Genomic DNA, 1,144,836 nt, shown 5'->3' with positions numbered 1-1,144,836 from the left:
AAATCTTCTGTGTTCCTCCTAGTGCTCCCTTCCTTCCCACCCCGCCCCCCCCCCCCCCCCCCCCCAGCCCAGCCCCTGCAACCACTGATCTTTATACCGTCTCTGTAGCTTTGCCTTGTCCAGGATGTCATATTGCTGGAATCACACAGTATGTAGCCTCTTTGGATTGGCTTCTTCTGCTTAGTAATACGTATTTGAGTTTGCTCCATGTCTTCTCATGCCTTGGTAGCTCATTTCTTTTTATTGCTGAATAATTTAAAATCATGTGAATGTGCTACACGATTTTTAGTAACGAATCCTTTTTCATTTGACAATTAAAAGAGAAATACAGGCAGGGCACTGCGCAGGCAAACTGCAGATAGCGCTCCAAGTCCCTATCTCCTGCCGGTTCACGGCCGGGCCAAGAGAGAGCGCCGGTCAGGGAGAGGTGTGCGTGTGCATGCGCCTCGCGCTAGCCGTCTCTGGGGTGTGTGTGGCCCCTGCGGGGACGGCGTTCGGTGGCAGCACCGGGCTCGGCGGTCTTACCCGCTATTTCTCACTCCCTGTAACCCCCACACAGGTGTTCCCTCAGAGCTCCTCGTGGAGTGGCCAGAACATCTTCGAGAACATCAAGGACTCTGATAAGATGCTGAGCATCCGAGCCCACGGCACCGAGGTACAGGCCCAGAATAAACGGAGTCTGTTGCAGCACAATAACTCCACGCAGACGGACATCTTCTATGCGGACAGGCTGGAGGAGAGAAGGGAGCCGGGCCCCCCAGGAGGCAGCAGCTCTTTCCTGCACAAGCCGTTCCCTGCGGGACCCTTTCCCGTCTCCCCCCAGGCCTGTCCCAGCGCGTCCGAGCGCAGCCTTAGCTCCTTCCGCTCAGACACCTCCGGGGAGCGTGGCTACGGGCTGGTGGATGTGCGCAGCCGGCGACCGCTGCTGCCCTTCGACACAGAGGGGGGCCCCTGCGGGGCGGCAGAGGCCCCCCTGGATAAGACAGAACCTGAGAGCTCCAGCAGCGGCGGGACCTGGCCCAAGGCTGTGCTCGGCTCCGCGGCAGGGCCCGAGAAGCTCTCTGTTTATAAGAAACCAAAGCAAAGAAAGTCTATCTTTGACCCTAACACTTTCAAACGCCCCCAGACTCCCCCCAAAATTGACTACCTGCTCCCAGGCCCTGGGTCTGCTCACTCTCCCCAGACCTCTAAGAGGGTGGGGCCTCTGACGCCCCCAAAACCTCCCAGGAGGAGCGACTCCATTAAGTTCCAGCACAGACTGGAAACCAGTTCCGAGTCTGAGGCTACTCTGGTCGGCAGCTCCCCGTCTGCCAGCCCCCCGAGCGCACTGCCCCCTGGCGTGGACCCCGGGGAACTCACGCACACCTCACCCCCTCGCAAGGCCAGAGTCCGCATTGCTTCCAGCTACTACCCTGAAGGGGACGGGGACTCCTCCTATCTGCCTGCCAAGAAGTCCTGTGACGGGGACCTCACCTCCCAGAAGATGGACGAGCTGGGGCAGAAGCGCCGTCGTCCAAAGTCAGCTCCCAGCTTCCGGCCCAAGCTGGCTCCGGTAGTGATTCCTGCTCAGTTCCTGGAGGTAGAGCTCAATCCTGGGGTGGGGGTGAAGGCGTGGGGAAGGGCCCTGAACCGGTGTCCCCAGCTTCATGTTCAGCCCTGGCTCCTTTCCCTTCATTCTAAGCACCTACTCGAGGATGGGGTGCCTGGTGGGTGCCATGAGAAGGAGCCCTCCTTAGGAGATTGGAAAGTAACGTAGGGGGCGTGCATGTTAGTGGCCATATGATGCCAAGACAGGAACACTTTCTTGGGTGTGGTGTTTGATTTGCTTTTCCAACAAGAAGCTTTTGAACTGCACAACAAAAGCGAGTGACATGGCCCTGCCTGGAAGGGTCTTGGGAGCCAAGACAGCACTTGAGAGTCTGTCGCCGGCAGCAGGAGGCGGCGGCCAGCTTGTTTGTGTGGGTATTGTAGTCATTTTCAGATGGGAGCGATTGCTGTGAGCTGGAGAACAGATCCATGCCACTCTCTGCAGACAAAGACCCTGGCACAGGCATGCATGTTTTGAGGAGCTGTCACATCTGTGCCAGAGGCACCTGTGCATTCCACCTCCTGCACATAATTTGTTTACTTGAGAGAATGGATTCTTTCTCTGGGGTTTTCTTCCAGAGTAGTTTTGAAGGAGGTTCTTTCCTTCCAGGTGTGGAAGGCAACATGAATGAGCAGTGACCTCTCCCAACTGTCCCGTCGTGTGTCCGAGTGGGAGAGCTAGTACGTAGGGGACAGACTTGCAGATGCCTGTGCATTTCCATTTCCAGCCACTGTCTCTCATCTTTGGCCCTGCAGGAGCAGAAGTGTGTCCCGGCCGGTGGAGAACTCTGCCCAGAGCTTCAGGAATGGTCCCCTTACTCACCAGGGCATCCCAGCAGGCACAGCAACCCCCCATTCTACCCTGGCAGGGCGTCTGTGGGTGAGTTGTTGGGGCTGGAGAGGAGGGTCCGTGGTGGGCTCGCAGGGCCCTGTATGAGATCTGTATGAGCACTCTCCCAGGGAGAGTGGAATCAGTCATGTCAAGGTGCTACTGTGTGTCCTCAGCCCTGAGGTCCAAAGATCTAGCAATGACTTCCCCTCTCTGAGATGTTTAATCTTCTATCAGGGACATTTCTTAGCTTTTCAGACCACCTCCCCATAGCAGCCTGGGAAATAGGAAGCCATAAAGTGAGTTCTCCCATTTTACAGATGCAGAAAGCCAATAGTTTGCACAGGTCTGGGGCAGGCTGGGTGCTTTGGGGTAATTGTTCTTACCCAGTCCATTTCTAGGTACTGTTCCCCGGAGTATGACCCCGAGCACCACTGTGAGCTCCATCCTGAGGAACCCCATCTACACTGTGCGTAGCCACAGGGTCGGCCCATGCAGCTCTCCGCCTGTGCCCAGAGAGGTCGGCCCCCAGGGTTTGCACCCCAGGTATGTAAAGTCACCCCCCACTTACCTGCACGCCAGCCGGCCAAATCTGTGTGCACAAAAAGCTACTGGTGCACAGAGTGGCCCATGGGCAGAGAAGCGCCCCTGCCAAGCTGAGAAGGGGCTGGTTAGAGCAGCGCTGGGACCCCAGGAGGAGTGAACTTTAAGGGTGCTCTCTTCATTCACCAACAAGAAGCTTGGAAAGACATTTAAAGGGCGCCTGTGTGACTTAGTCAGTTAAGCATTCACCTTCGGCTCAGGTCGTAATCTCATGGTTCATGGGTTCAAGCCCCACATCGGGCTCTCTGCTGTCAGCACAGAGCCTGCTTTGGATCATCTGTCCCCCCCTCTCTCTGCCCCTCCCCTTCTGGTTCTCTCTCTGTCTCTGTCTCTCTCTCTCTCTCTCTCTCTCTCTCTCTCTCTCTGTAAAAAAAAGAAAAGGCATTTAAAGAGAGAGTGATGGCAGCTGGTGCTTAAGTGCTCACATGCCAGGCACTGTGCCAGACCATTTAAACTTTGTCTCTTTTGGGGTGCCTGGGTGGCTCAGTAGGTTAGGCGTCCGACTTCGGCTCAGGTCATGATCTCACGGTTCATGAGTTCGAACCCCGCGTCGGGCTCTGTGCTGACAGCCCAGAGCCTGGAGTCTGCTTCGGATTCTGTGTCTCCCTCTCTCTCTGCCGTTCCCCCGCTCGCACTCTGTCTCTGTATCTCTCAAAAATAAATAAACGTTAAAAAAAAAAAATGAAAAAGAAAACAAACAAACCTCATCTCTTGTAATTGCCACAGTGACCTTGTGAGCTAAGGGCTGTTGTTGTCTCTGGTGTATAGATGAGAAGACTGAGCCTTAAAAAGTGAATGGACTGGCTCAGGGTCACCCATTCCTTCATTCGGTTGTTTGACAGGTTTTAATTTTGCACCTACTATGTGGCATGGACTGTACTAGTTCCAGGAGACTATACAGTGGAGGACTAAACCAGTGAGCTTCTTTTCATGTGGCCTTTATGTTGGCGTGTGGGAGGCAGAGAGAAAAATGAACAGAGTGATACCAGGTGATGTTGAGTAGCTCTGAAGACCGCAAAACGGAGCGACCAGCTAGGCTGTGAACTTGGAAGAGGGTGGACAATTAGATTGGGTGGGCGGGAGGGCCCTGCGGTGGGGGCAGAGTGGGGATGCTACCGGGATCCAGAGGCTGAGATGAGTCAGCTACATAAGACCTGGGTGGAGTCTCCAGGAAGGAGGGCCGTAGGAGCCACAGCCCAGGCACCTGGAAACAGTGCAGTAGGCTGGCAGAGAGTGGGGAGCTTGGCATGGGTACAGTGAATCAGGAGAAGAGCACAGGTTATAGGGCACAGATCCTGTAGAGCCTGTAGCCATGATGCAACATTTGGAGTTTTTCCTAGTTTAGGCTTTAGGCTGGGAAGAGAGATGGTCTCATTACATAGCTAGAAAAGGACATTGTTGGGCCTGATTGGAGGCCCCTGATATGGGTGATGCCTGGGCTCTCTGCCCTCCAGCATCCTAGGCAGCTGTCCTGAGTGAGGTATATAGGTTCCTCTCCAAGGTCCTTGGTGCCCATCCAGCCTCCCCACCCATCCTGGAGGAGAGACACCACTTCTCTGGGCACAGACAGCATTCTGAGCCTGTTTTTTCCCGGTAGAGCCCAGTCCTGGTCCAGGGCCAAAGTGAGTATGCCACTCCTCTACCTTCACAGCCCTTTCTCTGTAGGCAGGACCCTCGCTGGGTGCTGCCTCTGGGTATGGCAGTCTGTTGTCCCCAGCTAATGGCAGGTGGCTTCTGGGCCTCCCTTCTGTGGGCTCAGGGATGTGTTGGGCCAGGCCCGCTGCTTGTTTCTCCCCAGCGGCTGGGTCTGGTCCTGGTCTTCTCCTGATGCCTCACCTGTCTGCTTCTCTTGCAGTGTCCAGCACCAGGGACGCCTGAGCCTGGATCTGAGCCACAGGACTGGCAGTGACTACTCAGAGATGAGAACCTCTCATGGGTCCAACTCTCTGCCCTCCAGCGCCCGCCTTGGTAACTGTGCCACTGGAACCTTCTCACATTAGTGGGGCCTGTTTTCCTCTCTGCCTGCATCCTTGTGGCCAGGCCTCCCGGTGGAGGCCTTCTCCCCATGGGCCCTTCTCTGCTCCTGGGGCTGAGGTTGGCTCCACGTTGCACTCAGAGTCATCTCCCTTAGCCTTCTGTGTCTCTTAGGCCTTCCCTAGCAGCCACGTGGTTGTTCCAGGTGACCCATGGCCCACGAGCCTTGCTCTCTGTCCCTGAGCCTGTCAGCGATTCTGGGGGTTTGTATTACTGCTCACTTGTGGGAAATGGAACCCAGAGAGAGAGACTGGCAGTTCCCTCACATAGGCATTCCGGTGGTGTTGCTTCCAGCCATGTGGGGTGGAGACAAGCAGTCCCCTCTGTCACTTGGGTTACTGTCCTTGTCCAGGGCTAGGAGTGAGATTTGTGGGATTCTGCTCTGGAGCGGTCCAGGCCCGCAGTTTACTCAAATACTGGGTGTTAATATCTGCTTTCCTAGACTGTTTCACATTTAGGCACCCTCAGGGGGTAAGTAGCAGGGCCTGCTTTGCATTTGTCCTGACTGTGCCTCTTTCCTAACTACTGAAGGGGTGGTGAAGGAGCAAGGGGTGGTGTTAAATCACAGCCCTGAAGTTTTGTCCCCTTGTGGAACCACAGGGTCTTCGAGCAACTTGCAGTTCAAGGCGGAACGCATTAAAATCCCTTCGACACCAAGATACCCACGGTCTGTTGTGGGCTCCGACAGAGGTGAGGACTCCGCACTCCCCTCCTCTCCTGCTAGCTGACTCCAGCCTCATTGTGTGCGATGTCTGGGTGCAGCGGGCAACCTCCTCCTCATCCCAGCCAGTCCGTGCATGCCTCAGGCCTGGTGACACGGGGGATAGAGAGGCCACGCAGAGCCCAGCACCTAAATTCGAGACCATGTGGTGTGGCCATGTTGTGGAGCCAACCGTGTGCCTGGATCACGTCTCCCTCTTGGTCTCGGCTACAGGAGAATGGAGATGTGAGACTGCGGCCCGAATTACTTTGCACCTCTCCCGGCAGGTTCATTGTCACATTCTGAGTGCAGCACGCCTCCCCAGTCACCCCTGAACATCGACACCCTGTCCTCATGTAGCCAGTCCCAGACCTCAGCCTCCACGTTGCCCAGGATTGCCGTCAACCCCGCAGCCCTCGGGGAACGGAGAAAGGACCGGTGAGCGGGACCGGGCATCCGTGCCGTGGGCATGGCAGTGGGTGGTGTGTCCCCGCAGGGGGCGGGGCTTGTTGGGAGAGGCAGCAGGTGTGGGAGGGTTCTGACAGGGTCGATCCCAGGGCCAGGCTGCTTTGGGTCGCCTAGCGTTCTCTGGTGTGTTGCCCCAAAGCTTCACCAGGAAGCCCTGCCACGGGGTGCCACGAGCGGGCTGGTATGCATAGGGGGCAAAGTGAGGGGCAGATAGGCTGCTTCCACTGAGTGTCCACGAGAGGTGGTGAGCTGCAGCAAGTGATACTGGACCACCCAGTGGTGACAATGCAGTGGCACCATTCACTGCTTCCCTGGCCCTTGATGAAGCACTTCCGTGTCACAAGTCAGGATATGCTCACAGTGACCCCATGAGCATCGTTATCACTGTTATCATCATTATTGGCTCTGTTTTACAGATAAGGAACCTGAGGCCAGAGGTTGGAGTGACGGGTCTGTGGTCATGTGATTGGTGGCCAGCCCACCTTTATTAGAATCAGGTCCCATCCTTACTCTTTGCTTTTTGGCCTCAGGACACACCTGCATCGCTTGCCCCCTCATTCCCAGGCTTTTTTTTTTTTTTAATTAAGTAATTAATTTATTTTGAGAGAGAGAGAGAGAGAAAGAGTGCTCATGCACATTTGAGCAGGGGAGGGGCAGAGACAGAGGGAGAGAGAATCCCAAGCGGGCTCCGCACTGTCAGCGCAGAACCCGACTTGGGGCTCGATCTCACGAACTGTGTGAGATCATGACTTGAGCCGAAATCTAGAGTCAGACGCTTAACCGATTGAGCCACCGGGTGGCCCCCACTGAACTTTTTATTGTGGAATAAAATATACACAGAAGAAAACATACATAAAGCACAGAAGTATAGCTTAGCCATTTATTGGTTTATTGTAAAATGCTGGCCAATCGGCTGATGTTTCAGGTTAACTTAAGGCTGGTATCAGTCCAGGCATGCTTCCTCTGAGGGGTCCCTCACTCCCCCCACAAGCTCGGCACACCTCACCCAACTCTCTTGTTCTTCACAGTAGAATTTACCAGGTCATACTTATAGTGAAGAGGTCCTATCCAGATCCTAAACCTTCAGAAGATCTGATGAAACTCAAACTTGGCTTTATTGAATGACTTAAAAGCAACAGAGCCACTCTCGTTCCCCTCAAATCCAAAATGCTGAGGGCGCTCGTCACTGTGAGCCTCGGAAGAGACCCTGCAGGGTGGGCCCAGCATTAGGAAAGTCCTTTGACTTGAAAATCTGAATTTGTAAGACAACCTAACAAGTAACCTAAGAACCTGGCACATACTAACTGGAGCACAGAAGTATACCTAAACGCCAACGCACCTCGGCCCACAGAAGAGGCATGTACGGTTCATGTGGGAGTGTCCCGCCCATGTGACACATACACAGGAGCACTAACCTGCACTAAGTCCTGGGTCTGGTGGGTGGTTTTACCTAAGCCCAGCTTAGGTCATTGAGAAACTAGGTGACAACTGAAGTGAGTTCCCTGGAAGCAGAAAGGGCCTTGTCACCTGGAGTCGGGTATCCTCTCAGTTCCTGTAGCGTACAGAGAACTGGGCACTGCTCTGGGGAGAGAAAAGTGTCCACATTCCTGCCTGCACGGTGCTCTAGTTGGAGGCCTGAAATTTAGCACGTGTAGCCTGACTGAAGAAAAAGCAGCCTCTTTCCCCTGATTCTAAAGTGCATTATCCTATAACTTCTCCTTATAGAAAATGGGGAAAATAGAAAAGTGGAAGAGAAGTCACATATAATCTCCTCAACCGAAGATTCGGTTGCTGTTTCCCTTCTGTTAAGTGTGTGATGTACATTGTTTAAAGGCATGTTTTATTTGTATTTTCCATACAGAAATACTTGCTTCAAGGTATTTGTTATATCGTGAAGTATGCTTTGTTAATCTCTTTCACAAAGCAGCCTTATTCTGAGAAAACTATTGTGCCTACTGTAAGAAACTTAGATCATTAAGGGGATGAGAAAGTAAGGATCACCTCAAGTCCCTCACCTAGAGGTGCCATTGTTAGCATCTTGGTAGGGTCCTTCATAGAGACGTCTCCATGCGTGAGGAGACACGTGTACATGTACAGGTTTATGTAAATAGGATTACACCCACCTGTGTGCTCATGCAGTGTGTGCCTTCTGTGTCTTTCCGTGTCGGCAAATCCTGACTCATATCGTTCATAACGGCTTTGTGCCTTCTGTTATATGGCTCTTACCTCCTGCTTTTTTGAGATAGAAGTATGTTTTGGAGGTGGAACACAGGAAGGGTGATCAGCAGGGGATGAGGAGCCCAGACCAGAAATGAGATCTGCCCGCACCTGCTGTGCTGTCCTCCGAGGCTGGCTGGGGGTGTGAGGATGGTGTGGTGGCTGCTGGATGAGGGTTCTTTTTTTTTTTTTTCAACGTTTATTTATTTTTGGGACAGAGAGAGACAGAGCATGAACGGGGGAGGGGCAGAGAGAGAGGGAGACACAGAATCGGAAACAGGCTCCAGGCTCTGAGCCATCAGCCCAGAGCCCGACGCGGGGCTCGAACTCACGGACCGCGAGATCGTGACCTGGCTGAAGTCGGACGCTTAACCGACTGCACCACCCAGGCGCCCCTGGATGAGGGTTCTTATAACTCCAGACTGCTAGTGCTATGATACGTGTTGCGTCTGGAAGTGACCACGGGTGCAAGCCAGGGACTGAGGTGTCTGAGCTGCAGGCTCAGGGAGGGCATTGCGGCTGGGTCAGTTTGGGAGGAGGAGAGGGCAGGGAAGGTGAAGGGATGAGTCAAGAAGGATTGTGATCTCAGATCGCCAGAGGACTGAGCCCTGGGCTGTGGGGTCCCAGCCCGAGGCCCGCTGTGCTGGAGAGACTACTGTGCCTCTAGGTGGCAGGGGTAGGGTGGCTCAGCGGCCTGCTGGTCTGTCTGGCAGTCCGTCACGGTCTGTGAGTCTGCCCCCACCCACGTGCTCTGGAGGGGAGCCCAAGGACGTGGTGCTCCAGCTGGCTCCTCCCTGGACCTTTGGCTGCGGTTTTGTCCCGAGAGGAAGAGCTTAGGACAGCACAGTTCTCATGGGATGATTTGGCATCACCTGGCCATCTTTCTCTCCGTTAGGTTCCAGGCGTCTGTCATCCTTCTCTGAGCATCCCTCTTTTCTTTCTAACTTTTTGCACCTTCCAGATGTCTTCACCACCACAGATCCCTCCTGAGACTGCCCGTGGCCACCAGGCCCAGGTTTTCCTCCCTGAGGAGTCTGAGGTTGGCCTGACATGAGGCCCCCGCCTGAGCCCCCTCGTGCCCTTGGCACGGTGGACGGCTGCCCCCGGGCCAGCAAGTGCATGGTCACCGCCTTGCTCCGAGCCTCCCTGCTCCCTTTTTAATGGCTTGGGTTTGCCGCGGCTTAATTTCCATGGTCATTGTACATCACCCTATATACTGGTAAATATAAAAAGTGATACTTTATATTGTTTCTTCTGGGTGACTGTCATCACAGGAGCCATTTCTTTTCCTCCTGGGGCATCTTGGGACCCCACTGGGGTTTGTAAATTGCACATTCTGTTGAGGCAACTCTCACGTTATGAAACTTTGCGCTTTTTCCCTGCTATATCAGTGTTTATAATTCACATGGCCCATTCTTTGTGTCTTTGGGACTGGGTGCTTCTGTGTCCATTTGGGGGTGTCGTGCTTATATTGCATGAGGTTGTGGGAATGTGTATCACTGCCATACAAAGTGGGGTCATTGTGTTTTCATCCAGCTGCGTCATTATAGGAGCACCCGGCGATCCCTGGCCCTTTCTGCGTAGCCGATTGCATGCCCGACTTCAGATTTTCCTCATCCCTTTCCTTTGTGTTTGAGTCCCCACAACTGTTGGCTCTCTTCCAAGGCCCTATGTGGAGGAGCCACGCCACGTCAAGCTGCAGAAGGGCTCGGAGCCTCTGGGCATCTCCATTGTGAGTGGAGAGAAGGGCGGGGTCTACGTCTCCAAGGTGACTGGGGGAAGCATCGCCCACCAGGCTGGCCTCGAGTATGGGGATCAGTTACTTGAGGTAAGTGGGAGCTGGCCTTCTGCACTTTGTTCTTCCCTCCGCCTTTCCTCCCCCGGTCCCCACCCCCCACCACATCACCAAGCGTGCTCTGCATGTTTCCTAGTTCAATGGCATAAACCTGCGGAGTGCCACGGAGCAACAGGCCCGGCTCATCATTGGACAGCAGTGTGACACTATCACCATTCTGGCCCAGTACAACCCACATATGCACCAGCTCAGCTGCCACTCTCGGTCCAGGTGAGGGCCTGGCCTCCATGAGGGCCATCTGGGCTGGGGGAGGAGAGAGGGTACAGCCAAGGTGCTAGCTGTATGTTCTGGGCCGTTCAGTTGCCGTAAGAGGGGAGTTGGCCAGCCTTGGACTTGGGGAGAAGGACATATAGAGGGAGGATGTGAAGTAGGATACCTGAGGTGTGGGTTTGGAAGCATGTGGCTGGGTTCCCCGGTGCAGCAGGAAGCCCCACACAGGTGTGTGGTAGCCAGGAGCTGAGGCCCTGGGGGCGGGATTCTCACGCAGAGTGTTCTGGCCCTCAGTTCCCGAGCAGACGCTGCCTGTCTCTGCCCCCGAGCTGTGGGTTGCAGGGCACGTGAGAGAAGGGGAGCACCTGCCCCTGCCATGCAGCACTGCGCAGCTCAGCGAAGGGGGCAGGATGTGCAAACACAGTGAATGTGTGTGCCCCCAGGCTGACACCTTCAGAGAGGACCCCCTGGTTGAGGACGGGTGGGGAGGAGAAGAAAGGCAGATCCTGTCGGGTGGATGACCCGAGTCCAAGCTCCCAGGAGAGCTACTCTTCTCAGGGCTCAGAGCCATGTGACCCGGTCTCTGTTCACAGCCCAGCCCTGGTCCCCGCCAGAGAGTGGGTGGCTGGGGACGGCTGAGGACTGTGTGCCTTTCCTTACTCTTCCTGACCTCGGTCCCCAGCTCCCACCTGGACCCTGTCGGCGCTCACTCCACTCTCCAGGGCAGCAGTGCCACCAGCCCGGAGCATCCCTCTGTCATCGACCCGCTGATGGAGCAGGACGAGGGCCCTGGTGCCCCCCCGGCCAAGCAGAGCACCCCCAGTTCCAGGTCAGCAAATGCATGCTGTTCCCGCATCTGCTCCCCGGCCCGGTGGGGTGGACAGGCAGCCATCGCTGTGGCCTGAGCGCATCCTGCCGGCGTCCCCCTGTGCCGCAGACCGCAGAGCAGCTTGTCAGGATCTGGGATGGGAAGCGTGCCATTCCTTCTTCCTCCCTCCGTCCCGACCTTTCCTCACTTCCTTCTTTTTCTCCTTTTTTCTCATTGACTTGTTCTTAGCTCTGCCTCCTTTCCTTCCTCCTTTTTTCATCTACTCGTTTTCTGACTGTCTTTAGACAGAATTCCACAGTCAACACCCAACCAGGACCTGGGCTGTGGCCATCACCAGCAGTCGCCCCCAGGGAGCCACGGGTTTAGAGGGTGACAGGCAGGTGTCCAGGCATGTGCAGCATGTGCTGGGAGAGCCACTATGGGCCGTGACGGAGCAGTCAGTGAGAGTGTGACAGGGAGCTGTGACAGTTAAGTCGAAATGTTCAGGGTGAGCAGGGTTTAGCCATGCAAGTGGTGGGCGTGGAGAGGGGTCAGGAGGAAGGGGTCAACTTTTGTGTAGTAGCAGGATCCAGAGGGAAGATGGGGAGAGGGCCTCCGGGCCAGGGCACATGGCAGTCATTCTGTAGTTCCGGACAGAGCCATCCCCTTGACCAAGCCCCGGCCTCACCCAGGATGCAGCCACCTCTGTCCTTTGCCCTGGGTCCATCTCGCTGGAGTCTGTCTGCAGTAATCACAGCCAGCCTGTCCCCTGGGGCCCCCTCATCGGTGACAGGCACTGTCGTGTTGCCTCCACTCAGTTTGCTGGCACTCAGTCTCCCTCCTACATTGTGAGTTCCTTGATGGCAAGGGGCCCTCTCTTCGTGGTTTAGCATGGTCTCTGGGCCATAGAAGCTGCTCAGTAAACATTGGTGAATGGTTTGTTTTGTGCCCTGAACCATGAGACCGGCTCTCACTTCTGGCAGAACAAGGTCAGGAGAACACGTGCCACCCAGGTGGGGAGAGACGCTGCCTATGGCGCTCGGCTGGCAGCTGGGCCAGGAAGTAGGGGTGTTGATTTCTACTCGATCCCCAGCTCGTTTTCTCAAGTGGGGCCACGTTTTCACCTCTACAAACCCCAGCAGCCGGCCTGTAAACCAAGTCACTAGAACCAGAACCCAGATGGGACCACCTGTCAGCTCCCAGTGGTTCTGAGACCTCATGGAGTGAGTGGAAAACTGTCCAGTCATTAGCCTGTTTAGTCGTTCATGCCCTGCTCCCCGCCATGTGCGATTGAGGAACTTTATTTTCCTAACCAAAAGGATGGTGGGAGAAGCCAACAAGAAGACCCCAGAGCCAAGACTTGTCTTCATCAAAAAGTCCCAGCTGGAGCTTGGCGTGCATTTATGTGGAGGGAACCTGCACGGGGTGTTTGTGGCTGAGGTGGAGGATGATAGTCCTGCCAAGGGCCCCGATGGCCTTGTGCCAGGAGACCTCATCCTTGAGGTGAGTTCTGGGCTGCCGAGCAGCAGGCCTGCCCTTCTCTGCCCACTCCTCTGGACTCTTGTGATCTCAAGTGGCCCAGGAGGCAGAGAGCACAGCTTCTTGTCTGGTGCCCCCTGTTGAATGCTTTGAGGATCCTTGGGGTGGGTCACAGGGATGTGGGCAGGGCCCTGGCTTGGGCGCTGGTGTCGGGAGGGAAGCAGGAGGCAGGATGCTCTGCTGTGTGAGCAGCAGGACTGTGGTCTGATGGAGTGTCTTCTCCCTCTGGCTGGGTCTCCCCTTTGATGGGGGAGAGGGCTCATAGGTGTTCAAAGACACAAGTAGCACGAGTGAGATAAAGTGCCATGTTTTATAACCCTTACTTGCTGGGGAACTGGCACAGGGTCTCTCCTGGGAGAAGCTGTTGAGGGCAGGGCGGACACTGGCAGAGGACTGGCAGGTCCAGACTGCCTCTGGGCAGAGGACTAGGCCTTACCTGCAGAGGTGAGGCAGGCAGATTCCCAGTTGAGGGGATCTTAAATCTCTGCCTTGTCCCACAACTGCCCACTCATGGGTACCCAGGCCGCCCCGGCCCCTGTCCTCTGACCTCAATTCCCTGTCCTTGGGCAGTACGGCAGTCTGGACATGCGCGGCAAGACGGTGGAGGAGGTCTACGTGGAGATGCTGAAGCCCAAGGACGGTGTCCGTCTCAAGGTGCAGTACCGCCCTGAGGAGTTCACCAAGGTGAAGAGCCTGCCTGGTGACAGCTTCTACATCAGGTACCAGGGGCCAGGGCTTCTGGGGATTCAGGGCCAGGGGTGGGGCTTCCTGAGGAGACTGGTCCTGATGAGTGTCTCTGAAACACAAGGGTGGGACCAGGGTCCTTGTTGCTTGGGTCCCAAACCACAAGTTCACGGTGAGATGCTTATGACTTAGGAAAATGCCTGAGGGTTTGCAGGACCACACAGGCTCCCTAGGGCTTGGGGCCTGGGAAATTTTGAGGCCACGGAACCCCATTTTCCAGTGGGCTGCACTCTTCTCCTGCCCTCCCCCCCGACCCAAGTCTGCAGATTCATCTGCAGTGTGTGCCCAAAGTGCTTTATGACTTGTGTGTGGCTCAGACAGCAGGTGTTGTCTAGAAGGGGCTCACAGTTCCTTCATGTTCTTTAAGTTCTGAAGCCACAATGAATAAAAATGCCGATCAACTAACTGTGTACCATAAGGTACAGGTCTCTGTCTCTAGGACATCTTCCTTGGTGGGAGATGACATTTCCATCCTGAGGAGTTTCCATTCTATAGGAACCATTGACCTTGACTCAGGGAAGAAAGTCCTTCCATTTGGAAGGGGCGATATGGTTTTGGTCCTTGGCAACAAGATCTTTCTCTGATGGATGTGAGGCAGCCCTTGTCCCCAGGGAGCCCCCGGTCTCAGGGAGGCAAGGTGACTTTGTCCTGTTGTGTAAAGCCGGGGCTCCCTCCTTTGGGAACTGCCACCAGGAAGGGGAGAGGTGGGTCCTGATCGTGGCCTGGGGAAAGCTTAGAGCAGGGGGATTGTTCCAGGAGACTGGCTGCCAAGTTGTGTGGCTGGTCAGTCCTCCAGTAGCCAGCAGCTTCTGATCCCAGTCCTTCTGTCACCTGGTCCAGGGCCCTCTACGACCGGCTGGCCGAGGTGGAGCATGAGCTGAGCTTTAAGAAAGATGACATCCTCTACGTTGACGACACTTTGCCTCAGGGCACATTTGGGTCCTGGATGGCCTGGCAGCTGGACGAGAATGCCCAGAAGATCCAGCGCGGGCAGATCCCCAGCAAATACGTGTAAGTGTTCGTGTCTGAGCTTGGGGGTAGGGTGGGGCCCAACCTGGGGCTGTCCCACAGGATTGGGACGCATTCCGCGTTGCACCCTGGCTCTGGTCTGTATGTTTTGCCCACACCGCTTGTCCAAAAAGCTGCTCCTAGCACAATTCAATGTTTGTAAGTCACTGCTATATGGAAGCACGGTGGCAACTTAGGAGACATAACTTTTTTATGTTTAACCGATTTATTGAAATATATTCATCCACCGTGCAGTTCACCCAAAGTGTACGGGTTCAGTGGCTTTCAGTGTATTCACAGCCATGTGCCACTGTCCCCACCACCCATTTTAGAGCCTTCCCATCCCCTCAGAAGCAGCCCTGTCCCCATTAGCTATTAGCTGCCTCCTGCCCCCGCTACCCGAGGCGGCCATGACTGTGCTTCCTGCCCCTGTTGAGTTCCCTGTTGTGGACTTTCATGCGAGTGTGGTCTTCCGAGACTGGGTGCTTGCTTGCACTTAGCATACCATTTTCAAGGTGCTTTCATGTTGTGGTGTGCATGCATGTCTCGTTCCTTTTTTTGGCAGGAAGTGTAACTTGTCCTGTCACCAAGGGAGGGCTGTCCTAGCAGCTCCTTTTGACACTCACCTGAGTGTAGCAATTGTCCCACTCTGAGAGCTCCCCCAGCACTGGGGTGTGTGTTGCCCCCACAGCAGTGGTCCCAAGGGGTCCTTGGTGGCATGGGTGGGTGATGTGGCCAAGGAACCTGGAGAGGAGTGTTGGAGGAGCCTGGAGTCCTGGCTCGCACCCTCTGCACGGGCAGGGCAGGACGGGCGGGCGGTGGTCCCTAGGCCCTTCCCAGCACCACTGTTCCCTGTGACCACAGGATGGACCAAGAATTCTCCAGGAGACTCAGCATGTCTGAAGTCAAAGACGACAACAACGCCACAAAGACGCTGTCGGCAGCTGCACGCAGATCCTTCTTCCGGAGGAAACATAAGCACAAACGCAGCGGGTCCAAAGATGGGAAGGACCTCCTGGCCTTGGACACCTTTTCCAACGACACCATTCCACTCTTTGAAGGCAAGGCTGAGCACACTTGCTCAGAATTAGGTTTGCCATTGACCGCAGAAACCGCACAGCAGTGACAGTGACTTAGACAAGATAGAGGCTTGCTCTGCTCTCGTGCAGAAGCAGTTGTCTGGGTTAGGGTGGCGGCGCTGCTGTCCCCAGGGCCTGCCCTCTGTGTGACATTGCAGCTCCAGCCGTCACATCCGTGTCCAGGCAGCAGGAAGGAGGATGGGGTGAGAGTGGGCTGCAGCCGCGTGCGCCTCTTTAAACGGCTTACCTGGAAGTCCCACCGTGTGACTTCTGCTCACATCTCATTGGCTACTTGCATCGGCAAGAGACCCTGAAAAAGCAGGGTCTTAGCTGGCACTGTGCCGGCCTCAGTACCTAGTAAGGAAGAGAGGAAGGATAGGCATTGGATGGGCGGAAGCAGCCTCTAATCGATGCATTGCTCCTGGTTTGTTTTGGGGTTATCATAGGCTGTTTGGTGGTAACCGAGAGCCACCAGTCTCTGCAGATCTTTGGCCTTTTCTGGCTTCACTCCTGTGTCCATTGATGATTCTTACAAGATCTTTCCAGGACCAGGCACCCAGCCAGGGCTGGAGTTGCATATTTGGGAGCGTCAGACATCCCCTGGCAGAATGCCCTTGTGGAAAGGGTGCACTTGTCCTGTAAAGCAGGAGGCCCTTGTGAATGCCGCTCCTGGGACCCGGGTGTGTGTCCAGTGTCCTCGAATGTCGCCCTCACGGGCAGGCAGGCAGTGAAGGTGGCACTGAGCAGCAGCCAGTAGGATAGCCGGTTTCTTCCTTCCCTGCCTTCCTCCTCTCCTCCCTTTTTTATTTTTAAAATTAAGGCCTTAGGCACAGAGGGTTGAGTGAATCCCACCCTTGTTCATGGTCTCTGTCTCTCCCTGTCAGGACAGGGTTGGCAAACCCCAGCCAGTGGGCCACATCTGTTTTTCTGTGTCCTGGAGCTAAGAATGGATCTTTCTGTGTAGTCTTTTCTTCTCTACTCTATTCTGCTCTATTATTTTATTATTTTATTTATTATTTTGTTTTTATTTTTTTAATATTTATTTACTTTTGAGAGAGAGAGAGAGAGAGACAGTGTGAGCAGGGGAGGGCCAGAGAGAGAGACACACACACACAATCTGAAGCAGGCTTCAGGCACTGCACTGTCAGCACAGAGCCCGATGCGGGGCCTGAACACAAACTGCGAGATCATGACCTGAGCCAAAGTCAAGCGATTAACCAACTGAGCCACCCAGGCGCCCTGATGTTTATACATGTTTAAATGTAAAATGTAAGAAAGACTATCTTTATGTGCATGAACCTTTTGGCAAAAACCTTTGCTTGGTTTTGTTGATCTTTACAGAAAAATCTGTTGATGTCTTAAAGCAAGGTTTTGTTCTTTAGTTTTTTTTGTTTTTTTCCCCTTTCATTTTTTTGATCTTTAGTTTCACATTCCCCTTCCCCTTTTCCCGTAGACACCATCTCTGGTGTCTTCCATGCGTGTCCTGGGGACGTCTTTGAAGAATAGAAATTTGTCCATTCTTCATTTGGTTCTTCGGGGTTTTTACATTACATATTTGGAAATTGTGTTTAGGCACACACACCTTTTGATTTATGATCCTTCCTTGGTAAATTGACCCTTTTGTTCATTATGAAATAATCTTCATCTCTATTAATGTTTCTTGCCTTAGAGTCTGTTTTGTCTGAATTGTGACACCCATTTTCTTTTTGTTAGTTTTTGCATAGTTCACCTTTCCTGTCCCTCTCCTTTAAACTGTTCCGTAGCTTTATATGTAAATGTCTCCTGTAAGCAGGTTGTAGGGTGTTTTTGTTTTTTTTGTTTTTTGTTTTGTTTTGTTTTTTAACGTTTACATATTTTTGAGAGAGACAGACAGACCATGAGCGGGGAGGGGCAGAGAGAGAGGGCGACACAGAATCCGAAGCAGGCTCCAGGCTCTGAGCTGTCAGCACAGAGCCTGACGCGGGGCTCAAACTCAGAGACCGCGAGATCATGACCTGAGCCAAAGTCAAATGCTTAGCCAAGTGAACCACTTAGGCACCCCTAGGGTTTTTTTGTTTTTTTTGTTTTTTTTTTAAACCCACTGTGACAATTTGTCTTTTTTCATTTTTTGAAATATCATATATGTAAAGAAAGTACACATACATTTACAGAACAGTGTACGACATGAGCTTTCACAGTCTGAGTGAACATACTTGTGGCAATCTTTATCATCTGATCAGAGTATTTAATTACCCCATTAAATATACTGGTAGGTTTGGATTTACTTTTACTTTCTTACCATTTGTTTTCTGTGGTTCTGCCTGTTTTATGTTTCTTTTGTTTCCTTGTTTACCTTTTTTTTTTTTTGGCTGCATCAAGTATTTTCATTATTCTGTGTCCTCCAGTCCGTCTGTTCGTTTTCCTAATTGATTTTGTTTGTTCCTTGGGGGGTTGCAGGAGGCCTCACGGTGTACGTGTCTGCCTCAGCACCAACATAAGTCATCACTCTGGCCATTTCCCTAAAAATTCTAAAACACGGGAACCCTCTGACTTCCAGGTACCTCCTCCCCGCCATTCCCGTTACCACTTTCATGCGACGTGTATTTTGAGCCGGAGACCGTATCGTTGGTGCGCACGCCAGTCATTCACTTGTACGCGCCCTGCCTCCTGCTCTTCACGCCTGCCTGCTGCTCTGCCCCCCGCGCATGCTCCCTCCTTCCCGCCGAGCAGCTCCCTTTAGCGTCTCTTGTTTCCCTGCTTTCTTGAGATAGAGTCGACATGTAACCCTGTGTGGGTTTAAGGTCCACAACGTGATGATTTGTTACGTGTGTCGCGCAGTAGGTGCCATAGTACCACAGCAAGGTGAGTTAACGTGTTACTTCACCTCACATAGTGGCTGTTTTGTTGTTGCTGTGGGGTGACCTTTAGCACTTCCTTTCAGGCAGGATCCTTGGCGACACATTCTCTCCCTGTTTGCTTATGTGTTTTCCCATCATCTTTGGAGACTTTCACTCCAAATGGAGTGAAAAATGGATATGTATATTTTGGATATGGATATGCAAACGGATATGGAAGTTTAAACGGGCAGTCTTTTATTTCTGCGTTTTCAAGATACGGTCTTCTGGCTTTCGTGGGGCATTCATTTCCTAAGGCTGCGGTAGCAAATATCACAGGTGTTGTGGCTAACACAATGTACGTTTATTCTCTCACAGTCCCGGGAGCTAGAAGTCCAAAATCTACCTTTGGGTCCAAAAAAAAAAAGGCACAGCAGGCCCACACTCCCTCCAGGGCTCTAGGGGAGAATCTGTTTCTTACAGCTTCTGGTGGCTGCCAGCGTGCCTACACGTGTGGCCACATCACCAGCATCTTCACATCTCTCTGCTCCGTGTTCCTTCACCTTCTCCATGTTTGTCTGTCTCAGAACTCCCTCTGTCGCTCACAAGGGCCCACGTGATTGCGCTCAGGGCCCGGGTGATCCAGGATGAGCGCCTCCTCCGAAGATGCTTCACTCGGTTACTCTTCGCTCCGTAAGGGAACAGTCCCAGGTTCCGGCACTGGGGGAGACTTGCTCTAGGGGGTGCGTTGCAGCCTCCCCCCACGTCGTTTCCGGTGAGAAGTCCTCTTTCACGTTGTTCGCAGTGCGGAAGGTAACGTGTGTCTGACCCTTCTCCATCCCCCCGGCTGTCTTGAAGATCTTCCTTGTCTGCGTTTCTCAGCAGTGCTACCACGAGGTACGAGGTGTGGTTTTATGTCTACTCGGCTGGGGCTTCGGTGGTGGCCGTGGGTGGTTCTTAGCGCTTCTGGAATCTGAGGCCGGACGTTTTCGTCAGTTTTGGAAGAGGACGGTCCGGTGTTTCTCGTAAGCTCCTTCTGTGCTGTTCTTCTCTCTCCTGTACGTCAGTTGTTTGGCGATGTCCCTTATGTTTTATATGCCTTTCCATCTCTTTTTTTGTCTCCGTGCTTCAGCCCGGAGAGCCTGGATGTTTTCAGCAGACCTTTTTCTTGCTCAGTAATCCACATAACTTTAAATTTACCATCTTAACAGTTGTAAGTATGGTACAGTTGAGTAGTGTTAAGTGTATTTGCACCGTTGTGCCCAAGACCTCTAGAACTTTTTATCGGGCCGTACTGAAACCGTACCCACCGAACACTAATTTTCCCTCCCCACCCCCCATTCCCCACCTTGACACCCACATCACCTTCTACTTCTGTTTCTATGATTTTGACTACTTGAGACATTTCATATGAGTGGAGTCACACAGCATTTGGCTCTTTATGATGGGCTTAATTGCTTAGCAAATATCCTGCAGTCTCATCCATGTTGTAGTATGACAGGATTTCTGTGGATTTCTTTTTGTTTGTTTGTTTGTTTAAGGCTACATAGTATTCCATTGTGTATACCTACCCCATTTTCTTTATTCATCTTGCAGTGAATTTGGGTTCCTTCTGCCTCTTGGCTATTATGAAGAAGGCTGGATGAACATGGGTGTGCTAATATCTCTGCTTTGAATTCTTTTGGCTATATTACTGGAAGTGGGATTGCTTTATCGTATGGTTTCTATTTTTTTTTTTTTAATGTTTATTTATTTTTGAGACAGAGAGAGACAGAGCATGAACGGGGGAGGGTCAGAGAGAGAGGGAGACACAGAATCCGAAGCAGGCTCCAAGCTCCGAGCTGTCAGCACAGAGCCCGACGCGGGGCTCGAACCCACGGACCATGAGATCATGACCTGAGCCAAAGTCAAATGCTTAGTCAAGTGAACCACTTAGGCACCCCTAGGGTTTTTTTGTTTTTTTTTTTTAAACCCACTGTGACAATTTGTCAACCGACTGAGCCACCCAGGCGCCCCTCTATTTTTAATTTTCTTGAAGGACCTCCATACTGTTTTCCATAATGGCTGCACTATTTTACATTTCCACCAACAGTGCACAAAGGTTCTGATTTATCTGCATTCTCGCCAACTTGTTATTTTCTGTTCTTTTCATGTGGCCATCCTAATGGGTGTAAAGGTCGTATCTGAGGGTAGTTTTTCATTTGCATTTCTCTTATAATTAGTGATGTAGAGCATTTTTTTAAAAAAATAAACTTGCTGGCCATTTGTATATCTTCTTTGGAGAATTGTCCGTTCTAATCCTTAGCCTGTTTTTAAAAATTATATGCCTTTTTGTTGTTGAGTTGTAGAAATTCTTTATAAAAATAGAACTACCCTGTGATCCATCAGTTGCACCACTGGGTATTTACCGAAAGGATACAAAAATACTAATTAAAAGGGATACGTGCACCTTGATGTTTATAGCAGCATTATCAACAATAGCCAAATTATAGAAACAGCCCAAGTGTTCATCAACTGATGAAGGGATAAAGAAGATGTGGTATATATGTACAATGGAATATTACTCAGCCATCAAAAAGAATGAACTCTTGCTGTTTGCAACAACATGGATGGAGCTAGAGAGTATAATGCTAAGCCAAATAAATCAATCAGAGAAAGCTAAGTGTGCCATATGATTTCACAATGTGGAATTTAAGAAACAAAATAAATGATCATAGGGAAAAAAGAGAGGCAAACCAAAAAACAGTCTCTTAACTATACAGAACAGACTGAGGGTTACCAGAGTGGAGATGGGTGTGGCATGGGTGAAATAGGTGATGGGTATTAAGGAGGGCACCTATTGTGGTGAACATCAGGTGTTCTATGTAAGTGTTGAATCACTAAATTCGATTCCTGAAACTAATATCACATTGTATGTTAACTAACTGGAATTTTTTTTTTTTTTAATTTTTTTTTTTTCAACGTTTATTTATTTTTGGGACAGAGAGAGACAGAGCATGAACGGGGGAGGGGCAGAGAGAGAGGGAGACACAGAATCGGAAACAGGCTCCAGGCTCTGAGCCATCAGCCCAGAGCCCGACGCGGGGCTCGAACTCACGGACCGCGAGATCGTGACCTGGCTGAAGTCGGACGCTTAACCGACTGCGCCACCCAGGCGCCCCTAACTGGAATTTTTTTTTAATATTTATTTATTTTTGAGAGAGAGAGAAGGAGCAGGCGGCTGAGAGAGAGGGTGACACAGAATCCAAAGCAGGCTCCAGGCTCTGAGCTGTCAGCACAGAGACTGATGCAGGACTCAGACTCAAAAACCGTGAGATCGTGACCTGAGCCAAAGTCAGATGCTCAACCAACTGAGCCAACCAGGTGCCCCAACTAACTGAAATTTAAATAAACCCTCGAAAAATCAATTCCGGATGTTAGCATCAGATGTATGTTTTGCAGATATTATCTCCCATTTCAGAGGTTGCCTTTTCACTCTATTATTTGCTTTGATGCTCAGAAGTTTTAAAATCTGATGTAGTCCCATTTGTCTGTTTTGCTTTCATTGCCTGTGCTTTTTGTTCTGTTCAAGAAATCATTGCCCAGGGCGCCTGGGTGGCTCAGTTGGTTAAACATCTGGCTCTTTTTTTTTTTTTTTTAAATATAATTTATTGTCAGATTGGTTTCCATACAACACCCAGTGCTCATCCCAACAGGTGCCCTCCTCAATGCCCATCACCCACTTTCCCCTCTCCCCCACCCCTCATCAACCTTCAGTTTGTTCTCAGTATTTAAGTCTCTTATGGTTTGCCTCCCTCCCTCTCTGCAACTCTTTTTTCCTCCCTTCCCCACCCCCCCATGGTTCTCTGTTAAGTTTCTCAGGATCTGCATATGAGTGAAAACATATGGTAACTATTTTTCTCTGCCTGACTTATTTCACTTAGCATAATACCTTCCAATTCCATCCACGTAGCTACAAATGGCCAGATTTCATTCTTTCTCATTACCAAGTAGTATTCCATACACATCTGACTCTTGATTTCAGCTCAGGTCGTGATCTCACAGTTGTGAGATTGAGCCGTGCTTTGGGCTTTGTGTTGAGTGTGGAGCCTGCTTAAGGTTCTCTCTCTCTAGCTCGCTCGCTCTCTCTCTGCCACTCTTGCCTGTGCTCTCTCTCTCTCAAATAATAATTAAAAGAAATCATTGCCCACACCAATGTCATGAAGGTTGTTCTTTGTTTTCTTCCCAGAGTTTTATGATCTTAGGTCTTCTGTTTGGATCTTAATTTCATTTTAAGTTAATTTTTGTATATGGTGTAAGATAAAGGTCCAACCTCATTCTTTTGCATGTGGGTATCCGTTTTCCCAGCACCATTTGTTGAAGTCCTTTCCTGAGTGTGTAATCTTGGCACTCTTTTCAAAAATCATGTAGCCATTATACAGGGTTTATTTTTGGGCTCTCTCTGTCTTCCACTGGTCAGTATATATGTTTTTATGCCAGGACCATACTGTCTGATAACTGTTGTTTCCTAGTACGTTTTGAAATCAGGAAGTGTGAGGCCTCCAACTTTGTTCTTTTTGGATTCTTTTGGCTATTCAGGGTCCCTTGAGATTCCATATGAATTTCAGGGTTTTTTTTTTTTTCTTTCTGCAAAAAATGCCATTGGGATTTTCAGAGGGATTGCATTGAATCTGTAGATTGATTTAGGTAGTATGGACATTTTTTTTTTTTTTTTAAACTGAAGCATTTAAAGATATGGCTCAAGCAACAAATAGTTCAGTGAAATATATATACTCCTACTTTAGCAAATTCACCAGCATACCTTCTGGAAGGAGGAAGGGTGTTAAATTCCCACTTGGAGTTGTAGGCTGGAATGTGAAGACTTGAGAGGAGAGCTAGCCCCTAGCCCATCCCTTTGTTTTCTCACTGGAGGCTCTGTTCAGCACCACAAGGGGCCTTGCATGCAACGTCAACAGTCAAGAAGTTCTGTCCACTCTCTAGGCCAGCAGCAGCACCCCCAATAGATGCCCCTAGTCACATCTCTGTCTCTCTGTCTCTGGCTGGCTGGCTCTCTCTCTCGCTCTCTCTCTCTCTATCACACACACACACACACACACACACACACACACACACAGACCAAGGTCCACATTCAGGATAGCAGACTCAGAGAAGAGGTTCCCACAGGTCCTGGAAGAAGACTTGGAGCAATCCAGGGAATTCCAGGATCCAAGGTCCCCAGGGTGTGGTCTGCAAGGAAGAACGTGTTTCTGGCTGGCCTGACGCCTTTATCTTAGAGACTCTTCACTCCGTGGGAGCCAAATTCCTGGAGAAGGATCTTCAAAGCATAGGACTTGGGTCATGGGTTCCCCTTGGTCTTGGACTCAGGATGGTACTGGTAACGATGCAGTAGTCCTGGAAAGCAACCAACTCAGACTAGAGCAGCAGATTGGAGAATTCCAAGAGGGAGGTCCCAAGAAAAACAAAATGGTTTTGTAAGTCATTTCATGTTTCACCATCCTCTTCCGTGGGCCTCTCGTCTGCGCTTGGCTCCGGCGACTCCGTTCTGCTAATCCTCTGGCGGTTTTCTGGGTTATTTAGGCAGGTGTAGGTGGAATCTAAGTGATCAGCAGGACGCGCGGTGAGCCCAGCGTCCTCCTACGCCGCCATCTTCCCTCCTCCTCGGTAGTATGGACATTTTAACAATACTGAATCTTCCAGTCCAGAGCATAGGATGTCTTTCCATGTATTTGTATCTTCTCTGATTTCTTTTTGCAATATTGTGTAGTTTGTAGTTTACAAGTCTTTCACCTCCTTGGTTAGGTTGGTTCCTAAGTGTTTTTTCCTTTGTGATGCTCTAGTAAACGGGTTTGTTTTCTTAATTTCTTTTTCAGAATGGTCATTGTTAGCATATAGAAATGCAACTGATTTTTGTATGTTGATTTTGTATTCTGAAACTGCTGAAATCATTAGTTGTAACAGGTTGTGTGTGTGTGTGTGTGTGTGTGTGTGTGTATTCTCTAGAACTTGTTGCATGATTTTGTGTCATCTGTGAACAGATAATTTTAGTACTTGTTTTCTAACGTGGATGCTGTCTTTCTTTCCTGGTTTAATTGCCCTGGCTGGGATTCCCAGTAAACCTGTTGGATAGTAGTTGCAAATGGGGGCATCTTTGCCTTTGTTTCTGCTCTTGGAGGGAGAGTTTTCCATCTTTTGCCATTGAATATGATGTTAGCTATGGACTTTTCATATGGCTTTTGTTATGTTGAAGTAGTTTCTGTCTGTTCTAGTTTGTTAAGTGTTTTTATCATGAGAGGGTATTAAGTTTTGTCGAATGCTTTTTCTGTGTCAATTGAGGTGATGTGGTTTTTGTCCTTCATTTTGTTAATATGGTGTATGACATTGATGGATTTTTGTATGTTGAGCCATCCTTGCATTCCAGGGATAAATCCCAGTTGGTCGTGGCATATGATGTGTTTTTTGATGTGTTGTTGAGTTCAGTCTGGTAGTATTTTGTTGAGGATTTTTGTGTCTATATTCATCAGGGATACTGGTCTGTAGTTTTCTTGTTGTGCTGAGGAATGAGTTTGGGAGCGCCCCCTCCTCTTCAATTTTTGGAAGAGTGTGAAGAGACTGATACTAATTTTTTAAATTTTATTTTGGTAGAATTCTCTGCTGAAGAAGCCATCTTGTCCTGGGAAGTTTTTTCTATTACTTGCAGTCTCCTTGTTATAGCTCTGTTCAGATTTTTAAAAATTACTTCATGACACAGTCATAATACATTCTATGTTTCTGGGAATTTATCATTTCTTCCAGGCTGTCCAGTTTGTTTACATATAATTATTCATAGTAGTTTTCTATAATCCTTTTTATTTCTGTGAAATCAGTTATGTCCCTTTCTTCACTTCCTACAGTTACATTAAGCTTCCACCTTTTGTTCTTCATTATTCTAGCTAAGAGTTTGTCAATTTTGTTGACCTTACTAAAAAGCCAAGTCTTGGTTTCATTGATTTTTTTTTCTGGTTTTCTGTTCTCTGATTTATCTCTGCTCTCTATTTTTCCCTTCCTTCTGCTAAATTTGGGTTAGTTTTTTCTTTTTTCCCCCTGATTCCTCAAAGCGTGAAGTTGGATTGTTGATTTCTTCTTTTTCAATGTCAGCATTTACTACCACAGATTTCCCTCTTAGGACTGCTTTTCTGCATCCTGCAAGCGTCGGTATGCTGTGTTGTTTTCATTTGTCTCCAAAGTTTTCTAAATTCCTCTCTGATTTGTTTCTTTGACCCTTGGGTTAAGAGTGACTTGTTGCATTTCCAAGTATGGGTCTATTTTCCTTTTTTTTTCTTTCTGCTGTTGATTTCTAGTTTCATTCCATTGTCAGAAAAGATTTTTATATAATTTCAGTCTTCTTAAATTAATTTTGTGGTCTATCCTGGAGAATGCTCCCTGTGTACTTGAGAAGAGTGTGTATTCTGCTGTTGCTGGTTGGAGTGTTCTGTGCCTGTCTGTTAGGTCCACGTGGTATGGATTGCTTTGTGGTTCAGCTGCTCTTTCCTTATTTTCTGTCTGGCTGTTTTGTCCATAACAAAAGTGGGGCTTTGAAGTCCCTATGAATATTGTGTTGCTGGTTCTTCCTTCCGTTCTGTCAATGTTTGTGTCATGTATTTGAGGGTTCTGATGTTAGGTGCATGTGTGTTTATAATTGTTGTATCTTTCTGGAGAATTCACCCTTTTGTCATTATATGATGTCCTACTTTGTCTCTTGTGACATCGTCTGCCTGAGAGTCTGTGGAGGCTGCTAGAACATGACTACCTTGCTCTCTTTACATTCTCAATTGCACGAAATAGCTTTTCTCTGTTCTTTCACTATTAGCCGGTGGGTATTCTTAGAACTAAAGTGAGTCTCCCAAACTGCATGTAGCTGGATCTTATTTATTTATCCATTCAGCCCATCCATTCACATGTCATTACTGATATGGGAGGACTTCTTTCCACTTGAATTGTTTTCTGTGTGTCTTATACCATTTTTGTCCATCTCTTCCTCCCTTGCTGCCCGCTGTTGTATGTTTTGTGGGTTTCGTTTTTTTTTGTTTGCTTTTGGTAGTGACAGGTTTTGATTCCCTTCCCATTTCCCTTCATGTATATTTTAAAGAGATTTTCTTTTTGGTTACCATTGAAATTACATAAAACCCCTTAAAGTTTTAACGTTATAACAGTCCATTTTAAACTGATAGTAACTTAATTTCAGTCTCCTGCAAAAATTCCATGTTACACCTCTGTGACCCCAACCCCATTTATATTGTTGATGACACCTATCACCTCTTTTTCTATCACTGTATAGATTAGCATAGATTTATAATTACTTTTATGCTTTCATTTTTAAATATCTACACCAGATTTAGAGTGATTTACATGCCTACATTATGTTACTTCCAGATTCTCTATATGTATCTTTTCTCTTCCCAGGGAGTTTTATGTTTTCTGTGGTTGGATTTAATGACTTGTGAGATGTTCTATAGCTCTCTGAATCTGTAATTGTGAGGACTTCCAACAAAGCAGATTATTCAGGGAGGAACAGGAATCTTCTAAATTGGTATCCCACTGTGTGGAATGTTCATAGTCATTAGGGTAGAATATGATTCTTGCTCAAATAAGTTGAAGGCATAGTGAGTTGATGTCCATACACAGGGAAATGGAGGTGTAGACGCAGTGTATCCATGCATGGGAAGTTCAGAAGGAATGTGGGAGGGCAGTATGAATTAACAGGGATGCCTTCCAGAAACATAACACTGACTGGAAGAGGGAGGTGCAGAATGTTTATAGTGTTGTGTCATTTTTGTTGGGCACGTGCACACACACAGCATATTTACTAGTGTTTTTTGAGTATGTAAAAATCAACATGTGACAACAACAAACATCTGGAAGGATGTACTTCCAGCTCATAATAGTGGTTATGAGGAGGCTGGCGGGGACCAGGACTGGAGAATGGGTGTCAGAGCTGTTTCGCCCTATCTGTAATGTTCTGATTTTTAAAAGGGAAGATGTGTTCATCTTTTCGTGGAGGAGTTCCTTTGCTCCAGGACTCCTCAGAGGCTTTAGTCAGAAATGCATAGTAGTTCCCAGATGGTCATTGTGGCCACCAAACCCTCCCCTGCTGACCGGAACAGGTCAGCTGGTCACCAGGTTGAGAAATGCTCTATAGGAAGCCATGTAGATCTACATGGATAATCTTCATGTATGGAGGTGTGGAGGTGTGGGTGAGGGAGGGGACAGACTTCCCCTCAATTCTGCCTGTGAGCTTGGTGTGCCCAGGACAAGGGGACTCTCCAGTACTGAACAGGCGAACCGTGCTGAGCTGCTCACTCCACCTGGCTCTGGATGTGTGGACTGAAGCGGGCAAAGCTGCCTGGGCTGAGAAAGGTCAGGGCAGCAGTGGGTCCCCGGCCTCTCTCCCTCCCTCTGCTCCAGGCACGTGCCTGTGACACTGCCCCTGTCTCCCACAGATTCGGTGAGCCTTGCCTATCAGCGGGTCCAGAAAGTAGACTGCACCTCCCTGAGGCCCGTCCTCATTCTGGGGCCCTTACTGGACGTGGTGAAGGAGATGCTGGTGAACGAGGCGCCCGGCAAGTTCTGCAGATGCCCCCTTGGTAAGGGGCACCCTCTGTGCCTACTGGGCTATGTCCACCTGTCCCCTGGGGCTGCGTTCCACGGTGTTTCTGAGTCCTCCTGACTTGGGTCACATTGCTCTGTGCCTTCCGGATCTTTCTCTGGAAGTAAGGATGGCAGAACTGCTCTTCTGCACAGTGTCCTTGCCCAGAATGTGCTGGGACAGCTCACCATGCCAGGGGGCATCCTCATTCCCGTGTCTGTGCTTTGCAGAGGTGATGAAGGCCTCCCAGCAGGCCATCGAGCGGGGCGTCAAAGACTGCCTGTTCGTCGACTATAAGCGGAGGAGTGGCCATTTTGATGTGACCACGGTGGCTTCCATAAAGGAGATCACAGAAAAGGTACCTGTTGCCTCAGACCAAGGGTTAGGGTTTGAGCTTTTGGGCTTGGATGCCTGGCCCTTTTGGATCTCTGCCTTGCTTGTTTCTTGGGCCTTTGGTGAACTTGCCTGTGTCCCTTTAGTCCCAAGTCGCTCTCCTCGAGGGTTGCCCCCACTGTTTTTGTGTGCTTCCACGGTCACCAACAGGATGCTAGTCCCTGCGCACATGTCACCTCTGTCCCTCTGAGGGGATCTGATGGGAGCTTTGAACTCTAGGAAAGCCCCACACGAGGGATTCTACAGCAGGGTCCTGTATCTGCTCTGCTTATGTGCAGACGTGTTTACGTGTGCCTTGTTCTGGGGACAGGGTGCCCAGCCTCCATCAGGGTCTCTGCCCCTGAAAGGATTAAGAGCCATTTCTGTGTGTCTTTAAGGCTCTTGAAGGTACTGGGGTCCGTTTGCCAGGCAGCAGGAGGAAAAGTGGGGAAATCTGGAAGGGATATTGGAAAAGCAGCTGTTGAAGGTGTGGCTACTCCTTGGTGTCCCCCTCACTGAGCGAAAGAGGTGCATGTGCTCCAGTTAGGGGTGCTCCAGGAAGGTGGAAAGCTGGCCGACGTTGGGCTCCCTCTCTGCAGCTTGTGGGCATCGGGGAGAGCCACGTGCAGAGGGCCCGTGGTCTTTCCTTGGCTCACACTCTGCCCGCAGGCTCAGGGAACCCCGGGACACGTTTCAGTCACAGCCACTCAAAGACACGCACTTCCCTTCCCCGGGGCAGGCCCTGCTGAATCTCCATGTCTTCTTTTGCTCAGTCTGGCAGAAGTGAGGCTTCTGAGGCCCGGCTAGGGGTGGGCTTTAAGAAAGTTCCCTGTATCTGGGCAGAGGAAGGACAGGAAGTTTGTGGAGGTGGGCAGTCCAGACCCCACTCCACCCTGGCTCCGAGCCTTGACCACCATCAGAGTTGACAGCTTGTGGGGGAGAGATTTTCTGGGGTAAAGCTCCCCACGGTTTTTCCTACGTGGTCTTCGTGGAAGACTGGTCATGCTGCCTGGTTCACGGGTAAGACCTTCGTGTTTGTGTATGGAGTGAGGGAGAGCAGTGTGGGAGAGGTGGGACCCAGCAGTGGCAGAGAAAGGCAGGAGGTGTCCTCAGAAGGGTGTCAGTGTTTCTGAGGCCCAGCCCACCGCCCCCTGCCTGTCCCGGGGCACTTACTCTTCCCCCTCCCCCCCTCAGAACCGGCACTGTCTCCTGGACATCTCCCCCCATGCCATCGAGCGGCTGCACCACATGCACATCTACCCCATTGTCATCTTCATCCACTACAAGAGCGCCAAACACATCAAGTAGGTGCCCGGCTCGGCGGGGGCTCGGCAGGGGCCTTGCTGGGGATGGGGCTGCTGGCTCAAACGCTAGGCAGTGGGGGCGGACGTGGGAGAATGAGACGGGCAGCGTGTGTGGGACCCTCCCCGTCTCAACGCTCGGTCAGACAGGGCTAACCAAGCACAGCCCTCCTCCCACTGCACCTTTGCCCTCTCTGGTTGCTGCCACGGTTCCCGGAGTATGCGCGGCTTTGTCTGCTCTGCTTCCTGGGCATCCCACCCCTCTTTGCCCTTCCGCCTCTCAGCTTGGTGCTCACGGGGACACGGTGACTAGCTGACCTGGGCTGGATCCAGGTCTGCTAGGAGCTGGCTTGGGTCATGGATGAGCCTTTGTTTTCACTGAGCTTTAGTTTTCACACTGGTTGGGCTGACAGCTCGTCAAGCCCTCCCCTCCATTTTGCCTTTCTGTGCTTCTAAGCTTCCGGTTCCTGCACCTGGGGACCAGCTGGGGGGCAGGGGGGGTCTGTTCTCTGTGTGCCTGCAGTGGGGCGCCCACCTCCCCCCTACTGCCCAGAGCACTCCATGGGGCCTGCAGGCTGTCGCTGTGCTTTACCAGAGGAGCGGATGGGGCCCTGTTGACAGAGGCCCTGTTACTCGGGAAGGCGGAGGGCCCGGGGAGGCAGGAGACTCAGCCTGCTTCTCTGGATGTCTGATAGGGAGCAGAGAGACCCCATCTACCTGAAGGACAAGGTGACTCAGAGGCATTCCAAAGAGCAGTTCGAGACGGCTCAGAAGATCGAACAGGAGTACAGTAGATACTTCACAGGTAGGTGTGGTCTGGCCTTGTCCACCCGGACTTTTACCCAGGCAGCAACAAATTCATCTCACAGCACAGGTGCCGAGCGTAGAGCTCCAGCATTCTAGTTGGTGGCTGCGGCCATCTGCCCTTCACACCCTCCAGGGCGCTCCACTCTTGCCGTACGGTTTGGCGAAGGAAAAGCTGCACTCTTACCAGCTTTGATCTTCAAAGCACCACAAACCGAAAGAAGCACTTCACTTTGTGGCTTTCAACCTCTGATGAAACCAGTCGTTTGTGGTGGGGTTAATGAACACTGGGCTCGCAGAGGCAAGGACCGTGATTCTAATTCACTTGTAGGGACTGTTGTGATCTGATTTCGTGTTTCTTGTGCAAAACGGTCTCAAAAACCAGACTCGGAGCTTCTATGTATGTGTATGGGAGTTTCAATCTCCAATCTGTCACAGACCAGTATTTAGTCAAATATGTTAGTAATTACTAGAGAAATGAAAATTTAAAACTCCAAAACTTACAAAATATAACCTTTGACTTTCTTCTCTTAGTTTCAACAGACATAAAATTACTCTTGTCACAGTTCGACAGCAGTTTCTAAATGCTCCCTGTCTATTTCTGTCCATACCTGTGGGAAGTGGCCGGGGACTGTTTTGTCTACCAGTGCTGTTCCATGGAGCACCCTGAGAGCTCTGGGCTAGTGTCTACGGGACCTCTGGTGTTGAAAGCCTGCAGGGCAGGGCTGGCCATAGCTGGGGACGTATCATCATCTTGCCTGGGAGTCTTCACTGGCCTATGGGGATGCCCCGGCTCCTTAAACTTATTCTTGTTTCTGGAGAATCCTGCTGCTGATTGAACCATCGCAACAGAGCCCCAAACTGCTTTCCCATGTGCCAGGCTCCACATTGCAAGACTAGGCAAGCCCCATCCAGGGCATGCGGTGAGAGTGTGCAGTTGGCGTGAGTGGGCAGATCCTGGTCATCCCTGTTACAGGGGCCCACGAAGCCTGGCAAAAGAAAAAAATTTTTTTAAAGTTTATTTATTTTGAGAGAGAGCGTGAGTGGGGGAGGGGCAGAGAGAGAGGGAGAGAGAGAGTATCCTAAGCAGTCTCTGCACTGTCAGCGCAGAGCCCAACGCAGGGCTCGAACCCACGAAACCGTGAGATCCTGACCTGAGCCAAAACCGAGAGTTGGACGCTTAACCAACTGAGCCACCCAGGCGCCCCTGAGCCTGGCAAAATTTGACACCAACCTTCATCTGAGCCCGCATTTTCAGCATCCTACTACTCAACAGCTGAGCAGAGGGACAGATAAAAAAACCAAAGTTATTTGCACTCAACTCTTTTCTTTCTCTTCCCCAATTTCTTGCTGATGGAAGAGAGCGAGGAAAGAAAACCAAGCAGCTCCAAACAGGCAGAAAACCAGAAAGAGTAAAAGATGTATTTATTTGCCACAAGCCTGGGGTCTCACTCACTTTGAACTCAATGGTGTGTTTGGGGGCTGTCTTGCAGGGGTCATCCAGGGAGGAGCCCTGTCGAGCATTTGCACTCAGATCTTGGCAATGGTCAATCAAGAACAAAACAAAGTCCTGTGGATTCCAGCCTGCCCGCTGTAGAAGAATGCCACGCTGGAAGTCGCTGTGGCTTGTCTGCCGGCATAAACGTCTGGCCCAGCTCCTTCTCAGTGACTGAAAGTACAAGTCTATCTGTATATAAACATGGAGGGGAAGGACCTGTGCACATGGACTCCGGAAGCATCTCCTCTGTAGACCCAGGGCCACAAGTGAACAGGATCCGGGCCCAGGCCATTGGACTGCCTTCCTCTCACACATGTGCTTTAAGACGAAATAAAAAAACACAAAAGACTTTTCGATAGAGGGGTTCAACACCACCCTTTCTTTAGCCAGCCGATCAGAGATGCTGCAAAGACAACCTTTCAGATCACACGTTTACAAGCCTTTTCTAAGTATTGGTTGCTTATGTTTACTTGAACGGCTCCATGTTGTCGGTGCCCAGCCCTATCCCTCTGTCAGCCACCCCCGTGTTGCTTTGGTGTTGGGTTTTGTTCCTGCTTTTAGCAAAATGACTCTGGAACCTCGCTGGGGCCCACTTTGCTCTGGGAGGTTCCTGTCGGTGGGACCAGAGCTTCAAGAAACTTCCCACTCCACGGTGGCACCTCTCCTGGAAGGGACACGGTGACTGCGCAGGCTTAGCCGCTATTGTGGCAGGACCAGTGCCTTTGTAGGGCCGAGTCACCAGCAGCCGTGTTCTCCCTTCTTGCGCCAGGAAGACCACGTAGGCTTCCTGCACCCTCATTGCTCGGGCTTTCTGTCCTACCTTCCGTGTTCTCTCATTTCTTCTCCATCTGTGATTGTTGCGTCCGCATTCTACCTGGGGTCACCACCACACCGTAGTTCTGGGCAGGGTGTTAGTTAACCGAGGGCTGGCGCTTGCTACTGGGACCTCTTCAGCTTCTGTAAATAATGACCGCTTTATCAGTGCAATTTTTGCAGGGTAACTCTTAAACGCTGGGGGTTGGGGCAGGTACATCAGCTGTCTCTGATGTGAAGACACTCGTGTTTCAGACTTTGAACCCAGAGCGCTTAGGGGAAGCTTAATGCCGAGTGTCCTCACTGTCAGACATCTAGAGAGTGGCTGAGGACCTTCTTAGTCCCGGTGACCGTGCTCCCAGCATAAACACGACCCCACAAGAACGTCTTTGTTGGGGGTTTTGTTTTGGTTGGGTTTTCTTCTTTTCTTTTCTTTTTTCTTTTTCTTTCTTTTTTTTTTTTTTTTTTTGCACTTCTGATGCTGGATATCTCCGGCTGAAGATTTGATGTGGTTCCTCCTTAAACTGTGCGTCCTGTTAATAATAGGTACTGTACTGGGCTCCGTGGAAGTGTCACTGGGGTAGGACCTATATTTTAATACTATTCCTAACATTTCATTTTACTAGCAAGAAATCTTTGATTTCATTTTATTCTTTGTAATTCTAGACACTAGATTGTAGATTAGCCAAACTGACATTTTTTTAAAAAAAGGGATATATTTTCTTGCACAGTTGTTCAAAAAGAGACATGTGTCAGTCCTCAGTGCTGCCCTTTGTTTCACAGGTACGCATCGTCTTCTAGCTCAGACAACCAAGACAGACGGTGGGCTGTCTGCGGTCCCACCTGGTGCCCTCTGGCTGTCTCTCTGGGTTGCGGCCCGAGTGGGACTGTGATGGTAGTGTGCACAGGTACTGTTCTGACAGACTGGGATTTTCTGTACTAAAACCTTACTTTGTATCAAAAGTTACACAGACTTTAGTACAATAAATAAAGGTCAATTTCCGTAACTTGCTGAAATGAAGATACCTGTTTTTTAAATTGGTTTTCCGTCTGTTCCCCGTCCTTCGGCTCTCTGCATGTAGCCGGAATTGTCTGGTGTGCGAGGTTCTCTCCAGCGCCTGTGATACTCAGGAGCCCCTTTGACCTGCTGCCTGCACCCTCAGCTGCTTACATTCAGAGCTGTGAAGAGCAAAGGAGATTTGAAGGACACGGAGATCCCCTAATGTCCTCAGTAAGGGGAGGAGGCCCAGGTCAGGCCCGGGGCTAAAGAAGGCCGCGCCTGGCGTGGGGGCTGCACTGTGATAGGACCCAGCATTGCAGTACCACGTAGGGCTCTCTGGAGTTCTGGGGTGGCAGGAAGCCCGGACTGGCCTCATTAGATGCGCCGAAGTCTGGGTCAGAGCAGAGTCCTTCTCCTCTGCTCTTTTTGCCTCGAGGCCTGCAGGGGCGCCGCACCATGCCGCTGCGTGACCTGGCCAGCGGGGGCTGACTTGGTGTTAGTATCTCCTTGGTCCTTTCTTGCTGGGTGAAGTTCCATTGTGGACCTGCAGTCTTGGCCTCACCGGTGGCCACTAGAGTCACAGGGCTGTGTGGACTGTGGCAGCTGAGGTGTGGGGGTGGGGGGCTGGTGCGGCTGGCCAGGGCCCAGAGGGCCTCCTCTTTTTGTCCACCTGCACCCAGCCACCGGGCTGCCCAGAGCCAGGGTGAGAGCGGCAGTGGCTGCACAGATTTTGTCACCCACCTGGCAAATGGGGTCAACGGCCACTTGTTTTAGCAGTGGGTCTTTTAGACGTATCTGTATTTTCCAAATCTCCTATAGGAAACTTGGTTTTCTGTTATGATTACAAGGAAAAAAACTATGGCTTTTAACAGTGGAGGCCCGCTGAGTTGCTGAGATCCCAGAGTGCTTGCTTCTGGATGCTACAAAGTACCACTGAGGGAATTCGTGCTCGTCTCTAAGCCATGCCGAGACTGGGGCAGCGAGGAGGGCTGCAGAGGCAGATGGGGCTCTGCCCCAAGCAGGTGTCTGTCTCGTGCAGGCTCAGATCCTTCTGGAAAGGCAGAGCTGACTTTCGTCCAGCCGTGAGACCTTGGATGCATCACACTCGTGGCCTCAGCACCTGGGCCTTTGAAGACAATGCAGGCTACATCATCTCTAAGACCCTTCCCGTGCTGACATCTGGGGTAGGTGTGGGAAATGGGGCTTCAGCAGAACCCCAGCTCCGGGTAGCCTTTTCGGGGGTCAGAGGAGCTGCTCGACATCTCGTGCTTACGAGTGGAAACTGACAGGGTCTGGGCTAGGAGCCAGGCTCCGCCCCAGAGTCTCGGACCTCTCCTTGGCTGGAACAAAGGGTTTGGTGCAAGGAAACCGACCTGCTGCCCGCCTTAGATGGACAGGGCAGAGGGCCACCTGGACCAGATACCAAGGATGGAGAGAAATACAAGGATGTGCAGGGCGGGCCTCAGAGCAAGCCTATGCCACCGGGGAGCGCTGGCGTCAGAGGGCTGATCCTCTCACAGGGCCTGCGGTGGCACTGCCCCCTGCCATTGGTGTTCGAACTTGGCAGGTTTCATTGACCTTGTTTCGTCTGTCTATATCCTCACCGACTCGTACCTGCCCGAATTAGTCTCTGGCCCTTTGATGGCTCCCCTTGATGTTCTCTTTGCAATTATGCATCTATCTATCTATCTATCTATAAATATTTCAACTGTGAAGTGTATCCTACATATAGAATAGTGTGTGCAATGTAATCGTACAGCCTAAACAACAATAAAATGGGCAGGGTGTTTCTCTTCAGGGAACACAACACTACTAATCCTTCAGAAGGCCTCTTAGGCCCAACATGGTCAAATTCTCTGCCTTTTCCACCAAAGGAAGCCGTGCCCTGACTTGTAGTTTAATAATTTCCTTGCTTTTCTGTTTTTATCCCCGACAGATCTTGAAAGAATAGTGTTCAGTGTTGAAAACACCTGGCATCCAGTACCAACTTAGCTGTGTGGGGAGAGAACAATATTGCCGCCATTAGATGAAATTGGCTAGGAAGACTAATGCGATCTCTGGGTCAGAGTGACTCTCAGCCCCCCTGGGAATTTACCGGAGCCCCTTCTGGGGGAGTCCGCACACAAAGCCTAGAATGGGCCCAGGGGCGGGGGGTCGGGGCCGCCAGTCGGGGCACGTGGCAGCGGTGCATTCCGTACACGAGGTCCTCGCCGTCTGACGGAAATGTGATTGGAGGACTTGGGATGCTGCTGCTTGCGTGCTCACCACCGCCGTCTGGATTTTGCCAGCAACTCAAAGAGAGACACTTCTGTGGGATGGAATGCTGATATCTCAAGGTGATCTGCAGGGCAGGAAGTTTGTCAGCTCATGTCAAGACAAGCCTAGTAGAAATGAGAATGTGCACCAGGGTCACCGGATGCACTGCTCTTAGCAAAGCCACGTGGAGAGAGAGCCACTGGTGCTAACAGCCCTTCCTGTTTCTGTCTTGAGTCCCTGCCCCAAACCCGACTCGTTGCCCTTGAAGAAGTCTGGTGCCAGCTCTCGTGCCAAAATCTCTCCTCTGCTTTCCTGGGGATTTTCATCATTTCTTTCTTGGGCTCTCCTCTCTCTTGACGGATCTCTTGTTTCTGGTGCCACTTGTGAGAAGAAAGGGTCAATATTGGAATTCTTTCCAATATTGGAATATCGGAATATGCAGGGTGACTTGGTTTACCTTCTCCTGACACTGTCTTTTAGAAGAGTTCTGAATTAAAAAGAAGTAAAAAATAGAAGAGTTCTGAATTAAGAAAAGAGTAGCCAAGTCTGTATTCACCATTGTCTCCAGATAGGTGCATCTGGGTAAGGAGGCCTGAGAGGCAGCACCTCGATGCTAAGAGCCCAAATAAGAAGGAACTGCATCGACAACTGGCATGGGGCCTCAGTTATTCGTGTGTCAGCTGCACTTGACTGAATCTCTCCGTTTCTGATCCCCTGTCAGTATATTTTGTCATTTTCCCGTTCTTTCACACAGATTTACTCAACTTTGTCAGTCCCTTCTAGTGAGTTCTCATCCTCGCTATCTTGCTTTTAATTTCCAAGAACTCTTTATTTTCTGAACGGTCTTTTATTTTTTTAATATTTATTTTTGGGAGAGTGCAAACTGGGGAGGGGCAGAGAGAAGGGGACAGAGGATCCGAAGTGGGCTCTTGGGCTGACGGGTTGACAGCAGCGAGCCCAATGTGGGGCTTGAACTCACGAACCACGAGATCATGACTTGAGCTGAAGTCGGATGCTCAACTGACTGAACCACCCAGGTGCCCCTGAACGTTCTACTTTATGTCATTCTGGATTTGTCTCCTGGATACAATATTCTGTCTGAAGATAGACTTTTTTCTTTTGTCTTTTCTCCTGAATCTAATTTCTCCATTTTTTTTCCTATTTGTCTTGGCCTCAGCCTTGCACCCCAGAGGATTTGACCTCAGGTGTCTGGGAATCCTTGGGTGTCTGCTGAGGATTATCATGGACTGGCTGTGCCACTCATTGGGCAGTGTCAGTGATGAGCCCCTTACGTCTGCAGGAGTTGGTCGGATTCCCCAGAGGAGTCGTTTGGGCTCTGACCGGAAGGGCAGGCCTGGCAGCATGTGTGGCGCCACATTGGCGGGGGAAGGCCGATACTTGACATTCAGCATTCAATATGGCAGCACACAGCCACGTACTCCTTTCGTTTTCAGTGTGCCGCCAATCCTCTGGTCTGTGCCTGCCATTCCCTTGTCCAGAAAACCTCTCTTACGTTCTTCAGGGAGAAAACTTCCTGACTTCTGCTGAGTTGAGGGAAGTGCAGGAGCCCTGGAGTTTGGAATCTAGGAATAAGTCTCTTTTTGGCCTTCCAAAATTCTTGAGTCTTCTCTCCACCCCAGGTTCTAGAAGTAACAATACCTCGGTTCCTTGCATTCGAGAATTCCCTGTTTTCCCTTGTTGTTTTAGGATCGGGCATGCTTAGGTCTGCTACATAACTTGCCACTGGCCCATCTCCTTTTCATCTTCTCTTAAAAAAAAATTTTTTTTAATGTTTATTTATTTTTGACAGAGACAGCATGAGTGGGGGAGGAACGGGTGGGTGGGGGAGACACAGAATCCCAGGCAGGCTCCAGGCTCTGAGCTGTCAGCAAGCACAGAGCCTGACATGGGGCTGAAACGCACGAACTATGAGATCATGACCTGAGCCCAAGTCAGATGCTTAACCGACTGAGCCACCCAGGTGCCCCTCCATTTCATTTTCTAAAGTGACTTTGTGGTGGCTATTTCTCTGCTCTCCCTGTGTTTCTGGATTTATAGTTTTTTAAAAAGAAATCCTTTTCCTATATTTACTTTGTTTTAATAGAGGAACAAAATGCAGTGTATGTATCATTCTGTTTTCTTATCCCAGAAGGCAGGCTTACACTTTTTCATGTTCCTTTACACTTCTTTTGATCTCACTGGGGGCCTGGAAGGACCTCAAATGCATGCCTTTCAACAGCAGTGTCTCTTCCAGTTGGGGGTATGTCGTTCAAGCCTCGACAGGAGAGGCAGGGCCAGCAGGAACCAGACCGTGGGTGTGTGAACATGAACCTGTGACAAGATATGGGCTTATGGGAGAGTGAGTGCTGGCGAGCAAGCGTGAGGTCCACAGGGCTGGGGGTCCCGCCTGCAGGTCCCGGGCAGGTGGGGCTCCTGGGCAGGGGACTGACGGAGGGAAGAGTGGGCAGGTTAAACTCCTCAGGGGAGCGGACACTGTTGTCCACACATGCAGCTTCTTCCCTTATTCCAGGGAGGTCTCCCCTTTACAGGCCTTTCTGCTTCCAAGGTCTTTTGACTGAATCAGGCTCACCCAGACTATCCAGGAATACTCCCTTGCTGTTAATGTCAGCTGATTAGGGGCTTTAATTGCAAGTGAAAAATCCCTTCATGGCCATGCCTAGCTGGGTGTTTGAGTCATGGAGGACTGTGGCCTAGCCAAGTCGACACCTCCAAAAAACCATTACAGGGGCGTTTACCAATCATTTACCTAACCAGTTCCCCACAAATGGGCGTTCAGATTAAGTTTGTTGTTTGTTTATAGATTCACTTAACCTAATCTTCATAGAAGCTTCAATGTGGAGTCTGTACCTCACAGATACGGACATCAGACATCGAGAGGCTTTATGCAGTTATAGGAGATTGCCTGAGCCCTTTTCTAACACCAGGTTACCTTTGGGATAAAACCAGTCTCGTGCTTATTTTGGAGTTCTCTTTAGCTTCATACAGATGCTACCCGCTCTGAGGATGTTAATCATCTAAGCCACTTCACGCCTGCTTGAGTCTGAAAGAGGGACAGAGGTTCTGAGAACCGAGTGCCTGTGAGGGTAAAGGAGGGACTGGCAGGGCCCCTGGGGTCCAGCTACAGACTGGGGCGTTCTGCCGCTCGTGGTGTGGCATGGCCAGCGTCTGAGAATACATTATGGTAAAACAGCAGAATCAGAAGGTCCTCTGAGTTCTTAACAATGCATGCTGGTCTTCGTTCTCTATGGAAATAATGAAAGTAATGTATCTAAAATTGCAAGATATTTTACTGAAAACGGTGGTCTCTTGACGAACAGCTTATTTTTAAAGATTATCTGCTAATACTTAGCATGAAGGTAATTTATGTTTAACTTTTGCATTTTGCAAGTTTACGTGTCTCTTGAAGTACACTAACTTTTACATTTTTGTGTTTGGAATGTATTTTGATAGCATTTTATAATTTCTAAACAGTTCCCTTTGTTCTTAGAAATCAGTGTCTTTTTAAAGATTCCATTTTAATGGCATTCTCAATCTCTTTGCAGTGTTACAGGATCTAGACTAAGCAAGCGCCTCTCTTAGGAGGCTGCTGCTTGAGGTCATCTTTTGTGGGGAATACAGTTGTTTCTTTAGAACCAAAAATCTCAGAGTTGAATCTGAAAGGTGTGTGTCCATGTACATATCGTTGAAGATCAGAAGGCAGGGCCCTTATTTCAGGTCAAAGCCCAGATAATTGGCCCTTAAGAATGCAGGGAAGGAGCCTCTCAAAATGTCTACAAATGCAAAAGAACATGGATGGAAGCCTAGCAGGAGAACTCCTCTGGGTCTTTAGGAGACTGCTAACTTGTTTTCCCCAACAGTGCAAGGAGGACGACCCAGGTATGGGGGGACAGGAGCGTATTGGCCTTCGTGCCAAAGCAATGCCTCATCCTGACTGGAGTCCATCCTTCAATCCCGTAACAGCAGGCTTGATTTCCTACGCTGTGTGACAAGTGGATTATGTGACGCTCTTGACGATGGTGCTATTCATGAGAGGTCAAGGGCTACTGCTTACCATCCAGCTGCTTGGCCAGCAGAAGTCACTGTAGCAGGCGCTCTGCACAGGCTACTGCGATCAAAATTGTGTCAATATGCACAAGTGTCCCTGGTACACTCTTTGGCATTGTTGCTGTGTGGAGAAGGTAACACCGGTCCTGATCACCATCAAAGAGGTTGAGGCCTTTGTGGTGTCTGTCCATTAGCAGGAACTGAGTCTTTGATCTGATCACTTACAGTTCTCTGCGCCAAACACTGATTGGGTCAGTGTGCGGCCTTGGGTTGGATCCTCATGATGGCTGTCATCCTGAGGTCAATCAGGGAAGGAGTTAGCGGAGGAGCAAGTCAAGATATGTCTGAATGTGCCCAGATGACAGCAGCCAGCACCATCAGGGGGAGCCAAAACCAACATTGGGATTGCGGTCCGCCAAGTGGAAGCAGACATTCAGCCATTCCTGCTGCAGTAGAAGAGGTTAAGAAGGCTGACAAACAGGCTCCATCAGATACCCTGGAGGGGTTAAACTCTCACGCAGAAGGCTTTCTGATGTCCCCACAGCAACCAGTTGGTGATAGAGCACACACCATCATGTGCTGGGTTCAAAGCCTTAGAATGGACACCAGGAGCTACAGTCACAATACTCGGGCTTGTTACTACGTCAGCTGGCAGGATCAAACATGGGCTCTGACCGCGAATACATCCTCTAGGATGCACTTGGTGTCCTCAGGCTAGTCGAAATAGTCTGGTATGACAGCCAATCTATGGGGGGAAAATGCAGGGATGAAAGGCCAGAGGCCCACAGTGGGGGAGGTGTGTGTCCCCTTGTTGTGAGGCGGCCCATCTGTAGGAAGTGCTGGGGGGCGGGAAAGGCTTCTTGGACTCTTTGTTGTGGTTTTGCCCCTGCAGGCCTCACATGACCCCGGGGGACCAGGTGGAGATGTGAAAGAAAGGAAGTGGCCGGAAACATATCGGGTGATGAGGTGGGATGGGTGAGTAAAGGATTTCAGGATTTCAGTGGGTGGGACTGGAGGTGCCTCCTTGGCTTAGAAGATCTCTCTCTGGAAGGATCTGTTGATCAGGGCTTCCTGGAGTATTTTTTATTTTTTGCTTCAAAAGTAGAAAAGATATAAAAATGTATATTTTTATACAAGAGATGTCTCCTCTCAGGTTCATTCCACCCTTCATCCCAGAAAGAGGACAGACTTTCATCCTTGTCCCTATGGCTTCTTAAAGCAGACACCAGCTGAATCAGATGAGCTTCCCCACCCGCCCCTCTCATCCAGAAGGAACACACCCTGTATTCTGTATCCTACTTTTTTCTGCATAACCCAAAACGCTGGTGTGGCCTTTTGCTCTATATTGCACACACTACAATGGCAGCAGATGGGGCTCTTGTAGTTGAGAATGCAAATGCAGGTGCCATCAGTAGAGGTGGGAAAGTACAAGCCCATGTAAAGTGGGCACAAGGTTCACATCCCACCACAGAGAGCCCATTTCCCTGACAATGCCCCTCCGAAGATGGGCCAGAGATTGGGGTGGTGTTCGGGGTGAGGGGCAGGTGTGTGGAGGGGGCATCCCTGGGGCTACCACTGTCTCCTGTCTTTCTTAGGCAGTGGAGAACAGGGAATGTGGTTGAAAAAGAAAAAAAAAAAAAAAAAGAGGTTTAAAGATATTTCATGTCAAGCCAGACAAGAAGCTCTGCTCTGTGCCCACATGTTGGGGGTGGGGGTGCTAGGAGAAGTCTTGGCTCCTGCTTTAGGGTTTGTGGGTAGTAATTTCTGTGCATGTAATAGCCCTGGGTTCCCTGGGGTCATGGGGGGTGGAGGTTTTCTGCTAGCACTCAACAAGTTAGAGTGCCCGCCTTGCCTCACGCCCTTGATCCTTATAGAATATCCTGAGCCGGATGTGTCGTCTAGGGACCCTGAGGCACGAATGAGGGACTCGGACCAAGGGACACTGAGTGTTCTTCAAGGGTCTCGGAAAGTGAGGAAATATGTGATGCTGTCCAGGGAGGAAAATGGTGCTGCACTTCCCTCCCACTGGGCACTAGGAGAGGTTGGTGGCCCTGTGACAATGCCACCATGCCGTGGGGTGGCAACGCGGTTATTAGGATGCACTGCGGATTGTGACCGAACATAACCTGACAGAGAAAAGGGCTGGTCATGAGCCATGTGCACCACCATGGCAATGGGCCCTAATATTGCAGGATACCAACTATGTGCCATGTATTACACCAGGTGACTTTCAAAGGCTCTGTGCTCTACGTTTTTTCCAGGGTTAAAATTCTTTATTCTTTTTTAACAATCAGTATTTGTGGCATTCTTTTATTCAAATTAAATTAAACTCATTTTTAGGAGGTCAATTTAATTAACCACATGTCTAATGAAAAGAGCATGAAACTGTCATTTTAAAGCAACAGGACATTATTTTGCATTATTGAGCCAGATATGTAAGACTTAAAATTGCCTAGTTGGAGGCACTTAGTTAAAAAACAAAAAAACCCACAAACTTTCTTTTTTTAGTTTAAAAAATTAAATTGTAGAGAAAAAAATAAACCATCTTTTTCTTGTAAATATTAACAGGCATGTGGCAAAAAATGCAAATGGTATAGTATTTGCAAGAATTGACGTTAGATTCCATTGTCATTGACATTGTAAGGGGTCTGGCTGTTACCACATTAAATGTGATCCCACTTAGCATCAGTAACAATTGTGGAAATAAATAGGAGCTGCTCTGATGAGAACAAGCCAGGGCTACTCCCAGCTTGCCGTAGGAAGGGAGTCAGCCCCCAGCACTTGCCTTTGGTAGAGACTCAAAGGCAGGCAGGGGAGTGAGAAAGCTGTGTGGAAAAGGAAAGGGTCAGGTGTGCTCTGATCAGTCTGTTGGCCTGGGAAGCTGGAGGCAGGCTAACTAGCAGGGGAGCATCCTGCGTGATCAGTTAGGGTGCTTATTTGGCTTTCTGTGGTTGGTTTTACTAAGCTAGATGCCGGGGCAAAAATTACGGAAGCTGGCAGGTATTGACCAACTCTTGACCATTTGGAGCCAACTGTTATCGAGGTTGTCTGGCCTGGTGGCTTCAGATTGTGGGTCCAAGTCCTCTATTTTTATATATGACCTGCTGTCGTCCATTAATCAATCTCATAATGGAATCACCAGCTATTATGATGAGATGCAGTGTGAAGTAAGGACATAGCATCGCCTGTGAGGCGTTTGTGCCAAAAATGTTTCACCTGGATCACATCAAGCCATTAAATCCAGGCACTGGTTTACAGGAAGTTTAGGGAATGAAGAAATCATCAGATCTACGATGAGGAGTATTCCTCATCAGGTAATCACCTGGTCTCTTCAGTTCGAGGTATAGAAAAAGGTGTGTGTGTGGCGGGTGGGGGGGTGGGGTGCGGGCAGGGTGGATGGATGGAAGAAACTTTTAAATTCAAAGTGTCTTAAGGACATATAACCAACTATAAGAAAAAAAGTTATGAGACATTTGGGAAACTTGAGGTTTGGATATGGACCTTGAGTGAAATTATATTAGGGAATGGGTCAAGATGTTGGGGTGCTGGGGCAATGTGTTGTGGCAATGCTGTCTCAATTCTTCAGAGGCACGGTGCCTAGTGTCATTTCCTTTGAAGTGGTTCAGCAAGGTAAAGATGAGGCCACGTGGCAAAATGTAGTTTTAGATCTGGATGGTGAGTCCTGGGTTTTCATCACAGAAAAAGTACACTTGTCTGAACTTCTTCCTGTAACGCTTAGAAAAGAGTATTTTGACCTGCTCTCCGTTCTACTTCCTTTAAATAACCACAATTACAATTTATGTCTACACAAGGAAGAAACAGACTTGTATTCTCCCTTATATGTTTACTTAAATAAAACCATAACCTGGTCGCTTGATTTTTCCCCACCAATACCACGGAGACTTCTCCATATCAAAACATGTGAATCTGCCTCTTCTTTTTATGACAGTATTTATTTGCATGAACGAACCATCATTTATTTAATATTGGTACTTTTTATAAATAGTTTTTCTGCTGTTAGAAGCATTATCTAATTCTCTCAAAGAGTGAAAGAGGCATGAAAGGAAACAGGCTTGTTGCTTGCCCGAAGACACATAGCCAAGTAAGAGAGAGAACCAGGCTTTGAAGCCAAGTTCATGTTTCTAGAGCCCTTGACACTGTGTTCATAAAACAAGTGCTTCTTCTAGCATCCCCCCCTTTTGGGACTGATTTGTCTTCGGCCTCTCAGAGACTGACCTGTCACCTGGTGTGTAATATGGGGGCATTTGATCAAGAGTCAAAAATACCTCAACTGATTTGTACCTAACAATGGATGTGTCACTTTAAGCACTTATCTCTGATATTTAGTGTCCTTTTTTATAAATGGGCCTGCTACTTCCTTACAACCAATAAAATAATGCCTTTGAAGGATGAGGCACAAGCAGGGACCACCCGGACCACTGCCTGGAAAGCTGAACATCCCTGTCGCTGCCATCAATAGAAGATGTTCCCCACACAGTACACTTCTAATTCAGGTTTCCTGTGACCGCTTCTGTAGAGTCATCTGTCCGCACCCTAGCTGTAAGGGAGCCCAAGAAAGCAAATGTGGGTTTTTAGCTTGGGGAGGCAGGACCCCCTAACGTGAGGGATTTCCCATATGGAGGAAGGCTATTCAAAACGTGCTGGGCAGGGACACCTGGGTAGCTCAATCAGTTGAGCGACCGACTGGGTCAGGTCATAATCTCACAGCTCGTGGGTTCGAGCCCTGCATTGGTCTCTGTGCTGACAGCTCAGAGCCTGGAGCCTGCTTCAGATTCTGTGACTCCCCCTCTCTCTGCCCCCCCCCCCCCCCCATGTACACTGTGTCTCTCTCAACATTAAAAAAAAAAAAAGGTGCTGGGCAGCTTCAAGCAATAAATGTACAGCATGAGTCTAAATGCCTTAAGATAAGTGTGGTGCATTCGTAACATGTAATATGCAGCCATTTCATAAGCCCCTTTTGAAGAACATTTAATGGCATGGAAAAATGCTCAAAATATGGTCAATGAAAAGATATAGAAAACCATTCATCGAGGGTGGTCTCGTTATTTTTAAAAAGATGTGTAGGGGAAAAGCCTTGTAATATAGGTGCCCGTGTGGGTCCTCTGAGAAGCAGGTGCCAACATGGGATTAGACATACAAGAGGTTTATTGGGGAAACGCCTGTGAAGGATAAAAGGGGAGGGAGTTGATGCGCAAAGAAGCCTTCAGCTGGCAGTGGGCCCGACTCCTGTGACAGAAAGAGGGAAGGAAGGACCGAGAAGGAAGAGCCTCAAACTGCAGTGCAATTCTGAGAAAATCTCAACCGGGCCAAAGGCCCCAAGCAAAGCTGCATTTGGAAGGTGCTAGAAGAGCCCTGCATTTGGCAGGAGGGGGCCGGCATGACTACCTCTGCCTGGATAGCAGCCCAGGGGAAGCAGGGCCTCGGGGCTCGTGGGTGCAACAGCTGAAAGCGGCCAGTCTGGGGAGGAGATCTGCCCACAGCAGGTTGTCTTGAAGGAGAGTGGGTGATGCGTCTTCACGGCCACCACAACGTATTGACGAAATGAGGGGTGGCTTTTGAGCTGGATTCTTCGCACATAAGAAGTATGGAAAGCTACGGTTGTTAAAACTGCCCAAGTAACTCCTTTGCTGCTCTTTGAAATCCCTTACTACTGGGAAATGCCACCAGGCATGCAATGTACATCCAGCACAAATACATGTAACCAAGGTTCGGGTGGAGAGCCCAGCACTGCAGGCTCCGGGGGGGCCACAGCCCCAAGCGGCCCCCTGGCTGGGCACGTGGAAGCCCCCGAGGAGGGGCCTGTAGCCTCTCTTTACAGCAGCTGCTTCTGTGCTACCCGTCACGCTTTCCCACCCAAGTTTGCGCTTTTCCTCCACTTGCCACTTTTTCAAATGCAGTTTGCAACTTGGTTTTCCTGACAATCAGCCTTAAAAGAGGATGCAGAAAACACCAATTGTTTTCTTTCCTATCATTCTACAGTTTTGAGCTCTTAAGTTTTGGTGCTTTTAGAAAAGTGAGGGTCCGTCATCAGGAAAACCAGCCCATATATGTGGAGAACTTCATTTCTATGATTTGGAGGTCAGTCAACTCAGATTTTAAACCCTCCTATCTGCCAAGGGCGTCTTCTACTGGGCGTATTCCACAGTCCCTAAATTTAGGTTCGGTGGATTATAAAGACCCATGGGTATCTCAGGGACCCTTTAGAATAAACCAGATCCTAAAATGTCAGTACTTAAAGAAGATAGGAGATTATCTGTTCCCAGCCTTATCGGTTTGGAGTGGGGAAACTTATCAGTTTGGAGACTTGCCTGAAGGCTCAGCACCCTTCAGGGGCTTCTGCTGCCACGAAGATGCGCTCTCCCTGCTTCCCCGACATCAGCATGACTGCAGGGTTAGTAATGTCAGCCTGCGGCCTCGAGGCCAGGGGCTGCCTCCCATCCCTGGTCAGCACTTCTCCCCCAAGACAAAAAGAAGTGGAAGAGAGCAGGGAACCTTGGTAAGGGTGGGTGAGTCTCTCCGGGCTGTAGGCGTCGAATGAGAGATTCTCAACTAGTTGTAAGCTCAACCGTGGGCAGCCGGAGGCGTGACGAGCTATGATGTCCTGAGGCAGGTGGAGGAAAAACAGTAACGGTAATAGCTTGTGGTCCTTACTACGTGCCACCCTTCCCTAGGTGCTTCATATATATTAACTTACAACACTGTTTGCTAGGTACCATTATCCCCATTTACAGATGGGGAAACTGAGGCACAGAGAAGTTGAAAAACTTATGCTTAACATCATAAACGTGGCAATGCCAGACTCCATGCTCTTAACTCTTCCCCTAGAATGCCTGCCAGGCAATTGAGAAGGCGTTCATTCTCCTCCCAGATCTGGGCCACCCGGCCTAACCTGGGAGGACCACCACTGTCTGCAGGAAATGGCAGGTATGCTGACCCAACAAGGCACATAGCTTTGCTAAGGGAAGTGGGAGCCAGAAGGAAGGGGAACCCCCAGAGAACATGGAGCCTCTCCCCCACACTCAGCCAGTCCCAGTGAGGACCGTGGGCTCTGAAGTTATGCTTAGCTGCGGGACATCCTCAGGATAAAAACAGCTGCCTTTCTAGCCTCCTCATGCCCTACCTAGAGGGCATGTGAGCCCTTGGGGCTAATGCCATGGCTGGAGGCTCAAAACAGCCAGCCTTGCCACTGTCCACTTCAACATAGAGGCAAGATTGGCATCGGCCATTAGGGCAGGACCAGAGAGGGGCTGTGGGACCCTTTACTACACTGTGACCCTAGGGACAGGTGTGGTTCAGTGTGTATTCCTTCGGAGAGGTAGGTTCCCTTGGAATTGTACTTAGCCTTAGCCTTTGCAGCTGAGGGCCACCCCAAAGAAAAGATACCCAGAGAGGTGTTGTCATGGTGAGGAACCTGGTTGGCCCCATGGGAGAATCCTGAGGATGGGACAGAGCATCTGAGTGTATGTGGGATTGCAGCACCAGCTCGTGACATCAGTGGGGATCCGAACCATCGAGAACACCATCCTATTCGCAGGCAAGAGCGTGTCTCACTGTTTGGGGTCAGTGGTCAGCAGCAACACTGTATAGAAGCAGCAGAAGCAATGCCAACAAAATACGGCTGCTGGTCCCTGGTGGTTGCCCCAGGCCAGAGGAACAGGCTGGGCAACTCCAGGGAGTCTCTGGCAGCTTAAGAAGTACCCAGGACAGATCCTGGGCTGGCCTATTAATCTAGAAGGCAGAAGGTCAGGAGTAGGTCTACACGAAAATGATAGAAAACGTGCTGTCAATTTGACCACTGGAGCAGGCAGAATGCTCACACAGACGTAAGATACGCAGTCAGATTCCCTGAGCCCCTGCGGCTGTCCCTGAAGGCGCTACACAGTCCAGCCCTGCAGCAAACCCTGAGGATGAATCCAAAAACATTTTAGGGGGAACGTGATGCCTGGCTTCAAATATCTGCAGGACTATCAGAACCAGGCCTAAGGACAGAAGTTCCCGGAGGGGGGTTACGGCTCAGTTTGGGGAAGAGCTTTCTGGCTATTGCTCCCATTGTGTGGTGTGTTGGGGCACTGAGACACCAAGCAGGGCAAGTGACTTGTGGATTGTCTGGGCTCGTGTCCTCGATATTCCTCCCTTACTAACCCGGTCCCGTCCCAGGTTGCAGCTCCCTGCCTGCACGCAGAGCTAGTCTGGGGGTTCCCAAAGGATCCCTCCCCAGATGCTCCTGCATGGCTCTTTGCAGGTGGGCAGTCCCTCACCCTGCACGTGGAGCTCTTCCATCAGCTCTCTGGGCTGCCCAGTCCCTGGCGCAGGACTGCTTCCATTAGCAAACCCAGGAGGAGGCCAAGTTCAAGTTCTCTCTGCACTGACTCTTTGGAATGTATGTTTGGGTCCCTGTAGATGAACCCCGTTGGGAGGAGGTTGAGAATACAGCCTCTGATGGCCGATTTAACACCTACTTATTAAAAATGACAACTGAAACGACTTAACGAAGTCTCACTGACACTCCTCTCGGAACTAGAAGAAACAGCAGCACACGTCCGCCGAGACGTAGAATGGCAGCTGCTGTCCCAGCTTCCGTAGAAAGCCTGACCAAACTACTTGGATGTAGTTAGTGGGAATTCTGATCTGGCTTAGGGCATGTGCATTGAGTAAGCAAGCCATTTGAAGTTTCTTGTATGACGTGTTAAGTTCTTCTCCGAGTACAGAAGTCTCTTCTAAGTGCCAGACTTTTTTTTTTTTTTTTTCTTTTTCAAGCCAAGGGAGTCAGCATTAAAAGGGTCTACCTCACTGTGACCTTGCCAGAGTTACCCAAGTTCTTTGGGTCTCAGTTTTCCCATCTGTAAAGATAGGTTTGGGAAAAGGCATTGTGGAGGATCCCCCTAGGAGAGCAGTCAGCCTCATAAGGAGTCCTTGACCTTGTGGTATTTGGGGAGGAGTCCGTGGCCACGCTGATGCAGGTTGCCCACCCTTTGGATAGGGCAGCTGGCTCTAGATGGTGGTGGTAACGATGCCTCTTGGCCTGGACTAGGATGGGTTGAATTGGGGTCATAGGGAAAGTTGCTCAGAAGTCGACTGTGTCTCAGTGTGTGGTCTGACCAAGCAGAGTTGAGTCTGCCTGTGGCTGCGGTACTCTGGGGCCGGACCTTCCTCCAGTGTCCCCTGTACTTGCCTCCCGAGCATTAGGGCTGGGCCAGCACCCCACTGCCTTCCTCCCCAGACCCTTTTTGCATTAGGGGAAAGGTTTCCACCCTATTGGCTAATTTTCTTCTAAGAGCGGGCTGAGTGAAAGTCTGATTATGACTCCTATACTTTGCGACTTAGACAAAATTTTGTCAAAATAAAACACTTCCCTGCCTAGGTCATACTGACCCATGCTGCATTTTGAGTCAAACATATTCCCCTGAAATCATAACAGTATGGCCTAAGCTTCAATTTGTCATTCTTTTAGACATTGGATTTTTAAATCACAGAGATAATATTTGCTTACTGTGGAGCATTCAACTAACACAGAAGCATATAGCATGAAGGAGGAAAGTCAGTCCCCTTTGTTCCCAGAACCTTTCAGCACATTCCTCTCCCACTGTGATTGTTGTAAGGGTTTGGTGGGTACCTACCTGCCCAGGTCTTTCTCAGTACATTTACTGAGGAATATATTGTATTACTTGCTGTTTAAAGCACACACCCACACACACACACAAACACACACAAACTAAGTTTATGTGAATTCACTGCAGTAAGAAAGAGCACTTCGGCAATCTTAGCAGTGTCCCAGAAAGGGAAGTTTGGAAGCTGGATAATTTTGAAGCTTTGGATCTAGACTCGGGTGGTTTAAGGCAGACAGGAAACTGATTGAGATTAGCAAGTTTTAGGATACTATAATTTGGGATCGGTAACACTGAGGAGAGGGTCTTCTAGTGAGTCTTGATAAGCAAATTGTAAGTTGTTTACAACTGACTTGAATAAACTAACTTGCCAGAGTTTCCTTTATTTTCACGTTTCTGGTGAAACTTTGTGTCTCTTTGTGTAAATCCAAGTTTCCATCTGGTATCATACTCCTTCTGCCAGAAGAATTTTCTTTACTATTTCTCAAAGTATAGGTCTGATGACAATGACTTTTTTTTTCAGCTTGGGTGGTAAGAAAAATTCTTTCATATTTTTTAAAAAAAAAATCAAGTGAATTTTATTGTTATGTTTCCTTTGTAGTGACTTTAAAGCCAGCTGCTGTTTATTAATTAAGCTACCTTTGAGGGTGACTTTTCTATTGATTGCATGGCTATAGCTGTTTATAGAGTTCCACACCATACAGTGGAAGTGCCTGGACATAGTTAATTTAAAGCAGATAGTTATTTTTTGTCTGATTTTTTGGTGTCTTTTGTAAGAAATTGAGGTGAAATTCACATAACATAAAACCATTTTAGAATATCAGTTCAGTGGCATTCAGCATATTTAGCCTGTGTGCAACCATCACCTCTGTCTAGTTCTAAAAGTGGCCGCCTCTCCCCTGTTCCTGCCACCCCATGTAAACCACTAATCTGCTTTCCATTTCTATGGATTTACCTATTTTGGATATTTCATATTAAGTGAGATGTTACAACATGTAGCATTTTGTTTCTGACTTCACTGGGCATGTTTTCAAGGTTCATCCAGATTGTAACATCTATCGTACTGCCTTCCTTTCATGGCTGAATGATACTCTCTTGTATGGGTATACCACGTTTTGTTTATCCACTTATTCGTTGATGGAAATTTGGCTACTTCTTTTGTTTTGTTTTGTTTTGTTTTGTTTTGTTTTGTTTTCTCTTCTTTTCTCTTCTTTGTCTTGTCTTTTGTCTTTCTTTCTTTCTTTTTTAGAGAGAGAGAGAACAAGCGAGAGAGAGAGGCAGAGGGAGAAAGAGAAAATCTTGAGCAGACTCCATGGCTCAGTGCAAAGCCCGACATGGGGCTTGATCCCATGACCCTGGGATTATGACCTGAGCCTGAAATCAAGAGTTGGATGGATGCTCAACTGACTGAGCCACCCAGGCACCCCCAAATTTGATTGTTTCTGCATTTTGGCTATTGTGAATCTTGTTCCTATGAACATTCTTTTAACATGTTTGAATACCTGGTTTCAATTCTTTTGGGTAGATATCTAAGAGAATGGAATTGCTGGTCATATACGGTAATTCTGCTTAACTTTTTGATGAACTTCACCTTCAATTTTGAAAGATGCTTTCATTGTTATAAAATTCTGGGTTGACGATTTTGGTCTCCCCCCTTCCCCCTTTTAGTACTTTAAAGAAGTCATTCCATTGTCTTCTGAGGTACCTGGGTTTTTTTTGGGTGTATTGTTTATTGCCTTTAATTTTAGAAAATTCTTGACCATTAGTTCAAATATTTATTCTGCTTTCTATTTTGCAAGTCCATTTATTCTAGACTGATATTATCCCACAAATTTTGAATATTCTTTCTGGGTATTTTTTTTCTTTCACTCATTTCTCTTTGTGTTTCAATTTAGATAATTTCTATTGACCTGTTCTTTGAGCTCGGTGATTCTTTCATCAGGTGTGTGTAGTTTGCTGATCAGCCTGTTAAAGTAATTCTTCATCTCTGACATCATGTTTTTTATATCGAGCATTTCCATTTGACTCTATTTTATAGTTTCCTTATGTCTGCTGAAATTCCCCATCTACCTTTTCCTTTGGACCATTTAATAGTTAAACTCTTTGATAGTTCCAAGATCTGGGTCATCTTTGAATAGAGTTGTGTTTATTCTTTATTTTTTGATAATAGATTATTTAACCTTGCTTTGTCTTGACATTTTTTAAATGTTTATTTATTTATTTTTGAGACAGAGAGTGCAAGCAGGGGAGGGGCAGAGAGAAAGGGAGAGAGACAATCTAAAGCAGGCTCCACACTGCCCACACAGAGCCTGATGTGGGGCTTGAATTCACAAACTGAGATAATGACCTGAGCCGAAGTTGGGCACTTACCCAACCAAGCCACACAAACACTACCCCGCCTTTTTAAATCTTATTTATTTTGAGAGAGAGGGGAGGGAGGGGCAGAGAGAGAGAGGGAGAGACAGAGAATCCCAAGCAGGCTCCACACTGTCAGCACAGAGCCCAATGCGGGGCTTGAACTTATGAACTGTAAGATCATGACCTGAGCCAAAATCAAGAGTCAGACACGCAGCCCACTAAGCCACCCAGTCAGTTGCCTTGACATTTTAAATTTAATGCTGGACATCATTTTGGAAAACTAGAAGAGACTAAGACATTCAGTATTTATGCCCAGAAATGAGCATGGCTCTTTTGTCAGGTTGTTAGTATAGAGGTGGAATCAATCTAGTCATGAGATGGTTAGTTTTTGATGTTTTTGATGTCATCACTCCAGAGCATCACAGACTTCAAATTCCTTTAGCAGTGGGTGGCTGTTAACTTGTGCTCAAAGTTGGGCCTGGGGGTGTCGAGAGGGTTTTTCTGTGTTCCTGATACACCACCAGCTTTCACAAGTGCACACTTATACCACAGAGAGGGTGTCTCCACATGCTCTTGCCTCCCCTCCGGCAGTAGACTGTGGTGGCTTATTACTTGCTACTGCTCAGGTTGGGACTGGTAGGGGTTTTCCATCATTCTGGTCATCCTTAGACTTAGGCAGACTCTGTGTGTGCGGATCTTGGGGCTGGGATTGTTTCAGCACTTCCTCTTCTCATGACAGCTAAATTCTGCCTTGTATTTCTGCAGTTGGGCCTTGGTGGAAAAGTGGTAACAGACCTGTGATTTGTATAGGCATAGCATCTGGAGTTCAAAAAATTTTGCTTTTTTGTTGCTGAATTCCAATAGTTTAGATGTGTCCTAATGTACTGATTACTACTAATCTGTTCCGCTGCTGACAGTGGACATTTTTGCTGTAAAACCTCCTAAAAATGGTGCAAGTTACTTTATCTACATGTGAATGCTTTCCTAGGATAGATGCTCAGAATGGAATTTTTGGGTTGAATGGTGTACAGTTTAAAGTTGTGATAAAAACCAACTTCCTTGATTTTTTTTTTTTTTTACTTACTACATTGACCTTTCAAATTAGTAAAAAAAAAAAAAAATTGTTATAGTAAAAGGTTCAAATAATAAAAAAAGACCTCTGATAAAAAAATTATTACATTATCAGTGTTTTGCAGTTGCCAAAAAATTGGGATTGCAGTTTGGAGAGGATTTTTGGGGGCGGATATACTAAGTCTAATATGAAAGCAGTAGACAGAAAAATCGCTGAAGAAGAAAGAGCAGTCTGCGTGATCTGGCCTAGCATAACCTATGGGGCGGGGGGCTCCTGCCACTTCTCCAAGCAATGCTCCCTTACCCTCTGGTGTGAGGATGTGCTGGTCGGGAAATCAGGACGGGGCAGCAGCATTCTGGAGCTTGCTTGGTCAGTGAGCACATGTGGCTGATTCTATTTGCTCTAACAGGGAATTGATGATGACCATATTGGATCTCTTCAGGGCCTACCATGTGCCAGTCAATTTACATGTATTATTTGTATCCTCACAATGACCTCGAAAAATAACTACTGAAATAATTAAATAATTTTAAGTAGGCTCCGTGCCCAACATGGGGCTTGAACTCATGACCTTGTGATTAAGAGTTGCCTGCTCTACTGACTGAGCCAACCAGATGCCCCTAGGAAAATAACTACTTTTGACTCTCACTTAATAAATGAGGAAGCCCAGGATAGAAAGAGAAATAATTTGGCTCTAGATCTCATGACTACAAAGTAGTAAAGCTGGGATTTGAAGTGATGAGGCTCACCTTCTCTACCCTGCCCTTCACAGACAGATGCGGTGACCAGTACTGTTGTTTGCAAAAACAAGAAACCTGTAAGGTGCCTTTTCCTTAAACAGGGAGTGGGGATCTATGGTAGGCCCATTTGCATTTGGGAGGCTCCCATTTGGGACCTTGCACCTGAGACAGAGGCCTGTGAGGCCCTTTGCTCGGGCAGTGCAGTGACGCTTGCAGAGTGCATAGCCCAGTCCAGTGCTGGCTGCTGTGGGGAGATCAGGGAAGAGGAGATTGTGTTCTTCACCTCAGGAGTTTCTAGTTCAACTGTGGAAACAAGACACTCAAACAGAAAATAAAAGGAAGCACTGAATCCTTGGTTATTTTTTTTGATGTTTTTTGTTTGTTTCCTGACATTTGTCCCATCTCCACATCTGAGTGGGCCATCTGGGCACCAGGCTCCAGGAGGTCAAAGGCAAGCTCCTTTTGTGAGGCAGAGGGAGTGGTGGTGTGAGCGAGCATAGGTAGGCTTCCCAGCAAAGGTGTGTTTGAAATAGACCTTGACCTATGGGAAGGGCTCAGGTAAGAGCAGTGGGAGTGAGAGGCGGTCCCTGGAGACTATCAGAAGCCGGGTTCCTTCTGTTCAGTCTCTGAGATAGCCTGTCTTCATGTTGGGCTGGGTGGACCCAATTCTTCATTACCCCCTGAATCCCCCATTGCCCCTTTCAGTGGAGGGAGAGCTCTAACTCAACTCCAGTTGAAGATGAAGTTTCATTCAGAGAAGTCCTTCCTCCTTAGGTGGCACCGTGACTGGTTCCTGAGTGGAACCATTTGTTTGCAGTTTCCATTCATTGTTTTTATTCATTTATTCATCGAGCAGCTGTGCATGGTATGCACAGGGAAGCAAAGGTGAATAAGACATGGTCCCTGTCCCCAGGAGCTCACGGTCTTGTGGGGGACAGGCGTGCCAGGCGGCTGTGCGTCGGTGCCTGGGCGCCGTGGTGGAGCTCCGTCCAGGCAGCTCCCTGCCCTCTTGCCTTCCCATGTGACAAGAGTTTTGTGTGTGGTGCCACTCCGGGGGGCTTAGGGTGCTTTGTCCCTTTCCTCAGCTGAATGTGGAGGATCGTTCCACTTCTGGCATTTTCCTGCTGTCCTCTTTATGCTGGACATGGGACAAGGCCCCGAAGGCCAAGGTGGCTTGTACCTGTGCATCTGGCGCCAGAGGGTCTGCCACAAGCAGAGGATGGCGGTGGGGAACTCCTGGAACAAGGAGCCAGTGTGGCAGGAGGCAAGTGTTGGGGCTCTTCACTGCAGAGAGAGTCCTTCATGGCCAGCGCCATTTGAGGCGGTGGGTGCTGTGGAGTTGGGAGAGCGCAGAGTGGGGATAACATGGTGGATTGCTTGGCTGGGGAAAGGGATTCCTTGTGAGTTGGGTAAGTCATGGTCAGATGCACCACTTTGAGACAGGCCTGTCTGCCCTGATGCCCTAGGGGAGGAGTCTCCCAAGGGCTCACAAGTCTTAGTGGTTTGTGTCTTTTCTTCAGTTTCTAAAAGTCACTTCAGGAACCTCCAAAGGACAAGAACTACAAATGGGGATGCTGACTGTGGTGACAGGAAATTACGTCCGTCTGACTGAGCCACCAGTAAAAGTCTTCCCAGGGGAGCTGCTACTTCCTGGGTGCGGGCAGCTCTGGTGGAAAGGGTGTGCTGTGCTGACAGGGCCCCCAGGCGAGGGTCAGTGAGGGCAGGACAGTGCCAGTGGAAGGTTAAGAAGGAGCAGAGTGGGTAAGGATGGCGGGACTGTGGGGTGTAGGAGGGAGAACGCAGGATAATTAATGGTTGACAGACAGAAATGTGGCTTTTTTCCTAGAAGTGAGTCTAAGGATTTCACGGTGGTGAGGGGGCTTCCACAGACTGGTGTTGTAGAAAAGCTCAGGCCAGGTTAGAGTTGATATTTAAGTTTGTTTCAGAACTCGGAAATACTGTCTCCTTCCCTCCCCAATTTCCTTCCTTTTGGCCTCACTCTCAGTAAACACTGTTTGGAAAGAGGCCGGGGTGTGCTGTGTGGCTGGGAGGGGCTGCTCCAAGGGCAATCACTCAGAGACTCAGTAGTCGGTGAGGGCCGTGGGACCCTGGCCAACAGTGTCTGGAATAGGGAGAGGCCCTGAACCCAAGCCAACAGGCCGGACTGCACTTGAGCCCACAGGCCCCTCTTGTCTCTCCAGGCACAGAGCATCATCATCTCAGTGATGGCCCAGTATCATGGCAGCCAAAGTGGATCAGGGGAGGAGAAAGCTACAGGAGAGAAAGTTACAGCAGGTGCTGTCAAACAGCTGGGGTAATTTGTAGAGAGTGGTGGGGACATGTGGGTCAGGAGAAGGGGCAGTGCTTTCAGTGTGATGGCTGTTCTAGGGTCTCCAGCTGGACTGCTGGCCCTGTAGCTGTGGGCCACAGCTGTAGAGTGTGGCCCTGTAGCTGTAGAGTTCAGAGCCTCCCACCTCCGGTCTCCCTTGCCTTCTCCTACCTGCCTGCCTTGAAAGTGTTCTCAGAAGAGTTGGGGATTTGCTGGTTATTATACTGGGCCAGGGGAGTGGCCTAATTCATCATCCAGTGAACTTTTTCATGGGCCCTGACAGGTGCCGTATTCTTTTCTGAGTGCTCAAGATACAAAGATATTGAATCAGACACGGGCCCTGCCCTTGAAATGCTGACAACCTTCTGGTGATGCTGATGCCAGAAGGGTCCCTCACCTTCCACATAAGTCATGGGGAACACTCAGCCTCTGTCGGGACTCTGGGATGTGCACCTCATTTAGCAATGGGCTTCCAGCAAAACAGAGTCCTTGACTGATCCAGCCTCCCCTCCAGTCTTTCAACCGCCCCACCACCCCTGGGCTTTTCAGTGTCTGGTGATTTAGTAGATCTTCATTGGTCATTTTTGATCACATGTGGCTTTATCCCCTCTTAATGGACTTCAACATGTGATCCTGACACACCCCTCCCCAATTCTCTACGTCAGCCATGCTCTGGTGGACAGTCAAGTGACAATCATCCAATCAGAGACCATCTGTCTTGGAAGTTAGTCACAGTTTTTAAAACAAACCAACTTCTCGGGTGCTTTGTCTCAAATATTGTTGGTGCATTATCAGAGAAATGAAGCGAGTTTTTATTGGCCGTAAGAAAGAGAGAAGCAAAATAGTGAATTGGAAAGAGTAGGAGCCCGGGAATCAATGGACCTGTATTCTACTCAATTCTGGCATGTGCTGATTCACACGCCTTTGTAATCGAGCATCATTTTCTTCATCCATAAGCTTGAGGTTGCAAACAGATGTATGCATTACTTATGGACTCACTCAGTGTAGTTTAAGATGATGCAAGGGAATTATCAGGGATTTAGTGGTTGCTGTAAGGGAGGAAGGAACAAGATAGGGGAGGGGCACACAGTTCTTGGGCGTCAGGAACTTGCTGCTAACAGGAACAGTATCATACAACAGGGGTGGCTTGTAGCTGAAAGGAGTGGAGAAAAAAAATACAAGACAAGGAGCAAATTGTTCCCTTAAGCATTATTACCTCTGAACTCATCTTTAGAAGGGTTTTATCTGTGGGACCCCTGTGAGCCCTGGCTTGTGCGTGGGTCCTGTACAGAGATATTTCATTTGCTTATGCCAGGTAGCCAAAGGATATCACTAGCTCAGCGTCAATTTTTTTAGTTCCCCAAATATGAGTGGAGTGTATATTTAAACCCAGAAGCCTATGAGGCCTAGACATTGGTTAAGAATTCTCTGGGGAGACTTTTCTACCCAGAACTCAGACTCCGATAGACAGATTCCCTTGTCTTCCTGTGTGAACTTTTCTAATGTTCACTTTATCTGAGAGTTAAGTATTGCTTCTAGAAAGTTCCAACTCCGTCTGTGTGAGGAGTGTCTTACTTCCAATACCCCCTAACAAGGTCACAATCTCTGCTCTGTGTGTGGGCATTGAAGACCAAGTCTGTGAAACATGGTCCCACACTCCCACACCCTCCTGCCTTAGGCAGCAACAGCAGCTGCTTATGGAGTTCCGTTCTCTTGCTGTTCTGGCCCAGGGGAGTTTCCCTTACCTTCTGGCAAGCTCCACTATGCATTAAAATTCTCTTTGACAAGTTGTACCTAGTATTTTCTAGGTGTTTTGCTGCAGGAAGCCTTTCAGGTTATCCTGGTCTGCCCCGATGCCAGAACAGAAGCCCCATAGACATCAATCATATTTAACCTTCTTGAAAAAAGATCTGAACCAGCAAAGTAACATAGTAGGACTTGCTAAAGTTAGGTAGGGGGTATATGGGCATTCATCCTCAGTATTGTTCAGTTTGCTGAAATATTTCATGATCAGGGAACAAAGAGGTCTTTCTTGCTATCTAAGGTCCTTTCCATTTCCAGTTGGAAGGAGCTTTAAGTGTGAGCAAGTGTCTTCCTGCAGCGAGGAGGGTCGGATTCTTCCACGTGAGAACTTTGCAGGGGTCATGACAAGAAGCTTAGCTTCAGGGATACTGGCAGTTGAAGTTACAGGCAAAGCCCCTGGGGTTCGAGCCCCACCCCTTATCTCAGGCTGTGGGAGCGTGAGCTTATTCGGTACTTGGCACAAATGGGAGTGGGAGCCCCATTCCATCAGCAGAGAAGTGCCCAGCCTTCCTGCTACACGGGCCACTGGTCTGTCAGTATGGGGCTCCACCAGGGAGGGACTGCACGCCCTCATCACATTCGAAGCCTCAGCATCACATCATGGCGGGGCAGCTGAGCGGGAACAAGTGGCAAAATTAACTTGATTGCCACTTCTTCCTTTTTCTGATATTTCCTGTCTTCACTTTATTCATGGCAGGCAAAGAAAACTGGAGAGCAAAAGGCAGCCAAGGAGACACAGAGTAATGATAGCTCACACATAGCATCTTTGGGGATACGACCATCTCTGAGGTATGTTCTGAAGGTGTGCAGTGAATGTTTTTTTCTTAATAGTGTGAGACGCGCTGCTTGATTGCTAAGAGGGAAATCGAGCCCATGGACTTCAGATGGCCCTCAACAGTGGCCGTTTTGATCCGAGTTCCCTAAAGTCAATGTGTTACATTTGAAATATGTATTGTACACATTCACATAGAATGCTCAAGAAAAGGCATAGTGAAGCCAGGAAAGTGAAACACACACACACTTTGGTGATAGGAGTTAGGGGAAAAAAGCATCACCTATTCATTTTAAGGCACTGCAAAAATAGCTCTAGACAAGCTTGCTACCAAGAAGACATCTTCAGGTTCGAATGTGGGAGTTTACATGTACTTGACTGTCTTCGGGTTGTTGCCTAATTCCTCCCTGGACCTGGTGGCTCCTTCTGTCTGCCCACCTCTACTCGTTTCCCCTTCTTTAGTTTCTTTCTTTCTTCTTCTTCTTTTTAATGTTTCTTTATTTTTGAGAGAGTGAGAAGGGGGGGACGGGGAGGGGTGGAGAGAGGGGGAGACACAGAACTCGAAGCAGGCTCCAGGCTCTGTCTGCACTGTCAGCACAGAGCCCGATGTGGGGCTCCAACTCATGAACTGAACCGCGAGATCATGACCTGAGCCGAAGTTGGACGCTCAGCGGACTGAGCCACCCAGGCGCCCCTCCCCTTCTTTAGTTTCTGCCACTTGCTTCTTGGTGAAGCCATTCCAAATGGAGAGAAGAGCACAAGAGGAGTCAGGCAAGTGAGACCATGGAGATTATACTACCTTCGTAGGGGACATGGTCCCTACTTTAACACGGCTGCCACGGGGAAGGCTGCTTCCTCCTCCTCCTAGCTGAGGTTTTACGGGTTAAAGAGGATTTGCCCAATACCAGGTGCTTCTTATTAGATGAATGAAGCCTTTTCTCTCTCAGGGCCAGGTCTTTTCCCCACTTCTCTTAGGCAAACCCCTCAACCTTTTGGGATTCAGATCCAGTATCCCTTCCTCCAGAATCCAGGAGCGTGGCCTAACTGTCCCTCCTCTCCTAGGGATTTCTCCATCCTGTGAACTCCTCTCATTGTCTTTACCACCCATGTTACTCAAGGACCCTTGACCAGAGTATAGTTGTGGCCTCTGGGAACGTTGTTCTCGTCAGACAAGTCTGCCTTCAGAACACATGTGGAGTTGGGGAGAAGTAGAGGGGTATCCACATGATAAAGGTATCCACAAGTCAGTGGGGTCAACAGGGTGACTCGAGGTCACCTGTGGTAAAGGTATCCATAAGCCAGTGGAGTCAACAGGGAGACTTTCTGGGAATCAACAGGGTGACCGATGTCACAGCCAACTCCCCCACTTCTGGCTTGCTCATTCTATGCCCCACAGACCCTGCCTTACTCAACTGGTTTCCCCTCTGTCTCTTCTCTCTTGAGAGCCTACACTCATTATGCCAAGGAAGGGAACACTTCATCTTCAACACAGGGCTGGTGTGCCAGAGGCTACCGACAAGTGCGTGTTAAATGAATGAATAAATGGATGCCCTGATTACCTAATGAGACTTCTCCATTCCTTACTTCCTAGGGGGTCAGATATCCATCTCAAAGTCCACAGGTCCTCCATCATCTCAAGTCTAAACGTCTAAAATGTTCCTTCTATTTCCCCCCCTCAGATCTCCCCCCGTTCTTGATCTTTGCATTCCCCTTCCTGGTACAGCCCTTCTCTAGCTAACACTCAGCAGAAGCTTTAGTCATCTTGGAATGCTTTCCCTCTTGGTCCCTAAACCACCACAGCCCATCAAGGTGGCTGTTTCCCTTTACTCCCTTCCACACAGCCACCAGCCCTTGTTCCCCAAACCTGGACTCTTATAATAAAACTCCCCCTGCTTCATTGCCTTAAAACAGCTGGGCCGGTCTTCCTAAAACATTTTATTCAGATCACTCAGGGACATGTAAGAACAATGTCCGTGGCTCCTGTAGCCAGTGAAATACCAGTCAGGTCCCACAGTCTGCACTCAAGTTCCCCGCAGGCTGCCTTCCTTGTCTCTCCGCCTGTGCTTTGCAAAGTTCCTGTCCAGCTGGATGGGTCTGCCCCTGGCTCCTGAGCAGCTACTCCCTTGCATTCTTAAATCTCTGTTCATCCTGCCACACAGGCCTTTCCAAATCCTGCCTGTCCTTCGAGGTCCACCAAACTCAAATCCCATCTCATAAGCACCTTCACCAGCCACTTGCAAGACCACGGGCTATTTACCTTGAAGTTCTCAGATCTCCTGTTTTTTGGAAACTTCCAGCCCACATAAAACCTGCACCCCTCTCTGTTCCTGACTGTTGGTAACTCTCATGTGCTGCTTCACTGACGTGTGGGACTTGAGTGTGCTTACTAGTGTCTTATTACAATAGGACTGGAAATGCACTTGGGAGTTTATTATTGGCTCCTGTGTTCTTTACTTCCATTCGGATCAAATCCCCAAGAGCATGTTGCCAGGTACTCTGCGCAAACCTTAGGAGCTCCTGGATGGAGCAGAGAGATGTGGAGGATTTTAGCCTTGGCATCAAGGCACATGTTACTGGGAGGATTAAGTCCAGAGGGCTGTGGAAGGAAGCACTTAGGTAAATACCCCAAGAGAAGTAAAAGAGTGCTCCTGTGCCTGGCACTTAGCCCACTATCCCCGCATCCTAGCGGGGCATCCTGGTTATGCTGGGAGGGGAGAGAGCAGCAACCAGGCCTCAAGACTAACAGGAAGTGGGGGAGGCTAAGCTTAGTCCTGGTGGGTGACCCACCCTCCACCCTTGGACCCCTCCAATGAGGTATTTCTTGTGCTCCTGGTCCTGCCAGCCAGCTCTTCCTGTCTTCTCCAGTAATCTATGGTCTGAAAAGAGGTCCAGATGCTTCCCAGGCTAACTTTCCAACGTGCAGTGCTTTTAGGACAGCACTTAACTGCTTTTGCTTTTGTTTCTAATATAAATTTCCATCTGTGCCCACGAACTGATTTGAGTTTGTAAAATCAGTAAAAGCAGAAAATCAAATTTATACAATTTTCCCTAGATGGGCAGAAAAAAGGGAGAGAACTGGAGGAGAGGTCCTGTAAGTGTGGGGTCCTGAAATCAGGCTTCATTAGCTTCAAGGTAATAGCCTCCGGTCAACCTCCTCCTACCTTTTGAACTAAACTGTTCCTCCTTTTTCTTGATTTGGAACCCCTCACTGTCCTCTCTTTGAATGAAGAGTTTCCTTTGCTATGCATACTGAATCCCTATCTCAAGCGTGAGGAAATATGAGAAGCTCTGGCTTGCTGCCTTGCTCAAGAGTCAGGAAAGCAGTTTTCCTTCCTAAAAAAATCAGTACCGATGTGCCTTCCACTAGTCCAAGTGTCTGATATTACCCATCTGCCCCCTTCTCCGTGTTTGCTGCTGAGAAGCTCAGAGCCACTTTCATGCACAGTTACTCCGGCCTCTTGAGGCTGATTCTTTGGGATCATTATTTCTCGAACTCCCTCTCCACCACCTGACTCCCACCCTCCACCCCCCTTTTGTGCTAACAAGCTTTGGTTCTCTTGTATTTGAATATATCTGTATAGGTCCGTTTGAAGCTTCTGCTCAACCTCCATTCTCCATTCCCCAGGACATTCCATCTGCTCTTCTGTGAGACACTGGGGCCCACCCCCCACCCCTCCCTGGGGACCCATGGTGGCAAAGCCTTCTTCCGTTCAGGACTGAGCGACAGAAGGACTTTCTCCTTAGCGGTTGCCTCTGATGGCAGCTCCTTCCCAGGCCTGGCAACAGCTCTGAGGCCTCCTTGTGACCCAACTTCTGAAAGACAGCTTCAGGAGGCTCCTGCATTTATGGGACTGTGTGTTAGAGCTCGGCTCCCTAAACCCTTGAAGGGACTGCTCCCCTTCACTTTCTCCTCAAGCCTTGTCCTGCCTCAGCGGAGGGCGGGGGGGGGGGGGAGCAGCACACCTGAGGGCTTCTGGGACATGGCCTGGTTGTCCTGGCAACATGGGCTGGGCTAAGCCTACCAACTGTCAACGCTGATGACAGTTACTCATAAAGGAACTTTCCGTTGGTCCTCACCAGCTGGAAAAGTTGACAGGGCAGCAAATATTTAACTGCATTTCTGAGACCAGGGGCATGGCTTGATCCGTTGCTTAAATTGGGGCTTAAGTTGGGATTAAAGCCCAGACATCCTATCTCGGAAGAGAGGATATCACACTCTCTGCCATGATAAGCTCCAGTGGCAACTCCAGCCCTCAACTGGAAATGCTGGGAGGGGGGCAGCTCAGGGCTTTTAGCAGATTATCAAACATGGCATGATTCTGATCCAGAAGAAAAATCTACTGACATTTTGAGGACCACAGATATGGGGATTGTAATATATACAGTTAATTTTTAACGATCAACTTTATTGGGGCATCTGGGTGGCTCAGTCGGTTGAGCACCTGACTCTTGATTTCGGCCCGGGTCATGATCTTACAGTTTGTGAGTTAGAGCCCCCTGTGGGTCTCCATGCTAACGGCGTGAAGCCTGCTTCAGATTCTCTCTCTCTCCCCTTTTCTTTCTGCCTCTACCCACTTGTGCACTCTCTCTCTCAAAATAAATGAAGAAATAAAAACCTTCAAAATATAATTTAAAAAAATCAACTTTATTGAGGTATAATTCACATACAATAAAATCTGCTCATTTAAAACCTGTAGTTCATGGGATGCCTGAGTGGCTCAGTAGGTTAAGCGTCTAACTTGGGATCAGGTCATAATCTCACAGTTCATGAGTTCAAGCCCTGTGTCGGGCTCTGTGCTGACAGCTTAGAGCCCGGAGCCTGCTTCAGATTGTGTGTCTCCCCCACCCCCCCGCCCCATTCCAACCCTGCTTGTGCTCTGTCTCCCTGTCTCTCTTTAAAAAAAAAATAAAAAATAAAATCTGTAGTTCAAAGAGCTTTGACAGAGGTTTATGTTTTTGTAATCATCACAGTCCAGATAAAGGACATTTTCCTCATGTCCCTTTGCAGTTAATGCCCACCAAGCAGCCCCAGCTGTACTGACCTGCTCTCTGATACAGTCAGTGAGCTTTAACCTTTTCTAGAGCTTCGTATAAATAGAATTATATGGTATGTTCTCTTTTGTGTCTGACTTCTTTTGCTCAGCATGATGGTCTTGAGTTTCACTTGTGTTGTTGCATTTACCACTAGTTCCTTTCTCTTGCTGAGTAATAGTCCATTGTTTGGATACACAAGAATTTATCTGTTTACTTGTTTTGTTACCAAATTTTGGCTATTATGAGGAAAGTTGTTATAAACATTCTGTAATCTAGCCAAAGTTAATTTTTGGATGTGGTGTGAGGTAACAGTTGAGATTCTTTTTTTTTTTTTTTTTTTAACCCGACTAGATAAGGGTATCTAGTTGTTACAGCATCATTTATTGAAAAGACTCCTCTTTCTTCCATTGAATTATCTTGGCATCTTTGTTGAAAGTCAGCTGACCATATATAAAGGAGTCCGTTTCTGGACTTAATATTCCATCAATCTGCGTGGCTAACTTTAAGCCAATACCCCATTCTGCTGATTACTTTAGCTTTATGTTAAAACAAATTCAGGACCTATTATAGGTCCTTTGCATTTCCATATAAATTTGAGTCAGCTTCTCAGTTTCTACAAACGGGCTGCTGGGATAATGATAGGTATCACATTGGATCTGTAGATCAGTTTGGGGAAAATTGACATCTTAATAGTACTTAGTATTTTAAAAAAAATGTTTATTGGGCTGCCTGGGTGGGTCAGTAGGTTAAGTGTCTGACTTCAGCTTAGGACATGATCTTACAGTTTGTGAGTTCCAGCCCTGCATTGGGCTCTGTGCTGGCAGCTTGGAGCCTGGAACCTGCTCCAGATTCTGGGTCTCCCTCTCTCTCTCCCCCTTCCCCGCTTGCACTCTCTCTCTTCAATCTCTCTCTCAAAAATAAACATTAAAAAAAAGATGTTTACTTGTTTTGAGAGAGAGAGCATGCGTGTGTACAAGGGAGATGCAGAGAGTGAGGGAGAGAGCGAATCCCAAGCAAGTTCTGCACTGTCAGTGCAGAGCTCAACATGGGGCTCGATCCCACAAACCATGAAATCATGACCTGAGCCAAAATCAAGAGTCAGATGTTTAACCGCCTGAACCAACCAGGCACCACTAGTGTTTAGACTTTTAGTCCATAAATATGGTATATCTCTTCAAGTCTTTTTTAGGAATGTTTTGTAGGTTTTTAGTGTTTAGATATTGCCTATATTTTAATGTATTCCTAAATATTTCATTTTTCTGCCACACGCTTGTGTCATTTTCCAGTTGTTTGTTGCTGATATGTAATATATGGAAATACAATATATTTTGTATGTTGATCTTGTATCTTGCAACCCTGCGAAACTCATTAATTCCAGTAGATTTGTGATACATTCTTAGGGATTTTCTGTGTGTACGAGCATGCTAATGATGAATAAAGACAATTCTTCCTCTCTAATCTGTATATCTTTTTATTTTTCTTATCTTATTGTAATGAATAGGGTATTCAATAAAATGTTGAATAAAACTGGTAAGGACATTCTGCTGATCTTAAAGGAGAAATCATCTGATCTTTCACCATTCTGTGTGATGATGGCTCTGAGACTTTTGTAACATCTCACATAACCACAGCACAATGATCTAAACCAGGAAATTAACATTGATTCAGTATTATTTATGAATCTACAGACCTTATTCAAATTTTGCCAATTACCCCTCTAAAGTTATGTTTTTGGTCCACGATCCAATCCGGGATCCCACTTTGCATTCCCCTATCATGTTTCCTTAGTCTCTTCCAATTTGAGAGAGCTCATGACTTTGACACTTATCAGGCTTTGTCTGATATTTTCTCATGATTAGGGTTGAAGTTATGTAGCTTGGCAACAACACCACAGAAGTCATGTTGTGCCCTCTGCCTGTATTTTGTCACAGAGGTACAAGATATCAATATGTCTTACTACTCATAGTGTTAACTTTTAGCATTCACCCACTGATTTTAACATTCACTAAAAATTCTTGCCAGCAATAATTATTACTGTGATATTTCCCAAGTGGTGATTTTTTTAATTTCCGTAATTTCTTCTACATTTACATATTGGAATTTTGAAGACAGGAAGAGCCAATCTTTCTCTTCTATTTATTCATTTATGCTAGTGTGGAATCATGGATATTTATTTTATTCTATATGTTGTAATCCATCGCTATCATTATATTGTTTAAATTGATCCTGAACTAGTCACTGGGTTCTTCTTCAAGTTGGCTCTTATCACTTTGATATGCTCCCATCATATATGTGATTTGGATTTTTTTTTTCCTCACTAGCTTCCTCCCCCCCACCCCCCACCCCAGTATGGGTAGCACTTCCTTTCCTTTTTATACCCAGTAATTTTTTATTGGGCAGGATATTTTTCATCTTACATTTGTTGTGCTATATTTTGTTGTATTGGATTTAAGAGTGTTGGCTTTGTTCTGGAAGGCAGTTAAGATACTGATGGTTGAGGGGTACCTGGGTGGCTCAGTCAGTTAAGCATCTGACTTCAGCTCAGGTCATGATCTCCTGGTTCACAAAATCAGGCCCCACATTGGGCTCTGTGATGATAGCTCAGAGCCTGGAGCTTGCTTCGGATTCTGTGTCTCCCTCTCTCTCTGCCCCTCCCCAACTCATTCTCTGTCTCTCTCTCCCTCAAAAATAAATAAAAACTTCTTATAGAAGTCTTTAGAAGTTTTACAGTTTTACATTTAAATCTATGACCCAATTGGAGTTAATTTTTATATAAGGTTTGATGTTCAGGTCAAAGGTTGTTTTTTTGTTTTTGTTTTTTTCTTTCTTTCTTTTTTTTTTCTTTGTTTTTGCCTCTGGGTGTCAAGTTGTTCTACAGTTTGTTGAAAAGACCATCATTCCTGCATTGGATTCCTTTTTTACTTAAAAAAAATTCAATTGGCTGTACTTATATGGGGCTATTTCTGGGTCCTCTGTTCTGTTGCACTGATCTATTGTGTCTTTCATTCCCAATATCACATAGTCTTTATTACCATAGCTATGTAGTAAGTCTTGGAATTGAGTAGTGATTTCTTCTACTTTTTTCTCATTTTCTAAACTGTTTTAGCAATTCCAATTTTCTTTTGTCTTTCCATATAAATTTTAGAATAATCTTGCCTATATCTGAAAAAAAATCTTTCTGGGATTTTGATAGGAATTGCAGTAAACATATATATGTACTGACATTATGTTGAGTGTACTAATCCAGGAATATCTCTGCATTTAGTCCGAACTTCCTTAATTTTTTTCATCAGCATTTTGTCATGTTTTGCATTCAGTCCTGTACACATTTTGTTATATTTACACCTAAGTGAAACTTTCCCCAACTACAAATGGTACTATATTTTTATTTCACTTCCCACGGTTATATAGTAATGCAATTAATTTTCATATATATGGAACTTTTATCTTATAACCTTAATATCAGTTCTCAGAGTTGGGTATTATTTTTTGTTTTGTTTTGTTTTGGTGTATTCCTTGGGGTTTTCTTTAAGGTTTATTATGTCATCTGCAAATATGACAAATTTCTCTTAAAAAAATCTTTTGGGGTGCCTGGGTGGCTCAGTTGGTTAAGCACCCAACTCGTGGTTTTGGCTCAGGTCATGATCTTGCAGTTAGTGAGTTTGAGTCCCACATCAGGTTCTGTGTTGGTGGCACAGAGCCTGCTTGGGATTCTCTCTGCTCCTCTCTGACCCCTCCCCCCACTCACACACACACTCTCTCAAAATAAATAAATAAACTTAAAGAAAATTTAAACAATCTTTGTCTTTTATTTCCTTTTCTTTATGCTATTACACTGGCTAGAACTTTAGCATTATGTTGACTGTCAGTGGTGAAAGCAGACATTTTTGTCCTGTGCCTGAACTTAGGGAAAAACAATCAATCTTTCATAGTTTTTCTTTTTTAGGTATTCTTTTATTTTTTAGCTTTTTGAGTATAATTGACAACTAAAATTGTATATATTTAAAGTATGCAATGTGATGATATGACAAATGTAAGCTTTGTGAAGTGATTGAGACATCAAGTTAACACATCCATCACCTCACAGTTACCTTTTGTGTGTGTGTGTGTGTGTGTGTGTGTGTGTGTGTGTGTGTGGTAAGAACACCTAAGATCTTCTCTCCTAGCAAATTTCAAGTACATAACACAGTATATTAACTATAGTCACAATGCTGTGTATTAGATCCTCCGAGCTTATGCATCTTATAACTGAAGTCTTGTAACTTTGACCCAATATTTCCCCATCTCCCCCACTTTTCAGCCCCTAGTAACCACCATTTTACAACCTGTTTCTAAGGGTTTGACTTCTATTTTTGTATTTTTAAGATTCCACATGTTTGAGTTCGTACAGTATTTTTCTTTCTCTGTCTGGCCCATGAAGTCCTCTAGATTCATTCATCTTGTTGCAAATGGTAAAATTTCCTTCTTTCTCATGGGTAAATAATAGTCCATCATATAAAATCTCACATCTCTTTTTTTTGGTTCAGCCCTTGATGGACAGTGAGAGAATTTCCACATCTTGGCTATTGTGAGTAATATTGCAATGGACATGGGAGTGCATATATCTCCTTAAGATACTGAGTTTGTTTCCTTCAGGTACATACCTAGAAGTGGAATTGCTGAACCATATGGTAGTTTCGGTTTTTTGGAATCTTCATACTATTTTTGTCATGGCGGTACAAATTTAAATTCCTACCAGCAGTACCCAAGGTAAATGCCATCCTAATGGACCTGAGGTGATATCTCATTGGTGGTTTTGATTTGCATTTCTGTGATTAGTGATGTTGAGCACCTTTTTTTGTGTCTGCTGGCCATTTGTGTATCTTCTTTGGAAAAATGTCTATTCAGGGCCTTTGCCCATTTTAAAATTAGATTATTTGAGCTTTTTTGCTATTGAATTCTTTATATATTTTGGATACTAACTCTTCTCAGATATGTAGTCTGCAAATTCTCTCATCCATAGTTGCCTTTTGATTTTGTTGATTATTTTCTTTGCTGTGTGGAAGCTTTTTAATGTTTGTTTATTTTTGAGAGAGAGAGAGAGACAGAGCAAGCAGCAAGCAGGGGAGGGGCAGAGAGAGAGGGAGATACAGAATCTGAAGCAGGCTCCAGGCTCTGAGCTGTCAGCACAGAGCCTGACCCAGGGCTTGAACTCATGAGCCATGAGATCATGACCTGAGCTGAAATTGGACACTTAACTGACTGAGCCACCCAGGAGCCCTGTGGAAACTTTTTAGTTAGATGTAGTCCCACTTGCTTATCTTTGCTTTTGTTATCTTTGCTTTTGACTTCATATCCAAAAAATCATTGCCAAGGCAATGCCAGGGAGTTTTTCCTTATGTTCTAGGAGTTTTACAGCTTCAGGCTGTATGTTTAAGTCTTTAATCCATTTCAAGTTAATTTTTGTGTAAGGTGTAAGACAGGGATTTGGTTTAATTCTTTTGCATGTGGATAGCCAGTTTTTCCAATGCCATTTGTTGAAGAGATTATTCTCTCATTGTGCATTTTTGGTGTACTTTTCAAAGATTAGTTAACCACATATACAGTTGGGTTTGTATCTGGGTTCTCTATTCTGTTTCACTGGTCTATGTGTGCTATACTGTTTTGATTACTATAGCTTTGTAATATAGTTTGAAGTCAGGAAGTGTGATGCCTCTGGCTTTGCTTTCTTTCTCAAAATTGCTTTGGCTATTTGGGGTCTCTTGTGGTTCCACACACATTTGAGAATTATTTTTTCTATTTTTGTGAAAAATGCCTGTGGAATTTTGATAGGGGTTGCATTGAATCTGTAGATTACTTTGGTTAGTATGTATATTTTAACAATATTAACTCTGCCAATCCATGAATGTAGGATATCTTTCCATTTATCTGTGTCTTACTTGATTTCTTTCATCAATGTCTTCTAGTTTTCTTAGGTCTTACAGTATATGTCTTTTACCTTCTTGTTTAAATTTGTTCCTAATTATTTTTTATGCTGTTATAAATGAGCATATTCACTTGGTTTCTTTTTTCCAGTAGTGCATTCTTAGTGTATAGAAATGCAGCTGATTTTCTATATTAATTTTGTATCCTACAATTTTACTGGATTTATTCTAAAAATTTTTCATAGATCCTTTTCATAGATACTTTTTTGGAAATTATAATGTTGCTGGATTTATCTAACATTTTTTTCATAGATATGTATCTTAAATATGTATAATAGAAATTTCATTTATTTCTGCTATTACTATGATAGGGCAAAATAGGACTCAGTAAGCAGAAAGGGAGAGGCTAAGGCTTGAAGGTCCCTGGGTGGGGAAAAACACATATTTTAAAACATTTCTTCTGGGAATGTCAGACTTGGAGCAAACTCCTTCAGACGTAAAGTTCTTCTTAAGAATGTGACAGCACCTAACTCCCCCTCAGGTTTCCCTCGGGAATTTGACCAAAGACCTGATTAAAAAATATGTAGCAGACCATAAAAGGTAGGACCCACAAGGAATGGCCATAGACCACCCCTCATACAATGGAAATGAGCCAATCAAAAAGGAACGACTAGGCATTTAGAATTACCTAGCCAGTAAGGGTAGAACCTGAGAAGAACCAAGGGAGAAGGGAAGGGACCTACCCAAACCCTATAAAACAAAAGCCCCTTGCCTATTTTTGCGGGCATTCACTTTTGAATGCGCCCTCTCTGTAAAGAGAGCTTTCATACTATTCTTACGTTCTGATCTTATACTCTAATAAACTTTTGCCTGCTGCTCGTTTTATTTTGTGTCCTTCTCTTCACTCTTCAAAGCTTCAAGACAACAAATCGTGGGCATTGAGGTGAAAAACATTCTTTTCCTAGTTTCCTATTGTGGGACATCAGACTATTGTATTGATTTGAAGCTTTCCCTCTTTTTCCCTATTAGTATGATAGGAAAAAAATAGGATAAAATAGGCAGAGAAGGAAAGGATTAGGACCTGATGTCCCTGGGTGGGGAAAGATATATTATGGAACGATGTTGGGAGTGTCTGACCACAGCAAACCCCCTCAGGTGACTCCCCCTCAGGTTTCCTTCAGGAATTTGACAAAAGACCTGACTAAAAATAAGTAGGCTGTAAAACCTATGACCCATGAGGAGCTGGTATGGTCATAGACCACCCCTCATACAATAGAAACGAGCCAATCAGGAATGGACAACCCAGCACCTAGAGTTATCCAGCCAATACAGATAAAACCTGAGAAGGAACAAGGGGGAAGGGAAGGGTTAGGGTGACCAGAACCTTATCAAACAAAGGCCTTGCCTATTGTCGGCAGGCGTTCACTTTTGAATGTCCCCTCTCTGTAAAGAGAGCTCTCCTACTATCCTTCCTTCCTAATCTTATACTCTAATAAGCTTTTGCCTGCTGCTCATTTTGTGTCCACTTCTTCATTCTTCGAAGTGGCAAGACAACGAATCCTGGGTATTGTGGTAAAAAAAATCCTGCGACATTAGCACTGCTTTAGCTGCAGAACACAATCTCAGTTATGTTTTTCATTGTATATTCGTTGTAATTCAGCCTAGATGTTTATCCTTTGGACCAGAGACCAGCAAACTTTGCATAGGGCCAGATACTAAATACTTTAGGCTTTGTGGAATGTATAAGGTCTCTATCATTTGTTCTCTTTTTTCTTCTTCTTTGTAACATTTTAAAAGGAGACTATGTTTTAGAGTGTTTTAGGTTCACAGCAAAATGGAGCAGAAAGTACAGAGATTTTCCGTAGATCATCTGTGTATCCACATGTGCATAGCCTCCCCCATTATCAGCATACCCCACCAGAACGGTACATTTGAGACGATTGATGAACCTACAATGGTAAATCATAATCACCCAAAGTCCACAGTTTACATTAGGGCTCACTCTCGGTGTCTTACATTCTATGGGTTTGGACAAACGTATAATGACCTGTATGCACCATTATGTTACCACACAGACGAGTTGCTCCACCCTCAAAAGCTTCTGTGCTTCACCTATTCATTATTCCCTCCCCACTAACCCCCGGAAACCACTGATCTTTTTACTGTCTCCATAGTTTTGCCTCTCCCGTAAGGTCATACAGTTGGAATCATAGAACATGTAACCTTTCAGACTGGCTTCTTTAAGTTAGTAATATTCATTTAAGTTTTCCTCCATGTCTGTTCATAGTTGAATAGCTCATTTCTCTTTAGCACTAAATAATATCCCTTTGCTAGATGTACCACAGTTTATTTATCCATTCATCTACTGAAAGACATCTTGGTTGCTTCCAAGCTTTGGCAATTATGAATAAAGCTGCTGTAAACATCTGTGTGCAGGGTTTTGTGTGAACATAAGTTTTCAACTCCTTTGGTAGGAGTGTCATTGCTGGATCATATAGTATGAGTATGTTTCATTTTGTTGGAAACCACCAAACTGTCTTCCAAAGTGGCTATACCATTTGGCATTCCTTCCAGCAAGAATGAGCATTCCTGTTGCTTCACATCCTCACCAGCATTCGGTATTGTCAGTTTTTGTGCATGCACGCGCGCGCGCGCACACACACACACACACACACACACACACACACAAAATGGCTTGTAGGACTATAGCTTGCCAAGCCCTGCTTTAGACCTATTTCCCACCTTCCATAGTCTTGACTGTGTGTCTCTAGGCTTGCATGGTGCATGTCCTAGCTGAGCGTTTGTACTTCAACACACACCCACACAATTAAAGCTTTCCCTCTTCTGCAAGTTTGTCCACAACCTTCTCCTTTTCCAGGACTCACTTCAGTTCTTATTACCACCTCCATGAAATTTGTTCTGTCCCATTCATTCTACCCCTGTCTCTTTTTCTGAAAACTTACTGCTTGTAATTTTGATAACACCATTTTGTGCTAAATGCAGACCATCATGGTTTGCTACTTTCACTGCTTCATGTATTTTGATTTGTTTCTGCAACTGGATTGTAGGGTTCTGGAGAGCTAACATTTAGCGTAACAACTACAATGATAACTGTGCTTTGTTTTAAAGCAACTCTTTTGGGGTTATCAAGAGTTTGCATGGGCTTCTGGGCAAGGAATTTTATCTCTAGTTGACAAACTGAGGCTCAGACAATTATCATGGACCAAGGCAACATGGACGAAGGCTCTGGGACTTGTAAATGATGAAATCAGATTCAGACCCCCAGGGCTGGCCTGTTGCAGCTTCAGTATCCTGATATTTGTAGTGCATGGTCACTACACCCTTGGCCCAGCTGGTTGAAAGGATGCCTGATGCTGAGAGGGTCCATGTGCGTTTCCCCGGCTGTGTTGTCTAGTCCCGTGTCCACACCCCCACTTCTTCCCCTGACTGTGTGCACTGTTCTTCTGCATGCTGCCGTTATTTTAGGGAGAACTTGGGCTATTACCCTTTCAGAAGATGTGCACCTCCATCCTTTCACATCTGGAAAATCTTTCTGCAGAGAAAGAGGACTCTGCCTGAAAACGTACTCATTTCCTGGAGCTGTTTTTGGCTGGAAAGGCCACGTTGCAGGGGGAGGACTTATCCCTCTGGAAGTCTAACACCTGTCCTGAGGAGAGACTATTCCCCACCATTGCTGTGTCCTCCTCTGTGGAAGCACAGTGAGCTCGGGGGCCCAGGCCTGTTGGACTCTGGCACAGGAAAGTGCCTCTTTTGTAGTGCTGTCTCTGTGTTAGTAGAGGAAGTGTTGGTGGAGAAACCAGGGCTCGGATTTTCATAGCCTCAGCAAGCATCATCGGGAAACACAGGAGTAAGTGCGGGCCCGTCCGTGGCTACTGTGGAACCAATACCCCCTGCCTGTCCTCTCAGTGAGTCCAGGAATGTTACACTTTAGAGGAAGATCTTGGGCCTGACCTGGGATGTCAGAGTGGCCATCCTCCCTCTGGCCTCCCTACGCCCAAGCCTAGACCCTGCCTGGTATGTGCTGGCCAGTGGCAGTTGCTCTCTCCGCACAGGCATGGCTCGCACAGGATTGCCCACTCCACCCACACTCTAGAGCTGGATGCCTGGCACAGACACATGCCCAAAGTTGTCACTTTAAAGGAGAAATTTGGCTGGGTTCAGGCTACGAGACTCCCTGGAGCACGTGACAGGGACACCCAGGTTCTTGGAGAGCCCTTTCTGTGGGGCTCAGCTCTCATTAATTCAAGGATAACACAGCCCTCCTGTCTAGAGAAACTCATTTTCCTTTAAGGCCCCTTCCTTGGCCCAGTGCTCTACAATCAGTAGTTTTGTCATTCATTCAAGTCTTCATGAGTACCTGGTCCTGGTAAGTGATTGAAGGTTGGATACTTTGGGGAAGATGAATACTTGGTAACATTATGTACGCACCACCGCCCCTCATTAACTTACAGCAGCTTCATAAGGCAGATACTCTAGGGTCTGGAATTCAAAGAGGAGGAGACCTAGTTGCTTGCCAAACCTTTTGCACACGGTTTGGTGGGGCAGGAGCCCAGAGTTTGAGCTCAGGTGTGCGCTCTTTGACCTCTGCGTTCTCTTGTGTCTCCAGTTGGGACATTGGTCAGGAGTTTCAGTGCAGACACAGGAACTGTCCCTGGCTGGGGTAATCTGAAGATGGATTTCTGAAGCGGTCAAAGATGGCTCACGAAATCTCGGAGAAGGTGGATCTCATTTCTTGTTCTCCGCCTACAGGAAGGCGAAGTTTCTCAGCTCACCTTTTAGTCAGGCCAGTGGAACATGGCAGGAAATGGTATCTGGCATTTCCAGGCCTGGCTCTAAAATTTTGTGCCCGATCCTTGGCTTTTACTCTCCTGTGAAAGAGGAGGAATCGGAGATGGTTAGAGCCACACCAGTGAAGCAGCCCGGTCTTGCGTCCCCACCTGGAGCTGTCCTGCTCAGGCCAGCTGTCCAGCCTGCATGGGCCTGCATGTGACTGGGAAGTAAAGCTTGCTGCAGTTAGCTGATGAGATATTGGGTTTGTTTGCTGGAATGGCCTAGGCTATTCTGACCCATAAAGCCAGAAAACTAGGCTTGGTGGCTCCAAACTCAGGCCCAATGCCCTGAATCATGTGCTCAGACTGCTTCGTCGGGACACCAGTGCTAGTACTGCTGACACAGGTGGCAAGGTCTGCCTCACCATCACTGCGACGCCAGGCGGTAGACACTGGGGATCGAGCCTCTGCTGAACTGTCTCTGGAAGGTGGGAGCTGGAGCCATGCCAGCTCCAGTAGGCTCTGGAGACTAAAAGATTAAAATATGGATCCTAGCGGCGCTGGGTGGCTCAGTCGGTTAAGCGTCTGACTTCGGCTCAGGTCATGATCTCGCAGTTCGTGGATTTGAGCCCCGCATCGGGCTCTGTGCTGACAGCTCAGAGCCTGGAGCCTGCTTCGGATTCTGTGTCTCCCCCCTCTCTCTGTCCCTCCCCCACTCGTGCTCTGTCTCTCTCTCTCAAAAATAAATAAACAGTAAAAAAAAATATATGGATCCTACCCTTAAAGTGTTACCCATCCATTTGGAGGAGTGAAAAGCCATGAAAGGTCATCATAATGGAACAGAAAGTGGTAAGTGTGTTGGAAAAGGATGGGTACTGGACTTGGATTCCTGGAAGAAGAGAGGCATTTAGGTCAGGATTAGTTGCCTATGTGTGCTCGGGCTCTGGGTATAAGGCCTAAGGCTAGATTCAATTGTGTTACTATCTTTTGCAATTCAAGAACTCAAGGAAAAGTGTTGAAGATAAAGGTGGACATAGAATTTATTAACAACAACGAAACAATCCTACAACCCCAAAACATACACTCAGTGTATATGTACTTATGGATACATACGCTCATACCCTGCACCTGACTCTCGGCTCGTAGTTAACTCTCTCTCCTTCCAGTATAGCCTTATTTGGCAGTGAAGTGAAAGGCAACTTTATTTGCTGTTTTAACTCTTAAGACATTGCATTTTTTGGGTCTTTTATTTATGAACCCAAAGTTCTACTCTTTCTATCAATACTTTCATTAATGTCTCAATAATAACACCACTAGTGACTCTACCTTCTACTCTTGATTGTTATTTATTGGGTTCAACGTCTCACACAGTTCTGAAAAAATAATCCCATTGTGTTAAAATGCTTTTTCACAGCCATTTAATGGGTAAGACACAGGGCTGCTAACATTGACCTTCCCATACACATCCTTGTTTTTTTTGTAACCATCAATCATTCATTTGCAAGTCTATAACCTACAATTTTGCATTCATTAGTCGTCATTTAACATATAACTCCTGACAAAATTATTGATGTATTAACATCATATTTTTATTATATGCTTTTGTTCCCAAATCATCCTGAGTCCCTTGAAGGCTGCTATTCTGCTCGTCTTTAAAAGTACAGCAAAAGATTGGAAATAAGCCAAATACGTGTAAAACAGAAACTACTTAAATAAGTCATGACACATCTCTCCATGGGATATTACACAGTTGTAAAGAATAATGAGGAGGCACTTCATGTCCTGTTATGCAGTGATCACCACGACATGTTGTTAAGACAGCCAAATGCAGAGCCCAATGTAGAGAATGCTCCCACTTTCGGTATAAAGGAGACGTGAAAATGTGTGGGCTTACAAAAGCATGAAATACCTCTGGGAGGACACACCCAGAAGCGAGATAACATTTGTTACCATTTGGGAGGGAAATCATGTGGCTGAAAGGCTGGGTTAAGGCGGGAAAGTTTTCAATGTATATGCTTTGCTTTTGTACCCTCAGATACTTCAAATAGGAAATACTGTATTTCCTAAGTGTGAGGATATTCTCGTACGTAACCACGGTGCAATGATCACAATCTGCCAATTTAACGTGAATGTACCATCATCTGATCCACAGTCCGTCTTGTAATTTCAGTTCTCAGTAATGACTCAATAGCCTTCCCCCCCAACCCCCCCATCTAAGACTCAACTCAGGATCACATGTCATATTAGCTGTCACGTATTTTAGTCTCCTTTACCTCGGAATGAGTCCTACATGTTTCTTTGTCTTTCTTTCTGTCAATGGCAGCAATGATGAAGCCTCTTTAAGTGGCTTCTCAGGCAGTAGATGTAGACAGGTGGGAACTGGAAGAGGAGAGCCAAAGCATGGAGGCCTTAGGGATGGCTGTCAGCTTCAGCGTTACTTGTGGTCTAATACGTGGAACCCTTTTGAGGACTTGGTGGAATAATGGCATTTTGGTGAGGGTGAGAACGTGCTCCTAGGCTGCAGGGATGGGTGGGTGGGTCTTACAGTCGTAAGTTGGATCTACATAGAAATTTTGTAGGCTTATTTTGAAGGCTGGTGAGGCCAGGTGACATTTTATTACATTCTTAGGTACATTTATAAGGGGAGGTTGTCTATAGCTTTCATCAGAATTTTTTAACGCTTTTTATTCAAAGTTTTAAACACATGCGAAAGCAGAGTGTTTAATGAACCCCCATGTACTCTCCACAATGGTTTCGCTGGCTGGTCAGGGACTTGGGAAGGCACAATTAAAAACTGGTCACAAGGCATTCTGGGGGAAGAGGTGTGTGGCTGGACCTCTCTAAATGGCCACAGAATGTGAAGATCTGCATCCCAATGGTCACTCAAGAGTAGTTGCAGCAGAGAAGGGTTTTCATAATCAGATGAAATGATCCATTCTCTGGGTCAGTTAGCTTCTTTTCCAGGCATCTCTGTTCTTGTGCAAAGGCCTCAGAGATCAAAGTGGCCAAGACAGCAGTGACAGAGATGGTGCATCAGCTCAACATCATGGACTGTCCACTTCCTAAAGCCTAATCTCCAGCAGCAGAGACCGACACCGAGCCCCCCATGTAGCACTACCCTTTGGGAAAACCAGTGAGCTACCACAACATACAAAGGATAGGATTTTGATCTCACTGACATAGATACTCTGGATATGGATTTGCTTTTCTTGTCTGCAGTACTTCTTCCAAAACTATTATGCATGTGCTGACAGTATATCTTAGTCACCATGATGGTATTACGCCTTGCATCACTTCTGACCAAGGAACTCATTTTACAGCAAATGAGGTACAGCAATGAGCCTACGCTCATGGGAATCAGTGATCTATCATATTATCCTGATGACTGTAGCTTTATAGGAAGTCTTGAAATCAGGTAGTGTATGTTCTACTTTGTTATTCTTTTTACAATTGTTCTGGCTATTCTAGATTCTTGGCATTCTCTTGTAAACTTTTAGAATAATCTTGTCATTTTCTACCAAAAAAATCTTCTAGGATTTGAATGGGATTGTGTGGAATCTGGAGATAAATTTGGAGAGAACTGACGTCTTCACTACACTGAGGCTTTCACCTCCAAACATGGCACATCCCTTTGTTTATTTAAGTCTTCTTTACTTTCATTAGCAATGTCTTTTTGTGCACAGGTCTTGTGGTCCTATTTTTTTAAATTCTTTCCAAATTATTATATGGTCTGTGATGCTACTGTGTAAATTGCATGTTTTAAATTTTAGTTTTCTGGTAACTTATTGTCAATATTTAGGAATACAATTCGTATATTGACTTTGTACTTTTTTAAGGTTTATTTATCTATTTTGAGGGAGGGGAGGGGCAGAGAGAAAGGGAGAGAATCCCAAGCAGGCTCTGCATTGTCAGCACAGAGCTCGACATGGGGCTTCAACCCATGCACTGTGAGATCGTGACCTGAGCCGAAACCAAGTTATACACCCAACCAACCGAGCCACCCAGACACCCTGACTTTGTATTTTAGAATTTTTTTGTGAATTTTCTTATTTTAGTAATTTCATAGTATGTTTCTTAGGATTTTTTTACATACAATCATACATTATTATGTCTTCTGTAAATAGTTTTACTTCTTCTAATCCATAACTTTCTAATTTATTTCTTTCTATTTTGTTTTGTCATGTGGCTCTCTAGTACAATACTGAATAGAATGATGAGATAGACAATTTTGCCTTTTTCTTGATCTTATCATTAACTGTAATGGTAGCTCTGTGTTTTGTATTTTTTTCCTTAAGTTCACTGAAAACTATTATTGTGATTTTAAAAACGGCCTAATGGGTTTGTAATGAATTCAGCGTATCATTCTTGTTGATATTTTAGAACTGATACTGACTTTTGCTAGAGAATTAAAAAAAATTCAAAAGTGAAAATTGTGTAATAAACTCCATCCCTGGCAAAACCTGCCATGTCACATGGCCACAACTCACTGTTCTGTATAAAAGTTTGTATTAATAAAGCTCTGATATAAAAATCAAATAACAAGCAGTGGTGTTTTAAGTGTAGACAGGTTTTCCATTTGTTCCATTACTTATAAGGCTTGAATCTGTCTTTAACAATGTAACATTAAATTCAGTATGATGACTTAAGTCGATTAAAAAAAAACCCATCCTTTTATACTCTGAAGGATTTCTTTCTTTCTCTTTCTTTCTTTCTTTCTTTCTTTCTTTCTTTCTTTCTTTTTTTTCTTTTCTTTTCTTTTCTTTCTTTTTTTTTTTTTTGGTCATCTTTCCTCTTTTCCTTTTCTTTATCTTTGCTCTTTGACTTCTTTTTCTGTTTTGTGTGTGTGTTTGACTTTTTTTTTCAATTTTACCTTAGTGTCCGTGTGCTTATTCATTTTTAAAAAATGTTCTTGTGTTTGTTGTTCTTGTTGTCCTGACGTCCTGCTGGGCTGGCACTGCCACTGTGCCTTCAGCCGTGGCTTCTAGGACTATGGCTTCCACGTGGGCTGCCCAGGACAGCTTGACTCTGGCTCCTGCTAAGCCCGTCTGGCCGACGGCTGCTGTGTCCAGGCCCTTTTGCTTCCTTCATTACTGTGTTGTTCAGTTCCTTAGACATTTTGCTGAATTTTTTCTCTTCTTTTACAGATAGGTTTCTTTTGCTATCACCTTCTTTAGAGTCTGGTGCAAAGCAGGTTCATCACTTCCTTAGGTAAGTCAGAGGAAGGTCAAAAGGCGTAGTTAGCAGGGGTTTAGGCTGGCCAGCATTCTTATCATTTGCTCTTTTTTCTATCTGCATGTCTAGTGGAGTAAGAATATAAATTGTTGCCACTCGATTCTTTGTTGCTCCTTGCTTCTAAGATGAGTGGCTCATGATCCTTACAAGGATTTTTGTCTGCCACTTAGTCTCCTCGCTGGAGCATGTGGTATCCTAAGTGGCTTTGTGATCATGGGAGTTTTTGATCTCTTGTGGTACTTGACCTACCTTTTTGGGGGAATGTCCTGTTTATTTTTTTGGCAACTCTCTCTTCCCTCAGTTTATTTTTCTGTTCAGATGCAGAAGCTGTAAGTTTTTTTGTAGACTCTTTTTATTAGGTTGAGGAAGTCCTCGTCTATTTTCAGTGTTTTGCTGAGAGGGTTGGTTGTTGTTGTCTTTTCTCATAACCAGTTCTTTAATTTTTTTTTTTCTGTGTCTCTCATGATGATTATAATTTGCCTCTTTTATTCTGTTAATGTTGAGGAATACAGTAAGTTTCGAATGTTAAGTCAACTGTGCATTCCTGGGATAAACCCCACTAAGTCACATGTATCATCTTTTTTAATATTGCTGGATTCAACTTACTAATGTTCTGTTAAGGATTTGTGTTCAGGAGAGATAGCCGTCTGTAATTGTCTTGTAATAACTTTGTTTTTCTCATCAGGATAATGTTGCATTATAAAATAATGTGAGAAGTGTTCCTTTCACCTCTTTTCTGGAAGTTTTCTTGTTAAGACTGGTATTATTTCCTCTTTAAATGTTTGATAGACTTCAGCAGTGAAGCCATCTGGTATGGCATCTTCTTTGTGAAAAGGGTTTTTTTTTTTAAATGTTTATTTATTTGTGTGAGAGAGAGAGAGAGAGGAGTAGAGAGAGAGGGATAGAGGAGTAGAGAGAGAGAGAGAGAGAGCAAGCAAGCACCATGCTCAGTGAAGAGGCCAATGTGGGGCCCGATCTCATAACCATAAGATCAGTACCTGAGCCGATATCAAGAGTTAGACGCTTAAACCAACTGATCCACCCAGGCACCCCTGTGAAAAGGGTTTTTAAAAAGTTGTTATGAATTCAATTTCTTTCATAGATATAGTATCATTTAAATGATTTCTCTCTCTTTTTGACTTTACAAATTTGTAATTTGTATGATTTATTTTCTCATTTTAAACAAACTTACTTTTGTACTTAATTCTGTATTAAACATGTATTTTTTCTATTTTTAATTAATTAATTAATTAATTAATTTTTCGTTTACATCCAAGATAGTTAGCATATAGTACAATAATGATTTCAGGAGTAGATTCCAGTGATTCATCTCCTATGCATAACACCCAGTGCTCATGCCAACAAGTATCCTCCTCAGTGCCCCTTACCCATTTAGCCCATCCCCCCACCCGCAGTCCCTCCAGCAACCCTCAGTTTGTTCTCTGTATTTAAGAGTCTCTTATATTTTGTCCCCCTCCCTGTTTTTATATTATTTTTGCTTCCCTTCCCATATGTTCATCTGTTTTGTATCTTAAATTCCACATATGAGTGAAGTCATATGATATTTGTCTTTCTCTGACTTATTTCACTTAGCATAATACCCTCTAGTTCCATCCATGTTGTTGCAAATGGCAAGATTTCTTTTTTTTTTTTTTGATCACTGAGCAATATTCCATTGTATATATACATATATATACCACATCTTCTTTACCCATTCATTGTCAATGTATATTTGGGCTCTTTCCATACTTTGACTATTGTCAATAGTGCTACTATAAACATTGGGGTGCATGTACCCCTTTGAAACAGCATACCTGTATCCCTTGGATAAATACTTAGTAGTGCAATTGCTGGGTCATAGGGTAGTTCTATTTTTAACTTTTTGAGGAACCTCCATACTGTTTTCCAGAGTGACTGCACCAGTTTGCATTCCCACCAACAGTGCAAAAGAGATCCTCTTTCTCTGCATGCTTCCCAACATCTGTTGTTGCCTGAGTTGTTTCAGCCATTCCAAAATGAGGTGGTATTAGATGGTATTAAATGATTTCTCTTTTTATGTCAGTTTTTGTAATTTTCCTTTTTTTAAGGAATAGGTAGTTTCATTATGTTGATGAATGTACTAGAATAAATTTGCATATATTGTTAGTCTATCATTTTAGTGTTTGTAGGACCTGTAGTTATGTTTCCTCTTTAACTCCTGATATTGGTAATTTGTGTTTTTTCTTGATAACTGTAGAGGTTTATCAAATGCATTACATTTTTAAAAGATACAGCTTTGGTTTAATTGGTTTCTCTGTACTGTTTGTCCATTTTCTATTTCATTATTTTTTAAAGTTTATTTATTTATTTTGAGAGAGAGAGAGAGAGAGAGAGAGAGAGCGAGCATGAGCAGGGGAGGGGCAAAGAGAGAGAGAGGGAGAGAGAGAATCTCAAGCAGGCTCTGCACTGCCAGTGCAGAGCCTGACCCAGGGCTCTATCACAGGAACTGTGAGATTATGACCTGAGCTGAAACCAAGAGTCAGAAGCTTAACCGACTGAGCCACCAGGCAAACCCTCATTATTCTTATTGTTGCCTTCATGTTACTCTTCTACTGTTTTCAGATTAAGCTACTCTTTTCTTTCTGCTTTCTTAATGTACAAGTTTAGATGATTGCCGCAACAAAGATCCTCTCCTGTCAGCCCCCCCTTGTTTATTTTTCTTTGTGTGAAAATGCATACATTCTAGTTATACTGCAGTTTCTTTGGCAAGCATAAACTATCTTTTCAGACTCAGCAGGTATGTTAGAGAAACTGGCTTCTGAATTTGGTACCAGTCCAGCATGGATTAAGAGGAAGAAATCTACTGAAATGAGGATAAAGAGGATTTTAAATGATAACAGAAATTCTATTTGGTAAAATTGGAGTAAATTCTCTTTTATGTCATTTCCCCCAAATTCCATTTTAAAACAGGTGGCCTTTTAAAGACAGATGTTTCTGTTGTACTGGGCCTTGGATACATTAGCTGTCCTGGGCTTTCTCAGCAGAGATACGGACCTGACATGTGACCTGGGAGTGTTTTCCCTGAATCCAGTCAGTGTTAATTGGTTCCAGGTATGGAGAGGAGATGGGTAATCTCATAGTCTACAGATGTCAGAAGCTTCTTCTTACCCTGTCTTTTCATATTTTCTTTTTTTTTTTTTTCAACGTTTTTTATTCATTTTTTTGGGACAGAGAGAGACAGAGCATGAACGGGGGAGGGGCAGAGAGAGAGGGAGACACAGAATCGGAAACAGGCTCCAGGCTCTGAGCCATCAGCCCAGAGCCCGACGCGGGGCTCGAACTCACGGACCGCGAGATCGTGACCTGGCTGAAGTCGGACGCTTAACCGACTGCGCCACCCAGGCGCCCCTCATATTTTCAATTAATAAGCCTTTTTGAAAAACATTTGGACTTCCGCTCACCTGGACTTCCAGGTGAGTTCTAGAAAGTTGTAAGAGACCATTTCTCTCACTGTTACAATGTGAGTAAGCTGTATGAGCTACAAAATCATAGTGGTTAAAAACCTACCAGAGAGCTGAAGATGCAATGAATTTAAAATGACCTAATTTACAAACTGAGGGTTGATGGAGGGGAGGGTAGGTGATGGGTATTGAAGAGGGCATCTTTTGGGATGAGCACTGGGTGTTGTATGGAAACCAATTTGACAATAAATTTCAAATATTAAAAAAAAAAGTACAGATAATACAAAAAATAAAAATAAAATGACCTAATTTCAGCGTAAAGAGCCTTTTTTAGGAGAGTGATACATGAGGCTGCTTTCACATAGGAATATTGTGGATGGAGGAGGAATCCCTACCATAGATAGGGGATTTGGGAGATACAATGAGAAACTAGCTGAACTGGCTGAAATTTGGATGAGCTGGTATGATGTAGTAAGATTCCAAAAGACCTAAATGCAAACGGCACCCACCTGCAAATTCTCATCCATAAGGCCCCACCAATGCATGGCTCTTGTCTGTCCCTGAAGGACAGGGAATTAGTGTGGAGAGAGATTTTCCTAGGAGCACTCACAGGTTGCTTTTTCTACCTGAGTCTCCACTGAGTACATAGCAACAGCACAGACAAGAAAGGATGGAGACCCCTTCAAGTCACACGTGCCCACCGATCCTTTCCAAATGAATACATAGTCAAAGATAGAAGACATGTAAAAAAGCAGGAAAATGTGACCCATAACCAAGACAAAAAAATGGCCAATAGAAACAGAACCAGAAATGACCCAGATGTTGGACCCAGCAGACAAAAGTTTTAAGGTAACTCTATTAATGTGTTTAGTGGAAAATATTGGAAAAATAAGTAAAAATAGGGGAAACTGCAGCAGAGAATCTGAAATTCCATAAACGAATAAGATGGAAATTCTAGAACTGATATGAAAATTTCATTTGAAGGATTTAACAGCAGAACTTGAAGACAGGTTAATAAAATTAATCCACATTTATGCATAAGGAGAGAAAAATTAAAATTAAAAAGTTACAACAGACTCTCAGAGAATTGTAGGATAATATCAAACACTATAATGTATGTATATTGGAGTCCTATGAAAGAGACGAAAGGAAATGCAGCACAGGGAATATTTGAAGGGATTAGACTTGAGAATTTTCAAAAATTAATAAAAAAATATCAATTCACAGATGTTAGAAGCTCAGGAAAAGCCAATTAGAATAGATACCAAAAAAAAAAAAAAAAAACCCTTATCAAGGCACATCATAGTCAAAATACTGAAAATTAAAATTAAAGAGAATATATTAAGCACAGCCAGAGAAAAGTGGCACATAGTTTAATGATACAATAATAAGAATGACAACTAGGGGCGCCTGGGTGGCGCAGTCGGTTAAGCGTCCGACTTCAGCCAGGTCACGATCTCGCGGTCCGTGAGTTCGAGCCCCGCGTCGGGCTCTGGGCTGATGGCTCAGAGCCTGGAGCCTGTTTCCGATTCTGTGTCTCCCTCTCTCTCTGCCCCTCCCCCGTTCATGCTCTGTCTCTCTCTCTGTCCCAAAAATAAATAAACGTTGAAAAAAAAAAAAAATAAGAATGACAACTAACTTCTCATCAAAAACTCTAGACTCCAGAACACAGTGGAATAGCTTCTTTAAAATGTTGAAATTAAAAAAAAAATCAAAATACATACTTAAAGAATGAAAGAAAAAAAAAGACATTTGCCCTCAGAAAACAGCTAAAAGCACTTGACTCTGGTAGACTTTCATTACAAGAAATAAGTTCTTCAGGCTAAAGGGAAAAGGTATCAGATGACGCCCAGATCAATAGGAAAGAACACTAGAAAAGGGCAAATCCGTGGGAAGGGGTGGTGTGTGAAGATGTAATCATCACTTTTTATTTACCCAATAGGTATTTAGATTTACCCTAATTTCAGTAAACTCGTTGCTCCATATTAAAGAGTGAACACTGGTGTATATGGTGGTGAACGCTCTCAGGTTTCATTTGTTGAATGTATCTTTAATTCATGTTTATGGTCAATGGTTTTTTCTCTCTTGAGTAAAGTATTTTATGTTGAGGGTTATTTTTCCGTATATGAAGATGGTCATTCCACTGTCTCTTAGGTTCCATTGTTTCTTGATTTTTGTTTTATTTTTTTTTGAGGATTCAGCCGTCAGAATAAATGATACACTCAAAAGATGTGGATTTCTTTTTAACACTCTCCCTGGGATTTATTTGGCTATATATATATATATTTGTGTTTATATATATATTTATAGACACACACACACATATATATGTATGTATATACATTATATATATATGTATATATATGTATATATATACATATATATACACACACACACACATATATATATGTGTGTGTATATATATATATATATATATATATATATATATATACACATAATTTATTGTCAAATTGGTTTCCATACAACACCCAGTGCTCATCCCAACAGGTGCCCTCCTCAATGCCCATCACCCACTTTCCCTCCCTCCCACCCCCCCATCAACCCTCAGTTTGTTCTCAGTATTTAAGAGTCTCTGATGGTTTGCCTCCTTCCCTCTCTGTAACTTTTTTTTTCCCCTTCCCCTCCACCCTGGTCTTCTGTTAAGTTTCTCAGAATCCACACATGAGTGAAAACATATGGTATCTGTCTTTCTCTGCCTGACTTATTTCACTTAGCATAACACTCTCCAGTTCCATCCACGTTGCTACAAATGGCCAGATTTCATTCTTTCTCATTGTTTATTTGGCTTTTTAAAGATGTGGTTTAGTATGTGTCTTAGTCTATTTAGGTTGCTATAACCAAATACCACATACTAAGTAGCTTATAAGCAACAGACATTACCCTCATAGACATGGAGGCTGGAAGTCCAAGGATCATGGCCCAGCGTGATGGGGTAAGGGCCCTCTTTGTGGTTGAGAGATGGCATCTTCTTGCTGTGTCCTTACATCGTGGAAGGGGCTAGGGAGCTTTCTGGAGCCTCTTCAAAAAGCACTACTCCCATTCCTGAGGCTTCTAATCTTCCTGGACTCAGCACTTCCCAAAGGCCTCATATCCTGATATCATTTTTGAGGGTTAGGATTATAACATATGAATTTGGTGGGGGGCATATTCAGACCCTAGCAACATCTGTTATTGGTTCTGGATACTTCTCAGTCACCATTTCTTCACATGTTCCTCTGTTCCTATTCTCTTTTCTTCTGGGACACCAATAAAACATATGTGTTAGACCTCCTCACAATATGCTCTATGTCTATATCTGTTAGGAAGTGAATATTTCCATATCTCTGCATAGCGAGGACTTTCTGGACAAATGTTATTGATACCTGAGGGGAAGGCAGTTAGAACTGAAGCCACCTGTTCCCATTCAAAGGGTAAAAAAAACTTATCTTCTCTGAACCCCCAACCTCCCCAAGCCAAATACTTATATTCTGGAGTGGGGACTTCCCTGTTTTGCTTATTAGTTTTTTTAAAATATAATTTATTGTCAAATTGGCTAACATACAGTGTGTAAAGTGTGCTCTTGGTTTTTGGGGTAGATTCCCGTGGTTCATTGCTTACATACAACATCCGGTGCTTATCCCAATGAGTGCCCTCCTCAATGCCCATCACCCGTTTTCCCCTCTCTCCTGCCCGCCCATCCACCCTCAGTTTGTTCTCTGTATTCAATAATCTCTTATGGTTTGCCTCATTCCCTCTCTGTAACTATTTTTCCCTCTTCCCTCCCCCAATGGTTTCCTGATAAATTTCTCAAGATCCAAATATGAGTGAAAACATATCTGTCCTTCTCTGACTGACTTATTTCACTCAGCATAATACCTTCCAGTTCCATCCATGCTGCTGCAAATGGCATGATTTCATTATTTCTCATTGCCAAGTTGTATTCCATTGTATATATAACCCACATCTTCTTTATCCATTTGTCAGTTGATGGATATTTGGGCTCTTTTCATAATTTGGCTATTGTTGAAAGTGCTGTTATAAACATTGGGGTGCATGTGCCCCTATGAATCAGCACTCTTGTATCCCTTCGATAAATTCCTAGCAATGCTATTGTTGGGTCATAGGGTAGTTCTATTTTTAATTTTTTGAGGAACCTCCACAGTTTTCCAGAGTGGCTGCACCATTTTGCATTCCCACCAACAGTGCAATAGGGATCCCATTTCTCCACATCCTTGCCAACTCTGTAGTTTCCTGATTTGTTCATTTTAGCCACTCTGACTGGTATGAGGTCTTATCTCAGTATGTTTAAAAAAATTTTTTTTAATGTTCATTTTATTTTTGAGAGAGAGGGACAGCACGAGTGGGGGAGGGGCAGAGAGAGGGAGACACAGGATCCTAAGCAGGCTCCAGGCTCTGAACTGTTGGCACAGAGCCTAACTCAGGACTCAAACTCACGGACTGCGAGATCATGACCTGAGTCTAAGTCAGCACTCAACCGACTGAGCCACCCAGGCACCCCAAGTGTGGTTTTGATTTGTATTTCCCTGATGATGAGTGATGTTGAGCATCATTTCATGTGTCTGTTGGCCATCTGGATGTCTTCTTTGGAAAAGTACTATTCATGTCTTCTGCCCATTTCTTTACTGTATTATTTGTTTTTCGGGTGTGGAGTTTGGTAAGTTCTTTATAGATTTTGGATACTAGCCCTTTATCTGATATGTCATTTGCAACTATTTTCCCATTACGTTGGTTGCCTTTTAGTTTTGTTGATTGTTTCCTTTGCAGTGCAGAAGCTTTTAATCTTGATGAGGTCCCAATAGTTCATTTTTGCTTCTAATTCCCTTAATTCTTAATTCTTTGGAGATGTGTTGAAGCAAGAAATTGCTGCGGCTGAGGTCAAAGAGGTAATGTTGCCTGCTTTCTCCTCTAGGGTTTTGATGGTTTCCTGTCTCATATTTAGGTCTTTCATCCATGTTGAGTTTATTTTTGTGGATGGTGTAAGAAAGTGGTATAGTTTCATTCTTCTGCGTGTTGCTTTCCAGTTCTCCCAGCACCATTTGCTAAAGAGACTGTCTTTTTTCCATTGGATACTCTTTCCTGTTTTGTCAAAGATTAGTTGGCCATGTTTGTGAGTCCAATTTTGGGTTCTGTATTCTATTCCATTGGTCTATGTGTCTGTTTTTGTGCCAATACCATACTGTCTTAATGATTACAGCTTTGTAGTAGAGGTAACGTCTGGGATTGTGATGCCTCCCACTTTGGTTTTTTTCAATATTACTTTGCCTATTTGGGGTCTTTTGTGGTTCCATACAAATTTTAGGATTGTTTGTTCTAGCTTTGAGAAGAATGCCAGTGCAATTTTGATTGGGATTGCATTGAATGTGTAGATTGCTTTGGGTAGTATTGACATTTTAACAATATTTATTCTTCCAATCCATGAGCGTGGAATGTTTTTCATTTATTTGTGTTTTCTTCAATTTCCTTCATAAGTTTTCTATAGTTTTCAGCATACAGATCTTTTACTGTTTTACTTCTTAGTTAATTCATTTACATTTCAGAGGGGGATAAAACCTGGAATCGTGGAGGCATTTGTTTACATTCCAAATGATAGTAAACTAGATAGTTAATTAGATACTAGATAACTATCTAGTAAACTAGATAGTAAACTTGTGACTAAAGTAAATGGTTCTCTCCCTCCCTACTCTCTCTTAGGAAGAGAGTGTGCTAGCTAGACATTGTGCAACCTATATAAACTGCTAGATTCATAATTTCAGGGTTTCTCTCCTGCGGTGTGAAAAACTCTTGGCTCATGCAGGTGTAACCTCTGGTTCTCATTGTGTGACCCTGAGGCAGAAGAAGTTGGATGTAGGGAATGATGCAGTTACTGCTGTAAATTATAATCTGCCTTCTCCCCAACTTAATGATTTTAGTCAGGATAACAGACATAAATAAAACCATTTAAAACTTATCACTTAGATTTTCTGCCTCATTTCCCATCTTCTTGTCTTGACTGTTCTTTGCATAGTTTCTTCCTACATTTTCATTCACAAATTCTCTCTCAGCTTTTGTAATCTACCATTGAGCCATTCATCAAAATGTTTTGGGGGTAATGGAAATGCTTTGTTTTTCTATTGTGGTGGTGGTTGCACAAGTACAGTTCACTAAAGTATGTACTTTGAATAAATGGATTTTATTTTATGTAAATTATACCTCAGTAATGTTGTTAAAAAGATAAAAAGGAAGATAGACCAGAAAAAATCTTATTCTTAATTTTCATATTATCATATTTTACAGTTTAAAAAATTCTATTTTGTTCCCTTACATATCTATTATGTGAAATTTTTTAATTTTTATTTTTTATTTTTTAAAATTTACACCCAAATTAGCATATAGTGCAACACTGATTTCAGGAGTAGATTCCCATCCCCCCTCCCACAACCCCTCCAGCCACCCTCAGTTTGTTCTCCATATTTATGAGTCTCTTCTGTTTTGTCCCCCTCCCTCTATTTATATGATTTTTGTTTCCCTTCCCTTATGTTTGTCTGTTTTGTCTCTTAAAGTCCTCCTATGAGTGAAGTCATATGATTTTTGTCTTTCTCTGACTGACTAATTTCACTTAGTGTAATACCCTCCAGTTCCATCCACGTAGTTGCAAATGGCAAGATCTCATTCTTTTTGATTGCCGAGTAATACTCCATTGTATATATATACACCACATCTTCTTTATCCCTTCATCTATCGATGGACATTTGGGCTCCTTCCATACTTTGGCTATTGTTGATAGTGCTGCTATAAACATGGGGGTGCATGTATCCCTTCGAAACAGCACACGTGTATCCCGTGGATAAATGCCTAGTAGTGCAATTGCTGGGTCGTAGGGTAGTTCTATTTTTAGTTTTTTGAGGAAGCTGCATACTGTTTTCCAGAGTGGCTGCACCAGCTTGCATTGCCACCAACAATGCAAAAGAGATCCTCTTTCTCCGCATCCTCGCCAGCATCTGTTGTTGCCTGAGTTGTTAACGTTAGCCATTCTGACAGGTGTGTGGTGGTATCTCATGTTGGTTTTGATTTGTATTTCCCTGATGATGAGTGATGTTGAGCATTTTTTCATGTGTCAGTTGGCCATCTGGATATCTTCTTTGGAGAAGTGTCTATTCATGTCTTTTGCCCATTTCTTTACTGCATTATTTGTTTTTTGGGTGTTGATTTTGATCAGTTCTTTATAGATTTTGGATACTAACCCTTTATCTGATATGTCATTTGCAAATATCTTCTCCCATTCTGTCCGTTGTCTTTTAGTTTTGCTGATTATTTCCTTCGCTGTGCAGAAAGAAGGTTTTTATTTTGATGAGGTCCCAGTAGTTCATTTTTGCTTTTGTTTCCCTTGCCTCTGGAGATGTGTTGAGTAAGAAGTTGCTGCGGCCAAGATCAAAGAGGTTTTTGCCTGCTTTCTTCTTGAGGATTTGGATGGTTTCCTGTCTTACATTGAGGTCTTTCATCCATTTTGAGTTTATTTTTGTGTATGGTGTAAGAAAGTGGTCCAGGTTCATTCTTCTGCATGTCGCTGTCCAGTTTTCCCAGCACCACTTGCTGAAGAAACTGTCTTCATTCCATTGGATATTCTTTCCTGCTTTGTCAAAGATTAGTTGGCCATACGTTTGTGGGTCCATACATTTCTGGGTTCTCTATTCTGTTCCATTGATCTGAGTGTCTGTTCTTGTGCCAGTACCATACTGTCTTGATGATTACAGCTTTGTAGTATAGCTTGTAGTATAGCTTGAAGTCTGGGATTGTGATGCCTCCTGCTTTGGTTTTCTTTTTCAAGATTGCTTTGACTATTCGGGGTCTTTTCTGGTTCCATACAAATATTGGGATTATTTGTTCTAGCTCTGTGAAGAATGCTGGTGTTATTTTGATAGGGATTGCATTGAATATGTAGATTGCTTTGGGTAGTATCGACATTTTAACAATGTCTTCCTATCCAGGAGCATGGAATCTTTTCCCATTTTTTTGTGTGTGTCTTCTTCAATTTCTTTCATAAGCTTTCTATAGTTTTCAGTGTATAGATTTTTCACCTCTTTGGTTAGATTTATTCCTAGGTATTTTATGGGTTTTTTTGTGCAATGTATGGGATTGATTCCTTGATTTCTCTTTCTGTTGCTTCATTGTTGGTGTATAGGGATGCAACCGATTTCTGTGCATTGATTTTATATCCTGCAACTTTGCTGAATTCATGAATCAATTCTAGCAGTTTTTTGGTGGAATCTTTTGGGCTTTCCATGTAGAGTATCATGTCATCTGTGAAGAGTGAAAGTTTGACCTCCTCCTGGCTGCTTTGGATGCCTTCTATTTCTTTGTGTTGTCTGATTGCAGAGGCTAAGACTTCCAATACTATGTTGAATAACAGTGGCAAGAGTGGACATCCCTGTCTTGTTCCTGACCTTAGGGGGAAAGCTCTCAGTTTTTCCTCATTGATTGAGGATAATATTACTGTTGGGTCATTCATATATGGCTTTTATGCTCTCGAGGCATGCTCCTTCTATCCCTATTTTCTTGAGGGTTTTTTTAATCAGGAAAGGATGTTGTATTTTGTCAAATGCTTTCTCTGCATCTATTGGATCACATGGTTCTTGTCCTTTCTTTTACTGATGTGATGAATCACATTAATTGTTTTGCAGATATTGAACCAGCCCTGCATCCCAGGTATAAATCCCACTTAGTTGTGGTGAATAATTTTTTTAATGTATTGTTGGAGCCGGTTGGCTAATATCTTGTTGAGGATTTTTGCATCCATGTCCATCAGGGAAATTTGTCTATAGTTCTCCTTTTTAGTGGGGTCTCTGTCTGGGTTTGGAATCAAGGTAATGCTGGCTTCTTAGAGTTTGGAAGTTTTCCTTCCATTTCTATTTTTTGGAACAGCTTCAAGAGAATAGGTGTTAACTCTTCCTTAAATGTTTGGTAGAATTCCCTTGGAAAGCCATCTGGCCCTGGACTCTTGTTTTTTGGCAGATTTTTGATTACTAATTTGATACTGGTTATGGGTCTGTTCAAATTTTCTATTTCTTCCTGTTTCAGTTTTGGTAGTGTATATGTTCCTAGGAATTTGTCCATTTCTTTCAGATCGCCCATTTTTTTTGGCATATAATTGCTCATAATATTCTCTTATTATTGTTTTTATTTCTGCTGTGTTGGTTCTGATCTCTCCTCTTTTATTCTTGATTTTATTTATTTGGGTCGTTTCCTTTTTCTTTTTGATCAAACTGGCTAGTGGTTTATCAATTTTGTTAACTTTTTCAAAGAACCAGCTTCTGGTTTCATTGATCTGTTCTACTGGTTTTTTGTTTGTTTGTTTTGTTTTGTTTTTGGTTTCGATAGCATTAATTTCTGATCTAATCTTTGTTATTTCCTGTCTTCTGCTGGTTTTGGGTTTTATTTGCTGTTCTTTTCCAGCTCCTTACGGTGTAAGGTTAGGTTGTGTATCTGAGATCTTTCTTCCTTCTTTAGGAAGGCCTGGATTGCTATATACTTTCCTCTTATGACCGCCTTTCCTGCGTCCCAGAGGTTTTGGGTTGTGGTGTTATCATTGACTTCCATATACGTTTTAGTTTCCTCTTTAACTGCTTGGTTAGCCCATTCATTCTTTAGTAGGATGGTCTTCAGTCTCCAAGTATTTGTTACCTTTCCAAATTTTTTCTCGTGGTTGATTTCGAGTTTCATAGTGTTGTGGTCTGAAAATATGCATGGTATGATCTCGATCTTTTTGTACTTACTTAGGACTGATTTGTGTCCCAGTATATGGTCTATTCTGGGGAACGTTCCATATGCACTGGAGAAGAATGCATATTCTGCTGCTTTAGGATGAAATGCTCTGAATATATCTGTTAAGTCCATATGGTCCAGTGTGTCATTCAAAGCCATTGTTTCCTTGTTGAATTTTTGATTGGATGATCTGTCCATTGCTGTGAGTGGGGTGTTGAAGTCTCCTACTATTATGGTATTACTACCGATGAATTTCTTTATATTTGTGATTAATTGATTTATATATTTGGGTACTTCCACATTTGGCGCATAAATGTTTACAATTGTTAGGTCTTCTTGGTGGATAGACCCCTTGATTATGATATAATGCCCTTCTGCATCTCTTGATACAGTCTTTATTTTATTTTAAAGTCTAGATTGTCTGATATAACTATGGCTACTCCGGCTTTCTTTTGTTGACCATTAGCATGATAAATGGTTCTCCATCCCCTTATTTTCAATCTGAAGGTGACTTTAGGTCTCAAGTGGGTCTCTTGTAAACAGCATATAGATGGATCTTGTTTTCTTATCAATTCTGTTACCCTGTGTCTTTTGATTGGAGCATTGAGTCCATTGACATTTAGAGTGAGTACTGAAAGATATGAATTTATTGCCATTATGATGCTTGTAGAGTTGGAGTTTCTGGTGGTGTTCTCTGGTCCTTTCTAATCTTTGTTGCTTTATATATATATATAAAAATATATATGTCTTTTATAAGATATATATTTATAAAAGATATATATATCTTTTATAAGATATATAAATATATATATATCTTTTATAAGATATATAAATATATATATCTTTTATAAGATATATATATAAGATATATATATCTTTTATAAGATATATATATCTTTTATAAGATATATATATGATTATATATATAAAATATATAAGATATATATAAGATATATAAGATATATGATATATATATATATTTATAAATCATATTTATATATGATTTATATATATCTTTTCTCCCCTCAGAGAGTCCCCCTTCAAATTTCTTGCAGGGCTGGTTTAGTGGTCACAAACTCCTTTAATTTTTGTTTGTTTGGGAAACTTTTTATCTCTCCTTCTATTTTGAATGACAACCTTGCTGGATAAAGAATTCTTGGCTGCATATTTTTCTGATTCAGTATACTGAATACATCCTGCCACTCCTTTTTGGCCTGCCAAGTTTCTGTGGTTAGGTCTGCTGCAAACCTGATCTGTCTTCCCTTGTATGTTAGGGACTTTTTTTCCCTTGCTGCTTTGATGATTCTCTCCTTGCCTGAGTGTTTTGTGAATTTGACTATGATATGCCTTGTTGATGGTCGGTTTTTGTTGAATCTAATGGGGGTCCTCGGTCCTTCCTGGATTTTGATGTCTGTGTCTTTCCCCAGGTTAGGAAAGATTTCTGCTATGATTTGCTCACATAACCCTTCTACCCCTCTCTCTCTCTCTTCTTCTTCTGGGACCCCTATGATTCTGATATTCCTTTTTAATGAGTCACTGATTTCTCTAATTCTTAAATCAGGCTCTTTTGCCTTAATCTCCCTCTTTTTTTCTGCTTCATTATTCTCCATAAGTTTGTCCTCTATGTCACTGATTCTCTGTTCTGCCTCATCCATCCTTGCCACCGCTGCATCCATCTGTGATTGCAGCTGAGTTATAGCATTTTTAATTTCATTCTGGCTATTTTTTACTTCTTTTATCTCTGCAGAAAGGATTCTAATCTATTTTTGACTCCAGCTAGTATTCTTATTATTGTGATTCTAAATTCTGGTTCAGACATCTTGCTTGTATCTGTGTTGGTTAAATCCCTGGCTGTCGTTTCTTTGTGCTCTTTCTTTTGAGGTGAATTCCTTCATTTTGTCAATTTGAAGGGAGAAAATGAATGAGGTAGAAAAATTAAAATTAGAAAAACATTAAAATTAACATTAACACACACACACACACACACACACACACACACAAATCGAATAAATGATGCTAGATCCTAGGTGTGTTTTGGTCTGGGTGTTGAAAGTAGTTTGACAGATTAGAGAAAAAAAAAGGGGGAGAAAAAAAAGGAAATCTTTTGAGAATTTGAAAAAATGAATACACTGAAGTAGACTAAAATGAGATGATGGAAGTATAATAGAATTTGAAAAAATACACATGAAAGTAAAGAATATAGTAGAAAAAAATTAAAAATATTTTTAATAAAAACTAAAACTAAAAATGCATTTTCCTTTTTATATATTCAAGAAAAAGAAAAGAAATGAAAAAGAGAAAAATGAGAAAAATAAAATCGTTTGAAAATTTGAAAAAGTGAATACACTGTAGTAGACTAAAATGAAATGATAAAAGTAAAATAGAATTTGAAAAAAATTACATAAAAGCAAAAAATATAGTAAAAAAATTAAAGAAAAATATTGTTAATAGAAATTGAAAGTAAAAATGAAGTTTTTCTCTTTCTGTATCCAAGAAAAAGAAACGAAAAAGAGAAAAAAGAAAAAGAAGGAAATATAAAAGGAAATTGTTTGAAAATTTGAAAAGGTGAATACACTGAAGTAGACTAAAATAAAATTATGGAAGCAAAGTAGAATTTGAAAAAATTTACAAAAGAGTAAAAAATATAGTAATAAAAATTAAAGATATTTTTAATAAAAATTGAAAATAATAATGAATTTTTTCTCTTTCTGTATTCAAGAAAAAGAAAAGAATTGTAAAAGAGAAAAAGAAAAAAAAAGAAAATTGAATAGATGAACCTGCTAACACATGAAAGTAGGACTGAAATTGCTTCGTTTTCCCCTAGAAGTCAGTCTATGTAGCTCTTTATACTCCTTAAATGAAGCCTGTGGTGAGACTTGTGTTCTTGAAGAGCGAAGTTGGCCCAGTTGGGTGGGGCTCAGTGTAATGGCTCCATTCTCCACTAGATGGCGCTGCGAGCCTACTGGGGTGGATTGTTGCAGGGCTCGTAGGTGCGTATGCGCATGCACGGGAGGGTGAAAATGGCACTACCCAGTTACCCAGTCTGTTCTCCCGGATCAGCAATCGTGCACCCGTCTTCTGTCTTCAGCTCTCGTCCACTCGCTGCTTTTTCACTCTCTGTGACCAGGCTCCAGACAGTACCTCTCTCCCAAGTTTTGTCTCAGACGCGGCTGTTTTCCCCAGCCCCTTACTTCCGAAGGACTGTGGCTTTGACCTGTTCCGCCCCTCTGCGGGAGGGTCTCACCGAACAACGGCCGAATGAGCAATGGCCGAATATTGGCTGCACCCAGGAACCCCCGCTGGACCCTGTTGTTGCCGGTGCCCCGAGACTGCGGCCAGGTGCCAGCCCATCCCAGAAAATGTTCGCGAGACAGTGTAGCAGCAGCGTTTCGGGGATTATGGAAAATCACAACACTCATCTGGCACCAGGCTTCACCCTTAACGACCTTGTTCCAGCACCAGCGAATGTGGCCGTTCTCTGGGGTCTGCTGGGCCCAGGTTGCCTCAAGCCTCTACCAAATGTCCTTCTAGCAGTGGAACCGCTTTTCCCCGTGTGGCCTGAGAACCTCCCGGACCCCACTCTGCTCCTGGGGATTCGCCCTTCCCACCAGAGCACCGCCAGGTATGGAGCTGTGGAATTGCAGACTCTGTGCTCGCCCTGTCTACAGTTTTAATGGAGTTTAAACCCTCTCCTTTCTCCTTTCTGCCTTTTCAGTTTAGTCCCTGCAGCTGTTTCCAATTTTCTGCTTTCTCTCCAGCTGCTTTTGGGGAGAGGTGCTTTTCCCATATTCTCCCCCCAGCCAGTCTCCGTCCTCTCTCTGCTCACAAAAGCACCTCCCTGTGCCTTCTTGCTCCCCAAGTTCACCTCTCTGCGCCACGTACCTGCTGAATTCTGTGGTTCAGTTGTACAGATTGTTGTGTCAATCCTCCAGTCAGTTTTCTAGGTGTGTAGGATGGTTTAGTGTTGGTCTGGCTGTATTTCATGGACGCGAGACACACAAAAAGCTTCCATGCTGTTCCACCATCTTGGCTCCTCCCTTATTATGTCACTTTTTATAGTTTCTAGTTTTCTGTACAAATTGTTTAGATTGGATTTATCTCCTTGAGATAAAATAAATAGTAAACCTTTATTTGTTTATTTATTTAAAATAGCAAACCTATTTATTTTATAGTCTCAGCTGACAATTCCATTATTTGAAATCCCTGTGGGTTGTTTCTTTGTGTTTTTTCTGCTTATTTTTATTTATAATATCTTATCTTCACATGTGCCTCGTTATCTTTGACTGTGTGTTAGACATTGTCATGGGAAAACTAATGTCTGGGATGTGTTCCATATTTTTCTGAGAGTGGGTTTTCTATTGCTTTAGCCAGGTGACTGGGAAAACTACCAATCCAGGGTCTCCTTCATACCAAGTTCAGGCCTTGTTATTTTCTCAGGCACCCAAATTACCTGTAGCCAGATTTTCATCTGTGTAAGGCCCAGTCTACTTTTGGTTACTCTTACTTCTAGCGTGCAGCTTTTGGGGGCCATAGCCCAAAGCCAGAAGTCATATATTGGGTCTCATACTTTGAGAGCTCTGGACTCCAACATTTTCACCCACAGTTCCTTGAGGCCATCAAAAGCCCCAAATTGCAGCTTAGCTTCAGGTAGTAGAGCCCAGACTATCTCACTAGTCTCTCTGGTTTCCAGGGCTTTCTAGGATTTTGGACAGATAATTTTTTATTATCTTTTGAGCTCTGTGATACTTTCAAGAAGATTTAAAAAATGTTTTGTTCATCCTTTTAGCTATATTTGGTAAGAGTTTGGTCTGAATCACCTAGTCTGCAATTAGGGGAAGTAAGTCTTAACACTGACATTTAAAATAAATATTTTATTTAATTAGGGAAACACCGACTTCCCTAGTTAATAAAAGTTAAACCTGCTTATTGTATTGAATTTTGAAAACTCAGAGAAATAAAAATGGGGAAATGTATGCCCTAGGAATACTATGAGATATATGTTAATGTTGTGGTGTATTTATTTCATTTCACTCTTCTCCCCACCTCCCCCCATATTAAAGTATAAGAATTCTAACGCATATACATTTTTAGGGGTGCCTGGGTGGCATCTTTGGCTCAGTTCATGATCTCATAGTTCATGAATTTGAGCCCCCCATCAGGTTCTTTGCTGACAGCTCAGAGCCTGGAGCCTTCTTTGGATTCTGTGTCTCCCACTCTGTCCACTTCTCCCCTGCTCACACTCTGTCTTTCTCTCTCTCTCAAAAATAAACACTAATGTGTATACATTTTTATATACTTTTTTCTTTCTCAAATTTGTATTTATTTAGTTTTTTAATGTTTATTTATTTTTGAGAGAAAGAGAGAGAGGGAGACACAGAATCTGAAGCAGGCTCCAGGCTCTGAGGTGTCAGCACAGAGCCTGACATGGGGCTTGAACTCACTAACTGCAAGATCATGACCTGAGCCAAAGTTGGACACTTAACCGACTGAACCACCCAGGCTCCCCATCTCAAATTTTTATTCAAATTCTATTTAGTTAACATACAGTACATACAATATTGGTTTCAGGAATAGAATTCAGTGATTCATCACTTACATACAACACCCAGAGCTTATCATAACAAGTGCCCTTCTGAATACCCATCAGCCATCCCCCACCCATCTGCCTCCACCAACCCTCAGTCTGTTCTCTATCTTTAAGAGTCTCTCATGGTTGGGCACCTGGGTGGCTCAGTCAGTTAAGCATCTGACTCTTGGTTTTGGCTCAGGTCGTGATCTCATAGATCATGGGATAAAGCCCTTAGCACAGAACCCGCTTGGGATTCTGTCTCTCCCTCTGTCTCTACCCCTTCCCCATTTGCACGCTCTCTCTCTCTCTCTCTCAAAATAAATAAATAAACATTAAAAAGAGTTTTTTTAGTTTGTTTCCCTCTCTTTTTTCTCCCCCTCCCATATATTCATCTGTTTTGTTTCTTAAATTCCACATATGAGTGAAATCATATGGTATTTGTCTTTCTCTGACTATTTCCCTTAGCATAATAGATTCTACCTCCATTCACATCATTGCAAATGGCAGTATTTCATTCTTTTTGATGGCTGAGTAATATCACATTGTATATATAAATATATACCACATCTTCTTTATCCATTCATCAGTTGATGGACATTTGGGCTCTTTCCATAGTTTGGCTATTGTTGATAGTGTTGCTATAAACATTGGGGTGCATCTCCTTGATCTCCAGATGCACCCTCCTTGAATCTGTATTTTTTATCCTTTGGGTAAATACCTAGTAGTGCAATTGCTGGATTGTAGGGTAGTTCTATCTTCTTTTTTTTTTTTTTAAGTAGACTCCACACCCAGCATGGAGCCCAATGCAGGGCTTGAACTCACGACCATGATGAGATCAAGATCCAAGACCTGGTCTTTGATCAACAGTCATATGTTTAACTGACTGAGCCACCCAGGCACCTCTAATTTTAACTTTTTGAGGAACCTCCATACTATTTTCCAGAGTGGCTGCACCCGTTTGCATTCCCACTAACAGTGTAAGAGGGTTCCCATTTCTCCACACCCTTGCCAACACCTATTTTTTCTTGTGTGGTTAATTCCAGCCATTCTGACAGGTGTGAGGTGGTATTTCATTATGGTTTTGATTTGTATTTCCCTGATGATGAGTGATGTTGAGTATCTTTTCATATGTCTGTTAGCCATCTAGATGTCTTTTTTGGAAAAATGTCTATTCATGTCTTCTCCCCATTTCTTAACTGGATTATTTGCTTTTTAGGTGTTGAGGTTGATAATTTCTTTATAGATTTTGGATACTAACCCTTTATCAGATGCATTGGCAAATACCTTCTCCCATTCCATTGGTTGCCTTATAGTTTTGCTGATTGTTTCCTTCACTGTGCAAAAGCTTTTTATCTTGATGAGGTCCCAGTAGTTCATTTTTGGTTTTGTTTCCCTTGCCTCCGGAGATGTGCTGAGCAAGAAGTTGCTGCAGCTGAGGTCAAAGAGGTTTTTGCCTGCTTTCTCCTCTAGGATGTCTTACATTTAGGTCTTTCATCCATGTTGAATTTATTTTCATGTATGGTGTAAGAAAGTGGTCCGGTTCCATTTTCTGCATGTCGCTGTCCAGTTTTCCCAATGCCATTTGTTGAAGAGACTGTCTTTATTCCATTGGATATTCTGTCCTGTTTTGTCGAAGATTAGTTGACCATATAATTGTGGGTCCGTTTCTGGGTTTTCTATTCTTTTCCACTGATCTATGTATCTGTTTTTGTGCCAGTACCATACTGTCTTCAATGACTATAGCTTTGTAATATAGCTTGAGTTCAGAATTGTGATACCTCCTCTTTTCTTTTTCAGGATCGCTTTGGCCATTTGTGGTCTTTTGTAGTTCCATACAAATTTTAGGATTGTTTGTTCCAGCTTTGTGAAAAATGCTGGTAGTATTTTTATAGGATTGCATTAAATGTGTAGGTTGCTTTGGGTACTAGTATAGACATTTTAACAACGTTTGTTCTTCTAATCCATGAGCATGGAATGCTTTTCCATTTCTTTCTGACCTCTTCAGTTTCCTTCATAAGTGTTCCATAGTTTTTAGAGTACAGATCTTTTACCTCTTTGGTTAGGTTTATTTCTAGGTATCTTATAGGTTTTTGGTGCAATTGTAAATGGGGTCAATTCCTTGATTTATTTTTCTGCTGCTTCATTATTGGTGCATAGAAATGCAACAGATTTCTATACATTGATTTTGTATCCCGCAATTTTGCTGAATTCATGTATTCTAGCAATTTTTTGGTAGGATCTTTCAGGTTTTTTACATAGAGTATCATGTCACCTGCAAATAATGAAAGTTTGACTTCTTTCTTGACGATTTGCATTCCTCATATTTCTTTTCGTTGTCTGATTGCTGAGGCTAAGACCTACAGTAGTATGTTAAATAGTTATGGTGAGAATGAATATCCCTATCTTGTTCCTGACCGTAGAGGAAAAGCTCTGTTTTTCCCCATCAAGGATGTATATCCTGCTTCTGTTTCTTAAAATAATATTTCCAGTATGTTCACTAATAAATATTTTGTGAGAAAAATGGTTTTACTGCTTTGTCATACCCCAACATAAGCATATCAAAATTTATTTAGCCATTTTCCTATTGTTGGAGTTTTACAGAAATTATAATTTTCCTCATTTTTATAGTTTGATTAGCATCTTTGCATATAAATATTTTCCTGGACTTCTGAATATTTCCCTAAGATTTGTTCTCTAATTTGGAATTACCCGGACAAAGAGTATGACTAGAAATGTTATTTTGATAACAACAAGAAGGAACATCTGGGTGGCTCAGTCGGTTGAGTGTCCAACTCTTGGTTAAGCAACTGACTCTTGATTTTGGCTCTATGCTACAGCACAGAGCTTGCCTGGGATTTTCTCTCTCTCTCTCTCTGCCCCTCCCCTGCTCACGCATGCACACTCACTCAAAATAAATAAATAAACTTTAAAAAAAAGGTTTATCTGTAGCCAATCTATCTCTTTGCCAATTTATCCTCAGCACATTTAGAGCTATTGTCAGTGTAAACTCACTGTGAGTTATGAGTTTAAGGAAACATAATTGCAGGGGCACCTGGGTGGCTCGGTCGGTTGAGCGTCTTCAGCTCAGGTCATGATCTCGCAGTTCGTGAGTCCAAGCCCTGCGTTGGGCTCTGTGCTGCCAGCTCAGAGCCTGGAGCTACTTCAGATTCTCTCTCTCTCTCTCTCTCTCTCTCTCTCTCTCTCTCACAAAAATAAATAAATATTAAAGAAATTTAAGGAAACAGAGTTGCAGAGAAAGTGCATCAGTCTTATTTCCTCAACCACTTCAGAAAAATGTTCTGCTGAATAGGCAGAAACAGACAATTCTTCACTTGAAGAAGGTACTCCTTAACCCCAGGTGCATTTTAGAATACCCTCTGGACAGTTTGATATGAATCCCCGGGAAAACATGGGCATTTATATATCTATGTTTGTAATCCCTCAGCTAGTTTCCATGTGTAGTCAGGCTTAGGAACCGCTTCTTAAAAGTGAAAGTTTAGTCAGTGTGTAGTAGACAAATGAATTTTAACTATTAACTTCTTAGAATACCTTTGACCTTTGCTTGTTTAAGATGTGGGTTTGCTTCTGATCATGGCTGTACTTCAGAACTAGGGTTGATGGATAAAATACAGGATGCTTAGTTAAATTTGCATTTCAGACAAATAACCAAGAATTTTTTAGAGAGTGTATGTCCCAAATATTGCAAGCAATATGCTCATTCTAAAAATTACCCCCTTTACAATCTGAAATTCAAATTTAACTTAACTGGATATCCTGTGCTTTTATGTGCTAAACCTGGCTGCACCAATTATGGTTATACTTGAGGATGCATGTGATTTCCCACAGCATTCTCCTTCTCTTGCTGAGGATTGGTATTGGGACCATCTGTTTTATGAAGAGGTTTGAGTTTATAGTCAATTACAGCCTCCGATTCTCTCTGCCTGGGACCAAAAACTGCCTTCATCAGCCTTCTGAAATAACTCCACGAAGACACTGTCATTACACCCCATAAGGTTTTGGTGATTCCTTAGCCTGTCCTAATGTCTGTTGTGGGAAGCTTTTACTTGGTATACAAGAGGGTTTCTAATAGCCATAAAGTATATAATAGCTTCTTTAGACATAGTTGGAGAAAGAAGCTTCTAGCATTTCTGTATGTTAGTGAACAGAACTGTATATACTGTGAAGTAAGCTTTTGTTCAGATAGCAGTCATTTGAGCCCCTGTTAGCTATGCATGGGTAAGGGGAGTTGACACCCATGATCATGGAAAAAAGGTACAACACACATGGTGTGTGTGTGTGTGTGTGTGTGTGTGTGTGTGTGTGTGTGTGTAGAAAATGCTTCGTCTCTTTAGTAGTCAGTCTCAGAGGGGGTAAGCCAATTAGTACAAGTTGCCCAGGGGGTCTCGTGTGTGTAAAGGCACTGAGACCACAAGTTCAGTCTCTCCTGAAACTTGAAGTTAAGGGGAACTGATGAGCTCAATTGGCATGGCCCTGCCCATGGTATTCTGGTAGGAAAGAGCCCCAAAGGATCCAAAGGGAACCCGCTGGAAAGGAAAGGGGGGTTCTGAGTTAGTGGTGCTGAACCAGTAAGGACCCAGAAGCCCTGTTGGATTCAGAGTCCCCACCCCCAGCATGATTTGAGGAACAATATCTCAGCACGTGGTGAGAACTACAGAAAAAGTGAAGCCTCAGGTCCAGTGTAAGACACCCCTGTAGCTTAGCTGGGAACCTGAGCCAGTAAGGGCATCCCACCAGCAGACCTCCGGAATGAACCTTGCTGGATTGCCTTTCAATAGCGACACCTTGTGGCAGCATCTTACAATGGCAGCAGAAAGTTCAGCTTGTTCTTTATCTGCCTGGTTTGAGGAAGCAGGACCAAAGGAGAGGGATTCTTGAACCATACAGGGGAGGTGGGGGGCTCAGAGGGGAGAGCCTGGGCTTCCTGTGCATAAGGGTAGGTACATGCTTAGGCAGTTATGAGAGGGGGCTCTACTGACTTCACATCTTTGCTCTGTCCTAGCCTGTGAGAAGTTGACAAGTTACTGAATCTCTTTCTGCCTCAGCTTCTCTATCTGCACAATGAAGCTGACAATAGTACCTATCTCCCTAAGGTGGTCGTGGAGACTCAGCGAGTTAATGCACGTTAGAATAGTACCTGGCACATAGCAGGTGCTCAGTGAATGGTGGAGGCTGATGTCATTGTAAGGAGAGGTAAAAAGGGATGAGACAATATTGCCTGAACGTGAGCCACGGTCATAATGAGCTCAGAGGTAGATGTGGGTACCTGTGGTGATTCCCACTTTGCAAATGATGTGACCTGCATTAGGAGAATGCAAGTGACTTGCATAAGAGCACAAGGGCATGATCTGAATGCTAGTCTTCTTTAAAATAAGGTTTTTTTAATGTTTATTTTGGAGAGAGAGACAGAGCATGAGTGGGGGAGGGGCAGAGAGAGAGGGAGACACAGAATCTGAAGCAGGCTCCAGGCCCTGAGCTGTCAGCACAGAGCCCTACGCAGGGCTCGAACTCACGAACCGTGAGATCATGACCTGAGCCCAAGTTGGACGCTTAACCGACTGAGCCACCCCAGCGCCCCTGAACGTTAGTCTTCTGATCAGACTTGTGTTTCCTGTCCTTGTGTTGAAATGACCTAATCTACCACCTGGGTCTCTGTGATTCTTCAGCCATGATCAGACTTGTATCCAAAGCATTTTCATGGCAAATGAACCTGCGGCCTAAATGAACCCCACAGGGGAAAAAAAAGCCCTATTCACATCACCTCCGATTTCCCCCCTCAAATCCATCGTCTCTTTTCCAATATCGGTGCCTCTGCCTTGATCTAACCCTCTTCTCCTGCCCGAACCCCACACTCATCTCCTAGCTGGTTGTCCTCCTCCTGGTCCTTCTCCCATTCAGTCTCGCGTCCATGCAGCTAGAAGGGTGATCTTTCTAAAACACATCCCCGCTTTGAGGCTTCCAGTATCTCCCTCCCTCCTGTGAGACTGTCCAGCCTGCCTAGCTGTGTACAACCGGACCTCTGTCCCCGAGTGAGCCTCTCTTCCTGCTGTTCTCCCAAGAGCTGGGTTCTCTTTCTCTTCCCGAAGTATTTGGATACTTGCTGTACCACTCACCATGTTTAATTGTCCTTTGCACTCAATCTCTCCGGGACATTGAATTCATTGAAGGCATTGAGGAGATCATATGTGACCCACTGGTGTCTCCTTGGTGACTAGCAAGGCACCAGGCTAGGAAGCGTTGATACATGGGACCGATCATCCTGGGGCTCATTTAAGATAAGGAGGTGGCCAGTCCTTGGACTGAGGGTCGATGCAGCTCTTCATTGCATCATGGGTAGTAAGAAACAAATGGGAAGGGAACAATTGGCCATTACACACTGTACCGATGTGCCAGTTCTCTGTCTCGTAAGAAAGCTAAAATATTGCAGTCTGGCTATCCATAAGAGCTCTCTAATGAACAAGCAAAAGAAAAAAATATTATTGCCAGAACTTATTAAGTACTTTGTGTCGGTATCAGCAGGAAATGGTTCAAGTTGGAAAGTTTAGTCAGGTCCCGAATGACAGTCAGAAGCCAGAGTCCTGAGGTACTCTGAAGATTGATACGGGCACGTTGGGGGGGGGTATCTGCAGCCACGTGTCAATTCACCTGATCGAAGGTGGCACAGAGGAGAGCTTAGGCACTGCCAACCAGACTTCCTGGATTCAATCGTGACCTAGGACAACTTCCTTAAGCCTTGCTGTGACAAAATCGACTCTTATGTAAACTGAGGACAGGAGAGCACCCCTCCCTTATAGTGTTACTGTGAGAAGCTAATACCTACTCAGTGCTTAGAACCGTGTCTGGCAAACAGTAAGCACTACACGTGTGTTAGCTCTTATCGTTACCGACTCAGGAAGTCCGTCCTCATTTTCTGAAAACAGCACCGTGAAATCAGGTGTTCCAGGAAAGCAGTGTCTTCCTTTCACCCACCCAGCTGCTGCACACCCACACCCCCTCTGTAGTTCTTTTGCACACATCTGTGTAGCTCTGGCTTGGAAAAGAGACAGTCCTCATTGCCCTTCCTCTGTAGAGCTGGTTAACAAGCCACCTTTCCTGTCAGAGTAATTGAATCTGAACCATCTGACCAATAGATCACCTTAATGCACTTGGCCCCAGTGCCCTGTCTCCTGAGGACTAGGTCCCTGGAGTCTGTCCCTGTTTGTCTCCTCTCCTTAGCATTGCACACTTAAAAACAAAAGCTTTCTGAGCTCCTGAGTTATATCTGCCCATTGTTTCTGAAGAATGTGCTGTCTTAGGCTCTTCCATTTCAAGCACTGAAGGTTTCCCCTGATGTATTGCTTACATCACATCATTTGCTTAATGACATATGAATAGAGTGCATTGTCTGGCACTTTTTCTATTAGAGTCTCCTGAGGGCACTAGTTCATGAGCAAAATGTATCCTCTTTTCTCTCTCTCTCTATCCCTTGCCTCACCCACCTCTGCTTCTGGTGGTATAATGGACGCAGCACTGGGTTTTATGGCAGAGGGAAGCTGGGTTCTGGATCCCAAATGCCATCTACTAATTGTGCGAACTTACTTCTTGGGGTCCAGGGTCTTCTGTTAAATGAGATGCGGACTAAGGTCATCGGTAAGGATGCTGCCAGCTCAGGGCTCTTTGATGCTTCAACTCTTCCTGCACTCCTGATTTACAGCTGACCATTCATAAACCCCTTTAGGGGAGTGGCAGGGGGAGCCCCCATCTGCTTCAGTTGGGGGAGGATCAAGCAGGGTGCCAGGATGTATATTGCACCATAGAGATATGATGCCAGATTGTGCAGCCTGTGTATCCTACCTCCCAATACGGGCTATACTGAGACAGGGGATCCAAGTGTGCCTAATTGGATAGGTAATGATGACTCTTTGGGTGTCCAATTTGAGATCTGGAGATCTTGTCCAGTTGCCAGTTAACCAGCCTTTCATTAAGATGCTGGCAGCTCCTAAGGGGCTGAGACTGGCCTGTTGCTTCTCTTGCACCCGTGACACCCAGCACAGGGCTGGGTGCCCTAGAAATACTCACTAAATAGTTTTGAATAATGACAATAAGTCAATGGTAGGATGTGGCTGCTGAGAAACCTAATGTCATCTCAGGCTGCATTAATAGAAGCACGTTAACTAGAATAAGGGAGGTGATATTGACAGCCTCACTGTTGCACGCTGTAGGAGACCTTATCTGTAGAACTGTTTCATTTTCATTTCATTACCCAGGAAAGCTCCATGAGAATTAGGACAGTGTTTGCCTCGTTTGCTACTGTATTGCCAATAAACGCATTGAACTGGTCAGATACCAAGCTTGCAAAAACATGTTGTCTGCCTGACCGAGAGCTTGTTCTCCTTCAAGGTTACAAGGAGGGTTATCAGCATACCTTGTGAAGAGCAGCAGAAGTACCTGGGGGTTATTTGAACCAACTCAGGGAAGACTGAGAGTCTTCCCCAAATATTTAATGGTACACATCTGTGTTTTTTCCTGCCTCACTAACATCCATTCCCCTTTCAGTCATAGCATTCTGGTTTTGTTTTGGAAATCCCACTGGGCACAGCCCTGTGGGACTTGCTGAATACAGCCTTGGAGGGACTGCTTCTCAAGGTGCCCCAGGATCCCCAGCTTAGAGAGGCACATAACCCAAGTGTGTGGCCAAGCCAAGGGCTGGCTCTCAAAGGATGGTCCCCACACCAGCAACACCAGCATTGCCTCAAAACCTGTCAGAGATGCAAAACTCCAGACACCTAACTCAGAGTCAGAATCTCTGGGTGTGGGGCCCAACAATCTACATTTTATTTTATTTTTTTTTATTTAAAAAAAAAATTTTTTTTTTCAACGTTTATTTATTTTTGGGACAGAGAGAGACAGAGCGTGAATGGGGGAGGGGCAGAGAGAGAGGCAGACACAGAATCGGAAACAGGCTCCAGGCTCTGAGCCATCAGCCCAGAGCCCGACGCGGGGCTCGAACTCACGGACCGCGAGATCGTGACCTGGCTGAAGTCGGACGCTTAACCGACTGCGCCACCCAGGCGCCCACAATCTACATTTTAGTAACCCCTGCAGGTGATTCTTAGGCCAGAGTGGGTCCCATCATTATCTGAGGGTTTGCTGATTCCTCCAAAACATTGAAGACAACCGACACCTGATTGCCTGCTGGGGGTTGAGGGGGGGCAGTTAAGAAGGCCCAAGGGGGTGACCCGCAGGAGACCGCCCAGAGATTCTTGCTCCAAAGGTCCCTGGGGTCTGTCCTATCAGGGACCCAGGTCTTCAGCTTTTCTTCAGTTATATAGGCTTCCCATCTTCCTCAAATTCTTTTTTTCAATTCAATTACATTAAAGTTTATTTAATTAAATAATTAAATCTAACTTAAAAACATTAAATAAAATTTAATTAAAGTTTATTTTGAGAGAGAGAGAGAGCACATGCATGAGTGGGGGAGGGGCAGAGAGGGAGGGACAGGGAGAGAATCCCAAGCAGGCTCCACACTGTCAGCACGGAGCCCCATGTGGGGCTTGAACCCTTTGAACCATGAGATCATGACCTGAGCCTAAGTTGGATGTCTAACCATCTGAGTTACCCAGGCACCCCTCTTCCTCAAATTCTTTAAAATTTTTAAAGAATTTTTTCTGGGGTGTCTGGGTGGCTCAGTCAGTTGTGCATCCGACTTTGGCTCAGGTCATGATCTCAAGGTTTGTGGGTTCGAGCCCCACATCGGGTTCTCTGCTGTCAGCACAGAGCCCACTTTGGATCCCCCGTCCGCACCCCCCCCCCCCCACTCTCTTTCAAACTAAATACAAATTAAAGAAAAAAAAGAAAAAAAATGTCTTCAGTTAGCTAGAGTCAATTTCTGTTTCTTAGAATCAAAGAGCCCACCAACACTGGATGGGAAGGATTTGGTCAGATGACCTGTAAGGTCTCTTCCAGCCTGCACACTGTGAACGAGGCTCAGTACGTGACGGTTGGATGGATGGATGGATGGATGGAATGAAACCAGATCTCCTTGAGTTTGAGCTCTGAGAGAAAGTAAAATTGAGCAGGGGAGAAAAAGAAGGTGAGGAATATGGCCAGATTCTGACTCCAGGATGACTGGAGTTCTGGCTGGATTAGAATGAGCACCAGGAAACTTGTCTCCAGGGAGAGTTTCCTGGTTGACTTGTAACCTCCCTAGGCCCCATTTTTTCCTCTCTAAAGGAAGGATTATTCTGTGCTCTTAGCTCATCCCCCCTCTGTAGCTAAATTAAAATGCACGCGTGACTAACAGCAGCCTTGGGGTGCCCCGCATGGGGTGCTGCCTGTTGGGTTGTGTGCATTTAGATGAACAAGGCTTAATCTTGGTTCCTTGGGCCAGATGCTTCTGCATAGACCCTGCTGACGCACCACCAGCTCTGCCTTCCTGAGGGCTGGGCTGGGGGTCAGCTCCCAGCTAATACCATCTGCCTTCCCAGAAGCGCCCTGCTAAGATGGTGCAGTGGAGTAGGGGGCAGGGGGGCAGGCATTTCGGGAGAGCATGCAGGGGTTCTGAAGGATGGGGAGTGTTTTGTAGCCAGTATGAAGATGTATGGGAAGGGAGCCCTTTCTAAGGAGAAATTGGTATAGATGAATGTCTACACGTGGAATTCAGAGGGCTGTGAAACTCACATGCATTTGGAACAGGAAATGTTCAGAAGTGCCAGCTCATGTTGTTTTTAGGCTGTTTTGGGACAGCCTGGGGACAGGAGAACCAAGCTCAGGAGCTGTGTAGTGCGAAGGCTGTGGCAGGCTAGGCCAGTAGCCCTCTCTAGCTCTGTGCCCCTCGTAGCTCTTCTGCCTCTCTTGGCTCCTCTTTGCCTCTCGGCCAGTCTTCCTGGTCCCCCCGTCTTCTGCTTTCAGCTTCTTGTTTCTCCATGTTGCCTTCTACGCAAGAACCCGTGTAGGTTACAAGTGACTGACACCAACTCATCAACAACTTGGGGACCCAGGGGGGCTTTATTGGCTTGTGGAATCAAATCCTGAATTTGAACGACCAGATCTTTGAAGGGAAGGGGTGCTGCTGGACTCCAGAAACGACCAGAACCAGGGCTCGAATCGGCTGGCAGAGTCACCACTTTGCTTCTCCCCATGTGATGGTTTCGCGGTCTCTCACCACACAGGAGCTTCTGGCACACGTGGGAACACGGCTACCGACAGAGCCCTCACTTTGCTGTTCACAGTTCCTACCACCAGAGAGGGGCTGGCTTTTACTTTCTGGGTTCCAGGTTGAATTAGAACACTCACGTGACTAAAACTCGCAGCTCAGAATCATGACTGCCCTGGCTCGGCCGATGACTGCCTGTGCGACCTTGCAAAAGTGACTTTACCTCTTTGAACCTAGTTTTCTCATCTGAACAATGGGGATGAAGGCAGTGCCCAGACCAGAGAGGCAGCTTTTGTCTAGCAGTTGAGAGGAGGGGTTGTGGGGCCCGGCTGCCCCGCTGCAACCTCAGGTTTGCTACTTAGAAGCAGTGTGACCTTGGGTGTCCCGGCCTCCTCACCTCTAGAATAGGGGTAATAATAGCACCTGGCTGCAGGGGAGTGTTGCAAAGAGTAAATGAGATTGTGAATGCATCTCCCAAGCAATTGGCACCAGCATTTATTCCCTGCTCTCTCCACAGCTTGTGATGTCATTTCTACAGGGTCTCTGCCTGGCTGCAGCATCGATAAAATAGACTGTGAGCTGCGGGCCATTCCCTCCCCAGCTGGTGGCCACTCTGCTCCTTCTGCTTAAGAATGCAAGTAGGAACCAAGAGGGATGTTCTTGTAGGAATGAACTTGAATCTGTTTTAATTTATGTTGTCTTTTTTTTTTTTTTTTTTAAATAAGCATTCTCAAGCCTTGGTTCCCTGTTATTAATGGATTGCTTTTAAGAATAGATTCTATTCTGAGCACTGTATCAAGTGCTCCGCATCCCGTATTTAATGTAATTGTTCCATCAACACAGCACGGCAAGTGTTTGTAACCCTCTTTCGCAGATTAAGGAAATGCGCCCCCGAGAAGAACAATGATTCACTAGGGATCGCGCACCTGGTGAACGGAGGCGGAAACGTGGGTATTTAAACCCCAGCTCGCCTGGCCCCAAAGCCCACACACTTGGCGCCTGTCTTCGAGGTATCTTCTGCTGGAGGCTGAGCCTGGGTTGGGCTTGCGGATCCTGGAGATCTCAGCCAAGCCTTCCATGTGTGTGTCTCTCTCTTCCCCCTGAGTCAGGCGGGCCTGTTTGCCTGTAAGCTTCTCCTCTGCCGGCTGGTGTTTTGGCTTGTTCACCGTTGTGCTCCTTTGGCGGGACGTGTTTCACCCAATTGTGTGGTGGACGTTGTGCCTGAACATCACAGCCAGCACTCTGGAAAAATCCCCGCGACTCTGGAGATGTGGGGGGAGAGGGATGGAAAGGAGCGCATCAGTCCCGCTCCCCACCAGGCGGTGGCGCCAGTTTGCAGGCCGGGCCAGGCTCCCTGAGTGGCTGTGGCTGAGCAACTGACCATGCAGCCTCAGGCCTCCTCAGGACCTCCACCTGGAGAAGCACCAGTTACTGGCCATTACCTGTAGAGCCTGTGGGAAGGAGAGGCCGCAGCCAGGAGTGTGGCCATTCATGAGTCCCGCCCTGAGGTGACCTGAGGGCTCAGGGGTCCTGCTTTCCCAGGGACAGCAGGATGGCCATGTGGCCCCCGCCCTGCAGGACTCACAGAGCTGGGCCAGCCTGGGCTGGGCATCCGGGCTTCTCTGAGCCCGAGATGCCCTGAGCACCGCCTGCACCCTGAATGTGGTAGAAATAATAGCTGAGGCCTATCACAGCCTGGGGCTGGGGATGTGTGGGGGTGGGGAGAGGGCCTTGGACCCGGCCACCCAATCACATAGGGCCTCAAACTTCCACTTGGGACATCACCTCCAAATTAGGGTAGGTGTGTGGTGAGGGAGGTCCCCTGACAGGGTACCCAACCCAAGGCCAGAACAGCTCCAGTTGTTAAATGTGAACATTTAAGAAGGACCATCATTTTTGCAAGCCAGAAATGCAAGCCATTTTGCATTTCTTCATTTTTGTACATGCCGGGGCTCTCAGATGAAAGAAGAGGTCTGCCCACCCCCCACCCCCACCCCCGCCCCCCATCCCCCAGCCCCGTGTCTCAGAGCCCAGTTCCACAAAAGGAAACCAGAGGCCTTGGGCCCTGGCCAGATTGGTCTGGGACGGCAGCTTCTCCCCTTGCCTGCAAGGAGCAAGCAGAGTAACCCCTTGCTCCTCTGTTGCTCTACTGCTTAAAAAATAAAATGTACAACCGTCCTCAGAGATGCGGGGCGTCTGGGAGCCACCTAACTTAGGCTACTATTCATTCATTCACTCATTCATTCATTCACTGAGGATTGACCAATTTCCACCATGGGCCAGGGCCCCTAGAAGGCTGCCAAAGGCAGGGTCAAGAGGCCCCGCAGACACAGCCCACTGCCTCAGTGAGATCTGAGGTTTAGTTCAGGGAAACAATTAAAGAGGCAGTTGCTAAACTGTGAGAAGTGGACATGGAAGATCAAGGAGAACTTCCTGGAGGAAGAGGCCCCTAAGCAAAGGCCTAAAGGTGAGGGGAGTTAGGGGCTCGAGAAGTGAGGAGTGGAGTTGGACACTGGGCCTCAAAAACTCATTGTTTTTCAGGAGGAGGGCCTGGCTCTATCACCTCCCGTCCTGGCCACTCCCACTGCAGGCACCCATGACCCGGTGAGGCAGGAAGTCTTTCTATCTGTCCACATGAACTACAGTGTCCTCCGCAGAGGATTAAAAATCTGTTGAGAGCTATCAGCCTTCTCCACGGGAAAAACATATCTGTGTGGGTCTGCTCCCATTATGCCCACAACTGCAGGGCTTTGTGGGTGTGCAGAGGGGCCCGGGGTGAGAGTCCACGGATTAGAGGCAGAAGAGGGGCGCCATGCACCCTTTTGGGAAGTGTCTCCCTTCCCGAGCCACAGCCCCCCAGCTGCTCCTGACGTTCTGACTCTGAGAGGCCCTCCTGCTGACTTTGAACAAGGTGGGGAGGGGGCTGGAAGAGCCTGGCAGGGTGGGCCCTGCCCTGACTTCTCTCCTTGCTCCCCCCTTGTGTGGCTCTGCTGGGGTGGGTCTACTCCTCTCCACGATGCACTTGTGTTGTTGCTGGGGACCGACAAGCCCCATCTTTGGCCCACAATAAGCACCCACAGTGAAACACCACTTGCAAAATGCAGTGACCCCCATGGGGCATGGCCCTGCCGGCTTTCTCGAGTGGCGTGGCGTGAGCTGTGCCTGGGTGGGTCAGCATCCCTGCCTTCTTCATTCAGAGACTCCGATGGCCTCTCTGTCAAGAGCAAGTGGCAGGACGGGTTCCCAGCACTCACATTTCCTGGCCTTTCTCTCTCTGTTGGGCTGTTTGGAGGCCTGGCAGTTCATCTTGGCAGATTGCTGAGGATGACAGTGGGTCTTCTTAGTTGTTGTTGTTTATTTTTATTTGTTGTGAGAGACAGAGCAGGAGTGAGGGAGGGGCAGAGAGAGAGGGAGGGAGAGAATCCCACGCGGACTTCACAACGTGGGGCTTGAGAAATGAACCGTGAGATCATGACCTGAGCTGCGATCGAGAATTGGATGGGTGCTTAACCGACTGAGCCACCCAGGTGCCTCAACGTGGGTCTTAATAGTAGAGAGTCACAGTCGTCACTGCCAGGCCAGCACCACATCCTCTCAGGGTCCGTGTCCCACCCCAGAGGACGGTGGGAGGCAGCACCTTGGAGTCTGGGGTGCCGGCCTCGCTGTGCTGTTACTAACTGCAGGGTTTGGGGAAAGTCCTTCAGAGGACCGTGTGAACCTACTTAGCTCTTGTAAAACAAGGTGCTAACACCCACCGTGACTTGGAGCTGGTATGAAGATAGGAGATGGGAAGCAATAGCAGCAGTAAGGATAGCGAGTCCTTGTCCGTGTGTTCCATGCCAGCTTCTGTGGTCAGGGCTTCCCATATGTGAACCGGGCGCAGGATATGTGTGTGCTTTGTGAGCTGCCTACGTATGGCAGAGTACGCGGGCATGGGGGATGATAACTGTCCTGGGCTCCTCCGACCCGGGTGAGCCACACAGCCATCCCAAGCCTCATGTGCGAATCTGGATGAGCCCGTGTCCGTACTGGTCCTCTGTGCTTTGTCAGTGATTAGGTTGGGCCAGATGAGCCTAAGCATCCATCCAGTGAAGCAGCCTGTGGAGATGCCAAGGGCAGAGGATACAGGAGAGCAAGGAGCTGGTTGGAGATGATGGGGGAGGACAGGAGCCTGATGGACCAAGATCTGACTTCCTGAGGGGCCCAAATCCCACAGTTCCTCCTTGTCAATGCTTCCTAGCCCCACAGAGAGTGTGGTCCTTAGTGGTGAAGGGGCTTTTGCAAATGAGCACACTCTCCTCCAGTTGGTGGTGGGGACACTGCCTTCGGGAGTCAGCCACAGGGAGCAGAGGCAGTGAAGGCAGACGGCAGCCCCAGACTCTGTGAAAGCTCCGGAAAATCTCTTGATCCAATTGGGAAAGCCTTTGTAAGCAGTTCGTCTGCCCAGACCTAGGTCTGGTGACCATTTCCTCAGCGTTGGCAATGGTGTTATTAATGTTCACAAAATGCCCATGTGATCTTCCCTATCCACAATTTGCATTTTACTTCTGTACAATATTTCCCATCTCCTGTCCATGCCCCTGACCCAAGATCAGTAGAAATAAGGGCCACCATTTAATAAGCATTCTCTATGTGCCAGGCACTGTTTTAAGTACTGTATGTGTATTGTTGTATGTGATTTTCCCTGAAGAGCTCTGTAAGGCTGTGTGGTTAGTGTCATTTCTCTTTATAAATGAGGAATCTGCAACACAGAGAGTTTAAGTAGCTTCTGTGAGGTCACACTTAGGGAGTGGCAGAGCCCAGAGGCAGAAACCAGGGCTGCTGGATTCCACGGATCTTTGTTCTACAATGTAAGGAGAGATTTTTGGTTTTCGTTTCTTTATTGTTCCTCGTATTGATCTGATGCGGCCAGTGTTGTTCGCCAACTTCAGGTTGACGGTGATGTCCTCCCCAGGAGACTGGCAGCTCATATTCTGTTCCTTCTGCTCCTGCCCTTCCACCTAATGAAACTTGGGAATGTCCCCTGGAGAGCCAACGGCATGCGAACTGCTTGTGGTGTCCACCTTTTGCCCAGGGCCAGTGCCTTCCGATAACAGCAGGACTTAGCCCACCCTGCACCTGACATCAAATCAGACAGTGGGATGAAAGAAAGAGACTGAGGACAACAGGCCGAGATGGAAATGTTTCTTCCTGTTGGCATTTTTTTTTTCCTCGGTGGTGGGGGAGGACCAGTGGGAGGAGAAGGAGTAATTCCTTGTAGCATCAGACCAGTTTAGTGGGCTCGTTCTCCTCTTCCCTGGGCCCATAGTGATTGTTCTGTTCCTGGTCAGACAAGAGGGAGGTCCGAGGACACCCGGAGAGCAGGTGTTCCCAATGCCGTGGAGACATAACGTTTGGGGATTCCCTCCTGTCTTGCCTAGGACTCACCCTCCGTGTCTTTCAGGAAAGGAGTGGTAGCCTGGTCACAATGAAGAGTAAGTGACTGTCGATGCTTAATAGCTCACCACTCCCCAGAGGTGCTGAGGGGTGAGATGGGAATTGAGGGAATGTCATATGTCAGTGAGTGGCCTGGGGGAGGGGTACCCAGAGGCTGGCCGCTGCTGCTGCTGTTCTCAGAATGGATTTTTTAGCTTTTTAGTTTAACTTACAAATGTCTACCTTCAGGCTCATATCAGTGGACTCTCAGCAGACTCCCACCCAATTTCCTTGATCACTGGGATCCCTGTGCCCTGGAAATACCTCTTGCTTCCTTCAGGAGTCTCTCCATTCACAAGCAGGATCCCCATCCAGATCCCCATTGTTGAGGGCTCAGTTTTGAGGGCCAACCACTTTGAGATCCCATGTCTGATGGGGATGGACGAGGGTGACTTGGGGAGACCGTGGCCACTGCCCTCGTTGATGTCAGCCCCAGAGTCTGGTTGCGGCCCTACTATGACACCTATAGTGGAGACAAGCCCGCTGGGTGCTCAGAACACCTGCCAGGCTGCCTGCACGGGTGGTGTGGTCCAGCAGAAAGCTCGCTGAGCTTAGAGTAGGGACCCCCGGGTGTGCGTCCCATCCCTGCCTGTCACTTTTCCACCCTGTGACCTTGAGCACGTCATTTTACATTTGTGGCCATTTCCTCATCTCCTGTAACTCTGGACCACTGGGAGAGGATCAAATGATATAGATACAACTAAAAGCACTTTTTATTGCTTTGAGAGGGAGGGGGAGGGACAGCGTAAGCGAGCAAGGGGAAAAGAGAGAGGGAGAGAGAAGTGGGGCTCACCTGGAGTGGGGCTCGAGCTCACCTGCTGCAGAACATGAACTCAAACTCACCATCATGACCTGAGCCAAAGTCAGATGCTTAACCGACTGAGCCACCCAGGCGCCCCAAGTAAAAGTACTTTTAAACGGAATAGAGATTGTGTCTGCTGGGATGATGTCAGCGAACAGGTAAAAGAGGGCAAACCCCCACCTGGCTGAAGCAATAAAGGATGTGTTCTGGTTCCTGTAACCAGGCAGAGGCACTGGCACCCGGGTTTTCCTGTGCTTCTCTTAGCTCCACCCTCCTCCCGCGCGGTTTCTTCTGAGGCTTGGCTCAGGTGGCTGCAGGATGCACATGTTCTCACCACAGCCACAGTAGAAGATTCTTGAGGAGGGAAATTTCCCCCGAGGCATTCGCCAAACCTGCTGCTGTATCTCACAGGTCTGAATGGGGCCAGGTAACCATGATGGTCTCTGAGGGGGCTCCCGTAAAGGACACTCGTGTCTCTGAGTTATAAAAAGTGTGATACATGAAACAAAAGAGGAAAATAGTACCTTTACCTTATTACTGTTGGAGACTGTTACTTAGGGCGAGAACACAGTGAGCCTTCTTCCAGACCCCCCCCAGTTAGGACAGCCTGCTCACCCAGTTGGGGTCTCCCCGTGCGGGAAACCTGCCAGGTGAGTAAGCCTCCTGCTACGGAGAAGTGGAGGTGACTGTGTGCTCTCCGCACACACACTTCCTGAGGCTCTCTTCGATGGGAAGAAAAGCTGAGCTGGGCTGAACATGGCCAGTTTATTCTTCTCTGGTTTTCACTTAGAGGGATTACTGCACCTCTGTGAGTAAAGGGGTAGAGAGAGGTCAGAAACCACATTAATGGATTTTCTAAGGGAAGGAAACATTAGGAGAGGGGAAGACACATTCCCCTCCCCCTTGCCCCTCAAGTCGCCATTCCAGAACCATCCGTGTGGCCAAGAGAATATCATGCACTAAGTAGTTTAGCCCTGGTTTAACTGAACTAATCAGTATGGTCCAGGGTGTGGGGCTTGGAGTCACACGAGATGGTTTGAAAGAATATGAAACACAGGGGCGCCCGGGTGGCTCAGTCGATTAAGCGTCCTACTTCAGCTCAGGTCATGATCTCGCAGCCCGTGAGTTCGAGCCCCGCATCGGGCTCTGTGCTGATGGCTCAGAGCCTGGAGCCCGTTTCGGATTCTGTGTCTCCCTCTCTCTCTGCCCTTCCCCCACTCATGCTCTGTCTCCCCCTCTCTCTCAAAAATAAATAAACATTCAAAAAAATTATGAAACACAGCCAGTGTGAAGCTATAGCCAAGGTGACGTCTCCCCTCCCCTCTATCCTGTGGGTACCGGACGATGGGAATCTGATGCAAGAGGTATTGAGAAGATCATGTTCGGCTCAGTAATACATCTCAGTAATACATAAAATAGTAACTTAATAACTATGATTTGTTTAGTGTTTATTACAGCCAAGCACAATGACAAGCTGGTTTAATCTCGAAAATCAAATAAACGAGATTTCCACTTCTGGCCGTGATAGAATAATTATACCAGAGTAACCCTCCTTCTATAAATAACTACAAAACTAGAAAAAATATATGAAAATAAGAGTTTTCAGACATTGGACAATAGACAGTGGAGCCCTGTGATCACCCTGGCTTTCTGCCTGGAGGCACTTAGCAGAACCCAGCACAAGGAAGGTTTCCAAGGGAGCTCAGCAGTCTCACTGAGCTGGGCACACAGAGTCTTGAGTACAGGGAGGCTGAGGCATCTGGAACTTATGGGGCAGAATATTGGAGAGGAGAAGGCTCCAGAAATCTCCTGAAGGATCCCCATGCAATGGTGAAAATGTCTTGGAGTTAGATGGTGGTGATAGTTACACGATCTTGTGAATATATTAGAAACCAGTGCTTTAAAAGGGTGTATTTTATGGTACGTGAATTACATTTCAATAAAGAAAAAGTGGGGGTAGGGGTGCCTGGGTGGCTCAGTCGGTTGGGCATCCGACTCTTGGTTTTGGCTCAGGTGCCGAGCTCGTGGTTTCATGGGTTTGAGGCCCGCATTGGGCTCTGCACTGGCAGCTCGGAGCCTGCTTGGGATTCTCTCTTTCCCTCTATCTCTGCCCCTCCCCCACTTGCATGGTCTCTGTCTCTCTAAAAATAAATAAATAAAAAGAAATTTTTAAAAAGTTGGGGGGCAAAGAGGATCCCCTTAAGTTTTTGGCTGAATATTAAGCTGCACATATGTAGGGTGATATCCCAGAGGGCCAGACAAAAAACAAATACTGGGGAATGAACAAAAAACAAGGACCTACCCAAGCACATACAATATTGGAAGACTTTTGAGTTCTGACTGACCAGAACAGAGAAGCCTTCATGAACACAGGGAGCTCAAGGGTTAAACCATCCCTAAAACAAAGGCCATCCTAGATGTACTTTGACAAAGCTTTAAAAAAAAAAATTGCTTTGACAGTGGCGAGCAGATCCACAAGTAACTGTCAGAACACAACAACATTTTTAAAGGAAGACAGCAAATTCTAAACATACCAATCATATTGTCCAGCATCTAATAAATTTTTTTAATCAAAAAGAAAAAAATACGGTTGATAGAAACAGACCTAGGAATGGCCAAGATGGTAGGTAGAAATAGCAGGTCAGAACTGCAAATAGCTTTTATTTGAAGAGTTACTGACTGAAAGTTCTGCAAATAGGATGAAAAATATATACAGATAGGAAAATTTCAACAAATGACAAGCAGAATAGACACAAAACCATACCAGGCACATCAGAGAATGGCTGAAAACTAATGAGAGAGAAAAAAAAAATCTTAAAAGCAGCCAGAGGAAAAGAAATTGCATATAGTGGAATGAAAATCAGGATGGCTATGACTTCTCATCAGAAACAACTAAAGCCAGAGATAATGGAAAAACCTAACCAATCTTCGTTCTGTAGACAAGGGAATTGTGGCTCACAGAGATGAAGATATGTATCTAAGTCATACTGGAGAGTGGAATTTAAACTCTGGTCTTTTGACTCTGAAGTCTTTTTCCCAGTTTGCCCCCTTTTTTTTTTCTTTTCTTTTTCCCAGTTTGCCCCTTTTTAACTTATGAGAATTTCAGCAAAGTTTTTGTAAGAATTACCAGGTTGATTGTCAAAAATCAACATACTAAAGTGCTGAGAAGTAAGTAAAAATAACCTGAAGCTCCCCTACCCAGGATAAATCATTCATACACTGGTAAATATCTCCTAGTCACAACAATGCACAGGTACACATGCATGTGTATAATGTAGCAGTCATGGATCACACTCTGTGTAACTAAGACTGCTAATCGCCTGCCATATATATATTCTTCTCCCTTGGTAATAGGGCTCTGGGCAACATGCCCGGTTTTCCAGGCTCCCTGGCTGGGAGGAGTGGCCAGGTGATGTGGTGTGGTAGGGCTTCTGGGAAAGTTATTGTGGCCCCTTTCCAGGATTCCCAGATAATGGGAATGATGGCCGAAGCTCCAGTAGTCATATTGTGGCCTTGAGGGTAGATGCCACCTTCCAAGCATGGCAGAACAGAAGGACTGAAGGATCCATAGCCTCTGATGATTTCAAGGAACTGTCACACCAGCTTGGACTGTGTGTCCCTAGCTTCTTTTATGTAAGAGAATAAGCCATTAGTCTCTTTAAGCCATTGGGCTTAGAGAACCATGTACCCCTGTGTAGATTTTTTAAGTTGACATCTAAAATTTCTTTAAAGGTTTAAATAGTTGCAAAGAATGAACTCTGACTTATTGAAACTGTTAACATTCTAAAACTGTCATATCACTTTAAAATGTATTTAAAGAAATGAAAACTTCATGGTAATCTAATACCATCATTTAAAAAAATACATGAATAAATGTGATAGAGGTACACAATGGAATATTACACAGCCATAAAACAAGATGAGATTGTGCCATTTGTGACACAGCATGGATGGATCTAGAGGGTATTATGCTATGTGAAATAAATCAGACCGAGAAAGACAGATACCAAATGATTCCACTTATGAGTGGACAAAAACAAACAAACACATAAATAAACAAAGATCAGAATCAGACCTATAAATACAGAGAGCAAATTGATGGTTGCCAGAGGGAAGGGCGATGAAGGTGGGGCCAAAAGGGTGAAGGGGAGTCGGAGATACAGGCTTCCAGTTATGGAATGAATAAGTGACAGGAATAAAAGGCACAGCATAAGGAATATGGTCAATGACATTGTAATAGTGATGTAACAGGACAGGTGGTAGCTATACTTGTGGTGAGCATAATGTTTAACCTTCTTAAATTACTAATATAACTTTGCATGTCAAGTATAATCAAATAAAAAATTCCATAAACAAATATTTAACAGTCAAATTTAGCTCATTCATTTTTTTTCTTGATCTCTTATTTCCATTCTGTGTCTCTTACAGAATTTCATCCTAACATGTTTTTTTTTTTTTTTTAACGTTTATTTATTTTTGAGACAGAGAGAGACAGAGCATGAACGGGGGAGGGTCAGAGAGAGGGAGACACAGAATCTGAAACAGGCTCCAGGCTCTGAGCTGTCAGCACAGAGCCCGACGCGGGGCTCGAACTCATGGACCGCGAGATCATGACCTGAGCTGAAGTCGGCCGCTCAACCAACTGAGCCACCCAGGCACCCCCATCCTAACATGTTTTTTATGCACGTGTTTTTTTATGCTTGAAAGTCTTTTATAGATTACTTTGTCTTTTTTTTTTTTTTTAATTTATTTATTTTGAGACAGAGAGCACTAGCAGGGGAGAAGCAGAGAGAGAGAGAGAGAGAGGGTGAGAGAGAGGATCCCAAGCAGGCTCTGTGCTGGCAACTTGAACTTGGAGCTTGAACTCACAAACTGTAAGATCATGACCTGAACTGAAATTAAGAATAGGGCACTTAACGGACTGAGCCACCCAGGCTTTTTTTTCCTTTTTTCTTTTAAAAAAAATGTTTTTAATGTTTGTTTATTTTTGAGATAGAGATAGAGCATGAGCAGTGGAGGGGCAGAGAGAGAGGGAGACACAGAATCCAAAACAGGCTCTAGGCTCTGAGCTGTCAGCACAGAGCCTGATGCGGGGCTCGAACCCATAACTGTGAGATCATGACCCGAGCAAAAGTTGGAAGCTTAACCGACTGAGCCACCCAGGCGCCCCCCTCCCTTTTTTTTCAATGTTTATTTTTGAGAGAGAGCACACATGTGAGTTGGGGGAGGAGCAGAAAGAGAGGAGACAGAATCCCAAGCAGGCTCTGCACTGTTATCATGGAGCCAAATGCGGGGCTCAGTCCCATGTACCATGAGATCATGACCTGAGCTGAAGTCAAGAGTCAGGTGCTTAACCGACTGGGCCACCCAGGTGCCCCAGATTACTTTATCTTGTGTCTCTGCAATAAGATCAGACACACACACACACACACACACACACACACTAAAATTGTATAACCATGTATTTCTAGAGATTGAAAATCTGACCTGGATTGAGCTATGTTGCAATCTTAATGAATATACAACTAGACAAAACAATATAAATTAAATTTTTTATAAATAATAAACATATAACTAAAGAATTGTAAATCCATTTCTTAATAACACGAATTGAGCATTTAAAAATTAATTGGTTCATTTATCTATGGTTGAGTATCATTTATCTACGGGTGGGTATTATTATTATTAGCTAGTTTCTCTTCCTATTGATGGTTTTTGTAGCGTTAGACACTAGGAAACCTTGTTCACATAAGTAAATAAAAATGGAACAGGTTTTATTATAGCACTGTCATATAATTCTTTGAACTTTTTATGAGTTATATGCTAAAAATCACAATGATATACTATCAAAAACCATTTTTAACATTCTATCAGCTAATAGTTTGGCTAAGCCCTTCTTTAGTTTTGTTGAGAGCAAAGAATTAGAAACCATTGATTTGCAAAGGATAGAGTAATTCACATTCTCAATTTCTGGGAAGTATATTATGAAGGCTTTGTACCAAGTCCTATGGAATGACTATTAACTGAGAGGTAATCCATTAACTCTCATCCTTTCCAGAGCAACATTTGTGTAAATTGACAGTCACAAAAAGAGTTGGGAAAAATCCAAACCTAAATTTCAATTTGCCCTTATCAACACAATATTTTTGATGAAATGCTTTTGTTTTAGTGCAAGCTTTAAACATATTTTCATCCAAACTTTGGAAAATGTCCACTAAATATCTGAGATGGCAAAGCTAGTTCTTTTTTTTTCCAACGTTTATTTATTTTTGGGACAGAGAGAGACAGAGCATGAACAGGGGAGGGGCAGAGAGAGAGGGAGACACAGAATTGGAAACAGGCTCCAGGCTCTGAGCCATCAGCCCAGAGCCTGACGCGGGGCTCGAACTCACGGACCGTGAGATCGTGACCTGGCTGAAGTCGGACGCTTAACCGACTGCGCCACCCAGGTGCCCCGGCAAAGCTAGTTCTTATTGCCAAATCAGTTAGCCAAGTTTAAGTTTATTTACTTTGAAATATGACATGCATGCAGAAAAGTCTACTAAGCAAAACTTTATGGGTCAATAAATCATAAAAAAGAAAATGCACGCAATTATCACTCTTTGACAGCATCTTCCAAGGCTTGCCACATTCCTTTTCCCACTGACATCTCTCTCTTTTTCTCATAGAGGATAATGGGGCATCTAGCTGGCTCAGTCCGTAGAGCATGTGACTCTTGATCTCAGGGTTGTGAGCTCAAGCCCCATAATTGGGCATAGAGGTTACTTTAAAAATACTATCGGGGCACCTGGGTGGCTCAGTCGGTTGAGCGTCTGGCTTCGGCCCAGGTCACGATCTCGCAGTCTGTGAGTTTGAGCACCACATCAGGCTCTGTGCTGACAGCTCAGAGCCTGGAGCCTGTTTCAGATTCTGTGTCTCCCTATCTCTCTCTCTGCTCCTCCCCCGCTCGTGCTTTGTCTCTCTCTCCCTCTCTCTCAAAAATAAATAAACAAACAAATAAATAAATAAATAAATAAATAAATAAATACTATCTCTGCCTTTCTCCTAGAGGATACCACTGTCCCGACTTTTATGGTAGCTATACTTTTCTTTATAATTTTGCCATATGTGTACTCATTCCTAAACAGTGCAGTTTTGTCTAAGTTTGAATTTTTATAAATAGAATCTTACTGTGTGTGTTTTTTTGAAATGTGTATCTTAACACTGAGAAATTCACTCATATACTTGTATGTAGCAGTAATGTGCTTCGATTTCATTTTGTTATAGTTGACCACTGTGCGAAATTACCACAATACGTTTACCCATCTTGTTATTAATAGACATTTGAGTAATTTCCAGTTTGGGACTATAAGAATCACGTTGCTATGGATATGTGTTTTGTTCCATGTAGAAGTGGAATCGCTGAATTCTAGTGTAAGCCGATCTTCAGTCACAGTACGTGGTGCCAAGCTGTTTTCCAAAGTGATCATACCAAAATTACACTGCTCTTGATAGGAGAGCTCCCATTGCTTCCCAGCCTCACCCACCCTTGGATTCATCAGTTCAAACAGTGTGCACTGGTACATTTTTGTAACTCCCATATATTTGTCAGCCTTTGTACGTTTGTACTTCCTGGTACACTCTGGTGGACATATAGCACTATCTCACTGTGATTTTAATTTGAATTTCTCTGATAATAAATGGGGCTGGGTTCCTCCTGTGAATTGTTTGTTCAAGACTCTTGGCATTTTTCTCTTGAAACGTTTATTTCTTGCTGTTTTGGAGGAGTTCTTTTTATATTTTGCGTATGATCCCATCATCAGTTATATGTGTTGAAAAGATCTGCTCCCACTCTGTGGTTTGTCTTTTCAACCTTTCAGTGCTTGTTTTTGGATGAACATGAAGTTCTTAATTTAATGGGGTCCAAGTAATATTCTTTTCCTTAATGGTTAGCCTTTTGTGCTTTGATTAGGAAGATTTTTTTTTTCTACACTAGGGCCATGAAGATAGTTTCGCATATTAACCTCTAGAAGCTTTATTCTTTTCTCGTAGATTCAGGTTTACAATACACCTGGAATTAGTTGTTATGTGAAGTGTGAAATGGTTTCATTTTCTCTCGCCATACAGATATCCAGTATTCCACTTTATTTATTAAAATACAGTCTCTTTTCCACTCTGTTGGAGAGCCACATTTGTTAAATTGTGAGTGTGTATGTGTGTTTGTGTGTATGTGTACGTGTATTGCAAGGTTTCTGGGCCTTCCATTCTTTGGGTCTATTTGTCCAACCCGGTGTCAGAACAACACTCTTTTAATTACGATGCTTTATTAACAAGTCTTGATATTAAGTCAAGCATGTAACCCCAACTTCTTATTGAACATCTTGGCTATTGTGCTGGTCTGGGTCCTCCAACGATCGGACACCAAGGCAGCACTAAAAATTAATAAATAAGGGTACCTGGGTGGCTCAGTCAGTTATGCACCTGGCTCAGGTCATGATCTCATGGTTTGTGAAATAGAGCCCTGCGTGGGGCTCTGCACTGACAGGGTAGGGCTTGCTTGGGATTCTCTCTCCCTCTCTCTTTGCCTCTCCCCTGCTCATGCTCTCTCTCAAAATAAATAAATAAACATTAAAAAGTCAAATAAATTTCATTAAGGGGCGCCTGGGTGGCTCAGGTGGTTAAGCATCTGACTCTTGATTTCAGCTCAGGTCATGATCTCAAGGTTCATTGTGTAGGGCTCTGCACTGACGGCATGGAGCCCGAATGGGATTCTCTCTCTCCCTATCTGCCCCTCCCCCACTCATGTTCTTCCCTCTCTCTCTCTCCCTCCCTCTCTCCTTCTCTCTCACTCAAAATAAATAAATAAACACTAAAAACCAAATTTCATTAAGGGAATGGTTATGTGAGAGGAAATAGGGAGGGAGCTTGCTAAGGCTGGGAGAGCTGTCAGACTGAACAGCACAAGTCTGCTTACAAGTAAAGGGGAGAAGAGAAAATTGGGTGGAATTGTTCTAGGCACCTGTGTAGTCAAAGAAAGGTTTGAAAAGATTATTGGAAATTCTGGAGCCAAAGCTGGTTGTCAGAAGAGTCTCTTGTCTGCCAAGAACAGGTTTGCTTTAGTATCTCTAAATGCATTCAGTCACTGGGGTCCTTGGTCAGTTTTCTCCTTATAGTTGGAGGTCGGCAAGACACTCTCATGGTTACCATAGTCTACCCTGTGGTGGGAAGTTTTACTTCTCCACACAGATTTGGAAAGCAGCTCTTATAAGATTCCTTATTAGGATTTGATCGAGATTACATTAAATATACAGATCAATTTGGGAGGAATTGTTATCTTTATTTTTTTAACTTATTTTTATTTTATTTTATTTTTTACCGTTGATTTATTTTCAGAGGCAAAGAGAGACAGAGCATGAGCAGGGGAGGGGCAGAGAGAGAGGGAGACAACAGAATCCCAAGCAGGCTCCAGGCTCCGAGCTGTCAGCACAGAGCCCGATGCAGGGCTCGAACTTAAAAACTGCGAGATCATGACCTGAAGTCAGACGCTTAATCGATTGAGCCACCCAGATGCCCCTAGAATTGTTATCTTTAAAATATAGGTCTCCTGGGGCACCTGAGTGCCTCAGTTAGTTAAATGTCTGACTCTTGATTTTGGCTCAAGTCATGATCTCATGGTTCATGGGACCGAGCCTCACTTGGGGCTTTGAGCTGACAGTGCAGAGCATGCTTGGGATTCTCTGTCTCCTTCTGTCTCTACTCCTCTCCCACTCTCACACTGTCTTTCAAAATAAATAAACATTTTTAAAAAAATTAATAAAATATCGGTCTCACAATCCACGAAACTGGTATATATCTTTGTTTATTTTATATCTTCTCTTATTTATCTTCTTAGTCTTTCATTGTTTTCTGAGAGGTCTTATAGTTAGATTAATTCCTAGGTATCAGCTTTTTTTTTTTTTTTTTTTTTTTTTTTTTTTTTGCTATTGCTAGTATACATGAATGCAATTGATTCTTGTCTATTGACATTTTATTGAACAACCTAAACTTATTATTATTCTGACATTTAAAAAAATGTTTATCCAGAGAGAGAGAGAGAGAGAGAGAGTGTGTGTGAGCATGAGCAGGGGAGGGGCAGAGAGGGAGAGAATCCCCACATTGTCAGTGCAGAAGCTGATGTAGGGCTTGAACCCATGAACCATGAGATCATGACCTGAATCAAAACCAAGAGCCAGATATTTGACTGAGCCACCCAGGTGCCCCATTAATTCTGACATTTTATTTGCACATTATTTTGGATATTTTCTTTCTTTTTATTTTATTTTATTTTATTTTTTTAGTTTACATCCAAATTAGTTAGCATATAGTGCAACAATAATTTCAGGAGTAGATTCCTTAGTGCCCCTTAACCATTTAGCCCATCCCCTCTCCCACAACCCCTTCAGTAACCCTCAGTTTGTTCTCCATATTTATGAGTCTCTTCTGTTTTGTCCCCCTCCCTCTTTTTATATGATTTTTGTTTCCCTTCCCTTATGTTCATCTGTTTTGTCTCTTAAAGTCCTCATATGAGTGAAGTCATATGATTTTTGTCTTTCTCTAATTTCACTTAGCATAATACTCTCCAGTTCTATCCACGTAGTTGCAAATGGCAAGATTTCATTCTTTTTGATTGCCAAGTAATACTCCATTGTGTATGTATATGTGTGTGTGTGTATGTGTGTGTATATATATATGTATATATGTATATGTGTATGTGTGTGTGTGTGTGTATATACACACACACACACACACACACACACACACCACATCTTCTTTATCCATTCATCCATTGATGGACATTTGGACTCTTTCCATACTTTGGCTATTGTTGATAGCGCTTCCATAAACATTGGGGTGCATGTGCTCCTTCGAAACAGTACACCTGTATCACTTGGATAAATACTTAGTAGTGCAATTGCTGGGTCGTAGGGTAGTTCTATGTTTAATTTTTTGAGGAACCTCCATACTGTTTTCCAGAGTGGCTGTACCAGTTTGCATTCCCACCAACAATGCAAAAGAGATCCTCTTTCTCCACATCCTCGCCAACATCTGTTGTTGCCTGGGTTGTTAATGTTAGCCATTCTGACAGGTGGTAAGGTGGTATCTCATGGTGGTTTTGATTTGTGTTTCCCTGATGATGAGTGATGTTGAGCATTTTTTCATGTGTCAGTTGGCCATCTGGATGTTTTCTTTGGAGAAGTGTCTATTCATGTCTTTTGCCCATTTCTTCACTGGATTATTTGTTTTTTGGGTGTTGAGTTTGATAAGTTCTTTATAGATTTTGGATACTATTTATCTGATATGTCATTTGCAAATATCTTCTCCCATTCCATCGATTGCCTTTTAGTTTGCTGATTGTTTCCTTCGCTGTGTAGAAGCCTTTTATTTTGATGAGGTCCCAGTAGTTCATTTTTGCTTTTGTTTCCCTTGCCTCTGGAGATGTGTTGAATAAGAAGTTGCTATGGCCAAGGTCAAAGAAGTTTTGCCTGCTTTCTTCTCGAGGATTTTGATGGCTTCCTATCTTACATTTAGGTCTTTCATCCATTTTGAGTTTATTTTTGTGTATGGTTTAAGAAAGTAGTCCAGGTTCATTTTTCTGCATGTCGCTGTCCAGTTTTCCCAGCACCACTTGCTGAAGAGACTGTCTTCATTCCATTGGATATTCTTTCCTGCTTTGTCAAAGATTAGTTGGCCATACGTTTGTGGGTCCATACATTTCTGGGTTCTCTATTCTGTTCCATTGATCTGAGTGTCTGTTTTTCTGCCGGTACCATACTGTCTTGATGATTACAGCTTTGTAGTATAGCTTGAAGTCTGGGATTGTGATGCCTCCTGCTTTGGTTTTCTTTTTCAAGATTGCTTTGGCTATTCCAGGTTTTTTCTGGTTCCATACAAATTTTAGGATTGTTTGTTAGCTCTGTGAGGAATGCTGGTGTTATTTTGATAGGGATTACAGATTTTCACACTTCTAACCTCTGTTCATCTGTATTTTAACAAAGAGAAAACTGGGCTTCAGGCAGATAGTCTCTGGTTAATGTTTCATAAATTATTTGTTTTTCTTTTTGTGTGTTTTAAGTTATTTATTTATTTATTTGTTTATTTTGAGAGAAAGAAGAGAGAGGGGGAAGGGGCAGAGAGAGAGAGAGAGTCCAAGCAGGCTCCATGCTATTAGCACAAAGCCTGACATGGGGCTCGAATTCACAAACTATGAGATCATGACCTGAGCCACCCAGGCGCCCCTCTTTGTGTGTATTTTTGTAGTTATCGTCTACTTATGGCAAGGGATATGCCGTAAGTAGTAGCTAACATGTTCCAAGCAGTGTTATGAATGCTTTTTGATTAGTAGCTCATTTTATCTTCATGAGAACTGTGTGAGAAGGGTTCTAGTACCCCATTTTTCAGATCTAGAAACTGAGATGAGAAGGGTTCTAGTACCCCACTTTTCAGATCTAGAAACTGAGGTTCAGAGAATTTTAGTAAACCCAAAGAGTCACAAGTTGGAAAGGGCCAAGCTTGGCTCCAATCCAGAGCCCATATTCTTAGGAGTTGTCTCTTTTAGGATGGTGATACTTTACATTTAAATTTTTTTAAAATTATTTAAGGGGCTCCGAGGTGGCTCAGTTGGTTTAGAGGCTGGCTCTTGGTTTTGGCTAAGGTCACAGTCTCAGTTTGTGGGTTGGAGCCCCACATTGTTAATGCAGAACCTGCTTGTGATTCTCTCTCTTCCTCTCTCTCTGCACCACCCCCTCCTCATGCACACACACACACGCGCTCTCTCTCTCTCTCAAAATAAATGAATAAACTTAAAAAAATAAAAATAAAAAATATTTAAAGTGAGATAATTTATTTTTAATTTTTAAAAGTTTTTAAAAATGTTTTTTATTTATTCTTGAGAGGCAGGGGAGGGGGAGAGAGAGAGGGGGACAGAGGATCCAAAGCAGGATCTAAAGTGGGCTCTGTGCTGACAGTAGCGAGCTGGATGCAGGGCTTGAACTCATGAATTGAAATCATGACCTGAACTCAGGGCACCCAGGTGCCCTAAAGTGAGCTAATTTAAAGATAAATCTTAGGTAAAGAATTAAAAAGTATAAGTACTATGTGAGTGGGACAAAAATTGGGTCCTTGAAAGATCCATGTTTGAGAAGCATCAGCTTAGCCTAGGCTCCATGGTTCTGCCTGCAAGTGTTCAGCTCTGTTCTGGGCCATGGGGGGGGGGTAGGGGGGTGGGTTGGGGGGGCGGGGGGAGGCAGTGGAGAGCCAGCCACTGGAGGAGAGAGCAGGGCACCATCTGGTTTCTATTTAGAAGCTGTTGCAGGACAGCTTGCCCTGGGTACAGGCTGACTTATATCCTTGTATCCCTTTTGTATTTTTTACCGTGAAATTGTATTACTGATTCATACAATATGATGTGATATGATGTGATATAACAATATAAACTAGGGCTTTTCCCAGCAAACCTAGCATGTGGTTAAGAGCCGTCATGAGTATGAATGTGTTAACACATGACAGTATTTAGACCAGGCCTCACACTGCATCAGTGTGCTTACAGGGGGGTTGGGGGTGGGGATGGGTAAAGAGAGATGAGATGAGATTGTGCTGAGGGCTAGGGAGAGGGGGCTTCGAAGCAGACCTGGAAGAAGCAAACCCTTAATGAGCTTCTATCTGAGGCAGCTCAACATCGATCTGCCTGATGTGTCTCAGGACTTGCTTCGTTTCAGGCAGTTGCACAGACCTGCCAGAGCCAGCCGGGGAATACCAAACGTTCCGCCTGGGTGCCTGGAGAAGCAGTGTCTGATCTGGGCCCGCCAGGCATCACTAGTGGCAGGATTCTATTGCTACGGGGGTAGAACATTAATGGGTTCCCGTGTCAACATTCATCAAAACCCTGCCCTATGTTGAGGGCTGCAAAAAGCTGGCTGATGAATCAGGAAGTGTATGTTGCAGAGATGGGCACCATCAGGGAGAAGTGGGCTTTTAAAGCTGGACATGGGTTGGGGCGCCTGGGTGGCGCAGTCGGTTAAGCGTCCGACTTCAGCCAGGTCACGATCTTGCGGTCCGTGAGTTCGAGCCCCGCGTCAGGCTCTGGGCTGATGGCTCAGAGCCTGGAGCCTGTTTCCGATTCTGTGTCTCCCTCTCTCTCTGCCCCTCCCCCGTTCATGCTCTGTCTCTCTCTGTCCCAAAAAAATAAATAAAAAACGTTGAAAAAAAAAAATTAAAGCTGGACATGGGTTCTTCTATACCTCTGAGTCAGTGAGCTCAAGACCAAGAGAACAGGATTAGCCAGGAAACCAGGCTAACCCATGAGACCAGGTGCTAGGAGTTGGGACACGTTTCCAGTCCTCTGCTGGGCCCTTGCCTTCTGCAGAGCTCTACAGTCTATAGGGCACCCACAGGGCCTTGTATAGAATGGTTGTGGGCATGCCACTTATTCCTTGTCTAACCCTGCACAAATCATTTGTCTCTCTGAGCCTCAGCTTCCTCATCTGTAAAATTCAGGCTGCAATAGTACCTACCTTCCAAGGTTGTTGTGTGTATCAAATTAGATAAGGGAGGGATGTGGGAATGGTGGTTGCACATAGCAAGTGGTCAATCAGTGATACAGCTATCTGTTATGGTGTCCTCTCTGCTGAGCTGGGGAGGGCGGGGTTCTAGAGTCTAAGTGACAGATATGGCTAGGCTGCAGGGGAGTGAAGGGACTACCCCAGAATGCACAGCTGCTCGATCACAGAGCCCCATTTCAAGCCTCAAGGCCCTCTACCCTAGGTGATATGTCCTGGGCACAGCAGGACATCCAGTGTAGGGGCCCTCTGAACTGGCCACAAAGTGGAGCAATGAAGTTCAAGACCTAGATTTCAGTCTTGGATCCCTGTATGCTCAGATGGACCAAGATTTGGCTTATTTGATTTATGCCACCACTATGGACAAAAATGTGGGCAAAGTCTTCAGCTGGGGGTCGACAGAGGATTAGTAAACTGAGTAAAGAGGAACTTTATTTACACCTTTTTGGCTAAAGCTGATCAGAAGTGGGATATTTCACTTGGTGTGTGCTGTGTCTTTTGTAGCAAGAGACCTACACGGACAGTTCAGCGTGAGGCTCTAGAATTATACTGCTTGGGTTCAAGTCCTGGCACCACCACTCAGGAGCTGAGTTGGTGGCTTCCTGGCAAGTCTCAGCTTCCTCACATTTAAGACTCTGATAATAAGGGTGTCTATTTCACAAGGTATCTATCAGTTAAGGTGAGGTTTAATTGAGACTGTTCTATATATGGCACTTAGCACAGGGCCTGGCAAAGAGGAGGTTCTCCCTAATGATAGCTATTACCATAATTAAGACACAGAATGTCACTTAAACTTACAAAGCATTATCTTTGCAGCCAAATATCAACAGATTTTTCTCTCCAGTTGCAGACGTGAATGATAGCTCAGGCTGGAGCCCTGGTGTCTAAGCAACTAGATGCCTATTACCTTTGCGAGCCCGGCCTCTGCATCATCTGTTACCACCTACCCCACCCCCAGCCTGCCGCAAGCACAGTGCTTAGCAGAGAGGTTCTCCATAATGGTCTGCCCACCAGAAGTGAATATGCCACCCATCAGCTGGGGGAACTTGTTCCTGAGGGGCGGCACAATGGCAATGCCTGGGTGTGGGGCCAGGGAAAATGAAGCCAGGAAGACCCCCTGTTGGACAGACTCAGCAATGCCCGTTCTGATTACAGGTGGTTCTTTCAGGGAACTTCCCAGACATGTGATAATTGATAGGATGCTGGTAATGATGCAGCTGATCGTTTGGCCCCTCACCCACTCCATTTGCGTTTGCATCTCAAAACCAGGAATAAAAAATATCTGCCCTTCTAGGATTTTATAACTATGTGATGCTCTGCAAATGGACTCTCTCACACAGGTACATTCTCCTGCACATGGTTTACCAGTGATGGTTTTGCCCATCTTCCCACCCTGACGGGCTGATGGAAAGATGGAAGGGCCCAGAAGTCCCTTTTTTCTGCATTAATTTGATCCTGTAAACCTCCCCTCTTGACTGCAGCCTCCAGAGAGAAGGGCCAGTGTGCTGCCTGCTGGGCAGCAGGAGATGGACCATTAACTATGGTGGTGATGGTCCTAGTGATTCATTACCCCGGTTGGCTCAGGAAGAGCCATTTTTCAGGTGGGAGATTCACAAGCAAAAGGTAATTCCTCTCTAAGGGCAGACACTTCAGAGCCAAATGCAGCTCAGGTGTTTGCTCTGGGAGGGGAGAGAGGGTGCTGGCGACGCCATCCCCCCTCCTGTGGAGTCTGGACGGCTCTGCACCAACTCTGATGCGCAGGGCTCTGCCCTCCTCCTCCGGGCTTCTGAGCTGGCCCCTGGGGCCACCTGCGTTGCCAACACCGTCGTTTAAAATGCGTGATGAACAGCAGCCGCGGCAGTGATGACAATGACAATGATGAGGGGATCGGGTGGATTGTGGCATTTTGTTCTCGTGGCATCCGGCCAGGCATGTATTATTATTATTTTGATTTTACAGGTTGGGAAACTGAGGCACAGAGCGGCTAAGATGTGCCATGCCACAGATTCTTGTGCCTGGTAAACTGGAATGCCAATCCTGGCAGTCTCACTCAGAGTTTAAACACCTTATTTGCTGCCCATCACTTGGCTGGAAGGGAGGGAGGAAGGAGGGAAAGGGGAAGGGAGAATGGGTGTCTTCCAGGTTGTGAGGATGAAATGAGGGACTGTGTGTGAAGGCGTACCATACAATTTAAAGTGTCAACATGGACTTGAGTTTGTCACTGTTGGACCAGAAGTTGTCCCCAGAAGAAAGAAGCTTATGCTCTGAGGGTTAGGACTTCAGGTGCCTCTGGCTTCTGGCTGAGACTCCTAGGGCTTTCCCTCCACCCTTGGTGCTCCCCCCACCCCCACTCTGAGCCCTCAATGCTCTCCCTACCCGAGCCCCTGAACCCTCAATGCTCCCCCCCCCCACCCTTGACTCTGAGCCTTCAGTGCTCCCCCACCCTCAACTCTGAGGTTGTTCTCTTCCTTTGAGATGCCAGGATACAAAATGCACACCTCAGAGACTTACAGCTCTCTGCCCTTGACAAGCTCATTGCTGCCTATGAATGACCTTGGGTGAGGCTGACCTTGTCTGTAATAAGGTGGTTCTGCTCTGGCTGGCCCGGGGGCTGTGAGGGCCCGTGACAGCCCATGTGCCCCAGCACCCAATTCAGTTGCCTGATTTCAAGCGCTGCACAGCCACGGTGACGGGTGGGGACCGTGCTGGATGACACAGATACAGAACATTTCCATCCCCTTGGAATGTTCTATTAGACAGCATTGCTTGAGAGTTTGGTATTTGTTTACAGTTCTTTTCTTTTGAGGGAAAACTTGCATACAATGAATCTTAACACCCTAGAAAGTTCCTTCATGCCTCATCTCTGTCAATCTCCACCCCCCAACCTCAGAGGTAACTGCTATTTTGATTGTTTTTAAAAACTTGAATTAGTCTTGCCTGTTCATAAAAGACTTTGGTTGGCATGGCAAGGGTCCCCTGAAAGCTTGCCCCATTTTTCTGTCCTCTCAGGAGAAGGAGAGAGTCTTGAGACTGATGATTGCTATCTTCCCTCCTCCTGGCTTCCTTGGCTTCTCCTACATCTGATAGACAATGCGGACTAGAGCCGGTCTTTGGGAACTTGCAGATGGCCTGCCTTCAGCTTCAGGGACCCTGCACCATTCCACCTGCCTCTGTTTATAGTTGACCCATGGGGACTGGGCTGTGTCCCTTTCTAGGCACACCTGACTGTCCTTCCCATTGGGGGCTTCTGCCACCATCGGCAGGACTGCTGGGCGGATGGGAGTGGGCAAGGAAGCAGAGGCTGTCACCTTCTAAGGACTGGCAGACAGGAGGCTGGCCTAGAGGACATTGGTCCAAGTGACACCACCTAGCCTGGCTGGCCACTAGTGGCCCTGATCCTGTAGTGGGGGATTACAAGAGATTTGAGTCAACTTAGAGCTGGAAAGTGGGAAATTACTTTTGGCTTAGAATTCTGGGTAAGGAAACACATTTTACCTTTTCGCTTCAGCTCGGTTGAAGAAAGTCTCAAGTAGGAAAAGCCAAATCCATCTCTTTGCATTGATGTTGTCACCAAGGCTTGGAAAATTCCCAGGTGTTCACAGCCAGCCCCTGGGCCAGCCTCTCCCGGTGACTACCATCTGGCCAGGGAAGGCATCTGTGTGCTGAGAGCCAGCTAGAAGGACAGGAACTGTGATTCCAGGGACTCCTGCGCTGGTGCAGAATGACCTTAATTAACTTTTCCTGGGTGAGGGAAGGACCCCCACTGGAGCAGAGGCGGGGGGAGGGATAAATGTCACAGCACAGCGCTGGAGACTTCCTGCGCCATCAGAGGGGATGCGGGCTGGCTCTAGCACCCAGCAGGAGGGGCCTCTCTGCAAAGCCCAGAAACATCACCTCCTGCTGTCTGTTGGTCTGCTCACTTCTCACTTCTGTGTGCTGATTGGCAGCTGTGCCAGGATGAAAGAAAGGGGACTTGCGACCTGGATCACCGGAGGGGAAGGGAGGGCAGCTGAGGACACTGGGGCAGGGAAGGAAATCTGGAAGGTTGTGTCTGGGAGCTGCCTGAGGAGGCGCTGGAGGCAGCACATCGCTGAAGCCCACGGGAAGGAAGCAGGCGTAGGGTGGTGAGGCGCCGGGGGATTCGCCTGGCCACAGGACCACGGTATCCCTGAAGACACACGGTGGCCAGGCCACAGAATGATGGGCCAGGAGTCATGTGAAAGGGAGACCTTTTTTGCTTCCTGGGCAGGGCCCCCGAAGCGACTGTGTGTCTGTGTGCAAGTGCGTGTGTGGCATGAGAACCTCGGAGGCTGATCATGGGCTTTAAGGTACCTCTGCATCAGGGGTGTCCACAGAAAAATCAGGAAGTCCTAGAAGTCTGTGTTTAGTGGGTCCCATCCTCTCCTTCCTTCCCTCTCTGTGGCTCCAGAATTCACAGCACTGCCTGTAAGGTCTGTCCATCCAGGGGGTCACCTGGCCTGCTCGGTGCTTTCCCTTCCCTCCACCCAAGCACAGACTCATAGGGAGAGAAGGCTCTTTCCCTCCAGCTGGGACCTCAGGGTTATCAAGCAACTGTCACCAAACTTGAGACTGAAACCTGTATTGGGCACCAGTCACCCACAGACCTCAGCCCTAGGTCTGCCAGGCAGGATGGTCAAATCCTATCCATTCAATGAGGAGCAGCAATGGGGCTAGAGGAGGGCATTGTTATGTTGGGAATTATTAAATAAATGCTTTCTCTTTAAAAAAATTTTTAATGTTTATTTGTTTTTGAGAGAGAGAGAGAGAGACAGAGTGTGAGCAGGGGAGGAGCAGAGGGAGAGGGACACAGAATCCAAAGCAGGCTCCAGGCTCTGAGTTGTCAGCACAGAGCCTGGTGTGGGGCTTGAACCCACAAACCGTGAGATCATGACCTGAGCTGAAGTTGGACACTTAGCCACCCAGGTGCCCCAACACTTTCTTATTTTGAATATGGAGTTGTCTGATAGAGACTCAATAGAAATGTAGTGAGCTCTCCATCACTGGCGATATTCAAACTGAGACTGGATAAGCACTTCCCAGGGATCGTGTATGTGTGTGTGTGTGTTTTTCAATGAGGAATGGCAATTTACATGATTGTAACTTTGCACTAGATGAATACTTCCCATTCATGTGCCATCTTACAGATTTTGGATATATCTGTGTCCTGTTTATTTATATACCATTTCTTTCTTTAAACAATTTACTCTTTGGGACATAAATGTATGTTTAAAGAAAACTTGAAATCCATATCATAAAGGAAAGCCAGAACTGAATGTTATAAATAGAAAAGAATGCTTAAAAATTCACCACCGCCACCACCACAAACTAAAGCAGTGTTACCAAATCCTAGCTGGATGCTGTTGCCTGCCATGTTGTCTAGATCCAGATGGAGACAGCAAGGTAGACCTGCTTCCGTTAAGGCTCTCTCCTTGAGATCATCAGAATGGTTGGGAATGAATTGGAAAGTGAATAGCCACCTCCCTGGGTGATTCCATTGCATGCCCGCTCCCTCGACCTCACTCCCAATCACCCAATCACCCAGACCAAGTGCCCCTTGGCCATTTCCTAACCCCAGGCAGGCTCACATGGCCTAGGGAAGATACCCCTACCCTTGATCCACCATGTGTGAAACAAGGTGTTTGATTGGAGAACAATTGCTAGGGTCCTTTGCAGCTCTAGTATTCCTTGAAGCTTCACTTTTAAGGATTTTCCACTCCTGTATGGTTTTTTAGAGGGCTTTCATGAGCCATTGCCCTGGGAAGGATATGGGGTCAGGGCCACCTTGGCTCCTCTGTGGTTCCACCAGAACCACCTGCCAGCCCAGCAGGAAAAACTTGCTTTGCTGTTGGGCTCCCGCTCCAAACACTCCTCAGAGCTTCTCTGAGCCCTCACCTCCCATCCTCCCTGCTTCCACGTCTGCTTCGCTTGGGCTAAATGTCGGTTTGAAAAATAGGATTCCATTAAAAGATTATTGTCTGCCTCCTAACTCAGGCCTCTGAGATGCAGCCTGTCCTCACTTGATTTGGTTCAGGGGCACTTTCAAAAGAGGGGTGGCAGGGGGTGGGAGGGAGCCAATTTATCATGGAGAGTTAGACATCGAGAGAAGAGGGTTTCATTTGGAACTTTGCTTATACTTGGAAAAGTGCTTCGAAATATTTTCACCAGCAGGCGGTCAGCAGGCGATGCCCTGTTAAAGCACAACAACACCTGGCTTGAAGCAAGTTCACCACTTGAAAATTAGGCCAAAGGAAGGAAAGGTAAATTAGTAGGTAATTAGGCACTTTACACAGGACAGGTTTCCTTAAGGAATCTTTTAAACAGGCATTCCCTGGTGACTTAAAAACATTTTTTTTTATTTAAATTTTAGTTAACATACAGTGCAATATTGGTTTTAGGAGTAGAATTCAGTGATTCTCACTTAGGTACAACACCTAGTGCTCATCACAAGTGCCCTCCTTAAAACCCATCACCTATTTAGCCCATCCCCCCACCCACCTCCCTCCAACAACCCTCAGTTTGGGTGTGGTAAAGACTTCATAAGATGACCATGTTTCAACCAGATGCATTTTGGGGATGGAGTTCCTCCTGGAAACCACTAATCTGCTTTCTGTCTCCATGGCTTTGCCTCTTCTGGGCATATCACAGAAATGGAATCCTATAATATGTGGCCTCTTGTATCTGGCTTCTTTCACTTAGCATGTTCTAAGGTCCATCCTTGTTGTAGTGTGTATGAGAATTTCATTACTTTTTTTGGCCGAAGAGGAATATTCCATTGTGTGGCTATACCAGGTTTTATTCATCCACCCATCTTTTGATTGGCATTTCGATTGTTTCCACTTTTGGGCTATTGTGGATAATGCTGTTATGAACATTTGTGTATGGATGTTTTCACTTGTCTCGGGTATACTCCTAGGGTGAAATTGTCAAGTCATATGGTAAGTCCAAGTTTAATTTTTTGTTTGTTTAAAGTTTTATTTATTTATTTTGAGAGAGAGAGAGGGAGAGAGAATGAGAATGAATGAATCTCAAGCAGGCTCTATGATCCTTGCAGAGCCTGACACGGGGCTCAATGTCATGACCATGAGATCATGACCTGAGCCAAAATCAAAGAGTAGGACACTTAACTGGCTGAGCCACCCAGGCGCCCCATTAAGTTTAACTTTTTTTTTTTAATTTTTTTTTAACGTTTATTTATTTTTGAGACAGAGAGAGACAGAGCATGAACAGGGGAGGGGCAGAGAGAGAGGGAGACACAGAATCTGAAACAGGCCCCAGGCTCTGAGCTGTCAGCACAGAGCCCGACGTGGGGCTTGAACTCACGGAGTGTGAGATCATGACCTGAGCTGAAGTCAGACGCTTAACCGACCAAGCCACCCAGGCGCCCCAAGTTTAACTTTTTTGAGGATCTGTCACACTGTTTTCCACAGCAGTTGTGCCATTTTCCATTCCCACTAGCAGTATATGAGGGTTCCAGCTTCTCCATGTCTCTACCCACACTCATCACTGTCTTTGTTTTAGCTACCCTAGTGGGTGTGAAGTGGAATCTCCTTGTGATTTTGTTTTTTCCTTTATTTAAATTTTTTTTTTTTATGTTTAATGAGAGAGAGAGAGAGAGAGAGCATGCAAGATGGGAAGGGGCAGAGAGAGAGGGAGACACAGAATCGGAAGCAGGCTCCAGGCTCTAAACTGTCAGCACAGAGCCCAGCGCAAGGCTTGAACTCATGAACCGTGAGATCATGACCTGAGCTGAAGTCAGACACCTAACCGACTGAGCCACCCAGGTTCCCCTTTCCTTCTGATTTTGATTTGCATTTCCCAACTGCACACCTGGGACTTGAACCCAAGTCTCTTAATTCCCAAGTCACTGCTTGACCCACAATACCAAAGGACAAAGAGAAAGAGCAATGACTGGGGGAAGAAAGCACCTTTTTCCACCATTCCTTCCTACTGTGTCTAAGGGAGATGGTTTTGTTCAAGCCCTCGGTATGAAGACTATATTGAGCATAATATGAGGATGGGACAGTCTTAGATGATACATAAAGCTCAGAGCCAAATAGCCTTAAGAAGGTGAGGTCAGAGAGGACTCCATGGAAACATGGAACCAGTTTATTTAAGATGTAAGAGTAAAAGACAAAACAAAACCCGTAATGGTACCCAATGGACAAAAGACACTGGTACCACCAACGGAGTAAACAAGCACAGTGATTCTCAAGGGTGTGAGTCCTCCACTCCTTCCCTTCCTCCCGTCCTCCCCCAGAGGCTTCCTGAGCTGTAACGCTCCCATCTCCGCTTGGGCTGGGTCCCCTGGAGATGCTAGGGCCAAATCACTGCCTACAACCACTGCTCTTGTGGCTGGTATGTCACAGGGTAATGCATTTTATCACTTTACAAGTGAATTACCAGTCGACTTAAGTCTTTTCCAAAGGCTGATTACCATAGTTTTTAACCTTTGAATCCTCAGCGCCTGACATATACTAGGCTTTCCATAAATGTTTGTTGAAGTCATTCATCCATCCATTTAACAAATATTTATTCAGCATACTTTGTCCCAGGTACCGTTCTAGGCTTCGAGGATACGGCAGTGAATGAAACAATTAGGAATTCCTTGCCCTCATGAGGGTTACATTCTAGGGGATGAATAAATAAAGTGTACAGATTTGTGTTTGAGACAATGAATGTGAAGGGAATTTGTAGTTTATACATGCTACATACAGTAAAGGATTATATTCATGAAGCAATGGTAATATACTAGCAACACAACAGTTATGTGATGCATTGGCCATGTGCCAGTCACTGCTCTAAATTACATTTGAAGATTATGTAAAATATACATGAGGGCTATATACATAATAATATGAAGATTATATACATGAGTATTAAATGGAATTTTAGATGCACACAGACACACACAGTGTAAAAATCCATTAATCCTTACAACAACCCTACAAGGTAGAAGTGATTACTGTCATTTCCACTGTACAGATGAGAAAACCAAGGGACAGAGAGGTTAAGTAACTTGCCCAGGGTCACAGTGAGTAGGTGAGAAGGCCAGACCTTGAACCCAGGCACGTGGCCACAGCACCTGTGTGCGTGACCGCCATACTACGGCCCCTTGCACTGGGCAGGAAGCGGATGTGAATTTGGCATGAGCTGGCTTCCTGTGCTTTGAGGACTGGATGCCACAGTTTCTTTTCATTGATGTGGGCCTGGGATGTTTGGGTTGGTAGCAAGCTAGCCAGGCCACCAGAATGGAGGCAAGTCCTTAGGACACACTCTACCACCTCAGCCTGTGTGGCCCATGACCTCATGCCCCGGAAGGTGACCCTCCCAGAGTTTGCTCCTTCTAGCCCTCTTGCCGCCCTTCTCCTAGGTGTCCGTGTAGGAATCTGTACTCATTCCTGGCAACTGCTGAGTGACCTCACGGCTGTGGCAAAGGGCTAAGAGTCGGGAAGTTTACTTCCTGTGCTTTGCCTGGTTAGTGTCCCCAGGCAGGGCAGAGAGCCTCCCGGAAACTGCAGGAGGGAGGAGGGCGGCGAGCTGGGGGACTAACAGGTTTGCTCACATTTTCTTTCTGATGGGGTGAGCTGTGAGCATCCGGTGGGTTTCTCCCTGTAAAGGGTGGGTGGTCTGTCAAAGACTCCTCTCAACACCTTTGGTTTTGTCATTTAAAGACGGATGCTGGAAGTACCTCTGAGCACAGAGTCCGGGATGGAGGGACACACCAAGGTCCCTCCCCCTCCAAGAGCCTAGGCTGCAAGAGCTTTCTGCTAAGCTGCAAGCAGGTAGGGCCTGCCGAGTCCTGTTCACTGCTACACTCCACGGCCTGGGCCACTCGGCACACAGTAGGTGCTCAAGGAGTGTTGAATGAAAGGGCTGGAAAGGAAAATGAATCTACCAGGTTCAACCCTCTCATTTTATAGGCAGGAAACTGAGGCCCAGAAAGGGAAAGTGACTCAGCGAAGCCAATATTTATAGCCACCAGGCCACCAGCTGTGCGCTTCAGAAGAGGTGTTCTTTCCATGACACCAGGGGGCCGAGGTCTGCAGATGCCTCTCCTAGAGGGAGAGAGCCTGTGCAGGAGTCCCCGCCTCTCCTCTCCCCCACACTCCCTCTGATCTCCAGGAACATCTGCTCATTAGCAGCCTGAACTGGAAAGCCAGGAGGCAGGGAGGAGCCAGCTAACCTTTGCAGTTGAAGTATCCTCCTGGGAGGAGGGGAAGGAAGGTGAGTGGGAAAAAGGGAATAACGACTATAACCGTGTTGACCATAACTTACTGAAGACCTACTATGGGCCAGGTAGTATGAGCAGGACCTTTTTGTGTGTATTATTTTTAATTCTTTGACATTCCTAAAATATATTATTGCCCACAGTCAGATGGTCCTGGTGGTTACTTGTTTTTTTTTTTTTGTTTTGTTTTGTTTTTTTTTTTTACTGTTTATTTAGTTTTGAGAGGCAGAGAGACAGAGCACGAGCAGGGGAGGGGCAGAGAAAGGAGACACAGAATCTGAAGCAGGCTCCAGTCTCTGAGCTGTCAGCACAGAGCCTGATACGGGACTCGGACTCACAAACTGCAAGATCATGACCTGAGCTGAAGTTAGATGCTTAACTGACTGAGCCACCCAGGCACCCTGGTCCTGGTGGCTACTTAAAGCACAGCAAATGATGGAAACTTTCTAAACGGAATGGGAAAACAGTATGCGTGGGCCCAGGTTCTACAGACAAGTGCTCAGGGGTCTTGTGTTCAACCTAGCAGAGGGCAAAAGCTCCTGCTTCATGAGTTGTGGGCTGTCTGTGGTCTTGGGGCCTGCAGCCACAGGGTCTTGGGTTCCAATCCCAGCCCCACCACATGCAACTGAGTGGGGCCTTTCACATTGTGAAAGTAAGTGGAAAAGAATACCTACCTCCCAGCAGTGTAGAGAGGATAAAATATACGTGATGAAAAGGATCTTGAGTCCGTGGTATGGCATACAGTAGGAGTTTTGTAATTGTTAGTTCTCTTTTCTCTCCCACCTGCAAACCAATGTCTACTTCCAAGAAAGATGATGGCCTTGTATCCTTTTCTAGGGAATCAGCATTTTAACTGATGACTTTTAGAAACCACAGGGTCTGGAAGCTCAAAGAAGTACATTTCAAATTAAAAAAAAATTTGTTTTTAATGTTTATTTGCTTTTGAGAGAGAGATAGGGAGAGAGAGAACGAGTAGGGAAGGGACAGAGAGAGAGAGAAAGCGAGAATCCCAAGCAGGCTTTGTGCCATCAGCACAGAGCTCGATGAGGGGCTCCAATTCATGAACTGTGAGATCATGACATGTGCCGAAAATCAAGAGTCGGACGCTTAACCAACTGAGCCACCCAGGTGCCCCAATTTCAGTTTTTTAAAATGTTTTATTTATTCTTGAGAGAGAGAGAGAGAGAGAGAGAGAGAGAGGCAGAGAGAGAGAGGGAAACAGAATCTGAAGCAGACTCCAGACTCTGAGCTGTCAGCACAGAGCCCGATGTGGGGCTTGAACTCATGAACCCTGAGATCATGACCTGAGCTGAAATCAGACACTTAACTGACTAAGCCACCCAGGCACCCCTCAAAGAAGTGCATCTCAAAAAATAATTGGGAACATCATAAAAACTACTGACTTGTGTACAGTTAAGAAGAATTGAAATGTTGTGACATTTTTCGGCTAATATATATGAAAGAAACTTAATAGAAGTTTCTCCACATTTGGTAACAATTCTGAAGAATTGCCAATAATAAGTTGTGAAGCTGAAAAGGTCTTTAAAACTGTCAATGATAAAAAAAAACACCCCAAATTTGGTTACAAAGGAAAAGTAACTGAGAGAGGCAGCAGGGGTGGAGAGGCTTCCCCCGGGTAGTCCCTGAAGGGCCTTAGAGCCCCGGTCCTGGGCTGCCTTTCTCTGCACAGGGAGAACGAGGTCTGGGGATCCCTGAGCAGCAGTTGGACAGGAGTCCCTCAGTGCTTGGAACACCCCCTGCATGTGCCCAGCGTGAAGGCTGGGGACAGAAGACATGGGTGTTGGGGGCTGCTATTTGGGAGCTGGAATCGAGGAAGGACACTGGTGACCTCAGGCACCAGGAAAAGGGAGTAGGGTCTGCTGCTTTAAGAGTCTTGCCGTGTCTCATCACCATCTCGAAGATGTGGGGAGGGTTACATCAATCACTGGCTTCCCTTGATGGGATGAGGAGAAGTCCCAGAATGCCTGAGATTTACATTTTTATTACCTCTGTGGAGTAGGGACTCAGAACAGATTAAGTTTGGTTTCAGAAAAGCACTAAAAAAAAAAAAAAAAAAAAAAGAAATGTTTCTTGCTCCTGAGTTTTGGGGCAAAATTTAAATATGCTACAGATGTATATTACCAGCATATTTAAATGTAATGTGATAATACTGGATCTATACCTTTTTACTTTTCCCCTATTGATAGAGCCAAAGCCCCCTTATCGGGTGCCATCACTTCTGGTTAAAGAGCAGATTAAGAGAATGATTATAAAAATTTTATATACGTACTTTAAACATTTTATTCTAATTTATAAACATGAATATATATTAATCTGGTATTTTAAAACTTAGGGAAAATTCTAAATGTAGAATTTAGAATTCTAAAATAATATGCAAAATTAATATTCAAAATAGGCAGACTAGTATAATGAACCCTCATGTGCCCATAATCCAACTTCAAAAATTATTGAATCACGGCCAAGTTTGTTTGGTCTATATCTGTCCTCCCAATGTACTGTTACTTTGAAGCAGATCCTAGATGTAATTTTGCTTAATCCATGATATTTTAATCCGCATCTGCTATGGACTGAACTGTGTCTCTACAAAATTCTTATGTGGAAGACCTAGCCCCCAAAGTGATGGTTTTTAGAGATGGGGCCTTTGGAGAATATTCGGGTCAGATGAGGTGAGGAGGGTGGGGCCTCATGATGGGATCAGCGCCCCTATGGGAAGAGACACTGGAGAACTTGTTCACTGTCTCTCTCTACCCACATCCACTGAGGAAAGGCCATGTAAGGACACGGTGAAAAGGTGGCCGTCTGCAACCCAAGAAGGGAGCTTTCACCAGGCACCCACCTTGCTGGCACCTTGAGCTTAGACTTTCAGTCTCCTGAACTGTGAGGAATAAATTCCTGTTGTGTAAGCCACCAGGTCTGTGGTATTTTGTTTTGGCAGCTTATACTGACACAGCATCTTCAAAAGACAAAGATTCTTTAAAACAAGCAAATTGAAAAATAACATTGCCGCACCTACAAACTGGACCATTGACTCCTTCAGAGTAAGGGGCTAGGGCTAGGGCTCTTCTCTTGAGAGCACGTTAGCTCCCTGGAGGCCCATGTTGCCTTTCAGTGAAAACCGTATCCCTCATGCATGATCTACAGCTTGGAGCTTCAGTTTTTTATTGCGGGATGAGAACTTAGAGATACGTTGGGACATATGGTAACAGAATCCTTCCAGGTAGTTCTTACTGTCTCCTGCCATCTTTGATAGTTGCCTCACTCACACCTTTTTTTTAATAAACTCCCTTTCATTGAGCATGTCCAAAGCATTCACCTTAATTTTCATAGAAATGACTCTCATTTTCATCCTCATACTTACCTGGTATTCTGTAGTATTCAGTTATGAATTAACAATAACAACTGGCATAGATCAGTTTGGGAACACACACAACCGGTTCCTGCTGAGGATCCTACTCAGCTTGTGGGAGAAGGGCCTTGGAACGCTGGAGAGGGCCATGGTCATCCAATGGTGTGCTTACAGAGGACAAAGAGCGTCACATGAGTTGGTAAGTCAGTCAGGCAGAGACTGATTAACCGACCTTCTTCTGGCTTTTTCGGAAATCGTTTTATTTTAGTGCACGTGGCTCCATATTGTTCTTTTTATATACTGCATCGTAACCACCGTAGGGTTGTGTCATATGCCTTAACTTACAGGCTTCTTGTGGTAGATGTGGAAGTTGTTTCTAGTTCTTGTCTGCTCATTTTACTTTTTTGCTACTAATGAAATGCTTCAGTGAGCCTCCTTGCACGTATACTGGGATGTGCTTTAACCATTATATCTACAGGATGCGTTTCTTAGTGTGGAACTCTTGTCAAACAAAAGATATATATGTCTATTTAAAATTTTTATCGATACTGCAAATTGTTCTCCAAAATTGTTTCACTGATTTATACTCCTACCAACAGTATGTAAAAGTGTGTATTACACACCCACTCACCAACCATTACCAACCTTTTTCATCTTTACGGGTCTGATAAATAAAAGGCGCTATCTTGCTGTCGATTTATTTTATTTTATTTTATTTTACTTTATTTTATTTTATTTTTTGCTTTGTTTTATTTATTTATAGTAGGCTTTAGTATTTTTTTTTCTTGTGTTTGATGGGTATTTGCACTTATTTTTCTATGAACTGTGAGCTCATATCTTTTGCTCTGCTTGTCTTTTTGAATACCTTTGAGCCTCTAATCTAACAGTACTTACCTTTTGCTTGTCTTTGTGGGACGTAAATTCACGGTGAAGGTTGGATGACTGTTCATCAAAGATGTGTGCTCTCTTCTGCCATGTGGCGTTGTCTCTGGGAAGAGGTTGCCAGCGAGGGACTTCCCTTGGCAGCCGTTTCCAGCGGGGCAGGTGGAACCACGTGACTGAGTTCTAACCAATGGCTGAGAGCGTGGATGCCATCTGCCGGCTGCTGGTTAGAAGAATTTCTCACTGATCCTTCACCATAATCCAAAGGTCAAAGTTGGCAAGGCTTCTGCCAGCCTAGTCTCTGGATGATGTAGAGGAGGAGTGTTAATTGAAACCACCGGTTAATTGAACCATTATGCATTTTATGGCTTATCTTTTTTAAAATAGTAGCCAGTCCCCTCTAACAAGTACACAAAACTCAGAGTAAGTAGCCTATTCTAACTTATGTATCAAATATGTGTAGTGTTTGTTTTTTGACCCTTCCTATGCTATTTATTTTAATAATACAGATCTATAATTTTTTTACATGGTTTTTAAAAATGATGCTTGCATTTTGTGTTATGCTTGGAGAGAGGCTTTCTACCTCAAGATTATTTTTTAAGTCATTTATGTATCTTTCTAGAACATTTAGAGTTTACATTTTTCATTAAAATTTTTTGCTTCATCTGTAAGTTATCTTAGTGTAAGATATCATGTGGGTTTCCATCTTAGGAACCTTCCCCCCCCCCCCCACCCCCACCCCTTAAATGGTTAGGAATTTGTTCGAATTTGTTCCCATTCCATTTATTGAATAATCTTTAAAAAAATTTTTTTTAACGTTTATTTATTATTGAGCGACAGAGACACACAGAGCATGAGCAGGGGAGGGGTAGAGAGAGGGGGAGACACAGAATCTGAAACAGGCTCCAGGCTCTGAGCGGTCAGCACAGAGCCCAACTCGGGGCTCAAACTCACAAACTGTGAGATCATCACCTGAGCCGAAGTCGGTTGCCTAACCAACTGAGCCACCTAGCCGCCCCTATTGAATAATCTTTTAATCACTGATTTGAATCACACTTTTGTCATTTACCAAACTCCAATATGTGATTGGGCTTACATAAGGATTCTCTCCTGTTTTATGAATTTGTTTATTAATGCATTGTGCCAAAGGATTTTCATTGCTGCAGATTTATAATAAATAGTTTAACATACCTGGTAAGGAAGTCTATCTTCATTTTCCCCTATCATTTTCCTCTTGGCTAACCTTATATTTGCTTTTCCAGATAAACCTCAGAATAAGTTTGTCTAGTGGAAAGAAATTATATTTGATACTTTAACTGGAATTTCTCTGAATGAGGAAAACTGAGATTTTTACAAAACTAAAATTTTGTCTTAAAAAATATATGTCTTTTGGGACACCTGAATGTCTCAGTAAGCTAAGCGTCCAACTCTTGATCTCAGCTCAAGTCTTGATCTTAGGGTGGTGAGTTCAAGTTTTGCATTAGGCTCTGCTCTGGGCATGAGGCCAACATTAAGAGAAAAAAAAAGAATATATGTCTTTTGATTTATTCAAATAATATTAAAATTCCTCATTGGAGGGTTAAAGCTTTTTTTATACAGATCCTGCACGGTTGTTGTAAAATTTACTCTCAGGTGCTTTAGGGACCTTTTCTTTGAGCGTATTCTCTAACTGGCTTGTTGTTTGAATAAGAAGAAACCATCCAAATCAGTTCTGTATGTTTTTAAAGTTTTTCAATGGATTTGGATATATGATCATATTATCTTCAAATCATATTAAATCTGCCCCCTCCTTTTGAATATACTGTATTTCCGTCTTATTTTGTTTTTTCCTTGTCTAATGGCACTGGCTTGTACTTCCAGAACAATGTTTAGCAATGCTATTGGTGGCAAATTCCTGCTCCTGAACACCCTTAGAGGATGGTCTGTTGCTGTTGATTGGCTAAAATCCAGCTCTCTCAGAGGAAGCAGGGGGAGTTTGCTAGGAGGTTTGGCAATGGCCCTTGCTAGAAAGGTCCTCCCTGACCTGCTCTATTCAGGACTAACCCTGGCTACCTCTGCCCACCTTAAGCCCCTAAGCTCCCTAAGCCCACCTGCTCCGTGCCCCTAGCACGGATTGCATGGCATAGGATACATACACTGTCTTCTCAACTAGAATGGAAGCTTTCCCAGGGCAGAAACAGGTTCTTTGGATCACTGCGGTTTCCCTGCAGCCTAGTGCCCTGCCTGTCACATAGGAAATACACAATCAATATGTGGCCAATGAAATGACACAATCAGATAGACTTTTGCTGTGTCCTATAAAAAATGCCCTTCCTAATAACTGCCCATCACATTTTTATAGCCTTTTCTGTTAACAAAGCCCTTTCGAATACATTATCTTGCTTTACTCTCTCATTAAAAACCCTGGGCATTTTCCCTTTATTTATTTATTAATTTATAATTTTTAAATTTTTATTTATTTATTTTTTAACGTTTATTCATTTCTGAGAGATGGAGAGAGACAGAGCATGAATGAGGGAAGGGCAGAGAGAGAGAGGGAGACATAGAATCTGAAGCGGGCTCCAGGCTCTGAGCTGTCAGCACAGAGCCTAAGGCGGGGCTTGAAACCCACGAACGGAGAGATCATGACCTGAGCTGAAGTCGGCCGCTTAACCAACTGAGCCACCCATGTGCCCCACGTTTTTCCTTTAAAAAAATTTTTTTAAATGCTTATTTATTTCTGAGAGAGAGAGACAGAGAGAGAGAGAGAGAGAGAGAGTGGGAGAGGGGCAGAGAGAGAGGGAGACACAGAATCCAAAGCAGGCTCCAGGCTCTGAGCTGTCAGCACAGAGCCATTTTTCCTCCTTTCACAGATATGGAAAAGAGGTTCAGAGAAGTTAAGTGACTGGCTCAAGAATTGCTCAGCTAATGAGTGGCAGAGCAGGATTTCGTCCTAGCCTCCTGGTTCTTTCCACTGGGCTGTGCTGCCGCTCAGTTGACCATCCTTTGGAAAGCAGCTCTGAAGATTTTCCATCTTGATAATGAAAAGTGACTTTTTTAAAGCTGTTGGCTTAGGAGGAAGAAGGGAGTGAGTGAGGGAAGTAGTGGCCCCCCAGAAGTTGCTACTAATTTTACCCTTGTCAGCAAAGGGTAGGTTTATGTGGGTGTCTGGCAAGGTGCGTGGGGCTGAGGGTGGTGAGGGTGGTGGGGGACGGTGGCCTGCATATTCCTCAGCTCATTGTCCCTTGGCCTCAGCTGCAGTCTCAGAGCCGCAGCGCTGGCCCTTTGGGGCTGAGTCTCGTCCTCTCACTTGATGGTCCCATCGAGGGTAATGCAGACCTCTGGGCCTTGGCTACTGGGTACTCAGCAGCCCTTTCTGCACACACAATCCTGTCTGAGCCACTTTGGGATGGTCCACAGGGGAGAACGAGAGCACCCAGTCCTTACCCTTACAGGCCCATGCTTTGAAGGGAGAGAAATAATTGAGACCTCCCACGTGCCAGGCCGGATGCTGGCCAGGCTCCCATATACCACACTTCACTTAGTCCTCCCTACAACTCAAGAGTGAGCTGTAATGATGTCCTTAAACAGAGTCTCAGAGAGTGCCCCAGCTCACCAGTGCCACGGCTGCAATTCCAGCCCCGAGGGACTCCAACACCCATGCACATTCTGTGGCACCTCCCACAGGGTTGCGTGGTCTAATGCCAAGGGACAAGTCCCTGGTGACACAGCTGGGTCCCACCAGGGGGCGGAATCAAGGACCCTGCCCGGAGGGTGAGTCTCCTTTGGCTTGTGAACGGCCTCAGGGGAAGGCAGAAAAGAGGTGGTAGCCGGCTCTGAGAGGGAAGAGCCAGCAGTTTGGTCTGGCAGTAAGGAGAGACAAGAGGGATTAAACTCCGGCTCTGCATTAAAGGGTAACGTCTGAGTCAGCCATACTGAAGGCCATGTTCTCCTGAAGGGATGACCTTGGCGAAATGGTGAGGTCAGTAAGTTTCACTGACTTTTTCACCCCTTCCCCTGGCCTGGACTGCTTGCGACTCCATGAGGGGCCTTTCAACTGGCTACAGATCAACCCTCCACCACCTACCGCACCCCATCCTTCCCCCATCCCCCACGTCAAGATCCCCTCCTGTGCCTCTGTGGATATTTATACCACATAGAGGTTCCCAGAAACCTGAAAGCCTCCCAGGCTGTCTGTGGAGAAGCAGCTGCTACTGTTGGCTATTTGGGTGGCCTACAGGCTGGCAGGAGGGTGTCCTGGCACCCCTCACTGTCGGGGGACCACCCTTTGCCTGTTCCACACATGTGTCCGTGGGTTCAGGAAGTTGGAGGGCTCAGGGAACACCTTCCTGTCCCACGTCGATGCTGACTCGGTGAGAAGTACCACTGGTGGCTTGGCCTTGCCTGGCCCTCAGGTGGCATTGACTCCCCTCTACCCAAGCAAAGTGGAGCAGCAATCCCAGTGGCCACCCATCCTTGGCGACTCGATTTCACTATCAGGATGGAAAATCTCCAGGGGCTATTATTTTCCAGAGGGCTGGCCACCTCCATTAGTGGCTCCTTAAAAGGCAATCCAATATCGTGGCGAATATCACTTTGAAACCAAATCTGGTGTCCTTGCCTTAATCCCCATAAGCTTCCTGCCCATCACTCAGAGCTGACCCAGCACTGGCCCCCCACGGCTAGATCCTAAAATGACTTGGCTTGAGAGGCAGGGGTGGAATAGAAGTGTCAGCTCACACTTACGGGGTGGATAATGAGGGGCAAAGTCTGAGGCCACTGCCCTTGGAAATTTGGACTCCCTTAAACAGTCAGTGACAAGTGATCCTCAAATATATACACCTTCAGCAAGCATGAAAATTCCTCAGTCCAAAATAATATTGACATGTAAGGGTCTTGCCATGTTGGAAGGTGGGGTTGTAAGTTATAACACACGATTGTGGGAGGTGGGGTTGTAAGTTATAACACACGATTGTGGGAGCCAGTTTCCTTTAAACTTCCCTGAGGCTAAGGGCATCCTTCCCTGTCTGTTTACCCCCAACACTTTGGCCGAAAGAACAAGAACATCAGATTAGCGCTATGAAGACCTATCAGGTTTCTAGTCGAGATTTTCACACACACACTCACATATGCACACACATGCACACGCACTCTTATCTCTCACTTTCCCAGTTACTTCTTAAAGGAAATTAAGATCCTGTGAGGTTAAACTAACTTGGTGAAGTTTCTTGGAAAGAACAGGGTTTTTTTTTTTTTTTTTTTTTAATTTTTTTTTCAACGTTTATTTATTTTTTGGGGGACAGAGAGAGACAGAGCATGAACGGGGGAGGGGCAGAGAGAGAGGGAGACACAGAATCGGAAACAGGCTCTAGGCTCTGAGCCATCAGCCCAGAGCCTGACGCGGGGCTCGAACTCACGGACCGCGAGATCGTGACCTGGCTGAAGTCGGACGCTTAACCGACTGCGCCACCCAGGCGCCCCGGAAAGAACAGGGTTTTAAAGAATCTGTAAACAGCTCCTGGATTGACCTTCAAAAATACTTTAACTCCTGTCATCACTTTTATTACTCTTTGCTTAAGAGCCTAAAACAGCATCCCCATCTCTCAGTCCACATCTTATCTAATATTCAAGATCATTCTCTGGGCCTTCACTGCTTTGTAATCCTCCCCACCCCTGCCTCCTGTCTAGTACTTGCCCACACACCCAAACACACACACACACACACACACACACACACACACACACACACACAACCTTCCTCCTTGCTTCTCCCCCAAGCCTGTGTGCCTAGTCTGGCCCATCCCTCCAGGCTCAGTCTGGCTTCTACTTCTGCTTCTCAGAATGCTGGGAGCATTTAGGATATGATTCTAACCTCATTTTCCGCCTGCTGTCACTTTTTTAGCTTCTTGTGTTGCAGGCGCTGAGCCTTTCTCCTTAACAAGATTAAAAAACTCCAGGAGGACATGAATTCTTGTCTACTCCCTCTTCCCTGTGCCTATAGCAGGCACAGCACACAGTAGGCCCTTTGGGAAATATTGAATAATTGAATATTAAATAATTGAGAATTTTGGTTTCCTATCTCAAGGAATAATTCCTAGTTCCTTTAAAAAAAAAACAAAAAAAAAATGAAGCAGAAGAAATGTAATAAGGAAGCATTTGGACATTTTTCACAAGATGTTTTGAGAGTGCCTGCTTCTGTGTACGTGTGCACATGCGTGTGTGTGCATGCATGGGTGTGTGCATACATGGGTGTGTTTGCCCTCATAGGTATACAGGTGGTAGTTTGGCTCCGAGGCAAAATTAGGCTCATTAAGAAGATGCTTGCTGACCACCTGCATGTGGGTGGGTCCCCATAGTCCTTAAATTGTCCTCATTTGCCTTTTTCTTTGCACATTGTAACAAGCCCTTGGTAATGACAGGGGCTAAGGCTGGAATGCCTAATGAGCTTTGGATTAAGAAATGACGAGATAGCATCTTGCTGATTGTAATTAACACAAGGCCTCTATTGTGTCATATCGGCACTGCATCTTCTTGCTGACAAGTAATTCCCCCAAATAATCACTTGTCTTTCAACATTTCGATGTGTGGACTAATTGTAAAGAGTTCCTGCCTGGAAAGGCCACCCAGAGCAATTTGGGGACAATTACACGGGCGCTAGTGGCTGCTGGGCACAATTACCTGGACTGGAAGACATGGTGAGTGAGACCCAGTGAGGGGAATGAAGCTTTGGCCGGGCGCTCAGACAGCATCTGCCCATGGTCGCTGGCTGCACAATGAGCTTTCAACAGAGCTAACATGTTGCCCTAGAATATGAGAATAAAGTGCTCATTGGGAATACCTGAAGGGACTTGGGTCATGTTTTGTCCCTTAAATGATACTAGTCATGATTATCTGTAGAAAAAAAACCCCAGAAAATATAGACAACAAAACCACTACCAACATCTTGGTGAGTTTAGTCATTATAATCACCGACACCACCATCATCACCATCATCCTCAGTATCTTCATCATCAAAGTGGCTACCATGTAGGAACAGATACTTCATTCCACATACTTTGGTAGGCACTTTAAATAGATCATCTCTAGATCTTATAAAAATCTTGCAAGGTGGGTCACTGTAATTCCGTTTTATAGATGGGAAAACCGAGACACATACCCGTCTCCGCTCACACAAAGCAATAGTTGTTGGAGGTGGAATTTCAATCTGGGTCTGTGTGTCTAAACTCTGTGTATACGCTGTTTCTCTACTTGTCTTTCAGACAGGATGGTGACCCTTTCTCTCCTGACTGCCATAAATAGTTGCTATGAATGTTGAGTAAGATACTGGATATGAAAGCTTTGCAAACTGTAAAGTCCTGAATAGACTCAGGACTTATTAGGCAGTGCCTGGCGTCTATTCAGACATCATACCCAGCTGCCAAGTAAGTAAGCAATATTCATTGAATGGCGTTTAATTAGGTTTCATTGAAAAGCTGAGACTGGGCAGGTATGTGCAGTTTGGGTAAAGGGAAGGAGGGATTGGAGAAACTCTAGGTACATGGGCATGAACATCGTGAATTGAAGGGGAAGAGAATGATTCCATCAACTGGAGTGGGCATGGTGCTGGGCGGGGGATGCGCTCTCACTCCCATCGGCCACCTCAAACCGTACTTCTTCAAAATCAAAATGGCATGATTATTACCTAATGGTAGCCTTCGAACAAGCTCCTAGCCCCCTTCCAATAAGATTGTCAAGTTCTTATATGAAAATTCTAGAGCCACCGGTTGATGTTGGGGAACAGGAAAGGCAAGAGTTCAAAGATGTGGGGTTAGCTTGGACAGGGGTCTGAGTACGAGGTGGGCCACAGCCAGACTAGTTACCAAGTTCTCTCTGCTTCTGTCTCTGCCTACCTCACCACCTCTCTCATCTCTTGTTCATTCTGACTCTTGACTTTGGGAAATAATGTGGAATTCTAAAGCTTTGTCCCTACTGCGTGTGTGTGTGTGTGTGTGTGTGTGTCCATGCACGTGTATTGGAATTAGGGACTATTCTCCTATTAAAAGGCAGAAGTTAAGAGTCTCCAGCATCCTAAATGTCCACCCAGGACGCCAGCCAAGTGCCCTGCCAGGCTTGGACGCTGAACTCCCCTCCCATGTTGGAGGTCCTGATGGCAACCTGAGAAATTAATTGAAGTTCTGTTGGGCAACTCTCCGCGAGGGCAACTCTCCAGCACCCTGTGGCTTCTGCATTTGTCTTGGAAGATGACCAAGCCAGGAGTGGAGTTTGACCAAAAGTAGGTGGAATTGACTTAGAAGAGCTAACTCGGGCCATCGCTACCATCCAAAAAAGAAAAGAGAAGGTGGCTGGGAGGGAAATCGGGCGGCGTCAATGAGGGGATGCTATTTTGCCAGCAACAACTTGCAGCCGCAGCCTGGGAGGGGGCAAGGCTGCCTACGTGCAGCCACACACAATCCTCCGCCTGGGGCCAAGGCAAGAACCGAGCCTGCACTTGACCTCCATATCCATGCACGGTGAAGGTGAATCCTCTCAGTCCCCTTGTGCCCTGTCATGCAGAAGTAACCAGGCTGGGGGACTCTTCGTAATGGTCACACTGACCAGGCATCTTGCGACTGACCACATGACCCTGTAGTCAGTGAACCGGGGAAAGTAGAGAGCCAGTGATCGCTATTCTGTTCGTATTTGTGTGGTGGCACCCTTACAGGGGACACCAGTGACCATGAACTTTCTTTCCTGGAGTTGTGTTCTGTGGATCAAAGGCCACTTCTGCCTTCATTCTTGAAATTGCTGTTGGGCTTCATAGACAAGCAGATAAAGGAGATTTTCTCATCGGGAAGGAAGGAACAACTGTGTAAGAAGTTAAGCTATAAAGTTGCTGCAGTGAACAGGTTACTTGAATAATTTGAGCTGAAAAATCACATCGGACTGAAAAAGATGTGCATATACATACAACCTAATTGGAGTTCAACGCCTGGGTCTGCCTGCCTAGGAACTGCTTTCTGTTGGTAGGTCTTGTTGCTGATGCCATCGCTGCCCCACGGGCTCTGGAGTCTACAGGCATCTCTAGGGGAAGAGAGCAAAGCTGTCCCATGTGTCCTTCCCACCCTACAGCATGCAGCTCTTCTACTGTGTCTTGTGCTGCCACTAGGTTGATCACTGGGAACTGAGAGAGATCCTCCGGTCAAAGTGGTGCTTGACTCCTGAAACATGGAGTTCGGAGTTGTCGTATCACAGCTAATTCTACACCTAAAGATGGAGAAGGCGGCTTTTAGAGGGCATTGGGAACCTCCCTAATAACCTCTTTAGATGGGCCAAACCTCAGAAATACTAATCAGATGGAGCCCTGTCATGTCCTCGCATCCCCTGGCCCAGGGCTAACTCAGCTGGTGGTCCAGTATTGGTGCCTCATGGATCTTCAGTCTGCAGTGAGACCTGAGGAACCACTCATTTGAGCCTCTGATCCAGGGACATCCTCATTTTTTGTCTTGTTTTCTCAGTCTCTGGGTCCATCCAATTTTACCTGCTCCTTAGCTGCACTCCATCTTCCTTGCATGGGATAGGACCGCTCCCTCCTAGCCTTCCTTGCTTCAGTTTGTCAGAAGGCTTGATGAGACTCCAGCTACCAAGTTCTATAAAAGATATCTGAAGAATGATGGGATACTCAGGTTGGAGAAGAGGAGATCAGAAAGAACCACGGTCCCTCTGTTTAATTCACTGGCCCGAGTGTATATATCTGGAAGAATAGTCAGATTTTGGATAGCCCAAGAGGTGGAATTCAGATCCATGAATGAAAGCTGGAGGGGGACAGAGTCCAGGTCAGAATAAGGAAGTTAGTAGCTGCAGTAGTTAGGAGCTGAACCACCATTCAAGCAGCTGATACTGGAGGAAGCTTGTCCATTATCAACACAATCCCCATCATCATCTGCATCCTCATCACCATTTACTGAGCGCTCTGCCAAGCTCTTCACGGACATGGTCTCACTTGGTATCTCTGCCATTTACTGCCACTTCCTTTTCTCTTGGAGGCTCATTCTCCCCACCTCTGAGCCCTCTGGCTTGTGGTCCTCGGTGGTTTACAGCTTAGAATGAAGAATCTCGACGAGGCTGTAGAGTCTGGAAAAGCGTGGTCCCGGTAGGGAGGTGCCCACCAGACCACAGGGCTTAGAAAACAAAGCACTTGCCTGATGCGAGCATGAATTCGCCCCTCTGTATCTGACAAGTAGGCGTTATTCTTGGTGGGTAAGCAGAAACACAACCTTCCTTTGTGAGCCTGTTCCCCAAACCATGAGCACCCCCCCCCACCCCACCTTGCATGGAAAGCTTCATATAGAAATGAATCATTCCCAAGTTAATGTGAAATTTAAAGATTTTGCTTTCCTCTTCCAGGGCAATTTTTGATGTCAGGCTGATCTCTCTCCCAGTACAATGAAAATCTTTGTTCTCTTATCACTAAAGGAATGTTATGATTCTGAAAGCATGTAGGAGTATCTCAGGAGGCTTGGTTCGCCTCAAACCAGGCTACATGGACAGATAAAGATGGATAGAAGGTGGATTGGGAGTTATTGTTTAATGGGGACAGAGCTTTGGTTTGTGCTGTTGATAAAATCCTGGTGCTGGATAGTAATGGTGGTTGCCTGATATTGTGAGTGTACGTAATGCCATTGAATTGTGCATTTAAAAATGGTTACAGTGGGAAACGAAACAAGAAACAGTGGTTAGGCGTGTTTGGAGACATGCGTGGGGAGAAGTGAGGAGGGGGAGTAGCTAGCAAAGAAACAGTGAAAAGAATTGAAAGGGAATGCTTCCTCTTGTACATTGCTGGAGGGGGTGCCCAGTGGCACAGTCCCAATGGGGAGCAATTGGCCGTGTTGACCAGAATCACAGATGCCCATGCTCTTTGAGTCTGTGATCTCACTACTATTCAAAGGGTGTGCCTGCTTTTGTGCAAAATGATGGTGGGTGAGTGTCTTTACTATAGTGGTGTCAGGACCAATATAAGACCATCATTGGAAACACCTAGAGGGGCTGGCTAGACAAAGTATGGCAGAGCCACACCATGGAATACAATGCAGCTGTGAGAGAGGGAGAAAAGAGGGAAGAGAGAGAGAGAGAGAGAGAATGAGCTTCCTAGATACTAATGTAGAAAGGTCTCCAGGGGGACCCATCCACAGTAAAGATTTATTGTAAGGTAAACACATCAAAGACCAGAGTAGTGCAAATAGAATGCTACCTTCATGTAAGAAAAGGGAAAATTCTGAATATATACAGACTGTGTATGTAGAAGAATACTGGAGGATACACAAACTAAACAAAGTGGTTGCTGAAGGGGCCTCAGGTGTGAGGAAGGGAGGGAGTGGACATACACAGGCTGTATTTTGTATATTGTTTTGATTTTTTTTTAAGTTTATTTATTTTAGAGAGAGAACGGGAGCAAGCGGGGGAAGGGCAGAGAGAGGGCAGGGAGAGAGAATCCCAAGCAGGCTCCACATGGTCAGCACAGAGCCTGATATGGGGCTCGAACTCATGAACCATGAGATCATGACTTGAGCTGAAATCAAGAGTTGGATGCCTAACCAGCAGAGCCACCCATGTGCCCCTGTTTTGATTTTTTAATTATATGAATAAATTACTTAGTCTAATTTTCTAGGAAGGAAGGAAGGAAGGGAGGGAGGGAGGGAGGAAGAAAGGCTAGGAAGGCCCTTTACAAACTCCGAAACATTCTACAGATATAAGCGCTTAATAATGAGAAAGCAATTATGATCATAATACTCTAACAGCTACCATTTCTCAAGTGTTTACCAGACACTGCATGAAATACTTTGTATCTATGATCTTCTTTGATCCTGACCACACAATGGTTTTTATTTTTATAAATGGGAAAACTGGCAATTGGAGGAGTTAGATTGTCCAAGGCCACACTTCCGGAAAGGCACAGGGCTGGGATTTGAACCCAGATCCGTCTGCTGTTACACGTGGCTCTTGACTGTGCCATACTCCCATAGGTGCCATTGCCCTGCGGTAGACTTTCTTATGGGGAGGGGGCTTCTTTATTTCCCAACCTGCCAGAGCAGCCCCTGGTACCGACATAGGCATTTTCCAGGGAAAGCTGGAAACCTTAGTAGGCTAGGTGCCGTTCTTGGAAAAACGGGACACCTTGACAGCGCCCGTCTGCCCCCGGCCATGTGGTCATCCTGTCTTCAGGAGGTATTTTTGGTCGCAGTTTTCCTACAGTATCCGGTTGAGTGCCACGATGAGGCACAACACGTCTCTGCGGTTGCTCCTGGCCTTCCTGAAATATCCATCCAAGACCATGTTGGCTCCACCGCCTTGGATGGAGCCCAGAAGAAGGTTTTTATGGAACATGTCTTTAAAACCGGTTAATGATTTACGAATAGCTTGGCAACGAAGGCAACGTATGCCCAACAAAACCTTTTCCTGTGTTCAGGCAACCTCAGGGCCGCGTGGTTAAACCTGCAAGGAGTCCCAGAGGAGACCCAACAGTCAAACGAAAGTTTGATTGTAAAAATAATTAGATCACAGGATATTTAAAAATAAGGTCCAGAGGTGGAGCTCGAGCTCCATCCTGTTTGACTTCAGAGAAGGGCCCCCAAGTGGAAAGTAATCTGAGAAGCAAAAGTACCAGTGTTTGGCCGATTGAAATTCTGGGTTTCATTTCTCAGGGCCCAGCTCTGCTGCTGGTGGGATTGCCTGGTGGAGGGAGGAGCTTTTCAGTCACAATAATCCTGCCTCGGATAAACCTCATTGGCTATGATATGGCCACCATGCAAAGCTAGGAGGCGTTTTCTCAGAAGATTCCACTGGGGAAGTGTGCGGCCTGCGGGTTTCCTGTGTGTTTCCATAGGTGAATCGCACACCACCCTTTTCCTGGCACCGTGCAGGATGACCTGTCCCTCCCACAACGCTTGATCCATTTTCTAAGTTAAAGGTGCTTGGTGCCCAGAGAGTGAGGCAACTGACGTGCAAGTGTTTCCCTAAAGGGGTGAGTGATGGGGTGTCCTGTGGAAAGGGAATCGCCAGTTTGTTTCAGGATAAATGGCCTCATTGTATTCTGTTCGTTCGTTCATTCTTTCTCTCTCTCTCTCTCTCTCTCTCTCTTTCTTCCTTCCTCCCTCCCTCCCTCTCTATCTTTCACCTTCCTTCCTTCCTTCCTTCCTTCCTTCCTTCCTTCCTTCCTTCCTTCCTTTCTTCCTTCCTGTTTTTCTTACCTCAGTTGATTTCCCACAGCCAGCCTAGCACATTTAGGTGTAACGCTGGGGTAGGAAGAAAGTAGTGTTTGTTTTGTGTTTAAAGTTTATTTATTTTGACAGAGAGAGAGAGAGAGAGAGAGAGAATGAGTGGGGGAAGGGCAGAGAGAGAGAGAGGGACAGAGAATCCCAGGCAGGCTTCACACTGTCAGTGTGTGGAGCCTGATTCGGGGCTCGAACCTACGAACCATGAGATCATGACCCGAGCCAAAATTGGATGCTTAACTAACTGAGCCACCCAGGCACCCATCGTTTTTGTTTTTTGCCATGACCAGCAGCCAAGGTATCTTAGAAAATCACCTCCCCTCAGGCTGTGTCATGGGGATCTGAGCAGGGGGTTATAGTTCAAGTCTCCCTGGCTAAATCCAATTTCCTCTCAGGGTTTCTAGGCCTCTTCCTGGTAAAATTTGTTGATGGGAAGTTGGCTTTCGCCTTGGTGATGGATACATTGAACACAGTGATGCTTTCTACAGAAGTGTCAAGGGTGGCTATGGTGGGGAGAAAGAACTCTGATAAATCAATAGGTCCCCGAAACTAGACTGTCTGGTCATCCCATAGGGGTTTGCATCAGAAACATAAGAAGTGCTGTCTCGTATGCTGCCCCAGCTATGGGCTGTCAGCAAGGCCTGGAGGTGTCCCCTGGTTAGTGACACATTTGGTAGTGGTTGTTCCCATTGGTCATGACATGGAAAGCTTCTGTTTCCTGTGGAAGCCTTCAGAGGCATCTCAGCAAGATGCTGCATGTGGAAATTCACGGGAGGAGTAGGAATAATGTATACAGAGTAGTTAGCATGATGCCTGGCACCAAGATGCTCAGAATATACATTTTAAAAAATAACAGAACGTAACAGTACAATTAAGAATTTCTCTTTACTCCTTATTTGAATTTGGGCCACTGAAATTTGCTAGGCACACTCTCCCTTTGTGTCTTTGCTCATGCAGTTCTGTCTGCCGTCAATGGCTTCCCTTCTTCCCCCACCATTACATGTATGTCACTTCTGCTTATTGTCACCTTAAATTCTATATTGTCTGACCATAGAACAGCAACATGGTTTTCTTTTCATGAGAATTTATCGGTGTATATTTCCCCAGTCCTTTACTTTAAACTTTCCTGGGTTCTTAAATTACAGATGTGTTTCTGGGACATACGCATTTTAAACAATTTAAATACAGTAATTCTTTTAATCGGTTAGTTGAATCTGTTTACATTTACTGTAATTTTAAATATGTTTGAATGCATTCCACCATTTTCTTTTTTTTTTTTAAATTGAGATACAGTTGACATATAACATTATATTACTTTCCCATGTAGAACATAAGGGTTTGATATATTTATATATTATGAAATGACCACCACAATAATGGTTAACATCCATCACCACACATAGTTACAGAATTTCTTTTTCTTGTGATGAGGACTTTTTTTTTTTAATTTTAATGTTTATTTATTTTTGAGACAGAGAGAGAGACAGAGCATGAACAGGGGAGGGTCAGAGAGAGGGAGACACAGAATCTGAAACAGGCTCCAGGCTCTGAGCTGTCAGCACAGAGCCTGACGTGGGGCTCGAACCCACGGACCGCGAGATCATGACCTGAGCCAAAGTCGGACTCTCAACGGACTGAGCCACCCAGGCGCCCCGTGATGAGGACTTTTAAGATCTACTCTCTTAGCAACTTTCAAATGCACAATACAATATTACTGACTACAGTTGTCATGCTGTATATTATATTCCCATGACTTGTTTTATAATTGGAAGTTTGTATCTTTGTCTCACTCCACCCATTTCACCCCCCCTCCTCCAGCCTCTCATCATCACTAATCTGTTCTCTGATATTCTGTTTTTACAATTTCTTGTCATTTTAGATTCCACATATGAGTGAAATCATATGGTATTTGTCTTTCTCCGCCTGACTTGTCTCACTTAGCAGAATACACTCTAGCTCCCTCCATGTTGCGGCACATGGCAAGATTTCATTCTTTTTTATGGTTGACCAGTATTCCCTGGCATATGTATACCACATCTTTGCCCATTAATCCTCCGACGGACACTTAGGTTGTTTCCATGTCTTGGCTATTGTAAATAATGCTGCAGTGAACATGGGGGTGCAGATATCTTTTTGAGTTAATGTTTTTGTTTTCTTTGGATACATACCCAGTAGTGAGATTGCTGGATCATATGGTGATTTTATTTTTCATTTTTTGAGGAACTTCCACACTGTTTTCCAGAGCGGCTGCGCCAGTTTGCAGTCCCACCAACGGTGCACGGGGGTTCCCTTTTCTCCCATCCTTGCCAACGCCTGCTATTTCTTGTCTTTTTGATCATAGCTACCATTTTCTTCTATTATTTCTGTTTACCCTACTTTATGCTACTCCTCCTTCTTATTTCTGCTTTCTTGCTTCCCTTTTCATCTTTTTTTGTTTTGGGAACTAGCTGTCCGTTCCATTTTCATTCTTTCGGTGGTTATCCCTAAATTATCTCTAAACTTAACAGGTTTACTTGATGTCACAATCTCAAGTTAATTTATACCTCCACCCTCTTACAAACAACTTGGAGAATATCGATATGCTTAAGACTAATGCCCTAACATGTTATTGTGTTTAGTATTTGGGTTCCATTTTGTTTGGTACCGCCCAGATGTCCTTAATATTATTGTTGTTGTTTTATAAATCAAGCTTGTTTAGTATTCCCCATCTGGCAATTGGTATATTTGCTCATCAATGCTTTTTTATTACTTTCTTCTGGGTTTGCTTCCTCACCCCCTGAAATTTATCCTTTAGAAATTCTTTCTGGGAGAGTCTATTGGTGACAGATTCTCTTAGTTTTCATTTATCTAAAAACATTTTATTTGAACCTCACAGTTAAAATGTCATTTGGCAAAAAATTCTAGACTGAAAGCTATTTTCATTCAGTCTTTTGAGGACTGCTGTCTGTGGTCTCAGTTTTGCTGTCGAGAAGTCTGCTAATTGTCTCTCCTCTGTAGGTAATTTCTCTTTTCCCTCTGGTTGCTTTGACTATTTTCCTCTTTGACTTTGGCGAACTACCGTTTCTCTACAAGGCGTCTACAGGTGGGATTTTATTTATTATCCTGCTTAGAACTTGTGCTTCCTGAATTTGTGAATTCTTGTTTTTCATCAATTTTCAGCCATCATCTCTTTGAATATTATCGCTTCCCTTCCCTGTGATCCTTTTCTGGAACTCTCATTAGATACACTACAGGACAGGCATTCCTCTTCCATCTGCTGTGCCTGCTGGGTCCACGCTCTTCCTTCTATTTTCTTTTCATACACTGCATTCTGGGTTTATCTCTCAGATCTGTTTTTCTGTGACTAAATCTTCTTTTTTAATGTTTTTATTTATTTTTGAGAAAGAGAGAGCAAGTGGGAGAGGAGCAGAGAGAGAGGGGGACAGAGGATCTGAAGTGGGCTCTGTGCTGACAGCAGCGAGGCTGATGTGGGGCTCGAACTCACGAACCGGGGGATCATGACCTGAGCTGAAGTTGGACGCTTAACTCACTGAGCCACCCAGGTGCCCCATTACTTGCCTAATTCTTAGAGTCCAACCAAGTCTGATCTATTTAATTTATGCTACTCACTGAATTTTTTTTTTTTTTCCAGAGAGAGAAAGAGAGTGAGAAAGCACATGGAAGGGGCAGAAAGAGAATCTCAAAAAAGGATCCACACTGTAGCCTGGAAATTGATGTGGAGCTGGAACTCACAAACTGTGAGATCATCATCTGAGCCAAAGTCAGACACTTAACCAACTGAGCCACCCAGGCGCCCTGCTACTCACTGAATTTAAAATTTTTTTTTTTTCAACGTTTATTTATTTTTGGGACAGAGAGAGACAGAGCATGAACGGGGGAGGGGCAGAGAGAGAGGGAGACACAGAATCGGAAACAGGCTCCAGGCTCTGAGCCATCAGCCCAGAGCCCGACGTGGGGCTCGAACTCACGGACCGTGAGATCGTGACCTGGCTGAAGTCGGACGCTTAACCGACTGCGCCACCCAGGCGCCCCTCACTGAATTTTAAAAGTTCAGCGACCATTAAAAAAAAAAAAATTCCCATAAGCTCTTTTTGGTTCTTTTCCAAATCCACCTTTTTTGTTCTATTGTGGTTGTTCCATTTTTAGTTTTTTTTTTTTTTCATTTTGTTTCTTTATACTTTTAATAATTTAAAGTCTTTAATTTTATGGTCTCCCTCATGTTATTCATTTACCTAAAGTTCTGCAGTCTTATCTGATCTTGGCTTCCTTCTATCTATTGACATTGTTAGCTCATGATGTGATTGCTTTTTCATGGGTTTTGAAATTTTTGGATGGTGAGTTCATACTCAATGTGGCTTTATCTTTGGGAATCCTTCCCAGTCAGTTGAGGATGTGCATTTTTTTCCCCAGCAATTAATACACTTTCATGTGCATATTAGGTGCCCAACAAACATTCATCTTTGCTGATGATATGGACAAGCTACAAAAAGATAACTAAATCTCTTTACCCCTTTATTGGAAGGGGACATATTTCTTTTCCATGTGTTCCCTCCAAGCTTGTCTGCTTGTGAGTGTGTGAGATTTTCACTGTTGTTGAGACATATATTCTTGGGCCCAGAGAATGTTAGCTAGCCTTGGGATAAGAGAAATGAGCAAAAATTCTGGAAAGGGACATGGAACAGTTCTTTAGTCACAGGAGGAGAGGCACCATTGAGCAGCAAACAAAGATGGGTAAACAGGACACCATCATTCCTGGCTTGAGACAGGGGTGCAAAGACATGGTAACATGGTGATAGATCAGAATCTCATTTGTATGCTTCAGAGTGTGGAGCCTCTGAGAAAGTGGGAGTAGGCTTACGTAACCACTTTCTTGCTTTTATTAATAATAGCAAATGACAGGGGCTCCTGGGGCGCTCAGTCTGTTGAGAGTCCGGCTCTTGATTTTGGCTCAGGTCACGATCCCAGGGTCCCAGGGTCCCTAGTTCCATGCTAAGTGTGGAGCCTGCTTAAGATTCTCTTTTTCTCCCTCTGCCTCTCCCCTTCTTGCTCATGCTTGCTCTTTCTCTCTCTCTCAAAAAAAAAAAAAAAAAAGCAAATGACAGTAAAGGGTCAAGATATACCCTGTGCCAGGTACTGTGCTAAGAAGAGCTCTATCAGCTCTTTCATTTGATCCTTATAAGAACTCATGGAGGAGGCACTACCGCCCACCCCCAACTATACAGATGACGTCACTGAAATTTGAGAAGCTGAGAAACTTTACCCAGACCCCATAGCCAGGGAGAGGAACAGAGCTGAAATTTGAACCCAGCTCTGTCAACTCCAGAGCAGGGACATGTAGCCACTGCAGGGCTGGACTAGCATTCCCACTGGGTTATGATATAAAATACTTTAATACATGTGGTAGGCCCTCCAGGGACTCTTCATGTGGTGGTGGGAGAGCTGCTATGCACAGGAAGTCCCAAGCTATTGAAACTGTCAACAGCATACAGTGCATGGTATATGGTGGGTGCTTAATAAATATTTACCCAATAAATAAATAATGTTTTTTCCTTTGAAGAGTTGGGGAGCTGAGCCCTGGAGAAGTGGACTAGGGCAATTAGATTGAGACTGTTCCCTCTCTGGCTTCACCTTTGGCTTTAAAGTACTGCATAGTCAGCCAGAGAAACCAGTGTCCTGATCGCTTTTCCTGACAAGGAGGCTGGGCCGGGTGGGATTCTTTAGAAACATGTCACACTGCAAGTCGATAATGGTGATGGGGAGTCACAGCCTGGCTATTTGGAGCTTCTCTTGGCTGGGTGGCAGTTTCTAGATATTCATCCTGCTGAGTCTTACTGTCAGTCCTCATCTTGGTGAGGGCAACAGCATACATAATGAAGGGATTCCTTCCTTGGCTCACCTCCTACACACGCAGCCCAGACCCACCCCAGCAAACCAGGAGACTTTATAGAGCTGCAGGGTCTCCCTGGACCTATGCCCTGCAGGCAGACCCAGCATCTCAAGTATCTCTTCTCCTGGACAATGAGACAGCCCAGCCCAGAGTGAGGGAGGTTGGGGGGTTGGAGAGGACAGGAAGGTTCACCTGCTGAGATTTGCTACCAGGATCCTGCATATCATTCCTTTCTAGGGGAAATGACTTGTTTCTTACTGCTGAAGCTCTGGAGCTTTGGAAACCCCCTGTATTACAGCCACAACTGGCTGTGCTTTGCCAGGGAAGTGGAGCCCCCGGAAGAGGCAACCGGCCCCAGGCAACTGGGTGTCTTAATGTCTTCTTTGTGTCTTGGGTCGCCTTTCTTTGTCTTTCTAGTTCTCTCTGACTTTGTCTCTGTCTCTCTCCCTGTTTTCATGTCCTTTCTTCCCTCTCCTTCTCATCTCCAAGTTCCTCTCCCAGGCCTCACACTTTTGTCCCTGTGAACTTCTGCACAGTTCTGCCCCCCTAACGCCTTCTTTCTCTCCCCAGGGACCCCCGTTCCTGCTCTCTGTCTTCACCCCTACTGGCCCCCCTGTGGCCTTGAAAGGTCCTGGCTTGCCTGCAACCCCAGGGCTCATCCCACAGAGGTTCTTCAATGCTCTCATCTTGGCCTCAGGCTGCGTTTGGCCTCCAGCAAGAGGCCGAGCTAGGCTGCCAGACACACCTGCCGAGTTTAAAGTCTCCCACTGGGCAGCATTTGCTGAGCTAACTAGGATGCCCGGCCCCTGCACGGTGTGCGGAGGCCCAGATGCCATGGGGGTGAACTTCTTGGTGCCAGTCACCAGCCTAGGGGACTTCTGAAGTCCTTTGTGTTGACCCACAGCAGGGGCTCACTCGGCCAGTGGGCTCTCCATGGGATAAAGGGCCTCGTGGAGCTCAGAGACCCAGATTAGCATTTTAAAGAAAGGTTGGCAAGAAGGAATTTCTGAGACTTGCTGGGAGCAGAAGGGGTGACGGTGAGGAAAGTTTACCACCCCCCAGTCCCCAACAGGCTGACCAGATGGCATTGGAGAGGGGCAGAGAAGGCATCAGGTAAGGAAGGGGGAGACTTGGATTCGAACTTAGCCACTGGTGAGCAAAGAGTTTGGGCAGGTTACTTAATACCTCCAAGGCTCCTGTCCTCCCTTCTCAAAAGAAAAAGACAAAAAGAGCTCTGAAGTCCTCCCAGCTCTACCATGATGAAGGCCCAGGGGAGAGGTGAGGTGCTGGATGACCACCAAGGCTGCTGTTGTCCCCTGACCTGTAGAAAAGCCTCAACAAATACTAGCTCTCTTTTTTTTTTTTTTTCAACGTTTTTATTTTATTTTTGGGACAGAGAGAGACAGAGCATGAACGGGGGAGGGGCAGAGAGAGAGGGAGACACAGAATCGGAAACAGGCTCCAGGCTCTGAGCCATCAGCCCAGAACCTGACGCGGGGCTCAAACTCACGGACCGCGAGATTGTGACCTGGCTGAAGTCGGACGCTCAACCGACTGCACCACCCAGGCGCCCCAACAAATACTAGCTCTTTGTGTGACTTCAGACGAGGTACTTAAACTCTCTGAGCCTCAGTTTCCACATCTACATGGTGAGGGTAATTCTTGCTTTGTACGATCCTGTAAGAAATACATCCAGCAGGAATGTACAGCGTGTCTCAAAGGCTGAGTGGTGTGGCCCCAGGCGGTGCAAAGGAGGATTTTAGCTCATACTCGATCCTGGCACTCAACAAGAAAGTCATACCCTGATCAATTCTTTCTTAAGCCTAGTTGCCACGGAGACAGTTGGCATGTCTCTACCACCTCAGTAACACTCATCCGTTTCTCTATTTAGCAAAGGGAGTCCAGACCTCGGGGTGAGGGCCTTGAGTTGACAGCCCTAACCTCTGATTTGATAACATCATTTTTATTCATTATGTCTATTTTTGTACTTTCCTCTTATTCATTATTTGTATCCATATATTGTTATCTCATTTGTGGTTTTCATGATCATTTATTTACCTTCTATTTATGGCAATGCTAGTGTTCCACAAGGCTAGTGTTACAAAATTTCCTTTTGCAATAAATTTGAATAAATAATAGGAGTCAACTGGAGACAAATGTTAAATACTAGTAAAGGTAGCATGGTGATATAGTGAAATTGTGAAGATGACCTAAGAATAGGAGAAATGCCTGTATTAAATGTGGGGATGTGCCACATGGCAATCATGGGGGTAATCGTGACTGTTACTGCCTTAGAAGGAGGGGGCATGGGCTGCCTACATGCCATTTCTCTGCTTGTCATCTCAGCTCCCAGGTAGTGCAGGTGACGCCAGTCTCCCTGGAAGACCCATGGATGAAAGAGCAGAGCGAACCCTCTGGGCGGTGCAGTGTGAGAATAAATTCCTTCAGTCTCCAGATTGGTTCTGACTTAAATGGTCTCCCCCATTGAATTGAACAGGAAGCCATTTAAATGGCCACCAGATTGTGAACCATTGAACTTCTACAATAATGACAGAGGGGCTGGACTTCCCATCTGAGCCATTGTACTTTAAACAGAATATGTGCTACCTTCTGAAATAAAAGCCACTTATGCATCCCAGCCAATCCGTCTCAGTAGAGTGCCACCAAGACAGATCTTGATAGAAGAGCCAAGAGCAAGTCAAATAAAAAGCTTTAAGTCCATGACTATCCATCACCCAGGGAGTTCCCAGGACTGTTAGGGCAGTTTGTGGGTTACTTTGTTCAACGCATAGCTTTCAATTTTGTTATAAGGAGGGAAGAGCGAAATGAGATTGATAGATAACCAAAAGGATGTTTTTGTAAGCCTCCAATTCAGTGTAGCACCTTGCAGGAAATTCATTTAGCACAGTGTCCGGATGCTCCTGGAGGCTTTCTGAAAGCAAAGACACAGCCACGTACCTGGCAGCATCTGCCTCTAACAGTCTGGTCCGTTCCAGCTACACAGTGCAAGGTGTTTTTCCAGGAGTATCTCAAGGATCTAAAGTTTGTGCTCATATAAGCCCATGTCAGAGGTCCCCAGAAAGAAGGAGCTGGTAAAGCACCCACGGGATGTTTGCAAACAGCAGTGGCTTCAGCACCTGGAAAAACCAGAGGTCACTCCTCTCTGGGTTTGGATTTGCTGGAATGGCCATGCAGAATCCACTGGAAAAACTTCCCTAGGTGGTGGACTCAAGGACTCAGGTTCTGGCCAATGGTGAGGATCTACCTCTCCTTCTTATACTCAGGCTATATTCCTAGAATAGTGTTTCATAGATTCCGGAAATCTGTGTTCTTCTGCTGAAACATGGCAAGCCCCTTCCATAAATACCTAAAATAATTTGTCTCATATTTATTTATTTTGGAGAGAGAGACAGATAGACAGACAGTATGGAGGGGGGACAGAGAGAGGGGGAGACACAGACTCTGAAGTAGCTCCAGGCCCAGCTGTCAGCACAGAGCTCGACGCGGGGCTCAACCCACAAACCGCAAGATTATGACCTGAGCCGAAGTCAGATGCTTAACCACTTAACCCACTGAGCAACCCAGGCGCCCCCCATAAAGACTTCTAATAAACTTTCCTCTTTCACTCAGTGGCTAGTTTATTGGTCTGTTGCCTTTATGTCTCATTCTTCTTCAACTCCCAGGGTATTGCTAGGTTGGGTTTTTGTCTAGTCTTGTTTGTTTTTTGCAAAAATATTGCAGAAGCAGGATTTCTTGATTTCATACAGGTAGCTTTACCTCTTATAAAAATACCACCGTTTATAATTTTTGAAGCCATGAAATCATTCTCTCATCTTTGGGGAAGTAGAAAGCTTGACAACTATGGTATAGATACTAAAGCTGAAGAAGGGACGTCACCTCCAGGGAGGCCAGGTGTCAGTGTGAAAGGAAGGGATGGACCCTGCTCTGGATAATGTTGTGCCCAAAGTGGACACCAAAGGAGCAGTCGGAATTAGAAGTCAACGAAACCCACAGATGTCTGACTTTCGACTCGTCTTTCCTTATTCTCAAGAAGGCTTCTGAGTGGGATGGATGGTCTCAGCATTGTCCTTGCGTGCCAATGTGACACAAGCTTCCAGGCAGAGGCAGGAGGGAAGCCCTCAGCTCATCTGCACAGTCCCTTTTATGGTGCAGTCATTAGAGCGCCTTTTAGCATGAGAGATGAATTCCGTGCTAGACTGCCCAGATCTTGAACCACTGTTTCTACAAAGACAAAATTGGGGACCTTCTCAGAAAAGGATTAGAAAGTCTCTTGGTTTGGTTTGGGGCACCTGCCTGGCTGGCTCAGTCTATAGAGTATGTGACTCCTAATCTCAGGGTCGTGAGGTTAAGCCCCATGGTGGGTGTGCAGTCTACTTAACACAAAAACCAAAAACGTCTCTTGGTCTGGAAATAGGAATGAGTTGGGTAGTATCGAGGAGTATCTCTTCACTTTTGGCTCCTTCTTTCCCCACCAGAAAAATGGGTGGACTAGTTTTTGCCCTGCCTACTTCCCAGAAGCAAGGCCTATAGTCCTGGCCTTCTGGTCTGGTGACCACTGATCACAGAATGAAAGGGAAATGGGAATTTGCAGAATTGTTATTCGGAAACTCGGGAAGAATGCAGGTGGGAGTTGAATTCAAACTACGCCTTGGCCCCTGAGTTAGGTCTACTGGGACCCAGCCAAGGATGCAGTTTAGGGGAATGAAGACTATATTCTTGCAAGTTTGTATCTTGGCTGGCCCTGGGGACAATGACCGAGGAAGATGTGACACTATTCTTCACATTCTTCACTCAGCATTGGCTGATATGAGGCCAGCAGTGCAGTGCAAGGCTGGGAGGAGTCCCACAGTCGGGTTGGCCCACACATGCACTCTCCCTGGAAGACAGGTACTGGATCTAGGATGTACAGATGTTAATGGTAATCTTCTTCAGGACATCTTTTTGGCTACTATGGATCATTTACACATAAGTTCTAGGACTTATTTAAAAAGATGGTACATTTCAGAATATGCCATCTACTGAAATATTAATCAATTATTTTAAAAAGCATGTTTTTTTGGTGATATTTCATGACATGGAGAAAAATACTCACAATTTAATTTTAAGGGAAAATAGGATAAAAACTAGATGTTCAATCTAACCCTTAGTTTTTCAAAAATACACCCCTGTTAAGGATATAATGTGAAAGAAATATATAAAAATATCAATCATGGTGGGGTGCCTGGGTGGCTCAGTAGGTTAAGGGTCAACTTCAGCTCAGGTCATGATCTCACAGTTTGTGATTTTGAGCCCTGTGTTGTCAGGCTCTGTGCTGACAGCTCAGAGCCTGGAGCCTGCTTCAAGTTCTGTGTCTTCCGTTCTCTCTGCCCCTCCCCCGCTCACACTCGGTCTGTCTCTGTCAAAAATAAATAAACATTAAAATGTAAAAAAAATCAATCATGGTTATTGGTAGGTTGTGGGATTCTATTCTTTTATGAAACATTTATTTTCCAAATTCTTTTAGTCTGAATTATTCTCATAAGCAGAAATAAACATAAAATAAATATTTATTATAAATAAATTCCTCCAAGTTTGCTCTCTGAGTCCCTCTCTCCATCCTGGGGACCAATGCTTCCTTCTGGACCTCAGAGGCTTTTGGGCATGGTTTCAGGGGTGGACTCTTCCTTGTTCATTATAAGTCACAAAGAGAGACGTTGCTCCAAAGGTAAGGTGCTCTTGTCATGCCCAGTAACTTGACAGATCTAAGACTCAGTTTCTTACCTGTAAAATGGGAGAATGGCTACTGTCCTTTCTTATGGCACAAAGAGATTATAAAGAATGAAGGAAACAAGGAGGGGGAGAGTACTTTAACCATTTAGAACAAAACACAATGGTAATTTAAGAAGTGGTAAGTTGCCAAGGGTAGTTACAGCTTAGAAGATCTGACATCAAAGCATGGTAACAATATCAACCCTGTTAACCGCCTTTATCACAGTACTTTTATATGTTGGTAGGGCTGGCAATTGGGTAATTAATATTGCGGCTGCAGGATTTTGCAGTAGGACTTTCTTTGGAATTTTCACACCAAATTTCTGACTATTTTAATAGGTCCCCTTTGCATTCACCAAATGATGTCAAGTACCAGAAATGGTCACCAGAGGGCGCTAGATCACTTACGGTGTCCCCCTGGCTTCCGCATAACAAAATCACCATGATTTATTACGTCGAGTATTGGAACTGGGTCTAGGCAGGAAAAAGATGAAATCTATACATTAACTATGATGTTGAGCCAACATTTAAGTAAATAAGCTTCTTTTTTCCTCCTTGGCTATTACTTTAGTTGCTCTGCTTTTTTCATTTGTATGTTAATGTACTTTTATTTATTTCTTTTAAATCAGTTGAGATAGTTCAGATTAGAATACTTTACAAACTTGAAACCCTGGTTTGCTTTGAAAGCCGAGATAGGCACATGTTCACATGGTAAAGAGGCTGCCCTCCCCCCTGAGAAGCTTATAAATGTATTTAGAAATAAATAAATGGCCTATATTGTTTTTAGGAGGGGGGGGGGTTGAAGTTTCTATTTGTGGTTAGCCTTTGAGTTCTTGTGCAGTGGCCCTCAGTTCCCAGCCTGCAGACACACCTACAAGAGGGGACATGCACTGGGGCTGTTTGGAAGTGCTTCTCTATACTTTGCCCTGGAGTCCATCTGGGGACTGGCTGTGGGGCCCTCCAGGTCGTAGTGTAATTGCTGCAGCAGACAGCGGGAACGCTTTGCCTCAGTTCTCATCCCAACTGAGGGGACTTGTGGGGTGCGGAACAGCAAAGCAGGGGGCAAGGAGATAGTCCTATCTGGACCCCTCTCCCCCATGGCCTGGTGCATGCACACACACATTAAGTACTGGGTTGGGGTCAGAACATCTGGTCAGAGTTTGGCTCTGTTTTTTGGGTCACAGCCAAGATCCGTATAATGTTTTCTTTTTCACCTTACCAATAACCAATGTTATTTGTGGGTAAGTGGGTAGAGCAGTTCCTGTTTATATTCCAATTTTATGAACGAGGAAGCAGGCACCTAAGTTTCCTTTGAAGTTTGAGGTTCCATTCCATCTGTGTATAACTTTTTCCTCAATTAGTGGGGCCAGGGGCAGGTTTTCCGAACTTGGTGCTGAAGTTGGTGGATGATAAGGAGGTAGCAGGAGAGGTGGGCAGGTGAGCCTGGTGGATGGTGGCACTCTTGCATTCGCTGCCTACCGGTCGGGCCATCCTGGGAGGTGGTGTGAGACTGGGGTTGTAGGATTGGTAGGGTATACCGCAGCGAGGGACCCTGATGAATCCCAACTCAGCCTGGGTTTTGTATGACACAGAAGTTGCTAAAAGCTTCAACCAGCACAGGCAGGGGTGTGCAGAGAGCAGGAGATAGGGCCTCCCAGCACCCTGTGGAAGGACGATGGGGTGGTGGAGGTGACAGTGGAGGAGATACACTGGTGGGGATCCTGCAGTTGGGGTGACCGAAGTCACAGCAACCGGTGGCTTCTTGCTAGTATCCCCAGACTGGTGTTGTAGGGGAACTCAGGCTGTGGGGGCTGTTCAGGAAGGCCTGGAGGGGATTCACTGGTTTGCGGAAGCTCAGTTGTAGGAGGGAGGAAATCCATTCTGGGGGGTTCACACCCCCTTGGGCAAACAGTCCTATCCTTCTCTGCTCTTTTTATGCTATGGGTGTTTTATTTTCAAAATTTAAATCTTGTACCTGCTTTAAGGAAAGTCCTTAGCATTCCTGGCATATGCTGAGGCCCAAAGGTAGCAAAGTACAGCTGTTTAGAAGGCTAACAAATCAAAGGAATCCCAAGGTCACGGTTTACCTTCTTGCACATCTTCACGGCACTTCTGGGCCTGACCCCTAACCCAGTGCTGGGAAGAACCCAGGGCCTTTGCATGGACTAAGGCAGCATAGATGTATTGTGTGGCTGCTGAGCATGAAGGAGGAGGTTTAACACTGTTTTTTGAGTACCAAATATTCAAGGGCTCTTACTCATTCTGTTTCCCCCTTTGATGCTGGCCTTGACCCTTTTCTAATGAGTGTGTGTCTTGAGCCCAGTGAACGTATTCTGAATGTGTCTGGAGAAGCTGCAAACGTTCCCTTCAGCCTCTCTGTCCAGCTGGGCCTCCCTTCCCAGGTCCTCCCCAGCATCCTCCAAGGGCGGGTGGGGTGGGAGGGGGTGGTGCTCTGGCTCAGGCAGAAGCAGCACTTGCCTGCCTACACAGTTAAGGTTGCTAACTTGGCCCTCACCACAGGAAGGGCTGAAAGGAACCTGATAATTCCAATTAGGCTTAAACTAATGAGCCGGAAACTTTGGGGAAACCACTGAAGGGAGACTGTGACCATCTTCCTTCTAATTAGCACTGGAAGACCTTGTGGTCCAACTGGTAGCCAAGAGCTTTGAAGGGCAGTGTACAGAGGGAGCAAAATTTCCCAGAGCTTTGCAAGAGGTATTCCCCTGTGGTGTAGGGATAGAGGCTGCTGAGGGGGGAAGACCCTAACTGGGGAAAAGCAGGCTTGGATGGCGCCTAGAGCGCTCCTTCTCCCAGTGGCTCTCCTCCCACGATGAAGCTTGGGGCTAGATAAGAGGGGGAAGGAACACTTCGGGGAACTCTACTGTCTATTGAAGCCTGCACCATCCCTGAGGCCAGGTCCCCACCCTGCTCATCTCTCCTCTCAGGCAGCCTCTGTCGCTTAAAAACAGGCAGAAAAACCACCTGCTGCTGTCAGGGGCCACAGACCACCCTCCAGCCTCCAGCCGTGCGTGGGGCACTGGGGCACCTAGGAAGAGGGGAGGGAAGAAGGAATTAGAGGCCCGAGGTGGGGGGGTCGAACTAGGGTGTCCTGGAGAAGGGTCCTCCTCACTCCCGAGGCCCGAGGATTTGGAGGTGTCCGGCTGTGTGTCGACAGCTGGTCACTCCTTCGCTCCCCACCGGGGGCTCCTTTGGTAAAAACAGCCTGCCATGGGTGCCCCGCCATCCTCCTCGGGGCCCCGCGGGTCGCTCGGGTGGGGGCGCAGCACCTTGGAGAGAGGCTCCCGATCCCGCGCCCTGACTTGGGGCGCTCTCCCTTGCTCTCGGGGGGTCAGGGGCGCGCGCCCGGCGGCCGCCGAGGGATCAGTCTGCCCCCTGCCCGGCCTCGAGCCGAGGCGAGCCGGCGCTGCGAGCCTCCTCCCCTCCCGCCTCGGGCGGCCTGAGCCCGCGCCCGCTCCAGTTGCTGCAGCTGCTGCTGCTGGCGGCTGCGGGGAGCGCGGGGAGCGCGCCGAAGAGGCTCGGGCGGCGAGGACGGGGACGAGGAGGAGCCGGAGGAGGCGAGGAGGAAGAGCGAGGGGAGGCCGAGGAGGCTCAGCGGCGTGGCAACGCGGCTCGGGGATCCCTGGGGGCATGGGCTAGCGGCCGCGGCGGCCTGGCAGCGGGACGCAGTGGACCTTCCGTGGCCCGGCGCGTGCAGGGGCGGCGAGCCGGAGCCGAGCGCAGCCGGGGACCGCGGGCTGGCGCGGGGGTGTCCCGGCGGAGGGGGCTGATTACCCGTTATTAACTAGTTGCCACCTAATAAGCCAGGAGCGGCGGGTGAGCGGCGCGGGCTGCGCGCGGGGAGGGTCCCGGGCCGGAGCGCAGCGCACTCGCGTGGCGCACGGCGGGCCGGCGCGCAGAGCCAGGGCGGGCCCGGGGGCGGCGCAGACCCCGGGCGCGGGCGGCCCGCGGCGCCCCCTCGCTCTCCGCGCTCGGGGCCGGCGCAGCCCCGGGCGAGCGGGGCGCGGGCCGGGGCGGGGAGCTGCCCGCGCGCTCCATCCCCTCCCCCCCGGGCGGGAGGCCGGGGGGAGGGCGGGCGGCGGCGGCCCGCCGTATATATCTCGGCGCACCCCGCCAGGTCGCGCACAGCGCCCCGAGCCCAGGCGCCTCCCCGCCCCCTCCCCGCGCTCCGCGGCGGCGGCGGCAGCAGTAGCAGCAATATGGCTGTTGATGGGTGTTCGGGGTGGCGCTGGCGGCGGGAGGAGCTCCCCCGAGCCCCTGCGCCGGCTGCCCGTTGCTAGCTATGGCAAATGGTGGCGGCGGCGGCGGCGGCAGCAGCGGCGGCGGCGGCGGCGGCGGAGGCAGCAGTCTTAGAATGAGTAGCAATATCCACGCGAACCATCTCAGCCTAGACGCGTCCTCCTCCTCCTCCTCTTCCTCCTCCTCCTCTTCTTCCTCCTCCTCCTCTTCCTCCTCGTCCTCGGTCCACGAGCCCAAGATGGATGCGCTCATCATCCCGGTGACCATGGAGGTGCCGTGCGACAGCCGGGGCCAGCGCATGTGGTGGGCTTTCCTGGCCTCCTCCATGGTGACTTTCTTCGGGGGCCTCTTCATCATCTTGCTCTGGCGGACGCTCAAGTACCTGTGGACCGTTTGCTGCCACTGCGGGGGCAAGACGAAGGTAACGCGTGCCCCGGGCGCCCGCCCCCTGCGCCAGCCCACCTCCTCGCTCCTCACCGCGCCTTGCCGCCCTCCATCCCTGCCTGCCTTCCCCGCGCGGCTTGCCCTTCCCTCCGCTCTCCCCGCGCCCCGCTCGGCGCGGCGGGCGGTGCGCCCGGGCAGAGGAGTTGCCCCCAGCCGGTGCGCCCCGGGACGCGGACGCCCGGTCCCGCGTCCCCTTGTTTACGGTGGGGTCGCCGGCGGCCGCGGTTGGGGCCGGGCGGGGGACGCGCGTCTCTCGGTTGCCGGGTGCGGGTTGGGGAGATCCGAGCCCGCGGGCCCCGAGGCCCCGGGGGGGCCGCCGGGTGCGTGTGCCGGGTGCGGCGGCCGCGTTCCTGGTGGTGGGCGAGTGGGAGCACGGCAGCCCGCACTCTAGAAACCTGTTGGGGACAGGAGTTCGCGGAGTCAGAAGGAAGGGGGAAAGCCTTTGGACAGGGGAGAAAATCTTTTGGACTAGGGAATCCCAGGGGAGGAACCTGGCCAGAGGAAGTGGGGGATCTCGGGGACAGAGAGGGAAAGTTGGGGAGATGCATCCCAGTTTCGGAGGCAGCCCGCGGAGGCTGCCACTTTAGGAATGTGGCAAGGGCGCACATCTGATGTCACCTTCCTCTCCATCCCTTGGATATTCTTCTGGAATATACCCCCACCCCAAGTTCTTCAGCCTGTGTATTCTCGACCCCCAAGCCACCCCCTTTAGGTGCCCGGAAATGCCGCCAGCAGCGGGGAGCAGGAGCAGGAGGTCCGCCCGAGAGCCTCCGAGGCCGCGGTTTCGCGCGGAGCCTCCTCCCCAGCGCTTTTGAGGTGGCTGGATGTCGGCTTAAGCTATTCCTGGCGCATAGACGCCCACCAGCACCGAAGCTCACTACACCTTAAGTATGGTTGCTAGGCTGACTGCCTGGTCTGTCGCCGTGTCCCTAGAGATGTCCTCTGCCCTCCCCCTCCCCCTCTCCCCCCCCATCCTCCCAATGGCTGAAGGTGAGGGGCTGGGGCAGTTTTTCACAGAAAACTGAATAAGAGAGAGAGAGAGAGAGAGAAAGAGAGAGAGAAAGAGAAAGAGAACTGGAAAAAAGAGGGACCGAGCTGCTTTGTGTTTGAGTAAGTCCCACCCTAGGGGACTTCACAGCGCTAACATTTTCGGAGGGAGGGGAGATCAAGGGGAATTGGCCAACAGTGCAAAGTGGAGGCAGATCTTGGTCGGGATATTTCACACCTCTTTTCTAGCAAAGTGAATCCCAGGACCCCTCAAACTTCCATAGGACTCGGCAACTTGTCGCAGTCTCCTTAGCTGCTCTGGGAAGTAGGGAAGCCGGGGGCTCTGGGTGAAATACCGAGGACGAACCCAGGCTCCCTCTCCTGATCATTAATGATACACTGCGCTGGGTGCTGGAGATCAGCTGAGTTTTGTGGCAGGCACATTTGTGTTTTGGAAAATACTGGTGTGTTGGACATAAGGGAGAAAAATAAAAGCCATCTCTGTCTTTTCTCCTCCCACTTCTCGGGAGGCTTCCAGATGTTGGCCAGCCAGCTTTCTTTGGAGTTACCTCCTCTGCCATGGGGGTTCTCCTTCCTTGTCCAGGTGAGAAATCTCCCACATTCCTGAGAAGCAAACAGGTTAAGCAAAATCTGAACCACAAGACCCTGAGATGGTGCTTCCTGCCTTAGCCTTTCTCTTACCTGTGTCTTTTTTTTTTTTTTTTTTTTTTTAGTATTTATTTTTGGGAGAGTGCAAGTGGGGGAGGGGCAGAAAGAGGGGGACAGAGGATCCAAAGTGGCCTCTGAGCTCACAGCAACAAGCCCGATTATGGGGCTTGAACTCACAAACCACAAGATCGTGACCTGAGCCGAAGTCAGAGGCTCAACCGACTGAACCACCCAGGTGCCCCTTACCTGTTTCTTCAACATCTTGACCACACATTCCCTGTCTCCTCCTTCTCTCGCAGTCTTTTGTCTCGGAGGGTTTTTTGTTTGTTTGTTTGTTTGTTTTTTCCTTTACTGAGGGTCAGTGTCTGCCCTTAGGGGAGAGAGAACTCCTGGATGTGTGCATCTAAAATGTTCTCTAGACTAAGTGGTTTTGGTGAAGTTTTTTTTTTTTTTTTTTTTTTAATTTTTTTTTAACGTTTATTTATTTTTGAGACAGAGAGAGACAGAGCATGAACAGGGGAGGGTCAGAGAGAGAGAGACACAGAATCTGAAACAGGCTCCAGGCTCTGAGCTATCAGCACAGAGCCCGATGCGGGGCTCGAACTCACGGACCGCGAGATCATGACCTGAGCCGAAGTCGGACGCTTAACCGACCGAGCCACCCAGGCGCCCCATGTTTTGGTGAAGTTTTGAACAGCCTCCTCATCCTTAAGAAATGGGGCCTTCTTGATCGTAGTGAAAACTTTTTCAGCGAGTCAAAATAAGTTTTGGTATTTTTGTGATCCTGGGGTTTTAAACACGGCTTCCGAGTCCTTTTACTCTAGGGGTTCATGGATGCCACTGCAGTACCTGTGATGAAATGCTAATTGGATGGCTCACGTAGAGAATCTCTTTCATAAATGATGACCAAGCATAACTTCTGTCGGTCTTCTTAAGTAAATAGGTTTTTGGCAACGATCATGAGAAAAAATAATCCCTATATATTTTAGGCTTTATTTTGTAGCTCCAAGACCTGCTGAGTTGACGTCACTGCAAGTTTCTACAAAAAAATCAACCTGGGATGAGAGACACTTGCAGTTGGAGGGAGGATGTGAGGCCAACGTAGCACGAGGTCGGGTCACTTTTGATCCCATTAGAGTCCACTTTAAAACATTCCCAGAGTTACTTAATAACTGCCCCTTGATTTGCTCACTTAAACCATGTGTAGCTGGCTCATTACACCCATTAATAGTAACTTAGGCCCCTTCTAAGCTTTACTTTGTACCCCTGAGGTCTGTATTTTTACTGCCATCCTGGTTTTTTGTCTTACAGTCTTTTTGTTTTCCAAGTATTTGCTAGTTGTTGAGATGCGGTACAGAAGAATGCATTTGGCCTAAGTTTGGAATAATTATTCCAGTGCTGGGCTTCCCAGGCAAACGTAGACTGCTGGGGCATAGAATTCTGTCGGCCCTCAGATGTGCCCACCCTCACCCTCATTCAGTCTCAAGACGGTTTGACCAGCAGCTGGGGTCCCATGGAGGCCTGGTTTTTTAGCATCTGAAATTCCACGGGAAGTAAATTTCATCAGGGCACTGTGACATCACAAGTATTTGGCCCCTAGGACAGCATCTTCCTTTTTGATCAAAGGAACCCAATCTTCCTTTTTGATCAAAGGAACCCGAGACTATGGACGTGCCTCCCGGGGCATCTCAGCATTAGTACCTTTGGCCTCTGAATTGTAAATGGTGAGTGACTTTACTACTTTGAAAAGAATGGCGTGTGGACTTTTTTTTTTTTTTTTTTTTTTTTCAGGAAATGAGAGAACTAATCACATTGCCCCCTGTTGGGAACTTGGGCACAATCATCCGGTACTGTGTTCTTTGCTATACTTTTTCACGTCATTGTTTTTTTCTCTGTTGGGTTTCATCAGAGCTCTGTGTTCACCAGGCTGTGATGTTTTGAGGTCCAATCCAGTTGCGAACTGTAGTGAACAGTGAGCAGCTCAGGCAGCCTGGATAAGGCCATGACCTTGAAGAAGTCATTTACCATCTCTGGTCTCTTTTTCCTTGTGTTTAAAATGTGGAGATTGAATTCTCTGACTTCTGATGCCCCTTCCTGCCCCGTGACTCGGTGTCAGAGGTTGGGAGGAGTTGAGAAACTATGGGTAAAGTTTCTAGCTCAGAGTGTGTTTTGTTTTGTAATTTTCTGGCAAATTCTTTAGGAATTCAGCCTTGGAGTGCCTCTGTGTGTTTCCTCTTCCAACACACAAGCTGCTTCTCTTTAGATTAGCCTGGGGAAACTGAGTCCAGCTTTCAATGGAGCTGCGGCTCACTGGGGGACCTGGATGTGGCCAGGCATAGGCTCTCGCCTGCTCTCAGTTTGAGCTGTCCTCCCTGTAGAAGTTGGGCTTGATCGAGCCTGGTCTGCATGTAATGAATTATTGAGGTATTGTCTCCATGGTTGTGTCTGAGAAAACAACACGTTTTCTCTGTCAGGTTCGTGACTAATATAAACATCAGATCCCGTTATGGCTTGGTAATTACCCAGGGTCTGGCCCGATGCATCCAATCAGGACTGGAGCTCCAGTGCCTCAGAATTCTTGATTCCAGATCAGACCTGCAGCCTCATCTCGTCTTGGGGATTGCCTGCATTGGATGACCTTCAGATAATTCTCTTTGATCAGGTCACTTAGGGTGGCCTTGGAGAAGCTCTCAGGTCCCAGTCACAGGGGAGTTAGAGCTGACCTTCCCTTGTGCAGAGAGATTTTTGCTGCTCATTCCTGGCTCTCTTTGTGCAAATGCACACTTCAGTAGAGATTCAGCAGTCAGACCCAAGTGCAAATCCTGGATCTTATTAGCAGGGCATCTTTGGCTGTTAGCCATATTGCACCTTGGTTTCTTCATCTGTAAAAAGAGCATAATGATGCTTACTTTGTAGGATGCTTATGAGGAGTAGCAATAATGGGTATACAGGACCCAGCAAATGCCTGCCACTAAGCAGGCTTCCTGTAAGTAGCTCACAAAGTGGTGAGTTTGTTTTCTCTTTGATTCCTTGCGTGTTTGGCCCCAGATAGGCACAGACGACAACAAATAGAACTTTTGAACCCAAAGGAACCTCTATACTCTGAAGTCTACTGTCCTTGGGTCAAACAACCAGCTAGGGTGACACTGAGACTTGGGCTCATGGCTCTTGGCTGTGGCAAGGCTGGAAGATTGGGGAGGGGCAGCCAGGGAAGTGTCCGTGGATGGGGGCCTGCCAGGACAGCTGCCGTTTTGATGGTGGGGACATCAGTAGACCAGCGTTGACCAGTGTTAACGCTGTGGGGCTCCGGGAATGATAGACTGAGAGGGTGTGAAATGTTTGGTAGGAGAGCAGGGCTGGCCAACGTCATACCATTGAGAAGGGAGGACTTTCATCCCATTACCCCAGTCCAGAGCTCGTAGACCTGTTCCCCTGACAATGCCACAGTTTCCTGGGCAGCGTTCTCTGTAACAGGACCAGCTTTCCTCCCAGTGCTGTTTCCCAAAGTGCATTCCGTGGAGCACTTGTCCTTGCACTTACCTTGCGGAAAATGTTGTGAGTCTTGGCATACCTGAGCACCCCCTTGAAGAATCGGATCACAGGTGGGGAGAAGCCCTGTAGTAGAGAAATTGGTCAAACTGCTCTTAACCGGGCTCACTTTGAGCAGCCTTGCCTTGCTGTCAAGACTGCTGTGTAGTACCTGAGTCCGCCTGTGACCTTGGGCAAGGACTTCACTGCTCTGTGCCTCAGTTTCCCCATCTGCAAATTGGGGATTGTAACAGAGCACAGCCCTGTGGGGTAGGTGCTCTCTCTAGCCCTATTTTGTAGACTTTCCTAGGAGGACACTGGTGACCTAAAGCCTTGGGCTGACTCTGTATCCAGGTGCCCTGGGGACTTATCCAAACATGTGTCAGGAGGAAAGGAAGAGCTGCCCTATCACGTGGTCTGGGGCAGAGAGAATTCCAAGGCCAAGGCCGAGTGGGCCCCTTCTTTGCCTTGCTCCTGTCCTTTTTCCTGGAGGGGGACATTCATTGGGTGTCTCGTAGCATGGAGTAAGTTCTTGCTTTGGGTCCCTCTCTCTGTCTCACCGGGGCAGGAGAAGTGTGCTGCTGAAACCGCCTGGCACTGGATTGCAATGCCAGGACCTCTTTCCCAAAGTGGGCAGCAGGGGGGCCCCAGCTCACAGTGGCAGTGGCCATATGCTAACTTTTGAAACACAGCAGGCAACACCACCATCTTGGGACTTCAGAGCTGTGGAGTCCCTGGAGGGGTGCCCCTGTGCCTCCAGTGGAAAGGGCTGTGTCTGTGCAGTGATTCTGAGCTGCTGGGTTGTGCGGGAAATACTGGCCTTCGTGGACCCGTGTCTGGGGGTCAGGCAAGGCCAGGCCTCCTGCAGCACCTCTGAGATTCCACAGCCTTTCGGTGCATGGCAGGGAGCAGATCAAAAGTGCTTCCTTTTTTGAAATGCTACTTAAGTAGGTGGAATCCTGACCCTGGGCACACAGAGAAGGACTCTCCCCCTCCCAGGCAGAGTGTCTTAGCATTCTGCGTAGAAGTCTCAAGGAATGTTCAGTTGGGATATCAGATCTCTGCTTTGGAGGGCTGGAGAGAGTGTTTGTCTGGTCCCGGGGCTTGTCACATGTTAATATGCATAAGAATCACCTGGGGTAGCCATTAAAAATGCAGCTTGTGATTCCGACAGCAGGTCCAGGGTCGGGCCTGAGATTCTGCACATCTGACAAGACACGGGGGAGGGCGGGTGCCTATGTTGTGCAGGCCACACTTTGAGTAGCAAAGATCTGGATCATTCCCACCCTCCAGTCAGTCCCTCCCTGAAAAAAAAAAAAAAAGCCTATTTTTTTTTTTGGTTTAATTTAATTTTTTTAAATTTACATCCAAATTAGTTAGCATATAGTGCAACACTGATTTCAGGACTAGATTCCTTAGTGCCCCTTACCCGTTTAGCCCATCCCCCCTCCCAAAACCCCTCCAGTAACCCTCTGTTTGTTCTCCATATTTAAGTCTCTTATGTTTTCTCTTCTTCCCTGTTTTTATATTATTTTTGTCTCCCTTTCCTTATGTTCATCTGGTTTGTCTCTTAAAGTCCTCCTATGAGTGAAGTCATATGATATTTGTCTTTCTCTGACTAATTTCACTTAGCATAATACCCTCCAGTTCCATCCATGTTGTTGCAAATGGCAAGGTTTCCTTCTTTTTGATTGCCGAGTAATACTCCATTGTATATATATGCCACATCTTCTTTATCTAGTCATCCATCAATGGACATTTGGGCTCTTTCCATACTTTGGCTATTGTTGATAGTGCTGCTATAAACATGGGGGTGCATGTGTCCCTTCGAAACAGCACACCTGTATCCCTTGGATAAATGCCTAGTAGTGCAATTGCTGGGTCATAAGGTAGTTCTATTTTTAGTTTTTTGAGGAACCTCCATACTGTTTTCCAGAGTGGCTGTACCAGCTTGCATTCCCAAAAAGCCTATTTTTAAATATGGAAATTCCCAGCTCTTCAGAGGTGGGGAGGGATCCTGTGCCAGGACAGCCAGGTCGGGACGACTCCGCACAAGCCCCTTGGAGCCTCTGCGGTTCAGACTGGGCCCTGACTGCTAACACCCACTGTTTGGGTGCCTTCTCCCAAGGAACCCACGAGAGCTGCTGGTGGAGGGTTGGGTTGTGGCGGCCAGAGCAGTGGTCCGCAGAGATACAGGGTGGGGTGTGTGCGTTCCCCGCCCATCAACATGCGGGTTCCCCCTCTCGCCAGTTGGTCACACTGCAAGGGGCTAGGCTTCTCGAGGTCCAGGATGGCAAGTCTGCCAAACCAACTTCTTGCAAAATTAAAGGCTTGTGGCGTAGCCAGGCCTGCGCTGTGGTGATGCTCCAGGAAGCCAGCTGCTGGCCATTCCCTCTGGAGTGTTTGAAGTCCGCGGACAGCAAGACCGCCAGCCCGATTTTCCACAGGGACCTGGGTGGGTCTTCCCAGATGGAGGGTTCAGCTTAAAAGGGTTGGACTCAAGACCGATGCTGAGTGTGGGGAGATGGGTGGTGCGGCATGGTGCTGGGCCCCCTCAGCTGCTCTTCTCAGGGTTTCTGTCAGGGGAAGTTGAAAGTCGTTCTTTTGTCACCCTAGCGTATTAGGGTTGTTTGCAGCTCACACCGCCAGGGACCCTGTCTGGAGCTGTGCTGTTGATGTGGTTGCACTGTCAACGAGGAGCAGTCGGACCAAGCTTTGAGCCCTGAGCGTCTTCAGCGGCCGGAAGGAGGAAGGGCTTAGTGCAGTGGCAAGCACACAGTAGGTCCTCCGTTGAATGTTATGGTTACGATTGTTGTTGTTGATTTTGCTTTTACCACCTGGTGAGTACATACTCTGTGCGCAAACCAGGCTGGGTGCTAGGGGAAGAGTAAGACCCAGTTGTGACTTTTTTTTTAATGTATATTTTTGAGAGAGAGAGAGAGACAGAGCATGAATGGGGAGGGGCAGAGGGAGACACACACACACACACACACACACACACACACATACACACACACACACACAGAATCTGAAGCAGGCTCCAGGCTCTGGAGCCCGACACGGGGCTTGAACCCATGAACTGCGAGATCATGACCTGAGCCGAAGTTGGATGCTTAACCGACTGAGCCACCCAGGGACCCCTTTTAATGTTTATTTTTGAGAGAGAGACAGACACAGAGTGTGAATGGGGGAGGGGCAGAGAAAGACACACACACACACACACACACACACACACACACACACACAGAATCTGAAGCAGTCTCCAGACTCTGAGTTGTCAGCCCAGAGACGGATGTGGGGTTCGAACTCATGAACCATGAGATCATGACCTGAGCTGAAGTCAGATACTTAACCTACTGAGCCACTCAGGTGCCCCCCGGTAACCCCCCCCCCGCCCCACTTGTGACTTTCATCTGATAGGACGAGAGGGGAAAAAACAGTTATCTTCTCATGGGGTGTGCAGTGTCTGGTCTTGGAGTTGCCTGTGAGCCCCTCCCTCGAGGGCAGGAATTGAGTCATTTAAATATATGTTGGAAGGGCCCTTTCCATCACAGTTAGCTGGGGGCTGGGTGGGAGTGTAGTAGGTACAAATATGTTTTGCTCTTTTTTTCTGGGTAATTTGTTAGGAGCTGTGGAGAAAGTCTGGATGAAAGGGATGGGCTTGATTTGGTGACACGATGTTTGAGTCATTCCTGGCTTTCAATTATTCACGCCACCCAGGTCTCTCTTGGCCAGCGGATAACAAGGATTTAGTTCATGACGAGCAGCTGTCTGCGAGGTGGGTGAGTCAGGCAGGGGACAGGAGGGGAGCTTCAAAAGAATGGAAATGGAATTTGCTTTGTTTTCAGCATTATTTGGTGATTGTCTTTGTCTCATTGCCAATTTGGAAATGTAATTGACACTCCAGGTCCTGAATGGATGTACTTAACATCCTCATCTCCCTGTAAGATCTCATTACCTGTATGACTAATACTTCTTTACCTGGCCAAACGTGAAATTATTTAAGACATCTCATTTACTTTCTGTTCTCTGTGCTGTTTCACTTGGGCTCCCTACCATGTTTTCTGAGGGACCCAGATCTGGCTTACTCTGGACATGTGAAAGCTAATCAGCAGACATGCCTGTATTCCTTTCTTCGCGCCTTCCTTCTGCTTTTCACCCTTTACTTCTTTTCTTCCTTCTGTAGTGACTTTTGCTAAGTCTGGGAGCAGAGAGACTGAAGTTGGCAGGTTAGTGGACAACAAACAGGAACTTGGTCTCGCTAGTTGAGAAGCAGGTGGTATTATGAAGTCACAGAGGTGGAAGGGAGATTTGGGCCTGGATTCTACTTCCTCCCCGGTGCCGGTGCTGGGAGCCCTGTACCCCATCATCATTGGGGATGGGGGTGTTCATGATCTCCGGAGGCCACTGTTTCATGGAGGACAAGCCCACCTTAGAATGAGTGGAGAGAAAGAGTTTTCTCCTTGCACTAGCCCCTCTTTGCTTCTGGTCTGTTTCCATGACACCCAGAGCCAATCTCAGTGGAGAGTAGATTTCAGATTCTAAATCCAGCCCAGGGAGGCCAAGAGCTGGGTGGTGGTTAATGGCAGCAATGTTGTGGAGGGGTAGAATGCCCATAAGGGTGTTGCTCCTGTGCAGGCCACTTTCTTTGTCTCTTAATGACTTCCTGGTATCCTTCACCTGGGGTAGTGAGAGTTTTCCTTGTCCTATTCCCCAAAGTTTGGAAGGTGGCCCGTTTTGGCCGTTGGTTCTGATAGTTTGCCCTCCAGGATGTGTCTGGTCTTGTTAGATGCTGCGGGTGGAGGTTTTGGCTGTCCCCGGGCCATCACGTCACCTCTTTGTCAATGGTGCATGCACTGTGTTCCAAACTTCAGCTTCCTTCATAGTTTAGTGCTGGTCTTGGCTGGCAGCAGATGTGAATCAGGGGCCATGCCAAGAATCCAGATGTAGAGTGTGGATCCTTTGTTAAGAAGCCGGAGGCGGACTCTGCTTTCTAGGTGTCGGCTCTTCCTAAAGGGCAGAGAGCAGATAGTGATCTGGGGCCTCTTTTTGTACCATTTAAGGACGGCTGCTCCCTAGAATCAAGGCTTGTCCCTCTCAACTGCTCATCTTACGCCTCTTCTCTGGGCTTCCATATACTACTTCTGCCATTTCCCCTGGTCCGCGGAACAGAAGGAAACCAGAAAAGGAAGGAGAACATGCAAGAGGAGAAGGTGAGGGAGAGTAGGGGGGAGAAGGAGATGTTCACACCAAGAAAAATATAATTTCTTTTCTGGGAGCTAGAGGTTGGGTAAATATATAATTGGGTGGATTTTGTTTTTAGTTCCTGCACCTTTGTCTTAACGAATAAGTCATGACAAGTGACCTCACCCCCAAAGAGGGAAGTGTTATATAAAGACCGGTAGAAAGAGTGTTTTCACTGTGGGAAGATTTTGGCTTTTCCAGTGAAAAGCATTGTCTGGTTAACTGATAGCATGGGGCCCCGGGTGGCCTGTGGCCCAGATCCTGGGAGTCACGGGGCTCCGTGGGGGTCTTCTCTATGTACATGTTACACAGGAGCAGAGTTCTGCCCCTCTTCAGGAGCAGTTGCTGCAATGATTTATTTTCCCTTCATGTGACTTTGGAGTATAGACCCTTTATGGCTCTGGAAGGGGAAAAAGTGGGCGTCTAATGATGATCAAGTGGAAAACTCAGAGAAAGGACTCTCAGGCTTGGAGGAAGGTTTGGAAGATGACAGGTTTATCCAAGTGCTGGGGAGTTTCGTGACCAGTATTAGCTGGCTACAGCTTTATACACATTTTTTTTTTCTTTTCTTTTTGCATCTGGGAGCATTTTCCTCATAGTGTTTAAAGGAATTGTTTTAGCTACCCATGCATTATGGCCTTTCATCCTGTGGATTGTGTCAGCCACAACTGATCAGGTGTAAGATTCTCAACGGGTATAGGAGTGGTGTCTTTAGCTGAACCTACAAGAGAAGTCAGTGGTTTGCCTCAGTATTAAAAATGGCATCCTTTCCTTAAGCTCGGGTGCAACCCTATTTTCCTTGTAAGATTTCTTTTTTTTTTAAACTAATATAGTATTATATTAGTTTCAGATATACAACATAATAATTTGATTTTTGTATATATTGTGAAACAATCACAATAAGCCTAGTTAATATCTGTCACCTTACAGAGTTAGAGATTATTTTCTCTTGTTCTGAGACCTTTTAAGATCTACTCTTTTAACAACTTTTGAATATGCAATACAGTATTATTGATTATAGTTGCTTTGCTACACATTATCCCCCCATGACTTATTGATGTTATAAGTGGAAGTTTGTATCTTTTGATTCCCTTTACATCATTTCATACACCCTGCATTCCCAGCCTTTGGCAACCACCAGTCTGTTCTCTATATCTTTGAGTTTGGTTTTCTTTCTTTTTTTTTTTTTTTTCCTTTCTTTTTGGTTTCCACATATAAGTGAGATCATGTGGTATTTCTTTTTCTCTGTCTGACTTATTTTACTTAGCATAGTACCCTCAATAACATCCATGTTGTGGCAGATGGCAAGATTTCATTCTTTTTTTTATGACTAAATGATACTCCATTGTCTGTCTGTGTGTTTTCTTTCTTTCTTTCTTTCTTTCTTTCTTTCTTTCTTTCTTTCTTTCTCTCTCTCTCTCTCTCTCTCTCTCTCTCTATCTCTCTCTCTGTGTCTAAAATCACATTTTCTTTATCCGTTCCTCCATTGATGGACACTTAGGTTGTTTCTATATATTGTGTCTTGTAATTAATATTGCAATGAATATGGGGGTGCAGATATCTTTTTGAGTTAGTGTTTTTGGTTTCTTTGGAGAAATTCCCCAAAGTTGAAATGCTGCATCATGTAAAATGTAAAAATAGTAGCTCTATTTTTAATTTTTTGAGGACTCTCCATACTGTCCCCACAGCGGCTGCACCAGTTTACATTCTTACCAACAGTGCACGAGGACTCCCTTTTCTCCACATTCTCGCCAGCATTTTTTATTTCTTGTCCTTTTGATAATAGCCATTCTGACAGGTATGAGGTGGTATCCCATTGTGGCTTTGATTTGTATTTCCCTGATGATGAGTGATGTTGAGCATCTTTTCATGTACCTGTTGGCCATCTGGATGCCTTCTTTGGAGAAATGTCTATTCAGATCTCCTGCCCATTTTTTAAATTGCATTGTTTTTGTTTTCTTTTGTTATTGGGTTATATAAGTTCTTTATGTACTTTGGATATTAACTTCTTATAAAATACATGATTTGCAAATATTTTCTCCCATTCAGCAGATTGCCTTTTCATTTTGTTGATAGTTTCCTTTGTTGTGCAAAGGTTTTTTTTTTGTTTGTTTTTTTTTTTTTAGCTTGGTGTAGTTCCACTTGTTTATTTTTGTTTTTGTCGCCTTTGTTTTTAGTGTCAAATCTGATACATCACGACCAGGACCGATTTCAAGGAGCTGGCTGCCTGGGTTTTATGGTTTCAAGTCTTATATTCAAGTCTTTTATCCATCCATAAGATTCCTTTTTTAACTTCAGTGTTTTATACTTTTGTCCTTAATCCTAAAGGCAATGTATGTTCATTGTAGAAATGCACAGAGAGGCATTAGGAAAAAGAAAAAAAAAAAAAAAAAAGGAGACCTCACACCTACTAGGATGCCTACTATAAAAAAAAAACAGAAAATAACAAGTGTTGGCTAAGCTTTGAAGATTTGGAATCCTTGTACACTGTTGATGGAAATATAAAATGATGCAGTCACTGTGGAAAAAAGTATTTGTGGTTCCTCAAAAAAAAAAATATCAAAAATTGGATTGCCATATGATTCAGCAATTCCACTTCTGGAGACCCATGTTCATAGCAGCATAAAAGCCAAAAGGTGGAAGCCGCCCAGATGTTGATTGACAGATGAGTGAGTGAACACAATGTCGTCTGTACATGCAGTGGAGAACCACGCAGCCTTATAAAGGAAGGAAATTCTAAAGCATGCTACAACGTGGATGAGCCTTGAGGATGTTACGCTAAGTGAAAGGGGCCAGACACAAAAGGACAAATACCGTATGATTCTACTTTATGAAGTACCCAGAATAGTCAAAGTCATAAAGACAGAAGTAGAATGGTGGTTACCAGAGGCTTTAGGAAAGAGGGCAGTGTGGGCAATGGGGCGTTGTTTAATGGGTACCAAGTTTCAGTTTTGCAAGATGAAAGCATTCTGCACAACAATGTGAATGTACTTAATACTACTGACCTGTACACTTAAAAATGGTTAAGATGGTTAAGTTCTATGTTAGGACTATTTTATCATACAGGAAAAAAAAAAGAAAACAAAAGGAAAAAGAAATTGCTCCAAATCCTCCCTCCTGGAGATGACCCCCCATTATCTTCAGGTACATTTTCCTCCCAGACACATTCTCCACCATGGTGCTTGTGTTTGTCATTGGGGCAGCTAGTAATTTTCCTCTAAGGGTTGGTAAGTGGGAGTCCCCTGAGAAGTGCCCAGCCTGGCCTTTTTTGCTTGAGGTGCTGTCCACACTGACAGCAGAGCAGACAGGACAACTGTCCCTCTGCTGGCGGAGTCTGATTTGATGGTATCTGTTCTGAGTGTGAAATTTTTTTTATTAAAAATTTTTTTTAATGTTTATTTATTTTTGAGAGACAGAGAGAGACAGAGCAGGAGCGGAGCAGGGTCAGAGAGAGAAGGAGACACAGAATCCAAAACAGGCTCCGGGCTCTGAGCTGTCAGCACAGAGCCTGATGTGGGGCTCGAACCCACGAACCATGAGATCACGACTTGAGCCGAAGTCAGATGCTCAACCGACTGAGCCACCCAGGCGCCTCTGGATTTTTGATTTTAACACACGAGTGGCTCTGGTGTCTTAGGCAAGTCATTGTCCCTGGGCCTCAGTTTTCACTGTGTAACATGTTCTCAGATTCAGTGATTTCAAGAGCTAGCCATTTCTTCAGTCAGATTCTTTATCATTTGTGCCTGATAAAGAGCCCAGTGGTAAATCATTCAAGGTAAATGGGCAGTTCTGGTTCTATTATAAATCACAAGATTGAAATCTGACTGATGTGTCCCCGAAACATCAATATTGACTTCGATGAGATGGCATATTTGAGAATTACAATCTGAGGACAGAGGCCCTTTTGGAAATATCATCAAACTTGTCATTAAAAAAAAAGTGTCAGAAATAGTATTTTGTGACTCTGCTATTACTTCGAAGGAAATAGCCACATCACTACTAAGGTTTTAGTTTTAATTTTGGGGGTGGAGGCCAGGTTGAAAACATCTTAGATTATAGACTGTAAGTGGTGTGCCATGATAGGCTGGCTTGGTTGAGGTTAGGCATAAAAAGAAACATCTCATTAAAGAGGAGGTCACACAAATCAACCTACTTTGATGCTTTTCTTTGACTTGCCCCAGAAGGCAACCCCAGGGTGAGAATGTTCATCTGGGCTCTGTTCCATGGAGCATTTCAGCCACGAGAAGTGGGAGGAGATGCCCAGAGCTTCTGTGGCAAAGGAGCGAGTGTCTGAAAGGATGATCCCCACATCCCAATGATTTCTGAAATAAAATCCTCCCCACCCCCAAATCGTAAACAACCAGCACATCAGAATGTACTGAATAGTCTTAGGTTACATAACATCAATTAGATCATGCTACAGGGGCCATGTATTACATTTTAACTCATCACAGATACATTACGTTAGCACTTCACAGATCCACAGGGTCCCAGGCAGCTTTGGGGTATTATTGAGTGAATTGGTGATTGTGTAGGACTTGATGAAGCCCAGACAAAAATACTTCTTTAGATTTTTCCATATTGTCGTTACACTCTTATTAGGGGGTGCAGACATCCTGCAAATATTTATTACAGAATAAGCTAAAAATTTAGACAGTGGTTATTGTATCGGCTGTACTGAATGGTTGATTTATGGCCGTGAACCAGATACGACAGATTTTTAAAACTCCGGGAACCTTTACATTTTCCAGTGACAGGCAGTGCAAGCACTATATTTTTAATTGGTCCCTTCTTTTAAGTCAGGAGCTGAAATGTTATCATGCAAATCTCTCCTGAGTTGCATGGAAACTAATAAAATCACAAAGGTTTCTATTTGTACGCTATGAACACAGACTGTAATGAAACCGAAACAGCGATCTCTAGGGGATGATGCTATTTAAATGCTAGGCAGGGCTTTGAAACGATTCTAATGGTGAAGAAAGAAACCAGCAAGGGAGTGGGTCCCGTTCTTTCCTCCCCACCTCTCAGTGCCTGTTCACCCACGCTCCTCTTTACTTCCTGACCTCAGAAAGAATTAACTTAGAACAAAGACCTCTAATCTCTAGTACATCCTGTCTGTTACCTGTTGTAGCAAACAGCAGTGAATTCTCTGACATTCTCTCTTAGCCACTTTCTCTTCCTCCTTAGTCATTGCATTGATCCTACACTTAGTGGTGCTTTTGTTTTGGTAAGTCTATGTGAACTGGAGTAATTGACTTCTTAGGGGAAAAAAAAATGGTAACAAACCTTTTTTTTTTTTTTTTTTTTGAGTAGTTACTATGCATCAGGCACTGTCTTAAGCTCCTTATGTTTATTATGTTATTTAACTTTGAAAACACTCCTTTGGGGGCACTCAGTTGGTTGAATGCCCGACTCTTGAATTCTGGTCAGGTCATGGTCTCGTGGTTTGTGAGATCGAGTCCTGTTGTGGGGCTCTGCACTGAGCATGGAGCCTACTTGGGATTCTCTCTCCCTCTCCCTCTCCCTCTCCCTCTCCCTCTCCCTCTCCCTCTCCCTCTCCCTCTCTCTCTGCTCCTCCCTGCCTCATGCTCTTGTGCTGATTCTCTCTCTCTCAAAATAAATAAACTTAAAAAAACAGTCGTATGGAGTAAGCACGTTTATAATCCCCGTTTTGTACATCAGAACAGTGAAGCATAGAGAATATGTGTGAATTTGGATAATAGATTTTGAGTCCTTACTATGTGTCTGATGATTTCTAAACCCTGCGTGCGTTATCTTATTTTAATCCTCACAACACCCCAGTGAAGTAGGTGGTGTTATCAGATTAGGAAACTGAAGCATGGAAAGTAGAGTAATTTTCCCGGGGTCACACGGTAGTGAGGGGCCAAGCCAGGTGTAAGTCCTGGTGGGCAAGCAGTGGACCTTGTACATCTGACCCTTGCACTGTCCACATGCAGGTGTACCACCTGTAGTGGTAGATTGGCTCTGCTTAGCTCATCTGTGCCACAGAGTGAGGGAAAACATTAGGGCATAGATAGATAGGACTGAAGAGAAGGGTTGGTGTGTGGAGACTCATGTACCATCCCTAGATGAGGTGTGAGACCCCTTGCACAAATTCCGAGAATTCTGTACTATGACTAGAAATGAACCTTAAAGATTATCTAGTCCTTTTAATCTTTCTAACTCTTGCTTTTCTTTGCTGGAACAAAGTCAGGTATGCTGTGTGCAGTTGTACAGGTTGCTCACTGCACAACTCTAGGGCTGCTATGAGATTCATATCAGATAATACATAATTAGACTTTTAACTATGGCCCATGTGTCATACATCTCTCTATGTTGGGGGGTATTTGGAGGCACAGAATAAATATGGGGCATTTTTCTGAGTATCAGTCTTCCTTTAAGTTTTGAATAAAACCACTTTTTTTTTTTTTTTTTTTTTTTTTTTTTTTTTTCCTGAGGTAGGCTCCACAACCAACGCTGAGCTGGTGCAGGGCTTAATCTTACAACTGTGAGATCATGACCTGAGCTGAAATCAAGAAGCAGACACTTAACTGACTGGTCCACCCAGGTGCCCCCAAAACCACTATTTTTAATATTTACACATACATGGGAGATATTAGGACTAGGATGCAGAATTCAGGCACATTTTTAAAAGCTCGAGGTGTGTGTGGCGTGTGTGTATTTGTGCATGCATGTGCAGGAGGGCATGGAGGGTGGAAGAGTCTGACACCCCCAGTAAAGCCTGATCATTAGACTATGAACCTGAGCGTCGTGATGTGGAATGAGTCCCTATTCTTCCCACATACAGTTTGCTCATATCTCAAACTCTGAAACTGTGTTATTAAAAGAATGGGACTTCTATGAAAAGCACGTAACTATATCTGAATTCCCTGATCTGTTATAAATAAAGTGCATTTCAGATGTCGGTGGGGCAGAGAATTTAATCTGTGCACTCAGAAGAAGGTAGTGCTAACTCATTCAGTGGTTATGAATCTTCCCTTGCCTTAGAAAGATCGATTCCTTGCCGCTCTCCACCTCCAAAGCCTGGAAATACATTGTTGTATCACAACATGGATTTCTTTCTAGACCATTGGGTGTTGTGGCCTTGCGTCTGCCAGACCCTGTGCACAATATCAGGAAGCAGGAGACAAGCTGGTCAGTCTGTGAACCTTTATTATCCTGGCTCTCCTCTTCCCAGGGATACAGATTTGCATAAGGCATTGTTTCCTCTCGGGCAACGCCAGTAGCCACGTTGTGTGATTCCAGGGCCGCCATCCACATCATAAGTGTGAACAGTGACCCTGGAATTGTGCAGTGTGCGCCTCACATGTCCATACATGTGACTTTTCTAAGTGTCTAGCTGGGCTGGTATACACTTACATAAGAAAGGAAGAACAGGGTAAGGCCCATAATTCTTAATGGCCAAATAAGTAAGAGAAACATTAAGAGCTTGAGATCCAGAAAAGGTGGAGAACACTGATGATTGGTCAGAGAGGAGGTGGCCAGACAGGGACCACTGGGGGGGTGTGGGGGTGTGAAGGTGAACCCAGCCTTCCGATCTCTAGGCCCAGCTCCCGGGACAGGCTGTTGCCATGACTTCTGACGACGGTGCAGCTCCTGACGTGATGTAGGAAGGCTCCCAGGCCCCCACATTCGTTCTCAGCACGAGCCTTTGAGAAGAGTGAATGCTTGGGTGCCAGCCCGTGTGTGCCCCTAGGGCCTGTGCACGAGGAATAACAGGACCTAGAGGATGTGGAAAAGGCCTCTCCGGTGCCAGCTGTGCTATTTTTAGCTCCCTCCCACGGCCCCTGCTGTCCCCAGGTGTTTGTCAGCAGAGCATCCGCACCTATATGGAAAATGGCAGTCGGAGCCCAGGCTGGCCCGGTAGGCCGCGGCAGTCTCGCTCCTGGGCCCAGGCGGCCAGGCCGGATCTCTGGGGCTGGCAGGCTGCTGTGAGGGTGGTTGCATAACTGGCCTTTCTGCCGGTCGTGGTGCCTGCTGGTTCTGGGTGAGGAGGTCGGGCCAGAGTAAACAGGTCTACACTCCACTGCCCCTCCCTGAGCGCTGGTGCACTGGACAGGCTCACGGGCCTGGTGATGAGCTGGCATAGTCAGTGGCTGCTTTGGCTCTGGAGAGCTGCCTGACCCTTGCCGCCGAGTGCCCAGGGCTGAGCGGCATGCCTGGACTGGGAAGTGTGCAGACGGCCTGGTCTGGTCCAAGGGCGGTCTAGGTGTGGTGGAAGGCAGGGTGTGACCTCAGGGATGGCCCACTCCTTCCCTTTTAACTCTCCACGAGGTGCGAGTGCACTTGCCGGCTGTGTCAGCTTCCTGCCAAGCCTTCCGCGCTCAGCGAGCCAGGCCTCGCTCTGCCTCTGACACCCTCCGCCGTTTGTCCTCCCTGTCCTGTGTGACCACCACCCATCTGATGTTTCTTGTGGATGGGGCTGGGGGTTCTCCTTTTTCGACCTCCTGTGCCTCTTCTGGGTGGTCCTGGATTGTGGGCGGTGAGCGTTGGCCCATCAGTAATGGTGTGGTGGCTTGTCCTCTAGCAAGGTCCTTGACAAACCAAGGCTCCTGGTATTCATGTTCTTGGGTGTTCCCTTGCTTTGAATCTGGACCATGACTTGCTCATCACCAGTAGAATGAGGTGGGGATGACTATGACTTCTGAGATTAGGTCAGAAGAACCCTTCCAGCTTCCCTCTTGGTCCCTCGGAACACTGGCTTTTGAGAAGGCAGCCATCGGGTATAAGACATCTGATTGTCCTGAGACCACCGTGCTGTGAGGAGTCCGGGCCACAAGGAGAGGCCTGAAGGCTGAGATGCTACATGGAGGTGGGGACAGGATGGAGAGACAGACTCTCCAAGGAGCACCAAGGCACGAGACGTGGTGGGAAGAATCCGTCCTGGAAATGGGTAGTTGAACCCCAACTGACATAATCAGAGATGAACCAGCTAGCTCATTCCTCCCTGAATTCCTGACTTAAAAAATTATAAACAATGGGGCGCCTGGGTGGTGCAGTTGGTTAAGCGTCCGACTTCAGCCAGGTCACGATCTCGCGGTCCGTGAGTTCGAGCCCCGCGTCAGGCTCTGGGCTGATGGCTCAGAGCCTGGAGCCCGTTTCCGATTCTGTGTCTCCCTCTCTCTCTGCCCCTCCCCCGTTCATGCTCTGTCTCTCTCTGTCCCAAAAAAATAAATAAACGTTGAAAAAAAAATTTAAATAAAAAAAAAATTATAAACAAAATAAAACAATTGTCTTAAACCAGTGATTTGTTATGCAGCAATAACTAGAACAAATAACGACCATTTAGGGTGGTCCTTCTGCGAGATCGGGTTCATAGTGCTTTCTCTGGGTTCCTCTTAGCCTCTCTTCCCCAGCCTCTGCCGGCCAGCCACACAGGACTTCCTGCATGTCAAGGATGACCTCCGCTCCTCCTGGAATTCTCTTTCCTTGTCCCTCCTCTCCTGTTCCATTTATCTAGCACCTGTTATCCAGAGGTGTGCTGGTAAGTGTTTAATCTCTAGGAAGAAACCCCTGTTTGTAGCATTTGTCCATTCCTGTGGTGTAAATACACCCACCGTGGCCGTTTTCAAGATACCAACGTGATGTCGCAGGACACGGAGGCAGGCGTCGTCGCCCCCACTTTGCAGGTGTGAAACTGAAACTCAGAGGGTTTTCCTTTCCTAGAGAAGTCGTGGCAGGCATGGATCCTGGGGTCCTGGCCTCAAAGACCATGCTGTTTCCAGTGCCCTATGCTGTTCTCGTGAAGAGCCTGTGCTTGATCCTGAGCCCAGGTAGCATTGCTGCTGGGCTGTCTGGTGTCTTTTAGACTAGTGGTCCTTCCACTGCTTCTCGTGAGCTGCTGCTCGCTTTTCCTCATGCTTACCACGCCAAACCAGTCACAGCCGCCGATTTCTCTCTTCAGCCATGTTATGACATCTAGACTCTGTGATGCAGGCAGTGGTCATGGAAGCAGTGAGCTAACAGGGACCTGGGAGTCCACCTGGGGGCTTGGTTACTTGTGTGCATTTGTCAGGCCAGGCCAGCTGTGGGGTGTGTGGGGTGGGAAGGGGTGGGGGCTTGTTTCACACAGTCGTTCAGAGACCTTGGCTCCTTGCACCTGTGGATGGCCCTGCCGTCTTCTAGGGCACTCTTGACAGTCTCTGCTGAATCCCCTGTATCCAACTGACAGCTGGGGAGTGAGAAGTAAGGATCCTGAGGTGTGGCTTTGTGGGAGCGGTCCTGGAAGCCGTTCACATCACTTCTGCCCACATAGTCCGTTGACCAGAACTCAGTCACATGGTACCCTAACACCTAAACAGCGAGAGATCCTGAGAATTGCAGCAGGGCACCCAGGAGGAGTGGGAAGTAGATCTGGAGAATATCCAGACCGCAGAAGGGGCTCCAGAGTGCCGTGCTGGGGGGAAACTGGGGCGAGGGCTTCTAGAACTTACTAATCACACTGGATGTTTCCTGGTGCTGCTAAGGGTCACAAATGGTGTTAAGCACGCCACATGCTGTATGTCACTTATTCCTCTCAACGAGCCCATGTTGTGGGTATTATCCCATCCCCCTCATCCCCATTTTATAGGTGAGCAAACACCGAGCCATGCAGTGGTTACAGCACTTGGCCGAGGGGTGTCACTGAAGAAGTGGCAGGGCTCCACTCCAACCCAGGGATTTCTGGCTCCAGAAAACCTTCTCGTCCTAACCTGCCATCAGCTTACGAGCCACTCTCCTTCTTACACACTAGAGCAGAGGGGCCAAGGGGCTAGAGTGCCCCATCTCTCCCCCTTCCAAAGAGGACGGAGAGCTCAAAGGCATCTTGGCTGTTGCCAGATGAAGTTATACCTTATTCTCCACCGTGGTGACGTGGAGCATTGACAGCGGTGGCCTGTGCTCTGCCCTGTGACCCAGAAGCACTGTCTGCCCCTCAGTTCTCTTCCACTTGGAGTATTACTCTGAGTGGCTCTGTGCCTGGGACATCCAGAGTGTAATGGAGGCAGAGGCTGGTTCCCAGGTCCCTCATCGTCCCCCCCCTGCAGTGAAGTGCTTCACCCTTGGAAATGTCTCTTCCCTTTAGCCCATTCCACACAGTTCAGATTTCGTGTTTTAGCAGAGTGAGTTCAAGTTCAAGAGTTCACTGCCGAGACAACAGGGGATCGGACGTGAGTAATAAGGAGAGTAATGTGGCTGCTTTTCTCAAACCCAGTGGACCAGAGGGTACATGTCCACAGGAGCATCTCTCATTCCACTGAGCGCAATGTTGTCGTCAACATCATGCCCTCTGGAGCCAGACTGCTTGGCCTCAAATGATAGTTCTGCCACTTGGTGACTTTTAGACCTTTGGCAAGTTGCTGAATCTCTCTGCACCTCAGTTTACTCGCCTGGAAAGTGGGACTAATCATAGTAACCACTTTGTGGATTTGTTAGGAGGATATGATATGTGTTAATTGCTTATAGCAGCACCTGCTATGTGACAGGTGCCATATAAGCGTTCATTATGATTGTTACCTCGCTTTGGTTACCTTTGGAGACTGTTTTCCTAGCATGGACCAGGACAGTAGCTTATGCAGTCACTCTGTCTTCCGTAGTTCTCCACTCTAGGGGACCCAGCTTCCGGAGGGATAGCTGGCGTGTCTGGCCACCTGCTAGAATATAGCCTTCCTGAAGTCTGGGACTGTATGTCCACCTTTGCATCCATAGTATTTGGGGCACTGGAAGGCTTCTGCAAAAGTTGCCTGAGATATTGTCCCCATGCTGAGAACTCCAAGACAGGCAACTTTTTATGTTTATCCCTGTTTCCTTAGCAGCCTGCAACACTGTCCAGCATCACAAAATGCTTTTTGAATAAATGCAGGACTGGAAGAACAAACGGTTTCATTCTTACTTGGAAAATGAGGGTCTGTCTTTGGCAACAGGCTTGTTGATAGCATCCGTGCATTCTTTTGAATGTTACTGGGGTGACATCTCTTGGCATTTGAAAGTCAATATGATTTTAGGAAACTGAGGTAGTTTGCAGGCGAGTATAATGAATAAGAGAGGAAGCCAATGTGGATAATGTATTTCTGGTCCCCCAAATGTGTAATTATGATGTACTGAATCTCAACGTTCTGGGTGGCATGTAATTGACCTCTGTAGGTGACTTCCAAAGAAAAGTTCCAAAAATGCCTCGAGTTTTGGCAGCATTGGAGTAAATGTGTAATCCCTCCTCCCCTCTCCTCACCACAGAGGGGCAATACTCATGCTGCACGTTAACTTTCCTCTCTTAAATTTAGGCTTGTGAGCGTTATAGCCTAGCCTTGGAGTAGGACAAAGCCAGGCTTGAATCCCAGCGTTACTTTGCACTAGTTTGGTGGGTTTGGACAGTTCACTTAACCTTGCCAGGCTCACGTTCTTCATCAGTAAAATGTGAATACTAAAAATATCTGCTTCATAGAATTTTTGTGTGAGTAAAATAAGGTGGTCATTATGAGCACTTAGCACCTCCTAGATGCCCAATAGATGGCTTCTGTTCAGTTGAGGTTGAGTTATTTTTGACCTCTCTCCTCCATCAATAGCTACAGTGAGGATGCTACTGAGGTAGGAGGCAGGGATTCCTTGAGGGAACATGGTAGCCAGGGGCCAGCAGATTACCAAGATGGTATCTCAATGGTGAGGTGGTGACATTTCCTTTGGATACTACATATGATGGTAGAGCTTAGGGTGGAAGAAAGGTTATTTTCCCACAATCACTGAGTTAAGCAAATATTTTTATCATTAGCAAGTTGTTCCACATTGGGCCAGGCTGTGGAGAGGATCCCAGGGACATTAGTCATGGTGGGACTTCCTTGGGGGAGCCCCCAGTTGAGTTGGGACTGGGCGAGGGACAGACATGGGTGTTCTTTCCTCTGCTTGCCCGGTGACATGGAGGGGTATGGGATATGGGGCACAAAGATCTGGGCTTAGCTCTCGCTAAGTAAGTGGTCCTGGGCAAGTGGTCTACCCTCCCCAAGCCTCAGCTTTCCTTGCCTGTAGGATGCAGACCACAGAGAAAGTTCTACCTAGCACATGAGATATACTCAGTATATAGAGGCCACCATTTTTTTTTCTTTTTTTTTTTTTACAGAGCGAGGTGGAATTATACTATTTAGCAGAAGTAGATCTATTCAAGTCTTCCGTTGAGCCCTCCTTATACAAAGTACTGTGTTAGGTAGAGGGTAGAGATGAGCTCTGGAGGATTCCACATTGCTTCACTTGCCCAGCTCTCTGGCTAGAGTGTAAGCTCCTAATAACAGATCCTTTAGGCCTGGGCAAACTGTGGGCCTCATGGTAATCCTCTGTATCCCCAGAACCAAGCATGCGGCATGACGCAAGATAGCCACCTGGTAGACATTGGTGAATGAGTGAACAGATGGGCGTTAAACTCTTGCTGATGAGCTGACTAATATTCCACACTGGCTAAAATTGTATTTTGGGCACTGAATCTCTTTCTTGTCTGTGGCTTCTTGAGCACTGAGGGTATTTAATTATCTCTGGAAGCTGGGATGGAGCCTTCCAGGCCACCTTCCCCAGGCCCTGAGCAGACAGGACGCCCATCCAATCTGGGCAGTGGCAGGGTGTGGGTGCCTGCAAAGGTAGCCTCTCCCTGCTCTGTTTGCCAGCGGCTTGGCCAGCTTCCCCAAAAGAAAGGGCATTTTGTATGCTTTGTTTGTGTAAGTGTTGGACAGCAGCTTCCCACCTGCAGACAGTCTTTGCCTGTGTTTGATACAAGGACAGATTTGTGCTTTTCTTCTCCCTGCTTTCCCCCGTCCATCTCTTTCTTTCATTCCCTGTGGGAAGGGGACTCTGTCGGGCCAGCCACCAGCCATCAAGAGAGGAGCCAAGTCCCTCATCCCACAGTGCTGAACCGAATTGCAGCAAATTGGGTGGAGGAGGCAATTTTAGCTCAAATGCAAACATCCTGTCAAAGAACAGAACGATTATAGTTTTTGCTGCACACGGGGAATAACAGTACAGAGGTGAATCGCGGCATCTGTTTATTGCTAATTAACCCCTTGGTGCACACTTGCATTCCGTGTGAACCGGCCTGCAGCCTGGACGACCTCCCCTGAGGAAGGCCCCTTGGCAGCCAAACTCACTTGGCCAAGATATCTTCATGGGCTTCTTGTTTTACTTGTTACCCCCATTGGCTCTGACTTCAGACGAAAGCATTGTTTTGGGACCAGATAGCTTTGAGTTCTTTAACAAGGCACAGGGTGTATTGGAAAGAGGCACAGAGTACCCCCAAGGGAGGGCGGGGGGCTGGTCAGTTCCGGTCAACCAGAATTTATTGGGATCCTGGAAGTTTTAAACCTTGTACTGTGATGGGGCTGGGGGGAGGTTGGGGCAGAAGGGCTGCCATTTACTGAGAGCTTAGAATGTGTCTGCAGTGTGTCATATTTCTGAGCTGGCCACTTTGTGTTGCAGCTGGTAAAATTCTCACAGCAGCCCTGAAGGGCAGGTGTTTGGGAGGAGAGACCCAGAGAGGTTAAGTAATTGCCCCAGGGTCACATAGGCAGCCCAGGCGGTAGAAGACACAGAGTTTGAGAACTTACAGTCCTATCGTATGGGCAGAAGTCCCAGGTTGTAACTTAATTCCTGCAATAAACAATAATTAGGCACCTATTGTATACCTGGGCATGGGGCAGGGGATCCAGAAATAAGTCAGCCTCTGCTTTGTCTTCTGGGATGGTCTCTAGAGAACTCCTTGAAGGATAAGAAGAAATCTGCCAGTCTTTGGACTTTCAATTTCTAAACTGAGGTCCAAATACATATAGGGCATACACAGAACTTAGTGTAGAGGTTGGTGTTTTTTTTTTTTTTTTTACATATGTATGCACCTTTCTAACCACCAGTCCTTGGAGGCAGGAACCCCATATTACGTTCTGTGTTCAGGCAGAGCGATGAGATACAGACCTTGAGCGCTCTGAGGGATCCAGAGGAAACGGAGCTCAATGCACCCGCACAAATTTGGTTTCTGTCATAAGGGGAAGGAAGATGAATATTCATGTATCTTGATCTCTTTTTGCATCATTGCATCTTGCTTTCTCTGGATTTGAGGCTCCCCACCTGCCCCTGGGTTCTGTGGAATAAGTGTTTCATGCATCACATCTCTACTGCATTGGGAAGAAAAGAAATTGGGGGAAGAGGAACTGACTGAATCCTTGAGTAGTTTAGCCAGCCTGCTGTGCATGACCGGGAATGGGTCTGGGTCTCTGGCCATGTACGTGGAATATGGACATGAACTTTGGCGTTTGTGGGAGCGAGGCAAGGCCTGGGGCTGGGCTCTGGTGTGCTGTTTAGTCTGTACGTTCTTGGATGGCGGAGGGAGTGTGTTTGGATCTGCGTAGGCCCCTGTGTGGGAGCAGAGGGGGCCAGGAGACACTAGAAAGCCACCAAGACTGTCATCTCTTTTTCCCTCAAACTCTTTTAGCTTTCACTTTGAATTGCTTAAATCATATAAGGAGGCAAATACAGGCTTTACTGTCTTGTGGCCCTGGCTCTTGCCTTCCAGATTAGGTTATAAACTCCTCTGTCAGCTTATAACCATGGTGCCTTGTTCTTACACCTTCCTCTTGCCTACCTTGTCTTGTCTGAGCACACAGTAAGCCACCTCATGAATAATTGTTGTGTGCATTGATTTTAGGGTCTTTGAGGGAGTTGTCTATGGCTTGCCATCAACAGGGATGTGGAATTGAATTATAAGGTTATAAGCCGGTATCTGCTTATAAGCCAGTAGTGTTCACCTTTAGACATCAGGATGAATAGCATTGACCTTGGTGAATAGCATAGGAGAAGTTTGGAAAAAAAGTCACAATAGCTCACACGTTTAGGGAACTATGTGCCAGGCCCAGAGGGAAGGACTTTATGTAACTGAATGAGTTGTGATGCTTTTGATAGTAAGTGGAAGGAACTTTAACTATCTTAAACATTAAAGGGACTTCATTAGTTCATGTAACTGAAAGGGTGGGTGACTTCAGGTGATGCTTGATCCAGTGGCTCAGTGTCTCCGAGGACTCAGTTTCTTTCTGTCTCTCCGGTCTACTTTCCTTACAGGTGGCCTCATCCTGAGGCTGCATTGCCTCTGGGTTCCCAGATGGCTTCCACAGTGCTCTTATGTTCACACCTGCAGGAAATAGAACACCTTTGTCCCAGAATTCCTTGCACTGGTCCTGAGGGTCACTCTCACTGGTCAGGCTAAGGCAAGGCTGTGTGGTCAGTGTCCCTAGAACCTTGATGACCTCTAAATGGAAAACAGGGTCTGTGAGGAAGGGAGAAGATGGACATTGGGAAAGCAGTCAACCAAAGTTTTCTACAAGTGATGGTCGAATTTCATCCTCACAACACCTTTTTGAGGCTGGCACAATACCCCCATCTACACATAGGGAAACCAATGTACAGAGAGACCAAGGAATTTGCTTGAGTCCATACAGCCCGTGGCTCAAGCCAGGAATGAGGCTGGGCAGTCTGACTCCAGAACCTGCAGTTCCGACCACTGCATTGCATTATTCCATGGGTCTTCTCTTTTTTTAGTTGAGATAAAATGTATCCTTTTAGGGCGTACAATTCAGTAGTTTTTAGTATATTCACAAAGTTGTGCAACCGTCACCACTATTTGATCTCAGAACATTTTCATCACCCTAAAAGGAAGCCCTGTACCCATTCAACAGGCACTCCCCCATCCCCTCCTCCCTCTACGTCATCTACTTTGTAGCTCTGTGGGTGTGTCTAATCTGGGCATTTCATATACATGGAATCACAGAATGTGTGGCCGTTTGTGTCTGGCTTTTTTCACTTAGCCCGTGAGTTGTTTTTGACTGGGATCTGCTGTGCTTGACCTTAAGGATTCTCCATTCCCATCTTTTCTGTCTTGAAGTGGATGGGGCTGTTGGCCGGGGAAGAAAGAGATTCTGTGCTAGTGAGAGGCTCTCACTCTGCAGGTGGGCTCTTTTGGGGGAGCCACCAGACTAGGGTTTTGTGAGGACAGGAGTGGGCCTTTGTATCCCGGCGTCTCCTGGATATGCATGGTGAGGGTTCATTCTGCATTCTTGAGCACCCCCATGTGCCAGGCACTGTGTGAGGCCCACCCAAGGAGAACAGCAAGGAAAAGGGCTGGGGAGGTGGGGAGTGGGGTGGGGGGTGGGTCAGATAACAATCGGTCAACAAATGAATGAGATCATTTCTAGAGCACAGTGGAGAAAACAGAAGAGGGCGATGGGGTTGAGGGTGTTTGAGGGGCCCCCTTAGTCGGTGACAGGGAAGGCCTTTCTGAGGAGGCACTCACTGAGCTGAGACCTGCCTTAGGGGAGAGGTGGCCATGCAGGATTGGGGCAGCGTGCCCTAGGTCCAGGGAGTTGGGGCGTAGCCCAAGGGTGGGGACGTGGGTGGCAGTCAGGCTAATTGGAATGATGGTGACTGCCACCTCATTTCTGCTTTTCCTGAATGGTTCCTCCCTCTTTGGGACCTTTTCCCCGCAGCCTCTGCCCTGGAAGGGTTTGATCACTGTCTAAAGGTCATGGCGACATTCATCCTTGGAAGGCTTTGGAATTATAGGGCTTTAAGCCCCTTCTGTGTTACTGAAACTTGAGCCCAGACTTCCTCCTGTTTCCGACTCAGGCCTGAGAGTGCTGATCACCTGTCCTTTTTTTCCCTTTTTTTAAACAATTTTGATTATTCAAAGACCTTCATGCTCTTTTTAAACGTCGTATCCACCAAATTTCAGGGACCATAGACCTAGTCCAGATGGACACTGTCACTTGCGGATGGGAGCCTGGTAGGCTAGTGTTTGTTGAGTCTGCTCTGGTGAGAGTGCAGGTAGGTAGGAAGACAGATCATTGCCCCCTCGGACACACATGTGCACACGCGTGTGCATACATGGGAGTCCAGAGTGTGATGACAGTCCGCGGAAGAGGGCAGGGCTCGCGGAAGGCTTCTCTGCAGAAGGAAGGCCTGAAGGAGAGAGCAGTATTAGTCAGGCCTGGGTGGGTGAGGGGTGTGCCCGAGGGCCCAGTGCCGTGAAGCCTCTGTGGCCCCAGCAAAGCTGCTTGGAGGCAGTGGACTGGAAGGGAAAGGGACGGGGAGACTCTGAGAGGCAGATGGCAATGTACTCCAGGCCCTGGGGCCCCAGGAGGAAAGATGGAAGAGGAGGAGAGAGTAACTAGAAGCTCTAGGAGGCCAGGCATACGTCTGTTTTGTTCATTTCTTAGCCTGTGGCCAGCATGGTGCTGAGCAAGGAGAGTACGTCCTGACTTCTCAGATGGGGGGAGTGTGTTTCCGTTTCCGATCGCCACTGTGATAGATTACTGCAAACTTAGTGGCTCAGGACACCGGCGATTATTCTCCCACAGCTCTGGGGGCCGGAAATTTATAATTGGTTTCACTGGGGCTAATGTCAAGGCATCCCCTGGGCTGGTTCCTTCTGGAGGCTCTGAGCTGGGGGGGACTCCTTCCCTTGCCTTTTGTAGCATCCAGTGGCCAGTCGTGGTCCTTGTCTTGTGGCCTGTGCCCCATCTTCAGAGCCCATCACTGTGGTCTCTGTTTCCACCACCATATCTCCTACGTTCTCATCTGCAGTCAGATCTCCCTCTGCCTCCCTCTTCTCCGGACCCTTGTGTTCACATCTAGGGATAATCCAGGACACTTACCCCATCTCAAAATCTATCGCTTAATGATACCTGTGGGACCCCGTTGGTCACATAAGACATTCTCGCGGGTCCTGGGGATTAGGACGTGGACATGGTGGGGCCATGTCCAGTGTGTCCGCCAACCAGCGTGTCCACAAATGATGTTCTTAAGGGGTATTGAGGGTAGGGGAGTCCATAAGTACATTCATCAGGGGAGCCGCGGGGAAGGCTGTCCTTCCCTTGGCTGGAGCGACTCTGCAGTACAACCCTTCGTCCTGTGTGGCCGCTCCTGATATCCCCCAAGAGTGACACGAGGTTCCTCAGCCTCGCACATCCCACTCACTCCCTTCCCTGACTTCCGTTCCTTCCCTAGCTGGCAGCTCTTCTTCTCATCCCAGGTCTGGCATGGCACACGTCCCTCCTGCCCCATCCGCCTAGCTGAGTCAGAACCCCAGGCCCGGCCAGGGTGAGTCACTGTAGGCACACAGTCATGGGGAGGGAGAACAGAGCAAGGCCACTGCCAGGGTGGGGAGAGGATCTCTGGAAGATCCGCTTCCCCTAGAGGTCTTGTAGGGTCTTCCCCGTGGTCAAGGTGCCCAAGGTGCCCTGAACAACCAAGATGGCGCCCTGTAAGGGTTTGTTGGCCGAACGTGGTGAATCCCTGATGGCTCTGCCTGCTTCAGGAAGGGGGTTCCATGTCATCAAGAGAGAGCTAGTGATGGGGCAATACTGCCTGCTTAGCACCCTTGGGACTTAGGAAGAAGGGACTGCCAGGTGCAAACGTCTTTCTTGACTCTAGGTTGGAGTGCGGTTTTATTTTTTTTTTATTTTTATTTATTTATTCATTTATTTAAAAATTTTTTTAATGTTTACTCATTTTTGAGACAGAGAGAGACAGAGCATGAATGGGGGAAGGTCAGAGAGAGAGGGAGACACAGAATCTGAAACAGGCTCCAGGCTCTGAGCTGTCAGCACAGAGCCCGACGCGGGGCTCAAACTCACAGACCGCGAGATCATGACCTGAGCCGAAGTCGGATGCCCAACCGACTGAGCCACCCAGGCGCCCCCTTGGAGTGCTGTTTTAAAATTTTTTTTTTTTTTTCAACGTTTATTTATTTTTGGGACAGAGAGAGACAGAGCATGAACGGGGGAGGGGCAGAGAGAGAGGGAGACACAGAATCGGAAACAGGCTCCAGGCTCTGAGCCATCAGCCCAGAGCCCGACGCGGGGCTCGAACTCACGGACCGCGAGATCGTGACCTGGCTGAAGTCGGACGCTTTAACCAACTGCGCCACCCAGGCGCCCCTGGAGTGCTGTTTTAAAGACCTTTGGGGTTTGGGTGTTTCTCTGGAGGAGGTACTTGTACCTGGCTGACCCATCCCTCCTTCCAATTGGAAGTGGGATGAGGGGCAGGGCTGGGTGACCCTAAGCTTAGAACCAACCTGGCCTTTCAGCAGCCTTACCTGCAAAGGGCCTAGGGCACAGGGAGTCAAGAAAGGCCAGGGGATTTGAGGGAGGGTGGAAGGTGGAGTTTGAGGAGAGGATCCAGGTTGTAGCCATTTGTGTATCTGGGAATATGGTGGCCAAGTGGACACCTGTGTGGATCCCCGAGAGGTGAGGCGGTATGGTGAGGACTGAAGATTCACTCCCAGCTCTGCCATCTGTAGCTGCATGACCTTGGACAAGTTGTGTAGCTACCATAAACCTCCATTTTCTATAAAAGGGCACTTCCCTCATGGAGTGTCTGCATCCATGCAGGGACCTAATCTGGGTAAGGTACTTACACGGCACTTAGGAAGCACCTACTAAAGGTGAACTACTCCTGTCATTGTTACCATGTGTTGGCAGCCCGAGGGCCTGCGACATGGAAAACCTTCCCAGAAGCGGGAGTAGGAGATGGTACCCACCCCTGCCCCCAGCCGTGGCTGATATGGGAGGCTGCTTGGGCCTGCTCCCTGAGACACCACTGGGGACTGTCCCAGCAGATATGGGAGGGTGCCCCGGAAGCCCACGTGCCCAGAGTCTGGAGGCCGCTTAGCCGGGAACCCCCAGACCTCCTCTAGCATCTCTGGCAGCCTGTCCCCCGGTCCCTCCAGGAGCAGCTGAGAAAGGGAGGTGGGCAGAACCCATGTCTGGAGATAGACCTGGCCCGGACCCAGTGCGGTCACTTCCTGGTTGTACAACTTCTCAGAGCCTCGGTTTCCGCGTCTGGAGGACAGGAATCATGCCCAACTTCCTGGGCACTTCTGGTCTTAGGAGAGATGAAGGGTACTATTTACGCAGTCCTTGGCTGCAGGCGGGGTGCCGGCTCTTTCCTGCATTATCTACTTGACCTCCTTTGGGGAGGGCATCCAATGCAGTCCCCGGCAGCTAGTGAGCACTCTGTGAAATGCCTCTTCTGCCAGGTGGCTTCCGAGGATCTTACAATCCTGTGTCCCGGGGCTGCAGCTGGGTGGAGTGCTGGGGAGGGAACATCCCTCTGCGGTTCACAGGGAGCCCAGCAGCTGGCTTCTTTGCTCCGGCCGCGGGGTGTCTGCTGTTACAACTGTGGGTTTTATGGCTGTTCCTGGTGCTCAGCCTTGAGGCTGTTTTATGGGCCACTGTGTTCTTGGAGCCACACCTCAGACACGGTCAGGCCTTGAGATCTCCCAGAGCCTCTGTGGGCCACAGTGGCCTGTGATAGGTACCACAAGCTGCCTGTGAAAGGGAGGGGCTAGGGGAGTGCTGGGCCGTGAGGCCAGGACCTGGGGTTTCCGGTGACCCCAAGACCTTCAGAGGAAAGTGTTGGCTTTCTGGTTGTCCACTTCTTTTTTTTTTTTTTTTTTTAATTTTTTAATGTTTATTTATTTTTGAGACAGAGAGAGAGAGAGAGACAGATTGTGAGTGGAGAGGAGCAGAGAGATAGGGAGACACAGAATCTGAAACAGGCTCCAGACCCTGAGCTGTCAGCACACAGCCCCATTCGGGGCTCGAACCCATGAACCACGAGATCATGACCTGAGCCCAAGTCGGACGCTTAACCAACTGAGCCACCCGGGCGCCCCAGTCTGGTTGTCCACTTCTGACGAGAGCTGTCTGCTCATCTTTAGGAAGGGAATGACAGCCTGGTTTCTGTGCTGTGGCATAAGAGACTCTCAAAAGACCTGAAGAGGAGAATTTGGTAAGTTAAAAATGAATAAATGCCATGCCTTCTGATTGCTTTATTTTGTTTTATTTTTTTCAGTCCTATTTCTTTGTTGTCTGCTGTCCTTGAGGAGAAAGGGTTTTTTTTTTTTTTCTTTTTTGTGCCCAGCATGGGCTTCAGAGGAGGCTGCTTCGTGTCGGTGGTTAAAGGTACAGGCTTAGGGTACACAAATGTTGGTTCAAACCGTGTCCTCACTGCTCATCCATTTTGACGGTCACCTGGCTGGAGAAGCACTGCCAGCCTTTGCTTCCAGGGCCCGGAACAGTCCATGTCCTGCCACGTTGAGGCAGCCCTAGATGGGTAGGATCTGCCCTTCCCCCAATGCCAGTGGGTTCCCTGGAGAGATTGTTAGTGGCTCCCCAGTGATGTCCTGCATTTATTGTATGCCTTTTTGCGTCAGGCAGTATTGTAAGAGCTTCACATGAACCCTGTTCATGTGTTTCAGCTAGGAAACATTATTATCCTCGTTCTAGAGGTGGAGAGCTGAGGATCAGTAACTTGTCCAGGGTCCCGATGCTGCAGGGTAGGGCAGGGATGGGAACAAAAGCAGCTGATGCACAGTCCGCACTCATGACCACCCAGCCTTCTTGCTCCTGAGGCTGCTGTGTCTCTGAGAAGCTACGGTTCTGCGTGAGTTTGGGGCAGCCCTGGGGGTGGGAGTGGGGGTCTGTGGAAGGAGCCAGAGGGGACATTTCCTGCCATGTAACAGGAGGGAGTTGGTGTGGGCGCAGGCTGACATATTGCCCCAGCTGTCCCCCTGTTTGCACACTTAAAAAAAATTTTTTTTAATGTTTATTTATTTTTGAGACAGAGAAAGACAGAGCATGAGCAGGGGAGGGGCAGAGAGACAGGGAGACACAGAATCTGAAGCAGGCTCCAGGCTCTGAGCTGTCAGCACAGAGCCCGACGCGGGGCTTGAACTCATGGACCGCAAGATCGTGACCTGAGCTGAAGTCAGACGCTTAACGGACTGAGCCCCCCAGGCGCCCCTGCCTGCACATTTTTTATTCCTTCCCCTAAACACCCGCCAGAATACTGGGGGGGTGGACGTGGGGTGTCCCATTATTGAATGGATCTGTGCCCTTGCCCCCACTAACACACATGCCCACACCGTGTTCTCTTGGAGGGGCGTAGCACCTGTCCACATGTTCGGTTCTCAAGCCCTGGTGCACATCCTTGAATTGGGACATCAGAAGGAAGTCTGTCCCAGCCTTATTTCTGTCAGTCCTGGACTCCCCCCACCCCCGTGCTATAGAAATCCATGGTGAGGTGGAGAAGGGGAGGCAAGGAAAACTGAAGGAAGCCCAGAGGGAGGCTGGCCCTGTCGGGCCTCCTGAGAACTCTGACATCACAAATACCAGGGCCCGTACCTTTATTTTTAGCAGTATGAGGGGCCCTGAGGGCAACAGGGGGGATGTGGGAATCCTATTTTTTGCTCTGTCTTGCTAATGGAACCTCTAGCAGTTTTTATGCCTGATTTGCTTTCCTCTGAAGTCTGTCACGCTTGCAGCCCCAAAGTGTACTTCTCCTTCGATGCAGCTTGGAGTAACACAGCGATGGTGTGGACTGTCGGGTGCGTCGCTTCCTCCCTGCCAGCCCCAGCTTCCCGAGAAGGGAGGTGGCGGTCTGTCTGGTTTCACATCCCTTCCTCATCCTGGGCTCGGTTTTCTGAAAGCAGCCGGCTTCCCTACCAGATGAATGAATATTCCCAGAGGTGTTTCCTGTTTCCTGGGAATGTTCTGAGAATGTTCCCATGCCAGCCTTGGTTGCTTAGAACCCTTGAGTGTCTGGGGGGTTGGGGGGGTGGGGACTGTCACTTGGTGGAAGGGGCCTGTCTGCTGAGGGCTGGTCGATGGAAGGGCAATGTGTGGGGTGCTGGTCCCAGTGCTGTAGGGCTGCTAGGAGTGCTTAGGATACGAGGACCCCTATCAGTGCAGGAGGAACAAATGGGAAGATGTTGGAGGGGAAGAACCTCCTATTTGGTACGTTCAGATTCTCTCTCCCCACCAACAAAATAAAAAAAAAAAAGCTTTATTGAGGTATCACTCTGATACCATAAAGTTTATCCTTTCAATAAAGTCTTTAACGGGGCACCTGGGTGGCTCAGTCGATTGAGTGTCTGACTTCGGCTCAGGTCATGATCTCACGGTTTGTGGGTTCGAGCCCCACGTCGGGCTCTGTGCTGACAGCTCAGAGCTTGGACGTTGCTTCGGGTTCTGTGTCTCCCTCTCTCTCTGCCTGCCCCCCCCTTGCACTCTGTCTCTCTCTCAAACATAAACGTTAAAAAAAAATTAAAATAGTCTTTAGTGTATTCACCGAGTTGATGGTGAATCCATCGCTATTATCTAATTCTAGAATGTTTTCATTACCCCAAAATAGGCTCCTTACAGTCGAGCAGTCACTCCCCACCCCCTCCCCCAGGCCTGGCAGTCACTGACCTGTTTTTGGTCTCTGTGATTTGTCTGTGCTGGCCATTTCATATAAACGAGATCATAAAATACATTATGACCTCCATGTCATGCTATGAGAGTGAATCTCTGTCCTTTTCTCTGAGCACTTTTGTCTACAATGGATGCAGGAGTCACCTGAGTCTGAAAAGTTACCACCGTGAGGGTGTCTCTCTCAGCCGCGGTGCCTGGGTGGAGATGGGAAGCCTGGGTTGTGTGCCATCCAGTTTTGATGTCAATCATTGGTAGATTTCTTGTGCCCTGGAAGTAGGAGCAAAATCAGAAGGCCGCTCCCATTACCTGGGGTGGTGATAGGTGTAAGGGATGGCCTCATTTTCAGTGCCCTTTAGTATAGTACAGTTTTGGTGAGAAGCAAGGTTAGTTTCTTAGGTTAAAAAGGGTCTCCTTGTAAGCAGAGGAGCAAGGGGGGGGGGGCGCGTCTATTAAACCGCTTGCTCAGAACTCAGCATTTCCTGGAGCTGAACATTAGCATGGTCTGTGCCACCTGCTTTGGCTTTTGGTCCAAGTAGTTTGCTACATCCCTTGACCAGCTTGACTTTGGCCAGGTCCTTGAAGGCCAGGAGGATGCCTTGGGGTCCACATGGTTTCTGGTTGAATCATTAGCAAAAAAATTGGCCTTGATGCTTACCAGGACCCAGGGGACAGGAAGGCACCATGGTGATGACCTCTGATGGTAAACAGACCATTGGAACTGGACTGTATCCTCCAAGGGCTTGCTGCCTTCGGTGTTGGGATCAAATGCAGGAGCTTTTTCATCCTGGGGCTGGTGGGAGGGAGCTGCTGATAGATATTTTGGCTCCCAGATTTTGAAAGGAGAACAAATGTATATACCAAGGCTGTAAAGGTCATATGGTCTGAGCCTAAGGCAATGGCGTTATCTGTGCTCGATTGGCCAGATCATGGGCTTACTGCTTCCTCATTCATGTCACCGAAGAGCTATGGAGTGCATATCACACTCTAATCGACATCACAAATTGGGATTTGAACATAGGTTTAATTGTAGCTCTGCCTTTAATGCAGTTTATGAGATTGCCCTGTGTTTTTATCTCAGAGGCTTTGGTTGGGATGGAGATAAGGATGGTCTCTGGTGTCTCTGGACCTGAGCATGGTGGTCCAGCCATGGGACCTATGGGACCTGCAGCAGAACTTCTCATGTGAGCCTCGGCGACCTCTGTCAAGTCCCTGCCTCTCAGAGCTGTGAAGCTCAGATGAAAGCATGTGCCTGAAAGTGGGCTGGCCATAAAAGCCACACAGTCAGACCTTCCTGTGCATGAAGGGCCAGGATGCGGTCTCCCCTTTGCTTCGTAAATGAGAAAATGGCCCTTGCTGGGTGGCAGGCACCTTCCGTCATCTCCACCTGGGGGGAATCGTTAAGTGCCCATCATGTGGCTGTCACTGTGTTAGGCAGTTTAACAAGAAGATTCATGCCCTATAGGGAGGCAGAGTAGTGTAGTGGAGGGAGCATGAGGGGCCCCTGGTGTATCTCTGGGCCCTGTCACATGCTGGCCCTGTTACCTTGAACAAGGTGTGTGTGTATGTGTGTATCCTGGTACAGAAAAGCTCTAGTGAGGACTAAGTGAGGAAATGTGTGTAAAGTGCTAGGAGATGCTCAATACATCCTGCTTGCTGCTCAACCCTCTGGGCCACCACCGCCTGCCTTCTCCCCCTCCTCCTTTTCCTTTGAACTGGTCTGTCACCCTCATTTTACAGAGGAGGAGATGTGGGCCACTTTTTATCTTGTGTGGAAAAGCCTTCTGTAACAATATCATGGGAGGCATTCCCACCTCTGTTTACATACCCCCAGGAGCGGGGAGCTCACTACTCCTGAGGCATACATTTTGTTCCATTTTGGAATAGTTTCATGTGAATCTTAGAATATGCCAGGGGGGATCATGAACTATTTACATCAAAATGATGTGCTGTTCATCTTGAGAAAATGGTAGAATCAGCCTATATCCCACAGTATAGCCTAGGGATGATTTTTCTTGACATGAAGATAGGTTGGCAGTGACTTTCTCTTGACCCCCCCCCCCCCCCCGCCACACACACACACAGGTGAAGGCCAGTGATGTTTGAGGGATTAGTGAGGTGGAGATTAGCCCAGAAAGTTATAGGGTTGAAGAGTGGAGTGGACCATCAGGACAGCTCTGGTTGCTGGTTGTTGAGGTAGGATGATATCATTATGTCCAGGGTCACAGGACTTGTTGCCCCTGACCTTGAAAGTCAGCGTTGGGGTGGGTATCTAGTGCTGAGTAGTACTCTATTAAAACAGATGGGGGGGGGGGACAAATATGATGATCTCTGTAGTTGCAGAAAAAATATTCAAGTGGATATTTCATGAGAAAACATCCCAAACTTGGCACAGAAGGGGACTTCCTTATTTGATAACAGATAGGAGCTAGAATCTGTAGCAAATCTCATTTTTAATAGATAGACATGAGATGCATTCTCTTAAAGTTAAGAACATGACAGGAATGTCCATGATCACTTCTCTTGTTCAACATTGAACCCTAGGTCCAAGCCAGTGCAGTAAGACCAGAGAAAGGCAAGAGAGACATAGCATTGGACAGAAAGAGAGAACAGTGCCATTATTTGCTGGTGATCCAGTCATCTGGCTAGAGGAGATCCTAGACTCTGAATCTATAAATTATTAGAAGTAACGGAATTCAGACAGGGAGCCAAAGGTCAAGTACAGAATGCATAGCTTCTCGTAGACCACGAGCAGCTAACTGACTGGAAGCGAAGGCGAGAAAACCTAGGGTCTCTGTATGGAGGCTCCGGGCATTATCCCATGTGGCATCCACAGCGGTGATGTCTCCTAACGAGTATTTGTGCAGTGTGGCAAAGCACTGTCACACGCATCCAGCCCACCAGGGCAAAACGGGTAACTTTAGTTTGGATTTTACATGGGAGGAACCAGTGGCTCAGAGAGGTTCCAGGGGCCTTGCTCAGCATCCCCAAGTGAGCAGGAGGAGAGCAAAGGCTCCTTGCTTCCTGCTCCTCTCCACCTGCCTTCTTCAGACCTTACTGTCTCCAGCAGTTGCTCTTGTCCTTTGTTACTCATTTCCAGGAGCAGCAGAGCTTGGTGGGAAGGGGGTTCTGGACGCATTTATATTTGGGTGAGGATGTACACTAGGATTGCTTTTATGAGCAGCAGCTTGTCCTCGCACACTCGTGCCTGTGATGTTGGGACGAGCTGGCTTTCTTCTGAGGACAGCTGGCCTGAGATGTGATGAGGCGAGAGAGGGTTTAGTGGTCGTTGGGCATGGTCTAGGCTCCCTGTCTCCTCATTTTGGCCCGCTTCCTTTTAGTCTGATTTCCATCTTTGCCTTTTTGTTTTATCAAATGCGTCTTTAACAATTCTAACGGTAACACGCATTCGCTGCAACTGGTGGAATAATGACATCGCAGACAGTGTAGTTGCAGAAAGTTGATAACTTTCTGCTACAACGTACTTCTCTCCTTTAGTCTCACCCACCAGTGAGTGGTAAGAGCCCAGTGTAGACTCTTCCACTCATTTCCCCAGGCACACAGCAAGATGTGCAAATGGGTTTTCTGCTGATTTGGCAAGAATTTATAGGCATTGTGCTAGGTGCTGGGGGTACCACAGTGAACAGGAGATAAAAATCCCTGCTCTCATGGGGCTTACAGTCTAGAAAGTTGAAGTATCTAATAACAAAACGTCTAAAGTGCCAGCCAGTGATAAGTTCTATAGAGGAAAATAAAGCAGGGGAAAGCTCCCACCCATCCCCCATTTCATAATTTTGAATCAAGAGGTCAGAGCAGAATTTACTGAGAAGGTGAATTTTGTACAGAGACCTAAAGGACATGTGAGGGAACGCCATGAGATCTCTGGGAGTAACTTTGCGGCTGAGGGCAAGTGCAAAGGCCCTGTGGCAGAGTTGTGCCTGGTAATATGCTCTGTCAACTGGAGTAGGGCGTGAGATGGGAAAAGAGGTAGGAAGTGAAGTCGTGGAGGGAAGAGGAAGGAACTGGATGAGGGAAGATTGCTTAGGGCCCTTTGGGCGTTGGATAGGGCTTTACAGTTGTGTCATGAAAAGGGGATCTCGTCATATTTTTTTCCCTTGCAACTTCTCTTGTTTAGTAATACGTCATAGACACTCCTCCGTGTCCATAGATAGAGATCTCATTTTCAAAAATATTTGCAACATACTCATGTACCATAATTGATTCAGTCATTCTTTTTTGATGGACTTCTAGGTTGCTTTTTTTTTTTTTTTTTGCCCGACTACATCAGTGCTCTAATAAATATCCTTGTATTATGTTGCCTTCCATACTGGTGCTTTTATTTTATATGTTGGAGTGTGGGATCTCAAGGGATGTGCGTATATTTAATTTTAATAGGTATTGTTAGATTTCTCTCCAGAAAGATTTTTTTTCTCTTCATGATTGAACCCTTCCTCGGTCTCAGATGGCTGGCTTTGTCCCTGAGTTGCTAAAGAGCTACCCTGCAGAGAGGGGAAGTCACACCTACAAACAAGGACAGCTGTGGAATCCTCCAGCTGGTGGGAAGGTGTGTGGCCTTTTGGGGTGTGCTGCCGGGAACAATGTCATTAGCTCTTTTTTGGAGCTTGTATTTGATGCTGGTGACGTCAAGATAGCCCAGAAGATGAAAACACAGCTGCTGCTGTGTTGTTTGCATTACGGCTGATTTTCCGTCTACTTAAAATAAGCACAACAGCGAGGAGCCGCCCGGATGGAGATTCACACCTTGTCAGATATTGAAGCGTGTTCCTGTAGCATCCGAAGGATGAGGCTTCGTCCCAGCACCGGGTCTTGTGAGCTTTGGGAACGCCGGTAGAATGGCGGTGGGCATGTGCTTGCCTGGCCCCCCTTCCACCACGACGTTCCAAAGTGGACGATGTCGTCAACTTTGAGGCCGATTCTCATCTGTTTAATAGCCTGTATGTACTTGTGTGATTTGTACTGTTGGACATTTAGGCTGTTTCCCATCTGTTGCAATTCAAACAATGAATTATCTTGTGCGTGAGTCTTTTTGCACACGTATGGGGGTATCTGTTGGGTAGATTCCTGAGCTGAAAGGGATTTGCTGCTTAGGTGGTGATAGATATTGTCAAAATGACCTCCCTTGGGAGAGGGACCAGTGTCCCCATCCCCAGGTAGTGCAAGAAAGCGCCCTCTCCCCAAACCCCCTGCGACACGGGGTCTTGTCACACATTTTGATTTTTGCCAGTCGGCTGGGTGAGTTGAATCCCATTTCTATTACGTATTTATTTCGTGTTGTATTTATTTCTCATGTGTGGAGACGAACTCCCCTTCAGATGTTCAAGAGCTATTTCTGTTTTATGTTTATGGACTTTCTTGCAGATCCTTTGCACTTTTTTATTTTCCTGTTGGATTATTTAGTCCCTTATCTGGCCTCCCCCAGTGTGGTCTGCCCACGTTGTGAAGACATTTGACACTGATCAGATAACCTAACCTGTCTGACTAGTTACAGGTTGAGGCGCACTGTCTTTATTTTCAGGGGTGAAGGTCTAGGTGTTGGAGAAAAAGAAGTAAGCCTCAAAAACAAACTGTAGATCACAGCTGTGTTTTGACAAATGTGTTACACTGACTGTTCCTCAAACAGCTTAAACTCAGATATAACAGAACTGTGGGGCCGGGGAGTCCATCAGCCCGGGCACATCTTTTATATGGTCTCATTTTTATCCCATCATTGGTTTGAGGAAATATGAAGAAACTTAGCCATCTGCTACTATAATTTCTCCGTTTGCTTGAATTTACAACCCCACTGTGGGAATTTTCAAAGCAAGGACTGCCCTGGGTCATTATGCTTGTCCAGGTAGCCTAACAGCTCCTGGCCTTATAGCACAACATCCAACTTCAGTAACCTCACACAATACAAGGGTTACAGCCAACACGGGTGTTCCTCACGGGGCAGGCTCCTAGGTGTCCAGTGAAGGATCCAGGCTTCTTTTGTCTGTGGCTCTGCCCTTTCCAGGTCCCAGAGGCCTCCTCTGGGTCCTCAGCTGGCAGAAGGGATGGGGAAAAAAGAGGATTATGTGTGAGAGGGCTTCATGGGCTGGACGCTGTGCCCATGCTCCTCTGGCCAGAACTTGGTCTTGTGTCCCATCTAACTCAAGGGAGGCTGGGCGGTGGAGGCCAGTCTTGACTCCAGGAACTTGCTGCACCATGGTCTCTTCGCGCCGTGTGGAACTTGTAAGTTTTAAGTGTCTTCTTAAGTGTGATCTCACTCCGTCGTTTGACAGCTCTGTGAGAGAGAGGTATGATGAATGCATTTACCCCTCATTTGGATCTGAGGAGGCTGAGGCCCAGGGAGGTCAGTATCCTATGCAAGGTGAGGCACTCAGGTATGGACATAGGTGCCTGTGGAGAAAGCTTGAGAACAAAGCTCTCACCTGGCCCGCCCTTTCTAACGCAATACAAGAGCACTCACCCACTCTGGGCATGCCTGGGTGAACCTCTGCATGTGGGAGAACAGGCTGTTTGGTTAGGGGACGGTAGAGGCTGGTCAGAGCGCATCCTCTACTCTTGAGAGTGTCTCTTGCCCTTTATAAATAGTACCCAAATGGCGAAGGGTGGCTGTTCTCTTGCTGGTAGGAAGGTTGGCCAAGGTGTCCTACGTAGGACAGACTCGCCATAAACCTGCACCTTCCAGGGGAGCTGTTCCTCGCCTTGACTTTGGCCATCATACCTTTCTTGTCATTTGCATGGGACACTAGCATTGAAATCGGGGCTTTGTTCTTCATGCTCCCATTTCCCTTTATTTAATGAGTTGAAAGCATCTGATGTTGCAGTGAGATCAACATGTGAACTGTGATATCTCATCTGTTCTATTTCGAGCGGCAGGGAGACAAGTGTGGGATGCTCTCACCCACCCTCTGCATAAGGACTGTTTCTCCGAGAGCCCATTATTAGATGGGTGGAGCCAAGGCAGCTCTTGGCACACTTTGGATGCTTTCCCCTCCAGGGTGGACACCTGGGTTTCCTTTTAGTGAGAATGCCTTCAACTAACCTAGTCAAAGCCTACAGAGACAGAATCATAGGTGATTGCATGGGTTGTTGTGGTAGCAAAGTCAGCACCGAGCAGCAGAAGGAAGAGGCATCCACAGGCCATTGGTCAGGGCTCCGGACTGTCACTTCTAATTGCATGGCTGCAGCACTCGGTTTTCTCACTTGTGCGACAGAGAAAACATCTTTCTTACCACTCCCACTGGGCTCTTCTGAGGATCACACAAGATAACGTGTATGAAAGTGCTTTGTAAATAGGAAAGCACTCTGCAGTATAAGGCATTATTATATTAATAGTAACAACTGTCGTTTGCAACCCTGGTGATTCATTTGGGGCAGGAAACCATAGATGTCATCACTGCTACCATTGCTACCCCATGTGGTACTCCAAAGCTGCAATTACCATGTGCAGTTTCACTTGATACTTAATGATCATGGAATGTTAGTTCTGGAAATAATTTGGGGGATTAGCTAATCCAGCCCTATCGGTTTATAGATGGTGAAGCAGACACCTCGAGTGGAGAGACTTACCTGAAGTCCTTAGAACCCAGGACTGCAGACTCTGAAGTTCCCGAGAGTGGGTTGTTTTGCTTTTTGGGTTATGATGGCCTGTGCTTCTGAAAACGCTAGAAACCAGGAGGTTGGGTGGGACGCTTAGCCTTAGTCATTAGGTGGAGTAGCAGCTCTGACTCATGTCTGCTCACTCACACTGACCCCACTCTGAGCTCTACTGCACGAGGTTCTGGGCAAATTTGGACAGTGCTCAGAGAAGCTCAGATACTTGGGCACAAGGTCCAGGAGAGCAGAGAGTAGGGACTGAAGTAGTTTGCTAGCAAGCAAAGGAGACGAAGGTAGTTCCAGAACTCCAGAAGGCAGAGGTGCCCCTGCTCCTGAGCCTGGCCCTCGTCAGGCCCCACCCCTCGTGCACCCTCTGACTGCCCTCCCCAGGGGGCGCTGGCTACCAGGGCCCCTGCAGCTGTAGGACTCCCAGGGCCCTCTGGAGAGAAGGCCGGGGGCATCCAGTGATGCTTTAGGTATTCAGAGGGCTATCAGGCTTGCTCCAGGTAGAAGAGGGACTAGTGAGTAGAAGTCCGGGAAAGGCTGACTTTGGCCTTCTATTCATTCACACCTCTGGTCAACCCTTTACCTGCCTCTGGGTCTTGCTCACATGTCACCTTCTAGGTAGGTCTACAGGAACCTCTCTATTTGAACATGTGATTTGCGTGCCCTCCTCCCCCCGGAATATGTTGACCCCCTATTTCTGGACTGGATTCACCATCCAACATATACAAAAAGTTGCACCTTAGTTCAGGGAGTTCCTGTCTGCCCTCTGCCCAGCTTCGCCTCGTGTGCACACCTCAGGTAACCACGGGCTGTGAGGGCTAGAACCTGAGCAATGAACCTGGTATACTGCCACTCCCTAACCACAGACCTTCGGATGTCACCAGCTCTTCCACTAATGTCCTTTTTCTTTTGCAGGATACAGTCCAGGATCACACATCGTATTAATGATCTTGTCTCCTCGGTCCCCCCTCCAGTCTCCAACACGGCTTTATCTTTCATGACTTTAACATTTGTGAAGAGCACACTGTTTAGTTGTTTTTGTAGAATATTCACCGGTTTAGATTTGCTTGATATCTTCTAATGGTCAATGTGTATTGATTTTATTTGCTGTTGATTGGGTCTATCCCAGCACTGGATTGTGGGCTCCTTCAGAGCAAGTGTCCTCATCCACCTGGTTCACTGACGTTCCCCAGGCCCGCACATGTGCTCAGTCAGTGTTTGCTGAGCGAGCGGATAAGGCTCAACACTGCCCAGCATTAGCAGAGCACCTGACCTGAAGTAAGAGAGAACCAGAGCAGCTGGGTAGTGCTGAGCCTTGGTAGGTGGCTGGGCTGGATGGACCCTTAAGCCTCTTCCAATATTCAGATTCCAGGATAACATACCAGATGGTGGTATATGAGCTCAAACTCACATTCCAGTGTTAGCTGAACGTGTGCTTGCTGTGGAGCTCTGTGCTGGGTACCTGGGATCCAGGCTCTGAAATGGGTTTATTTTCCTTGTAGACCAAGAGTCCAGGGAAATGCGTGGGAAGAGCCGGTGGCCATGCTACAGACGGTCAGTCAAGCATCTGGACTCTAGATCAGTGGTTTCCAAACTCCAGTCTATATCATAATCACCCAGTGGACTTGGTTAAAGCACAGATTATTGGGTGTCACCGACAAGGTTTCTGGTCCACTTGGTCTGGGGTGGGGCCCAAGAATTCCCAGATGCTGCTGCCGCTGCTGCTACAGTGACCCTCCTTTGAGAACTACTTCTCTAGATGTTCAGAGGAGAAAGAGGCCACTGCCAATTAGCACAGGCCAGGAAGCCTTCATGGAGGAAAAGGACAGGCTTGAATGGGGCAGGGTTTACACAGGTTGGGGTGGGGCTTGAATACACAGCTCCCTTGCTGCTGCCATATGTAATCTGTGGTTGCCTTTTGCCTGCCTTTGCCACGTTGGCCTCTGGCCTCACTGTGGACTTGTTCAATCCTCTTGGTAGCATGAGCCGTTTCGACCAGGGGAGTCTGAGCCCCCAGAAGAGGAGGCTGACTAAGCCTTTGACAGGAGTTGACCTTGGCTGGCTTGGATGAAGTCACTCTGAGGCCTGGATGTGTCCGTATTGCACAGGCTGCCTGAATGTGTTTATTTGCCTGGGCCTAGCTCTCTGCCCGCTGGCACCGTGCGAGGTGTTGCTGTTGGGCTCCGTGGCTCTATTTCTGTTTTCCTGTCTGGCACCAGCTCAGCGGGGGCAGATGAGGTATGTGGCCACCCTTGCTTTCTTCCTGGCTCCATGTTCTTCTTGAGGGCAGCATTTGGTCAAGTCGAACATCTGAGTCTCACTGGAGTATCTGCTGGGGACGGATTCTTTTCAGGAGAGAGACATTCTCTGATGGAGAGACGAAACCTTTCGGGAGATAGATAATTGAATTATGTTTGGACTTAACACACGGCGGTGGTAGGAATATTTACACGTGTGCATAGGTGCTTAAACTTCCAGGTTCATTTAGAAGTTTTTATTCCTTTAAGTGGCCTTCCATAATCGGTGTTAGAGGGGAGCCAGGAGGGATTAGCAAGCTTGGGAGAAGCCGGGCATTGTTTACGCGGTTGGAAGACCCCGGGCAGGGGGGCAGTGTGTCATTCAAGTCACACAACGTTGGAACGAGAGGGACATCGGTGAGCTTCTGGTTCAACCCCTTCATTTTAACTGAGACCTTCAGAGGCTAAGTGACTCGCCCTACTCAGATGTCACCTCCTCAACCGTCTCAGGCCACACCAAATTGCTCTCTCGTTCCTTTCCGTTCCCAAGTTGTTCTATCTGTAACACATCTCTCTTGTTTTATAAGTAGTCATGTGTGGGTTTGTTTGACCCTCTAGATAAAGAATCAGCAAATTACAGGCTGCAGGGTCCGATCTGGCCCACTGCCTGTTTTTGTAAATAAAATTTTATTGGAACACAGCTGTGCCCATTTGTTTATCTATCGGCCATGGCCGCTTTTGCATTACCGTGGCAGAGATGAGCAGTTGTTACAGAGACCAAATGGCCTAAATGACCTAAAATATTGACCATCTGGCCCTTTACAGAAGAAGTTTGCCAGCTGCGGCAATAGAAGGTGAATTCTTTAAGGGCAGGAGAGGAGTTTCATTTATCTGTGCATCTTCCGTTTCTTGCTTATAGTAAGCGCTTCATAAATATATGTTGGCCAGACTCAAAGTGCAATGGGCCCAGTTGTCAGAGGTGAAGTGTGTGGGGCCGGAGCCACCACCTGGCTGTCCTGGCTTCCCTAGCTTTCATCCCCTCTGTTGGACCTCTCTGTGACACAGTTTTTTCTATAGAAAGATGATAGTATTGTCTGCCTCCATCAACATGTGGTGAGGTTAGAACAGGGTATTGAAATATCTTAATAGAACCTCAGGCCTAGATTCTTGGGTTCCTGATCATCCTAAACCAGCTTGGCACTGGATTTCTCTTTCTGAATCTCGGCGGCTCCCCTGCCACTCACCATTCTCTGTGGCTCCCTCTTGCCTACAGGCTATGGTATGCACTTGGCCTGTCATTCACCACCCTCCTTATTTTGGCCACTACTTACCTGTCTGTCTTTCACTTCTCCAGTGCAACCTATTGTTGCATCCAGAATCTTCTGCATGGTGTCTCCTACATATTGCCTGGGACCCTGCGTCCCACCCTGATCTTTACTTTTCCTGCTTCTCTGCTGCCTGCCCTTGAGGGTCCCCCTTGTGTCTGACCTTGCTGGAGTCTTTGGACCTTGGCCAACATGAGTGACTGTCTCATTTGCCACTCAGGGTAGTGTTTTGGTTGCTATTTTTTAATCCTCGTGGAGACTTGTTAAAAAAACAAAACAAAACCAGAAGCCTAGACCCCAGACCCGTGGAAGTAGAATCTCCAAGGATGGGGCCGGGTCTCTTTGGTTTTTAACAAGCTCCTCATGTGGTTCTGATTTTGACCAAAGTTTGAGGAACATTAAGTAAAAACAAGGTGCTTTGCAGTAGTATTTATCTTTTTATTAGACTCTTCTTATCTCTTCCAATAAACTGGAAACATCTTGAGGGCAGATCATTTTTTTCAGAGTAGCACACATATACATGAAGATTAAGTCTGTGAGATGCTTGATGGGTGAGATTAGCTCCTGCATCTGGTAAGCGCTCAGAAAATGTTTGCTCATTGATTGGTACAAGATATGACAGTGCCCGGGAAAGCAAAACAGGATCTGTGAGGCAAGGGATTATTATCGGGAGCAAGTCCAACTCATGCCTTTCTGCTAAAGACGTCCTCCAGCTCTAGACATAGAAAGTCACACCCCCCTGAGAAACGCTCACCACGCAGATATCCTGTGCTTCTCCAGAACTCTTTTCTTTACTCTGATGTCTCTGGGCTTATGCAAAAAGGCTCCTTTTTCCTTTGCCTTTGGTTTATCCCAATAATGCAAAGCTGTAAGAAGTGCATGCTGCCGGGGAGAAGTTTGTTTGGATACCTGGGAATGTAGAAGATGTTTAGCTTGTATAATGAGTTTGGCATTCCCATTGAACATGCTCAGAGAGAAGTGCAGTGTTTCATCTCTGCCTAGTGAGTTATATCACCTGTTCACACAACAAGCCTGTACTCTGCGGCCTCGGAAGGGGCTCCTTGCCTTCTTCAGGGTGTGATGGTACCAGCTTGGTGTTGTCTCTGGGCAGACACTGTGCTTGGGCCTCGTGTCTTTTATCCTGTTACACGGTGGGAAGATTGTCTTTCAGAAGAAATAATTTCAAGCAGCGCTTTGTTTAGAACCATTGTGCGAGGTTATTCAGAACCCGAGTATACCATCATTGAATTGATGCATTTACTGAGTGGGGAAAAGAGAATGGTGAGTAGACCACCCATCAAGGTTGTCAGCCTGGGTTCTGGTCAGGGCACTCCCTAATTGGGGTAGAAAATTCTTAGTCTGTAATGGAAAGAGATAAAATAACAAAAGGAAGAGATAACGTAAAAACGGAGGTAGGTTAGTAGTGAGGGCTGATTTAGGAAAATTCTCTGTGTTTTCTTAGAAATTTTCAGCCATCTAAGCCTAAATGGGAACCTTGGCTTTGGCAAATAAGTGCTCCAGTTATTTGAAGAATAAAAACTTCTTTCTCTTGTTTCATTAGCAGCACGTTGTATACGGGGGAAAAAATGTAGGTTCTAGAACTTACTCCTCTCCTCCCTCATGATTTCACTAATTCATTAATATTAGGCCTAATTATTCCAATTTATTATATTAGAGGCTTCTTGCATCATGTAAAAATTGAATGGATTATTAGCTTTTTAATAAACAATAACATTTACTATCTACTGTGAGAATTCTAATCATTTAATTGATGACTGCACCTCTGTTTATTCCCGAAATGGAGCAAAAACTGTTACCTATCCTAAACTGGACTTGTTGACCATGAATGTGGACAGTGGGAGGTGGCCCGCACAGGATCCAGAGCGTTCTCCCATGGAGCACGAGGAGAGGCTGTCAGACATGAGACAGTGCAGCCTCTGTCTACCTGCTAGAATCCGTTTTCCTCCATTGTCCCCAGAGTCAAGAGCATGGGTGGGACTAGCTCAGTAGAGGGATTGTGTGGTCCTGTGTAACAAATGAAGATAGATCTGGCGTTGTCTCTCAGCAGCGATGACTGTGAAACCGGCTGGTTTCAGATTTGGAAGTGGACAGTGTTACCTACAACGTCAGATTAAATTGGGGCCCTTTGCTATATAGAGGATAGAAGGCGTGTGTTGTAAATACATTGTTTGGTTTGGACGTCCAATTTCATTGTGATATTAAGCGTGGTGGGTCAAATTGGCTTCTATTTCTGATAAAAATGAGGTTCCGGAAGGCCATTCTGGCCTGTGTGCTTATGAGAAAGAGGCCTCAGAAGGGAGTTTAGGTGTGCTCCCCCCCACAGAAATAGCGCTGCTGTAATTATTCTGTCACTAGAGGCTTGGCACTGGAGAATGAAAGCATGAGTGAACTCAGTCTTCTCCTGACGGAGCTTGCGGACTGGTGGGAGGACACGGCACCCCTGCAGAGAAGGCCGTAACTAAATGCAGGTGAGGACCTGCATTCCTGATTGCCAAGGAGATCCCAAAACAGGGCAGGGAAGCTGTTCACTTGGGGACTCACGAAGCACGTAAGCCTACTTACGGAGGAGACATGGAGCTCACCCTTGAAGACTATATATTTTACAAACAAAGAGAGATGGAAGAGGTAAAGGGAACGGAGGAAGGCGATAAGGTGCGGAGCTCGTTCACGGCAGGTTAATGCACCTTTTTCAGAGCCTTCTCTCATCAATGGAGCTCCCATCCGGTGAAGGGAATCAGGTAAGAGCTTGGTACAAAACCAAGCAATATTCCTTGCGCTTATCTTCACTCCTTACAGTAAGGGATTGTTGAGTGTAATAATCATCTTCAGTTGTAGTAACTCGTTTAATCATGAGCGCAGCTCGATGAAGTAGGAGGCATCATCGTTTTCAAATTCTGGAAGAGGAAACCGAGATGCATGTAGTTAAGTGATTCGCCTGAAGCGTGCGCAGTTAGTATGTCAGGGAGCAGAAACTCCCACCTGCTGGTTGGACCCTGGAGCTCGTGCTCTTGGCTGTGGCACCACACATGGTCACTTCTCATCCTGCGCGGCAGGGAGCCACCTCTCTGCCCCCTCCCCCAGCCACGCGCATGCAGGTTGTGAGCAGGGGTACATCTCACCCCTCAACCCGCTCATCCAGCCAACTGTTGGCCTGTGGTCTGAGCACTCGAGATTTGTTGTGGGGGCTTCAGGACGGGAGTGATCACATCTTCTGGGTTTTGAGGGACAGTCTAGAGAAGGCGAGGGAGGGCACTTCAGGGTGAGAGAAGACCGTGAGCCAAGTGCCGCAGTGGGTGAGTGGCCGGTGGGGGGAGAAAGTGGTGTCCCCCGGGCGGGAGTGTGGGGTGCATCTAGGAAGCTGGAGGTGACCTGGGAGGTGGGGTGCGGGCGGTGGGTACCGGTGAATGCTGGCTCCGCTGCGGGACTTCTCAGGGTCTGAAAGATTGGGTTGGACCTTGGGCCTCCCAGGGGATATCAGATGACCAGGCTGTCCCCCAGCTCACCGTTTGGTGTCTGTATCAGAGACAGAGCGTGGGACTGAACGACCCATGGCCTGGATTCCAAGGAGCATTTCCTTGGCTAAAAACACGTATTGAACAACTTCAGCGTACCACATTCTGTGGCTAGCGAGACAGATAAGGGTTGCTCACAGGCTAATGCTCTTATCTGTATGTTGGGCTCTTGGTGATTGTTGTCAGGGAAGAACTGGGTGGGTGGTAAGACCAAGGCCTGACCCAAGGGAGTGGGGGCTTAGCAAGGAGCCAGGACTGTGGCCTGACAGAGTTTCTCTGACCCTTAGTTGCTGACTAGCAGGGTACCCAAGTCCTGCTCTCTAAGTTTTGGTAACTGGACTAAGCAACTGAAGGAGTCAGCAAATCGTCACCAGGTCAGGTCCTGGATAAGGTATGATAAAGCATGACATATGAAGGAGGCAGAGGGTAATCATCCCCCCCCCCCCCACCTCAGACCCCTGAAATTGCATCATTTATGAATGAGATTTTACTTGTCAGAAATGGAAAATTCCTTTTAAGTGAATGTATGGCTATTCCTCCTTAGTGTCTCCTGCCTGGGCATGATCAGGGCTTGGGGCTGGAGACCAGGCCTTTAGGAAGTGAGTCTGGACATGGCAGTCTTTCCTCCTGAGCCAGCACTGAGGCTGAGTGTGAAAGGTGGATGAAAGGATGGGCGGTCTCGGGGAAAGCCCCAAAACCATAAGGAGTCAACACCCCATCTTCTCCTTTCTTCTGCCACAGAACCAAAGGCGTTACCCCAAACCCATGACAAACTTTGACCCTGCTCTGCCTGTATGGAAAGTTAGGTCACTGATCGGAGAAGGGTGGACAAGTTTCCCTCAAGGATGGACTTTTTGTCATGAAGCTGATTGTCATGTTACTCAGATTTCAGGTCTCAGAAAACTGTAGCAGCATAGGCTCCAAGGGCTAAATGTTTTCCAATCATTTCTTCTTGCGATTAGACTCTCCCAGGTGTTAGACCAGTCCCTGGACGTATCGTCTCCTGAACTGGTGTCCCTGTGTGAGAAATGATTCCCGCCCAGGCTCTGTCAAGCCTGTGTTTGCCAGGACCTGGATTCCAGTAGCCATTTCTCTCCCCATCCATCTTTCTGTGAAACTGGGCCAGTGATACATTGACCTGATTTCTGATGATCTTCAGTTGCTCAGAGTGGAATTAGCTGTGGTCAGGGCCGGGATGGGTCTCACCTGGAAGATGTCCAACCTGGGAGTCCAGGGAGCAGAGGCAAAGGGTCAGGACCAAGGAGGAGTGGGCAGAACCCCAAGGGCCAGGCTCTGAGTGGTCAGAGGTCAGCGAGAGCAGCCCTGCTTATGAGTTTGGCACAGAGGTGTGCAATAGCCATGACAGTCCTGGACGTGTGAGCAATATTTGTAGCCAAAAGAAGGTTGGAGGCCCACAGTGCTGCTGACTGAAGCAGGAGGGGTGGAGATGCTGGAATTATCTCACCTCGCCCGACTCAGCTTTGCCCTGCAAATTGGCACATGGGGCCGGTCGGTGGCTGGTTATGGGTGCAGACAAATCACACAGGAAGTGGGGCCTCCCTTGCTGGCTGCTTGCCCTATGCTTTGGGTCCATGCCCATAGCTAAGCAGTCACATATCTCTTAAATAAAGTCGGCTGAAAGTTTCATCTGGAAGCTAATATGGAACCAAACACCTGGGTGTCTGCCAAGGCCTCAACTGCTCAGGTCAGGAAGGCCCCCAGGGGGGCATGGCTCTGGGAGCTGCTGGGGACAGGCGCTTCCTTGCAGTTGGTCAAGAGAGGGCAATACCGCTTGTTTGTCTTAGAGATTCCGGAGGTGAGAGACTTAGCAGAGGCTGCTTCCTGATGTGTGAGCATTTCTTCAGGGTCTTAAATTCCAGCTGGAAGATGATGTTATGAATACGAATTGCTAGCAATTGTTACACTCTTATTTCACATGCATTAACGTGTGCATGCCCCATGTCAGCCCTGTGTGGCAATAACCCATTGTTACTTGTTTTATAGAGGAGGAAGTCAAGGTGCAAGGAGGTTAAGTGACTCACCAAGGCCAACCAGCCAGTGAGTGTCAGGGCCAGGGATTCGACCCCTGGCCCACTAGTTCCGAGCTGGGCTCAGTGTCAGTCACGGCATCTGGACTCTGATCTTTCCCCACTGGGGCTGGGGTGACATGCATTTGATCTTGCCGGAGAAATCGCCAATCTTATCAACCCTTAGAAAGTTTGAGAAGTGGAACCTCAAAGCTGTATCCCAAGGGCATGTCTTCTGGTTTGCTGAATTTTTAAGAGAGATTTTACTTTCTTTTTTACAGCAGGCTTTCTTGCTTAGTTATGGGAAACTGATAACTGCTTGTAGAACCGCCTCTGTCCTGACTCTCCCACCCCTCGAAGTCTTTTTTGACTGTCAAGGGGCACGTGCATCTGTAGTCAGAGCCAGACAGCAGGGCTGGGCCAGGCAAAGCAGGGTGGCTCTTCTGGGGCCAGTCCCCATGCAGCGCCCGTCACCAGCCCAAGGCTGCTGTGTGGTAAATGGAGACGGCTGGCCCTGTGTTCCCCAAGGAGGGAGAGAGTGGTAGGAGATGGTAAACTGTGCTCAGGCTGATTGGCCCAGGCCACCGAATCTTTGTCCTGCCTGGATTAAAAGTCCAAACTTGGGTGTCAAACAAATCCTGGTGTCTCGCCTGGCTTTGCCTCTTAAGAGCCTGGAATCAAGGAGGCACTTCATGAATGTAATTTCTGACCGTGTTGTGGTTAGGAGGGCCGGCGCTGGAGGCTGATGGCCTGGGCTCACTGGCGAGCCATGTGATCTAGGCCACTTTCAACAGGACTGGCTACCTAACTTGTGGGCGCCCGTGCCAAGCGAAAATTCGAGGTCTCTTGTTCAAACATTATTAAGGATTTTAAGGTGGTGGCATCAGGGCATTAAACCAAGCCTGGGGACCTGTGGGCCTGCACGGTTTGTACGTCAAGCCTCAGTTTGCTCATCTGCAACATGGAGATAATAGTAGTATGTCCCTCTGGGGCTTGTCATGAAGTTTAAGCCTTAGGCCACAGGGTAAGGGTTCGATAAATGTCAGCTTTGATAAGTGCCATGCCAGAAATTTACAGCCTCGTTTTGGGCCATTGGCAAAGGGCCGTAAGGCAGCATGGGCGTGGACTCTCAGTAATGGCATAGCTTCAGGAACATTTTGGGCTTTGTCCTCTGCTCTCACCTGCTTGTGGGTCAGGACTTTCACCTTTGCCAAGCACAAATGTCTCCTCTGGGGGAGCAGGCCGTGTCCTGGATTCCCCAAGCCGTGGGCTGGAGGACGACGGGAGAAATGGATGCTGTTTTCCTGTATTCACTTTTATTTCCTAAAAAAAGTCAATCACTGACATCACAGAATTTCATCCCAAAGATTGTACTGTGCCTCTCTGAAAAATAAAGGCATTTTTCTGTTTTTTAGATTAAAAAAAATTTTTTTAAGTAACCTCTATGCCCATCGTGGGGCTTCAACTCATGACCCCGAGATCACGAGTCGCATGCTCTACCGGGTGAGCCAGCCAGGTGTCCCTAAGGGCCATTTTCCTATACGTGCACCGTAACATGATTATAGACATCAAGGTTTGTTTGTTTGTTTGTTTTTAGCAGCATTTTCTGCAAAGTTTAGCTGGGTATATGTGGGGAGCTAAAGTGATTAGTGTAGATTTGCTTTGCTAGGATGAAGGGCTGTTATCCAGATTCAAACTCAGCATGCTTGTTTACGTTTAACTGCCATTCATAGAAGGCAGTGGCTCACTGTTTTGGTAAGAAAGATCCTGGGACATCTGCCTCACAGCCTCAGTGGGTGAGTATAAAGACTACTGTCCAGGAGGAGCCTTTATGTCTCATTTCCTCTGCTGGGTTCTTTTATCTTTCACCTTTCACCTTTCATCATACCAGGGGCCTCCTGAAAACACCCCCATTGGCCCATCCTCCACAAACCAGGAGAGAGATTGAAGAGAGATCTTCAAGCAAGGTCCAGCTGACATTCTCATTCACTTAACTAAAACTTTTCAACACCGCCCCCGCCCCGCCCCCATGGCTGGCCACGTGTCTGTATGGCCCATGAGCTGAGAGGATGGTTTATATGTCTTTCAGTGGTTGGAAAAAAACAAAAGAAGGATATTATTTTTTGACACATGAAAATTCTGAGAAATTCAAATCTCAATGTGTATACATAAAGTTTTATTAGAACGTAGCCATGTGCATTCATTTACATATCTTCTGTGGCTGCTTTTATGCAACAATGGCGGTTGAGCAGTTGCACAGATCATTAAAGAAAAGGGTGACAGCGCGGCGTGCTGAGAAGTCACAGCAGGCTCTCAGGTCACAGCCCTCCCTTGTGGGTGGCCTGCACCTTCCCTAGGCCCTTCTCTACCGCCTCCTGGGATCTATCTCAGCCCCAGGACAGCACCAGCGGTGGCCACTTGACATATGCAAAATGCCCCGGAGGGACTTCAGAAATGGACCTGTCCTGGCCTCTGCGTTTCAAGAGGCAAAACTGAAAGCCAGACAGGTGGAGTCTCTTGGCCATTGGGCTGATCAGAGGCAGAGCCAGGACCAGAATCCTGGCTTCCCGACCCTCAAAGAGAGGGATTACTCATCTACTTTTGACTTCTGGGGGTCCCAGGAGAAATCAGCCCCCAGAATTGAGATCAGGCCACTAGAGGCCATTGGGAAACCCTTGGATCAAGGCACCATCCAAGAGAAAGGCCACTGGCTGGGACTCCTGTGCAGCACCAGTGCTCTTTGCTGGAGGTGTCCAGAGGTGCTGTGCGAGGCTGTTGCTTCTAATCCCACCGGTTTAATTTAGCCGAGGTCCTGAGGGAGGCTGTGCTAATTATAGCCAGTTGGCCATGCTGGGAGCTATAAATAGTGCAGGAGGCACCTGTTTGTTCATTAGTAGGCATTTATCAAGGCACCTACAAAGGATTCGGCATCGGGGCTGGGCATGGTGTGGGCATAGAGAGCACCTAGAAGCCTCGAACTGTGCTCTGAATTTGTAGTTGAGTCAGAGGAAGCCAGTGTGAGCAGTGGAGTGGGGCATCAAGAGGACGACTTGGGAACAAAGCTGTCAGGGTTCAAATCCTGGCTTTTCACAGCTGTGAGCCCCTGGGGAAGTTGCACGAACTCTTTTCATTCGCTTTCTCATTTGGAAAAGAGAGAACTTAGTATCTGCCTAATGAGGATGTTGTAAGACTAGAGATATATGTGCACATATGTATACTCATTTGATAGATATATTTATGTATTACAATGACATATTCTGTTATACAGTATAACCATATATTAACATGTATAAGTAATTAATCTGTATATATGTATGCATTATTTAGAGTAGTCTAGTATCTTGAGTAAAATGAAATTGTTAGTTATTACTGCATGGAATGGCATGAGGACAGCTCCAGAAGCAACCTGCCCTTGCGTGACCATCTTTCAAGGAACACTTGATCTTGGAAGAGTGCTGAGTCTAAGGCGTCTCCCAGCCTTCGATGTGGCAGTTAAGAGTGTAGCTTTTTCAACCTGGAATTAAATTTTAGCTCTCTAACTTCCTGGTAGCCAGGTTACCTCCTCATCCTGTCTCCGTTCCTCCTCTGTAAAATGGGACACCATGGTACTGAGCATTTCTTGGGGTTCTGGCAGGAGTAAAGAGATAGAACCTGTAGAGCACTTGAGAACACGATGCCAAGCCCGTGGTAACTGTGAAACAACCTAAGTCATTACTGTTAACCCTCTTCTTCTTGTCTGCCTCTGGCAGCACCTTCCAGGCTGATGTTGTCCTATCTGGAGAATGGGGCCGGTGCCTCAGAGGGCAGGGGGCTGGCCCTGAGACGTCCTGGCCTCAAGACGGGCGGCTGAGGCTTCTTCCCTTGCAGTCCTCTGGTTCCAGCTCTTAGTGTCCCTTCTCTTGAGGCCTGTGGCACCCCCTCTTACGATGTTGTTTCTTCCTGTGTCTCTGTCCTTATGCCCCAGACACGGCACGGCGCACAGTGGGCTCCTAGGAAGCAGTCTGCTAGTGGAGAGCGGTGTTTGCCATGACAGTGGAAGAAGAGAAGAGGGGGTGGGGTTTGTTAGATTTGTATGGAGAGAGGTTGAGAGTCAGAGGGAGGGACAGGATACCTAGGGGGTCTCCTGGAGGAGAGGCATATTCCCTCTATCCCGTGTCACAGGGCAAGGACGTCAGAATGGAAGTTTCAGGAAGACACATCTCTGTTAGGGAAAGGCCGAGTTGCCTGGCCCTAAACCTGCCTGAAGTGAGAAGCATGGGAAGAACATGGAAGTCAGGCACGCTAGTCTGGGCTCGCTGCTCCCAGTTTAGTTGTAGGACCTGGAGCATGGGTCCTACCCCAGATCTGCTGAGCCCAGGCCTGGAGTTCAGCAAGATTTCCCAGGTGTACGTATGGAAATCTGGGGAGCTCAGCTCCAGACCAGAGCTTCTTAAGCCAGGAGTCATTCTTCCCAACCCACAGCTGAGAAAACTGAGGCTATCCCTGGGCCTCACGCACTGATTCTCAAAGTTCCGCTTCTCTCCCTGGACCACCAGGGAAGCACTAGGTCTTTCCTTGGACCAGCGGCATCAGAAACGGAAATTGTCAGGCTGCGCTCCGGAGCCAGTGAGTCAGGACCTGTGGGGTGGGGGCCTCCAGGTGGCTCTGAAGCACGGGTGAGATCGATAACTAGGAGCCAGAGCACTGGCCCGCAGCGCTGGCTGCACAGTGGAATCACTCGGAAAGATAAACAAAGGATCACCGCAGAGCACGTGCATGTGGCAGGGCCACTGGGAAAGTCACAAGCTCCCCAGGTGATTCTAATGTGCAGACAGCGTTGAGGACCAGCGCTTTAGCCCCATGGAAAAATAGACCTCAGTTTTCTCAGCTGTACATCAGGGGGAATTGGGTAGAATAACCCGTTTGCCTGCCAGATAAAGGACAGTGCCTTCGGCCTTTCATTTAGTTCCCTGGGGCCTGGAAAAGTGCATCGGGAGGCGGCTTCCACCTGTCAGAAAGGTGCAGCGAGATTCCTGTGCCTGTAGAGGTGGGGTTGGATACCTGCTATGGGCTGAGGGGTGGAATTATAATGCAGTGGCTCGCAGATCCAAGTACTAAGTGTTAAAAGGAAGATATGCTGCTGTGTTCCGGGGAAGGCAGTCACTAGCTCCTTGCGAGCTTGGTTCAGGAATTCTCCTTGCCCTCCCTCTGCCACCAGTGCTTCATGCTGGAGGTCACCCTTAGTGGGGCCCTTTGCTCTGTGTTGTGAGATAATGAAGTCTGCACCATCCCAGGCTCCCTTGGGTTAGAATCGGGGGTTGTTGGGAGCCTGGCCCCCTCGCCCTGAACACCGGTGGTGGCAAGAATGACGTTTAGAGAAATATTTACCCAAAGTAATCCCTCTGCTACGCCACTGCCCGTCTCCCAGGAGGCTGGGTAACAAATACAGAGTTCTGGTCATCATTTATCGAGGGGTTGAGCTGAGCCTTCCATGGGCTAAGATGAGGCAGGAAAGAGGGTGGTGGTTATGGTCTCCAGACCCAGGCTCTGCAGCGGCCAGCGTTTAGGGCCTCTGAAAGTAGCCATTTGTTCCAATCACGGGGTGACGCTGAATGTGCATCATAAATGCTGGGTTCAGAAGTGTCAGGAAACACTGTATGTAGAAAGTAATCATAATTTAATCTTACAAACGAAATTATATGGCACTTACCAAGTGCCCGAGGCACTATTCCTCATGGGATCCTCATGACCCATGATGTGTATAGCATCTGGCTCTCTCACATTGTCCGGGAGGAGGCTGAAGCTTTGCCTCACGTTGCGTGTCTCTTAGTCGCAAATCTGAGACTCGAATCCAACTGTATTGATTGCCACCATCCACCCTGCCCCAGCTTGACTTATTGAACCTGAGACTTTGCTAGGGACCTTTTGGGGCCATTTCATGACATGTTCTGTGGTTTTATGCCTACAAAGCCATGGCTTCCGGGCCTGGCCAGGCTCTCTCTGGCCATCGCCCATCCCAATGCTTTCTCTTCTGGTCACTGCTCTTTTTTTCTTCCTCTTCTGAGAACCAGAACATGGATTTTGCAACTGAGTCCTAAGGACTTTTGGGCTGGGGATCTAAGTGTGAGGGATTTTGAGAGAGAACTCATTGATCTGAGTCCACAACCCCTTGCTTATAATTCCAAAATCCCTGAAGCTCCAGAAAGTGAGGGTTTTCCTAACTCATTGGGGAGGGAGGCAGTCCTTCCCCAAACTTATGTGAGGCTGCTGATGGTCTTGATTCATCTAGCTTAGTCTGGAGAATCATATGTGAGTGTCCCTGAAGAAACTGTAGTGTGTGTGACAGTGATTTGTGGCCCAAACCCCATAGATTCACCTAATTAATTTTCTAAATCTGAAACAGTTGGAATTCTAAAACACATCTGGCTCTACAGTTTTGAGTAAGGGGTTTTGGACCTGCAGATAAAAATTGAAGTGTGTGTGTGTGAGTGTGTTATTGATTTAGTCAGTGGATGTCTTTTGAGAGGAAAGAGTGGTAGATGGAGGAAAGTGGGGAAGACTAGTTATTAGAAAGTTGTCAGCAACCTGTGAACGACAGAGTTTTTTTTTTGTGGGGATGATGTAGGTGAAGGGTTTGACAGTGATAGAAGTGTTGTGGTCTGTACCTATATCAGGGGTTTCGTGTGGTCTGGTTTCTTTAGAAAATTGAATTGTAGAGGCGGCTGGGTGGCTCAGTCGGTTAAGCGTCTGACTTCAACTCAGGTCATGATCTCATAGTCTGTGAGTTTGAGCCCTGCATCGGGCTCTGTGCTGACAGCTCAGTGCCTGGAGCCTGTTTGAGATTCTGTATCCCTCCCTCTCTCTCTGCCCCTCCCCAACTTGTGCTCTGTCTCTGTCTCTCTCTCAAAAGTAAATAAATTAAAAAAAAAAAAAGCATCTGACTTCAGTTCAGGTCATGATCTCACAGTCCATGAGTTCGAGCCCTGCATCGGGCTTTGTGCTGACAGCTCAGAGCCTGGAGCCTGCTTTGGATTCCGTGTCTCCCTGTCTTTTTGCCCCTTCTCCACTTGTGCTCTCTCTCTCTTTCTCAAAAATAAATAAACATTAAAAAAATTAGAAAACTGAATTGTAGTCTCTAATGATGCACTTATTACCGGCTTTAACAAAGGCCCACGTTGTGTGTGTGTGTGTGTGTGTGTGTGTGTGTGTGTCCATGCACAGAAAAGGTGTCACTGTTATTTTGCTGTGCCACAGATGAGGAATAACCAAGCAAAATAAAAAGACAGGAATGTTTCTGCATTCTTTGTATATTCCTTTCACATCTACTTGGCTCTGTTCTAATATTTCATTCTTCTTCTTTGTTCTCTCTTCTTTAGAAGAGTTCAGATGCCCCTTAATAGAAACTGCTGACTTCACAGTGGAATGCACTTTTCTTCATTACTATTAGCTGTTGTAGGTCATTAAAACCTTGCTGTGGCTGCTTTTTTTTTTTTTTTTTTTCCCAGTAAAGGCTTTAAAATTTTAAAGTTTTTAAAGCTTCTGCCTTAGAGGGCTCTGGGAACTGTGGGCTCCTGAGACGAGAGAAAGTCATACCCAGCCTTCAGTTAAGTACAGGAGAGGACACAGATGCAGGCCCTGAGAGATACTTTGATATGTCTAAAAAGAATCATTCTAAAGGAGTGTCAGACTTTAAGCCAGGATTGAAAGCATGGGCTTTATGAAGGCCCAGGAGACCAGACCTTGGGCCCTTGCCAGGTGGGAAGTTAGAAATGAGATTCCTGCATAAAGCCTGACCTTGGGCAGGGGGGTGGTGGCTACATCCTCAGGGAGCAGGTGATCCAGCAAACATTTAGGAGGGGGTGGGGGGATGGCAGGGGCAGTGCAAAGGGAGCAGACAGGGGACTTTACCTGTTTCACCTTTGGCTTGGTTGAGGGAGGGTGAAACAATGTTTTCTGTGAGAATTTATGGTCATAGATCTACCTTCATGAGGGTTCAGGTTTGAATTTATACTACCTGCATGACCCAGGACACCCCAAGCTTTGAAATTAACCTGATGTCGTTTTGGGTTGATAACACTCCATAGCATCTGTCAGAATCAAATGACAAATTCCCTCTAGAGGGACATTCTCATAGCTCGAGCATTGAAAGGTTCCTGTAGGTAAAACCCTTCAGACATGAGCTTTACCCTTAAACAATGAAACAGGGAAACTAGTCACCATGAGTGAGAGCACAAACAGATATAAGAATCGGATCCAAGGGCTTCACGTATAAGACCAATTGGATACATAATGTATTTCAAATGTTATAAAAATAAGTTGTTGGAAAAAATGAGCAAGAAGCACTATACTAATTTAAAAAAGTACAGACATTTGAAGAAAAAGAAATAGAACTTCCAGAAATGAAAAATGTAACCGCTGAAATTGAAAATATGATCTTTAGTGTTAGGCTTGCGCTTTTACAGGCTATTTTTATTAGAAACATTAAGATAGCAATTCCGAATAAGGGTACATCAAAGATAACATTAAAAAATGTGCAGTTTTGCAGGACTGAATGCATTATAATGTATTAGAAGAACCACATGGGACCCAGGCATGCTTTCATTTTTTGGCTATGTAACCTTGGGTTACTTCTTAACCTCTCAGACGCAGTTTGATCTTATGTAATCAGACTCCACAGATTTGCTCTGAAGGTTCTATTAGGTAGTTTTTGAAAGGGTCTTGATTTCCCTTTTCCCTTTATTTCTCTTGCTTCTGAAGAATACATAGTCTCTCCCATTTCCTTCTCCTTTCGGAAGGGTCCTATAATTTAATAATTATAATTGCAGCCAGGATGACTGCAAGGCAGGCTACCAGTCAGAAGAGCTGGTCTCAGGTAGCGAGGCTCTGGTCAGGCCTCCCATCCTGAGGTGGGAGTGGGTGGTGGGGTCCTGACTTTGAGAGGGGCCTGAATGTGGTTAATATGGCAACAGATATGGATCTTGGTCAGGCAAAGCCTGCAAATCCTATCGCCAGATAATCCAATCCCAACCCTTGGGAAATCTGAATTTTGCATTGAGCTTGGACTCTATTTTGGGGTTGGGCCCAATCTGTTACATTACTCTGCAGACATTGTGCACCTTGTCCTCTTGGTCAGCTCTACAGGACAGGACCTGAGTTCCTGAATAGTGGGGAGGAGGAGGGGGATGGGAGGTACCTGTAGAGGAGCTCAGAGGCAAAAATAGCCTCACATACAGATCCTCTCCCCCTCTTTCTTCCGCTTCCCACCTTCATTTTCTCCATGTCCATTCTTCTCCTTTGACTTTCACTCCTTTTTTTAAAAAGTGTATTTATTTTGAGACAGAGAGAGAGAGAGAGAGAGCAGAAGAGGGGCATAGAGAGAGACACACACAGAATCCCAAGCAGGCTCTGCACTGCCAGTGTAGAGCCTGACTGCAGGGCTTGAACTCACGTACTGTGAGATCATAACCTGAGCTGAGATCAAGAGTCAGATGCTTAACTGACTGAGCCACCCAGGCACCCAACTTCTTTTTTTCCCTTTCCCTTTTTATCTCTGTATTTTCTCCTTCTCTCTAGCAGAGGAACACAGCTCATTCTTTTTTTCTTTCTGTGAAATGAGTACAGTGAGAATTTGGGGAGCAGGTCTCCTCTGGACTTGCCTGGACCCACAACAATGCTTGGCATATACTAAGATTTTAGAAACTGTCTAGCGGGGTTGTCCCGGACCTTGGAATAGCTTCTGGACCTTTCCTGGTGTGGATCCAAGTCATGACAATGGAATTCTCCCCAGGAAGGGAAGCAGTGAGCCCGAGTGGAGCTGGCTTTCAGGAGGAAATGGCAGGTTCCCCCTCCCCAGTGACATGGGCCCAGCCCAGCCTTGGAACTCAGCACTGTCAGGCCTGCAGATGACGTCACTGGCCTTCCATGGGACAGCTGCAGCCAGCAGCAGGACACTCCAGAAATGCCAGCAGTAATTGGAAACTTTATTTTCAAATGCTTCCCACAGCATTCATGCATGGTGAGAGGTGCTCGTGCTGCTAGGCTATTCAGGTGGCCACCCTGAGCTGGGCCCTGGGGGATCAGGAGGACCTGAAGCTAACCTCCATCTTCTCTGGGGCAGGTCTCTGGGGGCGTGGGGTGTGGGGATATTCCCCAGAGGGTTGCAGCTTCTTGTGGAAGGGATTCCGTTCATATAAGCCTCCAGAACCAATGGGATGCAAATCATTTTCAAAGCCCCCCCCCTTTTTTGCTATTCCATTTAAAAACATTTTCTTATTTAGCTATCTCTGATGCCTAATCTTCTCTGTGCAGCAGGTGAATGTTAAGAGAAATGAAAGGGGAGAGAAACACAAAGATCTTTGGGAAGAGACTATTTTGTGGAGACACAGCAGCCACCTTCCCATGTCTGAAGGTCTGTGATGGGGAAGAGGTGTCAGCCTGTTCTGTGTGCCCCCTGATAAGAGAACCAGGTTGTGGGGAGGCACATGTCGTCCTGGAATTCCGGTGAGAGCAGGGAGCTCACAATGATGCACCTGCTACGGGACATCACAGTGCAGGGGGCTTGCTCCTAAGCCACGGGAATCAGAGCCAGTTTGTGCTGGGGAGCCGGCCTCTGGCACAGTACCCGCCCCCGCCCCCGCCTCCCCATCAGCCGCGTTACTGGCCCACTTATCAATCACAGACCAGCGCCAAGTACTGATCAACCATTCAGTTCTCACTCCTGCCCCAGTGGGTGGGAGCTATCATTAACGTCATTTTACAGATGGGAAACTGACTCACAGAGTCCAGGTTCCCAAGGTCACAGGCTAGGAAGCGGCAGGGGCTGGATTGGAATCAAGGCAGTCTGTCATCAGAGCCCACTCCCACCCCATACCTCCCGCCCCAGCTCTTAACCAGCAGGATTTACCTGTCATCGTGGTTTTAATGTGGCTTGAACCCTCCAGTCCTTTCTTTCATACTTTTTTCTCCACCTCCTTTTTATCGTAGTCTTCAGTGTCATGTCAACATAGTGCCTTATGAAATCGTTGGGAAGATACCTCTTTGGGACAGTGCGCTCAGCCGTGGAAGCTCTCTCCCTGCGCCCCCACCCCCACCCCGCCTCATCCCTGTTTATCTCCTTTAAGGGAGAGTGTACTATGGGAGCTGTCATCTAAAAATGGACTGGCTCAGCCCTGGCGGGATCCAGGAGGGGGAAGGTGGCCACTTGCAGGAAACCGGTGCCGGGCATAGCCAGCACCGGCTGTCAGGCGGGAGGACTGGCGGACATTGGAGGTGCAGTCTAATGGGGACAGTCGCCGAGTGTTGCCCTTGATGGCGCTCCCGCTGTCGTAGAGACAGTTGCTGCCAGAAGCGTGATTCTGCCGGGGAGGCAGTGGCTCGCCGGCCCCTCTCACCACCTGCTTGAATTATTGCAGTTGCCTCCTGGCTGCTCTGCCAGGTCTCCTGTGCTCCCTTCCCCAGCCAGTCCTGCGTGCAGCTGCCAGAGTCATCTCCCCAAATACTGATTTTATGACATCACTCCGAACTCCCTTTGCTCCTGCATGTGCTCAGAAGCCTGACCTCCTCCTGCACCCCGTGGTCGAGGCCTCTGCCCTCAGACCCCGGCCCGCCTTTCCAACCTCCCCTTCCTCATCTGCCCTCTGTGAGCCTCACTGCACCCAAACTGGTCTGCGGTGTGCCCCGAACAAGCCTTCACAACCTGCCTGTTCTTATCTGGGACTCCCTCCTCCTCCTCCTCCCAGGTGTCCGAGTTCCTGGTTCGTTCAGGCTTCCCTTCACTCAACACCCGTCTACTATGAAGTGACTTAGTGCCAGGGAGAGGCTGGGAAAACTGAGACATATGAGAGAGGTGCCCTGCCCTTGAAGAGCTGTTGGTCTTTGATCAGCGTGGTGAGAGCCACTCCAGGTTTGGTAGAAAGGCTCCTCTTCCAGGAACCCTTCACTGATGGCTTGTCACTGTGAACTTGCCCTTAGCAGGAGCCCTATAGATCCCAGTCTGTGTTCTTCTCTTTTAGTGCCTTGTTTTCTGCCTGGTGTTTTTCACTTAATGTCAGTATCTGTTGGACTTTATTCTAAAGGAACATACCACACTCTACTGCACTATGTTTCTATTGATAGGAATACACGTTTATGTCAAGGGCTGAGTCCAAAGTGCGCCCACTTCCGTGATTCCCCGAGATTCTCATAATGACACTATGGGGCAGGCAGGACAGATGTGATCAGGGCCAGTTTGCAGAGTGGATGCGACTTGCTCACAGGCACACAGTTAATAAGTGGCAGAGGCAGGACTCGGCCCTAGGGTCTTGCCAAGTGTATGGCACACAGCAACCCTCCCCCCCCTCCAACGGAAGGGTAGATGGAGGCAACCCCATCACTGTGGGCTCTCCCCTGGGCCTGTAGTTGTGTATGTTAGGGTAGGATGAGAGAGTAGAGAGAAGAATCTTGTGGCTGAAATCCAGGGGATTCATCAAGGAGAGGGAAGGTACATGGGGTTATGGGGCTGGTTGGATAAAGGGTGGTTTGTTCCCCTAACGCTTCTCATGCAGGTGTTCTACCTTCCTCTTCCTCCATGGAGATGGGAGTAGCTGGATGGAACGCGAGGAGAAGGAACAGTGTGGGAGGGGGCTATAGTGGATAGGATGGATGGGAAGAGGGCAGGGGAGCAAGGTCTGGGGACAGAGGCAGTCAGGTGACCTATCCCTTATCATCCAGGAACAGCTTCAGGCTCAGACACCCAGCTAAAATATTTCAGAATTCTACATCGTTCTTAAAGTATTTAGTAGAACTGGGGACAAGGTATACAGAAAGTGGAATCCCAGCTCCCTGTTACGCTGGCTATTGATTTTTGGCTTTGCAATTATAGCAAACGTGCTATCACTGTGAACACTAGCTAGTTGGGATGCTTGGGCATTTGAAGCTCAGTTGTTTGAGCTACTTAGGTGTTAAAAAAAATCTTACCTTGCTTTAACAAGAACAAAGTGTGTTTCTTTAGCCCAGGCATGAATCAAAAATAGTTGAACTTTTTTTTTTTTTTTTTTTTTTTTTTGCTTAAGTTTAAAAATAAAAGAGTCACCTTTGGGCTGAGATCAAGAATGGAAAATTTCAGGGCATAAGAGTAATTTTTTTTTCCCCATCTGTTCTGGTAAGGGACGATAAGGTGTTTTGATGGAAGGTTGCATGTCAACGTGGACTCTGGGTCCCTCTGCAATGTTGCTTTGCAGGGTCTACATGGTTAAGATGTTTTCAATGAAAGGCCCCTCCCTGTCCCGGCCCCTCCCTCTCCTGGATATGCAGAGGCCAGTGGAGCCACGTAATTGAATATAAGCAACAAATCAGAATAGACAAAGGGGGTGGTGATTAAAATGAACAGACTCTTCAGCTCCTGCGAAGGTGGTATTGTCACAGAATGTGCAGGTTGGCATGCCAGATGATCAATTACTAAAGCTCTAGATTGGATAGTGGCAGGTATGTGGTGATGGCTGCCAGGCCTAGGGAACTGTACTGGCAAGTGAGAGTAAGGATGGGGACTCTTGTGGCTTTTCGTTAAAAACAAATCTGGATAGTCCTTGACTACTGTGGTTAATTTTGAAGGGCATTGTGGTTAAAGCGTTGTTTGTTGGAGATACTTTATTTTTACAGTTCAGTATTATTAAGGTATGAAGAAACTGTTTTATGTATGTCAACTTTACTGTTTCTGACGTCTTCTGAGGAAGTATACATTCGTGCAATAGACTGCCTGCGATGTTCATTCTAAATTTAGAAGCCGCCTCCAATGGGTACTGAAATCAGTCACACAGAATTCAGGTGCTTACTCAAAAAATCTACATATGCATGAGACTGGCATCATCACTGGTGGAAATTTGGGCAGCCGAGCCTGTGTCTTAGGATCCTGGGATGGTCAGGGTGTGCCCTGTCAGCTGTGGGCTGGGCTCATGACATGCGTGTTAGCGAGTATGTATTGAGCAGAGTCAGCATGGATGGAGAAAGGACAAGCCACCATAGACAAACCCTGAAAGCTCCAGTTCAGGAGCCCTAGGTTTTCATCTGGACCCTGACACTTACTAGCTGTGTGACCTTGGGCATGACACTTCACATAGCAGCCCTGGTTTCCTCATCAGTCAAAGTCGGGGATTGAATCATCCCCAAGCCTGTAATTGACGAAGCAGAATTCAAAGATTCCAGTAAGAACTTTAGTTCTCTTTTATCTGGGCTGTTTGTAGTAGTGAAAAGTGATAACATAATTAAAAACTTCCCTTCTGGTTAAATAGCCATAGTCAAATACGGTCAGTGTTGTAGTAGTTTTACGTGGGGACAGGTGGTAGCTACCCTTGTGGTGAGCACAGCCTCACACACAGAGAAGCTGGACCACTGAGTTTCACACCTGGAACTACTGTAACATTGTGTGTCAACTATTCTCAAATAAAATCACATTTTAAACATGAAATAAATTGGCCTTTGTGCTAAGTTGTGTGAGTATCTTTGTCATTCTGGCTTTTTTCCTGAAAGCCCCTGGACCTTCTCAGGAGGCAGCTATTAACGACTCAAGGTTTGGCACCGAGAGGGGCTTCAGCCTAGGCCCTTGTCCATCCTGATGTTCATGGTCCTGCCTTACCCGCTGTTAAATATGTTGGACATTTCCCTGGCTTATGGGCAGTCTCTGGGTGGAGTCAACATAATGATCGAACTTCTCTGGGTCTCTGTTTCTGCACCTGGAAATGGAGCTAATCATGAACAGTAGAAGTAGTTATGAGGATGGGCTCTGAAGCCTGACCACCTGGGTCCAAGTCTCAGCTCTGTCATCCGTTAGCTGTGTGATCTTGGGCAAGTCATGTAGCCTCTCTTACCTCAAATCACTGCCTGCAAAATGGGGACTAGAATAGCACCTACTGTATAGAGTTGAGGCTGACATTAAACATCATGCATGAAATGCTTAGAATAGAACAGTCATAGTAAAAATGATGGCACTATGTATGTGTGAGATATTAACATACAGGGCTTTATCATATGCCAAGTGAGATAAAGTAATTATACATGGAGGGAGAGGATGTGTGTAAGCCCCTTACAAAATAGTTGCCAAATAGTTAACTTTTAGTCATTGTTAGCTGTTATCTAACCAGGTCCTATTGGAAAAAGAAGTTTTTTTTATTAAATATAATTTATTGTCAAATTGGTTTCCATACAACACCGAGTGCTCATCCCAACAGGTGCCCTCCTCTGTGCCCATCACCCACTTTCCCCTCTACCTCTCACCCCCCATCAACCCCCAGTTTGTTCTCAGTATTTAAGAGTCTCTTATGGTTTGCCTTCCTCCCTCTCTGTAACTTTTTTCCCCTTCCCCTCCCCCCACGGTCTTCTGTTAAATTTCTCAGGATCCACATATGAGTGAAAACATGGTATCTGTCTTTCTCTGCCTGACTTATTTCACTAGCCATAATACCCTCCAGTTCCATCCACATTGCTGCAAATGGCATGATTTCATTCTTTCTCATTGCCAAGTAGTATTCCATTGTATATATAAACCACATCTTCTTTATCCCTTTGTCATTTGATGGACATTTAGGCTCTTTCCATCATTTGGTTATTGTTGAAAGTGCTGCTATAGATGACATGATATTATACATGGAAAACCCGATAGACTCCACCAAAAGTCTGCTAGAACTGATACATGAATTCAGCAAAGCCGCAGGATACAAAATTAATGTACAGAAATCAGTTGCATTCTTATACACTAATAACGGAGCAACAGAAAGACAAAGAAACTGATCCCATTCACAGTTGCACCAAGATCATAAAACACCTAGGAATAAACCTAACCAAAGATGTAAAAGATCTGTATGCTGAAAACTATAGAAAGCTTATGAAGGAAATTGAAGAAGATACAAAGAAATGGAAAAACATTCCGTGCTCATGGGTTGGAATAATAAATATTGTTAAAATGTCAATACTACCCAAAGCAATCTACACGTTCAATGCAATCCCAATCAAAATTGCACCAGCATTCTTCTCAAAGCTAGAACAAGCAATTCTAAAATTTGTATGGAACCACAAAAGACCCGGAATAGCCAAAGTAATATTGAAGAAGAAGACCAAAGGAGGAGGCATCACAACACCAGACTTTAGCCTCTACTACAAAGCTGTAATCACAAGACAGCATGGTATTGGCACAAAAACAGACATGTAGACCAATGGAATAGAAGAGAGACTCCAGAATTGGACCCACAAAAGTATGGCCAAATAATCTTTGACAAGGCAGGAAAGAACATCCAATGGAAAAAAGACAGTCTCTTTAACAAATGGTGCTGGGAGAACTGGACGGCAACATGCAGAAGAATGAAACTAGACCACTTTCTCACACCATACACAAAAATAAACTCAAAATGGATGAAGGACCTGAATGTGAGACAGGAAACCATCAAAACCCTAGAGGAGAAAGCAGGCAACAACCTCTTTGACATCAGCCACAGCAATTTCTTACTCGACACATCTCCAAAGGCAAGGAAATCAAAGCAAAAATGAACTATTTGGACCTCATCAAGATAAAAAGCTTCTGCACTGCAAAGGAAACAATCAACAAAACTAAAAGGCAACCGAAGGAATGGGAAAAGATATTTGCAAATGACATGTCGGACAAAGGGCTAGTATCCAAAATCTATAAAGAACTCACCCAACTCCACACCCGAAAAACAAATAATCCAATGAAGAAATGGGCAGAAGACATGAACAGACACTTTTCTAAAGAAGACATCCAGATGGCCAACAGTCACATGAAAAGATGCTCAACGTCACTCCTCATCAGGGAAATATAAATCAAAACCACACTGAGATGTCACCTCATGCAGGCCAGAGTGGCTAAAATGAACAAATCATGAGACTGTAGATGCTGGCGAGGATGTGGAGAAACGGGAACCCTCTTGCACTGTTGGTGGGAATGCAACCTGATGCAGCTGCTCTGGAAAACAGTGTGGAGGTTCCTCAAAAAATTAAAAATAGAACCACCCTATGACCCAACAGTAGCACTGCTAGGAATTTACCCAAGAGATACAGGAGTGCTGACACATAGGGGCACTAGAGACCACTTAAGTGCAGCTCTTGGGGGCTGAAGAACCCGGCTCCTTAGCATCCAGGAAACCTGATATCAGGTTCCAGAGCCAGAGTCACCTCCAAGAGAAGTGAAGGCTGCAGGCCACGTGGACTGTCAGCCACCTTCATGTGCCACGCTCTCCAGTGGCTTTCCTTGCATGGGTCAGTTTCCTCATCAGCAGTAGGGTGGAATTAGCTAGATTGGGGCTTTCAAACTCTATTTTTTTCCCTTGAGACCCCAGGAAGATGTGTTTCCTTTCTCAATTCAATATCTACGTCTGTGAAGATAATTAAGCAAAAGTTCCACATAGCGGCACCTTTCTGTAGGCATACTTTCTGTTTCCTGTGCTGTTACATGCTTTTCTATTTATTGAAAAATGCCAGTTGTGAACCATAAAGTTGGTTCTGTGAGCTGCTAATGGGTCATGACATGCACTTAAAACACATGAGGCTGAATGATAGCTGAGGGCCCGTGTGGGCTGTTGTGTCGTGATTCTGCTGGGACAGTACTGGGGGGACATGTGGCTTCTCCCTCGTGGGCCAGAGATGGTGTGAAATACCAGCCAGATTTTCAATTCCAGAGGTGGAGCCAGCTGCTGGTCCTTTTTTTTTTTTCCCCTTTCCTCGAAATCAAGTGGATATTTCCATAAACTCACAGGTATGAATTAGAACACATGTGGGACTATAGTTCCTTCCCTAGCCTCCAGTCCCAGTGGGAAGGGAGGGAGGCCTATCGCCATATGGAGGACAACAGACAGTGGTTTCAAATGGTTCTTGGCATGGCGGGGTCCTGTCGCCCTTCTGCCAGGGGAGTGCAGTGGGTCAGGCTGAGCCCCGCCGACAGTGTACATGGGGAGGGTGTTCACCTCATGTGGAAATTGCACAGCCCGAGCCCACGTGCAGTCCCGGAGTAGCGCCCACCTGCTGCTCCAGGTGTCAACTCTTGAGCTGCAGGATCCTGAGGAGGTCTGGGGTGGGGGTGGGTGGGTAGTGTGATGGTGGCGGCGGGCACGCCAGAGTTTGGAGGAGTGGCTACATACTAACATGTACAAAGGCGTTCCATAATTTCATGCCTGTGGAACTGCACCAATCTTAGCCTGATTGCGGCTGTCCCTGAGAGGCCACCAGTAGGCCGGCATGCATGTTGCGGTGCAACAGGGGCTGGGCTGACCAAAAGCAAGGGGAGGAGCTAGCCTCTGAGGCTGACATAACCATCAGGCCTTTTCCAGCATATGGCCGGAAGTCAGGCCCTCGCCTTCCCCGGGTAGCATTGGAGCCTAAATGTCCCCCGCTGCATTATGATGAAGTTATCTTGTGGGCTCGCCACCTAAGGCTTTTGGGCCACAGTGGTTTTAAGAGCACTCATTAGAAAGGGGTGTTGCTTGGAGAGGCCTTGAGGTCCAGCAGCTAGTGACTCTGCCAGGGGTTCTAAGGTCCAGTGCCTGGCATGATGCTTACTTCCAAGCCTCTGCTTCATGGTTTTATTTTGTGCCTGTGCCCTTTTCCATCTGGACAAGCAGAGACCTTACTGGAATTTCAGGACTGCTGTTGAGGCCTTTCTTGAGGTGCAGCAGCATTTCTGACTAGTGGAGGCAAGACTGTGGACAAAAGGTGCATAATTGATAGCAAATTTATTGTAGGAACCTATCTCCTTGGGACTCTTCTTCCTTAGGACACCTGTCATCCAAGGTCCTTCCTGGAACTGCATTTATGCTGGTGAACCACGGGCCAGAGTGCTCAGTTCCTTCTGTGAGGGCCTTGGCTTTCCCTCCCTGCCCTTCCCTCCCCTACCGTCACCCTGGTCAAATAGTTCTTATGAAATAGTTTTCTACTGAGCCTCTGCTCCTGCAAGTCTGCACTCTGAATGTGGTGCCTCTTCAGTGTCACCTGACTCACGATGCGTGTCCTGACATCTGTGTTCTTATTTTCTAAGACCAGAATTAAGAACATTCCAAGAGTCATCTGGGGGGAATCTGGAGAAGCAAGAACCCACTTTGTGAGCCTTTTTCTTATTGGTACCAGGGGGATAAGAATGCGTGCTTCACTGGTTTGCTGTGAAGATCATATGAGATAGAACTTTGCAAGTTATTCAGCTCAAGGTGAAAGAAAGAATTATTATTAATTAATATATCGCTACTATTAAGAATTTCCTAGAATTTGCACACTCAAATGCTTTATTCGGTGCAATCTTTCTACAGCTGTAGATTGGGATATTAGTTTCCTTGCATGCAGAATGGTGTAAATAGAAACAAAATCACTCTTCCCTGGCAGTCTGAATTTCTTAACTTGGCAAGACAGCTTAAAGTTTTTTGTAAACACTGGGGAGGGGGACCCAGAATCACCCAGCCCCCCTGCTAATAGCACATTATTCCTGTGTTTTCTGTATCTCCTGTTTATCTCTGGAAACCCTGAAGAGCATGAGAATTATGTTCTCTGTCACTGCTCAAGAGTCTCCTATGAACCATATAAACGGTATTGAACTGCACACTTGTTTCTCATAAACCCAGTTGGGCTAATATTGTAGACCGTTTCTGTCACCTCTGGCTGTCTGGCTGTATTTGTACTTATCCACACATCCTTCATGCCCAGGGCACATGCTGGGTAGGAGAAGCCTGTGTCCTCCCAGCTGGAGGGTACTCATAACTCATGAACTCAACATTGAATGGCTAACCATAGGCCGTGACTCATAGTGTTCCTGAATGCTTTGGGGCAAGATTAAACTGCCTTTTGGCAGTGATTGACAGCTGCCAAGATTGAACTAATGAGCCCGGAGCCCCTGACTCCCTGCAAACTACTCTGGAGTCGATTTCTTTGCATATAGCTCTCCCTACCTTTCAGAAACCTGCCTCTGTAGCTCCTCTGTGCTCAGTATATGTCGCATCCATCTCCTGCTGTTTTGCCAGACTTAATTGCCAGAATTATCTGAGTGAGTTATTTGTCTTAGTCTCCAACAAACCAGTAATTACAGCTAGAGGACCAACAAATAGAACACATGCTTGTCTTCCCTGGTGACTTTCGGTCTCGGTCCTCGCAGGGCCCGTAGAGATGAGTTTGAGGCATTGGGGTGTGATTGTGTCTGTGGTTGATGGGGGGCTGGAGCTGGGGAAATGCCCCAGTGATTTGCATTTTCCTTGTGTGCTTTTGGCTCACAGGTGTGCATCACCATGGCATGACCATTGGGTGTCGATGAAAGATGGTTCTCTGGTGTTGAGCAGGAGGCACTTGGTTGGGTGTGTTCGTGACCCTGGGATCCATGCTCATTGTGATCCTCGGTTTCGGATGGATCTGGTTTATATCTCCAGGGTCCTGGATTCTTACTGGTGCAGCGTGATCATGGCTTTGAGATGTATGAGCAGTGGCCTTGTTCTATCACTGTCTTCACCATCATCTACAGCACTGACACTTCTGTAGGAGCACGTCAGAGGTGACAGAGGTCTGTCACCTGAATTATGACCTTCAGTTTCTCCCAATCACTTTGAAAAACTATACTTCCACTTTTGAAAGATGAAGAAACAGACTCAGCAAGGTTGGGTGACTTGCCCCAAATCCCCCAGATGGTAGGTAGTAGAAAGGGGCTTAGTACCTCTGTCTGAAGCCCAAGCTCTTTCTCTCTGGTCACACTATGTGTCTTTTGGAGAGGAGCAAAGAATGCTTTTTGAAAACCTGCATTTTGCTTTTGCTGCTTTATAGAATGTCAGTGTTTGCCTAAGTTAGTTCTTAGGTAGTGGTGACCAAGAATCTTATTGTTCATTGGGATTTGCCTAGTTGACTCCAGCACAGAACCAGAGGCCCCAAAACACAACCAAGCTTCCTGGCTTCTCCAGCACTAACTTCATCTCGAGATGCCACCGGTGTGAGGTCTCTGCTGTGTGCAAGGGGATGGCGGGGGTGGGGGAGCTAAGTTTGGATCCCTGTACTGTTCCCTTTTCATCTGCTCAGTTTAACCTCCAAAGTCTTGTACCATGCTGTCTGTGCCAAATGGAAAATGATGTGTTTATATTGCCTCATACATCATTCTTACTCTGGCGTGGGGGCTGGGATCTTGGAACACTTCAATATACTCAGCATAGGACTCTGCTTAAAGCTACGAGAAGCTGTTAGATTTTTTTGTCGTGAGGTTGGCTGAACCTGAGTTTTACAACTAGTTTTTATGTTCTGTTCAGAAAGACAAGGTTGAAAAAAACAGGTGACACTGAGGTATCATTTGAGTAAATGATTTTTGTCTTCTCCTAGAAGGGAGGTTGGCTATTCCTTGATTCTAATTTTCAGGTTATTTCTCCCAAGATACATAGTTCTTTTTTTCCCCCTGACCTATGGGATCTTCATCCCTTGTAATAGTCAGAAATGGCCTTGATCCACGGGTTTATTTGGGCTCAAATCAAGTCTCCAGAAGCACAAAGGGCCTGTGACTTTGTCATATAATCACCCTGGCCTGTGAGGAAGGGCCCTGCTGATCTCTTTCCTGAAGTACCTCAGACACATGTGTCCATCTCTCTGTTCCCCAGCTACCCTTCCTGAGAATGAATGTCCCCCTCTTCCTGATAAGGGGAGTTCTTTGTCTCCTCCATGTTTCTGTGGTGCACACCTGTGTGCATGTGTGTGTGTGTGTGTGTGTGTGTGTGTGCAGACGTGTGTGTCGGAGCGAAGAAAGGGTGAGGGAAGAGGTGTTGAAGATGAAGTCCCTGTTAGCGGATGTTTTTTCTCAGAAGAGAAATCACCTTCACAGGATGTGGGGAGCTAGTAAAATGTCATCACCGACCCCACTCAACCCCCCTTGTGATCAACACTTCCTGCATCTTCCTTGTTTCTCACTGTCCCCAAGTCCCCCAGGAACTGCTGGTCCAAGAGGATGCACCGTGGTGGTTGACTCTGTGGGCTTTGTGCCATTACCGTGAAGTTAGGGCCTGTCAAGGCCTGCCATCTTTGCAGATGGCAACGTTTCCGGGAACAGGAGGGCCTTGGAAAGTATGTGTGCTCGTTAGATGGAGGCAAAGACTCGCTTGGAATCTTCCGTGGAGTTTTCCTCACCTCATCAGAAAGGACTTGGTTCTCAGGAAACGTCCTCAGGGTGCCTGTGACAGTTTTTCTGTTGGGCTTTCAGAGGGTTAAAGAAATAGCACACTCACCTCCAGTTGTGCAAAATCCGGCTCTGAGGATTGCTGGGGAGATTGCTCAGCTTGCTTTGAGAAGCTTGTGTTCATGCAGAGGGCCCTGGTGGGCTTCTCTTCCTGGTGTCTGTAGTGAGTGGCCCAGGCCAGTGCTTCCTGGTCGTGGCCATAAGAATCACCTGTTAGAACCTAAAAAAATAAATAAAACCCCACTCGAGAACTACTGAATTGAAACATCCACGAGTGGAATATGAAATGTGTGTTGCTTAGACCAGCCCTACAGGGAATTCTGATGACCTTCCATGCTTCAGAAACCACCAGATTCTTTACCTGTCCACTAGACAGTGGGGGAGGGCAGGAGGAGGGGTGAGGTGACACTCGGATGAGACCTTGTGTCTCTGTGGTTGCCTTGAGCTCCCATCCTGGACACCCACCTTCGTGGTAACAGCCTGCTGCTGACATTAGGCCCTGGGAGTGAGGTCAGCAGGACACCCTGGTCCCCGGTGTGGGCATTTCCCTGGGAACAGCCCCGAGACAGAAGCTGCTTTCTGGGAGTGGGGTGTACCTGAGACATCACAGGTGGGCTCACTGCTGAACAATTCAGTGGTTCCTCCCAGCCACAGGGACACTCAGGCTCCGGGTAGGTGTGTGTCATGGACTAAGGGCTTGACTCGCAGTGCAGGGGACCTGGAAAGGGCCCAGCCAGAGGCAGGCACACCACTGGACAGGTGCTCACCCTGCACCCAGTGGGGGGAGCTTTCATTCGACTGGGGAGTGCCATCCTGCCCTTGTCCTCTGTCACCTCATCCCCCAAGGGCCCCTTTCTTCAGTGTAGGGGGAGGGGTAAGCTTGGGCATGGGAAGAACCATTTATTTGTGAGGGCAGATTCAGGAACATTTAAAAGATTGATGGGCCGCATTTTCAAGAAATTCAAAGCAGAAGTAGTTTTATGGAGACCCAAGGGGCAAAAAAATGAAAAAAAAAAAACATTTAGATTTCATCTTTCACTCAGTAATGGAACACTATTGAGAAAATTGACCTCGCCTTTTTGTCACTAAAATGTTAATGTGTGTGCTGTTTGGGGAGGAGTGATGATGCAGAGGCTGCTTTCTAACTTTTTGCCTTCTTAAGTGAACTCAAGGGCTGCATGGTGGCCTTCCGGTGGTGTTCATGACAAGAGAAAATCGTGCACAGCATGGCTCATTCAGGAAGAGTAAAACTACGCCCTCGGGAGTGTCTGATCTCAGCACTTCTTGGTGGAAGTCCTGTCACAGTGGATGCATACATCAAATCACTATAACGCACACTTAAATATCTTAGAATTTTATTTGTCAATTACATCTCAAGGAAGCCGCAAAAAACAAAAGCAATTGTGAATACCCACATATGTTCCTAAAGAAAACTCCTGGGGCACCTGGGTGGTGCAGTCGGTTAAGCATCTGACTCTTGGTTTCAGCTTTCAGGTCAGGATCTCATGGTTCGTGAGTTCGAGCCCCACACTGGGCTCTGTACTGACAGTGCAGAGCCTGCGTGGGATTCTCTCTCTCCCCCTCTCTCTCTGCCCCTCCCCAGAGTATGCACAGCTTTATCTTTATTTATTTATTTATTTATTTTAAATAAATTAAAATTTTTTTTATTTTTTATTTATTTATTTTTTCAATATATGAAGTTTATTGTCAAATTGGTTTCCATACAACACCCAGCGCTCATCCCGAAAGGTGCCCTCCTCAATACCCATCACCCACCCTCCCCTCCCTCCCACCCCCCATCAACCCTCAGTTTGTTCTCAGTTTTTAACAGTCTCTTATGCTTTGGCTCTCTCCCACTCTAACCTCTTTTTTTTTTTTTTTCCCTTCCCCTCCCCCATGGGTTTCTGTTAAGTTCCTCAAGATCCACATAAGAGTGAAACCATATGGTATCTGTCTTTCTCTGTATGGCTTATTTCACTTAGCATCACACTCTCCCATTCCATCCACGTTGCTACAAAGGGCCATATTTCATTCTTTCTCATTGCCACGTAGTACTCCATTGTGTATATAAACCACAATTTCTTTATCCATTCATCAGTTGATGGACATTTAGGCTCTTTCCATAATTTGGCTATTGTTGAGAGTGCTGCTATAAACATTGGGGTACAAGTGCCCCTATGCATCAGTACTCCTGTATCCCTTGGGTAAATTCCTAGCAGTGCTATTGCTGGGTCATAGGGTAGGTCTATTTTTAAATTAAAAATTTTTTAACTGAATTTTTTAAAATCTAAATTTAAAAAATTTTAATGAACTTTTAAAATTATTTGTTTTAAATAAACTCAAGAAAACCCCCCAGTACTTGATATTTCAAACATAGAAGGGGAGCGGAGAGCTGTAGCATGGGTATACATGGGCTGTCTGCCTGCCTGGTAGACAGAGGCCTCCATGGGGACTTGTCAGAAGTGCCACCTAGATAGTGCCCAGCGCTCAGCCTGTATCCCCCTCCCCTTCCTCCCTGTACCCATGCTATTTGTACACAGTTATTGTCTGTTCTCTGGTGAAGAAACTGACCCATATTGCAGTCACATAGCTGGTAAGTGGAGGAGGTCGGATTCAAGCCTGGAGGTCCCTGGGCTAACCACCACGTGCTAACTAGGGTCCCATCCTACACGGTGCTGTCTGCTTTCCTGCCCCACTTTGTCCTGGCAGGGCTCTCTGCTCCTAGGACATTGCTGTCTCTTTGAATGCAGTCTCTCTAGCCTTCTGCGTCCAAACCCTCTTCTTACTCTTCCGGGTTTCAGAAATGCCCGGAAATTGCAGATTTGTCCAGGGCGTGTTTTCCCACTGAGGCTCCAGGAGGCTTGCGCTTCTGTCACTGACAATTGACTTCCTCCTTGCCGCTTGTGGCCACTTTGGTGGACTGTGCAGGTATCTATCATGTTAGAATTGTGGAGGGTCCCTTTGCAGAATTAACTTCCTGGAATCTCTAGAAGGAGAGGGTGACTTCTGGGTCCCCTTCTGCCATCTTAGTGATGGCTGGAATAGACGTGCTGGCCAGGCTGGACGGTAGGGACTCTGCTCTACATACGCTGTGCTCAGGGGAGAAAGGGTTTTACCTGAAAGATCAAGTCTATAGCATCAGCTGAACCCTGGCTGGAATCTCAGAGCACCCCACGGCTCAGCAGAACTATTTAGTTAAGGATGCAACTTTGTAGCATGCTGTGCCAGTCACAGGGCAGGATGAATTACATTGGAAACAGTTCCTGGCCTCCCGGTGGGGCCCCCTAACTGTTGCACGATACTTTCCCGGAAAGAGCGTTTGATTGATTATGGGGTTCAGGGGCTTCAGATTCCCGTTGGTTTCTGTTCTTTTTTTTGTTCTGGGTCTCAGTTTTCTCATCTGTAAAATGGGGCATTAGAAACTGAGTATGTAAGGTGATACTTTATTTACTTTTTTAAAGTGTATTTATTTATTTTGAGAGAGAGAGAGAGAGAGAGTGAGAGAAAGCGCTAGCAGGGGAGGAACAGAGAGGGAGACAGAGGATCTAAAGCAGGGTCTAAGCTCTGAGCTGTCAACCCAGAGCCCGATGCAGGGCTCGAACTCACAAACCATGAGATCATGATGTGGGCCGAAGTCAGACACCTAACCGACTGAGCCACCCAGTGGCCCCTCTACTGAAATTCTTTAAGGGGAGAAATGAATAAAGGTGAATGGGCTCCTCCTCTGTTACTATATAGGAGCATAATCTGAAGTCACCCTCCATGCACATGTTTGCTTGATAAAGTTGTGCAGATTTTCCCTGTCATTATGTGATGTTTGTTTTTTATTTAATATGTAAATAGCATTCTCCCTACAACTTTGAATCAATTATGCTCCTTTCGTAAATTCCCTGAGTGGTTTTATGTGCCCTAACACCTTAAGTCTGGGAGGCAAACTCAGGGAGCAGGCTTGTGTCGTGCTCAGGTTGGGGGGCAGCATATGAAAGTGGTGCCCCACATGCACCACGTTTTCTGCTCGTCTCAGGGTCGTATTCTCACACTGCTTCTAGCATCTTTTCTTCATGGAATTAGTGACGATGTCAACATCTTACCTTACAAATGCTCCCCTGTTGCAACTGTGCTCAGAAGACGCACACCCGGCCCTCACCAGTCCCCAGCCTTGCCTCTGCCTAGACGCAGCCCGGTTTCCGGGGGAGAGAGGCATGCCCGGGTCTGAGATGCTTGCTTGGGAATGTTTTCCATGGCCCCTTCCAGCTCTGCATGAGGTCACAAAGCTCAGACGGGCAGGCTGACCACATCGACATCACAGCGATATGTTAATCCAGGAGATAAAAGAGAAAGCGAGGCAGGAGAGAGCAGTGTGAAATCCCAGAGGGAGCCCCAGGCCCCAGGGAATTCCCATGGCTTCCAGCGGCAGAATGAAGATAGCTCTGGGTGCTGGCACCTCTCGGGACCAGACAGGCCCAGGTCTACACTACAGGTGTTGAGAGAGAGGCAGCTCCAGCCAGAACCAGTATCAGATGGAGCCTCTGAGGAACCATGCTCCCATCTGGCCTGGGAAGTCTTCTGCCTTGATGCTCTATCCTCCCACCTGGATGTACCAGGACTCCCCCAAGAGGGGGCCCTGTCTCTGCCTTCATTTCCTTTCTAGTCTGCTCCACCGTGGCCCTGGTGGTGAGCACACCAGACATGAGCATTATTTCAAGGCTCAGGAGAGTCTCTTAGATGGGTGGGGGGGGGGGTGGTGATCCTTGCACAGTCCCTGAACCTCACACCTTTTCCTCCTCTTCCATTCTCTGCCCCTCTTAGCATCCCCCTCTTCCAAAAAGGGAGCTATTATTTGCCCAAGTTACCTAGGACTTTCATCCTCCACATCGGCAGTGGAGCAAAACTCCACGTGGCCAAAGGGTAGCTCATCCTGACTTTCTCCAATATTTACCTTTCTCGAGGAATTTCTCATCTGTTAGTACTTTCATAAGATACTAGTTTTAAAGGGGCACCAGTGGCCCCAGCTTGGGTACATGGCTTCTCAGCCTTTCCTTAAATTCCTCGTGTTGCTGGACATCTGGCCTGGGACACTGAAACGGGACTTGATGGAAAACTTGGGGCTGACACTAGGGAAATAAACAGAGGGTCACAGAGCCAGGGGATTGCCTTACAGGGCATAACGTATCCCCGCCAGCGTCCTAGTCTGGGCCTGCCTCCTCCATGCACAGGGATCACTGCTCTCACTGCAGCCCACAACTAGATATCTGCCCTTCTGGAGATCCCTGGCCAGGAGGTGGCCCAGAATGGGAGATGCAGGGACCAACTCCTTGTCAGTTGAAGGCCTGTGTCCTGGGTGCAGCTGTCCTCTCCCAGAGGATGTCCATCGTCTAGGAGACGAAAGCTTCCTTTTCTCCTTCTGGGGCACTCCTGCTGGCATAGAGCAGCATGGCCTCACTCCTCTAGGTCATGATGGGAGAATTCAACATAGAAAGTTCAACACCTCCAGCCCGCATAGGAGCTATCAAAAGGGGTGGCCACTTGATTTCCTTCTCAGTACAAACAAGACGACGTAGTGGTTATTAGATATGTACGTCCTCAGCATCAGAATGCTTGCATTTTAATCCTGTCTCTGCCTTCTACTGGTTGTGTTATCCTGAAAAAAACAAAACACAAAAACCAAAAAAAAAAAAGAACCCCAACCAACCAACCAAACAAAAAAAACGGCTTCGCTTCTCTGGGCCCCAACTTGCTTGTTTGTGGAGTGTGTGTATTTATAGTGTCTTCTTCCTTGGTGTTGGGGCTGCTTGTGATTGTAGGGTTACTACATGCAAATGCCTGTGGTCAGTGATTGATTCCCAGCAGGTCTGCTGTGTGTGTGAGTCCGGTCCATAATTGGCCCGGAGCGGAGGATATCTCCATCCATGCTGCAAGTGTGGCAAACATGGTTTTTCAACCCATTCCTGCATGCATTCGTATTAGGTTCTGTCCCAACCCTACAGGGTACACTCCATGAGGAAGGGCTTTTGCCCGTCTTGTTTGCCACTGTATCTCAGGTGCGTCCTGAGTCAATGTCTTGCCAGTAGTAGATGCTCATTAATTGCTTGCTGAATGACTGAGCTCTGTGAGTTAGGCATAGCAGGTAGTATTAGTCCATTTGACAGGAGGACAGGCTGATGCCCTGAGATAGGACATGACTGACTCTTCTGAGACTGTATGAGGCATTAGCAGCAGAGTCGGGGCGGGACCCCAGTCTCCTGAGTCCTGGTTCCGTGCACTTGCCCCCTTGTGCTGTTGCCTTAACTAGGAGTAGGTTGCCTGGAACAGGAGCGAAATAGAAGGTGGGTAGCTTTCAGGTCAACTTCCTGGATCCCCGTCCATGCCGCTGCCTGGGGCCCCTCTGTGTGCACTTACATGTGCGTATCCTGCACGTCGAAAGCTCTGGAGCTTGTAGGCCAGTGGTATCTGCTGCATGGAATCCTGCTGACGGACAGCTTCTGCCCCTAGCTGATTGGGGTGGTGCAGATGACCGCTTGCTTTCCGGAAGCAGGCCTTACCTACGTGAGGCTTCAGGCTCTGCGTGTGGCCACAGGGGGAGGCTTTGTGGTTGCACCGGCCATGTCAACCTGGCTTCCCAAAGGTGGTGCAAAGATTGCCCTTCTGTAAGTAGGATGTCTTGTCATGTGAGGCACTGGGTACCAGGCATCTTGTGTCTTTTTTGGCTTCCTATGGGGCTGTTCGGGCCCTCCAGGGCTATTTTCTCCATCCTTTCACCTCCATGCAAGACTGTACCAAATATATTCTAGAGATGTTTTGCTTTTAAAGGGACTCAGGAAGCAGGCCCAACTACTTCTGAAAGTTTTTCTAAATTGAGGGTTGCAATTTTTTTTTTCTTGTAAAGGGCCAGGTAGTAAATGTTTTAGGTTTTATGGGCCATGCTGTTGCAACTACTCAAGTATGCCTTTGTAGCATGGAATCAGCAATAGGCAATACTTAGCAGATTAGCATGGGTTAGTTCCAATAAAACTTTATTTACAAAAACAAATGTCAGGCCAGATTTGGCCCGTCGGCTGTTAGTTTGGCAACCCTTGTTCTCAATGATCATCTTCAGGGTCGGCCCATTTCCTTCGGTCTTGCTGGTCCTGGGTACTGCCTGAGTCAGATAATCCAAAGGGAAGGCAATTCCATGTTGATTTCACTTCTCAGTCTCTGCTTCTAAACCCTCTCAGAATACCTGCCCAGGAGAGGTCCTGGAAACATGTGCCTTCCATGCAGAAGGCTTACTGTGTCTGGAAAGCCTGGCTCTCACCCCAAATTCCAGTTGATCTGGAAAAGCCACACAGGGGTGGGCCTGGATGGGGGGCCAGTCTGGGGTGAGGCTGGATTGCTGTAAATGCTCAGACACTTGGGTTCTTCGTTCCATACCTCCTCACTGCCTTCCTAAAGCCAAGAAAAATGAAAGGCAAGGGCTCTGTGATCTTGGGCATAATATTTAGGGTTTAATGGGTAGGGTGAAATGTACCTGACCAGTTCTTTTCCTTTAGCCAAGCCCTGCATGGTTCCTTAATAGTTCATGGTGGGGATTGCAGGTTGGTGGGGAAGCAGTGGGGCTCTCCGGTGGTCTTGGGATAGAAGTCTGGATTCCAGGAGGTACTGGCTTATAAGAGGCAAATTCAGCATGATTTTTTCAACACATCTTTGCACAGGGAGATTTTTATGGAAATTCGAACACTCCCAGCTAAATATTCCTGCTATTAGCATCTTTCATTTTGACAGAGGAGTTTTCTTCTTCTGCCCTGATGGATTATTCAGGCTGGGCTGGGTTCCTGTGTGGAGTTATGGGCACTCTTTAGGGGAAACATTTGGTGTGGTAGGAAGATCATGGTTTCTGGGATTAGATTTATGTCTTGGCCGTGTGCCATTACTTGTAATGGCCTCAGGCAAGTTCCTTAACCTCTCTGAGCTGCAGACCTCACCTGCACCAGGGCGTGATGATCCCATACCCAGTGCTGCTGGAAGACTGAGGACCAATGTGCAACGTACCGAGTACAGTGCCTGACACATAGTAGGTGCCCTATAAAGGAAAACAAAAATCCACTTGTAATGAGGTTGGCTTCAACTATCCAGGTCTGGTTCAACATCTTTGAGGTTGTCCATATGCTGCCCTGAGTAACCACCCAGTAGTAATGTTTTAAAGTATAAAGGAGGCCCTGAAAGGACAGTCTACTCCCTGGGGAACATCCATTTCTGAGAGTATGACCGTCCTTTCCTCCACCCATTGGAAATACTCAGCCAGTATGGGGCCAGGCAGCACCAAGGCGAAGGGGGCACATGTCTTTGCATCTTGGGAAATAATCTTCTTGTGTGAACTTTTCCAGAAGAAGGAGACAGGGGTGGCCTGGGACCCCTGGATGTTTCATGCTATCTTGTCTTGCCTCTTTCCTTGTCCTGGTGTTATTGTAGATTTGTTGAGGCTGGAATGTTCCTGCATAGTTCCTTTATACGAGGCACTCTCTGCCCAAGCATAGTCTAGCCCTGCTGCTTCCTGTGTGCCATCTATCCATGCTGGGCAGTGGTGGTACTCTTTCCTGCTGGGTGGGCCAGAGCTGTCTGCAGGTTCTTGTCAGAGCTGGGTGCCCTTAGCACACTGTGAGTTAGGGGGAGGCAGTAAGCTGGGAACTCAGTGGAGGAGGGAGGCCTTGAAGGTACAGAGAGGGGACAAGACAGGGAGAAGAAAAAAGAGGAGGAGGAGGAGGCTGTGGAGATGGCTCTCTCATTTACGGCAGGGAGTGTGTGATCACAGCCAGTGCTATGCAGACTTCCCTTCAAACGAGAAGGGAGTGAGAAAATGTAATTTTAGTGTCTGGCTTTTGACTGATTCCCTGCGGAGGTTCCTTCTGGGCTGCGGTATTGGGTGTCTCCCCTCCCCTGCGAGGGACAGACGGGCTATGATAAGTGAGTTCAGATTTTGCCTGGGGAAAAGCCATGGGGAGGAAGAAGAGAGCAATGCACATGCCCAAGGGGCCTGGGGGGGGGCTTGGCTTTGGGGACAGGGAGGTGAAATTAAGGACACTGCAGGAGAGGATCAAGGACACTGCAGGAGAGGATTTAGGGACAGGCTAGTGGGGTCAGCAGCTCCACTCAGTCTGGGCTGAGCTATATTGGGTCTCTGTTCCTACGCCGAGGCATGAAGCCATGTTTTCCAGGCCCTGTTCCATGGCCCCACTGCCAACACAGGTGTGCATTTTGGTGGAGGCCCGCCGACCTCTGTGCAAAACCAAGGCAGCAGAGTCTTTCCCTGGAACAAGGTCCTGCTGAGAAGTGTGCATTCTGGGCAGGGCCCAGGGGGAGCCCCTGTGCCCAGCTGCCCCGTGGCCCCTGGCGTGGAGATGCGGCTGGTGGATCTGCGTGTGAAAATCAGACCTGGGGAGATTATCAGCCAGTGACAGCTCTCCACCCAACCCTACGGCCCCCACCCAGCCCAGAGAGTTCTCAGCCAGGGCATAGGGAAGGTTCACACGTGGTGGAAAATCTTAACATTTTCATCCCGCTGTCCCTCCCCTCACCCAGTCTGTGTGTGTTAGGGGAGCAGAAACTCATTTAAATATGAGTCTATGAAAAAATATAATTAGGAAGATAGATTGAAAAATGCATATAATATGCTTCCGTGCAAGATATAAATTACTTTACCCACACCACTACACCCATCCATTAAACTGCAGAGTGGGGAGTTGTCTGTGGCATGAAAGTCTCCTGGGAGATTCTCCCAGGGAACCCAACTATTAGGAACTCCTTAAAAGTGGAACTTGAATGATAGCATATAGATAAGAGCATCTTGGAAGCTTCATGGTTCCATTTTAATTCATCATGCAGTGGAAAAAAATAAATAAATTCATCATTCAGTGACTGCATCATAGGTAAGAAAGAATGTAGTTTCTTTTTTTTTGCCCGTATCATTTGCACCTGGTGAGGGATCACCTGGGGAGGAAGAAGGCTGGGCAGATGAGGGTCATGGGATTTTTGTCTTCCTCTGTTGGAAGGCCGTGCCTTATGGGAAGCAGCTAGCCTTTTTTGGTGAGTCCCCAGAGGGCAGATTTTTTTTTTTTAATTTTTTTTAACGTTTATTTATTTTTGAGACAGAGAGAGACAGAGCATGAACGGTGGAGGGGCAGAGAGAGAGGGAGACACAGAATCGGAAGCAGGCTCCAGGCTCTGAGCCATCAGCCCAGAGCCCGATGCGGGGCTTGAACTTGTGGACCGCGAGATCGTGACCTGAGCTGAAGTTGGACGCTTAACCGACTGAGCCACCCAGGCGCCCCTCCAGAGAACAGATTTAAGTGCCATTTGTCAGAAGTTATAGAAAGATGGGTCTTGGATCAATGTGAGGGAGCACTTTCTAGAAAAGCATTTTGGTTCAAAACACGGACTTTGGAGTTGTGGAGCCCAGACCTACCAGCTCCTGGTCTTGGGGCCTCGGGAAAATTCACTTCTCTGGGGCTCCATCTGTCCTGCACGAAATGAAACTCATGAAACCTTGTAACCTCATAAGGTTGCTTTGAGGATTAAAGGAGAAAGTAGAAGGGTATGAGTAGCTCATAGTGAGGGCAATTTCATAAAAAGTAGGTATTCTTGCCGGAAGACACGACCACCAGGGTGTAGCAGCAGTGAGAAAATTAGCTGTGCTGGGCAGTGATGGTGGCTGCATTCAGTGGTCCTCAGATTTGGCAGTGATCATTTCAACCACCTGGGAGTTTCTTCCTCTGCAAATAACAGCAATTGTTTTTGGAAATAATCACTGCAAAAAATTCAGAGAGAGATTTTGAAAATAAGTCCAAATCTCACCACCTCGGAATAATCGTCTTCAACAGTAGGAGGAAATCATTAAAGAATCTCTCTATGGATATATACAGCTGGGAGGATACGTAGACCATAGATTGACAGGAATACTTTTAGAATAATAGGATCACACTCTCTGTTCTAATTTTAACAAAGAGTATTCACTTACTTTGCTTGATTTTCTAAGAGGAAGCATCTGAAGGAAGCGCTGAGCTCTGGATTAATATTTCTTCATTGAAACATAGTTTCTAAAAGATCTCACTGAGGTTAAGAAAAATATTAAGAGGTTGTAGTCATTGCTTTCTGTTAACAACTGATTTTAATTTTAGACTTGTAAGTGCATGCTATAAAAGATGCAGAAAGATGCACTCATACTTTCTCCTACCACCTGTCTCTGCCTTATTTTAGTACTTACCATTGTTTGTACATTGTTAAGGTTGATGATTTCTAGTAAGTCCCAGGGCCGTCTGGCCTCAAGCCTTTCCCCCACGTAGGAATTCAGTTTTCACTAGTGTTCTTTCTGTCTCCAAATTGTGCAGCCCTCTGAAATGCTGTCATTTTGGTCTTTAGTTTGTTTTCTTTGCTCTCACTTCATGGTAATCTAACTTTTCTTGTTGTATTGAATATATATTCTGATTCGTTTCTCCTATACATTGAGCACTTGTAAAAAACTTCCTCTGTTTCTTTGGTTCCGTTTTCTTCAAGACGGAGCTCTTCATGGTCTGTACGCGGTGTTCCTTATATTTCCCTCTGTTCGTGTATGTATGCAAGTGCCATGGCATGCTGACCTTGGGTAGCTTTGTCTGGTCCTTCCACTCCGATATTGGGCAAAGGCTCTTTTAAAATGACTTTTCGGGGCGCCTGGGTGGCGCAGTCGGTTAAGCGTCCGACTTCAGCCAGGTCATGATCTCGCGGTCCGTGAGTTCGAGCCCCGCGTCAGGCTCTGGGCTGATGGCTCAGAGCCTGGAGCCTGTTTCCGATTCTGTGTCTCCCTCTCTCTCTGCCCCTCCCCCGTTCATGCTCTGTCTCTCTCTGTCCCAAAAATAAATAAACGTTGAAAAAAAAAAATAAAATGACTTTTCATGCTTTTTTGAAATGACTCTTTTTGTAGCTTATTCAAAACCACTGCTTTGGAATCTGAACTGCGGTTTGAGGTGATTTCTGATGCCTGAGAGCATTGTAGGGAACCTGGGGATGACGGAGGGTCGGAGCTCAGAGCTGTGTGTTCCTTTGGTAGGACTGTGTGCTGCTCTCCCTAGATTTTGTTCAACGTCCCGTTCCAAGTTCATGCCACCCATGGTGAATGTGTTGTCTTCTGTGAGGGGATACCCTTAGACGATCCCTTGAGTTAAGCACTGGGTCTCAGAGCCTATGCTCATCTGAGAGGAAGGAGGGGACCCCGAGTTATCGAAACCATGGCTTTATAGCTGCCTTCTAGCAGTTTCCAGTTTATCCTTTCGACAATTTCCCATCAAGTCAGAAAAGGGAAAAAAATAACAATGCAACTATGGCCCGCTTTTTTCTAAAGAGTAGGAATAGTAGTATAATGATGGAAGTATGATTAGTAGAAAGTGTGAGGATTGTGGCCTCACCAATAGTGCTCCCAGGGGCTGGGGTGGGGATAGGAGACTTACAAGGCACACTGAATCCTACTCCCCTACCCTCACCCCAGGACTTCTCCTTTAGATGTTGATAGCGTTCCTTGTTTTTTTTTTTTTTTTGTTTGTTTGTTTTTTTTTAAATTTTTTAATGTTTATTTATTTTTGAGAGAGAGAGACAGAGCACGAATGGGGGAGGGGCAGAGAGAGAGGGAGACACAGAATCTGGAGCAGGCTCCAGACTCTGAGCTGTCAGCACAGAGCCCAATGCGGGGCTCAAACCCACGAACCGTGAGATCACGACCTCAGCCAAAATTGGACGCTTAACCAACTGAGCCACCCAGGCGCTCTGATAGCGTTCCTTGTTTAATCACTGCTGCCCCCCCCCGTCTTTTTTGAGGGAGGTGCGTGTTTTGTTTTGTTTAATTAATATGTTGGGACATGGAGGTGTGTGACATGTGGCTTCACTCCACTGTCTTTCTCCAAAAGCCTCTCTGAGTATCTTTTAAAAAATAATTGTTTCTCAATCTTGAGCCATGTACATGGAATCTCACTCCTTTATGAGTGGGGCACAGAGATCTTTAGCGGACCCTCGAACAGTGCAGGGTTAAGGGATGCCAACCTCCAGTGCAGTCAAAAGTCCAGAATAACCTTTAACCCCTCCAAAACTTAGCCACTAATAGCCTACCATTGACCAGAAGCCTTACCAATAACACAAATAGTTGATTGACACATATTTTGTATGTTATACGTATTATATACTATATTCTTACCATTAAGGAAGCTGGAGAAAACGTTATTAAGAAACTCATGAGGAAGAGGAAATACATTTACAGTATGTGATGTAAAATATCTGCATGTAAGTGGACCAAAGCATTCAGACCCATGTTGTTCAAATGTCAACTGTATATTTTTATGAAGTTCCCAAGGCAGTTCTAACAGTTGGCCAAGTCTAGGATCCATTTTAAGTTTCCTGTAAGATTCTTTCCACCCCTAAGATTCTGTGATTCATTCTGTTCTCTTTAAGAAGGAGGGAGGGTGTATTAGTACAGGGATTCTATCAGCTCTTTCCCCAGATATCCCCAGATGTGGTTTCCCTCATCATGTGGAAGAAGGAGTCATGCATCTCCCCTTGTTCTGATCGTTTCTTTTTTGAACTATGTATGTTGGAGGGATGAGGTTGAAGGCTTATCTAATCTTTGCTTTCCACAGTGACTTAAAAGTACCCTCTATCTTTTAGTAGGCTTGTCCTTGAGTTTGTGTAGATAGATTGTTCTCAACCCTTCCTGTGTGTTACAGCGCCTCTGGAAGATTTTTGAATACTCATGCCTGGGCCTCACCCCTGGAGATGCTGTGTTAATTGGGGCCCAAATCACTAGCCTTTCTTAGAGCTCCCTAGATGTTCTAGCTAATCTACTTCCAGGGTTGAAAACCAGTAGATCGTTCTTTCTTCTTCTTAATGTTTATTTATTTTTGAGAGACGAGTGTGAACCGGGGAGGGTCAGAGAGAAAGAGGGAGACACAGAATCTGAAGCAGGCTCCCGGCTCTGAGCTGTCAGCACAGAGCCTGATGTGGGGCTCTAATTCGCCAACTGAGATCATGACCTGAGCCAAAGTTGCACACTTAACTGACTGAGCCACCCAGGCGCCCCTTTTTCTTATTTCTTTAGTGACTCATGATCCTTTCCCCATTTCCTTTACTCGCACTCCAACCCTTGGTTATGGAACACGTATTTTCCACTCACTCAATAAGATACCGTGACTTAGAACAATATAGTGTGTTGTGGTAGGGAGCATGGACTTTGGAATGATAGAAACTTGAATGTGGATCCTCTTTGTGTCCCTGCTGCTTGGGTGACCTTGGGCAAGTAACCTAACTTCTCTGTTCCTCAGTTTTTCTCGTGCAAAATAGGGATTTCATATCTAGTTCGCACAGTTGTGAAGGCTGTTTTGAGGACCTGTAGTAGTTTTGAATGACATTAATTACATGTTACACCAGTTTTCTTTTTGTTGCTGTTTGCCTGATATATTCTTTTCTGACCCTTTATTCTCAATCTTTTAATAAGATTTTGTTTTAGATATATCTCTTGTCATCACAACACAATTGAATTTTGTTCAATGTTTTAAACAAATTTGGTAATTTCTGTCTTTTAGTAGGTAAGTTTAATCCATTTATGGTTATTATAATCACTGATATAATTTCTGAGTTTTTTCTCTACTTTTTTATTTTCGGTTTCTTTTTTACCATTCCTTTTTCTTGCTCCTTTTTTCCCTTTTCTATGTTGATGGATATTTCCTCATCCCCTCCTTTTTTTCCTTTGCTGGTTCACTATTTATAGATCATATTCTATTCTCTTAGTGGTTATTCTTAATATTTTAAACATACAGACATACCTTGTTTTCTTGCACTTTGATTTATTGTGCTTTGTAGATACTGTACTTTTTTTTAATGTTTATTTATTTTTGGACTAGAGAGAGCACAAGTGGGGAAGGGACAGAGAGAGAGAGAGAGAGAGAGAGAGAGAGAGAGAGAGACAGAAGATCTGAAGCGGGCTCTGCACTGACAGCAGAGAGCTTGATGTGGGGCTCAAACTCACAAACCATGATATGACCTGAGCCAAAGTCAGATGCTTAACTGACTGAGCCACCCAGGTACCCCTGTTTTTGTTTTTGTTTTTGTTTTGTCTTGTTTTGTTTTTCCAAATTGAAGGTTTGTGGCAACCCTGGGTAGAGTAAGTCTATTGGCTTCAGTTTCTCAACATCATTTGTTTGCTTTGTGTTTTCATGTCATAAATTGGTAATCCTCACAATATTTCAAACTTTTTCATTATTATTATATTTGCTATGTTTATCTGTGATCAGTGATTACAACTCACTGAAAGCTCAGATGCTGGACAGCATTTTTTAGCAATAAAGTATTTGTAAATTAAGGTGTGTACATTGTTTTTTTAGATAATGTTATCGCACACTTGATAGACTGCAGTATTGTGTGCATATAACTTTTATATGTACTGGAAACCAGAAAAGTTCATGACTTGCTTTATTGTGATATTGACCTTATTGTGCTGGTCTGAAACCAAACTTGCATTATCTCCAAGGTATGCCTGTACACGTAGCCAAAAAATGTTTCTGGCAACATTGAAAGTGATACAGGATTATTAATAAATACTATATGTAAAGTATCCAACGTAGTGTCTAATAGTCATTAAAATGCATAATAATTTCCAGTTACTAGTGCTTCTCTTACTACTGCCAGCACTACAATTAATATTAATTCCATCATTTTACCCAGAGAGCTGCTAAGCAGTATTTTTACCCGTGAGTATGTTATCAAGAAGCTGACTATTATGAAAATTATGCAGAAAAGCTGTTAGTCTGTGTAGTGACAGTTTTTCCCAAAGGAGGGCCTGCCTCTTAGGAAAGATAGCATTGTGTCCTGGTGTATTTTGTCCCTGGGTTCATGACTGCATCTTTTTACATGACTTTTCTTATTTGTAAAATGTTGCACTAAGTATTCAATGAGATACATTTTGCAAAGCACTTAGCACAGAGTAGGTGTTCAATAATTGGTAGCGTTTATATGGGCGCACAGCTGAACTTCCCCTTTCCAACACACTAGCCTTGATGCATTACCCTGCCTCATTTCCCTGAAAGCCAGTTCTTGGTGTGCATCCCTCTGGCTCTGACCTCCTGACCCCACAGCTCCAGTGGGTTGAGCACGGATGTAACCGCTCAGCTCCACCTGCTTCGGGCACAGCCAGGCAGGAGGCAGCCCAGCACTGTGAAATCAATCATGATGATTCTAGGAGGAATTATTGGTGAATTAGTGGAATGCTACAAGGGACGGGCCAGATGGAGGTAGGTGTAAAGCAGCACTTTGCTGGATGGAGATGTTTTTGCACAGCATATTGATCTCCTTGGGGTGGGAGAAAAAAGAAACAGCAGCTCCTCGACACCCTCCCAGAGTGGCGGGTGGGAGAGGACAGGTGGGAGTCTGTGGGCCCCCTCAGCTGGCTTTTTTTGGATGTACCATCAGGTACTGGAGCTGTATTCCCACTGCTCCCCCGGCAATGCAAAGGGCAGATTACTAAGCAGGGCTGGGCTGGCAGCGAGCTATGCTTTGTTTTCCCTTCGTGGCTGCAGTGTTCCTGGAGGTAGGTGGTGCAGATACTCTGGGAGGGGGTGATGCTCATGCCTGGTGCCACAGGCTGAGCTCAGAACAGAGAAGTATGCCTGAGAGTGCAACCCCTGGTGCTCCTCTGATGGTCCCGGGAATAGCAGGGGCCAGAAGTAGGGTAAGCCGGGACGGCTGAGCATGAAGGACCCTGTCAAAGCTGGGTCCCATCCTTGAAGGTGTCTTCCAGATCCACCCTTGACAGGACACGGTTCTGCCTCAAGTATCGGTTTTGCTTCCCTGCTACAATCCATTATCTTGCAAATCCTAGGCCACTCGTTCCCCACCTGGATGTCTATTTCCCAAGCAGTAAAATTAGAATTGCAGGTGTTTTAGCGGAAGGGGTCAGAAGATGAACCTAGGTTTTAATTCCATCACCATCACCACGTGATCTTGGACATCTGGCCTGGGTGATTGACGGCGTGATCTTGGACTTCTGACTTGGGCGATTGACCATCTGTAAAATGCCCTTGCTTCCTCTTGGGAGCTGGGAGGTATGAATGAAAGAGTGGCCTAGTGGGCTCTGGAGAGGGGAGAGAGTTAAGAGAAGGGTTCCTTGGGGACATCTGCTTCTTTCATAGGGCAGGGGAGCTGGTGTATGAATGGTATAAGTCTCGGGGTCCCCAGCCCCTTCCAGGGGGCCTCCTGGACCAACCAGCCTATACTGGAATCTTTTTAGTCCCACGGGTAGATGCAGGACCGAGACTGGCGGCATGAGGGGTCACTGCTCAGCAGGAGGAGGGACCTGATCTCGGAGCAGCCCAGGCTTGGAGGTAAACTTGTACTAAGCAGGGACTCTGTGCCAGGTCCCGTGCGAACCGCTCCCCCTATATTAGCCCACTTACTCGATGCCTTCACGACAGGCCCCTCACAGGTGTGGACCAATCAGATTGGGTGTTTTTTTTGGAGCTGTAACAGGATCCTCCTGGGTTCAGCCTTTAACCTCTTAGTCATTAGGTTGTGGAAGATCCAGGGGGCTGTATGGTGGGGGGGCCAGTTTGGGGGGTACCGGGGGGTTGATAAACTTGGGACTCATGATCTGGCTGAGCTGTTGAGGATGGCTTCATAACTAGCTCTGGAGTTTGTGGTACTGCCACTCTCCAGGACACAGGAGGAAGTGGAGGTCCAGAGCACTTAAGTGACTTTGCCAAGGCCACGCAGCTTGTAAGCTGGGATCTGAACTCAGGTCTTCTGGCTAACTGAGGAGTCCAGGTAGGGATAATGATACCAATGAAGGCTCTAGAGTTGGAAAGGGTGAGAGGAAAGGGCTCATGGGGCTGCTTCAGTGGCCAAAGAACTTGGCAGGTTGTCCTGACCCATAAGACCACCATTGGGGTTCCTGGGTGTTGGGGGCAAGAGTGAGAGCATGAGTGTGTGTGTGCATGTGTAGGATGTAGGGTGTGGGATGCAGTATACATATAGAGTAGGTAGGGGCAAGGAGGCTGCAGAATGTCGCTTGTGTATAGTGTGGGTGAGTACATATGCAGGGTGGGGACTGTGCGTGTGGGGAGCTGTGTGAGTATGTGTGTGTAGAGTATATGGGTGTGTGCGTGTGTGTGTAGAGTATATGAGTATATCTGTGCGAGTGTGTGTGTGTAAAGTGCCTCCTCAAAGGCCCCACTCTGCTAGCAGCCAGCTCGTCCATCATCATAACAGAAGTCTGTTGCGTTCCTGCTGAGCCCTGCCAAAAAAAATTAGGGGGAAGGAGAGTCATAAAGAATGTCCGGGCCAACGGGGGGACATGAGCACTTTATGGTCTGAATGGCCCATTGTGATGAATTGGGTGACAGTGGGGCCAGCGTTGCCACTGGGACTCATCATGGCTCCTTAGGAGCGGCTATATTCTTAATAACAGATTGTCCCCAGTTTCTCATGTTAGGTCATTTATTTTTCTTTCTTCTTAAAATTATTTCTTCTTTTACAGGCAGAATAGAAAGAGGAAGAGGGGGATACGAACAGCAAGAGAGACGGAAAGATTTCAGGGATCATCGAGTAAATTCTGACACTCTAAGCCAGAAGAAAGAATTCTGAGTGATTTTTATTTTTTTGCCCTCATGGGAGGGATCTTAACATGGAAGGGATTCTCCAAGCCAGCTCACATGTCTCAGACTATGGAAAAGCCCTTCTGGGGCTCTCTTCTGGAGATTATCTGCAGTTTGGGGAAGGTGGGCTGGGGGAAGGTGGTGAGGATGAGAGTTCTCCTGTAGCATGGTTTGGGCACTGCAGACTCACCTTGATTCTGCTGAGTGAGTGGCTCTTGTGGCAGAAAAGTATGTCCCTTGAGCTGGCATCTGATGAGGAGTGGTTTAGGATGGGCCAAAAGGAAGGCATTTCCTGCCAGTGAAGTTAGAGGGAAGTCCTTGGTTCTAGAGAGAATTCAAAGATCTTGTGGGGGTTGGCGTTAGGGGACCCGGTCCCTCCCAGCCCTGGGGTTCTGTGTGTTCCTTTGGAGATTTTAGAATCAGTGATACCTAGTGTTGAGTGCTGTCTCTTGGAAACAAACATGAACATAAAATAAGAGGGGTTGCCTTTGGAGGAAATGAATGGAGGGTCAGGAAGCATTTTGGATTTCCTGCTCTGTGCCAGGATTTCTACTGGGTTGTGCAGATGGCTCTGAGATGAATAAGACAGCCTTTGCCCCTAGGACCTCACTCTTTATGTAGTGAACTGTGACTTTTGTTTTGTATTTCCCTGTCATTGACTGTTGAATTATGCATCCTTTCTGTATCTAACAGGAAGCACCATCATGATGGCTGTTGAGTGAAAGGTACAGAATTTGGCATGCTGGGAGGAAATAGCAATGCTACTATTTATTGAGGTGAAGATCTACTGTGGTATTTTAGATAGTTGGCTTTTGAAGTCCAGAGGATGAACGTGTCAAGTGGGCATTTTTTTCCCCCTCCAATTGACAGATGTTTTAGAGTAAATGATAAGAGCATAGGGGACAGATCACCTGGTTTTAATCTACTACTGCCAATTAGCCATAGGACCCTGAGAAAGTTACCTACCTCTCTGTGCCTCTACTTCCTTATCCCTAAGATGGGGGTGATATAATAGTATCTATTGCTCTTCTCATAGTAGTGCTGTTGCAAGGAATAGGTGAGTTCTTAGATGCAAGCTTTAGTATCTAGTACATACTCAGAGCTGAAAAATGTTGGTGTTGCTATCACCAGTGAGGAGATTAAGCTTGGGGAGGTGAGGTGACTTGTCCGTGGTCACTTACCTGTACCTGGTGGGGCTGGAAGTCAAATCCAGTCTCAGAGGGAGGCAGAGGGTGGGGGTCACACACTAGCCTTGGCTTCCACCTTTTGTGATCTTATCAACTAGATAAGGGAGAGGAGTAGAGTTCTTGACTTTTGAAGTGATATCTGCTAGAGAGAGAAGAGGCCCTTTGTCTTAGGGGACTCTTGAGTCTTGGTCGCAGTGTCTTCACTGAGAAGAAAGACCCCAGCAGGATGTAGCCCTCTGGGAAATCCTGTGCTCTCTGAGCCCAAGAAAGGGTTCTGGCTTCCTTCTGCCCCTAGAAGCCAGCTACTATGCCCTCACCTGGGGGAAAATTCTAAACCATTGTTTCTAGGCCAAGAGTAGTTGGGAACCAAATAATTACACAAAATGTACCTGCCAGTATGTTTCCTTTTTTTTTCTTTGCCCCGCTTTTTTTTTTTTTTGAAAGCCTGAATTAAACCTTCTTCTATCTGTACTTTTCAACAGGATGATAAACTCTTTGAATCAAATTTGTTAGGCCTTGAGAAGTATTGGGTAGGTGAACAGGAGTCACATGGTATCCATTTTGACTTTGAGCCCTGATAAGAATTTTCTGGTGTGTTAGTGTTTCCTCCTGGAATTAAGACCCACCTAGTGAACTGATATGTTGTTGATATTGTAGTGTGTATATGAGTGTTGATGTCAAGAAATCATAATTATATTATGCCTTACCTTCCTATGACATCTTCATGTGAAGACTGGCACTTGGGTGAACCCCACAACTCTGACAGCAACCCTGTAGGTTGCAGATTGAGGCTGTAGGTGGAGGTGTTGTGCGGGTATAGTTTGTAGACGTAGTTTATAAGTGTAGGTTGTAGATATGAGTTGTAGGTTATAGGCATAGTGTGTAGGTTGTAGGTATAAGTTGTAAGTCACTCAGTGAGAGCACGTAAACAAGAAATAGAAACAAAGGGCTTTTCACTTCTCAAGGTCACATGCCGTTGGAAACAGCCCTGGACCTAGAACCCAGATCTTTTGGTGCCAGGATCCCTGGTCTTTCTGAGTATATGTTCCTCCATGGAAATGATGACTCTTTGCCCCTCCCCTGCTCATGCTCTGTCTCTCTCTCTCTCAAAAATAAATAAACATTAAAAAAATTAAAAAGTGGGCACCTGGGTGCCTCAGTTGGCTAAGCGTCTGACTTTAGCTCAGGTCACGATCTTACAGTTTGTGAGTTTGAGCCCTGCGTCAGGCTCTGTGCCGACAGCTCAGAGCCTGGAGCCTGCTTCGGATTCTGTGTCTCCCTCTCTCTCTGCCCCTCCCTGCTCATGCTCTCTCTCTCTTTCAAAAATCAATAAACATTAAAAAAAATTAAGAAATGATGAGGTGTATTTCAAAAGTATTGTTTATATTTTGCTATTATAAATATACATAAACATAGACAGAGGCGTCACCTTGTCTCTGGTCTCTTTACCTAGAGATACTCATTGGTTACCATTTGATACATTTCCTGTAACCCTCTTTACTTTGTACAGATTTATAAATTATTTCAATTTCCTTAGCCATGATTGTACTCTATCTAATTTTGTATGCCTACCCCCAATTACTGTAATAAACATTTTCTGTGCTGTTATCAGTCTGTAAACATTTTTATGACTGCATGTTATTCAGTATGGCTATACCACCATTTCTTTGTTAGCCTTTCTCCAGTGTGGGATATTTAGGCTGTTTGTCGTGTTTGGCTTATCACTAAGATAACAACAATCATCTTTAAAAAAATTTTTTTTAATGTTTAGTTTTAAGAGAGAGACAGACAGAGCACAAGTTGGGGGCGGGGGGACAGAGAGAGAGAGGGAGACACAGAATCCGCAGCAGGCTCCAGGCTCTGAGCTGTCAGCACAGAGCCCAACCCAGGGCTCCAACCCACAAGAGCTGCAAGATCATGACCTGAGCTGATGTCGGGTGCTTAACTGACTGAGCCATCCACATGCCCATCAACAGTCATCTTTGAGCTAAGTTTTCTTGAAGATGATATCGTTAGGTTTCCAGGGGGAATGTGGGGCTGGGTGTTTTCCACACTCAGGAGAGGCTGGGGGAGGCCTAGTTAGTCCCTGGTGGGAAGTCTGGCCTGGGGTTACACGGCTGCCTGGCTCAAGTGTTCCCTTGGCAAGGGGCTGCCTGGCCCAGAGGCCAGCACTGGGCAGTGTAGTGTATATAGAGGGAAGTGTTCTGCTTTCTTTAGACACGAGTAGGATATGCAGGTACAGAGCTAAGGAAAATGGATGCCTTTCAGAGACTTGGGTTTATAGAGCCAGTGGAGATGGGCATGGGGTGGGAAGGGGGAGCCATACTCCTCTGGCATTTCTGCCCTGAGTTGTCAATAAACAATAGGCAGTTTTCTCCCACAACCAAAGCCTAAGCAGGGAACAGTTGACCCTCCTTTGTTAGGGCTTGGGAAATGCTACTAGGTAATCCTCAGAGGGATCTTGGAAGGTCAGTGGCTGGAGGAGTGGCCCCATCATAGGGTTGGGTGAATCTTGCAAGGGAAGGGGTGGTAGAGGGGAGAGAGAGGGGCAGAGTCTGGCATGAAGACCCAAGGGTAGGGTGGATATGGAAGAAAGACTGGCCCCTTCATTCAAGGAGGTTATGTTCCTTGGGAGCCCTTCTTCTAGCCCTGGATGTCCCCAGCTTTGGGATGCTTTCCTCCTTTTGTTTGTGTTGTTTTTGCAAATGAAACAGTCAAGTCTTGGAGAAGTTAAAATATTTGCCCAGGGCTGGGTAGCCATTGAATGGGGATGGGAAGCTAGACCAGAGAGCTCCAGCTTTCCTAGTGACCCATCCACTGTGTGATGTAGCCCCTTGCATGTATGGGCTTGTATTCGCTTGGGCTCTCTGCTCCTTGGGGGTCAGGGTATTGAATCATGTGTGATATGCCCTTGTTAAGACTCAGTGGACATGTTAGCAACCCTGAGCGGTTAGCAACGGCAAGGGCCTCTCACGATGTGGATGGTCAGCCTGTGTTTGGTGACTGTTCATCCATCCATCAGAAATGCACATGCATTCGTTCTACAAATATTTTTAAGTACTTACTATGTCTGCTCTGAGCATAGCAGTAGACCTTCTATTCCTGCAGAGGACAAAGTTGTCACCAAGAGTTAGAGAATTAATTAATTACAAATGGTAGGAGAGCCAAGGAAGAGAGTGGTTTCAGGTTGCCAAGAGAATGTATGTAGAGGGGGCACACCAGAGTTTGGGAAGACACCTTTCAGCATCACCCAGATGCCCTGCCCAGAAGGCAGGGTCCCGTAGGGCCAGGAGGGGGTTCTGTTAAAATAACTAGATTTTTTCCACTTGGACTTTGGTTTTGTTCTACTATGAACCAGCTGGGTTACTTTAAAAAAACCATTTGCCTTTTTACATCTTGTTTGCTTTATCTATAAGCAAGAGCATATGAGTGAAGAGATTGTAAAATTCTGCTATAAATAATCAAGCCACCTTCTCGCCTCAACCACCACCAGCATGGTAGAAACACACCGAGGAAATCCTAACCCTATCTTAAAAATAGTCAGTACATGTAATATTTAAGTGTTTGTGTTTTCTCTTTTGAGTGGAGTTTGGTCACTGGCTGGTTCCTGGTGGGTAAGATTTGGAGGGAAGCATTTTCCAGGCTTAAATGCATTAAAAAAAAAAAAAAAAAAAAAAAGATCTGGGAAGAAATATACTAACCCTTGCTCCTTCTTACTCAGTGAGAGCACGTTTTCCACCTCCTTCATTTTGGTCCCTCATCCGCTGGCAGCCTCTTGCCTTCTTTGCTTGGTCAGATGATGGTCCAGAGAGCCCAGTGCCCAGCAGGGGGGAATCTGCCCCTTATGCACATATCATGGGGAGGCTCGAAGGCATCTTGTTGGACTCAAATGACGTGTTATCACATGCCTGCTTGGGGGATCCTTCTGCATTTGACATATTGCACGACACTCAGGGGGTTTTGCATCACGCTGAAATGCGTGGTAGGCCTCCTCTCCCTCTGAGCACCAATTTAGTGCATTTCCTCCCCTGTTGCTGCTTTTTGTAGGAGATTATTTCTGACGCATATTGACTTGTTAGTGGAAAATGCTTCAGAGGGATAATGAGCTGGGTAGTTTGCCTCTTCATTTTTCTTTGTTATTGTTGTTGAATTCATACGGGCTCTCCACTTACACTTTATTGATTCCTGAGTTTAGGGGATGGCCCTGTAATTGACAATTTCCTCCATCCAGTGTGAGCAGAGAGAAGGGCTGTATCTGTGGATGCTGATTCCACCGGAAGCAGTATGATTCCAGGTCCGAGGTTCTTGCCTGAGATAGGGGCACTTCTGTCCAGCCCTGGCCTGACACAGCTCAGTGCCCTTGGGCAAGTCCCTTGCTGTCTCTTTCTTGGCTCTGGTGTTTCCTTGCCATCCTACCAGGGATCAGACCAGATGACAATGGGTGCTGGCCATCCCAGTTCTCACATTTGCCAGACTAGAATGGAAGCCCTTTTCTCTGGTGGTTTAGTGTTTGAAGACCTGGGCTTTCCTGCATTCATGGATGACACCGCTGACCCCATGTGCTCTTGCCATTGGTTCCCCAGGAGGCCTGATGAATGTGTGCTGAGTCACACACACGCACAGCCAGAGTCCCTTGTGACTAAGCTGTGCATTTTCAGGAGGGCTGGCAGGGCCAGTCGTGCAGCCTTTGGACTGGGACAGCCTGAACTCAGTGTTGCCCAGATGGGGAATAACCATGACCTTGGTGGTGTGGGGGAGGGGCACCTGCCCATGGAGCTGACCAGTCTGGGCTTGTGCGTTGCTCTCTCTATCCCAGTACTCTGGCTGTCAGCTTTGCTTCTGCATAGATGAATTACTCTTGTTTCAGACTCTCATGGAAAATCTTACTGTCAAGTTCTTAGGACAGGATTAAGGAGAATAGGTGATAAAGGTCATCAGCATTATTTACAATCTCTTGACTTTTATTCACCTCCGTGGCCTGTAGACAAGCTGAGTGCTTACAAGAGTGGCAGAGACTTGGGATTTGGAACCAGGCACACCCGAGTTTGAAGCTGGCAGTGGGGCTTTTGGCCGTGTCACCTTGGAAACCAGCCTCCTGAGCCACGGTTTACCTTCTCTAACATGGCAGAAGGCGGTATTGACCTAAGCGGTTGGCTGGTAAAGACTAAATCAGTGGAGGCTGTGTTTTGCAGCACCCCCACACTGGTGGGATGCTTTTAGGTGGGACACAGACGGATTTCTTATTATAAAAATAGAACGAGCACATCAGAGCTTGTGCTGTCGCAGATACAATTGCTCAGGACAATGCTAATTTTAAAGAAGTGAGACAAGTTAAAGTTGACTCAAAGAACAATGTGCAGTGAATTTTAGTGCAGGACATGCAGACGTGGCAGAAATCAGGAAGGTGGGTGAGTAGGACAGAAATTTCTGGGCACGACTGAGCTATGTTGTCCTAAAAATCTCAGACAGAATAAATACATGGTGGGAGCAGGGTCAGTCAGTGTGTCTTTGCTTTCTCGTCTGGTACTGGTGTGGGGAGGGCGTAGGGCGCTGGCTCTGGTGTGAGGAAGGTGTAGGGTGCTGGCGGAAGAAGCTCAAAAGAGAAAAGTTGTTGGTAATGCAACTTTGTGCATTGACTCCACCTGATTGGATGCTGTCCTCTCCCAGCTCCCAGCTGTGAATTCCACTAAGTGATTCTGGATGAGATGACCACTCTTCCAGATTTTTCCAGGGCAAGTGTTAGTCATTTCAGAATGAGAGCCCTCCAGCTAAAGGAGATCTTGGCGACAATCTACTCCATTTTATATGAGACTCACGTGATTTCTTTAAAAAAATGATTTTATATAAACAAAAGAGAACGCAGAAAAGTATAGAGTTACTCAGGGACACACAAATAGCACAGTGGCTGGGACAAATTTTTACGTGTCTTTCCCTGAAGATCTTTCTTTCTGCTCTCCTGCTGCCCATCATGGGCATGAGCCTCATTATTTGGAGTGTGTGTTCTGAGAACAGAACCCACCAGGCCTCAGAGCAGAGGGTCTGCTCTTCAGCATCGCCTGTGTTTCTGTGTTTCTCCTGTTCGAGAGACTCTGTGCGAAGAAGAGACTTTAAAAATTTTGGCTTTTGTGTTTGCACTGTTGCAAGCTGTGTGGCCTGGGCTTGCAGCCAACCCCCCAGGGCCTGAGTTTCTTCCTCTATAAGGTGCTTTGATGTCTGTAGGTTTAAACGAGATAAGAGATGTGAGAGGCCTAGTGCTTGGTGCCCCAGGTAAATGTGGTTGGAGCTGGGGCCAGGCTGTTCACTAAACTAAGCCCCCAGCTCATGGCCTTCCTCAAAGGGGCTCCTTCTGGTGCCTTGAACTGGCCTGGTCACTCTGCCAGCTTGGGTGCTCATGCTCCTTCATCCTGTAGAGCTTTTGGCGTGGGGGGTGGGGTTAGAATATCTAGGAATCAAATCTCCCTTTTTTTAAAAAAATTTTTAATGTTTATTTTTGAGAGAGAGAGAGAGAGAGAAAGCAAGCAGGGGAGAGGCAGAGAGAGAGGGAGACACAGAATCCGAAGCAGGTTCCCAGCTCCGAGCTGTCAGCATAGAGCCGGATGTGGGGCTCCAGCTCACGAACTGCGAGATCATGACCTGAGCCAAAGTCTGACGCATAAACAACTGAGCCACCCAGGCATCCCTTCCTTCTTTACACTTCTTATTTCCTTTCTCATGATTTCTAGATCGTCGTCTGTAATTTTATGTCATGTAGTTATTCTGTGCTAGGTTCTACGGATCCATGAGTGAATTAAGATATAACCCTTGCTTGGAACAAAGTGACAGTCATATGAGGGAGCTGTGTTGGGAATGCATAGAACACTGCTTGAGAAGGGTGAGTGTAGCATGCCAGGTGAGATCCCAGAGGAGGAGGCCACCTGACCCAGTCTAGGAAGGGGCAGCTGGAGGGAGAGGCTTACACAGTAGATAGTACCTGAGCTGGGTCCCAGGACATGCGGGGAGTTAGTTAGGCAGCATCCTTGGCGGGGGGGGGGGGGGGGGGGGGGGGGGGGGGAGGAGGCAGGGGTGCAATCCTGGTGGAGAAAATAGTATGAGAAATGTCCGGGGTGGATAGGCAGCACGGCGCATGTGAGAAACTAGGCAGTGTGGTGTGGGGAATGAGGGGGCAAGAGCACAGGGCTGGAACTCTGCATGTAACAGCGGCCCCCAGCCTTCTGACCCTGGTCCCTCTGTCCTCCCAAACCCCTTCCAGGTGAGAGGTCTCGGCGGAGAAGGGTCTGTGTGCTCTGCCTTTTCTGGGTCCTTTTTTTGGTGTGTGGTAAATTATATATACCATAAAACTGACCATTTGAACCATTTTGAAATATATGCGTTGTGCAGCCATCACCACCACCTGGTCCCAGAACTTCCCCATCACCCCAAACAGAAACCCCATACCCATTAGTGGTCACTCCCCGTCTCTTTCCTCCAGCCCCCGGAACCACGGATCTACTTTCTGCTTTCTGTGGATTGGCCTATTTTGATATTTCATAGAAGTGCAATCATACAGTACGTGACCTTTCGTATTTGGCTTCTTTCATTGAGCATAATGTTTTAAGGTTCATCCAAGTAGTGCTGTCTCATTCCTTGCTCTGGCTAAAGAATCCTCCATTGTATGGGTATTCCACCTTGTGTTGATCTGTTCATCTGCTGATGGACGTTTGGGCTGTGAATGATGCTCCTGTGAACATTTGTGTGCAAATGGTTGTTTGAGCGCCTGTTTTTAATTCTTTTGGGTACATGCCTCGGAGTGAAATTGCTGGGTTATAATGGTAATTCTGCATTTAACACGTGGAGGAAATTGCTGGATTCTTGAGAGTACATTTAAAAATTTTTTTAATGTTTATTTTTATTTTTGAGAGAGAGACAGAGAGAGAGAGAGAGAGAGAGAGAGAGACAGAGTGTGAGCAGGGGAGGAGCAGAGAGAGGGAGACACAGAATCCGAAGCAGGCTTCAGGCTCCGAGCTGTGAGTACAGAGCCCAACGCAGGGCTCGAATCCACGAACTGCGAGATCATGACCTGAGCCGAAGTCGGACGCTTACCCGACTGAGCCCACCCAGGCGCCCCCAGGGAGTTCATTTTAGCTCCACCCTGTGCTTAGAGCCAGGCCCTTCTCATGTGCGCTGTTGGGTACCAGCTCTGGAAAATGCACTGAACAGTTACCAGGTGCCAGGCACGGTTTTGCATCCTTACCAGCAATCCCAGGAGATGGGCACTATCCTTGTTCCCAGATTTCTGATGAGACTGAGGCGCGGAGTGGTTAAGCATGATACCCAAGGTCACACAGCTTGTGAGTAGTGGACTGGGGATTTGAAGCTAGACAGACAGTCTCCAGAGCCTGGTGTTTCTCTGACATACCACAGGATGCCTCAGAGAGGCCTAGGAGTGGTCTGGGAGTGTTCACAGACGAGGCTGCAGGCTGAGCCTGGGAAGCCTCCTGATGTGCGGTGGGAGGCTGTGTGTGCAGCATGGAGCCCACATTTGCCCTTGGGGCCCCTCAGCTGCACCCCCACCCTTTGGTTCTTTTTTCTACCTTGCCTCTCCCCACCACCCCACCGCAGCCACCAGCCTCTACTCTTTCTCTTTCCATAAAGGAGAAAAGTTGATGGGCTCTTCTAGAAATAATACCATAGAGAGACCCTGCCCTGTGGTTAGCAGTGGGGAAGGTCCAGGAGAGAGTGCTCCTTCAGCTGATCTGAGGGGAACCCACGGGACCATCCAGCCCAGGGGTTTTCATGGGGCTTGCGGGTTGCAGAGATGACCCTGAGTTGGGCTCAGGCTCAGGTGGCTAAGGGCGCCCCCCGCTTGTGACTGCCACAGGCTGGTCTATGTCATCTGCTGTGGTGTAAGCAGCACCCACAGAGGACGCTTCATACTGGGCTGCTAGCTGCCTGTGGAAGAGCCTGTGTATGTTCCCTTGGCTGAGGCTGAAGGTGGGGAACCCTTGGGAAGGGGTGGCTGGGCCTTGGGGAGTGGGAAGGCCCTCCTGGAAGTTGAAGATGGAGCCCCAAACCAGTTCGTCCTGTGGGAGCTGGCCCAGATGATGGTTTACAATGCAAATTTGGGAGCGTGCCAGGGCCATATTAATACCGCATGAGGCAGTAAGGGGACCGCAGACTTGAAACCGGAGCTCTGCCCTAGAATGGAACTGAACAGTGGGCCTTGTCTTAAAGGGACATGACGTGCTCCCAGAAGTATGTGCAGCATTATTTCCCTCTAATGCTGTTTACTATATTTGCACACAATGCCCCCGAAGGGTTTAAAAAGGAAATGGCATTGTAAGATGGGAGATGTTTTTTATTGCACATGGTGGCACCATTTAATGCTCACTGACTTTAATTATTGTTTCTTTTGTTACCTTGGTGAGAGGTGGGGGGGAGTGGAGAGGGAGATGGAGAGAGAGAGACAGAGAGAGAGAGAGAGAGAGAGAGAGAGAGAGAGGTCAGACCGTAAGTCTTTCCCTGATATCGTGCTAAAATCTATCTCAGCTAGTAAGCAGGTGGAGAAATCTGGGACTCATTCACAGGTAAAGCAAAATGAATACTAACACTCTGAAAGCTTAGGATCACTAACGACACATAATTCTGCCTTCAAGGTGCCAATTTTGATTCTTCTGCTCTTGGGGTTGAGTTCATGGCTGTGCTCATTGTTTCCATGGAGAAGGGCAAGTCTGTGCTGTTTCCTGTTGGAATGTGTGGGCCACTTGCATTTGTCTGGAAACCAAGCAACTCCAAAGTGTCAGTATCTGGATGCCATTGGCTTAAGAGGAAGAAATGGAAGAGATGTCAGGAATTTGTCTGAAAGGGTAACCTCCATTCAGATGGTGGCCTAGAGCATTTTTCCTTGACGTGAAAGGAAGACCTAGCTCTGTGTGGTCTAGTATCAGTGTTAAGCGTGTTTCAGAATATTTTCAGAAATATTGCATTTCACCAATCTTTTCAAAGTCATGGTCTGCTATAGTAGCTAGCATGCTTTTGGGTGCAGGTGATGGCAAACACGGACTCAAGTTGGCTTACTGTAAGGAAACATACCTGTGGCAAGTAGGACAGAGATGGCTGGGGTGGGGGTGGGAGCTCTCAGGTGTGGATGGTTCTGGCTGAGTGATATCTGAGGCTTTGGCTCCTCCTGTTTCTTTACTCTACGGCCCTTGGTGACAGCTTCATCCTAAATCTGGTTCCTCTCATGGCTATGAAATGGCTGTGGCAGTTTTGGGCATCACATCCGGTCATGGCAATGGCCAGAGGCATGGTGGGATCATCTCTTCCAGTGAAGACTTTATGGAGAGAGGAACCTTTCCCAAGGCCCCCAGCAAATTCTCTATCTGTCCTGTTGACCAGAACTAGGCCAATTGCCCTGTACAAGTATCCAGTAGAAGAGAAATGACCTTAGACTGGGCAGGACTCAGGAGCTGGCAAGGGAATGGGCCCAGCTTACTTGAGGCCCAAGGCAGTATAGAAGAGAGGTAGGAACCTGAACAAAATGAGGCCGTGCTATCAACGAGGAAGGGGGTGATGTCTAGCTGTTGCTTGCATTCACAAATAGCAAAGGGCAGTCCCCATGTACTTGGGTGCACAAGGCATTAAGGAATGCTTGAATCTGGGAGAGAAATCAGAGGTGAGCTGCTCCAGTCTCTTCATTTCACAGATGAACAAACTGAGCCCTGGGAGTGGGGGCGACTTGCCCAAAGCCAGCTGATCCGCCCTGGAACCCGGCTCCAACTGTGTGGGCATGGCTGGCACTTGGGGGGTTCTGGCTGATGTTACATAGCTTGTGGAAGAGTACCGGAACCCAGGGTGGGAGGATGTTGTCAGGGCTTCTAGAAACCATTTGTAGGGCCTGTTATTTTCCTTCACGAAATGTATCAATCAACCACTGTGTCTCTAAGCCTGCCCTTGCTGGGTGTTATGAGTGTAAATGCAGTAAAGAAGTCTCAAGGCATCCACAAGAGGACAAAGTTCCAACCTATGAAGGCATAGTCAAAGCTGGGTATGTGTTCTCTTCTGGGGAGAGTCCTCATTTTTCGTATTTCACTGCCTATTCCAAGGACTTACAACAGTGTCTGGAACACAGCTGTTAACCCCACAGATAAATGTCAAATTGCATTGATGAAAAATGCATGAGGCCATGAAAATGTTAATTTTACCTTATTTTAACCTGATGAGGTGGGTATAAAATTAAGTCATGCTAGTGATTCTCTAGACCGGATTGTCCAAAGAAAAATATCATGCTCGCCTGACAGCAAACATGTCTGGCCTTATTTAAGGAGTGTGGTCTTGATGGTTGGGTATTGATTTGGTGAGGGAATCAGGTGGTGATGGTGGCACAACCCACTGGTGCTGAGGGAAGCTGGAGGTCGTGTCCATGCGGGTCATTCGTGACTGCCCTGGGCTGCAGGGCCAGAGCGAGTATATCCTCTCCTGCCTCCTGCACAGCCCTCAGGACACTTCCTGGAGCCTTGTCTTACCATCAGGGTGGCTCTGGTTGTCCATTATGGTCTGATGTCAATTGCCGAAAATGTGGGTGGGGAGTAGTTTGTGGACAACTAGACCCAGATCCCTTGGTCCCTAGATCCCACCCTAAATAAAGCCAAATGAGTGGCCTACAGTGTATCAGTGTGCCTGGCATTTTTGTTTTCTCCCCCAGAACCGAGTCACCAGGGCTGTAAATCATTCAGAACTCAGAACACCACACACACCATGTCGAAGTTTCTAAAATCAGGCTCTGTTTCCTGTGCCATCTTGAGAGTGTCAGAAACTCCAACACATTTGAAGGTTCCCAGAAGAGAAAGGAATAGCCTTCTTATTATTCTCAGAGAGTACAATGTGCACATTCTTGGCTTCCTCAACATTTGAATTCTTGAGCCCATTTGGCGTGGGGATGGAGAGCAAACTCCACCAAATCTTCTCCTCTTGTCATGCCGATGGAAAGTTCTCCATATCTGTTTTATTACTCAAGCATTCCATGTCCCCTTTCGACATCTCCTATACCCTTCCTGCTTGCCTTTGTGCACTGGAGACTTATCTTACTTTGTAGGTGGTTACAGAGGAGTTCTCTGCAGAGTGAATTTTTGTAAAGCAAATCCTATTCTTGCATTGACTTCACTTGGGCCGTGAAGATAAGTTTCCAGGAGGAAATATTTTAATAATTTCTTTTCTACTTTCTAATGGAACTATACTACGGTACGGAAAAGTGAACATACCATAAAGGCTATGCATCTATGCAAACTGAACGCACCCATGTAACCAATAGCCAAATCAAGAAACAGAGCATCTCCATAATTTCTTGAAATAAACCCTTCACTAGAGGTATGTTCTTTCGGTAGCATTTCTGCACTCAGTATCTCCCCTCTGACACCCCTCTGAAACATCACCAAACTGAGGGAGTTTCTCTCCCTTGCAGGGGTTACCTGGGTTTTGTATTTCTTATGTGTTAGCTTTGGTCTTTGTTTTTATTTTTTAATGAGTATCTACCTCCATGTTAAATACACCCAACCTGTGAACAGCCATATTTACCAATGAGACCAACTGGGGACAATCTTATTTAACACTTTCATTGTTTAACTCTTTTGTTGTTTTCTTTTCTTACATATTTGCTGCTTTCTTTTTTACTGTTCCTACTTGATTGTTCCTTCAATTGGGTCAGCTCTTCTTTTGCATTTATAAAGTGACCCACCTTAACAACCCATAACTATTCATCAAGCTCCTACTATGCGCCAGACTTTCTGGAAGATAGTGTGTGTGTGTGTGTGCAGTGGAAATAAGATCCAAGGCTAAGTCATGACTTCTCTTCTCAAAGATGTGCTGGTCTTGGCGTGGGAGTGGGGGCACAGATGTGTGCTAGCCTAACCATGAACTTGCCACATCAGTGAGATATCAAAGAGGCTGAGAGATTTGGTGGTGGGGGGGGGTGGTCACCCCCATCTGAGGGTGGGGAGGAGGATTCAGGAGGACTGTGTGAAGGAAGGGGCATTTTACATTGCCTCTTGGAGACATGATGCCTCTTGATGGGACCCATGCTCACAGTTATGATGTGAGCGACAGGGAAAGGGATCTTATTGCACTTTGATAGTAGGTCCCACTATGTAATGCATGAAGCTGACTCAAAGGGAAGATTTTGGGTTTATTAAAGGAAATTAGAGTTCTCTGTGCTACCAGTTCTGTAAGTTCAAAATGCAATCCAACGGGTTTGCTTAAACAATTGGTTGCCCTGAGACTTGTTTCTGGTTCACTTGGCAGCTGGGCAGAGCTGGAACCTTTGAAGGTTGCCCTCCGAAGGTAGAGGCCAGAAGCAGACCCCGAGCCAGGCACCCCAAACTGCCCTTACCTGTCCCACTGTCTTGCCAGCTTTGCTGGAACCCTGCTCTTGGGCAGCGACAGCTGGGAGGTGTGGGTGAGGGGCTGTTGCTAAGAAAATGATTCCAGCTTGCCTTGTGTGGCGTGTGTGTTTAAATTAGCATCTTTAGCTGCAGTTCCCAGCAGTTACTCAATTTTGAAACTACTGGGGGTTTGGGGGTGGGGGGGTGGTGTTGAGGGGGAGGAGAGGTGATTTGAAAAGGCAAAACATTTGGAGGTGTTTTTTTTTTATGAAGTTAAATAGAAGAATATCAGCTGGGTGAGTGCAAGTCACAGGCATGGTTACAGAAGTCCTCTGTGGGTCACAGAGTCCCCCTACTCTTCCCCAAGAAATTTAAGGTGGCCCCATGGAGCCATTTGGAATGGCTCTTGGTCCTAAGTCCTCTTAGGGTCCCCAGAAATCATGCTATTGGGTGAGGATGTGGGGTGGGCACATCTGATTGATACCCAACCCCAAGGCAGGGGGGCTCGGGCATTTGGGAACGACGTTCTGGTGTGGGTGTCATCCACCCACCCAGTCATCTCTCACAAGGGGCCGGGTGGAGAAGGGGAATCTAATAATAAAAATGAAGATGTTAAAAATAGGCAGTGATAGTGCTCACGTTTATTGGGTGCCTCCCATGTGTGAGGGACTGAGCTGAGAGCTTCACATCCTCTGACTTGTCTGATCCTTACAGTGGCTCAGAATTGGCTCCCTGTTATCCATGGTTTGCACATAATGGAACTGAGGCATGGAGAGGTCAAGTAGCCTGCCCCAAATCACTGAAGCAGTAAGTGGCAGAGCTGGGGTAGAAATCCTAGCCTCCTGGCACTAGTGTGTAGGCCTCTAACCTTGCGTTTTGCTGCCCTAGGAATTAGGAACCAGGAAACTGAGGAAATGAGGTGAGAGCAAGAATGTGTAAGTAGAAGACAAGAGAGGGGACTCAGAGATTTGCTGGGTTGAAAGTAGTGCCTCCCGTGGCTTTTTAAAGGTTGCTTTTGGATGAGGGTGACACAAAGATGTCAGTCTCTCTTGACCTCAGGGCCTTTGCATGTGCTATCCTCTGTGGCTAGGATCATTGTCTTGCCTGCTTGTTGTACCCAGCTCCTTCTCATTTGTCAGCTCTTAGCTTAAAGTCATTGGAGTGGAGAAGACTTCCTGACCATCCAGTAACACTCATTCAGCAAGTATTTATTTTGTGTCCGTACACACCATTCTAGGCATACTGCAAAGCTAGTGAACAGACATAAAACGCTGCCGGTGAGGAGCTTAATTCTATTTGGGAGAGGGAGAAAATACACAATAAACACAGCATATAAGGACAGTTTTGTACTGTGTGATTTTTCAATTCTCTGTTTCAGCATTCTGCTTCTTTCAAAGCCCTTACCACAATTTATAATTATTTTCTTTGTTTACTTGATCATCGTCTGCCTTGAGTGTCTTGGTCAGCACTGTGTCCCAAGCACCCAGCCCAGAGCCTGACACAAAGTCGATGCTCAGCAAGTGTTTGCTGAAAAAATGAATGAGAAGTAAAGCTCTTGGACTTTGGGGGAATATCTAGACTGAGAAGTTTGGAAGAATTTTCTGCAGTTGAGCCTTTTGAGATGTCTTCCAAAGGCCAGTGTTGCTGGGAAAGATGGTGCCCACGTCAACACAGGGACCCTGGCTGAGCTGCTTTCCATGCCTTTCCCCCAAGGCAGTCTTTGAGAAAGTCTCTTGGATGCCTCGCCGCTGTCTCTTTAAAATAGGGAGGGCGGTGCCCTTTCCTCTCTGTGGCAGACGGGAGGGAGGGCGAGGGATGAGCTGGCTGCCAGAAGCAGTGGACTGTGCCGTACGGGGTGACCCGAGGCCTGTCCCGGGTGCTGCACATATGCAGGCTGAGGGACAGTAGAGGACACGCCATTCCCGTCTCCATACCTGGGTCCCCCCTGATGTGGGGACCAAAGAGAACGCATCATTATCATGAACAATAAGGATTAGAATAGAAGCTAACATTTAGGGAACACTGCCACGGGCAGACTCCTTGCCAAGCCTTTTAAGGGCGCCCTGTTGTTCAGTCTTTACGGGTCCCTGTGTGATGTTGGGAACGTGCTGGGGGAGTGACTTGCCCAAGGCCACAGGGCTGGTGGAGCTGGGAACCCCACCCAAGTGAGCCCCAGACCTCACACTGTACAACCTCAGACAAGTCCATTTGCTCATCGTTAGTGTCACCACGCAGAAAGCTCTTACATGGTCAGAAGATTCCTAGCTTGAGCCCTAGAAAACATTTTCCACTCTGCTTTTCACCAAGCGAGGCCTTCACTGTGGAGGTACTTGCAAACTTCATGTACTTTGTAAGCGCTGGTTATTTATTGTTCTTGCTATTATTAATGAAAGCCAAACTAACTCAGTCTTTGGGCTCGAGAGGCAGCAAGAGGGAGCTGAGTGACCTTGGTTGGGATGTTAATACTCTTTTGCAGTCTCCTCTCGATTATCCAGGCTAATGGAATGGGAAGCCGTGCCCACAAATAGTCATAAAACAAGAAAATCAATTATCTGCTCACTGGGGTGTTGACTGACAAGTAGGTACTAAGCCTTTTATGAGGCTGGCCTTCAAACATGACTCCCCTCTCCAGTGAGCTTTTAGAAAGTGCGAGCTGGGAAGCAGTCCGTGCTTTGCAAAACAGGGATCGAGACACAGCTTTTGCTCCGGCCTTTGATCTCTGGGTAGAGATAGTGTGTGGCTAGCGTCAGCAGCCAAGGTGGGGCTAGTGATGTTTTCCCCTTTCCTAAAGCAACTTGGGTGATGGAGCAAGTTTTGTTAATCCCCCCTGAGCATTTCTCTGGCTGGTGCAGCCGCATGGAAAATGTCAGCGTGCTGTCCGAGCCAGGCACAGGCCAAGGCCGGCGTGTCTTAGAGCTCTGCGGGGCTGACGTGGCGTGCAGCTTGAAGGGAATGGAAAGGTCACAGAGGCCTGGGACAAGGGAGTGGACGGAGCCAATGGCACTGTCCGGTAACATTATATGGAAGATGAAATTGTAGCGTGGAGCGGAGCGATGCCGGGCTGGGGAACGAAACCTCAGCATTTTCCATGATTAACTTTCTAATAGTAACCGTGTGTGTACAGCCGGTGCTTAGCAACGGGGAGATGATCTTCACTGAGTGTGCATTAATACAAGGGCACGTGGCTTCTCACCATTGTTGGGTTTTCCCCACTTTGTTTCTGCCACCGTCCTGTGGAGAGCCATCTGGGAGGCCAGCCCGCAGACCTGTTGTCCTTGATGGCAGAGCGCGGAGGCCGTTGAATTTGTGTCCTTTCCCCATTGATCTGTCCCTCCCGCTGGAATCCCAGGCCTCAGGTGACCACATACTGCCTCTCAGCTGCAAGTCAGGAAGGGACGGATGCTTAGCAAGATTCACCCAGAAGCTGGGGCAGGGCTGGGTACCGGCACTTCTGTCCTGTGCTCTGGAAAGCAGTTCTGTGCTCTCAACTTTCTTTCCTCAGTCCCCTCCCTGAAAATCAACACTACATCTTAGATTTGTAAGCAGTCCCGAGAGGGAAATGGCGGGTTCACACCAGCGTTGATGACTTCCTGTGTTACCACCCAGAACCCCCCCCCCCCCCCCGGAGAACTTAAGAAAAGGTGCCTGGGGAGGGCATTGCTTATCCCAAAGGAAAGCTGGAACGCAGAATTTCAGGCCCCGTGTGGCCTGCTGGGTGTTGGCCTGTTGTAGGTGTAGGTGCTGGGGATAGAGTGGTGACACAGACCCAAATCTTCTCTCCTTTTGGGCCTTAAATTCCAATTGGGGAGGCAGGAACATCATAGGTGGATAATTCTTTAACCTTAGATAAGTGGTTTAAAAATATGAAGCAGGCTAAGGGGTAGTGAGTGGTATGAGTGTGAAGGGGCATCTGTTTTACATAGGTGGCCATGTAGAGGCATGATGTGTCCAAGGAAGTGGCTTTCACAGGGAACCAGAGGGACCTGCCTGGAAAAGGAAGCATAGGGGACCTGTGGGGGAACAGTGCTTCAGGCATGTGGAACAGCAGCTGTGAAGCCTCTGGGGAGGGAGTGAGCCCAGCTGCTGGAGAGTTCCCCTCGCTACTCTAAGTGCCTCCTTTCCTGCCTCCCTCCCCAGCTATATCTCTTCCAGAGAGCTTGTCACCATCCAACGTATCTTGTATTTATTCCTTGCTTTGTTGCTGTGGCTTCTTGTCTGCTTCTCCAACTGCAGTGTCCCTGGTACCCATAAGAGTGACTGGGAGGTACTGAAACTCAGTACCTTCTTGTCAGATGAGGAACAGATGGAAGCCCGTGTCTGGAGCCAGTGAGCAAGGTGGACGGTGGGAGGAGATGTGACTGGCGAGGTAGGCACGTAGGGATGAGGAGGAGAGGCTGGAAACACTCCTTAGGTATTTGTATTCTTGTCTTACAGCCTGCTGGATGGGGTGGGCAGGGAACAGACCTTCTTGCCCCGTGAGCCCTAGCTCAGCAGAAAGACCGGCGGGTCACTGTACCTCCGAGCCCCCTGTTCCCAGAAGCTGAGATGTTCATTAAGTGTGTAGCTAATGAAAAAAGTGCCAATACTGCAGTGATGCCTCTGTTGCGTTCCAGAGTCTCCAGGGAATCCAGATCTACACGTTCAGCCATGGTGCAAAATCACCAGGAGCCTGGGCTCCTTCTGAGGGATGCCGGTGACCCCATCCCCAGGGACCCTGAGGCGTCCGTGCTCGGTGCTGGCTTGTGTTTTCCAGGGGCTGCTTTGATTGTCTGGTTGCTGCTGTGTAATTGCCTTCTGGTCCGTTAATGGAGGAGGCCTGGGTTCCCATTACGTTGTGTCCTTCCCATGCAGTCTGACATAGGCCAGGCAGCAGGCAGCAGAGGGAGCGATTCTTGCTGAAGACCCAAGGGCAGTGCCCACCTGGTCCCCATCTCTGCCTCTGCAGCTGGAGTTTGCCCTTGGGAGAGGAGGCACCAGCGCCTTCTCCCAGCAGCACGCTTTCCCTGAGTTCACACGCATGCAAATGAACCCAGGTGAGCATGTGCATACGCCCACCCTGGCATGCCCGCCTCCCCTCACCCTCGCCTGTTTTTACACATCCCCATGAACTCCCTCACCCCTCACCCACCCACTCAGGCCCACACGCTTCCACTCCCCCATCCGACACATTTGCTCACACACCTGTAGCTCCCCACACACGCCTCCATGGGTGGACCCTCTCCACCCCTCAGTCTACCTCTGTGCACTCAGGATGCTCACCCCACATCACCTCCCCTGGCACCCCCTCATCAGATCCTCTTACATTTAAACAGGGGGGTTCTTGACTTGCTTTGTGGCATCGGAGCCACAGAAACGTGATGAGGTGTGAGGAGTGGAAAGTTCTGCAGGTGTCCTGCTTACTGATAGCAAAGGAGGAGGAGGAGGAGGAGGAGGAGGAGGAGGAGGAGAAGGAGGAGGAGGAGGAAGGGGTCCCAGCTGCCTCTTGGGCACAGAAGGGGCTCAGTGCAGGGCTTTGGGGAAGGATCTTACTTTCTCCTTCTCAAATTCATTCACTTATCCAGCATTTATTGTGCCTGTTGGTACATCAAGCACTGTCCTAGGCAGCGGGAATACGCTAGAGAACAGAGCAGACACAGGCTCTGCTCTCTCGGGCTGCATTCTAGAGGTAGAGCAGATCACAGACAGGATAATGAAGTAGACAGGGTCAGTCAGATAGTGTGGGGGCAATAGGACAAATAAAGGAGGGAAACGGGAAAGGAATGAGGAGGAGGGCACACTTTCATACGGGGCAGTGAGACAAGCTCTTCCAGAAGCTGAGTTTTGGGCAGGTGTCTGTTCAGAGCACAGCCGGAGGGAGGAACAGCACTTGCAGAAGTGTGGAGGGGAAGCGGGGGTGGGGGTGGGGTGGGGGGGCTGCAGTGAAGAAAGGCCAGCAGCGTAGCCATGAGTGGGGATAATGGGGAGTGGTGGGGAGTCCCTCCGATGGAGGCTTCTTAACATCGGTCACCCCCAAAAAGATTGTGATGCCAGAATCCCCTGGATACATGGGACTCATCTCAGTGGTCTTGTGTGTTCCTCTCATGGTGCCTGGCACCGATCCATCCCCAGAAAATACTTGCCCCTCAACACATTGCTTTGTTCAGTTCTACACAGAACTTCTTCTGTGTTATGAGATATCTGTGCTGGCTGCTAGGGATGACAGGATGGAATGAGCCAGCCTTCCCCTCGAGGGGCTCCCAGCCGGCGAGGCGGGCAGCTGGACAGATGCGTGAATATTAAGTGCCCTGAGAGGGATGTGCCAGGGCTCTTTGTGCCAGGCCCCTGTGCCAGGGATGTGCCAGGGCTGGTGAGGGGACCCCGTGTAGGGGACAGCTCTTTGGAAAAGCTGATTCCTGAGCAGAATCCTCAGGAAGGAGAGGAATTAGCCTAGAGTGAGAGGGAGGAGTTGGAAAGAGACATTGCAGGCAGAGAGGTGAGCTACAAGGATTAGGGAAGTGATGCCTGGAGAATGTATGCAAGTGGACTCCCGGCAGTTCGGGGCTCGAGGAGTGCCGTCTGCTCTTGCCTTCATGCTCTGTTTGTGCTGGGCCAGGAAGGAAGCAAGACGGGTCCCAAATACTTCACCCTCGCGTTGATGCTGTCATGGGGGCGAGCCCTGTGGCCGCGTGCCCCCCTCCCCAACCCCTATGGCTGAGAATACCTGAGTCACCTGTTCCCTGTGCCTCGTGGTCATCCTCCTAGTTCCCCCCTTAAAGTGGCGGGAGCCAAATTTCCTGGCTTATCGGTCAAGCCTCACCTTCTGGCTGGTGCTGCTGTTTGAGGGGCGGGCCAGGAGGGCCTCCCTGGGGAGAAGCAGAGAAGGAAGAGGTCCTTTGAACATGTTGCCCAGAATCCAGTCACTGCACCCTCCCTTTCAGAGGGAACAGACAGACTGGTGGTCTGCAAGTGTGTTTGGATTGGCCTGCATGCTTTAAAGTTTTGTCTTGTGTGTATGTGTTTTTGTTTTTGATTTTGTTTTTGATTTTTGTCTTTGTTTTGCATTTACTGCCTACATTTACAAAGTGGGAGGTTTGGGATTAAAAAAATGGGTTTTGGGGTACCTGGGTGTCTCAGTCGGTTGGGCGTCCAACTCTTGGTTTCGGCTCAGGTCATGGTCTCCTGGTTTGTGGGATTGAGCCCCGTATCGGGTTCTGCGCTGACAGTGAGGAGTCTGCTTGGGATTCTCTCTCTCCCTCTCTCTCTGCCCTTCCCCCCACTCATGCCATCTCTGTCTCTCTCAGAATAAATCAATAAACTGAAAAAAAAAAAATGGGTTTCTAGTTTTTCTTGAAAAAAAGCTTGTGGGCCTGAGTACCATCATGGTCATGACCGGCTGGGCAGAGTTGTGGCCCTTGCTGTGCACAGGCCCTTACTTACCATAGCAGCCTGGTTTCCCACGGGCATGTAAGCTTGGACCCCTTCTTTTGCATGTAGGAAACAAATACAGTTTTGTGTTTCTGGAAGTTCTTGGGGATGGCTTTTGAGCCCTTAAGCTCTTCTGGGTCATTCTCATTTCTCAACTAGAAGCCAGTAGGTGGGAGCCCCCTCTCTGTTTTCATTTGCTCCAGGACAGCTCGGCGTCACTGTATGTCAGAAATAATGGGGGATATTGTTGGAAGACACAGGTCACATCACCCGGCGTCTGTAAAAATGGTGTGTCCAGATGTGGGAGAAGAGGTAGAAGGTCTGAAGTTCTTTGGAAATCTCAAAGGCTGAACATGGAGAGCTCGTGGGTGCAGAGGACAGGAACATGGCCAGGGACTCCTTTTCTGTGCCCTCACTCCCCAATTTCCCTGTCACCCAGGCTACTCACTGAGCCAGCTCCTTAGTGAGTCTTTATAGAAAGAAAGAAGACATGACTGATGTGGTCAGGGTCTAATTAGATGGTGACCCCTTCCCCACACCCCATAACATTGTGCCCCCTTCAGCCCCTGGGATTCACACATGGTCATTTCCGGAAGGCGGGAAGCCTTGGGGCAGGCTGGGAGGAGGCACTGGGAATTTGCCTCTCGAGGCTTTGCCAAAGTAGGGAGTCACGTTCTGTTCTCTCACTTCTGGTCTGTGCTCCGAGGAGACTGAGCTTACACCACCTGGGCAAGCTGCTTTGATGGGGCCACACGTCGATTAGGATCGGATGACCACCTGGGGAATGTGCCAGCGGGGGCAGCCAGGACACAGAGTGGTTTGCTTCCCTTTGCCAGTACTTTCCAAGGCCTGGTGCTTGCCTGCAGCTACTGGAGAGGCCTGGCCTACCTCTGAGGGCAGGTCAGCGCACCCTTGGGCTCACAAGTCTGCGAGGCGGCACCGCCCGGGGCGGCATCAAGGCCCGATGAGCCAGGCGGGGGGAAGCCACATGCCGCCAGCCACTGATGGTAGTGGGGAGGCTCCAGGCCCAGGTGCCAGGCGGGTAGATTGAGTTTTGAGCCTGCGGAACTTCTAAAGATAGGCCTGGGTGGCGCTCTGGTGGCAGCGGGAGTGATGGGCCATCTGTGTGAATCACAGGCCCGCCCGCTGCAGTGAGAAGGGCCCAGATGCAGGAGGGGGAGGGCCAGTGCAATGAGGGCGACTCAGTCCCGGCCACCCTCAAGGAGGGGCTTTTGCTGCCTGGCTCCTGGAGGGCTGCAGCTGCCTGTCCTGTTTGTGGTTTCCCGTGGGGTGTGGGAGCAGGTAAAGCACGAGTGGAGTGTAGACGAATCGTCAGTGTGATCTGTGCTTCTCTAGCCTTGCAAGCCTCACATCGTGAAGCACATGGGTTGCTTGGTTTCTTTCTTTCTTTTTTTTTTTTTTTTTTTTAATGTTTATTTACTTTTGAGAGGGAGACAGAGACGTGAGCAGGGGAGGGCCACAGAGAGAGGGAGACACAGAATCCAAAGCAGGCTCCAGGCTCTGAGCTGTCAGCACAGAGCCCGATGCGGGGCTCGAACTCACAAACTGTGAGATCTTGACCTGAGCTGAAGTCGGCTGCCTAACCATCTGAGCCACCCAGGCGCCCCTTGGTTTACTTCTTACATCACCACTGGGAGTCCCTCCATGTTCACCACTGCCCCGCACCCCCCCCCCCCCTGCCCCGGCCCCTGTTTTCTTTGAACTATTTGGCTGGCTCTTTGGGTACTTGTGACACTTTCTCACATCCCTGCAGCACTCTACAGTTTGCAAAGCAGGTGACCCATATTTCTTGAGCTCCTTCCAGGTGCTAGACCAGCGCTGGGGAAGCAGCAGTGAAGGGGCAGGAGTGGTGCCCGCTCTCAGGGACGCAGGAGATGCTGATGCTCTCCTCTAGGAAGATAATAGTCCTCCCATAGGCTTCTTTGTGAGAAGGAGAAAGGCCTCTCTGAGGAGGAGACATTTAACCCAAGAGGAAGGGAGCTGGGCAGAGATTTGGGGGAAGATCATTCCAGGAAGTGGAACAGCTACTGCGTAGCCCCTGAGGCAGGAATAAGCTGGCCTGAAATAGCAACAGAGCCACTCTGAACAGAGTGTAGGGTGCGGCGGGGGGTGGGGGGGTCGGGTAAAGTGCTATGACAGGAGGTTGGCAGGGCCGTATCTTGGGGGGCGTGGTAGGCAACGGCGTAGAGTCTGGATTTCCTTCTCAGTGTGACGGAGCGTTATTGGAGGGCTTTAGGCAGCCGTGCGTGTGATGCGATGAACATTTTTAAAAGCCTACTCTTGCAGCAGCGAGGCCAGGAAGCGGAAGGCAGGAACAGAAGCAGTAGGGCCTGTTAGGAGGCCACTGCATTTTTCCTGGTGAGAGCTAAGGGTGCAAGTGTGGCTCGGGCTCCAAAGCGTAGATCAGTTACGCTGCTTCTAAGCTTAGAGCATCCGCATTAGAGACAGAGGGAGACATGGAGGTTCAGAAGGTGCTGATGGCTCGTCCCATGGCCGGCAAGCAGCAGGGCTGACAGCTGCAGCCAGAGCCCCGGTTTCAGGACTTAGGCACTCCCCCCACCTCAGCTGTGGTGTCTGAGGAGGCCGCCTGCCTCTCTTGCATGGTGTGGTGCTGGCATGTGAGGTGAGGGTGGTCCCTGTGGGTCCTTGTATCCGCCAGCTCCGGCTGCTGTAACAAATACCCTGGACTGGGGCGGGGGGCGGGGCTGAACATTTTCTCACGAGTCTGGAGGCTAGAGGTGTGAGATCAAGGTGTTTGGCAGGGTTGGTTCCTTCTTCTTCTTCTTCTTTTTTTTTTTCTTAAGTTTATTTGTTTATTTTGAGAGAGACTGAGAGTGGGGAAGGGGAAGAGACAGAGAGGGGGACAGAGAGAGAATCCCAAGCGGGCTCCGTGTTGCCAGCACAGAGCCTGACGCCAGGCTTGAACTCCCCAAACCGTGAGATCATGGCGTGAGCCGAAATCAAGAGTCAGACGCTTAACTGACCGAGCCACCCAGGTGCCCCTAGGGTTGGTTCCTGCTGAGGCCCCACTCCCTGGCTTGTAGCTGGCCGCCTTCTCCCTGTGTCCTCACAGGGTGTTCCCTCTGTACCTGGCTATATCATAATCTCTATATCTCTGAGGGTGCTGGTCATACAGGTGTCTAATGACCTCATTTTAACTTAATCACCTCTCGAAGGCCCTATCACCACTCACGGTCACCTTCTGAGGTGCTGGGGGTTAGGACTTCATATACGAATTTTACGGAGGACACAGCCCTACCAGCCTGTTTCCTCACAGGCCAGCATGGTGGGTGGCAGGCAGTTACTGCATGGTGCTGACCTCCTTTGAACACTTGGGACCCACACTTGGCTTGTCTCCAGGACGATGGGCAGTGGTAACAGATATTTGCAGGTGGCCGTGTGCAAGAGTTCAGCCCCAGTGCCACGAGCGCGCGGGGGCCTCGGAGGTCCACCGAGAGAGCAACTGCACTTTGTGCGAGGCGGTGGGTGGAAGAAGGAGTGACAATAGCATCTGTCCTAGCCACTGACTTTATGGTGCCACCTGAAAGCACACAGACAATGAGCTGTTGGCCAGATCAGGTGGTTAAATAACAGAGTAATTGAAAAGAGTGACCAGTATTTATTGAGCACTTACTAAGTGCCAGGCATTCTCCATAGCATCCTGCTTGCTGGGATGCAGGCTTTTGGCATCACAGAAATTCTGTGAACTAGAAGATGAGGAAGCTACATCTTTGAAAGTTTCAGTAACTTGTCTGTGCTTGTTCCACAGCACTGGTGGAGCTGGGATTTGCAGACGTGCTCCTTCTGATTCCAAAGTCTGGTTATCCACCATAAAATGCTTCCTTTAAGAATGTGTCCCAGAAGAGAATGGCTGTTTCAAGTTCTGAATGAGACTTGATTTCTTTGGTGTTGCAGGAAGGGCAGTTGACCCTAGATCCATGTGAAGGTTTGGATGCCAGCCGTCCCTGCCTCAGTCAAAAATCCATGCATAGCTTCTGACTTACCCCAAACTTAATACTAATAGCTTACTATTGACCAGAAGGCTTACTGGTAACATGAACAGTTGATTAACACAGTTGATTGTGTATGTTATATGTATTATTTGCTGTATTCTTACCATAAAGTAAGCTAGAGAAAAGGAAATGTTATTAAGAAAATCATAAGGAAGAGAAAATACATTTACAGTATTGTACTGTAAAAAATCTATGTATAAGTTCAAAGCCATGCTGTTCAAGACTCAACTATATACAGCTTTCATCTGTGTCCCGTGTTAAACTTGTATGTAAGGAGTCTTTTACTGTCTACGTCAGTGGTTATATAAAGGTGGGGTCCCTAGATCAGCAGCATCTCCTGGGAATCTGTCAGACACACAGGTCCTACCTTGGATCTCCTCAATTGGAAACTGGGGCTGCTATCAGTTCGGCCCTCTCTCGGTTTAACACACCCTCCAGGTTCTCATGCTTTGCTAAATTTTGAGATCACCGGTTCACAGCAATCCTGATATGCTCACGGGGAGTTTGCACTGGGAAATCCAGGGCTGGATGTCTTCAGGAGCCAGATTTCAAGGCTGTACGTGAGATGAGGAACAACACAGCATCTCTCAGAGCCAGTCCCTTGTGACGCTAACAGGTGTTATGCCAAAAAGGTGTCGGTGGTCGATAGGCTTCTTTATTGCGGATCTTTAATATGGTGATTATTCTTTCACTCTTTTTGGAGATGGCGATATTTGTATTTCCCAATATTACTTGACTGTTAAATGCCTTTTGTGGGGAGCAAATAGCAGGACTAATGTTTGTGAAACATGGCACTCCATAGGGGTTTCGGGGGGAGATACAAATGATCGGGTTGGGATCTTCACAACGAGTTTTTATCAATTAAGTTGTATTTACTAAGAGGTATGCAGTGTTCCTTCCTGTGGCAGAAGCTATGAACAATGCCAGAAATGAACAGGGATCGTTATTTATCAGATGCCTTTTTTGTGGCGGGCACAGTGCAAGGCCCTACAACCTTAACGGGTTGATAGCCTGAGTCCCAGTTAGCAGATGAAAAATGGAGGTGCAGAAAGGTAAAATTGCAGGGCGTACAGTGGGTAGGTGGTGGAGCTGGGATCATACTCCAGGATTGTGTGAGCCCCAGATCTCTTCTCTTTCTATTTCTGCATCACCTCCTGGAGCTTGGGGAGGGAGACAGGGAGCACTCGTGGAACAGAGGACCAGACCTGCAAGTTGCACTGTGAGATGATGCTCTGCAGTGCTTAGGGCTGGAAGAAGGCATGAGCCATTCCCCAGCTCAGTTTTAAAACGACAACAATGGCCACGACCACAGCAACATTGTTTCTCAATGACAACGACCACAGCAACATTGTTTCTCTGAGTGTACACATAACAGGAAACTCTGAAAAATACGTAAAAGTATAAAAATGCATACCCGTTAAGATGGCCATTAGCCAAAAACCAGAAAGTAACAAGTGTCAGCGAGGATGTAGAGAAGTTGGAACCTGTGTGCATTGCTGGTGGGAAAGTGAAACGGTACAACCTCTGAGGAACACGGTATGGCAGTTATTCGAAAAATTAAACATAGAGTTACCGTATGATCCTGCCCTTTCCCTACTGGCTGTATACCCTGAAGAAATGCAGCCAGGGACTTGAACAGATATTGGTACGCCCATATTCATAGCAGCTTGATTCACAACAGCCAAAAGGTGGAATCCTCCCAGGTGTTCACTGACAGAAGAATAGAGAAACATACACCCTGGGATATTATTCAGCTCTGAAAAGGAAGGAAATTCTTACACGTGCTACCACACAGGCGAACCTTGGCTGACGATAGTGTGCTCAGTGAAAGAAACCAGTTACAAAATACTGTTACGGTCCTACTTTGAAGAGAGGCCTAGAGTACTCACATTCAGAGAGACAGAAAGGAGAAGTGTGGCTGCCTGGCGTGGTGTGCAGAGATGCTGGGAGGTGTGGGGAGACTTCAATGGGTGCACTGTGTCAGTCTGGAAAGATGAGAAAGTGCTTGAGATGGATGGTGATGAACCGTGCACAACCACGTGAAGACACTTAGTTATGCCACAGAAACATACACTTAAAAAGAGTTACAATGGTAACTTTCATGTTATGTGTATCTCAGAACACTTAAAAATAGCTACAGTGGTAAAGTTCATGTTGTGTGTATCTCACCGCAGTTTTTAAGAAAGTATAAAAATGAAAGCAACTGTTAACATCTCAGAGATGATTGCTGTGGATGTTTGGGTATATTGCATATCAATAGTTTCTCGATGCGTTTAGGTGCACGTATGGATCTTTTCCCATGCCATCAACAATTCGTTGAAAATATATTTTTTAGTTTATCATATAGAGTATATCACATAGAGTTACCGTACGACCCTGCCCTTTCCCTACTGGCTGTATACCCAGTGCACCCGTGTATACAAATGTGCATCACATTTGTTTGTCAAGTAGATGTGCTGCAGTCTGTTTAACCATCTCCCTGGTGTTGCTTCTGGAAGTTATTTCCAATTTTTCACTGTTTCAGGCTGTGCTATCGTTAAGGTCTGTGTATGTCCATTTTTATTCACACCACAGATTGTTTCCTTAGGACAGGCTCCTAGAAGTGGAATTTGCTGGGCCAGAATGCGCATGTTTTTAAGACTCTCTGTACACATTGCCAAGTTGCTTTCCAGAAAGGTCATGCAGCTTTGTGTAAAGAAAGAGTGTCTTTTTTCATTACCTTCCCTAAAGGGAGCCTAGAGGATGCAGAGAGAGAAAGAGAGAGGTAGCCTGGTCCCTTCGGATGCCAGAGCTGGGTCTCAGCCTGTGCATTTTTCTTTCGGGCAGTAAGTGGGTGCCTGCTTAGCCAGCCAGGACAGTGCTGATTTGTGCTCTGGCCAGCCAAGGGTTCGGAGCCTGCCTACGGGAGAGAACAGCCAGTTCAGGGATAATCCCTTGATATTGGCGCTCTGGTTCCAGTCTGGAGATTTTTATCAGGGCTGATTGCCAGTCCAGCACTGGGCTGGGGCAGCCAGCAGTCTGCTGAGCTGCCCAGGCAGGGTTCACTGAGCTTCCTGATTGGGCCCTCAGACCTCATTTCAGGGGGGAAAACGTTCGAGAGTCTCTGTGTTGCTTTCTTCCAGTATACCCTGATAGAACAGGTGGCCGCTTTCTAACAGGCATTTTCCTGTTCAACGGGGAATGGAACTAAGTTGGGAGAATATATACTTCCCTGTGGGCTCCATATAGCCATTTACCTTTTGAATGAAAAAAAAAAAATTTAGAGGCCGCAAAGCATTTTCTGTTTTTAAAAGTTGTTTATTTTTTTGTGGATCGTAGAAACAAATGTTTGCTTGTTCTTGCCCATTTGGGAAATAGTGTGCTGCTCTTTATTCTGAGCTGACGGCATAAACACAGGTCTGGAATGAATGGCCTATTCCTCCGGAATTAAGCTCCACCGGTGGTGGGAGGGGCTTACAGCTCTGAGCCTGGGACTCCCCTGAAGGCTTCAGAGGAAAGATGGTCTCCATCTCTCTTTCTGTTTCCCTCTCCTTTTTTTTTTTTTTTTTCTCTCTCTCTCACTCCACATTTAAAAGCTTTCCCTCCGTGTCCATCTGTCTGTCTTTCTCTCTCTCTCTCACACACATGTGCACACACGCTGCTTGGGAACCTCCATGTCCGTCTGTCTGTCTTTCTCTCACACGCTGCTTGGGAACCTCCATGTCTCTCTGTCTCTCTCTCTCTCTCTCACACACGTGCACACATGCTGCTTGGGAACATCTACTGATGTGTTCTTGGTTTCTCTCTGGTGTTGTAGGAAGCCCTGATAAGGCTCCCTGAAGATTCCTACTGATTTTGGACTGTTCTTGAAAGGACACGTTTCCTGGCTCTCACCATTCCCAGGGGAGTGGGGCTCTCTTGAGCTGTACCCCTTGGGTGTGGAGGTGATAGGAAGAATCAATTATGGGCCTGATGGTGAGGGTCTGACTGAGGAGGCTCACTGTTGATGGTTCCAGAACTTTCAGAAGAAAGTCTGATTAGCTCTACACATGAACCCGTGGGGTTCAATTCACCAAAGAGGGATGGGGGAGCCGCGCTACAATTCCCTGAGAGGAGAAAGAGTGTGTCTTTCAACAGGGACTATGGTTTCAGGGACCGGCTTTCCCTGCACCTGTTCTAGTCTGTTGCCAAATGCTAGTGATTCTCTCTCAGTCATTGCCTGCATGCACCCCCCTTCTCCACTGCGGCTGCCTCATGGCTTGTCTAGTGCGGGCTTCCATTGCCGTTTGCTTTGGACCATTGCAGTGGTCTTCCAGTGGGCCGCACAACTCTCTCATTTCTGATTAGTCATACATCTGGCTGCCCAGTTAAACATTCTAAATGTTAGCTGATTATTTCACTTTCCTCATCAAATACCCTTTCATGGCTTCTCATGAGTTGAAAGGAAAACAAAAAGTCCAAACATTTTTTTCTTGGTGATCAGAGAACTCCATATTTCTTCCCTGTCTTCTCTCCCCTTTATGTCTCTGGGTACCAGCCCACAAAATTACTCCCTGCCCCTGCCTCACGTGGTAGTTCATTTTATCCTTTCTGCTTCCTTGTCTGTGCACTCGTAGGTCCCAGTAATTCTTCATAGCCCGGGGCTAAATCCTTCTCTTCCAGGATGCCCCAAACTAGAAGTAATCCCTCTCTCTCCTCTACCCAGTACCCTCCTCCCCCATTCCCTCTCCTAAAGCACTGAATTTTTGTACATTCTGTTAGAGTTTCTTGACTGCTAGTCGTATGTCCACAGTCTTTGTAAGACTCTGATTCGCTGTTGAGTGCCCACCTTTCCAGGGTTTGGCGTCTTGCACATTCACATGGCAAATAGGCGGCCATATCTGGTGAATAAAATGAACAAACGACCCGGGGTGTTCAGTGGTGTTGGGTCTGTCTTTTCACCCTGCTCTGTTTGCCCTCCCCTCCCCTGCACTGGTTCCTGCTGGTGAGCAACTCGCAGCCCGGGGACCACTTCACTTAAGCACTAGCATTTATTTCCAGGCACGTAGCAAGGGGGCAGCAGGTTAGTGATTCATGAGTAGGTGGAGAAGGTGAGCGCCTTGAGAGCTGCCGACTCAGCCACCAGCCGCCAACCTGGGGCTCCTCTGGGCGATGAATCAATGAGTGGATGGTATGAATGAACAGATGGTCACGGAATCTCAGGGGACCTGGGTCTCCTGGATCTGTGCTTCCCAGCTTTACAAGTGCATGGCCTGGAGCCTCATGGGGAGTGCTGGAAGCCTCTGTATAAACATGGCATGTTTTCCTGGAGAACCAGTTCTTTCTGAAGGTTTGGGAATAAATGTTCTTTAATATTCAATCACAGTTATCATGGGAGAAATGCAAATGTATTAAGAGATAAAATGTAACACTTTAAAGCAGCTTCCTGCCTGTTGAAGGCTTGCTTGAAGTCCCAACCCAGGATCCCCTTGGAAGGTGGGAGGTTGGTGCCCGCTCTTCTCGCCTTCAGGGGCTGTGCTGGAAAGTTTGCAAGGATCCGGGCTAGTTCAGTACCCCCCAGCCCACCTGTTGCTAGTTTCCCATCACTGCCTCCTCACCCTATGGCTGATCTGAAGCAGGGTGTATAGACTGTTTCTTGGAATTGCACAGAGCTGGGTTCAAATCCCTTCTGCTGTGTTGACATTGTATCCAGAGGGCGATGGGGGAAGGGATGCTCCCATTCTGTCTTTGCAGAGGAGAGATGTGAGTGCTAGAAACCATAAGACTGAATAGTACGTGTGGAATAAGGTGAAGTGTAAGCCTTTGGGGATCAGTGTGAGAAACACACTCTTTCAGGCAGGAGTATAACCAAAACAAGGGACATTTGGGAGCACTCCCACTGATGATGCTACCTGGCTGTACCCCCTTGTGGAGTGACCCTGCAGTGCACACCCCAGCAGCCTGTGTTCCTGTCCCTGCCTGCAACATGCCCCCTTTCATGAGGATGAACACGGTTTAGCTGTGTGACCTTGGGCAAGTCATGTGTTGTCTCCCTCGGTGCCTGACTTTTTTCTTTTTTTTAAATGTTTATTTTTGAGAGAGAGAGAGGGGGGAGAGAGAGAGAGAGAGAGAGAGAGAGAGAGAGAGCATGATCAGGGAAGGGGCAGAGAGAGGCAGACACAGAATCTGAAGCTCACTCTAGGCTCTGAGCTGTCAACACAGAGTCCGATATGGGGCTCGAACTCACGGACCACGAGATCATGACCTGAGCTGAAGTCGGACACTTAACTGACGGAGCCACCCAGGCACCCCTGTGCCTGACTTGTTACATGAGGAAATGACATGCTCCAGAAGGTTGTTGTAATGACAACTCCTGTAAGATGGGTTGCAAAGATTTTGGGTCTGATGCTTTGTGACCAATATGGCAAGGACTCCATTCTGCACTAGAGAATACAACAGCATTTTTTGCAGTTCAAACATGGGAGTGGCCAGTTACTTGCTCCCTAGGGTTTCCAGAGAAGTAGTTTAAAGAATGCCAGCCCCATGCAGGCAGGGACGTGCTGACTTGCCCTCATCTCCTTACCTGCTGGAATGGTGCTGGTACTTAGTAGGTCTTGGACCAGTGCTGGATGGCTGGATGCAGGAGGTAGGTCCATTAAACACCTGACGGCAGACAAGCACCTGAGGATGTGCTCAGAATCTCTGAGAATGTTAGTTGCTAAAATATTGTGAATTTAAGGACCTCTTCAACTTGAAATAAAGCTACCAGGCTTTTCTGGATCTTTCTTTAGGAGCCTAGAACTAAACTCTGGGTCACATGGAATGCCCCGGCTGGGTGGCATATGGATATGTCTAAGATACAAGTGAAGTGACCTTTCTTTCCAAGTCACTGGTGCTAGAGGCGAGGTTGGTGTACTCTCTCTTTAAGGGATTGAACTGACTCTTTGAGCCTTGGAAGAAAGAAAGGAAAAACCTTGATGTGTGTTAAAACAGTGTTTGAGGGGATTGAGAAGTCAGTCTGTGGGAAGCCTGCCATGATTCTTCTCCAGGTAGATTGCTTTACCTGGGCCAGTAATTAGTCTTAGTTATGAGGTCTTCCCCTGTTTTCTAGTGAATTACTGTCACATGAGTTGTACATTGCCTTTGCTATGTTTCGCTCATATGACTTGAGCATACTTCTCCAACAGACTTAACACCCCTAGATATGACGTGTCTTTTGTGCCTTTGTGTAAACTGTATATTCATTGCTTCAAAAAAAAAAAAATAGACATTGATTCCTAAGATGAAGAGGTGATAGTTTGACCTTTAAAGTACCCTTGTATACTTCTCAGGGATTCTTGAGGTGGCGAGGTTAGTTTTTGTTTGGAAGGTGGATTTTATTATTACACCTTTAAACCAAGAAGTTTGTTACCACCCCACTCTCCATCTCTGACCTAGAGGGTTTAGAGTTACTGTATCTGCAACATTTTTGCCCCAAAGTGTATGATTTATCTGCATTTCTTTGACAGTGTTACCAAGTGGTCTCGGACAAATCAAACTAAATTGAAAAGTGTGTATTATGCACTAATGCTATTTACCATCAACATCATCATTTTTTTTTTATTATAGGGACTTCAATTTGGTATCTATCTGTTGGGGGTACTTGGAACTTTACACAAGTAACCTCATTCAATCCTTGGCAAGAACCTAGGAGGAAGGTGTCATTGCTATTTTAGCTTAGAGGGTTCAAGTGGCTGTCCACAGGTGGGTGAGTGGGAGTGGTGACATTTGACCTCGGCGAGGTGAGAGTTCAGGCTTTGCCATCAGGCAGCCCAAGTCCTTCTCTTGATGTCCGTGGGGTGTGAGAAGCATAGGGGGTGGTCCTCTCTCCTAGACCAGATAGAGCTGGGAGTCTGAAGACCAGCCAGGTGGTCTATACTAAGCCGGAAACTGATTCCTCTAGGGCTAAGATGAAGTTCCGAGGGATGGCGTCCTGGAGGAGAGCGCCCTGGAGGGGCCCGAAATGTGGAAGCTTTGGGGTAGGAGGAGGGGCAGGTGTGTAGGGTGAAAGAAGTAACCTGAGAAAGGATTCAGAGGTAATTGGCTCAGTGTTCTGGCCTCCGTCTCCCCACCGTCCTGGGCACGTTTAACCGTGAATGAAGCGATGCAAGATTCATCGTCTCCATGTAAGGCAAGTGCTGGAGAGAAGAGGCATTCCTGGTATCAGGAGCGCAATTCTCAGTGGAGTATCAAGTAGAAACTGCTTTTTCTGTGATTTTTTTCTCTCTTCCCAGTTACTGCGGCTGCTGTGTTTCATGGCAACTTGATGTCGTAGAAAGATTCTTTTGGTGCCCTCAGATGTCCTCAGTGTGTTTTCGTCCTTTCTGTTAGGTTTTCTGCTCTCTGACCTTGGGGTTGCCCCAAGCCTCCCTGTGCCTCATGAATCTCACCTGGCAGAGGAGGGGTTACCCCGGTTGATTTCCTTGGGCACTGGTAGCTCTAAAGCGCTTGAGCATATGATCTAATCGTGATGACACATACAACAGTGGAATTACTGCCACATCTCAAATTTGAATGACATCTTTATGAGTGAAGAAATTGTCTCCTGCCTCCTGGGACATTTTCATTTCACTGGGACACACCTGACTCCAGTCTGCCTAGGGATACAGAGAATTTGCTACGTGGCCCAAGGCCTCTGCCTGCTCCTGCTCCCTCCCGCCCGGGGTAGCGGTGCCTGTTTGGTACCTGAAGGCCACGTCCTGGGACATGCCTGGGGCTCCCCTGTGTGCTGGCTTTCTCTCCTCTGCAGAGACTAGGGCCTGGGGTCTGGGTCTGCCTCTGCCCAGCTCTGCAGACTCTCCAGGAGGGGGAGGTGGAATAGGGCCCGGAGGCAGGGAGGGAGGGTGGTGTGGGCGGGGGGAAGAGGCCCCGAATGACAGGCTCAGTGACTCACAGAGCCTCTGCTCCAGCCCGAGAGAGAGTCGGGGAGGGGTTTGTGGCAGTGCCTCATGCAGCTGGGTAGGAACCAACCCCGAGACGCATAGATTCATTGTCAGGGGTGGCAGTCCTCCCTGGGCACAGGAGTGGACACCGAGCTGGGGTGGGGGGCAAAGAGCAGCGCGGTCCGAGGTGGGACCTGCTGTGCATCCCTGGATCGAAGTGAGAGCCGTCCACGAGTGCTTAGGCCGCAGGCACTGTGGGTGCCTTACAGGAGTGATCTCATTCTCTCCTCACAGCCCTACCAAGAGGGAGGCGTTCTTCTTCTTCTCAGTTGGTGGATGATGAATCTGAGGCCCAGAGGGGTTAAGCATCTTGTCTGAAGTCACCCAGCAGTGACTAACCAGGGCCTTGGGAGCCTATGGGCTGAATCACTGCATCCTTGGCATGGAACCTGCCTCAGAATCACCTGCAGGGCTGGGCCCCACCCCCTAGTTTCTGATTCTGGTTGGGTCTGGGATGGGCCTGAGAATGTGCATTTCTATTCAGTTCCCTGGTGATGCTGATGCGGGGCGGAGGGGGGGGGCAGGGCCACACTTTGAGAACCACTGTTCTATCCTCACATCTCCCCCATCCCAGGCTCCTCCCCCATGAAACAAGAGGGATGGAGTCTCCTGCCACGAATGCCGTTCTTATAATTACTCCTAATTATGGTTAGTTTTGGCCAATTTAATTTATGAAAGAGCAGTGCAGTTTGACAAACTCTACTTTTGCTCCTGTGTTTCTGTCCTTGTCTCTTTTTATTTTTGAAAATTTGCCGCTGGGGCGCCTGGCTGGCTCAGTGGAACATGTGACTCTTGATCTCAGGGTTGTGAGTTCAAGCCCTACACTGGGCACAGAGATTACTTAGAAAACCAAAAGAAAATTTGCTGCCCTCTGTTTTGAGCTGCTATCTTAGTGCATAAAGTCCTTGACTTTTAGATATCTACTTTGGATTGTACTCCTTAGCAACACAAAATCTCCTGAATCGTCTGATGTCTTTCATCTTGACTTTCTCTTGATCTGGATACCAATGCCTCCAACCCGGCATCATCTCTACTGTGTGTATGTGTGTTACATGTATATGCATTTGTTATTCTGAAAGCAAATGTATTTTGACCCTCTGGCTTTCTTCTGCTTTTTATGTTTCTTGGCAGTCTCTTTTGTCTTGCGATGATGAACCATTTTCAAATTTAATTTTATATTTTCCTCTGATACATCAGAAGCTTAGCTCTATCGTTGTTGCTTCTCAGGTATTTAAAATATTCTTCATCCTTGGGGCGCCTGGGTGGCTCAGTCGGTTGAGCGTCCGACTTCGGCTCAGGTCATGATCTCGTGGTTCGTGGGTTCGAGCCTCGTGTCGGGCTCTGTGCTGATGGCTTAGAGCCTGGAGCCTGCTTGGGATTCTGTGTCTCCTTCTCTCTCTGCCCCTCCCCTGCTCATGCTCTGTCTCACTCTGTCTCTCAAAAATAAATAAATGTTAAAAATTTTTTTGAAATATTCTTCATCCATCTTTTGCTGATGGTTAATGTACAGAGTGAAACAGCAGCTCTTGACTCTCTACCACGTAAGGTAAGTAACAGTAAGTCTTCCCTCTTCTTATTCCTCTACTCCTATAATAGTACAATCATATTTTTATTATATCTTCTGGTATTTTAAGCCTCTACTTAACGTATTACTGCATTACTACTCTACTAAATGTATTACTGCATTTTATCGTTTTTACATTGTATCTTCTCTTTAGAAAAGTTTAATTTTTAATTTTTATTTTAATTTTGATATGTCCCAATTATAACAATTATTGAGACCTAATGGATCTTCATGTTCATTGCCAGATCTTTATTACCAGGGGCCTTCCCTATTACTGAATTCTTTACTTTGATTAATGTCTTTCCTGTAAATATGAAAAGCCTAACACCTATGGAAGCTTTCTGAAACATCTGTTCTGACTTATTGCACTTTGTTTCTCCTAATGTCAAGGACAGCTTGGCCCTGTTGGCTGAGTTTTGCCGGGGAGCAGTCGGCGACCAGCCTGAGTTTTCTCCCTTCCGTGGGTCATCTGCCACCTTCTTCACCGTGAAATAAATAAATACATATGTATCCATTTGGTCATCAGTGAGCCTTTTGATCTTCAGACGTGGGTGTGTCTTCGGTGTTGGAAACTTTTCTTGGCTTTTCATAATTTTTCAGTTATTTTTTTTCTGAACTGGCGGCCTGCCCTCGCTAACTGTTATCTTTTTGTATAGCCCAAGGTCTTAGATGTCACAGCATTTGTGCTTGTGTCTTTCTTCCTCTTCATTTTGGGAGTGCTTTTTAAATTTGTCCTTCACAACACACCTTGTTTCAGAGATAAGGTCTCTTGGCTTTGATTGCAGACAAGGAGTAGATGAGTAGATGGTGTCTCGGTGCTTCAGCTATCCTCAGAGTTCTCTTTTAGTGAGCATGTGCTGTGCTGTAGGCACTGTGCTAAGCATTTTGTGTGCATTACCTCTGAGGAGCCTTAGAACAAGTCTGAGAGGCCTGTGGTTTGAGTGTCTTCACTCTACAGATTGGGAAGCAGGTGCTCAGGGCGACTGAGCTCTACTCAGCCTCGCCCAGATAGTGAGTGCTGGGGCCAGGGTTCAGGGCCAGCGCTTTCACAACAGAGCCCATGCCCTTGGCCATGATGATACGCTGTCTTTCCAAGCAGTGATTCTTTTCCAATCTCTTCTTCACTTTAAGGGCTGTATTCTCTGCTTTCTGTGTTTAAGAACACTTCCACAGGTCTGGTGGGAGGTTTATTATGCTTTTCATCTGTGAATGTGGACAGTGTTTGCCTATAAACAGGAAGGATCAGTTCTTCCGGGTCCCCATGCTGTCCACCGCACTGCTCATAGAATGCTCCTCCTCCTGGCTCTTACAGCAGATCATTGGTTGATGAAACGAAGTCTTACATGACCCAGCAAACTGTAAGGCAGGGCAAGTGAGCTCCTACCATGAGGACTTCCAGAAGGGAAACTTAATCCCCATGATATTTCTTCCCTGAGTTTGGTGAACCCATTGCACCGTGAGCCAACTGTTTGCATCTGGCTGGCTGTTTGACCTGGCCACCATGCCAGGTACAAACTGTGCTTGGACCTGTCCTTCCTGGAGCTGCCACCTGCCACATCAGGGACAAGTTCCTGCCCCCAGCCAGTTTTCTTCTTGGTGTACCTGCCATGTGATTCCTGGGGCTTCCCGGGGCGGCTGCTGACACACGCTGTTGTCGCTCCCCGGTGACAAGAGGGAGCCAGGTGTGCTCAGCATCTCTGCCCCATGCTGGGCTCACTGTCCCATTCTGTCCTCCTGATCTTGGCGGCTCTGATGTGCAGCTCCTCTGCGACCTCCACTTCTCATTGTGTGTTCTTTCTGCCACTTCTCACAAAGCAAGGCTCTCCCAGGGGCCTCATGGCCTTCTCTCTGTCTTCATCATATTTTCTTCAGACATTCTTTTAGGTCGCTGGCACAGGAATGGCACCTGTTCCTAGCTTCCCACTGCAGGTTTGCCAGGCCTGCTGTACTCGTTTGCTTGTGACAATAGGAATCCGGGCAGGAAGTCGTTACAAGCCTGTGCGCATGTCGCCATGGTGACTCATAAATGGACAGATCCCTCCAAAGCCAGTGGCAGGACTTTTGTCTCTCCACTGACCAGGCTCCTGAGGGAGGGGATGGGGGTAACTCACCACCTCGTCCTGCTGGTGGCACCTCCCACTTTCTACATTTCTCCCCACCTCAGATCTCAAGTCTTAGCAGGGGAGGACTGGGGCCCCTGGATTTGACATTGAGTTGGATGAGCCATTGCAGCTTCAGACTCTATGACTCTGGTGGCCCAGGTCAGGTTTCTAAACTAAGCTCTCAGGAGATGAGAGACTTTGTAATACAGAGTGGGTCCTCTACTACTGTAATCCTTATTCATCACATGGTTTCAGGCTGGGAACTCAGGTTTTAGAAGACTGTCTGGAGGTCTGGAACTCAGAGGTGGACACAATAATGTGGCACTGATTCACTGTCAGAAGGTGAGAGACGCAGTGTCAGGGATAGGTTGGGTATGTGAGCTCACTCACCCTCAACCAGCGTGGACTCAGGGTATCACTTCCAAGTCCATCTGTGACTGGTGCTAGGCACAGTCACATCCTTGAAGTTTACTTGATGGACAGTCACTAAGGTAGTTGACACCCTAGAGGCATCAAATGTGGTTTGCAAACAATGTTACTCCCAGGCTAAGAATGATGATCCCATTGGACTTTGATTACTCATAAATGACAGTTGATAATAAGGCACGCTCTGTTTCAGAAAACTCATTAAGGGGGGGGGGGTGGGTCACAGAGTTTTTGCAATGAGAGCTAGGACGGAAAACCAAGAGAGGACACATTCAGATGAGTGGTTAATCCCCCAGGCGAGTGTGAGGTTTGCTTCCTGAGATGTTGCTTGCTCCCATGCATTGGCTTCTACAAAGACCTTGGAGGACACTGATGTTTTCCTCCGCATTGCCAGTGGAGTAGATGGTGATTTCCTAGTGAGAACGCAGGAAGAGCAAGGTTGGGTGGGAGGCTGGTGAGGGAGGGGGGCAGGAAGCGTGAGGAGGGGAGGACAAGGAGTTGAACTTTGGAGAGGTTGGGTTTGAGGTACTCATGGGATACTGGGTAAAGACAGCCAGTAGACTGTAGGGGTAGAGAGAATATTTCCATGGTGTTGCAGGGGGTGGCAGCAGGCCTCTGCTTAGCTCTGTGTCTTGGGAAACTTACTTAACCTTTCGGAGCTTCAGTTACTTTACCTATAAAATTGGGATGTTCGTAACTTGCTCATGGTGCTGTTGTGAAATCAAGTCAATAAGGGTGGTGTTGCTGGTCTGACAGGGTACTCAAAATCTCTTCCTAGAAGGGTGCTTTTTCTGGAACATTCTGTGTAGCATTCATGAGGTGCTCTCCTATCTGGAAGGCCTGTCCCCTGGTGAGGAAGACTTTGATTAGAAAGATGACAGTTGGATAGGATTTTCTTGTCAGTGAGGTGGTAAGGAAGGGTCTGGAGTCCAGGATGGTACTGAAGGTCTGGCCAGGGTGTGCAGTGAGATGATTCGAGGGCCCTGGGGTCGAGGAAGAAGAGGTGGGCAAGAGAGTCCTCAGGCAATCTTCGTTGGAGATGAAGAGTGTCCACACCCGTGGAAGCCTTCTGCCTCCTTCTGAGGCTGGGGCTTTTCTGCCTCCAGAAAGTGCTCTGCTTCTTTATCAGACCGATTCTCACTGAGAACCTCTGGCCACCTTGGTGCAAGTGCGTGTCGCAGGCAGGATGACTTCCAGAGACTGGCAGCCTTCTGTGAGAAACCACAGGGAGTGAGGCAGAGGCCGCTCGGGAAGATGTCTGTCTCCAGTCTGAGGGTCTCCTTTTTGCCTCTGCGGAGTGTAGGGCTCCTTTGCTCCTGTGCCCACCCCTTGGGCCTGGGGCCAGAGCACTGCCACCTGTGTCCACGTGTGCCAGCCTCTGAAACAGCAGCCTTGACTTGGGCTCCAAGCATGCTTCCTTGCCGGTGTCTCAGGGGGACATTCCAGGAGCGATGCTTGGGGAGTTTGCATTTTCTCCTTTCATGAATGTGACAATGGCCTGAGAAGTCAAGGAAGCTCAGCTAACTTTCTCACTGGTGCACATCACCAGGGGTGCAAAGGGCAGCGGGGTGGGCCACATTCTGTTTTCTGGGGCTATAGAGCAGGATGGGTCTTGTTAGGGATGACACTTGATGGTAGGGTTCAAGGTCGGGCTGCAGCATGCTGGAGGGGCAGTGAAGGGAGCCTGACCTTAGTTAGACCAACTGGCAAGGAGTCCATCTCAGTGAATGGAGACACGAGGCACAAAGGCTGGGGCTGGGCTGGAGCCAGGAAGTCCTTTCAGATGTCTAGCCTACTTCTCGGGACTCTGCCCCAGTATAGGAGCAATGCTAGGAATTCCAACTTGACTGTTTTTTTTTAAAATTTTAATCAAAAAACTTTTAATGTTTATTTATTTTTGAGAGAGGTAGAGGGAGAATGCGAGCAGGGGAGAGGGCAGAGAGAGAGGGAGACACAGAATCTGAAGCAGGGTCCAGGCTCTGAGCCATCAGCACAGAACCTGATGCGGGGCTCGAACTCATGAACCGTGAAATCATGACCTGAGACGAAGTCGGACGCTTAACTGACTGAGCCACCGAGGTGCCCCCCAACTTGGCTTTCTTAAAAAAAAACTTGTTTTTTCTTTGCGGAACCCAAGTATTATAGGTTGAATTATGTCCCCTGAAACGATACTGAAATACTAGCCCCATGTCTCTATAAATGTGACATATTTAGAAAATAGCATCTGCAGATGATCAAGGTGAGGTGAGGTCATTGGGGCCGGCCCTACTTCAATATGACTGGCGTCCTAAAAAGGGGAAATTTGAACGCAGACGGGCACACAGGGAGGACGCCGTGTGAAGGCGATGGCGGAGGTTGGGGTGAGGCATCCATAAAGCTAAGGAATGTCGAGGACTGCCAGCAAACCACCGGCAGCTAAGGGGGAGGCACAGAGCACATCCTCTCTCACAGCCCTTAGAAGCATCTGACACTGTTGACACCTTGATCTCAGACTCTGGCCCCCAGAACTGTGAGACACTATGTTTCTGTGGTTTAAGGCCCCTAGTTTGTGATACTTTGTCATGATAGCTCTTGGCAAATGAGTATACCACACTTTCCAGATCCCATTTTCCCACTTCCTGGAAAACTGCTCCCGCTGATGTCAAAGGACTGTGTGTATGACCATCTGAGCCTGAGGAGGTCACCAGTGGTAAGTGCAAGCTGCTCTCTGATCTGCAGAGAATCCAGTGAGCTCCTGTGTTCACAGGCTGCCTCTGGGACTTTGTTCCCCATTTCCTCCCCATGCACCTGCCTGGCCAGCCCCTGCTGCGCCCCCTGTGGGGCCGGGTGGCAGTCGGAGCTGCCCCTGCCAGGGAATGTGTGTGTCGAGCCCAACCAGGCAGCCGGGATGGACTCCTTCTGCACAGCCCCACTGAGGAATTTCCCCAGCACCCATCCTGCCCGTGGCCCTAAGCCCTAAGGGTAAGGAAGACGAGGTCCTTGTCATTGGGTCGCTCACGGTCTGTTTGGTGAGACGTGCAGACGGAACAGAAACCACCTTTTATTTTATTTATTTATTTATTTTTTATTTTAATTTTTTAAAAAATAATTTACATCCAAATTAGTTGGCATATAGTGCAACAATGATTTCAGGAGTAGATTCCTTAGTGCCCCTTACCCATTTAGCCCATGCCCCCTCCCAAAACCCCTCCAGTAACCCTCAGTTTGTTCTCCATATTTATGACTCTCTTCTCTTTTGTCCCCCTCCCTGTTTTTATATGATTTTTGTTTCCCTTCTCTTATGTTCATCTGTTCTGTCTCTTAAAGTCCTCCTATGAGTGAAGTCATATGATATTTGTCTTTCTCTGACTGACTAATTTCACTTAGCATAATACTCTCCAGTTCCATCCATGTTGTTGCAAATGGCAAGATTTCATTCTTTTTGATTGGCGAGTAATACTCCATTTGTGTGTGTGTGTGTGTGTGTGTGTGTGTGTGTGTATACACACACACCACATCTTCTTTTTTTTTTTTTTAATTTTTTTTTCAACGTTTATTTATTTTTGGGACAGAGAGAGACAGAGCATGAACGGGGGAGGGGCAGAGAGAGAGGGAGACACAGAATCGGAAACAGGCTCCAGGCTCTGAGCCATCAGCCCAGAGCCCGACGCGGGGCTCGAACTCACGGACCGCGAGATCGTGACCTGGCTGAAGTCAGACACTTAACCGACTGCGCCACCCAGGCGCCCCCACATCTTCTTTATCCATTCATCCATCAATGGACATTTGGGCTCTTTCCATACTTTGGCTGTTGTTGATAGTGCTGCTATAAACATGGGGGTGCACGTGTCCCTTCGAAACAGCACACCTGTATCCCTTGGATAGATACCTAGTAGTGCAATTGCTGGGTCGTAGGGTAGTTCTATTTTTAGTTTTTTGAGGGACCTCCATACTGTTTTCCAGAGTGGCTGCACCAGCTTGCATTCCTACCAACAATGCAAAAGAGATCCTCTTTCTCTGCATCCTCGCCAACATCTGTTGTTGCCTGAGTTATTAATGCTAACTATTCTGACAGGTGTAAGGTGGTATCTCATTGTGGTTTTGATTTGTATTTCCCTGATGATGAGCAAAGTTGAGCATTTTTTCATGTGTTGGTTGGCCCTCTGGATGTCTTCTTTGGAGAAGTGACTATTCATGTCTTTTGCCCATTTCTTCACTGGATTATTTGTTTTTTGGGTGTTGAGTTTGATACGTTCTTTATAGATTTTGGATACTAACCCTTTATCTGATATGTCGTTTGCAAATATCTTCTCCCATTCTGTCGGTTGCCTTTTAGTGTTGCTGATTGTTTCCTTCGCTGTGCAGAAGCTTTTTATTTTGATGAGGTCCCAGTAGTTCATTTTTGCTTTTGTTTCCTTTGCCTCCGGAGACGTGTTGAGTAAAAAGTTGCTGCGGCTAAGATCAAAGAAGAAATCACCTTTTAAAGTCAAGTGCTGTGTGGTGAGTTTCTGCGGTGTTCAGAGTCCTCTGCAATGGTTATCCCGTTCCACTGAGTGGCACGGTCAGTTGTAGATTTACCCCCGGCCAGTGGTCATTACCTTTGGAATGTTTGAGTCCACCCCCTTCATATTACTTCCAACTCCCAGAAGGTGAAGACCTCTCCCTGTCCTGTTCACCTGGCGTGGGGGAAGCCAGCCTTTGCCTAGGGCTTGTCATTTTTGGCCGCATTCAGCAAGCCTGCGTGGGATGTTCCATCAGTTCATCCTTATTGTGCGGGGGAGGAAACCAAGACTCTGGAGTGGAGTGATTTGCTCAATGTTACACAAGCAGAGCTAGACCAGGGGTCCCCTGGCACATGGTAGGGCCATAGGAAGTGTGGTAACTTCACAGACACCATATCAGCGTTCTGTGTTTAATGGCACCTTCAGTGTTCCGTAGGGGCCAATCTTGTGTCCTCAGCTAAGACAGTGAGCCATCAGGGACAGGGATCACCTCTTTCCTGCAGCCCCCGGGCTCTCAGCCCCAGCTTGGGCACACATTCCCCTCCTGTGCTGATTGACGAGCATGGTGTTAAACGTGTGGCCTTTTGCGGGCAACTCGAGGAGGGCGATGAGCTTTATAAATCTGCCTGGTGCCTAAAATTGAACCACACACATAATTCACTGACACGTACTTTGCTCATTCGGGCTTGCATTCTCTCTGCCATCCTGCCTCCAGCTCACGCTTGACGCCTTATGGTTTTGGACTTCGCCAGCACACAGTGGCACGTCCGGCTTGTCCCAGATTCCTGACCTTTAGGCCTTGGGTCCCCATGGGCAGCTTACTGCTATCCGAACACCAGGGCCTGGCCCTCAGTGAGGCTTCATCTAGTGTTCTGCTGCTTTTCCTCTGCTTTCGAAGCACCGTGCCTGCCTGGGGGTGGGTGGAAATGAGGGTGATAAACTAGGGCACCCTGGGATGGGGAAGGGCTCCTGATCTGCAGCCAGGGTTCCCCATTTGGAGAGACTTGCCAGAAACCTGGAGTTGTTATTGAGTCCATTTAAAGGGCCTGATCCAGGGCCAGGAACTTCGGGGAATGTGAAGACACAATCACTGTTTCCAGAGGCTAGACAAGCAGCAGAGGATTCTAGTTAAAACTTGGATTTGTATTTAACTACCAGTTCAGATCCCCAGTTACTAGCTTTGACCTTAGGCAAATGATTTCATTTTTCTTAATTTAATTTCTTTGTAAACTTCTACGAGGTTTTCATGAGCATTAATGTAGTGCATGGCACGTTTCAGGTACCCAGTAAATATTAGCTTAAAACACTGGCCCCTCCACCTCCACTGTATTGAGAAGAACTGACACGCAGACCGTGCCTCCTGTGAACCGCCTGGGAGGCACTTTACTGGCATTAGCAGATTTCATCTTCCCAGGATCTGGGAAAGACTGAGGCACAGACTGGTTGCAAGGAGCTGTTTGAAGTTCAAGGTATAGAGCTGGGGTTTGGTGTAGGCAGTCCAGCCCCTGATCTGTACCTTTAATTGCCATGCTACATGGCCTTGCTTAGACCCACTTATGAAATCTTGGACAACTTCCAGGTACCTCAGTTTCCTTGTCTTTAGAATTGGAATGATGAGGGTGCCAGCTAGGACCCTTAGGAGAATCCCTTGAGCTTTGTGAAGGGCTTAGCAGGCAGGATGCCTGGCACATCATAAATAGTCAGTCAATGACAGCAATTTCTTGATAGGGAACACATGTGCACAGGTGACCAACAGTGCAAGCTACACGAGGCAGAATGCCAACAAGGCTATACAGCTCTTTTATTATAGGTGTTTAGAGTGTAGAGCTCAGCATGGGCTGATTAGGAGAGATGGGGAGGGGGTGGCCCAAGGGAGGAGGGCAGTTTGGACAATGGGGAGGAGGTGGGAAAGTGGAGGGTGAGGAGGCTGGGTGCCAGCATGGTTGGGACAGTTGGGGATGTTAGGTGTGGGGTTTGACGTATGGGCGGTAGGGAGACACTGAGGGACGGCAGGCTCACGGCGATTGCTTCAGAGTCTTCTGGACTGTTAGAGGCGTGGCTGTCACAGACAGGAGGGACTTCTCATTCATTCGAATCCAGCTGCCCATCCCTGGTAAACAGAGCAGTAGTCACAAAGGAAGGGACCAGCTGGACACACAGGATGCTTGCCCAGTCCTTCCATCTGCTATCCCAGGGGGCTAGCCCTGGACCCTGCACAAATCCAAGGCCCCGAGTTTATTGACTTTCAGCTGCTGTTTGTGTCACAAATGCCTGTCCCACAAGGGGCATTAAAAATAACCCAGTGGCTAATAGCGTTTCTCAAAATAACTGCTTGCAAAGTGCGTTGCTGGAGCGAATGGCTACTAAAATTAGACTCCCGGAGCGTGTGTGTGTGTGTGTGTGTGTGTGAATGCATGTGCATGTGCGTTAGTGTGACTTTTAGACCCATCTCCCCCAAGGTGAGGCCCACAGTTTGTGCCCTTTTGTTCTCTGGCTCCTTCTGTCGTCACTGGGTGTCCCAGAGCTGTGGTTACCTCTCATCCCTGCAATGCCCTGTTCTATCCCCCAGTCCTTGGCAAATTGGGGCAGCTGCTGCCCTACATTGCCCAGTTGTGCTGCCCCAAAGAGCAGGATTTTGAAGAATCTTGGGGGGTGGGGTGGCCTCATTGTCGCAGTGGCCTCATTCCTTGGTGTGCCAGGTAATAATAGCACGCCGTGGGGGGAATCTCACTCAGCCTGCTGTCCAAGGGGGAAACTGGGCCATGGAGCAGTGAGGCAGCCCCACTCAAGGTGCCCTAGTAACTGAGGGCACGGACACATGATTTGCCAGCCCTCGTTCCAGGTCGAGTCTCTAGAATTCTTCAGTGGTCTTCTGTGACAGTCCGTTGGGCCACCAGACAACTGGGTCAGTCAAGCCCAATCAATTCTCCATTCACTCATAACAGAAAAGGGAACGTGGGGATCCTTAGAACAAGTCGCAAAAACAAAGTGAGTCAGCACTGGAGGGGGTAGGGAATTTGGATGCAGGACAAACAGAATCTGAGAGCCAGAATTTGGGTTTCCCTTGGGTAATGACTCGCACGGAAAGAGGTAGGCCCCAGCGTCCCCATCTTTGACATGGAGGAACATTCAGTGATTCATTAGCGTGTGTTTATTGAGCAGCTACTGTGGGGCTGACTCTGTTGTAGGCTCTGGAGTTACAGTAAGAGGTTCAAGGTAAGAGCAAGCTCAGGGCGCACAAGCCAGTGGTGACCCCCTAGGGCCTGGTGTTCTGTGTGGCCCAAGGGAAGAAATGCGTCCTCTGTACGTTAGCTACATCCCTTTGCCTATTGGCCTTGAATTGCCCCTAGAGATTTAGGTTCTGGAGAGGAAAGCCTGTGAATTTTTTTTACCTGCAATGGAGGCCCAGGAAGAAGTGAATTTCCCATTCCCTGGGGGAGTTGCATGTGGCGGAAGGTGTGTATAGTGGAAAGATCATAGGCCCTGGAGTTAGGTGGACTCTGTGACCTTTGACAAATTGCTTACCCTCTCTGAACCTGTTTCGTCAGCTGCTAAATGTGAATCAGCGTAGCACGGACATCCAAGGGCTGTTGTGAAAATTAAAAGACATAATCGATCCAATCCAAAGTGCCTAGTGTTACATCAGTATCAAATTAATAAAAACTGTGTTTACCTGGGAAGTTTCAGTAGTCATTGCTTTCAGTCAGGGTGATGGTGATTTCATTTTTGAGTATTATTAAGTCATTGCTGTCTGTATGGCCATCAAAACCCTAGAGTCACTTGCTGGAAACCAGTTAGGCCAATTTCTTTTCTTTCTTTTTTTAATCTTTATTTATTTTTGAGAGAGAGACAGAGCGTGAGCAGGGGAGGAGCAGAGAGAGAGGGAGACACAGAATCCGAGGCAGGCTCCAGGCCCCGAGCTGTCAGCACAGAGCCCGACGTGGGGCTCGAACCCGTGAGCCGCGAGATCATGACCTGAGCCGAAGTCGGACGCTCAACCGACTGAGCCACCCAGGCGCCCCAAGTGAGGCCAGTTTCTAATGCTAGAGTCGGGGTGAGGGGGGGATACAGTTTGAAAAGTTTACATGTATTCAGACCTTGATAAGTCACATCCTATGGCACATTCTTTTTGGGCACTGAGTGTTCAAGAAGAATCTTTTCCTTAACCCGCCATGTAAAGTTGGCAGGACCCTAGACATCAGGCCAGACTGTCTTCTAACCCAGTGATTCTCGGCCAGGCATGGCTTGCCCCTCCCCTGGGATGTTACTAGTATCTAGTAGGCGGAGGGCAGGGGTGCTGCTAAATATCCTATAATGCACCGGATGCCCCCACAACAAAGAACTGTCTAGATCTAGTCAGGGCTGTGAAGCCCTCATCTGAAGATGAGGAAACTGAGCTCTGGTTGGGGAATTGACTTGCTAAGGTCACCTGCACATCCAAGCTAGAGCCGGGACCCAAAACTGAGTTGACTGATCAGAGATCAGGCCCTTTTCTAATGTACCTTGGTGCCTTCATCTCATTGTGTGAAGCAAATCATTAACTTTAGTCGCGTTACTGAGCTCTTATTCTACGCTTGATCACTTTCAAGGCACTTTGTCTTGTCATCTCCTGAGTTCTGCTCTGGGAAAGCCAGGTTTTCCTATTCCAGGCTTGCGGATACAGAGGGTTGTTAGATTTGGCAAATAGAAATAGAGGATACCCAGTTACGTTTGAATTTCAGATAAATAAGACATAGTTTTGTTTTGTTTTTTTTTTTTTTAATTTTTTTTTTCAACGTTTATTTATTTTTGGGACAGAGAGAGACAGAGCATGAACGGGGGAGGGGCAGAGAGAGAGGGAGACACAGAATCGGAAACAGGCTCCAGGCTCTGAGCCATCAGCCCAGAGCCTGATGCGGGGCTCGAACTCACGGACTGTGAGATCGTGACCCTGGTGAAGTCGGACGCTCAACCGACTGCGCCACCCAGGCGCCCCATTAAGACATAGTTTTTAAGTATGGCCTCTGCAATATTTGGGGCATGCTATTTCAATACATTATTTCTTGCTCATCTGAAATTCAGATGGAACGGGGCATCCTGTTTTTGACCCTGCAACCTTTTAGTCTCTACCTGCTGCCCTGAGATCACACACAGGCCATGGGACCTTTCCGCTCCTACTCGAGGCTTCTGGCATTACTCATAGGCCCTCTGCCTGGAGGGCAAAGGTGGAAAGGGGCAGGTGGCTTTGAGAGTTGAGCAGGCATCCCTAACTCCTGGTCCACAGGTGTCTGGGAGAGACTGGCCATCCATTCTGGGTTAAAGAGCCCGTAAGCTGAGAGGGTGGTCGAGCTGTCCCTTTTTTATAACTTCAGCTGAAGTGTCAACAAGTGAGCTATGTCCCTGGAACACCAGGTCCGGGGAGAGGTCTGGCAACTTTGCCGCTAAATTAGGAGCAGTGTCCTTTCCATCTCGCTGGCTTCCAGAGAATACTGCTACCTGGGCCTGAGGAGCACCTGGGCTGCAGCTATGCTCCAGCACCTTCCAGGACTAAGTACTGTCCTTGCATGGTCCCTGGCTCTGGGCCTGCCCTTGGGGCTGGGCCTGGGCAGCTGCAGTTAACTCATGGGGAGAGGACGAGGGCAGGGGATGATGCACCCACAGCACTGCCTCTGAGCCAGTGGGCCTGGCCACTGGAAACCCCTTTGTTAACAAGCGAGGCGAGAAGGGGATGCTGGCCTGGCTGCTCTGCCCTCTGAGCCTCACCCTGCCCTGCCCCCTTTGGCAGCCTGCTACTTTGCTAGTCTGGACACGGGCTTCAGAGCAGTTCGAAGTCAGGTGCTGACAGCCCATGTGGAGGGTGGTGCTGTCGCCCTGCCCCACTCCTTCCACGAAGCTCACCCCCCGCCAAGGTCCAGGCTTGTTCCTGGGTGTGAGGATGCCATCTGTCCCCTCTCCCCAGAGCGGCTTCTTGCTGGGGGAGCTCCTCCCCACAGTACTTCCTGAAGGGCACTCAGCTGGCCAGTGCCTCAGCACGGTGGCCTTTCTTCACGTGGACTGGGAATAGCTTTTGAGGGTCTTCGGGGGTAACTGCTTAGGGAATTTTCCACATTGCCTGCCATCTTGTGGACATCCGTGGGCCACCAGAGAACCAGTGAATATACCTGGCCTTTGCTGTATGTATCTGTGCATAATAATGCGTGCTGAGTGAATACATGAAAGAGAAGAGAGGGGTAGTTCTGTTTTGTAGAAGGTGTCTGATGATAAAGGCTGAGGCCACTGCTTCTCAAACTTGAGCAGGCATCAGCATCACCTAGTGGCCTTGTTAAGCCAGAGACCAGCCCCAGCCTCGGGATTCGTGGCTCTGTAGGTCTGGGTAGGGACCAAGCCGTTGCATTTCTTTTTTTTTTTTTTTTTTTTTTTTAATTTTTTTTTTCAACGTTTATTTATTTTTGGGACAGAGAGAGACAGAGCATGAACGGGGGAGGGTCAGAGAGAGAGGGAGACAAAGAATTGGAAACAGGCTCCAGGCTCTGAGCCATCAGCCCAGAGCCTGACGCGGGGCTTGAACTCACGGACCGCGAGATCGTGACCTGGCTGAAGTCGGACGCTTAACCGACTGCGCCACCCAGGCGCCCCAAGCCGTTGCATTTCTAACAAGTTCCCAGATAATGCCTCTAGTCTGGGGTCACGCTTTGAGAACTACTGGCTTAAATTATTGCCTTTCGCAAATGCCTTGTTGCATTTCAATGTTACTTTTATTAAAATAATCATTCATTCATGAATTATACATGTCTTTATCGAATACTTCCTATGGCCCAGCACACCAAGTTGGGGGCATAAAAGGATAAAAAAGGCCTCAGGAAACTCACCATGCAGTGAGAGAACTGGACGCTGAAAACAATGGTGAACTGATGTTAAGTGCTTTTACTGGGGTACTGTGTCCAGAGTGCAAGAAGTGAATGCCTGTTGGTGGAATTCAGGCCCAAGGATTTGTGAGAGTCTTACTGATTTGGATTCTATTACATATGCCTGCTTCTTGGGCTGCCTGGATGGATTCTTCACATATGCCTACTTCTAGGGCCGTCCTGGATGGAGACCCTCCTTGGATAGAGACTATCTTAAGCAGGAGAGCACTCTTCCGGGTCCCTAGTGTCAACTTGCTGCCTGAGTTTGTGGGAAATGCTGCTGACATTTACCTCCAGGGATTCTTGGAATCTGCCATGGTCTTAGAATGCTAATTTCCAAGAGTCTGAAGCGGTCCTGAGCTGATGCTTAGCCAGGGACTTGTCATGGCCCAAGGAGACGTGTCCTTGCAGCAGGGGGAAGAGGCCTGGGTACCTTTCTTCAGAAGTTGGGGGGTTGAGGAGGGAGGGAAGCCCCCCACCATGGTGACTGACTGCTCAGGGCTATGAGCTCCAACAAGAAACTGAGGAAGGAAAATGTGCTGCCGTTACTATCATTAGTAACAAAAGTATTCGGGACAGCCCATGCTACTGGATTGTCTGCTGTGTGCAGAGCACTGTTCCGTACAAATACCTTGGATTCGTAACAGACTGAAAGGGTCAAACGGTTAAGAATAGTCAGTGCTGGTGGAGCACACACCCTCAGTGTTCTGAAGCACTCTGCGCGCATTACTTCATTCAGTCCTTGAAACAGCCCTCAGAAAGGGGGCTTTCACTGACTCCATTTTAAGTGAAAGAATACTGAGGCGTGGAGACAGTGAGCCCCCGGAGCCTAGGTTGATTGCACTGCTCTCCTGCTCGAGCTGATGGTGGTGAGGGGTGGGAGGAAGGTGAAGGTGAGGGTGAGGGAAGGGCATATTTCCGCTGTTACTATTAACTCTGTCTAGGTGAGATTGCAAAGCCCTTGAGAGCAGGGACGGGCCTCAGACACCTTCCTGCTTTCCCAAGACACCTTACAGGGTGTCTGATGAAAGACGCAGCCTCACCCAGAACTGCTATCTGGTCTACACCTGGGGTGACCAACCGTCCCGGTTTGCTTGGGCAGCACTGCAGGTCTGGCATCCTGGGAAACTGCGTCGTTAAAGTGGGCCGACTGGGATGGTTGGTCACCGCATACTTCATATGATAGGCAAGGCCACTGGTGCCAGCGGGGAACACCATGTGCTCCGAGCCTCAGCCTTGGTCGTTGGTGGAGACAGATCCTGGGCCTGCTCTCTGCTCACAGTGCAGTGCTCTCTTCTCCCACAGCCTGTAGAAACGAGGCTTGGTCCGTTCTGTGCCCGGGAGGTGCAGCGTGGATAGGTAGCCTCTGTCTTCTCTCTGGGTTCCTAGGTGCTTCTCAGCCTCTGTTGGAGAAAGGACTCTCATTATCAAGAGGCTTTGGCTCAAGGCTCCTTATGGGGCACTCGTGCTGGGTTGGGAGTTATCAGGGTAACTCTTTGAGGGGCCGTGTCTGCTCTAGGGGCTTACAGTCAGTGAAACGGAACATGCTTTTCCTGAACAAGAGCACAGCCATTCTTTAGTGGGAACGGGGGTGGGGGAGGTGGTGGTGGAGGGGCGGAGCAAGTGACAAGTTCCCAGCGTCAGATCTTGAAACTGGGATCCCTTCCCGTGTTTGGTGGGGACGCTGAATTCTAGACCAGCGGTCTTCAAAGCGGTATGCACAAAACCATTTTTTTTTTTTTTTGGAATACAGGAAGAAAATATTAAAACATCAATTTTACTTACTTTTTATCATCCTTTTAAGCGGCTATTTCTGTGTGTATTTTATAGCATATCGTGATAAACGCGGTATCGCTCCTGATATAAACATACATGTACGCGTGTGGGGGTGCACGTGGATGGGGGCTGCTCATGTGGAAGGCTCTCTCTGCCTCTGAGGAAGAGGTATTTTAATGATAATAGGATCTCTTGGCTGGAGGAGAGATGTTAGAATCACTTTCCGCAGGGGGAGGTCCAGATGAAGAGCAGAATGAGTTTTAGTGGAAATTGGCTTAGAATATCCCTTGGTTGATGTTCAACTGGTGCAGATGGCACTTCAGAGTCTCTGTGGATGATGTGTGCTCTACTTGTGGTATCAAGTGTCAGGAGAGCGGTCCCTGCACTGGGGAGCTGGCTTCCTGCAGTCACGTTCTGCCCACCTTATTTTATCACGTCTCTAGCAGGATGGACGTGTCAGCTGATGAGTGACAGGAGGCAGTGTTAGATCAGCGGTTCTTGGAGTGGGGTTCCTGGACCAGCAGCAGGAGCACCACCTGGCAACTTGTTGGAGAGGCACACTGTTACGCTTCATCCCAGACCCTGGGAATCAGAGCGTCTGGGCTGGGGGCCCAGCGTGCCTTGGCTGAGCCAGCCCTCGAGTGATTCTGATGTCCAGGGGAAACTGAGAACCACTGAGATACAATGGAGTTTGAGTCTTGGTTCTGTCCTTGCTGCTTCTGTGGTCTTGGGCAAGTTACTAACATCAGATGGTTTCTCCATCTGATTAAATGAGGACTCTAACCTCTCTCGCAACTTCAATATGAGGATTAAGAGAGGAGATGCAAAGTGTTTACCACAAAGCAAAGCATATAGTGCCAGTTAATTGTTTTGCTCATTAATTGCATTGTGATGGGGCAGCAGTGACTTCTGTAATGGGGGAGGGATGGAAACGTCTGACTCCCCATTCCTTCACGCACTAGCGCTGTGACCTTGAACAGACCCGTCTCCTTGTCTGTAAAGTGTGACCCAACTAACAGGATCAAATGAGACGAGTTGCCTCAAGTGCTTTGTAATTTGTAAGCTACCAGGCAAATATGAGAAATTTCCGCATAGTTGTTGACTGAGGTGGCTTGTACTTTGTCCCCTTGGAAAATATTTTTCCTCCTCCCAAATAGTAAAAGAAAGTCAGGAATCCCACCATGCCAGGAAGTGAATGCCTGTTGGTGGAATTCAGGCCCAAGGATTTGTGAGAGTCTTACTGATTTGGATTCTATTACATATGCCTGCTTCTTGGGCTGCCTGGATGGATTCTTCACATATGCCTACTTCTAGGGCCGTCCTGGATGAACATGAAGATCCACTCTAGGCTGGGTCACACAGGGATTTTATTGCCCCAGGAATCATTATTTCTCTATGCCATCTCATTCCCTCCTACTCTGACCTTCTTAGGCCAGATCTTGTCCTCAGCTTGCTTCCCCCTGTAGTCTTATGTTGATCCTTTATTAAAATGTCAACTGCAAGTCATGAAAACTGCCTGGTTTCCTGGAGGAGGTGAAGGTGGTGGTGACTGTCCAGCGTGCCCTTTTGTCATTATGATAATTGCTTGGGTGGCCATGCCAAGACATCAAATAAATTGCCTCCTCCCCTTAAATGCCTCAGTGCTGTTTTTGCAACATGAATTTTCCAAGTGTAAAGATAAGCTTTGCTAGTAATTTCACCAGATTCTTAAACGAGGGAAATGGGCAAACAGCTTTCCTTTCTCCACACTCTCCCACTTTTTCCATGGCGGTGTCCAATGACAACACATCCATCACTAGAGAGGCCCCGGGGCCAGCCAGCACTGGCTGCTGGAAGGCTCCCGTCTTCCCAGAGAGTACTGAGGGCCCCGGGGAGGGGGGGTCTGCAGAGCAGAGATAGAGCCGGAGGCCCCGGGGGGGAAGAGAGCCCTCACCCTGTTATTTACCATCAGCAGCTCTTGTCTCTGGGAGGAGAGGCACACCTCTTCCCTCCTCCTGGCCTGCCTCAGTGAGCCACACACTGATGAAGTGAAAGCATATGTCACAACCACGTGTCCTCATTAGAGGCTGCTGATGAATAGGGACGGCAGGAAAAATGAGTTGAGCTCTGCTGGGGCATTTCTTTACTTTTCTAGCAAACTGCCAGGATGTCCTTCCCCTGTAAGAGTGAAGGGAGCGGAGGAGAGAAGAAGGGTCAGAGCAGAGAGACTTCTGATATGCTTTTAGTGGTGCAGCCAATTAAAAAGAAATTAAAACAGAAATCTCTGATGGCTGCTGGAATGCAAAAGTCTTCTCTCTTGGCCTCTTTAAACCCTTGAACAAATTAATTGGATGGATGTTGACTGGGTACCAGCTGAAGGCTTAGGTACCAGTTCTTTCTGTGGTGGGTAGAGAGGAATGTGTGTGTGTGTGTGTGTGTGTGTGTGTGTGTGTGTGTGTGAGAGAGAGAGAGAGAGAGAGAGAGAGAGAGAGAGAGAGAAAGAGAGAAAGAGAGAGAGAGAAATGGAGGGAGGGACTCAGGGGTTGGGGGCAATTTGGGGATTGAAAGCATGCTGCATGTGATTTGAGCATTTTGGTATATAGGAGACAAAATCTGCTGAAGTTTCATTTTAAAGATAATCAGAGGACTGAGAGAAAGACCTTCTTTAGCCTTGGAGAAAACAGTTGGAAACTGTGAAGACTCTTGCTTCCAAATGCTGCTTTTTCCCCTGTAGACACTAAACCTTGCGAGGGCTCCGGTGAGCCGTAAGGAAGACCCATGTGGCCGGGTGTTGCTGGGACGGGCAGTGGAAGGTGTGGGGTGGCCCCATGGTGGTAGCAGTTGGCCAGGGATCGGATGGGATGACTTTACCCCTATGCTGACACACACTTGTCTAGAAACTTTTTCCGCTGTGCGGTTGGGTGGTCTTGGAAAGAGGAGGATGCTGCCTCCCCTTCCCGGGACCTGGACATTTGGGGTCACCCAGGTTCCTCCCTGACCTTGTAAGGTCCTCAGCCCTGCCTTCTCCACAACTTCTCTTTCCTTTTTGCACAGTCTGCTTAAGAACTTAGAAAATGGTGACTGTGGCCCTTTGACCCAGAGATCCAGAACGGTTGTCTTACCGTGGTCAGGGCAGACGTGCAGGGATGGAGCAGAGCCCCGTTGTGCCTCTGTTTCTGGCCCCTGGGCCATCTCTGCTCCATTGCAGGGACAGGGTTGGCATCCCTGGGAATGGTTCCCACCACACACTGAGCCATAAAAAATTAATCTACAGGGCTATCAAATATTTAGTCGGTCTGATGAATGAACACTTGCAGATTCTTATGAATTCTTTGCTTTGATTAAATAAAATTGAAGGATGGGAGTTGTCTTTTTCAGCACGTTAGCAAAAGGCAAGTCATGGCCGTTACTCTCTGCCCGGGATCCGGTGCCTGGGAGCAGCTGGAATCTGGCAGAACCCACCTGCTTCATGTTTTAGCCCTGACTCTCTGTGCTCCAGAGTTTTGGACTCACCCTGGTTGTGGCCAAGAAGGGTGGTGCTAAGACCACCGGCCCTTTACACTTTATGAGGCATTATCCCAGCAGATCCCAAGTTCAATATTCTCAACCTTGGGTAGCCCTCTGATCTTCACAAAATGGGAATCATAATAATAATTGATAATGCTGCCTCACTTATGAGATTATTGTGTGAGATGTATATCAAGGTCCTTGTACCTAGCACCTCGTAGGTTCACAGAAAGTATCACTATCATTATTGCTTTATTTCTACAATACTGTGATTGAGTCGCATCACTCCTTGGATTTGGGAAGGCACGATTTGAGGGGAGGATGTACCTCTGGAGGCTGCAGCCAGCAATTTCTTGGAGTTATAAACTGACCATTTTGTTAACGAGCCTACTTGTTCATCTGTTCATTTATTCAAGGCTGTTGGCTCATGCTAGATACAGGAGGTGTAAGCCATCAGACCCTGCTCTTAAGGAAAATATGCTTCCACTGGGGGGAAATCACATGTACATGCTAGGTATGTATGTACGTGTTTGTGTCTTAATATGTTCATCATACAGGGAGAAAAAGGTTCCTAAAAATTAGGATCATTATGGGTAGGGTTCTTAGGGAGAGCTTTCTCAAGAGGTAAAATCTATGCCCGGGAAGGGGTGAAGAAGCCTATGGCAGTCCCTGGGGTTTCAGAAGAGCTCAGAGGGGGCTCTGAATGCTCAGCATGTCCGGGGCAAGTTTGGGCTTAAAGGATGCAATTGCTCCAGGAGAGGGGACTGTCTCCTTATTTGTCTGGCTGCTTTAATAGTACAGGAAAAGTAAGCGTGGCCCTGTTTGAGTGCCTTTGGCTCAGCCCGAGGAAGAACCACCCTGCTGCAGTTTAGTGGGGGGCACTGTGGATTGGGTCTCATCAGACCAGAGTTGTACAACTGTGATCTGCCTGCTGGAGCCCTGGGTCACTGCTGGAACCTGGAACTGGACCCCTGCGGCTGGATGGGAGGCAGGCTGAGCCAGCCCTTTCCTGTCAGCCCTGTAGCTAGCCCAGGTCTGGTGGGAAGCGAGGGACACGTCCTGATGTCTGGATGACCTGTGGCGTATTGCTCAGTGGCTCGCACTCGCGGGGGCAGATACCAACGTCACAGTCGACATGTGTTGAGACATCCTGGTGGGTGAAGTCAGCGGGTCCTGAAGGAAATGCATCAGCTTCTGTCTTGGTTGAAGGCCGAGGTGCCCCATGGGACCATTCTTCTCTTTAACCTATCCACTTGGTCAGTCGATGAGCAAGGATTTCCTGAGATTTGAGGTGTCAAATATTCAAAAAAATCCCTAGACTTGGCTCTGTAGGGGTGCAAGGAATTGTAGCAGAGCAGGGACTCCCTCCTCTGCCCAAGGAGCTCCCAGTGCAATGGAGGTGAGCAAGAGAGAGACACACACGAAAGGTTAACAACTTGTACTAGCCTCAGAGACAAGACCGTGGGCAGGAGTTCAGGAGATGTCCTAAGACAGCATCTGCTCAGTGACACGAATGTCTGGGGTGGGGAGTGACTGCTGGGCACGGTGGGGAGAGCTGCCTCCTTGGTCGGCCTCTGTGTCTTTCTGCTTCATGAACTTGTCTATGTGAAAAGAGAGAAATTCCGTTTCTCTCCAAACTCCAACGAGGATGAAGAATACCTATGGACATTCTTTTCTATTTCTCAGTCCCCCTCTACTGCTTATGAAAGTCCTTTGGACACATGGTAAAATATTTGCAAAGAACGGAAGCCTGCAAAGAAGCAGAAATAAATTCACCTGTAATCACATCAGAAACATTGCTACTAGTCATGTTTTGCTTTATTTTCTTCCAACAGCATTATTGTACATTTTTTCTTTACAGTGCTGAGGTCACAGAGCGCTTGTAATTTAGTGTTCTGCTTTCTTCTTTAATGTTGTCATATTATCGGTATTTCCATGTGTTATTGGGATCCGTAAACATATTTTTAAATGACTCATGTCCCATAATATGGATACTCACCTCTTTTCTTTCATTTCCCCTCCTTTTTAAATTACAAATAGAATTGCACTGAATATCTTTCTTCATAATTATATATATTACCTCATTTGTTCATTTATTTTAGAAGCCTTGAATCCCTGCAATGTGCAAGACAATGTGCATTTAGCCCTGAGAAGGAAAAGGCTTTTAGGCATAGGTAATTGAGAATGTCATGGGACAACTTAGGAGGACACCATCTGGAATCACAAAACATACCACACAATCACACAAATCACAAAACATATCACACAGTTTTGTGATGTTGTCTGTAGCCAGTTCCTGGTTTGCCCTAGCACCATGGGCAGGTTGATTGTTCTGGGCCTCAGTTTCCATATCTGTAGTCACTAGATGGGTCTGAAGCTGCTTCCCGCCTCCAATAATCTGTGATTCTAACTGCAAATGTAAGATCACGCAGGGGTACCTCTTCCCTGAGGACTCACTGAGGCCTGGTGCACAGGTGCTGCTGTGGGGCCTGTTTTCTTCCCCTCTCGGTCATGATCATGGTGTCCATTTGCCCAGCTCTTCTTCTGCACCGTAGTTGAGGGCTTGACTGCAGCCCGGATCTGTTTGGAATTAGCACGGACATAATAGAATTTTATAAAACTGTGAGCAGAGCGACCAAGGAAGGAAGACTCTTGACCAAATGCTGACATGCCCAGAGAGGTCCCCTTTGAAACTTGAGCAGGATAAATGGGAGGGATTCTTACCCCATCAAGCCCATGATAATATCAGAGAAAGTATTGTCCTGAGAAGTGTTGAAGGTGGAACACTGCAAAGACTTTGGAAAGATGCCATAGAATGAAAGGCCAGAGGATAGCTGGTACCTGCAGTGTATCCTAGCCGGGTGATTGGGTGTGACAGTGCCCCAGTTCCACAGACCCCAGATAATGGCATTCAAATTTATGACCTCTTATTCTCAGTTTATACATAACATAGATTGAGACAAGCCAGCACATTTGAATGGGGACTGAGATACCAGCTCATTTATTAAGGATAGCAGTTTCTTGCTGGGGTCAAGCCTTTAGCTTTGCTGCCTCAATGAACTTAATTTTAACAATTCATGCAGAAGGAAACAGGTTCAGAGAATTGACCACTACTCAGCTAATTCTTTAATGCCTGGGGGTACAACTATAAAGGTGGGCAACAAGGAGTGTGTGTGTGTGTGGGGGGAGGGAGTATCATCCATCTAAGTGATAAATGACAAAGTGCCACCTCCTGTCCCTTACTCATGACAGACATCCTCAATCTCTCAGGATATTCTTTCTAGCTCAGCCAAGGTGCAGGTTCAGAATCCTTCTTAACACCATGCTCCAAGCAGCCACACTCGCAAACAATGGCATTCATTGCTCCCGGAATACAACATTCTTGTCATTCCTAGGCATGGGTACATTCTTTCTCCTATGGGCAACACCATATGGGAAAATAAATCAACATCTATAAGGAAGTTCCTTGATAAGCACAGATATATGGTGGCTTGATAAATTGCTGTTCTGAACTCTAGGGATGTTTGTTCAAAGAACTGGGTACCATCTTGAGTAAAAGCAGTGAATGTGGAAAAACACAGATCTCCCTCGTATTGTCAGCCTCCAGAATGAAGATTGGTTCATGTTATGATAGCGAGTTCTGTTGTAGGCATTTCCCAAAGGACTTGTCTCTGTGCTTTGTCGTGTGTTCTCCATAGCAACACCTGTGGGACGGGCACGCTTGGTATTATTTCCATGGAACAGATGATAGAGGCTCAAGGAACATAAATGGTCTGCATGAGGCAAGTCCTGCAGCTGGGACTTCCCCTGGAAACCTGGTGTCCCTGCCTCCAGGCAGCAGTTTCTTGGGTGTTCCTTTTTTTTTTTTTTTTTTTAAATTTTTTTTTTTCAACGTTTATTTATTTTTGGGACAGAGAGAGACAGAGCATGAACGGGGGAGGGGCAGAGAGAGAGGGAGACACAGAATCGGAAACAGGCTCCAGGCTCTGAGCCATCAGCCCAGAGCCTGACGCGGGGCTCGAACTCACGGACCGCGAGATCGTGACCTGGCTGAAGTCGGACGCTTAACCGACTGCGCCACCCAGGCGCCCCTTGGGTGTTCCTTTTTAAAAAAAAATTTAAGTTTTTTTTTTAACCTTTTGAGTTTGCACTAACATGAATTCCTCTAGGGTAGGGTCATGTCTTACTTATTGCTGTATCTTTGACTACTTTTCCTCCTCAATCTCAAGTACTGTGACTAACACAGGAAGTGATTAAGAAAGTATTTATGACATACAAGTCAGCAGAAAGCCCCTTCCTTCCTTCCTTCCTTCCTTCCTTCCTTCCTTCCTCCCTCCCTCCCTCCCTCCCTCCCTCCCTCCCTTCCTTCCTTCCTTCCTTCCTTCCTTCCTTCCTTCCTTCCTTCCTTCCTTCCTTCCTTCCTTCTTCCCTCCCTCCCTCTAGTAAGAAACCTGTTCCCTCCCTCCCATTCTGGCCTTTCCCACTCTGGGGGTAGGGGAGTGCCCTGAGCTTTAATCACAAGAGCGGCTCTGGCTGTGAGGCTACCCGGGGAACAACCACACCTGTGCAGCAGATAATGACATTATCACTCCGCTGGGGCTTTCTTTCCCACAAACAGGCTAGTCATTAAACCCTTATTTGCAGCCCTGACAGCAGGAGCCACAAGCCTCTAACCAGCTTAAGACTGGGGGCGGGGGGTAGGGGGTCCTCAGTAGAGGGATCCCTGTGCAGAAAGCCTTCCAGGACAGTGGCAGTACCTATGTTGCAAAAGGTGGAGGGCTCCGGGAGCAGGTGGCCCCATGGGTGAGCTCTGGCCAAGGCAGCAGGAGAGAGGCCAGAGCTAGGAAGAAGTGGGGCTTGGAAGGTAGGAAGTAGATTGGATTTAGGGCTGTAGGGAGAGGCGGGAGGCCGAATAGCCTAGCTCCCCAGTCCCCCTCTGGACCATCTTTGTTTTCTGATTTATCATGTGTCCCCTTTGGGGATGGCCTTTTGACATGTGCTAATTATAAGCTGTCCTTCGGTGCATTCTGAGAGTTCTAATAATTAGAAATTCTAATTCCAGTCCTTTGAGCTACTCCCAGCAGCCTTATCCGGTGAGAGGAGCACTTGACACATTTGCTCTCCTGCTCAAAGTCACTGCGGGAGGCCAGCAGCGGGCTGCCTGGAGGAAGGATCCAGATTTGGGGAGTAAGGATGGAAACTTCTCTCCATAACCCAATGTCTCAGAAGAACATCTCTCTGTGGTTTGTTCGTTTTTAAAGAGGAATATTTTCAAGGCAAACGGGACGGGGCCCCCCTGGGCTCCGATCTTAGCCTGGTGGAGCCTCACTGTGGGACCCTGGACAGGACACTCTTGGATCTCAGTATCCTCGCCTGTATACCGAGGGGATCAGATCTGTGATTGCCCAGGGCCCTTCCAGTTCTGAGATTATTTGAATCCATGAAATGTGGTAATAGTGTGTTCAGGGGTGAAGCCACTGGCTCCCCCAGGGCCAGCTACAGGACTTCATTGGCATGTCGTTTGATAATAAGATATTAAATAACTTCATTCAAGGTCAAAGTAAGGGCCCAAGCCCTGTGTTTTTTTCTGCCTTACCACACTGTCTGCTTAATCTCCCCTAGCCTTGGTTTCTTCATCTGTAAAATGGGGACGATACTACCTGGGAGATGGTATTGGTGAAGCTCTGCATAAAGTGCAAAGCACTGACCGTGGGGAGGGATCTCCATACGGTCACCCTAGCCTTGCATAGATCCTTTGGAAGAGGCTCACCGTGGTTTCTTCACGGCCTCATCCCACACAGGGCCACAATCTGAGAGCATCTCTGGGGCCTTGTAGCAGTATGGCGCCCAGGACTGTGGTAGGGAGAAGATGGGCACTCCAGCTCCAACTCGGACCGAAGACTCCCCCTCCCTTGCTGGGGAGTCGCCCCGTGGGACCGATAGAGGTGGACGTCAGTCCTCGGGGTCCACCCTTCTGTCTTGTCCACTAGTGACGGTGAGTGTGCTTGGTGTGGTAGGATGTGTTACTGGTGCACAGCGTGTACACTCACGTTGTTTCTTCACAGGTGCAGGGTGGGCAGAGGGGGCTGCTCAAGGTCATGCAGCCAGGGGACTGAGGAACGAGACAGGGGCAGGGATGGAACTGAAGCTTTGAGCTCCGAGAATCAGCCCCACTGCCACGCCACAGCCCCCCTACCCCTGTGAGCTTCTCCCACGGTTTTGTCTCACTCTGCCATCCAGAACCTCCCTGTCTGGGCTTGGGCCCCAAAGCTGTCCCTCGCTAGTGGGCGTCCTCAAGCCTTAGAACTTAGTGCTGGAGAGACCCTTGGATGTCATCAGGTCTGACTGTTTTAGTTAGTTGGTGCTGGAGTGGGGGTAAGATGATTGAGTAGTTCCCAAGGCCACATAGCTTGTTAAAGCGGTCTGAGATGACCATCTCTCCCCACCAGGAACACAGTGCCCTTTACCCCCCACCCTACTGCCTTTCTTGCCCTGAAATTCCACCAGCGGGTTGTATACTGGTGTAGTGAGGCCCAGGGTTTCATTTTATTTAGCCGATCTTTGAGAGAGAGGGAAAAACAGAATGTAAAGCCTCTGCATGTGCCCCGTTCTCCCTGTATTTGTCAGCTCGGGCTGCAGCAGCAAATACCCCGGACCTGGGGGCTAGATGACAGACATTTACTGTCTCACAGTTCTGGAGACTGGAAGTCTGAGATCAAGGTTTCTGTAGGGTTGGTTTCTTCTGAGGCCTCTCTGCTTGGTCGTCTTCTCCCTGGGTCTTCATGTGGTCTTCCTGTGTGTGTGTCTGTGTCCTCCCATCCTCTTTTTATAAGGACACCTGTCAGATTGGCATAGGGCCTGCCCTAGGACCTTATTTTAGCCAATCACCTCTTTGAAGACCCTGTCTCCCAACACGGTCACCATCTCAGGTACTGGCAGTTAACACTTCAACATATGGCTTTGGGAGGGTGGGGGGACTCGCCAGCCCCTGACATTCCCCCTCATGTCCCCTTGTGTTTGTTTGGCCCCTGTGGGCATTTGCATTCCCAACTCTATCTTCTACTGGGAGCCTTGGCGAATGATCAGGAGACACTCCAGAATGGAAGGAATGTCCCAGAAATGCTAAAGAGGGGGAAGCAGAGGGGCTGCCTGTGGCCACCCCCCACACTCACCCCATGATGGCTGCTCCCCAGACTTGCCTGGAGTAAAGGCAGGAGGACCAAGCCTACTCAGAAAACATTCAGGGCCAAAGAGGGGGGAGGTAGTTCTAGGGAGTGTAACCGATTAAAATAATCATATCAACCGGCCCTCAAAGAGACATATTTATAGCCATGGTGACACATTTTTGAGGATCCAATTTAGATCAGACTCCAGGAGTCTTATTTTTAGGCCCAGAGGAGATCCCTGTAGGCAGGTGACCTGGTCTCCTGTAGCTTTGTGTCCATTCTGTCCAATTGGAGACTCTCAAAGCTGGAAGACATTTGGAAGGTCCTATCAGCCCAGCCTTCTACCTGACGCCTGTATCACTGTTCCCATGGTCCCCCTGAGGGACCATTCCACCTCTCTCAGAGGCTTCTAGTGCCAGGGAACACCTTTGTATCCAAGGGGCCCATCCTATCCTAGGAAAGTCAGAAGGAACTTTCTTCTTTCTAAATCTTCTATCTGCTGGTCGGGTCCACCTTTGGGGATGGACAGAATGTGTCTAACCATTGGGCAGCTCTTCACAGGTCTTGAAGACAGGGCTGATGGCCTGTTGGCCTTCCCTGCTCCAGGCTACGGGCCCCAGTTTCTCCGTCAGCAGCTCCTCTCAGGATTTCATTCTACTCTGTTTTTTGATGAATGTGGATGTTCAGTTCTGGGGTGTAGTACCTTCCTCAGTGCCCTTCTCATGGGGCCGGCTGTCATTCTGGGTCCAGATAAAACTTGGCCAATTGTCGTCAACTGGTCTTTGATGAGAAATTGTAGGGAAAACAGAGTACTTCTCAAAAGGAATCACTCAACAGATAGCTGTGCTATCAGTTTGGCCAGGAGAAAGGTGGAGGCTGAGTATTGATAGAGGGAATCTGCCCTATGTGAGGGGTGGCACTATGCCCCTCTGGGGACCCAGGTCAGGCCACAGGATGGGGGGATAAGCTAGAGGACCCTGGTCAGTGGTCCTGCTGAGAAATGAACTTTTGGGCATCTTTGGTTTGCATACCCTACCCTGCCAGGCCTGAGAATGGGGTGGGGTCCTTCCAGCCCCATCTGTGGGTGCCCTGGACAGGGAGAGCTTGGGGGGGTCCCTTGTGCAGGGCCATGTCCCCTGGCTCACAGAATGCACACCTTCAGTGTCACACTGAATGGAACATGTACATCCAAGACTCAGCTCTGTGGCCGACCTACCCTTTGTGAGACCTCGAGCAAAGGTCCCCACTTCCCTTATCTTCAGATTCTATCTGCCTCCTTTGCTGTTCCGAGGATGAAATGTGGTGACGCCTGGGAAAGAACACAAGCCCCAAAGCTCTCCACAAGTGTCACAGGTGAATGGTTAGGCAGCTGCCTCAACCTACACAGATATTTATATCATAGTGCCCAACACCAACAACAGAACAGAAAGAAGTAAGTTAGTTTTGAGAGGTGGAAAAACTCATACTTTAGAAGGTACTTCATTGGAGCTGTTAGAGTAAGATTGGCCTAATTGTCCAAATATCAGTTTTTATGTTTCCTTCTAAAACTCTATTTTCTGTTAAAGGCAAGAATACAGCGTGCGTGTGTGTACATGTGAGTGTGTGTTTTTATTCTTTGGACAAATGAGGGGTGTTCCTCTGTGAACGAGGATGCCCATAACCTCTCCCACTCCCTGCCCGAGTCTGCCCCTGCTCACCTCCTCAGCTGGCATGGTTGTGTTCATATTACCTAAAGGAACACAACAGAGGAATCCAGTTAAGCGTCTGACTTCAGCTCAGGTCATGATCTTGCAGTTTGTGAGTTTGAGCCCCACGTCAGGCTCTGTGCTGACAGACATCTCAGAGCCTGGAGCCTGCTTTGGATTGTGTCTCCCTCTCTCTGTGCCCCTACCCTGCTCGTGCTGTCTCCCTCTCTCTCAAAAATAAACATTAAAAACATATATATATATATAAACATTATATATATATATACACATATACATACATATATACATATATATATATATAAACATTAAAAAAAGAAAAGAATCCAAGTTTGGGGACAAACAAATGCCTAGAAATTACACCTCTCAGGGGAATCACTTGCTGACTCTTCTAGAGAAACCCTCGTTGCTTGAAACAAGATGAGAATTTCCCAGATTAGACCCTGCAAGATGGCAGATTCTGTGGGCAGGCTTTTAAAAATGATGAAATTACTTGTTCACTGTGATCAGGATTATAGTCGAGTGGCTTATTTCTACTCTTCTGCCTGGCTTGCAGCTAAAAATAAGATTCGGGAATTGGATTTTTCTCTTTTGTCCTCACCACAGAGCAACCTCTGTGAGCACTGGCATTATGCAGAGGCCTCATGTAGTGACCAAGCTCTCAGGCTCTGGGCGCTCAGGAGAACGTGTGTGACCTTTGGTTTATGTTTCTGGAGGATCCCTTCTCCTGACTCACCCTTTCTCCGTGTGGACACTCCATCTGGTGTCTTCATCCCACGTCTTCCCTTTGTAGTGTCCAGGGAGGGACCTTAAAGGCATAATTCTGTGGCATCACCTCCTTGGTATGCTCAGTCAGAATCACTGCTGGACTGTAAACCCCATGAGGGCAGGGACTGGGTCCATCTTGGTCTTCAGAGTAGCCATGGCATTGTGTAGGCAGTCCATAATCATTTGTGGGATAAGTGAATAGATTTCCATTTCTAAGATCCTTTCCAGAACTGGCACGGGGACAGAGAACTTCACTTGCTTCTCTTTCCCAGTTCCCTCCAAACAGTGGGCGACTAGTGGAGAAGCTGGCTCTGGGCGTTTCTGCCCCAGGCCCCAAATCCTGTGCCTCTCCAAATGAGGCTCAGAGAGCAGAGAGCCAGAGGCACAAGTAGGCATCCAACCTTTGCCTCCTTGCTCTCACTGTGACTGATGGGATTAAAGAAGTCTGGCAGCATTTTTAGGTCTTCATCTGCTATTAGCTGATTAAAATGAAAAAAAGAAAAAGAAAAAGAAAAATCTGCATCCTGGGACCTCCTGTTCTCGAAGCAGCTGAAGAAAGACTAAGGAGCTATCAATGACTTCCTGGCTTATGTGGCCCTATTTTTGGCCTCAAACCCATTGTGAATTGCTATCTTTCCCCCCAATCGTCAGGAGGAAAATCCATCAACAAATTAAAATTCCCTTCAGAGTCAGAACGGCTTTGGTTTCTGGGTTTCTAAATGACCTTAATTTTAATCACCAATGCCATGCAGGTTTGGAAGCAACCACAGCCACTGAACCTCTTGCTACTTGCTGAGGCAGCAACGTGCTGGGGTTTTCACAGTCTGCAAGCTTCTGGGTTCATGGGTGATCCCTCTGGAAGCCTTATCGATTTCTAAAGAGCTTCGTGCCCCTGCTTTCATTGGCCTGACCCAAGCGGTTCTCATGCAGCTTTTATAGCTAAATTCACACACCCATGGCAAGTTTTCCACCACCTTCCAGTGAACTTGTCCTAGGCCCTCAGAGGACCCCTTCTGGTGGCTGTTGCATGCAGGGGCCCTTTGCAAGACAAACCAAGAACCAGACACAGGTCTCAGGCTGCCACGACAGGCTGGGTTATCCTGGGGTGGCCGGGAGCCCTGTCCAGCACCATGTCAGCTCTCCAGCTCATTTTGAAGTAGGCCGTCTTGACCAGGAATCCTCGGTCTCCAATAAACCAAAATGGAGGCCTCTGCTTCCCGTAATGTGGGGATTCCGATAGCCTGTAGATGTTTTTCAGTCATTGCCATTTTCTGGAGCCACATCCTATGTTGTCTAGACATTGATAAACTGGAGGAGAACCAGGCTTCCTACTTAGGCCTTCGGAGGTGTTGGTGGGGAGAACGTGGCGATTGACAGGCAGGGCCATGAAACAGAGATGAGCAGGAGAGGCAGCCGGGTGAATGGGAGGAACGCAAGTGGACCGAGTGCAGGTCTGGGAGTTTGGACTGGTCTGCTGTGAGGTCCTTGGGGTGAGGGGGGGGGGGCCGTGAAGAGATTGGGCTTGCCTGCAGAGTTTAGAGCTATGTGTGTTCATTGTATGCCCCTTTGCTCACACAGTAAGGTAATCAGTTTGCCAAGACTGGGTTGGGTTAATGCTACTTGTTAGTAATAAGAAGTGTAAGAAACATTTACTGGGCACTTACTGAGTGCGAGGAACAGGGCACTCGTCACAGCTGTGTGAGAAAGGGACTATTACTCTCTACATTTTCCTGATGAGGGAAGCCAAGCTGGCCGAAGTGTCATAACAAGTACCACACGCTGGGGTTGGGTGGGGGAGCTTAAAACTACAGACATTTGTTTTCCTACTGTTTTGGAGGCTGTCCGAAGTCAGGCAGGGTTGGTTCCTTCTGGGGGCTGTGAGGGCCTTAGCCTCTAGAAGGTCGTCTTCTCCCCATATCTTCACGTCATCTGCCCTCTGTACCTGTGTCTGGATTTCTTCTTCTTGTAAGGACATCAGTCATATTGGATTGGAGCCCACCCTAACGGCCTCATTTTAAAGACCTTATCTCCAAATACATTCCGAGTTACTAGAGATTAGGAATGCAACATGAGTTTTTTTGAGGGGTGACACAGTTCAGCCTGTAACAGGCACAGAGAGGCTAGGTAACTTGCCTGAGGTTGCACAGCTACAGGATCAGAAGTCAGGGGTCTGACTCCAGAATCCCCTGGTGTTGCACATACTGAAAAAAATAATGAAGAAACGCCAAAGCAAGGTAACGCAATTGTGCACAAATGCACGTTGCATTTAAAACAAATATTTTAAGTTTAGATGAATTAAATAAAGGAGCTCTTTTATTTATTTATTTAAAAAAAATTTTTTTTTTTCAACGCTTATTTATTTTTGGGACAGAGAGAGACAGAGCATGAACGGGGGAGGGGCAGAGAGAGAGGGAGACACAGAATCGGAAACAGGCTCCAGGCTCTGAGCCATCAGCCCAGAGCCTGACGCGGGGCTCGAACTCCCGGACCGCGAGATCGTGACCTGGCTGAAGTCGGACCCTTAACCGACTGCGCCACCCAGGCGCCCCAAAGGAGCTCTTTTAAACAGAAAAAGAATCAAATACATTATGATTCTGCCATTCAGAGGACAATTACTTAATATGTGAACTTAGTGTTAATTCTTTGTGTACCACCAGGGATGAGGTCTGGTAACAGGATCAAAGTGGAGACTTGGTGGAAAGTGGGATCTCTTCCCATTCTGTGTGGCATCTCTGTGGAGGTGTATATAACCCCGTCAAGGATCGCTTTGAGGTCTAATTCTGGGTCCTCTGTGAATGGAGACTTGGCTGGTGGGCCCTTGCTCCTCCCTGCCTCCTTGGGGTAGCCTTTCTGAAACTTTGGGGCTACCCAGTCTCTAGTCTTGGACTACTGTGCTCCACTTCCTCCCAAGTCTGGATACCTGGGTTCTGAACTCTCCAGGAAAAAGTGGTAACCTTGGGAAGGTCATATACCTTGAGCTTACCTTCCCTGTCTCAAATGGAGGTGTTGTAGTAAAAGGTGACCTTTATGGGTCCCAGCAGATCCAAATGTCCCCACAATTTTGATGCTGTGACTGAGAGCTCTTTCTCCCGATTCTGTGGCTGAATGTTATGCTAAATGAAATTGTAGTGCCTGGAACCCTGTTGGATTGTACCCGATGGCACCCAGATGCCATCAGGGACAATCAGGGTCTTCTGATCGCCTGGCATTACATCCGCTGAATGCTGCTCCCCCAACATCGTTGCAGATGACTGTGTGGCAGGGTGCCGTTCCATCGTGAGGGACCGCAATCAGGAAGGAGGAGATGATTGGAGTGTGGTTGTTTGAGCTAATGTGGAGCCTGCTCGGTCCTACCCACAGTGTAGCCATGGCCTCTGCAATGTAAAATTGGTTTTAACAGATGGATCTGTAAGGCCAGGAGCTATGGGAGGTGATGCGTGTCAAAGTGAGGTGGCAATAGCTTTGTAACACGGTGTCCTTCACAGTCTGGCCTAGAGGTCACCCTGAGATCTTGGGACAGGCTCTGTGTTCTTTCAGCTGTGTGTTCCCAGCACAGCTTTCTAGCTTTCTTTTTCTTTCCCTCCCCTTCCCTTTTATTCCTCTTTTCTCTATCTCCCTCTCCTTCTTTCCTTCCTTTTTTCTTTTTAAAACTTAAAAAAATTTTTTTTAAGTTTATTTATTTATTGTGAGAGAGAGAGAGAGAGAGAGAGAGAGAGAGAGAGAGCGCACAAGCAGAGGAAGGGCAGAGGGAGAAGGGAGAGAGAATCACAAGCAGGCTCCGCACTGCCAGTGCAGAGCCTGACGTGGGACTTGATCTCACAAACGTGAGATCAAGAGTTGGACGCTTAACCAACTGAGCCACCCAGGCGCCCTTTTCCTTTTTTCTTTTAAGTACGGTTGATCAGAGCTTTCAGATCAAAGGTGATAGTTTGCCTCCTGTGGGCATTGCCATTCTGTGTGGCATAACATGCACGCCCTTGGTTCTGTGAATGGGCACCAAAGTGCACGTAGAAAGGTTATTTGCTCATAGTCTTTCCTTTCTCTTACCTTTCTGACCCCTTACTATCTTGCCACGGCTAGATTCAGCCCGCCTCGTGCATTACTCTTACTCTGACTATTGAAGCCTCCAATGATTGGTTGTAAAATGTAATGACTGTTTTCTTGGAAGTTGTCACAACTTAACATACCGGTGCTATAAATAATAGGTGTGCGTAATTGATTTGCTTTGTGTCTCACTAGAGGATAAGCTCTTTGAGGACGGGGACCCTGTCTGCTTTCACTGTAGTACTCCCAGAGCTTAGCACACTGTGTGGATTGCAGTAGGTCTCAATGCTTGTTTGTTGAGTGAATGAGGGAGGTGGGGGGTTGAATAAGTCTTCCTTTGGGGCTGAAGAAACGGGTTCAAGCAGGTAGGTGGTTTGCCCAAACATCTCTGGTTGCCATCAGATGACATAGACCTGGGCTCTGTCATTGCAATCTGTTCAAGGGGACCGCAGCCACACCCATTACTCTCCTGCCTATGGGGAGCCTATTGTCTAGTTGGAGAAGCCAGGGGAAGGTGGGGGAGGGTCATGCAAGGAAGTGTGTTAGGCTGTATGACAGGTGAGACACAGGCAGCCGGGATCCAAGAGGCAGGGAGCTCTGAGCTAGGGATGGGTGGGTCACCCTGAGCCACACAGCTGGTCTTGGCCTCCACCTTCAGCAGCTGTGGTTGGCTCCTGATGTTCCTGCCAAGGGTGTGCCTTTGCTGGACTTCTCACCTCCTTCCAGCTGTGCTCCTGCCAGGAGCACTTTCTGGGGGTGGTCCCGTTCCCTGCCAGGGTGGATTTGGGTCTGTCCTTTCCCTCCCAGCATCCCATGGGCATCTCCATAGACTGAGGAAGGGTGTGGACTATCCAGCCCCAGGGCCACAATATGGGCAGGGCTCTGCTGTAGTTGTTTGGTGGCTAAGGTATGGAACTGGGAATATGGGAGGGCCTGGCTCACTCTCAATATAATATATGAGGGAAGAGCTCGTTCTCCGGAAGGGCCCATCCCTGAACAGTTTTTGTTTGTTTTACCTTGGAGGAAGGTGTCAACAGTCATTAGATGCCTGTGTTTGCCAGGTGCTAACAGGATGCCCTATATATGGTGTCTTATATAATCTTCCCTACAGCTCTCTGAAGGTGGTATTGTTATTATCCCCATTTTACAGATGAGAAAGCTGAGGTTCAATGTGTTTAAGTGGCTTACCTAAGGTGGGCACAGCTAGTGAATAGAGAGCCCAGATTCAATCTCTGGCTCCCCAACTCCACCTCCCAAGTATTTCTGTGCTGCCGTGATGAATTCTAAGACCCAGGTAGAGCCAGGGAGCTCCAGAGACAGGTGCCATAGAATGGAAGACCTAGCCAGGACACCTTTCTTTCCTGCAGACTGCCTGGTGCCCCTGGGTCAGGGGCCCTTCCCAGTGCCTGGAAGGTCAGGGAGTTTGCTCTTGGCGCTCTCAGGAGTCAGCAGTGGGCAGGGAGTCCGGCTTCTGCTGAGGTCTCCCTCCTACTCCCAGCCTCACCAGAGACTGTGACTGGACCCCAGGTGAGGGCTCAGGAGGACCCAGACCTGGCCTTCTCAGAGCAGACCATCTGGATTATTGGTGTGTGCATGTGTTCCATTTTGGGTGTACTGAAGTGTCTCATCTGGTTTTGGTTTAGAATTTGAGCCCTGTCTCTTTGTTACCCACCCCTGTAGATTTATACACAACCATAGTCCCGTGTAGAAGACAGGTGCTTGGCCGTCTGAGGCCCTGGAGCTGATGGAAGGAAGCAATGACTTTGATGAAACAGGATAAGCAACAATTTAGAAACTTTCTATCTAAGCTCTGTGATGTAATTTCCTCTCATGGCAGATTTATCTCCTCAATTCTGTGCAACTCAGACCAGTACTGGAATGGCTTCCCCCTTCCTGTCTGCACACCCGTCTGAGTTGACTGTCAAGGACACGGGTGCCCTGAAGCCGTGAAGAGAGTTTGCCTTGGAAGGCAGGGAGCCAGGCTCTGGATTCTGGCCCTGCCTGTCATTGGTTGCATGACTCTGACCCACTCACTTAGCCTCTCTGAGCCTAGGAAGCCTCGTGTCTCAAAGGAGAATTCAGTGGTGATACCTGAATTACCTTAAGGCAAGGGATGGTGCCAGACTGGGGATTTCTGGGTGCAATTCTCTGTCTTACTTAGCATGCCTCAGATTTGCTGCTTTCCCATTAGCAAGAGGCAGTACCTTTTTCTTTTCTTTTCTTTTCTTTTTTAATTTTTGTTTTTGTTTTGGAATTGAGAGCCATTAAGGTTAAAGTGGAATTAAGAGACCATCTTCCTGGCCTCATTGTGTCCTTCAGGGATCACCTCCCCACCTTCCTATCTGTGTACTAATGGCCTAAAAAAAAAGGGAGGGGAGCATAGCCAGTTAAGAATGGAATCAATTTATTTGTAGAGACCCTCCCCCTTCTCCAAGGGCTTGAAGACGCAGTCTGACTTGAGCCTCCTGGAACTTATGAGAAGGAAACGAGGCTCACTGGCCCAATAGCCCAGATGAGGAAACTCCAGCACCCAGAAAGGTCAGGTAGTTCTCAGAAAGTCACACAGCAATTTGAAGGCAATAGAACTCAGGGATTTTGACTCCCATCCAGTGTTTCTCAAACTTTATTATGCACAAGAATCTCCTGGGAATCTTGTGAAAATGCAGATCAGGAGATCTGGGGTGGGGCCTGGACATTCAGTATTTCTGACAAGGGCCCAGGTGTTGCTGATGCTGCTGGTCTGGGGACCTTGCCAGGAATAGCAGGGGGCTCAGTGAAGCTAGGAGGCTGAGGTCTTTGCAGTCTGGGTGAGTGGGAGTGAGCCCTCTGTCCTGTGTGAAATCTCTCCTCCCTCCTTACTGATGTGTGTGCCCCCAGCTTTTCCTAAGTTTTCTTTTTCTTGTGCCGTCAAGGGCTGGGCTGCTGCTGGGGTGCTTCCCCGGCCCATTTTCTCCTGTCTCATCCTGCTCTGTGTTTGAAGTAGACGTCACATCTTCGCTGGTTTCTGCGAGGCCCCCGGCTTACAAGTCTGCTCTAGGCTCATAGTCCCCGTTCCAGGGAGACTCGAATGCCTGAATTAACTCCCTCTGGAGCACTAAACTGCCCTGAGTGCTAACCCAGTTTGTATTTTTAGAGTGTGCTCCATCAATTACCTCACTCGCAGAGCCGCTCTCTCTGCTCGACAGGGAGGGGCGGCAGAGTTCGTCCTCAGGCTTTCCTGAGTTGCCCCTCCTGGTCCTCATCCCTCATGAAGTCATCCTTTTCCTCTCGGCACTGTATCCTTAGTGCTCAGGATGGAGAGATTATCCACCCCATTTGGTAGATGTGGCGGAAACGCAGGCCCAGAGCAAGTGACAGTCCCCAGGATTAGGGCCCCTACGCCCTTCACCTTCCTGCTCGGGCGAGGTCATGGAAAAGGGCCATTCTCCCATGTCAAGCAGGGCTGGGGACTCTCTCTGAGCCACTGTTTTGCAAGAGGCTGATCTGAAGGGAAGCCAGGTGGGGGGCCATGACCCATGCCACCCTCTGGTGGACTGGTCTTTATTTATAAAGTTCAGCTGGAAAATCCTCACGCCAGGAAAGACGGCCAGGGCCACTACACTCCTGACCCCCCTGGGGAGACCTTTGACCCGGGCCCCAGACAAATCTTGCCAAATGACTGGGTTTGTGTTTCAACCCAGTTTCTCCCACCTGTGGCCAAGGCGTTAATGAGCAGCGCTGCCCCCAAGCTGGGCCGGGTAGGACAGGGCCTCTCCAGGCCGGGGGAGGGGGAGGGCTGCTTCGAAATTCAGGGTGACACAGTGGCTGGCACTTCTTAACCAAGCTCTGTCTCTGGACCCAAGGCCTGTGGATTGGCAAGTTCATGACTTCTTCCACCGATTAAATGTGAGCGCCAGCTGTGGTCAAGGCCCCAGGTGGGCTGCTCAAGGGCTCAGAGCCAGAGGGGAGTGAACAGAACACAGTCCCTTTCTCAAGGACCTTGGACCTCTTCCTGGGAAAGCATGCTGTATGCATCTGTAAAAGTGAAAGCTGAAAGCACCAGGAAGTGTGAGTGTGTGTGTGTGTGTGTGTGTGTGTGTGTGTGTGTGCCTGTGTCTATGCCAATGTGTGGCACACGTATCTATGTGTGCTTGTCCGTGTGTTTATATATGTATATCTGTATGAGTATGTATGTGAGTATGTGTTTGACTTTGTGTGTCTGTGAGTGTGCTTTAGGCTGTGACTCTCTGAAGTCCACCCTCAGTGGGGAGCCGGCAGACAGCCTCAGGACCCGGCTGCTCTGGAGTGTGGCCCTGAACCCCAGCATCATGGATGGGACAGGGACATGTTCCCTGTGGAATATCTCTGTTTGGCTCTATCCTGGATGTTCCTTCTGCCCAGAAGACAGTGGGCAGCACTCATAGTGAAGGGAGGGGAACAAAAAGGAAGGACTAATTCCACTTCATTCAGCACGTGCCTGGCCCCCCGCTGGGTGACAGACTCAGAAGTGCACCAGATTTGCTCTACTGTGGGGGACAGTCCTCGCCTGTGCTCTGCCTGGAGGGAAACTGAGCAGGAAGTGAAGAGCCTTTGGAGGACCGGTAGCCGAGCCGAGTCCTAGGTGGGGGTTAGAGTGGCTCCTGGAAGTGAGGAATCTATGCCCTCTTGCCTTCACTGCTGCAGCCTTGGTAAGCCGAAGACTACACTGAACTGAGATTCAGGACACCCAGTGTCTTGTCCTGATCCTTGCCGTGTGATCTTGAGAAAGTCGCTTGGCCTCTCTGGGCCTCGCTTCCCCACCTGTGGAACGAAGATCCTGGATCATCTCATCTTACAGGAGTTATTAGATTCTGCAGCTGAATGAGTCACTCCACAAAATGCAGTCTGAGCTATTTGGCCCGCAGAGCCTAAGATACTTACTATTTGTCCCTTTACAGAAAAAGCTTGCCACCTGTGTTATAAGTGCTTTATAAATATGGACTTATTTAATCCTCATAACAGCCCTATTGAGATGGTATTGTTATTTATTATTATTATTTAAAAAGTTTTACATCCAAGTTCGTTAACATATAGTGAGAAGGTATTATTATTGTGCCCACTTTATGGATGAGGAAACTCAAGCGCAGAGATATCAGATACCGTGCTTAAGGCCACACAGTTAGGAAGTAGGAGATGACACATGAACCCAAGCAGTGGGGCCCAGAGGGCTGGAGCTCTGGCCACCCCGTAGTACCGAGAAAGGACCCTCGGAGGGAGGATGGGCTGAGAAGATTGAGGTGCTGACCTTGCCAGGCTTTTGTCCGGAGTAGTGATGTGTCAATGCTCTGCTTCGGAAATTGTCATAACGCGGATGTCTGGGGACCACCCTGCCTCTGGGGATCCTCAGTCTCCAAACTGTTTCTCTTAAGCTCTAGATAGTTCTTAGAGGCAACACCTGCATGTCATTAGCGGGGCCCTGCTCACAAGAGCTTCTCCATAAAGACTTCCTAATTTAGATTATTGGTCAGTGTTTGTACAGTTGCCACGTGCTGTGGTCTGTGTCCTAGCTGCCTGCTCTAGCTCATAAATGCTTGGAAGGCCTGGGTTGTGTTTTGCACGGTGTATTGTTCAGGACAGAATGGCGTCTGGTCAGGCCAGAGGATTCTGGGGCCACAGTGCTATCAGAAGGGAGCTGTCAAATTGCCTGCACCTCGAGGAGGGTTCGACCAAAGCCAAGAGTTATGTGCAGGGAGGATCAGTGATGTAGCAGGTGCTGTCCGCGCCCCGTCCCCCCTCCTGCCCCCGCCTCCCCAGTGCTCTCCATTCCTATCCTGTGCTCCCGGTCGGTGCCCGCCCCTCCTCCTCACTTCTCAGAGCCAGAGTGAGCCCAGAAAGAGTCAGTGCCTGCAGGAACAACCCCAGCCACAGACCCCCCAGCATCTGGCCCCTCAAGTGGCACAGCCACAAGGCATGTTCTACACCAAAGCTTCTCACAGAACTTTCTATGATGATGGAAATGCTCTACACCTGTGCTGTCCAATATGGTAGCCACTGGCTCATGAAATGTGGTGAGACTGAGGAACTGAATCTTCAGTTTTAAGTAATTTAAATGCCAGTAGCCAGTTGTGGTTGGTGCCTGCCATGTTGAGCGGGGCCATTCTGCCGTTTCCTGGAGGTCCCCAGCAGGACTGAGCCTGGCTCCGTTGCCGTTAGCTGTGTCCTCACTGTTAACAAACCCTGCGTTGAATTCCTCACCTTCTCCACTCCCCAGCTGATTCTTCCCTGGAATTGCCATCCAAATAAACTATTCATTCCAGCCATATGAAATTGCCATTTTTTTTTACATCAAAAAATTGTTGAATGTTAGTACTTTCATATGATTTAGTTTGCACCGAAATCCCCAGCTTGGGTCTGCTCTCTGGGCGAACCCAACCTCATGAGGTGTTGAGGTTTGTATTGATTTGTGTGCATAAGCTAGGGGAGGGAGGTTTGAAATCATTCCCTGCCCAGGCTAGATTCTAATCCCAACTGTGCCTCAAAGTGGCTGTGTGGCCTCGAGCCAGCCACGAACCCTGTCTGTGCCTCAGTCTTCAGTGAAGATAATCCTGCCTGCACCTTGGCCCGGTGCCTGCCCTTACCTGCCTTGCAGGCTGGTTGGAAGGAACAAGGGAGCTTGGAGACGGGACTAGTCATAACAACGGAGCACAGTGAGGATGAAAGGTGCCTTTCCAAGATGCACTGCCCCGGCTGCACCCTCTTTCTGGCTGCAGGGATGCTTGCTCATGGCTGATGGAAACCGGACTGCGTGTGTCTTTGATGCTAGGATGGGCGTTCCTGGCTGCCCTGGATGCCAGTGTCCTGAAGCTGTCTTTGCATACTCTGGTCTTCTTGGCAGGGTGAAGTTAGCCTCTAGCATGAGCTCCTGAGCAGGAACACTGGAAAAACTCACCCTGGCTGCCATTTGATCAGAGCAAGAGCATGATTTAATGAATGGCTGCCGAGGGCCTCACATTTGTTTCCCTTGTCCACAAAGTGGCAGTAAACAGTTTAGGTGGTGACTTGAAGGCTTATCCTTTTTGGATTTTTCCTGGAGTGGGACTATTGGAATGGACGGGCTGGGAGCCTTGCACTTGTAGTCAATGTGGATTTTCCTAGTTCCCTCGATCTTCTTGAACTTCCTAGAGGTTTGTTCTTTCAGCTTGGGTTGGCCTTTTCCAGAAGCTCAGAGCCCCCCAGAATATGCTGGAGGGAGGCTGGTCCATCAGGGACCGTTCAGGAAACCAGGGCTCATGCTAACAAGTGCAGTAGGAGTTTATATGGGGAACTAAGTACAGAGGTAGTGGAAGAGATAACAAGCTGAGCATATGATGGGGAGATGACCCCAGAACAGCAGTAGCAGGAAGCTGCTAGCATCCCTAGGGCTGGGGGAACAGGGAGAGCTGATTTCCTGGAGCTCAGAATCCAGTAGCGTCTGGGAATGTTGGAATTTTGGAAGGTCTGCTGGGTGGAGCAAGATCACAGAGGAAGTGACTCCTTGGGGATCCAGGGGACTCAGAGGGGGTAGAACCACTGTGGAGACACCACCCAACACACAGAGAGAGGGAGAAGTGTCCTGGTGTCTCTTCTCCTTTTTGCAGGAAGAAAAACAGTCTTCTGCCTGTATTCCTATTGGCCAGATCTACCAGAAGGCAGAGGGCAAGAGAGTGGGGTGGGGGTGGGGGAAGTGCGGTTTGTAGAGGGGGAGTCAGGAGTGGGTCAGCATGGGGGCCTAAGAGAGCCTTCAGAAGAGAGGTTCTGATCCTGGAGCCTGTGAGTGAGCTTCAGGGAGGCCAAGCACCTCTGGGGAGTGTAGGCTCTGTTTTGTGTCCATGTACATACACCCGTTTTCTAGAAAGAGAGCCAGCATCCTTCTTCGGATTCTCAAGTTGTCCTGCGCCCACCGATTATCTAGCACCATCGATAATCCACCACCTTGTCTTACTCATGGGAAATTTATGCATGCAGAGAAATACACTTGACCTCGTGGACTAGGGTCCCTTCTGCTAACTGGCTATTGTCCTTCAGTTCTCCTGGTCGCGTGAGGATGTTAGGAACGTCCCCGGTCTGCTCTCTGCCTCTCCAGAACTAGCTGTGTGTCTCTGCTTGCCGGTCAGCCTTCCTGATCTCAGGCCCACAAAACCGCTCCATCTAGCATGTTCCTGCAACTGTGGCATCCATGCCATTGATCTAGATCCTGGTCTAGGTGCACCACACAGTGAATGAGGCAGGCAGAGCTGGCACCGGGATCAGACTCCATTCTCCTTCATTCAGTCTCCCTCATTCAATAAGCATGGACCTTGCACCTACCATGTGCCAGGCATTTTGCTGACTGTGGGGGAGACAGCGCCAATCAAGATAAATGATGACCCTGCTGTCATGGAAGTGGAGGTGGGGTTAGAAAACAAACAAGGGAACAAAGACACAAACAAGATAATTTCTGACCGTGATCAGTGCCAAGAAGATAACAGAATGGGGAAATGGGATAGAGTAATGATGGTTGAGTATGAGAGTTATTTTTGATGGAGAAGGCCTCTCCTAGGAGGACATGTTTAAGTAGAGATGTGAGGGATAAGGAGTCAGCTCTCTGAGAGAAAAAGCATGGTGGATGAGGGCAAGAGCCCATGCAAAGGCCCTGGGGTGGGAATGAGGACCCCAAAAACAAAAACAAAAATACACTGTGCCCATGTGGCTGAAGCCAAATTAGAGCTCCTGCCATGACAGTCTGATTCTTCTGACTAGCTCCGCCAGGCCTCCTGCACGCTAGTCCTGCACGCTAGTGGGTGAATGGGCGGCAAAGTGCCCCTTCCTTCGCCATGCTCTATTCTCAGCAGGGTGTGTGGCAGGTGGCTGGAAGCTGGCTTTCTGCTCCCCAGAACAGTGGCTGAATGTTTTGGTGTCTCTGAGATGTCAGGAGGATGGCAGATTGTTTCTCTTCAGTCCATCAGTCACACAAAAGCCCAGGGAGCAAAGAGCACAGGCTTAATTTATTTTGTTTATTTTGCAGAGGAAATAGCACTTCCTTGGAGTGAAAGCTCTGAAGACTAAAAGCTGAATGGAGAGGGGGAGTGTGGATTAAATGAATGGGCTGACCAGCTCTGACCCACTTTCTACCCAACACAGCAGTGATGGAGCGGAAATTGCATTCTGGCTCTCTCTGCACTGGCCCAGGGGCCGGTCACTTCTCTAGCCTGCCCTTCCACAGGGGACGGGGCCTCTGTGCAAGTCGGGCTTCCTGGAAGCATTCTTGAAGGTAGCTCATGAGGGGAGGGGAGGGTTACAATGTGCAGCGGCCTCATGCCCTGCCTGAGTTCATCTTGCACCCTTCGAGCCTGCCTGACTCCATCACCTCAGCCGTGAAGGCAGGTGTACACTTAGGTGAAGGTCATTTTAATGGTTCTGTGATGTAACTAAACTGGGAGGGAGAAATCGCTGCTCTTCTGGACTCCAAAGGAGTGATCAAAATGAGGAGTTCTGAGGAGGTCTGGAGCAGGCTGGGCAGGGAGGGCAGGGGACATTCCAGCTCATCTCTGCGACCTAGTGCTGTGATTGCAGTGAGCAAAAGGTGTCCATGAAGGGCTTGCTGCAAGGACTCCTGGGTTCACATTCCTGGCTCCACATTTCATTATTTGTGTGGTCACAGCAGGTTCCTAAGTCTGTTTTAGAGGCCGCAGCTTCCTTACCTCTAAAATGGAAGTGTTGATACTTGTCTGTCCCACCTCTCAAGGTTGGTGTGGGGTTCCAAAGGGAGGTAGGGTTTGAAAGTGCTGCCAGGCACATAGTAGGTACTTAGTAAATATAGTTTGTTTAATTGCAGGAATACATGAATAACTGAAAGAGACCAAAGCTGGTATATTACCTGGAACTTTACGACTATAAAGAGCGAGCATTGAAAAACCAGTGATGGGGGCGCCTGGGTGGCTCAGTCAGTTAAGCATCCGACTTTGCCTCAGGTCATGATCTCATGGTTTGTGAGTTTGAGCCCCGCATCGGGCTCTGTGCTGACAGCTCAGAGCCTGGAGCCTGCTTCAGATTCTGTGTCTCCCTCTCTCTCTGCCCCACCCCTGTTCATGCTCTGTCTCTCTCTCTCTCTCAAAAATAATAAATAAGTGTTAAGAAATAAATATAATGAAACAACAGTGACAAAGAGGAAGTTAAGGTGGACTTTTGCAAATCATCCATGAAGCTCCATCATCCCAGGGGCCTGGCCAGCTCTATCAAGTACCCTCATTGCAGGAAGAACAGTGCTCTGGACATAATGCAGATTGTCCTGCTCTCGTCGGATGGATGACCACAAATCACAACCCTGGGGTTCTTGGGCCTATTTATGGACTTCGTTCTCCTCAAGGTTGCTTAAGATAGCTGGTCGTATGAAGATCTTAAAAGGGAATAGAACCCAAGAGTGAGGGAAGGCTCTCACCATGGCATTTTGAGGGTGCTTCACTAGTGAAATAATTACATCATTAATCCCCAAATGAAGAAGGAAAGGTGAAGGCATCAAAGAAAGAGCACGTGTTCATATGCAGTGATCACTGACAAACTCTGATTTTAACAGACCCTTATGAAGAGGAATGAAGAGTCATCTTACTTAGGACTGATCAAAAGAGGTTTGGGAGGGCTGAAACACAGAATGAACTAAAGCTAGTAAAAAGAGCTAAAGATAGCCACAGGCCTTTGTAAAATAATAGCCCCAGAGTTAGAACGTGAAGGAGACGGGATAGTATCACTACTCTGGGAAAGTGATACTGTTAGCAGACAGAGGAACAAAATAGAAAAGTGAGCATTCTGTTTTTTCTCTCTGTCTTCTCCACCTGGAATGAACTCTCTTTGGAAGAAAGTGTCTTGCAAGGAACTGGAGAGTCATTTTAAAATGCATTTCTAGGATCAAGTGGGTTCTATAGCAGGGCCTTCACATGCACTTTGGATGTGACTACAGAGTTGTGAGGCAGACTCTTTTGATTGATTATTATTTTTTATTATGGATTGTATTTTCCTGCTTCTTTGCATGCCTGGTAATTTTTGATTGGATGCTAGACAGTAAATTTTACCTTGTTGGGTGCTGCGTATTTTACTACTACTATAAATATTCTTGAGCTTCGTTCTGGGACATGATTAAGTTCCACAGAAACAGTTAGATCCTTTTGGGTCTTGCTTTTCAGCTTTATTAAGTGGGACCAGAGCTGTCTTAATGTAGGGCTAATTTTTCCCCACCGTAGAGGCAATACCATTCTGAGTACCTGTATTAGTTTGCTGGGCTGCTATAAGAAAACACCACAGACTGGGTGGTTTACAACAAATTTATTTGCTCACAGTTCTGGAGGCTGGAAATCTGAAATCAAGGTGTTGGTAGGATTTTATTTTTCTTCTGAGGCCTCTCTGTTTGGCTTGCAGATGGCCATGTTCTCTCTGTGTCCTCACATAGTCCCTCTGTCTGTGTGGTCTGTATCCTAATCTTTTCTTAAAAGGACACCAGTCATACTGGATGAGGCTCCTGCCTAAGGACCACATTTTGGTTTAATTACCTTATTAAAGACTCTGTCTCCAAACAGTCACATTCAGAGGTTCTGGGGATTAGCATTTCACCAGAGGAATGTTGAGGGGACACAATTCAGTCCATAACCTGGTGCCTCATGAATTTTGAGGTTTTCTGTTCTGGCTGATTGGACATGACCTATTTTCAGCCCTATGTGAGCTCCAGGCTGTTCTCCATGTCCCTTCAAGATGTTTCTCTCCTCCACCTTGGGCAGTTTCCTCACAGGCCTGTGCTGATCAATACTTAGCTGAAGACTCAGGAGGCCCCTCTGCGGATCTCTGGAGTGTTGTCTTGGCAGCTTTCTCCTCTCCGATGCCTTGCTCTGTGAATTCTAGCCGCTTTGGCCTCCCTGGTATCCCAGCTCATCTCCTCAACTCATTGAGAGTCCTGGGCTCTGCCTCAGTCCCCTTCTCTGTGCTGTGGCCTGGACACTCTCCAGGTGGCTGGCCGGGGCCATCGTGGGCTCCTCTCATTTGTCTCTGCCTGAACTCCAGTGTCTGCGAACCCTTGTTTCCAATGTTGCTTCCGGTTTTTTGTAGTTGTTTTGAGGAGGGGGTTGTTAAATCTGGCTCCTCTTACTTCCTTTGGAGAGTGTTTGAAGAGTGGGGAATACCCCTAGTGTTCTGGAACTTCTTGTCCTTGCTAGTATTTCTCAGTGTGTGTTAGAAGATGGGTTCTGGAATCTCCATTCTAACGATGCTGTGGCTTATCCTTGGGAATATTTTTTTATTGGATTATTAAGCTGAGTGCTTGTGAGCCCTTAGAGATGCAGGTGGTGGTCACATTGGGCTCCATTCATGCTGGAACCACCAGTTGTTAAAGAACTGATGTCAACCCATAGGGCTTTCTTCACCGTGACTTAACCTTACTTGGTCATGTCAGTGAGTTCTTGCTGCACACCAAGATTTCCTTTTGTCCTCATAGCAACGCTCTCAGGTGGGTTCTATCATCCCTGTTTTCCAGATGGGAAAACCACAGAGAGGTTAAGGAAATTTCCCAAATCTAGAGTTTGAACTTAGTTCTGCTGGCCCTTAAATGAGATGCTATGTTGTCCAATATCTTCATCAGCATTTTGATTCAGGAGGCTCCAAGAGCTGGAATTTCAACTCAATCAGCAAAACAAAAACAACAGATTAGATGCAAGAGGAAGGATGCTTCCTGATCCCTGCTTTGAGATAAGAAAAGATCCCCAGAAGCGGATGGAGTCTAAAACTTATTCCTGCAAAAGGCCTCAGTTTTAGAAGGGAACTTTGACATTATTCAGTCCCCAGGTTACAGCTGGTGTTAGTGGTGGCCAGTGGCCAATCGCTTTTGTGATAATATCACACTCACAGGTAGACAGGAAGCTTCCGGGCAGGACTTTCCCTTAATTGCCCCAGTCTCCGCTGTGTGAAGGACTTTTCCTCATGCATTTCTCAAGTGTACCATTATTCCTGGATAATTGGATGGATGAATACAACCTTGGATGGGTACAACCTTGTTAATTGTAAATAAATCATCACCTCACCTCTCCATCACCATCAAAATGTCTTTCATGCTCCAATTAAATTAACCTACTTACTTCATTCTCTAATGAACTTTTCCAAAAGATAACCCTCTGACTCCATGTAGAGAAGAACTCTGGTTAGATGTCAACTTTGCTCCCTTGGGTGCCCACATCGTTCTCCCATTCGAGTGTGGCTTCCTCCATGTGATCATCAGTAGGTAGCAGGGAGGGGACAGTCTTGATGAATTTGGTTAAAAGAGTGTTTTGCTGGGGCACCTGGGACCTCAGTCAGTTAAGCATCCAACTCTTGATTTTGGCTTAGGTCATGACCTCACAGTTTGTGAGTTCGAGCCCTATGTTGGGCTCCGTGCTGACAGCATGGAGCCTGCTTGGGATTCGCTTTCTCCCTCTCTCTCTGCCCCTCCCCTGTGCATGCTCTCTCTCTTAAAATAAATAAACATTAAAAAAAATGAGTACTTTATTGTCTTGGAATGCCAGCCTGTGTCCAGAGCAGTGATCAAATATAGGATCTGTACTTTTATTTCCACTGCTGTTAGCAAAGCTTTGGTGGGAAGGAGGCTCTGGGGGAAGGGGTTCAGTCAGACCCAGAAATACTTGTCAGGCCTAGTTTCCTGTGGCAAAAAGAGTTGTGATTTCAAAAGTGTTTTGTGAACATCCGCAAACTTTCATTTACTGTGGGTTTGGAATTGAGTGAGAAAAAAAAAAAAAAAAAAAACCCGAGCACATGGGTCCTGGAACATACAGGTGCCCCACATGGGGATGGCTGGTGGCCTTGCCCATAAACAGGAGGGGCAATCACTAGAGCATGTGGTCCACACACTGTGGAGACTGACCACACTCGGGTCAGGTGGACACCTGGCCTGTATTTGAATACACCCAGATTTCTTTTCTTTCTTTTCTTTCTCTTTCGGCCAAAACAACAGAAATTTTATTTTCCACAGTTTGGGAGGTGGGGAAGTCCAGGATCAAGGTGCTGGCCAGTTTGGTTCCTGGTGAGAGCTCTCTTCCTGGCTTGTTAGACGGCCACCATCTCACCACATCTTCACGTGGCCTTTTCTCTGAGTGCACACAGAGAGAAGGAGATCTCTGGTGTTTCTTCTTATAAGGGTGCCAACCCTATCAGATTAGGGATCTGCCCTATGACATCACTTAACCTTTGTCACCTCATCATGGGCCCTATCTCCAAATATAGTCACACTGGTGACTGGAGCTTCTACAGTGAATTTTGGGAGGATGCAAACATTCAGTCCATGACAAAGGGCATTAACAGTAACAATAGTAAATTGACAACTTACATGTTGTAGCACTTTACAGTTTGCAAATACTTGCAAACTGTTTTCGTTTTAACGTCTCAGCAGAAGGTAAACCGTGAAAGGATTATTACATCACATTTGCAGATAAAAAAAAGTCTTGAATATGCCCAGATTTCTAACCCACGTCCCATGTCACCTCTACAAGAAGCCACCCCTGTACCCTAGCTGGAAGTGAGCTTCCCCCTCTGAGCCCCAGTTGCCCTTGACCCATATTTCTGCTGTTAGGGCTCTGGTCACTTTCTGTCTGGGATTTGAGTTAGTTACTTACCTTCTTACTTCCTCAGCTGGACTGCACCCTCCTTGGAGGCCAGGGTCCGGGTCCGAGTTAGCTTTGTGACCCCTTCAGTGCTTTGCACAGAGCAGATGTGACGTCTCATTAGTGGTTCCTTTTGATCTGCCTAATCTTCTGCAGCCCAGTGTATTGCGCAGGGTGAAAATTAAGGAAGGTTCTTCCCCTATTTAATTCAGGGCTACCTCTGGGTCCACCTGCCCTTGTATTTCAGGGACTCAGGGGTTCAGGGCTGGTAGGAAGTGGCTTCAGCTGGGAATCAGGCTAAACTGTTCAGAGTTTGGGTCTGCTACATTAGCTGACCTGTTGTCATGGGTCTCCTGCTGCTCCTTCCCTCTCCTGGACTCAGGACAGGGTGACCCTTTGGGTGGGTCCGAGGCGGGCCATGACTGGTGAAACTCTGAATTCTCTAAGATTTTTGTCCTCTTACTAACTGGATACCTTAAAGTTTAAACAAGAGGTTTTTTATGAAAGTGACTTTATGTTTTTATGGTAGAAAACTTCGGAAATAACAAAGTTATAAAGAGCAAGCAATTTCTTCTGTAATTTTACAGCGTAGCAATCATATTTTTGTGTATTTTATTATTACAGTGAAATGTTATTCTGAAACAAGGATTGGGTCATAATATATGTAAAGCTTTAAAAATATTGCTTTTTGGGGCACCTAGGTGGCTCAGTCAGTTGAGCATCTGACTTTGGCTCAGGTCATGATCTTATGGTTTGTGAGTTCAAGCCCCGCAGCGGGCTCCGTGCTGACAGCTCAGAGCCTGGAGCCTGCTTCGGACTCTGTGTCTCCCTTTCTCTCTGCCCCTCCCCTGCTCATGTTCTCTATTTCTCTCTCTCAAAAATAAATAAACAAAAAAATTTTCTTAAAATATTGCTTTTTAAAACTAAAAGTAACACATGTGGTATTCAAATAATTCATAAAGAGAAAATGAAAAATATAAGCTTTCTGCTAATCCACCCTCCCTGATCCCTGAAACCTCTCTCCAAAGGTACCTACTCTTCAAAGATTCTTTTGTTTCTCCCAGGGGTAGTGGTGGTGGGGAGGAGAACACATATACTACCTTTCATATGCATGACTAGTTAGGCTTAGAGGCTAGAAACAGGTAATGAGCATTTCCTCTTTGCTAGTGATATTTCAAAGATATTTAAATATTTTTTTTAATGTTTATTTATTTTTGAGAGAGACAGAGACAGAATGCGAGTGGGTTAGGGGCAGAGAGAGAGGGAGACACAGAATCCGAAGCAGGCTCCAGACTCTGAGCTGTCAGCACAGAGCCTGACGCGGGGCTCGAACTCACAAACTACGAGTTCATGACCTGAGCCGAAGTCAGACGCTCAACTGACTGAGCCACCCAGGCGCCCCTCAAAAAATATTTTAAAGGGCACCATTCCAGTCTGTCATGAAGCTGTCTCATCTTCCCATCTCTATTCTCTGTTGGGCATTTAGCTTCTTTCCAGTTTGTTATTAAAAGTAATACTTTAAAATAAAAACATTTTTTACGTATAAGTTTGCCCCCCCCCCCCCGCTTATTTTTTCTCAGGACAGAATTCCAGAAATGGAATTCTTGTAGCAAAGGACAGAAACTTATGGCTGTTGGTAGATACTGTCAAATTGTGATACATTTCTTCTATGGAAATAGGACCATTTTTCTTGCCCATAAATTATTTTTGCTGCTTTGAAGATTAAAAAAAGTAGTACAAGAAGACCTGCTCTTTATAAAAAATTCAAACAATATGGAAGTACACGGAGTGAAAAGTAAAAGGGGCGCCCCTCTTCCACCTCCCTCTTTAACTCAGAAATAAGCCCTGTTAGAGCCGGACCAAGCTTGGACAGACCTGAATTCGAATTTGGATGTTGACGTGTGATGGTGGGCTAGTTATGCAGTTGCTGGGCCTTGGTTTCCTCATCTGTAAAATGGGTGTGCCAAGAATCACCTCGCTGGACTGTGAGGATGAAGTGGGCATGTGCAGGGGGCCTGGCCAATGGTAGGCACTGTTACAAGCGTCGGCTTTGTTGAATGGCTGACGGATGCTGGCCCTTCTCTGTGAGACTGCTTTCAGCCTGGCCTGGTAGAATCACAGTGCTGGGAGCTATGCTAGCAGGAGGCAGAGAGTTTCCAGCAGCGGCTACACTGAGCTTATGTCCTAGTTTGTTCGTCTAGGCTCTTTGGGGAGCGGGATATCATCATCCCTTTATTAGGATGGACACACCCTGGATTACTTTTCCTGAGAACTCTGACATTGAGGAGAGAAGAATCAGGCAAGAGAAGCCCCAGCTTGGATGGGCATTGACTGAGTGTCCCCTTGGAATGTCAGCCTGCTCGAAATTGTAGGCATGACACCATAAACCGTCCTATTTATATTGCACTAAACTCTGCAAATATCTTTAGTAACACTAAGCCCTGGGTTGTTTTAACAGCATCTCTAATTATAACCTTTTTCACATTTACCACACTGTCACACCACCCTGATTAAAGCAAGGCTGTTCGCACCCAATGGCAGCATTGCTGATGAGAAGGTGCCACTAAAGCTGACCTTCCAGGAAAAAAGGCTGAGCCATCACTTAGAACGCTAAGGACCGAGTGAGCTGTTGTTCTGGATCCTGGGCTCTGAAATGTTCCAGATGGAGCATCTCCTGGTGGTCTTTAGGCTGCATGTGAAAGATGGAAGGGAGCAGGTGTGCTATGCGAGTTTCAGGGAGCCAAAGGGACTTTCCTAAGGTGGTGGTCTGTGTTTCTGGCCTCAGCAGCCTTTAGTTTACCTGCCAAACAGCCTGGAGGAGGGGCTGTCTGTGTGGGAGGTTGGTCAACAAGTTGGGCATTAAGTGGTTCTGTGTTTGTCAAACATTCATGGGATATCTTCGACGGGAGGAACCCAGGTTGTACTGATAATGGCCAACCAGTGAGTGCTAAGAGGGGATGGGCACTGGTGCAGACCGGCTTTTCTGGAAACAGACCTAAGTTTGGCCATAGGATGTTTGCTGGGGATCGATACCTGTGAAAGGAGGGGCGGAGGCAGGCAGCAGTGGCCACAGGGACAAGTGGAGGGCTGGTGCAGGCCCCACCAAGCCCCCACCGGCCCAGCCGGGAGTTCAGGGTAAATATTGCCCAACAGAATTGATTTCTTGTGGCTGCAAGGGCTGGGCCTCTATACCCCACCTCAGGCACTCACCAGATGCTGACTAGCCCGGGAATGGTGTGACCTTGGCTGAGGCCACCCCCTGCAGCTGAGGCTGAGCCTGATGGAGCCAGCTGGAGGCTGCCTGCTTCACTCCATGAAGCTCCCCTGAAGGAGGATTGGGCCAGGGCATGCCCATAGGCGGGCACAGCTTGATGATGGAGCCGGAGCTCCTCCTGAATCCTGAAGGATACCTCAGGCTTTGTTAGTCACAGAGGAACAGGGAGGGCTTCCAGGTGAGCACAACAGTGTGAGCAAAGGTGTGGAGGTACAATGATAGGGTGTCGTAACCAAGAGCCAGAATGCACAGCATCAAAGTTTCCGGCCATTGAGAAGCAGCCCAGGGGGCCACCCGTGTGAGTGACCCGCCTTGTTGTTTGCCTTCTACCCCTGCCCTGAAGCCGTTTTTCCCGTCACTGTTAGGGAAGCCAAGCCAAAGGGGTGATGTGTCTTCCCGTGTGACCCGGAGTGGCCTTTCCTCTGTGTCCTCCAGCCTCTTCACCTTGGGTGACTGGGGAGATTATCTGCTTCTTCCTGCACAAAGCCTGGATTTCCAGGGCTCATCTCGATGAAGGTGGAGGGGACTTCTAGGGCAGCTGACCAGAGCCTTGAGAATCTCCTTGAGCCAGGTCACCCCATTCTCATTACGGGCTCTTCTGAGGGGGGGTGCAGGGATAGAGCATCCCAGCTCCCAAGTGTAGGGGCCATCGTTGGCCTCTTACCAGCATCTGGGAAGCTGGCAGCCAGGCAACATGTATTTACTGGGCATCTTGGAGCCCCTCTGATGAAGAAAGGCTGGTCTTTGGCCTGACAGCTTATCTGTTTAGATTCCTGAGCTAGCCCCTGAGGCCAGGGGATTTTCACAGGCAGTGACTCTGTTCAGCTTCACTGGTGGTGTGTGTGTGTGTGTGTGTGTGTGTGTGTGTGTGTGTGTGTGGCAGGGGGGTCTCCTTAGCCAGGTGTATATGGCAGCAGGAGTTCTATGAGAAGAACACAGAAACAGAAGCATCATCCCCAGGAAGGCAGGTTACCCGGGTCCAGCCAGCTCTCCCCCGACACCTGCCCTACCCATCAGCGTTTCCCTCTTTTCACATGTGCTGTTCCAGTCCCCTGCCTTCCTCTGCTGCCACTTGCCCAACATGGGCCACACCTCGAACATCAGTCCCTTGAAGTTGGATTTCGTCTCGAGTACTCTCAGAGGCCCCCACTTGGGTGTTGTCCTGGTATTTTGGAATTTGACAACAGAGCAGAGCTAGAATGGCCTCGTGGCCTGTTTGGGTAACCTCCCTCGGCCTTGACTAATGACTGCAGTGACATCTGTGGACAGTAGGCAGGTCCCTGGTGCAACCCTGTGTGATTGAGTTTCCTGAGTTATTCCATATCAGCAGTCCAGCAGCCAGATCGCTGGCTGCTGATTGTGCTAGCTCGTACCTGGTGCGGAGTTTGGGTTTCAGGTCCCTCCCACTCAGTACCGAGTCGATTAGGAAATACTGCATGGCTGAAGTAACAAGTACTCTACAAGTATAGTGATAGAGTGTCCGAAGGTTAATTAGAAATTTTCATTAAAGGAGCTTGTTGAAATTGGTCACTCGTCAGTATCGTTCTCATCTGCAAATTAACCATAGGGACCTGTGTGTATTTTTATTTTCCCACATGTGCTTGCATTGTGCGTGTGTATGTGTGTGTGAGAGAGAGAGAGAGGAAGAGAGAGAGAGAGAGAGAGAGAGAGAGAGAGAGAGAGAAAGAATGTTTCTGCAGAAGATCTAGAGGTTTGTTGTTCACTCTAACCTCCCTAGCAGAGCAGAGGGCCTGCACCAGCTCAGCACACAAGATATTCTTGGAGTTTGCCTTGATAGAAGGCTAAGATAGCAGCCACATTTTCCCGTTGTGGTTTTCTTGGGCTTTTCTGAATGCAGACAGATACTGCTGGGCTGTATCGGATGTTGGGATTCCAGCATTCCCACCCTGTTTGGGGCAAGCCTTGGGTCTCTCCTAGTTGTGTAGCTATAGTTGGTTGCTATGGAAACCAAGTCTCACAGTATGGCATAGAGCCTGTTTATTTCTCCACATCCTGCCCCTGACCTGGGAGATAATGGTGATGGTGACACTTCTGTTCGTGGCCCATTGGGAATTCCCTATGCCATCCAGCGAGGCTTTTCCAGGCCCCGCCCATGGCAACCACAGGGAAAAGCTGGTGATTCTTGGAGGGGTGGCTTTTCCCTTGTGCAGGGCAGGTCTTTACCTTTGGACGGGCTGCCCAGCTGCTCCTGCAGGCTCCACAGTGCTCGCTGGGGCAGGGGGGCCTTGGGCCTTTGGGAATTACTGGGAAGTGCCCAGGATAACCTCTGGAGTGTCTGGGAACAGCCTCTGCCTCTTAGCATGGAGACACCCAAAGCAGATTGCGTGGCATTTTACATCTCACGGATCAGCCGATAGGATAGTGGATATAATTGCCTTGTGGCAAGTTAAAGTGGCTCCAAGTCAGCTAACAGGTGCCTTTTCATTATTAATTCTCATCAAGGACGTTAGTTGCTATTTAAGGATCTAGCTGCTTGGCCACCTACACCATACTGCCTCTGGATGCCTGCAGTTTTTGAAGAAGAGAGAGAAAAAGTCTTTTTCTCTTCCTTGCTACTTATCCTTGGAGAATTCACTTTGGTGAAATGTCAGGTGATTCTCAGGACTGTCTTTTCTCCAGGCAGAAGGAGTCTGGAAGTCACCACAAGAATTCTTTGTGCTGGGAAGTCTCAGTTCCATTAAGCAAGCTCCTACTGTGTGCCTGTTACCCTTTGAAATTACATCCTGGTGCTTCTCAAGAGTGCCTTGCAGAAGGCATTTTTAAAATTCTCCTTTCTTTGATGAGGAAATTGAGACTCAGAGAGGTTAAATGTATCGCCAGAGTTCGCCTAGCTAGGAAGTGGGACAGCTAAGTTTTGGCCCTGGCCTCTGATTCTGTGTTCCACCTGAGTCAGTGCAGGGCCAGGTGAGCCTGGTTCATCATGTGCTGTGATCTCTGCACTTCACGAGGGCTGTTATTTTCTCTGACGAGTAGATGTTTCACCCTGTCCTCTATTGTCCCCAGAAGCCCAGCCCAGATCAGCCTCCCTAAGGAATTTTCCAAGCCATGACCACAACCCATAAGTGGCTCTGAATGCAGATGAAGCACGAATGTCATGGGGCTTAGTGATGGATCTGATGAAGGTTGGTGTCTGTGGCAGACTCCGTGAATGCAGTGGCTTCGAGACCAAGAACATCTGGGCCCCTGTGTGCAGGAGTGTCCTGGAAGCCTGCTGGGACCACCAAGAAGACCATTCTTTGGGGAAAACATTCATGTAGAAGCAGTCTGGCCCCTCAGTGGGAGACCGGTGGCCTCTAGGGGCTTTTTCTGTCACCCAGGTTCTCATCTGTTGTGTGTACCCACCCACTCCTGGATCTTGGACAGCCTTGGGCTGTCACCATGGTATTCGTGCTGCTGAGCAAACACGTTCTTTGAAAAGCAAACATGTGTTAGGCAGGAGGTCTCTCCTTGCACCTTGGTCACCTGTGTGGAGTGAGGGCCCCCTAGCTAGGACAGGAGGAAGGATGGTGACAGAGGGTAAGCAGTAGGTGTCAGACACGTATGAAAGCATGTTCAGATTCACACTGGCCGGGATCAGGAGTCCCAACTACAGGAGCTGAATGTGTAGACTCCTGTTGTCACCTGGCCTTTTGCTGGGGTGTGAACGGGGAAAAGGGGAAGGGCAGAACCCAGCCATTTATGGAATGCTTGCTGAGTCTGATGCATGCTGGGGCTGGCGACTGGGTTTTGGTAAAAGGAGCCCAGTGACACTCCTGTAGGGAGCATTGCCATGTGCTAGGCTCCAGGTGAAACCCTCTACATGCTCTCTCTTGCTAGTCCTTGTAAGCATCCTGGGAGATCAGTGCCATTGTTGTGCCCACTGTACAGTTGAGGAAACCAAGGCATTGAGTGTTTCAGCCCCTTGACCAAGTTCTTACAACTAGTAAGGTAGCAGATCCAGAAGGCAAAGCCAGGATGCCCACCGTGGTTTCAGGGTTGGGAGGACAACTGAGGAGTTAGTTGGGGCAAGAGAAGGCTCATGTGCAGGGCACAGAAAGTCCACTTGGAAGGGGAGGAGACCAGTGGGCAGGACTGATGGCTGATGATGGGTTTCAGTGTGGCAGAGGTCTAAGTGTCAAGGGAAGGGGGGCTGCTGGGGTGTCAGGCTTCCTCTCGTGGGCACCAAGAATCCAGAACAGGTGTTCCTGCCCTTGAGTTATTCACTGAGCTGACCTCCTGGTTCTGGGTCCTGAGAGTCCAGTCCTTGGGGCATTTCCTATAGCTGGGAGTGCAGTGGGGCTTGAGTGATGGCTGCACATAGGCACAGTGGGTGGTAAGGTAGGAAAGGCTCTGGCTGACCGGAGCTAGGTCAAGGAGACACCTCAAAACAGACCTTTTGAGTCTTCTGGATGGTCTCTCTCCTGACCCCATGGCCCCCTCTAAGAACTGTGAGTGGTCAAGCAATCTCCATGTCTGGCTCTGCTGGGAGAGGCGGGTCCCCAGCAGACCTAGGGCCTTTTTGAAGCTGCCTTCGGCTTTCTGGCTCACACAGAGGGCAAATGGCAGGGATCGAGTGTGTGGAACCCTCACCCTCCTCAGTCTGCCGCTTGGTGGCCCTTTCTTTGCTTGTAAGACAGAAAAGGTCTCTGCTTATTGTCCAACCCTTCTATTTATAGTCACCAGATGATTAAGCAGATCAACGTGTCTGGGATCAGAAGGGGCTGCCTGGCTGGTGGGCCATATGGTGAGTCTGCAGGGTCGCCGTGTGGCTAATAGGAGGAGAGAGGGGAGTTTGGAGAGCCTCTTGTCGATGTTCATGCTTCATTTCTTCCCAGTGTGTTTCTGGTCAACAGAAGGATTAAAAATAGCATTAAAAAAATTCTGTTCACTGGATGTGATCCTCGGGGGGCTCTTTGGATCACATTTAATCACTTCCCTGATGACACAGTGTGCTAAATTCTGAACAGCCCGGGGAAGACTTCAGATGTCCCCCTACCTGGTCAGTGTCAGACGTGTGTCATGACCTTTCCTTTGTCAACACCTGTGACAATTCACCAGGTTCACCCCTTGGCACCCCCTAGTGTATCCAGTGAGTCACCTGTAGACACTTTGGTCATGATACGTCTCTACCCTCATTCCAGTTCTTCCATGGCTCCCTATTACCTACGGGGTAAAGTTTAGGCTTCTTTGCCTAGTGTTTGAGGCCTCTGAGGCCTGGCCTTAGCCCATCTTTCTAGCTCTGTACCCTGTTCTCCTGAGCCACCGTCAGTCTTTTAGGGCTCCTTTCCTCTCCAAATATGGGGGCTGCCTCTTTGAATTTTGACTCTTGCTAGAATGTTTCCTCTTTGCCTGTTTAAATTTTCCTCACCCTGCAAAAGCCAGTTCACATTCAGTCTCCAGGGCTCCCGACAATCTCAGAATGATCTCACACTTTTTTTTTTTTTTTTTTTTCTGGACCTTTAGAGCAATTCTGTCTGAACGCTTTCATTTGGCAATTAATCATGTTCTGCCTAGCAGTGTCTTTCCCACTATTATCTCAAAGAGTTATTTAAATATTTCATCAGCATTTAAGTCTTGATATTTGTCCTGCCACCTCAACCAGACTGAGTGTCATTGGAGGGCAGAGGGAGGGTCTTAACGTCGGCTTCCGCAGCAGGCGGTGATGTGTGGTGGTCACCCGCACAGGCTCCAGAGCCTGCCTCTGCCTTTCATTCTCGCTCTGCCTCTTACTAACCACGTGACCTTGGGAAAGTCTCAGCATCTCTGTGCCTCAGTTTCCCTACCTGTAAAATGTATATTAAAATCACACCTGCCTCAGAAATGTCCTAAGGATTTAGTGAGTCAATACTTTCAGAGAAAAGGCCTAGAGCAGGGCTCCGTGGTGCCTGCCGAGATGCCTATACACAGTACATGGGCCAGATTTGCTTATTCTGTTCATTTGGTATAACATCATTTGTACAGATGGGAAAGCTCTGGCCTGGAGGGGGTGAGAATGTTTCCTGTGGTCACACAGCAGGAAGTGGTGGAGAGCCAAAGGGGGCAGGACTGGGATCTCAGGGCTCCAGGAGCCCCAGGGCCTTTCTTTTCATATGCTTTCCCATTGAGGGTCTTTACTATGCCAGGGGCACAGAGACAATTTTTTTTTTTAAATGATTGAGCATCTTTTCCAAGGAGCAGATGCCATGGGGGGGTGGCATGGAAGCCGTGGCCCTGCAGCAATTCCAGGGAACCATTCACATTTAGTTCTATGGGATTGGCCTTCCCTGGAGGTGCACAAAAGGGCCTTGGGATGGGAGGTTTCCCTGACAACCTTCCCATCTCACTCCTGGGCCTGGTGATGGAGCCTTGAGGCCACCTGCAGCCGGAAAAGACAAAAGCGTCAGAGCCAAGGGTGCTTTCGAACCCTGCTTGAACAGGTTGAAGGCCTCTGAAGGTAGGTACATCTGCCCCTGCTGTATGCTGCCCCTCCTGCCGTCTCCTGGCCACGTTCCGAAAGACCCCTCAGGGTTCGGGAGGGGTGCCGAGGACCTATTTACTCTCCCTCCCCGTTTCGTGCCAGGGGAGAAGTCAGTTTGGCTGGGACACGTGTTGTGATGATGTGCACGGGTGTTCCAAGATCAGTGCTTCCCTTCTTGCCTGCCCCAACCCACCCCTAGTCCGGGAAGAGGGGAGGGGTGAATGGCCAGAAAATGCCAAATGATTTCTAATTCAGAAATGGTAACATCTGACCTGAGCCTCCAAAGTGCTTTCCAGGCTGCTTTTCAGATAGAATCAAAGGTGACAACCTTTGGACAGGTTTGTGATAAAACAAAATAGTAAAATGTAATAATGTTCATGTAGAATCTAGGTGATGAATATTCATGTGTTCTCTGTGAAATTCTTTCAGCCTTGCTGTATGTTTGAATTTTTTTATAATACAATATGGTGGGGGGAAGGAGTGAGGACTTTGCAGCTGACTGCCGGGGTAGTCAGTCCCAGCTTTGCCCCTGTCTAGCTCTGTGACTTTGGAGAAGTTACTTAACTTCTCTGAGCCTCAGTTTCCTCATCTGCAAAAATGGGGGATAATCATAGAACATATCATAGGTGGTAAGATAATGCATTTGAAGTACTTCTTAGGCAAGGGCTTGAGACAGTGTGTGATACACTTATCTAATTGATAAGCACCAGCTATCATTATTATCACTTGTTTGGATAGGGTCTTAGAAGAGGACATTGAATTAGGCAATGAGAAGGCCATTAGTAACGTGAAAGAATTATTCTAGGACTGTGGTCTGGTACGGAGGAGAAGCTGATAAAGGGGTTTAAACAGACAGGGGGTAGGTGGAGAAGTCAGAAGTCTTGTTAGAAATACGAGGACAGGGGAGGGAACCGGGGGGATGGAGGAGACTTGTCTGTGGGGCACAGGTGGAGAGAAGGGGCAGGAGGGAGTAAAGTGCCGCCTAGCTCCTCAGAGTGTGCCCCGATGAGGGCAACGCTGTGTCACCTGGCAGTTCGTCTGAGAAGCAGAATGCTCACACTCAGTGACGTCGGAGAAGTGTGGGGCTGGAATCCCCAGTCCAACTTCAGGACCGGAAGGGCCCCGCCAGCCTCCGGCAACATGCCCAGAGGCACAGTCACACAGCCTGTGTCCGGAGGCAGAGGCAAATGGTCCAGCCAGGCACGTTGTCGCCTTCCCCTGAGGTCAGGGAGCCTTAGATGGGACCCCAGCTGGACTTTGGCAGAAGCTCTTCCTTGCTCTAGTGACTGAATTGGTTAGTTCCACCCGGCAGCTGTCTGTCACCCTTCCTCTTGTCCGTCTCCTCTGACAGGTGGTGCCTTGTAGGAGCCACGGGGCCAGTGAGGCCAGTGCTGGATGGTAATGAAGCAGGGGCCACACAGCAGGCCTACTGCACACCCTACGATCAAGGGAATTTCTGGACTCTGTTAACCCAGAGAACACGTCCAGGTTCTGTGTCACCCTCGGGGTGTTTACATTTTTGAAAAATTAGATGCCAGCAAAAAATTAAGAGTCCACATGAAGGTGTAGATTCCTAGCTTCTCTTGAACAGCAAAAATCGACTGATCAGTCAGCCTGGGACCTAGCAGTTACCTGGGTTTGAGTGGCAGGTGCCTGTGATCTCTAGGTCACCACAGTCCCTGGTGGCCCTTTCAGTCTTACATTCCAGCCTGACTCTTCAGACCATTTGAGTTTGTCACCCTGGTCTAATGCAGGAAGTGGACACTGGCCAGCCAGATTAAGGGATTTGCCTGAAGCCATCTATCTTGTCCACAGAGCAGGCCCCTGGCTCCCAGGGCAGGTCCCACACCTCTGTATGGGTGGCCCCTCTCTCGGTAGCCCTCCCATTAGAAGCCTCATTGAGACTCTGAGAAATCCCGTAAGCCTGGTCCAGTGTTGTTTCTGGCTCTCAGGTGGCCCCGGGGCAGGGCGGGGGGGCGGGGGGGGGATGAGATAACTGTAGTAATAATAAAATAATTTATAAAATTATCACAAACCAAGCTCCCCTTGGTGAGTCGTTTTGAATTTTCTACCCATGAACGTTCTTAATACCTTTTCACCCCAAAATTTTACCTGGTATAAAAACTATATAATAAGAACTTGAAAAGACATTTAGGAAACCAGTCATGATCTCACCAGCATAGCCCAGCAGCAATCTCTGTCTTTGATTTTTAAAAATGCTTTAAATCACGGAAAAAAAAAAAAAATTCTTATTCTTATCTTATGCCACTGACAATAATTTTAACCACCCTCCCTTCCTCTGTTCCACCTCCTCTGTTCTACCTCCCCTCCCAGTCTTTTCTTTTCCCTTTCCTTCTATTCTTTCCCACCTGATAACTGCAAGGTAACACAATGCTTCTATGTCCAGAGTTTATCACCTGACAGAGGATACAGTCGCCCAGTCCCGCTCAGTCAGCTGCCTACGCCTACCCTTGGTAAAGGAGTTCTCTGCTGTCTGCTGTCTGGCTGGCCAGATAAGTTCCAGATCCCGGGATGCAGGAGGGGGAAAGCTAGGCAGGCATCATGGAGAAGCCGGAAAAGCCTCACTAGCCCTTGCTTTTCCATCTACTAAAGTAGAACATTTTGGCCGGAGGTTAGTGTGTGTGCGTGCACTTGTGTGCGTGTGTAAAGAGGTAGGGCTGGAATGGTAGACTTTTAGGCACCAGGAATCCTCTCCCTTTCTAGCCCGGTACATTCAGATCTTTTGATGCCTCTGACCAGTAGTAAGTTTGAAGCTTGATACAGTCATCTTTGTTGTGCCTGACTTTCTTGGCATTTATGTGTATTCAAAGAGTGGGGCATATTTCAGTGCCTGGTGATAACAAAATATCAATGGTACTTCCCTGGGAAGACTATGCCGAGTGCTGCTGGTAACAGCCCGGGCTTTTGGTGCCATAGTAGCTGTGTGACCTTGGGTCAGTTACTTTACTTCTCTGTGCCCAGGTTTCTTTTCTATAAAATGGAGGTGATCATTCCTAACCCTGCTGGGAGAATTAATTTAATGAGATACTGTATGTAAAGCACTTAGCAGAAAGCCTGGCAAACAAACAGAGCAGGGATTCCTGTTCCCTCCCCCTTCCTTTCCCTGCTAATTTTCTTTAGAGCTTGAGAACCTGCCAAGGAGTTAATAATCTGTTAACAAACACTAATGTGTTCCAGGGAAACTCAGACTACAGCGGATTGCTTTTGGAGAGTCAAGAATATTCGTGTCGTGTAAATAGTCAACTCCAGTTTAGGTCTAACTTTGGTGAACCTCTAGTGTTGCCTGTTTAGGGTTTTGTTGCTCAGCTGTACCTGGGATTCTGGGAACTCTGTTCTCACCTCGCTTACCCTGCCAGCTGGGTGACCTGGGCACATTCTCTCCCCTCTCTGGTCTTTGATGTCCTTGTTTGTAACCTGAAGACCGTAGGATATCTTTAACCTTGGGGGAGGAAGGGGCAGAAACTTGGGAACCTAATTCAGCCAGCGGCCCAATGTTGTTTGAGCATTGTCTGTTTCCCTTGTGCCTGATTTCTTTGGCATAAGCCACGTGCTTATGCTGTTACAGAATCTGGACATGGACAAAAATGCTACAGTTAGGTTGGGCTTTAGGGTTTCCCCAAGGGTGGGAAGCACACCGTGGGGAATGTGCCAGAGAACTTCTAGTTATATGCTCACAAGACCTTGACTCTCCAGGAGGAAGGTAGTTCCTTTTCAGCTTTCTTCCAGTTCTTCTGGTTACCTGAGGGAAAAAGTCTCCTTGAGGTATTTTGAGCACCTCTCCACCCTCACCCTTGTCCCTTTGGAACAAAGGCACAGCCACCCTCAGGCCAGAGCCTTTGCCAGCTGTAGCGTCTAGTTGGCATCATGTGACCTGGTTGTGTTTTGCATTGTGTTTATTTTGAAGGCTATCTTCTAGGTCTCTTTTATAAGTAATACCAGCTTTTTACATATGCCAGTGTTACACAGTTTCATTAAAAATACTTACCTAATATGAGTCCACTTAAAGAAACAGCTTGGGGTGCCTGGGTGGCTCAGTTGGTTTAGTGTCCAACTTCGGCTCAGATCATGATCTTGTAGTCTGTGAGTTCGAGCCCCGCGTCGGGCTCTGTGCTGGCAGCTCAGAACTTGGAGCCTGCTTAGGCTTCTGTGTTTCCCTCTCTCTCTGCCCCTCCCCTGCTTGCTCCCTCTCTCTCTCAAAAATAAATAAACGTTAAAAAGAAAGAAAGAAAAAGCCTAGGTCATTAATAGTGTGGGTGGCATGTGAATAGGGCAGAGGTTGTGAGTAGTGCTGACTGAGTCAGTCTTCTGGATTAGCCCCCTTGACTCCATTGCTGACCTTGAGTCCATTTCTGACCTCAACATTGACAAATAACATGGGCGTCTTCTACCAGCCTACCAGTTCCTTGAAGTCAAGGGCAGCATCTTTTTCATCCTTGTTGTCCGTGCATGACATAGAGATGTGCCACGTTACTATTTTTCGTCTGCTTAACACACATATTGGTGGACTGCCTGATTTCCAGCAGTCTTGCGGTGGGCCCTGGGGTCTGGGAATGGGGGCCAACATGCCCCAGTCTCTCGGGTTTCTGAAGACACAGGTAGATGCTGTTGTCGAATATAGAATGTCTTCATATGAAAGAATTCACCTTCGTTATGACTCAAAACCCCACCTCACGCAGACACATTGGCCTGTCACCGAGAAGAGGGTTGAGCTGGCATCCCAAGGTTGGCATCAAGATGTGTGTGTAGAGAGCAGTTCCAGTAATGGCCGCTTCTCCAGAGAATGCTGTTTCTCAGTTCTTCTCATAGGCAACTCTATTCCACACTGTCCAGAACCAGGATCCTTGCCCGGGGGCCCACTGTGCTCCCCGAACCTGGGTGCAGCGCAGTTTCCTAGCGGTCAGCACTTCTGTAGGGGAAATGGCCCAGATGGTAAGAGATGTGCCCTGCGGCAGATGTTAGAGAGCACGCTTAAGAATACCCCGCCCCAACCGTGGCCACCACGGCTCGAAGACTAGCCTTTGTGTGTTCCTTCCAAGAGGCAAGTGTATGGTTGGGGGAGCAGAAGGAAGCTCGAAGCCAGCTGGTGATGGTGGGGAGAAGAGTCCCGTGCTGGGTGAGGGAGGGATAGCTCTGAGGCAATGGCTTGTTGGTGCCAGAGGAAGTGTAGCTGACCTTAGCCAGTGGGAGGCATTCTGTGGCTGGATGTGGCTCTGACTGCATTGCACTTAACGTTGTAGTCTGGGCTTCGGGCTTGGGGTGATTAAGACATTGTGCTACGCTCTGCTTGCTGCCACTGTGTAGACTGGGATGTCAAAACGCTCTGTCAAAAAGTGAAATCACTTTTTTATGAACAGTAAAACAGATCTAATGATTGTGGCCTGATTTCCCAGCACTTGGCCTTCCTTAGTTTTGAAATATGAAATATCGTCACTTCTTTCTTATCACGAACAGACTTTGCTGACCTTTTCTCACCCCAGCACTACCCCATCCTTGACCTTGACCCCTCCGTGACCCTAGCTAATCCCCTGCCTCACACCTTTCTTGGTCCTCTTCTCTTTCTCACCTCACTCTTCGTTCCTCTGTGTCTCTCCCACCAGGTATAGAATAGCAAAGTCAGTTTTGCATCTTGCTTGATAATTTAAAAAATGTTGAAACTTTAAGAATTTGTTCTTTAAATTGTATCAGAATGTTCCAGCTTTAAAATGACAGGGCAGAGAAAATTCTGGTTTGAAGATGGGGGCCTTTGAGGCGCCTGGGTGGCTCAGTCGGTTAAGCATCCAACTTCAGCTCAGGTCATGATCTGGTGGTCCAGTCCGTGGATTCGAGCCCCACGTCAGGCTCTGTGCGTACAGCTGAGAGTCTGGAGCCTGCTTCAAATTTTGTCTCCTCTCTCTGTCCCTCTCCTATTCTCGCTCTCTCTCTCTTAAAAATAAATAAACATTAAAAAAATTAGAAAGTGGGGGCCTTTTGGGTTTTCTGCCTCCTGGGCTTGGCTCGGCCACCACCTCCCCACGTGATGATACCTTTTACTTTCCTGGGACTCCTTTTTCTCATTGGCTGCCAAAAGGATTTGGGCCAGATGAGCGGGTCTCTTTATTTCTGGATGTCAGTCTGCTCCTTGGTGTGACAGTGACACCCAAGCTAATCTCCAAGGCCTCTTCTCATTTTGATGTTCTGAGTCTGACCCATGATGACCGTACTTGAAACCACTTGTGGGGCTAGGAAGTGAAATTAGGACACCTGCTTGTTTTAGATGGACTTTTTAGGGATGGCATCATAATAGAAGAAGATCAACAACTGAGCAGAGCCCTTCTCTGTCTTGTTCACCACCCTCCACCCGGTGCCTAGAATAGTGTGAGTAGAAATGGGTTGAGTGAAAGAACACGAGGCAGTTGTGCGTTTTGTTCAAGGCGATAAATAAGGCTCCAGAAGGCAAAGTCCCTTTGGCTTCACCTTAAGCGTTACCATACTGCAGTAACTTGACGGTGCTGGGAAGGGGAGAGAAGGAGTGAAGGTGTGGCTTTCAGAGTCTGGAATCCTGCACGTGGGAGAGACCTGGCATGTGCTTTCCCCATCCCGAGGGCCCCAGCCTCTGAGTCCTTTGCTGTCAGTTTTCTAACAGCACAGACTCCAGGCAGAGCTGCAGACATCGAGCAGTTGCTGCTGCATTCATGTTGCAGCTGTTGGCTGCAGCCGCCCTGTGGCTGAGCTCAGTGGCCTGCGGTCACCTTTGTATTCTTCAGACTGCCTGGAGCCGAGGTAAACCCGGAGAGGGGCCTCAGGCCTGCCCTCCGGCTTAGACCCTTCCCCATTCCCATATACTTACGCTCTTCTGCTTGGAAAGTCACAAAGAAAGTCTTCTGCTCCCCAGGGCTGAAAGAGTATCCCTGGGACACCAGAGGCTTAGGGGTGGGATTCTATTTCAGTCCTCATGCAGAATTATAGAATGTCACACCATCAACACTTTCCTTCTGGATATTATTTTGATTGTTTTGCAATCTGAGAACGGGAGCCGGTCTTTGGCTCCTCCAGTGCTTGGTCTTGGCAGCTGAGCCCATCAGGGGAGTGAATGATCACTCATTGCGTGTGGTTGGGCCCACAGTGACAGGAAACTGGTACCTTGACATGCTGCTTCTAGGAGAGTCACTGGACCAGCTGATCTGAGCTGGGAATTGATCTCTTATCTCTTGGAACTGATGTTAAGTGGAGAGATGGACAGTGGACACTTCACTGGAGATCGAAGCTGCTGTTCCTAAAGAGTAGTTCTCTGCTGTCTGGAAAGGCCAGGGTGGAATATGACCCAAGAAAATCATGAGACAGGATAGAGGGGAGAGTGGAGAGTCTTTACTATGCTATTGACGATCTGTGAATTTTCATCAAGGCATGGCAATGGTGGAGGCCTTGGCTTTTCTTCGCTAACATATTCCTCCCATCAGCCTTCACCGAGGCCCACTCTGTGCCAGCCACGATACAAAGGTGCACTGTGATACAGAGATGGGTTGATACAGAGATGAGTTACATCGAGCGACGCTAATGGGGATTGCACTTTGATGGGCTGGCAGGGTTCACAGATGTGATGTTGCATGGATGGCACCTCCCTGCACCCTCCTGTGGTTATCACCAACGTGAGGTCCTTCTCTATCTGTCTGCAGAAAGTACTTGCTTTGTTTGCTCTCCTGGGGAATATTCATGCTAGTATTTGACTAGCTCTGGCTTCCCAGGTGGATGTTCTGAATGTTGGTGTAGAACCACATTGTGCCATGATCACGAAGATGGACTCCAGTCTTGTAAATAACATCCAAGGCATTTATGCAGGTGGCAGTAGACTGGGACTTGGGACTCCAGACTTCTAGACGTGGCCCTGCCACTCATCTGTTAATGATACTTAGAAACATGACTGGCTTATTGCCTCCATTCATCTGGTCAATGGGGTGGATAGTTGCCCCTGCACACGTACACATTAGCACATTTATAAAAATCTCACAATATAGTCTTTGAAACATTACTCTGGAAGATGCAAATAGATAATAAAGGACTTTGTTTGAGAAAGTTTGCAAAATACTAGATTAAACGAAATTATCCCATGGGTTTTTTGCTACTGCAGAAAATTTCAGGGTGTTTAACATACTAATATGGGGAATCACCACCCCTGGGGGGGTATAGTATGCAGTGATTCCCAATCTTAGTTGACCATGCAATACTTGTGTTATAGGGGAGCTTACTGAACTAATGTTCCTTGGAATCTACTTTGGAAATTGCTAGCCTAGATCGGTGGTTCTCAACTGGTGGTAATTTTGCCCCCTTGAGGACATTTGGCAATGTGAGGAGATATTTTAATGGTCACAACTAGGGAGGGAGGCAGAGTGTCACCAGCATCCAGTGGAGAGAGGCTGGGGATGTTGCTAAGCATTCTACAGCACACAGGGTAGATGCCCACCATAAAGGCTTATCCGGCCCAAATGTCATAGTATGGCGTTGGGAAACCCTGGCCTAGGGGGTCCCTAAAGCGCCCCCCCTCCTCCCAGCTCTAACACTTTAGGGGATTGGCTGGTTTGGTGACAGTCTGCAATGTGGTACACCAGTTTATCTGGAGGGATCTTTGGCCCTTGAATGCCATTGCTCTCTGGAAGGCAGAAGAGGTGAGGCCATTCTGCCTTATCCTTGTAGATACTTGCACACTGCTGGCTCAGGAGCTGCATATCCGTGTATCCATATGTTCAGTAACCATGGTCTGGCATTTCTGGCAGCTCAGAGGCTGGTGGCGAGGTGAGAAGAACACGAAGTCTCCCTTTCCTGGGTCTTGTTTTCACCCTCAGTGGCCAAGCTGGGGGAGCTCACTTTGCTCTGTTGCCCAAGAAACTTGGATTTCAAAACCTGCTGCCTGCCAGGAGCTGTTCCCGCAGATGGAGCTGAGATTCCAAGAAGAGTCTCTAGCTCACACAGATTCATCATCTTTATGAAGTTTTAAAATCACAGATGGTTTTTATGGATACTCAAGGTATTCCAGCTTTTTATGCTTTCTCTTGACCCCCTTCCCCCGCTTCTCCAAACACACATTTTTCTCCAGTAACCAAAACACAGTAAGTAACGGAAATTCCATCACAGGCTGGCCCACAGAGACCCGAATGGGACCAGTGCAATTATATCTGAAGCGAGGCACTGTCATGACTAATTAGCCTCTTACAGAAGTGAATTTTCCTATGGACAACGTCAGGGAATCAGCCTGCCATGTCCCGAGGTATACTCTTTGTAAGCTTCCCTTCCTCTCCAGGCTTCGGAGGTACGTGGTCTCTGAGGACTCTCTGCCATCCCTGCACCATGTGAATGGTCCAACCCAAGGTGGAAACTCATTACCCCCCTGCCCTTCGCCCCATCAACCATGCGCTTGTTCTCATAACAGTGGATCTCGTCATCATTAGGGCTATGAGCCATGTTTGGAGAACTTGCTGCTTCATCAGAAGGCAACGTAGGCCCTGACGAGTGGGCTCACAACCCCAGCTCTGTCACCAACGGTAATCTAGGAGGCCTTGGGGAAACCGTGTTGGGATTTGCCATCTATGTCTTTCCCGTCTGTAGTAAGTAGAGCATTATCCTGTGTCCAGAGATATCAGATGAGATTGAATGAGTGAAATTTATGCAACAAACTTTATTAACCACTGGCCCCAGAGGGGATTGTATGAAACACGTTTTTCAAAAGGACACTCCGTGATGGATGACTTATTGGGGGAAACTCCAGACCTTTGCTTACTTGGTTCAGATATTTATTGAATGGTAACCATGTGCTAGAGAGTGCTGCTCTTTGTTCTGAAGGTTGCAGAATCTGTAAAATATGGAGACACAGAGAAGGGCAGAGAAAGCCCTTGTGGGGTTTTGGGTCAGGCTTAAGATGGAGCAACAAAGACCTCCTACTGCTGGTCAGCACTGATTTAGTATTATGAGTCCTGGAACTTTTCCGAGTGCTTTTGGCGTCTCTGCTGACCCTCATGACCTCCCTCTGTGGTGGATATTAATAGTCCCCTTTCCAGGTGAGGGAACTGAGGCTCCTGGGAGGTTAAGAACCCATCCAAGTTATTAACTAGAAGAGTTGGGATTTGAACTAATTTCCAGTAGATTCTAAAGCTGTGCTGTTACTTTCTTGCCTCCCATGAGTTTTGAATCTTGAATCTTGAGTCCTTAGCTTCTAGCTGGTATCCAGACTCCATGCCCTAGTGCCCCAGTCAGGCTCCAAGTTCTAGGGGAGGGTCTGAGGGACCATCCAGGCTGTGATAGCACCATGGTGCTCACATGCAGTAGATGGGCTGTCTAGCTCTTCCTTTGGAAAGAATTGCTGTGCACTGTGCTCAGAAATCTCATGTACTACGTGTTAGAGCTGAACTCCCCCAAGAAGAATTTACCAAATCCTGGCTGCAACTCATAAGTAGACTATAAAGTCAATTTAGCAGGTTACAACCAATGCTTACAAAAAAAAAAAAAAGATATAAAAGTACATCCCTGGTAAAAAGGATGTCTTCTTTGCTGCAATCACTTATGTACTAGATATGTATGGGTCATGATGTAAAACGTCTTTCTCACTTTGGGTGAAGGTCACGGGTTTGAAAGTACTGCCCTGGAGGGTTATTGGGCATGCAGCAGACACTCCAGAGGGAGGTTTGCTGTGTTTGCTGTGGCTCTTTGCTCGGGGGATGGGTTGAAGGAGCAGGTCATGACAGGTTGGTCAGTGGGGGTTGGCTGAGAGCCCACTCTGAGCCGGGCTCTGTTAGGTGCTTTGGGAGCTTCAGGCATGCTGGAGAGGAGGTCCCTGCTGATCCTCAATCTTCTTCCTTTCTGTCCAGAGAACACAGGTCTGCCCAACCAGACAGAAGAGGTAACAGTCAACACCTAAAGAATAATAACTGAGCCGTGCTGCGTAGCCATAGTTAAGAGCCTGAACTCCAGAACAGCTGGCCCAGGCTTAAATCTTAGGCCATCTCACTGCTTATAGCTCCCTGACCTAGGGTGGATCACCTTACTTCTCTATGCTTCAGTTTTCTCATCTGTAAGATGAGCACAACAATGGTCCACACTGGGCAACATTGTTGTGTGGATTGAGTTAGTATTTGCAGAATGCTCAGATCAATGCCTGGCACAAGGCCACCAACATACCTACACTTATGTACTATATACCTAGTCTGCCATATGAGCTTTATTGGAGTGCCTAACAGAAGGCTTTACCAGGACAAGACCTGAAGCAGGCTTGAAGCTCACCGCATTTAATATCCTTTTTCTCATCATGATCATCATAACTGCTCTTTTTTCATCATAAATATATTCCAGACATTGAATAGAGTCCTGCAACCCAATGGAGTAGGAATCATTATGCCCATCTTACAGATGGGGGAAATGAGTGTTTAAAGAGGAGCCACGCCAGGCCCCAGACCCAGGTTGGTCTGGCTCTGAAGCCTGTGCTCTTGAACCACTGGACACATTCTGTCCTTGACATGCTGCCACTGCTTCCTTTGAATATGTGGCAGATTAGGTCCTTTCCTGGTCCTGAGAAAGGGTAGCATCCTCTCCACTGGGCAGAGGGAGGGTTGGAAGCCTGGTGGTCCTGGGGAGTGCTCAGGCCTGCCCTGAGAGGCAACTCAGACATACTACCAAGACTTGGTTTCCTGATGGCTCCTGCAGCTACTTAGCCTCCAGATGGCTTTGTCTGGTTGTGCTGGTGTCAGAGATGTGTCTCATGCCCCATGCCTGGCTCATCTTCTCTGTCTCAGGAGCCAAGGCCCTGACGGGACAAAGAACCCGTGACAAACGTTGGCCCCTATTTGAAGTGCTGTGTTAAAGAGGGTTCCAAACAGGATGCACGGCCCTGCAGGGACTCATGCATTTTTAAACGCCCCCCCCCCCCCCCCACCCTGCCTTCGGAAACTACCGGAATCATTAGGGCTCTTAGTCATCCGGTTCAGCACTGGGGAACTAAGGATCTTGGCTCTGTTCTCAGCAGGAGAAGTCCTTCCACCTGGGAAAGGCAGAAGGGCAGCCTACCCTGCCTCGCCAAGTGAACCCACCTGAGGACCCATGCTTCTTGGTGGGTGTGGGCTGATTGGCAGTTGACCGATGGCAATAAGTGAGGACAGTGACAATGGCTCTCAGCTACAGGCCATTGATGGACTTGGACTTAGCACCCCTTGGATGTCCAGGTCTTTCCCAAACACTGTGGACAAATATGAAGGAGGAGGCAGGGCTGGGGAGACACCCAGCCCACAAGCCAAAACCTGAGTACTGTGGGAACTGGAGGAGAGGGGGCTAGGAGAACTGTCATGGTCTTGAAAACTTCCCACAGGAGAGGAAACTCGGGTGAGGGGAACCAAGGGTTTGGAATTACTACATAGGTAGGTAGGTCTGGGCATTGTCTTTACACATAACATTTACTCCTTCAGGAAGCAACCCCCAGCCCTCCAACACTTACCCATTCATTCGTTCGTTCATTCATTCATTCATTTGTTCTTCAACAAATATCTCTTAATGTGCCTGCTGCGGTCCATGCCTTGGCTATACCATGGTGCACACTCTCCTCCTGGGCTTGTGGTCTAATGAGGGACTTCTGCGTTAAACAAATAAATCTGCAAACATCTGTGAAATTAAACCTATAGAGAGTCTGACAGAGGAAACCAATGGGATGTTGAGAGAAAGGCGAATAAGGGGGACCCCACTGAGACTCAGACGTGCTGCGTGTGCCTGTCATAGCTGTGCCCACCCATCAAGGCCAGGCAGAAGCCCTCTGCCTTCATGACATCAGCCTCTCCTATGAAAATTATCTCCCACCGTTTCACAGGCTTCTGCCATGCTCTGTCTTCCACTCCGGTGTCATATTCTACCTTTATTTAATTTCGGGCACTTGTCTTTTTTGCCATGCTGTGTCTTCAGCTCCTGGAAGGAGAGGCTATGTTTTATTGGATGAGAACCTACTGTGAGAAGTCCCTCTATGAGTGTTGTACAGGTAGATTGTTGAATGAATGAATATGGGCCTCCATTCCTATCCCAGAGACGCCCTAAGGGATGTGTCAGGGCCCTGTGATGAGAGCACAGGTTCCATAGCCATCCTGCCTGGGTTTGGCTCAGCTGCTTACTGGTTGTGTGCCCTTGTCAGGTGCCTTGACCTCTCTATCCTGCTGGAGCCTCATCTGTAGAATGGGCGATGTTAGCGAGGTTGTAATGATGAAAAATGTTATGACATGTGTGCTACTTAGATTCGTCCTTGGCCACAGTCAGTGCTTTAGAAGTTAGTAGTAGTGTTCCAGAAACGTCCAGCATCTCACAAAGTTCTCATAACCTCCTTGCAAAGCATTTATTATTTTTATTTTATAGCCCAGAAACCTGAGGTTTTGAAAGTTTGACTAACCTGCAGCAGTTTGTGTGGCAAATGAGATTTTAATACAAAACAAAACAAATGTAAAAATGAGGCAAACTTGCAAGAAGACTTTTGTCTTCTACAACAGTGTACTATTCATCTAACTGGCTTAATTCTTAACACTAGTTGGAGGCTGAGATGTAGATGTTCCAGAAGTCTGCTCTCCTGGCCAAAGACAAATGTGCTGTTCATGGACCAGCTGGATACTTGAAATTAGATGCTATCCTTGGAAAGGATGAAGGAAGGAATACTTAACTTCTGGTTAAGTGTGTGTGTGTGTGTGTGTGTGTGTGTGTGTGTGTGTGTGTCTGCTCCACCCTGTCTCAGAATCAGACCCTTCTCTTATTTTTCAAGGACCTTGAGGTGGGAGATAGCATCCCGAAAATCTCATGATCTGTTGTGGCAGAAAACATGGCCTTGGCCCATCTCTAAAACATTCAAAGGCCTTCAAGTTCACACAGACTCCATGTGAGCAGTCAACCCTGGGTTGGCATGAGTTGGAGAGGCAAGGAAAGTGATTGGTTCTGATTTTTCATTCTGTGGCTTCTGAGCTTGTGGAGTCTCCATCCCTTGGTCCTCTTTCTCTCCATCAGCAATGACAAGCTGTATCTACAGTCCCTTTCTTGGCTCCCTTAAATGCTCCTTGGGCACATAACTATGTCTGCCTCTTTTGAGAATAAACATTATGGCCCTTATTTTTTCAAAAGGAGAGGGGTATAATTTGTGGCTAAAACCAGGGCACTCAGGCTGTGAAACTATCTACTGCTTAGTTGTTTTCATGTTGATGAGAGAAGGCATTTCTAGCTCAGACCTGGAGGAAAAGAAGCTCTTTGTCATTGAGAAGCTCTTTGCAAGTGTCTCTCAATGAGAAACAGGACCAGTGGAACCAGGATGGGGGAAAGCCAAGTCTCCTTAATTTATTCATTGACTTTTTTTTTTAAAAACTAAAAAATAATCACACGCTTTTTGCCAAAACCAGCCCTGGGGCAGGAATCCAATAGAATATCATACCAATACTAATTAGATAATCTAATTTCCAAAGAGAGACCCCAGCTCAAGCTCCTAACAGCTCGCAGTGATGCAGAGGTGGCCACCAGGATCAGAGAGCTGAGGCCCGTTGTTCCCCTGAAGTTCTGTGCACATCCACCAAGGTTAGGGCTTGGCCAGAGTTTCATATGTATGTGTGTGTGTGACTCTCATAATCTGTGATGGCAAGAAACACCCTATTTGTGGGAAAGATTGCTACATAGTGGGTGGCTTGAAACAAACAAATTTATTCTTTCATAGTTCTGGAGGCCAGAAGTCCCAAATCAGGGATTTGCAGGGCTGAGCTGCCTCTGGAACCTGTAGGGTAGAATCTTCCCTGCTTCTTCTGAGCTTCTGGTGGTGGCTGTCCATCCTTGGCATTCTTTGCCTTGCAGCTGTAGCACATCAGTCTCTGCCTCCGCTGTCATTTGCCCTTTTCCCTGTATCTCTGTGCTCACATGGCATTCTCCTCCCATGGTCTCTTTCTCCTCCTCTTGTAAGGACACCAGTGATCCTGATCACTTGATTACATCTGCAAGGACCCTGTTTCTAAAGAAAGTCACATTCACAGGCACTGACGGTTAGGAGGACTTAAACATATTTTTGGGGGGGGGGGGGGAAACACAGTGCAACCCATTATGTGCTCCTTGCACTGATGCTGGGAAGATGGTTCAGGGTTTCCTGTACCAGTGTGAGCAAGTGGGAAGTTCTTGGGAATCAGGTCCTTGGAATGAGGAGGAAACCTTAGGTGGAGGATTTATGCCTTGAAGGTCTTTTTTTCCCAGATCAGTGTTTCTCAAAGTGGGGACCCCAGACTAGCAGCATCAGCATCAGCATCAGCTGAGCACTAGTGAGAAATGTAGATTCTTAGGCCCCACTCCAGACCTCCTGAAGCAGTGACTCGAGTAGGGGCCTGCAATCTCTGCTTTAACAGGTCTTCTGGGAGATTCTGATGCACCGTGAAGTCTGAGGACTATTCTAAGTTCTTACCTTTTGTCCTCATTGTCGTACTTTCTAATGGGGTTGTCCATGGACAGTGTTAAGTATTTTGGGTTAAAGTGGAAAGTTCTTTGGTCAAGTGAGTTGAAGAAGTACTATATTGGTCTAAGCCAAGCAAGTTCCTTGACTGGTTCTGAGCTTTTAATATGCTTTACGCACTAGACCTTGCAAATTTCCAGGAAGAGGAACAGTAGCATTTCCAAATTTCATCGGTGAAAGAATTATCCTCCCTTGAATGGAGTATCCCATTGGACTGGCATTCTGCAGAGTACACACTGGGAAAAACTGCTCTCATCCACATATCAAGGCATTCAACACATTTTTATGAATCACCTTCTAGGAATCAGGCCCTGTGCTAGGGGAATACGTCCATGAACAAGACATAGTTTCTCTCTCCATGGAACTTATAGTTGCATGCAGGAGCTGGCAAACTACAGGCTGTGGGCCAAGTCTGGCCTGCCATCTGTTTCTGTATGGCCTGCGAGCTAAGAATGGTTTTTGCATTTTTTAAATAGTTGAAAAATTTTTAAATGAAGGATATTTTATTTATATTAAATATGAAATTATATGAAATTCAAATTTCAATGTCCATAAATAGAATTTTATGGGAACACAACCACTCTTTGTCTGTTTACATATTGTCCATGGCCACTTTTGCTCTATAATGACAGTTGAGTAGTTGCCATAGAGACCGCACCACGTATGGCCCACAAAGCCTAAAATATTTACTGTCTAATCCTTTGCAGAAACAGTTGGCCAACCCCTAGCTGAGTGAAGCAAAGAGGCTCTGAACAAACATTTGCAGGTGCCTTGAGTGTTACAGAGGACTACATAGAGATGGAGGTAGATGGTGCAGTAGGGAAGGCTCTCTGGAGAAAGATCTTGAGGATGAGTAGAAAGCCTAGAATATGACAAGGCAGAGAGGGTTGTTATAAGAAATTGTACCTGCAAATCCAAGAATCGGAAAAGAGGACCACCCACTGAAGGAGTGGAAGGAAGTCCAGTATGGCTGGAACATAAGGAAGGTGAGCCAGGAGTGGTTCATATGTGACCGGATGGATGCCAGGCAAAGGCCAGACATACGAGAGCATCTGGGAAGGTCATGCTGAGGATTTTGAGTGTTACCCTAAGAACAATGGGAATGAATTGAAGAGTTTAAGCACTGGAATGATATGAACGATCTAAACTTTGCGAGGTCTCTCTGGCTTCGATGTGGGGAACGGATGGGGGACTGTAACAAGAGTGGCAGTGCGCAGATAATTATGAAGTTTGACTGTCCATCACGGGAGAGAGAATGGGGCTGGAGAGAAGTGGATTTGGGATGTGACAGCTCTTTATGACATCTATGACATTTACCCTCCCTCCTGCAGGTTCTGTGTTCTCCTTGACAACCTAAAGAAACTGTCTCCTTGGTGCTGGGCCTGCCTCCTCTTAAAGCCTTTTTATTAATCACCATGGATTATTTGTTGCACACCTACTACATATGTATCTGGCATGGTGCCAGAGATAGAATAAGAATATATATATGTATATATATGTGTGTGTGTGTGTGTGTGTGTGTGTATGTACACACTATATACACATATATGTATATATATACACTTACTATAGAATATGTTCTACAGATAATATAACTATATTTTATATCTATAAGAATTAATAAGGTCAGGTTTCTGACCTCAAGATTCTTAGCTGGGGGAATGATGGATGTATCCACAGTGCTTGAATGTAGCGAGGGCTCATAACCAGGGGAGCAAGTAGTTCTCTTAGGGAGCAAAGAGTAAGTGTTGAGTGAACACTCATGGCAGATATTAATTTTAATTAAGAGATCTGGAGAGGCTTCATGGTGGAGGTGGCATTTAAACTGAGTCTCGAAGAACTTGTAGGAATTGGGAAGGAGGCGAGGGATAATGAATCCAACATGAGCGAAGTGATGGGTTTGTGATGGTATGAGGTGTGTACAGGGAAGAGCTGGGGGAGCAGTGCAGGGTGGTGGAAGGCTCACTCTTTGTCTGATGGCTAGGGCCCTGCCTTCGTCATTTCATGACCTTCTGAAGCAAGTACAACTCATAAAACACACCCTTCCTCCCCATGACCTTGTTTATAGGCGCAGCCTTTAACCTGAGCCAATAGCAACTGTTGTATCAGCAAGTCCTCTTGGAGGGTTCTAGCCCTTCCCTCCTATGGCTATTTCTGATTGCCTTTGACCTCTGCTTCTACTTCTTTCTTCTGGCTGGTGCCTGGCCCCTGGCTGTACCCCAAGACCAGTGACTTTCAATGCAATTTGCTTGGTTCTCTGTTCTGTTGTCCCAGGCTGTGACACAGAGTCATTTGTAATCTGGTCTTCTGTCCTTTGCCAAAAGATACTTAATAAATGAGGGTGGTGATGATGGGTCCCTTAAGAACAGTTTGGCTGATTTATTTTTAAAGTCTTAAAAATAGTGAAATATAACAAATATCCAGAAAAGTGTAGAAACATAAAAGTACAAAATAGTGAATAATCATGACAAAATAGTTATAATCAACTTGGTCAAGAAGTAGAATACTGCCAAGTATCTCCAGAAGCTTCTCTATGTCCCTTCTCCTTGGCCAGCTTCTCACCTCTGATGTGTCAATGCTAAGAAATACTAACAGCTACCTCTGTCAGGCTCCTGGTCAGAAAAGCAGCTGTAGAAGGAGAAGAAAAACAGAGACTTGGGATTCAGACAACAATACGACCTTCCTTCCAGAGCTGCCCACACAAAGGAGGTCCCCTCTCAGGGAGTTGTAGGGGCTGGACTGACAGTTGCTATGGAAACGTAGGGCTCCCAGGATGCCTGGTCAGGTGAGGACCACAGCGCTCAGGCAGGGGCCCCTGTCCTCATTGCTGTAGTTAGATCTGTACAGTAACAAACTTGGGAGATTTAAAAGAAGCTTCCCTTTCGTGTTATCTTCGTCCCCATGCCCGCCTGATATGACATACCGTCTCCTGAGCACGGTAGATGGAGCAGAGCACTAATGGAAGGAAGGCATGTTTCTTTTTGTCCAAGGGAGATTGTGGGTCCTCAGGGGAAAATGTGCAGAACTAACAACACTTCAGTAGTAGTTCATTAGCAAACCTGACATTCAGGTTACAGACATTTTTGCAGACTGCATTTTCTAACAATTGTCTTGGGCCCCCCTCTGGTTACAGTCTGTATTTATAGAAGGAGGCTAGTCTGAACAGGCAAGAGAGGAAAAAACCATTTCCATTGGAAGAGAAGGCTAAATGAGTTTGCCCTCTCTACGGAGAGAAAGGTGTGTGCCTTTCGAGATTTCAGTTGTTGAATCACCTTCCCCATTAGCTCCTCAATGTTTATACTGGGTGCATTGCAACCAGATTTGCAAATTAAGAATAGCGGGGTGGGGGGGGGGAAGGGAGGGATGCTGTAGGGAGGGAGCCCCTGTGTATGCAAGTGTGTGAGCAAGACCTTTCAGTTTCCTGTTCACTTGTTTCCTATATCTAATTTCATCTTTGGGCTGGACCTGCCACTTTCTCAACTGTGCCCTGCTGACTGAGGTCTGGAGACAGGGAAAGGGTGTGGGTGCCCCCGGGGGTAGTGAGCTGCCGTGTCCAGACACTCGGTGTTCTCTGTCTGGGTGGAAAACCTCATCTGAAGCCAGACTGAATCACACCAGTTTCTAAGACATTCCTCAACCATGTTAGGCAAAAGAGTCCCCCGCTGACAAGCTGGGGTAGAAGGAAACCTGATATAATTTTGGAAAAACCTTCTTTGAGAAAGAAGGTTCTCACAGCTGCTGAGCCTCTCTCCTCCGTCCAGGGTTGGAGGGGTCCCAGGCCACAGCGAGGAAGGAGATTGATGGATCTAGGGGTGCCAAGTAGAGAGCTGAGGCTTTGCAGCGCTGGGGTGCTCACCAGTCCTCACTCCCATCAGGGATCTAGGAGAAATAGTCATCTGAACTGGTTAGAAATAGAAGTCCGCTCGCTTCTCCCCTGGCTGTTGAGTTATTGCTGTTATTTCACATTAGCAGCTGGTCCAGACTCTCTTGTATTTGGCTGCCGTGTTGGAAACCTAGATCCAGACTCGGGTTGTGGGAACCCAGGAGCATAGGAGGTTGAGGTTTCGGAGTCCAGCCCAGCTTCCTGAGGTGGGTGCGGAATCAAAGCATGAGGTGACCGGCAGCTGTGCAGAGCCCTGGACGTCTGAGCCCGGGCGGCCACACTGGGCAGCCGATTACATCGCTAGGTCCAGAGTGCATGGTGTGCCTGGTAACCTGGCCATCTTTCTGCCTCCCGAGGCCTCTCTGACCTGCTCGGCCTTGGTTTCCTGAATGAGGGTCATGCGATGCATTGGGAAAGGCAGTGGGGCGACCTAACTGGGACTGCTCTTTTGACCTGAAGCCAAACCCCATCCCAAGTTCTGCAGATGGAAGAGGCAGAAAGATGTTTAGTCGGTGAGAGGTCCATAGGCACAGGCTGGATTAACTCCTAAATCATGGTGGAAATTTTCCTGGACTGGGACAAATCCTTTTGTAAACAAGAACATTCATCTTTTTTTTTGACTGACGTGTCTGGTGAGGCAAGTGCCTCTCAGAAGCCCCATGACATCTGATCTTGTTTGGGATTTGGTGTTTGTATTTGAAAGTGTAGCTGCACTGGGGAGCAGCAATTCTGGAGGCAGGACTCAGTGCTGGCCTCAAGTTGGGGAGACCGGCCTGGTTTAGCCAGGATATCAGTGGTGCCCAGAAAAGGGCTTGCTTTTCCAGTACCTACTAAGCAGCGTTTTAATTTACTCAATCATTACATGCCTATTAATCACTTGCTGTATGCCTAACACTCGGCCTTGACTTCAAGTTGCTTTCAGGCTAATGGGGGCGATGGGACATACATGGATAAAAAGACAACTATGGCTCCCAGCCTGTGTCTGTCCAGTGACAAGTGAGAGGAATGGATAGTGAGCCTTGCATTTGGGACAGGGGGAGCTGTGGGGGTTGTAGGCAGGTAGAGGACTTCACTGGGCCCCTGGATTTGATTGACGGGGATGAAACCGACTGGAGAGCAATGGACTAGGTGTCCCAGGAGTGGGAACAGCTAGCACAGAGATTGGCACTAAGGAGGACCAAGTCCTCTCAGAGAAATCCAGTGAGAAAGCAAGCTCAGTGAACAGCAGGAAGGGCAGCAGACAAGCCTGAAGAGCAGGCCTTGAGGGATAACTCAAACCCCTCAAGTTCTGTGCAGCGGGCAGTGGAGACGGGGGAGGATTTTGAGATTCCAGAAAATGTGAACAGAGGGAAAACAAAACACAACAAAACGAAAACCAGAATTTGTCCAATAATTCTTTCAGCACATCATTAAGTCCCCTCTGTGTGCTAGGCAGGTCCCAGGCTCTGAGGATGTGTGAACAAGTTGAGCCAAGACCCGGGCCTCTAGGAGCTCATGCTGTCGTGGAGGCTGATGGTGAGCCCACCGTGCACAATGTTAGGTAGCAGCAGGCGTGAGGAGGAAAAGTGGGTCAAGCCAAGGGGATGGAGGTGGTCTGTCCCATTCGGGACATTGGACCGTCCCTTGCAGTGTTCACAAGTTAATTCACTTTGTCACCTCATGTTGCTTCTGTCTGTTGACTTGGAGAACAATGTTCAGCCACAAGCAGTTCCTCCCACCTGCAGTCTGCTGGTAAACTTCTTCTCCCCACTTGGCCCCTGAATGGTGGCGTGGGGCCCTGGCTACGGCTGCGCTGGTAGTTTTGTGCACTTCTTCCTATAGTCGTAGTGAAGCCTTCAGAAGTAGTTCAGGACCCTTCAGTATGGCCCTGAGCCCTGAAAACGAACGCATTCACTTCTCTTCCTGCTCTCGTGACCATCCGGCACTGGCTGAGCTGAGGGACATTGTCTCTGTCCCTTGGGCCCTACCTTTCCTGGCTCTGAGGCTGTCCCTGATGGGCGTGACGGACACACCCTAAGCTCCATGTAGGGGACCGTGGCCATTATGAGCAGGGCCTCTCTAGGCCTTAACTTCCCATCTGTAGAATCAGGAGTAGGTGAGTGGTTCCTAGACTTTCCATGGGATACTCAATTAAACTTAAAAACATAGAGAATATATCACAGGGTTGCCAGGTTTTTATTTTGAGAAGCAGGGACATAAAAAAGAAACTGTCAAATGCCAGCTCTACCATCATTGCCATTTCATTAAAAGGGCATATTAATACCCAACAAAGGAGTGATGACATAATGTCAAAGAAAAGGACACTTCTTCCCTGGAGAAGAATGTTGGCTGTCTTTCACTGACATACATCATTACATTGTGCTGTTGCTTTTTATTTTCAAACTCCCTCCTGGAGCAGCACAGGCATGGGCCCAACATGTGGGACCTTGGAACCAACCAAGGAGGATGAGCCAACCTCCCAGCATCCTTTGCTGTGGAGAGTGAGACCCCATACAGCCAGATCCACAGGTGGCAATGGGCTCCCTTCCTTCTCCCCTCTCAACCCTCTACTGTTTCCCTCTCAGTACCTCCTTTGTGGAAGTGGGGACATTCCAAATGGTCTCCGGCTGCTTTTCGGAAGCCGGGTGAAGGTGAGAGACAGGAAGAGTCCATGACCTCACTGACCAGGTGAACCGGTCCCTCCAACATCTAAACTCCTTGTCTTTGGGAAGCATTCATTTTTTCCCCAACCATGTCCATATCCCTGTTTTGATTCACTTGTCTTCCCCTCCCCCTCCCCAATTAACCTTAGTCATAAAAGTTAACTTGACTGTGATGTGGAGATTTCTGCCTTCTTTTATGAAAATGAGGGTTTGGGATTTCCTGTGGGTCTTAGTTATGCATCGCCAGTCTGTCTTGACTAGAAACTGGATTTGGCCTCCACTTTGGTGAAGTGAACAGAAATGAGGTTTGCGGTTTAGAAAATATGGATTCACATTCTGATCAGCTCTATTAGCTGTGGGACCTTGAACAGGTCGTTGGGCACTTAGCTAATAATAATAGCTGCTGTTTACTGAGCCCTCACCAACTGTGTAGCATTTATCTTGATGGCTGATCCTTACAGGTGTTCTCTTGTGGCAGGTATTTGTAAGCCTGTTTTTCCAATGAGGAAACTGAGGCTAGGATGAGGTTCCAGGTTGCACAGTGGTAAGAGGGGAAGGCTGGAGTCAGACTCTGGCTCTCAGACAACAACACTCGTGCTTCCCACACTTCTCATGCCCTCTCTCAGCCACGTGGGGTTCTACATAGTCTCTTACATGAGCAGGCTTTGGGGGTGCCTGGGTGGCTCAGTCAGTTAAGCATCCGACTTCGGCTCAAGTCATGATCTCATGGTTCGTGGGTTTGAGCCCCGCGTCGGGCCCTGTGCTGACAGCTCAGAGCCTAGAGCCTGCTTAGGATTCTGTGTCTCCCTCTCCCTCTGCCCCTCCCTCACTGGCACTCTGTCTCTCTCAAAAATAAATACACATTAAAAAACAATTTTGAATAGGCTGTGTTTCCTTGAAAAGGCCCTCCTCCTTCCATGACCCTAGACACTTCCTTTCTGAAGAGAAGGAATCAGACTGCACAAGTTATGAAGTTGCTTGCAACCTTGACCTCTGTAACCCTGAGATTCATTTCATTAAAAAAAAGTTTTTTTGAAGGGTTTGAGTACTCTTCTTGAAGCAAGAAGTCATGCTAGATTGCCTTCCTATAAAATGCAAGATTCTTCCTACAAAAAAAAAAAAGGATTTATATTGAGCTCATGGTCCTCACTGGGATTTGTAAGGTTGTCGTGCTAACCTCAGACCTTCAGAGAGCTTCAGTGCCTCAGTTTCTCATTTTCTTTCTTCTTCTTCTTCTTCTTCTTCTTTTTTTTTTTTAACATTTATTTATTTTTGAGAGACAGAGAGACAGAACATGAGCGGGGGAAGAGGCAGAGAGGGAGGCACAGAATCCCAAGCAGACTCCAGGCTCTGAACTGTCAGCACAGGGCCTGACGTGGGGCTGGAACCCACAAACCGTGAGATCATGCCCTGAGCCGAAGTCAGACGCTTAACTGACTGAAGCCACCCAGGTGCCGCTCAGTTTCTCATTTTCAAAATGGGGATAATAGTGTCTAACCTGCAATCATGTTAATAGGATTAACCAAGACACTACCTTCAGAAAATTACCTTTATTATTAATCCTTCTGAACTTCTAGCCCTGCCTCAGACTTTCCGGGTGTGATTACAAATTATTCCTCAACTAAAACACGTGTCATTTTTGTCTTCCGACTGGGCCCCTGTGACAATTTTCTTGTCTGGATGGTGCATGAGCCATTCTCCCATTCTGCCTTGCAGACCAGAAGTTCGGTGGCCGTGTCTTTTCAGGTGAATGCACTGACTTGGGCCCAGCCTGGGTCAGTCTGGCTGAGGGATCAGAGCTGGGGTCTCTGCTAACACAATTCCAAGTCTCTGAGGTCCCAGTAGTGAACTCTGGGCTATCACATATGTTGTCATTTTGTTAAGCTAATTGAAGGAGAAGGAGATCGTTAGTCTGCACGTATGGTGTAGTGGCTGAGATATAAAGTTAGGGGTTGACTTACTGATTTTTAAGCAGCTAGTGTGGCCATTTGAGAACATATCACACCATGGGACATTATGTCTAATGGGTCCTTCTGTTCCCAGGTTGGAACCCCCTTCTCTGGGCCATTTCTCCAACTCCCTATCCGTATATGGCATGACCAGATTTAGATGTCTGAGCTACAAAATTTTGTTAGTTAGAAGCCACCGGGTGTAAGATGATAGTTTCATTAGTAGTAATAAACAGCATTTTAGGAGGAGATCCCATCTCTTTGTACATTTTGCCTATCCTGAGGCAACAAGGAGTAGAGGAAAAACATGGCTTTTAGTCTTAGAGTGAACTGGATTTAAATTTCCGTGCTGCCACTTAGGAGATGAGTGATCTTGGAAATTACTCAACCTCTCTAAGTCTTATGACATTCCTACCTTGCAGGCTTATTGTGAGGATTAAATAAGATGGTGTAAAACCGTCAGTAGAGAACACGGCCTGTAGATGCAGGAGAGAACCAAGGACTTCCTGAGGGCCAGCTGAGCCCCCTCAGTGCCTGGGAGACTGGCGAGCATTACAGTGTTCTCCTGACAGGAGCCAGCAAGGGCCCCAGGCTCCCCCAGCACTTCATGTTCAGGGACTCATGCAAGGGAGGGGCTGACAATCCAGACCTCAAGGTCAGGCGGTTTGCAAGAAGACAGAGCCTCAGGGAGTGTTTACACAGCCCCTTTGAATTCGAGACAAAGAAACCTGAGGCACAAAGATGGTAAGTGCCTTGTTAAAGGTCACCTAGCCTTTTTCTTCTGTCACCTTTTTCTCCCACAAAGACCTATGAAGAGCAGTTATTCACACACAGCCCAGGGGACTCCTAGGAGTGAGAAACTGGACAGTGCACCCGGGAAGCAGTAGCTAAAAATGCCTGTGATGAACAAGTGTCTTATGACCAGCAGAGAGACCCAGTAAACTCGGATGGTTTTCTGACATCTCAGAGCACTTGGCTTTGTCCAGCCTTCTTTTTAAGCTCCTGTGGCCTGCGTCCGTGGGCACTGTATGCCTTCCCTAGAGGTGTAGCCTGTCGTTAGCAAGTGTAATAGCTGCTGGGTAGGCTCACCTGGCATGCGTGTGGGTCCTCCTGCCCCTGTGGGCTCCCGGGGGATGGATGGGGAGGCTGTGAGGTGCGGGGACGCTCTGAACTGCAAGGGAGGGGTGTGATAATTGGAACTTCTCCAGGGTAGACACCAGTCTCACTGCCTCCTCACACCAGCTCCAGGTGGGGCCCAGGTCCTCTGCTGCCCTGTTGCCCCCACCCCTGCGTGTCGGGGCTACCCCCTCTCTGTGCTGCAGAGCAGTGCACTCCTCCTTTTCCTTTCTCTGCAGAGCTCTCGCCATGAAAATCCCAGCTGGTGGTGCCCACATTATGCTTTATTTGCCTGAGCTGCTTTAGGTAATCGGCCTAATCCCTAATACATAGGATTATCAGTACCTGAGAGAATCCCTTGCTGGGCCACACACCCAGGATGTAAAGGAGGCTGCTGGAGGGATTTCCTGTGGGCCTGTTTGGAACAAGCAGGGGTGTCTGGAGGACCGTTCCCCAATGTTTAGGCCTGAGGCAGAGGAGCCAGTAGCCTGCATGGAGGTACCGCTAGCCCCGTGGGTTTACAGATACTAAAGTTCAAGCATTTCTGGGTCTTAGGCCAAACTGTGCCCCGGAATGTCATAATCATCGCCACAAAATAAAGCATTTTTTAAAAGCTAAAATGGGCCTATGGATTTTGACTCAGTGGATTTCAAACTTTTTTTTTTCCCCACAGAAAACCACTTCATTCAGACCCAGTCTAGCACGGGACCTTACTTGGTGAAAACGGCTCAATGCAGAGATGCTTGGATTTTCACGGGGGGCCATAGCCTTGCCTCCTCTACCCTCCTTTGCTAACCTTCTAAGGTGTCTCACATATTATGCGATGCTGGGCCCCAGTGAACAGAAAACTATGGGCTTAACCCATTGCTCCCTCTCATTTCTCATTTGAGGGTTCTGCTCAGAGAGGTTGGATGACTGGCCAAGGCCACACAGCCTATTCCTGGAAAAGCTGGGGCTAGAATGCCAGCTTCCTAACTTGCAGCCTAGAGCTCTTCGCCTGCCACCATTCCTCTAGTGAGAGAGAAAGACTCTTGTGCTCAGCTGAGGGCAGCTGCATGCAGGGCTGCTGGGTCAGTTTTGAGGACAAGAGGGTGCAGGAGAGGTGGGGAGCTGCCACTGGAGAGGGGGTGAGGGTTGGGGTTCCAGGTGGATGAAAGGGATAGTTCAGGAGCAGAATCCTTCAGTATAGGCTCCGGGAAATGGGTTTCTGATGATGACCAGGGAAACGTGAAGAAGAGTGGGACTCAGAGTGAGACCCAGAGAGAGGACAGATGGAGGTTTCTGGATCCTTTCTTCCCCCACAGCCCTGTGGAAGTTGAACATCCAGGAAATAGCCTGTGGCTCAAGACTCTGGGCAGGGGGCGCAGCTATGGGACTTCGAGGGATGGGGCTGGCTCCCATCCCTGCAGTGTCCCCCAATTCCCTGTCACACCACAGAGGTGCCTCAGGCCTTGCGGGACTCCTTGAGGATTTGCCCGCTGAGGCCCTCCAAGGATGCAGAAGCACCTGAGAAGCTTTATCTCCACCTTCAGCCACATCTGCATAGGACACCTTAGTGCTTAGGAGGAAGGCTTCACGGCCTGTCAGCTGGCCATGTTCATTTCCAGTTGGATGCATTGCTCTGTGAAGGGTGATTTATGTCTCCAAGCTGGTTCCTGGCCAAGAAAGGAACCATGTTTCTCTGTCCTTGATTTCATCACCCTCTCAAGGCATGGGGACCTTGAAGAAGGGTCTCTGCGGTACCCGTGGTACCCGGAAGTGGGGTGAATCGAGTGCTCAGAGTGGTAATAAACCCTTCATGGGCACTTTGCAGTAGTCCATAACCCTTCTGCACACATCATCCCCTTCACTCCTCACGCTGTCCCTGGAAGGACGTCAGGACAGGTACTCGCCTCTTTGTGGTGTCAGACAGCCGAGTTACAATTCTGACTGTGTCTTCCTGGGCCAGCCACTCATCCCCTCCTCTGCTGCCAGTGCATTCCTGCCTGCGCCATAGAGTTACTGCAGTGGCGCTCAGCGGCAGTGGCCCGTGTTAGTGTCGTTACCCCTCGTTAGTAATACCACCCGTTCCAGATGCTCTGCGGGCCTGGAGCCGACTTCCCATTTGCTGCAGCTGTCCTTCTTCCCTCCCTCTTCCCTTCCTTCCTGAACCCTTGGCTCCTGTCTCTCACCCACATGGAGCAGGTGCTTACTCAGAGCTCACAATGCTCCACCGTTGAGGACAGGGCAGTGGACAAAAGAAATGTGAAGTGTTTCCCTTGTGGAGCTTATAGACCATAAGGGACGATCGAAGTCGGCAGGCTAGCAGTGTATAAACGCTCTGAGGAGGAATAGAGCAAGGGTGGGGGTGGTCAGGGTGGGGAGGGTGTCGTTTTCAGTAATTGCCTCTCAGTAATAAGGTGACAATGACCTGAGAATGGCGAGGGAAGCAGCCAAGGGGCTATCTAGGCCGGGGGGAGCAGCATGGAACATTCTGGAAGCACAAGGAGGCTGACTGGGCTGGAGTGAGTGAGCGAGTGGGAGACTAGGAGGGTGGTGGGAGGCGCGGACAGATTGGGTGCGTTGGACTGTGTTAGGCTGTGACTTATCCTCCCAAGTGGGACGAGGAGCCACAGGAGGGTGTCGGCACAGCCGCAACATAATCTGACTTACATTTTAAAGAGTAGTTTTCCTACCAGATGATCACCGTTTAAGCAACTTCCCAGATCTGGGATGAGGAGCCTGTGTCCAAAGAACCCAGATGAAATCAAACTCGAGACAGACATGGGCCTACTGGGGGCAGTCCCAGCAGGAGCAGGAAGGGAACTCTGGATTCCTCCCAGCAGCCGACCCCCATCCCTTCTGTAGTCACGCAGCAGGTGCGGTGCCCAGGGTGGCCTGACCTGGCTCCGCCTGACAGGTGTGGGTACAAGTGTACCTGGGGTGAGTGAGCCCGGCCAGGTGGGAGCAGGTGTGATGTGTCTCACAGGAGGGTGTGGCCAGCACAGTGGGCCACCTGGCAGGACCTGGCAATTGCAACATCCTGTTGGGGCTCAGGGAGATAATGGGGGCCCTGCCCTGCAAGATGCAGCTGGGTGGGGATCTGACAGCTGAGCCATGGGCTCTGTGAGGCCTGGCTTTGGGGTCTGGAACCCCTTTCTCCAGAGCAGCATTGCTTCCTGCCCAGGAGCAGAGAACAGTGATGCCACCATCGCCCATCCCATTCGGTGCTTTCAGAAAGTGCTATGCTCCACCTTATCAGATTGCAAGGCAGCACTCATTGCTGTTTACAGAAGAGGCTCTTAGAAATGGACTGACTTGTCCAAGGCCATCCAGAAAAACCGGACTTGGATTTGAGTATTTTGATCCTCGGAGCTCTTCCTACCACACCACAAACCCAAAGTTTGCAGTATACTGGGTCCAATTCAGGAAGGAGGAGAGACATAGAGGGGACCTAGATTTGAGGACTGGGGGGCTGTGGGGTCCTGGGATTAGATCAGGCTTGTTCTCCAGTGAGGGGCCAGGGCTGCCCCCATTGCTGGGGAAAGCCAGGCCCTTTGAAGACAAGAAAAGTTGCTTCCTACCATGGCCCCTGACTCAAAGCCTGGACCAGTCGTTTCTGCCAGTGCCAGGAACACCCGAACGCCAAGCTGCACGCTGGTGCATCAGAGGGGTGTGCTAGGGAGTGGCTGGTTCCTTTAGGCTACACTTGGGAAGAAGAATCATCTTGTCCAGGAGGCAACAAGCATGAGAGCCACAGAGCCGCTGGGGCTTCACTTTTGGCTGGGCTGGGTGGGACTGGGCATGTGGCTTCCTCTCCAGCCACCCCCCACCCCCATGTTCCCATCCGTATAGTGAGCGGGGTTGGCATCCGAAGGGATTGCCGAGGTCCCTTCTCAGGTTTCCGTCTTTGATCGTATGGTTCAGAAGCAATGCCTAAATATCCAGCAGATGTGTGCTCTGTATAGTGAGCACCAGGGGCCTGCGGTCCAGTCAGGCCCTTGGCCACAGGTTACACAGGAGAGGCTGCCTGTGTGAGCAGGCGGGAGGAAGGGACTGCCGGCCACTGTGCTCTCCAGTGTACCCCCAGACCCCTGTACCTGCACTCTTGCCCGGCAGCCCTCTTCGTCCTCCGGGCTGGGCACTGAGATTAGATGTTGTCCTGTGCTGTCTGCAGGAGGTAGTGTGGCTTGTTTTACGTAAGACTCTGGTGAAGACAGAAGGCAGGGCTGGAGGGAAGAGTGGCCTCCAAAGCAAGACTGAACTCCTTTCTCAAGGGGTTGGCTGTTGCTGGATCTGTAGCTTTCAGGACATGCTCGCAGGCCCTACCCACTCGCAGTCTCTTCAGAAAAATCTATGGTGTCCTGTCTGAGGCAAGGGTAGCTGGAGCCTGTAACTTGTGGGCTCTCTCTCTCTCTCTCTCTCTTACACACACACACACACCCAGGGGTGCACACACACAGAATGAGTGGGGATCAGGGTCAGATTGCTCCTGATGCTCAGGGAAGCCTGCCTGACCCTGCTCAGGTGTCTTCCCTGAAGGGTAGCTGGGTCCTTCTCTGCAGTGGGAAGTGGAAGGTTTGATGGATGCCCACTTTGTTCAGAACAAAGGGCTGCCTGCCCCCCCCCCCACGCCAGCAATGTCCTGGGGGCATTGGAGAGAGAATGATGTCCTGGGACCCAAGCGGCAGCCTCCTTCTGGCCCTCAGTCTCCTCATCTCCAATGGGAGGCTGATCTGAAGGAGTTCAGAATCAGAAGGGATCTAAGAATCTAAGAGGTCCCTTGGTCCAGGGCTCACTCTATGTAGGAATCCCTGCCCCTGCTGCCCTAGGGGGATGCCACACAACTCCTGATGGAACCCCTCCAGAAGTCATGCTGCCTTCCTTCCCAGGGGCCCATCGCCTCATTGAATAGTCATAGCTGTTAGAACCCACACGCGTTTATCCTCCGTTCTGTAATTATTTGTTAAGGTTCCTCTCTGGGTCAGTGTCCCCGCCTAGTGGGTTATTAGCATCCCTCTCAGGGCCACCAATCAATGAAGTGGTGCCGTTTTAGCTGAATATCCTTGAAGGCCAGTCCCATCCGTGGGTGCTGTCTGGGCAACTGTTACTGCCTGGCACCATACCACGTGCTGTGTATTGTCTGTCTCACGTAAGCTTTGCCACCACCTGGATGGGGCCAGTGTGCCTGTCCCCATTGTGTATGGAGGCGGCAAGGTTCATGAGTTACCATGCCCATGGTAGCCAGCTTGTAAGTGGCAGAACTGATCAAGTCCTCTCAAGCTCTGTGTCTTCCGCTAAGAAATACCTGATCTCAGTTACCCTGTCTGTAAAATGGGGATATTTCACCTGCCTGTTGGATTTATTATAAACCCTAAGCAAATCATAAATGGAAAGCACTAAAGTTTTAGTTGCTGGCACCCAGTTCTGGCTTGATAAATGGTGGCCAGTGACTATGATACTGGGCACTGTCCCTTCCCGTTCCTTCCCTACTGTGTGTCTCCACAAGGATACAGCCTCCTCCCTGGGCCTCTACCCTCTTTTCTCCAGAGCATGGGGCCGTACCTGCTCCCAGCAAGGAATGCTTTGGCCAAAGTAAGGTCAGAGGTGGTGGGGGCCTTTCCCCCAGGCCAAGCATGGCTAACCTGGACGGCTGGTAGTGTCTTTGCAGAGCTGCAGCATCCTCGCTGTCCTGCCACTGCCCTAGTCCTGCCTCCCACACGTGGTAATTAAGCCCACAGCATCTAGTGTAAGCAAATAATAACAAGGGCATTATCTTTCTTTAGTCTCTGTTTGTCCTTGCCTATCATAAAGTAATTAAAATGATGAATGCCTTGTAAAACAATAGTTAAGAGGGCTGGCAAAGGGCATCATGTGCAATATATGTCTTGCGCTCTGAATTATTGATGCGTTGAAACCACTGTGACTGGGGAAGACTCCCTGCCTGCCAGCCCTTCTCCCGCAGGTTCTCTCCGCCAAGGTCCCAAGGCCTGCGGGGTGGCTGTGGGCCCTGAGCCTCCAGGGCTGAGGAGCAACCTGTGGCCATGGACCAGCTTTGACACATTGCCGGGGGGCGCTGCTCAGAGGGAGATGCAGGAACCTCTGATTGGAGGGCTTTGCCCTGTCCCGACCTCTCCCTTGTCCACCCACCTTCTCCAGTTCTGAAAGAAGCAGGTGGTTCTGTCCTGGGTGAAGGGGGAGGCTGGGGAAGATCCATGTCCCATTTTAGATCAGGGCAGGGATGATTAAGCCATGCCGGCACGATTAGGAACAGTGGTTCTCCAAGTGGGGTTCCCAGAGTGAGGTGCCAGACTGGCAGCATGAGTGTTCTCTGGGAACTTTTTAGAAATGCAGGTTCTGGCGTGGGGCCCAGCACTCTGTTTTAACAAGGCCTCCAGGTGGTTCTGATGCCCACTTGAACTTGAGAAGCACTGCTTTAGAGTGTCGTGGCTCAAGGAGAGGCGGGAGGTGGTAGGACTAATGAACTGAAAGTGTGTTGTGTGCATCTATGGGGCAGGCCCTCTTGTCCCCATCTTACGGGGGGTGGCGGGGGGGGGGGTCCCATGTGCAGGAGAGCTGAAACTACACTGTCAGTTACTAAGGCTTTTAGTGAGGGCCCCTGGGTCAGGACCATTGTCATTTCCAGAACACCCACTTGTGCAGAATTTCCACATAGTCAAGACACAGGGTCCTAACAGGCCACTGAGATTGGCTCAGGCAGCAGACTCCACAGATGTCAGTAGGTGGCCCCAAATGTACCCACCCTGTGACTCCCTTACCACAGCCTCCTCTTAGACGATTCTAGCTTCCTGGGGCCAAATATACTTGGAAATGCAACATGAGCACCCAGTGGTACTGATGCTTCTTCCGGCTTCCCGCTTCCCTGAGCCACGGGAGGCCGGAAGGGGAGAACCCTGTGTCAGGAGCAGCTTCCTGCCTGCCTGCAAGTCCCCAAGAGGATGAGTCATCCCATGCCTCTCAGCTCTCCTCTCCTCACTCGCCCGATCCCCACTCACTGCAGACAAAGGTTTTCACCTCTGCCTTGGTTTCTCTCCTGTGCTCCAACTCACAATGTCCCCAGGGTCTGTTTGCCTTCAAGATTAATTCCGTTTTTAAATTTTATAAAAGTTTATTTATTTATTTATTTATTTATTTATTTATTTATTTAGAGAGCGGGCAGTGGGGATGGGCAGAGAGAGGAAGAGAGAGGGAGAGAGAAAGAATCCCAAATGCATGGAGCCCGATTCAGGCTCAAACTCACGTTCTGTGAGATCGATCATAACGTGAGCCAAAATCAAGAGTCAGAGGCTTAACCAACTGAGCCACCCAGGCGCCTCTTGAAAATTAATTCAAAGGTTTTAAATGGTGAATATAATTTGCTGGTATCTTTTTATACATCTGTACCTGCAGAAATGATATCAGTGGGTATTTGAGCAGGGGGGCCCATTTAAATTTAAATTTAAAGTTTATATAACGAATGTGTTTAGTATAACCATGTGCCATATAAAAAATATGTTGTCTATCTGAAATTCAAATTTCTCTAGGTGTCCTGTATTTTGTTTGGTAGTCCTAAGCACATTGAAGGGCTGGCTCTTATAACCCTTTTTATTTATTCATTCATGTTTATAGAGCCACCTATATGCAAGGCACACTTTTAGGCACTCAGGGTACAGCATTTGGTAGGGGAGGCAGACTGTAAGTAAAAAATAAAACTGAAAGGTGGTGCTGTTGGAAGGAAGGTTGGAATTAAAATTTTTTTAAATGTTTATTTATTTTTGAAGGAGAGAGGGAGAGGGAGAGGGAGGGAGAGAGAGAGAGAGAGAGAGACAGAGTGCTAGTGGGGGAGGGGCAGAGAGAGAGAGAGAGAGAGAATCTGAAGCAGGCTCTAGGCTCTGAGCTATCAGCACAGAGCCTGATGCAGGGCTCAAACCCACCAGCTGTGAGATCATGACCTGAGCCGAAGTTAGATGCTTAACAGACTGAGCCACCAGGTGCCCCCATAGGGTTGGAATTTTCAAAGGTTGCCAGAGAAGATTTCACTGAAAGGTGGTATTTGAGCAAAGACCTGAGGGAAGTGAGGGAGTAAGCCGTGACCTTCTGTGGGAGAAGAGTGTTTTAGGCAAAGGCACATTGTGTACAAAAGTGTGCAGTTTAGGGCCCCATGTGGGGCTCGGTTATCTGAAGAGGTCAGCCTTGTTTCCTCAAGCATGTTTTTAGCCATGAAGGGAGATTCATTCTCTTTTGTAATTAAAAAGGTCTGCGGGCACCTGGGTGGCTCAGTCAGTTGAGCGTCCGACTTTGGCTTAGGTCATGATCTCGAGTTTTGTGAGTTCGAGCTCCACATCAGGCTCACTGCTGTCAGTGAGGAGCCTGCTTTGGGTCCTCTGTCCCCCCCTCTCTCTGCCTTTCCCCCACTTGTGCTCTCTCAGAAATAAATAAAACATTTTAAAAAGTTATTGAAAAAGGTCTTATGTGGATTTCAGACACAGCTGGATTCAGGTGTTCAAATGATGACACCAGTATTCTGTCACTTCTAGGTTCCTCTGTGGTGGCTTCATTCTCAGGGAAGGGTCGCCTTTCCTGTTCTTTCCAGCAAAAGTCCCAGGCTTGAATCGTATTGGGTTGGCATGGGTCATGTGACCATCACTGGCTCAATCTCTGTTTCCTGAGGGATGGAATGGAGTCTCCATTCCTGGGACAAGCGTGGGCCGTCAGTTCCTTTTGAACTATATGGATCGAGATGAGCAAATGGAGATTTCCTTCAGAAAGACAGGGTGCTCCTGTGACGATGGTATGAATGGTGGGCGGCATACCAACCTCGCCTCCTTGTAGTCACTCCATGACCCTAGACAGGATGCTCTCCCTACTGAACTTAGTGGTTGTTTTCTTTAAAGGGGAAAGAGAGTAATTTCATTCTTCTTTCTTTCACAAAGATATTTTAAAAGGAAATAAAGAAAAGATTCTTTTAAAAAAGATTAAAAAGAAAACCAAAGCCATAGTCTATCCCACCTCCTCGCCTCTTGTACCTTCAAGCCGGCATCCACGTCAGCCAGGACCTTTCCAACTTTGATTCTTTTGGGTAGGTTGTGTTTACTAAATCCAGTTGGTTCCTGTTCTCAACTCTGTTCTCTCTGTTGCCAGGAGGCCCAGAAGATTAACAATGGCTCGAGCCAGGCGGATGGCACTCTCAAGCCAGTGGACGAAAAAGAGGAGGCAGTGGCAGCCGAGGTCGGCTGGATGACCTCTGTGAAGGACTGGGCGGGGGTGATGATATCTGCCCAGACACTGACTGGCAGAGTCCTGGTGAGTCCCCAACACCTTCCTCCTCAGGGAGGCCTGCTGTCTGGTCCATGATCCTACCATGTTTCCCAAGTCTTCTCTAAGCTACCCATTATTGGGGAATGGGGGTGAACAGCGAGTCATGGAGTAGAGGCTGGTTCTCTGTGCATGTAAGCCAGAGGTATGAGGGAGGATCTGTAGAGTGGGCCAGCACCTGGGGTGAAGGGGGTATGTTGGGGAGGATGTAGGGCATTTCCTCTGCCAGCAGAGTGTGTGCATGCACACTCACACAAGTGTGCACACATACACCATGTGCACACACACATACATACACACACACACACATACACACCTTGATAATCCTGGAGAGGAGAAGGGAGTCAAAGAAATTTGTGCTCAAAATTCCACAGAGAACCCATAAATGATAAATGCCAGGATCCATAGAGTTCTCGGCATGTGCCCATTGGCTCTGTCGGGTCTGCTCTGGGTCAGAAGTTTCCCTGAGAAGGATGCTGCATTCCAAATGATTTCTTATTACGATTCTGGAAGCTGTTTTGGAAGGCTGCCCTTCCTGGGCCTGAAGCTGGGGCTTGGTCAAGACTAATTTGACTCAAAGAATGAATGGGAGTGTCCTGACAGCTAGGTGAACCAAAGATAAGGCAGGGCCATTGGAAAATAGGTGCCACACCCAAGGTGTTTCAGGGTGAGAGCTTGGTGAGGAGGTGACGATAGATGTGGGGAGATGGTAGAAGTTTCACCCGTCAGAATCCTTCTTGGGGACAACTCTACGTCATGTTTGGGATGACTATGCCACAAACCGCTTGAGGGAGGGACTATGACACTGAATGTCATGCTCGCATCACAAAGGTGGTGGCCAAACAGCCGTCAAGGAGGACAGGGTTCTGTTAACTGAGGGAGCTTTTGGGAGCAGAGCTTTCTGGAAAGTCCAGAAGCTGTGGTTGATGTTGATTGCTGGCACCATAGAAATGGGAGAGGTTTCAAGCTGTGGTTCTGGAGAGGAGGAGAGGGAAACTGAGGAGGCCAGATGCTGCATGGAGGAGGACCTCCCGGGTCGGTGGGACCCAGGAGAGACCGGGTGGCACGGAGCGTCTAATGTGAGATTGTAGGTCGCTTGCCGCAGGCTCTGCTCCGTTACCAGCCTCCTCACCTCCCTGCACAGTCTTCTTCAGCAAAGGCTCCATTGCTGTTTCGTGCTTGTGTATGAGTGGATTCTGTGTGGGAAGCTGACGGAGGGTGAGTTCTGGGTCTGGGCATTCATGGGGAAAGAAATGCAGGCAGTGCATGCTATACCTGTGGTGGTGATGGTGGGTGAGGAACAGCAGACAATTTGGTTGCACAAATGTGACGCCTGTCGCTTCTGCATGGCCACTGTCGACAGCTCTAATTTTCTCCATCGGCATCAGCTGAGAGTTACCAGAATGACTTGGCTAGGCGTTTTTTGCGGCCCTGTGGAAAACAAGGAATGATCTACTTCCATTGCACCGTGGATGGAAGTTATTGACGGAATGTATGGAGGAGAAATGCTGAGTACGAGCATCGTGTGGGTGTGCGTAGGGGGCGCTGAGTGTGGGGACACAGGGGCCATCAAGAAAGCCTCGTGGTGCTTCACCGGGTGGAGCCTTTGAGCTAAAATTTCCATTTCAAGATGAACTGAGCACATGTTTGATGACAGAGAAGATATCCGAGATGGAAGCATCCCTGAGCTTGAAAATAAGAAAGGGACCACTTAGTGGGCCAGAAGCGGAGAAGAATACGTAAATAATACATAATAAAACAGAGAACGTTTGAGATGAGCATTGAACTGTGAGCTCGCATCATGAATGTCTACACAGTAGAGGGGGTCATCCCAGAGTGAGGGAACAGTGGCAGCAGAGAAAGGGCGCAGAGCGTGGAGGGAGAGAGGCCCAGGCGGCGAACAAGGAGGCACCTGAGGGGATAGAAGACCCGGAAGATGGGCTGGTGGCAGCTTGTCAGATCTTCAAATGCCCAGCCAAAGAATGCGGACTGAATTTTGTAGGAAAAGGAGATTTTGAGGGAGGGGCATCACGATTGGTGGTTGTGCCGAGAGAAACACAAGGAGACAAAGTAGGGAGCAGATTGGTGAGGCGGGAGCGCGACGTGCTAGGATCCGTCAGGACAGTGAGCTACCCCGCTGGGACAGGCCGTGAGCAGATGACCACAGGGGACCCGCCGCAGCCAGGCCTGAATGAGCACCACACGGTGCAGGCAGGTGGGTGGATGTGGGTGGTGCTAGGGAAGCAGAACTAAGAGGCCAAGGGCACCAGTAGCCATGTTGATGCTACCGCTCATGGTAACGTTATCAAGAGCCTCCCGTGAGCCAGGCACTGTGTGCGGCGCTATGCATTACGATCAGGTTGAAGGGCCAGGGCCATGTTGTATTTGTTCCGTCTCTCCCATTGTGCTGTTGTGTTGTCGGGGTTCGTTACAAGGAAGCAAGCAAGCGGGTCTTATCGATGAATTTGTCTCCAGTTTGCAGTTGAGGAACCTAAAGCATAGGAAGGGCAGTAACTCGCCGAAGAGCATGCAGCCTTGAGTGACACAGCCAGGCTCGTACCTGCAGGCCTCTGGACTCCCCGTCTAGTGCTCTTTCTGTGTCATTACTTCCCAGGCGAAGATAATGCCTCTTCTTTTTCTAAGCCACTGTCAGCTGTCGCTTTGGCTGTGACATTTTGACATTACTGTCTGAGCCAGTTAGATCCTGAGGCTGTTTGGCCTGATTCTCTTAACATTTGCATGGACAAGCACAGTCTGCCTATGCCTCTTTGCCCCTGATGCCAGCTGCCCTCTGAAGGTCTCCTTGGAGAAAATCCTGCCTGGGCTGTTCTGGCTCCATCATAGCAGGCCTGGTCCTGCTGCACAAAGAGAGCAGGCATCTTGGTGCCTTCGGAACAGGCCTCTCCTTGAGGAGAAGGCGGGTGTCTGCTCTGAGTAGGGAGCGGATTTCACATAGAAGTTTCAGTGCGCACGAGAAAGCATCTCTGTCTGTTCCGAACCCAAAGCTGTGTTTGTCTTGAGCTGTCCAAATGTTTATCCCTGCAACAATGGGATTAAAGCAAGACTAGACACCCAGCTGTTCAGAGTTTCCCTATTTAATGTTTAATTTTTTTTGCCACCTGGCACAGGAGCTTGGCTGCCACACCTGGGCCCCTTTCTTACCTGTCTCATTGTCACAGGTGAGAGTCTCAAAGCTAGGCATTTGTGGGTAAGGCCCAGGTTGGGGAAGATTCTCCAGACGACCCCAGCACATCTATTAACTCACCTGCTGTCTGAGATCTCTCAGACAAGCACACCATTCATTCAGTGAGTGCTTATTTCTGACCTGCCCCAGACACTATTCCAGGCCCTGGGCATAGGGGATGAGTAACAGAGATCTAGGGGGTGAACTATTTGTATCGATAGACTAGATATAAAGTTGTTGAGCTCAGTGTGAATAAGAATAAATGATAGTCACCACTCCCCAATGCTTTTTATGGTTCACACCTGGAGCTTCAGCATTGGGGCTCGGAATAGCCTGCCTGGTTCTCCTGCCATGGTAGTCAGGCTTAGCTTCATAAAAATAGCAAGACTGGACAGAGTCTTGGAGCACATGGCTGAGGGGTTCTGCATCAAAGTGGACACCAGGCTGGCAAGGGTTACTGCTTCCTTTATCTTTCAAATTTTTTTTAAATGTTTATTTTTGAGAGAGAGACAGAGACAGAGACAGAGAGCAAGCAAGGGAGGGGCAGAGGGAGAGGGAGACACAGAATCCAAAGCAGGCTCCAGGCTCTGAGCTGTCAGCACAGAGCCCAACGCGGGGCTCAAACTCACCAACTGTGAGATCATGACCTGAGCCAAAGTTGGACGCTTAACCGACTGAGCCACCCAAGTGCCTCTCCTTTATCTTTTTTAAAAATTAAAAATATTTATTATTTTCTGGCTATAAAAAGGATGCATGCTTATTTCAGAACTGGGGAGTATATTGGAAGAATTGGTGACAAAGTCCACTTTGGGACTTGGGGTTGGCCCACACTGAGGGACATTTCAGGGGCAGTAAATGCCATGGAGATAACTCCTAGCTGTTTGGGCATTGCTGGGACTTTGTTCACTCCATGTCATGTTTTCCCTTGTATGCTCAGACTCCGGGGATAAGTGGTTCTCTGTGCCAGGGATTGCTGTGGTCTTCCTGCGGACCTTCAGTGAACACGAAGTTGGGAAAGGGATGATGGCCCTCTCCTTGTAGTGGCTGCTGCGAGCCACGTTCGTGGCCCACTGAAAACACACAGCATCTCAGGATTTACATTCCACGTGTTCACATCCCCTGGACTTCACGTCTGTGTCTCTTTGCTCATTTCCCCTTTGTCCTGATTTCCTTATTCTCTCCTATTCAGACTTTACATGTATGTGGCTATGTACTCCATTACAGTTTTGTGAGCTAAATGAAATCTAAGAATAAGGCAGTATATTGAAGTAAAGAGGGCAAGAAACAGAGTAGGCTTTTGTATTGTTTGGTTGTACTTTATAAAATCATTAGCAAAAATCAATATTAGAGACAGTCTACTTCAGGGTTGGTAAGGTGTTCAGTCAAGGGCCAGATAGTAAAGATTTTAGGCTTTGCAGACCATAGGGACTCTGTCCCAGCTACTCAACTCTGCCATTGTAATTTGAAAGCAGCTATGGACAATACATGAGTGTGACTGTGTTCCAATGAAACTTTACAAAAACAGGCGGTGGGCCAGATCCTTTTTCATAGTCACAGGTTTCCGATCATGGTCTATTCAATTCCTTATTTAATAAATAAAGAAATTGAAAGGCAGAAATTGGAAGAACTTCCTTAGGAAGGAATTTTCTAAGGTAATACTGCACAGGAGTGACAGTCCCAGAGAACCCATTTGTAATGAGAAAAGTTACAGACACACAGATACACCCATGGCTAAATGTGGACACACACATACACTCACCCCACCTCTGTTAAACATCTTGTTTCCGAATATTCATATTAATTTCTACGTTGATCTCAGAGAGGCTATCTCCCTAAGAAAAAACTATGCGTCATGGCCAAGCATGGCCTCACCTCTAGGTGTGAGTCGTAGTATCTACGTTGCCTGCACCGGACCTCAGTCCCTTTACACGGTCACTGCTTTGTGCTTCTCTTTAAAGACTACTTTTGCCCATACAATCATCAGCTCCTTGAGCAAAGATAGAACTCTTAGAATTCACTCTGTTTGGCTATTTTCCCCCTATTTCCCATGCCACTACATTTAAATATTCCTCCGGGAAACGTGTAAATCGAACCCATGAACTGAGAAGATAGGCTATACTTGTTTTACCGTCTTTGGGATGATTTATTGAAGAAAGAGAAAGAAAAACACCAGTCTTTTCCTTTATCTTCCCCCAAACATCGCATGTGTGGCATTTTACATTAACATTATATACGTAGGCTGGGCCGTCCATCTTTATCTCCTAGAGCCCAAAAGAAAATATGTCTCAACTACATCTTTCAAATAGAAATAATCCTATTGGCTTAATAGAGTTAAATAGACACGTTCTCTGCGGTGCCATTTGCACATGAAATTGGACTAGTTGAACAAAATGGGGGTGCGCATGGGCATACGCTTAATCGAATATGTGACATTTATTGCCTTCATTTCTCCCTTTAGGTGACTCACAGTGCTGCTGACACATCTCATCAGCATCCTCTCCTTTTCCGTTGCAGGGCTGCCTGGTGGCAAATTCACGCACAGCTCACATTTCCATCTCTGTCTTCCTCTCATTCATGCCCCCTCCCCCTTTTTATTGCATTTTAAGCAAATCTGCATAAAATTTTTCTATCATCTACAAATGTCCTATGTGGTGGAAAGACCTGAGGTGTCATGGGCCTGCATTCTTAGTAAGAATGTTCTCATAGTAAATAGATAGACCCCACTGTCTGTACACTTGGAGGTAATTTGGGATTTTGTTTGAGGTTTTTTTTTTTTTTTTTTTTTTTAAACTCCCCTAAGTGAGGCTTCTTTTAAAGGAAATGCATGGCAGTCCCTCTTTGGGACTTAATAATGGCTCTTCATTTTATCCTGTGCAAAGAGTTTATATTTTGGATATGAATCAATAAGTCAAGGAAGGTGTGCTTTCTTTATATCATTAAACATGAAATGTTGTCTTCACCTGTTGAAAGATGCACTGGCTTGCACTAGATTTGTTGCTGGTGACGCCGCACAATTGGGTGAGAAAACGTGAGTCACAGAAGTCACTGAATCCAACAGGCACTCATGATAGGTGGTGAGCTGCCTGTCACCGGAGATGTTCAAAGAGAGGCAGGATCACATTTGGTGCCGTTTGTGACAGTTGGTCGGACTTCATCCTCAGTGCTTTAATTAGGTTCTACAGAAAACTGGATCTAGGAGATGCTCTAGGATAAAAATGGTTCCCTGGAACTTGGACAGACTTCATTGCTCTCCCCTTCGTGAGATTGTCAATGCATAGCAACGTGTAAAGCTCAAAGAAGTCCTGCAGTAGGAAGGCAGACTTTGCTTTGCCCAGCGTTTCCCTTTCCTGTTTCACCAGGGAACCCTTTCCTCGTGAAACACCTGTAAGGCATCATAAAGAACGCACTTTGGGAACCACTTAAATAGCCCAGGGATTGGCAAACTACAACCCATGGGCCAAATCTAGCTCACTGCCTGTTTTGTACGGCTCACAAGCTAAGGGTGGTTTTTACATTTTTAATGGTGTTTTAAAAAATCAAGAGAAGAATATTTTGTGACATGTGGAATTATATGAAATTCAAATTTCAGTGTTCATAAACAAAGCTTTATTGGGACACAGCCATGCTCACTCATTTACATATTGTCTGTGGCTGCTTTTGCAATGTGCTGCAACGGCGGAATTGAGTAGTATCCACAGAGTCCAAAATACCCGCCAGCCTAAAATAGTTACTGTCTGGCCCTGTACAGAAAAAGCTTGCCAGTCCCTGAACTAGATCATTAAGTTCTCCTCTGCTCCAGGACTGTCTCCAAGTAGTCAGCGAGACTTGCCCTATGGTTCCTCAGAGCACAACGGTTAAGGGGTACCATCTAGCCCCTCAGGGAGACATTTATTTCACAGTCTAAACCAAATGATGTGGTAGAGATGGGGAGACGGAGGCCAGAGCCAGGTGGGCCTCAAAGCTCTACAGCAGGTTCCCAGCTGGCTCAGTTTATGGATTTCCCCTTCCCAAGGCCAGTGGGGCGTGTCTGGGAATTCTGTGGCAGGGTCACTCCCTGTAACTCCACCTGCCTGCATCCCCTGCAGTCGAGCCCACCCCAGGCCCTGCCCAGCAGCCCAGAGTCCGGTTCCTACCATGCAGGACACCCCCAGTTCTGGCCTGCGGGCCAGGTGCCTCGGCCACACTACACTGGCTGCTCGTATGCACTGCTGGTCTGCGGGCCACGTGATCTGTGAGCCGGCCTCTCCAGCGCATTCTGTAAGGAGCAGCTGTTAATTTTACTAGCTGGTGTGTTGGCTCCTCTGGCCTCCCCTGTGAAAATGAAGGAGAGTTTCAGAAGTGAATCCTCAGACGGCTCTGGGAAGAGGAAGAGCCTTCTGGCCCAGGAGCAGCCTGCTTCGTCCTGGCTGTTTATCTCTGACTCCCAGGGGCCTCTGGGCTCGGTGGGAAGCACTTCTGCCCCACTGCCTCTCTCCTCTGGAGTTTCCTGGGGGGAGTGGGTACCCATGTAGTCCTCCCGCATTATCTGTCCATTCCCTCATCTGTATCCCTTCATCCGTCTGTCCTGTCCACGACCTCTATTGGTGTTCCCAAGCACATGGGATTGAATGCAGCACAAAGTGGGTGTCTGGTGAACAAGGCAGGGCACTGCAGGACTTTCCCTTGCTGGTCACCCTTGCTTCTGCTCTTTCTGTTTCAGCCTCTGTGTGTGGGCTGGGAGACAGGAGCCCCGCCCCTTTGCTAAGCCAGCATTATCTGACCTGGGGCTCCTACTCTCTTTTGATCTCCATCTGGCTTTTTATGTCTTTTTCTCATTTGATTGGAACCAACAAGGAGGACATGTAGAGCACTCAGCATCCCCAGCATTTCCACCTCCTGCTTTCCTCCCTTCCTGGGACATGCATCCTCAGGAAAGGATGCTGAGGGCTGTTGTGCGTGGTAGGAACCCAGCCTCTGCGGCCATTCTACTGAGTCCCAGATCTGCCACTCCCTAGGGCTTTTACCCTGGGCTGGTTGCTTCCATTTTGGTGCCTCAGTTTCCTTATCTGTCCAGTGGTGTCATAATAGTCCCTGCTTCTTAATGTTGTAAGAATTTGATGCATCAGTGCATATTTGATGTTTAGAAGAGTGGCTATTATGTGGTGGGTGCTTACTAAGCATTAGCTATTATTGTTTTGGTCATTGTTGTGTGAGCCCAGTGACACACCATGGAGGAAATGGGCTGGTGTGGAGACACATGGGGTTGGAGAGTGGAGGATAAATCCTTTCCTGCAACAGACGTGGAGCAGCCTTCGGCTCTCACCAGAGTCAGAGGTCCTCTCGGGATGCCGAACCAGCTCTGGGCATGGTCGTTTGAAAGGGGTCTGAGAATCCCAGGCAGGCCCTGGTTTGGGTCCAGCCAGCTGATGATGTTTGCTCCACGCACACAAATTCAGGCCCTGTCATTTCTGAAGCCGGCTCATGGCAGCCTGACTCACTAATGTCAAGTCGGCCAGGAAATTCTCACTTCATGTGGCCTCCCGGAGCTGGCTGGGGTCTGGAGGGCAGGCTGGGCCCACCCTGGGAGCCATACATTATAGGTGTATGTGCCATAGGAAATGTCTTGGCAGGATGACACATGGGTCTTGTAAAAAGAGGGTCAAGTACACTCACTGCGGTCCCCATGTCTGGTCCTTCCTGGATGTGAGGTGAGGCTGCCAGACACAGAGCTGGTGTCAGAGAACCCATCAGCCCCAGTATGTGGGGAGGTGTCTTCCACATTCATTTTGTCGGGCAGCGACCACAAATCTATTGAAAGGGTGCAGGGAAGTGTGCTGTCACCAGGAGAGGACACAGATTCTGCTGTACGTGCAAGGCATCTCCTTTGAGCTATTCATTCATTCCTTCAGACATTCCTGGAGGATCTGCTAGGTGTCAGACGTTATTTAAGGCGCTGGACACATGTTGGTTCTTCTAGCAAAGCTTGCAAAGTGAAATCATCCAAAGTGTTGAAAGTGCAAATGTTATGTCTGCATTTTGCTACAATGCTCTGGGTGGCAAGATTTTTGAAGTAGTTTGGTCATAAATCAGAGCCCACGACCTCTCCATCAGTCCTTGGACAAGCCTGGGAGCCCCACACTTCTGGTCCCGATCACACATCCTGTGCTGGACCCAAGGGGCCTGAGCAAATGTGTTTCTATGACTAATGTTAAACTAGCTTCTCCTTTCCCAACCAGTAAAAGCTGGCACCCCCTGGAGGCTTTGTCAGAAATGGAATGTCTGTATTTGGAGCCCACCATCTTGTGCTGGGAGAGTTTTCTCACTTGGCTCTTCTCCCAGGGCCTTTGGAGGATGCCAATGGTTTAGCAGACCCTATTTGCCAGAAAAATACCCCAGTGGACTGAGACTCTCCTTGGAGCCTCCCTGTCAGCTGTGCGGAAGTTCGTTCAGCAGGGAGGCCCCAAAATAGAGATGATGCTGATGACAAAGTCGCCAGCCGTTGTCGTTGCTGGGGGCACGTGCTTGGAAAGTCACACTCGGGACCACACGCAAGCTGATGCTTCCAAGTTTAGTTTACTAGGCTATGTTTAGGAGGACGCAGACTGACTCGTGCCTACAGGCCCCACACATCCCAATTTGGTGCGCTAGAAGCCCCATTTTTAGGGTGTGGGTCCAGAATGAGGCTTTCCTCAGAAAAACAACTACATCAGGGGAATGACAACAACAGAAACCCACCATTCGCCCTAAAATTTTATTGCAAAATATGTCCTCTAGAACTTGAGTAGTGAGGGAACTAGGGCAGGACATTTGCTTGTCCTTCTTTCTTAAGGAATCAGGCCAGTCGAAAACTCCATTAAGTGCACCCAGGCCCATCTCTTGGCTCATCCAGTTAATTTTAGTTCATAAAATTGGCCTGGTGCTGATGTGGAAGATCACGACTAAGCTGGGAGGCTGGGGGCCTGTCTGAAGGGAAGCTTGGTTCCCAATTCCCAAGCCTGACGGGACACAGGTCTTCCCCTCGGGCACCAGAGTTTACCTGGCAACTCTATGTGCCTCCTCCCTGGGCAAGCAGACCTCTGAGCCTTCGTTGTTCGTCCAGAAGTGAATGGACTGGTCATACTGGTTTCTTGCACTTGTGGAGAATCCGGGGTCTAGTGGATTCCTCTGAAGGGTTGAGAAAGCCTCAGCTTCCTAGAACTATTCCCAGCCTGCCTTAGCAAAGAGGCTGAATTTTGACCTTTCCCCATTTCTCTTTTTAGCTTTTTTCTTTCCTTCTTCTTCCCTCCCTCCCTCCCTCCTTTCTTTCTTTTCTTTCTTTCTTTCTTTCTTTCTTTCTTTCTTTCTTTCTTTCTCTCTCTCTCTCTCTCTCTTTCTTTCTTTTCCTTCCTTCCTTCCTTCCTTCCTTCCTTCCTTTTGGCTCTTGGTGAAGTGGCTGTCCTATGGGAAACAGAGAGCAACTCATTGAAAGAGGGAGAAGAAGAAAAGGCCCTGTTCCCACACAACCTTCCCTCAAATTCAGGCTTCACTTACATTAAAAATAGCTTGAGACAGAGGCTGAATCACAATAGGGTGGCGTTTCAGAGGCCAGTCTGCTGGCTTCCCGGCTGCCACATGAACCTGCTAGGCTTGTCGGTCTCTGGGCCCTGACTTGCACAGGAAGGCGTGGGGTTTGGAATCCCACTGGGAGGGATCCAGACCATTTTCCTTGTGTGTCATGCTAGATCTATCTGGAGCTAATTATATCCGCTGGGCACTCACAGAGCCTTCTCTCTGGGATTGTGCCCTGGGGTGGAAAAGAACTTCCTGCAAAGGAAAGGGGCTGTTTTCAGGGGCTGTCACATCCCACAGGCACCATGTGGGCTCCTGGGGAAGCTGCCATGAGGTTATTGTCTCCCTCTGAGCCGTGAGGTGGGCAACTTGGTGACCTTAGACCTGTCCAGGAGGAAAGCTTGGATCATTAGAAAAAAAGGCAAACAGTTTGCTCCCCTAGGTTCATGTGGCGTGTGTCTCTGGGCTTTGGGGACCATTGATAGTGTTGGAGATCAATTTGAGAAATAAGAGGAGAGGTTGCAATCACTTGCTTTCATCTGAGGAACTGTGGTCAGTGGAAAACTAACTGAGTTCTTATCCTGGCTCTGCCGTAACCTTCCTGGTGACCTTGGGCAAGTCAATTCCCTTTTAAGGTCTTGGCGTCTCCATGAACAAAACAAGAGGGTAGCAATAGTTTCTTCCCTTGCAGCCCCAAATGTTTCTATGTTTTCTCATTCCCTCTACTGTCCTTCCATCCATAAAGGCAGCGAGGGTTGACCTCAGACCTTTAGTGCACCTGGCAACGTGCTAGGCACTGAGAGCTTCAAAAGGAGAAAGAAGCTTAGTCTTTTTCTCATCGGCTGGAGTAAGTGAAGAGAAGCAAGAGATAGTCCAGCAGCATGGTGTCCCCATGTGGCCCTTCCCTGGCTTTGTGTTTTGTTTATTTATTTATTAGTTTATTTACTTACTTAGAGAGAGAGAGAGAGAGAGAGAGAGAGAGAGAGAGAGAGAACGCACAAGCTGGGGAGGGGCAGAGAAAGGGAGAGAGAGAATCCCAAGCAGGCTCCGTGACATTGGCTCAGAGCCCGATGCGGGGCCCGAACTCATAAACTATGAGATGGTGACCCGAGCCATGCTCAAGAGGCAGACACTTAACCAATGGAGCCTCTCAGGCGCCTATCGTTTAAGATAAAAATCTAAAACTCTTCCTTTGTGATCAGGCCTCTGCCTCACACTCACCTAAGGTTCTTTTCTTTCTGGACTTCTTTCCAGGTGGATGTCTGTGTGCAGAAAGGGAGGCTTCTGGCCTGTGAGTGTGGAGTCAGGTGGGAGGAACAATGCGGTGGGAGCAGGGGTCACATCCTGAAGGCTGGGCCCTCCCAGGGGAAGTGCAGGCTTCTTTTAAACCATTTCAGTCTTGGATCCTCCTTGAGATACCTTTAAAGAGTCGGAAACCCCTGAGGGGATCATGTTCCGACTTGGTAACCACACTAGCACCAAAACTGACTTTAAGAAAAGCCTTCTTTCCGACTGAGCAGCCTCTGGTTGGGAGACCTTGAGTGAGATACAGCCTCCGTCCTTTGCTTTGGCAGAACTGCTGGGGAAGAAGTCACCGTGTTCCTGGAAGTCTGTCCCTTTTCTGGAGGTAGAAGTGGTACCTATAAGCAGAAAAGGCACATTTATTTAAAGTGGTTAGTGGCAGAGACACCCAGGAGGGGCTGAGCAGTAGGGAAGATTACTGTGGTGAAAATCATTGTTTCATTTCTGGAGCAAGGTGGTGCACCCCGGGGGCCGGAGGGAGCCGCCAGGCTAACCCCCAGATTCATAGCAAGGGTGTCAACGCTATGGGTGGTTGATGGACTTGACATGGTGGGAGTTCCCCAAATGAAGCTTCATTTTAGGTGAACTTCAGTGAACTTACAAAACAACCATAGCAACCCCTCAGCTGACTATTCCAAGTATTCCTGATATAATTAACATGATTGAAGCAAAGACTCTCTGAATCCTTGGGAGTAAGGACTAAGCAGTTTCCTGGAGGCTAAGTTATAAAACACCACTGTTCCTCTGACCTGTGCCCACTTTGCAAACCAGTGGGTTTATCTGGTGGTTTTTCCAGAAATTTCAGTGCTAAAGCAGGTTTCCATAGCATCCTGGCCCAGAGGGAGTTACTGTACTGGGGGATCAGGGACATCTCCAGCAAGCAAACCTTGTGGAGGCAGCTAGGTAAGCCATCCTTCCAGCCCCCAAAGATACAATTCCTCTTCCCTGGGGCTTGATAAAGAGATCCAGATAGAGAGACCAGAAATAAATAAGAAACTAGATTCTCTTTCATTTAACATTTTTTTTCAGACACAGCCTCTGGTGCTAATTATTTCTGCAGTAGATTTTGTCAGGCCTTGAATCCCTTTCCTTTTGCCATAGGTGGTATAGAGATGCAAAATGACACGAGAAACAATCCGCTTTCCTGAAAGATAATTTTGTGTACATTAAACAGACACATTAAGCCATTTATAAGTGAGCTGTTTGTTCTTAGGGAGCTGGAGGAAATCTGAATTTCTAATTCCATGCTCTTTTAATAATTTTCAAAAGAACCAACGGTAATAATTAAATGTCTTTGAACTTCCCTAGGCTGTCTTCTGTTCCATGATCTCAAAGCATATGAAAAGAAATAGAATTCTCTACCTTGATGAACTCCTTAAGAGGGTGGAGGGGATGTTGGCCCTGGAAGGAGCTTTTTAGCAGAATTGGGTGGGGGGGGGATTTAAGGTAAAGAGGCTCAAGGGAAAGGCCCAAGGTCACTCTGAGAGCTTCAGGCATGGAGTGAGGACCTAGAAGCCAGTGTTTTCTTAGGAGCCTTGTTTGCCCAGACTTGGAGCAGGGCAAGGAGAGAGAGCTAGAACTTAGTTAAGGGTATTTGTAATGAGAATATGTGTGACATGGAACATTTTTTGGCTTTGGTGTTCAAGAATTAGAAGAGATCTGATCCAGGGGTTGGTGAACATGTCAGCTCCTGGGCCTGCTCTGATTAATTGGTAGTGGTTCCGAGAATGCTTTGCTGAAGATTCAAGGCTCAGCAGCAAAGCCTAATTGGGGCTCTGCTCTCCAGAATGCTGTGATTGATTAGTGATTTCTGCCATGAGCAGTGACTGGGAGGGGGTGGGAGTGGGGTGGGGGGTGCAGTACCAGTGTTATTTACACCTTACTATGCCTTAGCTGTCTCTGTTCTAGATCATTTTCCCTAAAGTTCACTTCATGTGTGATTAAAGTGAGGCTTGTCCAAGATCACACAGTCAGTCCCAAGCAGCATATGGACAAGAGCCCATGTTTCCTGACTATGTCTAGCGTTCGATACCCCAGCTCCATTGGTTAGATCTCAGAGAAGCAGAAACTTGTCAGCTTCCTGTAAGAGCCTTCTTTTTCTTTTCCTTTTTTTCATGTTGTAGCCTGATTTTAGTTTCTTCCATCTGGAGACTTGCTTTAGTGTTTGGAGAAGAAGAAGGGGTGGATTTAAGGTCCACAGTGATTCTACGGATAAATAGAAATGCAAGCACAATTTTCCCATTTGTTGGGACCATTCTCAAAACTCTCTTAAGCACAGAGTATGTGCCGGTCGCAGCCTTTCTCACTGCAAAGCTTTGCCCTTGACGCACTCCTGGGTTCCGCTCTCCCAATCTCTGAGGATGCCCGACCCCTGCTCCACTCTCTGGCACTCTGTGAAACGCTTTCAGTGAGGGCTGGTGCGTCATCATTCCTTCTCTTGCTTCAGAAGCCTTACCTTCTGTTTCTTCCTGTCTTCCTGTTTTCTCCCTCACTGTTTTATCTCTTCAGGTATTCATGCTCACATCTTAATGGTTGTGATTACAAAGATAAATACATTTTGCCTCTGACCAAGAGCAGTTTCTGCCCAGACTTGAACTTCAAAGTCTGCAAGAGTGGCTGGATGGGAGCAAGGGTAGAGTCCTCAGCTGTATCCTGGGAGCCATAAAAGTTTGATAAGATTTTATTGCCTCCATAAAGAAGAAAATAGGATTCTAAGGTTTCAAATATGATAGATAAATAATAAGGAAAACTCCAGCTTTTGTCCAAGCAAAGTTCTCTTTACTAGGTTTATGAGTCTTCCTATTGTGGGTGCACCTTGGAGTCTATTTCATTCTGATGCCAGACAGAACCTTCTCCAGGAATTGATGCAAAACGGGGGCCGGATAGAGGATTTCAGACAATTGGTAAAACTCGGAAGAAGGCGATAAATTGTGCTCACGGGCCATAATTCACTCCTAAACTCATCCATTCCTCAATTCTTCTTCCTCCCCTTCCAGCCTAATGGAGATTGGAATAGAGTGCTGCATTAGCTGTGAGACCCAGGCGGGGATTGGATTCTGGGGTTGTGATCGACAGGGCAGTATAACAAACAGGCCTGCGGTTGCCTGTGCCAGGCAATCTTTCATGCTTGGGGTGGCTGGGATCCTTTGTCAGTGTTGAATTTTGTCTTCAGTGCCTACCTGGGCACAACTGCGGAAGGCTTAACTTCACATTTCCGTGCACTGCTCAAGAGATCCCCATGTCTCGCCTTCTTTAGAAACCAGATGCCGTGTTGGGTGGCTAACAAAGCGCCCTGTGAGTGCTACCTAGAACATGTTTCTGATTTGGGTGCTTGGTGGGAAACTGATACACACACCTTACATCCTGGCAGTAGCAGAGTTCTTTGGACTTGCCCCCGACACTCCTGCCTCCATGTCCTGGTTGAAGCCCCGTGACCTCTTCCTTCCTCCAGTATAGCAGCTTCTGTGTCACTCTCCTCTTTTGGCCCACCCCCTCCCTTTGGCCTACCTTGCATGCTGTTCCCAGATGCCATTTGCATCCTTAAAGCCAGCTTTGCTTTGGTTCCCCCATGGCTCAGGGACCATTAGTAGCTTCTCATGTCCTAAAGCCCAGACTCCTTATGCAGATGGTCAGGGCTCACCATCCGCGGGCTCCCGCTGACTTGCCTGCCAGGCTTCCCACTTTTCTCCTCCATGCGTTCCATGTGTTCAAATCCTGTTCACCTTCATGGTGCATTGCGGGGTCCTTCCTCCTGTGTAACCCACTGCCCTTGTACACCGTTCACTTACACTTGTGCATGTGACCCGTGTGCCCTATTAAAGACAGCAGCCAAATGGCTAAGGGCACTGGCTGTAGAGCCAACCTGGCTGAGTCTGACTTTTGCTTTGCCATGTACTTGTGTGACCTAGAGCCAGTGACGGGGCCAATAATAGTACCTACCTCATAGGGTTATTTTGAGGATTAAATAAGCTAATATTTATAAAGGGCTTAGAACAGTGGTTGGCACAGACTAAATATTATATAAATTGTTTGTTAAGTAAATACAGTAAACCTCAAATTCCTTGAGAACAGGAAACACGGATTTTAATAATCACCTTTGTCTTATACTGAGCTAAAATAATCCTGAACCAGATTGACGTGAGGATGAAATTTAAGGGGGATAAAGACAGAGAGAGAGAGAGAGAGAGAGAGGGAGAGAGAGAGAGGTGGAGAGAGAATGAATACACGTGAAAGCACTGTCATTTCTTCGTTCAACCGATATTATTGAGTATCTGTGCTCATATTATTGATCGGTGCTGATATTATTGATATTATTGAGGCTCTGTGCTCAGTAGTTGTTAATGATCAAAATGGAATGAGATATGTCTTCAGTATTCAAGGAGCTCACAGTCTAGGGAAAAGGACAGAGATGTAAGTCTGTATCTAAACTTGTTGGCTCTAACTATATGGAAAACAAGTAGCAGATATTATTCTGATCTCAGCCCCATGTTATAGATGCGAAAACCAAGGCACAGAGATTTTTTCAGTAAGTTAGATAAAACCACACATCCAGTAAGCATCAGAATTGGGATTTAAACCTAGGTTCCTGTGACTCAATGGCTCGGGCTCTTTCAACTCTACTATGGTGCTTCTCATTCAAGAACAAGTGAAGGAGGAATGCCCAAAATACAAAACACAGCAAACAACAGGTGTTGGCAAGGATGTAGAGAAAAAGGAACCCTCGTGCACTGTTGGTGGGAATGTAAACTGTTGTAGCACTCTGGAAATAGTATGGAGGTTCCTCAAAAAATTAAAAACAGAACTGCCACGTGATCCATAATTCTTCTACTGAGTATTTAGAAAACACTATTTCAAAATGATATATGTACCCATATGTTTATTACAGCATTATTTACAATAGCCACGATAAGGAAGCAACACAAGTATCCATCAGTAGGTGAACGGATAACGAAGATGTCACACACACACACACACACTGGAATATTTCTCAGCCATAAAAAAGAATGAACTCTTGCCATTTGCAACAACATGCATGTACCCAGAGGGTATAATAATAAGTGAAATAAGTCAATCAGAGAAAGACAAATAGCATATAATGTCACTCATATGTGGAATTTAAGTAACAAAACAGATGAATAAACAAAGTAAAAAAAAGAGAGACAAAAAAGCAGACTCTTAAATACAGAGAGCAAACTGGAGGTTGTTAGTGAGCGCTGAGGGGTGAAATAGGTAAGGAGGATTATGGGTACACTTATCTTGATGAGCACTGAGACATGTGTAGAATTCTTGAGTCATGATATTATATACCTGAAACTATAATACTGTATGTTTGTTATACTTCAATTAAAAAAAAAAAAAGGATGAGTGAAGGAATGAACAAAGATGTGAAAGAATGAATTGGAAGATCCCAAAGACATGGCTCCAGGAAGAGAAGATCAAACCAGGGATTTGCCGTGTGTCCCATGTCAGGTTGGGCAGGTAGTAAGCCCCTGAAGCCATAACCATTTGCCCAGTCAAGCATTTACTACGGTGGACAGGCGGGACAGTTTCATTGCTTCCTTTTTGGGGGCCACCTCACCCCTTTTGTCATACCTTGATGCCCTTTAGCCATTTCTCTCTGAGGAACAGGTGGTTTTATTTCCTTCTCCTTTGGGTAATACTGAGGACAAGAAGTGGATGTGATGATGGATGGAAAAAGTACTTAACTCTTCACTCTTCGGTCTACTTTCATCATAATGGGCCCATTTGGAAGGCTTCCATAGGTACGGGGACAATGTTCACTGGGCTTCATCAGCCACTGAATGATCAAGGCATCAGAGAAGTCTGGAGTGAGGCTGGCTGGTTTCCATGGAAACTGCTGCTTGCCTCAGCCCCACACACACGCTTTTCTTTCCACGTAGGCATGTGTTTATTTATTATTGGCTCAACACAGGAGTGCCGAGTGGCCGTGTAGGTGCTGTCTGCACCTCCATTGCTGAGGTCACTCTCTCAGTTTGGAGATGGACCCACAGGTTGGGGGGTAGAGGCACAAGATTTGTCCCAGCAGGAAGAGCTCTCCTTTAGGACCCTGAGCTCCCGCTGTCTGTAAGCATGATGACGGAGATCCCTGGGGTGGGGACGTTAGAGATATGTATCTAGAACTGTTACAGTCAGACACTGTGTAGGGTCCTGCAGTAAATCCCAGACTACCCTGGAGAGCTCATGGTGACGCACATACCTTTCATAAACAGATTGCTTGCTGCTCTGTCCTGGGGATGCCCGTGATCTGGCTGAGTGTGCCTAGGCTTGACAAGCTCTAGACCTAGGCCCTGTCCAACACGGGGGTCAGTAACCTCAGGCGGTCACTGAGCACCTGAAATATGGCCAGTCCAAACTGAGATGTGCTATAAGTATAAAACTTAGCATGAAAAGAAAGATGGCAAAATATTATGAATACTTAATAATTTTTGCCTTGTTTGCATCTTGAAATGATAACATTTCGCACAATCTATCTAGAACCTAATTTAGGTTAAATAAACTTCCTTATTAAAGTTAATGTCACCTGTTTCTTGTCATTTTTAAAAATATACCCCTTAGGTGGACAGTGGTGAGGATTGTACAATGCAAATGTACTGAATGCCACTGAACTGTTACTTAAAATGATAAGTCTTACATTATTTATATTTTACCACAATTGAAAGAAAGCAAAAAGCAAAAAAAAAAAAAAAAAAAAAAAAAAAAAGTCTGATGGGAAAAGAACCATCTCTTCCAGGCTTCTTTCTTAGGAGTCTGGATCACTTTCCCAGAAGCCCCCGGGACACTTCCCTATTTATCTTATGGGTCAGGACTGAGTTCCCTACAGGCTTGGTCCTAAGCCAATTACTCACAAAAGAATGACACCACTCAGTTGTCTCAGATTAACTAAGTCTACACAGGAGTGAGGCCAGGGTCTCTTGTGATGAGCTACCCGTATCCTAGAACAAAACCAAGGCTCTCTGAAGAGGAGAGGGGGAAATGGCAGCCAACACTGCAACCTTAAAGGAAAATGTACGAGCAAATCGATGTATCTGAACATTAGGTGAAAGCAGTTTGAAGATTTCCTCCCCCACTTGGAATATTACCGTCTTTAAATCTGCTTATGGTTGTAAATAACTCAGTTAAGCATCAAACAGATGTGCCTCCTAGGAAATTTTAAATTACATATGTGGCTTGTATTAGATTTCTTTTGACAGTGCTGCTCTGTAGTATTAGTGGTGAAACGCAGGGTCTGGGATATTCTCTCCCACTTAAAACTTTGTGCTGCGTTACTATGTCTTAATTGCTGTATCTGTATAATGTGAATAACACCTACTTCATAGGGTTATGGGTTGAGGTGACACATGTAGGGCACTTAGAATTGTGGGCACATAGGAAGAATGTAATGACGATCAGCTCACATCGGGGCCTGCATGGAGGTGAGTGGCCATTCCCAGAGCTTCCAGACCCTCCCCAGCCTGCACACCACTGCTTCTCTGGCAGGCCGAATGCCGACTCAGAGACACAGAGGAATCACCCCAAAGGGAGCTTTTAATCAGATGTGGTGGTGAGTGCTTGTTGGATGGGTTTCTTTCTCTGGATGGTCCCAAGATGACTTTTCCTAGATAAATGGCCATCTCCTGAGGCTTGTATCAGCTCCACTGGAAATAAAGAGGGAATAAAAGGTCCACAAATAGGAAACCCTTTGTTGGGTGCCACCTCATTAGGGCGGATCTGACTTAATTGAACTCACGCCTGCTGTGCTCACGTGTGTGGCTCTAGGAGAAGCGGGTGTTTGAAGGCAGGTTGCCCAGCACCCTTGCTCTCAGAGCCCCACTATATGACCCTCTGTAGGGGTTTGTGCCTATCAGCAGGGTGTCTTGAGCTTATCTGAGGGGAAGAAAGGCCTGGATTTAAAGTTGTTTCTAAGTCAACAGTTGAGGAAAATAAAATCACAAGTGAATTCCTGATTGTCTTCACAATTATTTGGGACCAAAGGCACCCGTGCAGGATTTGTGGGGATCTCCGAGGGATGTGGGATGTTCTTTGTGTCATTGAACCTTAGACTGCAATCATTAGATCTTGGCAGACTCTCATCTCCATTGCCATCGCTGCCTGTTGCTTAGAGAAGTGCAGTGTCAGTGCTAGGAGGTGGCTTAGGGGGGTGATGAGCCTGAGCACTGAGCAGGGGAGGTGCCCAGGTTTACATAGCAAATTAGCGCCAAGTGTCACGCTTTTTCTGAAGGAGCCTTCCTTGTATTTTATGTAACTTTCAATACTTTCTTAGCAAATTTTCTGCCTAATTTAAATTACTCCTATTTTCCTGTTTTCTCTTTTTTCCTTATAACGTTCATCATTCTCTAATATAGTATATACTCTGCGTATTCATCTTATTTATTAGGTATCTTCTCCCATCCCCACTAGAATCCATACTAGCTCTGTAAAAGCAGGGATTTTTTTTTTTTTTTTTTTTTGTCTCTTTGGACCACTGGTGTATCATTAGCATCTAGTTGCTGGAATAGAGTAGGTGCTGACCAAATGAATGTTGAGTAAGTGGATGAGAGCCTAATCGGGTCTCAAGATCCATCCTGGCGTAAGTCAGCTTTCCTTCGGTTGTCTAATTCAGAGTCCCTTAGAGAGAAATATGAAAACCGTTTCCACCCCAGTGGAACTCTAAGGTCAGAAAAGCATAGAGTTGCTCAGGACTAAGCTATGAATGTTGACTTTCTAAGAGGTCATAAGGTTTGGGACTTAGTGCCTTCAAGCCATCATGTCATCGTGCCCACTATGCTGCTTGAAATAAACAGACAGGGTGGATACTTGGTGCAGCCTTCCTTCCAGATGAAGTCATCTTTAAAGTTGTTTTTTTTTTTTGTTTGTTTTTTGTTTTTTTTGAGAGAGAGACAGAGAGAAAGTGAGCTGGGGAGGGGCAGAGAGAATCCCAAGCAGGGTCTACAGTGTCAGCACAGAGCCCGATGTGAGACTCGAACCCATGAACTGTAAGATTATGACCTGAGCCGAAACCAGGAGTCAGACGCTCAACTGACGGAACCACCTGGGCTCCCCAAATGAAGGCATCTTTAATATGAAGTACCAGCAGGGTCTCGCTAGGCTAAGGCGGGAGAGGAGCAGGCGTTCCAAACGAACGGACTGCCGGAAGCAAAGTTGTGAAGGCAGACATGATCCTTCATTCTGCTGACATTCGTCTTGAGTACACCTTAGTACACGCTAGGCTCTGGCTGGATGTGGCTCTGTGGCTTGGTTGTGAGCACGTTTGAGGGAAGCAGCAATCGGGAGTAGGCCACTAAGGGAGAGAAGGATGCACATTTTCCGCCAGTTCCTGAAATGTGCCTTCATTCTTCGGTGAGGTAGGCTGAATAAGAAAGTAATGCAGGAAGACAGTCTCTTCAAAGGAGCTGTGCCTAGGGGCTCCAGATGAAAGGACTCCTTTGTGAGGGAAATGAAGGAAGGAAACAGAAGTGATTCTGTGGTTGAACCGTGGGCTGAATGAAGACCTGAAATACGGGAAATGCTTTAAAATTAGATTCCAGGCTGGGCTTTCAGAAGAAGACGCGTAGGGAGCGGGGGGGGGGGGGGGGGGGGTCCACCGAGACGGAGGGCTCAGTGCGGAAACGCAGAGGTGGGAAGGAGATGCCGTGTGTAGATCTTTGGTAGAGATCAGAGAATGTTTTTTTGTATCGGGTATGAGAAGAGCATGGTGCTGGGTATGATGCCTTTCACCTGGTAAAGAAAGAACTTTCAGGTGATAGTATCAGATTTCCAAATAGTTTTGTTTATACACACATTCTTTTTCTCCGTCCGTCTGTAACCCCAGCCAATAACAGATGGCAGTATTTAGTAAGGATTTACTAAGTGCCACCTGTGGTGGCAGGTGCTCTCCCTACATTACCTGTAATCCTCACATTCCTGCGGTGGCGTGGGCACCGTGTTCATCCCGCGTCTAAGGACTCTTCCAGGTGAGGAAATTGCCCTGGTACGTGGCAGGCCTGATGGAAATGTTGGCTCTTGTAGACGTCAAACGTTTTCTGTTGAAAAATAATGTAGCATGGTGTTCTGGGGCAGGGATGAGGGGCCGCTGGCCCGAGCACTGGATGTGATGGTGATGTGATTTTACCACATTAAGGAAGCAGACAGCAAGAGGTTCCATACCCTTTAACTCCTGTAATCGTAAATCTGTAACATAGCTTTAAAAGCTTTTAGTGATAATCTGCCAAATCAGAGGTCACTTTAGGGCGGTTTCTCTTTGTTTCTCATTTTATGGTTGTTGTTTGGTTGGTTGACTGTTTTCTTTTCTGCCCATGTCTGGGTTTCTTTTCGTCTCTACCTCCTAGATGTCTTTCCTACCCCTTCTCTCTCTTTTCCATCACTCTTGTTTTCTCTGCCTCTATATTTATTCATCTGCTTTTTTTTTTACTTTTCTTTTTTTCTCTGTACCTATTAGTATTCCTTAAATGCCCACGAGAAAGAATTCTTGTGTTCTTATTGCTTATTAGAGGAGAATTTTATGCTTTACTTTAAAAATTGTGGAGGATTTTAATACTTCTTTCTTTAAAATGTCATAACTTTAAGTTGCTTTTTTACTTCATTACTATCAAAAGGATATTCTGATTCTCTATTGGACAGTGGTCCCTGGTGGGGGTGGGTGGATCGCAATTCTCTGTTAATCACTTGTGTCGAGGAATTCTTATTTGGTCTGTTGTCTCTCTTGGTTATTTATTACTCCGTTTAACATAGAAATCATTAAACAGACAGTGTTTTCTATCTACAGTGTCAGGGGAAGGCCTTGTCATTCCCCAAACATCAAATGAAACAATGCTTATGAACCAAGAACTTCTCAATAGAAATCAATTACCAAGGGTGTCATCTGCACCTCATCTTGGTGTTTGTAATTGAACAATGAAAATGAAGGTACATGTAGGGGCTTTTAATTTGAATCAGAGGATGGGGCCAAGAACTGTCATTTACAACATTACACAAGTAGTCCGACAATAAATAATAATTCTGTCTTGAAATTACTTTCTTACATCCTTCCTGCCAAGTGATCACCATAGATTAGTTGGTTTATAATGAGGATAATAGTGCCTTGAATCTGCATAGAGTGCTTTTCAGTTGTCAACATGCTCTCTCATAATGCTATCTTTTTTAGCATTTGAAGATCTCAAATATCCTAAAAGTAATGAGACCTGGAACTAAGATCTTTCCTTACAATGTGGAAGCTGGGGATCAGAGAGGTAATGTTAGTTGCCTTTTGACACACAGCATACCAGTAGTGACAGTTGACCTGATCTACATCTCTAGATTCCAGAGCCAGGATTTTTCTCCTGAGTGCCTATGGCCAGAGGGAGACATCATGCTATCCATTGTACTGAAGGCAGAAAAGGGAGAACTTGGCAGAGTGAGCTCTCCAGCTTGGTGGCCCTCACCTTACTTGCTGAAGAGTCAAGACAAAGGCAAACTTTTCGTAGCTAAGCCTTTGCCCCAAACATTGTGAGATGAGGGTGGTGCCATAAGGAAAGGCAAACATGTGGTCCACAGAAAAGCAGCAGCCTCACCACCTCGCCAGGGTCCTTGTGGACACCCTTCCAACTGGAGGGGCGAGTCAGTGCCTTTTATTTTCCCGGCTCATTGGCTTCTGGGCACCCTGGGACTGTGCTGACCAGCGTTGCTTCAGGTGGATAAAGACGGAGCGCTTTCAGAACAGTTTCTTTTCTCAGACTTTAAGCAGTTTAAACACTGGGGACTTCTTTAAACTTAGGAAAAGAAATAAAGCTCCACTGCCTTTGTACCCTAGGGTTGACTGGAAGCTCACCTTCGGCTTCAGGCACTAAAAAGGGCAAATGCTCATTTAAAGCAAATTTTATATGCCACCAGTGACTTCTTCACATTTGTTGAGAACTGACTGTGAGCCAGGTATGGGGTGAAGTGCTTAGTGGGCCTCTTTTAACCCTTACACCCAGACTATGAGGTAGACACTGTTGTAATCGCTGTTTTATGCCAGCTTCAGAGTGGTTGAGTAACTTGCTGATGGTTGCACAGTCACTGACTGGTCTGACTTATAGCCTCTGCTGCCCAGGATCTCCAGTAAGGGAGATAGTTTAAGGCCATTGCTTTCATACTTGTAAAGGCTCAGAGCTCTGTGTAAATTGACAAAAACCTAGCCGCTTTGATGACAGGGTGGGGGAGACTGGTGCTCATCTGTGCCTCCTTCTCTGGAAACCCAGGCTGGCCCGTCTCAGTCAATGCTGCGTGTCAGGCCTCTGTGTGCCTTCCCATCTTCTAGGTGGGGAAGACCAGCAGCCATTGGCCTACCTCTCTCTCTCTCTCTCTCTCTCTCTCTCTTTTTGCAACAGGAATTGCAGAGGGATTGTCTTTGTCCTTGGAAGTGGGAAAGGGGGTAGGCCTTCTTGATGAGGCTGCAGATGAGGGTGTTGGAGATACGGGTCCTTCTCAGCAAGCCCCTTGCTTGGAAGAAAGCCCAGGTGGGAGTGGGGCAAAGCAGAAAATGCTGTTCTCCCCTGGTGGCTGCAGGCTGGGAACAGGTGAGCTGGGACTTCTAAGGCAAGCTGGCTCTGACCCGACGTAAGCCAAGGAGGCTGCCCTGAGGGCATTGTGGACAGACATGCCTAGATCCCACTCATGCCCCCTTTTCCAGGCACCTCTCTGTGCCTGCCGGCTCTGAGCAGGCCTGAGGGCCTGTGGGCTCAGCCAGCTCCCGCTCTTCTTCACCTCACTGCCAAAAAGAACTTACCGGTATTTTAAATGTACATGTTCCAGCTCATTTAAAAAGTGAAGCATTTCATGTTTGGGTTTTTTTTAATTTATTTTATTTTATTTTATTTTTTTATTTCTTTATTTTTCCATATGATCATATGTTTATTTATTTATTTTTTTAATATGAAATTTATTGTCAGGTTGGTTTCCATACAACACCCAGTGCTCCTCCCAACAGGTGCCACCCTCAATGCCCATCACCCACTTTCCCCTCCCTCCCACCCCCTATCAACCCTCAGTTTATTCTCAGTTTTTAAGAGTCTCTTATGGTTTGCCTCCCTCCCTCCCTCTCTAACTTTTTTTTTCCCTTCCCCTCTCCCATGGTCTTCTGTGAAGTTTCTCAGGATCCACATAAGAGTGAAACCATATGGTATCTGTCTTTCTCTGTATGACTTATTTCACTTAGCGTAACACTCTCCAGTTCCATCCACGTTGCTACAAAAGGCCATATTTCATTCTTTCTCACTGCCAAGTAGTATTCCATTGTGTATGTAAACCACAATGTCTTTATTTTTTAAATTGAAACTTACACAGCATTGATAAAATAATTATTTTCAAATTGACCATTTATCTTCTAGCAAAAAAAAAGGTTTCTGGTTCTTTTGCTATTGGAAAGAGCTTCCTTTTCCCTCAGGGTGACCTTCCAGATAATGCCTTGAAGCGATCAGCCTTCATGATTTATGTTTATGTTTATCCTTCATCATTTATGTGTATTTATGTTTATGTTTACTCATATTTATGTTTATGCCCTCAGGGACTCTGTGGATAAAAAAGTGGGCGCCGTCCCATTGCAGGGTCCCCTTGGCATGTTTTATTGCTTTATTTGCCTCCTTGTGTGGGACCGACTGTTCCAGCTATGTGGGGAGAGTGAATCTGGTGGCTTTTGGAGTGGAGAAGGTCTACAGAAACCCTCCCTCTACCTGAAGCTTCCTAGACCCTGTTGGAAGACAGGTGTCTGATTTTCTGATTTTCCTGGAAGGGGGAATTGCCCTTTGCAAGTGTGGCCATCGGGGTGGCCACAGTCTACCACATGCCATTTTGCTCACCCTGGTCTCTTGACCATGCCAGCAGCAAAAGTGCCTTGGACATACAGGGGCCAGGACCACAGCCTGGCTGGGTACATGGGGCCTGGGGAACACTCTGGATTTAGTAGGCAGGGAGTCTTGTTTTCAGACATTTATTCAGTCAACAAATACAGGGTTTTCTGCAGGTAGGGTTCTTGGGAAGCAGACTCTGAGGCAGAGTCGAGTGTGTGCAGGATGTTGATTCCAGAGTATCCATGGGACCAATGCCCACATGAGGGGTGGAAGGAACCACATTGCACGGAGGGTGAGCAGTGATGCAGCTCCATGAAGATTTCCCCCTATTGCAGCCTCAGCCAAACCTATGGAGAGAGCTGGATCTAAGATGGTCTGCCAGTGTCGTCCTGGGATGAGCTGGAATGGGCCCCTGTTCCCTAGCCCCACTCAACCGCAGGGAGTGGGCTGCCCCCCAGAGGGCGTGACCTTGGGCCGAGCAGTTCTCTGCGGCTGCGCACGCCTTAAAGAACTGCAGACAGTTCTCCCAGCAGCTGGGCGGTAAGTCACTCCTGCGATCATCATGGTTTTCTCACAGCTGAGGCACTATGTTAAGGCACTTTAGAGTCAAAAGGATTGGTCCCTATCTTTAAAGTGCCTACAGCCTTGTGGCCCAGACTCTAGTGTGACGGGTGCAGGGGTGGAGGGCTGCACCTGGGACTGTTCAGCAACCCCAGCTGGTCTTCCACAGCCTCAGAACTCCCCTTGGTACCGCTAGGAGGTATATGCCAGCACCCTGTTTGCGGATGAGGAAAGCAGCTGTTGAGTACCTTGCTGGGTAGCTTGCTGCTTGAGACAGCCAGTAGGGAGACACCAGGATCCAAACTCAGGTCCAACTCTGAAAGCTGTGTGCTTTTCTTTATTCAAATTTGCCTCTGATGTGTGGAGCAGGGCCAACAGGAGAGATGTGACTGTGGGAGATCGGTCCCCTCTTGCTAGCCTTGCCCTTGCCCCGTCTCACCTCTGTGCCTTTGCTCCTGCGGTTCCCCCACCTGTGATGCCATTTTTCCATACTTCCTCCATGAAGATTTCCCCCTTCTCCAGCCCACATGGTTTCCTCCTCACCTTGACTTTTTGCAGTTGGCCATAGTTATGTTCTCTAGTCGCTGCACTGGAAGAGAGACTGCACACTTCCAAAGGGCAGGGCTGTTGTATGTGTGCTGATGTAGGACTTCTGTGAGATTTCTGTGCTCGTGGTCTAGGAAGTTTGGTGTGGGTGGCTTTCTTCCCCCAACAGAGACACTCTAACCCTCCTCTCTGGGAATCAGAGTGTTGTAAAATGCTGGCAGCCACTCAGCCCTAAGGGTCGTGGGGGAAGCCAACCAGCTTTCCCACCAGAAGCCCAGCTGGCAAAAATTCTCACATCTGTGCCATCTTGAGGGGGTCTGTACCTGTCCTACCTCATGTATTATGAGAGGAGGTGCAGAGGAGGCCAGGGTATCAGCAAGTCTGAAGGACGGACTCTGACAATCCCCATGTTTGCTGAAGGGGGAGGCTGGCACAGAAGCCATCCAAAAGCAGGTTTGGACAAAACCCAAAGGTTCCAAGGCCTTGACATCCAGCCCCTGTGACCTAACACTCAATCAGATGGCCAGGGATGTGTTAAGTGGGAGAAATGTGTAAATGTTTACAGAGCAATGGGTTGCGAGCTGTAAATGGCCTTGGCATATTTATAAGAAGTGAGCAGGCCAGAAAAGAAACCCCAATAGCTTTCCCGCCCCCCTTGGATACAATTACCAAACTGATGGATGGAGGGAGTATTCTGGTTGTTAAATATTTGGGCCTCAGGAGTCTTTTGATGTAGCTTCGTATGACAACTGCTTGCAAAGTGAGCTCAGACTAGCTGAAATTAGCTCAGGGCCATGTGTTGGGAAAGAGAGGCTAGTGGTTGGAGTAGATTCCCTCCATGAGTGTTTGCAAGTCTGCTGTCTAAGAGTTTGGGACTCTGGTTTGTCTCTGCTCATTTACTACCACACTTGGGTCTGGGTGAGTGCGTAGAAGCATCAGGTCAAGGAAGATTATCATGATTCTCAGTCAGGTATTGATACACATTAAGATCAATCAGTCTGTCTCTCCATTTCCATCTGCTGCCCTCTGCCCTTCCCACAGCCTTCTCAGCAGCCCACCACAACTGCTCCCACGTTGCTGTGCATGACCCCCTCCTTCCTGCTTCTGGTCCTTTCTGCTACCCACGCACAGTTCCTTCAGCTCACATGACCTCTCTCTAAATAGCTCTGCTTGAACCTTCAGGGACAAGCTCAAAATGGCATCTCTTCCACCAAGTCTTCCTGGACGCCATAGCTAGAAGCAACCGCTGCCTCGTCTAAATGTCATTTTAGCCAGTTCCGCAGATCTAAAGTGAAAGTGGGAGCCATCTTTGTTTTGTGTTAGCTAGCTGGCTGAGGAGATGGGAAGAGATGAATGGAAGGGAACGTGGATGGAGCGATGAATGTAGTGTCTTTCAGTTAAAAAACGCTATGCTTCAGCTTGCTTAACCTCCTCTGTGAGACTAGTGGTGCCAGCACCTACCTCAATGATGTGTGAATTAGATGGAATAGTGCGGGATACCTGGGGCTGGAGACATGTTGGCTGCTGTTATCGTTGCCATTGTTTTTGGAAATAACTCCGGAAGATGGTCACCCCTTTGAGGAGAATATTTGAGGATTCTGTATTAAACTCAAAGATTCCCAGGGCTTGTAGTTAACCATCTGGGTCCACTTCTTTGTATTACTGACAAGGAAACTGAGCCTGAAAGAGGAATGGGAGAGACTTGCCCACATTGTCAGAGTTGGTGGCAGGTTGGTGTCAAAGTAGAATCTTCTGGAAGCTAAAAATGTGACTCAGACAAATATAGAATGTGCACATGTCAAAAATTGCATTTAGCTCCTTAATGACGGAATCCACAGGATAATCAAGTGCAGTTACATAGGCACTGGAGAATTTTGGGATGAGATTGCTAGATTAGATACAGATCTAATTAATGTTTTATAGGGCAGTAAAATCTTAACTGGTATTTTTTTTTCTACTGAACAGAAATCATTTGTCTTCTTACTGGGAAAACCCCACACATGGACATGCACCTTCACTGATTCTGAGCTTTTTAACAAGCCAAGCACAGGTGCTCTCCTCTAGATAATGAAACATCCCCTGGGAGGGCTGTCAACCCACACTCCACCTGTGACGTTGAAAGCATGTGCTGCCCTTCTGGTGCCTCAGTCCTGACAATAGTACCAAGTCTTCCCACCAAACTCATCACCTCCCTACCTCTTTCCTACACATGCATGGAGCCTGGGTCCTTGCTTCCATTCCCTTATTGGTGATGTGAGGATCACACCACCTCCCTCGTGGGCTGGGAGTGCCAACTTATGGTTTGGTGCTGGGCAGGCAGGAGGTCTCATGGTCCTGGCAGTCGAGGAACTTGACGTCTACTGGAGAGGCAGACTTGTACAAGTAACTATGCCACCATTTGGTAATGGCTGTGAGGCAAGAGCAAAAGGCTGCAGGAGCCTATGCAGAGGGGTGCCTTGGCAGAGTAAGGGAAGAGACAGGAATGTTAGATAGGGAATCTCCAAGCCCCACAGAATGGAGTCATTGGTGGAAAGGAGAAGGGCACAGGGCAAGCTTGGCTAAGTAAGCAGCATATGCAAAGATGTAAGGAATAAAATGTAAGGCGGTTGTCATTTAATGTGTATTTGTTGAGCTTCTGTCATGTGCCAAGTTCTGTGTTTGGTCTTGGGATATGTGTAGGGATTGGAGGACATGGAGACATCCATTCATGGAGCAGAAGACAAGCCCTAGTCCTTTTAAGGGTGTTTTGAGGAGATTGGGGTCTTAGGTACATTTGGGAGGAGGAGAAGGGGAACCCAGAAGAGTGAAGACAAATGAGGCCAAAAGAAGTGGGAGGGCCCAGCCGTTAGCTGACTGATGATATGGATGACAACACTTGACCATGCAATTCATCTTTGTCCAGAGCCTTCTCTATGCAAAGCCTGTGGCTGCCCCCTGGGCAAGGCAAACAAGTGCAGTCACCTGGTGAACTCTTCAAGAAGCTTATGATTTGGCTGGGAAGACAGGCCACACTCACCAGAAGAGCTAACCATATGCAGTGGTGGATAAGATAACTGTTTGCTCAAGGCTTTGGGAGAAGGAGAGCTCTTTGTGGCTTGGGTGGTCAGGAGGAATTTGTGGAGAGGAGTCACTCAATCAAGAGTTGAGTAAACAAAAGAGCAGAGAGGGCATTCTAAGCAGTAGAGTAGCTCCCAGCAGAGGCCTGGAATCAGGGAGATTTTCTGCGGTTCCTGGGAGAAGAGTTTGAATAGGTGCAGTGGGCCAGGTGGTCAAGCACCTTAAGTGTCCAGCTGAGGAACTGGAAGTCCATATTGTACCAGGGATTGAATGCTCAGATGCTCACAGGGGCTAGGAAGCTCATGCAGTGAGGGGAGAGGGCCTGGTTGTGGGAGCTTGGTCAGCACAGTGAGAGTCTTCCTAGCTAAGGGAAACTGCCTTGGAGCTGTGGCTGACTGTGGCTATTTGGAAAGTTGCTGTTGTGATATTTCAAGGGAAATCAGAAATCTGCATTTGTGTGAAGTCTGCTGGTTTTTAACATGTTGTCAGTAAAAAAAATTACTCCATGGGTCAAGAAACAGACATGTGACTTCTCTGTAGGCAGTGTGGTCACTGAAGGTCCTTCCAGGCTTGGGCATCACAGGACAGATGGCAGAGGGAAGGTGAGGGTGTTCACCTGGAGAACTGAGCAAGGAGTGGGCAGCATCATAGTCAGGCTCTTGTGCAATTATGGCCAGGGATAACAATTAATGCTGAGCAGGGCTCACCGTCACCAAGAACCAAAGACCTAGAACAGAAGAGTACCTAAAGAAAAGGGAGCAGGGTTGGGTTCAGGGTTTGGTGAACAGTACAAATCCAGTTTCTTACTTGCTGTCTTTAAAGAAGCCTGGGTGTTGTAAACAATGCTGCAATAAACAGGGGTGAATATATCTTTTTGAATTAGAGTCTATATATTCTTTGGGTAAATGCCTAGTAGTGGAAGTACCAGATCATATGGTAATTCTATTTTTAACTTTTTGAGGAACCTCCGTACTGTTTTCCAGTGTGGCTGTACCAATTCACATTCCCAGCAACAGTGCATGAGGGATCCTTTTTCTCCACATCCTTGCCAACACTTGTTGTTTCTTGTGTTTTGATTTTAGCCATTCTCACAGGCTTAAGACGATATCTCATTGTAGTTTTGATTTGCATTTCCCTAATGATAAGTGATTTTGGATACCTTTTCATTATTGACAATAGCCAAGATATGGAAGCAACCCAAGTGTCCATCAATAGATGAACAGATAAAGAAAATGTATGCATATGCAACGGAATATTACTCAACAATAAAAAATGAGATCTTGCCATTTGCAGCAACATGGATAGACTCAGAGGGTGTGACGCTAAGTGAAGTAAGTCAGTCAGAGAAAGGCAAATACCATATGATGTCACTCATATGTGGAATTTAAGAAACAAAACAAATGATCAAAGGAAAAGGAGACAAAAAATTGGGCTCTTAAATATAGAAAACAAACTCATGGTTGCCAGTGGTGGGTGGTGGTTGAGGGGAGGGGTAACATAGATAAAGGCGATTAAAATCATTGTTGAATCATTATATTGTATACCCAAAACCAATATAACACTGCATATTAATTATACTTCAACTAAGAAAAAAGAAGTATGGGTGATGCTGGCCTGTACTTGTGAGGAAGGCAGGGAAGTTAACCCTTAGCCTAAGTGGGCTTCCTGGAATGGCTCAGGGTCTTCATATGGTGGGACTGAAAAGCACATTGGCCTGGGATTCAGGAGATCAGGCTCATAGAAGTCACTGCTATTTACTGAGTACCGTCTGTGTGTCAGGCACATCATGCACATTCTCATTAATTCTGCTAATTCTCCCAGCTGCCCTGTGAAGTAGAGAACACTGGGACTCCACTTGTTGGTGGCTCCTTGTTTGATAAAGCTGGTCAGTGCAAGGCTGGTGTTGGAACACAGGTCAGTTGAATTCCAAAGGCCAAGTTCTTTCTCATGGACCCTACTACTGCTGCGGCCTATACTGAATTCTTCCTTGAGCTCCAAGTCTAACCCATTGTGTGACCTTGGATAGGTCCTGTCCATCTACTCACAGAAGAGCAAGAGAGGAAACCTAGGGCTTGTCTGCAGCGTGTTGTGGTTCTGCAACTTGAGGCATTTGCCTTTCGGAATGTTATGATTCCAAAGGTCTTTGAATGTTTAACTTCAAAGAGTTAGGAATCAGAGATGTGTCATCCCCAGATAGTTAGGGGCAGCAGGGTTGAGAATGAATTTGGCAGAGTTGTGGGAAAGGATGCATTCTCATCGTTCTTGGAAGGGCTTTGTGTATGAAATAGGCACATGGATGTGTAAAAAATAGTCATTCTAGCATGTTTGTCACTGAGGCCCCCAACCTAGAGGCCTAGAGTGCAGCTTTTTCTGTTTTCACGTATTTCTGCCCTTCTATCCTCTATGAATGTTCACAATCCCCCCACCCCCAGGACCTGCAGCTTCAAAGAGAAATATTATTGATGCACTGAGTCTATTTTTGGCTGGCTGGGGTTGGTGCACATCCAAAACGGAAGCATTAAGTTTTACATCCATTTTTATCTACATCTGCTCCTCTCTCCCCCAAATCCATCAAAAGATAACAGAAACAGAACTTTCCTCACACCACATTCAATTGGTTCATATTTTGGGGGCCAATATGTCATGCCCCACCTTGCTGTAACTGAGAAATGCATTTAACATTTCCAAGGAGCCACAGAGAAAGAGAGAGGAAAACTTCCATTTGCCCTTAGAGATTAGAGGAGGGCTTTTCTCTTGGAGCTGTTATATATGGAGCTGTTTTTTTCTGACTCAGCAGGGAAAGGAGGTGGTTATGAAAGCAGATGTTCCCTTGCCATGAAGCAAGTATTTTGGGTCATGAATCTTATTGATCAGACCTATGCGATTGAATATTTCTCTTATGCACACACATATTTTCTGTTTCCTCTGTCTTGTGCTGTTTCCGTAACTTCCTGAGAGACTTCTGAAGACTGGAGACAGCCAGAAGGTGGGCTTCTGGAATATTGCTCCTATTCTTGGGTTAGGTGGGTAAAGGCAATCCTCAAGTTTAAGAGATGTGTTGGACAGACAGAGAGAGTTTGGTAAATCTGTTAATCAAAATTCCTCCTTGAAAATTCTCAGTGAAATCACCCCTGTCCTTGGGTGATTATAATGTGCAGTGGGATTGGGAAGCAATGAATCTATGCCCTTAAGCAGACTGATGCAGGGGGCCAGAGTCATGGGAGCCCAGATTCTTATAAGCCTTTGTATGAGTCTAGAGTAGGGGTTCACACCTGACTGCCACTTAGAATCACATGAAGAATTAATGGTGCCTTAGCCCAGCTTCGGAGATTCTTTTTCAGTTGGTCTAGGTGGAACCCAGGCATCCATATTTTATAAATCTTCCCAGATGACTTCCTATGATTTCCACTTTAGAGAAGAATGCTTCTCAAACTCTGATGTTCAGGGAAGTTATCTAGACATGTTAAAATAATAATTCTGAAGACCTGAATGAATAGAGGGACATACTATGTTCATGGACTGGAAGACTCATCTATAAAGATGTCAGTTCTCCTCAGATTTCTGTATAGATTTAGTACAATTCCAACTAAGATCAAAGCAGGACTTTTTAAGTCAATTTCTAAAATGCATGTGGAAAGCCAAAGTAACTAAAATAGTTAAAATAATTTGGAAAGAATATATTTGGAAGAATCACACTCACTACCTGATTTTGAGACTTATTATAAAACTATAGTCATCAAGACAATGTGGTGTTGGCAGAGGAATAGACACAGGTCAATGGGACAGAATAGAGATTCCAGAAATAGACTCACAGCAAATATGGCCAAATTGTTTTTTGACAGAGGTGCAAGGGCAGTTCAATGGAGAAAGGACAGTGTTTTCTATAAATGGAGTTGAAGCAATTGGATATTCAAAAGCAAAACAAAACAAAAAGCTTGACTTAAACATCACACTCATGCAGAAATATATTCAAAATGGACCACAGAAACAAAGTAAGAATGTAAAACTTTTAGAAGAAAACAGAAGACAAAATCTCTGTGACCCGTGGCTAGGCAAAGCATTTTTAGGCATGACACAAAAAAGATGATCCATGAAAGAAAAATGGATCAACTGGACTTCATCAGAATTAAAAACTTTTGCTCTGTGAGAGACACTATTTGGGAATGAAAAGACAAACTACATAGTATGAGAAAGTGCCTGAAATTCACATGTCACACAAAGGACTTTGTATAGCCAGGATATATAAAGAACTCTCTAAATTCAACAGCAAGAAAACAACTCAAGTGAAAAATGAGCAAAAGACTTGAACAAACACTTCAACGGTTGTTGGTGCCTGACAGTCTGAAAAGTGCTTCCTTGGAACTACAGAAATTAGGAGGGTCTTAAGGAAGATGCACTGAATTATTCACCTCAGCCCAGTCTGCTAGAGTTTTATTCTTTTCTCCAAGAGCTTATGGATGAATGTTATTTTTTTAGATACTGTACATTTATGTGGGATCCTAGGCAGGGATTATTCTCCCTTCTTGCAGGTAATATCACTGACACCCCGGGAGGTTATGGTTATAGAGTGTGTTAGTGAAAGAACAAGGAGGAGGCTGATTTCTTACCCACCAGAGTGACCAAGATTCCCCACAAGAGGCAGGTCAAATGGCCAGAGCCATCACGGAGCACCAAGCGTGGGAATTAGGTTCTCAGGACTCTTTTGGGGAGTGGGCTGCAAGCTCACACACCAAGGTGAAGACGGCAGAATAAAATACTGTATGGAGGTACAGTAAAAAGCAAGGGGAGGGAAAAGAAGAGAGAAAATAAAACCATGACTGTCAAGTATAGGTTTAAATACACAGTGAAGGACTGAAGGGTGCATCTTTGTCAAATGGTGGGTCTGTGGGAAACCATACTATCACTTACTCCTAATTACTTTTTCTCCTCCCCCAACCAGAGGAGGTAGTGCATGAACATTCCAGTGTTGAGAGTCTTTTTAGGGTCAGAACACTTGGGCTTCAGTTGGCTTCTGCTGACACCTCGGTTATTGAGAGATCTTAAACAACTCAATGAAAGCCGTGTCTCCGGAAGGTCCCAGGAAAGGGTATCTCGGTTGCTCAAGGTTTGGGAGTGGAAGAAGATGTCTGTGAATGATGCTTCAGTGAGTTGTGGTGCCTTTGAGTGAAGCAGTGAGAGGAACCAAAAGACAATGCCTAGGTTGGGCTGTTGAGATGTGAGGTTGTGACATCTCTGTCATTTGTTTCAGGCACCCCTACCTCAGTTGTGCTTTAGTTGATAACCTTAGTTATTCTTCTATGCAGATGGCTCTTAAACCTCAATTTTCCTGGCAATTACCCCCTCGACAGTACCTTCCCTACTGCATACAACTTCAATTAATCCTCAGTTACAATGCCACAGAGACTGAAAGGCTTTTTTTCCCTTGTTCCCCTTTTTTCCTTCTGAGCAGATTGGATTTTGTGCAGCTCCATTGGAAGAGGAGTCAGTTTTGAAAACAGGTTCAGATTCTAGCCCAGTTCCTATTTATTTATAGCCCAAGTTATTTCGGCAACTGCTGTCAAGTAAAAACTCTGTTTAATCGGAGGCAGGTAAACATGCCAGTTCCATTTCATTGCCTAAGCTGCCCTCTCTGCTGGGGTGGGGGAATGAGGCCATGATGAGTCTGACCTTGGCTGCCAGAGGGTTGAGGACCAGAGGGTTGAGGAGCTGCTCCCCATTCAGACCTGGGCACCCGGTTTATTGCCACTTCTGTCATTTGGTAGAAAAAAACAAGAGCTTAGGAGCCATTCTGGTCTGGCCACTTGCTGACTCCATGACTTATAAAAGTTACTTAGCTTCTTGGGGTCAGGATTTACTCATTTTAAAATGGCAATGTTACTAACTACAAATAAAAATGAGCTAATATAAGCCTCCAGTATGGTGCTTGGTAGACAGTGGTTTCTTACTTCCTGGCTCATGGAAGCTCTTTGAATGAATGAAATCAGACATTGGGAAATTGAATGAATAAATGAGCACATTTGTTCAGCAAAGATTTGTTGAGAATCTGCTAGGCATCAGACATTATGCAAGCTGGTGGGGACAGTAAGATATTGTCCCTGGCTTCACAGAGCTTATGTGGTAGGGAAAGAGAGGGCAATGTGCACAGAAATGTATACTCGTGCACATTAATAAGTTTGTTTTTAAAAGATCTAGAAGAGAGAGGAGTTTGGGAATAACTTGCACTGGAGAGCTGAGACCAGAATGGGAGGCGGGAATTCACTGGGCAAAGAGAAGGAAAAGCATGTGTCCAGTCCTGAGGCAAGAGAGAGAGCTTCACATATTCAAGGAAGGAAAAATAAGGCCAGGGAGGCGGAAGTGTGGTGAGCAAGGAGGGGTCTGGCTGAAGGAGGCTGGAGAGGAGGGCAAGAGGCCTTACAGGAAGTGTTTTGCATCTTTTCTGGGCACCAGGGAAAGCCATAGAAGGGCTTTGAGCAAGGAATTAATGCAATTCTATTTATTAGGACCAGATGAGGTTGAAATGAATACAAGGTTACTAAGAACACAGATGCCATTTTTATGGGAAGAGCTTATGCACTCAGCGCTGAAGGCTGGCATAAGGCAAGGGTGGCTGTTGATGGTCATTTTTGGTTCTTCCTGATTCTGGTCCCTGCTGTAGAGTGGGAGGCAGGCTGATAGATGCTACAGTCTCTAGAGTCAGTGGGGTTCTACCTGCCTGAAGCCATAGACTTTCCCATGACCCACTCCCATTATGCCTTTGGGTATGAGAATCCCCAGGAGTGGGAATTCAGAAAATGTCAGCTGTGTGGCCTGATCTGGAATTCCAACTTGATTTAAATCCACTATTGTTTGGAAGAGAAACAAGGAAGCTGTGGTATCGGTTGGAATAAACTGGATTGAGGAAGCCCCCCATGTATTTTCCAGGAAAAAAGTTCTTAAGAATCTCAAACTACTCTCAATATTGTAAGTCACCTTGGCAGCACAAGGATTCAATTTGTCTACTGCTTGTCCTAGCCACCTTGGTGCTCTTGGGCACGGAGATAGTTCAAGCGAAACCAACCATGTCTCTCTCTTTCCACTGACAGGAGGACCATAAAAACTTGAAAAGGGGACATCTGTCCCTTGTCCCCACTTCTGCCTGACCTGGAGAATGGCAGGAACCCTTCATAGCATTCCTCCTCTATATAAACAAGTAGCCTGGGGAGAGATTTGTCAGAGGCCCACTTGACTGATGCATGTATTTTAAAAGCTAACCATCCAGGGGAGAGTCTTTCTAACTAAGAGGGCCATGGCAGAGAAAGCTAATGGAAACTCAGGCAAACAGACTGAGGCTCCCATGTCCTGCTGCCCTGTGAGCTGGGTGGCCAGATCTGAGGCAGGGTGTAAGGCAAGGTCCATCCAAAGAGCATCTCGAATTTATCGAGAGTCTGCTATCTTTGGAGCTCTGCCTTTTCCACATGCCATGCCATTTACCCTTTCCAGTGATGCTCTATGTATTCAGATGAAGCAACTGAGGCCCAGAGTGGTTACGTAAAGTACCCAAAAGCAGACGGGCAATAAGTGGTTGATATAGACTGAATGTTTGTGTCCCCTCTCAAATTCATATGTTGAAATCTAACCCCTAATGTGCAGATGTTTGGAGCTGGGACTTTTTAGAAGTGATTGGGTAATGAAAGGGGAGCCCTCATGGGGTTCGTACCCATGTGAAAGGCCCCAGAGAGCTCCCTCACCCCTTCTGCCATGTGAGGGCACAAAGAGAAGATTACTGTATGTGAACCAGGAAGTGGGTCCTCACCAGACACTGAAGCTGCCAGTGCCTTAAGCTTAGACTTCCCAGCCTCCAGAACTGTGAGAAATAAATGTGTGTTGTTTAAGCCATTCCGTTTGTGGTACTCTGTTGGAGTGGCTCAAATGGGACTAAGACACAGGTAGAGCTGGCTCTGAATGCAAATCTTTCTGGCTCTTTCCACGTTGTCTCACAGCCTGCCCCATCTTTCTGCATGCCCGTGCATGTCAGGAAGAGGGTCAGTGATGCCCTTCTCCGAAGCATGTCTCCTGGTGCTAAGTCATTGTCCTTGGTGGGGGTGCAATGAAGGGTCACTGGCTAGGGCATGTCCCAGCATGGACTTGTCAGCAGGCCATTATTTTCATCTCTGTGAAGCAGGGTCAGCCTGCCCGCCTTGCAGGGCTGCCCTCTGCCAGCCTACCGGGAGCCTGAGTGAGATAATGGGTGTGAAAGGTCTTTAGGGAAGAGAGAGCACAGGAGAGGAGGCTGAAGTGCTAATGGGCAGCCAAGACCACTGGTAGCCTGCTGAGAGAGACCTTGGGCTTGTTTTGGCTACATATGTGCTGAGCTCCCAGGGAACAGAGAACTGGGCCATGGTTTGCCCAGGCTGGGTCAGAAACAGTGTTTCCTGAGCCCACGTCACCAGCCTCCGTTTGCATGGTTGAGGAGGTGCCTGGGCGTCCTGTTCCCTGCCTGGCTGCATGTGTGGGCCCTCTCATCCTGCTGCTTGGAGCCCAGTGTTAGCCAGGAGCAGCTCTTGGCCCACAAGGTAGACCATGCAGGCTAGCTGTGGGCAGTGGTCACCTGTCCCACCTGGCCACAGAAAGCCAGTGCTCCTCTTTGTAGCTGGTGGCCTGGACCACCAGCTCCCCCAGCCCTGCCCCTACTTCTGTCTCACCTCGTCTCTGCAGTTACCCTGCAGTTGCAGTGGGAGGTGTTGGAGCAATCAGGTGGAAACATCCTTCCTGCTGCCTAGAATCTTTGAGCTCTCGGAATCTTGTTAGTTCCTGTGATCTTCTCTCTGCCTTCCTGTCCTTTGCTAAGAGCAAATCCAAGGGCCAGGCACCTTGTTTCTGGGGGGCAGATGGAACCTCTGGCAAGTGGCCTCCCTGGGAGGAAGGTCTCCTGGCTACGGGTGCACACTGTGACTTCTCTAAGCCTGTTCTACTTCCGGGCCCACTTTCTCATTCTTGTCTGCTAGAACAGAGAGGACTCTGGATGCAGACTTAGGAAGACTGGGGCCTGGTCTGAGATATGTCTAATCTTGCTGATGGTGGTACTAATAGTAATAATAGTTAAAATTGGAATTTACCAAATGCCAATTTGCACCAGAAGTCATTTAGACCTGCAAGACATATATTATAGTCATCTTACAGATGAGAAAATTAATGTTCAGAGAGGTTGAGTGACTTTCCCAGAGTCAAACAGCTAGAAGGTTACTGAGCTGAGGTTTGTGTCCACGTCTTGGTGACTCCAAAGCCCAGCTCTGTTCACCAGGTGCCCTGACACATGACTTTGTGAGCCCTGGGGTCACTCACTCAGAAATCCCCCAGAGCTGTCAGGATTCCAGATCATTTTGTCACCCTGGTGATGAGGGGGTTCAGGCCCCTGACTGCACTAGTACCTTGGTTCCTTAATCCATCCCACCCACCCAATTCTAAAATTGCCATGGCTGGCCTGGGTGCTTTGGAAAGTGCCGGGTAGGAAGAAAATTCAAAGCGGCTTGACTCAGTCTCTCCCCTGAGTTTCCCTTTGGAGCCCTGAGAAACACATTTGAAAAATGAATGGGAATATGAAAAGAAGCAAGCAGAATAGGAAAAAGAAGGCTGAAGACCTCATATATGGGGAGGGTGCCCATCTCCCTAAGCGCTTAGTCACGCATTTGTCTGGAGAGTGGCCTGGCATCACAGAGGTCAAGGTGGCATGAGACCCTGCTAGTCTTGACGCTCTACTTCCCTGAGACAATCAGAGAACAAAGCAAGGAGGGCTTCCCCAGCCTGAAACCTCATGCTCCAACAGGGGCTGGCCTCCCCAACCCTGGCAGGGCTGGGAAGCCCAGTGGCTATCTGTGCCTAGGTTCGCAGAGGAGACAGTTATTGGAAGCTCTCCTGTCTTTCCTCATTGGTTATCCTGCTTCTTCCTAGGCTCCCATCCTTTCTCCAAGGCTGACATTGACACCTCCTGTAGGAGGTCTTCTTTGGCTGCCCCAGAATCAGGGCTCCACACCTCATTCTAGAACAGCTATTGCATTGTGGTCTAAATGCTTTATATGTTTCTCTTCCTTTTCTGCAAGATAAGTCCACAAGCTCTTTGCAGCCTGGGGTGGTCTCCTTTCTGGATAGCCAGTTCCATGAAATATTTAAAATACTGCTGGCATAATTTAGCATGCACAGTGAGTTTATACTCTTGGGTATTTAGATCATTTCCCTTTTCTTTGTAGTTGATATTGTTAATTATTCTTATTATCACTTTGCTCTACTTAGGTTTTTTTTTTTTTTTAACAGCTTTGCTTTCCACTACTTTTTCCTATCTTGGCATTTATTTACTCATTCACCAAATAGTCATTGAGTACCTACTATGTGTCAGACAGTCTTCTAGGTACTGGGGGTACAGAGGTGAATGACATATTTATTGGCTTATGCAATTGAAAGACACAGGATTAGGATTCACTTAGGCTCAACAGTATCACCCCTGGAGCTGACATCCTGTGGGAGCTGACTTTGTGGGTTGAGTATCTGGGGACCCTTTCCTGGACATGCCTCAGGTCATTTTTGAATGAGTATTTCATCTGGCAATGAATGAGGCCACCCAGGCTCACACACACTTGTTCCTGGAGTTGGAGCTACCCTCCAAGGTTTCATAATGAGAACACGCTTTTTTTAGGGGAACAGGTGTGTGGTAGATTCTGGACTCCTACGCGGCTGTCTTCTGATTATTCCCGGAGAACTGCACCTCTCTGATCTGGTTTGGCTGAGGCTGTTTTTGTCACCCCCACAGGGCTGTGTTGCTTGTTCCTAGAGCAGAGAGACATCTGTCATCCTCACTGAGCCTTGACAGATGCCACAGTCAAATAAGCAGCACCCGTTTAAACACACACACAGCAACAGTAGTTCTGTCGTTGCCACGCTGGCTCAGACTCTGCACCTCATTTCCATATTCTGTGGCCTGCCCGTCCTCCTGCTGGGCACTCCTTCCTGCACCTCCCTGGCAGCCCGTGTGCCCACATGGCAGGTACAGAACCACCAGTACCTGTGCACATTATGACACCCAGCAGACCTGAGCAAGAGGGTTTGAGCCAATGAGATGTGAAGGAGGGTCTCACTGCAGACTTCCAGGTTGTAAGCACCTGCTAGACAGTGAGCATCTCTCGGCCTCTGGGTTGGAACAGGGGTTGGATGCTTGATCGTGAGCATGATGGGGAAAGCAGATAGGACCTCACCTCCTCTGGGATATGGACGAATCTTCCTTGGGAAGTGCCACACTTGGCCCTTGTTTGCTTCAGGAGTGAGAGGTTGGGGAAGTGGTGTGGGCACAAACCAACAATGGGGCTTGCTCCTAGTATCAAGGGGAAACTGAGGATGCTCCACCTGTATTATAAGAAAGAGAAGGCTTGACCAAGGATGGCTTCTAAAAAGAGACCCAGAGAGATGAGGGAAGACTGGGGGTGGTGGGTTGAGAAGCCAAGGAAGAGCCAGGCACGAAGTCTGTGTAGTTGTACGAAGGCCTGGCATGTATTTTACCACGATGTAGAACATTTCCTCTTACTTTATAAAATTGCCCTAGCTTTTGTTACTTTATCTCTCCCTCCCTGTGGGTCCTAGCAGTGTAATTCTGAAAGGTTTGTGAACTTGTTTTGGAGAAGGCCGTGTTAAGAAATGTAGAGGTGGCAGGGAATATCCTTCTCTTTGGCAGGTTCCTGCAGGGAGCGGGTGGCCTGGGGAAGGATGCTGGAGGGCCAGGACCCTGGGGCCTATAGAGAAGATGAGCTCAGCGGTGTCCTGGGGACGGACAGGGGGACAATCAGTGGTTAGGTTCTAAGCAGTGTCCTGGTGCCGTGTCCCAGATGGGAGCATAGATAGATACCATCCTGCTCTGTGGTTAGACTTGGGAAAGTGGGGCAGGAGACTGTTCTGTATATTTAACAAGATCTACTAGAGACAAGCCAATACGATAAGTCCTACTTTTTACTATGTATGCTTATAATAGACCACTAGCTGAAAAAGACTGGTCCAGTCCTGGAAGCTTCCCGGAAGGACTTCTGCTAGTGCAGCCCCAGCTAAGCTAGAGGTGTGAGGCTCTGGGTGCTGGAGAATGCGGCGGCAGAAGACCAGGTCTGGGGCCACCAGCTGGGCTGCAGGCAGTCCTGGGGGTGGTTCTCAGTTGACCCTCACTGCTCCTTCTCAAACCTCCCTCTTTGAAAAAGCAATTCTTGTTTTTCCAACTGGCTCAGTTGCTTAAGTGCCTGATTCTTGATGTCAGCTCAGGTCTTGATCTTGGGGTTGTGAGTTCAGGCCTCATGTTGGGCATGGAGCCTACAAAAAAAAAAAAAAAAAAGAAAGAAAGAAAGAAAAAGTACTTCTACTTTTATATTGTGCTTGTGCTTAAATATTGTATTTGGAGAAAGGCATCAAGAGCTGAAATGTTTCTCTGCACCCTGAATCTGATCATCTGCAGCTCCCTTGGACTCTAAGCTGATTTTGTGATGTGGTGTTCCAGAGACCCCAGCCCACTTCACTTCATCTTGCTTTTTGTTTTTAAGCTACTCGTTCTTTCTTAAGCTGACATTTGAAATCTTAGGTTGTTCTTTTGGGATTTTCCCAGATTATATTTGTGACTGATCCTTCTCATGATGTTTTAAGTGATGAAGAGAACCTGACTCCAGCAGTAAAACCAAAGGCCTTCGTCATAACTGTAGAAGTTTCTGGAGCGTATAAAATATCGGTCTAAGAAAGACAAGCTTTTCCCTTAACTGAAATGACTACATCTCATGGGAAATTTAATTTTTAAAATAAATCCCACATTCCAATAAAGAGGAAAGCCCTGCTAGATAAACAATGAACATGTTTGCTCAGAAAACGGTTCTTTATTCAGCTAGGGAGGAACCATGGGAATAGAGGAAGATACAAAGTGCTGAATCGAATCTAGAGGGTTGGATTTTGAAATCAAGGCTGCATTTGTCATCTCTCTTTTTCAGTGGGATCTACCTAGGCAGAACCAAGCAGATTTTCTCCAGATGCGTCCTGTCCCGGTTCTAGGACCACCAGAAGATGCTGCCAGAAAGGCTGTCCCAAAGTCCATGAGTGTCAGGGAGCAAAGCCAGGGTCTGTTACCTGATAGAAAGCCTCACCAGTGTGACTGCATGTATCATCCAGGATTTTATGTATACACATGGGAGAGATCTGGTTCCAGCTGCCTAAGCAAAAAAAAAAAAAAAAAAAAAAAAAAAAAAGTGGGGGTGGGGTTTGATGGCTCCAGTAACCAGAAAGCCCAATGGTTAGGTTTGGCTTTCGAGGTAGCTGACTCCAGGCACTTGAATGATGTCCTAAGGTCTCTTGCTGTCACTGTTTCGCTCATTTCTCCTTCTATCTCATACTTCTGCTTTCTTCTGTGTGGGTTTTCCACCCAGGAAAGCTTCCTCCTCAAATGCATATCCTATTTGCTCCTTACCTTGAGCTCCAGTGGAAAAATGACTTTCCGTGATGTGGTTTGGTCAGGTGGATTTGAGGGACCAGCCTCGGGGTGGACCCATGTTTGCCAGATGATCTTCTTAGGTGATTTCTTCTTTGGTTTCCTATAAAGTACCTCAGTTGTTTGAATGGTCCTTTTGCCATCTTGTTCCTTGACACTGAAAGGGTGTGCAGAGGCTAATTTACCACCTTGGACCTGCTCTAGAAGACAAGGCAAAAGCTCTGTGCCCACACTCCTTCCCCAACTACAGATTTGAGAAATCCTTCCACCCTCTAGGCTTGCTATTAATTTCTGGCCATCAATTGAGAGCTGATAGCTATTGGAGATTGAAAAAAAATCTTTGTCTCTCTCTTTCTCCCTCACTCCCTCTTTCTTTCTAATTTTACTATTGGAACTATTTAATTTTATTAATTGAACAAGTTTTTGTTAAGTATCTGTATCTATCTGTTATTAAGTACTTACTACGTACCAGGTAGTTGCATGCTTTATAAATATTAAGTCACATGTTGGCAGGAACCCTGTGAGATATATTTTGAGTCCTCTTTTGCAGGAAAGGAAGCAGGGTCAGGGTGTTATGTGACTTATCAGAGGCCATGTAACCTGGAGCATCCTACACACTTATGTGGTTGTGCTGGGTTTAGTGCATATAGGGATGTGTAAGGCATGTTCTGTGCCCTTGAACAGTATGTAATTGCTGTGTGTTTACAGTTACATAAAAGAATGAGCAATACGTTTCAGTGGGAATAAATGATACACCAGAAGGAAGTGATTAATTTTCCTTGAGTATAGTCTCGGGGGCAGGAAGGGACATTTGAGCTAGGCCTTCATGAGTGAGTAGGAGTTTCCAACGTGGGTATGGTGCAGAGGGAATTTGTTCTTTAACTGAGTAATACATGAGTTTTTTTTTTTTTTTTATTGTGATGGAGTTGCCACCCCCAGAAGATGTAATATCACTTTGTACTCTGCCTTCTCATTTTACTGGATGGCCAAAGTGATTCTATTTAGTTCAGATGCTTTCATTTGCAAAGAATGGAAACCCTAGCACAAGCTGGTTCAAATAATAAAGGGGGTTTATTGTTTCATCTAATTGAAAAGCACTGAATTAGGGCTGGTTTAGAGTAAGGCTTAAACCATTGGGTCACCGATATTGCCAGGGGTCTGGTTTCTTTCCATCCCTCTGTTGTGTCTTAGGCAATGGTCTTATCATCCAAGGCTGGCTCCTTTTAGGGTGTTAAGATGGCTGACACCCTCCTTTGCCATGCTCATCAGGAAAGAAAGGTGGCTTCATCCCAGGATTCTCAGCCCAAAACCCAAGGCACTCTGACTCTAGATGGAAGGGGGAAGTGGACAGTGGATGCTGGGAAGGCATTAAAGAAATGTTACCACAGCATTTAGGTTTGTATATTCCTTTTGTCTTGAGCAGTAAAGGTGGCTTATACCTACTGCACATAACCTTTGAGGCTCAGTCTGGGGTACCTCAAACTCCAAGCTTGACCTTGGGTAATCCAGCCATTGAACCTTTTTTCTCCATGTTGTCCCTTCCTAGTTTGTCTCCTGGACCAGCTTGCTTTGACTTTGTTTGAGAACACCCAGAACACCTACTCTCTAGTAGTATATGGTAAATTTTGTGGATAGACCAGGATACTCTGGGCATAATGACAAAGTACCACACAGGATGGTCTAGAACTTGATAGCAGCTAATCTCTTAGGCCTTTTACAGAGCTGCTTCAAAGAGGGTAAAAAATCTGACACACGGTGCCTGGGTGGCTCAGTCGGTTGAGCATCTGACTCTTGATTTCAGCTCAAATCATGATCCCATAGTTGGTGAGATTGAGCCCCACATTGGGCTCTGTGTAGACTATGCAAATCTTGTGGATCCTGCTTGGGATTCTCCCCCTTTTTCTATCTGTCCCTCCCCTGCTCACACACACATTCTCTCTCAAAATAAATAAATAAGCTTTAAAAAATCTGTCAAAGTATTTTCTAAAACTCTTACCACACTCTAAGACCACTACTTTCTCCATTCTACTGAGATACCTAAATTTATCCTCAGTCATGGAATAGCAAAAAAAAAAAAGCTTCCCAAGATGTCCTGCACTGATGAGAGGAAGAAATACCCAAGGCTGTTATTAGCCAGAGCTGGTCAATCGTATGTGGATTGTAACAACAGCAGGATGGCTCTAGGAAAGGCTGACTATTTGGAAGTGGGTAGTCCTGGGTTTCAAATTCTGATGCTGTCACTTTTGAAGAGGCAATGTGTCATGAGGATGAAGAATACAGGCTGTCGTCAGACTGCCTTGAGTCTAAATCCTGGCTTTTAGGATTTTGTTTACAAGCTGTGCCTGGGTTCCTGTCCCAGCTTTCTCATATATTAGACCTGGATCAGGAAATAGGCACCAGGTCCTAATCTTCCATTCAGGGGATTGTTTTCTGATGTGTTGTCTTGTCATCCGACCTTCCAATTTAGTTGGGAGGGTGATGACTGTCGCTTTATGTCTGTGGTCTCAGTGCTTCATTGGTAAAATATGGATACAAGTAATAGCCGCATTATAGGGTTGTTGTGAGAATTAAGTGAGTTAATATATGGTAAACAGTTGACCCGGCATCTTGTAAGCACCAACAGTATGGATAATTAGATATATCTTGTAGGGTTGCTCTAAGCCCTAGAGACATTGCATATATGCTCTCTGGTGTATTGCAGACACCTGATAAATGTTAGCTATTATTAATGATAATTATTTTGATCGAGCTGCTTAATAATAACGTGAGTCATCTGAGTACAGCTTTATCATTGCCAGGGTGCCTGCTGCCAGCATTGTCCCCCCTGGACCTCACAGCTGCTCAGTGATGGGGCCCCTTCTTCTGGCCAGTGGGTCCCAGAGGAGGGTTGAATGCCTTCCCAGGGTGTCCTGGCCAGGTGGTCACTCTCAGGATGAGGACAGGACCCATTGTGAGGAGCTTCCTTGTCCAGGGCTCCTACCACATCCCCTCTCTCTCCATCCTGGAGGCTTCCCAGCCATTTGTCACAGCCTCTTTTGAAATGCATGCAGTTCTCATCAGTAATATCCTGATTGCCCCATTAATCTCCTTTAAGCTTCATGAAAAATACAAAGGGCTGGATCAGGAAATAGTCACCCAGTTCTAATTCTGCATTCAGGGGATTGTTTTCCGTGGACGTGAAGAGACTGATGTTTCCCATTTGGCAGTTGGATTTCCAACTAAGTCGGAGAGAACTGTCACCTTCTAAATTATCAACCAGTTTACAAGGTTGCATCTATATTTTGCCCCTAACGTGTCTGTACTTTTTGTTGTGTCTCTATCTGCATGTGCTTTTCTTCCTAATGGATGTTTTTCTATACGCCCAGAGGGAGTGCTAAGGAAATTTCTTTTGATAAGACCTTAGAGAAGCGAGAAGCCTGAAACTTCCACTCACCCCCCTGTGCATATTCCTTAGACTCTGACCATAGAGCATTGTTCACTATGGAAGGAGCAGTGTTTGCTTGGTTAAAATGTGCTCATACACACACACACACACACACACACACACACACACACATACATTACACACACATATACATACACACATACTCAGATACATAAACACATGGGCACACATACACACACAGACATAAACACACACATACACATATTACACACACATAGACACATTATATACACACACACACAAATGCAGACACACATATATGTACAGAGGCACACATATACACACAGACATAGACACACACATATTACACATGCACATACACATTATACACACACACATACTCAGACACACATACACACAGACATAGACACACACAGACACACACACATTCCACACCTGATATTAGCCAAAAGGCCGAGAAGTGATCACACACACATTCCAGGGCCCTGAATTCTACACTCCTTTGCTGTTTAATGTGGTAGCGACTCACCACATGTGGCTTTTAAAATTTCAATGAAGTGACCAGTTTAGCTCTTCACTCTCATTAGCCACATTTCAAGTGTTCAGTAGCTACAAGTGGCAAGTGGCTACTGTATTGGACAGCATTTCCATTCATGCAGAAAGTTGTGCTAGACAGCCTTTGGTGTAAAGGAGAAAAGGAGAGGGGACTAGCCCATGAGTGTCAGCATTAGTGACATAGTGCCCCAGACCAACAAATATTAAAATATTCCTCTTTCTTCACTCTGTGTGTATTTCTCTTGTGATTCCAAGGACACTTACAACCAGGAGAAATAAGAGCCTATATTGTTCTTCGATCGAACACATTCGATGAAAGCATTCACTGAAAATTGAGTTATTTTAATCTTATGGAGAAATATAAATGCCTATTTTGTTACTTCATATGAACAATGAACTTGGACAGCACATTATGTATGTTTCATCCCTTTGGTGACTGGCAAGGGGGTGGCCAATGTAGTTAATACCTTGTTTGTCTTGGAGACAGTGGGGTTCAGGAAGACTGTTTTTGAACATTGCTTGGCAGGTCTTGAACTGGCCCAAGACTTTTAAATACTCCTGTCCAATTTGAACTTTAACATTTGTGGCTGGGGATTACTCTGGGGTGCAAATCCACTTAGGAATAATCGAGCCTACTCGTTTGTCTCCAGACACCAGACATCGGAAATGACTGCAAGAACACACTTGCTTTTGATAATATCAGAATGGCGTCTGCTGTTGTTTTGTTGTTAAATATCAGTAGGTTGCCCAGTAGTACCATCCAAAGAGATGAGCATCACTTCATGAATATTGCAAAAAACGTGTGGACCTCGTGGGGGCCGCCCAGACCTGGTTTTGAGAATGACTAATTTAATCAGTTTGCAGAGTTTAATTCACATACGGGACAAAGGTTCTGAATCCTTCAGTCCTTTGTGTGGTGTGGGTGGGGGTGCAGGGAGGGGAAGAAAAGCAGAGAGTGGTCACTGGCTGTCTGAGCTAACAGGAAAGGTTGGAGAGGCTGCCCCCAAGATCTGAGGTCTGATTGACAGAGCATGTGCAGGAAGGGGTTGATGTGCCTGCCTGAGATGGGCTTATCCAGCAGCATCCTAAGCCTCTGGTGAGTATGGGGGGCAGGGGGGGTGCAGGTCATTGTGTTCCAAATTGTGGGCAGCTGGCTTACCAAACAGGCTGGAGAATATCTGTAGGATTTTCTAGAGACCAGAAGTCCCAGGACAAGAGGATGCTCTTCCCCAAATATCTTTGTAGTCTTTTAAGATTTTTTTTTTTTTTTTTGTGAGAGAGACAGAGACACGGAGAAAGAGAAAGAGAGAGAGAGAGAGTGCATGTGTGGGGGGTAAGGTGGGGGTGGGGGAGGGGAGGAGGGAGGGAGGGGGGGAGAGAGAGAGAGAGAGAGAGAATGAGAGAATCTCAAGCAGGCTCCACAATCAGCACAGAGCATGCTGCAGGGCTCGATCATGACCTGAGCTGAAATCAAGAGTCGGACACTTAACCTGCTGAGCCATCCAAGTACCCCTGTCCTTATAGTCTTAATAATGGCATCCTGGGAATTTCAAGCCATGTTAGGGGTCATCTTTTTGGTGCCCTTTGACCTTTAGTTCCTTCAGAGTTGACTGGTGACATTGAGAATTTTTTAACTCCTGTCACTGATAAAAATATTAGAAGATTTATAATACTCTAAACATATCACAGTAATAAGTGTAATAATACCTCTTTACAATTCTGTAGCCTTTTGAATAAAGCCCCCTGGAGGCATCATCCTAGCCATTCTAGCCATCATTCCTTGGCTAGAATCATCAGGCACTCCAGATATAAGTGGAGCGGTGACTGAGGGGAGAGAAAAGGTGGAGCACAGCTCACTGAACCTGTGCCCCCCATACCCTCCATCAGTCTTTGAGCCAGCCCTTGGTCACCAGTATGCCACCTCAGAGCATCACCCACCAAGCCTTGCCAGTGTGTCTTCTGATCACAACAGCAACCCCGTGCTACCCCTGGAATTAGGGTGGCGGCCAAAGAGAGGAGAGTGGCCCCTACACCACTTGGCCCAGTTCAAGGAGGGTCTATAGTGACGGATGCAGGGGGAAGGGACTCATCCAAAGTCACTGGCAGGGTAGGGACTGGATTCTTCACCGGCTGGATTGCTTATTTGTTTGTTTGTTTGTTTGTTTGTTTACATTTACATCCAAGTTAGTTAGCATATAGTGCAACAATGATTTCGGGAGTAGATTCCTTAATGCCTCTTGCCCATTTATTTATTTATTTTTTATTTTTTAAATTTTTATTTATTTATTTATTTTTCCAGATCAACAAATACCATTTTATTTTTTTAAATATTTTTTAAAATTTAACTTTATTTTTTATTTTTAAAAATTTACATCCCAATTAGTTAGTATATAGTGAAACAATGATTTCAGGAGTAGATTCCTTAATGCCCCTTACCCATTTAGCCCATCCCCCCTCCCACAACCCCTCCAGCAACCCTCAGTTTGTTCTCCATATTTCTGAGTCTCTTTTGTCCCCCTCCCTGTTTTTATATGATTTTTGTTTCCCTTCCCTTATGTTCATCTGTTTTGTCTCTTAAAGTCCTCATATGAGTGAAGTCATATGATTTTTGTCTTTCTCTGACTAATTTCACTTAGCATAATACCCTCCAGTTCCATTCACTTAGTTGCAAATGGCAAGATTTCATTCTTTTTGATTGCCGAATAATAGTCCATTGTATATATGTACCACATCTTCTTTATCCATTCATCCATCGATGGACATTTGGGCTCTTTCCATACTTTGGCTATTGTTGATAGTGCTGCTATAAACACGGGGGTGCACGTGTCCCTTTGAAACAGCACACCTGTATCCCTTGGATAAATGCCTAGTAGTGTAATTGCTGGGTCGTAGGGTAGTTCTATTTTTAGTTTTTTGAGGAACCTCAATATTGTTTTCCAGAGTGGCTGCACCAGCTTGCATTCCCACCAACAATGCAAAAGAGATCCTCTTTCTCCGCATCCTCGCCAACATCTGTTGTTGCCTGAGTTCCTTAATGCCCTTTGCCCATTTAGCCCATCCCCCCTCCCACAACCCCTCCAGCCACCCTCTGTTTGTTCTCCATATTTAAGAGTCTCTTATGTTTTGTCTCCCTCCTTGTTTTTATATTATTTTTGCTCCCCTTCCCTTATGTTCATCTGTTTTGTACCCTAAAGTCCAGGCTCTTTTCTAGAGTAGCACATATCCTCATAGAACTTGGCTCATGGTTTCCCAGGCAAAGCTGGGGATTTTGAGCACTGGCCTCCATGTAGCCTGTCTTCACGGTGACTGTGTGCTCTACTCAGGGATTCTGCTGGGAAGACCCTGAGGAGGGTTTTCAACTTAGCTCAAACACTGGGTTGATCCAGTTTCTCTTGCTTTGCAAACTCAGGTGAGGGCACCCGGAAGTCCTGCTGTGGTCTCCACCCCAGGCTCATGAGACCCATTGTGCTCATTCTGCCTTGCAGACTGTCACCTGTAATAAAACAGCTACAGAGTGTCCACAGATGCAATTGATTCTTATACATGGATGAACGAGCACTTGTCCTCCATGGACTCTTGTCTCTACCTATTGGCATGTGCCCAATGCCTCAGTATTCTTGCCTGTGAAGTGGGCACATAAATAGATCTACATAAGACTCACTAGAAGATTAAAGCTCTTAAACACTTGGCTAATGGCAAATTTTCCCAAATAAATGTTGGTTGTAGGACCAGAGAGTAGGAATAGTTGGCCTTCATCTCAGAGACGGTTACTTCCATGCTCCATAAAATTTCGTTACTCTTCTTGTTCTGAAAGCAAAGAAACTAAAGCTGTGGCTTCTTGTCTACCCTTTGCTAATGGTTTTCAAATTGACTCTATATGCAGAACTGCTGATCATTTTCTTATAGGGGAAAGCAGATGATAGGGAGAAAAGGAACTGAATGTATTTTCTAAACTTGGTTTCTATGCTGACTCACCCAGTGGGTTGGGAGCAACTTTCTATGTGTTCGCATCCACCATAGAGATGGGGGAGATGTTACCCTTTTGCCCAAGGGAGGGGGGTGGATGGAGAGAATTCCAAGGACTGCATTAAGAAAGGGAGCTTGCAGAGCAAAGAACTCCTCTTCAAAGGTCAGTACAATCTTAGTAATCTTATGAAAAGCCTTCCTGGCTTTAGAATTAGCTCCAAGGAATCTGGCACCAGATTTTAGATTTGCTCAGAGAGCGAGAGGGAAGGAGATGCTGCCTTTGTCTGGAACTGCCGTACCTTCCTCTGCAAGGCCAGCATTGCAGAGATATACCCCCAAAGAACAGTGGCAGCTTATAGTTGGGACGGAAGCATTTAATTTGTTTTAATCGTAGCAATTTCTAGGAGTCACTGGGAAATTCAGCAGCTAATGAACGTGCCCCTGTTCTGTCAGATCCCTATTATAATATTCAATATTCTCTTTTTCATACTTATCAGCTAGGGGAAGTACAGAAATATATCTCTGGAGCCTGCTGGGGATAAAAGCAGGGATGTAAAAACCTTCTTCCTTCCCACCAGATGGGTCCCAGTAGCCCAGGTGAATGTCACACCTGTGTTAAAAAGGCCATTGATTGATTCCTAGCAGGCTCCGACCAGAGCCTCCACTTTCCAGGACGGTGCCAAGTTGACATCTTTTCCCTTGTCCTACCCCTTGCTGGAGTCCTTGAGGACCTTCCATTCAGTGTGTGGATGTCCAGGTCTGGAGGCAGACACACTTCAGATCTGGACAAGAGGACAAAAGACATGGGATGAGGGACTATTCATTTTTGGGCTGATCGCTTTTTTCTTCTCTCCCTCTGCCCATACGGTAGTCCCGCTTCTCTGCAGGGACTAGTTCTAAGACCACAGTAACTGCCTGAAACCGTGCATAGTGCCCAACCCTATAGATACTATGTTTTTTCCTACACACACATACCTGTGATAAAGTTTAGTTTACAAATTGGGCACAAGAAAAGATTAACAATGATAAAACTAGCGCAGATTTCTTTTTCCTGTTTTACAGTTTCACGGAAAGAAGACTTGTTCATATTGTAGATCTTAGCAGCCTCAGCACATGATTTTTACCCTCATTAAGTTGAGAAGTTCTACCTTTTCACTTAAAGGAAGTACTTTAGGGCTTCACTTTGGCATCTGCAAATCTCCAGCAACACTAGCCGTGTGTTTGGGGGGGGCATTATTAAGTAAAATAAGGGTTACTTGAACTTAAGCACTGTGATACCACAAGAGTAGATCTGATGCCTGAGGTTGCTGTTACATTACTAGTGGGCAGGCAGTGTATAAAGCATGGATATGCTGGGCAAAGGGATGATCCACATCCCTGGTGGGATGGAGCAGGATGGCACGAGATTTCATCACACTACTCAGAATGGCGCCTGAATTAAAATGTATGAATTGTTTATTTCTGAAATTTTCCATTTAATATTTTTGGACTGTGGTTGACCGTGGGTAGCTGAAACCATGGATAAGTACTACTGTACTTAGTGTTTCCAACAGCTGATGGGAGGCTGTTCTGTCTAGAGTAAATGACTCAGGAGTGGTATTTATGAAATCATATTTCAGGACATACTGGCACCCCTCAAATTTGGAAGAAGCTTGCATACTCTGTCTCCCACTTGATGATTTCCATGCATATTTACATATTAAAGACCATGGAAGTCTTATAGTAAAGTGACCTGGACAAGCTTGCCTCTGTTTATCCTGTGAGACCAGGATGCTGATATTCTGCAAGGCACAGTGTACATGTGCTGCCTACCTGGACTGATTCATCCTTTGAATGAAGTTTGGATGCAGCCAGATGAATAGCAAGGCGGTAAGTTTTCAGCATCTAGTTCCGTGCCCTTGTGCAAGTTACCTGTTTCATGCCTCCGTTTCCTCATCTGTAAAAGGAGATAATAAAAAGTACCCACTTCATAGCATTGTCATGAGGGCTAAATGCTTTAGTGAAGCTTTTAGCACAAATTCTGAAATATAATGTGTTCTATATGTTAGCTATTGTTATTACTGATATCTTTAATTATGGTTTACTGAAAACTTTTGTGCTAAGTGGTGTTAATGTCTCCTCCTCATGTTGTAGAGCACAGGATAGTACACTACCTTGGATGAAAGATTACAAGGCACCCTTGTTTTATTAAGCCTCATGACAATCTTAGAAGAAAAATGTAGCTGTCCCTCTTTTATGCTGGAGGACGGTGAGGCATACGTGAGCGGTGAAGAGACTAGTCCCAAGTCCCCCAACACATAGAGGGCACAGTGCAAAGCAGGCTTGCTGGCTCCATACCCATAATCCCCAAGCACCTCTAACTACCTGTCAATCAGACCCTGATAGAAACCCACAGACATGGACCTGGTGTCAGCTCTGGTAGGAGGCACCCTCCCCTAGATCCTGGTTTCGAATCTTAATTCCACCCCTCTCTAGTTCCTTGCCTTTGTGCAGGTCACTTGACTTCTCTGATCTTCAGTCTTCTCTGCTGTAAAATAGAAATGGGAATACCCATATCTGATGGACACAACAGGGCTAATGATACAGTGAATGTGAAGGTCAAGCACAAAGCCTGTCATATGGCTAGTGCCCAATAAATCTTAGATCATAGTGATGCTGTGCATCAGCCTTTGTGCCAGGTTGCTTCACATGCATGATCTCCTGTAATCCTCACAACTCCAGCAGGAGACCTGGACTCTTCATTTTTCAGATGGGGAAACTGAGGCTCTGTGTAGGTAAGTGACCTGCCCAAGGTCATAAAGCCACAGACTGTGAAGTTGAGGTTCAAGCCCCTGGCAGCTTTCCTCCATGGAAACACCTTTCCCGTTCCTCTTCTGCAGAGCCATGTGCTGGGATATATGCAGGATTTGTGCATGACCATGTTACTTGGTCTGCCCAGTAGTCTGGCAGTGGACATTTTAGCCATGTCTCTGTAGGATAGTACTGTCATTTGGGCTTGAGGACAGTGTTCCTGAGCCAGGAGAATCAGGCAGAAGTTTAGTGCAGTTTCACCAGGAGGGATGTACCAACTCCAGTCTTGGGTCTAGCAGTCACCTCAGAGATGGTGGCCCATTCATATGTGCATGCTTGGCTGGGGTTAGAGTCTATGCCATGGCATAGGACACACTGACCCCAATGAGTCCAGTTACCTACTTAACCATTCAGGTGACCAGAAGAGATGATTTCCTGCAAGATGAACCAAGAGAATACCCAGCCAGTTTTCCAGCTGATTGGGGGATGAAATCCAATGCATTGCAGGACAACAGAGTGTTTGCATCTTCCAGATAAATTCTAGTTAACAATTTCAAAATACCCATCAGCCTGAGGGACAAGAGCAAAACAAAAGACCCAAGGTACCAGATGCAAGACACTAGAATAGGGGGAGGAAAGGAAGGCAAGGGATAGTCCAAGATTTTCCTATCATGCTTTTCCTATTCAGTTGGCATTGAGAGTCCAGGAGAAGAGCCAGGATGGGTCTTCAATACTAAGGGAGTGTTAATTTTGATGTGCTGAGCAGGTGGAATGTTTTTGTTCCCAGGACATGAAAATGCACTTGGTTTTGCATGATTGCATTTAAGTTTTCAGTGGAACATTACTTGGCCCTGGCCCAGGTCTACGAAATCCCACAGTTTGGAAGGACAGTCACTGCAGCACTATTACACTTCAGGGTTGTTCATGGGGAATAATAGCAGGTTCCACTGTTCAATTGCAGCACATTTCCCAGGATATCCCTATTTTACCTTCCTTGGCTCAGGGTCCTGTAAGCATCCCTGTGGGGGAAAGGGAGGGTGTGTCCATCCAAGGTTGGTGACCAGTACATGAATATGCCCAACACTTGGGTTCAAGAGAATGGGTTCAGGTGTAGCTGGGCAGTCTGGGAGTGGAGATAAAGGCAGGTCCAAGGCAGGGAGGACATTAGGATCCTTCATTCAGTCACCCAGTCAACATTGACTGAGCACCTGCTGTGTGCCAGGCATTGTGCCAGGCAAGGGCATAAAGCTGTGATTGGTGCAGCCAAGCACAACCACACACAGTCATGTCACAGACAGTGTGGGCAATGGGGCCAACATGGTGGAGATGGGAGCACTGGATTGGGAGTTGGTCTGTGCTGTATGGTGATGCTTCCTTACTAACCTACCTTATTAGTTCTTCTCCACTCTCAGTCAAGACCAACTTAGTAGGAACAACACTTTACTTTCTTCCTCCCCCCCACCCCCATTCCTAGCATCTCACAATTGATACTCAGCTATTTATTTTGCCTTTGTCCCGCAGGCTGAAAGGTGAACATAGATATGAGATCCATAACTTCATCTCTCTGGGATTAGTTTCTGGACAGAGGGAGAGGGTCTTCTGAACCGGCTAAACTCTGCCACATGCTTCTCAGGGGAAATACCTCCTCCTGAATCTTTAGTTTGGTTTTTCTTTTTGAAGGAACTGAGTCCATGATTTCATATCAGGAAGGTACCACCTGGCAAAGGAGGAGATGATAGACCTGATGGGGACAATGAGATGTGGTTCAAAGTATCAGACTTGGGGGAAGGTGTCAGGGAGAGCTGGCTAGTGTGAGGATTCAACCAGACAATATGAATAGAGAATTTAGGACCATGCCTGCTACGTAGGGGGGTCCAGTAAAGTCCCAAATAAGCCTGGAAAGGAAAGCAGGGAGGCAGCCATTCACCCAATCTACAAATATTTTTAAAATATCTGCGTCCAAAGTGCATGGATTCTGGAGCCAAACTACCTGGGTTCAAATCTTGGCTGTTTTATTTACTACCTTTGTAACCTTGAACAAGTTAGATAATTATTCTCTGTGCCTCAGTTTCCTCATTTATCATATGGGAATAATCAATAATAGCAAATGGAGGTGTTTTGAGGACTATAAGAGATTAAGAGCTCCATGTATTCATTATAAGTATCTTTTTGTGTATTTATTCAATGGCTATTCATTGGTCGTGTTAAGATCAAGGCAGTGGAGACTAGCAAGTTCTCTGCTTTGCCCATCTTATATTCCAGTGGAAGAGCCAGATTATTCAAAAAGCCAATAAACAAACTGACAAATGATGCATCTTAAGGTAGTGATAAGTGCTCTGAAGGAGACAAGAGAGAACACCAGGAAGTGAGGGAGTAGAGTGAGGACCAGTAATACAGAGAGGACGGGGAGAGGGAAACAGGCATTACACACAGAGATCATTCTGAAATAAATTCTTTGGAATTTACCAAAAAAAGAAGGTGGGGGGAGCACTCTTCGAGTTTCCAAGAGAGGCAAACAGGATAAGCAACCAAAAATAAATATAGTTAAATAAAGATTGATTCTGGGGCCAAACAAGCTTCAAGATAATCATTTTATCCAGGAGTGAATCATTATGGCTCATAAATGAATTCATCTTTTCGTGTTTTCAGTACCAAAGGTCCTTGATAGATGGATTAATCCTCCTTTTCACCTGGCTTCCTTCACCTGGTCCCCTTACTTCATTGAATTGAAATTAAGGGCCATTCATTTGGAAAAACCTATTAACTCCCTGCTCCTCGATGGCTCACTATCCAGTCAGCCTGGCTGAGTTCCATCTCTTAGGGCATGAGTCCTCGTGCATCTCTGCTATCTCCATTAATGTCCCCTTTGGGCCTGTGGCTGAGGCAGTTAGGCTTATTGAATATTCTAGTCGCTTCTGTACACTTCCCAGCTCCTACGGTTAGGCAGGACACAGGAACCCAGGAGATGGGCATCACTTATGGTCTGAGGCAGGGAGTCCCCATGTGGGGTACTCCAGCACTCCCTTCCCTGTGATGGCACCCCACCACAGGTTGGGTGCTTTTGATGGTGTGATGCAAGATGGCAGAACTTCCATTAGCTCCAGCCCTGGAATGGGTGGGCGAACCCTCACTGTCTGTCTTCATGGGTCTCTGACTTCTGGCTTCATAAGGGCCTCAATGACTGCTTGTTTCCTGTATTTTGTAGACATGTGCAAACCTCTACCCAATGAATTTATTCAGCTTCAGCTAGGCCTGCTTCTGCTTCTATTAAAGTTAAATTTACCTCCTCTAAGATCACTTCCACACCTCTTCCTGCCCTAGTCACTCTATCTGACTGTCCTGTGTTATTTCTTTATTGTATTTGCCATTCTGTGACATTATCTTATTTATGTTTATATATTATCTGTGTCTTTTCACTAGACTATAACCTCTCGTCTGCTTATACTCCGCTATACCGTCAGTGCCTATAGCAGTGCCTGGTGCAAAGAAGGTACCTGATAAAAATGTGAATGAAGGAATGCCAGTCAACAGGGAGGCACCTCCTCTCCTTCTCCATAACTTCTCCCATCTGCTCTCCCCTCCCTCAGGGCCTGCTGAAAGGTTGACTCATTGAGGCTGTAGAATGTCTGATTAAAATGATGAACATCAGACCCAGCCTGTCTGGGCTTAAACACAACATATGTGTGACCTTGGGCAAGTTCATCTATGCCTCACCTTCCTCATCTATAGTCTGTCCAGTAGCACTACCTTCTGTATAGGATTATTTTTCAGATTAAATGAGTTAATATTTGTAAAACTCAGGAAAATGCCTGACTCCTATGAAGAAGCATGTAAGAATTACCTTGTTGTCAGTTGTTGGGAGAGGGGAGGGGTCTATTCCCTACGTGGCCCCCTAGGCATCCCCTCAGTAACCCGCAGACTTGACCTTGCAGGTCACCTGAGGTCCCCTGGGGTCCATTCAACAAGGAGGTTCAGCCCAGTTTTTATGCCCAAGATACATAAACCCACCCAGCCCAGAGGAGGGGTCCCTGAGGAAAATGGCTGACGAGGTGAGGACGGAAGGTCCTTTTCTCAAGGTTGAAGCTCCCAAGGCTTCATGAGGTCCCGTCCTCAAGGCTCTGTCCTTCCCAAAGTCCTTCAGCAAGATTTCCATAATGTTATTAAAAAGCCACATATGCTGGCCAGATGAGTGACACTTCCCAGTGATGGGGCTTTGCTCTGCTCCTCTGGGCACGAAGAACTTGTTCAATTATGTGCCACCCCCATGATGGGCCCAATCACGAGTGCACACATTAGCTTCTGATTATACCCTTGTTGAGTTTCTCCTGACAGGAGGGAAATGAATTTACCTCGTGTCACCTCTGTAGTTTGCAAACAGCCTTGGCTTCTGTGATAATAGCACTTTTTGAATTTTGTGAGATGAAGGAGGAAACATTCATTTGGTGACCAGTCCTTAATGACCCACATGTTCAAGCCTGGAGGTGGCTTGAGCTCATCCATCTCCAGGATGATTGCCCCTGGGCTTGCATGGAGAGCAGAGCCCCAAATTCACACTCTTAGGGTCTTGAATCGCTGAGGCCGGAGGCAAATGATGACCCTCCACTTCCTTTTGTAAAATAAGCATAATACTAGTAGTTATTTCGCAGGGTTGGTGTGAGATTAAATAAGCCAATACACGTAAGCATGTAGAACAGTGCTTGGCATATGGTAAATGCTACATAGGTTTGTCTTTTGTTAAAAATTATTTTAGGGGCACCTGGGTGGCTCAGTTTGTTGAGTGTCCAACTTTGGCTCAGGTCATGATCTCACGGTTTGTGCGTTCAAGCCCCACATTGGGCTTGCTGCTGTCAGTACTGGAGCCTGCTTTGGATCCTCTGTCCCCCTCCCTCTCCCCGTCCCCCCCCCCCTCTCTCTCTCAAACATAAATAAACATTAAAAACAATTATTTTAAAAAAATAGTTTTGCCCTTGTTACTATTATTATCATCATTGTGAAAAAGCCATCCCCAGAGTTCGAATACATCTCTGCCATTTAGTAGCTGTGTGGCCTTGGACACATCTCTTATCCCTGTGGGTCTTCATCTCCCCATTTGTAAATGAGAAAAGAGTAATGTGTTCCTCAGTAACTGTGAGCCCTTCAGTGAGGGAGTGCATGGAGAGCATTGAGGACAAACACTGCCGGCACAGAGAAGCGCTTAGTGAATATTAGCCATTGCCAGTTGTCACTGGTGATTTGCCTCCCTCACCAAGGGGGAGGTTGCATGCTGTGCAAGCCAGAAGGGGCAAGGGAGAGGAGACTCCGCACAGCAGCTTGGTATTATGTACTGAGGTCTTGCTTCCACTTGGGGCAGTGAGCTTCTTGAGAGAAGGAGTTGCCCCAACCCTAAGCTTGAGTTCTGCTGAGGGATCCTGGGACAGGCGCCAAAGGGTGATGGGAGTTGTCTGTGGATCCGTGATTCCAGCCCTCAGACTAGGCTGGTCAGTGCCACCTTGAAACAGTGCAGTTCCGGTGAGGGGCAGCAGACCCCTCTCTTACCGCCCCATCCCCTCTCCCTTAAGAGCCCTGACTCTTCAGGAGCCCATCCCTGCAGAAAGCCACCCCCTGCCCAATCACTGGGGAGCATGAAGTCCCTAGGGACTTGCCTCTGAGTGCCTGGGAAGGGCTTCTCCTGCATCTGGGACAGGACATCTAAAAAATTAACTAACAACCTTCCCTCAACCATTCCCTGGGAGTTGTTTGTGGTTTGATCTCTTAAGTTGACACTTTTCCTGTCCCTAAGGAATTCCCAGTGGCACAGTTGTTTGCTGGGGAGGGCCCCTGTGTGGATGAGGCCCTGAGGTCCCTGAAAGCACTGACGTTGTGGTTTGATCTGAGGTTCCAGGGCTGAGTAGGGCACCACCTCTGGGTTCTTTTCTGCCCTTCATGGCTGCCCTTGCTCACCTCCCAGAACATGAGGCTCAGCAGCAAAGCTTCATTCTCAAAGGGAGGCCATTGTGGCCTCGTTGAGGTTCAGGGTCCAAAATCTGGGGCTTTCACCCTGCTCCCCGAGCCCACAGCCTCAGCCAAACCAAGTAGCTGCAACAAGAGTCCCTTTTTCCAGAGGAGCCTGGGCCTGTGATGTGCGGGGACCTGGTGCTACGTCTGCGTGGGATGAGCTCTTCAGAATCATGGGCCAATGAGGCAAATTGCACATGCCTCCACTGTGAAAATGAATGGGATGGGGGAGAAGGGAGAAGAAGCCAGAGACAGTCAGAGTCACTGCAGGGCACTGGAGAAGAACAGGACCAGAGTGAGACTGGGAAGTGAGAAAACTCTTGGAAACAGAAGGGAAAGTAGAAAATTGTCATGAGAACAATCCAGCACTGAGAACCTAGTGTGTACCAGGCACTGAGCTATGCACTTTGCATCTCATTTAATCTTCCCAACCCGAGTATGACGTAAGTATTATTCTCAACTTTGTTTTATAGTGGAAACAACTGACATTTGAAAGGGCCAGGCATCTTATCTAAGATACACAACTTTTGGTGGAGAGTCAGGACTGGAACCCAGGCCCAGGCGACTGCAGAGTGCATGTGCTTATCCCCTGCAGAGAGCCAGCACCCCACAAGTGTGGCAGTGTGGCAGAACACCCCTGGGCCCCCCTGCATGCCCAGACACTGAGAGGCACAGGCCTTCTCTTTGTAGTTGAGATGAATTTGCCAAGAGACCTCAGGAAAAGCAGATGAGTGTTATGCATCTCACCCTCGGGTCCTGTGTTACTTAGGATGCTTTTGGCTAATAACAGAGAAAAGCATTTTTTTCTGCACAAAAAGAAATCCAGGCACGGGTGGTTGCTGGTGCTAGTTCAGGTGCTCTATCATGTCAAGGTTGACCTCTCTCGGATGCCAAGATTCCCTTGTCTTTTTGCTCGTGGTTACAAAACAAATGGGCAGCTTCAGATTTTGTGTGTCTTTTGAGGTAGGAAGAAAAGGGGAAGAGGCAACATCAGGTGATGCTTGTTTGCTCCTCCTTCTTGGACTTCCTGCCATGCAGACTTCGTGACATGGCCATCCATAATGGCAAGAGCAGCTAGAAGGGATTTTTCAGCTGTACAGCCTCTAGCACGGGCAGCCTGGGAATCCACCTTGGGTAAGCCAAACTGTGGGGGCCGGCCACATGTTAACAAAGCAGCCAAAGCTCAAACCCACCAGGGACCCTCATCCCCGGGGCAAGCCCATTTAGTTCTCTGGACGACACAGGCAGGCCTTGACCATTCTGAGTGGAGCAGAGTGGTGGACGGCACGAGGAGGAAGGGGCGCCCAGCTCCCTTCTGCCTTGTGGCTGCTGCAGGTGGCGACGAACACAGTCACGTCTGTGGTGTCTGCAAAACCCAGCCCGGAGTCTCTCAGCTCTTTAGTGCCTGCTTTCTCTGCAGCCAGCTGCACCGCTCACGTCCCCGGAGAGGCGACAGATTAGATCAGTGGAGCAGCGGAGAGGCTGGGGAGGGGGGGGAGGAGGAATGAATGTGGATTCGACAGAATTTTCTAAAATATCATATTATTGATTTGGGAGAGACACAAGAGAGGAAATGTAAGAGACGGGTGCTAAGAGGCTCAGCCGAGATGGGCATGGGAGAGGATGCCTATTTTCTGATTGGAGGTGACATTAGACCAGTGATTCTCAACCAACTTCTTATTAGGGCCTGTTTGTGGAGCGTTTTTACACATTTTTTTCCTAATCATCCCCCCACCCACCCATGAAATTTTAATATCACAAATGTAGTATATGTCTGTTTATGTGCTGTATGGATACCTGTGCTTATCTATAAAAGGAGTAACATTGTTTAGATCCCCCAAATATCAGTTGTGCCCCCTCAGAGGAGTTATTGATAATACATGCGTTAGACAAATCTCTGGGGGGGCACATCTGGGCTTCTCTGGGGAGGGGAGTAGCTGGCCCTGCTCAGACCTTTTTACAAAGACGGGAGCTAGGAGGAATCTCACATTTCTTGAGCACCTGCCATGTGCCGGGCACAAAAACAGGCACTTTAAACACATCATCTCACCCGATGGGAGGTCAGAACTGTGACCCCATCTCATAAATAGGGGCATCAAGTTTCAGAGGCTCATCCCTCCTTTGAAGAGACCGACTTTGTCCAGATGAATGAGGTGACACTGTTCCTATGGCAGGGTATGATTGTGCTTCGAATGGGTTCAGGGCTGGTGGGATTAGGAGAACAGAATGGGCTTAGTTCATGGTGGTACTTTCTGGAGGGGAGTGGATGGGAACAGGCTTTGAAGACCCAGAAATGAGAAGGGGGAGGCAGCCCAGGAAGTGGGGACAGGAGCTTTGAAGGCTTAGGACTTGTATGGGGCCCTGCCTGAAAGCCGAGGATTGGGAGCTGAGGGAGGTGTGGGTGGAGCCATCAGGTCACCAGAAGAAGCCACGGGGAAGCCTGTCACTCTCTGGGCTCTAGTTAGAGTGTGGTATTGAGTCAGTGACCCAGCCCGGATACTTTGCCCAATTGCCATGGGGCACAAAGACATTTTCTTCATAGGTTAGGGAAGGAGATGGGGTTCCTAACTCATGGGCTTTTGGAAATTGAGCAGTCTTTCCAGAGTGCCTGGAGGGAATCTCTGAAAGAAAGTAGCAGAGTGTATGACCAAGAGAGACTAGAATCTTGTTTTCTTTTCACTCCCAAGACCTTTGTGTCTCCCTCACTCCTTCCCTGACAGGTACTTTGCTGGAGCTGGACCTCCTATGGACATGACTGTATCAATGAAGACAGACTCTAGTAGCAAATGGCCCCCAAATCTCAGTAGGGCAGTGCAACAGTGGTGTGTTTCCTACTCAGGCTTCCTGCTTTTCATGCTTCATATTGGAACCCAGGCTTCTGGAGCCTGCATTTCCCCCACCCCTTCATTTTTGCATGTGCTCCCACTATGGCTATAGTAGGGCATGATGACGTGAGGAACTCTGTACAGCTCCTAAAGTTTCTGCCAAGATGTGACTCATGCCACTTCTTTTGACATTTCATTGGCCATTGTAGGTTACATGGCTTAGCCTAACTTCAAAGGGAGCAGAGAAATGTAATCCCGTCATGTGCCCCGGATGTGAAGAGCAGGAGATACTTGTGAACAGCTTTAAAGATGACCACAAAGATAATAATAAATGATGAAGATATGAAATTGATTTTTCAAGATCAAGTAGAAATCTCTTTCCTCTGTTCTGTGTAGCTCTCTGAGTATCTCTCCATTAGTGCTCATAGTATGCTGTTTGGTAAATATTTATTTGTTGCCCCAACTAACGTCAAAACTCCTAAGGGCAAGAAATATGTTGAATGAGAGACCTACAAATACTTATTGAGGACCCACATACTATATACCAGGCACAATGCTGGTACACCGAACAAAATCCCAGTCTTCCAGAGTGGTGGATCGGGGCTGGGGGGGGGGGGGGGGCGGTGCTTTGCATTGCTTGTGACTTCCAGAACACCCTGGACATGCCTCCATCCTGGCACTGACTAGTCCAATGGCTTGTTGATTGACTAAATTAGAAATGGGAGAGGTGGTGGAAGAAGCTTCCAGAAGGAGGTGGTTTGTGAGTGATGACCTCGCCCAGGCTCCACATGGGGCAGGTATATCATACATTCTTGGCCTTCATCGTATACTTTGCTTTTAACAATGGTTCATTTATCCTCTCATCCCACTTGTTCCTTTAGGTGGACAGATATCATTGCTCCCATTTGACAGAGGCGCAAGCGTTCTCAGAGTTGGCCCTTCAACCTGATCCGCTTAGTTCCTTATGGATGAGAGCTCATCTCCTCTCTGACTGTGTTAACTGAGCTGGACCTGCCGAGTTTAGGCTTCCCATCATTCAGCTCCCAACACCATCAATCAAACATTCTCAGATTGGTGGAGCTTAAACATGACAGCCATTTGAAATTGAGTAGAATTCAGTATTATTAAAATAGCATTCTAAATTTTAATCTTGTGCATCGACTTTTTAATAGCTTCTACTTTCACTAAAAATTATGAGCCATGCTCACAGACATTCAATTTAAATACTGTCAGGCACGACTGATTTCTCTTCCAGTATTACCAAATTCCTTCCTTCCTTCCTTCCTTCCTTCCTTCCTTCCTTCCTTATTTCTCTCTTTCTCTCTTTCTTTCTTTCTTTCTTTCTTTCTTTCTTTCTTTCTTTCTTTCTTTCTTATCCCCACCTCCCCCTCTCTTCCTTCCTTCCTTCCTTCCTTCCTTCCTTCCTTCCTTCCTTCCACACACTCTCTCTCCTTCTCCTTTTCTCTCTCTTTGCTCTTTTCTTCCTTTTATAAATTAAAGTACTGAGTTAATTTGTTACTACTTGATGATTTTACAAGGTAAGAACTCTAAGAAAGAGGGCGTGTCTTTGCTTATGGCTTGATTATTCTTACTCTTCTATTGTTTGGCCTTCTTTCTGGTCTAGCCATTGATAAGGGAAGACAGGCTCCTCCATTGTGGAAACTGGATAATGTTTACTTTTTTCTGGGGCATCTCTTCTTATTATTATCTCATTGTCATGATACCAAACAAGTGTACTCAATATTGGTACCCTCCCCCATGTGCTCTTTCAGTTCTCAATCTCTTCAGGACTTGCAAGTCTCCCAGGGCCATAGTACCCTCTGTTATGCATCTGCTACTAGTTTTCTCTCCTGCCACCAACCATCTCCTGCCTGGTTATCTTCATCCTCTCATCGCCATCCCAGTTTCTCACCTTGAACCGAGACCGGTGTAGGGGAGATGGGGAGCAGGATTGATAACGAGGACAGGCATGGATGGATAAGAAGAGATGAGAGTGGCTTTTGGAGTCAGACCTGGTCTGGATTTCTTTTCTTGCCAATTGCTAACTGCCTGACCTTGGAAAAGCACTTAGCCTCTCAGAGCTTCAGTTTCCTTACCTGTAGAATGGGGTTAGTGATACCTCTCTCATGGGGTGATAGTATGGATTCAATGAGAAAATGTACACAAAGCCCAATGCTCAGCATTGTGGGCTATGACATCGATAGCTAACAGGCCATTCTTCCCTGTCCTCCACCCCAACCCACTACTTCTCAGTTAAAGATACACATTAGAATCACCTAGGAATCTTTAAAAGGTGCCCAAATCCCCAGGCTTCACTCCAGACCAATTAAATCAGAATCTGGGGGTATATGCTTATAGCATCTTCACTTTAAAAATTCTTTCCAGGTAAGTCTGATGCATGCGAGGGCTGAGAACAACCCTAAGTCCCCAGGGTTGCCTAAAGCCTGAATATACTTTTCTTTTGAGATCAGAGGAAACTTATTTTAGTGCTTGTGGGCAAAGACCCAGATCTCTCATTAACACTGGAATGGGGTTGTACTTTTTCTGACTGTGCCTGAGAGAATAAAGAGAAGAGGTGGCGTGGAGTAGGGTGGGGATTCTCAGTGGGTGAGACTAGGCGCACCCTTTACTTGTTTTCTTTTAGGGGTGCCTATGTTGTGCCCGTAGCCATCACTCTTGATTCTGAGAGGTGGGCAGAGGGGGAGGGGAGGAAAAGGAGGGAGGAGGGTGACCCTCATGGAGTCTTCTCCAGACTCCTCTTCCCACTAAGGTACTCCTCTCGTATATACTCTAAAAACTTTTGGTCTAACTGCCAGCTGTCCAGTATGGTGGCCACTAGCTACGTAAGGCTGTTAGACACTTGAAATATAGCTAGTCTGAGTTGAGATGTGCTGTGTCATATACATATTCAAAGAATAACTATAAAAAGATAATGTAAAATAGCTTATTGACAAAATTGTTTTAAATATTGGGTATATGTTGAAATGATAATACACAAATTTTAAAAAAATATTGGGTATGTGTTGAAATGATAATATTTTAGATATGTTGGGTTGCATAAAATATTACTGAAAAATTTAGCCTATTCCTTTTTACCTTTCCATATGGCTACTAGAAAAATTTAAGTTCCCTAGGTAGTTTGCATTATTATATTTCTATCAGATGGCACTGACTTAACCTCTCATTTTCCACTCAGTATATGTTTCATATATAAATATGTCTTGATGTTTCCATCAGACAGACAGTCTGAGGACAGAGACCTCAACATCCTATTTGTTTTATGTCCCCCAAACACCTATTATCAAAACACCCTGTACTCAGCAGGCAGTGACAAATGTTTTCTGTAATTGTTGACGATGCGGATGGTGTTGATGGTTGTGGTGGTGAGGGTGTTAATAAAGCTCAAATGGTCTTTTGGGGCCAAATTGCAAAGATTTTTGAAAAAGCATGCAAGGTGAAATGGTTATATTGTTTAGAATAAGGGTCCTCAAATGTATCTAAATTGTTTGATTAATTTACACATATAAAGATCCTTAGTACATGGAGCAGAAAAATCTTCAGTCATTTCTGTTTAGACCTGGAGTACTTCTTAAAAGTCTGATGATAAAAACTCTCCTAAAATGTTTAGTGAACTGTACTAGGTGATGGGGATATAGCAGTAAATGAATGGGCTAAAAATCCCTGCTCTTTGGAAATTCCTTGCATGTATGCAAGTAAAATAAACACATTTCCAGTAAAATGTTTATAGGTTGGATGATATAATTAGCAGCCTGGAGAAAAGTAACACAAGGCAAAGGCAAGGGGGTATGGTGGGTCAGGTGGGTGACCTGTGAATCTTCTTTGGGAGCCTCATCAAGAAAATAACGATCAAAAGTCTGGAGAAGGTGAGCAAATCTCTTGAGGTTCACTTTATCGTATTGTTTCAGCAATTCACCTCACATCGTGTTTCTTTCACTCTTATTCATTCAGTACATATGTGGATTGAAATTCTTTTATGTGCTTCGGGCATTGGTGAGATGAGGAAGTAGGTTCTGCCTCCTAAGCTCACAGCTTAGTCTCAGAAGTATGGAAAATGTGCCAATTATACATCACACTTGCATCCTCTTCAAAATCGATCCTCAATTAGACAGCCCTCCAGCAGCTGCAGTCACTGTATGGTATTCTCAGGTAACAGAAGTACACCTCATCTGAACTATCATCTGATGCAGGATATGCCAGGGCTGTAGCCTGGGAAGATCCCTCTCAAGGAACCTGGGTCCTGCAAGCAAATGCTATGAGGCTCTGGCTGGCATTCTGAACCCAAAATGAGTTGAAATGCTGCAATTTCGTTGCAGTGTGGTAGTGTGAATTTAGGCACAAAATTTGTTTTGAATTTGATTCTAATCATGGGGCTGGTTTGTGGTGATGTGGTTTGAGAGGACTGTGGGCTATTTGCCAGGCCATTCTTGATACATGCTGTGTCTCACCTGTTTAGTCTATTAAGACCAGAGCCAACAGGGAAGTCCAAGATAGTGTGACTCACATCCTGCTTTATACCATCTATGCCATTGCTGGTTTAGCTTCTAGAATTGGCTGGCAGGATTGAGACCTATCTTGACCTTGTGAGGTCATCGTGGAGCTCCAGGCAAAAAGCAGAACGAAAACTTGTATTTATCTTATTCATGGCTGATGAGTCTCTCTGTTGTAAGGGCCCCCAACTTGGTGAAAGAGAAGAATCTCCTTTTTGTAAATTTCATCTTTGAAAAAGGTTAACACATAGACTACATTTGCTAAGTGAGTCCAGTATCTCTCTGAGTTTGAAGTTTAGAAGCTGAGCTGAGGCTGATTGAATGATTTCCTTGAAAGTCACATGCTTCTGTTATTTGCATTTCTGTCCTTTTGATTGCTAACCTGTCTTTGCTGGCTTCCTTGCTGCCATCCCACGGATGTGTTCATAGTTCCCTGTCACTCCAAAAGTCTGCTACCTCCTCCTGGTGACCCCACAAATCCCCAGTGTTCCATGTTCAGTGCTCTGGGGAGGGAAGCAGATGGCAAGACTGTCCATTCCGCCACCCAGGGAGGCAGGTGGAAGGATGGCTAGGGTTACAGCAACAGGTGGGGAATTGAGGTTTCAGGGCTGAGCCTGAAGAAGACACTGAATCATCCATGACCCCTGGGCAGATCAGCTCACCTGGAGGCAGCCCTGCTGGCAGAAGGTGGCAGCAACTGGGAGTTGTTTCAGCTCTTGAGCAAGTGAAGAACAACGTTGGGTGGATGACTGGGAACTGCTGCCTTTATGGATGATCACTTGCCACTCACCACCTGGGTGCAGTGGCTGCACTGAGGTCCCCAGGTTCTGTGACAAATGGGTTTTTGCTCCAGTGTTTTCTTGATCCCAGGCACCATCCTCCTGTTTCCCCCCTCTCTCCCCTCTCCTACCCTGTCCCCCTTTAGTTGCCAGCTCTGAGCTAAATGCCTCCAGTTCAGGGAAAGTGCCCTTCCTCTATGCTCCCCCAGCACCAAGGACTTGGTCCACTGCACTGCTTTGTAATTGCTTCTACAAGCTGTTTCCCACACTGGGTGGTGGCTGGGATTGTGTCTTGACCCACAATGTATTTCCAGGGCCCAGAAAATTATACCCGTGCTACAGTCTGGATTCAATGCCATCTATGTGCATAGCATCATTTAATCAATTAGAGACATCTCTTGATTATCCACTGAATGAAAAAAACTAGCAGCCTAGAAAAGCCAGAAGAGGACTTAATCCAAAATTTACTATTTTTAAGGCTTTGCAGTGCTCCATAGGGCAATTTGGGGGAAGGAAACAGATATGGTAGCTTCTTGATCATTTTTACATTTATTAAATAAAAATGAGGATTTTGGTAGTGTTTGAATATTGATAGTATAAAATGCCTTTCACTGACTCCCTCTTCAGCATTGTTTCATCCTTATTGGTTCTACCTAGTGAAGACAGGAATAATTGTTTATGGAAATGGATATGTTTCATCGACCCACTGTTGTCCTGATGGTGTATATCATAAAGTAGTATTGTACAAATTGAACATAAGCTTGAACAGGGTTTTCTAAGTTATTAGTTATTATATTCCTCATGCTCAGACCTGCTGTCAGTCATTGTTAGGAGCCTGGGGGTATGCCAAGTGGGGTGAGCCAAGCCAGTGTAGGATTTAAAAGTTTTCCAGATAAGCCACATGTGATAACTGAGCTCTCTGTAGTTCAGGCATGTGACTGGCAAGTACATCAGAGAGGGTGGGTGGGGAGGGGACAGTAGGACACTGGCATTTGTTTGAAGCTAGTGTATGTTACGGCCTCCTTTAATTCAGATTCTGTGTGTCTTTGCACATTGGAAAGAGACTTGGCTGGACACTGACAATAATGACAAGTGTCTTCTTATTTAACCCCATCTCTATGCCAGACAGTAGGCTCAGTGTTTTGCTCACCCTCCCTCCCACATCCTGAATGGAAGATACTATTTCCATTTTACAGATGAAGAAAGTGAGTCTTCAGAAGTTAAGGTCACCTTCACCAAGTCAATCAGCTAGTAAGTGGTGAAACTTGTTTTCAGATTTCTCTCTGGCTGCCTTTCCATGCTTTTCTCACAAAACCTTCCTGCCTGAAGAGCCAGGCTGGCTGTCTTGAATTTTCCATTCACTGGTAGCTATATGACTTTTACCAAAACACATCAGTTCCCAGACTTAAGCTACCTTTTCCGTATAGTGGGGATGACACTAAGTGCCTGCTCTGGAAGGATATGAAGAAGATTGAAGGAAGTAAGATACATGGAAGTATTTAGGAAAGTATTATGAGTTCAATATCAGATGGGTTCATTATCATTGTTTGTCTTCCATCATGACTGCTAGAGTTTTGGGGTCATGGGCTGGGAATGTTGAGTTAGCATTGGCCATTCCTCAAAGAAGCCATGCAACTGGGGCCTTGGTTTTGGTGATCTACACAGCTTGTGTCAGCCCTGTGAGCCTGCTGGGCTCCTCTGGAAGCTGACAGACTGATGGAGAAGCAAGTGGATGGTGGCTTCAAACATGGGTGAGCAAGGGGTGGAGAGTGATTCTCTTGTAATATGGACTGAGCTCTCCATTGCTTTTAGGGGAATTGTGGCATTTGTGTTTTTATGTCTCCCATTTTAAGGAATGTCTGAGTTCTTTTTATGTTGAGTTCAGGGGATGGGTGAGCAACCTTTCCTTATTTCTTTCTTACTTGATCTGCCTCCAGAGTTTGCTCAGCAACAGGACAGAAGAACAGGATAGCAGTTAATAGGAAAGAGAGAAAGAAGGGCATCCATGCAAACCAAGATGTAGGAGGAAAAAAGAAGGCTTCATCTTTGTTAAGTCTGGTTTGAAACAGTAATGACAATAAACACTATGATAATAATAACAATGATAATTATACTTAACTCAGTTCTTACATGCCCTTTCTAAGTAATTTAGAGCATTGTCTTAATTTTAAAAATAACTTTATGAGCTGAGGACTATTTTTGTGATTGTTTTTATAGATGAATGAGCTGAGACATGAGGAGGTGAAGGAACTTGCCCAATGTCGCCTCCTGATAAATGAGGAGTTAGGATTGGAATCTAGGCAGTTTGCTTCCAGAGCCTCACTCTCGATAATGTTCTCTGCCACCTCTTTGCAGTAGGTAAATTAGAGAATAGAAGAATTAACTCATTTCAGGATAGAAGATCCATGTTGTTCAATTTCTTATTATTCAGGCCAACAGAGGGGAGTCAATGACTCCCCAAGTAATTTATGTTAGCTCTGGTCTGCATTATGAGGGTTTTTTTGAATGATATGTTTAGAATCAGGAGCACAATAGGTGAGGAAGCTCAATTGCTAAGCTGAAACACATTTATTCTGAATAATTGTTTTTATTTGAATGATTCCAAAGAGTCTCTCTCTATCCTCCTTGGCAATTTCTTAGAAGTCATGACTCCCATCAGCCTTTGTCCACTTGTCTATTTCAGTACCATGGACAGGGTCCTGGGTGCTGGAGTGGGCAAACATTTTAGATTATGCCTGTGTTTTTGGCTCAGTTTATTTTCCATCTTCCATAAGACACATTTCTAAGCATTGTAGTGGGTCACACTAGCATTGTCTGAATACACGCATGTTGACATCAGAGTGTATAATGCTTCAAACATTCTGCAGAGTTGGTACTGGCCCTTTTTTGCTTTCTCTGACCTTATTGGGACTTCATAGGCTTGACAGTTTGTTTTCAGTACAGCCTGCCTATCTGAAATTTTGGTCCCTTAGTGTGGTTGGTGCCAAAATAAAGAAATTCATTTACCTGTTCTTCAGTATCATTACATGATAATGACATCATGGGTGATGACAATACATATTTATTGAGTGCTTATTGTGAGCCAGCCTCTGCCCTGAGTGCTTTGCATGTATTGTTTTATCTAATCTCTCACAACCAAAACAGTCCTAGGCAATGTACTGTAGTTTTACAGAGGAAGAAAATAGGACACAGAGAGACTAAATTGCTCAAGATAACCCAGTTAGGTCATAATTAGTGGAGCAGAGCCCACACTCTGAACTTCACGGTAATCCTGTATCCACTCACAAGGGGTCCTCAGGGTGGAAAGAGAGGGATAACCTTTTCCAAACAGAGATGTAGGAGATTTGGTTGGCATTTGATAGGATTTGATGCTCAGTCCCTTGTTCTGCTTATGATCCAAGCTTGTTTAGACGAGAGGGTAGTGATACTCTAGAAGCCAGAGATGGCAAGTGAAGCTTCCTTAGGAGTCATAAAGTGTGGGCTCAGAAGTAAAAATGGGTGTGCCTTGCAGAAGGGATAATAAGCATCTACAGTCTGGATCATTTTGTCGCAACATCTGCTGCTAACCCACTGCCGGGAGGAGGAATGTCAACCGTGATGCTGTCTGGAGTAACCTTTAAAACAGAAAGCATTTGCATGTCCTGTGAGCACTGGCGTTCTGTTGCTTGGCTGACATAAATCCCAGTTTCTTCCATCTCCCCACTGATAGGCTTGCATTTGTGTATCAAGTCATATTGGGTAAGGATGACCATAGAGATGGAGGGCGGGCTTGCTTTGTTGTCAACTAATCTCATTAATGACCACATCATTGCAATATCATCACTAGACGGAACCTCAGATCCTTGTAGAAAACTCATTCTTATATATCAGGGGACACTGAGACCCAGAGTAGGAAAGCAGAACTAAAATTCAATATTTGACCCCTAATCCAATGCTTTCTTTGTGACTCTATGCTGCCAAACTGCAAACATGATGAATATTAACAACAAAATATTTTCAGTAGTATTAATATTATTGATAAAGCTTCTACCAAGGGTAAAGCATTGGGATTAAGATTTGAAGTTTGTCAAGACAAAGTAAGCAATTGTCTTTCCCCTGAAAGAGGGGATTGACAGCCTGGGATTTGAAATCTAAAAACAGAGATATCACCATCATCATCACCATCACTGTCACCATTTTCACAGAAACCTATTGTGAGCACTTACTATGTGCCGGGCACTGTACTACATGCTTTATGTTATGTCTTAATTTAAAATGTATGGCAAAGCTGTTATTAAGCATGCTTACAGATTAGGTTCTGAGGTGTTAAAATAACTATTACAAAGTCTTCTATTATGAAGCTCCATATGGGGGACACAGCTAATCAGGTACAATAGAAGCTTAGAAAAAACCAGGACAGTATAGAGGCTTCAGGGAGAATGTGAGACTTTCAGGGGGCCTTGAGCTAAGCTGCAAAGAGAGATAAGGACAGTGAAGGTGAACGGATGGGGAGAACACCTGAATGGTTTTGGAACGAAGAAGGTGGGAGGTTAGAAGAGAACAATGTGTAGAGTGGTCTGAAGAATAAATGAATGACCTTCTAATTTTCTGAGCACATTCTCTGTTCCAGGCCCCATGCAAAGTGGCACTGGGCATGCAGAGGTGAGGGACACAGACCCCGCACTAATGAATAGGGGAGAAGACCCCAAAATAGGCAACCGTTATTGTGGATAATAGGGTTGGGCAAGGGACCATGTGAGTTCAGTGTAACGGGGCCAACCTCTCCTCTATTTGGGGGTATACTACTGATACTGTCAAGAGTAGCCTGGAGACAAAGAGACCTGGGGCAGTGCAGATGAGCACATGGTTCCAGCTGGTAACTGGCCTTGAAGGTCATCTTCTCTTCTTGCCTGCCTATTCCCTGCCTGTGAGCAGGACGGGGGGAACTTCTGTTAGTGCCACTCCCTGGCATGGTCAGCTGCCAGAGCTGCACCCTGAAGCCCAGAGCTGCCCACAGCCAGAGCTTGGGGCTGTCAGAGGATATCACTCCACACAAAGGCTGTTTCCCCTCTGCTGCTGGACTGGGCATGTTTGTGTTTACTGTGCCAGCCACTCCTGCCCTCCTCAATTCCCAGTGCTGAGGCTGGGCGGCTGCCGAAGGGCGGGCTTCCGGGAGGCCAAGCTTGCTGTGGGGGGAAGGAGGGGGAGGAACGCAGCTGGTGCCAAGAGAAATATTAACTTGACATTTAGCGAAAGGGTGAATCCATTTATTGCACTGCAACAATGAGGTGTTTGCATCCTGAGTTGCCTTCTGTTTTCCTATTGTCTTTCCTCCTCAGTGGTCTGGCCAGGCCCTAGTCTTGGCAGTTTAAATCAACACAGTAATGAAGGGAAGCCTCCTGGTCAGTTTAAAGTCAGTCTCTTTGTCTGTGTCTGTCTCTGTCTCTGCTTCTCTCTCTCTCTCTCTCTCTCTCTCTCTCTCTCTCTCTCACACACACACACACACACACACACACACACACACACACGTGTGCAGAGTCCCTAGAGCTGTACTGATTGTTCAGAAGTCTGTTTCTCCTTGGTTCCTTCCTTGCTAACCCTACAGTTGCAGCTTCAGTCCAGACAACTTGGGCACTTTGAAATGCCTCCATTCTGGCCTGCCTTTCCAGCTACTGACAAAAACCATTTCCAGACAGGATGAAACATGGATCAAACTCTTGCTATGTACATTCAGGAATGCTAAGAACATGACAAAAATTCCTTACATAGCCACAAGGATGTTAGTATTTATAGGGCTCTTGCCTTTTTATCATCACCCAGTGTCATGGTGAGATGGGCAGGGTTGGTGCCATTCTAGGTGAGGAAGCTAAAACTTAGGCTCTTGTAGGGGCGCCTGGGTGGCTCAGTCGGTTAAGCATCAGACTTGGGCTCAGGTCATGATCTCACAGTCCGTGAGTTCAAGCCCTGCCTCGGGCTCTGTGCTGACAGCTCAGAGCCTGGAGCCTGCTTTGGATTCTGTGTCTCCCTCTCTGTCTGACCCTCTCCAGTTCATGCTCTGATTCTCTCTGTCTCAAAAATAAATAAACGTTAAAAAAATTAAAAAAAAAAAAAACAAACTTAGGCTCTTGTATACTTACAATGTGCCAGGCTTGGTACTGGACTCTTTAACTGCATTACATTATTTAACTCTCACCAGTGGGATGGGTCTTGTTGTCCCATTTTATAGATGAGGGGACTAGAAGGTTTGAGAATTTTTCAGCTGGGAAGCAGTCATATAAACCTGGCCTTAAAGCCACCACACTGCTACTTTAGGGGGCATGGGTCAGTTTGGAAGGTGGGCAGGGTCCAGTGGGCACTACACCATTTGGTTTTCTTTCACTCCCGTAGCCTGTAGTGGTCTGAGATGGGATCACAGGTGTTCTAGAGAACCATTTCTTTTGCTTCATTGTTCACCTTGCCCCCAGAATCTCCAGAAGAGACACTGTTCTTACCCTCTTGTCTCGTCCAAACAAGATCCAGTAACTCAACATCTGAATATCTAACCCAGGACAACTCAGAAGTTCATAGAATGTTCTCTCCAGAAATTTCCTTCAGGTCTCACCCATAACAGCCCTAAACTACAGGATGGTACTATTGCTTTGAGCCCATTCTCAGCTCTGAAACACTCTTATCCTTCAATCCCCTTTCCATGAATTTACTTGCCCCAGGCCCTTCATTCTATATCAGGAGGGAGATCCCACTGGCCTGACATGATAACTTGACCTCTAAAATTTATAGTGATACATAAAGCATGAGAGAGAAGTGGAAAACACATATAAATACATCTACTATTTATTATGCAACTTTTCTTCAATTGCTAAGTTAAAATGCTCAGCTCACTCAAGCTATCTATGTGTTCATATTACCCCTCTCACAGCTCAGTAGGTATGACAAATCTCTTGCCACAAAATTATGCTCTTTTATAGTGATGGGCCTGACCACATTTGGGGAGGGAAACCCATTGATCCAGAATGAAATTCTTTTCTTTTAGACCCATCTATGTGCCTGTGTCCCAGTAGGTCCCAAACTGACATGGAATGGAAAAGCCAGTGCTTACCATTGACAAAGGCTTTATTCCCATCTCAAACCATTCTTCCAAGCCTATAAACATCCTTCTAGGGAGTTCCATTTGTCTCTAAGAGCCTTGTTTCCAAATGAGAGGACCAATCACTTTTTTGATGTTCTAGTCTGTTCTCCAGTGAAGACCCGCCTCAGCCCTTTTGCCATCTATCAGATATTGAATGGAGCCCAGTGGTCTGCTGATCTCGGTTGGTTTCAAATCAATTACTTGGTCTTGGCTCTCATTTTAAGACTGAGTAAGTCAATCCTGGTGCTAGGGAAACCTTATATTTTTCTCCAGGGCAATAGCTGTCAAATATGGCTATGTATCACATGACCTGGGGTTGTTTGTTAATATGCAGATTCCTAGGTTCCACACTAGATTGACCAAATTAGAATTTCTTGACTGTAATATTTAACAGCCAGTCCTCCTTCCAGTGTTTGGGAACAACAATCTCATTTATCTACCAGTTCCCAGGCAGAGGAATATTTCCCAGTGTGGATGCTCTTATCTAGTCTTCATTCCCTTCTCCACCCTGATAGCTTTTATTCTGCTTTTGAGGAACAGAGCTATCATCAAAAGCTCAAGGTGACCCTGCTCTGGTCCATTCTTCTCTTGCCAAAGCACAGGAAGTAGTTCCATCTGGCATACTCAGAGGACAAAAAGAAGAAAACGTTGGGTTCTAATAAACATACCTGTGCCACATACCCAGTGAACTGCACAGTATTCTGTATCCTTTTGTCACCTCTGCTGATGATTTCATGATGAACTTGGAGCACAAATTTTAAGGGCTGGAATTCCAAAATTGCTAAGTAGATTAAGTGTCCCAACACTGCACACTGATAGCCAGTGAAAAGACATTCAGTTACCACCAAATAACCATGGACTCTCTCACTCCTCCAAGTGGACTATGAGCAGAAATGACAATGTGTCCCTTCCAGCTTGAGTCAGTTAAAAGCCCCTGTCTACTTCCACGTACTCTTCCTTGCCCTGTCATGGTGATCACAGAGACCATGTGTTGAGATGGTAGAACCATGAGGTAAAACCAGCCTGGATGTCATCTTTTTAAAACAAGTTACCTTGGAGAGCCACCAGACCCAATATGACTTTTAATGAGTGGGAAATAAATGATGAAATATTAAGTCTTTGGAATTTTAGGGTTTCTTTGTTACTGCAGCATAACCTTGTATATCCTGAAAAATGAGGTTGATACAGTCCTGAAGCAGACTTTCTTGTGCATGAAACTTCTAGTTCTTGGCATTTGTAGCTTGCTTCACCTCTTAAAGACTGAATGAAACTAGAACTTTCTAGGAACCCTTTCAAACTGCAGTAGTGATTTACTAAAGCAGAAAGAACATGGTTATTTTGAGTCCCAGAAGAAGAAGAAAACAAAACAAAACAAACTTAGAGCTGTTGTCTTCCTCCCAGAAAGGAATTAAAAATAGAGGCATATTGACATGGGCAAAATACAACACTGCCTGATCTCGTGTGGACGTGTTCTTTGAAAGTATTAATTACACACTCATACCATTTAAAAATATTAATTTAAATGCACACAGTTTGCAAATCTCTTCTCTGCTGGATGACTTGGGACAAAGCTAGCTGAGAATTAATTGATTAATAACAGGCTGAAGCCTGTGTGTGTTTTCACTGACAATATCCTCAGGACTTGGGTTTCTTAGAGTTGCTTTTCTGTCTGTGGGAGAAGTGATTTCTTCTTTAGCGGACTTTTACCACTCAGCAGAATTAGCTAATCTGATCCTTTCTCTTCTGTCAATGGCAAAAGTCACTTATTTGAGAATGGACACTTATGTCGTATTTTCCTAGTTGTGTGTAAGAGGCTTATGTGGCATTTATGATATATAGAATGACAAAGAGGGTGCATACTCAGGAAAAGGTCTTTTGTCCATCATGACATCAAAAGGGTCTTCTGTCCATGGTGACTCACTGTGTACTGAAAAATTCCATTATGAGTAATACATGCCTTTCCATTAAAGATATGTCATCCCAGAAATGGTTTGATTGAATATATATTCCTTCGTAGGGAGGGAAAAGTAGTAAGTCATTAACAGCATAAATATGACTTCCTTAGAAAATCCTTGAGAGAACGTGACATTAGTCAGATACATTTTGATGGGACGTGTGAAGTAGAGAGATGAGCCACTTAGGACAGAGGATGGCAGGGTGAGTGTGAGCAGTATGATGTGGCAGAGGACCTGGGTGGCCCAAGAGCTCTGACCCTACATGTGGACAATGAACTGGGTTTGGGTGGTAAAAGGTCAGCATTTGTTCAGGGTTAGTCATGAGTGCCTGCATTGGTGTGTCCTGTGGGGCTGATTTCTTTCACATTAAACACAGGCTTCCTAAACGTTTTAATTGTGTTTGGGTTTTTTTCCTGTAACTCTTAGGTTGGAGTCATGTCCTATCATATATAGGTAAGTGATCTGTCTGCCAACCTCTGATGTGGTGGGGTTGGCAAGTGCGAAGGAGAGAGAAGTGAGGGAGGGTCCAAATCAGGAAATACCTACCTACCTTTGTGCATCTTGGCCTGGGGAGTGGGCTGGGAGGCAGGCAGGAGTGGATGGGCCTGCAAAGGCTCTGACACTTGTATGGTGAGGAGGGTTCAGCCCAAGGATGCAGGGCCCTGAAAGCCACTGGAATTCCTTCTTCTTTCTTCAAATTTGCCTGGAGTCTCAGCCTCAGCTTTAGTGTTTGGAGCCATGTACACATTTGATTCTTAAGGAATTATTCCCTTTTTTTTATTTCAGAACAGCCTTCATGAGGATTTGGAGGATATCACCTCCCTCATGACACCCACCTTTCTAATGGCACTTAACAGAACATATTTCTTTTGCACCAGTTAGAAGGTCCTTCTCCAGAATTCCTCTTGGAGTCTCCACCATTTCGTTTAGGAAATATATATATATATATATATATATATATATATATATATACACACACACATATATATGTATATTTATATATATGTATATATATATATGTCTTTTATATGTATAAATTTTATATATTTTATATATTTATAAATGTCTTTTACATATATATATATGTCTTTTAAGGGCAAAGGGTGAGATCTCAAGGAGAATGTTCAATCTATCAAAAGATGTCATAAACTATCTTTTGCCAAATGTGGATTCTCTTACCTGGAGGATCTATTTTGTTTGGTGAGTGACATCATTAGTTGCATAGAACAGTTTACCTGGAGATCAGGGCAAAGCTGAATTGTTCTGCATCAAGCAGGCTCTATCAGGTTAGGCCATATTATGCTACAGTAACAAGCAACCCTGACAGTGACATAACACAAGAAAAGTTTATTCATGCTCCATACATATATAATATCAGTCAGAAAAGGCAGGGAGTTGGAAAGAGGGAGGCTCTTCATTAAAGTCAGGCAGTGAGCCAAACTGATAGAAGAAGTTCCATCTTGGCATTTCCTTCCAACGTCATCCTGGCCCAACACAATGGTGCACCTCTCTGGCTGAAAGCTTCCATCTGGAAATGGCACACATCACTTTGCTTCTGATTCATTGGTCAGAGCAAACCACTTGGTCACACCTCATTTCAAAAGAGATAGGAAATTATTCTACCAATTTCCCAGAAAGAGGAAAGAATTGGGATAGTTGTGAATATCCCCTGTGATGTCCATAGGGGTGAATATGCTTACTCTAGTGGGAGGGTCAGGGTCAAGGGGCTTTTGCAGGGAGAGTGAGGGATTTTGGCTTATCAGGACTATGTTTCTACATGGAGGGGCTGTGAGGGGAAAGGTCAGGAGCCTTGGTTGTATCATGGCCTAGAAGGAACTGAGGTGAACTCAGAATGTCCTATTAGATCCATTTGTGCAACTTATATCCCTTTTCCGCCTTACCTGTGAAATCTTCAACAGTTTGTGTTGTTCCTTATTTGCCTGCATCTGGGAACATGGGTGGAGGTGGGGCAGGCGGGAGGGTCTCAGACAAGCACCACATTCAGGGTATAAATCATTCAGAGCAAAATCAGAGGCAGAACATCTCGGCCTAGGTGCTGAATGAGCCAGAGATGGCCAACCTCTGAGGTACTATACCTGTTATTTTTCCTCCTAGATCATAAATTCCTCATGGTCAAGTACTGTCTCTTATTTATATGTATGTCCTCTGCAGAGCACAGAACTATTCTGGTCTCAGTAGGTGCCCAATTGCCTGAGGCATGTTTGTGGGTGAAGGAATAAATGAGTGAGTGCATTTCTGCCTCTTCTGCCTTGTGCTGGGAAGCCTCGTGGTGGGCAAGTAGCCAGGGGAGGGGAGGGGTGGGCCAGCACTGTCTTTGCTCAGAAAAGAAACTCTCCTCACTCTGCATCCAGCATTGACTTCCAAGCCTGTTAGAGGAACAGAGGCTCCAAGGGCTCTCAAAGTAGGATGTGGAAAGTTTCCTTGACCATTTTCACTTGTGCTGATGAACCATTGGCCCTGGAGAGTAGCCCCACCAATATGCCCAAAGGCAGATGGCAGCACAGGAGCCCTGGACCAGGAGATGGTGGGGGGATGGCAGGCAGGGGAGTGAAACACCTGTGAGGACTGAGGAGTGGGTGTTGTGTGCAATGGACGGCACACCAGCCTTGGAATACCTTCACTTGCCCACTCATTCATTGGTTGACTCACTCCTTCACTTATTTACTTGGGACTTCATTCATTTCCTCTGTCATCCACAGTGACAAAGCAGAGTGTGTATGGAGCTCCTGATACAATGCCTGGCACATAATTAGTGCTGAGTTAATGTGTTTGCTCACTCATTCCACAGCAATAGTTTTTGAGTGCCTGCTTTGTACCAGGCACTCTACCAGATGCTGGGATAAAGCAGAGAACAGACTAAGGTCGCTGCTCTCATGGAGCTTGCATTCACGTGGATGAATGGGAGTTGTTATTATTACTTTGGCATATTTATGACGTTCTGGGAATCCACAGAAATTGACAATATGGTCTTACTCCTTGGGGAGATGAAAAACTAGTGGGAGACACAATACACATACGTGTAAAATAAACACAATGAGGCAGTCTGTGTGGGGTGGGTTTGGGGAAAACAAGGGCTATATATTGGGCCATCAGGCCCCAAGTGAGGGGGTGCTCTGGCAGGGCAGGAAGAGAGGGAAGACTCTGATGGGGTGGGTTGGAGGTGAGGGATTGAAGGGGATGGATGTGACTGCAGACTACCCTACTTCTTGCTAGCTTTGTGACTGTGGACGAGTTACCTAACCTCTCTGTGCTCCTTTTCCTCCTCTGTAAAACCTCATAAGGCTGGTGAGAATTAACATCTTGTGAAGCTCTTGGAACATTACCGGCAACAGATAACTATTATGTACTGGTTTGTTGTGTCAATACATGAATAAAAGAGGGTTGGAGGATCCATACTAGAAGGTGTGGCTGGCCATGTGAATGAGAGCCCTGAATAGCACAGAAAGGTTATGGGTAGACTGGAGCCTGTTCGGTTGCCCTTCCCCGAGGAGACACTTAATTTCCTCCATTTATGGCTGTCTTTCTTTCTCCTCCATCTTTTTCACTTTCTCCCCAGCTATGTGCAGTGTCTGATTTGCCTCTGCACCCCCAGTGCCTAGCACAGTGCCAGGAAGACAGATGCCATGTATATATTGTTCAGTGAACCAATGGGTATTCATTTCTCAGTGCCATTGGAGTTCATGTGGTTTTATTCAGGAACTGACCTCTGACTTTCAGGTCCCTAAACTCTCACATGGGACCTTGAAGAGGCTGGCAGCCTAGAAATCCTTATATTCCCAGACTCCTCCATCTCCCGAATGTCCTCTCATCATTGACCTTCAGCTGTTGGTCTTCCCTCTGAGCCTCCCCCAGGGACCAGAAGGGAGGCAGGTCTGTCCTCAGCAGGACTCCTATGGCATCAGTCACTGCAGGTAGGGGGTGGGAGGTGGGCTGAGCTGCTGAGCAAGAAGGGGTGTCCATCAGCTCTTGCCTTCATTATCCTTGGATTGTTTCAGTCTTCCTTCTTGTCCTCCTGAGGCCAGCAGTAGAATAGTAATCGTCATCATCATGACAGCAAATGACACTATTCCAAGTCCTTAACCTGCAGTGAAGCAGAAGTTCCCAGTGCCCCACCCATATCTCCATGGCCAATTCCTGAGGTTACTTGAAGGTGGATCCTGACCGTGGACCTCATCGTATAGATGGATTCTTGCATCTCCCTCCTGAGGGTGTTCTCTGTCTTCATAGGGCCAGGCCTGAAATGCCAGGGAGACCCCTAGTAGTGACCCTCTAGCAATGATGGGAGGGTTGGCAGAACAGATAGCCCACCTTCCTCACCCTCACCCTCTTGGAGAGCCCCATTTGCTCACAGTGGAAGTAACCTACTCATCAGTGCACCTGTAACTGGTTTCCTCCTTCCCCTGTCTCACTTCTCCATGGGTTATGGTGTTTCCCTGAATATCTTCCAAATAAATTTCTTGCACCAGGTTTTGGCCTTCAGGCCTGCCTGTAGGAAGAACTCAGCTGAAGACTCATATTATCATCCCCATTTTATACATGAAGTTAAAGAAGTAACTTGCCAAGGTGGCACAGCTGGTAAGTGGTTCAGCCAGGACTGAACCCGCCTGTTTCCAGAGCCCCTGACTCTAATGACTTTCAGTCCCCCCTCTCCCCTTGACTGTGACTTTTAAGTTAGGTGCTGCAGTCTGTTTGCTCCAAGTCTTGGGGGCTGAGAACAGACCCCATTGCCCCCACATCCCTAGAATGGTATCCTTGGGAACAGCCAGGGCAGTAACACTCTGCCTGGTTCAGGCCAAAGCTCTGCCCCCTCCCTTTTTTTTTTTTTTTTTTTTTTTTTTGTCAAGGAGCTGCCAACCCCTTTCCCCTTAGTATTTGTTGGCAAGACACAGTAAAAGCATTCCTGAATTAAAGGTACAGTGAAATGACACTTGAATTCTCTGGGGAACAATTCTGCTATGATGGATAAACATGTTAATTACTCAGAGTTTAACCTCCAGCTGCTGCATATGTCATGCTTTTTCCTCTCAGCCTGAGCTTGGGGCCTGGGGTGGTGGACTCTCAGAGATCTCTGTCTGGCCCAGGAGAGCTTCCCCATCCCTGCACACAACCAATATCTGGGGGGGGGGGCAGTAAGTGGAGAGGTCGAAATCACAGGCTCTTGTGCTAAATGGCTCAGGTTCGAATCCCAGCTCTACCACTCATGACCTGTAGGCCCTTGAGCAAGTACTTCAACCCTGCTATGGCTTACTTTTTCTATCTGTAAAAGGGTTGGCATGAAGATTAAATATGTTAACAACTGTAAAGGACATAAAGGACTTAGACATGTCTGTGCTATTACTATTATTACAAGCCCTGTGCAGATGGCCACCTGGGTGCTCAGCTCTCCTCTCCACAGGATTTTTTTGGGTTCCTTTCTCTTTATTGTCCCTGCTGCCTTGTTCTAAGGTCTCTTAGTGAACTTTGCAACTCACTATTTTTCTGAGCCTAATTTTAGCTCTCCCAAAGGAGAGTGGAGTGAGGCACATTTGTAAAGCCTTCTAGGACATGAGTGGGGACTGCCTATCCATTGATTTATATACAGAAAACTTAAAGAATGCCTACCATGTGCCAGGCCCTGTACCAAAAGCTGGTGCTACTGTCTCCAGTGAGATGTGGCCAATAACTCGGGCGGCTTTCCTGTGGGAAGGCAGGCAGAACCACAGGGAAGCCATGTGCATCAGCATGGAGCAGTGGTAGGATGAGAGGCTAGAGGGTCCCCTCTGGTGCCGTCCCCTACACACCCCCTGTAATGAGGGTAGCACGTGGCAGCATGGCTTTCAGAATCCAAAGACATGGAATCCAACACAGGCTAAGCATCTTTGCTGTGTGACCTTGAGCAATACATTTAACTTCTCTAAGCCTTCAGTGCCAACTCGGAAATGGGGATAGCAGCAGTGTGTAACTGGCAGTATTGTTGTGAGGATGCAGGCAAAATCCTAAGTTCGGTCACCTAGAAAGCATGCAGTAGGTGTGAGCCATTACAATGATTGGCCTATATTGCTAATGATAACCTCTTCAAGTTGGAGTGTCCTCACCTAAAAATAGTACCTCCCTCACTGAGCTTAAGAAAATTGAATGAGATGATTGATACAAAACCCTTAGCACTCTCTGGATACAAAATAATGAGGGCGACATTTACTCATGGCTTTTGTCAGTGCTTCTCCTCCCTCAGCTCCTGGTTCACCTGGGTGCATGGGGGAGCCCCCTCTATGTTTGGAGCCCCAGTAGGGCTCAAGATTCCCCAAGGAGCCAGGCAAGGAGATTCCAGCCTTCAGGCTGCCTGCTACAGAATTGTAAACTTCTCGACTCCTCATGCTGGAAATGTCTGGCTGCTGATGGGATCATTAAGAGTGCCAGCCAGATCTGATCTCCACATCAGAAGTTTATTAATAACACCTCGAATTTATCTTCCTTGGTGGGGAAATTTTGCCAGTATCTGATAAAAGCAAAATGCACGGTGGCCTTGTGTGTGCCAACAAGAGTCCTCTCCCTGTCATCAGCTGTTAGCAGAAAGCTAGCACAGCAGGCTGAGATGGGACTAATGAAAGTACAGAGGGGGGAAGTGAGTTTTGTATCTTCAATTCAGAGTTTGGGCTTCAGATGTCCTTCTGAGACCCCTCTCCCCCAGACGGGGTTGTGAAAATAAATTTCAGACCTGCCTCTTCCTCTGAGAGTGTGTGCCCCATCTTCCAATACCCATCTGAACACAGTGCTATCAGCGAAACCAGTCTCGTCACCTCTGAACTTCCATGAGTCCCACTTATCTTTCAGTCGAGGATGCAAGCACAAAAGAATATCAAGGAGTGGTGTAAGTGGAGCTGGCTGCAAATGAGAGAAAACATTGTGGTGGCATGCGATAGGGCTTTAGAAACCAGAATCCTGGGTTAGACTGTTGAGGAACTAGACCCCTTAGTTTATGTTAGCTGAGTTAAGGAGGGTACAGCTAAGTGGAAGGACCCTCCAGGGCAGAGGATTCAGGCCGTGATTCTGAGCAGTCTGAAAACATCTTGCTGGAGACCTGGCAGTGGGAAGCCTGAGGAGCAGGGAGTGTTTGGGGAGGCTGGCCTGATGTATGGTACTGAGTGGTAGGCGAGGAGCAAAGGGCTTTGGAAGCTTCTAGCTCAAAAGGCACCCTCAGTCCATTATAAAATGTCCAATGCGCTGATTTTACTAATGAGGACATGAAGCCTAGGGAGGGGAAGCCGTTTGCCCAGGATCCCACAGCAGTGATGGCAGGGCCAGAGCTGGAATGGATGTCTGGCTTCCCCATCCAGCAGTCTTTCCACCAGACCTTTCTTCCTTGTGTGGTTAACTTTAATTGAGCCCTTTCTATCTGCCAAGCACCCTGCTAAGCAACGGATATTCTGTGTTGACTTTCACAACAACCTTGTGAGAAAGATGCTCTTGGTGCTTTCATTGGACACCTTGAGCCATTGGCTGGGAGAGTTTAAAGGACTTACTTAACGTTACAGACTATTAAGTGGTGGGTTCAGTGTTCCAACGTAGACAGCTTGCTCCAGAACCTTGCTTGTAATGAGAAGTCTAAACCAGTGCTTCTCAAAGTGGGGTGCCTGGAGAAGCAGCATCACCCAGGGAACTTGTTCAGAGATGCAGATTCCCGAATCAGAAACTCTGGGAGTGGGGCTAGCTTTCTGTGTTTGTAGAAGTTCAAGTTGGTCTAAGCCACAAATCTATCAGCTTTATTTTTTTTTTTTTTAATTTTTTTTTTCAACGTTTATTTATTTTTGGGACAGAGAGAGACAGAGCATGAACGGGGGAGGGGCAGAGAGAGAGGGAGACACAGAATCGGAAACAGGCTCCAGGCTCTGAGCCATCAGCCCAGAGCCCGACGCGGGGCTCGAAATCACGGACCGCGAGATCGTGACCTGGCTGAAGTCGGACGCTTAACCGACTGCGCCACCCAGGCGCCCGGCTATCAGCTTTAAAGTGAGTCTTTATTTCCATGCTTTGTAAACCAAATTGTTGGCTTCTCATGCCTCAGGAAATTTACAAGGTCATTGCTACTTCTCAGCATCCCAGCTTCTGGTGGCCTCTTTTAACAGTGGGATTCTTCAGGAAGCCTGAGATTGGCACAGGTTTTCCTATAGCCAGAGGGGTTAAGTGTGTCTCTGAGCTTGAAGACAGCAAAATTGGCATGGCCGAACCTTCTGTTGGCCAGAGGGGATTTTGAGAGTCCTGTCTGCTTTCATGTGAACTTGGACAATTTGGTTCAGTCAAGTGGAAAATTAACAAACCAGAAAGGAAGGGGACATGATTTGAGACCAAATGTTCTTTGCAACAAGGGTGCTGCCAGACTTCTAAGCATTGCTCTCGTGAAGCCTTGATGAATCCCACACTGGAGATATTTTCTCCTTGATTCAACAGATATTTATCCTGCACCCACCAAATGCCAGGAGTGGGAATAGAAAGATGAAGGGATGTGATCAGCCCATAGGAAACCCACAGTCTATTGTGATTATCTAGTGATGGGATTCTCCATTGGGGAAAATACAGTGGCTTTTAGTTGATGCAGTTGATGATGTCTGGTTAATAGAATGTCATAAAAATAAATCCCCCGATTATCCCATTGGCGATCAGTGACACTGCATACTAATGAAGGCAGCACTTCTTTGGTGGTATGGGGTAAAAGAATTGCAGCCCAGTGAAGGAGAGTCTGATGAAGACTTCATTATTTAATGAACCATGTCCTTATGAACAGCTGTGGTGTTAACCAGCCAGGACAATTATGCAAGTTGGATTGTGTCTCCAGTAAATTGATTCTACTTTATTTGATTAGGTTGGTTCTCCAAAGACAGATTCTTCCAAGTTGGGTGGGGGGGGGGGGAACACATCATTTAAACTTTGCTTCTAACTTTTAATCTTTGAAATGCTTTTGCTGACCAATCTTAAGAGGAAACCCATGATAGCTGCTGTGTTGTCATAAGCAAGAGAACCAAGAATAATCATGCATTTACAGTAGCTCTTAGCGTGCTCTGTACAAGACTCATGCAGGCTTCTCTCAATGATCTTGTCCACAGGGGCAATAAGAGACAGGCAGAAGCTGTGACTTCTCCTTTGTGAGCCCCCAAAGTAGCCGGGCTCCAGTTCACCAAGCACTTATCTTCCTTAGCACATAGCCAATTGTAGGCACACAGCTGAACATAATGAGAAGAAATGGGATTGATGTGAAAATTTTCCTAAAGCCTCACCTTGCCATTTTCAGATTATTAGGCACCATCCAGTCCAGTGTTACTGTGGGCCATGATGTATTAGCAGCTTGTAAAATCTATTTAGTGGGTTATCACCAACATAACTAAAAAATGAAATAGAATAAAATATAGTGCATCTCATTATGCGTAGTAAGTATTGCCTCATGAAACAGTGTTTTGGTTTGGTGTATATACATGTATGAGTGTGTCTGTGGTGCGTCCTGAACCGTGTTGCAATTCCACAGCCAGAGAGTCTCTGAGTAGAACAGAATGCTCCTGGATGAAAGTCATTTCCTATAACAAGAAGAGGCTGGAAATTGGAAAATCACCTTCTCCCAGATGTGGTCTCTAAGGTTGTGAAATAACTGGATGAAAGTTGGATTCATCAGTGTCTTTTGGACTTGTTAGGACAGGGTACATCCAGCACACACACCCCTACTCCACAAACACATGTCTGGCTGGTCTATACTGACCCTTACTACATGTGATACATTCTGATCTATTCTATCCCGTTCTTCTGTACTCTGTTCTATTGTACTCTGCTGAACTCTACTGAACTCTTCCATTCCATTCCATTCCATTCCATTCCATTCCATTCCATTCCATTCCATCCCATTATTCCTTCCCATCCCATCCCATCCCATCCCATCCCATCTATCCCATTCATTCCATTCCCATTTCATTTTTAAAATGATGGCCAGGACTTATTAGGTGGATCCATTTCATGATCCATTAATGGGCTGCATTAAAAAGTAGCACTAGATTAGGTTATATTCAAATTCCCTTTTAACACCCAAATTCTGTGTATGCAATGTAAATCACCACCATAACATTAGGATGCAAATTCTGTGTATAGCAGACTCCCATATAAAGTTGTTGAGTGACTGAAAACCATCTGATTAATCACTCATTGATTCACTTGCTCATTCATTCTATTCATCACTTAACATGTACCTGGTACTGTCTAGGCTACAATGATGTACAGTAGATAATACACAAACCCTGCCCTGAAAGAGTGCCTACTTATAGGGATCCCGATTAGGCTTCCTGGGTTTATGAGAGTCTCAGCAGTTCCCTCTCTTGGGAGGGAGGGACCTTGGAACTTCATTTCCACACATTCTCCTTGATCTTTCTGGGTGAAGTATATAGCCCTAAAGTCTTAGTCCAATAGCAGAGAATTTAACATGCTGCAGTTAATAAACACCAAACTCAAAATGAATTTATGCTACAAAAAAAAGGCCAGTGGAGCTGTGGTGGCCCTGTCTTCTCTTGGACATTGTCACAGGTATTAGGAGCCCTAATTACTTGTTGTGTATTGATTAGTGTCCCATATAGACTACTAATCCAGTGGACCAATTTGCAGAGGCTAGTAAATGAGATTGCTCAGTGTTGGGAGCTAATCATATTTTTTATGCTTAGACCAGCTTTTTGCGGGGGTTTAAGGAAGTTTCTGACTCAAGTCCCAGAAATGCTCTGTTTGACCACAGAGGTTAGAGGTAAACTGGGCCCAAGGGAGTATAAGGGGCTAGATGTTCCCTAAGTCTCCCCTATAATGAGAAGCTTTCATTCAGTGTTGATTCTTCCTGAGCTACTGGACTTCTGAGGACATAGGGAGGGTGGCCACATGACAGTTTAGTATGATGTGCTGATTTTTCATTATGATTTAATTTGCTCCCCAGCTAGATTGTGTACTCTTGGGAATGGAGCAGCTGGCTGATAGGACCAGTCACTCCATAGCTCTGAGTTGCTCTTTCTTCATGCATAAAACAGAATAAGTATGCCCCCCAGCAGGTCCGTGGGAAGGGCTAAGTGAAAATCTGGCCCTCATAAGGGCACTTGCCTTCTTTTCCAGTCCCCCCGCTACTCCCCAAAGCCAGTACTGAGCAATGGCTTGTACCTCCAACCCAAGACCCCCTGCCCTACCCTCAATCCAGCCCTAGAAATACCACCATGTCATTAAACCTCCTGATACTCTTCATCCGTGTTTCTATCCTTCCCCCCTACACTCACATCATGCCACACCCTCCATTCCACTTTAGCCAATCAGCCAGAATTATAACTACTTCCCCAAACCTGAGGGACTATTGGACTGACAGCTCCCTGCTTCTGCTCATAGTTTACCCTTTGCCTGGGGACCTTCCCTTACACCCTTGACAGTCACCCCGTCCAGCACTGTCTACACCAGATAGAATGACCTCTTAGGGTATTCTTCTGTCTTGAGTTTCTTTACTTGAGCATCATAACAGGGACCAGAACCTAGTAAGCTGTGCACACTGGAATTTGAAGCTTGAACCCGTGATGTCAGTGAGGTGGGATGCAAGTTGCTGGCTGGGAGACCGTGAAATTCTGACTCACCTGCTGTACCATGGCTTAAGTGAACCCCCAGAGGCCTGTGCACCCTCAGGAATGTGTGATAATGTGTGTGTGCACTCTCAGGAATGTTTCACGGAGATGGTTTCTTCTAGAGCAGATCCTTAAAGGAAAGGCAGCATGGCTTGGAGAATGAATAAGGCTGTGGTTTCTAAGTGAGGAGAATGGATTCCAGTTCTATGAAATGCCACACTTCTTTGTATCTTTTATACTGAGGCCTGCAAAGATGAGGCAAGGCCATTCCCAGTGACTGGTCTGGTGAGACGATCCACTGGATCCTGGGTCTTTGGAGTTGAAAAGGTTATGCTGATCCTCTCTTGTCTAGTTCTCTCCTTTTACACCTGAACAAACTGAGGTCCAGAGCTGGGTCATGGCTTGCCTGAAGTCAATGGGAGCTATAACTGCCAACACGTGGGGTGACAGTTGCCTGGGCTACAAGGAAAGGGGGCCCGTTGCTACTTCTCCTCATCCTGGTTGCCACTGTCTTCTCTTGGGTGTCCTTGTCTTTCCCTGAAGCCAAGAGACAGGGAGGAAGGAGCATCCATTGCCATGGAAACCAGAGAGCAGGCTGCTCTCCCCACTGACTATAGCTCCTCTCACAAGACTGCTGCTGGTTCTGCTGCTGGGCCTTGATGGTGGCGCTGGGACCAGTCACCTTATTTGCCAGGAGAGAAAGCTGGAGGAACAGCAGACATCTTCTAACACCAGTTGCACAGGCTTAGCAAAGTGGGCCTACGAGTACATTGCGGCCATCCTCTTTGCTTTCTCACATGACTTTCTCCCCTGCCAGAGACTCCAACAGAATTTAAGAATCTTTTTTAGAAAGAGATCCGTCTTGAGCAGACTCTGGTCTTCAGATGCCAGAACTAAGCTTTTGAACTGACAGCAGCTCTGGCTGAAAAGGTTCTGTTTGTCAGACCTGCCAGAAGAAAATCTAAAATGAAGAGCTGGAGTCGGGAAAAAGAGGCAAAAGAGGACATTTGTTTTGCTTTCAGACATATTTCAGTCTCCTCAATCCTCCAGGAGGTAAATTGGGACTTTAAAAATCAATAGGCTTTCCTGTTCATATAGGACCAAGGAGTTCGGGGGTTGGGAAGGGCCTTATTAGGCCATCTCCTCCATCCCTCGGCCCCCAGCCTATTCTAATTCCTCTTGTTTATAAAACTCTCTGGAGGAGGTGATTGCATAAGCTCCCACAATAATTTGTTCCACTGTCTAACAAATCTTGATCTTAAAACCATCTTCCTTATAGCAGGGCCAAATTCCTCCTGCTGCCTCCAAAGCTTGTCTGTCTATGGGTCCAGGCTGCTCAGGGGCAGCGAGGGTTTTATGAAATGAGCAAGGACTTGGTCCTATCATCAGTGTTCAAGTCTTGCCATTTCCACTCATCGGCAAAATGACCTTGGACAAGTCACTTAACTGTTCCAAGACTGTTTCTTAATCTGAAGGGGCTGATGTGAAGGTTATAGGAAGTAGTAACTGTCAACGTGGCCAACATGGTACCTGACACTTAGTGATGTTTAACAATGCGTCATGTTGCTCTAGGTTGGCCTAGGGGTACCATGGTATGGACACCTATTTGATCAAGACCTCAGGCATTGACCTTTTAGTTCTTGGATCTTGGGGTTGTTGGAGGGATGGGAGACTGGAGCAGCAGGAGCAGCCAAGGGGGCACTCATGTGGGCTTGGCCATTGCCTGTTTGCCAACCAGTACAAAAGGTTTCACTATTTTAGAAACCTATTTGGCTGTATCAGCGCATATTGTCTAAAGTATCAGCCCTAGTGGTTCCTTCAAAAATGCCAAGCAAATCCCTACCTCCATGTCTTTGTTTGTGCCACTTGACCCTCCATGTTTTACTGACTTTTCCAATCTTGCCCACCAATAAGATCCAGCTCAAACCCAACCTCATACAACACCGTGATCCAGCCCTGAACCTCATGCCCTGTATTTTTTATCCAGAAGGGAAGAAAGAGGATGAAATTTTTTCCTGCATGGTCAGTTGAGCCATTGACTGAGTTGAGCCATCACAGGGAATTCAGCCTGAGAAACATAGATGAGGAAACAGGTCAGAGAGGGGCAGTGACTTGCCCTAGGCCATCGCAGTCATCAAGAACAGGTCTAGAACTTCAGTCTCCTGACTCACTGCCCAGGCTTCTTGTCCAGTACCCCATGACTGAGGCTGTTCCTTGAGCTTGGCATTAGATCAGAGTCAGCCTCCACCCTGCACAGCACCCCTCCTACCCTTGCACATGCTTGCTGAGTCATTCTGAAGGAAGGTGGGTAGGGGGAAAACACACTTTTTTTTTGGAGATGGCATCCACCAGTTGGGAAAACTGAAGCCGGGCAGTCAGTGTGGGTGAGGTCTCCTATCTAGGTCCCCATCCCAGAACACACACCAGGGTAGGAGTTCTGGGGAAATGGAAAACATTTGTGTCTTTCTTTCTTCCTTTCTTTCTTTCTTCCTCCCCTCCCTCTTTCTTTCTTTCTTTCTTTCTTTCTTTCTTTCTTTCTTTCTTTCTTTCTTTCTTTCATGTTTGTTTATCTTTGAGAGAGAGAGACAGAGAGACAGAGTGCGAGCAGGGGAGGAGCAGAGAGAGAGGGAGACACAGAATCTGAAATAGGCTCCAGGCTCTGAGCTGTCAGCACAGAGCCCGACATGGGGCTCAAACTCACAAACGGTGAGATTGTGACCTGTGCTGAAGTTGAACACTCAACCAACTGAGCCACCCAGGTGCCCCACATTTGTGTCTTTCTTACCCACCTGGTGTTGGGCAGGGGGACAGCTAACTTTAAGCCATGTGCTGGGAGGGTGACGTTTTACTATTGATACCTTGCTTGGCTTAGCTTTTACAGGACTTGCTTTCAAATGGAAATTCCTTAGTCAGACTTGTTCCACTGTTAGGGAGATGCTGGCCAGCCTCTAAAGCACCTGGGTTATAGAAACATCTGGAGGGGTCATTTAGGCCAAGAAGCTATGAGGTAAATGTTTGTGTGTTTGTGCATGCATGTGTGTCTATGACCCCCTTTGCTGGCACATTCTGTCATTGCATCATGGAAAATTCCTTCCTAAGTAAAGAAAGTAGCAGGTGCAAAGATGCTGATGTTGGATCCATTGAGAAAACACAGTTTTCGTCACAAAAATGGTATTTATGCATTGGGTTGGCACGTGGTTGGCCCAGATGGGGAAAATACTGTTAAGATGGCCAGGCTCCTTTGGGTAAGGGACTTAGAGTGGCACCCAGAGGAGTAGGGAACAATGTAGGATAGGGAAGCATGGCGCTTTGGAGTTTATAGGACCAGAGTTCAAATCCCGACTTTGCTGCCTTCCAGCTAAGGGGCCTTATACAGCTCTCCACCACTTGGGGCGGTTTTGTGGGGAGGGGCTCCATGTTAATTCCAGGGTCCTTTTCACAGGGCTTTCACGATAACTGCAATGGATGTCTTAGAGTCTGCTGACTTTAGGCATCAGTGTGTTTTGAGTCTGCTGGCTTTAGGCATCAGCGTGGACTCGGGTCAGGAAAGTCACGTATGGTGACGAAGAGACCCACACATGAGATGACCCCGTGGGCTGCCATTTTAGCCATATTTCAGTGTTAGAAAGCTGCCAGCTGGCCTGCTTCATTTCCTGAGCACTGACAGGAGAGCAGCTGGAGTCATCTTCTTTGCTGGTATCTGGAACAGCTGCTGGGATTTAATAGTGCACTTAGAGGAATTACCTGGAATCATGGCAGGCATTAAGAAATGGGAATGCATTTCTGTAAGCCAAGCTAATGTTTGAGAGTAAGGGAGCAAGGTCTTTCCTTCTGTAGTGGTGAGACACGGAAAGGTCTGGCCTGTGATTACGCTCTAACTACAGGCAGTAATTTCATCTGGGTTGTACTCAGCATGGGACGCAGGTTGGATAGTGTGTGAAAATGAAGGACTGGCTCATTCTGGGGGACCTCTTTTCAGATCAAATGCTCAAGGAAGCCGTCATCTCTGGGCACCTAGGGGGTGACAGCTGTCTTGGCCAGTACATGAGGACAACTGGGGATAGCGCAGCACTCTGAGCCCGTTCCCCTCCTTGCTCCTCCCTGTTTATCTGGCTGCATGATTGTCCCATGAAATATCTTCTTCCAGACCCAGCTGTTCTTCTCTCAAGTCAGCTGGTTCCATATCCTGATATTTAGTTGGCGCTCCCATGAGGCAGCACGCTGCTGGGTATACTGTGCTTGTTTTCTAGTGGTTTATAGTCTTCTTGGGAATTGTGATGAATGAACATGCAATTATTAGACAACAGTAAAGACAGTACAAATTATGGTTATAAATGGAGTCTAAGCAAGATAGATATGTTTAGGGCCAATCTAAATGTCCTTGGAGCTTACAAAGTAGAGAAGCTCCAGAAAGCTGAAAGAGTTTGGCTTTGGATGAGCCTTATGGGGCCAGAGCCCTGCACAGCCTATTGGGAAATGTACCCACTGCAGGGAGCCATGCCCTCTCCGTTGACTCCCCATTTGGGCCTGAGGCAATAGCAGAGCCTGGGTAAAGTAGAAGGAAGAGAGTTCTGCCTCATGTGTCCTTTTGCAAGCTAAGAGTTCTGTCTAGTTTGGGGACCACTTGGGGTTGCCATACATCTGCCATGGTGGCCAGGATAAATGGTCACTTGACTTAGTACCAACACTGGTTGATGAGTGGCTTCCAGCTGTGACCCTGGCTAATGAGATTGGACTCAAAGAATGTTGCAAATACCGAGTCAGTAAATGACCTCCATTTAGCTCTTGTGCACCTCCTTAGTGCCCTGCCCTGTGTCATGCTGAGCACCAGCAAAGCCCCAGCCAGTCTGACCTGCTAGGTGTTGCTGTGGTCCCTTTGCTTCTTACCCAGTTCAGGCAGCCATCACTCCTTGCACAGACGACTGCAACTGTGGTCTAAAAATCTACGGATATTCCCTCCAAGCCACACCCTCCCCATCAAATCCATTCTTCCAACAGTGGCCAGGGGGGCCTTTCTAAAATGGTTTTCTGATCATGGTAATTCCATTTCAAAAGCTCATTGCTTGCCTCCATGGTACATAGAAGAAAATCTGATCTCATCATGGATTGTCTGGTCCTGAACTTATCTCGTTCTCTAAGTGCTATTTATAATGCAACTTAAAAACAACAACAACAACAAACAACTAGCCTCTACCCATGTGGATTCCTCTCCTGGGGATGTCTTCCCTCTCCATTCATGTGTCCCACGTGGGCCTCGCTCCCTCCTATTTGCTCTTTGTGGACATCATCTCTTACCAGACCAGGATGGCTGCTCCAATTCCATACTTCACAGCTTGCTGTGATTTTTCTTTGAAGCACCTTTTGAATTACCATATTATCTGTGCAGGGTTTTTTGCTGGTGTTTGATGTTTGACGTCTGTCTTTCCTCCAGGCACTGACAAGGTTCCCAAGGGCAGGGAGCCACCACCCCCATCTTGTTGGCTACTGCACAAGACCTAGCACAGGGCCTACAATTCAGCAGGATTCAGGACATGTTTGCAGAGGTCGTAGGCCTTCTAGGTTTCCAAAGCTTCCTCAGGGTTTCCTGTCGGGTGTCCTACTGACCAGGGAACCACTGGGGGTGAAAGGAGCTTCAGGCAACTCAGCCAGATGTTTCCGTCTTTAGATGTGCTTTAGATGCCCAGGCGTGTAGCAGAAGAAACTATTATGACTCATAAACAGAGCAAATTTATAGTGGAAATCAGTGGGAGAGAATAAATATGAATCCCCATGATGTCATTTTATGGGCTGCTTTATAGATTGTAATCACCCATTTAGAGTTTGCAGGCTATTAATTTTGTTTGTGGAGAGCCAGGACTCTTGGGGACAGAATTTACAGGGCTGTGGTGTCAGACACGTGGATCTAGGCCTTCAACCCCTGAAAGGTTTTGGAAAGAGAAGGATAAACAGTCTTTTGAGTGGTTAGAGACTCGGGAGACTTGCCTCTAGCTCTCCTCTTGAACCACAATTTTTAAAATATTTTTACAAATATTTGTTTACTGTTTTATTATCTTAATTTTACCCTGGTCTCCAGGCCCTTCCTTCCTGTAAGCGAAGTGACCATGTAGAATTTTGCATTCCGCATTTGGCAGAGAGAACCCCGCCCTCTTCTTAGAGTTTGAGGAGGCCTAACAAGGAGCAGTTTGGGGGCAGGGGAGGGGTGCCTGGGTGGCTCAGTTGGTTAAGTGTCCAACTTCAGCTCAGGTCATGATCTCACAGCTTATGAGTTCGAGCCCTGCATTGGAATCTGTGCTGACAGACAGACCTGGAGCCTACTTTGGATTCTGTGTCTCCCTCTCTCTCTGCCCCTCTCCTGCTCCTGCTCTCTGTCTCTCAAAAATAAATAAACATTAAAAAAAAAAAAAAAAAAAAGGAGCAGCTTGAGTTGGACAGAGCATTGTGGACTCCAGCTCTACCCCTTAGCTTGCAATCTTGAGCGGAGTTTTGTTGTTGTTAATTTCTTGATCCTTCCTTTTTTCCTCTATAAATCGTGACTACTGTCCCTAACCTGAAAGGGTGGGTCTAAAGACAAAGGAAATGAAATAGAAAAAGCACTTGGTACTCAAAAGAATTGTAGGTAATAAAATGATAATTTAATTGCTGTTTTACTATAAGTCTGGTATGGGGGGGGGTGCAAAGTAAAAACTAAGAATCAGGACACTTCTGCCACTGACATGCTGGGTGACTTTGAAAAAATTAGTCAGCTTCTCTGGTCCCAGATTCTATGTTAGTGAAATGAGAGGTTTAGCGCAAATGATCTCAATGGTGGTGCTACTCAAAGTATGGTCTGTGGACCATCATCATGGGGGAACTTGTTAGAAATACAGATTTTCAGTCTCCACTCCAGGCCCCCAACTCAGAAACCCTGGGGGTGGGGTCCAACCATCTGCATTTTAACACATCATGTCCATAGCCCTAACATCATGTCTGATGTTGGTGCCCTAAGCAGTAGGCATCCCTGGAGCCTTCCTCCTCAGGGTCTTGGACCCTTTGGCAAGAGGAGAATGGAGTGAAGTAGAAGAATGAGCACAGGATCCTAAATCAAGACTCAGTTGGGATTTGAACCCATTCAGGGTGATACAGTATTTGTGTGTAGAGCCACTACTTGGTCACCTCTCAGTAGTATGGATCTGCCTCATCCTTGCCTAGTGACCTTGACCAAGTTATTCAAACTCAGGCTCTTTTTCCTCATCTGTAAATGGGGAGGATGCTAGGACCTATGCTAATAGGGTCATTGTGGGGATTTCATGAGTTACATGAGAAAAGTGCCTGTAGGACCTGCATGTGACCAGTATGGCAGGTGTTAGCTGCTAATGTCACATTAATGTCCTTGTCATTCTCATGGTCCAAAATGTGACTACATGGGACTTAGAATAAAATGGAAAATGAGGGACCAGAACTCAAGTTTCCTAATTTGCTCTGTGACCTTGAGCAACCCGTTTAAGTTTAGAGAGGTAAAAGTTCCTCATTTCTAAAATGGGAGTGTTTATTTATTTATTTTTTTTCTGCTGGTATTTATTCAAATGTCTATAACGCGCTGACATTGGGCAAGCCCTGACGGTGCATCATGAGGAAGGCAGACGCAGTCCCTACCCTTCCTCTACCCACTTACTCTGAACCCTGGGCTCATTTTGGGATTTGATGAGATAATACATGAGTAGGCCTATCATGGTTGTTAATTATCATCATTTTACCGACACAGATGTCTGCAAAGTATGTTGTGGGGTTAAACAGCGTTGACCGTTCTTGTGCTGAATGTTTTGGAGATTTCTTCCTATAAGTCAGGCCCTAATAAACCCATCAGAGAGAGGAGGAGGCCTTGCCTGGACAGCGCTAGATGCCTGCTTCCTGATAGCCTGACCGACTGCTGTGCCCTCCAAGGGGAGGGCTCCCCCTCGGTGTTAGGGGCAGTCATTCGACATATCCCTCAAACAGCTGATGTGGAGGTAAGCCCACCTCTGCCTTTACCAGGTCTTTTTTGAAGTTCTTATTGTCTGTCTGCACGTGCTGTATCCTGGAGTGTTTTTTTTTTTTTTTTTTTTTTTTTTTTTGAGACCCAATTAGGTACATCTGGAGACTTTGTATCAGGCAGGAGGTTGGAACTGCAGAGGGAGAGGGGATGGGTGGGCAGGTCTTTTAGGGTGGTGTTGGTTGGATTGGTCTCTGAGAAGTTGCTTTGAATATTTACTACGAAAATTGCTCTTGGCCCTCAGCCTGACTATATGCAGATGAGGTCTGCCTGTGGTTTAAGTCAGGGCATCTAGGAAGCAAAGGTAATGATAGTCCTCCAGAGCTGCATATGAGCTGCAGCAATACTCCCAGTCTCCGGGGTCCTTGAGAGCCCAGCTCTGTCTGGGGAGAGGGGCGTGACTGTCATAGCTCCTCTGCCCCAGCTCCCCTTCCAAAGAGCACCTTCTGCCTTCAACTTTGGACTTCGTGTTCTGAGTAGTGGTCTGTTCCTTCCATCAACCTAGGGCTTAGTGGACGTCTCTTGCAGGCCCAGCCTCCTGCCAGGCGGAGGGGAAGATAGAATGATGTCCTGGGTTCTGCCTCCTGGGAGTTTGCTCTCTGGCTGCTGAGGTGAATCTAAGTCACAGGAAAATGCCACTGTTTACCGGAGGTAGAATGTAATTTATGATTTGAGAGGCACAGGCAGAGGTGAGAGGAGAGAACCTTGAGAGCTGGGTATAAGGGAGGACTCTGTGGAAGTCGTGGCACTGTGGCGGGGGCCTTGAGGACGGACAGACGAATGAGTGGGCTATTTGAGGAGGAAGGATACTTGGACAGACACTCAGGCAGATGTGGTGGTTGGTTAATCCACAGCTACATAGCACTTGTAGTGGGTGACTCGGTTCACAAACCTGCGTGTGCTAACAGTGTCATCTTTACTTTTTAATCTTCTAATGAACCAAAATCTGACTCCTGAGTTTTCATGTTTTAGGGGGATATTTTTCCCTACTCAGGGCTGTGCATAGCTGTTGTGTCTAAGAAAGAGCCCAGCCACAGGTTTCTGGCCACTAATGATGTGTGCACCTGGTCCCTGCTGAGATGCTTGTTGTGTGACATCGGGTCCATTTGGGTTTGGGGTTCTGCTGCATCAGTGCTGAACACAGAGCATGAGAGTCCCACAGTAGGCAGGAAGTCTACACTGGTGGTGGTCCTCCCCAGGTCATGCAGGCACCCCCTCTGAGGTCTTGCCCTCTTACTGGTACTGGGAGCGTGTGACTTGCTCATAAGCCCAGCCTCCTACTTCTCTTCAGTCTGGAGAAAATCTCTCCCTTTCTCCTTTGGTGCCCCTCAAAGGCCATCCCTAGCACCCATCTCTCCCATGAACCCCACAGTGTGAACCAGAAGAGGAGCCTTTGTTTTCCTGTCTGCAGAAATCCCCTCATTTAGGGGCACCTGCGTGGCTCGCTCAGTTAAGTGTCCGACTTCGGCTCAGGTCATGATCTCACAGCTCGGTCGTGAGTTCAAGCCCCATGTCGGGCTCTGTGCTAACAGCTCAGAAACCTGGAGCCTGCTTCGGATTCGGTGTCTTCCTCTGTCTCTGCCCTCCCCTGCTTGTGCTCTGTCTGTCTCTCCTGTCAAAAATAAAATAAAAACATAAAAAAATTTTTTTAAATCCCCTCATTTAGACAACCTGGTGGGTATGAGCCACCCACAGTGGGGACAGACATAAATCGGTGTTTCTGGAAACTAGCTCACCATATATTTTAGAAGCAGAAGAACAGGAGTAACATTTTTAAGTAGCTGAAGTCCATCCTGCCCTTTGGGCACCTATTAACTGGTTGCTCAGGGCTGTATTGGATTTAAATACTGTGTTACTCAGGGGCCAGGAAGGACCAAAATCAGTCAGCTGGCAACCAGTGACTCGCCTCTGGGTGACTTAACACAAAAGCAAACATTTCTTTGACCATTCACCCCAAAATGCTCTCCCCATGCCATTTCACCATAACAAAACACGTTGGCCCTGGAAGTCCCATTCTCCAGAACCAGGCAAATAAGAGAACCCTCTTCCATTTGCTATCAGAGCTCCTTGCTCCTGGCCTCCGGGACTGACTGCTGACATCTGAAGGACCAGGCCAGAGAGTAGGTAGGGACCCTGGTGCCCAGGGTAAGTGCTGTGACTCCTAGTGGATGGGGACTTCAAAGGGATCATCTCTGGAAAACCCAGAACCTCTAAGGTATGCTTATTGGCTATTACTAAGCAATAACAGATGGCAAGATAATATTCTTTTCCCAAGTCCCTTGCTAATCAATCATTCTCAAAGACCTTCCCTATTGAAGAAGATACCTGCAGGGTGAAGATCATGGCCTCATTTTTTCTTTTTTCCATTTCCCTCTACCGTTTTTCCCTTCATGTATTTCTGGAAGGTAAGTTGGTCCAGCTCCATGAACAGAAAACTGGGCAGCTGGGGTGTGATTTGAGGGATCCATTATGGCCCTGTGGACCATCATCATTTTCCATTGATTCCTTAGCATTGGCCTGAAATGTCCATGTTTGTCACTTCTTTGGGTCAAGGCTTGAAGACGCCTGTCAAACCACCAGTCTTATCTCAGATATGGAAGATAAGAAGCGATGGTTAACTAATTGAATAGGAAAGGCTGATCATGTTTTCGTCAATAACCAGGGCCAGAAATGAGTTGTAATCCTCCATTTTATTGCTGATAAAGAGAAACAGCATAGTTTACTGCACAGTCTTTGGAGCAAAGCTCGTGGGCTCCATGTCTGAAATTTGCTGAATTGGACACGTTACTTAGCCTCTTTGTGTCTTAGTTTTTTCACATATAAAATGTGGACAATATTAGTACTTATATCTTAGGGTTGTTAATAGTTAAAATTCTTGGGTTAACATGTACTTAGAACAGTTCCTGGAACATAGTAGATCCTGCAGAGGTGTTTGCTAGAATTCTTATTCCCCAAGGTTACAAGATCTGGCTTTGAAAGTTCTAAAGCCAGAACTGTGCATGTTGCTAGGACCACACAGATTTTCAGGTAACTGAGATATGAAGGAATGTGACCAAGACCTTTTGATGGGTCAGTGAGGACCAAAGATGGCTAGGTGAGAAAGATCTCTATCCATGTGCACTAGAACACTTAGGGAAACTTTTAAAACCCCAATGCCTGCATCCCTCCTTCCCCCATCAATTAAATCAGAATTTCTAGGAGTGGGACCTGATCCTTAGTATTTTTTTTTAAGTAGGCTCCAAGCCCAACACAGGGCTCGAACTCACAACCTTGACACTTACAGTCACATGCTTTACCAACTGAGCCAGCCAGCTGTCCCTGCTCCTTAGTATTTTAAAAATCTGTCCTGGGTGATTGCAGTGTGCAGGGTGTCGAACTAGTGGTTGACAGCTTCATGACTCTTCTAAAAATTATCCCATAATCTTGTTCAAATAGCTTCCTGCCTCAGTCCCAGCTGTTTAGATTCCATAGTTGGGGCCCAAGAATTGACATTTCTAGCCAGCTCCCGGGTGCTGATGCCCCTCATCTGCAGGCTGCACCCACTTAGTGGCGAGAGTAGAGCATAGCAAGGGAAGGAATGTGCTACTTTGGGTCCACACTGCATAGTTGTGGAGGCCAAGAGGTAACATGGGATTTAGCCTACTTACATCACTTATGGATTCTTCTGTAATGGGCGTTACAGGTGGGGGAGTGGGTGGCCAGGGTAAGTAGTAGATGTTTGTCAGAAGTTCCTTCAGTTTAGGACAATCCCATTAGTAGTCTTCAGAATCCATGATGAGACAATGATCATTAAGCTTTTACAGTGAGCTAGGCCTGGGGGGATGAAAGAAAAACAAGACTTGCCCTGAAAGGGTTTCTAAGATGCACACCCTCCAAAAGGAAGATAGTGGAACTGTGAGAGACATGTAGGTATTATGAGTTCCATCTCAAAGATGAAGAAACTGGGGCCAGAGAGGTTGCCCAAGGTTGCACACCTTATAAGTGGTGGGATGGGGACTCGAACCCAGGATTGGTCATAGGGCAGCATTAGCTAAGTGCTTAAGGAGCAGTATAGAGGTGGCGGGGGGGGGGGTCGCTGATACAAAGATGCAAAAAGTAGAATTCTCAGTCATGAACTTCTGGAATTGAGAGAAACACCCTGTTACCCAGGTCTGGATCCATGGGTTGGGAGTAAGTTGTTCTGCCTTTTGGTGGAAGGGGGCTTGGAAGTCAGAGGGATCAAGGCTGAATCCCGGGTCTGCTGTTTATTATCACTATGACCTTGCAGGAGCCTGAATATAATCTCCGCCTCCCTATGACTGTGAGAAGGACTTTAAATGAGATAGTACACGTGAAGGACCCAACCCGATTTCTGGCATTCGGTGCGCCCTCAAAACTCGGTAGCTCTTCTCCATGTGGACAGTTGTGACTCTGCTCCCAGACCCTGGAGCCCAGGACGAGAGCTCATCCTATCTGCCTTCAATTGGCTTTGATTTGCCACCATGCTCCTAGGTTCACTGAGAATCTGCCTTTCGATGGGTTGAAAACATCAAGCCGTGGTGAGATGTCCCCATTATTGTGATTCAAAAGCATCTTGGATACTTAGTGTAGCTTTTGCCAATTTCTCAGAGAATTTAACATTTAGTGCCCAACTGGATAGTTTCCAGTGCTGATTACAGGTGGAAGTGTATGTGCACCCCTCTAGGGGGTCCATTAAAGTGCAGTTGAAACTAACACTAATTCTCCACATATTTGTGGTAGGCAAAATGAGGAATGTGTGTAATCTGGTGGAGTTCGGCTCCAAAAGTAGAAGGTGGAGGGCAATAGAGGTCTGCAAGAAAGAGAAAAACTTGGCATGGCTGCATGAGAAAAAGCAAGGGGGAAAAATACCTCAAAGGTGATTCTAGTTTACTTAGAAACAGATCTGGTTAACATGTTAGAAGAAATTTTCTTCTGATGCTTATTCTCACCATTTGCCATTTCTTGTGGAATCAAGCCAGCACAGAAGTTATTTCTCATTCTCAGCATGATTGGCTTTGAGAATTAGATCATTTGTAAGTCAAAAGATTTCTACAAAATTCAAAATAGGTGACTATCCAGGTATCTGAGTTTAGCCTGCTAGGAAGAAGGGATCAAATTAAGGTAGGTTTCCTTATTTCCCAGCTTAAAATTGCCTTTCAGGTCTCACCCCTGTCTCAAAATAACAAAGGCCCTGGCTGGGGAAGAACGTCTCCTTTTTCATGGTGTTCTATGACCTAAGTTAGTGAGGGCTGAGATTCTGCTGGAACTCAAGTGGAGGCTGCCAGCTACTTGTAAGCTGCTGGACTGGAGGGGAATTCAGACAGGGGAATGAGACAAGACTGGCTGGGGCCGTAGTTCTCAATCCTGGCATCACATTATAATTCCCTGGGGAGCTTCCAAAAATCCGATGTCCATGCAGCATCTCTGGGGGTGGCCCGGGTCCCTAGGGTCGCAGGAAGCAGTCAGGGCTGAGAAACACTGGCCCTCCAGGAGGGCTCCTTAGAGTTTGGGTTTGAGAGACAGGAAAGAGTTAGAGTTGCCCGGGGAGGAAGGAGATGTTGGCTTGAATGGACCTACACCCCCAGGGGTGGTCGTAGTGAGGAAGCTGCAAAGTTCTCTGAGAAGAAGGGTATCGTGAACATTGCATTTGTTGCTGTACATGAAAGGGTTAATTCAAAATTATATTTTCTTGATTCTAAAATACATTGATTACGGGGAGCCTGGGTAGCTCAGTCGGTTAAGCGTTTGACTTTGGCTCAGGTCATGACCTCGCAGTTTGTAAGTTCAAGTCCCACGTCGGGCTCTGTGCTGACAGCTCAGAGCCTGGAGTCTACTTCGGATTCTGTGTCTCCGTCTCTCTCTGCCCCTCCCCTGCTCATGCTCTGTCTCTTTCTGCCTCTCAAAAATAAATAAACAGTAAAAAAAAAAAATAAAAAATTTAAAAAATACATTGATTAGTAAGATGCACTGTTTCTTTGGAACATAGGGACAAGAAAAAAACTCTATATTAAATGTTTTAAAATATGCATTGATTGTAAGATATCTTTTAACTTCAAACTTATATGTTGGAAAATGTGACTCTTCGAATTGATCTAATAACATAATGATACAGTGCTTTACATAAATGTGCTCATTTAATCCTCACAAGATTAAATGGTTGCCACTGTTGTCCCCATTTTATGGGGGCCTCAGGGATTGAAAGCACAGAGAAGTTGAATAATCTGTCCAGTGCCACGGAGCTGGTCAGCAATAGAACTGGAACTTGAAGTTGTTTTCAGCAGTAACCCAGGAAATGTAGTGAGAACTGGGGCTGTGTTTTCTCAGAGCCCAGGAAGGTGGCTTTACCATAACCAGGGCCCTGAATCCCCCAAGAACAGGGACATCTTGTACAGTTGCTTCTGTTGAATACTGCACAAGGGTGCCTGGCCGAGGAAATGAGTGGGGATGAAATCCCACTTGAGACCCTCACCAGGCCCCGAACTCGAGGGGTTGCTCCTTCTAATTCCACAAAGGCTCCGTGTAAGCTGGTGGAGCCCTGTCGAAGGGACTAGAGGCAAGGTGACATGGCTGAGGAGAGATCACAGAGCAGTCAGCAGGCCTCCCCACCACTTCCAAGTGTTTCTCTGACCTCTTGTGCATGGCTTCATGAGGAACGATTGTAGGGGACCTGTTGGTGACAGAGGATGGGGAGAAGGAATCTGAGCGCCCTGTAGCTCTGGGGCCTCTGATGCTTTTCAGGACCCACGTCTATGCTTTACATTATAGTTTGCTCCAACCAGCCAGCTGAAAATGGGAGAGGGGAGGGTGGACCGAGCAGGAACCACAGAAGGCAACCTCTCTGAATTCCTGAACCCAGCCTCGCTTGTGCTTGTGCAGGTTCCCCCTCCTGTTTTTCCTTTCTCAGGCTCCTTGACGGGAAGGCCGGCTACACCTCTCAGGCGCTGCATTCCAGAACAACCCGGGTAATGGAAAGTACAGAAACAACTTTAACTGCTTTCCAAAGCCTGATGGGCTACACCGACTTCTCAGAAAGCATCCACTTGGACCCGGAATGAGAACTAACGTTTCGTGGCTCACTGGAGGAAAGCCAGGGTTCCGCGGCTCCGGGCGGGGGCCAGATGGGAAATCCAGACGCTGGCCTGGGGAAGGAGGTCCTTTCTGCTGCTCCTCTGGGCTGTCAAGGCAGCAGCCTCCTTAGGACCCTCACCGCAAGCCTTAAAATATTGCTCCGTGGGGAGGCTTTCAGATGGGAGGAAAGGTGTAATAAGTAGACAGCATGTAGCTGGCGTTAGAATGACGGCTGTTTAGAAGAGGGGCATACGTGGGTGGCAGCTTTAAGTCAGGTGTGGTGGGGGCGTGAGGGGCTTTGGGTGTGGTCTGTAACTCTTCCTCTCTATCACATTCCAAAGGCCAATTCCATTTCAGCACGCAGTCTAAATTAATAGTCTGCTGGCTCCGCAAATGGATGTTCAGAAAGCCCCCGAGCGCCCCGTGCAGTAAGATCGCGTGACTGTAGAGCCAGCGCTGGTAAACGTATATGTGTGCAGAAAGAGCAGCAACAAAATCACTTGTTCCAAAGATGGACTCATTATTCCATGAGCAGAGAGGCCCGTCTGACACTTGGGGTGCAGATTCCTTGAGTGCCTGCAGGGTGGGTGTCCAGGATTGTCTGTGCGCAGGCCAGCCCCTGCCTCAGCCTCTGCAGGAAAGACCTCCTACACTCTCCTCCCTGCCTCACATGCAGTGGGAGCCCAGTCAGGCTGTGGGGCTAGTGACCACCACTCCAGTGGCCCTGGAGAGGACACTGCTAGAGGCTGAGGGCCATTCCTCTCTGCACTTGCTGGCTTTCAGGCAGGGGGTGGCAGGGAGCCTCAAATTGGGAGACCTTTGGGAAGTCACCCTGTCATGGTAGAGAATAAACTCGGCGGGTAGTAGAATCATCTTGGGATTTTTTTCACTAGAGCACACCCTCTTTTCCATTATGGCAGGTTTGCCAGGAGCCCAAACATCCATTTTTAATAAGCTCCTTGGATGTTTCTGGTGGTTCTAGTTGACGCTCAGGTAAACCCCTTCCCCCTGACTCTTTGAGGGGCATTTGTGGCTATCCTGTTCTTGTTGACAAGCTTTGTCTCGTTCAGCAGAGCCTGCTAGGGTACAGTTATTGTTGAATCCTTGCGACTCAATTCATGATGCCGTTTGGATATACAAGTAGAGGCTGCTAGTTTCTTGACAACTTCAAGGGCCTGCCTTAGGAGGAAATAGTAAGCTGAAAGCCTTTGGGATGGATACCAATTGCTGCCCTGAGGGTTATCAGCATTGTTTGGTGTTGCTACTGAAAACGCTGTGTGCACTCATTTGGGGGCCAGTTAATGCACAGATCTCTTCATTGGAGTTTTCCTCTCGGAACCCAGGAAGGAGGAACTAACCAGGGAATGTAGCGCATCTTCCTTTCTCCCCGCCTGTGATGTTCAGATCTTGGGAATAAAGAGGCTCAGGCATGAGAGAGCAGATATTACCTGGCTGCAGAAGGAAGTGTGTTTTATTTTTTTCTCTCCCCTTCCTCTCATAGGTAAAGGCTGTCTCTTTTGTACCATCTGTCTTAGAATGCAGCCGAATTAATTATGTGTGTATTTAGAGCTTTACTAGCCTTGCCACCAGACGTGTGTAGCACCTTACAGTTTACAAAATGGGTTCACATACTGATCTCCTTTGACTTAATGAGATGATGATTCAACGGGTTACAAATCACCAGAGCAGCGCCACGCACCATGCATGACAACCACAGAGCTAGGACGAAGCTGTCACTTCAGTGAAAGAGAATGATAAAGGCTTGTGTTCCCCAAGCAGAGGGAAATAGCTGTAAAGTTCCATTGAGGTCCTTGCGATTCTGTCTTTAGCTCTTTAATAACTTCTTGTTTTCTCATTTGAGATACCAGGAATTTTGGCAACAACATCCTATAGATGAAATGTGCGTTGAGACAATTGATTTGGGCTCCACGTTGCATAACGTTGGGTGCGGTAGGGCCACCTGGTTTGGCTCTGTTCTTGCCACGAGAGACGATGGCATTCTCTTGGTTTTGCGGCTCTCCAGAAGCCAGAGGAAGGTTCTGATTATAGACCTCACCTCTCACAGTTTGTTCTGTATCTCACCAGAGCCTTCTTCATGGGGACTAGGTCTTCTGTCTTTGTAGTGGGGGATGGTCTTAACTTCTGGGGCAATGAGACAAGTCTACATCCTCCTTAGATGTCTTGGGCACAATCAGGTGAATGGTTCAAAGGCAGAGGGAAGTTCAGGCTCACAGTGGGGCTTTTCCAAAGCCCCAGAAAGAGCTTTGTCCCTCTCTACATCAGCTTCCTAGACATCCTCTTACACTTTATAGTCCCCATTAAGCAGGTTGGCAGGTAGGACCTCTCATCTGTTCCCTTCCTATTGCCATGTCACCTGCCTGAACAAATGGGACTGACACATGCTAGAATAGAGATGCCATTCTGTTCAGAGAGTAGCAGTTAGGCCAGATGGATGCTGAGTCCATCCCAGCATGGGGCTGGGCGGGTGGCTCTGTTGCTATCAGACCAACCAAGGGAGAAGTTTGTCATTTGTCAGATATTATTGTAAGGGGCAGTGTTATGGAAAACCTGTGTGTCTCCAGCAGAATTTTCAGTCAGGGCTGATGAGCCATAATTTGAGGCAAACCTATCTAATTGTTCCCCTTCTGAAACATGAATGAGACTGTTTCAAAGATGTGCTCCTGTGTGAATCTCCAATTGCAGCTATAACAAATTACCACAGACTTAGTGGCTTAAAACAGCACAATCACATTGTCTTACCGTTCCGGAGGTTATAAGTCTGATCAGTCTCACTGGGGTAAAGATTCGGTGTTGGCAGGACTGAGCCTCTGGGGTAGAATCCATGTCCTTGCCTTTTTGTCCTTCTAGAAGCCAGTGCATTCCTTGACTCCTGGCCTCTTCCTCACATCACTCTGACCTCTGCTTCTGTTGTGACATCGCCTCTGATTCTGACCCTCCTGCTTCTATTAAAGATCCTGTGATTATATTTAGGACTCACTTAGATAATCCAGGACAGTCTCCCCATCTCAAGGCCCTGAATCACATCAACAACATTTCTCTTGCCATGTAAGGTAACATTCACAGGTTCTGGGGATAAAGGTGTGGTCCTCTTTGGGGAACGGTTGTTCTTCCAATGAGTGATTTCTCCCTCCCTCTCTTTCCTCCTCCTCCTCCTTCTTTCTTCTTCTTCTTTTCCTTCTTCTTCTTCTTCTTCTTCTTCTTCTTCTTCTTCTTCTTCTTCTTCTTCTTCCTCTTCTTTTGAGAGAGAGAGAATCTGAAACAGGCTCTGTGCCCAGTGTGGAGCCTGACACAGGGCTCAATTCCACCCATGACCATGAGATCATGACCTAAGCTGAAATCAAGAGTCAGACGCACAACTGACTGAGCCACCCAGGTGCCCCTCATTTTCTCTGTTTTATTCTCCAAAGCCTCAGGGAGCATCACATTTGCTCATTAAAAAAAAAATTAATAGGGAAAATATACATTTGCAAAAAAAAAAAAAAAAAAAAGAAAGAAAAAGAAAAATAAAAAAAGAAAAGAAATAACCTGTACAAAAACAGAATTTTAAATGTTTCTTCACCCTTGATTTCTAGTGCTTTGTTTCCCCTCCCTAGAGAGGAAAACTATGTTCATTAACACTTTCTGGTGTATCCTTCCAATCAGAATCCATGCATAGACAAGCATATATACACACATGTGTATATGTATACAACTGTCCCGTTTTTTAAGATAAATGATAGCTAATTTTTACAGAACTATGTTTGTTAGTAATCTGTTTATATCAAGATTTATATACACACGCCGTTTTTAACAGCTACATAGTACTAGTTCCATTGCATTGCTCTATCAGAATATATGTAACCAGCCCTTTATTCAGAGAGCCTATCATTATTGCTAATCTTTTGCTGGAACGAACAGATGCAATGGCAAGCTTCTTCTCGCATTTGTCTTTGCACACATGTGCCAGTGTATCTATGGGGTAAACTCCTCTGGGTGGCATTGTCCAGTCTCAGGTTTTGTGCTTTTTAAACCTGGAGAGTTATTGCCATATTGCCTCCCAAGAAGAATATATCAGCAAGCACTTGGAGACTTCGCTCACCAGAGCTCTGCCATGTTACTCACTTATCACCCCTGGGGCACCTCATCATCGCCCCGTCTCTCACCACATCTACCTTCACTGTGAGGGGGGTTAAGTCAAGGATTATAAGTCCCCCCCTGCTGGGTGAGCCATTGCAGTCCTGGACCCAGAGTTGCAACCAGGACAGACATGTTCACTCAAAAGGATGTTCATGAAGCATCACATTCCAAGATCCTGTGTCAAATGCTGGAGATTCAATAGTGTGTCTCTCCTTGAAAACCACAGATTCCTTTTGTCTCCCCAAGTTATTGGAGGCAGAGAGTGTCGAGACTTTGACCCGAGTACCACGGTGGCAGGCTGTTTTGGGAGGGATGGGTCTGAAAGATGCATTGCATTTGCCAGAGATGGCAGCCGTGCTGGCCGGGACCAGAGTGCCTGGATGTGACAGCTATTGTTTGTGAAAGAGATTTGATGCTTCATCAGAGAAAAACTGTGTACAGAATCCTGGCAGAGATTTCTTAATGGCATTCTGATTAAAGGAGTAAACAACCTAAATGCCAGATTAGTAGCATTTGGGGGAAGAATGCACGATGGGGAGTGCGTGTCTATTTTCTCCTTTCCCTCAGCCTTGCTTGGCAGTATACATTTGTCACTTTGAGGAAATGAGAAAAGGGCCGGCTGACATAGCAGAGAAAAAACTGGAAGCAAAGCATGATACTCACAGCTCTCTGGTCGTCCGAGGGCATAGGTGGGAGAATCTGACTCCTAGAGTCCTGAAATAAAAGTCTGGGTAGCCCAGTGGACCACCTCAGAATGCAAAGCTATGCTGGTATGCACTGGACGTTCCACCAGGAACCTTCCGGAGTGGTGGAGGATGGGACCACCAGGGCCTTTGAGTGATGGAGCTGTCATGCACAAGAGTGGTTACCTCTCTTCTCCTTTGGCCTTAGAACATGGTGGAACTGTTATCAAGGGAACCAAGCCATCTCCCCAAAGCCATGCTTCAGGAGCTGTGGTTGTCGCCTCTGTCCATCTTTGAGCAAGTTGATTAGGGAGATGGTTAGTTCCCTCTTAACCCTTTAAAGTGAGGTGACATATGGACAGGGATGCGATTTCAGGGAGGGGCATTAAGAATTTTTTTCTCTGTGGACAAAAGGAAAATTCCCTATACATTGGCTTGAGTGATTTTTTTGAAGTGTAAATCAGGTCAGTTACAGAGTCTAAACTCCTTCCCATGACTCCCAAGGACGGCCATGGTCTGGCCCTTGACTGCACGTCCAGTTTCATTGTTTACCACTTGCTCATATGGCCCAACCACACTGGCCTTCTTGTGGCACCTTAAACACACCTAAGGTAGTTCTTGTCTGTTCCCACTGCCTGGAATTCTCTTCCCCTGGCCCTCATAGTTGGATACACTTGTATGCTTCGGCTCTTGGGGGAGACATCCCCTTGCCCTCTGACGCAGTCAGCGACCCCCCATTCCTGCCACTTTGCTGCTGATTTCCTTCATAATCCTTAATATGGCCAGGAACTAGTATTTGTTTGTTTATTTGATTGCTTTCTTGTCCTTTAGATTTCTCCCCACTAGAATGTAAATTCTAAAAGGGCAGAGATCTGGTTAGTCATCTTCAGTGGCTATAGGGGCCAGAGTCCAATCAGGAAAGCAGGGGTTTCAAGAGAGGGAATTCAGCATAGCGAGCTAGTCCCTGGGCTTAGGAAGAGTGGAGGGGCCAAACAGGCCACTGCAGGGCAACCCAGAGGTTAGGAAAAGAAAGGAACCAAAGGCAAAGGGACGAGGTGGTGTTATGGAGTTCTCATCACTGCTGGAGGCACCACCTGAGGAAGAGAGAGGGCAGAGAGCGACAGAAGAGCAGTCCCCCTAGCTCTCCCCCTCCTTCACCCTCCAGCCTCCCCCAGTGCTCCCATTGGTGGAATCCAGCAGTGACCCACTTGCAAGTGTGCTGCCTGTGAGGGTTAGCCTCCGTAACCAAGAACAGAGCAGAGGTGGGGAACAGGTGTTAGAACAAGCAGGTGACTGGCGCCTTGCTCTGTGCCCAGCATCTCCATGGTCCTTGGCATGTAATAGGTCCACAGTAAGTAATTATTGAATGGATGTGTGAATACACCATTCCACACAAGTCCGTTCCAAAGTCACTTCTAAAGAGACTGACTCCTGTTAAAATAGTGGGACCTGATGGAGAGGAGCTCTGGGCCTGGGCTTGGCCATCACGCCCTGTGACCCCTGGCAGGTTCTGACCCTGGTGTGTCCTCTCTCTGCCACCTAACCCCCGGGGAAGGGAGAAGGATTCTTATTTCTGAAAAGAACATTCTTGCACGATCCCTTTAATCTGAGCTTGCTGTCGATTTTATATGTGTGGGGTTACATTGCTTGAGGAATTCCTTTGAAGACAATATTAAACCTCCATTTCTTCATTCAGTTTTAAAATTTGTAGTGTTTGGGACCCTTCCCAGGACGCTGGATTTTATTCGTGGCCTTGGGATGCTAAGGAACTGGAGCTGAATTCCACATTCTTTATGGCCTCTATCTGGTGACCTAGGAGAATTGATTCAGTATATCAGAGCCTCTATTTGTCTGTAAGGTGGAGTTATGAACACCTTGGAGGGAATGTGAAATGGTGAAAAAAAAAACAACCCAAAATAAAGCACCAGCACATTTGAGGCCTGATGATGTAGAATGCTTTCCTATAACTTTCCCCAAACGCTGGCAGGTGGCTCAGATGTCCCTTATCCCTGCTCCCACCCAGGGCTCAATGCAGCCCCACCCCTGTGGATTTTCAGGTTCCCTCCTGTTGATTACCTTCCATGGAAGAGTGTGGTTGGGGCAGAGGTGGGTAATAAGTTGGCCACTTATGACTACATCTCCTCATTTTGACATTTGTCCTGTTAAAGGAGTAAATGCAGGTTTACTATAAATTTTCCCTTACAGGTTGGCTGTGTTAAAACACAAAATTGTAGTCTGCCTGGACTGATTTATTTGAGTAATTATGGAGTACCTGTTTCTCTTTGTTCTTTTTTTTTTCTTCTTTTCCTTTCTTTTTTGCTGCCTTGTCCCCAGAGTTTTGCTCCAGGGTTGAATTTTGAGCTGCAATGGTTTTTTCCCATTTCAGTGTTAGGGTTGACTGCTGCTTTGTCAGAGCTGTACCTTGTATTATTGGAAATCTCAGCAGGTTCAAAGCCAGGGACTTCTATTTAAACCTCTAATGTAACAGTGACACCGACCTGTTATTAAACATTTCTGGAAGTTACTTCAACTGAATTGCAGAAAGGAAGGTAATAGCCCATGGGGGGCTGGTGCTAAATCCTGGGGAAGAAATGCTTGGGCAGCTGTGGGTGTGGTGGTGCGTTGGGGGGGGGGGTGGGGGCGGGGTGCACGCATGCTCACTTCCCAAGATTTCTGTCTGAGTTGTCAATATGACGGTAGGTGAAGGGCGCCTTTCAGAAAACACCGCGTGTCTGGTGAACATCCTGTATATCGAATGTCCTGGTCTTCTTCCCACTGCCCCTCCCTGTCAGCCGCATGAGACACGGAAGAAAAATATTCTGCCGGTTTCCAAACAGTTACCCTCTTCCCTATCATTTCACAGAACTGGGCTTAGTCAAGCTTGTGATGACATAGAATTTTCCTTGCTTTGAAAAGTACTGGTTAAGTCTTTTTTGCTCCTGCTCTTCAGAAGTGGAGTCATTGTGTTTTTCTTCTTCAGGGGCACCGTCAGGCTGTCAGAAAGTGGAATTTCCCCCAAGACCAGAATTCCATCAGCCTTCATTCATGACCTTAGTACTTTCAGTTTTGAAGGACAAACGTGCCCTGTTTTGAGTGTTGAAGGAAAGCAGCCAGCTCCCAAGGATGGGTCTGTGCACTTCAGTAATTGTGTGGTGGATTTGACGTGCACGAAGAGACGGTCCCCCTTGAGGTGCCCCCTTCAGGTGTCCCCTTCTCACACATGAGGAAAGTGAAGTTCTGAGGACAGAGGCCAGAGCCTGAGTGGGGGCAGGGCTCAGACCCTTGTCTGGGACAGGGCTCAGAAAGCCTGATTTGACTTCTTTCTCTAATCACTACCTCTCCCCTTCTATATTCCATGCTCTTTTTATTTTAAGAGCACTCTCGTGTGTTACTTACTTAATATCCACTGCAACTATATCCACTTTAAGTTTTTATTAGATACTCCATAATATTCTCAGTATGATCCAGTTTTTAAAAACTAAGAAAGGGGAGCCGGAGTGGCTCAGTCAGTTGAGCTTCTGACTCTTGATTTCAGCTCAGGTCATGATCTCACAGTTTGTGGGTTCGAGCCCTGCATGGGGCTCTGCCTTGACAGCATGGGATTCTCTCTCTCCCTTTCTCTTTCTCTACCCCTCCCCCTGCTTGTTCTCTCTCTCTCTCTCTCTCTCTCTCAAAATAAAAAAAAAAAAAATGAAAAGTCACCTTCTGTAGAAAAATCTATTCATGGGCCTTTAAACATGTTTACTTTTTAAGTTATTGTACAGTAAAATAGACTTTCTTTCCCTTTTGTATATAGTTCTATAAATTTTAGCCCATGCATATAGATGCATGTAACCACCATCATAATCAGGATACAGAACTGTCCCTCACCCCATAAAACTCCTGCCCTCCACCTATAACCCCTGGCAACCACTGGCCTGTTTTCCATCACTATAATTTTGTCATTTTGAGAATGTCAGATGTATAGAACCTGCAGTATGTGACCTTTTGAGAAAGACTTTTCTTGTGGATCTTTTTTGATAGAAGCAGATATTCCTCCTTTGGAGTCATCTGTATTATTTCATTATTTACTCCTTTTGTACAAGCTTGGAAGAGTTTGAATGGTTCCTTAAAAGAGAACTTACCTCAGGAAATTGGTGGCAGGGACTCAGGGGCAGCTTTGAGACCTTCATTTCTGTCCCAGACACGGACACCTAGTAGTGTCTGGTAACTTCCGGCGGCTGTCCGTTTCCTGTACATAAATGCAGGTGTAGGTTGTGTGCCTGCTGAGGGGCTGGCTAGAATTCCAGATGCCTGCTGCTAATCAGAATATTACCCTCCCCACCAAGTGTGCTGGCACCGCGGGGCCCTCTCAAACACTGACTGAACACGGTTGTGGTGGCAGGAATCACGTCACGTCCTCGGGAGCCCCAAGTTTCTGGGGCTGGGCCCTACGAGAAGAATGGGGCTGCTTGCATGGGGGCAAGAGCTTGCTTGGTTCAAGGTGGGAAAGGAAGTGCTCCAGTGTAATTCACCCGCCAAGGAGGTAATTGGGAAAATCGGTTTGGTGATCTCCATCTGACAACCCACAGGAGACATCCCAAGGAGCTGGAGAGATAAGCCTGTCAGGATCCTCTCTGCTGTTTAGGTCCAGGATTGTCACTGCTGCGAGACAGGGCTTTGGCCTACCAGAAGGGGAGCCAATAAGATGCAACATTTTTCTCAAAGCACCAAGGGATCACAAACCCCATAAATAAACTGCATGGAACCAACCACGGCAGTTGTCTGGTCAACCTTCCTTCTCGTCTAGCCAGTGGGTGGCATTCACTTTTGAGAGGCCTCAGGTTGTGTTATGTTGTTCTATCCCTTTGTCTTTCAAAAAAAGCATGTTGAAATGGGGGGGTGAGGATATGCTTTTAAAAAAACTTTTTTTTAACGTTTATTTATTTTGAGAGAGAGAGACAGAGAGACAGAGTGCGTGCAGGGAAGGGGCAGAGAGAGAGGGAGAATCTGAAGCAGGTTCCAGGCTTTGAGCTGTCAGCACTGAGCCTGATGCAGGGGCCAAACCCATGAACCCTGTGATCATGACCTGAGCCGAAAGCAGAGGCTTAACCGACTGAGCCACCCAAGTACCCTGAGAATATGCTTTTTAACTTAAGCCTCCCCTCTTCTCTGATCAGCCACTTGTCAGTTGATTGGCTAGAACTGATAGCTGTTATTTACCATTACTGAGAAGCATTATTGTGGAGTAGGTAACAGCAGGGCCCTGGAGCCAGACCACAGGGATTTCAGGTCCCACCCCTGCCTCTGGCTGGGTGGGGGACCCTTGGACAAGTTGTTGACCTTTCTGAGCCTCAGTTTCCCCATTTGTAAAGTGCGGATGACAAGACTGTCGCCTTCACAGGATCGGTGTGAAGCTCAAATTAGTTGATACATATAAAGCAACTACCAAATAAATACCAGCTTTTCATTGTAAGTTAATTTTGAGGGCTCCACAGGTAGACTCTTCCACTAGTGTGTTACCCGTCCAGTTTGAGCACTGTTGATTAGTCTATTAGTCTCACTTTACGGAGAAGAAAGCCGAAGTCTACAAACACTTAGTGCCTGCTGTGCCTCGTGGCAGAACCAGGACTAGAGATCTCCCTTGGCTCTTAATCCCCTTGTTGTCGTGCTGCAAAGCAGACAGCAGATGATCTGTATAAACTGTTTGCTATTGGGCACTTTATTAACTGGAGGTCTCTAGTAACTCGGACCCCCATGCCTTGTCAAGACCATTGTAACTAATTTGCAGATCAACAAACCCAAGTCACTGGAGAAAGATGTCGCTTCCTTCAGTAGAGTTTTAGTGTTATGCATATTTTTGCAGTGCTTATTTATTGGCATCATGACCACCTTCTGTGGTACGTGGAGTAGTCTGTGGTGACCCAGAATGGTTGCTGAGCAAGAATCTCTCGTTCGTGGACCAGGAGAGATAACGAAGCTTATTGCTGCCTGATCTTGGCTAGCCCATCTGGGTCAACTTGTTTCTCTTTGGTGTTCGCTCTTTCCATCAAAGTGTTCCAGTGAGTAACAACCCAGTTTAGTGATGACAAGTTTGTTAATAGCAGAGCTCAAGATAAGGCACTGTTAACTCCCAGTGCCCTGAGAGTTTGCTGCCGGCCTGTTGAGTGATCCAGGGACTTGTCAGCCCTTTGAGCTGATGTGTTAGGTGCTGGGAGTGGGGAGAAGCCCTTGGTGTGCTTTCAGCTTGCACATGTGTCCCTGTGCTCAGCCCTTAGCCTGCCATCACCCCACCCCTTCCAAGAGCACTCCCTTTCTCCTTACAGGTGACCCTCATGCCAACTCCCATCTAGAAAACATGCCTTTGATTTAGAAATACATTTTCTTAGATGTGCAGAAGGTGTTTCAAGCTTTTGGTTTTGCTCAGGCCACAAATCAGACGACTCCCATGGTCTGTCGGAATGACCTGTGGTCAAATTTAAGATCCTAAGTTGGGATTTCCTGTCGCTGATTGAGCTTCTGGATTAGGCAACATCCTCTGTCATGGTTCATTCACCTCAATGTGACAGGTAAGAGAGGACGAGCCAGCACTGGTTCGGAGCCTCTCTGTGTGGGTGTGTCGTGTGCACTTTCCTGGTACAGGCTCCCTGAAGGCGAGGATTGTTTGTGGGGTGCTTCTGAATTATCTGTGCAATGCATCCACTCTTTCAAGTGCGAGGAAGCCCAGGTTGATTGTACCCAATCTAAAGGGACTCCCTCCATGTGTACGTCTTTGCTTTTCCATTCATCTTATTAGAGTGGCACACACCCTGAAGTGTGAGTTAGCTGGGTCTGTGGCTGAACGAGTTCAGATCTGCTGAGCAGGGGGATTCAGGAAACCACCCACAATGGTGCTGCTGTTTATAGAGTGCAGACACCCGTCCTAAGTGAATGTGGCATTTGTATTGGATGAAGGCCGTAGCTCAGTATGAAACGTGATTACATGTCTACTCTAATCCTCAACAGGCAATGCTTTCCACTTAAGGTGTTTTAAGAGCCCTATGCACCGGTGGACTCACATAATATTTGGGTCAAAGGCATTAACAGACAGAGATGGAAGATATGAACCATCAGCTTGGAAGCCTAACCCCAGGACAATGGGGGTCTGACTGCAGCTGCATAAAGTTTAAGTAGCACCCCTATGCATATAGATATGTGGACACGTATGCATATATGTATACACACACACACACACACCATCTCCAGTCAAATTTGCAAAGGCTTACTGATGAGCTAATTACATTCTTGCATGCCAGGGGAATTCACAGGTCTACAAATTCCATGAATTCTAATGTATCACTCTGCACTTTTAGAAATGAATAGGCTAGAATTCATTGGGAACCTTCCTTTCAAGGGGATATTGGAAGTATTCTTCACTGCTGTGGAGCACTGTTTATCCATAAACCCCCATAAATTGCAACAGGAGTCACTGTAGATGACATTGTGAGAGATGGGTATTAACAGGACTTTAGATGATGGGCTGACCCAGCATCAGATGATACAGGATACAGACTCATGTGGTGAGAGGGTTATGTTGCCTTTTATATTCCATGTACCACAGGGAGAAAGTCTCTGCTTGGTTCTACCATGTCTTTAACACCTCTGTGAACTGTGGTAATCAGCCTTAAAGCCTCAGACTCTGAGTCTTTGCTGGAGTAACAGTATCCAGGTAGAATCTACGTTATCTGGGTTTTCTTTTTTGCCGTATAGGATTACTTTCTAGTTATGGCAAGTGAGTCGGGCTTTCCATTTCTGGTGATAATATAAAGTTCCATTTAAGAAAACCATTTGGAAGGATGCAGTTTAGAGGGGAAAAAAAAACCACTACGTAATTAATTGTGCAGGTGGAACCCAGTTAAAACATGTAGTCTGTGGGGACAGGACAAGTTAGGAGACCCTGGGGTAGGGGATGGTAAGTGCTCTGACTGTGGGGAGGCAGTAAGGCTGGGTTCCTCCTTCACTTTGTAAATCCTGCCATCATTTCCAACAGAGCAACGCAGATTGCTAACCTTTAGAGACTAAGCAAGTACCTTTCGTACGCCTCATATAATCATCCAAACGATCCACAAAACGTGTATTCTTATAATCCCTTTGTTAAAAGATGTGGGAACTTAGGGGTGGTGGCTGGCATTTCCAAGGGCACTGGGCTGGCAAGAGGCAGCACCAGCATTTGACGACAGGCAATCTGACTCCAGAGACTGGCACTTCCCACTTATGCCACATTCCATTTCACACCTAATAACGTCCCCCGGCAAATGACCAGGGAAATGGAATAAGAGAAAACTGTGCACATTCCAGTTTACTAACTGTTGGCAAGTTGAAATTCTAATGAGGAAAAAGAAACACACATTTTTTAAAAAGAGAGAGAGAGAAGACACCAACCTAAATGTAGGCAGTTGAGACCTGTGTGTAATCCCCATGTGACACTGTAATTGTCACCTCTGTTTTGCTGTCCCACCCTCTGCTTCCCTCAAGCTGATGGCCATTGAACATCCACGGACGTTCTTAACATCCCTATTGGGCTCATTAATGATTAGATTTTGTGATTCTTTCTCTCACAATCTGGATCACCAAAGCCTCTGGATTTGCAATGCGGATTTGGCTGTATGCCAATATTTATACACTGATATGAAGGTTTTTTACATTAAAGGAGGGATCCGTTTGCAACTAGACTTGATTTAGAGTCCATCTAGGACGCTAACAGTAGTATTCTTAGCACGACCACTGTAGCATAATAGATGCTGTCTGTAAGTACGTATGACGTTCAGCTCAGCTGAATGCATTCACTCCTTGTTTGTAAGTTTTCTGGGTAAATTTCAAGACCATCAGGATATTCCTTAAGTTGGTAGATTTTATTAAACCTCCGAGAACACAATTAACTCATTTTACAAATTGTTAGTGCTTACAGAAACTCATGATAAATGAGACACGTAGTGCCATTTCAGGAGAAAACAGGAAAAGGCAGTTTGTTAATGCTGGTCCCATTCTCTGATCTTGTGAGAAATGAATGAATGTTTATCACTAGCTGTTATACCCTTCATTTGAGAATTATTTAAAAGGCAATCACATATATTTGCAGAGAAATAACAGGGCCGTTTAGTGCACTGTGTTCAGCTTCACAGAGTCTCCCTTGAAAGAGAATTACAAAACGCTGCCAGGTGAGAGGTGGTTCTGCTCTAATTTTAACATTTTACTATGCCTGTATCACTTTTAAGAAATGAGACAAATAGAGCCGTGCTCAGTCTCCACCTCTGTTCAGTGGCCGTTGGTTCCGTTCGGCAGGAGGCCTGCAGAATCTTGTTCCAGGGACTTTGGTTGTAGTGGCTTACTGGGGGGCCATCTCCAGCACAGCATACCTGCTCCTTCCGATCCCACCCCGTAAGCAGCCACCCCTCCACAGCCGTCAGGAACTGTGCCCCGCGTTTCACTCTCCGCCTCCAAGTCTGGGCTCCAGTCCTGTAGGTTCTGTCTCATCCCCCGACGTCCGGAGTCTTTCTCGTCACCGGCTTTGCATGTGCTGTGGCCTCTGCTGGGATACTCCTTCCTCCTCCGGTCTCCCTTCCCCGGCATTGCACGTCTTTCACCCGGATGGTATCTCCTTGCCCTTCAGATGTCCACTCACGTGCTACTTCCTCCGGAAGCTTCCCCTCACCCTGTACCTCTGCCCGCAGCTCTCCCGGAGTCCCGTTCCGTCCTTCCACGCTCTTCTTTCAGTTTCGGTTTCCTCGTTCGCTGGGGGTGACTGACTGTGGGACGAGTGTCTGCCTCCTTGATAAATTGTGACGTTCCCTGAAAGCAGCTGCCACCTGCAACATTTGCTACAGTTATATCCTCAGCGTCCGCCTCTGTGCCCGGCACCGGAGCACTCGGTGAAGTATTTGTGGCAGACCCACGCGGACGGAAGCGTTCGCACACCTCCATGTTCTGCAACTCTGCCCTCGATGCCGAGAAACCCGGCACTCCACCACCCTTCTTGAATTCTCACTGACGTGGCCTCCGATTCTGACCCCACACGACAAGTGCATGAAGGGATCAGAGACTTCCTGGCATTGGTGGAATCTATCAGGAACCTGATAGAGAGGTCTGCCGGCTCCCCTGGCGGTCAGTGTGCACATGTGCACATCACTTTCCTGATAAGCGCCGTCCGAGCAAGCTGGGGGGGGGGGGGGGTGTAGGGGGGAGGGGGCCGCCGGGGTTTCTTTACGGGCAGCAGGACTTCCAGGCTGCAGTGCACTGGCCGATCTGGAAATGAAACAGGTGGCATTAAGTTCTATTTAGACAGCCTGGACACTCGAAAAAGAGGGAATAGAGTCTTGTAGAAATGATTGACAGACAAAGTTGCAGGTGAAGAAAGAAAACGGACATTTATTGACTACTCGCTGTGCTGCAGGCACTGTGCCGTGTTACACGTATACACACCCATTGTCTCCTCCTTGCGTTCCTCCATCACCACAGACCAGGAAACTGAGGCACCAACATATAGGGAAAGGGCTGGTGGGGGAAGCTAAGCCTGTTTGGCTCCAAGGCCTATATTTCCACCACGATGTGCTTCCACAAAGGATCTTTGGCCCTTCCTGGTCTGACTCCAAAAGTAGGGAAGCTCATCCTGCCAGAGGTGGGAATATATTTGGCCTTGGGGGCCTGAGCCACGCAGCCGCTTGTGTTTCTCATCAGGCCATCTAGCTGTCTGCTGAGGCTGGGCCACACAGGCGATTGTCATGCTGCCAGAGGGCAGAATGGATGCAAACCTATTCCATAAAAGACGTCTGTCTTCCACGGATTCCCTGGGCATCGTTTAGTCAGTTGAATCCTGCAATCTGTAAACTGAACTTACAGGACTCAGATACATGTGCCCATGTACACACACACGTGAGAAGTGTTGCTGTGCGCACCAGTAGATTGAAGGTGAGGAACGGCTTTCCGGAGCAGCACTTGGCTTGACTCCGAAGGATGCGTGAGAATCGTCCGTTGGAAGAGGGTTAGATGGAGGAGGGTCAGAGAGAATGTTCCAGACAGAGGAAGTAGCATTTGCAAAGGTCTAGTGGGGGGATGGAGGAAGGCACACCTGTGTCACTCTGAGGAAAGGCCAGTGGGGCTGGAGCTGGTAGAGGGGGAGGAGCCTGATGCCAGATGTCAGAACAACAACAGGGATCGAGTCTGTTGCCTTTTTCTCACCCAAAACTTCGTCAGGGGTTCTGGCAGCTTTTTGGTTGGCGTTCTGCCCTGTCTTCGGCACTTGTCAGAGAGCTGTATTGACAAGATAGAGGATCAAATTACAGATGTTTTCTAACGTGTGGATTTGTGCCCATAAGAAAATTGTTCCCTACCTTGTGTTCAGAGATCTATAGCTCTACCATGAGCAAGGGCAATTTTCACATTTTCTGTTTTCTCCATCAGGTCTCTTCTGAGTTCTAGCATCTCTTGCTGTTCCCATCTGTGTTTCTGTCTTTGGGGTAGAGCGTTTCTGAGGTTGAACTGGTGTTAAAAATCAATTTTCACGAAAAGGGTAGAATCATGAATATCAGATATCAGAATGACCATGTGGTAAATATTTTATTCTCCTTAATCAATGAGGGGATCATTTGGAAAGAGCACACATCTATAGACCAGGAATCGTAGAAGAAATGTGCCAATGGAAGCAGAGCTGTTTGCTCCACAAGGGCGGGGGAACTCAGTCGAACCTGCCTTGGACAGGGCAGAGTTTATGTGTCCATAGACAAGAAGTATTTGCATTGCTATCACATATCTACAGTTTACAGAATGGTGAAATCGTTTCCATACAGTCAGAATCAGGTAGCCCAAAGAAGTATTCTTGAGTCTGACAGTGCAGCTTTTTCTATGAAACCACACATTTACCCCTACGCTGGTGATCAGTGGTGTCTCTAGCACATTAGTGAATAAGGTATTGTTGTTCCAGTTGAAATTGCAATATGAGAGAAGGATTTTCAAGGGTCTTTGATATGCGATGTCCTCGACTGGAGGAACAAGAATCTGGACGTTTTCAGACACCGTAGTTGGTTGAAATAGCAAAGGTGAGATGCACTCGGTGGGGGCGGGGGGGGGGGGCTTGAAGGGAGGAGCCTGTTAGACCAGAAACTGGGGGAATAAGGTCTGAATGTTATTCTTCAAATCATTACACACTTTCTGTGTGACCTTTGGGCTTGCCATTGAGATGGGAAATAAGTTATTTGTAAACTGCGTTGAGGTTCCCTGATGAAAGGTACCAGTTAACTCTGAGTGGTGTTATTAATTCGTTCAGCTTTGCCCTTTGTATTCCTGCTGGGATCTTGATGTCCTGGGTAGATTTGTCTTCCATTTCTTCGCTCTTCCCACCATTAGTTTCCACTGGAGCAGCTGGGTCCCCCACCATGAGACTAAGCATTTTCAATGGCTGCTTTGGGATATTTCAATTTACTCTGAAAATATCTGTTATAAAAAAAGAAGCCTAAAATATCCACCCCAGTTTCTATCCTTTCCTTTAAAATGTATAAGTAAATAGTTAATGGGATAATTATTCTAAATGTAGTAGAGCATCACGTTGTCTTATAAAACTTGCTATAAATTTAAAATTAGTCTTGTCAGAGCCTCACGGAAATCGTTGGCTGTGCCAGGCACGGCTCCAGTGACCCAGTGTTGCAGGTGGTGGAAAAGAAAATGCTGGAGCTTCCAGAAATTAAAAAAAAAAAGTATGGGAACATTTCTGAGATCTGTATATGTAGAATTGACTCTATTCCCATTAATCATGCGGGGGGTCTTCAGGAATATTTTCACTCTATGAAAAAAAGCCATTTATATAGGAATTTCGGTAACATTTACAATGTAATACATTGTGTGTCTGCTCAGCTTTTCTTCTCAAAACTGACTAGCCGTGGGAACGCACATAGTGGCTGGAAGACTTATTTTTCCTTTTAGCTGTGACATTTTAATGACTGCACTATCCCTCTGTTTCTCCCCTGAGCTGAGATAATATTCTTCTACAAAATAAGACATGCAATTCTTAACTTCTACTACACCAAATCCTCCATCCCTCGCTTCAACTGTTGAGTTGCTTTGGGTGACCCAGTATAGCAGGGAAGATTATTTTTGTCTTCACCGTCATGACAAGTTTCTATAATACTCACACGAGGCTGGGTTTTGGAGACTGCTTTGTTATTTCGAGACAAGTGCAGGAGCGGGGAACAGCAGCAGCTTTTCAGTCCTGGGCACTAAATATTTGTTGCTTTTCGGGATGCAGTGCTAGGACTCAATTGCACTTCACACATTTATCATTCCACTTACTTTTGATACATTATTTCCCCAGCCATTCTAGCCACACGGATCTTCTGCTTCTCCATTCCTAAGCTTTTTATTATCTGTCCTACTGATAGCTCCATTTAGCCATAACAACCTGATATGATTGTCAGTCTATTTGTTGGGTATTCCTTTTGTCTCCCACAAGACATACGTTTTTGTTAAAAGAGAAAATCCTTTTTCGCGTTTCTCTTTTGTCCTCTGTAACACCTAGCAGGTGGCCAGAGTCACTGTAGGTGCTGAGCAAATTCTTTCCAATTTCCTAAATGCAAATGGCATTGACTAGACTTGAACTAAGTTGTGTGATAGTCACAAAGATCTAAAACAGAGCACGCCGATTATATACATATAACCAGCAGGACTGACTTCAGGATGGGGGTGAGCACAGTGTGATCTAGCTGGATGGGCAGCCCCTGGCATTGATTAATGGAAGGGTATATCCCTTCAATTGGTTGGAAGGGACACATCTCTAGCATTCTTTTCCCCCTTGGATGAACTATTTGAAACTGAAAGATCTAAATAGTCCGTTTCCCTGGGGATAACTGTAGACTTTTCAGGTAGCTTTGAACATCAGCACCCCGCCCCCTGCCCCTTGACCCGTGGTGCTTCAGGTCAAGTGTTGAAGCAAGGAGACGAGTTAGAATGACGGTGTAATAATCTGGTGAAAGATGATGGTGCCTTGGACATGGTTTGGTGCTATGTGAGTTTTGAGAAGAGTGGCCTGCTGAGTCCATTTAGAAGGCAGAGTCAGTTCTATGGATAAAGTATCGGGACCCTTCTAGTGATTCCAGAAAGTCCAGAGAATGAGTCCCAGGAGGAATGCCACTCAATTTTGGAGACACTTCCTGTCCCTGGAGGCGAGCTCTCAGAGGTGGATCTTGGGCACTGGTATCTCTGTTATGGTCTGTCCCAGCTTCTCTGATGGGTTGGCATTAGGACCATGTGATCCTTTTAGCTAATTCCTCTCCCTGGTGAGGCAGCATCAGTCATTCAGAAGTTGTAAAAATGCGTCCGGTGTCTGGACAGGCCCCCCCATCCTGGCCCTGGCACATCATGGAGAAGCTATCTGGGGGTAGCCTCTGCCTCTTGCATTAGTGGGCCTCTTTATTGTGAGGGGCCCCAGAATCTGAACTGCAAGGGGCACAGGTCCAGGGGGGTGCTCCTTCTTGCCAGGATTTGGCCTGGAGCTCAGCCCCGAAAACACTGCCAATGGAATGGGCTGTGCCAGTAGCTCCTCACCCCTCCTGTCCTTCCCTGCATGAGGGAGGGATTTTTCCAGGGCGAGGCAAGGATCTCTATAAGGCAAGGATGGCTTGCTGAGAAGATCTCAGTAGGTCCCAGGGCAGACACAACAAAGAGAAGGGATAAACCGGGCAGCCACCAGATATCTCAGGAAGGAGTGGCAGTTGGAAGATTCCCAGCTCTGTGCCATTAACTGCTGTGGGAAGTTGGGCAAATGACCCAGTAGCCCTGGGCCTCAGTTTCCTCAGCTATAAAATGGGGATAATAGTAACAATAGCTATTTTTTGTGGGGATTAAATATGTTATTGTAAGTGAAGTATTTAGGATAGTTCCTGGCACAAAATGTGTACCACATACATGTTCGCTGCTATTAACATTATATTATTAATTTGATATATAATATGTTATATATTATATTAAGTTATTATATAGTTATTATGTTATAAGTATCCTCCCAAGCCAGGGCCAGTCACTAGCTTTTTGATTCCCGCCTGCGTTGGATTTGGTTCAGGTGAGTTGCTGGATCAGCCTGTCTGAATCCTGCATAGACCTCACTCCTAATTCAAACATCTTGAACTGAGTAGCCACTAAGCCTGGATCTGTGCAGGGAACTTCACACACACGAGCCACAAGCCTGCGACGTATGTTTCAGAGGTGAAGAAACTGAGGCCCAGAGGGTTAAACTCTCATGGGACCAGATGGGTCGGGTTAAAATCAGGTTCCCTGAGTGTAAGCCCAGAGTCCTCTCCATGACCAGTGTAGACAGTGCCAGGTTGGCAAGTTCTCCCTCATGTCTGCTGTATATACCCGTTGCTGTGGGAGGCACTCCCAGACAGTTATTCTTGACTTGGATCAAGAGTCTGAGTTTGCAGGTCTGGGGCCAGCCTGGGTTTGTGCATGTCACCAGGCGCCTCTGAGAGCTTCCGGTATGGCAGGTGTACAAAGGATGGCCGCTGAGGGGTCTTATTATGGAGGTGATTATCAAATTAAATCAGAGTGCATAGCAGGCACCAATTCTGTGCATGTCTGCTATGCCCACTCTGAGCAGCAGCCCGGTTAACCATGAGGCCCGTGATACACATGTTGCCCGTGGGGACAGGAGTGGCTGGGACAAGCTGGCAGGATTTGTGACTGTGGAGAAGAGTGAGGATGGAGCATGGAGGGGCACCATTTGAGGAGGCACAGAGGTGGAAGGGGTAGCACGTGGCAGGGATGGTAAGGACTCCCACGGGCACTTTCCCCACTTTCTGTGCAGAACTGAGGGCCTTTTCCTGCAAAACCAGTGGCTTTTCCACGGTGCATTCTCAGCTTTCACCAAGGGGACCCTTGGAGGGGACATGGGAGGTGGCATAACTTTTGGTAAGACACGTGGGAGAAAGGGGATTGTGTGAATGGGTGGGACGTTTGTGGGCACCATTCTCTTTCTCCTGGTGGCAATGTTGCCCATTCCTCTCACCTCCTTCTTGCCCTTCTGCCGAGTGATGATGGCTGTCAGCAGTATAGCCTGCTGAGAACTTCCTGCAGGAGTGGCTGATGTCCATCTGCTTCAGGGATCTTGTTGTGGTTTTATAAGTCTTGGGCTTGTGAGTAGCTTGGCCAGCTGTGCCCTCTTTGAGGGAACAGCCACTGGGACTATGACAAGTTGAAGGCAAGCCCTTGGGCTTTTCCTTCCCTCCTTGTCATCCAGTCTCCATATTTTGCCTTTGCCTCTGCTTATAGTCGGGCCTTGGACAAGTGATTTCCTCTCTGGGTCCCTAAATGCAAGCCCAGTGCTAGATGTCCTTGATGATTCCTTCCCAGAGTAACATTCAATGGCTTTTTGGAATTCTTGGAACCATCCTTGGTGTTCAGTTCTCTTGGCTTTAATACCTTCACTGTTAGGTACTATCAGAGCTCACTGTCTGAGCAAGGGCCCAGATTCCTGGGTTCATTCCCCTTTGAACCTTTGAACCTCCTGCTAACCTGGAGCTAGTCCAAAAGTCAAGAAGGGAATCCTGATGCCTGGAGCCATTCTCAAACATCTGTTTATGAACTTTCCATTGGTAAAGGCTCTCTGAGGTCAAACCCTTCCAAATAGGAAGAACCCACTGTCTACGTAGTTGACCATCCATGACCATCCATGACCATCTGTTAACCACCCATGAAGGAGATTCTCAGATGATAAACCCTTCCGTACACCTGATAATCATTGCCAAGGTTTTTCACTGAAGCACATATCTGAACAGGGACCTTAGGGTTAATCACTGGGTGTTGGGGCACCTGGGTGGCTCAGTAGGTTAAGCAGCCAACTCTTGATTTCGGCTCAGGGCATGATCTCGCAGTTCGTGGGTTCGAGCCCCACAATGGGCTTTGTGCTCACAATGCTGAGTCTGCTTTGGATCCGCTGTCTTCCTGTCTCTGCCCCTTCCCTATTTCTGTGCTCTCTCTCTCAAAAATAAATAAATGTTAAAACAACAACAACAACAACAACAACAACACTGGGCGTGAATTGCAGAGAATCAACAAACATCACCCTTTCATGTAGAGGGAGACAGTTTCCTGGGACGGTGGACACTGTGGCAAAAGCCAAGTCCACTGCCATCTCTATCTCTATCACTTCTTGTCTCAGCTTCTCTCCCTACAAAGCTCCCCATGAGCTTGCTTGTAGGAGTGAGGTTTACCATCCAGTAGAAAAGAAACCCTAGGTCAGTTGGTTAATAGACCAAACTTAGCTTCATTTCCTCTGATAATCAGTAATTATTAATCACCTGCATTCTCCCCAAAGCTGTATACAGTCCTTTCTTTTGTATCTCTGGGACAGCAAATGAAACCAGGATTAGCCAGCCAAGGTTTGTGATGCCTGGTATGCTTGCATTTGTGTTTTTGGCTCACAGGCTGCCTTTGCTAGGATGAAATTGTGGGCCTTCCGCTGGGCATGGCTCAGCAAGTCTGCTAGTGTCTGTGCTTTATTGGGCAATAAATTAATACAGAGCACTGCCAAGGAAAGAGATAAATGGATAGGACAGCAAACACATTTTTAACAAGGAAAATGGCTTTGTTTCTCAGTAGCATCATTTAAATGATTAGCTCAGTAATTGTGCAGGTTCCTTGATTGGGAGTGGGGGAGGGGATCCTGATTGAACGCATCTCTGGGAGGAACTGTGCGGGCATCCTCACTGCCTGTGGGGTTTTGCGGAGAGGAGGAGGTTCCTGGGTCCTGGGAGAAGCTTGCATTTTCGTCACGAGTGACACAAATTCTGCCTGGGTTTTCAGCCTATAAATAGCATGTGGTTCACAGAGGGCTGTACCTGCAGGCTATAATCAGGATAGTCACACTTGAAGGAGTTAGGAGAAATCTTTTATGATTTGTCATGGTCATTAACTGCATCCTATGGTTAATAATGGCGAGAGGGAAGGAGCAAGGAAAAGATAGACCCTGAGAGAGGAGGCTTCTTGTTTGCAACAAAGATCTCACAAAGCCCGGAGAAATTCTAGATTTCAGCATAAGGCAAGACCCTCAAGACTCAAGTGAAAGGCAACAGAAAAGAGAAAGTAAACCCCTCCCTTTCCCGTACGTACATGTAAGCACCAGATTGTACATGTCTTGTCATAACTAATGTCTAGGAAGGCTGTTCTCCCCACCAGGACATCAACTGCACAAAGGGTCTTTGTGCCTTGTTCTCTGCAATTTCCCTTGTGCTGGGAATGTCGCCCAGCTTATAGTAGGAGATCAATAAACATGTGTGAACAAAATAAATTATAAGTGGACTGTTTTCCATCCTCCATATTCTACCCATTATTCCTTCACAGCTTAATTATACTTCAATCATCTCCTTCCCGACAGCCCCGGCCTGAATGGCCATTCTCTCCTCTGCTTACTTGATTAACAGTACTTTTCTTTTTGGAAAAAAAAAAGAATTGGAAATTGAGTCCTTGGTTTGGGCCATCTTTTCTATTGTCTCAATTTGATATTAAACTCTTATGGTATTGATCTTTTTTATATCCATTTCACAAACCTTTTCGGGTTGCTATAAAATTTTTATCTGCATTTCTCTAGGAATAGATGAGTTGCATAAATGTGAATTCAATTTATCTTGCAAGGATAATAGCTTATCATAATAGACCCTTCATGTAATAAGTACATCAGAAAATAATTTTTGCCTTTATAGGATTTTCTTTCCCACTTCAAATGATTGGTCTATATGCTTAATCGCTCAAGAACTCAGCTTTCTGTAGAAATTGAATTTATGTTTGCATGTGACCAACCTGCTAATTTTTGTTTTAGAAAGACAGGGAGAGAAAAAGAATGGGAAGGAGGCAGAGGAAGAGGACAAAAGAGAGAAAGAAAATATGGATGTATACTGATGCCCATAGCTTTCTTTATTATGAGTTTTGAGGGCTTACTTACAGCTATCTTATAGAAAATATTTACAAAAAGTAAGTGCCATAGGATGTAAATTGGAGAAGAGGGAAGACTAATTTAATGCTTCTTCTGCCTTAGGGGGTATATCTTGGTGACTTCTGATAAAGGGAACTTTTCAAGCTTTTCTCGTCTCTGGCGCTTATAATGTTTCCATGTATCTCTTCTTGGTAGGGGGTTTAGAAGAAATGGCAGCTCTTTGCCAAGGAATTGCTTTATTGGAACAAATCATTTGCAATAGTAATGTGTTTACTAAGATAAGTGCCATTTTAAATGTAGCATGCTGTACCCCTGGCAAAGAATCTTAAAGATGACTCAAAGCTTTTTTGAAACACTGCCATATAATTAAAGACAACCAACTTAATGATCTAACATTTAGCGTTGTTTTTTACGATTTTACTCCTAGACTGGAAAATAGTTACAAAAATAGCTTCATTTAATTAGAAGGAGGAATATGACACACATATAGATGCATGTATATGTATGTATTTACTTCATTTTAGAAATTATTATTTGTAGAAATAGTCCACTATGTGTGACCAAGTAAACTAATTTAGGGACTCTGCTTTATACTTCCTGTTAATTCATCAACAAGTATTCATTGAGGATGTGCCTCATGCTGGGCATTAAGAAGGAGAACGTAACATTCAAGACATAACCTCCAGGGGTTAGTAGTCTAGTTGAGGAGACAAGACATATACACAAAAATAGTTAACCATATGTATCAAGTACTATGGAATGGAGTGTCCTCAAAATATGAAAAATGAAATGTGCTTTGGAATACCAAGCAGAGAGAAGTGGGGAATATATACATTAAGGAGGGCATTTACTCGTTTGTTCATTCATTCAGCAATTCCATGTAAAGCATTTGCTATGTTCCAGCCACTGACCTAAGTGTTGGGGTTATAGCAAACACAAAACAGACCAGGCCTCTGTCCATACAGTGTATCTTATCTTGAGGTTGGACAAGCAATAAACAAGTAACAGGAAATAAGCAAAGTGATTCCAAGGAATGATAAGCCAATGAAGGAAATGAGGTTGTACTAGGGGACAGGCCAGCGCTGTGTGCACACATGCACGCTCACTTGCACACCCATGATGCAGCTTCAATAAGGATAGTCAGGGAAGGCGTCTATGAGGAGCTGGCCTGAGATCAGGCCTGAAGAAGGAAAGGGAGCTTGTGAATGGGGTGCGAATTCTATCCTTGCCTTGAAGAACCAGGAAATATGATTTGGAGGATGGGAAAGGGATAGACATTGCAGAACATTTCAGAGTATCTGAGCTCCTTTTTCCCTAAGGTCTGGGGTTGCAGTCCTCTGCAAGGTAAGGACTCAGTGAATATATTTCTCAAGTGTATCTGTGAATGACTCTGGCAGCCAGAAAGTTGGAAGCCATTGGCAGGCAAGTGATATATATATATACATATATATATATATATATATATATATATACACGTATATATACATATACATATACATATACATATACATATACATATACATGTATATGTATAGGTATATATATATATCACTTGCCTGCCAATGGCTTCCAACTTTCTGACTGCCAGAGTCATTCACAGATACACTTGAGAAATATATACGTATATATATATACATATATATATATGTAATATATATATGAAATATATACGTATATATATGTATATGTATATGTATATATATATGTATGTATGTATGTATGTATGTATATTCATCTTTCAGTAAGATCATTCTGGAATAAGAGATATTAGTGTGCCAAGTGCCAATCGGCAGGCATCCTGCTGGAAATTTACTTATTTAATATTTATTTATAGAGCACTTACCACATACAAGACACTGTCTTGAGTGCTTTACAAATATTAATTTATTTAATCTTTAGAACTCTTTGAAGTAGCCACTCTTGTTACCTCCTCTGACAGATGTGGGGACCAAGCTATAGAGAGTGGTCTGCTCAAGGTCACATGGTTGATAAGTGTCTGGGTACACAGTCTAGCCCTTAACCACTGTGCTTCCTTTCTATAAGAGGAGGGGCTACCCACATCACTGAGAACATTTCAAAGTGTCCTCATCCTGGATTGGTATAAAGAGAGGTGGGACCTTTTCAGTTGGTTAAGGGCTCTAGAGCAATACTGCCCAGAAGAAGTCTCTGTACAAAGATGAGAATGTTCTCTCTGTGCTATCCGGTACAGTAGCCAGTAGCCTGTGTCTGTCGAGCACTTGAAGTGTGGCTAGTGTGACTGAAGAACTAAGTTTTCCAATTTTATTCACTTTTGGTTCATTTCAATGTGAACCTCAAAACTGAAGCAATCTGAACTATTTTTCTGTTAAACACAGCTATGTTGTTTCACTAGGACTAATTTTCACCGAATGCCACAACCATTGCATCACATAAGACACTGTTGTGTTGTAGTAGGTGTGGTGGGTGCACAGGGTGTTTCTAGAAGCCCCTTAATAACATTCAACCTTGACTGCATTGTTGACGTAAAAGTATTTTGCCCCTGTGGGGTTAAATGTGAAATATATTAAGCATAAATATCACCTACTTTTTAATTTTTTTAATATGTGGCTACTAGGCAATTTAAAACAACAAATATATGTTATATGGAAACCAATTTGACAATAAATTTCATATAAAAAAAAACAGCAAATGTAGTCATTTCTATTGGATGCCACTGGCCTGAAGTTCACCCTCAGGCCACTGGATCGGGTGCTCAGTCAAAGGGAAGTACCTATTGTGTTTTTGGTGGATACTGAGCCATCGTCCCCATGGCCAGTTCTCCATGGACCCCTGGGCCCTCACATCTTCATTCCATTTCCCAGGGACCAATGGGTGCTGTTGTAGCATAGGTTTTGCAGATGGAGTGCCAGGAGACAGAGGTTTGTGGGAGCTCATACGTTGCGCGTGGCCCCCATTTTGCTAAAAAAGATGTGGATTTGGTTGGAGTTGCAGGATCTTTGAACCAGATCCTACTCCTGCTGTTTTGCTCTTGCCTGTTTCTTTAGCTGGGACGGAGGCCTGCATTGCCACTGGCAGGAAGCAGCTGTCCACCCCTTCCCTCGCATGAGGGCCCAACGCTGCACCTGGACCCAGAGGTGCCAAGGAGCAGGGGTGAGGTGGCTGTGCTTGCAGAAAGCCACTGCCAAAGCACTTGGGCTACTGAAATGCAGGCAGCAGCGAATGTTCCCATCAGTGAGGGCCTCTGGCTCAGGCCCAGCCCCTGCATGCCATCTGTGTCCCTAGAGGTCTGGCATGCAGCAGCCTCCCCGTCAGCCTTGGTGTCCAGGAAAGTTGTGGGTGTGTGTGAGAGAAGTGGGGGTCCTCAGAAACTGGGTTAACTGAGGACCACTCTTCCAAGGTCATTCAAGTGGAGATTTTGGATAACTGGGTAGTTTCTCCCTTTGCCAACGCAGAGCCCTCTCTGTGTTGGGCTTCCATTTACCCAGCCTCCTGACTGGTGCATATTCTCCCCCACTATCTTAAGATCCTTCCAAACCACTGTTGAGGTTACTGCAGTTCTCATATACATGTAATGAGTGCTTTTACCCAGGCTGCACATTGGAATTACCTGAGGAACTTTATTTTATAATATATCGGAAAAATACTAATGCCTTGTCCTACCTCCCAGAGATGCTGGTGTCATTGCTCTGGGGTATAACTTGGTGATCTGGGTTTTAAAAATTCTTAAGTTCTTCTTTTCATAAAGGAACTGATGTATTAAATGGACCTTTCTCAGAATGTGTCAGAATTTACAGGGAAGGGGGTACAGTGTGCTTGTTGAAAATGCAGATTTCTGAGTCATCTCTTAAGCCTTTGGAATAAGAATATTTAGAGAATTTTAAACAAATGTTTAACAAAAACAGAATTTTTGACAAATAGCCCCAATGCATCACAGGTACACTGTGTTGTCAACATCACTATATTAAATCATTAACAACTTCATATGGATTTTTTTGTTATCCCTTGTGCATTTTAAAAGGGCCAAGAAAGAAGGTTAATGCAAAATTCAAAGGAAGTAATCTCTAATGATTCTCACTGTTAAATTTAGACTTCATAAAAGAATTTTCCATTATGGGGGATAAGACTGGAAAATATGCCAATAATGTATACATAAAGCAGTAAACATACAGTTTCCTTGGGGATGGGAGAGAGGGTTGCTTATGGTTTGGGGGACAAGTGGGATTAGTGCTTACCTTTTGTGTCCCGGTTGGCGGCGGGGGGGGGGGGTGGCGGGGGTTCTGCCATCAAAGCTATCCAAGAAAACCTTCCAGCCTTGATACTTCTTCACCAAGGAACTCCAAGAAAGCTGATGGAACCCCACAAAGTTCCACCAGGGGAAGGTTTGGCAGTTGCTGACAGCCTCATAACCTGAAATTCAGAAACTTGCTTTGGTATCATGGATTAAAAGAATAAAGGTAGAGAGTCAAGCCTGGATTTGAGACCCAGCTCTGCCTCTTGGAGAAGACATTTAAATTCCCTGTGACTCAGTTTCTCTATCTTCAGAAAAGAGATACCTCTTCCTGCTTGAGAATAGCGGGTCCTCATTCAGTTCAACTCAGTCAGTGTTTAACCCTGCCCTCACTCTGCCCTGTCACAGTGAGTGCATAACAGCACCTTGGTCCCTCCATCCACTCAGGAAATGTTAGTGGGACAATGGTTAAGAAGCTTTGGATGTGCTGTTTTCTGTGTGTAAAATGCTTGTCTTCTTCTAGTTAACTCCTTCTTATCCTTCTTCCCTGGGGAAGCCTCCTTGGACCCCACAGTTGACAAAGCTCTCCATTCCTTCTTTTCAGAGTCCTCTTTGCCATGTACAGTTTTTACTCTGTAGTGTGACCATTGGTGGAGTGTCTTTCTTTCCTCTAGGTTGTAAGGTTCATGGGGGCAAGGGTCCTCTTTGGTTCTCTGCTGTATATTCAGGCCTAGCACAAAGCTTGGTATGCAGTAGTTACCCAAATAAGTGTTTGTAGAATGAATGAATGAATGTATGTATGAAAGGTGGAGACAAAGACATACTTTCTGCCCTCAAGGAGATCATGGACAAGAGGCTGAGAGAAAACTGACGACTACAGTCAGGAATGTGAGACATGATTTGATAAAGTCTGCTCAGAGTCTTTTAGGAGTTGCCTTCAGTGAAGCATCAGATGGAGTTAGGGAATGCTGAGAGTTGTTACCTTGCCTGCTTCTCAATGGTTTGATTTTTCAATAGAATAAATGGAAGGAAGGAAGCGAAGGAGGGAGGGAGGGAGGGAGGGAGGGAGGGAGGAAGGAAAAAGAAAGAAGGCTTTAAAAAAATCCAGTCACCCTGTGTAGTTGAAATAGCATTTGAAACAAAATGTGTAATGGCAATGTAAAATGACAATTGTGGCTGCTTCCGGAGAGAACATGTCAAGAGAACGTGTCAAGCGGACCTGCATTCTTAGGAAGGTCAGTCAGCCCAGAGCACACAGGGAAGCCAAATTAGTGCCAGACGTTTCTTGCAGGGAGCTGGAGCTTGAACCAAGGGAGTTGGTTTGCCTTTCCTCTGTCTTAGACACATCTGGGGGAAATGGTCAGAAGCCTTATCTTTGGTTCCATTGATTTCAGAAGCTTTGTGGGCAACTAGTCTTTAACGCTGCTTCGTTACAACAGTAAAGGAAATAGTTTATTGATAAGCTCCTGTGTTCCACTTGTGGGACTTTTGGATTACTTTGTCTAGAAACAAGTCTTCTCAGCCACATGGTTACAAGTCCTAGTTGAAGCACGTCTTCAGAAATCTAAGCTTGCATATTGGAAGTGGAGGCTTTATTAGTTTTATTAGCAGTAGTGGTATATCTAAATTCTTGGGATTCCTTTCTATGGAGAGGATTCATCAACTTAGTTAAAAACAGCAAACGTGTTGCTGGCATTATCGGGTGCATTTAACTAGAGTATGAAAATTATTTTGAATAATATTTCAAGATAGAGTTCTGGCCAGTTTTCTCCCTTTTGGAAGGCTTCAAAATTTATAGATATTTTAAAGGAATTTTGTCCATATAGCACATCCCCAAAACAATTTAAAATGTTTTTACACCCATCTTCAAAGAAGATAGAATGTCTTCAGAAGAGTGACTTTCAAATTTTTTTCTGATGGTTTAAAGCAATGATTCTTAAAATAGGGTCCCTGAACCAGCCACATCAGCCTCGGCTGGAAGATGTTACAGATGCAAATTCTCAGGCTCCCCCAGACTTATTGAACTGGAATCTCTGGGATGGGACTCAGCAACGTGTGTTTTAACATGCCCGGCAGATAATCTGATCCATACTCCTATTTGACAACCACTGTTCAGCTGCTGCAAAAATGTCTCGAAAGACTTTTGATGCTGGGAGCCTCATCTCGGCACTGTCATCCTACTTTGCACAAAAGTCAAAGCTAGAGTTTACATTTGATAAAGCAAATTTGACCATTGTCTCCTACTCTGTACCCCATGCCAGCTCAACCCTGAGTCTGTAGTGGGCACTTGGCAACCACGTGCAATGATGAATGAATGGATAGCCGTAGAATGGTGCGGGACATTCAGAGGAATGAGTTCTTGTGCAGGAAGATCTTATAATGGAGCGGACAGGGAGGGGAATTTGGTGATCAGGCTGAGGCAGTGCTGAAATGCGTGGCCGGATTGTGGCAAGAGCTCCCAAAACCCTGAGAAGGTGTTGGTACTCCCCCAGGTATAAATTGAAAAGTTGGAAAACCCGTATGAAGACTCAAGGACATCCACCTCGATTCTGATTTCTCCTTCATAACTGTGTCAACCTTCATAACTGTGTCAAAGCTCTTAAAAATAGGAAATAAAAAGTTCTTCCCATGTTTTCTGGCTCCTGCCTTGCTGAGGACAGACTGTGTGCCTGGTCTGTCCATAGAGAGACTGAAGTATGAAGGAGACCTGAACACCATACACATGCTCATCCTCTTTTTTTTTTTTTTTTAAGTTTGTATTTATTTATTTTGAGAGAGAAAGTGTATGCGCAAGAGAGGGCGGAGGGGGGGGGGGGTGGTGGTCGGAGAGAGAGAATCCCTAGCAGAATCTGCACCATTAGTGCAGAGCCCAATGTAGAGCTTGAACCCACAAACGAGACCATGACCCAAGCTGAAACCAAGAGTTGGATGCTTAACAGATTTGAGCCATCTAGTCACCCGCTCTTCCCCTTTTTAACTGGCCTTGAAAAGACAGTAAATGGCATTACATAGACAGTCCTCTTTCTCCTCTTTTGTATCTAAACTAAGTGTGAGGCTGAGAGAGGCAGGAAAGCTATATTACCTGATCATGCTCCCATCCCTCCATCCCTAACATGTGCCCCATGGGAGGGGAACTTGCGGTTTTCTGATTGTTGGTGTCCTGTAAGCCAGAGCCGCAGTTATGCTGTGTGCAGGATTAGCATCTGATCATCACTGGGTAACAGGGAGATGCATGAGATGTTGCAGGAAGTAGGGCGATAGCTGGGGCTGTGGTCCAACCTTTCTAAACTAACAGCGATGCAGTGTTTGGTGGGGTATCCACCCCCATGCAGGACAACCATAATTACATATGGTGACATTTGTACCAGTGACCTTTGCCTTCTGATCTTCCATGCTGTTGGGGTGGGAATTTGTGAGTGTGAGGAATGCTATCTTGTGAAGATTCCTACTTCTTTCAGGATAGGTAACTTCTTTGTAAGAATACAATAGTACATTAAATTTATATATTATATATTATATATATATTTATAGTATAATACAGTATATATACTATATATAGTATAACAGTATGTTATATATATAAATATATATTTCTTTTTTTTTTTCAATCTGAGGTGAGGGAAGGAGGGAGATATATCAGAGGTGGACAGGCTAGAACCTTCTCTTTGGAGACTTGGGTCTCAACCCACTATAAACTTTAGTAAAAGGGGCCTTGCTGGTTTCATTCTCATCTAGATGGCATTTGCCAAAGCCAACCCCTTTGTTATGGTCCCAAAAGAGGAAATGGAGTGCTTTTGGAACCAAGTACATGAACATGAAACTTCATGGTCAAGCCCAGTGTGGGGTGGGTGACTGATTCTGAAGCCTGATCAATGTTGGTGTCAATGTTTTATTGTCAATTGAATGGTTATTTATCATCTTTGGCCAACTTTCTTGATGTGGAGGGCTTTTGGTGGCCTTGCTTTCTAGGGTGCATTGACAATCCTTTTTAAAACAGCACTTTGGTGGCAATATCATAATTGTAAAAGATGGAAATTTTAGGTTGTTCTGGGATGACTTTAAGGTCCTACTAAGGACCTTCCCTTTTGTGATAAAGAGCAAATTCTTTTAAAACTCCCAGTCATATCTGGGACTTTAGCTACAGTTACCAAAAGACAAAGTTGATTCTGGCTCTAGTAAGAAACTCTGATCCCTGAGAAATTCTTAGCCCCCTTTTTGTATCAGTACTAGATGAGTCTGGAAGTGGGAAGAGAAGGTAGGTAGGAACCCATGTAAGTTCTCTGTGGCTAAATGGCAATAGATTCTGGAACTAAGGGAGAAATTCCAGCTTACTAAGGGATAAGAGCAAACATCCCAGAGAGGTAAGAGTCACCTGCACATAATACAAGTTCCTCAGAGGTACCCTCTGCCATTGAAAGGAGAGAGATTAGTATCCCTCTGGAAAGGTGATTATGTTTGAATTTTGACATTTAAATATACTGCTGGATTCTGCTCACAGATTCTCAGAATTTTCCTTCTATTTTTATTGTGATTAAATTTATTGTGTGTAAAGTTTGCAATTTTAGCCATCTGTAAGTGTATAATTCAGTAGCGTAAGTACATTCACAATGGTGCACAACCATCACCACTCTCCATTTCCAGAAATTTTTGATCAGTCTAAACAGAAACTCTATACATATTAAACAATAACTCCCTGTTCCCTCCCCCGGGCCTGGCAACCACCATTGTACTTTGTGTCTCCTTGAACTTGATGACTCAAGGGGCGGCATGCAAGTGAAATCATGCAATAATAGTCCTTTTGTGTCTGGAATATTTCACTTAGCATAATATCTTTAAGGTTCACCCATGCTGTAGCATGTGTCAGGATTTTTTTTCCTTTTCAAGGCTGGTTTTCCATTGTACATATAGATCACATTTTGTTTGTCTGTCATCTATCAATGGGCACTTGGGTTGCCTCCAAAGCTGTTATGAACTTGGGTGTACAAGTATGTTTCAGTCCCTGCTTTTGCTTCCATTTTTTGCCTTTAATATAAGAATGGAAGGATTTGAGAAGTAGGGCAAAGGTGGCCATAAATGTAGTCCTTGGTGATGGTAAGTGGCAACTGGTGACCTGACAATGCTTCAGAAGTTTTCTCATCGTATGAAACTAATTAAATTAAAAATCCAGTTGGCCAGCCCCACATGCACTTAAGCCAGGACAATTTCCCCCAAAGCTCATTAGCTGCAAAGTTGGGAGCTTCACCAGCAATTGGAACTTTTTCCCCTGGATTTTTCAGTAATTAGACAGGAAAGGTCTCTCAAACTTTCGACCTCGAATGGAACATTTTATCTTGCTTGCCAGTGCGCCAGTTTAATGCTGTTGGTAAAAAATGTGAAAATCAACCTTTTAAGTTTTGTGATGCAAAGATACAAGATTTCAGTGTCATTGAAATTCGATTCTCAGGAAGGTCACAGGCTTTAGGGAAAGTTTTCTGACTCAGTGTTACAATGGCTTTCCATCATTTCGGTTTTTTGTTTCAGTTATAATAAGTTGAGACCTTCAGAGGAGCACATTTGAGCTCTTCTGTATTTTGTGTTGTGCAAAGTGAAATGAACATGGTCAACAGAACCCAAGATGTAAGATAGTTGACAGCTTCATGGCATTTGGGAAACACTGAGCTGCAAAAATTCACACAACCTGTGCCCTGGAGTTATATCAACATGAGCCCTCACGAGGCAAGAGATTGGGCAACTGACTTATAATTAATGCCCCCGATTCTTCTTTGGCGGGGGGAAGAAAGAAGGACCCAGACCCTTTTTATCTATTCCATACTAGTCAAATTCTTCTCTGCCTTCTGCAAAAAGCTCATTATTGTACTTAGTTTGTCTATATACAAAGCAGGCATATGATTTACACTAAGATTGTCCTTAGTAGCTTACATTAAGGAGCCCTATTATTTTCCAAGGTTTCTTTTTATCTACGGTCATTTTGAAATTAGCTAGCTTGGAAATGGACAGAGACACATTACTAGGAATGTAGTTGGTTAATAAATATTAATAGAGACCCAGTATTTGTGATTAATTAGTGGAGTATAGGTTTATCTCCGTGTTCCTTACAGCATGTATTATGTATACATACACATCATACAGATAATCATGTCCTACTTATACACTTATCTTTACATTAGTGTGTGTCTCACCTCCTAATGACATGTACTTCATTGTGTCCCCACACATTCCTGGTCCTGACCCTAATTTAAATTCTCAACTTCTTCATGTAGCTCTCCTGACATCCACCACCTTAACTGAACCTGTTATTCACAAAGACATGGTTTCCCTCTCTTCTCTCATGTGGATGGCTTATTTCTTCATAGTCCAGGGACCCCCTGGACACACGGATCCTCCATAGCCTCTTCCATCTTTGTGCAAAACCTTTTCTCTTGAGGCTCCTGCTGTACAACTGAACCCTCACCCTGTCTGCTCTCCCTCATGCAGGCTCCTACCCACAGGCTCCTCTGCCATTCAGCGTGGTTCCATCCCCGTCCCTTCTCCCTGCCGCAGCCCCAGCCATCCTTGCTGGGCCTGTGCACATGATTCTCCTCGCTAGCCCCCGTGCATCCTAGATCCTTAATTTCTTCAACCACGATGCTGTCTAGCCCCGCTCCACTCCAGCCACGTGTCCCTTGAATCCTGCCTTCACAGGAAACTATACCTCACCTTCTTCTGGGGTTTGAAACTCCACAGTCTCACTCAGTGAAGGTCCATGTCTTCCCAGCTTTCTTTTGCTTTCAGTAGACCTGTTCCCCAAACTTATTCTCCAGTCTTTTCTCCAAATACACATTTATTTGACAAATATTGATTGAGACACTTTGCCAGCTTCTGGGAGTTTAATGATGAATAAAAATGGACACGTACCCTGTCTTCATAGAACTTGCAGTCCAGCAGAGGAGAGAGAAATTGATCAAATGATTGTACACAAAAAATGTAAAATGGTTGCTGTGCTAAGTGCTACAAAGTACCCACTGTGCTTATGGGGGACCTTCTTGCATTAAGTGACAAGAAAGTGGCAGCAGAACTGAGATCTGGAGGATGAAAAGTATATGACCTGAGGTAAGACTTCCAGGAAGAAGAAAATGCTTGTGCAAAGGCCCTGTGGTAGTTGGGAGTAGGGAGGCACACATGGTGAATAAGAAGAACTAAAATTTCTGTTAATTGGAATTTATAGCAGAGGAAAGAGGCCAGAGTTTTCAGAGTCTTTTAAGCTGTGTTAGAGATTTTCTTTTTCTTCATACTAAAAGCCATGGAAGTCATTTGAAGCAATATAAGGGGGGAGGGCCCTCTCTAATTTTTATCTTGTGTCCTAAAAATCCAGTCCATTCTATGGTGAGTGGTTTTAAATATTGTATTTTTGGAAGGACCAGATTTAAAAATGCCCCCAAAGGCATCGACATTTTCACTAGGCTTCCTAACATTAGAATAAAACACAGTTTTCTTTTATCTGGAAGTCCTATATGTATTTTATAATTCTAAATACTGACTACTGAAAGCACTTCTTTCTTCTTCCTTTCTTTCATCTTGAATACATCTGTACTTAAACTGTTGCTTGGAGTCTTGGCTTTCAGTGAATCAATTTACCGCATTTTTTGGTAAGCACTTCATAAGTCAAAAGTATTGTGCCAGAATGTTATTTTGGAAACTTAGGGGACCTTTGGATGTTTAAACGACACTGTCAAAATATTGGTTTTATATTTTACAAATCTTTTGTTATTTAGGATAACAAAAATATCTTGAGAGATTACATCTCTCAAGATTACATCTTCTCTTGAGAGCGGTTTACGGGTGAGGCAAACATTACTGACCAGATTGCGAAGAAAAAAAAAAAAATCCTTCTTTTTTTTCCCTTAAGAAAACACTGATACTCAGAGTGTGAGTTTCTCTGGGCAAAACCTACAGAAACATAGGCTTTTCGAAGAATCATAGGGGCAGGAGGAGAGGAGACTGGGTGAGACCACCCCTCGATTCCGTGTAGCAATAGCAGAAAGAAACACAGAGCCAGGAGAGAGCTCGTCCGCGGCCCCTCCAGGTTTTGTTGTAGTTTTGTGGGATGGCAGGCTGCACGAGCGATTGATTGTGCTACTGGAAACACAAAACTATGAATCCAAGTGTCCATGGTATTCCCACTTGTGATTATCTGAAAGAAACATGCCCTCTGACACGGATTAGTGACACGCATAATGGCCATCAGGCTGAATTACAGTTATGCACGAATGGCATCCCACTGACTTCAAAGAGCGCTGCCTTTTCAAGCCAAACGTTTTTAGTTCTTTTGCTGTGTGCCATGACCTGGCAAGGTCCTGATCTGATAATCACCTGTTCCAATTCCCCATTTCACAGATTGGGAAGCTGAGTCCTGAAGATGTTCTGTGATACGCTCAAGAGCATACTGCTCTCTAAAAAAAAAAAAATTTAAAAAAACCGAAAAAAAAACGGCGCCTGGGTGGCTCAGTCGGTTGAGCCTCCAACTTCGGCTCAGGTCACGATCTCGCGGTCTGTGAGTTCGAGCCCTGTGTCGGGCTCTGGGCTGATGGCTCAGAGCCTGGAGCCTGCTTCCGATTCTGTGTCTCCCTCTTCCTCTGACCCTCCCCTGTTCATGCTCTCTCCCTCTCTGTCTCAAAAATGAATAAATGTTAAAAAAAAAAAAAAAAGAGTATACCGCTCTCTGCAGCAGAGTCAGGATTCAAATCCAGGCAGGCCTCCTGATGGGAGGTCTGCGCCCTCTGTGCCACGAGTCTGTCTGCCAGTGCACCTGGCACCTGTCCTTCACGGCAACAGACAGGTGGAGCCGGGGTGTTGGGCATTTCTTTTCTTCTCCTTTGGTTTTCCATTCTCCTCTTCCCCTCCCACTTTGGGCATTTGTGATGGTGGTTCTGTTCCTACTGCGTCCTCTCCTTCCTTGGACATCCCAGAAGTGTTGGTTTATATGTGTGGCATTTACCAAAGCCACGGGGGACTCCTGAGTAATTTAAACTTCTGGATTCCTTGCTTGTTGAGAGCAAAGACCAGGCCTGACTTTGCTCTTTAAGTTTCCTATTTCCCTCTCTTTCCCTCTGGGCTTTGCACATAGGAGTCCAGTAAATGTTTGTCAGAGTTGTTAAATTCACCAGACCAAACATTTTAATTTGGGTGCTGGAATGATGTGATCACTCATCAACAAAACGTCCCCATGTTGTTTTGCCTTGGGAATTCTTGGGTCTATTGTTTTTATATAGTGAATTTTATTGTATATAAATGATACCTCAATAAAAAAAAAAAAGTGATGTGCCCTAGGGGTTCTGTGTAGAAAATGGTCCATTTTCAGAGGGGCGGCTGCTGCCAGTAGCTGGCGACAGCCCCAGTCAAACATGCAGAATCATTAATTAGGGTCATTTGTTCGGCTGTGAGCTGAGCAGAATGTATAAAACCTGCCCAGGAGAGAATTGATTCATCCCCCTCTCTGTACTTTTCGGAGTACTTCTAACACGATCCTCAAAGCCTGCAGGCCTCATACATATGTTCTAATGGGCTAATTGTTAAGGCGACATTTGTAAATTAATCCCTGACTTGAGCTAAGTGGTTTCCCCTAATGGCTTTAATTCAGTGACTCCCATTCTTGGCCATACATCAGATTCACTGGAGGAGCTTGTGAAAAATAGAGGTGCCCGGCTTCCCCCTCCCCCGAGCTCACCGTTCTCTGGTTCCAGGGCAGGACGGGGGCATCTGGTTTTTTTGTTTTGTTTTGTTTTGTTTAGAAAAGCTGCTCAAGTGTTAGGATTGTGGTGGTAGCCACCTTTATGAGCCTCTGCTCCAGTGTCTGGAGGCCCTCGCAAGACTTGTGTCGACTGGAAGCACTTGGGTCCAACTCAATGACTTGGGACCAGTTTCCAGAACAGGCAACGTGCCTAAGAGCCCCCCTTCCTGATTCGTTCACTCTGTGTCCACCTCACTGGGACTGTCCTTTCCTTGACGAGCTCCAGTGACCTGAGGGGAGCTATTCTGTGCGTTGCTATCCTGTTTCCCGTTTTTTGAACTTTCGAGACATTTGGAAGATCTTCGGGGCCTGCTGCAATGTCCATCGTGAAAATACCTGTGAATACCCCCTCTTTGTTCTCCATTTATCATCACGTTCCTGGTGCCAGCCAGGTGTTAAGGACAGACTTATTTCTTTTAAATTTTCTGCCTCTGTGTCTCTGTGTGTCCGTGTTCCTGGCATTCTTCTGTGCAAACACATGTCATGTTTGACCTTGAAGTTTTGAAAAGCAATGATGCAAGGGCACCATTGTTTCAATTACATTTGTCAAATCGCTTTTGTTTTTAGGTATCTGGCACTCTGTAAATATCACAACGTACTTTGTATCAGCACACAACATGTGGGTATTTTCAGTAAACCTAAAAATACGGCAGTTAGCACCATCCCCGGTAGCCAAGGTGATTTGGTGAACCCGGCCTAGGAAAGCTGGAAAGTCTCTGGGAAAGGTCAGCACACAATGTGCCCTGAGAGGGAATGCTCATACGTCCCACGTGTCACACTGTGCTTACAAGATCTTGTTTGCGACAGTGCTTTGTAAAGTGCTTGCTTGTTATAATGTGTCTTCTGTGACCCAGCTGCTGGAGGGCTAGTGTTTTTCTGTCTTAGGAATTATGCTTTTCTTGGCCTCTTCTTACCATGTCCCTTAGGCTTCAATGTCCCTTATTCCTGGGACCATCGAAGCACATGGAAGGACTCCCAGTGGCCTTCCCCCTTACTGAAGGGGTATTAGAGTAGCCGTTACGTGTAGGAAGAAGGAGCACTTTGAGGACAAAAAGTGTATTGAGACAAGAGCCCCTGTTGTTCTGCCTGTCCCTAGCTTCTTCTCCCATTTATATCTCCACCCAGTCAATACCTTATTGCATATCGACTATACCTATGCCATACAGTTGAGCACTGATTGCATAATAGCATAGCATTCATCTATGTAAGGATTACTCTACAGAAGAGTGTATTTCATGACTGTAAGTGGACTTCTTTCATTTTTCCTAGGGCCTTAGGAGATGTGACATAAATACTTAAGATAATTATTTGGGGGTACTCTATAACATAACCATCATAGCATTTAGGCAAAAAAAAATCTAATCATTTTGTGTAGTTGGATTGAATTTTTTCATATTTAAGCAGAGTTCTCAGACAATGGGGGATTTGTCAGAGAGGGAGAGGTAAGAGATGGAGAGAACAAGAGAGAACTAGTCCTTGGCCAAGGCCCTCTAGAAGACAAGTCCTTGTTGGATCCCTATTTTCATGGCCTAATTCAAAGGGTTGATTCCTTTTCTGCAGCAGCTGGATCCAGGGTGACAATGTAATCAAGCCTGACATGATAAAGAGCCATGTGGCAAGTTTCAAAATCACATGCACAGCTGCCTTAATACTGAGAAGCAGGTACCCCCCGCCCCCCGCCATTGATCATTTTATTCCTGGAGGCAGGTGGGTGGAAGAGTTTGGACACCCTGAACCTCCTCATGAGAAAGCCTTCCGGCGGAACATGTGGACCCGAGAATAGGTGCACCCAACAGCTTCAGTTCTTGGGAGCTTTGGAGGTCATTTTCCTCCTGGATTTCTTCCCTCCCTTACCCTCTCAGAGAGATGCCGCTATTTGAGTTTGCATCGTGAGAAGATAGCAGGAGTCCTCTCCTCCTGTCACTGGCCGATTTGCTTAAATAAGCTGCACATTATTCCCTGTCACAGAGGCCGAGCGAAGGCAGCTGGGACAAATTAGTGTCAGCTACTTCGTCTGGCCCCCCAATGCTGGGAAACCCTCGCCATTGCTGGAGAGCTTAGATTTTGAGCTCATTTCATAATGATGTAGATGCCATTTTCAAGGACTTCCATCCTTTTTCCTCTCCTCTCCCCTCTGTCCCTGCCCTCCCCTCACTGGCCTGGATAGCCAGCTCTGACCAAAGCTCAGCATTCACACACACACACACACACACACACACACACACACACACCAGCTGACAGAGATTACTCTTGGGTCAGCTGTTTATGAATGAAGAAGAGGTCCTTTTCCTGTGTCCTGGCCACACCCCTTCTCTTTGCAGCATTTTGAGAATGAGGTCGGGGCGGGGATCTAACTGCTTATGTCTCAGAAATAGCAACACAGATCAAAATTAATCTTAAGCTATTTGTTTTGCTGCCTCATTCAGATAATGGAGGGAAAAGCTGAGGCCTGTTTATGCTTTTGTTTGTTTGTTTTTGTGCATAACTTTGCAACGAATGAATGAGTGAGTGTGTGTGAGGGGAGAGCCTGGGGTGAGCCTGTCAGGGGGATTAGCACCCGGTGCAAGGTACTTGCTAGCAGACTGCATGCAGGGTTTCCTTGCATTCAGCTGCAGCGTGGTTTAGTTTTTGAGACAAAATGGAAGAATAAAATAAGCCCCAGTGGTGTACTGTTTTACCACTTCCTTTTGTAAAGATAATCTGTCAGGTGCTATGAGGCTGTGTCTTCCTTCCACAGTGTCCGGCAGTTTGTAACTGTCAGTGTTTACTGTGTGGTCCGCTCTCTGTCCCAGGAGCTCTGTGGGGTTCTGCAATGTTTTGAATGAATACCGTATGCAGATTTCACTTCCTATTGGCCACTTTGGTGCACACACACAGTACAGCATGATTCTCTCTCTCTCTCTCTCTCTCTCTCTCTCTCTCTCTCTCACACACACACACACACACACACACACACACACACACACACAGCTCGACCATGCCTAGCCATTAGATAAACTGAGATTCATCTCTATTCACCAGCCAATGCCACAGTGATGTCAATATGTAGATACTATGAGGAGGCTGATGCTTCTCTCTGTCTATAGACCCTTTAGAATATTAGCATGTCTAGGGGCACCTGGGTGGCTCAGTCGGTTAAGCGTCCGACTTCGGCTCAGGTCATGATCTCACGGTCTGTGAGTTCGAGCCCCGCATCGGGCTCTGTGCTGACAGCTCAGAGCCTGGAGCCTGTTTCAGATTCTGTGTCTCCCTCTCTCTCTGACCCTCCCCCGTTCATGCTCTGTCTCTCTCTGTCTCAAAAATAAATAAATGTTAAAAAAAAAAAAAAGAATATTAGCACGTCTAAAGGTATTTGTTGAGCCCTGGCACTGTGTGTGGTCATGGTGTTTACTTTTGTTTTCATTCTTAATTATTGGCTCTCCACGTCTTTATTTTTGAGACCATTAAGTTGCCCTCCCAGTCTCCTCTGTCAAAGACTAAATAAACTAGGATGTGGAGTGGGGACACAAGTGTTGGTATCGGCCTCCGCTGCTACATGTGCATTGGATGGACTTCAGTGTGACAGGTATCCTTTGAAGGAGATGCCAAACTGTCTTTCAAATTAGTGGTGATTAATTTTGAGTGAAGAGTGTAAAGATGAACAAGGATTCTTGTGTAGCTGGCCTAATGTATTACCTAATTTGGCTTCCTGCACTTGAACTATTTCCAGAATACTGAGAAGTGTTGTAACCACACACAAACCCACACACACACGCATACACACACACACGCACAGATGTATGTACACACATTTGTACAAGCAGAAAATTTATGTTTTTCAAATTGATGTTTCTGGTGTGGGGACAGGAAGTAAATCAGGGGTTGTGTAGGGCTGGGGGTAGGAACGGGGATTAACTGTTCATGGGCGTGAGGGCTCTTACCGGGATGATGAAAATGTTCTGGTACTAGAAGATCATAGTGATGGCTGTACCACTTGGTCAATTTACTTGAAGTCATCGATTGAATTGTACACTTACGATGGGCGGATTTTATGGTATGTAAGTTATATCTTGGCAGAGCTGTGAAAAATGGATATTCCCATATCTGAGTTCCTCCGGGCCCAGATTACACATAAGATGACCAATTGTATCACCCGGATTTTTTATTCACTCTTCCCACTGGAGTGTGCTGACTTCATTGCAGAGAAGCGGGACCCTGTGCTAATAGGGCTAGATGAGACCCAAAGCCATAGATGTAAGAGTCTACCCTGACCCCTGTTGGCCAGCAGTGAGGTTGCTGCCCGCTGCAAGGTGCGGAGTCAGCATCAGGGTATCCTGGGGAGTGGAGGGGGGGGGTGGGCAGCAGCTCGAGGGGCTGAGATTCCCAAGCGGGCCTCAGAAAGCAGTTGGAACCCTGCTTCCCAGCTGCTGCCGCACCTGTGTCAAAAAAAAACCCGAAGCTTCCCAGTGTCGGCTCTTAAGTGATGGCATTTTCCTCTTCTTTTGCAGGTTGTCTTAGTCTTTGCTCTCAGCATTGGTGCACTTGTAATATACTTCATAGATTCGTCAAAGTGAGTATTCAAATACATTGTCTTGCCCTCTTTCCTAAAAACAATCATGAACCTCTACATTGATCAGTTTATTGACTTTAACACCAAAATTTGCAAGAGTGTTTTGAGTGTGGAAGGCTTTCAGAGGACGGCAGGGCTACTCTGTGCTGGTTTTCTGAATGGGAAAACAAGTTCTCACAAGGAAGGTTACTTTGATTCTGCTGGCCTGAGAGGGGGGGAGAGGTATGTGAGGGTGTTATTTTTGTTTGCTGGGTATTATTTATTTTGAAATAGCTGTTTCCCGTCGAAGTATTTGCACTGAAGATGTCAAGAGGTTAAGAGGGCTTTGGTGTGAATGTCCAACCACTGGGAGGGCCACAGGTATCCAGCCAGTGAGGGTCTGAACCATTCTTGCCATGGTGGTAAGGTCCTCTTCTCATTAGGGTTTCTGATGCTTTAACCTTATTGGAGATTAGATTAGGCAGCACGGCTCTATCCTTTGCAGCTACCAAGCAGGATATTCAGCAGAAGCATTGCTCGCTGGTGCTTCTTCACTTGTGAAGGTCACAGATGGGACGGAGGAGTTCGTGATGACTCCCAGAGGTGGAGACCCATGTCCATCTAGGATTTCCTAGAGTGGACATTTGTGCAGACCCCTAAGGTGCCAGTTGAGCGAACTGGTGCTCTAGGGTGACCCTGAGGTGGGATGTTGCGACGTTGTAAAGGCTTCATAGGAGGCAGGAGAGGTCACTGAGCAGAGCTGCTAGGTGGCGGCCAGCTCTGCTCTGGTTCCTGCAGGTGTCACCCTGGCGGGGGGCAGGGGAGGAAGGGGCTCATTTATTCCAACTATTCTATTGCAAGTTTGAGGCTGACAGCATCTGGGAAACTGGAGCTGAGCTGGTCTGACACACCTTTTTGTGGTGACATGTACTTGAAAACTGCACAGTGGACTTGAGCTCTTTTCCTACATAGTCTACTGTGAGAGTGTTTTCAACTCTTTGAACTCCATCCCTGGTATGGCCGTCTGCTAGAGTTTGATTCCAGGAAACCTGCTTTGTGTCCTTGTTGGAGCCGACCCTGGGGTGCCTGAATTCTGAGCCTAGTGCTCTTTTCCTGTGGCTCAGGATGGTAGCAATGTCATGCATGCCTGAATTCTGAATTTCTCAGAGGCATCTGGTCACCAACCAAAGGATTTTGTGCAATTGGGTGCTGATGTGCAATTGGGTACTGAGGCCAAGATGCCATGTCAGGGAAAATAAAGAAAACGTCCCCTTTAATCACTTGTCTCTGGGCGTCAGCCAAGTCTGAGAGTATCAGAGGTCCTCTGCCCATTGTCACATATGAGGCTGGACTGCCTTCACCTGTCTCAGGTGGAGGAGGGTCCTTTAAAAGTCCTCCAGGAGACAAGATTCCACACACTCCCTCCATCAGCTCTTCCTGGCCAAGAAAGAGAAGAGCTTTTTAAGTCTGGAAAATTCCAGCTGGTATGTCATTGAAGGTAAGCCTCTTTTAAGTATCTATTCTTCATAATTCTGGACCATATTTGAATTGAACCAAAGATCTCCTAAAGCCCTGGTATTATTTCTCCATTCCCTTTCAGGAGTGAGGAGTGTTCTCACATGTCAGGGGATGCATAGCCTGTCAGCTTCCATGGCAGGCTCAGGAAATGGGTTTGGGCATGCATTTGTGTGCCCCAGACAGAGCAAACCCTTACATGAAGGTGAGTGTGCTGATCAGTTAGGAGAGATGCCTCGGCACCTTCTTTCCCTTCCCCACCCTTTCTGCTCCTCTGTATTTCTCAGAAATAAAATACTCTTGTTAGATGGATTTGAATTGTGTCCTTTTTTACAGTGTTTATTAAGAGGCAATCTTTCATCCTGGTGTTCTTGGCTCCATGTGAGAGGATGGAGAGGAATGAAATTCTCTAAGACAAAAGAGCCTCTTCCCTGGATACCCTGCACCATCTCAGCACCCTAGATTCAGCTATGATTTTGCTAAGCCTTGGGAAATCCAGCGTTGGGAGCCCTCTCTGGTTCTGGTTTCTTTTATGGACTTGCAAAGAGTCTATTCCAAAGATGGACAGTCGACCTTGTTCTCCACTTTTTTTCAGTAAAAATGCCAAAAATCTTAGAACCAAGCTTGCCTCCACTCTCCCTGGAGACTGTCCTAGCTCAGTCCTTCTTTGTCCCTCAAACCCACACATGGTTGGGCAAAGCGAGACTTGGTTTGTTTATGCAGGCCCTTCCATTTCTCATTTGCATTACTACCTTTGGTTCTAAAGCCATCTCCCAAGGTTCTGTACCGTGGGTGACCTGATCGGCACAGCCAATACCAAGGAGGCTTCCATCTTCCTGGGGAAAGACCAGCAGAGCACGTGCATATCAAGCAAGGGGAAGAAGTAAGGTTGAGTCTGTAGAGTAACCTTTATGGCAAGTCCACAGATTCCCAGGAATAAACAAAGAACCTGTTAGACATTGTAATCAAGCACAGTCAACAAGAGAAAATGAAGTTCTGTCCACACGTAAGATGCAAATGGAAAATGTGTAAGAAAGCAGGATGCAAATTCCCCAAATCCATCTATTCATTCAAGATTCTCATCGATTGTACACACTGGTGGTTTGGCTGGCCATTTGGGCATCTTGGAATGAGAGCTTTAGACTTCTCTTGGAAGTTATACTACATCATCACCCAGTACTGGGAAAAAAACACCTAGTATTCTTCCAATGAATTTTAGTTAATATTTATGCCCTTTGAATAAATCAATCTGTAGGCTTTCCCTTGCATGAGCCTAATTGGGCAGACACTGTCGTGAAGTGGCTTGTCTCAGTGAATTTTGATCAGAGCTGGCCTCCCTCACAATGGTGGGGGATACTCCAGCAGCACAAGCTCAAGATGTGAGGCTCTCTGCACCCAGCCCCTTGCAGAGTGGGAGGAATGCAGATCAATATATGAGGTAAGCTCCGGGGTCTGCCCTGCTGGCTCAGTGTCAGGCAGGCCCGTCCAGGCTGTGCGAATGGGCAACAGGTGGGGAAGGCAGTTCAGATAAATGTCGTGAAGGATGGTTGTCTGATCTTTTTAACCTTTCAAAGCTGAGTTTAGTATCAAGGCAGTGGGTAAGTCATTTCCAAACACAGCCTCTCCTATGCATCTTTCCTTTCCCATTGTTAGGCCAAGATCGGTCCCCAAGCAGCTCTTTTTCATTCAAGGGTTTGAGGAGCCCTTCTTTGGGTCTTAGTTTTCCTAGAGTGATCGCCGCAGAAGAATCACTTGTGCAGCCTCAAGTGATTGATGTCTAGCTAAGACAGATTGTGCTCAGAGCTCCTGGAGTTGAAAGCCAAAGAGGGACATTAAACTGTGTTAAAATTATGCTTCATCATCCCAGCAGTAGACTCTCTAGAAACACCCAAGCAGAAGGAGTTGTTCTACCAAGTCTTTGGATAGGCACAAGTGCCGATTCCTTGCAGACACAGAGGAGCACCAAGTCCTCCAAAGACAGTCATCCCGTCCCTCAAAAGATATTAAATTAGCCACATGAGGCAGACATTGTCCAAAAGAACTCCATTTTTTTTCATCCCTTTGAAAGATGTTCTGCCCAATTTAAGGCATCTGCCACTCCAGCTCCTAATTCTGATGTCTCTTGATGTCTATTCCAAGCCATTCCTCCCACACACTCTGATACTCTGTGAAGCAAAGATTTTTAAAAAATTGTACAACCAAGTCAAAAGTGCCCCAGACACCCTGTGGGTGATAATGTCACCATTGCTGGTTCCATCCCTGTCTATTTTCTGTCTTTGACATAGGAACAGTAATTCTTCTCTAACAGATAAGAAAAAAAAAAAAAAAAAAAGACCCAACGATGTCAGTGTGAGGGCAGGATTCATGGATTGCATAATGCAGCAGTTCCTGCTGCTTCTAGAATTTCAAGAGAAAGTTGGAAGAGACAGAGGCTCCAGGCCCTGGGTATTTGCATTTTTTTTCCAGGGGCATTCTTGGAAAGGATGACTCACCTGTGGGGAGATATTTATTCCTTTGATTCATGTTTAAACTCAGCTGCTTCTTATGCTACAGTTCTGTGGGTGATGAATATTTAATACTGCGTATACTGAAAATGAAGGTCAAGTTCTGCTTACTGGTGACTTCAGTGCAGGCTCATGTCTCTGCAAGGCAAGCTACCTGCTGTTACCAGAGTAAAGCTGAAAGGTTATACATTGTTAAAATTTTCCTTAATGACTTTATCTGCTCCAAAATTGCTGGCACACAGTGGGGGCACCCGCTGATTTCACCAGCCTTTGCTCTTGGCTTCTCATACCAGCAGTGAAGCTTTGGGGATATGGACATTAGCAAGGAGGAGGGAAGAGTGGTGCAAAATTTGGAGAGCATTTAATCCAAGGGCTGGATTCCAGGATAATGGTGGTATTATGATGTGGAAATGGCCTTCCCCTGGTCTTTAACATTCATTTAACAATTTGCATTTGTATTCATGGATTCATTCATCTTGTATTCATTCACTCATCTGGGACCTCTTCGGTGTGATAACGTGGTTTTTACACTGTCAAATTGCTTAGGGTTAGGTATGGTTCAGGAAGGTTATCTTGAAGATTGCAGTAGAAATTGACCAGACTGTTTCCATAGTTTCTGAAAATAAAACTGGTACCCTTTATATGATGGGGATGCCCACAGCCTTCGCAGAACTGGCCAATCACCAGCTATTTTACCTGCTGAGTGTTCACACAAGCCAGACCTCTCGTCCCTCAGCCTAGAAGTTCTCTTGAACAAGGGAGAGACAGGCAGGTGGCCAGGAGAACTAACATTTCCTGATCATAGACTTGTGTGACGTATAGTGTCAAGCACATTACAATACACACCACATGGGACCTCACTAGATTCCCCCAGCAACCTGATTGGGTGGTCTTATCACCTTTCCCACTGTACAGGTGAGGAGGCTGAAGATGCAACATTGGTCCCAAACCATGTTGCTCATGAGTCGGAGCCAGGATTTGAACCCAGTGTTATCTAAAGGCATCTCTCTCCCAAGTATCTAGAAGTGAAATTCCAGGTTGTAGAAGTGACCAAATGGGTTAAGTGACATGTCACCAGAATGAGATATAGCTTAGCCTCCTTAGCCAGCTCCTCTGTCCTGTTTTCTCTTTTGTTCTCCATCTTCCCATTTCCTACCTTTGGGGACAGGCCTGCAAGTCAGCAGGGGCCCTATCACAGCTTCCTTCCTAGGACATGAGAGACATGGTAAATGTCTGTGGGACATGTGCTGTTTGATATCTGGTTATGTCTTGATTCATTTTCTCCTACATTATAGCTTAATGAGACTCCCTTCTCTTTTATCTCAACGGACTGGCAGCATTTGGTGATGGAAGAGGGTCATGTTTGCAAAGAACAAGGGAAGTTGATTGTTTCTCAATGGCTTCTCCCAGTTAAGGGATTCATTCCCAGTAGAAAGACCCTTTCCCCACCCCACCCCCCATCCCCTTGCTTACCTCCCCCTCTGCACCTATCATTTGGCACACTAGAATAGATACTGAGAGAAGCCCTGCTTCTCCATTAGACAGATTCTTTTATCTCTTATCTCTTTAGAAATTTGTACAATTTAGTTAATTTGTTATAATTTTGCATGATGTGCTAGAAAGTTAGGATTACCGGTGGACTTTAGGAGAATTTGGTCCACGAGAGGTTTCTGTGGAGGTCTTTGTAACAATGTAAGATATCCCGATCGTCTCCTCCAGTCTTGTTCTTGCTGGCCATGAGCACAGGTGTCGACCCAGTGCTTCACACGTGGCAGCTTAGTAGCAGGCACCTGGCAGAGCTGTGAGGACAGCATCACCACCTCCACGGAAGCACATCGTAGACTGTGAAGTACCATGAAGTACTATGGAGTACCTGAATGCGCCCCCTGCCTCACAGCAAGAAGAGCTGGGTGGCCCATGGTATAGGGAAGGAAGCTCATCACCTTCCCTTGTGCTCAGCTCCTTTATGCAATGTGGCCTTTCTAGCTGGCGTTCTGAGAAATTCACTGCCGTTCCCCGCCTTGATGCCCTTTTTGAGGAGTCACGGTATACATTTAGCCTTTGTTGAAGAAGTCAACACAAATCACTGTCTGTGCAAAGCATCCTCCTATTCTTTTTTTTTTCCTTTTTACATACTCCCCCCAATTTTCTCTGTCCCTCACTGACATTTTTATTGCCAGGCTTTGGTCTGGAAAATTATGGGTAGGGAAAGTTCAAGGGCAGGATGTTCAGAACAGCACTGCACATCTGTGAAGGGGAGCACAACAGGAGCGCCTGCAGCTGTTGAAAGAATGGAATGTCAGATGGTGGAGGAGCTGGGCCCACTGAGGGGATGGGGGAGGGGGGGTGCCTTCAGGGCAGAGAGTCTGTAAATAACTCCCAATGAGAAGTCCTTGTCCCCTTTCAGGATTTAACCTTTAATGGCAACACTCAATTCTCCTATGTGGGAACAACCCTAACTCAACTGTGCCACTTGGTCTAGCTTTCTGAAATGCCATTTTTTTCATCAGGTGGCGCATAAACCTGGCAGAGAAGACAGGTGGAGGAGGTGCCCACAGGGTAACCTTCCCCCTTCCATCTGGGTGAGGCGGTCTTGGCTTCCTCACTTATTTCTTATTGTGCAGGTGATGCCTAGGTACCACACGTGACAGCAGCTGGAAGCATCAGGATGAGCTGCTCATCTTTGGCATTTCCTTGGGAAAAATCAGGGACTGTGTTAGGAGTGGGAGGGAAGACACAGCTAGACCTACTTCCGGGTTTGCGGCAAGGGACAACTGGAGAGAATAAAATGTTAGAACTTGGAGAGATTTCAGAGTCCACTTGGTGCCACTGTTCCCTGTGCCTCAGCATTCTCCCCTGCCTGATGAGGGTTAAGTGACCTTCTCAAGAACACCCAACTTGCCAGGGGCTGAATTGAAGACAGAGCAATCAATGCTCCCCAGTCCAGGGCCCTTTCTGCTTGATCTCTTGGGTTCTTTCTACCACATACAAAATCAACAAAGATGTGATGGCAAATATTATCCATTGAAGAGCAAAGCAAATCGTGGTTTTTATGCCCATTTTGGAGTTTTAGTCTATCATCATGGGGGCAACTTTAGGGTCATGGATAAGAACAAAGATAATGCCAGATAGATGCTTGGGATTCCTTTATTTCATCCCCCTTGGCAGGGAGGCCCTGAATTCCTTGATTTTATGATCCTTTTTTTTTTCCTTTTCCTTTTTTTTCTGTACTATTTCAGAAGGGGAGTAAGAGTTCAACTGTGTTGTGGAAGGTGAACAAGGCCGAATGCTTTGGTTTGGCCTGTTTGGAATTTGTTATGCATGACCTTTGAGGACACGTTGCCCAATGGCTCATTTGTTTCTCTGTGAAAACCCTATCCGACAACTATGTCTATAAATCCACATTTACTTTCCTCTCCAAAAATTATAATGAATTATTTCTTCTTTCCTCACCACTCTCCAGAATTTCAAAAGAAAACTTTAGATTCTCTGACGCATTGAAAAGAATGCTTATTTCAGGGAAAATAAAGAAAATGCATTACCGTGGAGGTTCAGTTAGTGTGTATGTCTTCTGCAATTAGCGTGTGTTTATGTTGCACGAGGGCCGGATCTTCTCCCTGTTGCACAGCAATGGTCTTCTACCTGATGTCCCAGGCAGACATGCATGCAAAACTCTCAAGGGATTGGGGTAGGAGCCAGCTGGAGAGAAGGTTAGCACTCAGGGCGGTATAATCCAAACAGAAGGGCAGGGCTCGTGCTTAACACAACCTGCATTGTGCTGAGCTTGGTGGAGATGGTTACAGCTTTATGATGGGTTTTATGGGCTTCAGATGAGGATGGAGATGTGACCTCTGTCTTTGCTTTTTGTCCCCCCTGTCCTTCTTCCTGACAGCCTGACAAATTGTAGCTTTGGGGAGACCCTGGTCAGTGATGAGTCATTTGTGTTTTAAAAATAGAACCCCTTACAGCAAAGATGCCCTTGGGACTTTTTAATGCACTTGTGACTACTCATAGAACTTGGGAGAAGGGATGGGGCGCCTGGGTGGCGCAGTCGGTTAAGCGTCCGACTTCAGCCAGGTCACGATCTCGTGGTCCGTGAGTTCAAGCCCCGCGTCAGGCTCTGGGCTGATGGCTCAGAGCCTGGAGCCTGTTTCCGATTCTGTGTCTCCCTCTCTCTCTGCCCCTCCCCCGTTCATGCTCTGTCTCTCTCTGTCCCCCAAAAAATAAATAAACGTTGGAAAAAAAAAAAGAATTTGGGAGAAGGGAGTGTGTGTGTGTGTGTGTGTGTAGGGGACAATCCCTGTCCCACCTCTAGATTGATGGGAAAGTATAGCATGGGAGGACTGGCCACCAGTCTTACCATAACAACAGAGATGAAGCTGAGAGCCATGCACCCATGACCTTAAAGGTATCAGTCAGGTAAGAGATCCCTGTTAAGTACTGACTGTGTGTAAGACATTTGCAAGGTATGGAAGGTTTACAATACTATGTGTAAGACTCAATCTTTTTCATTAAGACTTTAAAGTTACAGATATTTTTACAAGGGTCAGGAAGTCTAGCCATCATATGGGAAATAGAGGGAAAATGAACATAAACATAGGAAAAAGAAAAAAGATACAGGAAAATGGAGGCAATAAAACAAGGTACCAAGGAAGATTTCAGTATAGCATCAGTCTCTAATATAAGCATTGCTAAGGATAAGGGCTGAAGTTAGAAAAGCCAAGCAGACAACTGGATCTTGGGAGTGTTGGCAGTCTGGGGAGGTTTTGAGTTGAGGAGAGAGAAAACTCAGTCTCCCATTGATTCTAAGAATCCACAAGAGGGGACTCCCATTCTGGCCTGTGCTGTGTCCTCTGGCTTTTATTTTCAGTACGTGCTGAGTCCAGCAAAGCCCCGCCTTGAAATGAGCCGCCGAGATAAAGGACTGAGATTGCTCCAGAGGTGGCCTAACAGAACCAGAAAAGCAAACTCTCCCTGTTGGCGGTAATGCCTGTTCTCCACTCGCACACGACAAAAATCTTTGGAGACTTCTCTTTGGAAAATTCCAGAAGTGGCTGACAGAAAGGCATCCACTCCATCTTTCTGAGGCCAAAGTCAGGGTGTAACGTGCCTTTCAGAGGCCTAGTTTATGAACTTGCCACATGAGGAACGTCCCGCGATGTGGTGGGGAGGAAAGTTATGGCTAAGGGAGGCAGTGCTCTACTGACAAAGCGGTCCCCACACGTTCCAGGATGTTTGTCTGGAGACCATGGTTTGCCTGTAGGGACACACGATGATTTTTGTGGGTATAGGTCCTTATGCCTTCTTGGGTCCCTTTCCCTGTACAGAATATTAAAAGTCACATTTTGCGACTACATTCACATAAAGATAAATATAATCCAGGCTGGATTCATTTTTACGTGTCCGTTATTATTATATTTACATTTTTTCTTCTGATTTTAAAGAAATGAAAAGTAAGACATTTTTGCAGGTCGCTAGAAGTCTGGTGGGCCATAGACACAGTGTCTGCTGTGCCTGATGGAAAGCTGGCTCTGTTTCCTCCCTTCCTGTCAGCCCCATTCATCTGGAAATTTTCACAGATAAGAAAACATGCCCAGAGACAGAAGCCTAATATCCCATTCCTCCCAGCATCATCTAATTGTTTCTGATGAGGATATTTAAAAAACAAAACAAAACAAAAAAAACCACATTCCATTTCAAACCATGTGTTTTGACTTGGCTTTGGGAAATGAGAACTTCAGCAGCCCAGCCTTAAAAAGAGTGGCACCTGTAGATAAGTCCGATTTTGTCAGAAAACCTAATAATCTTCTGATGAGTTTTAGAGAGAAACGTGTGCTTTGTCTGTCCTTATATCTGAAAAGAAGCCTTGCCAGTTTAGGAGATCTGCTCACTAGGAGCACCATAGTGAAAGATAACATTCCGTACAGCAAGGTCTGCAGTAGATGGGGTACAAGGCTCTAGTAGACGGGGGCGGTCAGCCAGATGTTAGGAAGGAGGGCTGGAGGTCTGGTGAGGACTGAGCTGAGCTGAGAGCTCAAGGCCTCCTGAAGTGACTTCCCAGCTCCAGCTGCTCATCCCCAGGCAGAGTGCAGGCGCATGTGGCCAGATCTTCCTGTGTTTCAGAGAGAGGAGAGGCAAACCAGGCTTGATGTTGAATCTCCAGGTTTAAAATACTGCCCACGGCTCCAGATCTTTTAAAGCAGTCTGCAGGCCAAACAAAACACTTCTGCAGGCCAGATTTGGGCCTCCCGTTTTCAGTCTTTATTCTAAACCGTCTCTCTTTCTGGTCTTGAATTAGCTCTGCTCTCTGAGTGCCAGAAAAATCTTCTTAACTCTTGATTTTCCGTCTCCCAGAAGGGGCCCCTTCACTCTCCAAAGTGACGAGACCCTGGTCTTCAGGTTCTCTGTCTTGTTTCCCATCTAACACACTTGCAAATGCTGCTTAGGTAAGTTTCCACTTTTCTCTAGGCATATACTGTATGTCACAGTAATAAATTACCCGTAACTTACTGTAAATCCCTAAAGCTACATATCAAAAACTCTACGTCATCCCTGAAAATAACGTCGTTAGGACCTCATAAACATACGCTCTGTTTGTTTAAGAACTGCTAGAGCTTTTTAAACATGGTTGCTAAGTCACAAGAGTGTATTTTCCAGGACATAAATGGAAGTGAACACAACCCCCTTAAATTGTCAGATTCTTTATAAGAAAAGAGGCCCAAGTCTGTCTGTTCTGCTGGTGTATTAACTTGACCAAAACCGAGTTGATTATACTGAGCATGTGTGTTGATCATTGTTGGGATCTATCCTCTCACTTGTCTAAATGGACACATTATGGGGCGCCTGAGTGGCTCAGTCGGTTAAGCGTCCGACTTCAGCTCAGGTCACGATCTCGCGGTCTGTGAGTTCGAGCCCCACGTCGGGCTCTGGGCTGATGGCTCAGAGCCTGGAGCCTGCTTCCGATTCTGTGTCTCCCTCTCTCTCTGCCCCTCCCCCGTTCATGCTCTGTCTCTCTCTGTCTCAAAAATAAATAAAACGTTAAAAAAAATGTTTAAAAAAATAAAAAAAAAATAAATGGACACATTATATGAAACTTGGTTTAATTTGTAGCATATGTGGGTATAAAAGCATGGGTTAACATAGATAAATCTTGGCTGTATTTTTTATCAACTTTAAAGGTTGCAATTTGCTGAGCATTCAGTTCCACACTTAGTGATGAAATTCTTATGTGATGGCCCCTTTAAAAACAAAATCCGAAGCATCTCTGGACCTTTCTTCCTAGATATGGTCCCAAGTCTCAGCTATATCTTCATCCCCTCATCTTTCACTTTTTACATGGAAACTTGGCAGTTAATGTTAAGGTAGTGCTATGAGGCTGTCCTTGAATATAGAGGGCTCAAATATTTTCAGAGCTATGAAAAAGATGGCCGTTCTATTATGATAACCCTGATTCCAGTAGAGCTGCTTCATCAGTCTAGTTTCCAAATGGAAAATACTCATACCACCTTTCACTTATCATGATACTCTCAGGAAGAAAATGGAGGTAGGACTGTAGGGCCTACCAGTTAGATGTTGGAATCTACTATAAGGCACTTGTCCTTCTTAAAGATATTCGATCCATGTTCCTATTTATGCCCAGGCAGAGAGCCCCCGTCTCTTCCTTTGAGAACTGGTATTTTCACCTTTCTCTCTCTACCTCCCCCTACCTCCCACCCGGAAATGAACCTATGGCCCAGTTTGAGATACAATTGATCTTGATGTCTTAGAGGGAACTGCAGGGACTGTATGTAGAGAAAGATGAAGGACAAGGGTGCCATTAGATGACTCTGCCTGGCATATGCTTTTCCTCTAGCATCAGGAAGAAGGGTGGGGAGTGCATGAAGGATTTTTCCCTCTTCATAATAACATGAACAGGAATGATAAGACAAGGTCTATAAAGAGCAGCAGTAATAATTGAGATGTGCTCCAGGCAGCCATGCAGTCTGTCAGTGCCTTGGAGCACAATCTGTTATCAAGTACTTAGTGAGGCTGGGGAGTAGACAAGTATGGAGCATTTGGTGGCTGTGTGTCTGTGTGCACTCATATGCATATGCTCAGAGGAGGCATGCATGAGTAAGAGCTGGTACCTAGAGCAAGTAAAATTATGGAAGGCAATGTGCATGATTACGATGTGCAGTGGTGGTGGTTCTCCTGTGGGTCAGGCACCCCTTCGGGAATTTGATGAACGCTATGGGAATTTTGCTTGCCAGGGACCCTAAAGTTGGTCCATGTACCCCAAGTTAAGGGTTCCTGCTCTGTAGGGTGGGTTCATCTGCCCACACACGGTTGTTTCTTCTGCCATGAAGATCACGTGACAGACAGAGGGCAATCCTCATACCCAAGGGCTAAGCAGAGATTGACTGACAACCCTCCCCTCCTGGCATATAAAACACATCCAAGGGCAAGTCTCTCTGTAGTGTGTTTTCTCATCTCAAGCAGTCATACATACCCCTTTCCCCCCACTGCATTTGAAATCTTGAAAATGGAGGGGCAGTGCTAACAAAACCAGGGAAAGGAGGCCCCTACCCAGGAAGTACGTAAGGTGAGATGGATCTACAGGGCAGAACTAAACACTCTTTCTTTTCTGCTTCTCTTATACACTGTCGGTTAGCACCTATATTTAGAGGGAAATCTTCTCCCTGGGTTGCAATCCAGGGATACAAACCATCTCCAGCCAAGAGCATTTCATCTGAGACACAGCTCTGGCGCACCAGAACCTGGGCATCTGTGGGGTGCCCAAACAGACGCAAGCAGCTGCCACTTCTCCAGAAGGCTGAGTCTTTCACCTATGGCTGCAGAGTCTCTGGGGAACCTCTGTGGGCTCATCTGACCAGTTTTCAGACCAGTTTGACAGGAAACTGAAGAGCAGCTTCCCAGAGAAGCCCCATCTCTCCTGAATTCCCTGCTTCCTTCGGATTTCTTCCTGCTTGCACCTGTCTCCAACCCAGCCAACTGAGACAGTTTAATTGGTGCAAGGTGGGGGAAGCAGTCAGGGGTGACTGACGTTCCGGAAGAAGGAGACTCCCCTGAGATGAGTGAGGGGAACCGTGACAGACAGGCCTGGCAGTGCTGTGTAGGGGCAGGAGGTCAGTGACCCTTGCTTGGAAAGAGTGCTGGCTGGCGGAAACGTTTGCCAGCTTCTTCCACCCCGAGTTGCTTGGCCAGTTTTATGCATTCGTGTGTGTTGTTGCTGCCTTGTCCATGGAGGGCAAAGAGGTCTCTGGGGGGCTCTGGCCCAGCATGAGAATGGGTAGAAAGGAATGGGCAGCACCACCCAATAGTTAGCAGCAGGGTTTGGACTCAGGCCCTCCTGGGCTTATCCTGCTCTACACTCCATAGTCCTTGTATTTGGGTGAGCTAGTTAACCTTTCCAGGCTGTAAGGTCTTTTGTGTGGAGTGGGGTGAAAATGATGACGAGGGACAGCGATAATACCTACCTTGCGGCCGTGTGTACAAGGCATCGGATCATGCCTGTAAAAGCTCTTAGTGAAGTGCCCAGCATGAACGTGGCCCCCCAAATTTATTTATTTATTTATTTATTTATTTATTTATTTATTTATTTATTTTTTAATGTATGAAGTTTATTGTCAAATTGGTTTCCATACAATACTCAGTGCTCATCCCAAAAGGTGCCCTCCTCAATACCCATCACCCACCCTCCCCTCCCTCCCACCCCCCATCAACCCTCAGTTTGTTCTCACTTTTTAAGAGTCTCTTATGCTTTGTCTCTCTTCCACTCAAACCTCTTTTTTTTTTTCCTTCCCCTCCCCCATGGGCTTCTGTTAAGTTTCTCAGGATCCACATAAGAGTGAAACCATATGGTATCTGTCTTTCTCTGTATGGCTTATTTCACTTAGCATCACACTCTCCAGTTCCATCCATGTTGCTACAAAGGGCCATATTTCATTCTTTCTCATTGCCACGTAGTACTCCATTGTGTATATAAACCACAATTTCTTTATCCATTCATCAGTTGATGGACATTTAGGCTCTTTCCATAATTTGGCTATTGTTGAAAGTGCTGCTATAAACATTGGGGTACAAGTGCCCCTATGCATCAGTACTCCTGTATCCCTTGGGTAAATTCCTAGCAGTGCTATTGCTGGGTCATAGGGTAGATCTATTTTTAATTTTTGAGGAACCTCCACACTGTTTTCCAGAGTGGCTGCACCAATTTGCATTCCCGTGGCCCCCCAAATTTAGATATCTCTGTTGTCCTTTTGAAGTTTGTTTTGAATCAGGTCTTTAGAGGGACAACATGTGAACACGTTCAAATTAGGAAACAAAACAAGAAGTTGCAAAGCAGGGATGTGGTTAATTATCGAGGTGGTGCAAACTACAACCCTCAACTCATTAATGGTTTGGGAAGGCAATAGAGTGGGTCACAATAAGCACTTTTAAAAGATGAGATTGAACAGCCTTCGGTGAAAATACTGCTCCGGAAGGTCACTGTCATTTGATGAAAATTTGTCTTGGTTATGTACGTAGAGCTGTGTGTACTATGTAAATGTATGTCTGTACTGGCTTGTGATGTAAAATCTGTATCTTACTATGTATGGGTTTTGTGAAAAAGTAGTCTGAGCAATGCTAGCTCTGAGTCCAGAAGAGAGCATGTTCTCTGAGCTGCAGTAATTTAGGGCACCAGGGAGGTGGGGTCCAGGCATGGGTGGAATTTAGATAGTATGGAAGGAGGGGATAGGGTGAACAGTCCACAAGATCACCCTTACTTCCAACACCAGCCCCAAGCTCAAAGAGCTTCCCAAATTACCCCCAGCTTTGATAATTCACTAGAAGGACAAAACTCATTAAAAGCTGTTAGGTTCAAAGACAGTTTCCTTCAGGGAAAAAATACAGATTAAACTCAGACAAGGAAAGAGGCACAGAGTACCATGAAAGTACCAAACATGGAACTTCCATTGTTCTCTCCCTGGGGAGTCACGGGCAGTGTTACTTTTCCAGCATTCATATCTGACAACACACAAAGAATATTGCCAGTGGGGGAAGCTCACCAAGGTAGATGTTCAGAGTGTTTTGGGGGCTCCAACACACAAACTTGAGTGACTGTCTATATGGCTGACCTCCCAGTCCCAGCCTTTATGGAAGCTGCAAATACCACATGACCCCGAGCCCCCGCTATACATCACAATGTGAGACTTTCTGGTGTGGTTAGCCACTCCTCTCCATCTTGCCAATCTCGTTGTTACTCTCAGGGCTGACACAAGACACTCCGGCAAAGACTTTTAATTGGGCATGACCCCCCAAAGGCTTAGAGATTGCCTCCCAAAAGCTGAGGGCCAAGGTCAGCCTTCTTTCTGGGCAAAGTTAGCATCTTTATACCAGAGTCAGTGAGGGAACTAGGCTGGCTGGAGGAGGGGTCTCTCCTGGAAAGAACTGGGGGTGGGTCCTTTGATCACATGCATGAATAGCAGGGGAGAGGGAAATGCTAATTCACAAAGTCTAGTGTTTACAGGGTCTGTTAGTGTCAGTAAATTACTGTTGAGTACAACAGGATTTGTCTATCCCCATGTACATCTAAGTTGAATTGCTTAACAGGTGAGCCTGCTGTTGTTAAGGTAAAGCTGGGTACAGGGGACAGGGAAGGGGCCGCCTGGATGCATGCTCCCCATGTGAGTGAGTTGCCCTGTGCACAGTGGGCTTTTGGTTCAACCCCATTGCTGCCATTTCTAGGTGACCAGGACTCTTCTTGTGCCCTGTTCCTTTGCAAACCCAACGGATGGGCCTCCAGGTGCCCTTGACAGCTTTGGTAAGGAGAACATCTGCCCCCTGCTCCAGTTTAACTTCCCCAAGGTAAGGCTTGATGAGGTCAAAACCAGAAAATGCCGAGGCCTCAAGCTAGGGATAAAATGCAGATCCAGCATGCCATCAGGCCATGCTGCCCCCTTGCCACCTGACAAATGAAACCATCTCCAGCCAGGGACAGTTTGTAATTGTGCAATCAAATTAACTTGGATTTCAGTTTAATGAAGTGCTTAATGTCCTGAATGAGGCCGAATCCTAATATTTAGAGAAGCAAGCTAGACCCTAGGAAAGGAAAGAACAGACTTTGGTGGATAGCTGCTAGTATTAATTGTACTTGCAAAGTTATCCTTTTCAGAAATTCATCCTTTTATGTGAGGCAATCTGTTAGCACCCAGTTCTGCTATAGTTTTGCTAAGGGGTTTTCCTGCTATGGCTTATAAACAGGACAGTGGAAAGAACGCTTTACTGGAAATCTCTGCTGAACTCTATGTCCCAGGGCATATTTCTTCACTGGATCTCAGCTTTTTCAATTTAACAATAAGAAAAATCTTTCTCTTTTTTCTCTGAAATTCCGCCCCCCCACCTCTTTTTTTTTTTTTTTTTTTTTTTCCTAGAATTGTTTTGTTGCAGTTAAAAACTGAGGCAAGTAGACCTGGTTATAAGTGCCGATGCTGTCGCTTACTAGCTGTGTGCCCTTGGCAAGAAATTACCCTCTCTGAGACTTAATATCCACAACTGTAAATATGGATCATAATGATTTCTGCTCCTTGGTAGTGAGAACTGTAGATGAATACTCCACATAAAGCATCTAGTATAGGGCATAGACTGTATTGCCATTTATTAAATCTGATGGTATGAATATGAAATTATTTTCGGTGTGAATTGTACATCACTAACTTGGTACCAGTAGTTTTCATTTTTATTAAGCTGATGGTTTAGCTCCTGTTTAGAAAAATGACTGATGATTTAGTAATTAGCTTAATAAATATTTATTGAATGGCAGTTATGTGCCAGGCACTATTTTAAGCACCAGGCACTTACCAATTGTAGTGTCAGAGGAAGACTGATAATAAACACATCAACAAATGAATAAATAAGATAATTTCAGTTGATGATCAGTGCTGGGAAGAAAATAAAACTGGTAATGGGAAAAGCAGAGTTTCTTAACATTTTTGTGCTGAGGATTTCTTTGGCAGTCTAGTGGAGACTATTACTCCCTTTTGAGAATATTTATAAATGCATAATGTAAAAACACTGGATTATAAGAAAACCAGTTATATTGAGATATAGTTATCAGAATACAAAAAAAAAGTTCATGATAATGTATGCTTCTTTATTCATACGTTATTATCAAGATCAAGTGCAACAGTTCTAATACACGCTTTAATTTTAAAGCAGGATTAAAGTAAATGATATCTTGAGGTATCTGTGTCAATTATAATCTTATATATAAATATCTTATACTTTTATTGCTGATAGAGTCAGAAGGTTCATTAATTCTATCATAGTTTGTTGCCCACATTTATAATTAAAGAACATGCTGTATTGAGTTAGAAGCTGATAAAAGTAAAGATGTAATTTTTCTCATCTAAGGTCATGGAATCCCTGAATATTGTCCCTGAATCTGTGCCACCAAGTAAAAACCCTTGGAATAGAGAGTGACTTGTGCTGGGGGTTGAGCTGTTTTACTGAGGGATGAATAATGTGATTTCTACTTTAAAAAATCCATTGTGGACATAACAGATTAGTGGAGTAGAATTGGGAGTCCAGGTATAAACCCATATGTCTGTGGTTGACTGGTTTTTGATAAGGGTGCCAGGATCATTCAATGGGGAAAGAATAACATTTTCAAAAGATGGTGCTGGGAAAACTGGATGAGTCACATGCAAAATAATGAAGTTGGACCCCTACCTCACACTATATGCAAAATTGACTCAAAATAGATCATAGACTTAAATGTAAGAGCCAAATCTATTAAACTTTTAGGAGAAAACATAGGAATAAACTTTTTTGACATTGGATTTGGCAGTTAATTCTTGGATATGAAAAAGCATAAGCAACAAAAGAAACAATACATAAATTAGACCTCATCAAAATTGAAAATTTTTGTGTTTCAAAGGACACCACCAAGAAGTGAAAAGAGTCTACACAATGGGAGAAAATATTTGCATATCATATACCTGATAATAGACTTGTATCTGGAATATATAAAGAACTCTGAGTACTCAGTGATAAAAAAGAACAACTCAATTAAAAATGAGCAAAGGATGGATATTCATCAACACATTTGTCATAAGGGAAGTACAAATTAAGACCACAATGAAATACCACTTCACACTCATTACTATGGTTATACTAAAAGACACTTCATAACAAGTGTCAGCAAGAATGGAAATATCAACAGATTGAAACCCTGTACATTACTGGTGGGAATGTAAAATGGTGCAGCAGCCTTGGAAGGCAGTCTGGCAATTCCTCAAAAAGTTAATCATGGAGTTACCATAAGACACAACTATTCCACTTCTAGGAATATAACCAAGAGTAATGAAAGCTTATACCCATATGTTCATAGCATCATTATTCATAACCACCAAAAAACAGCAACAACCTAAATGCCTATCAATGGACAGTTGGATCAAGAAAATGTGGTATATCCCCTGAGGGAATATTATTTGGCCTTAAAAAGGAACAAAGTACTGATATATGTCACAACATGGATGAACCATGAAAAAGTTATGTGAAGTGAAAGAAGCCAGTCACAAAAGATTACATATTATATAGCTCCATTTATACGAAATATCTAGAATAGGCAATACGGAAAGACAGAATAGATGAGTGGTTGCCTAGGGCTTGTCAGAGAGAGAAAAGATTGAGGAAGATGGCTAAAAGGTACAGGGTTTCTTTCTAAGGTGATCAAAATATTCTAAAATTTACTGTGGTGATGGTTGTGCAACTTTGTGAACGTACTAAATACCAAATGAATCATATACTTTAAGGGGGTGAATTGTAGGATATATGAATCATAACTCAATGAAGCTGTTACCAGAAAGTCACTTTGATGTGATGTGAAGAAGAGAGTGTGGGCTGCATGATTAAAGGAAGAAAACACTTGGGAGGCTGTGTCATTAGTCCAGTTGAGAGAATGATGCCTTGGGCTGGGATGGAGGCAGTGGAGGGGGCGAACACACACTGGAGGTACCGTAGACAGACCATGCTGTTTAGTTGAAAATAGAGAAAAATGAAGAGTGACTTCTGGTTTGTTGACCTTAATAACTGGTATTTTCTTCCTAGAAGACTTGAGTTTTAGTTACAATCTACAGAAATGTTGAGAGGATTTTTGATAGACCTAAACACGACACAATCTTTGCAGAGGTGGATCTCAACATGTCATGATTATCAATTTCATTGGAGCTTTTAACAGAGAAAAATGATCATTATACACATGTATATGTGCACACACTCACCACATTTTCATGCACACTTTCATGCATGTAAAGAAAGAGCATAAAAACCACATGCTTTGGAAAGCCAAGCCAAGGGAGAAAGAATGAATCCCCAGCCTCATGACTTCTCATGCCAATGCTGAATTTGTTCTGTAGAAAGAGAGATCTGTGATCAGAGCAAGTAGGAAAGAATCTATTCAAGAATTTATGTTTCTTAAACATGTCCATCAAGCATAATTTTCTCCTAGTCACATGTACAAATAGTAAGGGAGAGGAAAATGTCACCTAAGGGCCTTGAGTATTACAGGATTTTGATACTGTTAGCAAAATAATGGATAAAATAACTGATTGCTTCAGTCACCAGGTCCCAACTGAAGCCCAGGCAAAGTAAATTGTCAGTCCGGGTGTGTTAAAATCCTTGTTACTTAAGGCCTTTCTCTGGAGACAGTGTGGCTTCAGTAATGAATGAGCTCTGGAAATTAAAGAAATAATCAGATTGTTAATTGAGGTTATTTGCTTCACCCCAAGCAGAAGCAAATGGAACAGACTCCTGAACGTGTTGTGGGGAGTCAAGGATTTTCCATGATGCTGAGTTCTTTATGGCTCATGTTCACGTGAAACAGAAGGCATTTTCCCTAGGGTGGGGATAGAGGAAGACTTCCCAGGAACCTTAGCCTTGAGCCAGAGAGGCAGGAGTTGATATACACTCAGTTATGCTTAAGGAAGATCTGTTTCCCTCCATATTTTTTCCTCTTCCTCCAGTGCCCCTTGGGAGCTTGGACGTCCAACTCCATGAAATTAATTGACAGAGGGCTCATTTCTAATCTTGACTGCACCAAAAGAACTTGACTTTTTGATGTGTAACTCTAGGCTAGATGGACTCATGGGCTTAGTGTTCTCATCTATAGAGGATAGAGTTGAATAGAGAACTTGTAAAATCATTTTCTATACTTTACACCCTTGGTTGTTTTTTCAACTTGGGGTAAAATTCACATAGCACAGGATTAACCATAAGCCATATTAAAGCGTACAATTCAATGGCATTTAATGTATTCATCGTGTTAGGCAACAATTACCTCTTTCCAGTTCCAAGACACTTTTATGACCCCTAAAAGAAACCTCATACCCATAAGCAGTCACTTCCCTGCCCCTGGCAACCAACAGTCTGCTCTCTGTCTCTAAAGATTTGCCTTTTGTGGATGTTTCATATAAATGGAATCATATACCTGTGTCTGGCTTCTTTCACAGAGCATTCTATTTTCAAGGTTCATCCCTGTTGGAGCATGTATCATTACTTCATTCCTTTTTATCACTGAATAATATGCCATCGTATGGATTTGTCACATTTTGTTTATCCATCCGTCAGTTGATGCACATTTGGGTTGTTTCTACTTTTTGGCTATTTTTAATAATGCTGCTGTGAACATTTCTGCACAAGAATTTGTTTGAATCCTGCTTTCAGTTCTTTTATACCTAGGAGTAGAATTGCTGGGTCATCTTATTATTCTGTTTAACTTTTTGAGGAATCACCAAATTGTTTCCCATGGACTTCGGACTCCGAGTTGGGATTCAAATCTAGGTCTGCATCTTTCTAGGAACGTAACCTGTTATAATAAGTGTGAATCTTTCATCTGTACAATAGCCATGATACCACCTACCTTAACACTGAGGTGAAGGGATGAGCAACTTGCCAGTACATGCCTGGCAGGTACTAGGCTGAAAATTGTGTTGTTCTTCCTTCTCAATGGTGTAGACAAGCAGAGTGAAAGAGCTGGATTTTAAACAATCTGCTTTGAAATTCTTCTTATTGTTTTATTTTTGCTATTGGGCCTTATCATAGAGTGTTTTCTTTGCAGTGGACTTCCTGCCAAAGTACACTTGATTAAATTATTATTTTGTTTTATAAATGAAGTATTTATTAAATTTATCAATTTATTTTACACATAAAATATTAGTATTATTTATAAATTTATTTTCTACGTGTATGCCAGTTGATGGGGGCACGGAAAATGGCAAATCCAGAAGATAAACTGGGCTAACTCTTGATCTTGAGATTTCGCAGGTGGATGATGCATTGTGCCCATGTTTGAGGATGGACTTGGTTATTGGAGTGGTTATTGATCTCTGTGTTCCTTCCATAACATGGCCTTCTTATCATTTAAAAAAATGAGCATCTATTGGCCACAAATCGCTTCATTAACTTTGGAGGAGACAACAGCTCTTTATATTACTTATGATGTAATATGATCCCTACATTCAAAGCTCAACCACATCTCCCGAATAACACCCACTGGTAAGTCACAGTGGTGCAGTTTTCATGATGAATTGTTTCTTTCTTGGTCTCAAGCACTGTAGGTCCTTAGACAGTGAACACTGAGGACCACTCCTCCCTTGGGGTTTGGCCCCAATGATAGTAAGGGTTTGGGGCTGGTCCCATGGGAAGTGACTCATGAGGGGTCACTGTGTGACTACAGGTGGTCTGAGTTGGAATTTCTGCTCGCTAGAGGTGGTTAAATAGTGGTTGAGAATGAGAAAAACCATGAGAGAATCGTAGACCAAGGAGATGCATAGGCTGGATAATAATTTTGCCTCCCTTCAAATTGGTTTTCTTTACATACTTATTAACTATTTAGTGGAGAGACTGAGCCTTGTGTGAGCAAAGAGAAAGAGGAGGAGGAAGAAAATGATGATAGAGGTGTGTCAGAGCCCCTGGCCAGCTGCCTTGGCAATTCAGAGAGCCTCTGGTCTTCAAATTTGCCCTTATAGAGTCTTACCTCCTCACAAGTGGCTTTTCCAAATATTCACTTCCTGATCATGTGTAATAATGATTCTCCCTGAAAATCCCATTTTTCCAAATCTTGTTACTTTTCCAGTGATCTCTTGAGCACCTTATAGATGGACACCCAGGAAATTGCCCAGCTGGGTCATTCCCTCATTCACCTGTGGTTGAGAGTTTAACAAACAATTTGAATTAAATACTCACTCTGTGACAGGCATTGTGCTGAGCCCCTTGTAAGTATTACCTCATTTGTTCCTCGCAACAGTTCATAAGGTATGCACCTGTCCCATCCTCATGGAACAGGCAAGGAAACCAACACACTGGGTGGTGATAGTGGCTTACATAAGGTGACAGCTAGGAGGTGGCAGAGGAGGATTTGAGCCCATACCTTTAACTTTAACCCCTACATTTTTCTTGGGCAAAATCGCCTATTATTTCTTCTAAAGTCAGACCCCCTGATAATGACAGTGAAATGAAAGCCGTGTGGGGATCATTTGATACTAAAATATCACATGTACCAATGCTTGTGAATTATTTAAAACTCAAAATTGTTATAAGCATGATGTATAAGGATCTGCAATGTGGATCTTTCTGAGAACTGGAAGGAGCTGCCCATCTGGGAAGGTGGTTCTGTATAGCGTTTATGCCGTAACTTGCATTTGGCAGTAACTTCCAAGACACTGACGGGCCAGAGCTTTAGAATGATGGAACTTTGGAGTTCACAGGCATTTTCTGGGGCCTGGTGAACCTCAGAACCAGAACCTGGGTTTAGTCAGACACTCAGTAAGGAAAGTGATTGATCACTTTTCCTATCTGTAACTAATTGCAAAAAAATGCCCAGAACTTAACAGGGAAATTTTTCCGTCTTCTGCTTTTCTCCATGGACCTCAAATTGCTTGATATTCTGGCTGTTTCCAGGGTATTGACGTCAGTGGAAACGGCATGCACAGAATAATTATCTAACATGCCATAAACTCCATGCTATGGTCTGGCAAAGGAAACACTGCTCCAGGCAAAGGGGAACTTGGATTGTATAAAATAGCAGTAAGTCTTTCCTCCATTACTCCTGAGAAAGGAGAATTCTGGCTTCTAGGATGAACTGAAAAATACAAAAAGAACATATTTTGTAATGGGGGCGGTGCACCTCTCTCTTCGAATACCGAGGTTATTTTTTCTGGACGTTGGCTGTTAGTAAAATGGAGACCATAAAAAATCTCCAGCGACACACCCTGGAGTGTGTGTGGTGGTCCTGATGGCTCCTCCTTTTACCTGAAGCCCCTCCTTGCAGGGTGAACAGGTTTCCTTAGAGCTGATGTGATTTATTCCTCTTCTCTCCTCAAAGCATCCAGTCCTGGGCTGGGCGAGGGAAAGATAAATGAGTCCCAGTGGCCGTGTTGTAGATTACTTAGTGCCAGTTGTCAGTTCTTTTTTCCCTGGGAAGGGTTTGAAATGAGATTGTTTTCGACAGACTGTCCATGATAAATGATTTTCCAAGTAAGAAATTGCTTTCAGTGCTGAACCTCACCAAATCACGCTGACAAATGTTTATGGTGGCAGGGGGCCTTCTCCTTGCCACTTCATGCTCAGGGAAGGGTTGGGGGCGTATGGGAGGCTGAGATGGGTCAGATCGGGTGTCTCCTGGATGCAGACAAAGAGGGGTGGGGGTGGGGGCCTCTGTTTCTGGGCTCTGCATTTGTTCAACTCCTTTCAGCCATTGCTGAAAGTCCAGAATATTCCAGATCTGAGGGAGGAAGTAGGTAGGGGAAAGGGCTGTGTACATCTGTTAAGTCCTGGATTACTGTGTTGTTTCCATGTGTAACTGTTAGGGTGAGGCGACTGATGCCAGTTATAAATAGAGCAGTGATATGTACACACAGCAGGGGCAGAAACCCTTCAGGCCATGTTCCCAAACTCTTACTGGTTCATGACCCCCTCTGAAAAAATCATAAAAATAGCATTCCCTCTTTCAATATTATTTGGCATTTCAAAAGAGATTAAATACCATGTCTGAAGTCACAAAGGACTGTTAGAACACACCTTTTCCAGCTGTACAGGGCCCCCTTCCTCCTCTAGATTCCAGGAGAGCGGGGGCTTCCTGCCTGGCAGACATATAGGGCTTGGTGACGGAGGCCTCCAGGGCATTGGCAAGAAGATACTTCTTGAGCCGGAATCTGGAGGCTGGGCCTGCGTCACAGGATTGTTTAGTCAGAGCCCAGGTAAGGTAATGGGCCTGCAAGAGGGGCCCACAGTGCTGTCTGAGCTGCAGATGGGACCTCAGCAGTCCCAGTTTCAAAGGCCATTGTTACTCTCATGCATTTGGGCATGTGGCCACCACAGCTCCTTGGCTGCCTGCCAGGTCCCAGCCCCTGCCTCCTCTCAGGGTCACAGGAGGAAAGCCACAAATGCCTCTTCAGTGATGGTTACCCAGGGGCCAACAGCCCAGGCCAGCTCTGTGGGTTGCCTGTGAGCAGCCGCAGGAGTGTCACAGACTTCCTGCCACGTGGGTTCAGAGAGAGGCAGGGCATGACACCGCACGCCCAGGGCCTGTGATGGGGAGAAACTGGCCCTTATGTTGGTGACAGGAGCACTGGCCAACCCTGGACAATTACTGGGGACACCAGTTGGCTTCTGCTATGACTTCAGAAGCAGGGTCTGTTGAGAGCTTGCTGGTTTTCCTAGTCATGGTGGAGTCTCCTGGGACAGGTGGAGATAGATGGGTCATGCTCTCCCTCCCCACCTTGTTCTTCCTGAAATAATGACCCAACCTTCCTAACAGTTTCAGCCTGTTTAGGCACACCATTGAATGGACTGAGGCCTGAGAGCAGACACACGTGCCCACGAACACCCAGTTGGCCAACGTTAAGGCTTGTCTGTTTTGCTGCCACGTTCATCCCCTCTATCTGTCTTCACCTCGCTCAGATCCTGTCTGTCTGGTGTACCCCATAACATCCTCCCTTCACTCAGGATACTGCAGAGAAGGACTCAGTAGGGCAACCGTGGTCTCGTAAAACTGAGTGTCAGTGGTCCAGCACAGCCTACTGGATTGACATCATTTATCCATCCATCGAACATTTAGTGAACCTGTGTACCATGCTTTGTGCTGGGTATTGGGGGCCGCAGATGGAAACAGGAAAAGCTTTCTGCCCTCAGGAGCTCACAGTCTCATGTGGAATCTGACAAATAGTAGTGGTGGTAGCAATAGCAGCTTACTATGTTCTAGTATGTTCTAGTCCACGTTCTAAGCTTTTTCTTCTTTCTAACTCATCTGAGCCTTACTACTATCATCATCCTCATTTCATAGATGAGACAGGCCTTCACACAAGCAAGGGAGCTCCCCCAGAGTCACGTAGGTAATGATCTGAATCCCTTGAGCTAGAGCTCTAGATAGATGCTCTAAATTAATGCTACAGTGAGGTGAGTCTAGGGCAGTGTGGATGTGAGGGAAGGGAGTGGTCAGCACTTCAGTGGGCTAAGGGAAAACCTCTCTAGGGAGCTGATGCTTGAGCTGGGTCCTGACTCTTCTCAAGGCATCCTGGTCTTCAGCATTGGTGAGAGCAGCCATGCTTTCCTGATCTCTGGGCTCAGTCTCCAGGTGTTAGGACTATCCTACAACCCTTTCTTGTAGTGTGAGGACCTTTGCAAAGGAGGCAAGCTCACCAGTGCTCTTCATTTGGATCCAGGGACTTGGGAGCTATATGCAAAAGGGCGAAGGTATGTACATAGATCGATGTGCTCAGCTCCATCTTGAGATGGAGCTTCAGCTTTCAAAATTACAGTCATGTGGGATAGAAAGCCTATTAGGAACTGTGCAGAAGGAATGTGGTTCCTCTCTCAATTTGGGTCTATGAGCCATGGGCCCAGGCCGTGCCTTGTTGGTTAGAGCAGAAATTAGAATAATTAACTCTCTATTTTGGGAGCAGACACATCTAAGGCTAATTAGATCAGCCAAACTCCAGGTGCGTCTGGGTCCATGGAACTGTAACATCCCAGATATTCAGCAAATTTGGCAAAAGGAAAGAGATAGAGGCAGGGATTAAGATCAATGGACTCATGGAAAACACCCCTTCTTTGTGCCCTGACTTCAGCAGCAAGCCAATAGCAGCACCATGGCAGGGAAATTCCCAGCCCTTCTGTAGCCATCACATTCATGCTGAGAGAGGCACAGTCGGCTTGCTCAAGAACTGCTCTGTTCTGGAACTTCTCTGATGTCAGGCAATATTCCAAGTAGTGGAGACTCCCACACACTTCCTTACTGCCCCAGATCTCTGGTTCATTGGGCTCTTTGGTTCTGCAAGTGAGCCAGCATCAATGCGGCTTTTCACCTCCCTCTACATATCACTCACGACCTCTGCTAGGTGATCATGTTTGTGGCCTGAGCTCACCCTCCTTGAACCTGTGGTATCTGAAACTTTGTTGTCCAGAGAAGCTATCCTTGGTTAGGGGACTAGAAAGAGAAGAAGACATGATAACCAGTCAGAACAAGGACAAAGGGCAGAACACCCACATTTGAGAAAATGGACTTGTAGCCTAGGGATCTTCATTAGCCCTGACAGTGGCTCTTGAAACCATCAGCCCTTCCCTTTCCCGCCACTGCGTCTGCAAGTCCAATCAAGAAGGTATCCCAACAAAGCCTCCACTGTTATGAGGTTCTCCTTTTTGGTTCATCCTAGTCATGTTCTAATTTTTTTTGCGCTTTCTTTTAAATTTGCTTTGGGTACAAATAGCTTCTCTAACTGGGGAGTGAGGCTGATAGTAAGAATTGTAAGGATGACAGTACAGATGGGCAAAGATCACCTGAGAAGGCCAAGATGAGCAAGTGGCTGGGTCAATGTCATCTGAAAAACCAACACATTCTGTGTTACAACATAGTCTGATGAGAAAAACTATGATCGCTCTAAATGGCCTCCAAATTATAGTTCTTTAAAGCTGAAGAGAAATGGCATAATTATTTAAGTGCAGTTCAGTCCTGCAGTAGGATACCACACAGTCCAATTCATAATGTAAAATCAGTTATCTAGAGAATGGCTATCAGCTCCGATCCCTGACCTAGTCTCAGCTAATTAGGCAAAAGTTCTTTTTTTTTTTTTTTTTTTACTGGGGTTTGGGGCAGCTTTGCCTTGGGAAGCAGAAATTCAGAAGGTGGGATCCTATTTTCTTCAGTGTTTTCCTGGCTCTATCTCCCTGAAATCTGGAATCTGGCCAATAAAACAGGAGCCAACTAATCAAGATGTTCCTGGGATCATTACTGCTGTCCTGGAAGTCCCAGCAGCCAAAGCTTCTAGAGTCATCCCGTTGGTATTTACCCCAGAGCAGCCCACTGGCCCAGGTAGAACCAGGCTGCTACTGGGATAGAGAAAATGTGGATCTTGCAGCAGGACCCCTGGTGGCTGACTGTGTAGGCTCCCTCAGGTCATTTTAGTGCCCTTATAGTGATGCAACTCCACATTTTACGTGATTGACATATTTAGACCTCGCTTTTCATGTTACGTTGGGGGTAGTGGACAGTGGGTAAAGTGGGTGGGGAAGCAGAGTGTTTGAGGTTTATTTTAATTTAATTAATTTGTTTTTTTTAATGTTTATTTTTTAGAGAAACAGAGAGAGAGAGAGAGAGAGAGAGAGAGAGAGAAACCTGAGCGGAGGAGGGGCAGAAAGAGAGGGGGACAGAGGATCCAAAGTGGGCCGCCTCCTGACAGCAGAAAGCCTGATGCAGGGCTCAAACTCATGAACTGTGAGATCATGACCTGAGCCAAGATCAAGAGTTGGACACTTAACTGACTGAGCCACCCAGGTGCCCCCAATTTAATTTTATTTAATTCAGATTGGACATTTCAATATGATGCTCAAAAAAAGTGCTCCTACATCTAATTCTTGTGGATTTCCCAGAGACCATACCAACCTGATTGTCTTTGCAGAACCCTGAGCTTCACTAACAAAGCCTAAGATGCACCTCCGAAAGATCAGGGAGCAAGTCCATTACTAATGAGTCTATATCTACCTTTCTGTCTTTCCTGTAGAGACGACTTTCATGTTGCCCCTTTTGTATATGAATGCTATGTGCTTTCATGTATATTTTGTTTAATCGCCAATAATCCTGTAATGAAGTTGTTTTTAGGATCATCATGGTACACATGAGGCAACAGGGGCTCAGGGAAGTTAAGACACTTGTCTAAATTCATATAGCATGTCAGTGACAGAACTGGGATTTGAACCTGAGTCTGTTTGGCTCTGAGGTCCAGGCTCTCCCACTCTGCATCATAAATGTCCTTACGATGCAGTGGTTAGGCAGGTATGGATTAGTTTTTTAATTTATAATGCTCTTTTTTTGGAGGGTGGTGGAGGACGCAGACCTCTTTGAGAATTTTATGAAAACTGTGCCCCTCTTTGTAGAGGTAGGGACACCCCAACTTCACAATTCTGCATACAACTTCTAGGGGTCCATGGGGTCTCTGAAGCCCATCTGGGGATTATTTAGGCCTAGGAGAGTCTTGGATCCTAGGTTAAGCTAGTTAGGATCTTGGGAATATTTATTACAAGTAAAAGAGTCATTAAAAATTTTTAAAGAGGTGTGTCTGGGTGACTCAGTCGGTTAAGCGTCTGACTCTTGATCTTGGCTCAGGTCATTATCATGTTTCATGAGTTCTAGCCTCATGTTGGGCTTTGTGCTGACAGCATGGAGACTGCTTGGGATTCTTTCTCTGCCTGTCTCTGCCCCTTCTCTCTCTCTCTCTCTCTCTCTCTCTCTCTCTCTCTCTCTCAAAATAAGTAAATAAGCTTACAAAATTTTTTTTAAGAAAAAGATAGGGTGATTGGAAGGCCATTTCCAGAAATTTCCTTCTGGCTCTTCAGGAATAAAGAACAGGGATGAGGATGGGAAGATGGAGAGGAGAGGAGTGAGGAGAAGAGGAAGCAGGATGGAAGGCATTAAGGAATTATACAGCAAGCAGTAAACGCAATTTGCATTGTGAATAATTAAGGCTGTTCAGACCCTACGGACTTGGTTGAAGCACTATTCACAAGCATTTTCTTTTCACGTTAAAATTAATTGGAGTGTTGGTTTATTTATCTTTTCCCTTGGTGAACCAAATGACTCATCCTGATTTATAAACGTTCCACCTATCCACTCTCTATTAAGATCAGTGGGGGTGAGTGATTGACAATCTTACTGAGCTCCCTGGGGCCATTATTAGTAAAACCCAGATGCTGGTGGCCAGGTCAGTGGCTGCTAGAGACTTCTCAAGAGCCCCCCTCCCCCCGCCCCTAGAATCTTCAGCTTCTACGAAAAGAAAAAAACAGGTAGCCTCATGAAGGTGGGCGTGGTTTCTGTCCTCAGGTAGACTTTTAAAAAAGAAACTGGAATACATGGCTAAGTGGGCAAGGAGGATTAGATCCAAGAGCTTGGGGATCTTTCTATTTCAAAACTAGATGGAGTTTCAAACCCACCAGCAAGAAGAATACCTGATACAAGTTCCAGCTCCTTCTGTTTAAAAAATACCCCCTGAGACCACTGTATATGCACAAGAATGACCCAGAATTCTTTCATGTGGCTTATCTCCTCTGCTAGACGTTTTTTTTTTTTTTTTTTTTTTTTTAAATTTTTTTTTTTTTTCAACGTTTATTTATTTTTGGGACAGAGAGAGACAGAGCATGAATGGGGGAGGGGCAGAAAGAGAGGGAGACACAGAATCGGAAACAGGCTCCAGGCTCCGAGCCATCAGCCCAGAGCCTGACGCGGGGCTCGAACTCACGGGCCGCGAGATCGTGACCTGGCTGAAGTTGGACGCTTAACCGACTGCGCCACCCAGGCGCCCCGAGACGTTTTTAATCTCCTGAGATTTCAGAAAAAAATAATATAAGGAAACATTTTTTCCCAGCCTAGCTCTGAGGTAGCTAGAACATCCATCCTAGACCCCGTCGGCCAGTCTTTGGAGACACTGCAGAGGCCAGAGCCCATGGCTACTCCTCTGACTCTAGATTGTGACCACACCAGGCATGCTTCCAGCCCCGATCTTGAGCAGTGGTGTGACCTTGAGCAAGTCAGCCTAGAGGTTAAAGCACAGTTTTGGTGTCAGAGTGCCTGCCATGTTAGAGGGTTAGAACAGCGCCTTCAGGAATAGTTACGATTATTCTTTAGGCTCTCAGCTTCAGGAGCTCCATTTGTAGAAAAGAGCTGCAAATGCAGGGTTGTCATGAGGATAATGAGGTGCTGCAGCGAATGTGCTTAAAACAGTGCGGGGCAGATCGCGCATGCTCAGCCAGTGTTCGGCGACAGTAGGTCATAGCTGGAAGGACAGGAAACAGACCTGGGGGATCTTGGCAGTTTCCACATGGATTGAGGTTGCTGAGAAACCTCAGAGTGGGTAGGAGCTTCAAAAATGCTGCTCTTCGCCTGCAATGCCCTATGTAGCTTCCGTCAGTGTCAAAGCATAAGAGGCCCAGAGCAGCACATCACTTGGTACCCAAGCGGTACCCACTTGGCAGGCCTGCCTGGGTTTGGGATTTGTCCCCCTCTCATGGCTCCCCATGTGAGCACAGTGAACCTGAGCAACTGTGCCTTTATGTATTGAGTTTCTGGTTCCAGTTTACTGCTAATAGTGCTTCGAAGAAATGAATGTATTAGGCTCTTCTTAGAAGGATGGCATCAACATTGTATTATGCTAATGGAAAGCAGAAAAAACAATCAGTGCTTCTCTCTAGGCCCTATGGACTAAAAGGGTAAAATTAATGCATTAAGAACGTCTGTGAAGCAAAAGCTCTGGAAGCGTGACTCCAGCGCTGATTCTGGGGACGGCAGTGATAATAGAGTCCTGATTCTCACTGGACAGAGTGAACCAGGCAGGCAGGCACTTTAAGACCAGAGGATCTGAAAGAATTTGGGGTGGATCTAAAAAAAAAATTAATACATTTTTTTGTAAAAAAGGAAAAAGAAATGGTCTCATAAACGTTGAAAACGGACATGATGGTAGATACAGGTCCTGCATAGTGCGTGGGATTGCGTGAGAGTGGAACTGCTTCTGGTCTGATGTGGTTGGACCACGTGGTGGGGTTTTAACTCTGAAGGGACTCCCTCGGGGGTTCAAGCGAAAATGCCCACAGGAGCCAGGCTGGACGCAATGCAACAAGGAGTAGTAGAGCCTGGGGAGACTGGTCCGTAGGTCAACTCTAAAGAGTTATTCCCCAGTGGGAACATGGAACAGGTCCTCCAGAAATTCTGGAAATTGAATTTCTGTTTTAATGTGACACTTCTGATTTTAAAGAACCGTGTGGGTGGCTATTTTGCAACCTTTGACCTTAGAAGAAGACCAGGGAGATACTTGCTCCGTATGTGCAAGGAGACCAGAGGGGTCCTCTGGCATCGGGGTGCTGGACTCCTTCAACTCTGGTCACCTTCCTCCAGCTGTCAAGAGAGAAGTTCTCACAGCTTTTGGGGACTTGAGGGGGTATACTCTTCTCCTCTAAGCCTTCTGCCTCCCCTTCCAAGTCTAGGTGGTCCTAGAATTCCATTCCTGAGCTTACACTTCTTCATCTCTTCCAGAAAGCATCTTCCAGCTCTCCCATTGTGTTGAAATATACATTTAAGATGACCGTTGTACATATGGTAGAATCCAGGCATATTTTTAAAGTCTTCAAACAATCTTTTTGTGTCATGACATTCCTGTCCACCAGAGGTCCAAGGTTATGGCATGTATATTAGGTGGGTCCCACGTGAAAAGAAAAAAAAAGAAAACTGAATTTCAAACAGAGATTGGGAATTGACTGCTCTCAGCACAAAATGAGTTTTCTCATTATAAAAGTTTCCATTGCAAGGTTTCATCACAGTGCTCTTGTTGAATTTACAATAGGATTTAGTTTATAAATCAATTTGATCTACACATAATTTTCAGGAAAACATCGGCAGCATAAATTGAGGAGCACCTGCTTTTCATATCATTTTTTTTCTCACTGTGTTTTTCATTTTCCACCTTGTTCTGTCTGTGTCATCTTTAAGTATCTCTGTGTTTTCATTTCTGCAGCTCTTGGAGACTCCACAGCAAGCCCACTTATTGAAGGTAGGGAGCTCAAGGGTGGCCCCAAACACTCTCCATAAATGGATAATAATTCCTATTCCTTTCATATATACCAGTTGATGTTGAGAGGAGGTGACCAAGAAAAAGTGGGGGATGATGGGATGGATCTGGGTGTCTACGTCTATGTAGCTGATACAGATGAATCAGCTGGAAAAAATAGAGTTCGTTTTTAAAAAAACCATAATGAAATCCTCCAGTCACCAGGTTTTCTCATCTGAGCTTTTCATCCATAACGTGGCAGAGTGAGAGACATGCCTTAGAGTCCTGGCTCTGCTGCTCACTAACTATGGGACCTTTCTGAAGCCCATTCCCTTGTCTATAAAATGGGAGCATCATGCTGGTCTAGATAGTCATTGAAGACTAAATGAATGATGTATGCAAAGCCAAAGTCACACACACATACAGCCAATACCTACTTCATAGTACTCGTTTGATAAATGTTAGTTCTTTTTTTATTTTTTAATAAGTCAGTTCACAGTTGAAGGAATTCTTTTAAAGAAGTAATTCCTGGGGCACCTGGATGGCTCAGTTGGTTAAGCGCCCGACTCTGACTCAAGTCATGATCTCATGGTTGGTGAGTTCGAGCCCCGCGCCGGCCTCTGTGCTGACAGCTCGGAGTCTGGAGGCTGTTTTGGATTCTGTGTCTCCCTCTCTCTCTGCCTCTCCCCTGCTCACACTCTGTCTCTCTCTCTCTTCCTCAAAAATAAATACACCTGAAAAAAAAGTAATTCCTATTTAGAAGGCACTGGGAGCTGATGCTTAGAACATAAGAAAGCTACTATATTTCATTTTAAGATACAAAGCTTAAATCAATATTTTAACATTTCCAAAATTAAGAAGAGTCTTTACAGTTGATGGCTTCATAAGGCTATAATTGGCATTATTTGTTTGCCTTCTTGGCGGTACATAAAACAGTGGTCCTTCGTATTGATGGCAACTTAGATTCAATAAACTGGAGTATTTATATTTTTAAAGGTGAGCCTACTAGACATTACATATGTAATGCATAACTTCTCCTCCTTCTCTTTTCTCTTCTTCCTTATCTTCCTTCTTTCTTTTCTTCTTCCTCTTTTTGTTCTGATTAATAGCTTTTTTGAGGCATATTTCATATACCATACAGTTTACCTGTTTAAATGGTTCATTGGTTTTTGGTATATTCACAGAGTTGTACAACCATCACCACAATCTAATTCTAGAACATTTTCAACTCCCCCCCCAAAGAAACCCTGTATCCATCATCAGTCACTCCCCACCTCCTGCCCTCAATCCGCCCAACCCAAGGCAACTGTCAATCTACTTTCTGTCTCCATGGATTCGCCTATTCTGGACATTTCACATAAATAGAATCTTAGAATACGTGGCCTTCTGTGACTGGCTTCTTTCATTTAGCATAATGTTTTCAAGGTTCATCCATGTTATAGCATGTATTAGTGCCTCATCCAAATAATAGTCCAGTCTACGGATATGCCAAATTTTGTTTTCCCATTCATCAGTTGATGGGCATTTAAGTTAATTACACTTTTTGTCTATTATGGATTATGTTTCTATGAACATTTGTGTTTAGGATTTTGTGTGGATGTATGAGTTTCATTTCTTTTGAGTATGTATCCTATAGCGGAATTGGTGGATCATATGATGTTTTAGTCAGCATGGGCTGCCATAACAAAATACGCTGGATGGCTTAAATAGCACATCTATTGCTTCTATTTCTGGATGCTGGGAAGTCCAAGATCAAAGTGCTAACATGGTGGGCTTTTAGTGAGAGTCCCCTTCTTGGTTTGCAGACCTTCTCCCTGTGTTCTCATGTGGCAAACTCTCTTGTATCTGTTTTTATAAAGGCACTAATCCCATAGTGACAGCTCCACCCTCATAGCATCAGCTAAAGCTAATTATCTCCCAAAGGGCCCATCCAAACACCATCACATTGGAGCTTAGGACTTCAACATAACAGTTTTGGAGATTCACAATTCAGTCTATGGTATGGTATCTCTGTGTTTAACATCTGGAATAACTTTTGGCTTCTTTTGTTATGAGCTCTGTTTTGGGCCCAGCTTTTGTAGTGATCCTTATGAGTTTATTATGAGGCAGTGACTCTGCAGCTATGCAAACACTGTGGCCATTCATTTATTAATTCAATGGAAACTTAATTACCTGATCAGTGCTGGCTGCTGTAAATCAGCAACCAGTAAATGTAATCAGGGGGCATTTATAATCTAGTAGGGGAGAGAGGCAAAAAATAAAAAACAAAATAAAACAGATGAATATTAAAAGCCAATTTTAATCTGTAATCATGCTCTGAAGTGAAGAGAGGACGCCAGTCACAGATAGTGGTGGCTTGACTGAATGGGTGGTAAAGCAGAGAAATTAATGAGAAAGATATTTTGTGCAGGACTCATTGGTGAGCTAGATGTGGAGTGAAGGGAAAGAAGGAATCATGGACCTTGTGGGTGTTTGGTTTGAATAACAGGTTGAGGGTGCTGCTACTTCCTGAGAAAGGAAGGGCTGCACTGGAAGGTAAGTTGGGTGAGAAATTAGGATTTCATGGATGTGTTAAATTTGAGAAGTCTGTGAGACATGGAAGAAGAGATGTCAAGAGGAAGTTAGAAAGTACAGAACTTGGAAGAGAGTCTGGGCTGGTGTTAAGTTTCGTCAAATGTAAAGATGATTTTGAACTCATGGGAAAGGATTGCATTATCTAGGGGAAAGAGTTTGAGAAAGTGACCAGGGCAGAAGGAGGAACATCCCCAACATGTAGAGGCTGGGTAAAGTAGGAGCGGCCATGGGAGACAGAAGGTGCAATCAAGATAGCTGGCAAGTGGTCCAGAAGTGGGGGGAGAGCCGGCAAGAGCCACAGAGATAGGACAGAGCTGACAGAGCATCTATGAAGGCCATGGCGTTTTGTGGGAGGAGGAAAACCGGCTCTGAGGAATGAGAGGCACTGAGGAGGGGCCCATGCAGGCTTGGAGGGCTGGTGGGAGGAAAAAGGGTGGAACTCGATCTGACTTCACATGGGATTCTTTCTAATAACATTATGAAGCAAGTCCACGGGCCGAGCGTGATGGTGCACAAAGGGCGTGGAAGGTTAGAGGAGAAGAGAAGCTATGAAATACTGGCCTTGGGGAATTGGAAAGCAAACAAATTCAAGAAAGATAGCAGCTGGCCAGTCAGCCTTGAGTGTCAGTTTGCAGTGTGAGATCATGAATTTAGAGTAAGAGTGGTCATTTCAGTTGTGTGATTTTATCCAGGGGTTGTTGCTACTCAGGGACCAGGAGGGAGCAGGGGAAGAGGAGGAAGAGTCCAGTCCATCATGGGGAGGCCTTTGTTAGGGATGGAGGATGGTGACAGAGGGTGGTGATAATGCTGGGCTGGGGGAGTCAGGCTGGACAGGGAGGGTTGGGAGGTGAGGCAGGGAGCAGATGATGGCTTAGTGGGGTGGTTGACGATTTGGAGGTTTCCTGGAGGCCGAAGAATGATGCCAGAGGGGAACTCTTGAGCGGGTGAGCCCATAGGGTAACAGGCTGTGGTTGAAGAGCCGGCTCTTTGAGGTGGAGATAGCAGATACTTTGCAGTTGCTGGGGCTGACCAGGTCCAGGGCATGACCGTGGGAGCGGTGGGTGGCATGCAGTGGGGGGATGGGTCACGGACAACGAACAGAGGAAGAAACCAAGAGTCCAGCATTCCTTTGGTTCATCAATGTGACAATTACCGAAAGATGATAGGAGGTGGAGAGCCTAGGGAAGACTGTGAACTGGGAGCTGGGGCCCCAGCCATAATCTAATGATTATGGCCCACTTGGTATTGTGTGCATGGTTCTTGTGTCGTGGTTACAATTTTGAATTTGAAATTGACGTGTGGGAATGAAAGTTTCAGAGATTCAAGACTGTCCCTTGCAGCTCCTGCTTTATGTTTTAAGGATGATTGTTTCGGTGACCTGGTTCTTGAAGATGTGGGTGCTTCTGTTCTCACAAGTACCTTCTTCATGTATCCTCTGCTGCTGCCTTCAATTAGCACAGAGCATAGGCATGGGGGGTAGATTAATGCAATAAAGATGAATAAGAAGTCCAAGCCTTGATGCTGACAGCCACTTTCCAGGTCTTGAACCTTAGCTGCCTTTCCCACATGCAGAACGAAAGCTGTTCTCCCTCTTCACAGGGTACCCTGTGAATTATACCGCATGGTGACACATCATAATTGTATCATTGCACGTCATAACAATGGGATTTCAACAGTTATTACTGCACATTCTAATTATGTGATTACTCAGTCTTTCACCAATTATGTAATTAGATTTAATTATACCAATTGCACAAATAAACCATCGTCAACTACGAATTACTTAAAATAAAATCCAGAACTATGCATACGTTGGCAATTGCCCCGAAAACAAGAATACAAAACAAGAAAGGAGGAAGGCTTAGGAAACCAATTAGCAAGTGAAAGGAACAATATGATCCGGACAGATCTTTAAGGATCATGGCAGGGGATCTGGAAGTTTCCTGTCAGTTTTCTGTCCAACAGAGCATGGTGGTAAGAATTGAGGTTGTCAAAGTCAAGGATACTGATGCACCGTTGTCATGCTTGGAAGAGCAGATGGCTTTTATTTCCTTAACAAAGAAGGGGAGAGAGAAGGAGTGAGAAAAGAACAAGGGACATAGATGAGAGAGGAAGGGAGGGAAAAAGGGATGGGGAGAGAGGGAGTGGAGAGAGCAGGAGAGAGGGGAGGGGAGGGAGATAGCCAGAAGAGGGCAGGAAGAGAACAAGTTTGATATTTAGTAATTATAAGTAGTACAGTTATCACTTAATGTGGAACGTAGAATCCATGTTAAGAGATTTCAGATTTTTTGTTTGAACTTTAGTCCTTATCTGATCCACTCTGACTTTTTCTTTCTTTACATTTTTAAAAGTTTGTTTGTTTGAGAGAGAGACGGGCGGGGGGGGGGGGGAGGATGAGTGGGGGCGGGGTAGAGAGAGGAGACACAGAATTCAAAGCAGGCTCCAGACTTTGAGCTGTCAGCACAGAGCCCAAAGTGGGGTCCAACTCATGAACCGTGAGATCATGACATGGGCCGAAGTCAGACGCTTAACCGACTGAGCCACCCAGGTGCCCCTCTGACTTTTTCTTTCCTTCACCCCTGGTTTAGTTCCCCACACTCCTTCTGAGTTGTTATTTGAAACTAGAACTTTAGGACCAGGCACCTGTCACGCTCAAGACTAAATTTACAAGACCAAACTTAATAGGAGAGAAACCCAGCCTTCGGAACAGGGAACAGATGCCATCGTCATCATGGTTCTTCATGTGCATTGTCCTTGGTTGTTGGGTGATTGTGAATTGGGGTGCCTGTGAGAACTTGGGGCTGTATCACAGGAACCAGTTGTTTCTATGGAGACATCCCAGAGGGGCGGTCTTGTCTGGGAGCAGGTTTTCTCCAACTCATGTCTCAGAGCCAGAATTGAAAACAGTGGTAACTGCACCCGTCACAGTTTTCTCGACTCTTCTGTGCCTGGGAGAAGGGCTACCCTAATGTTTCTGGAGAGGGGAGGCAGAGAGCCCTCTGGGGAGGTGGGACCATGCATGCATCTGGGGGAGTGGGTCCACCACATTTGTGCTCTTACAAAGAGATATAATTGGTAGGTGCCATTTAAGCACATATATACTTAGGGAAAATTACCTGCTGGGCTTGGCTGAGGAACCACTGAGCACCAGAATTGCTCAGCATCTGCCCCAGGATCCTACACCAGTTGACAGGATGAGGATTACTTTAAAAGTACACATAATGGTTGGTGTGAGTACTTAACACTGCTATAAAAATAAGTCTCTGTGCTGTTGAGGGTCAGGTTGGGGGTTCAGTGTACTTGGTTAGCTTTTTCCTGTACATTAAAAATGAACAAAGTGCATTGCGGCAATAAACAAATGAGAGCAAATGTGCTTTTAAATGTAAAACGAAGGCATATTCCCTTCTCCTGTGGGTTTGCCTATAGAAGCCCCTGAGATGGACAGTGGAAGCTAACGGACCTTAGCCTATATGCACCTGTCTTTTGGTTTCTCCATGGCTCCAGGGCTGTGTTTCACTTTTTACTCTGCTATCATGGCTATTCATTCCTGCACGGAGGTTTAATGCGTATTGTGGCTAAACCACAGCTATCGAAGGAGGTGCCTAAAGTAGGGTGGTCCAGTCATGATGGGAATTTGAGCGAGGGAATCCTGTGAAATTGGAACTAAGAGAGGGGAGTCGGGCTGGAACTCTGTAGCCCAAATCTCTCTTTCCTCGTCTCCCCAAGTCCACCAGATTGAGTAAGGTTAAACCGATGCTTATGAGCAGGTTTGCCACAGCACCGAATTTCACTCTCCACTTCTCTTGTCAGAAACTTGGAGCATGTAAAACGGAAGATGTGCTGGTTATTAAGCAGCCAGAGCTGGTTTCTACATGAGCGCAAAAGAAGCCTAAGCAGTTTACACAAACAAGTCAACTCGCTGAGCTGCTATGATCTGCATTCCAGATTCTTAGCCCAGAGCTGGCCACTCCTGGCTTGCTCTTCTAAACAAAATGCCAATGCGAAGATTAAAGTGGAATGTACTTATGTATAAAGGCATAAGCTGGAACTGGCATCACAGTCTTACAGGGGCGCTACCCCACTTAAGCATCTCCGGTATGCATGCAGTCCTGGTTATAATGGGCTCAAGGAAAGAAATTCTACAAAATGCATCTCATAAGTGTACGGAGCACCACACAACTTGAATAGTTGTCAGCAAAGGTGGTAGGGGAGGGCTGCCATGTGGCCCGTCACCAGGAAGCAGCCATTCATTCAGCCAATATTTATCAGATGTTCACGAGGTCAGGGCCTGGCTCAGCTAGCTATTAGTAAGGGATTCTGGCTTTAGTCCTGGTTTGCTCTCTCTAGGCTTATAAGCAGTTTCTATATTTAATGAGAACTTACTATGTGCAAAGATAAGCCCTTTACAAACCTATCTTATTATTCTAATCAGTTGCACTACTGTGTTTTTCTCCATTTGACTGATGAAGAAAGGGAGCCTCAGAAAGTTTAAAGAACTTGCCTGAGGTCACACGGTTACTAATTGGGATCAGAATTTAAGCCCCTGGTCTGAATCCAGAGTCCTTTTTTTTAACTCCAGAATTATACATCCTGTCATATGCCAATATGTGTGAAGTCCTGAACCATTTCCTCCTTGTCAGCACACTTGAAGTGTGGGAGATTTGCATAATGGGGCTCAAATTTATTTAGGGGCATTCCTTTATTAATATACATAATAAGGAGAGCTTTGGATTAACATGAAACAGGCTGTCAGTTTCTTATTCACATGACCCAGAAAAGCAATTGACAAGAAAATGTTCTGTTTTGCCTTCAAGTGAGATTGGAAGTATATGGCTAAGTGTAAGTCAAAAATTAGATGTTAAACATCCTTCCAGGTTGTTTGCAGAATATATTATAGAATATTAACTTATTATAGAATATTAAATTATCAAGGGACTCCTGTTGGAGTAAGAGATGAAAATCCTTTGATGTGGGTATGTAAGTTATATATATGTAGGAACTGAGGTGGGAGCAACCTCATGCTAATGATCATGGTTTGATGAGAGAAACATGGCAAACTAGGTCCTTGTTTGCTTTTATTCTCTCACTTGATCCTTCATTTATTTTTAAATTTCATTTAGCAAAGATTATTGAGTACCTACCATGTCCCAGGCCCCAGGTTAGGCTCTGGTGAAGCAATAAACAAGACACGTGGGTTTTCTGCTTTCATGGAACTTGCATGCCAGGGGAGATGGACAAACACTTGGGGATTTGGAGGAAGAGAAAGGTGAGTGTGGTTGGAGTTTTTGGGCAAGAGGGAGAGTGATGTGCAGAACAGAAAACTTCCCTAGAAGCAGAAGAGATCCAGTTTTCAGTGAGACTTACCCAAGAGCAGACAGGAGCTTGGTTTGTGGTGTTACATTTAACAACAATATCAGCAGGTAGCAGTTAATGAGCCCTTACTAGGTGCCAGCGACCTAAGCATTTGTCGTACTTTAACTCATTTAAACATCACAACTCCACTCCAGGAATTTTAAAACACCTCTACTAAGTCGAAAAACAATGAATTCACTGTCAGGTTGATCATTCTAAAAACTCTTTATTCCACGAGTTAGGACACAATGACATTAAATTATTTTTTTCCAGTTTCAGTGATGCTGTTGTTCTAATGTAACTGCATTAACACTAATAGGTAACTTTTTAACTGAGGAAAAGTATTTTTATATTTGATGGGATTGTTTTTAAGCTTTAAATTTAACTGGTGTTGTCCCTCCTTTTGTTGAAACTGGCTCATTAGCAAATGGGTCCACTGAACGGCTTTATTTTGCTCTGTTCACACGATGATATCACGTTGTTCATAGTTTCATCTGAGTAAAAGCGGCGTTTTGATGCATACAATTTTGTTGCTACTCATAATAAACAAATATTATTACATCTTTGCTTCTCTACTATTAGTTAGCTCACACAGAACTACAGATAGTCTTTTTAGAATTGCTTACACAGAGCGTGGTGTTTTAGAAACTAGTGGCAACTTAGAAAATTATAATATCATGCCATTTTAGAAAATAATACCGATTTTTTTTATCCACTTAATATTTAGGGAGAATGATGACTAGAAGGAGCTGTCCATCAAAATATGTGCTGATTTGAGAGGACAAATTAAAGGGAAGTCAATGTTACGTGATTGATTTATTTATTTATTTTAATTTTTTTTTTTAACGTTTATTTATTTTTGAGACAGAGAGAGACAGAGTATGAACGGGGGAGGGGCAGAGAGAGAGGGAGACACAGAATCGGAAGCAGGCTCCAGGCTCTGAGCCATCAGCCCAGAGCCCGACGCGGGGCTCGAACTCACGGACCATGAGATCATGACCTGAGCTGAAGTAGGAGGCTTAACCGACTGAGCCACCCAGGCGCCCCAATGTTACGTGATTTAAATGTTTGGTTTAGAGATGGTCTCGAACGGAACCTTCATCACATGTGCAACATAGGGTAAAAACTGTGGTAGAACCCGTCTTTACCTATGTAAGATTGCATTAAACATTACTGTATTTTTTGGAAGGTTAGAATGTATTATATTCAGCATTACTTGAACAGTGGAGCATGTTGGTTCATATCTAGTAAGACTGGTCTGTTTATAAGCAGAACTTTTAGGTTCAAATGCTCATCTAAACTCCTGCCCGCTGTGTTTTTATGGGGACCCTCTAATTTGTTGCTTTCCATTATTACTTCAACACTTGATTCTCTGGGTTGGTTCCTAGAGAAGTGGATCAGCAAGAGAGAGCCAAATTTACGTCCTAATATCTGATCCGGAGAGATCTCTAGAGTTTCAGTTTATGCTGCTTATATGCTTCATGTCAAGTTCAGATTAAGCTTTCTGATCTACAGTACAAAAATGTATTATTCGAAGAGAAGAGAGAAGAATGAATTGTGACTCCAGTCATCTGTATGTATTATTTCCATCCTGGCCTCCCAGTAGTAGAAGATAACCCTCACACAAAGAAAAAAATGACACATCCATTACTTTAAGAGAAATGAGTTTTAATTTGGCTTTACACATTTAGTTTCGTGATGTGTAATGACACAGAGGAATCAAATGCCCTGGTGGAGATCCCCCTATTATAGGATTCAACTTCTCCCATAACCCTCTGAGGGCTTTGGCTTTTCATGGGTAGAGGTCAGGTGGCTTCACCAAATGTGACGCTTGCTATCTCTGAGACCCCCATTTAAGGCTTAGAATTTTCTCGCAGGTGAGAATTCCATCTAGATGAGATCACCTGTAACTCTCCTGGGACACAAGAGGAGTCCATAAATCCATCCACTGAAGACACTGCATCCTTTAGAGATTGTAGTATTATCATAGCAGATGTAATTGTCATAATGATTTAAGTTCTCAATCTGTAAAGGATCCTGGGATCATTTAAAGTTATGTCAGAAGATGGTATTTCTCTAGTAGGGTTGGCCCCTCATCTTGATGCTGTTGGATTATAATCAGTTTTCCCTAGATTCTTCCATTTCCTCCCTCCATGCATTTATTTCTCTCCTCTTCCCTAAACATTTGTTGAAGACCCCTTGCACAGGCACAGTACTAGTGGAGACAGATGTAAAGAACAAAGCACATCCCCTTAGGGAGCTCGAAGTCTAGCAGGGAAGGGAGGGCGACTAGCAAACAGATAAATGACCACTGCATGAATGCTAAGTGCCACAACAGAAGCACTCATAAAGAAAGGGAAAACCCAGAAAAGGGCTCAGGTACCCCCAGGTGAGGGGAGGATCAGGGAAGTCTTCCTGGAGGAGGTAGCCACTGAGCTGGGTGTTCAAAGGTAGATGAGTAAGTTTTTGAAGGAATAGCATGGGTGTGAAACATAAGAGTGAGTTCAGCAGCCTGTTCTTCCTTTGCTGGTGTTCATTCTTACGGATGCCATATATTTCTGTGAGTCTTTGTCTTCCTCTGGTTAAGAAATACCTAAAAAAATATTGCAGTCAGGATAGGATCCTTCTTCAGAGTAGGATTTTCCCAGCTCTTTGGGAAAGAGGTTTGAATAACTTATTTTTTTCCAGTGTGAGCTGATCTGCTTGTTTATCCTTTAAACAGCTAGAGAAAGGTGGAGGTTCCAGAATCCTTATAACCCCAAACCACCTGCAGGTAATGACAGTGTTGAGTTAACAGCAGTGCCACATCTTCTATTTCAGGAAGGATTGAAGTGGCTCTTCCTGGATATTCATTCGTGAGGCTTCAGTTCCAGGAGATTTTATTCTTTGCACATGTCTCCAATTTTCTTTTGTTCCTAGTAGAGGAAGCCTCTCAGAAAGATAAAGCAGTGGACATGTTCCTTGTAAAGTCTTTGGCATTCTAAGGATCCTTCTTTACTGCCTCATCTTGGTATTGACTTTATTTTCCATAGAATTGCCCTGAACGAGCATTATTTTAGTAGGTGGAGTGGATGGGTTGCTACTCTTGGGTGATTTTGAGGTGCTACAAAGACCCCTGTACTCCAAATATCTCTCTTTCTCACTTAAAATTTATATGAAAATTTACAATTATAAATCCATTCTTGAAGCCTATTTGGTTGTTTTTAAAAATCTAATTAATTTTTATCATTCCCTTGTACCTTAACTAAGCAGGTATCAGATACTGGCTCCTTACTAAGGCAAGCATTGAGCTCTGGGAAGATAAGGAGAGGGAAAGACACAAGATAAAGAACAGCTTAGTCTAGGACCAGCTTTATGCTACATGGGGAGGTCATTATAACATCAGTAGCATTATTCAACACAGCTTGTTACCTGATATCTGTTTACCTGAGGAGATTGCTGTGGGTTAATTCTAGGAGTTTCCTTATCACATTAATGACCTATATTTATTGACAGTCCGTTCTGTCTTGAGAGATTGTCTATGATAATTTGCAAAGTAAATAAACAGCATCTCTGTCTCAATTAGCATTCCTCTGAGAAGGGAGCAAGATAGTTAATATCGATTGGTATTTCTAGTCTATCTTAAACCTCTTTTGTATCTTTTTGGATTGAACACAGTACTACTCACATAACAGGTGCCAAATAAACACTTTTTAAAGAAATCAGTATATATATACATATATATGTATATATATACTGATATATATATATATATATATACTGACATATATATATATACTCACACACACACACACACACACATATATATATATATATATATATATATATATATATATATATATATTTGATATATTTGAGGCTCTTAATTGCCACTGAATAGAATACTAACCTGATACCTGGTTAAAGTAAAACCATGCAGGCAAAGTAATTTATTATGTTGTTATTATAGCTTTATTTTTAAATAATTTAAGATTCTCAAGAAGTTGCAGAAATGTTACAGTTTCTATGCACCCTTCCTCCAACTATAGTGTTGTATGTTACATAGCCGCAAGTCGTGGTCGGTCGAAAACCAGGAAACTGATGTCGCCACAACACTGTACTCGAGTGTGGAACTTTTTTGATTTTTTTCCCCCAGGTTTTAGAAGCACTTTTTTTTTCTGTATCATTTGAGGACATTTTATCACATGTGGATTTATGTTTTTTTCCTTCCCAATCAGAAGATAGAGATCTTCCATCAGCACATAGAAACTCCCTTGTAAGGATACAGGAATGCCGGTGCATAGGGGCACTTGTACCCCAATGTTTATAGCAGCACTTTCAACAATAGCCAAATTATGGAAAAAGCCTAAATGTCCATCAACTGATGAATGGATAAAGACATTGTGGTTTATATACACAATGGAATACTACTTGGCAATGAGAAAGAATGAAATATGGCCTTTTGTAGCAACGTGGATGGAACTGGAGAGTGTTATGCTAAGTGAAATAGGTCATACAGAAAAAGACAGATACCATATGTTTTCACTCTTATGTGGATCCTGAGAAACTTAACAGAAGACCATGAGGGAGGGGAAGAAAAAAAAAGTTAGAGAGGGAGAGAGCCAAAACATAAGAGACTGTTAAAAACTGAGAACAAACTGAGGGTTGATGGGGGGGTGGGGGGAGGGGAAAGTGGGTGATGGGCATTGAGGAGGGCACCTGTTGGGATGAGCACTGGGTGTTGTATGGAAATAAATTTGACAACAGATTTCATATTTAAAAAAAAGAAACTCCCTTGTGAAAAACTAAATTTTTAAAAGAGAAATAAACAAATTGTAACATATACAGATTTTTATAAGGTCCCATTGAATGAATTTTTTAAATGGCATTAATTTCAAAATGACTTCGATTGAGGTTTAAAATCAACTAAAAACCAATCATTATTCAGTAAACTACTTGTAAATACAGTATGTGTGTGTGTGTGTTTTAAATCACCTGTTTTCTTTTTTTAGCCTCTCTAAACATAAGCATCCTCAAACCTTGGTCAGTTCTGTTGATCAAACTGTTAACTTGCTACCTACTGAAAAGTTACTCTCAGTCTGTCAGGCTCATCTGAAATCACACACAGATGCATACATATGAAGGTGCACATGATCAGCACATTTCTTGGCAGGAGCACAGGCTTTGAAAGGAGCAGGTGAAGCAGATCTACTTACCGAGTCACTGGGAAAGACGTTGGGGAGTGGACACATGTTCTGAGCTCTTGCAAATTCCCAGTCAGTTTCTGTCCGATAAGTACCAGCAGAGCAACCTGGGGAGGTGATGAGACCCTGCTGCATGATATTGTCAGCTCTTTGGAATTCTGTTCGTGTGTATATTTTTTTACCTACTGGGGCAGCAGGAGGGAGAAAACAGCGTTTGTTGGTATCCAATCTTTTATTTTGGGTTTTATGTTGGGTGCAATCTTTTATTTTAGCTTTAGTTAAGACCTGTTACACTCTTCTTTGAAATCGGTCCCTGCGGCAGCGGCTGCCCCACAAAGATGGCTTCCTGCTGAGCTGACCGGTTCCTTGAGTGTCTGCTAATTGTGCAGCAGCAGTCGTTTTAGATAGTACCAGTCTGGGATTCTGCCACGAGTTCAGCTCATCATGTTTTCTTCTCACAAGTCCGAGTGCAGAGAGTTCATTTCCGCCCCCAGGTCAGCGTGTGTACTCTGGTCCTGGCTTCAAACTAGAATGCACTTAGAACAAATGAAAACCCACCAGAGAAGTATGATCACATGGTCACAGCAGTATATAAGCAAACGTCTCCTGTTCCTGCCTCATCAGCTGAGGGTACAGAGTTCCACTACATTTGTCCTTGAAAGTTGGGCTAAGTGAGCATCACACTTAATAACTTTTTAACTTTTTTTTAACATTTGTTTATTTTTGAGACAGAGCATGAACAGGGGAGGGTCAGAGAGAGAGGGAGACACAGAATCCAAAACAGGCTCCAGGGTCTGAGCGGTCAGCACAGAGCCCGATGCGGGGCTCGAACTCACGGACCATGAGATCATGACCTGAGCCGAAGTCGGATGCTTAACCAACTGAGCCACCCAGGCGCCCCACACTTAATAACTTTTAACAGGAGAGCACATTCTCACAAATGGCCCTCTCCCTCTTGCCTTCTTGACTGCAACCAAAAGAAAGCTGCACCCCCTCAAAATTTGTATTCTCAGCAGCCCTCTGGGATCTGAGGAAATCTAAGTCTCTAAAGAAAAACTACTTCATCATGCTCATAGAAGCCTAGGCACACGACACATAGGGTTTTATAGAACATTTAAAAAGGCATTGGAGTATGATGCTTGGTGATAGCGTTAACCAAGGTATTTAGACAATCAGCAGAGAAAGTGTTAGCTGTAACTCCTCTGCATGCCTAGGTATGTTCACATGTTATTTGTCTATAATCGTTGGCAAGTATTTGGTATGTACAGATGGCCTTCCTCCATTCAAGGTACTGAAATTTATCCAATCCATGTAGATTCTAACTATAACTTAGAGACTGCTCTCCAAAAAGCAGAGAGAATGCCTTCTTAATAGGGTAGGTCCTTTCCAAAGATGAAGAGACACATGTCCTGTGACACAAAGACTGTAATGATGGGGAGGGCTGTCTTAGAAGTAGCCACATGGTGGGGTCCCAGGGTGGCAACGACGGTTAAGGGTCCAACTGTTGATTTCACAGCTCAGGTCATGATCTCACGGTTTGTGAGTCTGAGCCCTGCATCGGGCTCCGTTCACAGAGCCTGCTTAGGATTCTCTCTCTCTTCTCTCTGCCCCCTCTCCCTCTCCCCCTGCCTCAAAAATAAATAAATAAATAAACTTAAAAAAAAAAATAGCCACATGGTTAGGTAAGGGACAATTCCCAGGATCTTAGGATACTTAGTGCTGCAGTAACAGTTTTTATCTTATTATCTGTGTAGGTGACTTTTTTCCTTTAGAATTTAATTTGACTGATGATCCTCTTTGCCTCCACGTGTTCCTGCTTCCGATTCCTTCTCCATATCCTTACCTGTTAACGTCCTACAAAAGATAATGGCCTTATTCGCCCGCATTGAAACTTCTATCACCTCGCTGTTTCCTATAGGATAAAGACTAGACATGCTACCAAGGCACACAGATGCCTCACAATCTCCATCCAGCCCCATTTCTTGCCGATCCTACAGTCTACTGAGGCTCCAGTCATACGGAGCCCCCCCCCCCCATTCCCAGAATGCACTGTGTGCTCCTGTGCCTCCAAGTTTCTGTCCATGCTTGTCCCTCTGCTTCAGTACCTTATCCTGCCTCTGTCCCTGACGGATTTTACTCATCACTCATAACCTATCTCAAAAGTTAGGCGGAGGCCACCTTCTCCAGAGCCCTTTGTTTCTTATGTGTATTGAAGTACTAATGACCATAATAGCTAACATGACACAGCATTTTCCATGTGCCAGTCACTAACAAAACAGTTAACATTTACTAACTCATTTATTCCTCTCAACAACCTGAGGAGGTGGGTATTCTTTGCATTTTATACATGATGAGACTGAGATACAGAAAGATTAAGTAACATGCCTAAGGTCCTATAGTAGAATTTTGAAGCAAGGCACTGTTGCATATATGCTTCCAGAAATTAAAATATGGGTAGACTCCTCTACTAAATGGAAACTGACTCAAGAAGAGGAACCATGTTTGATTGAATTTTATGTCTCCCCAAACTAGATAGTGCCTGTCTCAAAAGAACCTTGGAGAAATTTGTTGAATGAATGTACAGACTATTATATTTTCATTGCAGACTATAATCTTTTTGAAAACATGTCATTTAAATTAAGCCTTTAGGTTTTTAATCCACGAGAAAGGAATGAGTTGTGACCAAGTGGAAACAGCTGCATTTTGAGGTGCGGAAGCTGGTGTGGGAAGCAGCCCTGGGTTTCTTTTCTACCTGCATCCTGTAGTGTTGGTGGATGGTCAGCTCTCAGGGAGCACGTGAGGCTGAGATAGCACCCTGCCCCTTCCTGTGGAGTGTGTCCCCCATCAGGGCTGTGATCCCACCCACAGGGTAGGAGAAGGCTGAGCTCCAGGAGCGCATGTCAAGAGGTGCCTGCTTTTCTCCAATCAGAACCAGGAAGGAGAAATTGGAGGGAGTTAGACCTAGACCACATCATCCTTTAGACCATACCATCCTTTGCGTTGCGTCCATTGTGTCAGAGATCACAAGAGGCAAAGGGGGAGGAGAAAAGAAAGCAGATGTTAAGCAGGCAGTTCTCAGATATCTTGTGTGGATTTGACATCAGAGGGGTGCTTGATGGGATCCTACTGAATGAGTACTATTTTTATTCCTTTAGGAAAAAATTTAATTTTTTTTTTTCTGATCACTTGATTTTGATTAAAACACCTTTGGGGAGTCTCTCCTGTAACTAAGGTTTTATGAAATGGTGAAGGTATATGTTGATGAACTCACTTCTAACCTGCCATGCATGCTGAGATGAAGAAAACATGGCTTCCCTTGGGAGTGGGTTTGAAAAAGGGTCATAAGTGGCTTCCTGGGGCTATAGTTGCATAGAGTTACCTACTTTGTGCTGCCCCAAGCTTTCATGGCTATTGGGTTGCTTCACTGCCATGTTATACCTCGGGAGTCACCATGAGTTCTGTAACCCACAGGTTAAGGATGTTGGCACTTAACTGTCTTTTATTTATCTGACCAGCTCAGCTCTGCTTGTATAATGAATTGTAACCACAGGAAATCATGGTGTGTATCTTTATGTAACTGATGCCTTGCTTTTCCTGAATTTTCAAAACATCTTAAAAATTATGGTTGATGTTAAAGACTCTAATGAGGTTATTTGTTGAAGCAACATACATTATAATAAGACATGCATTCGAAAGGATGGCCGGGGAAACCATCTCATCAGAGTGACTGTCAGAGGTTCTGTCCTCACCTTCCCTCCTCTGTCTCTCCCCTCCCCGTCCCCAACGCTGCCTCTTCTCACGTGTAATGCCAGTGCTCTGTACAGTGTTCTGTTTAGAGTGGTTTGAACATTTTTCTGCCCGTGTCTTTCATTGCTGAAGTAACTCACCTCTCTCATATCGACTCTTACCCAGGAGCCGCACTGCAGACTCTTTGATGTAGGTCTTTTCTGCATGGCAGCTAAGGCCAAGCTGTGGTTTTCATTGCATGATGCAACTTCACCCTTTCGGTTGTCGCCTCCAGGTTAACCAGATCCTTTTCCCGCACTGTGCATGCATGCCGCGAGCTTTCCCCCAAGGCCCGGACCTGAATGTAGTGAGCACTGGGCGCATGCATGGAATTGAAGCGGCGAGCATTCCAATACACTGAAGCACTGGGATGTAGGGTTCCCTTTGGACACCTTTGTGGGTCTCCAGTTTGCTGTGATACCACGAAGGCCATTCTGTCCCTTAAAATCTCAAGACTAAAACGTTGCGAAAGAGAGAAATTAATCTATTTAGATGTATGCTGAGCAAAGGCTAACAACAAGGAATTTAGAAACAAGGGTCAGTTTTCCAAATAACCACTTACCTGATGATCAGTCCTCCAAATTCCCAGATCTGCATGGATGTGCTCCAAATGACCAGTTATTACATTACCTTATCACATCTTTCTGAACACTGTGACCTAGTTTGGTTTTGTTTAGAGCTAATAAGACTAATAAATGTCTGACTGTATATACTTAAAAAAAAAAAAAAAAAACTTCTGAGGCTAAATGGCCTGGGAAATACAGTCATTGGCCTTTGTCTTAGTTTATCGTGTAAACAGGAGTACCACTAATTCAACTTTAAAAGAGTAAAATGGTAGTACTATGCAGGAATACCATATTTATCGAAACATGTTGGCATTGCATTCAGTATTACTGATTGGTAACTGTGATCGTTTTTCACTCATTGAAATATATTTTTGCCTTAGGGTGTCTAACGACTCCTTTTAAAGCTGCTTTTCTTTTTTTAACATGTCTTTTTTTCTCCCTTTTTCATGCTTTTATTTTCAGAATAAACTTTTTCAAAAAAAAATAATTGTTAGGGTCTTTTTTTGAACTGGATTTTTTTGTTATTTCACATGAACAGTAGATGCTTTACATTTTAGACATACCTTGGCTGTAAATAGAGAATGATGACAGGTTGGTGTTACCAAACTCTGATAATCCTAGGGCAGGAATAAGAGTTCCTAGAGTTCCAAGAATTCTTGGTAGAATCAGCTTTCCAGAGCCTCTTAGATTGAAACTCCACACTAAGCAGTCATAATGACACAAAACTGAAAGCTTCATATCCTGTGTTTTATTTTTTCTCATGAATCCTGATTTCCTCATATCTGGGGAATTTAGTAGATTGAAGTTCTTTCCATACTTCTTTTCCCCCATTCTGTTAAATATATCCTATTCACCCTGTAGAAATAGACTCTGCTTAGAATTTTATAGCATGTTCTTTTGGTAACCAGTAAAAAGGCTCTTTACATGGAAGTGTTTCCTTTTTTGAAAGGAGCTTAGATGGAATTTTAGTGTAGACCAGTGCAGAGCAGGTGATCCTGACCAGCATGTTGACATGCTCTCACTTTACCAGAGTGTGTCTTCATCCGGGGGTTTGGTAAGGGAAACAACTGATTTTTCTCTTTGGGGTTCTTCAGTAAAGGAACCCACTTCTCTTTTTCATAAAAACACAGTGCTTCCGCATAAAATGAAAGGATTTCTGAAACCCAACATAGAGGGGGGATAAATGGATCCGTTCATGAAGACAAAAGAGATAATCATAAGAAATAAGCTTCCTAGGGGCATCCCCCTTTTACAGTGAGGGGGAAAATGACTCTAGAGAAAATCAAAGATATGGCCACAGAATTAAAAAGGGGGACATGCGGAAGGTAGCAAGGAAAGAGAAGCTTTTACTCCAGTGAGCATACAACTCACGTCATTACTTTCTGAATATGGATCCAGAAGTCAGGTAGACACCATTAATATGGTGGAAAGAGTTATTGTTTCTGAGGTATCAGCAGGACAATTTTGATAATAAATGATTTGCCTTGCTAACCAGAAGCAAATGGGAAAGGAAGAGTGAAGGAAAATAAATGTTCCTCAAGGTAAGAGGTTATTTTCATGAAGTAAAGAGGAAATTGAGAGTGTATACTTGAATATATGATTGCATAACCATAGGATTTAACAAGCCATTACCATTTTCCCTGTTAATGATGACAATTTGTCTCTAAAGGTAACTTGTCACATCTGATTTTCCATGGTGATGTTGGTCCTCACTGCCCAGGTCACTTTATGGCATTCCTAAGGAGTGATTCCTGCTTTGGACTCAGCAGACTCATGACTTCTAATCAGCAACATCTCAGACTCTCTGTTTTGGCTGTGAGGCTGCTGGGCTCTCAACAAAACTCCTAAATAGGAATACTTACAAAACTTCCACGACTCAGCTGTCAGCCAAAGACAGAGCTAAGACACAGCTATTTTATTTTCTTGTGTAATATAAAGGTGCAGTTGTTTTCTATGCCAGATGTCAGAAGGACTTGTACCAGGTCTCTCTCTGTCTTCTTAAAAAAAATTTCTCAACAAAAAAAACCACCTCAGGATGTCAGAAACAAAACTATCATAATTATCCTTTAGCATCACATATAAATTCACGTGTAGCTTTTAACAAATGCCGGTGTCTCGGCGGCGAGTATGTATGTTATGTGACAGTGTTTTCTATTCTTCAAAGTGAAGCAAAGCAGACAAATGCAACAACTGTTTCTTTACCTACTGAATTTTTCCCTCATGCTCTTGAGCCTCCCCGTATTGGTACCAGGCAGGTTTTCAGCACTGGCAGTCTTTGTCATTGTAGCTCTTTGGATGAGACCACCGAGGAGATATATGCCATTGTGCTTGGATCGGATGTGGCTGGCAGATAGCAGGATTGAAACTGTAGCAGATCTAAGTCTCTTAGGCTGCTGGCAGGAAATAGGAGTTCAGTGAAGAGAATAGGGAAAGGATCTGTCTCATGCATCCTCATTACCCTCACTTAATTAGGCTGCCAGTCTGCGACCCAGAGCAGACTGGGCCTGGCTGAGTAGATTTGGTAGTTTTGGCTTTCCCACTCGAAATCCTTGCAGGTAGACCAATAGCAAGGAGGCATTGCCAAGGTCAGGCTGTTTTGGTGTGTCAGGATTACGTGAAAGCCAGGGAAGCGGACAGAGATGGGAGCATAGGGAGGTAGCTCCTTAGCATCTTAGTATCCTTAGCATACTAAGTAGGAGACTAGTAGGATGATCAGGGAATGCCCAGAAGAATCCAAGACAAATAGCAGGAGAAGGCCCAAACAGGAGAATTTTAAAGTCTGCACCCAGTAACAGTTCAAAGAGGTCCCATGGTAATTTGAAAGACTGTTAAACTATGGAAACCCCAACCCACCCGCTCAACCTTTGGAGCCCCTCCCATTCTCTATGCAATTATGAGACCTTCATAGTTTATTTGGGAAGCCTTGAGGCCAAAGCACCTAGAAACTGTGCCCCCAGGCTGCTTCCTTATGGTTGCTCTCTCCTCCAGAAATGGTGACACCAGGCAGTTGCCCCCCAGTGTCTAGGAGCTGACTAGTGATTATTACTGCCAGGAGATGATTGTCTATGGGCCTCTCAGCACATGTGTGGTGTGGCAACACTTAATATCCAGGAGTGTTAGGATGAATCCTCATTTCTGGCTTCTTCAGGTCTAAGTTTTTGTAGGCATGAGAGTAGTTTGGCTCCAGGGGTCAGAGCTACTGTGTCCCCCACACCCCTGCCCCGCCCCTCCATGCCGGGCATTGTGTCTGGATTCCCTGCTCTCCTTTCAGACCTGGAACTTATTCTCACTTCCCTCTTCTCCCCATTTCCACTCACCTCACCCAGGCCATCCTGTTTTGTGGATGGTCTCAGAGTGCGGTTGGGGTTGGGTAGAGAGAATACACTTGTGCTGGAAGGCTGTGGGTGTGTGTGCACATGTGTATGTGCATGTGTACCCTCCCACATGTACCACTCGATGACTGTACATGCTCATTGACCCAGCCCTTGAAGAACTCTCAGTCTGTTTTATAGTATTTGTGTGTGTGTGTGTGTGTGTGTGTGTGTGTGTGTGTGTGTATTTGAATTATCTACTTCATCCTATCCCTCTACTAGATAAATAGGAGTTTACTCAGGGAGAGATGGCTGTAGTCAGTGGAGGTAGAGGAATAAGAGTAAGAATTAATCTGTCATGAGTCCTCAGACAGTTCAGTGAAAACCAAAGCAGCACTCATTTGGCGAGACTCTGTTTCACGTAGTAGCTTAACTCTGATTTATTACATAAAAGTTGCTGGCAAATATGAACACTAATTCCACTCTGGTAACAACAGTGATTGAAATAATTGTAGTCTGTGGACAAATTGGAGAAAACAAGCGTTAGTGGGTAGGTTGTCTTGGATCTCATTCCAAGAGTCCAACAGTGATCTTACGTATGTAGAGTTGGAAGAGATACTTAGAAGACATATGACTGGTTCGTCCCCCTGCCTCTCCTCCAGATCCATACTAAGCCAACTAGGCAAATGAAACTCTCTCTTCTGCTAAAGACCCAGGAAAAGAATACACAGCCTCCTGTGGCCACTCATTAAAGTGACTCATGGCTCTCTCTGTCAGGAAATCTTGGTTAATTATTTAGTATTTATGAGACTGTGTGGCTGCCTTCATGGAAATATAATTTCCCTGGTGTTTCTTCTTTAATATTACCCAAATGCAATGCTCTAATATATAGAATCACACCAGATGTTAGCTCACTGCACAACCTATTGGGCATTTGAATTATATTGCAACACCTGATAAAGAGGCAATAAAGCCGGTACAAATAGAAAATTAAGTGTGAAATAATCGATTCTATCAGGTTTTTGTTCATTTGGATGATTGCCCTTTTTTCGGCATTTTTCTACAAACAGTAATTATTATCACTACTGTTATTACCTTAGTTTTAAAAATAACTATCACCTTTTCAGTGCTTAGTCTTTACTCATCTGACTTTATGCTCACAACAGCCTGTGAGGTCTGTATCCTTATCTCCAGTTTACAGATGAGAAAACCAAGGCATGGAGGTGAAATTATTTGTCCATGACTGTGTAGCTAATAAGTGATGGAGCTGGGATTTTAACTTTTTCATCAAATTCCAAAAACTACCTCACTGCTATTTGTGCTTGAAGTCAACTTGTAATGCCCACGTTTTGCATTTGACTTACTTATTTGGGTACATAAGTGGGTAAACAGATATGGAATGAAGATGAGGAGACCCTAAGTTTGGATAACATATTGAAATCTCGTGAGAAAATTCAGAAGAACTCCATAAAAAAGTGACAAAGATTTCACCATGTGAGTTTTATGAAAACAAATTACCTGTGTGTTTCATTGAGAAATCCAGTGTGTAAGGAACTGATGTATTTTGTTCTCTTCATCAGCCATCTATGTCATATTTTTGTCTCTTGAGAATGCTTAATTATTAGGACCAATTATTCAGGTAGATACCCTGAGCCATACAACTGCTCTGAAGTCTATGGCTATCATTGTTCCAGGATTCTCCATAACAGTCAAAGCTCAAGGAGACAGAGCACATAGGATTCCAGAGTAGTAAGGGTTTATATATCGCCTCTCCATTTTTTCCAGTTCATTTCAGCATGACCCTAATGATGCATGTGTTTGTGACTATTGGATCACATCTCATCAATTGAGCAGAGGCATAATTGGAACCCTGATGCTGTCAGAAAGATTAATAGGCCTGTTGATACAAACACGTAACTGAAGATTTCCCAACAAGGCCATTTAACCAACTGGCTTGGGATCAAGTAACAAAAAGTGTTTGCTATTTGCATTAGAACCATTGCAAGGTCTAAAACAAGTGTCTGAAGATGTAGAAAAGGCTCCTTTTGATGCCATTGTCGTTAGTATTGATTAATGACTGAACACAAACTGCCCCCATCAACAATAATGTCTTAGAAGATAGCTACTCAGATGTTCTGGGATAAAGTAAAAATGATGGTCAAGAAGTTGGGTTCTGTTTGATAAAAGTAATAAAGCCTACACAAGTTATTGAATATATGCTCCACTCAGTGTAAACACTAAAAGCACCAACATTAGAAAGATAAGCTCTTAAGTACATAACTCTGACAAGGTAATTATAATGGGAGCACTAATGATAGCTAAAGGATAGAAAGCTTGCAGCTTGGATCCATTCAAGACCTGGGGTGCTGTGCAGGTTAGAAGACAATGTTCTATGTGAAGAATATTATTTTCTCAATGATTAATTACTGTCATGTCATTTGCACTAAATCCACTATTATCATTAACTTGCAACGTATTTTTCTGAGACCTAAAATTATATGAATAATAATATTGATTTCTAATTTGGAGTATATTGCAAAGACTTGCATTCCCTTTTAAAATTTTTTGGTCTCATATTCTGATTAGCTAGGTGCTTTTATTCCTATTTTGGGGGCACCTGGGTGGCTTAGTCAGTTAAGGGTCCGACTTCAGCTCAGGTCATGATCTTGCGGTCTGTGAGTTCGAGTCCTATGTCGGGCTCTGTGCTGACAGCTCAGAACCTGGAGCCTGCTTCAGATTCTGTGTCTCCCTCTCACTCTGCCCCTCTCCTGCTTGCACTCTGTCTATCTCTCTCAAAAATAAATAAACATTAAAAAAATTTATTCCTATTTTGTTGGCAGGAAAACTGAGGTACTTTGCTTATCCAGTATATCCAGACATTGCTAGGAAAACCTCAAATCACTTAGATTGCCTACCTCTTGATTGCAAATAGACTCCATAGTATCTGCGACTGTATGAACTTCTATTTTTTCTTTATTTCAATGGAATGAAATGAGATGCAAAATTTACAGTCTGGTCCATAATTAGAAGTGTTCAAAGTATCTAAACATTATTCCATTAGTATGTCCATTCTTGTTCTTCTAGAATAATAGAGGGTGAGAAAAAATTGGGTTATCTTGAAGGTCATCCATCTTTAAGCAGATGGATACCTAGGAGTTATTTCTCAAGAAGCAGTGGAACTTATCCTCAGCAGATGGGGTCAGGCTTCCTGATGCCACTAGCCCCCTCAGGGGCCCAGGAAGCACTTCTGGGGATTAGTAATGTCCCATATGACCATCTTTACAGAGCAGGGTTAGATACAGGTTGGACAGATCAATTTCCTTTGAATTTTCCCAAACCATTTGACAAACACATTATATTTTCTAGGGCAGTTTTACCTCCTCCGTAAATCAGTCAGCCCTCCTCGTTTTTACATAAGCTCCATGCCAGGGTCTGTGGATATCAGAGGCTACCTCTTATGTTTCTTTTACCTCTCCAAGGATGTTGCAGTTCTTCTGGAACAGTAAGTGGCATGGCAGAAGGGATATTGGGTCTCTGTCCCAACTCTTCCACTTACCTACATGATCTTGGGTAGGTTTCTGAGACTCTACTTCTCAGAAGCCTGCAAAATGGGGTTTATAACAAAATGTCTACTTTATTTTGCCAAGTTGTAAGAACCAAATACAATAGTATGTGCAAACTTTATACAATTGACAGATATGATTATATTGGATTGGATGAGAATCAACATTACGAGATGGTTTAGAATCCTCACTCCTAATGCTATAGGAATTGACACATGGGAGACGTCAGCCAGGGCATGAGTAATTCACTGAGCTGCACCTTTCTGTTGGTTTTGAAGGCTGCAAAATGTTTGAACACAAAGAGGGAGGAACAATTTGAAGAGGCCATGACAAAAGCATAGATTTAGAATTAGGAATGTGTGGGTCACACTCATGAAATAAGGAAGGCACCAGCTCCTGGTAGCAAAGGGCTTGGCCTGGAGCATGTGGTCAAAAATGGGACATGTAGTGAGGTTGGGTTTTAGAGGTCCTTCACAGCCACGGTTAGAGCTGATGTGGGAGGCAGGAGGGAGCCATGATGGTAGATGAATGACATCTTTTAATTAAATTAATCTGGCAACATTGCAGAGGTGAGACTAGGAGAAGAGCCTGGAATCATTAAGCTTACTGTATTGATTCATGTCTTCGGTGCTGTGGGCACTCCGGTGGTCCATAATCCTGGTGGGAATTGAGAAGGCTCCATCCAATTTAAAAAGGGACTAGCCACAAAAGCAAGGAGAGTTTAAGTGTTGGAAATTATTTCACAAAGTGCTATTTTGTTCCTCAGTTAGTCCCTTCCCTCTCATGTGATTATTTATTAAATCACCTCAGATATTTGCTGCTGTTGTTGTTGTCCCTAAACTGCTTAACATTTTGTTATCTCTTATAAATGATGGTCTCCATAACCTCTCCCCATATATACCTTATCATTTTTCCTTTTAATCTTAAACAAAAATGTGCTCCTCAGGCACTCTGTTAATTAGAATGTCGTTGGTAAAGCTCGCATGGTGGTATTGTAATTATTTCTCTGTATTGTCTTAATTTTTGTTCCCATCTGAAACTGAAAATATCTGTTCAACCTCTTGATCTCAGCAATTAGTTAAGTGGTATGCAGCTGGTTATCCGGGGGTGGGCTCAGATGTTTAATCACCTCTGTTCAGGTCTGAATGGGAATCTTCTCGAGCGGCGACACCTGTAATTAGTGTGTAGTTGCAAGAAAGTTCTTCTGGAACAGTGGCTCTCAACATGTGGTCGCCAGAAAAGCAGCAGTGTCTGGGAAACCGTTAGAAATGCAAATTCCCAGGGCCCCATCCTAGCCCTACTAAATCAGAAACTCTGGAAGGGGCCTGCCAATGCTTTAATAAGCCTTCTAGGTGCCTGCTAAAGTTTGAGAACCACTGTCCTGGAGAAATACCTTCACAAGGTTAGGAAAACAGACTTCAGAAAACACCAGGGGAGTTGAGAGGCTGAGAAGAGAGGGCAATCACTACCCTCTTGGAGATGATGCAGATTTCCAGAGGAATAAGCATTGGAAGTGAGATTTTTTTTTTGTCCTGAGTCCCTGCTCCTGGAAAGAAAACCTGGCTAGCTATTGTTTGCCCTATGCTTTGGAAAGACAAGTGTTTTTCTTTGTTTCTTTGTTTTGTTTTGTTTTGTTTTGGAGAGAGAGGAGAGGAGAGGGGCAGAGGGAGAGAGAGAGAGAGAGAGAGAGAGAGAGAGAGAGAGAGAGAGAGAAAGAGAGAGAGAATCCCAAGGCGGCTTCACATTCAGCACAGACCCTGATGTGGGGCTCGATCTCACAACTGTGAGATCATGACCTGAGCTGAAACCAAGAGTAAGACACTTAACCAACTGAGCCACTGAGGCTCAGAAAACTTTGTCTTTGGAATGACATGTACGTAAGTCAGTTTTTAGGAAGGACTATTGGATCTTCTGGCTCAAGGGTCTTCATTGGATATTTTAATGTTAAATAGATGAAGAAAGAGATCTATTTGCCACATTGAGTTAGTCTCAGTTTCCTCTACAGACACCTAAATACTGAAGATATCCTTATTTGATGGTCAAGAGGAAATAAGACCTCTATCCTACACTGAACATTTAAATAAAAGAAGCAGGTCTTTATTGAGATTCTTTTGAAGGTGTCCCAATCACAGAGTCCTGGTCAAAATGCTAAGCTTGCCTAAGGTTTTAGTATCACCTTTGATCCATGGACTGTGGGAGTCTAAAAATGAAGAGTCCATCAGCTTACCAACTACCTTGTATCATCTAATTGATAAGTCATTAGTTAACCAGGAGTAATTTAGGGAAAGTCCATTTTCTACTACCACGATCAGAACCAGTATACTTATTTAAGTTCTTAAAACTCCACTTTGTTTTTTCTATTGGCAACATATATCCACATAAAACCTATTCTGATGTGGTCATGCCTCATCAGAATGCCAATCCAAATTTAAGTGTGTAATTCAGAGTTTCTTTTGTGTTAAAAACAAAGCAATTTGTTTTCTAGCTCTTGAAACTTCTGTGTGTCTAGACAAGGAACTCTTTTATTTTACGTAGGAAGGAAGAAGAGTTTGTGTTTCATTTTCTATCCTACAATGAGCATTAATCATTTAGATAAAAATCTCTTTGGGAGGAAAATAAATCCTCGTTGATATGGCCAACCCTTTTATTGTTGAATTATGTATTTTCTTTTTATAAGATCAATGAACTTCTCCATGGGTTGTTTCCATTTGGGGAATGAAATGATGGGGCTTTAGAATCTCCACTCTGTGGTCTCTGATTGTTGGAGTTTGTGGACTGCAGGCACTCGGAGGATTTAACTCAGAGGGGATCCTGATAAAGGGTTCTACTGCCACTTGAGAAAACTAGGCAGGACATTTCTCCTTGGGCTCTCATGTAAGCAGGAAAGAGCTAAAAGTGATAGAAAACAGACTTTCTGATCACTCTGGTCCTACAGGGGTCCCAGAGGCTGGCCCTCTTTTATCCCAGAGTTTTCTGCTTCTCTTTCATCTTAGCAGAATATGCTCATATCATTGGTGAGTTCCAGCCAGAGAAAAAGCTGCATAATTTGCTCCTTTTCTTACTGCAGCTCAAAGTCTAGGACTCAAGGAACAATGTGAAGCAACGATTAAATCAGGTCTGAATGTTTGAAAGAAGTACAAAAGAAAAGGTTTAATATGGTTTCAACATTGTCTTCTGTAAATTAGGGATGCTGTTGAGGTATATTTTTCAACACTGTGTCCTTTAGCATCAAGGCCTCTCATTGTTGCCATTGGGTATGGACAATATAGGAGGGGACAACAGAAATGACAAGGAAGGAAAGGATCAATGGAAAGAAGTTGCTACAGTCTAGTCTGATTCCTTATAGTTCTGCTTCTATTTATACTGAGCCAAAATATCCTCATGGCATTGAGCTAACAACTTTTCCCCCACTCCCATTCTCTTCCACAGCCTAGCAAATGTTTTCCCTATTAGATACACTTTAAGGTTACTAACAAATTAACCACAAAGGCCATGGCATTAACAGGAGCTAGAAAATTCACAGGAGCCCCAAATAAGCCACCAAAAACTATTGTGTAGGCAATTGTAAGGTTATTGTTTGGTCTTGGTGAAGTGATAGTGGGTTTTCCATGATAGACTTGGGAGCAAAGAGTTTCTCTCTGTCCCTTTGACTATGACTATTAATCTTGATGAATATGAATTTCCACAGCTAAGTCACTACTGGTACAAGTAAAAGCTGAAGTGCAGTATTTACAAATGGAGCTGCCCACCCTCGTTCTCTTGCTCACTCTCTTATACACACACACACACACACACACAGACACACACACACACACACACACAGACACACACACACACACACACACACACACACACACCTCATTCATTCTTCAGTAGCATATCATACCAGTGGCTTATGTAGCACAGAGATGCATTGTCTCTTTATCCCTTGCAATCTACAGTGGATTTCTGGTCAACCTAGTTCATGTACTTCTTTTCACTGCAACTAGAGTAGCTAAGAACTCTGACACCTTTGAACCTTATGGGTCTTGTTTTTGAAATGAAACAAAACACCGTCATGGCTTGGGAATTGCAGAAATGTCACTTACTAACTCTAGGCCTGGATTTTTTTTTTTTCATTTAAATTAATACCTGTGTAAGGGAGGAGGCAAATAGCAATGGTTTGGCTTTTTGTGCTTCTGCCTCCTTTCAGCATTGGACTAAGCAAACTCCATGCTGTCTCCCCTGCCACTTCCCCACCTTAGTGAAACCTAGGAGTTGTCATTTCTTTTGTAAAAGAACTGTTTTTCAGTGTTTGCTCTTTGTTCAGTCTGCATAGTTGGTAAATGCAAGTGTAGATAACTCTTAATGCTTGTCTGGAGGTTTTTCCGCCTATTTGTGATTTGGGAGATGACCAAGGGCATGTTTGACTTGTAATAGAGATGAAGAATGGATAAATCCAGTGCATGTAATATGATTGGAGAGTCCCATAGACTGACCCACTGTGCATTCCCATAATGCCTGTTGAACAACCAAGCATTGCCCTTGCAGAAGTACAACTATACTAACTGGTATTGCCTACAGTGATTTCCAAAATGGTGGTACTCAGAAATCCGACATCCTGCACTTCTCAAGGGGGCCCTCTCCTGGCCCGGAGGTCCATGTTGCTTCCCATCCAGGGAAGGTATTTTGCTTCTCCCCATCCTTCCTCCCCTTTCCCTCCCCTCACTTTCTTTATATTCCTGGCCTGAGTGTTACCATTTGCTTACTGATAAGAGTATACTATGAATTTTCATTTACAGCTTTGAGATACTTATGAGGCTTTCCTGCTTCCCACTCAGCCCCAAACTTGGGACTTTTCACACACTGATCCTCTGATCAGTTTGATGCGGGAAAGCACATGGAAGCCATGTACCAGTTTGTATAGTAGTACCGTTTTAAACTGTGTACTCTTGAACAAAGTAGAGTGTGCTGGGGGTTCGCATTGGCTGCTTGACACACACAAAGCCAATTAACTTGCATGCCAAAAAAAAAAAAAAAAAAAAAAAAGAAAAGAAAAGAAAAGAAAAGAAAAGAAAAGAAATTAACCCTTAGAGTACTGCTTCAACATTTTGGTTTAAGGGTCTTGAACTTTACCGGTTAGGCAATGCTTCTTTCTCCAGATCCGAGCGCTGCACTTAAAGTCCATACTTTGTCTAGCCAGAACATCAACCAGGATCCTCTCTTCCACAGCTTTCCTGAGATGCTCCTGGGTCCTTTGTTATTAGTCAACTGATGGCATTAAAGAGGTCTAAAACATAGCCACTGTGTTTCACTGAAAATGGGCTCCACTTCCAGTGTGCTTGAGGTTGTGAGGGACTATTTTTAGCTTTGGTACATGTCCTCTTAAAGAAAGAAGTCAGTTCTTTAAGGGTTAATATGAAATTAAGGAATTTGATGGTCTCTCTTGCTTGTCCTTCCTCCAAAGTGTCTGCATGATCCTTTTTAGATTCTTAGCTCACCTGTTGAATGATGGTAAAAAGTAATATATATATATATATATATATATAATTGCAAAAACAAAAGAACAAAAGACTGAATGGTTGAATGAAAAGACCCCTTGGCAATGCTTGCTTGATTATCACAGAGGGTAGAAAGACCAAATGTTTTAGTTAACGAATATTCATTTTGTCCTCTACCCCGAGCACCACTGCTACACAGTATTGTGGAAGACTTGATGATGCTTTTCATTTACCTCTTGCTTTTTCTTCTTCCTGTCTAATAGCCCAATAGAATCCTGCCAGAATTTCTACAAAGATTTCACATTACAGATCGACATGGCTTTCAACGTGTTCTTCCTTCTCTACTTTGGCTTGAGGGTAAGTCCGATCAGTGCCACCAGGTATCATAATGGGGCATCTTGGACCCAGGGACCATCCTTCACCAGCATCTGTTCTCGCAGAGATGAAGCCCAGTGTTTCCAGGGGAGACAACAGACCTGCGCTGTGATTTTCAGTCTCTGACGGAGACCTTTCCTCAACTCAGCATTTTCTGAAGTGCATGTTAAAATCTTGTTCCAAGGAGGAGAAACAGGGATTGAAATAACTATTTTGCCTTTGCTGGCCTACTGTCTCTCATCTCTCTAAATACGAATGCATTGTTGCCTTAAATAGGAACAAAAAAACTTCTCTTAAAATTATGTTTATCAGGGTTCGCTTAACTGAATCCTAAGAGAACAGGTGTGAGGACTGAATCAAGGGGGTAGATTGGCCGAATTTGGGACTTGGGCATTTATACTGGAGCCTGTTTACGGCGATGGCGGGGGGCGGGGGTGGCTGCATGGAGTGTGTATCACAGAGATTGTGTGTGCATGTGTGTGCACACGTGCATGTGTGAGTGGATGCATACGTATATGCCTTATTTACAGTTATATTTACGTTGGAGTCTAACGAAGATGAGACCACTCAAACTTTCCGATGACACTATTGAAAACCATAGGAAAATAGATTGCCGGCTATTTCTCCAAGGTTAACATAGTCTACAGTCACTCTCCAGAAAAGGCTGTATATCCAAATTCTAAGACAGAAACAGCCTGTGATTGGTATAGATATGAGAAGGACATAACATCTCCCTCCAGGCCCCCATGAAAAACCGAAACATAGCCTTTGGCAAAAGAACATAGTTAGAATGCCAGCATCATGCTTCTCATTTTTTTGTCTCCTTTTCTCTTTCCCCAGTTTATTGCAGCCAACGATAAGCTGTGGTTCTGGCTGGAAGTGAACTCTGTGGTAGATTTCTTCACGGTTCCCCCGGTGTTTGTGTCTGTGTACTTAAACAGAAGTTGGCTTGGTAAGTCAGTCTCTCCTCCTTTCTTCTTACTGGTTCCTGAACTGTGGTGGATCAGAGGCCTGGGCTGTCCCCACGGAAAGAAATTTTTGTGTGAATGTGCACAACTCTTGGAGTTTGGGAGGTTAGTGAGGACAGTTCTCTTCAGAGCACTAGCCCAGGAGGATTCGCGCAGTGAGTGCTTCAGGTAAGGCAGTTTTCTCATTGTTGAAGCCTAGGGGTCACACTGTCACAGCCAGGACCTCTGCCTTCGTGCTTCTGTCATTTTCATTCAGCCCGCAGTTAGAACTGGACAAAGAAGAGCCTGGTACGAGGCCAACTTTCCGAGTAACTGATTCAGGTGCCCCAGAAGGCCTGCCTGCCGAAGTTAGCTTCTGTCTGCTTCTCGGTTTTATGACGAGTGGTTCCTGCCTGGTTTATCTAGAGCTAAGAGCTCCTCTGTGGGACAGCGTACAGGAAGGCATCTCGAGCCACTGTCTCCTTGAAGGAGGTGGAGCTCCCCTCCCGTGCTAAAGGAGGGGCTTTTGCTGGTGCTGTGTTCACATCTTACTTCCCGTATCTGCTCAACATGTCACTTCCTGTCTGTCCCTGGCAGGTGACTTCCTGCATTACGAGCAAGACAGTTTGGCAGGAGAAGTAGTTAGCTCGAGGATGGTCATGGCAGCCAGAGGCATAGAGAGACAGCTTTGAGCTTCTCTTTGTTGCACTGAATAATTCTCTCAGAATGTTCCTGCTGCCGTAGGTCTACCGGGGGAAAGGGAGGCTGAAACAGGATTCAGAGGACGATTTGTGCATCCAATCTGTATTTTTAGAAATTTTTGGTGTTACCTCAATTTTTTTTCAAAGTAATAGAAATAAAACCTTGGATTGCAAGTAACCTGTTCTGCGAGTGTTCCGCAAGACAAGCAAACATTTCTAAGAAATTTTAACTTGGTAAACGAGTGATGCCTTGCAATATGAGTCGTATGTGAGGCTGAATGTCACACGATCACAACTGAACCAACGGTTCTTGAAATTTGCTTTGATATACAAATGTTTTGGATTACAAGTGTGTTTCTGGAATGAATTATGCTCGCAAACCAAGGTTTTATGTATATTACACTCAGTATAAACATTTAAAGACGTATAAAGGAAATATCAATCATGTCTTCCCCGTTCTCACTGCCTTCTCCCTGGGATGCTCAGTGTTCATAGACTTCCATATCTTTCCTTCATGCCCCATTGCTACAAACATGGATGTGTACATATATATGTTGTAGAGGAGGTGGTCTTTGTACAAATACGTGTGTCCATGACATTGCACTGGAATTTGGTTTTCTCACTAACAAATAAATGATGGACATCCCTTCAGCTCTGTAATAATTCATTTTATTAGAGTTACACAGAATTCTACAAATTGTTGTGTTGCAGTTCATTTGGACACAGCCCTAATGATGGACCACCTGATTATTTTCTTTTTGCTCTGTAAACAATGTTTTAATAAACACCCTCATCCACACATCTGTGCAATTTTATTTCTCTAGATGGTTCTAGGTTCCTGGAAGAGTAATTGCTGAATCAAAGCATGCATATACTTTAGTTTGTACAGAAATTGATGGTTCACTTTTCAGAAATGTTGTGTCAAGATATGCTTCCACTAGCAGTATGTTTTTGATGTCCTTGCTAGCATTGTGAATTTATTACATGCCTCATATCAAGTATTTAGAAAAAGAAGCACCCTTTGTATATGATGTATGCAATAATCACATACACACATATCTGTGTGTATCTATGTGTGTATATCCCATAAGGATTCTATTTTGGACGGATTTTCACATTAGAATTGTATTCATTCACTCAATGGAAAAGTCGTCATCCTTGATTTGAGACCTGCTTGCTTAGATTGGGTTTTCCAGCCAGCTTGATGAAACCATCAGAGCCACTCACAAATCTGAGAAGTAACCTGAATATGTTCTGGTACTGAGGGTCCCAGCTACCTCAGCTTGACTGTTAACTGGCTTTGTGACCTGGGGAGCTCACTTTTCTTTCACTTAGCCTGTTGTTTATAATCTGTAAAATAAAGGTTAGGTTAGATGATTTCTCAGGTACTTTCAGCTCAGAATGTCTCCAGGATTCTTGCATTGTTCATGGGAAATTTGGCATCTAGATTGTTGGGAAGGACTGGGAAATTGGTGAAATCAAACCATCAACATTCCTGAGTCACAATTACATATGGGTTGCTAACCATGGTTCATCCTAGACCATCCTGTTGCAAAGAGTATACACACGCATGTGTGCACACACGTACACGCATGTACCCATGTACCCATGAGCGTGCACAGACCCTGAAAAACTCCAGACAGACAGAGAAAGAAGGAAGGGGAAGAGGAAAGAAGAGAGGAAGGGAGAGAGAAGGAGGGAGAGAGGGAGGGAGGGAGGAGGGAAAGGAATCTGCCTTGTCTTCTCTTCTCTTCTAATTACTCTGTACACTGGAACAACCACTTTGCTTCTAGACCCTCAGTTTTCCCTTCTGAAAAATGGGAGGTTTGGACTTAAATTATCATCTAGTCGCCACACTTCATGAGTTGGAATTTTATGTCAAGCTCCATTCTCTCTTGGTCCCTTGTGGTCCTAGGTGATTGAGGATAGTCCTTCATGACTGGTGGAGACACACTCCTGTGCAGCGAGCAGATCTCACCCCAGGGTAAGGATATAGAGCCAAGTCTCCTTGTGAGACTAAAAGCATCTTTGTGTCAGGAGAACTTGGATGTTTTAAAAATTCATGCCTTCTTGGGAATGATTTAATCCTGATTTTTGGCTTGGTGTTCTCATCTAGTGAAAAATCCACCAGAGTGAACAGGAAAAGGGGAAGAAAAAGAAAAAAGAAGAGAAATGAGATATGCTTTTGCATCTGCTATGGTTTCTCTTCAAAAATTAAACCTTTAAAATGTGCTTCAATTGAACAGTATTTATTAATACCTACTATGTGCCAGGCACTTTTCCAGATGATTTGGAAACAACAGTGAATAAAATAGCATCCTACCCCATAATGTTGCAGTGAGGGAAGAACAGGAAAAAAAATGAGCCTAGTAAATAGGCAAATTATACAGTGCGTTAAGAAGCATAAGTGTGTTGAAACTGAAAACAGACCAACAAACTTTTGGGCTATAAAATCATAATAAAAATACCAACAACAAATAACCTTTCCCCCCTTGTAGGAGAAGGCATCCTTAATGAAATGCTTGTGGTTCTCAGCCCCTTGGGTGAGCTCCACCACTGGTCTTCCTGTTATGGAAGAGAATTCAGTAGAATAATATTTCAAGGAGGTTTCCGTGTCTGATTTAATACATGGGTTATTACATCGTGAAACAATTATTGTGCTGATGAGCTGCCAAATATAAAATGAACATTCCCATGAGATATGGCTTATACAGTAGAAGGAATAATCCCATTAAACGGGGGGCATTTCAGGAAGTGCTACCCTCCTCCTGGAAAATGAAAGGGTGCTGCCTTTACTGGTTGAGGTCTGGCATAAGCTGAGGAAAAGTGCAGTCTGTTCTATTTCTCCTGCACACACCTGCTGAGCTCTATGACACAGGGGACTGCGCTATAGCTGGAGTCATGTGGGTGCAAAACAGAACAAGGGCTATGACCCCCATCCTTACCTTTGCCAAAGCAAAATGCACACCACATTTGACTTCTTATCGTAATGTATGCTTGCATATTATATAGTATTGTATTGGTTTACTTTATGTACGTATTATCTTAGTGCATCTGATGGTGTATTGATAATAACAGCTAATTCCAGTTCTACCATGTGGTGGGAACTCTGATCAGCCCCTTACATATATGAACTCACTTAATTCTCAGAAAAGTCCTGTGAGCTGGGAGTTACTTTCCCCATTTTGCAGATAAGGAAACAGATTCAGCGACGATAGCTCTTGTCCCAGGTTGCGTAGCCTTGGAAGAGGTGGAAGGGGTGATTTGCCCCAGATTTGATCTGATTTTATGTCTGTATTCATGCTGTTCTTCTGCCTCTGTCCTTAGCCTCGAAAGATTGGGGGTTTTGAGGACTGCGTTGGGGTGACTGAGCTGATTTGGCTAATTTCTGTTGGCACGTCTCCATCTCTCCTTACTGAGAGAGATTCACTTCGGGCAGGCAGGGAGGGGAAGAGCTCTTATTTAAGAACACACGTCCTCATGACTCCTCATCCCCATCCCACTTGTCCTTGCCCACCTTCAGTTTCTAGAGTTGTCACTAGGACCTGGGGAACACATAGAGCTTGTCTGGAGTCTCCCGAGTCCCAAGGTACCTTAGCACCTTGGGGATCAGATCTGTTCCACCTGAGAGAGAGGGAGAGACTAGAGGCTTCCACACATGCTGTCAATAGAGCAGAGTGGGTCAGAGCCAAGCTCTGGGCTACCACCTCAATTCACATCTTGGCTTGGCCAATGGGTCACCTTAAGCAAGGTTGTTTTACCTGTCTTAAACTCAGTTTTCCACCTGCCCAATGAATGGGCAGTACTCACCTCACAGGGTTGCAGAGGGGATTTTGTGAGGCAGTTTAAGTAAAATACCATGTACCTAGGACGGGGTTCACGATGATCCCAGGCTTCTCTTTCTAACCTACCTATCATATTTTAAAGCACCAAGAAAGAAAACAAACCAGAATGGAACCAAAAATAAGGCAGCGGGATGTGAGGACATCCACGTTGGCAGGCGGCAAGTCTCTGCTTATTTTAATTCCTGTTCCCACACACACCAGCTTATTCATTTTTGTTTCTCTCACCAAATCCTTATCCTACCTCACTAAAATAAATGTACCTTGAAATGAGAGATGTATTTTATTTTGAGACTAGAATAACATGCTGAGGAGAGCTCTTCTGTCTGTCTCATTTTTGGGGGAACTGTATCCCCAAGGTAGGTCAACAGACTGTGCCTCCTCTGTGTATTTATTTATGTGGTTTCATTGAGGGTCATTTTGTGTGGTTAAAAGGAGAGAGGAGAGAAAAAATAATGATGCACTCACTGGCCACTCATCTCGCTAGCTTTTTTTGAGTGATTACTGTGTATTCAGCACTGAGATGAGGGGACCATGTCTGGCCACCCTGTTTTACTATGTTTTACTATGATCTCCAACATTGCCCCTCTTCTCTGATTAAGGAAATCAGGCGATGGTAAGGAGCCCCAGGCTTTGAACCCAGGGTGGAAAAACTGTCAACTATAAACGTACCTGTTCCTCTAACCCATGTTAGACTTCAGCATCTCTGGAGAACACTGCTAGAAAATAGAGAACTCTGATAAAAAATAGAAAAATGAGTTAGTGCCCAGCCACAAGGCAATTAAAATAAGATATCTGCTTATAAATATATGCCCAGGCAGTACTTTTTTTGTGTCAAAAGGTGATAAAAACAGGATTTAAAAAAAAAAAAAAGTTCAGATCCTCAAAAACAACAACAAAAGGACAAAACGTAGTTCCTGTTTGAGACTGAGGTTTCAATCTAGTTTTAGAACCAAAATAAACACGCATGCAGCAACAGCAAGTAACACTGCCCGCTGTATAATTAAGTCCCAAATTGTCAGGTACAGGCTGTAAGGGCTGTGGGAGTTCACAGGAGAAAGAGCTTATGTGGGTGGAGGAACGCGAGGAGGCTTCTGCAAGGCACCAGCTCAGCCCGGCTTGCCGTGGTGGGTGAAACTGGGGAGCAGTGGCCCGCTTCGAAGGGGAGAGGAGACCAGCCTACCCTGTGCCGACCCTGTGGGCAGCAGGTGCCCACCAATGATAATGCCATCCTAGAGAAGAAAGCACCCTTCCTTGCACAAGGCATCAGCCCCACAGCCCCGCAAGATGGATGTGTTTGTTTCCTCTTGCTACAGTAACAAGTGAGCGCCACAAATGGCGGTGGCTTAACACAAGTTTCTTTCTTTTTTTTTAATGCTTTATTATTTATTTTTGAGAGAGAGACACAGAGAGAGCGAACGAGCATGAGTGGGTGAGGGGCAAAGAGAGAGGGAGAATCCGAAGCAGGCTCCAAGCTCTGTCAGCACAGAGCCCAATGTGGGGCTCGAACTCATGAACTGTAAGATCATGACCTGAGCCAAAGTCGGATGCTTAACTGACTGAGCCACCCAGGTGCCCCAACACAAGTTTATTTCTTACAGGTATGTAGATTAGAAGTCAGCTTGGGTCTCTCTGGACTAAGGGACAAGAGTCTTCAGGGCTGTGCTCCCTTCTGGAAGCTCAGAGGAATGTTCTCTTACCTTGCCTTTTCCATCTTTCACAGACCACCCACACTCCTTGGCTTGGGGCCCCTTCCTCCATCTTCAAAGCCAGCAGCCCTGGGTTGAGTCCTCTTACCACGTCTCACTGATCTTGCCATCTGTCATCACCTTCCTCAGACTGTCTCTCTCCTGTCTCCTGCTCCTACTTCTAAGGACCCTTGTGATTATACTGGGGTCCTACATGGATAATCCAAGATACTTACCCCATATTAAGGTCAGCGGGTTAGTAACCTTAATTTGTCTGCTACTGTGATTACCTTTTGCCATGTAAATTACCATATGCCCAGGTTCTGAGGATTACCATGAATGTTTTTTTTTGGGGGGGGTGGGCATTATTCTGCCCATCAAAAGCGGTATTATTATTAATACTCCTATTTTGCTGAAGAGGAAACTGAGGTTCAGAGAAGTTAAGTATCTTGCCCCAAATCATGGAGCCAGTGGCTCTGCACAGTCTTTTGGAGTCCAAAAGACCTAGTAGGCATTCTGGGCCCTCCACGCCCTTGCCTTGTCATACGTTTCTACCCTGTTATGGGAGGAGACCTTTGGGGAAATCTTGCTTGGAGCCTGAGGACTCCCCTCCCCTCTCCTCACTTCCACGTAGTGTTTTTCTTCTTCTTCTTCTTTTCTTGGGACCTGGTGAATTACTAAACCGATATGCCTACTATTCATTATTCTTAAACATTTGCTCTGGTGCGGGGCGGGGGGGGGGGTGGGGGCTTCCCACGTGGCTGCAGCAATTGAGGGGAACATGTTAGGTCTACATGCCCCCTGCTTAAAAGCTTCCTTTCCTTAGAATTCATGCTTTCTTGCTTTTTTTGGAGCTTATTTTAAAGAATGGAGAGAAACCAGAATTTTAGAATGCCAGATGAGGCGACAAGTTATGACGTGTTCCCAGGGAAAGCAGCGTGTGGAGTCACCTTTCCTCTCGTTATTCTCTCAGGGCACAGCTGCAGTCTTAGGAGGCTTTCCATTGCCCTCTACATCATAGGGTGTCTGGCCCCAGGGCCACTTCCTTGCTTGAAGAATCCCACAACGGGTAAAGTGAGGTGCAGTTAATATCTAGCCTTCTGTTGACTGGCCTCTGCATTTGGTAAAAGTACTCAATGGTGAAAGCCTTTGCCTGGTTTCTGTTTCCCGACATCAGGAATTTTCAGTGTATTGAAACTTAAAACAAAACAAAACAAAACAAAACAAAACAAAACAAAACAAAACCATAAAACCCCGAATATGATTTGGCCAGAAAGTAGAGGCAGCCCCTTGTGGGCAGCCCCAGGCACACAGACTTGACTCCCAGCCTCCCCTGCCCCTTACAATTCCCGCCAGGGGTCCACCAGGCTGCTAATTGCATCTACCTTGCTGTGTGTTCCCTCTGCTGAGGGCAGAGTGAGTTTCTGCCCCATCTCACTGGCTGGCATCCCTCTCCCTGTTAAGGCACAGCCCTAACTTCACCACCCATGTAAAGCCTTCCCATTTTTCCAGTTGGAATGAATTCCCTGACGTTTTTCTCTTTTGCTCTTACAATTAGTGCTATAAAAGCAGTATTATCATCTGTGTTATATTATCAGTTACAGTACAAGTTCCATGACACCTTTGTGCAGGAACATTGACCGTCCTGTTTTTTTGCTGTGTCCTGGTGCCTGGAACAGTGCCTGGCACATAATTTGTGCTTGTTGAATGAATGAATGAATGAATGAATGAATGTGTTTTCTTTCAAGGATGATAATAATGAACAATTACTTGCTTATTAAAGGCAGACACTGGGCCCAGCATCTCATATACATTATCTGAATTAATGTTCACAGCAGCCCAATGAGTAAATACTATAGTCTGATTTTACAATTTAGAGAACTGAGGTTTGCGAGTTACATAACTTTCTCAGGTAGTAAGTGTGGCTCCAGGACTCAGCCCAGTTCAATCTGATTTCTGAGCCCATGCTTTTAAAATTACTCGTCCAGTGGTTCTCAAGGTGTGGTTCCCATACCAGCAGCATCAGCACCACCTGAAAATTTGTTAGATATGCAGATTCTTAGAACCCAGCACAGACCCAATGAATCAAAAACTCCCAGAGTTTAATCTGACAATCTTTGTTTTGCACACCTTCCTGGCCACGCTGATATTCACCCAATTTTGAGAACCACTGTCCTAGGCTATTCTGGGATGCTTATACATTTGGCTGTCCACAAGAATCCCCCAGAAGGTTTTCAAAACTCATGAAGTTCAGACCAAACCTCCAATCAATTAAATCAGAGTCTCAGGGTTGGGGGATATGACCCAGGTTCAGCATTTTTTAATGTTCTCCATTGCATCAAAAATGCAATAAGGTTGAGAACCATGTATATACATCTTCTAATTGTGAACGTTGAGTTAATTTCTCCCTAGAAGAGTGCTTCCTAGTCTTCATGTGCATGTGAAATACTGGGAGGTCTTAGAATGCAGTTTCTGATTTGGGAAGTTTGGGCGGGACCAGATATTCTGCCTTTCTACATGTTTCCAGGTGAGGCTGGTGTTTCTAGTCTGGGGACTGTATTCGAAGTAGCCAGGCTTTCTAGTCTGGACTGAAATGTCCAGTAAGGTAACCACTAACAACATTGGGCTACTTAAATGTAGACTAATCAAAATTAAATAAAATCTCAAAGCTCTGTTTGTCATTCATACTAGCTACATTTCAAGCATTCGCTAGCACCGTGTGGTTAATGGCTGTGGTGTTGGACAGCACAAATATAGAACATTGCCATCATCACAAGAATTCCACCTGACCACACTGCCTTAGAATGTGTCTTGTGAGAGAGGTGCCTCGGTGGCTCAGTCGGTTGAGCGTCCGACTTCAGCTCAGGTCAGGTCGTGATCTCACCATTTGTGACTTTTAGCCCCGCATTGGACTCTGTGCTGACAGCTCAGAGCCTGGAGCCTGCTTTCGATTCTGTGTCTCTGTCTCTCTCTACCCCTCCTCTGCTCATGCTCTGTCTCGCTCTCCCTCCTTCAGAAGTAAATAAACATTAACAATTTTTTTTTAGACTGTGTCTTGTGATAGAACGTACCATGAATTTTTACTTTTTGTATGTCTGGGACACCCTTGTAAACCGTGGAAGCTTAACAAATGTTTACTGAAGTGATTTTTAATGAGAGGACTGATGTACAGATGTACACCATCGAAGTGAGACTCCCCACCACCCTATCCAGATTACATTATTTAAGGCCTCAGTAGGCAACAACCGCACAAAAGAAGCTCTGGGCCTGGCTCCAGCTCCAGCTTCTTCCCCAGGACTCTACTGCTGCATTTTGAAATGGCCTTCTGGGCTCTGAAAGGAAAGGTCTCTGGTGCCCCCTACAGGACTGTCTTGGACTTTGCTGGATCAGAGCGAGATTAAGTAGGCTGGAGGAGGGGAGATAAATTGGCTCAAAGTCAGTGGATCCTTGGCAGTTAGTCAGAGGTAAGGATAGGCTCACTTTGCATTCCCACAAAGTGTTTGACATCTAATAACTTGACTTGAGTCAGCCGCTATGACCATAAACTCCCCATTCTTCCCCCCACCACCCCAAGGGCTCTCCTGGTCCCATTGCCCAGGGTCTAGAAGGAAGGGCCTTTGAGAACCACCAGAGGTGACCTGAGGCAGTTGGACACAGATGCTCTAAAACCCAAAGCCTTCTATGTAAACCCTTCCCTGTAGTTAGTGGTTTAATTTAAAATAATAACAATAACAATAAAACAATAACAATAATAACAATAACAATAAAAGAAAAGTGTGGCTTCCCTTTTGGGGGCCAGATGTCTTTGGAGATGGAGAAAGAGAGAGAAGAAGCATGTGCTCTAAAAGAGAAGGTGCTTCCGTAACTAGGGTATTGTTGGATCTGTTCACATCTTACATCTTTACATGTGTGTATGTATATGTGTGTTTGTACATGTACAGGTACAATTTGTAATTATCCCAGTTAGTCTTCCAAACACCACCATGAAATAAGGATCATTTTTAGCCCCATTTTCCAGATGGGGAAACCAAGGCCTAGAGAGGTTCTATAACTTGCCAAGAGTCATATAGTGAGTAAGTGGCAGAGCCAGGCTTTGGACCCAGGCACTCTACCTCCAAGGCTTATGTTCCTCAGTGTTCTATTATGCTAGCTTTCAAGTTATAAAATTAACTAGCCATTATAGTCTCACTTACAAAAAATTAATCTAACAGCCCTGTCTAATCAGAGCAAATACTGAGTGCAGCTTCCTCCCATTCCAGTCCCCTAAGAAAAGGTGAAAAGCCCCCTAAACAGAAAGTTCTTTGGTACTCCTAGGTGAGAAAGGACATTTAGAAGAAAAATAACCCAATCCATTTTTTTAAAAAAACTGAGTTAATACAATTTCTATAACTTAGTAGCCTCCAAACTACTTTTGGTTTTGGCCTTAAAACACCTTTTCCCCTTTTCCCCAGCCCCCTTTTTCTGAACCTCTTGGTTTATTCTATACAAGTAGCCAAATAAATAAAAACAATCTATGTTACCACCATTGGTCCATCTTGAAATAGTGTCAGGTTAGAGATTATGGGCTGTACTGTTTGCCTGAGCTATTTTGGGGTGGAGAGGGCTATTAAGTGGTGCCATGCGCCTTGGGAAAAGCATTGGGACTGGATTGCTATTGTGTGGCAAGAGCGATGAACTCACTGAGTTCCGTCCCTTTGACTGGGCTCTGAAGGAAGGCAGCCCCAGCAAAGTGGCACGCAGAAAGTTTAGATGTGTTTCAGGGAGCTAATTGCTGCTCTGGTAGCTGCTCTGGCTGAAACTGCTTCTAGAGAAATTATTCCTCTGTAAGAGATTTCCGACCGTATTCCCTTGATGTTGCTTTGTCAGGGCATGCTTTAAATAAGATGCCCTCTGTAGGTAGCAGGGATTCTAAATCCTCATTGACGTGTACAGCTCTGTTATATGCCAAATTGGAAATAACATCTCAAAATGAATGTCTTCAAGGAACAAATTCAGCAGTAGGTTTTCATAGATGCCAAAACCTCTCCAGATGGCTGTACTTCATCTGGGGTATTATTGGAACAGCCTTCTCAAGCAACCTAAATCTCTAGGACTGGACGTATATTTACCTTTGCATCATCTTGAAAAAATAGATGCCTTGATTCTTCTCGATGAGATAGGGCCGTGATGGATCGACTTGGCTGGCAGACCAGGTAGGGAGAAAGTGGACACGGGAAGCAGCTCTGAGACTTTATTGCCAGACCTCCTCCCTCCCTGCGGGACAGAGCCTCTCAGCTCCCTTTTCTGGAGAATGATAGAGCCTGACTCCTCTCCACCCCCAGGATAATTTATTCTAACAAACGCTCTTTCCCAGTCATCCTACCTGGAGACACCTAGATGCCCCAGCCTGGACCCGGGCCTGCTGGCAAAAGTAAGGGCAGATGACAGGTGGTGAGCAAAGCTCCATTTTTCATGAGCCACATTGTATTACCAGAAATAAAAATCAAATACCGGTTTGACGACACTTTGCTCTCAAGTAACAACTGCTCAATTCAACTTCTGTCTTTAAGGCCAGATAAGAATTTAGCAACCCACCTCACAGAGGGTACGGCTCATTTATTATTTCCTGGGTGGATTGCAGAACTTTTCCACGGCCAGACCAGGGGCAGAACAAATTCGTCCTTTTTGTCAAAACTCAATCTCACAATCTTTGCCTTTCATATTCTCACGCGGCCTCCCTTTCTACCTCTCTCGGTGAATTTCTTCCCTGTGGTCACCAAGCAGCTTACTCACCAGCCACCCCGATCCCCGCTGCAGATATGCCCCAACTCCATGACTCTGGTAGACCCCACCCCCTGGCTAGCAACTGATGCTCATCCGTCCTCTGTGCTCACCTGAACACAGCCAGTTACGATCTCGCCCCTTCTGAAACCGCCATCATCTGAATCATTCATGGTCTCCCTTCCAAAGTTGACTATATTTTTTATAAGTCATGTATAAAGTATTTTTATAAGTCCATGTCCTGGCTGATGAACTAGATCAGAAACTGGCAAAGCTTGCCCATTGCCTGTTTTCCTAAAGTTTTATTAGGACATAGCCACACCCACTTATTTACATCTTATCTTGGGCAGTGAGCCAGAGATCTAGGGTCCCCAAAGCCTAAAATCTTCACTATCTGGCTCTTTATTGAAAGTCTGTGATGTGATCCCTGCTCTAGAATAACAGCTATGTTATGTATTCCTTTACATTCCACTTACTGTTTGCCACAGTGTTTTGCACGTGGTCCCTACTGATCGGTTTTGATAAACTGGGCATAAACTTTCCTCTGAAATCAGTAAGAAATGTAATAGTACTAAAGTAACATCCTATTTCTGCCCATGCTATTGCTGTTATTTCTAGAGCTACCTAGTATTGTGCAGCAGGTGTTGGACTTTGCTCTTTATCTGCATGTCTCATTTGATCCTCCCAACAGCCCTAGATAAGAGACCCTGGAGCTCTGAGAGGTGAGCTGTCTCCTTTGCTGTGTGACTTCAGCAAGGATTCAAACTCGGGTCTTTGTGATCTAAGAGCCTGAGCTTTTCATTCCTGCTAGGTACTCCCGGTCCAGCCCTAGCCCCTCCAGGTGCTTGCTCCCTGCACACCTCACTCACCTTCCCTGAATCTCGGTTCTAGTGAAGAGACTCCATTAAATGCCACCATTGTTACTGCTATTATCATCCTCATTCCTTCATTCCACAGACCTTAAAACAAGTACACGTGTTAGTTGCTGTACAGGGCTTGGTGTTTAGACTGTGAGTGAGGTATCTTTCCCCTGCTGTGGGAAGGGCAAGTCTGTAAACCCTGGCTTGTAAACCCAGATGTTTCCAGGGATGGGAAGATAACAGATGAGTGAAGCCTGCCAGATGAAGGCTGTCTCTAGCTGGGGAATGAATTTCCCCCTTAAAACGTTAGCAGCTGATCATGTTTGGCAGATTCTTGCTATGTAGACACATCCTCAGTGTCCAGTAGGGCCTTCTCCTCTCCTTTCCTCCCCCTCCTCCCCCTCTCCTCCTCCTCCTCCTCCTCCTCCTCCTCCTCCTCCTCGAGAACAGTTATCTTTGGCCACAGTGACTTGCCCTTTAAAAACTGGTCTAGGCTGCAATATTATCTCTCTGCTTGGGACACAGAAATTCTTCTCTATAGGAAACAGTCATACTAGACTGTTTTCCCACTTACCACATCTATTGTCCAGCATCCTAACAAAGACTATGTATGTCCTGACATCGGCTGACAACACTAAACAGGTTACAGCAGATTCACCAATAAATATCCATAATGTGGCGGGTGAGTATCTTAGGCGACTTAAAACACTTAACTTGAATTTGCAAACTGGGACAGAAATCCCTTTTCCAATGTTCTTGCATTTGGAGCAAAGCGCACGTTGTCTCAGGACTTCTCATTCCTATTTTTGGTTTTTGTTCATTTTGAGCAATAGCCTTTGCTTACTACCCACCCTACTCCCTTAGTAAAAGCGCTTCTAGTCTGGTGGAGAGGAGGGATCCAGTGCAAGCACGAAGGGATCTGAGGGAAACCCAGGTGTCACACGTTTTTTCCCTACAGTGACCTGCCCCAAATGTCTATTCTCTTGGCCCTCAGAGACTCTCTCCAGTCCCTCACTGTAGCAGGACCGCGTTTTCTAGGCCACGCTTCTGAAAAGATTTGTTGTGTGGTTCTGCCACCTAGTGGGAGAAATTAGGAATGAAACACACAGAAGCTTCTGTCCTCCGAATTCTGCCTCCTTCAATCCTGGTGAATGAACCTCGGCGAATGTAAGCTCTGTTTTTGACTCTTCGAGATAGCATATCCCTCAAAAGGTGCCTCAGACTATCTGTGAAAGCTTGAAAAAGACAAATGTCAGGCCAATAGATAGAAATTTTAAAAAGTAGGCATATGTATTCAGGCTAAACATGTGCTAAGATGTCCCAGGAAGGCCAAGGAAAGGAGATACCCTAGCCTGACTCCAGAGTGTTGCCCTAAAACAAAGGATTCTCTTCAATTGTTTATCTAATCTTTTTAAGCCTTCTGTCCTTTGGTGGAATATGTGCCTTCTGTCCTTTGACTGAAATGGTTTCGGATTTGAAAGAAATACTGAAGGACCTGTCACTTTCCTTCTTGTATGTCAAGCTGGCCAGCTATGAAAAATGGAAGAGTGTGCAGATCCTGAATAGATATGTTTGTCAAACCTACACAGAAATAGGAACTTTATTAATAAACTCGAGTGTGATCATAATACATGTATCCCAGTAAAGCAGCTCCGATAGATGAACCAGAACTACAGTATTTAAATAAGGCATGTACTGTGTTAGTGTTGTGTTAGTATTTCATTCCTTCCTCCTGCGAGGTGAGTTAGCATGATATTACCATTAACTGCCATTGGGTGGGTCCCAAAGGTCATTTCTGGGGAAGATAATAGAGCTTTTCATATGATATGCTTTCAAGCCGCCTAGCAGATGCAGAATAATATGAAAAGAGGCCAAAAAAAGTAGTGAATATTTTTATCTCGAGTTGTCATTCCTTATATCAACTCATTTTTAGGGAAGAGAAAGCCTGTTTTTTTCTGTTATGACATTTCTGTCATTTTTTTTTTTTTTTGACTGTCTGGCTGGACTTCATCTCAGCAAAGTTGAAAAAATATTCTAGATGAGGGGAAAAAAATGATGGGAAGAAACTGGAAGAAGGGAGAGAGCCACAACACAAGGAGAAACAGAATTCTGATGTCCTGTTGCCAATTGGAAAGTTTAGGGTTTTCAAGAAGGAAATGTGTTATTCTAGGGCTAACAGGAATCCCAGAAGCATTTGTGGTTGCTCAAGGAGCACTTCAATGATCTGACGATGGCAGCCGTGGAACCAGGCAGTTAACAGAGCAAGAGAAACAGATGACCCTTGGGTGCAAATGTGCGTTGTTCAGACCACCTCTATTGGGTCTAGATACCCAAGGGACACAGCTGCTTCCAGAGGGGAAAAGAGCTACAAAGTAATCTGGGAATCAGGTTTTCAGAGCTCCTTATGTTCCAGAACCCTTAAAAATGATCAGTACCATGTGTTTGTGTGTGTGTGGAGGGGGGACAACAAAAGGGGTAATTTGTGTGTATGTGTTCATGTGCTTTACAATGGCCACCCGTGTTGAAGCTGCAATTTAAAAATGGGTGTGGAAAGAAAGCTTCATGATTTTTAGCTCTAGTGGGTCAATTTAAGAAGCCAATGTCAAGTCTCTTCTCTGCTGGTGTGTGTTCAGCCTGGCCATCCTTTGTACCAAAGACCTTGAGCAGACCTTGGCTAAAACCCCAAGGTATACTCCTCGTTCACTGTCAGCAGTCATCTGTGGAATGGATTGGTGTGGGCTGCGTTGCCTTGGGCAGGGTGCGTGTGTCATTCAAGAGACGATGCATCAGGCTACAGAGGCAGAGGGAGGCTGCCGTATGTCCACAGAAGTGAGTGAATCAGAAAGCCAGATGGGGACCCCCTCTAAGGACATGAGGAATTGCAGAGCACAAAACTAGAAGGGCTTGGGAACATCTTGTCCTTTATTTCACTTATGACAAAAACTGAGGCCCAGGGATGCCAAGGAATTTGCCTACATTTCTTCCACTAATTAATTAATTCTTCCATTTATTTATTCAGTGATGATGCCTGAGTGTCTCTCATGTGCCAGGCTTTGTTCTGGTGCCGGGGTTTTATAAAGAGGATGCGTGTCACACGGGGAGTAGAAATTTGTTGTTAAGTCAATTTAAGAGAAAAAGCTGGCCGAGGATGAAGAGTCTCAGGGCAGAAGCAAAAGAGAAGGGAGAAAAGAGAACCACGTTCGTGCTGTGGATGTGAACACAGATTTGACAGTGTTTGATAATTACAGTAACCACCAGAGCATGATGGGAGGTTACCCCTGGTACCATTTCTTGGCACCCATCAGCACTGTAATAGCAAAGGTACTTGTAAGAGGGTTTGATTAGTTTTTATCTCCTGCTGCAGGCCCAGACTGTGAGTTCCATCATGCAAGTACCTTTGTTGGCTCTATGTTTTATCCCCAGAACCTGGGAAAACACTTGACACATGGTAGATACTCAGTAAATATCCACTGAATGAACAATGGAAGGAACAACAAAATGATACGGGTGCCCATGTTCTATTCTATAGTGTAGGGATCAGCCAACATCAGTAAAGGGTCAGCTAGTAAATGTTGAGGCTTTAGGGGCCATATAGTCTCCAGCACACCCTTTCAACTCTACCTTTGTAGCAAGAAAGCAGCCATAGACAATGTGTGAAAGAAGGGGTATGGCTGTATCTCTACAGTTTATTCATGGATACTGAAATGGGCGTTTCGTACAGTGTTCCTGTTCCATGAAATATTATAATATGTTTTAACTATTTAAAAATATAAAAAATAAGGACACATGGGTGGCTCAGTCAGTTAAGTGTCCGACTCTTGATTTCTGCTGAGGTCACGATCTCACGGTTTGTGAGATTGAGACCTACAAGGGCTCTGTGCTGGCAGCGTCGAGCCTGCTTGGGATTGTCTCTCCCTCTCTCTCCACCCATCCCCTGCTCATGCTCTCTCTCTCTCAAAATAAATAAACTAAAAAAAAAAACTTAAAAAAATAAAATAAAAATGTAAAAAATAGACATTCTTAGCTTACAGACAATAAAGAAAGGGGTGACAGGCCAGATTTGTCCTATGGGCTATAGTTTACCAACCCTGCTATAGAAGTAGATAAATTGTTAAAGGTCTCATGAAAGTTTTAATTGATTGATTCATTTATCTATTCTGAGCCAGGCTCTGTATCAGGCACTGGGCATACGCAGAAATAAGACACAGTATCTGTCCTCAGTTGGTCTAGTGTCTAACTGAAGAAGATACATGTAAAAAAAATGAGTATAATAAAAATAAGCTTGGCACAGGGAGGGAGTGGTCAATTCTGTGCTAGAAGGATGAGAGAGCTTCATGGAGATGGTGTTGCTTCTGTTGAGGCCTGAATGATGAGTAAGTAATGGCCAGGAAAAGATAGGGAAGGCGCCACGTGTGGAGAGGTGCAGAAGCAGTTTTTACTTTGAGAGTCAGCTATAATGGGGGCAAGGCCCTGGAAAGGTGACCCCGGGAGGCATGGGCCATATCTGCCAGGACTTGGGGTATTATGTGTCCGAATTTGAAATGTGCAAGTCTGATCTTGGAAGTGTCTCCCTGAAAATCCTCTAGAATTCTGTCGTCTGCAGGAAAGAGTGTAAAGAGCATCCTTTGGGAGAAATTGGGACTGTGTTGGCTCGAGACGGAGGACAGGACTGCTTGAGACCACTTCAGAATCTAGGGAAGAAGTCATAAGGACTTGTGGTAATTAAGGCAGAAGCAGAGTTATGGAGAAGAGGCAAAAATCAAGAGAAATATCAAGGAAGCAGACCCTAAAAGACTTGGTGGTTGGTAGATATGTGGAAGATGAAGGTATAGGAAAAATCTAGAATGACTGGCTTTGGGCTTGGATATCTCCCCGTTAATGGTACCATCCTCCACACAGAAAATAGTGAAGGAGGGTATGTTTTAGAAGAGGGTGATTAGATCTCTGGACCTTCCTTCTTTGATAATTTTTAAAGAGTTCTCCTTATGAGACTTAATCCCTAAATCTATAGAACAGGAATAATAATTTTTGTACTTCTTCTGGAAGGCAGAATTGGTATGGCTAGCCTCTCTTGGCCGTCCTAATGATGATTAGTCACCAGCACAAAGACAAGGTCATTATGTTCAGCAGGTCAGATCTTCGAAGGATGAGTCATGACTGTGTAGTAAATAAGAACCTCACGGTCCATCTAATCAATGTATGCAAAGCGCTCTAAAGTTAATTGGGGGTTTCTAGACTACACCTTCCAAACATCACAAGCATCTTTCAAATATTCCCTATTTAAACACACACACACACACACACACACACACACACACACACACACACAAATATTCCCTATTTACAGATTGGAAAATCAACATAGATGGAGTGATTTCCCCACTTTCTTGAAGTCAATTTGCCTAGTCTGTAGTGCTCAAAAACTTTCTGCTAATTCTCTTTCTCATTCCTTGCCCATTGGAGAGGGCCTGTGGATTTTTGGATAACTTCCTTACAGATTAGAAAGACTTAGAAAAAAAAATTCCCAGTTTTTCTCATTTGGTGTGGACCTGCCCAGTTTTTAATCTTGATCAAAACGTAGATGGATCTCTATACTGTGGTCAGAAAACAATAAAACTCCCTGTCCATTTTATTTCCTGACGATAGAAAGTGGTCCAGGAAAATACTATTGAACATAGAAGCAAGGTAAAATTAGGACCTTGAAAGGTTTTGCATAATACTTTACTTGTTTGTCTGTTTCTGGTCTGTCTTAATTCCATAATCTATTGTATCCCAGCCAGTAGTTTAGTTCTTCATCACCAACATTTTGTACTCTTTCAGAATACCTGTGGGGAATTCCAGAGCAAATAGCCTTAAACAGCAACTTAATTGTCTGAGAGATTTTATTTGCTTATTGAGAACTGTTGGGAACACAGCGTTATCTGCATAGGGGAATAATTTCCTTAGCTGCTGTCAGTTTTTACAGCTCTTTGCCCAAAGGATTATAGTTGTTTTTGTATAAAAGGGTGTTTAGAACAGGCACACCAACAGTATCCGCTTTGGGTGCTTGTAACTGGGCTCAAAGTGATAACAATTTGAGTAGAATCACTGTGTCTCCTGAGGCCTGGAAAAAAAGGCAGAGAGAGAGGAGAACAGGATTTGGGCATGCAATTTGAGAGTAATAAATGATTCATTCAACAGATAACGTATTGATTACAGCACTGTGCTTGTCATGAGGGTTATACTGTGAGATGTAAGACGGTTTCTGCCTAGAGTAGCTTAATCTAGTTATGGATATGGGAATTCAAAGTACCTTGTCTACCAAGGGAGATTGAAGTCCTTGATGAGTCAATAGAACAGTTCAATAATAACACTGATGAGTAAACATGAGAAGATATGCATTGGAATGCATGCAAATGCACTCTTTGCTTTGGACATAATTCACATGTTGTCCATGTGCTGATTACATGAGACATATACACTTATCTATACATGTGATCTATAATGGTAGAGTAATTGAACAAGACAAGCTGGTGTGCCTGACTTTCTTAGATTGGGTATCTTATTGACACAAGGCAATAATTAATACTAAAACCGGTGGAATTTCCCAGTGAGTCCAAATGGCAAATCCTCCCTGTCCTGCTCACCTGGCCCTGAGTGAACGAATATAGGCATCTGTTAAACAACTGATATTTATGTACCTATTTCGCATCTGTCCTTGAGGGCCATCACGTGGGCAAGGACTGTGGAACATGCAGACAACGTGTCTGTCAGTGGACTGACCATATTGAGTGGATGAAAGAGCCTTGGAGGGATGGGGCCTCCTCACAAAATAGGCTTGTAAGTCAAGAGCGGGGTGTCAGCACCCTGTGTGTATTTCATGGTGAGAGCGAAAGCAGACCTAAATTATGAGTTGTTGAGTCTCCTGCTTGAATGTTCAATTCTTAATTTGAAAAGACGCTCAGTGCCAAGGGAGTATAACATAGAGAAGGAGTGGCCTTGATGCCTAATAGGAACTGGGGCCTGTCAGGGCTGCTTGAGTTTATTTACGTATATTTGTAAGACATACAGCCTTTCTACAGCTCTTCAGCTCTGTGAAAACGTTTTGTGAACATTATTGTATTTAATCAACTCTGTGAGGTAGGTGTCAGTGTTCTCCAGGTTTGGCAGATGTGACCAAGGGTATTCCAAGAAGCCTATCTCCAGTGTCACATGACCAGTAAGCAGCATGACCAGGGCTAGAATTAGGAGGTCTTTCCTTCAGTCATATTCCCACTATGATACAAGAGCTGTGACATGTCCTGCCTTCTCAGTGCTGATCACTTAATTTAGGTATATGCTCAGATCGGTTGAATTATTCTCTGGTTGGGAGCCACATGTGTAGTCTGCACTGGATTGTGAGTTGAAAGCAGAGAGTTGCTGTACCGTGGAGACGCACTGGGGGCATAGGGTTTGAGCTGAGCTTTCAAGCATGGGTAGGGTTTGATCAAATGGAGTGGAGAGGAAAGGGCATTGTAGACAAAAGTAAGCATGGTGAGGACTCTGCACGCTGCTTTGGGAAGCCAGTCAGTAGACCAGTGTGGATATTTCAGTGTTTGTGTGGATGGATCTGCACTGGTGGTAAAAATAATTGGAGTGGATTTACCTCAGGAAAGGCAGGATAGCTGAAGCTCTTTGGGGAAGATCGAGGAACGGGGAGGAGAACCTGAACCTGATACCCCATTATGGTCCTTCTCTTTGACCACCTCTTGCAGATGCATAGTAGATGGAATTCACCCACCTGTCCATCCACCCATTCCTTCATTTCACTTCATTTTGTTTCCTTCAACAGACATTTATTATGTACTTGCTGTGATCTAGGCACTGCATTAAGTCTTAGTGAAGTGACTGAAAGGAACCCTCAATGCTTGGTGAATTAATACATAAATGAATCAACAAAAGAAATGGGGTTTGGGCTGGTGAGCTCATTTGTTGGGGAGAGAGAAGTAAATAGAGGGTTCCAGTGTGTTGGGCTAAGTATGGCAGTGTGGTGCTCTGGGAACATATAGAGAAGCACCAATCCATGGAGCCAGGGAAGTCTTTCTAAAAGAAGTGACATTTTTGGTGACTTTTGGAGTCGGAAGTTGGACTTTATCAGCTACAAAAGGGGTGGAGAGTCAGGTCAAGCTGAGTTAGTGTTTGCAAATGAACAAAGGCCTAGACACTGGAGGGAAAGCAAGAAAGTAGGTGTTATCCAAGCTGAAGGGGGGAGGAAGGTAATGGCAGAAGATACAGGAAAAATGTTTCTGTGAAAAATGTTACTGGACCACCTGGTCCAAGGTCAGGTCTACCTCCCCTTAGGCAAGTCCTCGGTAAAAATGGTACTGCTCTGGGAAGTTTTCTGACTCATAGCCCAACACTCATCTCATCTTTCTCACAAGAAGGCCTAGGGAACATCTGTCTAAGGCTAGACACCCAGCAATTTAAGACGAAAGAGAAGAGGCAGCACTACACTGTAGAAGAAAACAAAGCGAGGAGGGCATTGGTGGTACTAGACTATTTTTTCCCTAAAACAAAAGGAGGAAATGAAGTGTCTTTTAATGGCTGGCCTAGAATACCATTCAGGGGACTTAAGGAAAAATCAAAATGTATTAGAGCTCTCTTCAGACCTTGGATGGTTTATGGCAGCATCTAAAATCGCTGGTAAAATTAGGACCTTGTAACTCACAGCTGTGTCATATATTCTCTAGCACACAGTATGATTTATAACCAAGCCAGTTGCTTTGAAACAGCATGGATAAAAAACTCACCCAACAGGAAGTTTATAAAATGTTGTTGTTTTTAATGTATAATGCCTTTTGCTTCAATATGCACTGATAGGACGGGTGGCATGCTGTTGGTCAAGGTTATCGGCCCAGTTCCTGCAGTGGGGTGGGGTGCAAGGGTTACTTATCACACTCACATGCCAGCTGGCCAGGCTGCAACATCCAGGATGCAGAATTCTACCCTGCCTCTCCCCAAAAGAGAACAGTCACTGTGAACCCCTTCTTCCCTTGAAATTATACCTGGGCATCGACTGAAGCTTGAACTGCATTACCTTGATTCATATTAAACCCCAGCAAGAAACTGGAGCCCCCCTAGGAGTCCTTCCTTCCTAGGAAATGAAGGGGCTCTGCAGGACAGCATGTTAGAAAGCCATAAATGGGATTTCCACCAAACTCTTGAAGTCAGCATGGTTTTGACCCCTGTTATGGAGCTAGGGAGGGAAGGGGCTGGGGCAGGCTACGGGCTGGTGATACTGGACTGTGGGGAATATCAGATTCATCCAACTCTCACTTCTGTGAGAAGGTGAAGGGAGAGAGAGAAAGAGAGAGGACACCCCACACAGCCCAGCGATCAAGCAAGAAAAACCCCAGATGTGAGTCCAGGGACCCAGTTGTGGTTCAGGCTGGAGCCAGTTTGGTTGACCTTGAACAACTCACCTGCAAAACGGAGATGAGCTCTTGCTTTAGCTACGTAAGAGAGTTATTGTGAAGATCAAAGGAAATGTTATAACTTTTAATCCTGAGCCAGTGGCTAGGTCGTTATTTTTCTCTTGCTCTGCCTGTTTCATTTTACCCTCTCGCGGCATGCAACCTTTTTTTGCTCAAAGAAGATTCTTGAGGACAATGACCTCAGACTTCCTTCTCTCTAAAAGTATTTTCTTCTGTTCAGTCTCACTTCTGTCTTTCCAGTTATTCCTGATTGCTTTCTCGGAGCTGTTAGGAATCTGATCACTGGGGACCTGTGTATAGTCTTTCTTTGACGTGACCGCATGCTTCTCTAGATCAGACTCTTAATGTTCCTGGTTCATGTCCTGCCTGACCCCGACCCATGGGGAACCCAAAGCAACAAGAAGGGAGGCATCTCATGGCTGAGCAGAAGGATCTTGCTAGGGCATCTGTAATGCAGGTGACCAGAAGCCGGAGCTCACTGCAGTGGTACCCGAAAAGGTGCCAGGACTCTGTTCCCATTGAAGGCAGTGGGGCTTAGAGGACACTGCAGCCCCGTAGTCAGGACCTCTCAGACTTTGGCCACAGCGAGGAACTTTGCCTAGCCCCAGAGCAAGATGAGGGGATTTACTTTTTGTTTGGTACATTGCATCCCAGAAACCATAAACATGCTTTGAATCCCTCCAAGATAAGGGAGCTCTTATTTTATTCCAACACAAGAAGATTCTATTTTATGGGGCAGAGTAAAAGAAGTCTGGACATCTTAATTATGTGTTTTCAAAGTAATTCTTTTATAATTTTTATAAAAATGACACATTTTAATTTTATTTTATTTTTAATTTTTTTAATGTTTATTTTTGAGAGAGAGAGAGAGAGAGAGAGAGAGAGACAGAGCATGAGCGGGGGAGGGGCAGAGAGAGAGGGAGATACAGAATCCGAAGCAGGCTCCAGGCTCTGAGCTGTCAGCACAGAGCCAGACGCGGGGCTTGAGCCCATGAGCTGGGAGATCATGACCTGAGCCAAAGTCCGACGCTCAACTGACTGAGCCACCCAGGCACCCCTACACATCCTCATTTTAAAAGAAAATGAGCTAAAACAGACACCATGCAAATTTTGATAACTAGGTGAAGTTCATGTTAGACATCTTTGTATGCCTTAGATACTTGAGTGCTAACTAAACAGAAATTTATATGAGTTAACATTATCCGTACTGTTAAAAACCAAAATGTTAAATTTAAGTTTGTTTGGAAGTAGCAGGAGCAACATTGAAGACCAGGGAAGGAATTGCTAAACTCCTAACTTGTAGCTCCTGAGGCCGCTGGTGTGGTTAGGAGAGCAACAATTCACCAAAGGAGTGAAGGTGAAGTCATGTTTTCTTTCAACTCTATTTTAAAATGTGTTGTAACAGGGGTGAACTCTGTGCTGGGAAAGGAGAGAACGTGGCCACGCTTACATTTCCACCCCATCCTTCCCAACCCCTCCCCCCATGAATTGGTTCTTATTTCCGTTTTGCCAAGGCTTCCTAACACTGTCTTCTGGAACTAGAGTTTTCCATGTCATTTAGTCTTAGTTAAGTATTTCAAAGTGTGAAGTCCTCACCCAGGTCCTGTCTTTGTAGCTTTTACTGTTAGAGAATAATGGTGGAGAAAACTGCTTCCATGCCACGAGGAACCCCAGCTCCATCCTCAGGGTGCTGGGTGAGCTTGGGCAAGCTGTGTAACCTCTCTGTGCCTCAACTGCTGCATCTGTAACATGGGGGCAACTAGAGCCACCTCATATGGGGTTTTGTGGGGATGGAATGAATTATTTATCTATGTACCTAGATAGGTAGCCATACAGGTCTTAATAGATTGATCTATCAAACTCTCTTTCTCCTTCTCCCTCTATAGCTACCTATCTATAGGTCCATAGGGACACACACACACACACACACACACACACTTTTTTGGAGATCAGAAAGTAACAGGCAAACTTTATACAGCTATAGATAGTCACTAAGTGGCTTGAATTATTCTGGCAAATTTTTCTCATGATTCTATCCTCTCTTCCCATGACAGTCCTCTAAGTCAATAAGAACTTGATTCAGGGTTCTTGTGGGAGTGGCTAGAAGAAGAGATTTGAGGGCAGGTACGTTCAGTACATGTGCTGCACAATACTGGATGCTTTGTGCTGTATTTTCAATTTTTTTTAAGTTCATTTACTTCCTTTGAGAGAGACAGAGAGCTAGCAGAGAAGGAGGGGCAGAGAGAGGGAAGAGAGAATCCGAAGCAGGCTCCGCACTGTCAGTGCAGAGCCCGATGTGGGGCTTGAACTCACGAACTGTGAGGACACGCCCTGAACTGAAATCAATAGTCAGATGCTTAACTGACTGAGCCACCCAGGCGCCCCTGTGCTGTGTCTTGCTCAACTTTTATAGCAACCTGTGAGGTAGACTCATTTTCCCATTTTACAAATGATGCGGGGGAAGTTATTTAGTCTCTTGCAGTTAGTAAGCAGTAGAGCAGGACCTGGAGACTCCCCTCCATCGGTGCTGCCTGGTAAAGAAATGTCACATGGTAGTCGCTAACTAACTTCAGGCAGATTGCAGGGAGTCCTTCCTTTGGAGATAAGAGCTATGCATATGGGTGCCAGAGAGAGGAATTTCATATTGCAAGCTCGTGCCAGCCATAAGCCTGAGAAATGAAAAGTAAGGGAATCATCACTGTGGGTTTGGATTCATCAAGAAAGGGGGTAAAAGCAGAGGATATGGGTGGCGCTAAGAAAACACATTTGGCGGCAGAATTTTAGGGGTGAGCTGGAAGTTATGGAATGCCTTCCTGGGGAAAACCCACCAGCCTCAGGCCTTCTTTTTTTGAAATGTGCTTTGTGGAATTTTGGATTACACAGAAAGTTAGTAGGCATTGTGAAAAGAGAGCTCTATGGTCAAGTAAGTTTGGGAAATCCTAGTTTAATTAGAGGATTTCTTAACTGGAGGAATTCTCAGAACCTTTAGTATGCTGGCACACATTGTCAGTTTCCGAGGACAGGATGAGGCCTATCTCTGAACCTGTGGTGTCTTCAGACACCCTTGGAGCAGTGTTTTTCCACCTGACGTGGCCTCCCAACAGTAAGCCCTCAGTCGTTGCAGGCACAGTGCGGAAAGTAGTCATAGTGACAAATACTTCCCTGTACAGTTTCACGTAAGCCTCACAATGACCTAAGAGGTGGGTTTTACTATTCTGGTGAGGCAGGCCCTTCTGGTGCCCACCCACACCCCTTGTCCTCACCTTTATGTAGGTGGCTGGGTTTTGAATCGCCAGCAGCAGCATTTCTTTGCCTGAGGCTTTTCTCCAGTCACCTAAGCCTGCTCCCTGGCCTGCCTCCAAGATACCATGCTAGGATCTTAATGCTCCCCTCAACCAATGACCTACTGGAGGTGATGGATCCTTACCATTGTCCCTTAGTGAGGATCTCTGCATCCCCCTCCACAGGGCTGCCCAGGCCCCCGCTGGTGTTCTTCTCCAGTTGTCCACAGTGATGCTTGCTTGATGAACTCTTTTTTTTAATGTTTTTTTTTTTTTTTTAATGCTTATTAGTTGTTTTTGAGAGAGAGAGAGAGACAGAGCATAAGCAGGGGAGGGGCAGAGAGAGAGGAAGACAGAACGTGAAGCAGGCTCCAGGATCCGAGCTGTCTGCACAGAGCCTGATTCAGGGCTCCAACTCACAAAGTCGTGAGATCATGACCTAAGCTGAAGTCAGACACTTAACCAACTGCGCTCCCGATGAACTCTTTATTGCTACCTTCTTTCCTGTCCCTTTCTTTTTTTTTTTTAAATATAAATTATTGTCAAATTGGCTAACATACAGTGTATACAGTTTCCCTTGGTTTTGGGGGTAGATTCTCGCGATTCATCGCTTACATACAACACTCATCCTGTCCCTTTCTTAAATCCCTGCTCCCCTGCTTGTGTTCCCTGATATCACCTCCCAAATAAACTATTCACAATAGAATCTTCTGCTCACATTCTGTTTCCAAGGGAATTTACACTGAGATACTTCATTTTACAAAAAAACAAAATGCAAAGGAAAGATCCTCCAGAGTCTCTAAGAGGCTAGAGAAGGCACCCCAGGTCACAGTTTACAAATGGCAAAGCCAGGATTTAAATTTAATCAACACTTTTACTGAGCACCCACTGTGTGCCTGGCACTCTCCTAGATGACGGGACAAGATGCAGGAAAAAAAAAAAAAAAAAAACCTCACACAAAAAACTCTTTGTCTTGCACAATAGACAGAAATAAATTAGTCCAGGCCTGTCTTCCAACTGTAACCACAGTACTCCAAAAATTCACTGAGGTTGGATGCTTGGCCCCTTCTAAACTGAGAGTCCCTTTCTCTACCAGACCCATGTTGACCTCTGAATCAGAAGCTGGAATATTTAACTCCTGTACTGCCCTCTAGGCCATACAGAAATGCATCAGACAGAGGATTTTGCTTCATGATAAATGCTGGAGAGAGTTGTAGGATTTGCTTACTCCATGATTTTCCTGCCCACTATAACATCTCTCTTAATTAATGGGTTGCAATTAGCATTTATAAAAAGAAATCATTCCACAAGGTGAGGTCACTGAGATATGACATCTTCTTCCAAAGCTGTCCCCCTGGTGTGAGTGGGAACATTCAGAAATTAGCATCTCAATAAGCCCAGCACTCTGGCATTCAAATGCATGTGGTCCAGCTGGGCAGATGGGTGGATGAAGGCAAGGGAATTCACTGGAGTGAGTCAAGCCTACTGTGCAGTAGCATTTCCTTCATGGTTACAAAGTAGCTACGGAAATTGCAGATTTATGAAAATAATTTTTATTTTTTCTCTTTTGGCTACTTTCTCTTTTGGCTATTATTTCTTTGTTCATGAGTGACCTCTAAGAGCATAGAGCCACATAGTTATAGAAATTTGATTTGAATAAAGAAGATGTGGTTTATATATACAATGGAATACTACTTGGCAATGAGAAAGAATGAAATCTGGCCATTTGCAACAACATGGATGGAACTGGAGGGTATTATGCTAAGTGAAATAAGTCAGTCAGAGAAAGACAGATATCATGTTTTCACTCATATGTGGATCTTGAGAAATTTAACAGAAGACCATGGGGGAAGGGAAGGGGAAAACATAGTTACAGAGAGGGAGGGAGGCAAACCATAAGAGACTCTTAAATACAGAGAACACACTGAGGATGGGTGGGGGGTGGGGGAGAGGGGAAAGTGGGTGATGGGCATTGAGGAGGGCACTTGTTGGAATGAGCACTGGGTGTTGTATGTAAGCGATGATCCGTGGGAATCTACCCCTGAAACCAAAAGCACATGGTATCTATTGTATGTTAGCCAACTTGACAATAAATTATATTAAAAAAAAAAGAAATTTTATTTGAAAGGGACATTAGGGATTACCTACTAGTAAACTCTCCTAGTTCCTCCTTCCTTTCCTTTCTCCCTCCCTTCCTTCCTCTGTTCCTTCCTTCGTTCCTTCGTTCTTTCCTTCCCCCTTCCCATGAGAAACCATTTAGGTCAGGAAGAAGAAACATGACTTGTCTAAGGTGATGGGCTGTGTTGGAGTACTCCCAAAACTAGAACTCACTGAGTTTTTCAAATTGTCATACAGATGTTCTTTTCATAGTCACCAGAAGTCTTAAGAATTTTTAAAAATTTTTATTGCCCTTTTTGTCCCTCTCAGCAGTTTTCATATAAGAATTATGAAAGGAAGTTTAATTTGCCAATCAACGTAAGATTTTGCATTATCCAGAGATGTCTGCCTGTGGACCATGCTCTCAGTACTCTTTTTTTTAATGTTTATTTATTTTTTGAGAGAGAGAGAGAGAGAGAGAGGAGAGAGAGAAAGCAGGCCGGGAAAGGGCAGATAGAGAGAGGGAGAGAGAATCCCAAGCAGGCTCCGTGCTGTCAGCACAGAGCCTGACATGGGGCTCAAACTCACAAACCGTGAGGTCATGACCTGAGCTGAAACCAAGAGTCAATGCTTACCTGACTGAGCCACCCAGGCGCCCCTCTCAGTGCTCTTAAAAGCTCGGTCTGTTCCAGTAAATCGTTGTGATTAGTTATGTGCTATTTTTGATTTCTGGTTTTACTTTTTGTTGTTTTGTTTGTGTTTCTTTAGAGACCATGTCTCATAGTGTTTCTGGCCCTAACCGCTCCCAGAAGAGGACCAAATATGTAATAGGGACACGGTGACTTATCGCTGATTAATTCATTCCGTTTATCTACTTCTACCCTTTGTTTGCTGGGTTTGCAACTTGCGCCCATTTGTCTCCTCTGGTGTCCCCTCATGCAGTTAGTGAAATGGCCACAAGGAAGGCATCTGATGGAAGAGGAAAGGGCTGGCCTATTTTACCCCCTCATTAAACAGTCAGTCCAAAAGAATGGTTGGGATGATTTCGTTTGCAAACCCACACCTCAGGCAGTTGGTGAAGAAAAAAGGCCTAAGCAACAATAGGTGTGTGTGGTTCCTTTACATCCTCGCTTTGTGGTAGGAAGAAAGAATCCACTTATTGCTAATGATAAAGCAGTGACCCACCTTATTTATTTTCACATAAGTCATGTCCTGGCAGGCATTTTCATAGTCTGGGACCAGCTCGGCGCAGTTTGTCTTATCTGTGAGATTGTTCCTGTGCTGTCTGAGCCATTTCGTAGAGATCAAGAATCACTGCTTAAGTGCGATCCATCTTTATCAGTGAAGTAATATGCTGTAAGGACGTTCCAGACATTGTCTGTTGCCACGTGACCAATAAGCAGATGGTTTGGTGCCTCCTGTTCTGGTTCTGTGAAGGGATGGAGATTTTAGTGCTCATCCCCTGTTGCTCAGAAGGGGATGCGGAAATGGATGAGGCCAGTGGAATCAGCAGGCCAATGAAACCTGCCATCCAAACTCTGATCAGTGACCCCCTTGTACTCAGGGACAAATTGGGGTTAGGGATACAGGGATACAGGATCAGTCCACTAAGCAGTGTCAAGTGTGGGTTTCAACTAGGTGGCACAAGAGCACAAAATCTTGCTTAACAGATTTTGCTTCCAAACTAAGCTGGCAAAGTCCTCTCACATAACAAAGGTTTTAGGAGCTAAACCCAAATCATATTCATTTCCTCATTTCTTCAACTCATATTTATTGAATGCTACCATATGCTGGGCATTGGCGACAAGCATAGAAGGAGACAGAATTTTTATCGCCATTTATTTATAGGAAAAAAGACTGAAATAAGCACATGAGCTGAGGACTTGGGAGTCTCAAAGTGGGACGTGCTAACTTGTTTTGGGTCAGAGCAAACTGGCTTACGCCTTTAACATAGCTTTATTCAGAACTGATTAGAAACAGGATGCGCATGGGGAGGGAAGAAACTCTCAATTGTTGGGTTAGAAAGATCTCCAAGTCCTCACATACCGAAACCAGAGATGTGAACTACATCCCTTGTGGAACAAGGGAAAAATCTTAAACAGATGCAACATGCCCGACTCTGCTAGATGTTACAAATTATACACAAAGAAGAGGGACTGAGACCCTGACCTCAAGGAGTTCATAGTCTGAAGTGATTTATAAATATCTGGATTAAGCTAGGAAAACAAAAACAGCGTATCAGGTGTTAAAATGAGTGTCACAGGAAACAGAAGGAACTAAGTGTTACCAACTTGGAAAAGTGCTTGCTGGCAAATTAATCATTCCTCCCTCCCTCTGAAGTGTCAGTGGATCAGAGGTTGGCAAGATTGGCCTGCAGGCTAAACCTGGCCCGCCACCTAGTTTGGGAAATAACATTCTATTGGAATGTAGCCAAGCTCGGTTTCTTACATATTGTCTATGGCTAGCTTTCACGCCACCGTGGCCAAGTTGAGCAGTTTCAACACAGGTTGTACGACTCCCAAACCCTGAAGTATTTATTATTGGCCCTTCACAGGAAAAAAATGTGCTGAGCCCTGGTTTCGATTACCCAAGTTTATCCTGGTGTTAATTGCGAGCATTAGAACAAAACATAACTGAGATACACCTAGTAGTGGATTAATCCCCCCAAAACGAACACTTCATTTCCATCCTCCGAGTTTACCTTAAATTAATTTTGAGCATCGGAATTAAACATCGCTAAATCCTGTGGCACCTGAGGCCCTTGTGGAAATGTTTTTACTGATCCGAGATTCAGTGTTCTGCTTCCTGCCTTTATAGAGAGCTAAATCAAGAGCACCCGTTTGGAAGGAGCGCCTCTGTTCTTTGTAAACTGTAATTGAAGATATAATTCACTGTGTTCCTCAGTCTTTATTCAAAGCCGCTGGCACAGAAATTCTGCTTGAGATTAATTTTAGGATAACATTGATCTCTGCATTGACTTTATAGGTTTTCCCAGTTCACAACAATCATAACCCAGTATGTTTCTCTCTTGCCACAGGTGACAGAAAAGGCAGAGCCATTTCCAGAGATGAGCTTAGTAACAGATTCATTGCAAGTGCCGGGGAGGGGACTAGGGTGAGGCGAGAGAGGAGTATGGGGTGCAAATTGAATGACTCACTCTCAGAGCAATGCAAGGGCAAAGTGGGCGTTAACAAAGGGGGCCTCCTCAAATTTTGTGCGCTACATGCCTAACCTCACTCTTGTCCCGAGGCTGGCAGGTTCCTGGTAACATTCCTTGCTGCTTCTTTTAGCTGGCAGGAGCCCTGTCCTAGTTTATCCCTAGGTATGGGTTTTGTTTTGATGTGATTTTTGACCATGTCAACCGATTCAGGTCCTCCCTGCAGTAGATGGGGCTACAAATCTCAAAAACCAAACCTGCGTGCGCTACAGTGACTGGGGACACCATCTGTCTCCTGTGGGTCCAAATGTCAGGCAGGAGGGATGCTCAGGGCCATGTGTCAGCTTTCCAGCCAGGGCTCAGCGTGGGAGGTGGGATTAGGGAGGATTATTCCAGTTCTCATCATTGAGCTCGGGTTTTCATCTTGGGGAAAAGGAGAGGATATTGGAGGTAGTTGGATTCACTTGTCTGCAGCATCACACATGGTGTGTCAGGACAGGCAGATGCTGTCACTTGGGAGATGAGAGGGCAGGACAGGGACCAAGAAGATAGTAATGTGTACCGCTAGCTGGTGATGATGGGGAGGGAAATGCACCGAGTTACAGACTCTATCCCTCAGATCCTCAGATGGTTAGTTCTTTTTTTTTTTTAATTTTTTTAAGTGTTTATTTATTTTTGAGACAGAGAGAGACAGAGCATGAACAGGGGAGGGTCAGAGAGAGAGACACACAGAATCCAAAGCAGGCTCCAGGCTCAGAGCTGTTAGCACAGAGCCTGACGCGAGGCTTGAACTCACGGACCGTGAGATCATGACCTGAGCCAAAGTCGGACGCTTAACCGACTGAGCCACCCAGGCGCCCCTCAGATGGTTAGTTCTCAGGAGGGAGGGAGAAAGAGGGGAGGAGATGAAGTGGGGTGGGAGGAGGCAGATTAACTGGAGATTAGGTGATATTTTCTTGAATAGAGAAACCAGGGACCAAAGTAAAGCATCCTTTTCCCTTGTGACTTGAGGCCTGTGCGAACGCTGCATGCTTCTGGTCTCCAATTTTAAAAAGAGTTAAGAGTGTGGGGAGGTGACCTGAGGCACTTAACTCAAATGGTCTGGGATTTGGGGAATAAACAGTAGTATGTGCCCGATCATAGACTCAGCTTTGACTTTTTATTTTCCTTATTTCAAATCACAGATGTTGGATGGCTCTTTCATCAGCTAAAAACAGGGCCATGACTTGCCAGCCAGTGGAGTTGGTTCAGTTCGCAAGTTGGTCCACAGTTTGCCCCTTTCTACCCGATTCTCGGCACCTGCTCTTCTCCCCCATGCCCAGGTGGCTTCATAGTTTTCCTGTAACCAAGACTTATCTGGGGGATCGGTGACTCCTAGGCAAATGTGCATTTTCATAGGGAGCAGACCATTAGATCCTAGGAGGAGAAAGCAAGAGCAGGGCCCTCGGAGGAGAAAGGGAATGAGTGTTTGTGTAGCACGTTCTGTGTGTCCCCTTAGAGGTGTAATTATCCTCTTTATGTGTATGTGAGGAGGTAGGTTTGCAGGTTTCATGTAACCAGCCCCCGTTCTCATATTGCAGGAGGAAGGGGCAGGGTTCAAACCCACATCTCTCTGGACTTTCTTACTATGCATCACTGCCGTTCCACCAGTGGACTTTCAGGCATCAAGGAGCAAGTGAGGGAAAAGAGCTAATTTGGGGGTCTTCTCCTAAAATAAAATGATGCAGGCAGTCATCTCTCCTTTCTAGCTAAATAGAAGTGTAGATTGTAAACTGCTCCATAAAACTATAACTTCCTTGAGGATGGACTTAGAGTTTGTGTCCCCAGGGCGCCCAGCTCAGTATCTGGCTCGTAGGTATAAAAACAGCAAACACTCAGTGGCATTTACTTGTACTGAAGACAAGTTTAACTGTTAAAGATATGGTGATGTATTTCTCTAGGAGGTGGGTTACCATTACTACTCCCATTTTATAGTTAGGGGAACTGAGACAGTGGGGGTTGAAGGAACTTGCCAATGTTCATTCCCTACTAATGGCGAGGCTGGGATTTGAATCCCATCATTCTGGGTTCCAGAATCCTGCTTGTCTTCTACATAGGCGCTTAGTTATTTGAACAAATGAATAACTACAGGATTTAGGGAATTGGATATCCGTTCATTTCACTGAAGAGGTTAACTGCATCGGAGTTAATTGCTTGGTTATATTTTTAAAAGAATGGATTAACATTCTCATGTTCTTCTTTCCTCACCAACTCCCCCCCCCCCCACCCCAAGAGAAATAAGCCTGTTGCAGAGGGGAAGGAGCAGGGTGTTTCTACACAGTGAGTGTGAATGAAGGGCAGTAACTTCATGTTGGCAACACTGGGCTCTTGAAGACAAATGAAACCCCCACTGAATTCCTTGGGGTCTGATGATATAGGGCAGCAACTGTGGGATACACTGAGGGGTGTGTAAAATGTGGATGTGGTCTAGGACAATTTTTTGCAATACACACGTGTCCAGAGAAATGAGCCCCAATTTATTTGAGTGTGTGCATATGTTTACATAGGATTCTCTTTAAATTTTTAAAAATTGTTTTAAGAAGCACTTTCTTGTAGTGAAGAGGCTTATGTTGAGATGGTTCTACCATGTTAAGAGTCAGGGACTCAAGGCAGGGTTTGAATAACTTTTCCAAGATCACATGGCTCATAAATAGAGATGCCAGGACCCAAATCCCAGCCGTCTGGCTCCAGGGTCCAAACTTGTCGTGTCCACATCAGTGAAGTCTTATGAAGCAGCTGGCAGGCCTGCTGTGTGGAGACAAAAAGGGATTTGGTTATTGACACTCTGTGGCCAGGTTGCCCATCAATGATGGGGTATTCTGTGAGCAGAACAGAGACCAGATGGGCTGTGCCCTAGAACTTTGGTAGTTGGATGGAGGGGAATTTGCTGAGTACAACCTTGTGTAGGTACCTGTGCAGGGCTTTGCATACATGTTTAAATCTGGATTGTCATGTGTGAAGTAGATATTAAAACCTCTATTTGAGAAATGGAGAATCTGAGGCTAGGAACATATAACTTGTTCTGCCCCCACAGCAGCAATGGCAGAGCCTAAATATATAAGCCCTTTGCTCTTTCCATTAAACTGATCCTCTTTCAGATTTACTGGAGTTTCATGACTCTGCCGTCTACCCTGCTGTTGGGAGGTAACTAATAGGGTTAGAGCAGATGATCTCTAGTGAGACACCAAGCTCAACTTCCATGTTCATTAAGTTGGTACAAACAGCCACATTTCGGACACCTCTGGTGACCAGGAGGTCACCGTCATAAGGAGGCGTCCATCTCAATATTTTTAGTGAAGTATATGAGACTTACAATAAAATACAAAGACTCTGTGGTGCAGTTCAATGAGTTTTGACGTGGGTATTATTGTGAAATAGTCTATCACCCATGTCAGGATACAGAGCATTGCCATTATCTTGAGAAGGTTCCTTCTGCCATTTACAGTCAACAGCTGCCCTCTTTCCTCAGTCATAGGTAATCATTGTCCTGATTTCTATCAACACAGTTTAGTTTTGCCTGCTCTTGAACTTTATACAAATGAAAACAAACAGGTTACTCTTTCCTGTGTCTACCTCCTTTTACTCAAAGTAAGATTTTTGGGATTCATACATGTTGCTGTGTACATGAGTAGATTGTTCCTTTTTATTACTAATACTATTCCATTCTGTGGGCATGCCACCAATTTGTTTATCTGCCCACCTGCTGATAGACATTTAGGTCATTTCTGACTTTGGGTAATCTTGAATAAAATTTTTATGATCATCCTGTACAGGTGATTTTGTGGACATGTGTTTTGATTTTTCCTGAATAACTACTTAGAAATGGAACTTCCGGGTGATAGGATAGATGTTTAACTTTTAAGGACCTGACAAACAGGTTTCAAAGAGATGATAGCACTGTATACCCCTCCCTCCCATTAATGTATGAGAGCCACAGTTGCTGTTTGCCTGCTAACAGTTGCTATTGCCAACTTTCTCATTTTAGTCATTCCAGTATAGTGATATTTTATTAAGGTTTTTTTAAATGTTCATTTATTTTGAGAGAGAGAGGGAGAGAGAGAGAATGCATGCACACAGGCAGGAGAGAGGCAGAGAGAGAAGGAGAGAGAGAATCTTAAGCAGGCTCCATGCTCAGCACAGAGCCCAGTGAGGGGCTCAGTCTCACAACCCTGGGATCATGACCTGAGCCAAAATCAAAAGTCTGATGCTGAAAGGAAAGAGCCACCCAGGGGCCCCTTATTAAGGTTTTAATGTGCATTTCCCTAAGTTCTTTGTTGGATAAGTGTATTGTAAATATTGTCCCCAATTCTGTGACTTTTGTTTTAAAGTCACTAAGTGTCTTTTGATGAGAAGTTTGTAATTTTAATGCTATTTAACTTATCAAGTTTGTAACAGTCAATGCCTTTTGTGTCCTACGAAATCTTTTCCTACTCCAAGTGTCCTCAAGATACTGTCCAATATTCCTTTTTAGAAGCTTTATATTTGGCTTCTACATTTAAGTCCATGATCCCTTTCAAACTGATTTTGTATATAGTGTTCGATGAGAGTTGAGGTTTGTTTCTTTTCTGGTACAGAGATCTCGTTTTTTCAGCACTGTTTGTTGAGAATTTCTTCCTTTTCCCATGCAATTGTATTGGTGCTTTTGTTGTAAATCAATTAACTTTCTCCTTCACCCATACATATGTATATTGTCCTCTATCATCACATATATATATGCATCTATTTCTGGAGTCTGTTCTCTTTCATTAATCAATGTATCATTGTTTAGGCCATAGCATAGTGTCTCAAACTCTTATTACATGTAGCTTTATAGTCTTTATAGTAAAGCGCATGTTGTATTTAGTCAATTTTTTTCTGATGTCTATTAAAATGGTCATAAGATTTTCCTCTTTTAATTTGTTAATGTGGTGAATAACATTATTGGTTTTCATTTGTTAAGCTAATCTTGTATTCTGGGGATAAACTCCTTTGGTCATGATGTATCATTCCAGATTACTTTTACTAGTACTGTATGTATTTAAGAATTATTGTGCCTATGTTGATGAGGTATATTGGTCTATAATTTCACCCTCTCCTTCTCCTCCTCCTTCTCCTTCTCCTCCTTCTTCTCCTTCGCCCCCCCACCCCCACTTCTTCTTCTATTACCCTTGTCACATTTTGGTGTCATAATTAGGCTGACATCCTAAAACAATTGGGAAATGTTTCTTCTTCCTCTATTCTTTAAAAGAGTTTATCTAAGATAGGAATTATTACCTTCTTAAATGTGTGGTAGAATTCTCCAGTGGAAACCATTTAGACCTGAAATTTTCTTTCTGGGGATATTTCCATTGAAGTTTCAATTTTTTTTTTAACAGATACATGGCTGTTTAGATTTTTCATTTCTTCTTGTGTCATTTTGAAAAGGTTGTATTTGTAACAAAATTTATCTATTTCATTTATTTTTCAAATTTGTAGACACAATATTGTTCATTATTTTCCTTCATTATCCTCTTGATGTCTGTAGGGCCTATGGTTACACAGATCATTTCAAGAGAACTGTAAGTTTTAAAAAGTCTCTCATCAGTTATTTCATTTTAGACACAGTGAGTTCCTTTCAAGTCAGGAATAGGCCATTTTTTCCCCTCTTCAGGACATTTGTCATGCTGCTCCCTCAACCAAAAAAAAAAAAAAAAAAATTCCCCTCACCACTGTTGTCTCTTCTCAGCTGGCTGTCTGCTGTTCAACTGTTAGGATTCATAATCAATATGAAGCCCTTTCTGATATACACACCCCAACATGTTCCACACATTCCTATCCAGATACACATATATGCGCGCGCGCACACACACACGCGCACACACACACACACACACACACACACACACACACACTCATTCAGACAGATAGCTACTTTTGCTTTTCCTTTGTAGCACTTTACTCAAACTGTTAGTTAGATACATTTATGGTAGGAATTTGGTATTGCTTCTCTCTCCTACTAGACTGTAAACTCCATTACAGCTGAACTTGTATCATTCCCATCAGTTGCTGAATAGCCAGTACTAATCACAATTCTTGGCATGTGATAGAAGCTTAATATGTCATGGTTGGGGGGATGGACAAATCTCTACTGAGGAGAAATAAATTGCCCTCTCTGAAAATTCCATCTGATCACTTTAGCCTTGCTAGAAGGCAGTGTGAAGGCTGGAAAAAAAAGGTGGGGGCCAGATTATGGGGAGACTTAACTAATAATTTATGAATCTAGGTATTTCTCTGTTTATACTTTTAATACTTTCTCTGTCCTGCTATATTTTTGTTTACACTCAGTGCCCTAGGGGAAAGAGGGGACCGGTGTTGGTAACAAGACGAGGTGCTGAGAACTACAAGGTAGGGAAGCACAGGGGTGAGGAGCTCTAATGGAATGTCTCCTCCTGCCTTCTGGAAAGCCCAGAGTCCCTCCTCTGCCTCAGTCCTACACGTGATATTAGCAGAAGATTTGTGCATCTGGGTTATATTGGTAGTAGGAGGTGGGAAAGAAGGAGTGGGGCCATTCAGTCTTTCTCTCTAGTTGGGCATCATATCCCATAAGAGAGTCTTCCCTGAGAACCCTTAATCATCAGAAAAAATCACCAGAATAAAAGGAATGGCCCAGTAGGACCCAAACCGCAGCCCCCCTCCACACCCTACTCTGTGCTCCTTGATTTTGAGGAATTATAGCCTTTTCTCCTTCCATCCCCCTAAATCATGTCCAAAGGAGCTTATGTGGTAATTTCCAGAGTGAAGCTGATTGATCAGCTTGTAGGACATAATGGATCAGACTGCTCCCCCTCCCTTCCCAACAGCCTCTCTGAGGAGGCCTCCTGCAGCTGCCCAGAGCATGCTGGGGCTTTTTCAAGGGGGCTGGTGAATGAGAGAGGAGGAAGTCTCCATCGGGACATAAATGCTGGTGAGCCACACCGTGCTGGACAGGAGGACCTGTCTGCAGCACAGGTCCAGGAAATACAGGCTCCTCCAGATCCTTGCAGGACATCAGTTTGTGCAAGACGTGAATTGAAGGGAACCTGGAGCCCAGTCCGGCTCTCTGCCCCCACCATGATCCCCAGTAAGATTCTGGTCTACCATCACCCACCCAACGGCACCAGCACAGAAGATTACAAACCTACCAGGCGCCGCAAAAAGTCCCTGGGGGACTTGTTCCATAATGGCTACCGGGTGAGGTGTGGGCCCGCGGCCCCTGAGAAGGAGGAACGGCAGAGCTTCTGGCAGTCATTGGTGTCCTACAGCAGGGTTTGCGCCTCTTGGGGTAAGGTCCCTCCCAGCCCCAGCAGTTATCCCCCAAAGTTATCCTGTGTTTTTGGAGGCTGCCCAGGAAAGAAGTGCCCTTCTTATAGGCTGGATTGAGGGTGATATCCAGAGGGCAGGTGATAGCTTTCTCCATTCCCGTTTGTTTGATACACCCCTGAACTCAGATGTGCCAAGCCAGGCAGAAATCCTATCTTTTTTTTTTTTTAGATGAATGTGGCTGGCCTCTAGTGTTCCCAAATGTTTTTGAGCTATTAGAGAATATATTTCAGAAATGTTGGGGAAAGCTTGGCAAATAACAGCAATAGCCTCCTTCTAATTTATTAAGTGGTAACAATTTCCAGTGAGTCAGCATTTTCCAAAGAGGCTTTTGGAGGTATGAACAATATTTGTTTTCAGGGACACCAGTGCCATTTCTGTTCGCTTTCTTATGTCCTCATATTAGGCCATGGGGATGCTGTCTTGCCTATCTTGGGTGTTACTTCATTCTTCTTACCCAGCAGAGATGAAAGAGACATCCTCTGGGAAGATTCTTCTGTCTCAACAGTTTTCTGAGGGGGATTTGATTTTATTTGGGCATCCATAATGTATAGGAGTTTGGAATTAATGGCTTAAATTTACATTTCTGGACCTAAAGATCCCAGACTTAGGAAGAGATATCTTTTATTTCCGGAAAGGTTAGTAGTACTAGGAGCTTCTTTAAAATAAAGTATCATTCCTTTGGAGCCCAGTTTAGGATTCTGATGTGGATAGGCACAGCTTGAACTACCTCGGCATTATATAATTATGCATGGTGAAATTCCAATTAGCAAGCAAGCGATAGGTGAATTCTAGTCAATCCTTCTCATTAGAACTGGCCTAAAAGGCTTCCTTGGGTTAAACCATCTGCATGGACTTCACCTAGAATCTAAATATTGATGCCTCCTTTCTGGAGCCCTAGATCTGTTGATCAGATTGTTAAGTTCCCTCTCCCTTCACTTCAGGGAAGAGCTGCTTCATGTTTTAAAACATCCAGCATTGGCGAGGACCGCCATTAAAGCACCTAGAGATATGAGCAGGAATGATGGGATTATAAGCTAAGAGAAATAGACCATTTCCTGAGTAAGAGTTGAGTAACTGAGCAATACTACAGGTTTAACTTAGTATCTAATCTTCTTCTTACTTTCCTTTGGAATGGTTTCTCATAAATTCATTCATTCATTTTCAGCAGTGAGTGCTTACTATGTGTCAGTCATCACTGCGCTGGAAGATGATAAACACAGTGGTGAGCAGGTGTATGAGGCAGCTGCTATGATGGAGCACACATTCTATGGGAGAAAATGGGCACATATACAAGCAAATAAAAGGTCATGGTAGAGAGTTAAAGAAGGACATGGTAATGGGAGGGAGGCTACAAATTGGCTGGCCAGAAAAGACCTCTCTAAGGCAGTGTCCAGTTGAGCCTCTCTTACAATGATTTAGGGGAAGGACATTCTAGAAAAGAATGGAAGGGAAGGCTGAGCTGAGAATGAGTGGGAAACGTTCAAGGAGTAGAGGCACAGTGTGGAGGGTATGAGGATGGGGAGAGTGGAAGTGAAAGGAGAGATCATGGAAAGCCTTCCAGAGTAAGATAAGGAATCTGAAATTGATTTCTGGTGAGACAGCTCTTGGCCGGTGGCAATGTGACCTGACTGATGTCTGGAGAATGGTCCTGGGCAGGGTGGGCTGAAGGAATAAAAGTGAAGCAGGAAGAACAGCTTGGGGCTGTCGGCCAAGCTGGAGGTAACAATGGCTTGGCCCATGGTTCTGGCAGCGGGGAAGGAAAAGATGAGTTAGTTCATATATATTTAAGGGATAAAAGCAAGAAGACTTGCTTGTTTACACACACAAAAAATGTGTTCCTTTACTTTCTGCCCCTCCCCATTTCAAATAGAAGATTCTTGAAGTCAGAGCATCACCCCTGCTGCCTTTAGTGTTTCAAACAGTGAGAGACTGGTATAGAGCACTCGTACTGTACATGTTACGGCATGAATGAATGAATGAATGAATGAATAGGTGACAATCCCAGTTGCATCTCAACTGATGTTTCATATCTGTCACACAGGAAGCAGTTCTGGGATGAGTTGGGGAACAAAACAGCCCAAACAATTACCCAGGGAAAAGGTTTGAAAAGGTCAGACAAGCAGGCACTGTTTATAAAAGCTCTGACTGGAGGAACAAAAGCCCAGGGGCATTTGAGAGCAAGAAAGACAGTCCTCTCCCTCCAGCTCGAAAGGAGAGGCTCCAGTTCACTCTGTGCTGGGGCTGAGAAGCACGTGAGGTGAGCATGGGAGGTGGGTCCTGGTGACAGCAGTTGGGTGACTACCCTGGAGAAGGGGAGCACCTTGGAGAAGCCTCCCTGTGCTTGTATCTGCGCCTCCCCCCCCCACCCCGCTGTTACCCTGAGAACTCCTGGCCTCAGTTTGAGCTCACTGACTGCAAGGCCAGATGACTATGACCTTGTCAGACACCGCAAAAATAATTGCTCTTCAGGATTTACGTGGGGGTGGAGGGATTGGAAAGGACAGAGGTTTATTTGAACCTTTCAGCTTTTTGGATTTAAAGATTAAGGAGTTAAAGGGAATGGAAAATAGCAAATTGGAAAACCCTGGCAGGCTTTCCGCCACAGGCTGGGATGTGGTTGCTTTTGTGTTTTCTCAGTCTTCCACTCAAATGGGACCTTGTTTCTGCCCCAGGGCAATGGGAACCCTGAATGGTGAATGACTGATCATTTGCCTCCACATCCCTTAATGTCTGTCAGAATAACAATGCTGCTTCCCTCTGAGAAAGAGTTCCTAATCACTTACCTGGCTAGCTGCCCAGTAGGAAATGCCTTGGTACCGGTTCCCAGGATGACCCTAACCTAGTTGTTCAGGCCCCAGGCAATAAGTTTGACCCTCTGAAGGAACAGCAGTGGCCTGGGGTCTATCCTGCCTAGAGCTGCTGGCTTCAGGGTCCTGACATTTTGACAGGGACACAGGGCTCAGAGCCAGAGGACCTGTGCTCAGTCAGTCTTGACTTGCCGTCAATTTTATAACAGCAACAAAAAATTATGAATAAAAAGAGAAATTTATATATATATGTTACAGAAAATTTTTAAAAACTTGAGGAAATTAAAGAAATTCAAAAACCCTGCCTCTGTAACACAACCACTGTCACCATTTTATGCTTTTCTTCTAGTTCTTATTTTTCATATAGCTATAGTTTTTAGATTGATTGATTGATTGATTGATTGATTTTGAGAGACAGAGAGATTGGAGGAGGGGCAGAGAGAGAGAGGGAGAGAGAGAGAGGATCCCAGGCAGGCTCTGCTCTCAACGCGGAGGCCGATGTAGGACTCAAACTCATGAACCGTGAGATCATGACCTCAGCCAAAACCAAGAGTCAGACACTTAACTGACTTAGCCACCCAGGCACCCCCTAGTTTTTATAGTTTTATTATAGAGAACATGCATTTTATATACTACTTTTTTTTTTTTTTTGAGTTTCCAGTTTGCTTTTTTTTTTTTTTTTTTCTTTTCTAAATTGTGGTTTAAAAGCACAGAACATAGATAGGGACACCTGGGTAGCTCAGTTGGTTAAGCATCTGACTCTTGATCTCAGCTCAGGTCTTGATCTCAGGTTATGAGTTCAAGCCCGTCATTGGGTTCCATACCCAATTTTATGTTTTGTGTGTTTTGTTTTGTTTTGTTTTGTTTTGTTTTGAAACACAATTTTACGTTCTGTGTTGTTTTAAAAAACAGTAACATAGAACATAAAATTTTCCATCTTAACCATTTTTTAGAGTACAGTTTAATAGTGTTAAGTATATTGGCATTGTTGTGGAATGGATCCCCAGATGTCATCTTGCAAATCCGAAGCTCTTTACCCAGTAAATAAGTCCTCTTTCCCTCACGCCACAGCCTCTGGTAATCGCCACTCTGCTTCCCACATCCTGCTTCTTTAACTTAACACCGTCTCATAACATTTCCTTTGTTATATTATTCTCAAACCTGTGTAATAGCTCATAAAGAAGATGGACTGTATTGAAGAGAACCCATGTTTAGGTACGAAGCTGCTGTCCTATTTTTCTTGTTTAATGAGTAATTTTGCAACGAGCATTTCCTGTAGCATTTTTCCATATTTTGTTATATTTCCGAAATGGAATTAGTTTGATTCATAATGTGGAATAACTTTCTGAAAATTCTGAATCATTGGACAGTTCCACCCTCAAACTATAAAATTATCTCATTTGTAGAGTCATCTCTAGGAGGTGAAACTCAGATGTGCTGCTAGTTAAGTAGAATAAACACAATGTTACTGTATTTTTGGTTAACTTGCATTTCTCTTGTTTCAACCAAGTCTAATCATTTCTAATCGTTGCTTACTACTTATACTTACTCTTTTATGATGTGTTTCATTATGATTTTTTGCCTACTTATGAACTAGGGATAAGGTATTTTCCATACATGCTTTTGACATTACAAAAGGTTCATCCTTATATATCATATCCTTATTATATCGTATCCTCATTATATCATATTACATTATTTTTCTTATAGGCTATCATCTTATCTTCAGTACTGTTTTTGACATGTAGAATTTTGATAATTTTATGGTGGCTGATCTGATATTTAAGAGTTTTTATGATTCCTTTCATATCTGAGTTTAGAAATTCTTCCTCTCTGCAGAGAGCTAATAGATACATAATTACATTTTCTTTAGCTTTTCTATGGCTTGTCATTTATATTTCATTTTTAATTTATCTCAAATTAATTTCAATTCTGGTATGAGATGGCTGTTTATATTGATCATTGCTGTTAACCAATTGTTCCATCATTTATAATGCTCATATCCTTTCAATTTGTGATAACTCCCTTTTCATATATTCAGTGCTTCTCTCTAGAAGACAGTCTATTTTGCCTATCTTTTTGTGATTTTCTTATTCTATTGCTTTGGGGTAGTTGGCCCCTATGATTTCTGCATTTGGGAATTTGGTGAAGTTTCTTTGTGGCCTAATGCATGGTCAGTTTTTGTTACTATTCAACAGTTGTTATTAAAGAATGTGTATTCCTAGATTAGTGAGTAGTATATATGTCTGTCCATCCATTCTGATAAACTTATACAAATATATCCCAAGGAATTAAATGTTATGCATATATTCTTTATTTGTGCTTATTTTTTGGCTAGTTTCTGGAAAAGGAACATTAGCATCTCCCATTGTGATGTGGCATTGTCAACTTTTTTTTTGTTTGATGTATTCTTACCAGATTTTGTGTCCTGCATCTCAAAGTTATATTCTTAGGTGTGTAAAATTTCTTCATTGCTACACATTCTTGGTGCATGTTCCTTTTATCAATATGAGGTATTACTCTTTACTTCTCTCATAATTTTTCACAGCAGTTGCCACTTTAGTTGATATCATTGTCACTTTGTTTCCCCCTTTTTTGTCAACATTTGTCTGATATCTATTTTTCAGCTTTTAATTTCTAACTTTTCTTTGTGTTTTGTTTTTGGTGTATTTCTTACACACAGCATGCCTCTAGAATGTGTTAGTGATGGTTTTCTACTACCTGAGAGTCATTGTATTTTAATAGGTGAACTTAACTTACTTAGTTCTATTGTGATGACTAATATATTTTTGGGCTGTTTTTACTGTTACAATAGTATTTTCTAATTAATATGCTTTTCTTTGGTTTCTTTTTTCACAACTGTTTTCCTTTAGTTGGATTGGTCTTTTTTTTTTTTTTTGTTCTTTTTCCCCTCCTAAGATTTTGAATTTTTAATTCCAAATATATTCTTAAGTTTTTTTTCTAATTTTTTTTAATGCTTATTTATTTTTCTGAGAGAGAGAATGCGTGCGCACACAAGTGGGTGAGGGGCAGGAAGAGCCGGGGACAGAGGATCTAAGGAGGGCTCTGCTCTGACAGCAGAAAGCATGATGCAGGACTTTTAACTCGTGAACCCCTGAGATCATGACCTAAGCCGGATTCGGACACTCAACTGACTGAGCCACACGAGAGCCCCTATTTAAATTTTTGATACACATACTTAAACATAACTTTTCTATTAATATGTATAATTAATAGTATCTTCCCCTCGGGGCACCTGGCTGGCTCAATCAGAAGAGTATGTATCTCTTAATCTAGGGGTCATGAGTTTGAGCCCCACGTTGGGTGTAGAGATTACTTATAATAAATACACTTAAAAAATAGTATTTTCTCCTCAAGCAGGACGGGAGCTTTAGCACACCTTTCTTACCTCCACTGCTGTCCCATCTCCATATCTCTATCTTACATACAGTATCATCTAGAGATTTTAATTTTGGGGTCGTTGCTATTATTTATTATGTCTTGTAATATTCAGCCAACACATAAACCAATCAGTTACTTTTAATTCTTTTCCTACATTGGTTCTTGTATCTCACTTCTTTCGGATTTATTTTTCTTGAAGCTGGCTAAGTATATCTTTCTTGGTTCCAAATGATTTCTCTCGAGAATTATGAAGATATCCTTCCTTTGTTTCCTTTCACCCAGTGTGGCTAGGGGAACTGTGACAATAAGTTGATTCTCACTGCTTCGAGGGGCTTAGATCTTTACACTGATGTTCTGAAATGCCACCATGATATGCCTAGATTTGGACCTTTGACAATGCAACCTGCTGGATACTTAACAGACCTTTCCAATCTGAGGATACAGGTCATTCTTCTGGCCAGGGAAACTTGATTCTAATATTATTTGAGTTTTTCCTGCTTCCAGTTGCCTTTATTTTCTCCTTTTGGAAATTCAACTACATAAATGTTAAAAATGCTGTGCTTGTTTTCCATGCCTTGACTTTTTCCTTTGTATTTTTTATCCTTTTGAAGGAAGAGATCTCTATTTGATAGTTCAGCCCTCCGGTTTGTATGTAGCTATGTCCACTCTTCTGTTTTGTTGACTTTTTAACGCTTTGATATTCAAATTTTAATTTCTCAGCTATCTACTTGACTTCGTAGTGTTGACATATTTTGTTACAACTCTTTATGGTTTTCAATTAAATTTTTTCTGAAGCTGTTGCTTTCATGTTGTATTCTCAAATGTCAGTTTGCTAGAATATGCATTTTTTTCTTTAAAAAAATTTTTTTTACTATTTATTGGTTTTTGAGAGAGAGACAGAGACAGAGTGCAAGCAAGGGAGGGGCAGAGAGAGAGAGAGATACAGAATCTGAAGCAGGCTCCAGGCTTCAGCTGTCAGCACAGAGCCCAACATGGGGCTCAAACCCACAAACCCTGAGATCATGACCTGAGCCAAAGTTGGACGTTCAACTGACTAAGCCACCCAGGTGCCCCTAGAATATGTATTTTTTTCAAAGGAAACTTGATTTTCCTCAAAATGACTTTCTCAATTCTGTGTTCCTCTTTGGATTTGAGATGTGTGCTGTGAGTGCTGTCTTTGCCTCTGGCAACTTGTCCAGTGAATGCTGGGCTGTGCGGTGCTGCCTTCCGCTCTAGTAGCTGTTCTTACAGCTGTGGTGGCAATTTCTTTCTAGGACTTACCTGTTCACTCAGTATTGCTTAGCAACTAAAATGCCCACACTTATTGCTGTGTCCTGGCTGCTCCCATTTGGTGTCCCCATCAGTCAGTGTCACTGTCCCAGCCTCCTCCTTCCCAGTGTCAGTCACCCCATTTCATTTTTTGGACAGTTGTTTTCTTCTTTACTAAAATCTCCGCATCTGCCACCTCCTCCAACCTCAGTCTTTGTGGAATTCCTCATTGAAATTTGTTGACAAAGGACATTTCATATATTCTTTTATCATTATGGTTATATATATATATATAAATATACAGTTATTACTATGTATGTTAATATATAGAGACATATAACAAATGTGTTCGATATATATACATATATGTATACATATATATGTATATGGTTGCTCTATGTGTTATACAAATGTGAAATTAGGTTTCTTAGTTCTGTTGAGTTAATTTCCAACCAAGTATCCACTTTTCACCTGCCAACATTTTGTGCTTTTCTCTTATGTGCTATAGCCTCTCTTCCCTTCTTTTTGTCCTTGGGGATTTTACCATTTTCCCCCACTAGTATTACTTTAGTGAGGTTTTGAGAGGGGGCAGAGATAAAGCATTGTTTTCAACCTGCTAAATCTAACTACGATGCTCTGGAGTATTATTTGATCCACTGATGAATTATATATATTGGTATTTTATGTAGAATGCAGCATCTCTAACATTCGTGAGATTATTTTATTTTTGTGTTTTGAAAAGTCAGTTTTTCGTAGCAGGTTGATGTTTATTTTCTTAGTAGCTTTCTATCTTTTTTGTATTATGGGATAGTTTAGAATTTCAATAAAAAATGTTTTAAAGAATTTAATGATAAATTATATGGTTGCAAAGCCTTTGAGAGGAAGGTATTAGTAAATTTTCCTATTTACATACCAACTACAATTCTGCAATGACTTATTTCCCCTTTTGGTCATATCAACTTTCAAGGTTTACATTTTGGAGAAGTCATCCCCTATTACTGAGGTTCTCAGTTTTATTAGTATATAACTGTGCATGAATTGTTTTTTTCTATTTGCTTCTCTATTGGATGAGCCAGTCATTTATTTTATCCTTTGTTTGACTGTTGTTATTGTTTGTCCCCATAAATTTTTTTATCACTTTTAATCTTTATTGGTTTTCTGAGTATTCAGTTATAAACACTAAAATAGAAATCATCTACCTCCTAATGTTGTTAAGACTACCTTTTTGCTAAGATCTTAAGCTGAATGTATTTTTATAGGTAGTGTCTTATTATACTATTGATTTCTTCTAAGTTATAGTTAGCAAGTATGCTCTTTAAAATTAAGTAGCGAGGCAGCATGCTTAGTGGGTATACTAGTGGTTTTAGGTTACTCAAGTGATTACTCAGGTAAGGGGAAATTTGCTAACTATTTGAGAACAAAAATAAAGTTTGGTTCCTTTGGTACACTATTAACCAAAATAAATAAATACATCAAGATAGAGTAACAAGGTTAAAAGAAAAAAAAAAAAAAAGATATTCTCAACCAGTGGTTCCCAAACTTGGTTGCACTTTAGAATCATCTGGGGAGTTTAAAAAATTCTGACACCTAGGTTGTACCCCAGGCCAATTAAATCTGAGTATCTGGGAGGGGGAGGCAGGTATCAGTATTGTTTTAAAATCCCTGGGGTGATTGCATTAGCAGCAAAGTCTGGGAATTACTGCGTTCCAGCCTTGATTTCTCAAAGTGTGGTCTCTGACCAAGAGTATCTGCATCATTTTAGAGCTGGTTAGATATGCAGAGTATCAGGCCCCATCTCAGACCCACTGAATCAGAATCTGAATGTTAATAAATCCTAGGCAGTTCCTGTGAATGTGGAATTTGATAGTAGGTCTCTAATGCAGGTGTAGCAAACTAGGGCCCTTGGGCTATTATTTGAATAAAACTTTATTGGAATATGGCCACACCCATTCATTTACATATATTTACAGCAGAGTGGGAGTTGTGAGAGAACCTAAAATAATTGCTATCTGCCCATTTACAGAAAAAGTTTGCAATGCTTCTCAACCTTGACAGCTCCTTAGAATCATCTCAGAGCTTAAGACTCCCTCTGCCTGGCTGTACCAAGGCCCATAAAGTCAGAATGGACACAGGTATCAGTAATTCTTAAAGCTTCCCAGGTGTTTGAAATGTACAGCCAAGGTTCAGAACCACTGCCCTAAAAGTATAAAGAGGAAAGGTGGATGCATTTAAAAAGTCTGTTTTTATGTTGGAGGTGGCCATTGTTGAATATTAAAAGAAAGAAACAATGATGAAAGATTGATGTATTTGACCATATAACAAATTTAGAATTTGAAAAGAAAGAAAACAGAATTTTAGACTTAGAAAAAACCTTAAGCAAAATAAAAACAAGAATGACGAACTGTGGGAGATACTAGAGAACAAAATGTCCTCAGTATAACAAAGCCCAAATTTATTTATAAGATGAAGACACAGGTCATGTGGCAAAGGCCACTATAAAGCACTTTAAAGAAAAAATACAATGACTGATAAGTATGTGAAAAATAATGAACTTCATTTGTTGACATAGAAAACTAAAATAGTGATCAACTCCTATCTGGGGCCCTTCAAATTCAGAGGCTTAGTTTCCCTTCTTCCTTCCCTTCTTTTCTTTATCAGGGTATCAATCTGGTGGGGTTGTGGGCAGATGACCATTTACATAGTGGTGGCACATTGTTAGCAGACTCTGGCAAGAGGATCTCCGTGTTGAAAGTGCTTACTTGAGTACTGATGTTTGCAGTTGGAACTGACTGGCTGAAGTCTGTGCCGGGGCAGTGTTTCCAAGCTTAGGCTTTGTGCAGGTACACAAATTTGGGTTGAGACTTGGCTCCATTGCTTACAAATTGTGGTGGACACACTGCCCAGTCTGCTTATTTTTAGTTTTTTTCTTCTGTTGTATGTGTAAACTATAATTAAGGATTTTGGCATAAAAGAAGTGATCGAGAATAGTAGATGGCTGGGGCATCTGGGTGGCTCAGTCAGTTAAGCATCCTGCTCTTAACTTTGGCTCAGGTCATGATCTTACCGTTCATGAGTTCGAGCTTCATATGATGAAATTACCATTTAATGAGTACCACCAACATGCCTGCATGTATTATCAGAATACTTATTCTTCTGGTATACAATCTCCAGGGTATTTTTTAAAAATTGAAGTATAGTTGAGATATAATTTCAGGTGTACAACATAGTGATTTTACAATTACATACATCCTGAAATGCTCACCATGGTAAGTGTAGTTACTATCTGTCATCATACAAAGTTATTACACTGTACTCTTCAGCCCTGTGACTTACTTGTTTTATAACTTAATCTACCTCACCTATTTCTCTGATCCCCTCCCCAGCTTCTCCTTTGGCATTTTCCAGTTTCTTCTCTGTATTTATGAGTCCATTTTTGTTCGTTCATTTGCTTTGTTTTTAGGTTCTGTGCATAAGTGAGATTATGTGGTATTTGTCTTTTTCTGTCTGACTTATTTCACTTAGCATTATACTCTTTCCTTCCATGCATGTTGCCATGAATGGCAAGATTCCATTCTTTTTGATGGCTGAGTAATCCATTGTGTGTGTGTGTGTGTGTGTGTGTGTGTGCGCGCGCGCATGCGCGCACGCACACATGCACACACGTATGTGTGTATATATACATCTTCTTTATCAATGGATATATAGGTTGCTTCCATATCTTGGCTATTGTAAATAATCCTGCAGTAAACATAGGGGTAAATATATCTTTTCAAGTTAGCGTTTTCATCTTCTTTGTGTAAATACTCAGAAATGGAATTACTGGATCATATTGCATTTCTGTTTTTGAGGAAACTCCATACTGTTTTCCATAGTAGCTACACCATTTTACATTCCCACCAACAATGCATGAGGGTTTCCTTTTCTCCACATCCCTTGTTAATACTTGTTATTTCTTCTATTTTTAATTCTAGCCATTCTGACAGGTGTGAGGTGATATCTCATTGTGTTTTTGATTTTCATTTTCTTGTGATCAGTGATGTTGAGCATCTTTTCATATGTCTGTTGGCCATCTATATGTCTTCTTTGGAAAAATATCTCTTTAGGTCCTCTGCTCATTTTTGAGTCAGATTACTTTTCTTTGTATTGAGTGATATGAGTTCTTTATATATTTTGGATATCAGCCCCTTTTAGATGTGTCATTTGCAAATATCTTCTCCCTTTCAGTAGGTTGGTTTTTTGTTTTGTTGGTGTTTTTGTTTGTTTTGCTTCACTAGTCCCAAATGTTTATTTTTGCTTTTGTTTCCCTTGTCTGAGGAGACATATCCAGAATAATATTGCTAAGATTTATGTCCAAGAGATTACTGTCTACATTTTATTCTAGGAGTTTTATGGTTTCAGATTTCATATTTAGGTATTCAATCAACTTTGAGTTTATTTTTGTGTAAGGTATAAGAAAGTGGTCGAGTTTTATGCCTCTGCATGTAGCTATCCCAGCATGTAATTTTCCCAGCACCATTTATTGAAGAGACTGCCTTTTCCCCATTGTATATTCTTATCTTCTTTGTTGTAGATTAATTAACCATAGATATGCATGGGTTTATTTCTGGGATCTCTATTCTGTTTCATTGATCTATGTGTCTGTTTTTGTGCTGGTATCATACTGTTTTTATTACTGTAACTTTGTGGTATATCTTGAAATCTGGGATTGTGATATCTCCAGCTTTGTTCTTTTTTCTCAAGATTGCTTTAGCTACTTGGGGTCTCTTGTGGTTCCATACAAATTTTAGAATGATTTGTTCTATTTCTGTGAAAAATACTATTGGCATTTGATAAGGATTGTATTGAATCTGTAAATTGCTTTGGGTAGTATGGGCATTTTAACAACATTAATTTTTCTGATCTATGAACATGGAATATCTTTCCATTTATTTGTGTTGTTTTCAGTTCCTTTCATCAATGTCTTCTAGTTTTCAGAGTAGAGGTTTTTCACCTCCTTGATTAATTTTTTTCCTATTGTATTCTTTGTGATGTAATTATAAATGAGATTGTTTTATTAATTTCTCTTTCTGCTATTTCATTAGTAGTGTATAGAAACACATCAGATTTCTGTATATTTATTTTGTATCCTGTAACTTTACTGAATTCATTTATCAGTTCTAATAGATTTTTAGTGAAGTCTTTAGGATCTTCTATGTAAAATATTATGTCATCTGCAAGTAGTACAGTTTTACCTCCTCCTTACGAACTTGGATGACTTTTTATTTCTTGCCTGATTGCTATGGCTACGACTTCCAGTACTAGGTTAAATAAAAGTGATGAGAGTAGACATCCTTTCTTTTTCCTGATTTTAGGGGAAAAACTTTCAGCTTTTGACCATTGAGTATCATGTTAGCTGTGGGTTTGTCATATATAGCCTTTATTATGATGAGGCATTTCCCTTTCTGCCCACTTTGTGGGGAATTTTATCATGAATGGATGTTGATTTAAAAAAAAATGCTTTTCCTGCATCTATTGAAATGATCATACCATTTTTGTCATCCCTTTTGTTAATGTGCTGTATCATGTTGATTGATTTGTGGATATTGAATCATCCTTGGAATAAATTCCACTTGATCATGGTAAATGATCGTTTTTGTATGGTTTGCTAATATTTTTGAGGACTTTTGCATCTAGGTTCATTTTGGATATTGGTATGTTTTTGCCTTGTTGAGACTGCTTGCGCCAAGGGACACTGGTACATAATTTTCTTTTCTGTTATAGTGTCTTTGTTTGGTTTTGGTATCACAGTAATGCTGACCTCATAGAATGAATTTGGAAGCATTCTTTTCTATTTTTTGGAATAGTTTGAGAAGGATAGGTATTAACTATTCTTTCAAAGTTTGGTAAAATTCACCTGTGAAGCCATCTGGTCCTAGACTTTTGTTCGTTGGGAGTTTTTTGATAACTGATTAAATTTTGTTCTAGTAATCAGTCTATTCCAATTTTCTATTTCTTTCCTATTTAGTCTTAGAAGACTATTTGTTTCTAGGGACTTATCTATTTCTTTTAGGTTGTCCAATTTATTGGCATATAATTTTTCATAGTAATATCTTGTAATTCTTTGTATTTCTGCAATATTAGTTTGAAACTATGCTTTACTTTTTTAAAGTTTATTTCTTTCTTTTAGTAATCTCTATACCCAATGGGGGGATTCAAACTTATGACCTCAAGATGAAGAGTTTCATGCTCTTCTGACTGAGCCAGACAGGTGTCCCTCCTCTTCTTCATTTTTTATTTTATTTATTTGACTTCTCTCTCTCTCTCTCTCTCTCTCTCTCTCTCTGAGTCTGACTAGTTTATCAATTTTGTATATCTTTTCAAAACACTGGCTCCTAAGTTTCATTGATTTTTTTCTATCTTTCTACTTAGTCTCTTTTTTTTTTTTTTTGTTTCCACTCTGATCTTTATTATTTTTTTCCTTCTACTAATTTTGGACTTTAAGATCAGATTGTTTATTTGAGATTTTTCTTGTTTTTGAGATAGGCCTGTATTACCATATACTTCCTTCTTAGAACTGCTTTTGCTGGATCCCAAAGATGTTGAACCTTTGTATCTTCAGGGTATGATCTGAGAGATAAAGGTAATAAGACTGGGTGGAGAACTCCAGCTCTAGTACGGTTGCAACAGAGGCCTCAGCCAATGCCACATAGAGCTCTGCAGCTGGATGGCTCCTTAGGGTTATCCCAAATGGGGCAGGGCAGCGAATTTTTGTCCCCACACTTACTGCTCATTGGGGGCCTCCCATGGCAAGGATGTAACCTTAGGTGAAGCCACTTCAGGAGTCAGGGGAAAATAAAGACCTCTGTGCTTCACAACACCCACTACAGCTCATGTGTGTTATTCATTTAATATAGTCTCAGATATGATATGATAGTGTTTTATTTAGGATTCTTGTAGTTAGTCATTATGTGATGAGTTTGCCTTTTTTCCCCCAATGTGTGGAGTACCTGTGTCCAGGTAATTCCAGCTTTCTAAACCAATACAGAATGCAGGAAAAGAAAGAACAATCCATTTTAGGGGCTCCTGGGTGGCTCAGTCAGTTGCGTGTCTGACTCTTGATTTAGGCTCAGGTTATGTTCTCACAGTTCATAAGTTCGAGCCCCATATCAGACTCTGTGCCAACAGTGCAGAGCCTGGTTGGGATTCTCTCTCTCCCTCTCTCTCTGCCCTCCCCTGTTCTTTCTCTCTCTCCAAATAAATAAATAAACTTTAAAAATTTTTTGAAAAGCCAGTCCATTTTAATTAGTTGACTATATAGTATAGAGAAGTTTGCTATTTCTTAATATTTAAAGGAACTGACTTGAACTCATCGGGATCTTTGTGGGGACATAATTCATGTTTTTCGGTACACACGCATTTGCTTCTTTCCAACTGTTAGAGTCATTTTATATTTTCCTAGAATATCATTTTATTCCAGAGATTTTCAGTCATAGGAAACACGTAGTAAGAATACAGTATCATGAAGCAAAGAAGACAAATGGTTTGCCATTTAGGCATTACCCATCCCACCTCTCCCTTTTCTTGGCCTCTTGTATGTAATTTGAGTTGCTGTCTGTACCTCTGTAGGATCTCTCTGGGTGCAGCAGAGTGGCCACTGGTTAAGAGCTTTTCCTGTATTAGGCTGCTTTACATTTCCTAAGGGTGTCAGCCCTCAGCTCGTCAGGTAAGCCCTCAGTGCTCATGACTCTTTTCTTCAGGAAGCTGGGTACATACTCCTGAATGCAGAGTATGTACTCTGGAGCTGTCTGCTCATTCTTTCTCAAAAGTCTGATTTATTTATTCAGTTCAACTGAGTATTTATTGAGCTCCCACCTTGTGCCAGGTACTAATTTACATCTATGAAATAAAGCCATGAGCAAAGCAGACAGCAGTTCCTCCCTTCATTGAGCTGATGCTATACATAGGGAGTCAGAAAGTAAATGACGTAAGCAAGTAAGACACTAGTGCTTCTTCGTGCTGAGGAGAGAAGGAAAGTGGGCATGAAGAATAAGAGTTAGGGGGATGGAGAAGGAGGGGGCTTGCATTTGGGGTAGAGTAGCAGGGGCAGGTCTTGCTAGACAGCTGCATTAAGGAAACACCTCCAGGAGGTGGGGGAGTAAATCCCGTGGCCACGTGGGGAAGAGCCCTCCAGACAGAGAGCAGCGTGTCCAGGAAGGACCCCTGCACAGGAGCTTGCCTGTACCGGCGGGGATGGATCACTGAGGAGGGCAGCCAGGTTGAAGGGACAGTAATGTCAGGAGTGGGGGAGGACATCAGATCCAGAAGGAAATGGGTTGCCTTTGCTTTAGGCCCTTCAAGGACTTTGACTTTTACTCTGTGTGAAATGCGGACATTGGAGGATTTTGAGCAGAGGAATGGTGTGATCTGTTTTACTTTTTAACAGGTTCATTCTGGCTGCTATGCTGAGAATAGGCCCCCAGGGTCCAGGGCAGAAAGTAGTTAGGGAACTGAAGGGTATGTCCTTCAAACCACTATTTCTTCAGACAGTTTGGCTTGACCTAAAGATAAAATGTAGACTGATTTTTTTTTTAATCCACATAGAACTTTGTTTGTTCATTTGCATTAATGAAAGCCAATGCCATGGAAATGACCAGCATGAGGCAGTCAAATAAAAGCCCACTGTTGTTCAGCCCATTCTTGTATTACCTACGGTGGTCGCTTTTTCAGGGAGACAGTTCTGAGACAGTTCTCTCCTGTCTCCATCCTGGAAAACCTGTTTTCCTAAGAACCAGCTTGCTTTTCTCTTCTGGACATCATTAATCTTCTGATGTTGCATTCCTTACTTTGTTGACAAAGTGCTCAGAGCTAGATCTACAGTTTGCTTCTAGCAAGAGCATAAGACCTTTGGCTGCTGAATTCACTGTTTTTCCTACCCTTGTTTTCATACAGCTCCATTAAAAGGGAAGCTTTTATTCTATTATTATATTTTTGTGAGTCCCTTTAAAATGTGGCAAGCTACAGACAAATAATATAGGATACAAATAGCATCACCTACAGTAGAAAGAAAGAAATCCAGTTCAAAGCTTGGGTCATATGTATCCTATTTTTGTTTTCATAAGCGTAAAATATATATATATATATATATATACACACACTCAAACATGCACACACAAGATTTTCAGGATGAAACCATTAGCAGCTAATAATTACTAAAACATCATTATTTCCTGACTGGTTTCTGTGCTACTGGGTTTTTTTCCTCAAGTTTCTAAATTTGGTTTTTCATCTCCCACAAGTGCATGCCAGTGGTGCTGGACTAAGACCAGCCATCCAGGTTGGGCTGGATGCTTAGGACCAACAATAGAGTTTGTTAAAAATACACCTTCCAGGGGTGCCTGGGTGACTCAGTTGGTTCAGTGTCCAACTTCGGCTCAGGTCATGATCTCACAGTTTGTGAGTTCGAGCCCCACGTTGGGCTCTGTGCTGACAGCTCAGAGCCTGGAGCCTGCTTCGGATTCTATCTGCCTCTCTCTCTGTCCCCGACCTGCTTGCACTCTGTTTCTCTCTCTCTCTCTCAAATATAAATAAACATTAAAAATTTTTTTAAACTACACCTTCCAGCCTCTGCTACTCACTCCAATTTAATAAGGCTTGCTAACTTTGAAAATATTTTGCACAAACAATGTATTTTCTGGGATCCTGGATTTTTAAAATTTTTTTTAATTGTTTATTTATTTTTGAGAGAGACCGAGTGTGAGCAGGGGAGAGGCTGAGACAGAGGGAGACACAGAATCTGAAGTAGGCTTCAGGCTGTGAGCTGCCAGCACAGAGTCTGACGCGGGACTTGAATTCATGAATCGCGAGATCATGACCTGAGCTGAAGTTGGACGCTTAATCAACTGAGCCACCCAGGCACCCCTGAGATCCTGGATTTTTTAAGACATTTTTTGTTGTCTTTATTGTTGAACAAGTGCTAGACTGTGCATAAAAGTCTTGGATCAGATTCTCCTCATCTTCAAGTTCTGAGTGTTGCCCCATTGTCATTTATACTGACTGTTACATCTTGTGGTCTTAGTGGCATTAATGGTGACCCTCTCCACACCCTGACACTTTGTTTTTAATTTATTTTAATACTTGAAACTTGAAGAAAAGAAAAGGCAGATACTTCTCAGCATGGGTTTCTAAGAGCTGGTCATTCATTTTGCCTTTTAATCTCAAATCCTTTTTTCTTTTCTAGAAAGTTCTTTTCTATTATGTCTTGGCCATTACTTATGAACTACAGGTTGTTTGTACTTCCCTTCAGAACATGTTTTATTCATAGGTTGGATTTCTGTGATCTCCCCTCCATTTCCATTTTCTTAAGTTTTATCCTTTTTCTCTGTCTTTTCCTTATGTTCTCTGTGTTCTGGGATTACTTCTTAGTTTTGTCCTCTGCAACCAGTGCAGTGTTCAGCTGTGTTAAGTGAACCTTTCATCAGTTTGGTTAAGACTGTGTTTCAGCTCCTGGGCCTTCAGTTCATCAATATCCCTTCTCATCTCTGTGCTTTTTGGTTTAATAAGAGTAATATAAATATCATATGGCATAGAAGGCCAATGTCTTTTGAGAAAATCTTCTGTTCATGAAGGTAAATCCTTTTTAGATGAGAAATTTCCCTTTTGAGCCATTATCCTTTTCTCCCTCTTGTGCAGTGGGATTTTTTTCCCTCCTGGGCTTTGTGTTAGTTTTTCCTTGGTACCTAATGCTTGAACAAGGCAAAATCTACCTGGGCCAGATGTGGAGCTATATGGGGAGGGGGGGACTTCCTGTCTGTCTCCTTTCCTTGATTCATTCCAGTGAATCCCTGGAGCTTCTTCCCACCAGTTCCTGCCTTATGTATGGAGGCAGGATAAAGTCTCACCCACCGGCTTAGAGCAGCCTGTCAATAATTTAGCCCCCTCTCTGCTTAGCAGTGCTCTTGGCACGTGGGGCTGCTTGACAAAAGGCTTTCAGAAAATCTGTAGAAGAAAACCCCCTTAGGAAAAGGGTGTGATATTGAAAATATCTTGAAGCTGTGATAATCAGTATTTTGTATGTAATTCTCTTATATGATGACCAAGCATGTAAGCAATTCTCTTACATGAAGCCCTTTGAGTGACTCAGATTGTTTTTAACTCGTGAATTGGATCTGAATAGAAATATATTTTACCCTGGTCTATTAAAACAACAATAATTTGTGTTTTCTTTAATCCTTGATTGTATCTTCCTTTCAGGTGTTCATCTCTCTTCTGCTGTCTGGAAATCTACCTCTTTGTTTCCGTTCAGCAGCTCTTCATTACCGATTTAGAAAGGACAAACATTTATCTTGATACTTAGTAAAAGTGGAAATATACACATTTTGGATCCTGAAGTTATGGGGAGTGAGATCTTACTGATGTGATTTTTTTTTTTGATTGGGAGAAAAATATAGAACCTTCTAGAAAACAGATAATGCTGTGGCCTATACTCTTCATTTTATCAGGACTGAAGATAAAGTTTAAAAAAAAAATCCATCAAAGACATAAGATTATCCGATTTGTTCCTAATCTGCTCCTAGCACAAGGGTTACCCTGTGCTATTCCTGGTATTTTTCAGAGCCAAAAATCCTCTCAGACCAGTAGGTAACTAGAAATAGTGCTTTAAATCCAAGATGGACAAAAGAGAGGCCTCATTAAACTGGGCTCTCCCCACCAGACCTTCCTCTACAGGGGCTCAAAACAGGCCTCCTTTATGAGAAAGTTTACCAGCTGAGATTAAAGTCAAGAATCAGAATGAAGGACCATGTCCAAGGTACCGGTTGGTTTAATCTCCTGCAAAAACTTCATATCCCTTCAACCCTGGCAGCTGTAGATCAAACGGCAGAGTGTGAACATTAAAACCACGTGGTGAGAATAATGTGTCTCTATTTCATTTCTCTTTCCAGGTTTGAGATTTTTAAGAGCTCTCAGACTGATACAGTTTTCAGAAATTTTGCAGTTTCTGAATATCCTTAAAACAAGGTAAGATGTTCTTATTCATATTTTTCTCTTCATTCTGGTTCCCAAGGTCAAATTATAAATAGCAGGTGTTTTTGTTCATCACTATAAAGTTAGAGTTCTGTTATGCTCAGAAAAAGTGATCTAACAAAGAAATCTGGAGAAAGCCCGGGGTGGGGTTTGAACTGCTCTCTTCTGCAGGGCTGGGAACTGTCTGGTAAGAAGAGAAACGGCCGTGCATGTGGAGAAGTAGATAGTTTTGGGGGGACTGTGTGGGTGGCTTGGAAATCAGCCACAGCATCCTGGAGAGATGGTGCACAGTGGATGAGGGATCGAGCAGCTCAGTGATTGGGAAGTCCTTGCTCCTAGGTTCTGAATCGCCCCTTTATTACATCACTAAATAAGAAATTGAACCTAAACCCAAAAGCAATGGAAGCAGTGCTCTTGGAGCACTCACAATCACAAACCTCATATGGCAAACAGAAAATCATTTCATTTCAAAGTACATTTTAGATGTTCACTTTCTTGCCAGTGTAGTCCCTGGGGCTTGCTTTGTGAATTGCCTTTTGGGGAATACCTAAAAACCTTCTGCCGAATGTACTGTGACTGCTTCTGTTAACTGTGTTATGATCTGGAAAACACTACGGGAGCAGGAGGAAAAATCCCCCAGAGATGCCTTTCCTGATGACCTGTGGGTTTGCAGAGCTGGTCTGAGCCCAGGCTGCCTTGATGAATAAACTAATAAAAGAGGTTAGACGTACTCTAATGGAGAATAAGTACAGGCCATAAATTTCTCTTATAGGAAATTACACTTTAAGAAGCTCACTCCTAATGTTCCATTTCCTCTTAGGTTGACGTGTTTGATAAATGATTAAAAACAGGATGCTTCTGGATTTTGTGATTTATAATTAATATACCTGAATTTGGGGTGGGGGAGGGCCCTTGGATTTGGCATTGTTTTCCCAATAACTGAGGCTGGGACTCAGCTTCCCAAACCTGTCGTATCCAACAAATGTGATGGGCTGTTGACTTCCCTCTTTGGGGTTAGTGCTTTTTGTTTGTTTATTTTGGTTTGTTTTAATTCTAAATTGGTTTTTCCTTGCTAACTATTCATCTGTGTGCATGTGGGACAAATTCTCTTTGTGTTAGCCAAGTTAAAAAGCAAATGAGCATCTAACGTAATAGAAGCCCTCTATAGTGTGTCCCCCTACTCTGCACCTTCATTACCCTGGGGTCAGAGTTTGTTGATGTTGCACTTAATACTACGTAATATTATTAATATAGAATGAATATTGTTATTCTTCCTATTTCTTCTGAGTGACAGTAACCCTCGTTTCTACCTTTTTATGGCTCTTCTGTGCAATGAACTCATATTACTTTTGAAATTAAGATTATCCATAAGCCAGCAATCCTCAATGCTTACCTATGTCATAATTGTTCTGCTATATTTTTTAGGGTAGAGTTGGTGCATACCCAGTGCCAAGCACAGGGACTGATTTAAGAGACACTTGTTTTTTTTCTAATGCAGAATGTGTCATGTGGAGTTAACCACACTCTCTAACATGGTATAGTGCCCCTCGTTCCCTGTTTCATGTTTACATCATAAATTAGGGGGTTTTAACTCTCTGATACCAGTGTTTTAAGAATGTGCCATTACTCCAAGGAATAGCATGGCGAGAACTGTGTTCTCATTTTTCTTGCATTCCACATGGATCCTTTTTGGACTTGGGAGAATGTTAAGCCATGTGAATAAAATATCTTTTTCTGGACTTTTATCAAGAGACCCACCGATTTTCCAATCCTTGGAGAAGATTCTTTTCCTTTAGGTGCAGGAAATAGCACTAATGTCTGTGGTGCACAACTCACCAAGAAGGCCACAAGTATGGGTGAGGTTCATTCTCCCAAGGCACAGGGGAAAGAGCTGAAGCAGCCAGCAAGGGACAGAGGTGACTATAAATCAGGAGAGAGTGGCCTTAGGGAAGACTCATGGGGTGGCAGGATGCCATGTGTCTGCTATCTTGAGCCCCAAACAGCATCTCCCCATCATCCTACTTCCCACTCAGTTAAGCTCTTTCTATGGTAGAGCGGGTTTTCATCACAACCCCCCCCCCCCGGATTGTCCCTGTTCCTGTTGCTTAGGTGGGTGACTGAGTTAATTCAACAAGCCTGAACTGACCATCTATTCGTACCAGCAGTGAGATGGGTGCCAGAGTAGCGTCCTGCTATCAGAGAGTGCATGAGGAGGGAAGAGCCAGCTGGACCTGTGGTGTGGTGGTACTGGGTCACAGGTATATCCAGGGGTGGGAGTGGGGGGCGGTGAGGCATGGAGGAGAGGAATGAAACCAGGCTTGACATGAATGTGGGGCAGTCAAGGCTCTTTTCAAGAAAAGGTCTTAGGTAAGCTTCCTAGAAAACTAGATGTCATCCAGGCAGGGGTGGGCTTGGGCATCATCCAATCATAGAAGCTGCAAAAGCACATGGGTGAGAGAACATGGCCCTTGGGGGTGCTTTGAGTAGTCTGGTGCTCCTGGAGACTAGGAGTTCTTGGTGGGAAAACAAAAATGACATTATAGGAGAGCAGGTAAAGGCCAGACCCCAGGCACAGAAGAAAACTTGACTTAATTTATAAGAACTCCAGAGGCTTTAGACCAGCTCTTTGAGCCTATTCTCTCCTCAGGTGCCTGGTTAATCTCAGCTCTTTCCTTCTGCACACCCCCAAGCCCAGATCCCAAAGGCTCTGATTCAGAGAAAGGGAAGGCTTGGTTTTTGTAGGGCTTTGGACGCAGAGCGATTTTTCTGGTGACTCCTCTGTACTCTGCTGTGTTCATGGTGACCTTCCAGAAGGGTGGGCGCAGCCCTGTAATCATCTTTAGGGAGATTTTGTCTGGTTTCCCCGGGTGGCCAGTCCCTACCAATCTGTGGCATTAGGTAGGCATAGAGATATTGCAAATGTGATTTGAAATAATGATTTGAAATTGCAGCTTCATTTTCTGTCCTTTGGTTGCCTTGCTTGGCAAAGAGCTGGAAGAAACAGAGCAGGGAAGTATATTGGGGGGAGAGAGAGAGAGAGGGAGGGAGGGAGGGAGGGAGAGACAATTAAGAGGGCAGCAGAGTGAACAGGATGACAGAGAAAACACAGAAGAAAGAAACAGTTCACAGTTATGGGACAGCATCAGGGCTATTCCTGCCAACTACCAGCCAAAAGAGAGTCCTAATGTGTTCCTTCTCTGGAAAATGGCATCTTGAAGGGGACAGGTTCCCCTCCATGTCATCGTCGGAGCTTTGGCGGTGCCTCAGTGGCTCTGAAAACTGGCAAACAGACTCCCAGATGAGAGCAGACTTATTCTACACTCAGAGCAAAATAAGCATCTCTGTTTTAAAGGCTGTCATTCTGATCTCATTTCGTGTGTACAGGCTGATGATAAAAACATGGGTCATCCCAACAATTTGTTTTAAGTGGCAACGGCCTTACTAATTATCAAAGCAGTCTATAGCTCATTGTAAACATTTCAACAACGTAGAAAGGCATAAAGGATAAAGTAAAACTTCCCCAACCCTTACGAACTTCCAAGGTTAGGTTCTTAAAAAAAAGAGTATTCCCTATGGAGACTGCAAGGGCTTGTGCAGGTGGAGGCCACATCGTGAGGGCTCTCAGGTGTCATGGACTTAACTTGGAGAGCAAGAGGGAATTGCTGAAGGGTTTAAGTAGGAGAGGAATGTGGTCAGATTTACATTTTAGAAAGATCTACTAGTCCATCAATTGTTTGATGGGTTTGAAGCATCTAAGACTGTAGAGCATTAGACCAGTCAAGGCAGTTGTCCAGGCGAGTGGTATCAGGAAATGGCCTTAGGCAGGGCAAGTTGGGGTGGAGAGCAGGTAGAGGGGCAGAGAGATTACTTAAAGGGGAAGAATTGCCCGAACCCAATTTTGCTTAGAGTTCAGAATATTCATCTCAAAGTAGTATAGTCCAAGTGACTTTTCAGGGGTGGATATCTTACATCTGTCTGGCAAAGATAATAATAAAACAAAATAAACCCATTGACACCTGGCTGTAACTTTAGCCAGAACGGAGGAAAATAGTGGACAAGCTGAACAGGGACAGATTTGCCCTTCTTTGTAGAAAGTGGATGACGTTTTTACTGTTAACCAAAACATGTCTTGTTAAATACACTGAGGGCAAAGATGGCTCGTGTTAGCTCTGGGTTTATAGCTATACTTTCAAAAAGAGAAAGACTTTCTCTCTTCCAGTATCTGTGGGGTCCTGGAAAGGTCTCTGATCTATAGGAACAGAAAGATATCTGTGCCTGCCCTTGGAAAATTCACTGTATCCGGTAATGTAAATTTCTCCAATGGCTATGGAGAACTCATGAGTTGGGGAGGCAGCAATGAAAATGGACAACATAGAAATGATTTTCTTTATGAGTTAGGTTCTCATAAGGTCATAGTCCCCTCCCTCAAGGCATGGGAAAGGGGCTTGAATCTGAATGGTTCCAGTCATTCTCGCCATTGGGAAGTTTGTGTTTGGCTCAGACCCATGGCTTTGGCCAAAAACCTATACTTATTTCCAATGGCCCCCTTTTGCCATGCAGAGTGCACAAACTTGGCCCTGCTACCCCATGCCTCCTCCCACGGAGCCCTGTGCGACCTGGTGAGGTTCCAATTTCAGAATATGCAGTAAGTGCACCAAGAGTTAATTTTGCATCTTTTTCACAGAGCTTTTAGATAATTACCTGGTTGTATAGTTTAATTTGGAAAGCAAATTCCTAATACTAGCGATCTGTAATGATGATAATGCCATAAAATAATCAGATTTCAGCACTGAATACAGAGTCTTTCATCATCAATGATGAACTCCACGCACAGCAAGAACTCCCTTAAGCACTATTAATATCATTGTGACAATTATTTAGAAATTAGTAATCACCATATTTAGGTTGTTTTTCCAAAGCACCAAGAGGCTCAAAGGCTGCAATAGTTTTAATATCTCAAGAGCGTTCCACATGGTGGTTGGTGGGACACTGCTTTGTTCAGGTTCCAAGGATCTGGAAGTTTGTAAGTGAATCAACTTGGTATTTAATTACCCTTTGAGAAAATGAACACTACACATTTTCCTTGACTTACGATGGGATTATGGCCAGATAAACTCACTATAAGTCAAAAATGCATTTAATACTCCTAACCTCTCACACAGAGCTTAGCCTAGCCTCGCCTTAAATGTGCTCAGAACGCTTAAATTAGCCTACACCTGGACAAAATGATCTAACACAAAGCCCATTTTATATTAAAGTGCTGAATAGCTCATGTAATTTACTGAATACTGTCCCGGAAGTGAAAAACAAAATGGCTGTGTATCGATTGTTTGCTCTTGTGATCGTGTGGCTGACTGGGGGCTGCATCTCGCTGTCACTACCCAGAGTCGTGAGAGAAATCATGCGGCATATTGCTAGCCCAGGAAAGGACCAAAACTAAAAACCTAGTTTCTACTGAATGCAGATGGCTTTCACACCATTGTAAAGTCAAAAAGTCATAAGTTGAACCATTGTTAAATCGAGGACTATTTATACACGCTTTTCTGAGATCTCTCCCTTTGCTACTGGCTACCTGTTCCTCAACTGCTTCTCATGCTCCAATGTTAGCTCACACCTTGGAGGACTCACAAGGTAGAGACACGGGGTTTTGCTCTAGTTTGGCTTCCCATTAAGAAACTAGTTGGGAACAAGACATAATGGTGTTTCAGCCACAACAATGTTCAGTTCACTGATTGCCAGAGTTGCTTTCCCCAGTGGCTCGTTGGGTGGATGCCTTATATCTATGTTTTTGTTTTTTTTAATTTTTTTCATTCATTCATTCATTCATTCATTCATTCATATAGGCTTCACGCCCACGTGCTTTTTGGCTATCAATCCCTTCTGTTGTAGGCAGATGGCTTTAATTGCAAGTGACAGAGTCTACTTTGAACCAGCCTTAGTAATGACTGGGATTCAAGAGAGAATTGAGCATGTGTGGATCCAGGGGTTCAGAGTCTCGCATCAGGATTCTGCCTCTCTCTTTATTTCTTTTAGGTTACATTCTCAGACAGAGTTTCTCCAGGGCAGATGGCCTTCTAGAGCTCCAGACTTAATATTTTCTGCACCCAAATCTCAGAAGGAAAAAGATTATTTTTATCCTGCTCAGTTTCTGAGACATGCCTCTGATAGGCCTTACTTCGGAGCCCTTTACAGCCGGGAGCTCCTCCATCAGCCAGTGTGGCTCAGGCCACCCAGGTAGAGGGAGAGGTGGGAACCTTTGAGCGCCAGAGGCTGAGGACTGGGCTGTCCTTGAGGAAGAGATATGGGACAAAACAAAGAACAATAAAAACAGCTGTGTACTGCTTCTCCGAATTACCGCGTTAAATAGGATTTGGATCAGACAGGCCTGGTTAGACTATTAACTCCACCACTTACATGTTCTGACCATGTCTTCTCAGGCAAGCTGCTTAAGTACACTAAGCCTCAGTTTATTTGGTTAGTGAGGACAGTGATTGTACCTATATCAAAAGGTAAATGGTAAAAATCTGAAGAAAATAAAGAACCCAACAAAGTGCATAGCACATAATAGGGATTCAATAAATATTGGCAATTTTTATAGGCAATTCTCATAATCTGGCAACTCTAGAAATGACCAAGAATGACAGAGTAGACGTTTGTATTGTTTTTTCTGTTTTTGAACCAGAAAGGAGTCATTCCACACATTTCAAGAGATCGGTATTAAACAAAATTAAAAATATTTGGTTATTCTTTCCTTGAACTGTTAGAACCAACTCTAGAAAACTAAGACCATGGGTTCCTCTGCTCAGTTACTTAAAGAAAAGAAGATTGAAGAAAAAGGCAAACTGGACCCTTGTCTCATGCCTGTCCTAGAGCCACTGATCTGACCTCCACTGAGGGGCTTCTCCTTCAACCCCTGTGCTACCTTGGACTGCAGCCCACCCTGCCTTCCTCTACATGGTGACCCCAGTGTAGATGTAGTTATCAGAATTTTTCCTTTCCATTCTCTTTTGTGGCAGTTCAAGAGGTTAATCAATATGTCTACATAGTCTCTCTCCTCCGTGGAGCAGCTATCTCTGACCTTCTCCTATCCTATGCATAGAGCATGGGGGGAGACACAGCTTTGCTTTAGCAATCAAGGAAGACTTTCTGACAGATTCCAGTCTGTGACTGTGTAGCGGCCAAGAGGGCAGACTCAGCAGCCAAGCTGCCCCAGCTCAAATCCCAACTCTGGTGCTCACCATGTGAGCTTGGGTTTGGATGACTTCACAGAGTCATTGTGAAAAGTAGAGGAGTTAATACACTCAAAGCACTTAGAACAGTGAGCTAATGGTAAGCACCATAAAGGAACCATAGAAGTGTAAGCCATTACTGTTAACTGTGATCTTAAACTCTCAGGATTTACATCATTGGATCCCCGTGAGGAAGAGATGGGAGAGGGCAGAAAACAATCTGTCAAGGATAATGGGCTGAACTACCCTGTGGGTGGCGTTCAGCCACTATAGGGAGACTGAAAGAGGCAGAAGATAGACTTTGTTTCTGCACGATGTAGTTAGGAACATGAGACGAAAGCAATCCAAACAACATTACAGAAGATGTCTTAAGACACTAGGATCGATTACCAACGAGTGCCTGAAAGTAAGAGCCATGAGGAGTCACCTTGTATTGCAGGTGGGGGGACCACATTAATGAGGACATGGGGATTGAACCAGGCTCTGAAGAAAGGGAAATATTTGCATTGATGGGAAGGACCATCTATGGTAGTAGCATAAACAAAGACGTAGTACCCGGGTTTGGCTGCTACAGAAGTTTCAAGAGTTTATGTAGAAGAGGGTGGTGGTTAAGCCTGCGACTTTAGCCAGTGTTGAGGATGGAAGGAGTTTGGACATAATAACATTTAGCCAACAGGGAGTCTCTGGACAGAGAAATGACCTGCTGATGACAGCGTTCAAGGAGCTGTACTCCAGTGGGAGTGAGCCTGGTGAAGCTAAGTATGGAGAGTGCAGAGGAAGGGGCCAGTTCATTCAGTACTTATGCATAGAGGCCCTATTTTGTGCCAGGGACTCATGTTCCCAGGATCCGGACAGACAAGGCCTGTGCTTTCAGGATGCTTAAAATGTAGTGAGTCCCAAATGATCCACTCAGGGAACACTGATGGATGCTGAAATTATTCAGCATGAGGTTTTTAGAGAATAGGATGTTCATATAGTCTCAGATTCTTGCTGCACAGATGACATATTAATTACAAGGAAGTGGGCTCTTCTTGGTGGCAAGATTTGATGTTCCCACCTTAACCAAATGACTGGGCCTAGTGTAATTGAGTTGAGATTTTCTCATGTGATGCCATCCCAGGTAGATACTCTTAACGGAAGCATATAAACAGAATCTTGTCATGGGGGAACGATTAGACAAATCAGAATATGGGACATAAATAAGGCAGCTGACCTGAGTGTAAAGAAAATTAAATGTCTTTGAAAACAAACAGAAAGAGTTGGGCGGCAGGGGGGGGGGGTGCAGATCAAAGGAGAACAAAGCAGGGATTGGCAAACGATATAGGCCAAGGGCTAATCCAGCTCACTGCCTGTTTTGGTAAATAAAGTTCTGTTGGAACACAGACACATTCGTTCTCCTGCTTCTATGCAACAGCAGCAGAGTAGAAGAGTTGCCACAGAGACGCTGTGACCCACAAAGCCTAAAATATTTACCACCTGCCCCTTTATAGAAAACCTTTCAAGACCCCTGGAATACAGAAAGCAACATAATAACCAAATGCAGTCCCTGAATCTTGGTTAGTTCCTGTATCAGGGTGAAAAAATGAAAGCATCAATAAACAATTTCAGGGCAACTGGAAAAATTCAAATAAAGAGTGCATTTTAGATGACGTTTCTGGATTCATGTGAATTATTTTAGGTATGACAGCTGTAGTGTGGCTGTGTTGCATGGTTTCCTTATGTTTTTTAATTTTAATTTTAATTTATTTTTTTTAAATATGTATTTATTTTGAGAGAGAGAGAGAGAGAGAGAAGAGTGCAATTTGGGGAGGAACAGAGGGAGAGAAAGAGAGAGAATTCCAAGCAGGCCCTGCACTGCCAGCATAGAGTCCAATGCAAGGCTTGAACCCACAAACCGTGAGATCATGCCCTGAGCTGAGGTCAGATGCTTAACCGACTGAGCCACCCAGGTGCCCCTCCTTATTTTTTTTTTAAAGTTTATTTATTTTGAGAGAGAGAGGGAGGGAGAGAGAGAATCCCAAGCAGGCTCCGTGCTGTCAGCACAGAGCCTGACATGGGGCTTGAAGTCACAAACCGTGAGATCATGACCTGAGCCACGATCAAAGTTGGATGCTTAACTGACTGAGCCACCCAGGTGCTCCTAGAGACAAAATAAATGTACAAAACTGTTAATTGATCAATCTAGATGAAGGGCATATAAGTGTTTATTATACTTTTCTTTCCATATTTCTATAGATATAAAAATGTTCAAAATAAAATTTAATTAAAAAAATTTAAACCCAATGGAGGGGTTAATTTAGGGGTCACTTTTAGTGGCCCAGATGTCATTTTTCTGTAGGCTCTGGCCCTACCTAGCTACTGATGCTGTCTTCTGGGACATTTCTTTATGATGGAGGACACACTGGAGAGTGAAGGTGGGCTGCCTGTCCCCTAAAGATTGCTGTCACTCTGGAAGGCAGCCCCCAGCATGGTCTTTTTTTATAACTTGGGGATTTTGCTTATTGTCTCTTTTGCACAGTAATTCCATCAAGCTGGTGAATCTGCTTTCCATATTTATCAGCACATGGCTAACAGCAGCTGGGTTCATCCATTTGGTGAGTATCCTTGAAGATGCTTCAGCTCTGGCTTTTCTGCAACAGGTACCCCCCTGCGTCATTTTATTAGCTGAAATTTTTCTCCCTGAAGAGAAACTTCAGCCTAGCTGAAGAATGTAAGAGAAGGAGAGGCAACTGCACAATTGTCTGGGTGTCCAACCCTATACCCCAAACTAATTCCGAATGGTGAATGATGTTCACTCCATTAACCTGCATTTTTCGGCTCACCGGGTTGGGGGATTTTTCATTCTGTCTGCAGTAACTCCAGGCAGCCACAAGATGGCAGTGCTTCCTCAGCCAACACTTGAAAATGTGTTGGTGACAAGGTTGAAAGTTTGACCCACATCTCTTAATGAACAACAAATTCAGATCCCTTAATTTCCCTCCACTTCCCCCTTACAAAAAGCTACCTTCGATTCTTTTGTCTGATTGCTTGTCAAGTTATTTTGTATCTCAAAAATGTTAATTCTTTTAAATTAATGACTCTTTGAAAGGCTTATATTATTAAGTCAAGCTATTCTCACCTCCTGGAGGCCGACTTTTATTCCTGCTTTTAGGGAACACAGCTTTTGTTGGAAGCATGTTTCATACAAACACAAACTGTTAAAACTGGAAGGAGCCTCATCTAATTCTGAAGATTTGAGTAAAAGTGCCTTTCCCTTGCTGAGGAAAGCCTCTATCTGCGTTAAGTGAGGGGAAGGGTGCATTTAGTTACCTAACATCACTGGGGTTTATGTAATTACCATGCAGAGGAAGGCAGCCTGGCATGGAAGCCGGGGCTCTCACTCGACTACTAGATCTGATGGCTCCCCACCCACCCCTTTGTGTTGATGGAATTCTTGGCTGAAATCACTCTTAGTAGGTAATCACCCCAATCACAAATGTGGTCTTTGGTAGGCCAGTGAGCTCACCTTACTATCTTGTGAAGTCGCTTCTGCTTCACCAGGAAACCTCCACGAAAATGGCACGTTGGGATCAAGAAGTCATGTGTAAAAGAGGCTAAGTTCTGGACCCTTTCTGCAGAGGAAGAGCGGGAGGCCTGGGGGATTGGAGGCCTGGAGGCTCACTGCCCACAGGGGCTGTGCTGGTAGAACACTGGCACGGTATATTGCAGGGTTGGGATCTGGGGTAGACCTGGAGGCCCAGCCCACCCATCTCCCTCTCTCCCGAATTATCTCTCTTGCCTCCCTCACAACTTGTTGGTGGATCAAATTCGGTGGGAAGTGTTTTGTAAAGTCTAAAGCAGAGATGGGCAGCCTGCACCCCTGGGGCCAAAGGGCTCCCAATTCATCCACGCCCCTTTAGTTGTAAGTATTGCTTCTGGCTGATTCACTTTCTGCAGAGTTGAGTTGTTGCTACAGAGATCACAAACTGTGTTGCGCAGAACTGAAAATGTTTACTATCTTTTCCTTTACGGAAAAAGCTTGCTGACCCTTGGTCTGATGAGTTGCACAAAAGCAAATTGTTCTCATGAGCTCGATTTTCGTGCTCTCAGGGAAATTCCTGCCGTTTGCAGGGTAGAGCCATCCCTGACATTCTGCAAAGTCAGGAGACCAGAGTCAGACTCCGAGAGATGCTGTTTGGGGTCCGGGTGTAAGATCTGCATGAGGGAGGTCCACCGGGCAATCGCCTTGGTCAGAATGATGAAAGGACAAGGCCCTTTGTGGGAGAGTTTAGAATTTCTTTGGGAGTGCATGAGCCAGGCCCTCCGAGACTGAGCAGGAACTCACAGAGAAAGGTCAGGGCAGGGCTCTCTGGCTCTTCCCTTGAAGAGGATACTGTAAAACGTAGCCAGGGGCAATGCCTTAAAATTCAGCTGGCTTCAAATCTTTAACAATGAGAAGAAAACCTAGGGATATTTACCTTTGTTTCTTCCCCTCCTTGTCCCAATCAGCTAGGAAGATATGTTTCTGTTACAGCCTCTCCACTTTCTCTGTTACCTGTCTGGGGTAGGGGAGTGGGGCAGTAGGGGGATGGGAAGCTGGATTCTGAGTCATCACTACAGAACTTCCCCAGGCAGCAGACACCTTGTGTTGAGGTGGCCGTGTATCCGGAAGCAGCCCACTGGAGTTTTTGTGTCCCTGGTTTATCATATGTATATAATGTCATCCTTTTTCTTCCCTGTCCCCTTGCTTTAGGTGGAGAATTCAGGGGACCCATGGGAAAATTTCCAAAACAACCAGGCTCTTACGTATTGGGAATGCGTCTATTTACTCATGGTCACAATGTCTACTGTTGGCTATGGGGATGTTTACGCAAAAACCACACTTGGGCGCCTCTTCATGGTCTTCTTCATCCTCGGGGGACTGGTAAAAGCTCTTTAATTATGATGTTGATTTTTATGGTCATTAATATTTTCCATTATCCATTTCTTTAAAGCTTTGTATTTTGACTCTGTTTCTTCATTGCAAGCAAGTGATTGCCTTAGTGTTACAATCAGACCGAGTACATCCAAATGCAATGGTGGCTTTACTGCATATTTCTTTGGTATATGAGACTTGTTCCCCAGAGACCCAGGCACACTGCCCTTGTCAGGGTCAGCCTTTTCACCAGGAGGAAACCTAATTGTCTTAAGAAAGTGATGCTCACTTATTAAGTGAGAGTGTCTGTTCTTTAGTAATATGATTCAGTAGCTGATACCCTCTGCAAGGACAGTTGCTGTCACCTGACCCAGTAGATGCTATAGATACTCGGTAGACAGTTTGCGGTTTCAAGAGCTCCCCCACATCCTTCACGATCCTCTCCTAACTTCCAACAAACACTGTGGCCGGGGCCTGCCCCAGAGAGTAGGGTCTCCGCAGAGGATGCAAAGCCTACTGGTCTCATGCAGGTGGACATCATTAGGTGAGCCGAGGGTGGTTTTGTAAAGAACCAACCAACTCCATTATGCAGCGACACATGGGATATTTTCCCTCCCCCTTTGTAAGTCAGAAGGTTCTGCTCTTTGCTTTTCTGGTCTTTGCAGGTCATAACAGTCAGTTAGGATGTGATTTTTGAAAGGGGGATTTCTGGCAGCATATTGGGGGTTGCTGCATTTTGTCTTTCAAAGTAACTTAGGTGAAGTTTAGATGTTTGCACTGTTATGTGGTAAGTGATTAGAATCCTGCTTCACACACAGCTTTCACATGTGTCCACGGCACATACATTTGTACTATGCATATACATCTCTCTGTTCTGTATGCATACGACATATATACATTTTAAAAATGTATATTAAATGTACATGTGCGTGTGTAAGCTAACACAAGCATTTCCTCAGCATCAGGGAGGTCCCTGTAGGTAACGAGACCCACTTATCCAGCCACAAGCACAATGTTTGTTGGGCAAAACATGGCAGTTTTGTGTTTCTCCTTTCTTCTCCACCCCCCCCACATGATTTCCTAAATTTACCTTTTGTGCTTTTTAGTGATTTTTTTTTTTACTGGATAAGTTTATATTATTTTAATCTTCTTTTCATGTTTATTGTCTTTCATCACTCATAAAGGCATTGATTCTCCTGTGAATTTTAGCTAGAAAGAAAGTCTTCTCTTGCAGTTTTGTGTGTGTGTGTGTGTGTGTGTGTGCACGTGTGTGTGTGTGTGATTTCACCAGCATGCACCCCTTTACTGACTTTCCTTTAGCAAGAAGTGCTAGATGTCAACTTATTTATTCCTGCCTCTTTTGTATTTTTCTCGACTGCGATTTTTTTATTTTTTCATTTATTTTTTTAGTTGTCCGGGTTGGTTAATGTTTGTTTTGTCCTGTGTATTTTCAGGAGCTTGTCCTTTTTGTGCCTTTATTTTTACAACCCACCACAGTGGTATATACCTTTGCAGTTCTAACCCCTTTGTGTTTTCGGATCTTAGTGTTCCGACCCCCCCCCCACCCCCTCTGAAAAGGTCACCCCCTTTCTTTGGCCTGTCTTTTCAGTCTCTCTTCTGTCTCCTGTCTTCTCCTCAGGCCATGTTTGCCAGCTACGTCCCTGAAATCATAGAATTAATAGGAAACCGCAAGAAATACGGGGGCTCCTATAGTGCGGTTAGTGGAAGAAAGTAAGTATGCCAAGAGGTTTTGCTGCCTCTGCTGCGGTAGAATCCTCTCTGCATGCCATTTTTTTTTTTGGCTCTTGTTTCTTTGTTTCATGCATGTAGGCAATGTTTGCCCGCTACGTGCCCGAAATTGCTGCTCTCATCCTGAATCGGAATAAATTCGGCGGGACTTTTAACAAACATGGAGGCAGAAAGTAAGTCAGTTACATCAGAAAAGATGTGGTTGAGTGACTTTCAAGAGCCCCTATGGCGGTGACACCTGAATCCCGCCCCTCCCTCCTCCTACCCCGGTGCTTCTGTGAGGGAAGGGCCACATTCTGTGTGGGGTGTGACGTCACCTGTGGACTGACTATCCAGACCTGTGCCCACCCGTTCGTGCCTTTCTTCCCCACCCGTCTTTCTGAGAGACCCACTGTGTTTCTCCTGGAACGGGTTGTAGGTAACTGGGCCTGTATCTTCTGTTCTAATCCCTACCAAGTAAACCAAGCTCATTCAACTGGCTTAGTGATTACATTCTGGTGCCCCAGACTAAGGTGATGCCATCCTATGGGGTTGTTTTCGTGCAGCAATAACATGGGATCATACTCCAGCAGGGAAGTCTTAGGGAGGGCAAGAAAAAGGTCACCTTGCCTGCTGTAAAGGCATCGTGGCAGCCAGGAAACCAATTCTCTTCAGCCAGGAGGCACCGAACGTGTCCTCAAAGGGACTCATTACTCAGCTGAAATTCCTTCTGGGCAAGACATATTACATTTATGGTATGTTAGGGTACCACATGCTATTCCTGATGGTCTTTTGTTTGACTTCCCATACATCAATGCTTTCTTCTTGGGGACTATTTCAGTTTGTGTTCAGATCGTTTTATTGATATCAATACCAGTGTCTGGGTTCGTTATCAACCTGAAATTTGACTCCTAAGTAAATGGCAGGGCCTTACCATCTCTGTCTTCTGCCAGAGCACTGTCTTGGGAGGAGAAGGCCTCCGGAGAGGCGGGGCTGGTGGCAACCATTCTTTACTTTTTTTTTTTTTTTAACTTTTTCTTGGGCACTCAGCCTTGTTTTTGTTGTTTCTGGGTTTTTGTTTTAACTTCCATAAAGTAAGAGGTATATAGCTTTAAAGTACAGCTCAAGGGATTTGTACCTATGTACACACCCAGTAATTACCATGCAGATGAAGATGAGAATATTTTCATCACTCAGGCCCCTTCCCGGTCATAGAAGCTCCTATCACATAACTAGGTCCCCCTCCCCCAGTACATTTTCAGATGAACTCTTGAATAGCCTATTTTGCTTTTTAAGAGAAAATAAAACTATGGCATTGCCCTTCCCCATCCTCCACCCCCATCTCCTCCGGGCCCAGTAATCATGTTGGATGGAGCAAACCTCATCTCCTGTCGGTGATTCCAGTGCATCCTGAGCTCAGGTGTCCTGTCCTTCCTTCAGAAAATGAAGTGGTGGAAAATAAAAAGACTCATTTTCTTGAACTGCCCACAGGACACCAGTTTCCTTTCAAAGGAACAAAGGACAGTGAGCGAGAGGAGGCCAGTTGGCGTCTCGTCTGTAGAGGCAGCACGTTCCTCCACCTTTCCTCTAATGGAGCCCTCCTCTCCCTATTATCTTAACAACCCTGGATGAGATTAGAACCAAGCTGTTCTGATTTCTGGGCCATTGGTTGGATCCAAAAGGCCAGATAAGTCCAGAGATTCCCATTGGTCATTTATTCCATTGCCAAGAGAAAAACAGCTCCTCTGTCCATTTTGCCTTTAAGGTGTGAACAGGTCGCCATAAAGCAGAAGGCGTTCTGAGGGCATGGGCTCTCTTTATTCCTCCCACCCCACTACCTCGGCCAGCATTTCCTTGTCACTGCCCCCGAAGAAGCCAATAAAGTCAATTGCCCCCAAGTCTATGCTGAAAATACTTCTTGACTCTCCCTCCAGGTAAAATTTTTTTTTTCCCTCTAGTTTCCCTAGTCCAGTGTGGGTGGGCCTGGTGGCGGGTGGCTTTTGTTGGTGGGCACCCCAGATGAGGACTGAGACCAGCAGTCACTCACCCACCCCTGGTCTGATCCCATCATCTTTTTGCCCTGGCACCTCCACTCAAACCCCCGAGTGCTGATGACTTCAGATCACAGACTCCCCGCAGCTTTTGTTCTGTCTCCATCTCTGTCATCTTTTACCACCGGCTTTTAGCCTGGTGTTTTCTCTGTCTCTTTTTTTCTTCCCCCTTTAGGAAAATACACACTTTGCTTTTAATGTTCTCTTTGGGTCTCTGATGTCCCCCGACCCTGAGGACAGAGAGTCGGTCCTGTCATCAACACTGGGACCGTTCACTTTACTTTACGCATTGTTTCCTGGTTCAAAAGCTAATTACTAAGTAGTTTAAAGAAGCCCTTTGGTCACTTAGATCTTTCATCAGAAAATATAAGCTTGGGAAAGGAACGGTAATAAAGGGCCATTAGCACCCTTTGTTTGATGTTGTTTTTCCAGTCAGTAGAACAAGATTGATGAAATGTTATGTTTGGCCAAAATTTGAGTTTTCATTTGGAATTCAGCGTTGAGAGAATGGGCTGTCAGAATCAATAAGTTTTCTTTCGCTTGGGATATGGGCATGTGGTAGTAATTAGCAATATAAGGTCTTTAGTTGAGCAACCAAGCATGGATTCTGGCAGCAAACATAATGAGAAACTACAGTTGTTCTATTTCTAACGTCAAAAAGTTTCCAGATAAAATTAAATGCATTTGCAAAGGGAAAGCAGCTAAACTTTGTTGAAAGATAGAGCTCAGACTCTTAAAATAGCGTGCTTTGCCCTGTGTTTTTGTGTATGCAAAAATACATGTGCTGTATTCACGGACACACGTATGTACACTCTTCTCCCCAGGATTTCATCAAGTGAATGCCCAGAATGTAATTAAAACATATACATAGTTAAGGGATTTGTTTACACATGCATATCTTACTCAGAAATACTCTAACAATGCATTAACTTGTCAGAGAATTTAAGGTAACTTGTGACCCAAAAGCTTCGGAGACACACAACTTTGAAATCTAAAGATGATTTAAAGTAAACACACACACACACACACACACACACACATTAGGCAGAGAAGTTCAGGGTTTTGTTTACGCAACACCCAATTTCAGGATATTGGAGAACATGGAGGTTTTGTTGGCACCTCATTTTCGGTTTTGATCAATGTGTTTGACATAATGTGAACACTTCATATAGCATCCCCGGCACGTCCTCACCGTCAACATGGGATCAAAGGCCTGGCCTGGCTTCCTCCAACATTCGCTTCGGTATTCCTCACTTGACCTCCCACAGGACATCCAGAGCCAGCAGTAGATGTGGGCACATGTCAGCTATTCTCTATCTTATTGTGATGCATCAGGGCTCCTAAGAATAGGAATTGGGTGTCAATAACCAGAGGTTCAATGAGTGGCCTTGGCAGGCAGTCTCTGTGGGTTGGAGGTCTTGGGGACAATTGTCCTCTCGGGCTGAGACCCCAGGTCTTATTCAAAAGGGTAGCCTGCCTACGGCCCAGCTGACCCCCGGGGCCGATGCCTCCTCCTTCCCTTCATGTAAGGCCAAAGCTGCTCAGAGGTGGGGGAGCAGCGGGGTGAGGCTCCCATGGCCTTTGGGTCCCAGCTTGCTCTCCTTCCTCCCACGGCCCTTGCCGTTCCCCCCTGAGATTTCCTCTCTGCGTGTGACTCAGCCACTCCTGGTTAGTTTATGAGAACTGACAAGAAGATCATGGTCTGAGGTCACATGGCCAAGGGCCATGGAAAATAATCAGCCACAGAGAGGAATCCATCTGTTGTAACCCCCTTGTTAGAGGTGGCCGGCCAGGGAGCCATCCAGACCTTGTGTTTCCCATGATGGGCTTCTGGGGCCCCCAACTGAGGCAGTCCTAGGCCAGGTGTTTGGGACAAGGAAGAATGGGATAGCTTTGGATTATTCTTCTGATTTCTGTAGCCAGATGCTGAGAGGACACACAGAGAGGACAAGGTATAATAGACGACAAGGAGAAGGCAAAGTGGACCAGGGAGGTGAATGAAGTCTTCTTGAAGGAGAGGTTCTGTGGCTGAATGAGGAGGCTAGGCCTCTCTTCTGGTTGAGGGAACCATTGTCACAGACTAAGCTAGCTCTAATTTCAATTCAGGAAAGTTGTTTGTGAAACTTAAATACTGTGGCTTCTCTTAGAACTCTTCTTTATATAGACAAAGCTTGGGTCACAAGCTTTTGGGGGCACTTGTAGATGAGAAGTGACTCGTTACAGCCCAGAGCCCTAAGACTGCCTTCTCTGACAGTAAGAATACCTGTAAACTTGCATATCGCTTAATTCTCACAGCAACCACCAAAGGGAAGTATTATCATCTCCATTTGCAATGGGCGAGGAAACTGAGGAACAGAGAGGTTATGTGACTTGCCTGATGTCACACAGCTAACAAAGGGTGCATCTAGGGTTTGAACCAAGGGGCAATCTGCTTCACTGGGCCGTGCTGCCTCTGAGGATCATCTCCTGAGACCCCTTTTTGTTCTGAACCTCATGATCCTATGGTTGTTCTTCCACCTCTACCCATAAGTGGGGCCACAACACCGTGCTCATGATGGAAAGGAAGAGAAATGCACGAGTATCACTGTGGTCCTGTGTTTTCCTTCTGCTCACCTACTGCCTCTAAGGATCCTCGCCCCACCCCAAGGACAAAAAGGTGGGGAGGGGACTGAACCGTCTCTTCCTTGATTTTTCTCATTTGGTTAGACTAGGAATGTATTTACCTCTTGTACACTTGTAACAATGAGGGGCTCTCAAGGATAGACAGATGGATCATTGACCAAAATTGTGCCTTATTTGTGGGTCTCAACACTTTCAACCTCTTCCTGGGGAGCTCACTTCCTAGGTTACCAGCCATGGCAGATTGTAGTGATCTGCCAGATGCAGACACCCTCCTAGGCAGAGTCTACCTGCATGGCGTTTTAAGAAGAGCATTCCCTGCCCTGGCAGACATATCCACCTGCTTCCTTCGGTTTAGAGAACTTCTTTGGTGGTGGGTTCTTAACTGTCAGTGAAAATTAGAGTAGCAGGACCTCCCTCCCTCCCGCCTGCCCCAAAAGTCCTCTGCAAGATCCACTCTCTAGGTTTATTGCAGAGCTGTAGGTGGAAGTGTTACCCTCAGGAGGCTGAGTCTTCCTTGGGGGAGTAAGGCAGTCTGCCTTCAACATGGCCTCAGGATTGTAAAAGGGAGCCCTAAAGCCATAGAGGTTGGCGGAATGTATCATGCTTTTCCATTTAAAAATGAAAACAGAGTACTTTATTATGTTCTTTAATGTGGTGGTTATATTTTAAAGAGTTTTCAATAATTTAGACAAGAATTTCAAGAGCTAAGAAATACTAGAGCACAGTTAGTTTCCTGCCTCACTCTCTGTTCCTGTTATCATTTCCACTTGCTCATTTCAGTCCACGGATGTTCACTGAGCACCTCTGTGTCCAGCACAATGAGGGTTGTGTTGGATGCCAAGGATTCGGTGGTGAGCAAGCGACCCGTGGGACTTGTCCTCAAGGACATTACAGTCGCCAGGAGGTTACAAGCAATGAGCAAGGCTATGACTGAAGAAAATACCAAGTACAAATGTTCATACATGTGGCAAAAATGAACATGAAAAAGACTAAGATCCTATTATAGAGCAAAACAGGGGTGACTTACTGTACAGAGGTCCTGGGAGGTGACCTTTCAGAGGAGGGGATGTCACAGCCTGTTCCATGGCTGTGCACCCCAGCTTTTGTTACTCCTAGGCTGAGAGGAGTCAACACCCTAGTTTTAAAATTCATATCACACGGACTCCGCTTACAACCATTGGTCTTTGGTCCTACTACCGTGGTCCTACAACCATGGGAGTAGGTCTTAAAATCTTATTTTTCTTTCAGGCTCCATTTCGCCTGTATAGTATACTCTCCACAGACTTACCAGGAGAGGGTACCCTGCGTATCTTCCCTGGTTCCTTATTAGTGGGTTCTTATTAAATTCTGTGTCTCCTCATATCAGAAATGGTCTCCTCATCCATCTCTCTCTGTGGCCTTTGTTCCTTTATGAGACCACTTTCTATTCCCTCCTGCCTGGCTGTCTTGAAATTCCACTCCATTTTCTCCACCACACTCAACCTTTGCCTGCTGTGGTTCTAGACCAATTTTTGTTTTTTCAAAGAATTAGAATCTTAAACGATCTGCTGTGCCCAAACAGGCATTACCGATGACCCTTGATCAACATGGGTTTGAACCGCACAGGTCCACTTACACGTGGATTGTTTGAGATAAATACAGTACAGAACTGTAAATGTGTTTTCTCTGCCTTGGGATTTTCTTAACATTTCCTTTTCTCCAGCTTGCTTTATGGTAAGAATACAGTCTGTGCCATATGTAACACATAAAATAGGTGTCAATCGACTGTTTATGTTATTGGTAAGGCTTCCAGTCAATGATAGGCTATTAGTAGTCAAGTTTTTGGGGAGTCAAAAGTTACATGTGGAGTTTTGACTTCACAGGGATCGGTGTCTTGACCCCCATGTTGTTCAAAGGTCAAGCATATTTCTTTATAAAGACTCACTCAGTCTACCCCATAGCCATCCCCCCAACCCCAGCCTAGGGGAACTAGTGTGAGTCATGCCTTCACCGTCCATTCCACGTGTGATTATTGAGTGCTTGCTACACACAGGCACTGGGTATAAATGTACTTCTTCAAACCCATGAAGATTTCCAAATATGCCACATGTCTCTTGAGCTATGCATTAATATTATTTGGCCACTAAAGTGGCTGGGGAGTTCAAAATCAGAGCTTATTTAAGCCTTTCCTCTTGGTTCCCAGAGGTGACCGTCTTCCTATAATAACATTTCCATGTGTACTTTTTCTGATAAGGGCTGACTCCAGCACTTGGGAATAGGATGTGGGGTTAATTTGTGTGGTATTGTCTTGGGCCAAGTACCATGGGCCTCCTTTCCTTTCCCGTCTACGTACAGCTTGGGCAACACTCACTCTTGCTTCTGCAAAGCCTGATGTGGCGGGTGGGGGGTTACTCCTGGAGAGAGTGTTTCCTATAAGGTGCCATTTATGATTTCTAGATCACAGACATCACTCTGGTTGAAATGTGACTGAGGCTTTGCATTTCACACAAACGTCTGTCCTTTGACAGGGAAGCCATTCATTCCTCTCCTTGCATGGCCCATGTGATTCCCAGCCTGAACTCCCAGCAATGTTTTCAGATTCCTGGATTTTAAAAGCCATAAATTAGCAAATCATCAACATATCACCAGGAAGGATCATCTGGTAGCCATTCTAGTCAGAAGGAAACACAGGCCCCAATAACTGATCTTCACAAAGATAGGAAGAACTGTAGACAGACAGATACAGTAAATAGGAAGACAAACAGATAATTCAAGCTGACAGACCATCTTGGACTGATTAGACATTCTGCTTTGATTAACATTAAACTTTTGGGGGAGGAAAAAAGAATTGAGATTGCCCTAATACTTTGGAAAAATGACCCCTTTACTACTTCTGAAATTCAGAACCGAGGGGCAGATACCGAAAGCAAGTGTCATTAGATGCTGTATTGTATAATGTAACATGCTAGGTATTCCTTTCTGATGAGAGGGGTCTTGGTGGGTGTGGATGTGGGCGCTTCTTTCTTTGCATCTGCTTTGGATTCTTGTAAGCCACATCTTCAGCCCCTTTCAAACTTGAAGCTCTATTTAAAGAGACTTGGATGCATATTAAATCAATTTCCTGATAATACCTAATGGAGTGAAGGCTTGCCCCACCCTCCCCCCTCCACTTTCTTGCTGTCTCTCTTCCTTTCCACACACTTTTCAAAATGTTCCAGCTATTGTTCTGAAAACAAGAATAGAAATGTAGGTGGGAGATGAACTGTGTACCTAAAAAAAAAAAAAGTCATATTCAAACCTAGACTTTTGCTCTCAGATAGTCTTTCCTCCATAAAAAAAAAAAAAAGAAAGAAAGAATTTTGAATATGACTTTTCTAATTATAATCCCTAAAGAATCTTTCTGCTCAGCCTCATGTTTGATTGGGTGAATCCTCCCTGGGTAGTTTCCAAATCTAAACAACAAACACCACCATCCGAGAGTAAGTTTCACCGTGTTTTCTGTCTTCCTGCTATGTCATTTCTTGTGTTGGAAGCCTTTCCAGAGCCACACAAAGTGGTTCCTAGTAGACTTGGGTGTGGCCCACTGCTGCTGCCATCATACACTGAAAATAAACCAGGAAACTCTCTAGCTGTCCAAGCCCAGTGTCTCCTTCTAGTAAACTTACAGGCTGTTGTAATGTGAAACTCATGAAAACCTGATTCTGTGTCTCTCAGGGTTTGGGCTCCCACATCTAGTACAAGTGTTGCATGACAATGATCTGTTCCCACCCCGGAACCATGGGGACTGCTCCAGATATGGTACCAGTTGTCAGTGAAAGCAATCTCATCCCCCCTTCCTATCCCTTCTTAACTAGGGGACATAGAGGCAGTTCGGAGGGAGATTCATGCCCGTCTCTGGCGAGGCTTTGCAACCTTAGCCACTGAACTCAAAGGCAAATGCTGGCTAGGATATAGAACAGATTTAGGAAAGTTGCCATCCCAGCATGTTTGCTCAGCTAACAAGTATGTGACCCCCTGCCATGTTCCAGTCACTGCACTAAGTGCTGTGCCTAAAGAATGAGCAAGAAAATGTGGTTCTTGCTCTCCTGGAGCTTACCTGAGACTTTGACCAATCAGAACCATCCAAGGAACAAGCGGTAGCTAAATAGAGGCTTGATTATGTAGGGGAATCATCCCAGTGAAATGCTCTTTGGCAGGAATTTTGTTCAATAAAATCGTAAAGACTGCAAACATTTCAGAGGGAATGCTTCCAAAAGCATAGGATAATTCATATTGTTAAAATGTACCCTTTGGAGCAGTTTTGGGCAAAGGTAATAGCGGGGTGACTTGTGCACCTAAAAACCTATGGTTTTAATGATGGGCCCAGTAAAAGAGGGATATGGAGAGACTTGGGAAGGTGGGGGAGCTGCTGACGCTACCCTGAGTGCCCCTGTGGTGTATTATGTCTCAGCCGACCCTGACACCTGTAAACTCCTCCCAGTTCTTACCTGTGTAACAGATGCTGGAGGCCAGTTGAGGCCTTTGCAAGTGTGCTGGATCTACTCAGAGGGGATTGGATAGCTAGCAGCATATGCTAGCAGGGACAACACCCTTGGGTGTGGCTGGGGAACAAGGCCAGGATGTGTCAACTTGATTGTCATTATGGGAAGGTAGTCCCAACAACATATGCTCTAGGGCCATGATGCATGATTTACCCGGAGTGTTAGCAGGGAGGTGGGGCTCGCTTTGCACATCAAAGCTAACAGAACTCCCCTTTACCAGGGCAAAAGTAAGAGCCATTTCTGTGCTTGGACTCATTATCCCCCCATTCCGCCTTCATCCCTGAAGGGTATGGTTGACCTTGGCCTTAGTCTTCTCTTCTCTTGGTGCCTCTTATTCAGAAGCAGCATTACCAAGTAGAGACAGGCAAATCTACTTTGATCTGCATAGAGGAAAGTGCTATTCAGTGCCCTGATTTCTCTTAAGATTGGAAGAACCAGGTCAAAGGAAGATTGACTTGCTTGAAAATGGCCAAAGCCTACCAAGTCTGCAGTAAAGGGATGAATAAAATGTGGAAGGCAAGGGTATTGGGAAGAGACATCGTGTAATTTGTGAGAGAGTCAGGCAGTTATGGAATTGCTTACTTAAGATCGGTGTATAATTCCTCTTGGGGGAAGGAAGGAAAGAAGGGTGGGGAGAGAAAGAAACCCAAACAATACCAGCATACTGGGTTGTTGTGAAAATTAAGTGAGAAATTAAGGTTAAGGTAAACAACTCTTCCAGTTAAGGGCTCTTTGATTATAGGCAACAGAAACTGGTTCTTGCTAACTTAAGCAGGAGAGGAATTTTTTTGGAAGGTTAGAGTACCTTATAGAATTCAGAGAAAAATTGAAGAGGAAGATCCCAGAAAGCACAGAGTTGAGCCAGGCAAGCAGCTCTGGGACCCAGCAAGCAGAAACTCAGGGATAGTCATTATAGGGCTTTGCACGAGGATGGATCCCACTGTGAACTTAGTGTCACTCCATTCAAGGCTGAGAAGTATTGATTGGCCTAGTTCAGGCAGGGAAACTTGATTAAAGGTCCCAACACTATATCTCATTGGGGATGACTGGTTCCCCAAATTAAAAATGAGGTGCCATTGACAGAAGAGAGGGTGTGGGCTGCACATGTCAGTACAGCCAATGCCTCCTGAGGTTCTCAGAATTTATTTTCAAGACGTGGACTGAGGCTTCCTTTAGGCAACAAGCTGCAAAAGATATTTGATCATTCCTTGGGCATGGTCTAATTATGGAGATGTAATTGTGATCTAGGATGGTGGAGGTATAGATATAGACCCCTCTGGCGTTGTTTAGGTCCTGACCATCTGCATATGATCAGATGCACCTACTTTGTGCAGAAAGTTCTGTTCTGGTCAGGACATCTCAGTATTCACTGTTGGCACTCCCAATAGTCTGTCCTGTGACCTTGCGGCTCTGTTTTATAGAGGTGCCTTTGCTGCACTGTTGGGATCTATTTGCTCAGCCTTCTGCCCCTTTTTAGGGAAACTGCAAAACAGCCTGAGTCTTCCAGAATAGCTCTATTGACAGCTGGATAAGATGATTACTTTATTCTCTTCCTCACTAGGAGGGAGAAGGCATTTCCTTTCTTTGTAATTAGCAAAGTACTAGCTGTGGCCCTGGGTAGGAAGTCTTATCTCCAAACCTCCTTGGGCTTTTTGTTTGCTTGTTTTGTTTTTTCATTTGTTCTAACCAGAAATGGCTAAAGCCAGCGTTTGGGATTATGGCCTCAAAACACACTCACAGTTGTTTTGATTTCATTTTTGCCCTCCTTACATGTACTGTTCTCTCACAAACTCGAAACAGATCTGGGGTAGCAGAATCAGCCAATGATCTGACAATCTTGCAGTTAACTAATGGTTATGTTTCTTCTACACTTACAATGGCATCAGGTGTCCAAGACAAGCACACCTTACCAACCAGTCCATTGGTCAGTAGATAGTTCTGGAAAGTCTAGCAAGCTTCGGAGGTCCTGAGCCAGGTCCTTAGGTGGAATGGAAGTGATGGGTCCCTAGGTGGAATGGAAGTGATGGGTTTTGGAGTGATGGGGGTTCAGAGCTGATGACCAGGAAAGAATTCTTGAGACATCTTTGGTGCAAAAAAGTTGATTTTATTAAAGCATGGGGACAGGACCTGTGTGCAGAAAGAGTTGCACTGGGCTTGTGAGGAGTGACAGGTTATATATACTATGGAGTTGGGGGAGGTGAAGTCAAGAGGAAGTTTCTTAAAGGGATTTCCATATGCTAAAACTCACAGATTACTGAGGGCCTAGTTTTGTCAAACTAAGGTAAGTTTTTTTTTTTTGTTTTTTGTTTTTTTTTCCCTCTAGCAAAACATCATTAAGATAGTAGGAGTTCCTGGAGATTAGGCTATTGATAAGATTGGCCCTTTCTGGTAATTTTACTAAGATATTTGTAAACTGATAGAGACTCTGTCAATGTAACCATTTGTTTTCTGTCCTTTCCTTTGTTCTTGGGCAGGCAGAAGTGCCTAAGGAATATCACACCTATCCCACCTGGGTGGGGGTGCCGTGCAGGGTGTCGGGTGGCTTGCCTTATGCTCCCTCATCAGAAGGATGGGACCTGCACAGTCTGGAGCCAGCTTTTGTTGGCCATAGCTGAATTGCCCTGCATGGACGTCAGTTCCTTTGGGACTGGCTGTCAGTACAGGAGGAAGTGGGAAGGCAGGAGTTGGATTAGTCTCCTTCCTTTTAGGCAGTGGGGTCCTGCACTTCACAGGAAAACCTGGTTAACAGTCATCCTGAAGGACATGATCCAAAGTAGGGGAAGCCGTGGGACAAAGCAGTCACAGAAAGCACCACCAGGTGATACAGAAGGTCAAGCCCAGAATCTGCCTAAACCTTAGCTTGTGTGAGCGTCTTGGAGAGATAATTCTGTGGACACTGAATGGTTCAAATTCAACCTTGGAGGGATAACTTTAAATTTTAGTACTGACCACTGTGTGCTTTGGGTTGTGGGGTCTCTTGCTGCCCCCAGCCTGCTCTCTATGTGATAAAATGCTGCTGAATTTCCCTGACAAGTCCTTCTTAAAATTCATTCCCACCAAGCCAGTGGCTACCATTGGGGTATGGGCGGGGGGCAGGGGGAGGTTGGGGGAGGTTGGATGGAAAGAGCATGATTAGAAGTCTCAGCAGAAAGACAGAAGAGATTCTAGCATATGTATTTGATATAAATATTATAGTTTTACAGAGACATCTAGATCAATATATGCCACATTTCATCTACCTCTCTGACAAAGTGAGCACAATGTATTCAGGGAAAGCTGTATAGGATTTTCAATTTACTCTGTGTGATTTATTGTGACAGGATAGCTATGGGTTTTTTAAGTTCTTTATACTTGTTCCAGTAAAAATGGATATAGTATCTTTAAAAATAAACAGCCCAGAGCTGTGCATTTTACATTGTCTTCCTAGAATGAGGCTCTGCTAAAGAGCGATGTGAGACCTCCCTGCCCCCAGGGGGGACCTGATGCCGGCAGATTTGCCTCAGTCCTTGCTCTTTAGCTGTTTTGGCTGGCGGCGGGGGGGGGGGGGGGGGGGGGGGGGGGGGGGGGGGGGGGGGCGGGGGCGGTGTGGAGGGTGAACAGGGAACTGAATTAGGAAGTACTGCCAACGTCTAGACGAGATGTGATGGTGGCCTGGACTAGAAGGGCAGAGAGCTAGAACTCTGTGGGGGGATCCATCAGTGTCGGTGGGAACAGCCCAGTCAGTCTGGGCTCCTTCATTTTGTAGTGACTGGCCCCAGTCTCCTGACTCCCAGCCCAGCGGCATCAGCCCTCCCTCTATCTAGAAGGCACCAAACCAACGGGGTAGGGCTGCTCATGCTCTGCCATTCACCTTGTACTGAATCTCTGGGCCTCAGTTTCCACATCCAAATAGCAGGTACTAGACTGAACATTCACCAGGGGCTATTCTCATACTAAGATAAACATGAGACTGTGGAGTGGAGCCCATTACTTTTCAGGCTCTAAGAAACACTACCTGAATCTTAAAAATGTGTAGATTTTAGTTTTGATTAGCTAACCTCAGCCTCAGCGAGTCTCTGGAGGCCTTATTCACTGGAGCCTTGAAGAGTTTGGGGGCTCCCTCGGCATCCTCCTCTTATGCCTCCTGCCCTTGGTCACCTCCCCTAAGTTGTCCGTTCTGAGAAGCCGCAGTGGAACTAAGCTCAGAAACAGGTTCCAACTCAACTGGGGCATCCTGGCTTCCCTTGGACATCTCTAAGAAGGATAGGAGAGTGATTGAGGAGAATGTGTGGGATTGCATTCTGGAGGCAGAGATGCTTAATGATGAGAGAGGCATACTCATGGTCGTTTAGTGAAGATATACCCATTTAACAAGCAATTGGCAATTTTCTGGTGAGCCCTGATAGAGTTTGTAATAGTCAAGCATTATTCTTAAGGTTGTCACACTCATCCACTGATGCCACACTTGCTCATGACACATCAGTCCAGCCTGTGTTTATGGAGCCCTGCCCCCAAACCAGGCCTGTTTGCTTATACTGGATGAGTAACTCTTTTTCACAGAATACCATCTGCTACTATTTTGGCATTTAAGATGCTTCTTCATGCATCTGAGAGGAATCTTTTGATCCAGCCATTAACATTAGTTTATCCCAAGAAAGATTTGTTTACAGAACTTGACAAAGTTATAAAACCCAAAAGTCCTATCCGATCAGAAATCGTTATTGATTTAAGCTTGTTGGCCATCTTCACAAACCATGAGGCCAGGCCCTGTAAATATCAGTCATTAAGACTGATAAGATTGACATTAAGATAGACTAATCAGTAGTCTGAAGAAGTTCAAATCTAGAGCCACATTGGGAACAGCGTTACCTTCATAGTGTAACTTTCCTAAATATTCTCCAGTGTACATGGATCATTTAGGTTTTCTGTATCTTCAGGATCCTTGGACTGGAGAGGCGGTCCTGGGCCGGACATAGCATACAATGTTTAAAATGGATATTTGCATCACTTTGCCATCCCTTGACTGGCCAAATTGTGTGGCTTAAGTTTAAAAACTTGATTTAGAGTTTCTGCCTTCACTCACAGTATCTAGTGATGCTGCAATACTGTGATGTTTTTAAAAAGAAAAAATTTTTTAATGTTTATTTATTTTTGAGAGAGAGAGAGAGCTCGAGTAGGGTAGGGGTAGAGAGAGGGAGATACAGAATCCAAAGCAGGCTCCAGGATCCAGGCTCTGAGTGACAGCACAGAGCCTGATGTGGTGCTTGAACCCATGAACCATGAGATCATGACCTGAACTGAAGCTGGACGCTTCACTGACTGAGCCACTCAGGTGCCCCAACACTGTGACGTCTTAAGTGAGAATGATCTTCGTCCATCCCGGTCCCCGGCTAAGTCTCTCTCCTGGTCCAGTGAGGACCCCTCCATCATCCCCTCCACTGTGTGATGAGGAGGGCATCCTGCTGGCCCAGCTCTGCCTGCCATAAAGAGCGGAACCCGGAATACTCCATCCTCTGCTCTCTGCCCTCTATCACCTTCATCTGAACAAGCATTAGAGTCGGGGACCTGGGTCACATCCTGGGCAAGTCCCTTTCTTGCTGTGGGATGTCAGGCATGCGGCTTAAGGAAATTGAGGTTAAGAGAGGTTATCTGCAATGACATAGGTTGTAGGAACATAGGGTTGTTTAGGATTAGGTGAGATTCCAGGGGCCATAGAGCACTTTACATCTGTTACCTACTGATTTATAGATATCACATGAATCCCACCATTTAATAATGCTTACAATGGCCCAGGCCCTTTACTAGGCTCTTTGCATGTATTATCTATTTAAATAAATCCTCCAGATAACGTCATGAATCAGGAACTAGCACCAGCCCCTCAGAGACTCTGACTTTATAGTTGTAAAATGCAGAATTGGTATCTTGCCCAAGACTATTCAGTTATTTAGTGTCTGAGCTGAGCTAACACGGGGCTATCAAAGTACGAATCTCACGTGGTAGATTTGTAGGTGTCATGGAATCTGGCAGAGACAGTTTTGGATGAGGATCTCTTTGGCATTCTTCAAATCATGCACCATGAACAACCATCACTCTATGTACAAGGAGGACACACCCTGCTCTCAGTCTTGAATATTTTCAATTATATTTTCAATCACGGAGGACATAAGAAATTCTGCTTCTCTTCTCCCTGAAATAACATCTTTCCCCAAACTACTGTCCCTGGAATTTTTGAAAGTCTTGCAAATGTTTCTGGAAAATAAATTTCCCTCTTTGCCATCCATCCCTTGTACTCCTGCAGGCCCCTGGTGCTTCCTCAGATGTAGGCTGGTGAGAGCAGATCTTCTAATGCAGATGCTGAGTTAGAGAGGCGACTTCTCCCCATCCATCAACTCTAACTGCATTCAAACATGTTCAATATGTGGGCTTCTTGATAACTTCCACTGTATGGAAAACAAAATGGAGGGAAATGATTATTGGCACAAAAGGAGGAAGTCATAAATCTTCAAATCAGATATAGGACAGATTGGAACAATATGGGTCCTCCAAGGTTGCCATGATAATGTACCTAATAACTCTCCTTGGGCAAAAAGGCAATCTGCTTTCAATCAATCTCGCTTTTTCTGAGCAAAAATACCAATTATGTTGAAGGAAGATTTTTTTTTCTTCCTTTTTGATAAAGGCTGCTCTCCACCCCAGAAATCATGCTGTAGCTAAAAGATATATATTCTCAATTGTCTAGAATGGTATTGGACAGCTAGCATCAAATGAGAAAAGTCAATCCTTTTTTTCTCCCCTCTCCTGCCTGCATTTGTCTACTTCTTAAGAGAAGTGAAAGCTAATTAAAGGCTTAAGGGATAATATTGATTGCATTGGAATATATTTTATATGTACCCAGCACATTTTCAACTGAGAGAACCCTGACTCTTTCTAAGGCTGAATAAATCAGCTGGCAGGGCCTTTGATTCAAGGGTGAGAGGGTGAACTCATCTCCTTCCCTTCCACTTCTTGCACATCTGTCCTAGAGATGAATGATTTCAGAAGAGGGAGAGGCAATGCTGGCCGATGTTCATTCAGGCCTTTGCGTACAGGATGGGAAGGATGGATGTTCAGGCATTTACCCAGACCTATCATTGATTTGAGTCCAGCTTTGAATAATCACCAGGCTTCTACTGGTATAGAACTTTGAGCTTTGCAATGCCTGAGGCGGGAAGCTAGCTGGATGGTATTAGCCTCTCAGCTCCCTCATCTATTGAACAGGGATAAGGAGCTTGCCCAGGATCACACACGTCTTTGGGGGCAGAGCAGGGAATCCCATCTGGCTTATTTTCGCATCCAGGTGAGAGGAAGGGCCCAACCCAGAACTGTCCTGTGGAGGCGCCCGTACATTGGATTCATGCTGGGCTTATTCTCAATCATAGACGTCTGTAGGCAGAAAGCATTAGAATTGCCCCATGCAGCCCCACATGTCAGATCAGGAGGGAGGTCCTATTTCTCTCTCCCTTTCTGAACACACTTGGCAAATTCAAAATCAGAGATCTTATGCAAAACATGCAAATTCATTTGCAGCCTGTTTCGTCCATATAAATGCACGTGTCACAAGAAATATTTTAAGATATGACATGATAAAAACGTATATAACCCAAGTGTTCTGTTTACATCCTATAGTCTCACACGCTGTGTATTTCAGGAGGGAGTTAGTCATGTGGGTTTGGGGCATTTGGAATGGGTGGCCAAGGGACCTCCCTGTACCTGGCTGGCACTTGCTAGAGAATAAAGTGATCATGCTGGGATGTCTCTTCTGAGGCAGCCACTGACAATCTTTCCTCCCTGCGATGGCCTCCGCTTGCCCGGCCACTAAGTGCAGCACCGTAACAATAACAGTCCATAATGGTGATATTATTAACTGCATTGTGCATATTATTGATTTACTCTTTGTTCTGCATCATTATCCTTTCACCAATGAGTTTACTGCCTTATTCTCACATACTTAGTCAAGCACCAAATTACAACGAAAGGGCAGGCTCTTGTAATGGCATCTAATGGAACATTGCATAAGTGATCATCACTTCCTCCCATTATGCGCTGCCTCCAGCCAATGAGCTTTCTGCCTTATTGGAATGTGCACAGAGCAATTACGAGGTGCAAGGGACCTAGCCATTCTAAATTTTTTCCCACGAAATTACCATGCTTCGATGTTCACCACCTACCCATGCCTCAGAGCCCAGCCAGGGATTCAGCCTCTGTCGCTAGCAGCCTGAGAGGCACAGGGACCTGGGCTGAGCCCCTTGCTACAGTCTTCTTTTTTTTTTTTTTTTTAATTTTTTTTTCAACGTTTATTTATTTTTGGGACAGAGAGAGACAAAGCATGAATGGGGGAGGGGCAGAGAGAGAGGGAGACACAGAATCAGAAGCAGGCTCCAGGCTCTGAGCCATCAGCCCAGAGCCCGATGCGGGGCTCGAACTCACGGAGTGCGAGATCGTGACCTGGCTGAAGTCGGACGCTTAACCGACTGCGCCACCCAGGCGCCCCATTATTATTTTTTTTTTTTTAATTTTTTACAGTCTTCTTATTAGAAGCCAGCAGGTTTCATCTCCACAGTGAGGCCCCTGCTTTGGGTCATGGGGCTAACTCGTGCACTGAAGTGCTTATTCCTGATTGAGCATTGGATAGCAAATGTAAGTGGCCATGGTACAGCCAGGTTGGTTCAGATTCATCAGATTGGTCTGGGAGCCCAAAGATATTGGGGGGACTGTTGTCCTGGCAGTTCTGGAAAAGAGGCTCATCTCCTCAGGGGGAGCCACCATCTCCAGAAACAGAAGTCCACACCTCCCTGGATCAAGGCAAACAGTTCAGCCTCATCCCTTTCTAGCTTCTCCCCATCTTGAAGTAAATTCCTTCGGCTCTCATGGAAATCCCAGGCACCCTGAGGAGGTAGCTATCTGGGGATGGACAGCCTGCTGCTGATCTCCGATTCCATAGGCGTCCCATCCCCATTTAGCCCTGAGTAATGCTCACTTACTGTAAAGTGTTACATGCCCCCATTGTCGGAGGAGTTATGGCGGAAAAATGCAAAATTTCCTTTTTACTGCTTATGGCCAGCAGAGCCCATAACGTGTCAAGCCGCACATTAGCCACCCTGATAAAAGTCCGCTTTCTTACACACAAAATCATCGTTTCAGCAAGATTTGTTATCTCATTACCTGATAAGCTCTATGTCATAAACCAAGACCCATTCGGTAAATCTCTCAGGAGGACGCTTTGTGGGCAGAAAGGGAAAGATCTGAATCTGCAAGGGACTTGATAATGCAGCATTTAAGCGCACGCATAATGTCACTTATTGTTAAAGGCATAAAACCACTTGGCCAAACGGTTGGGCTTTTAATAGGATTTTGTGCAGCATCAGGTGAGAAGCCATATGCCTTTTCTGTCTCGGAGTCTCTGAACACCTGCCAGCACCGCTGCTTTGCCTCACAGCCCTCTGGGGATGGGAGCTGGGCTTTAATTGAGGCCTCGTGAGGAGAAGAATGCTTCCCCGCAGCTGTGCGCTTCCTCTGTCTTGCCTGGGGTGGGTGCTGGGTCCTCGCTGGGTTGGCCCCATCTAACTGGCTTCTCCTGTTCAGGCACATTGTGGTCTGTGGACACATCACTCTGGAGAGTGTTTCCAACTTCCTGAAGGACTTCCTGCACAAGGACCGGGATGATGTCAACGTGGAGATTGTCTTTCTTCACAAGTAAGGGGCCCCTGCTGTTTCAAGACCCTCCACTCAACCAGGCTTCCTGAGGAGGGCTCACTGAATATCTGTGGAGTGGTGGTATGGGGGCAGTGTTGGAGGGTAGTGCAGAGTTGAATCAGCCATGTGGCCTTCTTAGAGAGGACAATCTGGAACCAATGGAAAGGGAACATTAGTTCAGTGGTGAGAACACCACCTGCCTCTGTGGAGCAACTCTGGCAAATAACAGTGAAGTTCATTATGGGTCAGATACGTCATTACCGTCCCATCAGCTGTCTGAATCTCTTTGATCCAGGTGTGTCCACAGTGTCTGGTGTGGAAGATTAGCTGTCTCGTGTGGATTCTTTACAAGTGCAGGAGGGACATAGTGGCCAGGAAAGACACAGACATAAGAGGAAGCAGGGTATAATGTAATGGAAACAGTTGCAACAATAATTCCCATTTCTGGAAACCTCTGCTGTAGGACACTGTGCTACTCCCCGTGCATAAGTTCTCTTCTTTAATCAACACAGGGAGTAAAAGTACATGCTGTGAACTCAGAGTGCTCCATGTGAATCTTGACTCAATCAGTTACTCCCTGAGTAAGTTACTTAACCTCCCTGGGCCTCAGTTTTTACATTCAGTAGATAAGGAGATCACAATGGTTTTGATCTCCTTTCTTGGGCTGTAGAGAGAATGAAAAGAAGTAAGCCATGTCAAGAATGAATCAGGCACACAGCAAGCGTTCAATAAATGTTAGCTAGTATTATGAAAGATAAAATATATTTGGCTAGATAAGCAACATAGAAGGTGGGTCTTATCATGTTTGTTGTGCAGTGGAAGAAAGGTAAGAGATCTCCTTCTGCTCAATGTTGTTGGGGTTTTAAGCTTCATCTGACCCCCATTTAGGTAAAAGGTAGTCAGCCACAGGGATAGAGGGTTCTGGGACTCGGGCATGTTGATGTGAGTGGCACTGTTTTCTTTTCTGATGGAAATGGGACATCATAGGGCCAGCACTAGCCCCAATTTACCAAGAGACAAAGCTCATGTGTGGTGCTAGCTCCATAGGGGGTTGACAGCCCACAACTCAATCCTGCTCTGAGATCCCACAGAAGTTGACTTTCCTATAAGCTTCTGTTCTGTACGTCTCCTTCCTTTTGACAGTTGTTCACAGAATACCAAACTGGCTGCCATGTTTGAGCACACCAGCATTTTTTTCTTCTCAGCACTGAATTCTCCAAGTTCTGAAAAGACCAGCCAGGCTATGAACACAGGAGCAGAACCCACAGATCAATTCAGCGCTTTAGCCTCTCATTACCAGCTGAGGGGCCCATCCTCTGCTGAGCACTATGGAAGGTTCAAGAGAAGTATAGTGTGTAGGTCCTGCCCTCATTGGGCATTTCAAGATGAGCATGTGTGCAACAGCTAGAGCTCAACATCCAGGCTATATTCACTCCCTGAGGTCAGTTTAGTCAAATGGCAGAATCACATGGGGCATTTGCATCAGGGAGAGACCACCACTTCTTACATGACCAGGCAGACTTTCTGAGAGGGGTGAGACCAGTAATGGATCTCGAAGACTGGTTGGATTTGCACAGGCACCTGTTTCTCATCCACTACTTGAGTCTGAACCAACAAGCTGGCTGCTAATGCCTCACTTGCTGGGATTCACTCCACGTCCCCAGCATCTCTCAGTGTCAGTGTTGTCATAGACGGCCCAGTTAATTAACCTCTTGAAACTTTGGGTTAATAACATCCCTTCCTCCAGGGTTGTTTTGAGGTTTAAATGAGTTAATACTTGTCAAGTGCTTAGAATGGTATCTGCCACATAGTAAATGCTCAAAAACATGAACAACTCTTACTAAGTATTTAATGAATGTTAGGCAAGCATTGACCAACACAGGTCTTGGTACCTAGAAGGTTCAAACGAAATATCATCTGCCATCTAGCATAGTACTTTATAGAGAACAGATATTTTTCATCTTTGCAGAAGTAATAAATGAATGAATAGGTCAATCAGTGCTTTAGTCCTTGTCCTCCAATAGGAAAGGTATCTGTATGGCTCACACTAAGAATGACGAATAGCGTACACATGTGTGAACCAAGAACAGTACCAAGAGTAAATTCAATCTGTCTGTGGCTGCTCGGAGGTGACATGTTTTGATCCAGGCCCCAGGAGATGAGAAGTCCATAGGGCTGAGAAGCAAGGAAGAGGCTTTGAGGGAAGGAAGAGCAGTAGGCTCTGCCAGGGGCACCTTTGACTAATCTCTGAGCTCACAGCTCGGTCTCTCTATTCGTAGAATAGCGATTCCATTCATAACAAAATGAAAGACATTTTGCCCCATAGGCCTCAGACTCTGTGAAGATTGTGAACTGCTTCATTTTACCTTGGTACTGGTTTGGGTTTTCAGTGGGCTGGGGTTTTACTCCTCTTGAGTGTGACCCTTTCATTTCTGCAAGAAACGGGGCTGCTTTGAAAGTGAAAGCCTTTTCCTAGGGCTTTCTTTTTGGAAGTCAGAGAGAAAGGAGGCCATGGAGGCAGAAATACCCAAGTCTGTTATATTAATGGCTGTTTCTTCTCTCCCTGCCAGCATTTCCCCTAACCTGGAGCTAGAAGCTCTGTTCAAACGACATTTTACTCAGGTGGAATTTTATCAGGGTTCAGTCCTCAATCCACATGATCTTGCAAGAGTCAAGGTAAGAAGGAAGAGGTGACTTCTGCTTTTACTCCATCTGAGAGGGGGACTGACTCTGTGGTGAGGGCATATGCCTCCCAGGATGGCCAAGAGTCACCCCCATTCCCCTAATGCCATAAGTCAGTACGCCACCAGCCTTGACATCACCCTTCCACTGGCCCCAGGGCTTTGTTCTCTGGCACCTGCCTTCTTTCACTTGAAATAGTCGTAAAATTAGTTCCCTCAATATCCACACTCCTCAAGGAAGCAGACTAGTTGTCTGGACTCAGTAGACTCATATACAACATGATAATAAAGTAATTCCCATGTTAAATACTGAAATTAGACTCAAAGTAGCTCTGAAATCTATTATTTACATTGGAGAGGAACATGAAGGGTAAAGTATAAATAAAATGTGACCAGGCCATAAAACATTTTGAGCTTCCTTTTTTTTGGCCCCCACTAAAGACTAAAAGTGAAACACTAAACATGCAGATATCTGATATCACTTAGTGATAGGCTAATCTTTCATTCCCAAATCTGCTAACTTAGAATCTTCTTATAAAGCAGACCTGAGGTTTATAAAGGAAAGGGCTATAGCAAAGTGACATCTGGTACTTTGCTCGTTTTGTATCGGTTTTGTGAGCACATTCGATATTTGCATGGCAGTGGGTATAGATTAATATTGTGAATCCACTGACATCTAAATGCTCACTGTGGTCCCAACATAATTTAGTAAATCATGTAATTGGCAAACATGAATAAGCCAGAAGGATTTGGGTAAATTCTTTGGGTTATTAAAGAAAACTAGAGACAATTTGTGACATACCATGGAGGAAACCGTGGCCCCCCACCAAATGCAGGGATGGTCTGTTAAGTACAACAAACCAGGGAGGACGGATTGCAGACCTGAGCCAGCACGAGAATTCTTATGCTTATAGAGTCCAGTTAATCTTAATATTATCCAGACAGGATCCAAGTTATGACTTAATGTGAAATCTAATGAGAACTTGGAGAAAATAGTTACTGTTCAAGGACCTAATTTAGATGCAAGCAATTATTAGCATAACTCATCATTCCCTCAAAGGAATCAATCTTTTTTTGGCTCATGTTTAGATAAGTCGGTAGGTTTTGAGGTCATCTGGAACACATCATTTCATACACATGGATGTGTTGTCTTTTGAGTATCTGAATGCTAATTCGGTACTAAACGATACCGAGCTGTTATCTGATTTAGGGCTCTTATTGCCTTCTATGCCACAGTTAAGATGTGAACAAGATCAGATGAAGGACTTTGGAGTCTCAATTTCTGAATCCCCAACTACTCGGTTAACTTGGTAACCTGAGAGGAGGGGTTTAGTCTGCCTAATGCCATTTCCCAACTGGAAAAATTAGGATGATGGTGTAGATCCGTTGGTTGGGAAAGGAGGCAGGGAGGGGGACTGAAAGCCTTAATTAATTGTTATGTGAAGAAATCTGGAAAGATTATACCTAAGTGACTGTGCAAAATGAAAAGTATAATTACCAAGGTACATGTCGTACCCTCTAATGGCAACAAGATGAAATGTTTATACCATAATAAGAATTTGCAGCCTATACTTTTGACAAGAAAAAAAAAAGATAATCTCCCAGGATTATTTTTTTTCTTTCCTTGGAAACTACCAGGTTCCCCAAAAGCTGTCAACAGAGAAAGATTGCAAACCAAGCATGGCTATTTATATGTTTGTGTTCTGTGATCTTCCTTTTGGTGTCTTAGATAGAGTCAGCAGATGCGTGCCTAATCCTTGCCAATAAGTACTGCGCTGACCCTGATGCTGAAGACGCCTCCAACATCATGAGGTAACGCCGGGGAGGCCGGGGAAGGCTCTGGGCTTGGCACTCTGCAGCCCATTGGCTGCACTTTGGGGTTGTCTGCAGAGCACCATCTCTGTGGGACCTTCTTTCCCCCATAAGACACCCTACACCTTGCCACAAGCATAGGTGTGGGGGGAGCTGAGCCACTGGTGGCTGTGGAGGGCGATGACACAAGACAAGCTTATCCTTGGCGAATGGGAGCCCTGGGGCTCACAACTGGTTTTGGGATTGAGATATTTTGGACAGGACTGGGAAAGGAAAGATAGATTTACATGGGTACAGGCCTGAAGTAGGGTACCATGTTCCCTAAGGGAGAGTGGACCTGGGATGTCTTAACTATGGGTGATTTTGTCCCTCAGAGGAAATTTAGAAGTATCTGGAGATGTTCTTGGTTGTCATAACTAGGGGATGCTGCTCACATCAAGGGGGCGGGTAGAGGCCAGGGATGCTGTTCAACATCCTACAGTGCGCAAGACAGTTACCCACAGCAGAGAAGTATCTGGCCCAAAATGTCTAGTGCCAAGCTTGAGAAGCTCCATGTTAGAGCTTTTCGAGCTTGTCTGTAGCATGTTGATTAATAGCCCCACAAAGAGGAGTTTGTCGACTGATGAGCTTTTGTTTCAACCAGTTTTCCAAAATGAAATCGTGTCTTTACTGAGAGCCTTCTCAGTGCTTTTAACACTAATATGAATTTCTAAGAGAATGTTCTACAGAGAACGTATCAAACCCATTTAACTCCAATGCCCCCTTTCTTACAGAACACCTTTGGGTGGGTGTGGGCACACTCTGGAAAACATGGCTCAGTGCCCTCCCTGGGAACGGGCGAGGCCCATAGAAGGCCCTTCCCTGCCGACTCCCCACTCCTTATTCTTTTTGCATTTCAGAAGAACACTGTTCTGTGACAACAAAATGATGGACGAGTTAAGATATTTGGCTCCAGAGAGTTAAAGCCCCTTAGGATTCTTCTCTCCTCCCATGTACATTGCAGAGTAAAGAGAACTGGGAGGGAATCATAAAGAGACACTTCCGGAGAAGAGAGCAAAGAGAAGGCATCTCACTCCCACTACATTCCCAAGAACGCTTGCCTAATTGTGAGCAGCCGTCCTTTGGTCCAGACAGACCGCCCTCTCCCCACATCCTGGTTTGCCACCATGTCCTGGGAATTTACCTGGGGTGAGGGCTTAGGGAGCTGCTTCCTCACCAGGCTCCCATTGCCCTTCCTTCGTTTCTCATCAGTGGCCCCCAAGTGACATGAGCTCTCCCATCGCTGAGTTGGGGGAGCTCCTCCAGTGCATTTGGGATGATCGTGTCTTTCCCTCAGCATCTGGACCTTGTGTCTGGCAAGCGACAGCTGGCACAGTGTTCTCTTTCCTCCCGCTTCTCTTTGGCAATATGCTCAGTGCAGTTGTTTTAAGGAAGTTGATGCATGAACTCTTGTAAGCGTGGGACTTGCCAGCCTACGGGGAGATGATGGAATGGGGACATGTGTCCACACCTTGGTCCGCCCACTAGTCACAGCTGGAAAGTGACTACAACAGCTTAGCAGAGAGTGCTTCAGTGAGCCTTTCCTTGAACTAGGATTTCCATCCTTCCCCGCGTTTTTGTGTCATTTGAAATGATAAAAATGTCCCTTTTAAGGAACTAGGCTTCATTATCTTCAGATTTGCAAGCATAAAAAACAAAAGAAGATAAAGCTTAATGTTTTGATCCCCCCAGAGGAGTTTAGGGCTAGGGCTTTTTTCCCCCCCAAAAGTGAATAATTGAAATGAATAATAGCTTTGAAACGGGCAATTCTCTTAATCGCAGTATTTTACTTAAGTGCGGTAGGGCTAATATGAAGACATGTAAGTTATCAGGGTGATTGGCATGATGCCAAGACATAAAACTTACCGAACAAAGTTACCATCATAAGTTTAATGATGCCATTCATTAACCAGAATCAGAACTAAGGCGCAGGCAGCAAAAGGGAACAGGAAACTCAGGGTTAAAAATGGGCTCTGTCTTTCCCTTATTTGTATAATCCTCCTTTCTCCTTAGTTTAATGAGACCAGTCTGCCCCTTTTGAAATTAAAATGTCAAAGATCCATTTGAAATGAGCTAATGCAGAAAAACTGGCTGATGCTATGAGCAGAATTCTGAGGGCTGACTGAGGCTCAAAGTCCTTGAGTTATTAAGCATGAGCCAACACAACACTTCTTCAAAAATAAAATGAATTCCTTCAAGTGCAAAAGCCCAGGATGAATTTGTGCAGGCAGAAGCTTACGAGTGATCCATTTCCTAAATTCACAAGTTGTAGCTTTTCAGCCGAAATGGCTCCCTGGCTGCCTTCTCTCCATTTTTGCACAAAAAAGGCATGGAGCACAGAGCAGTTTCTTGGTGTGAAGTTTGTGAGGGTGGTCACAATAAACGCACTTGCATTTCTGAGTAGGCTTGGGAGGTGGGCCTTTCTGTGGAATTCCATTCCTTCCTTGTCACGAAGGAAATGTATAATGTCACCTCTGACAGAGTCGGTAATGACAAAAACCATAACTTACACGTGGAGAGAGCTTTTAATGATTTCAAAGCATTTCCACATCTGGTCTTTCATTTGCTGCTCATACCAGAACCTGTGAAATAAATAAAGCAGGTACTGTTGCCCCCAATGTCCAGATGAGGAAACAGTCACAAAGAGCCCAGGGATTTCCTGAAGGTCACCTAGTTCCTTCGTACAAGACTGGGACTGGAATCCAGGTGTTTCTCTTCTTCCACCTGTAGCCCAGTGACTGTGTCAGGGAGCAGAAGCGAGGGTTGGGGGAGGGGACGGGCAGTGGTCCATAGAGAGCATGGACTGAAGGCAGTTTGAGCCGGGCGATTTTCTATCAGACTGTGACCCCTGCCAGGCCTCGGTACTTATCGCCAACCAGCATTAAAGTTGTCATTTAGACACCAGTATCTATCGAAAGCTGAGTCATTGATCCTGTCTTAAGAGCCCGGCTCAGAAATCATTTTTGTGAGTGGCCATGTGTGTGTGACAATTAGCATCATTTGTCAGACTGCTTGTTTGATTTGTCATCGTTGTCTCAAGTTAACTTAGAGAATTGGACTCAGAGCAAACGGTTTCTAGGCTCGTCCCTAGGGTATGTGAGATTGTAAGCCGTCAGCCCCATGAGTTGGCTCCATGAGTTGAGCTTCCTTTATTTAGACGCCTAGCCCACGACCCCTGCTCCAGAGCCCCCACCCCAGTGCACACATACTCACATGCCAACACCAAGGCACCACAGGACTGCTTTCTTCTTCTATGCCCAGGACACAGTCTGTGGCCGTTTTGTGATTTCTTTTTCACACCACCATGGGGTACAGCAGTGGACACACAGTTTAACTTGGCCCTGTGCCTCAAGCTCTCTGGATGGGCCTGGCTGCTGGCCCCACATTCACTCCATTTGGGTGTAATCAAATCAATGTTCCCATCAGACTCCAAGGGTTAGGCAGATCCTGCCTCAACTCTGGTTCTTTCTTTTTCAGAGTAATCTCCATAAAGAACTACCACCCGAAGATAAGAATCATCACTCAGATGCTGCAGTATCACAACAAGGTAGGTCAGCGAGAGCCTAGCCCAGGCTCAAATATGCACATGTGCGTCCAGCTACACATGCGTGCACACACACACACGTATGCACACACGTGCACACATATGCACACACATGCTGCTACAATCCAAAGCCCTGGAAAAGGGGGTGGTGGGTAAAAACCTCCCTGGGACTTTTTTGCAGTGCAAACACCTTGTTTACAGTTGGTCACTGAAAGGAAGCATGTGTTCCTTCATGTTTCCAATAGGAAGCATCTATTAGGCCCCCAGGTTCAGAACATTGATGCAATCTTAGATCCCATTTCAACAACTCCCACTTTCATGTGCTGCACGCATTTCTTCATTCGGTATTTACTGACTACCTACCAGGTGGTCAACACGCTACCTTGACCTCCCTAACCCCCCATGGGGAGTCCTATGTTGTACCCTCAGGGGCTTCGCAGTCAAGGTGTAGAGAGTGTCCCGGGCAAGTGATAGGACTTTTCTACCTGGCACCATGTGACCTGGAAGAACAGATCACATGCTGGGTGGAGACTGTGGAATCTGGCATTCTCACCCTCAAGATGAGAACTGGCATTGTTGAATTCGGGAACATAGCTGCTCTCCAGAGATTAAACATAAAGGAATTTTCCTAGTGTTTTAGTTTACAGGGGGACCGGAAAGAAAACAAACGGAGTCTATGTTGTTTCCCTTGTGATTTCTTCCCAGTGTCTCATTCAAAGGCACTGATCCTTCACCCGGCTTGTCGTTAAATTCCCAGGAAAACAGCTTTGGGGGAGGGAAGGTGGCACCTTTCTCTGTTCGATATGGAACTGGTTATGCCCGTAATGAGGCTTAGAAACTGGAGGCTCAGTACCTGGAACCAGGTGTCCTGTCTGAACAGAATAACTCCCTGCTGGGTTATGAGTGAGTGCGTGTCCCATCTTATAGGCCATATTCCCTACGAAATAGGCAGTCAGGTGACCCAGAGAAGACCCTATTCTGCCAAGTGCACCAGTGCCATGCCATTATTTCTTAATTGCTGGCAAGTGCTGTCCCATTTTGCTGTGTGGAGGCTCATCAGAGGCCATTGCTGAGTGGAGCCTGCTGTCGGTGACCGGCCTACCACTTGGGTCTGCTGCCCACTGCCCAACCCTCGGCAGGTGGTTCCACTGTAGAACGTGTTGCGTTCCAGCCAGTGGGGCTTGGTGATGAGCACCCAAGGTCACATTGTCCTGTTTGTCTTGGGAAAACCCAAGGACATTGAAGAGATAAAGTAAGATATTGGTAACTCACAAGGATTAGGCCAGAGAAGTTTTTATTGACAGCAGCCCCTGTAGGTAGAGGTAAATTTTATTAGCCAGGCTGTGGCTGGTGACAGCTCCTAAGGCAATAAACTCTTCTTTCATTTATGATATGAAATTTCATTTAGTGTGAGAGTGTTCTAAGCTGTTGTTTAGATTTTTGGCTGAATTTAGATTGAATAGGAAAATTAATGTTATATGTTTAGAAAGGGATGTCGGTTCCTTTTTTTCTCTCCTTCCAATGAGTGCTGATTCAGCATCTTCAAGAAATTAAGGAGGATTTCAGCGATGCGATTCATGTCAAGCTCAAAGTAGCAAAGTAGCTCAACGGACCTAGGATCCAGATGGTACCTGGGCAGTACTCATGTGACCGTAGCAAGCTGAATGACTTTTACAAACTGCTTCATTGTAATTATTCAGAAATAAGGATGAATGGCATCAACTGATCCATGATTATTTGCTTAAAACACATTTTGGGGGCACCTGGGTGTCTCAGTCGATTAAGCGTCTGACTCTTGATTTTGGCTCAGGGTCGTGGGATTGAGCCTGGCATCAGGCTCCACACATCAGATTCTCTCTCCCCCCCACTTCGCTCCTCTCCCCATTCCAAATAAATAAACAAACAAATAAATAAATAAATACCCCACACATTTTATTTAGAACCACCCCAATCTATTTGGGTTTCAGAGTAAGGCAAAATCACATATGAGACTTTGCCCCTGTAGGATTAGTAAGGGTACAAGGAACAGAGTGACCTTGACACAGGGTATTTTTCTCTCTCATTTCATTTCTCTCTTCTAGAGAAAGCAGCATGTCCACCGGTGACTGTCATGCTGTTCCTCATGGAATTGCAAGTAGACATTTGTCACCCTGCTTTATAATTGTGCTGTTCCATGAGATCCTTCCCCCTAACCTTTAATATGTTTTTCTTCCCATTACCTTATAATAGTATTTTTCTTCCTCTCTCTGTACTTTCTCTTCACCCATGCCTAAATGCCCAAAGATGTCCACCCATTAAAACACTCTTTCTTGGAAGAACCTGGTATGTGTATGTAAACTTAAGTTACATTGAACGTGTTTCAAGTGATAATTAATTCCGTAATTGGATACTGGACTTAAAATATAAAGAATTTTAATTCCCTGCGCCCTAATGATGCTGGAATTCCAGGGATGTAGGGAAGCTGCGTACTTTCTTTCTGCATGTAAAACTGGTCCTGAGTTTGTCATCATAGTAATCTCAGACACTCATGTCCTATTTTATGGTTTTAAAAAAGCTTGACATCCATTATCGCGTTTAGTTCTCATCTGACCATCTGTGCATGTTAGCATCCCAGTGTGACCTCAGATGGGGAGTCTAAACTGTGTCTCAGACAGAGAAGCTCTGATAGATACAACTCATGGTCACTTGGCAGGCAGTGAGATCACATCAGAACTGCCAACTGCCACCTTCTCTTTAAATAGAGCCACACCCCACTGAACCAAACTGTGGTTCCTCACAGTAGGCCTTAATGAAAGACTGATGTTCCCTAAAGTGGATCTGAATTCATGGAGAGAAACACTCGGCCTAGCCATCTCTGAACACAGAAAGACGGTACAGGACATTTTTGATTTGAGTGTAAATGTCTTGATGCTTTTCAAGGAAAGAACAGTTTGTGATATCTTAGAAAAGTGTCACTTCTGATGACTTAGCTGTTAATGGATTTTTTTTATTTTTCAAACAGCTTCTAGAAAAAGAGGTCTTTGCCTGGGACCTGGAAGCCAAGTCCCAGTGGCCCAAAGGAGATGCAAGTTCTTTGCGCTTCCTCACTAACAACCCTTACACACTTAGGTAGTAGTGTTAAAGTGTTTTCTCTGAAATGACCTTCTTTGTTCCTTACGGTGGCTTCCCCAAAGTTGTGTGTGCAGGGAGAGCTGGAACTAGGACTGGAATTAATCTCTCCTGGTTTCCCGTTATTATATGTCCTCACATTTTCACGTTCCTTCTTCTTGAGATGAGGAATGGTTCAGTGGCTGATCAGAGGGAGACCCTGGTCCTGCTAGGCCAGCTCTATCAGGCTTCATTCTCCAGGTCACAGAGGATTTGCCTCTAGACTTCTGTGCAATAATGCTGGCATTTTCCACTAGACCTGAATGTCCCTCATATGAAGGACAGAGTTGCCAGGGGAACTCTGGAGAAATTTCCTCTCTTCATTTCATGCATATGCATGTCCCTCCCAGCCTTTGGTATATCCCTCCCTGCTCCATGTTCCACAATTGGGGACGTTATGATGGCCAATAAAAGGAGGCCATATGGAAGCCTGAGAAATGAAACAAACTTGACTTTCCTGTGTAATAACGTGTAAAATCTATCTAAGGAACTCAAACCAGATGGGGACATGGGGGACCCAAGGCCCCAAAACCTGGACTTCCATACCTGCAGAAACCAGGCACATGGGGATATGAGAGACTCTGTGGAAAAAGTTTGTTTGTTTGTTTGTTTGAAGGTGCCATGACGGGTATGTGTCCTTCGAATCTCCTTTCACACTTGATGATTTACTTGTTCATTACGTAGATCTCATTTGTCCTCAGATGATGTGAATGCAAATGAGGATTTCTCCACTGAGACTGAGGTATTCTCTGTGGTGTCAGTATTCTCTATGGCCTTCATAAGCCAGTGAAGAGTAGGGAGGAAAACAGGGTAAAGGGCAAGGCTACTCGCTGGAATCAAGCCTATGGGAGAATGTCTCTGACACTCAGCTTGACAGAAATTCCCATCCGCGATGGCCCACACACCAGACATTTTTAACCATGCTCTCATTAAGGATTATAGTCTTCTCTCCCAGGAGTCACTGCTGGATTAGGACTGTGAGACTGTCACAGGACTTTGCAGGAAGGAATTTCACAAGAGTGGTATTTCTAAAAGCAGAGCAAAGAGCCATTGGACTTGCTGTTTGTGTCTACAATGGCGTCTTTCATCTCTTCTAGTAGGTACAACTGTAGTCTGTTGTCCTGACAGTGAAGGGAAACCTCCAGGGGGTTCCTTGTGTTTGCTGCTCCATGGAGAGAAATAGTAATTTCTGGGCCACGAAGTCTTGGCATCAGCAGGAACCTAGCAGGGCTCTCTGCTTCAGCCTCCCATGCAAAACAAGAGGTCTTTCCATTGTGACTTGGAAAAACACTTACTGAGTTTTGGGGACAAAGACCTTGCATTTTTGGAGGTAGCTTTCTCCATTTGTTAGACACATTAGATCTGTAGAAAGTTCCTTTATAAAACAAGTCAAAAATCTTCTTTCTTATAATATACATCAGTCAGTCCTAATTCTGGCCCATGGAACGAAGCAAGACAAGCCTAATCTCTCTACGTCATGGCAGCACCTGTGGTATTTGGAGGCAACCATCTTGTCTCCCTGAAGGCGTGGCCCTTCTTCCAGCCAAATACGGATGGCTGTCTTAACTGTTTCTCCAAAAATGTTTTCCAGAACCCCCACCTCTCCTTGTGCTTGTCATTTTTCTCTGGAAGTTATTCAGTTTATCAGTTTCCCTCTTTAAATCTGACTGTTACAACTGGATCAAGTATTCTGGAGTAGCCTGACCAGTTCACAACAGAAGGAAACATTCATTTCCCTTGATCTGGAGACCATTTCTAACAAGCAAGCATTGGCCTTCTCTGTAATCTGTCACACGGTTGGCCTCTTTTTCGGGTTTGAGTTGCCCACACACTTAAGTTTTTTTCTTCTTTCCCTTCAGCTCTGCTGCCAAGTTAGGTCTTCTCATTTTGAATTTATACAGTTGATTTTTTTTTTTTTTACCCTAAATGCTGTACTTGACATTAAGGCCTTTAAAATCTTTTCTGGTTGGTTTTCTGCCCATTTTTCTAACCCTGGAGAACTTTTTGAATCTTGATTCTTTCATCCAACATATCATCTCTGGCTCTCTACTTCATGCCACTTAAAACTAGTTGGATGAGCATACATCTGGGTCCTTATCTCAGGGTGTGACCTAACTGTTGAATAGGATCAGTCCGTCTGCAAGAGATTGTACCATGTCTACACTGTGAGTTGCCTGATAATTTAGGTCAGTGCTTCTCAAAGTGTGGTCCCCAGATCAGCAGCTCAGAGGCACCTCGAACTTATTAGAAATGCCAATTCTCCAGCCTCACCCTGTACCCTACTGGCTCAGAAACTCTGGGATAGGGGCCAGCAATATGTGTATCAACCCTCCAGGTGTTTCTGATGCCCACTCAGCCTTGGGAGCCATTGATCTGGAGTATTGGGATTGCAGATAAAAAAGGAATCTAAAACACACAGACATCTGATAGTCTGAGTCTGTTTGAGGAGCCAATTTATGAACAATTTAACCAGACATCCTAGTAGCATAGGCTGATGTGTCTGTCACAAGAGGAAATTCCCTCTGGACTTTGTTTGGCTACATGACAAACCAGAGGCGGGGGACCTAGGTTTGGGAGGTGCAGAAGCAATGATCCAAAGGGAAGACTGAAGACTGAAGTCTGCTGAATGGGAGAGTCAAATAAAACACCAAACACCAGACTCAGGAGAGGGAAAGAAAGGATGAGTCTGAATGCCTTCTAAGCAGCTGGGCAATGCTGCATTTCCCAGAGGAGCTTTTCAACAATTGAACATTTAGGAATGAAAGGTCTCATACCTTGCTTTTGCTTCCACAGGCGCATCTGCTAAACATCCCAAGCTGGAACTGGAAAGAGGGGGATGATGCAATCTGCCTCGCAGAGCTGAAGCTGGGGTTCATAGCCCAGAGCTGCCTGGCTCAAGGCCTCTCCACCATGCTCGCCAACCTCTTCTCCATGAGGTCATTCATAAAGGTAACGTCTTGTCCTATTAGAGCACATTAGCCCCGGATTCAGTTTGTCGTGGGGTTGAGTAGAGAGCACAGCTTAAACTCAAAACAGATCGACGGGCTTTAACCACTTTGGTTAAAGAGAAATTCCTTGTTACAGATTTGGGCACAAGGCCAACTTCTTTCAAAATTATGTTTTTATTTTTATTTGGCACATCCACGGCCATTAAATGATTGTTCAAAGCACAATCCTCTCTTTTTTTTAGATAAACCACATGTTTATCTATCAACAAAGCCTCCGCTGTTAAAACAAAAATATGATTTATATACATTCCATATGGCACCAGAGTGCCTAAAGAAAAGAATTATCATTTTGCTCTTTTACATCAAGTGGCTGGTGGACCTCTCACTGTGCGGATAAATGCAGACCATGTGTTTGTGCTGAAGCCCAAACCCCAACAACATAATTCATTTATTTATTTCTGCACAATCAAGGAGGCCAGCAGGGCTGACATGCCATGGTTATTTGAATGGAGAGTGAATCTATGAACCGAACCCTCAGCAGCGGCGCCCTGTACCCTGTGACACGGGCGGTCTGGGTATGCTCCTCGTCGTCCGGCTCACCCCACAGAGCTTACTGGGCAGCCACCCAGAGCCTCCAAAGTGGACCCTGCCTGTTGGACCAACCCAGGCAGTGAAAGACCCAACCCTGTCCTCACAGGCCAGGCCAGGACAGTTTCCAGGACACTGTGTTGAGAGTCCAGGCCCCTACTAAGAGAGTTTGGAGACTGTGGGATAATGGTAACACCAGTCCTTATCCTTGGTTTGTTCCTGGCCTAGACCATCAAAGAGGCAGACCAGTGCAGTAAAACCTGCCTCGTTTGGGCCTTTCTGACTTGGCATTCGTGGCTATTAGCTCAGCATCTGGGCTTACATTCATTCCCCTTCCTGAATTTGTAGTGATTGGAGTGGGAAATTAGTGAGTTACCAGGAGGTCCAACAAAGGGGGGCTCGAAGTTCTGCAGTCAAAGGTGTAAGACCTCTGGCCCTTTGCCGCCATTACTGCTGTGTCTGGTACCAGTGTTAGTCATTTGGGGGAGTTGAGGAAATAGCCTTGCACTCAGTGAGAGGGATGAGTGGGAAGGGCGGGGCTGGAGGTGATGGGCCAACTCCATGTGCGTGTTCACCCTGGGCATCCATAGCTGTGTGATTAGAGCAAGGCTTTTTTTCTAGGTCCTTACCCTCTGTACCACCTAATTTACATTATTTAGCCAATTTATAGATAATAATACTTTATATAAAAGAACAAATTGTTTTGGAGTCCCTTCAATCACTTTAGCAAAGGATGCCTTGATCAAAAAATTCCTGCAACTCACTATGGTCCCAAAGACCTCATCAACTCCACAGATCTCCAGGCTCAGACCCAGCTCACAAATAAGGACATTGCTTTTTTTTTTTTTTTTTTTTTTTTTTAATGGCTTCTTTAATCCAGGCTGCTGTTCCCCTGCCTGGATGAAACTGAATGCAGGCAAAATGGAGTTGGCAGGGGAGTTCTGTGTGGCTGGACTTAGAGGCATGCCCCAAAGCCAGACGTAGCCTTGTGTCTCCCACGGCTCTTACATTCAACACAAGGAGCCCAGACCCCAGGATAGAGGACTGTCACCAAGAGAGCTCTCCTGGCTCATTCGACCAAGTTCTGGTGGTTTCCTCCAGCAGGGAATTACCCACAGGCCCAGGCACAAGGTCTGAGACCTGGGCTCTGCTTCCTTACGTTGACGTAACGTGGTCTTGGCAGGGCCCTACCACACATGGGGCGCTTGACATGCGTATGTTTTGATTTTGTGGTGCCTGCATGGAAACTAGAGCTGCCTGTCAAGAAAATTAATAAAATGGATGTGACGCTGATTCTTCAGTGTTATTACCAGCAGGGAGAAAGAACTTCTGTCCAACTTTCCTCAAGACCCTGAAGGGCCTCACCTCTGGAGCCAAGGACGTCCCCTCCAGCCCAGCTAATCCCACTGCCAAGTTCCTATTTAGGAAGAGCCTGTGGGAGAGGCCCAGCCAGGCCCCGGTGTAACTGAAAACACATTTCCCTCCTAGGGTTATGTTACCGTGTTATTTCTGCCCGGGGCCAACTCCTCTGTGTTTGGAGGTAGCTCTCTGAACATGGCCTCTTGACATTCAGGTGGTCTTTGTGTTGGAATTTGCTAAGGCACATGACCTGGAAATAACAAGGTTTACCTTCATATAGGTTTTTTTAATTTAAAATAAGGGCGGTGTTAAGCATGTGCTCCCATTCTGTCATCATCGTGTACTTACCCTCCAAACCCCCGATCCTTGTCTCTTTTAGGGCATAATAAACACCATGATGATGTTCTCCTCGGCATGTTTATGTATTATCTCTCATTCCATAGGTCACAAAGCCTTCACTCCTTTTTATTTGGCAGGTGGGAAGATGGAAAAGAGAATCTATAAATGGATGAGTGTTTACAGAAACGTGCTTCCTTCCCCAGTGTCCCCCACGTCCTACAGCAGACAATTCATTAGCACTTCCACAGAGACAGGCAGGCCTTGAGGATGGAGGGAGGTGGGACGAGGCTTTGGCACATTTGATCCCTTGAGAACACTTAGCATTTCTGGAAGCCAAACGTGGAGTGTGAGCTCAGCCTGTCCCTTGCCCTGGGCAGGTACAGCGTCTGTTTCTTGGTTCTGCAGAATGCATTGTACTCTGCCCCTGATGAGCAGAGAAGAAAGAGGAACACGACTGAAATTATGATATATCAAAGGTAGAATCACGGTGGCTTCCCACTGGGATTTTCGTGTCCATGAGACCAAAAGCCAAGGCTGGAAGTAAGGACAACAAAGCTTAACAAAAGAGAGATGGGGTACTGGTATGCAGGGGTTACAAAATAGACCCAGCCCAGAGGTACCAGGAAAATATGAGGAACACCTGTTTATCTCCTGAACAATGTCACTTGCAAAGTTTCTTACCCTGGGGCCTCATTGCTCCTGAAAGCCTAGCTTCCATTTTGGAGATGTCATCTCATAATTGATCTAAACTTTTGGGGAATCTATATTTTTAGCCCACATCCTTGGGGGTAATGAATTCAAGTGTGCTAACTTAAAGACTTTCTCCTGGTTATTTGCATTTAATTTGCTCCGCTTAACCCTCAAGGCATGCCCTCCGCAGTTGCTTGTGTGCTGGGATTTATTTAACAAATTCATGCTAACCTTATAGCCAATACCTTCACAAAAGAGGCACGAGTTGGCCAGTCAAGGGTCCTCTGACCCAGCAGCCTGTTAATGAGAGGCTAAGCATTTTCCCCAGCAGCACCCAGATTTTGCCCTGGGTTCCTTTAAGTAGTGAAGGTGATCGTCTGGTTCCTTTGACTTGTCTACATCTATGTGTTAACCAGGTGATCCCATCCACCTGTCAGGTTCAAATGAGAATCTTCCTAAGGTCTTCCGTAAAGACAAAGACAATGAACTTATTTAGCCTGTCTGCCATTGCCTCATAACGGATCACACTTACCCTCTACTTGGCTTCCTCCCTTGGATGTATTTGAAGATCCACTGATTTTTTTTTTCTTTTTCTTTTGGTTTTAGAGTTCTAGCATGTAATACTTAAGTTTCTCTTCAGCAGATGTGGTTTCAAGTTGGGGCTTGACCTGCCATCTCTGTGAATTGTGCTATTATTCTTACTAGGATTAGCTGTCCTTGGACATGATAAGTTGTGTGTGTGGGTGTTGTATATAATTTAGAGAGTGATTAACTCTTAACATGTCGTTTCACTCTACACGGAGTCTTCAGATTTAGCACATTTAAATCATTCTCGGGATTGCCAACTATTTTAACTCTGCTAAGCTACCATTTATGCGTGCGCACGCACACACGGACACAGCCTGGAACATGGCATGCACTCCGTAATTATTTCTTGGTTGAATGAATCAATTAGGAAACCAGAAAAAGTATGTGATGTCCTTCTTGTATTTTTTCTCCCTGTTTTACAAGCTTTGGAATTTGTGGGTGAAATGTTACTTAATATTGATCACAACATGGTCTCCTCTGTCACATTTTCTATTTCTGAGTGAGGATGCCATAGGAAAATCAGGTCCATGTTCTTCAGAGCATATCCTGGCTGCAGTGGACTTTGCTGGACATGAAAAACGTTTGTTCATTATTGATATTACCATATTAAGATAAATACATAGTCCTGGTGCTACTTGTAGCCAAATGAATCATTTTAATACCTTTATTTTGGGTTGTGTTTATGTGCAGATGTGTTTCTTATATGCATGTGTGAATGCATTATGGTTTAGGAGCTAGAAATATAAATCAAGACTCTAATAATGGCTGAACTATAGTGAGTTCTAACTGTGTGCCCAGCCCTGGGCTAATTGTTTTATGTACATCAGACATTTACTTCTCACAGTGACCGAACCCAAAACTGGCACTATTATCATCCCCACTTTCCAGTGGCAGACGCTGTGGGTTATGAGAAGTTCAGCAACCTGTATGAGGGCAGAAAGCCTAGAATTGACAAATTCATGTCTCAGACCAAACAAACTGTCTCCAGGTCCTTGGGTACACCAAGAGAAAGTACGGTAAATGGTAAGGGGGACCTTCGCTAGTGCCAGCATCAGAGCTTTCTGTAGTTTATGGAAACGGTTGCTTTGGTAGAGATTTCCTGAATACCTACTGTATTCCAGACAGGGTGCTAATCTCATTGTCATCTTCATGGCTAGGAGGCACTCATAAGCTTCAGGAAGCTTCTGTTATGACTGGGATGTACGGGCACACATTTGCAAGCCCCATTCTCTGGGTCTTGATGGCCTTTCTCTCTGGCCAGCTCTATAAGGGCAGAATTCACTGCATCAAGACATGTGAACCTAGGCTGGGATGAGTCAGGCTGGGGAAATGCCCCAGGCTTTCCAGAAGGAAGTGACATCACTCACTGCTGTATTCAGGGGGTAAAGCTAATTGGCTTCAGTAGATGCTTCTGGGAGAAAACAAACAGTTCTTATTGCCTGCTAGGTATGAGCTCTGCAGATCTGAGGTGTTCACCCAGGTGAGGGAGACATACTAGAAACAGGGCTCAACCCTGTGTGGACAGGAGCGAGGTGGGTGACAGGATGTCTTAAAGGGGGCCAGGGCTGCAACGGATAAGGCTGAGGTCAAGGTGGCTTTCTGTTTCTAGGAGGGGAAGCTAATGGTGTCAGAGTAGAGGGTTTGTCTGGCAAAGTAAATCCACGTAGTGCAAGTTAGATAGTGAGAGCCAAACTGTTGCCTATTTCATACCCTTGGGTGTCATCCTAAGCACAAATGGTGTCATGACAGTGGACTTCTGCAGATACCCTCACCAGTGGAGAGAGCAGCTCCCAATACAAATATACTCACATGTTTATTCTCATAAATCCTAGATATATAGAGGATTCCCACTTTTTAAAACGTTTATTTATTCTTGAGAAAGAGAGAAAAGGCAGAGAGAGAGGGAGAGAGACAATTCCGAGCATGCTTGGTGCTGTCACCATAGAGCACCATGCAGGGCTCAAACCCACAAACTGTGAGATCATGATTGGAGCCCAAATCAAGAGTCAGATGCTTAACTGACTGAGCCACCCAGATGCCCCAAGGATTCCTAAATATATTTCTCCATCCAGAACCTCTCCCTGGACCCAATATCATCTGTCTAACTGATACTCAGCATCTCTATTTGAATGCCTTATCTCATCTGAGACCTAACATATCCGGAATTGAATTCCAGTTCCTTGTCTGGAAACCTTGTCTCCTCCCATTATACTATGGGTGATGCCATTACTTCCCATTGCTCAAACTGAAATATTTGGGGTCATCCCTAGCTTCTTTCTTTTTCTCATGCACCACATTGAATCCAGCAGGAAATCCTCTCTGTTTGACTTTCCAAATGTGCCCAGGATCTGAGCACTTCTCACCACTGCCACTCTTCCTGTCAGATTCACACCACCATCCTCGGTCTCCTCCAGCGTTATACCAGTCTCCTAACATCCTCCCTGCTCTGTTTTTATCCCTCCCCCACTCCAGTGTATCTTCAGTAAAGCATCCAGGACAATCCTTCGCAGGTGTGAACCAGATCTTGTCACCCTTCTGCGTGAATCTTACCAAGGCATCTCATCTCACCAAGATAAGATTCTTACCAAGGTCTCTAGGTCCTAAGCAATCCTCACTGGCCTCATCTTGTAAATGCTCTCTTGCTCCTTACTGTCAGCCACACCTGCTTCAGCTAGTCTGCACGTTTCGCACGTGCTATTCCTCTGGCCGAAACATTCTTCCTTCATGTAGCTTCATGGCTTCTCCCTAGCAAATCCTTCATGTCTCTGCTTAGTGTTCATTTCTCAGTGAGACCTTTCTCTAAAACAGTAGAAGTCCATTTTTAAAAGGGCTTGAAAACAAATTTTTAATTGAAATATAATATACAAACATAAAAATGTACATCTAATAAATGGACAGCTTATTAAATATTCACAAACTCAGAACTCTCATGTAACCAGGACCCGGATTAAGAAGCCACACATTATCAGAACCTCAGGAGCCCTTTTTTTTTTTTTTTTTTTAATGTATCAGTGTATGTGTGGGTCTGTTTCTGGGCTCCCCTGGGGATAATTGACATCTCTACCATGTTGAGTTCTCCAGTCTAATATGGCATATCTCTAATAAAGTGATGCTTTGCAGTTCAACAGTTTTCCTGTAAAATGCAGGAGAATCAAGAAGAAAGTGACTAAGCTCATAAATTTCTCTGGGGCTCCTGAGGGTCCCTACAGGGAATAAATGTCCCACTTCACCGCATTCTCCAGGAAGGATTTAGAGGTTCTCCTTGGCTTCGCGGGGTGAGTAAAGTTTCCATAGTAAAAGCATCCGAATAACGTTTTGAAGATTTACATCACTGTCCCCTCCAGAACCCCATACATCTATGGCCTTATCTATGCTTCTGACTTTGTTTTCCTCCGTGGCATTGTTTATTGCCTCTTTTCTCTGAGACAGTGTAAACGCTGTGAAGCCTAGGGCTACTCGCTGAATCCCCAATGCCTGGAACAGCGCCTGATGCCCAATAGGTACTCAATAAATGCGTGTTGAATAAATAAATGAATAAATTGGCCTTAGCCTTTCCTGGCCAGAACTTTATGACAGACAGCTGGGTGGGGCCAGGATCACAATTACAATTTGGGGTGATTTTGGTGCTGAAAACTTCTTCCATTGCTACTGTGTAGGTAGTTCCCTTGCCAAATTAAAGAGCTTGGACTCCATGTAGAAACTTGAAATACAAAGCTTGGCGAGGACGCAGGAGGCTGGTTACATTTGGTTACAAAGCATTTCGACTGCCAGAAAATCCAGTCAGTGTGTTGTTTAAATTCACAAATCAAAATAAACACCCATGCACTGAAATGAATTTGCTAAACCTCAGTATCCCATCTGGGTCAGCATCATTGTGCATCCTCTTTTTCCCTCCTCGAATCTCGTCGGATCAGCGGCTCAGCCTGCCTCCCCTAATGCCATCCACTGTGCTCAAGATGACTAACGCCCACCTGAAAACAAGGCAACTTCCTTGCAAATGATTTCAAATAAAGAGAGAATTAATCCATGAACTATTAACAGGGATTTCGTTCCCCCCTGGCCCTGGTAATTTCTAGAACATTGAATTAAAGAGTTCTTAGACCTTTACAAATTCTCAAGGCAAACATTATTAGCAAAGAGAAGCCCATACAGCATGTTAGAAGATTGCCAGAAAATGTCAATGGAATTTCTGAATAAAATAAAAAAGGCTTATGCTTCCCTCCCGATTTTCTCTCCTTCTTCCTCCCTCCCTCCCCCTAACATGATTAGAAAGTCATTTCATGTGTCTTATATGTTTGGTCAATCAAAGGCAAACGTACATGATTGATGGTGACAGGGAACACATTTAACTCATTACTCTTTACTTTGCAGCAAAATGATTTGTGTAAACTGTCTGCCTAGCATTAAAGGTAAAACAAACTTAGAAACCCCAAAATGTTAAATTTTTGTCTAATATTTTCCTTTTGGTTTTATAGCCGTAATCACATATGGATTCTTTTATTTGGCTCTTGGCACAGACTGAACAAAAGGGAAAGGCAGCACAGAAAAATTACATAACATAGAGACAGAGCCCCATGCCCAGTGAGGACAGAGCCACAGGAGCTGAGGTGGCCAGGACTCACCGTGAAAACCAGGAGAGGCTGCAACTCACCCTGGCTTTTATCAACTGCCAGTATATTGTCAATAATGTGAAATAAGGCCCTCTTGACCACAAACATCAAAACTATCCACTTTGGAGATGATCACCCTTTAATTAACTACGTGTATTCACAGGCTGCGTCCTCCTGGCCTCCCCCACTTGGAATTTTCTCACTTAGATTTTATGGATGCCAAATACCATTGGTGATTTTTCAAGCAAAAGTCTCAAAACGCTATGAAACCATGAGGAATAAAGTTGCAGATTCCTTTAGTAAATCTACTGGCTATCATTGTCCTAAAGTGATACCGAGTATAAATCTGTGCCCAGAACAAGAACGAGGAATCTCTCTACTACTCTACATATCTAGGGGGTGCAAATTAAAGACACATCAGTGATTTGATACAGTGGTATTTTATCAACTTTAAAATCATAATAGTATCCTAAGTTTGCATAGCACCTTATAGTTTATAACGTATACATTTTTACTTAAATTATTTTTTATTTGACCAGATACAAAAGCATCTTATTGAATATCATTTGGGCAAAGGAGCCAGCATTTCTGACCCTTCGTCATGTGTAGAGTAGGAAGACAGGAAAAGAGGAAACAGGAAGACGGCTGACTTCTAGTTGCACAGCCAGATGGAAAATGGTAGAGCAGGGCCCAGAACTCCACCAGACCCAGTGCTCAGTGCTCAACTCAGTGCTTTTCCCATTATTACGTGTTGCTTCCCTGAGAGAAATGTCTTGATATACACATTGTTTGGCTTTGTATTCAAATCAATAGCTTCTAAGAGGAGAAATCACTTTGCAGTATTCGTGAAAGTGGTATCCTCCATTTTCCCCAACCATGCCAAACTATGTAATATGAAAATTCAGATATTTTTCAATGGTAGGCAATACCTATGTCTGCCCCATTCCCTCCATGATCTGAAAAAGGTACTATCATCCCTAAAGCCTTGGCATGTGGGAGACTTCGTTGCTCAAGTCAAGCACTGTGGCTGCACAGGGGAGGGAGAGGATGACTGGTTGGTTGAGGGAGGAACCAGTGGGTCAGAATGCACTATGGTGATTTCCAACACGGAGGTGGTATCAGTAAAGAGGGCGTGAGGTCCAGGCTCCTTCTGATTAAAGTACAAATATTTAAGTAACAACAAACCACTTGGGCACAGTGGTAAGGCTCTGAATTTATGTCTTCAAGACTGGGACATAAATCCAGTCACATTTACCTAGCGTTTCTTCTGGTCATTTTCCATTGCAGGAAAATGCTTTAAGTATGTAGTCCCACGAAGATTCAGAAGCAATTTTAATTGTCTGGCTATCTTGTTCTTTCATTTTATTCTTTAAATTAACTTCCAGTAAAATTGATGTGTGTGTACATGTGTGCACACAGCTCTGTGCATTTTAACACATATGTAGAGTCGTGCCACCACTACCACAATCAGGGTACAGAACAGTTCCAATACCCCCCAAATAAACTCATGCTCTCACTGTGCATTCATATCCTCCCCGGCCCCCTAGCCCCTGACAACCACTGATTTGTTCTCTGTTACTCTCATCATGTGATTTTGAGAAAGTCTTGTGAATAGAATCATACAGGATGTAACCATTTGAGACTGGCTTTTCTCATTCAGTATAATTCCCTTGAGTTCACCCAAGTTATTGTATCAGTATTTGATTCCTTCCTGTGTCTGAATAGCATGGCATTTTATGGATGTGCCACAGCTTGTTTGTCGCTTCATTCCTTTGATAGCATTTAGGTTGCTTCCAGTCTGGAGAGATGATGAATAGAGCTGATATAAGCATTTGTGTAGAAGTTTGTGTGGACATTAAGTTTTAGTTTCTCTAGAGGAAATACTAGAAGTAGGATCGTTGGATTAGAGGGTAAGTGTGGGTTTACCTTTAAAAGAAATCACCAACGTGTTTTTCCAGAATGGCTGTACCATTTGTCATGCCCTTCAGGCAAGCGTGAGTGTTCCTGTTGGTCTGCATTCTCGTCTGCACTTGGGATTGTCAGTTTTTTTTTTTTTCAGTCATTCTACTGCATGTGTAGAGTATCTCATTGTGGTTTTAATGTATATTTCCCTAATGACTAATGATGTTGAACATCTCTTCATCTGCTACTCTATTATCTGTCTGTCCTTTTTGGTTTTTGGCCCATTTTTAAAAATAGGCTTATTTTTTAAAGCAGTTCTCAGTTTACAGGAAAATTGAGTGGAGGCAGAGATTTCCCAAATACCCCTTGCCCCACACCTGCATAGTTTCCCCCATTACTGACAGTGGGTACATTTGTTACAACTGATGAAGCTTCCTCCTCGCTAACCCCTGGCTAACACTGATGTTTTAACCATCTCCATAGTTTTGTGGTTTCCAGAGTGTTACATAGTTGGAATCACAGTCTGTAGCCTTTTCAGATAGGCTTTTTTCACTTAGTAATATTCTTTTGCATTCTTATATGCCTTTGCGTGGCTTAAGTGCTCATTTCTTTTTAGTGCTGAATAATATTCCCTATGTCCATTGTCTGGAGGTTCCACAGTAAATTTCATCCATTCAACTATCTAAAGACATCCTAGTTGCTTCCAAGTTTTGGCAATTATGAATAATGCTGCTGTAAACATCCATGTGCAGGTTTTTGTATGGACATACATTTTCAACTCTTTTGGGTGAATATCAAGGAGAGCAATTGGTATGGCAAAAATATGTTTAATTTTGTAAGAAGTCACCAAAGTATCTTCCAAAGTACCCTATCGCATTCCTACCAGCAATGAATGAGAGTTTCTCTTGCTCCACATCCTTGTCAGCGTTGGGTATTATCTGTGTTTGGCACCCCCCCTTTTTTTTTTCAGTTGGGTTGTTTGCTTTTTACTGTTAAATTTAAGAGCTCTTTATATATTCTGGATATCTTGATGGATTTGTAAATACATTCTCTCGGGTCTGTATCTTCAGTTTGCGTTTTCTTAACACTGTCTTTTCCTGGATAAAAGTGTTTAATTTTGAAGATTTTAGGGGTTTTCTCTAAATGTTAAATATGGAGTTTCCACATGACCCAAAAATTCCGCTTCTAGGTGTCTACCTAAGAGAAATGAAACCACATGTACTAATTTTCCATGGCTGCTATAATAAATTACCAAAAAATTGCCTGCTTAAAACAACACAAATGTTTTTTTCTTCCTTTTCTGGAGGCCAAAAGTCTGAAATCCGTTTCATTGGACTAAAGTCAAGGTGTTGGCAAGGCTGGTTCCTTCTGGAGGCTCTAGAGGAGCATCTGTTTCCTTGCATTTTCTAGTTTATGGAGGCTGCCTGCATTTCTTGGCTTGTGACTCCTTCTTCATATCCCTCTAGCATTTGCTTCCAATATCACATTTCCTACTTCCTCGTCTTTAATCAAATCCCCATCTGCCTCCCTTTTTTTTTTTTATAAGAACACTTGAGATTATAATTAGGGCCATCTTGGACAATATAGAACCACCTCACATCCCAAGATCTTAATTGTATCTGCAAAGTCCCTTTTGCCATGCAAGGTAACATTCACAGGTTCCAGGTATATCTTGGGGGGCCACTATTCAGTCCACCACAGTCTGCCCTTTGGCCTTAAAATTCTGTATCCATCAAACATGTAGAATATATTTACCCCATCCTAATATTTTAAAAAGTACCAACCCTGCAGCACCAATTCAAGTTCAGAACCCCATCTAAATATCAGCTCTAAAGTCCCAAATTTTATCATCAAAATTAGTATGGTTACGACTCCGGGTATGATCCATTCTGGGGCAAAATTCCTTTCCATCAACAAATCTGTAAAACTACAAGACAAGCATTCTATCTCCAAAATATAATGATAGGACAACCATAGGATAACAATTACAGGCATTCCCATTCCAAAGGGAAGAATATGGAAGCAAGAAAGGCTCTATGAGCCCAATTAACTTCAAATCCAATCAGAAAAATTCCATTAGTTTCACGTCTGGGCATAATCCTCTGTGGCTTAAAATTGGCCTTAGCTAATGTGATTCCTCCAAATGTATCATTTTTCAAATTACTTTGGCTATTCTAGTGTATTTGCCTTTTCTTGTAAATTTTACGATCAGCTTACCTATGGACAAAAAAATCCTACTGGTATTTTGTTAAATCTATATACCATTTTGGGGGAGCACTGGCATCCATGAACATGGATTCTAATCCATGAGCATTGTCTCTCCATTATTAGGTAATCTTTAACTTCTTTCATCAGTGTTTGTAGTTTTCAACAACTACAACTACAGGTTCTGTACATTTTTGTTAGATTTATACATAAATTATTACAATTTTTGGAGCTACTGTAAATGGCATCTTAAAAAAATTCAGTTTGCAATTATTCAATGGTGGTATGTAGAAATACATGTTATTTTGCTATGTGGCCTTGTATCCTGCAACCATATTACACTGACTAGCATTTCTTGAAGGATGTTGAATAGGAAGAGTGAGAGTAGTGGTCTTTGATTTTTTCCAAGTCCTAAGGGGAAAATATTCAGTATTTAGCCATTAAGTATAATGCTAGCTATAGGTGTTTTGTAGATGCCTTTATTTTGAGATTGTGGGAGTTCTTTTCCATTCATAATTTGATGAGAGGTTTTTTTTTTTTCTTTAAATCATGAATGCATACTGAATTTTGCTGAAGGCTTTTTCTGCATCGATTGATATAATCATGTTATTTTTCTTCTTCTGACTATTAATATGGTCAATTATGTTGACTGATTTGAGAACATTGAACTAGCCACTGTGCATTCCAAGATAAACCCCACTTGGTCATAATGTGATGTATTCGCTAATATTTTTATGAAGGTGTTCTGTGTATGTGTTGTGAGTATACTCTTGTGAGTATACTGTTCTATAGATTTTCTAATACTGTCTTTGTCTGGTCTTAGTATCAGGGTAATGGTTGACTTCATTAAATGAGTTGAGAAGCCTTTCCCTTTCTTCTATTTTCTGCAAGGGTGTAGAATTTGGTGTAATTTTTTCCTTAAATGCTTAGTAGAATTCACTAGTGAAAATATCTGGGCCTGAATTTCTTTTTCCAAAGGTTTTTAAAGACTAATTCAATTTCTTTAATACTTACAGCTCTATTCAGGTTATTTATTTAATCTTGGATGAATTATGGCAATTTGAGGTTTTTGAGGAATTAGTCTAATTTATCTGAGTTACACAATTGATGTGCATAGAGTTGTTCATAGTTTTCAATTTATTTTCCATTTAACATCTATGGGGTCTGTAGTGATATCTTCTCTCTTATTCCTGATTTTGTAATTTATGCTTTTTTTTTAATTGTCAATCTTACTACATGTAAAGTTTGCTGGTGTTTTCAAAGAATCAACTTTTGGGTCTATTACTTTCTTAATTTTTCTGTTTTCTTTCTGCTTGCTTTGGGTTTATTTTATGCTTCTAGCTTCTTAAGATAAACCTTAGGGTATTGGTTTGAGACTCCTTTTTAAAAAATATAAACATTAAATGCTATATAGTTCCTTCTAAGCATTGCTTTTGCTACATTCCACAAATTTTGATATGTTGTATGTTGATTTTTATTCAGTTAGAAATACTTTTCAATTTCACTTGAGACTTCTTCTTTGACCTGTGGATTATTTAAATGTGTGTTGCTTAATTTGGATATATTCCTCTTATTTTGATATTACTGATTTGTGGTCTGATTCCATTATGGTTAAAGAACCTACTCTGTATGATTTCAAGTCCTTTAAATTTGTTAAAGTATGTTTTATAGGATCTATCTTGATGAATGTTCCGTGTGACCTTAAAAAGAATGTATATTCTGCTATTGTTGTATAGAGTGCTTTATGAACATCAAGCATTAATCCGTGCCACTTGGTGGTATTGCTCTGTCCTTCTACACCCTTGCAGATTTCATGTCTGCTGGTTCTACCCATAACCGTGAGATGAGTGCTGCAGTCTCCAAAGATAATTGTGATTTGTCTATTTAATTCTGTCTGGTCTTGCTTTGTGTATTTTAAAACTCTGTTAAATGCATATACATTTGCATTCTTGTTTTTTTTCTTTCTTTCTTTTGGTGAATTGATCCTTTTTATCATTACATATTGTCCCTAATATTCTTGGTAATTCTCTTTTTCTGAAGTCTAGTAGACTTCAGATCTGATGTTAACAAACCCACTGAAGCTTTCTTTTTTGACTAGTGTTTTCACAGGGAAAACACCTTTTCTCATCATTTTCTGTCTAAACCAAACTGTATCTTTAAATTTTAAGTGATTTTCTTCTAGACAACTTATAGTTGGGTAATTTTTTTAAAATTCCATTCTGTGAATCTGTTTTTTAAAAGGTGTGTTAGACTATTTATCTATAATGTAGGTCTAATATTTTGCTATTTGTTTTCTGTCTGTTTCATCTGTTTTAGTTTCTTCTTTGGGGTTATTTTGAACATTTTTAGTATTCCGTTTTATCTATAGTATTTCTTATTGCATATATATATATATATATATATATATATATATATAGCCTTGTAACTGATTGGCCATGGGATTGTAATGTACATACTTCTCAAGTCTACTTAGATTCAGTGACTTACCTCTTTAGGTGTAATGTAGAAACCTTATGAACCTATAGGTCTCTTTACCCTCCCCATTTTTGTTGTTGTTGTTGTTGCAGTTGTGTTATATCTATATACACTGACAACCCCATAAGACAGTGCTATAATTTTTTTTTCTTTCAACCATGAAACATATTTTATTTATTTTATTTTTATTTTTTCAATGTTTATTTCTTTTTTGAGAGAGAAAGAGAGAGAGAGTGAGCACAAGTTAGGGGAGGGGCGGAGAGAGAGAGGGAGACATAGAATCCTAAGCAGTCTCCAGGCTCCAGCTGTCAGCACAAAGCCTGACACAGGGCTGCAACTCATGAACTGCAAGATCGTGACCTGGCCAAAGTCGGATACTTAACTGACTGAGCCACCCAGGCACCCCTCAACCATTAAACATATTTTAAAGAACAGTATCATCTTTTATATTTATCCTGATATTTCCCCTTTCTGTTGTTCTTTCTTCATTCCTGATATTCCAGCCTTCCATTTATTATTCTTCTCATTCTGTCTGAACAGCTTTCTTTAACAATTCCGTTAGAGCAGTTTGCTGGAAACAGATACTATTTTCCTTCATCCAAGAATGTCTTTAATTCACCTTAATTCCTGAAGATCAGTTTTGGTGGATACAGAATTCTGGGTTGGCAGATCTGTTATTTCAGTACTTTGAAATGTTGTTCTACTTCCTTCTTGCCTCCACTGTTTCTGATGAAAAATCTGTAGTCATTTGAATTATTGTTAACCTATAAGTAATGAGTGATTTTTCTTTGCTTGCTTTAAAAATTTTTTATTGTCTCTGGTTTTCTATCATTTGATTACACTGTGTTTGAACATTATTTCTTTGGGCTTATTCTGCTGGAGCTCACTGAAATTCTTGTATCTCTAGGTTTGTCTTTGGTAAAATTTGGGAGGTTTTGTTCATTATTTCTTCAAATATATTTCCTGCTCTATACTCTCTCTTGCTTTCATTCTGGGATTCATATGACACAAATATTAGACCTTTTCTAATAGACCACAGGGCCCTCAGGCTGTATTCATTTAAAGAATTTTTTTTTCTCTCTGTTGTTCAAACTGAACTATTTATGTTGCTTCAAACGTCAAGTTCATTGATTCTTTCTTCTGCCATCTCCCATTTTGCTACTGAACCCATCCAGTGAGTGTGTTATTGTATTTTTCAACTCTAGAACTTTCATATGATTCTCATTTTTATCTTGTTTCTTTACTAAGGCTTTTTGTCTTTTAATTCTTTATAAAAGTTTTCTCCTTTAATTGTTGAAGTGTTTTTAAAATAGCTGCTTTATGGATTTTGTTAGATAATTCTAATATCTGTGGTGTCTAGGCATTGGATGAATGCAAGTTGAGATTTTCCTGTTTATTCATAAGCCAAGTAATTTTTTTTATTGTATCCTGGACATTTTGATTTTTTTTTTTTTGAAACTTTGGGTCTATTTTGATCTTAGAAAAAATGTTGATAATTTTATTTTGACATGTAATCAACCTGTTGGATTTTAGGCTGCATGTTCTGACCAGGCTTCTACGGATTGTGATTCCAATGTCAGTTGAATTTCAAAGCATTGGCAGTGCTCTTTGGATCTGTCTCACATCAGTCTCAGACTGGGCAATAGTCTATATTATAGTTTGTTCTCAAAATCTATATATGCTGTATATAGGGCCAGCTTCATCCATGCACAGCTCAGGGTAAGCCCAGAAGTTCAGAAATGATTGTAAGAGGCTACTTTCCCAAGTCCTCTTTCTCTGTGATCAACCAGGGAATTGTCAGCCTCCATGGCTGTCAGCCTCCTCTTCTTTTTAGCCTCTGACCAGAAAGCTGGGGCTTTATTTTCCCTGCTTATTGTACATTTCCTGCTCCTATGTGCCCACCCAGGGCAAACCAGTGGGAAGACAATGACAAGAAGCAACAAGGCTTTGTCTCTCACTCTTCTGGGACCTCAGATCCTCCAGCCAGTGGAGGTTCTGCTACCGCTCATGTCCTTCCAGCTCCCATTGCCACAGCTGCTACTGCCACCACTGGATGCCTTAGGGGTACAGGTGCTAGAAAAGAGTAGAAGAGAAAAAGAAAAAAAAGAGAAAACATGATTTCTCCCATTCTTCCTGAGTATTAGGAATTCCTTCTACTGGTGTTTGAGCCAGAACCATAGCTTCTCTTGGAGTTTTCTGTCCACATCCTGGTCCTCGCTTATAGGTTCTGAGGTCAGGCTGGAGGATGGAGAGGAAAAATAATAGTAAACTCACTGCCGATTTGGTGATACTTCCAATTCTGGTCATTTCCTCTAATCGGCCTGCTATTGTTCACTTGTCAGGGTCTTCAACTGGCTACTCCATGCATTCTGTCAAGGTTTAAGAGATGCATTCGGTGAAATATACAGGGCAGAGAGTACTTATTCCACCTTATCCAGAACCAAAAACCCAAACAGTGCTTTAGATTGTCTTTTACAGTCAGACCCAGGAGAATATTGCCTCTGGGACGGTATTGTCATCATCGGGTCCTTTTAACATATTCAGTAATCATTCTCTTTGGGATGGGTTTGAGATTATCCACCTTTTCATCCGAAGCTATAGATAACATAATATGGCAAGCTACATTACGGCAAACTCCTGTGCCTCTCCTGGTAGAACAATATGAGGTGGCTATTTCAACTTCAAACTCATTTGGCTGATTTAGAGAAACTTTGGGACAGCAGTAAAATGACACTGAGATCAATTTAGGCATCCATCTGCCATCTTGAAAAATGGTGTGCAATAAAACCTTTCAACTGGGTATAATTTTTTTAGTTTTTATCATTAATGCCACTTGTATTTCAGGGTAACAAGAGTGATTCAGGCCCACTTATTAGGGTTTGAAGTTTTAAGAAATGCAGGTTCCCTGCCTCAGTGCTGTGCTTTATTTGCCATAGGGGATGGGAAGTAGGGTGGGAAGCAGATGGAATTAGTTGACATATATGAGTAAAAGATAGCATTTCCTCTCTTTTTCCCATATTGTATCAGTAGATAGGCAATCTCTGCCCATTGAGAAATAACATCTATATCTGTGCCCATTGATCTTGGTGTGCAAAAGCTCCTTGCTGGCAGTCTACCAAGAGAAGTCTGTGTTTATTCCTAGCCTTCATACTTATGGCATTGCTTTTTAGTATGATGGATTTAATCAGTTTCTCCTTTCTCTAGACTGTGACAAAGTAAGTATCATTTAAGAAAGAGTTTCTGTTGGGTTTCTTATTTTAGTTAAAGTTTGGCAGCAAGAGGCCATTTCTTTCAGTGGTTGGGTACTTTTTCTTCTTGAATATACTAGTGTGGAAGGAAGCAACAAAAGAGGAATACTTGGTGCCCCTTTCAGAATTCAGATTAAGTATTAGGCTTGTTTGGCCAAAGATGTTGGGTAGTGTCTCCCTATGCAGATACATCCATGGACCATGGACCACCATGTTCCAAATTTTCCAGCATAGCCCTCACTCTGCCTTTTCTCCCTCACTTGTGAAATGTGAAGGGACTTGTATAGCTATGTAACAAGTATAGGGCTGGGCAGTGAGAAAGCTGTAAAGACTCTGATTTGGAACATAATTTGTTGTAGGACCTTGGACTGCTTATTCAACTTTTCTGAGCTTCATATTTTCCCACTGTAAAATGTGTGAGAGTATAGATGATTATTGGAATGATTGCAAGTGTGTTAAAGCCCCTAGCCTCTTTCTTCCTTCTTAGGAGTGGGTGGTACTGTTTGGGCTTCTATTTGCCGTGAGACTTGAGACTGGGTTGGGCTTGAATCACTGATGGGAGAAGATAGAGGGGTGAACCTAATATAAAACCAATCTCAAGGGTGGCATAAAGGTATCCCTCCCTATATTGCTTACACTTTTGTGTTGCCAACATCTTTGTAAATGACTGATGTTGGGGGAGGTCTCCAGAACTCTTTGTAGTGAGATACAAGGTTAGCAGAATTTTCTGCCTGAGTACACTTTCTAGGACAGGAGCATTGTTCATTGGTCTAAATGACACTGCTTCCTTCAACCCTTTCAACCTTCCTGTCAAAAACCCCACCCCCAGCCCCCTAAGCTAGAAGCTTTTACAGGTGAAAACTGGGTGCCTCTGTCTGGTTTTTCCCAGGCCTCTTCTGTGAATGGATACTCACTGACTGTTGTTCCCCATATGTAATGAAAGCCCAGCTAACTAGTGCAGCCTTGCCCAACACAGAGCCTTACAGTGGAGTGACCTACAGGAGAAAAGCTGTGTGCTAGAGTGAGTTACCTGGGGAGAACTCAGAGAGACTAGCAACCTCCCAGCTTGTGCCTGGAGGCTTGAAATGTACTATTGACTTGACCTTGCTTATGGGACCAGTGAACGTAGAGGGGCAGAGAGACCTGTCCCTGCCCAAACAAGATCATCACAAGTCTATACCAACTGCGGGATGAGAGCTAGCCTGACAGTTTTGGGGGAATAATGAATTATAATGATTGCTAACATTTTCCTAGAAATACAACCAGAAGGAGAAAACATGCCTTCCAGAACTCTTCTCAGGAGGCATGAAGTTTGCAGTTGGAAGGAATACTTTGGTAAACTATTTGGAGTGGAAGGGATGGGCTTTCTCCCCCCAAGTGACAACAGATATTTTCTAAATTGCCTACTAAAAAGGATAAATCCACTTAACCGCAAAGCTTTTTTTTTTTTCTTTTTTGAGGGAAGTTTGCAAAATTGGGGCCAGAAATAGATTATAAGGGTAGTAGAGGCTAAAGACTCTGAGCAGTTGATCATTCTTCTCTCTTATGTCCCCACGAGTGCTTAGCCTCTACTCCAAATATGAGTTGAGCAAGTATTTTTAAAAAATAATGTTTGAAGGGTGCGTGAGAGGCTCAGTCAGTTGAGTGTCTGACTCAATTTGGGCTCAGGTCGTGATCTCATAGTTCATGAGTTTGAGCCCTGTATCCACCTCTGCATTGACAGTGCAGAGCCTTCTTGGGATTCTCTCTCTGTCCCTCTCTCTCTGCTCCTCCCACACTCATATGCACTCTCTGTCTCAAAAAAATAGACATTAAAAAAATAATGTTTGAATAAGCACCAGTTTATTGGTATGCCCATCCTATGGACCAAGGATACTCCAGGTATCAGTTCCAAATCCATCTGGAAGGTGAGGCTGGAAGTAAGGAGCAAAGCCATTTGCTAGGAAGGAGGATGATAAATAAGAGTACGGTATAGAGATTCCCCAGTTGAGGCATGTGGGCAAAAGTCAAGTCCAGGAACCAGAAGACTGGGGTAGCCCAGTCTACCCATCAGGATCTTTCTGGCTTGGGTATCCATTCCAAAGGCCAGGCTGGGTCTTCCTCCATCAGCTTCAGGCTCCATCCACATGTGAACCGTCTCCTATTTTAAGGGACCATTATTTTCTTCAAATATCTAATCTGTCTTACCATCATATTTATTTATAGTGAACTTGTTGGCCACTAGGAAAGGTGAGGGATTGGGAGGACCTCTAGGTCATTTTGGGGACAAACTCAAGCTTCTTAGTTTTTCTCCTCAATCCAGAGGATCATTTGATAGTCAGCAGTGTTCCAGGCTCTTCTAGCAGCAGCTAAGCAATAGGAAGCCATGAATCACAAACCCAACATCCAACTAACTGACCTCTGTTTCTTTGTGTGAGCTGGAGAAATGTCTTTATTATCACCATCATCATCATCATAATCACCATCACCATCACTGTTATAACCATCACCATCACCGCCATCACCATCATCACCATCACTGTTGTAACCATCATCACCACCATCACCATCATCACCATCATCACCATCACTGTTGTAACCATCATCACCACCATCACCATCATCACCATCATCACCATCACAGTCACTCATTACTTATAATGATAGCTGACATTTATAGAACTTTACAGGGTACACACTCAGTAAATGCCATCTTTTAGTGCACAAGGGCACTTGACACATTTGCCAGGCACTTTACATGTGTCCCTTCATTTCAACTGTCTTCCTAGGAGGTAGGTGCTATTGTTGCTCTCATTGTGCAGGTAAGAGCATTGAGCCTGGGAGAGGTTATACAGCTTAGCTCAGGGGCACGCGGGGAGATTAGGATTTGAACCCAGAGCCTGCATGTGCTTTGGTACTTCCTACACTGCTATGCCAATGAGGACCATGGCCCCCCTTAAAAGGAAACTGCTAAGCCCAACTAAATGCCTCGTCAATTTATAAGCTGCCCACTTTCAATCTCTGAACCAAATGTCTTTTTGATGAGGCCTAAAATCCACTCCAGGAAGCCACAGAGGGGAATTTCTGAAGTCATTTCTAACTTCCTGTGAAAATATTCTGTAGCTGGCAAGAGATGTTCCAGATAACAATGAATACACAATAAAGCGGGTGCCTCTGCCTTGGATACCTGGCTCACAAATAACCCATTTGGCTTCCCAATCACCCTGATACCTAAAACTAGCAGAATTTATGCTTGCGGCTGGAATGGCTCTGTTCAGCCAGAAAGCAAAAGTTTATGGCTGAACCCTTTGCTCTGAAATGAAATCTAGTCTCTTTGGCTCGACTTTATTAGGCCGTATTGTACAGCGATAGGAGACATAAGTATCCAGAATCTGCTGTCACTAAAACGGGCCTGAGTTGGCAAGCGTTTTCGTCCTCACACTCGATGCTGTGTCCTAAAATGGGGAAGTTGAATAGAAATTAGGGATCCAAATCAGGGCCGTTTTTTGAAACTTTATTTTTAATTGAATTAAATATAGCCATCTCATTGTTCTGTCTTTACACAGCCCACATTGAAATGGAAGCTAAACTATCATTGGGGTCACTGAGTCAATGGAGAGAGACTAAGTAGATAAATCTGGACTCCTGGAATATTGTTTAGACTAATTACCAAAACAACCCAAACACTTGGATACTCAGTGCTTAATTAGGTTTAAGCTTTCTCTGTAACTGGCTCCAGTATTTAGTGATATTCGTGGAGAACATTCTTTTTCATCTGTAATTTAAAGGATTGTGATTGATTCTCCTTAATCTTTATTCTTCAAAGGTATGATGGAGAATACTTATTTTCTGTTCTTCACTGTCTTAGGGAATAGACCTTTGCTACTCAAAGTGTGGTCTATGTCCGGGCAGCGTCATTGTTGTCTTGGAGCCTGTTAGAAATGTAGAATCAGCCCCCACCCAGGACCATGACATCAGAAGCCACATTTCAGTAAGAACCTTGCATGATTTACATGCACGTCAGAGTTTGGGAAGCTGTGGACTCAGAGCCTCAGAAGACTTTTGTTAAGTAAGCCTCAGAAGTGCCCCCTGGTGAGAAATTATCCAGAGTGATAGCAGCAATAAACCAAACCATCTAAGATACTGAAGATCCTGCAAAGGCATAGGCAATGCTGTGGTGGTTTGTCTCTTCAAAGCAAGCTCATAGTTTCTGTGATGGAGAATGCTTTTCTTTTCTAATTCCCTTCCTATCCATCCAGTAATCAATCAATCAATCAATCAATAAACCATTGTTTCTCAGAATTTGGGGGTAATGGGATTGCCAAATGTAGCCTCTTCTGGGCTCAGTCTGTTTCCTGTTGAATTGTTGTTTGACTTTACATTGGAATCCAAAAAATGATGGCAAAGAGAAGACAGAAGGCTAAGTCCCATGCGGAAGACAGTGTAGTCATGAGACAAGGACACAAAGGGGGCTTCTTTCCTCAGGGATGGCAGTGAGACTCCTAGCTAGTGGGAAGAAGAACATTAGTTGGATTGATGGCAGTATACCAGCTCTTGAGAATTCCTTCTTTCAAACTCAAGCCTCCAAGTTAATGGATTTAGAATTTAGAAAACCATAAGCCGCTTGTTAAGTAGCCAAAGAAGTTCTGTGATGATGAAATCTTCCAGAAAAATATTGCTCCTAGTATGAAGTTTTCTGGGAAGTTTAAAAATGACCCAGTTCTACCCATTCCTTATTAGAACCTAATATAGAATTTTTCAACATTTGGAGGCAGGAATTGGTTCGTTGCATGGTCCGACACTAAATGCTGTGAAGTCATCAGTGCTGACTTGTGATTAGATACTTAGGAAAACTGCTTGTTTCATTGTGTCTCTTTCTCTAGTTTTTGTCTTGCTTAGTTCAATGCAGCAAATATTAATTGAGCACCTCTTACATAAGCACCTTAGAAGGTAGTATGTTGCTTGTTCTGGAAGATACAAAGTTGAGTACATAAGGAGGGGCTCATGTTCCAAATGCTACTTTGCTGTAGCTCTCGTCAGATGTTAGAAGACTTGAATGCTATGATGGTAGCTAATGATAGTTAACATGCACTGAGTGCTTACTGTGGGCCAGATAGTGTTCTAATCATTCTGTACTGATAACCCCATGTAGCCCTCCCAAGCCCCCTAGAAATGGGCTTGATTAGCATTTCCAATAAGGCAAAGAAGAGCATGTCAACCTGGGAAATGAAAAGCCTCACCAGTGAAGGGGCATATGATGCAAACTTTATAGGAAGAATTGGATTTGACAATTGAAAATAGGGATTTATATATATTTCCAACAGAAGGATCAAGGGAAACAAAGTGGTAGGGAAATCAGAAAGAAGGAAAGTTTTTAGATTAGCATTACCTATCTCCATGAGCTACTCCTTGAAATAAAGGATCGTGTGACTAAATGCCATGTTTGCAGATTTACAACTACTATTAATATGTTAAGTCTCTAACCATTGCAAAAAAAAAAAAAAAAAAAAAAAAAAGCCTAGTTTGGCTTTGTGAATTCCAGTCCTTCCCAAATCTACTTCTTCCAAACATTATTGAGCTACTGCTGGGTACATAGGCTACACTGGAGATTCAGATAGAATTTTCTGCCCTCAGAATAACCTATATTTTCATGGTGACCCTCTCTCCACTCTGTGCATTCGAGATAATACCTGTTAGTAAGTTCTGATGCGCTTACTTTGGGAAATAGCTGAGAATACTCCTACTTTGCCAAAACTTGGGGGGAATTGTGGGAAGTTGGGTTTGTAAGAGAAGGCCAGCACATCTGTCAGTGAGTCCATGGATGGGTGCTGTGAACTGTATGCTACTCATCCACGAGGGACAAAGTACAGAAAATGAGAGCAAGTTCTTAGGAACTTTGAGAGCAATTTGATAGATTAATTTTATAATGGTTGAATCGAACAAGAAAAATTTGGGACCTGTACTTTGCATGTCTTTTTCTTTTTTTATTTTGGAATTCATTTCTGTTAGATTTTCAGAAGTTTGAGTCTGCAAAAGAGTGGACGTTGGAAATCAAAACAAAACCTGGTCCCCTACCTCAAATGGATTGAGAAGCTCTGTCCTGGATAATCCTGCATGCCGGGGGCTGAATCCCCATGAGGATCGCTTTCTCATGAGGATTGCTCAGCAGGCATCTGCTTGAGAACATTTACTTCCTGCTTGCTCTACCCAGATTAGAATTCTTTTCATGATATTTTAAGAACCTTATTATTTGAAGCACAAATGAGGATGTTCCTAACCATTAGCGAGATTGCAAAGCCAAAGTCCTATTTGGACAGAGAGTGAATAGGCCAACCTTTAATGAGTTCTGACATCTCTTAAGCATAAGATACCCTTTCTTCACTGGAGAGAAAAATAGGGAGAGAGTAGAGAAGCCTTCTAACATATTGAGAAAAATACCAATTTCTGGCCACACAAGCAATACTTTCTTAAATCATTTCTAAATAATAATTCCTTAAAAAAAGTTCTCCTATCAGGGAGCCTGGGTAGCTCAGTCAATTAGGCATCCGACTTTTGATTTCAGCTTAGGTCATGATCTCACACTTTGCGAGTTGGAGCCCTGTTTGGGACTCTGTGCTGCCAGTGCAGAGCCTACATGGGATTCTCTCTCTCTCACTCTCACTCTCTCTGCCCCTCCCCTGCTCATGCTCTCTCTTTCAAAATAAATAAATAAACTTTAAAAAAAAAGTTCTCATATCACTCTTTGCACTACGCCCTTTTAGCTTTAGCCCCTCTGGCACTCTTTGTGTTTTCAGAATAATCTGGGCTGGAGGTAATATAGCAGAGGAAACACCGTATATTCTTACACTCTTGCATGCTGTGTCTGTCAGTCGCTCTCAGAACACCTCATGTGGGCGGTTGTTTTTTTGTTTTTTGTTTTTTTTCTCATAATGCCTGATGGAAGAAATCTCATTTGATAGTCTGCAGCCCACTAGTCTGGGTCTAAGAGATTTGGCTCAAGTCCACCCAGAATTAATCTTCGGAGTTGTTTATTTATTCGTTCAGTGCTGAAGCAACCAGTTATCTGGCATTCCATCAAATCCCAAATAATTTGTTTTAATTGACATTGTCCTGAAGGCTTTGGACGAGTCTGAAATCCTTTCGTCCTGCTCTCACATTCTGGAGAATGCAATCTGAAATAGGCCATAATTGTGGAATGCCAAATCGTTATGGAGTCCCTGAAATCCCGTGCTGCTCTCAGAAGGGCAGCCGACCTGAGTCCACATCCGAGAAGTACAGCATTGAAGTGCAATTTGGCATGGAGAAGAAATACATTCTGAAAAGGTGCAAATCACCGTTCATCCCCCCCACCCCCATCTCCTCTGCTTCTCTCCTTTGGTTTCAACTTTATCACCAGTTTATCCCACCCCCAGAAAGCTGTGCAGCGAGGCATTCTCTGTTCTGGCACCTGTGAGGACATAAGCTAGCAAGATGCAAAGGCTTTATCTTTTTAATACCACGAGTTGGTCTTAGGATTTGTCATTATACTGAAGAACGTTGAGGCGAGAAAGGGAGGGCGAAAGAGGTAGCCCTGTGCCCATTGATAAAAACTGGGACAAATATGTTAAGATTGGTGTGTGGAGGAAATGAGGAGAGAGAGAATCCAAAAAGCCCAATGATAAAGCCTTCTTAACACTCAATTGTCCTTAACGTTGTTCGTTCCAGCAAGAAATGATTAGATGCAACATTAAATCAGATTTCTCTCAGTGACAGAGCATGCTGTTAAAGAATGGGGATAAATGACCCCACACATTTTAATAACCACCCATACACTCATCAGCCTAGAGATCCTGTGTTTATTATTATAGTCAAGGGCTTGACACTTCCTGTGGGTTCTTTCTTTCTCTTTTTTTTTTTCTTTCTTTTCTTCCTTTTTTTGTTTGTTGTAGGAATTAATATGTTTAATGGTATCTAAGGCACTTGGTCGTCCGTTCATGTCATTGTCACAATGACAATGTATTGTGTGATTTATATGTACAAAGTTCATTCAGATGTGACTAGTTAATTCTTTTTTTTTTTAATATTTATTTTTGATAGAGAGAGAGAGACAGAGCACAAGTGGGGGAGGGGCAGAGAGAGAAGGAGACACAGAATCCAAAGCAGGCTCCAGACTCCGAGCTGTCAGCACAGAGCCCGACTCAGGGCTCAAACTCACAAACTATGAGATCATGTCCTGAGCCGAAGTTGGACGCTTAACCGACTGAGCCACCCAGGTGCCCCGTGACTAGTTAATTCTTATCAAAGCAGTTTGATGATTTAAAACTGTGCATTCTTTAGAGAAGAATATTAACTTAGAACTTGGATAGATTAAAAAAATAGTAATGCGTTGAATACCTGCTAATACACTAGTCTCCTACTACCAGTTTGGGGCAATTGTTAGTGTGTGTGTTATGACTCCCGTCTTCTTATTGCAGCCATTAACATAATGGTCATTGGTTTTTATAATTTCCTTTTAGTTCATTATTTTTGATGTGCATAATATCAATATATTTGGATTAAAATAGTGTACTTGTTTTCAGTTAAATAAGAATTGGCATATTAGATAATCTCCAGAATTATTTACATGACTCCAGAGGTGGGGACAGACGTCAGCAAAATTATTTGACCGTAATCACCACGGTCGTTCAGACTCTTCGCTGGGAACAGAAATCACCGTGGTTGTAGCATACCCCAGCCAGGATGGTTGATTTTTCACATTCACTGGGTTGTTAGCATTAGAGAAACACAGTTTCACTCTAATCAGAGAAAGCATAAAAAATAAAAGGTGTCATTACCGACCCACCATTAGTAACACATGCAGAATCTAGGATCAAGAAGGTGTTACTTCCTTCGAAGCCAAGGCTCATGTTTCCAGTTGGCAGGTACCCTTTGATGGTGGAGCTGTCTGCCCATGAGTTGGTGTACAACCATTTACTTGGGGGGTTGAACTAGACTGGTTGAAAAATTAGATAATGGAGAAAACATAAATAAGCCCACAAGCAGTGTAGACGAGCTAGCCCAATGGCTCAATTTCCCTTTCTTACTGAAGATTCTGTGAGTGAGTATTTGATGAATCAGGAGCCACAGCACATCACCTGCTCATCTTTGCTCTTCTAAAACAGCTGGAGTTTGATGTGACAGCCAAACGAGAAATTGCTGCCTCAGGAAATGCTTTGCCTTTGACTGATGGCTGCATGGCTGGCAAATTAATTTTGGCACCTCTCCTTAAGTCACTTTGGTCCCATTCCTTCATTTTTCTGCTGGGAAGTGTGTACATTACATTACAGTTAAAAATACCTTCACAACACAAATGTGGAGAATAGCATGTACTATTTGAGGAAAGAAGTTGTAGGCTGAGATGGTTTCATTTTGTAGAGTAGAAAGGATGCCGTCATGCTCTGAGAGGAGGCCCACACTCTCAGTGCAACTCAAAATTTGTTTTCCATTTTCATTTTCATTTTTAATTTTTTTTAAATATGATTTATTGTCAACTCGGCTAACATACAGTGTGTAAAGTGTGCTCTTGGTTTTTGGGGTAGACTCTTGTGGTTCATTGCTTACATACAACACCCAGTGCTCATCCCAGCAAGTGGCCTCCTCAATGCCCATCACCCACTTTCCCCTCTGCCCCACCTCCCATCAACCCTCAGTTTGTTCTCTGTATTTAAGAGTCTCTTATGGGTTTGCCTCCCTCCCTCTCTGTTTGTAACTATTTTTTCCCCTTCCCTTCTCCCATGGTCTTCTATTAAGTTTCTCAAGTTCCACATATAAATGAAAACATGATATCTGTCCTTCTCTAACTTATTTCACTCAGCATAATACCTTCCAGTTCCATCCATATTTCTGCAAATGGCATGATTTCATTCTTTCTCATTGCCAAGTAGTATTCCAGTGTATATATAAACCACATTTTCTTTATCCATTTATTGGTTGATGGACATTTAGGCTCTTTCCATAATTTGGTTATTGTTGAAAGTGCTGCTATAAACATTGGGGTACATGTGCCCCTAGGAATCAGCACTCCTGTATCCCTTGGATAAATTCCTAGCAGTGCTATTGCTAGGTCGTAAGGTAGTTCTATTTGTAATGTTTTGAGGAACCTCTGTACTGTTTTCCAGAGTGGCTGCACCAGTTTGCATTCCCACCAACAGTGCAGGAGGGTTCCCGTTTCTCCACATCCTCGCCAGCATCTATAGTTTCCTGAGTTGTTCATTTTAGCCACTCTGACTGGCGTGAGGTGGTATCTCAGTGTGGTTTTGATTTGTATTTCCCTGATGATGAGTGACATTGAACATCTTTTCATGTTTCTGTTGGCCATCTGGATATCTTCTTTGGAAAAGTGTCTATTCACTTCCTCTGTCCATTTCTTCACGGGATTATTTGCTTTTTGGGTGTTGAGTTTGGTAAGTTCTCTATAGATTTTGGATACTAACCCTTTAGCTGATGTGTCATTTGCAAATATCTTTTCCCTTCCATCGGTTTACAACTCAAAATTAATGTTACTCCTCATCAACCTCTCACAAGGTCATGGGCTCCAGGGTTTAAGAATTTGAGTCATTGGTGAGCTTCTGTTCTGATATTTCCCCTATTAGGTACTCATATACAGCAAATCCATCCTGCCCCCCAAGATCCTAGCACCACTCCCTCCTTATATATTTACTCTGTCATCTCTAGCAAAAGGTGACATGGTGGGTGGTTAAGAGTATGAACTCTGAATCTTATCCACACCAACAATTGGCTTTGTGACTATTAGTGTGTTACTTAACCTCTCTGTGCTTCAGTTTAGTCCCCTGTAAAAGGGAAATCATAATGACAGTAACTCGCTCCACCTTTTCTAGCTCTCTTTGTTCACTGCCATCTTCTCTTGGGTGAAGCACAAATGTTTTCATCTCAACATATATTACACTTATTTTTCCTTTCTTAAGAATGCATTTCTTGGGGCGCCTGGGTGGCTCAGTCGGTTAAGCTTCCAACTTCAGTCCAGGTCATGATCTCACACTTCATGAGTTCGAGCCTCATGTCGGACTCTGTGCTGACAGTTCAGAGACTGGAGTCTGCTTCAGATACATTCTGTGTCTCCCTCTCTCTCTGCCCCTCTCCTGCGTGTGCTCTGTCTCTCTCTCTTTCAAATATAAAAATGAAAATTAAAAAAAAAATTAAAAAAAAGAATGCATGTCTTTACTGCTGACAAAGGTAAAAGAATATGTCCTTTCATTTTTTATTTTTTCAGCCAGTCAAAGATGCCAGGTTTGAGACTTAGAAAGGTAAACCTTGGTAAGAAGTGATAGATAGTTTGAGCCCTTGCCTTGGGATGAAGATTGAGGTTCTCTTGTCTGAGTCTGCTGTGTGCTATGGTGTCAGTGTCCTGGGTTGGGCCTCGTTTCCTGATTCTCCTGATGTGATTAGCCTGTTCTTATTGTTGATCTGTCACAACTTGTCATTCTTGCCCTTAAGGATTAAAAGGTCTTAGGATTCATTATAGTTACTGGTTCTTCTGCCCTTACAATTCTAGATATTGCACTGTCAGCACAGAGCTTGACACGAGGCTTGAACTCACGAACCATGAGATCATGACCTGAGCCGAAATCAGGAGTCGTATACTCAACTGACTGAGCCACCCTGGTGCCCCAGAACACCTTTGTTAGGAATCTCAAAAACATGTTGGCTTATCTGTATAGAAATAGTGTTAAAGATGTGGCAATCTTAAGCAAAAATCTTAAGCAATGAAGTGAAACCTCTCAGTGTTTAAACCATCCCTTCAGTGCTACTCTATCTAGCATTGTAGGTACCGTCTCAGAATCCACAGATAGATGTAGAAGAGGCATTTTGCTTTCCAGAAAAGTTCCGTATGTTTTTTTTCCAGTTATTTGACATTGAATCCCTTAAGTGTTTTTGATCAGCCACAAAGGCAAAACCCGCAGAAAGAAAAATATGGGAAAAAATCAGGAAAAGGTATATCTGGTTAGATATCTTAGCTAGACATCTGGTGCTTCTTCCAGCAAAGAGAAAAAAAAAATGGGCAAATAAATACCAGTTTAAATAAGAGCTAATCAGCAACTGGAATAGGTCCTGAATAGATACTGAATATGCTCAGTAAGTCTTTGCTGAATGAATAATTGAATGAATATTTGCTATGTTCAAAACAAACATGAATAATACTATTATCCTGCAAAAATTTGTGTCTACTTAATAAAAATATTTAATGATTAACTTACAATAAAATTTGGTCTATAGAGTAGTTGCAAGGGCTGTTGGGTGGCTGGGTCAGCTAATCATCTGACTCTTGATTTCAGCTTAGGTCATGATCTCTGGGTTCATGAATTTGAGCCCCATGTTGGGCTCTGCACTGACAACGCAGTCTTCTTGGGATTCTCTCTCTTTCTCCCTCTGCCCCCACTCTCTCTCAAAAATAAATAAATAGGGGCACCTGGGTGGCTTAGTCAGTTGAGCATCCGACTTGGGCTCAGGTCATGATCTCACAGCTCATGAGTTCGAACCCCGTGTCGGGCTCTGTGCTGACAGCTTGGAGACTGGAGCCTGCTTGGGAAACTGTCTCCCTCTCTCTCTGCCCCTAACCCACTTGTATTCTGTCTGTCTCTCTCAAAAAAATAAATAAATATTAAAAACATTAAAAATAAATAAACATAAATAATTAAATACATAAATAAAAATAATTTTTTTTAAAAAAGGAAATGTTAAAAAAAAAAGAATAGTTCTATTAGGATACAGAGGTATGAAAATACTGGCCATAACTAAAAGGACCATATTAAAATTATATTAACTGAGGAATACCACCACCAATCAATAATAATCGAGATAAAGGCTCCTATTTTCATTGTTTTGAAAATCAGGTTAAACTAGTAACATAACGCATTATAAAGGGAATGTCTCTGCTGAAAGAATAGGCTGAATTCTTCCATTTCAAAAACACTATTTTCCCATGAAGCTCTACCATGAGGATTTATTATTGGCAATTCTTCATATAGTATCCTATTTACCAATAAAACAAATTATGGTACTATAATTCCCCAGCTATTCTATATTTCAAATTATTTACTAATGCAGACTAGGCTTTCTTCAAATTAGTTAGAATTAATGGCCTTTGCTTATAAAGTCAAAATATCTTTTATTTGAAAAAAAAGTTGAAATCTTATGATTCAGGGAAATTAAAAAGTTTATGCTTAGTTAAACACATTGCAGTTAATTTTTAAAAATCATACAGTTTAGCAGTAGAAATGGTTGAGTGCTTTTTTTTTAAAGACCCCACTCTGGGGAAGACCAATTTGTAGATAAACAGCCCATACCCAGCAGCACTGCATAGCTAATGTCTAATGTGTGGGAGTAGGTTAGAAGCAGCTCAAACTAATGAGGTTAACCCACATACTCTAATCACCCAGACTTTCACAAAGCAGGCAAATAGCATAGAAGCAGGGAGCATTCAATTTATTTCTAAATGAGTCCTGCCTTTTTTGTATTCCAGGGTGTCACCCAGTAGATGGTAGGTGTTCATTTCCCACTGTTTCCAAGGCTCTTTCAACTTCTAGCATTGCATTTCCCCTAGCTAACTGATTATGGGCCATAGGCAAGATGCCTTCTAATTCAGCATCAGCCCAAGAAATTGTAAGGAGTCACTTCCTGTTGGCTGGGAAGGTGCCTCTCATCTCCTCACCTTATGTAGAGGTATACATGGGAGGCCACAGCCTACAGACTCCCAGGGACTACTCAGTCTGCCTGCCTTGGGAATCCCAAGGTCTTTGACCTCCTATAGGGGCTCAGCATTCTTGTTGTTATTCACTCTATAATTTTTAAAGATCACTTCCAATGTAAAATCCTTCTAGAAATGCTTAGCATGAAGAGGGTTGTTGGGAAAACCAGTAGAGCTTGATAAATTAGGAAAAAAGACACATTTTAATGAAATCTGGGGTAAGGCCTGTCTGAAACAACATTTTACTTTTTGTGATACTCAGGGTGTGGTTGGAAAAATCTTTTTTTTCCCAAAGTAGAAATATATGTATTGTTCTATTGTGTTATTGTTTTATTTTTTATGTATATATATGCATACACACACACACACACACACACTCATTGTAAAAGCCTTCAGACAACTCAGAAATCTATAGAGAAAAGTGTTAGTCTTCCACTCAGAGATAGTTAGTGTTAGTGTTTTAGTATCAAGTTTTCTAGATTTTTCTATGGCTTTACAAGCATTCAGATAATTATAGGGTATTTTAATAGGGTCAGACTACTAACATTATTTGGTAATTTTTACATAATTGCTATATGAGCAGATATACATTTTCACCATCATTTTTAATTATTTCTTTGTATTCCATTGAAAAATGTACCATTTGTGTTTTTTTCTAATTTTTTATTAATAGAAAGGATGTTCTTATACATATGTCTCTGTATATGTGTCTATTTGTTTCTTTGCTATGAATACTTAAAATGGAATGGTTGTGTAAGAGAACATGTCCTTTAAAAAATTTTTATAACACTTGCAAAATTGCTCTTCAAAGCACTTGTATCGATTTACTTGCCCACCAGTATTGTGGGTGAATGCCCATGCTTCACACCCTTGAAAAGCATACAGGTTAGAAAAATGGTGCTTTAGAGAGGATGTACTTCCATTCTAAGAGCTTAGGAGCATGGAAAGCTTCACGTGGACGATGTGGTTGTGGTCCTGGTTGCTGAAGACAGTCACCATCACATAACTAGGGCATTCATTCATTTGCCAGATGGTAAACTCTGGTTTCCCTTTTATAGTGTGCTGTCATATCTTGAACCTCCTGTGTTCTTCTCTCTAGATTGAGGAAGACACGTGGCAGAAATACTACTTGGAAGGAGTCTCAAATGAAATGTACACAGAATATCTCTCCAGTGCCTTCGTGGGTCTGTCCTTCCCTACTGTTTGTGAGTAAGTGACCATTAACCATGTGCTCTTTGGCTCTCAGGGATATTTAATGTGCCCCTTTCAGGGAAGATACCTTATGCCTGCCCAATACAGCTGGGGTACTCAACAATTACTGAGGGTAACCTGTGTGCTCTGTCTTGTGTGGTGAACAGGAAGGTGGGTCATTACATGGTCTCTGCCTTGGGGATTTCTGCTGGCCCTACTTTTCCCCACAGCTCTGAGAACCTTATACTTAGGTCCATTATTTGCATTAAATTATGAACCACAGTGTTCCTGCATGTCTTGAATTAGGCTCCTGTGGTGTAGACACAGTATGATGGGTGGCAGGAACCCATGTCTTTTTACCAGGATGAAAACAAATCTTGCCTGCTCCTTGATGAAAGGAATTTTAATATCTTTCAGTCAAATCAGATCATAGAGACATCCGAGAAGCCATTATTCAAAGTGCATTCAAATACTGCTGAGGAAATGTGGAACCAAATGTATGGAAGGAGGCTTTGAGAAGCTCTTAGCAATTTAGCTCCTGACATGAACAACCACCATGTTATGACAATGAGAAAGCTTAGCTTTTCCTTATTATTGGCTCAGCAGGATGGATTTGAACAAGAGGCAACCCCAGCTGGCCATGGCCCCTCAAAGTAGCATAGGTGATCATTTAAGGGATATGAACTCAAGAGTTACACGGGTCCTGGACCTCGAGAAACTTCCATCATGATGATGCCTTAGATTTCCCACTTGGAATCTCAAATGTTGGGTGCAAGTCAAACAGGGGTTTTGTCCCCTATGAAAGCATAAACTCCCTGGGAATGTTGAAACATTAAGCCTTGTTAATCCATTGACACTTTAGCAAAAGATTTGATAACCTCAGTCTTGCTGATAAAAACTGGGCAGAAATAGGGGAATCTTGGAACCACTGGGCTAAGGATGAAAAGCTATTCCCTTGTGCTGAGTACCTACAAATGAAACCCACCTTCTGGAAAGGGAGGTCTAGAAAGGATAGTCCTGGGGACCCTTGGGCTCTTCTGTCTTCTAGCTTTCTGTTCTGTGCACAGCAGAGAGGGGACAGAGCACCTGGGAGGTGGTGTTTACCTGGAGACTCCTGTCACAGAACACAGCAGGTGTACTGTGTCTGTCCCTGGGCCCAGACCCTAAGCAATCCAAAACGGTTTGGCTCTTTACTGAAATTTCCCACCCTGTCTCTAAGCGAAAGTTTAAACGCTAAATGGACTGGAAAAGTGAATAGGTAATTGATTCGAAAGGAGTTATTTTCTGAAAATGGATGCCCTATTGTAACTCCCATGTGTTCCTTTCTGTGAGAGCTATTTCTCTTTCTGCCACAGAAAGAAGTTAACCATTCAGAGGCCTCAGGCCCTGGAACATTGAGGCTGTCCCAGGGGATTTTCTCCACCTTGGGGTTTGGACTGCCTAGGATAGAAAGCCCAGGAGATTTCAAGACTTTTAATAGAGGCTGGTTCTATGTTAAAAAAAAAAAAAAAAATGGAGGCCTCCTATATAATGTAGGGGTGGTCTGAGCACACGGCAAAGCTGCCAATGCCCAGAGGGGTCCTATGGCATTGGGGGCATTAGCAGAGGTGTGTGTGTGAAGATGCCCTCCTTGGCTGTTGATTTTCCCTGGCTTGACCAGTGTTTATATCTACCATGAGTGCTTCCTTGGAAGCCTGCATTCCCACTGCTTTTCTTACTCTGCTGCGGAATACCAAGTCAGTTTGTTTTAAGAGCATTAAACCGCAAGGTTAGAATTGCTCCCCCTAGAGGCTGCAACTGGGATACCCACAAGGTAAATTTGACTCCCTTAAGTGCCCTGTGCAGTGTTTCATTTCTTAACAGTTAATTGCGAATACTTCAAAATAGTGGTATTTCACATAAAAACCAGATTTTTGGCCTCTCTTGAAAACCTGATGTGCACTTGCATTTCTACCAGACGCTAACTGGCTCTAATTTGTTGTAAAGAAGGGGTTAGTGTGGGTCCTCCCCTCTCTGTTGTCTTAAACCAGGCCAGATCTGCATTGATACCCTGGGCCTGGCCCCACTGCCATGTGACTTTGTCAAGAACTCCCTGGGTGGTGTGAAACTTCACTGCCCTTCGGAGCCAGCTTAAGAGCTGGACACTAGTGGCTGCTGTAAATATTTCCTTTGATGGATTTGCATGTTTAGAACATGTCCTGAGGAGGAGAGAATCTTTCAGACACACCTCGTTGTCAGAGAATTTAATATTTGTTCAGCACAGCTTCTAGAATACAAAAAAAAAAAAAAAACCCCACAAACTTCTGATGTGAGTGAGAATGTGTTCAACTTAGTGCTATTATTCGTTTAACACAATGATACAGCAGAGGTAGGAATAATCAATAAAGAAAGGACATTTAATGAGATTTAGGAACATCCCAAAACATTGAAGCTCTCCTCAAGCATTTGATTATCTGGAGGCTTAATTATCTGTGTTTTCTACTTTAAATTAAAGAAAAGCCATAACTCAAAGTTACCAGCAGTTTAATGATAACACTCTTCAATTCAGGTTAATTAAAGCACAGCCGTAATTAGAGTGTAGTGTTGTATATCACCGGGCTGGCGCATAAGTATTTTCATTACAGTAAGAATTGGCTATTCAATTTCGAGATGACATAAAGGACGCTGAAATATATTTTAAGCTGGTTCATGTAGAAGAAAAAGAATTGGGGAATATTCTGGGGACAATAAAGCACAGATAAAATATACAGATTTTCAGAGCGGTTTCTGTAATTATGTGCTGCATTAAAACAATATGCAGCCAATAACGTCTTAAAGCATGAAAAGAAATAAATTTGCTCTTCCCCTAGCTGGCAGTATGCCCCCTTGCAGGGTGGGATCACCGCCCAGGAGAGCTTGGAGTTTTCTCAGAAGCCAGGAGAAACGTTCTGTGGAAAGATAAGGGAGCAGGATACACGGATGAAATTTGAAGTTATTTCCCCAGAGAACAGAGTGGGGAAGAGGAGAGGCAGGAGGGCCGGAAGGCCCCCACAAGGCAAGCTTTTTAAAAATTTCTAGTGGAGAGGTGTTCCCTCTTGTCCGGGGGAGACTCACACCAGCTATGTCCTCAGACTTCTGGGCACCGGCCTTGTGGCCTCACTGCGTGTGTCATCAGAAGATGCACCTTTGTTCCGTGTGTCACTAACTTAGACAAAACACAGTACCATTTCTAAATATTTCATTTACGTCTTCTCATTTTATCCACACAACAATCCTGTGGTTTCTATTAATGCCACACTTCCTGGTTTATGAACAAGGACACTGGGACTCAGAGGATGTTGGTGCCCCTCCAAAGCCACCTAGTGCACAAGTGACAGAGCCAGGGTTCTGATGCTGGGCCTGTGTAATTGAGAGCAGCTTGGAGGAGCTGCTGGAGGAAAGCTGGCTAATTAAGAATCTCCCAGGGAGTGTACTAAGTGGAGAGATTTCTAGGCTCCATCTCCAGATTTTAATATCTGGGGGAGTCCCCCACATCTGTACTTTTTTTTATAAGCAAAGACAGGTGATTCTGATTCAAAGTCTGATGCCTGGGACCTCCCCCTACCCCCTCCTTCCTCATCCCTCTACACCACAGGCTGGAATAAACTCCCCTTACTCCACACTTTGGGCTCAGTCACTGGAATGTTTCTCTCTGATTTTAGGCAAATCATAGAATTATAGGTGGGCCATATTTGACAAGCTAATGTTAACATTTGGGCTTTTGTGTGAGTTTCCTTGCCACCATTCCTGCTTCACATTTTCTTCAATCTTCCGGAAGACAGGCTGAATCTACACTCTGCCACGCCAGGCACACTCCTGACTGCTCTGTCCTCTCTCCATGCCTTATCTAAATCAGTATAGGAAAAAGGCATTGGGGTGCTGAGCCCTTTAATGCTCTTGGTGAGGTTTCCACTGGACATCATGAGAGCAACTTCAGGCTGCAGAGAACAGAGAAGCGCTAAATGCCAAGATGCACAGAGGAAATAAGGACAATTCAGGATGCAACCCACAAAGGTGCCTCTTGGCCTTGTTGGCAAGATCATGGTGGCTATGTCCTAGACCTTCCCCAGGATGCCCTTATGGTGTTCCTTTTAAGAGCCAGCAACTCCTAAGCAACCCCCCTTCATTTTGCATAGCTGGCTTGCCCCTGGGTCTGTGTGACAGTACGATCAAGGCAAAGGAGCTTTGGGATCTGAAAGAGAAGGTGCCATCCATTGTGCTCTGAACACCATAAAACCACCTGCTCCCTCTCCCTCCCATTCCCCACCTTCCCCAGCAAGGGACCATGGAGGGTGCGAGGGGCCAGCACCAAGCCTGCAGGAATCAAGGAGCTGCTGTCTGAGGCCATGTTTGCCACTAAAGGGTCTTGTATTTGACCTGTCCCCATAATAGGATGATGCTTGATATTGTAGAGTGTGACCTTGGAATCTCAAACCCTCAGAGCAGCCACTTGGTGGATGTGTAATTTGGGACAAGGTATTTTATTTCTCCATACCTCCTTCCTCTGATAGTTACTAGCTGCCTGACTTCGGACATGGTGTTTACCCCAGTATCCTCATCTCTGAAATAGGAACATTACTTATCTCTCAATAGTGCCGATATTCTTTTCCCTCTCCCACCTCCTCTTTTCCCACCTCCTCCAGTCCTGTCCCATCAAGTACAACATAAGCACCAAGAAAGAAAGGGATTACATTGTGGCATTTCCAGGTTATATTTGTTCTTACCCTCTAGAAAAGTTCTGCGGTCAGTCAGTGGTCTGTCAGTCACCAGCCAGTCAGTCGACTAGATATTTAATAAACTTAAGATATGTGTGCAGTGTGCCAGGCATGGTGCCATCTCTAAAGGAAACTGCGATTAGATTTAATCAAGTATGCACACCTTAAAGGATTAATGACAGTACTTATAAATGAAAAGTAAAGAACTCTGTTTCCCTACAGTGGCTGCTTTCAGAGAGTTTTAAGTCTGGCGAAGAAAAATAATACCCAGGGCACCTGGGTGGCTCAGACGGTTAAGCATCTGACTCTTGATTCGGCTGAGGTCGTGATCTCATGGTTCATGAGATTGAGCCCCGAGTCAGGCTCTGTGCTGACAGCGTGGAGCCTGCTTGGGATTCTGTATCCCTCCCTCTCTGCCCCTCCCCCACTCACATGTGTGCATGTGCTCTCTCTCTCAAAATAAATAAATAAACACTTGGAAAAAAAGAAAGAAAGAATACCCATCCTCAGAGAGAACTAAGCACCTATGGAGAAGTATTTGATGGGTGCACACTGGAGGACAGAGGCTGAGAGAGGGGGTGAGAACTCCCTGTAGGCTGGGGGGTGGGCAGGAGAGGCTTCCTAGAAGAGAAGACACTTGAGCTGTGTCTTGTAAGGAGATTGGATTCAGAGCGGGAATAAAGAGGGAAGAGGGAATTCTAAGCAGTAGGCAGTTGGGAGGCTGGGAGCCACATAGCATCTCTCCGATTTTCCAACAAGAGCAAACTGATTTCCCTTTTAGATGGGAGAAAGAGACAAATCAGATTTCTTTTGACGTGTGATGTTTTCAGGGGGAAGCAGCAACAGAGTTTTTTGTGTGTGCCTCCAGACAAGAAAGTGAAGGCAGAGGGGAAACCAGAGAAGTGGGGAAGGAGGAGCAGGAGGAAACCACAGGTTCTGAGGTTGGGTTATGGCAAGAACACCATGTTCCAGGTCCTGGCTTTCTCAGTGAGGGTATTAGTCAGTCATTCATCGCTTGCAAAATATAAAAGCTTAATTGTATTGGGTTTTACAGCTCAGAGGGGATTAGGACAAAAGATGTATTTAAAATACAGTGTGTCTCTCTCTATCCCCCTGCAGCTGATGGAGTAGTTAAAATTCAGATTTGATGTGGAGTATTTAATGCCTGGGTAACTTGGGGGAACTCTGGTCAGATCTTCGCGGTGCTACAGGGCAGGAGTTCTGCCCTCGGTCTAGATGTGAGCATGGATGCTTTTGTGATGACTGAAGACAGTGTGGAGGTTGGAGGGGGCTTCTCCATCCCCTCGTCCACCTGCATTCAGGGCTCCTAAACAAGAAGAAAATCGTGCTCTCATGCTGTGTTGTTCTGCATGGACAGATCTTTCCAGTGAAGCTGCTTGAGGGAGATTTAAGACTACCCGGGGAAAGCTGGGTCTCCTGTAAAATGAAAACTAGAGCCACTTGAACTTGAGTTCTAGCAGATCAGTAGATTTTAGGGAAGGATTTCTGAATTTGAACATTGAGTAGAGAGAAGCTGGCAGGCCTGATTGTCATTTGATGGATTCATTTAGCCAGGCTGCAGAAATGAGAATTTTGTGAGAAATTGTGGAGGGACTCAAGTCTCATCTTTAAAAAATATTTTTCCTGAACAAAGTGGCCCTATTCATCCAATTATTTGAGGGGTGGTATTGTAGTTAAGACAACATTTATGAACACAGATAGGAATACAATATTTATGATGATTTCTACTACAGAGACCCAGAGATGACCAGTAATCTTTCTACATGTTAGTGAATAAACAAATGACCCTAAAAACTGTTAAAACTTTTTTTTTTAAGTTTTGAGGGAGAGAGAGGCGGGGGAGAGGGGAATAGAGAGATGGATAGAGAAAGAGAGAGAGCGAGAGAGAGAGAGAGAGAGAGAGAGAGAGAGAGAATCCCAAGCAGGCTCCACAATGTCAGTGCAGAGCCCAATATGGGGCTTAAATCCATGAACCATGAGATCATGACCTGAGCTAAAATCAAGAGTCAGATGCTTATAACTGCCTGAGCCACCCAGGTGCCCCTAAAATCTGTTAAACTTTTAATCGAAGGCCACAGAGACAGTGGCACATCTAGAATTCTCTTCAGGAGGGTCAAGGAGGCAGTCCGTTGGAAATGAGATGTTAGGGGCTTCACTTGATATTAGGTCCACATAACAAACACACAGTTTACATTTTGTTTCTGACTAATAATAGTAATAGAGTTTTCTAACATGCATTTATTCATATTTTAGGCAAATGCTCGCTGTCTATATCAAAGAATGTAATTATTAATAAAATCAAGTGTCTCAGGTGTGGTAGTGGAGATATTGTGAGTGTGTGTGTGTGTGTGTGTGTGTGTGTGCACGCAATGCGTGTGCGTTTGAGGTGGGGGTGTTCTGAAGCCCGCTCCACCTCTATCAAAGCTATTGGGAAATGAAATCTGAACATCTCCATGAGCATTTTAAATCACTTCCTTTTTCTTGGTCCTGAGTCTTATAAATCCTGCTGTTTCAAATTTCCTTTAACTAGATGTTTCCATTTCGAGAGCCTATCATTTTAAATCAAAGCTCCTAAATCTGAATCTTTTTCATTCTAGCCCCTAGATCCTAAAGATCTGGTTTCCCAATGCACAGTATTTACATCCACATCTACTCTGATTACATGCATCAGCCTGACATTGCCAGGGTCCCTCTGGATCGCAGAAGAGGGGCCTGTATTTCAGGGGAAGCTGGGTTTGCAGGGCACGATGAAAGCTACCTCTTCTCTCTTCACCCACTCACTCCTAGGTGACTCATCTTCAACAGCCCCAAACCACATCTTCACACACCCTTCTTGGGCACATTCGAAAGTACAGGTTCTGAGACAGGTTTCTCCGCTTAATTCACATCAGCAAGCAATCTTTCTAGTCAAGGAGGCTGATTTAATGGCAAGAACAATTTATGTCCCTCTGGGTAGGTAGAAACAGTTGGACTCTAATTCTTAAGAGCCTTTGTTCAGGAACATCTGGGTTGAAACTACTGTATTTAACAGATGATGCTAGCACTAAAAAAAAAAAAAAGGCCTTATATAATGTCATTGTCAAATTTGGTAGATCTCTACTTAATAATTACCAAGAAAGCAATCTAACTTGTTATTACAACAGTTTTATTGCAGATTGCTGGTTTAAGACCTTTTTGTGACAAGTGGCATTTTTTTTTTTCTGGAAAAAAGTAATTTCTGTTCCCCTGTAATTATTTTCACAACCAGCAGCAACTTCCTGCATTGGACATATTGGGACATTTTATTTTAGAAACAAGAATTGAATTCCTGCTAACTTATGGCTGATTTTATCCTGTTTATCCATTGTAAAGGCGGTCTCGCTTCTCTTTCTTATACCCTCCCTCAACCTAAGCCCCTTTCTCATCCACCCCCGGTCCTATCTATGTGGAGACACTGAGTAAAACCATAAGAAGGACTATAAGAACTGGATGAGCAAAGCTTATTTTGCTTTACTAAAAACAATGGTATCAATGATACAAGTAAATATTTAATCTCAGGACATCAATCCTGGCTGGTCTGAAGACGTGTTCTGAGAAGCACACCCCTTGTAGGAGGATCTGTAGAGATTCCCAAGGATAAATTGCTGTCTGTATCTTAGAATTGTATTTGCATTTTGGCACATTGATTCAAGGCGAATGTGAGATCCCCAGGGTACATCGCTGCTATTCTTTTTTTCTATATCCTTCTTTTCCAGTCTCTTTGCTTCTAATGAGCAAGTTAAGAGGCACCTTGTTTCAGGATTTGATACTCAACTCCCAAGCCTTCCCTGCTTCGACTTTCCTAGTTTTCCACTTTATCTCTTATGTATACTTCCAGCACCTCATGAAATTCTGCTCCCCAGTCATTCCTGCATTTAATCATCGTTTATTAAATGTGCCTTGCACTCTTTGCACTTTGCAGAATTCCAGGGAGACAAAGCATGTGTCTTGCACCGAAGAAGCTCAACTCGAGGGCAGAGAGATGAGTAAACAAGTGATTACCACACCCCAGCACACTCCTGTTCCTAGCCTTGGTCTGTTCTTACCTCCAGGACCCCCCAACAGAGACTGTACCTCTGCTGCAGCCTTGAGCCCACCACCCTAGATTGGCTCTCTGTGGCAGGATCTAACAAAAAAACCCTGATGTTTAATAGGGGGGATGTAGTTCTGTTTCTAGTGCAAATTGCAAATTATTCAAGATGTGCTTTTTGCAGACATGCAGAAGATACTAGTTAGAGCAGAGATTAAAAACTTAGGTGTCTGTAGGAGGCAGGAGTGAGCAACAAAGAGTGAAGAATGAGGAGGTAGGGTAAGGCGTGCAGGGGACCTTGGCATAGTGGAGAGCACATGTCCCATCCAGAGGTATAAGGGCATCAAGCTCACGTCCCTTTTAGCCATACAGAATGTGGCTCCAGTGTGGCTATTTATGATTGATTTAGCAAGGAAAGCTGAAAGGCTAGTTTTTATATGAAATTACCTGTTAGTATCTCATTCTGAATTTTTAAACATGCTGCACTGCCTAATGCTCCATGCTGGGCTTCTGGCCACCACTGAGATTTAATTTCCACTTTTGGCCTTTCTTCATAAAGGCCATTTGACCTTGAGCAAGTTGCCCCTCTTTGTCATCTCTGTGAGAAGGGCAGGCCTGAATCCGATAATCCATGGTTGTGGCACTATTTGCGTATGATTACTTTGTTGACATCACTCTGTCCCTGCCCTCTCCCCCTTTGACCAGTGAATAAAGGCTGGGTTTGGGTCAAAGAGCTTCTTAAAAAGAGGCTTCTGTAAAGCAGTGTAGAATCAGTCATCTTAGATACGGATTTGGAAGTCATGAAATAGGACTCAGAGATCTCCTTGGTCCACCCTGCTAGGTTAAGGAATGTGCACAAGGCCGTGTAGATTTTACGGACTATCCTGCATTGGAAAACTTCTCTCTTTTTATACCTAGTTGGTAAATGATACTGTAGGACCTAGGAAGACATAATTCACCATTACTGTGGACTATTTCTTTGCTTCTACCAACAGGATCAGGTCATTAAAGCAATTAAGGTCCATGATCCCATGAACCACAGAGTCCCAAAACAGAGTGGCCAGCTGCTCATAGGGTATCAGCATATCGGCCTCTTCGTGACATGTGCTAAGAGCAGCTTTCTCCTTGAGATTTTGGCATTTAGCTGTTATTTACATTAGAAAGTGGTTACCTACCCTGGTAATTTGGTTCAACAAATATTGCATAAGCCATCTGATATTTTAAACAATTTAAGCTCCACAAGTAACAGCCTCATAAAGGGTGCATGTTAGCAGTTCTCTATGGGACATAAATTAAGAAGAGCGTTTTTCCAGCTGTAGTTGGATACCTGGATTGGTGTTTCAGCAAACTGCGTAATCAGCACAAAGCCCAGGTCATTAGAGTCTGCTGGCAGGAATCAGCAAACCTGCAAATCACCGGGAGAGCCCAAATGTGCCTAGATGAAGTGGTCCTTTGAAATCTGTCTGTTGAAAGCAATATGAAGACCGTGACCTCACATGTAGGAATGAGCAATTCGGTCTTCTTCCCACCGGAGAGCATGAGGCCTTCACCAACCTGCGGCTGCAAGCAACACAGCCACAAAGTCTCACACATGATTATGTCACTTTTCTATTTGAAACCAGCCCAAAGCCTCCCATTTCACTTAGAATAAATGACAGACCAGCAGACTCATTGCTGTGGCCAGCAGTCTTCGCAAACTTGCTCCTGCCTAGCTCCCCGACCTAATCACTGTCACTTGTGACTTTGCTCACCCTGCTGCAGTCTAGCTGCCCTTGTTGCTGATCTTCAGACACCCCGAGTTCCTTCCTGCCTCAGGACCCTTGCACTTGCTGCTGCCATTCCCTGAAAGATTTTTCTCCAGATCCTCATTGCCTGCCTCTTCTCATCACCTCCAGGGCTCAGTGCTCTAACTTCACTTTCTCAGGATGGTCCTCTTGGACCACTGCAGATAACACATCGTCCCAGTTGCCCTTTTTTGTTTGGTTGGTTGTTTTGGTTTCGGGGGTTTTTGTTGGAGGATAGTTGACACACAGTGTGACATTAGTTTCAGGTGTACAACATTGGGACAGTTCTGCGTGTTATGCTGCATGCTCACCACAGGTGGAGCTACAATCTGTCACCATACAACGCGATACAGTACCACCGACAATACTCCCTATGCTGTGCCTTTCATCTCCTGACTCATTCAGTCCATAACTGGAAGCCTGTACCTCCCACTCCCCTTCACCCATTTTGCCCACCCTCCTCCTACTCCCCCTTGGCACAAATCCCCTTGGCAACACCAGTTGGTTCCTTGTATTTATGGGTCTTCCCAGGTACTCCTCGTCCTCTTCGGTTGTTTTGTTTTCTGCACAGTGTTTTCCTCCTCTGGAAATGTATTACCACTTGTATATTTGCTTTTTATCTATCTCTCCCAGTAAGAAATAGGCTTCCCTGGGGCTAAGGATGTGTATCCTGCCAGGTATTAGTTGGGGATCTTGGGCAAGTTAACATGGGTGTTCTGAGCCTCAGTTTCATCACCTGTGATATAGAGATACAAGTAGATGTTGGAATAACTGAGGCCATCTCTCTCTCTCTCTCTCAGGGATATTGTAGGGATTAAAGGAGAGCACCAAGGATGGCCCTGACTTGTGAACCGGCGCACCCCTACCCCCTTATGGGGCTGCAGCCATCAACCCATCAATAACCATCAACTCACTTCTCAATCTATCAGTCAGCCAATGTTTTATTATCCAGAAAGTCCTTAAAACATATGCTCATTGTTGATATTTGGCATATAGAATGTATGTAATTCTTTTGTGTGTGCTTTTATTTCTTTGAGTATATAAATATGTATTTTCACCTAATTGGATCAAATAATTTAGAAGTTTGTATCTATATGACAATCATTTATTAATCTTATACCTTGAAATATTCTTTAAAAACTCATCTTGAATGCTAAAACCATATTGTACCATACTTTACTTAACCATTGCTTCATTATTAGACATTTAGGTAACTTTTTTTTTTATTCTGTATAAATATTACCACCTTGGACATCTTTACCCATAAATACTTTACTGGATCTTTTATTATTTTCTTAGAACCCCAGTAAGCAAAACCTTTCATTTATTTAGCTTCTGTGTGTCAGTGGTTCCACGGACAGTACTATGGGGAATTCCAAATGAGTCCCAAACTTTTTTTTTTAAGTTTTGTTTTTATTTATTTTTTGAGAGAGATAGAGAGCAAGTGGGGGGGGGGGAGGGGGCAGAGAGAGAGAGAGAGAGGGAGACAGAATCCCAAGCAGGCTCTGTGCTGTCAAGCCCAATGCAGGGCTCGATCTCACGAACCCTGAGATCATGACCTGAGCCAGAGTCAGGAGTCGGAATCTTAACCGACTGAGCCACCCAGGAGCCCCTAAATAAGTCTCAGACTCTTGAAGAAGTCACACTGGTTGAGGAGATAAAGTTCAGACACAGAATGCAATGGGGAGCAGCCACAGCCAGTGTGCGGCTGACTTCGTGTTGAAGGAGGTTGTTGCAGGTTGTTGCAGGTTGTGGCTCTCTGGGAACAGAGAGCCAGAGGGTGGTGGTGGGCTACAGAAGAGCTGCACAGAAGGTTGGACTTGATGGGGGCCTGGGAGGAAGGGTTGGAAGAAGAGAAGGCATGTGGGGGAGGAATCGCATCAAGGCAGGAACGAGGCAACCTCAAAGCAGGCTGGGCTGCAAGTGAGAGCACCGGGCAGATGAGGTGAGACAGCTTGGATGAGGCCAAGAGTGACGGTGCCACAGTCATGTGCTGGGCAGTTACACGGAGGCTAAGGATTATTACCATCATTCTGAGCACACAGGGGTCTGCTCGGAACAACAATATGAGCCATTTGTACAAAAGACCGAAATGGAATCCAAATAACAGGTCCAGCTGCTCCAAATACCTCCCTCCTCCTGCAGTTAACATTTTACTACCCGACTGAGTAACTAATGAATCTGGCCCAGCATAAATCCCCAGGCACAAATCCCTGCTTGGGGTCTGTGTCTAGACATCCAGACCTGAGTGCAATTTGCACTTTGAACATTCAGCACCTTATCACTTGCGAGAAATCAGGTTTAATGGGGAGGATGGGGAGGTGTCGCTCCCACCCCCTCCCTTTGGCACAGTGACTATGGAATGGAGGTCCCTGGAATAATGAGTGCATCGGGCGATGGAGAGGTCGTAACAGTGTCGTGTGGCTCTGGTCATTCAGAAGCACTGACTGGGAGGTTTCTCCGTCTCATTGCAGGCTGTGTTTTGTGAAGCTCAAGCTCCTGATGATAGCCATTGAGTACAAGTCCGCCAACCGAGAGAGCCGGTAAGTTTGCCACAGCCTGGTGGCCGGCTGACATTTACGAGATGTGAGAGTGCACTAAGAGTCTGGGTCTCCCCACTTGTTTCTTACACGTTACTGATGTACTTGGAACCCTGATGCAGCACATTTCGGGCCCTCGGGCACTTCTCGTGGCGTACCCAACCAGATACTGCCACTTCCATCTCATGCCCCAGTGGGCATTCAGAAAGTGTTTCTCCGGAGGAGAGTGATGAGGCATCCAGATCGCCAGCTGATCATGCCAACTTGCACTTTTTACCCTCTGTGCACAAAATCGGGGACAGCCCCTGTCCTCAAACCCCTTTTTACTGCGGTGAGCGTGAAGCAGGTGGATTCTGGCCTCCTTCACAGCAGGGATGGGGCAGGGCTGTGATGGGACACGCCAGCTCTCCCCATAGCCAAATTGCAAGCAGCCTATTGTGTACCATATGTGCTTTTCCCGGTGCAACCGAAATCCAGGTGGCAGAGTATCAGCTTCATGCAAATTAGTCAGGAGAGCAGGCTCAGAGGCAGGAGCCCTCTTTATTTATTTATTTTGCACTTAATTATGTGCAGATCAGACTGATGAGGGACTGGGTCTGGTTGAAATAGATAACAGCCCAGTCAATATATGAGTTCACACTGGAAGAAGGAAGCATCCCATTAACAGGGGATTTTGTTGATGTAGGACTATATGTATTACAGATAAAATAGAGTTGATTTTTTTGCTCCCCAATTTTTATCAATGGGTTTGGAAGAAAGAGCTCATTGAGAAATGCATGGGCTTTTGTCCTCTGAAATGACAAAACCTATAGCTAGGTTTCCTCCTAGCTATAGTAAATAAGTCTTCCTATGGATGCCTAAGTGTAGAGTGCAGATACCCTCTGACATATGCCTTAATACGGTGAGTGCAGGGCAACAGTAGAAGATGCCTGCTATCACCATCTAAGGAGTTTTCATTATCTGGATGAATAACTCAATGAAGCCAGACTTCCAAATGTATGGTCTGTCTCAGACAAAGAACAAACAAAGCACAATGAAAAAACACTGGATTGTAAGCAAGTCAATCAATCCAGTGTTTGCTATATTACCTTAACCACCAGATCAGATTGCTCACAAAATCTGATCAAAGGCTAAGCTATTTTGAAAGTCCAAATCAACCAACAGGAAGAAAAAAAAAATGGTGGATTTGGTGGCCACATGTAGAACACGGCCATAGCAGTTAACAAGTATGTATATATACATTTTTCTTTTCTGTGTTGGCAAAGTGAAGAATATTATGTGCAAAAAAAAAAAAAAAAAAAAACCAGAGTCCTGGCTATTTGCTGTTCAACAGATAAAGCGGATGTTTCTGGAATTACTGCTTTCCCACATGGAGGCCAATAGTCACCGGCGCCTGTGTAGGGAGAAACATGTCTCCCGGGTTTTTGCAAATGATATTCTTCATGTTGCCACGTCGGTAACTCTGTGTAATTCAGTCTCCTCTCTTTATCACTTCTGTGCATCTCTCAAAGAAGTGTCATGGTGTGGGTGGCACTAATGCCGTGTATTGTTTCTTGACCATTCTGGTATAATTTCAAAGCAGGAGTCCGCACCCTGAACCTTGACCTATCATCTCCCACCTACCACATTTTGGTCACAAGGAGGGAGAGAAAAAGCCTGTTAATGGTTCAGTGTGAATCTGCTGTCACTATTCTAAGAAAAATAACTAACAGCTATCCCTGAAGACAAAAATCTTTTCTTTGATGGACCCTCCAATTAACTCACCAATCTGAGATGTTTTCAACAAAGCCGTATTTATAGATACAGATTTTTAGTTTTTTATTTTTCTTTCAGAAAAGAGTGAAAAGAACTTGTTTGGGTTTGTTTTGGCTTTCTATGTGCAGTTACCAACTTTAATCCTCACATGTGGCTTGGTCTCAGTGTGGAAGCACATTGGTTCTTGTGGAAAAAGGTGTGTTTGAGGGAATGTGGATCACACCTCTGAGAAAACACTGAACTTACCAAACACAATATCCATGTTAAAAAGGATTGAGTTTCTAACCCTACCTGAGATAAGGATTTTGTTTTTCATCAAAGAATTTCCCATTTCCTCCCCTCCCCCATCCTCCAAGCGGCTGGGTGTGAAAATTCGGAGAACCCAGCTTCTTCTCTCCACCCCTTTGCCTCCAGCCTGTGTTGAACTACCTCCTCTGTTGTTTTACCCCATGACGCTGTTTCCATGCTCTGCTGAAAAACCTTGTTTTCACATGCATCCTTCAAATAATTTGAAACAAAGGTTTTCTTCCTTCTCTCCTTCTGGTGTCAGTCAACTTATTATCAAATTGTTTGATTTTAAATTCTTTTTCTTGTCGTTTTGCAGAAGCCGAAAGCGGTATGCGCTCTTCGTTAACCTTCCTCCCAACCCCCACCCTCTATCTTCACTGCTCACCACAGGACTAACCATTTGCCAAGAATTCAGGAAGATAGAGATTATATATATGTATACACATACATATAATCTCATTCCCTTGTCTAGTATATATATGTATATATATGTATTTATATATATATATATGTATATTTATATTTAAACCCCTCTCCAACTAGAGCACATAAAAATTGGAAATAGCATATTGCTTTTCTTGTTTAGTTTGTTGATTCTTTTGGATGACGCACTAACTTCTTTGCAGGAAACCTAACAAACCAACAGGTACAATCCCTGTTTTCAGTCATGGCACCAGTGATGGGAACAAGTGTTATCGGTGTTGAGAAGGAGGATGCTTCTCTCCAGCCCCTGGTGTCTGTTTCTGTCCTGTCCTGATGTGTCTTGGTGCCCACCAGACTCTGTGCCATTTGTCTGCATACCACGTCCACATTCCCAGTGACTTCCTCCTCCCCATGTCCCGTTTCCAGTTTGTAGAGCAGGATCCGTGTCCTTTTATCCACAAAACAGAGACCAAGCTCTTATACTCAACCTTTTTTTTCCCCCTTACACTTGTTTTGATGATACCATTTTGCATATTTTATTTCTTCGACAGTACTCAATACATAGAACACTGCTACTAAATTGCCAGATTATCACATTCAACTCAGTGAATGAGTACTGCTTACGGAGATGAACTCATGGCTTTATTTTTTCCCTAGCGTGTTTGGGCATATTTCTTCATGTGAAGTATCTCAGTTCTCACCATGTGACATCACCCCGTTTTGCCGCTGTTTTCTGTTGCATGAAGCATGACCAAATCCTCATCGATAGCATTTTTTTTAACTTTCCCAGTTACTGTTTCCAGCGTAGTTTTTTGATAATGTGTTCTCTAAAACAGTATTGTTGAAAACATACTATTGAGATGCCCATGTGTTCATTTACTCAAGAGTTGTTTTTCTCCGTGGTTGGAATCACTGTCACATGTTCGTGTTTGTAATTGTGTGTGTGTGTGTGTGTGTGTGTGTGTGTGTGTGTGTGTGGTGGGGGATATTCGTCTGGAACTCTTTCCAAAGTCAGATTCTTCTGTGGTTTTTGGTGTTGATGTGTGACCATGAGGTGGCTTCCTGTCAGTTTGGTATTGTTGTTATGATCCAACTGCGAGAAGTTACTGCAGCACTTTGCATCTTCAAAGGTCCACAGTGGCTGCACCTCTGCTGTTGGCTTTTGGCCTTTGAGTCCTTTTATCTTGTGGTGGAGGCATGTTGTGACATAGCATGACTTGTCGTAAAGTGTACCAGAAAGTGACACAGCTTGCTCCCAGAGCCAAATAGCCACCATTGGCCTTCCCAAATGAATGATCTCTTCCCCATCCCATATGGCTACTGTTTTCCTTATGTGCAAAGTATATCTATAAGTGCCATTTCCAAAATCATTGCGATGGGTTCGGGCTAATCAATCCCTTGCCCGTATCATTGGCGGACCACAACAGCAGCCATTTGAGTCTGACCAACTGGGAGCAATCTTTATTATGCTGTCTCTGTGTGGGTGAACTGGGCTCCAGTATATGGAAGCATGGAATACACACTGTGTCTCCTCTGTATATTCTATAAGTAAAGTGTGTGTGTCTAGTTGTGTGGGACTCCAGCAACATCTATTTGAAAGCCCAGAAGAAATGAAAAATTCCAGAAAAGCAAGAAGATTTGAGATTTGGGGTTTCTGTAGGCTGTGCCCTAACACAGCCCGTAAACTGCAGGGCAGTTGTACTTTTGAAAGAAGAAACAATTAGTTCAAACAAAGTGCCAACCAATAGCAATCATATATGACCATGGATGGTCAAAGAGGCCACCTACCAGTGGCCTGATTCATCTGGGCACAGCATGAACTGAAGTCTTAGATGGTTCTGATTCCCTTGCTGTAGTTAATGAAGTCCCATTAGCTTGCTAGACACAGATATAATTATCATGTTATCAAGTACAAACTATATTCTCATGTGAGTGATAATTTTGTAATTGCTCAGGGAATGGTACATTACACCTACCAAAAACTGAGGGGTGGGGTGGAGAAATACAGACCTATCCTATTTATCCACAATGGATAAAAGATTCCTTTAAAAAATAGGGTTCAGTTGAGCTATTCATCATTGGTTGTCTCCAAAAACAGCAAACAAGTAAAGTTGATGATGATTGAGGAAGGAATAAGTAGATGTTTCCTAGTTGTTATCCCTAAGTGGTGGAGAAAAAGAATAAATCATGTTGCCTCATCAAGCCCCGATTCTCCAACCTGACTGAAGTTCAGCAAGACCTACACAATGAAATGCATTGTAGCTTGAGCCCTGGAGTTCCCCTTCCGGAGGAATCTGGGAGGAATGTTTCTCTGTTGAACAAAGCCCTGCTAGCCAGTTCCGTGTTTTTGCATTTTAGTTGAGAAACACATATTTTGGTTCTAAGTGAGTGGTGTTTTCAATGTTGAAATTAATTGCTCCCATGCCTCAAGTGGCTAGCTGTTTATATATTTGTACATGTACATTTTTGTACTTAGTGTGTCTGGGAGATTGTTCGCTTATTTGCCAACCCCCTAGAAAAGGTGTGGTCACTCCTTTGGTAGGGCTGACTAATAAGAATCACATCTTGGTCTTTGAAAGAACAGCTATGGCTACCTTTATCCTTCTAGGAGAGAGAAAGGAACACTTTTTGAACTGAGACCAATGGTTTATATTTTTCGTTCATTCCACCAGTAGTTGAAAAGTATCTATTGCATACAGGGCTTTAAGCTGGCTACTATGAGAAACTTATTTACAAAAGCAAATAAAGCATGATCATGCTTTTCACCCCTTTATTCAACTATGGGTTTCCCACAGAAAATATATATTTGTTTCACGTGTGGGAAAGGAGCCAAAGAATCGGTCTAGATACAAAACTAGTCTGAGGGCAAAAGAAAAAGGGAGCGAGCAAGAATCCTCGGGGGAGGAGCTACATAAGCCCTTCGCCTCCAGCTGCCACTGAATGTTTTCTGTTGAAATTCGCAAGGTCATAGAAGAAAGAGGGTAATTTATAGGTTCCTTGAAATGAGGGAAAGTCCACCCTTGCCAAGAAGATATCCCTATTGGAATTCTGCTAATTGATATATAGACTTTTTCTTAGAGATTTTCTTGATTCTTCACATGACACATTTTGAAGTTTATCTCTGATAAGCTAGTGAATTAGACAGAATTGGAACCAGAGACTGATTTAACGTGATGCATGGGGAGGAAGACTTCTGGCAGGTCATTAGAACAAAACAAACTTAATGTTGGCTATTCTTTTAAGAGATCAAAGACCTTTGGAAAGATTTACATATTCCCAGTAGGAGGTCAATAACATATTCTGAGGGTAGTAGGCACTTTACTGGGAAAAAAAAAATTACTTCTGTCTAGGATCCTTATCTTTTTATATTTTCAAAAAGAGGAGGATTAACATTTTATTTAAATTTTCTAGATATGGAAGGTGGATAGAAGACTTAATGTCTACCATATTAAAGAGAGTAACGTATTTCCTCAAAGAGTCTTTGAAACGTTGAACCCTTACATAGGGAGTATTACAAGCAGTGGCCCCCTGGAATAAGGGACACAAGCTTCTCTATCAAAACCTTAAATGTATGAGTGGAATCCAACTCAATGAACATTCATATGTATCTAGATTTCTTTCCTTCGTTATTCTCAAGATCTAGGCTCATTCTTTCAATTCCCACCCAGAAGGCTTCCTTAGCCTGATCTGGATAGTTGCAAAGGTGAGCATACAGCCTCACACATGATTTAGAGAGTTGATTCAAAGCCTCTTATTCACGTCCAAAAGAAAACACACAGTCAGTGATGTCCTTGGAACTACACAAGGCTTGAGGAACAGAGAGATACTCCACTCTGCAACCAAAAGCCAGTCCAAATTAGTCTGTCACCAGATGTTGTATGGGGATATAATGTTTTGGATCCTGCAGTCAGTTAAAAAGGTCTTTCAAATGCTATTAGGGTGCCTCCTGGTAGCTTATTAGCACCAAGGACAAAATGGAGAGCTGAGACAATGTGAGAGATCATTTGCTGCTCCTTTAGTTGTTTTAATAGCCTTGCTTACTATTAATAGTGACCTTGCGTTCAGGATCTACCATGTGGCAGTCACTCAGCACATAGTATATACTTTAATTCTCTTAGTGACACTGTAAGCTACAGATTATTCCCTCCATTTCATAGATGAGGAGAGTGAGGCTTAGTGGCACCCAGGGTCTGAACTCACAGGCCCGACACATGTACCTGCTTGCTTAACCAGCATCGGCGCTGAAACAGATTTGAACACAAATCTGCTTTACATCAGTGCCCCAGATCTTTCTTCTCTGCCACGCTAATTTGACTAAAGCAGCCTTGAAAGCTGTAATAAATGATCTCAACCCGCAGTGTCTGGAATGACAATCCCAAATTCTCATCGTAAGCCAATTCTTGTTCACTGTTGATAAAGAACAGAGGAAATGAGAAGAAACTTTTCATTGATAGGAACCTTGCTATCACTGTCGTCCCACCATGACACAGTGGGCTTGATCACTGGAGTGCAATTAATGAAGCACATAATTTAAAAAAGAGTTCTGTGCAAAGCTTATTGTGCACATAGGTGTCACCAAGACATTGATGAGTGTCAAATTTCCTCTTTTGAATTGTATCATTGAAATCATGATAGGATTTTTTTTCCTCAGAAGCTTTTTTTACACTCTTATATAAATACATATCAAAATGTAGATTTTTCCAACTTTAAGGAATTAGCTTCTTTTTTAAAGTTTATTTATTTTGATAGAGAGAAAGGGGGGGTGGGCAGGGATGGGCAGAGAGACAAGGAGAGAGAGACAATCTCAAGCAGGCTTTGCACTATCAGCTCAGAGCCTGATGTGGGGCTCAGACTCACAAACCATGAGATCATGACCTCAGCCAAAATCAAGAGTCAGCTGCTTAACTGACTGAGCCACCCAGGTTCCCTGAAATTAGCTGCTTTAGTCACTAGAAGTACCTAGAATTTTTCATGTATGTCCTTATGCATTATTCTGGAATGTACAGTTCTTCACTCTGTAACTTTATCTCTTTATGAACAGGATATTTTGATAAGGAGCCCTGTGTTCCATTCCATTAGACCAGCTAAAGAGAATCTGATAATTCCATTAAAGATGAAATATACTTTTGTCTTTTTTGCAATAATAAATAATACGAGTAACAATAAACCAATATGCAGTGAGCCTTCTGTGCATTATCTTGCTTAATCCTCTGAAGAAAGACTATCGTTATCATCATGCCCATCTTGTAGGTGAGGATATTGAGTCTGAGGGAGATTTAGTAACTTGTCCAAAGTCAGACAGCTACTAAATGGTTGATGCTGGAATTTGGGCCCAATTTCTGATTGCAGAGCCAGGGCATACGAGAACTGCCTTGTAGCAAAGGGGTCAGAAAGTGTGCAGAATCCAGAATTCTGCCCTTCTAAGACATCACATTTAATTGGCTTTGAAAAAGGAATCCATCTAAACTGTATAAGCTCTGACCCTTTCCCCCTGATGATCATGAGAAGTCAGAGGGCTGTTGAACCAATGTAAAGAATTGGCAGAGGGGTAATTAGGAGGTGCCTGTACAGTGCCACTGTCCATTGCAAGCTGTTGCTGTTAGTGTGGCCTGCTGCTTCCTGATTTGTGAAGAATGTCATTGTTTCCTGTAGTTCTAGGACAGAACAGTCCAATCATCCTGGTCTCTTGCTATTATTCAGTGTTAATGACAGTGATGACACAGGATTGGTTTCCTTCTGTCAGGTCTCGTTATGGGTAATAGTGGATGTTCTTGTGACCACAAACAATTATTTTGCAATAATGATCCACTCTGGGTCCTCCCAACAGAACGAAAGTTCACCTGGTCCTTCCCGTATTGCTACAGACACATCACCCTGTTGTCCACAGCGCCTTTCTGGAATTGTTTTGCCAGCAGTAAAAAATTTCCATGTTAATTACCATCCTCCATTTTGGTTATTTTAGACAGTTGAGGACTTCCTTTAGCTGGATTCCAAACATCTTTTACCTTAAAGCCAGCTTTTCAGATCAGAGAATACCTTTGTTGTATCTATTGCTACATTCAGAGGGTCTAAATTCTGTGTCCATTAAGCCCAAAGCCTCATCTTAGTCTGTTTGTAATACATTTCTGTATTCTGCTCTTGATCAGGAGAAAATTTAACTTGTTTGTTTCACCCATTTATTAGATTGGGATGCATGTATCTCTTTTGTCTGTCCAAACACAACTTGGTCAGCTAATCTATTTATAACACTTTGAAATAGGACAGTGTATATTTAAGTGTTTACTTCCCTGCAAGGGGAAGTTTTTTTTAAGGCATAATTTGCATGTTGTTTTCTAATTACAATTTGCGCCAATCAGGATGTACTAGACACACACTTTATTCAAACACTCCCATGCATTCTGGTAAAAGCAGACTGGAATCATTTCCAACTGCTGGCATTTTTCTTTTTCCCCATTCAGGTAGATCCAATTCTTTCTACATAAGGCTGCACGTGGAATCCACTTCCATGTCTTTACCGATGTCATGCAGATGTTATGTTTGCTTCTGCATTGGTTACAGGTGTCGTGTACCATTCCTTGCAGTAATACATGTATATATGTATGTTTCTGGATGCATATAGGGGTCCCATTAATGCTCTGCCATGTAATGGAAAATTGGTGTAGCAATAGGTTTAATAGACCAATCACATTCAATGTTGACCATCAACAGAAGTTTCCAAGGGGCAACATTATTAGGAACTTTGCTTCAAATGAGAAGCCCATGATGGCAACCCCATTATACACGCCCAGCCCTAAAACCTAGATGTGCTTTGATTTCTGCAACTGGGAGTATGCCAGCCTGGGAATTGAGAATCAGAGCTTTATGATGGCATTATCCAATTAAATGTTTGGGACTCTGGACATCAGGCTGTAGACAACATCTTTGGGAAAATCATTAGACTAGTGGGCCCCCTATAAAATTAACAGTACAGTGTAGCCTTCAAGGTTTTATTCAGAACATGAACTCACAACTGTATCTTCTTTGTTTGTTTTTGTTCACTGAGCAGTATATTGATTAATCCTGGAAACCATCTTAAGATCCAAGAAGGTACTTTAGGATTTTTCATCGCAAGTGATGCCAAAGAAGTTAAAAGGTAAGAGTTTATATTCATCTGTCTTCCTTTCTGGTCCAGCCACATACGTCTTGATCCACCACAATGGGCGTAATTTCAGTATGTATAGGACCCTAACCCCTAAATTTCTTAACATGTCTGTGGGTATCAATGGTGCTTCGTCTTAAGAAAAGGAGACTGTGCTTTCAAATGCTTCCATGAGCTCCTCTTCACATCATTGATTCCACATCTTTCAACTGGAATAATAACATTTTAGAACTAGGATGGCCTTGTTAACCGTTCCTTCATTTTCCAAGGGAGGAAAGTGAGTCCCAGAGAGCTGAAGTGATTGTTCGAGATCATCCAGATTCTTGATGACCCAGAACAACATAACACAGGACAATTGGTTCCTTGTCTAGTACTTTTTACCTAGTATCATCCAGGAAAATTTACTTGAGATTTATCAGCTTTCCACTTTAAGTGCCAAATGGAATCTCAAAAGGTTTGGATTAATTTCAGATGAAATACTAAACTGGCTGTATTTCTGTTTGTGGGCTACTAGGTAAGTAGGCAAGGTTGTCAGGTTCAATTCTTAGGCCTCTGTAGGTACAGCCCACGATTTCATTGACCTCGGTGTTTTACGACACTTTTATCAGCATCCTTAAACCTGTTTAAACAGCTGGGAATCATAGGGCTCTTTGGAGAACACCATGGAATATCATTATATTTGCTTCTATCCTTGATCTATGAAAAATTTATGAGCAGAAGATGTGACTCGAATGGCCAGACAGGTCACTCACTCTAACAATAATGTTACACAAACTATTTAAAATAGATTATTACTTGTGAAGGTCTGTAATTATTTATGTAAGCCTATTGTTTTCATTTAATGAGCTTCCACTCAAAGCCAGGCCTGTGTTAGGTATTCTACATTCTTAATTGTTAGTCCTCAAAATAACTTCGTAAGGTAAGTCTTCTAAAACCCTCAGGGCTTTGGTCTCCTCATTGGTCAAGTTGAGATAAATGATTTATCCGAGGTTATAAAGCACAGAAGCAAGTGGCAGTGCCCAGATGGGAACTGGTCTTTCCTTTTCCAAAACCCACACTTTCTACCAAATTTAATGAAACTAGCAAATTCTTATGTAGAGTTTAATATGTGCCAGCACTGTTCTATGGACCAGGTACCCCAAGTATTGATGAACTCATTTCATCCTCTCAACAACCTTATGAGATAGGTATCATTACTATTTCCATTTTACACATGAGGAAACTGGGGTGCTGATTGGGTAGCCAATACCCAAAGCCCTACTGCTTGCGGGTAGTAAAGCCAGAATGTCCAGTGCCAGAGCTTACACTCTTAATTATTCGTCATGATGTGATCCTGGCATGCCAAGCACAGAACTATATTTGATAACTGATGTCTATTACTTTCTGCCTCTTCACCCACTCCTACAGTCTAGCCATACTATTTATGAAAGATTTTAGGAGGAAAAATGGGATGGGGAAGCAAAAAAACAAAAACAAAAATTCTTTAAACTGAGCTCTCTAATGACTTAAATTTACATCTACAAGTTGGGAAAGAATTGCCATTATTCAGATGGGGACAGGAAAACCTCATCCAGTTCATGGATCCTGACTGTTCTTCAGGAGTACTTCAAGAACTGGGTTCACCTGAGAGAGGAGAGGGGGCTGGTGAACAGGACTGAAGTACCCCTGCCCACATCCCCCCGGAAGAGAAGGCTGTGCTCACATCCAGAATGTGAGACACAGAAGCAGCGTCTCAACACCACGTATGGGGGGTGGGGGGCTGGGGAGCACAGCGGCACCATAGATCACGTGTACCTCCCAGATAGCAAATATAACGTGAAGCTCCCATTTGTGTAATTCTATTTCCTATTGCATCTCTTGCTAATGAATGTCACAAATACCAGGCAGTCCAAAAAACAAATTACCTCCTATATTAGGGAGTGCAATATGTCTCATTTCAGTGCTTTATGGTGTTCACAAATACATGCTGACACAATCAGCAACAACAGCAGCCTGTAATTTTCCGTGGTGTGTGATGTGTCGGAGCAAATGCTGTCAGTTAGGGGACTTCAAACAGATGAAGACGGCAGAAAACCACAGAAAGGGCCTTGGAGATTTGAATGAAACTAAACAAGTTTTGTAAAAATGGAAAAGTTGATTATGACGATCCAGTATTGAGTATGCACCCTCTCCTACAAAAAAGCCACAAAAGAAATTAATGGATTTTTAGCTCACAGAAACTTTCAGATGCAGTGTTTTAGGAACAGAGCAGTGAAACCACCATTCCAGCCTTAGGCCACTTTGGGATGGGCATTCGGTCACTTGTCCACTGCTCCTTGCCACTGAGTATTTTCCTTTTTAAATAATGTTGGCACATAGTCTTTGATGTCGGGGTCACAAAATGGTGCCTCGTTGACTCGGTGTGGCTTGCAAACAGGCTTCATTTGATTCATAATTTTAACAAATAAATTATTTGCCAAGCAGAAGACACCATCATCCTTATTTAAAAATCCTTATTTCTGGTTTCCCCTGAAAAACTTGCAGATCTGGCATTACTTGGCTGCATTCTCATACTCATTCATGCATCAAAGGTCACTCACTTTCTGGAACACTCTGTACCAGGTGCCAGGGAAGCAGTGGTGAACAATGAAGTCCTTGCTCTCATGGACTCATGTTCTAGGGAGGAAAGAATTACAGTTTTGTTTATTCATGGTACATTAATCAAAGAATTAGTGCAGCCAGGTCACTGATTTAGATTGTGCGCAAGTGAAGGCTGCTTGGAAGGAGTGACATTTGAGCAGAGGTGGAGGTGATGGGAAAGAGTCCATCATACAGAGATGGGAAAGGAAGAGGAGACAAAGTAGGGACAGTTTTGTTGTGTTTAGGGAGCTGAGGGAAGGAAAGTGTGTCTGAAGGAGTAGTATGGGGAGATGAAGTAAGAGAAAAAGGCAGGGCTGGCTCCCATAGGACTTGATATGTATGGGTCAGGTTGTTATAAAAGGGAGTCACTGATGGCTTTAAGCTGGGAGTGATGTAGTCTGATTTACATCATTGAAAGGTCTTTCCTCTCCATTATAGAGAATGGGATGTGGGGTAACAGGAGTGGGAGGCCCAACAGATGGAGATACTGCATAGTGTAGGTGAAGATAAGCTTGGGTAAAACTGGTGAGTGGAGGTACAGAGAAGGGAGACCAGTTCAGAATATATTTTAGAGAGTCTATATATAGGACCCGCTGGTAAACTGCATATAAGAAATGAGGGGAAAAAGAGGAATCAGGAATGGAGCCTAGATTGGGAGCCTATGAAATTGGGTGGGTGCTGGCTTCCGACTTTACTGAGACTGGATTTAGCTGGAAAAGGAGCAAGTTTGGGATGTAGGAAATTAAGAATTCTATTTGGCTACGTTAAGTAGACAGTCAGCTCTAAGATTCTGGAGTTTGGGGGGAAGATGAAAGCTGGAGGTGTCATTTTGGGTGCTATATCAGAGAGGGTCCTGGCCAGAAACAGGTGACACACCTAAATGAGAAAAGGGAGGAGAGTTTTATGAAGGGAACATAAAAAGTTGTGGGCAGAGGGTTAAGGAGAACCAATAAGGGATGCAAAAGCACCCTGGAGCTGGCAACAGAGTGGAGCCACTCTCAGCCCTAGATCTGCAGAATCAAGGGGAAGGAGAGTTATCAGAACCTGGAGAGAGAGGCTGTAGTGTAGGAAAGGCCACTTGGCAGGAGCTGAGTCCTCTGGAATATAGAGATGTGGCCACCACCATTTCATGGCCCTGCAGGGAGGAATTCCTCTCTTCCCATCCTCCAGTTTCCAGCTGGCTCCTCCCATTGGCTAAACGCAACAGGAAAGCAGAGGACAAGGAGACCCTGAAGATCAGCCTTGCAGGGTGTGGATCCGGTCTTCTTGATGATGTGTGTGTCAAGGTCACCAACACAGGGCCACTTGGGGAAGGGGTGGATGAGCAGGAGAGGAAGTGGGGAGGAGAGCAGAGAAGATTGAGTGGAAGGAGGGGATATGGAGTAGATCCTGAGGTGTGTGAAGAAGCCCCTGGCGTCCGTGGCCATGGATTTCAAGTGAGATTAGTCAACACAGTTGTGTTTCCGTTCCTCAGTTCAGCTGCTCAGGTGCAGGTGTGCAGTAGGGTGAGTGCTTTGCCAGGTGAGTGTGAGAGAGGCAGAGGTGAGTGGAGAAGACAGTGGTGCTCTCAAAGAAGTTCCACTTGGCAAAACTCAGCTGGAGCTTAGCTACGGTGCTCCCTCTGGTTGGGAGATGTGTCTCCAGGTCACAGACCAGAGACCACCCCCCCCCCAACCTGGCCCCATCTCAGTCATTAGCTTTACCTGTTTGGCCCCCATGGGCCACTTTCAGAATCCACTTTGAATTTGTGAAGTAATCAACTTTATCTTCTCAACAGTCCACTCAGGCTCAGCACGGTTTCATCATCTCAGCGGTAGAGATGTGTTTAAGACCATGGACTTTAGGACTAGACTGTGTGGACTTGAATCCTGGCTCTGTGAGACCTTGGGCAGGTCAGATAACCTCCCTGTGCTTAAGTTTCCTGTACACTCTGTAAAACAGAGATAATAATCATGACTCCTTCAAAGGATTGTTTAAGGATCCAATTCATTGATACTTATAAATGCTTAGAATAGTGCTTGGCCTATAGCCTTGCCCTACAAATGTCTGTTATCATTGTTATCATTATTATTATGTATAGGAGCATCAGATAGGGAGAGAAAATGGCCAAAGGATGTGGACACAAAAAGGCTTCCTCCTTTCCTGTCATTGCCTTTTCAAGGCAGGTCACCATTGATTGGCTTCTTAGCCACATTGCCACTTGCAGGGCAAACAATCAGCTGCCTTTTTTCTTTTTCCTTTTTTCACAACATGGATGAAAACTGGCATTTAGGGAAATAGTGAGTGAGATGCTGGGGTGGAAAGAGCACTGGGCTTGGATTTAGAAGTTGACCAACCCCAGCACAGGATACCTTTGGGCAGGTCATGACAACCTCCTCATTTTACAGATGAGGACACTGAGTCCTGGGGACTTCCAAGATCTCTTCCAGATCCCACATTGGTTTTCAGCTGGTGTCAATCACGTGTGCAAATCCTGTGAAAAACATAAAAGGGAACCTGGGAATTGAATCGCCAAGAATTGTGTTTCTTTATAGTCTTGGCCAAGGGAAGACCGTGTTTATCCCTGCCATTCAATTTCACGTTGGGAGTGGTGAAACTAGGGATTTTGTTAGCTCCCATATCCGGAAGCTTGTAAGGCTGTTCCAGTGAATTTTGTCCCAGTAATCCCCCGTCCTGAAAAGATGTAGGCCTCCAGTGCTGTTCTTCTAGGTCCTATGCATTCTATACTTGAATGATCTTGGTTTGTTGCTTGTCTGGACACAACCAATGTGCTTTATAATCACAACTTGACACTTAAGTCAGATGAGGGGATTTTCTTGTTGATTGCTGCCTCTGGGTATCCAGCCCTATAGTGCCTTCTGCCCACCCCATTCCAGTGCTCGGTTGAGCTATGCTTCACCGTGAGAAGCAAACCTCCATTTATTTTGTGTTCTCGGGGCCGAGAGTATGGGAGTTGATCATTCCAGCTTGGGAGCAAAGTATGGGCTATGAAATGCCAGAAGAAATTTGACAGAGGACCCCCTTGACCCATCACTTTTGTATTTCCCCCTCCACCTTCCTCCTTAACCTCTCTCACTTTGAAAAGAAATATCCTTTCAGAGGGGCAAGGCTAATGATTTTATTTGACTGTGGAACTTTATCTTGGCTCTCCCTTCAATAAATATCTGACCAGACGGCAAGGGTTTCGGAGATACATTCCACTTCCCCACCAAGGGCCTGGGGCTGGTTGCCTACATGCTTTGATGAGCAGCCCTGAAGGCTGTGCTCAAAAAACGAAGGATGAGCAGGCAGATGCAGGGGGTCACCTCAGCAGCCATTCACCCCGTTCCTGTTCAAAGGAAGGTTTATTAAAAGAAGCACGAACTCCAATTGCAGAGTCCTGTGTTTGAAATAAGAGGTCTTGCAACAAACATTTCCGTCTGTAAAAGTCTAAACCTTTCAAAAGATGAAAGGAAATTAGTGCTGGCGTGTTTCATTAATTTGGCACCACGGTGGAGGAAATGTGGTATTCATTTCATTCGGGTGGATTATGAAATGTGTCAGTTTTTCCATTCTCTTTCTCCAGGGCATTTTTTTACTGCAAGGCCTGTCATGATGACATCACAGATCCCAAAAGAATAAAAAAATGTGGCTGCAAACGGCGTAAGTAGTGTTTCTTTCCCCCTTCCCTCCCTCTTTCCTTTTCCCCAAATTTGTTTCCCTTCTCCTTTTCCTAGTAAAGAAACACTAAACATCAAGAGGTTTCTTGGATATGTTTATGTTTCGCCCAGCAGTTTAAAGAGACATGGAATAAATACTTGTCCTCGCTTTATTAGAGCAAGGATGAAAAATCACCACCGTCAACACCTTTGAGTGAACCTAGTGCCTAATCCCCACCTCTGGACCTTAAAGGGATGCCGAGGCGCTTGTGCCCACTTGAACATACTCAGTACAATATATGAGAAGGAGGACTGCTAAGACCATGGAAGAGGGAGTATTTTTTTGCATAATGATTTCCACTGGATGGGGGGCCACCAAGTGTAAACATGGGGACTAGGGCTGAAAGGGAAACCGAGTCTGAGGACTGTGTCTCCCAAATGGGAGCTGCTGCAAGGTTTGATACCAAAGTCCAGAGTTTTCACTTGTGGTACCCTCCAGCTGGCTCAGGAAGAGAATTTGACCATGACCAATCAGCTTTGTTTGCCATTGCTCCAATAACCAACCTCAAACTCCATTGCTCCTTGGGGTAGACTAGATTGGTCTCCATAGCTTCTGGCATATCCTGTCTCAAATCTCTTCCAAAGCAGCTTGCCAGTGTGACCTCTTGAGAAAGATATGGTAAGTCAGGAACGTTGGGTCGTGAGCTCTCCAGAAACCAGGACCTAAAGTGGATTTGCCTTGAGAAGGCTGTGCCTTTTGCAGTAATCATGTTGCATTGCCTAATAGAAATTGTTCATGGCCGTAAAGAAAACAATAATAATGATGCCTTCCTTCCTATGGTGATTTAATGTTTTCAGAGCTCCTTATTTATGATCATTATTTTCTTTGATCTTCACCATAACCCTGGATAATTGTCAAGGGATGTTATTAATTCCATTTTACAAAAAGAGGAAACTAAGGCTCCAAGTTTAGTGGGAGGATGAGATTGCTAAGAGTCACACAGACCCAACAGACCAGGGCTCAGGCTCACACAAAAACCTCTCGATGCTGTGCGCTCAGTGCCCTAATCACATCTGCAAGAGAGAAGGGCAAGACAGTGACCTTGACTCTGATGAGTAGAAGCACAGTTATGAAAGATAGCCCCATAAAATACTTTTTTCACAAGCAGAAACCAGATAGAAGAGCACTATTCCTGGGATAGGCCAACCAAAGAGGGGGCTTTTTTTCACTACACTCCTAAAGGGGACACAGTAATGTAAACCAGTAAGATATAAATATCATTCTGCTGGAGCACTAAGACACTTGAGCTCTTAGGCAAATACCCATGGGAGCACTCTTGGTCGAGAGCAGATTCTGTAGAAATCCTCTGAGGCTGGTTCCCAAGTTTGGGGCAGTTGAGGTCCACTGTTTTGCTTTTTCCATCGCCCTGTTCCCCCTAGCTCTGACATCTTACTAAGATGAGTATTTATTGATGTCTCAGACAAAGAGATCCAGACAAAAGTCTAGAGGTCTAAGAATTCTCTGATTCTGACAACTTAACAGGAAGAGCATCTAAGGCTATTTGTAGGTCCAGAACAAATCCGCCTCACTTCCAGTCCCCTGGACTCCTTGATACAAAAGGCCCTCCTTACCAGACCATGCATCCCAGCATGGTTGGTCGTGAACACAAAAACACAGCTCAGCTGACCAGGCATCCCTCAGATTTTTTCCATCAGAGGAACATGTATCCCAAGGTGGAAGTAAATGAGAACAACAAATACAAAATGGTTAACTCCATTGTAAGGAAACTTTTGTAGTAGAGGAGGTTGGGAAATGCAGGAGAGTGTCAAGGCCAATAATCCAGAACCAGATAATCTGTCAAAGAACCTGGTTCCACGGGGCATCACTAAAAGTTACTTATTGATTAGGCATCCACATATTTTTGAGTACTTTCTTTGTGCCAGGTGCACGCTTGGTGCCAGGGATGGAGGGGTGAACAAGATAACATCGCTGTTCTTCTGAAGCCTTCACAGTAGTACATGGAGACAAACAATGATCATAGAAACCATTAAATAGATTCAGGTAGAGTCAAATGCTATGAAGAGAGAGGAGACTGCCTGAGGGTATGGGGAACCTTGTAGGGACGCTGCTTTAGCCAGAAAGCCTCCCTTGGGAGGTGACATTGAAGCTGAGACCCTGTCGAGGTTAGTAGAAGAGCAAAGGCAAAGGTCAAGAGGCAGGAATAAGTTTGAAGTGCTGAAGGAAGGCAGGAAGGAAGGAAGGACGGAAGGAAGGCAGACCAGTGGGGCTGGTGGGGCTGAGGAGAGAGCAGAATGAAATGAGTTCAGAGAGGAAGACAGGGCCATGAGGAGAAACCTGGGTTTTAGTCCTGTAACAGATAGAGCCTTTGGAAGATTTTGAGCAAGAACTCAATAGCATCAGTTTCTATATTAGATGACCTCCATGGTGACTGGACAGAGAGTAGACTCTAAGAAGGCAAGGGTAGAAGGCAGAATGATGGAGAGAAAGTGTCTCTGATCCCTGCTCTGATACTGGAATGTTCCTCATAGGCACTGCAGTGGAACTCAGCAGAAAGTTTTTTAAGTCCCTAGAAATGAGGATTTGGCCTCTAGGTTATTTTTCCACCCTGGTTCCAGGCAAGCACCCAGCAGCTGACTTTTAACTTCATCCTGGAGGGAGAGCCACATAACTGTTTGAAATAATTTTATTCTCTTCATTCCCCTTAAAGCTGGTTCCAGCTAGTGAAGGGTGTGATCTCTCACCATGCAAGGCATGGATTGCTTCAGAAATACTGCCTCTGAGCTGAGCCAGCATGACAGGGGTCTTGCCCCTGTCTCTCTGTACCCCCTTCCCTCTTGGGCTCATCTCATAGAGGCCTCTGACTGTGAGGTTAATGTTTGATAACGATCAAAATTGTCCAAATATTGTTCTTCCTAATTAAAAGACCATAGCCGCCTGTGTTACAGAGGGCAGGATGCAGATGTGTATGTGTAAGGAGTGGTCAGAATAAAGCGAACTATTGAACATGGACCTCCCCATGCATACCAGGCAAGTCAGGAAATTGGAGAAGATAGGTTTTGGTTGCAAAGAAACTTTCAAGAGAAGGAGCTAAGGTTGTGAATAATGCATCGGGGATGGGGGTGGGGGTGGGGTGGGGGTGGTTCCTGTGCCTTTGAATGCACATTGCCTGGTGCCCCAAGTTGGAGAGGGCAGCTCACCCACACAGTCATTTGTCCAAACCTGTTAGGCCAGGTGATCATAATTCACCCTGGAACAAGGGCAGAGCTGATGACATGAGGGCAGAGCTGATCTCCATGAGGGCAGAGCTGATGACAGTCAGTGGTCTTTATCCACAGCTTCCTAACCCTCCCCTCCCAACCTAGCTCTTCCCCTCCCATCCCCACCCCCACCCTCCCCATTCACCTTGAACATTTCATGCCATACTATCTGGAGCAATCTCGAGTGTGGGCATTCCATCTGGAAATCCTGTGGTAGTATAGTTTAACTTTTGCATTTCTTTCTATTTCTTCATAGCATTCCATCAAGGAAGAGAGTCAAATTCAGCTGTCTGGCCAAGGAGCAAGCTCTCAGAAACTACTATTTACCCATTTTCTTCTTCTGTATAACAAACTTGGTCTAATGATTTACATTTTTTCCCCCAGCCTGTAAAAGTTTGCCAAAGGGTGGACTCCTAGGGGACAAGTCATGTCTGAATTGATGTGTTTGAAGGAATTTTCTTGAACTTCTAATCATTGACATATTTTTGATTTATTTTTTTTCCTCTTTGCTGCCTTGGAATACGGCCCCTACTCTATTTTAACTGCACACTGGTAGTGATATATTGTGAGTAAAACGGGTTCCCAGGAGCCCGGAGTCCAGTTCCCCCTGTCTTTCTCTCTAGAAGAGATACTTCTTTTATTTTCTGTACAGTTTCAGTTTCTTTTTTTCTTTTGGTATTTATGTTGCATGTAGCAGTGACATCATGCCCCAACTCCCTCATCCAACATGGTCTGCAGAGTAGCCTGGAGCTGGAGACCCCTGAGAGCAGGGAACCGCCCTCCGTTCATCTTCCCATCCTCCCAGCCTCTTGCCAGCTTCTGGCACTGTCTTATTTTTCCATTTGAAAATAAGACCTTGACAACAGTGTTTCTCTTGAAGGCCTTGTCTCGGACCTTTAGGGGACACTGAGTAGGCTGAGGTAATTACCACTATAGCTGTAGATGCCTCGTCAATTGGGGGTCATTGTCATGCTTGCCTTTGATAAATTTTATCTGGTCTCTGCTACTGAGCTTGAATTCCTATCCTGAAGGAAACACACATGCTACATATATATTCCTGTGTTGTGATATATATATGATATGTACCAGTACTTTATATGTAAAAATGAACATTTTTATATATAAGCACAGAAATATTTTATAGAGAGAGTGATGTATTTATTATAATATATGTACCTCTCTATATGAGAAAGTGCTTGCTAAAGAATTAATTGGACATCAAACTTTGGGAGTGTAAGTATCTTAAACAGCCTTACTGGAGACAAGTATTTCCCCAGTGGTAATTATTTCCTACAGTCTATGAAGTTCCCTTGCTTTAAAGTTTCCCTTGCTTTAAAGAACTAGGACATACCCAGTTCTTCTATGGGTGTTAGGCATCTTGGAAGATCCATTGACTTGTTTAAGATGGAAAAGATGACTCAAGGAAAGATGACTCAAGGAGAATGTTCCATTTCATTAGTGAGCTATATAGAAGTCTGAACAAGTAAATGTTAAGTCTCTGAGCCTCTAACTTACTCACAGAATAGGACCCCTCTCACCCACAGGATGTGGCAGTTTTAGGGCCAGGGTTTCTATGTGTGACTCAAAGCAATGCTGCGTTCAGTGGCACCAGCAGTGAGCATCGTCGGATCTTTACACATGCTCATAAGACTCTACTGAAAACGGGACCCAGCCTGCAGACCAGTTGAATCCAATGGTCCTGGAATTTGGAGATGTCTCAGCACTCAGAACTCTCATTGCCTTTGTACCATGCAAATGGGTCATCTGGTTCTGGCTAGTCTTCAGAGTTTGAGGGTACAGAATGCTCAATGTACAAACAAAACAAATGAATGACGTCTTCAGTTCATCGCACAACACTGCCCAAGTTGACTGGGTGGCTCCCTTCATCCGCAGAACATCTGGAAGGGTGGCTCGAAGGCATGTGCCACTTTCATACCTGCAGAGGCACCTCCTGTACCTAGTGATCCTTCAGAATCAGACAGAAAACATGATGTCAATCAACAAACAACTCTAGTGCCAAATTCCTCTGCCTTCCGCAACCACGGTGTGGTGTTGAGGGCAATATCAACTAATTCCATATACTTAGTGCTACTGACATTAACCAGCTTTTTCTTTCCCGTCTTTCTGATCTTGGAAAACCACCTGGAAGATCCTTCTTCTCCCTGCAGAAGCTAATAGGAGGAATTTTGCATAGTGAAGACATTATTCCTCATTTACAGGACTGGAAAGAATGCTCTCTGATTCCCAGTATCACATCAAACAAATGTCTCAAACACTATGCCTCAGTGGACTTTTTGTTCCATGGATACTTTTATGTATCACTTTAGCTGCTGCTGAGCATACGAAGAGCAGCCTCAGGGTCAGGCTTCAAATTAATCCTTCCTTCATTGGATTGATTTTAACCCTGTGATTGCAGCCTAAAAAATATCTGTGAAGTGAAAGGCAGATTATCTCTTTTTTCCTTCCACATTAATCTTCCTTTGAATCTGCTCCATTTGAACCTAAAATACTTTTTCTCCAGCAGCTGGAAAACTCTACCTGAACCTCTCAGTCCAGTGCTGCTTTTCCTGCCCCTTCCAACCCACCCTGGAAATTAAGATTCTGCAATTGGAAATTGGCTGACAATTTGGTCGCTGATGCGGGAGGCAGATGGTGCTGAGAACAGGCTGGAGTCCAACTCCTTCTTCATTCCAGGCTTGGCGCAGAAGGGCTAGCCAGCAGAGAACCTGAGTTTGACAGCTGATTGTCAGTTTGACACAAGGACAGAGCAGTAACCGAGCCACATCTACAGCAGCTACTTCTCTACAGGTTTCCTTTCTCATGATCACGACCTTTGAAAATATAGGAAAAGTGCTCCAAGAGTACGTCTGAGCCATCTTCCATTTTTAAACACTTTAGGAGTAAACAGATAGCTTTGATGATGTCCGTTAGGGAAATACTTGTATCTTATCTCTACAAATAGCACTAGGAAGTCATAATGGAAATATTGGATGAATATCCACTTCATTGTGGTGAAGGAAAGCATATAAAAGCTTTTTCTCAAATTGTAAAACTGCTAAGACAGGGTTCTTTGGAGGAAGGTGAGACCCAGGGTCTAATTCTTGGCAACCGCATAACCTCTTTGAATCTGTGGCACTGGCCCAAGAACAAGAACCTTGTGATGTGGGCCAAAGAGAAAACTGAGTCCCCAGAGGCTGATATTTCTGCTTTCCCAGAGTTAAGGTGGCCTATGGGGCCAATTAATCGAACATAAAGTTCCAAAAGCCCTAAGACGGAATGACAAGTAGCTACAGTATTCACACCTACCAGAGACACGCTCTTGTCTGTTTCCTGTCTCAGGAAGCTGCAGCAGAGCTTTGAGGAGACCCAGCCAACTGGTGCTGAAGTGGTCCCACTCTGCTGGCCATGGCTACAAAGCCAGTGTGTTTGCAAGCTGCTACTCTAGACCACTCTGGAACCATCTCCTAGAATTCACTCATCCCCCACTGCCCCCTAAACATCCACTGTACTTTGTAAGAACCACTGGATTGAAATGCACAGATTTCAATTGTTGGAGACACACGGGGTCCCCTTTCCGCTCCCTTTCGTAGAAAGGCCAGCTGGTTCAGGTGATCTGTCGACTAGCTGCTCTTCCACACAGATCCACTAGATGTCCTCATAGATCCACTTTGTATTATTGAAATCCTGGGGAAAAGTCCCTTTTCTGAGGACTGAGATTTGGGAAGAGAGCTTTGGGTGACTGTGTAAAAAAGAAAACCAGCAAACGCCAAAGGTGAGAGGGCACTTTATGTGTCCAGGGAGTAGATTAAGAAACTAACTTCTGTTTTAAATAAATACCGAAACTTTTAACGTTGTTCTTTGAAACCTAACCTTGGTAGTTTTAAGTGGCATTCTGATATCTGAAATTAACCTTCTAACCTACATCAGCTCCAGAAAAGGAAACAATCATGGAGAAATGGAAATAAAACACCAGCGGTTCTGAGTATCCATGATTCACTAAAACAAACCTGGAGGATTAGGAAACCAGAGAAAGTTGAAAGGGTGGTATTTTCCAAATCAGGAGGTCCAAGACTTAATTTCGATATAATTTTATTTTACAACTTGAGAGTATAATTTTACACACAGAATGCCCACATCTTCTGAAACAGCTACCACTAAGCAGGGAAATCCTCAAACGTTTTTAGTTAAAGCATTTGTTCATGTTCCTGACTCGTGTAAGGGCACAGCAGGAAGCTCTTCCTGGCTGGGATGCATACCCGTCAATCCTAATGAATCACTCCACCAGTAGGGAGGTCAGATGGGCCTTTCCTTTGAAGAAGGGGGACCCGGAAGTGTATATAGGTGAAGACATCTGAGGGGCGGGGGTGTCCATGAAAATGGACTATTCCAGAAGTAGAGCGAGAGCCACCCTCCCAGTCGGTGGCACCTTGGTCTAGACATTGTAATTCACAAAGGTTTGTCAACACGTGGGGCTCAATCGTTTTTAACTGTTTCTGTCTTGTCTTTTAGCCTCTCATTGATCATTCTTGCTGGTTTTTTTGTGGTGGTGCTTGTGTGTCTTTTGAGATTTCTATTTTGTATTTGGTGTGAGTGTAAAAATAATGACTGGGGAGGAATGACGAGTAATAGCATGTTTGCTTTTTTTATGCATATGCTGCTTTGGAATGTGACTGCTTATAATTAACATTTAATCTTCTTATAGCAAATGGTTTTTTGCTGCTTCGATTACCAGTTTCAGCCTGTTCCTGCATGCTAACAATATGAAATTTTAGAACAATGCATGGTCTCCAGAACAGCCAGCAATAACAGTTGCAAACAGTTCCTGAGAGACACTGGGTTGAGGTTCTGTTTCCTCCCGAAGCCCTTATCAAATACGAGGCTGAAAATCACCCATTAGGATGGATGGGCTTACCTCTGACAGAATGATTTCAAAAGTTATCCTGCCTCATTCTCCCTCCCCTTGTCCTTAAAGACGGGTATATGGAGAAGAACTCTCTTTCCCTATAAATGTGTCAGATTCTATTATTGTGTATGACCCAAAATGGCAGTATGGAAATGAAAACCAGGGACTGCTGCTAATGAGAAGCATAGCGTTTCAGAGTTTGATGGGCTTCTCTTCTGCTACAGCATTTGATTAAATTTTTTTCAAAACAATTTATTTACAGTGAAACAAAAAATCATCTTTGTTTCCCTCCTCTGTGTAAATCACAAATCAATATTTCCAGTAAAAGAACTAAGCAAGAAACAAGTGAGCAGTCTACAAGTTGTACAACAGATCTGGATGCATGTAAAATAACTTTATTTTTATGTCTTCCGCTGAAGACTTTTTCCTCTTTCTTGACTTAAGCTACTACTGTCTGGGGTGTCTGGGCATTCACACCATGCCTTCTAAAGTCTTCCAATTCAAATGCTATAGTGGAACTTTTTTTTTTTTCTTTTCTTTCTTCCTTTTTTTTTTTTTTTTTTTTTTTGTAAAAGCTCAGCTCAGGAATGATGTGCCACGCACTGAAGAGGGCTGGGGCTGCATGGTGATGATCTGAACGACCAGCTAGTGAGGATGCTAAAAGAACATGTCACTAAAAATGGGAGCCAAGTTTACAGGAATGAATCTCTCATTCATCTCCCCCAGTGCCTGTTCTTCACAATCATAACGTTACCCCTGCTTGACAAATATACTGTATGGCAAGTCATAAAGGTCTTAGAACAGGACTTGACCCATTTGAGAGATTTAAACCCCTCTTCCTGGTGACTGTAACATTCAAAGAGGGCAAAACCACAAGCCGTATTTTAAAGTAAGAGTGCAACCATTCTCCACAAAGAAAAAGAAAGAGGGGGGGAGAATGACTTTTAAAATGGAAGGTGTAGGCGCGGGGAATAACACCTCTCCAGTTCAGCCTTGCTATTTGGCTATGATGCTCGGAATAAACACAAGTTATTCTCCAATCCTGCAAGAGAAGCAGGCTGGGTCATGCTAAGTGATAAGCAAACACGTTTGCCTGTTGTAGCATCAAAATGAGGCACAAAAAGGCTTCATGGACTGAAATATAAATTGGCTTGAAGGATAAGGGTGAAGTGTTTTTGAGAACCACTACAGTGATGTCCAGCAAGTTTTGTAGGTCAACACTCAAGCTGGATCCCCAGGCTCCTACGATATCAGTTTAGAAGAGCTATCAATGTTACATGTAAATATAAGATATTTTACATGGGACCTAATCTCTTACTTCGTGTTTTATAACCTCTGGTCTATTTTGGCCGATATTTCCTATATTAGAAAAAATTATGATTAACCAATAGCCCGATGGCTTTCTGAATTTTGGGGGGTAGGGGAGAGAAAAGCAGATGCGATTTTCAGATTCTCCCGGCTTTAAGCAGAAAATACACCCATGAGTAGCTAAATACATTCCAATAGACCAACATCTCATATGCTTTTGGTGATTTCTTATTTGTGAACTGCCTTTAATGTCAAATACGCAGCGTTAGCCTTGAGTAGCTGCATTTCTTATATGGACAGATTTGGATATTTGTTCTGTCAAGAGTAAATTTAAATTCCTGTAGGCATCATGTAAACTCACTCTGGGGAAGTTCAGCAGAGGCATCCTCAGATTCTATATTAACATGTAATCGTTTCACATCTAATTTGATGAAAGCTTGTCCTAGGCTCTGCCTAATGCCCAGAAATGGAGGGAAATTAGAAAGCCTACATAGTACATATTTTGCAACTCACAAAAACCATTTATTGTACCAAATAAGCAATTAATTGATTGGCTGTGTGTATATTTTGACCTCCTGTATTAATTGCGCCAGGGGAAAAATGTCGGTTACATTTTTGCTGTCTTCTAACGTGTTGTTCTTCTCATCCGAGAACCCGATTGTAATCAGCCATGCCCTTTTCCTGTAGTCACCCGCTTTACCTAGGGGAGAAAAATAATACACAACAGCCTTGGGGAACTATAAAGGCAATTTATATTTTCGCTGCTGTTTTTGATGTACAACCAAACTGTTACCAGCAGTCACTCTGCATTTTTTTCTGGGTCAAGACTGTTAATGTGAACTAAGACCTGTGTTAAATCCCTTTAGCTCCCTTCCAGCTGCCTTGCTGTGTGTGACCTTGCCATTAACTACCGCTCTTCCTCTCCTCCCATCCAACCACATGGTTATAGCCAAGATGTCCATCTACAAGAGAATGAGACGGGCATGTTGTTTTGATTGCGGACGTTCTGAGCGTGACTGCTCGTGCATGTCAGGCCGTGTGCGTGGTAACATGGACACCCTTGAGAGAACCTTCCCACTTTCTTCTGTCTCTGTTAATGATTGCTCCACCAGTTTCCGTGCCTGTAAGTTTAACCCCGACACACGGAGTTCCATGTCTGTGCTGTCTGTGGTATCATCCCCGTCTTGTGTCGTGCCCTGTGGTTCTGTGAGTCCGTCGAGCTGATGTTTTCTTCCCAGTGTGATCTTGTGTGGTGACTGATATGTTGTCCTCTCTGCCTGTGTCCCTGTGTACATGCTGGGGAAGGCTCCCTTCCCATTCTGTTAACTTGTTGTGCTTCTCGTACTGGTGTGCGGAACTGTGATATTCTAGTCTAGTGATATTCTCCCTCTCTCCTTTAAATAAATATAAATGGAAATTAATGTGACAGCAAATCAAATACCCTATGACTACAAAGATGTGTGGAAATGCCTAGCTTCATATTTGGGTAAAGACTCTACACTGGATTGGGTTGCAGGGAGGAAGGAGAGAAAACACGTAGAGAGAAGAAACCAATTCGACCATTCAATTGCTTTTAGTGAGCTTAGATCATTTCCAAAACACAACAGGGCTAGGATGAATGTGGATTTCTTCTTTCTTTCTTTCTTTCTTTCTTTCTTTCTTTCTTTCTTTCTTTCTTTCTTTCTTTTTTCTTTTACCTTGTCTTTTTAACCTGTATCTCATTCTTCCAGTGCCAGATTGTGTCCTATGTTCTAGGAACAAGTATTCTAAATCTGTAAACCTATATTGACTGATGAAGTCTAGGGCTCTTCTCAGATGACTAGTTCAAAGGATCATCATTTTCCCCCAAATAGAACCCTCTGTTGAACTAAGGTGTCCTGTAGCCATTGTGATTTCAAAAAACAAAACCTGTAAGCCATGAACCGCCATGATTTCCCAGAGTCCTTTGCACCAGGCTTTGAGGTCAGTCTTCTTTGTCACTTACAATTTCAGAGGTGTTAAAGAACTGGCCAAGGTCTTGCAGCTGGCAGCACTGAGATACACCAGATTTCTAAGATCTCCCTCTTCCTTGTTCTTCAGCGTGGTCTTTGCCGGTATTTCACTGACGTGGTTCATGGGTGATGTTACTGGAAGCTCCAGTCTGTACACCGAGATGCGGAGATATGGGTCCTCATCTAAGGGCAGAAGAGGTTGTATTTCCTTGTGAGGACTTAGATGTCTTCAAGTGTGGCTCTAACTTTATTTTCACATTTTTGGTAGCATGAGAGGTAGAAGATAATTCTGTGTTCTGTGCTTCATCCCTTCCTCTTGAAAGCACCCAACACATTTATTGGCAACCATATTGCCACATGTTCTCTCTCTTTCTCAGTGCCCAGAGCTGGTTGAAATAAACTTTCACCAGCAGGAGTAAATTCATGTTGACAATAAGGGGTTGAGGGAAAGGGAAGGGCACTTCCCTCTTGAGCATTTCACGAAGAATTTGCTGATTCACCTGCGTGGGTGTTGAAGATGGTCCCAGCATGGGGTGCTTGTGGGACAGCGATCCATAGAGGCTCCCAGAGCTGAAGGAGTCCTGACTTCACTGTATGCCCTGGAGCGGTGTGCCATGTCAGGTGCTGGTGTTTGAACTTGCTGTTCAGGACTGAGGCACAATCTGTGCATTGAACTGTTTTAGAAGGTATTTGGAAAAGTTGTATCTAGGACTGAGCTAATCATCCTTTCTCTTTCATGATTCACTGTTCTTCCAGACCAGTGCCAAGAAACAGGATTCATTTTTAAAAGTGATACCTAATGGAGGTCGTATCGAGAGGGATTTTGGACTGTGCCAACCACATTAGCCTAAAATCCTAGGAAGAAAGTTTCCTTTCATACAAATGCCACAGTGTGAACCTTTACCCCTTTATTCTCATTGTGAGAATTCTTGCTAGTTCCCATGACCCTGCAAAGGTGAACTCGGTCACAACCACACAAGGAATTTGTTGGTCTACTATGTGTGGCAAGACACTGGGTTCAAAGACAGGAGCTAGTGGGGGAGGAGCAAAGGAGTGAGCTATGGTGGCACAGTTTGGCCACATCTTTGACTGATGGCAGCAAAAGTAACCACCAGCCACTGGGGTTACCCGTCTGCGTAAGGCACCACTTTTTCTGTGTTCAGATAACCACTAGGCTCTAAAACCTTGGCTAGAGAGTCAGTGGAGAAAAGGAAGGAGCCATTCGGGCTGTATGCGGTTGTGTCTTGGCACTGGCCACCCATACCAATCACAGCAAAATGTGTGTCCCCTGTGTGGGGCTCATGATACCCAGTGTGTGTAATTTCCATTTCATACAGGAGAAACCATAATTGGAGGGATTTCTCAGCTCTGCAACTTAATCCCAGCATTGATGGAGGCCAGGGGAAGAAAAACTTAGGGTGGGATTGTCCCATCCTCTCAGAAACATCCTGTGCGTGAGATTGTCGTCCTTCCCGCCCTTCCAAATGAGCCCCACCGTGGAAAACATGGAGCTCTGGGCTGTGTGTTGAAGCCATAACTGGTACTGACAGCTCGGGGGTGGGGTGTGGGGGTCGCCTCCTCTGATTCATCGGTCTTCCCGCCGTCCTCACACCATCAAACAAAAGAAGATTTCATCCACCCCGTGTGAGTCCTCGCACCTTTGACCATTAACAATAAGTTAGAAAAACCCATTCCAACCTGAGCCCCTTCATGCGCCCACATAAACCCTTCTTCTCCAATTAAAAAATGTCTATCTCTATGCAGAACTCCACTGGCAGAGCTCCAATAGCAATCCCTGGGCTTCCCTTGCTGGTGGTGGGGCTGGGTGGTGCCCGTTTGACAGAGCTGGTGGACTCAAAGAGCAGTGGCGAGAGTGGGCTTTTCATTAAATATGAGCAGATGTGAGATGTAGAGGGTTTGACAATTAGAAATGGCAGGAGAAGGGCCCTTGAATCAAAGTGAGGTCAGATGGGCGGATCAGATTACTTCTCTTACATTCTTTAGTTGTTCTGAAAATCATTTTGAATTAGTGTCAGCAGAGCCCTGATGGGTTTTGCCCTTTGTCTTTTATGCTAGGGCCGTATTGTTTCCCAAGACACTCATTAAAGGTCATTATATTATTATGGAGCTTTGCTTTGGTCGCAGTTTCCCAGTTGAGCCAATGCTCTTTGGAGACTGCCTAATTCATTTCTCTTTTGCCTTTAGTCTCCCTCCTTGCTGTTTTTTTTTTTTTTTTTTTCTCATAAGGGAAAAGATTTCCGTTTTCAAGGGACGTTAAATTGAAACACAAAGTCCCATTATGTGTTTTCTGAAGTGGGAAGAAAAGTAGCCAGTTCCCAGAGGAGTAGTAATATATTAAAATGTTCACACAGTTTTAAAAATCTGCCTTCTAACAGCAGGGCCTGCTTGCTCGGGGCACCTCTCCTTGGAGGTGTGGCCCATCATCGAGGATCTGTTGTTGCAAAGTCACGTTCTGTTCCAACAGTTGTCTTCTTTTGAATTCGAGAGATGTAAGGTCAGACTGTGCAGACAGAAAGATCTTCAGAGAAGGAGGACTCCTTTACAAAAGGCGTAAAAAAAACAGTGTCAGAAAAGTAAAGCAAATAGTGACCAGCAAGAATTCATCCAAGACTATGTTTTCGACAAGACTGAATTGTTCCATATGGTAGGCTAGAATTGGTGCACAAAACCTCATTTTCTGATCATCCTGGTTTTGTTTCTATTCCGGCTGATCCTGGGCAGAAGAACCAGAAAAGGACACCAGAATGAAATGGGCCCAGAGTTTTTACAGAGTTTATATATATATATATATACATATATATACACATATATATATTTATATATATATAAATATACACATATTTATATATATACATATATATACACATATATGTGTATATATATGTATATATATAATATATATGTGTATATATATATAATATATATGTGTATACATATATATATAATTATGTCTAGCAACATACACGCATACACACACACATAAATATAGATGTAAGTTCTAATCAGGGCCATTTTACCTCCCTACAGGTTTATAAAGTAGTGCTTTTTCTCTGTTCAGAATTTATTCTTTTATTTCAGTCTGCCTCATGTGATTGCTAAGTCTAATAGAGAGGGACAATGGAAATTATGATGCAGTGTCAACATATAGGACCCTATTGATTCAAACCTCCTGAGACCTGTGTGACACAGTGCTGGCCACAAACCATCAGCAGCCCTGGCACGAACAAATTCAACATGTGCTGGAAGAGAAACAGATCTTTAGACTTGCACTTGGAAATAGTTTTAGCTAAAGTACACATGCGATCACTCACACCCACTTTTCAATCTACTAATAGTTTAAACCTGCGCAATTATGTACACCCTTTTGCAAACTACTGTAGCTAATTTTAAATGGCGTGTGACTTTTATTTCGGGTATAAATATAATACAAGGAGGCATTCAACTCCAATGGTTAAGCTGAGAGGACAAGTCCAATACCATTAGGTTGAAGGGATACATACCAAAATCAGTTTAGTGTAATCTTGAGTCTTGTCAGATAATAAACAAAAATCAGCTTATCCCGAGTAGCCTTTGGTTTGTACAGGCAGAGAATTAACATTGTCAATAGAACTAAAGTCACTCGAGTGAACTAATGGCATTTTGAAGTACATAAAATCAGATACGAGGGCAAGGGGTGGAAATAGCTCTAGGAAAATGTCTATAACAGGACACACCCTGCACGAACAGTCTCCAATGCCAGTTAAGGAGGGGTTCGAGTTAATAAGCTGTATTTAAAAACCAACAGCCTATCATTATCTGATTCTTTCTGTGTGTAGTTTTGGGTGACTCCCTCAAGCTCCCATCAAATTGTATTTGTAAATGTCTCCTATGAATCTACGTTCACTTCTGGTCCCTGAAACCGAAAACTCTTCCCACCACGGCCATCAGTGATAGAAAGATAGAAACAGGAGCGTCGAAGGAAACTCAGCTAAACATAGTATTCCATGCATTCTTTAAGCCCATTCATTCTGCGTCTGTAATTTCTCCTATTTTTCTTGTGCATGCTGGTATGATCTGTCTCTCCGACTCTTCCTCCCTCTACCCCTCTCCTTCTCTATATCCATGACAGTAAATATGGAAGCAGCCTTTGGATTCCTCTCTAGTTCTTTGTTACCCCCAGTGCACACTCCCTGGTTTGGCCATTTGCACTTCATTGCAGTACGTGAAAACAGGAAGGCAACTAGGGCCAGACAGCCATTTAATCCTTCCAAGAGACTGACGATGTACCTGGGAGGGCGTCTTCGGGCACTTTTGTTGGTAGCAGGCAAGGTTACAGAAGCCAATGCCTCTCACTCGATTTTGTGGTAGCCACCTTTAACAATGGGTTGATTGGAAATATGCCTTCCACGTGCTTCCACAGTGGTCAGTTCATTAAATCAGCTTTGCAAGGCAAGAAATCATACATGGGCAAAATTTCCTTTGAAAAGAATCCTCTTCAAATGCCTATCTTTAAAGGGTTTCATTCATAATAAATAGATGCTTTCTTTAGTTTGATGTCAGGTGAAGTAGTTGACTTGTACTCGGGGACCTCGTGCTTCTCCCACAAAAGGTGTTGTTGAATTCTTTATGCTAAATATTCTATGAAGAACCACTTCATACAGATAAAGGAGAGAGGGAATATTCGGGCAAAAGGCAACCAACTTTTCAAAAGAAATACTTTGAAACAGAGTTAGGGGACAAGAAGTAGAAAGGTCAGAATGAGGAAAGACGGAAGGGTCCCTTGTGTGTCCCTCTGTCACTTGGACACCTCCCTTCCCAGGAGTATGACACTTTAATAAGTGACTCAGCTCTTCAAGGACAAACTAGAAACGACGTTGGCATGCCACAAGTAAGCTGAGGAGAGGTCCTTTTGCAAGGTGACGTGGAAATTATGTTTGCAATTTTACTCAGGACAGTGGCCGCTTGTCACGTTACTCAGCCTGACAGCCCCTACCACCGGGCAGCGGATTCTCCATCTTCCCTCCATGGTGGAGGACAGATGTGGCCAGTTAGCTCTCCATCTCCCTCCCTCCTCCACTATCTCAGGCGACAGATGCCAGGGCCAGTCCGCCTTTCACTTGAGCTTTCTTGTCAAGGCTCTGCCTTGAGCCCAAATGCTGACCTTTACTGTATGAAATAAAGTACTGATGAACAAGCAGAGGTTTGAATTGGAGCAGGCTTGGAGCAAATGTCAGGTCCATCTCTGCCTCCCTCCTCCACCTGCACCAGGAGCCTGGATTAGACCCAGTCTGGAGTTTGCAGTGCCTTAGGCTTTATGGGTCTGGGGAGACATAACTTATTAACAAAGAGTTATTAAATTTTTATCAATTTTACAACACAATGTAAATGCCTCCTATGAATCTACATTGTATTCATTATCATTTAAAACGTTAATTAAGTCAAAGTTGCATTTAATTTCTCTCTAAATGGGCCTCTGGGAAGAGGCTTTTAGAAACATCTGTGGGAGTGTGCGGCTCGTGGAGACAGGGAATCCCCCAGCCGGTGTTCAGGATAGCCCCCTGAGTTGATTGCCATCGCGTGTCTGCAGTTAATTTGTTGTGATGCAATTGGGCATCGTCTCAAATTAGTATCAGACCAATAATGGTGTTAAGTCACTGAGGAGAGTCTTGTGGGGCGGCAGCACGGGGCCCCACCACACCCTGCCTTCAAGTCCCATCCAGAAGGAAACAAGCCCTAGATGTGCAGCTCGCCTGGTCTCAGTCACGCCTGGGATTCCCCCTCCTCGGATGGTGCCCATCGCTTCACTTCATCTGAGCTGGACGTTTGTCATCTGGCCCAACAGATTCAAGACATTTGCCTGCATGCTCATAGGAAAGATCTTAGCGTTTGGGATCTTTGATTCAGGTTTAAGCCTAGAAGCAATGAGCATAGGGGGAACCATTTTCAGAGGGGAGTGGATGTGGAGATTATAAACAGATCAGACTTATCGGTGAGGAGAGAAGGGTGAAGCTTGCTAAGGTGTGCTGAAAAATTCTCCCTTTTTGAGAAGAGGTTGATGCTTTTGTCTTATCCAAGTAGAGGTCCACTCTCCAGGCAGATCTATTGTTATATTTGTCCTCCGTTGCACAGAATCCGGGGTTTCTTAAGGTGGCAGTGGTAGGAAATGGCTAAAGCTTCACTTAGATTCACATTAAGACTAGGCTTTGTGTAAGGTCTGCTCTTAGTGTTCAAGGTGCTCTGCCAACACAGCCAGGGTGTGTGTATGTGTGTGTGTGTGTGTGTGTGTGTGTACATATATACGTGTGTATATCTTGTTAAATCTAGCACATAGCATTTTCTGCATTGTAGACACTATGTCCTTTATATATATTAACTTAATCCTTTTCACGAGGTAGTAACTGTTATTGGCGGTTGAGCTGGCTGTAAACCGAGGTGGCTATAAACTGTGTCGTTTACAGATGAGGCAACTAAGGCACAGAGAGATTCAATAACTTGCCTCAGGTCTTGCCTGAGTCAGCAGGTAGGGCTGGGATTCGAAAGCAAGCTGAGTGGCTCCACAGGCTGTGGAGCAAGTTGAGTTACTCAGATACTTATATAGTTGAACAGCTGGTCACCCAGTTTGGCTGGAGTCTATGACCTGTTCCCTGGGGGAGGAGCCCTGAAGGGGTTTTGTTCTTAATCTGCAATACAATAGAAAGCATTCAGAGTGTTTGCTCTGGGAAAGGACCACAGAGACTTTGTTTTAAGAAGTGTAGTGGTGGGGCAGCTGTGGAAGCAGGGGCCAACCTGATGAGACAGTTGGGAGACTCCCCCTGAGGGTGGGGAAGACCAGCAGAGGGGAAGCTGTGGTCGGAGGAGACCTGGAGAGCTGCTATGAGAAGCCCTAGGAAGGGAGGCCAGAGCTACAGCGTCCAGGATTCTGCAGCTGAAGCACATTATCCAAATGCAGATCCGAGAAATTAAAAATCTTTTTAAAGAACGTTTAATTAATGACTCTGAAGCAGTTGAGTTGCATTAGTTAAATTTCTTGAGTTTAATTCTCCCCAGATGACCCAGCAGTCATGATTCTTATTTGGATTCAGTGGAGTTTTCTTCTGTCGGAGGGGAATTTACTAAAGCCTTGGTTGGAACTGGAGACCTACCAGGCTGCATCCACTATCCCCAGTCTTGGGGGATCTCCATCTCTTTTCCTTTTCTAACTTCGTATTTCTTCTTCCTCCCTTGCCATGCTCTCCATTTCCATTAGGGCTCACGTCTTTTGAGTGTGTTGATGGGGACAGAGTCAGGTAGCTCTGAACTGCTGCCATGAACGGTATTGGCCCAGGCTGGGCAGAGAAACAGTGTAAGTGAGCACCACCAGCAGGGACATGTGACCGGCCCCGAGGGTCTTGGCTTAAGCTCCAAGTGGTAGCTTCAGCCTGACCTCATGAAAATTATTTTTCAAATCCCTTGTATGGCACTGAGACTTTTCTCTCCGTGTCTTTCTCAGGGAGACAGCATGTCTCCTTACATCTATGGAGGAAAAACAATAATAAAGTACTTCACATCCCATTCGCTGAAAATTCACTGTAGTTTTCAACCACTTACCCCACTCCAGTGGAAATACAAAACACATTTCCTGTGAAGTGCTGCCACACAAAATCTGGGGAAGTCATGTGGCATTTCTAAGTACCATGGTACAATTTTCTTCTCTGTTCACAAGACCTTTTTTTCATCGTGGCTGTATATTGGCCATCCTTGGCTGTAGGATTTGTACACGCCATTGACCCCAAAAGGTCATTAAAACAACACAGAAAAGCACTAGTGTCCTACATTTCCTGACAGTGCTGGGGCATGCGTGCTGAGAATGCCAACTTTGGGGGTGGAATGAGGCAGAATGTACCCACTCAATTGGCTGTATGTTGTTTTCCTCTCTCAGAGGCGTTCTCCCAAACCAATATGTTGAATTACCTAGATAATCAGGGAATCCTTCATCCCCATATTTACTTACAAGGGTTCTGCTTCCCCAGCCAACCATTTTCCCAAGAGGAATCTAAATGTGCAGAAACAAAGCCAGCATTGTCAGAACCTCACATTGAAAATCTCAGCATTAAAGGGAGCTTTTTGTAAATGGCTAGATGGTGCCTGGTTTCGAGGGAGATTCTAGACATGCCCATAGATTCTTGTTCTGAGGAGACATTCTTCTGGAGTCCAGCTCAGACAAACTGGGTGAAGGGTCTGGAGACTCAGAGACCTTTCTTCTCTGACCGTCTCACTTAGTCATCCTCAGAAGGAGCTATCCTCCCACAAACAAGGGAAATAGCAATCAAGAATCTCTTCTGGTAAACCTGAAGGCCCCCCATTCTATCCCCTTCAATATAGCAGGGTGAATACTGCAAATACTCCCAGAGAATATTCCAAATATTCCTAGAAAAAACCCTATGCAAACTCAAAGTGGAAGCTTCTGAAGCAGATCAACATTAGGGATGGTCAGTTGCACTGAGAGACCAAGCAAAGTGAGAAAGACTGCTTCCTGGAGCTGGAGTCACTCAAGATGCACCAATAGTGTGTAAAGGGGCATCTGTAGGCCACAGAATGTGGGCCATCTTCTGGGAGTGGAGCTGACTGCTTGCAGTAAAGTGATCTCCAATTTGGCCAATGGCATCTTTATGGGCTGGGGCCTATTGGATTGCACTCAGTCAAGAAAGGACATAGAGGCTGCCTTCCTTCCCTCCAAGGTCAGAAATGCAGTATGCTGGCATCATTCGCTGGGCTTCAGGTGTTGGCAAGAATACCTGAGTAGGAAATGGCCTGAAGGATTCCAGTTGAGTAAATATTTGATGAGTAAAAGAATGAATAAATGAAAGGATTCTCAACCATCAGTTAAAGGAATAGATGGTATGCCAGAAGCAGGATCACATGGATCCATGAAGTTCCCTAAAAATTTCTAAACAACTTTATAGCATATATATAATATATATATATATATATATATATATATATATATATATATATATATCATCCCTTATCTTATTGAAACTGCCTTATATATATATATATATGATATATATATATATATCATATATATATATCATATATATATATCTGATATATATATATATCATATATATATATATGATATATATATATATCTGATATATATATATCATATATATATATATATCTGATATATATATATATCATATATATATATATATATATATATATGATACAAGAAGATTACAAGGAGGAAATGTAGCAAGAAAATCAAGGACATAACTGATGACCCTTGAACATTATCAACTAGTAGGTACAATCCCATATTCTTTGTGAAGACTAAATATTGAGAAAGAAGATCTAGAAACAATGAAATCAGATCCAGATTAAAACAGATCTAGACAGAATTGAATCACAATAGGCAAAAATCCACCAATGAGCCAAATGAGAGAGATACTACCATACAAAGGGTATGTAGAGCATTTCTCCTCAAAAATTGAGGACTTGTGGCATTTGCATTCAGTGAGACTGATCATTTTCCTGTGAGTCAGGGTGGCACAAAAATACTGATGCCTTGGGTAGGGCCAATATGAGGAGAGGGACCTGTTTGCGGACAGCTGTGACCATTTGCACATGGCTGCACCAATCTGCCCCAATGTGGGGGAACATTTAAGTCCACTCATGACTATTAGAATCATTGACTCTGACTTAAGGTAGGCAGATCGAATCCAACAGCACCCAAGTGGGAATTCTTCCCACCTCAAGGTATCCAAAGGCTGAGTGTGTCTCATGGCTATTTCCTATTAAGTGTCATTATTCTGTTTATTCTGCTTGAGACAAGGAGGGGGCAGAGAGCTTTCCAGATTGCTTGCAGAGCTCTCAGGTTGCACCAAGCATTCTCTTACCTTTGAGTGGCTTTGAATTGCTCTCTGCATTTTGTCAAGGTCTATCTGGCCATTTCTTCAGTGCAGATGAGTAAATTTCCACATATGGCCTGTAACATATCCAACTGAGAGAACACATCCAGCAGTGATGCTTCAAAGCCAAAGCCCTAACAGGTGTTACTGAAAAAGAAAGTATGGTGACCTGCAGAGTAGAGAGACCCTGTGAAAATGACAGAATAAAACTTGCTAAGAATGCAGAGGGTAGAGGAAGGGGCTACGATCACGTGGCCTGGAAGTCTTGGGACATGGATATGAAATGTGCAAGAGGCTAGTTGCTGGAAGAGCCATTCCTTCGCAGATATCCTCAATGAAGATAAAGATGGATGTCCGATAGTCAGACATCTCCTGTCTTTTCTCAGCTATCTCGCTGGGGATTCCCAAGCCATTCATCTCACTGTGCAATGAGCTAAGTGATTCTCCTTGGCAATTAAGGCCTGAAATTCTGGGGAACCTCAGAGCAGGGAAAGGGAGGGAAGCGGTGGGATTTGTGTGTTTTCTGCAGACTTTGGAAATCAGTACTGGAGCAGTCGTGTTTTGATATATTCACCAAATGGATGCTCAGTGCATGCCAATTGCTATAATAAGAGTAATGGCTTACACATGTATGAATCTTTATTCTTCTCATTTCGTCTAAGGGAACCCAGGATAGACATCCTCCCTTACTACTGTGGGACTTTGGGCAAGTATTAGAACTTCTCTATCCCTTTGTTTCCCCATCTGTAAAATGGAGATAATAATAGGACCTGTCTCATAGAGCACCCGTGACTGTGGCCTCATCATCCCTTATCTTATCGAAACTGCCTTATGACTTTTCCATTTCTACCACAGACACGGATAGTGTGTTACTGGAAGATGGAAGGGATGTTGGAGAGCAAACGAGGGGAACAGAGGGTGGGGAGGGATGACACTTTTTTCCTTTCAAATTCTATCAGAATTTCTTTTCTTGATGATGGTCTTGATCTCTACCCATCTTTGAGGTCTGGTCGTGTTGATACTTCCCATCATCACCTTTCCTAAATTGCTTTATAAGTAGTCGAGTTCTGCTTCTTGTTGATTTTCTCATTAGTGAGATTAGTGTGAGGATCTGGGCCAAATGGGGCCCAAATCCTTTAGCTAAGCCCTGCCTTCCTCCCAACCTCCGGAATGTTATCAGCATGGTAGTTTTGCTTGAGATCAAATCAGGGCAACATAGGAACTGTCATTTTTCATTTGCTGGAGCCCTTTGATCCCATTTGGGGTTTATTTGTTTCAACTGAAAAATACGATCGCTCTTGCATACATCTATCCCGTAGAGTACTTTTATTTATTTATTTATTTATTTATTTTTTCTGTTAGAGATCAAATCAGAGTTGTAAGTTGTGTGGTCATTACTTATCACCACCAGATTTCACAGCCTACACCTTATTTCTGTTCTTACAAAATCACCAGCCTTCTCTGCTGTATAACGAGCACTTGCGGGGAAGCTAAAACAATATGCCTTCGTGGGTGCTTGGGTGTTAATTTATTTCACAGTTTCCTTTGCAGATATAATCAGAGTCACCTATCACATCCCTGTTTCTTCCTTTTATTGTGTTCCTTTGCTATCACGGTTGTGTGATCTTTTTCTGAAAAATGACAGGTAGTGTTTCTCTGCTCACTGTATCAGTGACTTATATTTTCCACGACTTCTCTATTGCCGTTTTAAAAATATAACATTTTATAGATGGAATCTTAGTTATTTATAACTCAGGTTTTGTTATATGAGAAAATTTCCTAAATGACACCTTGCTTTAGGTACATTTTTTTTTAAAGAAAGGGAAAAAATATTCACAGCAAAAAGATTTTCCTCTAAATTGTAAATGAAGGAAAAGCTCTCAGTTAGTAAGATTATAATGCATTTTTCCTGATTTCTTAGCACGTTGAAATGCATGAAAATTATTTTTATGTAAGTGATCAAGTTGTGTTGTTTAATAACACGTTGTTAGAGGAAAAAGAGGTATCCCTTTCGATTTATTTGGATATTTACTGGGTGACTTACAGTGCTTTACATATTAGAATTGGTTTGTCAACAATTAACATTCTAGGTTTTTATATAACCCATACTTCAGGTAATAGAGGATTATTAAACTGCAACCAGTGTGTTAGAAATCTGCCGGCTGGTAATAAAATTCTTATGTATAACAGCAGCTGAGAAATACTGCTGTATATTTATGCATAGATTGCAAGATAGATGATGGCCAGCAAACCACAGAGGGGCTTGAAATGCAAATTGACCAGCAGGTGGCGCTGCTTTTCTAGAAATGAAACCCTCTACCTGGATGTATTCTGGGTACTCCCCCTCCCACCCCCCACACACTTTCTGCCTTTTCCAGATACTCCTTTATTTCTCCAAAATGAATTTCTAAAACTGAGTTTGTGTGTTTGTTTATTGAGGAGATATACCTCCACTAAGACACCACCTCTCAATTGCTAAGATTTCTTTAAATCCAACTTGCTTGATTTAAGGCTCATTTGGAATAAATCCTAGTTAAATAAATGTTATTATATTTTTAAAAGGTAACTACTCAATGCCAGATTCTTACCCCTAAGACTGGATTACCTCCACCATCTGATTATTGTTATGTGGCAAGTCCTCATTTTTATTTAATACTTATTTATACAAATTAATTCCCTAGGCTTCATTCCACACTAGACCAAGGTGGGTCATTTTTACAAAGGTGGCTTAGTTACTGGATTAATGTACTATATAGAGATAATTTTATCATGATGCCCTTTCATCAAGAATTACTTAGAATCCAAGTTAACCAAAGAATGTTGCTTTCTCACTGGGACAAAACTAAATTTCTGACATATAGGATCAGAGGTTTTCGGGTTGTCTTTTTAAAACAAAGTTATCCACACAAAGGCTGATCAGCTTTTAATTTGGGCATCAATGAAGCAAAACAAACATATAAGGAAAGCTATTTTGAGAGGTTCTTTTGTCCACACATAGCCTATTTTTCATTTTTTTAAAGACAAAACTATGTTTTTGTTCCTTTTTTTTTTAAACCTACACTATTTCTTTTATACAGGGTGTTTGGGTGTAAACATGGACCTACAGAGGGGCAATGGATTTATTGGGGTTACTGAAGGGGAGAATTAAAATACATCCCAGGGCGACTCATTTATGTCTTCATCTTATTCATTATTAAGTGCTACCTATCAGACTACAAAGAACTTTGAATGCAAGTAATTGACTTGTTTTCTAATTTAAAATTTCAAATCCACTAATCTTGAAATGCCAGTAAGAATCTTCTCCCTCTCTTTTTTTTGTTAAGTAATTTCTACCCCCAAAATGGGGCTGATCTCATGACCCCAAGATCAAGAGTCTACCGACTGAGCCAGCCAGGCACCGCAAGAATTTTCTCTTTTGAGTTTGTAAATTTCTTTTGGCATTCTGGCCTAAGGGGTGCAGGTCAAGGATCCAGATAACATAATGTACATTCTTCTTTTATTCACTTCTATGCTTTTGACAGAGAAAATGCTGAAGTGTTATTGATTAAGTGAAACCAAGGAGTAGAGGTGGGGGAAACCTTTCTTTCTCAATGAATCCACTTGAAATCACTAGTTTTGTTGAAAATGTTTTTCAAACTGTGGACTGTAATCAGTTTTCTTGTTGAAGTCAAACCCTGATGATTTTCCTTCCAGTTCTTTTTAAATGGGGACAGGATCATCTCCAGTAAAGGCAGGAAATACTGTCCCAGAGTCAAGGTCAGATTTACCTGGCCAGGCTCTGAGGGAGCAGCCTTGTGAGTTTCATAGGACCCCCTTTCCAAGGCCATAAATAACTTTATTTTGCTCTCAGATACACTCTCCAGAGTAAAAAACGAGACCTCCAAGGGAACTGGACCACTGCCAGGAGCCTCTTTCTCCTGTTTAGTTTTATGCACACACGTGTGTATCTTATTTTTGGACCCTTATAATTTGGAAGTGGGCAGAAAGAAAGTAAGCTGAGTGAAGGGTTTTTGATAGACTCTGCCTAGATGTAAACCACCGGCCTCCCTCTTTGAATTTGAGTACTTAAATTGAAGGAAAAGTAACTTTCAGAGGATTCAGGTTAGTATCTAATATTCATAATTTTGTCTTTGGGAATTTAAAGCCATACACTGTCTTGTCCCTTGTGCTCCCAACTGTGCCATCAAATAGATCTGCCTGCTTTAGCCAAATGGATTTTCCTATAGTTCCCTAGCTTAGTGCCTTCCCATCTCCTTGCCTTTGTTCAAGCTGTCCCCTCCATGTAGCATGCCCTTCCCACCCTGGGCTGCTGCCCACCCTTTCTTCAGCATGGTGGCTTTGGTGGCCTCAGTGTTCCAGGGCCCATGTTTGGTTCTGAGGATATGTAGCTCAACGAGGCTAACATCTCTCTACATCCAACCCTTGTTTCAAGCCTGACTTTTATTTTTTTTTCTTGACTACCCTACGCCTTCTAGCATTTACCATATGAGGCATTTCTTTTAGCCCTCATCTGACCTTATCATGCAGCACCTTTGTAGTGTTGTTTCATGTAATATATGTAAATTATTTCATGTACATTTCATTATATATATATATATAATATGTTGCAGCTATATATATACATATATATACATATATACATATATATACATATATACATATATGTATATATATACACATATATACATATATACATATATATACATATATATATATACATATATATGTGTATATATATACACACACATATATATATACACATATATATATATACATACACATATATGCAATGTATATATATTGCAGCTGTATCATCTCTCCAGCTAGGCTTGTGGTTCTCTCCTACTATGCATCTTTAAAACAAGAAAAAGCAAAAGCAATGCCCAGCCTCAGCCTCTGCCCTCACGATTTTTGTTGAATAGGGTGTGAGGTGGGACTCAAACATGTGTGCTCTATAAAGTTTTCCAGGTCATTTTATTGAAAGGCAGTGTTGAAAGCCACTGAGCTAGGCCACTTTTCTTGGACCAGGAATTCTGTTTTCTGACTCTGTAGTGCTTTAGGATTGAGTCTGGGAGGAAATGCTGGATAATTATTTGGGGCTGGAGAGTTATGAGGCCTTCTGACCATGGCTGGCTCCTGTAGTATCTGTCAATTGACATAAGAGAGCATGGAGCCCAGAACCATTGCAGATTTGAGCTGAAGAGGCCCTTGTGCTTAGTGAACACCAATCCTCCAGGAGGGGAAGTGTCTTTCCAAGGCCACACCTTTGATCCAAGCCCGGATGAACTTGGCCTCCGCTTTGTGCTTCTTCCCTCTGCAACACTTACTGCTCTGGCAACTGGGAGCTATTTATTAGGAACCTTACCAGGGGCCCAGGACTATGAGACATTCAGAGGTTTGTAAACTATAGTAAAGAAGTGTATACGTCTAGTTGGGGAATAGGATATATTGAAATGGAAAACCAATTGTAATGCAAAAAAAATAAATAAGGAGATGTCAGAGGGGTGTGGGATGAGAAATGCCAAGGGGTTTGTAAAGAAAGGAGGGATTCTATCTTGTTACACTTGCCTAGGAGGACTTCCTGGAGGAGGCAGGCTAACCTGTTTCTTGAAGGGTGGACAGAATAGGTATATGGAAAGAAGACCTGTGGGAAGGAATAGTGGAAGAGTCACTGCCCCTCTGCCCCATCATTCTTCTGACCTGCACCATTGCCCACATGCATGCTTCCATCCCATGACCTCCCACTTGAAATCCAAGGGATAGAGTCCCTCACAATCAGCAAGAATTTCCTGTAATTTAGAGGGAACAGTAGGGTTTCTCCACGTTTCCATCTGATTTTCATTTGTTATTGCTCTGAATGGTCCCAGCCTTCTCCAATTGTGGCCCATTTAAACATTTTCTGGCTTTTTGTTTTTATGACACTTGGCATAGCCTAATTATTTTGACCTGAGCCATTCCTTGGGGCCATGCGAAATATAGGACAAAGGTGGTAGTCAAACAAAAGCAGAGGATGGGGAGGGGGTGTTGAATCTCACCCTGTTGTAGTGCTCAGATACCAGATCAGTTACTCGGGGCAGAGGAGAGAGCATGAACCCATCTGAGCAGAACAAAGTCAAAAGAGAGCAGGTTGGCATTGCAGAGAAGGACCCAATGGCCAAGAGCTCTAATTACTTTGATTACTCAAAGCCGCAATAACAATGAAGGGTAGCATTTATCCAGACCTTGCCAGGAACTCTTCTAAGCGCTTCTTAGATTTCCAATCCATTGTCACAACAACCCTGTGAGGATGGGACTCTGAGGATTCCCGTTTTACAGGTGAGAAAATTGAAGTTAGGTAATTTGCCAATACCTGGGTTCAGCCCCAGAGTGTGGCTGCAAGGCCTCTGTGTTAGCTCTTTCTCTTCTTCCAGCCCGATACGAGTTGACATATGTACAGGGATTTCCCATACCTTGTAATCCTTCTCGCAGGGATGGTGCACTTGAGTGTCACTGGAGCCAGGGCCAGAGATGTCAAAGAAGGGTGCCTGCCAGGTAGGTGAGGTACAGTAGGCAGCACTCGGGTGTTTGACTAACTGGTGAGCCCATACCCCATGAGACACTCACCCTTCTGGAATGGGAGCCCAGTCTTCTGCAAGCTGTTCAAACAGACATTAGAAATGCATATTTTTATGGACAGTCTTCAGACTTAAAGATTGCCCTACACATAAAATCCTGTGGAGCAGCAGTGCTAGGCAGAGCACATCGGGACAGTATTTGGTCCTCAGGCTGTTAGCATGTGGCCCTGATAATCTCTTTTAACTCTATAGCCTCTCTAAATCCTGGTGTCCACCTCTGTCCAGCAGAGATAATAGCTGATCTTGTGACATTGCAGTGTTGAGTAACTTGTCTGAGATCAGAACAGTAATGAGGGTCACAGGTGGGACTTAGGCATGTGGCCTGACTCTAGAAACTTGTAACCTCATACTACTCTTACAAGCGGAATTCTGACAGCAATTGGTCTGGATTAGAAGTCAGCAGACCTGAGCCCTGGTTCTGGGTCTGCATATTACTGTAGTCTTGAGCCCAAAGAGAATGAGACTAGAATATCTCTAAATCCCTTCAAACCCTACTCCTGCATCCTACACCTTGTTTTCTGTGTTGACCGGAAAAGGGGCCCACCATGCACTAGCATTTTAAAATGTTGCACAGGATATGTCTGAGGATAAATTATAGTAGAGTACAGATAATGATTTTGTAGTTCAAGAGCATCTTTAGAAGGTGACTATGCCCTTAAGAAATATACTAAATGCTGTGTTTAGCGTAAAATCACAATCCAGACTGGTCCTTACCTCCCAAGGTTAAAAACATACAGTATTTCTAAAGTGTTCTGGCAGAACATTCTTCATTGGGCCATGGAGGGTACCTCGCTTGCACTAAAAACCCATGCATTTTACCTTTATCTGAGCTTCAGAGAAAGTATCAGTGCAACCATCTGGAATACATATTAGAATTCTAGGTGGCTGTTGTCACAACCACCTCAATGGAAGATATGGTGTTTATGGGTGAACCAGAAATAATAGTGATATTAATAATAATGATGGTCCTAATCTGCATAACATCTTATGGTTTAGAAAACAGTTTCACATACCCACCATTAGACACTGGGCTGGTCTTCAAGTAGAATTATTGGGGCAAACATTAATTTTTAAAACATAAATAGTACAATGAAAATATGATGGGCATTTTCTGCCAGTCATATTTGCTTGAAGCTGTTTAGGGGGAAGAAACACTAAAAGAGAAGGAAGGTAACATCTGAGTCAAAACATATAAGCAAATAAAAACTTTTACCCCAAAGTAGAAATGTAAATCAACATTGTGTTAACCAGAAGAAGTTGATGTGAAGTGTGAAATTAAGTCCATGAGAGACCTGACCCTTTCTCTCTGTTCTGTTTCTCACCCCAGGCAGGTGGCAAATCTCAGATTCCTGAGGCAGTATGATCTTTTCTCCACTCCTTTGGATGTCTGACAGTTTGTAAATCCACAAGGAAACCTTTCTTGCAAGGGTCTCCCTTAACAATCTCATGCAAACAGCATGAAGTGATCAAAAGAATAACTCTGGTTTTATATCTGCCTTGCCCAGTTCTGAACAAGAGAGTGTGTAGACACACATGCAGATACTAACTAACATAACGTCTTTGTAATGACAGGCAGGGTGGGCAGACCCAGCAGGTTCAAGAACACTCTTGAGAAATGGGCAGGGCAGGGCCAGGGTTTGAGGAAAGAGAGTGAGGTACTTGCCTTGGGCACCAAATTTAAGATGGCACCAAAACTCTCAGTAATCAAGATAAGTGATAGTTTCATGCAATATTTTTTTTTAAATCAAAGTGCAAAAAATCCATGATAAATAAAATGTCAGAATTTTAAATAAAGGTGGGATAGATAACAATTTTAATGCTGGCGTTTACATACTGAATAAGCACAACAAAAAAATGGCAGCACTTTCCATGTGCCAGGAGCAGTGTTCAGGACCTTATAGTCATTTTCTCCAGATACATTCAGTGGGGCCTGATTTATCCTACAGTAAATCCAAATCTATTTGATAATAAACCATATTAGAGAAAGAGTTCCTTTACAGGCTCCATAAATTCCATTACAGTCCATTTTGTCTTTGTTAAACATACGAGTTGAAAATTACAATCCCTTTATTCACTATGATCATTTTAGACACACAGCTCAAAAAGATCGGCATTAACTTAAAAAAATATATTAGCATGCTTGTGTCTATGAAGTACCATTGTTTTCTGGGATCTAGCTGATGATTTTATTAAGTATCCTGAAAGGAGGGGAAAAAAATCAAAGATAATTATAAATTTATAAATACATAATTCATCAGTATAAAGTGATTTTAATGGGATGGATACAGAATTATCTATTTCCTCATGAAAATAACAGAGATGTTCTGATTAAGCCCATAATCTACTATATGTGAAATTCTAACCAAACTGATGGGGCACATTTTCTTTTCTGAAACTACCTTTGATAAGAAATGCATTACAAACTCATCAGTTTGGCTTCCTGTTAACAAAGAGACAGCAGCCGTCTGGATCATTCTGGATTCACAGTGAAACTGCCACACCATGTATCCCCCAACTAAAGCCGTGCAAGTTTGACAAGGGGCAGATGAATCCAGGAGTTATTGTGCAGGGGTTTAAATCTATGCGGCAGCTGACGGTTGAAATAATCATCTATATATCGCTCTGAGCTAGCTGGGGAAAGGTTGAAGCTGTATATTTTCAACATATCTAGTCTAATGGTTAATCTGTTGTCTTGTGCGGGCTCTCTCAGGGTGGATTTGCAGCACATACTGACAGCTTCAAGGAATTGCTCATGGTCGATGTGGATTCTCAAAGTGCAGGGTAGATGAATCTGACTCCGCTTGAGTTGGAAAATGGGAAACTCACCTGACTGGTTTCCCCAAATTCGAGGGGACCTGCCAGACCCCTAGCAGGTTGGATAGCAGGGACCTTCGAACTACTAAACTACCTCTGCCCCTCCTGACTTCCCCAAATCTGTGCACTTGAAGTGGGCTCCATGTGTGTTCCTTTTGTTGTCTGGCCATCGTGGCATATGGGGAAACACATTGTCATTTTTGGAAACCGGACGGCTAGGAAAATGTGAGAAGAGTAATGAGAGCAGAGATCAGCAAACTTTTTCTATCAAGGGCTGGCTAGTAAACATCTCAGCCTTGGCGGGCCACTAGATCTCTATTGCAACTTCTCAACTGTGTTGTACAGTGAAAACAGCCATAGACAGTAGGTCAATGAATGTGGCCATGCTCCAACAAAACTGTATTTATAGCCATTGAAATTTGAGTGTCCTATCATTTTAATGTGTTACAAAATATCGTTCTACATAGATTGCCCCCAACCATTCAAAAATGTAAAAACATTTGTAGCTTATGGGCTATACAAAAACGTGTTCCAGAATATAGTTTGCTGACCCTGGAACTCGAGAAATATAAGAAGAAAGCAGCTCTTGATGCCGGGCACTTGGCAAGTCTCATCCTTACTCTGAAACTTGTCTCCCACCAACAGTTACTGCACATGCCAGGGCTACAAAAAGGAGTCAGATACACCCTTTGGCTTCAAAGCCATGAGCATCTCATTGGTGTTAGAGTAAAGAATAGGGAAAGAAGGAAAGGAAAGTTGAGAAAGGGCTGTTTTGTTGGACTCCTGTATATTTTTTTCACAGTTTGATTCAAAGTAAAAGTTATCTTCCATCTTCTACTACCTTCCCGATCTCCAAACTCCATAGCATTAATTCAAGGAAGTTCTTGCATTTCTCATTTTAGTCATGTATTTGCGCTTAGAATTCCATTGTTTACCTTTGTGTTTTATCTCTGAGAAGCTAATATCTAGTCTTCGTTTGAGACTTTTCTTTGCTCTTGAGACGATAGAAACAATCTGTTCCAAGGAAAAAAAAGAAAGAGCCAAAGGCAACCAGATCTCCAAAAGGAATTTTCTACCAAATGCCGAGCAGAGCAGAGCATTGGGCAGGTTATTACAGCAGGTCAAGTTTTTAGCGAAGATATACGAGCTGAGATTCTAGATACAAGGCATTTTGATGAATGTTGGACTCCTACCAGGATGCATATAGAACATGAGGCTTACGGTTTGAGATGGGGAGGGGGGGCATGGGTTCGGGAGGTAACATCTAATCCACCCTGTTTGATTTTCGAGAACCCATTAGGTCTGCAGTGTTTCCGTAGAGAACATTGCAATCCAGGTCATGTGGGTTCTGTTAGTATATTTATATAGTATTTTTCCTCTCTCCCGTGTAGGAGCTGAATTCTTTCATTACTCTGTGTTGATGGACTCAAACTTACACAATTCAGGTTTCCCAGGCAGTGAATAGAGCCAGAAATACACCCTGTGATTAGCTTCTACATAACCTATTGTTCCTTAAAATCTCCCTCCCCATCCTCCTATTAGCTCTACAAAAGCCAGAAATGAAAAAGCTCCAACAAACCTCCCCTCCGTGCCCCCCTCAGCCTACCTGGGGGCAGGTGCTCCTGTGCCTGTGCTGGGGCTGCAGGGCCACTTGGAGATACTTTCCATCCTCATTTTACATAATGACATGTGGGTGTTATTTTCAACCCACATCCTCTAGATTTTCCAAATAAATGTATTTCCTATTCCTCGACCAGAAGTTGTGAAATTATCCTGCCTGATAATGTAAATGATAAAGTGATTGTTCAATTATAGAGAATTACATATGTTATGTGTTGGAAATATTATTATTGTTGGCGTTGCTTTTGAGAGACAGTGTCCTTCATCCTTTCGTATTTCATCTGTGTATCAATATTCCCCATGATCTTTCAAAATATAGGTTTATGGATTGGTCTTATCAATAATACTGCAAAATGTTCACCAGTTTTCTGGGGGGAATGAATGTTATCCCAAGGTTTTCAGACCAGAAGCCCTCATTCCAAGGATATCACCCACTATAACTTCCCCATGTTCATGACCTGCTTATGACCCTCTAGGCATAGAACTTGGCTCTGATGCCTGCCTCACTGTGTCCTAGCCTCCTTAGTGGTTCAATCTCACTGATGGGCACATGACATTTCCCACTTACGGGATTCATCCTGAACCAACAGTCAAGTGCTCCTATACAGCAATTATAGAACCAAACTTGCAGTGTGGATTATTTATCTGGCATTTGTTGTTCTTGTTGTTTTCCTTCATTGCTTCTGGAAGCATCTGCACCTTCTCACCCGTCTGTTTTGTGTGACAGGCAGCCAGGGTTCTGGTAGTCTATGATTACAAGACAGGAGACATCCTTCCGGAAAGCAGGGGCCATTCTGTGCTCCTGTCCATGGATTGCTCTTTTGTGGCCACATTATAAGACCTTGAGAGTTAACTAGCCCAGATTTTCTGGGGAAAGGCTAAGCCTTTCCATCATATTAGAGAGAGGTTGGGTCAGCTTAGGAGTTTTGTCCATTGTGAATTACCTGTTGGGAAATTACGGTATTACTGTAACTTAACATGATTTTTCTTGGGGAGAAAGTTTGGTAAACATACAGAAAGTAGGAAGCACACTGTTAACATCCCTAGTCTGGCAATTTTACCCTCTCTCCTTACCCTGGTTTTATTTTAGTTCATTTTTTACCTGTGCCAAATGTTTATTTTCATTGTAAACAGTCTTAAATTTAAAATACACACTTTAAGTGGTGCCTGGGTAGCTCAGTAGTTAAGTGTCCGACTTTGGCTCGGGTCTCACAGCTCATGGGTTCAAGCCCCGTGTTGGGCTCTGTGCTGACATCTCATAGCCTGGAGCCTGCCTTGGATTCTGTGTCTCTGTTTCTCTCTCTGCCCCTCCCCTGCTCACCATCTGTCTGTCTCTCTCTCTCAAAAATAAATAAATATTAAAAAAACTAAAATAAAATATACACTTTAAGTCCGCTAAACACTTTTTTGCCAGCCTCTATACGTCTCTCTCCCATTTCTACCCCATCCTCAAAATTAGACACATACCAGAAGCAAAATTTCCTATTTTCCTTTTCTTAGAAAACTTTATTTAAATTCAAGTTAGTCAACATACAGTGTAGTATTGGTTTCAGGAGTAAAACCCAGCAATGCATCACTTATATATAACACCCAGTGCTCATCCTAACAAGTGCCCTCCTTACTGCACATTACCCATCTAGCCCATCCCCCACCCACTTCCCTCCAGCAACCCTCAGTTTGTTCTGTTTCAGAGAGAACAAACTTATGTTTTGTCTCCCTCTCTATTTTTCTCTTAGTTTTCTTTCCCTTCCCCTATGTTCGTCTGCTTTGTTTTTTAAATTCCACATATGAGTGAAATCATATGATGTTTGTCCTTCTCTGACTTATTTTGCTAAACATAATACACTCAAGTTCAATCCACATTGTTGCAAATGGCAGGATCTCATTCTTTTTGATCGAATCTCAGTTTTAGTAAAACAAGATTTGTATCTTGAAAGATGGAAAACACACACCCACTTTTTTTTTTTTTTTTTTTTTGTCACTCATGACACAAAGAGATGCTACACATCCTTCCTTCTTAGGAGTTGCAAACCTATGGCATTTAATACAAATTAGGCAGCAATCATGGCCAAGTGACCAAACCTGCGGTGTGGGATGAAAATGACACTTTAACATTGAAGATTGATAACTTGCAATATAATGATTTGTCAGTAGGATGCATTCTAGCAGACTTCAGGAAATAATGGGTCTGGTCTTGTGGCTAAACTGAGTTTTTGGTGTCTGTGTATTATGTCATAGGGGAGAAGGGTCCTCTGTAGGTTTTTGGAAATTATTGCACAAACAATATTGTTTTCTGACATATTATCCCTTCTGACGTTGATGACAAAAACCCAGCAAAAAGAATTTCAAGAAGCCATCGGGGTAAAAGAAAAGAAAAAGAAAAACTGCAGTTCAGCTGTGAGGAAGAAACTTCCCTTTTCATGTAAAGCGATCATTCTATTCAATGTTAAAACTTGTTTGGAACTTTCCTAATGAAAAATTTTGCAGAGGATTCATTTCCGTTTTCTTTTTCTCATTATTGTTTGGCAGTCAAGGTTGCAGCTAGATCGCGCTATCCCAAAGACCCATTTGAGTTCAAGGACACAACTCACAATTCTCGGCTTGTGACCGAGCCAGGTGAAGGAGTTCTGGAGCCCGTCCTTATTTTAATAACTGCACCCCTTAGTGTTCTAGCTTAACATGCTGAGCTCAGTTGAAGAAGAAAGATGTACTATTGTTGATTTCAGCATGCCTTCAGCTTGTTGGGCAGCAAAAGACCAAAGAGAAAAGCCATAGAAAACAATAAATAACAATTAAAGTGACCCTGCCCTCAAACTAGCAGCTTGCTCAAGACTTTAGTCGGAAGCCCTGTTAGCTAGATGCCTTTGCCTTCAAGCCACTTTGCATGCCGCTCACTCTGAGTGATTCCAGTGTGAATATGACATTACTAATGACCTGCTAAGTGTGTGCAGATGTGGGTTTCTCCAGATGTGGTGATTCATAACGTAATGGAGATAGCCAGTCGACTCATGTTTATGGGTTGTTTGCCTTTTATTGCATTTCCGAATTTATTTGCTTTGAACTGGTTTTTAACTCCAGCCAACAAATTCACCTTTAAGTGTCAAAGGGCCTCATCCCCCTAAACCCTGTGGAGGAAACGGGGAAGAAGGAATGTGCCCCAGGCTGGAGCTGAGCATAAGATCCATCACTTGTCAGCACTGGGCTATTTGGGAAAGCTGAAAGGTGGAATCCTGGCCCCATTTTACTCAAAAGGCCCACAAAGAGGCGTTGGTAACCCTGACACAGTGTTTGCAAGCTGGCGAGGCCAATAAAAAAAGAGATTTCTGTTTAAAAAAAAAAAATCCAGTAAAATACAGGATCATCTTGAAATAAGCCCAGAGTTCTGGCCAGTGTTTCTGGAAGATGTTGCCTTGCTTTCGCTTGAAAACAGAATGCCGATGAAGAGTCGAGTAAAATGTTGTTACAGATGTTCGACTCTGCATTAAGGCTGTTGGAATTACCACCACATCTTAAATCAATTCCCAGAACATTGTCTGGAGGTTATGTCATTGAAATAATGAATCCTCTTTAGTCAAGTATAAGCAAACATGTTAAAACATCATTGTAACTTTAAATTAAACTCTAGCGCAAACCAAGGGATCTGAAGCCTCATTAGACTTGCCTGACATTTTTCTAGCACTGAGTCTTCCCAAACTGTAAAACTGTTAGATTCAGTGCCTATTAGACAAGTGAGCTCTGGGAAGTTACAACAGCACATTAAGTGTTATACTTAGGGATGTGCAAAAACAAGCCCTTGAATTTTATGAGGACTTGGAGACTGGATGGAGTTCAGCTCCTATAAAAATTCCACATAAGATTCCTGAACTTGTTTGTGTTTTAAAGAAGCTGGCAAGTCAGGTTCCTTTCAGAGATCATATCGTCCACAGTGTGGTGCAGGTGAAAATGATGGAGACAGAGGTGTATTGTAATTAGCCAAATTAGCCAAAACGCAGTCTAAGTAGGAGCCTGAAAATGTGCATTGACAGGAGGTGCTGGCCAATTACTTCAATGCGTTTGTCTCTCGTGAAAGTAAGTAAATTTAAGTCTCCTTTGTAATTCAATTTTTACTCCTTTCGTGTAGTCACAGAAGCCATGAAATGAAAATTATATTTTATAGCTTAACTAAAAGTTTTTCTAGGTCTGCTTTCTTTAAATATGCAGAAATTGATAGAATCCATAGAAAGGCTAATAATTAAATATGGTTTATAACCTACTTATGAGAAAGAAGTTATCACTACTTCTCTCATGGGATCTAAGCCATATGTAATGGTCTCCATTACCCAACGTTCATATATTTAAGCTGAAGACATTCCCCCCCCCACCCCATTTCTTCAGGGAACAGATCTGCATTTCTACGCCTGTGAGTGCAGGAGGAAACCTTTGAACATGAGTTTCATTTAAGAGAACAAATCCCAGTTTAAATGCAGCATGATTATGATGGATGATCTTTGTGAGTTGCAATGAAAATAAATAGTTTCCTTGCGTAGAAGGAGGTATAATTTTAGCACTAGAACGAAGTGTCTCCCTGGAGCTGGGTAACTTACATGTCTTCCATTTGAAGATCGCTGCAGGTAAACAAACAGTGACAAGGTGCAAGGATAACCCACGCTTAACCAAAGTGGGTTATTATAGGTCCAGGGCCAATGGGAAAACAATAGTTAAGCAGAGGTATCCAACAGAAACGCCAATGAGTGTGACTTCTGTTCAGGTCTTAACTAAAATAGACTCAGTGTATAAATTGGACAAAACCATGGTAACATCTGGGGTCCTTGAATGAAGCTAAGTCATAGTAGCTTAGGTTAGGTGAAGAACCTTTTTGGATATGTCACTCCAAGCCTAAGGAGGCTTGTGTGATAGAGAAGCAAGGACACTCACCCCCACTAGACCCACTCACACGCACACATTATTTTAGTCTGTCCTGTGACTCAACGAATCGACGTCACCCTGAACACAGTACAACTGTAAGCGGTCCATATTAAAAGGCAACCTTGTATTATGGGTGGAATCAATGCAAGACTTTCTACCCCATCCTTAGATGCGGAAAACGCCAAAGTATACTTAGACACACACGTCTCTCTCTCTCTGTCTCCCTGTTCCTCCCCCTCTCTCTCTGTCTCTCTCTCTCTCCCTCTCTCACTGCCTTTCTACCCCATTATTAACCTGGGATGCCTGGCCTCCTATCCTGTGAAAGGAAGATGAATTCAGGTCAAGCTCAGAGTGCCTGTTTGCTTGCCGAGAGATGCATATCAACTCTAAGTGATTTTTTTCAATAGCATTTATGTGGCTTGTATTTATTTCCTTTAATCTTTTAAGTGCTGTTTAGTCTCTGTGTGATTTGCTGTGGATACTCATTTCTGATAAGATGCGATATCCTCCCAGCCACATAGTTCCTGCCTGGAGCCCTAAGTGACTGATAGGGTCGCAGCCTGAGCCTGGGCCTCAGGGGGAATGGGGCGGGGGAGCAGCTGCTGGAGTGAGTGGGCTGTGGGCATTTGTAGGTGCTTCCTTGCCTTCGGGAATCACTCTCACCTCAAACCGCATTCTTGCTCCCTTTCCACGTGTCAGCCAGAATATAGATGACCCCAGACTAACAGTGGATTAGGGGAACCTACGAAGTGGGACACTCTGAAGCAGGTTTGGAAGATAGTTGGATTATTATGATCCCTTGGAACCATGTATGGTAACACTAAATTTATTTAGGGTTTTCAGGAAAGTACCATATAATGCATGTCCTGATATGGGTCTTCCTGGGCATTCTCGAATAGCTGAGGTGGCATTGTCCCCCCACCCGAGACTTGTACACCATTAACGTATGTCAAGCTTCTTTTGATGTCATCACTGCTAATATTTCTCTTCTTAGCTTTAAGGTAACGGCCGTGCATTCTGAGTTTCAAGGGTGCTTCCTCCCAGTCTGTGTTGCAGTCAACTCTAAGAATCCAAGGAACCTATTTTTCCTTCTTGACATTACAGCTTTAGCCTGAATTGTGGGGGTGGGGAGAGGAGGGCTAGACTTTTGCCGCTGATGCCCTTGGGTGACAGGCTGGGTGCGCATCTGCTAATTATCAAGCAGTTCTCTTAAAAAGAAGCATGATGCAGGCTAATACATCTATAAAGCTTATTAGCGGGTGTCTTTGGGCAAAAGCAGTAGAGTGTGCTGTGTTGTTTGTGAGCGAGCCTTCATATTGCTTAGCGATCTGTGTGGTTTAGACATTTGGAAAACAGCCTTTGGTTTCCAAACCCCTATGCTGCCCGCCCTCCCTGCCCCCACCACATCATCCGAGATACCATTCAATGGCAACCTCCTCCTTCATGTGGGTGCTCTTCTCTGGCCTGGTTCTCCAAACTCACAGCCCAGTCTTAATGAGTTAAAAAAGGATCCTCTGTGCACGACCCCACATGCTCTCCCTCTAGGGAGGTACAGGGACAAGAGCCGAGATGGGCTATGGATCCTTGAGCCAGCATGCATCAGTGTTCCCAGCCCTGACTGATTGAAACATTGGCTGTCAAGGCCTCAAATCCTGCCTCTCTCCAAGGCTCTTCGTCTGGCGTGCAGGGATTAGGCACCAGCTACGTTGGTTTATTTGTAGAATCAGCTGGTTGGCGGCTACTATGCTGCTATTTCCCATACAACTTTATTTCTGATTTTGCTTATGAGAAAAACCCATTCGATTACTCAACAAAGTAACTAAAATTAACTCTAAGAAAAATGATTGAGTGTTCCCATATATGTAATATATTTTATATACAGATAAATCATGCGTTCTTTCCTTTCTTATGGTAGGGCTTTTACAAACTGGTTTAGTCTGTTTAAAGTGCATGTTCAAAGGCTGGAGAGTTAAGGGGTGATGGTTTCACCTTTTCGAAGCCGGCCTCTTTGACTAATGCATTTGGTCTTTGTCACTGGGTCCTAAAAGACAGCTATGAATTCCTAGTGAGTGACTGAGCCGTGAGTGTGTGTCCTTTGATAGCTTGCCTGTATTTCACGGTCTGCCCTCAAACTGTTCATAATCTCATGAGCTGCCTATATTTCCAGTTGAAGATGAGCCGCCATCAACACTGTCCCCCAAAAAAAAGCAACGGAACGGAGGCATGCGGAACTCACCAAGCTCCTCACCCAAGCTGATGAGGTAAGAAGAGGGAACGCGGGCCATGAGGGTCCCCCTTGAGCACCTTCTCCTCCTCTCCCGGCCCCCTCCCCGCCTTGCCCAGGCCCGGAGCCGCCCCTCCCCAGCAAGCACGAGGCGGGGGAGGGGACCAATCGTTAGGTGGCTTCTTAAAGGCTGGAGTATTTATTCTGTCAGCTTGTCAGCAGTTAATGATAGAGCTGAAAAAATTCTGTCATGAAAAACAGTTTGAAAAGCTGTTTGAAAAATACATAGGCTTTAAAGTCTTAGCTGTCACCATGTCCTGTCTATGTGTAGTTCCTAAACAGCAGTGGCACTAATGACGGCGGCAACCAATCAGAGGAACTCATGTGGTTAGTTTGCCTCCGGCAAGTCTCTTTCTGCTGGAGTCCCTCGGAGGACTGTTTTCTGTACTTAAGGCCATATGTGAGATGTATCATCACAATCAAAAATGAACCTGAAGATTACCTTCCTTTTATCCTGTCGATTGAAATCAAATTTCTGTTAATTGATTTTGACTGATAAAAAAGTCTAATAATCTGTGGACTTGCCAAAGCAAAGTTCAAAAGTAATCCAGTTCTGCTCAGGCTAAAAGCAGTATTAATTATGAAATACGGCGTGTGTGTACTCTTTCTCTGTCTTCCTTCCTCCCTCCCTCCCTCCCTTCCTTCCTTCCTTCCTTCCTCACTTCCTCTCTTTCCTCCCTCTTTCCCCCTTCCTTCCTTCCCATCCTTCTTTCTGTCTTGACTATGGCTTCCTCTCAGAAATGGCAAATGAAACCAGATTTCGACAGACTTCTGCAGGTTTCTCTTCTGGGCCTCTTCATCTTTCATTTCCCCAGATTGTCTGCGACTCATCTGCCAATCCTGTGCTTATTTCCTCCAACATCCTAACTCTCTAGCACCCCAGTGATGAAACAAGAGTGACCCCTGAATGATAACTGCCTTGGAAATACCTGCCATCTTGATGTTTCTTTCTTCTTTTCATTGCCATTGGCTGCTCTCCTCCCTTTGACTACTGAAATACAATTATGGCCACTTCCCCCTACTTTTCCCTCCCTCCATTCACTCGCGTCTTCCTGGCCTTCCACGGCCACCCTTCTGGGACACAGACGCGGCAGTCCTCCATGCGGTCCAGGGCACAGGTTCCCATGGAAGAAGCCCCTGGCCCCATGTCCTTTCCTGTTATGATCATCTCTTCCTGTTAAATGTTTCCTTACCAGTCCTCTGCCTGCCCATTCGCTCAATCTTGCTGGGGTGTTGCTGATTTACATGCTTGTTTACACTTTATGAGGAGCAATGAAATGCACCAACTGCCAAGCTTCTCATTTTTACGATGCCAGTTGTCATGCTACCATTCATTTCCTATTTCCTCACCTTTAGGTAATCGCCTTATCTAATGCTAATAGTTTTATCCATTTAAAGTAGAGAAAAGCCCAGGCGCTTTCTTTTGCCTAAATTTAGAGAAGCAAATAAATAAATAAAGAGAAGTCTGAAAAATCTGAAACCTTTGGAGCCAAATTCCCTGTCCCTGTTTGCTATGTAAAGTATGGCTCATTTCTTTGATCTTGAGTAATAATAATTCTGAGGCGTTATACTGTTTTCATATGCTTCAAAGCTGTGTCAAAGTTTTGCTGCTTAAGGGTACTTCTTTATTCTGTTGGCTCTTGGGTACCAAGATGACAGGTCTTCTGTACGAGGTGGAAGCTTTTTTAAGTCGTAGCCTTCAGCAAAACATCAAATTACCAAATCCAGGGTAACATACTTCTACACAAATGCCTTTCCTGTAGATATATTATACCATATATATTAAATACTTTAGTGTTACACGCTACATTTTATGTGCAATAGAAAGTGATGGTTTGAGGTAGCCTTGGGGGGACTTTTTTTCCACAAGCAGAAAAAGCTAGTGTATACCGTATCAAGTATGGTTTTTACAGGACTTTCTGCCCGAAGGCCTTTGTAAATAAGTAATGATCAACAGATTGGCTGTGGGTTTTTGAAAAGCATGCCTATGTCAGTTTGCATGATGGGGGAGAATTTTCAAAGTGGGTCTTGCTTTCATTGCCTGTTGGAGAGGGGCTGAGGGAGCAGTCATCCCGGGCTGGAGCTGTCTGCTCCGTGGTACATCAGAATTGCTAAACGTGGGTCAGGCGGTGAGCCGAAGCTTGCCAAGCTACGGAACTTGGGTTTCTGGTATTGGTGCCTTTGGGCTACCGCAACGGCCACAGCTACTTCTGTTCCCACCTGCCCACCACGGTCTCACTTGTGGCTCAGCTGAAACAGCCCGTCCCACGAGGAGTCAGAAAGTCTCAGACACTCCTTCCTTGCCATGACTTTCTGTGTCCCAAGTGCTCTGGAGACAAAGACAGGGTGCTGAGCCGTCGTTTTCCCTTCACTTCCAGCACGTGCAGTTTCGTTTGGTTGGAATACCTGGCCCTGACAGTGAGGTTGCCAGGACCTGTTTCTGTTATACGTCTCTTGTTGACTGAAAAGAGAGAGGGGCTCATGCAGCATCTGGTGGGTTCTCCAGGTCGCCCCACCTCTTCACATACTCCCTTTCTCCTCTGCAGAAGATAGGGCTCCTAGGTCCTATTCCCCATGACCTGAAAAATCCATAAAGGAAGCTAATGACTTATTTGAAGTGAGTTTTTCGACATGAGTTTGCGGCTTGCTTGTTTGAGCGGAATCAATCATTCTGAACGTGGAAAGGTTTTAGTGGCCTATGGGCAGTGATAGGAACAGCTCCAAGAGAAACCGGAGAGCCCAGAATGGGCTAGGATGGGCTTTAATTTACCACTGTGGCTTCTGCAAATAAAACAGGCTCTGCGCGAGGGTTTCTTGCAAACCATCCGCCAGCATGAAATGCTGCCGGGATTCTGCACTAATGGTCTTTGTCTCCCCTTTGTTCTGGTATCAGACATACCCTGGTTTTTCAGTGTCACTTAACTCTCGGCACAGTCATTAGGTGAACAGCTTCGTTTTGTGTGTCTGGATCCTGATGCACTATGTTTTTTAGTCACCGTGACAGACAACAACTCTCGCAGCCAGACTGAGCCAAATGGCAACCGTCTGTGCTCCAAGCCAGGCATTCCTGTGTCATGACAGATAACCTTTGGCTTCCCATCCCCCGAAGGAGGAGCGGGCCATGGAGTTTCCCAGATTCTTGTTATTCGCATTCCTTGTTGGTCTCTTAACATGGAATGATTTAAGGAGCTTCTCCTAGTTTCCCTTTAAAATCAACAAGCACTCATTGTCCACTTGTCTCTGCTACTGAGTCTGTGCCTTGGGAGGAGGTCTGTGTTTCCCTTCCATTGCAAGGCCGTAGAGGGCAAGCATATTGTCTCTAGATAACTAAGTCAAGTGTTCTTAATTTGGGGGTCTCACAGACCCCACAGAACATCAAATGAAAGCTCTCTAGAAAGACTCTCTAGGGGGAAAAAAAAGGACACTGGGCACCACTTTGACTACAATTGAAGCAGATTCATGGACTGCTTCAATCCCTGCCCAGCTTACAATCATATTCAGTTCTTTCCACAGCCACCTTCACGTAATTGTATTCACAAATGCTGTTGGATCCTAGGAATATTTCTCCATTGGGTAGGTGGTACAGAGTAAACGTCTGGGCTCTCGCACCATATTCTCAAATGGGACCCAAAAACGCTGTGCATTTCAGCTGTTTCTGTTCCTTTTCTCAGATTAATTCTCACCCAGCAAATGTTTATCGAAGTCTACTGTATTCAAGGCCTAGAACGTCTTTGAGGAGTGAAAAGTAAGACGGGTTACAGTAGGTCTCTGTCTTCAAAATGATCACAATTTAATGTAGGAGACAGACAAGCGTGTATGGCAAAATAGAGTAGAAGGAGCTTGGAGATGTACTAGCAGAGGCCGTGAGAACAGAGAGAGATGTCATTACCCCTAGTTTGGGAGGCTGAGGCTGGTTTGTGAAGGAAGGTTTATTAAATCTACCCCTGACTGATGAGGAGAGTTCTCTAGTAATACCAATACCTACCCTTGTTCGTTGTACTGGATGCCAGGCATCATCATTCCCAGAGTGTTATGCCTTTGAACACACTGAGTCCTAACTATAACTCCATGAGTAAGAATTATACTTTCCCCCATTTTACCGATGCAGAAGCTGAGTAACTGAGATGTAAAGTCTAGTGAATCTGGTGAGTCTTACCTAATTAGGAAGATTGAACCCAGGTGGTTTAGCTTCTAAGCCCATATTATGAACTCTTTCACTGTTCTGTCCAATGGAGGAAATAAGGAGAATGCTCGGGCCATTGTAAGAGGCTTGGTGTGGTTGGAGCAAGGGGTCCCTGGGGTGACATAACTGGAGCTGGAAGTATGAGAGTATTCTTGCACCTACTCATGTAAGCCTTTGTCTGTCATAGGCATTGGGAGACCTTTGCAAGTTCTTGAGGAGGCAGTGTTTTGGGAGGATCACTGGTGACATTATCAGGAGACGTTTAGGACTCTCCATCAGGGCAGCCTTGTGAAGACACACGTTACAGAAATAGAGAGGTGTGAAGGGAAGGCCCAGCCAGCCCCAGCTTCTGCCAAGGTCCTTTGGGTGCCACACCACTCAGGGTCTCCTATGGAATAGTGGAGCAGAAGTGGGCCCCACTCTTCCCAAGAAGGACACACAGCATTCCTGACATCAGTTGGTGTTACACCTGCTTCTCCAGGACCTAGGAAACTTGGAGGAGTAAGATAGAGGGGCCATGAGCCATGACGATTCATGTAGGATGTGTTGGGTAGACAATTTACCGAAGAGATGGCCCACAGCCAGGCTAGCAAGGATCACTGGCAATACTGAAAACAGAGGAATTGAACAGGTGAGGGGAGTTCATGTCCCGAGACCTAGAAAATATTAGAGATCAGTTTGCTGAATAGGAGGGGAAATATGATTTGAGGAAAACAGATTATCTTCTTGGGCATTTACTGATCATCAACTGAAATAAACTCATCTGCTTGTTAAGGCCCATTTCTCTCTTTCACCTCATACCTTTTATAGGGTCTTTGGTGAGGACTTCCAACTTGAGAGGTTCTTGTAATAGCAAATGGCAAAATTTCCTGAGCCCAGTCCAAGTTGGGGACAGAATGCCACTCTTGCTGTTCTTTGCAACTGGCAGAATGAAGAAGGAAGGCAGGGACAGCTTAGCCAAGTAAATTCACCTCTGAATGCACAAATAGCAAGTGACAGGCCCTCACAGGACTGGAGAAGAAAGAAATAGGGGGGCTCATCATACCAGGGCTTGGGTGGATTTGACACAGGTCTCTGGACAAGTTGCATGTGCAGCAGAGGGTTATTATCCCAACCTCTCGTTTCGAGAGCATCGTGCACGCTCTCCTCTAGGACGGAAGAATCTGTCAGTCCTCCCAGGTTGTCTCCCAGACACAAAGGCAGTAATTTCCTTCTTGCTTTTAGAGTAGTGGCTGCCTACCAAGAGATGACGTATTAGGTGGCAGTAGCTCTTGACTGTAGACTTGTTAGGCAGGGAAAAAATGTATGTAGATAGATACAGAGAAGTTGAAAGGGACTTTAGTTTTGACAGAGTGGCTAGAGCCTGGCCTGAAGAGCCTGGTTTTGTCAAGGTGGCTCCAGGGATGGCCATCTAGTGGGGGATGGGGGTTGGGTGGGCGGGGGGGAATTGGGGGCAGCTGTGTCTCAGGAGAGATGCTCATTACACAGGAGGGCGGGGGCAGTGTTGAAGGATGAGCCAAGGTAGGAGCCAAAAGTCAGTATCCTTGCAACATAACAGGAAATAGTATCCACCCAGAAATGAAATACACCCCAGAATGAGGCAGATTATTTATGGTGCTGAACACCCAGCTATGAGCCCTTTTGAGGAGGTCCGCCTGAGACACTCTTCAGCACAGTCAGACACTCACTTGCATGACCTGTCGTTCTTGAACAGGACTTAGTTACTAACTGCCTTGTTTCTTTCGTGGAGTGGCAGAAAAAATGAAGAGAAAGGAGACTAGAAAACTGACTTTTAAGCGTACTTCACAAGAACTAATATTTCATTTGCCTTTTTATGTTTGCTTATTCGCTGATTAGCTCATGGGAGTGGAAGTCAACAACAGAGAGAATATGAGTGTGGCATCCATGTTGGGAACCCCATCAAGTGACACAACAGTTCAGGTTCCAGAGAGTCCCAGAGAGGCAGGGTGCGCAACCTGGATGTGTTTTTGTCATCAGTCCTGTAATTATCCATTTAGATAAGAGGTCCAGGACTAGGGTGAGCCATATGAGGTTCCTCCTTAAATTCCGCACCTAGACACTTTGCTTGCATTGCTCTGTCCCTGGCCTTGCTGGATAGAACCATAGCCTTTTAGTCGGTATGCTGCAAACAGTTGCTATCTCCGGTAGGACTGACTCAAACCATATAGTTTCTCCATCTGGGTAACACTTTATAACAATGGTTCTCAAACTTAGGCATGCATCAGAATCATCTACAGCATCTTGGTAAAACAGCTTGATTCAGTAGGTCTGGCTGGGCTTGAGAATTTACATTTCTCTCCAGCTCTCAGGTGATGCTGATGCAGCTGGTATGAGAACCACTGCCTCCATAAGTCAGAACAGTGAAAGAAACCTGATGTCATAGGGGCTCTCCTTACAGAACTGTTCAGACTTGACAGTGGAGCACTGAATAGTTGCTTCGTTCAGAACACCTGTCTTGACCACCACTGGCGATCAAACATGAGTCCTCCCCGCTGATGAGCTACAGCATCTGGATCCAGGCTCTGTCTCTCTCTGTCCCAAAAATAAATAAAAACGTTGAAAAAAAAATTAAAAAAAAAAAAAAAAAAGAACACCTGTCTTGACCACCACTGGCGATCAAACATGAGTCCTCCCCGCTGATGAGCTACAGCATCTGGATCCAGGAACACTCCAGACAGCGGGGCCAGTTAAAGTCCTGTTTTCAGAGTCTCCCTTTAGATCAAGATGCCCTGTTTCAAATATAGTCCTTGAAAAGTGAAAAACAGTGCAAGAGCCTTGGTTGTTCCCACAGCAAACTGTCTCAAGATATCAAAGGTGAGTAAACTGTCACTGGGCACATTTTCTGGTCTCCCTAAAAGGTCTGGTGAGTTTGCATTGACTGGCTTAAGAGTCAAGGAATTAGAGTCAGACTAGAGATCATTCATCAGTTCCTCTTGTTAGTTGGTTGTTTATTAAGCATCTGCTGTGTCCTCTGCTGGGTTCTGGAAATGTGCTAAAGAGTAAAATAGGAGTTCCTTGCCCTCAGGAAGCTCCACATCTAATGGATGAGACAAAAATGCAAATTATTATCTCTGAAGGAGCATCTCTCACTTCTATAGGAACTCCTAGGAAGGGAAAACAACTGTCTCTGGCTATGGAGGAGGGAAGCTTCAGGGGGAACATATGAGACAAACTGTGAGGCCTCAAAAATATCCCAACAGTTCCACAATGGCACTTGACATTGATAGATCCACCCCACAGAATTAGTTTTTGCCATCGGGACAAGAAGCCTGCAGAAGGCTGAGAAATTCTCTCACGTTTTATCCAGCCTCTGATCTCCCAGGGAGACCACTGCAGGGTGGGGCCTCAACCTACATGGGATGCATGGAATGACGAGAGAGCCTCTTTGAGATGATAAATGAAGCCCCAAAGCTCAAGCAAGTAAAGGGTACAATTCAGAAACCATATTACCGGGCACCTGGGTGGCTCAGTTGGTTAAGCATCTAACTCTTGATCTCAGGGTCCTGAGTTCAAGCTCTGAGCTGGGCTCCAGCTTGAACCTACTTAAAAAAAAGAACAAAGAGCATGTTGTAACTTTCCTTTTTCAGCCCCCTCCTTTTGTGTGTGTGTGTGTGTGTGTGTGTGTGTGTGTGTGTGTGTGTGTTTTGGTTTGTTTACTTATACTTTAATGTACATTTCTGAAGGCCAGTGTTGAACCCACTGCCACAGAAAAACTGGGATTTGCTGTATTTGCCTGGAAGGGGAACTGTGCTCTTTAAAATATAATACCGGCTTCCTCACAGCAGGTTTGCTAGAAAAGGGATTTGTGGTTTTGCTTTAGGCACTTGTCTTCCAGGCAAGCTTTTTGTGTTTCTGCTGTAGCAGGGCATTTAGTTCACTTCCTCAGATTAATTGATGGCAAGTGGCATTCCTCGCTCTGCAAACCCTCAAAACAATGATCTTCTATTCTTTATTTGAAGTCAGGCATACTTAATTTCTAGCTGTGGACTTTGGAGGTGTGAGCTAAGATTCAAGAAGCATAGATATGAAAAATTTAACTCACTGGAGCTCCTTGGTTGCTATAAAAATGAGGGTATTCCTGCACAGAGCCTTCAGATACCGGGACAAGGCAAAAGCTGTCCCAGGCTTAATCGATTATTGAGGCTCTCCTTAGCACGTTGTCCTGACAAAGGCTCTTGGGGCAATTTCGTACTGATTATTCACACAAGCTGTGCATTTCATGAATGTCCGCCATGCTGGTCTGCCTGTCTTTGCAGCTCAGGGCACTGTACTTCAGGGCTCTGCAATGGAGAAGGAACAAGATCCAGCTGCCTCCTGTAAGTGGGAGGGGGTGGAACGGGGCCAAGTGGCATTGGCTTCCGGTCAAGACCTGTCTGTTCAAACCTTGCCTCTCCTCTCTCTGGCTGAGCCACGTTAGCCATGTTACTTATCCAGTCTCTTTCCCAGGCACACAAATGTGTAGTCACAGCAGAAATTACATGCAAGTGTTACCTTGATGAGTAAATCATAAAAGGTGGGTATAAATTTCAGCCCTGCAACATTTGTAACAATTCAACTCACAGTGGCTAGCCACTCATAGTAGCAACAGTAGTAGAAATAATTGTAGTAACTCTGCATTTGTATTATTGAAGTGCTCTACCTTTACTGTCTCCTTTCAGAAGAGCTACAAATAAATGGGTGGGTTGTTAGCAGAGTATAAAGAATGATAATAATAATGGTAGTTAACGCTTCTTGAAGGAAAGCTCTGTGTCAGGTTCTATGCTAAGCGCATGACAGGACTTTACTCATGGAGTCCTCAAATGGAATCCATTAAGTCATGATGGTGATTAACACTCATTTTACAGATGAAGACATTGAGGCAAAGCACAATGTAACAAGTGGTAGATAAGCCAAGATGTGGAGCCACTGTGCCATATCATCACTAAGGAAATAGTGGTTTCCTGCCCTCAGTGATCTACCCCCAAAATGTACCCTTTGGAGAATGACTCTTGGTTCAGATGAATACATTAACTAGCTGGTGCACAGGCTTCCTTTTTCTTTTGAGCTGGGTTGTCATAGGTATTGATCCAAAAATGGGGATACAAGTTAAAGACTAGAGAGAAGTTCCCTCTTGGACAGATCTAATTATATACATGTGTTGGGGTGAGGTGGTGCTGAGGAGGGAAGGGACATGGCCCAAACTCTTTGAATAAGATATTGTGTATTTCTGGTATAGTTCCACGTATTCCTAAACTGGTGGCAGGATGCTTTTCTCCATGAAGTGAATAGGTGAGACTGAAGCACAAGAAGGGCATCTGGGGTTCCTTCTAGGGACTGATGTCTGATACTTCATGCTCCTTTTTCAAGGTGGACTCTTGTATGAGTTTCCTAAGGCTCTGCCATTTACTATTGTGGTCTTAAGTAAGATATTTACTATTGTTGTCTTAAGCAACAGAAATTGATTTTCTCATAGTTCTGGATTTTGAAAGTGCAAGATCAAGGTGTCAGTAGGGTTGTTTCCTTCTGAGTAGGAGAAGGAAGACTCTGTTCCAGGTCTCTCTCCTTGGTTTCTAGATGTCTGTCTTATACCACTATCTTCACATGTCACATGTCTTCCCTCTACACATGTCCATGTCTAAATCTCCTCTTCTTATAAATTAAGCAGCCATATTCAACTAGGGCCCATCCTAATGACCTCACTTTAATTTAATTACCTATTTAAAGGCCATATTGTACAATATAGTGACATCCTGAGGTACTGAGAGTTTACAGGCTTTGTAAACTCAGTGTACAGACCTTGTGGGGGACAAAATTATGCCCATTTAACAACTCTGCAGCAGATAGACCTCACCTCATGGCATTCCTGTTATCCTAAAATAACGCATGTACATGGCTCAGTGGTAAATGACAAATGAGCCTTGAATCAATTATGGTGCATTTTATGGGAGTCGAGATTACCTTTGTGAGTTGGGGAAATGTATAAAATAATTAAGATAGGAAAGACAATATCTAGTATTGCCCTTGATTCCAACTAAGTGGTCATTGAGGAATTGTGTGAGGACATTTGAATGGGTTCTCTTAATCATTTTGTGAATCAGTGATGCTGGGATGCTTTGTTCAGAGAGGTTTCTGGTGGTCTTCCTTTCTGTGTACAACAAACTGCCAGGTTCTTCTCCTGGGCCTCCTCTGACCATGGCAATGTTGGTTGTTGTGCTCAGTGGCAAATGCTTGAACTTTCTTTTGTTTGTATAAGCTCCATCAATCTCAGTTTAGCAGCACATGTTCCTGTAGCCAACTGGCTCTTCACTGTTCACCTATGTCAGAGACCTCTCAGGAGTTCAAGTCAACCTAAGCCACTTGAAGTTACTACAGGAACAGACATGGTAAAGAAATTTATCCTGTCTGGCTCAAAGTGGTTATGGATGCTCGTGTTGCTGGAATGAATCATATTCCTCCCAGATGGAAAAACAGTTATGGTCCTTCATGGAACTCTAGAGTGATCAGTCTTAATTCTTCCTATCTCTCATCTTTGCTCCAACAACAACCTTTCTTCAGTTATTTAGTGCCTTCTGGCTTTTTGATGTCCAGCAGTGGCCAAGTATTTCAGAATCCTAGCCTTGTCTTCCTCAGTGAGAGAATAATGCTTCAAACCTTGAGAGTCTTCTAGGTTCACCCAATGTTTTGAATGAAATCTCTATATCCCAGCTTTTCTGGAATGTCTCAAGTGATGAGAAATCCACTGCCTTGGGACACAACTCATGTCATTTTTTTTTAAACCTTCCATTTTTATAACCTTCTTTGTGTTTGGAAACTTGATTTTTGTTCTATTGAAATTCCACACATGGTTCGTCACCTGTTCTGAATCAGTTGTACACAATCAGTGGATTCCATCTTCCATTCGATGACCACCGTTGCACATCAGAAGACAGCTACTGTATGGGGCGCCTGGGTGACTCAGCCAGTTGGGCATCCAGCTTCGGCTCAGGTCATGATCTCACAGCTTGTGAGTTCGAGCCTCACGTCGGGCTCTGGGCTGACAGCTCGGAGCCTGGAGCCTGCTTCGGATTCTGTATCCCTCTCTCACTGTGCCCCTCACCCGCTCATCTCTGTCTCTCTCTCTCTCTCTCTCAAGAATAAATAAAACATTTTTTAAAAATTAAAAAAAAAAGACAGCTAATGTGCCTGGCCTGAGTCTTCTATACTCAGGTTGGGCCAATACCACAGCCAACATCTTCAACCGTGGTTGGGGGTGCCATGTGTGGGCTCATTTGGGCCTCAGTTCTCTGAGCAGGTTCTAATGGCTGCTAGTGGATCAACACTAAAATATGCTTAGATTGCTCCTCACCTTTCAGGGCTTAGACAAAATGTTACCTTCTCTGGGAAGCCTTCCTTAATGTTTCTCAAATACCAGGCAATTAACAGTTTCTTTCTTGGTATTATCATACCACCTTGCATGATATGACACTCATCACGGTGTATCACAACTATTGATTGACATTTTCTCTTTCTTGCTGTATTATGACCCTCCTTTTGACTAGGGACTGTGTCTTCATCATTAGGATATCTCCCATTCATGAATCAAAATAGAAAATTTATGTTTATTGGCTGTTTGATGATTTAAGAAATCAAAGTTTGAATTCCAGGTACCCTGCTGGTCAGAAAGGAAAATATCTTTGTTTGAGGAGATTTTTAATGTTCTTCAGATAAACCTTTTTGAGGAATATCTTGGATTATACATTTAAGTTGTCCAGGCCAGGGTGAGAGGTGTGTAGGGAGTACCTACTGCAACAAGGCATACCACTGAGACTTCTCTGATGCTTCTAGATATTCCAGTGCCAATCATGATTCGCAACCCTAGTGTCAAACTGCACCTGAAACTAATATAAAATTGTATATCAACTCTATTTCAAGAATAAATAGGATTTTTTTTGAAAAGAAATTATACCTGCTTTCTCCAAACCCCAGCCCCAGTTTAATGAGGATTGACATTAAAAAACTATCTTTTTGGGGCGCCTGGTTGGCTCAGTAGGTTAAGTGTTTGACTTCAGCTCAGGTCATGATCTCACAGCCCGTGAGTTCGAGCCCCGTGTCAGGCTCTGTGCTGACAGCTCAGAGCCTGGAGCCTGCTTTGGATTCTGTGTCTCCCTCTCTCTCTGCCCCTCCCCCGCTCATGCTCTGTCACTCTCACTCTCAAAAATGAATAAATGTTAAGAAAAAAGAAAAAGAAAACAAAAGGCTGTCTTTTTTCTTCTTATTGAGGGACGACTGATCATCAGCCTTGTTTATTTACTTTTCTAAGATGAAAGTTGGAGGCCTTTGTGACCAAAGAATGATTCTTTCCCAAAAAGGTAGGGAACCCAAATGTATGTTCTTCCACCCAAGACACATATTTTCTAGAAGGAATTTTGGCCAGCTTGCTATATCATTTGCTTGCTTGCAGATTTTATGTAAATATTGTCCTGGCTGTCTTTTAAATCCCGAATGCATTAGGGGCAGTACTCAGACCTTCTTGAGATAATACTTCCTCTCTAACCAATAAACTGGGCAAGAGAATTTGAACCTGGCTCTATTTCTCTGAGGTAAATTTATTAAGATCCTCTTGCAAAATATGTTCTTCTAGGGCTGGGAAGAGTTCATTCTGTTCATTTTCTTAAATCTCTTCTCTTTGGTGGTTTCTATCCACCTACCTATCCCAGATGGTATCTACAACAACTATTGAAGATTCTTCAAGGATAAAAAAAATCAAAAGTTGCTCTTGCCCTGATCTGTGACCAGTTCTTAAGAGAAACTGCCATTTTATTTTAGCAGTTTTGACCGAGTTCAGTATTTGAAAGGTGGCCTGGTAGTTTACAACACCTTAAGACCTCCCAACAGCTCAGCTACTGAGACGCTATTCCAAGGTGGAGTGTTTTTTCCCCTTTGAAGATTAGATATGACAGTTCCTATAGTAATCCAGCATGTTTGTTGAAGGTAACTTTGCAGGATTGCCTCACAGGGTATTTGTCATTTGGTATAGCCTAAAAGCAAATTCTCAGGAATAAATAAATGCAGCGAGAATTTTCCCATCTTGAGTGGGGGTGGAAGGAATATTGAAGGGAGGGGAATCACAATAGATATCTTGAAAGATTAATTCTAGGTATGTGGACCATTCCTGTCCCACTCTGTGTAGTGGATATATAAGTGAGAAGCATCAGAGAAATTTCAGAGGGAGAAATACTGAAAACTCAATAAAGATTACCCTTTGATGCTTGAAATAGATAACTTAAAAGGCAAAATCACTTTATAGTAAGTTTTTGGAATTTGAACCTATTTATATTTTCCGTCTTAAATCGGCAGTGTTATTTAGGGAAGATAGTTCCCCTGCAATGAGAGCTAGGTATTCCTGGAACATTGTCCCAATTATATGCGGTCAATGTTGTAGAAATCCAAATGACCTCCCCCCAAATGGGAATATGAAATCACTATCACAGATGGAACCTGACAATGGACATAGTCCAAGCTGTAGGAGTATATTTCTTATGCTGTAAGCCTGTTAGACCTGCCTGATTTTATTATAATTCGTAAGGTTGCTGGCGAAGATCTGCCAACCCACTGGAGGGGAAGTCTCTAGAGCAGCATCTTCCCTTTCCACCAGTAAACAAGGCAAGAGAGCGAATTCAAGACAAGTTTATTAAGATGCACCTGAGCGTGAGCTCCCATCCAAGGAATGCTGCAGCAGGGAGGCGAAGTGGGGGTGGGGGAGACCGTCATCGGACCGTTAGTGCAAATACAGTTGTCACGGCAAGGAGAGAGGGTGTTGTTTGGTATTGAAATCATGTATTCCAGATGTGGGCATTTGGTAGTCAATCTGCTCTGAAGTGACATGCTGCTGAATCTTTAAAGGGCTTCAGCCGGGGAGAGCAAAATCTGATTGGGCAAATTGCTAAAATATTTAAAGTGCAGCCTGTTAAAGCTTTTACTGCGAAGAGCATCACGTCAGAAGTTGTAGTCAGAAAGAGCAAGTAATTGGCTTTCCATCCTCATGCCAGTCAGTCAGCATGAGGCTCTATTCCTATTCCTTCCTCTTCATTGCCAATGCTAATAACAACCCTTTGGTGTGAGTGCGTGCATGTGCGTGTGCGTGTGTGTGTGTGTGCATGCGTGCGGTCACTGGGGAGATTGGATAGCTGGTAAAATGAGAATAGGAGGGAGGGATATCCATGAAAAGGAGGCTAAATCCACAGAATGACGTGAAGGCCATTTTAGAGAAATAGGAACAGGAGGGGAAGGTAGAATTATTAGCTGATAAAGGTCACCTGCATTTCCAAGTGGCGATGGCAGTTGGGGTAGTTGTCTTTCAAAACATGGGTTCTGTAAGCAAAAGAATGGCCTTCAGTGACAGCCACTTCCTGTGCATCTTTCAACTCCTCTGAGATCTAACTCAGGGGGCACTTTCCATTTATAATTTATTACATTTTCCACTTAGGTTTTCTTGTCCTCTTCTCCCCAGACATGACCCCTTGTTAATTCCTGGCAATGATCAGATTGACAACATGGACTCTAACGTGAAGAAGTATGATTCTACTGGCATGTTTCACTGGTGCGCACCCAAGGAGATAGAGAAAGTCATCCTGGTGAGTGACGGGCCACAGAATCCATGCTGTTCACTTCTGTCCCAAACTACATTTGCCAGGAATGGGTTTCCCTAACTGGATGTTGGAAGATACAGTCCCTGGTCCTAATTATTTTTGATAATTAAAATTAGGGACACATCGAAGCAACTAGAACCCTCATCAGAATATGAACCAAGGATGGAATTTTAAATCTCTGAATATTTATTGGCTCATCATGATAGGGGATGGTCATGTGCTGTGTGAAAGGCATCATGGGAGGCAGTAAGTACTGTCATCCCTACGAATATGGCTCTGCTTGGCTTCTTTACACCTTAGTTCTCTTACATCTAAGAAGGTGAGATGAGATTGACCCTAACCCCTAGGGTTGTACTGAAGAGTAAAACCCACATGGGACTCAATAGTTACTTACTATTATTATCATTATTATTATGAAATGCCATGAGGAAATGTGAATGCTACCAATATAATAAACAATGTTATTTGTTTATAACAACATCTTGCATTCTTCTAGGTAATATAGCCTTGCGTATTTGGGATGCTGCCTAACGCATGATGCAAAATGCATTTGGTGATGATGACAACAATGACCCATGCATGGGTCTATCTCGGGGAGGTGGGAGCTCAGAGCCCTGTTTTGTGGTTGTGTCATCTCGGCAGCAGCAGTGGGCTTTTTCTGGTCTGTCCTAAGAATGTCAGCCTAGAGAACAATCCATCTACTCTCCAGACTTGTCTTGTTAACAGCTTTAGGTTTGAATGCCCACACCAGCTTCCCTACAGTTCATTGTCTTGCTAATCCATGAAAAATGGATTAATAGGAAGGTCAGGTGGAAGGGTTCTTTCTCTTTTTCACCTTCTCATTGCAGATCACTGTGCCCTGCTTCTTTATGTCAGCGGGGAAAATCCTATCATTTCTGATGTCATGGCCACCCTTCTTAGAAAAGGAGTCCCTCAGAATGGCTTTGTACTCTAATCCACTAGACTTCCCTGCGTTTTACTGGAATGTGTGTATGTGTGTGTTTTCTCAGTTTAATTATAATCAAGCAATTAAGAGCCAATACAGGGTTGTGCTAGAGACTGTCTTGGAGGTGTGAAAGTCACAGACAAAAGCACAGAAAGTCAGAATTCTCAACAAACAGCAATTGTCCAATTTACCAGGACCGCAAATGGTTCTAATCACAAAGGTGCTCTGTGTATTTACATCCTGTTGTATTCACTGCACTTTTGCCCTGGTGAACCAAACTCAGAGTGGCACTACCCATCTGTGGCAGGTAAAAGGGCTTGGTGCTCTATCTGGAATCCGGGGTCTTAATGGCTTGCCTATATTCCTGAAGAGCGTATGGCTAGTTGACATCCAAACTGAGTTCCCTTCTGGCATGAAAGAGTTTAGGGAAGTGAGTTACTACTACCTGTCATCTGAAAAATAACATCATTTAACAAAACATTTTTAACAGGCCATTTATGTGCTAGGCACTGCTCTTGTTGCTGGGGGTACAGTCCCTGACTAGCTGATGTTCTAGTGGGGCAAAGAGAAGATCTCCAGGTAGATGATGAGTATAGAAAAACATTTCAGATACTGCTACAGTGCTATGAAGACAATCGAGAAGGGCCATGGGCTAGAAAGGGACCGGGAGGTGCTAGTTAGTGTGGTCCAAGAAGCCCTCTCCAAAGTCACACTGGAGCAGAGATGAGCATACTCAGAAGAGCCAGCTGTGTGAAGATGCTTTGGGGTTGCATGTACCCACTGGAGGCAGGACACTAACTGCTCTGGGGGTTAGAAAATATGAAATGGCCTCAATCTTGAGGAAATGATCATTTAATTAGAAGACGTAAAATGTAACCATGGAACAATATATTTAAAGCTGTGTTATGAGGCACAAGATTCAAATCTAGGGGAGAAGGACTAGGATGTATCTAAGTGGCCAGAGAAGTCTTATTGGGTGCACGCAGATTGTGCTTTGAAGGGGGTAAGGCGATGAAGGCCCAGACTGGGTTAAGCCTTCCAGGATGTGTAAGAAGCACAAGATGTGCATGTGAGTTGCTGTACTGGGTCTTAAATCTGGCAAAATCAGACTCTCCAGGAACTGGGGTCTTGACAAGATTCTGTGGGTCATGTTACTGTGGCCAATCTAAAGATTGGTATTTTGGTCCCCAGAGCTAAGCTCCTGTGGTCAGCCACTTTGCTAGATGGTGCCTTCCTCACCTCCCAGTGACTTCCTCAACTCCCCAGATTTCCAGCCCCCACTCTGAACCCAGGTTGTATTCCTGAGGCTCACTGAAGAGAGCTAGACTCCCAGGTGACCTGACCAATTAAAAGTAATTAGAAACCCCATCACAGCATGTTACAGACTCACTGATGCTCTGTTGGTGGTACCCAGGCACTCACACTTCCAAGCAGCCAAGATAACTAACTCCAGGTCTTGTCCATGAAGCGGTGATGTGGGATGTGACTTCCCAGTGGGTCCTTCTTGGTCACCATTTATAAGACATTTCTTACAGCCCCTGTCTTAGGTATAACTGTATTATCACAGAGGGAAACCGATAATGGTGACAGCCCCTGCTTTATTGTAACGATCAGGGAGTGAAAGCTAGCTTCTTCTTCTCCTTGGGGGTTACTGTAATAACCCTGACATTGTCGTGAATTGCAATATTGGCATTTAAACAATCAATACACTGGTCAATTCTAGGGATTAAATCAAGCAGAGTTTGATATGTGCAGTGGACATTAATATGCCTCCCCCAAAGCATTGTGAGCCACATGGGACCATCCAGGCATGCAGTGAGTGGAGAGGGAGCAAGCAAGGCAAGAATAGGAGGCATTGGACCAGAAGGAGAAGCAGAGAAAGGCCCACTAACTGGCCTCCTGCGTTATTCTCTTCACTAACACAGTGAGCAAAGGGGCAGCAGTGGCTAACCATTTGTGTGGGAAGCTGGGGTCCTCCTCTCACTGGAGCGATTTTATTCGTTTATTTGTCTCCTTTGTAGATCCAAACCTAGGGTTGGGAGAAGACATGGGCTTGTTTCTCTGGCTGACCTTTCTCTAGATCCTTTTAATTGTTATTTGGGAATAGTCTTGTGACTAAAGTAATAGTCTGATGACTTTCACAGGTGGGCCACTCCAGGCAGTCCCTGGAAAACGCAAGGCAGCAGTAGACAGGGGTCAGCAAACTCTTTCTGCAAAGGATCATATAATAAATAATTTAGGTCTTGCTGGCCATACGCTCTATGTCACAGCTAATCAGCTCTGCCATTGCAATGTAAAAGCAGCCATAGACAATACCTAAATGAGTAAGATTGGCTGAGTTGCAATAAAATTTTGTTGGAATTTAAATTTTATATAATTGTCCCATATTATGAAATCTTCATTTTTATTTTTTTTGCAACCATTTTAAAATGTAAAAACCAATCTTGGCTCACCAGCCATGGCCATACCAAAGCAGGTTGTAGACCAGATTTAGCCTATGAACCATAATCTGCCAGCCCCTGGCTGAGAATGTGATGTTCTACCTGTTGATGTGATAACGTAGTGCGAAATCCCTTTGATGCGTCTGGAACTCAAAACTGAAACTTCTCAAGCTGAGACTAGCATAGGATCTGACCAATTTAATATCATTTCAGCAAGAGAGACAGCAAAGACAACTCCTTTTATCAAAAATTTCATGTGAACTAAGACTTCTCTTTTTAAACAACATAAATATTACTATTCTCTCATATTTCCCCCCACCTAAAAATCATCAGGAAAGACCACCTGCTCATATGTATGATGGTATAACTTTCTTAAATCTTGTGACAAAGAAGGTCAGGTTATGTGTGGGTAGATGTTTACATATATTTGTGACCCCAGTATAATGCACACACACATACTCAAATTGTAAGTTTATGTGGCATACGCATAACATCGATGAAATAAAAATAATAACACAGAGTAAGCACTCAGCAAATGTCTATCTTTATGAAAGTGTTTTTTTAAATACTTACCAAAACACTGTGAGGTCTTTTCTCCAATGCTGGTGCGCTTTTCCATGTTGCAGACTCGAAGTGAAGCCGCCATGACCGTCCTGAGCGGCCACGTCGTGGTCTGCATCTTTGGTGATGTCAGCTCAGCCCTGATTGGCCTCCGGAACCTGGTGATGCCACTCCGTGCCAGCAACTTTCATTACCACGAGCTCAAGCACATCGTGTTTGTGGGCTCCATTGAGTACCTCAAGCGGGAATGGGAGACGCTTCATAACTTCCCCAAAGTGTCCATATTGCCTGTAAGTCCAAGGTCACATTATCGATGCTTTTTCCTTCTTTTCATTCACAAAAGAAAATCCCAGATGGATATAATAGCTGTAGCTTTGATCATGCCTCTGCTTCTTCATCCGGTTATGGGCCTGAGGACTCAGCCCTTTCCTTATGCTCTGTCTAGGAATATCTAAACCCTGGGAGACCTTATTAAAAGGAATTTGCAGCCAAGTTCAGCTGCTCATCAAACATGAAGTTTAGCTGATACCAAATGTATTAACCATATCGATGTCTATACACTCTCTCTCTGTCTTGCCTACCCAAACCTAGTGCTTTGAGATATTATGAGGCTTATAGCAGAATTTACTTATGGAACTATTTTTAGCATTTTATTTATGATATTATTAATGCTGTGAATCTTGGTCATATTGCTTTCTGTTTTTAACTAAGTGGATTTAACAGAGTTCTTTCTTTATTTCTGTTGTATGGAAGGCCAGCCCCTTCCTCTGGCCACTCCCTGCCTCCCATTCATGTAGAAGCCTAGCAATATTTTCATAGGCTTGTATGTGTATGCACACATATGTGCATGTGATATTCTTGATTGAAAAATATGCTAGGGCCCAAATCTAAAAGGAACAGTTTGAGACTCAATAATTTAGTGTAAAGATGCAGGATACATGATCTAGGAGGCACGTAATTATTTCCTGATCATTAATCAGTATATTTTTCATAAACTTTTAAACAATTCTAGATTTAGGAAACTAGTAAGCTGATTTAGTAAACACATGTAGTTAAAAATAATCACCTGAAGAAAAACAAATAGTCATACACGTAGAAGAGCATAAGCAGATATATACCTTGCTAATTTCAGTCATGTTAGATTTGATTATGTATTTCCACAATTATTTTTGTACATGTGCTTTTACACATGGTCCCTTGGAACACATGGACTGGGTCTGAAATTGTTTTGTAAAGAGCTTATTATTTTGCTGGGCTGTGTGTGTGTGTGTGTGTGTGTGTGTGCACGCATATGTGTATGTGTATGTGCGTGTGCACACATGCACACGAGTGTGCATTCTGTATGTATGGGTGTTGGGTGTATGGGTAATGTTTGGTGTGTGTGTGTGTTTGTGTGTGCATTATGTGTGTGTATATGTGTGTGTCTCTTGTGTGCCCTTATATACATGCACTCACCTGTTGGCCTACATATGAATGAGCTCTCATATTTGCTGGTCCTTTTTAAACCCTCCGAAATTTAACACACTCAAGCACAGCATATTGTACAAATGGGCCTTCCTCTATGTCTTCACATATTTCATTGTTTAAACAGTGTCCCACGTATGGAGTCAGTCCAGAGAAACATGGTGTTTCTATATATGTCATCGGTATTTCTTGAGTTTTGAAATCGTGTGTATACAACTATGCAGGGATTGTCTTATATCACAATTACTGCTGGATTCCCTACAAGGTGAAAATTAAAAGAATATGAATGTAGGCAATTGAGGCTTATGCACTGGCGAAATGATTCAGGAAGTTGGTCAGACTTACTTTGTACCAAGTGATCCCTGGAAAAGAGGGATTCTTCTCCTCTCAGAAGGTACTGCTCCAGAGGCTGGAATTAGTAGCTTCCCAGCCCCAAAGCACTAAATGCCTCTTGCTCCATAATGCCACTCTGCAGCAGTATTTTGGGGCCTGAGAGCAGAATCATGTCTCTCACTGAGGCATCAAAGGGGGTTGATGGTCTCAATCTGAGCGGCCAAGTTCCATCATCCCAAAGCCCCTTCTCCAGGAAGGAGAATGGGAGGAAGGCAGGCATCCGGGGATATATGGGGGTTGGCAAACCCTCTCCCTACGCGGTCAGTGAGTTGAAGGCAACTCAGATCTTCACGTAGGCAGAGCAGAAGCTGGATCCAGGCTGAAGGACCAAGTATGTGAACTCCAAAATGATGCCACATGGCCCCTGGGGAGCCCTGACATGGATGGCCTGATTAGTTCTTCTGTGATGCCTCCTGAGGGCACAGAGCGTGTGGAGGTCATGCCTCTCCCCTCTGACACTTAACCCTTCTTTCCTACCTGTGCTTGCCTTCTCTTCCTCTCTGTCATTACCTCCTTGTTCTGGGATTTTTTTCCCCCACTGCTTTTTTGTTGTTACGGGATTTAAAAAAATCTGTTTACTGGCTTATTTATTTTTAATTACACCGGTAATATACAAATACGTTCTTGTTATAAAATATTCAAACAAGACAGAAGTATGTAAAGTCAAAAACAAACTTTTCCCTTTACCCCCAATCTTATTCTCCTCCCTAGAGGTAATTACTGTTATTAGTTTAGTGTATATTTTTCCTGAAATTTCTCTCCAAATGTACATGCATTTACAAGTGCATTCATAAATATATAGTTTTATTTTGTGGGTTTCTTTTTACATAAATTAAATAATACTTTTTAAATGATCTAGGACTTGTTTTTTTGTGTTTTTGTTTTGCACTTATCCCACTATTTTAGAGATCCTGCCCAGGCTACACCTACATGGAGAGCTGTTTTGGTCTCTTTACCTGCTGCATAGACTTTCCTTGTATGTATGTCCAGTGGTGTATTCAACCATCACTCTGTTGTTGGTCAATTAGGCGATTTTCTTGTGCTTTTTTTTCTCTTGCTGAAAATTTACAATAAAATTATATGACTTGAAGCTTAAGTTCTTTCCCCCTCCCCTTTACAAGATGCACATTAATTCCATCCCTCTCACGTCCTCCAGGTTGAGCAGTGCTATCAGTCCCACCTCATCATACCATGCTCACTGGCTATTTCCCCTTGGCTGCATTGGAAATTCTAGTCAGAGCTGCTGTTTTTGCCCGAGACAGAAGTGACCTGCTATTAAATAAACAGGCATTTGAAACCCACCCCCTCGTTACATTCTGAAAGCCAGAGGTTGCCACAGGACAGTTTCTTAAATCAAGACAATTTCCAGGCAGGAAGAAGATGTAGAACCCTGGCATTATTCCTCTCCCTCGTTTGTTGGCAACGGCTTGATTGAGTGTGGAGAGCAAGCCTGAAATGCCGCCATCAGCACCGACTACCCTTTAGATTAGCACACAGCTCCTATTCCCTTGAATGTAGTTAGGCCAGCTTAATGTCAAGGCATAAAAAAGATACTTGTTAAATAATTTCCCAAAGCTCCGGCTCCATCTTTAATTTGTTTTTATTTTTTTTCCCCTCTTTCCCTCTCGTCCCTCGGTCTCACTTTTGCTTCTTCTTTTTTTTTTTCCCTTTCCTCGATGCCAAAGGGTACGCCATTAAGTCGGGCTGATTTAAGGGCCGTCAACATCAACCTCTGTGACATGTGCGTTATCCTGTCAGCCAATCAGAATAATATTGATGATACTTCGCTGCAGGACAAGGAATGCATCTTGGCGTCACTCAACATCAAATCTATGCAGTTTGATGACAGCATCGGGGTCTTGCAGGCTAATTCCCAAGGTAAGGACAGCCTGTAATACTTCTCTGCTGTGCCTACAGGGGACAGGGGCTGGCAAGAGGGATATCCTTCACTCAGTAATTCAAAGAGGCTCACACCAGCCTGCTGGCAGTAAAACCTGTGGTCCGGGTGATGGCTTTCAAAGGGACATCTGCCGCGTCTTCTTACCATCTCGGGAAGCAGGCTTGAGAACACCTGAACACCCACACTCCGAATAGCCTGCCTTCCCAGAGAGGAAAGCAGCCTTTCAATTGCCACTGCCCTCAGTCTTCCCAAACAGTGGCTCTGTGACCTGGGTCACCAGCTAAATGTCAGGCACTGAAAAGATGCTGGCTGAACAATTCCTAATGTTTCTCTGCAGTATATATTTTTGCCATTGACCTATGTTAAGCGTTGCCATTGTTATAGCTGCATGGGGGTGTTAAGCTTTACTTTGTTATCTGCTGACCTACGGATGGTGACCCCCGGACAGCGGGGACTATAGGGACACAAAAAGTCATTTAGCAAGAGGTGATGCTCATCAGCCCACACGTTCTCTACAGCAGGCATGCCAGAGTGAAATGATGTACATCCACCTTCTCTGCTCTGCCCCCCATCTTCCCTGTCATTTTCTCTGGGATCCTGGGCAGATAGCTGCTAGTAAAGATGTCATCTAGAAGTCTCAGAGAGGCAGCACAGCAAAACCTTGTAACAAACAGCCTGACTAATCTGAGCCTTGGCAGGACTGCTTCTGCGCAGGCTTGCCATGAACTGCGGGATCGTTGTCATAAGTGGTCTGCTGGATGGGTGACATTGGGTGCGTGGTGGGGGCCTGAATCCCATCATTCCAGGACCAAAGGTGGAGGGAGCACAGCCATAAGAACTCTAGCTGCTGGGATATGAAGTGCGACCTTATTGACAGGATAAAGTTCAGCCCCATCTTGCAGCCCAGACATGTGCTGCTGGATCTTTTGTCAGCTCAGCACCAGCACCACCTCCTTCCAACATCTGCTCAACAGTGCAGCAAAGCTGGGAACGGCAGTTCCTAGAATCCTCTGCCCTGCACAGTTCTGGGCTGGAGTCTGCCAATGAGAGCCGGGCACTGGGACGAGATTTGGAATTTGGAAGAGACAAAGAGACCTTGATTCTTTGGAGGCAGCGGCAACCAGACCCTGAGCAGATGCGAGGTTCAAAGCAGCTTTTAAAGGAGCTTTCTGAGAATCACTGGCTTTGCTGCTAGGGACTGAGGGGCGTGGTGTGGCCTTCTTTGAGCTGCCTGGAGATCTGCAGTACCTCCTGTGGGGCTTGCAACTTGGTGTTGCGAGTGCAATGGCTCGTGGTGGCCTCTTTGACTTTTGTTCCTACAGCCCTTCCGATGGTGGCATCCACATCTAATTTTCTTTATACTTGGAATAGAGTGGCTTCTATTCTTGACGCAACCCTGACTGCTACGGTCTGAAGCCTGGTTTTCACCTCTCCACCCTGCCATCCTCTGCCTCTCCCCCAAATCTAAATCTTGGTATCCACTTGATCAGCTGGGCCTAAGGTCATAGCAACATGTCAAGACTCTAAAAGAGAGTCTTACCTACCCAGCTGTGTACTGGAGAGCCAGAGACTGCCTTCTGTCCTGCCTGCTCAGGGAGCACAGGTGACAGAGGATATGAGGAGACAGTAAGTTGGCCTTCTGGGAGGTGGAAGAGGCAAGCCACCATTTGGTTCCTGCCTTTAAGTAGTTGTTCTTCCTCATGTGTCCTCCCAACTCCGTCCCAGCATGGGCGTCCCCTGGGGAGCTTGTTAGAAATGCAGAATCTCACGCCCACCCCAAACCTCCTGGGTCAGAATCTGCATTCTAACAGGGTCCCCAGGTGACTCGTGTGCACTGCTTTAAGGCACAATATTCTGCACGCTAACAAAGCCCGGTCCAGTGAACACGCTGACCAACCCGATTAGACGCTCCTCTTCTCCTGGCGGGAGCTAGCAAGGGGAATGGAAAGAAGTGGAAGCAGGAGAAGCGCTCCCTTCAGGCGGGGGGTGGGGGGCAGATGGAACTGAGCAGGAGGGGCCGGAAAATACTCCTTTTCCCCAGCATGTCTGTTTTCTCCCAATTCAATAATTGTGATTGTCAAGGTCCATAGATCAGAATCTCAATGCCTGATTGAGTTACGTGTGTCTGACATGGGTGTTTCTTCCAGCTCTCATAAACCTGACCCCAGCCTCTCAGATCCTGTATGATGGCCACGCTGATAAAAAGGCTTCCCCTCCCCTCCGCACATACCTGATTCTCAAAAGCCTTCTTTACTGTTTTAGGACAGGCATGAGCAAGGAAAATAGGCTTTGGCGGGAGATAAGGAAGAAAGGGAACGGGAGCATATTTTTCCTGCACAAAGAAGAGAAGGGCACTCCTTCTTTAGTACACCCACCCTTCAGACACACACACATACACACCAAAGGAGGCCAAGGATGTACCCCATGGCCAGTGGCAATTTTCAGACTCTTGGTCAGCAGTGGTGTGGAGCCCATGCCCCCCAGCAGCCAGCAAGCACTTCGTTCTGCTCTCAGTGAGAGACTGCCAAAGCTACCGGCACACTGAGCCCATATTTCCCCTTGTTTTCTTACTCTGTCTGCCCTTCTCTTGTCCTTGGTTTCTAACACCCTCCTCTGGAGACACTCTGACCTTCCAAAAGTCCAGCAGTGGCCATCAGCACAGGAAGTGACTTTCTCTCTGACGGGCAAGTGCTCTGTATTCATCTTGGGCTGCTCATCACACAGCCCACTCCTTGGGTTTGTCCCAGCCCATGGGGCTGGAGGGACAAACTAGGTTTCCCTGTCACTGTCCCTCCTTGAGAACTGTTTGACCAGCTGGAACGCTCATCGGCCTCAGATATTTTAATTACCCTTCATCTAGGTATTTGTCACGACCACGCTCCAAGTAGATTGGAATTACAGGGTACAAAATGGATTTCGTGTTACTCTTTGCATGTTGGGAAGCAAATCTAACTTCCCCTGAGGGATAACAACATAGATTTCTGGCCACTGCTACCCACTTTTCATCACTATTTATTCTGCAGTCCTTATGAAGCTGCATCCTCGGCTTTGTCTTGAGAGCTACATTACCATTTCTCCAAAACTCAGCAGGACAGAAATGTGGTCTCAGGGCAAGCGTGTGTGCTCTGGGGCCAAAATATCCATGCATCTCAATGGAAAGTTTTTCTAGCATGATACCATGTAACATGAAAAATGTACCTTAACATTGAGGAGGTAGAGTCTTTGTTGAGATTTGGGTTCAGACACTTGCCGGTGTGCATTATCTGGTCTCTGAGACTAACAAAGCCTCTTTTTCCTCTTCTCTATTCACATTCCCTTTTGGTGCCACTGTTCTAGCCCACATGGTGTCAGAACTGACCCAGCCTAGGGACTTTGGACCAGACGCTTTCTGAAAAGATCTGAGATGTGATGGCTGGTTGTCAAAAACAATTACAGAGAAAGGTGGCATACCCCATGCTGGATGGTATATCCGATGTGACAGTGGGTCTATGAGATGCAGTTTTAATATACAGCAGGCAAGACTGCAGTGACAATTATATAAAGCAGGTGAAGCTGCTTCTTGCTGGTCAGCAAACATCAGCTCAGAACCACTTTACAGCTCTTTACCAGCAACTAAGTGCCTTTATTTACAGAGCGCCTGTCACTTCCCTTTGGCTGGAGAGCTGGTATATTATTTAGCACGTATTTATCTGGGGAAAACATTTCAATTTAAATCAGCTGGTACAACAGTGGCTCTTGCCAGACTGTTTCCCTGTGGTTCTAAAAGACAAGAACTGAGCCTGATCTTGAAAGGGAGGGTGGGTAGAGGAAGGAAGGGCCCATTCTCAGAGAGCCACTTGAGTCAGTACCTGAAAAGAGGGGGCATGTGATTGAGTTTCCCTTTGTGCTTTTGAATCACATTATGAAATGAGCATCTTATAGTTTCTTCCTGGCTGACCTCCTAGTGAAGGTAACTCTTAGAGAAAGAAATAGGAGTAAATGAGTGTCTGCTATTCATCAGGCACTATAAAAGCCCAGAACACAAAGATGGCATGGATTCAGCACTCACCATCCTTGAGGGGCTCAGGTGAGTGGATGAGATACCCCCATAAACAATTACCGTGCAATGAGACAAGGATGAGGCTAGAAACAAAAGAGCTCCTCGGTTTATATACTTCAAGGGGTTGTGAAAGTTTCCAAGAAGAGGTGACGTTTGTGGATGAGTTGAATACATGTGGCTCTTGAGCACTTGAAATGTGACTAGTGTGACTGAGGATTTTTTTTTCTCCCTTTTACTTAATTTAATAAATTTGAATTTAAATACTGGCATGTGGCTAGTAGCTACCATATTGGATGGCACAGGTCTAAGTCATCAGCTTGTTGCCGTTTTAAGGGCTGGGATTATAGGGCTGAGATGACAGGACAGCTATAGCGATGGCAGTCACAAGGGCCAGGCAGAGATTGAGGTGGATTTGTAACAGCAAAGATAGCCCATTGAAGGCCAGTCAGGTGGGATGGAGGTGTGGATGAGCAAGGATGAAGAGCTGGTAATGAGTTCTGAGGTTGACTACTAGGTGGATATAAAGTAAGCTGAGGGCTCAGGAGGAGAAACAGGCTCGGGGAAGATGGCAAAGAATATGGTCCTGGTTCATTTGAGTTGACAGTATATGTAGTTATCTAACAAAAAATACAACCATACCCTGACTATATAGGGATAAAGTCAGGTTTGAGGTTGCAGACTTGGAAATCATTGGTGATGGATGGTGTATAGGCCTTGAGAGTAGATATTTCTCAGAGAGAGAAGGCAGAGCAACCAAGAGAGAAGGGCCAAACCTGGAACCTTGGAAATGTCAACACTGAAGTGACAAACAGAGGGAGAGAATCCAGTGAAAGGGCCTGAGGGCAAAGATTGAGGAAGTAGGAGTGGGTACTATCAAAAGTAAAGGAGAAGAGAGTTGAATAAATTCCAGATAGCAATTTAGAGTGTATCCTAATTAAGTGTTGATGCATATGTTTTCTTGAATAGACTATGAGCTCTTTGAGAGGTGAGGACCATTCTTCTTTTGCTCATCTTCATGTCCCCAGTGCCTCTAGCACAGGATCTGACCTAGAGTTGACATGCCATAAGAATTTGTTGGGCTGCACTGATCTGAAAGAAAGCAATGATTAGCACTGTCAGATACTACAGGAAAGTCAAGTAGATGAGGTCCGAAAAGAGGCAATGGTGCATTTGACCCTCAGGAAGTTGTTGACGACCTTGGCAAGAGCAGCTTGAGTAGCTTGTTGCCAGTGGAGGCTGGCGTTGAGGGTTCTGAAGCATTAATGGGAGGCGAGAAGTTGAAACCGTATATTACTCTTTCAAGTGCACATAGGGAGAGAAATAGGGTGTTTCAGGGGAATCTTGTCAAAAAAGAGATTTCCTTTCTGTTTTTAGAATGTGGAGAAATCCACCATATTTGTTGGCTGCAGTAGACTGAGGTGAAACCCCATTGAGAGGGAGAGTTTGAAGCTTTAGGAGGAAGTCATTATATGATAGCGTAACAGAGAGAAGCAGGAGAAAACAATGTGGCCTTCAAAAGGAGAAGGAATGGCCCTGGTCCCTCTGAAACGGAAAGCTAGATGAGGAAGATTATAAGCTGGAGGCAGTCAGATGGCTCTCCTTTCTTCACGAAGCTGCCAGTTTGGTTTTCCTTGAAGATCTGAGGGACCGGGACAGTTGGGACTGGGAACTGATGGTGACAAAGGTTCAGGGCAGACATTACAGTAAACATGTAAGGAAGCTGGCTGGAGTGAGGTGAGGGTGTGAGTGAGTGTTGGTGAGGGCCAGCTGGGGTTGGAATTACGAAGGCGTTATGGTGCCAGTCAACACAGCTCTGCGATCTTCTCTGCAGCTCTTGGCAGAAACAGCAGAAAATGTACAAAATTGCTTGAGTTTGGGATAGCAATTCAGAGGAGGCGAAGGATTCCATGGAGCTGTTCAGAGGATATTAAAATGAATGGTCGCCAGGTCTAAGATGGTAGATGGGGAAGTCAAACCAGTGTTGGGGCTTACCGACTGAGAGGCCATGACAAAGCAGGCAATTAATCCCTGTGATCAAAGAACAGGGTGTGAAGCAAAAGCGTGGGAGAGCTGAAGCATGGGAGGTTTGATGTGAGACAGGAGTGTGTGATGAGCTCGGAGAATGAAATATTGCAGATCCTGAACAGAGTTTGGTGGTATTATGCTCATTTTGCATGCGGATTCTGGGTCTAAGGCAAAGCCCATCTGACTACCACCAGCACCACCAGCACCACCAACAACTGTAATAATAACACTAATGCTTATGAAAGTTTGCTGCCATTACATGATAGACATTTTGCCAATTGAGACGATAAGGTTTTCACCCTTGGCCACACATTGTATTCATTTGAGAAACTTAAAAAAAAATATCGATGGCTGGGTTGCACCTCAGCAACTGTGGTTTCACTGATCTGGGGTACGACCTGGACATTAGAAGCTTTATAAACTCCCAGAGTGGGAACCACTGCCCGAATTGGTCCTCTGAGGAGGCATATGTGGTAAGGAGGTTACCATTTTGATTGGAAAGGGAGGAAAATGAGGCCTTAAGGGGTGAAATAATGGTTTTCACCTGGGCCTTCTGGTCTCCCAGGGATCCTAAACTTTACTATTTTACTTCCTTAGGACAATGCTGTTGGCTCAGCTTGTTGGTCTGCCTTCTTTCTTTCATATTTTCTGGATGGTCATTAGCTTCCTAAGACTAAAAAAACCTTAAGTGGAGAAAAAGTGGCTTGGGGTTGTGCTGGAGCCCAGGTTCTAGTTTCTACCAACTGGCTGCATTTGTCATCTTGTCTCTGTCACATGTCTCATGGTGATAAGCCCCAGTGGACAGGCCTTCCTCCTGACCACAGCTTTTGACAGACGGCCAAGCAGAGATCCAGCACTATGCTGCTACTAAACAGCAATGTCGCTCACCCCCAGGGCCAGCAGTGTGCTCCCTAAAGAGCTTGGGTCTCTTTAAGAAGATGGAGTGTGTGTATTTCAACATCGGGGTTCATTTTGGATGTGGTCTGAAGGTTTCTCTGTGGTTCCCTTTCCTGTTACATGCTCCGCATTCCTCAGATGCATGCTCCCTGTCCCCAAACCCTTATTAAGCACCTGTTGTGTGCTCGGACTGTGCATGGCAGACACTGTTAGAGAGACAGGGATGCGTGAAGCACATTCCCTGTCCTTGCAACCTCCAATGCAAATGTGCAACTGCTTCTGAATGCTGGTATATTACCAGGAAAGAATTACAGTCCATGGAGGCAAATATGGGACAGGAAGACAAAAAGGAAGAGAGTGGGTTTGAGAGACACTTTGAAAAAATGAGTAGGATTTCAGCTGGTGGGACCAAATAGAGCTGGCTGCAGTCAGAGAAAAGAATTGAAGTAAGGGGCAAGGATGCATGGAGATGTGTTTGAGGGACAGTGATGAGTACAGTTTGGCTGGAAAACAGTATATGTGTAAGGCAGCAGGGAGACCTGAGGCAGAAATGTGGGTTAGGCACTGAGGGATTTTTTTTTTTTAATTTTGAGTTATGAAGCTATAATTATTCAGTAGGCACTGGGGAGCTACAGCAGGTTTCAGAGCAAGAGAGTGATGGGATCAGACCTGAGCTTCAGGGAGATTGATCTGGCAGCCTGTGAAGCATTGTTTGGAGTGGGAAAGAAGAGAATGCAGGGGTCTGGGTAGGAACTGTGGTTATCCAGGAGATCAGGAACCTTGAGCTGGAAACAGAAGGGGAGACTATTTTACTGTGAGACGTAGTAGACGTTAAACAGATTACGTGATTGTCAGCTTCCTTCTCAGTGACAGAGGATAGTGATGAGCTCATAGGAAGTGGCCTCAGCAGGCAGGGCCTGGCAGCGGGAGAAAGTGGTATTGGTAATGTTGGGTTCTAGCCATGGTTCATTTCCATGTAGACTTGGCAGAAAATCCAGGTGACCATGAAATGCAGATGGGTGGAAATAAAGTCCTGCATTCAGGAGAGGGTCACAGGTAAAAGTCTACCCCATGGCTCATTCTCTATCAGTGGAGTAGAACCTTGGAGAGAGGTATGAGGAAAGAAATGTGAAAAGCAGAAGGATGAGAAGCACCTTAGAAAGGGCAGAGAGGAACATTTGTAGAAACCAAGGAACCACAAGCTGAGCTAGGCTCCCAACTTCCCAAGGGATGGAGAAACATATGTCACAAACCCGACATGAATGTCCCCTGCCTGCTTTTCTTCACCCCTCTAAATTTATTTTTCTATATTCTGTGCCTCTTTATAGCTACAAGTTAAAAAATGTATAATGGCTCACACAAACACTCCAATAGACACACAAGCATGTATGTGTACACACACCAGCACACATGCATGTGGGCACATACACACACACACACACACCCAGACCTCCAGCCCTCCGTGACCCTCAGCCAAGGTGACACTAAATGATGTCCACACATAAGCAGATGCTCTCCCTTGACTGCATTTCAACAAAAGTTAAGAGCCTCAAGTAGGGAATGACCTTTTTCTTTGGAAGAATGGCCAAGGTTCTTAGAGAGACAGCATTAATTGGGGGCATAGGGCATATCCTAAAGTCTGAGATTTCTTTTCCTGTTCCAGAGAAGAAAATGTGACTTCTCTTTTATCTTTGGGGGAGGCTATGTGGGTTAGGACCTCTAAATTATGGCAGGATTCAAAGGGTCAGGATTCAAAAGGACCTTCCTAAACTAGAACTTCGGGACAAAACCCACAAGATGGAATGTAATGAAGTCCACTGGGCGTTCAGTTTCAAATAATCACTGAAGACGGGTTGCATAAACCTGGCTGATGGAAGTGTAATTTATTTTGAGTAGTGATTGTTTCATCCTGGTCGGTCTGAGAGTGAGTGTGTCAGGAGCTATGAAGATTTGAGGGCAAAAACTAACCAACTCAAGAATGCAGCCAAGGAGATGGTCAGAATAGGGAAGCACTAGGACAGCCTATCCCTTGCCAAGCAGTTAAGAGAGTGGGGGGTTAGTGGACTGAAAGGGCCATTTTACCTTCTGCTCCACTGGAAAAACTACGGCCGATGGCTAATGATTAAGGAGAAACAGATTTTAGCCCTGCATAAGGAAGACATTTCCAGAATAGAATGGGCTGCCTAAAAATGTACTGAGCATTCTGTCGCCACAGGTCCATTTGCCAAGGGAAAGGTACTGACCTGATCTTTGTGATGAGAGGGACATCAAACCAGATGAGTTCTTTGGTCCTTCATAACTGAGGGTCTTTGGTATGCTTTTTATGTTTATTACATGGGGATCTGTGTTTTTGATGATCTACATTGTTACTCCAGAGAGAGAGCTATGGCGTTTGGTAGAATTGGGGTTATAACGGGTCTTTTGGTGGAAGCTTCCACATCCTTCCAGAATGGCACTGTCTCTGTGTGTAAGTTGCAGTGCGGTAAGCAGTGCACATCTGGCTTTTCCGTTAATCTGATGGACCACCCCATCTTCAACTCCCATGTCACCCTCAACTTCTGTCCTGCCAGTGTTTCCCCTTTTTGTCCTCTCTGCCTCACCCCTGCACACCCAGGCCACACACCTCCCTGCCCCAATCCCAAACATACCTATGCACATATCCTTACACACATTCTCCCTTCCTGAAACCAGAGAAGCATTTTTTTTCAGCGGCTCCCATATGACATTCATTGCCACAATATGGTCTCTCAATTCTGAAAGGGTTGGGGTGGGGGGTGGGGGCGGGGAGAAGCCATTTCTCTCTACCCGCCGAATGAACAAAGCTCTGTGCTAAAATATTTGTCTTCGGTTGTAACTGAAACTGCTGTTGGCTTCAGTCCCCCAAACCAGAAAGACAATTATACTTAACTGTTTCGAGATTTATAAATACCACACTGGAATAGCCTCTAGGTAGTAACTTTAGATACCCAGCCCAATAATTTTCTTTTATTGGTTTGTGATTTAGATCTTATTTTGAGTCCTCTATAATAAGAGTAGTACATTTCATTAAAAGAGCTTACTAACCAATAAAGAAAATCTGGCTTAGGGCTCGAGCAGGTCTCGAGTACAGAAAGGGGCCTGCCCCGTTATGTTTCTGTGGCGGACATTACAAGACTAATCTCAGCACAGGAGTGCACATGTATTACAGCAAAGCAGCATCTGCAGCTGCTTTCTTCTAAATGACTTCAACTTGGGAGAATTTTTCCTACACAGCATATTTTACCACATGAGAGATCCTCTGAAGACCGCCGTTTACTATTCTGGTAATAGATTCCCAGCGACGAAAACGAGGACACGCAAAAAAACAAGAATGGCTGTAACAAGAGATGGGAAAGCCTGGACTCTTTGCTCACCCGGTGGTGGTTTGTAGGCCTTCCCTAGATGGGGCTCTTCCTAGATGGAGTGGATGTGGGGGATTAAAAATAAAAACGGACAAAATAACGTTTTCCTTTCGACTACATGCAGAGCAGATTGAGTTCCTCTCTCAGGTTGTGCCCAGCTTGGGACAACTGCAGTGAAGGAAAATCTTAGCTTCGGAGACAGAAAACAGATGTGGGGTGGTGCTGGGTTTGGGCTGAACTCATCGTCCTCACATCAGGCTTTACTCCTTAAAACCTGCGTGTGTAGTTAATGCCTCTTTTTAAAAATTGTAGGCCCTCTTTTTTTCAGTTGAGTCATGCACCAGGCACACTCATATGCACTATCTCATTTACTCTTCCTGATAACCTGTTTAGGCGGAGGTCATCTATCTCCATTTTACAGATGAGAAAACTAAGGCCGAGGAAACTTCAGCAGCTTCCCCACAGTCTCATAGTGCGTCAAGGGCACGTGGAGTTGATGCCCAAATTGTGTGATTCCAAAGCCTGTGCTTTTCTTACCGCCTCAGTCAGCCCCATAGAAGAGAATAAGTGTTATTCTCATGAGAACAGGCCTCAATCTGTACGTCTGCTTTTAACGGTCATGGAAGCATCACCGGGCATGCTAAATGTCTCTTTGCACCCAGAGACTCAAGGGTCTTTTTAACATTCTTATTCTGTGCATCCACATTTTGTAGGTCCCTGGCCCTCCTCCCCTCAGCAATCAGAGACATTGGGATTCTCTTGGTTCTGGTCTTCCTTGCTACAATAGCTAAACAAACAAGAGTAGAGTTGAGAGAAATATCAAGAACTCTGCTTAGCCTGCCTCTGTGAGCAGTTTAATTGTTGCAGCTTTTTCCCTGTTATTATAGATTTGCTTTTGGAGCTGTCAGAACAAAGGTGGAAAGTTAGAGACCCCTGATATTGCTCTCTGTTGTCCAGACACTTACAAAATATTTCCAGGTTTTATCGATTCATCTCACTCTCCAGGTGGAAGTTTCCGTAAAAGGCAGTAGATGAGAATAAACAGACCACTCTAGCCCCCAAAGCCTAGGATTTCACATGGTGTGTTACACTCAGAAAATGGTCCAGATAAATTGTCCTTTGGGAGGAAAGTGTGACTGTATAATCAAAGAAAAGTAAAGGAAGTCTTGTCATCCCGTGGACTCTCTAAGGCCCCAGATGAGATTCTGGATAAGGATGGGTCCATCAAGAGTTCTTTTCCTGAGCATTACTTTGGTTTATACCCCATGGCTGAGATTAGTGTCCCCACTCTTTCCATGGTCATGCTGTCACGGAGCTAATGGGATCCATAGACAGAAATGACACAGACATATAAAATAAGTTGTGTGGCACAACTTGAATACACATATTTAACGCTATGGGGCCTGCATCATTCCAGAGTAGCTTGTAAAAGGCATGGTGTGAGTCATTTGTAATTTTCTGAGGCATGAGTTTAATCCATATGCTGTAAAGATAACGTGCGTGCCCCGAGCCAGTAGATGAGCCTGACCAACCATCCAAGGGAGTTTTGTCTTAACCCATCTATGTATAACCAAAAAACTCATATGAAGTCCTAAAACCTTTATTTCTTGTCTTAAAAATGGCCTTGCAAAGAAACACTGATCTAGAAATGGCCTTAGTTCTGGATTTATAGAGTATTTAGGAGTGTGGATGGTCCTTAAGTATTTCAGTCAAACTTCATGGAATGTTCTGGTGGAAATCATTCCAGAAAAGCAGTCATCCTAGAAAAGTCTAGAAAAGCAGTCACTGAGCATCTTGTTACATATCCCCAGTAAAGAGTTTCTACCAGCTATAAGAGCCACAGGGATGTCACCACACAGTGTGTTAAGAGAAGCCAGGGGCCGTTTTGGGCTGCAGTGGTTGGGGGCAGGGGCTCCAGAATAAGTGAAGTTCAATTTGAAAATAGGTATGATTATCATAAGTAAAGGGGCTACAGGCAGGTGGAAGAGGCTGAGGCTGAGTGAGAGAAGGCACATAAACAAGAAAGGCCAAGTGTAGTTCAGGCAGGGGCGCTTAGCTATCTGTCTGCTGATGATAGAACAGAGGGGCCTTAATGGTCTCAGGGCGTCAGAGGAAAGGAGGTAGGTGAGGTCACTGTTAATTTGGGTGGGACCTCAAAAGAATGACCTGGTCTATCACCTTACTGATCTCCCCACTCCCGCCAACTGTCAGAAATGCATTTAAATGCTTAGCACAGCACCTCCCACCTACTAGATGCTTGTAGAGGTTTGTGGAGTGAACAAATGAATGAATACTCCTAATATCTGTTGTTTGCAGCCTGCCCTATCTTCGTTTGCCCTCAAATGAGACAAAGCAGCTCGATACTTTGTTAAAAACCACATACTTTCCTCCCAGGCTTCAGTCACTCTCCATTCCTTTGACTGCTGAGCAGTAGGCAAGGGCTACAAAAATCCAAGATGTTGAACTTGTCAGGCTTGTCCAAACGTTCTCTAGTAAATCACCCCAATCCTTGAACCTTTACTAATAGCTCCTGATCCTCAACCTTGCATTGGCCTCACTGCAGGTAGTGTTGCACAATACCAGCCCAAGGCCTAAGGAGGCTGTAGGATTGAGACCTCCAAAGTTTAACGAAGGGCAGAAACCATCTCTGCTTTCTGCTCCAGGGAGCTTTGAATGGTTCCTTAGAGCTTTCCTGGCCACGTGGAGATGGGCACTCCTTTTAGCAGCAGACTAGCCCATGTCGCCCTAATACCTGGGCAGGGAGAATTCAGCAGATGGGTTTTGTCACTCTAATTCATGGTGGCGAGTCACAAATGGGGCTGTCAGAGTGATGACACAATTTTTTTTCCAATATATGACACGATTAAATAGGGTCAGAAACCACGTCCTTCACAACCACACATGGCAGCCCCGAATGAATGGATATAAAACACTTAGTAACTGAGATGTAGTAAGAGATCACGCAACATCAGCTACATTTATTACTATTATTTTTGGAGAGTTTTACTATTTTCTTTCCTTTGCTCCCCCAAGATAACAAATAGCAAGATAAGAATTATCCCTTTGTACCTAGCAGCCAGAATAGCTGTTGATTGTGCTTGTCAATAAATAACACGTAGAAAACAAAACACACCTTTGGGAGGTAAGAAATCCAGGAACAGTAGATTTACAAAAGCCTACAGAGGAGTTGAGGAAAAACTGGGACACATTGACAGTGACCACTGAGATTTTTCCTCCATAGACAGGCTAGTATGGCGCCACATGATGGGGCTTCTCTATGAAGCAGAGAGGCTAGGTCTCAGCTCACTGAGGTTCTGGTAAAATGAAACTATCCAGAGTTGCTACTGTCAGAGTAGGGCCCATACTGCTCCGACTAGATGATAGGTTATACCTATCATTGCCCCTTGGCCTCTTTTCACCTCAAAAAAACTAATTTTGGCTCTCAGCCAGAAGATCTGAGGAACTTTGAGTTTTTAATGGGGGAAGGGGTCTTGGATCCCTTTAAGTGCCTAATAAAATGATGGATCTTCTCTTTGCCCCTTCCTTTACCTCCCCAGAGTTGTATGCAGAAATATTTGCATATGGAGGTAACAAGTTACCTAGCCTAATGGGTTTTCCACCTTAGCTTCACATTGCAATCAACCAGGAGCTCTCAAACCTCACTCAAGCCACATCCCAGAGCTATTGCACCAGACTCTAGACAATAGGATGCAGGCATCAGAGATTCCAAGGTGCAGCCTGCATTGAGAAGTACAGACTGAGCCTCTTTACTCAAGGTAACCGTCCGTGATTCTCACATGGGACTGCTAGTTCAGTAAGCTTCCATCTACATGGAACTGGCAGCCTCCCAGGGTTGCTTGCGGGGAAGTTTGGAAGGCATATTGTGGACATTATAAAAATAGGAACTATGGGAGAAATGAACTTTGACTCGTGAACTTCCAGGTGGTTCCCAAATATACACCGTCCTGATCCGCAAGGAGTGGGGAAAATAGACCAGGGGAATGTGCATGGGAGAGGTCAAGGCAGGTAGGTGCAGGTAGTTTTCGGGATGCTTAATCAGCAGTATAGGAAATGGAAGAACTTTGAAAATCAATCAAACCTCTGGGTATAATGACAGAGAAGGAGACTAAATAATGGGAACGTCATGGTTGAAGTTTCAAACTTAATCTATAAACCTACTTTTAATGGGCCCCCAGGTGATTGTGAATTCAGGGTGGCTTTCTTTGTATTGGATTACATGAGGCTGTTCCATATTTCTAAGAGAAGTCCAGGTGTGTGTCTCATTTTATTTATTTATTTATTTATTTATTTATTTATTTATTTATATTTGCATTTAGGATACCATAGACCTTTTTTTTCTAAAGTCTTCTTTTTATGAGCATTAATTATATACCATGCAAGGAAGCAATTGCCTCTATGTTATGAAATATTAAATCAAAATGCTTCCTGTTCCCAGATGTCCCAGAGATAAATACGGCAGTATTTTGAAGCCCCTCTTGGAGCTGTTTTGCCTGCAAATTTATTGTTTTGTCTCCATTTTCAGAAAGCCCTGTTTTCTGTGAAGTATAGCACTCTAGGTAGTTTTTAAGGCGCAAACTCCTCTGGAGTTGCCTGTGTCGGCAACAACTCTTATGTAGATGGCACACGAGGGATGGCGCACTGATCGGCTCCTTTAAGATGACAAATGGGCAGAGAGTGTTATTGTCTTTGATTGCACGCCTTACATCATCTGTATGTAGGAATAAAAGGGCCATACTTTATCTTTAGCCATTTTATAAATATTTAAGCCCTTATAGCTGCCTAAAGATATTAAAGCATATTTTACAGTAGTCGGAATATAAATATTATATATAGCGCAAGATACCAAAGTAGTTTAATGAATTCATAATTTTCTGTTCACATTTATTGGAATGTGTTTTATGTTCCAAAAGTTCCATTTAAAGAATAAGATACCATTCTGCTTCCTGACAACACACCAAGTGTGGCCACATTTCGGGTGGGGTCTCAGTTCCAGTGTCTACAGAGGCTTTCATTAAAGAGGCGGAAAGGCAGGAAGTCAGGGCACTGGGATATATTTCTTCAATCTCTGCATTTAAAAAAATATATATAAATAACTTTGAATAAACAATTCTGGTGCTTATTTAAATTACAAAGCCTTCCAAAGAGAAAACTTTTTATAGCCCCTTTCCTCTATTTCAAGGAGATTAATTCAAAAAAAACCTAAGTAAGAGCAATAAAGATGTAGTTTGCAATTTTCCCGTCCTCCCAACCCACCCCCTTTTGTAAACCCTGTCGGCCAGGATACAGCCTGATTCAGGGTATTGATTTCAATAGTGACTTCCCAGTGCTTTCTGAACATTTCTCCTTAAGTTAAAGAATTCCTTCCAGCTTGCTCCTTCCTTCTCCTAAACGCAAGAGAGTGACAGGGAGAATATCACTGCATCTCGTTTCAATTTTCTAGTGAAATATAAAGACTTTCCTCTTTAATATTTCACAAAGTTTCTCCGGTTCCCAGTGGGAGTCCATGCTGGGTAATGTTTGCTAATTACCAACAACAAAACTAGACATACAACGCTGGTAAATTACCTGACCCTTTCCATTTTAATGAGACAACAAGGATTTCGCGAAGTGATGTTGTTTCACTGGTTAATGGTGTCAGCAATGTTGTAATTGTGGGTTGAGACGCATTAGCTGAACAACCACATGTAGAAAGGGCTTTCTCTTGACAAGCCCTTTGGAGACTAGAACCATATTATCATTAAGCCTTTGTCATTTGCATGCTGCTAATCACTTACTTTATTATCCAGAGTATCCATTGTCTTTCTTTAATTGCTCTTTAAATTAAAATTAAAAATAGTTCTAAAGCCCACAATGGCTGGGATAGCATCTTGATTATGAAGATAACTTCAAGAAAATGGAACAACTGGTAACATATTGCTGGGATTATGAGAGAGTCCCACTGTTTCGTACCATGCCTGCAGGCCCCGGGAGCCTAATTGTGGCGGTTTCTCTTCCTTTAGCCCATACTGTTTGTTTAATAAATGGTTATTTATGGCCTTTTTGGCCATTATAGCAACTTTGGAGAAAGTACATCCTTCTCATTGGTTTGAGCACTGCAATTTCATTCTCCGGGCAAAGGTATAAAATACAACTGAAAGGCAGTTTCTGTACCAGAGCCTCTGAAAAGAGATCTCTTGATTCTCCTTGCTTGTTTATTCTGTCTGTACACACTTACTTTTAAAATTTGGGGTCATGAAAGAGACCTAAACCTGGGAGCTAAGAAGGACCTTAGAGTCATCCCCATTTCCCAGGTGAAGAAACTGAGGACCAGAGCAGTTGTTATAACTACAATCACAGAGCAGGAGATGAACCGGATTGTCTGTTACTGAGTGGAGTGGATGCAGGGCTCCTGATTGGAAGATCGTGCCTTCTGGGTTACTCCTGAAAGAGGATATGATGTCATGTTGTGAATTGTGATGTGCAAGTGGCAGGGTTCTCATGGTGCGCTTAGTGTGTGTCTCTTGTATGCATCTGCCAGTATGTTTGTTGCTAACGGACTGTGTGCTAGGATACTGGAAGAAAAGGCTCATGTCTTCTGCATCCTTAAAAAAAACAACCCCATGGGGGTGCCTGGTGGCTCAGTCTGTTAAGTGTCCAACTTCAGCTCAGGTCATGATCTCATGGTTCATGAGTTTGAGCCCCACATCAGGATCTCTGCTGACAGCACAGAGCCTGCTTCAGATCCTCTGTCTCCCTCTCTCTCTGCCCCTCCTCTGCTCTCTCTGTCTTTCTCAAAACCGAATAAAAACATTTTTTAAAAAAACCATGAATGACTGCAGTCATTCCTGAATACCAAGGGATTAAACCCAGAGTTATCATGGTTCCATTGTCATATACAGTGCCCTCAGAATTAGGATGATAGTTTTTGAGAACCAGAAGGGATTGGGCATTGCCTTATCTGCCTCAAATTTACAGAAGGGAAAACCAAGTTTAGTAAAACACCGAGTCCTTCTAAGTTCTCATAGGTAGTTAAGGATTGACCTTTGATTCCCTGTCCATTTCTTTGTCAGCATTACCAATCTATTGTTGACGACATTCATCATCATCATCATCATCATCATCATCATCATCATCAAAGTTAGTATTCATAAAGTGCTTACTCTGTTCCAGGCACTCTTGTAAGCAATTTACCTGTATTATTTAACTTATTTAATCTTCATGACGTACTACTCTCCCACTTTACAGATGAACAGACTGAGACACAGAATTTAAGAAAATTTCCCCAAATCACAAACTAGAAACTGAACAAGGTAGCACTCACACGAATGCAGTCTAGCTCCAGAATTCAAGTTTTCAACCACAGCGTTACGGTTCGTTTCAGATTATGGTCAAGGGATATTCATCATGGTGTAAATGACTTTTCAAAATCAAATTAGCACCCATCAACGTCTTCTGTAGTGAAGATTGGCGTGGATTGGGAATACCTGATCCTAGTTATATATTCATCTGCCAGCCTGAACATGTATGCAGGAAAGCCTTTAAAACTTAAAAGAAAAAAAGTTTACTGTGCTTTCTTTTAAAGGACTTGCAAATGTTTAGAACCTGGGCTGTTCTCTCCGGCCAGGTGTCCTGTCTTGAGAACCTTTCAGAGACAGCTGTCTCTGACAGAGAAAGTTGCCAGAGATGGGATTCTGCTTTTCCTGAACTGTGTTGCCTTGGATCACTTGGCAAAGCCATCTCTTACAGCTCCTTAATTTTCTGTGCTCTTAAGACACGGATGTTTTAGTTTGCCTGTGATTTCCTAGCTCTGGTTTTTGCTATGCTGGCCATTGGTTCCCATTAAACCAAACAACTGGGGCCCATTTGGCATTTGGTGTTTTAAAAGTAAACGGACACTTGAACTACATGACAAATGCTGAAAAACAAAGCCCATAGCATTGAGAACATAAAGAAACTGTTTATAATGTAAAGGTGGTTACATTTTCAGTCAATCTATCACTTTAATGAGCTCTTTGCATTTCTTTGATTAATGCTCACAAAAGGGGGAGAAAAAAATTGATGTAATGGAAACAAAATGAGAAAACACAGGGGAGGTTTCTGTGTGTTTTATTAGTATCCGCTGCATATCACTGTCTCACAATGTATACGTCTACCTTTTCCCTGGCATAGCACACGTCTCGTTTACTGGAAACAGGATCCGGCATGAAAGAGGGAACCCTATATTAGTGGCAAAACAGCCTTTGACCTATTGTGGTGGCAGCAAAGAGGGAGGGTCCAGAATAGGAATTAGGAATTAATAATAGTAATAAAGAAAAGGCTGACATAGTCCATGCCATATCAAAAAGAAGAATCCGATCAGTAGGAAGACTAAAAATAGGACACATTGAAGACACTTAAAAAACATTTAAACATTAGAATGTAGTGATTAGTTCATAATTACTAGTGATTTATTTGCTCAGTTTAAAATAATAAATAAAGAAAATGGGAAAAGTACCGAAAAAGACATCTTCAGGAAGTATCTGAAGGGGGAAGAGAAGTTAGTCAAGGCAGGCTTCCTGGAGGAGGTGAAGTTAGTCAAGGCAGGCTTCCTGGAGGAGGTGAAGGAGGGGTGGGAGCTGGGTTGGGAGAGAAGAGAGGAGACGGCATTTCTGAAGTGAGTGAGCCTTGGTGGGAGCAGGGATGAGAATCAGCAGGTGCCACTGTGTTGGAAACACAGTTTCCACTGTGTTGGAAACCAGTTCTGACTGTTCCTCCCCTTGACCATGAGTCCAGTGCTCTTTAGAGCCCCGTGAGCATTAGCCATCCTTTCTCTGAGTTTGAGTGGCTCTTGTTAAAGTGATTGGAGGTTGGCATAGCAGAAAACGGGATCCTTGAAGACTCGCTTTTTAATGTGAGTTATTGTTATTTCCACCCCAGAACCTCCGTTTCCTCAAACTGAGGATCTCAAAAATAACATTTAAGATCTGTGTCGCTCAACAGGATGAGTCCATCTACCATATCCAACCAGCTGCTCTCAACTCATAAAGATCACAAGAAGTTTTAAGGTTTCAAGCTCTTTTCTTTTATCAATCTATAATTTTGATAATTATCAATTGATCATTTTTTCTCATTGCACAAATAAAATATATTCATTTAAGAAAATTTAGCAACTACATATAAGCAAAAAGAAGAAAACACACATTCTTCATACTTTACCACTTGGACATATTAGTATTGACATACTAGTCTTGCTTCTGTAGATATGAATATTTCCCCCTCAAAAAGGGATCGTATATATTAGTATATGACCTGAGTTCTTCCACAAATATTTTACCATGACCATTTTCTATGTTAGTAAATATTTTTCTGCTTTATGTTTAGTGGATCATACTTCTCATAATCAGTTTCCTAATACTGAACATGCCTATTGTTTTCAACTTAACATTGTTACTTAATAACCACAAATGAAGACTGTTGTAACCAGATCTTTAATGTGAAGAAATTATGGCTGTATGTGCATATTTTTAGAAGTGAAATTGCTTAGGCCAAAGGGCACATAAAATTTTAACTCATTTGATTCGTATCGCCAAAGTTAATCTTATTTTTAAGTTTTAAGATGAATTCAGAGAGGGTAAAAAGCAATTGAGAAGTTGTGGAAAATTCACTATGACACTATGAGCTCAGGGGCAAGTGAAGACATTAGACCATATGAATCTTAGATTTATTTCCAAATCTGTGTTTGAGTTGTGACTAATTTTTTCCCCTCCCTCTCTACTTCCCTCCTCCCTCCCTCCCTCCCTCCCTTCCTTCCTTCCTACCTTCCTTCCTTCCTTCCCTCTTTCCTTTGAGAGATAGATACTGGAAGCAGTAAGCTCTTTAGGTTTATTTTAAAAAGAAATTGTCTGCGTAATGAAACTTAATGAGCAAACAGCTATGCGAACGTGGGTTGGTTGGTTGGTTGGTTGGTTGGTTTAGTCTGCTTTGGTTTGATTCAGACCCAAAACACAAACTCTAAAAAAAGTGAGGTATTTTACACAATGGGTGAGCCAACTGCCCAAGGCATTCATCGAATACGGTCTCTAGAAAAAAGTACTGTTAAAAATATCAATGTCACTTACTGTGAATAGAGGAAATGGAGGGTGTCGCTGACCCACGTCTTGTGCTTGGTCACTGGAAGTGAAAAGGGAAGCTTGAATAAAGAAAGATACAACCATTTGTTTTAACACAACATCAGACATGCATGAGCTATTTCACCATGCAAACAGATATTTGGGTACTGTACCATTTGGAGCATTTTGGTTGGAAAACATAGAGGTTCAACTCAAAAAGGCTTAAATAAAAAGGGAGTCATAGAACTGAGGTGCCCATGGCTTCAGACATGTGAGCCCATGAGCTTGAGTGATGTCAGAACTCTGTCTCATCCTCTTCCCCTCCTGACTCATTTGCCCCATGGTGGGCTAAATGGTCACCCACAGCCCCATACTTACCTCCTTCTGGCTTTGCAACCACACCATCTTTAACATCTTTTACATCAGGGAGAGATGGGGAGAACATGGCTTGGCCCCAGCTCGGGGGACAGGTTCATCTTAAACCAGCTGTGTGCCCAGGATGATGGGCCTGTGAAGTCACACTGTCTGGCTTCATGTTGTCACTTCTGTGCCAGGCTGGGGACAGGGTTGCCCTTTTCCCTCTCCCCACCAAACACTGTGGAATGGGTTCCTTATGTGGGGAAGGACTTGGAAGAGAGCAGATAATCAACTGTCCTTCTTCTGCCACCAACTGGTTCTGTGACCTTGGGCACAGTAACTTCTTTGCTCTGAGCCTTGGTTTCTTCATCTCTGAAATGGAGAGATTGATTAGAGGATTTCTAAAGCTCTTGAATCTCTAGCATAGAGTGATTGGTAAAGAGGCAAAGGAGACCCAATCGACTCCAAGCACGTGAGTTTTTGGTTGAAATTTCCCCCCCATCCCCGCAGCTTCCCGACATTGCCCTCCAGCGCCCTGTCTCGGGCTAGCACACCTCAGGCTCCAAAGCACAAAGTAAGGGTGGGAGTACCCTTCGGACAGGGTCAGAAGATGCCGCCTTAGTAAATCATTGTTTTTTATTGAGTCAACACTGGTCAGCTGCCTGGCCTTCATGACTCTAGGACTCCAACTTTGTGGGAAACCCTGTTACAAGGTTAAACTGAGGCTTTCTCTGGACAGGTTGCTCTTGCAGACTTTTCCAAAAATCTATCTTCCAAATCAAGCCTAGGCATGTAGATTTTCCCCCTACAAGTTAGAAAGCAGTTGTGCTTCTGTAGGTGGAATTTTCTTGACTTCAGCTGCTGAAGAATTTGTTGGAATACATACTGCAAAATCACTGCTGTGGCTATTACTGTTCTCGCTCAGGGGAGCTATTCAGATGCCTCATTTATTGGAGCTTAATAGATTAAAAGTCCAAATTGAGTCTCATGATATAAGCCTAATCAAGTTCTAATCTGCATAATTTTCCCATAAGCAGCAATGGGAAATTTGGATAATTTATGTTTCAACAGTTGCCAATCATGTGTTAAATAGCATTGTTGCATTTACTTACCAAAATATTTTTATTGATCTTCACTTCATCTGACATTTCACTTGGGGATTTTTTTTCTTTTTTTTTTTTTTTGCCTGGCATTAACAGGAAATTTAATTCATCTCGTAGATGATGTAATATGAGATGTTTCTCTTGATTTTAACATGTCTTTATAGATCATTTTTAACGGTGATCTTTTCCTTTTACAACTTCATATTGAATACCTGTCTCAGCAAACCTAGATGACTTGGCCTAATTTATTTCCCTAGTTTAACGTAGCATATGGATTTCTAACCATCATTTATATGCACACAATAAAAGATAATTTGGCCCACCATTTGAACCAATTCCTTTATGTTAAATCTATGGGGGCGGGAGAGGCACTTACCTTCATTTCTCCATCTATTCTAGGGGAGGTGATTGATAAGAATTTCCATCTCTCTCTCCCTGGAAAGGCTTGGGGATTTAACTAGAAGAGATTTAGAAAGTACTTTGTGTTTTCCCCCATGGAAAAGGACTGTAATAAAGCATTTATTATATGTACCGAATGGTGCATGCTACTGTACCAAAGCAAGTTAGGCATAACTACAATGGGTCCCAGTTGTTATCTGCTATTGTTTAAAAGTGAAAACAGCAAAAGAGTAGGACTGGCTCGGGCCTCCAACTTACCTGCCTGGATCAGCCCCTGAGAAGGAGGGAGCATCTCGCACAGGGAGAAGGCAACATGGGCATGGTTATCCATGGGCTGTGACGTCAGACTGCCTGGCTCAACTCCCAGAGCCTCCATTTCTTAACTGGTTGTGTTTGAGGAAGTTCTTGGACTGTTCTGAATCTTATTTTCCTTATCTACAAAATGGGGATGTTAACAGTGCCTACATTCATAGGGTTGTTCAGAGGAATAAATGAGGTGGCCCATGAAAAGCTCTTAGTGCAGCTGTAACACATATTGTGAGTCATGGCATTCCATTTAAATTCCCTTGGGTGCAAATGTGAGATCTGCTAATTCCTAGATGTGTGCCCCAGGGCTGATTACTTACCTTCTCTGTGCTTCAGTTTCTTCGTCTGCCAAATAGTTTTATCCACATAAGATGGTTTTGAGAACTAAAGTTACTCCATGAATAGAGTTTAGAATATAGTAAGCACTCAATAAATGTTGGCTTTTTTTTTCTTGAGGTTCTTTTGAAACTTATTTTCTTCATGCCTAATTATCTTAATCAGTCTAAATCTAGAACTTTGTTTTGAGTTCCATATAGACAGTGATGTTGAGTCTTTTCTCATTTTCTAATGCACTCACCTCTGCATTATCCTGGAATCCCACCCATTTCTAGCATTCCCTATGGTAGATCTTGTCTGAGCCACAGCTTTTTTTTTTTTTTCTCCTACAACCACATGGTGTCTCTTGGATGCTGCACATAGATGCATGCACGCAGCAGGTACCCAAAACAATTGATTTTTAAAATGACACCTGGGTGATCTCCTTTTTATCCCCTTTCTGTCTCTTCTCCTTGAACTTCTTAGGAATAGCCCAAATGTTTGTTAAATTCTTTAACTGGAAGCCACCCTAACTGAAATGGCCTTGTCTAATTTAACTAAATGTCACTTAAATTACTTAAGATAACTTCCCTGGCAGGGGCTGAGTGCTGCCAGCTCCTGGAATAATTAGTAACATGAAAAGAACATCACATACTGCTGATTCTGTTCATCTGAACGTAACAGTAGCACATATGGTTAGGAACACAAATACCGGAAAAGAAAGCAGAGAGTAGCAAAAGCCATTTTAGGAGCCTTAGAACTCAAGAGAGGAGTTTATATCCCTAAATAATTAAGAAAAGTGGGAGGGACACCTGGATGGCTCAGTTGGTTGAGCATCTGACTCCTGTCATGATCTCAGGGTCATGGGATCGAGCCCTGTGTGGAGCTCCATGATGAGTGTGGAGCCTGATTAAGATTCTCTCTCTCTCTCTCTCTCTCTCTCTCTCTCTTCCCTCTTTCTGTCTCCCTCTGCCCCTCACTCCTGCTTGTGTTCTCTCTCTCTAAAACTAAAAAATATATAAACATAAATAAAAAATAAGTGGGAGATTACATCTGGACAAAGAAGTCTCCAGAGAGATTCTACAGTTGCTATAAGGAATTAAGAAACTTTCCTAGTCTTTCTTATCAACTGGCCCCCAGTTTTCCCCATCCTTAAAAAAAATCCTAACCAGGGTGCCTGGGTGGCTCAGTCGGTTGAGCATCCGACTTCGGTTCAGGTCATGATCTCGCAGTTCGTTGAGTTGGAGCCCCGCATCGAGTTCTGTGCTGACAGCTCAGAACCTGGAGCCTGCTTCAGATTCTGTGTCTCCCTCTCTCTCTGCCCCTCCCCCACTCATGCTCTGTCTCTCAAAAATGAATAAATGTTAACAAAAAAATGTTTTTAAATAAAAAATAAAAAAAATCCTAACCATCCATACACAAAATCTTCATTCCTTAGATATATTGGAATTCATTTTTATCACTGAATTCATCTGATTATTTCTACCAAAATGTATTCACACTGCTCATTGCCTTCCCATTACTTTTCTATGGTTTTCTCTATGTGAAAATTCTTTCTAGAAAATATGTCAAAAGCTTCCTCAATTCTTTATCCATAGGGAACAAGTGGCAATGGATGCTGCACCTATCCACAAATATTTATTGTGTACCCAGTGAAACAGTAACATCAGTTGTCCAGTGTTTGAGTACTTGCTTTATACTAGACATTATACTAAATGTTTTTAATACACTATTTCATTTTATCCTTCTAATTGCCCTATGTAGGAGACACTTCCAGTGTATATACAATGAAACAGAGGCTTACAGAGAGTCAGAGCTATGCTCACAGTTATGTGGCTCATAAGTAGATGAGTCAGTACTTGAACCCAAGACATCTGACTTCAAAGTCCATACTTTTAACTATTCCACACTGTTTCTTGTCTACAGGCCAGGAATTCCAAAGACGATCTGGGAAAGTTTTATTTATTTATTTATTTATTTTAATATATGAAATTTATTGTCAGATTGGTTTCCATACAACACCCAGTGCTCATCCCAAAAGATGCCCTCTTCAATGCCCATCACCTACCCTCCCCTCCCTCCCCCCCCATCAACCCTCAGTTTGTTCTCAGTTTTTAAGAGTCTCTTATGCTTTGGCTCTCTCCCACTCTAACCTCTTTTTTTTTTTCTTCCCCTCCCCCATGGGCTCCTGTTAAGTTTCTCAGGATCCACATAAGAGTGAACACATATGGTATCTGTCTTTCTCTGCATGGCTTGATCTGGGAAAGTTTTAAAAAGATGGAAAACCGAGTCTCTGGTCTAAAGTTCTCATACAGCATGTGAAGTGAGCATGTTTAGCAGAGGGGCAATGTTGGTCCCATTTATGCCTAATGCCAAAAGAATGGAAAGGTAACATAAGGCCCTTACATCTGGCCCTGAGGATTAGAATGGGGAAGGGCCTTCAATTTTAGGAAATCAGGTAATCTTTGGAAGTCATTTGTAGCCTCAAACTTGCCTCTTGTGGCCATGCTTAACAGAGAGAATGGGGGCACATCTAAAGAATCAGAAGACCATCTTGGTAAGAGCATGGGCTGTAGGTGATTGAACTCGAATCCTTTCCTGGTTGAGAACTTCTCATCCTGTCTCTCTGATGCCAATATTCTCAGTCACCTCTTCTGGCAAAATAAGTGCTGGTTTCTAAAATTAAGTTTGCAAGTGTTAGTTTAACTAATGAAAGGAGAGTTTGCCAGTTTCACTCTTCTCCAGGTGTAGATTATGATCCCTGGAGTAGGTTCCATGTGCCAGCACGTTCACATGCATAACTGGAGCACTGTTTTATGGAGAAAGACTTCAAGTTCAACCAAAGATGTATCCACTGCAACAAACAGTAATGGTGGGGAGTAAGACAATCAAGAAACGTGGACACAATTTGGACCTGTCCCTTTATCAACTGCTGCTATGATGAATGGGGTAGATGCCATCAAATGTCGTTAAGGGCCAGATTGCCTCATCTCTTCTGAAGGAAGGTGCCTGAATTACTCTTTTCTCCAAGGTCATTTAGGGAATCTGGGTCAGTCCTGCCATTTCAAACCACAATTTTCCCATATTAGGACCTCTGAGAGAACAATGTTAATGAATTCTGTTTATCTTCAACACAACTCTACAGGAAAGGAACAGGAAAAAGATGAAATCTGTTTCTTTTGTCTTTGCTTTTTGCTTTCAAGAATGTGTGGCTAGAAAACTAGCAAAAGAAAAAGAGACATTATCATTGCTGAAGTTTTCTTGCCAACAAGAGCACCCTGTTCTTGGGGTTATGCATAGGAGAGAGAAGGACTTTTAATGGAGAGATGTCTTTGGACACCCACCATAGTTTGTCAGTTGCAGATGCTAATGGAACCAGGCTTGGTGACTGAAGGGGAAAATGGAATATGAAAGCAAAATGGAATAGGCCTATGAGGCAAGCATGTCATTTCTAAATGAAGGTTTCATGCAAAGGAGTTGAGTCTTTTCACAGCTGAAAATGGAATCTTTAAATAAGATAGAATAAAAGGATGCTTTGGCTTGTTGCGGGTTCTGTAATGAAATACAGTTTTCCTAATACCGTGTGACCTGCATTTCTCCCTGTTTTATGGGTGCTATTCCTTGACGTACAAACCCGTATTTTCTCAAGTCAGCATTTGATGATGGATGTCAAAATACAGGCCATGTATTATGCATATAGCATTACCGATTTAAAGTGTTTACTTGTCAAGTTGAAGAAATTCAAAAACGTCACATCCACTGAATCCGCACAGCTGCCACTTGCAGTTTTTCATGCTTTTGAATGAAACTTCTGATGAAAACAGTTTAGTTTTCCCCGTCGCTATTCTGGGGAAGAAAACAGCTAGCCTTTAAAATGCATGTTCTCGGTGATGTGGTTGGCTGAAAAACACGCATTCCAAAGTTTAGAAAGATGGACACTGCATTGTCACTTGAAATTACTTCCCCTGTGCACAGTCTATCAACACAGAGAATAAAATAAGTGCAATCAGAGAATGAAGAGTAAATAAAACTTTTTTTTTTCCTTCTGAAAGTATGGCATTCCATAGTGTAAAATTTATACACGAGCGAGCAGAAAATAGGAAAAAACCCTTTCATATTTTTCTGGCATTTCATGCATTATGCACCTCCAAAACAACAGGCAATTATTGAGCATCTGTCATTTCATTCCTGATAGATAGAGCTTCACACATACCATAAACCAGAGTGAATCCAACCTTGCTACATTCCTGGAGACTAAGTTGGGCATCTTGCCACACAATCTTTTTGGAATTTTGTCCTTGGGAACTTAGCAAGGGACTCTGTATCTGTAAGTCCCTAATTCATTGATAAGTCTCTATAGCCAATCCACCAAGGGCAAAGAAGAGAAACCAAAGAAAATGTGAACGTCTATCTGCCTGTCCTATAAGATTGGGGAGGAGATTGGGTCTCAACAACCAGCATGGAGCTCTTGGTACCACTTACCAGGTGTTTTACTTGATAAAATTAATTTTCAGCAAATGAATATATTGAGGTAAATAAATGTCTCAGGTTTATAGGTCTCTATGCACATCCTTAAAGAGGCAGCCATTAAGCCTAGCTGGGATGATTTCTCACCCTCACTAAATTTGAACTTATGGTTAGGCCAGGCTCATTCTTGTATGTACTTGGGATTTGGGTCTGAGAAGCTCAAACTGCAAAAATCAGAAACCAATTGGCTACTTTCCAATTTACTATGCCCATGTTTACCTTATGAAGTCTGTGTTAGGCACGCTGGGAGGTTCAAGGGTCCACTATAAGCTCGTGGCATATGCAGCAGTCAGGATGATTTCAGCTGCAAGTAAAAACAAAACAAAACCAAATTCCTCATTTTTGGCTTAAACAAAAAGGAAAAAAATATGTACAATTGACCTTTGAACAATGAAGGAAGTTTAGGGGTGCAAGCCCTCCTGCACAGTTGACAATCCATGTGTAACTTTTGAGTCCCCAAAAACTTAACTACTAATAGCCTACTGGTGACTGAAAGCCTTACTGATAGCATAAATAATCGATTAAACTACATTTGGTATGTCATGTGCCTTATGTACTATATTCTTACAATGAAGTAAACTAAAGAAAAGAAAATGTTATAAGAAAGTCAGGATCTTAAATTGTGTGTGTGTGTGTGTGTGTGTGTGAGTGTATGTACAAAACTAATCTACCCTACCTCAGGATATTTTACCATAAGAAATTTTATATATATATATGTATGTGTATATGTGTATATATATGCATATATATATACACATACATATTATATATAATTATTATATATAAAATATATACATAATCTCATTATCGTATTGTATATTAAAATCTCATTTGTATATACTGTGTATAAAGTCTCACGTAGTAAGAATCCTGAGGTCAATTGGTTTTGGCTCTAGGGCTGGTTAATTTGGGAACTCAAGGATATTTCTTTCTATCATTAAGGCTGTCCATCATTCAGTTCAGCCAATGTCATTTAGTTGGTCCTCAGCTGGTGCCCATCCTTGTTGCAAGATGGCTGCCATAGTTCTAGGCACTACAGGTACCAGAGCAATGTCTAGTGGATTAAAAGAGAATCTCTTTGTATGTGACTCTTTTTAATAGCAAAGAAACACTTCCTAAAAGTCCCCGACAAATTTCCTCCCATTACCCTTTGGCCAGAACCTACCAAAAACCCTGGCTTGAGTCACTCACTGGCAAGAGAGTAAGTAATCAGTTGGTTTAAGATAATAGTCAGGATAGGTTAGGTTATGCTGTGGTAACAACAACCACACAAACCCTGGTGTCTTAAAGCAATACAGATCACCTTTTCACTCACTCCGAATGCTTTTGGGTCTAAGTTACTGTCCAGGGCTGCTGCCCAGCCTTCATCTCCATAGTAACGCGTATTCCCATGGTTGCCACAGTCTAGAAAAAGAGGCAGAAAGTCAAGTCAAATATTTGTAACAGAAGTGATGGTGTACATTGTTCTGTTCACTTTTCATGGGCCAAAGCATCTCCTGTGTCACACAGAAGCACAGAGTACAGTCTTCTTGTCTGCCTAGAGGGAGAGGGAAACAAAAATCTATGAGCAAGATCAGTAATTGGTGTAGAGACTCATTTTTCGGGAACTATAAGGCAGGTTAGAATTATTTATAATGGCCTCCTATTTTGTGCTTCATGAAAGCAACACATCAGAGCTTATCCTGGGAGTGCTAATTGTTGACCTGTAAATAAAACATAAGCTACTTTTTTTATTATGTATATATATAATATTCATATTATTCCCAAGCTTTCCATGTCTCTGACTTTTCTTCCTTCTCTTTCTTTTTCACAGGGTTCACACCTCCAGGAATGGACAGATCCTCTCCAGATAACAGCCCAGTGCACGGGATGTTACGCCAACCATCCATCACGACTGGGGTCAACATCCCTATCATCACTGAACTAGGTAGGGGTGAAAGTCAGCTTTGGGTAGATTTTTTTGTCCTCTTTTCCAACCATGTAGGATATGAGGAAGTTGTCCTGTTTCTTAGCTCCTTCAGCATAATGGGCTCTAGTAGGGCTTGTTTGGGGGGAGGTGGAGAAAGGTATGAGTAGCAATGTGACAGATTACCAAAAGGAAAACTGATCTATCTTTCCTCTGAGAAGAATAGACAGTTTCCTTCGTGCTGGTCACTATTCTCAAAGCAGCTTGAGATGACGGATTTGAGATTGGGGCATAAATTAGGGAAGGAGGAGGAAAGGAGGAAAGGCATAATCCATGGACTCTGCCTGGTGATTTTCATTGGAAGCACCTCAAGACAGCTCCTACAATCAGAGCCCTCCCACTGAGGTACAAAGCCTCAGGACTAAGCCAAACCCATTTTGAGAACTGGGGGGAGGCGTTGGGCTAATGTGTAATAACCCTCCATTTAATCTATCCTGGTTGAACTTCTCAGCTAAAGGTCATTTTCAGTGAATGTCACTCTGGCCTAAAGTAGGATGGGGTTTGGAGGGCCATGATTACTGGCCAGTGGAACCCAACTTTCAACCTGGCTGTGACAGTTTTTCCTACCATTTGTGAATTTACAAAACTGCTGAGTGGTGTCTTCCCCCCAAGACAATACTAACCACCTAAGGTGCTGGGTCTCTTTACGTTGCAATGTTTCCTCTGTTATTCCCTCACTCTCTTCTTTTTCTGTACTTTCCTCCACTCCCTTTCCCCAACCCTTAAATGCTGTATCCAATTAGCTAAACCTGGCAAGTTGCCTTTGGTATCAGTCAATCAGGAAAAAAACAGTGGGACGCACATTCTAATGATAACTGAACTGGGTAAGAAGCACTGTTTTCCTTCACATCAGTATCTCCTTTTGTTCCGTGGTTGGTGTTTCCAACTATCATCGGCTTGTTTTTTTATTTCACCGGCTGTAACAGAAAGACTACCCCATGGCACTGCTTTGAATGTGTTTTATTTGTGGCTCTGGTTGGAATCGACTGTCTTGTTCTGGCCTTTCTTAATGATTTTTTTCCCCACACAGCATCAGTAAACCTTTGATCACACCCATCTGACCTGGCAGTTGTTTCCAAAGCATCTTTGCTCTAATTCATTTTCTTTGGCCTGGGCCTTTTTTTTCCTTTTTTTCTTTTCCATGTGTCCCCCTGCTTCCCCGCCTTCTCCCTCATATTCCTCTTCCAACATACTGTCAGTTTGACTGACATGTCTTCACAGCTCTCAGAGGAAGCCAAAGGAGAAATATAAAAATTTTAAGATAAGAAACCTAAGACGGAGCCTTCCCTCCAGCTGTTTATTTTCCTTTATTCTGACTTTATTTGCCTTCCCCCCCTCCCCCCCACCACAAGGCCTTTTCTCAGAACCTCTGGTTCTGAAACCATAAAAAGCAGCCAGCTCCCAGGGGACCTTTTCTTACAAAAGGCAAGATTTCAAGAAGGGTGCCAAGGCTGAGGTGAGCCACCACTGAGGCACAGTCCTGCTCTCTGACCCCCATCCGGCCCGGCCCAGAGCCTCAGGGAGATTCAGAGTGGACTCACCGGGAAGATGAAGCGTTCTGGTCGTGACTACATTTGTCAGGCCCTTCACACTTCCCCATGACTTGGTTAATAACTCTGTAAAAGGCACCCATCAGCAGCAGGTCTCAGAACTGGGGATTGATCTTCTAAATAGAGACAGCAAAAGTGCCGCTCTGCAGAGGGGTGGATAGAGAGGTGGGGAGCACCTGCCTTCGAATGACTCACGAATGAAACGAACATGCCATTCTCGTGGCCCCCAAATATATTTCAAAATAAGAGAGCAGGCTTTTAACACAGTAATCTTGCTTGTGAGGTGTCTGGAAACTAAGGAATAAATTGTCCACCATTCAGCACTGCATTATTGGAGACGTAGCTATTTATCAGGACAAATTCACTCAGGTCAAGGAGGATTGCACTATTTTCTGTTTCCAACAGTAGGAGAGGTTGTCTTTTTCATGTTTAGAGAAGTTGGCTAAAAGCCTGGGTTTCGGGATTGCTCTTCTCAGAACCATAGGGTTGTAAGAGACCCAGAGAGCGTGTGCAGCCGGGACGGCAGGTTGGAAAATTCATCCAGGTATCTCCATCTCAGAAACCTTTAGTGGCACTTCAAAATCATCACTGCCAGGAATTTCTTTTTCTGTTTGGAATTCATGTGCCGCCAGCTAACTAGGATATCTTTATTTGTGATTAGTAGGAGAGAAAAGAAAAGGCTGGGTGGCCCAAATCGGAGGCAACAATGCAGGCATTCGGTTAGCGTAATGGAATCTCCTGAGCCTTTGTTCCTCACCAGATCTCTTCTGGGAGCTCAGAGAACCTTCCGTGTGTTCACATCATCCTTACCTTCTGCCTTAAGCCTTGTTTTCCTAGTGCTCATACCACGTTTGCAAGTACACCATCATCCACCAATCACTTGGCCTCCCTGCATCCCCACACATATCTACTATTTACCTTCATGTTCTGAGTCACGTTCCACATTATGCCAACCAGTAGAATGCCTTCTAAAAAGCACAGGGGATGCTAGCACCAAACATGTTTTTAAAACTGTATAGTATATTCCAGTCTTCACCCACTTGGAGAGTTTCAGTTGATGTTAGTGGATTGAAGGCTCCCAGAAGTTCCGCAAGAAGGAAATTTGTTTAAAGCTATTTCACCTGCTTTCCAGTTCTAGGAAACTGTACAACATTTGGGAAGGGATTTTAAAAAAAAATCCCTCTTAGCATCCACATAATGACTGTTCTGTGAAATAGGCTTTGGATAACACTGTCTGCTCTCCCTCTGAGACTATCCCAGAACAAAACACAGGATTTTCAGGGAACCCTGGTTCCTGCCCTGGAGCTCTTTCCCAATGACTGAAATGCCTGGCTCGCTGACAATCTACTCGTGTCTCCCTGCTTGTGGCCACATCCCCTCCAAGTCTAGTACCTCCCGTTCCCCGTGGTCTTGAAAAGAGGTAACAGATGCTGTAGCTTTTGGACTGTCAGTGCACATGCTGTCCTTGGCTATTCTAAGTAATTGAAACCACACTCCTCTGAGTATTGTCCAGAGTTCATATTTCTGATCCACAAAGCAAGAAGTCTATACTGTAGCCTCTAAGATACTTTTGGGTAAATGGAAGGAAGAGAGGAAAAGCTACCATATGGCCCCAGTAGGGTCTCTCAGCAAGGTCTTACTTGCTTCCGAGAGAGGCAGAGGGAAGCTGGGAATTTTCATAATGTAGTGAGGTGGACAGAGCATTGACTCAGAAAGGCAATCCTGAGAGCAGCTGATGTCTATCAAGGTCCTGGGCCAGGCTCACCAAACACAATCTCATAGGAGCCTCCTGCCAACCTCATGAGAGCTGCTATTATTTCTCCCATTTCACAGACAGACAAACTACGCCATGGAATGATGAAGTGCCTTGCTTGTACAGGGTTTATACAGAGCCCAGATTCAAAGCTGACTTGTCAGATCTTGCATTTTGCACCTTAACCCACTAGCCTGTAATTCAAGTGTTGCTGAGCAAAAATGTTCCCCCATTAAAATTTTTCTGTAGGGAAACAAGATGGTGTCACTTAAAAATAATTCCATGCCTAGCCTCTTAGCCTATTATCATTTATTCTGCCTCATACAATAAACAAACAAAAGTTAAGAAAAAGTTACCCAAAAAGTAACTTTCAGGAAAAAAAAAATTAAAACAATAACTCTAGGAAAGAGAATTAGCAACTGATACATTTAGAAAGGAATCAAAAAAAGGAAATCTCATCTATTCTTTTCCTAAAAGCACCATAATTATTCCAGAAATCATGAGCGCTCATCTCCTCCCCCACCCCACACTTTCTTCCCTATTACTTGCTCTGCAAAAACTGATAATTTCTGAAGCCAAGATGGGAATGGAAATTAATTTGTCATTTAATTTTTAATAAGTTAAAGACATCTCAGTGACACAGCCAATCAGTCTGCACGTGCCTGCCGGAGGAGTCCTTGAGGAATCCTCAGATGGAAATGAACTACAGCATCAAATGCTGCATCTACTTTAGCTGAAGCACATAAAAGATTGAGCTGTTTAGAAGGGGAAAGGGAGAACGTGGGCGTCCCCATGCAACTCGGAATGCACAGCAAGTCTGTATCAGCAAGCAGCTGGAGACAGCCAGGAATCCATCCCACCTGGGGTCACCGGTCTGTCAGACAGGGCCTGTCAGTGTGTGCCTAGATTCAGGGCTAGGGACACCAGGCTCTACCCAGGCTGACCCCCGGCGGGCTAGGTCCTGCCTGCAGGTGAATTCCTTGCTATGTGCCTTTGCCGTGTTCCCAGTCTATCGCTCTTCAGTCTTAATAAATTGCTTTCTTTTCCTGTGGCTAAACTTAGCATCCCAGCATGGCTACTCATGGCTACTCATCCTTGAAATATGTTCATCTCTCAAAGGACTTGGCTACCGAAAAACACTTCAGGGTGTTCTTCGGTCATGATTCTAAAACTATACCAAAGGACTGACCAGCACTGTCCAGCAGTTCTCCGGCGGCCTGCCAGGGAGCAAGGCTGCTTGAACTCATTGCTCTCCAGGCCTGAGAAGCTTGAACAGTCACGTAGAAGCAGTCCATTGAGTCTGCTGGCTCCCACCCCAAGATTCATTTACAGCTTCTCCCATGCTTTTCTTTCTTTTTCAGTGACTTCAGTGTTGCTAAACAAGTAGCCTGCTCTTTCTCTGGCTTCACTGTTTGTGTATGGTCTTTGGAGCTAATTCTCATTTTACACTTTTTCTAGTGAACGATACTAATGTTCAGTTTTTGGACCAAGACGATGATGACGATCCCGACACAGAACTGTACCTCACGCAGCCATTTGCATGCGGGACAGCATTTGCAGTCAGTGTCCTGGACTCGCTCATGAGTGCGGTGAGTGGGTGCGGGATATGGGACTGGAGCACCTCTGACCTCCAACGTTAGCAGCCTAGGCCCGGAGCTTGAGCTCCCAGGGAGAGCATAACCACGCAAAGTTTGCAGTCTGGAAGGGGATACTGATGTTAGTCAGACTGCTGTGTAACTAACACAATATTTGGTTATGAATTCTTGAAAGTGTGAGGAAGGTAAGGAAGAGGGGAGATTTTGTGGGAAGAGCATCCCCTGAAGAAGAAAAGCAAATGCAAAGGCTTGGCGGTGAGGGAAACTGACAATCTTAAGGAGGCCAAAGAAAGCCTGTGTAGCGGGGCCACAGTGAAAGAGGGAGAGGGGAGGGCGAGGCAAGTTTGGACCTGCAAGACCAGAAAACTCATTTTTATGGCTTTGCTTTTTATCTCAAGGTAAATGAGGAGGCATTGAAGGGTGGTTTTAAGCTGGGAAGTCATGTGATCAGGTTTATGTTTTAAGAGGATTGTCCTGGCTGGTGTGTGGAGGATGGCTTAGGAAACAAGATGGTGGCAGGAAGTCTGAGCATATGAGGCTATCAAAGGTTGGACAGGGATAGAGCTGGCGGAGCTGGAGGGAGTGGGTGCATCTGAGTAGTGCTGGTCAGGAAAATTGGTAGGACTTGGAGATAGATTGAATATGAGCAGAAGATGGAAGAGAACAAGGTGTCAAGGGTGTCTCTTCCATCCCTGCCCATCACTGAAACGCAAGTCCTGGGAGGAGACCTCGCATGAGGGCCAGGCCTAGCCGGTTCTCTGCTGCCAGGAAGGACTGAAGCAGTGGCAAAGAGAGGAGGACGGGCTGGCTGAGGAGGTCAAAAGCATCATTGGTTTCTTTTCTAACTTGATATGCACCAAACGGTCAAGGCATTATTTTTTCACTTTTGAGACTAAAAACAAATAACAATTAAAAGTAGGCCTGGTTCATGAAGCTATCTTGAACCAGAAAAGGCAAAAGCAGACACTAGAATAGGTTATTATTGAGGATTGTGAAGTGTTCCCACAGAATGTCTTTATTTATTAGAAAAGCCTCTTTATTTTGGAGCCCTCAAATTCACAATTTATGAAAATACAGACACAAGCTGGATAAAAACTGACCTTTGAGGAATCCACGAAAAAGTGTTTTATTGAACACATTAAAACCATAAACATAGCTCAGTGAGTTTTTATACACATGCATTCCTTAAAGTGCTTAAGAAGGCTATTCTCCTGAATGTGTTAAACAACTGATATGCTAATTATGCATTATTCTCCTCTATTCATTAAAGCTGATCCCAGAAGAACCTCTATTTGAGGAAAGAAAAAAACATAAAGCTTTTTAAGACTAATTTAGGTTATTCGGTATTTCTGAATGTGGTCCAACTGCAAGCACATCTTATTTAAAAAATTAGAATTATGGGTTTAAAAATAATTATGAGACAATATTCATCTGAATTAAGCTTGACTAGGCATCATGCCATAACTTAGCTTTCCAAGGCAAGAAGGAGAGAAAACTGTCCCTGGAGAAGGCACTCTTGGTTTCCCAGGACTTGTGATTTCTTTCTGACTGCCTGCTGGTTCCAGGCGTAACCTTTCCACCTGCTAGTGATGTTGGGCTCAGTTTGGGCAAATACCTTAAGCAAGCCAGAAGATAGAAGCTACAGGATGCGCTCATACAGTGCCGAATTGTCTGTATGGTCTTCAGTTTCAGCCGGATTTCTGTAATTCATCTCTTTAGAAATCTCATTTGACTTCTGATCCTAATTAGAGAGATTACAGAAGATTGTTGTCACTAAGAGATGATGAAACTGTTTACAGTAGATTTTTTTTCCTAGAACTACAAAATACTCTATCAACAATTTATAAAAATCCAAATTTATAAAATTATTTATGTGTCTACCTGTCAGACATTCAGAATAGTCCAGGCAAGACCAGCTCTATAATTAGCAAGCCCACCTTTTCATACATTATTAAGAATTTCAAAATGATGACAGCAGAGCTTGAAGCCAAGTGAGGGGCTCTCTTGAGCCTGGACCCTGGGTGACTGCACAGGCCACACACCCATGAAGCCAGCCCTTCGTACCAATAAAACCAATAAAGTTGATTTTAAGCAACAAAGAACTTCACCCCTACACAACTGAAGGGGCCCACGGTAGCCACAGGGCGGGGGTAGGGGGCACATCTGGATCTGAGCTGCACAACTGTCTGTCTGTAGCACCACCAGGGAGTCAGTTCTTGGAAACTCAGATGAGAAATCAAAGTGGGCTGGCTTGAAATTTTTAAAAAGCCGTCTCTAATCTCCTTTGAAATGCAAACTGAAGTGTCTGGGAGAGAGTGGCTAAGGCATGTATGGATGCTACGGTCTGCCAGCAGCATTCCTTCTGAATTCCAGCCTGGGAAAAAAGGGTATCAAGAATCTAGTAACTGTCATTGTACTCATCACCAGCTCATCCGTTGAGGGCCCAGAACCGTGAGAGGCACTTCAGCTCTAGCGTCTGATCTTTTGGGCAATAACGTGCACAAACCTGAAGCAGGACATATTTAACCAATCTACTGACAGTGACTTTTCAAATCATTAGTCAAAATGCGTATCCAGTTATTCCAGGCCTGGTTTTCATTGTCTGGGACGAACAAGTTGCACAGTGAGGTCTTGAATTAAGTCGGGTTCCTCAGACCCAGTTGACAAAAATGTTACCTATGATTCCTTTGCATTCTACCTCATGTATGAAAAACCAGGAGATTAGTCAAGAACCAAGGCAGTAACTAGAAGGAACTGAGAGGGTTGGCAGGAGTGTAAATTGAGAAACTGAGGCCTCTCCAAGCAGCGGGAGCCAGAGGTAAGCTTCATCCCAGGCACTCGCTTACAAGCAGCATGCCGACATTTACACACACACCTCCTCAGATGTCCATGATCTCCTTTTTCTAGCCCCCAAATTGCCATTTAATCATGTGTCCAAACATCCCCTGAATATTGTCCTTCATAAGTCAACTCCTGCTGCTTCCTGCTTCATTTGTTAAAAGAGTAATGTTTTGATTCATCGCAGGCATTCCTGAACAGATAGGGATGTTGCAGACGTGGCCTCACGGCTGCCTCCTGCTAATCAGCAGCAGAAACACATGATGAGAGGGAGTAATTACGCTTGTGGGTGGATGCCTCTAGGAAGACGACCGCAAAATAAGAAATGTGTTTTTCAGAATGGTACCAGCTTGCCCGTCACACACAGACGAGAAAGATGAAAGGAAGCCTCTTTGTATTTAGAGCTAAAACTGGCACGCGAGTATTCAGACTTCTTTTCCACAGCTACATACTCTTCCCATCCCTCACCCCCAATGTGAGTTCTACCTGGACCCTTCCTAGACAGAAAAGATAAGTCATGAACTAAGAGTCCGACTGCTTGGATCCAGAGCCCAGAACCACCATGTACTGGCTGTGTAACCTTAACCTCTCTGTGCCTCAGTTTCCCTATCTTTAAAATTGGGATCATAACAGTACTACCTTGGCTCAGTTGGTTAAGCGTCCGGTTTCAGCTCAGGTCATGATCTCACGGTTTGTGGGTTCAAGGCCTGGGTTGGGCTCTGTGCTGACAGCTCAGAGCCTGGAGCCTGCTTCGGATTCTGTGTCTTCCTTTCTCTCTCTACCCCTCCCCCACTCACGCCCTATCTTTCTGTCTCAAAAATAAACAAATATCAAAAAAAATAATAGTACCTTCCTCACAGAATTGTTGAGATAATTAAATGAGTTAAGATTGTAAAGTGACTAGTGCCGTGCTTTGCACATGACAAGCTCCATATGCATTCATTGTTACTGATCGATGCCGTCACTGGGCACTTAACTAAATGCCAGGCACTATTTTGATGCTGAGGATTCAGTAGTGAAGAAGAAAGAGGAAGACCCTGCCCTCCTGTTGTTAGAACTTTCATTCTAGTGGGGGATAACTATGTAAATGACAGCAGCTATCGTTACTGCTAGTAGTAGTAAATGAATACTATGAAATGGGCAAGACTGATTTGAAGAACATAAAATAGTTTGCATGGGTGTAGAGACCTGTGTTAGCAACCGTGGTCAGAGCAAAGCTATCTTAACAGAACACTTGGAAGCTGACACCAAAAAAGCAGAAGAAGAAAGCGCCTGGGGGTGAGGGCGACTAGCTTTCCAAGGCAGAAGAAAGAACAGGGCAAAGGCTGAACAGTGGTGCTGAGCTGGGTTTGGTTTGTCTGAGAGAGTAGTTGAAGGTCATCATGGTTGGAAGATAGTGGTTACCGGGGAGGGACATACAATAAGCAGTCAGACAGGCGAAGCTGCCGTCTGTACTGTGGGTATTCTGCATCCAAAAGATCACACTCCGCAAGGTTCTAAGTCCGGGGTTAAACACTTCAGTCCTGGTTAGAGGATGCTTCTTCCTTCGGATGCCACTGGCATCCTCCTAAGGGCACTGCTTCCTGTGTGTTCTGGATGGAAGGACAAATCCATCACCGAATTGAGTCCTGAAGTCAACCTCTGATTATTTTTCTGTCCAGTGTGCCATCCTAGTGCACTCATTTTAAGAGAAGAAAGAAAGAGAAACAGCACAATATTTTGGCACGAGTACCTGGACTGATGATATTTGGCTTGTAATGATTGGTCTATCATAGAAGTCTCAAAACAGCACATAGCAGGCAACACCCATCCCACAGACAGGTTTTGCATTTCCAAAAGGTTTTTAATGTTTAAATGGAATCTGCTGCCAATGTTTTAAAATTACAAGATTACACATAAAATATGGGTTTCCAGCTAATTTTGATTGGAGTCACAAAGCAGATTCCCAGATGCCCACAAAGCAGCAATTGGTTAGAGCTGAGCGATGGCCCCCTTAGCTACAGCCCACACTATTCCCCATTGGATTCTACCAGGCCTGTTTTACTCGTGCCACTGGTCCCTGCCTGTCCATTCTGCCGAACCAGACTTACAAGCCTCCTGCTTCTAATTTTGTGAGCCCTCATGACTGTCATCAGAGAGCATCCTTGGTCTTCTGGCCATTTGCCTGTCCTTTGAGTCAGGAGGTTGAACATGTGATGTCCATTTTCTTTGAACCCTCAACCTTTCTCAGACAGAAGTATACCACACTGTACCATCGTTATCAAAAGAGTGCTGAGAAGACAACCCCTTCTGGGGAGAAAAGAGGGCATCCTGTAATGAGAGCTGATGAATTCCACTGCACAGTCGCAGTGTTGTTGCTTTTTTAGAAAATAAGATTCCCTGAAGTTTCAGATTTGTACATTCTACCTAACTTGGAAAAAAATACAGAGAAAGACATACCTACCAGTGTAAAGGGAAAGGGCAGAGGAGAACCAGAGGCCCCCTTTTCCAGTGTCCTATACATCCAACAAGCAATGCAGGCACAACAGAGGATGCCGTCATATCGAGGGACCCCCACTGCTGAATCCCTCAGGAGCCCAAGAAAAACTTCAGTATGAGCATTTTATCCCATGTGTACCTCTGCTTTGCCCACTGCACCAATGCCCAGGGTGAGTGTTTGCATGTTCAATAAGTTAGTATTTCATAAAAAAGGCAAGGACATAGAGGAGAAACAGTGTGGCACCAGCCCATGAATTAGGACTTAGAGCTTCTGGTCCCAGCTCAGCAGCATCCTGTGTCTGTCTTTTCCACTGTCTGGGGCTCAGTTGGGTCTAACTGTTAATGAGAATGATATTAACAGCCTCTTACCACATTCAAGGAATCAGGTAAGGACAAAGGTAGATGAAAATCTTTCACAGAGCTGCAAATATTTCTTAAGATCAAATGTAACTACAAAGAAGTAGATTATATATGTGTGTGTACATATCTATGCATGTACATATATGCATATGTGTATGTACTCACAGACACATATATGTTATGCTTCTGTATTCTATTCTCTAATATCAGAGAGCTGGTCTCTGTTTGCCAGAAATTACCGAGCTTATGTTGGGAAGAATGAAGAATGTGACCATCTGGAAGATGGACCCACATGATTTACTCTCTGGTTTTTTTTAATTATTACTTTGTAAAATTTATTCTGAGAGAAAGAGAGAACAAATAGGGGAAGGGCAGAGGGAATCCCAAGGAGGCTCTGCGCTGTCAGCACTGAACCCGATGCAGGGCTCAACCCTACAAACTGAGATCATGACCTGAGCCAAAATCAAGAGTCAGTTGCTTAACTGACTGAGCCACCCAGGCTCCCCCACACGATTTACTCTCTTAGTTGTACTTGCATTTGTACTTGCATTAAGGAGGGTGTTTTGGAGGGGACAAGTTCTCAGTCAGCCCAAGCTAATCCAGTGCCACGTTAACATAAACAGATTATTCCTCCATGGCCCTCTTCCTTACATTCCACCCTAAAGCCTCACTTCCTCTGCTCACTACGTGAGAGACAGCCCGTGGGCCATCCTGAGGCAGACCAGCTAGCGCCAATGTCTGTGTAGCAAACGGTAGTGAGCTGTGTTGCACCTGGAACATACCACTGCTGTCACATCAGGCCAGGAAGGCCTGGGATTGGGGGAAAAAAAAAAAAATCGTTCTCATCCCTCATGAAAGAAAAATACTAAAAATAAAAATCTACACCATGCAAACTAGCAAATATAAAAAATGGCAGCTATGGCATGGAAAATGACAATTTTAGAGCAATTATAAACGAAAGGCAAAGTGCCATTAAAGTTAAGGCAATGTTATTAAAAGATGTGTTAATTTTCAGTTAAATTTTCTATAAAAGACCAATTAGTTTAACAGGCTTGACAGCATTAACTGTGAAACATAAGCTCTGGTAATTATACTTTAAAAAAATAAAAAGAGGAAGATGCTCCAGTGTGTTAGAAACACAGGCACAGAGGGGTGTCTGCAGAGCAGGCTAGGTGGCACTGTGGCCTCAGATTTCTCTGTGCAGTCAGGTCCTCTGCCCAGGGTTTCTCGGCTTCCTCGAGGCCTGTTACTCCGTCTATATCTGAGAAAGGTCAAAGTTCTGAGGCCAAGGAGGTCATGCACGTGGTCCAGCTCTCTGATAGGAGAGTTGAGAACACAGAAACGTAGGGAGACGGAATTTTCTAAATTGCTTGCATTGCTAGTTGGTTGTTACTTTTATAAACTACCATTTTTTGAGTATTTGTTGTGCACTAAAAGTTACACAAAGTATCTCATTTAACACTGTAAGCTGGCTCATACTGGGTTTTCTTGGATTCCGGTTACATGGATGAGGAACTCGAGGCATAGTAAAGTCAGGTAACTTTCCCATCGTCATAGCTGTTGAGTGGCGAATCAGGGATTTAAAGCCATGCCAGCTGAATTCTGAAGTCAGGACCATGTTGTCTTACCTGGAAGAAAAGCTTTCCTGACTAAGGATGGAGTCCTGACCTTGGTAGTAGGAAGAGGGGCTCCCCTATTCCCTAGACTACATGTGTGTGTGTGTCTCTCTCTCCCTCTTTTTTTTTTTTAACGTTTAACCTTTATTTATTTTTGAGAGAGAGAGAGAGAGAGAGAGAGGAGAGAGAGAGCATGAGCAGAGGAGAAACAGAGAGACAGAGGGGGAGACACAGAATTCAAAGCAGGTGCCAGGCTCTGAGCTGTCAGCACAGAGCCTGACCCGGGACTCAAACTCACAGACTGCAAGATCATGACCTAAGCCAAAGTTGGACGCTTAACCAATTGAGCCATCCAGGCGCCCCTACATGGGTCTCTTGATTCCAAGCACAAGAAAGACCCTACCTTGGTTCCCATAGGCTTCCCAAAGCCCATGTGACACAGGAACAGCCATGGCCTCTGCCCATAGCATCCCTGAAGACTAGTCCGGCTAAGTCTGGAGGCTCTATACGGAAGTCCCTCACAAGGCTTCCAGCAGAAGATGAATACAGTCACAGAAAAGGCCAGCAGTACAGAAGCTTAGGAGGCAAAGGATCACACTTCCATACTGCAGTCCTCCCTCCAGAAGTTTGTGTTTCTTCAGTTCTAGTGTTTCTATTAATCCAGAAAAGAATTGTGCCTTCTGGGTCAAGGGAGTTGTACGGAAGTTTGCTGTAGCTGGCGCATCCTCCACAGGAATTGTCTGTGATAATTGGTATTTGAAGTCCTAGCATCTGGTTTGCCGTGTGGTGCTGAAACAGCCACTTTCTATGCAGAAAGCTCTGGATTTGGTGCTTAGCTGCAGACCGATGTTATGCTCTGTGAGTGATACCCCAACCACAGGAAGAAATCTGTGCCTTCCATTATGACCAGCTGGATATCCTTTTTCAAGAAAAGCATGGTCTTTCCACCAAGTCACTCAGATCACAAAGAGACCTTGATGCATGCTTAGAACACACCCATATGCAATGCTCGAAGTACTTCTCTGCGGGCTGATTATTGAGGCAGCAGAATAGGAGCAAGAGTGCTCTGCTGACAGACAGACGTCATTATTCTCTGTCATAGCCGGTATTGTTGCCCGCAGTGCTGCCTCTCGATGCCTGCATGGAAAAATCAAGGAGAGAGGTCTGGGATACAGAGCCAGGTCAGAGGGCAGAGATCTGTGTTCAGAGTTATGAGTGAACTCTGTGTTGTTCGGGCACCCATGAAACCCTGTGGCCTGCCCTGAAATTATACCTGTGTGATGGGAAATTTTGAAAGTGACACACTCTGAGCAGCATACAATTTTAGGCACAAACCAAGACCCAAGGATTACTAGATGCTCAATAAATGTCAGTGACTGATTGATCTGAAGTTTGTGTTGTTTCAGTGTAACTGGTCTCAACACAGAAGGGGAAAGCCAAATCCTAAAGATTTAACAAAACAATAATCTTTCATGTTGACCTTCTAGACTTTGCAAAACAATTTATAGTGGTTTTTGTTTAAAAATCATTGGGGTGCCTGGGTGGCGCAGTCGGTTAAGCGTCCGACTTCAGCCAGGTCACGATCTCGCGGTCCGTGAGTTCGAGCCCCGCGTCAGGCTCTGGGCTGATGGCTCAGAGCCTGGAGCCTGTTTCCGATTCTGTGTCTCCCTCTCTCTCTGCCCCTCCCCCGTTCATGCTCTGTCTCTCTCTGTCCCAAAAATAAATAAACGTTGAAAAAAAAAAATTTAAAAAAAAAAATCATTGACTGTTTTCATTAGAAATGTTATTCATACTCAGTGTGGGGTATTTTGAAAGCACAAGAAATATATAAAGAATATATGTAAATATAAATATATATACATATATAAAGTGAACCATATTTTCAACACCCAAAGATAAGCATGATTAATACTTTGGTATATTTCCAGGGTGCCTGGGTGCCTCAGTCAGCTAAGCCTCTGACCTCAGCTCAGGTCACGACCTCACAGCTCGTGGATTTGAGGCTGCATCGGGCTCTGTGCTGACAGTTCAGAGCCTGGAGCCTGCTTCAGATTCTGTGTCTCCCTCTCTCTCTGCCCCTCCCCTGATCATGCTCTGTCTCTCTGTCTCTGTCTCTCAAAAATGAATAAACATTAAAAATTTTTTTAAATATTTTGGTATATTTCCTCCCAGATGGATAGATAAGTATGGAATCATTCAGTTTTATTATGTTGGGTTTTTTTCCCTTTTATTTTCACAGTAACTATTTATTTTTATTTTTATTTATTGAGAGAGAGACTGAGCGAGCATGAGCAGGGTAGAGGGGTACAGAGAGAGGGAGAGAGAGAATCCCAAGCAGGCTCCATGCCCAGAGGAGCCCAATGTGGGACTTGATCCCATGACTGTGAAATCATGACTTGAGCCGAAATCAAGAGTCAGACCCTTAAGTGACTGAGCCACAAAGGCACCCCCACAGTTAGTATTTTATCCAGAGCATTGAATCATGTCGTCTTATTGGGTATCATGATTTGCAAAGCCTTCATAGGATTTCATGAGATTCTAACATATAGCTATTCCAGAATCTATTTAACCATTACCTATTTATTGTGGGGCATTTCACTTAACATTTTTGTTGTTGTAATAATAATTAACCCTGTGATAAACATTATTGTACATAATCTTTGAACAAGAAGCAGTTTATTATCTTGAAGCAAACTTTCTGAGTTTTTAACAAATATGAACATTTAAAGCTCTTGATGCTTTTAATATTGCCAGGTTATCTCCTATTAATTTGCACTACCATAACTGTTATATAGATGCCATCCTATGCACTCTAGTGGACACTATCATTTTCTCTTTTAACTGCGTTTATGATAGTTTTGAAGTATATAAACTTCTAATTTGTATGTAGTCGTGTAAATGCATATTTTCTTTTGTGAATTATTCTATACTGGGTTTTTTTTTGTTTTGCTTTATTTTGTTTTGTTTTATTCTTTTCTATAGTTTTTATGCTGAAAAAGTGCTTGCCAAACAAGCGAACTCTCAGGTATCCTGAGATCAGTTCAGTATTCAGCTATATTTTCATCAGGTTGTTTGTGGCTGTGTTTTTTGCCTTTAACTACTTTATAAACATTTGCTTCCTTTCTTTTGCCTAGTTTCATTGAGATATAATTGACTTTTAACACTATGTACATTTAAGGATACAGTGTAATGATCCAATGTATGTATTATACTGAGAAATGATTACCACAATAGGGTTAGTGGACACATCCATTATCTCACATAGCTACATTTGTGTGTGTATGTGTGTGAGAACTTTTAAAATCTACTCTTAGCAACTTTTAAATATGTAGCACAGTATTGTTAACTGTAGTCACCCTGCTGTACATTACATCCTTAGAACTTATTCACCTTATAACTGGAAGTTTGTATCCTTTGACCACCATCCCCACATCCAGCCCCTGGCAACCACCAATCTGTTCTCTGTTTCTGTGAGATAGTTGCTTGCTTATTTATTTATTTATTTATTTGGTTCCACATATAAGTGAGATTATACTATATTTGTATTTCTCTTTTGGACTTATTTTACTAAACATAATGCTCTCAGGATTCATCCATGTTGTTGCAGTTGGAAGGATTTCATTCTTTTTGTGGCTGGATATTATTCCATTGTGTGTGTATATATATATATATATATATATATATATATATATATATATTACATCTTCTTTATCCACTCGTCTGCCAATGGGCGCTTAGGTTGTCTCCATGTCTTGGCTATTGTAAAAAGTTCTGCAGTGAACATGGGAGTGCAGATGTATCTTTAAGATAGTGATTTTTCATCCTTCAGGTATATACCAAGAAGGGGAATTGCGGGATCATATGGTAGTTCTATTTGTAAGTTTTGAAGAACAATCATGCTGTTTTCCATAGTGGCTGCACCAATTTACGTTCCCACCAACAGTGTACAGGGGGTTCCTTTTCTCCTCATTCTCATCAACACATGTGTCATTTCTTGATTTTTTGACAACAGTAATTCTAGCAGGTGTCAGGAGACAGCTCATTGTGGTCTTGATTTGCATTTGCCTGATGATTAGTGATATTGAACACCTTTTCATGTATCTGGTGGTCATTTGAATGTCTTTGAAAAAATGTCTATTCAGTTCCTTTGTCCATTCTGTGTAGGATGTTTTTTGTGGTTTATTTTTGCTGTTGAGTTATACGAATTCATTCGTTCATTTCCTTTTTTTAGCAATTTAATATAAATATAAATACATTTTCATAGTCAAAACTATATAAAATAAATAAAATTACGGGAAAAAATTGAAGTCAATCAGAATTCTATCACCCATAATTAATTACCAAGTAAAATCTGAGAATACAATTATTTTTACATAAATAAGCCTTTATCTGTTGAGGTCTACACTTTTAATGTGAATTTTAGATCATGGCGTTTTTTTGGATACTGCTTTTTTGAATATTTTCCTATTATATCGTATAATTGTTACTGTGCCATTAAATATTCTCTGAAAACATAATATTAATATCTGGACAATATAACTAATGTAAATGTATTGTGACTTATTTAATCATTACCATATTGTTGAGGAATTTTTTCCAGATAGCCAGTTGCCCCTAAATCATTTGTTGAAGAAACATTTTTCCCTTTGGTATATAATGCTTTCCTTATCATATTAAACAACAGATTAGCAAACTTTTTTTTTTTTTTGTAAAGAGCCAGATGGTGAATATTTTAGGCTTTTGAGAGCCATACATACTCTGTAAGTACTTGACTTCTGTCATTATTGCACAAAAGCCTACTTGTAAACAAATGGGCATGTCTGGGTCCCAACAAAGCTTTATTAAAAAAAAAAAAAAACAACAACAGGGAGCAGACTAAATTTGGCCCACAGATTTGCCAACTCCTGTATGAAGGTTGTATAACTACTAGGCTCTTGTTCTCACTAATCCATTCTGGTTGATTGATCTTCTCGTTTTTAATATTGTCTACAGTGTTTAATTATGAAATATTTAATATTTATTTTAACACTTGGGAGGACAACTTCATAAACTGTTTCCAGAGGAAATTTAGCATATTCATATCAAGTTTTTAAAAAACCCAGTTGAATCTATGATTAGGCATATATCAAACTTAAAAATTTTACTAGAGGGGCGCCCGGGTGGCTCAGTCGGTTAAGCGTCTGACACTTGATTTCAGCTTCAGTCATGATCTCACGGTTCCTGGGACTGAGCGCAGCCTCAGGCTCTGGACTGACAATGTGGAGTCTGTTTGGGATTCTCTCTCTCTCTCCCTGTCTCTTTGCATCCCCCCTCAAAATAAATAAAGGCACTTTAAAATAACTTACTAGAGAAAATATGACATTATAACATCCAGTTTACATGTTAAGGAACATGGTCTTTTTCTCTATTTTTCTCTTTTTCCTAATAATCTTATCTGTTGGTAGATGATCATTACTTTGCTTCCTGTTGAACAACAGTGGCTGTTCTTCTTACTCATGACCAGTAACTGTGACATTAAAGAGAGCTTCTGGAATAGGAGAGTTAATTCTCAAACGTGTATGACACTATATTCTCTTTCTTATTTCTAATTTTATTTTTTAGTTATATTTGTCATAGGCTTGCTTATTTTATTTTTTCCAAGAATTATTTCTGGTATTTATCAATTTAATAAATATCCTCCTGCAGTTTCATTAATTGATGCCTTTTCATTTCATCCTTCTGCTCTTCTAAGATAAAAAAGAACAATAAAAGACAATTCTTTTAATGCTTAGCATTATTTATTATGATTCTTTTGTATTTAATAATAAAATCATTTAAGGCTCTGAATTTGTTTCTGCAGCTTTGGCCTCAGTCTATGACATTTTTACATACCATTTTCAAATATTTAGTTTTTAAATACTCTATATTCTAAGTTTGATTTCCATCTTGACCTATAGTTAGGTTTTAGGATACTTTTCTTTTAAACTTGGAGATGCTGGAATATTTACTTTTATTTCTATTATTATCTTAATTTTTTAAATGTAGACCCTACAAGTCATACTTTATTTGTATATACTGAGATTTTATACTTTGAGCTGTGGATCTTTTTTTTTTTTTTTTTTTTTTTTTTGGTAATTATTGTTTGGGAGCTATCTAAAAATGTCACAAAGTTTAGCACAAATCTACTAAATCACTTGCATTATATCCTTAATTTTCTTATATTTTGGTTTGAGCTGTGGAAGCTAGAAACACAGTGATATTTTACATACCACCCTTAGTCCACATTTATTTTACTCTAATTGCTAATTAGTTTTGCTTTCTCTATTTCAGTTATATTATTTTGTCCATAAATAGGTAATATCTTTATTGTAAATTTTAACTCTCAATATAAAGTTAACTTGCTTAATGTAACATTTAACATTTTACTCTTGAAATACAGTTTTCAATGGCTGTTTTATTTTGTTTTTTCATGTTTCTTTATGAAGATATCAGAGTTTGATTTTCATTTTGGCCTTTGAACAAGTCTGAGAATCTTTGTAATTCAACCAAATCAACTTAGTTCGTATCTGTTTAGTTATTAACATATAATGCTATAGTTTTGCATTATGCTTTACACGTGCCTCTGTAATTGTGTCTTTTATTATCCATCTTTGGGTATATGGACTATATTTTTGTATGCTCATTGACTCTAGTGGTATGTGAACTATCTCTATTCTATTTTTGATTCTAGTTAGTGGTTACGAGGCATTCTATAAATATGTGTGAAAGTATATTTTCTAAGCATTATTGTCTAGAAAAATTTAATTCTTGATTCTTCCTTCTATAAGATCAAGGAATTCACATGCCTTTATATCCATCCTCTCTCTCCTACCTCATTTTGTGGACTTTTAAAAATTAATGAATGTTACTGTATTAACAGATAATTTTATGTCATTTTTTTCACTCAAGGATTACTTTTGACATTTGCATTTAGTTTAGTAATAAAAAACACAACCATTTATTAAATTCCACATTTCAATACACTTCACCAGTATTTTTAAAACAAATTTGCTCATTTTTTAATTTCTAAAAGTTTAAATTTTTTTTTTCAACGTTTATTTATTTTTGGGACAGAGAGAGACAGAGCATGAACGGGGGAGGGGCAGAGAGAGAGGGAGACACAGAATCGGAAACAGGCTCCAGGCTCTGAGCCATCAGCCCAGAGCCTGACACGGGGCTCGAACTCACGGACCGCGAGATCGTGACCTGGCTGAAGTCGGACGCTTAACCGACTGCGCCACCCAGGTGCCCCTAATTTCTAAAAGTTTAAAATGATCTTAAAGGATGCAAATTTTTTTTCTGAGTTTTTTTTTTTTTAATGTTTATTTATTTTTCAGAGGCAGAGACACAGACAGAGTGCGAGCGTGAGCTGGGGAGGGCAGAGAGAGAGGGAGACACAGAATCTGAAGCAGGCTCCAGGTTCTGAGCTGTTAGCACAGAGCCCGATGCAGGGCTCAAACCCACAAACTGTGGGATCATGACCTGAGCCAAAGTCAGATGCTCAACCAACTGAGCCTCGCAGGCGCCCCTTTTCTGAGTGGTTTTTTTTTTTTAATGAAGTAAATCAATAAATGCTTAGGTACTCAGAGATTCAAAATATTTTTTTTTTCAAAAATATTTTTATTGCCTTCACAAATGATTGATGATTTAGCTGTATGTAGAATTCTTGGAATAAATGTGTCTTTTGAAATCTCAGTTGGCATCGTTCTTAAGTTTTCCAGAGAAGTCTCTGGCTAACCTGATCTTGTACTTTTTATTTTTGTACAGCATTGTGTTAGTTACTTTTTTTATTTATTTAATATATATTTTTTAGATGTTTCTTTATTTAATTTGAGAGAGAAAGCAAGCAAGAGCTGGGGAGGGGCAGAGAGAGAAGGAGAGAGAGAATCCCGAACAGGCTCCACACTCAGTGCAGAGCCCGATATGGGACTTGATCCCACGACCCTGGGATCATGACATGAGCCAAAATCAAAAGTCGGACACTTAACCAACTGAGCCACCGAGATGCCCTTCTTCATTTCATATTTTAAATTTAAATATTTGCCTGGTACAGATTTAGGTGTTAACCACACTTACTTGGTGAGCCATTTCAATCCACATCCTCAGTTCATTCTTCAGCTCAGGACAGGTTGTTTTCAACTGTTTCCTTGCTTGCTTACTCATTTTTACCTGCTTGAGTTTTGTTTACGACATTAACTTGTGAACACTTGCTATTTATCAATTTGATGTCTGTTGTCTTTCCTCAGTATCTACCAGCATTCTCATAGAGAAAGACAGATGGAAGGAAGAAGGAAGGGAGGGAGGGAGGGAGAAAGGATGAAAGAGAGTTTCTACATGTGGTTTTGGCCAACTTCTTAGTTTTACTTCCACATCACTGACTTTTATGTATGTGATTTTAGTTATACAACATACTGTGTATTTTTTGTTGTTGTTTTGGCAAGAACACTTCACATGAGATCTACCCACTTAAATTTTTCAGTGTATCATATAGAACTGTTAATTACTGTTTCTTAATGGATAAAAATCTGGCCATTACAAGTTTAGTTTACCTTTTAGCTGTTTCTCTTGTTTTAGGACCTTTGCTGAGATATGATTAATAATCTTGCAATTCTCCCACTTAGAGTGTGTAATTCTGTGATTTTTAGTATAATCACAAGTATGTACAATCATCACCACAGTCAATTTTAGAACATTTTCATTGTCTCAAAAAACAAACAACAACAACAACAACAACAGCAACAAAAAACCCAAAAAACCTCCATACCCTTTAGCAACCGCCTGTAAACCTCTGTCTCCCTCCCTCAGCACCAAGCAACCATTCATTACTCTATTGCCTATATTTCTTGATTTGGCTCTTCTACATATTTCATATAAATGGAATCATACAGTATGTAGTCTTTTGTGATTTTCTTTCACTTAACATAATGTTTTCAAGGTTCATCCATGTTGGAGCATGTTTAGTACTTTGTACCTTTTTATGGTATGAATAATATTCATATAACTGAATGATACTCATGCATGGATATCAGACATTTTACTTCTGCATTTATGAGGTGATAGACATTTGGACTATTTCCATTTTGGGACTGTTGTGAATAATGCTGCTGTAAACATCTGTATACAAGTTTTCATATGGACATACATTTTTTTAGTTTTTCTTGGGTATATACACAGAAGTAGAAATACTGAGCTATATATAACTCTGTTTAACCATATGAGGAACTGTGAAACTGTTTCTCAAAGTGGCTGTATCATTTTATATTCCCACCAGTAGAGTGTTGGTGTTCCAATTTCTCCCCATCCTCAGTCTTTTTGATTATAGCCATCCTAGTGGGTGTGAAGAGATAGCTCATGGTGGTTTTGATTTGCATTTCCCTGATGACTAGTGATGTCTTTTCATTTATTTTGTTGGCCATTTGTATCTCTTTTTTTTCAGAAATGTTTGAGTCTTTTATCCATTTTTTAAAAATTGGGTTGTCTTTATATTGTTGGGTTGTAAGATTGTATATATATTCTGGATACTAGGCCTTATCAGATATATGACTTGCAAATATTTTCTGTCATTCTGCAGGTTTCGTGGGTTTCTTTCACTTTCTGGATAGTGTACTTTGTTGCACAAAAAAGTTTTAATTTCGATGAAGTTCAATTTATTTATTTATTTATTTTTGGTTGCCTTAACTTTGAGTATCATATTTAAGAATCCATTTTCAAATCAAAAGTCATGACAATTAATCCTATGTTTTCTTCTAAGTGTTTCATAGTTTTAGCTCTTAAATTCAAGTCTTTGATCCATTTTGAATTAATTTTTATATATAGTATGAGGTAGGAGTCCAACTTTATTCTTCTGAATGTGGAAGCCCAGGTGTTGTAGCACCATTTACTTAAGAGACTATGTTCTTTCTCTATGGAATAGACTTGGCACCCTTGCTGAAATCAATTGACAAAAGCATATGAATTTCTTCCTGGACATTCTTTAATCCCATGTCTGTCCTTCTGTCAATACTACACTATCTTGATTATAGTAGGCTTCTAGTGTATTTTGAAATTAGGAAGTTTGAGTCCTCCAACTTTTCCTTTTTTTATATTGTTTGGTCAATCCGAGTGCTTGAAATTTCATGTGAATCTTAGAATCAACTTTTCCGTCTCTATAGAAATGGTTTTGGGGATTTTGACAGAGATTGTACTGAATCTGTAGATTGTTTGGAGGAATACTACTGTCTTAATAATATTAAGATTTCCAATCCATAAACATGGGATGCCTTTATATTTATTCAGATTTTCTTTAATTTCTTTCAACACTATTTTGTAGTTTTCATTGTACTAGTTTTGCACCTCCTTGGTTAAATTTATTCCTAAGTACTTATTCTTTATGATGCTAATATATGTGGAATATCTTAATTTTATTCCTGTATTGTTCATTGCAAGCATATAGATATACAAATGATTTTTTTTGTATATTGATTTTGTACTTGGAAACTTGCTGAACACATTTATTACCTATGATTGAATTTTAATAGATACCTTAGAATTTTCTGTATATAACATCATGTTCTCTGTAAACAGAAACATTTTGGATATGGATACCTTATTTTTTTCTAGCCTTGGCTAGAGCCCCCAGTGCTCTGTTGAATAGAGGTGGTGAGAGTTGACTTCCTTGTCTTGTTCCTGATCTTAAGAAGGGTATTGGACTCTTTTAATCATCTCTAATCATATCCATTTTAATTTAAATATCTTACATAAAAAAGTGATTGGGTAAGTTGTATGAAGTCAGCTTTCTTATAATCTGATCTTTTACTTCTTATAGAAACCATATTTAAGAAAAAATTATTTTGATTCCAAAACAGATGCTTTGATCTTTTCCTATTACTTCTTCCACTAACAATTTAATCAGTCAAAATGATGCTTTTCCTTTATATCTTAAATGTTTTGGTTCCTTTTTAAAAAATATGTATACTGGCTCTTTTTATTTCTCTCTATCTTTGAGCAAGGAGAGGTCTGTTTTTCAGTATTTGAGGTCTTGACTGTTCTGCATCCCACCTCGCTAGCTGTTAGATTCCTCCTCTTGGTCTTGATCTAAAGGGGTGATTATAGTGCAGAGACCCTTGTCAAAGTTCTTTGCTCAGCACTCACTCATTTAATGTGCCACAGGGTTAAGTAGGGGTCTTCTGCTTCTCGTGGTGGGTTATATGACTGTAGGGCTGTGGATTTACCTCCGAAAACTTCGGACGTGTTTGTGGATTTTCCCCAAGGTGACCCCTACTAGAACACAACTCTAGTGGCTCTTCCCATTGCTGCTGTCCCCTCCCAGGATTCAGCACCCTGGTGACATTTGCTGTGCCACTGCTGAGTCCAAATAGGGTCTTAGAATGGGGGGAGATTAAGAAGTGCAGATTCAGGGGGATGCCTGGGTGGCTCAGTCGGTTAAGCACCCAACTTCAGCTCAGGTCATGATTTCGTGCTTCGTGGGTTCGAGCCCCACATTGGGCTCTGTGCTGACAGCTCAGAGCCTGGAGCTTGTTTCATATTTTGTGTCTCCCTCTCTGCCCCTCCCCCGCTCATGTTCTGTCCCTCTCTTGTCAAAAATAAATAAACATTAAAAAAATTAAAAAAAAAAAAAAAACAGAAGTGCAGATTCAGGGATGATGTAAACAGCCTTGGTTTGCCTACTTCTCACCTCAAGTGTAAACGATTTTTAAAAGGGAAGGTTGAGGATGAGCTGACTGTCCCTCTCACCAGCAAAAGCTGCAAGTCTCTGATATTAGGCCAGAAGTATTTATCAGGGCTTCCGGTGCACCAAGCACTTTTCTATGTGCCTCACATGTATTAGTTATATTATCCTCATAACCACTCCATTATTACATTTCATAGATCATGAAACTGAAGAACAAAAATGACAAATAACTTTCCAGGGTCACGCAGCTACTAAGTGGTGAAGCCCAGCGTTAAACCCACCGCCTGGCTCTTATCTCTTGACCACACCAGCAACATTTCCTCCTGTACCTGCCCTGGTTCTGCTTCTGTGTCCCCGGGGCCCATCTAAGCTTTAGTAGAGGATACATTCATTCTCTTCAGGGTCTGACTCCTTCTGAGTAACATTCCTAGTTTCCTTTGCTGTTAGAATTTTCTATCACTTTGGGTGTTTTGCAAGTATTTTTAGTAAGGAAAGTGAATCTTGCCCCGTGAACGGCTATCATCTGAACTCAGAAGTCCTCATGGAATTTTTTGCATATGTGCTTGACCCTAATGTCTGTGCTTATTTTATGGATGAGAAAATCAAAGCCTAGAATGGTTAGTCCACCTCCCCCAAGCCATAGAACTAGTGATGGCCAAGCAGGATGGGAAATTGTCCTTCCCTGGCTTGTTCCCCACTGTGTTTTGCCAGGTAAACCAAGAAATCACTGAAATGCAATTTAGCTATCTTTCCTAACCCACTTCCAAAGGTCCACATGCCCTCAGAAGACACAGGCAAACTTTGCTTTGATTTCACTTCAGCCTGCTTGATTTCTTCTTATCTTGGAAAATGGAATGCAGACCCTCACCTGAGGCTTTTCTCAAATTAGGCTGGGTGACGTATGTCTTTTTGAGCTCTTTTATTTGACCCCCTATTAATGTTTTTAAACCCTAATTGTTTTGTTCCTGACAGACCTGTTATGTTTCATGTGTGAGAGAAATGTACACATAGAAGGAAACTTCTGTCATATTCTGTATTTGCCTCAGACTATTGAGATTATTAAAAACAAAACAAAACAACCAGAGTGCACACACGAGGGCATCTTCCTCCTTGCAATTTTATCTGGCATATTTAATTGATAGAGAGTTCTGGGTTAGATTATTATCAAAGGTTGTAGTAAATTGTTGAGCGTGTGGCCTTAATGATGCTCTCGGCATCTCCTTCCAACACACAAAGAAGTTTTGCCACATTGGGGAAGGCAGCTTCCTGGCATAGGGTGACAGGACCTCGGAGGAGTCCTCCTTGGGTTAGCAGCCTGTGCAAGCTGCATTTGTGTCCCAGGTCCAAAGTCCCTTAGTAGACACGTGGGACTCAAGGAAGGGGAAGCAGTATTTGCATCCCTACTGACACCAGTTATGGTAAACACCAACTATTTAGACATCAGCCCTTTAATAAAAGTTCCCTGAAGTGGTTTTTGAAAGTCAAGCTCTCATGGCAGAACCAAGTAAGAGAGAAAAGAATGGAATAATTGGAGGCTGCTGTCTTTTCACTTCCCACATAAAATTATTTGAAGAGACAGGCCAGAACTTTAAACAGGAGATACCAAGAAAAGTTGTAATTTGGATGTCTGTTGCCGTGACTTTAGGGTGTTTGCTTAAAAGAATTTTTTTCTCCCCTACCCCCCAACTCTCTCCCCAGACATACTTCAATGACAATATCCTTACACTAATCCGGACGCTGGTGACTGGAGGAGCCACGCCAGAGCTCGAGGCTCTGATTGCCGAGGAGAATGCACTTCGAGGGGGCTATAGCACCCCCCAGACGCTGGCCAACAGGGACCGTTGCCGCGTGGCCCAGTTAGCGCTGCTGGATGGGCCCTTTGCAGACCTGGGGGTGAGTTCATGGTGCAGAGGTCACCTGAGCCCACTGACTGGGAATAGCTTGGCCAGAGTGAACTGGGTGCCAGGGTGAGGAGCCAGGCACCTGTCTTTTCTGTCTTCTGTGGTGATTCACTAGAGGTGATGTGTATGGTGTGCTGTGTTTTACATGCAGTCCTTCATCTTTATTCCCACGGCAATCCTTTGACATAGGTTCTACTCTCAGACATTCTAAGGAAACTGAGGCTCAGAGAGACGGAAGACTGGCCCTATCAGGAATTTGCACCAGGAACCCTGGCTTCGGAGCCTGTGGGCTTTACTCACTCCCCTAGGTATCTTCTACCACGAGCTAGGAGGCATCAGGTGATTCCAGCATGTGACCGAGGCTGGGACCCCTTTCCACAGGGTCTTAGCCTACCTCAGGGCCACTTCACTCCCAAGGCACATTAATAGCCCATGAGGAGCTTTTCAAAACCACTGATGGCCATGTCCAGTTCCCAGGATTCTGAGTTTTTGTATCTGGGTATATGCCAGCCATTGGAGGTTTTTAAAACACCACCAGTAATTATGTGCATCTCGAGCCACTGGCCAAACAAATGGCATCTCATGTGGACCATTTAATGTCTCTAATTCCAGACCTAGGTCTTTGCATCTCTGAGGCTGCACCCAGTTAATCTCCCCCATGCCCTCCCTGCCACAGAGGGGATGACCAGTGCCTCCCTTTGGGCTCCACACACCAACTGGGTTCTCACACTTGGGCAGAAGTATGCAGTCTTGACCCTTATTCACAGCCTATACCGCATCCACGGATGGGTTCAAGGGGTGGAGCCACAAGTCTTGGCAACCAATACATTTATTGCACAAACAATAGCGTCGCCCAAGGAAAGGGTCACTTTTTCTATTTCTTCTGAAACTATGATGCTGACTTGCACCATATTTTAGTATGGTTATGGATAAGGACCTATGTTAGACTGGGCTTTTTGGAAAGGCAGCTTCCGTAGCTCATGGCTCCTTTCATCTATCACCGACTTACTGATACACTTTAAAAGGATAAAGACTTTAAATGACGGTAAGATATGGCCCCATTTGTGTTCTGTAATATGATGCCCATTTGGAAATTCCAACGACAAGAAGGACAAAGGCAGCCACTTTATTCCCAGCGATGTCATTCTTCAGTGCCCTTCCTACACTCACACCCACCTGAAGCCACCTGGCTGTGTGAAGCCAGCATTTCCAAGTGAGTGGAGTTGCTTTCACATTCCACGTCGGGCCCCAGACCCTCTGGGAGGTGACTGTGAACTGATTAGGACTGTGAATCCCACTTATTCAACCTGCAGCTCTCCACCTCCTGGGGAAACACATTCTCTTCCACCCGCGCCATCTCTGAGGTCTGTAAATTGTGCTTTTCACACAGTCTTTTCCCTGAAAGAGTCTTTCACGGTAGCACCTGGTAGGGTCTTTTCTCCTCGCGGTGATTTTAATTATCACTCGAGCAGTTTTGACAACACGGTCAGATCCCAGTGATTACAGCTGAGCTGGGGCTAAACATAATCGCCATTTTACCCAGCTGGTTTCTTCTCTGCCAAACATGCATCTGAGAGCTTTGAGCCTTACACAATCACTTAGAATGAGGGAGAGGCCCATTCTCTCTAGGGCTCTCATTGGTACGGATGGAAAACTGGAGAGAACCGGAGGAGAACCCCATCATTATCTGATCCCCCAAAATTACCAGTATTGGATGTAGGCTCTTAATCACATTGACTTCTTTAGCCTCAGTCCCTTGGGACAGACCCTCCAACTCAGGAGACACCAACACAAGCTTTCACGAAAAGGCTCTGTTCCCCCTGGACCTCTACTTCCAGGCAAATGAAAATGTTTCTCTCTGTTCTTTTCTTGTCTCCCAGGATGGTGGTTGTTATGGTGATCTGTTCTGCAAAGCTCTGAAAACGTATAATATGCTTTGTTTTGGAATTTACCGGCTGAGAGATGCTCACCTCAGCACCCCCAGCCAATGCACGAAGAGGTGAGTATATTTCCACTCTCCTCTCCCACCCCGAATGCAGAGACAGAAATGCCCTGTCTTGTTTCCCACTGTGAAGGCAAAGGTCCAAGTACATGCTCTCAACATGCAAATGACTCTGCCCGCATTAAATCCAACACTGGGTTTGGAGGTTATGGGAGGCTTTTTTCTTTAATTCCTCATAGCAGATGTAAAGACATTATGGGAAGAATTCAAGTTTTATAGAATAGTTCCTGAATAGGAGCATCTCCTCCAAACTCTAGCTACTGGGATTATTCTGCCGGTACCTCGTATAGAGATATTTCATATTGCTAGTGTTTAAGATAGATGTTTCCTTTGCCATATCTTAGATGCCTCTGCTTTTACTTAATATATTTTTAATTGACTCACTTTTTAAACTTTTATATATTTATTTCAAGAAATTTGTGTGTTATCACCTTAAGCAGAAAACTATAATAGTTTATGTGTGCTAGTTATATATTTTTAATTGCACTAAAATAAATTCATAGCAGCCCCAAATTAAAAGTATATCATAGAATTACCCAAATCTGTGCATTTGCATACTATATCTCAAGAAACAATGCTACAGAGATTAGTATTTCTCAGCTTTGCTTGCACATTAGAATCACCAGGGGTGCTTTTTAAAAATATTCTGCTTTCCCTGATTTATCTTGTCTGGCTTGAAAGTGTAGATAATTTCTTAGTGCCCAGAGATTACAGTATATAGCCAGAGTTGTGGCTAATTGCTGTAGACTAGTGAGTTCTCAAAGTTTAGAGAGCAACAGAATCACCTACAAAGCTTGTTAAAACACAAATTGCTAGACCCCACTCCCCAGAATGTCTGACTCTGTAGGTCTGGAGTGATGTTGCTTAAGAATTTGCATTTTAGGGACACCAGCGTAGCTCAGTTGTTTGAGAATCCAGCTCTTGATTTCAACTTAGGTCGCGATCCCAGAGTCATGGATCAAGCCCTGTGATGGGCTCCATACTGAGTGTGGAACCTGTTTATGATTGTCTCGATTTCTGACTGGTGTGAGGTGGTATCTGAATGTAGTTGTGATTTGTATTTCCCAGATGATGAACGATGCTGAGCATGTTTTCATGTGTCTGTACAAACGCAGAGGGAAGCAAACCATGAGAGACTCTTAAACACAGAGAGTAAACTGAGACTTGATGGGGGTTGGGGGGTGGGAAAAATGGGTGATGGGCACTGAGGAGGGCACTTGCTGGGATGAGCACTGGGTGTTGTATATAAGTGATGTATCACGGGAATCTATGCACACTGTATATACTGTATGTTAGCTCACTTGAGAATAAATTATATAATCTTAAGAAAATAATTTTAAAAATTAAAAATTAAATTAAAAAAGATTATATCTCCCTCTGCCCTTCCCTGTCTCCCTCTCAAAAAAAATAAATAAAAGAAGTTGCATTTTATTTATTTTCGAATGTTTACTTGTTTTGATAGAGAGAGAGCATGCACAAGCAGGGGAAGGGCAGAAAGAGAGGGAGAGAGAGAGAGAATCCCAACGAGGCCCTGCACTGTCAGCACAGAGCCCGACACAGGGCCAGAACTCACAAACTGGGAGATCATGGCCGGAGCCGAAATCAGGAGTTGGACACTTAGCCCACTGAGCCATCCATGCACCCCCAAGAAAATGCATTTTAAGTGATGCCCCGGTGTTGCTGATATGTCTTGGCTTGAGGACCCACTTTGGGATCTCCTACTACTAGAGAGGAGGCGGTGGGGTTTTTTTGGTTGTTGTTTTGTTTTGTTTTATTTTGTTTTGTTTTGTTTTGTTTTGTGTTAGCAGTGTCTGGTGTTAACCAGAGAAAGCTTGATGGGATTGAGAATAGTTAAAGCAGGACTAGCACAGAGGCAGGGAGGGATCTTATCTTCTCTCATTTAGAAAAAAATCCCCACCAAAACTGATTTGTAAAAGGTAAAGAGTGAGAAAAGGCTGAGAAGATGTTAGGTCATGGGAAACAAAGACCCTGTAAGGTGTGTCAGAACATTCTCTAGCAAAAGAGGCGGTGCAGTCAGTGAACCTCCTGCACGCATCTGGGCTACTCGGGATCAGAAGTGAACTCGAACTTCAGTGGAAAGGGGTGGGGACCATCAGAAGCACGGTGTGGTTCCCCCACCACGGGGCACCAATTGAGCCTCTGGTGCCAGGGCTCACGGCTGGCCACCTGCGCTGAGCTGAAGAGAGGAAGAGCTAGTTCAGCTTGGGAGATAATATTTAAGGTCTTGGACCAGGTAGAAGCCTTCCAGATCCTCTGCAAGACCTGAGGATCCTTTTCGGTTCGATGAGAGGTGAAATACGCACCCAGTTGTCCTCATTCTGTGACCCCTTTGCTTCCCTGTCCAGGTACGTCATCACCAACCCCCCGTACGAGTTTGAGCTCGTGCCGACAGACCTGATCTTCTGCTTGATGCAGTTTGACCACAACGCCGGCCAGTCCCGGGCCAGCCTCTCCCATTCCTCCCACTCGTCCCAGTCATCCAGCAAGAAGAGCTCCTCCGTGCACTCCATCCCATCCACCGCAAACCGACCCAACCGACCCAAGTCCCGGGAGTCCCGAGACAAACAGAAGTACGTGCAGGAAGAGCGCCTCTGATATGTGTATCCACTGCCACCGTGTGTGAAACTGTATCTGCCACTCATTTCCCCAGTGGGTGTTTCCAACAGTAACTTCCCCCCTTTTCCCCTGTAGCCACCCCCTTTTTTTTACACATATTTGCATATGTATGATAGTGTGCATGTGGTTGCCATTTTTATTTCACCACCATAAAACCCTTGAGCACAACAGCAAATAAGCAGAAGGACCAAAAGTTATTTATGATTCTAGGGGAAAAATAACCCAAAGGCATGCTCCAGACATAAATAGCTCACTGCAGGAAGGAGTTCGCAGAGTAGAGGAGCGTCATTGTCATCCATGTCAGTTATGCAAAGCACGTTTAGTTAATGTAGAAGAAAAGTTTGTTCTGATTGATCGGGATTATCAGGGTGCTTCGGGTTTTGATTTTGTTGTTGTTTTCCTTTCTTTCTTTCTTCTTCTTTTTTAATACACACGCAATAATATACACATACACATTTCTTTGAAGCAAGCAACCAAAAAGCAACAAAAACACATCGATTGTTTCCACTCTCACTCTCTGGGCTGAAGTATCGCGAAGCATTTAAAAGGCTTTCGCCATTTGTGTAGACGATTATTAAGCATCTGCTTTTGTAAGAGAACATCCTAGCTTTTTTTACTCACCAAGGCCTTTCGTCCCAGAGCTAGCTTCCTCTGGGAGTTCTTAGGCACATTTCTACCCTTACTATGGAGGAAAGAATCGTATCCCATTCGTGGATGTATCAAATTCTAGTCATCTAAGTGAACAGAGGTTTGATTGCATATTAAATTGTTATTCTGTCTCCTTATGCCATATGACTAGCTAATTTTTTTTTCTTTCACTTTTGACATTTGGGATGAAAAGCCATATGTATCATAAATATCAGATGTAAGTCATTAAAAACTGCCTTCCTGGGACTTTTACATCTTTTAAAAGGTGAATTACTTACCTTATGTACAGAATAAATAATGCTCAGGAAAGAGCGAGTATTTTTCCATGCATTCTCAGGGGACCTTTTTACTCCCCTTTGTTTGATTAGCTAAGGCCCCAGTGCCAGGCAGGAGCAGGGGCTGGGGCCAAGCTAGAGTGTGAGGAAGATAAACCCAGCAGCAGATCATGTTTTTCTAGGAGCCAACATGCTAAATAAATCAGATTGTGGGGGGATCGAGCCACAGTTGACTCGACAGAGACAAAAGCTAGCTACTACTTCAAACTGTGGGCACAGCTGCATGGCGCTGGCTGTCCCAAAGCAGGAAGCTGGTGGGAAAATTCCTCCTCCTCAATTTCTTGAACACAGCCAATTCACTTAGGCAGGTGAATGACGGTAATAGCGAACCACTCCTTATCGTCATGAGACGGGGGAGAGGAAGTGTGCAACAGTGAGCCAAACACATTTTGGTATAATTCTTGTTTTTTTTTTCTTTTGTTTTCTTTCTTTCCTTCCCTTTTGAACAGTTAGTAAAGCATGAGCTGAAAGGTAGAAAAATCCCTTTTTCAGCATACAGTTGTCAGATGTTTATGCATGCTGTAGGCGGTGCCGTAGTTCTTATGAATCGGCAAACTCCACCATAACCGAATTATCCTGTGTGTGGACTAGCCCTGGGCTGGCGTATACCTGTTTGAAGTGTCTACTTGAGCAGATTCCACCAAACAGAATAGGGGTGGAGGGGAGGAGAAATATGTCACAGTGGTACCATCTCTAAAAAGGTGTTTTTATGGTGAATGTTTTGAGTTTAGATTTCGGATCCCCTCTCTCCCCTAAGCATGATAGTTTTGGAGATTTGCTTGCTGTGTGAATTGACAAGCACTTTTACTGACAAAATGGTGAGGTTCAGTCTGCACCTGTGCCCCCACACCAAAGACAGGGCAGTATTCAGACCAGGAATGGGGTGGGGAAAAATTGTATACATGTATATTAAAAAGCCCTATGAGTGGAAGAATTTTTTTTCAAATTATTTTTGTCCCCATATATATCGATTTCTATATTACGTATAACTATCCTTTTATATAGAACTATATCTATATCTACATATATGTACACACACACACACATATACGTGTGTGTGTGTGTGTATATATATATACACACACGTATACCCCAGTTTGGGATCATGAAGAGCTTTTCATGCATTCTTTGCAAAGGAGGTTATAAAGTTGTGCCCATAGAACATTTATAACTATAAGAATGTGCCAGTTAAAGTGCTCGACAGGAAATATGACAGTTTAAAAGCATTGTAAAACTCACATAGCTTACTTCTCTCTCTAAAGTGCAACAAGGATGAATAGAATGGGCCAAGGTATGACAATTAATGGTTCTGCATGACCTAGCCACTGCTGGGGGTTTTCTTCTATAACGTTGTCCTTGTGAAAACTTTTGTGACATTAAAAAAAAAAGGAGTTACAAATTTTATTCTGTTATTGGTTTGTTTCTTTTTGTTTATATTGTTCTGTTTGTGGTTTTCTTTAGTTTGTTTTGCTTTTTTTTTTTCCTCCTCCCCTTCCCCCTCCCTTTCCCTCCCTACTTCTCTTTCCTCCACTTTCTAAATTGCTCAGCGCAATGAGGCTGTGCTGCTGCTACCGCTAGATCCCTTAGAGTTTGTTTTGGTGTTCTTGGTTTTGGGGTTGGGTAATTTGGGGGGAACTTCTCTCCATCTGGCTTGCCTTCAAATCTGCACGTGGCCTCCCTGCCCACCTTGGTACCTTGCTCCAAGTCCAAAAGCCTTTTGCCATCAAGAAACCCAGCTTCCTCCACTTCCCCCCATTACCACTACCCCAACCCGGCCCCCCCCCCCCATCAGTCTGTCCACATCTCTGTGTTTATCTTGGCAAGACCTACTACAAGTGTGATGCCAGGTGATAAACTTCGCTGGAAAACATTTGCAGCTATTCCATTTGGCAAACCTGCTTCTTGGTTAATATTTTGTCCCTCTTTTTAATTTAGACCAGGAGGTTCATTAATGACAGAACATTGGTCTCCATTATGTTTGATCAGGATGACCCCAAGTTAAAACTGTTCAGTTATGTGTATCAACTCGTAGCCCACACCCAGTGATCTGAGGTTTCATGACTCAGTCTCTGTATTTTCCAGGTCTCTCCTGTCACCTGCCTTTGTTCAATCCCAACCAGAGATTGGGCAGAGAGAAGTAAATCCAAAATGCGTGTTATATACAGTCTGTTAGCAGCTCTGAGGAGATGATGCTGTGACAGGAATGGAGTGGGAACAGACTATGACATGAGATGTAACTTTGGAATTTTCCCTGGACTTAGGGCACACACTTGAGAGTTGACTATAGTATTTGGCCAATGATATATTCAATGATGAAAAGGTATCATTGTGACCTCTATTCTGTTAGCTAAAACTACTGTATTATACTTTCCTCAACAGAACACAAAGTCTCCTCCATTGTTTTCCATGTGACCCCAAACTTCCCCATTCCCCCTCAGGTTCTCTTAGGAAGTACACAGGGTTCTCATATTATGTCTCTCCCTTTCCTGCTCCCCATAAAAAAAGAATAGAAGAGAAGAGGAAAGAAAAAGAGAAGAAAAGAAAGAAAGAGAAAAGAAAGAAGTAGGTAAAGGTAGAAAGTGAAAGAATTATTTGAAGAGAAGGTCTATACATTTTAAAAGAGCAATAGCTAGAAACTCAATTATCTGTACCATTCTAGAAGAGAAGCAGTCTGTGAGCCATTCAGTCCAATTTGCTTTAGGCTTTGAAGGGCTGAACCTTAAGTGAGTGGGTAGACCGGGAGGTGCAGTGAAGCTTTCTCGGCCTCAATGTTCACCCAGATGATCATAAAATCATCAACACCCCTAAGGACTGCTACCCAGGGTCCTTCCTGAAGCCAGTTCAGGTGTATAAAGGGAAAGATGGACCCATATACATAGAGTTCTACCACAACTGGAGAAGTATCAGATTCTGTTATGAATATTAAGGATTGTGACCCAGAACATTACAATAACGCTCAGTAATATTTTGAAATAAATTGACCTTAAATATTTTTATACCATTCATCATGTTATACATTATCTTTACTCCTTTGGCTTATCAAAAAAACAAACAAACAGTGAATGTCTCTAGGTGCTTCCTGATGCTACTGTGCTGTTGGCACTTTCTTCTGAGAAGGGGAACACCCTCGTAAGTTCCATGAGACAGAACTGACTGTGCCTCCAGCCAGTATTGTCAAGATCTCAGATGACCAGAGAAACCTTAGACTGGCTCTTCTTCAGCATGGGAAAAGCCTAAAGGTGTCTGTATCCCAATAGGGACAATTAAATCAACCTGCCAGGTTCCTATAGCAACAGGATCCTATCCTTCAGGTTTTGGAAGGATAAAGAGGATAGTGTAGAAACTTGGGGGGCCACGGAAGTCAAGACAGGGTAAAAATCAGTGTCTCCAGCAGCTTCTTCAGCCCATCCCTGTTTTGTCATAACATGATGAAGAATAAGCTGTGGGCACTTATCACTAAATTGGTTGCTTGTCTCCCACCAGGAGATTACATATCTATTGCCTAGGGAGGTGAGGGGGCCTACCCCTTGCCATCCAAAAGGGAACAGTGAAGAGTCTGTCCTCGGGGTGCAGCTGAATCAAGGCCCCAGGAAAGGGCCAAAGGGGGAAGTTTGCTCTGCCCAGCGAATGGCAGCATCAGACTTTCAGTGAAAAGAGGAAACTAGAGCCATGTCGGACAATTGCAAATGACAGTTTTCATAAATGGAAGCTGCCTTGGTTTGGGTACAAATGACTTTCATTTCTATGAAATAGCCATACTTTGCCCATGGAGAGGAAAGAAGGCAGTATGCATGGGTGGGTCCACTGTGGGCCTCAGGGTCTGCCAGGCAGAGGGCAAAAGCCAGCCTGCCTCTGGAAAGGTGAGCTGTGAAACCATACAGCGTTACCTTTGAAGGCGTCAGCCTTCAAAGTTAGGGCTTACTGTTCTCAGCTGTTGTCTCTACCCAAACAGCCTTTTTCTTTCAAGCCCTCTCTCTCTAAACCTCAGTGTGTGGTACAGCGAGAAGAGGACCAATTATTTCAAATACGTTTGCTGTATTATCATCTCTCCTTTCGTGTACTCTTCTCTGGGAGTAGTTATGTGAAAAGGCTAAATCCCACAGCACTGACAACCCACAGAGACAGCGAGGCTCAGTTTTCATAGTGCAGCCTATTTCTCTGCTTGCAGGCATCCAGGCAGTCAGGTCCGCCCAGCTCTGGCGTTCTTTCCCACCCATAGCCCACTCCTCCAGGCTCCTTATGGCTTGGGGAAGTCCTCACTCATATCCTGGACCCTTCTGTCTCAGTGATGAAAATAGCAATGGAAGATGCAGATGGTTCATGGATGGGATAGGGCACCTGTTGAGTATAAAGCCATTATTTCAAGGATACAGGTCCCACAGCAGGATAGCATCCTTGAACCCCCCAGAAAGAACACTGGGTCACTCCTTCCTCTCCTTACCTTCCAAATGAAGGTAGCCCAAGTGAATCCTCCTCTGTCATCTCTGCTGCCAAAATCCCCATTCTGTGGGCCAGCACCCCAATTTATGTTCCTTAGTTCTCCATCCCTGGTTCATTTGCAGCCACACTGAAAAGTACCGCCCATCCTTACATAACCCTTTAGTACTGAGAATATTCACGTTAATGCTAACGTGTAACATAACCTTATGTGACAAGCTGACTGACACCTTGGTGCTTACTCGGTGCCAGATACTTTTCTAAGCACTTTACATACATTAACTCATTCAATCCTCACACGAGCTCAGATGTACATGTGGTTAGCATCTCTGTTTGAAGGATGCAGAATCTGAAAGATTTGTTCAAAGGCATCCAGCCAGAAAGTGGCAGAGTGGAATTTAAAGCTGGGCTATGAACTCTGCCACTATGCTGTGATGTGGCTACTATTACTAACAGACGTACGTGCTCATGTTTATTTACCGTATCTGGACCTGCAGTAAATGCTTCACCAGCACTAGCCCCTTTCATCCAGACCACATTAGGAAGATTTGATCACTAGCCCATTTTACAGAAGAGAAACTAGCAGAGATCAATTACATAGTGACTTTCTTGGAGCCGTGCAACTACCGTGTGAGACCCCAGATCCATTTAGACTTCCCCACTGCCCCACACCATCTCCTTAGCCCACACCTCATCACTGGTCCATGGTGGATAGCTCATGGCGTGGCTGGTCTTGATAGGTGCCTTCTCCCGATGGTAGTGCCAAGTCTTTTAGAGGCATCTCTTCTGCAGTCACTATGTTGTTCTAGCCCACTTGCCAGAGCCTAAAATGCCTTCCTTTCCTGATCTGGGCAGGTCACACACTGTACTTGCAGTGATGACGTCATGCTTTGCATCCTCAAGAGACTTAACAAATAGGGCTGTTTTTTTTTGTTTTTTTTTTTTTTTTTTTTTTTTTTTTTTTCTGACAGTGAGGAGCTCCTTGCAGCTAGATCCATTGCCCCTCCCATTTTAGGAACAAAAATGAAGCTCCCGGAAAGCTTTTTGGCATAGGGGATGAGGCAGGGAGAGGAGATAAACCCAGGGATTTGGATTTATCCTGGACCACTTCAGCACCCATTTAAATCCTTTCCCTGAGTATTCTTCCTATAGCCAATGTTGTAGCTTCCCATTGACACAGTTTCTTCTTTGGAAGATGAGATTCAGTGAACCAAAGTGTCGTCATCATGCTCAACGCACTGTCTGTTGAAGAAAACGACTGGCAATCAGTTAAGTGTGTGTTCCTCTGATGCCCTGTGGGAGAATGTTTTCATGAAATACCTTTGCCCCTGGATATTTTACTAGAATGCTCAGAGCATTGATATATTTCCATTTCCTCAACATCCTATCCAACCAAGTCTCCAACAACATATATGTTTATATCTTACAAGGTACCCAAATTAAAAAGCATGTTTCTCAGGCATAACAAAAACCTCAACTCATCACCAGGATGCACTTTAACACAAGTCCTTCTTGTGTGGAAGTTCAGTGGCCAAAACACAGGGGCTACTCTTCTTAGATTTTCTTTTATGGAGAGAAATTTAGAAAGAAAGAGAATGAAGCTTAAACGGGGAAATAATGCTCTCTATCTTACCGACAGCAGAAGGAAATTGATATTCTCTCTGCCGTGAAAGGTCAAAATGCCAACTTTGAATTGAACTGTAAAGACTAAATTCTGAACAATTATTCTCTGCAGCAGTTGTAAAAATTTCAGCAAATTGCAGCTGTCTTAGGTCTTTCGCCCAAAAGACCTACTCGTTTCCATCAACAGAGTTCAGTCTTCTTTCCAACCTGGCATGTCCAACCCAGCACTAAATCCCTTTGCAAAATCAGTCCACACAGTGGCACAGCCAAAACCAAGGGCAGCTCAGGCAAACAGCACAGGAGCTAGGTTCAGCTCTTCTGAAAATCATCTTTATACATAAACCGTTGGAAAAAGTCGTAGTTTGAAATTGTTTCGGCGGCCTGGCAATGCTTTTAAAACATGATAACCATCACACTTTACTCCTCTCTGAAAGGTTAGTTTAATCGTAGATCACAAAAAATTGGTTTCCACAAATGCATAATGGTTCATCTATGTCACACTTGAACTAAATGGTTTTTTAAATGGAGCTGAAATTATTTTGATGTGTACACAGTCCTGGATTTCTATACAACCTTTTTTAACCAGTCCATCAGGAACCTTGCCTCTAAAGCCTCATTAATAATTCAGATGTGCTGATGACTTTAAAAGATCTATGGAATTGAAGCTTAGGAAAAAAAAAAAAAAACTCTGCTTGACAAAAAGATAAATGAATGTAGAAAGAAGCTGTAGGAGTCTGGCAAGCTGTAGATCATCTCAGAACAGATTGTAACTTTATCATTCTGTCAGGGGGAATAATTTAAAGCACTTAATCAGTTAGCTTCACTGTGAGGATGTAGCATTATGAATTCCTATCGTCCAATCTGTTCAAATCAAAGTGAACTTAATTATAATAGGTGAGAGAGCCAGAGCAGGAGAAAGGGGAGTGGAGAATGATCCAAGAGAGAGACAGTAGTTTCCTGGGGGTAAACTGAGCTGCTGAACAAAGGATAGTAAGCAAGCTCTCACTAACCCACTCCAGTGACAGTGTTTACATTGAGGGCTCAGACTTGACACAGCAAGAGAAAGTATAGATCAAGGAGAAATAAGCAGAGCGATCGTGAGCTGATCACAGATGCTGAATTTGTAGATCATTAGCCCATCCGACAGACGCACATGCACACACATACTCACACTTCTCTATCAAGCCAGGTGAGCAATTTTTGTTACGTATCAGTCCAGAACCATGAACAGGGCAGTTGTGAATTGTTCTGATAGGTAGAAGAGAAGCCATTGTCTCTAGAGCAGTGGATGTGCCTGAAAGCTTTTTCCTTTTTTCTTTTCTTTTCCTAAGCCACTAATATGATTCCCAAATTAGAATGTCTTATTTGCCCAGTCTCTTCATATCTGCACACATAGCCGATTATCCAGAAAGTTTCAAATCCTAGAAAAAGGCAGGGGCAAGGCCTGAATCCTGTAAAATACCACTGAAGTGCCACGAGGATACCAGGCCATTTTCTTCCTCTCCCCAGCCCCCGAACGCTCTGACTCAGCGTTCTCACCCAGCCATCTCTGTGTTTAGGGTGGAAATGAAATGCCAAGATGTCGTCAAGCTCCCTTGTCAAGAGCTTGGATTATTATAGTCGGTTAAGATATTGCCAGTAGGAATTCTTTTCATGACTGTATACCAACACAGAGCTTTCTTTCTTGAAATAAAAAGCCATCTCAAAACCGTCTTAAAACATTGGTCACCATTCTGATTTTCAGTCTCATTACCCAGCAAAATCTGTGGGCTTCCTTTAAGACCCTCAAAACTGACTGCAAAAAAAAAAAAAAAAAAAAATACAGAAGAGTGGTATATTGAGATATAACTTCAAGTATGTCTCGTACAAACAAAGCTAAGTACAGGTTGGGAAGAGGAGATCCTGCATAAGGTTCCAGATCACTGGCTCTGTGTCGGGGACGACTTCCTTCATGTTTCACTCAAATCAGTGAACACACAAATCTTTCCTCAGGCACAGTGTTTATGCCCAATATTTGATATATTCAGCATCTCCTTCCCACCAAAGATTCTCAGTCCACTAAAGGAACCCCAGAGAACACTGCTGGAGTTCTCTTCCAACCCCTCTTTGTTCTCAGAGGTCCTACCCATGGTCCTTGCAAGTCCCAAGGGCACGCTGGTCATTACTTGCCACAGGCAGCAGAGCTGTCCCAGGTTCTGGAATTCTCCCTACACTGCACTCCCTCTTAGCAACTATATTCACTGTCAGCTTCTATCGATTACATTTTTGCATTTTTTTTTTCAAGGAACTTTCCAAAGGCTTTACCCTAGGACTAATTAAGCTTCTCATTTCTCCTTCTTGTTCTCTATCCGTTTCGCCCTTTAGCAGAAAAGAAATGGTTTACAGATGAACCGGATAATGCCTATCCCAGAAACATTCAAATCAAGCCCATGAGTACCCACATGGCTAACCAGATCAACCAATATAAATCCACAAGCAGCTTGATCCCACCAATCAGAGAAGTTGAAGATGAATGTTGACTTCCAGGAGACCAGAACTCTTTTTTTAAAGCCTGACAAACTTCATAAATGGTGATGTGACTTTTCTTCCTCTTACATGCTGAATCACTGGTGGAAACGTTAGGATAAGCGAGAATTGCAAGAAAAATAAAGTAGACAGATCTTTCTCTTTGTCTGCCTTGAATATTGCTTCCATGTATTTTGGAAAAGAAAATGATTTCATTTATAAATGAACATATTAAAATAGTCATGTATAGCCTCTAGCATTTTAAATTATTTTTATTTATTAGAAAGAAAATATATTTTTTCTTTTTTTTTCATTGTCAAATATCTTCCCAGTATCTAAACAATGCAAAATCAAAATGAGTAAGTGGCCAGACTCCTTAATATGTATTTCTCTTCTTTCTGTCTTTTTCTTTGAGGAGAATGATGGTCACCACCACAATTGATCGTAATGAAGGCAAATGGATTGCTAAAACAATTTTAAAATGGTCCAATGATGTAAACATGTATTTTAGTAAATTCATATAAGAAGACAAAAGGGGGCAGGTGAATTTCCTGGATGGGTGTGTATTTTAGCTGCACTGACACCAGCTCTTAATAAATGGAAACTTATTTATTTTCACAGTTGAAAGTCATATTTTTGTAGTTTTAGTTTTCATTCTGTATTTCTCCTCCCTTTGTTCGTATATTTAAAGGGAAGACCTTCTTGCAGCTTTGCTACAATTGCCAGATCAGGTTTATCCAGCCAACTAACGATGCCAGGAGGGGCGTGAGCACGCCTGGGACGTGGAAGTTGAGGACCAGACGCACGCAAGATATTGCTCTGTTTGTTGTTCTGATGGTGGGGACTCCTCCATGCTGTTATGCTTCCCATTCCCTATCTCCAAACCACCTGCGCAAGTACAGTAATTTCAACTCTGGGAGGCTCTGGTGGGCTTTCTCCCCACTCCTCAAATCTCAGAGCTTCTAGCCTGAAAGTTTGTGAACACCAATGGGTAGTTCCACTTAATAATAGGATATGATAATGCAGTCATTCTTTTCACTGAGTTTTTGTTAAAAAGTCAGAACATTTTCATGATCAAAGAGACTACTTTTGCCCAGATTTTATTTTTTCCAGCCTTCCTTTAGTTGCTGGGACAAAACACACAAACTAGCTGCGACAGTGTAAAACATAATAACGACAAAAGGAAAGCAATGAATGCGCTCAATACAGACTGTTAGAAAAGGCCTTTGAAAATGACCAGCAATGAAATCAAATGTATCAGCCACTTCCAACTGTGCTCAAAGATTTTTCTAACCATCAGACACAATTACCAAGTCTCAGAGCTCTGCTGTGGCTTGCATGCTCTCTGTCCCGGCAACTGTTACGTTCCAAACGATTTAGCAAATCTTTCAACTTCAAAATGATCAATCTTTTATACAATCATCAGGGTCTATGAGAAGCATGGATGTGATAGTGATTTTTCTTTTCTTAAAAACGTCAACTGTGGACACTCAAAGAATCCAAACTTACTAAAATATCCCCCAAAGTCCCATGGTATCTATTCCATTAATTCTTTAGGCCATGACCCTGTGGTACTTAGTACATTAGTGCAAATCAGATCAGAGCCAAGCAACGAAATCACCATGAAAACATATGTCCACTAAGTACTCCAATTACCAGTGTAGGCAAAATGGCTTCCACCTCCGTCTATTCCCTGCAGAGCCAATGTAGTTGTGCTTCCGCCTTGTAGGCGCCGTCCTGAAGTGACTTGTCAGACTGTGGTTACCCTGTCGTCACATTTTGTAGAACTAGTTCTATAAAAGTATTGTGAATATAATGTATGTCCAATTGGATTGTTCAAAAACTACTTATAACCAATCACTAGTCTACACAGCAGACTAAAATGACGTCAGCAGTCTATCTTCAGGCTTATGAATATTTCCTGGTTTCCAACAGAAGTAGAATGGGTTTGTGGGGAGAATCCCTTGTGAGGATTTTACCACTTTCCTGAAAGCTATGCCTTCTTCTACATAATGATTTTGCATTGGGGTCACCTTAGTACATTCACAGCAATCCACGCTCTTCTTTCCTTCATGAACCTTGGTGGACTCTTCTTCACTCTTCTTCCTGATAACCATTTCTGAATTTGTTATAACTATTTGGTATCCTATGGGGCAGGTGATGGTGGCCACCTAAATGATCTTTCCTTAGGGAAACACAGTGTCCCATGCCTCTCAAACCCATCTCTTCAGCCAAGTCGGTCTGGAAGCAGACATGTAAACTCCGTGACCATCATGGCCAGAGATTTGAATCTAAATTTCTTTTCTTTTCTTTCTTTTCTTTTCTTTTCTTTTCTTTTCTTTTCTTTCCTCTTCTCTTCTCTTCTCTTTTCTTCTCTTCTCTTCTTTTCCCTTTCCTGTCCTTTCCTTTCCTTCCCTTTCCTTTCCTTTTTTCTTCTCTTCCCTTCCCTTCTCTTTCCTCTTCTCTTCTCTTCCCTTTTCTTTCCTTTCTTTTCCTTTTTTATTCTCTTCTCTTCCCTTTTCTTTCCTTTCCTTTTTTCTTCTCTTCTCTTCCCTTCCCTTCTCTTTCCTCTTCTCTTCTCTTCTCTTCTTTCTCTTCTCTTCTCTTCCCTTCCCTTCCTGTTCCTTTCCTTTCCTTTCCTTTTCTCTTCTCTTCTCTTCTTCTTTCTTTTCCCTTCTCTTCCCCCTTCCCCTCCTCTACCCTCCCCTCCCTTCCTCTCCTCTCCTCTCCTCTCCTCTCCTCTCCTCTCCTCTCTTCTTTTCTTTTCATTCAAGTATAGTTGAAAGAAATTTTTTCTCTTGACCAAAATGGCTAAGATGTTTCCCACCAGCAAAGAGCTGCCCCCAAAAACTAATTGGCAGGAATCTATTTTTTCTTCTAAGGTAGAGCAGCAAGCTCATGCAGTTTTGCTTTTGCAATAATGAACTGTTCTCAGAAAATAAAAGCAAGCTTTACTTTTTTATTGAGAAAGTGTGCAAAGTGACTGGTTGGTGGCTCCTTTGGCAAAAACTGGTGCCTAGTAGGTTAAAAGTGACACAAGAACAGAAACAAGATTGTATGACCACTGAAGGGCTCAAGCCAATGCTAGAGCTTCCTGATTAGTTTCTATGTGTTGAGCTCTCTGACTGGGAAGAGGTCATCATTCTACCCCACTGTGACAAACCCGCTCCCACATTTTCTGATTAAATTATCAGCAGCCAATGATAGTCATCATTGGTACAGTCTGTCTTATAAGACTATGATCTCCCATCCCAGTTTAGAGTTCCAGAAAAGTCCTTACCCAAAATAAAGACTCTTGGGTGCTTTGGGAATCAAAGACTCACCAAGAGGCTATTTTAAAACCACCTATTTATAAAACATCATCACCACCATCATCTTTCTTATTAAGAAAACTTTTATTTTCATCTAAGAAATTTTATATTTAAAAATATCACCTTGAACCAATATAAAGTACTTCAAATGTAAGTGATCGTGACTAAGGCATGTTGGGGGACACCCAGAGCTCTTTCTTTCCAAAGGTTGGGCATCTTATGATGTATTTTGTGCAAAACTTTATTGAAAACTATAAAAAAACAGGGAATTAGAACTGTTCAGTTAGGATTGGAAAGAGGGAAATTGAGAAAACATTAGAAAATTGGGAATGTTTTCTTTTTTAATATTTTTATGTATTTTGAGAGACAGAGAGAGAGAGAGAGAGAAATAGAACAAGTGGAGGAGGGGCAGAGAAAAAGGGAGAGAGAGAATCTGAAGCAGGCTCTGCACTGTCAGCACAGAACCCAGATGCAGGCCTCCATCTCTTGAACCATGAGATCATAACCTGAGCTGAAGTCAAGAGTCAGATGCTTAACCAGCTGAGCCACCCAGGCACACCTAAAATTGAGGTTGAAAAGAGAGAAAAAGTGCAACTTCCTTTCTTGTGGTTTAATATGAGTACTCAAGAACTATATCTACAAATAACCAGCTATGTGAGAATGTTCTTGAAACCCCTGGAGTCCCAGGGACCTCATTTGGAAAGGAGAGAGATTCATCTAAATGGCCTCCCTTCCAGGTCTGGGAAGCTGTGAGCTCGCTTGGGAGTGGGAGCGTGGGAACAGCCTGTGGAGACAACCTTGTCTTGTGCTGGAATGACGGTCCTCTTGCTGCAGTACTCAAGTGATACTCCTGCGAGTAGTGTGCAGTTTCTGCTCTAGAAACATGGAAATTAAGTTCATTCCTCATTCCTCCATCTTACGGTTTGGAGTCTCCTTAGGTTCAAATGCAATTTCAGACTTCAAGTTCTCTTGGGTCATGGTGTGGTCCAGACTTTTCTCTGTGTTCCCCGGGTCTTCTCCATCTCATCCCTACCTACCTTTTCTCTTGGCACCAGGCTCAAGTTCTAGTCAATTCCTTCACCTCTAACCCATCTCTCCACTTTTCAATATGTAGTGACAAGCTCTGACCCCTGGATTTCTGGGATTTTTCCTCATTTTTATTTCCACAAGTGGATCTGGGCTTTAGGAAGCAACTGTCTCACTTCTCACTTCATTTCCTGTCCTGTTTATTTGATTTCTTTTCTTCCATCTTAGTATTCCTTTCTTGGTATACCATCTCTGTTACTTACATTCATAAGTCTCATTTTGATCTATCATTCTTAATTTTCAATGAGAATCTCAGTAAAGGAAGAAAGGAAGGAAAGAGCAAAAGGAGGAAGAGAGGTAGGAAGACAGAGAAAAAAAGAATATCAAACCAACTGATTTGAACATGAGCCACCTTACTCATAGAAGAACAAGCAAATCCACTCAACTTGGACATGGTGGTCCATTGCAGAATCTGTCAGTTTTCTATTCAGTCCCTGAAGTCTATTTTCTATTCTGTTCCTCTTTGCAGCTTTTGGAATGATGGTAAAATCACCAATCACTGTGGTCTTTGAAAGGGACTTTTTTATTTAGGGCTTGACTCATCCTCTTTAAAAAGCAAAGGGAACTGAGGTTTCATTTGAAACTCACCTGGTAAATTCCCTTTCTGCTCCTCCCCTACTCACCCCATGTTCTCAAAGTACATTTATTTTTCTATTCAGCAGAGATGATTTGACACTCAAATCCCATGGTCATGTAAGGCAGTGATACGGCCCTTTGGATTTGTTAATGGAAAGTGGTAAATAGAAACAATTTCCAGCCAGTTTGTATGAGTGTGGCCATATTAGATTTTTAAGTGAAGTCTACTCTGATTGGTTGTTGCCCATGCAATACCACTTGTTCATATTTTCAAAATTGCCATAAAATAAGACAGTTCAGAGAATACTTTTATGCTTAATTTTATTTCCCAAGGAACTACAGACCCCACTTAGCCATTGCTTGGAACACATTCGGAAAGTAGCCTGTCTGCCCAGACGCAGAAACCCTTTAGCTGCACACCAGTTGGAGACTGCCTTATACCACAGCCTCATGCAGTTAGACTGGGGAAGGAATGTTGAATTAGACTATCTGTACTAGGCCTTCTTTTTTTGCCTCATTTTTTGAAAAAGGGTCTGAGACTCAAGTATCTTAAGACAAGCCAAGTCAGGACACGCATCTAGGAGCTAGGAAGAATGAACAAAAACAAAATGATATAAATAGGATTTTCAAGTACCATCAGCCAGGGGCAGGTGTGTGGTGGCAAGAGTTAGTGCTTTAGAAAGGAAGGAAAGGTTGCATTGAATTATACGGGTTGGGAAGAATACAGAGTGATATAATGCTTGATGGGTTTTGGAGGTATTTCAATAGGAAAGAGATGCCTGGAGAAATCAAGAGAATGAAGGTTTTCCAGGAAGAGGTGATTTAATGGGCCATGGCTCATTGGACGGAATGTGATTTCAATACACAGTCTATTTTGTCTACGGTGACACGATTGTGTAGGGGAGCTGAAGAAATCTAAGATGAGACCTTAGGAAGTAGACAGTCTTAAGGGCCAAGGGTTGAGACTTGATTTAGAAAGCTATGGAAAGCTGCTAAAAGTTGTAAATGGAGTGATGAACACCTATGCCTGTTCATTTTTTAGGTTGAAAGTTTTCAAATGTCAGTTCCTCCCGGAAGTCATCATGAGGACATATGCAGAGCTAAATGTTTTCTCAGCAGCATTGAGTTCTCAAGGGTGCATGTTCCAAGTCAAGAACTCAGTATGGGAAACGCCTACTCTCCTCAGATGAGTCTTATGGATCATACTAGAAGTTTAGTTGGGGCTGTTAAGGGCTGGTGGGTGCACTGGGTGTTGGGGCAATAACTGGTTCTGGAAAAGATTCTTTGTGAAAGGGACACTGCCTTTGGACCTCAAGGGAAGAATGATGTGGAAGACTAGGAAAGAAAACAAGAAGACAGGAAGGGGAGCCAGCAAATGTAGGCAGCTGAGCAATGTCGTATTGGATTCATTCAGAGTGGAAGAAGCTGAGAGCTTTCCTTAAGGAGGACCTTGCAGGCAAAAAGGAGTGGGCAAGTGGAGCTGGGGAGAGGGTTCATTTGGAAGTCAGAGCCACTGAGACACTTGTGAAGTGGGGAACATGGCTGAGTCTTCCAAGGGAGGAAGCATAGGTATGGAAGGTCATCTGGTGGAAGACTGATAGGGGGCTACAGCCATGCTTGTAGGAGCTAAACGGAATGAAATCGGTAAATGCCATTGTGATAGGGGATCCAGAGTACTCTAAAAACAGAAAAATGGCAAAAAAGAGAGAAACTCTAAGAAAGAAAGGTGAGTCACCTTCATTGGTGCTGAAGGGTATTGGAGATGATGACTCAGAAGTAAAAAGACTCACATGATAAGGGCGAGGACTTTGTTGATGTGTCTTTATCTGCAGAGCTTGTCATGAGGCCTGGCTCAAGGTGGACAGTCAGCTGGCCACTGTGTGTTATTTTGGATGCCATGGGAAATGCAGGGTGGGCAGGACTTCCTGGAGAAGGACTCAAAAGAGAGGGATCTTGAAGTGGGCCTCTTCTTTTCCCTCCCTGTTCATGTCACCCCATTATTCTTCATCCCTTCCTGAACACCACACACACTGGAAGCTTTGGTTTTAGCATTCTTAAAATAAATGTGACCATCCCTTTGCCTTGGTGGCTTTTCTGGACAGGGAGCAGAAGGGGAGAAGTTCTTTGGCCCAGTGAAAACTGACCTTAATGTTTAGGTAGATTTTAAGTTTAAAAAGGTTTCATTTGGTCTGCTTATCCCCTTGAGGACATCTGTGTTTCTTCTCCCCTACCTTGCAAATCAGCAGAACAGGGACAAACGTGACACCAAAGCTCTCCAATGTCCTTGCCTCTGGAAGCGTTACCGAGATGGCTGTTCAGAATCTTAGATGGAAATGTATACACCGCACTGACACACGCCTGCCAGAGCAAACCAGAGCTTTCCTCACATGGGATTCAGGGTCAGTGTGAGAGGCAGCCAGCAGGCAAGGGATCCCTGCCAACAACGTTGACAGAGCCCCATTTCCACACTAAACCAAAGCCTCGCTGCCCCAGAGCGGCGCACCCCCTTTCCCTTCCTTCCGCTTTGCACAGCCCAAGACATGTTTGACCAGAACTGCAACATTTCAGACATAAACCAAACTCAGCCTGGAAATCCTAATTAAAAACATTCCATTCCCAGGTGGCACGATTGCATCCTGCCTAAAACTTCTGGCCCACATCCCACCACCCAGATGCTGAAGCAAAAGCTTTCCCCACTTAACACCAAAACCTGCACTCAATGTTTCTTCAGGGACAAAGAAAAAAAAAAAAGTACACTTACACAGAGGTCAGCCTACATATTCATTAAGGAAAAAGAGCGTGGCTTATTCATCTGTCTTTCAAACTTTTGATTGCTGGCATTATGATTATGATTATGATTAATTACCATGACGGATCAGGAATTGGAGGAGAGAATAAATGCCGGTGCTCTGAAATGATCTGCCCAACTCTGTCATCTGTAACAACCAGTGATAACTCTCTTGTCTTGTAAAAAGGGTTTGTACATAACTTGTACATGGTTTCATTTTGTATTTTTCGCAGATTAAAAATTTATGTATTTGTGTTCTAAAACAACGAGTGTTCCTTGTGTTTCTGTAGCACCCGTGTCTGTGGGGGTTTTGGGGGTGGGGTGGGGATGGAGTTGGCAAAGTCCCTGAGTTCCTGCCAGAAAGCTTAGCTCTCTCGGATGAAGGCAAAGTTGTAGACTGATAGGAGCCACAGGCTTGCCTTTCCAGTGCCTTTCCAGCTCGGAGTGCACACACAGACCCTTACAGGTCCAAGGAGATGGTCAGCGGGTGCCCGGGCAAGGCTGCAATGCACAGTGGGTGAGAGGGAGAGCCACTGACATTGGATGTGGTGCCAGAGGGACCGCATGCTCATGCAGAGGTCGTCCGCATGAAAGTCTGTAAAGACATAGGTAGCCTTTAAACAGGACTTTGGAGGCTAGAAAACTTTTCTCCTCAGCTGCATGCTCCCAAGCTGACTACCCTTTCTTGACATCTGCAGACCCAAGCAATGTTCTTTCCCCTGCATTTATATCATCAAAACCCAGGACAAGTTTCTAAAGTTTTGACTCACACTCACCCCCAACGGAGCAATAGATGAAACTTTGTCTCAAGACAAAAGAGACCTCTTCAAAATTAGCACTGTGGTTTCAGGGCCATGATTTCCCTCTTCTTCAGAATCCTGGGAGTTTAAACTCTTTGAGGGAGGCTGGACTCCCAAGGTTAAGTCTGGTCTAGCCTGGAGAAAGGGAAGGAACTGGGGAGTGGAGAAAAGCCATCCAAGTTATATACATGCAACGTATATAGTGTAGCGGCACTTAATGCATTCTAGAGATTACTTCATTGTTCATCAGCCAAATATTTACTGAATAGCTATTGTGTTCACATTTCTTTACTGGGAGCTGGGGATACAACAGTAAGTAACAACATCATGATCTCCGTCTCCAGTCTGGGAGCGGATGGAACCACCGGATAAATAGATAAGAGTCATGTATTCAAAACTGATCTAGAGGGGTCAGCACAGTATGCCATTGGGAACACATAAGAGGCACTCAGCCTCCTTGAGAAACAGTCTACCAATCGACTGATACTTCCACAAACAAACCCCAGCTCTGCCTAAGCCAAGACCAGCCCACACCAGAACTCACAGGGCTCAGCAAGAGCAGGTTTATTGTCAGGATGTGCCAATTCCTGACAGTCTTTGCACTTCAGTTTCTCAACTTGCCTTCTCCAATATTTGCTAACAAATCTGAACGTTGTTGGGGAATGTAATTGCAGAGCATATGGTCCCCATTAGTTAGGCAAACTCCACTGCCAAATTCGGCTCCAAGGAAGGAGTCTGCATAAAAGATGAAGTATTAGGAAAAGATCGACAGTGACAGAGAAAGCAAATAAAAGAGACGAGACAGTGAGTTACAAAAGAGCAGGCTCGGCATACGCGGCACAATGAATGTGGAACATATTTTTCTATTTGTTGAGAAAACAATATATGTGAATTTGTGCTAAAATCTCCCTGTAGCAAAAATCAAAGTAGACCATTCACCAGAATCAATGTTAACTGCTTTGCAATGTCAGATAAGATAGATTCTGCCTGGGAGAAAAACTGGGGGGAACAGAATAGACAGTGTGCAAAAGAAATAAAGCATGAACGATATCAAAATGTAAATACCAGCATAGGCACTATTTTAAATGTTAATGGACCGGGCCTTTGAGAGAAGAAGCAGAATCTCATGCTTACTAACCTTTCACAGCCAGAGAGTCTGAAAACGTAAGCTAAAAATCAGAGATAATAGGTCCCCCAAGACCTGGAAAAGATGGCTGGGCAACGTGGGAGTGTGGGGCGTCACTGGACAGAAGGCAGTTCCCCTGCCCAGTCCAGCCTCTGAAAATTGCAGGAGGAAGCAGGACAGAGTACCTGTGCCCAGACGCACCATAATAGCAGGGCCTATGCTTTCCAAAGAACTAACGTGGGGCTTTCACACCCACTGCCCAACTCATGCTCCTTGGCTTTTCTATCTGTTCTAGTTATTTCACCCATACCTCATTTGACAGATTAAAAATTGTTTTATTTGTTTGTTTATCTATTATTTTTTAAATGTTTATTTAAAACGTGGGGCAGAGGCAGAGAGAGAGGAAGACACAGAACCCGAAGCAGGCTCCAGGCTCTGAGCTGTCAGCACAGAGCCCGATGTGGGGCTCGAACCCATGAACCTTGAGATCATGACCTGAGCCGAAATGGGACACTTAACCAACTGAGCCACCTTGCAAGATTTGTTTTTAAAACTATTTGCCTCAATCCAGTCTTTTCAAAAAGACTTTTGGTTGGAATCAACAATCTCTTTCTCAAGTACTTCTGTTTCTTCAGTTAGCATACTATTGAATTAAAATCCATTCTACAGGAACAAGTACAAATGTTTAAACATGCCTGGAGTTGCTGGTAAGCTCAGCTGGTGAAAGCACAAGGAGACAAGTGCAGTAAGGAGCAGGCATAAAATGTCAGTGTACCAGGGAAAGCAGTGAGCAGAGGGATGGAGAGAGTATCGGCTAGTTGATAAGCAGTGCTTGATTAAGAGAGCTCCTAACAGAAATAGCTGTAGATATCTTTCAACAAGGGATTTACTCATCCATTCAATGGAGTATTAGGTACCCAGTAAAAGAGATGAAGTGTGTGTGTGTGTGTGTGTGTGTGTGTGTAGGCAAATTATGTCTCTGAGGCCCAACGTGGCCCTGCTGCCTGTATTGTAAATAAAGTTTTGTTAAATCACAGTTACATCCATTCATTATGTATCATCTGTATCTGACTTCCTGCTGAAATGGCACAGATAAGCAATTATGACAGAAACTGGATGGTATGTAAAGCCTAAAATGTTTACTATCCTACCTTTTACAGAAAAAGTTTGCTGATTCCTGGCCTATGTTGCATACAATGGGAAAATATAATGCATATTAGGATCATACTTTTGTCAAATGAGTAGGTATATTTAGAGTCATTAAAATTTGGGAGGAAATAGGGCAAACCATAGACGTGATTGTCAAGGTAGGGCAGGAGCAGAGGGAAAAACTAACAGGACATATGAGAGACTTTTACTTTCACTTTACGTTTCTGTTTTGTTCAGGTTTGTTTAGATTAAACACGCATAATTACATTAAGAAAAGTGCTTCAGATACTTCTTTTTAGGAAAAATGAATAAGTAAGGGCCTAAGGTCACAAAGGATATGTGGCTTTACCACAATGGGAATGCAGTTTGCCTCACTCCAATAGACCATTCTAGGGCTCTGCATCTCACTGTTCCCTGTTTGAAAGTGTCCCGTGTACAGCAGGCAAGCCTGAGACACAGGGACATTTTCTCTACTGCTGAGTTTGTTGCAAGTGTTGAGCTCGGGACATGTCCAGCTAGCAAGCACGTGTCTTATAAGCCACTCAAACTGTTCTTCCTGTCACTTGCACACTCAGCACCAACACAGCGCCCTCTGCACACTGGCAGGAGGAACTGCAGGACCCAGCTGGTTAAGTCCAGCCCCAAGGCTGCCCTTTTCCTCAAGCCTCAATTGGGCAGCACCAGTCTGGACCGCGGGCTGCTTTTGTTTTGCACAGTCTTTTTTAATCAAGGCGTCTTGCAAAGAAAGCATATGCCTTTCAAGGATCTTTCACCCCTCAATTAATGCAAACGCATTATTAATGTTTTATTTATTAACATTATTATTAATGCAAAAATTAACGCATTAATTATAATAGAACACGTACACTAGTTGCACAAATTTTAAAGATGGGAGATAAGTAAACAGTGCAAGTGATTCTTCTGCCTGGTCTCTCTTAGTCACCCAGTTCCCTTCCTTACAGACAATCATACTTTATAGTTTCTTCTTTATCCTTCCAGAAATAATTTCTGTACATACGAGCATAATCTGAACACAGTATGCTTTAATTTATACATACACTTTATATATTTTTTGTATATCTTTTTAAAATCAGTATAACGTGTGGACTGTTTTTTATCCATCCATCAATCATTCTTTTTAAAATTGTTTTTTAATGTTTATTTTTGAGAGGGAGAGACACAGAGCATGCGTGGAGAGGTGCAGAGAGAGGGAGACACAGAATCCGAAGCAGGCTCCAGTCTCTGAGCTGTCAGCACAGAGCCTGACACGGGGCTCAAACTCACGAACCACAAGATCATGACCTGAGCCAAAGTCAGACGTTCAACCAAGTGGGCCACCCAGGAACCCCCATCCATCAATCTTTCTAAGGGCTACATAGTATTCCATATAATGAGTATTTTATTTAGCCTTTCTCATACCCATGAACGTTTAGGTAGTTTTCAGCTTCTTTTATTTCCCCCAAGGCTTCAGTGAACATCCTGTGTGTATATCTTTGTGCACAGATATAATAGTATAGGATAAAGTCCCAGAACTGGAATTGCTCTGTCATTTTTGAAAACGTTTTAACTGTATTTGATACTGCCAAACGATTCCCCAAAGAGGGTGTCTTAAAACATTCTACCACCCATCACTGAGTCCCTGGTTTTCCACACTCTCTTCAAGGTGGAATGTTCTATTAACCAGGATGCTTTGACTGTAAGTATCGCAATGCCCAGCTAAATGTGGCTGGGACAGTAGGTGGTTGTCACCTGATAAAATGAAAAGCCCAGGGGAGACTTAGTCACAGGATTGGTTGATGCAGGAACATGCCGTTTTACTGAGACTCTGGGTGTTTTCCCTTTTGTGCCTGTTCCTTCCGTGTGCTGGCCACCACTGTGTTTGTGGTCACACAGTGGCTGCCATTCTTTTAAAAGTCACGTGCAGATGTAGCAATGTCCTGTGAAGAAAGGCCATTTTCTTTGATGGCACTCTTCCCATTAGAGAGGAAACCTTTTCTAGAGGCACCTTGCACACGGCCCTTCAGGTCCCGTCAGTCAGGATGGGATCCTGTGCCCACACCCAGAATGATAACCAGAAAAGGACTGATGATTAATGTGTTTGACTTAGACTTTCATGGTCAGTCATGATTTATCCATGTTAGACTGGGGAGTGGGACCACCTAGTAATAAACCTCAACCTTTAAGCTCATCACTGTCTTTGTGGCATACCAATGTCTACAACAGTTTGTCTTTAAAAAAAAATTGGGGAGGCACCTGTGTGGCTCAGTCAGTTAAGCATCCGACTTTGGCTTGGGCCATGATTTCATGGTTTATGAGTTTGAGCCCCACGTCAGGCTCTGTGCTGACAGCTCAGAGCCTGGGACCTGCTTCCAATTCTATGTCTCCCTCTCTCTCTCTCTCTCTCTCTACCCTTTCCCACTCTCACTCTGTTTCTCTCTCAAAAATAAATAAACATTAAAAATTTTTTTTTAAATTGTATAGCTTGTTTAGTTCATCAGTGGAATCTTTGGAATGATATACCAGTTAGTATTTATCAGAAATAAATATACCGTCTTTGTCTTTTGACAAATGGGTTTATGATGTTATACATGACATTTTATTTTTGATATGAATATTTTTAAATGATTTAGTTATTTACATAAATGTTTTAATGTATGCCTTTTGAATATTGTGTCAGTTAAAATACCTTCCCTAATCAGAGAATTACTTTTCATGCCTGGTATATTTTCTTCTGTTACTTTTTCTTTATAATCCTTCTTACTTAATTATATTTTATTGCAATAAGAACACCTAAAATGAGATCTACCCTCTTAACAGAGTTTTAAGGGTATAATACAGTATTGTTAATGATAGGTACCCCTTTTTTATCCTTATTATTGGTAGTCTGTGTCTTGTTTTCAAGCCTCACCTTTTTTAAAAAATTCTTTTTAATGTTTATTTGTTTTTGAGAGAGAGAGAGAGAGAGAAAGAGAGAGAAAGAGCATGAGTTGGGGAGGGGCAGAGAGAGAGAGGGAGACACAGAATCCAAAGGAGGCTCCAGATTCCAAGCTCGAACCCACAAGCAGTGAGATCCTGACCTTTGCCAAACTGAGCCAAAGTCCAACACTTAACCAACTGAGCCACCCAGGGGCCCCTAAGCATCACCTTTTTAACTGTCTTTAGGAAGAGTCTATCGGTGATGAACTCTTTTAGTTTTTCCTTGTGTGAAAAGGTTTTTATTTTTCACTTGAACTTAAATGATAATTTAGTAAGGAATATAATTCTAGTGTAGTTTAAACAACTTCAACTGTCTCATTGTCTTCCCTTCTCAGGTAATATCTGGAGACATACAGGATATTCTCTTTGTCTTTGGTGTTCTGTGATGTCACAATGAGTGGAATCATTCTGTTTCAAGGAAAATTTAAAGATTTTTAGGATAAAGTTAATCATACCTTTTTTAATATTGGGACAATCTAAAGAGATGTTTTTTTTTTTATTTTGTTATTGGTCATTTGTGTCCTTTTTTTACTTTTTTTAGATTAATATTATTAGTTTATTAGTTTTTCCAAAAAAAATCCCCTTTTAGCCTGGAATAAGAAAAATGATCTCAAAAGGAAATTGTAAAATACAGAAAGAAGGGTGAACAAATAAGTAGCAAATAAATCTAAGTGAGTAAATTTAAGGAAACAATTATTGAAAAAAAAGGAAAGAAATATAAGCTAGGAAAAAAATAGATAAACAATATTAGAGGAATAGATATAGATTGGTGATCAGAGTTAAACCATCCAAAGTTGTTTGAACTATTCACAAGTGCAGAAGTATTCCCAGTACTTAGACATTAAGTTTAGCGTGCAGCAGTAAAATGTAAGAGTAGCCATTTAACAGAAGAAACAGTGTATACTTTCCAAATCAGCAAAAAAGAAAATGCAACAAAGAATATATCAATGTGAAATAAGCCAGAAAAGATTTATAAAAAATTAAAAAGGCAGCACAAAGTGGTAGGAGTAAGTCAAAATAGATGATAAATAGACACACAGTGAGGTGAACATTAGTTAAAACATTGTCAGTGGGAGGCAGCCTGGGTAACATTGGAATGCTGTACCTACCTGGGAAGTTTTCAACGGTTATTTATTTAAAAATATTTTCAAGGGGGTTGCCTGAGTGGCTTGAGCATCCCACTTCAGCTCAGGTCATGATTTCGTGGTTCATGAGTTCCAGCCCTGCATCGAGCTCTGTGCTGACAGCTCAGAGCCTGGAGCCTGCTTCTGATTCTGTGTGTGTGTGTGTGTCTCTCTCTGCCCCTCCCCCATGAGTCATGACTGACTCAGGCTCAGTCTCTCTCTTTCTCTCAAAAATAAATAAACAATAAAAAAGAAGGTATTGTCATCGTATCTTCCCTTACATCTGTAAGGGTGGTTTGATTCAGTTCTTTGAAATTGTTTTAAGTTTATTTATTTATTTTGAGAGAGAGAGAGAGACAGAGAGCTGGGGAGGGGCAGAGAGAGAGAGGGAGAGAGGAGAATCCCAAGCAGGATCTGCATTGTTAGAGCAGAACCTGATGTGAGGCTGAAACTCATGAATCGTGATATCTTGACCTGAGTCGAAATCAACAGTCAGATGCTTAACCAACTGAGCCACCCAGGGGCCCAGTTCTTTGAATTTTTAATAGCTGCTTTGAAATCGTGGTCTGCTAAGTCTGACATCTTGGCCCTCTCACGGCTAGTTCTGTTGCATGTTTCACAGACTCCTATTCCTTTTCATGTCTCATAATTCTTGGTGAAAACTGGACATTTTAGATAATATATTGTAGCAACTCTGAGCACTAATTCTTCCTTCCAACAATACCTTGCTTTAATTATTACTTTATATAATTTTATGTCTTATAAAGAAGTCAAAAGAAAGAAAAGCACAATAATTTTCAAAGTACTAACCTTATTAATACAGCCCCTCCTTAACACTTTGTTGCTTGCTTGTTAATTCATTTACTGACTTGTATAGACTATTTTAATAGACTTTATTTCTCCCTGAAATGTGAAGCCTCTGATATAGCTCCTTAGGGGACTCAACCTAATGCATGTCACCCTGGGATTATGGCGATTTTAGCAGGGCTTTATGACTGTCTCTTTCTCTGTTTCTCTGTTACACTGTCTCTCTTGGTATCACACCCAGTTGTTTAGTCTTCATGAATTGCATACTAATTTCTCTATTGTTTTTCAATATACCCTAGGGCTTAAATTGTTCCATTGTTTGACCTAATGAAATAAAATTCTTTGATAAGAGTAGTTTTTGAAGCAAGTTGTCCAGGCTTGTTTTAACCCTAGGGTGGCTCTCCTTAGCCGTCTCTTCCCTGGTTCTTTGTAGTGATCCAGCTGGCCTATGGTTTAGCTGATGCTCTCATGCAGCTACCAGCCCTCTCTTAATTGTTTACCATCAAGAATACTCTTAGTCTTGAACTTTCCCACATTCTGTTCCAAATAAACTAAGTTTTGTTGGGGAGAGATATGAAGTTAGCTCTCTGTTCTTCAACTGAGCGAAATTTCAAGGTCACTGCTATGAAGCTAGGGGTGGAGACAGTGGCACGCTTCTCTTGAGTGACACTTTTGTCTTGTGAGCATGGTGCTAGATAGAGGCAGTAGCCCCTGGCACTTTTTTGCTTTCCAAGCATGGAATTTTGTTTTCTAATCATGCTCAGTAAAGGTGATCAGAACAATCAGTATTCTTTTTGGGGGAAGGCAGGGGCAGAGGGAGAGGGAGAGTGAGAATCTTAAGCATGCCCAGCATGAAGCCTAAAGCAGGGCTAAATCCCACAATTGTGAGATCATGACCTGAGCTGAAATCAAGAGCCAGACGCTTAACTGACTAAGCCATCCAGGTGCCCCAGAGCTATCAGTATTCTTGATCTAAAGCCTCTGCCCTACGAGTAAGACTTGGTTGAAGGAAGAGAGCTCTTACATCTTGGCCACACTCACCTGGAAATTGGTCTCTGCTATACGGAGGCAGAAGGGGGACGGCAAACACTGGTGGCTTGCATTTCTTACAGAGATTCGGTAGTCCTTCATTGAGAACTGACGGGAGAGGGAGCGTCATATTCTTGACCAAACCCAATCAGAGTATTGCTTCCATCAGGTTGAGCTGGGAAAGGGGAGGTGGGAGGGTCATGTCTCTGGTACCACAGATTCACACTGTTTTTACCAAGACTTTCTAGATGTTTTGGGATAAATGTTCTTCATTTACTGTATGTCTTAGAACATATGTCTGGAGACTTCAAATGGATGTTATTTTCATAATTTTTATCAGGTATAGTTATTTTACTCAGGAGAGGGTCTGCAAGTCTTCTCAGACCTCCACTTAGGAAACTTTCTCAGAAAGTTTTTTTCGAGACTCAAAGAGGTATAAACTATAAGAGAAATAAAAAATATATTTAACTGCACTAAAATTAAGAACTTCTCTTAACTAAAGAGAGTATAGCAACAATAAAAAGACAGGTTACTTATAGGGAGAATTTTTTGAAACAAATATGGCCAACAAAGAACAGATATGCAAAATACATAAAGAATTTCCCAAAATCAATAAGAAAGACCACAGTCCAATGGAACAAAATGAACAAGAGATATGAATTGACAATTTATAGAAGAAACCCAAATGGTAAAGACACTCATACAAACACTCAATCTAAGTAATCATTTAGGTAGTACAAATTCAAACCAGTGAGGTTTTACAGATTTATACCATTATATACCCATCAGACTGATAAGAATTAAAATATCTTATGAAAAAACCTCAATGCCTAGATTTTCGATTCCAAATACCATTTTCCACTAAAAGAAACCAGAGCTTCTTCAGGGGAGTAGATGATTCCAGGTCTGGAGAAAGATAAATACAAGATAATACATGGAATATCCTGTCAGAGTAGATGTCAAGGAAGATATCAAATTGTCAAAGGCACACAGGATCCAATTCAAGAAGGTTCCATCAGCCACAACTGAGAACTTTTGAGTATTATAAAGACGAGAAGCAGTATACGTTGAAACCCATCAAATAGCCTTGAATTCATGAACCTTTATACATTTTTATCATTAAAAATAGAAGATAATGCAAAAATGAATTTATTAATTGTCATTGAAGGATGGTTGTAAACCAAGTCATTTTTTCAAGAACTTGTAAATAGTGAAGTGAATCATCTTTGTCTGATCTATACTATATGAACCCTATCACCAAATAAGTTAATAGCAGAGGAAGGGACACTTTTATCAGTATCCCAGCTAGTCAGTTAAGAAAGAATGAGAGAATCAGAATGCCATATTTTGCAACACCAAATGAATCAATGAATCTAGAGATTGAGCATCAACTGCTAAAATAAAACCAAGTGAGACAGCCAGACATTGTGGTGTAAAAATACAACATCAACCCTCCAATCTATAGATGAACTAGCAATTTACAGGAACATGCCAAAAGGCATCATAGAGAGGCGAACAGCAAAATTTAGTCTACGGGAATTTGTACAAGACAAACCACTGAATTTCTTTTCTTAAAAAATTTTTTAATGTTTATTTATTTTTGAGAGACAGAGACAGAGTGCAAGAGGGGGAGGGGCAGAGAGAGAGGGAGACACAGAACCTGAAGCAGGCTTCAGGCTCTGAGCTGTCAGCACAGAGTCAAACGTGGGGCTTGAACTCACAAACTGTGAGACCATGACCTGAGCCGAAGTTGGATGCTTAACCAACTGATCCACCCAGGCACCCCCAAACCAGTTAATTTCTTAATAAAATAAACACAGAAAGGGAAATAAGAAAATGGAAATTAAATCTCTAGTCTAAAAAAGATATGAGACGTATCAATCAATTGTGATGTGCAGATTTCATTTGATACTGGTTAAAATGAACTGCTAAAATATTTTTGTGATGACTATGCCACTATTGGAAATGTACTATTAGGAAATATTTTTTAAGGTGCAGCAATGCTATTGTGGTTATTCTTTAAAATACTTCTTATAGTTTTAATGTAATAAATACAGATTAAATGACAGTAATACCTTTGCCTGATGTTTGCTTTAAAATGATGTATGATAGGGGCACCTGGGTGGCTCGGTGGATTAAGCATCCAACTTCGGCTCAGGTCATGATCTCATGGTCCGTGGGTTCGAGCCCCGCGTCAGGCTCTGTGCTGACCGCTCAGAGCCTGGAGCCTGTTTCAGATTCTGTGTCTCCCTCTCGCCCTGCCCCTCCCCTGTTCATGCTCTGTCTCTCTCTGTCTCAAAAATGAATAAACGTTAAAAAAATTTTTTTTAAATAAAATGATGTATGATAGAAAGGTGGTGGGTATAAGTACCAATGAAGTGAGATTGGCTTTGAGGTGATAACTCTTGGAACTGAATGATGCATACATAAGGTCTACTATACTCTTATGTCAGTTTCTTATATGTTTGCAGTTCTCCATCAAAAAAAAGGAAAAAGTTTTGACAACATAAAATTTTGGTAAGGATTTGGAGTAACTAGTACTCTTATAGACTGCTAGTAAGAGGGAGGAAATTGAATGCTTTTGGGTAGGAATATAGTAATCTCTAGAATATCTGGAGATGTGCATAACCTACAACCAACCAATTCCTGCCCTGATGTATACTGTGCAGATACCCTCGCAGATGTATATGAGGATGCAGGCAAAATATTTTCGGAGCAGCACGTCTCTGCATGTGAAAAAAATTGGAAGCAACCTCACTGTCCATCAACAGGAAAATAGACAGATTGTGGTATATTCATCAAATGTATTTCAATAGAGCAGTAAAAGTTAATGAGCTATAGCTACATAAATCAACTTTGATGACTCTCACAGACACAATCCTGAGGTGAAAAAAAGAAGAAGGAAAAAAGCCAATTTCAGAAGAACCCATATATTTTACATAAAGTTTGAAACATATTTAACAATGTTATACCCACATATATATATAAGAATAATTGCAGATGATATAAAATAAAAATGAAATGCAAAAGAATGACAGGTGTCAAACTCTGGGTAGTCGGCATCTGTAGAGGAGGGTGTAATGTGTTTGGAAAAGGGTCTCAAATGGGCGTCAAGCGGTGCGTGAGTGGCTCAGTAGGTTAAGTGTCCGACTTCGGCTCAGGTCATGATCTCACGGTCTGTGAGTTCGAGCCCCGCATCGGGCTCTGTGCTGACAGCTCAGAGCCTGGAGCCTGTTTTGGATTCTGTGTCTCCTCTCTCTCTCTCTCTCTCTCTGCCCTTCCCCTGCTCTCACACTGTCTCTCTCTCTCTATCAAAAATAAATTAACATAAAAATGGGCATCAAATGTGTTGGTAATGAATTAACCAACATGCTTGGTCTTACACATTTCACACAAGTGCTTATTTCAGTATTTTTATATCATTTTGTAATGCTGAAGTTTCATAATTTTTAAATGTCAAAATGTATGAAGGAATAAGGTAAAGGTTATGAGCATGGTGGAGTAGGAGTAGAGAAGAGGGAGCATCGAGCCAGCCTAGGCAGTGGGCAAGAAGCTCCAGGGCAAGGTTAACCTCTATGGCAAGGGGATATTTGTGCCGAGTCTTGCAGGATGCAAATGAAATGACCTCTTTCTCTCAAGACACAGAAACTGAAAGAATGTTCAAAGTAAGATGTGTCATTTTTGTTGTTGTTGGGCCTGCAGGCTAAATCAAAGAGGCTGACTTGTTTCTTTTTATTTTTCTTTTCTTTCATCCCTTCTTTCCTTCCTTCTCTCTTTCTTCCTTCCCTCTCCCTCTTCTCTCTCCCTCCTTCCTTTCTTTTTTCTTTCTCCTCTTTTTTCCTTCCTTCCTTCCTTTCCCCCTCTCTCCTTCCTTTCTTTCTTTCTTTCTCTCTCTTTTTCTTTCTTTCTCTTCCTTCTTTCTTTCCTTCCCTCTCTCTCTCTCTTTTTTCTTTTGGCCAGGGAGATAAGAATGGTTTTTATTTTTTTTAAATGGCTACATTTTAAATGGTTATATAAGTAACTACATAATGTTTTCAGTGTGGTTTCTTGGCCCAAAAAGCTTAAAATACTTTTTACCTTGCACTTGCAAAGAAAGATTGCTGATCGACGGAACATTAGATGTTTGTTTCATAGTAAGTTTGGGTGATCCTGGTTCAGAAACAAAAAAACACTTTTAGTTATAAAAATTCTTATGGCATCAAGGCAGTAAAGGCATTTTTATATTAATTGCAAAGGACAGAAATAGAACTAAAACTCCTTTAAGCAAAGGGAGCAAATTATTGGCTTATGAGTCTGAAAGTCCAGGGTGATGGCTTCAGGTGCAGTGTGATTCAGGTGTTAACATGATATCATAAGAATTGTATCTCTGTTTCCCTAGACTCTTCTTTCCTCAGTGTTGACTTCATTCTCAGATTGAATGAAGCTGTCTCATTGTGAAGGAAAAGATGGGCAATAGCTGCTCCAGGCTTTTAACTGAGCAACTGTGCAACCTCTCATTCACGATTGTTTCAGGAGAATTCTGAGAGTACATTTTCCCTTTCTTGGCTTGAATCAGTTGTCTATCCCTGAATCTGGGGGTGGGTATTTTGCCTCCTTGGAACACAGGACCCCAAAGTATTAAGAAAATGACAAGACTGTTCCACAGAAGAAAGGATGAATTCAGATGTTCCCTGAGCCCTTAATTGCAGACACTATTTCCCATTACTCCCACCTCTGCCTGAAGATCCCAAGGCCGATGTCAAACCGACTCTCCCTGCACTGTGGGTATAACACATCCTTCTATACTTTCTATCTAGTTCGCTCTCTTCTTGGGGTACCACATGTCTGGATTGCCTCTGTTTTGGTTTCAATGCGCAGCTTGGAGTTGACAATTTCCATAATCTTGTAACTCTGACTTTTTTAGCTTAGCTCCTCAATAACACTTTTGAAAATTTAACTCTTTAGACTGTTCTTTTTCTATCCATAGTGGAAATTAGTGGGAATCATGGCACATACCACAACAATTAACTGACATTGGGAACCCCTACAAGACAAAAAAAATCCTTTGCCTTATGGCATTTTCCATATACAGTAGACGCTTGGATTGTGAGCAACTTGTTCTGCAACTTTTCTGCAAGATGAGTAAACACTTCTAATAAGTTGTAACTTGATAAACGAGCAACGCCTTGCAATACAACTAGTATGGGATGCCGAATGTCACATGATCACAACTGAGCCAATGATTCTTCTCTCTCTCTCTTTCTCTCTCCCTCCCTTGCTGTAAGATTGTGGGTGATCATCTCCCATGCTCAGATGCTTGGTCTCAGGCTACAGCGTTTGGCAGAAATGAGCAATTTTTCAGAATGTTGGAAGGTGCCCACAAGTGTATTTTTGTCACTTCAAAGTGCCTGTGGACAGTCCTTTGCTCTTCCATACAAGAGTAAGCTTAGGAATACTTTGCTTCATTCTAGGTCAGGCTGCCTGCAGATATAGATCCTTTCATCTGCTGCCTTCCTGTCAGTTACATTAAATATAGTATATGACAAGAGTTCATTAATACTGTGCTGTAGTCAACATCCATCAGTGACAGTGAAAGTCATCCTACACAATAACCCTCCTCTCTCTTGTCTCCCTTACACCATCCATGAAGATTTTTACTGTAATTAAAATGTCTTAGGATGCTAATGTACCTTTTGGCAATTTTACCAAAGCCTGATTGCCCACTTGGGGTAGGAATGGGAAAAAGAAAGAAAGGTGAAGAAGTAACAGTTCTACCATATTTACTGTGCAAAGCTGGTTAAAAGCACACTTCCTCAATTCTAGGTAACAGCCTCAGTTATTGTCATCAACACACCATCTGATTAAATCACACGGTCAATAAGTCATGCCAGGGAATCAGGCATGGGCAAAACTTACAGGTTCTGATAGTCTTCCTTAAAGCAGGATGTCTACCTAAATGATACATTTTGTGGAGGTGGAGGGAGAAGAAAAAGAAATGCGTACCAGATATGGTCTACCCAGATAAGTTCCTTAGACATCACATTTGGAAACAGAGTTGTAGAGATTTTAGAAAACTTTCCCATTTGGACTGAGCCAGACTAGAACCAGGGCTCCAGGAACAATCATTATGCAGCCAGCTCCAAAAAATGTCTGCCAGCAACCATCTCCCCAGCCCTGATACAGCCAACCAAGCCTCAGCCCATATCCCCCATGCTGTTGAGCACCTCCCAGGGGCAAAGACCCACTTATATGTGGGCCACTACTCCATCACTGCCATTGGGACATCCAGTTCTACACATGCACGATTTTCTAACCAGAAGCTGGTCGTCCCTGTCCTGGCTCTAGAGGTCCCTAACGCAGTGAGTCCTATGTGACCACTTGATACTACTATCCTTCCAGAACAAGCACCGAGGGACAAGTCTCAGTGCAACCTCAGAAAGTCCAACTTCATTCCTCTAACTCGTGACTATGTATACACATCCTCTACCCACTTCTAATGCCAGGCACATCCTCCACAGAGCACAGCACAGCCCAAAAGGCAGCTGGGGGATCTCTGCAGCCAAACTGCCTGGGTATGAGTCTTCTTCTGCTATTAGCTGTGTGGCCTCTGTTTCATCCCTGTTCCTCACTTTCTCTGTTTGAAAAAACGGGGATGATCGCGATAGTACCTCCAGTCATTATTATAAAGACTGAGAGAGTTAATACTGGTAGCCGTGCTAAGACAATACTGTGCACATGGTGCTGTAAGTGATCAAAATCACTGCCCATCAATGCTAGGTCTTCTTTAGACACAGCTGTTCAGTTTCTAAGAAGTTACATCTGCATTTCCAAAACCAGGAAAGGAAAACTGTCAAAAGTAATGACAGGCTGAGAAGGAGCTGAGCAAAAAGGAAACCCAGAAAGGACGAATCAAAAGCCTACGACCTCGCCAATCCCAGGACACAGGCTTTAACCCACACTAGCTCCCACGAAGCCCGCATCTAAAACCTTGACCCCCGCTCACAGAAACGGAGCCAGAGCCAACAGAGGAGGACACACAAGGCTCCAGCCAGCAAATTAACAAGCTGCTGTCCATTAAAAAAAGAGGAGAATAAAGAATGAAATCAGGCACAAGGCCCTAGTTGTAGCTACTGAGATGCTTCCTGGAGGAAGGTGGCTGACTTTTTATCAGATGTGTCACTCGGTGAAATAATTGCTGGCAATAATGGTGCAATAGCAGTCTGCTCAGAGTACTATTTATCCATGTCTGTTCTATCTTTCAACTTCAAAGCTCCCACTGCCTCACAGAGCACATCAAAATGACACCACTGTTGTTAATGACAGTGGCCTAACGCAATACACAGAAGTCAAGTGATTTCTCCAGATAGGCAAAAGAAAAAAAAAAATCTCTCATAGAGCACCAAGGCTTGTGTGCACACACATTCTGATGCTCCACTTTAATTCACAGGTGGGGGAGATGGAACTGGATTGCAGATTTATTCACCTTTTGGAAACACTAGAATCCCAGGAAGGCGAGGGGAGGGGAGGCATAAAACCAGTCAGGAGGTTATAGAAAGAAGATTATTTCTCTGGTTTTCCCGGTAATTTGTCCCCGTGTTGCTGATGACTGGGCCTCATTGTGATCTCAGAAAAAGCATAGGATCGATTGTGAATGAGAAGAAAAAGCTTCCATTGTCTCTTAGTTCCTTTCCATGTCAGCAACCTACTTGTAGCACCACACTTTTATCTGACCACCTCATTCCACCTCTCCTGTCACATCCTGCAGGAAAGTGACATATAGACATCATGGCACCCTTAGATAAAGCTACCCATCAATTGTCTCCATCCTGGGATTATTTCCACCCTACCTGTGTGGTTAATGTAGTTTAATCAAATCAACTACACTCTCAGACTCCTCAGTTTTATCTTCTTCTTGACCTTTTGCTTGTGTATGTTGCAAATTGCATGTATTCTGGATGAACACAGCCAACCCTCTTCGTTGAATCTATCTCTAAGCTAACTACCAAGAGCACACACTGAGAATATAAGAACCATGGTGATGGGATACTTCACACACTTATAATTTCTAGGCTCACCTGACGCTATATTTCTCCATAATCCATTTCCTTATATCCAGTCTTTCTTTTCATATTTCTACAGTAGCCCTTCACAAAGTTCAGCATGCATGAGATCCAGTGGAGGGCCTTATAAAACATATTTCTGGCACCCATTTCAAGAGATTCTGGTTCACTAGATGTGGGTGGGGGGAGCCTAACAACTGGTAGTTCTAACAAGCTTCCAGGTGGCATTCATGATATGGGCCAATGGGTTGTACTTTCGATAGCAGTGATATACAGCCCCTGGCATATAGTAAATTTTTATTTACATTATTGCTTTAAAATACCTCAATCCTTTCGTTTCCTCACTTCAACAGACCTCTTCTACATGGCAACAATAACAAAATTACTCTAAAATAAAAATTCTTTTTCACTTACTTTGTCCCTTCTGAAGTTATGTTCTTACTCAACTCTAAGTCCTACCTTAATGTGCCAGAGAAAGTTGCAGCTTCACTGCCAGTTTCTTAGTAGATGGGACAATGGGATATTTACAGATGAAGAGCTGAGTCTGGTCTTTAGCTGACTGACTCCATCATGTGTTCTCAGCAGTACAGGGAAATAAAAACACAAAAGGTTAGGGATCTCCTCCCGGCCAGACCCCCAAAGTCTGACACAGCTGACCATTTTTCTCTTGACTCTTGAAAATGGGAATGCACATTACAAATGGAATAGGTACCAAGAGCAAGGATCTCGGGGCCAGGCAGACCTAACCTTATATACAAGCTGCATCACGGCCTACCTACATGACCTTTGGAAGTTCCCTTAACATTTTCTCCTAAATACAATTTTACTGATGATTGTAGATACGAATCTTTGACCACAAATTCAGCAGTGCAAGGAATAGAACCTCCTTTATTTTTCTCCCATGCTTAGATCCCCCATTTGGCTAGGGGCAAATATTCAATGTCAGTCATTTCAAGGGTTTCCCTTTTGTTTTCCCTAGGTTCTTTCTTTGTCCCATGGACTCGTACAGTTCTATGGGTTGAGGATATCTGATCCTGGATTAGTCAGGCTGTACCCACACTGACATCTGCAAGATGTCTGCTCTCATCTGATCTTGTCTGTCTGTCCATGCAGGTTACCCTGAGTCATGCCTCATTCCTGAACCCAAAGCCTCATCAAGCTCGTGTCTATCCAAGCTAGTTTCATGCCCTTCATGAGTGTACAGGAGCCACTTCCCAGCTTTATTGGGGTGTAAGACATGTGATGGGGCTCTTTAATACCTTTCCCTACCTCCACACCACTCCCATCTTGAACCCTTCCACTGCCCTTGCATGCCGCTGAGACACGAGGAACTCTGAGGTTGCCTGTGGCCCATCCTGCTGGACACCCCTGCCTTCTCGCTTTCCGGGGCTCTAACTGTGAATCAGAGACACAACTCTCTTGGTTTTCAATTCTCTAAAGCTATTTATTTTTGAAAATTAAAGTTCTAGGCTCTTTAAAATCAGAAGGGGTTTTCTCTTACTTTCTTCTGTGATATTCATTCTATGAATTAACGGGCGCCACATTAGAAAGGCTGATGGGTACAAAGAGAGACTGCAGGAAAAGTGTCAGTTAATATTTCAGAACATCTTAACCAAAGTGGGATGAGATTATTTTCGGGCTTCTCTGAGGACTAAATGCCATCACACAGGTTAAGTTCCTAGCTGTGTGTAATTTGAAACATACTAGATAAAAATGAGTTCTCTTCCCTTAGTTCCTCCTATCTCTCTGTCTTTTCTTCACTGGCTTTTCTTCTCCTACCCCTTCCCTACCTTTGCTTTAAAATCTAGTGGGTTCTTAGTTGTTATGTCTTCAGCTCTCAAATCTTCCTCATTTTGATAATCCTCCTGAGTAGCCAGAGATAATCCTCATCTTGCCCAGAACTGCACATGGTGTAACCTCCCCACATTTCTCTTTCTTCTTGGATGGTCTAAGTCAGAAACAGCACAACATTCACACCCCCGCTTAAAGGGGAAACCTGAGCACCAATCTCAATGTCTTCCTTCTGTGCCAACACCTTACACATCTAATCAGCTCTCAGTGAATGAGTGTTTCTCCATTCTGACCCTCCCATACATTCTCACAGCTACTGGCATAGCTGTGTTCCTCAACATCTCATACCTCACATCTTATGCTCTGAACTGGCCCCCCACTTTCTTGGCCCAGGCTATCCCTTGACAGAACTCTATTTCTGATACTCAGATGTCATTATCACATCACACCCCCAAGCTTAAGTATTTACAATGGTGCATCATTCCCAACGGGTAATGGCAGCAAAAGGCCCAGGGTGTCCAGTGCCAACTTTCACATTCATCTTTACTCCTCTCTTCTTCCCTTTCTCTTCTGTCCTTCACACACTTTCCAAGTCAGTGCTCAGCAATGATCTTATAAAAGTAAACTTGGTGGGATGACCAAACTGTGATGTGGCACAAGGACTTTATTACTGTTTAAAAAATTAGGTTTGGATATATGTAAAAATTGTATAAATATAAATAATTATTAAAATGTATATTATGTAAACATAACTATATATACATAAGTTATTCATATCATATAGCATATATGTTATGTATATGATATAATGTATATATACTAAATACATTATTGTTTTAAAAGACCTCAGTCCTTTCTTTTCCCCCAAACTTGAACAGACAGACCTCTTCTACTTGGCAGCAGTAATAAAAATTACTATAAATACAAACTCTTTAACTTATTTTCTTGTAAGTTACCTTCTTATATACATAATAGATTATATGTAATATATTTAATATAATTAGATAATATATATGATACATATGATAACTTATATAGTAGTGAGTTTCTATAATAGTGTCAAAGCAGATAAAAAAAAAGAATAAAGAAGGGTGCCTGGGTGGCTCAGTCGGTTAAGCGTCCAACTTCAGGTCAGGTCATGATCTCACAGTTTGTGGGTTTGAGTGCCACATCAGGCTCTGTGCTGACAGCTCAGAACCTGGAACCTGCTTCAGATTCTGTTTCTCCCTCTCTCTTTGCCCTTCCCCTGCTCACACTCTGTCTGTCTCTCTCTCAAAAATAAATACACATTAACAAAAAAAAAAAAAAAAAAGAAAAGAAAAGAAAAGAAAAAAAAAAGAAAGAAAGAAAGAAAAGAAAAGAAAAAAGCTAACCTCAACATCCTATCCACATCACCATGGTGTTTATTGCAGAGTCCAGTACTTGGAATATAGCGGATCCTCAACAAACAGTTCCTGAGTAAATGGACATGCCCTTGGAGACTTTGTTGATGCTCTGCTCTCCTCTCTGCCTTCCTGGGAGCTCCTGATGGGTGGAGATCATATGACACCCTTCCCTAGGCAAACTACTGCTGGGAACACCCCTTTCCCACCTGAGCCACTGTGTTTTCCACCCCCACTCTCATTTTTCAAGCTCAGCTGAAATATCAACTCCTCTGTGAAGCCTTTGTTGGCATTGTGTATCATTTCTCCCTTCCCAGAGAAATGGACTGTTTTTGTGGACTTCTACACCATTTGGTGAGTGCAGTTTCCAAGTGCTTTAGCACTACGGATTTGTTGTTATATGTATTCTAACCTATTCTTACAGTGCAAAGTGAGCTCCTCAAAAAAGCCTATTTTCTTTTGATTCTAGCATCAGAATGCATAGCAGACCCTAAATTCTTGTTTAGTTTAATTGGGAAAGGAACTTGAAGGCCGGAAGACTAAGATCTGTTAACCTAAGCAAATACATTGAGCAGGTGTGCCTGGATTTTATTGTTAAGCAACAACATGATGGTTTGTCTTTCTAGGATATTAGAATCATCTTTACTTAGTAGTACTTCCTTCCTCCTATTGGCTCACCTGCCCCAGACACAGGAAAAATCCAGGTCTTTGTTCCCCAAGAGACCGCAGTCTATAAATGCATGGAGTGCTTGCCTCCAAAACTTCCAGCATTCCAATGAACAAATATGCATTTGAAAACCCTCTGTCCAAACCAAAACAATGTCATAGAGCAAGTAGCAGGACCAAATGGGGTTAGTCACAGAAGGTCAGGGAAATCTTGTCCTTCTGGCACACAGAACTTTAGAACATAGTGGGATGCCCATTCTGCAACCCTTCCCAAGCATACCCATTTGGTTACAGTGTGTTATAGTTCTTGAGATACATCTGCTCCTTTTCCCCAATGAATGGTTGAAACATATGGTCCAATTTTTTTTAAGATAACACAATTCCCCACCTGTTTGCACAACGTCTCTGCAAAGACAAACTCTTGTCTTTGGCAAATTTCCTTCCTCTAGCTAGAGCTTGTCTTGCTGATTCACTATAAACCTTTGGTTTCCATTTATGTCCCTCCAGGAAAAAAAAAAGACACTCCAGAAATTTGGGAAATCAATTTTCAAGTTGTTTGCACTGACTCAACTGTAAAGTTATTTCACTCTAGCCCCCAAAAGAACTCTATCCATGGTCCACCTGGTCTCTTTTCCCAAATGTGGAAGCTAATTATTGAAGCCACATCCCCCCGATTTAATATCTTTTAACGGACAGGTAAAAGCTTGGCCATCACGTCACACCTGCCATAGTGTCAATCAGTTGGAGAAAAAAACATTTTTATGTCAATCATGAAATCCTTGGGGATGTTGTAACCTGTTATGATGCATTACCCTTTGACCACTGTGACTCAAAATCTCTGGCATCAAAGAGCATGTGCCAGAAATAACTAGAAGCTAATATTAATTGTGCTCACATATAAATGAAGCACTTATCTCTGGGGTGTTTGTACTGTCTGGACAAGAAGGCTGGGGAGTCCACCTTCCTGGTGCTATGATCAGTATTGCTATTAATCAGATGTAGGGGGTTGAGATTCAAAGCCACTGCCCTAACACTGCAGATATTTAACACCAAATGTGATTACTATTATCCTGTATTAATGTCCTGACACAAGAGTTAACAAGGCCAATAGAGCAAACTGACTAATTTTCAATGCCCCTAGCACCCTGTGGTGAAAGAGATAGATTTTCCAGGAAACAACCATTGTGGAAAACAGCAATATATAGGGCTAAGGCTGGCCTTACACATTTTAGTGGTTACAAAAATGTCTCCCCCCCACCCTTCGTGAGTTACAGCTCACTAAGGTACAACACTGAATCACCTTATCTCTCTCAGTAACTGTTCTGTTGTGCCTGGCTCAGGGGCATTCATCTGAATGACACCGACCTCAAAACCGGAATTTGGGCTCTAAATCTTGAGCGTGTGATACTTTTCTTTATGGGCCAGATTTCAGAGAACCCCCCAAAAAGAGAGAGAAACACCAGCACACATCTGACTTGAACTTGTTCACAACTCATCTCGGCCATTGCAACATCCTGTCCTTAGAATGACCTTACAGAAAAGGAGAGCTAAAGGGAATAGCCACAAAAACGAGAATGGCTAAGGAGTAAATAAAACAACAGGAAGGCAGGCAGGGGCCATGGTGCCCAGGCTGAACCGGAATAAAACAAATTCATTATACTGTAAATTGCTCACGCTATATGGGAGCCTATTATGAGGAGGTTGTGAGAACTGGAGGAGGGGTTGGCTTTCTACTATATTCAAGGCTGTTGATCACTCCAAAATCCCCAGAGACAAAGAAATCTGGCTCCTGATGGATTGCTCATGGTTGTAGAGGGTGAGTGGAGAGTAGGTAAATTAAGACCCCAGATAACCCTATTTATGGCATGAAGAACATTACAAGTCTTTCTTCTGCATTTGGGCTGTGGATGCTTGCAGGTAATCTGCCATCCTGAGGGCCCAGGACAGGGCTAGGCAGAGTATCTGAATGCTCAGTATATTTCTACTGACCTCGAGAGGATTGTCATGAAGTGTTAAAGCACTTCGCACGTAGTAAGCACTCGATAAATATCAGTGATTCAGTAGCTGCACAATCATCTCCTCCATTGAAGCTTCCGGCTCTACTGTGGATGTATAATCCAATTCCAAGATACACGAGCCTTCTCGTTCTCACGTCACTGCTTCTTTCGTTCATTCATTCAATGAATATTGATAGAGCAGTCATTCTGTGCTAGACCCTATCAATCACATGCTCTGAAGGTCAGTACAGGCTTGGGCGTCAGATGGACCTGGGTTCAAATTCTGGTTCTGTGATATTAAGTTCTTTCCTGTCTCTGAGCTGGTTTCCTCCCCTGCAAAGTGAGCTTAAAAGCAATGCTTCCTTCGGGTTATTTGTGAGGATTACAAGAGCTTGGGTTGTGAGATATTTAGGACAGAGCTTAACACATGGTAAGCTCCATAAATGTAGTGTCTTAAAGGCCCTGGCTAAATCCAGGTATCACTGTGACCCCCCTCCCCGGTCTTACACAGCTCTTGTTAATTTTATCTTCCCTGAAGTCAATTAGTACTTGTTATTTGTTTTTGTCAAGTTTAGCTCTTGACTTTTAAGTTTACATGGTAGTCCTTCTTGCTTGGCCTATTATTTCATGAATCTCTACCTTTGGCGTTTCCCATGGGGAAATATAATATAACTGTGATATAATTAATATGATTATATTAACAGTACATTAGCCATATATAATATTATATAATTAATATATAATGTTAATAGACCATAATTAAAATTAATATAATATAATTATATTGCAAAGGAGCCCAGGTTGTGACCAAATTATGATCTGGGGACTGGGGCCAGATAAAGGTCAATGCAGGAAAAAGCTCACCTTCACACAGGCAGACTGGGGCTGAGGGAAAATTAATAGAATCCTTGAAGGGAAAAGCAGGATGGGGCTCAGAAAGGAGAGAGACTGATGAGCACCTGATGACTATCCCAAAGAGTGGGGGGCACATTCTGTAGTGTGGGGACTCCCCTAAAGCATGGAGATTCTGCAGAGGGAAGTTGGGGAGGACAGTGGTTCACAACACCTGGGTGAGGAAACAGAACATTTACCATATGAATTATTGCTAGGGGCCATCAGTAGTCATGTTTGCTCTATTTTTTCGTGTCTAATCTTTTAAAAAAATGTTTACTTATTTATTTTGAGAGATAGAGATAGAGATAGAGATGATAGAGAGAATGCAAGTGGGGGAAGGGCAGAGAGAGAGGGAGAGAGAGAATTCCAAGCAGGCTCTGTGCTGTCAGTGGAGAGCCTGACGTGGGGCACTATCCCATGAATCCTGAGATCATGACCTCAGCCAAAATCAAGAGTCAGACGCTTAACTGACTGAGCCACCCAGGCTCCCCTTTTTAACTCTAATCTTTAACTTTAGTTTCATTGGCAGGAAGAGAGTGTCCTGAGCCCTTTGGCATATCTGGCTGTCTAGTTGCAGGGTGGGATCCAATAACATAATGCTTAAAAACAGACTGAGAAATAGCAGAGAGATGAGAAAGAGACTGTTATGGCCTCTGAATTGCAGTGTTTCTGCTATCTATCTATCTATCATCTATCTATTTATTTATTTATTTATTTATTTATTTATTTATTTATTTTAAGTTTATTTATTTATTTTGAGAGTAGGGGAGGGGCAGAGAGAGGGAGAGGGAGAATCCCAAGCAGGCTCCACACTGTCTGATCATTACCTGAGCCAAAATCAAGAGTCAGACACTTAACGGACTGAGCCTTCAGGCACCCCATTTTTCATAAAGAAATAGTTTCTGTGGCACCTGGGAGGCTCAGTCCGTTAAGTGTCTGACTTCGCCTCACGTCATGATCTCGCAGTTCGTGGGTTTGAGTCCCGCATTGGGCTCTGTGCTGACAGCTCACAGCCTGTAGCCTGGTTGGGGTTCTGTGTCTCCCTCTCTCTGCCCCTCCCCTGTTCACACTCTGTCTCTCAAAATGAATAAATGTTTTAAAAAATTAAAAAAATAAATAGTTTTGTCCTATAAAAATATGTCAAACTGATCAGGGAAAACGAAGAGTAGGATTATCTAGCGGAAGTGAGTCCTTTAGTTTGTGCATCAGTCTGCATCATGGTAGCCAGGCATCTTGTCACACGGTGCCCAATGTCTTCTCAGTGTTTGTCTGCAACCTGATCTGCAACCACACCATGTACTTTATATTTTATTGATTTCCCAACTGATCACTTCCTTTCTCATTTTCTTCTTTCAATTCTTTTTTCTTTTAAGTTTATTTATTTTGAGAGAGAGGGAGAGAGAGGAGAGACTCTGCTAGGGGAGAGGCAGAGAGAGAGGAAGAGAGAGAGAATCCCAAGCACTGTCAGTGCAGAGCTGGACAAAGGGCTTGGGGCTTGTGAACCATGAGATCATGACCCGAGCTGAAATCAAAAGTTGGACGCTCAGCCAACTGAACCACCCAATCGCCCCTTCTTGTTTCCATTCTTACTATGTCCATATATTTTTCATGCATTTAATTTCTGGCAGCCACCTTGACACTTCTCAGGGTGATTCTGTTTCTCCACACCAGCTATGCAGTCCCAGATCTCCTTAGGAAACACTTTTCCAATTCAGTCCAGCCCCCATCTCTTCAGGCCTCACTCTCACACAGATGGCATGCCCACTGGGTTCACTTGGTCCTGGGTCCTATCGGATACTTACCATCCTTTAGAAAATACAGCCACTGCATAGAGATAAGTCCTTTAGACTCCACACCCTTCATTGTGTCTTCTGAAAGCCAGAGGTCTTCAACTCAGTGTCCATCCAAACATCAACCCACAAGTGCAGCCCATTGCACTGCATGGCTGCCTGGAATGTTCAATTCCTCAAATTTGAGTATACAGAAAATGGAAAACAAACTTATATTCACAACAGTAGAAAGATGGTCAAATGTACTGTGGTATATGTGTTCAATGTGATGTTATGTGGACAATCTTATGAAAAAGTTTTAATGACATACGAAAAATATTTATGATTAAATCCTAGATGAAAAAAGTAAAACCCAATTATACAAAAGCTTTCTGATAAGTGATGAATAAAAGGTGAATTATTTGAGTTGTTACAGGTCTTTATGATTCTTCTGGTGACTTCTTTGTTTTTTTTTAGTTTATTTATCTTAGAGAGAGAGAGAGAGAGAGGTGGGAGGGGCAGAGAGAGAGAGAGAGAGAGAGAGAATCCCAAGCAAGATCCACACCATCAGCGCAGAGCCCAGTGCAGAGCTTGAACCCACAAACCATGAGATCACAACCTGAGCCGAAACCAGGAATCGGATGTTTAACCAACTGAGCACACAGGTGCCCCTCTTCTGGTGATTTCTGATGCTTACAAGGTGGCTGCTATAACTCTAGCCATCAAGTCAACATTATAGCAGCAACAAGGGGAGAGGAATAGGAAGAAAGGGTACTGCTTCAATCAACAAAGCAAAAACTTTCCTGGAAATCCCACCACACAGTTCTGCTTGTGCCCCGTTAGGCATCACTTTCCCCCATGACCAGGTCTATCTGAAAAGTAGAAAAGAAAAGGATGTTGAAAATGGGGATTACGTCAGCCAGTCAGCAAGTGCCCCAGGTGGTAAATGAAAAGTCTCCCTGTCTACCTTCTGAGTTTGAAATAGTCTATCACAGCAACCGCTGAACTAAGGCCAGAATATAAAGACAAATACTCTTTTGTTGTCCTTCCTTCCTTCCTTCCTTCCTCCCTTCCCTCCCTTCTTTTTTCCTCCCATCTCCCTCCCTCCCCCTCCCTCCTTCCTTTCTTCCTTCCCTCTCTCCCTCCTCCCTTCTTCCAAGCCTACGTGCCAGGCACTTCTCCAGGCACTGGCATTACAACAGTGAACAAGATATAGTTGGGCCTCACTCTCAGGTTTCCCATCTAGTCAGAAAAATATTTGCTTGTATTCTGGGTTTGCTTCTCCAACTACTAGGTAGATTACTGTGGGGATACATGGCAGGAACAACAAACTAGAGCGGAGTGTATGTACCTACATCAGAGAAATCTGGGGTAAGAGGGAGCAACCCAGGCAGAAGGATTTGAATAGTGCAAGAGGGATTTTTAAATTCAGCATGGCTGAAACTGCAGAGCTGAGAACATTGTAGAAAGGAGGCAGTACAAAAGAACTGGCTGAAGTAAAAGCTGGAGAAGAACACAGAGGCTTTCTCAGGAGAGTGAACAAGTTCAAACTTTCACGAGTGAGCATTGGGATGCTGCTTTCACAGGAATACAAGCATGGACATTGTTTTTTAGAAAGACCTTGATGGCATCAGTGTAGAGCTTGGGGAGCACAACAATGGAGAAATGAGGGGGGCTGTGGCCGTGGTCTAGGCAGAAGATCGTGACCTGGACCAGCAGAGTGGCAAAGTATGGAGAGAAGTGGAGAGAGTGTCTATGAAATCCTAGACCAGTAGAGGGAGAGAGATGTGTGTGGCCTCAAAGTGACTTTACACTCAAGAAGTTTGTTCCCACCATCTTTGTGAAGGGTAGGAAAGTAAAAGTGACCTGCTAATCCAGCATGGTGATAGGTAATATAGATGTGAATATATACGTGCATATGTAATAGTATTTATTACCTGATCCCAACTACACATGGCACAAGTCATATCAGAATTGTCTGCATTTGAGAAGTAAAAGAAAATACAACTTCAGAGGCTTACACAAACTTGGAACTATGTTTTTTACAGAGAGATGTAGTTGGTTTAAAGATGTTAGAGCAGGGGCGCCTGGGTGGCGCAGTCGGTTAAGCGTCCGACCTCAGCCAGGTCACGATCTCGCGGTCCGTGAGTTCGAGCCCCGCGTCGGGCTCTGGGCTGATGGCTCAGAGCCTGGAGCCTGTTTCCGATTCTGTGTCTCCCTCTCTCTCTGCCCCTCCCCCATTCATGCTCTGTCTCTCTCTGTCTCAAAAATAAATAAACGTTAAAAAAAATTAAAAAAAAAAATAAAGATGTTAGAGCAGATACCACTTTTGGAGTTGTCCTCATTATCACAAGATGGCTGCTATAGCTCCATCCATCATGCATTCAAGGCAATAGAAAGATTAAGTGGGAAAAGCTGTGCCAGCATTATGTGTCCTTATATCAGGAAAGGGAAATATTTTGTGAAAGACTTTTCCAAGAAGACTTTTGTTTATTCCTCGTGGGAACTGGCTACCACTAGCTGCATGAAAAACTGGTTGGCAAGTAATAGTCTTTAGAACTCCATGGGAAGAGGAAGAAAGGGAGAAGGGGACTGGGAATGGCTGTTTGGCAGCCAATCAACAGTGATTTGCCACAAATGCGTTATAAGCTTGGGTTATATTTGAGGGGGAAGGGGAAGTGGTAGAGACAAGCATGTATCAGAGGTCAGTCACAGTCACGGATTTTATGAAAGGTTTGCTGGGAAGCTACATTTAAGAAAATATATATGGTGACTCTGATTCCCCCGACAGCACGACCGAGTGATTTGCAACATACTTGCATTTCATGTCCCTCGTTCCAAGTACTGTCACTCGCTTTCATGTCAGACACTTGAGTTGTTTCAAAATCACCAGCCTGGCCCACTTTTAAATTACACACACGTGCACACACACACAGACCCTTTAGGAGCCCCTGGTGTATGACGAGAAGTGTGCTTGCTCTTTTGATGGCTGTGGCATCAACACTATTGATTTGTTTGGGCTGGAACTCCAGGAGGATTAAAACTACCCTCTGCCCCAGGTCTCTTGACAAAGGTCTGAAGTCTAAGTTCCTTTAAAGCAGTTTTATACCCCTGGTATCATTTAATTCTCATGGCAATCTTGCAAAGGAGGCTTTGCTCATCATTTTACAGAAAACTAACCCCCTCCCCCCATGAGATGATTTGCTTATGATCCCCTAGCAGCATGTGAGGGTCAACAGCCCTGCTTTAAAGGAAGACTTTCTGGGTTCAAATCTTAAGCCCTTACAGTGCTTGATGACTCAAAAGAATTTTGGGGAAGTAGCAAAGCAGGGCCACTGAGGAATGAAGGAAGACCAGCATTAATAAGCTGAATTATAATTGTAGTTTAGGAAAATCTGGAAAGATGTCCTGTTTATCTCTGTGCTAACAAAGCACCCCAGAACTTAGTCACATAAAATGCTCACTGCTTTATTTTGCTCATGGATTCTGGGGAGACCACAGTGGGGACGGATGATATCTAGAGCCTCAGAAAGGAAGAGTTGAAAAGTCTGTGAGTTACTCCAGGGCCAGAGGCTGGATTCATTTGAAGACTTTCACTCACATGCACAGTTCCTGCACTGGGATGACTCCAAGACTGGGATCAAGTGGGACTATCAACTTAAGAACCTATGCACGGCTTCTCCATGTGGCTTAGGCTTCTTCACAGCATGGCAACCTCGGGGTAATTTGACTTTTTTATATGGCGGCTCAGAGTTCTAAGAGATTGTGTTCCACAAGGGCAAAAGCTGAGTCACCATTTACAGTCTCACCTTGGAAGTCACATAGTGTCACTTTCATCAAGCTCTGTTGGTTGAAGCAGTCTCAAATTCACCTTGCTTCAAGAGGAGGAGATTGCTCTTGATGAGAAGCATGTCAGAGTATTTGCAGCCATCTTTTCAAACCAATGTAGAAACCAATCCATATCAGTTACTTTTATTTTGAGTTGAAATTGGGTGGGAGAAATGCATTATACTTTCTTCACAGAGCTTGTAATCTCTAAATGTACTTTTTTGGCTATAATACGAACACTTACTAGCTGTGTGACCATAGGAAACTTACCTCGTTTCTCTGAATCCCACGTTCTGTAGGGATTTAAATGTCTTTAAAGGACATCTTTTAAAAGAAATCTTTAAGAAGATTTCCATACCTTCAAAATACATATATTACCTCTCTGGGCTTTTGTGAGAAAAGAACGAGACAATGTATGCAAATGCTAACCAAAGACTTATTCCACATTTACTCAACACAGACATCTAGCAGTTTCTATGTGCCAAGCTCTGGTCTAAGTGTTTCACAAAGACTACCTCATTTAATCCTTATGTACCCCTATGACACAGACAGTTATTACTTTTGTTTGTATTTATTTACTTATTTGTTTATTTATTTATTTATTTATTTATTTAGAGAGGGAGAGTGAGGAAGGGGCAGAGAAAGAAGGAGAGAGAGAATCTCAAGCAGGATCCGCACAGTCAGCACAGAGCCCGATGTGGGGCTTGAAACCATTAACCGTGAGTTCATGATCTGAGACCAAATCAAGAGTCATATGCTTAACCAACTGAATCACCCAGGCGGCCCATTATCTCTGTTTAAGGGTGAGGACACTGAGGTGCAGACAAGGCAGTGAATTAGTTCATGGTCACAAGTCATATAAGTGGCCAACCAGGACTTGAACAAAGCAATCTGGCTCTAGAGTCCATATGTTGGACTCTAGACCACTCCAATGTTCTGCCTTTCAGGAGATAATATACATGTTGAATATATACATGCATATATAATTTCTTGAGCATCCACAAGTAGCAGTGTGCATCCAGGATTCTGATTTGTGCAAAGATCTGTTTATCTAGACCAGGGGTCTGCAAACTATGACTGTGGTTCAAATCTAGCCACTCCCATTCATCGTGTATTACCCAAGGCTGCTTTCACACTACAGTAGCAGAAATGAATAGTCGTGACAGAGACTACGTGGCTTACAAAGCTGGATGTATTTGTTATCTGGCTCTTTATAAAAAGTTTGCCGACCCCTGCCGTAGACTTTACCTGCAACAACTCTTTATCCTGGATTTCTTGGAATATCACATGTATTGAACTTTTGCCCCGATTAATTCCTTGATTTAACATGTGTTTATTGAGTGCCTATTATATGGCAGCCATTGTTGTAGATCCTCGAGACTCTTGGTCTCGAGACCAAGAGATATGATTTTTGACCCCAGATAGTTTATGTTCTGGTTGAGGGAGATGAAAAAAACAAAACAATACACAAAAACCCAAATGACTGTAGACTGTAATGATTGCTAAAGAAGAAATAAATGGGATAACAAGTAAATCAAGTTAGAGAGTGGATTTATTAGATAGATAGAAGGCATTTTAGTAGGGAACTCTATTATTGCAGCTAAAAGCATTCTAATAAGAAGACACATGCAGAGGAGAAAGCATGAAATAGTCATGTCTGAGAGAGGAATAGAAAGCTTTCTAGGAAATGTGGAAGAATGGCTTCTCGGTGCAGAACGTCCACCTCAGGATGTGACAGAGACTTGATAGTGAAGCTGACCAGCCCTCCAGTACGATTTTTCCCTCCTGCAACGTGAGGTAATGTGGATGCAGACATGGGGAAAGCAGATAGTGGGTTCAACAAAAGTTGAGGTTTCAGAGGATAGCAATAAATGGAAATAAGGTGAGAAACAAATGGATAAATTTAGCTTGAAGACAATTTTTGGGGTTTGAGCATTGTATTGAAGCTATGCATTTGAATGCTTTTAGATAGTGCACAATCCATCTGGTTCACCACATCCCTGCACCTTCTTGCTGAGTTGTGCTTTGCCAGTTTCAATCATTGACGTCTCCTCCTTGACCCTGTAAGCTTCTGAGATCGCAAGCACTGAATTGTAGTAGTGGGTGACAGTCTCTTAGCTGCATGAGGAGAAAATGGAAAGAAAACTAAAGGATTATGAAAGAGTGGTAGGATTAATTGGAGACTGAAGTTTTGATGAGGTCAGGTGAGAACTAAGGGACTATTAAAGTAAAAACTGGAGACATAGGAAGTTTTCTTAAGAATGAAATATTAGGATTCAAGAATCTGAAGGTAGTAGACTAATGTTTGCAAGTTAGGGAATGCAACACTGGGAGGGGGTAGCTGAGGCATATGATAAAGTTGGTATCTTAAATCAGTGGGGCCAAGATGAACTTTTAATAAATGGCTCTGGGACAACTGCGTAGCCCATTCAATAAAGGTCAAATGAGATCCATACCTCACACCATACACAAGAATGTTTAATACACAGACTATTTATGTCAGAGATTTAGATCCAAAGAATTTCTATATTGTGCTAGCTTCTGTGTAAGACATAAGAGAATAAAACAAAATATACACATGAAGCACAGAAAACTTAGAAAGGGTAAGTCAGAATCTTGTAGACAACATAGAGAATAAGAATTCACTAGTCCTTACTGTTATTAATAATTAATTGAATAAAATAAAAAATGGGGGAGAAAGGAATTGTTTTTCCCCTCACAGTTGAATTCCAAGCAATGAACATAGAAGGAATGATGGACATAGAAAATCACCACAGTAATGATCATTTCAGGTAAGTATCATCAGTGCATGCTAAAACTGGAGATGGGGACAAAGGCAGACTGACAAACAGGATTTTAATGCAGTCTTGAAGGAACTTGTCAGAAGATTCACAAAAAGAAAGAAAAAGTGAAATAACTGGGGAAAATATCACTTCAACAAAGTGATCAAAGTTTACCAGTTGTGGGACAAATGGACTGCTAAGAATTGGTCCAGAAGAGGTAAAACTTCTGAATTACACACTAGGAAGGACGCAACATCACTTTTGTGTGTGTGTGTTTTTGTCCCAAATGCATAACATCAAATGAATCAAAGAAATATCAGACAAACCCAAATTGGAGGACAGTCTATAAAACAACTGACCAGGACTCGTTCAACCTGTCAAGTCATGAAAAGCAAAGATTGAGGAACTGTTTCAGATTAATGGTTATTAAGGAGAGATAATAATTAAGTGTAATGTGTGATACTGGGTTGGATCCTGGACCAGAAAATGGACATTGGTGGGCCACATGATGACATTTTAATAAGCTCTGTAGATGGATAATAATATTATATGAACATTAATTTCTTGATTATGATAATTGTATCATTGACATTTTCAGAATCTGGGTAAAGTTTGTACAGGAATTCTTTACTGGTTTTTTGCAACATTTTTATAAGCTTGAAATGATTTTGAAAGGAAAATTAAAAAAACAAACAAATCTGATCATCGAATTTCTGTTTTGTGTCTAGTATATGCTTATATGCATATGCTTATATATATGCATATATGCATATGTGCCATAACATTTTTTTTCTTTTTCTTTATGTAATTATGCTAGAAACAGCCAGATGTGGTCACTGGTTCCTTCAGTGTTCTTGTGATACGTAGCAGTTAGAAAAAAGAAATGAAAAGCACCGTTTGTACATTCAGCTTTCCAAGCCAAATAGACTCCTCTTACCCTTTGTCCAGGGTAATTATTGGCCATTCGCTGATTTCTACTCCAATTTATTATTGAAATAAACATTACTCCTAACTGGCACATCTTCTTTTAAAAAAAAAAATGTTTAATGTTTATTCATTTTTGAGAGACAGAGTGTGAGGGGGAGGGGCAGAGAGAGAGACAGACAGACAGACAGACAGAATCTGAAGCAGGCTCCAGGCTCTGAGCTGCTGGTACCTCTTCTTTTAATAATAATCTTACTGATGTCTGTTAGCCAGAAAGGAATTAGTAAAGGCTCAAGGTATCACCAAAAACTTTACTTACTCTTTTTGTGGGGTGAACAAGTCAAACACAGGGTTCCCTTCAAAAGCATTTTTTCAGGACTCTGGGAGCGTCCTCTTGACCCCTTTATCTGGGTTAATGGGAGGGTCACAATTAACCAAGGTATACGGTCAGCAAATATTTCTTCTTGGACACAACAAATGTTTCTTCTTCTTTTGTTATCAGTGTTGCGAGAGACAAATTAACCAGCCTAAGGGCTGGACTGGAAATTCCAAAATGTATGTTTAAACAAAGTTTCACCTTCTTAAAACACCTGAGTCCTCTTAGTACTGGCTTTGCCCCTCCTGGAACACTCCAGCCCATCACTGCAGCGTAATCAATAGTTGTGCTGCGTATAAAGTTATGTCTTACAGGATGTCAATATTAACCTTTCAAGTGTTCATCTTTTATGATTTATTCATCAATAGTTCTACTAAATATATTTTATATTGGGCAAACAGTTATTTTTTACTGGAAGGGAAACTGACATTTCAAAGCTGACTACCTGCCACAAAGACACTGTCTTCTGGAATCAGGGTGATGTCTCGCCTACTTGGGCTGGCACTGACCGACCCAGCACTCATCCACAGAAGCTCTAAGACAGTTCCCCACTAACCACCTTAAGGGTTAGTGTTTTTAAACCCTCCACGGCACCTAAGATTATCCTGAGCATGGAGTAAATGCTCACTAAACACTTCCAAATGGACTTCAGTGTGAATCTAACTGTCACCAAGTTTGTCATCAATCATTGAACTATTAATTGTTCGATGGTTGTGCTTTTAAAATCAGTTGCTACATGGCAAACACTGACTTCAAGGTTTTCAAATTTTAAATAAATTCATTCAGTCCTCAGACAAACCTGGAAAGGCAGATAAAGTTATCCCTTTTGCTATAGATGAATAAGAATAGGTAGAGTAACATCTCCAAGTCACTTGGCTCAATAAGACTGGGAGGGCTGGCATTTGCAAGGAGGTAGAACACAAAAGTGACACTCAATCTTCATGTATTGCATGCCAGCACCACCCACGGGTGAGTAGAACTTAGAATTTAGGAGCCCTTCCCAGGATGTCATGTCTGTCCTGTAGTTAGAAGCAGCATGGGCTCTTAATCCACCCAGTCAAATAATGCAGTTTTCTAAGGACATTTTGTGCCTGAGTAACAATATGGGAAATTTGAAATTCTGCCTGAGGCACCAGGATACCTGTATTAGTTTCCTGTTGCTACAGTAACAACTAACCAGGGTCTGGAGACATGGACGTATTTGCAGGGCAATTATTTAGCCTACAGCAATACCACAGGTATAAAACTTCAAAGTGAGGTGAGACACCAAAATGCAGATTTTCAAAGCGAAGAACAGGGCTTGTATCACCACTCTTGAAACCCCTCAGCTAATCTGAGGGCATAACATTGTCAAGAATGGATTAGAGGAGGATTTTTTAAATTTATTTTTATTTATGTATTTTGAGAGAGAGAGAGAGAGAGAGAGCAGGGGAGTGTCAGGCAGAGAGGGAGAAAGAGAATTCCAAGCAGCAGGCTCTGTGCTGTCAACACAGAGCCCAACGTGGGGCTTGATATCAAAACTGTGAGATCATGACCTGAGCCAAAATCAAGTGTCGGAGGCTTAACCTACAGAACTGCCTGAGCACCCCTTAGAGGAGGATTTCTTTAGAGAAATCTTGACTCTGTATCCTTCCCAGGGGGAAAGGAGAGGATACACCTATATTGTCACTTTACATGTTATGGGAAGCCACCAGGAGAGCTCATATATATCTGCTGGAGTTTGACCCCTGTCAGACCATGTTTGGGAATCTCAGAGCAAGGGACTGTGGCTGCTGACCCAAGCAGCAGGGCTGAAGGAAATAGAGGTCTTCATTTAAAAATAATCTGGGACGCCTGGGTGGCTCAGTCAGTTGAGCGTCTGACTTCGGCTCAGGTCATATTCTCATGGTTCATGAGTTTGAGCCCTGTGTAGGGCTCTGTGCTGACAGCTCAGCCTGCTTCGGATTCTGTGTCCCCCTCTGTCTCTGTCCCTCCCCTGCTTGTGCCCTGTCTCTCTAACTCTCTCAAGAACACATAATAAACATTGAAAAAAATTTTTAATTATCTTGCACCCACCAAAATAGGGTATCAGGTGTTTCCTACAGACCAAAGGCAGGCCATAAAGGAGAAAGAGAATGAATTTGGGGCTATTTAAATATTCTGCGATTGGGGCTCCTGGGTGGCTCAGTTGGTTAAGTGCCTGATGCTTGGTTTTGGCTCAGGTCATGATCTCACGGTTTGTGAATCTGAGCTCTGCATCAGACTCTGTGCTGACAGCATGGAGCCTGCTTGGGATTCTTTGTCTCCCTCTCTCTCTGCCCCCTCCTGTGTGTGCTCTCTTTCTCTCTCAAAATAAATAAATAAACATTTTTTTTTACAATGCTGCAATTGACAGATGGTATAACTACACATATTGTGTTGAGCATTTTGTAATGTATACAGTTGTCAAATCACTATGTTGTATACCTGAACCTAATATAACACATATCATGTTAACTATACTTCAATTTAATTTTTCAATTATAAATACACAAAAGGAAATAGATATCTCTTTAAAAAATTAGCCTACATATCTGTAAAATTCTTCCACTGAGTAGCACCTCGGGGAGTAAAGGATTCTAACAGACAGAGATCTATGAGGAGTTCTCCAACAAACTAAGGCTGGAGGAAGGTGTAGAGGAAGATGTACATGTCTCACACTGCAGGATTACAGTCAGGGGAGCCCAAAAAATATCTGTAAGAGAATCATCCCTTTAAACTCCACTCTACCTTACCTGTGAAGGAAGAGGAATCCTTGTTCAGAAAAAAGTTAGTATCAGCTTGCATCGCTACGTTTTTATTATATATTTATAAAATAAATAGTTAGAATGAATGGACATATAAGAAGACACTCAATGCTATTAGATATACCAAATAAAACCATTATAAGAAACTGTTACATACCCACGAGAATGACCAAAATTAGAACTGATCATGTCAGGTGTTGGAGATGAGGTAGAACAACTAAAATATCTAATATCTGGGAACTCCCTAAAGGCTTGTGAGTGAGAGTCAGGCTGTACCTGCACAGGGGAAGGGTATTGGAAACCTTCCAGAAAGCAGGCCCCACTGAGATGAGAACAAAATATTTAGTAAGTTATTTGGAAATATCTTCTAAAACTAAAGCTCCACATACACTCCTCTCTACCCAATAGACATGAGAGCTTACATGTTTCAAAAGTCATGTACAAGAATAATCATAGCCACCATATTGCAAATCCCCCACCTGGAAGCAACCTCTTTGTCCATCAGAAACAGAATGGTAAATAACATGTGGCAAATTAAGACAATGGAATAACACACACAAGGGGGAAACACACAGTACTGATACACAGAATGGCACAGCATGGATGAGACTAGAGACATCATAAAGTGAATGTACAAAAGAGAACATAAAATGTTATTTCATTTATATGAAGTTCAAAAACTGATCTGTAGAGACAGAAACGAGAATAACGGTTACCTCTAGGAACTAGTGGCAGAGACAAAGTACAAACAATCCTTCTACAATTCTGAAATATTCTGTGTCTTAATCTTGGTGATTGCTTATTATATATGTGTAATAATTCATCAAATTGTAAACTTAAGATTTTTCCAGTTTTTTTGTATGTGTTATATACCTCAATTAAAAAAAAAAAAACTGAAGGGCTACCTAAATGGTTCAGTCGGTTAAGCATCTGACTTCAGCTCAGGTCATGATCTTACAGTTCATGAGTTCGAGCCCCGCATCGGGCTCTGCACTGACAGGGTGGAGCCTGCTTGGGATTCTCACTTTCTCCTGTCTCTGCCCAGAGGTGCTTTCTCTCAAAATAAATTAAAAAAAAAAAAAAAAAAAAAGAAGCTCTCTCTCTTTCTTTCCCTCTGCCCCCTCCCCTAAAAGAAATAAAAGATAGTTAAGAATGAACATAAGTTTGGAACTGGGCATTCCTGTCTTTAATACTTACTTGAATTAGAGAAGAAATCACAAATAACTTACAACACACTTAGAAGCCCATAGGAATATTGCCTGTGAAAGCTTATAAATAAGCTGCAGCTAAAGTATTACTCAGAGGTCAATTTATGTGTATATGTGAAGATACGTTAAAATAAGAAGATACTGACTATAAGAAAGGTAATCATGTCACTTTGCAAAAAAAAAAAAAAAAAGACAAAATAAAATAATGTCAAAGTTAAAGTTAAGTGAAATGAAAACCAAAATAAAATAAAATTTAAAAATTATTATGTTTATTTATTTTGAGAGAGAGAGAGAGAGACAGAATGTGAGTGAAGAGGGGCAGAGAGAGAGGGAGACACAGAATCCGAAGCAGGCTCCAGGCTCCGAGCTGTCAGCACAGAGCCAGATGCGGGGCTCGAACCCATGAATGTGAGATCATGCATGACCTGAGTCGAAGTCGACACTCAACCAACTAAGCCACCCAGGCGCCCTAAAACCAAAACAAAATTAGATGCAGAAAATAAAATAAGAAACAAAGATGTGACAGTAAGCACAATACACTGTAGAGCTTTTTAGAAAACAGATCAATATAAGAGACAAATCTTAGATTACATAGATTGGGAAGAGAAAACAAAATAAACAGTATTAGGAAAGCAAAAGAAGACTGAATTCTAGATACTCTGGAAGTAAGAAATCATTTAAAAGTGTGAGGAACAATGATGACAATAAATTTGAAAAATGTATATGAAATGGACAACAGACAAGGAAATTATAGGTTGCTACAATTGTCTTAAGAAAACTTGAAGACCAGAGTAAATCAATCAAAAATCGAACCAATCTTAAGACGCTTTCCTTCCCAAATGGCAACAGCAGAATAGTTTTATGGGAAATTTGCTATCTTTCAAGAAATGTATGTCTTATAAGTTGTTTCAGATACTAAAAGACGGACAAATGTCTTGCTCACTTTCTTAGGTTAGTATAATGGATGATATAATCAGACAAGGATAAATTAAAATAAAATTATAGGTTAAGGATAAAATTATTGGGTAATGTAATCAGACAAGGATAAAGAAAAAATAAACATAGATAATAAGAGTCCCATAGTATATAACATTATTAACTATATGTCAGTATTGTATTAAATGTATATAATATCAAATATTTATATTAAATACAGTAGCTTTGATATGTATTTGTATACATAAATCAATATATGTGGTATATATATTTTACTTATTTACTTACAAAATCTATGTTAGTATAGTTTATTATGAAGAAAGTCCTACATAATCTACCCTATTACCATTGAATACATTAAGTATTATATTTAGGTATGAAATATGTAATATATACTGTCATATTTTATTAAATAAAATCAATACATAAATTAAGACATCTATGTAGCTGTATGTATACCCATATTAACCAAGTAAGGATAATTCTGTATCAGGAAATCCCTCCATGTAAATCATGAGATTATAAGTATAAAGAGAAGCAAATATGGTCATTTTAATAAATACTGAGAAGGAATTTAATGAAATTGAACACTCATTGTGGATTTTAAAAAAGGGAAAGATCTTATCAAGATGCAAAATGGAGTTATTCCTTCTGAAAATCTACTGAAAATATCTTGCTTCATGGTGAAACTTTAGAAACCTTTAAAGTTAAAAGCAAATTTAGGGAGCACTTGGGTGGCTCAGTTAATTGAGCATCTGACTCTGGATTTCAGCTCAGGAAACGATCCCACGGCTGGTAGATTCAAGCCCCAAATTGGGCTCTGCGCTGACAGTGCAGGGCCTGTAAGGGATTCTCTCTCTTCTTTCTCTCTGCCCCTCCCTCTCTCTGTCTCTCAAAATAGATGAAAAAACATTGAAAAAAAAAGCAAATTTAGAATTCTTGCTACCACAGCCTCTATTTAATATTTTATTGGAGTTCCTAACCAACACAATAAGAGAGAAAAAAAAAAAAAACAAAAAGAAAAGTATAAGTATTGGAGAGAAAGCGGGAAACTCTGTTGTGAGAATATTATTTTCTACAATAAATAATCCAAAAGAATCTACAAAGTATTAGAAATAATAAGGTTTTTGGGGGGCCTGGGTGGCTCAGTCAGTTAAGCGTTGACTCTCGATTTCAGCTCAAGTCGTATCTCCTGGTTTGTGGGTTCCAGCCCCACTGTGGGCTCCACGCTAACAATCAGTGTAGAGCCTGCTTGGGATTCTCTCTGTGCCCCTCCCCCATGTGTGTGCGCTCTGTCTGTCTCTTTCTCAAAAGTAAATACATAAACTTAAAAAAAAAGAAATAATAAGGTTGTTAGAAATAGTAACATTTTTATATGCTGGCAATGGCCAATTAAAAGTACAATTTAAAAAATATAATTCTCCCCAGCAACAAAACTTAGACCATCATAGACAAAAAAGAATTAATTTTAGTGATGGACATGAAAAATACCTAAATAAATACAGAGATATGCTGTGTTTATTCTTTGGAAGTTTCAATATTCCTAAATTTTTCATATTCTCTAAATTTATGTATAAATTACAGGCAATTTCAGTCAAAATGTGTGAGGGAAAACAACTTCTATTCATGCTGGAAAGCAGATGGCTAATAAAACAATCAAGAATGCTTGCTGTGAACCTGCTTCAAGTGCCAAGATGGGCCAGTGTCGACAAATACTGCCTTGGATGGAAGCACTGAATTTGCTTGCCATGTGATGACATCTTCACGCATAAAGACAAGGTAGTGCGACAAGAACTTAGTGGTTTTTGGGTTTGGCAACATTCCCAATTGCACACTTTCTCAGATTCATTGGTTGATATGCCGATAACCACCTGACTTCTGTTACATTTCTATATTTTTGGGTAAACAAATCAGGAACTCACAGTGCTTACGTATGGTTTCCCTTCCTTTAAAGCAAAGTTGAAGCCGCGATCTGTCATGGTACTTAACAGGATGGCTCTAAAATTTATATGAAAAGTAAAAAAGATAATAAAAATATAAAAGATAAAAAAAGATAAAAAGATAAAAGATTAGAAAGTCAATTTTAGAAATAAAATGGAGGGTTGTGCCTGGGTGGCTCAGTCGGTTGAGCATCCAACTCTTGATTCTGGCTCAGGTCATGATCCCAAGGTCGTGGGGTCGAGCCCCATGTTGGGCTTCGTGCTGAGAAGAGAAACTGCTTACATCTCTTTCTCTCCCCCTCTGCCCCTCTCCCCTGCTCATGCTCTCTCTCTAAAATAAAATATAAAATAAAATAAAATAAAATAAAATAAAATAAGAGAGAACTGAATGAGGGGGAACACTGAAATAAAAAGATTTTCCATAGCAAAGGAAACCATCAATAAAATGTCAAGGAATCTACTAAGTGGGAGAAGATATTTGCAAATGATATAACCAATGAGGGGTTACTATCCAAATTTTATTTTCAAAAAACTTATACAACTTAACATAAAAAAAAAAATGAAAGAATGAGCAGAGGACCTGAATAGATTATTTTTTCCCCGAAGACATCCAGATGGCCAGCAGATACTTGAAAACATGCTTAACATCAGTCATTACCAGGGAAATGCAAATCAAAACCACAATGAAATATCACCTGAAACCTGTCAAAATGGCTAAAATCAAAACACAAGAAATCACAAGTGTTGGTGAGGATGTGGAGAAAAAGGAACTCTTGTACACTGTTGGTAGGAATGCAAATGGGTGCATAAACTGTGGAAAACTGTGAAGGTTCTTCATAAAATTAGTAGAATTACCACATGATTCAGTAATTCGACTACCAGGTATGTATGAAAAAGAAAATGAAAATACTAATTCAAAAAGATATATCCACACCTATACATATTGCAGCATTATTTACAATAATTGGCAATAATAGTCAAGATATGGAAACAACCCAAGTATCCATCCATAGATGAGTGGACAAAGAAGGTATGGTATATATGTGCAGTGGAATATTACTCAGCTGTAAAAAGAATGAAATCTTGCCATCTGCAACGATATGGATGGATCTAGACAGTATAATACTAAGTGAAATGAATCAGTCGGAGAAAGACAAATACCTTATGATTTCACTCATATGTGGAGCTTAAGAAACAAAGCAAACAAACAAAGAAAAAAAGAGACAAACAAAAAACAGACTGTCACAGAGGACAAACTGGGCTGCCAGAGGGGAGGCAGGTGAGGGGATGGGTAAAATAGATAAAGGGGATTAAAAAAATGAGGGCGAACTTGCCTACTAAATAATAAGTCTTATTAAAGTGCTAGTTGTTGGGGCATCTGGGTGGAGCAGTCGATTGAGTGGCCAACTTCAGCTCAGGTCATGATCTCATGGTTCGGGAGGTCAAGCCCCTCATCGAGCTCACTGTTGTCAGCACAGAGCCCGCTTCGGATCCTCTGTCCCCCTCTCTCTCTCTGCTCCTCCCCTACTCTCTCTCTCTCTCTCTTTCAAAAGTAAATAAACATTAAAAAAGGCCTAGTTGTTAAGGCACTACAATATTTGTGCATAGATAAAAAAAAATTAACAGTAGTTCAGAAGAGCCCAGCATCAGAGCCACAAATATACATAGGAACTCCATATGTGACAGGTGTCCCAATACAGATCAGTGGAGAAGGGACTCACTACTAAGTAAATGAGGTTGAGATAACTGGTTAGTCACATGGAAACAAAATCAGGTCCTTACCTCACACTTTATATTTTTTTTCCCAGAAGAGTAAAATTGTGACAGTCAAAATTTTATTTTTATTTATTTATTTATTTTTAAGTTCATTTATTTATTTTGAGAGAGACAGAGAGTGAACAACAGCCAGGGAGGGACAGAGAGAGAGGGGGAGAGAGAATCCCAAGCAAGGTCCACACTATCAGCTCAAAGCCTGATGTGGGCCTTGATCTCACCAACTGCGAGATCATGACCTGAGCTGAAACCAAGAGTCAGAAACTCAACCGACTGAGCCACCCAGGGACCTTGAAAATAAAAAATTTTAAACTTTTAAGTAAAAGTACACGAAATCTTTATAGAATTGTGGAAGGTATCCTAAATAAGACACAGAAAGCACAGATCATTAAAAAAAAAAAAAAAAGGATTAGTTAAAATCTTCTGTTTCACCAAAGTCTCCATAAAAAGGTGGAAAGAGAAGCCACAAACAAGAAGACACTCACAACAAATACAACTGACAAAGTTTTAGAGTTCAGAATATATTCAGAATACACAAAGAATTCCTACACATCAGTAAGAAAACGCTACTCCACCCTGCTGATGTGACAAGTGGCAATTTAAAGAGGAGGCACGAAGGTGACCAATGCCTATGAAAAGATAGGCAATCTCATGAATAATCAAGAAAATGCAAATGTTAAAATCGAGATATTCCGTGATCATCAGACTCAGAAGCTTAACAAAATGACGCGCTGGCAAGGAGTAAAGAAATAAGTAACTCACGCACACTGCTAGGGAGGTCAAATGAATTTAATGACTGACGGGTGTTTTGGCAATTCTCCTTGTAAGTACACTTACCAGATAAGCAGTTACATGTGTTTTCAAGGAGATGTGTTGAAGAATAATCGCTGAAGCATTGTTTATGATAACAACAAATTGAAGATGTCCTAAAACTCCATCAGTTAGTAAATTAAAATAAACTTGGTATACCCTGCAATGGCACATTATTTAGCAGATGAAACGAATCAACTACAGCCAAATGTGATAAATTTGGATACACTGTAAATTGATATATTGTAAAAGCTTAGTTAAAAGACAGGTTACAGACGTATCCCTGTAATGAGATGCCATTAATATAAAATTTTAAAATGCATAAAACAATAGTGTGAATTTTATGGATACGTGCACATGCGTTACAATTTTAAAAATATGCATGGGACAAGTATACAAAACTCGCTGATAGTGTAATCTCTTGGTTGGGAATGAGAGAGGCTAGGATTTGTGAGGGGGTGGGGACCAAAGGAGTCTCAATTGTACCTGAAATGTTTTATTCCCTCAAAAAAGGCTTAAAAGATTTTTCAAAAACAGCAAAATGTTAAGATTTGTCACATCTTGGTAGTAGGTACGTAAATGTTCATAAATTATATTATTATATTATTCTTTCTACTTTTCTGAATGTTTGAAATTTTCATAACAATAAAAAATGAAAAAAGTGAATTGCAAAATTTAATACTCTGATCCACCTTTGCTGAAAAGTTTTAAAAATTGGCTCTATGTGTGTATATGCACATGTGTGTATTATTAGTTTGCTAGGGCTTTCATAGCAAATCCCACAGACTGAGTGACTTAAGTAACAGAATTTTTTTTTTTCTTCACACTGTTCTGGAAGCTACAAGTCCAAGATCAAGATGTTGGCAGAGTTTTTCGTTCTGAGGCCTCTCTCCTAGGCTTGAAGATTGCCATCTGTTCCCTGTATTTTCATAGTCTTCCTCTCTGTGTGTCTGTGTTCTAATCTTCTCTTTTAATAAGAACACCAGCCATGTTGGATTTGAGCCCACTCTGATGACCTCATTTAACATTACTTATCCCTTTAATAGCCCTCTCTTCAAATATGGTCACATTCTGAAATAACGGGGATTTGGGCTTCAACATACAAATTTAGGACGGATTCATTTCAGCCTAACAGTATGTGAGGGCACACAATATTTTCCATTGTGGTCCCAGTCCTGGTGCACATGATTAGCTCAAGCTTGTCCTGCCTCCTTCTCTTGGGAAGCCAAGTCATACATACATAGGCTTCTTCTTTGAGGATCCCATTTCCTTCCCCATCCATGTTACTCCCAAACACCTCTGTCTCGTAAGTGGGGACCTCCTTGGAATTTTAGAACCTTCGTGTTCTCCTTTGAAAGATTAGCATAACACTTCAGCCTGAACCTGACAAAAAAAAAAAAAAAAAAAAAACTATGCCATGTGTACAGTATTGACAGAGATAGACGAGATCAGACAGCTGGTTCACTCCATATTTTCTACTTTATGTGGGTCTCCCCGTAAGGTTGGGCTTGTTTTGTTTTGTTTGATTTTGGCTTGAGTTTTGGTTTCAGAGTTTATGCCTAACAAAAGGAAACAAGTAATCATTAGTGGCTAAGAAGTAAGAATCTAAACTTTATAAACAAGTCCAGTTTTTAAAAAAAAGTCAAATCACAAAGGATTAAAAATGTTGCAAACAATCTTTCTTTGCATCTAACTACAAACTTTTCTGTTCTACTCCAACTCAGTATTATTGTTTTCTCATTCAGCATCCGTCCACACTGGAAATGAAAAAAATTCATGTCATTGACCTGAAGTGGTACAGACTCATTTACAGGATAAATACATTATTAGAGATGATGCCCGATGACATCTCCAAAAACTGATTTAAAAATTATGAACTTTGCCTGTGGTGCCTATGTCTTCCCTCAAGTGGATAAAACAGAGGTGGACTCATTTTTGGCAAAGCTTGTTGTTGTACAGATTTGGAGAAAAACTCACGTCAAGTTATGGTCCTTGACATTGAACCACTATGAAACAGATCAGCTCTGTGTACCATACTAGAGCAGTTAAAAAGTTCTGACCTTCCGGAGGAAATTGGGTATGGGGGGAATTAGACTTGAGATTCCTGACCCCGTCTATTGAAAATCCGCCTCATCAGCAATCATTTGCTTAGATGGGGTGCAAATCCCTATGACTATATTTAATGGCCTAAAGAAGACTGGGGGAAATGTAATATGCATTCATGCAACCATCCGCAACTGTCTTCAGGATTATTAAGTACCCAGAACTGTAAACTCCTCCTTGTTTCTTTAAAAATTGTTTAAGCAGAAATGCCAGCATGTCAATAGCAGAGTAATATCCAAATCATATATTATTCCTTCCAAGAGGCTGGAGAAAGGCAATGTGCATCCCCCAATGAGGACAAGACTAATCACAGAGCTAGTGCCAGGCCCATGGAGATTTCCCCAGGGAGCTCATCATTTTATTACATGTCACGGCTTTTCTCGGTCTCAACATGCTCTCCGGAGAAGATGCCCTTCCCTGTACAGGCGCCGCCATTCCAGGGAAAGAGCTTCCTATAAAATCTAACTGGGACAGGGCTGGCTGGCTCAAAGGTCCATGGTACTAGCATACAAAGAAAACAGAGAGATGCAGAGGCCCTCTTCCAAATGAGGATGGTGACTTGACTCATACTTAGCATCTAGACCAGCAACGGGTAATACACGGTGATTACTTGATTTGAGTACTTACGTGAAACAGTGCTGGCTGCCAATAGCCTACATGTTATTCCTCCTGACACTGCTTTTGGTCTTCTTCATCCCTCCATATTCCTACCTATGATGGGCTTTGGAAGCATGGGCATGCTAGTGTGCATGTGCACACACACACACACACACACGCACATATCTAGAAAGGAGGTTGTCAGTGCAGTATGAGTGTCTGCTTCTAAAATCCTGCTTACCCAGATGAAGGCACATAACTCTTATAATGCAAAATCAAGATTTTACCTTTCCTTACATGTGTATTGTTCAAGAAGGGTTAAGCCTGCCACTTGTCTATCATCTATAAAGCAAAATATCCTCACAGCTTTGCTCATTTTGACCTAGTCCTGTAAGTCCAGAGAACTGTGTTAATGTATCCATTCAGGACAGGTACTGTTAAACCTCATGATGGCAGAGAACATCAAGCTGTGCCAGGAGGCAAAGTATGGCCAAATCACAGTAGCATGTTGGTTGACCTGGCCCACGATCACCAGAAACCAAGAGCTTCCTCTAGTGACTCAGACCTCAGGCAGATAGAATGAGAGAGAATTGATCCATATGGAGCACAAAATTGGCCATGGGGTCAGAGAACTCTGAGTTCCCTGGCATCCCTAGGGGCATGGATGGAACTCTTCCTAGGTCTAACACACCACAATTGTGACTCAGAGTTGCCTCGGTCTTGTTAGCAAAGCCAAAAGCAACAACAAAAAGTTAAATGTTCACTGAGTGACATTGAATTGACCTGACCAGAGATTAAAATGTTCTTTCTGTCCTTTATTGTCCCAAGTTACCCTGCACTCTCTCAGCCCATACCTCTGAGAGGGCCAAGATGGACGACAAGGTGCTGTTAAATATCTTGCTGACAATATATAGAAATGAAGAGATTGTCAGCAAAGACTCCTGTGAAGGTTACAGGGACGGCAGAGGGCAATTGTTTTCTGAAGTACGGTTGTCACTCTGTGTTAATAACTGCATCTGACCTTTTCCTGACAAAGGTTCTTTGCTGGGTTCCACATTGAACGGCCAGAATGATTTAAAATTTAAGCCCTGACAACAGGGGACAGTCCATTTGAGTGAGCAAAGCACTGCACTTTGTTTTCTCCAAAGCCTTTGCCTGTCACGGAAACTCTGCGAAAGGCAGAGAAGAAGGGTGAAAAATAATGACAGGGCCACTCCTTAGAGCATGTGCTTGGTAACTAAAGAGCTTCACACTTAAAAAATACAATTCAAGTACTTTTTAAAAATCAACTAAGGCACCATTTCTTCTTTTGCCTCAGGGATAAGTGACTAAGTGATCCCTTTCCACCACTAGACCTAGCCTAACCTCCCACCATAGACTCCCCCTCCATTAAAACCAATCTTTCTACTCAGCTTCAACTCTTTTTTTTAATGTTTTTTTTTTTAATTTATTTTTGAGAGAGAGACAGAGACAGAGACAGAGACAGAGCATGAGCGAAGGAGGGGCAGAGAGAGAGAGACACACAGAATCTGAAGCAGGCTCTGGGTTCTGAGCTGTCAACACACAGCCCAAAGCGGGGTTTGAACTCACAAACCACAAGATGAGGCAGAGTTGGACGCTTAACCGACTGAACCACCCAGGCACCCCCAGCTTCAACTCTTAAATTGACGTCTTGGTCCAATTAGTGTTTCATGTGCCTCCTACCAGCTTTCCCACAGCCTCATGTGCACTGACAGCCCACTGTTCCCCAAGCTATTGGCACTAATCATGGGCTCTCTGCAGAGATTTATGATATGTTATCCTCAGCTGTTATTTCACTAGGATCTTCTTTTTCAGCATTAACCTATCAAGCTTGCCTCGCATCTAGAAGTAATAAAAATTAAATAGCAAAGTGTTGATTTAATACTGGGACCTATTAGTTGAAGATACTGTATTAGGTCCATGGGAAAAGCACAGAAGAGTCAACTGTGAATTTTATCCTCATGGTACTTCTGGTCCAGCTGTGCAGAGACACTCAGGGTATGAGCTGATGGAAGTGGCCTTTGAAGGTTGAGGAAGTAGCTTCCAAACCAAGGTCAGCTGCAGTGTAAAATCCAAGTTCCAATGAGTCCTGATGCTGAAATTCCTTCAATTTACATCTGGCTAAACTGAGGTCAAAAAGGTGAAATGATTTGCCATTGTCAAGGGTTAGCAGGTTTGGGATGGTATGTTTCTTTTTTTTTTTTTTTTTAATTTTTTTTTTCAACGTTTATTTATTTTTGGGACGGAGAGAGACAGAGCATGAACGGGGGAGGGGCAGAGAGAGAGGGAGACACAGAATCGGAAACAGGCTCCAGGCTTTGAGCCATCAGCCCAGAGCCCGACGCGGGGCTCGAACTCACGGACCGCGAGATGGTGACCTGGTTGAAGTCGGACGCTTAACCGACTGCGCCACCCAGGCGCCCCATGGGATGGTATGTTTCTAGTAAGAACCAATAATAATGATGACACATGTTTCATGAGTACTTGCTAAGAGTAAGGCCCTGTGCTAGCAGCTTTCCACGCAGTCATTCAGGCCATCTTCACCACAACCCAAGAGGATGGCCCTATTGTTTTTCTCCATGGTGATCCAGGCAGAAACTGAGAGATTAAGAGACTTTCCTGAGGTCACGGAGTTAGAGAGCTGGGGAACCAAACTGAGAACCCAGGGCTCTGCCATCATTGCCTGTGTACCTTTGGCCTTCTGTCTTTGATCTAACTTCTTTTCAAAAAGGAAGAAAATAATATACTAAATTGGAGTTAAGACTCCTTACCTGTGCGCATGATTTGTTTGCACTTTGTGAATCCTGACCCTGGTCTCTTCTGATTCAGGGCTCCAGGTGTCGTTAAAAGCATTAGTCACAGACAGAATCATTTGCTAAAGGGCCTTGGTTCCCTCACTTGTAAAATGAGAGGGTCGGACCAGATAATCTCAGAGGTCCCTTCTGGTTCTTACAGTCTATGATTCTATGATTCCAAACAAAGATTGCCATCCTCAAAGCCTGTAAATTTCAACTCCTTTCACAAGCCCTAAAGAGGAAGGAAAGGAAAGAAGAATTGATCGCATGCTTGTGCAAATTTAAGTAATAGAGAACAGAGATGCTACCCTTGTGAATTCCTGGGCGATATGCATGACTTGGAAAAAGAAGAAAAGTATTTCATGCAATACCACAGGGCACCCTTAGCTCAGCCTTTCTTCCTGAAATAAAAATACAACTGAGTTTTTCAAGTTAGTTGGTTGATGTATCACCCTGTTCCCCCTCATCATTCTCGTATGATTCAACAAACATTAGAGAGAAATTTTTCTGCTTAAATTCCTTCCTGCAACAGAAGTAAATATCTTACTTTTATAAAATACATTTCTTAAAGATAAAATACAGTTCTACAATGCTGTTTCAGATAGATTTGCCATAAGTCAGATACCCCCGTTCAAATAATGGACTATGAACATAATCCATCTTAGGGAGTCAGGAAGTACAGAACTTGGTCTTATTAAGGTGCTCTGTTATGAGGCCCAGTCACTGATACAATGAATTGTTTTTCAACTGGGCTGTGGCTGCCACCATAAGTCTTCAGCTTGAATGAAAAGGCAATTAAGAAAGGAAGTTGGAACAAGAAACTCAAACCAAATACTCTTCTTTTTCCAGTGCTAACTTAATTAAAATAGTGTTTAAATGCCAGTTGGCTAAAACTAAATAAAAATGTGCAATTAAGGATACCGGTGAGACTATAGCTCAAAACCTCTGTCTCCTACTAGTGCCATTTGATTTTTATTTTTCTTTCTTGCAGAAATTTCTTCCAAGATGGAGTAAACTCTGCATGCGGGCAACGGAAAGGTTACATTTTCCAATTTCCCATTTTAGAACCCTTAGCTATTCCAAAGTTGTTTGGCCTGAAGGACACAATATACTTTCAACCATTTTGTACAGGGGCCACGAGCCTGAGAGTGATCAAAACCCGCAGCCTAACATGCTTTCTTATGTGATCATCATGAGAAAAACCTTAGTCTCCTAAGAAGGCAAAAATTGTATTCCTTTAAGGACTGTATATAATCAATATATTGCTGTGTAACAGAGGACTGCAAAACTTAGTGGCTTTAAAAAATACAGAATGATCATCTCACAGTTTTCCTGGAGTATTTGGTTTGAGTTTCTTGTTCCAACTTCCTTTCTTAATTGCCTTTTCATTCAAGCTGAAGACTTATGGTGGCAGGAATTTGGGCATGGCTTAGCTGAGTCATCGATTCGAGGGTCTCTCACAAGGTTACAATCAAGGTATAAGTGAAGGAGGAACTGCTTGCTAGCTGACTCAGTAATTGTTGTCAGTCTTCAGTGCCTTGTGGGCTGTTAGTTGGATACCACCCTTAGATCTTTGCTACATGGCTTCTCTAGTACAGCGCCATGTTTCATTAAGGTCAGCCAACCCTAGAGTCTACTAACAAGACAAAGTCACAATCTTTTGTAACCTAATCATGAATTGACATCATATCACCTTTCCATATTCTGTTGGTTACAAGTAAGTCATTAGGTGAGTCAGTACACACTCAAGGGGAGAAGGTGGCACAGGGTATGAACACCAGGACATGGGAAACATTGCGGGTCATTTTAGAAGTCAAGGACGGATGGGGTTCCAAGACTTGACCAGTCTCCATATGATAATTAGAGGCAAGGTTTCATCCATTAGCATCCTTTCTAATTTTTACAGCAAAATCATCATTCTAGGAAAAGTATAGGCATTAGTTATAGGTGTCTCTCTCATTTCCACCACCAGTTACACATAGCTATTACTTGAAAATGGAATGTTTTCCTGTAATTAAAGTCACACTGTTAAATTATTGCTCTCAGAATTTACAACAGTAACTCTTATAGTTTAGTTATTGTTGATACCAATGTGACCTAAGTATATAAAGCTGTTCTGAGTCTACAAATCCCTGTGGCAACTTGGCTGAATTTCTTATGGTCAATATGGCCAGCTGATTGTATCCAAGGTCTCTCTGTTGGGGTTCTCTGTTCCAAGCAATGGAAACTGACTCTGACTAGCTTAAGTTTAAGGTAATGGTTTGAGGGAGCAGGACTTTATTGGGAAAATGATGGAGGATAATAGACTAAAAGCAGAATAATTAGACCAGTGGAAGGAAAGGAGTCAAGGCCTCTCCAGGGTTTGCAGCAGTATCTATCTCTCTGGGACCTTTCTATATTAAGTTATGACACCAAATATCTCATATTCATGTACGTATCCTCTGATTAAACCAATATTTAGATTAATAAGAGAGAGATTCTGATGAGTTTCACTTGGATTATCATCCTACTCTTGCAGTGAAGGGGAAGGAGTCTTATGATTGGCAGACCCATCAGAACCACATGTGATGGGGGAGGAACATTTCCCTAAAAGAGGTGATGTTGAGTAAATTAAAATGATTGACATCGCTGGTTTCAGCCAACAGAGCTTGATGACAGTGACACTGTGTGACTTCCAAGGTTAGACCGTAAACGTAAAGGACTGGGACAACAGACATTTGTGGGAGATAATCTAAGAATATGTTATCCACCCAAGTTTATTTATTTATAGTATTTTTATGAGTCAAGTTAGGCTGCAGACAATGCCAAGATTAGGCACATTAGTTTTGTTCCAAGAATGCCTTCATCAATCAGTGATACTTACTGTAATAGTACTTACTATTCCATTGGAATATATACCCTGTAAGGGAATCTTGGGTTTACATCACAAGTGCCTAGAATAGGGTGTGGCACATAGTTGACTCTCAATAAGCACTGGCTAAGTAAATGCACTGAATATACATTGCTGGCAAAATTGTACACTGATACAAGTAAATGATATCTCCCATAGATGTTAGTTTCTAAAGTCAATTTGTAAGGAGAGCCACGTGTTATAGAAATTACTACGTGGCAGATATCATGGGGGCTTTGTAGGCTACATTGAACTTTGACATTTTAGACCATTTTTCTACATAGTAACTCCAACAGGGTGTTTTTCTTTCTGAAGTTTTCTTGGGTGACCACTATAAAAAGTGATTCCTTTGCATTTAGTGGCCATGATGTATAAAATGTGTATCACGAAGCATTTCATGACAGACCTCAGGAACCAAGAAGGGCTGAGCACCAGCTGGTTTATTTGTCCCACTTGTGCTCCATCCAAGATAGGCACTTCCAATTATCCTGACTTTTTGGGAAGTGCCATTATCCTTAAAGGTGTTCACACCACTGGATCTGCTGTGACTACAACTTGGATGTTACCACAGGAAAATAATCAGAACTATGTAGCGACATATATTGCAGTGTTATTTTTAATAGCAAAATTCAAAGTCATTAAAATGTAGAATAGTCAAAAAAAGGTTAAGTAAGCACGATACGTGTATATAATCAAATACTCTGCAACTTTATTTTTTTTAATTTTTTAGCATTTATTTATTTTTGAGAGACAGAGACAGAGCGTGAGCAGGGGAGAGGCAGAGAGAGAAGGAGACACAGAATCCAAAGCAGGCTCCAGGCTCTGAGCTGTCAGCACAAAGCCCAATGTAGGGCTTGAACCCATGAATCATGAGATCATGACCTGAGCCAAAGTCAGGCACTTAATCAACTAAGCCACCCAAGTGCCCCCAAATACTCTGCAACCTTAAACACACTTGCTTGTTGGTAGTAAACAGGTGTTTGGCAAGCTTGTTGCCACACCTATGATACCAGTGGGGAAGCTAATGTTAGTGATTTTCAGATCCTTGTACAATGTCAAAGTGTCACATAATGTCTATGCTTGAAAGTTGACCTCTGGTTGTTTGGTCTTACTCTAGTTTAAGCGAGAGCCTTCTCTATACTGCTCTAAGGGGTCTTCCTAACTGAACCAACTCCAGTGGATGCTGTGATAGGAAGAATAAAGAACCCCCCCCCCCAAATGTCCACCTTCTAATCCACAAGCCTGCAAATATGTTATTTTACATAGCAGAGAGGAATTAAGGTTGCAGATGGGATTGAGGTATTAATCAGCTGACCTTAAAATTGGGGAATTTTCTTGAGTTATTTGGGTGGGCCCACTGTAATCACAAAGTTCCTTAAAAGTGAAAGAGGAGTGAGGCACCTGGGTGGCTTAGTTGGATAAGCGTCCAACCTCAGTTCAGGTCATGATCTCACGGTTCGTGGGTTCGAGCTCGCGATAGGCTCTGTGCCGACAGCTCAGAGCCTGGAGCCTGCTTCAGATTCTGTGTCTCCCTCTCCCCCTACCCCTCACCCTCTTGCATCTGTCTCTCTTTCTCAAAAATAAATAAACATTAAAAAAGAAAGTGAAAGAAGAAAGTAGAAGAAGAGAGACAGAGGGACATGACTGGAAGAGTGGTCAGAGGACATGGACATTGCTATGTTTGTAGATGGAGGAAAGGGCCCACAAACCAAGGAATACAGGCAGTTTCTAGAAGCTGGAAAAGATGAGGATAGAGCCTTCAAGCCTCCAGAGGAATATTGCCCTGCTGATACTGTGATATGAGCCCAAGGAGACCTATTTTGGACTTCTGATCTCCCAAACTCTAAGATAATAAATTTGTTTTGTGTAAGTCTCTAAGTTTGTGGTATTTGGTTAGAGCAACTATGGAAAACTCATACAGATGGGTAGCTTGTCACTTCTCAAAATTACTTTCACATTTCAGATCTTGTAAGGCAATGTGGAGGAATGCACTAAATATTTACTGACCAGCATAAAACTGAAAGATAGACTTGGACATACATCTCTGATGTCCCACCTCAAATCTTAACATAAAGCCACATTCCAACTCATTGGAATTATATTCTATAACGGACCTTAGCATACTGTCTTGCAATTATATGCTCCTTGGGCTATCTCAGTTTGGATTAGTTCTCAAATGTGGTGGTAAAGAGTGTCTTGAATTCCTCTGCCTTCTTAAAATTTCCAGATGCGGATCCAGTGAGTAATTAAATTTCCTTGAATAGGTGAATAGACTATCATAATTGATGAAGTTGATGACCTGCTCAAAGTCTAACTCATGACCTATAGCCTGGGCTTCTCAGGAGGGATTTCATAAAAGAATGTTTTCCTCTTACACAGTTTACCAGCCTTGAATTGTTAGAGAGGAAATAAAGGAGTCATCAAGTTATATGGTGAGATATTAATCATTAGATTTCATAGTTGGTCACAGTATTTTATTTATTACCATTTTATGCATCAAGTGCGATATTCAGAAGCATACAGACAGTTACATATATTCAGGGGCTTATAACCTATGAAAAGTGGGTTTGGTTTCTCTGTGTCCTTTGTTTACTTGCATGAACCAAAAGATGCATTTCTAATTATGTCAGGACATCACCCAAAGATGAGGCTGTTGTTAAAAGATCACAAATTAAATGGCAAGAACTGAAGGCAACGCGGAGTTTTTTGAGAGCAATCTTACAGCTTGGAGAATTCATAAACCAAGTAAACCTTCTGACATAACTATAAAATGTGGTATAAACCCTAGAAAAAAATGGCCATCTTGAAAGGGTAACAGCACTTTTATGAGAATTCCAACCGCACCATGGCAACATCAACCCGTCAAAGCAAATGAAGGGTAGTAAAAGTAAAATTAAACATGATGAAGGGGACACCAGCTTGCTAACAGCTTTCCAAGCAGTAAAGCTTTCAAATGTTATCTCTTCATTGGTCTGTTCAATCACACATGCCTGCTACCAAGCTTTATCATATTATGTATCTTTCTCATCACAGCAGCCTGCCACGGGTTTGATGGACTTGTCTGTATGTTCACAAAGGAGGGAAAGAGAGCTCTCCCCTCCCCCCCCACTGCAGCCCCTCCTTGTGCACCCTCATCCCTCTTCTGTAATTCTCTCCCACCGTCCTCTCTTGCCCTTGTTCTGGTGTCCAACATGAGTCTCCCCGGCATAACAAAGGTTGCCTTGCAGCTCTGAGCTTTGGGGACTAAATATAGATCAAAGCCCCATCCTACCCTCAGTCATCCAAAGGACAGATTCCAATGTGCATCTGACTTTGTCCTCTCTGTTTGCTTCCAAAAATCAGCATCCTTGTTTCCTCAAGGTTTTCCCCTCCCCTCCCAACTAATCCCTCTTCTCTACCCCTTCTCTAACCTCCCACGGGGAAAATTGTGAAGGCATTTTCTTGTGTTAACTAACAGACTAGCTAATCCCTTGGTCTGAATGCCTTAGCCCTGTTTGCAGGGACCCAGAAAACTCAAGGTTACATTTATTCTCTGACCTATGCACCCACCAGGGAGTCAGGATAAATTCTAGCCTTTTCAGTGCTTTCAAACTTCTTCCCGACTCTATTTCCGTGTCCTAAACAAATAAGGTTCCCATTCATTGTGTGTGTGGTGTTGCACATGCCAAATTCCTCAGCCTGTGGACCATATGCGTTATTCAACTGTATGGGAAAAAAGAAAAAAAAGCAAATGGCTAATCAGCCACTGGAGGCTTCCCATAGCCCACACAATGATGACGAGATTGAGGAAAAAATGAAAAAAACTGGGATACCACGCTGTGGTGCTTACAAATAGTCAATAGGGGGTGGAAATGGAAAAGAGAAACCAAGGAAAGAAAGACAAAGTTGCCACAGCCAAGAGTCTCATAAAATTGCGATGTTTTAGCCTGAGTTTACTGTCTGTTAGTGTTGGTAATTGAATTGCTTTCTCTACTGTGGGCTAGTATGTGAACCCACCTCCTTTTCCCATGATCAACATTCAAGTGTGTTCCCAGTTAAATCAGCCCTTCGATTCATTCATCCATTCAATGAACACTTATTGAGGCTTGACAGCTTGCAGAGAAGGACTTAGAATGGATACGAAGTCTGAGGAAGAGCAGTAGAACTTGTCCATGGGCGCTTAGGGAGAAGATCCCTAAATTTGCTTTGATGACTCCCACCGTCTCTCTCTTCCCATGTTTCTGTCCCTGTGTGCCCCAGATGGGTCCAGTGGCAGGCATTTGGTTGTCCTAGCCCTAACCTTTGCTGATTTTCCATCTCTTATTCTGCTCTTGTAGGATTAACATATCCTTCCCCATCTCCTGTCTACAATTGTTGCTCAAAGCACAAGCAAATAAATATTTGGGAAAATACTAAAAATATGAATGAAATCATGGTTACAAAAAGAACCCAAGAAGATTCTGATAAGTTTAATCATGTTGTGTGATTGTGTGCATACACAAACACACACATTAGTGCATGCTTGTGAGCACACACACACACACTTAACTTTTGTTGCCTTATTCTTTACCTTAATCGATCCTAATGTAATCAAATCAATCAGGCATTTCTCCCAAAGTGTAAGAACTTATTTATGTGGTTTATGATGTCAAAGCCAACACACTGTACTTCTTGGAGGGTCCTGATATTTGGAGTTGAAAGCAGGATAGTGATCTTGATGAGCAGAGGGCTGCTTTTGTAACCACAGTCTGTTACCAATTTGCTCTGTGGCCATGGACAAGTCACATTTATTTATTTATTTATTTATTTATTTATTTATTTAAAGAGAGAGTGCATGTGTGCACTCATGAGTGGAGGAGAGGGGCAGGGGGAGAGGGAGAGAGTCTTAAGCAGGGTCCACACCCAGCACAGAGCCCTACACTGGACTCAATCTTACGACCGGGAGATCATGACCTGGGCCGAAATCAAGAGTCATATGCTCACCCAGCTGAGCCACCCAGGCACCCCAAGTCACTTTTATTTTAGTATATAGATAGAAACATAAAATTATAAATATAGATATGTATCTACCTCTATGTTTAGCACCAAATATATATAAATGCTTTATACTAGGTGCTTTAGTTTGCTCAAGCTTTTGTATTACAGATTGGGTAGCCTAAACAACAGACTTTTCTTTCCTCCCAGTTGTGGAGGCTGGAAGTCCAAGAGCAAGGAGTCCACAGGGTTGTTTTCTTCCGAGGCCTCTCCTTTTCTTGCAGATGGCCATCTTCTGGATGTGTACACATACGGCCTTAGCTCTGTGTGTGCTCATCTCTGGTGTCTCTTCCTCTTTATTTTATGCTCTCATTTCAACTTGATCACCTTTTTAAAGACCTTATCTCAAAATATGCTTACATTCTGAGGGACTGGGGGTTGGGATTTCAATATAAGAATTTGGGAAGATACATGGAGCACCTGGGTGGCTCAGTTGGTTAAACGTGTCCAACTTCAGCTCAGGTCATGATCTCATGGTTTGTGAGTTTGAGCTCCGCATTGGGCTCTTTGTTGACAACTCAGAGCCTGGAGCCTGCTTCCGATTCTGTGTCTCCCTCTCCCTCTGCCCCTCCCTTGCTCGCTCTCTCTCTCTCTTTCTCAAGAATAAATAAACATTAAAAATTTTTTTTAAAAGAATTCGGGAAGATACAATTAAGCCCATAACACTAGGTTGGGACAACAAAAATAAATAGGAAAAGTCCCTGCTTTTCAAGGATCTTGTCACTGAAACAGAAATAAAGTTGATTATATGGCAGTGTAAGAAGTGTAGCAACTGAGGCAGATCCTGCATGTAGGGAAGGCATATAGAGAAATTGGCAGGTCCGCTTGACAAAATCACAGTAGGCATCAGGAGGAAGATGGTATTTGTGCTGGATCCTGCAGTCTTAGGAAGAGTTCTCCAGGCCAGTGGGGAAAGGACAAGGAAAGGAATGGGCATTTTAGTTATTTAGGGTTAATCTAGTGGCCCACGCAGGCCAGTGCTGTCTCATATTAAGGATTTTCTGTGACACTTGGGAGAAGAGAAATGTGCCCAGCTGTCCTCAGTCAATTAGACTCCTAACTATTTAAATCTCATTTGAGTTCCATGTGAGCCACGGTGTATTTTGTAGGCCTCTCTTCCGTGCAGTGCTGTCCTCGGTCCCTGAAGGATAGAAAAGATACTATCTCTGTCTGTTCACAATCTGAATAGAGAGAGCAGGTGAAGTTACTGGAATAACATCATAAAGAAATGCGTGAATAAACCCCCAAGTACTCACCTATTCCCCTCTGGGCTTAAGTTCCCTCTTGGATAAAAAAGAATAATGTTAGGCTAAATCTTCTCTAAATTCTGCACAAGGAATCAAATGGACTATGACAGTGAAACTTGAATAATATATTAAAAGGAAAAAAATTCACAAACCTTCCTCATGTTAGCTTACATTATTAATGTTATTTAAGAACATAGACTCAGGAGCCACAGTGCCTGTGTTTGAATCTCAGATCTGCCATTTACTGGTTATGTGACCTTGGCCAAATCACTGAACTTCTCTTTGCCTCATTCTCCTCATGTGTAAAATGGGGATAATAACAATACCTATATTCATGCCATTGTTGTGAGAGTTAAAGGCATTAATATTTGCAAAACACATCAGGTGTTATGTAAGTGTTCAATATAATTTTCTATAAATGTATAAACATGAAATCAGGAGTGAAATCCTTATGTATATAGCTCTTACTCAACTAGAAAACAAAGTGATTTGAAAACTATCTGCTATAAAGAAAATAATTTAAAGTTAAGTTGAAATAAAACTATTAAAACAAATAAAATTCAAATTTACATTACTCCAGTGTGATAATGTTTTTGCTGAAACTAAATCATAGAAGTTGTCATTAATTATAGAACGATTTAGCTTCAGATTTATTCGACAGTGAATATTTTTTTTCTGTGTTTTGACTTAATAATACTACTGCAGAGGAAGTCTGCATTTGCTTTTCAGAATTCTATGAATACCATCAAGACTTAGTTTGCTAGGTCAGGACAATCAGACCTCATTCTTTATCAGTACAGTCCTGGAATGCCCATTTTAGTGAAAGATAACGTCAGAGTACATTATTAGTGAAACCTGCATGAAATTGTTCCCTAAATCACGAAGTTGCACAAGTCAGAAACTTGGAGACCATTCATGATTTCAGCTTTTTCCTTCACCCCTTCACTGAGCAAGCTTGTGTCTAAAATATTCCTTGGCTCTGTCATTTTTTTAAACCTCCTCCTAAATGGATGGTCTCCTGAGAGTACATATTCAGACCCATGGGGCTAGAGATCCTGGTTTGACTAACATAGTATCCCGTGTATGTTTATAATATCTTGAGGACTGTGTAAGAGGATTGTCTCCTGGGAACGCTGCTTATGAAAGAGGGGTACAGGGTCTCATACGTAAACCTATTAACAAACTGTAAATTAGTAATGTAGGGTTACCCATTGGTATGATGAAGTTCTCCATAAGTGAAGGTTTCAGAGCAATTGCCCTACGGCTTTCTGAGTTCCAAATTCTAGGTTGTAGCCGAACCTAACCTGGAAGCTCCTTTTTTCATGGTATCTTTCCAGCCTAAATCAATACATTTTGCCATTAATGAGATAAACCTCTGTAAAGAGCTTTGTCTTTCAGCTGGATTGGGGTTGGGGCTCCAAAAGAAATGCCTTGCTGTACTGGTCTGTGAGCCACTGGCCCTTAATCAAACCATGCGGACTCTACGTTTAAAGCACAGAATTATGGAACTCTGGCATGCATTAGAAATGACAATTTCGACCACCTTGTTCTAAATGTTGAGAAACCAATGCTGAACTTCCCAATGAGAACAAAACACGTGAAAACATCACACTTCTTTGAGTACCTGTATTGAATAGGAAGTGTAAGTGTGGAAAGGCTTTTTTTTTTTTTTTTTTTCCAGAAGCACTGTGGTCTGGTTAAAAGTACTCTTAGATGATCCCAGTGCTTCCATCATCTGGCTAAGTGACCTTGGCTCAAATCAAGTGACTTTCTTGATCCTTGGTTAATGCAGAGGTAGGTCTGACCCCTCTGTCCTCTCTGTGCTTAGGCTGCTCAGGCTAACAACTGCCCCAGCCTTTGTCACAGGCCATCACCGTGTTTGCATGCCTGTGCCCCTCTACTATCAATTACCCAAATAATGTGAATGCATGTCTTGCTGGCAGAGAGATCCTGTGGTCAAATCATTATTGGAGTGCAGAGTTGAATAAACAGGTTTTCCTAGGACTTCTTAGAACATTTGATATACCCCATGTGCATTGAGAATCTCCACCAGGGGAATAAGCAGGAGGTTGAAATGCACACAATGTTTTTGAACTAGAAACTTTTGTTCAAAAAGTTTGGGACCTTTTTGGTGGGACCTCAAAAAATATGATTTACCTAGATTTCACTTCCCTATACACCATTAGAATATCTGAGGCTTTTTTTTTTTTTTTACCCAAAACATAAAGCACTACACTGAGCATATGATAGATCATCCAACAAGTTTAATGAAAGGATGAGCAAAGGTACATATTTTTCCCAGTTTCTTAATTTGCTCATCTATGATGGTGTAGTTTAGATTACATGTTATTTCTCTTGATGGTTTTAAAGTGTTCAGAAGGAGGATTTGAAGGAACGTAAAACATTAAACTGGCAATATTTTGTGTGCTTTGTGTTGCCATCAACCTTCCTACCACCAATACCAGTCTATTACTGTTATTAAGTGCTTCATAGAACATTATTTCTTTTAACCCTTGCTCTACGTGGGGTGTTAAATAGCCCATAAGCATTATTACTGTAATATGTATCACTTTTAAATAGAATCAGGTAGAATTAAATAGAATTTACCAAACACATGTGAATGGATCATTGGCTGGATTGATGCTTTCCTTGTTACCTACGCCTGAAAAAAAGGGGACTCATGTGCTTACATAAATATTCACCTACAGCCCTTATTCATGTGGTTACAGTTTTTGGAGTTATAATTATTCCTATAACTATAGCTATGTATATGACCATTATTACTACAGCTATCTGTATGTGTATATGTATGTTTTATACATATATGTATACATATATGCACACACATGTACGTGTATATGTGTGTGTGTGCTATATATGACATAGATATTGTATATACATACATAATAGCATATATAATTTATTGAGCAACTAGTATGTGCCAGGTATTGAGCAACTTTACTATACAAAGGGACAGGCATTTTACATATACATTGTCCTTATCCTCACAGTAACTCTGCAGAAGCTGTCATTATTATTCCTGTTCTAGAAAGAGGAAGCTAAGGCTTCAAAATGTTAGAGATAACTTCCCAGAAGTGTGGGAACCCTGTGCCTTAATTCTCTGAAAGAATCCTCCAGCAGTACTTGCTCAGCCTAAAACAAACTAGCTCGTATCTCGCATTCATACCGCTTACCGTGATGAGTTATGGCCCGTGCCCAGAACAAGAATAGCCCCATCCTGGATGGAGGGCAGAGAGTAGCCGCGGCAGAGTACTATCCGGAGCCTAATAACGTATCACTGTAACCCAAGACCATCCAGGGCCCAGAGGAGAGGCAGTTTGCCTCCGGTCACAGTGAATATTTACATGATGCCATCACATGGTTGGCATTATTCTCAGCTTGTTACTCCACTCTCAATCCTCATAGCAACTGTATGTGGGCTACAGTTATTTAAACCATTTTGCAGATAAGGTAAAAGGCCTGGAGAGTTGTAGTAATTTGCCCATGGTCACAGAGCTAGTAAGTGGCCAACTGAGACTTGAACTCAGGCAAAGCTAATTTAGCTGCCGGGTGCTTCGCTCCTACACCAGTGACAGTGGTGTCATCGCACCTATGGCCTCCTTAAATCCTGTGCCACCTCGGTTGCCAAGTCCTAATCAATCCAAGGTTCCTTCTAACCACGTTATCTTGTCACCATTACCTTGTGATGTTTCATTACCATAACTGTCTCCCCAGTGAGTTTAAGCTGGTTCTCCCATCTGTGCGTCCACAAACCCCTGCTGAAGTGGATGGGCCACAGGCATTCAGCTGCTCTCCCTTGCAGTCCAATTTTACTCCTCCCCACTGATCAAACTACTCCTGGAGTTTTGCCTTCTGATGCAAGGTTTACAAGGGAGTCATCATCACACAATTACTCTCAACCATGCAGCGTTGACAATGCAATCATCTGTCAGCAAATGAGCTGAGCCATTCCTGCGTGAGGCTGTCTGGACCACACTTGGCAAAATCAGGTTATTACCTTCATGCCTTCTAACCAAATGCAAACAATAGAGCTCTCCATTACCCAGAATGGGAGCACAGTGTTCTTTGGCTTTCCTGCCCACGTACTGAGACTCAGATAGGAGCCACAAAGGTAGGGGAAAATCTCTCAAGACAAAATGCCTTTGTCCCATCTCCTTAACTAAAAAGAGTTGAACGTGTTTTGTAGAAAGCTCTTGGAAACTGATTATAATACTCCCTGTGCGTCTTTTCACTGAGGAGTGTGTTCCCTGTGTTACCTGGCAGGTTTGTTTCTGGAGAGCCAAAATTTACTCATTTTATCTAGCCAGTGGAAAAGGGTAAAGGACATTCAGACAGGGCACAAAGCTGTTCAGGTCATGACGCGGACCAGGTAAGGCGGGCCCTCCATCTCATCTCTACCCCCTCAACACTGTTTTATGAAAGTTTTCCAGCATACAGAAAAGTTTAAAGGAATTTACAGTGAACCACCAACCCACCCCTACTTAGATTTTATTATACTTGTTTTATGCCGTATCTATCCAGTTATCCACCTTATAGTAAAGTACATGTTAAAGTAAGTTGCAGACTTTGATACTTGTCACTCCAAATACTTCAGCACACATATCATTAATTAAATTTAAAATCTATTTACATTTCTCTCTTACTCTTGAGAAGTACCATATAATGTGGAAATCTTAAGTGGACCCTTTACTGAGTTTGGACATATGCATTTACCTGTGTAACCCAAACCCCTGTTAAGATATAGAATATGACCATTGTTCCAGAAAGTTTCCTCATGCCAATCCCAGTCAGTCCTCAACCCCACCTCCCCAGAAGCAACTACTGTTATGATTTTCTTCCCTACCATACATTAGTTTGTGCACTGCAGAGTACCAGATGTATAGAATCATACCATCAGTACTCTTTAAAAAAATTTTTCTTAATGTTTATTTTTGAGAGACAGACATAGAGCACGAGTGGGGTATGGGTGGGGAGAGGGAGGGAGACACAGAATCCAAAGCAGGCTCCAGGCTCTGAGTTGTCAGCACAGAGCCTGACATGGGGATTGAACTCACGAACCACGAGTTCATGACCTAAGCCGAAGTCGGATGCTTAACTGACTGAGCCACCCAGGCGCCCCACCATCAGTATTCTTTTGTGTAAATTTCCTCCCTCAGCATGTTTTTGAAATTCTCCCATGTTGTGTGTACTAGTAATTCTCTCCTTTTTATTGCTGAGCGATATCCCCTGTGTATGGATATACCACAGTTTGCTTATCCATTCACCTCCTGATGAACACCTGTGCTATTTCCAGATTTTGGCTACCATGAGTAAAGCTGCTGTGAATGTCTGTATGCAAGTCTTTGTGTGCACTATGTTTTCATTTCTCTCGGGTAAATATGTTGGAGTAGAATTGCTGGTGATAGGCTAGGGCATATTTAGTTTTATAAGCAATTACAAACCTTTTTTTTTTCCAAAGTAGTTATCTTGGGTTACACTCTGGCCAAGAGTGTTTGACAGCTCCGTTTGCTCCAGATCCTCACCGACATTGGGCATTGTCAGTCTCTTTAATTGTAATCATTCTGCTGGTGCTGTACTTACATCGGTGAGGTTTTCATTTACGTTTGCAAAGTGACTAATGATGTTGAGTACTTTTTCACATGCTTATGGCTGTACATATATCTTCTTCTGTGACATGTCTATGCAAATCTTTTGTACATTTTTTTTTTAAAGGGAGGGCCTCGTCAAACCTTGGGCGTTATTTCAGGGAGACAAATCTACAGTCTTGTGCCTGTGCATGTGCATGCATTAGGAAGCCCCGATGCATCCCTGCTCCTCCACCTCCTGTCCAGGCTCAAAAGAACCTGCAGAGATAATTTTTGAATAAATGTTGCTTGCCCTCCTCATTTGCTGGGTGCTGCCACCAGGCAACAGGAATTGACGGCTTGTTAGCAAAGCCTGGCCCCTTTGTGAGATGTTTTCAGAATGATTGATTTACAATAAAGTGGTTCCTGGTGGGTGCATGCAGGTGGAACTGATGCGGATCGATTCCAGTGGCGCTAACTAATCAGCTGTTTAAACTGGCAGGGAGAATGCTCAGTGACAGACACAGCGCGGCCATCATTTTCACCCTAAGATTACAAATTAACTTGTTGGGGTTTGCTGGGGTGAGTGACAACCTGGAGCCCAGCCTCAGAGGAGGGGAGGGTGGCTGTGCCTTCAGGGAGGCCTCTCTGGGATCTGCCTTTATAGGCTGGAGGAAAAGAGATCTTATCCAAGAAAAGTGTGGGGATTTTCATCCTCATTGAAATTCATCTCTACTCCCTAGTGTGGGGACCAGCTGAATTTCTAAAAGCGTCCACTCTTGTTCCTCTTTTCTTTTCTCTGTGAACTGTTTGCTTGACCCAGTGGCAGATCTCTTTCCCTTCCTTTCTTCCACTTTTTGTCCCCTCTTCTCCTGAAGAAAACTCAACATCCCCCAAACCCAAGCTTTTTGGGGTTAAGGAGGACCATTATTTTGTCTGTTTGCTTTTCAGACTCTTCGCTGTATAGCAAGATTATATTGTGGTATCCTTTAAACAATAAGGTATTTGCTTTTACTATATTAATTACAACAATTGATCTGAAAATTGGGAGCTTTTAGGTAGAAGAGACCAGGTGAGGGTGTGGAGGTCCGTGAAAACAAAATACGAGAGCTGGTGTAACTTTGGCCCAGTCACGGCACCAATGGGAAGGTCTCGCCGATCTCCAGACTCTAGGACCAATCTTGGCCTCTTGCCCACAAAAGCTTTCCACACGTTATCTGATCCTTGTGATACCTTCATGTGACACACAGGAACCACCTTCCTTATGAGAAAGCGGAAATTTAAAGGCCTCCTCAAGCAGATGCTGGAAGGGGTGAAATCTGACCTCAAATGCAGGTTTTGGGTTTTAGTATTTCCAAATACAGCTCTGGAAGCCTGAATGAGCAGGCTAAATAACATGTGTACCTTATGAAGCGTCTGGAAAGGCCTTCCAATGTAAGAGGATGAATCTGTTAACACACTCCAAATTAACACTTCAAAAGGATTTGTTTCTTCAGAACTTGATACTGTTATTCTAAAGTGCCACCGGAGGAGTAACCAGGTGAGAGCTGGAATAGGCTGTAACCAGATATTAAAACTTAGTGTGAATCTCCAGTAATTAAAGCCGTGTGGCCCCAGGGATAAACAAACAGACAAATGAATAGGTGACTTCGTAACAGACTCTAGTGTTTGAAAAGGCAAAATATGACAAAGGAGTTATCCAAAACTTGTAGAGAGGGAAGGCAAGAGTCATCAACAAACAGTTCTCGACAATCAGAATTATCAAGGGGGGGGGGGGAGTATATTTACATCCTTAACAGACGACATGCTCCAAAATAAATACCAAATAGTTCATGATTTAAATGTAGAAATCCAAATCATGAAAGTCTTCAAAACATTTAGGTGATTCTTTAAGTCTTTGGATCAAAAAAGTATCTGTAAGCAGAGAAGCATAGGAAAAACCATGAATGAAAATATTCATGAATTTAATGCATGCAAATGAAGTTCTGTGTATCTACAAAATAATATAAAGATTAAACCCCAGCAACGAACTAGGAGGAATATTTGTAAAAATTATGGTGAGACACCAATACCACTTAATATCTAAAATTTTGTTCAAATCGGTAAGAAAAATAGGAATCTCAATATACACATTGACGTCAAAGACTGAAGACAGAATTTATATGGAGGAAATAAAACTATTAAATTGCCTTGTTTTCATAAGTTCACCAGTCAACAAAAGATTAAAAATGAGATAATGGGATATTTTTCATCTCTCAAAGTAGCAAAGATGAAAATATGATAATACTTAATGCTATCAATAATATGATAAAAGAGAGACTCTCATACATTCATGGATGATAGTTAAACTGGACAACTCTTCTGGTCTACATACCAATATGTTGTCCCATATGACCTCTCCCCTATTATCTTACATTGCTTTCTCCTTTGCCTCTCTGTTCCAGATTAAGGGGATTTTTTTTTTTTTTCAATTGTCATCATGAAGATTTTCTATATGCCTAGAAAGCTCCCAAACTTCCCCTCTCTTCCCTCTCTCTCACTTCCTCCTCCTGCCTTTCATTCCTTGCCTTTCCCCACTTCCCCTGCTCCTTATCCTCCCTCTCCTCCATTTTCCTTGTTCCTCCCCTTCTTCCATATTTATCTCTCTTCCCTGCCTTCCCTTCTCTTCCTCCTCCCCTTCCTCTCCACCTTCTCCTAGATTTACTCATCCCAGAAATCTCAGATCAAACATTACTTACTCAATACAGTCTTCTTATTCTCCCTGAAAGGGTCACATTATCTGGTTATTTGGTCTCATAACAGTTTTTAACTATCCCTTATAACATTGATCACAACTGGAATTTACATTTTTGTGATTGTTTGGTTACTACCTTTCTCCCTTCCAGGGTTATATAAACTGTGTCACCTTTAGTCACCAGTGTCTAGCAAGGTGCCAGAAAACAAGAGAGTTGATAAATATTTGTTGGATGTTTTACCTGCTGACTTCCTAAAAGACCACTAGAAGAAACTGAATCCTAAGCAAAGCTAACTTTATTAAGCTTACAGCAGCAAGAGGAACCTTAGGGTCTTGGTCACGTCTCAGAAGAGGGCGGTCATGGGTAGAGATCCATGGGTAGAAATCTATAGTTTGGGGATCTGGGCTCAAGTGGTTTAAGGCAGGTGTTTAGTGTGAAGAGCTGATCTAGAATGGCCAAAGTATGATGTAATAGTTTAAGATTGGTAATACAGCAAGATAAGGATCTTTAAGAAAGTCTTCTAAGTAAAAATAGTTTGATATGTGAGTGCTTGCCCCCATGAACAACCTATTGTTTTGACAAGAGTGTCTCTTTATCCAGATGAACAAATTAATTATTCATATAACTTAGCTTTCAAACTATTTCTAAAGCTAAAAGTGGAGGCTTTTTTTTTTAATTGGTCTATAGCCTTATCTTAATGAGCAACAACTTCCAAGAAGAAAAAGTAAAATCATATTGATACACTTGGCCTCAGTTCTCAGTCTTGAGAGTTAAGCTATATGGCTGTCAGAGGTCTCAGTGCTGAGATGAATAAACAGAATGCTGTTCTGGCAATATATATTAAGGACCTGCAAAATGTTTTTGCAATATGTCCTAGTAGCTCCTTGCTAAGAGTCTATCATTAAAAATAAAAATCAGGGACACAAAGTTTTATGTACAGGGTTTGGAGTGTCTCTTTGGGATTGGGGCAGCTGTTAAGAAGCAAGATGACCCAGCCCTTGGGAGAAAAGAAGGGCTTGAACTTGTAAAGGAGGGAGAAGTGGAGGTGAAGTGAAAGATTGCCAAGGATTTCTCAATGTTGCTTTTGATCCATTTATGGAAACCACATTCAATATCTACTGAGGGATTCTCCTTTTCTCTGTCCAAAACTGGCCACATGTTTTTAAGAACCACTCACAGATGACTCAAGCTCCAGGAATGCCTATAATTAAAGCTTGTCTTTAAGTTTCTATAGTTAATCAGTGAGTTGTAGACATGTTTATCTTAGCTCATGTCTGAGTAAGAATTACCTGATGAGACTCCATGAAAATGCTACACATTTTGTGGTGACAAGGCCAACATTTTTTTGAATATCTGGAGCTCTTCCTGTCACTCTTCTTTATCATAACAGTGCATGTAATGTGCAAAATAAACTCATTTCCCTTGGCCTTTTTGGCCGAAGGAAATGTTTTGGGACTGAAATCTGTGGTGCCTGGTGCACGGCAGTGGAGACCCTAGATAGTTAGCAAGATTGTAGGACAGTGACTTGTGGTTCTATCTGAGAGCTTAGCTCCTCAATGGCTGGGTTTATATCCCAAGGTAAGAATAAGATATGTAACATTAATAGAAGTGCTAGATGATAGAAGAGAGAGTCATTTGGTTTTCCCAAATGAAAGACATGGCAAACTACACTTCTGAGATATTTTTGATCAAAATTACAAGCTGCTTTATGAGTACTGAGGAGAAAAAGCAGTTCCCATCAGGACTTCAGATGAGGTTATTAAAAAAAAATCATGACAGATAAACCGCCATTTCCTGTTTTTGATATTGCTTGCAGATCAAGCATATGTACACATTTTTTATGGCATTTGGCCACGTCCTCAAAATATTTTTGTGAACAAATAAGGGGTTGACATACTCAGGAAGGTGGCTAGTACTTGGCTGAAGGATTGCATCTAAAGTGTATGAATCAATATACTAGTTTTAACCTGCATTAATATATTCATTTCAACTTGTGGATATTCAGAATAACTATGAACCACCAGAGGTCAGTCACAGTGCAATAAAAGCTTATATTATGTAGTGCTAACACCCTGATGGACCAAGGTCATATTCAGGGTTAATTAAAACTCTGTCCTGCAACAGAAAAATCAGTAAATGCTTACTCTCTCACAATCTTTTAAAAAATCATGAGATTGAATGTTTTAGTGGTGATGACATATACATATTTTTGTCTGAGTTACCTGAAGTCAACAGCTTTTGCATCAAAATATACGGCTTCATTGAGTTATCTAAACAGAGTGCAGAGTTTCTTATTTTGATAGTACACATCAGTGTCAAGTCTAGATTGTTAGCTTCAACAATAAGCTCAAAAAACTTCAGTAATTGAAGGAAGAAGATGAGGTGGAGCTAATTATGAAATAATTAGTCAAAGTCTATGGAAATATGAAATATATGAATATTGTATCACTTTATCTCATTAAAAGGGTCATTCACCTCGCATATATCATTGTGTCCATATCACTTCAATTACCACTTAGACCATGTTAGGAAATCAGGCTAGTAACAAGGAGATGGCAAGTCATAAACAATAAAGTTACAGATGTCAAATACTTTGCATTTACACATAATGTAAATCTCATAATGCATGTGGTAACCACCTAGAAAATAGAGTATCACTTTTAATACCACAGTATTATATACTCCTTAAAAGTTATGGGGAGGTATCTTTTAATCCAATGAAGAGGTGACCTTTGAATTGATTCCTATAGTACTAGTCCAAGTTAGCCAGCCATAGAGATGGGAGCAGAGAGTTCTAGGTAGAGGGAGGGAACAGAAAAGTCCTACCATGAGAATGGGTATGATATACTCTAGGAACCAAAAAGGCTTTCATAGCTGGAGGGGGCAAAAGGGTTAGAGTAAATCTGGTTGAAGTTAAGAGGTAGGCAGGGGCCAGTTTACCTAGTGACTAGCAGCAGTCCAAGGATAGGAATTTAGATTTCTGTCTAAGCAAAGAGGGAATTCACTAGAAAGATTTAGGGAAGGAAGGAGTTTTGCTTGATTTTTAAAAAAAAAGTTTATTTATTTATTTTATGAGAGAGAGAGAGTGAGTGAGAGCAGGGGAGGGGCAGAGAGAGAGAGAATCCCAAGTCGCCTTTGCATTGTCACTTCAGAGCCCCATGCAGAGCTCGAACTCACCAACCTGCAAAATCATGACCTGAGCCGAAATGAAGGATCAGACGCTTAACCAACTGAGTCACCCAGGCACACTGACTGCCTGATTTGTTTTTAAAAGGATCCCTCTCAGCTGTTGAGGGGATTATAGAGTGTAGATAAGTAAGGCAGAAGTGGGGAAACCAGTTAAAAAACTACTGCATTGGTCAAGACAAAAATGATGTTGGTTTGCATTAGGGAAGAAGTTGAAAGATGAAGAGAAGTAAAGGCATTCAGGATATATTTTGAAGGTAGAGCTAAGAGGATTTGAAAATATGGATGAGGTAGTGTGAAGGAAAAGGATGGATCAAGAATGGCTCCTAATTTGAGAACTTGACTGAGTTTGGTGGATAGCTGTGCATTAAATACGGATTAAAAATACGCACTGGGCATCTACTGTGTAGAGAACACTTTTTTGGCAAGATAAGGTCTTCTAACTTCTAAAATACTTTTATTGCTAACAGACTGTGAGTGGAAATCACATAAAAATTTAATTGTCATTAATATTTCTATTTTATTTCAAGCAAATATTCTAAGTAAGCATTTTTCTCTGTCTCTCTCATTATCTTTGTTATTATAACATAGATCAGGGCTTGGTAAACATTTTTCTGAAAACAGCCAGATAGTAAATATTTTAGGCTTCATAGTCTATATGAACTGTTGCAACTAGTCAACCCATATGGTGTAGTGTGAAAAGAACCATAGACAACATGTTAAAGAATGATGTAGCTGCGTTTCAATAAAACTTTATTTACAAAACAAGCAGTGGGCCATATTTGGTTGGTGGGTTGCAGTTTGCTGATCCCTGACATAAACTACAAATCCCTGAACAAGACAATCTAGAGGGAGAAAAGAAAACCATGAAAAAAGAAGCCAAATACTTATTTGTTGGTCAACAACAATGCATCATGGAAGCTTTCATATTTATTTATTTTTATTTTTTTCTCCATATTATTTCCAATAGTCATTCTTCTGATTTCTTTAGGATACATAATTCTATATAATGCTGATAAGTCAGTCAATCATGGTACTTTGCTCTCTACCATAACGACAGATCCTTACCCAGTTTCACTAAACTGAATAGTTCCTTCCCCATGGTCACAGTGATTGGGTCAGAGGTGGGTGCACTATCCAAGCAAGGTCAATTTAGAATATTCCCTGAGCTTGATATGTAGATAGTAAGAGACAGTTTTCTTGACAGAGGGACTAATAAGAAGGAGATGAAGTTGTATAAATTATACGGGCTATTTTGCCAGGCATTTGGTCAGTTCAGAAAAACTGTAAGCAGAGATAAACAGAGTCAAGAACCATGACAACATTGTTTGAGAAACTCAGTCTAAAGCCAGGGACATGCCAGAACTGCATGTGTGTAAGTTCTGTAAGTCAGTAAATTTCCTTTTTGCTTCAGTTAGTTTGAGTTGAGTTTTGATCAGTTGCAGAGAAAGTTTTCTTATTTATTTATTTATATTTTAATGTTTCTTTATCTGAGAGAGAGACACAGAGAGAGAGCATGGGGGAGGGGCACTCGAGAGAGAGGGAGACAGAGGATCCAACCTGAAGCAGGCTCTGCGCTGTCAGAGTTCAGTGGGGCTTGAACCCATGATTGGTGAGATCATGACCTGAGCTGAAGCTGTATGCTTAGATGACTGAGTCACCCAGGTGCCCTGTAGACAAAAGTTTTTAGACAAAAATATTGCTTCATTGATTGGAAGGGAAAGACAATTACCATTGGAATTCCTTGAATGTGCCGAGCATAATACATGTTAATCTTAGTTAAATTTGAAATAGCTTTATGTTTAAGGTTGAGAGGACAGGGACTCAGAGGTAAACGATTTGCCTGAAGTTGCATAAAGTTTTGGTTGAATTATAATTTCACTGTTGATGTTTCTGATTCCAAACACCACGCTATTTATGATGCCATGTAGTAAGGAAGCATAGAAGTTAAATGAAAAAAATAACAGAATATATTTTTTTTTACTTCTTTGTTTATTTTAAAGTAGTTTCATATAGAGCTCCAAAATTGTGTGAGAATAAAGATGATTCTTAAAGCATCAGAAAGACAGCTGAATCTCTGAGAAGTTTCTTTAGTAGACGTAGTATATGAGCTGTTAAGCAATCAATCATGGGCCAAGTTCCAAAGCTGCTCTGAATCTTAAAATGGAATGATTCTAACTTAATTGTCCATAGGCTAAAGCTGGAAAATGTTAGCCTTCTTTTTTTTCCTGCTTAGGGAGACCAGATTTCATATGCATGCAGGAAATGCGGAGCCAGGCAAACCATTCATTTCCATATCTCTAAGTGGGCTGTGTGAGTTTGATGAGGAAGGGCAAGTAAGGGATATAAAATCACTGATCAAAGATTCATGCTGAGGAAACTCTTCTTGAGAGCTATATGGAGACAGGAGTACAAGAGGGGTTTCTTCCTAGGTGGAAAGAGGTGATAATTAAACATAATTTGTAGAAGAAAATTAATAGTGATGGACTTGAATCCTTTATAGCAAATGTAAATTTCAAAGCAATTTTGTGTGGAGAAGTAAAAGGCTATAATATATGGCTGAGTGGTATATGCTGACAGTAATGGTCCTCTTGTGCAGTGAGTTATTAAAGACTTTCATCTCACGGTTTTCAATAATGAAAAGGGAGGCAGTTTGGGGGCATTTTCTGAGATATGTCCCTTGTGTTGATTTAGCTTGTATGATCAGTAGGTTATCTCAACAGCTGCATAGAAAAGGTTAAATTTGCTAAGGAGGTGAAAGACTAAAATGTGAGAAGCATGCTATTTCAGAAAAGATATATTGTTTCCTCTCCGGGACTTGCAAACCATGACCTTGGACAAGTCATTTAATCTCTCTGGAACGTGGTCTCCACGTCTTGTCCAAGGATACTGTCCATGGATTTTTCCATCTCCAAAAATCTAGGATTCCCTCTGATGGGAAAAAATAGCCTTTTGGGAATGAGTTTTCTCTTCCTCTAGGGAGTTTGCCCTGAGGAAACCTCAGGGATGTTTCCCTTGGAATCATTTTCTCTCTCTCTGTCTCTCATTTTTGACACGGATTCTAGAACCAGGCCCAAGACTGCATCTTCTTCAGGGACACAGACATAGTGAAGGACCAGAGCCATTTCACAAAGCTTGTCACTCAAGTTTTCATAAAGATCTACAGAAGGGGAACTTGTCTGGGAACCAATAGCTCAGCTCAACCGGATCACAAAACAAATGACTATGGCTTTGGGATGTTCTTAAATAGTCTTGGCTTGTGAGAATTGGATCGCACAGTTCTTGGATATTATGTTTTACTTTTTTGCTGTTTGTGTTTCATTTAGGAACTTTCTATTAACCTATCTTTAAGTTCACTGGTTCTTTCCTAGACTGTGTCAAGTCCAGTTTGGAGCTGCCGAAGGCATTCTTCATTTCCGTGTTTTTGTTTCTCCTATTTTCCTTCGATTTTTTAAAGTAGTTTCCACCACTCTGCTAACAATACCCATCTGATCTCTCATGCTGTCTATTTTTTTTTTCATTAGCATCCTTAACATATTAATCATAGTTACTTAAAATTTCTTTTCTGTTAATTTAAATTCCTTATCTGTTAATTCATATATCTGAGCATGGCTATGATGGTTCCTTTATTTCCTCAAATTGTTTTTTCTTGCCTTTTGATAGGCCTTTCAATTTTTTGCTGAAAGTCAACATGTATCAATAGTAGCTCCTGAGGTAAATAGACCTTTCAGGAGGAGGAGTTTTGTTTATCTGGCTATGAGTTGGGTTGTGTTTAATGTTTGTTGTAGCTATAGGGAGTAGGGGCCCCAAATCCTTCTGGCATCACTGTTTTTGTTTCCTCCTTTCGCCTTAAGCCTTCTCTCTGGATTGCTTCTCAGAGGCAGTCTCTGTCCTACAGCTTTGTCAGCTGTAATTCTCTATTATACTGAAGGTTTGTAGGTGTGGTGGTTGGGTGTGGGAGAGGAAAGAAGGGTCAGTCATTTGGTAGACCTCTGTCTTCACAGAGGTCTTCTGTGAACACACTTCACAAGTGTTTCTGTCCTTCCTAGAGGCCTGTAGCTCCCTGGCCCTTCCTGTACCAAACTTCCAATACATTTCCTTGAAGCTCAGTCCCTGTTAACTTTTCCTCTCCCCACCCCCCTTGGTAAAATAGAAATGCTAGAAGGGGGTGGGATGGGCAGGACCTCTCTCTCCCCAGGCTGAGGTAAAGTTTCTGTATTGCTCCCTAGCGAAGTATTTCTTCCTGGAGATTAAAGAAGCCTTTGTTACAGAAAAGGAAATGAGAGGATTCCACTTGCTGCTTTCCTTCCCCCTCCCCGCGTCAGCATCACGGGAGATTTTTCTTGGATCCTCACTGTGGGAACCTGTGGGGCTCCTCCAAGGAAAGCCCAAGAAAGTGTGTGGGCTCCCCTTTGACTGCAGCACCCAGGAATTTGTCACGATCAAGCTAGTTAGCACTCAGACTACAGTAATTTGTCAAAATTAAAAGGAAGTAGTTTTACAATTTATGGCTTCCATTGGCTTCCAGGTAAGCAAGTCTCTAGTGCTTTATCTCTCTAGATGTTCCAGTCTTTCCAGTTTGGGGGTGGTGGTTTGCTCTGTGTTCTCTGACAGATTTGAGATGAGTTGTTGGTTTTACTTTGCCCAGTTTTTTTTTTTCTTTTTTTCTTAAACTTTTTTTTTTTTTTAATGTTTGTTAAACATTTTTGAGAGAGACAGAGTGCAAGCAGGGGAGGGGCAGAGAGAAAGGAAGACCCAGAATCCGAAGCAGGCTCCAGGCCCTGAGCTGTCGGCACAGAGCCTGACGCGGGGCTTGAACTCACAAACAGTGAGGTCATGACCTGAGCCAAGGTCGGACCCTCAACCGACTGAGCCACCCAGGCGCCCCCTTTTTCTTTCGTCTTGTAATGACACAAATGATGACTTACAAGCTCCTTAAATGTCTGAGCCGAGATAAAGTCATACCTACTGATTTTAATGGGGGAAAAAATAGATACGTTCCATTTCAACCCTAGAGACCCAACACAATTTGCACATATAGAAAGATATGTAAATTGAACAAACCAAACAACCTTATATAAGATAGAAGCAGGGGCGCCTGGGTGGAGCAGTCGGTTAAGGGTCTGACTTCAGCCAGGTCACGATCTCGCGGTCTGTGAGTTCGAGCCCCGCGTCGGGCTCTGGGCTGATGGCTCAGAGCCTGGAGCCTGTTTCCAATTCTGTGTCTCCCTCTCTCTCTGCTCCTCCCCCGTTCATGCTCTGTCTCTCTCTGTCCCAAAAATAAATAAACGTTGAAAAAAAAAAAAAAAGATAGAAGCAATCATTAAAACCAATAGGTACATAACATAATACAGGTTTCTTGTGCTGACCATAAAATGAAGAGAAAAATTCAGAGTGGGTGGTAGATGGTGGAAGAGAGGCACAAGGAGTCACTTTTTGGAAGGTGTAGTCATCATTCTGGATCTCTTTCTGAGTTAACATTTTGGAGTTCATGTTTTATCTTGCAAACACTTCTAGATAAAATCAAAGAACAGAAAAAAAAAATCTATCTAACAAAATGAAGACAACATCCAAAAGCACATTGAAACATTTGGGAAAAGCACACATACTCAACAGACTGAAGAAATGAAGAGGAAGCTCTTTTTTATTCGTCTCACTTGGCATATATTCACAAATAAAAATGTTTTGGTTCATTGAACCACGACCTGCAGTTTAAATTTGTTCCATATGATATTCTCTGACTAGAAAGTGTGTCTAGTAAATTGCTGAATGTGTCTTTGCTCAAAAATGTAACATTGAAATACCACATCTTAGAGTATATTTACTTAGTGTGTTTTAGGTGCAAAAAGTCATTATATCAACAACAAAAAAAGTCGCATCCAAAAAGTGATATATTTTGTCAAGAGCTCCTATGGCAAAACATCACTAACTGAGCAGTCCCTATGTGAAGTAATTCTGTAATTAGCTATAGCTTTTATTTCTTTTAAAGTCTTAAATCCGTTAATCGATAACTATGTTTCCTCCCAGAGCAATGTAGAAACCATAGGATATTTTCATTTTCCTCAATTTTTTTCCCCTTAGCATCTACCAAGGTTCATGTGGTAGCTGCCTGGAATTTCAGCTCATATTATTGTTAAAGTTCTTGTTTGTTAATAAATACTTATTTAGACCTAACAACCAGTGGTCCTTCCTTCTCTGTTAACCGTATCTTCACACATACTCTTGCTTATTTCTGGATTTATTTTCTTTCCTGATGTAGTTCATTCTCTGAGAAGCAGCTATTTTCAGCAACGGTCTGTAAGTTATAGACCTTTGGTGTTCAGGCTCACCCTTAAGTGACAATGTGTGTAGGTATGGATTTCTAGAATTAAAGTATTTTCATGAGCACTTTCAACTTCTCCACTGTCTTCTTGTATCCAGTATTGTTGATGACAAATCTAGTGTTATCTGAATTCTTGAGGTAGGTTCCAAGACAAAGATGCGAGGATAAGTAGATTTTCTCTTTACCACTGATGCCCTGAGGTGTATCTATAATATGTCAACATAGCATTGGCCCTGGTGTTGCTGGTAGTGTAGTTTTGCTCTGTCGTCCATTTTAATTTAAATGCACGTCTTTCTTTAGTTTTTAGAAATTATCAGTGATATTTTGGAATATTTTTTCCTTTCATTCTCTCTATTCCTTCCTCCACAACATCAATTATATGTTGGACTTCTGTTTTATCCTTTTAATAATCTGTGGACATTTAGAATCAGATTGCTCCATTTTTTTTAATGTTTATTTTTGAGAGAGAGAAAGAGAGAGAGGGAAAGACAGAATGCAAGAGGAGTAGGGTCAGAGAGAGAGGGAGACACAGAATCTGAAGCAGGATCCAGGCTCTGAGCTGTCAGCACAGAGCTGGACGTGGGGCTCGAACCCATGAACTGTGAGATCATGACCTAAACTGAAGTCAGACACTCAACAGACTGAGCCACCCAGGCGCCCCAGATTATTTGTTTCTTATAATGAAATATTGGGAGTTCTTTATATATTCTGGATCCAAATCCTTTATTAGCTTTGTGATTTGCAAATATGTGCTCCCAATCTGTTTCTTGCCTTTTCATTCTCTTAATAGTATCATTCAAAGAGCAGAAGTCTTTAATTTGGATAAAGTCCAGTTTATCATTTTTTATGCTTCTCCTTCTAGTATTGTATCTAAGAAAGTATAGTTTCAAGTGTTATATTTAGGTCCATAATCCATTTTGACTTAATTTTTGTAAATATTGCAAGATACTAGAATTTTGTTTTATTTTGTTTTGCATATCAACGTCAACTTTCCAGCATCATTTGTTAAAATGGCTATTTACTGTCCACCAAATAACTTCTTCCTCTTTTTTTGAAAGTCAACTAACCATATCTATGGGATGTCTACTTCTAGTTTCTCTATTCTGTTCTATTATTTATCTATCTTGACTTTAATATCACACTTCTTTGATTACTATAGCTTTATCATAAACCTTTTCTAAAAAATAATTTTTTAGTGTTTATTTATTTTTGAGAGAGAGAGAGAGAGAGAGAGAGAGAGAGAGAGAACATGAGTATGGGAGGGCTAGAGAAAGAGGGAGACAGAATCCAAAGCAGGCTCCAGACTCCAAGCTGTCAGCACAGAGCCTGACACAGGGCTCGAACTCACAAACCATGAGATCATGACCTGAGCTAAAATTGGATGCTTAACCTATTAAGCCACCCAGGCACCTCAGCTTTACCATAAATCTTGATGTCAGATAGTATGGTTCCTCCAACTTTTCAAATAAACTTTTTCAAAGTTGCTCTAGCATTTCTAGGTCCTTTACGTTGCCATAAAAACACAGAAACAGCTTTTCCATTTTCACCAAAAAGCATTTTGGAAATTCGATTGGAATTACATTGAATCTTTAGCTTAATTTGGGAAGAATTGACATCTAAATGAAACTGAGTCTTCAGATTCATGAATATAATATACATCGCTGTTTACATAAGATTTTAAATTCCTCTCAGCTGGAGGAAGGAAAGTTCCTCAACTTGATGAAAAACTTGTAGCTGATATTCATAAGACTGAATGCTTTATGTCTATAATAGGAAACAAAGAAGGATGTCTGCTCTCACTATCTCTGTTTAATGTTGTATGGGAGATCTTAACCAGTGCAATAAGGCAAGAAAAAGATATAAAAGTGAACAGATTTAAAAGAAATAAGGAAGACTATGCTTATTTGCAGACAATATAATCATTTACACAGAAAATTCATGGAATCTACAAAAAGCTAGGCAAACTAATGAGTGATGTAAGTAGGATAGCAGGATACAGTGTCAATACAAAACTGATTGAATTTCTATACACTAGCAATCAACAGTTGGAAGTTGCAATTAAAAATAACACCATTTACGGGTTACCTGGGTGGTTCAGTCAGTTAAGCGTCTGACTCTTGCTTTCGGCTCAGGTCTTGATCTCATGGTTCATGGGTTCGAGCCTCACATTGGGCTTTGTACTGACAATACAGAGCCTGTTTGGGATTCTCTCTCTTCCTCTATCTCTGCCCCTCCCCTGCTCTCTCTCTCTCAAAATCAATAGATAAAACCTAAAATTTTTTTTTAAAAATAGTACCATTTACAATATCATAAACATCAAATACTAAGAGATAAATAGAAAATAATCTGTGCAAGAGCTGTGTTGAGAACTACCAACTATTACTGAGAAAATCATACAGTGTTCATATATCAGGTTACAGAATAATTTTATAATGTCAAATTTTACAAAATTAATCTTGAGATTCAATGCAATAACAATCTCAATCAAAATCTCAATGGGATGTTTAAAGAAATTGATGATTTGATTCTGCATTATATGAAAATACAAAGGCCAGAATAGTGAAGACTGTTTTGAAGGTGAGGATGATGGGAGTATGTCACCTGTTAGTAAGACTTACTGTTTAGCTGCAGTAATTAAAACATTGCGATGGGCATATAGTTTAATGGAATAGAATAGAGAGCCTAGAAATAGTCTCACACCTATATGGCTAATTGATTTTCAAGGAACATGCGAGGTAGTACAATGGAAGAAACAAAATTGTTTTCATCGAATGGTACTGAAACAGCTGGAGCTCAGATAGAAAAAATAAACCTCAATTGTTATCTCAAACCACATATAAAAATGACTCATCATGGATCATAGAACTAAAGAGTAAAAACTATGCAGTTTCTATGCATGCAGAAAATTCTATGCAGAAAAATTTAACAGAGAACAGTTTTGTGACCTTGAGTTAAGCAAAACTCTCTTGATAAGACACAAAAAAGCATGAAGCATAAGAAGAAGAAAAAAGGATGAAGTGGTTGGCCTTCATCAAAATGAAGAAATATGCTGTTTCACAAATAAAAAAGCAAGTAGCCCCTGGAAGAAAATTTGGAAAACATACCTGATAAAGAACTTGTATTCAGAATAAATAAAGAACTCCTATAGTAAGACAGTAAGAAAAAAAATACTTAAAATTTTTTTAATGTCTATTTATTTTTGAGAGAGAGAGAGAGAGAGACAGAGCATGAGTGGGGGAGGGGCAGAAAGAGAGAGGGAGACACAGAATCTGAAGCAGGCTCCAGGCTCTGAGCTGTCAACACAGAACCTGACATGGGGCTCAAACTCACGAACCGCGAGGTCATGACCTGAGCCAAAGTCCGACGCTTAACCGACTGAGCCATGCCGGCCCCCTAAGAAAAAATGCTTTTTAAAAAGAGCAAATGATTTGAGCAGCTACTTTGCCAAAGAATGTATATAACTAGATAAGCAATGAAAAGATGCTAAACATATCTACAAAATTGAAAAGGAAATTAAAACCGGATGAAGTAATATAACACATCCAGTAGAGTGTCTAAAATAAAAGACCAACAACCCAGGTGTCAGTGAGGATGTGAAGTAGTTCAATCTCTCATTGCTGCTGTAAATACAAAGTTATAGAAGCCACTAAAAAAAACCATGTTGGTGGTTTCTAATAAAGTTAAACACACTTTAGCCATTTGACCCAGCATCTCCACTTTTGAGTATTTATTCAAGGAAAATGAAAACATGTGTCTGTTTGTTTCATATGTATTAAAGACTTGTGCCGAAATGTTCATATCGGCTTTATTCTTAATAGCTAAACAGTGGAAAAACCCAAAGGTATATAGATTGGTCAATGGATTAACATATTGTGACATGTCCATTGGAGGAATACTACATAGCAGTTAGAAAGTACCAACCATGGAAATAATCAACAACATAATGAATCCTAAAAAGTATTATGCTAAGTGAAAGTAGTCTGATAAAAAATACTGCATATTGTGTGATTCCTTTGGAATAAAATTTTAGGAATGGCAAAACTACAGTGACAGCAAGAAATTCAGTGGTCACCTAAGGTTGGCACGGGACGGATTGACTGCAATGAGGCAGGAGGGTACTTGGGAGGTGATGAAATTATTACATACCTTGATTGTTGTTGTTACATGACTATCTAAATTTGCCAAACTCAAAGAATTGTACATTTTTAATTGATGATTTTTTTGTGGGTAAAATATAAGTCAATAAAGCTGATAATAAAAAAAAAGAAAAGAAAGGCTTGGGGTGCCTGGGTGGCTAAGTGGGTTAAGTCATCTGATTTTGGCTCAGGTTATGATCTCAGGGTTTGTGAGTTTGAGCCCCGCATCAGGCTCTGTGCTGACAGCTTGGAGCCTGGAAGCCTGCTTTGGATTCTGTGTCTCCCTCTCGCTCTCTGCCCTTCCCCGCTTGTGCGCATGCTCTCTCTCTCTCTCTTTCTCTCTCAAAAATAACTAAACATTTAAACAAAAAAAAAAAAAAAAAAAAAAAGAGAAAGGCTCAGAAATGACAGAGAAAATAAAGAACCATTTTTCTTTGGGAAGACAAAGCTGAGAATCATATAATAGACCACTCAGAAAACTTGTATCACATCAAAGTCAGAAGTGGCACTATGAGGAAACTCTCCTAAATAATCTAGCTGTGTTCTTTGCTCCAGACCAAAATTCTCATTTTTTTTTCTGGTTTCTTTTGTTACCTTTTCCTTGAAATTAAAGATTGCTCGTTCCCTTATTGGCAAAGAACCTTTAAGACTTCAGTCTTGATATTTGAGGGGTAAACAAATCCTAGTGTTTCCATTCACCATTCCTGTGAGGAGACAGTATGGGGCAGCCTGGTAACTTCCTTCCCCCATACACCCACGCACAGGTGCACACTGCCTGCTAGCTCCAAGACTGACTGCAGAACCATTAGCTACCTCCATCAGGCTGGGATCAGACATGAGCCTGGAGAATGAAGGGCTTTGTGAATCTTTCTCTTACTTCCTTAACAGCTGCTTAGTCCTAAAAGCTGTCTAGTGATAAAAGATTTGTAACACAATAGGAATTGTGGACTCAAGATATTTCTAGCTATGGTTTTAAAACCCCCCACAAAAACATAATAGAGGTGAATGTAATCGTTTTAGCCATCCTGTTAGCTTGCTACGCATGTCAATGGCTTCATTACCAACACAGTCACACAGAAGTATTTAAAAGTTTACTTCTATATGGAACATCTTTATCTCACACCTTTTATGGCTTTTTCATCTTCCATAACTGTCATCTTCAGCATTTGCAGTCCTTCTCAAGAGAGAGGAAGAAAAATAGGTTGTGTATATAATATATGATGACTCAACCCTGTTGTTATCATCACTCATAGGGGAGATGGGGAGATCATAAGGTATGAGTTATCCCTCACTCCCCCATTCACAGAGATAAAAACATAGAAATGCCATTCCAACATTTAGGCAAGATATACATACTAGGAATGGTGTAGAAAAATAAATTGTACCAGTAACTCCTATATTCTCTCCATAATAAGATGGCAGGATTGAGGGAAGCAATGGAAGCCTTTGGAATAAAGTCGCCATTCCATCAAATGTGATCTTGATATTTATTTAGATAAAGAAAAGTCTCCCAGTGTTTTGGGTGTTCCAGCAGTTAGAGGCACCAAAGAGAGAATATGTAAACACATCTACTTGTACATGAAATGGGTAGATTCCAGTAGATGGTTCTCTGGTTCAAGAGCTAGATTTGCTTGTGGGATTTAGGGAACAATGAGACACTACAAAGTTTCTAAGCAATGACCCTAAAAAGGAGCTTCAATGTGGTAACTTTGGGCCCATTCTTCACCCTAATTTACTCAGTACATATGTACATTCTATAGCACTACTCTTGTTAATGTTGATGCACAGTGGCCTGTTTCTGGATTTGGCTTAAGGACCCTTGTTTAAATGGTTTCCCATATTCTCAGTGCGTGTATTTGGAGCTCTGAAAATCCTAACAGTCGATTCTGGTCTTGTATGAGATAATCGCTGTCCCACCAAAGTTCACCCCCCACTCCCCAAAGTTGAGAGTCTGTAAGAATTGGTGAAGTTGTGTTATTAAAATCCCATGAGACGTAGGTAGAGTAATCCAATATTTACTGTTCAATATATATTTTTCTCTAGCAACATAGAGCTCTTTAAAGAATGTTCTTAAAAATATTAACATAGTTCAAATTTTCCTGCAGCTACAAGTCCTGTTATACATCATCCTCGCAATGTGGCACGGAAACTTAAAAAAAAAAGAGAGAAGAGAAAAGACAATTCCAAAAAGGTTTTACATGTGGACTCTTGTTTGTGGCAAGATCATCTTTCATCCTTAGTGAGACTATTAGAACAGCAAGGGAACCTTAAGGACTGTTAAGATGATTAAGAGCCACATTTAATAGTTGCTCCAGTAGCATCTTGACAAACATTTTAATTTTATATCTCTCAAGTAAGCCCATAAAACAGCATGATCTAAAAATTCTTAACAAATATATTAATAAAAATTTAAACATGCACGTGTTTCTTATGCTGTTTTGAGTTAATTACATAATAATATTGCCTTGTATACACCTTAATTGGATTAAATATTGATCAGTGCACTTTCCATTGATATTTCATTAGCACACAGTAACTGTCTTGTAATATCTAGATGAAACTTTAAATTAATTAAAGAGTTTGGGTGTAAATGAAAAGTTATGGAAAGATACCCCTTTTAAACATAAGTAGGACTGGCAAACTCAGTCTATGAATTAAAGCAGAAAAGAAAAATTCAACTCAACCTATTTTAAGGGTTTAAAGTAATTAGATCTAAGAATGATGATGCACAATTTTCCCCCCCATAGGCTTTAGCCATAACATCAGTTAGAGTAGGTTCATCTATCACTCTGTGTTAAGGAAGAGGTTATGAAATATTACAATTATTCCTAAGGATTATGGTCTTTGTTTATTTCAAAAAGAAGCTAGATTTTAAACAGCATCTAAGATTTGTTAGCATGTGATTAAGGCTGTTTATTTTCATGCTGATGAGCTGAGAGCTGTTTCAATGGAGAGATGCTGTAATTTTCCCATGATCTGGAAAATAATTCATGGTACTTTTTATGTTGTCATTAACTGTCATGTCTCTTGAGTTAAATATGAGCCCTGTCATTTGGAAGTCAGAAAGCGGCTCCTAAATTTCTCAATTTCATTAGCAATTGATTCAAATCATTTCCCGAAAATAGTCTGAATTGACATATGAATTGTAGTGGTTCCTCAGCTTGGTGATTAATTAATCAAGCCATCAGGTTCACATTAAACTATTTATCAATCTTACGATTTCCTGCTTTTCAGAAAAAATTAAAAAGCACTCTAATGATATTTTATGAGTTTGGAGAAAAATTAAAATGGGACCAAAAAAAAGTAATCTGTCCTTCCTAATTCAAAAGCTCTGTGATGTCGATTTCTATAAGCCCAAGACACTCAGGGAGAAAGGGCTGGAATCTGTACCCCAGAAACGACACTTGGTCATCCTGCAGGCCTCAGTTTCTCTATCTGTAAAATAAGAAAATTGAGCTAAATGATCTCTCGTTTTTCTTTCACTTTCGAAATTATATGAGTCTATGAATCCAAATGGAACGTGATTATTATTACTTTTATTTTTCTTATTTTGCTGTGTGCCATTATCTTTTACATTAACAAAAACCAAACAAACAACTTGGGGTTATTGATAGAACCTCAGAGACTCCAAATTAAAACTGTAATTGACGTTCTTGGAGCAACATTGGCCAGTGTTGTGCAATTTGCATTTGAAATACTATTTTCCACTAAAGGCCGCATTAGTCTGGGTCTTTTCTATTGTGCTGTTCTAACAGGGGACCACAGCTGATTGCTTCAGCCCAGGATGACAGTGTCAACCTTTCCAAGCATCGGGCCTGGACCAAAAGCTGTTTGTGAACTGAGAAAACTGTTGGCAAAACATCAAGTTGTTTCCCTATTTAATTTCATTCAGACTTTGCTGAGTTCAGTTAATAGCCAGTTCTTTTCAAAATAAACAACTAGCCAACTGAATTCAGCCCCTTTGCTTTCAAATTTGCTGTGTGTAAAACCCCAAAACAAATGCCTCGTTCTACACAACTCCCTGTGGGATTACTTACAGAACACTGAGGTTTCCCTCTTAAAGTTAACTGCATTTTAAGTGCTGGACTTTCTCCGGTGTTCTAGAACAGAGAGTGCAGGCCACACAGAGAGGCCCCTGGGCTTCTGCTCCCAGCCTGCAGTGCTAAGACAGAGGCAGCTTTTTTTTTTTTTTTTTTTTTTTTTTTAGTGTGTCACATCATCACATTGTACACTTTATTTTTTGCATGCCTGTAAAAATTATTTTAAATTTCTTTTTTGTTGTTGAGGTATAATTGTGGCTGAGGTGTAACAAACATTATATTTGCTTCAGGTGTACAACACAATGATTTAGTATTTGTATACACTGCAAAACGATCACCACAATAAGTCTACATGATTCCATTTACACAAACTATAAGAACAGACAAAACTAAGGCGACAGAAGTCAGAAAGGGCTGAGGAGAGATAGGGGAGTGCCTGGGACATTCTGAAGTGGTGGAAATGTCTATACCTTATTTTGGGTGCTGGTTACCTGGGTGCGTACAATTTTTAAAACTCAGTAAACTGAATACTTAAGATGTTATACTTTAATTAAAAGAAGGGAAGTTCCGGTATAATAATTGAATCAGGCAAGAATCATCAATGGACACTAAAACAATTAGGTGTTGGGGAATAGGATATTTGCTTCATCCCAAAGTATCATGGAGAGGCAGCTTTTCTGGCTTCATCTGTCAGCCTCTGCCTTCTCATGAAGACTGGGGAAATGGGGACTGTTCCTTCTTTCTCCTCCTGCTCAGGGCACACAGTGGCTAGTCCGCCCTGTGCAGCTCCAATTGCAGACACTTCAGACGGAGTGCAGGAAACAGGAGCCACCAGGGAGCAGCTTCCTTGGGGGACGGGGGCGGGGGTGGTGTGGAACTAGCCTCCTCCTACAACAGTGGGAATGCCTCTCATCTTGAGGAAATGGGTGGAGGCCTTTGGGTTTGAGGCCTCACCTGTTCCACCACAGTGATGATCATCCCCCACCTCTACCCTGCCCCAGATGCACGTGGATTTTATCGGTGAGAGGACCAGAGCCAAGGAGAACAAGAATGACACTTTTTGGAAAACTCTGGCCTGTAGGGGACTGAGGTGGAAACAGCAAAGCAGAAGGGCTCTGCGACACACAAACCCACAAAGGATCTTGCATTTAGACTTGACCTGTATCTCCAAATGAGGTTATTCATACAACTGCTGGGGTACATAACAGAATTGGAGAAAGAACAAAGTTCATCACACAACCGGAAACCTGCGTTCTATTTTGGAAACCTAGTGTCCATAAACCTCTATTTCATCAATTTGGTGATCATCTTAGGCAGAGCACAGTATTTTTTTTTTTAACTTGAAGAGTTAATTTTTTTTGGCATAACCATTTAAACACATAATGTGATTTTCATAACCCTGTTTTGGTATTGCTTCATTTGTTTTTCATTGGCCAGGAACTTTAAGAAATACAGAAGCCCGGGCCTCTTTCAATCTCTCTGAGGCTGTGCTCATTTGGTCCGGGGAATCCTTCATTTTAGTCTCCCCGATGCCAGAGTCCCACTCCGTGGGAAGACAAAGCCATGTAGTCAAAGGAAAATAACATGTGGGAGAGGCACATTACAAGGACCAAATGAACCACCTAAGCCCTATAACAGCCTTGGTGCATTGCCAAAAGACACCTTGAATCATATTACTAAACAGAAGGAAAAATCCCTCACCTCTAGATGATATCTTACTCTTGCTATTTTGTTATAATGCACTTGTAATGCATAACTCTCCCAAACCCTTTCTGGAATATGCCATGCTTTCAAACTCCCGGGCTAGCACCACGAGGATGGAAAGGAATTGCATTTGCAAATGTCAGTCTACCTCATCCATCTCCCCTCATTCAAACAATACGCATTCGAGGCTCAGCAATCGGAGTTATATATTTTTCCTTAATGTTGTTGTAAGGTAATGGTTCTCTTATCTGAAATTCATCAGCCTGCTATAAATTTAAACTCCATTACTGCCAATAGAGAAAAGCTAAGCACCAAACCACTTTCAATAAATTTGCACTTATGCAATTGAACTGATACGGCCTCAGAGGAAAAGGTGAAACTCGTCTTGAGATATTTAAGTTAGTCTGAGTCACTGCTTCGTCTGGTGTTAAATTGGATCCATCGAGAAATGTAGGGCAGCACTCATCAGCCCTGAGTTATAAGAAGAGATTTCAGGCTGAAAAAAAAAAAAAATCTGTCTCCAGCATTCATTATTAGATGGTGTAATTCTAAGAAACCAGTGGCTGGCTCTGTTATTTGGCACAACTAAATGCTACAAACGGAAATCTTGATGGATGAATATTTTCATGAACAGCATTAATCAGACTCAGGCCAGCCCAGGTCCTGGAGGTTTGTCATGCCCAGTCATGAAGCTGTAAGTGAGGATGTCTACGTGCTCAAAGCAAAGAAGGTAATTATGAACATCTGTATGAAGTTTCAGGATTGACAGATAATACCCACCCAGGTCTATATACTAGCCCAGAGATACAATTGTGGCTATCATCTTCTATTTCTGATGAGGAAACTGAGGCTCAGATATGTGAAGTGACCACCTTCCCTGGGTTTGGGAAAGTTACGACTTATAGCATGTCTTCCTGGCTCTGTGTTTTTGGCAGTGGAAGGTCGAGAACACAGCCAATTCAGCAGTCTCAAAAGGCTGCCAGGGTTTCTTGGTGAAGGAGGACATCTTGATCAGGAGCCAAAAGAATGAAATGAGTTACCCACAGAGTCACTGCTGTAGCTTCATTGGAGAGGAAGCCGACCTTCTGAAGCAGTCCAGCCTGGGGAGAGGGGTCAGCTGGCCAATTAGAGTTGATCGTTTTACAGGCAGAGGACAGCATGACCAGGCCAGAGCTCCTAGGCTATTAAGGATCAGGGATTTAGATATTTAAGATGAGTTCTCTTTATGGTTGGAAAAAACATATCTCTGTGGACTTCAGCATGGGAAGTTTAAGTCCCAGGGCATAATGAGCTGCTCTAAGTTGTGGGGGCTTAGCTGTCAGACACACACACACACACACACACACACAACCACACACCCTCCCCAGCCTGTGCTCCCATCCCCAGTCTCAGTGCCCATTCTAAGGCCAGAACTGGCATCACATACCCGTTGCAAGAACTGAACAGCATTTGCACTTAATTGGATGATATACATTATTCATGAGCCTTGAGTCTGTGATGATTTTGGCATTCATTAGGGGGGAAAAATGGGGCATTAGTTTTCGTGGTACAAAACATTCTGTATTAAACTTCATTTGCAATCCGCTTTTAAATGTGAGGAATTATAAATGCTTTTAAGCAAAGTTAGGAACTATGAAATGGCTGGAAAACAAGTAGCAACAACTTCTAAAGATGGCGAAGAAAGGAGTAAAAAGCTGGGATTTTCAGATGTCTTCATACTCAGAGCTCCAAGCTCTAAGCTCTGGCTATAGGAGGGGAAAGTCACCCTAAAATTAAAGCAGGTTAATAAAAATTACCATGATAATAGTGATAAATGTTTGTATGCATATGCACAAACTTATATATGTATATACCATATACATTTCATATTTGCTATTTGAATACATGTATATATGCACATATATTCATATATATTATATGTATAACATATACATATTCAATATTTATTTAAAGCAGTGGATGAATGCAAGAGGTTTTATTTTTTTTTACATCTATTTTTCTAAAATAAAAGTCATAATTTCCTGAGAGATAAATGAGACCTAGTTTAGGGTGGTATCATGCCCTTCCTTATTCCATTTAGAATAAAGACAAAACATACCAGAAGTTTCTGTAGACTGAGGTTAAAAATCTGCCTCATTTCCCTTTTTACAAGTATATTTAGAATCTGGGAGTTGAGATCATCTAAGTCAATCCTTTGTTGTGCAAATAAAGAAACTGAGGCACGAGGAGGGGTCTGGGATCCCTAGTGCTCAGGGGATGGGAGGTAGAGGAAATAGAACTTTCTTGCAACCTTTTTGCACCCCTCCCCTGCACACACACACAGCCATGGCTCCCTGGGGAAGCCCTTTAGTCATGAGATTTGAAGTCACACAAATCTGGGTGCAGACACTATAGGATGGTGGGAAGCCTCTCTGTCTTGTTAAGCCTCAATTCTTCAGTTATAAAATGAAGACAAATTTTGGATGTTTGTTAGGAGTTTTGAGGTGATAACTATAGGAAAAGGCCTTAGAACAAAGCCTAGCATCCATGAGGTGCCCATAAAACTTCCCTGTGACTGGTTCTTTTTTATCATAAAGTCTGAACACACAGCCCAGCTGGACATTCTAGCTCTTGGTGCTATTTGTCCCCACACTGGTCACACCTGTCTAATGTTCTCAATTAGACATGGAGTTCCTTAGATCAGTTTCATCTTTAGACCCACTTAATGTTCCCAGTGTCTGGCCTTAATTCAGGTGCTCACTAATGATCCCAATTGTGTTTCACACAGTGGGACAATTTATGAAGTGTGGCCTTTTCACATGTCCCTACAGTGTTGGTCGACCTGCCATCAGAAATCAGTGCTATTCTGTGCTTTAATACTACAGAAAATCTTACTTACAAGAGTATCGACAAAGTTGCCGTCATTGTCTCAGTTAATACTCACAAAGACCCAGGCAGGCAGTTACCACCATCTGCATTTAATAGAGGAGGAAAGTGAGTTTGGGGGAAAAGGGGAGCTATGTGTCTGCAATCCAGTTACAAGGGGATGGGTGTGGAAAATAATCTCAGATTTCCCATCCTACATCCAGCATGGATTCCAGTCAATACCCTGTCTCTCAGTGTAGACTCACTGTCTGTTGTGGCCATTATTTAAGTACTGTGCTTTCAGAAAGTAGGATAAATATGTTGGCTCATTTTTGCGAGTCTTTTATTTGAGAAAGCCCCAAAGCTAGAGTAAGTGATTGCCCGTCACTAAGGGTCTAAAGCATGGCTCCAAGAGGCTCATCACAAGGGGGAAGTTTCTTTGAAGTTTCCCATTAAAATTCACATCCATTTGAGTCAACTCCACATTAAAATATATGTGTTTATTTTAATATACATTTACTGCTCAAATCTTGAAGTAAAGTAGGCATTCCAAGAAAATGCACCGTTTTATCTTCTGGTTCAGGGCACCCATGGCCCACAGCTGTACAGTGAGATTCAGAAGAATGGTTGGGGGCTCTCTATCTCTATGGTAATCCCAAATCTCAGCTCCAGCTCGAATGTGTGATGACCCCACAGTCTATTATCATCAGGGCACAGCTAATGGGCCTCGATGAGGGTGGGCCTAAACACGCAACCAGACCGACCCATCCGTCAATTTTTCTTAAGGAGCCACTGAGGATGCTTGCCTGCCCACAAAAGCCCTAAGAGCAGCTGAACTCATTTCTCTTCTGTCCATGTGTATTAATTCCTGGTTCTGTAATGAGATACAGAAGAGAAAAAAGGGCTGAGGACTGATGTGGAATCAGATTGGGCCTGATGAGTTATGGAGCCTGCCTTCTCATCAGCGATGTAAAACAGCCCAGGCTCTATTTACTGCTGCTGTCAGCAGGATCGATAAATAACATTTTCAGTGACATGAAGAGGGAACGTGTGAGCTCAATGAAATGAAGGGGAGCCAGAGGTAGAAGCAGACAATGCCCTTTTTCTCTTCCTGCCTCATCAGGAATCACCTCTTTGGCTGGGAGAAAGAAAGGGGCACAGATTTGGTTTCCCTTTTAAGGGAGGAGGCTGCATCCCAGGAAGAAGAGAGGGCCTCTTGGCTGAGAGGGGAGGCAAGGAAGGGCATGGTCCATTGTCACTAGAACTTCTCTCCTATGCTGAGCCACACCCCCATATGAGCCTGTAAGCCACTATCTGCTGGTGGACAATGCCCCACATTCTTAGCCACTTCAGAGGGAGGCATTTTGGCTTATTGTTTACACTTGAAAAAGAGTACAGGGCCAAGGTAGAACCCAGAGGACGCATGTCTGACTGCCAGGAGGCTGAGAGGGTGCTGACTATTCAGAAGGGTCTCCATGGCTAAGAGGGATTAGCTGAGGTGACCTAGAACACAGCAGAATTCCATTCTCCCCACAAGAGTTTGGAGTCAAGAATTAACATAATCACAGAATTCCCACTTTGAAGGAATCTCTGAGGTCATCTTATCCAACCTTCTACCAGTCACCAGAATCATCTCTTCAGTACACACGAGGGGCTGACCCAGCCTCTGTATGCAGGGAGATCATTAGCTCTTTGCGTTATAGGCCCCTCCATGCTGCATGGGTGGTTGAATCATCTGATCCAAAGCAGCACAGCTAACTCCAGCCTATCTACTTAGCAGGCCCTGTGAGACTGGCATTCTGCTGGGGGCGGGGGCTGGCGTTCCAGGCACACCGAAGACAGCCCCCGGGCCCTGAGCGGGGGCTCTGCTCTTTGCTGTGTGGACAGCTTTGTAACAACATGCCCTCAGCTGAGAGCACAGCAAAGAATCTCAGTTGCAGGTCTGATGAACAGAATCGCTTTGAGGACTTCATTTGCATTAATTTTTCTTCCCTCCCCCCACCCGCCAACACTTTCTTAGCATGTTCATTTGGGCTAAAAACCATGTGCGGTTAAGAGTCATTTATAAATCTTAAATATGTCAGACTCTTTGTGGCATTTGAAGCTTCTGGCAGAAACCAGCTGTGATAGCTCCAGAAGCATCGGGGAAGACAGAAGAAGGGAAAGGAGGAAGCCATTAGCGTGGGAGTGGAGAGAAGGGTAGGCAGAGAGAGGAGATGGACAGAAGGACAGCAAGAAGGAAACGGGGGGGGGGGCAGGGGAAGAAAAGGGAAGAAGAAGGGCACTGGGGGAAAGGGAAGTGATAGAGGCAGGAGGGAGAGACGCTGGTCAGCAAATCCCTGCTCCTCTCAACTCAGCTTCAGATTTATAAAAACCATTAATTGGGTAGAAAACAACATCACTAGAAGAAGGTCTCCTGATGCTGTGTTGAAAAGTACCAATAAATAGAATCAGAGTACATACACACACACACACACACACACACACACACACACACCACGTATTCTAATCCCAAGTATCCTTTGGGGGAAATCCAGTGAAATCCTCTGGCAAAATGAATGTGTGAGAGTTAAAATCCTTTTTTATACTCATAATAGTGGATATCATCATGCATTGTTCCAATCTCTGTGTCAAGCCTGAGAAATTGGGGCCATTACTGTGCCTGTTCTAGCAAGAAGCACAGAGACAGAGTAACTCTCAGGGCATCAGCAATGGAGGATCCAGGATTGGCTCCAGAGCCTTGACATCTGACCACCTTAGGCTTCTGCTTCTCATTCATTGTTAATCCCTCATTCAATAGGAATTTATTGAGCCCCTAATATGTGTCAGTTTGTCAGGTTTGGAACATCCCCCAGTAACACCACCTGGACACAAAGCATGTAAGCAAGAACAGGCACATTCTCTGCTCAGAAGGACAATCCGGCTGATGGGTGAGACCTCAAATCAATGATAACTGATTGCTCATTTGTCTCCATGTTCTGGAGGGGGTAAATAAGACAGGGGCACAAGAGTTTGCATTTCTATTAAGCTCACACATGATGTTAGCATTGTTTGTCTGGGGACGGCACTCAGAGGACCACTGAGTGACAGAAACAACAGAAACCAAGACCTAGACTGTCATTGAGAGGTTTGCAGGTGAAGAGGCAGCAGAGAGAATGTCTATAGGCTTCCACAGAAGCAATAGGCAGTTGCCACTTTGAGAAATGGAGGTAACGGCCGGAACCCGAAGCGTACAGGTAGTGAAGAAAAGGAGGTGATGCTCAGGAGGCAGCACCGGTGAATTTAAAGCAGCTCTCACCTTCTCAAGGAAGTTCACTTCTCATGAAAACTTCCATGGAACGACCGCACAGGTTTCATTATTTCCCCAAAGTCAAACCTTCTTTTGATATGAAAGGCAAGTCCGATTTCCAATCACTTATCTGGACTTCCTCCACATTCTCTTGGAGAATTTGTCCCGGGTTGCACTGGCCTCATGTTGATTCTGCTGCCTGGGAATAATAAATATGCACAAGTTCATGACGTGGCTTTGTCCGTGATAAAACCTAGCTCTTCATGGCCATCCCATACGTGACTACTTCTGCAAATGGTTTTGAGAACTAGAAGGTCCCACTAGCTTCTCCAGAGCTTCCAAATCCCACTAGTGTAGCATTCCTATTAATCTATGGGATCACCCTGAGACTCCTATTCATATGCAAATGTGTATGCAGGAAAGATATTTATTACTATCACAGTCTCATAAATATAGTCACAGAGGAGTTTATTGGGATATCTACTTATCCATGGCCTGGGATTCGGGGAACAGAGGCATCTCTTAGCATTCCCTGATGTCTTCACTTGCATGGAGGTTGTGCTCTTTGTGACCGCTAGACTGCTACAGACACATATGTACCCAGCTGGGTCCAGCATCATCTAGACACATGTTCAGTTTGATATTAATTAACCACTTAGTTTCAGTCCATATGATCCTTGCCTCAGGGCTCACCTAGGTGGACATACACATTCTCTCCAGAACTGTTTGATGGCCCCAGTCACAAATGGACAACAAAACTTTAGGAGGCACAGCTCAGAGGTAGAATGTGAGAGTGAGTACCTAAGTAGGTTGTCATTTGGAATAGGTAAAAATGTAGCATGAAGAAAAAGAGAGGAATGGAATAATTTTAAAGAGCAATGGGAGAGAGAAGGATGGACAAGGAGAATAGAGGAGGCAGCCCTGGGGTACCAAAGGCACAACTGCTTTGTACCAGCTCACGGCTTTAGCTCCTGTTGGGGAAAGAGTCGCTGAATTGACAGGGTAAGTGAGCTTTGTTGTGGCTCCAGAAAAAGCATAATATCGGTACCCTGCTCTCTAAATCAGATAGCATTCTTGTCTGGAATGGTGGAGTAGTACAAGCCTTTCATCAAGATAGAAACTAAACCTAAACTCAAACCCAAACAAAACAAACAAAAAAACCCCCAAACACACCAAGAAAAAAAATTACTTAAGTTCCAAAACATGAATTATAGTTTGAATATCCTTTTCTTCCACCAGAAGGTGTATTTCACTGAGTACCTTGAGACATCTGGCAGTTATCCTGGGATGACATAGTTGGTGGGCAGCACAAACGAGGTGGGGGGATAGGGAGTCCTAATCCTCCTACCCATTGCTTCCTCTGCTAGCTCAAAAAAGTGACCTCTTTTTTCAGAAATGGCTTAGCAAGATCCCGTGAACTTTCTTTTTACCCTTATCAGATGTTGATCGGGAGGACTGTTAATGTTTTTTCTCTCTCTCAAAACCTGATAGATGTCAGGCCCCCAGCTTGTTAACCGCTGATTTGGCTATCATTAGTTTCTGCTTCAGATGACTGCCCCATCTATCTTGGCTTAATACATTACCATGCCAACACATGATAGTATATAGGTATTCTTTTATTATGCTCAAGTAGCATATTGAAGCATGTTTCAATTTAGAGTGACACAAATCTAACTTTCCTCACCCTTTAATTTGACTCAGTGGAAACACAATATGGGCATAACAGACAACGTACAGTCTATTAGCAATTTTACAGTGAATCACTGTTAGAGTCTGTCATCTTAGTATTTATTTGAGTAAGTCGCATGTGATCTAGTTGAACATTTCATATATGCCTGTAGTTTGCTTCCTGACAACCTGTGTAGAAAGCACATGTAGAACCGCATATCAAATATGCATGCATCCTCCCATGATGATATTTATAAATGCATGATTTTAATAGTGAAAAACTTAAACAAGGATGACCCAATGGATTCTGCTCCAATATGCATGGTTGTTATTGAATTTTTAAACTCATTAAAGGAAAAAGTCTTAAGAAGTAGCTTTACGAACTAGGGACACAACATCAGCTTTGTGTGTTTGAGGCTCTTTAAAAAAATTTTTTTAATGTTTATTTATTTTTGAGAGACAGAGAGACAGAGCACAAGCGGGGAAGGGGCAGAGAGAGAGGTAGACACAGAATCCAAAGCAGGCTCCAGGCTCTGAACTGTCCGCAAAGAGCCTGATGCGGGGCTCGAACTCATGGACTATGAGACCATGACCTGAGCCAAAGTCGGATGCTTAACTGACTGAGCCACCCAGGCACTCCCCCCACTTATTTCTTAAGTTTATTTGTTTATTTGAGACATACAGAGTGTGAGTGGGGTAGTGATAGAGAGGAAGAGAGACAGAACTTCAAACAGGCTCCACAGTGTCAGCGCAGACCCTGATGCAGGGCTTGAACCCACAAAACTGCAAGCTCATGACCTGAGCCAAAACCAAGATGCTTAACCAACTGAACCACCCAAGTGCCCCTGTCTGAGGTTCTTTCTGAGAGAAAGAGATGGGGAGAGTTTTCAGTTAGCCACCAAACATAGCAAAAAAAAAAAAAAAAAAAAAAATTCATTGACCTTTTTGTGATATAGCGTGAATCCTTTCTTCATATTTGTTGCTTTAGAAAATCATAAAAAGGATCATTCAGAAAATTCAAATTTGTCTCTAAGCACTACTAATTCAATCACAACAGCATTTCAGTTGATCTGAAAAATAAGTGTGCACAGATACACACATACCTCCTTGAGATGATGCAGTATATGTTTATGCTTGTGTGCATATGTGCATGTATATGTGTTCATGTACATGTGTGTGCGTGCACATGTGTATGCATATATGTGTGGCATATGTGTATGTATATGTGTGACATATATGTGTATGTATGTATGTGTGTATGTATACATGTGTGTATGTGTATGCATATATATGATATGTGTGTATGTGTGCATGTATATGTGTATATGTATGCATATATGTGATATATTGCATGTATGTATGCATGTGTGTGTACATATATATGTTCGTGTATATGTGTGTATGTGATATATGTGTATATGTGTGTATGCACACATGTGATATATGTGTATGTATATGTGCATATATGTATATATGTGTATATATATGTGTATTTATGTGTGTGTGTGTTTTAAACCATTTTTAAACCTTTCTTTAAACCATTTTAAACCAATTTTAAACCACTCTTCTCAACTCATTCCTTGTCCTTCACACAGCCTTGCATACCTGCCTTGTGGATGTTCCTTTAAACTTTTCAGTTGGCTACGCTTTGGGCTTATTTAACAGTGGTGCTTCATTCCTGCAGTATTAGGATCATTCTTATCAAAGGTGAGGGAGACTTTCCGGTGACACCAGACAGTGAATTTCTTTGTTGTTTCGTTGCTGTTACTTTGTTTAACTTAATTTGAAATGGGTTATAGGATATATAGCTTTAGGCACTGCTGGGTCCAGGTGCTCAAATGATGTTGTCAGGGCTCTGGCTATCTTGCCATGTCTGGATTCACTTTCCACTGTATGATTGTGTCATTCCCAGATAAGCTCATTCCAGATAGTGAGATAGATGGTTTTTAGCATCCCCATGCCTTTACAGTAATGGCTCATGATCGAAAAGACAGAAAACCATTCTCTCAGTGTCAATATGTATAATCTCAGGGAGGTTTCTGACTGGCCCTACTTGGGTCACACCCCGAATCACTGGGGTAATCATGGGATTTGTTTACACTTTGGGTCTAGTCTAGTGACTTGGGCCAGCTTAGGGCCAGGGTGCTACATCGAGTTCCATGATTAGTAACCTCATCATAACCACATGGAATTGTGTTTGTGTTGGGGAGTGGGGTGGGGACAGCAGCCTCCAAAGGGAAGGGGGATCAGAAATAGAAACCATGTCCCCACCTCACCTACCTAGATGCCTTGACTCAGATTGCCTCAGATAATCATCTCTCCCAATTTTACCACACTTGGGACTTTCCAATCCATTACCCTTTACCCAGGCCTCAACTACATTTTTCCCTAAGCAATCTCTAAATCATAGCTGAAGTTGCTCAGGATTTTCCCAGGGAAATAGGAGTCAACAAAAGCCCAAGAGATAAAACACTTGCATGGCCAATAAGCCTTAAAATAGGCAGTAAAAGATGGGCAGATGGTCTCCATCCAAGAGTCTTGGAAAAGCAGCCAGACATTCTGTGCACGCTTGATAAACATCAAACAAATCACAGACATTCTGTGAAGATGGGTTCTACCCATGACCACTCGCTGGATCCCTGGAAGAAGAAGAAAAACATACTCTCAGTCATGTTTCCTACCCCAGTTCCTCCTTCCCTCCACAAATTATCTTGCCATCGAATATAAGCCTTCCCTAGAACGACTTGCGGTGTAGCACATGGTGCTAAAATTCAAGGGTAAGATAAACTTACAACAATGAGGGCAAGTTACCTAATCTCTGTAAGCTTAGTTTATCTTTTATCTATAGTATGGGAATAGGAATATTTATCTCATGGGATAGCTGTGAGAGTTCAATCACTTAACCTCTTTAAGCTTCAATTTCATGATCTGCACAATGGGCATAGAGTAATATCTTACTTATAGGGTGAATCAGAGTTACCTGCTCAATATCCATTCTTCACTTCTTCCTTAGTAGCATAATCCTAGTTCTGGTAATGGTGGCAAGATGCCATGATTTTAAAAAGACCCAGCCTTTCTTGCAGAGAGGGGTGGTCCATGAAAGTGGAAGCTTTTAAGAGTGACATCAAGGAATCCTCAACTGATACCTTTTCCCCCTTTATTTCTTCTTTCCATCTGCAATTAGATGTGATGTCTTCAGCTTCAGCAGCTATCTTGGGTTCATGAGGAAAGACAAAGAGGATTGCTGAGACCTTGACTCTGACATCCTTGAGTTGCTGAAACAACACCAGCAAACTCTTACTTCTAGTCTTCCTGTTGTTTGAGAAAAAAATAAATCCTTTTGTATGTTTAGTACTCTGTAGTCAAGTCTCTGTTACTTGCAGCCAAATGCAATGTATAATTGTGTTAGGATTGTTTAAGTATTCAAACAAGTAATCCATACAAAACACTCATTGCAAAAATCTGCAATACTGACTCCTTGATACTGTCTTTTGTTGTGGTGGTTATTCTTACTAGGTGTCAGTGGAATGTTTTCTCCCAACTATGTCTCAACTATTTCTGATTTCAGAAATGTTAGGATGGGCAAATTGTGTACCTTAGAATCAGTGAAATAGGATAATAATAATAATAATAATAATAATAATAGCTAACATTTATAGAGTAGCTCTTATTTATAAATGTAACAGTGCTAACTGTTCAAAGTGTTACATGGCATTAGTGCTCAAAGTGTTGTTTTCTTTGTATCCATTCGTGTTGCTTCTTCTAATGCAAGGGTGTGTCTGTCCAAGACTAGGAAGCCTCCTTCAATAATCTGTAAAGGGTAATAGGTTCCAGGTGCACTCAGGAGGTGGTCACAGTGAACAGCACTTTCTCACTAAAAGGAAAACCTCACCATGAATTTTGGAAAAATAATGAGTTTTGTAGCAAACTGTCTCTTAAAGGGGACCCAACAAGGCTGGTCCCTAATTCCAGTTGGCTCTTCAAAGCAGGTCTGATCAGTGGGGCTGAGATAAGCACTATTGGGACAGACCAATTCATTGAAATATTCAGTCTCCTATCAATGTCACCCTCCACCCAGGCCTGGTGGGGAGGCAGCATCCACCATCAGCGTTTCCATGACGATGCAGTATATTTAGTCAGTAGCACCTCCCGAGTAAACAGTAATCCTTCAGAAAAACAAGAAGGTCATTACAGCAACTTGTCAAATCAATGCAGAGGGTGTCGAGGCCGATTAAGGCATCTTCTCTCGCAGCTGACACAGTGTCAATAGTACTGGGCCACTACTGCTCAGGCAGATGATTGAAGTGAAGTGCCCATCAGTCAGGGCGTTGAGGTGGGCTAACGATTCCCCGTGCTGCCTATTAGAGCTACATGACAACTCAATCCTGTTTGCTGGCAAAGAGAGAGAGGGAGAGAGAGAGAGAGAAGGGGAAATATAGTGACCTTGTTGCTTTGTTTGAAGCTGAATTAAATTGACAAGAGCAGCTAATCTTTACCTAGGGCGATTAACAGAATTAAGGACCACAACAAAGGCACCCAAGGTTTTAACATCCATGCAAGGGCTCAGGGATGTTTATGATGTAGGAGGCTCTCCTTTGGTATTCAGGTACAATCCAGGCATATATTCTGGGCCAAGCCTTCTCCAAATGAAGCGTGGGTAATCCCATTAACACCCTGCCAAAGCAACGTGTAAGGACACAAGGCGTTCACTGAATATGCCTCTTCCTGCATCAGCCTGGAAGCCTACCCTTCCCAGTGGCACTCGCTGATTATTTTAGACTTATGAATCTGGGCTGAGGAAAGCCATAAATACACAGAGTTTTAATATATTTCCCAAGAGAAATATTTTGCCTGATTTTAAATCTTCTAAGCCTATGATTCCACAGCAATTTTTTCCAAACCAGTCAGTGGTTCAGCAAAATAAGAGAAGGGCCCCATGGCAGGAGAACAGAACTCCCAAAGAAGGAAATGAGCAGTTTGAGAGTTTCTTGGACAGAAATATCTTTTTCTCACTTACTGGAACATTCTACCCTTGCTGCAGTTAAAGTCATGGGATACAGCATGAACAAATTCGAACAAATTGGAACAATGGTATCAGAGATAAAAATTTTACTTTTTTAACAGAAAGTTGCATTTAAGATTTACTAAGAATACTCTTCAGTGATCAAAAGCAGGGGTAATCAAATCTTTTTCTGTAAAGATCAAATAGCTAATATTTTAGGCTTTTTAGACCTTATCAGCCTTGCTGCAACTACTGAACTCTACCACTGTAGCATGAAAAGAGTTGTAGATGATATGTAAGTGGTTGTGTTCCAAGAAAACCTTTATTTACAATAACAGGCAGTGGACCAGATTTGGCTAGCTCACTGCAGTTTGCAGATCCTTGACTAAAAAAGATCTTAGCAATTCCATTCACCCAACTAACATTCATGGAGTGCTTTCTATTTGTCAGGCACAGAACTAGCTGTTAGAGAAAAATAAGGGAAGAAACACAGTCCTTGCATCTGAAGAATTTGCAGTAAAATGGAAAAGACATGGGGCGCCTGGGTGGCGCAGTCGGTTAAGCGTCCGACTTCAGCCAGGTCACGATCTCGCGGTCCGTGAGTTCGAGCCCCGCATCAGGCTCTGGGCTGATGGCTCAGAGCCTGGAGCCTGTTTCCGATTCTGTGTCTCCCTCTCTCTCTGCCCCTCCCCCGTTCATGCTCTGTCTCTCTCTGTCCCAAAAATAAATAAAACATTGAAAAAAAAATTAAAAATAAATAAATAAATAAATAAAATGGAAAAGACAACTATTTGTGTGCATGACTATAATATAGAGAACAGGAGAATGTGGGGCTACGCATTCAAGAAACTCTAGGTGGGTAAGGTGGACAAAGGCATCACAGATTCAGTGTGGCCAGAGTTTAGTGTGTGTGTGTGTGTGTGTGTGTGAAAGAGAGAGAGAGAGAGAGAGCACAAGAGAGAAAGATCTGGAAACAGAGAAGACAGGTGAAATGACAAGGTCAAGAAGAAGAGAAAGAGACTTTAGGGGACAAATAGGCTACAGAAAAGACTAGAAAGGTATGAAGGGATTTGTATGGCAAGCTACGGAATTCAGATTTTTCATCTATAGGCAATAAAAAGCAGTTAATGACTTTAAGCAGAGGAATAATGCAATCACATGGCTGTGTGGAGATAAGGAAAGACTAGCCAGACACTATTATAATAGTGCCAGGCAAAAAGAATAAAATCCTGGATGAAGATTGGTCAGGGAGTAGAGAAAAGAACAAAGATGTGAGAATGTTTTATAAATAGAATCTATCAAGCTTCTGCTCTTAGGGATAGGGTAAATATGGCTAGAGGGTTACCTTGGCATCTCCTCCAAGAAAGTTGGTCTTGGGTCAGTGTAGGTCTTTGAGAAAATTTTGCACAGGGCGAACTAAGGCAGCACAGCCAAGGGAGAAATTTAGTCTAAGAGGATAGCAAGAATTCACCATGGAAATAGTCTGTAAGAGCCAAGCATGGAAGATGATCCAAAGGTAGGAGTGAGGTATTGGATCACTGAGATGAGAAGCTCATGAAAGTTGGTAGATGTCAGAATGCAGAGCTGGAACTATGGTTGGGGCAAATTGTTCAGGTGAGGTGAGCAGGACATTATTCCTCAGTCTGGTGTGGTACCAGTGTGGGGAGAGTTAATAATATAAGGCCTCATGTAAACTCAAATACAATCAATAACACCAGGAATTATTCCAAAAATTCTATCTGGGTAATTCAAAGCAGGGTCATGTTTAACAGAGGTAGAAAAGACAGAAGATGATAGAGTGATATTGAGTTTACTTTAGGGTGTGATGAATTGGAAACACCTACAGGTCAACTGGTGGCTTGTTGAATTTAATGATGTAGAGCTTAAAATTGGACATATAGTTTTCAGACTAATCAGTATGTATCTGTAGTTGAAGCCACAGACACAAACACACACACACACACACACACACACACACACACAAACAAAAAAAACATGTGGCTGAGAAGAACAGAGAGAAAAATAGAATCCTATAGAAAATACTTATGGAGAGGACAGAGAAAACTGAATCACTGAAAGAAGATGGGGAAATACTGGTCAAGGATGCAGGAGAAAAATCAAGGGAGAATGTTTCTGGAGTGGGGGTGGGGGATGGTTAATGGCAAATATTACAAGGAAGTGAGTTTAGTTAAAAACCAAACAGAATTGGGGCACCTGGGTGGCTCACTCAGTTAAGCATCTGACTTCAGCTCAGATCATGATCTTGCAGTCCCTGGGTTTGAGCCCCACATTGGTCTCTGTGCTGACAGCTCAGAGCCTAGAGCCTGCTTCAGATTCTGTGTCTCACTTCCTCTCTCTGCCCCTCCCCTGCACGTGCAGTGTATCTCTGCCTCTCAAAAATAAATAAACATTAAAAAAAAAAAAGAACTGAAAAGCCTTTGGGGTAATTCTTGGCAATCCTGTGTTAGAAGAACAGAGTGGATAGAAGACAGATTATCCTTGGGTGAAAACTGAATGGGAGACAGTCAAGACTTTTGATGATAAAAAGAGATGAGAGGTATGTTTATAATTTAGGAAGATATATAGCAGAAGGAAGATGATTAAGAATGAAAAATACTTTAAAATATTTGAACTCAAAAGAGAAGCTTATGGAGTATGAATATATCAGCAAGGAAATACAGACAAGCTTAGAATGGTGTTTCCCCAAATAACCTGTAAACAAGAATTACCTGTGGGTATTTGTTAAAAATGTTCCCAGGCCCCAATTCAGATCTAAATTAGTAGATGTAGAAGATATACCAGATGCGGGGGGAGGGGGGGTGCCCTGGTGGCTCCATCAGTTGAGTGACTGACTCTAGATTTTGGCTCAGGTTGTGATCCCAGGTTGTGGAATGGAGCCCCATGTCAGTCTCCACACTGAGCATGGAGCCTGCTTAAGATTCTCTCTCTGTCTCTGTCTCTGTCTCTCTCTTGGGGCACCTGGGTGGCTCAATCGGTTGAGTGTCTGACTTTGGCTCAGGTCATGATCTCACAGTTCATGGGTCCGAGCCCCATGTCAGGCTCTGTGCTGACAGCTCAGAGCCTGGAGTCTGCTTCAGATTCTGTGTCTCCCTCTTTCTCTGCTCCTCCCCTGCTCACACGCTGTCTCTCTGTCTCAAAAATAAATAAATATTAAAACGAAATTAAAAAAAAAAGATTCTCTCTTTCTCTTCCTATGCACTTCTCCCCTACTTGCATGCTCTCTCTCAAGAAAAAAAAAAAAAAAAAAAAAAAAAAAAAGAAGATCCACCAGAGAGACCAGGGGATTTCAAGGTATAATAATCATCACAAGTGGCCCTAATAATCAGGCTGGTTTGGGAAACTGCTGTAGGAATATTTGAGATTAGGGCAGTGATACACAAATTTGACTGTTCATTGGAATCAACTGAAGTGCTGTAAAAACATCAATGTCTGGATCCCACCTCCCAAAGTGGCCGATTTATTTGATCTAGAATTTTGCCTGCGTATTAGGAGTTTTTTTTTTCAACGTTTATTTATTTTTGGGACAGAGAGAGACAGAGCATGAACTGGGGAGGGGCAGAGAGAGAGGGAGACACAGAATCGGAAACAGGCTCCAGGCTCTGAACCATCAGCCCAGAGCCTGACGCGGGGCTCGAACTCACGACCGCGAGATCATGACCTGGCTGAAGTCGGACGCTTAACCGACTGCGCCACCCAGGCGCCCCAGGAGTTTTATAATTTTCTTATGATTTCTAACATGCAGCTAATTTTGAAGGGTAGGTAGGGGAAGATGAGGATGAATGAAAACAAGTTTGGAGGAAGAAGAGGAAAATATACTTGTTTCATACTTCTGTGGCCTCTATTATAGTGAAGAAGTAAAAGGCTTTATCATCTGTTGAAAGTGAAGGGGTGTAAGTGGCATGTTGGACTTGGGGAAAGAAGTAAAGGGAATGAATGGGAATATGAAATGTCAGAGCACTAAAGATGTTGCTGAAATGATACCCTTTTTCAGCAGAGGCAACTATTTAGAAATAGAGTGGCTGGTTGACTCTGTATCTGGTGCTGGCTTAACAGGGAAAATATAGCAGTGTGACCAGGGCAAAGAGAATTGAGGGACTTGGAGAGATTAACATCATTTAAGGAGGAATGGTTATCTGAGAACTGTTGTGAGTAGTAAGTCATAATTTCACTTTAGGATCTTGGAACCTCAGCCTCAAAGAAGAGTCACAGAAATTACTTGCCCAGGTGGGCTGGAAATGAAAAGAGATTGGGTTTTGAGATATGGGATTGCCTAGGGAGGCAAAGGGCTTGAACTCTAGATTTACCAAACCAGGCTCTTTGACTTACTAGTTGTGTAATCTTGGGCAAATTATTTAACCATGGAAGCCTTGACTTCTTCATCTGTAAGATGGGGATAATAATACTTGTTAGAAAACTACATGAACAAGGCAGTGGTCAACAATGTCACTCTTCAGGAAAGTCCAATAGGATAAGAAATAAAGAGAAAGTTTTGAATTGGTGAATAAAATGATTATTGGTGATCAGTTTCAACATTTGGTGAGGGTAGGAGTCACATTCCAATGGGCTGCAAAAGAAAGTCATGAACTAGAGAGTCAAGAAGTTTGATGAAGAGAAAGAGATAATTAAAGGTAAATTTAGGAAAAAGCATGGTCTATGGAATACTTACAGTTATCTTTGTCATAATTAAATTAAATGATGAATACAAAGCATTTAGCCCAGTAGACACAGAGTACTCACTGAAAGCGATCCCTCATTATTATTATTACTACTGCTGTTACTGATACCAGTTTTGTGGATGATAACCCCTGGTTTGGGGAAATAAGAATATCATATGTTTTATGGGTTTGGTGCTTGTGTTGACTAAATGAAAATTTTAGGAAATGTGGTCTGAAGTGATGGAGTGGTGAAATCATGATGGGTAAGGTAGCTATAGAGGTAACAAGCCTATTAGACAATATTCTGCTATTTTGTTGTCATGTTTGCTGCTAAAATGGGGTTCCATGATGTCTACTTATAACTATATCTAAAACTGGGGGCCATTCTAAAACTTGTTTGATGAAAGCTGCCTTTATATTTGTATCATGTTTTTGTGCAACTCATCTGCTTATCTAACTGAACTACTCAATCACGTAGACTAAAATGCTGCCAGGAATGGGGAGAGTGAGAGCAAGAGTGAGAAAACTGTCCCAAAAAAAGTCTAAATAAGAGAAAGCATTAGAGAAAATCAGAAATAATAGCTTTCATTACTGGTCCTGAACCCTGCTTGGCACGTGTCTATATCTTATAGATAATGCATTCTAGCATCTAGAAAAAGAAACCAATGCTACAGATGCTGTGCTGTATGGAAGGTCAGGGATCTAGAAAATATTCAAAGTGGGCATTTCTTAGAAGGGTCTGGTATACTTAGTAAACAGGGGAAAACATCTTACAACCTATCCTAGGGACAAGCATGCAAAAGCCTATTTATTTCTGCAAATAGAGCAGAACCAACCACCAAAACAATGGTCTCCACAGTTTTGGAAGAAAGGCTTAATGGAGCACTTGGTTTCAAATAACAACCCCAGTGAGCCAGATCTATTTTGGAGGCCCTTGGATCACTGAGAAGTAGAATTATTATAGTGACTTTTAGTTGGCAAGACTAGATCCAGTGAACAGAGGTTGAAGGGAGGGAGATGTCAGTTTAACATAAGAAAAAAATAAGCTGCTTAGGAAATAGTGTTTTTTTTTTTTTTAATTTGCATTTGGAGATCCACAAAACAAAATGAATAACCAATTGCTGCAATCTTTTGGAGCAATTTAAACATCAGTAGGATATTAGACTTTCAAAATCCCTTCTGAATCTGACATGTTACTTTTGATGTTTTAAAAACATCAGAGCCATGTTTAATACTCATACACTAGGAGGAACTTAACTCTTCCCTGGAGCAAGTCAAGACTCGGTTGGTCAAAGCTCTTCCTGACCAGACAGATAATAACAGGATATAGAAGAATTCTGGAAAAAAGTTGTAAAGAGATCATTTTTGGGAAGAGAGGCTTCCATTTATGTCTACTGGGACATATTCTATTTGAGAATATACTACAGACTTTAAAAGTTATCTCATTCCATTTTCACTGGAGAACCAAGGGGTAAGTCTATAATCCCCTTTTGTTGAATGAGGATATGGCAGAATTAGAATAGTTAAATAAATTGTGGGTGATCACACATCTAGAAAACCAGTACTTAAAACCAGATTTATTTTATTCCACAGTTGGGCTCTTATCACTGCATTCTACTTTTCTCAGCTTCTGTCAGTTACCAGCTGCATGATTTGGGGTATATACTCACACGACCTCAAAATTTTTGTCTTTGATTATAACATTGTAGTGTTGTTGTACAATATTACATGGGGAGCTTTTGGGTAGTTGAAAATAGTAGCTGCTACCTACATCCACACAAACCATATAACCTGTAAAAATAATACAGAAAAAAAGAAGAACAAATAAAATCACACAAAACCCACAATTTTGGAATAAATACATCACAGAGAGTTACCATATTTCAAAACAATTACAAAAGTAAAAATTGCCAAATCCCAGTGAACTTTCATTCATAGTCCCACCAAAGTCTGTTTGTGATAAGGAAGGGCAGTTTGAGGAAAAGCTATAAGAAAAAGAGAAGATAGGAGTTAAACTGGACATAAAGTTTTCTAAAACCACAGCCAGAAAGACAAAGTTCACGTTATGTGTGAAAACACTAAAAATGTTTATTGATACATCTGATTATTGATGACAAAAATTGGTGCTTAAAAGCACACACGATTGGAAATGATAGTTTTTGAAAGGCATGACTTCAGAGAAGAAGGTACAAAAAAGAAGGGAGAGAATCCCCTTGACGATTGAATGGTGAAGGAGAAAAGAAGCCAAATGGAAAAATGTAAGTTTTTTCCAGAGAAGAAACAAATTTAAATAAATAAATAAATAAATGTGGACATAGAATATCTCCCCACATCATATGGGTGTATACACATGCACACACACACACACACACACACTCCACTAAGGAATTGGACTTTGCTACCCTGGCAGAAGAGAGCAGCACAGAATTAGAAATGTAAATACCAACAAATCTTAGAAAACCACGAAAGACAATATGTTCAAAGTTATAAAAAAAATCAGAAAACAAGAGTCAATATGTCTCAGTTGATGAAAAATTCTCCCTCAAAAAAAAAAAAAAGGAAAAGATAAAATCATGAAGAAAAATCCCTACAAGATCACTTTGCAAGGTTAATTAAGTACACAGGCAAAGATCATTTGGGAATATAACAAATCAACTTGAATGAGAAATTCAAAAAACAAAAACTGGAAATAGGTTAAAAAATAAAAGGAAAAAAAACGAAAGGACAGTTTATTGAACCAAAGAAAGAAAAGGTAAAAATAATCAAAATTATTTCAGAAATGAAGACTAAATTATAAGATTCTAGGTGAAAAAAATTAAAAAAACATTTCATGAACTGTATTCCATAAATATAGGAAGTAGCCAAGATCATGGAAATGAGGTAAAGGAAGGAGAAAAAAGTCAGAGAAAAAGTATTAGTGATGGGAGACAGGCAAAGAAGAAAGAACATGCATATAATTGGAGGCTCAGAATAAGAAAAGGAAACTAATGGAACATACCTAATGTTTAAAACTTTAATTCAATATTATTTTCCAGAAATAAAAGAAAACTTGAATCTATATCTTGAAAGGACTCATCCTTGGGAAATCAACCCTGGATGATCAACACTGAGATACATCATTTAAAACTACTGAACCTCAAAAATAAGGGAAAAATCATTGAGCCTTCATGAACACACACGCACACACACACACACACACACTGATAATAGAGAATATTCCTTCTTCTAAAATACTCATGGATTGTAACAAAATTTAGCCTATATTAAGTCACAAAGAAACCAGCAATAATTTTCATAAAGTAGAAATTTAAATATAACTCATCACTATGCAAAAAACTTAGATATCATTAAGAAAAAAAAAAACCTTCTACGTGGAATTGAAAAACAACCCTGTATAAAGGAAAATACACATTGAAAACAATTAGAAAAAATTAATGGTAATGAAAACACTGCTTATCAGAATCTATGGGTATATATAAAGTAACGATTGCAAGGAACTGCATAGCCATAGTAATCTTATACATAAAAATGAAACAATGAAAGTAAGGAAATACTTGACAAAAGTATTAAAGGGGCTCCTGGGTGGCTCAGTTAGTTAAGCATCCAACTTCAGCTCAGGTCATAGTCTCATGGTTTGTGAGTTCAAACCCTGCCTCGGGCTCTGTGCTGATGGCTCAGAGCCTGGAGCTTGCTTCAGATTCTGCATCTCCCTCTCTCTCTCCCTCTCCCCTGCTTGCTCTCTCTCTCTCTCTTAAAAATAAATAAGCATTAAAAAAAATTTTTTTTAAGTATTGAAAAGTCAGAAGAAAATAAAAGAAAGCACAAAGAAGAAAATACCAAAGATAAAAACAGAAGTTACTGGTAGGGAATGGGTAATAGCCTGGAGAGAAACCACTCTGTGGCATAGGTTCATGGGGAAGGATGATAGTTGAGGGGCGGAGGCAGGAGCACGGAGAGAAGCTCTGGTCATTCCAGAGCCCCTGACGTAAATACAAGGTAATGCTAAGGAATTAATTTTTTTAAATATTTATTTATTTTTGAGAGACAGAGAGAGAGCATGAGTAGGGGAGGAGCAGAGAGAGAGGGAGACACAGAATTTGAAGCAGGCTCCAGGCTCTGTCTGAACTGTCATCACAGAGCCCGATGTGGGGCTCCAACTCATGAAGATCATGATCTGAGATCATGACCTGAGCCGAAGTAAGATGCTTAACCGACTGAGCCACCCAGGCTCCCCAGTGCTAAGGAATTTAAAGCTGCAGTGCATTATAAGTAACACTAGAAACAGAAAAACCCAAACCCAGCCCAAGCCCTAACTAGATTGGCTAAACCCCTACACTAATGGCCTGAGAGAAGAAGTTTGCCTATTGCCAGGCATAAAACTATCTCAGCTCAGCTGCCTACTGGTCTACAATGTCTGCCACTTGATCAAACACAGTAAGAGGCTAAAAAGCAAGAATATGCATTCATTGACAAGAGACAAAATAATTGAAAGAATCAGACTCAAAAGCGAACCAGATGTTGGAAACATCAGACAGGGAATTAAACATAACTATGGTTAATACGTTAAAGTCTCCAGGGAAATGATGGACAACATTCAGAAACAATAAACAGGTGGCTAATTTTGAAGAAAGCAACTATAAGAAAAATCCATATGGAAATCCTATATAAATAAAATACCTGATATTTTATACCTGATAAATAAAATAAAAATAAATACCTGATAACAGATATAAATAAAAATAAAATACCTGATAACAGGTATAAATAGTTCTCCTGAGGGGCTTATCACTAAACTGGACAAGGCTGTGGAAAGAATCAGTGAATTTGAAGATAGGACAATAGAAATTTCCCAAGCTTAAATACAAGGGGAAAAACGAATGGACATACAGAGCACAGCATCCCAGAACTGTGAAACTGTCAAATGATCTAATGTTGAAAATAGAAAAAAAGAGATATAATTAATATATCAAAATTCTGTTTTTGAAAAAAAAAAATCAAATACATATGTCACTAGCAAGAATAGAAAATAGGGACACGTGAGAAAGATATAGAAGCCAACATGAAGAGGCTCCTAATGGCCAAATGTGGGAAATTTTGAGGAACAAAATAAGTGACACTAATCAATTATAATCCACAGATTAAAATAATAACTCATGGGGTCCCTGGGTGGCTCAGTCCGTTGAGTCCAGCTCTTAGTTTTGGCTCAGGTCATGATCTCAGGGAGTTCAAGCCCCACATCGAGCTCTGAGCTAACAGTGTGAAGCCTGCTTGGTATTCTCTCTCTCTCTCTGCCCTTCTCCCATTCTCTCTTTCTCTCTCTCTTACAAAATAAATAAATTAATTAAAAAATATATTTTAAAAATTGTTTTAATAATAATTCATAGCCTAATACTGATAGTTATATACTGATACTAATATAAATGTATAAGTGGATGTGTAAATGAAATATTACAGTAATAATTGATTCAGGCAAGAATCATCCATGCATGCTAAAATTAGTAAGTGGAAGTATGTTGGGAAACAGGATATTTACGTGGTTTCAAAATATCTCCATATGATATACCTGTTAATTACAAATAAAAAAGGAATAAACCACAGTGAGGATAACTAGCATGTATTACCTTAACAAAGTGATGTTATTATCAGCAGTAACAGCATAGATCAAGTGCTTTCTGATATGTACATAGAGAAGGACACAGCCTCAGTTTTTCAGTATTCTTGGCAAAAATTTAAATCAGAATGTAATCATGCGGAGACATCACACAAACTCAAACTGAGAATCAGTGTACAAAATAAATGGCTAGCGTTCTCCAAAGTGCTAAAGCAAAGAGAAATGGAGGAACTATCTCCGATTGGAGGAGACACTAACTTAAGAAATAATAGCTAAATGCAACATGGTATCCTGTACTGAATCCTGGACCAAAGAAAGGGGCATTAGTGGAACAATTGGTGATACTCAAATAAGATATGTAGATTAAATAAGAGTAGCATATTAATAACGTATCAATCGTGATCAGATTTAACTGCTGTGGATTCTGGGTGAAGGATATTTGAAAAGTTTTTTGGCACCTTTTTTGTAAGTCTGGAATTATTTTAAAATGACAAGTTGTTAAAATGTTTAGAGTTAAAAAAATAAAGTGGTTAAAACAGCAGCCTGTTGGGATATTTCTTGTCAATGGACTTTCTACACACACATCTAACCATTTTTCTCCCTTGCTCAAAACCTTCTAAGCCTGTGGCCTTCCTTACCTGGTCCCTGCCAGCCTCTTGTTGTTCCTAATACCTATCCTCGACTCACGTCGCTGTGAGTTCTATGAACACATCAGCCTTTCTCAAGCCCATGGGTCTCAAGGGCCCCTATCTGTGATCTCAAAGGAGCAGTGCTGGATCTAGTGAATCAGATGTCCAGAACAGGTGGCTTTTTGAATACCTCCCTCTTCTAAATGATGTAACTGAATTTTCAGTTGAAATATATATTAATGAATAGTAATCATCACTTTCCTGATTTGTTCATTAGCTTAAAAATACACAACTGACCATTTTAAAAAAATAAATGCCAATTTAAAAGATATTTACAAAATCTGTAACATATTTCAGGTATGAATTAGAATCTTTCCTTACCTGTAAAAACACTGTTATGACTCACAGTTTGCCTAAGTACCTCCAGACCTGTGATCTTTCCAATCATTGTGTTATCATTGCTCATTATGAATCTCCTGTTTAAATGAGATTGGAGACAGTCTGCATCTTAAGTGAGCTTGTCTGGACCATGATGGACTTACCCCAGAAACCAAAGAGTGTAGTCAGTCTGCATCAGGGTGGGGAGTGACCCCATAACTGAGATTTCTCAGAATTAATTTCCATGTAGAACAGAATGTTTCTTAAAGGACAGGTGACAAAAATGTGCTGATTTCCTGTTTACATGTATGTATTATTCAAACTCAACAATAACTCCAGCAATCATTTAAAACTTAGATGAAGAGATAATTTGGGGAAGAAGGAGAATTTTATCACTGACACTGTTTAGAATTTATTATCATATGGTGATAGTAAAATAACATCAGAGGCGCCTGCGTGGCTCAGTTGGTTAAGTGTCTGACTTCGGCTCAGGTCAAAGTCTCACAAGCCCTGCATCAGGCTCTGTGCTGACAGCTCAGAGCCCAAAGCCTGCTTCCGATTCTGGGTCTCCCTCTCTGCCTCTCCCCTGCTTGCACTCTGTTTCTCTCTTGAAAATAAATAAAGCATTTAAAAAATTAAAGTAAGTCTGAGTCTTATTTGGTTCTATTTTTTTTTTAATGTTTTTATTTATTTTTGAGACAGAGAGAGACAGAGCATGAGCAGGGGAGGGGCAGACACAGAATCCGAAGCGGGCTCTGTCAGCACAGAGCCCGTCGCAGGGCTCGAACTCACAGAGTGTGAGATCATGGCCTGAGCTGAAGTCGGACGCTCAACTGACTGAGCCACCCAGGTGCCCCATGATTCTATTATTATTTTGAATTCATCCCTTTGTTGCCTGCTCCTGACTGCTCTCCCCCCACCCTGCTTTTGCAACACTGCCTCATAGAACCCTGTGTTTCCTTCCCTCATTAGACCTACCACTCTGCTTTGTAATGGTTTACTGAAATATCCTCATAGCTTCGGATATTGTGAGCTCTTTGGCAGCAGAGTCCATGATTTATTTATTCAGTTCTATATCCCCCACACCTGATGCGTAACAGATTCTCAATAACTGTTTGCGGGGCGGGGGGGGGGGGGGAATGACTCCGTGAACACATGCAAACAAGAAGCAGGCCAAGATCCTTACATATATACCCCTGGCAAAGGTGAAAAACCTCCAGCTTTAGCGGCGCCCAGAGTCATAAAACTTGCCAACTGGAGTCCGTGCAGATTTCTGGTGAAGTGAAGGAACTGGTCTCAACCAAAGGGCCAAGCTTTATTATCTGTTCGGCAAATACTGAAGGAGTGTGAGGTGGTGAAGGACTTGAAATTGGTATCAGATATGATGGGGTTATGTCCCACCTGTGCCACATCATGACAAACAAATTTGTTTTACAAACAAATGTGTGTAAAACATTTACAAATGTTTGTAAAATTGCTTGACTTCCCTGAGCCTCGGTTTCATCATCAGTAACAGGGGGCAGAATCCCTACACGACATCGGGTTCCTGTGGCATTTAAATTAAAGGCCTCTGTTGTCACGTCTCTGGCACAGAGTCTACCCGTGGCGGAAGCTCAGTAAATGATGGTTAGCACCCCATTCTCCTCTTTCTCTCTCATGATGGACGCTCAGACACACTCCAAATTCATCTCCACTACATTTATAAAACCCAAAAAAGTCTTCGACGTAGCATGACATTTCTCTTAAGATAGGAAACAGTACAATTCGGAGATGTGGCAGTTGTAAATATTTGTCATCAGTTACAAGAAGAGTCAGTCCTGGAACCCCAGGTTTCCCTTCATGCTGTCAGGGCCATCCAGGGTGCACAATGGGTGGCTGACAGAGCAATTGGAGAATTGTTTCCTAAGGCCCTGCTGGAGCTCTGCATAATACCAATTGAGGGCCATGGAGCCCCAAAGCCAGAATTAACCAGCACATTCTTCTCTCCTTTCAGTAGATACTTAATTGGTGCCTGTTAATCAACCTGACTGGCTTCCAATAATCACAACTTATTTTCCAACTTGACAAGACATGCTTAGGGGGAGAGGAAAAGAGAAGCACACAGGGGGATAGGTAGAGCAATGGATAGATAATCAACATTTTTAATTGAATTTCAGGTTTGAGTTTAAGCCTCTCGTTGGAGAGTCTTTATTGGATCTATCATTAGCAGAATAATTCTACTCTCATTTTCTCATTATTTTTAAATTGAACAGCAAAAGAAAAGTGTAATGTCTGAGCACATGTGTTTCTTGGGAAAATTAACTGAAATGCTGGAAGTGATCATTGAATCCAGGGCCACCTAATAGAACTTTCTGCAATGGTGAAAATATTCTATTCTGTACTATATAATATGGTAGCTATTAGTCACATGTGGCTATTGAGTACTTACAATGTGGAGAGTGCAAGTGAGAACCGAATCTTTCGTTTTAATTTTAATTAACTCAAATTTAAGTAGTCATATATGGCTAGTGACTACTTAATGGACAGCACAGATAAGAGATGCCAGTAAAAGGAAAGTCCACTGCTCTCAGAGTGTTGGGGTTGACCTTGCATTGCTCTAAGGCTGCCTGACTCCATACTTCGAACTTTCTTGTATACTCCTGTCCTGCTTGTGTTCCTCCAAGTTATCTTTAAATTGCTTCTACCGAATTCTAGCTATTATTTATTAATGTCTACTTTGTATGCTGTCCTCTGCCTGGTTTTCTAAGGCCTCTGCAGTTAGTTTTCATTATTGTTTCCTGCCCTGCACCCATTTTCTTTTACATAACGGCTTCCTAATTTTCTTTGGGGAACCACTTTTTCTCTTTCCTTACACACAATTCAGGTGGTTTGGGCAGAGCTGACTCCATCCTGAAACTCTTGGAATACACACTGTGAGCAGGCCAAGCAAGCACTGCATCCCTCTGGCCTCCATAACTGGTGCAGAGATTAACAGATGGCACAAACCTATGTGTGGTGGAGACTCTCGTGGAATCCTTTGCTGGTGTCATTATAAATGTGGAACTCCCTTTCCCTTGGGACTGCTGAGCTAATAAAATGAAAACACGGAGTGCTGGGAACCATTTGCCACCATGTAGAGATGATTTTAACATAGAGGAGAATACAATTAAAATTATTGAAGGATATTTCTGATGACATTACCTTTCGACACCTGGATCCAGGCATGTCTGAAGATATGGATGCTAATAAGTTACTTTCTTATCTCCCTCACTCCCTTCTGTCTTCTGTTTTCTTTTTCTTTCTTTCTTGTTTTTTTTTTTTCCTTAAATATATTTGAGCTGTGGTTCAGGTAAAAAAGGTTCTGACTAATATATGGCTTCTGTAAGGAGCCTTCTACAAATCTGTGCCCTCCTTACATCTCTTTTGACTTCTTACTGCTACCATAAATGCACCCTCTGTTGGATTCAAACACATATCCCCATTCCACCTCTCTGTGTCTTTGCTTTTGCTATCTTTTCCATGCCAAATATAACATACTTTCTTTTATTCTTTCCAATTACTTTTCTGGGTTCCTAATCCAGGGTAAAGCTCATCTCTGCCTGTCTTTTCTGGCTCCTCGCTCTGTGTTCTCTGAGTTCGTGACCAGAACTGCAGCCAAGTTCACTCTTCTGTGCTCACTGTGCTCTGTGAATTTGGTCTTTACTTACCAACAAGTCTTAGAGGCTCGCTGAGGGCAGACACTACATTCAGTCCATTTTTATTTCTTGCATATCACCTCTCTCAGGGCTTAGTGCAGCAAGGCTCAAAAATTCTGATGGACTGATGGATTTATTGACAGAAAGCACATATTTTGCAAACACTGCTTTCTGAATGCGTAAGAAGGCAGACGGTGTGAGAGGTGGGCTTGAAAGAAAACAACTAAAGCTTACTAAAAATAGATGAACGACCTTTTGTTTATTTTTACACCACCTTTTGTTTATTTTTACATTTTTGTGGAAATTTCACTCACACACTCAGTCTGGAGTAGTATTCTTTGTTCAGAATTGGCTTATGTCTTTTTCCAGGCCTAAAACTAGTAGAAAATGAAGAGAGATAATTATAGCTACGATTCAAGAAGCCAACCATCAAGGCCTGAGGCAATAAAAGTTTAAGACAATCTACAGTCCATTTGTCTCCCGAAGGAAGATACTATCATCCAACCAGAATGTGTTTACAGAAAAGACCACTCAGTGTTCCCAAATAAAAGCAATGAGGAATAGAAGAAAAGATAAAGGCATTGTCTCTGTACTCAGGATGTCCCAACCTCCTTAGATGGAAAAGTTAACATTTCGGAGATAACAGTGAACAAGATAAGGCAATATATAATGAACTCTGTGGGATAGATCAGTGGTGTAGAATTTAAGAGATGTTGGAGATCACTTGGGGTTGCAGGAGTCACTGAAATTTTCTTAGAGAAGGTATGACTGTGTTTTGAAGAATAGATAAGAACTGAATGAACAGAGAGAAGACATTAAATGGGCATAAAAAGAAAATTTAAAGAAATAAAATGTTAGCTTTTTAAAATTTAATAGGAGAGGTTCAGATATCTTCTATTTTATGGTTTTGACTGAGAGCCACTTTTAAATGCTTTAAGAAACTAGAGGCAGGGAGGGAGCCAAGATGGCAGAAGAGCATGGAAGTTTTTTGTGTGTCTCGTGTCCATGAAATACAGCCAGACCAACACTAAGCCATCCTGCACACCTAGGAAACTGATCTGAGGATTAACACAACAATCAGCACAACCTGAACCACAGAATTCAGCAGGTACGTGGCACAGAGAGGTGAACTTTGGGAGTGAGAAGCTGCTGAGGACAGGGAGGTGCTTTTGCATGCAGAGAGAGGATGGAGACAGTGGGGAGAATACGGGAAAAGCACCCCTCCCCAAAGGCAGCTGGAGAGAAAGTGGAAAATTGGAAACAGGTGCAGGGACTGAACTAAAAAGGGAGAAAGGAGAAAGGAGAAAGGAGAGGGTTTAAATTCCATTAAGACTGTAAACAAGGGGAGCGCAAAGTCTGCAACTCCACAGCTTGATACCTGGTGGTGCTCTGGTGGGAAGGGCGAATCCCCAGGAGCAGAGTGGGGTCCAGGAGGTTCTCAGGCCACATGGGGAAAAGCGGTTCCACTGCTGGAAGGAAATTTGGTAGAGGCTTGAGGCAACCTAGGCCCAGTAGACCCCAGAGAATGGCGGCATTCGCTGGTGCTGGAACAAGGTCGTTAAGGGTGAAGCCTGGTGCCAGATGTGTGTTGTAGTTTTCCATAATCCCTGAAAAGCTGCTGCTACACTGTCTCGCAAACTTTTTCTGGGGTGGGCTTGCAACTGGCCGCAATCTCTGGGCTTTGGCAGCAGCATGGTCCCATGAATTTTCCTGGGTGCAGCTGACATTTGGCCATTGCTTGGTGAGACCCTCCACAGAGGGGTGGAACAGGTCAAAGCTGCAGAAATAAGGGGCAGGGAAAAACAGACGCATCTGAGATAAAACTCGGGAGAGAGGTACTACCTGGGGCTGGGCCACGGACAGTGTAAAAGAGGGGACTGGACAGAAGCTGAAGACAAAGGACAGGTGCACAATTGCTGATCAGGGAGAACAGAGTTCTGATACTAGAGACTGGGTAGCTGGATGATGCCATTGTCACCGCTCTGGCACATGTGCATGTGCATCTACAAGCGCCACAACAATCCACCCCAGTAGGCTAGCAGCGCCATCTAGTGGAGGATGGAGCCATTACACTGAGCCCCACCCAACTGGACCAACCTCGCTCTTCAAGAACACAAGTCTAGGGGCAACTGGGTGGCTCAGTCAGTTGAGCGTCTGACTTTGGCTCAGGTCAGGATCTTGCAGTTTGTGAGTTCGAGCCCTGCATCAGGCTCTGTGCTGACAGCTCAGAGCTTGGAGCCTGTTTGAGACTCTGTGTCTCCCTCTCTCTTCCCCTTCCCTGCTCATGCTCTGTCTCTCTCTGTCTCTCAAAAATGAATAAAAAAGAACACAAGTCTCACCGCCTGCTTAGTTTATGGACTATAAAGTGCTTCATAGTCTGACTTATAGGGGAAAACAAAGTAATTTCAGTCGTGTTTCAGTCTGTTAGCAGGTCTATCTATTCAATTTTCTTTTTTTTCTTTTTTCTTTTTTTCTATTTTTCATTTCTTTTCTTTTTCTTGAATACAGAAGGGGAAAAAATCATTTTTATTTTCAATATTTAGTAAAAATATTTTTCAATAATTTTTTAGTATATTTTTTACTTTTGTATAAATTTTTTTCAAATTCTGTTTTACTTCCATCATTTTATTTTAGTCTACTAGAGTGTATTCTCTTCATCAAATTTTCAAACGATTTCCTTTTTTTCTTTTTTCGCTTTTTTGTTTCTTTTTCTTGAATACATAAAGAGAAAAAATCATTTTTATTTTTGTTATTAAAATTTTTTTTCTTAAAAATTTTTTTCTACTATATTCTTTACTTTTTTGTAAATTTTTTCAAAATCTATTTTACCCCCATCATCTCATTTTAGTCTACTTCAGTGTACTCACTTTTTCAAATTTCAAACGATTTCCTTTTTTCCGTTTTCTCTAATCTATCAAGCCACTTTCAACACCCAGACCAAAACACACCTAGGATCTAGCATCATTTATTCAATTTTGTGTGTGTGTGTTTTTAATTTTTTAGTTTTAATGTTTTTTTTAATTTTAATTTTTTCTACCTCATAAATTCCTTTTCTCCCTTCAAAATGATGAAATGAAGGAATTCACCACAAAAGAAAGAGCATGAAGAAACGACAGGGATTTAACCAACACAGATACAAGCAAGATGTCTGAACCAGAATTTAGATTCACGATAATAAGAATACTAGCTGGAGTCGAAAATAGATTAGAATCCCTTTCTGCAGAGATAAAGGAAGTAAAAAATAGCCAGAATGAAATTAAAAATGCTATAACTGAGCTGCAATCATGGATGGATGCAGCAGTAGCAAGGATGGACGAGGCAAAACAGAGAATCAGTGGTATAGAGGATGAACTTATGGAGAATAATGAAGCAGAAAAAAGAGGGAGATTAAGCCAAAAGAGCATGATTTAAGAATTAGAGAAATCAGTGACTCATTAAAAAGGAACATCAGAATCATAGGGGTCTCAGAAGAAGAAGAGAGAGAGACAGGGGTAGAAGGGTTATGTGAGCAAATCATAGCAGAAAACTTTCCTAACCTGGGGAAAGACACACACATCAAACTCTAGGAAGCACAGAGGATTCCCATTAGAGTCAACAAAAACTGATCATGAACAAGGCATATCATAGTCAAATTCACAAAATACTCCAGGAATGAGAGAATCATGAAAGCAGCAAGGGAAAAAAAGTCTTTAACCTACAAGAGAAGACAGATCAGGTTTGCAACAGACCTATCCACACAAACCTGGCAGGCCAGAAAGCAGTGGCAGGATATATTCAGTCTGCTGAATCAGAAAAATATGCAGCCAAGAATTCTTTATCCAGCAAGGCTGTCATTCAAAATAGAAGGAGAGATTAAAAGTTTCCCAGACAAACAAAAATTAAAGGAGTTTGTGACCACTAAACCAGCCCTGCAAGAAATTTTAAGGGGGACTCTCTGAGGGGAGAAAAGATGAAAATATATATATAAAAAAAAAAAACAAATAAATGAAGACCAAAAGCAACAAAGATTAGAAAGGACCAGAGAACACCACTGGAAACTTCAACTCCCCAAGCATCATAATGGCAATAAATTCATATCTTTCAGTACCCACTCTAAACGTCAATGGACTCAATGCTCCAATCAAAAGACATAGGGAAACAGAATGGATAAGAAAACTAGATCCATTTATATGCTGTTTACAAGAGACCCAGTTTACACCTAAAGATACCTTCAGATTGAAACTAAAGGGATGGAGAACCATCTATCATGCTAATTGTCAACAAAAGAAAGCCGGAGTAGCCATACTAATATCCGACAATCTAGACTTTAAAATAAAAACTGTATCAAGAGATGCAGAAGGACATTATATCATAATCAAGGGGTCTATCCACCAGGGAGACCTAACAATTGTAACATTTATGCGCCAAATGTGAAAGCACCCAAATATATAAATCAATTAATCACAAACGTAAAGAAACTCATCGATAGTAATAGCATAATAGTAGGAGACTTCAACACCCCACTCACAGCAATGGACAGATCATCTAATCAAAAAATCAACAAGGAAACAATGGCTTTGAATGACACATTGGACCAGATGGACTTAACAGATATATTCAGAACATTTCATCCTAAAGCAATAGAATATACATTCTTCTCCAGTGCACATGGAACGTTCTCCAACATAGACCACATACAGGGACACAAATCAGCCCTCAGTAAGTACAAAAAGATCGAGATCATACCGTGCATATTTGCAGACCACAACGCTATGAAACTCGAAATCAACCACAAGAAAAAATTTGGAAAGGTAACAAATACTTGGAGACTGAAGAACATCCTACTACAGAATGAATGGGCTAACCAAGAAGTTAAAGAGGAAATTAAAAAGTATATGGAAGTCAATGAAAATGATAACACCACAACCCAAAACATCTGGGATGAAGCAAAGATGGTCATAAGAGGAAAGTGTATAGCAATCCAGGCCTTCCTAAAGAAGGAAGAAAGAGGTCAGATCCACAACCTAACCTTATGCCCTAAAGAGCTGGAAAAGGAACAGCAAATAAAACCCCAAAACAGCAGAAGACAGGAAATAATAAAGATTAGAGCAGAAATTAATGCTATCGAAACCAAAAAAAACACACAAAAAAACAGTAGAGCAGGTCAATGAAACCAGAAGCTGGTTCTTTGAAAGAATTACCAAAATTGATAAGCCACTAGCCAGTTTGATCAAAAAGAAAAAGGAAAGAACCCAAATAAATAAAATCAAGAATGAAAGAGGAGAGATCACAACCAACACAACAGAAATAAAAACAATAATAAGAGAATATTATGAGCAATTCTATGCCAATAAAATGGGCAATCTGGAAGAAATGGACAAATTCCTAGAAACATATACACTACCAAAACTGAAACAGGAAGAAATAGAAAATTTGAACAGACCCGTAACCAGTAAGGACATCGAATTAGTAATCAAAAAACTGCCAAACAACAAGAGTCCAGGACCAGATGGCTTTCCAACGGAATTCTACCAAACATTTAAGGAAGCGTTAACACTTATTCTATTGAAGCTGTTACAAAAAATAGAAATGGAAGGAAAATTTCCAAACTCATTCTATGAAGCCAGCATTACCTTGATTCCAAAACCAGACAGAGACCCCACTAAAAAGGAGAACTATGGATCAATTTCCCTGATGAACATGGATGCAAAAATCCTCAACAAGATATTAGCCAACCAGATCCAACAATACATTAAAAAAATTATTCACCAGGACCAAGTGCCATTTATACCTGAGATGCAGGGCTGGTTCAATACCTACAAAACAAGTAACGTGATTCATCACATCATTAAAAAAAAAAAGGACAAGAACCGTATGATCCTAAATAGATGCAGAGAAAGCATGTGACAAAATACAGCATCCTTTCTTCATAAAAACCCTTAAGAAAATAGGGATGGAAGGATCATACCTAGAGAACATAAAACCCATATGTGAATGACCCAACGCTAATATCATCCTCAATGGGGAAAAACTGACAGCTTTCCCCCCAAGGTCAGGAACAATGCAGGGATGTCCACTCTCACCGCTGTTATTCAACATAATATTGGAAGTCTTAGCCTCTGCAATCAGACAACACAAAGAAATAAGAGGCATCCAAATCGGCCAGCAGAGGTCAAACTTTCACTCTTCGCAGATGACATGATACTCTATATGGAAACCTAAAGATTCCACCAAAAAACTGATAGAACTGATTCATGAATTCAGCAAAGTTCCAGAATATAAAATCAATGCACATAAATTGGTTGCATTCCTATACACCAACAATGAAGCGACAGAAAGAGAAATCAAGGAATCGATCCCATTTACAGTTGCACAAAAAACCATAAAATGCCTAGGAATAAATCTAACCAAAGAGGTGAAAAATCTATACACTGAAAACTATAGAAAACTTATGAGAGAAATGAAGAAGACACACAAAAAAATGGAAAAAGATTCCATGCTCCTGGATAGGAAGAACAAATATTGTTAAAATGTCGATACTACCCAAAGCAATCTACATATTCAATGCAATGCCTATCAAAATAACACCAGCATTCTTCACAGAGCTAGAACAAATAATCCTAAAATTTGTATGGCACCAGAAAAGACCCCGAATAGCCAAAGCAATCTTGAAAAAGAAAACCAAAGCAGGAGGCATCACAATCCCAGACTTCAAGCTATACTACAAAGCTGTAATCATCAAGACAGTATGGTACTGGCCCAAGAACAGACACTCAGATCAATGGAACAGAATAGAGAACCCAGAAATGGACCCACAAACATATGGCCAACTAATCTTTGACAAAGCAGCAAAGAATATCCAATGGAATAAAGACAGTCTCTTCAGCAAGTGGTGCTGAGAAAACTGGATGGTGACATGCAGAAGAATGAACCTGACCACACTCTTACACCATTCACAAAAAATAAACTCAAACTGGATGAAAGACCTAAACGTAAGGCAGGAAGCCATCAAAATCCCCGAGGAGAAAGCAGGCAAAAACCTCTTTGATCTTGGCGACAGCAACTTCTTACTCAACACATCTCCAGAGGCAAGGGAAACAAAAACAAAAATGAACTACTGGGACCTCATCAAAATAAAAAGCTTCTTTCTGCACAGCAAAGGAAACAATCAGCAAAACTAAAAGGCAACCAACAGAATGGGAGAAGATATTCACAAATGACATATCAGGTGAAGGGTTAGTATGCAAAATCTATAAAGAACTTATCAAACTCAATCCCCAAAAAACAAATAATCCAATGAAGAAATGGGCAAAAGACATGAATAGACACTTCTCCAAAGAGGACATCCAGATGGCCAACTGACACATGAAAAATGCTCAACGTCACTCATCATCAGGGAAATACAAATCAAAACCACCATGAGATACCACCTTACACCTGTCAGAATGGCTAACATTAACAACTCAGGCAACAACAGATGTTGGCGAGGATGTGGAGAAAGAGGATCTCTTTTGCGTTGTTGGTGGCAATGCAAGCTGGTGCAGCCACTCTGGAAAACAGTATGGATGGGGCACCTGGGTGGCTCAGTTGTTAAGTGACTGGCTTCAGCTCAGGTCATGATCTCACAGTCTGTGAGTTCGAGCCCCACATCAGGCTGTGTGCTGACAGCTCAGAGCCTGGAGCCTGCTTCTGATTCTGTGTCTCCCTCTCTCTCTGCCCCTCCCCTGCTTGTTCTCTATCTCTCTTAAAAATAATAAACATTCAAAAAAAATTTTAAAAAACACTATGGAGCTTCCTCAGAAAACTAAATATGGAACTACCCTATGACCCAGCAATTGCACTACTAGGTATTTATCCAAGGCATACAGATATGCTGTTTCAAAGGGACACATGGACCCCAATGTTCATAGCAGCACTATCAACAATGGCCAAAGTATGGAAAGAGCCCAAATGTCTATCAATAGATAAGTGGATAAAGAAGATGTGGTATATATATGTGTGTATATATATATATATATATATATACACACACACACACACACACACATATATATATACGTGTGTGTGCATATATATGTATATATGTACATGTATATATATATGTATGTACATATATATGTATATTTATATAATGGAGTATTACTCGGCAATCAAAAAGAATGAAATCTTGCCATTTGCAACTACGTGGATGGAACTGGAGGGTGTTATGCTAAGAGAAATTAGTCAGAGAAAGACAAATATCATATTACTTCACTCATATAAGGACTTTAAGAGATGAAACAGATGAATGTAATGGAAGGGAAACAAAAATAATATAAAGGCAGGGAGGGGACAAAGCATAAGAGACTCATAAATATGGAGAACAAACAGAGGGTTACTGGAGGGGGTGTGGGAGGGGGAATGGGCTAAATGGGTAAGGGGCACTAAGGAATCTACTCCTGAAATCATTGTTGCACTATATGCTAATTTGGATGTAAATTTTAAAAAATAAATAAATTAAATTAAATTTAAAAAAAATTAAAGGCAGGGCTTCTCAGTTTGAATGTATAGGTTGTGCATGTATATCTAAGACAGTGTAAGATCATGGTGTGTATGGTATTACAAGATTTGCTTGCAAATTATAATAAAGTAGCTTGCTCTCACAAAAGCACTATGCCAGTATAGGAGAGATAGAAGTTGATTTCTTGAGGGAAGAATGTCTGCTTTTTTCTTTTTCTTACAAAGTCACCTTATGGGTGACTAGAAGCTTGAAATTCAGAAGAGAGGACATGCCCTTCATAGTCAGCATTCATGATTCTCTTGTCTCTGACCTCATTCTGCAAGGTCTCAGGAGACTCTCAGGGAGAAAGCAACAACATCAACTCCCAGGTTGTTTTAGTTACTGCAAGGGCTTTTCTATGATCTCTTTTGAAAAAGTTCAGGTCTTAAAATGATCATAAAAGGGGGGTGCTTGGGAGGTTCAGTTGGTCAAGTGTCCAACTCTTGATCTTGGTGTAGGTCATGATCTCCCAGTTCATGAGATTGAGCTCTACGTCGGGCTCTGGGCTGACAGCACATGAGCTCTCTCTCTCTCTCTCTCTCTCTCTCTCTCTCTGTGCCCCTCTTCCATGCATGCATGCATGCATGCTCTCTCGCTCTCTCTAAAAGTAAATTGAAACTTAAAAAAATTAAAAAATTAAATTAAAAAATTATCAGAAAACTGCCAAAGCAAAATAAAATTTCGGGTCGGAGGGGATGGGGTAGAGGATAAGTACTACAGAAGTTTGATGCCAAGAGACTCCACTGTGAATTAGTGGAAGAACAATTGAGATGGACCTTGAATGAGCATTTAAACGTTCATAGTCATTTAGAGGAGAGGAGGGAATTTCTAGTAGAATAGAAGTTAATCCATATAGACAGCAAATGAAGAGTGGGAAGTGTCTGTGGTATGTATTTTTTTTCTCCAAACCATATGAACTTGACTTCTAATTTCTAGTCTGGCATGTTAGAACTTGGAATTTGTCACTCCCATGCTCACAACAAGAAGAAAAAAGCTACTGCAGTGAAAATCAACAATTCTTCTTGGGTCATCAGAGAATTGCAGTCATAGGGTAAAACATTGCCCTGAAAGCTGGAGAAAGGGGAGGTTACAGAGAACCACAGTTTACTGGGAGCAGAAGCCCAGAAGCAGAGGCTGACACTGGAGCTAGTGCTAGTAGAAACACTTAAGCTATAATTTAAAATTTTCCAGATGCTCAGTGGAGACTCCGTGTTTGAAAGACAAAATCTTGGGGTCAGGGTGGAGGATAGAGGACCATATACTTTTGTGAGCTTTAGTCCAGGAGTCCCACTGAGCTCTCAGGGTATACATTGGAGAAAAATTTCCTTGTGTTTAGGGTGGGAGGGTGGTGGCAAGGAGAGTGAGAAAGAAACCATTTGAAATACCCCCCAGAATATTCCATTCTCCTAAACAAATCCTTCCCTAAAAGTAAGCTATTTTGTGCCCCTATGAATGATGGTATATACAAACTATGTATGGTAACAGATGTTAACTAGAATTATTTTGGTAATCATTTGATAGTATATACAAATATAGAATCATTATGTTGCACACCTGAAACTAATATAACGTTTAATTATATTAGGCTTTAATATAATTACAAGAAAGAAAGAAAGAAAGAAAGAAAGAAAGAAAGAAAGAGTTACAAAAAAGAAAAGAAAGTATTTTACCAGAACCTAATGACTTGAGTTTACGAGAAACTAACTGACCTGGAAGAAGGAAAATACCCAACTCCAGGCCCCTCTAGCCTTCAACACAGGAGAATGGAAATGTCTGAATGCAGCTCTTCTGACTTCATAGCCCAGGACACAGGTTCACTAAAACAAAGAGAATTAATTACAGAACTATAGAATGCCCCCAGACCTCCATTTGCCACTATGTCAGTCAGGTTCCTATACGAGAGTGCTTTATAGGTAACAGAAATTGAAGGTTCACACTTGATTTAAGAAGTCTCTCAGGAAACCCAAAGTTATCAGGGAAGGTAAAAATAAGAATACTAGCAACAATTTTAGCTTCTGCTACCCACAGCTACAGCAAACAACAAATGCAGCCTAACTTCCAGCCATATAAACACACAAATCCACCCTAATGGCCTATTTACCGGTTTCTTTGACCCAGTATATCACATCTGACTTTCAACAAAAAATTATAAGACACACTAAAAGGTAAAACACAGTTTTAAGAGACAAAGCAAGCATTAGAGCCAGACTCAGCCAAGGCAGAGATTTAGAATTACCAGACAAGGAACTTGAAATAACTCTCATTAATACTCTATGGTTCTGAGGGAAGAGATATACTATAGAGCAGATGGGTGATTTAAGCAGAAAGATGGACACCATAAGAAAGAATCAAAGGGAATCTGAAAATTCAAAAACTCTGTAACACAAATTAAGAGTGCCTTTGAAGGGATCATCTGTTGACTGGACACAGGTGGGAAAAGAATCAGTAAAATTGAAGATATATCCATAGGAACTTCACAAACTTCACAGAGAGAAAATGAATGAAAATAAAAAGGAACAAAATATCTAAAACTTGGACAATTACAAAAGATGTAACGTGTGCATAATGGGAATACCAGAAGTGAATTAAGGGAAAAAAGGAGCAGAAGTTACATTTGAAGTAATAATGGCTGAGAAATTTCTAAAATTAATGATAGACAATAAATCACAGATCCAGAAAGCTTAGAAAACACCAAAAGAATAAATACTAAGAAACCTACAACTGGGTATATCATATCCAAACAGCAGAAATAAAAAAAAAAACGGGGGGAGAAATCTTGAAAGAAGCAAGAGGATGGGGTATCTTACATATATAGAGGAACAAGGTTAAAAATTACAGAATCCATGCAAGCAAGAAAAGAGTGGAGTGAAATATTTAAAGTGTTGAAAGGGAAATAAAACCCCTACCAACCTAGAATTCTGTACCCTGCAAAATTACCCTCCAAAAGGGAAGAGTAACTAAAGATGTTCTCAGACTAAATAAATAAAAAAATAATACAATACAATACAATACAATACAATACAATACATTGAGGGAACATCTCCAGTAGACCTGCCTTCCTTCCTTAAAAGAAATGTTACAGACAGTTCTTTAGAGAAAAGGAAAATGATATATGGGAGTTTTCACTCTTATGTGGATCCTGAGAAACTTAACAGAAGACCAAGCGGGAGGGGAAGGAAAAAAAAAAAGTTGGAGAGGGAGAGAGCCAAACCATAAGAGACTCTTAAAAACAATAAACTGAGGGTTGATGGGGAGTGGGAGGGAGGTGAGGGTGGGTGATAGGCATTAAGGAGGGCACCTTTTGGGATGAGCACTGGGTGTTGTATGGAAACCAATCTGACAATAAATTTCATATTAAAAAAAAGGAAATGATATAGGAGAGAAACTCAGATTTGCATAAAAAAGAAAGAGTGACAGAAAAGAAATAAATGAAGCAAAATTACATTTTTATTTGTTCTTATCTTAAAATTTTTTAAAGTTTATTTATTTTTAAGAGAGAGAGAGAGAGAGAGCATGAACGGAGAGAGGCAGTGAGAGGGAGACACAGAATTGGAAGCAAGCTCCAGGCTCTGAGTTGTCAGCACAGAGCTCAACTCAGGGCTTGTACTCATAAACTGTGAGATCATGACCTGAGCGTAAGTTGGACGCTTACCCGACTGAGCCACCCAGGTGCCCCTTTTCTTATTTTCAGTTGATCTAACAGATGGCGGTTTGTTTACAACAATAGCAATGGTGTATTCAGTAACTGATACTTACAGATAAGTGAAATTATTGGCATTAATGTCATAAGAGATTAGATAGAGGAAATGGGAAGGCTCTCTTACAAAGTGCTTGTATTAGCCAGGAAGCAGTAAAGTGTTATTTGAAAGTGAACTTGGATTAGTTGTACATTTATATTGACAACTCTAGTGAAATCACTAAAATTATTTTTTAAATTTATAATTGATATGCTGAGAGAAAATTGAATCACATGAAACGATCAAGGAAAACCAGAGAAGAAAGAAAAAGTAGATGAGAAAAGAAACAAAGAACAAGAACAATAGATTGAAAATAGTTACAAATATGGTAGATATTAAGCCATCTATATCAATGGTCACTTTAAATGTGAATGTAAATCTACCAATGGTGAGAGTGGATTAAAAAAAAAAAAACAAAAACAAAAAATCAAGAACCTGGAGTGCCTGAGTGGCACAACTGGGTAAGCCTCTGACTCTTGATTTTGGCTCGGGTCATGATCACACAGTTTGTGAGTTCCAGCCCCACACTGGGCTCTGTGCTGACAGTGTGGAGCTTGCTGGGGATTTTCTCTCTCTCTTGCTCTCTGCCCTTCCCCCACTCTCTCTCAAAATAAATAAATAAACTTAAAAAACAAAAACAAGTACCAACTATATGTTGTCTACAAGTAACTTACTTTATTTTTGTCTTAAGTTGATTTATTTATTTTGAGAGACAGAGTGTGTGTGAGCATGGTGGGGGGAGAGAGTGAGGTAGAGACAGAATCCCAAATGGTCTCCACACTGACAGTGAGGAGCCTGACTCAGGCCTTGATCCCACTAACCATGAGATCATGACCTGAGCCGAAATCAAGAGTCAGATGCTTAACCAACCGAGCTACCCAGTAACTCACTTTAAATATGAAGATAGTGTTATATTAAAAGTTAGAGGCTGGAGAAAGATGTACTATGCTAAAGCTAATCAAAGTTGGAGTAGTTACATTAGTTTCAGACAAAGCAAACTTCAGAGCAAAGAAAATTATCAGGGATGAATAGAGGCATTACATAATGATAAAGAGGTCAATTCTCCAAAAAGACATAAGAATATTTAATGTGTATGTGTCTAACAACAGAGTTAAGATACATGTGACAAAACATGACAGGCTTATAAGAAGTAGAAAAATTCATTATTGTAGTTGAAGATTTCAACACCTTTCTTTTTTAAAAAAATTTCTAAATGTTTGTTTTTTGAGAGAGAGAGAGAGAATGAGAAGGGGGACAGAGTGAGAGAGGGAGACAGAACTTGAAGCAGGCTACAGGCTCCCTTCTGTCAGCACAGAGCCCAATGTGGGGCTCGAACTCACAAACTGTGAGATTATGACCTGAGCCGAAGTTGGACACTCATGACCTGAGCCACCCAGGTGCCCCAACACCTTTCTAATAGTAATTGAGAGATCTAGGGGTCAAGTATATAAGAATATAGTTGAACAGAACAGCACCCTTAGTCAACTGAATCTAGCTGACATTTATAAAATATCTCATCCAGTAACAGCAGAATACATATTTTTCTCAAGCACACATGGAACATTTACCAAGATAAACCACATTCTGGCCATAAAACATACCGTCACATATTTAAAAGAATAGAAATAATGAAAGTAGTCTCCCAAACCACAGTGGAATTAAACTGGAAGTCAATAACAGAAAGATGGCTGGAAAATACTAAGGCACTTGGAAATTAAACAACACACTTCTAAATAACACATGGTTCAAAGAAGTTTCAAGAGAAAATTTAAAATATCTTGAACCAAATGAAAATGAAAATACAACTTATCAAAATGTGTGGGAGACAGCAAAAATAGTGGTTGGAGGGGAATTTAAAGCATTGAATTCACATATTAGAAAAGAAGAAAGATCATACTCAGTAGCCAGAGCTTCCACCTTAGGAAACTAGCGAAAAAAGAGCAAATTTGATATAAAGTAAGAGAGAAGAAAATATCAGAGCAGAAATCAGTGAAATTAAAATAAGGAAATCAGTAGAGAAAATCAATGAAAAAAAAAAACTAGCTCTTCACAAATATCAATAAAATTGATAAATATCTAGCCAGGCTAACTAAGAAAAAAAGAAAAGAGAACTCAAAATCCCAAAGAATCCATGAAGAAAACTCTTGGAACTAAGAAATAATAATAGCAAGATTGCAAGTATAAGTTAATATTAAAAAGTCAATCACTTTCCTATATATCATCAATGAACAACTGGAATTTTAATTTGTAAACTCAGCATCATTTACATTGGCACCAGAAACAGAGAGAAATAGGTCAAATCTAACAACAACTATATACATTATATAGTATATATAAATATTTACATATATAAATATGCAAATAATACATATACAAAAATATATGAGGAAAAGTACAAAACACTGATGAAAGAAATCACAGAAGATCTAAATAAATGGGAACATAGTCCATATTTATGGGTAAAAAAACTCAGTATTGCTGGGCTGTCCATTTTTCCCAACTGATCTTAGATTCAATGCAATCCCAATCAAAATCTTCAGAAGTTATTTTGTGGGTATTGACACACTGATTCTAAAATTTATAAGGAAAAGCAATAGAAAACACATCCCACACAATTTTAAAGATGAACAAATCTGCAAGACTCTCACTACCCAATCTCAAGATTTGTTATCAAGCTGCAATAATCAAACAGTGTGGTATTGGCAAAAGAGTAGACAAATAGATCAGTGGAACCATGTAGAGACCCCAGAAATAGATCCACACAAATGTAGTCAACTGATCTTTGACAATTAAATGCAAAAACTACATTTTTTTTTTCAACAAACGTGCTAAAACAACTCGACATTCACATGCAAAAAGAAAATGAATCTCCATAGACATTACACTTTTCACAGAGACTGACTAAAAATGGATCATAGATCTAAATATAAAATGCAAATATATGTCTCCTCAAAAATAATATAGGAGAAAGACTAAATGACCTTGGGTTTGTCAATGACCGTTTGGATATAACACCAAAAGCACAAACCAGGAGAGAAAAAAATTAGTAAGTTGGACTTTATTTAACATTAAAAATGTTTTTTCTGTGAAAGAAATTGTTAAGAAATGAAAAAGTAAGCCACAGACTGGAGAAAATATTTTCAAAATATACAAAGAACTCTTAAAACTCAATAAGAAAGCAGTACCCAATTTAAAAGTAAGTGAAAGATCTGAACCGACTTCCAGATAGATACACAAATGGCAAACAAAAATATGAAAAGATGCTCAGTATCATATACCATTAGGGAATTGCAAATTAAAACAATTAGATGCTACTGCATACCTATTGGAATAGCTAAAATCTAAAACACTGACAACATCAAATGTTGGGAACAATGTAGAGGTACAAGAACTTTCATTTGTTGCTGCTGAAAATGCAAACGGTACAGCCTCTTTGGAGGATCGTCTGGCAATTCCTTACAAAGCTAAACGTATTTTTCAAGTATGATCCAGCAATTGCACTTCTAGGCATTGGCCCAAATGAGTTAAAAATTTACATCTAGGGGCGCCTGGGTGGCGCAGTCGGTTAAGCGTCCAACTTCAGCCAGGTCACGATCTCACGGTCCGTGAGTTCGAGCCCCGCCTCAGGCTCTGGGCTGATGGCTCAGAGCCTGGAGCCTGTTTCCGATTCTGTGTCTCCCTCTCTCTCTCTGCCCCTCCCCCGTTCATGCTCTGTCTCTCTCTGTCCCAAAAATAAATAAACGTTGAAAAAAAAAATTAAAAAAAAAATTTACATCTACAGGGAAACGTGCATGTGAATGTTTATAGCAGCTATACTCATATTTGACAAAACCTGGAAGCACCAAACGTGGTTCAAAAGAATGGATCGGCAAACCGTGGTACATCCGTATAATGGAATAATATTCAGTAATAAAAAGAACTACCAAGACTCGAAAGACTGGAACGGATCTTAAATTTATATTGCTAAATGAAAGAAGTCAATCTGCAAAGGTTATATACTGTGTGACTTCAAGTAAATGACATTTTGGAAAAGGTGGTTGCCAGGGGTTGGGGGCAAAGGAGGGAGGGACTAAACAATTGGAACTCATTTATTGAAATATTCTGTGTGGTATGTTAATGGTGGATACATGCCATTATGCATTTTTCAAGACCCATAGAACTCTACAACACAAAAAGTGAACTCTAATAGAAATTATGGACTTGAGTTAATAATAAAATTTCAATATTGGTTCATCAACTGTAACAAATATTTCACAGCAATGCAAGGTGTTAATAATAGAGAAAACTTTTTAAGGGGATGGGGAGAAAGAAGGGTAAGCGAGAGCTGTTAGTACTTTCTGCTCACCTTTTTTGTAAACCTATATCTAGTTTTAAAAAAGTTTATTGGGGCACCTGGATAGCTCAGTCTATTAAGCATCCAACTTCGGCTTAGGTCATGATTTCGCAGTTTGCTAGTTCAAGCCCCACGTTGGGCTCTGTGATGACAGTTCAGAGCCTGGAGCCTACTTCGGATTCTGCGTGTGTTTGTCTCTCTCTGCCCCCGTCCCCCACCCCCGTACTCTGTCTCTTTCTCTCTCAAAAATAAATAAACATTAAACAAAAATTTTAAAGTCTATTAATTTTTAAAAAGCACATGAAATTTGGAATATAGTTTAAGAGCATCTGCAGCAACTGGAAAGCCAAAGCATTAGTTTTCTAACGTCAAGAAGGAATCACTAGACATAACCCCATGATTCACAACCCCCTCTTATATACTATTCATTGTGTGCTTAAAGGCATAATGTAAATGGCAAATGCTGGTGTCATTAGAAAGACTCAGGAGGGGCGCCTGGGTGGCTCATTTGGTTAAGCATCTGGCTTTGGCTCAGGTCTTGATCTCATGGCTCATGGGTTTGAGCCCTGCGTCAAGCTCTGTGCTGACAGCTTGGATCCTGGAGCCTACTTCGGATTCTGCCTCCTTCTCTCTCTGCCCCTCCCCTGCTGGTGTTCTGTCTCTCAAAAATTAATAAACATTAAAAAAAAATTAAAAAAGACTCAGGCATATGATTGTCACGTGAAAAGCCACAAACATCTTTCCACCAAACTCTCTACTGTCACCATGCTATACAACCACTTCACAGGCAGTGCCACTCCATTTCCTTGACGTAACTCCCGTGGTACAGTGACACTTCCCTCAATATTTATCAGGTCAGTACAATATAGTGGGTACAATATAGTGGGTATAATATAGTGGGTATAGCAAAAGCTCTGAAGTCAGATGGCCCAGGTTTAATTTCTGATTCCACTATCTGTTTGCCGAGTGACTCTGGCAAGAAATGCCATGTCTTTGTGCCTTGACTTTCCCATTTGTAAGAAGAGTGTAATAATACTACCTACTTCATAGGATTGAGAGGAATAAGAACAAGCCAATTCATCTTAAATGTTTAGAACACTGTCTTTTTGGAACATCCCCCTCTTGCAGACATACAAAACTAATGAATGTATTAAAGTCTCTGATAAGTCCTGTAATAAAAAAGTTCTTAACCATAGGTTTTCTAAATTCATCTGACTAAACAATCTTTTTCAGTTGATAATTATTAATATTCTACAGAACTGATAGTCACTGGAAAATACTTTGAGCGATGTTGGACCCAAGCATCTACCTTCTCTGTGCATCACTTCCTCCTTGCCTTTTTCTCTTATCATTGTCCACATGATCTGAATAAGAATCACAATCTCTTTTCCAATGATCTCTGTATTATTGAGCTGAATTTCCTCCTAAAGAAGGAGATATTTGGAAAACAGTGATCCTTCTGTGTCATCCCTCTGTGTGGATAAGATTTCCTCCTGCTGTTTGTGATAATCGCTCCATCAGAATCTCACAACAAAAGAATTGACAATTCCCGGGTAGATGCGCAGTGCACTGTGGATCTGTGATGCGTCATGCACGTATTGAGTGCTGGCAGCCTATAAACGTGCAACAACGTGAAACCACAGAGAAGTCTCCTGATAAGAGTGCTTAGGGGCGGCAGGTACTAGGACACTTCACTGGGAAATGAAGAACATTGGGAGGAAGCCAACATTTCTAGAACTAGAAAGAACATTTCTAGAAAGGGAAGACCCTTTCTGCTTGGAATAACCAATCTCAGAATGGCCAAGTTCCAGGCAAACTATAACGAAAGAAACACAACAAATGAGTATTAGCAAAGCAATGCTGTTAGTAAAGAAAAGTGAATGTCCACCCTTTGTTTTTTGGCTCATGGGGTTGCCTTTAAAAGGAAGTCCTGGGTTGAAGGATTGGATCCAGTTTCCAGAGCTAGAAAATATATACCAGACACAGCACACCCACGAGTGTGTCAAAAAGAATTATGGCCCCTCTAAATTGGGAAAAGGCACTTCTCTTGGTGGCAGGAAGACTTATCTTGCTCAGTGACATGTCACTGTTACCACACACCATAGAGCCTTTCACGGCCTACGGATGAAAGACATTATCCCACCCAGGAAGGTAGCAGTTATTCTCCCAAATGAATCAGAGGATGTCATGCTCATATGGACACCATTTGTGGAGTGTTTATATGAAAACTATGAAACTTAATAGGCTGGAGAAAATAATAAGAAAATAAAAAACTTAAAAAAAAAGGCAAGTAGAAAAAAAAAACATTTATGGTTGCCTTCAAGATCTATCTTAGGAATACCATTATTTCTCAAATTGTGTTCCTAGGAACACCAGGATTGAAAAGAAGGGTTTCAGAAGAAAATGTTCTGGGGTCCAATCAGCTCCGAGTAGTCTGTACTCTACAGTCACTGGTGGCGAATGCCACATTAAGGACTTTGAAAATCCTAGACTAAAATTTAAAATAGTATCTTGTTTCATTTTGGTTTATCCTGACTTCCCCCAAATGTGTATGTGCACATTTTTATTTGGAATTTCTATTAGGTTCATTATAGTCTAGTACTTAGTAATGTTAATTATTCTTGTTTCCTCCACCTATCAATCACTGTTCATCTTCAAACTGAGTCAGAAGGGGCGCCTAGGTGGCTCAGTCGGTTAAGTGTCTGACTCTTGATTTCAGCTCAGGTCATGATCTCACAGTCCAGGTCATGCTCTCACAGTTCACTGGCTCGAGCCCCAGGTCAGGCTCTGCACTGACAGCATGAAGCCTGCTTGGGATTCTCTCTCTCCCTCTGTCTGTGCTCCTCCCCTGCTCTCTCTCTCTCTCAAAATAAATATATAAGCTTGAAAAATAAAATAAAATAAACTGAGTCAGGTGACTCAAAAATTGGCAATACTTGCTCCTTATAATTGGGCAGGCCAAGAAATTTCATGGGTATGAAAGTATTTTGTGAGGATTAGAATGCTTGTACAAATACATCTCAGGTGCTCTGTGGCTGAGGGCTTGCAAAAGTGAGCCTGCCCTGATTGGCAATGCTACTTAGTTTAATGTATCTATTTGGATGCCACTGTTTGTTAGGCTTTCCTACAATGTAAGATTTATCCCCCCCCCCCCGGAACAAAATGTAGAGGAGATTTTCAACAATTAGCTTGTCTATCCAACAAATGTTTATCAACTTTGTATAGTTAGGATTCATTCTGTGATGAGTGATGGAAAGTCTAACTGATACTGATGTTATCAGAAAGGCCTTCTGACTTAGGGTGAGATGAGTTCACACACAAAAATCAAGGAATACTAGTGGGAAGAGATTGCTTGAATACTAAACAACTGAAGATAAGTCCATTTGAAAAAAAGAAACTTCGCGCAACTGTGAACTATAAGCACTGCTCTAAATAAAAAATAAAAGTGAATTATTTCTTGAGTACTTAATTTGCAGGAAGCAGAGTCCTAAGACCATCACATGTGCTCACTCATTAAAGCCCTGACAAGTACTCTGTGAAAGGTACTGTTAGTATCACTATGTTACAAAAAAAAAAGGAAACAAAGAATGAAGTTAGAAATTGATCAAGTCCACTTGGTTAGCAAATAGCAGAGCAGGGATTCCTGAGGCAGCATTTTAGTCACTGCTATAGTGACTGGTAATAATTTAGTAGATGCTAGGGACATGGAAATGAACAAATGGAATGTCTAATTAGAAACATTTTGGGGCCGCTTGGGTGGCTCACTCGGTTAAGCCCCCAGCTCTTGGTTTGACTCAGGTCATGATCTCACGGTTTCATGAGTTCAAGCCCTGCATCCAGCTCTGTGCTGACGGTGTGGAAACTGCTCGGAATTCTCTCTCTGCCTCTCTCTTTCTCTCTCTCTCTCTCTCTCTGCCCCCCTTCACTTGCGCTGTCTCTGTCTCTCTAAAAATAAACAAATAAACTTAAAAAAGAAAGAAACACGTATTTACTAGTGGAGGACAAAAAGTATAAGTATTTGATTGCAACTTGGTGTGCTCGTGTTTTTAAGAAAAGCCAAAATGCAGACAGTGCACAGCGGGCTGGGAAGGGGGAGTAATCCCTACCCCCGGGGTGGAGGCTCCACAAAACTGGGAAAGAGAAGTGAAGAGTGTGCTGGCCCTGGAAATACACGTGGCACTCTGCCTTGGCAAGGGGTAGAAGATGGAGGAATATTCCAGGCAGCATATGTGAGAAAAGATGATGCATTTCTCTAAAAGCTATCCAGAATTATGCATAATTTCAGAACGTCTTTGTTGAACATTTACTAAGTATCAGGCACACTTGTAAGGACTTAGGGCACATCAGTAACAAAACACACAAGGATCTCCGTCCTGGTCGAGTGTACCAGGGAGGCTGCCTACGCTTCAGCAAGAAGGCAGAACAGCCTGTCCCATCATGTCCTTTCAGGCAGGATGGAATGACCTCCTCCAAGGCAGCCAGCTCTGCTATGTTCTGTATTTTGCTAGATCCCCCAAAGAAGAGAAAGGACAACTTTGATCTCAGCTGCTACTACCTGCAGATTGCAAAACAAAACAAAACAACAACAACAAGAACAACAATAACCCAGAAGGCCCTGTGAGATGCACAGGGGCCCAAATCCCTCCCCTTTAGCTGATCATATTGGGCCAGGCCGATATAAGCAAGGAGCCAATTGATTGGCATGGGTATGTGTGTATGTGCGTGTGTGTGTGGTGTGCACTTCCACACACGTGCATTGTGTGCATCTGGTTGCACATTGTGTGCATCTGGTTGCACAGTGTGGCAGTCCCCAGGGGAAGAGAAGGCAATGTGGCTCCATTGCTCCCTGGTGGCTCAGGGTCCAAAACTTGGAGAGGCTGGCTGGGCATTAATCATGCAGGGAAGAGGACAGCATTTTAGTTTTCAGTGAATGACAAACTTTATTAGAGAAAAAGGAAGAAGCAGATGCATCTTGTTCTTTCCCACAACTCCTCATGAGGCAGGCAGAGCTCAGTGAAAGGCTGGAGGAGGGAGGAAGAGACAGCCCTCTTCCCAGGGATAATTGAAGTGCTCTGTACTGTTTTATTGGGGGAAAAACATCTTCTCCCCCAACGGGCATTCTCAAACTTGGGCACTGAAAATTTCCAAAGAAAGGTCACACTACCCAATGTGAATTTTAAAGATAATTATTTTTGTCATCTCTTCTGGAATCTGAGTTCTGGGATTTGATTCAAAACTTGAGTCCCAAGAAAAGAAAACTATGTCTATTAGCTTGTTTTCTGAACCCTGAATAGTTACAGTCAGTGCTCTCTCCCTTAAAAATAACCCCACCCATCACATAGTAATCTCTTCATTCGTTCGTTCATTCATTCATTCATTCAGCAGATTTGTTCTTTAGCCCTTATTGTTGCCAGGCACTGGGCTGGACAACCAAACTATAGGGTAATGGGATAGACTGGGTCCTTGTGCTTATGGAGATTAGTGTAGCTTATGACTTGTATCTGTGATGGGGATAAGGGAAGTGTACTTAACAGAAGAGGCAAGAGCCCTAGGGTACTTCAAATCCAGAGCTTTCCTTCCATAGGACTGCCACATGGCAAAGAATAGCATAACTTCCTCCCCCAAGCTTGCAATTTTGGTGTGCATTCCTTCTCCAACAAGCTGGCAAGAACAGTCATCTCAATATTATTTTACCAGAACACACCATGTGGGGGTTGGGGGACATGAGCACCCATAAGGAAGTTGGCCCAGACCCTACTTCTCCATTGAGATGATTCTGCAGCCTTGTTAGCAGAGACCCGAGACTCAATATTCAGACTGCCTGATTTCAAGCCATGGCTTCATCATTTGTTAACCATGTGGCCTTGGACAAGTTACTTAACATGTAACACGTGACAGTGAATATGACTCCTAATATTATGTCCATTTTACAGATAAGGAAACTGAGGTATAGAGTGGTTAATTCGTGTAAGTCATGTACAGTGGTATCTAGCATATAGTAAGCCCTTCATTTTGGAAAATAATCTCTAGGCATCGGGAATTCGCCCAACAAATACTTAATGAATACCTACTATGTCTTATAAAACACAGGCAGGGCTGCTCCTGTTCTCAGGGAGCTCACATTATTCCAGTGGCAATACAAAATCACACAAAGTACAAAAGTCACTATTTTTTTGGAATGAGTTTATTTCCTGGGTTTGGAGACATCTTCCCATTGATGTTTCTTTATTATTCTGATTAGGGCCACCATGACTGCCTTGGCTTTGTGCCAACGGAAGTATTAGCCCCATGGTCTAACTAGAGAATAAGAGTGAGTCTCAAATGGTTAAGACTTAGATGACCCAAGGAGGGAGTGGGATGTTGCCATGGCAACACAGGGTCAGCAACTAGAGGGCTTCCCTCTAGAGAATCCCCTTTCTCCCAACTCTTACTGTGAGTGTAGGTGAACCTATATCTAAAGAGATGTACATGTGTTGTTATTTGGACTGAGACTCCCTCTAGAGGGAGACAAAGGGAGCCTTCAGGGTCCCAGAGGGGGTGGGGGCAGGTCTGCAGACACTCCCTCCCTGAATGCTGTCCCTCCAATACAACTGAAAAATGTGTCTCACCCCCGGAGCCCTCAGGTCAGAGAATCTGTGAACTACCATCAAGCTCAGCTCCATAAAGGACACAGGGCTGGAGGCAGCATGTCTACTGTCTGTCAGCTTAACGGATAAACAGGTGCTTGGGAAGTATGAAATAAATGAAGGATACATTTCCATTTCTGAGCAAAGAGGATTTGAGAAAACATAGGAATCGTGGAATGCTCGATATCACGCAAAAAGATTAGATAAGGAGTGGGACATCTTTAAATATAGCTTTCTGGGGCGCCTGGGTGGTTCAGTCGGTTAAGCGTCCGACTTTGGCTCAGGTCATGATCTCGCGGTTTGTGAGTTCAAGCCCCACGTCGGGCTCTGTGCTGACAGATCAGAGCCTGGAGCCTGCTTCAGATTCTGTGTCTCCCTCTCTCTCTGACCCTCCCCTGTTCATGCTCTGTCTCTCTGTGTCTCACAAATAAATATATGTTAAAAAAATTATAAAAAAAAATAAATATAGCTTTCTGGCACAGAATCCTGCCAGCTACACCCTGCATGTCTAGTACAGATGCAGATTATAATTAGCAGGTATCAGATTTTGAGCACTTATTATGAGCCAGGCATTCCTCATACTTCATCTAATTGAATCTAATTTAATATTTCATCTAATATAATTCTCCCCCTTCCATGAACATATAGTTACTATTATGCCCATTTTACAGATGAAGAAACAGACTGAGAACAGTTTGATAACTTGCCTGAGGTCTCTGAGCTAAACTGTGGGATTTAAATCCAGGTGAGCTTGATTCTGAAGTCTAAGCTCTCAGCCATTGCCTAATACTGCCCACCCAACAGAAACAAAGTGAAGGCAGATGACAAGCTTGTGGGAAAGCAGTCCCAAAAAGAGAGACCAGGTTTGTGATGGTAGCAAAGACTGAGCTGTAAGGGAAGCCACACAGCGGAAATGAGGAAGTGTCTTTTCAAGTTTTCATATTTATTTTTTTAATGTTTATTTATTTTTGAGAGAGAGTGCAAGAGGGGCAGAGAGAGAGAGAGAGAGACACAGAATCCAAAGCAGGCACCAGGCTCTGGGCTGTCGGCACCAACTGAGCCACCTAGGCGCCCCGAGGAAGTGGCCTAGACTGGGGTAGAATAGGGAATAAATGGGGAAGGCACTATCGCAGAGGCTCCAGTCAAACATCGTATCAAAAGACAGGGTCTGGCCTAGCATCTCCCTGAGCCCAGGGCTGTGCTGGGCCCTGCAGAGAAGGTATCATCCAGGGCCCACCCTCACAAGCCTATACACCTTACAAAACATTTGGGAAAAGGGCTAAGAGAGGGAGTCAGAAGACCTGAGTTCTGAATTCTAGTCTTCCCTCACTCACTGTACAATCCCAAGAAGGAATTCTCCTCTTTGTGTGTTGGTTTCCTTATGAGCAAAAGGAAGGGCCTCGACATCCTATAACATCGTGATTCTACCACTTATATGAATGCACGATCAATAAAGAAATAAATACATGCATTGCTTGGAGAATCCAATACCTAAATTGGATGATCTTCCACAGCCTTTTCTCTGTCTCCCTCTACACCTTCCAAAATAATTCAAGATTCTGCACAAAGTCCTGCTAATACCAGAAGAGTTAATACCAAAAGAACTCATCCCTTTTTGGGGGTGCAACTTCCCAGCCTCCCTCCCACCTAACAAAAGAACAACAAAGTGTATAATTTCAATACAGGAATCACAGTAAAAGTAACCATAATAACGGTAACTAACAATGATGGAGAGCTTATTGGATTCTGCTCTTTTTTTTTTCTGAATGCATTAAATGCATTAACTCTTTAATTCTTATAACAACACTGCCGTTATTGTCTCCATTTTATAGATAAGAAAACTGAGATCTAAAACAGTGACGGAAGTTGCCAAGGCACCCAGTTAGTGGTCAGATTCCAACCCATCACTGCCTGACTGAAGAGCTCCCACACAAGCTTGGTAAAGATACAACATTGCCAGCACACCTTGTGCCATTATACTCTGCGTCCACCATGCCACAGTTGCCTGAACATTCCTTTCGCAACCTCTCGTTTCTCTCTCTTGGTCCTATTGGGATGCTGAGCCCGGGGGAGAGTAAATGTTGTAGGAACTAGGGGTTTGACTATCCCTTTCCTTACCTAAAGTATTTTCTGTCCTTCCTTCTAATGGAGAACTCAACAGTTTTCTAGGAAATTAACTATAGCACCATCTTTATTTTTATTTATTTGTTTGTTTACTTATTTATTTAAATTTTTATTTTTAAAAAATCTCTACACTCAATGTGGGGTTCGAACTCACAACCCTGAGATCAACAGTCGCTCTACTGACTGAGCCATCCAGGTGTCCCTATAGTCCTATGTTTATAACAAAACAAAAACTTGGGGCCAGTCATACTGTCTATCAATCTCCATAGGATTTGGAAGAAAAATAGATGTGGAAAACTTGGTTCTTGGTAAGAATATTTTTCATTTGAGGCAGTACCTGGCCAAAACTAGGGATGGGGGCACTTCTGTGACAACAGTAAGTGACCCTGCTGAACTCACAGCAATAATGGCCATATGGGGAATTTCAGTATGGCCCCTTCTACAACATTTATATCCTGGCATATTGTTTCCAGAATGTGGCTTGTTATAAAAGAAAGAAAATTAGTTTTGGACTCAGAGAGAGCTAAGTTCATATCTCAGGTTGATCATTTATCAACTGGATAACATCAGGAAACTTATATAACACCTCTGAGCCTCAGTTTTGTCATCTGTAGAATGGGCCTTTAATTCATCATGGGGGTTATGGGAGAATTAAATGAAGGGACATATTATACATACCCAACACTAGCTGGCACAGAATAAAAGCTTTTTGTTGGTTCTCTCCCTTTTTCTATGTTCTCTTGAGCTTATACTAAACATTCAAGTCAAATATGGAGGCACAAAGAAGCTACAAGTGGCAGTCTTGAGGCAGGTAGACTTCCCACACTGGATGTGGAGGCCATCAAATTAGAGGTCAAGGGCTTACCCACATGCACTGAACACAAAAGGGGATTCTTTCAGTAGGAGCAAGGAGGAAATGTGGGAAAACATAACACTGAAATTAATGTGGACTAGAATCTGAGTCTAAGGATGAGAAAGTGGAAGAACAGATTTTATACCTATCCAACAAGGAAGGACAGTGAAAACCTTAAGGTTTTTAGTTCTCTAGTATAGACAAAATTCTGAATAAGCAGGTTATAAATGAAAAGGCTAAGGTAAGGTAATATGTTACTACAGGTAAAATGTTTTGGGGCACTAGACATAGGCACAAAAAGAACTCTCATGCTGAAATACATGAAATCATTTTGTCTTCCAATTCTTGGCTAAGAAAATACACATGTGCTGTTCCATCATTCAACAAAACTTTATGAAACACCTATTGTGTATGAAGCCCTCTGTCAGGTACTGTACTCAAATCAATATCGATTTATGTTAAAATAAAAGAACATAGAACAGTCCAATCAGAGACAATGAAAGCACAACTGGGGAGAGATAGAGAATAGTGTGCAAATGGAGAGATACTAGAAATCGTAAATATTCGCTCTGCATTTATAACACTTGGTTGCTTTATCAATGGCAGTTGCTCCCAGAACAGAAAAGAAACAGGTTCACAGCAATTTCCATTGAGCTCACTTATTTTAAAGCCACATTCTTACTAGCTCCTTCATGCTCCAAGCTGTAGAAATTAAAATGTGTGTTTCTGCTGAAATGGAGGCCTTGTGATTGGTTAAGTTGGTGCTGGCTTGCCTCTGATTTTAGTGAATGTCAAAACCTGTTTCAAGTTCCAGTGGGTTCAGGTCAGCTCATGCTAGAAAAACAGTAGTTTGGAGCTAGGGATCTAAGACTGCTATAGCCATAAACCAAGGTGCTGCACACGGGGAATTACAACTGGGAACAGATGGTGAGTATTTCACCAAGTAGGGTGCAGGGTCTACCACAATCATTCTCTCCTCTCATCTCTGGCGGTGAAAAGCTGGACAGGACCCTAATGGCTGCCTAATGAGCATGATTAAAACCTGGTAATGACTCATCCTGGGAGAAAATGTTCAACCCTGCAGAATACATTCTGCCTCATTTTCGGTGAACTTCTCGCTGAAGGGGACTGGAGATTGACAGATTTCCATCACATGGAGGGGGCGAGGTTTGCTGGAAATGGAAGGTAACTTCAAATCGTCATAGCTTGTGATGCTCTTCTCAGGACAGGAGGGTCCCTACAAGGGATGAGCAATGGGGAACCTTTGGTTTTCCCCTTAAGGCTCCAGTCTCTGATCTGGCAAGAGGAGCAGTTGTTGAGGCTAAACAGAAATGCGTTGTTTTCTGCATAGATTTGATTAACACTGTGCTGTCGAGTCTTTACCGTCAGGCGAGATTATATTATAGTCATGACAAATAGTTAATGAATTTACATTGACTAATCCATACAATGCTAAAGATTTTTCTGTCAGGATTAATATCTGAAATGTGCAGGACACTGTCTGATGTATGACCCGTGGCTGGTGTTTAATGTCCCATGATCAGAGCTAAGTGACAGACGGGAACCGGACACTGAGACTCAGGATTGTTTGGAGAATTTTGTAAACAAACAGACAAGGGTGATCTTATTCCTCTCTGGTTAGGCATCCTATATCTTGCTTTCTTTTCCTCTAGGAGCTGAAGCAAGCACCTTTGAGAATCCCCTTAGTACCCATGACACCTCTGGAAATGGCAGTAGAGTTTTCTTGCTTTTGTCTGGTTTTGACATTAGGTACCTGCCATCTCCTCCACACCAAGCATAGCACACTCCAGACTACTCATTTTCCCCCCAAATCCTGGCTCTACTTTAACCATGACCTTACCAGCCCCTCTACTCTACTTCAGTTCTAACTCCTGTGTCTTTCCATTAATAGGAGGCCTGTTGATGGCCATCATTTAATGCTGATGGAAGGCCCCTGTTCTACCCATCCGAATGGCAAATATAGTGGACATCAGAATCAACTGGAGAACATGTCAAGCACTGAAATTCACCACCCTACCCATTAGGTCTGCACTGAGTCCCCTGAATCTGTTTTTTATCAAGTAGCACAAACGACTCTTTGTGTTTGATAAAAAGGGTGTTCATGGTCCACAATTCATGCCCCTTATCAGGTCATCTCCAGCAGGTCTCTGTCCCTTGGCAGCAGTGTCTGCACTAACAAATTTATTGACAGGGTGTTGTGGTCTGATACAACCATTGTGGGATCGACTCTCTGACAGTAGACTCTCCCAACACCATGAAAATGCTGGTCTTTCCCATAGCTTGATCTAGACCTATAAAAGTCAAAACCTTTGGCCTCCACTGGCTCTCTTTTCTCTCAAATTCTGGTGATTAGAGGTGATAAAAGTGCATTGTACTGGCTAGATGAGAGCTGTATCTGAAGAGAATATCTAGAAGGGATGCCAGTGGGATATTGGTAGGGGAGACAGGGAGTAAGGTAATTGTCCTGGTGGCTGCAGCCTCCTTGTAATTCAGTGAGCTGGGGGCACTTGGGTGGCTCAGTCGGTTGGGCGTCCGACTTTGGCTCGGGTCATGATCTCACGGTCCGTGAGTTCCAGCCCTGCGTCGGGCTCTGTGCTGACAGCTCAGAGCCTGGAGCCTGTTTCAGAATCTGTGTCTCCCTCTCTCTCTGCCTCTCCCCCGTTCATGCTCTGTCTCTCTCTGTCTCAAAAATAAATAAACGTTAAAAAAAATTAAGGTAGATTGTTTTCAATCTAGTTGGACTAATAAAGTGTTTTTTTAAATTAAAAAAAATTCAGTGAGCTGTACGTCCAAGGATTACATGAAACTTAGACAAATCCAGGAAGTTTGGTTTATACTCTATACAAATGGAAGTTGGGGTAAGAAGTGAGAGAAATAGCACTAAGAGAAGGGATCATGACAGGCAGCTTGAATATGGCCTATCAAAAGTCCTGTTTCTGTGATGTGTTAGAAGGGGTGTTAACCCGTACTGTGGGCCTGATCGGTGCTGGTGCTTTATAAGCATCACTGAGTGCTCTTTATAACAACCCTGTGTGGTGAGTAAAATCATCACCATTTCTCAGTTGAGGGAATTCAGGTCCAGAGTATCTGGTAGCCAGCTCCAGATGACATATGCCACACTGGCAGAATGAGGATTTGAACTCAGGTCAGCCTGACTATCCCACTGTAGAATACTGTGTTTTGAGGATATTGAACATGTTAAAATTGATCCAAAGTTGTGGAAGCTTTCTGTATGAATGTCAGTGTCACCACCCTTAACTCTTGCCTGTGTGTCTTCCCTGCCAGGGGACGATATAGCATTTATCATGCCTTAGTTGGCTCTTTATGAGTGACTAACACAAGACTATTGAGATGTATCAGATAAGCAATATGTTGTCATGATATTAAATGATTATCAAAGACCAAGGTCTTAAGTATACAAAAGTTTTCTTCCAGGTAAATATCAGCATGGTAACTACATGATCATGTGTATATTTATTCGTAGAGTCTCTGAAGGTTGGGTGGGATATGTGCTGTCTGTTTCCCTCTCACATGATACTGTTTGCATCTCAGTTCAAACACCTCCTCCTCCATGAAAACTTCATGATTTTTAGAATTGAATTTGCACCCATTCTTCTGTGTTGCCCGTTGGCCTTTGTGTGTTCATCATCACGTTCTGCTGGTGCAATTGTTTGGGTCCATGTCCATGGTCTTTTTCTGGACTGTACATGCCTAAAGGAAAATAACTTTTACTCACGTTTGTTAAAAGCCAGTGTGAAATAAACGATGAGTGAATTCACAAATGGGAATAAACCATATTGCTAAGTCAATTCTTTGCCCAAGGCCTCATGTTTAATATGGGCCACAAAACCCCAGTCTTCCAGATTCTAAGAACTCAAATAGTCACAAATATGCCTTGCAAGGTGTTGGCTGAGAGCCCAGTGTTGGCAGAAATGCCAATGAGTAAGTCAGCATCTCGGCCCTGGGGCAGCCTAAGTCTCACCCGGACCAGACCCAAAAGGGCAGATCTGAAGAGCTGGGAAGCTGAATTCTTCTCATTTCTCTCCACCACAAGAGGCCCATTACTGTTCGGTGAAACTAGTCAGCAGGTACTTTCTTTCTTATTTCACGCCAAATCAGTGACCCCGCTCTTCCTCTGAAGGGGTCTGGCCCCTGCAGCATCCCACCCTGTCTTCTGGAACTACTTCCATCTGTCGTAGTGGCACTTTCCACTTTCCAGGGGCTGAGTCATGGCTCAGCATGGCTGAGCATCCAGGTTCATGTCAGAGGCTCATCTCAGCTTGTGAATCCCAGCCGGGGGCTAGAGCACCACTGGACTTCCAGGAAGGCTCATAAAGGGGCCAATTGTAACATTCACACTCCTTTGGAAGTCATTCCTGTGTCCCAATGGGATTTGGCTGAGAGGACGGTTGGCCAGGAACAAGGATACAGTTACATTTCCAAAATCCAGCCCCTATGATCAGGACACTGCAGAGAAGTTGGTAAGAGACCTCCCTTAAAAGCCTCTTCATGTAACTTGCTTAAGCTCCTTGGCACTCGTGGTACAGTCACCCTTTAATGTCATTTTATTTGGATGTTTCGTGACGTTTGTTTGCATGCTTGGGGCAGTTTCTCCCTGGTTTAAAAACTCCTTTTGGAAAGCAAGTTTTAGATTCTTTTTAGAGGGAAGAAATTTTTGTTCTCCTTCAAGTGGAGGTGTTGAAAGGTCTTGTCTGTCCAGTGAGTACCTTCTACAAGAAAAGACATGCATACCAAAACATGATTTTTCTTCAGGCATGGAGAGGTTGGGGAGAATGTTAGTTCTGGGTCTCACTTTGGAGTCAGCCTTTCAATATTTACTTATTTGACTTGAAGTTATTAAACATATACCCTCACGTTTGGCATTGCATTAGGTACCGACCAATTTACTAGAAAGGAAAATGAGGTTCCTTTTCTTGGAGAGACTCCAGACAAGTTACAGAAGCAAAATTTTCACCCTAGAAATAGCAGGGGCATAACTGCCAAAAGATGAGGGCTACTCTATGCATGGGTTCTTTATATAGAATCCAGGAATTCCAGGGTCCATGAACAGGATTCTGTAGGTATAGTTCATGCATGTGCATGTGTATGTGTCAGATATTTTCTTATAAATATATATATATATATATATATATATATTGAGGAGAAGAGTCCTTAGTTTGCCGAGATCCTCAAAGAGTCTCCAAAATACACTCCACTGTGTTAGAAGTAACTACCCTCTTGTAACTGGGACTCCATTCCCAATTCTGGCTCTTCAGGCTAACACATGCCAAAGTGAACACATTCATCTTGTCTTTCTTCTTATTTTTCACCCACCACGTTAGATTCTGACCAGGAAGCGGTATGTACCAGATTGTACTTGCTACAATCTTACCAGTCTGTATTTAAAAGGCATATATTTAAAGGTGGAAAGACAAACTCTCTTTCTCTCTCTCTTCATGGATAGGATTTTGTTAATAAGCATTTGTCTGTCCAACCAAACTACACACTCAAAATCTTTTCATTCCTTGGTTAGATTAGGAAAATATTTTATTTCAAATGAGATAATATATGATGCACTACTTGTGCAACTGTGATGGCATTCAGTCATAGGTAGCCATTACTGTGTCTTAACTAGGTCCTCTCCCAGAGAGAACATAAGTTCCTAGAAGAAGGGAAAGAGCTATGTCTTTTTTTTTAATTTTTTTTTTCAACGTTTATTTATTTTTGGGGGGACAGAGAGAGACAGAGCATGAACGGGGGAGGGGCAGAGAGAGAGAGGGAGACACAGAATCGGAAACAGGCTCCAGGCTCTGAGCCATCAGCCCAGAGCCCGACGCGGGGCTCAAACCCACGGACCGCGAGATCGTGACCTGGCTGAAGTCGGACGCTCAACCGACTGCGCCACCCAGGCGCCCCAAGAGCTATGTCTTAAAATGTTCTAGCCTCCCAGAGTTCTGGATTGGAAAGAGCCAACCTTTCCATCTACTCTTCACAACTTCATGGTCTCCCAGCCTCCACTGAGCCATCTCTGGTGACAGGGCACGCAGTAGGCTTCCATGCTGGTCCAGGAGGCTGTAGCACATAACCACAATATTAGTGGCACGTGGTGGAATTATGTAATACGTGGGCCCGACAGGACTATTAGAAAGTCCTTCTTTACACCACTTTGCTCTGCCCTTGTATGCTGAACCCGGGTTCTGTCATCGAGGACCATTTAGGTCAGGTTGGATCTGTTTATGAGGGGCTTTCTTCCAGCAGTAAAAGCTTCAGTTTGGAGTCTGGCACCAAAGAGAACTGAGTGAGCAAATGAGTAAGAAAATGAAGGGTTTTCTAGTTGATCCTGTGCTAGAAATAGAGAGACCATGAAGAATGACCATAATCAGAATGACCCAGACCCAGACCTTGTCAGGTAAGCTCATGGCTGCTGCGAAATCACTCTCAGTTCACTTCTTTTTACCTCTAGTCTCTAGTGACTAGTTCTATGGCTGGTTGATTGGTGGTTAGAGTACAGCACCAATAAAACCAAGGTTGCAGATGAAATCTCTCTTCAGATGTACCTGTTGTCATTTTGGTTACAGGCTATGCTCCTTTCTACTACCAGACAGATTTCTCCCTCTTTAATACAGAGGCACACACTTACGACTTTCAAAATTTTCTAAAAAAAAGAATACAGTGTTGCTGAAAATAGAGGCTGAGGACCTACAATTTTAAGGAAAACCTAAATTCCTTTTAGGAATCCTAAAGGAATCCCTTTTGGGATTCCTTGAAGGAATCTCCAAATCCTAAATCAGAAATCCCTTTTCTGATCTGATCCCCCAGGTCCATCTATAATGTCTTTGACCTGTATTTACCCAGCCTGATGGTAACAATAGCTACTCTTACTGCTGTTAGGATTATGATATACTGAACTTTTATGGTGTGTGCATTCTCACTTAACCTTCACCACAACATTGTGAGGTTGGTACAGCCAATGTACACATTTTAATTTTTTTAAATTTTTTACATTTATTTATTTTTGAGAGAGAAAGAGAGAGAGAGAGAGAGAGAGAGAGCACGAGTGGGGGAAGGGCAGAGAGACACAGAATCTGAAACAGGCTCCAGGCTCTGAGCTGTCAGCACAGAGCCTGACACAGGGTTCGAACCCACGAACCATGAGATCATGACCTGAGCTGAAGTCAGATGCTCAACTGACTGAGCCACCCAGGCGCCCCATATTTTATACTTAAAGAAACTGTAGCTGAGAAGGGTTAGTAAAATTTCTGGGGTCACATGGCTTTTAAGTGGCAGTGGACAATTTTTAACTCAAGTCTGCCTGACTCCAGATAATCCAGCTCTTAGTCACTGTTCTCATTTCTCATACAAATGTATTGTCTCATTTATTCATTCCTCCATCCAACAAACATATGTTGGGATTTCTGTTCCAAGTACTGGGCTGTATGTTTCCCAGGGCTCCCGGATCTGCTGCCCTGGGTCATGCATGAACCCATTCTATTTCCTTCAGATATCTGGAGACAACAAGGGTGAATCCGCTAAGTTTGTTCTTCAATCAAAATGTCCCCGGTTCCTTCAAGCCCTTCATTTAGGATGGTTTCCATTGCTTTTCTCTTATGGGGTCCCATCTACTGCATCTTCTCAGCAGCCAGCAGACCAATGAAAAACCTGCTGTGATGCCTGTAGGACAGGACCAACCTCCTCAAGAAAGCACTCTAATGACAGAAGCCACTGGTACACAATGTCCCAGAAATTTCCTAGTTTTGGAAACAAATAGAAATAGGTAACACTGACTGAGAATTTACTACATGCCAGCTACTGTTGAGAGTGCTTCATGTAAGTTAACTCATTTCATTTCATACCAACCCTATGTGGTACATACAATTATTGCCCCCAGTTTACAGATAAGAAAAGTGAGTTTCTGAGAGGTGGTGGAACTTGCCCAAAGTCATCCAGATGACAGACTGCCAACAGTCTTATTCCAGAGGCCACACTTTACCTCTAAGAGTGTTTGTATTAGCTCAGGAAGGGAGAAAGGGCAACTCTGAGGACTGTTCTCCAGCAGCCAAGGCCAATCCCATCTAGCCACAGTCCCTTCTTGAGAGTTTCCCTTTCCTTCCTAGGTCCACAGAGCAGGCTGCCTGGGCGCAGGACAGACACTCCTCAGCTCAGCAATCCTTAGCCCTGACTCTTAGTGATTCATACATGAAACCTCCATAAAGCCCATCTCTGTGCCCCAAACCCACGTCTTTCCTCTGCTTCTGAAGGCACAGTGCACCTTAACTGAAAGGAGGAAAAATGCAAAAATACTTCTTCAGCAACCCAGAGACACAACTTATCAACACTTATCAATTATTAAGTTCTTAAAAATATATATATATAGTCCTTAAAATAGCAGATATTTTAAAAAATTAAACCATACTATTTTTTTTTGCTATTCGCCACAAGTTCTTCTTCTAAACCATTAGTTAACATTAACTAGTCCAGTCATTCTTTATAGGAAAATGATTTTTGAGCCTATTATATATGAGCAGAATTTTCTCCCCAAAGACAAAAAAACTATGCAAACTTAACGGCTCCTTTATTCGTAATTTGAAGATGATTCTTTTTTTCTGAACATGTATAATTTATGTTTGTGCATTAATTCTGTAATTAATGGTTATAAAATACATCAAATATGTAAAGTGCTGCATAAGTGCTTAATTAAAATAAAAACAAAAAAGTGATGATAATTAATTGTTCATCCCAAAGGCAAGACGGTATTATAGTTCACAGTGACTATCAATTAATATTCCTATTGTTAATAATAAGCTCAACTTTTTATGTAAAATAGAACATGTTAAAATTTTCTGATTAAACACTGAGCCAAAAAAAGAAAAAAGTTCCTAAAAAATATTTTCATCATATAAAGCCTCTGTGGGAAAACAGCTTTCAAATTTTGCATTTCAAATCCTTCGTTGAATTCTGCTTCATTATAAATTTTTTGACTCAGAATTATACTATTATAATACCACAATTTTCGAGTTCCTTATCTTCCCCAAGGAATTCTGAAAATATAGCAAAACCCACGGAGGGTGATCTTAGTTATAAATACAGGCTCATTAGTGTTTAAATAGCTAATATGCAATAAAATGCCTACTGCATGGAAGGAACTGTTCCAAGTGTTTTAGAAGTATTCTTTTTGTTCATTTGACAAATCTAAGGACCAACTGTGTGCTGGATATGGAGGTATGTTCTAGAAATACAACAAGGAATAAAAGCAGGTTCAGATTCAACCCTCCATCATGCTCACGATCCAGAGAAGAATGCAGACATAAAATAAGAACGCAAACGTGATGAGTACTATAAGGAGCAAGCCTTCCTACCTTGAGTTCTGGCTTTGTAGATAAGGCAGTTTCGATGTAAGATGGTAAACAACTGAATGTTGTCAACTTAGTCTTTCCTACTTTGCTTTTCTAAATCAGTTTGTTGAGGCTCCCTGCTTTTTAAAATGACATGTTCATAAATAATCCATCTATTTTGGCTTAATTAACCAAGAAAAGATGAATAAATCAAATGTATGTTATTCTACTTACTTTACTCAGAAGGTCAAATCTCTGAAAATAGACCAATGAATGTGCATTTACCGGGAGATATTTATTCACCAGGGATCCTCACAAGTTCACGGGAATAGCTCAAGCTTCTTTTGTCAACTCCACACAGCAGCATTATTGGCAGGTGGGTAGAGCCTGCCCACGTTTTCCTTGACTGGTGGGTGTTTTTGGGCGGGGGGGACTTCTGCCTATAGGAATCATGTTTCTTAAAAACCAGCTCTGCCACCTAGTCTGCAGGCTCAACTGCCTCTCACAGCTTATGTCCTATCCTGAAGCAGGAGGCCATTAAAAACAGACAAATAGGGGCGCCTGGGTGGCGCAGTCGGTTAAGCGTCTGACTTCAGCCAGGTCACGATCTCGCGGTCCGTGAGTTCGAGCCCCGCGTCGGGCTCTGGGCTGATGGCTCAGAGCCTGGAGCCTATTTCTGATTCTGTGTCTCCCTCTCTCTCTGCCCCTCCCCTGTTCATGCTCTGTCTCTCTCTGTCCCAAAAATAAATAAACGTTGGGAAAAAAAATTAAAAAAAAAAAAAGAGACAAATAATCTTATTTTGAAAAGTGAAATACAACTTCCTGTCACTATGCTAATGAAGCAATGAACTTGGAATTCATAAAGTATTGTATTTAATGACGATATTGCCAAGATAGGATTTCCGCGTGGTGCATTCTAGAATCACCACCCACACAGAGCTCTTTCTTCTGTATACACTGGGGCACTGGATCTTATACTTGTTGATCTCAAGCCTTTTAATACTATGATAAAAAAATCTCTGCTCTTGATGAATTAACAAATCTCCTACTCGGAGGACCTCTTGGATTCACTAATGGGCAGGTGTCCTTCTCTCCTTCTATGTATAGATATATACTGCCACCCCTTAGTCAGCCATCTAGACCTTCTTAGCCAGGAATTTTTAATTTGGAGTCATGGATAAGCATCAAAGAATTAATAACCCCAGAGACATAAATACATTTTACATATCATGGATTTATCTTGGGAGAGGTTGCATTCTTTTTTATTTGAGTCTCAACATGTCTATTGGTTTTTTTTAAAAAAATGTTTGAAAAGCATTGCTTTTCCTAGGTTCCCATGGTAGATTTCAATAATGACTCAAATTCTTCACCTTTTCCTCTATGCACATTTTGATCATGTGGTTTTGGAGTTCTTGATGCCAAAGAAGTGAAGTCTATGCCCCTACTCCTTAAATATGGGCTCAGCTCTGTGACTTACTTATATTAATGTAATGAAGAGATTTTGTAAGTTACAAGTTTATGCATTAAGAGACCTTGTGCGATTCAGTATGTTCTCTTTAGCTTCTGACATCACCATTGGAAAGACATTCTTGGGCCAGCCTGCTGATCCCAAGAAGTGGATAAGGAATCTTGAATTGCCCCAACCAAGGTGTTTCAACTAAACTCAGCTCAGAACAAAGCCCTTCTGACAACCTTGACACACATGAGTAAGTCCAGTTGAAATGAAGCAAACCTAGTCTTCAGGAAAAACCAGCTGACCCACAGATAGGCAACCTATAATAATAAATCATTGTTGTTTTAAGTCACTGAATTTGGGATTCTTTGTTACACAGCGATAGCTAACTGATCCAACTCCCAATACTTTGGGAGAGATTCCTGGCCTGCTCTAAAATCTCTGGAAAGATCCTTGGGATCTTATACTTACCAATGCAGATATAGCTTCAAGTCCAATCTTTGATAACTTTTTTTCTTTATCTGTCCCCTGCACACAAATCTTGAGAAAAACTCCATAAATCCTTCTTCCAGAATTGCTTTGTAAGTGTCTTATGGTGAGCCCACCTAACCCACTTTGCTCCATGTTCAAAGATTACTATTCATAAATTACTGTAGGCAGGGTTCATCATGGGAAGGAAAGTCTTCTATTAACTCAGGTTAATATCAGGAGAGGACATTAGCAGAATCAAAGTGAGATAATAATAGAATATAAATGCTCTTGAACTGTTAAGGCCAAAAAGAGGGGCAGGCACACTGGCAATGGTTAATGGGACAGTAAATGCTTTGGTATCTACCTGTTCTCTGTTCTAAGTCTCTTTAGAATCTTTCATCATATTAAAAGCAAACTCTCTCTGGAAACATGGTCCTTTGGACACAATTCATCATGTAATTCTTTTACCTATGGGCTCAGTTTTCTCTCGCCTTCTATAGCAGAAGTACCTGTGGGAGAAGGGTCAGACCAATCCCCTAATAGTCCACTGGTCTTCTGGCATAGCTTATAGACTATATTTCAACCTCAGCTATGATTTCAGTGCATCCAAAACACCCCCAGTAATGACATCTCCCCCCACCCTGTACTCTCTCACATTGTAGCTATGTGACCTTGAACAAGTCCCATCATTTTTCTGAGCCTTGTTTTTCACATTTGCAGACCTTGGGGACTGAATCACTTGATGGTCTTTATGGCTTGTGATCAGACAATTCTCTGATTATCTTATCTACTCAACCAGATTCACAGAAATGTCAATTCTTACATTTGGAAGAAACTCCCAAAATTATCCAACCCCAACACTTTAATTTATGAAAGAGAAAACAGAGCCCCAGACCAAGTGAGTTGCCTGGGCCCACCCAGTAAGTTAACAGCAGAGCTGAGATGAGAACTGGGGCCTCTTTCCTTTTCAACATTGTCTCTCATTTAACTTCCTTGAGAATGGGGCTAATTTCAAATTCATCTTTTTCATTTTCAGCCACACAGTCCAAGAATTGCAACCAACACTCAATAAATCTCAATAAATATTTGTTGACTTGAACTGGGAATGAGTAAGCATTGGTTACTCGGCCAAGAACCAAAATTCTGAGTCTGTTCAGCCAAGAGAACATGACTGCCACATTCCCTGGAGCTCTTCTTCTCTCATGTGGGGTAGAAGTATGATTGTGTGTAACTAGTTTCTTAAGTTACATTTTGATCAAAGAGAAAAAACAGCTCCTTATCCAGCATTAGGTTGACATCACTGGGTCTTCAAACACTAGTGCTGCTCACCATGAAGGTGTGGTGGCAATTTACACACAATTTCTCACTCACAGTTTATATTTTGAGACAAGATTGGTTTTGGGCAAGGACATGATGGATTGGATTTAGGCAGACAGCCACTAAAAGTGCTTATTGTTTTAGAGTGAACTAATGTTCCTCTGAATAGAAAACAATTTATACACACAAGGAAAGTAAAGCAAAGGAGTGAAGTACTGACGACAAGCAAGCTTGTATTATTTGTCATAGTCCCAGATATTCTCCTCTCCCATTTTTGAAAAGGTACAAGACTGACTATGTCCCCTCCTGGGTGGCATTGCCATTGAAATGAGGAGATATAAAACCACACATTATCCCAGCCTGTTCTCTTGGGAAACCACATTAATAAGCTCAGTTTACCTTCAAATCAGGCACTTAAAACATTCCAAGGGCACTAGTTCTGTATGTTAATGAAGGTCTCCCAGAAAGAATGTCCTGTCCCGAAACATGTATAGGAAATCCTTGGTTAAAGGATTTTAAGTTTATTTATTTTCTCTTTAAAAATTATGTGAAAAAGTGTGATATTTAATACATCAAAAAATATATGGCACATATAAGTAATGAAACTCAGTGGTAAAATAAATAGCCATGTATTCCCCCAATCAACTTAAAAACAAAAACATTGCCAATATCTTTTTTTTTTCTTTTATAATATATGAAATTTATTGTCAAATTGGTTTCCATACAACACCCAGTGCTCATCCCAAAAGGTGCCCTCCTCAATACCCATCACCCACCCTCCCCTCCCTCCCACCCCCCATCAACCCTCAGTTTGTTCTCAGTTTTTAACAGTCTCTTATGCTTTGGCTCTCTCCCACTCTAACCTCTTTTTTTTTTTTTCCTTCCCCTCCCCCATGGGTTTCTGTTAAGTTTCTCAGGATCCACATAAGAGTGAGACCATATGGTATCTGTCTTTCTCTGTATGGCTTATTTCACTTAGCATCACACTCTCCAGTTCCATCCACGTTGCTACAAAAGGCCATGTTTCATTTTTTCTCATTGCCACGTAGTATTCCATTGTGTATATAAACCACAATTTCTTTATCCATTCATCAGTTGATGGACATTTAGGCTCTTTCCATAATTTGGCTATTGTTGAGAGTGCTGCTATAAACATTGGGGTACAAGTGCCCCTATGCATCAGTACTCCTGTATCCCTTGGATAAATTCCTAGCAGTGCTATTGCTGGGTCATAGGGTAGGTCTATTTTTAATTTTCTGAGGAACCTCCACACTGCTTTCCAGAGCCGCTGCACCAATTTGCATTCCCACCAACAGTGCAGGAGGGTTCCCGTTTCTCCACATCCTCTCCAGCATCTATAGTCTCCTGATTTGTTCATTTTGGCCACTCTGACTGGCGTGAGGTGATACCTGAGTGTGGTTTTGATTTGTATTTCCCTGATAAGGAGCGACGCTGAACATCTTTTCATGTGCCTGTTGGCCATCCGGATGTCTTCTTTAGAGAAGTGTCTATTCATGTTTTCTGCCCATTTCTTCACTGGGTTATTTGTTTTTCGGGTGTGGAGTTTGGTGAGCTCTTTATAGATTCTGGATACTAGCCCTTTGTCCGATATGTCATTTGCAAATATCTTTTCCCATTCCGTTGGTTGCCTTTTAGTTTTGTTGGTTGTTTCCTTTGCTGTGCAGAAGCTTTTTATCTTCATAAGGTCCCAGTAATTCACTTTTGCTTTTAATTCCCTTGCCTTTGGGGATGTATCGAGTAAGAGATTGCTACGGCTGAGGTCAGAGAGGTCTTTTCCTGCTTTCTCCTCTAAGGTTTTGATGGTTTCCTGTCTCACATTCAGGTCCTTTATCCATTTTGAGTTTATTTTTGTGAATGGTGTGAGAAAGTGGTCTAGTTTCAACCTTCTGCATGTTGCTGTCCAGTTCTCCCAGCACCATTTGTTAAAGAGGCTGTCTTTTTTCCATTGGATGTTCTTTCCTGCTTTGTCAAAATTGAGTTGACCATACGTTTGTGGGTCTAGTTCTGGGGTTTCTATTCTATTCCATTGGTCTATGTGTCTGTTTTTGTGCCAATACCATGCTGTCTTGATGATTACAGCTTTGTAGTAGAGGCTAAAATCTGGGATTGTGATGCCTCCTGCTTTGGTCTTCTTCTTCAAAATTACTTTGGCTATTCGGGGCCTTTTGTGGTTCCATATGAATTTTAGGATTGCTTGTTCTAGTTTCGAGAAGAATGCTGGTGCAATTTTGATTGGGATTGCATTGAATGTGTAGATAGCTTTGGGTAGTATTGACATTTTGACAATATTTATTCTTCCAATCCATGAGCAGGGAATGTGTTTCCATTTCTTTAAATCTTCTTCAATTTCCTTCATAAGCTTTCTATAGTTTTCAGCATACAGATCTTTTACATCTTTGGTTAGATTTATTCCTAGGTATTTTATGCTTCTTGGTGCAATTGTGAATGGGATCAGTTTCTTTATTTGTCTTTCTGTTGCTTCATTGTTAGTGTATAAGAATGCAACTGATTTCTGTACATTGATTTTGTATCCTGCAACTTTGCTGAATTCATGTATCAGTTCTAGCAGACTTTTGGTGGAGTCTATTGGATTTTCCATGTATAATATCATGTCATCTGCAAAAAGCGAAAGCTTGACTTCATCTTTGCCAATTTTGATGCCTTTGATTTCCTTTTGTTGTCTGATTGCTGATGCTAGAACTTCCAGCACTATGTTAAACAACAGCGGTGAGAGTGGGCATCCCTGTCGTGTTCCTGATCTCAGGGAAAAAGCTCTCAGTTTTTCCCCATTGAGGATGATGTTAGCCATGGGCTTTTCATAAATGGCTTTTATGATGTTAAGTATGTTCCTTCTATCCCGACTTTCTCAAGGGTTTTTATTAAGAAAGGGTGCTGGATTTTGTCAAAGGCCTTTTCTGCATCGATTGACAGGATCATATGGTTCTTCTCTTTTTTTTTGTTAATGTGATGTATCACGTTGATTGATTTGCGAATGTTGAACCAGCCCTGCATCCCAGGAATGAATCCCACTTGATCATGGTGAATCATTCTTTTTATATGCCGTTGAATTCGATTTGCTAGTATCTTATTGAGAATTTTTGCATCCATATTCATCAGGGATATTGGCCTGTAGTTCTCTTTTTTTACTGGGTCTCTGTCTGGTTTAGGAATCAAAGTAATACTGGCTTCATAGAATGAGTCTGGAAGTTTTCCTTCCCTTTCTATTTCTTGGAATAGCTTGAGAAGGATAGGTATTATCTCTGCTTTAAACGTCTGGTAGAACTCCCCTGGGAAGCCATCTGGTCCTGGACTCTTATTTGTTGGGAGATTTTTGATAACCGATTCAATTTCTTCGCTGGTTATGGGTCTGTTCAAGCTTTCTCTTTCCTCCTCGTTGAGTTTTGGAAGAGTGTGGGTGTTTAGGAATTTGTCCATTTCTTCCAGGTTGTCCAATTTGTTGGCATATAATTTTTCATAGTATTCCCTGATAATTGTTTGTATCTCTGAGGGATTGGTTGTAATAATTCCATTTTCATTCATGATTTTATCTATTTGGGTCATCTCCCTTTTCTTTTTGAGAAGCCTGGCTAGAGGTTTGTCAATTTTGTTTATTTTTTCAAAAAACCAACTCTTGGTTTCGTTGATCTGCTCTACAGTTTTTTTAGATTCTATATTGTTTATTTCTGCTCTGATCTTTATTATTTCTCTTCTTCTGCTGGGTTTAGGCTGCCTTTGCTGTTCTGCTTCTATTTCCTTTAGGTGTGCTGTTAGATTTTGTATTTGGGATTTTTCTTGTTTCTTGAGATAGGCCTGGATTGCAATGTATTTTCCTCTCAGGACTGCCTTCGCTGCATCCCAAAGCGTTTGGATTGTTGTATTTTCATTTTCGTTTGTTTCCATATATTTTTTAATTTCTTCTCTAATTGCCTGGTTGACCCACTCATTCGTTAGTAGGGTGTTCTTTAACCTCCATGCTTTTGGAGGTTTTCCAGACTTTTTTCTGTGGTTGATTTCAAGCTTCATAGCATTGTGGTCTGAAAGTAACATTGCCAATATCTTTGAATCTACTTGTGAATTCTTCCCTGCTTCCCTCAGTTGTCCCCCACATATGTATATACATGAAAATATATACCTGTATATGTGTATATATGTGTGTATTAGACATTTACCTTTGTTTTGGTAATTTTGTAAAAATCAAATCATACTATACATAATTTTGAGTGACGTATTTTTCATTCATCATTATATGTCTAAGATTCATCCATGTTGTTGTACACATGGGTAGATCATGGGATGTCAATGGTGGAATGAATAGACTTATAAATGACTCTTAGAATAAATATGCAAGGAATTGTCTAGTATACACATGTAGGACTAGAACTAAGTCACAAGAAATGTACATGTTTAACTTGACAAGGGCCAATTGTTTTCCAAAGTGATTATACTGATGCAAACTCTCCCAGCAGTGTGTAAGAATAGTACTGCCTTTATATGTAGGCAAGAAGTCTCTGCCTGGTCTTGATTCACAGGGGATTGTGCTTTGGACTGCCTTTCTGAAAAATTTCCAAGTTCTCCTACAGTGCCTAAGACTGGCTTGGAGGAAGAATGCAGTCTGGGTAGGTAGGGCATTCCAAGTTTTAGTTCACCTCTTAGGGTGTTCCCTGCCCTCTAACCCCCCTCACCCTAACACAGCTGCCTCACGTATACATAAGAAGTTCCCAGACTCAGATCTACGGGGCTGTCCTGGGACCCCAAGGTGGGGTCTCTATTTCAAGCATTGGCCTGGTCAGCACACTGCTTCTGCTGGCTGAGGCAGTATTTCTTTCTCAGGATTGTATGAGGTTAAGCTCCCAGAATAGTGGTGACTAGCTGATATTGGTTGATCTAATTGTTTACATGGGCAAAGTCCCTGAAAAATGGATTTACTTAGAAGCCCACATACTTTGGGAGTGGTCATGTATAAATGTTCCCAGTATTCCACAATCCCATCACCACTTAGTACCGTCAAACTTCTCAATTTATGCAACCTAGCACATATGAAATGGTATCTCATTTTGGTGGTAATTCGCATATCTCTGATTACTAGATAATTTGATCTTTGTTTCATATTTTTATTTGCCATTATAATAACTTTTCTGTGAAATGCTTTTTTAAGTCATTTAACCATTTTAAAAAATTGTGGTAAAATACACATAATATTTGCTATTTTAAAGAACACAGTTCAATAGTGTCAAGTATATGCATATACTTGGTTGTACAACAAATATCCCGAAATTTTTCAACTTGCAAAACTAAATTCTATACCCATTAAACAATATGTCCCCATTTCCCCCTTCCTATAGCTCCTGGAAGCTACCATTTTACTATCTGTTAATATGAATTCGACTACTCTATATTTCTCATATAAATGGAACAATACAGTATTTGTCTTCTTGACTAACTTATTTTGGTTATCATACTGACTTCCAGGTTCACCCATACTGTGGCATGTGTCAGAACTTCCTTCCTTTTATTTATTTATTTTTTCAATATATGAAATTTATTGTCAAATTGGTTTCCATAGAACTTCCTTCCTTTTAAAGGCTGAATAATATTCCATTTTATGTGTATATCACATTTTGTTTATCCATTCATCTATCAAGACATTTTGTAGCTTCCACACTTTGATGATTGCAAATAATGCTGTTAGAAAATACCTATACAAATATCTTTTCAATTTGCTTTGATTTACTTTTTGGATATGTATCCAGAAGTGGGAGTGCTGAATCATACGGTAATTCTATTTTTAATATTTTTGAGGAGCCACCATATTATTTCCCATAGAGGCTGCAACATATTACATTTCCACCAAAAATCCATGAAAGTTCCCTAATTTATCCAAATCTTTGGCAATTTACTCACTTGTTTAGGAATAGTCACCTTAATAGATGTGAAGTAATGTCTCATTGTGGTTTGATTTGAATTACCTTGTTAGTGATGTTGAGTATCTTTTTTTTTAATTAATTTAATTTTTTATTTTTTAAAATTTACATCCAAATTAGTTAGGATATAGTGAAACAATGACTTGAGGAGTAGATTCCTTAATGCCCCTTACCCGTTTAGCCCATCCCCCCTCCCACAACCCCTCCAGTAACCCTCAGTTTGTTCTCCATATTTATGAGTCTCTTCTGTTTTGTCACCCTCTCTGTTTTTATATGATTTTTGTTTCCCTTCCCTTATGTTCATCTGTTTTGTCTCTTAAAGTCCTCCTATGAGTGAAGTCACATGATTTTTGTCTTTCTCTGACTGACTAATTTCACTTAGCATAATACCCTCCAGTTCCATTCACGTAGTTGCAAATGGCAAGATTTCATTCTTTTTGATTGCTGAGTAAGTAATACTCCATTGTATATATATACCACGTCTTCTTTATCCATTCATCCATCTATGGACATTTGGGCTCTTTCCATACTTTGCCTATTGTTGATAGTGCTGCTATAAGCATGGGGGTGCATGTGTCTCTTCAAAACAGCACACCTGTATCCTATGGATAAATGCCTAGTAGTGCAATTGCTGGGCCATTGGGTAGTTCTATTTTTAGTTTTTTGAGGAACCTCCATACTGTTTTCCAGAGTGGCTGCACCAGCTTGCATTCCCACCAACAACGCAAAAGAGATCCTCTTTCTCTGCATCCTCGCCAACATCTGTTGTTGCCTGAGTTGCTAATGTTAGTCATTCTGACAGGTGTAAGGTGGTATCTCATGGTGGTTTTGATTTGTATTTCCCTGATGATGAGTGACGTTGAGCATTTTTCATGTGTCAGTTGGCCATCTGGATGTCCTCTTTGGAGAAGTGTCTATTCATGTCTTTTGCCCATTTCTTCACTGGATTATTTGTTTTCTGGGGGTTGACTTTGAAAAGTTCTTTATAGATTTTGGATGCTAACCCTTCACCTGATATGTCATTTGCAAATATCTTCTCCCATTCTGTTGGTTGCCTTTTAGTTTTGCTGATTGTTTGCCTCACTGTGCAGAAGATTTTTATTTTGATGAGGTCCCAGTAGTTCATTTTTGCTTTTGTTTCCCTTGCCTCCAGAGACATATTGAGTAAGAAGTTGCTGTCACCAAGATCAAAGAGGTTTTTGCCTGCTTTCTTCTCGAGGATTTTGATGGCTTCCTGTCTTACATTGAGGTCTTTCATCCATTTTGAGTTTATTTTTCTGTATGGTGTAAGAAAATGGTCCAGGTTCATTCTTCTGCATGTCACCATCCAGTTTTCTCAGCACCACTTGCTGAAGAGACTGTCTTTATTCCATTGGATATTCTTTGCTGCTTTGTCAAAGATTAGTTGGCCATATGTTTGTGGGTCCATTTCTGGGTTCTCTATTCTGTTCCATTGATCTGAGTGTCTGTTCTTGGGCCAGTACCATACTGCCTTGATGATTACAGCTTTGTAGTATAGCTTGAAGTCTGGGATTGTGATGCCTCCTGCTTTGGTTTTCTTTTTCAAGATTGCTTTGGCTATTCGGGATCTTTTCTGGTGCCATACAAATTTTAGGATTATTTGTTCTAGCTCTGTGAAGAATCCTGGTGTTATTTTGATAGGCATTGCATTGAATATGTAGATTGCTTTGGGTAGTATCGACATTTTAACAATATTTGTTCTTCCTATCCAGGAGCATGGAATCTTTTTCCATTTTTTTGTGTGTCTTCTTCATTTCTCTCATAAGTTTTCTATAGTTTTCAGTGTATAGATTTTTCACCTCTTTGGTTAGATTTATTCCTAGGCATTTTATGGTTTTTTGTGCAACTGTAAATGGGATCGATTCCTTGATTTCTCTTTCTGTCGCTTCATTGTTGGTGTATAGGAATGCAACAGATTTATGTACATTGATTTTATTCAGCAACTTTGCTGAATTCATGAATCAGTTCTAGCAGTTTTTTCGTGGAATCTTTAGGGTTTTCCATATAGAGTATCATGTCATCTGCAAAGAGTGAAAGTTTGACCTCTGCTGGCCGATTTGGATGCCTCTTATTTCTTTGTGTTGTCTGATTGCAGAGGCTAAGACTTCCAATACTATGTTGAATAACAGTGGTGAGAGTGGGCATCCCTGTCTTGTTGCTGACCTTAAAGGGAAAGCTTCAGTTTTTCCCCATTGAGGATGATATTAGCGTTGGGTCATTCACATATGGGTTTTATGTTCTCTAGGTGTGATCCTTCTATCCCTACTTTCTTGAGGGTTTTTATGAAGAAAGGATGCTGTATTTTGTCACATGCTTTCTCTGCATCTATTTAGGATCATATGGTTCTTGTCCTTTCTTTTATTGATGTGATGAATCATGCTAATTGTTTTGCAGATATTGAACGAGCCCTGCATCTCAGGTATAAATCGCACTTGGTCCTGGTGAATAATTTTTTTAATGTATTGTTGGATCCGGTTGGCTAATATCTTGTTGAGGATTTTTGCATCCATGTTCATCAGGGAAATTGATCTATAGTTCTCTTTTTTAGTGGGGTTTCTGTCTGGTTTTGGAATCAATGCTGGCTTCATAGAAAGAGTTTGAAAGTTTTCCTTCCATTTCTGTTTTTTGTAATAGTTTCAAGAGAATAGGTGTTAACTCTTCCTTAAATGTTTGGTAGAATTCCCCTGGAAAGCCATCTGGCCCTGGACTCTTGTTTTTTTGGCAGATTTTTGATTACTAATTCGATGTCCTTACTGGTTATAGGTCTGTTCAAATTTCCTATATCTTCCCTGTTTCAGTTTTGGTAGTGTATATGTTTCTAGGAATTTGTCCATTTCTTCCAGATTGCCCATTTTATTGGCATAGAATTGCTCATAATATTCTCTTATTATAGTTTTTATTTCTGTTGTGTTGGTTGTGATCTCTCCTCTTTCATTCTTGATTTTATTTATTTGGGTTCTTTCCTTTTTCTTTTTGATCAAACTGGCTAGTGGCTTATCAATTTTGGTAATTCTTTCAAAGAACCAGCTTCTGGTTTCATTGACCTGCTCTATTGTTTTTTTTTGTGTGTGTGTTTTTTTTTGTGTGTGTGTGTATGGTTTCGATAGCATCAATTTCTGCTCTAATCTTTATTATTTCCTGTCTTCTGCTGTTTTGGGGTTTTATTTGCTGTTCCTTTTCCAGCTCTTTAGGGCATAAGGTTAGGTTGTGGATCTGAGCTCTTTCTTCCTTCTTTAGGAAGGCCTGGATTGCTATACACTTTCTTCTTATGACCATCTTTGCTTCATCCCAGATGTTTTGGGTTGTGGTGTTATCATTTTCATTGACTTCCATATACTTTTTAATTTCCTCTTTAACTTCTTGGTTAGCCCATTCATTCTGTAGTAGGATGTTCTTCAGTCTCCAAGTATTTGTTACCTTTCCAAATTTTTTCTTGTGGTTGATTTCGAGTTTCATAGCGTTGTGGTCTGCAAATATGCACGGTATGATCTCGATCTTTTTGTACTTACTGAGGGCTGATTTGTGTTCCTGTATGTGGTCTATGCTGGAGAATGTTCCATGTGCACTGGAGAAGAATGTATATTCTATTGCTTTAGGATGAAATGTTCTGAATATATCTGTTAAGTCCATCTGGTCCAATATGTCATTCAAAGCATTGTTTCCTTGTTGATTTTTTGATTAGATGATCTGTCCATTGCTGTGAGTGGGGAGTTGAAGTCTCCTACTATTATGCTATTACTATCGATGAGTTTCTTTATGTTTGTGATTAATTGATTTATATATTTGGGTGCTTTCACATTTGGTGCATAAATGTTACAATTGTTAGGTCTTCTTGTTGGATAGGCCCCTTGATTATGATATAAAGCCCTTCTGCATCTCTTGATACAGTTTTTATTTTAAAGTCTAGATTGTCGGATATAAGTATGGCTACTCCAGCTTTCTTTTGTTGACCATTAGCATGATAGATGGTTCTCCATCCCTTTAGTTTCAATCTGAAGGTGACTTTAGGTCTAAAATGGGTGTCTTGTAAACAGCATATAGATAGACTTAGTTTTCTTATCCATTCTATTACCCTATGTCTTTTGATTGGAGCATTGAGTCCATTGACATTTAGAGTGAGTACTGAAATATATGAATTTATTGCCATTATGATGCTTGGGGAGTTGGAATTTCCAGTGGTGTTCTCTGGTCCTTTCTAATCTTTGTTGCTTTTGGTCTTCATTTATTTGTTTTTTTTTTTTTTTTTTTTTTTTTTTTTTGTATTTTCATCTTTTCTCCCCTCAGAGAGTCCCCCTTAAAATTTCTTGCAGGGCTGGTTTAGTGGTCACAAACTCCTTTAATTTTTGTTTGTCTGGGAAACTTTTAATCTCTCCTATTTTGAATGACAGCCTTGCTGGATAAAGAATTCTTGGCTGCATATTTTTCTGATTCAGCACATTGAATATATCCCACCACTCCTTTCTGGCCTGCCAGGTTTGTGTGGATAGGTCTGTTGCAAACCTGATCTGTCTTCCCTTGTATGTTAGGGACTGTTTTCCCTTGCTGCTTTCATGATTGTCTCATCCCCAGAGTATTTTGTGAATTTGACTATGATATGCCTTTCTGATGGTTGGTTTTTGTTGACTCTAATGGGAATCCTCTGTGCTTCCTGGATTTTGATGTATCTTTCCCCAGGTTAGGAAAGTTTTCCGCTATGATTTACTCACATAACCCTTCTACCCCTATTTCTCTCTCTTCCTCTTCTGGGACCCCTATGATTCTGATGTTGTTCCTTTTTAATGAGTCACTGATTTCTCTAATTCTTAAATCGTGGTCTTTTGCCTTAATCTCCCTCTTTTTTTTTTTTTTTTTTTTTTGCTTTATCATTCTCTTTAAGTTTGTCTTCTATATCGCTGATTCTCTGTTCTGCCTCGTCCATCCTTGCCGCTGCTCCATCCATCTGTGATTGCAGCTCAGTTATAGCATTTTTAATTTCATTCTGGCTATTTTTTACTTCTTTTATCTCTGCAGAAAGGTATTCTAATCTATTTTCTACTCCAGCTAGTATTCTTATTATCATGATTCTAAATTCTGTTTCAGACATCTTGCTTGTATCTGTGTTGGTTAAATCCCTGGCTGTCCTTTCTTTGTGCTCTTTCTTTTGTGGTGAATTCCTTCATTTCATCATTTTAGGGAGAAAAGGAATTAATGAGGTAGAAAAATTGAAATGAAAAAAATTAAAATTAAAAAAATATTAAAATTAAAGATTAAAAAGACACACACCCACAAATCGAATAGATGATGCTAGATTCTAGGTGTGTTTTGGTCTGGGTGTTGAAAGTGGTTTGACAGATTAGAGAAACAAAAGGGGGAGTGGAAGAAAAATAAAAAAGGAAATCGTTTTAGAATTTGAAAAAATGAATACACTGAAGTAGACTAAAATGAGATGATGGGGGTAAAAATAGAATTTGAAAAAGTATACATAAAAGTAAAGAATATAGTAGAAAAAAATTAAAGAATAATATTTTTAATAAAAATTAAAAATAAATATGAACTTTCAGTTTCTGTATTTAAGAAGAAAGAAAAAAGAAAAAGAGAAAAAAGAAAAAAAAAGAAAAAATATATCGTTTCAAAATTTGAAAAAGTGAATACACTGTAGTAGACTAAAACAAAATGATGGAAGTAAAATAGAATTTGAAAAAAGTTACACAAAAGCAAAAATATAGTAATAAAAATTAAATAAAAATATTTTTAATAGAAATTGAAAGTAAAAATCAAGAAAAAGAAAAGAAACAAAAAAGAAAAAGAAAAAGAAATTAAAAAAGAAATTGAAAATTAGAAAAGGTGAGTACACTGTAGTAGATTAAACTAAAATGATGGAAGTATAGTAGAATATGAAAAATTTACACAAAAGTAAAAAATATAGTAATAAAAATTAAGGAAAGATATTTTTAATAAATATTGAAAATAATAATGAATTTTTTCTCTTTCTGTATTCAAGAAAAAGAATTGTAAAAAAGAAAAAGAAAAAAGAAAAAAAAAGAAAGAAAATTGAATAGATGAACCTGCTAACACATGAAAGTAGGACTGAAATTGCTTCGTTTTCCCCTAGAAGTCAGTCTATGTAGCTCTTTATAGTCCATAAATGAAGCCTGCGGTGAGACTTGTGTTCTTGAAGAGCGAAGTTGGCCCAGTTGGGTGGGGCTCAGTGTAATGGCTCCATTCTCCACTAGATGGCGCTGCGAGCCTACTGGGGTGGATTTTTGCAGGGCTCGTAGGTGCGTATGCGCATGCGCGGGAGGGTGAAAATGGCACTATCCCGGATGAGCAATAGTGCACCCATCCTCTGTCTTCAGCTCTCGTCCACTCGCTGCTTTTTCACTTTCTGTGGCCAGGCTCCAGGCAGTACCTCTCTCCCAAGTTTTGTCTCAGACGCGGCTGTTTTCCCCAGCCCCTTACTTCTGAAGGACTGGGGCTTTGACCTGTTCCGCCCCTCTGCGGGAGGGTCTCACCGAGCAACGGCCGAATGAGCAATGGCCGAATATTGGCTGCACCCAGGAACGCCCGTTGGACCCTGTTGTTGCCGGTGCCCGGAAACTGCGGCCAGGTGCCAGCCCATCCCAGAAAATGTTCGCGAGACAGTGTAGCAGCAGCGTTTCAGGGATTATGGAAAATCACAACACACATCTGGCACCAGGCTTCACCCTTAATGACCTTGTTCCAGCACCAGCGAATGCGGCCATTCTCTGGGGTCTGCTGGGCCCAGGTTGCCTCAAGCCTCTACCAAATTTCCTTCCAGCAGTGGAACCACTTTTCCCCGTGTGGCCTGAGAACCTCCCGGACCCCACTCTGCTCCTGGGGATTCGCCCTTCCCACCAGAGCACCACCAGGTATTTTGCTATGGAGTTGCAGACTTTGCGCTCCCCTTGTTTACAGTCTTAGTGGAATTTAAACCCTGTCCTTTCTCCTTTCTCCCTTTTTAGTTCAGTCCCTGCGGCTGTTTCCAATTTTCCACTTTCTCTCCAGCTGCTTTTGGGGAGAGGTGCTTTTCCCGTATTCTTCCCCTCCCCCAGTCTCTGTCCTCTCTCCTCTCGCAAAAGCACCTCCCTTCCTGCACCTTCTCGCCCCCCAAGTTCACCTCTCCGTGCCGCGTACCTGCTGAATTCTGTGGTTCAGGTTATGCAGATTGTTGTGTTAATCCTCCAATCAGTTTTCTAGGTGTATAGGATGGTTTAGTGTTGGTCTGGCTGTATTTCATGGACGCGAGACACACAAAAAGCTTCCATGCTGTTCCGCCATCTTGGCTCCTCTCCCCATCAGCTTTTTTTAAGTTTTGAGAAATAATTTCCTAGCTCAATTTTATGAAGGTATTCCCTTATATATCATTCCAAATTTTAATAGTTTAACATTTATATTTAAGTATCTAGAATTGATTGTGTGGTATGAGGTGAGTATAAAATTTTATTTCATTTTTTTTCATCATTCTGTTCAAGTAAAGACATCTGTCCCTGTACCAATTATTTACTAGTTCCTCAGTGATGTGACATGTTCTCTCTGGCATATATCAAGTATTCATTGATGTATGGAATTCTGTCAGGACACTTTATTTTGTCTTTACTTAATAGTGACAGTACCTTAATTATTTTGCTTTAAGATTAGCCCCGATCTCTGGTAGGGAATATCTCCTCATCCCATTCATCTTTAAAGAAGTGCCTTGGCTATTTGTATCTTTCATATACATTTTAGAAAGCTTATCAAATTCTTTTAAGAACCTCAGTTGGAATTTTTATTGGAATTGCATTAAATCTGCAAGTCAATTTAGATGAACTGACATTTTTGGAATTTTAAGTTTTTCAATTCATATACATGGAATATTCTCCATTTATTTAATTTTCTTTAATGTCTTTCAATTACATCATGAAGTTGAAAGTCTTTTGTTAAAGTGATTCTTGGGTATTTTTCTTTTGTTATTATGAATGGTGTACTTTTATTTAAGTTACATCTTTTAAATGTGTATTTATCTTAAAAGGAAATGCAATTGATTTTTTTATATTGATCTTATATCTAGCCACCTTGGAAGTCTCTCCTTAATTTTTATAATTTATCTTCAGATTCCCTTGTCTTTTCAATGTAGTCAATTATATCATCTTGTCAATATTATTTCCTCATTTCCATTCTTATGTCTTTTACTTCATACCTTTTTGCTATTGCATCAGCTAGGATCTCCACTGTAGTATTTAATGGAAATAGTGATATTGGGAATCATTTCCACCACTCCTCACATTTTAGGAAATAACTCTAACTTCACTATTTAGAATGCCATTTATATAACTTTTTTTGTTAAACACCTTTTGTAAAGTTAAGGAAGGACATTTCTATTCCTAAGACTTTTTGTTTGTTTATTTTGTTTCCTTTTTGTTAATAGTTGTTTAATTTTATCAAATAATTTTTCTATAACTATTGTTTTAATCAAGTATTTTTCTCTAATAAAATCATTATATGTTTAATTTAATAATTATATATTTTATAATTGTACATTTAGTTTAATTATATATTTAATCTTAATATATATATTATTGTCTTCACAGATATAATAATATATATATGCTAGAAGAATATATGCTATTAAGTGGCAGGAAATTCACACTTAGGCACATAACAATAAGAATAATAACAATATAATAATAAAACTGTATTACACTAAAAACAAAAAGTCTTAAAAATAGCAACAGAGAAAAATTAGACATTAAAAAAATATATGAGATGAAAACAATAGCAATAATTGAAGCCAAAAGATGATGGGTAATTGATATAAAATGCTGAGTTGTATAACCAGAAAAACCATCCTTCTAGAATGAAAATGAAAGAGAGATTTCTAGACAATTTCTATCAGTGAACATTAATTCAGAGAACTGGTGGCTCTCAAAAAGTCAGAAACAGAATTACCATATGACCCAGTAATACTATTCCTAGGTGTATGTCCCAAAGAATCGAAGACAGGTACTCAAACAAATACTTGTATTTGTATTGATAATATAAATATATATATAAACAATACTTGTATTGAATGTTCATAGTAGCACTATTCACAATAACTAAAAGGTAGAAACCCCCCAAATGTCCATCAATAGTCTAATGAATAAACAAAAACAAAATGTGTAGGTACACCTCAAAAACATGAATGAATGAAACTATATGCTATAGTATAGATGAAACTTAAAAACATTATGCTAAGTGACAGAAACCAGAGAGAAAAGATCTTATGATTCAATTCATATGAAATATCCAGGATAGTTAAATCCACAGGGACAGAAGGAAGATTGGTGGTTGACAGGGGTTGGGGGAGGGGAGAATGAGGAATGAATACTTAACAAGAACAGGATTTTCTTTGGGATGATGAAAATTTGGAACCAGATAGAGGTGGTATTGAAAATATACTGTCACTGAATTGTATTGTAAACTGGTTAATTTTATGTAATAGGAATTTCAGCTCGATAAACAATTATTTGTGGTAATTTTCTCAGTTCTGGGTGTATTTTAGCAGGTGGATTTGCCAGAGTACCTAGTCCATTTTACACTGGAATTAGAAGTAGCATTTTGTTTTCTTAACTGCAGAATCTCTCAGCTGTTTTAATATACTCACGTACATTGGCACCTTCCAAGCAACAGATGGAACACACAGCACTCTGGAGGGTGGAGAGTGATACTGGGAAGTCCAGCTTTAAAGAGAGCTGGAGATGTTGGTATTAATAGTGGCAACAGTAGCAGCGATGTAGTAGAAGCTGTTCTAGTAATAGCTAACATTTGTGAGTGTTCGTTTCATAACCTGTTTGGGTACTTCAGAGTTGTTAACTCCCATAGTCCTCAGAACATTTGTGTGAAGTAGGTTATTTTATTATCCCCATTTACAGACAAGGAAACTGAGTCCCAATTATTTAATAGGACATATGAGTTCAGTGTAGCACGTGGATCTGCCCATCAACAAATGCTCACAGTTCAAACTTCCTTTAAGGTGAACATTTACAACTCTGGGCAGGGGTAAATCAGACAGAAAGGTGGTCTGAGAGAAAAGCAGCTGAGAAACCATGGGAGAATTCCCATCGAAAATCAACTGGACAGTTATGAACCCAAGTAGTAGATTTCTGATCCCTGCATTTTTCTATGAACACTCAACTTCCCTCCTGCTGAAGAAGCCCTTATCCAGAGCCTACCTTCTGTTTTGCTCCTCACTGCCCTAGTTCAAGCCAATGGATTTCTCCTACCTCTTAATTATGGCCATACATACATCACCTCTAAGGCACCTATGATCTGTGAGTGAGCTTCAAGCTCACACTCCTTTGGGGATAATGCATACTTCTGTGTTTCTTTAAGGTTGCAGGATGCATATCACAGTACTAATTCAATATGGACATTGGTACCAGGAAGGGAAGTAGACTTGGGATTGACTGATTTTCCTCCTGTTCATATCCAGAGCCTGCTCCTCAGCTTCCCTCTCCATGGGCTCCCATCACCCTCAGTGCCATCCATCACCGCTGCAGCTCAGCCCGGTGATGTATTACACTAACATATCATTAGTGCAACGGCAGAGCAAGGAGCTTTGATGATGTATTGGGGCCATACATCATCAGAATGAGTCACTCTGATGATGTATAACTCAAAAGATGGTACTATCCAGGGAAATGTGGACATACCATAAATCAGGGACAATGTTAAAGAAGAAAACCCAGGACGGCCTCGAAGGAAAATAAAAGTTCAGGGGTCTCCCGCGGTAGGGGTTGAGAGACAAAACTAGTAAATTCTTAACGGCTCAGATTGAAGCTTTTTGTTAGCTGTGGCATTCTTAATGACTAAACCAGACCGTCGGCATCCCAGGGTGACACTTGGGTTTCCTTTCCATCTGGAATTCAGTTTGGCTTCTGCTTTCCTGCAAAGCCCCTTTGTCCTGAGGGAGATGCAGAGTCCATCAGATCAAACACGAAACACTCCAGGTCTGTGCTCTATCCGGGTCCTCTTGGATTCGTCAAGTACAGAATAGTTTGTGGAGCTTTTCGGTCTATGATGGTTCAAGCTTACATTCTCTCAGAAGTTCTTTGCCTGTAGCCTCAGATTATTGAAATTCTTTAGACTCATGAAGGGGTGTGAGTTTGAAATGAGGTTGTAAAAATAGAGCCAAGGGAGTCCTTGCTTGGCCATTGGAGTTAGAAACTTTTAGAACACAGTAGAGGATTTCCATTTGTCAACAGGCTAGATCTTGCTGAAAGTTTCTTTGCTCTTCTTTCTACAAAATAGCAACAGAAAAGGGAGGAGCCCGTGTAACATTTAGTTCAAGACAGAAAATTCCCAAATTAGATATTTATGCTGTCAATTCCCTAATTGGACTAGTAAATGTTTACCCTTGGATGTGGGACCTCCATCGAAGTACTTTACCTTCTTCTGTCCTCCTATCTTTTCCAGCTTTACCCCCTCCACAGGACGATAAATTATGGAAAATGTCAGCCTCCCTTTGGTATCCTCAGATCAGGGTAGGCTAATTACATTCTCATAGTTTAAGAGCATAAACTTCTCTGTAATTTTAAAACTGATAGATAAAGAAAGTCTTCAGGAAAGGGAGTTGAGAGCCATAAGGCAGAAGGAGGAGGTAAGACCACACACAAGCACACTGGAAAAAAAATTAACATTTATGTTTAATGCTTTATTTAATGCCAAACTGTCAACTTGAGATCTGAGGCCCAAGCATAATGATTCTATCCCTCCACCCATCCAAAATAAAATAAAAATCAAAGCCTAGGTGCTTCAGGACTGGAGAATATCAGAACTCAGCCCTTGGCATATGGGATCCATTATAGGCAAGAAGTCTTCCTCTGGGAGTTCCTTCCAGTGTCCCCACCCACACTCCCGTCGGGGAGGGAGCCATGGGCAAAGGCACTTACAGTCAACCCCGATGCCAGCCCTGAGTCACTGTCTTTGTTTATTGCAAACTCTGCTGTGGACTCTGTCCTGGAGGGCAGCACACTTGAAGACCCTCCAAGGGAGTGCAGGAGAAGGGCCTTAGCCAACCACAAAACACAACTGCCCCTTCCCCTCCCCACTCTGTGGAAAGGACAAGGGGGGCTTCACCACCTGAGCAGCAGTTAAGAAACAAAATGCTTTTTTTTTTTTTTTTTTTTTTTTTTTGGTGCTCAAATAGCTGTGCCTTCAAAGGCCTTTAAAAGTTGAAATAAAACAGATCTTGCCTCTGCTCTTTATTTATTTTTTTGGTTGGGGGCAGGGGAAGAGAACAAGGGAGCTGATAAAGCCAGTATATTCCTTGGGAATTATTAATAAAGGAGCAGGAACTGAAAGGGTCCCATGCCTTAGGGGCCTTCTCGCTGTTGAAGGGAATGGTGTGGCAGTCACCTGCACCTGTGTGCATGGTCTCTTTCTGCCTCTGCAGAGGATTGGAGGCACAGGGCATTGGGCACCTGGGCATATGTGTCCAGAAGGGTCATCCAAGGGAATGGCTAGAGACAATGCCAAGGGGTGCATTGAGGGAGCATTTGGGACCTACAGGACACTACAACTCCGTGGTCAACGTGGGGACATGAGAGAATAGAGAATTTTCCAGAAACAGTTTTAGCTATTAGTGCCAGTTGCCTTTACTCAGGAGTGGCTTGAGTCAAGCTGTGTTGTGGTATAGCCATTGACTGAGCCTACAGGTTTGGCATCCTGGGACTGCAGCACAGGTCAGTGCTGTGCATCCACTCATCAGACCTGCCAGACCTTGAGAATGTCAAGAATAACAGCAGCAGCAGTAGCAGCAACAGGTAACCGCTGCTGTCACACATTTAGTTTATATCAGTACTGTGTTAAGCACTTATATATCACTTAATTATCACAATAGCTTGAAGGGATAGTTTTATGTACCCCATTTTCGCACAGTCACATGGCTAGGAAGTGGTGGAGTAGGACTTCTACTCGATTTCCTTTGGCTCCTAAGCTTTTCTTTGTCAGCACCATGTGAACTGTGATGCAGGGGCAGGCCTGCAATGTTACCCAAACAGGCTTTGAGTGTCTCCATCGCTTCATCCTCTTCTCAAGCTTCTTGCCTTCAGGGACATCTCAGACTTCCATTCTAGCACCCACAGCCAACTTCTCTAAAACTTGGAATAAGAATTATTGCATATTCAATCTCCTATTCTGTGCATAAATTAAAGAACAGAGAAATAGGCCTAAACTCTAAAGGCCACTTGCCTGGGAACACAATAAAGGAAGAAAAGCATGGGGTTGGATGGGGCTGCCTAGGAGCTGGTCTTTGCTTGCAGCCTACTACATGCTTGGGTTTCCATCATTGGCTCTGGAACTGGGGTTGAAACTGTGGCCTGGCCCTTTGATAACAATTCTCCCCTGCTGTTGGAGCGACAGTATGCCCCCAGTCTAGAGGGCAGCAGAACCACACAGAAATAAAACAATTCAATTTTTCCTTAATTATCTGAATCTTTAGAATAAATACTACTAATAATAAACAAGACACTTGCTATGTTATTCTGTACCCCCCCACCTGCAACATAATAATGCATGGTTTTACAAGATGGAGGTGCAAGAACTAATAAAATATATGGTTTAATTAACTAAACTTATGCTGTAGTCCACATTAGAAGGCCATGATTTAGCTTGCACTCTCATCCTCAGGACAGAATAATGCAAACAGCATAATTAAAAGTTGATGAGAAGTATATTTATTGGGCACACAGAAAGAAGGGACATCCAGATTTATGATACATAGAGTAAACCTTTAGTTTACAATATAATTAATATTTTAAAAACCACAGCATGCATATAATGCAGTTGAAGAGTCCACCCCCGCGGAAGGATAATTTCTTTGGTGCTGATCTTGGCCCCGTTTAATAGTAAATTATGTTCCTGAACATATACAAATGTAACATGATCTATTATGATCTGGAGATGATGCTCATTGAGATGTCTGCGGCTGTGATAGATCGTGGTTGTGCGTCTCCGAAGACATGGAAGATGGCTGAAGGGCCAATTATTTATCTGTGGCATGAATTCCGTGGCTATTAGTCACACACATGGTGACGCAAAATGAGGGTATGCCACTACATTTTAATCAATTCTCGCTGAAGAAAATCCCTCGTTAGCACAGAGCCGAGGACATGCAGAGTTTGCAGGGGAAGAGGAAGAGCTTTAGAAAAGCAGGACAGTTAGGAGAGACAGACAGGCTCAGAGCGACTGGGAGCACCCAAACAGTGCTCCACAAGTGGTTCTGAGGACCCACTAGCATTTATGGTCTTAGGTCGCAGGTTTAATCTCATGCAACGCTCATAACTACCCTGTGTGATAGGTACCATTTTCATCATGCCTATGTGCAGACAAGGAAACTGAGGCCCTGAGAAATTAGCATGCAGGTAAAGGCAGGGCCAGGATTCTGAGCCTGGTGTGCTATTCATTCTGCCCCATCCCAGGTCTTCTATGAAAGACTCTGAAAGAGCTAAGTAATATTTATCTACAATCCAGTCCACACTTGTCCTTAGAGTCCAGAAGCTCAGGGTCCTCCTCATCCTCTGTTTCTCCATGCACACATGTCCCCAAACTGCCTTGCTGGGAGGCAAGTATCCGGCATGATCCATTGCTTGTCCTTTCATGCTTATTCCCGAGGTGCCAGTAATCCTGCCAGCTGCACAGTCTCCGGGAACCTTGCACTGATCCCAACCTCTAGGGTATTCCAAATAGGGTCATGGTTGTTGTCATTTAATAGATTAAAAAGTCCTAATATATAATGAAATTCGTGAATTACCTTCCTTTCCTCCCTTTTAATCTTCCTCCCTCCCTCTCTCCCTGCTACCCTTCTTTCTTCCTTCCTCGCATCCTTAATATTTTTTTAAACCCAGACATTGGGTTTAACAAATATATTTGTATCCTCTTTTTACTGAAACATAAAATACTATAAATTTGGGGGGAGGGGAGGGCTTTTGTGCATAGTCTCCCATATCTCTCCTGTCTAAATTCCCTAGGCCAATTAGTCTACCTTACTATAAGTCTACCTCACTATATAGGGACAGTGTCTTTAGAGCACCATTCTCATTTATCTGTTCACTCTGCTTGTCCTGTCACCTGGATTATTACTATAGGGGGCCACTGAAGGATTTTAAGAAGGAACACCTGGCTGATTGCCCCTACCCAATCTGTATGCTTCACAGGTCATGAAAGAGTTATGAACATCTTACAGAGAATGGGAAAGTGATGCTCAGCCACATTGCAGAACTCCTAGGAGCTCTGAGTACCTGGCTTTAGGACTTTGGATCCCATTGCTTCAGCCACATCCTGGTTTGGCTCTCTCACCCAAGTATCAAAAACGCAGAGAAGGAGAAGTTCAGTCTAGCATGGGCCTCACTTCCTAGACTGTACTCCACATTCAAAGTGGAAACTAGCATGGCTCCCTTAGCCCCAGGAGGGACCCATTTGAATTGAGACTTGAGAAGAAATTCATTAGAGCCTGAGACACACCAAGTCCCAAAAGGGGGTGCAGAGTCCTGGGCATGAGCTTTGAAACCCTGTCCCAGGTGATCTGGACAAGAGTCCATCCAGCTTTCAAATAAGAATTTTTACCCGGTTTCAGTGGAACTAAATGAAACATTTACCTACAATCCTAATGCTGTTGGAAACACTCTCAGGGAAGAGGCATGCTAAGGAAACACACAAAATAAATTAAGTACAAAGTAGATAAAGAAAATAATATGAGTTCTTCTTCATTATCTGGTTCATTACACTTTTTAGTGCTTATTAAATTCGTTGTTAAATGATTTAATTTTGTTTCGGAAAAAAGTGGATGAGGAAAGGAATAAGAGATTAAGGAGATAAACTGCTGAGGTTTCCATTTTGGAACTGGTTACAGAACAAGGATACGATGAGAAAATTAATTTGTACGTCTCTCTAGGGGGGTAGTCAACACCAGGCACCACAACACACACTATTTGCCTTATTTTTTGCTTAATTGGCATGGCCTTCTCTGGGGAGAGCTCAGCCTAAGCCAAGTAAGAGGATAAATCACCTTTAGTGTGGCCCCTTCTGGGTTATGGATAATTTTTCTGACAGCCATGTCAGATCAAGATGCTAATGTATCAGCTCACTCTCTGTATCCCAGTACTGAGAGTGTAATTTTTTTCCTATTAGCACACATACACACAAACATGTTCCCCAGGGTGGTTTAGTGAAGGTCCCTAGTACTGACTTAGGGAAGAAGAACTCTGAGAGGTGGTAAGATGTTCTAGGCCAAGACAATAGCGATCTTTGTTTCTAGAACCATCTTTCCATCCCCTTCAAGAGGGTTTCTTTCATTTGAGCATGGACTTAGTATTTTTAGATGTCCTAGAGGCCCTGAGATGCATGCCTGCGTGTGGTCTGTTAGGTCTGTGGTGGTGGCAGTTGTCCTGAAAAGGTCTGAGATTTTCATGACAAACAACATCAGAATACATTACCTTTACCTGCTAAATTATTTGGAGTTTAGCATGTGCCTTTAGTTTAACACCATGCCTGAATCCACATGGATAACACCAATGAGTTTTAAGATAAGTTCATAGAAAAGTGTATCAGGAAAAGGCAGACTTTGTGTACTCTTCAAAATCCAGCATGTAGACCACAGAAGACCCAAATAACTCTACAAACTACAGTGTAGCTTCCCTGGGTTGGCTCCAGATGCCTTTTAAGGCCCAAGTTTGGTCTCATGAAGACTTTCTTCAGAAATGGATCTTCTTGGAACTTTAGAACTGGATCGCCAGTTATTAATGTGCAATTCTAGGCAAGGACCTAAATATGCCCTTGACCTCCTGGCCTCAGCCTACTTTCCTATCTTACCTTTGTTGGGACCACTGTTTTGTCCTCAGTAACAGTCCTACTAAACTATTTTTAAGTTTATTTATTTATCTTTGAGAGAGAGAGAGATAGAGGGAGAGACAGAGAGAGAGAGAGAGAGAGAGAGGAAGACAGAGGATCCCAAGTAGGCTCTGTGCTGTCAACACAGAGCCTGACACAGGGCTTGAACCCATGAAGCATGAGATCATGACGTGAGCAGAGGCCAAGAGTTGAATGCTTAACTGACTGAGCCACCCAGGCACCCCTTACTAAACTATTCAAATTCCCTTTATGTACTTTAATTCTTCCATCCTTCAGTTCCCATTGGCAGAGAGAATTCCTTCTTCCCTACATGTGTGCTTATTTAATCACAGTATTCATTCCAATGAATGAGCACTGCTTATTCATGTAATATCCTCCCTCGCTAGGCTGTGAGCTTCTCGAGGGCAGTGACCATTGTTTTATGCATTAATAAATGGGTATGATAGAGATCTTAGATATCTACTGGCACACAGCAGGTCCTCAATAAATGCTGAGTGGATTGAATATGATAAAATGTTACCTCAAAGGAAGATAAAGGAGATAAGAGATTTTACCAATAGTTTCAAGGCAATGTAGAAAGTGTGAAGCCACTTAACAGAGGTTATAGCAGTTTAGTGAGGAGAGAATTGAGAAGAGTTGTGTTAACTTGAGGGCCTCCCTTGGCTCTGAGCATGTGTGATTCTGACATGCAGAGATGCTGACATAATAGAGGCATGGCATGGGTCAGCATGGTACTGGGGGCGGGGTGGTGAGCCCTGCATAAGGGCTCACAAATGAAGTTCTTGAGCATAAATCATCCTCTCTTTGAGTTTAGAAGTTGGTTTTTGCCTTCTCCCCAAACCTGCCTTTCTAACAAGATTAGTCTCTTTTACACATTGAGCCCTTTCTCCCCTCAGTCCATGCCTAATGGGAAAACCTTTATGACCTCATCCATTGGGCAAAGTCTCCCATCTGACAGCCATGAGTGCCAAGGCTACAGTGATGTCTCCTAAGGGAGAAAAGTGTGGTCCCTTTGCTGCCTTTGACAGTGGTGAGCACTTCATCAGACAGGCTTGGGGCCTGGAAAGTCCTTGACGGTGAGGACTCAACATTAGAGCATCCATCCATGCTCACTGACTGTCCATATTAGGTGCAGGGAATTTGCCATGTCCTGTGCCAGAGATGAACTGTGCAGCTATTCTCATCTTTTCTGTTGCCCAGAGACCTCCACCCCTGCTCCGTGTGAGCAGCATCATTAATTGGAGAGACAACAACGGGGAGAGCTGGCATTGACCATCAGCGGAGCCAGAGGAAGGGCTGGCCTGGGCAGGTGCCAGGGATGAGCCAAGCAAAATCTTTCCTTTATCCTGGTGCTTCCCCTCCCAGGAGCCTTCAGTCTCCATTCCTAAATCCTCTGCAAACTGCAGTGAGGGCAAAAAGCAAGCCTGTGCCTTTCATAATGGATTTGGGCATAAATGAGGATTGTTCCTAGGTAACTCACCCTGCCCTACTTTCTCCCACCAGCTTTCTAACAAAGTCAACCGGAGAGCAAACAGAGTTGGGTTTTCAAAGCCTGAGATTTAAAACAGAAAAATCCTCCCTTTCACAGAGCCTGTACTTACAAATATGTATTCCGTATTTATACAGCATATTAAAACCCAAAACCTACAGTAATGCAACATTAAAGTCAAGAAATGCAAAAGTGAAGGGTTTATGGCATTGTTAGCTTGCCCACATTGTGCATTCCGCATAATGAGCCTCACCTTGAAATTCAAGCCATATACCATGCAGCAGAGTTCACCCCACCGGGCAAACCTTAAACCTTTTGCATTTTGTGAATTTCATTACCTCAAATTGCAATATTAATAACTGAAATGTGCAGCCAAGAAAATGCTAATTTTCTGCTTTTCCTTTCATTTTTTTCTTTCATCTATTTTACCCTCTAATTAAAAAAGTGGGGAAGGTAAAGAAATAACGAGGGGGGCGGTAACCAATGAGGAGAAAACCTATCACACACCTTTACGATGTTAGACAGTTTTATGGGAGGGGAAACTGAGGCCCAGAGAGGGATGCCCACAATTACTCAGTTTAGTGGGGACCTCACAGTATGTTTCTCAGTGTTCTTTGTAAACTCAGTGTTCTTTGGCTGCATTTCCTGGCCAATTGTTTGATGAGGCCCCAAATCCAAATAGGGAAATGGATCCCGTAGCAAATAAAGGAAAGGCAGAAACCAAAATTTCTGTGAGCAGTTAGTTCTTCCATTTATACTATCTTCACTTTATCTTCATTTAGCATAACTCTGATCTCAACGGGTACAGAATGACTTTAAATTACTGGCATTTAAAGAAGACTGATGTTTCAAACAATAAAAAGAATACATTCTCTCTTTGATTATTGAATTCCCAAGGAGGAGAACACATTTAACTCATGAAGTAGCCAGCATGGACAGAGTCCCAGGGGCCACACATTATAATCAGCAATATTTCTTTCAACCCATTGAGCTAGCTATCCTTGTAGGGGTGGTTGCTCCCCATTTCACGGAGTCTGAGATGGAAAGCCTGTTGACAGTCCTGGCTTCCTCTCCATCAGTCTGTTGTCTAGGCAGGCTAGCATCATGTGGACATGAGAGACATCATGGACATCAGTGTGACCTCAAGTCAGCCTTCTCAGTCTACAGCCAAAGCCGCTTTGGCACTTGGGGTGCACACAGAATCAGCAAAAAAAAAAAAAAAAAAAAAAAAAAGGTAAAGATGGGTTTTTATCCCAAGACATTTGACCATAGAACATGGTTTTGTCTGTTTCTTGGCTAGAATGCATCCAAAGACAGTGCCAACTGGACAGATGTTGTCCCCTTTGCAAGAAAGAGGAGAGAGAGAAAAGTAAATGCACACTCACAACTCCAGGAAGAGATGTGCCTAGATGTCAAGCATCAACATCTAGGACTTCCTCAAAAACAAAAACAAAAAAAAACAAGGGCTTCCCTGAGGGGAATGTTTCAATGGAGACCTCACTGTTTCACACACCTTGTAGATACGGGGGTCAGTTTCTGTTTTGTGAAATTGGAATCACAGTGAATTATTCTGTGCTAGAGGGCTGGAGATTCTTCTGCCTAGGACCTCCCTCTGCAGAGACATTTATGAGGAGTGTAGCAACTTCAGGGCAGCGTTCCAGCTCCTATCCCTGCCTGCAGGGTAGTAAGAACCAAGTGCTGTTAAGTGGGGGGTGAGGGGCAGGAGAGGAGTGTTCCCAAGAGGGTTTTGTTGAGTTACAGGACTCCTTTACAAATGGCCCAGAAATCTAGTGAGTAAAGTGGAAACATTTAATGAGGCAAAAGGTGGGGAAAGAAGAAACACCCACGGGTGGCCGATCAAAGTCAGAAACTGATGCCCATCAGACAGGAGACAGGAGGAAAAGGGGTTTTCTTTCCTCCATCAATCCTGCTCAGAAGTGGCCTACCCTTTGTCAGTCAGTTTATTGAATCCAAAAGGTGCTTACCCCAGCTAGCGACAGCCTGCTCTCCCTTCTCCCACCTCTCTCCTCAAGTCCCTGCTGCTCTCTTCCTAACAGATGGTAGCATACACGAGCATTTTTTTCTTGCTTCTGATGCTAAGCATGATTTACAGGCTTGAGTTATTATTTATCATTATTCATTTTCTGTCAGCAGTGCATTGAAGGTTAATAGAAATGCCAGCATGCTCACTGATTTACTTAGTAAAATATTTGTTCCAAGGTTTAGGTCATATGATTGGTGTCTGAGTGAGTTTCAGGTTTATGCATTATGAAAAGCAAGATGATTTGACCTTCAGCCACCAACACTAGCACCATATATTACTTTAGTGAGTGACCTTCAGAGACCTAAGATGCAGTAGATGTATTCAACACATGTTAGCCTCCTCTATATTGCTGGCATTGTATACATACCAGCTGAGTTTACGCAATGTAAGCTGAGCCCCTGAGCCCATCCCGTGAATGGGAGGCAGATGAGATATAAACTCAGGCTAAACCATATCCTTTTCTTAAGATAATAAACTGGTTTTGCAGTCCAGCTGTGCTGAGGCTGTGTGTGCACATGGGGACTAATCGCTTCACACTGCCTCCGGGGTTCCATGCAGCTCAGCAGAGAGGAGGTAGACAAAAGGACAATTCTGAAGTAAGCTGGTCTTGGATAAGTGATTAGTCAGGGGCTCAAGGGGAGAGTGGGCTTGCTGGCGACATGGTGCTGTGGTTTCAGGCTGAAGGTGACAGAGGATGGAGGTAGCAAAGAAAGAAGTATCATGAGTCTTGATTTTTAGATCTTAGGGCCAGGTTGGCAGAAGACATCTAAATAGCATTACAGTGATACAGAAGTAAATAGTACATAAAAGCGAACATTATTTCTAAAGGGCCAGTTGTAACCATTAGATTAGCAGTAATATAGTGTAGTGTAGCAGGTTCAAGGCATGGTATTGGATTTAGCATTCAGGGGTTTGGGTCCTAGCCCTGATGGGCAAGTTGGCTCCACCTCTTTAAATCTCACCTTTATTATTTTTTACAAGTATTTTTAAACGTTTTTACTTATTTTGAGAGAGAGAGATAACAGGCGCAAGCAAGTGGGAGAGGGACAGAGGGAGGGAGAAATCCCAAAATCTCCACACTGTCAGCACAGAGTCCTACAGGGGCTCAATCTCACAAACCATGAGATCACCACCTGGGCCAAAGTCAAGAGTCAGACACTTAACCAACTGAGCCACCCAGATGTCCCATCACCTTTCTTACTTTTAATAAGTGTAGCTTGCTCTTGAGACCGTTGAGAGGGTCAACTGAGATACTATAAGGAATGTGCCTAACATGGGGGCTGGTGTTCTCTCCAAATGTTTGCCAATATTTTAAGTTCTGTGAATAGATGGAAAAGGTATTGCTGAGAACAGCTGGCAAAACTTCATGTTTGAGGAAGGGGCTGATATGGGAGTTAAAAAGGAAAAGAAATAATGTAGGTTGGTGGAGAAAATGGGGGTCCTGGAGGAACAGAAATCTTGCTGGCTGCCAGAAACATGTCACAAGCCTGGAGCTGGAAATGAAAGTTAAGATGTCTAAGAGCCTAACTTGCTTTCTCTTCCTAAACTGTGCCCCTCCCCTAAACTTCTTCAGAAAAGATACCAATGTCCCTTTATTGATAGTTCACTAAATCTCATTTACTTTCAAATCTATGGACTTTTTTTAGGTCTTTAGATTTGATTTGAACATGGTTTTAGGATTCAATGATCATCTGACATTCTCCAAGGAGCCTCTCCATTTACTTCTCTAATCTGTCCTTTGCTTCCTGCCTTACAAGCAACATATGTTATGTTTAAGTTCATTTACCCAGATTTAGGAGACCAGGCTTATTTCAACTATTCATGCCAATAGGAGAGGGCAGGTGTCTTGTTCCTTAAGATATTGCCTTAGGTGTTCTACAAAGGTAGTTTTAATACCCCTGAGCCCCATCTACTTCTCCTGAAAGTGGCAAGAACCCTCTTTCTCATGTGTAATATTAAGGGAATAGCCCTTATTGGAGAAGGGTCAGGGAAAATAGCTTAACATCCAGTGGGAATCCCATAACCAGGAACTAAACACAGGCAGTTTTCTTCAGAGAAAGCAAATATGGGAAGTAGATCCAGAGATTTCCCATACATCAGTCCAAAGTATAAAATAATATTGTATTTGAAATAAGAAAAATTATTCCTCACTGGGAACACTGCAGTGAATTAGATCCAGTCCAAAAGAATGGAAGACTGCCCATTGGCCCAATGGGAAGATTGCCCATTCATTCATCTATTAATTCTAGAAATAATGTCTTCTGGGGAGGGGGAAAAATAGAGGTCCTATAACCAGGGCATTCATTCACTCTGTCTAGTAGCCAAACTCCTCAGGGTCGAGGCCATGATGCTGGGACTCTGTTCCTCATACTGATTATCTATAATAGAATAACAGAGTCTTAGCATTAGACAGGATCTGAGAGGTCATTGAAAATGATATTTTCCCTTTGCAACTGAGAATTCTGAAGCTTAGATTTATTGATCTGTGACTGATGGTATCAGAAACATGCCTAGAAGAGAAATCATACAGGCTCCTGGTGGTGCACTTTGCCCCTCTCCACATTTGCTTCTATTCCAAAAACCTCTTTTCCAAAACTGCCCCTAGCAATAAGCTGATGTTTGGGTTCCAGCTGCCCAGGCACAGGCCCACTCTCAGGACAGCCACCTTTCCTTGTCTTGAACAAAGGTGGGAATGCCAAGAAACCCATGGTGTGTCAGAAATGTTGATGGCTAAATATTGCAATGTAATAACAAAGGCAACCTTCAGAGGAATAAGGAAACAAAGCAATTTAAATCTCATTTAAATAATTTTCCCTTCTTCCCCCTATCTTCACCCTAGACTATTCAATGAGCCCATCTGAATTCTGAGGGCATGTTCATCCTCCCACAATGGGGCTGAGTGCTGGAAATGTCCTTTCATTTAATTTCCAGTACTAGCTAAATTATCTATTGCCACGATCTGTGATTGATTTAGCTTTTATTGCTCTTGGCTGCGACAATCTATAAGGACCCAGCTGATTTCCCCTTTTTGGGTTTTAGGCTTTTTCGCTGTCATTTTAATGACAGATATTAAACATAGGGAATTCTCATCTGTATTTCCTCCAATAGGCTGAGCTGTATGTTGTATTTGAATGTGAAATGATATCAAGAACTAGTTCGTCCAAAGTCTCCTTCCTTCTCCTACTTGCTCCAAGCAATCATGCCAGCAATCTGACAATTTTGAAGGAGAACACATGTATCTTCAGGCTAAATTCACTATCATGCTACCAAATATTTAGTAAATATCTAATAAATATTTGATGAAAAAACTAATGAGTGAAGACTTCATTAACCCTCTGGCATGTGGACTTCTCCACAAGTCTGCCATTACTCCTCATTTCCAAATGCTAAGTGAGCATCTACTGTGTGAGGGAAATTGTGCTGTGTGTAATTCAAAGAAGTGTATGATCTTACATGCCATGAACTTAAACCTTATGGATAAAAACCAAGTGTATACATAAAAAATACAATAGTATAAAGTATAGTGATAAATGAGATTGTAGATTTCCTCAGGGTATAAAAGAGTGAGACATTCTCTTGAGCAAGAAAAGAGAAAACAAATAGGAAAGAATGATGTAAGTTACATGGAAAAGAGAATCATTTGATACTATATTAGGTCATTTTCAGCTACAAGAGACGGAAACCCAGTTCAAGTCAATTTATTGGCTCACATAATTGGCTTCCAACACTGCTGGGTTAAGGGCTTATATGATGTCATGAGGAATCTAGAATGTCTGCCCCCCTAGGAAGCTAGAGGAAAGAGCATTCTGTTCTACCCTACATCTAACCTCCTTTTTTATAGCATTTCCCATTAAATGCTTTTTTGCTCTTTAAACTTGGGACATAGTTTGTTCATTATAAGAAATATAAAATTTCTGAATTTAATTTTTGAGATATCTTCTTAATTCTTAAAAATATATGATCAAATCAGGCTGAAATTCACAAGCAGCAGCATAGTGAAGTCAAGTAATAAGTTGGGAGATAAATTGTTTGAAAGCCCAGATTTCAACTCTGCATTCTGTTTATCACTGGTAGGCTCAAAATAGAGTTGTCTCCCTTCTTTACCATGCATAGGTTCACAAGATGCATTATACAATGATAATCCTACCTCCCATTCTTGGCTGCTGCTGCTGCTGCTATCTTCATTTGCTAATAAACTCCAGTGTCAACTCTAGGGTATCTATTCAGAGAATTGCCATTGTAGAAGCTGACTCTGTTAGAAGAGAAATTATTTATGCTTATTATGAGATTATTATGCATAGTGATGGTAAGAAGGGAAAAGTTACTACTTAAAAAGAAAGAAACAGACAACAACAGCCCTTGGATTTTTGCCTAGTTGAGAAGCACAGAAAATACCTGTAGGTAGTAGTCGATGTTTATATTTAATGTAATTATATGGATAATTATTATATCTTAGGTGACACAAAAAGATAACTTTTCAAAATGTTTTTGTAGATATTCTTCTTCTTCTTGAAGACTTGAATGATAGCAATGAAGGCATATTTATCAAATCTATAGATGACACAAAGCTTTGATGAAGAAATCTATATTCAAAGAGAGCTCCACAATGCTTTTTCTATTAGTCCTCATCATTCAAAATACTTATGACATATAGTGTGAAAATAGGTTTCAAAACAACAAAAAGGAAATGGAATATTAAACTCCCCCTTTTCTGCCCTTTCTATCCCTCCAAAATAAAGTAGCTTTAATCAGCTACCAGAAGCCAGAGCTTATAGCAAGGCCAGCCGGGAGAGGCACTTGAATTGTTTCTGATAGTAGAGCTTGGTGACTTGAGAAAATCAAATTCAACCTGATATTTTAGAGGTTGGGGTTTGTTTTCTCATGTTTCTCCATTCTGAGACAAGAGGATCTTTGAGCATGTGAAATTTCAAAGTACTCTAGCTAAATCAAAGTCATTCATTCACTCAACAAATATTTGCTGAGTGGTTTCCATATTCCATTCACTTGGGAACAATACTGAAAGTACCCACCTTTACTGGCCAAGGAATTAAAAGGAGACAGAGAGAGACACTGGCTGGGGTAGGGGTGGGAGTAGGCTCGGAAGACTTTCCCAATTACACAGAAAATAAAACAACTTGAAGAGTTTAGTAAATGTCCAATACTCTACAGCATCTCTGACCCCAGGCCTGGAGTTTTATACATCCCTCTAGGCATCATCAGCAACACCACAGCCAGCATCTCCACCAAACCCACTTCCTAATCCTCCAAGCAGAGAGAGCCTGATGTTGGCAGTGGTGTTGAAATTCCATCTGTCCCCCTGGAAGGGCCCTGGGAGGAAGAAGAGCCCAACATCATCCAGATGTCTCAAATGAACCCAAAATTCAATCACAGGACCTAGGACTGGCATCCAATGCAAGCAATAAGGAAACCAATAATCACAGATTATTGTGTTCCAGATGCGTTGTTCATGTTCTACAATGTTTTCAAAAGAGGCTTTAAAGTCAGCAAATGGGTTGGAATTCTAGCTCTGATCATTTTTAGCTGTGACTTTAGTAAGAGTGTAAAGCACAGTATCTTCTACTACTATTAGTGTTACCACGACTCTATGACTGTTACTTTTACTACTGTAACTACTATCATGATTACCTTATTGGATGTTATATAATTCACACTAAAACCTTGTAAAAGTGTGTATTACTTCACCCATTATACTAAGAAAAACAACCAAGGAAGAAAAAAAGGAAAGAAAAAGCAAAACTAAGATCTATTAGTTTGTCCAAAGTTGTATAGCAAGAAAATGATAGGACTAGAATTGAATCCAAGTTTGTTTGACTCCAAAACCTTTGTGCTTATCCAATAACCTGTAACACCTATAGGGTGGATAAGAATTTTGCTTTGGAGCCAAGGAAAAGAGAGAAAACAGAATGGTTACCCAAGATCCTAAACTGCAGGAAAGAATCTTAGCAGAGCAAGGAGGACCTCAGGGACCATGGGTCCAGGACCATCTTAGACACTATCTAAAAGGACCACTCCAGTTCCAAAGGTTGGTCATATGTCATATGCTGTTGTTGGCTTAACCACAAATCTTGCCTTGACCCTCTCTGTGCAAGTCAACTTTCACTCAGTACAGATTACTGTTGGACCATACTCTCCATTCTGCTGTGGGAATGCATACTTCCAGTGGGGCCAAATTGTCCAAGATGGTTACTCTTTAAGATATGTGTTCCTACTCTTTTATAAGTCACCGAAATATTCTGGAAATCCATTTTTTTTTGAGAGAGAGAGACAGAGAGAGAACATGAGAGGGGGAGAGGCAAAGAGAGAGGGGGACAGAGGATACAAAGTGAGCTCTGCCCCAACAGCAGAGAGCCTGATGCTAGGCTCAAACTCATGAGCCATGAGATCATAACCTGAGCTGAAGCCAAACGCTTAACTGACTGAGCCACCCAGGCACCCCAGCTGGAAATTCCGATTTTTATGTGTCTAAACACTCTTAGGCTGACTCTTACAAGTAGTTGAAATAAATTTATTGGGCTTATTTTTAATTTGGAAAATAGAGCTGACCGAGCAGGACCCATCTGCAGTTCAGCTTGTCAGCACATGTTGCTACTGATCTTGTGGAAGGGTTGCATTGCTGCCCAAGTCAAGACAAGGAACTCGAAGCCCAACTTCTTGAAGAGGGGAATAGCCACATCCAGAAAGCTCCTCAGTGTACCATGAATATTAACAATATTACCAATAAGGACATAGTACATATTTTTATACATGAGATTCTCACAAATGCCTTGTGAGGAAGGCCAGGTGTCTTACAGATGACAAAGGAAATAAACAAAGGAAGAGGCAGGGACTTAGTATTTGGTAGGTGGGTATTTTACCTGAGCTGGCTCATTTATTCCTCCCACAGCAATGGTGGGCAGAGGTAAGTTATTTCCTCTCATTTATAAGTGAAGAACTTCAGGTTCATATTGTTAAAGTAATCTGCCCAGGGTTAGCACATAGTTACCTGGAACGAGGTTTCCAGGTCCTTCTACAGGTCCATACTGCCTTACTCTCCACAAGGCTCCATGACCCCATTCCCAACAACCCACCTCAAGAGATGGAAAATTTGTATAGACCATGAGGACCTCCAAGTTTAGGAGTATATTTTAAACCCAGACCATAATGAGAAGTTCCCATCCAAAAGGCTAGTGTGTAGTCACAGCCTGAAGAAAGTTTACTCGTACATCTGCAGGGTCAGTGAGAGAGCAAATGTGAGAACTAATTCACACCACTTTATCTGGCTTAAATATCTCTCCAAGTCTTGGGTCAAGAAAGTACCCATGGTTCCTCACTTTATCACTGCCATTTCTCTGAAACATAAACAACTTGGACTTAAGCTTCCTTTCTTCTGTGGAGAAATCAACCTCAAATGTTGCCAATTTGGAGCAAATGAGCTTTTGTAATCGTAAAGAATTTTACCATTTTATTAAGTTCTTTCTGCCTTTCTGCCTTCTGCACACTCTTCCTGTGTGCTCAATGCTCTAAATGTATGTATTTATTTTATCCATATAACAACCCTATTAGATCATTTTTTCAGTTTATAGAAAGGAAAACTGCCGATCTGAGTTATTGAGGGCCCTTTAATAGGAAGTTACCAGGCTTCAAACCCAGGTTGTTCTTATTCTCCAGCCTTGTACTTGAAGCAGGCTGGTGTCTTTCAGAAGGGACTGCTTACTGAGGTTTCAGCTGCCCTAGCTATTATTGGCCTTTCTTTAGGCACTTGTTCCCTTTCTTTTTGTGATGGAGAATAAGGGACATCCCAACAACTTCAGCCCTTGGAGGGTTGTTTTGGGTTTATAGCACTGGAGTTTGAGGTCACCTACTTTCCTACTGCCTATCACTTGCCAAAGGGCCAAGAAATATAACTGGTGTTATTGCCATGGAATCACCCAGGTACCAGGTGAAGTGGATATTGAGACAGTCTACCTGTGTCTGACACAAAGTGGAAGGGGAGAAGTGTTTTCAGCATGGTGTCATTTATCATGCTCCACTGCCCCCTCCACCATTCAAAGAGAGGATATAGCATTCTGCATGTTTTAGGGGCTGGAGCATGAGCGCAGAACATGAGCCTCAAAACCTAAGCTGGATCTTTTCCCAAGTGGTCACCAGAACCCATTCAGGACCAAACTGCAAAGTACCAGGCACCCAATCAAACTCCCCCAAATGCAAAGACCCTTTGTTCTCTTGAAAACTTGTCTTTGTTGATGAGGTTGCTTTTGTTGTGGTCTTGGGACGGAGGAAAATGCCGACATCTCCAGTTTTTAATATGGTAAATGTCAGTGTTTATGCCTGCACGGGCTGGCCTAATTATCCCGTGTCCTCTAAAATCTTCTGCTGTAATTACCACTCACCGCAGTGACACCTACTGCTGAAGGGAGAGCCATAAGCTGCAGGAAGCTCAAAGCCAGAGCACACTCAGCAAACTGCAAGCAACACCAGCAGCTGTTTCTGGTTTCCAAGCAGTGGGAGCTTCCTGAGCCATTTTCCCCGGTCCCGCTAGAGTAAATGCCACCATGGTTGAAAAGTTGGAAATGTTTGTCAGGCCCAGAACAAAGCTGTGAATGAATACTACAGTAATTTGCTTTCCCACAATCTCCTGCTTTCTCTAAAGCAGACACGGAAGCAACTGATGGGGCTAGAGCAAAAGAAAAAAAAAAGACTATTAGCACCAGTGGTATCTGGTATGTCGTTGCTATTATGTGTATAATAGTCTTTGTGTTATCTACATATGTACTGTAATGCATAGAGAACGAGCTACAGAGTTGAGACAGCTCAAGAGAATAGCTTTTAAGCAAAACACTATGCTAAAGAGACTGATCTTCTTTCTAAAAAAAATGCCCATTAGCACACAAGGGCAGTATTGAATCGTGTTTGCAGTGTAGAGGGAATAGTTTGGCCTGGCTTCTATGTTTGCAACTGTACGGAAGGAGGAGGGGAAGAAGAAGAAGAAGAAAAAGAAGGAGAAGGGGGAAAAAAATCAATAAATTCCGTGTAAGCAAAGTCATGGCAACCTTTAAAATAATAAGACAAATCCATTTATTTCACAAATGTCTTCATTTCCAAATGCCATTGTTTGGGGCACTCTGCTGTCATTGTCCATGACATTTTCGAAAACTTGGCTCTTAATCATTTAGGTGTAGCTGGAGTTCTCCAGCAACAGCCAAGTTAAAAGATTATACATTCACCCCACTGCTTTAACAGCCTTGTGCTGTGGGGTGAAGGAGGGAGGCTGGCGGTGGGGGAAGAGACAAGGCTTAAATATGGGCAGAAAAGCTCAGCTGTATTGCTATATACAATGAAAAGTAATTACAGAGAAAAATGAAAGCTGTTTCTTGCTGTTAGCAGGAAGAATAAGAGAATTCTGTACCTTTTTAAAGCTCTGAGTCCATTTTGATGTAATTGGTTCTGGAATTATTTATGACATTAATTGCTGTGCTATCGACTGCCTGTCAGTGGCTCTGGCAGTTAGTCCATCTTTCTTAGCAGAGACAGCCTGCTCAGCCCAAACTAGACTGACAAGCTAATTATACCCATCTTCCCCTTCAATGACAAATGCTGCTCATCGGAAACCTTTCTAGAAATAAGCTCTCATTCTTTTCCCTTTTTCCTGAGCCAGACATAACGGATATCTCAAGGTGCAGATCACAGCTAAAACTCAGCTCACAGGGCTATTAGCTCTGAACATCTCACTTGAGCCAAAAAACCTAAGCATCTTATGTTATCAAACTGTATGTCATTCCCTGATGCTAGTTTTCAGGGATGAGCAGGGGCCTGGCCTGTCAGTCAGAGCCAGGCAAAGAGAGCCAAGCTGACTGAATTAGCCAAGCTCTTCTTCACCGTCAACCGCGTCCAACTCAGGTGATGATATGGAGGCTGGGAAAATGCCTCTGTGCTTTGTTGCCGTGGGGGTTGCTTTGAGGATGCTCACTGCAGGGACCCGGTTTAGGAAGGCTAGGTGGATAGTTTCCTTGGCTGCCTCGGATCCCAAAGCCCCTTTGTGTTAATTGTGTAAATTGTTCTTGTGCTCAAGGTTTATTTTGCATGCAAATTTATGAGAACACATTGGAGGCAGGGCATCTACCCCAGCAGGCACTGCTCTAAGGAGTGGGTACTTTGGAGAAGTCACAAGAGGAGAAATGAGGTGACCCTCTTGCTTTAGGAGCACGCAGACTAGTTAGGAAGATGAGACACCACATAAACAGGCAGGAAAAGCCTTTTCTCCAAGCATTAGGTAAACACAGGGAAGTCATATATTTTACTAGAATGATGGAAAGCCTAACAAAAAGAAGCAGTTCTCTTTTGGAAATACCAACTGGTCTGTTCTCTGCTACAGGTATTTTTTGCTCTGTTTTGTGCTGTCCAAAACAAGTTGGCAAAATGAACTCTCTTTTTAAAAGATAAAGGTGCTTCAGAAAAGAAAGGCCCAAATGTGCATTGTTACTCATTTGGGATGAAACTCAGACAGCTAGAATTCAAGTCCCTCCACTTGGGCAAGACACAAACTCTCAAAATCCAAACCTGCAACATGAATTGAATAACCCCAGTTGACCGCCCAGTCAAAACTTGGCAGGAATAAATTTAGAAAAATTATAAAAACACTGAATAGACAAGAATTGTTTGATTTGTGCCAAAGTATGGTGATGAGAACAGGGTGCGCCACGGGCTTTGGAGCAGAAAAGTCACTGGAGACAGCTTGCTTTGAGAAAGAACTTAGAAAGCCTTTGAGATTGTGGGATCCCTAGGGACAGTATTAGGTGCTTTGCGATTTTTCACATAATTTTGATATTGTCTTTGCTTAGGGCTGAAAGGACCATTTATGGAACCCAAGTAGACAAGAGGTGGACTGCGGTAGATGTGTATTGTATTAGCTTAGCTAAACTGCACATTTCCTAGAATTCTCTTCCCTGCATAGTTCCAAGTTAATGCCACATGGATATTTTGTATGAGATTTAGAAGAAGACAGTAGAGGTGTGGCCATATTCTTTTATTCTCCAGAGGTCATCGGAGGCAGCCCTACATTGCCACATATCTGCTGGCTTATCTGATTGACATGGGACAGATGTAGGGCTCACAGGCTCCTCCAGAGCTGCAGAGTTATCTGCTTCAGCTTTTCCAATGCCTGGAAGAGGTGCCAGCATGACACGTGGGGTCAGCTTCTCCTGCAGCCCACCCCCTCATCAAAGCTGGAGGTCTATAGGAGGTAAGAGACCAACATGGAATCCTAACTTTCCTCTGGAGTTCAAACTCAGCCTTGTAGGTTCCAGCCTGTCCTTGATTTCCTGACTTCATATCTATCTTTCTTTCCTGGCTGTCTGCTATGGACTTCAGCCCTAGCACCAATATAATATATATATATATCTATATATATATAGATATATAGATATATATATATATAGATATATAGATATATATATATGTATATATATACACACACACACACACACATATATGTGTATATACACACACACACTAGCATAATACATTTAGCATAGTATAACATACATTTTACTATATACACACACACACACACACATACACATACATATATATACATACACATACATACATATTCCAGTAAAGGACTCCTCAACAGGTGGGAGAGATCATCAGTTACTATGTCTATAAAGACATGGTCATCAGTGTGCCTTGCACCATTATTTGATTTTCATGTTAGAGTAAGGCAAGTGAGAGAAGAAAAATTGTGTAAAGTTCGAGCTCTATCCTTATAATTAAACACTACCTAATATTTTGACTTTATGGTACCAAATGTTTGTATAGCTAGAAAATGGACTTTGTTTTCATACAGAGGTCAATAATCTATGAATGTGAGCTACTGATCAAGGGCATAGTGCAGTGAAACTTGATCTACAAAGGAGTATAAATAGGGTGATGCCCCCTATCCCAATTTACTCAGAGCTGAGGGATTTCATGGGTCATGGAACCTTCAGTACTAACTCAGAGACAGTCCCAGAAAAACTGGGATGGCTGATTCCCCTAAGTATAAGGCAACTTTCTTGGCATGAGAGGGAGACAGCTCCGCATTACAATACTTTTAGTCTGTTTCCTCACCTCTAAGATAATTTGTCTAAGGATAAACTTTTTTAATATATGTAAGGCACTTATAGTTCTTGATAAATAATAAACACAAGATATGTAGTTTGCTAATAATTAGCAAATAATATTATCAGAAAAAGTAACACACGAATATGTAAAATTATAAGAAAAAATCCATATGTAATGAAATATTAAGCATTAAGTGAGAATGAAAGCAAGTGCTACCAGGGTCCATGGGGACATACAACATGAGAGCAGGAGGTTCTTGTCATTCAATGGGGTATCTACTCACACTAAGCTAAGTGAAAGGACTGATTTGGTGAACGAAGTAGATATTAATTGTTACCTTGATCGGGCTTTCAACCTATGGGAGGGCCAGACATTACACAAAATACAACCAGAAATGAGTATTATGAGGGAAAATAATTGAGTGCCCTCAGAGAAAATTCAGGGAGTGATCTAATTTAGACTGGGTAAGGAGAGAGGGATTCCCTGATGAAGTGCCACTGAGAATGAGTCCTGAAGGATGAGAAGGAGTCAACCAGACAAAAAGGAGGAAAAAGCACAGCCTATACACAGGGGAAGAATGGGGCTCAGGGAATGGATCATGGAAGAAGTAGGACTTGAATTAGGTCTTGAAGGATAGGTGAGTTTTCAATAGACACAGAGAAATAATGCATATCATGGGTCCTTCTACTTCCTTACTGACCTTGGGAAGATTATTTCCATTGTGAGGCCTCAATTTCTCCCTCCATGAAATAAATGGGTTCAACTGGATGATCCCCATGGAAGAATTATGTTAATATAATTGAATATGCCCAAGATGATGAACAGATAAGAATCAAAGGTCACTTGCCATTAATCATGGCCAAACACAAATATCCCCCAAGAAATGGAGAAAAGGTGCAGATTCCACAGGTTGCTATAGTCACTGCCCATTCATTGAATGGACTAAGACCTTCACTTAGTGAAGATTCACTCAGATGTGAAGAGATGATGGTGTGTAAATTAGGCCTGACTAGGAGCAAGTCTGATGCATGTATTGGCCTCTTGTGGAGGAATGTGTGCTTCTTATTTTCAGTGAATGATTTCAGTAGGTCAGAAAAAAAGCAGTTTCCCACTTATGAAGTCCTTCCCCACTAGAAGAAAGGGGATGATTGATCGTCTAAACTGTGGACACTTCACACTATACATATTTTTTCTCCTGGTAAACTCCTTGGAAGCATCCACATAAAATTAACACGAAGCTCTCAAAACTGGCTCCTTTAAATCACTCACTCTGTGCCTATAAATTGTGGGGTGCTGAGGCAGCTTTCTTAGGGCATTTTTTTCACTGATTTCTGGGCTTCGCCCCCTAACATTGCCAAAAAAGGAGGAAATCAGGACTTCTCTGATGACCTTTAAACCAGTGAGCCTCATGAGGACAAAAGAGTCTTGTTCCTGTGTCCCTGGCTCATGGCCCAGAGCCTGGCCCACAGTGGGACCCCGGGAACTATCAATGAGTTGAATGGACAAATTAACTTCAAGCCAAGATCTGGTTTGATCTGATCTGGCTAATGTGGAAATTGAGGCATGGCAAGGAGATTAGAGAAGCATTTAGAGAAAGAGTAGCATCCTGACATTTGGTAAGAAAAGTACTCTCAGTCAAGCTGTAGAGGAGGGCTGCCTCTTCGGGCCCTTAGCAAAGTGAACTTCACCCAGGTGACTGTTCTCTAATCTGAGCTCTGCAGGTAAAATTTTCTCTCCTAGCTAGAAAAATGTCCTTAAAAAAATAAAGTGAACTTGGCAGTCTTTCAAATTCTGTAGCTTAGACTTTCAAATAAACATTTTACAACATGACATAGGATGGCTTAAGCTCAGTCCTGATGAAGACAGAAATCATTTAGCAATTGCAATGCAAATAAGATAGTATCTTACAGTTAGTAAACAGATCATAGACTCCAAAGTCCTTTTACATATATTATCCTGTTCAGAATGGTACAACTTCAGGTCTAATATAGGTGGGGACCAGATATCTCTTGCTTATCACTGTATTCTCCTCACTTCAATAAATAGTTGTTAATAGATATTTGTTGAATAAACCAGTGACAACAAACAGGATGATGGCTTAGAAATGCCATATCATTTTCCCAATGTCAGGTAGTTAATAAATGGTAGAATAGTTACATTTCACAGGTAGCTAAGAATGTTTCCCAAATATGTTCATAGCTCAGCTTCTTGCCACACCCACAATGGTATGACAGGTGGATTCACCTTCAGTGTCATTGACACAGGTAGTGTTCAAGTTGAAAAAAGGAGAAAGCTTTAGATCATAAAGAAAAATATGGAAAAACAATAGTCATCCAATGTAGATTCCTCTATAGAAATTAGCTCACACATCCAAAAGAAAATCAACCCTCATTATAGCTTTGTATTATAGTATTATATTATGGTTTATCATGCCATATGGGTTGATATTTTAAAGCCAATAAACACTTTTTTAAAGCTCACTAAAATGCCCGAGAGTTATTGCTCTTTCTTAAATTCCTCTGATTTTTCTATAAAAGTATACTTTGACCAAAATTTAGCAGTCATGCAGATGATATGCAGATGCCTTTCATCTTTAAGAATAATATTGTTTAGCAATCTATTCATGACTTCTGGAAATTATCCCTTGGGTGCTTCTAAAATGCTTCTTGCAGAGGAAGTCCTATACCCAGTAATTTACCAGTCTTGGGGATGGCAGGGTAAGTGGAACGTTTACATCCAGTCAAACCCAGAAAGGCTGTAGTACATAACTCCAGGAAAAATGCTATATTCAGTGGTGCTTTCTCTTTTTAATTTCTGAATTTAAGGCTGCAGTTGGAAAGAAGAGAAAGATGGGCACCCCCCTTTCCTTCTGGTCGATAAGCTCACATCAGCTTGCCTGGAACTCACAGACATTATCTCCACTCAGGACAGGTGGCGGAAGGGGTGGTTTGCTCCCTCCTCACCCTGTCCTTTTAGGTTTCCGACATTTTTAAGACATGTGTAGAATTTTTTTCAGGTGAATGCCACAAGAGATTTAATAGAAGATGCATTTGTTTTTGACTTCTAATTAATCAAGATAACATCTCTCTCAACCATTAGACAGTAAAATCAATACCTCAGGCAGCTGCACCACCAGTTAGACTTATACACCAATACCTATTATTGGCAAATCAGTGATGTATTTAACCATGTTGTACTCTATCATTTTATAATATGAGACCAACATGACTATGTTGAGGGTGTGTAGAGCAGGATATTTTCGCCCCTGGACGCAGTGATGGGATTTCTGCCACATCTCATCATGGCCCACTCCCTCCCACAACCAAAGCTGGGATAATGATTCACTTCCCAGATTCTGATTTGCGAGAAACCATTTACTCACCATGAGAGACACTAGAATCCCAGAATATGAGAAACATAGGTAGAGCAAAGATCCCAGATAAAAAGGTGAGACAACAACTATGAGAGATGTGGGTATGTCATGAATTCCTTCCATCAACAGGCAGTGGTGGCCTGGAGCGGGAAGGGCCCTGGCTATTCTGAGGCTCTGCTCTCTGGAAATAGTATGTGAAGGATGTCCTAGGTCTAGCTGAGGAGGCAGTGAATCTCTGGGGAATTCACTGTAGAATTTGCATAAGTGGTACCTGCCCTATTCACTGCCATAGTCACTGGAATATTCTTCCAGGCAAAACCCACCAGGTCAAGGGCTCCTTGGTAGGGGGAGGGCTTTCTCTTTGAGGCAACCTGCCCCAGAACTAGGGCACTGAGTGTATGACATGTTCCAGCAATTCAACCCTTGGCAGAAAGGTATCTAAGGCATTTTCTTGGTAGACCAAGAAAGCCTACACAGCAGGTGACTCTCCCCGGGACCCTACAGAATGTCTTGACAAGCCACTCAAGTCCTGCATCACTATTGCTCTTTATTAGAGTGCCCCAAGTTTCAATCATCCCAGCTTTTCATCTAAGTTGTAAGTATTCTGTGAGCAAGACTCTTGAAGTCATGATGAGTTCTAAGTGACCTGCGACCCGAAGAAGAAACTCTGACTCAGGAGAGGAAGAGGCTGGGAGGGAGTGAATAAACATACCTGCTGGGGCACCGAGGTACAACAGAGCTAGTGCTAACCTTTAGACAGGCACAATCATCTGACAGATCACTTTCCAGAAAGCATTCTCTGACTGCCACCGCCCCCACCCCCCAGGCTTCCCTCTCCACACCCTGACTATACCTGGAACCCCTTCTCTACCACATGCTATAGTGACAGATATGTTTCCTGTCTCTTCCCTGAGTGACTGTGAGCCCCATGAGTCTTGTTCTTCCCCATCCCTCCAGGACTAAGCACAGACTTGGTCCAAAGGGGGCATTCTGCCAAGGATAGCTATTTTCATGTGAAAATTCAGATGCAGGCAGCACTGAGCTGTAGGAAACCATAAGTTAGCCTGAAAGCGAAAGAGTTAAGGAACACTGAATCCATCCCATTTTCTGGAATACCTGATGAGGGGAGAATGCCTATATTTTAGGCAAGATGGTGGAGAGAGTAATAACAACAACCACAACAATATCTATCATTATTATGAAAATAAGTGCATGAGATTGTGTGTGTTTCTCTGAGGCTGGCTTTAAAACCCTGTCATACTGATGAGGAAACTGACTCTGAGAGGTCACATCATACACACAACGTCACACAACATTTGATCTTGAGCAAGCCTGAGTCTAAAATCTGTGCTCCTTCCACGATGCTACATTACCTGCTACATAACACTCTAAAGTAGTATTTCTTCAGTTTTTACTAAGACATTTTCCCTTTTCCCTCGACACTCACTTTCTTTCCCAGAACTCGTGATGGTCACAGCCTTGTGTTCCTCTCATTGGAAAGCTACACTTGGAATGTCAACATACACAGAAAAGTAAATTTTTAGAAATATAATTATGCTTCTAGGATCTATTTTTTGACACCAAAATAATGATTCAGTGGATCACAGGTATTGTGCTGGGGATTTAGACACACAAACACCCTATAAGGGGGGAAACCTCTATGCTGTGTGTGTTGGATATAAAGGATGAACTTCTGCTGACACTGTCTTTAATTGAAAGGCTTCAATTAAGTGCCCCAAATTATTCCCCAGTAATGTGAGCTATGGGTTCAATAAGGGATCCCTTCTTCATTCTTTTGTGTTGTATTCAACTTATAGTAGCTAAGAGTTTATATTGTCCATGAGCTTGGTTAAATTTGTCATTGAAATATTTTTCTCAAATATACCCTTGGGTGGGAGGCTGAATCTGTAATTTGCAGAACAAATTTGTGTGAAATGAGATATTATGCCTCTGACCTCGTCTTCAAGGCATTTCCTTCTTAATGACTTTTATTATTTTATTTTTTTAATTTTTAAATTTATTTATTTATTTATTTTTAAGTAGACTTCATGCCCAGCACAGAGCCCAGTGTGGGGCCTGAAATCATGACCCCAAGATCAAGACCTGTGCTCAGATCAAGAGTCAGATGCTCAAATAACTGAGCCACTCAGATGCCCCTCTTAATGCCATTTTTATAATCTTACCTCATATTGCCTTGAGCTGTATGATCTGTCCCATTTGAATAGAAAGCCCTGTATCAACCACAATATGCAGTCCAATGCATTGCTCATAGGTTTGTAGAAAAGAATCGGGGTTTTGATTAATTACCTGGTGTCTGAGCTTTGATGTTAAACCTTACCCTTAATGTATTGCTGTGTGAACATGCATTATGAATTATGAAACTACTCACCCACAAAGGAAGTTGTTTGGCTAACATTTAATTTTACCACTTGTCAGCACCATGATATGAGAGAGGAACTATCTTTTGATAGGAAGCACTCTGAATTCTTCTAGAGATTTGTTGGTGATGCACCAACCTCTGCAAGGCATCTCATAATTGTGCTTACAGTCAGTGTTCATGCTTCAAACTTTGTAGCTTCCAGTCCCTCAGTATTAGTTAGCAAAATCAGAGGAGCTGGTCTTCCATAAATCAATCATAGGCTTGTCCAATGTGTCTTTGACTCATACTCTTTTATGGTAGCCCATTCACTGTCATCTCTTTCTCTGTAGTTTTGGGGGGCTTTAGGTGACCTGGTCTCTTCTTCCTTGGTCTAGTCTGCACTCATACCCACTGTTCTGATCCAATGTCAGCCATGTCTGCTTTCTTGCACTGACTCTTTATTTTGGTATTCATTCACTCATTCATTCACTTAACAAATATTGGTTAAGCACCTACCATGTGCCAGGCACCCTGCTAGATGCTAGGGATAAAATGATGATTATTATTGGCATGGTCCTTATATTCATGATTGTTAGAGTTTATTGGAGGAGATAATACAATATGTAATTATGTATCACAATAAACACTAGGAAGGAAAGTAATAGCATGCTATATACATTTAAAAAAAAAGTAACACAGGACCTACTTGGGATGGCTTGGTGGTAGTTAGCCTATAGTTTCCTCACTTCTTGACCACCCACCTCCTCTACCTTTGTGGAATTGCTTTTATTTTTTTTTATTTATTTATTTATTTATTTATTTATTTATTTATTTATTTATTTAATATATGAAATTTATTGTCAAATTGGTTTCCATACAACACCCAGTGCTCATCCCAAAAGGTGCCCTCCTCAATACCATCACCCACCCTCCACTCCCTCCCACCCCCCATCGACCCTCAGTTTGTTCTCAGTTTTTTTTTTTTTTTAATTTTTTTTTTCAACGTTTATTTATTTTTGGGACAGAGAGAGACAGAGCATGAGTGGGGGAGGGGCAGAGAGAGAGGGAGACAGAGAATTGGAAACAGGCTCCAGGCTCTGAGCCATCAGCCCAGAGCCTGACGCGGGGCTCGAACTCACGAACCGCGAGATCGTGACCTGGCTGAAGTCGGACGCCCAACCGACTGCGCCACCCAGGCGCCCCTGTTCTCAGTTTTTAACAGTCTCTTATGCTTTGGCTCTCTCCCCCTCTAACCTCTTTTTTTTTTTTTCCTTCCCCTCCCCCATGGGTTTCTGTTAAGTTTCACAGCATCCACATAAGAGTGAAACCATATGGTATCTGTCTTTCTCTGTATGGCTTATTTCACTTAGCATCACACTCTCCAGTTCCATCCACGTTGCTACAAAAGGCCAGATTTCATTATTTCTCACTGCCACGTAGTATTCCATTGTGTATATAAACCACAATTTCTTTATCCATTCATCAGTCGATGGACATTTAGGCTCTTTCCATAATTTGGCTATTGTTGAAAGTGCTGCTATAAACATTGGGGTACAAGTGCCCCTATGCATCAGTACTCCTGTATCCCTTGGATAAATTCCTAGCAGTGCTATTGCTGGGTCATAGGGTAGGTCTATTTTTAATTTTCTGAGGAACCTCCACACTGCTTTCCAGAGCGGCTGCGCCAATTTGCATTCCCACCAACAGTGCAAGAGGGTTCCCATTTCTCCACATCCTCTCCAGCATCTATAGTCTCCTGATTTGTTCATTTTGGCCACTCTGACTGGCATGAGGTGATGTCTGAGTGTGGTTTTGATTTGTATTTCCCTGATGAGGAGCGACGTTGAACATCTTTTCTTGTGCCTGTTGGCCATCCGGATGTCTTCTTTAGAGAAGTGTCTATTCATGTTTTCTGCCCATTTCTTCACTGGGTTATTTGTTTTTCGGGTGTGGAGTTTGGTGAGCTCTTTATAGATTTTGGATACTAGCCCTTTGTCTGATATGTCATTTGCAAATATCTTTTCCCATTCCGTTGGTTGCCTTTTAGTTTTGTTGGTTGTTTCCTTTGCTGTGCAGAAGCTTTTTATCTTCATAAGGTCCCAGTAATTCACTTTTGCTTTTAATTCCCTTGCCTTTGGGGATGTGTTGAGTAAGAGATTGCTACGGCTGAGGTCAGAGAGGTCTTTTCCTGCTTTCTCCTCTAAGGTTTTGATGGTTTCCTGTCTCACATTCAGGTCCTTTATCCATTTTGAGTTTATTTTTGTGAATGGTGTGAGAAAGTGGTCTAGTTTCAACCTTCTGCATGTTGCTGTCCAGTTCTCCCAGCACCATTTGTTAAAGAGACTGCCTTTTTTCCATTGGATGTTCTTTCCTGCTTTGTCAAAGATGAGTTGGCCATACGTTTGTGGGTCTAGTTCTGGGGTTTCTATTCTATTCCATTGGTCTGTGTGTCTGTTTTTGTGCCAATACCATGCTGTCTTGATGATGACAGCTTTGTAGTAGAGGCTAAAATCTGGGATTGTGATGCCTCCTGCTTTGGTCTTCTTCAAAATTACTTTGGCTATTCGGGGCCTTTTGTGGTTCCATATGAATTTTAGGATTGCTTGTTCTAGTTTCGGGAAGAATGCTGGTGCAATTTTGATTGGGATTGCATTGAATGTGTAGATAGCTTTGGGTAGTACTGACATTTTGACAGTATTTATTCTTCCAATCCATGAGCAGGGAATGTGTTTCCATTTCTTTAAATCTTCTTCAATTTCCTTCATAAGCTTTCTATAGTTTTCAGCATACAGATCTTTTACATCTTTGGTTAGATTTATTCCTAGGTATTTTATGCTTCTTGGTGCAATTGTGAATGGGATCAGTTTCTTTATTTGTCTTTCTGTTGCTTCATTGTTAGTGTATAAGAAAGCAACTGATTTCTGTACATTGATTTTGTATCCTGCAACTTTGCTGAATTCATGTATCAGTTCTAGCAGACTTTTGGTGGAGTCTATCGGATTTTCCATGTATAATATCATGTCATCTGCAAAAAGCGAAAGCTTGACTTCATCTTTGCCAATTTTGATGCCTTTGATTTCCTTTTGTTGTCTGATTGCTGATGCTAGAACTTCCAGCACTATGTTAAACAACAGCGGTGAGAGTGGGCATCCCTGTCGTGTTCCTGATCTCAGGGAAAAAGCTCTCAGTTTTTCCCCATTGAGGATAATGTTAGCTGTGGCTTTTCATAAATGGCTTTTATGATGTTTAAGTATGTTCCTTCTATCCCGACTTTCTCAAGGGTTTTTATTAAGAAAGGGTGCTGGATTTTGTCAAACGCCTTTTCTGCATCGATTGACAGGATCATATGGTTCTTCTCTTTTTTTTTATTAATGTGATGTATCACGTTGATTGATTTGCGAATGTTGAACCAGCCCTGCATCCCAGGAATGAATCCCACTTGATCATGGTGAATCATTCTTTTTATATGCCGTTGAATTCGATTTGCTAGTATCTTATTGAGAATTTTTGCATCCATATTCATCAGGGATATTGGCCTGTAGTTCTCTTTTTTTACTGGGTCTCTGTCTGGTTTAGGAATCAAAGTAATACTGGCTTCATAGAATGAGTCTGGAAGTTTTCCTTCCCTTTCTATTTCTTGGAATAGCTTGAGAAGGATAGGTATTATCTCTGCTTTAAACGTCTGGTAGAACTCCCCTGGGAAGCCATCTTGTCCTGAACTCTTATTTGTTGGGAGATTTTTGATAACTGATTCAATTTCTTCGCTGGTTATGGGTCTGTTCAAGCTTTCTCTTTCCTCCTCGTTGAGTTTTGGAAGAGTGTGGGTGTTTAGGAATTTGTCCATTTCTTCCAGGTTGTCCAATTTGTTGGCATATAATTTTTCATAGTATTCCCTGATAATTGTTTGTATCTCTGAGGGATTGGTTGTAATAATTCCATTTTCATTCATGATTTTATCTATTTGGGTCATCTTCCTTTTCTTTTTGAGAAGCCTGGCTAGAGGTTTGTCAATTTTGTTTATTTTTTCAAAAAACCAACTCTTGGTTTCGTTGATCTGCTCTACAGTTTCTTTAGATTCTATATTGTTTATTTCTGCTCTGATCTTTATTATTTCTCTTCTTCTGCTGGGTTTAGGCTGCCTTTGCTGTTCTGCTTCTGTTTCCTTTAGGTGTGCTGTTAGATTTTGTATTTGGTATTTTTCTTGTTTCTTGAGATAGGCCTGGATTGCAATGTATTTTCCTCTCAGGACTGCCTTCGCTGCGTCCCAAAGTGTTTAGATTGTTGTATTTTCATTTTCGTTTGTTTCCATATATTTTTTAATTTCTTCTCTAATTGCCTGGTTGACCCACTCATTCGTTAGTAGGGTGCTCTTTAACCTCCATGCTTTTGGAGGTTTTCCAGACTTTTTCCTGTGGTTGATTTCAAACTTCATAGCATTGTGGTCTGAAAGCATGCATTGTATAATTTCAATTCTTGTAAACTTATGAAGGGCTGTTTTGTGACCCAGTATATGATCTATCTTGGAGAATGTTCCATGTGCACTCGAGAAGAAAGTATATTCTGTTGCTTTGGGATGCAGAGTTCTAAATATATCTGTCAAGTCCATCTGATCCAATGTCTCATTCAGGGCCCTTGTTTCTTTATTGACCGTGTGTCTAGATGATCTATCCATTTCTGTGAGTGGGGTGTTTAAGTCCACTGCAATTACCACATTCTTATCAATAAGGTTGCTTATGTTTATGAGTAATTGTTTTATATATTTGGGGGCTCCGGTATTCGGTGCTAGACATTTATAATTGTTAGCTCTTCCTGATGGATAGACCTGTAATTATTATATAATGCCCTTCTTCATCTCTTGTTATAGCCTTTTATTTAAAGTCTAGTTTGTCTGATATAAGTATGGCTACTCCAGCTTTCTTTTGGCTTCCAGTAGCATGATAAATAGTTCTCCATCCCCTCACTCTCAATCTAAAGGTGTCCTCAGGTCTAAAATGAGTCTCTTGTAGACAGCAAATAGATGGGTCTTATTTTTTTATCCATTCTGATACCCTATGTCTTTTGGTTGGCACATTTAATCCATTTACATTCAGTGTTATTATAGAAAGATACAGGTTTAGAGTCATTGTGATGTCTGTATGTTTTATGCTTGTAGTGATGTCTCTGGTACTTTGTCTCACAGGGTCCCCCTTAGGATCTCTTGTAGGGCTGGTTTAGTGGTGACAAATTCCTTCAGTTTTTGTTTGTTTGGGAAGACCTTTATCTCTCCTTCTATTCTAAATGACAGACTTGCTGGATAAAGGATTCTCGGCTGCATATTTTTTCTGTTTAGCACACTGAAGATATCGTGCCAATCCTTTCTGGCCTGCCAAGTTTCAAAAGAGAGATCAGTCACGAGTCTTATAGGTCTCCCTTTATATGTGAGGGCACGTTTACCCCTTGCTGCTTTCAGAATTTTCTCTTTATCCTTGTATTTTGCCAGTTTCACTATGATATGTCGTGCAGAAGATCGATTCAAGTTACGTCTGAAGGGAGTTCTCTGTGCCTCTTGGATTTCAATGCCTTTTTCCTTCCCCAGTTCAGGGAAGTTCTCAGCTATAATTTCTTCAAGTACCCATTCAGCACCTTTCCCTCTCTCTTCCTCCTCTGGGATACCAATTATGCGTATATTATTTCTTTTTAGTGTAACACTTAGTTCTCTAATTTTCCCCTCATACTCCTGGATTTTTTTTATCTCTCTTTCTCTCAGCTTCCTCTTTTTCCATAACTTTATCTTCTAGTTCACCTATTCTCTCCTCTGCCTCTTCAATCCTAGCTGTCGTTTCCATTTTGTTTTGCATTTCGTTTAAAGCGCTTTTCAGCTCCTCGTGACTGTTCCTTAGTCCCTTGATCTCTGTAGCAAGAGATTCTCTGCTGTCCTCTATACTGTTTTCAAGCCCAGCGATTAATTTTATGACTATTATTCTAAATTCACTTTCTGTTATATTATTTAAATCCTTTTTGATCAGTTCATTAGCTGTTGTTATTTCCTGGAGATTCTTCTGAGGGGAATTCTTCCGTTTGGTCATTTTGGATAGTCCCTGGAGTGGTGAGGACCTGCAGGGCACTTCCCCTGTGCTGTGGTGTATAACTGGAGTTGGTGGGCGGGGCCACAGTCCGACCTGATGTCTGCCCCCAGCCCACCGCTGGGGCCACAGTCAGACTGGTGTGTGCCTTCTCTTCCCCTCTCCTAGGGGCGGGATTCACTGTGGGGTGGCGTGTCCCGTCTGGGCTACTTGCACACTGCCAGGCTTGTGATGCTGGGGATCTGGCGTATTAGCTGGGGTGGGCAGGCAAGGTGCACGGGGGGCAGGAGGGGCAGGCTTAGCTCGCTTCTCTTAGGTGATCGCTTCAGGAGGGGCCCTGTGGCAGCGGGAGGGAGCCAGATCTGCTGCCGGAGGTTTGGCTCTGCAGAAGCACAGAGTTGGGTGTTTGCGCGGAGCGAGCAAGTTCCCTGGCAGGAACTGGTTCCCTTTGGGATTTTGGCTGGGGGATGGGCGGGGGAGATGGCGCTCGCGAGCGCCTTTGTTCCCCTCCAAACTGAGCTCTGTCATCCAGGGGCTCAGCAGCTCTCCCTCCCTTTGTCCTCCAGCCTTCCTGCTTTCAGAGCAGAGCTGTTAACTTATGACCTCCCAGACGCTAAGTCACGCTTGCTGTGGGAACACAGTCCGTCAGGCCCCTCCGCTTTTGCCAGCCAGACTCGGGGGCTCTGCTTGGCCGGGGAGCCGCCCCTCCGCCCCGGCTCCCTCCCGCCAGTCCGTGGAGCGCGCACTGCCTTGCCATCCTTCCTACCCTCTTCCGTGGGCCTCTCGTCTGCGCTTAGCTCCGGAGACTCCGTTCTGCTAATCCTCTGGCGGTTTTCTGGGTTATTTAGGCAGGTGTAGGTGGAATCTAAGTGATCAGCAGGACGAGCGGTGAGCCTAGCGTCGTCCTACGCTGCCATCTTCCCTCCGGATCTCTGGAATTGCTTTTAACTAAAAAGAGTTTCCTCACTCAAGAAAATACTTTCTTCCTTCCTGGAGCACTTGTATCCAATGAGTGGTCCACAAGAGGACGCAAAGGCCTGACTCCCTTGCCTCAGGGCAGGATGATTCTGAAGCCCCTCAAAGCTCCAGATCCCATTGTAGAATCTGCTAATGCTTCTGGTACAGCTGCATCCAGTTTAACTTTTCTCTCTATCCAATTCTGCACCCCTCACTGCCTTACAGGACCTGTTCCAGAGGGTATTCTCCATAAATCTTGCATGAAAATTGCAGAGCCTGGTTTCTGGAGAACCTGACCTAGAGGTTAGTGGTAGGAAGAATGGGGAGACATCTCTCTAGGCAGAGGGAATAGCATGTACAAAGGCCAGGAAGGAGAAGCACTGGGAAGTAGTTGTAGAGGCTGCTGCACTCTGACAGTCCTCCCTTACACAGATGTTCCAAGGCCTCTATAACATGATCTTGCCCTGCCTATCCACATGCCTCCTGACCTACATCTCTGCCTAACCTGTACACAAGTTAGACCAGTTGCCTCCTTGCTTTTGAGGCTCTGACTATGGACTTCCTCCAGCCTGCACTGCCTTTCTCCTCTCTTAGCATCTGCCATCCTCATTAACTTGATTTTTGAAAACTTTACTTCAGGCTTACTATTTTCTCAACTTAATGCTTAATTATTCATGATTCTCCTTTGTTTAGTTGGGTTTTTAAAAATGTTTTGCTTATGCAACCCTGATAGCCCTGATGAGACCAGAAGATGCTTCATAGAAGGAATGGTTCGGGAACTTCTAACTTTTTTCTTAATGTTTATTTTTGAGAGACAGACAGAGTACAAGTTGGGGAGGGGCAGGGAGAAAGATGGAGACACAGAATCTGAAGCAGGCTCCAGGCTCTGAGCTGTCAGCACAGAGCCCGATGCGGGGTTTGAACCCATGAACCATGAGATGATGACCTGAACTGAAGTCAGACGCTTAACCGACTGAGCCACCCCAGTGCCCTGGTTCAGGAACTTCTGTGGAATTCTCTTTTTCTCAGATAGAGGGCTGAGGGAGAGATGAAGATGGGGACCAGTGAGGATTCTTAGTTATGGACAGCAGGACCCAGTCTGACTAGTTCAAGAAGGAAAGAAACTTATTAGAGGATATTATGTGACTCACAGAGTATCTGGGAGAGCCAGAGATTCAGGTTTAGAGGTTCTTCAGGGAAACATACTCTCCTTCATCATGGGCTATGTCAGTGGGGACATCACTGCCACTTGGCCCGGACTGTAGCTCATACATAGCCCTGATGCTGACTGAGGATATGTCACTAGAGTCTCAGTTACTTCTGTCTCTGGGACGTCTCTCCTTCCATCCTTTCAGAGTAGAGTCTGGCTGGCATCTGCTTAACTGAATCCCTAGGTTCTGAATCAGAGTATCACACAGAAACATCTGACAGTAGAGCCTAAGTCATGTGACTACACTGCCAGAAAACTGGCAAAACAAGTTTTTAGTATCTACTGTAGAGTGGTGAGAATTTATAGATGGAAAAATTGGAAGCTGAGGAAAGGTATTCAAATGTGATGAACAGCCAAAAACAATGTCTAATGAGTACTGAATATAGATGGGAGGGGAAGTGGAGATAGAGTATGAGGGGCCTCTAATACCAGTCTATGAAGTCACCCCATATCAAGGGGTCATCACCCACTCCCCTCTCTCACTTCACAGCAGATCCCTGAGAAAGGCCTTCTGATTTACTTCTTAACTGTCTCTTAAAACCACATGTCTCCCTTACCATCATCCTAGGACAGGATTAGCAAACTTTGGTCTGCAGGCCAAATCCAGCCCACCTCCTGTTTTTGTAAACCAAGTTTTCTCAGACCACAGCCACACCCATTTGTTGGGCACAGCCACACACTGGGTCCTGCAACCATGTGACTGACAAAGCCTAAAATATTTACGACCTGGTCCTTTACAGAAAAAGTTTGCTGACCCCTGTCCTAGTCTATGCCAGCACCATCTCTTACAGGGCTTCTGCAAGAACTTCTTAAAGAACTCCACATTTCTTATCAGTGAGTAAGTCTGATACCCAGAGTACTTACTGCAAAACATACATAGGATCATGTCAGTGTAAAACAAAATTATTCAGTAAAGTTTCATTATACTTAATATAAAGAGCAACAGCCTCAAAATGGCAGTGAGATCCTGCAAAGTTTAATGTGTGTCTACACACATGGTTGGCCAGTGGGGCAATGATACTGAGTGAAAGACATCAATGGACATGGTTAGAGTATGTGACGTTTCTTTGATATCAAGGATGAGAGGTAATATTCTGACAAAGCATAAATTGAGAACTTGTCCTGAGATACTGGATACAGGCTTTTCCCAAGCCCCTCACACAAAAAAAACAGCTGTTATCTATGGATAACATTCCATAGAATGAGGATTCAACTGGCAGCAAGATGCTTGATTTTATCATCCTCCTATTTTTAAAAATACCTGCTTGTCTCCCTCTCCCCTCACCCATCTATCTGATGTGAAGTCTGACTGTGGCCCTGCTTGCTCTTTGGATACAAGGGACAAATCCTTCATATTTATTCTTATTTATTTATTCTTATTCATATTTATTCATATTCATATTTATTGCAGGACTACGTAAATTAGTGGTTAATTTTCCAGGTATGGTGAACTCCAGTAGGCCTCTGTTTCAAACATGCATAAGGTCCATTCCTGAAATGAACTCCCTGGTATAAATTAAAGATTCTCACAGTACCATTTCAGCAGATTAGCTTTTTTGTTTAGTTGGTTCATTCAGGTTTTGTGTTTTCTATTTTTGTTGTTTTTTTTTTTGTACTTCCCCCTCCCAATGTTTATTAATTTATTTTGAGAGAGAGAGAGACAGCATGGGCAGGGGAGGGGCAGAGAGAGCGAGGGACAGAAAGAATCTCAAGCAGGCTCCGTGTTGTCAGCACAGATCTTGATGCTGGGTTCGATCTCGTGAACCATGAGATCATGACCTGAGCTGAACTCAAGAGTCAGACACTTAACTGACTGATCCACCCAGGTGCCCCAATCTTTCTGAACTTCTATTTTTTATGCATCGTATACTATCATCACTTGAACTACATAATAAGGGGAAAGTACAGTAGCAATCAAATGCATTAATTATTTTATCAGATGAATAATTTGTCCATTTTGTAAGTAAAAAACTCCCTTTTCAGCTTAACAAATTATAATTATTATAATGATAGCTTTTTTAAAAAAAGTTTTATTTTAATTACAGTTAGCATACAGTGTTATATTAGTTTCAGGTGTATAATGTAGTAATTCAATACTTCCATATTAATAATAGCTTTTAAAATTTTATGAAGCCTATTACTACAACTAGGCATCCTTCTCTTTAGACTTACCATTCTATTATTTTTAACCCTATTCTCAAGACTGCGGAAGATAGTCTTACTTTATGCCAACATCAAGGTATTCTTTCCTACCCCAAACATGTAATGAATACTCTCCAGGGAGCCCTGGGGATATCTATCTATTATCTATCTATCTATCTATCTATCTATCACCTACCTATGTACCCATTATTTGTTCATTGGTTTGGAATAGAATAATAGAAGCTAAAATTGGTTCTAGGGCTAAATGTCTTAGGCATGTTGACAATAAGTGTATTATTTATTTTTAGAAATTTTATTTTTTTAATGTTTATTTTTTTAATATGAAATTTATTGTCAAATTGTTTTACATACCACACCCAGTGCTCATCCCAACAGGTGCCCTCCTCAATACCCATCACCCACCCCCCATTAACCCTCAGATTGTTCTCAGTTTTTAAGAGTCTCTTATGGTTTGGCTCCCTCCCTCTCTAACTTTTCTTTTCTTTTCTTTTCTTTTTTTTTTTTTTTTTTTGTATTGGACTATGATGTACATGCAGAACACAAAATACACAAAATATAAAATACACAAAATACTACACAGTACAGATCAATGGATTTTCTGCAAAGTGAACACAGTCATATAACCACCACCCAGATCAAGAATACAACACCAAAGATCCCCCATGGCCCATTATAGTCACTATATCTCCAAAGGTAACAAGGATTAAGAGAGCTGTCACACTGCGTCTCTTCTCCTCTTCTTAAGAGGGCACCATTTATATTGGATTGGAGCTTACTGAACACATTTTTTGAAGGGATACAATTAAACCCATAGTAATCAGTTTTAAAGCTCTGTAGTTGTAAACCTACTTAGGATCATTATGTCTTTTAGGTAAATTGATATTTATCCCTATGTATTGTCCATTTTTATCCTTGGTAATTTTTTCCCCTCTAAGTCCTACTTTGTCTGATACTAATATAAAAATTCCAGATTTTTAAAAATTAGTGTTTGCAAGGTAGACTTTGGTGTTTGTTTTACTCTTAACCTATGTATATTATTACTTCCAGAGAGTTTCTATGTTTTTTTTTTAGTTATATATTTATCAATTCTAATGATCTCTGTCTTTTCATTGGTATATTTACACCATTAGTATTTACTATTGACATGTTTAGGTTTATTGTTTTCTGGTTTTTATTTCCCTGTTTCTTCTTTCCTGCCCTTCTTGGGGTTATTTAGACATCTTTAACATTCTATTCTAAATTGTATATTGTGTTTTTATTTTATTTTATTTTTTTTAATTTTTTTTTTCAACGTTTATTTATTTTTGGGACAGAGAGAGAGATAGAGCATGAACGGGGGAGGGGCAGAGAGAGAGGGAGACACAGAATCGGAAACAGGCTCCAGGCTCCGAGCCATCAGCCCAGAGCCCGACGCGGGGCTCGAACTCACGGACCGCGAGATCGTGACCTGGCTGAAGTCGGACGCTTAACCGACTGTGCCACCCAGGCGCCCCTATATTGTGTTTTTAAATATGTAATTTTTTAGGCGTTGTCCCAGGGGTTACTACTTAGAATCACTATTTTATCACTTTATGTGTAATGTAGGAAGTGTACCATAATATAGGTCTCTGTACCCTCCCTTCTTTGTGTTATAATTGTCTTATATATTACATCTGTATACATTGAAAACCCTTGGGATAATGTTTTAATTTTTATTTCAAAGGACAAACACATTTTTAAAGAACTCAGTAGCAAAATGATAGTCTATTATATTTACCTAGGTCTTATTATTTCTATTATTCTTCCTTTATTTCCATAGCTTTTCATCTGTTATCCCTCTGTCTGAAGAACTTCCTTTAGCAATTCTTCTAGGTCAGGCTTGTTGCTAGCAGCAAAATCTGAGTTAGTTAGTTAGTTAGTATTCCTTCATATGAGAAAGTTTTTATCTCATCTTTGTTCCTAAAGGATAATTTTTGCTGGAAATTCAATTTCTTTATCAGATAATTGATTGGATAATCAGACTTTCTATTTCTTCTTGTGTCAATTTTAGTATGTTGCTTTTTAAAAAAAATTTTGTGTTTCATCTAGTTTTTCAAATTATTGGCATAAATTGTTCATGATACACCCCTTCAAATATCTATAGGATTTGTATTTTCATTACTTTATTTATCCCTGATATTTGTGCCTTCTCTCTCTCTCTCTTTTTTTTCCTTATCAATCTCCCTGGGGGTTTATCAAGAGAAAAAGAAATAAATTACAAATATCATGAATGAATGACTAATGGAGCTCTGAATATTAATGTACATATCTTTATGTGGACATATGTTTTCATTTCTCTTGGGTAGATTACTAGAAGTAGAAATAATGGATCATATACTAAATTTATCTTCAGAGATTTAAGAAACTGCCAAACTGTTTTCCAAAGTTTCTGTATCATTTTACATTCTCATCAGCAATGCATAAGGCTTCTAGTTTCTCCACATTCTCACCAATACGTGGTATTGTCTTTCATTTTGATTATAGTCATTCTAGTGGGTGTATAGTGATATCTCATTGTGATTTTAATTTGAATTTCTCTAGCAATTAATAATATTAAGTACTTTTTTGTGTGTATTAGCCATGTCTAGATATTATGTGATAGAATGGTTAAAATATTTCACCTGTATTTTAACTGTATTTTTTGTCTTATTATTGAGTTATAGGAGTTCTTCATATGTTCTAAATATCAGGCATTAAAAAATCCAGGATTTTTATAGTCTTCCTTGTTTTACTGTCCTCTAGTTCCTTTTGTGTGTGCAGCCTCAGGTTAAGCTAGGAGTATAAGAAGAGCTTGGAGATTCTGTGTCTCAATTGACCATGTATACAGACTCAGTCAACAATATATTTGTCCCAATCAAGACTGCAACCTCAGGCTACTAGGCTACCATTGGCCTTGATACTTGTTTGTCTTAGAGAAGTCATTTCCATTGAATGGGCAGTGCCTATTGCCCCAAATGGAGTGAGTCCTCTTCAACAGTGTCAGAAAGGTTAGTCCTCATGGCCCACCCTATCCTGGCAGAATCTACATTACCTGTTGAAGGAGAGGGGAATGGGAGTAGCCCCAGCCCCAGGTCTGAATGCCACAGAATCCCACTGTTATTATCATAAATTCAACAGTTTATCACATATTGTTATATAACTTGGGTAGAATTTCAGAATAATGACATAATATTGCTTGTTAATTTTGTCCAGCTTTATAGTTACTTCTTGAGAGAATATTTGCTACTTTTGCTTGGCCATAATCCTGACCTTCCCATCTTGAATTTTTACTTTCTTATTTTTAATATATACATTTAACTCTATATATTTTCTTCTAAGAACAATTTGAACTGCATCGTATAAGTCTTGATAAGTTTTATTTCATAATAATTCAATTTAAAATATATTTTAATTTCCATTTCAATTATTTCTTTGCTTCATGGGTTATTTATAATTGTACTGTCTAATTGCATACTATGAGGAGTTTTAATAATCTTATGCTATGGCTTATTGGCTTCATTAAACTATTTTAAAAGAATATACTCTAAATCAGTCATGATTGTGCCCTCCCAGAGGACATCTGGTAATATCTGGAGATGAGTGCTATTGTTGTAACTGTGGGAGGTGAGCTGATACTGACAACTAGTGGATAGAGGCCAGGGATACTGCTAATCATCCTATAATGTACAGAACAACCACTCACAACAAAGAATTATCAAGCCTAAAATATCAATATTGTCAAGGGTGAGACATCCTGAAGTGGTTGAGACTAACCTGAAAGCCTAGCTTGTCACAGATTTTGATAAATGTTCCATATCTACTGGAAAATAATGTGATTTTGTCAATGTTCAATTCAATGTCCTCTGTTAGATTCATATTTGTTAATTATGTTCTTAATGGATTCTAGATTCTTAGTAATGTTTACCTGTTTTTTCTACCAGTTACTAAGAAAAGCATGTTAAATTCTCCCATTTTGTTTGTAGATTTATCTTTTATTTTCTTTCAATTACTGCTTATATATTTTGAGGTAATTTTTAGGTTCACATAAATTTTTCTATCTTTTGGCTAATAGACCTTTGTCATGAATCATCTCTAGTAATGCTTCATGTCTTATCTGATATTATGCCAGGTTTCTTTTTTTTTTTTTTTAATTTTTTTTTTCAACGTTTATTTATTTTTGGGACAGAGAGAGACAGAGCATGAACGGGGGAGGGGCAGAGAGAGAGGGAGACACAGAATCGGAAACAGGCTCCAGGCTCTGAGCCATCAGCCCAGAGCCCGACGCGGGGCTCGAACTCACGGACCGCGAGATCGTGACCTGGCTGAAGTCGGACGCTTAACCGACTGCACCACCCAGGCGCCCCAATGCCAGGTTTCTTATGGTTAATGTTTTCATATCTTTTTTCTATCCATTAACATTCAACTACTCTACAATTTACGTAAGTTGTCTCTTATGAGTTTGAGATTTTATCCACTTCAAGAATATTTGTATTTTATTGAAATATTCAGACAATTTTCATTTAATATTATTACTATATATTTGGGTTTATATTTACCATCTTAATGTTTTTTATTTATTACCTACTTTGGGTTCCTTTTTCTCTCCTTTCTTCATAGTTTTTTGATTAATCAAATATTTTTATTCTTTCCTCTTTATTTTCTCTATTACAAATTTCTTCTATTTGTTTGGTGGTTTTCCTAGATATTACAAAATACAGTGTTGAGTTATTAGAATCTAATTATGTTAGTACTTTCACCTCTTCCCAGATAATCCTAAGAGTTTAGAATATTTACCTCCATTTAGTCTAGCATTTTTGATGTTTTTCAAGTTAGTTGTTATCATACACTTTAATTTTGTACATGTATTTTAAATCACACAAGGAATCACTATTTTGTACAGTCACTATGCCTTCCTGGATGTCCACATATTTACATTTCTTATTGTGCCCTTTATTACTTACTGCATACTCTTGATTCTGTCAGATAATTTTCTTTCTACCAGAACTCCTTTAGTATATATTTAGCTCACACTTGCAAGCAGCAAATTCTCTGTCTGGAAACTTTCTTCATTTTTGTCTTCACTTTTAAAGGATATTTTTGCTGAGTATGGAATTATTAAGTGGCAGTTGTTTACTTTCAGCCCTTTAAATATACCATTTTGTTGTCCTCAAGCTGCTATAGTTTCTCTTAAGATATTGACTGTCTGTCCTACTATTGTTCCTTTTAAAGGTAATGCATCTTTATATTGGCTGCTTTCAAGTCATAGAATTGAATTTAGAGTGGTTTGGGCAGACAACTCTAAGGTATTTTATAATGAGAACATGGTGTAGATGGGAGAATGTGAGCTTGGGGTGGGTATCTCCTATTGGCTCTTACAGATTCTTCATCCAATGGGGAGGGGCAAGTCTTAGCTCAAGATGCTACAACAAAATACTATACAGTGAATGGCTAAACAAAAAACATTTATTTCTCATAGTTCTAGATGCTGAAAAGTCCAGGATTAAGATGCTGGCCGATTCAGGGGCTCCTAGGTGGCTCAGTTGGTTAAGCATCCGACTTCAGCATAGGTCATGATCTCAAGGTTTGTGAGTTTGAGCCCTGCCTCTGGCTCTGTGTTGACTGCTCAGAGCCTGTACCCTGCTTTGGATTCCGTGCCTTCCTCTCTCTCTGCCCCTCCCCCACTCATGCTCATGCTGTGTCTCTCTCTCAAAAATAAACATTCAAAAAATTTTTTTAAAAAGGTGCTGGCAGATTCAGTTCTTGGTGAGAACTCTCTTCCTGGCTTGTGGATGGCTGCCTTGTGTTCTCACATAATAGAGAGAGAGATTTCTGGTCTCTTTCCCTTCATAAAGACACAGATCCCACCATGGTGGCCCCACCCTCATGGCCTCATATAAACCTAATTACCTCCTAAAGATCTAACCTCCAATTCCATGTCATTGTGAGGTTAGAGTTTTGGCATATGAATTTGGGGGAGACACAAACATTCAGTCCATGGCAGATACAGTCAGAGGAAAGGGCCAGAGCAGCGCCCACTAAAAGGATTCTTTTGACTGAGTCTAATAGTGGTGTTGATACTAAGTATTGAGTCTATAACAAGGATTAAACTATAAAATTAGAACTGAAAGTAAATAAATAAGATTGGCAATTACAACAACAGTACAGAATAAACTAACACACACTCTAGTAGTACAGAATTATACAAATAAACATTGAGCAATGAAGGAGAAAAAGATGCTGATTTCCTCATCTTTAACAGCTAGAAATCAAAGGATACCATTTAAGGTTCACAAATCAAGTATCATCTATTCTCTACAATGCATATTTCTATTACATGAATTAGGCCATATATCATTTGAAATCGGTAGAGATGAATTTGAAATTGCTAGTATACTGAGGAAATCATTGATTCATGTATGATATTTATGAACATGGAAATATTTCAAACCACCGGGAAACAAGGGCTGAATGTAGCAAGCCACAGAGAAGTATAGGACTGTACACACCATGCAGCTACTCCATATTTTCTTGGCTCGCTTTGTCCATGTGCACTATCTTTGAAGGATTATTGCTCATAACTCTCTAATCATTGTTTCCAGACATCAGCAGATGCAACATTTCAACACGCACACACACACACACACACTAAACTTTAATAAGACTAGGAAGGATAGGAATAGAATAAAATAGGGGCACCTGGTGGCTCAGTCAGTTAAACGACCAGCTCTTGGTTTCAGCTCAGGTCATGAACTCATGGTTTTTGAGTTCAAGCTCCACAACAGGCTCTGTGTTGACAATGTGAAGGCTGCTTGGAATTCTCTCTCTCCCTCTCTCTCTGCCCCTCCCCTGCTCTCTTTCTCTCTCTCACTCTCTCCCTCAAAAAAAAAAAAAGAAAAAAGAAAAAAGAAATAGAATAAAATAATATAGTAGAAGAGGAGGAGGAGAAAGAAAGAAAAATAAGCTAATGTATTTATTACCCATTTTAGGACACTTTATCAGTCAGGGTTTCAACAGAGAAATACAACCAGTGATTATATATATAAAGAGATTTATGGCAGATAATTAGTTTATGAGATGGTGGGGTTGGCTAGGCAAATTAAAAATCTGTAGTATGGGCCATCAGTAAAGGCAGGCTTGAGACTTGCAGGCAAGAGCGAATGCTGCAGTGCACAGGTGCACTGAGATTTTCCTCAGGTTTCTTGCTTTTAAGAACTTTGAACTGATTGGATCAGGCCCAGCCATAAAATTAAGGATAGATAATCCTTTACTTAAAGTCAATTGACTATAGATGTCAATCACATCTGCTAAATACCTTGATAGCAACCTAGACTAGGGTATGATGAAATAAGTCGGTACTAAAGCCTAGACAAGTTGACAGAGCTGACCATCACAGAAACACACATGAAGAATTTCAGGTTGGATTAAAAAAACAAAACCTGTGGAAACTTATCTAAAAGTCTTTCAACTTTGCTAAACGTTAATTTTCATCATAAAATGTTTGTATATAAATATTGAGAGGGGAAAATAAAAGCAAGACAACTCTATGTTCTGTATAGGAGACATACCTAAAACATAGTGACTCAGAAGATGTGGGAGGAGAAACACAAATATAAACAAAGAAAATGAAATACAAAAAAATGAATTAGTAAACTTAATAATATATCATATTGAATTCAGCCCCAAATCCTTAAATAATTCTAAATGATGTTACCTTACCAGGCTAAAGAGTATAATATAGAATGAATACATAACTGTTGTGATTATATGCATTCAATAATAGAACATTCACATTCAGAAATCACATTGATAGTTATATCTATAAGCAAAAGTATGCTAGTCTAAGATTTTAACTTATCTGTCATTATAACGAAACAGAAGACACAAATAACATAATTAAAAAGTTATACTAATTGATATATTTTGAGCTTCATACGCTGAAAGTACCTTCTTTTCAAGGTATAGACTATTTGCAAATCTTGCCCATATATTAGACCATGTGGAAGTCCCCAATAAATTTCCAAAAGTTTAAAAGTACCAAAAAACGTATTATGTTTACAACGAAATAACACTAGTAATGATATGATAATATAAAAAGAATCCCATAAACATCATTTTTCAAATATAAAATAGAAACTAAAATTAACAGCATATTGAGAAAATAATGAGTGGAAAATTCTAAAAAACATTTAAGTAGAGGAGTAAAGTGAAGACATTTTTACATGTGACAGAAATTCAGCATATAGCCAGCACCTTTTAGGTGCTTTAGTCCTTTTCCTTTCCCTGTTCCTTTCTTTCTTCCCCTTCCCTTTCCCATTTCCCTTTCCCTTTCCCTTTCCCCTTCCCTTTCCCCTTCCCTTCCCTTCCCTTCCCTTCTTTGATGGCAGTGGGGGATGGGAATATAATCACCCAATGATTAAATTCAGCCTAATGAAAAAGAAAGGTAACTTGTAAAAGGAGCATGGGGTATTCAATGTCAGAAGCCAGTACTACCATGGCTAAATCTTGTTGATGGAATGAGATGAGAGTGTGATTTGGCACACAAAGAACTCAGAGAATGCAGCATAAAAGTTCTTTCTTGAGGAAAGTACTCCACAATCAAATCTAACCAAGCAGGAGGAATCAAAACCAAAACACTCAGAAATGTAGAAGCTCCAGAGAAAAGATTGCTCGTGAGCAATAAATTAATCCAAATAAAGAACTAAGAGGACTATATTCTGTACATTTGATTACAGAATATAAATGTTATAACTCTTAGCAAGTAAATTTGGGAGGTGGGGGTAGGAATCTTGAAAGGAAGTATAAAAGGGTGACCACTTACTTCCACAGTGTGATTTTGATTACTACTGATTAAAATGGAAGGGGAATTTTAAGAAGTATAGTACTTTGACAATCTCTTGAAGTTGGAAGTTCATATTTTTTTTAGCCTTACATAATTTAGGCATTTATATCTCTTGTGGTTAAGAAGCAGCTGAAGTTAAGCAATTCCCTTATTTTTAATTATTTTTCTTTTGTCCTCTTAAAATCAAATACAATTATGTTTAACATTTTATTAAATAACATGGGTAAAATAACATGGGTATCCATTCATGCATATATGTGTATTAAGAGCAGTCTAGAAGAATGTTATCTAGTTTTATGAGCTATTTATGGTCAGTATAATTTTGAATATTACTTTTAATTTTTTTGTTTTGGTTGTGTTTTTCTTTTAAAAAAAAGTTTATTTATTTTAAGAAGAGAGAGCACGATTGGGGTAGGGGCAGAGAGAGGGAGAGAGAATTCCAAGCAGGCTCCATGCTGTAAGCTCAGAGCCTGATGTGGGGCTCAAACTCAGAAACCTTGAGATCATAACCTGAGCTGAGATTAAGAGTCAGACACTTAACCGACTGAGCCACTCAGGTGCCCCAGGTTGTGCTTTTCTTTATGTTTTGCCATACTTCATGATGAAAATACATAATTAAAAAAATCTATAATAACATTTCAAAAATCAAAATGCAGGGCAGATGGAGGGAGTTTTATGTAAGAAAACTGACAGGTCTGGATGACTGCTTGACTACAGGGAGCAAAGGAAGAGGACAATTTAAAGTTTCACTGAGATTTAGAATCTGGGCCTATGGCAGAATGGCAGAACCACCAGCAGAGCAGAGAACCAGCAGAGAACATAACTGGTAGGTGCAAGCAGGTTTCTTCAACCTCGGATGTATGCACATCAGGGGTTATCGTCAGTACGGAGATGCTAGGTAAGAGGCTGGAAGACAGAACCAGGTAGAAAGGCATACCTAGGAGTAAACATTGTAGAGATGAGAGCTGAAATCATGGAAGACGATGAGATTCCAGAAGTGATGTGTACACAAGAAAGGCCTGTGGGTCATGACACAAGCTGAATGACCATCACTGCTTTCAAGCAGGCCCCCCCGAAGGAGATATTCTGCTATAAGGGTCATCTCCAGTCAGCAAGCACAAAGCCAGAGCAGAAAGTGGCTGAAGCTGAGATGTACCGGCACACGTGGCCCAAACTTACCTTGGCACTCCACAGTGCAGGTTGCAATTAAAACATCTACCCAGAGCCCCTGCTATTCTCAAATTTCAGGCTCTACTGTGTCACTGTGACACTAGAATTCTCTTTCCACTTCAGCATTGCCTGTTGGCATTTGTAGAGGCAGTCACACCACAGTTGATTTATCACTGTGCCTGAGGCTTCAAGGGATTTTCAGTGGAAACCAGATTCAGAGTCTATATGTGCCACTGACTTTTTATCAGATAATTATTTGTTGGATTTTTAAAAAATGAACGTACTTATAAAGTCCTTATGTTACTTAAAAATGTTTAATGACAGCCAATGTATTGAGTTAAGAACCATTAAATAAATACATTCTCTGTTAGCAGGCTGGAAAGCCAGGCTAAAGATTATACACACATCTGCTGCCATCCATCATGCCTTAATGCCAGTTAACCATCACTTCTGGGCTGGAGTTAATCAAGCCGGGCTCTCTCACCAGGTGAGCTTGGTTACCACCTGTTACTTTGGCTGGGTGAGAGGACTAGCCATGGATTTTTATTTAGCAGAAATATTTGGCTTTGGCAGACTGTTAAAAGAAGTAATATTTCAAAATAATGCAACAGAGGAATATTTATGAAACTATTTGCACAGTGTTATGGAGAAGCTAGCTCTCCTCTCCCATTATAAATCACTCTGCAGCCGGGTCATAAGAGCAGGTTTGCCAAATATTTAGATTCTACAGGATCTGCTGCAAAGATCATTATATTAAAGGAATTAGAGTCGTCAGAAGTTATTGGTGGGGGAAAATTATGGCAGCACAAAAATCACACACGGAAATGCAGGAAAGAACGAGAGGATTGAAAGCCCTTCTTTGGAGGGCAGTGCAGAAAACAGAAAGAGAGCAAGCAAAAGCTCATGGAACCTCCTAACCCTCTCTAGCCAGAGTGCACCTACTTGGGGTGGCTGATCCTATACTTTTGCAGCTTGGCAACATCATTTGGTCAGGAAGGAATGTTTTTAAGTTTTCTGAACACTTCCCACTGGCTCTGTCCATTTGTAGTTACCATTCTTGAGTCGGGTTATGACAAGAATTGGAATTGACACACACCAAACTCTGCATGTCCTGGAGCCAGCCTCGATCGCTCTGCCACTGTCACGTCAAGCTCCATCACTCCTGGGCCTCAGTGCCTGCGCCCATGACACCTGTCAGAAACTTTCAAGTGTCTGCTCGTTTCTTCATCAGGATTGCCTACTTAGCCTGGGCAAGGAAGGGATGACATTTGGGATGAGGGAGGAATGGGCAGTGCCTTCCTCTTTCTGCCTCCTCCACCTGTCAGTTTGGGTTTTCTCTCAACATATCAAAGTTTAGACCCAGTTGCCTTGTCATTTAGAAATGCATGCAGTGGTGACCAGGTTTGAAAACAATGTGGGAGACAGAAAACATGGGCACATCTCCTAAGAGAATGATGCATTGTGAGGAAACTAAAGAAAAGAGGCATGGCGTGAGGCTATCTCTGCCCTTTGGAAATGTGCTGCTTTGGGAGATGGGTGGATGCACTCAGGTCATCTATACACATGCATTCTTTTGCATTTTTTCTCTATTCATTAAAGTGGAATAATTTGGCATATGAGTTTTCCAAAATTATAGAGGCTTCCTGAGTGGGAGGTTTTAGTTGTCTATTGCTTTTTTTCTTCTTTTTAGTAATGCTTTCATTTTAATGAAGGATAGAGGGGCAAAAATATGGGTCTTAAAGACAAACCTTCACAGTGTTGCAAGCTCTGTATGGATGTATGTCTGTAATTTACTCTTCTCATTAACATAACTTGGACAAATATGTAAATGAGGAAGCACTGTTTCTCGTCCATCCAAAAACTACCCCCCGCCCCCCCCTGCTCCCCGCGGCTTTAACAGATAGCAAAGAAGTTCTTTCACTGGACTTCTACAAGAACAAAATGAGTGTTTTCTCTTTCCTTTAGTCCTTCTGAGCTGTTATAACACTCCAAACAAGTTGCACAGAGTTAAACTGTATCATTAAACTGCTTCATTTCCCATCAGTTTCCACTGTGCTTAAACTCTGGCTTTTGCCACCAAAATGTCACCCAAGTCTTCTGTGATTCTTTCTCAATTGTTATTATTCAAGTAGAGTTGACCCACAATGTTATATTAGCTTCAGGTATACAACATAGTGATTTGACATTTCTATATATTATGCAATGCTCACCACCATAAGTGTAGTTATTATCTGTCACCGACTTTTTTTTGTTTTCCCCCACAATAAATAAATCTTTCAATTTACTCAGAGGATGGGTGTTCTCAAGAAGCTGTGCCAAAGCGGGGCATTAAACTAGAGCTAATGGGGGTGGCTTTTTGTGGGGCAGCATCTTGTCAGCCATACAAGAGTCCTAGTCTTACAAAGCCTGTGCAGACAGACAGACAAGGTGTGTTGCCTGGGGGTCAGGTGTGGTGTCTGATTCCACTTCTGCCCCTAACTCTCTTCTAAGCCTTGAGCTAATGACCACCATTTTGTGCCTCTATCCCCAGATGTAGAATGGGAAGACAGAATGATAATTTGCCTCATTCATGAGATCCTTCAAAAGCCTAAATGAGATAATGGTTATGGAATTACTTAAAAAGAATAAAGGTATTATTAGAACAAAAAAATGGAGGGGTGCCTGGGTGGTTCAGTCAGCTAAGTCCTACTGCTGCTCGGGTCATGATCTCATGGTTTGTGAGTTTGAGCCCTGCATTGGGCGGTCTGCTCTCAGCACAGAGCCCTCTTTGGGTCCTCTGCCCTGCCTCTTTCTGCCCCTCCCCCACTCTCTTCCTCTAAAAATAAAAAATATATATATGTAGAACAAGAAAATGGAGAGGGTTCAGATAATTAGCACAAATTTATCTTCCAAATACTGTAAATGTGCTTCTATGACCTGGCTTATCCTCAACAACCACACATAGAAGCAAAAGGACCTAGGAGCCATGTTTGTATGGGGTGGTAACAACTAACTTCTAGAAGGTAAAGGAGAAGTAGGAACACACAGCTAAGGCAGGGAGATTATAAAAGAGGTTCTGTATGTTTTAATTGTTCTAGGTTGGAACAAGAGATTGAATGAACTTCCAGATAACTTTTTCAAGATCAGAGAGTTGCTTCTACCCAGAAAGAAAAGACAAGAAGATGATCTTAAGGGTAACAGTTAAAGTGGGGGACTCTCTAGGCCTTGTCTTAAGGATAAAAAGGAAATCAGGAGAAAAAGGAATATAAACATGTAACTCTAAACCCTCCCACTCGGGAGTGGGATTAAGGGGCCTGTCAGCAGCAATGCTCATCTTCTCTGGCCAGCAGTTTACTCCTCTCAGCTCACACCCAGGGCAGCAGAGCTGGGAGGACAGGGACTTCAGGGAGAGAAAAGCAAACCCATAATGCTGACCTTTCCCTCCACATCCAGGTGTCTAACATCAAGTAACACCAGCCCTTGTAGAGTGTGAAATTCCAAGGAGAGGCAGTGGTGTGGTGGGAAGGATGTGAGTAGTTCCCAGGCTGACATTTGGACTATCAGCTCCTCAGACAAAAAAATGCACAAGGCTAGGGACAAACAAGTTTGGTCACAGGACCTTGTGTATGGACAGGTAGTCACCATGGAAGAAGTATCTGCACCTATACAAGCCAGCTCATCCTGCAGCTGACAGGGGCAATGGCACTCAGCACCTATTTGTGAATGCAAAGACTTGTTTGGGAATCATCCTCTCCTTTATTCAGTATGCCTCTTTGGCTCAGAAAATGGACTAGGTCACTCTTTGGAAGTAGCACCTCTACTCACCCCATGGGAGGCATGAACCTGATGTGAGAAGTTGGACTCTGGCCCTCTTGTGTGAAGATCTATCTCTCTGGGCTCTCTTTGTGTGCTGCCCATTTGCTTGCCTATAGGACACTGATTTTACATTTTATTCCAGTTGCCCAGATTCAGGTAAGCTCATGAGAGGAGAGCACTTCTATTGTGCAACTGGCAAACAGGCTGTACAATCCTGTCATGTGCCATGCCATATATTTGAATTTAATTTATCAACAACAAAAACTGATATCCCTATCCCTGACTCCTATGTCTACTTTTTACTGTTTTTTGACTCTTGGAGGGAAGGGTTATTCAAAATTTTAGTAAGATTGTGGGTAAATCATATGGTTTTTTCCTCAGCCAACTTCTGTGGGAAGCTGGAGAACAATGACATTATAAATATAACTGTGGGAAGTCATTCAAAGTGAATCACAGGTAAATTATCAGAGTCAATGCATGACTTATAAACTATGCATTGACCCTTGAATAATTCTCCTCATGATCCTAGTGGGGACTGTACTGTATTGAGAATTACTTATATTAGAGGTAGGAGTTTATGACATCAAAAAATAAAATGTAGTAAATATAATTATGAAGTTGTGAACTTGGTTCTAAAGAACAAACTTCACAAATATACAATGAGAGTGTGTAGCTACACATAGAGATATACTACATGTAAAGAGAATGATAGTTTGCTAATAATCTCTAGGATTGTAAATGTCAGTGAGAGCCTTAAACATACAGCCTAGCGTCTCATTCTGTTATGCCCTGTGGGAACCACTCCTGGAATTCTGAAGCCAGGTTGGATGTGATACATTGAAAAGGACACAGGAAAACCTGGGCAGACCCATAAGTGACAAAGAAGGATGGTGAGAGGAAGGGACCATGGGATCTTAAGAATGGATTCTATCTCCTGGACAAAGAAGGCACCAGAGGAGGCATGAAGTCCACCTAAAATATCCAAGTGGCAATCATGTGGATGAAGAAGCTAGCTGTGTGGCTTTAAGAGGTCCAAATGGTAACTATAAAGAAGAGTTTTCTAACAACTAGATCTAATTGAAATAGAATGTCCTCCCCTCCCCCGCCCCGCCCAGAGTGAGTTCTTAGTTATCAGAGTATAGACAGAATTCATGCACTAGGGAAGAGTTAAATGGGATGAGGTATCATAGAGATATCCAGGGGTGATATTCTATGATTCTAGAAATTACTCACATAACACTTATGCACCAGCACAGCCTTGAATTATTATAACTAATTGTAAATTTGGATTCTCTTCTTCTTTTTCCTTACTAGTTCACTCATGGGGGCTAACTTAGTGTTTTGCACTTGAGCACTTGACAAATGTCTACCAAATAAATGAATGGTAGACACTCAAATATTTTTGATGATGGTGATGATATGCTCAATAAAAATTGACTAGATTAATAAAGAAGAATGTTAAGTATCAGCAATTTTTTTCTCATACTGTTTATTAACAAAAGCAATTCTTCCTGATTTGGTAATATTTCTCTTTAGCATTCTTTACATATAAGTTGAACACAATATGCTGAACAGCCTTGAGGCATCTCCCAGTTTGAGAAAGAGCAATATAGTTTACATTTTACAAAGGATGCTCACATCCATTATTTATTTATAATGCTCAATATAACTCATATAACTCAATGAAGCTGACATTTTCCAAATGAGGAAACAGGGCCCAGAGATAGAAAGGGACTTGCTCAAGGACACAAAGCCAGTAAGTGCAGAAACTGAACCAAGGATAAGGTCCATTAATTCTAACATGCACTCTCTTTCCACTATATGTCAAATGCCTCTGACAAAGGCCCCATGTGAAAAAAAGAGTTACATGCTTTTATTTGGCTGATTTGGTCAGACCTACCTACTCCTCATTTTTCCCATGTGCCTGTCTTCCTAGAATCCTGCACTCAATAAACCAATTGTTCACAGAAGATATGGTTCTGGGTTTTGCCTGGATGCTGAGTTGATGGTGATGCTATGTGAATATGACCACAACATAACTTGTCTCTATAAATATCCATTCCTTGCAGGCTTGTGAAACTACTCACTTGAAGTCTGAGTCCATTTGGCAGGAAGACAGGGACAGGGCAGCTGTAAGTTGGCACAGTTACCCTAGGCTAGTCCATCGCAAGCCACCTCACTTAAAGGAGGACTGGAAGCTGGTGCTGTAGTTTAATACCAGGACTGCTGGCAGTTCCCACCTTGTGACCTGGGATTGCAAGGTGATCTGTGAAGGGAAGCTTTGAAATATCATCAGACATCCTCTGAGGGTATGCTTGCTGCTGCTTAAGTGCTTTGGAGAAGGGACATCTATTAAATGTGTTCAGTATTCTCCTTTCCCCTTTAATCACCTCTTTTCTCATGTTTTCTTTTTCTCCCTCCTTGAGGAAATAGCCCAAAAGTAACATGTTCTCATAATGAGATAAAGTTTTTCCATGTTAATTCATTTAATAAATGTGAAAATTTCTGATGTGCCTGATGCTAGGGCTAAGTTCTGGAAATATAAAACTGAAAAATACTATTTCTATGATCAATGAATCAGTCTAGTAGAAATGACAGCAATTAGACAAACAAGCAAAATAAAGGCTTATTTTTAGTATTATTGAGATATTTACAAGATGCTGTATTTGGAATTCCTGAAGAAAGTATCAGAATCAGTACAATATAAATGATAGTCATATGTATAATAAACATTCCCAAGCTAAATGAGAGTGTGCCTATGGAGGACTCACCACATATCAGGTAAATTCAGGAAAACAGGCCAACATTTAAACACCCTGAAGAAATTTAATTGTTTAGTAATTTTCATAATCTGAATAAAGATTCCCAGCAGAAGCAAACAGTGATAATTTCTGGAAGAAAACTTCCCTCATAAAGGCCCTTATTATTATTTAAGTGATTTTGCTTGTGTAACTACAGTTCATTATAGAACAAAGTAATGCTATTTTAAAAGGCTTTATATTTTCCCTGGAGTTTCTAATGGCCTTTATTTTATTCTTGGAGTTTTTATTTTTACCTTCTTTAGGTCTTTTGCACAAATATCCTCCTTGTTTTTCCTCGATAACTCTTTTTAGTTAAATCCAAATGGTTCTTTGTAGCTCCCATCACAATACTTCCACTACAGATAATTGCCAAAGTATCATCATATGGCCAACTGAATGCCAAAATAAGATTCAATTCCTCTTTCTTTTCCACTGTCCTCCATCTGTGGCTTTCATTCTTAAGACAGCCAAAGAAGCAAAAATAAATGTTAGAGCTCCAGCTACTAGATCTACACATTGGAAGAATAAGAAAATTCTCTTTCTTTTAAAGATATCTCCATGAAACTCCCCTCACAACATATCCACTACAAATCACTGGCAGAATGCAATTGTATAGCCATCCATAGCTGCAAAGGAGGCAGAGAATGTATTTTTTTAAGCTTAGTTGGAGTGAGTCTAAGTAAAAATTATTTTCTATTGCTGAGATAGAAAAAAAGAAAATATTTGAGAAACAGATTTCTTTCATATCTGAAAATATCTTTACTTTGATCTCACATTTGTTTTACATTTTGACAGAGTATAGAATTCTAAGTTAAAAATCATTTTCATCAGAACTTTGAAAGTATTTTTCTACAATCGTCTAGCACTCAATATTATGATAGCAGGTTACTCCTTTAGAAGTGTCATACTCAACTGATTTACTTTTTTAGTCTTAGCAAGCTTTTAGTTATTTATCATTAAAGTTCTGAAATTTCACCATGACTTTTCCATTTGTTATTTATTATATCTTTTCGCTATTAAAAACTATATTCCATTATTTCTTTAAATATTTTGTCATTCATTTCCACATATGTTTCTTTCTATGACTTCTAATACTTGACTGTTAGACCCTTAAGATTTTTCCTCTGTCATTTATCTTTTCTGCTATATTTTTGTTTCTACTTCCTATTTTACTTCATGGATGAAGGTAGTCTGAATTTTTTTCTTTCAATCCTTTACCTAATTCTTCCACTCAATATTTGTTTTGTTTTGGCAATAATATTTTAATCACTAATATATCACTTTTAAGCCCCAAATCTCCTTTTTCATAGCATCCTGTGATGTGATGGATGATAGGTCAGCTCCCATGTCTCTGAGCATATTAATAATAGGTTTTTTGTATGTTTTTTCTCTATTCTTAAAGAGCTCTATTTTCTTTGAAACCTTCTTTTATTTATATGTTACAATAAATCTTATGTCGTATTTTATTCAAATATTTAGTGATTCTTGGTTTTCCATTCATATTTCAAAACAAACACATGTAAGAATTTCAGTAAAAGAGCTCATGAAACAAAGTCCTACCACTACAAACATTATCAAGTGTTGGAGTACACACACACACACACACAAACTTGAAAATTTCAAAAAAAAAAAAAAACTCAAAGCAATACCTGAGTATTAAAATAAAAAGACAAGTGACTCACAGGGGCATCAGATTTAAATATAGGATAAATATCTAGGAGAGGAGGTTTTAAGATCCAGGCTGTTAAGCAAATACACTTGAGCTCCTGAGTAAGGCTCAGAGCTTGGAAGGACATAACATGGGACCCAATAAATACTCTGAAATATATGTGGTAAAAGACTAATCTATATTAAACTGAAAATCCAAGTCTGTGCAATGAGAGATATAGAGTTCAAATTTGCACTCCATTCCTAGGGAAGCAATTATAGGCAGAAAATTAACATAAAATGTGCTCTGGAATTGGTAATACTGACTCTTAACAAAGATAAATTTGAAATTGTCTGATAGATTCCACAGCATAGAGAATCAAGTGCCATCTTGGCAAAAAAAATACCAATAAAAAAGAAAGAGGAAGAGGAGAACTAGAACAAAGAACAGAGGATGAGGAGAGGAGAAGAAAAATTATAAACAAACATAATGAAATTCATCAGGTACAAAAAACAGGAAACTTACAACTCATAAACTACTGGTAATAAACCTTTTTTAAAGTTAGGAAACTTTTTTAAAGCTAGGGGAGTGTGAAAATCTGGAAACAATGAATTTCTAAAAATAAAACACATACCTAAACCTTTCCAATTTTGATGTAAACTAGAAACCCACAGATTTGAGAAGCTCAACAAGCCCTACACAGACTAAGCAAAAAGAAACCATACCACAGCACATAATAATCAAATTGCTGAATAACCAGTGTTGAAGAGAAAATCTTAAAAACTACCAGAAAAAAAAGCCATATTATATATAGAAGACAAACATTAGAATGACTACAGATCAGAAATAAGACAGAGTACAGTAAAATGACATATTTAGTGTGATAAAAGAAAAAAAGTGTCAACATATAATTCTATATCCAATGAAAATATCCTTCAACAATGAAGGTAAAATAAGGCCGTTTCTAAACAAAAGCTGAGAGAATTTATCATAAGCAAATCATACCATAAGAAATGTTATAGGAAGTTCTTTATGCTAAAGAATGTTTCTAAATGGAGACTCAGATTTCTGCAAAGAAAGAACACAAAAAAATGGTAAATATCAGAATTAGAAAAAAATGTGTGCATGTGTAAACCTTTTTCCTTATTTAAAAAATTTGGATTTTGTTTTAAAAGTTTGGATTTAATCCAATACTATATTAAAATATAATGGCTAAAATATGGCTAAAATTTTAAAAGACTGATAACACTAAATGTTGGCATGTATGTAGAGCATATACTGCTGTTGAGAGTGTGAAATGGTATAACCTCTTTGGAAACAATATGGAGGTTTTAGATAAAGCCAAAAAACACATCTAGCATATAACCCGGAAATTATACAGCTAAGTATACACCCAAAACTAATAAAAATATATCCAAAAAAGTGCATGAACAAGAATGTTCACAGTAGCATTATTTAAAATACTTCAAACTGCAGTAATTAAGACAGTGTGGTATTGGCATACACTATATGTTAACTATTATTTGAATAAATACTTTAACAAATAAAAGAATGAAAACAAAAAAATGGGCAAAGGATTTGAATAATTTTTTTTTCCAAATAAGATACTCAAATAGCCAACAAGAATGTGCAAAGATGTTCAATAGCATGAATCATAAGGGAAACGCAAATCAAAACCACAAGACACCACTTCACACCACTAAATGGATATTGTAAAACAAAAAACAAACAAAAATTCCAGAAATTGGAACCCGTGTGTATTGTGGTTGGAAATGGTGTGGCTGCTATGGAAAACAGTATGGTGGATTCCCCAAAAGTTAAACATAGAATTACCATATGATCCAGCAATCCCTCTCCTGGGAATCTACCCAATAGCATTGAAAGCAGAGATTTAGACACTTGTACACTCATGGTCAGGGCGGCATTATTCACAATTGCCAAGAAGCTGAAACAACCCCAAAATGTATGAAGATGAGTAGATAAACAAAACATGGTATATACATACACTGGATTATCATTCATCTTTAAAAACAAATGAAATTCTGCTACATGCTGCAACATGGATCAACTTGGAAAACATCATGCTAAGTGAAATAAGCCAGACACAGAAAGATAAATATTATGTGATTCCACATATAACCTAAAATAGGCAAATTCATACAGACACAGAAAGTATAATAAAGGTTACTTACTAGGGTTTGGGAGGAGAGGGAAATGGGAGTCGTTGTTTAAGTCATCTACTTAGAATGAGGAAAAAATTTCGAAATGGAGATTGGTGAGGGCTGTACAATATCTGAACATACTGCCACTGATTTATACACTTAAATATGGTTCCATGGTAAATTTAATGTTATGTGTATTTTACCACAGTAAAAGAAAAGTTATTACCCCAAAACTTGAAAGAAAGGCAGATGTCCACAAAGGAATATGGAGAAAAAATTGTGGTATCTTCGTACACGGGAATACTATTCAGTAGTAAAAGGCAGCAATGTGAATAAATCTCAGAAATATAATACTGAGCAAATGAACCCAGCCACAAAATAAGCATATGCTGTATGACTCCATTTATATACAATTCATGAAAAAGAAAAATAATTTATAGTAACAGAAGTAAATTAGTTGTTGAGTAGGGTTAGGGGTTCTGACCTTAATGGAGTATAAGGGAACCTGCAGGGGTGATAGGAATGAATCATATCTTGATTGGCATTGTCATCATACGAATGTATTTGGTATAATTCATTGAACTTTAAACTTATAAAGAAGATACTTGGTGTTTTGTTGCAGGACATCATATATATAATTAATAAAGTTGATTGAAGGAAGGAAGTAAGGAGGAAGGAAAGAAGACAGGAATGAAGGAAAGAGGGGAAGAAGAAGAAATTGCACAGCTATAGCAATTAGAATAGGGTAATTACACACATTGAATAAATGGGAAGCCCAGAAGTAATTCCAGGTGTATATGCAAATTTGGCCATGACAGAGTTGACATCGAAAAGGAGAGAAAAGATGAAGTGGAATAATAAGCCAGCCATGTATTCAAAAAGTCCAATTCTATCTCTGCATCACACCACCACAAATTCTAGATGGAGTGAACCCCTAAATATGCAGGACAAGAATGTATAGCTTTTAGAAGACAATTTGACAGAGTAACTATGATTTCAAGTACTGAAGAATGGCCACGGACATATCACAGTCCTACACCTCTCTCACATATATATTGCAAAAATTAAGAAATTTGATCACATCAAAATTGTAACTATTCCTCCCAAAAGATAACAAAGTTAAAAGGTAAACCATAGATTCACAGAGACATTTATTAACACATTAAAACCAAGTTTTCATATCTAGATTATTCAGGGAGTGCTGAGTCTTAATGCAGTTTTAAGCTTATATTGTTTCAGATGTGTAAGTCCTACTAACTTACATTAACACTATTTGAAAAGTTATTTATATTTTAAAATAATGACGTTTCTTCTTTTAGTTTTTAAAATTTTTTTATGTTTATTTTATTTTTGAGAGGTGGGGAGGGGCAGAGAGAGAGGGAGACACAGGATTCAAAGCAGGCTCCAGGCTCTAAGCTGTCAGCACAGACCCCAACGTGGGGCTTGAACTCATGGAGTGCGAGATCATGACCTGAGCCAAAGTCAGCACTCAACTGACTGAGCCACCCAGGTACCCCGCTATGTTTCTTACTAAAATTCAATATAACTACTGTCTTGTGCTACACATCACTCTAGTCAATTTTCAAATTTTGTAAAAACTTTTCTCAGCTATTGCTCAGCAATTGAAAGAATAGTGTTTATAATCCTAGCCTCAAGATCTTCCAAGAAGGAGGTTTTGATAAACACATGACAGACAGTTTGAACATGACCCCACAAGAAAAAGTCTAATGGAGACAGATCAAGTGACCTAGGTGGCGAAGTAGATTTCCGCCACTGAGCCATTGAGAAAACATCATTCAGAAACTATTACACCAAAATCAGTTAAAATTAAAAATTTACTTTTCAAACCCACAAAAATAAATAAGTAGAAGGGTAATATAAATAATTATATATCAAGTGATATATTTGTAACTGGAGCATTTAAATTTCCAGAGTCATTAAAGCATAAAACTTCACTAAGACTTTTGAAACACTCTGCATAATAAATGCCTACAAATTTTCAACTAAAATTGCTTATTTTTCTCTTCACATTATTCTCACATTGTCACATTATCACTCTCACATTATTTCTCTTCACATTATCAATATGGGCTATTGATAGGTATATGTATATATATGTGTGTGTGTGTATATATATATATATATATATATATATATATATACACTCAAGATCATAATATCTTTTTTTGATTTAGCATTTCCTTTAGCAATATTATACTGCCTATATTTTTCAGGATTATGTGGCATTTATTATAAGGAATTGGTTCATGAGATTATGGAGTTTGACAAGTTTCACTATCTACCATCTGCAAGCTGGAGACCCAGGAAATCAGTGCCATTTTTCAGCCAGAAACCAAAGGCCTGAGAACCAGGAAACCTAATGGTGTAAATCTCAGTCCAAGGGTGGGAGAAGATAAGATGAGTTTTCAGCTCAAGCAGTGAGGCAGGAAAAAAGGGGAAAATTCCTTTCTCCACCTTTGGTTTTCTTCAGGTCCTCAAGGGATTGGATGCTACCTACCCACATTGGGAAATCTACATTACTGAGTCCCCTCCCCCACCCCTGTTCAACGCTAATCTTATCTGGAAACATCCTTATGGTGAAACCGGAAATAATGTTTAACATGTGCATCCCATGGGCACTGAAGTGGACACATAAAATTAACCATCACATCATTCATCTTTGTTCTTTAAGGGATGTTAAGTGAAAAAAAAAAGGTACAGGATATTGTATATGTACCCATTTGTATAAAAAGAAGGAGTTACATATATATCCACATGCACACTAGTTCTCGGTTCTCTTTAGGTGCTATATAATTGGAGGAAAGGTAAATGTGGGGTCCATTCTTCTCATATACAGGCATTGATGAACAGAAGGCTGCAGTCTTACCTGCTTTCTGCCAAACTGTGCAGAAGAGGAAAATAGGTTTCATGAGAAGAACTAAAAACCACTGGGGATTGCTTTAATAGCTAAATAGGTAAAATGCAAAGATAAGAGAAACCATCACAGATAAAACTTAGCCTTCAGTAATGAAGCCAGCTATAAGCCACAGTTTAGGATTTTTAGCTGGAAATTAAACCAGTGTTGAGTGTTAACAGAACTAAGGAGTTTTAAATATACATCAAGCAAGTGATGTCCAATCCCCACCCCACCCCAATCTTCCCCAAGGGGTGTGAACTAGTCAGGGCTGGGATTACAGCAACCTGGAATGGAATTTCTTACCCAAGGCAACTGGGGACATCAAAGGATTGAGGAAAGTAAAGATCTGAGTAGCAGTGCAAAGGCCCAAGGTAGAAATAGTCAAGCCACAAGGAATGTCTGAAAGATTACTAAAACTAAATGAGAATGAATGGACAAAATTAGAAGTGACACTAAAGTCAGACATATGGAAAGGAATATATGATCAAAGAGATAAGAATAGATTAAACCAGTTGGAAGCAAAAAGGAAAAGGGGGATTTCTAGAAAACATGCTTGTCTAGCTTATAAGTATGGAAAATGCACAGGGCATCGGCATAGAATCTGGGTTTGTTGGCTTTGATGCTTTAAGGATAGAACAGAGCAGGTGAATATAAGCATACTTCAGAGATTTGCAGGTTTGGTTCCAGGCCACAACAATAAAGTGACTCTCGCAATAAAGCAAGTCAAATGAAAGTTTTTATTTCCCAGTGCAAGCAAATTATATTTACGCCATACTGTAGTCTATTAAGTGTGCAATATCATTATGTCTTAAAAAAAAAACATAAATACCTTAATTAAAAAAATACTTTATGGCTAAAAAGTGCTCACCATCATCTGAGCTTTTCAGCGAGCCATAACCACTGATCACAGATCATCCCAGTAAATATAGTAATAATGAAAAAAGCTTGAAATATTCTGAGAATTACTGAAATGTGATACAGAGACACAAAGTGAGGAAATGCTATTGGAAGAAATCATGCCAACACACTTGCTCGACGCAGAGTTGCTGCAAACCTTCAACTGGGAAAAAACACAATTTATATGTGCAAAGCACAATAAAGCAAAGCTCGATAAAATGAAGTATGCCTGGATCATTAAACTATGATTTAGTAACCTCTGTGAATGGATAATGTATATTAATTCTTACCTATTTCAAAGCTCCATAACTTAATAGTCTAAATATTGTGGTAAAGCCCACCATGAGCCACTTTTGTCCCTCTTATCACAAGGAGTCAAATTGAAAAGTAGTATTTAAAGGAAATTATTCCCAGTACCTTTCAAATCCATTCCTATTTCCAAGACTGAAGGAATTATTCCAACATGGAAGAGGAAACGTTGGTTTAAGGTAATTGATGTGAAAAAATGTAAACATTAATTATTTCAGATTATTCTACATGCTAATTGATGCTATCCAGTTGAACTTAAGTGTCATCCACTTGTCCTATAGGTTGAGCTACCCTTTACTGCCTGAACCTAGGGACAGTCAACTCCTATTACCAGCATCTTCCTCTTGCAGCATCTTCAGCCCCATGGAGAGGCCTTCATTGATTTCCTTAAAACTCTTGACTTTTGCGTTGTATCATCAAGAAAGCCCTCTACCTCCTACCTGAACTTAATGAACATATGAAGGTTTGGCAAGAGCGTGAAACTATTTTCTCTCTTTGATCTAACTGCCCAGACAACAAGTGTTTCCCTTATATTTCAGCTGGTCCAAGCAGCAAGGGAACTTACCTTAGGATGCTGGTTTTTGTTGAATATTAACCATATGCCATAGTCATCTTTGTCCATAGGCAGTCAGCACACATATGGCTATTTAAGCCCACAGGGCTTTGTAATCCATCTTTTCTTCACTGTTCCATTGTCTTGGGCAGAGTAGTCTGTAAAACATTACTGAATAGTGGCACTCCTCACTTATATCAAAGATGATTCCATTTTGAGGAGGAGATGTTGCTAAATATCACTCTAGGGCTGAACATCAGCAACCCTTCTAATTGGCAAAAAAAAAAAAAAAAAAAAACCCAAACAAACAAAAAATCAAACCTGTCTATTCACTTCCTTTCTCATTATTCCTCAGCTCCTGATTTATCCCTGTCTACAATGAGCCCACACTTCCAATTCCACACTCTGCCTCATGCTCTCCTTTGGTATAATTTCATTTATTACCATATACATCACCCCTACTTTAGCAACTCACTCCCAGACACATTCCATACTTAAATGTCTTCTTTTGTTTCTCAGCTGAACTCCCTTGTCCTAGGTTGCATGTTCTCCAGGCCACATTCCGTGCTGCTTTAGAAAAATTTACACATGCTAATATGTTAATATGTACAAATAACATAACATTACCTACTTCATCCACAGAGTAACAAATTAACGTTACAGTTCCCCAAAGGAGGACTACTAATGCTGGAAAATTACAGGTAAACATATAGGAAGACAGTATTCTTGGAGAGTGGCTGTGTTTTCTGATCTTCTTCAAATCCCTGAAGTGTTTACTGACGCACTGGAAGTACTGCACTATGGGCTGATGGTCTGTTTGTCCTACAAATAAGTAACCAGCATGTTTTGTGCTCCTCTGGTCTCATTTTCCTTTCCAGGTCCTAGTCATGGTAGTTTACCACACGGTATTTGGACAAGTTAGAGGGAGAACAAGTAATAGAAACACCCTTCTTCAGCAAAGCTTCTTGGAAACAGAATTGGGATAAGCAGATGGTGAATGTCACACTGGATCAGCTGCAATGGATAGATACCATGGGAGAGTCTCAATGGACCCTCTGTTGTCCACCCTTGGCATTAGGTAGTGACTCAGATCTGACTTAGGCTGCTTTTATGTAGCAACTACTGAACACTGCTATTGCTTTTGATGAAAAGAGCCCTGTGGATTGTTTTTGATCTGCATATTAACAAAGAAGAAAAAGACAGCCAGGTTATTTCTTAGGAGCAGCAAGAAAGATTTTTCCTTAAAGATGTGCAAGACACATCTCTGCTGGAACGCGCGCACACACACACACACACACACACACACACACAATGAAACAAAATGAAACAAAACAAAATAAAACAAATGCAAAACCCTTTCATCTGGAATCTCTGGTTTGCTTTCTTTTATTCCTTAGTATACATGAATATGTGAAAATGCACAACACTCAGACGTGTCGCCTGATCGAGTGATAATCTCTTATAATGTGCCTCTATTTAAAGCAACAAACAGATGGAGGGTTTATGAGCAAGGCTGGTAAAAGTAAAAGCAAATTATTGTAATAGTTGTACTTTTAATAGGATTCCCCACAATCTAAAACATTATTCCCCAAGGAACAAATTGTTCTATAAAATTGCATTACTTAGGAAAAAGACAGTCCGCCCTGACTTTGCAGAGGCAACAGAGGACTCCGGGATGGCCTTCTATTGCAGGGGCACTCAAGGCAGATCGGTGTCCTGGGAGAGAGGATACAGGGATGTCAGATACCATGATCTCCTAAGAGAAAGCTCAGAGGAATAGGGTATAAGGCAGAAGGAGCAAGGGGAAATTGGGGGCATGTAAGAATTCTGAGCTTTGATTGAATTCATTACCTTCTAATTTTCTACTTTAAAAAACAAGGTTTGGGAAATTCTTATAGATTTTAGCATGCAACATTGCTTCCTCCTCTACGAATTCAGACCAAATTCTAGCTGTAGCACAGCAAATCTTGCTTAACAAACAGTATAACTGTAAACAGTCCAACACTGATTCATTATCATTATCCCTTTTTAAAAGAAACAAAACTCATACTCATTCTATCATTAAGATGAATATATCATAGTGATGGCCTTTACGTAAATTATAATTAAAGCTAATTTTAATTAAAGTTATTACACCATTTTGGAAGAAAATAAACAACCCAAAGAGAAGGAAACAATGTGGTCAATAACTCACTCCAAAAGTATTTTTTTGCCTCCAAAGCTCGCATTGAGGGAGACATTCCTGTGTATGATACAAATGGTTCTGACATTAAGAAAAGTAAACAAGTAAGAAAAATAAAGATGGAAAAATTCTGTGGTCAGTTCACAAGTGCTTTTTTATTGTTTGAGGCAGGGTTAAAGCCTTTTATAAAGACAAGGATATATGTGCCGCTAGATTAAATATGACATTGGACTAGTCTAGCTGCCCTTGCACAGAAATCTGGCTGCCCGTAATATGCCATGGACAAAACATGTGTTGGTGTTTCTAAACAAAGAACAGGGTGGGACTTAATGCAGCTAATTTAAAGCATCATCTCAATGCTGTTCTGTAGATCAAACAGTGAAAAGGTACTCAGCTCTGGTTATTAATGAATTTGAGAGATAAAGGCAAACATTTAATATCCTCTAGTTATTAATGGCCTCGAGGATTTTGATCAAAATTTGTCTCAATAACTGTTTAACTTGCATAACCTACAAAAGGGATTCCTGCCTGCCTTATTGCAAGTCATTCAAAGACTAAGTTGACTCAGGAGGCCAGAGGCCACTTAAATGGTCTAGAACTGAGAAAGCAGATTCTTCTTGGGTCCTGAGGGATGTTGAGTCCCCAAAGACTTTTACAGTAGTGACTCTCTAGTTATGTAGTATCTATAACTTGGAAGAATTCTCTTTGAAGTTTCGTTGCCCTCAATCTAACCTAATACTGAGAGATCCAAGCCAATGAACACCTGGTCTAAACAGAAGAAGCAAAAATAAATGCGATTGCATCAAGAGCAATCAGCCTTTCAAAGACTTTCTGGAGTCATTTTACTTGTGTATCATTCCATTAAATGAAATGATAGCCACCTTACTGGTATGATTGTGCTTATTTTCCTTGTAACAGTGCTGGAATATAGCCAAAGACACAAAAAGACCATCTCACAAGCTATGGAT

General features: G+C 44.0%; 3 protein-coding genes and 4 long non-coding RNA genes across 59 annotated transcripts in view; 4 read left to right on the top strand and 3 right to left on the bottom strand.

Moving 5' to 3' along the window:
* DLG5 (discs large MAGUK scaffold protein 5) overlaps positions 1 to 33,911 on the top strand; it is a 130,346-nt gene extending 96,435 nt beyond the window's left edge. For 3 of the 4 annotated variants that reach the window (XM_045437794.1, XM_045437793.1, XM_045437791.1), the window contains 18 exons: positions 560 to 1,579; positions 2,344 to 2,467; positions 2,818 to 2,962; positions 4,875 to 4,987; positions 5,654 to 5,743; positions 6,041 to 6,191; positions 10,104 to 10,266; positions 10,370 to 10,503; positions 11,186 to 11,332; positions 12,631 to 12,814; positions 13,421 to 13,569; positions 14,435 to 14,605; positions 15,467 to 15,663; positions 27,971 to 28,114; positions 28,347 to 28,474; positions 29,683 to 29,792; positions 30,485 to 30,594; positions 32,087 to 33,911. In XM_045437794.1, the coding sequence (XP_045293750.1) occupies positions 560 to 1,579; positions 2,344 to 2,467; positions 2,818 to 2,962; positions 4,875 to 4,987; positions 5,654 to 5,743; positions 6,041 to 6,191; positions 10,104 to 10,266; positions 10,370 to 10,503; positions 11,186 to 11,332; positions 12,631 to 12,814; positions 13,421 to 13,569; positions 14,435 to 14,605; positions 15,467 to 15,663; positions 27,971 to 28,114; positions 28,347 to 28,474; positions 29,683 to 29,792; positions 30,485 to 30,594; positions 32,087 to 32,190 (3,384 nt within the window). In that variant the 3' untranslated portion in view covers positions 32,191 to 33,911. The remainder of the gene's footprint in view (positions 1 to 559; positions 1,580 to 2,343; positions 2,468 to 2,817; positions 2,963 to 4,874; positions 4,988 to 5,653; positions 5,744 to 6,040; positions 6,192 to 10,103; positions 10,267 to 10,369; positions 10,504 to 11,185; positions 11,333 to 12,630; positions 12,815 to 13,420; positions 13,570 to 14,434; positions 14,606 to 15,466; positions 15,664 to 27,970; positions 28,115 to 28,346; positions 28,475 to 29,682; positions 29,793 to 30,484; positions 30,595 to 32,086) is intronic. The other variant, XM_045437792.1, reaches the window with a different exon arrangement.
* A 139,470-nt stretch (positions 33,912 to 173,381) lies between these two features.
* KCNMA1 (potassium calcium-activated channel subfamily M alpha 1) lies at positions 173,382 to 903,058 on the top strand. 46 transcript variants are annotated; one of them, XM_045437744.1, is made up of 33 exons: positions 174,044 to 174,712; positions 394,762 to 394,923; positions 541,186 to 541,247; positions 603,388 to 603,481; positions 604,340 to 604,451; positions 662,040 to 662,115; positions 671,869 to 671,944; positions 674,083 to 674,253; positions 676,075 to 676,166; positions 694,766 to 694,876; positions 697,447 to 697,552; positions 699,287 to 699,369; positions 702,886 to 702,955; positions 708,893 to 709,048; positions 741,853 to 741,962; positions 755,005 to 755,073; positions 757,430 to 757,441; positions 764,582 to 764,668; positions 770,859 to 770,935; positions 774,767 to 774,775; positions 781,371 to 781,544; positions 810,426 to 810,519; positions 825,215 to 825,338; positions 829,367 to 829,591; positions 832,844 to 833,036; positions 862,308 to 862,421; positions 863,204 to 863,284; positions 867,222 to 867,352; positions 888,038 to 888,232; positions 890,121 to 890,239; positions 892,609 to 892,833; positions 895,125 to 895,153; positions 902,287 to 903,058. In XM_045437744.1, exons 1-33 carry the CDS (start codon positions 174,335 to 174,337, stop codon positions 902,439 to 902,441), a joined length of 3,972 nt encoding a protein of 1,323 aa, XP_045293700.1. In that variant the 5' UTR covers positions 174,044 to 174,334; the 3' UTR covers positions 902,442 to 903,058. The 46 variants fall into 46 exon arrangements, with proteins under 46 accessions (XP_045293743.1, XP_045293742.1, XP_045293700.1 ...); XM_045437745.1 differs by lacking the exon at positions 676,075 to 676,166 and adding an exon at positions 675,884 to 675,975 and having other exon boundaries at positions 174,046 to 174,712; positions 902,290 to 903,058; XM_045437743.1 differs by lacking the exon at positions 676,075 to 676,166 and adding an exon at positions 675,884 to 675,975 and having other exon boundaries at positions 174,046 to 174,712.
* On the top strand, positions 183,353 to 187,582 carry LOC123576654. The gene is made up of 2 exons (XR_006701525.1): positions 183,353 to 185,132; positions 187,341 to 187,582. It is a non-coding gene; the product is annotated as an uncharacterized LOC123576654 (long non-coding RNA).
* On the bottom strand, positions 247,882 to 255,174 carry LOC123576653. Its single transcript, XR_006701524.1, has 2 exons — positions 252,383 to 255,174; positions 247,882 to 248,511 (listed from the first exon to the last, which is right to left on the bottom strand). It is a non-coding gene; the product is annotated as an uncharacterized LOC123576653 (long non-coding RNA).
* On the bottom strand, positions 691,264 to 708,984 carry LOC123576652. Its single transcript, XR_006701523.1, has 2 exons — positions 708,874 to 708,984; positions 691,264 to 691,584 (listed from the first exon to the last, which is right to left on the bottom strand). It is a non-coding gene; the product is annotated as an uncharacterized LOC123576652 (long non-coding RNA).
* A 223,613-nt stretch (positions 903,059 to 1,126,671) lies between the features above and the next one.
* LOC123576647 lies at positions 1,126,672 to 1,143,054 on the top strand. Its single transcript, XR_006701521.1, has 2 exons — positions 1,126,672 to 1,127,091; positions 1,142,565 to 1,143,054. It is a non-coding gene; the product is annotated as an uncharacterized LOC123576647 (long non-coding RNA).
* Positions 1,143,048 to 1,144,836, bottom strand: part of LRMDA (leucine rich melanocyte differentiation associated) — a 1,047,682-nt gene continuing 1,045,893 nt past the window's right edge. For all 5 annotated transcript variants that reach the window (XM_045437740.1, XM_045437735.1, XM_045437738.1 and 2 more), the window contains one exon: positions 1,143,048 to 1,143,402. The gene's annotated coding sequence lies outside the window, so the exon portion shown is untranslated. The remainder of the gene's footprint in view (positions 1,143,403 to 1,144,836) is intronic.

Source organism: Leopardus geoffroyi, chromosome D2, assembly GCF_018350155.1.
Source record: "Leopardus geoffroyi isolate Oge1 chromosome D2, O.geoffroyi_Oge1_pat1.0, whole genome shotgun sequence".
Taxonomy (NCBI): domain Eukaryota; kingdom Metazoa; phylum Chordata; class Mammalia; order Carnivora; family Felidae; genus Leopardus; species Leopardus geoffroyi.
This window is presented reverse-complemented; position numbering and strand designations above follow the sequence as displayed.

Bases quoted from the DNA above. Each gene is read 5' to 3' on its own strand.
- KCNMA1 (XM_045437744.1), top strand. From the start codon at position 174,335: ATGGCAAATGGTGGCGGCGGCGGCGGCGGCAGCAGCGGCGGCGGCGGC. The intron at 604,452-662,039 runs GTAAGTCAGTCT...TTCTCTTTCCAG, and splicing joins CTTAAACAGAAGTTGGCTTG to GTTTGAGATTTTTAAGAGCT. The intron at 699,370-702,885 runs GTAACGCCGGGG...TTTCTTTTTCAG, and splicing joins GACGCCTCCAACATCATGAG to AGTAATCTCCATAAAGAACT.